General features: G+C 36.3%; 252 protein-coding genes, 12 long non-coding RNA genes, 10 other non-coding genes and 22 pseudogenes across 437 annotated transcripts; 132 read left to right on the top strand and 164 right to left on the bottom strand.

Moving 5' to 3' along the window:
* Positions 1-1,867: 1,867 nt before the first annotated feature.
* LOC147929144 (glutathione S-transferase T3-like) lies at positions 1,868-2,266 on the bottom strand. The gene has a single exon (XM_087482372.1). It carries the CDS (start codon positions 2,264-2,266, stop codon positions 1,868-1,870), a length of 399 nt encoding a protein of 132 aa, XP_087338498.1.
* Positions 2,267-3,800: 1,534 nt separating this feature from the next.
* LOC147929143 (oleosin-B6-like) lies at positions 3,801-4,980 on the top strand. Its single transcript, XM_087482667.1, has 2 exons — positions 3,801-4,176; positions 4,416-4,980. The coding sequence occupies exons 1-2, from the start codon at positions 3,932-3,934 to the stop codon at positions 4,693-4,695; spliced, it is 525 nt and encodes a 174-aa protein (XP_087338793.1). The 5' UTR covers positions 3,801-3,931; the 3' UTR covers positions 4,696-4,980.
* A 627-nt stretch (positions 4,981-5,607) lies between these two features.
* LOC104734773 (zinc finger CCCH domain-containing protein 54 pseudogene) lies at positions 5,608-6,746 on the bottom strand (annotated as a pseudogene). Its single transcript, XR_015577447.1, has one exon. The product of XR_015577447.1 is annotated as a zinc finger CCCH domain-containing protein 54 pseudogene (transcript).
* Positions 6,747-7,770: 1,024 nt separating this feature from the next.
* On the bottom strand, positions 7,771-8,854 carry LOC104734772 (uncharacterized). Its single transcript, XM_010454415.3, has 2 exons — positions 8,502-8,854; positions 7,771-8,142 (listed from the first exon to the last, which is right to left on the bottom strand). The coding sequence occupies exons 1-2, from the start codon at positions 8,734-8,736 to the stop codon at positions 7,925-7,927; spliced, it is 453 nt and encodes a 150-aa protein (XP_010452717.1). The 5' UTR covers positions 8,737-8,854; the 3' UTR covers positions 7,771-7,924.
* A 286-nt stretch (positions 8,855-9,140) lies between these two features.
* Positions 9,141-12,394, bottom strand: LOC104737876 (flavanone 3-dioxygenase 3-like). Of its 2 annotated transcripts, XM_010458131.3 has the most exons (4): positions 12,094-12,394; positions 11,367-11,614; positions 9,793-10,108; positions 9,236-9,632 (listed from the first exon to the last, which is right to left on the bottom strand). In XM_010458131.3, exons 1-4 carry the CDS (start codon positions 12,322-12,324, stop codon positions 9,357-9,359), a joined length of 1,071 nt encoding a protein of 356 aa, XP_010456433.1. In that variant the 5' UTR covers positions 12,325-12,394; the 3' UTR covers positions 9,236-9,356. The 2 variants fall into 2 exon arrangements, with proteins under 2 accessions (XP_087338940.1, XP_010456433.1); XM_087482814.1 differs by lacking the exons at positions 11,367-11,614; positions 12,094-12,394 and adding an exon at positions 10,211-10,327 and having other exon boundaries at positions 9,141-9,632.
* Positions 12,395-14,233: 1,839 nt separating this feature from the next.
* On the top strand, positions 14,234-15,062 carry LOC104734771 (mavicyanin-like). The gene is made up of 2 exons (XM_019234359.2): positions 14,234-14,478; positions 14,597-15,062. Exons 1-2 carry the CDS (start codon positions 14,313-14,315, stop codon positions 14,995-14,997), a joined length of 567 nt encoding a protein of 188 aa, XP_019089904.1. The 5' UTR covers positions 14,234-14,312; the 3' UTR covers positions 14,998-15,062.
* A 42-nt stretch (positions 15,063-15,104) lies between these two features.
* LOC104734770 (peptide methionine sulfoxide reductase A3) lies at positions 15,105-16,710 on the top strand. The gene is made up of 2 exons (XM_010454414.2): positions 15,105-15,621; positions 16,267-16,710. The coding sequence occupies exons 1-2, from the start codon at positions 15,262-15,264 to the stop codon at positions 16,516-16,518; spliced, it is 612 nt and encodes a 203-aa protein (XP_010452716.1). The 5' UTR covers positions 15,105-15,261; the 3' UTR covers positions 16,519-16,710.
* Positions 16,711-16,853: 143 nt separating this feature from the next.
* LOC104734769 (peptide methionine sulfoxide reductase A2-like) lies at positions 16,854-18,182 on the top strand. The gene is made up of 2 exons (XM_010454412.3): positions 16,854-17,349; positions 17,682-18,182. Exons 1-2 carry the CDS (start codon positions 16,966-16,968, stop codon positions 17,931-17,933), a joined length of 636 nt encoding a protein of 211 aa, XP_010452714.1. The 5' UTR covers positions 16,854-16,965; the 3' UTR covers positions 17,934-18,182.
* Positions 18,183-19,226: 1,044 nt separating this feature from the next.
* Positions 19,227-20,617, top strand: LOC104734768 (peptide methionine sulfoxide reductase A2-like). The gene is made up of 2 exons (XM_010454411.3): positions 19,227-19,807; positions 20,174-20,617. Exons 1-2 carry the CDS (start codon positions 19,394-19,396, stop codon positions 20,423-20,425), a joined length of 666 nt encoding a protein of 221 aa, XP_010452713.1. The 5' UTR covers positions 19,227-19,393; the 3' UTR covers positions 20,426-20,617.
* A 3,031-nt stretch (positions 20,618-23,648) lies between these two features.
* LOC104772152 (3-isopropylmalate dehydrogenase, chloroplastic-like) lies at positions 23,649-31,998 on the top strand. Of its 3 annotated transcripts, XM_087480276.1 has the most exons (12): positions 23,666-23,771; positions 24,137-24,389; positions 24,516-24,645; positions 24,747-24,858; positions 24,933-25,097; positions 25,181-25,267; positions 25,374-25,444; positions 30,973-31,018; positions 31,110-31,217; positions 31,315-31,368; positions 31,461-31,613; positions 31,696-31,998. In XM_087480276.1, exons 2-12 carry the CDS (start codon positions 24,173-24,175, stop codon positions 31,795-31,797), a joined length of 1,245 nt encoding a protein of 414 aa, XP_087336402.1. In that variant the 5' UTR covers positions 23,666-23,771; positions 24,137-24,172; the 3' UTR covers positions 31,798-31,998. The 3 variants fall into 3 exon arrangements, with proteins under 3 accessions (XP_087336403.1, XP_087336404.1, XP_087336402.1); XM_087480277.1 differs by lacking the exons at positions 25,374-25,444; positions 30,973-31,018 and having other exon boundaries at positions 23,649-23,771; XM_087480278.1 differs by lacking the exons at positions 25,374-25,444; positions 30,973-31,018; positions 31,110-31,217; positions 31,315-31,368 and having other exon boundaries at positions 23,649-23,771.
* Positions 31,999-33,059: 1,061 nt separating this feature from the next.
* Positions 33,060-34,308, top strand: LOC104768952 (cyclin-U4-2-like). Its single transcript, XM_010493060.3, has 2 exons — positions 33,060-33,541; positions 33,854-34,308. Exons 1-2 carry the CDS (start codon positions 33,171-33,173, stop codon positions 34,134-34,136), a joined length of 654 nt encoding a protein of 217 aa, XP_010491362.2. The 5' UTR covers positions 33,060-33,170; the 3' UTR covers positions 34,137-34,308.
* Positions 34,297-36,656, bottom strand: LOC104734765 (glutamate dehydrogenase 2). Its single transcript, XM_087481611.1, has 7 exons — positions 36,225-36,656; positions 35,997-36,110; positions 35,572-35,868; positions 35,323-35,439; positions 34,979-35,229; positions 34,810-34,885; positions 34,297-34,734 (listed from the first exon to the last, which is right to left on the bottom strand). Exons 1-7 carry the CDS (start codon positions 36,330-36,332, stop codon positions 34,462-34,464), a joined length of 1,236 nt encoding a protein of 411 aa, XP_087337737.1. The 5' UTR covers positions 36,333-36,656; the 3' UTR covers positions 34,297-34,461.
* Positions 36,657-38,502: 1,846 nt separating this feature from the next.
* On the bottom strand, positions 38,503-40,307 carry LOC104734762 (putative pectinesterase 50). Its single transcript, XM_087480275.1, has 5 exons — positions 39,997-40,307; positions 39,547-39,825; positions 39,236-39,439; positions 38,906-39,144; positions 38,503-38,791 (listed from the first exon to the last, which is right to left on the bottom strand). The coding sequence occupies exons 1-5, from the start codon at positions 40,198-40,200 to the stop codon at positions 38,632-38,634; spliced, it is 1,086 nt and encodes a 361-aa protein (XP_087336401.1). The 5' UTR covers positions 40,201-40,307; the 3' UTR covers positions 38,503-38,631.
* A 942-nt stretch (positions 40,308-41,249) lies between these two features.
* Positions 41,250-43,182, bottom strand: LOC104734763 (putative pectinesterase 49). The gene is made up of 5 exons (XM_010454407.2): positions 42,827-43,182; positions 42,433-42,711; positions 42,135-42,338; positions 41,786-42,024; positions 41,250-41,581 (listed from the first exon to the last, which is right to left on the bottom strand). The coding sequence occupies exons 1-5, from the start codon at positions 43,031-43,033 to the stop codon at positions 41,422-41,424; spliced, it is 1,089 nt and encodes a 362-aa protein (XP_010452709.1). The 5' UTR covers positions 43,034-43,182; the 3' UTR covers positions 41,250-41,421.
* Positions 43,183-45,678: 2,496 nt separating this feature from the next.
* On the bottom strand, positions 45,679-47,484 carry LOC147929142 (pectinesterase PPME1). Its single transcript, XM_087481231.1, has 5 exons — positions 47,180-47,484; positions 46,802-47,077; positions 46,415-46,621; positions 46,077-46,315; positions 45,679-45,990 (listed from the first exon to the last, which is right to left on the bottom strand). The coding sequence occupies exons 1-5, from the start codon at positions 47,381-47,383 to the stop codon at positions 45,831-45,833; spliced, it is 1,086 nt and encodes a 361-aa protein (XP_087337357.1). The 5' UTR covers positions 47,384-47,484; the 3' UTR covers positions 45,679-45,830.
* Positions 47,485-50,915: 3,431 nt separating this feature from the next.
* LOC147929141 (uncharacterized) lies at positions 50,916-51,293 on the bottom strand. The gene has a single exon (XM_087482371.1). The coding sequence runs from the start codon at positions 51,291-51,293 to the stop codon at positions 50,916-50,918; it is 378 nt and encodes a 125-aa protein (XP_087338497.1).
* Positions 51,294-58,321: 7,028 nt separating this feature from the next.
* On the bottom strand, positions 58,322-60,193 carry LOC104734761 (pectinesterase PPME1). Its single transcript, XM_010454405.3, has 5 exons — positions 59,818-60,193; positions 59,440-59,715; positions 59,053-59,259; positions 58,715-58,953; positions 58,322-58,628 (listed from the first exon to the last, which is right to left on the bottom strand). Exons 1-5 carry the CDS (start codon positions 60,019-60,021, stop codon positions 58,469-58,471), a joined length of 1,086 nt encoding a protein of 361 aa, XP_010452707.1. The 5' UTR covers positions 60,022-60,193; the 3' UTR covers positions 58,322-58,468.
* Positions 60,194-60,489: 296 nt separating this feature from the next.
* LOC104737875 (uncharacterized) lies at positions 60,490-65,237 on the bottom strand (annotated as a pseudogene). The gene is made up of 12 exons (XR_015578405.1): positions 63,848-65,237; positions 63,597-63,731; positions 63,360-63,504; positions 62,919-63,218; positions 62,492-62,732; positions 62,233-62,399; positions 62,044-62,154; positions 61,881-61,932; positions 61,696-61,805; positions 61,483-61,611; positions 61,316-61,405; positions 60,490-61,192 (listed from the first exon to the last, which is right to left on the bottom strand). The product of XR_015578405.1 is annotated as an uncharacterized LOC104737875 (transcript).
* A 639-nt stretch (positions 65,238-65,876) lies between these two features.
* On the top strand, positions 65,877-69,802 carry LOC104734757 (respiratory burst oxidase homolog protein A). The gene is made up of 12 exons (XM_010454396.2): positions 65,877-66,476; positions 66,569-66,725; positions 66,816-66,864; positions 66,937-67,050; positions 67,173-67,601; positions 67,684-68,067; positions 68,147-68,242; positions 68,328-68,443; positions 68,520-68,622; positions 68,701-68,774; positions 68,895-69,433; positions 69,515-69,802. Exons 1-12 carry the CDS (start codon positions 65,972-65,974, stop codon positions 69,622-69,624), a joined length of 2,676 nt encoding a protein of 891 aa, XP_010452698.1. The 5' UTR covers positions 65,877-65,971; the 3' UTR covers positions 69,625-69,802.
* Positions 69,635-73,403, bottom strand: LOC104734758 (uncharacterized). Of its 2 annotated transcripts, none has more exons than XM_010454397.3 (13): positions 73,264-73,403; positions 72,874-72,984; positions 72,671-72,785; positions 72,442-72,575; positions 72,216-72,360; positions 71,837-72,015; positions 71,437-71,677; positions 71,253-71,351; positions 70,996-71,141; positions 70,727-70,834; positions 70,554-70,642; positions 69,928-70,464; positions 69,635-69,836 (listed from the first exon to the last, which is right to left on the bottom strand). In XM_010454397.3, exons 1-12 carry the CDS (start codon positions 73,330-73,332, stop codon positions 69,957-69,959), a joined length of 1,944 nt encoding a protein of 647 aa, XP_010452699.1. In that variant the 5' UTR covers positions 73,333-73,403; the 3' UTR covers positions 69,635-69,836; positions 69,928-69,956. The 2 variants fall into 2 exon arrangements, with proteins under 2 accessions (XP_010452699.1, XP_010452700.1); XM_010454398.3 differs by having other exon boundaries at positions 72,671-72,782.
* Positions 73,264-75,739, bottom strand: LOC104734760 (inositol polyphosphate multikinase alpha). Of its 4 annotated transcripts, XM_087480047.1 has the most exons (3): positions 75,491-75,715; positions 73,781-74,643; positions 73,264-73,367 (listed from the first exon to the last, which is right to left on the bottom strand). In XM_087480047.1, exons 2-3 carry the CDS (start codon positions 74,619-74,621, stop codon positions 73,339-73,341), a joined length of 870 nt encoding a protein of 289 aa, XP_087336173.1. In that variant the 5' UTR covers positions 74,622-74,643; positions 75,491-75,715; the 3' UTR covers positions 73,264-73,338. The 4 variants fall into 4 exon arrangements, with proteins under 4 accessions (XP_087336173.1, XP_087336174.1, XP_087336175.1 ...); XM_087480048.1 differs by lacking the exon at positions 73,264-73,367 and having other exon boundaries at positions 73,634-74,643; positions 75,491-75,739; XM_087480049.1 differs by lacking the exon at positions 73,264-73,367 and having other exon boundaries at positions 73,634-74,643; positions 75,536-75,727.
* Positions 75,740-77,717: 1,978 nt separating this feature from the next.
* On the top strand, positions 77,718-81,256 carry LOC104734756 (uncharacterized). Of its 4 annotated transcripts, none has more exons than XM_087480038.1 (13): positions 77,718-77,773; positions 77,856-78,129; positions 78,293-78,398; positions 78,704-78,917; positions 79,002-79,084; positions 79,175-79,275; positions 79,364-79,487; positions 79,594-79,748; positions 79,830-79,966; positions 80,054-80,224; positions 80,293-80,517; positions 80,621-80,842; positions 80,937-81,256. In XM_087480038.1, exons 4-13 carry the CDS (start codon positions 78,912-78,914, stop codon positions 81,072-81,074), a joined length of 1,362 nt encoding a protein of 453 aa, XP_087336164.1. In that variant the 5' UTR covers positions 77,718-77,773; positions 77,856-78,129; positions 78,293-78,398; positions 78,704-78,911; the 3' UTR covers positions 81,075-81,256. The 4 variants fall into 4 exon arrangements, 3 of the variants coding, with proteins under 3 accessions (XP_087336164.1, XP_087336162.1, XP_087336163.1); XM_087480036.1 differs by having other exon boundaries at positions 77,856-78,203; XM_087480037.1 differs by lacking the exon at positions 77,718-77,773 and having other exon boundaries at positions 78,065-78,203; positions 78,298-78,398.
* Positions 81,257-82,396: 1,140 nt separating this feature from the next.
* Positions 82,397-87,649, top strand: LOC104734754 (ribonuclease TUDOR 1). The gene is made up of 16 exons (XM_010454394.3): positions 82,397-82,809; positions 83,156-83,314; positions 83,483-83,557; positions 83,643-83,759; positions 83,863-83,970; positions 84,054-84,260; positions 84,343-84,555; positions 84,642-84,749; positions 84,842-85,012; positions 85,095-85,292; positions 85,378-85,728; positions 85,827-86,057; positions 86,137-86,325; positions 86,416-86,694; positions 86,780-87,157; positions 87,235-87,649. Exons 2-16 carry the CDS (start codon positions 83,162-83,164, stop codon positions 87,421-87,423), a joined length of 2,967 nt encoding a protein of 988 aa, XP_010452696.2. The 5' UTR covers positions 82,397-82,809; positions 83,156-83,161; the 3' UTR covers positions 87,424-87,649.
* Positions 87,650-88,055: 406 nt separating this feature from the next.
* On the bottom strand, positions 88,056-90,538 carry LOC104734753 (calnexin homolog 2). Its single transcript, XM_087480046.1, has 6 exons — positions 90,313-90,538; positions 90,138-90,207; positions 88,769-89,895; positions 88,619-88,690; positions 88,427-88,537; positions 88,056-88,336 (listed from the first exon to the last, which is right to left on the bottom strand). The coding sequence occupies exons 1-6, from the start codon at positions 90,397-90,399 to the stop codon at positions 88,214-88,216; spliced, it is 1,590 nt and encodes a 529-aa protein (XP_087336172.1). The 5' UTR covers positions 90,400-90,538; the 3' UTR covers positions 88,056-88,213.
* Positions 90,539-90,868: 330 nt separating this feature from the next.
* Positions 90,869-91,803, bottom strand: LOC104734752 (uncharacterized). The gene is made up of 2 exons (XM_010454392.3): positions 91,630-91,803; positions 90,869-91,538 (listed from the first exon to the last, which is right to left on the bottom strand). Exons 1-2 carry the CDS (start codon positions 91,645-91,647, stop codon positions 91,068-91,070), a joined length of 489 nt encoding a protein of 162 aa, XP_010452694.1. The 5' UTR covers positions 91,648-91,803; the 3' UTR covers positions 90,869-91,067.
* Positions 91,804-96,234: 4,431 nt separating this feature from the next.
* On the top strand, positions 96,235-97,571 carry LOC104734749 (auxin-responsive protein IAA31-like). Its single transcript, XM_087482302.1, has 3 exons — positions 96,235-96,627; positions 97,003-97,081; positions 97,166-97,571. Exons 1-3 carry the CDS (start codon positions 96,486-96,488, stop codon positions 97,242-97,244), a joined length of 300 nt encoding a protein of 99 aa, XP_087338428.1. The 5' UTR covers positions 96,235-96,485; the 3' UTR covers positions 97,245-97,571.
* LOC104734750 (calcium-dependent mitochondrial ATP-magnesium/phosphate carrier protein 3) lies at positions 97,404-99,849 on the bottom strand. 6 transcript variants are annotated; one of them, XM_010454387.3, is made up of 4 exons: positions 98,999-99,849; positions 98,046-98,819; positions 97,868-97,958; positions 97,404-97,784 (listed from the first exon to the last, which is right to left on the bottom strand). In XM_010454387.3, exons 1-4 carry the CDS (start codon positions 99,399-99,401, stop codon positions 97,607-97,609), a joined length of 1,446 nt encoding a protein of 481 aa, XP_010452689.1. In that variant the 5' UTR covers positions 99,402-99,849; the 3' UTR covers positions 97,404-97,606. The 6 variants fall into 6 exon arrangements, with proteins under 6 accessions (XP_010452689.1, XP_010452693.1, XP_087338426.1 ...); XM_010454391.2 differs by having other exon boundaries at positions 98,046-98,833; positions 98,999-99,815; XM_087482300.1 differs by having other exon boundaries at positions 97,404-97,773; positions 98,046-98,833; positions 98,999-99,815.
* A 134-nt stretch (positions 99,850-99,983) lies between these two features.
* TRNAY-GUA (transfer RNA tyrosine (anticodon GUA)) lies at positions 99,984-100,069 on the top strand. The gene is given in 2 exon segments: positions 99,984-100,020; positions 100,034-100,069. It is a non-coding gene; the product is annotated as a tRNA-Tyr (tRNA).
* Positions 100,070-102,843: 2,774 nt separating this feature from the next.
* On the bottom strand, positions 102,844-104,219 carry LOC104734748 (ethylene-responsive transcription factor ERF115). Its single transcript, XM_010454385.3, has 2 exons — positions 103,837-104,219; positions 102,844-103,639 (listed from the first exon to the last, which is right to left on the bottom strand). The coding sequence occupies exons 1-2, from the start codon at positions 104,087-104,089 to the stop codon at positions 103,101-103,103; spliced, it is 792 nt and encodes a 263-aa protein (XP_010452687.1). The 5' UTR covers positions 104,090-104,219; the 3' UTR covers positions 102,844-103,100.
* A 3,836-nt stretch (positions 104,220-108,055) lies between these two features.
* Positions 108,056-111,658, bottom strand: LOC104734747 (protein BONZAI 2). The gene is made up of 16 exons (XM_010454384.3): positions 111,292-111,658; positions 111,159-111,206; positions 110,867-111,015; positions 110,725-110,773; positions 110,594-110,650; positions 110,270-110,458; positions 110,042-110,176; positions 109,898-109,959; positions 109,694-109,796; positions 109,502-109,616; positions 109,342-109,418; positions 109,130-109,267; positions 108,875-109,039; positions 108,663-108,776; positions 108,473-108,569; positions 108,056-108,395 (listed from the first exon to the last, which is right to left on the bottom strand). Exons 1-16 carry the CDS (start codon positions 111,445-111,447, stop codon positions 108,280-108,282), a joined length of 1,770 nt encoding a protein of 589 aa, XP_010452686.1. The 5' UTR covers positions 111,448-111,658; the 3' UTR covers positions 108,056-108,279.
* Positions 111,659-112,207: 549 nt separating this feature from the next.
* LOC147929140 (uncharacterized) lies at positions 112,208-113,226 on the bottom strand. Its single transcript, XR_015577324.1, has 2 exons — positions 112,690-113,226; positions 112,208-112,564 (listed from the first exon to the last, which is right to left on the bottom strand). It is a non-coding gene; the product is annotated as an uncharacterized LOC147929140 (long non-coding RNA).
* A 551-nt stretch (positions 113,227-113,777) lies between these two features.
* LOC104734746 (protein MEI2-like 4) lies at positions 113,778-119,426 on the bottom strand. Of its 3 annotated transcripts, none has more exons than XM_087480117.1 (14): positions 118,703-119,426; positions 118,116-118,202; positions 117,775-117,997; positions 117,282-117,667; positions 117,033-117,191; positions 116,799-116,915; positions 116,563-116,708; positions 116,358-116,440; positions 115,861-116,262; positions 115,096-115,732; positions 114,910-114,994; positions 114,739-114,807; positions 114,456-114,635; positions 113,778-114,368 (listed from the first exon to the last, which is right to left on the bottom strand). In XM_087480117.1, the coding sequence occupies exons 2-14, from the start codon at positions 118,191-118,193 to the stop codon at positions 114,234-114,236; spliced, it is 2,700 nt and encodes an 899-aa protein (XP_087336243.1). In that variant the 5' UTR covers positions 118,194-118,202; positions 118,703-119,426; the 3' UTR covers positions 113,778-114,233. The 3 variants fall into 3 exon arrangements, with proteins under 3 accessions (XP_087336243.1, XP_087336242.1, XP_087336244.1); XM_087480116.1 differs by having other exon boundaries at positions 117,775-118,003; positions 118,703-119,394; XM_087480118.1 differs by having other exon boundaries at positions 116,358-116,469; positions 117,775-118,003; positions 118,703-119,321.
* Positions 119,427-122,068: 2,642 nt separating this feature from the next.
* Positions 122,069-123,790, top strand: LOC147929139 (uncharacterized). Its single transcript, XM_087482370.1, has 3 exons — positions 122,069-122,723; positions 122,825-122,911; positions 122,994-123,790. The coding sequence occupies exons 1-3, from the start codon at positions 122,069-122,071 to the stop codon at positions 123,788-123,790; spliced, it is 1,539 nt and encodes a 512-aa protein (XP_087338496.1).
* Positions 123,791-124,825: 1,035 nt separating this feature from the next.
* LOC104737874 (leucine-rich repeat receptor protein kinase EMS1) lies at positions 124,826-128,880 on the bottom strand. The gene has a single exon (XM_087482858.1). The coding sequence runs from the start codon at positions 128,622-128,624 to the stop codon at positions 124,965-124,967; it is 3,660 nt and encodes a 1,219-aa protein (XP_087338984.1). The 5' UTR covers positions 128,625-128,880; the 3' UTR covers positions 124,826-124,964.
* A 1,456-nt stretch (positions 128,881-130,336) lies between these two features.
* LOC104734745 (E3 ubiquitin-protein ligase XBAT33) lies at positions 130,337-133,383 on the bottom strand. The gene is made up of 10 exons (XM_010454381.3): positions 132,930-133,383; positions 132,782-132,841; positions 132,502-132,573; positions 132,245-132,414; positions 131,986-132,146; positions 131,821-131,879; positions 131,681-131,727; positions 131,443-131,586; positions 131,258-131,346; positions 130,337-131,172 (listed from the first exon to the last, which is right to left on the bottom strand). Exons 1-10 carry the CDS (start codon positions 133,104-133,106, stop codon positions 130,607-130,609), a joined length of 1,545 nt encoding a protein of 514 aa, XP_010452683.2. The 5' UTR covers positions 133,107-133,383; the 3' UTR covers positions 130,337-130,606.
* Positions 133,384-133,668: 285 nt separating this feature from the next.
* Positions 133,669-136,630, bottom strand: LOC104734744 (homeobox-leucine zipper protein HDG1). The gene is made up of 7 exons (XM_010454380.3): positions 136,498-136,630; positions 135,327-135,842; positions 135,171-135,245; positions 134,887-135,096; positions 134,649-134,808; positions 134,183-134,550; positions 133,669-134,096 (listed from the first exon to the last, which is right to left on the bottom strand). The coding sequence occupies exons 2-7, from the start codon at positions 135,825-135,827 to the stop codon at positions 133,779-133,781; spliced, it is 1,632 nt and encodes a 543-aa protein (XP_010452682.2). The 5' UTR covers positions 135,828-135,842; positions 136,498-136,630; the 3' UTR covers positions 133,669-133,778.
* A 1,392-nt stretch (positions 136,631-138,022) lies between these two features.
* Positions 138,023-139,864, top strand: LOC104734741 (RHOMBOID-like protein 3). The gene is made up of 5 exons (XM_010454378.3): positions 138,023-138,515; positions 138,701-138,864; positions 138,971-139,134; positions 139,229-139,479; positions 139,572-139,864. The coding sequence occupies exons 1-5, from the start codon at positions 138,166-138,168 to the stop codon at positions 139,684-139,686; spliced, it is 1,044 nt and encodes a 347-aa protein (XP_010452680.1). The 5' UTR covers positions 138,023-138,165; the 3' UTR covers positions 139,687-139,864.
* Positions 139,865-139,937: 73 nt separating this feature from the next.
* LOC104734742 (protein IQ-DOMAIN 24) lies at positions 139,938-142,159 on the bottom strand. Its single transcript, XM_010454379.3, has 2 exons — positions 141,666-142,159; positions 139,938-140,915 (listed from the first exon to the last, which is right to left on the bottom strand). The coding sequence occupies exons 1-2, from the start codon at positions 142,026-142,028 to the stop codon at positions 140,079-140,081; spliced, it is 1,200 nt and encodes a 399-aa protein (XP_010452681.1). The 5' UTR covers positions 142,029-142,159; the 3' UTR covers positions 139,938-140,078.
* Positions 142,160-142,565: 406 nt separating this feature from the next.
* On the bottom strand, positions 142,566-143,269 carry LOC104734740 (tapetum-specific protein A9). The gene is made up of 2 exons (XM_010454377.2): positions 142,956-143,269; positions 142,566-142,779 (listed from the first exon to the last, which is right to left on the bottom strand). The coding sequence occupies exons 1-2, from the start codon at positions 143,215-143,217 to the stop codon at positions 142,766-142,768; spliced, it is 276 nt and encodes a 91-aa protein (XP_010452679.1). The 5' UTR covers positions 143,218-143,269; the 3' UTR covers positions 142,566-142,765.
* A 507-nt stretch (positions 143,270-143,776) lies between these two features.
* Positions 143,777-145,488, top strand: LOC104734739 (uncharacterized). Its single transcript, XM_087480480.1, has 5 exons — positions 143,777-144,214; positions 144,372-144,409; positions 144,521-144,654; positions 144,937-145,045; positions 145,284-145,488. Exons 1-5 carry the CDS (start codon positions 143,809-143,811, stop codon positions 145,317-145,319), a joined length of 723 nt encoding a protein of 240 aa, XP_087336606.1. The 5' UTR covers positions 143,777-143,808; the 3' UTR covers positions 145,320-145,488.
* Positions 145,489-146,450: 962 nt separating this feature from the next.
* On the top strand, positions 146,451-148,420 carry LOC104734738 (BAG family molecular chaperone regulator 3). Its single transcript, XM_010454375.3, has 4 exons — positions 146,451-147,112; positions 147,207-147,463; positions 147,555-147,701; positions 147,797-148,420. Exons 1-4 carry the CDS (start codon positions 146,902-146,904, stop codon positions 148,109-148,111), a joined length of 930 nt encoding a protein of 309 aa, XP_010452677.1. The 5' UTR covers positions 146,451-146,901; the 3' UTR covers positions 148,112-148,420.
* A 6,556-nt stretch (positions 148,421-154,976) lies between these two features.
* On the bottom strand, positions 154,977-158,051 carry LOC104734737 (putative two-component response regulator ARR21). 2 transcript variants are annotated; one of them, XM_087482157.1, is made up of 8 exons: positions 157,864-158,051; positions 157,459-157,638; positions 156,901-157,359; positions 156,686-156,762; positions 155,751-156,434; positions 155,540-155,653; positions 155,376-155,426; positions 154,977-155,263 (listed from the first exon to the last, which is right to left on the bottom strand). In XM_087482157.1, exons 1-8 carry the CDS (start codon positions 157,985-157,987, stop codon positions 155,210-155,212), a joined length of 1,743 nt encoding a protein of 580 aa, XP_087338283.1. In that variant the 5' UTR covers positions 157,988-158,051; the 3' UTR covers positions 154,977-155,209. The 2 variants fall into 2 exon arrangements, with proteins under 2 accessions (XP_087338283.1, XP_087338284.1); XM_087482158.1 differs by having other exon boundaries at positions 157,459-157,614.
* Positions 158,052-169,352: 11,301 nt separating this feature from the next.
* LOC104737873 (gibberellin 20 oxidase 3) lies at positions 169,353-170,921 on the top strand. The gene is made up of 3 exons (XM_010458129.3): positions 169,353-170,013; positions 170,098-170,419; positions 170,520-170,921. Exons 1-3 carry the CDS (start codon positions 169,466-169,468, stop codon positions 170,790-170,792), a joined length of 1,143 nt encoding a protein of 380 aa, XP_010456431.2. The 5' UTR covers positions 169,353-169,465; the 3' UTR covers positions 170,793-170,921.
* Positions 170,922-176,025: 5,104 nt separating this feature from the next.
* Positions 176,026-177,775, bottom strand: LOC104734736 (embryo-specific protein ATS3). Its single transcript, XM_010454373.3, has 3 exons — positions 177,114-177,775; positions 176,920-177,030; positions 176,026-176,614 (listed from the first exon to the last, which is right to left on the bottom strand). Exons 1-3 carry the CDS (start codon positions 177,195-177,197, stop codon positions 176,180-176,182), a joined length of 630 nt encoding a protein of 209 aa, XP_010452675.1. The 5' UTR covers positions 177,198-177,775; the 3' UTR covers positions 176,026-176,179.
* Positions 177,776-181,409: 3,634 nt separating this feature from the next.
* LOC104734735 (LRR receptor-like serine/threonine-protein kinase ERL2) lies at positions 181,410-187,960 on the top strand. The gene is made up of 27 exons (XM_019234394.2): positions 181,410-182,047; positions 182,691-182,829; positions 182,933-183,004; positions 183,098-183,169; positions 183,260-183,331; positions 183,422-183,493; positions 183,590-183,661; positions 183,742-183,813; positions 183,910-183,981; positions 184,070-184,138; positions 184,223-184,294; positions 184,381-184,452; positions 184,536-184,607; positions 184,685-184,756; positions 184,835-184,906; positions 185,007-185,078; positions 185,163-185,234; positions 185,318-185,389; positions 185,477-185,548; positions 185,630-185,701; positions 185,782-185,853; positions 185,955-186,026; positions 186,108-186,169; positions 186,260-186,388; positions 186,476-186,814; positions 186,901-187,271; positions 187,355-187,960. Exons 1-27 carry the CDS (start codon positions 181,954-181,956, stop codon positions 187,553-187,555), a joined length of 2,772 nt encoding a protein of 923 aa, XP_019089939.2. The 5' UTR covers positions 181,410-181,953; the 3' UTR covers positions 187,556-187,960.
* LOC104734734 (uncharacterized) lies at positions 187,907-190,732 on the bottom strand. Its single transcript, XM_087482156.1, is given in 16 exon segments — positions 187,907-188,120; positions 188,222-188,401; positions 188,481-188,543; positions 188,677-188,733; positions 188,836-188,941; positions 189,046-189,086; positions 189,160-189,207; positions 189,287-189,300; positions 189,303-189,348; positions 189,435-189,495; positions 189,568-189,632; positions 189,710-189,757; positions 189,839-189,950; positions 190,033-190,201; positions 190,272-190,337; positions 190,438-190,732. Coding segments are annotated over 15 exon segments (1,128 nt in total). The 5' UTR covers positions 190,622-190,732; the 3' UTR covers positions 187,907-188,120; positions 188,222-188,353.
* Positions 190,733-191,074: 342 nt separating this feature from the next.
* On the bottom strand, positions 191,075-192,012 carry LOC104734733 (uncharacterized). Its single transcript, XM_019234799.2, has one exon. It carries the CDS (start codon positions 191,908-191,910, stop codon positions 191,395-191,397), a length of 516 nt encoding a protein of 171 aa, XP_019090344.2. The 5' UTR covers positions 191,911-192,012; the 3' UTR covers positions 191,075-191,394.
* Positions 192,013-193,329: 1,317 nt separating this feature from the next.
* LOC104734731 (basic leucine zipper 19) lies at positions 193,330-194,307 on the top strand. The gene is given in 5 exon segments (XM_010454368.3): positions 193,330-193,557; positions 193,658-193,748; positions 193,827-193,893; positions 193,896-193,952; positions 194,054-194,307. Coding segments are annotated over 5 exon segments (450 nt in total). The 5' UTR covers positions 193,330-193,396; the 3' UTR covers positions 194,128-194,307.
* A 1,740-nt stretch (positions 194,308-196,047) lies between these two features.
* On the bottom strand, positions 196,048-198,573 carry LOC104734729 (protein MALE DISCOVERER 2). The gene is made up of 7 exons (XM_010454365.3): positions 198,327-198,573; positions 198,111-198,240; positions 197,951-198,022; positions 197,302-197,864; positions 197,023-197,216; positions 196,812-196,944; positions 196,048-196,736 (listed from the first exon to the last, which is right to left on the bottom strand). The coding sequence occupies exons 1-7, from the start codon at positions 198,430-198,432 to the stop codon at positions 196,234-196,236; spliced, it is 1,701 nt and encodes a 566-aa protein (XP_010452667.1). The 5' UTR covers positions 198,433-198,573; the 3' UTR covers positions 196,048-196,233.
* A 136-nt stretch (positions 198,574-198,709) lies between these two features.
* On the bottom strand, positions 198,710-201,491 carry LOC104734730 (uncharacterized). The gene is made up of 3 exons (XM_087482153.1): positions 201,000-201,491; positions 199,697-200,783; positions 198,710-199,434 (listed from the first exon to the last, which is right to left on the bottom strand). The coding sequence occupies exons 1-3, from the start codon at positions 201,485-201,487 to the stop codon at positions 199,150-199,152; spliced, it is 1,860 nt and encodes a 619-aa protein (XP_087338279.1). The 5' UTR covers positions 201,488-201,491; the 3' UTR covers positions 198,710-199,149.
* Positions 201,492-201,527: 36 nt separating this feature from the next.
* TRNAG-GCC (transfer RNA glycine (anticodon GCC)) lies at positions 201,528-201,598 on the top strand. The gene has a single exon. It is a non-coding gene; the product is annotated as a tRNA-Gly (tRNA).
* A 62-nt stretch (positions 201,599-201,660) lies between these two features.
* Positions 201,661-205,399, bottom strand: LOC104734728 (laccase-13). Of its 2 annotated transcripts, none has more exons than XM_010454364.2 (4): positions 204,221-205,399; positions 203,376-203,527; positions 202,927-203,306; positions 201,661-202,843 (listed from the first exon to the last, which is right to left on the bottom strand). In XM_010454364.2, the coding sequence occupies exons 3-4, from the start codon at positions 203,288-203,290 to the stop codon at positions 201,753-201,755; spliced, it is 1,455 nt and encodes a 484-aa protein (XP_010452666.2). In that variant the 5' UTR covers positions 203,291-203,306; positions 203,376-203,527; positions 204,221-205,399; the 3' UTR covers positions 201,661-201,752. The 2 variants fall into 2 exon arrangements, with proteins under 2 accessions (XP_010452666.2, XP_010452665.2); XM_010454363.3 differs by having other exon boundaries at positions 203,630-204,471.
* On the top strand, positions 204,581-207,190 carry LOC104734727 (sorting nexin 2B). Its single transcript, XM_010454362.3, has 5 exons — positions 204,581-205,876; positions 205,944-206,153; positions 206,249-206,509; positions 206,593-206,679; positions 207,039-207,190. Exons 1-5 carry the CDS (start codon positions 204,818-204,820, stop codon positions 207,117-207,119), a joined length of 1,698 nt encoding a protein of 565 aa, XP_010452664.1. The 5' UTR covers positions 204,581-204,817; the 3' UTR covers positions 207,120-207,190.
* Positions 207,191-207,236: 46 nt separating this feature from the next.
* LOC104734726 (PRA1 family protein B6) lies at positions 207,237-208,094 on the bottom strand. The gene has a single exon (XM_010454361.3). It carries the CDS (start codon positions 208,092-208,094, stop codon positions 207,441-207,443), a length of 654 nt encoding a protein of 217 aa, XP_010452663.1. The 3' UTR covers positions 207,237-207,440.
* Positions 207,237-209,985, bottom strand: LOC104734725 (putative WRKY transcription factor 26). Of its 2 annotated transcripts, none has more exons than XM_010454358.3 (5): positions 209,665-209,985; positions 209,307-209,471; positions 208,884-209,227; positions 208,675-208,803; positions 207,237-208,581 (listed from the first exon to the last, which is right to left on the bottom strand). In XM_010454358.3, exons 1-5 carry the CDS (start codon positions 209,815-209,817, stop codon positions 208,431-208,433), a joined length of 942 nt encoding a protein of 313 aa, XP_010452660.1. In that variant the 5' UTR covers positions 209,818-209,985; the 3' UTR covers positions 207,237-208,430. The 2 variants fall into 2 exon arrangements, with proteins under 2 accessions (XP_010452660.1, XP_010452661.1); XM_010454359.3 differs by having other exon boundaries at positions 207,237-208,555; positions 209,665-209,962.
* A 2,172-nt stretch (positions 209,986-212,157) lies between these two features.
* Positions 212,158-213,867, bottom strand: LOC104734724 (small ribosomal subunit protein eS4x). Its single transcript, XM_010454357.3, has 5 exons — positions 213,774-213,867; positions 213,346-213,423; positions 213,063-213,243; positions 212,883-212,980; positions 212,158-212,790 (listed from the first exon to the last, which is right to left on the bottom strand). Exons 1-5 carry the CDS (start codon positions 213,774-213,776, stop codon positions 212,362-212,364), a joined length of 789 nt encoding a protein of 262 aa, XP_010452659.1. The 5' UTR covers positions 213,777-213,867; the 3' UTR covers positions 212,158-212,361.
* A 195-nt stretch (positions 213,868-214,062) lies between these two features.
* Positions 214,063-215,964, bottom strand: LOC104734721 (spermidine coumaroyl-CoA acyltransferase-like). Of its 2 annotated transcripts, none has more exons than XM_087482155.1 (2): positions 215,058-215,964; positions 214,063-214,902 (listed from the first exon to the last, which is right to left on the bottom strand). In XM_087482155.1, exons 1-2 carry the CDS (start codon positions 215,695-215,697, stop codon positions 214,193-214,195), a joined length of 1,350 nt encoding a protein of 449 aa, XP_087338281.1. In that variant the 5' UTR covers positions 215,698-215,964; the 3' UTR covers positions 214,063-214,192. The 2 variants fall into 2 exon arrangements, with proteins under 2 accessions (XP_087338281.1, XP_087338280.1); XM_087482154.1 differs by having other exon boundaries at positions 214,063-214,905; positions 215,058-215,823.
* Positions 215,965-217,063: 1,099 nt separating this feature from the next.
* LOC104734720 (spermidine sinapoyl-CoA acyltransferase-like) lies at positions 217,064-218,827 on the bottom strand. 2 transcript variants are annotated; one of them, XM_087482698.1, is made up of 2 exons: positions 218,100-218,827; positions 217,064-217,887 (listed from the first exon to the last, which is right to left on the bottom strand). In XM_087482698.1, exons 1-2 carry the CDS (start codon positions 218,722-218,724, stop codon positions 217,181-217,183), a joined length of 1,332 nt encoding a protein of 443 aa, XP_087338824.1. In that variant the 5' UTR covers positions 218,725-218,827; the 3' UTR covers positions 217,064-217,180. The 2 variants fall into 2 exon arrangements, with proteins under 2 accessions (XP_087338824.1, XP_010452655.3); XM_010454353.3 differs by having other exon boundaries at positions 217,064-217,884; positions 218,100-218,825.
* A 2,318-nt stretch (positions 218,828-221,145) lies between these two features.
* LOC104734719 (CBL-interacting serine/threonine-protein kinase 2) lies at positions 221,146-222,841 on the top strand. Its single transcript, XM_010454352.3, has one exon. It carries the CDS (start codon positions 221,146-221,148, stop codon positions 222,514-222,516), a length of 1,371 nt encoding a protein of 456 aa, XP_010452654.1. The 3' UTR covers positions 222,517-222,841.
* A 24-nt stretch (positions 222,842-222,865) lies between these two features.
* Positions 222,866-225,804, top strand: LOC104734718 (uncharacterized). The gene is made up of 6 exons (XM_010454351.3): positions 222,866-223,751; positions 224,212-224,284; positions 224,384-224,477; positions 224,717-224,857; positions 224,953-225,010; positions 225,100-225,804. Exons 1-6 carry the CDS (start codon positions 223,719-223,721, stop codon positions 225,586-225,588), a joined length of 888 nt encoding a protein of 295 aa, XP_010452653.1. The 5' UTR covers positions 222,866-223,718; the 3' UTR covers positions 225,589-225,804.
* Positions 225,700-227,670, top strand: LOC104737872 (zinc finger CCCH domain-containing protein 53-like). Its single transcript, XM_087482369.1, has 6 exons — positions 225,700-225,738; positions 225,834-225,848; positions 225,955-226,097; positions 226,267-226,537; positions 226,768-226,994; positions 227,073-227,670. Exons 1-6 carry the CDS (start codon positions 225,700-225,702, stop codon positions 227,668-227,670), a joined length of 1,293 nt encoding a protein of 430 aa, XP_087338495.1.
* Positions 227,671-228,797: 1,127 nt separating this feature from the next.
* Positions 228,798-230,705, top strand: LOC104737871 (WAT1-related protein At5g07050-like). The gene is made up of 7 exons (XM_087482152.1): positions 228,798-229,006; positions 229,117-229,179; positions 229,297-229,413; positions 229,525-229,777; positions 229,922-230,083; positions 230,172-230,323; positions 230,422-230,705. The coding sequence occupies exons 1-7, from the start codon at positions 228,798-228,800 to the stop codon at positions 230,663-230,665; spliced, it is 1,200 nt and encodes a 399-aa protein (XP_087338278.1). The 3' UTR covers positions 230,666-230,705.
* A 726-nt stretch (positions 230,706-231,431) lies between these two features.
* Positions 231,432-232,136, bottom strand: LOC104734717 (putative RING-H2 finger protein ATL69 pseudogene; annotated as a pseudogene).
* Positions 232,137-234,641: 2,505 nt separating this feature from the next.
* LOC104737870 (protein MAINTENANCE OF PSII UNDER HIGH LIGHT 1-like) lies at positions 234,642-236,539 on the top strand. Its single transcript, XM_087482151.1, has 3 exons — positions 234,642-234,937; positions 235,188-235,325; positions 236,000-236,539. Exons 1-3 carry the CDS (start codon positions 234,725-234,727, stop codon positions 236,387-236,389), a joined length of 741 nt encoding a protein of 246 aa, XP_087338277.1. The 5' UTR covers positions 234,642-234,724; the 3' UTR covers positions 236,390-236,539.
* Positions 236,540-245,267: 8,728 nt separating this feature from the next.
* Positions 245,268-246,637, top strand: LOC104734714 (cytosolic sulfotransferase 15). Its single transcript, XM_010454346.3, has one exon. The coding sequence runs from the start codon at positions 245,387-245,389 to the stop codon at positions 246,464-246,466; it is 1,080 nt and encodes a 359-aa protein (XP_010452648.1). The 5' UTR covers positions 245,268-245,386; the 3' UTR covers positions 246,467-246,637.
* Positions 246,638-247,337: 700 nt separating this feature from the next.
* On the bottom strand, positions 247,338-248,655 carry LOC104734712 (protein MIZU-KUSSEI 1 pseudogene; annotated as a pseudogene). The gene has a single exon (XR_015578471.1). The product of XR_015578471.1 is annotated as a protein MIZU-KUSSEI 1 pseudogene (transcript).
* Positions 248,656-248,752: 97 nt separating this feature from the next.
* Positions 248,753-250,882, bottom strand: LOC104734711 (protein LNK4). Of its 21 annotated transcripts, none has more exons than XR_015578463.1 (6): positions 250,486-250,678; positions 250,035-250,369; positions 249,741-249,909; positions 249,386-249,539; positions 249,188-249,297; positions 248,753-249,095 (listed from the first exon to the last, which is right to left on the bottom strand). XR_015578463.1 is itself a non-coding variant. In XM_087482140.1 (6 exons), the coding sequence occupies exons 2-6, from the start codon at positions 250,346-250,348 to the stop codon at positions 248,969-248,971; spliced, it is 813 nt and encodes a 270-aa protein (XP_087338266.1). In that variant the 5' UTR covers positions 250,349-250,369; positions 250,486-250,882; the 3' UTR covers positions 248,753-248,968. The 21 variants fall into 21 exon arrangements, 12 of the variants coding, with proteins under 12 accessions (XP_087338266.1, XP_087338267.1, XP_019089930.1 ...); XR_015578462.1 differs by having other exon boundaries at positions 250,035-250,391; positions 250,486-250,642; XR_015578465.1 differs by having other exon boundaries at positions 248,753-249,092; positions 250,035-250,391; positions 250,486-250,642.
* Positions 250,883-251,809: 927 nt separating this feature from the next.
* Positions 251,810-259,751, top strand: LOC104734710 (protein unc-13 homolog). The gene is made up of 27 exons (XM_010454344.3): positions 251,810-252,249; positions 252,409-252,463; positions 252,560-252,735; positions 252,820-252,884; positions 253,186-253,519; positions 253,830-253,896; positions 254,011-254,161; positions 254,452-254,619; positions 254,708-254,818; positions 255,108-255,317; positions 255,557-255,658; positions 255,749-255,967; positions 256,109-256,183; positions 256,257-256,334; positions 256,458-256,640; positions 256,730-256,885; positions 257,011-257,103; positions 257,208-257,279; positions 257,484-257,601; positions 257,715-257,893; positions 257,978-258,062; positions 258,178-258,282; positions 258,361-258,467; positions 258,716-258,793; positions 258,892-258,987; positions 259,075-259,170; positions 259,335-259,751. The coding sequence occupies exons 2-27, from the start codon at positions 252,456-252,458 to the stop codon at positions 259,509-259,511; spliced, it is 3,309 nt and encodes a 1,102-aa protein (XP_010452646.2). The 5' UTR covers positions 251,810-252,249; positions 252,409-252,455; the 3' UTR covers positions 259,512-259,751.
* Positions 259,752-259,809: 58 nt separating this feature from the next.
* On the bottom strand, positions 259,810-261,262 carry LOC104734709 (uncharacterized). Its single transcript, XR_759382.3, has 3 exons — positions 261,015-261,262; positions 260,276-260,435; positions 259,810-260,129 (listed from the first exon to the last, which is right to left on the bottom strand). It is a non-coding gene; the product is annotated as an uncharacterized LOC104734709 (long non-coding RNA).
* Positions 261,263-263,234: 1,972 nt separating this feature from the next.
* Positions 263,235-266,916, bottom strand: LOC104734708 (transcription factor TGA2). 4 transcript variants are annotated; one of them, XM_010454341.3, is made up of 10 exons: positions 266,732-266,916; positions 266,502-266,655; positions 265,275-265,468; positions 265,105-265,176; positions 264,956-265,015; positions 264,765-264,842; positions 264,635-264,686; positions 264,116-264,387; positions 263,771-264,016; positions 263,235-263,692 (listed from the first exon to the last, which is right to left on the bottom strand). In XM_010454341.3, the coding sequence occupies exons 3-10, from the start codon at positions 265,338-265,340 to the stop codon at positions 263,546-263,548; spliced, it is 993 nt and encodes a 330-aa protein (XP_010452643.1). In that variant the 5' UTR covers positions 265,341-265,468; positions 266,502-266,655; positions 266,732-266,916; the 3' UTR covers positions 263,235-263,545. The 4 variants fall into 4 exon arrangements, with proteins under 4 accessions (XP_010452643.1, XP_087338264.1, XP_010452644.1 ...); XM_087482138.1 differs by lacking the exon at positions 266,732-266,916 and having other exon boundaries at positions 264,956-265,004; XM_010454342.2 differs by lacking the exon at positions 266,732-266,916 and having other exon boundaries at positions 265,275-265,447.
* Positions 266,917-268,466: 1,550 nt separating this feature from the next.
* LOC104734706 (probably inactive leucine-rich repeat receptor-like protein kinase At5g06940) lies at positions 268,467-271,449 on the top strand. Its single transcript, XM_010454337.3, has 2 exons — positions 268,467-270,839; positions 270,919-271,449. Exons 1-2 carry the CDS (start codon positions 268,562-268,564, stop codon positions 271,281-271,283), a joined length of 2,643 nt encoding a protein of 880 aa, XP_010452639.2. The 5' UTR covers positions 268,467-268,561; the 3' UTR covers positions 271,284-271,449.
* Positions 271,320-275,207, bottom strand: LOC104734707 (uncharacterized). 2 transcript variants are annotated; one of them, XM_010454339.3, is made up of 8 exons: positions 274,975-275,207; positions 273,255-274,439; positions 272,976-273,162; positions 272,678-272,887; positions 272,422-272,595; positions 272,112-272,294; positions 271,881-271,994; positions 271,320-271,788 (listed from the first exon to the last, which is right to left on the bottom strand). In XM_010454339.3, exons 2-8 carry the CDS (start codon positions 274,289-274,291, stop codon positions 271,504-271,506), a joined length of 2,190 nt encoding a protein of 729 aa, XP_010452641.1. In that variant the 5' UTR covers positions 274,292-274,439; positions 274,975-275,207; the 3' UTR covers positions 271,320-271,503. The 2 variants fall into 2 exon arrangements, with proteins under 2 accessions (XP_010452641.1, XP_010452642.1); XM_010454340.3 differs by lacking the exon at positions 274,975-275,207 and adding an exon at positions 274,521-274,606.
* A 266-nt stretch (positions 275,208-275,473) lies between these two features.
* Positions 275,474-276,627, bottom strand: LOC104737869 (fasciclin-like arabinogalactan protein 21 pseudogene; annotated as a pseudogene).
* Positions 276,628-276,698: 71 nt separating this feature from the next.
* On the bottom strand, positions 276,699-279,122 carry LOC104734705 (chaperone protein dnaJ 6). 4 transcript variants are annotated; one of them, XR_015578460.1, is made up of 8 exons: positions 278,834-279,122; positions 278,331-278,429; positions 278,120-278,221; positions 277,915-277,974; positions 277,717-277,823; positions 277,565-277,647; positions 277,115-277,300; positions 276,699-277,020 (listed from the first exon to the last, which is right to left on the bottom strand). XR_015578460.1 is itself a non-coding variant. In XM_010454335.3 (8 exons), the coding sequence occupies exons 1-8, from the start codon at positions 278,927-278,929 to the stop codon at positions 276,819-276,821; spliced, it is 840 nt and encodes a 279-aa protein (XP_010452637.1). In that variant the 5' UTR covers positions 278,930-279,122; the 3' UTR covers positions 276,699-276,818. The 4 variants fall into 4 exon arrangements, 2 of the variants coding, with proteins under 2 accessions (XP_010452637.1, XP_087338262.1); XR_015578461.1 differs by having other exon boundaries at positions 278,125-278,221; positions 278,834-279,094; XM_010454335.3 differs by having other exon boundaries at positions 277,115-277,205.
* A 162-nt stretch (positions 279,123-279,284) lies between these two features.
* Positions 279,285-281,205, top strand: LOC104734703 (3,9-dihydroxypterocarpan 6A-monooxygenase-like). The gene is made up of 2 exons (XM_010454334.3): positions 279,285-280,243; positions 280,320-281,205. Exons 1-2 carry the CDS (start codon positions 279,335-279,337, stop codon positions 280,989-280,991), a joined length of 1,581 nt encoding a protein of 526 aa, XP_010452636.2. The 5' UTR covers positions 279,285-279,334; the 3' UTR covers positions 280,992-281,205.
* Positions 281,206-281,492: 287 nt separating this feature from the next.
* On the top strand, positions 281,493-283,496 carry LOC104734701 (3,9-dihydroxypterocarpan 6A-monooxygenase-like). The gene is made up of 2 exons (XM_010454332.3): positions 281,493-282,470; positions 282,565-283,496. Exons 1-2 carry the CDS (start codon positions 281,568-281,570, stop codon positions 283,186-283,188), a joined length of 1,527 nt encoding a protein of 508 aa, XP_010452634.3. The 5' UTR covers positions 281,493-281,567; the 3' UTR covers positions 283,189-283,496.
* LOC147929138 (putative splicing factor 3A subunit 1) lies at positions 283,263-285,139 on the bottom strand. The gene is made up of 3 exons (XM_087482134.1): positions 285,096-285,139; positions 283,714-284,854; positions 283,263-283,638 (listed from the first exon to the last, which is right to left on the bottom strand). The coding sequence occupies exons 2-3, from the start codon at positions 284,032-284,034 to the stop codon at positions 283,426-283,428; spliced, it is 534 nt and encodes a 177-aa protein (XP_087338260.1). The 5' UTR covers positions 284,035-284,854; positions 285,096-285,139; the 3' UTR covers positions 283,263-283,425.
* A 742-nt stretch (positions 285,140-285,881) lies between these two features.
* On the bottom strand, positions 285,882-287,213 carry LOC104734700 (polygalacturonase inhibitor 2). The gene is made up of 2 exons (XM_010454331.3): positions 286,578-287,213; positions 285,882-286,468 (listed from the first exon to the last, which is right to left on the bottom strand). Exons 1-2 carry the CDS (start codon positions 287,122-287,124, stop codon positions 286,017-286,019), a joined length of 999 nt encoding a protein of 332 aa, XP_010452633.2. The 5' UTR covers positions 287,125-287,213; the 3' UTR covers positions 285,882-286,016.
* A 99-nt stretch (positions 287,214-287,312) lies between these two features.
* LOC104737868 (putative splicing factor 3A subunit 1) lies at positions 287,313-289,523 on the bottom strand. The gene is made up of 2 exons (XM_087480027.1): positions 287,643-289,523; positions 287,313-287,548 (listed from the first exon to the last, which is right to left on the bottom strand). Exons 1-2 carry the CDS (start codon positions 287,976-287,978, stop codon positions 287,336-287,338), a joined length of 549 nt encoding a protein of 182 aa, XP_087336153.1. The 5' UTR covers positions 287,979-289,523; the 3' UTR covers positions 287,313-287,335.
* Positions 289,524-290,002: 479 nt separating this feature from the next.
* LOC104734698 (polygalacturonase inhibitor 1) lies at positions 290,003-293,611 on the bottom strand. Its single transcript, XM_087482133.1, has 5 exons — positions 292,951-293,611; positions 292,424-292,874; positions 291,930-291,981; positions 290,449-291,765; positions 290,003-290,356 (listed from the first exon to the last, which is right to left on the bottom strand). The coding sequence occupies exons 1-4, from the start codon at positions 293,582-293,584 to the stop codon at positions 291,754-291,756; spliced, it is 1,149 nt and encodes a 382-aa protein (XP_087338259.1). The 5' UTR covers positions 293,585-293,611; the 3' UTR covers positions 290,003-290,356; positions 290,449-291,753.
* Positions 290,151-291,084, bottom strand: LOC147929137 (uncharacterized). Its single transcript, XM_087482366.1, has 2 exons — positions 290,442-291,084; positions 290,151-290,356 (listed from the first exon to the last, which is right to left on the bottom strand). The coding sequence occupies exons 1-2, from the start codon at positions 291,082-291,084 to the stop codon at positions 290,151-290,153; spliced, it is 849 nt and encodes a 282-aa protein (XP_087338492.1).
* Positions 293,612-295,593: 1,982 nt separating the features above from the next.
* LOC104734697 (FT-interacting protein 1) lies at positions 295,594-298,848 on the top strand. Of its 2 annotated transcripts, none has more exons than XM_010454328.3 (2): positions 295,594-295,870; positions 296,168-298,848. In XM_010454328.3, the coding sequence occupies exon 2, from the start codon at positions 296,228-296,230 to the stop codon at positions 298,610-298,612; it is 2,385 nt and encodes a 794-aa protein (XP_010452630.1). In that variant the 5' UTR covers positions 295,594-295,870; positions 296,168-296,227; the 3' UTR covers positions 298,613-298,848. The 2 variants fall into 2 exon arrangements, with proteins under 2 accessions (XP_010452630.1, XP_010452629.1); XM_010454327.3 differs by having other exon boundaries at positions 295,627-295,961.
* Positions 298,849-299,353: 505 nt separating this feature from the next.
* On the bottom strand, positions 299,354-305,728 carry LOC104734696 (transcription factor TGA10). Of its 5 annotated transcripts, none has more exons than XM_087482131.1 (11): positions 305,212-305,728; positions 304,957-305,081; positions 304,483-304,574; positions 304,153-304,278; positions 303,961-304,023; positions 303,811-303,870; positions 303,629-303,706; positions 303,453-303,531; positions 303,079-303,353; positions 301,587-301,841; positions 299,354-299,697 (listed from the first exon to the last, which is right to left on the bottom strand). In XM_087482131.1, exons 1-11 carry the CDS (start codon positions 305,289-305,291, stop codon positions 299,545-299,547), a joined length of 1,386 nt encoding a protein of 461 aa, XP_087338257.1. In that variant the 5' UTR covers positions 305,292-305,728; the 3' UTR covers positions 299,354-299,544. The 5 variants fall into 5 exon arrangements, with proteins under 5 accessions (XP_087338257.1, XP_010452626.1, XP_087338258.1 ...); XM_010454324.3 differs by having other exon boundaries at positions 303,079-303,350; positions 303,961-304,026; positions 305,212-305,684; XM_087482132.1 differs by having other exon boundaries at positions 303,079-303,350; positions 305,212-305,649.
* Positions 305,729-306,668: 940 nt separating this feature from the next.
* LOC104734695 (CDK5RAP3 protein homolog) lies at positions 306,669-309,622 on the top strand. The gene is made up of 10 exons (XM_010454321.3): positions 306,669-306,867; positions 306,998-307,132; positions 307,348-307,442; positions 307,543-307,637; positions 307,739-307,874; positions 307,956-308,105; positions 308,200-308,703; positions 308,790-308,998; positions 309,082-309,214; positions 309,337-309,622. The coding sequence occupies exons 1-10, from the start codon at positions 306,807-306,809 to the stop codon at positions 309,466-309,468; spliced, it is 1,650 nt and encodes a 549-aa protein (XP_010452623.2). The 5' UTR covers positions 306,669-306,806; the 3' UTR covers positions 309,469-309,622.
* LOC104737867 (protein STRUBBELIG-RECEPTOR FAMILY 2-like) lies at positions 309,545-313,540 on the bottom strand. The gene is made up of 16 exons (XM_087482129.1): positions 313,246-313,540; positions 312,848-312,980; positions 312,694-312,765; positions 312,527-312,592; positions 312,368-312,439; positions 312,201-312,269; positions 312,046-312,117; positions 311,889-311,954; positions 311,745-311,810; positions 311,331-311,662; positions 310,979-311,247; positions 310,637-310,902; positions 310,395-310,542; positions 310,173-310,312; positions 309,935-310,091; positions 309,545-309,866 (listed from the first exon to the last, which is right to left on the bottom strand). The coding sequence occupies exons 1-16, from the start codon at positions 313,337-313,339 to the stop codon at positions 309,684-309,686; spliced, it is 2,205 nt and encodes a 734-aa protein (XP_087338255.1). The 5' UTR covers positions 313,340-313,540; the 3' UTR covers positions 309,545-309,683.
* Positions 313,541-313,699: 159 nt separating this feature from the next.
* LOC104734694 (transcription termination factor MTEF18, mitochondrial) lies at positions 313,700-315,741 on the bottom strand. Of its 2 annotated transcripts, XM_087482128.1 has the most exons (2): positions 315,647-315,741; positions 313,700-315,564 (listed from the first exon to the last, which is right to left on the bottom strand). In XM_087482128.1, exon 2 carries the CDS (start codon positions 315,464-315,466, stop codon positions 313,913-313,915), a length of 1,554 nt encoding a protein of 517 aa, XP_087338254.1. In that variant the 5' UTR covers positions 315,467-315,564; positions 315,647-315,741; the 3' UTR covers positions 313,700-313,912. The 2 variants fall into 2 exon arrangements, with proteins under 2 accessions (XP_087338254.1, XP_019090351.2); XM_019234806.2 differs by having other exon boundaries at positions 313,700-315,717.
* Positions 315,742-315,769: 28 nt separating this feature from the next.
* LOC109128436 (transcription termination factor MTEF18, mitochondrial-like) lies at positions 315,770-317,792 on the bottom strand. The gene has a single exon (XM_019234723.2). The coding sequence runs from the start codon at positions 317,639-317,641 to the stop codon at positions 315,887-315,889; it is 1,755 nt and encodes a 584-aa protein (XP_019090268.1). The 5' UTR covers positions 317,642-317,792; the 3' UTR covers positions 315,770-315,886.
* A 170-nt stretch (positions 317,793-317,962) lies between these two features.
* Positions 317,963-319,618, bottom strand: LOC147929136 (myb family transcription factor PHL5-like; annotated as a pseudogene).
* A 1,166-nt stretch (positions 319,619-320,784) lies between these two features.
* LOC104734692 (myb family transcription factor PHL5) lies at positions 320,785-323,789 on the bottom strand. The gene is made up of 7 exons (XM_087480170.1): positions 323,029-323,789; positions 322,691-322,913; positions 322,176-322,252; positions 322,047-322,086; positions 321,859-321,913; positions 321,573-321,642; positions 320,785-321,417 (listed from the first exon to the last, which is right to left on the bottom strand). Exons 1-7 carry the CDS (start codon positions 323,449-323,451, stop codon positions 321,178-321,180), a joined length of 1,128 nt encoding a protein of 375 aa, XP_087336296.1. The 5' UTR covers positions 323,452-323,789; the 3' UTR covers positions 320,785-321,177.
* Positions 323,790-328,428: 4,639 nt separating this feature from the next.
* Positions 328,429-329,536, top strand: LOC104734691 (uncharacterized). Its single transcript, XM_010454318.3, has one exon. The coding sequence runs from the start codon at positions 328,512-328,514 to the stop codon at positions 329,145-329,147; it is 636 nt and encodes a 211-aa protein (XP_010452620.1). The 5' UTR covers positions 328,429-328,511; the 3' UTR covers positions 329,148-329,536.
* Positions 329,537-329,952: 416 nt separating this feature from the next.
* LOC104734690 (protein EMSY-LIKE 2) lies at positions 329,953-333,357 on the top strand. Its single transcript, XM_010454317.3, has 10 exons — positions 329,953-330,363; positions 330,579-330,734; positions 330,844-330,953; positions 331,043-331,133; positions 331,231-331,389; positions 331,988-332,056; positions 332,245-332,472; positions 332,551-332,619; positions 332,708-332,771; positions 333,017-333,357. The coding sequence occupies exons 2-10, from the start codon at positions 330,627-330,629 to the stop codon at positions 333,058-333,060; spliced, it is 942 nt and encodes a 313-aa protein (XP_010452619.1). The 5' UTR covers positions 329,953-330,363; positions 330,579-330,626; the 3' UTR covers positions 333,061-333,357.
* A 310-nt stretch (positions 333,358-333,667) lies between these two features.
* Positions 333,668-336,043, top strand: LOC104734688 (zinc finger CCCH domain-containing protein 52). Of its 3 annotated transcripts, none has more exons than XM_010454316.3 (3): positions 333,702-334,136; positions 334,687-334,747; positions 335,312-336,043. In XM_010454316.3, exons 1-3 carry the CDS (start codon positions 334,064-334,066, stop codon positions 335,895-335,897), a joined length of 720 nt encoding a protein of 239 aa, XP_010452618.1. In that variant the 5' UTR covers positions 333,702-334,063; the 3' UTR covers positions 335,898-336,043. The 3 variants fall into 3 exon arrangements, with proteins under 3 accessions (XP_019090213.1, XP_010452618.1, XP_087336246.1); XM_087480120.1 differs by having other exon boundaries at positions 333,919-334,136; positions 334,845-336,043; XM_019234668.2 differs by lacking the exon at positions 334,687-334,747 and having other exon boundaries at positions 333,668-334,136.
* A 5,461-nt stretch (positions 336,044-341,504) lies between these two features.
* LOC104734687 (late embryogenesis abundant protein 46-like) lies at positions 341,505-342,411 on the top strand. The gene is made up of 2 exons (XM_010454314.3): positions 341,505-341,728; positions 341,848-342,411. The coding sequence occupies exons 1-2, from the start codon at positions 341,642-341,644 to the stop codon at positions 342,280-342,282; spliced, it is 522 nt and encodes a 173-aa protein (XP_010452616.1). The 5' UTR covers positions 341,505-341,641; the 3' UTR covers positions 342,283-342,411.
* A 2,996-nt stretch (positions 342,412-345,407) lies between these two features.
* LOC104734686 (putative protein phosphatase 2C 68) lies at positions 345,408-347,769 on the top strand. Its single transcript, XM_010454313.3, has 4 exons — positions 345,408-346,090; positions 346,463-346,827; positions 347,031-347,267; positions 347,360-347,769. The coding sequence occupies exons 1-4, from the start codon at positions 345,766-345,768 to the stop codon at positions 347,603-347,605; spliced, it is 1,173 nt and encodes a 390-aa protein (XP_010452615.2). The 5' UTR covers positions 345,408-345,765; the 3' UTR covers positions 347,606-347,769.
* A 176-nt stretch (positions 347,770-347,945) lies between these two features.
* Positions 347,946-350,125, bottom strand: LOC104734685 (putative L-type lectin-domain containing receptor kinase S.5). Its single transcript, XM_010454312.2, has one exon. The coding sequence runs from the start codon at positions 350,086-350,088 to the stop codon at positions 348,133-348,135; it is 1,956 nt and encodes a 651-aa protein (XP_010452614.2). The 5' UTR covers positions 350,089-350,125; the 3' UTR covers positions 347,946-348,132.
* A 2,384-nt stretch (positions 350,126-352,509) lies between these two features.
* Positions 352,510-354,273, top strand: LOC104734683 (peroxidase 54). Its single transcript, XM_010454311.2, has 4 exons — positions 352,510-352,814; positions 352,920-353,111; positions 353,295-353,460; positions 353,544-354,273. The coding sequence occupies exons 1-4, from the start codon at positions 352,581-352,583 to the stop codon at positions 354,026-354,028; spliced, it is 1,077 nt and encodes a 358-aa protein (XP_010452613.1). The 5' UTR covers positions 352,510-352,580; the 3' UTR covers positions 354,029-354,273.
* An 819-nt stretch (positions 354,274-355,092) lies between these two features.
* On the top strand, positions 355,093-356,267 carry LOC104734684 (peroxidase 53-like). The gene is made up of 3 exons (XM_087482127.1): positions 355,093-355,580; positions 355,681-355,875; positions 355,969-356,267. Exons 1-3 carry the CDS (start codon positions 355,350-355,352, stop codon positions 355,984-355,986), a joined length of 444 nt encoding a protein of 147 aa, XP_087338253.1. The 5' UTR covers positions 355,093-355,349; the 3' UTR covers positions 355,987-356,267.
* On the bottom strand, positions 356,262-357,092 carry LOC147929135 (uncharacterized). Its single transcript, XM_087482365.1, has one exon. The coding sequence runs from the start codon at positions 357,090-357,092 to the stop codon at positions 356,262-356,264; it is 831 nt and encodes a 276-aa protein (XP_087338491.1).
* A 1,797-nt stretch (positions 357,093-358,889) lies between these two features.
* On the bottom strand, positions 358,890-359,915 carry LOC147929134 (uncharacterized). The gene has a single exon (XM_087482361.1). It carries the CDS (start codon positions 359,913-359,915, stop codon positions 358,890-358,892), a length of 1,026 nt encoding a protein of 341 aa, XP_087338487.1.
* Positions 359,916-368,794: 8,879 nt separating this feature from the next.
* LOC104734682 (homeobox-leucine zipper protein HAT14) lies at positions 368,795-371,429 on the top strand. The gene is made up of 4 exons (XM_010454309.3): positions 368,795-369,510; positions 369,944-370,272; positions 370,408-370,487; positions 370,852-371,429. The coding sequence occupies exons 1-4, from the start codon at positions 369,201-369,203 to the stop codon at positions 371,141-371,143; spliced, it is 1,011 nt and encodes a 336-aa protein (XP_010452611.1). The 5' UTR covers positions 368,795-369,200; the 3' UTR covers positions 371,144-371,429.
* A 1,198-nt stretch (positions 371,430-372,627) lies between these two features.
* LOC104734681 (protein trichome birefringence) lies at positions 372,628-375,743 on the bottom strand. The gene is made up of 5 exons (XM_010454308.3): positions 374,150-375,743; positions 373,872-374,064; positions 373,592-373,785; positions 373,344-373,502; positions 372,628-373,241 (listed from the first exon to the last, which is right to left on the bottom strand). Exons 1-5 carry the CDS (start codon positions 375,112-375,114, stop codon positions 372,887-372,889), a joined length of 1,866 nt encoding a protein of 621 aa, XP_010452610.2. The 5' UTR covers positions 375,115-375,743; the 3' UTR covers positions 372,628-372,886.
* Positions 375,744-376,891: 1,148 nt separating this feature from the next.
* On the top strand, positions 376,892-378,411 carry LOC104734679 (thioredoxin-like 3-1, chloroplastic). 2 transcript variants are annotated; one of them, XM_010454305.3, is made up of 5 exons: positions 376,892-377,314; positions 377,679-377,753; positions 377,834-377,900; positions 377,994-378,011; positions 378,124-378,411. In XM_010454305.3, the coding sequence occupies exons 1-5, from the start codon at positions 377,010-377,012 to the stop codon at positions 378,220-378,222; spliced, it is 564 nt and encodes a 187-aa protein (XP_010452607.2). In that variant the 5' UTR covers positions 376,892-377,009; the 3' UTR covers positions 378,223-378,411. The 2 variants fall into 2 exon arrangements, with proteins under 2 accessions (XP_010452607.2, XP_087336409.1); XM_087480283.1 differs by lacking the exon at positions 377,994-378,011 and having other exon boundaries at positions 377,834-377,945; positions 378,055-378,411.
* Positions 378,412-378,609: 198 nt separating this feature from the next.
* TRNAS-GCU (transfer RNA serine (anticodon GCU)) lies at positions 378,610-378,691 on the top strand. The gene has a single exon. It is a non-coding gene; the product is annotated as a tRNA-Ser (tRNA).
* Positions 378,692-378,972: 281 nt separating this feature from the next.
* Positions 378,973-382,394, bottom strand: LOC104734678 (gamma-tubulin complex component 3-like). 2 transcript variants are annotated; one of them, XR_015578793.1, is made up of 3 exons: positions 379,771-382,365; positions 379,262-379,648; positions 378,973-379,170 (listed from the first exon to the last, which is right to left on the bottom strand). XR_015578793.1 is itself a non-coding variant. In XM_010454304.3 (2 exons), the coding sequence occupies exons 1-2, from the start codon at positions 382,014-382,016 to the stop codon at positions 379,387-379,389; spliced, it is 2,508 nt and encodes an 835-aa protein (XP_010452606.2). In that variant the 5' UTR covers positions 382,017-382,394; the 3' UTR covers positions 378,973-379,386. The 2 variants fall into 2 exon arrangements, 1 of the variants encoding a protein (XP_010452606.2); XM_010454304.3 differs by having other exon boundaries at positions 378,973-379,648; positions 379,771-382,394.
* A 708-nt stretch (positions 382,395-383,102) lies between these two features.
* Positions 383,103-392,821, top strand: LOC104734677 (kinesin-like protein KIN-7L, chloroplastic). Of its 5 annotated transcripts, none has more exons than XM_087481673.1 (27): positions 383,103-383,204; positions 383,897-383,997; positions 384,284-384,328; positions 384,966-385,004; positions 385,296-385,600; positions 385,691-385,788; positions 385,894-385,983; positions 386,246-386,298; positions 386,832-386,897; positions 386,971-387,024; positions 387,146-387,205; positions 387,616-387,694; positions 387,950-388,017; positions 388,736-388,798; positions 388,925-389,029; positions 389,261-389,365; positions 389,495-389,602; positions 389,684-389,830; positions 389,958-390,107; positions 390,271-390,426; positions 390,701-390,910; positions 391,029-391,169; positions 391,260-391,385; positions 391,485-391,535; positions 391,727-391,774; positions 391,871-392,026; positions 392,138-392,821. In XM_087481673.1, exons 2-27 carry the CDS (start codon positions 383,944-383,946, stop codon positions 392,696-392,698), a joined length of 3,138 nt encoding a protein of 1,045 aa, XP_087337799.1. In that variant the 5' UTR covers positions 383,103-383,204; positions 383,897-383,943; the 3' UTR covers positions 392,699-392,821. The 5 variants fall into 5 exon arrangements, with proteins under 5 accessions (XP_087337799.1, XP_087337802.1, XP_087337801.1 ...); XM_087481676.1 differs by having other exon boundaries at positions 383,153-383,204; positions 383,897-384,021; XM_087481672.1 differs by lacking the exon at positions 383,103-383,204 and adding an exon at positions 383,607-383,818.
* A 414-nt stretch (positions 392,822-393,235) lies between these two features.
* Positions 393,236-394,103, bottom strand: LOC104734676 (uncharacterized). The gene has a single exon (XM_010454302.3). It carries the CDS (start codon positions 394,035-394,037, stop codon positions 393,447-393,449), a length of 591 nt encoding a protein of 196 aa, XP_010452604.1. The 5' UTR covers positions 394,038-394,103; the 3' UTR covers positions 393,236-393,446.
* A 4,221-nt stretch (positions 394,104-398,324) lies between these two features.
* LOC104734675 (histone-lysine N-methyltransferase ATXR4) lies at positions 398,325-401,077 on the bottom strand. The gene is made up of 7 exons (XM_010454301.2): positions 400,646-401,077; positions 400,348-400,403; positions 399,936-400,062; positions 399,631-399,700; positions 399,352-399,534; positions 398,690-398,761; positions 398,325-398,586 (listed from the first exon to the last, which is right to left on the bottom strand). The coding sequence occupies exons 1-7, from the start codon at positions 400,997-400,999 to the stop codon at positions 398,468-398,470; spliced, it is 981 nt and encodes a 326-aa protein (XP_010452603.1). The 5' UTR covers positions 401,000-401,077; the 3' UTR covers positions 398,325-398,467.
* On the bottom strand, positions 401,024-406,045 carry LOC104734674 (uncharacterized). Its single transcript, XM_010454300.3, has 4 exons — positions 405,438-406,045; positions 403,841-404,182; positions 401,650-401,873; positions 401,024-401,500 (listed from the first exon to the last, which is right to left on the bottom strand). The coding sequence occupies exons 1-4, from the start codon at positions 405,657-405,659 to the stop codon at positions 401,185-401,187; spliced, it is 1,104 nt and encodes a 367-aa protein (XP_010452602.2). The 5' UTR covers positions 405,660-406,045; the 3' UTR covers positions 401,024-401,184.
* A 2,769-nt stretch (positions 406,046-408,814) lies between these two features.
* Positions 408,815-418,224, top strand: LOC104734673 (ubiquitin C-terminal hydrolase 12). 3 transcript variants are annotated; one of them, XM_010454297.3, is made up of 32 exons: positions 408,815-409,152; positions 409,486-409,555; positions 409,742-409,892; positions 409,992-410,149; positions 410,455-410,720; positions 410,816-411,034; positions 411,119-411,227; positions 411,369-411,484; positions 411,785-411,883; positions 412,001-412,110; positions 412,416-412,490; positions 412,700-412,778; positions 412,865-413,011; positions 413,089-413,169; positions 413,261-413,380; positions 413,612-413,734; positions 414,079-414,153; positions 414,274-414,362; positions 414,582-414,690; positions 414,773-414,841; positions 414,917-415,024; positions 415,329-415,384; positions 415,495-415,672; positions 415,758-415,859; positions 415,945-416,016; positions 416,317-416,382; positions 416,534-416,599; positions 416,991-417,074; positions 417,177-417,293; positions 417,376-417,450; positions 417,542-417,628; positions 417,731-418,224. In XM_010454297.3, the coding sequence occupies exons 1-32, from the start codon at positions 409,123-409,125 to the stop codon at positions 417,770-417,772; spliced, it is 3,348 nt and encodes a 1,115-aa protein (XP_010452599.2). In that variant the 5' UTR covers positions 408,815-409,122; the 3' UTR covers positions 417,773-418,224. The 3 variants fall into 3 exon arrangements, with proteins under 3 accessions (XP_010452599.2, XP_010452601.2, XP_087337795.1); XM_010454299.3 differs by having other exon boundaries at positions 408,933-409,152; positions 409,489-409,555; XM_087481669.1 differs by lacking the exons at positions 416,991-417,074; positions 417,177-417,293; positions 417,376-417,450; positions 417,542-417,628; positions 417,731-418,224 and having other exon boundaries at positions 408,938-409,152; positions 416,534-416,611.
* A 126-nt stretch (positions 418,225-418,350) lies between these two features.
* Positions 418,351-420,920, bottom strand: LOC104734672 (uncharacterized). Of its 2 annotated transcripts, none has more exons than XM_010454296.3 (9): positions 420,727-420,920; positions 420,442-420,642; positions 420,227-420,350; positions 419,981-420,051; positions 419,822-419,870; positions 419,679-419,737; positions 419,478-419,590; positions 418,834-418,939; positions 418,351-418,631 (listed from the first exon to the last, which is right to left on the bottom strand). In XM_010454296.3, exons 1-9 carry the CDS (start codon positions 420,836-420,838, stop codon positions 418,537-418,539), a joined length of 930 nt encoding a protein of 309 aa, XP_010452598.1. In that variant the 5' UTR covers positions 420,839-420,920; the 3' UTR covers positions 418,351-418,536. The 2 variants fall into 2 exon arrangements, with proteins under 2 accessions (XP_010452598.1, XP_087337797.1); XM_087481671.1 differs by having other exon boundaries at positions 419,478-419,587; positions 420,727-420,898.
* A 57-nt stretch (positions 420,921-420,977) lies between these two features.
* On the top strand, positions 420,978-425,890 carry LOC104734671 (D-lactate dehydrogenase [cytochrome], mitochondrial). Of its 2 annotated transcripts, XM_010454295.3 has the most exons (18): positions 420,978-421,316; positions 421,418-421,520; positions 421,609-421,709; positions 421,813-421,861; positions 422,062-422,154; positions 422,556-422,670; positions 422,922-422,982; positions 423,092-423,128; positions 423,200-423,261; positions 423,409-423,505; positions 423,986-424,060; positions 424,138-424,246; positions 424,521-424,630; positions 424,796-424,858; positions 425,014-425,093; positions 425,184-425,314; positions 425,488-425,531; positions 425,630-425,890. In XM_010454295.3, the coding sequence occupies exons 1-18, from the start codon at positions 421,072-421,074 to the stop codon at positions 425,747-425,749; spliced, it is 1,695 nt and encodes a 564-aa protein (XP_010452597.1). In that variant the 5' UTR covers positions 420,978-421,071; the 3' UTR covers positions 425,750-425,890. The 2 variants fall into 2 exon arrangements, with proteins under 2 accessions (XP_010452597.1, XP_087337796.1); XM_087481670.1 differs by lacking the exons at positions 420,978-421,316; positions 421,418-421,520; positions 421,609-421,709; positions 421,813-421,861; positions 422,062-422,154 and having other exon boundaries at positions 422,591-422,670; positions 423,085-423,128.
* Positions 425,891-426,129: 239 nt separating this feature from the next.
* Positions 426,130-429,223, top strand: LOC104734670 (strigolactones hydrolase CXE15). The gene is made up of 2 exons (XM_010454294.3): positions 426,130-426,932; positions 428,757-429,223. The coding sequence occupies exons 1-2, from the start codon at positions 426,250-426,252 to the stop codon at positions 429,070-429,072; spliced, it is 999 nt and encodes a 332-aa protein (XP_010452596.1). The 5' UTR covers positions 426,130-426,249; the 3' UTR covers positions 429,073-429,223.
* Positions 429,224-430,713: 1,490 nt separating this feature from the next.
* On the top strand, positions 430,714-433,843 carry LOC104734669 (myosin-binding protein 7). Its single transcript, XM_010454293.2, has 4 exons — positions 430,714-431,378; positions 431,507-433,062; positions 433,186-433,232; positions 433,365-433,843. The coding sequence occupies exons 2-4, from the start codon at positions 431,635-431,637 to the stop codon at positions 433,465-433,467; spliced, it is 1,578 nt and encodes a 525-aa protein (XP_010452595.1). The 5' UTR covers positions 430,714-431,378; positions 431,507-431,634; the 3' UTR covers positions 433,468-433,843.
* A 19-nt stretch (positions 433,844-433,862) lies between these two features.
* On the top strand, positions 433,863-435,905 carry LOC104734668 (arginine-specific demethylase JMJ22). Its single transcript, XM_010454292.3, has 2 exons — positions 433,863-435,352; positions 435,504-435,905. Exons 1-2 carry the CDS (start codon positions 434,070-434,072, stop codon positions 435,736-435,738), a joined length of 1,518 nt encoding a protein of 505 aa, XP_010452594.2. The 5' UTR covers positions 433,863-434,069; the 3' UTR covers positions 435,739-435,905.
* A 13-nt stretch (positions 435,906-435,918) lies between these two features.
* LOC104734667 (pentatricopeptide repeat-containing protein At5g06540-like) lies at positions 435,919-437,898 on the top strand (annotated as a pseudogene).
* A 4,868-nt stretch (positions 437,899-442,766) lies between these two features.
* On the top strand, positions 442,767-448,491 carry LOC104734666 (ABC transporter G family member 22). Its single transcript, XM_010454290.2, has 11 exons — positions 442,767-443,072; positions 443,257-443,679; positions 445,251-445,321; positions 445,756-445,991; positions 446,082-446,237; positions 446,323-446,506; positions 446,597-446,905; positions 446,998-447,285; positions 447,370-447,654; positions 447,738-447,845; positions 447,939-448,491. Exons 2-11 carry the CDS (start codon positions 443,274-443,276, stop codon positions 448,152-448,154), a joined length of 2,259 nt encoding a protein of 752 aa, XP_010452592.2. The 5' UTR covers positions 442,767-443,072; positions 443,257-443,273; the 3' UTR covers positions 448,155-448,491.
* A 383-nt stretch (positions 448,492-448,874) lies between these two features.
* Positions 448,875-449,781, top strand: LOC104734665 (uncharacterized). The gene is made up of 2 exons (XM_010454289.2): positions 448,875-449,566; positions 449,650-449,781. The coding sequence occupies exons 1-2, from the start codon at positions 448,922-448,924 to the stop codon at positions 449,752-449,754; spliced, it is 750 nt and encodes a 249-aa protein (XP_010452591.2). The 5' UTR covers positions 448,875-448,921; the 3' UTR covers positions 449,755-449,781.
* An 852-nt stretch (positions 449,782-450,633) lies between these two features.
* Positions 450,634-452,398, bottom strand: LOC104734663 (nucleolin 2). Its single transcript, XM_010454287.3, has 6 exons — positions 452,090-452,398; positions 451,886-451,941; positions 451,636-451,785; positions 451,400-451,522; positions 451,186-451,305; positions 450,634-451,079 (listed from the first exon to the last, which is right to left on the bottom strand). The coding sequence occupies exons 1-6, from the start codon at positions 452,108-452,110 to the stop codon at positions 451,064-451,066; spliced, it is 486 nt and encodes a 161-aa protein (XP_010452589.1). The 5' UTR covers positions 452,111-452,398; the 3' UTR covers positions 450,634-451,063.
* A 945-nt stretch (positions 452,399-453,343) lies between these two features.
* Positions 453,344-455,088, bottom strand: LOC104734664 (uncharacterized). Its single transcript, XM_019235141.2, has 7 exons — positions 454,822-455,088; positions 454,616-454,671; positions 454,368-454,517; positions 454,138-454,260; positions 453,931-454,050; positions 453,655-453,830; positions 453,344-453,577 (listed from the first exon to the last, which is right to left on the bottom strand). Exons 1-7 carry the CDS (start codon positions 454,840-454,842, stop codon positions 453,528-453,530), a joined length of 696 nt encoding a protein of 231 aa, XP_019090686.2. The 5' UTR covers positions 454,843-455,088; the 3' UTR covers positions 453,344-453,527.
* Positions 455,089-455,153: 65 nt separating this feature from the next.
* LOC147929133 (E3 ubiquitin-protein ligase RSL1-like) lies at positions 455,154-456,887 on the bottom strand (annotated as a pseudogene). Its single transcript, XR_015578565.1, has 4 exons — positions 456,842-456,887; positions 456,022-456,608; positions 455,449-455,908; positions 455,154-455,324 (listed from the first exon to the last, which is right to left on the bottom strand). The product of XR_015578565.1 is annotated as an E3 ubiquitin-protein ligase RSL1-like (transcript).
* A 2,624-nt stretch (positions 456,888-459,511) lies between these two features.
* Positions 459,512-462,680, bottom strand: LOC104734661 (kinesin-like protein KIN-14I; annotated as a pseudogene). The gene is made up of 13 exons (XR_015578197.1): positions 462,542-462,680; positions 462,319-462,458; positions 461,937-462,103; positions 461,706-461,849; positions 461,382-461,613; positions 461,210-461,281; positions 461,037-461,105; positions 460,857-460,931; positions 460,647-460,778; positions 460,462-460,543; positions 460,109-460,378; positions 459,925-460,031; positions 459,512-459,845 (listed from the first exon to the last, which is right to left on the bottom strand). The product of XR_015578197.1 is annotated as a kinesin-like protein KIN-14I (transcript).
* A 1,305-nt stretch (positions 462,681-463,985) lies between these two features.
* Positions 463,986-466,158, bottom strand: LOC104734660 (nuclear transcription factor Y subunit A-10-like). Of its 4 annotated transcripts, none has more exons than XM_010454281.3 (5): positions 465,881-466,158; positions 465,410-465,678; positions 465,132-465,223; positions 464,836-465,042; positions 463,986-464,752 (listed from the first exon to the last, which is right to left on the bottom strand). In XM_010454281.3, the coding sequence occupies exons 2-5, from the start codon at positions 465,600-465,602 to the stop codon at positions 464,444-464,446; spliced, it is 801 nt and encodes a 266-aa protein (XP_010452583.1). In that variant the 5' UTR covers positions 465,603-465,678; positions 465,881-466,158; the 3' UTR covers positions 463,986-464,443. The 4 variants fall into 4 exon arrangements, with proteins under 4 accessions (XP_010452583.1, XP_010452584.1, XP_087337792.1 ...); XM_010454282.3 differs by having other exon boundaries at positions 465,410-465,675; positions 465,881-466,094; XM_087481666.1 differs by having other exon boundaries at positions 464,841-465,042; positions 465,881-466,071.
* Positions 466,159-467,243: 1,085 nt separating this feature from the next.
* LOC104734659 (agamous-like MADS-box protein AGL80) lies at positions 467,244-470,959 on the bottom strand. Of its 2 annotated transcripts, none has more exons than XM_010454280.2 (4): positions 470,849-470,959; positions 469,102-469,162; positions 468,753-468,802; positions 467,244-468,258 (listed from the first exon to the last, which is right to left on the bottom strand). In XM_010454280.2, the coding sequence occupies exon 4, from the start codon at positions 468,199-468,201 to the stop codon at positions 467,440-467,442; it is 762 nt and encodes a 253-aa protein (XP_010452582.1). In that variant the 5' UTR covers positions 468,202-468,258; positions 468,753-468,802; positions 469,102-469,162; positions 470,849-470,959; the 3' UTR covers positions 467,244-467,439. The 2 variants fall into 2 exon arrangements, with proteins under 2 accessions (XP_010452582.1, XP_087337790.1); XM_087481664.1 differs by having other exon boundaries at positions 469,110-469,162; positions 470,849-470,939.
* A 1,170-nt stretch (positions 470,960-472,129) lies between these two features.
* LOC104734658 (putative RING-H2 finger protein ATL71 pseudogene) lies at positions 472,130-472,988 on the top strand (annotated as a pseudogene).
* Positions 472,989-473,314: 326 nt separating this feature from the next.
* On the top strand, positions 473,315-476,460 carry LOC104734657 (phosphatidylglycerol/phosphatidylinositol transfer protein-like). The gene is made up of 4 exons (XM_087481663.1): positions 473,315-473,742; positions 473,966-474,067; positions 474,299-474,459; positions 474,616-476,460. The coding sequence occupies exons 1-4, from the start codon at positions 473,652-473,654 to the stop codon at positions 474,721-474,723; spliced, it is 462 nt and encodes a 153-aa protein (XP_087337789.1). The 5' UTR covers positions 473,315-473,651; the 3' UTR covers positions 474,724-476,460.
* LOC104734656 (uncharacterized protein At5g39865-like) lies at positions 475,673-476,460 on the top strand. Its single transcript, XM_010454278.3, has one exon. The coding sequence runs from the start codon at positions 475,673-475,675 to the stop codon at positions 476,393-476,395; it is 723 nt and encodes a 240-aa protein (XP_010452580.2). The 3' UTR covers positions 476,396-476,460.
* A 61-nt stretch (positions 476,461-476,521) lies between these two features.
* LOC104734655 (ubiquitin-activating enzyme E1 2) lies at positions 476,522-481,093 on the bottom strand. The gene is made up of 7 exons (XM_087481662.1): positions 480,866-481,093; positions 480,411-480,743; positions 479,838-480,055; positions 478,827-479,621; positions 477,875-478,743; positions 477,360-477,792; positions 476,522-477,272 (listed from the first exon to the last, which is right to left on the bottom strand). The coding sequence occupies exons 2-7, from the start codon at positions 480,733-480,735 to the stop codon at positions 476,676-476,678; spliced, it is 3,237 nt and encodes a 1,078-aa protein (XP_087337788.1). The 5' UTR covers positions 480,736-480,743; positions 480,866-481,093; the 3' UTR covers positions 476,522-476,675.
* Positions 481,094-481,670: 577 nt separating this feature from the next.
* On the top strand, positions 481,671-483,188 carry LOC104734654 (protein RISC-INTERACTING CLEARING 3'-5' EXORIBONUCLEASE 2). Of its 2 annotated transcripts, none has more exons than XR_015578195.1 (2): positions 481,671-481,831; positions 482,371-483,188. It is a non-coding gene; the product is annotated as a protein RISC-INTERACTING CLEARING 3'-5' EXORIBONUCLEASE 2 (transcript). The 2 variants fall into 2 exon arrangements; XR_015578196.1 differs by having other exon boundaries at positions 481,686-481,810.
* A 409-nt stretch (positions 483,189-483,597) lies between these two features.
* On the top strand, positions 483,598-486,513 carry LOC104734652 (uncharacterized). 4 transcript variants are annotated; one of them, XM_087481659.1, is made up of 10 exons: positions 483,598-483,981; positions 484,089-484,219; positions 484,333-484,457; positions 484,540-484,667; positions 484,752-484,791; positions 484,896-484,985; positions 485,092-485,195; positions 485,287-485,417; positions 485,503-485,605; positions 485,701-486,513. In XM_087481659.1, exons 7-10 carry the CDS (start codon positions 485,097-485,099, stop codon positions 486,346-486,348), a joined length of 981 nt encoding a protein of 326 aa, XP_087337785.1. In that variant the 5' UTR covers positions 483,598-483,981; positions 484,089-484,219; positions 484,333-484,457; positions 484,540-484,667; positions 484,752-484,791; positions 484,896-484,985; positions 485,092-485,096; the 3' UTR covers positions 486,349-486,513. The 4 variants fall into 4 exon arrangements, with proteins under 4 accessions (XP_087337785.1, XP_010452573.1, XP_010452574.2 ...); XM_010454271.3 differs by having other exon boundaries at positions 483,613-483,981; positions 484,559-484,667; positions 485,096-485,195; XM_010454272.3 differs by having other exon boundaries at positions 483,644-483,981; positions 485,096-485,195.
* Positions 486,514-486,656: 143 nt separating this feature from the next.
* On the top strand, positions 486,657-487,628 carry LOC104734650 (uncharacterized). The gene is made up of 2 exons (XM_010454268.3): positions 486,657-487,231; positions 487,345-487,628. The coding sequence occupies exons 1-2, from the start codon at positions 486,803-486,805 to the stop codon at positions 487,495-487,497; spliced, it is 582 nt and encodes a 193-aa protein (XP_010452570.2). The 5' UTR covers positions 486,657-486,802; the 3' UTR covers positions 487,498-487,628.
* Positions 487,371-489,800, top strand: LOC104734651 (F-box protein At4g27050-like). The gene is made up of 4 exons (XM_010454270.3): positions 487,371-487,508; positions 488,041-489,018; positions 489,177-489,317; positions 489,395-489,800. The coding sequence occupies exons 1-4, from the start codon at positions 487,506-487,508 to the stop codon at positions 489,692-489,694; spliced, it is 1,422 nt and encodes a 473-aa protein (XP_010452572.2). The 5' UTR covers positions 487,371-487,505; the 3' UTR covers positions 489,695-489,800.
* Positions 489,801-490,639: 839 nt separating this feature from the next.
* Positions 490,640-494,231, top strand: LOC104734648 (lysine--tRNA ligase, cytoplasmic). Of its 2 annotated transcripts, none has more exons than XM_010454265.3 (16): positions 490,640-490,893; positions 490,980-491,058; positions 491,153-491,318; positions 491,400-491,490; positions 491,596-491,681; positions 491,771-491,907; positions 492,001-492,063; positions 492,176-492,301; positions 492,396-492,678; positions 492,768-492,864; positions 492,957-493,113; positions 493,209-493,352; positions 493,449-493,517; positions 493,592-493,735; positions 493,832-493,910; positions 493,998-494,231. In XM_010454265.3, exons 1-15 carry the CDS (start codon positions 490,862-490,864, stop codon positions 493,898-493,900), a joined length of 1,743 nt encoding a protein of 580 aa, XP_010452567.2. In that variant the 5' UTR covers positions 490,640-490,861; the 3' UTR covers positions 493,901-493,910; positions 493,998-494,231. The 2 variants fall into 2 exon arrangements, with proteins under 2 accessions (XP_010452567.2, XP_010452566.2); XM_010454264.3 differs by having other exon boundaries at positions 490,690-490,893; positions 493,832-493,896.
* Positions 494,232-494,256: 25 nt separating this feature from the next.
* Positions 494,257-495,953, top strand: LOC147929132 (iron-sulfur cluster co-chaperone protein HscB homolog). The gene is made up of 6 exons (XM_087481661.1): positions 494,257-494,662; positions 494,820-494,916; positions 495,006-495,095; positions 495,188-495,253; positions 495,380-495,448; positions 495,607-495,953. Exons 1-6 carry the CDS (start codon positions 494,337-494,339, stop codon positions 495,742-495,744), a joined length of 786 nt encoding a protein of 261 aa, XP_087337787.1. The 5' UTR covers positions 494,257-494,336; the 3' UTR covers positions 495,745-495,953.
* Positions 495,920-499,297, bottom strand: LOC104734649 (putative pentatricopeptide repeat-containing protein At5g06400, mitochondrial pseudogene; annotated as a pseudogene). The gene has a single exon (XR_015578191.1). The product of XR_015578191.1 is annotated as a putative pentatricopeptide repeat-containing protein At5g06400, mitochondrial pseudogene (transcript).
* Positions 499,298-499,695: 398 nt separating this feature from the next.
* Positions 499,696-502,656, bottom strand: LOC104734647 (fasciclin-like arabinogalactan protein 17). The gene is made up of 3 exons (XM_010454262.3): positions 500,749-502,656; positions 500,087-500,204; positions 499,696-499,987 (listed from the first exon to the last, which is right to left on the bottom strand). The coding sequence occupies exons 1-2, from the start codon at positions 502,043-502,045 to the stop codon at positions 500,131-500,133; spliced, it is 1,371 nt and encodes a 456-aa protein (XP_010452564.1). The 5' UTR covers positions 502,046-502,656; the 3' UTR covers positions 499,696-499,987; positions 500,087-500,130.
* Positions 502,657-509,739: 7,083 nt separating this feature from the next.
* Positions 509,740-510,726, bottom strand: LOC104734646 (uncharacterized). The gene has a single exon (XM_010454261.2). The coding sequence runs from the start codon at positions 510,331-510,333 to the stop codon at positions 509,872-509,874; it is 462 nt and encodes a 153-aa protein (XP_010452563.2). The 5' UTR covers positions 510,334-510,726; the 3' UTR covers positions 509,740-509,871.
* Positions 510,727-511,317: 591 nt separating this feature from the next.
* On the top strand, positions 511,318-513,133 carry LOC104734645 (protein LEAD-SENSITIVE 1). The gene is made up of 3 exons (XM_010454260.3): positions 511,318-511,786; positions 511,889-511,962; positions 512,277-513,133. The coding sequence occupies exons 1-3, from the start codon at positions 511,767-511,769 to the stop codon at positions 512,960-512,962; spliced, it is 780 nt and encodes a 259-aa protein (XP_010452562.1). The 5' UTR covers positions 511,318-511,766; the 3' UTR covers positions 512,963-513,133.
* Positions 513,134-513,406: 273 nt separating this feature from the next.
* Positions 513,407-515,429, bottom strand: LOC104734643 (uncharacterized). The gene is made up of 9 exons (XM_010454259.2): positions 515,324-515,429; positions 515,087-515,206; positions 514,913-514,980; positions 514,639-514,747; positions 514,485-514,553; positions 514,315-514,372; positions 513,907-514,142; positions 513,774-513,825; positions 513,407-513,683 (listed from the first exon to the last, which is right to left on the bottom strand). Exons 1-9 carry the CDS (start codon positions 515,324-515,326, stop codon positions 513,616-513,618), a joined length of 783 nt encoding a protein of 260 aa, XP_010452561.1. The 5' UTR covers positions 515,327-515,429; the 3' UTR covers positions 513,407-513,615.
* Positions 515,430-517,723: 2,294 nt separating this feature from the next.
* LOC104734642 (uncharacterized) lies at positions 517,724-523,641 on the bottom strand. The gene is made up of 19 exons (XM_010454258.3): positions 523,267-523,641; positions 523,088-523,160; positions 522,870-522,992; positions 522,595-522,764; positions 522,331-522,480; positions 522,057-522,200; positions 521,593-521,653; positions 520,864-521,177; positions 520,436-520,567; positions 520,165-520,272; positions 519,952-520,038; positions 519,713-519,835; positions 519,523-519,628; positions 519,290-519,421; positions 519,047-519,181; positions 518,736-518,887; positions 518,497-518,637; positions 518,087-518,404; positions 517,724-518,002 (listed from the first exon to the last, which is right to left on the bottom strand). The coding sequence occupies exons 1-19, from the start codon at positions 523,321-523,323 to the stop codon at positions 517,907-517,909; spliced, it is 2,622 nt and encodes an 873-aa protein (XP_010452560.2). The 5' UTR covers positions 523,324-523,641; the 3' UTR covers positions 517,724-517,906.
* A 1,645-nt stretch (positions 523,642-525,286) lies between these two features.
* Positions 525,287-526,605, top strand: LOC104734641 (ABC transporter E family member 1-like). Its single transcript, XM_010454257.3, has 4 exons — positions 525,287-525,419; positions 525,553-525,883; positions 525,967-526,212; positions 526,287-526,605. The coding sequence occupies exons 2-4, from the start codon at positions 525,563-525,565 to the stop codon at positions 526,407-526,409; spliced, it is 690 nt and encodes a 229-aa protein (XP_010452559.1). The 5' UTR covers positions 525,287-525,419; positions 525,553-525,562; the 3' UTR covers positions 526,410-526,605.
* LOC104734640 (nudix hydrolase 27, chloroplastic) lies at positions 526,462-528,218 on the bottom strand. 2 transcript variants are annotated; one of them, XR_015578189.1, is made up of 6 exons: positions 527,850-528,182; positions 527,704-527,754; positions 527,249-527,367; positions 527,066-527,160; positions 526,846-526,960; positions 526,462-526,747 (listed from the first exon to the last, which is right to left on the bottom strand). XR_015578189.1 is itself a non-coding variant. In XM_010454256.2 (6 exons), exons 1-6 carry the CDS (start codon positions 528,078-528,080, stop codon positions 526,646-526,648), a joined length of 687 nt encoding a protein of 228 aa, XP_010452558.2. In that variant the 5' UTR covers positions 528,081-528,218; the 3' UTR covers positions 526,462-526,645. The 2 variants fall into 2 exon arrangements, 1 of the variants encoding a protein (XP_010452558.2); XM_010454256.2 differs by having other exon boundaries at positions 527,275-527,367; positions 527,850-528,218.
* A 619-nt stretch (positions 528,219-528,837) lies between these two features.
* On the top strand, positions 528,838-529,541 carry LOC104737862 (NDR1/HIN1-like protein 1 pseudogene; annotated as a pseudogene).
* Positions 529,542-532,666: 3,125 nt separating this feature from the next.
* On the top strand, positions 532,667-533,711 carry LOC104734638 (NDR1/HIN1-like protein 3). Its single transcript, XM_010454254.3, has one exon. It carries the CDS (start codon positions 532,800-532,802, stop codon positions 533,493-533,495), a length of 696 nt encoding a protein of 231 aa, XP_010452556.1. The 5' UTR covers positions 532,667-532,799; the 3' UTR covers positions 533,496-533,711.
* Positions 533,712-533,747: 36 nt separating this feature from the next.
* On the bottom strand, positions 533,748-536,193 carry LOC104734639 (protection of telomeres protein 1b). Of its 3 annotated transcripts, none has more exons than XR_015578187.1 (10): positions 536,018-536,193; positions 535,784-535,920; positions 535,508-535,703; positions 535,312-535,376; positions 535,090-535,178; positions 534,692-534,958; positions 534,518-534,594; positions 534,364-534,422; positions 534,116-534,282; positions 533,748-534,038 (listed from the first exon to the last, which is right to left on the bottom strand). XR_015578187.1 is itself a non-coding variant. In XM_087481658.1 (10 exons), exons 1-10 carry the CDS (start codon positions 536,130-536,132, stop codon positions 533,835-533,837), a joined length of 1,344 nt encoding a protein of 447 aa, XP_087337784.1. In that variant the 5' UTR covers positions 536,133-536,193; the 3' UTR covers positions 533,748-533,834. The 3 variants fall into 3 exon arrangements, 2 of the variants coding, with proteins under 2 accessions (XP_087337784.1, XP_010452557.1); XM_087481658.1 differs by having other exon boundaries at positions 534,116-534,268; positions 535,090-535,160; XM_010454255.3 differs by having other exon boundaries at positions 534,116-534,268; positions 536,018-536,191.
* Positions 536,194-538,967: 2,774 nt separating this feature from the next.
* LOC104734637 (cytokinin riboside 5'-monophosphate phosphoribohydrolase LOG7) lies at positions 538,968-542,853 on the top strand. Its single transcript, XM_010454253.3, has 7 exons — positions 538,968-539,281; positions 540,422-540,519; positions 540,960-540,990; positions 541,315-541,414; positions 541,526-541,596; positions 542,098-542,241; positions 542,330-542,853. The coding sequence occupies exons 1-7, from the start codon at positions 539,174-539,176 to the stop codon at positions 542,423-542,425; spliced, it is 648 nt and encodes a 215-aa protein (XP_010452555.1). The 5' UTR covers positions 538,968-539,173; the 3' UTR covers positions 542,426-542,853.
* A 1,383-nt stretch (positions 542,854-544,236) lies between these two features.
* LOC104737861 (E3 ubiquitin-protein ligase NLA pseudogene) lies at positions 544,237-544,951 on the top strand (annotated as a pseudogene). Its single transcript, XR_015578564.1, has 2 exons — positions 544,237-544,507; positions 544,772-544,951. The product of XR_015578564.1 is annotated as an E3 ubiquitin-protein ligase NLA pseudogene (transcript).
* A 97-nt stretch (positions 544,952-545,048) lies between these two features.
* On the bottom strand, positions 545,049-546,110 carry LOC147929131 (uncharacterized). The gene is made up of 2 exons (XR_015578186.1): positions 545,937-546,110; positions 545,049-545,466 (listed from the first exon to the last, which is right to left on the bottom strand). It is a non-coding gene; the product is annotated as an uncharacterized LOC147929131 (long non-coding RNA).
* A 145-nt stretch (positions 546,111-546,255) lies between these two features.
* LOC104734635 (uncharacterized) lies at positions 546,256-547,000 on the top strand. The gene has a single exon (XM_010454250.3). The coding sequence runs from the start codon at positions 546,424-546,426 to the stop codon at positions 546,901-546,903; it is 480 nt and encodes a 159-aa protein (XP_010452552.1). The 5' UTR covers positions 546,256-546,423; the 3' UTR covers positions 546,904-547,000.
* Positions 546,956-548,499, bottom strand: LOC104734636 (HVA22-like protein j). 2 transcript variants are annotated; one of them, XM_010454251.3, is made up of 6 exons: positions 548,046-548,499; positions 547,848-547,946; positions 547,686-547,742; positions 547,544-547,607; positions 547,264-547,449; positions 546,956-547,158 (listed from the first exon to the last, which is right to left on the bottom strand). In XM_010454251.3, exons 1-6 carry the CDS (start codon positions 548,075-548,077, stop codon positions 547,102-547,104), a joined length of 495 nt encoding a protein of 164 aa, XP_010452553.1. In that variant the 5' UTR covers positions 548,078-548,499; the 3' UTR covers positions 546,956-547,101. The 2 variants fall into 2 exon arrangements, with proteins under 2 accessions (XP_010452553.1, XP_087337783.1); XM_087481657.1 differs by lacking the exon at positions 546,956-547,158 and having other exon boundaries at positions 547,264-547,483; positions 548,046-548,244.
* A 3,852-nt stretch (positions 548,500-552,351) lies between these two features.
* On the bottom strand, positions 552,352-553,260 carry LOC104737859 (protein GL2-INTERACTING REPRESSOR 1). Its single transcript, XM_010458113.3, has 2 exons — positions 553,120-553,260; positions 552,352-553,042 (listed from the first exon to the last, which is right to left on the bottom strand). The coding sequence occupies exon 2, from the start codon at positions 553,036-553,038 to the stop codon at positions 552,673-552,675; it is 366 nt and encodes a 121-aa protein (XP_010456415.2). The 5' UTR covers positions 553,039-553,042; positions 553,120-553,260; the 3' UTR covers positions 552,352-552,672.
* Positions 553,261-557,128: 3,868 nt separating this feature from the next.
* On the bottom strand, positions 557,129-559,339 carry LOC104734631 (uncharacterized). 3 transcript variants are annotated; one of them, XM_010454245.3, is made up of 5 exons: positions 559,211-559,313; positions 558,864-558,894; positions 558,673-558,780; positions 557,909-558,071; positions 557,129-557,378 (listed from the first exon to the last, which is right to left on the bottom strand). In XM_010454245.3, exons 1-4 carry the CDS (start codon positions 559,228-559,230, stop codon positions 557,922-557,924), a joined length of 309 nt encoding a protein of 102 aa, XP_010452547.1. In that variant the 5' UTR covers positions 559,231-559,313; the 3' UTR covers positions 557,129-557,378; positions 557,909-557,921. The 3 variants fall into 3 exon arrangements, with proteins under 3 accessions (XP_010452547.1, XP_010452546.1, XP_010452545.1); XM_010454244.3 differs by having other exon boundaries at positions 558,673-558,899; positions 559,211-559,339; XM_010454243.3 differs by having other exon boundaries at positions 558,673-558,894; positions 559,211-559,310.
* Positions 559,312-561,656, top strand: LOC104734634 (uncharacterized). The gene is made up of 8 exons (XM_087481656.1): positions 559,312-559,551; positions 559,636-559,738; positions 559,836-559,940; positions 560,082-560,167; positions 560,297-560,541; positions 560,639-560,828; positions 560,939-561,125; positions 561,218-561,656. Exons 1-8 carry the CDS (start codon positions 559,499-559,501, stop codon positions 561,527-561,529), a joined length of 1,281 nt encoding a protein of 426 aa, XP_087337782.1. The 5' UTR covers positions 559,312-559,498; the 3' UTR covers positions 561,530-561,656.
* A 55-nt stretch (positions 561,657-561,711) lies between these two features.
* Positions 561,712-562,318, bottom strand: LOC104734630 (small ribosomal subunit protein eS17w). Its single transcript, XM_010454242.3, has one exon. The coding sequence runs from the start codon at positions 562,316-562,318 to the stop codon at positions 561,896-561,898; it is 423 nt and encodes a 140-aa protein (XP_010452544.1). The 3' UTR covers positions 561,712-561,895.
* Positions 562,319-569,529: 7,211 nt separating this feature from the next.
* LOC104768815 (B3 domain-containing protein At5g06250-like) lies at positions 569,530-572,072 on the top strand. 2 transcript variants are annotated; one of them, XM_010492873.3, is made up of 3 exons: positions 569,530-570,447; positions 570,968-571,160; positions 571,794-572,072. In XM_010492873.3, the coding sequence occupies exons 1-3, from the start codon at positions 569,835-569,837 to the stop codon at positions 571,798-571,800; spliced, it is 813 nt and encodes a 270-aa protein (XP_010491175.2). In that variant the 5' UTR covers positions 569,530-569,834; the 3' UTR covers positions 571,801-572,072. The 2 variants fall into 2 exon arrangements, with proteins under 2 accessions (XP_010491175.2, XP_010491174.2); XM_010492872.3 differs by having other exon boundaries at positions 569,585-570,447; positions 570,968-571,191.
* A 2,173-nt stretch (positions 572,073-574,245) lies between these two features.
* LOC104734628 (uncharacterized) lies at positions 574,246-575,619 on the bottom strand. The gene is made up of 3 exons (XM_010454238.3): positions 575,360-575,619; positions 574,851-575,004; positions 574,246-574,621 (listed from the first exon to the last, which is right to left on the bottom strand). The coding sequence occupies exons 1-3, from the start codon at positions 575,495-575,497 to the stop codon at positions 574,416-574,418; spliced, it is 498 nt and encodes a 165-aa protein (XP_010452540.1). The 5' UTR covers positions 575,498-575,619; the 3' UTR covers positions 574,246-574,415.
* Positions 575,620-576,527: 908 nt separating this feature from the next.
* LOC104768808 (protein trichome birefringence-like 9) lies at positions 576,528-578,856 on the top strand. 2 transcript variants are annotated; one of them, XR_015578185.1, is made up of 4 exons: positions 576,528-577,035; positions 577,370-577,760; positions 577,836-577,994; positions 578,070-578,856. XR_015578185.1 is itself a non-coding variant. In XM_087481655.1 (4 exons), exons 1-4 carry the CDS (start codon positions 576,671-576,673, stop codon positions 578,395-578,397), a joined length of 1,236 nt encoding a protein of 411 aa, XP_087337781.1. In that variant the 5' UTR covers positions 576,608-576,670; the 3' UTR covers positions 578,398-578,450. The 2 variants fall into 2 exon arrangements, 1 of the variants encoding a protein (XP_087337781.1); XM_087481655.1 differs by having other exon boundaries at positions 576,608-577,035; positions 577,370-577,753; positions 578,070-578,450.
* On the bottom strand, positions 578,124-584,591 carry LOC104734627 (uncharacterized). Of its 2 annotated transcripts, none has more exons than XM_010454236.3 (18): positions 584,143-584,591; positions 583,439-583,910; positions 583,182-583,273; positions 582,766-582,930; positions 582,267-582,663; positions 581,752-581,870; positions 581,596-581,668; positions 581,290-581,516; positions 581,162-581,206; positions 580,906-580,981; positions 580,618-580,809; positions 580,328-580,431; positions 580,147-580,210; positions 579,843-579,992; positions 579,261-579,374; positions 578,943-579,113; positions 578,638-578,697; positions 578,124-578,557 (listed from the first exon to the last, which is right to left on the bottom strand). In XM_010454236.3, exons 1-18 carry the CDS (start codon positions 584,181-584,183, stop codon positions 578,441-578,443), a joined length of 2,679 nt encoding a protein of 892 aa, XP_010452538.1. In that variant the 5' UTR covers positions 584,184-584,591; the 3' UTR covers positions 578,124-578,440. The 2 variants fall into 2 exon arrangements, with proteins under 2 accessions (XP_010452538.1, XP_010452539.1); XM_010454237.3 differs by having other exon boundaries at positions 583,356-583,910; positions 584,143-584,416.
* A 569-nt stretch (positions 584,592-585,160) lies between these two features.
* LOC104734622 (small RNA-binding protein 11, chloroplastic) lies at positions 585,161-586,416 on the bottom strand. Its single transcript, XM_010454232.3, has 4 exons — positions 586,216-586,416; positions 585,739-585,807; positions 585,550-585,656; positions 585,161-585,444 (listed from the first exon to the last, which is right to left on the bottom strand). Exons 1-4 carry the CDS (start codon positions 586,331-586,333, stop codon positions 585,319-585,321), a joined length of 420 nt encoding a protein of 139 aa, XP_010452534.1. The 5' UTR covers positions 586,334-586,416; the 3' UTR covers positions 585,161-585,318.
* A 104-nt stretch (positions 586,417-586,520) lies between these two features.
* LOC104734623 (casparian strip membrane protein 4-like) lies at positions 586,521-587,548 on the bottom strand. The gene is made up of 3 exons (XM_010454233.2): positions 587,270-587,548; positions 587,060-587,183; positions 586,521-586,976 (listed from the first exon to the last, which is right to left on the bottom strand). The coding sequence occupies exons 1-3, from the start codon at positions 587,536-587,538 to the stop codon at positions 586,761-586,763; spliced, it is 609 nt and encodes a 202-aa protein (XP_010452535.1). The 5' UTR covers positions 587,539-587,548; the 3' UTR covers positions 586,521-586,760.
* Positions 587,549-587,574: 26 nt separating this feature from the next.
* On the bottom strand, positions 587,575-590,580 carry LOC104734624 (mitochondrial fission protein ELM1-like). Of its 7 annotated transcripts, none has more exons than XM_087481833.1 (12): positions 590,252-590,531; positions 590,037-590,148; positions 589,832-589,901; positions 589,638-589,734; positions 589,319-589,493; positions 589,100-589,226; positions 588,890-589,002; positions 588,746-588,809; positions 588,581-588,674; positions 588,390-588,498; positions 588,129-588,266; positions 587,575-587,737 (listed from the first exon to the last, which is right to left on the bottom strand). In XM_087481833.1, the coding sequence occupies exons 4-11, from the start codon at positions 589,652-589,654 to the stop codon at positions 588,165-588,167; spliced, it is 801 nt and encodes a 266-aa protein (XP_087337959.1). In that variant the 5' UTR covers positions 589,655-589,734; positions 589,832-589,901; positions 590,037-590,148; positions 590,252-590,531; the 3' UTR covers positions 587,575-587,737; positions 588,129-588,164. The 7 variants fall into 7 exon arrangements, with proteins under 7 accessions (XP_087337959.1, XP_087337957.1, XP_010452536.1 ...); XM_087481831.1 differs by having other exon boundaries at positions 589,319-589,468; positions 590,252-590,526; XM_010454234.3 differs by lacking the exon at positions 587,575-587,737 and having other exon boundaries at positions 587,868-588,266; positions 589,319-589,468; positions 590,252-590,580.
* A 1,748-nt stretch (positions 590,581-592,328) lies between these two features.
* Positions 592,329-594,134, bottom strand: LOC104737858 (sucrose transport protein SUC8-like). The gene is made up of 3 exons (XM_087481830.1): positions 592,874-594,134; positions 592,710-592,773; positions 592,329-592,498 (listed from the first exon to the last, which is right to left on the bottom strand). The coding sequence occupies exons 1-3, from the start codon at positions 594,083-594,085 to the stop codon at positions 592,329-592,331; spliced, it is 1,446 nt and encodes a 481-aa protein (XP_087337956.1). The 5' UTR covers positions 594,086-594,134.
* Positions 594,135-595,123: 989 nt separating this feature from the next.
* LOC147929130 (small nucleolar RNA Z266) lies at positions 595,124-595,228 on the top strand. Its single transcript, XR_015579088.1, has one exon. It is a non-coding gene; the product is annotated as a small nucleolar RNA Z266 (small nucleolar RNA).
* Positions 595,229-595,268: 40 nt separating this feature from the next.
* On the top strand, positions 595,269-595,360 carry LOC147929129 (small nucleolar RNA snoR120). Its single transcript, XR_015579110.1, has one exon. It is a non-coding gene; the product is annotated as a small nucleolar RNA snoR120 (small nucleolar RNA).
* A 3,948-nt stretch (positions 595,361-599,308) lies between these two features.
* On the top strand, positions 599,309-603,174 carry LOC104734621 (splicing factor SF3a60 homolog). Its single transcript, XM_010454231.3, has 11 exons — positions 599,309-599,630; positions 599,949-600,050; positions 600,521-600,625; positions 600,766-600,908; positions 601,011-601,107; positions 601,408-601,572; positions 601,648-601,719; positions 601,987-602,145; positions 602,231-602,437; positions 602,540-602,686; positions 602,784-603,174. Exons 1-11 carry the CDS (start codon positions 599,457-599,459, stop codon positions 602,928-602,930), a joined length of 1,518 nt encoding a protein of 505 aa, XP_010452533.1. The 5' UTR covers positions 599,309-599,456; the 3' UTR covers positions 602,931-603,174.
* Positions 603,175-603,891: 717 nt separating this feature from the next.
* Positions 603,892-606,210, top strand: LOC104734620 (cyclin-B1-2). The gene is made up of 5 exons (XM_010454230.3): positions 603,892-604,068; positions 604,480-605,300; positions 605,401-605,559; positions 605,657-605,835; positions 605,927-606,210. The coding sequence occupies exons 1-5, from the start codon at positions 604,029-604,031 to the stop codon at positions 606,093-606,095; spliced, it is 1,368 nt and encodes a 455-aa protein (XP_010452532.1). The 5' UTR covers positions 603,892-604,028; the 3' UTR covers positions 606,096-606,210.
* A 286-nt stretch (positions 606,211-606,496) lies between these two features.
* LOC109124679 (sorting nexin 1-like) lies at positions 606,497-609,831 on the top strand. Its single transcript, XM_010454229.3, has 10 exons — positions 606,497-606,969; positions 607,156-607,291; positions 607,622-607,755; positions 607,928-607,999; positions 608,412-608,571; positions 608,694-608,827; positions 608,975-609,043; positions 609,121-609,200; positions 609,290-609,350; positions 609,436-609,831. The coding sequence occupies exons 1-10, from the start codon at positions 606,817-606,819 to the stop codon at positions 609,649-609,651; spliced, it is 1,215 nt and encodes a 404-aa protein (XP_010452531.1). The 5' UTR covers positions 606,497-606,816; the 3' UTR covers positions 609,652-609,831.
* Positions 609,832-609,845: 14 nt separating this feature from the next.
* Positions 609,846-612,079, top strand: LOC104734617 (protein ORANGE-LIKE, chloroplastic). The gene is made up of 7 exons (XM_087481654.1): positions 609,846-610,270; positions 610,413-610,650; positions 610,748-610,834; positions 611,190-611,266; positions 611,397-611,524; positions 611,619-611,755; positions 611,857-612,079. Exons 1-7 carry the CDS (start codon positions 610,053-610,055, stop codon positions 611,932-611,934), a joined length of 963 nt encoding a protein of 320 aa, XP_087337780.1. The 5' UTR covers positions 609,846-610,052; the 3' UTR covers positions 611,935-612,079.
* A 367-nt stretch (positions 612,080-612,446) lies between these two features.
* TRNAL-UAG (transfer RNA leucine (anticodon UAG)) lies at positions 612,447-612,526 on the top strand. Its single transcript has one exon. It is a non-coding gene; the product is annotated as a tRNA-Leu (tRNA).
* Positions 612,527-612,757: 231 nt separating this feature from the next.
* On the bottom strand, positions 612,758-622,032 carry LOC104734616 (uncharacterized). Of its 9 annotated transcripts, XR_015578181.1 has the most exons (31): positions 621,789-622,030; positions 621,117-621,183; positions 620,383-620,640; positions 620,130-620,290; positions 619,896-619,961; positions 619,356-619,473; positions 619,040-619,149; positions 618,829-618,924; positions 618,460-618,583; positions 618,118-618,185; positions 617,690-617,776; positions 617,463-617,615; positions 617,284-617,379; positions 617,109-617,168; positions 616,905-617,023; positions 616,717-616,804; positions 616,553-616,612; positions 616,198-616,302; positions 616,012-616,113; positions 615,873-615,925; positions 615,710-615,773; positions 615,480-615,614; positions 615,080-615,192; positions 614,903-614,996; positions 614,515-614,734; positions 614,284-614,414; positions 614,017-614,163; positions 613,795-613,923; positions 613,619-613,717; positions 613,449-613,487; positions 612,758-613,340 (listed from the first exon to the last, which is right to left on the bottom strand). XR_015578181.1 is itself a non-coding variant. In XM_019234695.2 (30 exons), the coding sequence occupies exons 2-30, from the start codon at positions 621,121-621,123 to the stop codon at positions 613,203-613,205; spliced, it is 3,180 nt and encodes a 1,059-aa protein (XP_019090240.2). In that variant the 5' UTR covers positions 621,124-621,183; positions 621,789-622,032; the 3' UTR covers positions 612,758-613,202. The 9 variants fall into 9 exon arrangements, 5 of the variants coding, with proteins under 5 accessions (XP_019090240.2, XP_010452527.2, XP_010452528.2 ...); XR_015578183.1 differs by lacking the exon at positions 621,117-621,183; XM_019234695.2 differs by lacking the exon at positions 616,553-616,612 and having other exon boundaries at positions 621,789-622,032.
* A 98-nt stretch (positions 622,033-622,130) lies between these two features.
* On the top strand, positions 622,131-625,154 carry LOC104734614 (uncharacterized). The gene is made up of 2 exons (XM_087481651.1): positions 622,131-622,375; positions 622,968-625,154. The coding sequence occupies exon 2, from the start codon at positions 623,011-623,013 to the stop codon at positions 624,970-624,972; it is 1,962 nt and encodes a 653-aa protein (XP_087337777.1). The 5' UTR covers positions 622,131-622,375; positions 622,968-623,010; the 3' UTR covers positions 624,973-625,154.
* Positions 625,155-625,269: 115 nt separating this feature from the next.
* On the bottom strand, positions 625,270-628,168 carry LOC104734613 (transcription factor MYB33-like). 2 transcript variants are annotated; one of them, XM_010454221.3, is made up of 5 exons: positions 627,947-628,168; positions 627,545-627,613; positions 627,043-627,448; positions 625,962-626,946; positions 625,270-625,804 (listed from the first exon to the last, which is right to left on the bottom strand). In XM_010454221.3, the coding sequence occupies exons 3-5, from the start codon at positions 627,388-627,390 to the stop codon at positions 625,554-625,556; spliced, it is 1,584 nt and encodes a 527-aa protein (XP_010452523.1). In that variant the 5' UTR covers positions 627,391-627,448; positions 627,545-627,613; positions 627,947-628,168; the 3' UTR covers positions 625,270-625,553. The 2 variants fall into 2 exon arrangements, with proteins under 2 accessions (XP_010452523.1, XP_010452524.1); XM_010454222.3 differs by having other exon boundaries at positions 627,880-628,072.
* Positions 628,169-629,346: 1,178 nt separating this feature from the next.
* Positions 629,347-631,220, bottom strand: LOC104734612 (glycerol-3-phosphate acyltransferase 7). Its single transcript, XM_010454220.2, has 2 exons — positions 630,569-631,220; positions 629,347-630,479 (listed from the first exon to the last, which is right to left on the bottom strand). Exons 1-2 carry the CDS (start codon positions 631,148-631,150, stop codon positions 629,559-629,561), a joined length of 1,503 nt encoding a protein of 500 aa, XP_010452522.1. The 5' UTR covers positions 631,151-631,220; the 3' UTR covers positions 629,347-629,558.
* Positions 631,221-634,892: 3,672 nt separating this feature from the next.
* On the top strand, positions 634,893-635,917 carry LOC104734611 (LOB domain-containing protein 33-like). Its single transcript, XM_010454219.3, has 2 exons — positions 634,893-635,213; positions 635,369-635,917. The coding sequence occupies exons 1-2, from the start codon at positions 634,935-634,937 to the stop codon at positions 635,636-635,638; spliced, it is 549 nt and encodes a 182-aa protein (XP_010452521.2). The 5' UTR covers positions 634,893-634,934; the 3' UTR covers positions 635,639-635,917.
* A 1,285-nt stretch (positions 635,918-637,202) lies between these two features.
* Positions 637,203-638,186, top strand: LOC104734610 (putative transcriptional regulator RABBIT EARS pseudogene; annotated as a pseudogene). Its single transcript, XR_015578180.1, has one exon. The product of XR_015578180.1 is annotated as a putative transcriptional regulator RABBIT EARS pseudogene (transcript).
* A 5,126-nt stretch (positions 638,187-643,312) lies between these two features.
* LOC104734608 (tropinone reductase homolog At5g06060) lies at positions 643,313-645,321 on the top strand. The gene is made up of 5 exons (XM_010454213.3): positions 643,313-643,543; positions 643,664-643,871; positions 644,277-644,493; positions 644,575-644,681; positions 644,937-645,321. The coding sequence occupies exons 1-5, from the start codon at positions 643,473-643,475 to the stop codon at positions 645,120-645,122; spliced, it is 789 nt and encodes a 262-aa protein (XP_010452515.2). The 5' UTR covers positions 643,313-643,472; the 3' UTR covers positions 645,123-645,321.
* A 234-nt stretch (positions 645,322-645,555) lies between these two features.
* On the top strand, positions 645,556-647,507 carry LOC104734609 (tropinone reductase homolog At5g06060-like). Of its 3 annotated transcripts, none has more exons than XM_087481648.1 (5): positions 645,556-645,708; positions 646,022-646,229; positions 646,487-646,700; positions 646,777-646,855; positions 647,138-647,507. In XM_087481648.1, exons 1-5 carry the CDS (start codon positions 645,638-645,640, stop codon positions 647,169-647,171), a joined length of 606 nt encoding a protein of 201 aa, XP_087337774.1. In that variant the 5' UTR covers positions 645,556-645,637; the 3' UTR covers positions 647,172-647,507. The 3 variants fall into 3 exon arrangements, with proteins under 3 accessions (XP_087337774.1, XP_010452516.1, XP_087337775.1); XM_010454214.3 differs by having other exon boundaries at positions 646,777-646,883; XM_087481649.1 differs by having other exon boundaries at positions 645,571-645,708; positions 646,513-646,700; positions 646,777-646,883.
* LOC104734607 (putative methyltransferase PMT12) lies at positions 647,508-651,485 on the bottom strand. Its single transcript, XM_010454212.3, has 9 exons — positions 650,549-651,485; positions 650,302-650,451; positions 649,942-650,212; positions 649,557-649,667; positions 649,106-649,265; positions 648,634-648,891; positions 648,419-648,541; positions 648,165-648,242; positions 647,508-648,067 (listed from the first exon to the last, which is right to left on the bottom strand). Exons 1-9 carry the CDS (start codon positions 651,209-651,211, stop codon positions 647,794-647,796), a joined length of 2,088 nt encoding a protein of 695 aa, XP_010452514.1. The 5' UTR covers positions 651,212-651,485; the 3' UTR covers positions 647,508-647,793.
* A 685-nt stretch (positions 651,486-652,170) lies between these two features.
* Positions 652,171-652,580, bottom strand: LOC104737857 (uncharacterized; annotated as a pseudogene).
* A 205-nt stretch (positions 652,581-652,785) lies between these two features.
* Positions 652,786-654,400, bottom strand: LOC104734605 (eukaryotic translation initiation factor 3 subunit G-like; annotated as a pseudogene). The gene is made up of 2 exons (XR_015578179.1): positions 654,042-654,400; positions 652,786-653,175 (listed from the first exon to the last, which is right to left on the bottom strand). The product of XR_015578179.1 is annotated as a eukaryotic translation initiation factor 3 subunit G-like (transcript).
* A 115-nt stretch (positions 654,401-654,515) lies between these two features.
* LOC104734604 (uncharacterized protein At2g39795, mitochondrial-like) lies at positions 654,516-655,709 on the top strand. Its single transcript, XM_087481646.1, has 3 exons — positions 654,516-654,832; positions 654,969-655,345; positions 655,432-655,709. Exons 1-3 carry the CDS (start codon positions 654,584-654,586, stop codon positions 655,589-655,591), a joined length of 786 nt encoding a protein of 261 aa, XP_087337772.1. The 5' UTR covers positions 654,516-654,583; the 3' UTR covers positions 655,592-655,709.
* On the bottom strand, positions 655,697-658,250 carry LOC109124430 (PRA1 family protein A2). The gene is made up of 7 exons (XM_010454209.2): positions 657,790-658,250; positions 657,651-657,691; positions 657,445-657,523; positions 656,440-656,526; positions 656,267-656,355; positions 656,106-656,177; positions 655,697-656,020 (listed from the first exon to the last, which is right to left on the bottom strand). The coding sequence occupies exons 1-7, from the start codon at positions 657,945-657,947 to the stop codon at positions 655,917-655,919; spliced, it is 630 nt and encodes a 209-aa protein (XP_010452511.1). The 5' UTR covers positions 657,948-658,250; the 3' UTR covers positions 655,697-655,916.
* TRNAV-CAC (transfer RNA valine (anticodon CAC)) lies at positions 658,179-658,252 on the bottom strand. The gene has a single exon. It is a non-coding gene; the product is annotated as a tRNA-Val (tRNA).
* An 82-nt stretch (positions 658,253-658,334) lies between these two features.
* Positions 658,335-663,641, top strand: LOC104734601 (folylpolyglutamate synthase). Its single transcript, XM_010454206.3, has 17 exons — positions 658,335-658,529; positions 658,612-658,651; positions 658,745-658,890; positions 658,994-659,059; positions 659,709-659,818; positions 660,051-660,111; positions 660,618-660,701; positions 660,828-660,884; positions 661,202-661,262; positions 661,463-661,509; positions 661,613-661,690; positions 661,944-662,108; positions 662,211-662,483; positions 662,599-662,677; positions 662,796-662,951; positions 663,056-663,186; positions 663,302-663,641. Exons 1-17 carry the CDS (start codon positions 658,398-658,400, stop codon positions 663,359-663,361), a joined length of 1,746 nt encoding a protein of 581 aa, XP_010452508.1. The 5' UTR covers positions 658,335-658,397; the 3' UTR covers positions 663,362-663,641.
* Positions 663,585-668,057, bottom strand: LOC104734602 (protein NEDD1). 4 transcript variants are annotated; one of them, XM_010454208.3, is made up of 10 exons: positions 667,508-668,057; positions 667,009-667,121; positions 666,649-666,909; positions 666,452-666,556; positions 666,223-666,288; positions 665,809-666,030; positions 665,041-665,529; positions 664,228-664,851; positions 663,970-664,143; positions 663,585-663,897 (listed from the first exon to the last, which is right to left on the bottom strand). In XM_010454208.3, exons 1-10 carry the CDS (start codon positions 667,668-667,670, stop codon positions 663,790-663,792), a joined length of 2,325 nt encoding a protein of 774 aa, XP_010452510.2. In that variant the 5' UTR covers positions 667,671-668,057; the 3' UTR covers positions 663,585-663,789. The 4 variants fall into 4 exon arrangements, with proteins under 4 accessions (XP_010452510.2, XP_010452509.2, XP_087337770.1 ...); XM_010454207.3 differs by having other exon boundaries at positions 663,970-664,146; positions 667,508-668,001; XM_087481644.1 differs by having other exon boundaries at positions 663,970-664,146; positions 666,452-666,563; positions 667,508-667,974.
* Positions 668,058-671,487: 3,430 nt separating this feature from the next.
* On the top strand, positions 671,488-672,815 carry LOC147929128 (uncharacterized). Its single transcript, XM_087482360.1, has 2 exons — positions 671,488-671,900; positions 672,236-672,815. The coding sequence occupies exons 1-2, from the start codon at positions 671,488-671,490 to the stop codon at positions 672,813-672,815; spliced, it is 993 nt and encodes a 330-aa protein (XP_087338486.1).
* Positions 672,816-673,120: 305 nt separating this feature from the next.
* On the top strand, positions 673,121-675,016 carry LOC104734600 (uncharacterized). The gene is made up of 4 exons (XM_010454205.3): positions 673,121-673,437; positions 673,924-673,987; positions 674,461-674,649; positions 674,755-675,016. Exons 1-4 carry the CDS (start codon positions 673,297-673,299, stop codon positions 674,769-674,771), a joined length of 411 nt encoding a protein of 136 aa, XP_010452507.1. The 5' UTR covers positions 673,121-673,296; the 3' UTR covers positions 674,772-675,016.
* On the bottom strand, positions 675,007-676,248 carry LOC104734599 (uncharacterized). The gene is made up of 2 exons (XM_010454203.3): positions 675,253-676,248; positions 675,007-675,164 (listed from the first exon to the last, which is right to left on the bottom strand). Exons 1-2 carry the CDS (start codon positions 675,608-675,610, stop codon positions 675,148-675,150), a joined length of 375 nt encoding a protein of 124 aa, XP_010452505.1. The 5' UTR covers positions 675,611-676,248; the 3' UTR covers positions 675,007-675,147.
* Positions 676,249-676,401: 153 nt separating this feature from the next.
* LOC104734598 (uncharacterized) lies at positions 676,402-677,035 on the bottom strand. The gene has a single exon (XM_010454202.3). It carries the CDS (start codon positions 677,033-677,035, stop codon positions 676,508-676,510), a length of 528 nt encoding a protein of 175 aa, XP_010452504.1. The 3' UTR covers positions 676,402-676,507.
* Positions 677,036-677,132: 97 nt separating this feature from the next.
* Positions 677,133-677,204, bottom strand: TRNAD-GUC (transfer RNA aspartic acid (anticodon GUC)). The gene has a single exon. It is a non-coding gene; the product is annotated as a tRNA-Asp (tRNA).
* A 159-nt stretch (positions 677,205-677,363) lies between these two features.
* LOC104734597 (rop guanine nucleotide exchange factor 5) lies at positions 677,364-680,055 on the bottom strand. Its single transcript, XM_010454201.3, has 7 exons — positions 679,532-680,055; positions 679,338-679,454; positions 679,086-679,240; positions 678,929-679,003; positions 678,549-678,839; positions 678,112-678,480; positions 677,364-678,026 (listed from the first exon to the last, which is right to left on the bottom strand). Exons 1-7 carry the CDS (start codon positions 679,839-679,841, stop codon positions 677,493-677,495), a joined length of 1,851 nt encoding a protein of 616 aa, XP_010452503.2. The 5' UTR covers positions 679,842-680,055; the 3' UTR covers positions 677,364-677,492.
* Positions 680,056-682,488: 2,433 nt separating this feature from the next.
* LOC104734596 (guanylyl cyclase 1) lies at positions 682,489-685,888 on the top strand. Of its 2 annotated transcripts, none has more exons than XM_010454199.3 (10): positions 682,489-682,843; positions 683,283-683,516; positions 683,650-683,774; positions 683,893-684,004; positions 684,132-684,206; positions 684,306-684,394; positions 684,647-684,708; positions 684,960-685,032; positions 685,377-685,452; positions 685,558-685,888. In XM_010454199.3, exons 2-10 carry the CDS (start codon positions 683,340-683,342, stop codon positions 685,594-685,596), a joined length of 828 nt encoding a protein of 275 aa, XP_010452501.2. In that variant the 5' UTR covers positions 682,489-682,843; positions 683,283-683,339; the 3' UTR covers positions 685,597-685,888. The 2 variants fall into 2 exon arrangements, with proteins under 2 accessions (XP_010452501.2, XP_010452502.2); XM_010454200.3 differs by having other exon boundaries at positions 682,841-683,011.
* A 12-nt stretch (positions 685,889-685,900) lies between these two features.
* Positions 685,901-688,261, top strand: LOC104734595 (deoxyhypusine synthase). 2 transcript variants are annotated; one of them, XM_087481794.1, is made up of 7 exons: positions 685,901-686,363; positions 686,477-686,647; positions 686,759-686,977; positions 687,092-687,178; positions 687,280-687,385; positions 687,666-687,901; positions 687,995-688,261. In XM_087481794.1, exons 1-7 carry the CDS (start codon positions 686,169-686,171, stop codon positions 688,082-688,084), a joined length of 1,104 nt encoding a protein of 367 aa, XP_087337920.1. In that variant the 5' UTR covers positions 685,901-686,168; the 3' UTR covers positions 688,085-688,261. The 2 variants fall into 2 exon arrangements, with proteins under 2 accessions (XP_087337920.1, XP_087337921.1); XM_087481795.1 differs by having other exon boundaries at positions 686,051-686,363; positions 686,481-686,647.
* Positions 688,262-688,402: 141 nt separating this feature from the next.
* On the bottom strand, positions 688,403-689,038 carry LOC104737856 (RING-H2 finger protein ATL54-like). Its single transcript, XM_010458112.3, has one exon. It carries the CDS (start codon positions 689,021-689,023, stop codon positions 688,547-688,549), a length of 477 nt encoding a protein of 158 aa, XP_010456414.1. The 5' UTR covers positions 689,024-689,038; the 3' UTR covers positions 688,403-688,546.
* Positions 689,039-690,973: 1,935 nt separating this feature from the next.
* On the bottom strand, positions 690,974-692,744 carry LOC104734594 (UDP-glycosyltransferase 76C5). Of its 2 annotated transcripts, none has more exons than XM_087481793.1 (2): positions 692,214-692,744; positions 690,974-692,004 (listed from the first exon to the last, which is right to left on the bottom strand). In XM_087481793.1, the coding sequence occupies exons 1-2, from the start codon at positions 692,701-692,703 to the stop codon at positions 691,115-691,117; spliced, it is 1,380 nt and encodes a 459-aa protein (XP_087337919.1). In that variant the 5' UTR covers positions 692,704-692,744; the 3' UTR covers positions 690,974-691,114. The 2 variants fall into 2 exon arrangements, with proteins under 2 accessions (XP_087337919.1, XP_010452499.1); XM_010454197.2 differs by having other exon boundaries at positions 690,974-691,992; positions 692,214-692,703.
* A 72-nt stretch (positions 692,745-692,816) lies between these two features.
* LOC104734593 (UDP-glycosyltransferase 76C1) lies at positions 692,817-695,378 on the bottom strand. Its single transcript, XM_010454194.3, has 2 exons — positions 694,060-695,378; positions 692,817-693,948 (listed from the first exon to the last, which is right to left on the bottom strand). The coding sequence occupies exons 1-2, from the start codon at positions 694,544-694,546 to the stop codon at positions 693,062-693,064; spliced, it is 1,374 nt and encodes a 457-aa protein (XP_010452496.2). The 5' UTR covers positions 694,547-695,378; the 3' UTR covers positions 692,817-693,061.
* LOC104734592 (UDP-glycosyltransferase 76C2) lies at positions 694,736-696,722 on the bottom strand. Its single transcript, XM_010454193.2, has 2 exons — positions 696,045-696,722; positions 694,736-695,685 (listed from the first exon to the last, which is right to left on the bottom strand). The coding sequence occupies exons 1-2, from the start codon at positions 696,538-696,540 to the stop codon at positions 694,808-694,810; spliced, it is 1,374 nt and encodes a 457-aa protein (XP_010452495.1). The 5' UTR covers positions 696,541-696,722; the 3' UTR covers positions 694,736-694,807.
* A 966-nt stretch (positions 696,723-697,688) lies between these two features.
* Positions 697,689-699,919, top strand: LOC104734590 (plant intracellular Ras-group-related LRR protein 1). The gene is made up of 3 exons (XM_010454192.3): positions 697,689-698,563; positions 698,820-698,986; positions 699,065-699,919. Exons 1-3 carry the CDS (start codon positions 697,826-697,828, stop codon positions 699,696-699,698), a joined length of 1,539 nt encoding a protein of 512 aa, XP_010452494.1. The 5' UTR covers positions 697,689-697,825; the 3' UTR covers positions 699,699-699,919.
* Positions 699,920-701,335: 1,416 nt separating this feature from the next.
* LOC104734588 (uncharacterized) lies at positions 701,336-704,478 on the top strand. The gene is made up of 3 exons (XM_010454189.3): positions 701,336-701,941; positions 702,069-702,434; positions 703,659-704,478. Exons 1-3 carry the CDS (start codon positions 701,621-701,623, stop codon positions 704,292-704,294), a joined length of 1,323 nt encoding a protein of 440 aa, XP_010452491.1. The 5' UTR covers positions 701,336-701,620; the 3' UTR covers positions 704,295-704,478.
* On the bottom strand, positions 703,564-706,129 carry LOC104734589 (uncharacterized). Of its 2 annotated transcripts, XM_010454191.3 has the most exons (3): positions 705,274-705,927; positions 704,672-704,937; positions 703,564-704,240 (listed from the first exon to the last, which is right to left on the bottom strand). In XM_010454191.3, exons 1-2 carry the CDS (start codon positions 705,645-705,647, stop codon positions 704,694-704,696), a joined length of 618 nt encoding a protein of 205 aa, XP_010452493.1. In that variant the 5' UTR covers positions 705,648-705,927; the 3' UTR covers positions 703,564-704,240; positions 704,672-704,693. The 2 variants fall into 2 exon arrangements, with proteins under 2 accessions (XP_010452493.1, XP_010452492.1); XM_010454190.3 differs by lacking the exon at positions 703,564-704,240 and having other exon boundaries at positions 704,471-704,937; positions 705,274-706,129.
* Positions 706,130-707,223: 1,094 nt separating this feature from the next.
* LOC104734587 (putative sugar phosphate/phosphate translocator At5g05820) lies at positions 707,224-709,984 on the top strand. Its single transcript, XM_010454188.3, has 4 exons — positions 707,224-708,164; positions 708,652-708,755; positions 708,866-709,094; positions 709,378-709,984. The coding sequence occupies exons 1-4, from the start codon at positions 707,718-707,720 to the stop codon at positions 709,522-709,524; spliced, it is 927 nt and encodes a 308-aa protein (XP_010452490.1). The 5' UTR covers positions 707,224-707,717; the 3' UTR covers positions 709,525-709,984.
* A 3,107-nt stretch (positions 709,985-713,091) lies between these two features.
* LOC104734586 (RING-H2 finger protein ATL43 pseudogene) lies at positions 713,092-714,721 on the bottom strand (annotated as a pseudogene). The gene has a single exon (XR_015577812.1). The product of XR_015577812.1 is annotated as an RING-H2 finger protein ATL43 pseudogene (transcript).
* A 1,448-nt stretch (positions 714,722-716,169) lies between these two features.
* LOC104734585 (L10-interacting MYB domain-containing protein) lies at positions 716,170-718,635 on the top strand. 2 transcript variants are annotated; one of them, XM_010454185.3, is made up of 4 exons: positions 716,170-716,411; positions 716,902-717,239; positions 717,323-717,817; positions 717,897-718,635. In XM_010454185.3, exons 2-4 carry the CDS (start codon positions 716,934-716,936, stop codon positions 718,440-718,442), a joined length of 1,347 nt encoding a protein of 448 aa, XP_010452487.1. In that variant the 5' UTR covers positions 716,170-716,411; positions 716,902-716,933; the 3' UTR covers positions 718,443-718,635. The 2 variants fall into 2 exon arrangements, with proteins under 2 accessions (XP_010452487.1, XP_087337094.1); XM_087480968.1 differs by having other exon boundaries at positions 716,243-716,355.
* A 545-nt stretch (positions 718,636-719,180) lies between these two features.
* Positions 719,181-719,253, bottom strand: TRNAR-CCU (transfer RNA arginine (anticodon CCU)). Its single transcript has one exon. It is a non-coding gene; the product is annotated as a tRNA-Arg (tRNA).
* Positions 719,254-719,603: 350 nt separating this feature from the next.
* Positions 719,604-721,209, top strand: LOC104734584 (transcription factor DIVARICATA). Its single transcript, XM_010454183.3, has 2 exons — positions 719,604-720,492; positions 720,625-721,209. Exons 1-2 carry the CDS (start codon positions 720,077-720,079, stop codon positions 721,028-721,030), a joined length of 822 nt encoding a protein of 273 aa, XP_010452485.1. The 5' UTR covers positions 719,604-720,076; the 3' UTR covers positions 721,031-721,209.
* A 2,037-nt stretch (positions 721,210-723,246) lies between these two features.
* Positions 723,247-726,133, bottom strand: LOC104737855 (26S proteasome non-ATPase regulatory subunit 7 homolog A). 2 transcript variants are annotated; one of them, XM_087480969.1, is made up of 10 exons: positions 725,763-726,133; positions 725,205-725,297; positions 725,036-725,117; positions 724,750-724,846; positions 724,580-724,655; positions 724,407-724,465; positions 724,125-724,247; positions 723,902-723,959; positions 723,727-723,812; positions 723,247-723,628 (listed from the first exon to the last, which is right to left on the bottom strand). In XM_087480969.1, the coding sequence occupies exons 1-10, from the start codon at positions 725,947-725,949 to the stop codon at positions 723,563-723,565; spliced, it is 927 nt and encodes a 308-aa protein (XP_087337095.1). In that variant the 5' UTR covers positions 725,950-726,133; the 3' UTR covers positions 723,247-723,562. The 2 variants fall into 2 exon arrangements, 1 of the variants encoding a protein (XP_087337095.1); XR_015577814.1 differs by lacking the exon at positions 723,902-723,959 and having other exon boundaries at positions 723,727-723,836; positions 724,099-724,247.
* Positions 726,134-726,499: 366 nt separating this feature from the next.
* LOC104734583 (WUSCHEL-related homeobox 7-like) lies at positions 726,500-727,603 on the bottom strand. Its single transcript, XM_010454182.3, has 2 exons — positions 727,172-727,603; positions 726,500-727,076 (listed from the first exon to the last, which is right to left on the bottom strand). Exons 1-2 carry the CDS (start codon positions 727,530-727,532, stop codon positions 726,865-726,867), a joined length of 573 nt encoding a protein of 190 aa, XP_010452484.1. The 5' UTR covers positions 727,533-727,603; the 3' UTR covers positions 726,500-726,864.
* A 3,077-nt stretch (positions 727,604-730,680) lies between these two features.
* On the top strand, positions 730,681-732,655 carry LOC104734580 (syntaxin-31). 3 transcript variants are annotated; one of them, XM_010454180.3, is made up of 6 exons: positions 730,681-731,085; positions 731,329-731,579; positions 731,663-731,808; positions 731,908-731,934; positions 732,053-732,250; positions 732,350-732,655. In XM_010454180.3, exons 1-6 carry the CDS (start codon positions 730,866-730,868, stop codon positions 732,507-732,509), a joined length of 1,002 nt encoding a protein of 333 aa, XP_010452482.1. In that variant the 5' UTR covers positions 730,681-730,865; the 3' UTR covers positions 732,510-732,655. The 3 variants fall into 3 exon arrangements, 2 of the variants coding, with proteins under 2 accessions (XP_010452482.1, XP_087337918.1); XR_015578275.1 differs by having other exon boundaries at positions 730,769-731,085; positions 732,028-732,250; XM_087481792.1 differs by having other exon boundaries at positions 730,781-731,085; positions 731,396-731,579.
* Positions 732,656-732,728: 73 nt separating this feature from the next.
* On the bottom strand, positions 732,729-734,062 carry LOC104734579 (chaperone protein dnaJ 49 pseudogene; annotated as a pseudogene). Its single transcript, XR_015578274.1, has one exon. The product of XR_015578274.1 is annotated as a chaperone protein dnaJ 49 pseudogene (transcript).
* Positions 734,063-734,112: 50 nt separating this feature from the next.
* Positions 734,113-737,609, top strand: LOC104734578 (putative zinc metalloprotease EGY2, chloroplastic). 2 transcript variants are annotated; one of them, XR_015578273.1, is made up of 12 exons: positions 734,113-734,742; positions 734,851-734,923; positions 735,015-735,155; positions 735,471-735,521; positions 735,608-735,718; positions 735,841-735,915; positions 736,011-736,116; positions 736,199-736,292; positions 736,391-736,544; positions 736,632-736,846; positions 736,949-737,109; positions 737,206-737,609. XR_015578273.1 is itself a non-coding variant. In XM_010454178.3 (12 exons), exons 1-12 carry the CDS (start codon positions 734,582-734,584, stop codon positions 737,458-737,460), a joined length of 1,590 nt encoding a protein of 529 aa, XP_010452480.1. In that variant the 5' UTR covers positions 734,335-734,581; the 3' UTR covers positions 737,461-737,609. The 2 variants fall into 2 exon arrangements, 1 of the variants encoding a protein (XP_010452480.1); XM_010454178.3 differs by having other exon boundaries at positions 734,335-734,742; positions 736,639-736,846.
* A 1,390-nt stretch (positions 737,610-738,999) lies between these two features.
* On the top strand, positions 739,000-742,371 carry LOC104734577 (anthranilate synthase alpha subunit 1, chloroplastic). Its single transcript, XM_010454177.2, has 9 exons — positions 739,000-739,389; positions 739,617-739,801; positions 739,900-740,095; positions 740,555-740,706; positions 740,796-740,911; positions 741,000-741,246; positions 741,337-741,393; positions 741,474-741,707; positions 741,806-742,371. The coding sequence occupies exons 1-9, from the start codon at positions 739,197-739,199 to the stop codon at positions 742,214-742,216; spliced, it is 1,791 nt and encodes a 596-aa protein (XP_010452479.1). The 5' UTR covers positions 739,000-739,196; the 3' UTR covers positions 742,217-742,371.
* A 31-nt stretch (positions 742,372-742,402) lies between these two features.
* LOC109128481 (multiple RNA-binding domain-containing protein 1-like) lies at positions 742,403-743,886 on the bottom strand. Its single transcript, XM_087481791.1, has 6 exons — positions 743,841-743,886; positions 743,604-743,736; positions 743,366-743,461; positions 743,107-743,253; positions 742,837-742,971; positions 742,403-742,733 (listed from the first exon to the last, which is right to left on the bottom strand). Coding segments are annotated over exons 1-6 (681 nt in total). The 5' UTR covers positions 743,843-743,886; the 3' UTR covers positions 742,403-742,565.
* Positions 743,887-744,172: 286 nt separating this feature from the next.
* On the bottom strand, positions 744,173-748,487 carry LOC104737854 (multiple RNA-binding domain-containing protein 1-like). Of its 4 annotated transcripts, none has more exons than XR_015578271.1 (15): positions 748,281-748,487; positions 748,041-748,148; positions 747,825-747,942; positions 747,153-747,706; positions 746,891-747,022; positions 746,677-746,766; positions 746,449-746,566; positions 746,024-746,347; positions 745,871-745,935; positions 745,582-745,735; positions 745,306-745,410; positions 745,112-745,207; positions 744,870-745,018; positions 744,629-744,770; positions 744,173-744,526 (listed from the first exon to the last, which is right to left on the bottom strand). XR_015578271.1 is itself a non-coding variant. In XM_087481789.1 (15 exons), coding segments are annotated over exons 1-14 (2,112 nt in total). In that variant the 5' UTR covers positions 748,283-748,487; the 3' UTR covers positions 744,173-744,526; positions 744,629-744,666. The 4 variants fall into 4 exon arrangements, 2 of the variants coding, with proteins under 2 accessions (XP_087337915.1, XP_087337916.1); XR_015578272.1 differs by having other exon boundaries at positions 744,629-744,767; XM_087481789.1 differs by having other exon boundaries at positions 744,629-744,763.
* Positions 748,488-750,755: 2,268 nt separating this feature from the next.
* On the top strand, positions 750,756-753,757 carry LOC104734576 (arginyl-tRNA--protein transferase 1). Its single transcript, XM_010454176.3, has 6 exons — positions 750,756-750,970; positions 751,153-751,191; positions 751,320-751,470; positions 751,692-752,795; positions 752,978-753,341; positions 753,458-753,757. Exons 1-6 carry the CDS (start codon positions 750,838-750,840, stop codon positions 753,572-753,574), a joined length of 1,908 nt encoding a protein of 635 aa, XP_010452478.1. The 5' UTR covers positions 750,756-750,837; the 3' UTR covers positions 753,575-753,757.
* Positions 753,758-760,734: 6,977 nt separating this feature from the next.
* Positions 760,735-762,108, bottom strand: LOC147929127 (uncharacterized). The gene is made up of 2 exons (XR_015578916.1): positions 761,150-762,108; positions 760,735-761,066 (listed from the first exon to the last, which is right to left on the bottom strand). It is a non-coding gene; the product is annotated as an uncharacterized LOC147929127 (long non-coding RNA).
* A 263-nt stretch (positions 762,109-762,371) lies between these two features.
* LOC104734575 (3beta,22alpha-dihydroxysteroid 3-dehydrogenase) lies at positions 762,372-766,750 on the top strand. Its single transcript, XM_010454175.3, has 8 exons — positions 762,372-763,029; positions 763,199-763,348; positions 763,481-763,729; positions 765,723-765,809; positions 765,903-765,981; positions 766,063-766,169; positions 766,272-766,402; positions 766,497-766,750. Exons 1-8 carry the CDS (start codon positions 762,514-762,516, stop codon positions 766,594-766,596), a joined length of 1,419 nt encoding a protein of 472 aa, XP_010452477.2. The 5' UTR covers positions 762,372-762,513; the 3' UTR covers positions 766,597-766,750.
* A 108-nt stretch (positions 766,751-766,858) lies between these two features.
* LOC104734574 (nuclear pore complex protein NUP88-like) lies at positions 766,859-771,433 on the bottom strand. Its single transcript, XM_010454174.3, has 9 exons — positions 771,022-771,433; positions 770,391-770,542; positions 770,143-770,265; positions 769,735-769,879; positions 769,555-769,616; positions 768,913-769,129; positions 767,729-768,652; positions 767,391-767,640; positions 766,859-767,295 (listed from the first exon to the last, which is right to left on the bottom strand). Exons 1-9 carry the CDS (start codon positions 771,307-771,309, stop codon positions 767,024-767,026), a joined length of 2,433 nt encoding a protein of 810 aa, XP_010452476.1. The 5' UTR covers positions 771,310-771,433; the 3' UTR covers positions 766,859-767,023.
* LOC104734573 (uncharacterized) lies at positions 771,340-774,160 on the top strand. The gene is made up of 7 exons (XM_010454171.2): positions 771,340-771,692; positions 772,386-772,571; positions 772,934-773,016; positions 773,150-773,236; positions 773,327-773,475; positions 773,576-773,707; positions 773,786-774,160. The coding sequence occupies exons 2-7, from the start codon at positions 772,430-772,432 to the stop codon at positions 773,973-773,975; spliced, it is 783 nt and encodes a 260-aa protein (XP_010452473.1). The 5' UTR covers positions 771,340-771,692; positions 772,386-772,429; the 3' UTR covers positions 773,976-774,160.
* A 118-nt stretch (positions 774,161-774,278) lies between these two features.
* Positions 774,279-778,795, top strand: LOC104708547 (NF-X1-type zinc finger protein NFXL2). Its single transcript, XM_087481788.1, has 13 exons — positions 774,279-775,572; positions 775,667-775,780; positions 775,864-775,919; positions 776,060-776,126; positions 776,494-776,586; positions 776,677-776,762; positions 776,864-777,026; positions 777,174-777,341; positions 777,521-777,711; positions 777,864-777,945; positions 778,041-778,247; positions 778,332-778,421; positions 778,538-778,795. The coding sequence occupies exons 1-13, from the start codon at positions 774,409-774,411 to the stop codon at positions 778,697-778,699; spliced, it is 2,643 nt and encodes an 880-aa protein (XP_087337914.1). The 5' UTR covers positions 774,279-774,408; the 3' UTR covers positions 778,700-778,795.
* Positions 778,796-780,383: 1,588 nt separating this feature from the next.
* LOC104734572 (protein POLLENLESS 3-LIKE 1-like) lies at positions 780,384-781,490 on the top strand (annotated as a pseudogene). The gene is made up of 4 exons (XR_015578270.1): positions 780,384-780,592; positions 780,683-780,834; positions 780,921-780,981; positions 781,067-781,490. The product of XR_015578270.1 is annotated as a protein POLLENLESS 3-LIKE 1-like (transcript).
* A 517-nt stretch (positions 781,491-782,007) lies between these two features.
* LOC104737852 (uncharacterized) lies at positions 782,008-783,014 on the bottom strand (annotated as a pseudogene).
* A 939-nt stretch (positions 783,015-783,953) lies between these two features.
* Positions 783,954-785,430, bottom strand: LOC104734570 (uncharacterized). 4 transcript variants are annotated; one of them, XR_015578547.1, is made up of 4 exons: positions 785,151-785,430; positions 784,831-784,884; positions 784,495-784,675; positions 783,954-784,311 (listed from the first exon to the last, which is right to left on the bottom strand). It is a non-coding gene; the product is annotated as an uncharacterized LOC104734570 (long non-coding RNA). The 4 variants fall into 4 exon arrangements; XR_015578549.1 differs by having other exon boundaries at positions 784,495-784,598; positions 785,151-785,423; XR_015578548.1 differs by having other exon boundaries at positions 784,495-784,579; positions 785,151-785,423.
* Positions 785,431-787,291: 1,861 nt separating this feature from the next.
* Positions 787,292-789,283, bottom strand: LOC104734569 (polyamine transporter RMV1-like). 2 transcript variants are annotated; one of them, XM_087481787.1, is made up of 2 exons: positions 788,051-789,054; positions 787,292-787,959 (listed from the first exon to the last, which is right to left on the bottom strand). In XM_087481787.1, exons 1-2 carry the CDS (start codon positions 788,882-788,884, stop codon positions 787,948-787,950), a joined length of 846 nt encoding a protein of 281 aa, XP_087337913.1. In that variant the 5' UTR covers positions 788,885-789,054; the 3' UTR covers positions 787,292-787,947. The 2 variants fall into 2 exon arrangements, with proteins under 2 accessions (XP_087337913.1, XP_010452471.1); XM_010454169.3 differs by having other exon boundaries at positions 787,292-789,283.
* Positions 789,284-789,454: 171 nt separating this feature from the next.
* Positions 789,455-792,319, bottom strand: LOC104734567 (tubulin gamma-2 chain). The gene is made up of 10 exons (XM_010454168.3): positions 791,947-792,319; positions 791,513-791,825; positions 791,001-791,401; positions 790,810-790,863; positions 790,628-790,732; positions 790,450-790,524; positions 790,313-790,357; positions 790,035-790,163; positions 789,809-789,913; positions 789,455-789,728 (listed from the first exon to the last, which is right to left on the bottom strand). The coding sequence occupies exons 1-10, from the start codon at positions 792,073-792,075 to the stop codon at positions 789,660-789,662; spliced, it is 1,425 nt and encodes a 474-aa protein (XP_010452470.1). The 5' UTR covers positions 792,076-792,319; the 3' UTR covers positions 789,455-789,659.
* A 122-nt stretch (positions 792,320-792,441) lies between these two features.
* Positions 792,442-794,501, top strand: LOC104734566 (PHD finger protein ALFIN-LIKE 1). Of its 2 annotated transcripts, XM_010454167.3 has the most exons (6): positions 792,442-792,696; positions 792,804-792,836; positions 792,968-793,190; positions 793,672-793,795; positions 793,909-794,166; positions 794,277-794,501. In XM_010454167.3, the coding sequence occupies exons 1-5, from the start codon at positions 792,603-792,605 to the stop codon at positions 794,158-794,160; spliced, it is 726 nt and encodes a 241-aa protein (XP_010452469.1). In that variant the 5' UTR covers positions 792,442-792,602; the 3' UTR covers positions 794,161-794,166; positions 794,277-794,501. The 2 variants fall into 2 exon arrangements, with proteins under 2 accessions (XP_010452469.1, XP_010452468.1); XM_010454166.3 differs by having other exon boundaries at positions 793,909-794,501.
* Positions 794,502-796,029: 1,528 nt separating this feature from the next.
* On the bottom strand, positions 796,030-798,872 carry LOC104734565 (jasmonate-induced oxygenase 2). The gene is made up of 3 exons (XM_010454165.2): positions 797,997-798,872; positions 797,300-797,630; positions 796,030-796,452 (listed from the first exon to the last, which is right to left on the bottom strand). Exons 1-3 carry the CDS (start codon positions 798,518-798,520, stop codon positions 796,198-796,200), a joined length of 1,110 nt encoding a protein of 369 aa, XP_010452467.1. The 5' UTR covers positions 798,521-798,872; the 3' UTR covers positions 796,030-796,197.
* A 4,474-nt stretch (positions 798,873-803,346) lies between these two features.
* Positions 803,347-805,570, top strand: LOC104734564 (N-(5'-phosphoribosyl)anthranilate isomerase 1, chloroplastic). 3 transcript variants are annotated; one of them, XM_010454162.3, is made up of 5 exons: positions 803,347-803,713; positions 804,048-804,110; positions 804,217-804,584; positions 804,676-804,839; positions 805,192-805,570. In XM_010454162.3, exons 1-5 carry the CDS (start codon positions 803,704-803,706, stop codon positions 805,415-805,417), a joined length of 831 nt encoding a protein of 276 aa, XP_010452464.1. In that variant the 5' UTR covers positions 803,347-803,703; the 3' UTR covers positions 805,418-805,570. The 3 variants fall into 3 exon arrangements, with proteins under 3 accessions (XP_010452464.1, XP_010452465.1, XP_087337912.1); XM_010454163.3 differs by lacking the exon at positions 804,048-804,110 and having other exon boundaries at positions 803,548-803,713; XM_087481786.1 differs by lacking the exon at positions 803,347-803,713 and having other exon boundaries at positions 804,005-804,110.
* A 3,327-nt stretch (positions 805,571-808,897) lies between these two features.
* LOC104737851 (ribosome biogenesis protein BOP1 homolog) lies at positions 808,898-811,568 on the bottom strand. The gene is made up of 10 exons (XM_087481597.1): positions 811,428-811,568; positions 811,078-811,336; positions 810,879-810,987; positions 810,680-810,782; positions 810,446-810,599; positions 810,207-810,339; positions 810,016-810,122; positions 809,874-809,938; positions 809,226-809,781; positions 808,898-809,119 (listed from the first exon to the last, which is right to left on the bottom strand). The coding sequence occupies exons 3-10, from the start codon at positions 810,914-810,916 to the stop codon at positions 809,034-809,036; spliced, it is 1,242 nt and encodes a 413-aa protein (XP_087337723.1). The 5' UTR covers positions 810,917-810,987; positions 811,078-811,336; positions 811,428-811,568; the 3' UTR covers positions 808,898-809,033.
* On the bottom strand, positions 810,956-812,169 carry LOC147929126 (ribosome biogenesis protein BOP1 homolog). The gene is made up of 6 exons (XM_087482359.1): positions 812,157-812,169; positions 811,909-812,042; positions 811,643-811,797; positions 811,428-811,545; positions 811,078-811,336; positions 810,956-810,987 (listed from the first exon to the last, which is right to left on the bottom strand). Exons 1-6 carry the CDS (start codon positions 812,167-812,169, stop codon positions 810,956-810,958), a joined length of 711 nt encoding a protein of 236 aa, XP_087338485.1.
* Positions 812,170-812,468: 299 nt separating this feature from the next.
* Positions 812,469-813,971, top strand: LOC147929125 (uncharacterized). Its single transcript, XR_015578153.1, has 2 exons — positions 812,469-813,688; positions 813,777-813,971. It is a non-coding gene; the product is annotated as an uncharacterized LOC147929125 (long non-coding RNA).
* On the bottom strand, positions 813,881-816,383 carry LOC109128440 (temperature-sensitive sn-2 acyl-lipid omega-3 desaturase (ferredoxin), chloroplastic-like). The gene is made up of 8 exons (XM_087481596.1): positions 815,605-816,383; positions 815,380-815,469; positions 815,220-815,286; positions 815,020-815,112; positions 814,736-814,921; positions 814,568-814,648; positions 814,336-814,473; positions 813,881-814,235 (listed from the first exon to the last, which is right to left on the bottom strand). Exons 1-8 carry the CDS (start codon positions 816,081-816,083, stop codon positions 814,068-814,070), a joined length of 1,302 nt encoding a protein of 433 aa, XP_087337722.1. The 5' UTR covers positions 816,084-816,383; the 3' UTR covers positions 813,881-814,067.
* Positions 816,384-816,508: 125 nt separating this feature from the next.
* LOC104734561 (exocytosis protein SRO77) lies at positions 816,509-823,885 on the bottom strand. Of its 3 annotated transcripts, none has more exons than XR_015577626.1 (24): positions 823,514-823,814; positions 822,880-822,995; positions 822,547-822,631; positions 822,133-822,186; positions 821,884-821,975; positions 821,685-821,788; positions 821,346-821,421; positions 820,714-821,143; positions 820,157-820,489; positions 819,886-820,086; positions 819,661-819,759; positions 819,499-819,571; positions 819,283-819,410; positions 818,876-819,161; positions 818,571-818,806; positions 818,359-818,478; positions 818,105-818,222; positions 817,908-817,960; positions 817,691-817,784; positions 817,440-817,614; positions 817,300-817,368; positions 817,119-817,222; positions 816,984-817,046; positions 816,509-816,869 (listed from the first exon to the last, which is right to left on the bottom strand). XR_015577626.1 is itself a non-coding variant. In XM_019235153.2 (24 exons), the coding sequence occupies exons 1-24, from the start codon at positions 823,568-823,570 to the stop codon at positions 816,762-816,764; spliced, it is 3,279 nt and encodes a 1,092-aa protein (XP_019090698.2). In that variant the 5' UTR covers positions 823,571-823,885; the 3' UTR covers positions 816,509-816,761. The 3 variants fall into 3 exon arrangements, 2 of the variants coding, with proteins under 2 accessions (XP_019090698.2, XP_087336597.1); XM_019235153.2 differs by having other exon boundaries at positions 818,359-818,483; positions 823,514-823,885; XM_087480471.1 differs by lacking the exons at positions 820,714-821,143; positions 821,346-821,421; positions 821,685-821,788; ... (3 more) ...; positions 822,880-822,995; positions 823,514-823,814 and having other exon boundaries at positions 818,359-818,483; positions 819,886-820,082; positions 820,157-820,297.
* A 705-nt stretch (positions 823,886-824,590) lies between these two features.
* Positions 824,591-825,341, bottom strand: LOC147929124 (uncharacterized). The gene is made up of 2 exons (XR_015577402.1): positions 825,206-825,341; positions 824,591-825,043 (listed from the first exon to the last, which is right to left on the bottom strand). It is a non-coding gene; the product is annotated as an uncharacterized LOC147929124 (long non-coding RNA).
* A 120-nt stretch (positions 825,342-825,461) lies between these two features.
* Positions 825,462-827,521, bottom strand: LOC104734560 (uncharacterized). The gene is made up of 6 exons (XR_759369.3): positions 826,966-827,521; positions 826,727-826,870; positions 826,485-826,632; positions 826,269-826,349; positions 826,038-826,137; positions 825,462-825,944 (listed from the first exon to the last, which is right to left on the bottom strand). It is a non-coding gene; the product is annotated as an uncharacterized LOC104734560 (long non-coding RNA).
* Positions 827,522-829,276: 1,755 nt separating this feature from the next.
* LOC104737849 (anaphase-promoting complex subunit 1-like) lies at positions 829,277-832,043 on the bottom strand. Its single transcript, XM_087482358.1, has 7 exons — positions 831,994-832,043; positions 831,817-831,881; positions 831,325-831,710; positions 830,759-830,842; positions 830,213-830,305; positions 830,063-830,122; positions 829,277-829,849 (listed from the first exon to the last, which is right to left on the bottom strand). The coding sequence occupies exons 1-7, from the start codon at positions 832,041-832,043 to the stop codon at positions 829,700-829,702; spliced, it is 888 nt and encodes a 295-aa protein (XP_087338484.1). The 3' UTR covers positions 829,277-829,699.
* Positions 832,044-832,365: 322 nt separating this feature from the next.
* Positions 832,366-833,451, top strand: LOC104734559 (uncharacterized). Its single transcript, XR_759368.3, has 2 exons — positions 832,366-832,876; positions 832,961-833,451. It is a non-coding gene; the product is annotated as an uncharacterized LOC104734559 (long non-coding RNA).
* A 2,166-nt stretch (positions 833,452-835,617) lies between these two features.
* On the bottom strand, positions 835,618-838,394 carry LOC104734557 (uncharacterized). 13 transcript variants are annotated; one of them, XM_087481841.1, is made up of 11 exons: positions 837,952-838,378; positions 837,687-837,815; positions 837,499-837,584; positions 837,351-837,416; positions 837,201-837,265; positions 837,000-837,095; positions 836,839-836,903; positions 836,639-836,740; positions 836,454-836,551; positions 836,190-836,364; positions 835,618-836,081 (listed from the first exon to the last, which is right to left on the bottom strand). In XM_087481841.1, exons 6-9 carry the CDS (start codon positions 837,028-837,030, stop codon positions 836,465-836,467), a joined length of 285 nt encoding a protein of 94 aa, XP_087337967.1. In that variant the 5' UTR covers positions 837,031-837,095; positions 837,201-837,265; positions 837,351-837,416; positions 837,499-837,584; positions 837,687-837,815; positions 837,952-838,378; the 3' UTR covers positions 835,618-836,081; positions 836,190-836,364; positions 836,454-836,464. The 13 variants fall into 11 exon arrangements, with proteins under 13 accessions (XP_087337972.1, XP_087337962.1, XP_087337966.1 ...); XM_087481839.1 differs by having other exon boundaries at positions 836,839-836,911; positions 837,351-837,398; XM_087481846.1 differs by having other exon boundaries at positions 836,839-836,911; positions 837,952-838,394.
* Positions 838,395-838,885: 491 nt separating this feature from the next.
* LOC104737848 (anaphase-promoting complex subunit 1-like) lies at positions 838,886-852,273 on the bottom strand. 3 transcript variants are annotated; one of them, XM_087480468.1, is made up of 37 exons: positions 851,687-852,273; positions 851,515-851,578; positions 851,353-851,437; positions 850,933-851,204; positions 850,649-850,754; positions 850,406-850,566; positions 849,588-849,772; positions 849,415-849,484; positions 849,159-849,329; positions 848,493-848,962; positions 847,769-848,228; positions 847,277-847,615; positions 846,707-846,790; positions 846,158-846,250; positions 846,008-846,067; positions 845,696-845,794; positions 845,344-845,484; positions 844,797-844,877; positions 844,332-844,403; positions 843,887-843,958; positions 843,190-843,283; positions 843,040-843,113; positions 842,900-842,950; positions 842,705-842,782; positions 842,459-842,580; positions 842,221-842,381; positions 842,060-842,136; positions 841,830-841,943; positions 841,645-841,746; positions 841,153-841,293; positions 840,728-840,901; positions 840,368-840,431; positions 840,132-840,271; positions 839,873-840,030; positions 839,687-839,765; positions 839,466-839,564; positions 838,886-839,350 (listed from the first exon to the last, which is right to left on the bottom strand). In XM_087480468.1, the coding sequence occupies exons 1-37, from the start codon at positions 851,908-851,910 to the stop codon at positions 838,931-838,933; spliced, it is 5,457 nt and encodes a 1,818-aa protein (XP_087336594.1). In that variant the 5' UTR covers positions 851,911-852,273; the 3' UTR covers positions 838,886-838,930. The 3 variants fall into 3 exon arrangements, with proteins under 3 accessions (XP_087336594.1, XP_087336595.1, XP_087336596.1); XM_087480469.1 differs by having other exon boundaries at positions 846,158-846,244; XM_087480470.1 differs by having other exon boundaries at positions 844,974-845,484; positions 851,687-852,165.
* A 212-nt stretch (positions 852,274-852,485) lies between these two features.
* On the top strand, positions 852,486-854,236 carry LOC104737847 (zinc finger CCCH domain-containing protein 25-like). The gene is made up of 3 exons (XM_010458104.3): positions 852,486-852,565; positions 853,351-853,469; positions 853,583-854,236. The coding sequence occupies exons 1-3, from the start codon at positions 852,512-852,514 to the stop codon at positions 854,019-854,021; spliced, it is 612 nt and encodes a 203-aa protein (XP_010456406.1). The 5' UTR covers positions 852,486-852,511; the 3' UTR covers positions 854,022-854,236.
* A 676-nt stretch (positions 854,237-854,912) lies between these two features.
* Positions 854,913-856,650, top strand: LOC104734555 (trihelix transcription factor ENAP2). The gene is made up of 2 exons (XM_010454155.3): positions 854,913-855,940; positions 856,356-856,650. The coding sequence occupies exons 1-2, from the start codon at positions 855,193-855,195 to the stop codon at positions 856,367-856,369; spliced, it is 762 nt and encodes a 253-aa protein (XP_010452457.1). The 5' UTR covers positions 854,913-855,192; the 3' UTR covers positions 856,370-856,650.
* A 25-nt stretch (positions 856,651-856,675) lies between these two features.
* LOC104734556 (small RNA degrading nuclease 2) lies at positions 856,676-859,709 on the bottom strand. Of its 3 annotated transcripts, XM_019234732.2 has the most exons (10): positions 859,619-859,709; positions 859,332-859,517; positions 859,130-859,210; positions 858,974-859,042; positions 858,770-858,886; positions 858,255-858,395; positions 858,093-858,162; positions 857,896-858,011; positions 857,679-857,810; positions 857,482-857,595 (listed from the first exon to the last, which is right to left on the bottom strand). In XM_019234732.2, the coding sequence occupies exons 1-10, from the start codon at positions 859,649-859,651 to the stop codon at positions 857,482-857,484; spliced, it is 1,059 nt and encodes a 352-aa protein (XP_019090277.2). In that variant the 5' UTR covers positions 859,652-859,709. The 3 variants fall into 3 exon arrangements, with proteins under 3 accessions (XP_087337910.1, XP_019090277.2, XP_087337911.1); XM_087481784.1 differs by lacking the exons at positions 858,770-858,886; positions 858,974-859,042; positions 859,130-859,210; positions 859,332-859,517; positions 859,619-859,709 and adding exons at positions 856,676-857,162; positions 857,253-857,357 and having other exon boundaries at positions 857,488-857,595; positions 858,255-858,405; XM_087481785.1 differs by lacking the exons at positions 857,482-857,595; positions 857,679-857,810; positions 857,896-858,011; positions 858,093-858,162 and having other exon boundaries at positions 858,254-858,553; positions 858,749-858,886.
* A 96-nt stretch (positions 859,710-859,805) lies between these two features.
* LOC104734554 (uncharacterized) lies at positions 859,806-860,641 on the bottom strand. Its single transcript, XM_010454154.2, has one exon. The coding sequence runs from the start codon at positions 860,586-860,588 to the stop codon at positions 859,923-859,925; it is 666 nt and encodes a 221-aa protein (XP_010452456.1). The 5' UTR covers positions 860,589-860,641; the 3' UTR covers positions 859,806-859,922.
* A 133-nt stretch (positions 860,642-860,774) lies between these two features.
* LOC104734553 (uncharacterized) lies at positions 860,775-863,223 on the bottom strand. The gene is made up of 4 exons (XM_010454153.3): positions 862,561-863,223; positions 861,961-862,446; positions 861,169-861,672; positions 860,775-861,080 (listed from the first exon to the last, which is right to left on the bottom strand). Exons 1-4 carry the CDS (start codon positions 863,176-863,178, stop codon positions 861,000-861,002), a joined length of 1,689 nt encoding a protein of 562 aa, XP_010452455.2. The 5' UTR covers positions 863,179-863,223; the 3' UTR covers positions 860,775-860,999.
* Positions 863,224-863,292: 69 nt separating this feature from the next.
* On the top strand, positions 863,293-865,744 carry LOC104734551 (uncharacterized). The gene is made up of 5 exons (XM_010454151.3): positions 863,293-863,454; positions 863,569-863,713; positions 863,999-864,156; positions 864,461-864,545; positions 864,630-865,744. Exons 1-5 carry the CDS (start codon positions 863,369-863,371, stop codon positions 865,560-865,562), a joined length of 1,407 nt encoding a protein of 468 aa, XP_010452453.2. The 5' UTR covers positions 863,293-863,368; the 3' UTR covers positions 865,563-865,744.
* Positions 865,710-866,529, bottom strand: LOC104734552 (non-classical arabinogalactan protein 30-like). Its single transcript, XM_010454152.2, has one exon. The coding sequence runs from the start codon at positions 866,469-866,471 to the stop codon at positions 865,923-865,925; it is 549 nt and encodes a 182-aa protein (XP_010452454.2). The 5' UTR covers positions 866,472-866,529; the 3' UTR covers positions 865,710-865,922.
* Positions 866,530-866,822: 293 nt separating this feature from the next.
* Positions 866,823-871,813, bottom strand: LOC104734550 (sister chromatid cohesion 1 protein 1). The gene is made up of 20 exons (XM_087481783.1): positions 871,281-871,813; positions 870,999-871,067; positions 870,841-870,899; positions 870,720-870,764; positions 870,576-870,595; positions 870,392-870,468; positions 870,160-870,277; positions 869,643-869,709; positions 869,475-869,553; positions 869,170-869,288; positions 868,849-868,937; positions 868,627-868,776; positions 868,395-868,548; positions 868,234-868,316; positions 867,965-868,136; positions 867,791-867,872; positions 867,544-867,683; positions 867,374-867,458; positions 867,184-867,296; positions 866,823-867,089 (listed from the first exon to the last, which is right to left on the bottom strand). Exons 1-20 carry the CDS (start codon positions 871,331-871,333, stop codon positions 867,007-867,009), a joined length of 1,857 nt encoding a protein of 618 aa, XP_087337909.1. The 5' UTR covers positions 871,334-871,813; the 3' UTR covers positions 866,823-867,006.
* Positions 871,814-871,922: 109 nt separating this feature from the next.
* LOC104734547 (peptide-N4-(N-acetyl-beta-glucosaminyl)asparagine amidase A-like) lies at positions 871,923-873,833 on the top strand. Its single transcript, XM_010454147.3, has one exon. The coding sequence runs from the start codon at positions 871,923-871,925 to the stop codon at positions 873,723-873,725; it is 1,803 nt and encodes a 600-aa protein (XP_010452449.1). The 3' UTR covers positions 873,726-873,833.
* Positions 873,737-876,069, bottom strand: LOC104734548 (eukaryotic translation initiation factor 2 subunit alpha). Its single transcript, XM_010454148.3, has 7 exons — positions 875,528-876,069; positions 875,067-875,123; positions 874,887-874,973; positions 874,660-874,806; positions 874,458-874,562; positions 874,139-874,237; positions 873,737-874,037 (listed from the first exon to the last, which is right to left on the bottom strand). Exons 1-7 carry the CDS (start codon positions 875,909-875,911, stop codon positions 873,882-873,884), a joined length of 1,035 nt encoding a protein of 344 aa, XP_010452450.1. The 5' UTR covers positions 875,912-876,069; the 3' UTR covers positions 873,737-873,881.
* Positions 876,070-877,446: 1,377 nt separating this feature from the next.
* On the bottom strand, positions 877,447-881,018 carry LOC104734546 (cytosolic endo-beta-N-acetylglucosaminidase 1). Its single transcript, XM_010454146.3, has 11 exons — positions 880,316-881,018; positions 880,048-880,185; positions 879,823-879,932; positions 879,622-879,733; positions 879,423-879,530; positions 879,204-879,316; positions 879,043-879,124; positions 878,860-878,940; positions 878,682-878,737; positions 878,447-878,582; positions 877,447-878,320 (listed from the first exon to the last, which is right to left on the bottom strand). Exons 1-11 carry the CDS (start codon positions 880,706-880,708, stop codon positions 877,592-877,594), a joined length of 2,058 nt encoding a protein of 685 aa, XP_010452448.1. The 5' UTR covers positions 880,709-881,018; the 3' UTR covers positions 877,447-877,591.
* A 208-nt stretch (positions 881,019-881,226) lies between these two features.
* LOC104734545 (DEAD-box ATP-dependent RNA helicase 18) lies at positions 881,227-884,706 on the bottom strand. The gene is made up of 11 exons (XM_010454145.2): positions 884,328-884,706; positions 883,982-884,218; positions 883,565-883,813; positions 883,205-883,284; positions 883,028-883,133; positions 882,826-882,939; positions 882,643-882,741; positions 882,460-882,549; positions 882,267-882,373; positions 882,019-882,162; positions 881,227-881,768 (listed from the first exon to the last, which is right to left on the bottom strand). The coding sequence occupies exons 1-11, from the start codon at positions 884,595-884,597 to the stop codon at positions 881,483-881,485; spliced, it is 1,782 nt and encodes a 593-aa protein (XP_010452447.1). The 5' UTR covers positions 884,598-884,706; the 3' UTR covers positions 881,227-881,482.
* A 1,640-nt stretch (positions 884,707-886,346) lies between these two features.
* On the bottom strand, positions 886,347-887,772 carry LOC104734544 (abscisic acid receptor PYL5). Its single transcript, XM_010454144.3, has one exon. It carries the CDS (start codon positions 887,331-887,333, stop codon positions 886,722-886,724), a length of 612 nt encoding a protein of 203 aa, XP_010452446.1. The 5' UTR covers positions 887,334-887,772; the 3' UTR covers positions 886,347-886,721.
* Positions 887,773-893,777: 6,005 nt separating this feature from the next.
* On the bottom strand, positions 893,778-895,738 carry LOC104734543 (dehydration-responsive element-binding protein 2A). The gene is made up of 2 exons (XM_010454143.2): positions 895,374-895,738; positions 893,778-895,049 (listed from the first exon to the last, which is right to left on the bottom strand). The coding sequence occupies exon 2, from the start codon at positions 895,021-895,023 to the stop codon at positions 894,028-894,030; it is 996 nt and encodes a 331-aa protein (XP_010452445.1). The 5' UTR covers positions 895,024-895,049; positions 895,374-895,738; the 3' UTR covers positions 893,778-894,027.
* A 925-nt stretch (positions 895,739-896,663) lies between these two features.
* On the bottom strand, positions 896,664-899,495 carry LOC104734542 (laccase-12). Its single transcript, XM_087481780.1, has 6 exons — positions 898,973-899,495; positions 898,721-898,872; positions 898,388-898,632; positions 898,156-898,284; positions 897,113-898,057; positions 896,664-897,009 (listed from the first exon to the last, which is right to left on the bottom strand). The coding sequence occupies exons 1-6, from the start codon at positions 899,066-899,068 to the stop codon at positions 896,879-896,881; spliced, it is 1,698 nt and encodes a 565-aa protein (XP_087337906.1). The 5' UTR covers positions 899,069-899,495; the 3' UTR covers positions 896,664-896,878.
* Positions 899,496-900,837: 1,342 nt separating this feature from the next.
* LOC147929123 (PRA1 family protein B3) lies at positions 900,838-901,749 on the bottom strand. The gene has a single exon (XM_087481781.1). The coding sequence runs from the start codon at positions 901,747-901,749 to the stop codon at positions 901,099-901,101; it is 651 nt and encodes a 216-aa protein (XP_087337907.1). The 3' UTR covers positions 900,838-901,098.
* A 116-nt stretch (positions 901,750-901,865) lies between these two features.
* LOC109128286 (cytochrome b-c1 complex subunit 8-2, mitochondrial) lies at positions 901,866-903,357 on the top strand. Its single transcript, XM_087481782.1, has 2 exons — positions 901,866-902,283; positions 903,082-903,357. Exons 1-2 carry the CDS (start codon positions 902,114-902,116, stop codon positions 903,128-903,130), a joined length of 219 nt encoding a protein of 72 aa, XP_087337908.1. The 5' UTR covers positions 901,866-902,113; the 3' UTR covers positions 903,131-903,357.
* LOC104734541 (copper transport protein ATX1) lies at positions 903,336-904,299 on the bottom strand. Its single transcript, XM_010454141.3, has 3 exons — positions 904,042-904,299; positions 903,755-903,830; positions 903,336-903,675 (listed from the first exon to the last, which is right to left on the bottom strand). The coding sequence occupies exons 1-3, from the start codon at positions 904,048-904,050 to the stop codon at positions 903,527-903,529; spliced, it is 234 nt and encodes a 77-aa protein (XP_010452443.1). The 5' UTR covers positions 904,051-904,299; the 3' UTR covers positions 903,336-903,526.
* A 1,153-nt stretch (positions 904,300-905,452) lies between these two features.
* On the bottom strand, positions 905,453-906,602 carry LOC104734539 (uncharacterized). Its single transcript, XM_010454139.2, has 3 exons — positions 906,090-906,602; positions 905,782-905,851; positions 905,453-905,663 (listed from the first exon to the last, which is right to left on the bottom strand). The coding sequence occupies exons 1-3, from the start codon at positions 906,486-906,488 to the stop codon at positions 905,620-905,622; spliced, it is 513 nt and encodes a 170-aa protein (XP_010452441.1). The 5' UTR covers positions 906,489-906,602; the 3' UTR covers positions 905,453-905,619.
* A 1,386-nt stretch (positions 906,603-907,988) lies between these two features.
* Positions 907,989-910,131, bottom strand: LOC104734538 (uncharacterized). Its single transcript, XM_010454138.2, has 2 exons — positions 909,907-910,131; positions 907,989-909,712 (listed from the first exon to the last, which is right to left on the bottom strand). Exon 2 carries the CDS (start codon positions 909,701-909,703, stop codon positions 908,138-908,140), a length of 1,566 nt encoding a protein of 521 aa, XP_010452440.2. The 5' UTR covers positions 909,704-909,712; positions 909,907-910,131; the 3' UTR covers positions 907,989-908,137.
* A 5,195-nt stretch (positions 910,132-915,326) lies between these two features.
* LOC104734537 (peroxidase 52) lies at positions 915,327-917,453 on the top strand. Its single transcript, XM_010454137.3, has 4 exons — positions 915,327-915,787; positions 915,893-916,084; positions 916,185-916,350; positions 916,860-917,453. The coding sequence occupies exons 1-4, from the start codon at positions 915,563-915,565 to the stop codon at positions 917,249-917,251; spliced, it is 975 nt and encodes a 324-aa protein (XP_010452439.1). The 5' UTR covers positions 915,327-915,562; the 3' UTR covers positions 917,252-917,453.
* Positions 917,447-919,357, top strand: LOC104734536 (high mobility group B protein 7-like). Its single transcript, XM_010454136.3, has 7 exons — positions 917,447-917,792; positions 917,887-918,060; positions 918,361-918,445; positions 918,510-918,596; positions 918,878-918,922; positions 919,060-919,130; positions 919,214-919,357. The coding sequence occupies exons 1-7, from the start codon at positions 917,716-917,718 to the stop codon at positions 919,239-919,241; spliced, it is 567 nt and encodes a 188-aa protein (XP_010452438.1). The 5' UTR covers positions 917,447-917,715; the 3' UTR covers positions 919,242-919,357.
* A 554-nt stretch (positions 919,358-919,911) lies between these two features.
* Positions 919,912-921,643, top strand: LOC104734534 (polyubiquitin). Its single transcript, XM_010454133.2, has 2 exons — positions 919,912-920,126; positions 920,531-921,643. The coding sequence occupies exon 2, from the start codon at positions 920,531-920,533 to the stop codon at positions 921,446-921,448; it is 918 nt and encodes a 305-aa protein (XP_010452435.2). The 5' UTR covers positions 919,912-920,126; the 3' UTR covers positions 921,449-921,643.
* Positions 921,644-922,040: 397 nt separating this feature from the next.
* Positions 922,041-923,320, bottom strand: LOC104734535 (large ribosomal subunit protein eL43z-like). Its single transcript, XM_010454134.3, has 5 exons — positions 923,230-923,320; positions 923,030-923,069; positions 922,569-922,657; positions 922,371-922,453; positions 922,041-922,270 (listed from the first exon to the last, which is right to left on the bottom strand). Exons 1-5 carry the CDS (start codon positions 923,230-923,232, stop codon positions 922,207-922,209), a joined length of 279 nt encoding a protein of 92 aa, XP_010452436.1. The 5' UTR covers positions 923,233-923,320; the 3' UTR covers positions 922,041-922,206.
* Positions 923,321-923,507: 187 nt separating this feature from the next.
* Positions 923,508-926,791, bottom strand: LOC104734533 (uncharacterized). Of its 2 annotated transcripts, none has more exons than XR_015578269.1 (14): positions 926,589-926,768; positions 926,314-926,478; positions 926,128-926,217; positions 925,921-926,049; positions 925,781-925,849; positions 925,608-925,704; positions 925,394-925,496; positions 924,979-925,201; positions 924,513-924,636; positions 924,281-924,412; positions 924,122-924,202; positions 923,904-924,020; positions 923,744-923,812; positions 923,508-923,659 (listed from the first exon to the last, which is right to left on the bottom strand). XR_015578269.1 is itself a non-coding variant. In XM_087481779.1 (14 exons), the coding sequence occupies exons 1-14, from the start codon at positions 926,688-926,690 to the stop codon at positions 923,600-923,602; spliced, it is 1,551 nt and encodes a 516-aa protein (XP_087337905.1). In that variant the 5' UTR covers positions 926,691-926,791; the 3' UTR covers positions 923,508-923,599. The 2 variants fall into 2 exon arrangements, 1 of the variants encoding a protein (XP_087337905.1); XM_087481779.1 differs by having other exon boundaries at positions 924,513-924,626; positions 926,589-926,791.
* A 428-nt stretch (positions 926,792-927,219) lies between these two features.
* LOC104734532 (uncharacterized) lies at positions 927,220-927,684 on the top strand. The gene has a single exon (XM_010454130.3). It carries the CDS (start codon positions 927,303-927,305, stop codon positions 927,606-927,608), a length of 306 nt encoding a protein of 101 aa, XP_010452432.1. The 5' UTR covers positions 927,220-927,302; the 3' UTR covers positions 927,609-927,684.
* A 166-nt stretch (positions 927,685-927,850) lies between these two features.
* Positions 927,851-929,211, bottom strand: LOC104734531 (expansin-A2). The gene is made up of 3 exons (XM_010454129.3): positions 928,920-929,211; positions 928,498-928,810; positions 927,851-928,354 (listed from the first exon to the last, which is right to left on the bottom strand). The coding sequence occupies exons 1-3, from the start codon at positions 929,068-929,070 to the stop codon at positions 928,048-928,050; spliced, it is 771 nt and encodes a 256-aa protein (XP_010452431.1). The 5' UTR covers positions 929,071-929,211; the 3' UTR covers positions 927,851-928,047.
* Positions 929,212-931,568: 2,357 nt separating this feature from the next.
* Positions 931,569-932,870, top strand: LOC104734530 (RING-H2 finger protein ATL73 pseudogene; annotated as a pseudogene).
* A 1,866-nt stretch (positions 932,871-934,736) lies between these two features.
* Positions 934,737-936,436, bottom strand: LOC104734529 (putative chalcone--flavanone isomerase 3). The gene is made up of 5 exons (XM_010454127.3): positions 936,188-936,436; positions 936,009-936,095; positions 935,749-935,907; positions 935,290-935,516; positions 934,737-935,056 (listed from the first exon to the last, which is right to left on the bottom strand). Coding segments are annotated over exons 1-5 (633 nt in total). The 5' UTR covers positions 936,189-936,436; the 3' UTR covers positions 934,737-934,897.
* A 2,386-nt stretch (positions 936,437-938,822) lies between these two features.
* LOC104709931 (phenylalanine N-monooxygenase-like) lies at positions 938,823-941,303 on the top strand. The gene is made up of 2 exons (XM_087481778.1): positions 938,823-940,134; positions 940,421-941,303. The coding sequence occupies exons 1-2, from the start codon at positions 939,172-939,174 to the stop codon at positions 941,045-941,047; spliced, it is 1,590 nt and encodes a 529-aa protein (XP_087337904.1). The 5' UTR covers positions 938,823-939,171; the 3' UTR covers positions 941,048-941,303.
* Positions 941,304-941,588: 285 nt separating this feature from the next.
* LOC104734528 (uncharacterized) lies at positions 941,589-943,178 on the top strand. Its single transcript, XM_010454126.3, has one exon. The coding sequence runs from the start codon at positions 942,309-942,311 to the stop codon at positions 943,029-943,031; it is 723 nt and encodes a 240-aa protein (XP_010452428.1). The 5' UTR covers positions 941,589-942,308; the 3' UTR covers positions 943,032-943,178.
* Positions 943,179-943,205: 27 nt separating this feature from the next.
* Positions 943,206-946,334, top strand: LOC104734527 (uncharacterized). Its single transcript, XM_010454125.3, has 7 exons — positions 943,206-943,795; positions 943,949-944,021; positions 944,129-945,103; positions 945,194-945,256; positions 945,342-945,553; positions 945,638-945,753; positions 945,849-946,334. The coding sequence occupies exons 1-7, from the start codon at positions 943,736-943,738 to the stop codon at positions 945,952-945,954; spliced, it is 1,605 nt and encodes a 534-aa protein (XP_010452427.1). The 5' UTR covers positions 943,206-943,735; the 3' UTR covers positions 945,955-946,334.
* On the bottom strand, positions 946,256-948,666 carry LOC104734526 (U-box domain-containing protein 62). Its single transcript, XM_087481777.1, has 8 exons — positions 948,081-948,666; positions 947,781-947,979; positions 947,508-947,589; positions 947,326-947,383; positions 947,149-947,237; positions 946,977-947,066; positions 946,817-946,887; positions 946,256-946,611 (listed from the first exon to the last, which is right to left on the bottom strand). Exons 1-8 carry the CDS (start codon positions 948,499-948,501, stop codon positions 946,488-946,490), a joined length of 1,134 nt encoding a protein of 377 aa, XP_087337903.1. The 5' UTR covers positions 948,502-948,666; the 3' UTR covers positions 946,256-946,487.
* Positions 948,667-949,675: 1,009 nt separating this feature from the next.
* Positions 949,676-950,394, bottom strand: LOC104734525 (uncharacterized). Its single transcript, XM_010454123.3, has one exon. The coding sequence runs from the start codon at positions 950,366-950,368 to the stop codon at positions 949,817-949,819; it is 552 nt and encodes a 183-aa protein (XP_010452425.1). The 5' UTR covers positions 950,369-950,394; the 3' UTR covers positions 949,676-949,816.
* A 449-nt stretch (positions 950,395-950,843) lies between these two features.
* Positions 950,844-953,233, bottom strand: LOC104734523 (uncharacterized). The gene is made up of 3 exons (XM_010454122.3): positions 953,098-953,233; positions 952,386-952,458; positions 950,844-952,224 (listed from the first exon to the last, which is right to left on the bottom strand). The coding sequence occupies exons 2-3, from the start codon at positions 952,407-952,409 to the stop codon at positions 951,127-951,129; spliced, it is 1,122 nt and encodes a 373-aa protein (XP_010452424.1). The 5' UTR covers positions 952,410-952,458; positions 953,098-953,233; the 3' UTR covers positions 950,844-951,126.
* A 124-nt stretch (positions 953,234-953,357) lies between these two features.
* LOC104734521 (putative aarF domain-containing protein kinase At5g05200, chloroplastic) lies at positions 953,358-956,579 on the top strand. The gene is made up of 11 exons (XM_087481776.1): positions 953,358-953,560; positions 953,687-953,810; positions 953,998-954,140; positions 954,267-954,380; positions 954,592-954,780; positions 954,866-955,021; positions 955,091-955,356; positions 955,450-955,547; positions 955,705-955,883; positions 956,035-956,151; positions 956,259-956,579. The coding sequence occupies exons 1-11, from the start codon at positions 953,507-953,509 to the stop codon at positions 956,439-956,441; spliced, it is 1,623 nt and encodes a 540-aa protein (XP_087337902.1). The 5' UTR covers positions 953,358-953,506; the 3' UTR covers positions 956,442-956,579.
* Positions 956,537-959,531, bottom strand: LOC104734522 (protein ENHANCED DISEASE RESISTANCE 4). 2 transcript variants are annotated; one of them, XM_010454120.3, is made up of 3 exons: positions 958,931-959,343; positions 958,677-958,840; positions 956,537-958,436 (listed from the first exon to the last, which is right to left on the bottom strand). In XM_010454120.3, the coding sequence occupies exons 2-3, from the start codon at positions 958,795-958,797 to the stop codon at positions 956,758-956,760; spliced, it is 1,800 nt and encodes a 599-aa protein (XP_010452422.1). In that variant the 5' UTR covers positions 958,798-958,840; positions 958,931-959,343; the 3' UTR covers positions 956,537-956,757. The 2 variants fall into 2 exon arrangements, with proteins under 2 accessions (XP_010452422.1, XP_087337901.1); XM_087481775.1 differs by having other exon boundaries at positions 958,677-959,531.
* A 3,299-nt stretch (positions 959,532-962,830) lies between these two features.
* On the bottom strand, positions 962,831-965,322 carry LOC104734520 (uncharacterized). 3 transcript variants are annotated; one of them, XM_087481773.1, is made up of 3 exons: positions 965,041-965,322; positions 964,370-964,415; positions 962,831-964,267 (listed from the first exon to the last, which is right to left on the bottom strand). In XM_087481773.1, the coding sequence occupies exons 2-3, from the start codon at positions 964,413-964,415 to the stop codon at positions 963,000-963,002; spliced, it is 1,314 nt and encodes a 437-aa protein (XP_087337899.1). In that variant the 5' UTR covers positions 965,041-965,322; the 3' UTR covers positions 962,831-962,999. The 3 variants fall into 3 exon arrangements, with proteins under 3 accessions (XP_087337899.1, XP_010452419.1, XP_087337900.1); XM_010454117.2 differs by having other exon boundaries at positions 962,831-964,261; XM_087481774.1 differs by having other exon boundaries at positions 962,831-964,072; positions 965,041-965,177.
* A 443-nt stretch (positions 965,323-965,765) lies between these two features.
* LOC104734519 (cellulose synthase A catalytic subunit 3 [UDP-forming]) lies at positions 965,766-971,181 on the top strand. The gene is made up of 15 exons (XM_010454116.3): positions 965,766-966,132; positions 966,249-966,320; positions 966,519-966,714; positions 966,844-967,049; positions 967,138-967,240; positions 967,361-967,523; positions 967,663-967,929; positions 968,022-968,367; positions 968,447-968,584; positions 968,683-968,808; positions 968,888-969,100; positions 969,229-969,490; positions 969,586-969,788; positions 969,885-970,235; positions 970,400-971,181. Exons 2-15 carry the CDS (start codon positions 966,297-966,299, stop codon positions 970,982-970,984), a joined length of 3,183 nt encoding a protein of 1,060 aa, XP_010452418.1. The 5' UTR covers positions 965,766-966,132; positions 966,249-966,296; the 3' UTR covers positions 970,985-971,181.
* Positions 971,182-971,217: 36 nt separating this feature from the next.
* LOC104708600 (putative leucine-rich repeat receptor-like protein kinase At5g05160) lies at positions 971,218-973,718 on the bottom strand. The gene is made up of 2 exons (XM_087481772.1): positions 972,098-973,718; positions 971,218-972,006 (listed from the first exon to the last, which is right to left on the bottom strand). The coding sequence occupies exons 1-2, from the start codon at positions 973,389-973,391 to the stop codon at positions 971,384-971,386; spliced, it is 1,917 nt and encodes a 638-aa protein (XP_087337898.1). The 5' UTR covers positions 973,392-973,718; the 3' UTR covers positions 971,218-971,383.
* Positions 973,719-975,109: 1,391 nt separating this feature from the next.
* Positions 975,110-976,672, top strand: LOC104737844 (autophagy-related protein 18e-like). Its single transcript, XM_010458101.2, has 3 exons — positions 975,110-975,951; positions 976,058-976,347; positions 976,465-976,672. The coding sequence occupies exons 1-3, from the start codon at positions 975,214-975,216 to the stop codon at positions 976,574-976,576; spliced, it is 1,140 nt and encodes a 379-aa protein (XP_010456403.2). The 5' UTR covers positions 975,110-975,213; the 3' UTR covers positions 976,577-976,672.
* Positions 976,673-978,240: 1,568 nt separating this feature from the next.
* LOC104734517 (putative mediator of RNA polymerase II transcription subunit 26b) lies at positions 978,241-981,608 on the bottom strand. Of its 2 annotated transcripts, none has more exons than XR_015578267.1 (8): positions 980,300-981,604; positions 980,131-980,199; positions 979,967-980,049; positions 979,817-979,869; positions 979,549-979,737; positions 979,150-979,442; positions 978,976-979,057; positions 978,241-978,876 (listed from the first exon to the last, which is right to left on the bottom strand). XR_015578267.1 is itself a non-coding variant. In XM_010454114.3 (8 exons), exons 1-8 carry the CDS (start codon positions 980,801-980,803, stop codon positions 978,758-978,760), a joined length of 1,353 nt encoding a protein of 450 aa, XP_010452416.1. In that variant the 5' UTR covers positions 980,804-981,608; the 3' UTR covers positions 978,241-978,757. The 2 variants fall into 2 exon arrangements, 1 of the variants encoding a protein (XP_010452416.1); XM_010454114.3 differs by having other exon boundaries at positions 979,549-979,698; positions 980,300-981,608.
* Positions 981,609-985,679: 4,071 nt separating this feature from the next.
* Positions 985,680-987,195, bottom strand: LOC104734516 (uncharacterized). Its single transcript, XR_015578268.1, has 2 exons — positions 986,760-987,195; positions 985,680-986,505 (listed from the first exon to the last, which is right to left on the bottom strand). It is a non-coding gene; the product is annotated as an uncharacterized LOC104734516 (long non-coding RNA).
* A 57-nt stretch (positions 987,196-987,252) lies between these two features.
* On the bottom strand, positions 987,253-988,427 carry LOC147929122 (uncharacterized; annotated as a pseudogene).
* Positions 988,428-988,968: 541 nt separating this feature from the next.
* On the top strand, positions 988,969-990,561 carry LOC104734515 (cysteine proteinase inhibitor 7). Its single transcript, XM_010454113.2, has 4 exons — positions 988,969-989,409; positions 989,638-989,851; positions 990,030-990,175; positions 990,281-990,561. Exons 1-4 carry the CDS (start codon positions 989,173-989,175, stop codon positions 990,389-990,391), a joined length of 708 nt encoding a protein of 235 aa, XP_010452415.1. The 5' UTR covers positions 988,969-989,172; the 3' UTR covers positions 990,392-990,561.
* Positions 990,562-990,621: 60 nt separating this feature from the next.
* On the top strand, positions 990,622-992,769 carry LOC104734514 (uncharacterized). The gene is made up of 4 exons (XM_087481771.1): positions 990,622-991,090; positions 991,506-992,166; positions 992,263-992,481; positions 992,586-992,769. The coding sequence occupies exons 1-4, from the start codon at positions 991,009-991,011 to the stop codon at positions 992,599-992,601; spliced, it is 978 nt and encodes a 325-aa protein (XP_087337897.1). The 5' UTR covers positions 990,622-991,008; the 3' UTR covers positions 992,602-992,769.
* A 986-nt stretch (positions 992,770-993,755) lies between these two features.
* On the bottom strand, positions 993,756-995,064 carry LOC104734513 (transcription factor MYBC1). Its single transcript, XM_087481770.1, has one exon. The coding sequence runs from the start codon at positions 994,766-994,768 to the stop codon at positions 993,953-993,955; it is 816 nt and encodes a 271-aa protein (XP_087337896.1). The 5' UTR covers positions 994,769-995,064; the 3' UTR covers positions 993,756-993,952.
* A 3,824-nt stretch (positions 995,065-998,888) lies between these two features.
* Positions 998,889-1,002,025, top strand: LOC147929121 (uncharacterized). Its single transcript, XR_015577633.1, has 2 exons — positions 998,889-999,330; positions 1,001,624-1,002,025. It is a non-coding gene; the product is annotated as an uncharacterized LOC147929121 (long non-coding RNA).
* Positions 1,002,026-1,003,898: 1,873 nt separating this feature from the next.
* Positions 1,003,899-1,006,322, top strand: LOC104734511 (ubiquitin-conjugating enzyme E2 22). Its single transcript, XM_010454107.2, has 7 exons — positions 1,003,899-1,004,234; positions 1,004,773-1,004,908; positions 1,005,031-1,005,175; positions 1,005,274-1,005,351; positions 1,005,440-1,005,552; positions 1,005,646-1,005,749; positions 1,005,835-1,006,322. The coding sequence occupies exons 2-7, from the start codon at positions 1,004,906-1,004,908 to the stop codon at positions 1,006,148-1,006,150; spliced, it is 759 nt and encodes a 252-aa protein (XP_010452409.1). The 5' UTR covers positions 1,003,899-1,004,234; positions 1,004,773-1,004,905; the 3' UTR covers positions 1,006,151-1,006,322.
* Positions 1,006,244-1,008,343, bottom strand: LOC104734512 (putative protein S-acyltransferase 3). Its single transcript, XM_010454108.2, has 5 exons — positions 1,007,973-1,008,343; positions 1,007,648-1,007,827; positions 1,007,245-1,007,556; positions 1,006,935-1,007,156; positions 1,006,244-1,006,847 (listed from the first exon to the last, which is right to left on the bottom strand). Exons 1-5 carry the CDS (start codon positions 1,008,108-1,008,110, stop codon positions 1,006,464-1,006,466), a joined length of 1,236 nt encoding a protein of 411 aa, XP_010452410.2. The 5' UTR covers positions 1,008,111-1,008,343; the 3' UTR covers positions 1,006,244-1,006,463.
* Positions 1,008,344-1,008,792: 449 nt separating this feature from the next.
* LOC104734510 (uncharacterized) lies at positions 1,008,793-1,010,163 on the top strand. Of its 2 annotated transcripts, none has more exons than XM_010454106.3 (3): positions 1,008,793-1,009,391; positions 1,009,487-1,009,636; positions 1,009,757-1,010,163. In XM_010454106.3, the coding sequence occupies exons 1-3, from the start codon at positions 1,009,290-1,009,292 to the stop codon at positions 1,009,937-1,009,939; spliced, it is 435 nt and encodes a 144-aa protein (XP_010452408.1). In that variant the 5' UTR covers positions 1,008,793-1,009,289; the 3' UTR covers positions 1,009,940-1,010,163. The 2 variants fall into 2 exon arrangements, with proteins under 2 accessions (XP_010452408.1, XP_087337895.1); XM_087481769.1 differs by having other exon boundaries at positions 1,009,067-1,009,391; positions 1,009,487-1,009,596.
* Positions 1,010,164-1,011,077: 914 nt separating this feature from the next.
* Positions 1,011,078-1,012,057, bottom strand: LOC104734509 (uncharacterized). The gene is made up of 4 exons (XR_759345.2): positions 1,011,922-1,012,057; positions 1,011,615-1,011,833; positions 1,011,500-1,011,531; positions 1,011,078-1,011,398 (listed from the first exon to the last, which is right to left on the bottom strand). It is a non-coding gene; the product is annotated as an uncharacterized LOC104734509 (long non-coding RNA).
* Positions 1,012,058-1,013,970: 1,913 nt separating this feature from the next.
* LOC104734508 (uncharacterized) lies at positions 1,013,971-1,014,866 on the top strand. Its single transcript, XM_010454105.2, has 3 exons — positions 1,013,971-1,014,186; positions 1,014,292-1,014,456; positions 1,014,551-1,014,866. The coding sequence occupies exons 1-3, from the start codon at positions 1,014,031-1,014,033 to the stop codon at positions 1,014,740-1,014,742; spliced, it is 513 nt and encodes a 170-aa protein (XP_010452407.1). The 5' UTR covers positions 1,013,971-1,014,030; the 3' UTR covers positions 1,014,743-1,014,866.
* Positions 1,014,867-1,014,989: 123 nt separating this feature from the next.
* On the bottom strand, positions 1,014,990-1,018,733 carry LOC104734507 (coatomer subunit delta). The gene is made up of 12 exons (XM_010454104.3): positions 1,018,433-1,018,733; positions 1,017,971-1,018,028; positions 1,017,803-1,017,842; positions 1,017,481-1,017,704; positions 1,017,038-1,017,280; positions 1,016,791-1,016,959; positions 1,016,355-1,016,653; positions 1,016,032-1,016,224; positions 1,015,790-1,015,943; positions 1,015,611-1,015,673; positions 1,015,425-1,015,521; positions 1,014,990-1,015,311 (listed from the first exon to the last, which is right to left on the bottom strand). Exons 2-12 carry the CDS (start codon positions 1,017,971-1,017,973, stop codon positions 1,015,216-1,015,218), a joined length of 1,581 nt encoding a protein of 526 aa, XP_010452406.2. The 5' UTR covers positions 1,017,974-1,018,028; positions 1,018,433-1,018,733; the 3' UTR covers positions 1,014,990-1,015,215.
* Positions 1,018,672-1,021,080, top strand: LOC104734506 (translocase of chloroplast 34, chloroplastic). Of its 2 annotated transcripts, none has more exons than XM_010454102.3 (8): positions 1,018,672-1,018,876; positions 1,019,386-1,019,510; positions 1,019,613-1,019,720; positions 1,019,814-1,019,938; positions 1,020,042-1,020,309; positions 1,020,394-1,020,462; positions 1,020,556-1,020,717; positions 1,020,816-1,021,080. In XM_010454102.3, exons 2-8 carry the CDS (start codon positions 1,019,409-1,019,411, stop codon positions 1,020,924-1,020,926), a joined length of 945 nt encoding a protein of 314 aa, XP_010452404.1. In that variant the 5' UTR covers positions 1,018,672-1,018,876; positions 1,019,386-1,019,408; the 3' UTR covers positions 1,020,927-1,021,080. The 2 variants fall into 2 exon arrangements, with proteins under 2 accessions (XP_010452404.1, XP_010452405.1); XM_010454103.3 differs by having other exon boundaries at positions 1,018,723-1,018,876; positions 1,019,392-1,019,510.
* A 16-nt stretch (positions 1,021,081-1,021,096) lies between these two features.
* LOC104734505 (SUN domain-containing protein 1) lies at positions 1,021,097-1,023,743 on the top strand. Its single transcript, XM_010454101.2, has 2 exons — positions 1,021,097-1,022,533; positions 1,023,178-1,023,743. Exons 1-2 carry the CDS (start codon positions 1,021,445-1,021,447, stop codon positions 1,023,502-1,023,504), a joined length of 1,416 nt encoding a protein of 471 aa, XP_010452403.1. The 5' UTR covers positions 1,021,097-1,021,444; the 3' UTR covers positions 1,023,505-1,023,743.
* Positions 1,023,744-1,024,200: 457 nt separating this feature from the next.
* Positions 1,024,201-1,027,138, top strand: LOC104734504 (type I inositol polyphosphate 5-phosphatase 10). 3 transcript variants are annotated; one of them, XM_010454097.3, is made up of 8 exons: positions 1,024,201-1,024,660; positions 1,024,784-1,024,877; positions 1,025,011-1,025,115; positions 1,025,199-1,025,778; positions 1,025,871-1,026,064; positions 1,026,208-1,026,316; positions 1,026,412-1,026,563; positions 1,026,659-1,027,138. In XM_010454097.3, exons 1-8 carry the CDS (start codon positions 1,024,633-1,024,635, stop codon positions 1,026,807-1,026,809), a joined length of 1,413 nt encoding a protein of 470 aa, XP_010452399.1. In that variant the 5' UTR covers positions 1,024,201-1,024,632; the 3' UTR covers positions 1,026,810-1,027,138. The 3 variants fall into 3 exon arrangements, with proteins under 3 accessions (XP_010452399.1, XP_010452402.1, XP_087337894.1); XM_010454100.2 differs by having other exon boundaries at positions 1,024,205-1,024,459; XM_087481768.1 differs by having other exon boundaries at positions 1,024,207-1,024,607.
* Positions 1,027,139-1,028,371: 1,233 nt separating this feature from the next.
* On the top strand, positions 1,028,372-1,031,767 carry LOC104734503 (putative pectinesterase/pectinesterase inhibitor 47). The gene is made up of 4 exons (XM_010454096.3): positions 1,028,372-1,029,280; positions 1,030,278-1,030,635; positions 1,030,748-1,030,939; positions 1,031,037-1,031,767. The coding sequence occupies exons 1-4, from the start codon at positions 1,028,459-1,028,461 to the stop codon at positions 1,031,543-1,031,545; spliced, it is 1,881 nt and encodes a 626-aa protein (XP_010452398.2). The 5' UTR covers positions 1,028,372-1,028,458; the 3' UTR covers positions 1,031,546-1,031,767.
* Positions 1,031,768-1,031,876: 109 nt separating this feature from the next.
* LOC104737843 (putative pectinesterase/pectinesterase inhibitor 46) lies at positions 1,031,877-1,033,927 on the bottom strand. The gene is made up of 2 exons (XM_087481767.1): positions 1,032,816-1,033,927; positions 1,031,877-1,032,712 (listed from the first exon to the last, which is right to left on the bottom strand). Exons 1-2 carry the CDS (start codon positions 1,033,837-1,033,839, stop codon positions 1,032,033-1,032,035), a joined length of 1,704 nt encoding a protein of 567 aa, XP_087337893.1. The 5' UTR covers positions 1,033,840-1,033,927; the 3' UTR covers positions 1,031,877-1,032,032.
* Between the last annotated feature and the right edge of the window lie 512 nt (positions 1,033,928-1,034,439).

Raw genomic sequence — 1,034,439 nt, 5'->3', positions numbered from 1 at the left:
AAATGATAAATTTTAATACTGATTTGCTCCAAATTTTGCCCAAATGTTCTCAACCAAATCATCTTGCAAGCGTTTATGTTTTTCTCGATCACGAACATCCATTCGAATCTTGAGCATAGTTTCAACACATGAAGGTCTGGTTGTTGGAAGCGTGTAGTCAACTTCTGAAGCTCTATTTGATTGCAATTGTGCGAATTCATTTTCATCAAACAGAGTGAACCCATCTCGTTCGTCTTCTACTATCATATTGTGCAGTATGATAGACGCTCTCGTTATTTTTCCAATTTTTACCTTATCCCAAATAAGAGCCGAGTTTTTGACTATGGCAAATCGAGCCTGCAAAACTCCAAAAGCACGCTCTACATCTTTACGCACAACTTCTTGTTGTCTCACAAATAAAGAGGCTTTTGGAGTTTGTGGTAGCGGAATAGATTGGATAAAAGTAGCTCATTTTGGATAAGTACCATCTGTCAAGTAGTAAGCCAATTTATACTCATGTCCGTTGACACTGTATTTAACTTTAGGAGCTCGACCATGCAAAATATCATCAAAGACTGGAGATGGATCAAGAATATTGATATCGTTTAATGTACCTGGTGATCCAAAGAAAGCATGCCAAATCCAGAGATCATACGAAGCCACCGCCTCTAAAATGATTGTGGGCTTTCCAGATCCGCGGGTGTATTGACATTTACATGCGGTGGGACAATTCTTCCACTCCCAATGCATACAATCGATGCTTCCTATCATACCGGGAAATCCACGAAACTCGCCAATGTCGAGTAGTCGTTGAAGATCTACTGGTGTGGGTCTTCTCAAGTACTCATCTCCAAATAAAGTTATGACTAAATCTTTAAAATTCTCCAAGCATGATAGCGCCATGGTTTCAGAAAGACGGAGGTATTCATCAACCGCATCAGCTGCAAAACCATATGCCATCATATGAATTGCTGATGTACACTTTTGCAATGTAGGCAGACCCAACCTTCCGGTAGCATCTCTCCTTTGTTGAAAGAAGGGAACTTCATTTGCGAGTTTATCTACAATACGAATGAATAATGGCTTGTTCATTCTAAAACGGCGTCGGAACATGTTGGGTGGGTAAGTTGCATCATCACTGAAATAATCATTCCACAAGTTCTCATGACCGACTTCTCGATTTCTTTCAATGTAAACTCGCTTTTTTCTTGGTTTAGGTGGTCGTTGTTGTTGAACCGATGGAGCCATAAGATTTTGCCAAACTTGGTTGCTGATTTGATCACATGTTTGATTAAAACATTCATCAATTATGTCATCAACATCATTGTGGGAAGAAGAAGCCATTTGAAGAGAATTTGGAAATAATGGAAAGGTGCTTTGGTGTTTTAAATTTTGAGAAGGAGTAGTGTTTTAATCTGTTTGGTGTGAATATTTTGTGTGCTTGCTTTGGACATTATATAGAAAATTCTGATGTCAAAGTAAAACTATAATTTTGTGGTACATAAACATTGGATACAATATGTGGTCTAAAATGATAGAAAAACATGTGGTAAGAGTACAAAAAAACAAAAATACTTGTACAAACACGGTAATGACAAACACGGTGTGCTTGTACAAACACAGTAAGAGTGACTTTTGGTGTGCTTGCCTCTTGTCGACCTGCATAAGAATGACAAACCAACTACCATAACGTAACAAAACCAATTACCATAACATAACAAAACCAATTACCATAACAATGAAAAACCAATTACCATAACATAACAAAACCAATTACCATAACAATGACAAACCAATTACCATAACATAACAAAACCAATTACCATAACATAACAAAACCAATTACCATAACAATGACAAACCAATTACCATAACATAACAAAACCAATTACCATAACTTGCACACCAAGTCGTTTATCCTCCCCCACCTCTGCTTACAGTGACTCGCCTCTCTCTTTGACCGACCAACAGCATTCGGACAGGATGCAAAGTAATCTGCAATCCTCCCCCAAAAGGCTCCACGTCTTTGCTCGTTGGAAGTAATCCGATCCTTGCTAGTGTTGAGCCAAGCGCTGACCAACATGATATCATCTGTTGGTAACCATGCATGCCTTGACTTGCGATTTTCTTTAGGGAATGGAGGTTCGGATGAGGGTTCAGATGGAGTTTCAGAACATGGACTATCAAGAGGAGTGTATTTGAGGTTATGGTTATCAAGTTGGCTGTGTAACAGGTTCATATAGCTAGAGGAGGGAAGATATGGATTCATAAACTCGTCTGAATCCATATCGTGATAAAGAACTTGTGTGTGTTAAAAGGGATTAAAGAGATTCCTAAAGGGTTTATAAGAAAGAACTTGTGTATTTTACTTTTGTGTGTTAAAGAGATTGGTAAATGGTTTATAAGAAAGAAATTGTGTGTTAAAGATGTTGGTAAATGGTTTAAATTTTCAAATTAAGTGTTTACCTAACACAAAGCAGCAAGTAATAAAGCAATGACATCAATGACAAAAGCGTATTAATCACAACCACAACTACCATCCAAAAGCAATGACATCAATCACTCACTCGACTCATACCTAAACTAACATCAAGTAAATTAAGAAAGAGAAGTATAATAAATTACCTTCATTGATGGCCGAACAGACACAAAGACTCTATACACATGATCTAGCATTCTTTTTGCTGTTAAAGAATGAATAAAAAAAAAAAAAAGAGTTAGATTGGAAAACAAACATCACATGCTAAACTAAACAAACAAGAACCATGACTATCAAAACAAACAAGAACCATGACCCCCAAATCCAACTGTACATTAAACATGTAGAGCCTTCCTCACGTCCATAACCCGATTTCATCACAACACACATATAGTTATGATTTACCTGAATATAAGCTGAGACGTCTTCACGAGTGAAGGAGCTTTCAGCTGGAAATGTCAAGTAAATCTGTGAAGAGACTGCGTCCTCTCTTTCACAGCGGCTTGGACTATAAGAGTAACCACCTTCTTCTCCAAATTGTTCTGATCCTTATCTGCAAGAAACAAACAATCACCATTAGCAAAACCAATCCCCAGGAGCTCAATATCTCTTTATACAAAACCAAGACAACAAAGTAACACTTGTTTGGTATAGTCTCAAGTCTTAACACTTGTTTTGTAAAGCCTCAACCTACCAATAATCTTGCTCTTACACTGCTAACCAAACATATACTGAGATTAAGGATTCATCAATACCAATATAAAAAAAATGAATCATACTGGATAACATTGACACCCAAATCCCTAATTTTCCAACACCCATCACATAACCCTAATTTGAGATCCAAAATCTAAGAACCCAAATCATAAAACAATTGTACTAAATCTAAGAAACGTACCATGTTATTCCAATTGCTTCAATCTCATCCAATTTATTCGACTACACAATACGAACCGCTAAGATCTCCAACTGAATCTCGATTTCTTTCTTTCGCGATTGCAGAACCAAATCGCCTTCGCCACTAATAGCCTTCTCTCCATTCCAATCGAATCCAAACCCTTCCTCTAAAGCAATTGGTGCTTCAATTCCAATGCTTCAATCTTCTTATTCCAATTTGTTTTCTCTCGTTTCGGAGATACAGTCGCGAGAGAAAGAGAGAGAGACGAAAAAAATAAAATCAATCACTCCCAATTTTTTGTTTTTTTCATTTTCTTTTTTCTCTTAACCCAACAGCCAGCTTACACGTAGCACCTCTTAACCCACATCCGGGTATACTATATTAGAGGAGATCTTAGCTTTTTCTTTTCTTGTGATTTATTTTTTTGCCCAAATACACTAAGAACCTTGCTATCAATCCATCGATGGAGAAGCTCTAAGATCCCTAACAACCATCCGATAATAAAGTATGAGCCAAAGGAGAAGGACTCCACCAAAACAAATCTCAGTCATCCAAATTTAAGATTTATCACAATAATGTTTTCTTTTCTCATCCCATTGTTGGAGGTTTGTCAGGTGGTTATCGCTGTTGTGGCATCTATAGTCTTCTTGGGTTTAGCAGGTCTAACACTCGCTAGTTCAGCCGCGACATTAACCGTAACCGCACCGCTTTTCATCATATTCAGTCCGATTCTAGTATCAGCCACGATAGCCACTGCTGTCTTAACTTCGGGGTTCACAGCCGGTGGTACCCTAGGAGCTATGGCTGTTGCTCTTATCAGGTGGCTTATTAAGTAAAAAAAATTTTAAAAATAACCTAGGAGTCATCCAGAGATTTATGAATACTAATTCTTCATATACATGTATCATCAACCTCTTGCCAAGGCTATGGATGTCAATATTAGATATAAATATTTCAAATCCACACTAAACGATGGTCGTATGTTAGTGGTATATATTTTTTTAATAATAATCAATCTTTAACATATTTACGCACTTGCGAGTATATATGTAAGCGTAGGATGGGAGTAAAGCTGAGTGCAGAAGGAACTTCTTCAACTCCTTCAGTCCAACTCAAATTGCCAATTTATGGTGGATATGGAGGATCTTGGGGAGGAAAAACATTTTCTGGAACATTCGGAAAACCATTCTCTGGAAACATCCCAGCATGGTTAAAAGGTATACCTTTTGGAGGTATACCTGCCGCCGCAAGTGGAGCTGCTGCATCTGCGGCTGGAGCAGCGGCACCTGCGGCCGGAGCTGCTGCACCTGCGGCTGGAAGTACACCACCTACATGGTAATAGAAATTGGTTAAGTTGTTACAACATGTAGCATGATATATACTGTGCATTACTGTTCACTAGTTCATTTTATGACTCGAAACTTAAAAGGAAACAAATGCTTTCTAAAACGTTTTATATTATGTAATGTTTATTTTTAGGGTATAATGCGGTAACGCTTAATTGCATCTGTCCTGAAAGGATTCAACGATTTGTAGTAGATTTTGCTTTTGCTATTTAATTATACGGACGCTGGTAGTACAGCAGGTAATGAACAAAGAACATAAACTTCTTTGGAAGAAATCATGAACACGTTATTGACACACAAAAGAAATGAGGCTTGTATTGACGTTCTATATGTAGGTTGTAATTCTTTATTTCTTTTGGGTTTAACGAAGCAGCTTGGCTACAAAACTAAATAATGTGTGTATATGTACAAGTGTGTTGCGAGTGATAATTTTGGACTAACATATCAGACCGCCCTTCACCCAAAACAATTCAGGCCCGATAAATTTAAGTTTATATTTCTACCCAAGAAAATTGATTATTGAATTCGTAATAAAAACGAAGATAATTTAGTAAGATGTATCATAGATTCATAACCAAGATTCTTCGCTTGAACCGTTGAATTTCTTTATATATTAGTAACGTCAATAGACCATAAAACATGGTTTTGCTCCTATATATAGATTACATTACAACTCTAAATACATATTTTCTTCTCTTTCAGCTACATTTAAAGAAAGAATCGTATATGTTGTCAACTAAATTGCTTTTTTTTCCGGGTCAACGATTGACAACCCCAAACTTTTTATGATATACTAACTGACAACTATTATATTTGTGTAACGGTTGCATGACTGATACAAACTTAGCTCATAAACTCTGTTTTATTCTCAAACTTCGGTTTAATTTAAAAAAAAAACATTGTAATTATCTCGAAACTGATAAGAGTGATAGACTTCAAATAAGATCAAGTCAGCTTACAATTACATGATCAGTGAAATAACTCTTTTTACGACATTGCAAGAAATCATTACAATTCAATTTACCATATACATGACAAGATCTCTCATCTTGAATCTTGATCTTGTGGATTTTGTTAAAATCCACTTTTATTTATTGGTTTCTTCTTCTCTCCCTCCCCTTTAATTTCACAATCTAATCCACCAGCTCTGAGATCCAATCCAAACCGAAATTCAAATCGAAATCCAAATCAGACAGCTCATAATGATCATCCACAATGCTCATCCGACTCCAACACTTCAACAACACTTTCTCCTCGTTACCATCTAAACCACTTTTCCCGCTTTTCTCCGGAGATCGTGACGTGTCGTAATCCTCGCCGTCCAATCTCATCGCCACCCCATTACTGTTTCCGCCTCTAGCCCTCACTGGCCTGTAAGCATACCTGCACCTATGCTTTCCCTCAGACTGCCGAAGCTGCTCCGGCGCGTGTGCGAAGAAACACACTTTCCTCTGACACAAGTTCCCGGCGTTGCAAGCGCGTGTTCTGTAACGCGCCGGGTGGAGCCAGTACTCGAATACACCGTGTGCGAATTCGCATGAGTCCCCACGGTGGCATGCTCCGTTTCTGAAAGCCGGGCATGCGACTGCGCAGTAAGTGTGACGCCGAGGATCACGGCGTGTGGCTTTCTCGCCGCGGTGAGCGTAGGGACACTCAGTCCAGTCGTGGCTGCGGGTACGAGGACACCGTTTGATCTTGTACGCGTACATGCGAAACTCATCTGAGCCGTAGATCGCATCGTCGATGGTTGGCATCGGAGGGTCTATGTCGTACGCTCCTACATTCCCAGGCTTGCTTAAGATGTACCCTAAAGCAGAGTATTGCTGGTCACCTATATCGTAGAATGCCATTGGACTTACACTTTTCAACATTTTTTTCATGCAATGAATGATCAAAGATTTATTTTGGTTGATACATTTTTTTTTCCAAATTTAGAAAAGGAAAAAAAAAATGATAGTTCATCGTAAAAAATCGAGGAAACCGAAAGAGGAATTTATAGGAGAAAAAACGAAATGAAAAGTCGAATATTCTATATAGTTTTACCCTTTACAAACTTTTAAAATGAATAATGCCAAAACTTTATTTTTTAAACGTTACAGTTATTTATTATTATTATTTTTTTTTTTGCATGAAGATTTATACGGTTTAGATAAAGAAATATCTTAACGGAGACAGAAGATGGTGAAAGATAAATTAATACGATTTCAAGTTCTTTTTTTTTTTTTTTAAATTCAGCATTCATCAGTGTCACGGACGATAGATAGAGTCTACTACCCTAATTTACGAACAATAGATTAGTAAAATATTAGATTATGTCGTAAAAATGGTATTGATTCGTGAGCGATAAATTAAAAGACGTTACGTAAAAAGCGTTTTAAGGTGAAGAGGTGAAAAACATTTGGAAACACATGAGTGGTAAAAATTGCATGAGAAGGCACAGGTGTAAAAATCAGAGGAACTTATAAATAATAAAGCGGAGACGAGCACCATCTGGCACACGTGTCGAGACGTATCCTTTATATCCTCGAGGACCTCGACAGTCGTTTCTCTTTCGCAAAACTTGGTAGGTTTGGTGAGCCCCCGCAAACGCACAAAACTCTCAGAACCATTTGATGGAAAAATATTTTTGCAAAATTATATTTATATTTTTTTTTTGTCGTTTCTAAAAGTTTGTTTCAAGCAGGAAACGATACCAGTGGCAGTGAAGCAGCGAATACACCAAAAAAGTAGCTGAGTTTTTAAAATTGGAGTAATTTCTTAAATCTTTAATAATGGGTGGATCGATTCAAAATTTTAGACTAATCATCGAATCTTCCATTTAGATGTGTATAGTGGTATTGAAGACTCGAACTATATTGGTTGGTTTATTGTATCTAGAATCTCTAGACACTAAAGTAGCGTTTAATTTATGGCAAGTCGGTCCGTAAACTGACGGTTTTTTGTTCAAAATTATGTCAGCTAACATGTCTTGTTTGAAAGGAATCAGATGCAGGCGTTTTTTTTTTCAAATAAAAGAAATCAATTACATTAAACAGCTTTACTTCAAGTAGCAGCAAATTATTCTATAATTTTATTTTCTAATTCGTGAAAACTATAGACGTCAATTTTTTTTTTATATGCAATTATGTTTCGAGCATAAAATGCATAATTAAAATAGATATAAATAATATGAAATCATTTTAAACGTTAATTACTAATAGTTTCTTTATCAAAAAAAAAAAGCTAATAAAAATCTTTCACCACTTTCCTTGAAGCTTGTATCCTTTGATGACGCTTATCGACGTCGCGTTTTAGTCTAGTTTTGTAAGAACCACCAACCTCTGTGGCGCCGCCTAAGAACCCGGTCTGATTTCCGTCGCTGTCATTATCAATGTCTCCTTCGATCGTTAACCCTTCGATCTTAGCCGCAATCGATTCTCCTTTCATCCCAACATCCACATCTATACGTAAAAAAGGTACTATCATTCAAAGCTACAAATCTATTGAAGACTATCAAAATACGTATCTTTTTAAGTTTTTGTAATCTATCTCTTTTTTTCCTTTTTTTTAACCAAAACATGCCATACTGATAAAATCCATAGTAATCACACATTTCTGTCATGTACGTTCCGTAGTGATAGAAAAGATCGTGTGTTTAACAATACTAGATACTTGATTCGTCATACACCGGTACACAAGTAAATTACTGGATCAACGACTAGAAAAAGCAACATTCTAAAATAGAAGGTTTGTTTGCATGCATATAGAATCGTACAAATAGGTAATAATAGAGCCTAAAATCATGAATATAGACACAAACCTGTATTAGAGAAGAACCAAAGGACGAGAGCACAAGCAAGAAGGACAAAAGGGATTATGTGAACAGCGTTTTCAGCAAACTTGGTACGTGACTTCTCTTTCTTGGTCACCTCTTGCCCGATGGGATTGGATGGAGCCGAGTCGTCTTCGTCTAGGCCCTTCCATAATCCCTTTGGTGCGGACCAAGGCACAGAGTAATCCTCGGTCACACGGTTCCAGCTCGCGGATCTGTACATATTGCCTCTATATATTATGATCGTGTTTTGTTAGAAGAGATCGAATCAGTTTCTTTACAATGTAACTAGTTAACGAGTTAAGGCTAAAAGATAATACGTTTGTGTCAAATGAGAAAAAAAAATCCGTAATTCGTTGGTAAAAGTCCCTTAAAATTTATTAATATCTGTTGGCGAATTTAGGGCCTATGCCTTTGGTAAATTCGGATCGAGGTTAGGACTCTGTCAAATCCTTTAATGAAATTCACTTCATTTGTTTATTTGGAAAGCATTATTACTTACGTAATTTTGTTTGAAGTATTTAGACATATATTTATGTTTATGAAAAGTAGCCATATACACAAACCTTTCTTCTATTCCATGCGTTTACAAATAATTATAATTTTTTTTAATTATAATTCAGGTGGTTTTCAATTGCACTGAATTTTCGGAAATAGGGATGATGATATATATATATATATCTCACATTACAATGTAACACGTATATAAGTGTATCTGATATCTGTACATGTCCATTTGAACACACAACTTAAAGGTAAAAGGACATGGACTAAGTCATACCGTGTACCAAACCAAACCGGGATATCTTACTCGTACACACCTTGAACCACAACGTGTTCGACTCAGTCCTTGATTCTGAGAGTGTCAATGAACCTATCCCCTTGAGAAATGTCATTCTTGACTAGAAAATCAAGAAAATCTTTAAAGCTGCTCTCTTTGTACCGTACCGGATTTTCATCGTTAACCAATTCGCACGGTACTCTCATCTTATCGTCCATATCCAAGCTATGCAAGCTCGCGAGGGAGATTCTCGTCTTCTCTTCATTTAAAGTGACTTTATGAACGACGCTCTTGTATAATCCATTGCTTAGCACTTCCACATGATCACCAATATGGACCTAATTAAAAAAAAAATAGCATTTGCGTTCAGTGATGAAAAAAATTAATGGAATTTACGAAATTGATAGTGACATTATTAATTTAATTGAAATATTTTAACCGGAAGAAACCAAATTGTATATTTTGGTTAAGGTCTAAACCGGAACAGTTGGAACATACCTTAAGTACACCTGTGACTTGTGGGACAACAACCCAGCGGCCAGATCCACCATGAGCCATTGGGTCGAAGATCTTAAGACCGGCCAAGTTCTGTAGAAGGATGGTGATGCAGCTATAGTCTGAATGCGGCGGCAGGCCTAGCGCCTTCTCAGGACTCGGACACGGTGGATAGCAGTTAACGGCCATGACTTGCGTGCCGTTTTCGTCCATCCGAGACGACAGGTAGTCTCTCCCTAACCCTAGGCTCTCCGTTATTGCTCCCATTATCTCTATCGATAGCTTCTTCACTTCCTCGCAGAATTTTCCCATTTTTTCCCTGAGATATTTACATAAAACGCACATATATGAGAGTGTCTAGTTAAATACGTACAATATAAATATAAAAGATGTTGATCTATCATTCCACAATTTCCACTACCTAGAAAGAAAAAAAACATAAAAGCTAATTTCTTTTCTTTTAACCCTTAACATATCTCTTGTTCATAGACTCTTTTACAACGATATTATTTGGAGCTTACAAGAGTAAAATAAAGCTGCATGTTATGGAGTTAATTACTATTTTGATATATTAGTATATTTTAAAATCAGTTCTATTTTTGTTTTTAAAATAATATAGAGGCAACAAAACGGAATCATAATAAAACCCATGCTAAGAAAGAAAAACAAAACCGTGTGCGGTATATTAGAGAACAAATTAAAAAATATGTGTTACGTACAAATAAAAACAAAACTGTATATTTTTATAATTATTAAGGATGTAGACAAAGAACGGTAAGAGAAACGCACCAACAACTGATTAAGGAAATGTCGAAAAACTAATAGAAGAAAAAAGAGATAAGGAAGGCTAAATTAGCACGTTAGCTTCAACAAAAATTAGCTATATAAATTGAGATGATCATATTTGATACTGAGATTTTCAATCACACAATGTCTACTGCATGAAGCATCTTCAGTATTTTCAAGTTCAGATAATATATATCTATATATCTTTTTGAAAAAAGTTCAGATATTATATATCAACATTGTTTTAAACATAAAGAAAAGAAACATTGTTTTAACAAAAAAAAAAACATTGTTTTAAACATAAAGAAAAGAAAAATAAGCGAAGGGTTGTCCAAGTAATTAAACAGAGGATTCTTTTTTATTATATATTTTTTTGTTTGTCAAAAGAAAAACGGAGGAATGTTTCTGAAACCTTACCTAAGTTAGGACGGTCCAGGTGATAGAGTCCATTAGACCTATCATTATCCCAGCAACCCTTCTCATTTCTCAAAATAATATATTTTAATTATTTTTTATTATTATTATTAATTTAAATAATAAATCTGAAAAAAATAATATTGACCTATTAAAAACTGCCACATGTTATGGTTGCTCACACTTTACCTTCTTTTACTATTACTTTATTATTACTTTTTAATTTTTAATTAAGAGTACTTGAGAAACTACATGTAATCATGCCTTTAGGTGCACAAGAAAAAGGACAAAATGCGCCGGTATAAGAAACCCTTTTATGCTTATTTTGTATATGCAATGTATATGTTATGTATGACCTAATCAGTGACATCTAATACCTGTATCCGGGTGGATTCTCAGGCCAAAGATGAATCCAACGATGAAGAGGATGTGCATAGTGCTTTAGAAAAATCCTCCAGAACTGGATCTTGTCCAAACCGTCCTTAAGACTTGTACTGTACCGAACCGGTGCGTACACATCGTTTGACATAAACTTCTTTTTCTCCTTCGCTGGTAGCTCGAAGAAGCCCTTTGCAACCTCCAAGGCGTCATCTAGTATGTCCTGGTTTATTCCGTGGTTCACTATCTGATACACAAACCGGACCAATAGAAGAAATAAGTTAACCAGAAAATGTTGGAAAAAAAAGCGAAACAAATTAAATTAACCAGAAATTTCATTTAAACCGGTTTTGACCCGGTATGTGACAGCCACGTCACGTGCGTGTGTCAAGCGCGTAACAGAGCAGATATTTTGATTTCAACGACTAAGAAAGTTATAACGTGAATTCGTGAAATAAATGATGACACACTCTTCTAACGTGAATACTTATAGGATACAAATTAAATAATGACACAATGTAAGCAGATAACAGTTATGAGTTATCTAGTGGAGCATATAACATATGTAGTAAAATAGTTTACAATTGTACTGTTACTGTGTAATATTCCAGATTCAATCCCACATATTCATTGAAAAAGAAAGAGAAAATTCGAAAATATAGAAGACAATGAAAAAAATGATTCAAATTCTTAGAATTTTTAAATATATTATGTGAACTAACTTACTAGGAAAAAACCAAGATGCTGACATGCCAAACTTAGCTCTCGAATAACCTCTCGACGTTCATCATCGGCACCTTTCAGCCGAGAAACATCAATCGTGGGTACGATTTCGGAATCTGAATCGCATGGTTGGCAAGAAGGCGGGACGACATAACAATCGGGTACATACGGTAAGCTCCTCTCTTGTGCAGAATTCCCCATTTCGAATGTACTTGAATCCTCACCTTTCTCCATTGTTGAGATTTTAACTTAGTGTTGAGAAATCGGTTAAGAATGAGGGAGAACTAAATGGGAAAGTGCGAGTGGTTCCTCTATAAGTAAGGTTTTGTAGCCGTCTATTGACAATTCGGAGTTGTAATAAATACATGACGGTCGAATACTAATTTATTATTCTTCTTCTTCTTTTAGAAGCTCTAGAGCATGTGTAACTGTCAAAATGTATATGTATACCAATGACGAGTCATAATGAACATTCATATGTTGTACAAAATATATAAGAGTGACTAAATTCATATATGACGCGGGCCATTAATTTGATGTTGGGATATTTAGTATAAACACTAACATGGATTTATTAATATTTTAGTAGAGACTTCGATCGCATTCATTGCACCATCCAGAAAAAGACAAAGGAAAACTTTCCGCAAAAAAGCATCCTCTTGTCCGGATTTCAAGCCTTCATAAATATGTTGGACACACATGTGGATATATAGATAAATTGGATACATATGTCGTATGAATTGTATAAATTATGTAAAAATGGAATAGTTATATGGTCTTGCGTGAGGTCTAGGTAAAATGTATTGCGCCGGTTCCTTCATGCAACGGACATTTATTTTCCTTTTTATAATTTAGTTTATGAAAGTACAAAGTTTTGAGACAATGAGTCAATGAAAACCGTCTGATGTCACTGACGACATTCAAAGGACCATGGTACTTTATTGGAGTTCCATGAATCATATTTAACAAAAAAAAAAGTTTCATGGCTCATGAAAAGTGTATAATTTTTTTTTTTAAAACATTAGTAACATAACTATCACTTGTTAGATATTATTACATTGTTTTTTCATAGAAATACATCTAGCTAGCTGGTTATCAAAGTAAGTACTACTTAAAAGTGCTTATAGTGATATATAAGTCCTTATAGTAGTTGGTAAAATAGTTCATTTCTATAAATACATAAAAGGTGAATAAAACTTGCAAAAAAAAAAAAAAAATTGGTTATATTTTAAGACAAAACAACTTTGTTTTCTTGTATGTGTTTTAAGAAATAGACTGTATTTTTAACTTTGTATCCCAAAAGACAAAAACCCAATAGTAATTTTTTTTTTATCACCCAATAGTAATATTTAAAATTTTTATATTATGCATGTGCCAACAAATAGAAAAAGAGTTACAAGGGAAATTCTCTGGAAGCATTTTAGGTAGGTTTGGTAAAGAGAAACCCTCAGGATTAGTCGAGAAGTTATATATGGTTCAACTCCCTCAATGCCAATTCCAAGCCTATGCGAGTATATTTGGAAAACGAAAAGTACATAATAACTAATTAATAGACATGAATAAAGTAATAGTTACACATAGTAGCCTCATCCTGTAAATTCTATACATTCTTTAATTAATTAATGTTTACCAATTTGTAAACTCCAAGAAGTATTAATTGAAGTTATTTGAATTTATTTATAACTTAATTTTAATTAATTTGTGTTGGTTTTTTAGAAACAAAGGAAGTAGTATGTTGGGTTTTGTTTGTCTATTAACAAAACAACATTTTGAATGTGCTGAGATTTAAATCTCAAACCATGGAAAAACTTCTTTTTATCTTCAGATCAAAGTACCAAACCAGTAGCTAGATCATATATATAGATACATCATACATGCATTATTTGCAGGTCGCTACAATCTTCCCAATACTTCTTCAATGTCTTTATGAAGATCTAAAAATTTTGAGGGCTGAAGACTATTCCTAACAGCACAGGAATCTTATGAATTGTGAAACACGAAAAAATTGTTAAGAAAAAAAACACAAACAAATTAAAGGCCAGGGAACAAAGCAGATCATATATGTTGTGGTGGTTGTGAAGTTAGGTTATCCACCAATGAGCAACCTTAACCTATGCTCTATATATACACATATATATTTACAATTACAATATCACATATATGCATATAGAAAACGATAGCAATACAAGATATTTAAACGCCATTTTTTTACAGCTTGCACTATGGAGAAGTCACCGACGATGCTATTTCTTATAAATTTTTGCATCATATTTGGGATCGTAGTAATAAGAAGATGCAACGCAACGACATACTTTGTGGGAGACAGTTCCGGCTGGGACATAAGCTCCGATCTTGAGTCTTGGACTTCAGGCAAGCGATTCTCTCCTGGTGATCTATCATATACACAGTTCAATTAACATCCTTGTTCTAAAAATCGCTAGACATCCCTCATTAAACTTTTTTAATATTTTCTAATTATGATTATGCGTATAATGTTTTTTGCAAGTGTTCCAATATTCATCGACGCACAGTGTATATGAAGTGGATAAAAACAACTACCAAAATTGCAACTCAAGAGACGCGATCCGTGCGTTCACAAACGGGAACACGACCGTTTCACTTTCCCAACCGGGAGACCGGTTCTTTGTATGCGGTAATAGGCTCCATTGCTTCGCTGGTATGAGGTTACGAGTCAACGTCGAAGGCAATGGTCCATCTCAAGCCCCCGTTGGATCTCCCCAAGCCTCCGCTGCAGGGATCCTTCAACCTTCTTCTAAGAAAAATAACCTTGCGACTGGAGTCGCTAGCTCGGCTCCCCGTTTTAACGGCAGTGGTTCGAGCGGTAGTATGGGAATTTTTGTATATTTGATGGTTTTAGCTTTTCCATTCATATGGACTTATTTGTGACTAATAAATACTTTCCCATAATTTATAAATGCGTACGAGTGCGAATATACGGTTCGGTTTATAAATATTTGGTTTAAGAGTCAAATTAAAACCGTAATTTCTGGTTCGGTTTGATTGAATTCGGTTATTCGAGTTTGCCGTTTCTTATCGTGAACGCAACTGAAAACGCAAACGCTGCATCTCTCTCTCTCTCTCTCTCTCTCTCTCTCTCTCCATAAGCCCCCCGTCCCGTGTCTTCATCTCTGTCTTAAGAAAATTCTCTCAATGAACAATATACTCAACAGGCTGGGTTTGGGATCAAGTGGGCAAAGCAATATGGATCCTTCTCCGATAGCTCAGGGGAACGACGATGACGCTCCGTCACCGGGGAATAAGTTTGCCCAATTCGGGGCTGGATGTTTCTGGGGTGTCGAGCTGGCGTTTCAGAGAGTTCCAGGGGTGACTCAGACTGAGGTTGGATATACACAAGGGATCATACACAATCCTTCATACGAAGATGTTTGTAAAGGAACCACGAGACATTCCGAGGTTGTTAGGGTTCAGTATGATCCTAATGATTGCAGCTATGAGTCTCTGCTTGATTTGTTCTGGTCTAGGCATGATCCCACCACTTTGAATCGTCAGGTACGGTGTTACCAAATTTAAAAATTTTAAGCTTGGGGATTGACAAAGGTTTCGTCTTTAGGATTATAGAGAAGTTGTTGTATGTGCTTTAGGGGTTTCTTGATTAGTTTTTTCCCCAAATCTGATGGCTTTCAGGTTTCATCACCAGTCTAAGCTCTGAAAAAACTTTCAATTTTGCAACTTTGGTCCATCCTAATAGATTATGAAGAAATATATGATATTGAAGTTTGTTTTCTTTTTTTTTTCTTGTTCTTTTTGTTTTGTTGAATTATGAGGCTTAAGTAGGTAACTTAATCGAGCTTCTGTTGTAGCTCTGTTGCCCCACTTTTCACTGAGGTGGAGATGTGGATTTCTAAGATGTTTTTTTTTCTAGTCCTGTTTATGATCAGCTTTAGCATTCTTGTTCAATGTGAGTTTGACTTACCATTTGTCTTGCCTCTGTGGACAGAGAACGATACTCATTTGCTAATTACTGCTACATTTGCATCTTATTTGACTTTCATTGGCATGTATATACTGAACCAGTCTTCTGACTATTTTATCTCCTGAGATTTATGTTTTTTCTCGTTTAAGCACTCTGATTATTAGGTAGGCTACTTCTACAATACCATGGATACTTACAATGTCTTACTTTACTGTGATCAGGGAAATGACGTGGGAACCCTTTACAGATCTGGGATATACTTCTACACTCCTGAGCAGGAGAAACTAGCCCGCGAGTCACTGGAACGTCACCAGCAACAAATGGAGAGGAAGATCATGACTGAGATCTTACCAGCTAAGAAATTCTACAGAGCTGAAGATCAACAACAGCAGTACCTGTCAAAAGGTGGCCGCTTCGGCCTCGGGCAATCTTCTGCCAAAGGCTGCAACGACCCAATCCGCTGCTACGGGTAAAAAAGTGTTTCCCTCTGCTTCGCTCCCAAAACAGAGGATTTAGCATTTAGGGACCGTTGTGTGTCAAGATTTATGTAACTACTACTTTTGGAATTTTATTTCCAATGTTACAATAATAATGATATTACACTCTATGAACTGAACATAAATCAAACATAAAAAGATTATATAATCAAAAACTCATTATAATTATCTAATCTTTTTTTTTTCCAAAATCCATCCACATGCAAATGAAGCCAACGCATATGGCAAATGAAGCCAACGCATATGGCAAATGAAGCCAACGCATAAAAAGATTAAAAGAGATTGCAAGAGAGCCATTCCTTTTTTAGTGCATGAACAAAACGTGTCCACCAATCTAGTTGCATACTTCATGCACATAGAATCTCCAGCTGAGTATCCCTATAAGGCCACATTAACAGTTACAAGCTCACAACACGAACTAAAATGGATTCTTCTCTGAGCAACAATGAAGTTGCTCCTCTCAAACCTCAGGAGCCTCAGTTAGTTGATGAACCTGCAATTTTTTCTTCTCCGATAGCTGAGGAGCCCGACAACGATGTTCCGGCTCCCGGAAACGAGTTTGCTGAGTTTGCCGCAGGTTGTTTCTGGGGAGTTGAGCTTGCTTTCCAGAGTATCCCTGGCGTGAACGTGACTGAGGTCGGTTACACTCAGGGGATCTCACACAACCCTTCTTACAAGGATGTCTGTACGAACACCACGAACCATGCAGAGGTTGTTAGAGTTCAGTATGATCCCAAGGAATGCACTTATGAGACGCTTCTTGATTTGTTCTGGTCTAGGCATGATCCCACCACCTTGAATCGTCAGGTATCGATTTTGCTTGGTTTTTGTATCTAACTATGTGAAATTTATGGTCAAATTCTTATATACTTGCTCTCCATGATTCAATGGCTTCTCCAGTCAAAAATTGCATGTCTTTAAGTTGTTCAGCTCTCTCTTGTCAAATTACTTAATTATGGATCTTTCATTTGTCATTCTTGATTTTTTTGGTTGGTGTGGAGAACATGTATATTTATGGTAATGCTTAAATAGAATTTGTGTTTTTTGTCCTCAATTTTATCTTTGATAGTGAATGTGATATTAGACAACTCTTCAATTTCTTTACTGATTGATAGACACTGATGTTTTGAATGTTGCAGGGAAATCTTCTGGGAGCACAATACCGATCAGGTATATACTTCTACACACCTGAGCAAGAGAAGCAAGCACGTGAGTCTCTAGAGAAGCAGCAGACTAAACTGGAGGATAAGATTGTGACTGAGATCTTACCGGCTAAGAAATTCTACAAAGCTGAAGAATACCATCAGCAGTACCTCGTCAAAGGCGGGAGATGTGGCAACGCGCAATCCCCTGCGAAGAGCTGCATGGACCCTATCCGCTGCTCCGGCTAATCATGAAGTCTTTGTTCCTCTGCTCCCAAAACAGAGGATTCTCAGAGGATCTTTTTACCTGGGAGTTGTTTTAATTAGCATTTGTCGTAGATATGGATTGCAAAAAGTTTCTTCTTGTCCTGTTCATGATCAGCACTATCTTTCTTGTTGGAGTCTGGCTTAGCATTGTCTTACCTCTATGGACAGAGAACGATACTCATGTGAAAATTACTGCTTGTTTTGTTAAAGGCAATTCACTAGCTTATTATAGTCAAGTTGTCTCATTGGAGTTCTAGACAAAGTAGTGAAACCAAATACTTTAGCCGGCGGGAAACATTTAATCCAAAGTGATATACAAACAACTTGATTGCCTTTACTTTAGTCTTTCATCCGGCGCAAGCGGGTCAATTCAGCGTAGAGACAGGTTCAATGGTTTTAACCTTGTGTAGCAGTATTATTATGATGAGCAAAGCTCCTATTTATGCTCTTTTGTGCATGAGGCTTCTTTTCCAACTACCAAAGGCTCAAACCACCCAATCCGCTGTTACGGCTAAAAGCTGTTTTCCTCTGCTTCCCTCCCAAAACAGAGGAATTAGCATTTAGGAACTTGCGCAAAGCTTGTATAAAACCGACGAAGTTAATTACACGCAATGAAACTACTTCTTTGGAATTTCATTTGCAATGTTGTAATACCGATGTTACACTCAATGGACATAAAACCACACAATCATCGTGATCCCTAAATTAAGGACCTTAGATCTAATCTCGTAAACTCAATTATTTCTCCCAAAAAGTCATCGACATGGTTATTGAAGCCGACGAATAAAAAAGTGTAGCAGGGCCACCTCTCTCATTTTAGTGCTAGTCCATTACCAATGTCTTTCTAGTTTATCATAAAACAAATGTGCCCACCAACCTCATACTATAATAGTATTACTATTACTAGCATAATGCTAATTAAGTCATCCATGTATAACATACGACAAGAAAAGAGAAAGATGAATAAAAAAACACACACACAGAAGAAAGGTCTGGAATACTACTAATAGCGGGCGAAAACTCAATGTCAACGGTCCACAAATCACAGTTTGCTATACAATAACATATTTTCCAAGTTGCGACAAAAATAACATGTTTTCCAAGTTTGGATCAATGCATAACTAAAAAGATTTATAATCATGGTTGTTGGAATTTATTTGTTTAATAGACATTTTTAAGTACAAGTAAACAATGACGCGTGATATATTAACAATTGACCAAATTATTAAATTTTACATTCCAATGTATTTTGCTTGTGTGTCAACAAAACCACTACTAAATTTTAAAAAATATTATTTAGTGTTGACGTAGCTGTTAATCTCTGACTATGACTTGCTTATTTCTATATAAATCGATCGTCAAGAGGCTTCATCATCAAACAACAATACACTTTTTAACAATTAAAGAAACTCACCACCGGAAAAAACACATCTGAGTTAGCTATGGATTCTTCTCTAAAAGCTCAGGAGCCTCAAGTTGTTGATACACCTGAGGAAGTTGCTCTCAAAGAATTTTATATGAAGCATCATTTAGCAGAGACACCTGTGATTGTTCCTTCTCCGATAGCTGAGGAGCCCGACAACGATGTTCCGGCGCCGGGAAACGAGTTTGCTGAGTTCGCCGCAGGTTGTTTCTGGGGATTTGAGCTTGCTTTACAGAGGATCCATGGAGTGACCGTGACTGAGGTTGGTTACACTCAGGGGATCTCAGAAAATCCTTCTTACGAGATTGTATGTACGAACACCACGAACCATGTAGAGGTTGTTAGGGTTCAGTATGATCCTAAGGAGTGCACTTATGAGACGCTTCTTGATTTGTTCTGGTCTAGACATGATCCAACCACCTTGAATCGTCAGGTACCTTTTTTTTTCTGGTTTAATGATTTTAGAATTTAAATCAAATTTTTTGGTCATGTTCATGTTTTTGATTCTTGCTCTGATTGATTTAATGGCTTCTCCAGTAATATATAGTTTCATCGAAACTTTCAAGAATGTTAACTTTTGGTTGACTTTTTTTGTTGAATCTTCATTTCAAATATTTGCATAATTCGGATTGGTTTAGTTTAGAGACATGTATGGTAATGTTTAGAGAGAGTTTGTTCATGTTCTTGTCCTGAAACTCCGATTTGATTGTGGTTATCTTCAGTTTTAGCTTTCATATAGTAGCCATCATTCTTCTTGATAACGTTCAATTCCTAACCGATCTTTGAAAACCGGTTGCAGGGAGAACTTGTGGGAGCACAATACCGATCAGGTATATACTACTACACACCCGAGCAAGAGAAACTAGCACGCGAGTCTCTAGAGAAACAGCAGACAAAACTTGAGAACAAGATTGTGACTGAGATCTTACCAGCAAAGAAGTTGTACAAGGCTGAAGAATACCATCAGCAATACCTCGCGAAAGGTGGGATGCATGGTAACGCGCAATCCCCTGCAAAGAGCTGCAAGGACCCTATCCGATGCTACGGCTAATTAATCCAACCAAAAAAAGCCTTTGTTCCTCTTCTCCCAAAACAGAGGATTCTCAAAAGACCTTTACCTGTTTGTTTGTGTGTGACGTGTGTCTTAATTTGTAATTCTCAGCTCATAATAAAAGATGTATCTTACCTCTGTAAAACTTGTATTCGCTTCTCAAAATCAACAATTAAATTTATTATTGAATAACTCCTCCTTCTAGCATACAATTTTAGTCATCAAATATTGTTTTATATGAAATGTTTCTAAGATAAAATTTTCTTTACCTGTTACCCGATTCATGCGGGACAATCCGTAATGAGTCCATATTTTAGCCTCACGAACCACTAATAATGTAAATTCAATTGTAATAGTCAAGCACACCACCACACAACTTACTGCCTAGGCAGCAAGCGAGAATCAACGAAAACCCTTCCGAGGGAGCACAAGGTTGTGATCAAAAGAAAAAGTTTTTTGATAGAGAAATCAGAGAAATCGGAGCGAGTGAGATCGAGGGACGTAACTTCTCTCACCATGCCTCAGCCAGCAACAATTTTTTCGTCCTAGTATTATTAGTTCAAGCACACAACTTACTTTTCGGTACGCGTTATTGAATAAAATAAGATGTAAATATTTTGTAACATGATGAATTACGAATGGAGTTGAAATCGGAAAATGACATAACAATAAAATAAGCATAAACACTAAATTATATACTACATATCTCTGCCGTATAATTTGAATTAGATGTTAAATGTGGCTGTTTCGGTCTTGCACAGAAGATTAAAGTAATTATTTTTAAAAGGAAATTAACGAAATAATCATACATCAGAACCAAACCAATCATACTACATTAATTTAGAAGTACAAATATAAAACTAACCTTAAAATATGTAAAAAATTACATTCAATTGCCATTAAAAAAATTTAATTAAAATTAAATAATTAATTAAATAAATATTTTTAATTAAAAAACGAAAATATGGAAAACATCAAATAAAATAAATTGTAGAAAAGTAAAAATAATATCTTTTAGAATCAAAACTAGTTTGTGCTAGATATATTTTTTTTTTTACATATTAGTTATATCTTTTTTTTTACTTCACAACTATAGCAAATATTTCACAAAGGTTTAAATAATTTTATTCATTACATGCAAATGTTTTATTGACATGTTTTCAATAAACATTTTTAAAATATAAAAATTATCATATAAGTAATAAATTTTTAATCATAAATCATTATAAATAACATATTAATAAAATAAATTATTATAAATTTTCATTAAAAAAGTTCAGTCCGCGTTTTCTGCGGGTCATTGTCAACGAAATGAAACACGTGGATTAAGAATGAGGTTCATATTATAGTCTCTATTCAGTTATATATGAAAGATGTTGCTTCGCACATGCTGATACTACCAAATAACCAACTGGCTAATCAGCGGCGGACCCAGACAAAAAAATTAGGGAGGTCAAGAATATTTTTAAAGTAATATATCCTATAATTTATATTATACTGATATATCATAAACACTAAAAATAATCATTTTTATAAATAATTAAAAAAATTACAAAAAAGCTGTGATTTTGTAAAGAAAGTTACATATGTATAAGAAAAATGATATGTATTTAAGTTAAAATGAAAAGAAAAAAAAAACAATAATGGTGTAATATGAGGGAATCAAACCTAACTTTGGGGGTGTCAACAGCTAGAGAATTACCAACTTTGCTGTTGAACTTCTCTAATTTTCATACATAAAACCATATTTGAAGATTTTAACCAGGTCAAGTGACCTACCCTTTTCTTTACTGGGTCCGCCATTGTGGCTAATCCAATCATCTAATTCTTTTATTTTTGGCCGTCAATGTTTCAACGTACAGCATCCACGTGATCTTTTATTATATTGGCCATGAATGTTTGTAGTTTTTAACATAGTTTTTAGAATTTGGATTTTTGTTTTCAATTATTGGGATATATTTTAGTTTCTTACAAATTTGAATGATAGTTTGTTTAGTCTTTGCCTTTTTGTTTTATGTAGAGAAAGATTCCATCAAAAAAATATGAAGGGATTTAAGTAATATATAATTGATCAGAGTCGATCTACTCGTTACTAATTAGTTTTGAGTTGGAAACTAATAACAGACCCTAATTTAACATTTTACATTAATAGATTATTTTTTCTTTGAAAAAAGAAGTGATGAATGGTCTTTGAAGAAAAATACCAAAATATATACATATTGGTTTTTCTTTGAAAATAGATAATTGCAAAAACTAAAACCAAAAACTACTCCAAATACCATAGACATTAAAAATACTCAACTCTTTTAAAATTTCATCATATAATTCTTATCACTCATCCAACATCATATTTTGATATCTACATTAAATGATAAATCAAACTTTAGAGAAGCCGAATCAGCTTTTCCAGTATCGAGCGTAAATCAATAATTGGTAGCTGCATGTGGTAGTGCAGTATCATTCGTTGTTGATCTCTAAAAAAAAAAAAAAAAAAAAAAAAAAAAAAAAAAATCTGGTTACGTCATGGAGAATTGATTGCGCTTGTAACCTGTCCCCACTGCCATTTTTGTTGTTGGATTCCGTACACAAAATAAACACGCGCGAGTGCCAACGATAGTGCCAGGTACTCTTTACACAAACCTGAAAATAACCACGTACACTGACACCACATTGTATTATTAGTATGCTTTTGTTTTGTTTTGTTTCTGTTTCATCTGGTTATGTATATGAATTAACAAGGTGAGTTTACACTTTGGCTTGAGAAAAGTCTATCATAAATCAACCCAGAATGAGTAATATCTATGCTATTACAATATAATCGACACTATATATAGAATAATTTGATATATATATATATATATAATATGGTTAACTCCTTAGCTTGTGTTTGAACAGATTTTTTTTTCATTAACGAAGTAGTTATCAAGAAAAAACTATAATAATGTGGTTATATATATAATTAGTGAAAGAATCAAGAAAAAAAACTCATCTTGTATGACGAAAACACGAAGGAAACAACACTCGAAAAATCATTTAAAAAAATATGAACCATAAAAATAAAGACGGGAACTGGTGGCAGTGACAAAACAAAATAGAAAGATTTTGAGGTAAAAAAAACTGTATATATATATTTTTCTTCTTTTCTATTGGTCGTAAATAAAAAAGTTTTGCTAAAATACAAATCAAGTACTGTATTAAATAGAGCTTTCTTTCTCATAAAGTCACAATAATTTTCTTGGCAGCTTGGAAAGTGGTGCAAGAAAATCACATGATAAGTAAACCACATTTCAGAGTACTGACTCACTCACCAATTTGAGAGATTGTGGACTATTTTCCCTAACTTCAGGTGCAGTTATTCATTTCTATTTGTTTATCCTTGTTTTATAAATTTGTTGTTTCTCTAAGCTTGGTCTATATTTCTTCTGTTCCATGAATATAGATTTCTAAAATTATCCTTGTTTTATAAATCTCGAACCAGCTTCTTCTGTTTTTACAATTACATATGGTTGGTTATTTAATAGCAACGGTTTTTATGCAGCAATATCATACTTGAATACTTGATTGTTTGTTTAATCACATTTTGATTGGTGATATAATTTTCACGATTCTTCTTTTCTTTCTTTTGGTTAATCGTGAAGTTTCTCATCTTTGATTTGTTTAGTGTTGATGTTTAACTAACACCTAAATTATTAATAATTATATTTTATATAGAAAAAAAAAAAAAAAAAAAAGCAGATCCGTTTCAATATGGCGGGAGTTTTGAGTTTCCACGTCATCAGTATCAAGAACTCGGTTGCGTTGAAGCCCGTCACCAAACAGACCATTAAGAGAGCGTCAGTGATCAGATGCGCCGCGTACACACCGAAGAAACGGTACACCATCGCTGTGCTTCCTGGGGATGGCATCGGCAACGAAGTCACCCCTGTCGCTGTGGACGCGCTTCGTTTAGCTGGATCACTCGAAGGTCTCCTCATCAATTACTGCGCTCTACTTTGGACTCAAAACCTAAAAGTATATACCTCTTTTTTTTTTTTTTTTTTTTTTTTTTGACAAAGATTAGGTTTTTTTGTTTGGGTTTTGTCTGTAACAGGGTTAGAATTGAGCTTCGAGGAGTTGCCAATAGGAGGTAAAGCTTTAGATCTGGTGGGAGTTCCATTACCAGAGGAAACGTTAACAAGGGCAAAGCAATCAGATGCTATTCTTCTCGGAGCTGCTGGATGGTATAGTAGTACAATGTTTACAAATTTTGTAATTAAAGTTGCAATTTTTATTGTTTGATTTTTTTTTTTTATATGAAAGTTGCGGTTTTTTTTGTCAAAAGGCCGAAATGGGATGATCACCCCAAGCATTTGAAACCTATAACTGGGTTATCGCAGCTTCGTGCGGGTCTTGATGTGTTTTCCAACTTGAGACCTGTTAGAGTGTTCCCTCAGGTACAGAAAAACTACGTTATTGCGTTTTTGTTATTTGCTCATTCGTATTTGTCACCCTTTTTGATATGTTTCAGTTGATCGGTTCCACATGTCTGAGACAAGAAACAGTACAAGGGGTCGATCTAATGATCATCCGGGAGCTTACTGGCGGTATTTACAACGCACATCCTCGTGGTTTTACTACTAATGAGCAAGGTGATGAAGTCGGGTTTTGCACCGAGTCCTACTCTTCAACTGAGGTATTTGTCATGCGTTTATGAGATTTTCTGACTTTCTTGTTGGGGGAAAACAAAGTATTTTGATTGTTTCTGATTCTGCTTAGGTTGATCGTATTGCTCGTGTGGCATTTGAGATTGCTAAACAACGCCGTGGTAAACTTTGCTCTGTTGACAAGGCTTCAGTCTTGGAGGTTAAGTTCTTTATATATCTTTTAAAAAGGAGTTTAATTCTAAGCTTGAATTGAGATTTGTGTGTGTTAGATCCAGGATTCAATGTTTGTTCTTGAAACTATATAGGGTTCGATATTGTGGAGGGAAAGAGTAACGAAAATGTCCTCAGAGTATCCTGAGGTTGAAGTGACCCATCTGTAAGACTTTGTAGAATAAAGAAGAGAATCAAGAGATTGATGAGAGATATCGGTAGACAAAGAGAATGAGGAAGAAGAAAAGATTAGGTTATTGTTCCATAATAATACATATTACAATGTAGGCTAAAGTCTATATATATCAAGGGAAAATTAGGGCTACACCCTCTACCAACCGATCGTATAAGTGATAGGGACAAGGAGAGAGATAGAACTAATCCCAACGGTGATAGTGACCCGTCCTAGTCTCCTTAAACACAACATAACCCGTGACTCCACTTGTTCCTCCTCTCTAACGGCTACAAGCGACATTCTAGATCCTTCTCATGGGCCTAAGGAGAGCAGGCCTCCTCATTGTCTTTACACACTTACATGACTCGGCCTTATTGCTTGGTTGTACGGACGGCCCCATAATTGTACGGACGGCCATGGCTGCCTTAGGCTTATTCTCTTGATCAATACTCCCCCTCAAGCTTAGCCGAGTGAAATGGCTAAGCTTGGAACCCGTGAAGCAGCACCTCATTAAAAACCTTGACTTAGAAAACCTCATGGGACAAAACCAAGTCAAGGGAAAAAGAGTGTGCTGTCCACGGATTAGGGAAGCTTGATCATGGCCGTGTAATGTCTACAAGTCCAAGTTTGCTGTAGATGTGATCACAAACCTTGGAGCTTGCAGACTTGGTGAAGATGTCAGCTAGCTGATCTTGACTCCTTGTGTGGCATGGTAACACCACTCCTTCTTCAATCTTCTCTCTCACCTTGTGGCAATCGCTTTCTATGTGCTTGGTCCTCTCATGAAAGACTGAGTTTGTGGCAATGTGGATAGCCGCTTCATTGTCGCAGTGCATGGTCATGGGCTGCTTTGTCTCGATGCCTAAGTCCTTGAGTAGGCCCTTCAGCCATGTCATCTCGTTAGTGAGCTTCCTCATAGCTCTATACTCGGCCTCGGCGCTAGAGCATGAAACCACCTTTTGTTTCTTAGACCTCCATGTAACCAAGTTGCCTCCAACAAACGTGCAGTACCCAGTGGTGGATCTCCTATCCAGCGTGTCGCCATTGTAATCCGCATCACAATAGCCAACGATTTCGGTGTTGTCATTCTTGCCCATCCAAATACCTTGACCCGGACTGCCCTTGAGATAGCTTAGGATCCTTTCGACTTGACTCCATTGGTACTTGCTTGGTGCCTTCATATGTTGGCTAACCTGATTCACAGCATAGGATATGTCAGGTCGTGTGATAGTAAGGTATATCAGCTTACCTACAAGCCGGCGGTAGCGTGTGACGTCTAAGAATGGCTCGTCCATTGGTTCCTTAGGTCGGCCTTCTTTTGCCCGTAAGCTCTCCCCCTTTCGCTTGAGCTGGTAATCTTCATCAAGGGGCGTAGCAACCGGAGACACACCAAGCTTGCCAGTTTCCTCTAACAAGTCAAGAGTAAACTTGCGTTGTGAGAGGAAGAGTCCTTCCGGTGAGCGACAAATCTCAATACCAAGAAAGTATTTGAGTTCCCCAAGGTCCTTGATGTCAAATACCGACTTGAGAGAGTCCTTGGTGTCCTGAATGGCCGCCTTATCATCACCAGTCACGATGATGTCGTCGACGTATATGAGCACCACCACCCAACCAATAGAGGTGCGACGCGTGAAGAGAGTATGATCAGCCTCCGATCGCGTAAAACCATCAGTCTTGAGAGTGGAGCTTAGTTTGTGGTACCACGCTCGTGGGGACTGCTTAAGGCCATAGATGGCCTTACGTAGCCTCAAGACTTTTCCGGGTGTAACCATGTCTTCAAGGCCGGGAGGAGGCGTCATGTACACTTCTTCATCAAGTTCACCTTGAAGGAAGGCGTTCTTCACATCCATCTGCCATAAGTCCCATGAGAGGTTGACAGCAAGAGACAGCACAACCCGAACCGTATGGAGCTTGGCCACGGGTGCAAAGGTGTCCGTGTAGTCCGCGCCATAGGTTTGGGTGAAGCCACGGGCCACTAACCTGGCTTTATGCCGTTCAATGTCACCATTGCTCAAATACTTTATGGTAAACACCCATTTGGAGCTAACTGCCCGCTTGCCTTGAGGAAGATCCGATTCGTCCCACGTATGATTCCGGATCATGGCGCCAGTTTCATTCTTGACCGCATCTAACCAAACTTGATGTTCCTTAGCTTCATCATATGTCTGCGGGATCCAATTGGCGTCCACTTGGCCGAAGAAAGCTTGGTGATCAGCAGGTAACAGCTCAAGGGAACAAACGGACTGAATGGGATGAGCGACAGCTTGGCTGTTGTAATAGACACGCTTGTTCTTCCAAGTGGAGGGATCTGATCGAGGTCTGGTGCTCCGACGCAGGACTGGTGCCGGAAGTGGATCCACGCTAGGCAACACGGTGGACGTACCGTCCGTAGGAGCCGTCTCCGTGTTTTCCTCGGTAGAGGCCGCCGCCGGAGCATGCGTGTCCGTTGTAGGGCCAGAGACGGGAACACCGGTTATGGGTAGGCCAGACCCGAGAGATTCACCATCTTGGGCTGAACCATTGTCATTTGCATCTCCTTGGTCAGACCCACCATCGGTAGAATTTTGACTTAGTGTTGGCCGCACGGCACCCGTTGGTGGAGATGGGTTGCCAAGGTGATCAAGAAGGAACCGTAGACTCGAAGCTCGGTCATTAGGTGAGTGAGAGAGATCTTTAAGGCTGTTCCAATCCCTCTTGTCATGGTAGCCCACATGTTCTAGAAACCGGACGTCTCGAGAGACATATAGTCGACTTGTGGCCGGATCATAACATTTGTACCCCTTTTGTGTGGTGGAGTAGCCAATGAACATACACTTTGTACTTTTGGCATCCAGCTTACTCCTTTGTTCTCCTGGTACTAACACAAAACAAACACAGCCGAAAACTCGTAAGTGATCAAGAGATGGTTTAAATTTGTTTAGTACTTCAAATGGAGATAAGTCATGAAGAACTCTAGTTGGTGTTCGGTTGATTAGGTAGCATGCAGTCATCACGGCATCACCCCAATATCGTTTAGGAACACTCGAATGGAACATGATTGCCCGCGCCACTTCCATGAGGTGCCGGTTCTTCCTCTCGGCCACACCATTTTGTTGTGGCGTGTAGGGACAACTAGTTTGATGGAGAATGCCATGCTTGGAGAGATGTTCTTTGAACTTGCAACTTGTGTATTCCCCCCCATTATCAGACCTAAGTACCTTAAGTTTAGCATTGAAGTGATTAGTCACATAATTTTGAAAATTGATAAAGGCATCAAATACTCTATCTTTAGATGGCAACAAGGTAATCCAAGTGTATTTTGATTTTTCATCAATAAAAGTCACAAAATACTTGTTATTATCTCTAGATAGGCATGGTGATGTCCAAACATCTGAGTGAACCAAATCAAAACAATTCTCATAAATAGTAGTTGACTTAGGAAAGATAGACTTGCAATGTTTTCCAAGAATACAAGGTTCACAAGTAGAATTATCAAAAGAAATATTAGGAAACATCAACCCTAAAGCACGTGAATGTGGGTGGCCTAGCCTAGCATGCCACACCATATTCGAATCAACAACAAAACAAGACTTAGTAGAGGATAAATTTGGATCGGTTTTCTCTAGGACATAGAGATCTCCACTCCCTTGCCCTTCTCCAAGAACCTTTCCAGTCTCAATATCCTGAAAATAAACATTGTTAGGACCAAAGATTGCATAACAATTCAAATCATTTGTGGCCCTCTTAACCGATAGTAAATTGGAGGTAAAGGTAGGCATAAAGAAAGCTTTTGAGGTTTTATCAAATAGTTTCAAGTCCCCTATTCCCTTTACTGGTATTTGTTCTCCATTTGCAATAACAACATTTCCTAAGGCCGGTTTTATGTTGTCAATTAAACTAGGGTTACTAATCATATGATGTGAGGCTCCCGAGTCAATAACAAGCGATTTGCTAGGCCTAGAAGTAAAGAAAGAGATACCAGACTCCTTGAGTGAAGCAATGGAGCGGATGAGAGCCTCAAGGTCTGACTTCCTCACCACATCTCCGTAGGCTGCGGTCATGGCCACCTCATCTCCCTGCTTTGATGATCCGGCTCCTTTATCGCTAACCGCTTCCTTTGAGAGGTTGGCTTTGAACTTGGCCGGCTTGAGATGAGGATGGAGAACCCAGCACTTGTCTTTCAGATGACCCCGCTTCTTGCAGTGGTCGCACACCAACAACTTCCTCTCCTCTTGCTTGTACATTCCTTTGTTGGCCGAAGCAAGCTCCCCCTTACCGCTAAACAAATCAAGGGATCCTTGCTCTTTCTGAATTTGGGAGCAAATATCCTCAAAGGAGGGGAGCTTCTCTGCCCTTAGGATGTGCTTCAAGAGGTCGTTGAAGGACGGGTTCAAGGTAAGTAGGAGTCCGAAGACTTTGTCTTGCTCCTTTCTTTCGTTTAGCACACTTGCCTCAAGTGTACTTGGCCGCAACATGTCAAGCTCGGACCATAGTGCACGGAACTTACCAAGATGCTTAGTGAACTCCACATCATCTTGGTTAAGATCATTTATGGCCTTCTTGACCTCAAAGACTCTAGTCATGTTAGAGACATTACCATACACGCCTTTAAGTGTTTCCCACAGTTCCTTGGCCGTCTCGCAATATGAGTAGGCCTCAAGGATAGGCGTGTCCAGAGAGTTTTGGAGAACAGATAGGACAACTTGGTCTTCTTGGAACCATTTGGCCTTCCTCTCGCTCTCTTCCTCCGCTTCCGCCTCGGAAGCGTCCTCTCCTTTGGGGTTTTTCTTTGGGACATAGTCGGACTCGACATGACTCCAAAGGCCACGACCTCCAAGGGCGGTTCTTGTGGTTCTTGTCCACAGCAAGTAGTTTGTCCCCTTTAGGACAACCGGTGAAACAATGGGCTTGGCGTTTTCCATGGTCGGATTTCTATGGACCGATGGGTAAAGCTTTTACCCGGAGAATAAAGGAGATGCGAGTAAGAAGAAACGAAGATAAGGAGACTAGAGTGTAGAAATGAGTAGGAGAATGAGATTAGACTGTAGAGAATCGAAGAACTTGCTCTGATACCATGTAAGACTTTGTAGAATAAAGAAGAGAATCAAGAGATTGATGAGAGATATCGGTAGACAAAGAGAATGAGGAAGAAGAAAAGATTAGGTTATTGTTCCATAATAATACATATTACAATGTAGGCTAAAGTCTATATATATCAAGGGAAAATTAGGGCTACACCCTCTACCAACCGATCGTATAAGTGATAGGGACAAGGAGAGAGATAGAACTAATCCCAACGGTGATAGTGACCCGTCCTAGTCTCCTTAAACACAACATAACCCGTGACTCCACTTGTTCCTCCTCTCTAACGGCTACAAGCGACATTCTAGATCCTTCTCATGGGCCTAAGGAGAGCAGGCCTCCTCATTGTCTTTACACACTTACATGACTCGGCCTTATTGCTTGGTTGTACGGACGGCCCCATAATTGTACGGACGGCCATGGCTGCCTTAGGCTTATTCTCTTGATCAATACCATCTACTCATTGACACCGCTGCAATGGATCTTATTCGCCACCCAAAAGAGGTAATCGTCTTCTTATTGCAGCGGTGTCATTCACTTGATGTCTCTTTGACTAGTGAATGGCTCTCACTAAACTTTGTGATATATGTTTCAGTTTGATGTCATCTTGACTGGGATCATGTTTGGTGATATTCTCTCTGATCTTGCGGCTGTGATCCCCGGAAGTGTAGGATTGCTTCCATCTGCTTCCTTTGGTGATTCTGTGAGTACCACGATTCAAACCAATACCTAAGTCCCTTTTGTGTGTGTATGTGTTTGAGAAGAGATTCTTGATTTTCTCATATAATTATGGGATACAGGGTCTTGGAATCTTTGAACCTATACATGGCTCTGCACCTAAACACTATGGGAAGGTTGTTGCATCACCACCATACATACCTTTTTTGTCTCTCATGGCGAAATGGATGAGATTTTAAGAATGTTGATATTGAGGTAATTTTTGCAGGACACGGTGAATCCATTGGCAAGTGTTCTATCAGCTGTAATGCTTTTGAGATACGGATTGAAAGAAGAAAATGCTGCAAAGAGGATAGAAGATGCTGTTTTCGATGTTCTTGATCGTGGATTCAGAACACGTGATATTCACACTCATGGAACTGTAAGTCAGCATTCAGCAATACAAGAAAAAAGTTACATTTTTAGGTTACTGATTTTGATAACCAAGTTGGTTTTCTGGACAGATACTGGTAGGTTGCAAGAGAATGGGGCAGGAGATACTGAGATCCCTGGATGCCAAAGTTGATAATAGAGTCTTAGCCTCAACTGGAAGTTTGGTTTATTAGCTGCAAAAGTTTTAATAAAAGCATAATCTATAGTTTGATATTCAAATAAGCACCATGTTTGTTTATATGTTTGAAGATAAAAAATAAACTGCATGTGTATTTGTGTGTGTATCTAGAATGATTATGATGGTGATCTTCTTATCTAGATGTTGTATGTGGTAAATGTATTCCAGTAATAATAAATTAGACGTTGTTGTGTCACCTCGCCTCTAATTTATGTTTTGTTTTGGTGCTCGTTTTATCAGAAAAATGCAGTTCACTTTTTTTCAATGTTGTTGGTAATGATTTCAGGTACAAATGTGACACATTGAAAGGCCTTAGATGGTTTAACATTCACAAATAAACTTTTGCTGATAAGATTTATGCAATGAGATTGATCTTTTTATTATTCATGAATTATATTGAGGAGCTAATTATAGACATGGGAGGATCAAAGTTGGGAGATTCCAAGCTTCTCATACTGAATTTGCCAATTTGGTATCAATTTTGTTGTCGACGTCGTTGTCATCATTGATACAGGGTATAAAGATCAATTTATTTCACATCAGAATATATAACACTGTGATATAATCTTCTAAAATACTCCAATTAATAATAAATAACGAGAAGGAAGTGAAAAAGACTTCAGAAGCATTCAGTGAACTTAAATATACACAGATCTTTTGAATATTCTCACAACATGTTGCTCATTATCTCTTTAACGTGTTTGGCACCTTTGGTCCTCCTCCTGGCTCGTCACTTCTCCACACGGCGTTGTCTTAGTGGCGCTAAATATAGTAGCATCCTTTTATCGATATTGTTGGGTCTCTCTAATCATATTTCAGCGTAGAACATTGGATAATTCACAAACACACACACACAAAAAAAATGGAGTATTGTTATGTCAATCCCCAACTAAACCAATTAGTTTTCTTCTTTTCTTCAAATCTTAAATATTTCAATCTTATATATATATATATATATATATATATATATATATATATCCTTCCTCTCTATAAAGCCTGAATAAATTGAATGACACTTACCTAGTGACTTTATTAATCTAATTAAATTAAAGCATTATGTTTCCAATATGCCAGCCAAATGGCTCCAAATATAGTGGTTGGGGCTAAGAATATATTGCAATTAAACCATAAATCAAAATAAGTACTTTTGTATATTACATGTTGGTGATAAGAAAATAAAATCATAACTTTTAAAGAATTTGTAGTGAGATCCCAATCAATGATCATTCGTATGACTAGTGTTAATATATACAAGATTTAAGATATTATTTCTTCTATATAAACACAGCCAAACCGACAGGCAAGAGAGGAGACTAACAACAAAACAAGTCCAATCCATGTAATAAACTACATACACATCTCTCTCGAATGGCTGATCAGATTCAGAAGATGTATCACAATCAAGAACCGACGGCTGAGATCATTATGCCAAGTGTCATAACGGCTATGGCATCTCTCCTACAAAGGGTGTCTGAGATGAACGACGATCTGAGCCGTCCGTTCGGGGAACACCAGAGGTTCTCAGCTTTCTCTGCACTGACCAAACCTTCGATATCTATCAGAAGCTATATGGAGAGGATCTTTAAGTACGTAAATTGTAGCGACTCGTGTTACGTAGTCGCGTATATATATTTGGATCGGTTCATACAAAAGCAGCCTTTTTTGCCCATTGATTCCTATAATGTCCATAGGCTCATTATCTCCAGCGTCTTGGTGTCTGCCAAGTTCATGGATGACTTGTAAGTTCTCATCTCTTTTTTTTCTTAACGCTAAGATTAGTGTTTTTATACAAAAAAAAAAAAAAAAAAAAAAAAAAATCAAATTTAATGGATTGATGCATGCAAGCTTTTCTTTCTTGATATTTTTATTCTAAAAACTACTATTAGTAAACTAATATATAAAACTAAAAATATTGGCCTAGTTGTGTTACTTGTTATTCCGTCTATCGTCTACCGACTAACATTTTTTACACCCTTAAGTTGAGTTGGGTGTATATTATCTTCGTATAGTCTTGTAGTTCCCTTTTTTCTAACATTTTATCTCTAATGTAGGTGTTACAATAATGCATATTATGCAAAAATTGGAGGAATCACCACAGAGGAGATGAACTTATTAGAGCTGGACTTCTTATTTGGAGTCGGATTCAAATTGAATGTGACATGTTCTACTTACTACGACTATTGTTCTTCACTACAAAGAGAGACTGTTATGAGGACGGTGTACTCTCCGGATTCTTTCTTGCTTACAAGTTTTGATAAGATTCGTCTAATGCATTTATACGACGAAGATTCACAATCTATCCATCGCAATAGTCAAGTCACCGCTGCTGTTTGATACATTAGAATATTATAGATCATGTTATGATATGTTACATATGAAACCTTTTTAAGGGATATGTAACAAACTTTTTTGAGAACTTCAAATTAATTTATAGTTCTAAGAATATATTTTTATTGTTTCATTTTGCTTTGAGAAGTGAATTGGGGCTTCAGGATCATAAAATCCATTAATAGCTTTTATTCCAATCTGTTAGTTTTTATTCAAATCCATTTTGTTTCCTTTTCCATTTCGGAATCTCAATGATATTTCAGTAACAATGAAACAAAAAAAAACAGAGAAAACAGAGAAAGAAACAGAGTATAAGGGGGATTCAGCTGAATTAAGCTTCCCAACCACGCAATTGGGTGGCTCTAGCGACTCGGTTAACTCCAAGAGTGAAAGCTCCCATACGGAGGTTGCAGGAATGAGTATGGCACATTGTCTTGATGTTGTGGAACGCTCGAGTCATGTACTTCTGCAGCTCCAAGTTCACTTTTTCCTCTTCCCACATGAAACCTTGAATGTTCTGCACCCACTCAAAGTAACTCACGGTCACTCCTCCTGCGTTTGCGTATATATCTGGAAGTATAATCACTCCTTTCTTCGACAGAATCTGCCAAAACCAAACATATTAGGATTATATTTTAGGAAGCTTTAGGGACGGGTCTCTGTGTTAACAATGCATTACCTCATCAGCCTCTGGATCGGTTGGATGGTTTGCTGCCTCTACTATAAACTTTGCTTTCACATCTCCAGCATTTTCCCTGAGCAATATATGGAAAAATTTAAGAATCAGAATGTGAAATCTTATACGGTTAATGTGGATGTTACGAGTGAAAAGTTTTTTTTGTACTGACTTGTTCAGGACACCACCAAGAGCACATGGGATGAGAACATCGCACTCATGAATGAGCAGTTCTTCTGAACTCATAGCGTCTCCACCAGTGAAATCAACGAGACTTCCAGTAGCGTCTTTGTGTTTCAGCAGAGCGTTGATGTCGATACCTTCAGGGTTCCTGACTGCACCAGTAATGTCGCTTACTGCAACCACTTTACCACCTTTCTCGTGGATCAGCTTGGCCGCCCATGTTCCAACATTCCCAAAACCCTGTTGACATATTAATACAAATCTTCTCAACTTCTCTTCCTCATCATATGATACAAATAATTAAGCTTGAGATTAGCTGATAGTTTATTTTACCTGAATAACAAATGTCAAGCCCTGAATCGATTTCCCGTACTCAGCAAGAAGAGCTTCGGTGGCAAAGACTACACCACGTCCTGTGGCAGCTTCCCTACCTAGTGAACCACCAAGATCCTACACCAAAAGTGATCCAACAACAGCAAAAAGCTCAAAACTTTGGTAATCACCACACAAAACATTGGAATTATCAACCAGAGAATAATAAACCATCAGATGCAACCAAGTTAAAGAAAATGAGAAACTAACAATGGGCTTTCCAGTGACAACAGCAGGGGAATGACCATGAAACTTGGAGTACTCATCAAGAATCCAAGCCATGGTTTGAGCGTTAGTGCCCATGTCAGGAGCAGGGACATCGGTGTGAATACCGATGAGATCATGGATCTTCTGGGTAAAGACACGAGTGAGTCTCTCAAGCTCACTCAAACTCAAGTCACGAGGACTACATCCAATCCCACCTTTAGCTCCACCGTATGGGATGTCAGCAACAGCAGTTTTCCAAGTCATGAGCTGAGCAAGCGCGTTCACTTCATCGGGATCAACCTTTCAAAAAATCAAAACAAAACCCTCATAAAATTCCAGATCCCCTAGATTCCAAATAAAGGTCAGATTTTTAGCAAACCCACCAAAAGCTTTTCAATTCAAGAAAAAGGTCAGATTTTTTAGCAAACCTCAGGATGATATCTGATTCCACCTTTCATGGGTCCACGAGCATTGTCATGTTGAACCCTGAATCCGATGTAAGAAACGAGAGTTCCATCGTCTTTAGGTATCGTACACTCCACCTGAGAAATCGATCGATCGATCACAAAAAGTCAAAAATCCCAACAACATTTGAGACGAATTTGTACTAAAAAAAAAAAAAAAAAAAAAAGAAAAAAGAAAAAGAAAAGTCAAACCTTGATCTCTCTAAAAGGGATCATAAGACTCTTCTCGATCTTGGAATCCAAACCCAGGATTCTTGATGCATGACGGAAGTTTCTGTTCGTTGCAGCTAAAGCATTCATCTTTTCACCTTTTTTAATGAGATTTTACAAAACTCAGATAGGGGAAACAAAAATCCAAAGTTATCGGAAAGATCCAAGGTTTGAAAAAGAACTTGTATCTGATGATCGGAGGAATCTACGAAATAGAAATGGGGTGGATTACAAAAACAAAATCTTGGGAAGAGAATTGTTTTGGGGTTTGTTGTGATTCACAACTTGTGAAGGAATTGGGAAGAGAAGGAATTGAGTATTTGTAGGGGAAAGCGTAATTTGAATGAGAGAAAGAAGAGATTTGTTTTTTGGGATATTATTTTTGACGTATCCTACGTCAGACCCACCCAGAACACTAAACATATCCTTTTAAATGACTCTTCTACCCCTACTTTTCTATTTCCGATTTTTTTTTGTTGACAATCTATCTTTTTCTTCCTTTTTTTTTTTTTTTGTTTAGTCAAACATGTATTTCTGTTCTACTTCGTATGTATGTATGTATCTTTCAAAAGAGGGAAAATGTATTTTTATCACCAAAAACAAAAAAAAGGATAAATATTCCAGTTTAAATTTCCTATATATATATATATATATATATAAAATCAGAATATGTATGTCTTTTATTGACCATATCAACAAAATAGAATTTGATTACAACCTCTAAACATCCCTCGCGTTTTGATATATACTCTGCTAAAAATGAATTCATATTATCAGAAGATTAAAATGAAGTTAACATAAATATTTTAATAATTGTTTGTGTTTTTCTTCTGTTCTTATTATAATAATCAAAATTAGAGATTTGTATCAAACTAAAAGAAAAATTTCACTATTGGTTTTCTTAAAAAAAAAGTCCGATTTCCGTCCTAGTTTTTTTTTTTTGTTATAACTGGTTTCGTGGAGTCCCAACAAGGATGGAGCTGGGACAGACTTTTTTTAGGGAAGGTGTTATGTGACTTTCTTTTTTACCATCATGTTGATTAAATAATACTACTATTTGCATAGCTCTTTTTTCAAAAATTGTTTATCTTACTGGTATGACTTATCAGACATTTAATATTTTGAGGAATACATTTAACATAATCTTATCGTATAGAGAGATATAGTACAGCAAATTATGGATAAACATGCAGAGCCTGATTACATAAGCTCCACGTTTGAAACATGCATTTAGTGTATTTTAAAGCGCATTTTAGGAAACTCTCGCCATAATTTGGTGAAATTATAAATCCGAATATACTGTAGATTAATATGACCTACAACAACTAAAAACAATTTAAAACTTTTATAACAATAGGTGTATGTATATGTTGTTTATATATGATCAACAAAACGTGAAAGAACCGTCAATGTTATCCACGAGGAGATGCGAAAATCAAGGAGTGAGTTCATTAAGGAGGGGACGTGACTCGCTGCTGGACGTGACAATTTCGTACTAATGGTTTCTACGCAATCTGAGCCGTTAAAAATCCGATGGTCTTGAATCGTAAGAACCAGATTCGCGGAATCTTAGTCAGACTCGATCCGGACCCAACCAACACACGTTGCAAAAGTTGCTATCTGAACCGTTGAAAAAAGCTGTTTTTTTTTTTGTTTTTTTTTGTTCATTGTTATTGGATGGCGACTCTCTGCTGACCTGGCTGTGACGCGGCTACTCGGAGGCTTCGTCGGTGTTCATATCCAATGTTTCTTTTAGTTATCTTATGTATGACCATATTGGGTCTTTTAATTAATTAAATAGTCTTTTTTTATATATATATGCATGCATCTCTTATTTGATTATACATTAATACTATAAGCTAAGGCCGACAAAAAAGAAAGAAAGACGAAGCTAGCTTAATTCATAAGTTAACATTTGCAACTAGAACTATAAAATTGATGAACTCGAGACAATGTGCGTAATGTATATATATGACTAGTATATTTTTTGTCTTTACGTTTTCTTTTGTTATAAAAACAAAATTTTAATAAAAACATATCATGGACAGATTGGTCTTTCCTTTGTTTGTACTTCAAACATATACATCATGAACTCAATGGTGTGTGAATATAATTTATCTTAAATTTGACATTCTGGAAAATTATAGACTCATAGGATTTGCTAAATATATATATAGGGAAAAAAACACCACAAACTTCTGAGCTATGATGATAACGAAACGAATAAATTTGGGATGCACTATTGCTTTAGATAGAGAGAGACAAAAATATATTTATCGCATTCATATCTCAAACAATATAAAAAATTAATTAATCGATGGGAACATGTCGCTGACAAACGATGATTACAAAAAATTATCACAACCAATAATTTGTTTTAAGAAATATTTCAGTATTTGGGAGCAGGAAGTAGCCATGTGGAGCCCTTGATGTAACCAAGAGATATGAAAGGCCTAACTTCGTTTTGGTCAATATCTTGTGTGTAAGGCACTCTCTTCGCTACGTGTGACCCTGGTCCGAAACACTTGTATTCCCCATAGAACACCGTCCTGTATTCCACACAAGGTACAATATCGAATACACAGTTTATTATCAGATTTATAAAATGTAGTTGATTGAGTTACTATATGTGAATGAGATGATAATGATCAAATGTTTCGTACTTGTCGTATCCGCGGTTGAAATTCTTCCTCCATCCAGATGGGTTGACCACGCTGGTCATCTCTGTGAAAGCATAGATGACTTTTGGGTGGCTCATCCAAGACCGGCCCAAATAAATTCCGGTTCCTGTTCCAGTGATTTTGCAATGCACGAACGTGTATCCGTTTTGTTCGTTCGCACTTGATCTACTCTGTGCCGTGATCACTCTTAACCCATCTCCAACAGCGTGCAATTGCGTGTTCTATCGAATTATATACAAATATATGTATCATTAAAAAAATCATGTGTTATATATATAACATATATCATGTTAAAAAAGATAATGAAGTTACCAAGTACAAGGAAGCTCCTCTTCCGAAGATAAAATCATAGGTTCCTTCGATGTAACAGTCCTTGAAGAAATGGTTGCCTTTGTCGTCGCATAGAGTATCTTGAAAACCGTAGAATTTACAGCTGTAGAAAGCTGCTTTATCTCCGTTGATCCTCATAGCTAGAGCTTGTCCTTGTGAACCTGGTTTCGGCATTGGAGCAGTGTTCTATAGAATAATAAAAAATAAAAAAATCAAATGTACACATAAATTAGATTAGTAGCAATCAATCTTTAATGTAATGTAACAACGTAGAAGGAATATATTTCACGTACTCTAATGATGAGGTTAGCTGCCTGGAAATAATCAGACCAGACGATAAGAGTTGCACTCTCTACGGTTCCATACTTAGCGGCTGTCCCGTGGTAAGTCAAGACCGTTTCCGCACCAGGTTGACCAAGCAACGTAACGAATGGTCGAGCTATGTCGATCGTGACCTTCTCATTGTACACACCGGGAGCCAACTTGATGATCACACGGTTCTTGTTTCCTGTAGGAATGCTCTTGATCGCTTCGTTTATTGTCTTAAAGTTTCCTCCTCCTTTTTGATTCACCTGTAATGAAGTTTCCATTTTTCATTCGAATTAGCACACACACAACTAAAACCATTTTTTTTTTTTTTTTTTTTTTTTTTAAACCGAGCCAGATACTCAAACCTAGTTTTTTTTCTTTTTTTAAAGATCAAATTAAAATTAAACCAAAATGGGATTAGAATTGTATCGTACGGTGATAATAAGTCGTGATGCTTCAGCAGCATCGAGGGCGGGGTCTAGCTTGCCCTTTCTCTGGGAATAGGGTTTAACGTTGTTCTGGAACCATTGCGGGATTTGGGCCCTGTTTTCTGGAATAGGATCTGTATCGGTAGCTAGAACCACTGGCGAAGCAAAAAAGACAAGGAATGCAACCACGGACATTGACATGTAACCCATCTTTTATTATTTTCTTTTATTTATTTTTCAAAATAAAAGAAAATAATGAAAAATGGAAGAAAAAAAAAACTACGTTTTACTAGTCTTATTTACCTTGAGAATGGAAAAAATGAAGAAGCATCAAAGGGGTTTTTATACTTGTCTTGTTTGTCGATGTCTGAACGGACAGATACGGACAGAACTTATTTTTTCTATTCTCGTTTGTGGTCTATATTTCTTGAAGCATTTGATTTTGTTGTAATTATCTATCGCCATCTACGAAAAGGAAAATTTACTGTTGAATATTGACTCCTCCAAAAAGAACTCTATTATTGCATTTCTATTTATGAATTTACCAAAATTAAGGACCTAACCAACAATTTATGTTTGAATGTAAAATTGCTACACAGGAATACTTAGTTCAGTGGTAACTTAATTTTGGTGTTTTCTTTACGTCAAATGAAAGTTTTGTTAGTGATTTTCACACCTTTTTTTATAGGACTATATGTACTTTTTTTTTCCCATGTGTATGGTAATGCCAATTATTAGGATAAAAACTTACATAATTTTATTCCTAAAACATAAATCCGTAACTTTTTTATACTATAATTTTTAATCAAATACCAATTCTATAATGTTTTACTAAAACTATTACTTAGGTCAAATATGATTCCAAATCGTGGTTTTCTCTAAAATTACAAAATCACATATTTGGTATTCATAGTGAAATCACGTTTTGGTGAAAAAATTATTAAATCACGTTGTTGCTTCGACAATTGAAACTAAATAGTTAAAATTACAATATATAAAATATAACCAACCAAAAATATAACAAGTAACATCCATTTTTATTAATTTTGTTTACAAAATTTCCCCCAAATTATTATCATTAGTTTCAAAAAGTTGATAAATTCATATTATTAATCAGTCACATCACACTATAATCATAACACATTCGCATCATCCAAACCCATATATATAGGGTTTAGGGTTTATGATTTAAATGATGTACAACCAACTGAATTTTGATGATTTGATAGATCAATACATAATTAACCAGTACGTCGTAGTTCTTATCAATAATCGACTTTATTATAATAGAACCAAAATTACACAAGTCTCTACTCCTCCATCATTAACAGGAAGAGAGGATTTCTTAGAGAATAAAATGTACAACTGTGTACCATATACATGTTTTTTTTGGGTGAAAATTATAGAATTTTTGTTACGAAGAGGTGTAGTTTAGTAAACGGGAGAAGGGAGAAGCCAGGAAGAGCCTTTGATGTAGCCGAGGGAAAGGAAATGGTTAGCTTCTTTGTTGTCTATGTCTTGTGTGTGTGCCACTCTCTTAGCTTTGTGTGATCCTGGTCCCGTGCACATGTATTCTCCATAAAACACCGTCCTATCATTCATAATGTTATACAATGTCAAAAAAAAATTTTGCCGCAATATATCGAGTTGAGAAATTCAAAATTCAAAAATATGAAAAAACTAAACATTATCTCTTATATACTAGTGTCTAGTGTTGGTTTTTAATTCTTATCATTTTGGATTTGGGAAATCGTGTATACATTTACGTAATTTAGATTCAAATCGATAGACTTACTTGTCATGCTCGCGCACCCTGTTCTCTTGCCATCCGGATGGGTTGACGACACTGGACATCTCAGTGTAGGCATATACGACCTTAGGGTGGCTCATCCAAGCCCTACCCAAGTAGATCCCGGTTCCGACTCCAGTAACCTTGCAATGCACAAACGAATACCCGCTTTGGTCGTTTGAATTCTGTCGATTGTGTGCTGTGATCACTCTTAATCCATCTCCAACAGCATGCAATTGCGTATTCTATGGATCAAAAACAAAATAAAACACGACGTAGTAATCACTAATCAGCCATGCGTAATAATTAAATGTATTTAAACAGATCAGAAGAACTAATTAAAGTATACACGTACCAAGTACAAGGAAGCTCCTCTTCCGAAAATAAAATCATAGGTTCCTTCAATGTAACAGTCCTTAAAGAAATGGTTGCCCCTATCGTCGCAAAGAGTGTCCTGAAAACCATAGAATCTGCAGTTGTAGAAAGCAGCCTTATCGGCGTTGATCCTCATAGCTAGAGCTTGTCCTTGTGTACCTGGTTTCGGCATCGGAGCAGTATTCTATAGGAAATATATTAAAAAAAAAAAAACATTACAAACTAATCCTTTAAGTGTTATACTAGCTACTAATTAAGTTTTTAGAATGTGTACATACTAAAATGTGTAAGTTGGCTGCCATAAAATATTTGGCCCAGACGATAAGCGTCGCACTCTCTACTGTGCCGTATTTAGCGGAGGTTCCATGGAACGTCAAGTTGGTTTCAGCACCAGGTTTGCCAAGCAATGTAACGAATGGTCGGCCTACGTCAACTGTGACTTTCTCTTTGTATACACCAGGAGCCAACTTGATGATCACACGGATCTTGTTTCCTACCGGAATGCTCTTGATCGCTGCGTTTATTGACGTAAAATCGCCGCCTCCTTTTTGGTTCACCTGCATTAAAATTAATAGTGTGCATTGATTGAAATGGAAAAATGCACAAAACGAAAGCTGGATTCATAATAAAAGAATTAATCTTATAAATATAATAAACTTGTGATGTACATACGGTGATGATACGTGGTGATGCTTCAGCAGCTTCGAGAGCGGGGTCGAGTGTGCCTCGTCTCGCGGGAAACGGTTGAACGTTGGCCTTGAACCATGGCTCAACTTGGGCTTTTTCCGCGGGAATCGGAGTTATATCGTCGGCTAGAACCACCGGTGGCGCAAAAACTACAAGTAATGCAATCAGGGACAGAGAGATGTAACCCATCATTTATTTTATTTTATTTAAAAATATAAAAAAGAAAAGAAAAGAAAAGAATATTTATTTATTTATTTACTTTTAAGAATGGAAGAGATGAAGAAGCCGTTGAAGGGACTTTTATATACTTGTCCGGATCGTCCAGACCGGATAGATCTCTTTTTGCTATTCTCGTTTGTGGTTTTTCGCCTTCCTTTTGACATTCTCGTTTGTGGTTTATATTCCTTCAAGAATTTTTGAATTTTTATAAAGAGTAATTTCTCATTTCTCATGCACTTGGTGAGTGATTAATATGAAATCCAATTAAGAAGCTTGTTTCTGTATAATAAGTAATAGTATATATTTTTTTTCCGTTCAATTATATTTCTTTCCATTTGTTATATTCTGATTCAATAATAATCAATCAGAGATCGATCAAAGATTCGAGTCAAAATCATTTGTTAACATTAAAAGGACAGTCAGATGCTAGCGAGTGACTAAAGAACCGCCGAACAACCTTTGGCGGGGGAGTGCTAAGAAGACCATCAGTATGAGCAACAGTTTTTCCTTCTGCTACAGTATCCGATTGAGTAGATCTAGGGTTTTGACCCATACTCTTGTAATAAGAGTTAAATATTGCTTGTGTCTGGGGATTTACTACCACATGAGTAGATTTGTGGTGAGCTGGGAGAGCCAGAATGGTTCTCTCCATATTAAAGTAATCAGATTGAGTAGAAGTTGGGGAACTTGTGGGTGGAGAAATTGGGGAGAGGGAAGGAAAGACAGAGAGGGAAGGAAGGGGAAATGGATCAGGAGGATCAGGGGGGAAGGGGGAGGACGTTTGGATCTACCCTCAACTAATGTTGAGGGAGGAATCGGGCTGGAAGGACGATCCACGAGGAACCAGCAGTTCGCCATTATTTAAACCAAACTATTTTAACAGCAGAACTTTGTGTTTCTCAACATTGGAGAGGCCAATGATACCGTTTTTAATATGCAACTATGATGCAACGTTTATTATTTTTCTCAATAGGTAAAGTGGGGTTGGATTTTTCGAGATCATGTGGCATATTACATAGTTGAGGAGCATTGATACTACATTCTACGGCATTGCCACTCGAAGCAGAAGCACAAACCTTGTTAGCAGCTATGCAACAAGCATGAATTCGAAGATTCATGTCGGTTTTCTTTGAAGGAGATTGAGAGCTTACCAAAATGTGAAATGGCCAAATTTATGACATATCCATAAATACCACATCTATCACGGTATTATTTCTTGATCTATCCGTTCTTTCCAAGTTTCTCATGTTTATGTTAGGAGAAATTGTAATAGAATAGCACATTTTTTAATTTAACCTCGAGCTTTCCCTAGGCTCATGGAAAAGTACCAAAATTGTTTTATCGATTAATTAGATGCTACAAATATTTCACGTAAAGAGTTGTTTAATTTACCGGTTAGCTGCTTCGTATATTTCACATAAAGAGTGGAACGTTACCAAGTAGTCAATTTTATATGCATGTCCATTATTTAAAATATATAAAAAAATTCTTTCATTGATTAAAATGTAGATCAAAGTATTGATATTATTGAAATGATATGGCGGTAAGCGTTTTTCTTTGGTGGTAAGAGATAATGGTAGGTTTAGTGATGATAAAAAATGTGATAATGATATGAAAAGAGATGATGGTTCAATTATATTACGATGGGTAAAAGTGATTGTACGTTACATAATATGTAAGATGAAAATATTTTTAATTTCATCTACATTTTAATAATATGTAAAAAAAACACATGTGTAATAATTTCTAAAAATAGAAAATAATTTTAATTCTTACTCGGATTGATTTTATCCGCAACTTTGGCTAATTGATCAGCTGATATCATGATTTTACAAAATCATCAATATAAACTCGAATTCGTCAAAAAAAAAAAATCGCTTAAATGTAACATGAGCATAATAATATGACGATGAAGCTTATAAAAAAATTTCGAATATCCTAACCAAAAACTAAAAAGTCTAAATATTGGACGGGGCATGGTAATACGCCGGAGATTTGACCATGGAAAAAAAATGTACAAAGAACAAACAGTGAAAATTTGTTATAAACCAACCCCAACACAAAGAACATTAAACAAATTAAAAGTCTCCTTTCATGCTACTTTGAAAGTTTCTATATTCGTAATTCGTAAATATTTTGTTGGCTGGGATACTATATTTTCAACTGTATAAACACTATCTCAAAAAAAAAAAAATTCCATAGTGTTGGTTAGTGTATGCTTTTGGTATTTTGGTATTCTAGTGGTAATTATATTACAGTAAAATCTCTATAAATTAATACTGTTGAGACCGAGAAAATCTATTGATTTTTTAGAGAAATTAAATTATCTATCAATTAATAGTTAACAATTTATAGAGATATTTTCTTAATTTGAATTTTTTTCTAAGAATTATAGATTTGAAATAAGATTTAACTTTTATAATCAATATATTGTTAGAGTCAGTTAAAAAACAACAATTATCATGTTTTGAATTGAACACCAAAATATTATGTTACCATAAAACTAATACAAGAGTTATATATTGATAATTTCACTAATTTATTTTATGTATATGTATATATTGATAATTTTATATAATTAATTGATAGTATTGATGAGACAATACATTTACATAAGATTTTAAAAAAAATATATATTTTTATTATATTATTGTGTCCAAAATTACACTTGTCCAACTTGGGACAGGAAAAAATTATCAATTTATTAATTATTCTCTCAGTATTTTACAACATTTTTCGTAATGATTTTCTCTTAATAATATTAAAGAGTTTACAAAGCGGGTGGTGGGAGAAGCCACTTGGATCCTTGGATGTAGCCGAGGGAAAGGAACCGGTTAGCTTCGGTGGGGTCAATCTCTTGTATGAATGGAACTCTCTTGGCTGAGAGTGATCCTGGTCCTGAACACTTGTACTCTCCGTAGAACACGGTCCTGTAATTTTTAGATGGAACCGGCATAAGTGACCAGACGATTAGGTCATCACAACGTGTCTATGTAATATATGAAACTGGACTTACTTGTCATGAGCGGGGGTCTTGTTTTCTTGCCATCCGGCTGGGTTGACGACGCTGGTCATCTCGGTGTAGGCATAGACAACCTTAGGGTGGCTCATCCATGCTCTTCCCAAATAGATTCCTTCACCGACTCCAGTCACCTTGCAGTGCACGAAAGAGTATCCGCTCTTCTCTTCTGCGCTCTTACCTGCGTGTGCTGTGATCACTCTAATACCATCTCCGACCACGTGCAGTTGTGTTCCCTTTTAAATTCAACATGTACGTATAGAGATTTCAGACTTTTATGTATTCAGAAAATTATAATGTATGAAATGCGATTATCTAGGGTATCGTTTGTGTACCAAGTACATAGAGGTACCACTTCCGAAGATGAAATCGAATGTCCCTTCGACGTAGCAGTCCTTGAAGAAATGGTTTCCGGTATCGTCACAGATTGTGTCTTGGAAACCATAGAATTTGCAGTTGTAGAAAGCAGCAAAGTTTCCTGAGATTCTCATAGATAAGGCTTGTGCTCCCTTTGTTTTACCATCTGGCGCCGGGGCAGTATTCTACATATGCAAAAAAAAACAAGTCATTCGAAATCTAGGGAAACTGGCATATGTATTGGCCTAAAAAGAGAAAGTATCACTGCCTCATGGGCCTTGATGACTAGTCACGTGTATATATATATAGTTGTATAATGTATAGTACGTACGTAGGATACTTCATATATTTATAGATATATATACCTTGACGACAATGTTGACGGCCATGAAATAGTCGGATAAGATAATGAGAGAGGCACTATCGACGGTTCCATACTTGGCGGCAGTACCATCGAAGGTGATAACGGGCATGGCAGTGGGCTGTCCCATCAATGTGATGAAGGGTTGGTTCCTCTCGATAGTGACCTTCTCTTTGTAGTCACCAGGAGCTATCTTTATGATCACCCGCTTTGTGTTCCCTGCAGGAACGCTCTTTATTGCGGCGGTTAGTGTTGTGAATTCACCTCCCTTTGGATTCACCTGCAATCGTTACATATATAAATTTCAAATTTTGTATCAAAATATTTCGAGTGATAGTTTGGGGACAATATAGTATGAAGTAGTAGTAGTGTTTTTTCATACGTTGATGATACGTGGAGCAGCCTCAGCAGCGACGAGTGCAGGATCTAAGCCTTTACGTTGAGCCAATGGACCAACGTTGGCCTTGAACCACTGCTCCACTTGGGGTTTGGCCTCTGGGATTGGTGTCACATCATCTGCGAACACCATCGGTGAAACAAAGACCACCAACAGGCCTAATAAAATGGACACATTTGTGTATCCCATTATTTTTTTTTGTTTTTTTTTGTTTTATTAAAAAAATGAAAAAAAGTTTTTTTTTTTTTTTTTTTTTTCCTTTTTTTTTTTTTTTGTTTTGATGATTTGATGGGAAGATGGCCATCGGTTATATATACTGTGAAAGAGATGGGGAAATTTTTTCTTTCATTTTCGTTTGCTATTATTGTTTGTGGTGATCAATTTTTGTATCCTGCTATAATTTTTCTTGAGAGACTTTTTCAATTTTAAAATGTTTGAGAAATTCAAAAAAATTCTAACCACTCAAATATCTTTATTGTTCAGCTAAATATATATAACCTTAACCATTCCGCTTTAGATTAATAACTCGAAATAATTCATTTATTTTACTATATTAGGAAAGTAATTTTAGAGTATTATTTTCTCCAAATTTTAATTTTGTTACAAACAAACAACACTACAATAAAAAAGAACTATTCTATAGCAATAGTTCAATCACTACAAAAAAAATAGTGCTATTGCAAGAAAATAGTGCTATTGCAACAATATTTTTGCAATGATTGTATTTGTTAAAGTTTTACAACAAATTTTGTTATATTTTTGCAATGATGAATGCACATTACAATTTCATTACAAGTTTATTGCAAAATAACAACAAAAGTTTATGTTGCATTTTTCCGTTACAAATTAGCAATATTATTGCAACATGCGAAAATATCTTGCAAAATTTACAATAAATATTCAACGATTAGAGTTGTGATTATTTTGCTAGAAAATTTTAGTATACACATGTGAAAAAATATGTGACATCTTTGCCACTGTATTTACGACCATTTATATTTTTACAAAAATTATGTTATTTTGCTAATTCTTTTTCTAGTTCTTTTTATAGTGGACTTCTATGTTACATCTTCTTAAATCAAATAACTCTTTTGTTAGTTTCAATAACAACTGTAGACATCTATTATTCGCTTTGCTTATACTTGGAAAATCATGAAGTATAGTATATGTATATGACATCTCAAACAGTATAACCATATATTGTATATGTATAATCATATATTGGTAAACTAATATATAAATATATCAATTATTCGCTTTGCTTATACTTGGAAAATCATGAAGTATAGTATATGTATATGACATCTCAAACAGTATAACCATATATTGTATATGTATAATCATATATTGGTCCACGTTAGTCACCCGAATATGCTATTTTCTTTGACATCTCAAATACATAATAATCATATACGTATAGTATATGTATATATAATTATATTCCCTTTTCTTTAAACTAATTTATATATATATGTATACATATATATTTGTCCTTGTTACTCACCCACGAGCGTTACCTCATTTTACCATATCTATCTTAATCATTTGGATAACTATACAAATCCAAATTTACGTTTAATAAAATATTACTTTACAGATTATTTTCTATATTCGAGTAATTTTTTAGCTTGTGTGTGGGAAGATAAAACTAATGTGGTTCTTCGGCTTCTCTTGTTATTATTATTTATTTATTTATTTTTGAATAATACTAAACAGATCTGACTAAATCTACTATTATTCAGTATCAAAGATATGATTTTATTTTATCCTGCTTATATATAGCTTAAGAAGGTGCTTCTATAGATCTATCAATACAACACGTTAGCAAGCAACATTCCTTCTCCAAAGGTAAACAGAGTTCTCCATTAATCCGCAGTTTTATTAAAGGTTCTGATTAGTAATAAAGTTTTGTCGTAACTGGTATAAGTTTTGTTGTAGTTTAACATACTGACTTTGTTATTTTTAATAAATATATTTAGATGAGTCTTATAGAAAATGAAGGCTAAGCTCAAGGAGGCAGCCGTTTTAGGTGTTTTTAACCCATCAAGAACACCTCATCTGTCATAAGAAGAAATAAAAATATTTTAGAAAATTTATTTCACATCATTTGTGTAATTATTTTTTATTTATGCATTACTGTAATATTTTAATATTTGATTATTTAATAAATGAATTATGTCTTTTACTTTTTAATCATGAAGATATATATTTTAATTTTGAAAAAATTAAATAAATAATATTAAATTGATAGCTAATGTGCCGAAACAAATGATATAGCAAAATACTGTGATTAAAATTAATGTTGTAATATGAATTGCATCTACGAATATGCAATGGAACTAAGCGAGGAAAATTTGCAACAATAATTGCTTCAATATTGTTCGTCGTTTTTAATTATGACGATTTATGATTGCATCACTAATTTGCTGCATAAATAAGGTTACAATATTATAACAAATATAGCAATAAATTAATTTCTTAGAAAAATTTTAATGTTATTTGCTATATGTTTTATGTGGTAATAAGTTGTAACCATTTAAATTTGCAAACGTGTGTCACAATTATGCAACAAATTTACTACGATAGTAAGTTGCATTAATACGACAAATAGAACAAGAAGTTAGTTCATTGTAAACTTTGCAACATCTGTGCGATAAATGCAAATTTGCAACATCCAAATAGCAACATACAAAATGTGTCTTAATTTTGTTGCAGTGTCATAATTTGCAACGATATATTAAATTATTGCAACAATATTATGACTATTTTCTTGTAGTGAATACCACATTCAATACAAGAAAACATAGTTACATAGCAATACAAGAAGACATAATCAACAATCTAACAAAAAATACTATTCAATACCATATTTGCAAGTGGTAGGTGAATAAAAAAATGTTATGTATATCAAATAGTGATTGACTAAATAATGTAAATGTTAGATTAATTAATTAATATTATTTTTAATTATTGATAAACCCCTTTAAACGTGTGTTATTCTGAAAAATAAAATTTGAAACTACAAATATTACCCAAAACCAAATATTTTTGTGTGGAGAATGTCCTAAAAATCCCTTGCTATTACTATTACTGGTTTATATTCTCGTAGAATGAACTTAAATCCGGTGGGCCTTCCTTGTTTCCAGTAAATGAGACAATGGAACATACTTTTTTATATGTTCACATGCTCACTCGATGTGGGACCTTTCCAATGTAGTGAAAGAACCAGTACCTTCCTCCATTTTCAGAATATTCATGTGGCTATTCTAAAGAAGAAAAACTTAAGACCCTTTTGGATACTTTAGAATATATAGAAGTCAATAAATAATTTATTTTTTAATGGTATCCAAAAAACCCTACAACTTATTTTTATGGGACGGCTGAGGTCCAAAATTGGATATTATATATTTAATCCCTGACAAACCAAATTATTATTATTTTTTTTGTTAAAAGGTATTCAATTAAACTGGAAAATGAAAAGAAAAAGTTTACAAGGCCCATTAGGAAGCCCAATACAAACGAAACCCAAGTTTAAAACCCATACAATTGGAAACAAAACTGAACCAGATGTTAACCAACAATTAGAATCGAACCATTAGTTAGATTCGAACCAGTGATATGGTTGAGAATTTAACCGCCTAACCAGTACTCAATAATGGCATACGAATCACACGGAGAGAGAGTGGAACTTTGTAGAGATCGCAACTGAGATTAGGGTTCCTTATGCTCTTGCTATCGTAGTTGTATTTGTAGAGAACCAAAGATGGAGTAGAGATAGGGAGAGATCAGGGTTGCTGGCTCGAAAGCTCGAAACTCTGTTGCGGATGGTGGCATCGATTTGTCGAAGGAGAAAATCAGCTGATTTGAAAGAGTTTCGATGAAGTCGGTGGTTTCGTTCTGTCCAGATCGTGTAGATAACTGCCTGCCAGGCGATTAGTAGAAGCTTCTTAGCCACACGAGTGCCTCTATAACGTGTAAGGGAATCAATCGTCTGAGCCCATGAGGTTAAGGGTACAAAACCACAGCGTCGAGCAACCTCCAACCAGATCGACCAAGTGAACGGACACTGAAAGAAGATGTGGTCTCGCGACTCAGGCATAGAAGCACAGAGTAAACAGTGGGGGTCAACTTGAAGTCCCCAGTTCAAGAGTCGATCTCTTGTCGGACAACGATCCAACACAAACAGCCAAGAGAGAAATTTATGCTTTGGAATCCCACCGGAAAACCAGATGATGCTATGCCAGGGAACGGTAGCGAAGGTACCTCTAAGAGCAGAGTAGATGCTACCCGTGTTGTGGCGGGACTTGCAGCAATCGTCAATCCACCATTGGTAAGAATCATTTTCCTCAGTTAAAGTAAGAGTAGAGAGTTCAATATGGACATTGACTTGAGAGTTTGACCTTGCAGGGGGAAGTTGCCAAGATCCTCGCCTCCAAAGGTCAGCGAGACAAGTGCCTCGACGAATACCAATCTGATAAAGCCCGTCTCCTTGGAGGTAAGTCAACATTTTTCCCAACTTGCACCAATTGTCTGTCCAGAATTTACAGGCTTTGCCATTACCTAGCTTGAATTTAATCTACGGATAAGCTACTTCTCTAATCTTCAGCAACTTATTTGTTAACCAGGAGAAACGACTGCAAGGCTTACGAGTCCAGAAAGAACTCAAATCATTAGACAACACTACTCCTCGAAACCAAGCCACCCAAACTAATCCAGATCTGAAGAAGAGCAGCCAAATGAGTTTGACCATGCAAGCTTTGTTCCAAGTAAACAAGTCCCTAAGTCCCAAACCTCCCTCCTTCTTAAACCGAGTGACTGTATCCCAAGCCACACGAGCTGAGTGATGCCCCTCTGTCGTTCCTTTCTATAAAAATGTACTTGAGAGTGAGTTTAACTGTTTTATACATTTCTTTGGCAGGATAAATCCTGAAGACTAGAAGTTTGAGATACCAGCAATGACAGATTTCAGCATTTGAAGCCTTCCTGCAAACGAGAGAGATTTCGTTGACCAAGCAGTAAGGCGACCCTTTACCTTCTGAATTAAAGGCGCAAAATTAAGTAAGGTAAGTTTCTTTGTGCAGAGCGGAAGTCCTAAATATCTAATTGGTAGTTGGCCGTGACTAATTCCCGTGGTGGCTGCTATGCTGTCAATTGCAGGCTGAGATAAACCTGAAGTAAAGAAACTGGTTTTTGGTAGGCTGATCGCTAAACCCGAGACTGCTTCAAACTCTTTTAGTACTTGAAGAACATTTTGCAACAAAGACGCTGAACCATCAATGAAGATCAGTAAGTCATCAGCAAAACATAAGTGAGTTAGCTTTATTTCTGAGCAACGATGGTGATAGTTTATTTTTCCTTCTTCAGCCGCTTTATCAAAACAGACAGAGAGACAGTTAATAGCTAAGACAAAGAGGTATGGCGAAAGAGGATACCCTTGGCGTAAACCCCTTGACCCCTTGAAGTAACCATGGACGTGTCCATTGAAACCAACCGAGAAAGAAGGTGTGCAGACACATGCGTTGAGCCAACGAAGGTAAAGTTCTGGTACCTCTATGCCTCTTAAACAGTTAAAAATGAATTCCCACCTTACTGTGTCAAACGCCTTTGCAATGTCCACTTTGATAGTTATTCTCTTAGGTCCACTTTGTTTCTGATAACCATTTACTATTTCAGCCGCTAATAGAGTATTCTCCACCAGTAACCTGCCTTTTATGAATGCAGTTTGATTCTTTTGCACCAGATCAGGGAGAATAGGCTTCAACCTAGCAACAAGCAACTTAGAGACTACCTTGTAAAGGGTGTTGAGGCAAGATATGGGACGATAGTCAGAGACAAAAGAAGCGCCTGACGACTTAGGAACTAATGCAAGGATGGTGGCATTGACCGCAGATGGAAGGAACCCCATGTTGAAGAATTTGTGGATACTCGAGATGACATCCTTTCCAAGGAGTTCCCACGAAGCCTTGTAGAAACCCGAGGTAAAACTATCTGGTCCAGGTGCTTTATTTGCATTTAACTTGAACATTACCCGCTTAATCTCTTCCTCATTTGGAATCTTAATCATTGCCTGAATTACTGCAGGGGGACAACGGTATGGAAGTATATTCCTGAACCAAGAGGGAGGAGTGTTAACTGGTCGAAGGACAACTGGGGCAAGCAGAGACTTGAAGTGATTCACTGCCAGAAGACTCATCTCAAGAGGGTCGTCAATAATAGAGCCAGATAAGGACATAAACGATCTGATTGCATTAAACGCATTCCTCATCTGCATCACCCGATGGAAGTAAGAGGTGTTTAAATCTCCTTCTTTCAGCCAGTTGATTCTTGACTGTTGCCTGAAATAAACCTCCTCAATTTTTCTAAGAAATTCCCATTGCGACTGAATTAGTTTTTCTTGCTGGAACAGTGTAGGGGAAGGGCAAGTTAGAGCTTGGACCTGCACATATTGAAGCAAACAGTTAGTCTCTCGCACTCTATTTTGGATATCCGAGAAATTTTCTCTAGAAATTGTTTTCAATTCTCTCTTTAAAGATTTTTGCTTAGCACTCAAAGTTGACAAACGGGGTTCCTGAGGAAATGTGCTTCCAGCCAGATTCCATGCTGATTCAACCATTGAGAGGAATTTTGGATGGGTGGTTAAGAAGTTGAAGAATTTGAAAGGCTTAGTTCCAACTGAGGGGAGAGGAGCGAAGAGGTTTAAGAGGCTAGGCGAGTGATCAGATATGTCAGGCGCAAGAAAGGAGACAATACTATCCGGGTAATGAGAAAGCCACAGGTTGTTTACAAGGACTCGGTCAAGCTTTTTGGCTATCGGGTTGAGAGGGTTTTTGTTTGACCAGGTAAAGAAAGGGCCTTGGAACCGCATGTCAAAAAGCTCAAGTTGCAGCAGACAATCCCTGAGCTCCAGTAGCGAGAGGTAAGATGGTTAACATTGGGATTAGAATGCTCTGTAGGGTGAATGATTTGATTAAAATCTCCACAAAGGACCCAGGGTGTTGCATCAAGCTGGAGGTTTTGATGCAGACTTAGAAGTTCACACCAGAGGTCAGTTCTTTCATCACTAAGGTTTGGGGCATATATGACTGTGAAACAGAACCGATGACCTCCTTGAATTGAAATTTCACAAGTAAGCAGATGCTTGGACTGGTGCAGGACGGATACCGAAGCAGGTGCTTTCCAGATGACAACAATCCTCCCATCTTCTACAGAGTTATGGTTAGAGGTAAAATTCCATCCTGGACAGGCACTATTCATAACATGGTTCAGATTTGTTTCCTTTATATGGGTTTTGATGAGGGCACCAAAAGTAGGCTTATTAATAGCAAACCAGTTAGCAAAAGACCGATGTTTATCTGTGTCATTTAGACCTCGAATATTCCAACAAAAAGATTTGATATACATAGAAAAAGAAAAAGGGGTTAATGAGATAGAGGAAGCCCCTCGCAAGAAGGAGGCTTATCCTCAGGAATGGGAACAATAGGGTTAGCGACTGGCGTGTCAATGACCATATCAGATGGGGAGGGACAAATAGGGGTTAAAGAGGAAAGGTGTGATAGGTTAGGGAAATTTGGATCAAGCGGAGAGAGGTTGAGAGGGTTTTTGGGCTTTGAGGTGGTAGGAGAGGGGGCTAAAAGATCATAAGGGTTGGAGGTGGTGATTGCAGGTTGGTGTAAGGAAGGTGGAGGAACAAATGATTTTTTAGGACTAGGTTTAGAAGGAGGTTTAGAGGTAGTAGACACAACAATAGGTTCAGAAGCCAGTTGCAAGGTGGAAGGAGAGTCTTGCTGATTAGAGAGAGGTGGTGGAACAGATGAGCTACCCACAATATCAGTAGGCTTGGTGGAATCAGTGGTAAGCTTTCCTTTGCCTTTATTTACTGGCGCAGTTTCTTTCGACTTTTCAGTTGTTGTTGTCTGCTTCTTTTGAGTCTAAGAGGGAGTCACCAAAGGACAATATTTAATGATGTGTCCTATTTCGTGACAGTGGGAGCACGTAGGAGGAACCCAGGGTATTCAACATTAATTGTGATGACTTCTCCACTGTCCCGCACAACTTCAACTGAGGAAGGTAAAGGCTCATTAAGGTTTCTTTCAACTTTTACATGCGCAACTGACAAGCTTACTAGGTTTTTTGTGAACTCATCCATTTCCTTTTGGCTCTCCTACTAAACCTGCCACTAAGCTAATACCCTTACGATGCATCAGGTCAAATGGCATTCCTTTGAGGTAGGCCCATATAGGAATAACATCAAGATCAGTCTTCTCCCCACCAAAATAATCCCATTGAGCTACAAGGAACATACACTCGCCAATATACCACATCTTCTTCTCGAGTATCTTTCCCCTCAGGTACTCATTTGGCACACGTACTAGCATGGAATTAGTAGAATGATTGAGATGAATCTCAAGTCGCTTACCACGACCCCATATATGACTAAGAACACTCTGGATATGCTTGTAGGTTGGGAGCCGACCTTTGAATCTGCCTACTATGAAGTCTTTGTGGATATCAGCACCCTCTTGGAAGACAGAGTCAAGAATGCTAACTCGAGGCTTCCTATTGGCAGAAAAATCAACCGGGGCTAGCCTGGTAAGTGATCTATCAGCAACAGCTTTTAGTTTATGTGCTAGAGATTGAGTAGTGAGGTCCTTTGCCTTTGGCTGTGTAGATTCGTGAGGAGCAGAAGCAGGAACAAGGGTAGGAACAGTAACTGGTTCAATAGTAGATGGAATAGATGGAGCCGGGTTGGGGATAGCAGTGGATGAAGGTTGGGGAATGAAAACAATGGGGTTGGTGAGGAGACATCCGAGATGATTACAGCCGCTTTAGCAGCAGAAGGATGGTTTGTGACAGCCGACAAGGGGACATTGACTTGCAGTGCAGCGCTTCTAGTAGGAGGACAGTCAGATGCTAGCGAGTGACTAAAGAACCGCCGAACAACCTTTGGCGGTGGAGTGCTAAGAAGACCATCAATCTGAGCAACAGTTTTTCCTTCTGCTACAGTATCCGATTGAGTAGATCTAGGGTTTTGACCCATACTCTTGTAGTAAGAGTTAAGTATTGCCTGTGTCTGGGGATTTACTACTACATGAGTCGATTTGTGGTGAGCTGGGAGAGCCAGAATGGTTCTCTCCATATCGAAGTAATCAGATTGAGTAGAAGTTGGGAAACTTGTGGGTGGAAAAATTGGGGAGAGGGAAGGAAAGTCAGAGAGGGAAAAAAAGTCAGAGAGGGAAGGAAGGGGAAATGGATCAGGAGGATCAGGGGGGAAGGGGGAGGACGTTTGGATCTACCCTCAACCAATGTTGAGGGAGGAATCAGGCTGGAAGGACGATCCACTAGGAACCAGCAGTTCGCCATTATTTAAACCAAACTATTTTAACAGCAGAACTTTGTGTTTCTCAACATTGGAGAGGCCAATGATACCGTTTTTTAATATGCAACTATGATGCAACGTTTATTATTGTTCTCAATAGGTAAAGTGTGGTTGGATTTTTCGAGATCATGTGGCATATTACATAGTTGAGGAGCATTGATACTACATTCTACGGCATTGCCACTCGAAGCAGAAGCACAAACCTTGTTAGCAGCTATGCAACAAGCATGAATTCGAAGATTCATGTCGGTTTTCTTTGAAGGAGATTGAGAGCTTACCAAAATGTGAAATGGCCAAATTTATGACATATCCATAAATACCACATCTATCACGGTATTATTTCTTGATCTATCCGTTCTTTCCAAGTTTCTCATGTTTATGTTAGGAGAAATTGTAATAGAATAGCACATTTTTTAATTTAACCTCGAGCTTTCCCTAGGCTCATGGAAAAGTACCAAAATTGTTTTATCGATTAATTAGATGCTACAAATATTTCACGTAAAGAGTTGTTTAATTTACCGGTTAGCTGCTTCATATATTTCACATAAAGAGTGGAACGTTACCAAGTAGTCAATTTTATATGCATGTCCATTATTTAAAATATATAAAAAAATTCTTTCATTGATTAAAATGTAGATCAAAGTATTGATATTATTGAAATGATATGGCGGTAAGCGTTTTTCTTTGGTGGTAAGAGATAATGGTAGGTTTAGTGATGATAAAAAATGTGATAATGATATGAAAAGAGATGATGGTTCAATTATATTACGATGGGTAAAAGTGATTGTACGTTACATAATATGTAAGATGAAAATATTTTTAATTTCATCTACATTTTAATAATATGTAAAAAAAACACATGTGTAATAATTTCTAAAAATAGAAAATAATTTTAATTCTTACTCGGATTGATTTTATCCGCAACTTTGGCTAATTGATCAGCTGATATCATGATTTTACAAAATCATCAATATAAACTCGAATTCGTCAAAAAAAAAAAATCGCTTAAATGTAACATGAGCATAATAATATGACGATGAAGCTTATAAAAAAATTTCGAATATCCTAACCAAAAACTAAAAAGTCTAAATATTGGACGGGGCATGGTAATACGCCGGAGATTTGACCATGGAAAAAAAATGTACAAAGAACAAACAGTGAAAATTTGTTATAAACCAACCCCAACACAAAGAACATTAAACAAATTAAAAGTCTCCTTTCATGCTACTTTGAAAGTTTCTATATTCGTAATTCGTAAATATTTTGTTGGCTGGGATACTATATTTTCAACTGTATAAACACTATCTTAAAAAAAAAAAAATTCCATAGTGTTGGTTAGTGTATGCTTTTGGTATTTTGGTATTCTAGTGGTAATTATATTACAGTAAAATCTCTATAAATTAATACTGTTGAGACCGAGAAAATCTATTGATTTTTTAGAGAAATTAAATTATCTATCAATTAATAGTTAACAATTTATAGAGATATTTTCTTAATTTGAATTTTTTTCTAAGAATTATAGATTTGAAATAAGATTTAACTTTTATAATCAATATATTGTTAGAGTCAGTTAAAAAACAACAATTATCATGTTTTGAATTGAACACCAAAATATTATGTTACCATAAAACTAATACAAGAGTTATATATTGATAATTTCACTAATTTATTTTATGTATATGTATATATTGATAATTTTATATAATTAATTGATAGTATTGATGAGACAATACATTTACATAAGATTCTAAAAAAAAAAAAAAAAATTTATTATATAATTGTGTCCAAAATTACATTTGTCCAATTTGGGACAGGAAAAAATTATCAATTTATTAATTATTCTCTCAGTATTTTACAACATTTTTCGTAATGATTTTCTCTTAATAATATTAAAGAGTTTACAAAGCGGGTGGTGGGAGAAGCCACTTGGATCCTTGGATGTAGCCGAGGGAAAGGAACCGGTTAGCTTCGGTGGGGTCAATCTCTTGTATGAATGGAACTCTCTTGGCTGAGAGTGATCCTGGTCCTGAACACTTGTACTCTCCGTAGAACACGGTCCTGTAGTTTTTAGATGGAACCGGCATAAGTGACCAGACGATTAGGTCATCACAACGTGTCTATGTAATATATGAAACTGGACTTACTTGTCATGAGCGGGGGTCTTGTTTTCTTGCCATCCGGCTGGGTTGACGACGCTGGTCATCTCGGTGTAGGCATAGACAACCTTAGGGTGGCTCATCCATGCTCTTCCCAAATAGATTCCTTCACCGACTCCAGTCACCTTGCAGTGCACGAAAGAGTATCCGCTCTTCTCTTCTGCGCTCTTACCTGCGTGTGCTGTGATCACTCTAATACCATCTCCGACCACGTGCAGTTGTGTTCCCTTTTAAATTCAACATGTACGTATAGAGATTTCAGACTTTTATGTATTCAGAAAATTATAATGTATGAAATGCGATTATCTAGGGTATCGTTTGTGTACCAAGTACATAGAGGTACCACTTCCGAAGATGAAATCGAATGTCCCTTCGACGTAGCAGTCCTTGAAGAAATGGTTTCCGGTATCGTCACAGATTGTGTCTTGGAAACCATAGAATTTGCAGTTGTAGAAAGCAGCAAAGTTTCCTGAGATTCTCATAGATAAGGCTTGTGCTCCCTTTGTTTTACCATCTGGCGCCGGGGCAGTATTCTACATATGCAAAAAAAAACAAGTCATTCGAAATCTAGGGAAACTGGCATATGTATTGGCCTAAAAAGAGAAAGTATCACTGCCTCATGGGCCTTGATGACTAGTCACGTGTATATATATATAGTTGTATAATGTATAGTACGTACGTAGGATACTTCATATATTTATAGATATATATACCTTGACGACAATGTTGACGGCCATGAAATAGTCGGATAAGATAATGAGAGAGGCACTATCGACGGTTCCATACTTGGCGGCAGTACCATCGAAGGTGATAACGGGCATGGCAGTGGGCTGTCCCATCAATGTGATGAAGGGTTGGTTCCTCTCGATAGTGACCTTCTCTTTGTAGTCACCAGGAGCTATCTTTATGATCACCCGCTTTGTGTTCCCTGCAGGAACGCTCTTTATTGCGGCGGTTAGTGTTGTGAATTCACCTCCCTTTGGATTCACCTGCAATCGTTACATATATAAATTTCAAATTTTGTATCAAAATATTTCGAGTGATAGTTTGGGGACAATATAGTATGAAGTAGTAGTAGTGTTTTTTCATACGTTGATGATACGTGGAGCAGCCTCAGCAGCGACGAGTGCAGGATCTAAGCCTTTACGTTGAGCCAATGGACCAACGTTGGCCTTGAACCACTGCTCCACTTGGGGTTTGGCCTCTGGGATTGGTGTCACATCATCTGCGAACACCATCGGTGAAACAAAGACCACCAACAGGCCTAATAAAATGGACACATTTGTGTATCCCATTATTTTTTTTTGTTTTTTTTGTTTTATTAAAAAAATGAAAAAAAGTTTTTTTTTTTTTTTTTTTTTTTCCTTTTTTTGTTTTTTTTGTTTTGATGATTTGATGGGAAGATGGCCATCGGTTATATATACTGTGAAAGAGATGGGGAAATTTTTTCTTTCATTTTCGTTTGCTATTATTGTTTGTGGTGATCAATTTTTGTATCCTGCTATAATTTCTCTTGAGATATATTTAGACCGGAGGCTTTTTCAAATTTAAAATGTTCGTGAAATTAAAAAAAATTCCAACCACTCAAATATCTTTATTTTTCAGCTAAATATATATAACCTTAACCATTCTGCTTAAATTTTACTGTTTTAATTCTCAACAGTTTGTTTGTAATATTACTGGGATTTCCACTGTTGTATACTTTGTTACTTTCTGTTATCTATAAAATGAAACTTCAGGAAAAAAAAAAAAAACCATTCCGCTTTAGATTAATAACTCGAAATAATTCATTTATTTTACTATATTAAGAAAGTAATTTTAGAGTATTATTTTCCCCAAATTTTAATTTCCTTGCAAATAACAATAATTACATACAGTAATACACACAAAGGTAAATTCGTCATTTTCTCAAACGAAATAAGTAGTTGTCAGGAGCTGAGGGAGGATGACTCAACCTGGCTCCACAACGCCTCAGCGTAAGCCTTCTCCTCTTCTCCAACGAACTCTTCTCTTTCTCCAACTTCAGTTTCAGCTTCTTCTTCCTCTTCGTCTTTCTTCTTCCACTTCCTCCTCAACTTCAGTTTCTCCACACAAACTTCTAGAGCTTCCCCTAAACTCAGCAAAAGCTTCCTTCATTGCCAAACCTGTAGCCGGTTTATCACTCCATCCATATTTTGGAGCCGGTACAACAAACGGCAGCACAATATCATTGATCTTAGACCCGTCGCATGAGTCAATATCTTCATGAGGTGGAGGGAAAACGAATACAATCCCGAGCTCGTAGTTGCATACACGAAGTTTACTGACCGGTTTGATGGCATTGTGGGACTGGTCCTGGTTGTTTCTGGAGAATTTGGAAATGGTCTGTCCCCATGCAGCTGCACTGAAATTATGTGAGCCGCAGTAAACCCAACCAAAAGAAGAAGACCGTGAACCTCTTGTGGAGGTGAAAAGTCTCCTAGCCACCTGATCATAGCTTATAAAGACATTATTATACTACGTACTAGTGCATAAGAGTTGGGTTTTTGAATTTTTTGTGAACTAGTAAATTCTTTTATTGTCGCACACAGAATTCTCCTTTGTTCTTACCTTGATATGCATCGGGTGTCCAACTCTATCTTGAGGATTAGGAACTGCATCGTGAAGCACATTGTTATGTCTCAACTTTTGCCACGTTTTCTGCACAGGATAGTCAAAAAAACCCGAAGTTTTGAGATTTGTATTTCTAGACAAAAGGCTTTGGGTGAGTAAAATACCTCGGAGAAGCAAAGCAGACATTTTGAAGACAAGACACCACGATGGCCATTCTTGACTCTTTCAATGGTAGGGAAGATGATTTTAATGGAAGGAGCTTCCCGTTCTTCCTTATTACTCCAGCAACCCCACTAATCCAGAACATTGGACAAAACGTTTTCATGTACAAAACTTGTGGTGAAAGCTTTTAATGGTGCTTCTAAACAAAACAATACCTCTGGATCAGACTCTTGGGAGTCAAAATTCTGTAACGCTTTTTTACCTGCAGCTGATGAAAAATCAGCTTGAAATCCTGCAGTTGCTGAGCCTCCAATGGAGGATGCACCTATAAGGAAAAAATATGTAAATTTAATACCTCATTAAGGTGTTTGTTTACAATTATCATAAAAAATGCACTTACTGTAGACGAAATCAGATTCCTGAGATTCAGGCCACTTGTAACGGCCTAACACCTTTCGAGGAATCCAATACAGAAGATAACACAGTCAGAGACTGATACACACTCGTTAAAACTCAAAGGATTCAACGCAGCATTCTTTTGTTTTGTTCCTAATCAAACTTACCTCTTGTAGCCTCCAAATGCCAGTACACCTCTGAATTGAAGCGATCAACGAGCACAATGCAACAACGTGATTAGGTTGAACCAACTTTGACACATCTGAAATGGTCACTCCCTGCAAAAGCCAAGAGAGATCTTTAGATGTATCCATAGTCTTTTTATGCAAAGTATCTAATAAGCATATGAAGAGTACCTGTAATACATGTAGCATTAGTTGCACCTTCTGGTTGCTCCTACAAGAAGCAGCTCCAAGGACTTCATCCCGATAGACATATCCCACAAATTTGATGAACCCAATATCCCACAAAGGAGAAACCCATTTTGCGATATTCCGTGGCAAAAAGCCTAGTTGGACAAAATCTGTCAAAAAGGAAATTTGTACAGAGTCACAGGATGAATATTCATGTCAAGAACATACAACCATCTGTCATACTTGAAATGAAACTACTTACCGTCTCTTGAATCATCATCAGGGTTAGAAACAAGGACGCTCACAGCATTCGCGTCAGCAGGAACATTCGTATTTCTTCTCAAAACAAGTTCCAACATTCCGAAAGAAGTTTCCCGGGTTCTGGAGATATATGACGCCAGTCGTTTCAGTTGTGCTCCTGTGGAATCATTGGCAGAGCGGAAAAGGTAACTGAGACCTACGACAGATGCTTCAACAGATCCCACAAATTCTTCACTGTAAATCTGTGAAACAAGAATCATACGATTAGTCAAGACAGAGATGCATTGACCTTTCTAATATACAGGACGCAATCAAACTTTCAATATTATTTAAGAAAAACAACTAAGTGAACAAAATAAGTTCACGATATTGACACTTGATACTAATAAGACAAACATGCATATAAGATGGAAGATGAAGCTACTCACAGTATTTGAGCAAACAGATTCTGTAAGATAAGATGGCTTATAAGAATGAATTCCAGGCACTGAAGCCACAAGGTGACCTGCTGAGTTTTCAAAGTTGTACTTCGTGAACTCGAGAATCCAATGGGCTTGACTTGGAACATCAATCAAAAGTGATGCAGCAAATCCAGCCAGCTGAGCACTAAAATCTGACCTAAAACCAATATTGGTTTTTCTTCGACAAGGTCCGAAAAGGGATAAAATATCAGGGTCAGCTCTTCGTGGAAAATCTTGCCACCAAATTGTGTTGGTCACGTCATCCCACTGGAATAATAAATCTCCATTAACAAATGAAATATGATTCAACTTCCCAATATAGCTGAAACCTCATAATAGCCAATATGATGCCTGAGACTCATCTTGTGATTCACTTACATTACTATAAACTAAGGCCTACACTCTTACCTGTCTTGCTACCAAGTTTGCAGATGTAATAATTACACGGATGCTATCTTCTCTTTGCAAAATAAATAGCTTGGGGTGATGACAAGCAATGCCACGGTTCTTGCGGTCTTTCCCAAATGCAATTTCCTCAGGAAATGGTGGAAACCTAAGACAAGAGGAAAAACTCTTCAGAAAAGAAAATATATATACAACCATGAGTCATTCCTTTTCTCAGAAATATGATCAGGTAATACGTACACCATAGTTACATTTGGGTAGTTTGGCAAAGGAGCAGCAGTTCTTGCATCAGAGTTTGAACTCCAACATCTCTCAGCATTGTGACATGCAATAGTCACCGGCAAGTGGCTAGGTATCTCACAACAGGAAAGAAACCTGCAATAACAACTTCATCAGACTCTTGAACAAGCATGGGGAACAAATGGAGATATACATTTTTTTTTCTGTTTAGACTACTAGGGAAAATATAAAAGATACTCTTTTCGACATACCATAAGACATCACTTGTAAATGTTGCAATAAAGATTTGTGAAATGCTTTCCACAGGGTGAAGAAGTTCAGGCAAGGACACCACCGGTTGACAACCAGTTGAGCTTTGTTCAATATATTGAAGACGGTTTAGATAAAAGTTCTTCCCAGGTGCTTGGAGAGAACTTTGATAACTTTTCTCCTTCCCCGTGCAACTAATCTCGGGAGCGTTTTCTTTATCTCCATCAAACGGAAGCCTAGTCTTAGTCTTGTCACTGACAAAAATAAAATCAGCACCATAATTTTCTACTTCGCTTATCAAGTTGGACACACCAAGTCTACTACCTAGATGTGATTGCGGGCTTGGCAGTTCAACCCTCACCCTTAAACCGGACAAACCATGATCCATCTCATGATTAGTCTCAGCACTCTTGACTTCTCTATTATCGGCCACAATATCTACCTTTGACCTTAACACTTTGGATGCACAAGAGGATAAGCATTCCTTTACAGAATCTGATATAAGGCAAGATACAGGATCATCACTTCTTAATATATGTCTACAATAGCTTACAAGAGAATTCAACCTATCAGCAACGCTAACAGCAGCTTTAGGTGGACAAAACTGAGAATTAATCTCGTTTTCCATGGGCGCAAAAACTCTTTTGCTTCTCTTCCCACTAGAAAAGGTTCCTCGAGAATGTCCTGAAGAAACCGACACTCCAATCATTGCACATCTATCTTCAACAATCAAAGTATCCCTTCCTTCAAACTCAATCCCCTGAACCACAAACCCAATTCGACAATGCTTCTTGCACAAGCCTTCTTTACCACAAACAAACAATACCTCATCACCAACACAAATCTCCTCAACTTTAGCTTTCCTAATCCTAACACGATTAACAAACACCCCATTCAAAGAAACCCTAAACTTCAAACTCCCTAAATCCTCAACGCCAACTAATCTTCTCCTAAACTCGTCAATAACTTGACTAAAACCACCCGAAGGCAAGAGAATCACGCCGTCAAAAACGTAAAGTTTGCGACTTTGGCTATCGAATAGAATCTGACAGTGGTTTCTACTAATACCGCCATTATCAATGACGAAATCGCAAAACCCATCATCACCACTGCTACTCCGACCAATAGTGTACGGACGATCTGATTCAACCTGAAGTAACTCTACGGGTAAACCAGAAGACCCAGAAACCAATGGTGTACCAATATTGTGAATACGAATCAAAACTTTCTCACAGTGCCGCCGTCGTTTCATATTTCTCACCAAAATCAAAATCGCAATCTTTACATATCACAAAAAAAAAATAAAAGAACAAAAACTGAAGAGAAAGCAAAACCCTTTCCCCCAAACTGATTTTGGCTTTCCCTCTCAAATCGATGTGCTTTGGGAAAGTCTCGCTCTCTGTTTGGACAACAGGATAATATTATCCTTCGCCTGGATAGTGTAACTTTCCCGCTTTAACACTGCTGTTAATTAATTTTTTTTTACAGTACGTGCAAAATATATGGTTAAACTATTGTAAATCTTTTTTTATTTTCAAAGTCAAATTATTATTTTAAATATATTTTCAAGTCAAAATAGAATACCAATTATTTTAAGAAATGTAATTACATGATAATTTTCTTAGTGATATCTTCATTAAAAAAAAAAAAAGAAGTCAAAATCAACAATCTAAAGAAAAACTATTCAATACCATATTTGCAAGTGGTAGGTAAATTAAAAAAAAAAATGTTATGTTTATCAAATAGTGGATTGAATAAATATTCGTTTGGATAATTCATATAGATTTTGATGATTGATTAGATGTACCGTGAGCACATTAAACAAATTAAAAGTCTCCTTTCATGCTACTTTGAAATTTTCAATATTAGTAAAGATTCAAAACATTTCATTGGCTGGGATATCATATTTTCAATTGTTTAAACACTATCTCAAAACAATAATTTAATCTCGTAGTGTTTGGTTAGTGTATGCTTTTGGTATTCCGGTGGTAATTTTATATATTAATCATATATACACAAGTTCGTCTCTCTGTTTTTTCAACATTTTCATATTTCTTCTCGCTCGTTTCATCTTCAGATGCACGAAAACATTTCTGAAGAAAAGATTTGAGGAATCGAAGTGAAAAATGCAAAAGTTAGACTTCGAAAACACGAGACATTACTACTATCCAAGCGGCACAGAGGCGCCGTACGGAGGACAGTCGTCGTCGGAGAAGACGAGGAGCTATTACGAGGAAGATCAACCTTACGTGGAGATCACGCTTGATATCCACGACGACTCCGTCTCCGTATACGGTTTAAAGTCACCGGACCATAGAGGCGCTGGATCGGATCAATCGCTTCTTAGACCAGGTCGTTCATCGAAGAGTAACTCGGTGTTGAAACGCATAGCTTCTTCCGTTTCTAGCGAGCTTAAACGAGTTGCTTCTTCCGTTTCTAGAAAACCACCGAGGCCGCAGGAGGCTAAGCTACGCCGTTCGAAATCTAGAGCGGAGTTAGCACTCAAAGGTCTCAAATTCATCACCAAGACTGATGGCGTCACTGGTTGGTTTGAAGTTGAGAAACAGTTCAATGAGATTACAAAGACTAGCAACGGTTTATTACACCGTTCCAAATTCGGTGAATGTATAGGTTAGCACTTAGCAGAGAAGCAGAGTTTTTTATATTTCTCTGTTTTAAAAGTTTCAATGTTTTAGTATTTTACATAAATTTTGGTGCGGCAGGGATGAAGTCGACCGAGTTTGCGTTGGCATTGTTCGATGCTCTAGCGAGGAGGGAAAACGTAAGTGGAGATTCAATAAACATGGATGAGCTTAAAGAGTTCTGGAAGCAGATCACTGATCAAGATTTTGATTCGAGGCTACGAACTTTCTTCGCCATGTAATGTTTCTTGAAACCATTATGTTTCGTTTTCTTTATGTATCCATGTAAACCTTCCAGTTTCATATTGGAGTGTGGTGTGGACTTCAGGGTCGATAAGGATTCAGATGGACGGTTGAATGAAGCCGAAGTTAGGGAGGTAAAATCTTGAATTTTTTTAGTGATTTTTTATTAGAAATCTTGAATCAGTTAATTTCCTCTTCTTGTACAGATTATAGCTTTAAGTGCTTCTGCAAACGAGCTGGATAACATTCGGAAACAAGCTGATGAATATGCTGCTTTGATTATGGAAGAACTAGATCCATATCATTACGGATACATCATGGTATGTGAAGTTTTTTAAATGAGGTTTGTTTTTTCATTGATGTTTTTGTTAGCTAGAGAAGAGGTTTTGGTTTGTGAGTGTTTTTTGATGTGTTTGGAGGCACTTGCTACAATGCCAAACAGATAGAGAATCTCGAGATACTTCTATTGCAAGCCCCAATCCAGGATGTGAGAGATGGGGAGAGTAAGAAACTGAGCAAGATGCTAAGTCATAATCTCAAGGCTCAGCAGAGTAGGAATCTTGGGGTGCGTTTTTACAGATGGATGAAGTATTTTGTGTTTGATAATTGGAAGAGAGTGTGGGTGATCGCTTTATGGATAGGTGCTATGGCCGGTCTGTTCACCTGGAAGTTCATGCAGTATCGAAAAAGATCAGATGCTTACCAAGTTATGGGGGTGTGTGTTTGTATAGCTAAAGGAGCTGCAGAGACGCTTAAACTAAACATGGCTATGATTTTGTTACCAGTTTGTAGGAACACCATCACATGGCTCCGGACGAAAACCAAGTTAGGTGCTATTGTTCCTTTCGATGACAGCCTCAATTTTCACAAGGTAATGTTTTAGCTTGCTAGAGAGTATAAATTAAGAAAGAGGTTTCAGATAGGAGGAATGCTTATAATTGAATCTTACACAGGTCATAGCAATAGGAATTTCAGTAGGAGTTGGAATCCATGCTACATCTCACTTAGCCTGTGATTTCCCACGGCTGATAGCTGCAGATGAAGACGAGTATAAGCCAATGGAGCAGTATTTTGGGCCACAGACAAAAAGATATATGGACTTTGTGCAATCGGTAGAAGGAGTTACAGGGATTGCAATGGTTATACTAATGACCATAGCCTTCACATTGGCTACAACATGGTTCAGACGTGATAAGCTCAAGCTTCCTGGACCACTGAAGAAAATAACAGGCTTCAACGCCTTCTGGTACTCTCACCACTTGTTTGTTATTGTCTACTCACTTCTTGTAGTTCATGGATACTATGTATACCTCATCAAGCCATGGTACAAGAAAACGGTTAGTAACGCATCCATACAAATTTGTAACAGATGCAATATATACGGACTCTGATTTTGGTTTTCATGTGATTTAATAGACATGGATGTATTTGATGGTACCTGTGGTTCTTTACTTGTTTGAAAGGCTGATTCGAGCATTCAGGTCAAGCGTCGAGGCTGTTTCAGTACTAAAGGTAAAATCTATAAACAACTTAAAAAAAAAAAAAAAAAAAAAGACTTTGTATATTCATCTCTATCATTACCTTACATCTTCAACAGGTGTCTGTGTTACCAGGGAATGTTTTGTCGCTTCACTTGTCAAGGCCAAACAACTTCAGATACAAGAGTGGACAATATATGTATCTCAACTGCTCTGCAGTTTCTACATTAGAATGGTAAAAAGGAAAGCTCTCATAATATCTGAGACATCTATATGGAAATTAGACTGAACATTGGTTTACATATAAACAGGCATCCATTCTCAATTACTTCTGCACCGGGAGATGACTACCTCAGTGTCCACATTAGAGTTCTAGGAGACTGGACTCGGCAGTTAAGATCATTATTCTCTGAGGTATTTCCCCTAAACATGCACACAAGAGATTAATTGGGTCCAAGTATGTAATTTTCTTCGTATTTATCTGAACCTCAGCTGTGTAAGCCACACCTTCTTGGTGAAAGCAGATTGAACATAGCCTCCCCAAGGCACCGGGATAACAGATCTAAGTAAGTTTTATCAATAATCATCAGTTATTTTCTAGAATCATTGAAGCATAAATAGGGGCTTATATAAACATAAGCAGTCTATAACATTGTCAAATTTATCTTTGAAACGTGATCCCTTAGCTATCCAAGAATCCTAATCGACGGTCCATATGGAGCACCAGCCCAAGACTACAAGAAGTTTGAAGTTGTTCTACTAGTGGGTTTAGGAATCGGAGCTACTCCGATGATTAGCATCGTCAAGGACATAATCAATAATTTAAAAGGCAATGGAGAAAGCAGTAACCGAAGACAATCACCGATCCACAACATGGTCTCTCCTCCTCTTTCCCCAGCAAGAAAAAGTGACGCGTTCAGAACCAAGAGAGCTTACTTCTACTGGGTCACAAGAGAGCAAGGATCCTTTGACTGGTTCAAGAACGTGATGGACGAAGTGGCCGAAACAGACCGCAACAACGTTATTGAACTGCATAATTACTGCACCAGTGTCTACGAGGAAGGAGACGCCAGGTCCGCATTGATCACGATGCTCCAGTCGCTGAACCATGCTAAGAATGGAGTAGACGTTGTGTCAGGAACACATGTCATGTCCCATTTCGCTAAACCAAACTGGAGAAGTGTTTTCAAAAGGATCGCTGTGAAGCATCCCAAGACTAGAGTCGGTGGGTTTCTTGTTAGTAAAAAACTACTCACATTTTGATGCATGTGCAAATAATAATGTGAATGTTTGGCATAATTGGCAGGAGTGTTTTATTGTGGAGCAGCTGGGTTAGTGAAAGAGCTACGACACTTGTCACAGGATTTCTCTCATAAGACCTCCACCAAGTTCATATTCCATAAAGAGAATTTCTAAGAAAATCACGTTTGGAAGATATCTATATAAATGCTTTAGTTGAAATTGTACATATATAATGAGATTTGATATAGTTTTTGTTTTTTGTACAAAAAAAAAGAAAGGAAACTAAACAACAAACACCAGATCATGTTTGTCTATTACTACGCAAACTACAGGACATTACCTTTCTTCCAAACTTCAAGTCTCTCCTCGAGATCCTTTCCTATACTCTGTTTCAGCTCAAGAACAAAAATCTCTTACACTTCTTTTAACTTTCTCACTATCATCAATAAGAAAGGCGGAGAAAGAACAGAATCTTACCCTGAGAGGCTCTCAGTGAGAGCTACTGCTCACTTTTGCTTTTTTTTCAGTCTCTGAAAGTTGGGTTTCATGAGCTGGCTTGATGAAACCTGAGTTGTCTGAAAAGGAATCAGAGGCTTCTTCTGAGACATGACACTGACATCTAGTGAGATGGGACTATGTATGACTACACTTGGTGATCCAACTTTTCCTCTCATCTTCCTCGGAGCTTCAAGTCTTTCTAAAATCATTGATGTTTTCATATCAGCCTGTTTGTTGTTACTCTGTATAGGAGACAGAACTTGGCGGTCTATCTTTCGTTTGTTTGTAGTTATAACCGGAGAACAAGACTTAATGAAGACCTCCTCAGTGACTACTAGCTGTTCCCATTCTTTAGTAATGGAAGCTGTTGCTTGTTCATCTTCATCAATTATATGAACTTCCTGAAGAGTTTCTGGACTGACTATGTGTGGAAATGTCTGTTCCGTTGGAATTACAGAATCTGAAAGTTCTGGGCTCACTTCACGTGTTGCGCCTTTTATGTTCGTATGTAATGAACTTCCAGAAACAAGAAAAAAAAGTTAGAGATCTGTAACAGATTTGCAGGGGTGCTAATGAAGTAGAGAAGATAGGAGGAGAATACTCACCCGAATTGAAGACTTTCCTTCACAATAAGGTTCAGTTTTTGGTGGAAGCCTCTGTTGTGTGTCAAAGGATTGTAGTCTGTCGATTCAATCTGCTTCAATTTCAGAAATAAAAGACAAGTTAAAAGTCTAAATACTAGATATATCAATATCAACACATCTGAAATGAAATCAACCTCTAATAAAGCGCCTTTGACAGAGATCTCGATTTCTCTAGGAATAGATGACTCCGCAAACTGACTGGCACTGGAAATAGGCAGGACTTCTTCTGACCCTGCCAATCTCTGCAAACACTTTCGTCTGTTAAACTAAGAAACTGCACAAACTCAAGACATAACACAAATTTATCATATCACAGGGACAATACTATTCAGAAAGGCTAATGTTATTAGATCCAGGATGAGGGTCAACAGTAATGAAGGGGTCAAAATTAATGAACTTTTACCTTTAGAAGCATTGGACCATTTTCTGACGGTTGAAGAATGTAATAACAATGAAATTCCACGACTGTCATGGTGTCCAGATTACATTTAGAAGAACAAACCAAGCCTTGGTCCATCGAATATAGTGCACCACATAGTCCCTGAAAAACTGTATTTCTAGATGATTAGGAAAAATATGAGGCATTGCGTATTTATTTATACTGAAGACACCTGAGCTCCCTACTGCAATGTGGGTTTCTTTAGGGAAGAATGTGCTTACTCTGAGTGTTCAAATCTGGTTGATCCATTTCTTCTGAAGTAGCTTCTGTTTCATGACAGGTTGAAGGGCTCACAATGTAAGGTGCCCCAAGTAGTAGGCCTACGTCAAAGTTAGTATACTTGAACCAAGCTCTCTTATTTGGAGTCAGAGGAAGAGAGTGCAGTCGATGGCTAAAAAGCCTTACCATCGCTGAGAGAAGTTAGATTAGTCCTCCGTATGACATTGAAATCAATTTGGGAAGAAACTGGATGAAGTTTCTGGAGACTATGGATTGACGGTAAAAACAGGACAGTTCTGTTGCCAACTTTCACAGAATTTTCAATCACATCAAACTTTCCTAGTTCAAGGTTGGTTATGGAGCATTGCAGCTTCTCTATTTTGTTTACCACTGAATCTTGTAATGGGATGCCGTGACACCTGCATGTCTGCAAACAGCAACAAAGAGGATGAAAACATGTAGTGGAAAAGCACTAGCTGAAGTAACTTATAAAACGTTCAATATGACTTTATCCAGCATTGGCATTATGATAAGCGTAAGATTATTGGGAGATCAAATATTCAAGTTTAGGGGTATAGCTAAGTACTCGACAAGAGAGAAATCCGTCGACAATCTGATTTGCAGCTGCAGTGAGATTACAGAAGATCGTGTTCACCGAACCAAAAAGGTTACTTTTGAAGATAATCTGGGCCTGCAGTGATTCTCCAGTGTCATCTTTTAGCTCCTGAAGCCATCTCTTTTCAAGGCCATGAAGTGATTTTCCATCTGAATGCATACACCGGATCAGTTTCAGAGCTATTCTTGTGTTACTTCGTACTAGATTCAAAACCTCTTTACAGATAATAGGTTCAAATGATTAAAGTAGCCTAGATATCTTATTTGCAGAACCAGTCATCAACCTCTCAGAAATATAGTTACCGTGTATGAAAAAGAATATGAAAAGCAGCTAGTTATATGGTACATACCAGGGATGCAGGTTTGAAATGAACAATTGTCAAGATCCGATAAGCATCTGAGGAATGTATTAATCTTCTCCTGTGTATAGCTTAGATAGCTTGATTGCTTCTCAAACAAAAGAAACTCAACCGACACACATTTATCTGCTGCAGCCTGAAGCAAAAAGATCCAGCAGTGAGAAACCAAGACAAAGCACTAACACATATAGAATTTGACACATTTAATTTGACTGACCATAATAGTGTCTCTCGCTTCAGAATCCATATCTTCAGGGAAGCAAGAACTCAGTACAATAACTTTCCTCATAATGTCTCTACCTCCCCATGAGTACAAAGCTCGATCACACAGAACAGTTGATAGCTTAAGATCTATAAACAATTCAGTACGATCAATGATCCATCAAATTAACCAGGACACTATCAAGAAACAGATAGATAAATCGAGGAAGAGAGAGAGGAGAGACCTCCGCAAGATTCATCGAACTCAGGTACAAACGCATCCAAAGGCAAGCTGTTAACAGCGTGATGAAAGTCTCGAAGGCAGAAGTTTCCAGTAGGTGTATAGGCAAATTTCAACTGCTAGATCCTTAAATAAAATATGTGAAAAGCCACACAAAACCACCAAAAGCAGAAGAGGAAACAAACGATCAATGACGGAGAATATAACCTGATCGTTTCCAGAAATCCGATCTTTGAGGATATAACACAAACCGATCCGATCAGTGAGAGAATCTACCGGAGACGAAATCGCATGAAAATTCCCGAGCTCCAATAACAACTACACAATGTCGCAGCAACAACAATCAAATCAAATCCGAAGCTTCAGAATCGAGCATCAAAAATCAAATTCCAGATTCAGAAAACGAAGACGAGATTATTCGCAGCAACAATCAAATTCAAGCTTCAGGAAGATGCAAATTCCCAGAAACAATCAAATCCGAGATTCATAGAGACGAAATCCCCAGCAACAAGCAACAATCAGATTCTTCGATCAATAGATAGATTCAGCGATCTACGAATACAAATTTCTACTGAGAATGGAAATAGAGAGAGAGACCTGCTTCAGATCTCCGATCAGAGAAGGAGAGATATTGCGAAGATCCAAGACGAAGCATAGTAGCACCATTCTCAGTCAATCGTCTTCTTCGATGCGCGCGAGACGTGAATTTGAAAAGAGGAAGAAGAAGAGCATAAGAGTGAATTAAAATAGAAGACGATTTCGTTTCAGTCCCTATACTTATAGTACTATTTGGGATCTCAGCAAACAAACTCTTCATTATTTACAAACGTTTACCATTAGTTTGAATTTATTACTCTTTTGGCTCTAAAGTTTTTTTTAGCTGTAGTATTCTTCACAAATCACACAATCAAAGTAAAGTAAAAAAATGGAACCAATTTTATATGCTAGAATTGGAAAAGCCGTGAGATAAGAGTACGAATGTATGCTCTTTAGATAACCCACCAAGTACACAAATGAAGAGTTAATAATTATATCCATAAAACTGGAATCAGGCCAATCGAAAAGAAAATGACAAAAAGAGTAAAACTTAAAATCTAAGATTCTGCAGACTCATCTGGGCTCTGAAGAATATCACGAAGGAAGTTTATGAAAGAACATAGACCACCAAGGAAGTTATGGTCAATGACACCATTACCATCAAGAACATGAGCAAAATCCACCAGCTTCACTTGTGGTCGAGCATCATCATCATTTCCCTTTAAGATTGATTCATTCTCATAGACCATTAGTATCGAACAAGAGTTGAAATGGTAGAGCGTTTGGTTCTCAAACCAGGTCTTGAGCTCCAGCAACTGTGTTAACACTCCGTTGGAACCGCCGTAAACACTAGACACGAAAGCAGAGTCTGGTTTTGAACCCATATCAGAAAGCGAGTTCGATGATACAAACTTCCTCAGAGTCAATCTCGCTCCATCGACTTTGAGCCCACGAAGAAGCTTCCTCTCGGGCTTCCAGAAACTAGATTCTTTGTGATCATACACCTCAAACCCAGAGATCCTGAAACCAGCTGATGCGGTTGTGGTATCAGTGTCTTTCTTCAAACATTTTTGAACGTATTCTTCAGATGCATCAGGGTACCATGTTCTTGAACCCATCTTGACATCCATTACTGATGGTTTTGAGTAATCGGCAAGAAGATTTTCAAGCACAATCATGGCTGCTCCATCAGAACCTTCAACTGCTTGAGTGCCGTGGTACACCGGGAAAAATCTGCGGATGTGATCTGGAACCTCTGTGTTTGTTGCAAAAGATTCGTAGAACTTAACCTCGTTTTCACCACGAGAATCGCCTTGAAGGGGCTTGAAGAAACGACCCTTGTCATCTACAAGGGGGCCGGGTTTCCCGTCTTTAGCAATGTGTCCTGCAACCTGATGCTCAGGGACCTTGAGCTGCATCTTGGTTAAGAGTATGCTGAACCTGAGAAATTGGGAATTAGAGACACAACAATCACTCATGAAACCAAAAACATATGAAGATGTTCAAGAGATCTGTGATAATCTTTTCAATGAGACAATAAATGATCCCGTCACAGGAAATAACCAAACTGAACAATGGCCCCCTAATATATTATAATCTATGAACCTTAATAACGCAAGAAGAAGATCCTGAGACAAGCCACATTACTGAAACTATGAAAGTGATCCAAAACTAATGACTAGAATAACTACCATGCATCAATGAAGCTCTGTTATATAAAAAAAAAACTCAGCAAAGCTCTACTGATCTCTGCAAATCTACACACATTCTTGACAAAATTGGCAATAATCAGAGAGCTAAGAATGGTTATTGTTTGTGCCAATCTGGATTAGAAGAAGACAGATTTATACAAATCATATAAACAAAGAACAGATTTTTTTTCCAAGAATGTTATAATTCTGAATGAACTAATCCCAGATCGAATATTACTGTCGTCCTACAGAGAAATCAGATTAGGGTTCTTCACATTCTTTAAAAATAGAGGTAGAAATCAAAATCAAAACTTGTCTGGTTCAACGCTTGAAGAACAAGAGAACATAAACAAATCAAAAGAAAAAGAAAAAAAAAAAAAAAAAAAAAAAAGGGAAAACAATACTGAACAGGGGAAATTACCAAATCCAGCAACTTCATTGGAAAAAAATAATCACGAAAAGTTAGCTTTTTTCCATAGAACTTTATTGCTAAATACGCAGAAAAGGGTAAAAGAACTTTACAAAAAGTATGATCCCCAATTAAATCAAACGCAACACGAAAAAGCTATTAGATTTTTAAAGTAAGGACGACGAACCTTTTTAAAGGTTATAGAGGGAGGATGAGAAGTAAAAAAATTTACCCAACAAAAATTAGTAAGTAGAAGCAAATATCTTCAGGGGAGAAATAGAAACGATGGGGAAGGAAGAAGAAGAAGAAGAAGAAGGACGATAAGAAGGTGTACGATTCTTCAGCTTCACAAATTGAAAGCTCTCTTTTTTATTTTATTACTTTTCTCGTTCTTTTGAGGCACCGAAGCAATCTAGCTGGACACATTATATACATTAAATACTTAATTATTTATTCTCCCTTTTTATTTATTTTATTTAATAAGTTAGATTCAGAGAACGAAAACGCAACACGGTTCGAGTTTATTTACGACATGTCACATGTGTCATCTTTTTACTCAATTATAATCGTAATCGACTAATCGGACTAATCGGACTAGCTTTTCAATATTTACACTAATCGATTTGTTATCTCGATCAACAAACCGATACTACTTGGTAAAGTATATCATCACTAAATGCATAGGTATGATGATTTAATCAATATCTTATGTATTTATTAGTTACTTATGTATTTATTTTCATTTAAAAGTGATATATGGTTATTTATTTTATAGTTTAACCCAATCGATGAAAAACAATCAAAACATACAAGTACAACAAAACAACATAAAATGAAACTTAGACGCGTTTCTGCGTATGATTAACTCATGTTATTAATTTTTCATCATCCTTCTTCGAACACGTTTATTTGATTCACTTTTACGTATTTTATTCAGTGGTAAACAGATTAAAATTAAATATATAAACGCGTGGCGGAGAAGTCGATAAAAGAAAAAACTACTATTGGATTGAGACAAGAACCGGCCTCACGTTGAAAATTGTGGACGGATCCAGAACCGATTCTTTTTAAATTTAATATTAAATTATATTCAAAAAAAAATAAATATTTTACATCAATGATACAAAACTTTGTTTAGATCCTGTTTTGCTTAAAAACAACTCTGACAATTTAGTGAAATCTTGTTGCAAACCAAGCCTGAATGAATGTGCCATCGACATCAGACATTGTGCTTAGTCTATTGCGGACATTTTTATCAATCAACTTCATCAGCTTCTCCACCAGTGATGGTGGTTCTCCATGGCGCCTGTTATTTCTCTCCCTCCAAATGGAGTGGATAACATTTTGAAAAGTGTAGTTGAGCAAAAACCAGTGAGTCTTGTCCAAATCGTTTCCTGTGAGTAGGTGTATCACTTGCGTCCAGTCCGTGGTGTACTTGTGCTGAAGAAGTCGGATAACCAGCGACTCCCAAACCTGCCGCGAGTATGGACAGTCGAAGAACAAATGCGCTCTTGTCTCCGTTGGATTATTGCAGAAAATGCATCTTGTATTTGCAGTGGTGTTCCATGTTGCCATCCTTTCTCCTGTTGCGAGTCTGTTCTTCACCATCAGCCATGTGAGGAACGCATACTGTGGAGTTGCTTGAGGGAACCAGATCACTCTAGCTTCTGCCATAATTGGGTGCACACTATGGATGTGGAACCATGTGTCCTTTGACACGAACTTCTTGTGATATGTATTACTTTTGCGTTTCCACAAAGAAATATCCTGTCAATCATGAACACGAGCCAGTTGTTTCTTATGGATTTCGTCTTCTATCAAACAGAGGAAGCTGTTACGTGTTCTCCTTCGTCGAGTCATCTCCATTGCTTCAGCTACCGTACTTGAGATTGGTATTCCCATAGTCATGCAGCCACGGTCCCCCACTGCCTCATACAGACGGCCCAAAGAGCTCCAGTTGTCGAACCAGAACAAATTGGACTCGCTGTTATGTACTTCTACGCAGTGAAACTGTTTTGCTAGATCCCGATACTTTAGAAGCTTCTTCCATATCCAAGAACCAGCCACAGTGTTTTGTTTCTCTGACCAGAAAGATCCACTGCGAATGAGGTGGTGGTGAACCCAATTAACCCATAGCGAGGTCTTGGTAGATAGAATTCGCCAGATCAACTTCAGAACGCTTACAATGTTAGCCTCAGTGAGTGACCGTAGTCCCAAACCCCCCTCAGACTTGGGGAGACATACCTCTGACCATGTAACCTTAGTTTTCTTTGCATTCAACGATGGACCAGATCACAAGAAAGCCGAGCAAAGCTGCTCAATTTCTCGAAACATGCTTTTGGGAGTCTGAAAGCAGAGATCCAAAAATTGATAAGACCATATATAACCGAGCAGATTAGTTAAAGTCGTCCAGCAGAGAAGAGGGTTAACATTCCTTTGAGAAGGAGTGGGAGGCCTAGGTATCACACCAGTAAGGAACAGATTCTATTTAAAGTGAAATCATTAAATTGTAATTATATAAAGTTAAGTAAAATCAGTAATTGTAATTTCAGAAGAGATTTGATTAGAGTTCCTTACCAGAGCAGAAAGCATCAATTTCACAGTCAGCGCCACCGTTAACGACTCCGAATCACCAGCCGCGACGATGGTAGCACCAACGATCGCCACGTGTTATCCAAGCGCACGACCTTGCTTACCGACGCGTGGCTCACCTCCTCGTAGCCGTAATAACAGTGCTGGGCTACTTCTCCTACTCCTCCTCATCCTAGGTTTAACGGTCTTTTGTACGGACGCAGATTTTTCCATGTGAGCCTTTCTATTGTAATGGTGAGAAATTTTAAAATACTTTTGGACCGTATAGTGAGTTTTCCTTGCCGTAAGATTACAACTTTGCGGTCTAGGTAACAAAAAAAAAAAAAATCTGATTTTTGTTATTCAGTTTTGTGGGTTTTTTAATGAGCTGATAGTGATTTATATTGTTAATGATCAGGACAGTAAACATTACTCAAACTGAACTACCAAATAAGACTATGGAAGCTAAGTGTCTGCAGGGCATGTTTGAGTTATTTGATTCTTGTTTCTTCAATGAAACTAAAGTAAGTCTTTTTTTTTTTTTTGTTATTCTATTATAACTGTAGTTTATGCTCTGCAATGGAATCTTAACCAGCTAGTTGCCCATCAGATATGTCTTGGGTTTAGACTGTTATTTACTTATGTTTCAAGGAATCAGATTTCCATGTTTTAGCCTGATTAATTGGTTTGAATTGATTCAGCGTTGTTCAGTTAGACTCCGGTCTTATTCTTGAAGAGCTTTTAAATCAATAAGCCAATTTGGTTTTAGTCATAGTTTGAGTAAGAAAGTATATGTTTCTACTTAATAGTTTCATGTTTGTGTATATAGATTCAGGAGATTACAAAGGGGGTCACTGAAATGAACGTTCCTATTTATCAAGCCAACCGGAACTAAGAATGGCGGGTTGGAAAATTCGTCCCCGCTCGTGTTTAATCCGTCTTGGAACAGAGAGGTTCCACGAGTACACGGCAAGAGATTCAAATATCCTTCAGTATCTGGAGTAACACTCCCTAGAGATGAAGAAGATATCGCCTTCATGAATGTAAGTTATATCTCCCTTTTTTGTTGTTGTAATTTCGATAGATATATGTGTAGATTTATCTGATTTGAGAATGCATTATGGCAGGTTCTTGAACTTGGAGAACTTATAAAGACAAGACAAGTTACTTCCAAGGAACTTGTTCGGATTTATCTCAAGCAACTAAAACGGTATGGTAGCTTCTGTTCTCTCACTCACTGTTTGCAAGGGATTCTACTTGATCTAATGTTGTTTATGGGGATTCTTGAAAAAAATAAAAGGTACAATCATGTTCTTGAAGCGGTGGTTACTTATACTGAAGATTTAGCATACAAACAAGCCAAAGAAGCTGATGATTTGCTCTCTCAAGGAACTTATCTTGGTATGTTTTATCTCATGCGATATATAATCTGTTTGATGAATTGGTGTTTCAAGTTTCTGATTGTGATTTTTCTTTGTTGCCGTGATAGGACCTCTTCACGGGATTCCATATGGTTTGAAGGATATAGTTGCTGTTCCCGGATACAAAACAACATGGGGTTCAACTTCTTTCAAAGACCAAGTTCTTGATATTGAAGCATGGGTTTACAAAAGGTACTGAAAAGAAAATTTTCACAATGTTCATAGATTTTACTTTATGTTCAGTTGGCGTTAACTTCACAACATCGATCGGGCGCTTAGTTTTTTTTTGTTTGTTTAGATTAAAAGCTTCAGGTGCAGTGTTAGTAGCAAAGCTGGTTACGGGTTCTCTGGCTTATGATGACATCTGGTTCGGGGGACGGACTAGGAACCCGTGGAATATCGAGGAATTCTCTACCGGGTCATCAGCTGGACCTGCTGCTTCCACATCGGCTGGTTAGTTGTTTTACTAGAAAACTGAATCAAGATTACGTTTCTGCTTTGGCTATATTTGAAAAATTATAAACTTTTGTTCAGGTATGGTTCCGTTTGCCATAGGCTCAGAGACAGCAGGCTCAATGACATACCCTGCAGCTCGGTGTGGCGTAACAGCATTGCGTCCGACATTTGGGAGTGTTGGTAGAACCGGAGTGATGAGCATATCCGAGAGCCTGGTATGGTAAAAATAGCAACCGTTGCTTCAAAACAGAGTGAAAACTTCAGAAGTGTAACTTTTTAAGTGCCAACTCCTCTTGTTACAGGATAAGCTGGGACCTTTCTGTAGAACAGCAGCGGATTGCGCTGTAATCCTTGACGCTATCAAAGGGAAAGATCCGGACGATCTCTCGTCTAGAGAGATCGCGTTTGAAGATCCCTTCTCCGTGGATATTACAAAACTTACTGTTGGGTATACCAAAGATGCTGACATGAAGGTAAACAAATAGTTTTTAATCAGAACAATGACCTCGGTTTGTGTTGATTTGACATTTGACTTCTTTAGATGGTGGAAGTTCTTGGGTCGAAAGGTGTCAATATGATTCCGTTTGAACTAAACTATACAGTGGAGTCGGTTCAAGGGATATTGAATTTCACAATGGATGTAGACATGTTAGCTCATTTTGATGAATGGCAAAGAAGTGGTCAAGACGATCTCTATGAAGCTCAAGATCAATGGCCGGTTGAGTTACGACGTACTCGTGTTGTTACAGCTGTAGATTACATTCAGGTTTTTTTTTTACGCATTCCGGCTTTATGATTTTGGTTTGTAGGTTGGTTTTGTGATGATTATGTCCGGTTTATTTATTTATATCTCTGATTCACCCGTGTAGGCGCAAAGAGCTCGTGGGAAGTTGATCCAAGAAGTCAAGAAGAGCTTTACGGTAGATGCGTTTGTTGGAAACGTGACAGATTGGGAGAAAGTATGTATGGGAAACCTTGTCGGTTTACCGGTTCTAGTGATTCCGACAGGTTTCAAGAACATCACCAACAGTTGCCGGAGAAGAACAACAACCAATGCTGGAATTTATGCTCCGCCGGAACGTGACCACATCGTAAGCAAATCTAAACAATTATATAATTTATATGCTGTGGCTCTGCGAATTGAAATTGATATATAACCTTCAATATATATTGGTTGTGTGTTAGGCGTTGGCATTGGGTATGGCGTACCAATCGGTAACTGATGCCCATAGAAAGCGACCGCCTATCGATGATCTTGGACCGGATGACTCAATACCAAATCCGCCTCGAGCTTTAATCCCTCCCCGGAGATTACACATTTGAATATTTCTTTGTTTTTTTTTTTTTTGTTTTTTTTCCAGTTGTTGTTGTTACATTAGGAAATAGTCAAATCAATGTTGTGTGTTTTTGATATAAGGAAGTTATGTTAAAACTTGTTGTCTCTGTCCCAAACTCCCTCTGACCTATAAAGTCAAATGTTATGTTTGGTTGGAACAGTTTTTGAAGATCATGCGTTCGTAGTGGTGGTCTGGTGGACATAACCGGACGTATATTTAAATGGTATACCATCGTCCATAGAGTTATTTTATTAGGGATTTTGTGTAATGATTAACCCGTGAGAGGGTTTTGTTTCCACATCGAACGTGACTGACGGTGATTGGAATTTTTGGAATAGCTTTGTACTGGTATTGAAAGTGGAAATAAACACGTGTTGTTTAGTTTGGTAATTGTTTCGTGTCGCTTAGTGTAATGTGTATGTGTTTGAATAGTATTTTTTTGCTTTACTAGAAGAGGAAATGGGAAATGCGTGGGTGTAGAATTTGGTACGTATTTAATTATTTTGTGTGTTCGGCGAGTTTTCTTGGTGTGGGGAATCTAATCTAATTTAATATACTGTACCACCCTTTGACTTAAACGACATTGCGTTCTTTAAACTCATGTTAATTGGTTCATCAGTTTTTAATTTTTTAGTTCTGATCTCAACTTTGCGATAAGATTAATTTCAACCACAAAAGTTGACTTGATATTTATTTATAGAGAAGCTGCTACACTTGATATTTATTTTGGGTATAGATAGGTTGCACAAAATATTAATTACAAATTCGCTTTTATTTATGGTCACATGCAATTTAGTGCCTCATTCTTACAAATTAATATTGCCCCCTATTTTATAACCTCCATAGCTGACAGTTGGTGACAAACCCATCCATCTATGGAAAAATTTCGGAATTACGAGTAAATAATTAGACACAAAATAATAATCTGTTAATTATTTATCCAATCGATACCAAACACAAATAACTCAAATAGGTAGCTATTACATCAGTTAATTTTTCTAAAACATTTTTGAGCATACGTTTTATAAAACTTTAGCTATGAGTTTTGTTTTGTTTTTTTTTTTTATCAACTACTAGGATAAACATGAATATTTTATCAATTCTTTTTATATAGGTAATTCCAAAATACTTTTTCCGTTTTTGTCGATAAGCAATTTTGTCTAATCTGAAACGAAGAATCTGACAATGTTTTGTTTTACGGGAAATTATATAAAGCCTAGTTTATAAAAAGAAAATAAATGACAAGGACTAAGAATGCAAAATTTGGTAAGTAGGGCTTTTAGGGCTTATGTGACTTCTAAAGTTGAAACAGACAAGTTGTGAGTCTCAGTTTCATCGGTACGACCTTAAAACCAACTCTTTTCCGTAATAACAAAATCTATCTAACAAAAAAGAAAAAAGAAATGGCACAAACCCGTAATTATTCGAAACATTAAGGTTAAAACAGACAAAACACTTATATCATCTTCCTCCTTTGTTTTTTATAGTACTTGTTTCACCTCTCTGCACAAATCCCCTGAGCTCTCTCTCTCTCTCTCTTCCTATCTCGAGATCCGCCGTTTTTGTAACTCCTAAACTCAGAGAGAGCTTTCTTCTCTTTTTTGTTCAATCACAGATTGAATCAGAGAGGGAAACAAAAAAAAGAGAGAGAGCTATTCTTCTTAATCCAGATCTAGCTTCTATATCTCTCTCATTTTGGTGTTTTTTTTTGTTAATTCAAGGTAATGTTCGTCGGAATTTTTCGAAACAATTCTTGTAGATCTGTCTGTTTTGTTGATTTTATTAATTCCGATCTGATTTTAACGTTATTGTGATTTGATTTGAGCGTTATAGTTTTTGGTTTTGGTATTGGTTTTACTCGATCGAGCTTTATAGTGCAGATCGATACGAATGTACGTATTTGTGATTTATTAAAAGAGATTGATTATTTATTTTTTTTATTGAATCGATGCATGTACCTTTTGTTTTTTTTTGCTCGTTCGTGGTTTTTGGTTATCTGATCGGCTTGAACTTGATCACAAAGTTTTACCAATGCACAGTTCTGAGTTTTTGAATGAATTGAACCAGTGAATCATGGCATCGGCGAATGAGAACCAATGGCTAAAAGGAAGAGTGAAGGCTGTAACATCCGGAGACTGCTTAGTGATCACGGCTTTGAGCCACAGCAGACCCGGACCCCCACCGGAGAAGACCATTACTCTTTCTTCTCTTATTGCACCTAAGTTGGTGAGTTTAAAACTACCCTTGTGCCAGGTGTAAAATGTTTTGACACAATAGCTTTTGTCACCACCAATCATAAATTGTTCTCAAGGACAAATCTTTTTACTTTCTTGATATTAAAGTTTTTTTTTTTTTCTGCCCGCTAATTAACATTTAATTTTGTGTGTGTTTTAGGCTCGCAGGGGAGGTACAGATGAGCCTTTTGCATGGGAAAGCAAGGAATTTTTGAGGAAACTTTGCATAGGAAAGGTAAAAATTCCAAATTCTTAAGACTTTAGGTATTGTGATTGACTGTATTTTTTCTCATTTGAAGTTTATGTTGTTGATTCAATAGGAGGTTGCTTTCAAGGTGGATTACAAAGTGGAAGCTATTGCTGGAAGAGAATTTGGCTCTGTTTTCCTTGGCAACGAGAATCTTGCTAAGCTTGTTGTTAAAAATGGTTGGGCAAAGGTGATCACCGTTTTACTTTAACTTGAGATGATTCTGTCTGCAATGTGGTGGTGATACCTTAGCTTTTCTTACATGAGGGAGAAACACTTGTTACTATGGACAGGTTAGGCAGCCAGGTCAGCAGAATCAGGATAAGGTTAGTCCTTACATTACAGAATTGGTAGAGCTCGAGAAGCAGGCTGAGCAGGAAGGATATGGTCGTTGGAGCAAGGTTGGTCTTCTCTTCCTTGCTTATTTACTCCAGATTCTGTACTAATCTAATTGGTTTTGATTATGGTTGTTACTTGACTCCAGGTTCCTGGTGCTGCTGAGGCATCTATCAGAAATCTTCCTCCTTCTGCTATTGGGGATTCTGCTGGCTTTGATGCCATGGGTCTTTTAGCTGAAAATAAGGGCAAGCCCATGGAAGGTATTGTGGAACAAGTCCGTGATGGAAGTACTATTCGTGTTTATCTTCTTCCAGAGTTCCAGTTTGTTCAAGTATTTGTTGCTGGAGTCCAGGTAACTAAACTTTTTTCCCCTGATCGTGCTGCATGCGAGGTTGGCATATTGACATATAACTGATGTTTCTCTTTCAATGTAGGCTCCATCGATGGGAAGGCGAACCGCAAATGGAAGTGTTACTGAGACAGTTCCAGATGAGCCAAATGGAGATGTTTCTGCTGAGTCACGAGGTCCTCTAACGTCAGCTCAGAGACTTGCTGCCTCTGCTGCAGCATCATCCTTTGAGGTTTCCTCTGATCCATTCGCAACTGAAGCCAAGTACTTTACCGAGCACCGTGTTCTTAGTAGAGATGTAAGGGCTAGTTTTCTCAAAAACGTCTCTCCTGTTTATCTGTATTTGGCATTTGGACTAATCTCCATTTGAGCTGGATATTGCAGGTTCGCATTGTTCTTGAAGGCGTTGACAAATTCAACAATCTGATTGGTTCAGTTCATTATTCTGATGGTGAAACAGTTAAAGACTTGGGTTTGGAGCTCGTTGAAAATGTATGTGCTTAACTTAAGCAGTTATTTTACTTTCAACATGAATTGCATATTAAGCTAATGGACTGATTATGATTTCTATTATATCTTCTTAGGGTCTTGCTAAATTTGTTGAATGGAGTGCTAACATGATGGAGGATGAAGCTAAGAGAAAGTTAAAAGCTGTCGAACTTCAATGCAAGAAAGACAAGGTTAAAATGTGGGCAAACTACGTTCCTCCAGCTACAAACTCCAAGGCAATTCATGACCAGAACTTCACGGGAAAGGTGATATGTCTTGGCCAAATTCTTTTTTTGAATACTGTCTTTCTACTCTGCTTATTAATGCATTGGTTTTATTTCTCTTTAGGTAGTGGAAGTGGTAAGTGGGGATTGTGTTATAGTTGCCAATGATGCTGTTCCAATCGGGAGCCCAGCGGCAGAGAGACGGGTCTGTCTTTCAAGTATCAGATCTCCAAAAATGGGTAACCCACGTAGAGAAGAGAAACCAGCTCCTTATGCTCGGGAAGCAAGAGAGTTTTTGAGACAACGACTTATTGGCAAACAGGTATTGCGTTGAGCCTTTTACACTAATCATTGCCTTTGTTGTGCTCACATATGAACAAGATTTGGTTTCACTTTCCCTGCAACAGGTTATTGTTCAAATGGAATACTCAAGGAAAGTCACCCAAGGAGATGGTCCTACCACATCTGGAGCTGCTGATAGGTTCATGGATTTTGGCTCAGTGTTCCTTCCATCTGCTGCCAAAGGCGATTCTGATGAAGTGGTTGCATCATCTGCTGACGGTCAGCCAGCTGGAGTGAATGTTGCTGAGCTCGTTCTTTCCCGTGGTTTTGGAAATGTGGTTAGACATAGAGATTTTGAAGAGCGATCAAATCATTATGATGCTCTTCTGGCTGCTGAAGCCCGTGCTTTGTCTGGAAAGAAAGGAATCCATTCTGCAAAAGAATCTCCAGCCATGCACATCACAGACCTCACTGTGGTAAGTAAATATATCTCTATACACAAATTTCAAATAAACTCATTTTCCTTGGTAGCTTTTTTAAGTAATCTAATTGGTAAAGCATATATTTGTCTCAGGCGGCAGCTAAGAAAGCTAAAGATTTCCTGCCATCCCTCCAAAGAATCAGGAGAATACCTGCTGTCGTGGAATATGTCCTCAGCGGACATCGGTTTAAGCTTTTTATTCCAAAGTTGACATGTAGCATTGCCTTTTCATTCTCTGGAGTCAGATGTCCTGGCCGTGGCGAACCTTTTTCAGACGAAGCTATCTCTGTAATGAGACGTAGGATCATGCAAAGAGATGTTGAGGTAAACCAAATGCACCCCTAAATTTTACATCTCAGTCTCCTATATGGTTTTTTCATAGTCTATTGTATTAATCACACAGATTGAAGTTGAAACTGTGGATAGAACCGGTACTTTCTTGGGATCTATGTGGGAGTCAAGGACAAATGTGGCGACAGTTCTGCTTGAAGCTGGTTTAGCAAAAATGCAGACCAGCTTCGGTGCAGACAGGATTGTGGAAGCAAATCTTCTTGAACAGGCAGAGAGATCTGCGAAAAACCAGAAACTGAAGGTGACAAGCCATAAATGTTATTGTGAAAAGCATTCTCCCTTTCAAAATGTTTAGACCAAAGCCAGCTAAACCGTTTTTGATATTTTTCAGATTTGGGAAAACTATGTTGAAGGAGAAGAAGTCTCAAACGGAAATACTAATACAGTAGAAACCAGGCAAAAAGAGACCCTAAAGGTTGTGGTTACAGAAGTACTTGAAGGAGGTCGGTTCTATGTTCAAAATGCTGGAGACCAGAAAATAGCTTCCATTCAGAACCAGCTTGCATCCTTGAGTATCAAAGACGCTCCCATCATTGGATCCTTCAATCCTAAGAAAGGTGACATCGTCCTTGCACAGTTTAGCCTTGATAACTCCTGGAACCGTGCAATGGTAAATACTATTCATCACTTTCTTTATTTTCGAGTTCTCTTAGCTTCTTGCTAATTCATTTAAATCAATCAATACTTGTGTTCAGATTGTGAATGCACCCCGAGCAGCGGTCCAATCCGCAGATGAGAAGCTCGAAGTGTTCTACATCGATTATGGAAACCAAGAGACAGTCCCATACAGCGCAGTCAGACCAATCGACCCTTCGGTATCCGCAGCACCAGGGCTTGCTCAGCTCTGCAGACTTGCCTACATAAAGGTTCCAAGCTTGGAAGAAGATTTTGGTCCTGAAGCCGGAGAGTATTTGCATACGGTGACGTTGGGTAGTGGTAAAGAGTTTAAAGCAGTGATTGAAGAAAGAGACACATCTGGAGGCAAAGTCAAAGGACAAGGCACTGGAACTGAATTTGCTGTCACTCTCATTGCTGTCGATGATGAGATCTCTGTAAACGCTGCAATGCTTCAGGTCGGTTTTCTCTCACCTTGTCTAAAAAACATCTCCAAGAACTGGTATTGATGATGATGAATGATGATGATGAACAGGAAGGAATAGCAAGAATGGAGAAACGTAAGAGGTGGGAGCCTAAAGACAAACTAGCTGCTCTTGATGCTTTAGAGAAGTTCCAAGAGGAAGCTCGCAAGTCGAGAATTGGAATCTGGCAGTACGGTGACATTCAATCCGATGACGAGGACACTGGTCCGGCCAGAAAGCCTGCTGGTGGTCGTCGGTAAATTACAAAAAAAAACCCGATAAGTTGTGATATGGTTCAAAGGGACCATGAGGTAGGGAGAGAGAAGCTTCGGTCGGTTTCTCTAAAGAGAGTTTAAAGCCATGTCGAACTTTTTTGTAACGTTTTAGTTTTGTTTCTTTTCTTCTTTTAATTTATACTTTTTTGGTTGTTATGGACTCTTTAAAGAAATTTTCCATGTAGGACTTGAAATAAGGAAGTTTGAACCATGCTTACAGTTTTTTTTTTTTTGTGTGTTTCTGGTCCAACTTACCTTTCTTATCCTAAGCATCATATTATTCAACTATCCTCAATTCTTTGTCACACACATTAGAGAAAAGTAGAGAACAAAAAAAAAAAAAAATGTTCCCAAGACTCTTACAGTTAACATTTGTTTTCTTTCACTTTGACAAATGAAAGTTGTGCTAGGATTAAGAGCAAGTTGTTTCCTCATGAACTTAAAAAGGTTCGCCTGAGGAAAGTGTAGAAACTCGTGTAATTTGATTTGTGCAAAGGTGTGCACATATGAGATTTATAGTTGCATCGGTTAAATTCTACTCTTAAGTTTCACATGAGTCTCGTGCTATTAGCATCAACTTCGAGTTTTTAACACGGCCAGGTGACATTGTCGGTCTGTGATCTTCAACCCACATGTTGATCTTCAGATTCAAGTGAGAAACTAAAAAAGCATACAAAGAAAAATAAAAAAAAATAAGCATGTTACAATCTTGTTTTCCTACTGTCTAATATAAGGTGTTCAACCAAACAAAGAACCCAAAAATCAAAATCTTTCTCTAACTATCACGCCTTGTCGGCCTCCTACGTGGCACAGCCGCCGTTTCTTCCTTCTCCTCTGTCTTTGACTCGCTCGATGAGGCCTCTGTTGCTGTTTCAGGTTTCTTCTTTTCCACATTCACCTACACATAACAATCCAGTACCCAAATTTAGTTACAACCAAGACAAGCCAATAAAATTACACCCAAACTAAAATTGACATGTTTTTTTACCTTTGCACCACCAAATATAAGCTTGAAGAAGAGGGTGAGGAAGACAACCACGATTGCAATGAGCACACCGATGGTTAAGTTTGGCTGTGTTTCAGCTTTCTCAATGAGTTCCTACAAACGAAATTGCAGATTCTAAGTAAACCATCCTTCTACTCATGTAATATGTTCTAAAGTCTAGAAATGACAGCTTACCATGATCTTTGACTTGTATGCACTCAGGAAAGAAATGTCTGCAACCTTGTACAAGAGGTCGAACACCTTCTTCTGCAGCAATGCACAGACAAATATAAGTATAAAGGATATGAGTAACTTTTTCTATTCTTGTGGTGAAAATCAATTTACCTGGTAGCTCTTGAGACCATTTTCACCAGCAGCTTCAGCCTCTGCCTTTTGTTTCTCTTTCTCAACATCAGACTTGGGCTTCCATGTTGTTTGTCTGTACGTTTCAGCAACCTTTTCGTCTTTAGCTATCAGAATGTTGTCAAATATGATACCATCTTGCATTGTCCAAATCTCAATACCAATGGCTGCAATAGGTTCGAAGTTTGGCCTATCAAGCTCAAAGTAGTCAGGGTTTGGTATGTCTCTGGGTTTCCAGATTCCCTTGTAAGCTGGGTTATCTATGAGAGGTGAGCTCCACTTGCCCTTGTAAGCAGGGTTCCTCTTCATCGGTCTCTTCCATTCGCCACATCCAGGTGCTGTCTCACACTTGGGGTTAGAAACCTTGGGAGCTTCCCACTCACCATCTTCCTCATCATCCCAATCTTCAGGCTTGCTTGCCTCAGGGTCGTCGACCTCTTCAGGCTCATCATCCAACCATCCAAGGGGTTTCTCAGCTTCCTCATCTTCAATCTCCATGGGTGCATTCTCATCCCAGTCATCAGGCTTCACAGCAGTAGGATCTGGAATCTTGGCTCTCTCATCCCAGTCTTCTGGCTTCTTGTCATCCGGATCAGGGATGGTCTTGGAAGGGATCAAAGGAGGCTCAAAGTCTTCAGCAGACAGTAAGTTACCCTTCTTCTTCTCCTCACCATCAACCAAAATCGTCACCTCATTATCAGGTTTCAAGATAGCAGTGTAGACATGAGAAAGCTTGTCGAACGGAACAGAAGGAGGGAACTTGAGATGGTGCTCAACAAACTCGCCACTCTTAGGATTCTTATGCTTCAAGATGAAATGCACCTTGTTGGTAGCACCACACTTGTCAGGTCCAAACATGATAGAGTAAGGAGAATCGTTGTCAAACCCTTGAGGAACCCATCCAGCTTCTTGAGGACGAAGATACTTTAGGTAAGCACCACCACACTCAAGCCCTTCTTGGAAACGAGCCTCGTATTGCAGAACAACAGTTCCGTCTTTAAGGTTTAGTGGCTCATCAAGCTCCTTCACAATTCCGTACTTTTTAGCTTTCTCGCTCACTAGAAGTCCGTAATCATCATGCCCTTCACTCTTCTCGTGCTTCCACACACCTGGAAGAGTTCAAACAAAACCCAAAAAAAAAAAAATCTTTTAAACAAGAAAATTGCCAGATTCACACAAAGTCTATATTGCCAAAGACCTTTTTCTAAATCTGGAAATCAATAAATTAAAGTCACAACTAATTCTACCTTATGATTCTAAACTTACCATTCACTTCAACAAACTAAAGAAAACCAAAACTACAAACAAACAAAAATCAACTAAGGAGAGAGCACTCGAAGCTTTTAATTACCTTGGTATTCAGGTTTCTCAGAAACGATCCAACGACCATCAAAAGACTCGTCGAACGATTCATACAGGACCTGAACAAAAAGCACAACACCAAGGTTAACATAAATCACATTGAACAAATCTAAAAACAGAAACTTTTTTGCAACGAAACACAAAAGATTAGTTAAATAAAATACCGTCTGGTCGTCACAGTAGCAAAGACTCGAAAACGAAAACAAAGCTACAAGAAGCAGCGAAACGAATGTAAAAACCCGTTCTCTCATCCTCGCAGAGTCACTCCAACAATCGAATCAAAAAGATAACGAAGCTTCAAGATTTCTCCCCTAGCTTCTCGTGTCTTCGTATATTTATATACTCTTTTCGAGTCTTCTTTCTTCGTATTTAGATTTTTTTTTAGACCTACGAACGTCATTACGAGTCTTCTTCCAATAATATATCACTCGCCACGTGACATAAGCCTATCATATATGGACACGTCATCCAATAACTAGGAGCAATACGTGCCAGTTTATGGCGGTCTTGACTATAGTATTGGGCCTGGGCCCAAATATAAATTGACTCACTCCAATCGGTTTTGTTATAATTTTCAAAGCTCATATAATCAAAATCGAAATTGAGTCTCTCCAATCATAGATCAAAACAACCCACGATTAAACCAAAATATAGTAATCAAACCCGACAAAAACTGGTTAATCTGAATTTGAGTCTCCAATCCTAGAGCAAAACACACGATTAAACCAAATATAGTAATCCCATATATTTTACAAAGTACTGTTCGAAAACAACAACAATAACAAAAAACACTGAAGTTGTCTCACTACAGGATTGGATTGAACCAGCTTAATCCCATCCGACCATCTTACAGGAAGTCGTTTTATTATAGGAAAGAAACAAGGAATTACAAAAAAACACATCATTAAATGAAGCTTAATTAGTGAGCCGCATGCATCTTAGGATCAACTCCGACATCCTTTAGCGTCAAGGCACGAGGTTTGTGAGCGAACTGGTCTTTCCTGATTGGATCGGAAATCACATCCTGCTTGTCAAACTCTTGAACGTGAGCTATTTTCCTAAACCACGACCTGTTGGCGAATCGGTCCGCTTCGTTTAGAACTCGATCGGGATCTTCAATCTCGGGGACAGTCTCTCTTATCTTCTTGTTGACACGCACGCCAGGGTTTTCGTGTAGATGAAGATACGCAGTGTAAACACCGAACGTTACAGACAATGAGATCAATCCTATGGAGACGTAAACAGGTGTGAAGTCAGCTTTTGTAGCCGCCGTCGTCGTGGAGGTTCTCTGACCACCGTACTCGATCGCCGCAGTAGAATACGCTTTGGATCTTGGTATTGTAGGAGCGGTGTAAGTTCTTAACCTTTGCACCATGCTTTTCAAGTAACCCTTCAAACATTAAAAAGATTAATTAAAAGTCAAACCGAGAGGAGCAAATGAATCATAGAGAAACAACGATGTATGTATTAGGTTAGCTTACTGTTGATCGAACGGCCATATCTGGTCTTGAAGAGTGATTTTAGTAAAATTTTGCTGAAAACAAAAGCGAGATCTTGTGATTTTTATTAGTTGTGGAGTGATGATACTTGGGAGTGTTTTAGATTGTGGATATAAAAAGGAAGATGGAGACATCTGGAACTCAGAAGAGAGATGTAGAAGTTATACGTGTAGCACTTGAGAACATGCAGTTTCATTCGTGGAAGTGTCTTGAAGATCCACGTCACATCAGATTCCTTATATATTATTGGGATTTCACTGCAGTAACATATATATGTATTTTATTTTCATTGGTACTTCTGTCAAATTGAAAACATAAAGAAGATATTAATTTTAATGACTCAGACCTAATTCGTATCGTCTTTATACTGGTAAAGTTCTAGATAGTCCACCTCATTACGTGGTCATTCAGATTTGGCTCACATGATACACACCCACACTAAGATGAGTTAACTGCAAATATATATGTTTACGTACGTATTATAAATTTCAGAAACTTTTAACGTAATATTTATTGTAGCCATTACCCATTATTCTATGAATTAAGTGTGTGTATTTTATATGAAAATATTTAAATAATTGATACTATCATGGAGTTTATAAAAAATTTAAATTTCGTAGTGTCTTATATCTAGATATATATAGTGAAGTGTTCATAATTCAAAGAAAAGTAAAAGTAAAGCTATTTGGGATAAGACTTAACTAAAGTGGACAAATCTTTCTCAATAAGGAATTAAAACAAGTTTTGTCTATTGATTTAAATATAATAAATTGATACGAGTTGAACTAGTGCTTGGTGCTTACTAGCTCCCACTTTAACGGAATTAGTGCTTATTCGACGTTAATTATTGTCCATTGCTATTTTTGTTATAAATAAAACGGTGTAAAGAAGCTTTACAATCCTATATAAAGAAAGGCCTACACATTAATTTAATGTATACCATTTATAATCATATTCACATTCATCTCGATCTGCTTTACATTCTTAATCATATACTGTATTTTAGATAGAATTAAGGTCTTAAACATTCAGAAACAAAAACAGAAAAAAAAAAAATTGTAGTTAGTTTGTTGAAATGGAAGGTGGACCGTTCTTGTCTGGTACTCAAGCTGAGATTAATGCCAGATGAGATTAAGGGATAAGTAGCGAGATGAGATTAATGCCACATATATTTCTTTTCATTTTTTGCTGTTTTGCTGAAAATAATTTAAGTTTTTTTTTGTCAAACTATTACAAACTGAATATTAGTGGTTTAAGCCGATGAGGTAAGTCATAAGTGGTCCTCGATCGTATGACCACTAAACCAGATCAGCTCTTAGAATATATATATGTTATTTCTAGTGGAGATGATGACATTAGTATATAATATACAATTCCTGTATTTTTAATTGTCATGAGGACATTTATTAAAAAAATAAGAATATAAGACGAACTGATGCAATAATAGAGGAAATTAAAAAAAACATACTTGTAGATGTTAAGTACGTACGTGTGTATTATCATATCACCCACAGAAGATGGGTTCGATGCCTGAGGCTTCCTCTTTTTTTTTTTAACAAATAAAAAATTTGTATATAAATAAATGTTAGTTAATACAGTACTGATTTTTTTTTTTTTTTTTTTTTTGACATGACGTAAAATTAACATCTACTTAATTCAAGATTTTGCTACTTGATTCATTCTTACGAGTAAAACTTGTAAATTTTGGTTATTTGGAAATTAGTCCTACTACTAGTAAATCAAGAAAAAAAAATATTAATTAAGCTACGAAAACAATAGTTACGCACTTACGAAGTTGAAATAATATAATAAACAAGTGGAAGGAGAAATATAACAAAATCCCCCAAAACAAAAGCTATGCCGACGGAAAGAAGAAAAACAATAGAATAAAACTCCTTTCATCTGCAGAAACCACCTCGATACTTCTTGTCATGTTTTCCTTCTTCATTTTTTTTTTGCTTTCTGAATATATATTATAATTCCGCTAGCCTCAACACTATATAGTTGAAATCGTTGATTTGCAGTATACTAGAGTGATTCGACAACTGTCTATATTATATCAATAATTGAAAGCAAAGCAGGAATATCGTAGTTTAATTTAGCAATTCAGCTATTCTACAAGATACAAAACAGCAATAATATTTTTTGCCAAAAAATGAAGTGTTGTTCGCATTAAGAAATAGAAGTGTTAACATATCTCAAGTTTCATAATTATTTTTTTTTTGTTATCTTTGATTGATAGTTATGTTGAGTATACAATATATATTAATTAACGTACGACATTAAATGTTTATAATAGTTTTTTTTTCTTCCGTAAAATCGATTATGAGATCAGTGATCAGTGATCTACTCTCTAATCTAAAATGGCCGCTCTCCGTTCATAATAAGTATCAAATTAGAAAACAGATATAAAAAAATCGATTTAAATTTCATAATTAATATTATTTCTTCAAACCATTTGAACTAATTGTTTCGGACAGAATGAAGGCTGATAAAAGCAATAACGCAAATGGATTTTCTTTTATAAAGTAGAACATGCACGTTAATTAAATGTATATTAAATATTTTACCGACGTTAGGTATATAACTTTCAAAAAGATTCCAATTAGGGTTGAAATAAAAGTAAAACTGATGAGCAAAGACATAAATAATATTCATGTTTAAACAAAAACAATAATAATATGGTTTTAGATATGGGACCAGATGAAGCCATTATAAATGGAGGTGAAGATGTACGTAGAAAGACTTAAAGAAACACTATAACGGTTCAACTCTCTCCTTTGTTAAAATTATAATCTAAGCAAGCAGGAGAACGAAAAAAAAAAAGAAGATATGGAGGATGAAACGGAACAAGACGACGGCTGCGTTAAGAAGCTCGGTTCCGTTATCTTTCTCTGAAGGAGAGGATACAAACGGCAAGTCATCAGAGGCAAAGGGAAGGCTACGCCTTTCTTCTTCGTATCTTTAAAATTTATTTCTGTTTTCTTCCTTATTTTTCCGGTGGTGATATTCTCTGACGAGAAGTACGTATTCCGATTGTTTTTAAGTAGTTCTACGATTGTTCTTGTTGTGTCCTTTGAAAACCTATCTTTATTAAATATATTAAGTTCCAAGTTGCGATTCACCAAGTATAGTAGTACGTACCGTTGCTAACGTTATTAACGGGATGTGAAAGAGTTTGAGACGGTTGTATGTAAAACTATAAAGAGTCATTTGATTTGACAACTATTAATTCTATAGCTCATTATATATAATATTTCTCTTGTTTTTTTGTTTTTTCTTTTCATTTTATATAAAATAGTGATTTTGTGACCAAACCCACCTGAATCTGCACCTCAGCCGAACCTCCATGAACGAAAGAAGTTGTTGCCAATGACTCCCATTTCATAATCAACACTTTCTTAACAATTAATTGTTTTTCTTTCGTTTTAGTTCCAACTTCCAAGTCATGAGAGCGTTAACAATGAATCCGTAACATCTTAACTATTCCGATCTTTTTATGCTACTCTATGTGTATTGTTTAGTTGTTACTACTCTTTTGTCTCACAAGCAAAATTTGTCAAATTTTCTGATTAGTGAATTATTATTTAATTGCACATTTTACCTTTTTTTAATTTTAATAAAAATCTGTCCACGAAAAAATTATATTGAAAATGGAAAATTAAACCGCTGATTTCTTTTTAAATAAACGTATGCTAAAGCTGAAAATAGCTTTTTAAAATAAATAAGTGTTTAGGTATAACATTGTTGTCATCATCATGAAGCATATTTTCTACTCGAAAAAAAAAATGTAAATGATACAAAGATCAATAATTGAGATATATAAACTGACGGCGAAAATATAACAAATATGTTAAATAAGTATAATGTTTTAAGTCAATGAAAATAATTTAATTCTATTGCTCATATATATGTCATCAAACTGTAAAAGTTAACCATCATTAAAAGTATATTCAAATTTTTAGGTAAATATAATGAATTAATATATCAATATATATATATATATAATATAATGAATTAATATATCAATATATATATGTTCAGAATCAGCTATTTAGAATATATGTAATTCATCGGAGAACACCATAACTAAATCAACAGGCATGAATTTTACAAATGAAGACAGACTGTACAAGTTGATTTTCAAAAGTTAACCTAAGCTTATTTTAAATAGTCTAAATACAATCAACTATTTTAAATCTACCATATTTTAGATTCATGAAAACGTTAAATAGATAAAATCTTAATCAACAATATATATATTTTTTTTTTGTAAACCATAGCAATCCTTTTTTTTTCATAGCAAAACTTTACTCATGATTAGTTAATCATAATATATTTAATGAAAGCTAGAGATAATGTTTTTCCCATCAAAATTGGAGATATTGTTTTTATTTAATTATTTTATGAATCTGAGTTTATTCATTATTTTCTATAGACATTTTAGTTTATTTAACTAAAAAATTTCTTCAAAAGCTACAATCTAAAACTCTCTAAATTCTCAGTTATGGACATTGAGATTATACTCTTCAAAAATATTAAATGACATTGATTAATATAAAAATACATATATAATTAAGAAAATGCAGTCTTGTCTTTCTAATTGAGATTTCTTCTTAGATTTTTGTTTTAATTAATAACTTTGTTTTTAGATTGTTTTCATCTATTTTGATAATATGATGCAGATTTTTGAATAAAAACATAAGTATAAATATTTATTTGGAATTAATACAAAAATACATAGATAATTTACCAATTTGAACGAACAATCACAACAATGATAAAATCTAATATAAAAACTTGAATCACATATGGTTTTGAGGTAAAGGCATCAATCAATGGCGTCTTCATCTTCTGAATCTCGCATTGTCAAAGTATATTACAAGCATAACCGCGTAGGGGCAGTCGATCCCTTCGCGTTTGAGAACTATGAGCGTCTCGTAGATGCTCTGTCTGATATGTTTGGAGTAGCAATTAATTGTAAGTAACTAAACAAAAATGTTTTTAGTCGAAGAAAAATAAAATATACTATCATCTTACGTTTTGTTTCTCGAAAGCTATCATCAAAATTATACTAGAAAAAACAAGTACTTAGTTCATATGCATATTCTAAATAAATAAATAAGAAACTTTGCAAAGATATAGAAATACACAAGTAAAAGAAAATATGTAGTCTAATGATTTGTGTTAGTGTGTTGTTTCGGAGTCTAATGATTTGTGCTAGTGTGTTGTTTTGTAGTCTAATGATTTGTTTTAGTGGTGTATTGCTTTGATCAGTTCTACAAACTTATTAAATGTACAAACCACATACATAATTTAATATTTCTAAGTAAGACTTTTCTTTGATTCCAACAGATGGCGTCGGAAATCACTATACGTTGACGTATACAGACAACGATGAACAATGGAGAATGGCCGGAGACATCCCTTGGGAGTATGATCCATCTCAATTTTATCTTCCTTTTATATGTATATATAATCCCAGTTTCATGTGCCTTGACTCTATGTTTTGTTGCAGCAATTTTCTGAGTACAGTTCAAGTATTGATCCTTTGGAGGCCGAAATCCCAACCAACTACTTTACAACTCTTCAAATGAAGTGAGCCATTATCTAAATATTTTTGTATTACAAAGTCAACTTATATAATTTATGTAAACAAAAACTATACTTCTACAAACTATTTACACAATACTCGTCTCTCTTATTATTGGTCAAATTGTGTAATTAGTTAATAGTATTAATGAGGGAGATGTGAGTTCATTACTTATAAGTTATAACCATTCAAAATCAATTTTGGAGATGTGAGTTAATCTTGAACACATCAACGAGCAGACATGATACAATCTCTCGTCTTGTTTTTGTTGTCTCACATAATAAACCTAGAGAGTGAGTGACCCCTTGGGAACAAAAAAAAAAAGAATAAACTAACCCGGAGAAAAATTTTCACGACCGTATTGAGCTAATCAAGAGCCATATTTTTCTTCATAGCTTCATAAACAATGTACGTAATGCTTGCTGCTGGAACCACTTTGAGAAGATTGGGTAAGATTCCTCTGTAGAAACCTCTCAGACCTTCGCCTCTCATCGTTTTCATAAACTCTTGCTTCATTGTCGTCTCTGAACTATCTGCTTGCATTCTGACATGAAAAAGGATCAAACTAACAAACACAGAAGAGACATAAAGATTGTTACATGATTTCGGGATTTTTTGGCTTTTTACCTTGTTCTTACTACCTGTAACGGGTAAACACATGATGCTCCAAGAGCTCCTGATGTCATTCCACAGCTCAGCTGTATCAGTGGACCTGGCTCTGCAAAATTGTACGATGTTTTCAGTATATCATAGAACAAATCATACACGAAGGAAACTTAAAGATCTACGGCTTCGATGCTCTAACCAGTGTCATGAAGAATATATGTCCTAGACAAGTCTTTTAGCGTTTCATATGCAGCTAGGTCAATTCCTGCATAAGGAATAATCCCAAGAAGAGAAGGAAATAGACCCTTGTAGAATGCCCGAGGTCCCTCTCGGACCCATATATCCTTTGTGAGCTTCCACAACTTTGGTGCTTTTCCACCTTCACTGACACAAGTTTGTAAACGAGTCTTTACGAGATCCATAGGGTAAATAGCGGTTTGAGCAATCGCACCAGCCATTCCACCTGCCAAAAGCCTCCCGCTTGTACCAATATCACCGTCCTCTCCCCCAATCATGGGTTTTAGCATTTCGTAAGCACAGAACTTAATGGCGCTTTCAGGAGCAACCTTCATGACATTTAACCCATTACCTCTGAAGAAACCCCTCAACTTATCTTCTCTCCATATCTTCTTAATGGTTGGGAGGACCCCTGCATGTGCTCTTTGAACTTGCAAAACAACTTTCAGGCGATCAAGAGGTGCAGTTGCAGTTCTAGAAACAGCTCCGGCTAGTCCACCAGCGAGAAGTAATCTGCTTCTTTTGACATGTTTGCTAATACCATCAGGTATAACAGCCTGCTCCCCAATGTCTATCAAACACACCCTTTCCCAGTGATGGTATATGTTCTCAATGGTGGCTTCATGAGGGTATAACAAAAGAAAATCTCTCCACTCTTCGAATGTTATAGTTCCATTGTTGTCCTTATCAACATGCTCCATAAAACGAGCGAGTTCCTCATCATCGATCTCAATACCTACAAGAACATAACTGTGGGGCTTATATAGGTAGGGTTGGTGATACTCAACAATCAAATGGGAATACATAAAAAGAACCGATCAATCATACCATCAAACACAGTGCCATAAACTCCAGAGTTCCCATAAAGGTTGGAAATTTAAGTGAGAAAACAGTAGAAAATGGAACAGTACATACCAGCCTTAACAAGAGCTTCCCAAAGCTCCTCAGGCAAAATGCAGCCATTGTGCTCAACATCAATAGCCTGAAAAATCCTGTAGAGCTCAAGCTCCTTAGCATCAATGTAACGACGAAACTCGTGGTAATCAACACGCCCATCTCTATTAGCGTCGCAGACTCTAAACAAATCCCTAGCGTACTTGTACTCGGGAGGAATCTGAAGCGAAGCGAGACCCTTTTCGATCTGGGCGTAATCTAAGAACCCTAAATTCGAATTGTCGAAGAAATCAAACAAACTACGAACCCTGATCTCTCTCTCATCCATGGTCTCACGTAACGCCAATAGAACATGCTCCATCGTCACGGATACAGGTTTCTTCACCGTGCTACGGTTCTTAAGCTTCGATTTCGCCGTCTCCATTGCTGGCTGCTTCTGATTCACCGATCAAATCAAATCGACACAAAACAACAAAAATTAGAATGCTTTATTCACCTTCACACACAAAGGGGAGGTTTGAATGATTCTACGGATCGTTGATCATCTCGCGGAAGAGGAGTGAGTCCTGGGTTCTGAGAATGAAGAAGAAGACTTTGAAACAGCAGCGAATGAGTCTTCAACACAAATTCTAAAAAGTTTGGAAATTTACTACTTCACTTGGGAGATAGAGACAGAGACAACAAAAAAAAAAAAAAGGAAATAATGTGTTGTGTGAGTCTTCTTCTGGTTGTTCTGGCTAATAACAAACGGTGGCCGGTGAAGCAAAATCCGGCGGTCATCTGTCAACCGCAAGTGACGCTAGCATAATTATAATATCCCAATCTCTCTCTCTCTCTCTCTCTATGTTGTTCCACGTGCTATTCTTATACACGGCACGTGCGAATGGAGCCGGTCAAAATTGATTATACCGTGCGTATCCCGGTTTTTTGACCTAAACCGAATTAGGTCAAATCAAATTGTTTTTAATACGAATAAATTAAAGCTTAAGAGAGAAATAATCAATAACCGACCTTAGCTCAGTTGGTAGAGCGGAAGACTGTAGTCTGTGACAGCAAATCTTTAGGTCGCTGGTTCGATTCCGGCAGGTCGGATTTTTTTTTTAATGTTTATAAAAACGCTTTTCTGCCATTAATTACAATTCTTTTGCAATCTCTATTAATCTTGCAGTTCTATTTTTGGACAGTGATATTTTAAAAGAATCTTTTAGCTTCATCAACCGCAAAAGAAGATTATTCTGATTCCAGAAAAGCTCAAAATATTCTCCTTCTTCCATTTCACAGACAAAGCACACAAAAGTACTGATTCTACATGTTTTATTTCACTAGTCTACTCTACTATCCCCAGCTCAGCCATTTTTGGAACAGAACTGGTCTCCTCCCTCAACAAATATTTCCAACACAACAAGTTTTTATCTATAGTTTTGTCACTGTATAGTTTTCTTACTTAAGTATTTTCACTATTTTCGAATCTTTTGTAATTTTAGCAAATCAACTTAGAAACTAACGGTTTGTGTTATTTGTCAAATGGGCCGGTTATGTATAAATATATAAAATGAGTGAGCCGATAGGTGCAATTTGAACATCTCTGAACGAAACGAAACAAGAACCATATATAGTTACGTTTACAAACATACGTTTTGTATTTTATTTTGTTGTGTATATGTATGCATGCATGTATTCATACTTCTTTGGGCCGATAAGTTTGAAATTGAAAAAAAAAGGCAGGTGGTTGAGATTTGCGAGAGCTTAGAAGGCCGCAAAGGTTGAAAGGGCGGTGAGGCCGGCGTGCGTGCGGGCGGCCATCCCCAATTTCCGTTATTGTCAACGTTTTTATTCATTGTTTTTTTTCTTTATATTCTGTCTGTCGGGATCATGGTTGTATTTGTGTTGTTTTGTAAGCAACGGTCGTTTAATTCATATGTCAAAGACTTTGAGTATTTATTTTAGAATAATGTAACATGTTAAAATTTGAGTATTTTGGTATAATGTAACATGTTAAAAGAAGATGCGCTTTCTACACACACAAAAAATGTTATAGTTTTTAACATAATCCCAATTGTTTAAAACATATAACATAATAATAATTCGACTGTCTTAGTTTATTCAGAAAACAAACTTTCTTAAAAAATTAGTTAGGATAACTCGTTAGTGTAGTGTAACATATCGGAACTTTTTGTCTGGCTAGTTACACTTTGTTTGAAAATTGTATACTGGTCACTTGTTTTCCCGACAAATTATTTAAACCGCCCATAAAAAAGAGGAGATCCAGAGTTCATATTCCTAGCTAATCAATTAGTTGATCCTTTAACATATTAAGGCTGATTATCGTCTATTCGATTGACTGATGATTAATAGGTTTCCAAAAAGGTTTTAAAATATATACCAACCTTTTATGTCTTAGGTAATTAATCCTCACTACAAAAAATGTCAGATATAGACAATCAGGACTAACAAAAGAATGGTTTTTGATTTTTGAACTTTTGAATGATCGTAATAAACTTATGTAGTAGCATCACAGAGGTGTCATACACGCGCCTCAATCGAGCGTGTTAATATTTGATTCCAGTAGAGACAGTACAAAGATTGCTTTGTTTGAAGTTACACGAACGAATGTGTTGAAGTTGAAGTACAAATATTTGTCGGCGACCGAGATTTACATACCGACCGATCAGTTTTAAGCACTAACTAACCATTTACGCTGATAATATAACACATGTAAAAAATGAAGAAACAAACTTAAAAGAAAAGAAAATAAAAAAACTATGAGTATAACAAGACAAGTGAAAGAGGATGTAACGCGTTGGTCGGAAAGTATTTAATAATAACGAAATTCATAATCATAGTAACCATCATTTCAATTGTTATGATGAAGATAAGAAAAACGAGTCTCTCAATTTCAAAACGAAATGATTTTAAAAAAAATTCTGAATCCTAATGTACATTGAATCTAACTCTATGTGTTAATGCCCTCGTTTTTGTTATTTTTTTTTAATTTTTTTTATACGATTTAACTATAAATTTACACCAGAATTATGACACACGGACATAAACCACTAATATGTGATTTTAATTTTATTATAAAATTAGTTATTATATCATGTGTTTACATTTATGAATATGCGTCCACATTTCCTATATCATTGTCTATTAAATTGTACACAACTTATAATAATAATTGATATATATCATGTCTTATAATGTATATATTACACATGATTGGAAAAACTTTAATGAAATAAAATCAAATAAAAACATAGGTCAAAAGAAGTCAATCTCTATGGATTGACAAAAGTCAAGGATTTGAACAAACACTTGGGGAATCTGTTTTGGTCAAGTTTTCATACTTGTTATATAACTTCTAAGGCCAGTATCAATCTTTTTTTACTTTAATAAGAACCAAAAAAGGCTACTAAAAGTCTCGTTAATTATACCGATTAAACATATATACTACTTTTGAAACCCTGATCGGGTATAACGGAAATTACTTTTCATAATTCTTTTTAATATGTATTGTCAACAAGCGTGATTCTAATACGACATTCTAACTATAGTCTTCGTTGTTTTCGAACAACAGTAGTAATTCCTTATAATTAACCTGACCCTAAACGATTATACGTAGCAATTCTGTGAATTCAAATTGACTCAAGAGAGCCCACAAAACAGAGGTCAAAACTCTCCAATTAAAATAGAAAGGAACTCTGTGTTTGTGTAAATTTGATCTATGATTAAACTTCAGTTTTCGTTAATTTGTGTTTTTTCTTCTTCTTCTCAATTTTCAAATCAAAACCAAACTGATGATAAATGAATAGGTTAATATTACTTTAAGTGTTACAACCATTTTTGACGACATTCCAAATTTTAAGTGTAACATTTTTGTATATAATTAATTTCTTCATTAATACAAAACGAGTTACCCAAAAAAAAAAAAAAAAAAAACTTAAACAAATCCAAATGCAAGGGTTGTTAACGAAGAACCCCATAAACTCTTGAAAGAAGATAAAAAAAAATCAAAGTGATCACAAACAAACATACGTACTGAAAGAAAATACAAAACACTCAAGAAACATATGATCCCCTCATAACAAGTGACCCAACATCCCTTATTACCAATTTATTAAGGATCTCAAAAACCCGAATTAGGAGGTGAAGAACCCCCAAAATGCAAATATCTGGCGTAATCTTGTTCTTCTTGTTGCCTCGAAGATCCACCAGATGATGAAGAAGTTGTAGTTGATAGCGTCGGATGATTGTACATTGAGGCTCCAGTTTCCCCACCGGCCAAGCTATAGCTTAGTGCATCGTTACTACTATTTCCCCCTTGATGAAGATATTGGTTATAGTAGTATTGGTTATAATATGGTATGGTTTGCGGATTAGTCTGTGGATTTGAGTAGTAAATTTGATTATTAGAGGAGTAATAGTTTGGTGGACCGGTAAGAGTACTATTGTTACTTGCTAGTTGAGCCCTCTCGGGGAAATTGAGTTTGGCTTTGCTTCCTTTGAACTTAAGAGCTGCTTCATCATAAGCTAAAGCTGCAGCTTCCGCAGTCTCAAATGTCCCGAGCCACACACGTGCTGCCTTTTGCGGGTCCCGAATTTCAGCTGCCCACTTTCCCCATGGTCGTTGTCTTACCCCTCTATAGTGCCTCTTCTTCAAGGGTCCTTCAAATAATCAACAAGTGAAAGCATTCATATGTGCTGTATATATATGTGTGTATGTATATTGATTGATTTCTCATATATATGTACATAAAACAAGACAAAAACAACTACTAGCTATTATCATTTTCTATTTACATATCACCACATAAATATGCTAGCAAATCCAAGTAATATGCTAATATATGTAATAAAAATACCTTGATCTTGAGTGGGAGGAACCTGTTGGTTGGGATCTTGTTGATTATAGAGAACAGGTTGATGTTGAATATTATCATGAGAGCTGCTTTGGTTTCCAATGACTTGAGTCAAGGCTGAAACCATGGCACGCATGTCGTACTGGGATCGGGCCGAGAAGAAAGGGAATATGTTTTCATCATCGTCGCCTTCTTTCTTTTCATCCGATTCATCGGCTCGAAAGGGTCTCTTTCCATAATTTCTTGAATTCGCCATCTTGTAAAAATCCTTTAAACCCCCTTTTCAGGTGATTTAGAATTTGTCTATAGATTTTAGGGCTTCAGATTTTGAACTGAGGATGCGCTGATGAACATGAGAAACAAAGAAGACGAAGAAGGAAAATGAAAGAGGGAATATATATATAATTAGGGTTTTGGGGTGAGCAATTTCTGAAGGTTTTATAGCATTTTTCGTCTGTGTGAACATAAGACAAACAACAAAAATTTAACGTCAAGCTGAAGTTTTGCATATTCTTTTATATATATATTTTTCTAGCTATTATAATTTTTAAGAAACTTAAAAAATCATGCACTTATATATCACTGTACTCGATAAACCTGTAGAGACGCGTGAAAAAGCTTTTCGAATCGCTTATTGAAAGAAATGCGTACGTGTGAATCTGAACATGTTAAGAAATGTATATCAATAAAGATTAACAGAAAAGCTCTAATAGAAAAATGCATGTAAATTAATATGAACGCTATATAAAGATCAAAAATGACAAAAAGGGAGAAGAAAGTTTAAAGAAGGAGCATGCATGTATATATATTCTGTTTAATTGTTTCTTTTCAAGAACACATGCATGGCATGGAATCGAAGACGAGTAAAAATCAAATTATATTATTTTTGAGAGTTTAATTTAATATACATACAAAGAAACAAAACATACATATTCTTCGTGTATAACTATAAACCGACATTCTCTGAAAAGCAGAAGGAATAATTAAGAAAATAGTTAAACTGTTTTCTATATATATGGTGTACATGTTGTGATTTATTTTAACAAAAAGGAAAATACATGTTGTGAGCTATATCTATAAAAAAGGTGTTCACGTACGTGTGAGTGGGGCCTTTTTTCCTAAAAAAAGATTTGGATAGAGATTGAAAAACAAAAGTTATGTTCGAGAAATGTGTACACACTGATCACTATATAACTCAAGTGAAAACGTGTGAATTGTGCTATTCGAAGATGTTTTATAATTTCATCTATATATAGCTGGCAATAGTTCAGTTTATACTTCACATTAATGTGGTAGGTTTTGATCCAGTGATGAACAAAACGTTTTTACATGCCTACACTAAGTCCAAGATTCAAGCTTTAGAAAGAAAGCAGATTATCACAATTCGTGAGTTCATCAAACAAGGAGTAAAGTTTAATTAATAGTCATCCAAAAAATATATGTAAACGGGTTAGATTAATACTGTCAATATTTTTTTTATAATGAACGATTAAAAATAGTGGTTCTCGATGTAGAAAGTTTACAATGTTCACAACAACATCTAAAACGAACCATTTTGGTATTAACAAGCTATTTAATGATACATGTTAACAAAATCATTTTGGTATTAACAAGCTCCTCAACTGCTCAAAACACTTGACAGAAACATTAGAGACAGACTGTTAAGCATCAACACTCAAAGCAAAGGCAAATATGCAAAAGCCATGGCAGAGTGGTTATCATCAAGATATTCTGCAGATTAATCTTCCTCATGTGCTAATGCTTAGATAATTTTTTCAAACTCACATTTTCAACTACCAGCTGATAAAACGATATTTTTTTGAATAAATTTTACATTTTATTAAAAAAAAAAGAAAAAAAAAAAAATATATATATATATATATATATTAACAAAATCACTTTGTATGATGTGGTCCTTGACAAGTCACAATTGACAACCAACGACATTTCATGGTCCCAACTCCCAAATATTATTCTAAGAAAACACATTTTTTTAGGTGGAGACAGAGGTTTGTTTATTTATTACGGGAAGTAGGAGAGGAACTTAAATAAGAGAGTTCCAATCGATAGAACTAACTATTGTCTTTATTAGTCATGTTTCGTTTGCACGTGGCTCACATTTTTTTTATTTGTAATATTTTCTCAACAACAAGCAACACGCTATTTTTTTTTTTGGTATTGTATTTGTTCATAGTAAAAAATTATGCATGTAACGCTTAAATTTAATTAAGAAAATAATAAACGGAAACAAACATATATATAAATATGTCACGTATGACATCGTGAACAAAAAAACGTAAGATTGATATGTTGTGAAGGGACGACATTTGGTCACTAAATTTTCTTCGTCTAGATTATAAAAAAAAATGACATTTTATAGCTACGATTACGACAAAACAAAGTGAATATTTTTAGTAAGAAAGTGAATCTTTTTTTTTTTTTTTCTTTTTTTTTTTCACAATTTTGTTTTTGTTTTATTATTCAGCCATAAGAGACTAGCCAGTATTTTACATAGAAGAAAGTAGATAAGCCCAATAAAATAAAAAGTCAAAGCCCAACAAGAGAACCTAAACAGAAGGAAAGCTTGGATACAACACATAGGGCACGTGGCTATTGTAAAACGGGTTGGAAGACACGTGGGAAGTGGAAGAGGTCGGAAATCTCCGATCACCGGAAGTTGTTGTGTCGCCGGAAATCTCAATTCGATCGATCTCAATCTTTGCCCAAAGAATTATGGCAAAATTCCAATTTTAGCTTGATGAGATTAAGATTCCACTAAATACAATTCTGAAAATCTTCTTCAACTTCATCTTCTAATATCAGCTTTTCAACCTTCAAGAAAGTTCTGAATTCACCGAAAAGTGACGCATGAGTGTGACGTTAAGCGCAAAAAGCTCGCGTCGCTGAATGACCATATATCGGAGAATTCCAAATTGGACCCAAAGCTTCTGCCATTAAACCTAAAATTTAAAAAAAAAAAAAAAAAAAACCAGTCGATCCATATAGCTCCGGAAGATGAAACTGATCAAATAATCAGCTCCAACAAACATCAGCTCCAATTACTTTCAAAATCAATCTAAGGGCACCAAACAATCCACCACCAAACCCGATCTTTAGAAATTAGAAACCAGTAGTAAGCATGAAGACCGGATTTAGCCTCTTAATAAAGAGAGGACTGAGAATTACAGGTTCGGACCTATGGAGAGCAATCAAGCAAGAAAGCTAATGAAACCGAAAGAAAAGGAATCGAAGGAGATAAAAAAAAAAAAAAAAAAAACAGATCCGGACAAAAATCCGGAAACAACAGAAGCCAGCCACCGTTGCTGAAACACGGGAAGCATACTCACTGGATACGATCCAGCAAAACAAGAACGATTGAACTTTCTCTCTCTCTAAATGATACGAGAGAGAAGAGAGAGAAGTCCATACTTTCCCGCCTACGCCTATAGCTAGACAGGTGAAATACACACGTAAGAAAGTGAATCAAATGGAAGAAAAAAAGTAGAGAGTATCGTATAACAACATGTCAACGAATTTGAAATTTGATTGAAAAGAAAACTTCAAAAAGGATATACACATGGGTACTAGTAGGTGTTTGCAGTTTTGTTGACTAAAAAGAAAACGAATACAAATAAGCAACATTTTCTGATGGTTATTTTAATTGCCAAGCATGCAGGGAAATTGAGTTCGATGACGACGTCGTCACATAGCTTAAGTTTGATTATTTTTCTAGGGGTTGCCGCATTATTCCACCATGTACTTATTGTTTTCTCAACTTTCATACACAAAAACTTTTTGCTTCTTAAATAAACACCATAAACAAATTTAATCTTTATAAAACTACACAAACTATTAGTTTCATCCAAATAGCTACATATGCAATTGAACCGATCAATAAACCGGAAACCATTTATTCTGAGTTGATTTTATCCACGACTTGACAATTCTTTTTTTTTTACTTTACGTTTACATTTACTTTCAATTTTATATTAACATATAAGTTGGTACTTTGAAGTTAACATTTTCATATAAAAAAATTTTAAAAAATTGTGTTTACATTTTTTTGTAATGTTATTTGTGTCAGCGAGAAGTACGGTAAAGATTAAAATCAACGGTCAAGCTTAGTAAAAGTCTACCTAAATCCTAACTAAAAGAAGAAAGAAAGTCAACAGCTAAATATGTTGACCGTTGAAACAGTAACATGTGAATACGCCAAACCAACTTGTAAATTTGGCAAATGATATTGATAAAAATAATGTCAAGTTTTTGGCAACAAATCAAGAGTGATGATGATATGAATTTTGACGTGGAACTGGATAATGGAAAAATTCCAGACAAAGAGAAACCAAAAAAAAATGACAAAAAAAAAAAAAAAAAACGAGAGAAAACGACAGCGTTTAGAGCTGTGAATGATGATGTATGTACAGTGTTGAGAGTGAGTTGGGATCAAGAAGAAGAAGAGGTGTTGGTGGAGGTGGGAGTGATGTTACGGTTTCTCATATACGTCAAAAATTGTGTTGGCAATTCAGCTAGGAGCGCTTCTACCACTGACACCTCTCCATCTACACACAACAACCACATTGATCAGAGACCAAAGCGTTTTTTGAAGCAAGGACAAATCAAGAAACACAAAACTCACATTGTATGTCTCTTAATGCAACAAACTGGACGATATCACGCGATGCTATGCGACCGGTCGAGCTCTCTAATTTCTCTCCTTTATCTCCATCTAGTACCTACACAACAACAACAATCAACACATAACTTTGTAAGAATCTATTTCAAGATTCTCTAATAATATTAAGCATAATGTTTTTTTGTTTATGAACCTCCATTTCTTTATAGTCAGCTCCTCCAACTCCAACAATGAGGATTGATAATGGGAGATCCGATGCACTGACAATCGAGTCTCTCGTTTCTTGGAGATCTGTTATTACTCCATCCTACAAAAAAAAAACGTGACATTGTATGTTATAAACCAAAAACACACAAGAATCAGAGAAAGAACCACATGTCTTGTATTCATATATATAAAACTCACTGTGATTATCAACAAGACGTAATATTTCTTTGCACTTTGAGAGAGTGAGTCGCTAGCCATTGTTGCAGCAGCATTGATCACGGGACCAAATAGAGTAGGCCCTGCAAAAGAGACGTTGAAGAGAGCACCGTTGTAGGCATTCATGATACCTTGAATCCCATCTACCTGAGAAACAAACAAACCAAAAAAGATTTCAGTGGAGAAATTTTGATACAAAGTTGTTTAGTTCAATGTGAGTAAGATTTGTTGCAAGACCTCGCAATAAGTACTGCTTCCGTTGAGGTTAAAGCAATGTGAGACCGGGATGTCGATTGGACGAGCTCCAAAACCCCACGCGGGAAAGCGTTTGTCAGAGTCATAGAACTGTAATACTTCTCCAACTTCAACTATTGCCTGAATAAGAAGAAAGAAAGATCAAACACAGTCACCAGCTTCTTCAAAGAAACTTGAAAGGATCAAGTCCTTACCCTCTGGTAGGCATTTAACCGCCCTGTAGGATCGATGTAATGCAAAGAATCTGGGAGACGAGGATTTCCATTTGAAGCTGATGGGAGAAGGAACAGTTGGATTATAAGTTTAAAGGACATGTATTAGAGAAACTATGCACTATTCAGATCTTTTTTTTACCTGTGAAGTCAATAGCAACCATGAAGTTCAATTCAAATCCAGACGCCAAGTATTCTAGGAATGTATGCTGAACGGTTTCAGTAAACTTGTCCACGAAAAGCTGGCTCTTTAATGCCTGAAATTATGGTAAATAGTATCAGAAGTCTCGCAGTTTAGATTGTATAAAAACCTCTTGTTGTTGAAGGTCCATACCCTGTCTTCATGTTTATGTCCAACACCAGTAGGTAAGACTAAATTGATTCCTTGGCCAGCCAAATGAAGCTTTTCCAAGTCTGAAAGAGATTTCTGAACTTTTCTGGCAAAACCAAATATGAAACAAGAATCATCTCACCTTGAAAGCAACTCATTTTTCATATCCCAAGAATAGAATGGAAGGAACTATGATTTTGTGGTTACCCGATCAGATCATGATTGCCATTGCCATTGAAGTCTAAGCACTCTATTACCAGTGGGCTGTCCTGCAAGATTACAGAAGAGAAACTGATACATCTTCCTGGTCAGAAAAACTCTAGATATAAGAAACACCTCTGGTTGATTTACCTTACTCCCCACTTGTTGAACACTTAAAGAGACTGGTTTCCAAAGTGGATTAAGATCATTCTTTAAGACTTCAGTTTTAGAGACTGGGATTGGAGTCCCGTGCTCCACAATCTTAGATATCACCAAAAACGGGTCCTGAGTATGAACAACATCAACAACGTTATATTTATGTCTGAACTCTGAAGTAACATTCTGCTAAAGTGGTCAAAGAGTATATTAGTAGCTTACACTCTTAGAGAAGGTATCCTTTGACTCCAAATTCAACCCCCTGAACACTATCTCTGTATTGGTCTTAGAAGCTAGAGACTCCTCAGCATGGACAATAAGCTTTCCATTGTTTTGTGGTTGAGTCTGCGCACCAACACCTTCTTTACGCATAAGTTCTAAGGCAACCGTCCTATTTGATTTGGTGACAATCTGCATAGTTAATCAGTACACATAACATCTTAATCAATATTAATCTATAGCAATCTGATACACTAGTCTGTTTTCTCTGCACTAAAAAAAAAGGAGGTTGCTTCCTTACATTCAAAGAAGCAGTAGAGAACATACCTCAGACAATGTACATGTTGCCTCACCAAGAAATTGCTGCTCGTCGAGCTTAATCAACTGAAACGAAAAGTTCCCAAATCATATTAAAAAATGTAACATTATTAACATGGGAAGATGAAAACTGCAGATACCTCCTCCTTTGAATTTTGAAACTGAGTGTCAATATCGTAGACACGAAACCTGTGCAGCAAAAAGGTGTGGTTAAGAAACGTTTATTCCTTTTTCCTCAATTTTAGATGTATAACCAGAGATTTTGAAGGAGCCTGAACTTACAGTAAAGTTTGAACAATCTCGAACTGATAACCAATGGTAATATTCCTAATCCATTTAGGGCTCAAAGAATTCAATACAACTTCAGTACGGAACAATTCAGCAAGTGTTCCATCTCTTCCTTTAGTATAAACAACCACCATTGCATCACTCTGCAGTTTCAAAAGTATTACTAATAAAGTTTTACACTTTATACATCAAATCACTAAGGTATGGATTTTTCGAGAAGCTAACAAAATAAAGAAACGAATCCATTCCAGAGAATTGCGTTTTCTAAAAAGAATAAAAAACGAACCTTTGAAATCACATCCCGGTCTCGTAAATTGGAAGCAGAGAAGGATAGCTGCAAAACAAAAACAAAAAGAAAAAACGTTAGTAAAACCAAAAAAATTTCAAATCTTTGAAGAAACAAAAGCAAAGAGACGGACCTCGATCTGAGAAAAGAGGCCATTGTAGCCACGAGACTTGAGGTAATGGTCAACAGCGTCGTTCGGAGTGGCGGCGGAGGAAGTAGTCCCACCAACACCACCACTAACCATTCCACCACCACCGCCGTTTGACCCATCAGACCAACAGCTTCCCATTAGACTAGCGAGAGAGTACGTACCCCAGAACAGAAGAAGAAGGAACAAGGACGAAGGAGATTGGGGGAAGACGAAGAGAGAAGACAAAAGAGAGAAGAGAAAAAAAATAAAAAAAAATAAGGACAGTGAATAGATGGGACCCACTTTTGTTTTCCAAGTCGACGATCTGTCTTTGAGTCTTGACTCCCTTTTTTTTTTTTTTATATATATTCCTTCTTCTTTTTTTCTTAATATTGTAGAGTGAGAGATTATTTAATGACAATGTTACAATTATCACATTGCCTTAAAAAAACTAGAGATGTATTAAATTGACTGTGAGATAACAAAGCGTACGTCACGTGATTATATTTACTACAGTGGGCTATGTTGTTTTTTATTGGCTTACATTGAAAATTGTTATATATATCTAGTTTTATTATATTATCAGATTTTACAAACCGACGTTTTTATGAGATAATTTTGTTAATACTACCAAGTGATATGGGAATATATTTTTTTTTGAATTTTGTATCATTAAATTATTGTGTAATGCGGTGTGACTGGAATTGAAATAGGGAACAAAAGAAAGAAATAGAGTAAGGCATCTTTTTTGGAGGGAGACGTGAATAATAAGACACACATTTACATAATAATGACCAATTTACAAAGATTTCGCTACTAGAAAGGCAAACCAACCTTTTTCAAAAGCATAATTACAGTGTACAACATACTACTATGTATTTAGTAACTTTTTCTTTCTATAAATATCACAAACGAATCATAAAACAAATATATGTAGGATGTAGCTCATGAGATCCTCTGTTATCCAATCATGAATTACATATATGGATGTTGGACCAAACCCAATTTGTTCTCGAGAATACATACATAAGACCTGAAAAAGGAGGTCAGGTTCCTCCACCGCCCATAAATGGGCCATTTGGCTTTTATGGGCCGCTACAATATTATCCATATGAAATACTAATACCGCATCCAACCAAAACTTATCATAAACTATAGTAGTTATCCTAAACCAAAACTTATCATAAACTTATCATAAAATCAAATACTAATACCGCATCCCTCAGTCCATACATTTCTTCTATAAGGGCATACATGTCATCATCCTAAATGTTTCCTGCAAAATTGATGAACAAATTCAGAGTTTTGTTCAAAGTACAAGACTGATATATGAGAGTTCTTCTCAGAACCAAAATCTAAATGATAGAATGAGACTACAGAACCAGAACCATGGATCCATACCTACATAATTTGATCGCAGACAAGAGTTCATAAGAAACATTGAAAGACACTAGCCAATAGACACACATAATACTCAGGAAGTCATGCATCCCTGCTTTCACCAGTAGCAAACTCCAAGTAGAAACTCAAAAGAACCCAAAACAAACAAACCCAGAAACAGAAATCTCCACAGCTACCAAACAACCTCTGAAAAAATATATTCATAAGTTAACGTTATCTGAAACCTTAACATCCTATTCATATGATCTATTGATCCAACACACTTTGCAACACAAAGCCGTAAACTAAAGCTAATCCAAGAATCAAAGCATCCTAGACTAGTATTTCAAATCAATAATCAAACTTAATGCTAAGTCCAGTTCACACTCTTCAAACCCTATTAAACCAAAGTAACCAATATCCAAAACCTAATTCGTCTTCTTCGCGAGAGAGGGAGGGGGATTAAAATAAACCAGGTACTCCGGCGAGAGATCCGGCGAACAGTGAGAAAACCTACATCTATGTTCTTCAGTGTCGGGGAAAAGAGATGGTGACATAGTGTAATTGTTTAAATTAGGCAAGGGCATTTTGGACATTTTCTATTTTTGGCTGAATCATCTCCAGTAGAATGCACACTAATCACACTCAGCCAGATTTTTTATATTTTTTGGATGAGTTTAGAAAAAATCATCCAACTGATACATCCAAATGGTCTGTTAAATTGTTAAAAGCGAACACTATTTTTCATTTCTATTCAGATGGTTCATCCGAATAGAGAAACGAACAGGACCATAATATGTTAGTTAACATTCCTGAAGCAGCCAATCTTTTTTTTTATACACAACGCAACGCAGCTTTCAGCTTTGGTTGTCCTTATTTCCCGGACTATGGGGGGGATTCTTACTTGTGTTCGAATGACCAAAACCCAATTTAAACTCGTTTCATTTTGTAGATTGGACATTCAGATAATAGTAGCAGCCAGGGTTATAGAACTGACTGTCTCAGAGGGTTTCAAAGTCGCCAAACAAAAGATTAAAATAAACGCTAAAAACCCAAAGGCATTGCCAAAGACTTCGCCATCAAAGGGTTTTACATTCGCCATCAAGGGGTTTTACATAAATGATAAATTATATGGTCCCAAAACGCTGGCGAAGAAACTGAATATACCGTACCAGGTTGTTACATTTGTATGCAAGTAAAAAAGACAAGATCCTTGTCGACACAACCCAACAATTTTTGTAGAAAAAAAAAAAAAAATCAGAAATAAAAAGAGAAAAAAAGCCAGCAAGATTTCTCTAGGAGGTTTAATGATACAACAAAACTTGTGAAGCAACAACCCTGAATGAGTTTAAAGGACCAAGTTCAAAAAACCTTTCTCCTCTGCAAAATGAGTTTTCTCAGTAATTCACCACTCCCCCAAGGATTTACATAGCTGTGGGGGTGTCAACGACATATATATTTTTACCTTGTGTTAATCTTTTGGGGTTTTTTTTAACCTCTGATAGAAGACGTCTAAGGTTAGTCTGGCTTTACGACATGAAAACTGTCTGCTGCCTCATCATTTGTTACATCGAGTCGGTCCCATTAAAAGGTTCTTCCCGGTTATCAGAGCTACTGCTAAAGTTGGTGTAATTCTCGATGCTACTTGTTCGAGGCTTGCCTGGTCTTGACCGGATGTTTGAACCCATCGGAAATGGTTCCTGCACATTTACAAACTCTCATAAAAATGGCTGACGATGACTAATACAAACCTATCTCGAGTAAAGACCTTTGATCTTTCTTCTTACCTGATCACCAGCATTTGGACCAGCGGTGTGGAAGAGAATAGGCCGGCAACGTTTGTCTTCGTTCATCAAACTTGAGTTCTGAAAATGGGCAATGAGAGCTGATTTTCCCTGAATCCGACCATATGCAAGAGATGCCACCTTCTCGCTGTTGAACTTTTCCCATTTCTTACCGTTGAATGCCTGTTAAGGTTTTAAACTTGTTACCCAATGCTTTTTTTTTTCTTAACAACAAAGGTTCATCATCAACACAAATTGATCATAAAACGGCACAAGGCTACTATACCTTATAAAACGGAACAATATTTTCAGGTTCGGTAAGGTTGATGAAAGCATATCCCACATTGCATTTATTCTGAAAATAGACAGAAGGTTGTTCATTGACATTGACATTAAAAATACCGTAAGCTACAAGGTTGAATTAGAATCCATTAGATAAAAAGGTAAGAGGCCATACCTTGAAGTCAATTGGCAAATATAGGAAATCATATGTTCCTTTACAGAACTCATCAATGGCAGCTAGAAGCATCTTAGAAGTATACCTAAACCCCAAAAAAAGGATAAAATCAGCAACCAGCTAAATTCACTTATAAGGAATGTTATAAAACAGAGAACAATAGGAGAAAAAGGTGAATTCACTTACTTGTTAGGGATGTTTTTTATCATTAACGTTGTCCTGCTGTCCTTACCACTTAATATGCGATCAACATCAAGCTCATACAGTTTCTTCTCAGCATTACTAGAGCTAGATTCGCTTCTTCTGTGAGAGAGATTCCTGTACCGTTCATTAGGCAAGTCAAAAGTGCCTGATACTGAAAGCATAGGGCTCCTTCCATTAAAGAGGTGAGGCATCTGTCTCGATGATCGTGCATTTTTTGAATTGCCATTAACATGAGATAAAACCTTATGAGAACCAATTTCTACTGGATGTGAGGGTGAAGAGCCAGGAAATCCCATGCTACCATGAGAACCTAAGTGAAATCCAGAAGATTCTGGAGATCCAGCTACATATCCCTGTCTTCTATCCCAAAAAGGTGAGTTCATTACTGGGGCTGATCCAATGTGGTGATGCACAGGCGATGATGCCATGCTCACCATTAGAGGAGATGCTCTAGAGAATCCAGTAACAGGTGGGATGCGCTGAGTAGGAATGCCGTTGACGTGAGATGGTGAGTTAGGCCACATCATGCCACTTGAGGTATTATGTTGCTGAGTGTTAGAGTTGCTCCATAAGTTGAGGTTAGCACGATTGGATCCTTGATTTATGGGAGAACCTATGACTACAATAAGAAAATTACAAATGAGAAAACGTAAGTCCAACACCATTTTTGTAAGAATGACAAGTTTTACACCCATCCTTAAGCAACTGTAACACAGCAGAAAAGAAATAAGAAGAACATGTACTTACCACTTCCGTTAAACCCATCTACGCCCATTCCACGAACACTGTTCATCATAAAGCCTTCATTTGCTTTTTGGCCATTACTGACCATTTCAGAGAATGTAGTAGAGGATTTATATGGACAGCCACTTGCAAAGTTGTCAAGGTAATCAGGAAAATGAGGATGTAGATTTGGCATGCTTTGGATCCCCGATTTCGAATTATCAAAACGGTTTCCAGTGTCCTGAAGACCAACAGGCTTGCTAGCTGAGATGACTCTTGAGGATGGTGGCAAACCAATAGGACCATCCAGACTCTGATGAGTCTCAATGAATGATGAGTTCACAGGTGACCCAACAGAATTGTGCATAGCTCGCATATATCCACCATCAATGGAGGTCGAAGCTAATATTCCTGGGAAATGTCTCCCTGAAATAGATATATTAAAGGATAGGGATGAGCTGTGACCTTGGATGTTTAATTATTGAGAAACAAATTATCATGAACTGTGTGCACTATTTTACCCATGTGTGCTGATGATACGTTATTAAAAGCCATTTTAGGTAGACCCCCCTCACCATCATCTGCAGCAAATTGTGGCGAGAAACTGAAAGGGAAAAAAAAGTATGATGAATCCTACACATCAACACAGTTCAAATCCGGTAGTTACTATTTAAGACAGCCATAGAGAATAACTAAGGAGGGAAGAAAAGTTCATAATCTAATCACCTTGTACCCTCTGGACAGGTTGGTGAAAGCTTAAGCTGCCTCCCAGCGACCTCACGTCCATTTAGTCCTCGAAGTGTGGCCTCTACAGCTCGAACATCAAAGAACTCTATGTAAATTTGTGAGTTCTCATGCATGGTTCTACGAACCTATATAAAACAGAAATAGCAAAATCATAACAATGTCGCATAACCGTTAAATATCACAAAAGCAGGAACAAAGGAGGACATTAAGCAAACCTCTCTGATTTCTCCATATGGTCTGACTATTCTCTGAAGCTCTTCATTGGATATAGAAGAATCAAGATTATTTACCCACAAGGCTCCTTCACTAGAGTTCTCTTTTTTGGGATTTTCCTGATATCACAACAAAGAGTAGTAAGCAAGATGTAAAGACAGCTTAGATGACAGGTAAAAGTAAAGTACGACCAAAATCATACAAACAAGGGGGATCGTCAGAACATTTAACAACACCTTTGGGATAGAATAACGAATGTCAAGCTTCCTTCCCCTGAAGAGTCTGCCATTGAGTGCTCTTGCCGCATTCTGAGCAGACCTAATATCATAGTATGATACCATGATAAAGCCACGATTCTTGCCAGCAGTGTTAAGAGCTCGAACATTTCCATATTGCTGAAAATATAGATACATCATCAATGAGAAAGAGACGACTTCCGTGTCTTAGGAATCTATAACCAGAGAAACATGGGTGAAATAACGTACCTCAAAAAGGGCATCGAGCTCGTAATCTTCAATGATACTATCCATATTCGTAACAAAAAGTATTCTGGATACAGTTTCTCCTCGGGGATGTTCACCAACAACGAAAACATTGCTGCTGCCTCTCATTCCGTCTCTTTGAGACGCAGATGAAAAAACATCTCCATCAAGTTCCATGCCACCAACACTGCTGAAAAGGTCACAATCATCCAAATCATCTCCACCATTGGCACGGGACTTATGAACACCATCACCAACCACTTCTGCAAAAAAATCGTCCTCATCTGGAAGAAGATTTCCAATAGTCTGTGCCTCCATCTCTTCTAAAGACTCAAAAGGTTCTTTCTTAGCAGACGTAAAGGCTAACTTGTCACTTCTTGGTAGCCGTACTGCAAAACCAGCAATTTGGAAACACAGATCAGAATAAATAACATGTCAACAACAACAACAACAACTGCATAAGTGGTATATTGTAAAACGGAATGAGAAGCTTTACATTGTCTAGTAAAAAGTTCAGAGAGAGAGCTGGAAAATAGACTCTTTTCCCAGTGAGTATCACTTGTAGTTGTCTTTCCATTAGGGATAAAAGTGGGAAGCGCCCCAGACAAGCTTGATTGTTGAGAGAGTTGATAACTGTCAGATGTCCAAGAACTAGTCGGTAAATTTGAATATCTATCCCCACCACTTTCAGCCATCAGGTTGTTTTTCATGAAACCAAACTGTTTCTGCACAAAAAAAAAAACATCAAATGTCTTAAGAACTAAACCCCCGTTGTACACATACATAACAGACAGAACAATTGTATCATTAAAAATTTCAAATAACTGAGTTAACAACCTCAGGAGTGATGCGAATGTCTTCATGAAAATGAGAAGGTGTTGGCACACCTCTTGGTTCCAGTATATCAGACGGCATTGTACACAGCTGACAACAAAAAAAAATCCAAAAGAATAAGAAAGATAGATCAAACTACCTCTAAAATCAAAAAAAAAAATCCAAAGAATAAGAAAATATCAAACTATCTCTAAAATCAAACTAGAGGAAAAATCTAAACAGAATGTAAGAATTTAAGAAAAAAAAAAACAGAAGGGACCCCAAGGGCTCTCTCAATGCCAGACAAAAAGATGAAGAATGACATGGATAAAACAGGAGCTTTCTATTCCAAACCTCAAACCCCCAAAAAATACAAGAACAAAAAAAAAAAAAAAAAAAAAAAAAAACTTTGCAAAATTGAAGCAAAATCAAAGAAATAGTTTTGACTTAGAATAAAGTTTTATTCAAAAGGCATTATTAATTAGACAATTCGCCTGAATTTGGATCTCTTTTGTTGTTGCAAAATTGAAGCAAAGAAGCAAAATTTTAAAGTTGGATACAAAAACAAAACAAAAAGAAAACCCTAAAAAAAACAGATTAGAAAAACTTACCAGATGATGAAAAGAAACAAGACAATTCTGCTTCTTCTTCTTGTCTTAAAGCAAAGATTAGCTACAAAAAGAAGTTACTGAAACGGATCTCGTAAAAGTGTAAAACCTTCTTCTTCTTCTTCTTCTTCTTCTTCTTGTTTTCTCTAGGCTTCACGTTCCCAAAGAAAACAGAACAAAAAGGAACAGAGAGAGAGAAAGAGATGAAGACAAAGACAAAGAGAAAGAGAAAGAGTTCTTCTTCTTCTTCTTCTCTTTTATCTTCCCTTTCCTTTTTCTTTTTTATTTTAGTTTTTTTTTTTTTGTTTCTATATTATAATTCCCCCGGAAAAAGAAAAAAAAAAGGGTTTTGCTCAATTTCAAAATTCTCTTCCTCTCCACGAAATATAATAACAAACGAGCAAAAAAAGTTTTGACACGGGTGGGAAGCAAAAAAACCGTAATTGTGAGAACTCCGGTGATAATTCCGGCACTCCCTCCAATAGAGAGAGAAACGGAAAGAGAGAGATAGAGAGATAGAGAGAGTTTGGTTAAATAAAAATAATAATAAAAATGAATGGGGGGGGAAGAAAGAAGACAAAAGAGAGAGAGAGAGAGAGAGAGAGAGAGAGAGAATTGTAGCAGCTACGATGTTTGAGTTTGAGCCATGGGATATAGCGTTACGGTGTGTACCTTTTTTTTTATCTCTACCGTTCGATTCGATTCATCATCTTACGATTTCCTTTTCTTCTTTCTTTCCTTTTTTTATTATTATAAAGTTTTAGAATTTTACCAACAATCGACATCAGTCGTTGGATCATCCGGCTGAATTTTTTTGGATTAATACAAACAACTTATCAGATCCAAGTCATTAAGTTTTTCTGGATTATCTAAAGTTTCTTTTAATTAAAGAATAGATTAAAAACTGGATTCCACGACAACTGTTTTTCGAAGATAAAAACTTTTTGGATGAGTACAGATGTTACAAAAAAAAATTATCCAAAATAAAAAACAGATTTTGCGTGGGTAAAAAGAAAAAAAAAGGAAGACGATTAAAACGCATTTTATCAGCAAATTAATAAATAAGAAGAGGATAAAACTTTGAAGATAATGTCTTTGTTTTTTTTTTTTAAACAAGGAAAATATTTTTAACTACTTTTTTTTTTAAGTCTTTCACATTCTTTCTCATTCTTGTTTTCCTTTTTTCACGTACTTATTGATACAATGGATCACCAGATTTATTAATTACTTTAAGAAAAAGTACATAAGATTTACTAAATCTTTTTTTTTGGATAGTAATTATTGGTTTAAGATAGCTATAATATACAGTGTATTTTGTTAAAGGCTTAAAAAGCTAGCAAAAAAACAAAATATTATTTTGGGATAAAACATGATGATTAATTTCCTTAATTAGTCATTGAGTAAGACAGATTAGCAATATATATTTATTTCGCTTAATTTACAAAAAACATATTCTGATTAGTCAAATTCATTAAGCCAAGCCGAGTCGAGCTATATACGAAAGATAAAATATAGCCAAAGCTGAAAGCTAAAGAAAGCGAAGTTGTCTTGTCCGAAAGCTTTTTAAATGGCTTAGACGCGGCGTGAAGGATTAGACAAAGTATTCTTTTTTTTTATAATATTTTTTTTTACAAGAAAGAAAAGCATTTATTCTTTATTAAGACGCTCTTCTCAAGGTTTTTCACGTGTCATTCTTTCAATGGTTGACGTCGACTAAAAACAAAATCCTCCGTTTGCTTCGATTCTCTACTCTCTCTCTTATGTTGAACTTGAACTCTCCAAGGCACAAACACATATGGTAGGTGTTCAACTAACATCACATCTATACTAATCTAACCTAACCTGACCGGTTCTGAACCAATAACCCGGATATATACCAAACCGGTTCCAGTTGTATCATTCTTAAGCTATCTGATCATCAACCAACATTAACAAACAGGTAATCTTATTATTTTATTTGTGATGATGATACTTAGGCTCTGTCATCTTAAGTTTACTTCACATGTAAACTACGAAGCTACGACATTTTTGTTTGTTGTTCTGTATGTACTTCTTTTCGTTAGATTTATTTTTATAATTGTATACCATGTATATATAACTAATGTTTAGAACATATATTAATGATCTTTCTTTTACATATCTGTGACTCTGGTTTGAATATTGACACTAATCTACTCTACATGGATACAAGTACTAATAGTTGGAACTTTTCAATTTGGATGTCCATATATATTTGACACTTAATATATACTTTTTGAACTGATATCTACAATTCAATTAAGCATATCCCTTTTCAAAATATTCGATCTCGTGTCTATTCTTTATGTACTATAGTATCTTGCAGACATAAGTCGCAATGTGTACTATATCCTTCCGTTGATCACATGCCAAATTTTACCCAAAATTATTTATTGCTTTTGTATTTTTCTACAAAAATAAGCATGGAAACAAACTCTTTTTTTTGCTTGCACGCCTTTAGGTACATGTACATATAGGATAAGTTGAAGCGTATGACACGAGTCATATGACACATCAATAACACGACTATATATATCATACTCATTTGAGAATACGACGAACTTGAAAAATGTTATAGATAATGATAGAATTTTGTTTTCCTTTGGTTAATTTACATAACATATTCTTCGAAGAACAAGGCTGCCAGGCTGGACACATGAACAAAGCAAAGATAAAAATCAATATGCAAACTAACCAACCGATAGAATTTAGCACACACAAAAAAAAAAAAAAAAAAAAAAAAAGAAGAAGAAGAAGAGAAAACTAATTTAAGATGTATCATTGAATGATATAATAATCATCATTAATTAGTGTTACAATTATGCATTAGTTATTGACTTATTCACATGGTCCATGCGGTCTCCCATACAGGTCGTTGTCTCTATAGATTTCCTCTGTCTACTAATGATGACTCTACTTATTCACTAATCACATTACGCCCTGTATATTTAATTCATCAAATACACTTCGTTTGTTTTATTTGTATTAGTAGCCAACATATACTTTGTTGACAATTAGGTACAAAACATCAAAATATCAAAATACAAATAAAACAATCGAAGTATAATTATTATTAAACAAACTATATATATGCTGCAAATTAACTTACAGAAGTCTACAGTTACTTTTGGAAGCAAGACACCCGAATTAAGTAAACTGATGGTCAAACAAACTTTGGGGATTACAGTAGAGAGGGAAGTTGAGTCTTATCTGGGTTTGCCAAAGTGTTTCAGTGGTTTAAAACAGGCTTTTTTGGTTTTTATTGGCGATAAACTCAATAAAAGACTACAGGGTTGGTATGCAAAGACCCTTTCCTTAGGGGAAAAAGAGATTCTACTCAAGTCGATAGCAATGGCACTCCCGATTTATGCAATGTCCTGTTTTCGTCTGAGTAAACATCTTTGCAGGAAACTCACTAGTGCCATGCAAGATTTTTGGTGGAATAGTTGTCAGGGGCAGAGGAAAATTGTTTGGGTGGCTTGGTCTGAAATGTGTAAGTCCAAAGCAGATGGTGGTTTGGGTTTTAAAGACTTGGGAGATTTTAATCAAGCCCTCCTTGCCAAGCAAGCTTGGCGGATCCTCAACAATCCGGAGTCATTGGTTTCTCGATTCTACAAAAGCCGCTATTTTCGAAAGTCAACTATCTTGGAATGTAGTTTTGGTTCAAGGCCTTCTTACGCGTGGAGGAGTATTTTACATGGTCGTAACTTTTTAAAGCAGGGGTTGATGAAGAAGATAGGGAATGGCCTGGATACATACGTCTGGAAAGAGAAATGGATCTTTGATAAGCATCCTAGAGCACCGTACCGGAAGGACATTTTTTTTAATGTCAACTTGAAGGTGGTGGAGCTGCGTAGCCAAGTAGATGGTCAATGGGACATTGCGAAGGTAAATGCTTTGTTTCCACCTGATGATGCTAAACAGATCCTCGCGATGAAAATTGCCGCAACAAAGAGAGACCGTTACATATGGCCTTATATGCCTTCTGGTGCTTATTCTGTCAAAAGTGGGTACTAGTTGCTTTGGACCTTACCTTCACTCTATAAGCCTCGCACGGAAGATAGGATCAAGTTAATAAGTATGAAAGCGAAGGTGTGAAAACTGCAGATGGTACCAAAGATTCGAACGTTCCTATGGAGAATGCTTTCTGGTGCTCTAGCGGTTTCAGAAAGGCTTACCTCATGGGGATTAACGGTAGACACCAGATGATCAATATGTGGTCACCAGGAGGAGACAATATGTCATATGCTGTTCTCGTGTCCTGTTGCACGGCAAGCATGTGCCATTGCTAACATTCCTCTGCCTTATGGGGGCTTCTCTGAGTCGGATTTGGTGGGGAATTGGGATCATTTGCTGATAGTAATGCAGGATAAGTGGGTTCCGGAGGAGATTAGACATATGATTCCCTGGCTATTGTGGGAATTATGGAAATGGAGGAACACATTCCTATTTCAGGGGAAACAGGGAGATATACGGGAGTTGGTGGATAAAGCCTTCACGCATTCTTCACATTGGTTTGCTGCACAAGCTCTAGATGGTACTTTAGATAAAAAAGGGACAGTGAGACGTCAATCTCTTGAAGCTACATGGAGGAGACCAATGCCTGGAATTACGAAATGCAACATTGCGACGTCATGGGGGAAGAACTCCCTAATGGTTGTTGGTGCGTGGATTACTCGAGATAATCAAGGTCAGGTACTCCATCATGCACGAACTGCTTTAGAGAGATCCGACACGGAAATATTGGCAAGTCTCCGGTGTTTTCTGTGGGCTCTGGAGGCGTTGCAGATTCTGCATATTACTCGGGTTGAATTGGTGATGGATAGTGCTGCAGGAGTTGCAGCCATAAATAACCCGAGGGAATGGCCGCGTTTTGATTCGTTGTTGCAAGATATATATCTGATATTATCGACTTTTGACTATTGGGAGTGTCACCATGTGCTCAATTCGGCAAACAAAGTGGTGGTGGCTATTGCCAAGAGTGTAACACGAGAGGGGAGGTTTCAGTCATATTTATCTTTGAGAGGCCCGTCATGGCTGCGCGATCAAATACGCAAGGATTTTGAAGCTTGAAGTTGCTGAGTGGTCTATGTTGTATGTTCTTGTTCTTACCTGTTTTCATTTGGAGGGTCAATTGACCTCAGTATCAAGTGTAGGGTAGTGGTTGATCCTTTGTTTTCCCTTGTACTCTTTTCAGATTTTGTTTCTATCAGTTGACAAAAGAAAAAAAAACAATCTATATATAATTATGATTACCTACATAAGCCATGGGCTGGGTAAAAAAGACCCGTGATGTCTCACATTAAATAGGCCTGGCCTGTTATAACACATAAACCCACTAGTTGTTTTGATTGATATATAGGCATAACATATCGAGTTAATTTAAGTCAGTGCAATAAATGCTTAATCTGTGGATGATGACCTTAAATGGTTTGGACAAAGTCTACGACTCTATCTCATATATTGCACCTAGACTTTTTCATACTTGACCTTTTTTTACTATTATGTTTTTGTAGTTAATTGGAGAAAACAAACCCTTTCACCAATTTTGATAGACAAGAATGTTTATCTAACACTAATAGAACTCTGTTACATGGTGAACTGCAGAAGAGGAACCGTAATCAACTGATCGGCTAGTTAGCACATCAAAAGGGAATAATTTTATATTTTTTTCAACAAAAATAATGTAGTTATCAATTCGTTTATACGAGCTCCGTTATGTAGACTGTTTTTTTTAGGATCCTTTAATTTATATAATTAATGACATGAACCCGTTTGGTGACAGAACAAACAAAACAGTGAAACTGAGCAAGTTGTGGAGATATTTTTTGTATGTAGTCAGAAGTTTTGGACTAGAGAGAATAAAAGAAGTGGGAGTGACTGTAAAAATATAGAGCCAGAAGTTTGGACTACAGATTTTTTTCAATAATTATTTTTTACTGACCATACTGTGTTTCTTGATATTGACTTGACATCAAACAGCTACAATCCAACCACTTCAATTTTTCCCTCTTACAATTTGATTTTTTTTTTTGTAATTCTCGTAAATGTAATTTTGAGCGCAATAGGGCAATTCTGTCAATTTGAGTGTTTGTCACAAATAAGGGATTTAAAAAAAAAAGTCTGGTTTTCTGATATTCAGAGTTACATTAACATTACAAACCCTACACTCACTTTTTTTTTGTTAGAGTGACTTAAACAACACGAAACACATGAAACAACAACAAGGTTTAGGGGTTGTTACAGTTTATATCTCCTTGAGGGCCTTCAACACATCAAGCATGGTTGGGCGATTAGCTGGCGTTTCTGCAAGACAGAGCACAGCGATCTGAAGCAGACGAAGCATTGAGTGTCTCACAGCCACCGACACAACCAGAGGATCTAGAACATCCACCGCTTTCCCTTTGTTTATCTTCTGAATTACCCAACCAACCAAGTTCCCTCCTTCACTCTCTTTAAAGTCTGGACCAGTAGGCTCTTTCCCTGTGACCAGCTCCAACAAAATCACCCCGAAACTGTACACGTCTCCCTTGGTTGTGGCTCGTGCGCTTTGACCGTATTCCGGTGGGATATACCCAAACGTCCCAGCGATCACTGTGCTCACGTGAGTCTCACACGCACTGATCAATCTAGCTAACCCAAAATCTGCAACCTTAGGTTCAAAGTCACCGTCCAACAGGATGTTGCTTGCTTTGATATCCCTGTGTATAATGTGAGGGATAAAGCCACGGTGTAAGAAAGCTAACCCTCTTGCCGCTCCAACCGCGATTTTGAGACGTTTGGGCCAGTCTAGTACCTCTAGTATCCCAGTTTGGTTCCTTAACCAGTGGTCCAAGCTCCCATTTACCATGTACTCATACACAAGAAGCTTCTCTTCACTGAAAGAGCAGTATCCAAGCAAAGACACCAGATTCGGATGCTTCACTTTCCCTAGAGTCTCCATTTCTGCCATGAATTCACGATTTCCCTGAGTCTTGGCTTCGCTTAGCTTCTTGACCGCTACTGTTTTCCCACCGGGTAAACAAGCTTTGTAAACTGTCCCAAAACCACCGTCTCCTATTATGTTCTTCTTACAGAAGTGATCTGTTCCCTCCACAATATCTCCCAGACTCACCTTGAGAAGTGGCTGCTCGAACATGGCCACATTGATGCTTAATGGTTCTCTTGATCTGCTTCCACTTAAGAAATAGAGATTTTGATCAACAAAACCTTTTAACCTGGTTTCCTCCATTCCTTCTGGATCATCTCTATGCTTCACTCTCTTTGTCATAACCCACTTGCACAGAGAGAAAACAAACACACAGATGATGATCATACCCCCAAGAATGATCCCTGCAAGTCCCCAAGCACTCATCAATTTAGTTCCATCGATCTTGCAATCTGAGCCAATCACTCTGCCACACAACTCTTTGTTCCCTGAAAGTAATGCCTTAGAAGGATCCTGGCAAACACCATCTCTCGGCACCTCTCCTCCCAGATTATTCTTGGCTAGATTCAAGAACACTAGGTTAGGCAATCCACAGATCTTTGTTGGTATCTCTCCAGATAAACAGTTCTCAGAAGCATCAAAGTACTCAAGCTGCGTAAGGTTACCAAGATCTGAAGGGATTTCTCCAGTGAACCTGTTCTGTTCAATGTAAAGGCCTACAAGTTTGAGCATCTGAGACAGTGCTGATGGAAGCTCACCACTTAGCTTGTTAATACTCAAGTCCATGTGTGTAACCTCTTTCAAGTTCCCAAGAGAAGCAGGAACCGATCCATCCAGCTGGTTCTTGGTCAAGTTTAGCTTCACCAAGCTACCTAAAAGGCCAAAGCTTTCCGGTATATGGCCATTGAGCTGATTATTCGCCAAGTTTAATCCCTGCAACTTAGGAGAGTGGCCCATCTCCTCTGGAATGGAGCCAGTAAGGGCATTTCCAGATACATCCAGAATTGTAAGGTTGGTCAAACTAGAGAGTGAAGCTGGGATTACTCCGGAGAGATGGTTGTTGCTCAGTAAAATCTCTACCACTACCACACAGTCGCCAAGCTCTTCTGGTATAGGACCAGTCAATCGGTTGAAGGAGAGATCAAATACCCCATGGTGCTGAAGAAAGCTCAGATCAGGCATGTCAGTCTGATGGAAATAAGAAGACGGTTTTGATGGAATCGACCCTGAGAGATTGTTGTAAGAGAGAACCAGGCATTGAAGCTGAGCAAGACCAGTAATTCTGTCTGGAATCTGTCCTTGAAGATTGTTGTTGCCAAGATCCAATGTAGTCAAAGAAGAACAGTCACCAAGCTCGTTTGGTATCTTCCCTTGAAGCTTGTTTGAATTCAGATTCAGGACAGACAAAGATGTAAGCTTTCCAATCTCTCTTGGGATTTCACCTTGTAACTGGTTATCACTGAGAACCAGCCGCGTCAGTGAAGCTGCATTGCCAATCTCTGCAGGCAAAGAACCTTGTAGACGGTTATAAGACGCTGAGAACTCCATCAAGTCCGTTGATGTCCAGAGACTCTTTGGGATTTCTCCTGTGAAGTTGTTGGAATCCAAGTCAAGTGCCATCAATGGAAGCTTTGAAAGATCCTCAGGTATGAAGCCACTGATCTTGTTATTGGTAAGAACCAACTCTATAAGAGATGAACATCCAAGGAAGACCTCCTCAATTGTTCCTGAAAGAAGATTCCCAGAGAGATCAATCTCCTCCAACGAACCTGAACCACAAAGCTCCCTAGGAATCGAACCAGTTAACAAATTGCTAGCTAGACTGAGATGCTTTAACATTGGACAATCTTCAATCTGACGAGGGATTTGTCCTGAAAACCGATTGTTAGCCAAGAGAAGTGAGTCCAGTTCCTTCCATTTGCCGATCCAAGAAGGCAATGAACCCGAAAGCTGATTCCTTTCAGCAGAAAACGTCAACAGAGGAATCTCTGAAAGCTGCAATGGCAAAGAACCAGAGAGAGAATTGAAAGAAAGCATCAGTGTCTTGAGGCTTTTACAATTACCAAGCTCTGGTGGGATCATTCCGTTAAGCTCAGCGGAGACAAGATTCAGTATACTCAGATTCTGCAACTCTCCGAATGATTTAGGGATTGAAGACTTGAGTGGGTTGTAAGAAAGGTCGAGCTTTGCCAAGTGTTTCAGCTTCGATATCTCGTTTGGTAACGGCCCTTTGAAGAAGCAAGAAGGAGCAACAAAGTTCTTCAGCAACGAGATGTTACCAATCTCCGGAGGGATTAGACCGGAAAACGAGTTGAGTCCCATGTAAAGATCGGAGAGGTTACTCAATTTCCCAATCTCTGGTGGGATTTTGCCGGAGAGTGAGTTGTTGGAGACGTCGAGTGAAGACAGAGCAGGGAAGCCGAGGAAGAAGGAGGGAGGAAGCGAACCTGAGAAGTGGTTGTCACTTAGGTCAAGGTAGAGAAGCTGAGGTAACTCGCTGAGTTGACTCGGGAGGAGTCCCGTGAGTGAGTTTCCAGAGAGGTCTAGGGTTTGAAGCTGTTTCAGTTTCCCAATTTCAGGCGGAATCTTCCCGGAGAAGTGATTTTTAGCTAGACAAAGCGCTTTAAGATTCTTCAAACTCGAAATCTCCTTCGGAATGTGGCCGGAGAGTGAGTTTCCCGACAAGTCGAGGACGGAGAGAGACGGGAGGGAGAAGAGAGGAGGAAAGAGATGGCCTTTGAGAGACATTGAAGGCAGAGAGAGCGAGTAGACTCGTCCTAACAAACACGTGACGCCTTCCCAATCACAGTGAGACGACGAAGAGGAAGACGAAACGTTCCATGAAGGAAGGCAAGATGGGTTTTCGAGTGAGAGCTTGAAGGAGATGAGAGAAATCGTTTCTGAGCTTAGATCAACAATGGCGGAACCGTCCGAAACAGAGAAGAAGAGAAACAGGAACAAGGCGGGAAGAAACCCCATGGTTATAGAAGGAATGAAGAGAGAGAGAAAAAAAACAGAGATTTAAAAGAGACTGTTTGGAGAGAAAGACTCGATTTTTACAAGAGTGGGAGAAGATAAATCACGCCATTAAAGAGAAAAGGAAGGGTTTTTTTTGTTAAGGCGCGATAAAGATGAAGATTGAAGATGAAGAAGATGAAGAAGATGAAGAAGATGAAGAGAGAGAGAGAGAAGCACGAAGCTCACGTGACGTAAGACCATTGTTTTTAAAGTTCGTAACGGCAATTTAATTTTAATTTTTATTTTTTACTTTTTCATACTACAGTTGCTATTATTTTTTTTGCATTTTTTTTTTTGTTTGCGTGAATTGTTAGAGAAGGAAAGATTGAAAAAGAAGGCATGGATGGGTCAGACTTGATAGAGAGTACGGCTCGAATCTGCTGACTATCCCAACCACTGTGTGTACCAGATTAAAGCTGACGGGCTTTTTCTGTAAATATTCAAAAGTTGTGTGGTTAAAATGTAATTTTTCAAACTATGTTTTGGCTGGTCAATTAAATTTGTATGTATATATAAAGAGGCTTCAATTAATAAACCCCTTTTATTATCTACTCACTTACACAGCTAATAATTTTAGGTTTCTTTTTTTCGTTTTTATGTTTGGGAAATTGTTGCATTTACTTGATAGTAGTATAGTACTACTAATAAATAAGTATTGAATTATTTTAACATTATTGACTGGTTTCTTTTCTCCTTGTTTACATTGCAAAAGAGAAGAAATTTTGGACAGTCAACATTTCTTACACACAAATTATGCATGTTTCTTTTAAGTTTTTTTTTTTTCTTTTCATGTAAAATTGTTTTGGTGTTATGAAAGAAGTGGTTAGAATTAAGAAAATCTTAAAAAAATGGTGGTCCAAAATAATATAAAAGGGGAGAAGAAGAAAGAGTAGCAGAGAGTTCCCACATGTCTTCTTTCCCTTTTGGGTATGTATTAGCTTTTTCCCTTTGGGATTTGTTTCCATTTTCTAAACACATTATACAAAATAATGCTTACCTGATTAGATTACTCTAATTAAAATTTATTTGTATACTTTCATTGTCAAAATACTACTTTTTAGAAGGACCCTAATACACACTTGTACCAATTGTGTGAAAATGGTTGATTAGTAGGTTAGTGGACCACTGAGTTACACATAACTTGCAGTTGATTTATTACTACGGCTTGAACACAAACAGACCACATGGTCAGAAACAAAAAGTGCAGCTGCTATATATATATATATATATATATATATATATATATATATATATCATGACATAATACACTAAGTTCAATAAATAATTTAAAAAATGTAATTGAAATTAATCTCGTGGAGACGAGCTCTGCTACAGATAATGAAAGATTTCCAAGTAGCAAAGCCGAATTTGGGAATGTTCTTGAAATGGGTGCATCACTGAAACCAGACCACTTTGGGTCCGATTAAATTGAGTGATACTTTCATTTTCATTTGATTTTTTTTTTCTTCTTTCTTTTTCCTCAATTTGATTTGAGAAATAACAAAAGTAATATGAGTATTTTAAGTTATTTATTAGCAGAGGAGAAACGGACGTGGACGGTGGACTTGTGTGGTCAGATTTTTTCTCATACAACAAGAAGTAAGAACAGCTATAGGGAAGCCATTGAGTTTTGTAATTATTATCAGTATTCTCTTTTTATAGTTTTGTTTGACTTTCTTTTTCTTGGGTTGAAAACTATACTTCAACAACAGATGAGTCCAATGATAAAAATACAAAGATTTTGCAAACTGACCCCACTATTATGGTGATAATTACAAATCTTTCCACCATAATTTAATAACTGTAGCATCTCTCCAATAATCAAAACAAACCTAAGAAGAAGACTCTGTGTGGCTCATCCCATTTTTAAAAGTAAGAAATGATGGAGACATAGGTTCTCTCTCTCTTTCTCTGTACATAGAAATAATGTTTATGTGATCAAGTCAAGCATTGATCTCGGAGTTGCATTGGTTCTCTCTGCTGCAGCTTCTTCTTCCCCAGAACATGCTTGAACAAGTTGTTGTCTTCCCAAGCCTTTGCCCTTCTTCTATCTTCTCCTGCTCACTTGCTGTTCTTGTAGGAGAAGATTCGTCGTGTTCTTCGCTATGTCTCTCTGTCCCATGTGTCTCAAAGTTTGGACATGTTCCTTCGTTGCAGGTGCACATTGGAATGTTCACTGAAGGGAATGGGCTACATGTTACAGGACAGAACATATCAGATGAAACCGAGGCTGCCCTGGTCTTAGTGCTACGCTGCTCTGTTGTTGGGCATGTTGGTGATGATTGATCTGTTGTGTCACCCGTGTGAAGCATACACGGTGCACAGAACCCGAGTGAAATTGGTAACTTCATTTCTCTGGTTTGGGAGCTTGGGAGCCGTTTAAACGACACAATCCCGTGTCTACAAAGAGGGCAAGGGATTGACCCGGGCGGGTCAACTGTCACCGAGGGAACATTGCTCGAAGAGCATAGGTATAACGCACATCTCACACATAGCTGATGCTCACAACCTGAAACACAAAAACCACCAACTCTTTAGAGGACATTATTAATAAACATCTCTAAAAGTGTAATGACAAAAAATTTAAACCGAACCTTCAGCAGCAACTGTGCATGTTCTTTCAAGGCAAACCGCACATATATCGACCTCATCTGCGATGGTTGCAGACTGCAACCCGAACTCTCTGCAAGTAAATAGTCAACAAAAAGAGAAATCACCTGAGTCATATTTGTGGCCAGAGTTTTGTCCTAAAAGCTCAGATGTTGGTTTCTTTCATTACCTTGCAATGTTGAGTATACTCAAAAGGGGCAATGATAAGTATTTAGAATGAGGAAACGTTGGAATGACGACATCCGAAATTGGCGAAAGTAACGGTTCTAACCAATGACGACTCCACATACGTGCTATGTCAATAGGTAGCCACCTACAAACATTTTTTTTAAAAGGAAAGTTTTCATCCTAACAACAGTCAAATTACATGAAATAGAACATTAGAATGTTGTGATGGAATAACTTACCCGTTGCAGTTCAATGTCATCTTTCTTGCACCTCTGGCAAGAAGAATCTATTGAGAAACAAAAAAAATGGAGATTCTCATCACTCTTTGTATCCAAAATACCGAAGCATAAAGAATTAAACTTAGTAGTATTGTTCTTACCTGACAACATTTCAGATTCCCACCACAAGCGGCATAGTGCAACGGAGTGCTTCCTGCTCCTGAAACAGCAATTAAGAGTTTAAGACCAAGATTGTCATCTTTGGGAGCATTATAAATATACTCCTTTAGTCAGGAAGATAAAAATGGCGGGTAGAGAGCTGAGACCAATCATATCCATAGATGTTCCATAATGAAAAGTCACAGCGGAAACATTCGCTTCGAGATCAAGCAAAAGCTGCACACAGTCAAATAAACCATTCAAGGCAGCCATGTGAAGAGCTGTAATTCCACCATCAGCCGCCTTATTAACAAATTTAGACAAAGCGCTGCACCATAAAACAAACTATTATCGTTGGAGCTAACTATACAATCAATCCAAAATAAAAACCTTGCAAACATAGAAGATCGATTCGAAACAAAAAACCTTTGCTCGGATTTGTTTTTCGCAGTGACCACTACACCAGTCTCAGGAAGAGAGTTAAATTTATCACTAGGTACAAAGTCAGCCAAGACAAGTCTAATACATCTGGCATGACCATTTACAGCAGCGAAATGAAGCGCTGTTCTTCCAGCTAAATAATCAGCTCTAGTAACCTTGACAAAAGAAAGATTTATAAGACGACATTAAGTGACAAAATCGTATAGTTGTCTTTTCAGCTAGTGACTAAAAAAACAACTCACATTGCATCGGAAAAGCAGAAGAGTTTGCACAACTTCCCAATGTCCATATCTACAAGCTTGCATCAATGCCGTCTGAAACAGAAGTAGTAACCAACTTAGGATGTTCCTAGCTTTTTAGTGGATTCAGTGTAGGACTCGAATTGTTAACCATAGACTTAGCCTAGCAGCTCAAAACTTAGCCAAAGATTTCACATCTTACTAATTGATACAAATCCTTAAATCAAATTCCAATCGAAAGAATCGAACTTGAATCCATGAATCTAGGCTGAATCTCGAATACCTGGCCGCAATAATTTCTGGAATTCACATCAGCTCCATTCTTGAGCAACAGCCCGACGATCTAACATCACAACAGATAAAAAAACGAAAACTTTACATCAAAAACAACTAAAGAAGCAATCAAAAGAACTGATGAAAAAGAAGGGAACCTCGTTATGGCCTTTGGCAGCAGCGAAATGCAAAGGAGAATTGAGACCACCGAAAGTAGAATACTTGGCGAGACAAGGGTTACAATCAAGAAGCATCTTCGCCTCCACGAAATCCCCATCTCTCGCCGCCGACACCAATCTCTCGCCGGACGCCGAACACCCAAATGAATTCCCCATTTGTTTTTTTTTTGTCTCTCTCTCTCTATCTATCTATCTTCTTTTTCAACAGATGTGAATCAAAACTTCAAATTTCAATTGGATGTGACGATTAAATTAGGTCAACCGTCGTGGAAAGATACAGAGAAGAAAGAATCTGGGATTTGATAATTTAGATATATTGAATTACTGAAACAGCACGCGAACTCTCTCTCTCTCTCTCTCTCTCTCTCTATCTCTTTAGTTTTGTCTGTATGGAGACAAAAAAGAAAGACAAAGGAAGATGCAGGCGAAACATAAACCTGTATTTACCATTTTACCCCTAAATCTCCACTTTCACTTGTCCCACTCATCCCACGTGGCGTCTTTGTGATTCATCTTCAAGTTTGGCTTTTCTTCATTTTATTTTTGTTTTTGTTTTGGGATTAAATCATAAGGTTTACTTGTTCTTATTAAACAACCATATAAAGAAGAAATATGAAGCTAGATATTAAAATTGGTGTCATATAAAGACTGTTTTATATGATCTAGGATATCGTTATCATTTGGATCCATTAGCAACATATGAAAATATATCAAACTGTAAGATAAAATCCATGATCACCATTTATTTGTTATCTTTTTAAAGTTCATATAAACAAAGTTCAAATAAAACAACAACAACAACAAGGAACTTTAGAAGCCTATAAAGCTTTAGGGGTTGACGGAACCGATATTTTGGACATTTTCTAGAGTATCATCAATCATATTTCTCATAAACTCCATCAGCTTATCTGAATCTGTGAGAATGGTTTGATTGATCTTTACCTGACATGCAGCCGACAAGAAAATTTCTTGTAATCCATTTGGTATTATCGTGAATCCGAATGGTAAAATTTCGACGCGTGACAAATCTTCACCGTTTATTATAGCTGTAAAACATGGTGCTTCTATGCAAGCGTAGATGATCATTGCTCCTGATGCTTCATAGTATGTTTCTTGAATCAAATACCATTCTTTAGGACCATTGCACTGCAATATAATTAAGTAATTTATGTTTATAAAAAACTGCTTAAAATCCAAACAATAGAATTAAATCATATGAATTAGCTACGTACCTCAATGCAGAAAACAGAAACTTCATTCCCTGGATTAGGACATCTTTTGATACGAATTAATTCTTTCATATCTTTAACAGATGCTAAATTTTCCCATATATCTTGTTTTTTTGCACGGTTAATCAATCTAAAAAGGATTTCTTGGGTAACTTGCATTCTAGCCATACCAGTAGCGCTAACAAAACCCCAAGGGATCCCATTCATGTCTCGACTTTCCCTGGTGAACATTCTTATGTTATGAACCGAAAATCCAATTGTACTAAGGCGCTTCCACTTTTGTCTTGTTGTCCCGCAAACTCCCGTACAAAATATGGAAACCATCCATGTAGATAGGTTAAGCAAATTGGTATGACAAATTGGGCCACATACTACACAAGGTCCAGCAGTAAACACATGGTTAGTATGAAACCAAACTAAAATAGTTGAGCAGAAAAAAAAAGAAAAAAAAAAATCTTGTTTTTATTACTTTGAATTTGGTGACCGATTGAGGAAATCGAAACAGACCAAGTGTTGTAGCAATGCCTTTGAAGAGCGGCAAGCCATCTATGTGCACCAAACCTTGAATTTGAACTGAAATTCTTTATGACTTCTTCTTCTTGATAAACCCAGTGGTCGAGAACGGTTACCTACATATGATAATTGAATCAAATTATAGCTACTACCATCACATATATATAACTAAACTCGATTGAAACTGAATATACCTTGGAGATACCGTTGGCTATTTGCTCGACAAGATATCCAGAAGGAAATCTCATAAAATTGGGGCGTGAATGTCGTGCATATGAGCTAAAATACATAGAGATATCTACGATAACCCATGTATTATTTTCTATACGCATTGAACGCCGAAGAAGTTTCACATTCCGAGTTTGAATTAAAGGAGAGATTTGTTGCATAAAATTCACATTAATCTACAATTATAAAGATTAAAAAGATCATTAATTGTAAATTCCTGAAATTAAAAAAAAAATTATGTGTTTTGTACCATTTGAAAGACTCGGTTATGTGATTCCAAAGACACATCTGCGATGATTGATGGGAAGATTTTTTGCCAACTTACCTAATTATACGAAAAAATATAATAAAGAAAAGGAAAATTGTATATTATTATGATTTTATATATATAGCTTGTCACACTTACATGATTCGTAAGATTTTCCACAAGCAGTGAAGCATCAAAGGGGACCATTGCATAAGCTCTTGAGGCCTCATGCACAAACCCAGGTGCGTTTCTGGCATACCAAGGAAAAAAATTAGAGTAGTACTCGTCAAGATTGAGTCTGTCGTTGCATGTCCACATTGGATTTCCTTGCCTTGCAAGAGAAATGACTTCTTTAAGCGAAAGTGACGTCATAGCCACCACTGCGTAATGCCATTTCGTCAAAGATACACCAACCACAGGATATAGGTTTATGAACGAATTTAATTTCCTTATAAAACAAGTCAGTGTATCAATCTCTGACCGAAGAAGAGCATTCTCCAACCACAGCTCATTTTCTTCGGTTGAAACGATGGGCCCACTACAAGATATGCAACTAGATGTATATGGAGTGGACAATGCATAAACCATAGCTTCATTTTCTGTTCTCAGCAAATCGTTTTGTTGCTGTAGAAAAATCCTCGTTTGACGAAGTTGATACATCTTTAACCTTTGAATCTATTATAGTCATAGGAAGAGAATAAATTAGTCAAACAACAAGTTTTCCTTTTATTTCTTTCTTACAACCAACAAAATTCTAGAAAATGTAGCCAAGATGGAAGCATAACTGAAGAAATTGAATACTTTTTTTTTTTTTTTTGAACTAAAAAGAAATTGAATACCTAATATTGTTTAATATGTCAAGTTAATAATCATTGGATCACACTTGTTGGTTAAAAATTTAATTTCACAATCATAAAACCTAAATTGAAAATACTTAAACCCATAGTCAACGATTTAATAAATTGTATACAGCTTGATGATTTTTCACAAAACTTCTCAGATGAAGAATTTGTAGATCTCTGAACATTCAGCTAGTTTGTGAATGATTGAGAATTCTTTGAAACGATTAAAGAAAAATAATACACATTAATTGTATTTTAACCCAAAACATCCCGAAACATGTGCAAAAAATATTGTTGTGCTATACGAAGGATCTATAGTAGCCAAGATAAAAGCGTAATGCATGAAATTCATTATATGATTTTGCCTAACATGGCAAATATCTAATCAATGGATCATAATAGTTGAGTAAAAATTGTTTGTAACAATGAGAAAACCTAATTGAAAAGATATGAAATTTTAGTCAAAGATTATCAAAAATTGTATATACCTTGATGATTTTACAGAACTCCTCAGAAGATGAGCTTATAGATCTGAATTCTCTCAGTTAGTTTCTGAGGGACAGAGTTTTCACTGAAACCAGTACATATATATATAAGATAAAACTAATACACACTAAGTTTGAACGGTTACGAAGTTAATAAAATATATTTCTTCTTATCTTTATTAAATGATACCTTCACGAGATTCATATTTTTTAGACTAAACAAAGACAAATGTTCATCAATATTTATGGTGAAACTGGATTCCTTATCAAAAAAGTTTTTTTTGTATTTAATGATTATTTTAATCTTAAAATCTATATAAGCGATGTCATAATAATAATTAATTTAATGAGTATATTTCTTATGTTAATATATAATAGTTAATGTACTAAGACATATAGTATGATTGATTATTGGGAATGCATTTGCAACCATCTATATATGTATTAGACAGAAAGGCAAGATGAATCTAGCAATAGAGTTTGGAAGCTCATGGAAGAAGGTCATCCCTTTCGGCTTTGTGTCCATTACACGTCTTTCAAATGATAGCTCTCATCCTACAACATTGCAAAAGATCAACTACTTCTCAGTGGATCCGATCACCACTAATTGCAGAGGCAACAACCATGCTCCAAGCCATGTAAGACGCCCACAACCTAGGTTTCTAAAACATTTATGTCGCTTTAGATTGTAAACAATTAAGCGAAGCCATACAATCAGAGATTCCGTCTAAGGAGCTCCATGGGGTAATCTTTGATATCCTCAATCTATCCGCTTCTTTCAAGCAAATTAGGTTTTTTTCATTACTCGAAGTTATAACCAAGATGTTGATGTGTTAGCTAAGCAATCTCTTAAAACTCATGTACCGGATCCGGTTTAGACCCCCTTCTAATTGAAATCACTTGGTTTGCACACACACACAAAAAAAAACACTTATCCCATCATAAGCTACACATAATTGGTATGGTTATATTCCCTAACTTCGGAGGAATTCTACTCATGTGCAAGAGGTAGAGCTGGCTCTAGACTAAAACCGGTTAAGCGAAGACTTATTAAGGCGCTAAATAGTTATTTGGACATCATTATTGCAGTGTATAAGTTCTTGATTTGTGTTCTTAAGTTTGCTTTCAACAGTTTTTTTTTATGGACTAAAGTTTTTGGATTTTGAATTATTAAAAGGTTATAATGAGCCTAACCTCGTAGATTCCTTGGATCAGAATACTTTGTATGGTCTCTTTTCAAATGTCACGCCAACAAGTAATGTCTATGTATAACTGCAATTTGGTAGCAAATGCAGTTTCAAACTCATACAATTAAAGATGTTAGACATCACAGCATTAGCGTGAAAAAAAAGGCAATTTGGGGAATCCAGCGCACGTTATTTAGATAGATCAGTTACGATACAGTGTGCAATAAACCAAAAACACACGTACCACAAAGAAACGTGTATGACGTATTAACATTAACACGTGTAATTATTTAATTAGTTAATAGAAAACCCACTTCTCTCACCCACTCTCTCTCAAATTAAATGTTTTTAATTTTTTTTTTTAACTCTTCTCTCTTTCTTAACCTTACCGCCCCCTTCTAATCAAAAAAAAAAAAAAAAAACAAAACCCCCAAAAAAAAAAAAAAAATTACAGAGAAAGGAGAGAGAGAGATCACTAATAATAATGGCTGTCGGAGATGATGATCTGGAGAACCGAATGTCGGCGAAGGATAGAGGGATCGGAAGCAGAGGCGGTGATCGGAATCGAATCGGACCACCGCCTATGCCTGTAGCTTTATCTTCGTCGTCTGCTGAATTTGCCGACAACGCCTTGTCGTCGCAGTGGACGTCGTGGCTTGTCCCTGTGTTCATTGCCGCCAACGTCGCGCTCTTCGTTGTTGCTATGTTCGTTAATAACTGTCCGAAGCATTTCGAGTCTCACCGTCTACGTGGCCACTGTGTCGCCGATTTCCTTGGAAGACTCTCCTTCGAGCCTCTCCGGAGTAATCCTCTCTTTGGTCCTTCTTCTCACACGTACGTTTCTTTTCTTTCTTTCTTTCATATTCCCAATTTAGGGTTTGGTCTATTATTACGTTTTTTTTTTATGCTCTGTTTCTGTCGGTTACTATGTCATCCTAGGAGGAATCATTGATTTTATCCCATTTAGGGACTGGTTTCGAACTTTTATTGATTAAGTTTTGATTGATATATACTTGAAGATTGGAGAAGTTAGGAGCACTTGAGTGGAGCAAAGTTGTGGAGAAGAAGGAAGCCTGGCGTCTTCTTACATGTATATGGTTACACGCCGGTGTTATTCATCTTGCAGCTAATATGCTAAGCCTTGTATTCATTGGTATTCGCCTCGAGCAGCAGTTTGGTTTCGGTATGCATTCTCTTGATTGATCTAGTCTAGTCTTCTTTCTAAGTTAATGTTACTTCTGTTGTTGTTAGGAATCCTGAATCTTGGTTCTGTAATTTTTTGCTTGCAGTTAGAATTGGAGTTATATACGTGTTATCAGGAATTGGAGGGAGTATACTGTCCTCGTTGTTTATCAGAAACAGTATCTCTGTTGGAGCTTCTGGTGCTCTTTTTGGCCTCCTTGGCTCTATGCTTTCTGAACTTTTCACCAACTGGACTATCTACTCCAACAAGGTGAAAGATACAAAAATTAATCCATCATGTTGGTTCATGATCTGAACAAACAAGGTTAATAATTGACTTTGGTTTTGGTTTTATTTGGGTGCAGATTGCTGCACTCCTGACGCTTGTGTTTGTCATATTGATAAACTTGGTAATTGGGATTCTGCCTCATGTTGATAATTTTGCACATGTGGGTGGGTTTATAACGGGGTTTCTCCTCGGTTTCATTCTGTTGGCTCGTCCTCAGTTCAAGTGGTTAGCAAGAGAGCATATGCCACAAGGCACACCACTGAGATACAAGTACAAGCCTTACCAGTACCTATTGTGGCTCCTATCTCTCGCTCTATTGATTGCTTGGTAAACTCTGCTGCATTCACTCTCTCATTTTATTTCAATGTAATATCCCAAATTGTTCAATGTTATACCAAATGTTGTGGGGTTTTGTGCAGGTTCGTGGTGACGCTGATGATGCTATTCCGAGGAGAAAACGGTAATGATCACTGCCGTTGGTGCCGTTACCTGCGCTGTGTTCCCACCTCAAGATGGAGTTGTGATGATATCTGATAAGTAAAAGCAACATGTTTTTACTTTGTAAATGCATATATATGTTCAGCGTTTATCATTTAATTCTTATGTGTGTGTGACTTTGTGAAGCTTTTTACCGGAAAACAAAAGAGAGGGAAATAGTTTGTTTAATAGGAAGGGTTATTATCAATCAATCTCATTGCTTTTTAAGTGGTGATTTCCACGTCTTGACTTGACATCACTTCAAATTATTGAAGTTTTTTATATCAGACAAGTGTGGACCCTATAGCTTTGTTGTTAAGAGTTTTGTACCGTTGGATCTAGTCAAATGAAAATACAAAACACAGATTGATCACTGTCTGTCTGTACTGTACTCGTGTGTCCAAATCTAAGTTTTACACATTCCACTCATATTTTTTTCATCCTTTCGACTATTGAAAGTAAAGAGGATTAGAACTGAAAAACGAAGTATACATCTTCGATTTCTCACATTGGTTTCGATCTAACCCATCAGAAACTCCTCTGTAACCCGAGATCCCGTTATCCGAACGCTGATCAAAAGATCGCTCTGCAGCGGCTGTGTAGTAATAATACTGTCCCTGTATAGACCTCTTGTAGCCACTCTCTGAAGTTAACTCTTGTAGCCTCTGTCTTGGTGCGCTTTGTGACCGGACTTTTGCTCTGTAAGACTCAGTGTTAGCCATGTAGTTAGGGTGATACCCAGAGTAGTACTCGTACTCGCTTCTCTTAGGCGTGAAGGGAGTTTTTCTCCTTGAACCACCACTGCTGCTTCCTGTTCTAGACCTTAATTGTGGACTGCTCTCCACACTTGTTGGAGCCATAAGGGATCCTTTTTTCCTTGGTGACTCCCTTGCGTGAGGCTTCCAAGTGTCGACTTCTAGGATCTTGTCATCATCTTCATTGTACTGTGGTGCGTTCCATAAAGTTTCATCTGTCCTCCATTGGTCTAATAACCGGCTCGAACCCATCGGTGAACGGTAGTGGTCCATGGCAATGACTTTGCTGTATTCAGCCTCTGAAAGGCGTCGTGCGTGTAAAGATTGTGGGGAAGTTGATGGGACCATTGATGTTGACGAGTGGAATGAGTCAGAGACGTGTGAAGAACGGGACGCTCGAGCTCGAGCTTGGAGCCGAACCAGTGTTTGCATCCGACGCAGCATATCAGCCGTTTGTTTCCTTACTATGTGTCCTTTCACTAATGCTTGAAGCTTCACTAACGCCTTCAATGCTCTCAACGCCCTCCTCGCCTGAATTAACAAAACATTTGTTATTAGACACCTAATCCAACCCACAAAGTAACATTATACGTAGTTTCCCAACCAATATCAATTTCTTCTGAATGGTTCAAACCTAACAACTACAAACCTATCAACTATCAATTTATAGAAAGAAAAAAATAATAATTAATAATAATGGTTAAAGCTCAACAAAAAGCTTTAAAACCCATCTGTAGTTTCACTTTTGCAGTAAAATACATTTAGGACTTTTCAGAAACTATACTAAAAAAGGGATAAAAAAGGAAAAAGGAAACAACTTGACCTTTTCTTATTATTACACATGTAACAATTGATTCTTAAAATTCTGAATTTTCGCACTAGTATAGAAATAAGCCCTAAAGCTAAATCCAGTTAGGTAACATTTTGGTTTGAGATGATGAATATGCATATTTTCTGGGACCAAACAGAGAATTTGTGTATATAGACCATTAAATAGTGTCGGTAGAGAATCGTATCGGATTCTAACAAGTTTTCTTTGGTTTCATTTATTCATTCATTTGTCTCCTTTCATAGTCTTATTCCGGGGACCAATACAAACAATACTCATTGTTTATATTTTCAATAAATATTTCAGTTTGGGGTTAAGTAGAGAAATCAACATCAGCCAGCTAGCTAGTTCCACACTTGGCTCAATAAATTTGTTTTTGAACCAAAAACAGAATTAAAGATTAAAAGTTGAGTTTAAAAGATTAAATTTAAAGTAGTAAGTAATTAACTAACCAAGTAGCCACGAAAAGCGGATTGAATCTTCAACGCCGCTCGATAATCTTGAGTCCACCGACGATTACTCCGACATGTTTGAGTCGCCGAGGAGTTTCTACCGCCATTGGTGAGTCTCACGACTTCCGCCGCCGCACGAGCAGCAGCGAGAGCTGCCTCAGCCACCGCAGCTGTAGCAGCCGCGACGGCTATCGCATGCTTATCGGCGTCTAAGCTGTCTCCATCCCCACGTCTTTTGCTTGGATGAGAAGACGAATCATTCGCCGGATGTGTGGATTTAATAGTAGCGAAGCTCCATCTTCGTCTGTTGGGTGCTGATTTTTCTTGTTTCTTGCTCCCAAACAGTCTTCCGAAAAAACCCATTCTCACTTCACTTCATTGCCTGAACTGAACTTTCTCTGAAGTTTCAACGGCTGTGGTTTTTTTTGTTTTTGTTTTTTTAAGTATAAAAAGACAATATGGGAATGGAGAAGCCAAAGCGAGTGTTGTGTAATGTACTAATGTTGCATTTATATAGACTAGAGTGATCTTAGGTCATGCGCGTTGGTTACACGCGTTAATTCAAGTCAATGAGTCCGGTCCGGTCCAATCCAAACCAAAGCTTAAGTGAGTGTGTAACACGGACCTTTAAGCTCGCTCACACGCGTTATTACGGTAGGACATATTTTGATCCAAAGTCAATTATAGTCAATGGTTCTATGGCTCCGGTCCACTCCAAACCAATTCTCTCGTTTGGTTTTGGTTGCATCAAACCAACATTTTAAATTTTGTGGATGTGAATATTATTTCTGAATCTATTGGTAGTTTTTTACTTTTGAATTTTGAATTGAGGGTATGCCTGAAGTTGCATATGTAAAACTAACACGCCTGTAATAAAAGCAAGACTTATAATGATGCCAATTATAGAAAATATTTTGTAATAATGGTGAAAACGATATTTAATAGATCTGTCATAAGTATTGAACAAACCGAACAGCAGACCAAATTCAAAACAAAAACATCAAATTTCAAATAGTGTATTTCTCATTATTCTTTATTTTTATTCGTCTTGTCTTTTGCAGACCGAACTCCCCAAATCCTCGGAACTGACCGTTGCTGAACTAAGCACTTATACCTACACAGTTAACAAAACAATAGTCCCAAAATATTACAATGACAAACAACAAACAAATACTATAGACTAACTAATCAATTTACAATTCTATTATTTGATTCAAATATGTTTAGATGGAATTTTAAAAAAAAACTAATAATCTAATGAAAAAAGGTTCAATTGATGAATCATCTTACCACAATCAAAAGAGGGGAGGTTACAAAGAGAGGTAAGTGTGGTGGCTGCTCGAAGAGCGTTGCAGATACAGTCTTTGTTGGTTGCTTGGAGGGCAGCACAGCAATTTGAGTTTGGGGCTGGACTGACTGCACCGGGCAGAAGCAGTGGCGCACACACTTGCACATTGCTCAGCTCGTCTCTGCATTGTTGGGCTCGAACCGTAGGTCCGGTAGCCAGAAACATGACAACGAGAATAGCTGCAAGGAACTTGAGAGATACCATTCTAATAAGCTGTTATATTTTTTCTTATTGTGTTTTTTAATTAACTTTTAGATAGGTGGATTTCATCTATATTTATAGAATAGAAACATATATGTAAAAGTTTTCAGCTTCGAGAACAATTCGGTCATGAAGTGAAGTGATGCTTCATGTGATCTTGGTCTAGTTACTTCACAAGTTGTCCATGATTAAAAAAAATACTAAAAGGTAGGGGAGAATAACAAAGTGTGTGATGGTGTGAGTTTCTTTTACAGATTTTTTTTTTTTTTTTTGTCGTCATTTCTTTTACAGATTAAATAAGATATTACACTAATTTATCATTCATATACCAGGCACAAGCTCTCAAAATAGTGAATATAATGCTTAATTAGTGGTTGATGCTTAATAGATCAACAGGAGTTAGTACGTAATATATTTTATTACGTGTAGTTAATTCGTTTCTCGCATATTTTCATTAAAACATATTTACATGCTCTAATTAAGAGACTCAATCACGACAATAATATAACGAAATCGAATGATACATATAAAAAAGCCATGCCACGAAACAAAAATTAGTGAAGAGAATATCTATTTCCCAAATATTATAACAAGATGGGAGATTCACAAAGTTCTAGTGGATACCAATACTTGTTCGGCGAAGCTGATGAAATCACTAAGAGACTCGAGGAGTACCACAGAGAACGTGGTAGAGTCGATGATTATCCAGTGCCTGTAGACAATTCTCCTATGATTAATTATCACCTTCAAAACCAACCTATAATCTCTACCCATTATTATAATCCCATCTCATCGGAACACTATTACTCTTCACAAGACATTTCTCGTTCTGTTTATCATCGTCAGTTTCAAAACCAACCTAACACTCGACATTGGCTATGCTGGAAATGTTTGATATGGTGGCTAGTCTCGATGCTAAGACGGTTGTTCGTACCAGGACCAAGTTCGAGATCAATACATACACCGATGTCCTTTAACGCTTATCCACATTCACTTCCAGGTCTATCATCTAATTCAATCCTTTTAGTTGTTTTTCAATTATAAAAGTATTAAAGTATGACTATTTTTGATCGATTCGTCCACTAGAGTAGACTGAACCAAAACCCGGTTAAGTCTAATTATCACGGTTAAATTAACCTTTTAATATACGTTTGCAGAACGATTTGGGGATCAACCAAACGAATATCCAATCGATGTAAGAATATTATACTTTTCCGTATCCTTTTCTCGCCTGAAAATTTAATATTCATTCTTACCGTTATATCCAATTATATTTTGTTGAGTTATTTTCTGTAATTTAAACTAGCGGATACAAGAACGTGAAAGAGTAAACATAGGTGGAGGAGGTGAAACAGTAAATGTAGGTGAAGGATTATTAACAGAGAGACAAATTTCTCAATTACCTGCCATCAAGTTTCAACCTTCTATCGAAGATAAACAGTAAATTACTATCTTAATTTCTCTTGTTTATATTTGTTGTTTCCATTAAACATACATGTTATTCTGATTCCAAAATTGCATAGCCTTATTATATTTTCACCCCACATTAAGTTTTTAAATTTTTTTGAAAAAAAAAACCCATGTAAGTGGAGAAAAAAAGAACCACGCCACGCGTGAGGTAAAAAAAAAAAGATAAGCTAGTGTAAAAGTTAATACAGTTTTAATTACATAGATGCTGTTAAAAATTAATAACAACACGAGTGGGGAAAAAAATCAATACAGGTGTATGGTATGCCACTTAGATTTTGCTGTTGGAGAGAAAATAACTATTCTACCCTGTACTCACAAATATCACAAAGATTGCATTCGTAAATGGCTCCAAAGCAGCAAGGCTAGTACCGAACTTTTCCCTTCTTTTTTTTTTTTTCTTTCTTTTCTTTTCTATTACGAACATCAAAATTGCGAACTATAGTTTTATAGTTTTCCTTAATGTTTGGTTATTCAAGTTCTTATATTTGTTATAGAAAAAAAAGAAAAAAAACACCTATTGAATTGCTATATTTTTTTTCAATAATACTAATTACTAACAAAAGTATCCTTTTTTTTTTTTATCTCCCTCACTCTTGCAGCTTTGTTGCGTTTGCAGAAGGGAGGTGGTTGTATGACATTATCTTTGAAGCCTTTGATCAACGAAGTTACTCTTATCTTTATCTTTCTTTTCTAAGTATACATCTTTGACTCAATTTTAAAGACATATTCAAACGTTTTTTAAGATTTAACCAAACATATATGTAAAAATAATAAAGTCAAAATAAAGAAAAGAAAGGTACATACTACATATTGTTAAACAACTTTAGGAGAACTTTTGTAAGAAAAACATGAAGGAGTCATGGCATATCAAAGGTAAAGAAGCCATTGTCATTGAAACGAACAAGTCTCTAGCTTAAACCATTCTTGTCTTTACAACATGTTCAGCCAGAGTGGGTTCGGTAGAGTTGTCCCAGACCCCGGAGGCCCAAACCATAGTCAAATTAAACTATATGAAGAAAAAAAGGTCACATGAAAGGAAAAAACAAATGGTCCTACAAAGTTGGGCCTGACTGGCTTATTTTGAATATTTTTTTCTAGATGTCTTGTCCGTAAGCTGTTGTTTTGGAGTCTTGACACTGAAACTCATGTGGTCACCACAAAGTGACACACTGACACATGTTGTAGATTGCTAGTGGACTGGATTATGGAAATTGCCATTTGTCGCTACAGAGACTGTTTTCACAAAATAAGAGGAAGATACATAGAGATAGAGTTCCATGGTACTGCCTTGGTAGGATCTGTTTTATTAGCAATAAAATTTTGGTAACTGACCCAATTCACACGTCACTAAATTCTCCTAAACACACAAATACTGAGAATTGCACTTTGGTTGTGTGTGAAATTAGTTTATAGGCCAAAAAAAATATTTGTCAGGTCTTTCAAGATTCTGTTAACCTGAGAAATGTATAACAAACAAAGTAACAGAGCCAATGAATTAACAAAACTAAATCTAACAAAACTTCCTAAAGAAAAAAAAATAAGCTGTTGAGTAAACGCCAAATTTTACTATATACTTCACATATACGCAAATTACGACCCATGATACATTGTCTAGTAATTTGTGACAGTGATCGTTGTTTTTGAGCTTATACTAATGTGGTGTAGAAAAAATAAACTATATATTCAGTAACAACAATATGTTTGATTTTTCTCATTGACATTGACACAGATGGGTGTATTTAGAATGGAGACAACCAAACTGATACAGAACATTGGGAGAAAAAAAAAATTAATAATACAAAGAAAAAATGTGGGAATCATAAAAATATTCATAAAATATATATGTGTGATTACTGATGATGAGACATAACAACAATACCATTAGCTGTCACTCTTTTATTTTATTTATGATTTTTTTTTTTTTATAAAAAGAGTTGCAAGAAAAAAAATATAGCATTTACTTCACTTTGTTCAGACGTTTCTTTATTCTTCTTCTTCCTTCTTTCTTCATCTTCTTGATCGTGTTCAGAAATCATATTCATCACCTCTCTCTCTCTCTCTCTCTCCCTCTCTCTCTCTTATCTCTCTCTCTTATCTCTCTCTCTACATTTTGGATTCTTTATAACATGTGAGATCGATCTCTTTATTTTTGATCAAAGACGAGTTAGAAGAAGAAGAAGAAGAAGAAGAAGAAGCAAAGAATCTTGTTAAAAGAATATGATGAAGATGAAGACAGGATCGTCGCCGACGTCCGTAAGCGGAGGCGGTGGCGGTGGAAGTAGTGGTAATGAGTGGGAGTACCGACCTGGAGGAATGGTTGTTCAACGTCGGACGGATCAGAACTCCGAATTGCCACGTGTCATTCGTGTCCGGGTCAAATACGCGTCGGTTTATCACGAGATCAACATCAATTCCCAATCTACCTTTGGTAAACCAAAACCAAAACCCACCACACACAATCCAACTATTTCCTTTTTTTCGAGTTCGGCATTTAATTTGGTTTTGTTGGTTGAATGAAACAGGAGAGTTGAAGAAGATGTTGTCTGACCAGGTGGGACTTCACCACGAAGACATGAAGGTTTTGTACAAAGACAAAGAGAGAGACTCGAAGATGTTTCTTGATCTTTGCGGAGTTAAAGATCGTTCAAAGCTTGTTGTTAAAGAAGATCCAATTTCTCAGGAGAAACGTCTCCTTGAGAAAAGGAAAAACGCCGCCATTGAAAAAGCTTCTAAATCCATCTCTGATATTAGTTTAGAAGTCGACAGGCTCGCCGGACAGGTATCTATGTTTTTTTTTTTTTTTTTTTCATTATTACGACGAGACGAGACGACTCTGTTTCTCAAGATTCCAAAAAATTTCCGATATTTAGGTGTCGGCGTTTGAGACAGTGATTAATAAAGGAGGGAAGGTTGAGGAGAAGAGTCTTGTGAATCTGATAGAGATGTTAATGAATCAGTTGTTGAGACTTGATGCAATAATGGGTGATGGAGATGTGAAATTGAAGAGAAAGATGCAGGTTTATATATGATTAAATTACCCTAAATATAGTTCTCTATTTTTTTTGATTGGTTAGTTTTAATATGTGTGTTTTATGATTTGGATTTTGGATAGGTGCAAAGGGTTCAGAAGTATGTTGAGGCACTTGACGTATTGAAAGTCAAAAACTCTGCCAAAAAAGTTGAGATCAATAAGTCGGTCCGTCACAAACCGCAAAAGCAAACGCAAACGCAATTTAAGCAACGCGATTTGCTATCGTTTGTGGATGAAGAGGAAGAGGAGGAGCCTAGGAATTCCAATTCCTCCTCATCAAGTACTCCGGGGATTGGAACTAACAAATGGGAGATGTTTGATTCCGCATCAGCGGCAAAGGCGGCTGAAACGGTTAAACCGGTCCCTCCAAGATACAAATGGGAATTCTTCGATTAAAGCTAAAATCACACCATACATACACACGATTAATATGTTTTTTTACTTTTTAATTACTTTTAAAATCCGATTTCATATTGTGATTTGTTTTGTTTTTCATCTCAATTGGATTGGGGTGTGTATGATTTGTGATTTGATACTGGCTATTTTTTTTGAGGCTTTGTTTAGAATATCTTTTGTTTGGTCTCCCCCTTTAAGTCAATTCACAAATAACAAGGGAGTTTCAAACAATTACTATCATTGTAATACCTAAAGATTTGGATTTTCTTTACTATTACAATAAAAAATGATGCAACAGTTATTTTATCATTGCATTGTTTTTAAGTAACAGTTTACATCATCTTGGCATACAAACTGAACATACGAAAACAAAAAAACATTAGTTGGAAAAACATGTAATAGTTTTATTAGTGAATGTTTCCGGTAGTTAGATATTGTCGGTCAAGATTTCATACTAGTTGCGGGTAAAATTACTGAATTTACCAAAGTATTCTTTAGTTATTATTTCTCTTCACCATAGACATTGTTGATTATCAAAATTTGTTTATTTGTTTATCAGATACAAAACTCATAAAGTCTTGTGGTTTTACCATAGATTTGTTTTCTTTCACCTTTTGTTTATTTACAAGAAATCACAATGCAAAATAGTTTTGAGATCAATGAATGTTTTACCAATAAGAATCCTTTTCTTGATATTTAAATAATTTAGCTTAATTTGGTTTAAAAATATTTAATCCCCCCCCCCCCCGAGTAATCACATGTAATCAAAAACTGAGCTAATTATGTGTTTTAATTAAATGTAAAAATCGTCAAAATCTAGTTAATGATAAAGGAGACATAGGTTTTGAATTTTGATTGGAGATGTGATTCAGTGGTGAATACATCATATACGTGCGTGTTATCATTTACGAATTACGATTTATCATTTTTTTCCAAAAAAAGAAAAGAAAAGAGTGAAATAACGGTGGTTGTGACTTGTGATCCACCCACAGCAGAGCAGACATATATTTATAGGTTTGTATAAATTAGTTTTATCAATTCAAACAAATTTATTTGAGAAAAATGTTTTTTTTTTGAGAAAGTGTTTTTTATTTTTTTTTTTAAATTTTTTTTTGGCATTTGTTTGGTTGGTTCCTCTTTTGTTATGCATCAAATTAAGTAGTCAACAATATAATCAAGGCAACGCGATGAAAGAAAGAAAACAAAAAAAAAAACAAAGAAAACAAAGCAGGCATGTTGGTAACACATGCCAATCATAACATTGAATATGTTTCTTGTGGAATTGGTAACTTCTGGTGACCAAAAATTATATTCATTGCTTCCTGCTAAGCCTACAAAGTAGAAAGAGGGAGAAAGAACATAAAAAACATGTTTAGGTAACAAAAACCTAATCCTCCAATGGTCCATTGACATGAGAACAGGCAAAGTACAAAAAGTTCATTAAGGAAATGATTTAGATTTAGTTAATCTTGCTATTATTATTTGAAAAGCCAACATAACATATTATACAGAATTTTATGGTCTTGATATATGATTACGCCTTGTTTGACAAAAAAAAAAGACATATGATTACGCCTTTGTAGTAACCAATAAGAATTAATGGACTAATTATGGGATACAACAAATAATTTATCGTGACATGATTGGTATCCAATAAGAAAAAAAAACTTACTTGCGTTCTATCACAAATATTTGATATGGCACTAAATGTTTCCTTGACACCTATTTGGAAAGAGTTGGAGTGAAAAATAAGGATTAATAATTTCCTTCCTTTCAGGTTTTGCAATCTACGTCTACGCAGGAGGCTAAAGTTTTTTTACAGTGTAAACAAGGATGAGATAAAAATGAAAGGAATAAGATTGAACTCATATGGAATTGACTACAAATGTAGAGGAAAGTAAATCAACAGAATGAGCTTGTGATTTTTCATTATTTAGAAAGAGAATTTTATTATTTAGATTGGCTGTACTGGATTTACTTTTGTATAAAAAAATCATTCAGTAATTTTAAAGTCACCAAGATACAATGTCAATTGATTAAACCATTTGATCTTTAAGACTTTAACTCTTTGATGTTTAGTCCGTCTTTGTAATAAGACTCAAAATATTTAGTTTTTTTTTTTTTTTTTTGGCGTCCTTCCAATTGTTTTAAATTATAATTACAAAGAAGAGATTTTTATGGGGTCAAATTGTACGGCTTGCTTTATTAATATGAATATATATATATATATATATATAGCACAGAATAAATAAACTAAAAAAAACAATTTGATGCGAGAACTACTAAAAAAGGATATCAGGGTGCATTCAATCTAATATTCCAAATGATTTAAATAAAATTTTAAATGATTTTGATAATTATAGGAAAATTAATATAATTTATTGTAAATTCTTTCAAATACCATATAAAACCATGAGATTTGGATTTTTGTATTTTTAACTAAACAAATCCTCTAAAATCTTCTAGAATCTTTATAAATCTTTAAAATCCAAATCCACAAATGGTTTTGAATAATAATATATTTTAAAGTATATTTTTCAATCATCAGTTTAGTAATAATAGATTTTAAATTATATTTTTAAATTATCAGTTCAATATAAGTTGATTTTAATACTCTTAGAATCTATTATTAAATAACATAAAATTTGTAAATTTTACATTAATCACTTAAAATGTCAGGTTGAATACACTCCCCTTAGTACAAACCATTTTTAAAATCTTATATTCAAAAGAAAATAATCTAATTAAATTAAACATTGAATATGAAATAGAGGATCTTGAAGATTTCAAAAACCTAATTAAAAAAGAAAGAGATTTCCTCACAAATTTGATTTGGAAAAATTAAGTACATGTCTTACATTTCGTACTTGATTTTTATATTTCAAACTATATAGTAAAACTAATGTGAATAGAAAATGTTATGGAGGTTGTAGGTATCGTTTTAAACTTGTTTTTCACTTACCAGAAAAGAATAATGGAAATCACAAAAACAAATAAAAATAGATAATATATTTTTAAGAGAATAAATATTTGAAACTTAATTAAGATACATTTTTTGTGTTTTATAAACAAAAAAAGCTACAATAATATTTGAAACTTAATTAAGATACATTTTTTGTGTTTCATAAACAAAAAAAAACCTACAATAAGAATCAAATTTAACCACAACCTACTTTAATAATAAAAAATATCATACTATGCAAAGTCTTATATGTACGTGTATATATATATTATATATTATACTAGATTAGACCCGCGTATTAACGCGGATATAAGAAAAATATGTGAAATTTTAAGTTGTATTCAAAATGTTAATTTTCTTTTATTTTTAAACACACACTCCATCTGGTAATACAATTTCTTTGTATATTACATGATAATAAAATTAGATTTTAATTTTATGCACTCAATCCCAATGAGTAATATTTAAAATTTTCAAAGAAAAAAATGTGCACTATATCAAATATATATCTTACTTAATATTTTTTAAACTTAAAATTAATAAAACATAATTCTCAAAGAAATAACTGAAAAATAATTTTATCTCATATTCGAAAAAGTAACAATATCTTAAATATATTTGTCTCATATTTTGTAATCTTATACGTAATAATTTTACTACTTGTCCAACTAATTTTAAATAAAATTATTCTAACATTATCATAAATTAATCAAAAATTCAAAGACGTTATTATGAGAGAAATTATTTGTTTATGAAAAGGTTAGAAGCCTTTTTCTTTTAGCATTAATAATTGACAGTATAATTTATTTAATTATGATATTATAGTAATTAATTGTAAGATTTTCTTAATTCTTTTTCTTATAGAATTAGTAATTTTAAACTAGAATTAGTAGTATATATATATATGAACTATCCTTTATATTTCTTAAATTGTTTAAATTTTTAATTTTTTTATGTAAAATGAAGTTTTTGTATAACACATGACAAAATCTTTAATTGTTAAAATTGACATGTGTCGTGATCACATTAGTTACTAACTTTGAAAACCAAGGTTTATATAATAACTTAATATTGAATATCAAATCATTCACCGATTGAAAAACTTAAGAAAATTACATTAATTTATGATTTTGGTTATCTTATTTTCTTATATATATATATATATTTTTTTTTTGTTCAAAGAAAACTTCATTAACTTAAAACCTCCAAAGAGGGGAGTTCATACAATCAAAGGTTAAAGAGCAATAAGGAAAATAGAGATAGTGGTTCCATGAGTTTTCCAAAGGTGCAAAGTTTGAAAAATCTTTTGGTACCATAACGGATTCGACCATGAAGACGAGCTTCGCGAATTCCTTGAGCAACATGTGACCATACACGCCATGCGCAACATATGCGACCAAGCTTTTAGAAGGGTGCTCCATCGAGGAGACAAGGGTTAGGTTCTTCGCCACCATGAGAAAGTTCAAAAACAAGAACTCAAGATTCTTCATACTTGTAGGCTCATAACTCATGACACTAGGTGAAGCTACAATAGGGAGACACAAATGATAGATGCAAAACCGTAACATAGCTGGTGGGTCCTCCCTCACATGAAGCCATCGGCCATGGAGGTTAAGGAATTACATCCGAGCTTTACCGTTTAGGCGAATGGAGATGGGGGGTTACACACATATCATAAACAATCAAGCTTTGAGGATCGCAAAACATTGACATAAGGATTACTATTGCCAGGGTTTTCAAAAGCTTAGAGAAAAACCATAGCATTGATGGTGAATTACAACTCAGAGGAGTCTTCGGCCAAAGAGTTTGTAATCTTGATCCCACCATGTACTAAGGTTTGGCAAATAATAATTTGGATCAGACCTGGACTTAATAAGAATTGGGTTTGAAACACACCTTATGTTGTTCTTCTTCTGCAAATCGCTTCTTGCATAGATAATACCATGGAAGTTGAAGAAGGTTGCTTGTAAGGATTTTGGGTTTATAAGAACCAGAGCTATAAAGTTGAAGAGGATATGGTAATCACCGCTCCGTGGATGCGGGATCATAATGTCATTCCTCTTCAAGCTTTTACTAGTGAACCGATGAAATGCGACTTGAATATATGTTCTAGGAATTGGTTCGTAAATCATCAAATAGCAGTCATGATAAAGGAACTGGATTTGAACCTGAGATGTGTATGTGATTGGGCATTGATATTCCTTGAACCTACAGGGAAGGAGAAGTGGTATGTAATATAAACCTTTCTTATTAGAATTAGTGATATAATAGATTACTTTTGGTTTTATATACTTTTTAAAAATATTAATTCTAATCCTTTTATTTTTAAGTTTTTTTTAATATTCATAATAATTATTAAATATAATTTCTTTTCACACATGTCAAAATATAATTGATATACTTGACACATGTCGCGACTATATGAATCACTAACTTTCAAAACTAAGGTTTATATAATAAGATATATATTCCGTTTAACATCATTGTAATATTTCATCTTAAGAACATGTAATCCTATGTAGCACAAACACATGACAATTATCTATAACACGAATAGAAATATGTAGTATTTTTCTTACTTTTTTTTGCTAAAGTATGATTATTACATATTGAAAAGTTCTTAATATCCAACCCTAGCTTGCTGAAAAGATATAATATTCCAACACGCCTTAGAAATATATTACATGTATATGTTTAGAAATATATATTACATACATTACATATATTTTATATTTTATATTACATATGTTAGAAATAAATTTTATAACATATATATTTGTTTAGAAATATATATTACATATAGTTCTACGAAGTCATAAATAAGTGACCAGTAAGCCATATTTTTTGAAAGTATTCACCATATGATTTTCAACAGGTTCAAATTCAATTTTGTAATAGCTAACATCTCTTTATATGTGAAATACCTCATTTCCATTCACAAAGGTACAATCACCGTCGTCTTCAAGAGATAAAAACTGATTCAGTTCAGCCGAAAAAAATGATGGGAGCTCAAATTTGTTGGAAGCCTCTTGTCCTTGTCGTTGCTGCATGCACACACCAATTTTCAAACACACAATATCACAACAGGCACTTCATGTTTATGTATATAGATCATTGAAAAAATGGGGTGATGAAGACATATATATACCTTGTTGTGATCGAATTGAAAGTTGCTGATGTTGTAAGGAAGCTCATTAGTTTTGTCGAGATCACTGTGTACGTTGAGATTCTCCAGTTGAGGAAGTTCAAGATTTGGGTGTGTAGTTGCATTGGCATGTGGCTCATGGTTATATGCAGTTTTCTCGTTGTTTAAGAACGATTAAAAAACTTAAAGAAATTACATTAATTTATGAATTTTTGATTATCTTATTCTCTTATATGTTGTTAATAACTAATTTTAACACTTTTTTTTAGCATCACTAATTTTTACACATTAAATCTTCTTATACTTTAATCACTTTTCCGTATAAATTTCTTTTTACTATATGATTATAATAAATAATAATTACAATTAAATTGCAATTATTTTCCTTATTAATTGCACACATTTTCCTTATTAATTGCATATATTTTCTTATTGAAATTAGTAATTTAATATAAAACTTTTCTATTAGAATTAGTGATATAATAGATTACTTTTGGTTTTATATACTTTTTAAAAATATTAATTCTAATCCTTTTATTTTTAGGTTTTTTAGTATACCTAATAATTATTAAATAAATTTTCTTTTCACACATTTCAAAATATAATCGATATACTTGATACATGTTGTGACTATATGAATTGCTAACTTTCAAAACTAAGGTTTACATAATAAGATATATATTCCGTTTAAAATCGTTGTAATATTTCATCTTTAGAACATGTAATCGTATGTAGCACAAACCCATGACAATTATCTATAACGCGAATATAAATCTATAGTATTTTTATTACTTTTTTGCTAAAGTTCTTAATATCCAACCCTAGCTTGCTGAAAAGACATAATATTCCAATACGCCTTAGAAATATGTTACATGTATTACTTCTACTATTTTTTTTATAACATATATATCTGTTTAGAAACCTACTAGATAGTTATCGCCGGTTTTGTTTTTTCACCTCGCTTTGAAAACATCTTCTTGGAGAACACTTTTCAATTCATGTCATTGGTGAACAGAGAGTTCATGAAGTCTTCATCAACCAAATCCTATATAAAAAAAAAAAAATATTAACCAAAAAAAAAAAGTTTCTAAGACTCATAAACTTCAAATAATATACAAATAGTTTCTTTTAATTTTTGTCGAAGTTATTTCGTTTACCTGCAGATCTGAAAACGACCAATCGCTAATATCTGGATTAGCATCTTGTTCCTAATAAGTCGAGTCCAGGTTGTAGAACAGAATTAAACAATCAGTTCGTTTATATTAAGTATGATCATAGTTACATGGAAATAGTTTAATTAGAATGATATAATTAGAGGTACCTGATTCTGATTAGGGTTCGTGTTGGAACTTGGAGGATTCATATCCAGAGCGGCAAAAGTGTGATTCGTCGCAGGAGCAGCAAAAGTGTTGGCTATTTCTCCATTATAATGACCCTAATTCACAACGAAGTCATATATAAGTGACCAGTAAGCTATACTATTTGTATTCACCATATGATTTTCAACAGGTTCAATATCGATTTCGTAATACCTTGTTATGATCGAATTGAATGTTGCTGATGTTGTAAGGAAGCTCATCAGTCTTGCCGAGATCACTATGTACGCTAAGATCTTCCAGTTGAGGAAGTTCAAGATTTGGCTCAGGGTTATTGTTTAAGAACGATTGCATCCCATACGAGAAGTGGCCAAGTCCTGGTTGATTTGGAGTAAAACTTCCAAAGCTACTCATCATGTTATTGTTGAAATTATTAATAGCTGACGGTCCAAGTTGTCCAAACCCATGAACTTGAGATGTTTGGCCGATTTTGTTCGCCATCACAGGTGGTTCAAAAAAGCTTCTTCTTTCCTCGTTTTGAGATGGTTGGTTGGCGAGACTGAGGTTGCTTTGGATGGGTAGCGTCAAGTTTGATCCAGATCCAACATGGTGTGTCTCGTAAGTAGATGACCGGTTCATGTAGTTGTAAGGCATCTGGTTGAAACGGACGGGTGGCTCACGTGTGGTGGACAAAAGTCTCGACTGTCCAAAGCCTTGTGCGGGTTTGGAATAGAATGATCTATTGTTAAGACTTGTGTCGTACCAAGAAGTAGAGGGTGTGTATTGGTTGAAGTACAGCTCCTTCATATGATTCTGTCGAAACATCGAGTCTATGCCTCTAGCTGACATAATGTTCATCAAACCTTGGTCTGCCACTTTCCTCAAGAATATCCGATATTTCTGCGGTACCGTAGCAAACGATTTTTAGTTAACTAAAAGTATAGAATGATACACAATCTTATAGTTTTAAACCTTCGTTAAACAGTGGTAACGAGATCTTACTGTTGACTAAGGATAGGTTCAAATCGGCAAATAAACTCAAAACTTGTAGATTTTGGGCTTAATTAGAGAGGTAAAGATTTTTTTTGATTCGAGTGAATATATTAGACATTTTCCATATTTTAAAACATTTTTGAAAAGAGATATCAAACCTGTAAATGGCTGGCAACGTTCTCTCTAGTCAAGTACGATACGTTCATAAACGCTAAGATCTTTTTTGGCACAGCCTCTTTGGAAGATTAGTAAACAAAAATAAAAGATTAGTTAGCATGTGTATATAGATAACATAAACTAAACTGTAAGAAAATAAATAGTGTATCATCATGATGTATCATCAAAAGTTTATAGAAAAAATCAAAACACTTACTATCAAGACCGATATGTTGGATAGCTTGTAGGAATAGGTCGTTGAGACCATCCGTCCACGAAACCTTAGGCTTCTTGGAGGGCTGCGACGGAGACGCACCATCCTCACTACCACCGTTAGGTTTTCTTTTCCGATTTTTTCTTGAACCATCGGTACTAATTAGACAACTTCCGTTTGTACTGTTCAAGGATCTTGAATCAGCTTTAGATGAGTACTTCTTCCTGGTCTTCAAGACATTAGCTTGTTCAGGAAGCATCTTGATTTGCTGGGGGACACTAACACCTGTGTAATTGGCCTTGTGGTTGGGCTCAGTCCCTAATGTTGACTTACCGTTCCTCTTATAGGTTAAAGCAAGTTGGTAAATCTTTGGTAGGTCAGTTGCATGTATGGGTTTTGGAAGGAACCCCATCGCTCCACAAGATAAACTCTCCTTCTCCTTGTTGGCGTCCGCTGACAGAGCTTTTATTTTCAAAGAAATGTAAGGTTAAATATATCTTACAAAATAGAACGAAAAAATTATTATTCTTTGATTGAAGTTGTAAAGAGAAAAATATATACCAATGACAGGTAAATTTCCAATTTCCTCAGTGATTCTTCTTTTGAGTTGTAGACCGTTCATGCTAAGCATGTTATAATCTGTGATTATGAGATCGATATTGTTTCGTTGATGTTTTAGAATAGCCAATGCTTTCGTCGGGTCTCCTTCAGCTATAACTGTGATCTCCATAACCGATGGATCTTAAATCATTTAACCAAAATATAATTTCAAAATTTTTAGATGTGTGCATGTAATTGTAATTCGAATCTGGATGATTTGTTTAACAAGAAGAAAAAAAATCATTCTAGTTGTTTCTCGAAAAATATGTATATCATGCTAAAATGTAGTAGAAAGAAAAATCTAAATGAAACTACAAACAAAAACTCACTAAACATATCATATATGATATATAATAAGAATATCACCTCTGTATCTAGACTGTACAAGCATTTGTGAAATAGCACGACGGAAAACAGGATCATCGTCCACAACCAGAACGTTGATTCTCAAGTCAGAGCTTATGTTGGGGAGAGATTCAGCAAAAGTCATTCTACTAATCCTTGTATGAAGTTTGTTTTTCTCCTATTTTTTTTTTTTTAATCAAGTCTGTATGAACTATTTAGGTTGCACAAAGCTCAATATATAAAGGCGTGTAAAGTAGACACACAAATGTAACATTTGGCAAAAATGTACTGGTGTATATAAAAGTATTGTTTTTAGAAATAAATAATAATAATATATGATAAATCAAAACTTAATTTTATTTACTATTTTAATAATAATATTGAAATTTAAGAAAAGTTGAGAAAAAAATAGAAAAGATAGATACAACAAAATATTACCGTGTGCTAATTAATGTAAAAAATCTAGGCTAAGTAAGAAAAAATTAATGCTATTAACCAATAAATTTATTATAGATACAACCCAAAAAAAATTGTTTTATAAAAATGTATTCTGAAATTTAAATATTTCTCCAGATCTTTTATTTCTTTTTTAGGATTGATTTTCATATAGATTTCGTACATCTTTGTTGGATTTGTGCTATAAAGGGAGGATTTTAGATTATTTTATGTAGAAATTCCAAAATGAAGTATGAAATTTTATTATGAGTTCAATATGAACTTTGATTTGTATAAAGTTAACCCAATGAAAAATTGATGTAGTTGAAAACTGTGTAACCAAAAACTTATTTTACTACATAATGTAGCAGAGTACACAATTTTATTAGAAGTTTCTGTTTTGTATAAAAAATAGCATTTGACATTCACAACTAAGATTTGGGGTACTTTGTTGCCCAATCTCACACCAAAACCCAAATTAGTCACAGTCAGATATTTTTACTATTTAGCTGTGTATTATGACTTTTTTTTTTGTCACCCCTGACCCAAACTTAGATTAGAATTAGAAAGATATAGGGAGATAAAGCATATTCGGACATTCTCGAATAGCTAACTTGTAAAATAAAACAATTAAAGCATAAATCAAACATAGAGACACAAACTTGATAGGAGACCAGGAGAAGTATTGAAACTAACTATCACAAGAACACCCATGAAAAAAAATAGTCATCAATACATAAACATCAACTGGTACATATTTAGTCAACATATATTGTGACTTTGAAAGAACTGCCTCATACACGGACAGGTTAACGCCGGAGGAGTATCCGATGAGCAAAGCTCGTTGGAATAGAGCAGAAGCTGAGCCAACAGAGATGGTGTTTGTCTTGACAAAAACAGGCAAGGTTACGTCAGAGGAGTATTATGACTAACTATGATTAAAATCACATCAAAATGACTTGTACCTAATCTACTAATCTCGAAATAAATTTTACAATCACTAAACTACTTTTTCATAACTATATGTATTTGCTATTTTTGTATCCTATATTGTGTTTTTAAACAGAGATTGGTTATGTTTGTCAAAAACTATTTAAGATCAATTAAAGATTAAGTCTAGATACAAAATTCTCGATATCGAAGTTAATTCTAAACTGTTTGAAGGTTTTTAACTTCGGATTTTTAATCAAAAATAAGAATCCATAAAATATAAAACATGATCTCAATTACTTATGACATTGAATTAGGGGTGCACACATCAAATACGTTTAATTATTTTACTAAAAGATTACATTTGCATTTTAATATTTACTTATTTGATAAAAAATTATGACCCTTACTTTATATTTTCTATTACTAACTTAGCAAATAATAAAATTATATATATGAAAATATTATGTAATATATATATATATATATATATTGGATATTTAAAATTTATCATATAATATGAAGATTACGCGTGTTAAAAACGTTGACTATACTTAAATATTATTAAATAATTTCAATCATTATGATTAATAAAAACGACAAACATCATATCTGAACTTTTGTCGCATTTGGAACACTTTAATTTACATTATGTTATTTGTAAATAGTTCTTTATTTAGTATAAACAATATTTTGTCGGTAGTATACCAAGTCAAACTTTAAAATATAAAAGATCGGTAATGCATCAGTTACATTTTAGCATTTTTCTACATTCAAATTATTAGTTTAGTTTTAACATAACAATTAAATTTCTAAACCAATATTTTTTGTCCGAAAGTGGGAATTATAGTTATCAATACGCATATCCATAATATAATATTTTCAATTATACTCCTTCCATCTCAAAATATAGGATGTTTTAACTAAAACCAAGCTGATTAATAAGAATTTACTTTTAAAATGTTCAACCAATCAGAAACAATACTGCATAATATAAAATATTAAATTAATCTAAAAGTTGCGTAAAAATTTGAAAACATCCTATATTATGAAATAAAAATCTCCTTTAAAACATCTTATATTATGAAATGGAGGAAGTAATATTTAATAGTTTAACTTTTTCATATTTTAAGATAATGGCAGTATTTGTTGAAAACAGGTTTTGAAATGATATTATTATAAAGATCATATAACTATTTTCTTGTTAGAATTTATTGTATGTACAATGTATAAAATCATTGCTATCTTTTTATTCTCAAACTCTTTTTTTATATATAATATAAAGTATGAAAATTTTGTAACTGATTCTTAGTTATTTTTTAGTGATGTCTGTTACATTTCCTTTGTAATCAAAATTCAAAAGTCAAATCTAATCAGCTGCTTTTTTTTAACGTCTGCTTGTCAAAAAAAAAAGGTCGTCTGTTTAGTGTGAAAGGTGATTTGGAAAAATGTCAGTTAAGGAAACTAGTACAATAAAATAAGTGAAGAGAATCTAATTAATATGAATGTTACAAAAAGGTACGGTTGCATGCAAGACGATAGATTTTCTTTTAAATTGCTATTAATGATTTTGCCAATTGAATTAATGGGAATCTAAAGTGGTCTGTTATTAGAAGAAAATTTTGATTATGAGAAAATTAAAGTATGTATAGATGTGGTTTTGTAATTAGGCCAAAATAAAGTAATTAATTAACATAATTTTCTCAAAATTAGCTTTAAAGGTATTGACAATTGCCAACAAGATGAAGTGAACATTAATTTTCTAAATTTTTCTTTATTGGATTCTTGTTTCTTAAGGAAAAGAAAAATAAATTAATCCCATGAAAAAAAAAAAGATAACTATTAGTAGATTAGAAGATTCTTCTTATTTTTTAAAGATATTTATAAATGGTTTTATAGCATTGTCTTGTTAATAGTTTTAAAATATATAGTATGTTATGCATATATCTTATTCCAAATTATTAATTTTTTACATTAATTTAAAAAAAAATATATGAAACTGAAGTTCAACAATTCATTACAGAGCTTTTCATAGGTAAAAGTGAAATAAAATAAATGTAACTATTTTCATATTTTAGTTTGAATCTCACATGTGTATTTCTTATCCTCACAAAGTTGATGGATGGTAAAGTTTGGAATTTTCACTATGAACGAATATCTTTTTTAACATTTAACCAAACAACATTACATTTAAAATAACCCATTGTGGAAAATATTTAAAATGATGATATATGAACATCTTATGAGTTGATTGTAATGTATATGTCAAAAAAAAAAAATGTTTGATAAAAATATGTGATCGTAATTTTTTTAAATAAAAATATATGTTTAATGACTATGTCAGTAAATCCCATATTATTAATTGAGAAGCACCATATGTATTATATAACCTTAGACCTTAATGTTATAAGGTATTACTTTAATGAATTGATACATGTTTGTAGATTATAGATACATGTATAAGAAAGTCCTATGTTATAATTAAATCATTTTCAACATTATTTCTATCTTATTATATAAAGTTTGGTTCTCAAAATTAATAACTCACCCGATCATGACACATGTTAGTTTTAATGATCAGAGATCAAAGTTGAAAACTCACCAGATCATGACACGTATAAGTTATAACGATTAAATATCCAAGTTAATAATTCATCAGATCGTGACACGTATCAATTTTAACGATCAGAAATCACATATCAAAGTTAGTAACTCATCAGATCATGACACATGTGAATTTTAACGATCAGAAATCACAGTTTTCAAGCTTGGTAAAACGATGCGTAAGATAATTGTAATCTTATTATAATAAAAAAAAACTTTGTTAATCTTAAAAAAAGGATTGTAAATACACCCCTCTATATAAGCAAATAGATTATGACATATTTTTCACCAAACAAAATAATTTCGACTAGCTTTGTCTTTTTTGGTAAAATTTTATTCTTTGTTTTTTATTAATCTTTTGTTTGACACATCATCGTTCTTGAACAAGTCTTGAAGGCAATTTGTTCGTTGTCTAATCAAAGCAACTATATAAAAAGATTCGTAAATATTACCACGTGTTTTCATCGTCGTTTCTTTGAATTTTGTTTGGTTTCTAAATTTCATAATGCATACTATGCAATATTTGACTTTGAAGTGTTAACAAAATTTCTTATGCATAATAACTAAGATTTTTAGGATTAACAAATTTCTCACTGTATTATTATTATTTATATTAATTTCCAGGACAAGTAGCATAAAAAAAAAAGATGAATACACAAAAGCAATATAACAACAGAGATTATATAACACTAGATCAACTAAACAAAAAGCATTCTTATCATCAAACGATAATACGTTTTACAAAAAAGTGAGAAGCAAGAAATTTTTAGGAAAACAATAGGCTCATTGGAATAAATTTTCTCATAAAATAGAAAAGAGATTAAAGAAAATATACATAAAATTATTAATTCTAAAAAATGTTAATACTCACTTCTATAGAAACATAGATCGTCTCATATTATTCGTCTAACAAAATAATTTATCCAAAAATATTGTTTTATTCAAAAATATTGTTTGCAACTTTGTTCTATTGGTCAAACCTTTTTAATGGGAAGAAAAAAATTCCTTGTTTTTTTAAACCAAAATATACTCCTACTTTCTACTTTTTCAGTTTGAAAGTAATATGTTGACCCCAAAAAAAATGGAAGATTAATATATGCATCTTCTTTTTCTAATACTGTATTTTAAAATATATTGTGGTAGTTTTAGATTGTTTTATTAAATTTATATTTTCATTTTTTGAATTATTTGAGATTCATATCCTAATTACAATGCTTATAATTTTCTATTATTTCATTAATTATGTCAAATTAATTTTCTTCTAATTTTTCAACCTTGATTGGTTGGTCATAGACTTTTTTTGTGCAAACATAATTGTTACCATTTCAATCTCAAAAGGAGAGAAAGAGAAGAATATTATCAATCTAATGGTTGGATAAAATAGGCTAATCAAACACAAGCCTACAACAAACATAGATAGATTGGAAAAACATACATCGTTGTTGATAGATCCATAGGAGCTTGGAGACAGAGGCTACATCATGGTGTGTCAAAGAAACTTCCATGAAATATATTGGGAAATTTAACATTAGTTACTTTCAAAAGATTTTGTGACGTTGGAAAATGGTCTTTAGTTTCATTGGTTGCTGGAGCAAGCCACTTTTAAATAGCTAAAAGACGTGAACATGTTCTCTCCACACAGGAGGAGGGCAGAGCCGAGGTTCTCTCTATGGTGGAGGATGTTGGACGCAAGGTTATTTCCGCAAGGGAGGAAGGTGGGGGAGGTTAGACGCAAGGTTATCTCTCCGAGGGAGGAAGGCGGAGCGAAGGTTCTCTTCATAATTGTAACAACCCATCCCGTGGACCCCACTAGCTTCACTACTAGCTGCCCCAATGGACCGTCCGCAGACCCCACTAGCCTCACTGCTAGCCGTCCCAACGGACCCCAAGCTAGCCCTGCATGGCATCGATCCTAACCCATCACTGTGGATATCCCAATCCACCAGTAGGTTATTGGTGGGCCAAGCGTTCCTCGAACCCTGGTCCTCACCCTTTAACAACCTTCCCACAAGACAAGTTGCCACCAATTGGCCCTGCAGGGCATCGATTCTAACCCATCACCATGGCAAATGGAACTACTCATCCAAATCCACAGTAGGTTATTGGTGCGCCAGGCGTTCCTCGAACCCTGGTCCCCACCCTTTAACAACCTTCCCACAGGACAAGTTGTCACCAATTGATCTATCGATGCCCTGCAGGGCCAGCTTGGGTTCCGTTGGGACGGCTAGCAGTGAGGGTAGTGGGGTCCGCGGATGGTCCGTTAGGGCAGCTAGCAGTGAGGCTAGTGGGGTCCACGGGACGGGTTGTTACATAAAAATTGATTTTTATGTACGGCTACCAGTGAGGCTAGTGGGGTCTGCGGACGGTCCGTTGGGGCAGCTAGCAGTGAGGCTAGTGGGGTCTACAGGACGGGTTGTTATAATAGTGGAGGAGGTTGAACGCAAGATTCTCTCCATAAGGGAGGAGGGCAGAACCGAGTAGGGGTGTCAAAATGGGTAAAAACCCATGGGTTTACCCTGTTTGTCTATTATTTTAACGGGTATGGGTTAAGTTTTTATACCTATATAAATAAATGGGTTTTGATGCGTTAGTCCAATGGGTTAGTGGGTTTAACGGAGTAAACCCATTAGGGTTATGGGTTACCCATGGGTTAATCGAAAAAAAACAAAAATAATATATATATATATATATATAATATAATATAATATAATATGTATATATGAAGACTATGAAGTTAAAGAATCTGACTGGATCAATTACAGAAGATTCATTGATTCAAGTGTTTTTTTAATTTTAAATTAAGAATGGTTTTTATTTTAAATTAAGAATGACTTTTTATTTTGGTTTTATAGATTTTTGGCTTTAGGATTTTAGGATGTTCTTTCTATTTTAATATCTATATATTATTTTCTTAAGTTTGAAAACTTTGGTTGGTTTTATATTTATTTTATATAATATGTTATGGATTTAATATTAATTATTTTATTTTATTTATATATGGGTAACTCGTATAACCCATTTAACCATTAGGTTTTATATTATTGGGTTTGGGTATATAAGTTCAACCCATTATAATAAATGGGTCGGGTTGAACCCGCCCACGAAAGTCTCGAACCCATGTGGGTATGGGTCGGGTCGGGTCGGATTACCCATTTTGACACTCCTGAAACTGAAGTTCTCTCCATGGTTAGACATACACTTTTGTGATGTAATTTTTTTTTTATTCAAAATGTTTTTTGAGCCAACAAAATTAGTGATTAAAGAAAATATATAAAAGTGAAAGTAAAGAGATATAATAGTTGGTTTAATTTGTTCATATAGACATTTTCTAGGTGGTAGTAAATAATATATTTGTAAGATACAGTATATCTTGATATAAAAAATACACTTTTGATGATAACATACATAAAAGATTTGTATATCGATATAAATCAGTGTATTATAACAAAAAAAAATTATAAACCATATACAATAAATTTTAATATATTTTTATTAACATCATTTAGTTTAATATATGTTTATCTCCAACATTTGTCCATTATCGAGTTTCTGTAAACAAAAAAAGATTTGAAAGGGTCGTCAGTATGCTCTGTTATGATCTCATTTGACTGATTGTAGACACTTTGGTTGTATGTGATTTTTTAGTGTTAGGAGTTCCTCAAGTGTGTGGCCCCTGAACTACGTTATTTTGGCCGAAATGATTGCCGTTCTGTTTGGTGTGTTGAAAATCTTTCTTTCGGGGGGCTTGAGTTCGATGGTTAACTTAATTTGTTTTGTTGTTGCAGCCGAGCAATGGGAGACTCAAGGTCTGCAGTCAATCATTTCAAAGAGAGTATTGAATTCCTTATGAAACTGCCAATGAACGATTTGGAGGTTACACACTGGTTCTTGTTATAGTTTGATACTGCAAACTTTTACCATTTTGTCACAGTTTTTCTAAACTTGCAGATTACACATACACTCTCTGACTTACTCAATAAAATAGGAGATCTTAAATACTATGACCAAGACCTACAAGCTGCAAGGTCATATTACTATCGTGCTTTTAAATGTTAGACGTGATGCAATGAAGCATCATCCACATGCTCCTACTCATTTAGTTTAATTATAGCATGTGTCGATTTTACAGTCAAATCTTTTTGTCTCGTTGGGCATTAGGCTAGTATATATTGGGCCTAAAGTATGATTTAGGCTAGTAAGATAATCGAATAAATCCAATGTACTTTGTCTAACTATCCCACCCCCTTTATATTCTGAACATCGCCATAATTTACAGAATATAAAGCACTACTCCTATGATTTTGTCGCGCAATCCTGTAGGATAAGTCAACCTACAGGATTTGAGTAAATTACGATACAAATATAATTTTCTATATACTTAGTTTTTTTTTTTGAAATCTTTTTTTTTTTTAGTTTTTTTATATAATCTGTATAATTCTGTAAACAGGAAATACGTGTGTCGTATATGTAATATATCGTTAATGCATCGACAGTTCGACGAATTAGTTGCTAATGGTTCGACTCAAACTCAGTCACTAATTTGAATTACGATGCATCATTTTGTTAGTGGTGTATATGCAAAACAAAATAAAACAAAAAAAGTAGTGCATCGATGAATTATTTTCTTATTACTTTTTTCATTAGACAATGAAAACTCACCAATTCAAAAAGTTAGTGTCGTCCATCATCAATATACGGTTGTCATGTTACACATTTCTTTCCAACCAAAATTTGCGTTGGAATTTTGAGTCAACAGCAATTTCACCGATAAACCAAAAGTCAGCTGTGGCCTGTTGGATTAGGCGTCAATAGGAAAGAGTGAAAGACATATTGTGGACAACTACTAAATTTAGGGTTTAAAAATGCCTCAATAATGTCACTTTCCCTCTTAAAGTGACGCTATCTATTTGTCGAATCCGACATAACACACTATAGTTCATTGGTAAGCACCAACACAGAACATGATATTATGTGTTAAGAGATATGGACACTTTTGTAACGAAGTGCCTGAGTGGATCCCAAAGGGACTTGTAACTAGACTACTAGTAGAGTTAGTAGTGTTAGTGTATAAAATGAAGAAGTCAAGGCACTCCATCATTTTTATATACCATAAGTGCCTTGCACTGTTACAAACATTATCCAAATATCCAAATACATTTCCTCCTAAAGTTGTAAAACAAAATCTATAAGTATTATATTTTTGTTGCGTAAAATGTAGGCAAATTGGCTTGTCCGTTTTAGTAAAAAAGGAATCGAGTCTGGCAGTGAGAAGATTGGATAAGGTTAATCTTTCCGGTATCTCAATATATACAACGCCAACCTTAATACAACCATTAATTAAATAGCGTATTTAATTATTGATAAAACATATAAAAAAGTACATCTTTGTATATCAAATACAGGAATCTTCGACGTTTTTTAAAGTCAAACAATTACGCAATGACTGCAACTAAAACAAAAATGAACAAAATTATCAAAAAAAATACATTGCTCTTTGATTGTTACCAAAATGAATATTTGTTTTATCTTGCTGATCAATTAGCTAAGATCGCTTTGTACATTTGTTCTTTAACATATCGTAAAACAAAAGAGAAGATCAGTTACACTTACGCCAGACGGAGAAGTTGCATGTGTTTAGGGTAGTACTGTTTGACAATTAGCAACACAAAGAGCACCATCTATCACAACAGACCAAATCGATATATTCGAGGATCAAATTCTGCAAACTAAAGAAAACAGTTACGTTAAATTGATAATGTACCGTTTCTAACTTTCTTATCAAAATTGTTTTTTTTTTTTTTTTATGTACGTAAAAGACAATTTTAGGTGAATACATTGTTTCTTTCCAGAAAACAAGAAACACGAGAGAAGACATAACTCATACATGCGCGTTGAAGCTGTGTGTCACTCACAGACATCATTGAAAATGTTGTACTGCCACACTCTCCACAAGAAGACAACCTTAACCGCTCCATATCTGTGTTTTGGGTTAAGCAACTCAACTCTTTTTTAAATTCATTACTAATCCTTTTTCTTTTCGTAATTCTTATTTTATATTTCTTTTACTTTTTTTTTGTTTTACTTTTTTTTTTTCTTGAACAAATATTTTACTTTCTAATAACATATTTGTTTTACTTTACTAACACGCTCAATTTCATCAATTTACTTCAAGTGATACTAAAAATATGAATTATTTTTTTAAAATACTATTTTTCTATCATTTGTTTTCTACAACGTTAGTATTCTTTTTCTGTTTTTTTTAATAAAGGGATTTCAACGTTAGTATGGTGCGTGGGTCCAAATCTAGATAATTTTGGATATTTTTATTTTATAACCTTTATGTACTCTTACGTGTGTTTGTTGTGTTCTTTCACTTTTTCTATGAACATGCATTAAAAGAACAAAAAATTATACGAATAAGCAAATATTTCGTTTGCTCAGCTTTAAAAATGATGAAACGTTCGATTCTTTACCACCGACTCTTGTTTTTATACCATAGCTTTAATAACAAAAACGCTTACTTACTTTTCAGTTTTCACCAAATCAGCTGCTAAAAGCGTAAAACAGTCTTCTGGTTTGTGTTACCACCATTTGGCTCTCGTTATCACGGTTGGGAGCGTTGGGGCATCTCCAGTGGAGAAATCTTTAAGCGTATTCAACAAAAATAAATTAATAAAATATTTAAAAATTGAAGAAATAGAAAAAAATGTTGCTAGCAGAAAGACTTTTAGAAACGTTGCTTTACCATTACTACACATGTCAAACATATAGTAATCGTTGCAATAAAAAATATAAAAAGAAACTTTATAATTAAAATGTTATTATTATTTTTTTTTATAGAAACACATATCGCTAGAATACGATGGGCCTCACCAAGCCCAACATATTTCTGTCAATAAATGATGACAGTTTCATTTTATTCTAAGTCACTATGAAACTGTCGGTTTTCATATTATGAAATTTTGAAACGGACGGACATAGAAAAAATGATGTGTGATATGGATCTGCTATCAATATTGTTTTACGATTGATAGCAAATCGATCGCTAAACCAATCGGTAAATTATCATTCAATACTTATTCGCTACTATCATTAATTTAAATCATCTAAAGCTTTCATTAGCACTTAAAAGTTTATTGAGTTAGATAATTTTAAGTGATTTTTTTTATTTTAAATTAGGGGTTGATAAGTAACTATTAAATAAAACAAAACAATGAAAACATCATGCAAAAAAATAATTACTGAGGAATATTTTGTTTTTCAGCTGGTTTTTGTCTTTTCTACGAATGTCATATGGTGTGTATAATTTGTAATTGCAGGCCATTCAAAAGTCAATATAGTCAATAGAGCCAATTTAGCCACTCAAAAGAAAACTTAAAAAAAAAAAAAAAAAAAAAACAGCCTAAAAATGTATGTTACCATTTACGTACAGCCAAAAAAAAAGTAAACACGAAAACCTCCCAAGTGCCGCTTACGTACTATTCCCCGCACCTAAGTTTCCCTCTCACACCTATAAATATCATTCTTTTCCCCTCCCACTTACCGATCACTAAAACAAAAATAAACCTCTCCACGTTATTTTTCTATATTTTTTAAGAAAACCTTTTAAGTTTTAAAAGGATCTACGATATATATACATATCGACAAAAAAAGAATGGCAATGGAATGCATTGTAACGGTCCCTCAAAGATTCAGTGTTAACAAAGCCAAAGAGGATTCTTCCATCTTCGATGCAAAGCTCCTAAATCAGCACTCAAACCACATACCTCAACAGTTCGTATGGCCCGACCACGAGAAACCTTCTACAGATGTTCAACCTCTCCAAGTCCCACTCATAGACCTCGCCGGTTTCCTTTCCGGTGACTCGCTCTTGGTCTCTGAGGCTACTAGACTCGTCTCGGAGGCTGCAACGCAACATGGGTTCTTCCTAGTCACTAACCACGGCGTCGATGAGAGTCTCTTGTCTCGTGCCTATTTGAATATGGACTCTTTCTTCAAGGCCCAAGCATGTGAGAAACAGAAGGCCCAGAGGATGTGGGGTGAGAGCTCCGGTTATGCTAGTAGCTTCGTCGGGAGATTCTCCTCGAAGCTTCCTTGGAAGGAAACGCTGTCGTTTAAGTTCTCACCCGAGGAGAAGACCCACTCTCAAACCGTTAAAGACTTTGTTTCTGAGAAAATGGGAGATGGATACCAAGATTTCGGGTAATAGTCAAATCAGCAAATGTTGAAACTTTCTTATAAATGTCCAAGAAGACTGATATAAATGGTGTGATTTCATCCATGCAGGAAGGTTTATCAAGAATACGCGGAAGCAATGAACACTCTCTCACTAAAGATCATGGAGCTTCTTGGAATGAGCCTTGGCGTCGAGAGGAGACATTTTAGAGAGTTTTTCGAAGACAACGAGTCGATATTCCGGTTGAATTACTATCCACAGTGCAATCAACCGGAGCTTGCACTAGGGACAGGACCCCACTGCGATCCAACATCTCTAACCATACTTCATCAAGACCAAGTTGGTGGTCTTCAAGTTTTCGTCGACAACAAATGGAAATCTATCCCCCCTAACCCACATGCTTTCGTGGTGAACATAGGCGACACCTTCATGGTATACTTATATAGTCTCCTTATTATGATCAATACATGCAGTAGTAGACCAAATTAATTAATCATGACAAGAACCTTATAATAATTTATTTTGCCTTTAGGCTCTAACGAACGGAAGATACAAAAGTTGTTTGCATCGGGCGCTAGTGAACAGCGAGAGAGAAAGAAAGACATTTGCATTCTTCTTATGTCCTAAAGGAGACAAAGTGGTGAAGCCACCAGAAGAACTAGTAGGATTATTGATGTCTCGTGAAAGAGAGTATCCTGATTTTACATGGTCTATGTTTCTTGAGTTCACACAGAAGCATTATAGAGCCGACATGAACACTCTTGAAGCGTTCTCAATTTGGCTTAAAAGCAGAAAAAACTTCTAAATTGAGGAGACAGTGTGGTGTGGTCCAGAAGGTGACTTGTAGTTATGTAAAGAGCTTTTACGGTTTTTATTAATAATAGACACACGAGATAAGATGTTCAAGGCTAGTTAAGGAGACTTAATTCCTCGATTTTTTTGTTTTCTTATATTATCTTGCTTTATAATTTGTCTGGTGTAAAATAAAAGTAGCAAACAAGTAAAATATATACTCCATTTAACCGGAAATTAAATAACTGACATATGAAAACTCAATTTATATGTAGTAATTTGTAACTTAGGATTGGCATAAAAGGGTTTAGCCAAGTTATCAAAAACCACATAAGTTAACAAATCCGAAGTGTCGATATCAAAGTTGTCAACAAGACCAAGTGGATATCAGGTTCGACAAATGGACCACTAAACAAACGTATAAAAAATGTCCTCAAATAATATAAAAATAATACATCTTTAAAATTATTTCACCTGGCAATACTCTCTTTCTCAAACTTGATTTAATGATTTTGTTGGGTGTCCTCTTTAATTTTGTGAACGTTCAGTTTTTTAAGAAAGTCATTCAGGCCGGGTTTACTTAGCTCTAACATTAGGTCTCACTTTAACTTTAAATGATGCACCTCCTCGTATCATAATCTTAAAATTTGAACAGACCTAGCTAGGGAGAAAATTATTGTACAAATATTTATGAATCATTATATATATAGATGTCAAAATTTTAAGAAAGAAATACGTATTAAATACTATATAAGAAAAATCACAGAAGAACACATGATTTTGGAAATTAATATGGGTAAAAGGATTAGGAATTATAGAGGAAAAAAAAAGAGACAAGATTGTGCGTCATTACTCTGAGAAGCTGCGATCGATGTTTGTATTGAGGGCTAAAGACGAAATACCAATACATCCAAAAACTGCACCACCTTAGAAATTATAAAATATACATATATTGGTCCATATAATAATTTTTTTATATAAATAACAATTGATGGTTCCACTATTCATGTATGACTCCACACGAATATTAGATTCCATTGCTGAGAAACAAACAAATCTCGATTTGACCACAATGTAGAAAATGAAAAATCAATCCCATTAAGCAAATTTGAAGACAAAAAGAAAGAAAGAAAGAATCGATATCACAGATTAGGTTTTGTGTGTTTGTTCTACTATTATACAAGGCATTAATCTGGAGATTTGATGGCTGTACTTGTGCCATGTAAAAGAGGCCAATGTAAGTGCTTTTGGTGTCTTTTTATATATTTTCTTCGAAATAGAATCTACGATGATAAGGAAAACGATGACGAGGTCTTGGATTATCTAATTCTATGAGTTTATATGGCGTGGTGTACAATGAACTAATTGTGAAGTTAAATAGTATAAGAAGAGTGAATTAATTTATTCGTTATGGATTAATTTCAAATTAAAGATTTGTTAAAAGATTAAGATGATATGTTTAGAGTTCAGATTATATTGTTTCAAATTTGAAATTAGATATATCATATCTTAGCGTGAGATTCATTTAAATTGGCTAAAAACAACTATTGTCTCGAATACACACCTAAACGACGTAGGCTAAAAATAAGACTCGTAACTATTTTTTATATATATAATTATCTAAAATCAAAATTTTGACGTAAAACAATAATAAACCCATCTTAAATTCAATAGAAAAAGAATTAAACAAACAGAAATTTTAAATTAATGATCAAATAATACGTAGTGTGTTTCTTTTGTATTTACAATATAAATCTCATAACCAAATTTGTAATAAAGGAAAAGACAAAAACCACATAAACGGGAAATTTGTTTGATTGCAAGTAAATAATAAATAGATAAACCATATACTATATAAATAAAGGCCCAATGGGCCATCCCCTACTTCACGTGATTCACGTGCCTATTTTTTGTCTCGTTTCTGCCGTCTCATTTTAACACACACTTCACGACAGCGATCTTTATCCTGTCCAGCTCCTCTAGGACAGTAGGACACCATTTCTTTTTAGGTCTTTCTTATTTTGGATTGGATTGTATAATTCATTTTTTTGCTTGGAAAAGTATTTGTAATTTAGTATAACACAAAACAACAAATGCATTCGTAAGCTTGCATATAAAAGAAATGGTCCCGCGCGCGAGTGAAGTAACATGCACCAACGGATAACTTGTTGCTCTCTCACTATCAGTGTTCGATTTTCAATATCTCACACTTTGGTATCGTTTCAATCAGCTCCCTCGGTCCTGCTAAGATAGATAGAACTCTATAGGGTAAGATAAATATTCGATCGGGGCTCAACACATTTCTTACATTTTTTTTTTTAAATCAAAAATGGTTACTTTATGATTAAGTTTTTGTACATTTGAGATACTTTTTCAAAGAGTATTTCTATTATTTTTTGTTGTATATATAGCGATAAGAAAAAATGTTTTTGAAATTTTTGTTGGAGTAGTAAATATCGCTTTCTGATATTACATTTTAATGATACATGTCAGAATGCATAGATCATATATATATATATATATATATATATCATTTGAGATATTTTTCTTTAAGATATTGCTTTTGTACTCTTTCAAATAAGATGGTACGAAATCTGGAAACTTAAAAGCTACATTCCAAAACACATTTTCCCAGATTGTGTATATGTACCGAGCATGCATGCTTTGTGAACATATTGACGCAGAGACAATTCGTTAATATAAAACCACATACACAAATACTGGTTAGAGTAATAGAGGATACATATTATATGACAAACTCAACATTTTCTCAAAAGTATATGTACTGATGAATTATATGTAGAGATAAGCGATAGAATAAATTAATTTTTTTGCATTGAAAGCACAATATTTTGAATTATATAACGTTCATGAAATAAGTTATTAAAACTCATACTTTTATTTGGTTGATTATGCCTATGAGGTTTTAGCGTCATGTAAATCAGTTTGGGTTAAGAAAGTTGAACATTTTCATTTTCTAAAAGTTTAAGATATCGAAAATAGTTTAGATTTAGAATGAAGTTTTACTACTGCCATTAAACAGTAACACACAGATGATTGGATCATTTTCGTAGTATTTTTTCGCCCATTACTAAATTTACCATTTAGATTCTCACAATGGCAACGCTTCAATCGAGATAAGTCAGTTCATATGTGCTTTCTTCCTAAGCCAATAGTTTTTCTTACTATACAAAATCTCCATAATCAGTAATCTCGACGTCAATATAATATTGAAAAAATATATATAATATAATAAAAAATATAAGTATTGTGTGGTAGAGCCGTAAAACAGTAATTTGAGTCTTGAACTAAGCATAAGCATCTTATAGGATCAACAACAAATACTATGAATCTGTGATAACGTAGTCTAGTCACTCACTCACTCACAAGAAAAATAGTTTCAATCTGTTGAGTTACGTTCGGAGATCATAGCTATATGTCAGACGGTCAAAAATATTAACTGTAGATATTGATCAGTTAGCCCACAGAATTATAATCACATGGAACTGTGTCTGTTTGAGTACCGTACCATATGGTGTAGCTAGTATCTCGTAAGATAGATATCAAATATGTCGCTAAGTCGCTTAATTCAAAGCTAAGAGCTTAAAAAAAAAAAATTTACCTACGCACAGATGAATGTAGGTAAAAAAAATATTGGTCGTAAATATATATATTTTTTTTTCGCAACTGTGTTTTTATTCATCAAACAAAAGCTAAAGTAACCAGCCAATATTTTACAAACAAGAGATTAGCCCAATGAAACTAAGCTTTTTCTTAAATACTTCAGTTTTAAGTTTTTTCGTTATCTTTACGTATTGTAAAACAAATGTTATTTCTAATATGACTTGTTTTTTTCATAAATGACAAAGTTAAGATTGTATATTTTCTTAATTTAACTTTATTGCTGACGTAAGAGATTACATCTCATATTGTTTATACTTTATACCTCGGGTCGTTTTGTCTTTTCCATTGGCTTTGTCTTCGACGAAAAATTAAATTTGTATTGGCCAGAGATTACGTCGAGGAAAGGGTTCTTATATATATTTATTTTGAATAATTTCTTGAATATCGATCCATTGGATTTTATAGATACTGTGCGTACAATTTGGATTGTTGTGATTTTTTTTATTTTTTTTCTTATATTATTATAGTTTTTTGGAAGTAAATTTATATTGTATTGTAATGTTTTTGGACCGTTTAAACAACTTAGTCGTGTGGTTTTTTATATTCGGTCTTATTTCAGATGAAGTACAGTATTACAAAACAAATTGCATTTCAGGTCGATTTACCTGCTTTATTTATTAATGGGCTTTAAAAATTGGGAGGGGCCTTACTATTTGGGCTTTGGTAGGTTAAGCGATCGAACAAAATTCTCTCTCCTTTTCAATTTTTTTTTTTTTTGGGTCAGGATCTCGACCGCAAAAGTCTTATTACCGATTCAGTTCAATTTTTCGGATTAATAAGAAGACTTTATGTGATCAAAACAATTGAATAAAGTGAAATATCTAACCTGATTAACTTAAATTTCAATTCAATTTTTTTATAAAGCATATATGTATTTCAACATTTTCGTTCGGATTAGTTTAAGTTTAAGAATCAAAGACGTAACGAAATAGTTCTTAAAATGCAATGTCATCATCCACATTACTGAAAAAAAAAAGCCCCAAAAAGAATTAAAGTTCATATTTAATCCCGATTTTAGTTCAAGGGACACGTGAACACAGAAGTCCGAAAAGGAAGAAATTTGTCTAAAGGGGAGAGTCAAGAGTAGACATGAATCGGGTTACGTGGGTGCCACTTCCCACATGAACTCCACCTACTACTACCAGACAAATTCCATGCATAATTCAGTTTTCAAATTTTTTCCTTTTAGACAAATTTCTTATACTATATATAAGTTAAAATATAATCAAAAGTTAGGTCAATTTATGTTTTCAGTGAATATCAATCGAAATATGCCTCGATGTTTGTTTCCCACATTATTAAACTTTATTTTACTCGTTTGTTACAATATAGAATCTACTAGTAGTAATTCACGCATTCTCAAACACTTCAGTCTATTAATAAGTAAATGTTCAACTCAATTGTTTGAAAATGATTACATATTAGATATATATAGTACAGTCTTTTAAAATGATCATACTATTTGGTAAAAATTCAAGTCCGAACACTGGTAGATATGGAATGAATCAAGTGATATAGATTATCTCTTGAAAATGTATTTAAAATTGGTACGAATAGTCAAAAGCTAAAATAGCAACTCATGCACACATACTTTATAAGTAAATATGTTTTTCTACACCAACGAAGAGAGGCTGAAGCAAAACGAAAACAAACAAAAACACTCGACGGAAAGAAGAGCCTCGCGCAACCAAACACATTGCTCAATAACTAGTAACTCTAACGCACCATTGCAGCGATCGCAGTCGCAATGGCAAACGCAAGGAAAACACTCTCACTATCTCCACGCCTAGAAGCAGCTGACGGCCTTGGTGGAGTAGGTGGTGGGATTTCAGGTGTCTCCGGTGGAAATTCCGGCGGGAATTCCGGCGGAGGAAGACCGGGAGCCGATGGCGGGCCTGTGGTGTTGCAGTTGTTGTGGCCGTACCAAGTGTTTTTAGGTACGCTCTTGCTGAAATCGAATTTGACGGACTTTGAACCTTCTGAGTAGATCTCGATGGACTCCGGGACCCAACCGTCGGGTCCTTCCCGGTTGATAAAGAGAGAGCAGATAGGGTTATTCAGACATTGACCTCTTACTTGGAATGTGTTCGTTGAACACTTCCCCAAACCCCCTGATCCTCTTACCGAACCGCCTAGTCTCTGTGCATGCACCTAAAACAACGAGGATATTGAATATTTTTTTTACCAGAATCACTGTAAATTTAAATGTATAGAACACACATGCAAATAAATATGTTTTCGTATAGAACCAGGAAATTGAAGGCTGAAGCCTAAGTTGAATTTTTAGGACTCCAGATCAGATATTCTTTCCATTTAAGGTATCCACAACTTTCAAGTCATCCTTGATCTTTCAACCACTAAATCAATTGAAGCAAAGAAAAACAAAACAAAAAAAACAATCTAAACCGAACCAATAACCGGCGTTTGTATACGGGGAGAAATCTAGTAACATTAACCTTGTTACCATCGGCATCGCCAAAAACGATACTGATCTGATCCCTTGTCGTCTCCGGAGAGAGGCAGCTCGTCATGACAACCACCGTGTACGGACATGTTTCTTGTTGCATCTACAGTAATATTTTCACGGAAAGTATATAGTGAGAAACCCGGTTCTAGTTGTTTTAACCAGAAAATAGAAAACAAGAAGAACCTGGATGATGCTGAGGTCGAATGCATGCGTGACGAAGATGAAGGCAAAGAAGAGAAGCGAAGCGTAGAGAGAAGAGAACGTCATTTTGGGTCAGAAATAAGATTGTGTGTGTAGTAGTAGTGATCAAGAGAAGATATAGAAAGAGAAGGTTTATATAAATGCCTGATGCTGGTCGTGTTCAGCTGTGACTAAATTTTACATGAACACTTGGCACAATGAATCAACAAAAATACATTGAGATGCAAAATTATATTTTCAACAAGGAAACAATAAAAGAAGTTGAGTTCTTTATTTATCTTTAGTTGTGCCCTTTTTTTAATTGCGGTTGAAGAATCTTTTATGATTTTCCTAGTAATAATGTGTTTTAGAGTATAGATTTTATTTGACAAAAAATTACTGATTTGTATGAAACAGTATTTTGCAAATTATAAAACAAAACTCAGACTATAAATGAATAAAAAAAATTTGTGTTGTGATTTAGTTTGGCATTGAAATACAAAAATACTGCAAAATGTTATTATTTGCATTATCTATATATTTTCTAGTTTTAAAATTTGATTTAGAAATGTGTAAAAGCATTACATTAACCGCTTTGAAAATGTGTTGTGCAAGGAAGAAGATGACAAGGAATGATAATATTATTGACTATTGCTTAGCCCGTTGAAAGAAGTCGCTTCATCAGGAAACGCTACTAAACAATGAACTAAGTAAAAGACAAAAAAACCCTTTGACTTTTCAAACTGAGTCGTATAGCCGTTTGAAGATGACGCACGCGAATGCTACACAAAGAATTGAGTTCTTGAAAAGCCAAATATACCCCTGAACTTTACTTTATCAGACCACAGCTAAATTCAGTATTAATAAATCTAAGTCGTTATGTAAATTGTAAACTACAGAACTGCCCTTCATCCAGTGAATTTAGTGAAATTGATAATGTATTTTTAAAGTATCATCAATGTTAAGTGTACCACTTCTATTGTTGGTGACTGTTGGGCTTGGGTCCATATTTGGGTCAGACGTAGGCTTTGTATACGAATTGGTATGTAGTAGCTCCTTTTATTGGTAGCAAATTAGCAACTTAAGTTAAATTAGTGTATCACCCTGAAAACTAAAAGTATATATGGAGATGCCAAAGATAAAAAGTTCGGGATGTTAGTATTAAAGAAAATATGACTAAGACCAACTTCATGACAATTCCTTGTGTTAATGTTGTTGGAAGCATTCTGTTCACTTGATGATGATTCAGAGTTGTCACGTTTGCGATTGCATCTTCAGCAAGTGATTTTTAAACTTTTTTTGAAAAGGATTTAAATGGTGTTTTTGATGTTATACGAGTGAGAGGAGATATCAAGTATTCGAACATATCGAGATCAAGAAAACTAGAAGCTAAGATGGAGATTTGAAAGAATGGTCATGATGATCTCAAATTTGAAAGTCCCAGCTCTAAGTGAAGTGGAGGATTTCATTTCTTTAGCAAAAAAAAAAAAGTTCACGTACAGATTAAGCTAGTCTTGAAAACATTCAAATAAATTAAAATATACGATTAATTCTTTTGGCCAGTTACATGATCACTGAAGAGAACAGATTTGGAAACTATAAATACAGTATAAGATAAAATATAGTAAACGTTTAAAACATAAATTAATCAAATTACCTCCCATGCACTGTAACTAATTTCCTTAGCTAAGTCCACTTATACAATGGTTCACTAGTAGTCTAGAACTCATGATCACCAACAGTACCACATCACTAACCGGACCACTACATCCAACGCCGCACCTCATTTATTGTTAAGACACAATAATAATAGAACAAAAAATAAAGAGTGAACATAAATACATAATAATATAAAAATAGTTGAACTGGTCTAGATTAGACTACTGTACAATGCGTGGAGAGTGGTCTTCTTACATAGCAGAACAATGGGCACCGTTCGAGTCTAAGGCCTAGAGTTGCTTATATAGCTAAACCTCCACAAGAATTTATCTTGTGGATATACGAGCACCATCTCCTTTTACGTTTATGTGGATTTTACATTCTTTTTCGATGGTCACCGAGTCTACTGGTTTTACTGTTGCAGTTTTTAACATGTCGTGGCTATTGAGTATATAGAGATTAAGTCATGGTTCCGTATATATGAGTTTCGCATGTGGATGCTTTTATTTTGTGGTCCGAAATTGAACTCGACTGGAGCAAGTGGTCGAGAAGCAAAAGGTAAAATAATAATGTCTAATGCATTTTCTTATAGCCGTTTTTTAAAAAAGAAAAAAAAAATCTAAATTAGAAATGCAACCTTTGTGGTTTATACGTGAATTTTGTTCCTTTGTGCTATACTTTGTGCTATACTTTTATACATGGTTTTACGAGGAAAAAAAACCCAAGCGGGACTCCTTCTTATCTAGTGAGGAATAAATTTACAAACTAGCTAGGGAAATTTAAAGGTAATGGTATACTTTACGGAAGCTCTCTTATATTTACGTTTTAAGTAATTTCAATTATGTAAGTTACACATTATCAGTCTGAAAGAAAAGTTACTATATTCATGCCGCTAATTTAGAAAGGTTGAGTCGATTAGTTTCATCAGTATAATGTTATAATAGAAGTTTTAAACGGCATATATATTGCGTCATGGCTTAAAGCAACCCTTGATTAGTCCATTTTGACCGGAATTGTCTCTTATGGGGAGACGAACTATGGGCATAAATATAATTAGGGATAAGTGACCAAGTGATTGATTAGTCCTTAATAGAGGGCAGTATCCATGTTATGGTTATAAGTTATAACTATAATCAACTGATATCAACGAGAGTCTTTTGGTTTTCATTAGTAATACACAAATATCAAAAAGTTTGACCATAGTTGTAGACTATGGTCGTACAACAAAGAAGAATCAAGATCGGAACCAGGAAGGTAGAAGATACGGTCGGTCCATATTAAGCTAAGGGGACCAAACGTAACTCGATATCTTTTATTTTCTTTCTTTCAATTGTATACGTTACCATTTAAATGAAATATTTTAAAATTGAAAATTGAATTTGGTTGATTTGTTTGTATTATTTGGTGTCGGAAAATGAGAAGAGGGAAGGAGAGATGTGATTTGGCAACAAGGAAGCTGCCAAAGCATTAGGGCTAGCAACCGAGAACTAAAATCAAACGTCCGTTTAATCGGACGGTTAGGGTTTGACCAAATTATCTCTCGGATATCTTTTGGGTCCTATGGTCTGACAGTCTTGAACCTGATTCGTCAATTCTACAACTTTATTTTTCAATGTGAGCATGATAAAATCACAATGTTTGGCTTCAAAACAAATAATGTTCATTTACTATATAGATCGGGTATAGTATTCATGTTGTAATATGATCCAGCGTAAATGCATATTGATCCGAGACTGTTTATCTTCTATACATCAAATATTTTATAAATTTTACCAACACAATCACCTAAATTTTTTTAAGATATGCGTTTGATAAGACTCAAAGCCCGATATAATAAAGTAAATATTAAATGAAGATAGCCTTCGATAGAGAAAGAGTAACAGCTTTATACGGAGGCTATCCTATGATAGCTTTAGACACCATCTCTGCTCAATTTGTTTTTTTTTTTTTTTTTTTTCTTGAACATTGAATCCACAGTAAAATTACTGCTCAGTTTTTCATTTATTTACTTAGTTAATTTTTTTTTACAATCTAGATTTAGTTCTACCAACTAATTCCACCTAGTGGTACAATAATATTGACCCCGAAATTAATCAAACTAACTACAAAAGGTCGAAACCAAATCTTATCTTTTTTTTGTTTTTTAAATAAAAATATTGTGTGCAAATTGAAACAAATCTTATTCAAATTTAATAAAATCATGGAAAACAGTAAAAATATTGAAAGGGACAGCAGAAACTGAACCAAACCGGTCAAACCGGTGTCTGGCTCCAATCAACCCAATCACTATCAAAGCATTAACTAATGATCACAAGGAAGAGCACAGTTTAATTCTCTACATCGCAGTCCACGATAACATTTTTATTGGTACATGATCTGTTAACCGTTGGATCAAATTTTTAATAAAAGATGATGCACGCGCGAGAGAGTAAACGGGTTTTTTTACCCAAATATATAGGAGAATGTCTTTTCACCGGACTCTTAAAAGACGTTCTTCTTCTTTGCATTGGAAAACGGCGTTTTTCTTATACAACCGTCGCCGTCTAATCATACGGACAAGTAAAGTCTCCGTTATATACCATTAACGCCGTTACTTGTACACACACACTCTTAATAATAATAATGTACTAAAAAACAAACAAATCAAAAAATCATTATCGATCAACTGTCTCGTTAAGATGATGGGGAGATGTTATTAGCGGAGTTAAGTAGTAACAATGAAGTGATAGATAGATACTATAAGTATAATATGTGTGTATGTATGTATATGTTCTGACATTATTTTGTCGTTGTCCTAGTAATAGGAGCGAGGAGTACTAAAGTTTCTCTTTCATGGCGTCGGAGCTCACCCTCTAGTTATGTAGACTGTCCTCTACTCTACTCTTCTCTTCTCTCTCTCTCTCTTCTTTAAACATCTCTGCTCTGTTTTTCCTTCCAGTTCACGCTAATCGCCTGTGTCGGTCCCCCCTCTCTCTCTCTCTCTCTCTCTCTCTCTCTCTCTCTTATTTCTTAGTTCTCTCCCAACAAGGGCAGAACGACTCTGTCCCCTTGTTTGAAAACTTTTGATTCTTGCTAGAAGCTTCAAAAGCATCATCTGGCTTTTTTTACCTTAATAAGAAAAAAGGGATCTGGGTTTTGTGTTGTTACGCTTGAAGACGAAGGAAGAAGACGAAGGAAGAAGACGATGATAAGGATAGAGAAAATGAAAGGCTTGGTTTTTGGTTTGGGGATGGTGGTTTTTATGCTTATTGGTGCTGTTTCTCCTATGAACAACGAAGGTTCTCTAACTCTTTTCGTTTATGTCTCTTTTGTTTGTTTGTTTCTTCTTCTGTGTTTTTTTTTTCTCTTCAAAGTTTCGATTTTTGAGTTGTGTGATAAGGTTTTTCAAAGTTTGCTTTTTGTTTTGTTTTGTCTCTGACGAACAAGCCACGAGAGAGGTTCTCTAAGTTTGACTGGGTTTTTCAGAAATTAGGGTTTAACGGTGCTTTCTGAGAACTTTTAAAACGCGTCTGTTTGATTCTGAATAGATCATTTATATAAATCTGCAACCTTTCTTTTGATTCTGAAGAGATCATATCTGTAAATCTGTATCTACACACACTGACTGTTCCCGAGAAAGCTAAAAAAACGAAAACTTTTGATTTGTGCTTTATAAAACCTTACTTTAGTTTTCCTAGAAATTCTATGATCATGAGATCCAGGCTTGGTTTGGTTCCGAGCTCAATGACTCAATATATATATATATATGTGTGTTCTAGCTCACTTCACAGTGAAGTTTATATTACTAATCCAGTGGGGTTTTAGTTTTTGGCATGTGGCTTCATATTTAACCATTTGACTATCATCAGTGTCAAATGATTAAATAATTCCTTTCTGGTTTTTTGTTTTTGTTAATTCTTAAATGTTTTTGACTTTGCACAGGAAAAGCGTTGATGGCAATAAAAGCCTCATTCAGCAACGTGGCCAATATGCTTCTTGATTGGGATGATGTTCACAACAACGACTTTTGTTCTTGGAGAGGTGTCTCTTGTGATAACCTTACCCTCTCCGTTGTCTCTCTGTAAGGATCTTTTTATCTCATTCTTTATCTTTTTTTTTTGGTGTCTATTTCACTATTTGATACAGATTTTTCTGATTTGACTTTTTTTTTCCTCTGTTGGAAGTAATCTGTCCACTTTGAATCTTGGTGGGGAGATATCACCAGCTCTTGGAGACTTGAGGAATCTGCAGTCAATGTTTGTTTTCTCTTCTCTCTTTACGTATATCTATGTGAAGAACTATGGTGTTGAATCCTAACAAAACTCTTTTCTTTGCTTTGAAAATGTCAGAGACTTGCAAGGAAATAAATTGGGTGGTCAAATTCCAGATGAGATTGGAAACTGTGCTTCTCTTGCTTACCTGTAGGTTTTGTTGAATGTTTGTATTTTCATGTTAATGAGAACTTAATTTATCTCCACTGTTATATAATCAAATAACACTTCCTGCTTCAGGGATTTGTCCACCAATTTATTGTTTGGTGACATACCGTTTTCAATCTCTAAACTCAAGCAGCTGGAGTTTCTGTATGTCTTCTTTTCTTTCGCATTCGTGTGTTATCTTTGCCTGTTCAAGAGTTTATTTTTGCTAACTGTTTCATTCTCTTGCTAATGTAGGAACCTTAAGAATAATCAGCTCACAGGCCCAATACCAGCAACCTTAACTCAGGTTCCAAACCTTAAGACCCTGTGAGTTTCATTCTGATGTCATTCTATTTATGAACCAAACTGTTGAAAACAAAGTAATCATTTCATTGATAATAGCTTCTACCCTTGATTCTGCAGTGATCTTGCAAGAAATCAGCTAACTGGTGAGATACCAAGGTTACTCTATTGGAATGAAGTTTTACAGTATCTGTAAGTAGTTCATCTACTTATCTTAAGTTGTCAAGGCATCTAGAGATTTATTTTCTAATTGTGATGTGTTCGATTTGCAGTGGTTTACGTGGGAATATGTTAACTGGGACATTGTCTCCTGATATGTGTCAGCTTACGGGTCTTTGGTACTTGTAAGTGGATCCAATTCAGCTCATTCTCGTGTTTTACAATGCGTTATTTTTAACCTTGAATTCTAGCAAGTTGCAAGTGAATGTTTGTTTTTATAGTGATGTGAGAGGCAACTATCTTACTGGAACTATCCCGGAGAGCATTGGCAATTGCACAAGCTTTGAAATCCTGTATGTGTCTTCTCCTTACGGAATGAAATATATAGCACAGAACTTGGGGATGTATGTGTGCTTAATTATTTGTCTTTTGCATTTTCAGGGATGTATCCTATAATCAGATTACTGGTGTCATACCCTACAACATTGGTTTCCTCCAAGTAGCTACTCTGTAAGTATCTTTAAGACTCTTAATCATCTTGTCTGGTTTGTTAGAGCTGTTCATATAGTAAAGTGATGATGGGTTCTCTCCCAGGTCACTTCAAGGAAACAGGTTAACCGGTAGAATTCCAGAAGTGATTGGTCTGATGCAGGCTCTAGCTGTTTTGTATGTCTTGTTCTTATCCAAATGCTTGTTTTTTAAGTCCCTTTCTTGCTCTTCTGACTAAGTGAGAAAACTTATCCCATGCCCAGGGACTTGAGTGACAATGAACTTACTGGGCCAATCCCACCAATACTTGGGAATCTCTCATTTACCGGAAAACTGTGAGTCAGATATGTTTTCCTCACTATATGTCATGCTTATGTTCGTCACATATACGGATAAGTTTTTGTTTGCTTGAAAATAGGTATCTCCATGGCAATAAGCTCACCGGACCCATACCACCTGAGCTTGGCAATATGTCACGACTCAGTTATTTGTAAGATAATTTTGATACTCAAATATCTATTCTTCTCAAAACTTATGCATATCTTTTGAAGGTTTACTATTTCGTAGGCAACTAAATGATAATGAACTAGTGGGAACCATTCCACCTGAGCTTGGGAAGCTGGAGCAATTATTTGAACTGTGAGTTCTTATCCTCCATTATGCTTAAACATCCAATACTGGATTGAATAAACATGTTGATGTAACTTTACTGTGTAGGAATCTTGCAAACAACCATCTTGTAGGGCCAATTCCATCTAACATTAGTTATTGTGCTGCCTTGAATCAATTGTAAGATATGCGATAAACCCTTTCCTAAGTTACGCTTCCCTCTTCTTCTTCTTTTGCTGATTATCTCCCTGAAAACTAACTATGTTTTTCTTGTCTTCAGCAATGTGCATGGGAACTCCCTGAGTGGTTCTATACCACTTGAATTCCGGAATCTTGGAAGTTTGACTTATCTGTAAGTTTCAAAGAGTGCATAAACAACATAATTCTCTGGACTATATCAGCCTGTGATCAATAATATTTGCTCTGTAAACTGCAGGAATCTTTCCTCAAACAGTTTCAAGGGAAAAATACCTGCTGAGCTTGGCCATATTATCAATCTTGACACATTGTATGTTATTTTTCCCTGCCTTACATCGTTGTTCACCTATATAACAATATATGTGGACCAACTCATACAAACTTTGGTTTCAGAGATCTGTCAGGCAACAATTTCTCCGGGTCAATACCATTAACACTTGGTGATCTTGAGCATCTTCTCATCTTGTATGTTTTCATCAACCCCTAAAGTTGCATTGCTCTTTGCATTAACTCTTTCAGGTTTATTGACTTGATATTCGCTTTAATTTTCAGAAACTTGAGCAGAAATCATCTCAATGGGACATTGCCTGCAGAGTTTGGGAACCTCCGAAGCATTCAGATCATGTAAATATTGTCTTATGCTCCCATTTTTCTCCTTTATGATAAAAATCTTCCTACTTACAAACTTTTCTCCTTCCTTCTCAGTAATGTATCATTCAATTTTCTTGCCGGTGTTATTCCAACTGAACTTGGCCAGTTGCAGAACATATACTCTCTGTAAGTACAGCATCACTTCTCCTATGCAATTTACCGTATACTTCATAGAAATCAATTTTTTTTGCTTCTATCATGTACAGGATACTGAACAACAACAAGATTCATGGGAAAATCCCGGATCAGCTAACAAATTGCTTCAGTCTTTCTAATCTGTACGTGTTCTTTTGTTACAACAAGATGTGTGCTCTCAGATAGTGTTATGATCGTTTCTGGATCTTAAATCTTTTTCCTGCTCTTTCTATATACATCTTAGGAACATCTCCTTCAACAACTTATCTGGAATAATCCCACCTATGAAGAACTTTTCACGTTTTGCCCCGGCCAGGTATCAACGTTGTAGTATTTTCGCTTCTCTTGATCTGTCTGTCATATAATTAGTATACTAAATCTACTTTTTCGTTAATAGCTTTTTTGGAAATCCATTTCTCTGTGGATCAATCTGCGGTCCATCTTTGCCCAAGTCACAAGGTATCTTAATCCGCATTAATCCCATTGTGTTGTCTTTTACCGACATTTCTCTTCAAAAATTTAATTTGGATGTTTTCTTGCCTTTCACAGTATTCACCAGAGCTGCTGTGATTTGTATGGTTCTCGGTTTCGTTACTCTCATATGCATGATATTCATTGCGATTTATAAGTCAAAGCAGACAAAACCAGTCTTGAAGGGCTCTTCAAAACAACCTGAAGGTATTTGGTCTCATTATATCTCTCTTCTCTTTTGTTATTTAGTATAATCACAGCACCATTATGATAAGTCTTGTATGGTATCTTCAGGGTCAACGAAGCTAGTGGTTCTTCACATGGATATGGCTATTCACACGTTTGATGATATCATGAGAGTTACAGAAAACCTCAATGAGAAATACATCATTGGATACGGCGCTTCTAGCACGGTTTACAAGTGCACCTCCAAAAGTTCCCGACCTATTGCCATTAAGCGAATCTACAATCAGTATCCCAACAACTTCCGCGAGTTTGAGACAGAGCTCGAGACTATTGGAAGCATCAGACACAGAAACATAGTGAGCTTGCACGGATATGCCTTGTCTCCCTTTGGCAACCTCCTCTTCTATGACTACATGGAAAATGGATCTCTCTGGGACCTTCTTCATGGTTTGCACTTCTTCTCTTGGATCAGTTACGTAGTTCTTAAACCTGTTTTCTAGTTTGGACTGTAAAGTAGTGATTGTATGAAGCAGGGCCTGGGAAGAAAGTGAAGCTTGACTGGGAAACAAGGCTGAAGATAGCAGTTGGAGCTGCGCAAGGACTTGCATATCTTCACCATGACTGCACTCCTAGGATAATCCATCGGGACATCAAGTCATCAAACATACTCCTTGATGGGAATTTTGAAGCGCGTTTGTCAGATTTTGGGATTGCCAAGAGCATACCAGCCACCAAAACTTATGCTTCAACCTACGTTCTTGGAACCATTGGCTATATTGACCCAGAGTATGCTCGAACTTCGCGTCTAAACGAGAAGTCTGATATCTACAGCTTCGGTATTGTCCTTCTTGAGCTTCTGACCGGGAAGAAGGCTGTTGATAACGAGGCCAACTTGCATCAAATGGTATGAATTTGGATTTGAATGTCATTTAGTTTCACAAGTCTATTCTTGAAAACAGTGTGATATCATTTAGTTTTTTTTTGCAGATTCTTTCGAAGGCAGATGATAACACAGTGATGGAAGCTGTTGATGCAGAGGTGTCAGTGACTTGCGTGGACTCAGCACACATCAAGAAGACATTTCAGCTAGCTCTTTTGTGCACCAAGCGAAACCCTTTGGAGAGACCCACAATGCAGGAGGTCGCTAGGGTCCTGCTCTCTCTTCTCCCGTCTCCACCTCCTAAATAGTTACCTTCGCCTGGGAGACTGCAGGAAGGGGAAGAAAGGCGTGAGAGCCACTCTTCAGATGCAACAACCCCACAGTGGTTTGTTCAGTTCCGTGAAGATATCTCCAAAAGTAGCTTATAAGATACTAACTTCTAGGGTTCCCACTATTTAGTATTTTTCTCCTTTTTCTGTTTCATTTTCTTGTATGGCAAGCCAAGAAAGATCGGAGGGGGGCGGTTTTTATGTGATTTTGGGCTAGTATGAGGGGTATTTTGGAAGGGGGGAGAGAATTGAAGGCATTAAAGGTAAGAACATGGGATAGGTGAAAAGTGTAGGTGAAGTTAATGGTTTTTCCAAGGAACATCTTCACGAGATCGTTAAAAGTCTTTCAATCTCTTCTTTAATGCACACATCCATTAATGCGCACTACTTCTTCTTTCACACTGTTTTATATTTTGTACAGTTTTTACATGGCGAACTAAGCACAGACGTTTGGTTACATGACAACTCTACCACTAATTAAGATCATATAATGGTTTGAAGACAAATGTGAATCTTGAAGAGCGAAGGTTCATCCTTGTGAATCCTGCAACACAAACTTAAGCTCCTATTAGGATGTAATTGATGGAGATGAGTTTTATATATAATGTGATATCTCTGACGAGACCCACTGCGTTAGGTTTATACCTGTTAACATGGAGAATCTGTTTCCCTTTGAAGCTCTCAGATTTCTCCATAGCAATGTCTTATTTGTACAAGCACGGTATATGTCTTGAAAAATCTCTATGTAGATGACATACAAAGGAGTAAGAGAAGCAACTAATCTAAAAGTACCGCGACTGAGTCAGTATTTGAAGTGAGACATAGCTGTAATGAACGGGTAACATTGTTAATATTGGTAACCAAAATAAAACAAATTATAAGCAATTTTAGAGATAACGCTTACTTTGCTGAGAGATTCAATAAAGGGTTCATATCGAAAAATTGTGTCCTTTGGACCTTCAAATTCCTTCAATGAACAAAAAATGTTGGTATTAATAGGGGAATATAAATGATATTCCATCTAGAGATATCACATGATCCATGACCACATTGTAACAGTTTCAAGAATCAAACTGAAGTTTGCAGTATAAATGACTAACCCTCAGTAAATTGTTTTCATGTTTGATGTCAATTGCTTCACCGCATTTGCTTGATCTCTATAAAGAAGATAGGAGGTTTGTGAGTTTTAGTTCTTTTAATGTCCATTAATGACCCTGTCACTGATTCTAGTTCTAGCGGAAGGAGGAAACCTGCATCACCTTTGAGTCTAGAGGGCAAATCTTAGATTCATAAACTTGACAATTTGTCTTTGACCTACGAGATTCCTTGACTCTCCTACCCTTCCTGGAACCATCGGAATTTGAACTGCACAAGACGTGAAAGAACATTCTGAGAAGTCTTTATTTAAGTCCATGGAAGAGAAGAAGGACATTTATGAATGGGGATTTGTAAAAGGCTTATGGACTAACGTTAAGGAGTATATAGGATCATCGGTTGGTGCATTTTTAGCCTTCAATGAGAAGCATGCATAACTGTAGTTAGAGAGATGAGAACAACAAACAGCTAGCAAAAATGAGACTTACACTGGCAGATCGTCCCCTCGCTCTGAGAGATGTCCTTAAATGAAATGCCTGAAACAAAAGAGAGAATGTAAAATGCTGGTATATTTATGGTTTGATAAAGAGTTTCAAATTGTCCTTTAGAAGATACCTGTAAATCTTGGGCTGAGGCGTATTCTTTTTAGGCAAAGATGGTGAAGAAGTTTCTTGAACCTGCAAGCAAAGATATGTGTCTGTTACTGCTTCTGATGAGTTGGTGAAGGTGAAAGAAACACAAAAATAAATAGGCACACACGCACTGTTTTGTTCATAGTGGAGCTGAAATTTGCGATCTGCTCAGGTGCTGACTTAGCCTTAAACCTGAAAGAGAATCATACCAGAGATATAATAAACATGCCACTAAAGGAACCTAAACATCTTAAGAGTCCTTACCGGTGTCTTGTAGCCCTTTGAGCAGTCTTGAGGTTAGGTTCCTTTGGAACAGTGACTTTGGACCCCTGTAAACACACCAAATTCAGATATAAGATACACAGAGATGATGATACAATGAATTTGTAATCTCAACTTGCATTACCTTCCTTGGAACTTTATGTACAAAAGGAGTTTGGTCCAGCCGAGATACCTACTTCAAAAATCAACAATAAGATTAGTTCCAAAACAAATTGAGTTGAGAATAGTGAGTTTAGATTATGTCTGAGCGCACCTTGCGCGAGAAGCCAGTTTCGAGTTTTTGCCTTTTGTTATCTTGGGTTTGAGGCATAGAGTATAAGAGAGAGGAGAACTTCTCATCTAAATTTCCTAATGATCTCTGACATCTATGTAAAATCAAAATCAGTAGAAGCTAAGAAGACAAAAAAAAAGAGGCTGATGTAGAGGAGTAGAGGACAAGTGTTATACCTTGTGAGAAGCCGGACAGAGTAAATGTCGAGAGGTTGTTTGTTCTGTCTTGCCAACAGAGACGCAGTGGGTCTCGTCAAAGTTGAGTTCTTTCGTAAAAAAGGTTTGGTTTTAGACTTGTGCGTCGCATTGGGAACAGCTTTACCAGCTTGGTTGTAATATATGAACCCTAACAACCATAACAAAACCTTGGGTTGCAAGAAAACAAACATAAGACAAAAATTTGCAACATCTATTACCGTTGTATTGATCTGAGATCGGTTTGGGGATATCTTCGTATCTCGAGCTCAACGTTAGGCTAAACGCTGCGACAAAAGACATAAACATTATCAGGAAACAGTCTCTTTTTTTTTTGTCATCATATGCACATAATAATATGCAAAAAAAAAAAAAAAAAGATCGTACGTGAAGGAGGATAGTTTCCAGCGGATTCAAACCAGAGCTCTGCTTCTGAATCGAGTTCCGGTTTGGAGAAGTCGTAGAATCGAGGTGCGTCGAATTCGAAATCAATGTCGAATTCCTCAACGGAGAAATCTTCTTTGTAAAAGATATCTATTGTTTCCGGATCCATTGTCTCGGGGAAGAACATCTGGGGAGATCGATCTTTGATCTTTCAATCAGAATAAAACATCAATTCGTGATTTTGTTCTCTCTCTCTCTCTCTCCATAGAGGGAGCAAATTTAGATCGTCCTGTTACGAAACGACGGGGGATGTTGTTGGCTAAATATACAAAGTTAGTTTAACTAAAGTAACTACTAGTATCTATATTTGTTTTAATTACTAATGATTAGTTTTCAAGTAAGCATTATTGTTTTTTTTAATACTACTATGAATTTCCAAGTGCATAGCTTTTACCTTTTAGACATTTTTTTTTTTCATGTGAAAGAGGAATAAGCTTTTTGCACAAAGTAAAGAAACAATTATTTGTTTTCAAAGATCCAATCTTTTCTTTTTCAAGATTATTGCACAATTGATGATTCTCCGAAAGATTGTGATGTTACACATTCGCAAAAACTAAGGGTGTGAATGGTTGCAACGGTCAAGACGGACAAATCCATCAGCGGATAAGACCGCTTTTTATTCACCATTCATGAAGTACAGTCCGCAAGGGTGCAATCTAAAAATAATAAAAAGAAAACCGCTGCAGACCAACTGCGGACCATTTTTATGTACAAACAAAGTTGGTCCGCAGTAGTCTGCTGACCGCCCTATTTTTGGGGCGATCTAAACCACTGACGGATTTGGTCTCCCCTACCGCAGTCACCATTCAGATCCTAAGTATGTACATGATCATACAAAAATCATTCAAACGATTAGATAAATAAAAAAAAATCAAACTAAAAACGATTAAAATTGATCCATCAATAAACTAAATTCAAAGCCTTAAGCTTCTCGTGCCTCCATTCATTGTTAATTTTTGCTATAAACTCTTCTACCCTCGTTCTCAGATCATCATCTCCTTCCTCCTCTTCATCCTCGGCCTCTTTGCTCTCATCATCATCATCATTATCACTATCATCCTCATCCTCATCACTAAAATCATCATCATCATCATCAGCATAGCAATGGCTGATTTCTCTATCCTCTTCTTCGTCAGAACTAGAGTCATCGATCAACGGCTCATCTTGTACAGATGGAACAACAGCAGCTATATTCATAGCTCCATCATCATGATCATCAACACGATCATGATCATCAGAAGCAATGTAGCACATATCGTAGCTGACAGGGTTAACAAACGTGGAATCTTGTGAACCCATCGAACCAGGTTTTGATGATCCGGTGAAGATCATGACAATAATTAGGTTGCAGAAACAGAACATGAGAAGCGAATTCGAAGTTGCTTCTCCAATCAATTCGAACGCTATATCCAACATCTTTGCAGCCTAAGGAAAAAGAGAAATCAGAAAATATTGAGAAATAGAGAAGAAGAAGAAGAAGAAGAAGAAGAAGAAGTTGGTAGTTAATTCTGTTTTGTGATAGAACAGAGCTTTTGGCGGTATTTTATAAAGAGGGAAAAGTGTGTGAGAGAAGTTTTAATGACATGAGAAGCTTTGTGGCAATGAGGTGTGGATAGAAAGCTTTGTAGATATACATAAAGTAGAAACGAGTGTTGGGTCGTTGAAATATATATATTCTATAAAGATGAAGCTTCAATGTAATATTACAAACTTGTTTAGCTAGTGAAGTTACTTGGCAACTATTCATCAATCATGTGAGCAACTTTTATTTGTTTATCATGTAAACAAATAAAATTAAACAAAAAGGCTTTCTTGGGCATTGTAGTGTCACATGGATCATGTCCATGTCATCCATTACCATCATCATCGTTTAGGCTTTCCAAGTCAGCCAGAAGGTTCTCTGAAATTGGATAATTTAGCCATCTGAGAAGAAGTGTGCTCTTTTTTTACTTCCGGGTACATAGAATGAAATTTCGGTGAAAACTACTTGATGATTTTTCTATATTAACCACATTACCTAATCGTTATATTAATTTTCCTTAGACTTTAAATCATTTCATAAGCATATGGAATTTTATAGCCCATATCATGACATAATCCATCTCATGTATACCATAGTCAAAAGTCATACACAAATTTTTTTTGGACCAAGCGAAGAAATGAGAGGTTTATCATAAATTAATCGAGGGTAACTTTTCAATTTTTAGGTAGATATAAATACCATTTATGAAAAATTTCTCATAAAATTTTAGTAATGGTTTCGTTCGAATTGTGCTGGTAACGAAGAAAACCAAAGCTCGAATCTATAAACATAATTTCGGCTACTTTTCGTTTAAATAGAAAGCAAAAGTGTAATTTCTCTCCTAAATGACTCCTCTTCTTTATAGGCTTCACGAAGAAAACCTTAATTATAGTAATTAGTGTAACACATTTTTTTTTAAAAAAATCTAATTATATTTTTAAATTGTTTTATGGCTAGATATCCAATACTAATCTACCTAAGCAAAACAAAAAGTAGTTTGATGGTTTAACCAATTTAATAGCCGAATAGTTCAAACTCGCATCGACCAACCACAGAGAGTTTCAGCTCCGCTTATACGGCCGTCTAGGCCGAATTTTAGAATAAATGTACAAATATTTGGTATAACTGAAATAACAAAATATTAGAAAAGAAAATTTTGTTAGCCATAAAGTTTTAACATGTGGCAAAAATGCATTGGTTAAATATGTTAAAGTAGTAAAAATCAAGATACATAAAGAAGATGAAGGGCAAATTTAATATTTAATTAGTATTCTTGTCATTATAAAAGCAACACTCGACAATAGTAGTCTTGTGATAACTACAAGAAGTCTAGAATAAGGCTTAGCAAATTTACTCAAACTTTACTACAAAACTTACTCCATGAGCTTTCATGTGGTTGCAACGTCGTCCGAAGTGCCCCAAAATGATAACCAAGCAGGAGAAAAGAAAAGTGTTTTAGTCCAATATGAAGTTGAGCCAGGCTTCACCGTTCGTATGCGTCATAATATTGATCCTGCCACTGATCCTCAGAAACTCAAACGGTTACAAGATATATCTTCATATCGATATATATATATATATATATCATATAAATGAAATCCTAATTGTATTCAATACGTCTTTGTATGTAATTATAAGTAGGATAATTGCAAACCGTGTTTTGGCTCATAAGTCAAGGTGGAAGAAGCTTCAATATGTTAATACTCTAGTGAAGGGATCCATGGAGCTCCAAGTATGCATAGATATACATCTTCTTAATTATTTTCTTATATACTATTAGAACTACTTCATAATTCTTGTGTATATGCAGATGGCGGTGAATGTGATGCGTGCCAAAGTAAAAATAGCGATTGAAGAAAAGCAACATCTAGAAAATGAAAAAAACAGCTAAAGGAAGCTATCTTTGCTGGACTTCAAGATTATGTCAACAACAATGGTAAATTAATTATACACATGACAATTAATTATAATTTTATATTAAATTATAATTTTATATTAAGAATTTCATATTAACAATATTATGATGCTAATTACTAGGTATTACTAACATGTATAAAGCCGAGATACAAAGGTTGAAGAAGAGCATGGCTCCGCCCACCAGTAGCACTTAGTTGACTTGAAAAACCCCTCTCTCATTTCTTCTATTCTGTTAATTATGAATTGTTGCTTTTCATTTCTTGCGTTGTTGTAATTTCATGTGTTTTGGTTTTTCAGACTATTTTCATCAATAACATATCAAATCAGTATGCATTTGTTTCGTATTTGTATTAATTTCAGTTTGAATTACATAATTCCTTTCAATATTTTTCTTAATTACGAAAACTAATTTAAAAACATAAAATGAGTGCAAATTTTAATGAACAAAAACGTAAAAAAAAATATTAACGTACTAGTGATTTCTTGTTTTTTATTAGTGTAGAAAATGCCAAGTTTGAATTCAAATATATTTAAAACATAATTAATAATAAGGTTAAACAAACGCTTATATAATGATTCACGTGGATACACACCTACTTTTTTTTTTTTTTTTACAACAAAATGATCAATTCATGTGAGCCAATGAAAAAAAAACTTGTTTACAAACAAAACATGATGTGAAGATGTACGCGCTTGGTGACACACCTACTTGTTAGAATTAGTATCTTTTAAAAAAATTAAATATTTAAAACTGATATAAAAAAATTAAGTAAATAGTTATGTAAAATATGCATATACAAACATACTCTCTACGTTTCAAAATATAAGATGTTTTAGAGAAATTTTTTGTTTCATAATATAGGATGTTTTCAAGTTTCTATGCAACTTTTAGATTAGTTTAGTATTTTATATTATACAGTATTGTTTCTGATTGGTTGAACTTGTTAAAAGTAAAAACTTCTTAATCTGCGTATTTTAGTTAAAACATCATATATGTTGAAACGGATGGAGTAATTTCCAAAAAGTACTCCAACTTTTAGCACAATAGTAATTGTATATGTATATCTTATTTGACCTTGTTTTGTATGCCTGTTTTTAAATTTATTGAATTCAAAATTGTTATTTTCCTACCGTTACAATTTCTAATAAATATTCTTTAATTTTTGTTATTTGCTTCACGTTTTTTTTCACGCACAAAAAGAAAACGTTATCATAAATGTCACAAACGTTTATTGATGTTGGAAAATGCCAATTTTAGATTCAATATATTGAAAACCAACTCAACAAAATAAAGCTAAGCAAACAGTAATATAATGATTGACATGGATACACACATTCGTTATAGTTTTTTTTTTTGTGCAGGAAAGTGCCAATTTTAAATTTATTAGATTTAAAGCTGACTTAAAAAATAAATAAAAACGGTTAAACAAAATATGTATATACATTTATAATTTCCATAAAGTACGTTAAATTTTAGCGAAATACAGTAGTAGATTTATATGCATTGCTTATTTGACCTTATTTGAATTTGTATGTACGTTTTAAACTTATTGAATTTAAAATTGGCATTTTCGAACACTTATAATTTCTAATTAAATATTTTTTACGTTTAGAGTCATATTGCTTTATGTTCTCCCAAACACACACAAAATAAGAATTTTTTAAAAAAACATAATTAGTAAATCATAAGAAAATGTATTCGAATTGTCTTAGTTCCTATCTAAAACAAAAATGTTAAATCTTAATTATAATACGGGATGAGAAAATTCAGTATGATTATATGTTTTCAGATGAAAGTGAAAAGAAAATAATAATAAAATGTAGAAATGTTATTGAAGAGATTCTATTAAATCTAAATTACTTTCAAACGCAAAAAGCCACAAAACTACAAAAGCATAAAAGTGGAAAAAAAATTAAATACATACAGTAGGACGAAACATGCATGTTGTGCAATTGTCATTTAAAATAATAATGATAATAATACTTGTCGTTTGTGTAATGGGCCGAGCCTATTATTAACGGGGCCAGCAAAGTGTGAGTCCAGGGATAGATATAGCTCCACTTCATGTCGTTTTAAGGCGTGGCCGTGACAACAAGATTCTGCAGACAAGAAGTCAAGAACTACTCTACATGATTGATTGATTTCTCTTTAAGGTTTCAAAACACAAATTTTTGTCTAAAATTGATCCAAACAAAACCCAGAAAAAGGAAAAAAAAAAAATCTTCAGACTTCAATTTGCAGAGAGAAAGAGAGAAAAGAGATGATACATTACTTTACTGTGAAATTGATATACATATATCTACACTTCGGTGGATATGATCTCCAGTTCCGCCCACCACGCCGGAGATCGACTTGGCAACGCTGCTTCCGCCGTTATTCCGGTGATCTCTCTCAGCTTAACCACCACTTCCTTCATTTCCATCTTCTGATTCAAACACTCTCTAACCACTTCCCACATCTTCTCCATCACCTCCTCCTGAAAGCTTTCCAAAGTCGGGTCTGCAACGGGATTGGTTTCGTCGTGGAGCAGATAATCCGGATCCGGGATCTTTCCGGTGATGATCTCTTGCAGAAGGGTGCCGAAGCTGACAACGTTGGTCATGGGATCAACCGGTATGGAGCTGAGGAATGTAAAGTCTGAGACTTTTGCTGCGTAATCTGTTGCCAAGTAGATTGAAGAGGAGTTGAGGTTGGTGTGTGAGATGGGTTTAGGGTTTAGATTGTGCATATGTTCTACACAGTAAGCTATTCCCATTACGATTCTCAGTCTCATTGGCCAATCCAAGTGCTCTGCGTCTTGGTCTGCAACAGATTATTACAGTTAGTTGAAAATGGAGATAGGGATGAGTCTATTGAAGAAGTGGCATTACTACTCACCATGCAGATGCTCGAAGAGGGATCCATTTGGAGCGTATTCGAAAACTAGCATTCGGTTGAAGGGTTCGTCTTCATGGCAATATCCGATTACATTGAGGAAGTTCTTGTGGCTCACTTGAGATAACCTCTGTATCTGCATTATTGGATTGTATGTGTGTTTAAAGAAGAGGAGAAATAAAACTAGAGTGCAGAAGGAGGTTTCTTATGTTACCTTCTCTTGGAACTGTGTTTCGTGATCCACTGACCAGTCTTGGAGGGAACCAGATGCGACTGCAAGAACGGCGATTTCAGAACCGGTGGAGAGAGTGCCTTTGTAAATGGTTGCGTCTGAGGATGTGGAGCCTATGATGTTACTGAAATCTTCACAGGCAGCTTCTAGTTCTGATAGCTTCAGCTTAGGAATATCTTCATAAGTCAAAGATACACTAAACTCAGTATCACCAGTCTCTGCTGTGTTAATGAATAGAGTAAAGGAAACAGTGATGAATACCTGTAATCACAGCATCTTGAAGCTGGCCACTGCTCCCAGTTGCCCCCCATGGCTTTATCATTTTTACCTTTTGGTTCCAGAGAAGAAAGAAGACCACCAATACGACCATGACGCCAACTACACCTACTAGCACTCCAACTATTATGTAAATCTTATGAGATCTCTTCTTGTTGCCATCAAGAGGCACAGCTGAAGGGTGAGGGGGTGGAGACTGAGCTGGTGGAGGGAATACTGGAGGCGGGTTTGGGGTAGTGGCTTGGCTTTCAGTAGGAGGGTTTGCACGTTTAATCCGCGGAGGGGCTTGGGATGCAGTAGGAGGGGGAAGGAAGGAAGGAAAATCTATGGGGACTTCCTCTTCCTCCGTAGGCGATGGTGAAGGAGAAGGTAACAGGGGAGCTGCATCAAAGCCTCGATTCCGACCAGGGGGAGATATCTGAAGCAGCCTGCGACCGAAGAGAAATGGTTGGCCAAAGTTGTTGTCACACAAATCCAAGGTCTCAAGCTCCTGCAATTCTGTTACCTCCTCAGGTACTTTCCCGGAAAATGAATTGTTTCTAAGGATACTGCAGACAATAACAAGGTAGTTGTAGATGCTATACGTATCTATTGTGTAGTTTTGATGAGTGTTGAAAACGATTTTTCTACTTACAGGGATTTCAAGTGAGTTAAGTTTCCAAGTTCAGGTGCAATTGTGCCTTGTAGGGAGAGATCTCTTAAATTTCTACGTTATTAAGACATCAAATTAATAAGGAAGGTGAAATTTAGAGGAACTTATCTTTTATAAAGGATTGATTTGGAATATGACTTACAAGATGACAACTCTTCCATCATGTGAACAGACAACACCAGACCAAGAACAATGAGAAAGCTCTCCCCAATTCATCAGAGCTCCAAACGGGTCTCTTTCTATTCTCTCTTTGAATTTCATTAGCGCCAATGCTGCAAAAGACTCAAGAGTTGATCCATATCAATCAGTAGTTGAATAGACTCAGAAACAAAGAAAGATGAAACAAAAAGTTAAGTACCATCTGTGCTGAAACAGAGACCAAAGGTGAGATTGTGAGGAAGAAAGAAGAGGAAGATGATGGAGAATGCTGGTCGGAGCAATCTCCACCGTTGATCGGAACTCATCCTTTTGGATTTTTTTTGTTGGAGCAGTTCAAGTCGTCGTCAAGAAAAGAAGACAAATCAATGGCTGCTCCTTTTTATATCCCACCTTCTTCATTTTCTTTTGTTTTTTTGATTTGTTGTTATTTTGAGCAACAAATTAATGACGTTTCTCCCTTTTCTTGTATATATAAAAATTTTAAACCATGGAAACATTTTACAAGTTGGAAAAATGTAAAATACAACTTTAGTTTAGATAAACACCATTTGCAACGCACGATCAAGTCTTCCCCTCTACAAATTGACCCAGTAAACCTTGACTTTGTTTTTTTCTTTTTCTTTTCATGAGCAACAACAAAATGTTTGAAGGAACCAATCCATACACAATCGTTACTGTATGCCATTTTGAACAGTTCTATTCTAATTTGAAATCTTACCTGTAAAAAGTTCACTCATTTTGGTCAAGGTATACATTTTTGGGAAGGAATGGAGCCCATTTACAATGTAATTCTAAAGTGTAAAGCCAAAAGTCTGTTACTCTCTAGTCTCTACCTTCCGGTCTGATCTAACTAAAAATATACACCAACCACTCCTTCCTCGTCTCAGCTTAATCATCATCATTGCTACTTTAATATAATACTGATGTGAAGCTACGCTGTTACCCAACTATTGGTTTGCTAAAGATTTCTTCTCAAAAAAAAAAAGGCACTCTTCTTCCAATTGCTACGTAGAGGAGAGTGATTACCGTGAGATGGCACGGAGCAAAATGCAGTGGATCTGTGAGAAGTTAAGGCGTGTAGAGGGGCAAGTGTTCCAGCATTTGGTCATAAGATATCTGAGAACTTGAGGGCACTCCTTTGGGATCTCTGGTCTTAGCCAGCACGCTGCAATCCCAACCGCTGCCTGTACTGGCGAACAAGATCCATACGCCTCCTCCCCTGTCACCATCTCCCAAAGCACCATCCCAAAGCTATACGCATTGCTCATCCAACTCTCTCTTGTCTTCTCCGGGTCTCCCGCGATTATCTGATTTCAACCATTTCACAAACTCCAGTCAACAACTGCTTTTCCTATAGAATTTACTTTATGCATAATATGGACGAGGACTATTAGTGATACTAAGATGAAGCATATGAGTAGCTAGAAGCCATCTAATCATCAAATCACCAGCCTATATCTACAGTATCATTGGCTTACGGATCAAATATGATGAGGTAAAGATAGCATATTTCCTGAAGCAAATCACTGAAGTAGAATTATGCAACAAAAGCATCAAATAAATACAGACCTCGGGTGCAAGCCATCTATAGCCATCTGTTTCGTACTCCATGGCCTCATTGACACTCTTGCATGCAGTGACTATTCCCATATCACCCAGACAGGCATTGCCCTGCTTATCTAATAGTATTCTCTGTGTGTTAAGGTCTTTATATGCAACACCATGATCACAAATGAACTGCATCCCTTCGGCTATGTCAACAGCAATTTGAAATATCACCTTGGTCTGAAGCTTCTTTTTCTTCACCACCAGTTCACGGAGTGATCCACCTTGCATCAGTTTTGTTACAACGCATAATCCATGATTTTCATCGATGCAGACACCATAAAACTGCAGAATGCTCTTGTGTCCACAGGTCATCAGCTCCAAGAAATCTCTTCGGATCTCAAACTCATATGAATTTCCCTTATCGCAGCCTTTTAGTTTCTCAATGGCCACCTTTATTCCTCTGTAAACTCCTTTGAATGAATTTGGCCCTAACTGACCACTAAACTCGAGATCATCTGAGTTCAGCAGCCATTTCCCGATATCATCACCCCCTGATTTGACGGTCTGCCATTCATCCACTGATACAGAAAACGAAGAGCTTGGAGGTGGCATTTGAAGCTGGATCCTAGTATTCAGATTTTCCAACTCATGTCTATAGCATTGATCAATGGACTCAACATCAACATCCCCAAATTCTCCTACACCCGCGTTCTGTTCTAGACAGCCGCAAAGTCCAAAAGGGAGCTTCACAGTGGTTGACTTGGGCTTCCTTACCGCAGATTTAAGGGCATTCTCTACCTTAATTTTGAACATTTTTTCTTGTCCGGACTCAACCAGAAGAAGAACAACCCCAAGAGTCAACCCTTTCTTCTCAAAGATTTGTACTTTCTTATAACAAATCGAAGCACTATCAAGACACCCTGAAATGGTTGACCATGGAAGCGAAGAACTACAAGCGTATGTGAGCTTGAACACAGAACCATGACCATCAGCTCCCTCATCACACACCTCTTGAATCACAAACACAGGATTATCATCTCCAGAAGTTTGCTCTATCAGCTTTACGTGTACAAATACATCTTTCATATCGAAACCAGTCTGACTGTAACTGTTAAACACAAAAGCAGAATCATCCACATTACTCCACAATACAACAACATACCTAGATCTAAACTGTGAATCTTCCACAAAACAATACTGATTCTGGAAAAAATTAATAATATTATTAAATTTAAGAAACCGAGAAAAATAAAATAAAAACATTGCTTTGGAAATCGAAATAGCGAAGAGTAAAAGTGACGCAACATTGCTTATGTGGTGATACCTGAGAGGCAAAGAATCGTAATGCTTCCTGAGATTAGAGACGAGCTTATCAGGCAACTGGCTTCCAGGGTACATTTTAGCAACGTTTCTCACGACATTAGCCCACACGAGCTTCCGGCCTCCTCCTCCTCCTCCTCCTCCTCCGGCGGATGCATTCTGGTTGTATCGCGCCGAATCTAGGTTGAGAGAGTTCTTGAGCGACGCGATCGCTTCGGAGACGTTGCGGCCGAGTCGCTGAAACCGCTTTTGCATAGCGGAAGAGGTCTGATCGGAAGGCGGAGCAGCTGTGAGTGACTCGGACCTGTCGTCGGAGCACATTAGGACTTGGTCTACGAAATCATCGTCGGGGCAGTTGCCGGCATTACGGGTTGACCAGCACTCGAGCGCGGAGGCCATGGCGGCGAAGCTAACAAAGTTTTGGTCTTTCTCTACTTGAAAAAACTGGCGAGTGTGAGATTTAACTAAACAAACTGTAAGCGCATACATCATCTTTGTTGTTATAAATGTTTCTTTCTTGAGTAGCATATAAGCACCAGTGGTCTAGTGGTAGAATAGTACCCTGCCACGGTACAGACCCGGGTTCGATTCCCGGCTGGTGCATTCTCTTTTTGCATTTTTTAATGCAATTTGGTATAAAACTATCTCCAACGCAGAAGAAGCTATCTGTGATATTCTTTGTAATTGAGAATGAATGGTATTATACTCTCTGAAACAAAATAAGGAGAATCTACAAGATAGATACTAGATAGAGTCTTTAACATTGGGGTAAGTCCAATGGTGGAGACTGTACAGACTGCAAATGCCCTTCTCCGTTCTCTACTAAGAAGACCATGGCCAAACCCCAGAATATATGTGAGTCGATGTGGCAGTGCATCAGCCAAGCTCCTGGATTATTGGCCACGAATCTGATAGCTACCCATCCACCTGGAGGTGTTCCGATTGTGTTTCTTCGTGGTGGGTCAATGAGGTTGAAGGAGGCTGTGTCTGTGTTTGCGTTGAAGTTACCAACACCTGTTCCAACTACGTAGAACTCATAGCCGTGGAGATGCATCGGATGATTCTCAGTGGTCACGATGCTTGTGTCTTGCAATATAATCTGTACATTTGACTTGAACTTTAGTTTGTAGGCCTTTGTTCCGCGGGTAGGCTGCCATAGCCCTCTGCTCACGTTTCCTGTATAGTCAAATGTGACAGGAGGCGTAGGAGGGAAGTCTGTGGTGAAAACACCGGCGGGGGTGCCTTGGTAATAGGCTTGCATTATGGAGTTTCGTTTGGGGAACACGAAAGACACGTTGTTGATGCTTGCGGTGAAGCGTGTTCCGTTAGGACCTTGACACCTCTGTGTGTTGGGGGTTGTGCAGTTGAATAGCCCCAAACCTACTGTGAAAAACAAGTTCTCATCAATCTCCAGGGGAACTTCTACTTTTGAAGGACTCTTCATCTGTGCTGTGAAGGCTGCTGCTGTTGCTGTGTCGTTGAATCCTGGCAGCTGCGCCAGTATTGCCCGTGCTTGTGATTTACCTAGAAGGGTAACACATGAAGCATCTTTGTATTTGAGTATTGCAGTGGTTGTGGTGTTATCAAAGGCAGCATTGGCGCTGTTGTAGGCATGTGCCGCCATGTAGTAGTGTGCTGGCGGTTGGTCTGCGGTTAGAAGCACATCAGTTGTCTGACCTGGTCCTAACATGATGACATTGGTCGAGAAAGGTTTGGTGTAGGAGGCATCGGCAGCAACCACGGTCAGCTTATGATTCGCGACACCAAAGAAGAGTTCTTGGTTCAACGCAGAGTTGATGACCCTGAGGAGGACAATTTCTCCTGACCCTACCAGAAACCTCAAAGTTTCTGCATTGTGAAAACGTATAATATTAACTAACTTAGATGTAACAGCTTTTTTGAGGGCTGGAAAGCATAAAGTAAATGTGTACCTTGGCTGGAGCATCTGTAGAGATCACCAGGCTGACCGTTGATGGTGAAAGCGTCTGAGATGTTTGGTGCTGCTCCCGTGAATTGGGCTAAGTTCAGGACATCCATGGGGTTTCTGTCCCACCACTCACCTAAGAGTAGGGTTATCTCTCTCTTGGGAATAACTGGAAAAGGGTAATGAGGAGAAGAGAGAGGAGGGCGGATGATGAGAGCGCCATACACAGTGGCTCGCAGCCATCTGCTGTGTGCATGCCACCACAAAGTACCTTCTTGATCTTCAATGGTGAACCTGTAGGTGTAACTCCCTCCTGGTTGGATTGGGCATTGGGTTATGTATTCTGGTCCATCCGCCCATGGATTCCTCATCTGTCGGATCCCATGCCTGGACATGGTCTGATTAGCAGAGCATCAAACGTTGAAAATGATTTGTTGCAGGAGAGAGTGAGTTTACCAGTGGAGGCTGATGTTGTACCGAGCTTTGTTTATGGCAGTGATGACAAGGGAATCACCGTTTCGCACCTCCAAGGTTGGCCCTGGAAACTGTCCGTTCACTGTAATCGAGTTATGAATTCTGCACAGCCTCTTCACCGGCGTCTCTTGAATCTAACCAAACACAAAAAAAAAGAACAAAACTATAAGTTGAGCATCAATGTGAGTACTAACAATGGAGGGAACAAAAAAAAAGAAGAGAAGTAGTAAACACACAACGAATTCATGTAAGTGAACTTCTGCATTGACAAGTGAAGCTACAAAAACAACCAACAACACAAAGTAGGACAGTAATTGCTCCATTGCGCTCACTTACTCTTTAGAGAAAGAGGAAGTAGATACCTTTTATAGGCAGGGGACAGAGAGCGTTTAGTCTAACCAGCAAACACGATTTGGTGTAACCACTAAACAACAAAACAAACAGTTTCTGATTTTAAATACTATGATTCTAGTTCCTGAAGATGTAGGTGAACCCCTACCAGCCTACTTTAGTACCTTCTCTTTGGTTTTTTCTCATCCTAGGGCACCAAATCTCTTTTTTTAAGGTGTTGGATCCTCTCCTTAAACCAGAAACCTTTACTATTTCCCAAATAAATAACTTCTGATTAAAGTTAACATATGCCTAATATAGACATTAGGCAGCCTAAAACAGCTGGAAAAAATTACCAATTCTACAAGTTTATGACAAAACCAAAATCTATTGCTGAGACATCATACGAATTTGCTCTTCTCGGACCCTAAATATGTCATCAATGTGTTTAAAAAAAAAAAAAAAAAACAAGAAGAAGAAAGATTGAAAGCAGTGACCTTTTAAGATCAAACATGAGACATCTGCAGTGACATCTCTGCTCCGTCAAAAGCTTTACGCCTCTCGCCATTGAAAACTCCATTAGACTACTACATTCTTATAACCCTAAGAACAAGTAAGAGCATATAAGGTAAATCTTGGTACTTTGACCAGAATCGATCATCGGAAAGCTTATTAGTTGACTTTTTAACAATCAGGAGACTCGTTCGGTAGTCGTGGAAGACGAATCAAGTGGTCAGACCGTTTGGGTGCACAGATATGTGATATTCACGTTATTTTTAAGGGCCATCATATTGGGCCGGGTCGGATTAAAAACCCAGCTAAACACTTGAAAACGTGACCCGGAAAAATACTCTTTTGTCTTTTGTCATTCTCATCTTCCCCAATTAGCCATTGACGAGACTTGACGCTACAAACACAGTCACGCTCGCTCCTGATCCCACAACGCTGTGACTTAGCCACTCCGATCATTTACTGCGTTTCACGACCATTGTATCCTCGTAATCTCCGATATATCTCAAATCGAATCGAAAACAAAAACCTAATTTTCTGTGAATTTCTAACAAAAATTAGATTTTATCGGGAGGGAGTCAGAGATGATGGGCTCAGAGAATGACCAAGAAGAGTCCAAGGAGAAGATGGAGAGTCTCTTCCTCCGCGAAGAATCTGATCCTTTGACGAGAAGCGATAAATCCAACTCTAATTCTACTTATCGCAGCGCCATGTCAACTCTCTCCGACTCGCGTCACCCGTCTATCGTCGTGACTCCGGCTGATTCCGATCCACTTTTCGCGCCGCCGTCTTACTTCAACGAATCTCGTTCTAAACCAAACGGAGGCAACAGAGACAGCTCGTCTTACCTCGAGCCTCCGTCTTACGCTGATGTTATCTTCAGCCCTTTCGATGACAATTCCGAGATCAACGGCTCGGATGATGGAGGTAGCCGTCATATTCAGTCCTCTGATTCGTTATCTAGATCTCCGTCTTCTTTGAGCTCCGATTACTTCAAGATCACTGTTTCCAGTCCTCAGAAAGAGCAAGAGTCAACGAATTCCATGATTCCTGGAGGAACGACTTACGTTACTTACCAGATTACGACTAGAACGAATCTATCTGAATACGGAGGGTCGGAGTTTAGCGTGAGGAGAAGGTTTAGAGATGTTGTTACATTGGCTGATAGATTGGCTGAGTCGTACAGAGGGTTTTGTATCCCACCGAGGCCAGATAAGAGTGTGGTTGAAAGCCAAGTGATGCAAAAGCAAGAGTTTGTGGAGCAGAGAAGAGTTGCATTGGAGAAGTACTTGCGCAGGCTTGCTTCACATCCTGTGATTAGGAACAGTGATGAGTTGAAGGTTTTTCTTCAGGCGCAAGGGAAGTTACCGTTGGCTACGAGCACTGATGTGGCTTCTAGGATGTTAGATGGTGCTGTGAAGCTGCCGAAACAGTTGTTTAGTGAAGCTTCTTCTTCGGTTGAGGTTGTTCAGCCGGCTAGAGGAGGTAGAGATTTTCTGAGATTGTTTAAAGAACTTAGACAGTCAGTATCCAATGACTGGGGTGGGCCAAAACCAGCTGTTGTTGAAGAAGATAAAGAGTTTTTGGAGAAGAAGGAGAAAATGTATGATCTTGAGCAACAGATCATTAATGCTTCACAGCAGGTAGAGATTTCATACTTGTTACTTCACGAGAGATCAGTATTTTTTTCATTTTGTTTGTTTTTTGTAGGCTGAATCCCTCGTGAAGGCACAGCAAGACATGGGGGAGACTATGGGGGAATTGGGATTAGCATTCATTAAGCTGACGAAATTTGAGAACGAAGAAGCTGTCTTCAACTCTCAAAGAGCTCGTGCCAATGATATGAAGAATTTAGCCACTTCAGCTGTAAAAGCAAGCAGATTTTACAGAGAGCTGAATTCCCAAACGGTCAAGCATTTGGTAAACTAGATACTACTAGATATATGAAGAATCTATTCAACTTTCATTCGAGCTGGGCTTTGGTTTCACTAAGAGCTCTTAATTATATATGTCAGGACACACTCCACGACTACCTTGGCCTAATGATGGCAGTCCAGGGCGCCTTTGCAGATAGATCTAGTGCTTTACTGACAGTGCAGACGCTTCTTTCTGAAATTTCTTCCCTGGAAGGAAGAGCTGAGAAGCTAGAAGCTGCATCATTGAAGGTCTTTGGCGGAGACAAATCAAGGATTAAGAAGATAGAAGAGTTAAAAGAAACCATCAAGGTCACTGAGGATTCCAAAAATGTTGCCATCAGAGAGTACGAGCAGATCAAGGTGTTCATTCAGTAATGCCCATACACAAAACAAATCTTATGCTGAGTTGAGGTCTTAATTCATGACTGTGTATATTGTGACAGGAAAATAACTGGTGTGAGGTTGAAAGGCTGGACAGGGAAAGGCGTGCAGACTTCTTGAATATGATGAAAGGGTTTGTTGTTAATCAGGTACGTTCTTATTAGTTGAGTAAGCCTCTGTCTCTTCATAGAATTAGCGAGGGAGTGGTTGCAAGAGAGCAGATCATTTAGCTCGGAAATCAACCTCACTATGTATTAGATCACAAGAATGGAAGATAAAAGTGGGTGGAACGATAGGGGATGGTGTGATTTGAGGAATTTCTTTCATGAGATGGATGCGACAAAAGGAATATGATTTAAGATTTTTGAGTGAATGCTTGAAAATTGGTGAAATCTGCTCTCTTGCAATGCTAGTGAATGCAGAGAAATCTGATTGATATTTTTGAAATATAGAGATAAGATCTGTAAAAAAGGTGTGAAAACAGAGACGTTGGTATTTAAATGTGCAGGTTGGATATGCAGAGAAGATCGCCAATGTGTGGACAAAGGTTGCTGAGGACACAAGTCAATACAATAGAGAAAGCTCTTAACATGAGAGCACCCTGTAATTTATTCTTATTCTTCAATTCATGGTTTTGGGCTTAAACCAAATTTTCGTATCTTTTTACTTTGTTGTCAAAATTCAAATCAAAAAAAATAGAAAGAGATGGTAAAAATCTTCTTTACTGACTCAAGTTTTAATGGTGAATAGTGTTTCAAAATTCCAGAAACAAACAAAGCAAGTAAGAGTGACAAAAGAATGGTTACAAATTACAACAACTCAATTGTATACAATATGAAGCAGATGTGTATGAATAATTATCACACTTTGGAAATGTGGTGTAGGAATGTGGTCTTCTTCCATAATAATATCAAACTCGAACCCGCGACATTGCAGAGGTGGCTATGGCAGCAGCAGCTGCGTTAGAGGCATTGTTGTTGAAGAATGCGAAAAGGCCAGATCCAATGGCTTCTTGTTCTTCAAGAAACAGATCTTCGGGAGCACGAAACGCTCCGTGGATAGCCACGGCCATGATCCCGACGGCTAGAGTCGACATCAAGAGCGATCCAACACTGGTCATGAACATTATCACCACAGTGCAGAGGCAGAGCATCCCTAGCGTCTCAAGATCGGAGAACGTGCGTCCACCGATGACCAATGGCTGATCAGACGGACGGAAAAAGTAGAGGAAAAGCCAAGAAGCGGCAAGGGAAGCGAGCAGGAAGAGAGCAAAAGGGTGCGAGAGAAGAGACGCGGCGAGTAAGATGGCCACTAAGGTTATGTAATTGGCTCGGAAGTAGGAAAAGTTCTTCCTTACTCGCGACGCTGCCTCCGAGAGCGATGGTGGCCTGGAAAACGCTGAACGGTCAACGAGCTCTGCCCAGGGCCTGGCGTCTGCGGAAGCATGACGGACAGAAGCTAGAACGCGAGACAAGAGGACGCGTAGAGAGCTCAGCAACTGTGGATCGCCACCGGGAAGATTATTATCAGGAGTAGTCGAAGTCGGAAGAAGAGGAGAGGCCATTGCAGCAGCAGATCTACTTCGCAGACGAAGTCAGAGAGATCTAAAAGTGAATGATGGCTTTCACGTATTTGCTGGCTGGCTTTACTTAAAACTGTCGGCTACTATCACATGTGCTTTTGCGTCTCTTTCTTTCTTTTTAAAGAAACATAAAAAATACTCTCTATGTATGCCTTTGTGTGTTTATCACATCATACTGACTTTATTCATACATGTTTCTTCATTTCCATAATTTTTATCATAATAGATAGTTAATGATATAATACTATTGTTATTTAAATTAGAGATAAAATTTTAAATGTATTTGACGTTTAGTATTTTAAAATATGTTTTACAGATTTAGTGTGAAGAGGTGTGACTTCTTTTTGGGGTAGGGATTTGGTGGTTGTGTTTTCCCTCGTAAGTTGTGATCACCGACTTGGGATCTTGAAATGCTCTCTCAACGTGTTTCCTTACACAGCAACCTGCAAATGTGCACTTGTAATAGCTCCTGCCCATGAGCCCATCACACATTTAACTTATAGCTCAAGAAGCTCAATAGCCTCCTTTTCATTCAGAATGGACTAGACAAAAAGAAACACACCTTGGATTGGGATTCCCCTTGACGACTTTCTGACCATACTTTCTCCATCTGTAGCCATCTTCAAGAATGTCTATATCACTTGTTGTCTGAACCACCACTCTTGGCTCCTTCACATTCTCTTCTCTTTTCCTGCATTCACACCCAATCCAGTCACATCTCATTGTTTTCCTACTTTTGATTTCAGTGACGTAGTTATGACTCTGCTTTACCATCTCTTGGCGTTTGCTTCATCCTCACCAATGTCATGACTGCTACTCTGATGTGCTGCTGCTACAGCGGTAGAAGCTGATCTCTTAGTAGACTGAGGCTTGGGATGATTGTGGCTTCCTTTGTAGACAATCTCAGTAATCAGACCCTTCACAAGAGACGTCTCCACTTTCTTCTTTGTGAGACAGTTTGGGTACGTGCATTTGAAGTAACTCCTCGGGTTTTCACTTCCTTTGACTTGCTTCTGCCCGTATTTACGCCAGTTGTAGCCATCATCAGAGGTTTTGTTACTCAATAGAGATTCAGATTTGGATACATCCAGTTGCGGTAAAGGTTGAGTTACCATCTGAAGATGAGATAGTTGGAACTAGATATTGTCTTAAAGATCAACAAGAAGCTAACAAACGTTCAAAAATGGGTCTTACAGATGGTAGGAACAAGGGAGGAGTTGTGTGGTTGTTAGTGAAGGAAAAATCTAACTGCTCCTTCCCATCTTCATATTTGATATCATTCTGGTCAATGAGCAAACCGTTGCTCTTCCAGTTCAGAGACTCCGCCGGAAATGTGCCTGTCGTTGGTGATGGCAAAATCTGTTTTTTTTAGGATCAAAAGAAAAGAGTAGGTAATTGTAAGGAATACGACAGAACACAATCTTGAGGAATTAAGAGTTCTAACAAAATTCCAAGAACAGAACAAAACGGTTCTTGAAGTTAAATTGGTGATGATGAAAAACAATCATAGTTTGAACAGATAGATATGATAAGAAGAGAAGAAGATAGATACGTTAGAGGAAGTGAAGAGAATAGGAGAGTCGAGAAGGTCAGCGGGAGAAACACCATTAGGCAGAGTAAAGTAAGGCGAGGGAGAGAGAGGGAGCGGTGATGGAGTTGCTGATTTGAATTTTGGGACAACTCTTTGGCGGTCGAAAGAACCCATCAATGGTTAGGTATAGTATGGGATACTACTCTTCTTTCTTCTACTTCTTCCTTAGGACACTAAAGTATGATTTGTATAGAAGAGGAAGTTTCCAGGAAAAAGCAAGCAATTATAAGAAAGATATACATGTGACTCAGTGTGAAGCGTGTGTATCCAAAACACCCAAATGCTTGACTTTTTTTTGTTGAAGGCGGCTCAAATAACATCACTTTCATGAGGCCTTGTGTTCTTCCATTTACTGAATGCCAAAACAAATATTATGTCTCAACAACTAATACCGTAAAGCAAATATTATCTAACTAGCCCAAGATGGTTAAACTTATATATATATATTGAGAATCATCTAGATAATTTATAAGAAATTAGACACGTGACTCTTTAACATTGGTGAATCTTGGATAAATGATAATGCGCAGACATATTAACCGCCTTTATTAATAAACTGTCTTTCTTATTGGTGATTCATCTGCACCGTCAATTGCGTTACCTAAAACAATTACTAACCGTAGGATCTATCTAAAATCCTAAACCGGATCTATCTGAAATTCTAAACCGGATCGGTTTTGGGTTTTCCTCCCCTCTATATATGAAAAAGTGATCGATGTCATTGCTTTGTATCCTTTTTTTTCTTGCATGCCGATGATTCTTATTGCTTTCTTTGATTATGTTTCTAATCTTTTTATCATCTCTTTAGGATTTATTAATATCTGATCAATCCTCGTTGATCTTATAATGATCAACCCTAGTTGTTGATATTCTATTGCGTCGATTTTGCGATTGATCAATCCATTGAAGTACGTTGTTTGTTATCTACGCATATATATATCTTGTATGAATCTTTTGCGTCTTTTGCTTACATATTTAGTAGAATTCGATTACTGGTTTGTATTTGGTTCGTCTTCTTCTAACTCTGTATTCTGTTTTTTGGTATTCTTGTATAGATTCCTTCTTGTTGATCAACAAGCAGAAGTCCGTGTATATCTTCTAATGAAAGAAGGAATGATCTTGTAGATGTCTGTGTTATTTTCATGTAAGTTTTGTTGCTTTTCTTTTATATGACTATCTTTTAAATCTCCTTATCTAACCGATGATCTTCTTGTTATGGTTTGGCTTGTCGTGTTCTTATCCGGGAGTGACGTTGATCCTTTAGCGCATATTTGGGATGGATTAATGTTGAGTTTTCAGGCCTGTCCATCGAGGTACATTCTTGGCTATGCCATATGTTTCTCAATCTTCTGGTTAGATATCATGTAAAATCTGGATGACAGTCTTCAGACTTATTATGTTGCGTATTTTGTCTTGTAGGTATTACGTATTAATATAGAGGCGCAGCCACGCAGGGACAAAAACACATCTGATGATCAATTCTCGTTGGTCTTATTATCAACTCTCGTTGATCTTATTACCTCTTGATAATGCTCCAATCAACTCTTGTTGATCTCATATATCATCTCTTGATGATGCTCCAATCAACTCTAGTTGATCTGATCATATCATCTCTTGATGATCCTCCAATCAACCCTCGTTGATCTTGTTATCATCTCTTGATAATGCTCCTATCAACCATCGTTGATCTTGTTATCAACTCTCGTTGATCTTGTTATCATCTCTTAATAATGCTCCAGTCAACCATCGTTGATCTTGTTATCATCTATTGATAATGCTCCTATCAACTCTCGTTGATCTTGTTATCATCTATTGATAATGCTTTATCAACTCTCGTTGATCTTGTTATCATCTCTTGATAATGCTCCAGTCAACCATCGTTGATCTTGTTATCATCTATTGATAATGCTCCTATCAACCATCGTTGATCTTATATATCATCTCCCGATGATTCCTCTCATCAAGTCTCGTTGAGAAAAAAAGGAATAAGACTTAACACTTGCAGAGGTTTTTGTTGATCTTTCCAACTGACCACAGATGTAAAAGAGAGAGTAAGGAAGGGAGTTATCTGACTTTTGCCATGACAGGTGGCTTGCTTGGTAGGTCTTTATTTTTGAACAAACCTTCGGGAGAGAAGTGTGATGGGAAGGATTGCAAGAGTTAGTTAGGCCTTTTATGTTGCAAGGGCAGAGCAACAAAGTTCGTGAAAGTGGGAAATATAGATTTTTTTTTTTTTTGTATCTTGTATTCTTGTGGGTGATGAGTAGATTGAAACTACTTGTGCAGGATCATGATGGTTGTCCGTTTAATCTAGAAACGTAACTCTTATTGGCTACAAACATCTAGAACTTGTAGACTAATCACATCACTTTCAAGAGCACTAGAGAACTACCATTTACTGAATGCCAAAACAGATATATCTAATTCTTATCTCTCAACGGCAAAGCAAAGGAGGGGACTAAGCAATTGTCATCTGATTTTAACTGTAAATAACCAAAAAAAAAAATCCACCATACAAACATTACAAAACGCTCTACTCAGCTATTTTTTTGATGGTTTTTTTTTCAAAGTCAACAACATAAGAAAAGAGATATGCTCAAAACTGAGACAAGCAGCGAGTCTAGGACAAAGTAGAACGAAATGAGTCTTGATGAAGTTTTAAGCAGCTTGTTGAGAAGCAAGTCTCTTCCTAGCTTCCTCAATGATGGTCAGCTTAATACCTTTGCCCTTTGGTAGAGACACCCATGGCTTTGTTCCTTTGCCGAGGGTGAACACATTGCCCAACCTAGTGGCAAACTCATGTCCTGTTGAGTCTTGAATGTGTATTGTCTCAAAGCTTCCCTTATGCTTCTCCCTGTTCTTAATCACACCAACACGCCCTCTGTTTCTGCCTCCTGTCACCATCACAACGTTACCCACGTCAAACTTGATGAACTCAACAATCTTGTTAGCCTCAAGGTCCAGCTTGATGGTGTCGTTAGGTTTGATGAGCGGGTCAGGGTAACGGATAGTGCGACCATCGTAAGTGTTCAGGTAAGGAATTCCCTTCTGACCAAACTGGATAGACCTAACCTTGCAGAGCTTGAACTGCGCAGGCAACAAACAACCAGACATTATACTTCTAAATTCCAATCACTATCCATATATAGTAAAGATGTTGAGAAGAACATGCAGCAAACCTTTGCTTCTTCATCCTTGATGGAGTGAAGACGGAAACGTCCCTTGGTGTCATACAGAAGACGGAAGTTCTCATTGGTCTTGGGGATGGATACAACATCTATTCCAAAATCAAAATGCAACTTAGGTCAGTGATCAATACATGCAACAAAAGGGAGGGTATAACCAAAAAAGAAACGTACCCATGAAACCAGCAGGGTAAGTCTTGTCAGTCCTAACTTTGCCATCAACTTGGATATGTCTTTGCATCAAGATCGAGATAACTTCACGGTAAGTCAGAGCATACTTCAACCTGTTCCTGATGATCAAGACAAGAGGAAGACACTCCCTCGACTTGTGAGGTCCAGAAGACGGCTTGGGAGCCTGTAAAGCAACATAAATAAACATTAACAACACATCAACAACAATACAAAGAAATGTAAGGAATGGTCTGGAAACACAAAAGGTTGGAACAATAAAACTTACGAAAGCACCACCAAGTTTGTCAAGCATCCAATGCTTGGGGGCATTAAGCCTCTTCAGATGCTTCTTCAATCCTCTTGCCTGCACAATCACATTAACACATAAAAAGGTCAAAATCAATGAATACAAAGTTATCACATTTGATACAAGCTTCGTATAAAAGACCTTGCCTAAAAGCTCAATTGTCAAAATATTACAGAACATCGCAGTTTGAACATTACAGTAACCTAAATTTCTGCAATCGAACCCCAAAAACAAAACAGAACGTACGGTCTACGGCATGAAACGAGGAAACTATATTCGCCATTGTCCTAGGAAACTAACAACACGCCAATAATCGAACATCCATGTCAAGATACAACAGAGCAGAAGAGAGATACGCACAGATTTAACATAAATTGAGAGTAAAGCAAGAAATTGAGAAGACGAACCATGTTTGCAGGTGCTCTGATTGCTTCGCGGCTGCGCCCTCAAGCTCACTCGACAATATATATCAAATGAAAAAAAAAAAGAAACTAAAACCCTAGAATTGGTCGCGTGAAACACTATTGGGCTTAATTAGTTAGTACAGGCCCATTTAAATTCTTGATTTAACCAAAGGCCCTTGAGTCAAAATCCCCCTAAATCCCTAAATTAATGTATCTTTGTTATTGAGAATTTGTTTACTTTTGTCATCGTAAATTTTATTAAAAAATTTGTTGCTGAGGTGGCACTAAGTCATTGGTAAGTAAAAATATATTCATAACGTTTTGCAAAGGCTTGACAAAGCAGGAAAACAGTAAACACCAAGCAATGCATGAGGTCCCTTTTCATAATTAAATATATATTGTGAGTTACACTTATCCACTTATCATTTCATACTAATCATGTGTTCCTTGAAGTTGTCCATTACAGGTTTGGGCAATGTGACCAATACCCTAACACCACCGTGCTTCCTCGGCAAGAAAATACAAATATCCGGCAAATATTTAGGAACCAACGGTATTATGTTCAACGATCCTCCATACCCAAAATCAACTTCGTCTAGCAATCCAAGTTGTCTCCAATCAGTGAGCAGCATGAACGCTCCGTTCCCTCCTTCACACGCTACATTCATCTTCAATGTTCTCTCTATCTTTCTTAGCTGCTCCAACACGTACTTCTTCTCCAGCGCCGCTCTTTTAGCCTCTTTGATGAGCGTCACCACATGGGACAACGGTGAGTTGTTCAGCTCTCCAGCCTTCATTGCTACATTGGCCTTGACGAATGCGTTACCGTAGTAGCCTTCCGGTAACGGTGGATCCACAATGCGGCGTATACCCACGGCCATTCCGAATAGAGATGTCCCATCGGGACTCAGCTTCAAGGCCCTGCACCTTGATCTCCAAACGTGGGCTGCAAGAATCTCTAGAGTCGTTACTTCCCCCGCAACCTTCTCCTTGAGTTGACTAATATCTTCGGGTGTCACGTTGAGTATCTCACATACCATGTCGTTGGTTGGTGTGTAGGGAGAAGTTGCCACAGAAGAGCAAGCCTCCCCGAAGTCAACCAGCTTGGGAGCTTGTCCATCCTCCACTTGCCCTACTTATATATATGCACAACTGTTAATTAGAAATCTATCACATCATAAATAAACTATAAACAATATATAAATATATTTATGTCAACTGATCCCGAAACTAAAGATGATTATTAATGCCTCTAATTAGTATAGTTGGATATAATTAGTTATATACCGTTTATGCTTAAGTTGTTAGAGGTGAGACAGTGTCTGTCCCAAACGGGGATGATGCTAGGTTGTGTCTTTCCTGCTGCGAGCTCAGTTAAGGCTTTGAAAAACTGAGACGCACCAAAACCATCACACAAGGAATGAGAGAGAGCCGTTGCAAGAGTGATCCCTCCGCATGTAAACAGAGTGATCTGCAAAGCCAGAGGGTTATAACCACCAGTCGGCTCAGCTACGTCAGAAGGTACGAGTTGGTATAAGTCTGCGTCCATGTCCTCCAAATAGTTGAGGGAAGAGAGAGTGCAGTCTGCAGTCGCCCTAACGAAGGGGACTCCTTCCACGGGACTGCACCTTAACTCTAGTCTATGGTCGTCGGATCCACGGTGAAGTTTTCCGGCGAGTGGGTAGTAATCGACAAGGGCATGAGAGAGAGCTTGCTGAAAAAGGGAAGCCGGATCGTGGACATTTTCATTGGGGGATGGTGGAGCGTAGACATAGATGGTTTTGGCGAGGGTTTCGAGGTAAGGATCGTTGTCAAATGTCGAGAGAGAAAGAGAGACTTCAGGTGTTGCCTTTGAGGGTTTCACTATAACCACTTGCGATCTCTTCACGACAAAGGGACTCGACGAACTCATGCCTTGGCTTCCCATCTCGATTTCTTTATCACATGCACTATTTGTGTGTAAAATATATATACACAATTTATAAGAAAATATAGTGGATATATTAGCTAGAGATGTGAGTTTGGTAAGATATGACTTTGAAGATAGGAAATGGAAACTGCAAAGTCAAGTCTTATTTTTATATACATACGAAATGCTTGGTTTATCCTAATCCCTTTCAACACATTTTATATTGAAGAAAAATGTAGGAAGTACTAGGCTAAAGAATTAGTCCTTCAATAACTGGCGCTATACATATAAAAATAGAGTAACGTGGTAAGCCAAATGCATCAATGGATACGTTGATGTGCGGGGGAGAGAGAAGAATGAAGAAAACGCGTTTTTTGGTTTGTGGTGGTGGTAGCCTTGTCCTCACGTATTCATCAGTATTGATCATCATTTACTCTATCTAAATATTTCCCTAGTGTATTTATTTAATTTACATTATCTTATAAAGAATTATGTTTCTATTTGGAGACCATCGACATCAAAAAATTTGAAACCGTAAAATAAAGACAAGTTTAGTAAATAAATGGCTTGTTTAGTCAGTCATAAGGAGCCACGTACGATGACATGGTCAAATATGCATACATATATAGAGATAGACTTTTAAGAGAATGATCATCAGTTAGTGGCCAGGACACGGTAATTCAAATGATGTGTTGTACCATTTAATGTAGAACAGCTCGTCTTCTCCATATGCAATAGTGTTTGTAGTAATCATTTGGGTTATCTTTCTTTCTGAATTTCAACCTGTGCAAAGCATCCCAGTGATCTCCTCAATCACCTTGTTATATCGCTTTCTATGATGATGAACCTATGACGCCAAACCATGCATCTACAACAATAAATATAGCTTTGTCTCACAGACTTGTTTTCTTTGATTATAATTTGGCCATCCACACTTCAATTATGATTGTCGTATTTGTACCATTCTCAACTCTTAAATGTATATTTTTATAAATCTCTTTTACATTTAGAACTTTACAGATCTTTTTATAAAATGAAGATTAAGTTTTAGTGAAAAAAGAAAAAAGTTTTAGTGGAAAAAATTATGAAACAAACTGAAATAGGAGACTGTCGTTTAAAAATCACATATAACCACCGAAAAGGGGAAAATAAAATAAAACCAACCATCGCGTATAGAACTATTGGGCTTAGTTAGTTAGTACAGGCCCATTTGGATTCGTGATTTAACCAAGGGCCCTGAGTTTCAAACCCTAAATTAATGCATCTTTGTTTTTGGGAAATTTTTGTTTGTTTTTGTTACACGTGACGATAAAAAAAAAAACACAAAGTAACACGTGAGCCAAGATCGGGCACTATGATTTGTTGCTGAGGTGGCACTAAATCATTGGTCAGTAAATATATTCATTACTTTTGCAAATGAATAAACACAAACCATGCGGTTCCTTTTCGTAATTAGAAAAAATATATTGTGAATTATCCATCCACTTATCATTTTTATATACTAGAGGCATAGGGTATTAATCATGTGTTCCTTGAAGTTGTCCATTGCAGGTTTGGGCAATGTGATTTGCACCCTAACACCACCGTGCTTCCTCGGCAAGAAAATACAAATATCAGACACCAAAGGTATTATGCTCAACGATCCTCCATACCCAAAATCAACTTTGTTTAGCAGTCCAAGGTGCCTCCAATCAGTGAGCAGAAATAACGCACCGTTCCCTCCTTCACACGCTACCTTCATCTTCAACTTTCTCTCTATCTTTCTTAGCTGCTCCGACACGTAACTCTTCTCCAGCGCCGCTCTTTTAGCCTCTTTGATGAGAGTCACAACATGGGACAACGGTGAGTTATTCAGCTCGCTAACCTTCATGACTATATTGGCCATGACGAATGCATTTCCGTAGTAGCCTTCCGGTAACGGTGGATCCACGATGCGGCGTATACCCACGGCCATTCCAAATTGAGAGGTCCCATCGAGATTCAACTTCAAGGCCCTGCACCTTGATCTCCAGACGTGAGCCGCAAGAATCTCTAGAGTTGTGACCTCCCCCTCAACCTTCTCCTTGAGCTGAGTGATCTCTTCCGATGTCACGTTGAGTATCTCACATACCATGTCGTTGCTTGGTGTGTAGGGAGAAATTGCCACAGGAGAGCAAGCCTCCTCGAAGTTAACCAGCTTGGGAGCTTGTCCCTGCTCCACTTGCCCTACTTATATATATGTACAAGTACAATTGTTAATTAGAAATCTCTCACATGCATTATAAATTTTTAAAAATATATATATATATATATATATATATATATAATTAATATACGGAGCAATCTATTTATTGACAACTGATATTGATCTGAAACTAAAGATGATTTTTAATGCCTCTAATTATTGTATTTCGATATAGTGAGTTAATTAATATATATACCGGTTACACTAAAGTTGTTAGGGGTGAGACAGTGTCTGTCCCAAACGGGGATGATGCTAGGTTGTTTCTTTCCTTCTGCGAGCTCAGTTAAGGCTTTGAAAAACTGAGACGCACCAAAACCATCACACAAGGAGTGAGAGAGAGCCGCTGCAAAAGTGATCCCTCCGCATGCAAACAGAGTGATCTGCAGAGCCAGAGGGTTGTAACCACCAGACCGCACAGCTACGTCGGAAGGTACGAGTTGGTATAAGTCTGCATCCGTGTCCTCCAAATAGTTGAGGGAAGAGAGAGTGCAGTCTGCTGTCGCCCTAACAAAGGGGACTCCCTCCGCAGGACTGCACCTCAACTCTAGTCTATGGTCATGGGATCCCCGGTGAAGTTTTCCGGCGAGAGGGTAATAATAGACAAGAGCATGAGCGAGAGCTTGCTGAAAAAGGGAAGCCGGATCGTGGACATCGGCTTTGGAGGATGGTGGAGCGTAGACATAGATGGTTTTGGCCAGGGATTCCAGGTTAGGATCGTTGTCGAGTGTTGAGAGAGAAAGAGAGACATCAGGTGTCGCATTTGAGGGTTTCACTATAACCACTTGCGATCTCTTCACCGTCAAGGGACTCGATGAACTCATGCCTTGGCTTCCCAATTTCGGGTTCTTTGTCACGTGCACTATTTGTGTACACAATTTGTAAGTTATAGGGGATACATATATTAGCTAGAAATCTGAGTTGGTAAGATATGACTTTGAAGATATGGAAACTGTAAAGTCAAGTCTTATAATATACATAAAAAATACCTGGTTTTATAAATCCCTTTCAGCACTTTTTATATTGAAAAGAAAAAGTATAGCTGTATAGGAAGGAAGTGCTAAAGAGTTAGTCCTTCAATAAGTGGAGCTGTGTATGTAAAAATAGAGTAACGTGGTAACTGGTAAGTCAAATGCATCGATGGATACGTTAAGTCGTTGATGTGCGGGGGAGAGAGAATGAAGTAAACGCGTTTTTGGTTTGTGGTGGTGGTAGCCTTGTCCTCACGTATTCATCACTCACCATCATTTGCTCTATCTAAAAATTTCCTAGTGGCTTTATTTAATGTACATTATTTTATATAAATTATGTTTCTATTTGGAGAACATCGACATCAAATCTTTTGAAACTGTAAAATAAAGACAAGATTAGTAAGTCAGTCATGGGGAGCCACCTACTATGACATGGTCACATATGCATGTATATAGAGAGTGACTTAAGAGAATGTTCATCAGTTAGTGGTCGGTACACGGTAATTCAATAAATATAGCTTCGCTCAAAGACTTGTTCTATTTCATTCTAATTTGGCCCATCCACACTTTATGATTGTATTAGTTAGCACCATTATCAACCCATATTTCTGTCGATTTATATTTTTATAAATTTCATTTTGTGGTTATTTTTATAAAATGAAGTTTGAATTGTAGTGAAAAAGTTATGAAACAGACTAAAATCTATGATGTGGTAGAAAGTGATCCTTAATAATAAAATTTCAAGATTTGTTCTGTATGTTACTTTTAAATAATATATATTTTCATAGATATTAAGATGATATATTTTCAAAAACACCTCTTTTTCTACGTCACTTTTCAAAAATACCATTTCATGTTGTTCATTTTCAAAATAACCATTTTTATTATACAAAATAACTAAATTATAAATCTTAAATTCCAAATACTAAACTCTACCCACTTAAAACTATACCCTAAATGTAAAATAGAAAATTCAAACCTTAAAAACAATCATACAAATTAATTTAATATATTGTAATTGTGTAAAAAAAATAAAAAATGAAAATGTTCAATAAAAGTTTATTTTTAAAAAGAGTGTCTCAAAAAGGGTATTTCTGACAAATTCTCTATTAAGAAAATAATTCTATTTTTTTTTGTCATCTTAAGAAATAGTTCATTACAGCTTATTTTAAAATCTAATTCATAATAGAAAAAGCTTTATAATAATTATAAATTTACAGTGTGTAATTAATTACATGAGATGCTATGACAAAATAGTTAAAAATATTAAACTTTGAATGATGGTTTATAATTATAAATATTAAATATATGATGAATAGTTTTAAAAAAAATTAACATAAGTCAAAAATATTAGAAAATAGTTAAAAATTGCTACAATCATATTTTGAATCTTCCCGAGCAGAGAGGTGTACAAGTCTTCAATTCATAATTATGATTTGAGGCTCAATCCAAGACAAACCTAGAGATTTTACGAATTGGTTTTAACAATCAACTGCGTTATTAAATAGGAGGTTTTATCGTCGGCACAAAAAAAAAACAAAACAAAAAGGCTTTATCGTCGACAAAAAAAAAAGAAAGTAGGAGGCTTTATTAGTGTTTTAAAATCATATAAAATCACCAAAAAGGGATAATAAAATAAAAGCAAACGATCGCAACGGTGCATAATAGCGCATTAGGTGGACAATCCCACGGGCAACATATGCCCTCTGTCTAGTCACCTTCCACGCAATTATTAAATTATAAATAAATCTTATATTAGATTTTTTTTCTTTTTTTTTTTTTAATTAACAAAATAAAATAAGAATCTGAAAAATATAAATAAAAGACGAAAAAAATTGATAGACAGAGAGAGGAGCAGAACTGAGTCCACTGGTCAAAGCAGAGAGAGAGAGATCCAAACTTGTTCCTCTTCTCTTGTTTCGAATTCGTCTCTCAACTCGGCTTCATCTCATATAGAGAAAGGTAATATTCATACTTCTTCCTTTCTCTCTTTTCAATTGGGTTCTCAAATCTTTTTTGTTACAGCCAAGAGAGATATCGATACTGATCTAGTGGGTGGTTAATAAAAGTCTTTGAGTCTTGATACATTTGCTGTGCTTTGTGGTTTTGCAAATCCAGTAGTTAAGGATCAATCAACCGTGAGAACAAAACTAAAAAAAAAAAGTGTTTTTTTTGTTTTGTTTTGACATTCAAAAACGTGATCTTTCTTTGTTGCTACATTTAGACAATTTTTATTCTGAGGTAGCAGAGCAGTTGAAGTTTTTGTAGATTAGGATGGAGAACAAACCAAGTGTATTAACTAGTAGATACGAGGTTGGGAGGTTATTGGGTCAAGGTACTTTTGCAAAAGTGTATTACGGAAGGAGCAATCATACAAATGACGGTGTAGCTATCAAGATGATTGATAAAGACAAGGTTATGAGAGTCGGGCTAAGCGAGCAGATCAAGCGAGAGATCTCTGTCATGAGGATTGCTAAACACCCTAACGTCGTTGAGTTATACGAAGTTATGGCAACCAAGTCTAGGATTTACTTTGTCATCGAGTATTGCAAAGGCGGTGAGCTTTTCAACAAGGTTGCAAAAGGCAAACTTAAAGAAGACGTTGCTTGGAAGTATTTTTACCAGCTTATCAGCGCGGTTGATTTTTGCCATAGTCGTGGAGTTTATCACCGTGACATTAAACCGGAGAATCTCTTGTTGGATGATAATGACAATCTCAAGATTTCTGATTTTGGTTTAAGTGCGCTTGCTGATTGCAAGCGTCAAGATGGTCTTTTGCATACGACTTGTGGTACACCTGCTTATGTTGCTCCCGAGGTTATTAACCGAAAGGGTTATGATGGTACTAAAGCTGATGTATGGTCTTGTGGTGTTGTCTTGTTTGTGCTTTTGGCTGGTTATCTTCCTTTTCATGACTCTAATCTCATGGAGATGTATAGGAAGATAGGTAAAGCAGACTTCAAGTGTCCCACCTGGTTTGCTCCTGAAGTAAAGAGACTTTTGTGTAAGATGTTGGACCCTCACCATGAGACTAGAATCACTATTGCCAAAATCAAGGAGAGTTCTTGGTTCAGAAAAGGTTTGCAGTTGAAGCAAAGAAAGATGGAGAAACAAGTCAGAGAGGCTGCTGCTAATAATCCAGTGGAAGCTGCTGGAGGTGCAGGTCCAAGTGGTAACGGAGAAAGCCACGAGCCGCCTCAGCTTGCAAACTTGAACGCTTTTGATATTATCGCCTTGTCTATGGGTTTTGATTTGGGAGGACTTTTCGGGGACTTGTTTGACAAGAGAGAATCAAGATTCGCATCTCGGAAACCTGCTTCAGAGATCATTTCTAAGCTAGAGGATGTTGCCAAGTGCCTTAAGCTGAAGATAAGAAAGCAAGACGCAGGCTTGTTCAAACTGGAACGGTTAAAAGAAGGAAGGAAAGGAGTTTTGACGATGGATGCAGAGATATTCCAAGTGACGCCTACGTTTCACCTGGTTGAAGTGAAGAAATGTAATGGGGATACAATAGAGTATCAGAAGCTAGTGGAGGAGGATCTTAGGCCTGCTCTGGCAGATATTGTTTGGGTTTGGCAAGGAGAGAAGGAGAAGAAAGAAGAGCAGTTACCGCAGGATGAACAAGAAGAGCAAGAACCATTGTAGTGCGAAACTGCATAGAAAACAGAAGCAAGCACAAGGAACACAAATAAGACGAGAAACTCTCTCGCGGCCTCAGCTGAAACAGAAGCAGCATCAATGAAACCTCAAACGAACGATAGCTGTGACAAACAAAAGCAGAGGAAAGGAAAACAGACAAAAGTTGAGATTGTTTTTTACATATATAGCCTAGCAAAAAAAATTGTAGAGATAGTTGATTGTTGTAACAATTACGAGCTATTTTTATACCTTTGAGCTCTTGGCGTGAAGTTTTGAAGTGTATTGTGTTCTTTGAGTACTACCGTATATGAATGACAGAAGATTTGATCGAGATACAATAGCAGCAGTAAGATTTAGTTGTCCGGAGTGGGTGAGAAAGGGGATAAATCACAATTATGAATTTTACTAACAAAAGCTGTAAATAAAAAATAGAAAATTAATATAAGAAATGAGACATTAAAACTGATTAGGAAGATAAAACGATTGACGTTTGACTGAGAGTAATTGACGTTTCGTTTTCCTAAGTAACGAAGAAAATGGCTTTTGGTATATCTAGCTTGCATATAAATGTCTCATTACCTTCATCCAAAACCCTAGTCACCAATTCCCTTGCACAATTTTGGCTAATGAAACAATAAAACACGTCCGAGTCTTCTCTCGGAGAGATGACTTTGTCTCGGTTTTCAAAGATAATTTTTGTTCTTTATCCTTTACATAGTCTTTTTTTTTTCAACATGTGGGATATGAACCTTTGAAAACATAGACAGAATCATCTCTGTCCAAAAGAAGACTCGGACGTTTATTCGTTCCTTTGTTCACACAAAAGCAGAACCTCTAACGAACGGAGTAGTTTGAACAAAACCCTGAGTTTTTTTTGTTTCTTTTAAGCTTGAATCCGAGAAAAGGGTAATTTCGTCTTTTTCTATAAATCTTATTTTTAATTGATTTTATATTATATGGTTAAATCGTGGGGGATGATGTTGTACGGACGAACAATTCGGGAGTGAGAGGAGGAAGAAATCGTCGTTAGATCTGGTTTTGTGGATGTTGTGGCCATCCACCACCAACTCCTTTCATGCAAACAAACAAAAAAAATTATTCCATGTTAAATAAATAGTAAAGATTTGGTTTTGCCTTCTTTAATTTCGAATCTCAAGTACTTTTGTGTGTTTCGTTCTTCTCTTTCTCTGGGATTCAACAAACATATCATGAGGAAGAAGCTCGACACTCGTTTCCCGGCTGTAAGTTTTTTTTTTCTTTTTGGGTTTTTAATCTCGTGTCTTTTGGCTTTATTGAATCAATTTGGTTGTTCCAAAGTTTCATACTTTTGCTACGATTTTGATGACCCAAAAAAAAAAAAAAAATCGTATTTTTGTGTTGAGTTTGTATGTTTGTCTCTGTTTCGATGTCTTGATATGTGACCCAGTTAGTGTTTTGGGATTTTGTCTATTTTAGTGGCATGCATCATCAAGGTCCTCTATTGAATGCAGAGGAGTTTTGTTTTTATTGTCGCAAACCGCTCGAATCAATTCATCATCACTTTAAAATTATTTCGTTTCAAGTAGCTTTTGATAGACTTTATGCTCTGTAGTGTGTTCTTGTTTGTGCACAAATACCATCTGCCTAGTGTTTCTTTTTAATCATGCTTTGTGCCTCGGAGATACTTACCCTCACTTCCTTGTTATCTCTGCGAATTTTCAGGCTCGTATAAAGAAAATAATGCAAGCTGATGAGGATGTTGGCAAGATTGCTTTGGCGGTTCCTGTCTTAGTTTGTGAGTCAGAATCACACATTACCTCCTATATTGTTACCTACTATGTATTGGACTTGTTTAATGTTTTTCATTAACTTTTCATCTACTTACTTATTACAGCAAAAGCTTTGGAATTATTCTTACAAGACCTTTGTGATCATACTTATGAAATTACTCTTCAACGTGGAGCCAAGACCGTCAGCTCACTTCACCTGTAAGTTGATCTCTTATTGCTTCTCACTGCACGCTGCTCATTGCCAAAAACGATTCTAATTTACTTTATTTTCCAGATGCTATAGCTATCAACTAACCTGTTGTCACTAAGCTACTATAGCATGTAACTAGTTTTTTGTCACAGAACTTTATTTCTTTACATTTTTCTCTAGCCTTCATTGTGTTCATCACTTTTTATAATTCCACATCCCAATTCATTGATTTGTTTATTCTCTACAGAAAAAACTGTGTCGAAAGATACAACGTGTTTGACTTTCTAAGGGAAGTTGTTAGCAAAGTTCCTGACTATGGCCATGGGCATGGTCACAGTCAAGGCCATGCTGATGTAGCCATGGATGACCGCAGTATCTCTAAGAGAAGGTTTGATCTTTGTTAACATTTCGTAGTTCCATGTTCTTGGTTTATTTTTCAAGACTATGTTTCAAGCTGATTCACTTTTCTGGTTGGTTGGTCAGGAAGCCGCCGGGTGATGAAATTAATGATAGTGACGAGGAGTTAAAGAAAACCAAAGTGGTGAGCGATTCTTCTGCTCACTATTGTCTTTCTTTGTTGGTTTATGAATGTGTCTTGATGTGATGCTTCATATTTTGTGAACACTGCAGCATGAGATGGGACATGCGGGAACCAGTGGAAGGGGTAGAGGCAGAGGGCGTGGAAGGGGACGTGGACGAGGTGCAAAAACATCGGAACGAGAGCTTTTTCATCATCGTGAGATGGAGATAGATCCAACCATATTAGTAGCACCACCATTTACTCAAGACGAAATGAAGATGCATGCACCACCGCAACAACATGACAGTGAGAAGAAGGATGTGGATGAGCGGTCTTACCAGACAAAGCAACAGCTGCAAAGTCCCGAAGAAGGTAACAACGACACAAACTCAGGGTTGGGTCGGGGTTTTGATCTGAACACACAATCTCTCGACGTCGAGATAAAGCTGCCAGTAATCACAGCCTCCAGGGAAACGAAGAGAGAGGAATATCCGTGTTGGTCCATCCCGAATATGGGCAATATCGATCCAGTGCAACTTGCTAATATGAGTAAGAGGTTAGACGAAGACGAAGAAGATTATGACGAGGAGGAAAGCTGATACTGAGACCACAGCCTCGTTAGTGTTATTGACGTTGGTATTAGTAGGAAACATGATCTAGGATTGAAATAGAGTAGTATATAATTAACAAGTCTGATTATGTAGAAAAAAATGTATCTTTTGTCTCTTGCTCTTTTCCTGCATTTTTTTGTATGTAGAAATTATTGTAAGCTCTCTTTAAGTAAGTCTAATTAACAGTGTTATTATTTCTTAAAAGTCTAACCCTGATGGGTCCAATTTAATAGCCCATTAGGTTAGAGGTTTGAATTAAGAAAAAGTTAAATTAACATTTTTTTTTTTTTGCTATATCTTAGAACTTTAAGACGCAAAATCCCAATTCGATTTGGACTTTGTCGTCCCTATTAGAAGTACCGTGACAAGATTGATAGCGAGAAATCGAAGATAATTGCTAACCGAATAGTGAGAGATCATGGAGCCGATGAATGGGAACGCTCCGATTTCCTAATCACCTGCGAATCTTGCTTCGGTGACAATCCGTACGTGCGAATGTTGATTTCTCGCTTCCTTCTCTTACTTTCTTTTCTTTTTGTATACTAGAGTAATTTAAGTTTAGCTAGTTATCTAATTCGTCTAGCTAGTCATATAGGTTCAAATTTATTATACCTTGCACTGCACGTTTTTTTCCTTCAACTTCTGATTGAAGTTAGTTTATATGTAGACCCGAGCGAATTATGATAAGGAATGCAAGATATGTACACGCCCTTTCACGGTTTTTAGGTGGCAGCCTGGCCGGAATGCTAGATTCAAAAAGACTGAAATCTGTCAGACTTGCTGCAAACTGAAACATGTATGCCAAGTCTGTCTTCTGGATCTTGATTATAGTCTTCCAGTTCTGGTCAGAGACACCGCACTCAACATCAGTACTCATGACTCTATCCCTAAGAGCGATGTCAACAGAGAGTACTTTGCTGAGGATCATGACCAAAAGGTATGACCATGTTTTCATTCTTCTTTTTTTTTCTTTTTTTTTTTTACACTTCAACGTCGCTCTTGGTTTGAGAGTTTGCTTAGGTTATGTGAATGATTGATGATGACTAAGTCTAGTTTCCTCACGGTGGCTTATCCAAGTTAGTTTGATTCTCTCTCTCTCTCTCTCTCTCTCTCTCTCTCTCTCTCTCTCTCTCTCTCTCTCTCTCTCTCTCTCTCTCTCTTACGTAGACTAGAGCTGGGATGGATTATGAATCTTCTTCATTCGGCAAGATGCCACCTAATGATACTATTTCAAAGCTCCAAAGAACAACACCATTCTATAAAAAGAACCGACCACATGTTTGTAGTTTCTACACCATTGGTGAGTGTAACAGAGGTGCCGGATGTGCATTCCGGCATGAGATGCCCAAAACAGGAGAGCTATCCCATCAAAACATCAAAGATCGTTATTATGGGTAAGCTATTTTCTTCTATATTGCTTGACTTTGTTTAGACGGTTTAGTTGTCTTCTCAAATCTTGTACACATTCGCAGTGTTAATGATCCAGTCGCGATGAAGTTACTTGGAAAAGCTGGTGAGATGAGCACTTTGAAACCACCAGAGGATGAAAGCATCAAAACGCTTTACAACGGTGGACTTAACTCGAGTATCCTCGAGCAGGACATACATAACCAATTCTATGCTTATGGAGAAATTGAATCTATCAGAGTCTTGGCCGAGAAAGGATATGCGTTTGTCACATACACAACCCGAGAAGGAGCAGAGAAGGCCATTCAAGAGCTCTCCAACAGGCTAGTTGTTAACGGTCAGAGGCTAAAACTCACATGGGGAAGACCTAAGATGCCCAAACCTGATCAAAGTGGTTCATACCAACAGCAACAGGGCACTGTAGCCGTTATATCTCAGCAGCAGAATCAACCACCCCCACCAATGCAACAGTACTATATGCACACGCCAACACCTAACCAATACAGACCTTATTACCCATCAATGGACCCGCAGAGAATGGGTGCAGCCACTCCAACCCAAGAGGATCGTGGTTCAAGCAACAGTGAGATCAACAACGGAGATTCTTCTTCTTCTTACCTTACCATTTGTCACTGTCCAAGTGACATGAAACTTAGTATTTAACGTTCTAAAAGTACTTGAATTTTCTTATGTTATATCAATATTATGTGTTATGAACTAGTCCAGTGTTATTACTAAGCGTAAGAACTTCCAGGCTTCCAGCCATCTCAACATGTTGATTTATGTCTATACACTTATATTATATTTGTACTAATCATTTATCAATGTTCAGTAGCGGACCTTTCTTGAATAATTCATCATTTCACACTCCAACTTTGTGAGGACACGAAACCGTTTCTACTCATCCTCCTTACTCACTCAAAATTGATACATCGTGTCTCAATTTCCTGTAAGATGTGATTCTAGCCGTTTGATTAGAAATAGTTATTTACTTTTGTGAAGGGGTAACTTAGCTTTTGGATGATTTTATATTTATCAAATGGTCTAAGTTCGAAGATTTAACTTTCATGTCACCTTAATGCCTTCTATGTCATTTATTTGCTTACCTCAAGAGTCACTACAATGATGCCTTACATGTTCCTCTTAAACCCTCCCATTACCTTCCACGTGTCCCCTGCCCTACCATTTCTTTTCCCCCGTTTTTTCCCCCCAATAAACAACTCTGTTTCTTCTCGAATCATGCAAAAGTGCATTATCACACTCTAGGTATCTTTTTAGCTACTAAAATCAAATGTCCGTTTTTGATTATTTATTGGCTAGAACCTTGAACGTTGAGTTGTGTAGGTCGAAATTTGATGATATTGTTCTAACTTATGTAACAATTATGTGTCCCTCAAAATCATGTACTTGGAAGATTAGAAGAGAAAAATAAATTTAATACCTACATTAGTTAGCGATTTATTAGACCATTCCTCGCCTAACTCATTTTTTGGTAAATTAGCTATTGATCACGAGGACGGATCGATATTGATAGATTCGTTTCATAATTTCATAACTTGCCTAATGGAAGTGTACATAGTATTTCGACTGGTTATCTATGATTTAAAGGGGATTCGACCTGTATATGAGTCCCAATGACTATAGAGGGGAGGTGAGATAGTGATGTCAACCAAGAACCTAGAAATAATTTAACAAATAGAAAACTATATGTAGTTACTGCGTTGCGTTTTACTATAAATACATAAGACCACTACCACAGTTTTTTTACTCAAACACAACATTAAAACATCATGTCGATGGAGGAGCTTAGTAGCTGTGAGAGCTTTCTCACAACCTCTAAACCCTACCTCGCCATGATATCTCTCCAGTTTGGGTATGCCGGAATGAACATAATTACCAAAATATCCCTCAACACCGGTATGAGCCACTATGTCCTTGTCGTCTACCGCCATGCAATCGCCACCGCCGTTATCGCACCCTTTGCTTTCTTCTTCGAAAGGTAATTATATCCACTTTTTTCTTCATTATGACATTCTTTAATTTCTTATTCACCAATAAAAGATAAAAATTGTAATTTGTTTCTAACTCCGGATTTTATATTTTCTACAGGAAAGCTCAGCCGAAAATAACGTTCACCATTTTCATGCAACTATTCATTCTAGGCCTTCTCGGGTTGTTACTTATTCAATGTCTCTATTTAACTACGTTTCCTTTGGAAAAAATAAAAAATAAAAAAAAAACAAAGAAAGAAAGAAAGTTAACATTTTATACGATAAACAAATTTTACAGGCCGGTGATCGACCAAAACTTCTACTATATGGGGTTGAAATATACGTCGCCCACGTTCTCGTGCGCCATGAGTAACATGCTTCCGGCCATGACCTTTATCTTAGCCGTTTTATTTCGGTACGTAAATATGTTCACAAACTTATATTTCTAAGCGCGTAACAATTGTGGTTTTAAACGGTAATAATTTAATTCTAAAAAACACTACGTACTAATTGTGATAATATATAGGATGGAGATGTTGGACGTGAAGAAACTGTGGTGTCAAGCGAAAATAGGCGGAACGGTGGTAACAGTGGGCGGAGCGATGGTGATGACAATTTACAAGGGACCTATCGTTGAGCTGTTCTGGACCAAATATATGCACCTTCAAGAAGACAATGAGACGGCGTCGTCTAAGAGCTCAAGTGATAAGGATTTTCTCAAAGGATCCATCCTCCTCATCTTAGCAACACTCGCATGGGCATCCCTCTTCGTCCTACAGGTATGTACGCACATAAAGAGAAAATTTGAGTAAAAAACTCGAGATTCTCTCTTTAGTATTGCTTTTTTGTGTTTACGTCAAAAGAACAACTTTACAATTATATATTCGCTCTTTTTCTAATTTGGTTTTGGTTTATGTGACTAGGCAAGAATACTAAAGACGTACGCGAAGCATCAACTATCTCTAACAACACTAATTTGCTTCATCGGAACAATACAAGCAGTAGCAGTGACGTTTGTGATGGAACACAACCCTTCTGCTTGGAGAATTAGTTGGGACATGAACCTTCTTGCCGCCGCTTACTCTGTAATATTATTAGCTTCTCTAATATTTTCATATATATTCGATCATATTTTTTATATACTAATTCTAATAGATTGATAAATAAAAATAGGGGATTGTGGCATCGAGTATCTCATACTATGTGCAAGGGATAGTGATGAAGAAAAGAGGACCTGTGTTTGCTACTGCCTTTAGTCCTTTAATGATGGTTATCGTTGCTGTCATGGGTTCTTTTGTCTTGGCAGAAAAGATCTTCCTTGGAGGGTAAAAATTCTACTTCTGCCTATTTTTCTCCTTGATCTCCATGCATAGTTATGATGAATATCTCACTTAAAGGCTTATCAATTGTTTGTGTCATGCAGGGTGATTGGTGCAGTACTGATTGTAATTGGATTGTATGCGGTCTTATGGGGAAAGCAAAAGGAGAATCAAGTGACTATATGTGAACCCACCAAGACTGAATTGAACAGTAAAGTAACTGAGGATGTGGAAGCTAGTGGAACTGAAATGAAAATCTCGGAAGGTGATAACTCTATGCTCTCTACGATTGTGATCAGCGTACCACTATCGGAAACACCTTTGAAGAAGACTATTCAAGCGCCATGAATTATTGCATGCACTATTTAAGGAGAAGAATAAAACTAAAGACTGCTTAAGCCGAATCAGTATTTTGTCTTTTAATATTGATTATATTGACCTATATGTGAGAGGGATGTGAGTTTAGAGCTCCCACTTTTTTTTTCCTTTTTTTTTTTTTTTTTTTTTTATAAACAAAGAGCTCCAACTTAATTTAACGCCTTCTTTTCAAAAATAATACGAAGGCTTTCAACCATATTGAGGATTAAGGATTTTCACCAAATACGTATCAATTATCGCTTTACTGCTCGTAAATGACACTATACTTATTATTTGGGCTGGTTCGTCCTTGAGAGCATCCAATGTAAGGAACAGAGTAATCCACTTTTTAAAACTATTTTTGAAGCATGTGCAAAGTAAATTTAACGACATAAAAAACGAAAAAAATTAATAAATATAAATATTCAATTTCTCTTCAGAATTATTTTTATTGGAATGTGATAGTATATAATAAATAAGTTGTATATATATTGCTAATTTGCTATATTTCACTTGCGTAGAATGAAAAATATATAAAAAAAGAGGAAATTAAACCCTTATTCCCAAAATTAAAGTGGAGATCCCAATATCAAAGCACAGAAATCTGTACAAATATGTGATTAGCCTCGTAAATGTACAGATTTCAAGTTGAGTGAGCTAAATGTAGATCCAAAGGCTGATCATGATGAGTCACAATCGCAGCAAACTCATGCAACAAAATAACAATCCTAAGTTATTTATTTTCACAAAAGCGTTAGATCATTTACGAATTTTATTGAGCTTTCAAATTCAAATTTAAGTATAACAAATTTTAAATTAATTTCATCAAATCTCGAAACATAAAGGAGGGAGCTAAACAAGAAAAAGTGATTAATTAACCAACCCTTCACCTGATTTGAAAGGCAAGTGGGACCAAATCGGACAAAGGCGTGGCTAGCCTAGACGGAGCCGGTGAGTTCCTACAAAGAGGACACGTAGCACTAGTCCGGAGCCACTCATCAACACAATCAGTGTGGAAGCAGTGGTTACATTCCGGTATACACCGAACCGGTTCTCTAGCCTCGTAATCACATAAACATATCGAACATGGGCCGTTGTTGGGCCTCGGTAATCTCTGGCTATCTCCCAACACGATCCTTGGATATGACTCTATCACCGGCCGGTCTAGACCAAGTTTCACCACAGCCGCGGGCGACGGCCATTCAAGAACTCCGTCACTCGTCATAGCTTCATCTCTTCCTGTAGATTTTGACCTTATGCAGATGTACGAGGCCAGCATTATAAAGGAAATGAGAACCAAGATGCTTACGGCAATGGCGATGCCATAGCCTAGCCCAACCCCACTGGCCGGAGGACTTATCGGAGACATATATTTGGAAAGTTAAGAGAGTGCGAGCTAGAGAGAGAGTAGATCAAAATGTGGAATAAGAAGAAGAGATCAGTTTGTAGTAGAAGGGGACAAGTTTGACGTAGTCCGCGGGAAAGCAATTAAATGGTCCTGCACAATATTAATTTTTCTCACACATGTATATTATAAATTGGTTATGTAATTATGTAATACCCTTCCAAAATCTTTCCATCTTCTTGTATTAATTATAATGGACCATTGACTCTTGATTATTTTTTTAGAGATTCTATTTGAAGGTTTTAATATTTTAGCGCGGAAACCGACAAAATAAACTAGTACTAGTAGTAGTCCTTGAAGTTAGTGTTTAACTATTCAATTGTACAACCATTTTTATTAAATAGACATGGCTGTACATATCTTTTGGTGTGTGTACGAATTTCAAGCGACGATCACTACTAATTCAATTGTAAATTTATCTTATCAATTAGATCTTGAAGTTCTTAACACGAAAGAAAAGAGTAGTTTTATTTTTTTACTATACAATAATCCACCTTAATTAGCCAAAGCTCTTTCACTAAAACAAGTTGAAAGTGGCCACGTATAATCTCTTTAATCTACAAAACTACTGCAAGAGTTTCATTGACCGCTTCAGTTGCAAAATATAAAGATTTAGAAGTAAATGTTAACTGAAATGTTTCTTCTTGGCCTTCATTTAGGCATCAAATAAACTATTTTGTCAAGGGCCAAAAGCAAACCCATTACGAAAGATCTAGATAAGCGAAATCATTTACTTGCCTCTATATTTGTCTTCCGGACCCGGTCCTTCACCTTAATTGATTCACCCATTACCCCTTTCAGAAAAGGGAGCAAGGCTTTTTACAAAAAGGTTAATGATTCATGTTTTTGTGAAAAACTGTGGCCTCATTAAGAAATTGTGGAATCAGTTCTTTTTTTTTTTTTTTTTTTGCGGGATTTCACATAATCACTTCTTTTCTTCTTCTTTATTGAGGAAAAATGTGAATCGCATTCCAAGATATTTCATAATCACATTTTTAAGCTAGATTTTTTTGTTTTTTTTTTTGTCAAATTACTTTCAAACGGTTATTTGATTACAAATCTAGTTATTTATTTTATTTTTGTCGGTGAAAGATCTAAATAGGCTAAATCTAGTTATATATCATTCATAATGTTATATCCAGTATAGTACCACTTCTGAATCTAATATCTCATACAATCAAATCGGTATTGCACTTCGAGTCACATTATCATTCAGGTCTTATATTAATTTTACCTTGTCAGCTTGTTCATATACATATGTGCGTACGTGTTCTTCATCAGATTCTATATTGAAGGAGCGTGAGTCATGAAGTGAACGGAGTGGCAATCGAATAACCGAACCGTATCACATACGATTTTGGGCCCTTTTGTGATCAGCCCAATCTTTGTATAAACACATTTTGTTGAATAGATAAATACTTTTTTAAAAAGAATAATCACAAAATACACTAACCATGTTCTATTTTGTCAAAAGTTCATCACAAAATACACTAACCATGTTCTATTTTATATATCATGTGGGAGACAAGTATATTTTTCCTTATTATACGCTGCCCATCAATAGCTTATACCCCACAGAAGTAGTGGAAATCTCAAGAAAAGTAACTTCTGCACTATCGGAAGAGTAAAGAAACAGACGAATAAATTACATTATTGGCCGACACCAGTTTTTACAAACAAAAAGAAAAGAGTAATAATGGCATGCTTACAAAATAAGGTGTAATAACTAAACCAGCACCGAAGTTTTAACCGGTCTGCATTATTGGAGCTTCTGCAAGAAACAAGAGAAACAATTCTCTATTTTAGATGGTTCTGAAGTGGTTATAGTGATTGACAATCACAGTCACTCTTTCTAAAGTGTTTTTTCTGCATAACCCACTTGTTTTATTCAGAAAAAGAAATATGTATATAATTTGAGATAATATCTCGGCTTGAATTGGGAGAATATTCTCTTCGAAAATACGGTATGGTTAAGAGAATTAAATAAATTATGGAAAAGATTCGGATCAATATCTTAGATTTTTTCCCTCTAAAGAGACACTGAGAATACACTCCCCAAAAATCATTCTAAGATCACATAAGTCAAAATGTACAGAGTTTAGAAAGGTAGCAACTAGCAACTAAATAAATAAACAAAACTTTAGAACTCTGCAACTGCTTTTATCTCATGTACAGTGTAACGTTGTTGAAGGTCCAACTCTCGAAGGCAGGACTGAGGAAAGGAAGAGACGGAACAAAATCTTGAAGAGCTAGATGTACGGTTGAAATTGGTTGTTCCAAACCGGTGATTGCTGTATGCTGAAAATACGTCTTTCCCAACGGATCGGGCAATTAGGTTAAGGATAATGTTTTAGGTATATGCTCTAACAATTATTACTGTTCTTACTTCTTATAGACAGTCCAACAAAAAAAAGATGTTCCTGCGAAGACCTAAACCAAGACAAAAACATTTTTTAATAAGTCAAAATTTCTGCAATGTATTAGCTTCAAATGTTTGCAACTAGAAACCAAAAAAAACAACATTAAACACTAATAGAGTATAGCTTTATCACCCTAAAACCCAACCACATAAAATCAAACATGCCACTATATACACTCTATCAAATACCAAAACCATTTCCATTCCAACCTAATCTTTTTCAAGAATGAAAAATTTGTGTATTATGAAGATTCGTAACTCTGATCAAACCATGTCGAACGTTTTGCTATCCCCAAACGGCTACGTCTTTGCATCGCCCAAACCTCTTGTCAGATTCCTCAATTCAAAGTCCGGCGGACGGAAACTTCTCGTCTCCGTCGTCAGAGCTTCTTCTGATGATGCTGATTGTAATGCCGAAGAATGTGCTCCCGAGAAAGAGGTAACTCAATCCCTTCTCTTTTAACAAGAAGCTTTGAATCTGTATCTGCTTCGTTCTTTGCTATTGGGTTCTTACAAAGAGTCAGACTTTTCTTATAAGATTTTAGTATTTAAGTCTCCAAGAATGGTTACTTAGTGAAACCTTCAATAGAATTGGTGTTTATGAATTGAAGTTATTACAAAAGTGGGTTCCTTTTTACAATTGAAGTGATGTTATTGATGGGGGGTTTGGTGGCTGAAACACACAACAGGTTGGAACTGTGAGTATGGAATGGTTAGCTGGAGAGAAGACTAAAGTGGTGGGAACATTCCCACCTCGGAAGCCTCGTGGTTGGACTGGCTATGTTGAGAAAGATACTGCTGGTCAGACTAATGTTTACTCTATTGAGGTTGGTACCTCTTTCATTCTCCCATCTATCTATCTATCCCCACTGTTTTAGGAGGGAGGTTATCTGTATTTCCTAGTAAGTTTCAGACTTTTAGTACATGTTAGGGAAACAGTAAGACTCATCCAAAAACTGATTAGAGTTTGGATGGATATATAGCTATATAGGTTTTCAATTGAGAGAATTTAGCTTCAAACTTTGATGAGGAAACTGTTGTTATGTTTATGTGATATGCATTAGAATGTAGTGGATGCATAACAACAACAAGAGATTTAGGGGTCTTTGACCAGTTAGCTTGTTTTGTGAGCCTTTTGGAAATCTCTTCTACTAATTTGCAAGATACATTTGGCTCTTTCTTTGAGTTTGATCTTAGGTTCTTCACTGCAATTGCTGAATCAAGGATAAGAAAGAAAATTATGCTTCTTGATCTTATCAGTTTGGTGTTATATTTGGTCTCCTTTGATATATATTATTTTTTGGGTTTTCTTTGTATTTGCTTCATTATTCTGTCATCGATCTCCACTTCCACAGAAGATGTGTTAGCTTGCGACAAAATATGTTATGCAAATCCTGCATCTTCTTAAGATGGGATTCTTGATCTAATTCTGTTGACTCTTTTCTTCTTGGCTGAATTGTATTGCTTTTTGCTGAAGAATTAGCTTTTCTTGTCACTTTAGCCTGCAGTATATGTTGCAGAGAGCGCGATAAGCTCAGGTACTGCAGGATCTTCATCTGATGGGGCTGAGAACACAGCAGCAATCGTAGCAGGCATTGCCCTTATCGCAATCGCTTCAGCTTCCTCTATACTCCTCCAAGTCGGCAAAGAGCCCCCGTCTCGACCAAAACCAGTGGATTACAGTGGTCCGTCTCTTAGCTACTACATCAACAAGTTCAAGACTTCAGAAATTCTTGCCCCCTCCGTCACAGATGCTCCGCCAGTGGCCGAGCAAGAAACCTCACTACCAGAAACTCCACCGGTGACTCAGCAAGAACCCTCACTGCCGGAAACTATGGCCAGTGAGGCTCAGCCGGAGGCGTCTTCTGTTCCAACAAGTAGTGCCTCTTAGGGGGCTAGCATAGGATTATATATGTTGTGTAAAGATGAGATGAAGCATAGACCAATATCATGCATTCTGTTAATATTCGGATACATTTGTATACACTCTTCTCTATGAGTTGGTGATTTAATCAAATTTAAAATCCTAATCTTTTTGCTATAGTTCCGGCCTTGCTTTTTTTTTTTACCGTATACGAAAAGATGTTGTTTCTCTTCTAACTTAATTAACTATGTCTGAGTTTACACCATATGGATGTATTACAAAGGCATTAAACGGTATATATACGGCTCTGTCTCTCTGTATGTTGGACGAGCCAAGAGATCTCGACTATAGTTGTGGAGGTTGAGAAACGTTTCTTTGTTATCTTGATCTTATACTGCAATCAAGATCCTAGAAACTGTATAGATGTCTCCTAAGTCCTAACTCTCCCAAAGCCAAAAAGACTCGTAAGACTTATCTTCATTATCAATAGCCTTCAACTCTTCTTGAAGACTTTTGATTCCACTATATCTATCTCCCTTTTGTACTGTAAGAGCTTGAAACCAATTATTGAGGTATCCCAGTACAAAAAGTCCAAGCATTAAGGGGGTGTATTCAAACTATGATTTTGGAGAATTTGATGGGATTTAGGAAATTTAGAATTTTAATAGATTTTAGGAAAGTTGATATGCTTTTCTGTAAAATTCTTTCAAATCCCACCTAAAACCATGAGATTTAGATTTCTGTATTTTTAACTAAACAAATCCTCTCAAATCCTCCAGAATCCTAAAAAAACATTAAAATTCAAATCCACAAAATTGTTTTGAATAACTGTGGATTTTAAAGTAGATTTTTAAATAATCAGTTCAATAACAATAGATTTTAAAGTAGATTTTTAAATCATCAGTTCAATAACAGTGAATTTTAATATACTTTTTAAAATTCATAATTGAATAACATAAGATTTGTAAATTTCACACAAATCACTTAAAATATCAAGTTCAAACGATTTTTATGAAAGATTTGTACAATATGTAATCTCTTTGTTTTAGATACCTTACTTGTTTGAATGAGAGAACAGTGTTCAACTTACGTTTCTCCGTCATCTCATCTCTATCTTTTAACTCGATAAACACGAGGGAAATAATCACGGCACGCATCTTTTGAATAAAAGAGATTTGGTTCCCTTTTTTTTAAGAGGCATAATCCTTTTTTTTTTAAGAGGCATAATCGAAAGATACGTTGCTTTCACCATTAAAGTGGACCGCAGGTCACTCAATTTGTTAAAAAAAGGAAGACAGATAAAAAGTCACTCACATTGGTTTTCTATATATATCAGTCGACACTTTTATTTTATTTTTGGATGCTTTGTCGACTTATTATAAATAAAGGAGAATAATATAAAATAGGATAAAGAAAGCAAATTAACGTAGGCTATACTTTGCCTAAAAATACATCCGATTGCGCCTTTTACGGCATGTCGATATATATCATCTTCTGTTCCATATAGAGTTGACTACCTATTGATCTTTTTTGTTTTTGTTTTGAACAATGAACATACCATTTAACGGCATGTCGATATACATGACAAATAGAGCAATAGTTTATATACTACTATATATTTAAAAGAAAAAAATTATTGCGTAATAAAAAAGTCGAACGAGACCATGACATCATGTTTCTTCTAAATTCTAATTATACAATTGTACTTCACTACTCACTAGTGTAAAAAGAAATTGGAAACGCATGTAGCGGTATAAATTAACAGGGTGTAATATCTTATAACAAATCAGAATTTGTAAAATTTTAGAAGAATATTTTAGTACACTGAGACGTCTTTATATTTTCAGACTTAATAATTTTTTTAATGATATATATATATATATATATGTATATATATCTTAGTTGCTCGATAAATTATTTATTAATTTTAAGTATATGTTGTACTATAATTTAGTATGGTAGGATGACTCAACAAGAATATGATGAGTTAGGAGTCAGGGCAATCTTATCCGGATAATATTGGTACTTGGGGATACTATTAAGTATAAATAGTAGTTTAATACAATTATATCTGTTTAGAAAAGTATTGTTTGGTAAGAGGCAATCAGACAATAGTAAGTTAACTTTAAATTCCAATTTTCGTTTCAAGGATGCAATATCATAAACATTTAAAATTCAAATAGTACATATCAAAAAAGGAAATCTTAGTTTTTATGAGTTTTTGGATGTGGGAACTGGGGAGAGCAGCAGAAGACTAATTTAATAATATGCTACGCCCAAAAGTCTCGTGACATATTGGAATCCAAAGTCTTTTTCCAAAATAATAATTTAATTGTTCAAAACTTAAATGATAAATACTGAATATTTAATATTATTGAACTAACTTAATCTAGGATAATATATAAGCATGAAAAAGTATTATGTTAAATTTACGAATACTATATGTTTTCGATTTAAAACTATAGTTTATGAAAGAAAAATGAGAATATTTTATAGATATTTTTGTTGAGATACTTTTTTTTAAAAATATCATTTTTTAACGTTTTCATTTTTATCTTTTTTTTACATAATTACAATATGTTAAATTATTTTTAAATTTTTTTTTGGTTTGAGCTCTCAGTTTGGTTTTAGTTCTCAATTCTATATATAGAGTATAGCTTTTAGAGAGTAGAGTTTAGTATTTAGGGTTTATGGTTTAAAATTTAATTATTTTATATATTGAAAATAAGTATTTTTTAAAATAAACACCATAAAATAATACTTTTGAAAAATAACATAGAAAAGAGATATTTTTTAATATAAACACCATAAAATAATATTTTTTCAAAAATATTATTTTATGGGGTATTTTTGAAAATCCAAAAAAAAAATCATGTATACAATCAATTTATTTTACGTATTATTTAATATTGATTATATTTATGTATTTATAAATGAATAATGTCCTAAGAGGAAAGAGAGGTGTGGGGTACTCGCCTAAACATGGGACTATGGGAGTGTGCTTTGAAGTGAACGTGGTCATTTCATAAACATGGGACTATGGGAGTGTGCTTTGAAAGCCTAGAAGAGTTTTATTCTTCTTTTGAGAATCTTCAACTCCAAAGAAGAAACTAAGAACAGATCGATCAGTATTGTTATTCTTCTTTTGTGAATCTTCAACTCCAAACTGAGAATCTTTTTTAAAGTGAAATCACAACCATCAAAGACATAATATAGTAATATACTATCATTTTCTGAAGAAATTGTTTAGTTAATTAACAAGATAAGATTAAAGCTGAAGAATACAAAGACAAATTTATAAAATCATAGATGCTAAATTTTTATATACCTTCTTAATTAGTTTCATTTTGATCTGGTTCAAATTTACCACCAAGAAAATCCGATCCATAAAATTATTTCGACCAAATATATATTTATATATATACTTTGGTATCTGCCTCTTGTTTTTCTTTTACTTCACAATCGCTAAATTTAGACCAAAACAATTGGAGATGAAAAACTTCATAAACGAAGAACCTTCTTCTTTTCCTCTTTTTTTCTTTTTTTTTAATTTTTTTTTGGAAAAGAACTTTCGTATGTATGTCGTCGATAGCCCACAAACATACAGGTATCATGTTTTTTTTTTTTTGAATGCACAGATATCATGTTGAAAGGATAAATACAAAATCACATAAAATCTTGTTCAAGTGGTTATATATTGTATTCAACTATTCATTGTTATAGACAAATCTTGAGAAGCATAATTACACTGTGTTAACTAGTGCTTTCCATTATATTATTGACAATTTGAAAATCTATAGTTATTATTTTGTATTGTAGCTATAATTGGTCCCTCAATGTCAGGGTATTTACTTTATCTCTTGTCCAAAAATGGATTATTCTTCAGTCGATAACTTGAGATTGATGGACATAGGTTGATAACTAGAATGATACAAATTGACTTTAACTGCTTTGTGCTCCTCCTGGTAACACGTATTGTGGTTTTGAACGACGATTTATTACAAATGATTTTTTCGCCGAAAGCTCGAAGTCATACTGACATACACGATTACGAGCTGTGTAATTACCAAAAGATAAAAAATCAAAGATGAGATAGTATAATTAAATCATACAAAATACATCTATGAGCTTGTATATGAATTCAAATGTAATAATCATTCATGGTAGTTTTGTCGTCGGTTTCATCATTCAGATTGAAACACAGCACTGAATATACAACTGTTTGTTGTAAAATTGAATTAAGGTACTTTAAACATTATAAAAGTATAGAGGACGTTAAAGAAAAAAATTCATGTTTTACTTTATCATGTGATTAGGTGTGATTGTATAAGAATTCAAAATTCAAGATTATCCAATTTCCGACCAAAATATGTTTTAATATATAATATTTACATATTTTTTGGTATCTAACTCAAATTTAACTCAAATAAGATATATTTTATTATTAAGAAAATCATGGAATTTCCAATTATCGCTTGATAAAGTTTGGAAGTTTCTGTTGTTGATATAAAATGACAATATATATATATATATATAAATAACAATATATATTTATAAAAAACAGATTTTTAATCAGTTTTACAGAAAATGAGTTAAATGTTATTACAAGAAAACAGCCAATTTTCGACAGAGAGAATCGTCGGTAAACCTTCGGAAACGGCATTTTCCAACGATTTACCGAGAATAAAAAGTCCTCGGAAACTACTTGTCGGAAATCAGAAATCGTCTGAAATCCGTCGGAAATTTCCGACAGATTTCCAAGGGTGAATTATTTCCAAGGGATTTCCAAGGACGCTAAATTACCGAGAGATTTTCAAGGGCACTTACTTTCCAACAAATTTCCAAGAGTCCAGATTTCCAACGAAATTCCAAGGGCTTCATGTTTTCAAGGGATTTCCAAGAGATAAGTTTTCCGAGAGATTTCCAAAAGATCTTGTTTCCGAGGACTTTCTGATGACAACGGAGTTTCCGAGTGATCTTCTATATAAATTACAAAATTATAAATAAAAATATAAAAATCTAAAAAATATAAATAAAAATAGAAAATTTTCAATAATAAATAAAATAACAATATATCAAAAGGCTGAAAATAAATTTTTATCCAACTATATACATCCTATATAGTTGAAAATATCCTAATAAAAAATATATACACCCCCATACAAAATAATATCCAACTAAATAAAAAATTTCGTAAATTTAAAATAGTTTAGAAAAAAAAAACAAATTAGCTAGGATTAGGAGGAATGAATTGTCCAGTAAATTAGGAGGAAATGAAACTTTGAAGTTGGGAGAGTGTTGTTTGCATATGGATAAATTGTTCCTTAATCTTGAGGTTTTCTTGCTTCACTTCCTCCATAAGACCTACACAATTTAATAAAATAGTAATCAACAAATAAATAAATTGAATCCAATCAAAATCTTTAAACTAATATCAAAATTATAAGAAAAATCTACATAATTTAAATAAATTAGCATTCAAGTTAAATGTATTTTTAAAAATTTACAAAACTATTCTAAATCCCAAAATATAACAAATTTAAAAGTAAATCCAATCAAAATCTTTAAACTAATATCAAAATTATAAGAATAACCTACATAATTTAAATAAATTAGTAATCAAATAGAATGTATTTTTTTATTTACAAAACTATTCTAAATCCCAAAATATAACAACTTCAAAACTAAATCCAATCAATATCTTTAAACTAATATCAAAATTATAAGAAAAACCTACACAATTTAAATAAATTAGTAATCAAATAAAATTTATTTTTTTATTTACAAAACTATTCTAAATCCCAAAATATAACAACTTCAAAACTAAATCCAATGAAAATCTTTAAACTAATATCAAAATCTTCTAAATTAGTAATCAACAAATAAATAAAATGTTTTTAAAAACCTAATTCTAAAATAATTTATTTCTAAATTATTTCTACACAAATAAATTCTTTCTAAAATTAAAATCTAAATCCATATCAAAACCTTAATTCAATAATAAATCCAATCAAGATCTAATTAAATGTATTCAAAAACCTAATTCTAACAAAATATTAACAAACAAAACTAAGAATCACAAATAAAAATCATAATAAAATATGAAATTTACATAATTTCAGATGTTTGTAGATGGTGACTGGTTGAAGGAGGCCACTGGCAGAGAAAAGCAGATGACCAGCGGTGAAAAGGAAGCAGATGACCGACGGTGGAGGAGAGGAGAAGGCCACCAACGGAGGGAAGGAAAAGATCACCAGCGGAGGGAAAAAATGGCCACCAGCGGAGGGACTAGCGGAGGGAAGGAAAGACCGGCGGCAAGGCAACAATCGGCGGGGAGGAGAAGAACACCGACGGAGGGGCAACAAACGGTTTTAGCAGTGGAGTTGCGGCTGGGAAAAAATTGTGAGGCCATGTATAAATATAAAACTTTCAGAGGGACATAACCGTCGGAAATCCCTAGGAAACAATTAGGGTTTTGCCGCATGAATGAAATAATAGGCGGGTATTATTTTTTGCTTCGCAAACCTGTCAGAAATTCACCATCCCTCTGAAATCCGTCTGAAAATTTTTGGTCCCCTCGAAAATCCGTCGCATAATCATTGCATGTATATTTATTGGCCAGCCAACCATTTATTTAACCGAAAAAACACAAACTTTGGAAATTCCTCAGAACAGTCCACATCCCTTGGAATTCTGTCGGAAATATCAAAACCCCTTGGTAATCCGTCGAAAATTTCTGAGAAATTTCAGACGGATTTTATTATATATAACAATTTTAGAAAAATTGATTGATCTTAAGAGTTGTTTAAAACTAGACTAAGACATATTGTCAACAAAATTACATTTAGGATCATAATAGATAAAAAATCACATAGTTTTTATAAATCAAATAACTTTACACTAAGTTTCAACAACTATATCTCTAATATCATCTTATAAACACTTAAGTTTAGATAATGTAGTAATCTTTCAAGTGTTGCAATTTTTTGTAGTACAATGCTTTATAATCTAATTTATTATAATATTAGACAACACATTAGATGTATCAAAACTACTATATTCTTCAAATAAATAAAAATCCCTAGGAAGTAGTCGTAAATTTCAGACGAATTTCAGAGGACGCGAAGAAATTTTCTGACAGATTTCAGAAGACGCGGTTTAAGCCTTAGTAATTTGTCGGAAATTTCCGAGGGTTTTCTTAGAAAACGAGTTTTTTTTCTTAATCTGACCACATTCATCTTCCCTCGGACAGCCCTCTGAATTTTCTTAAGAATTTCCGAGGAATTTTCCAACGGATTTGCGAGGCAATATTAGTTTCCTTGGTTATCCGTCTGTAATATTGTGACTGATATATATATTAACGTATTTAATATATAAATATACAAATAAATACTAAAATATATATATATATATAATTGCTAATTTAAATTTATGAAATTATTATATGAAAAATTCAAGAGTTAAAATTTATTTCCATGTGTTTTATAAATACATACATATAATTATGAAAATAGAATAAAATACAAAATTAATACAATTTATTTCTTGTCTTCTTCATCCGATGAATATTCATAATTGTTCGAATCAGAAGCATTCTCAAATAAGGTTTTCCACTCTCTTCCTCAGAATTATCGTAAACCTTTTTATCTACAAAATTGGTGAAATTAACGACAAGATAAATTTCTAAAGAGTGGTCAACCGCTCCTATGGTACCCAATGAGTTTTGTTGCATAGGTTCATGTTCACTATCATCGAAAATCCCAACAATACTTCCTCTAGGATTTATTAACCACACTGATCCAATGTTCGTTTGCTTCAGTTGCCCATGAATATCTAATGTAGTATACTTGATCTGTTTGTGAAACAAGGATGAATGAATCATATTGGCAAATTTCTCAGTAATCCGTTGGATATTTCTTAGAATAAACCAATGGTCTTCTGTCCCCCGAAAAGCTGTCGGAAGTTTTGAAAAATTTCTGAGGATATTCCGACGACCGGGTTTTCGTCAGAAATTTCCAAGATATTACAGATGGATTAATAAATTTTCGAGGGTTTTCTGAGAGACGTGTTTTTCTCAGAATTTTCTCAGAAATATGTCGGAAACCTGTTGGAAAACTGTGAGAAATTTCCTACGGATTTTTTCTGTCAAAAAATCCATCTGAAATCAATGTGTTTTCTTGTAGTGATTTGACGTTTTAACAAATAGGAATTTTAATGAAATAGGAATTCGGGTAATTTTTTTTTATCTCAATATAGTTGAAACTTTTAAACCTTTTAAAACTCCTTTTAAAACTATTTTTGATAGATCACAAAACATTCGGGTAATTTCTGGTAACGTACAATTACTATTTTTTTGTCAACGAGTAAAATATACCGCGCTTGTAAACTCTGAAAGGTTACTATTATATGTAGAAGAAAGTAAGAAACAACGACTCACGTATATGAGCATTTTCCTTGAAAAGAAATGTGACTTTTCCTTTTAAGTTTTAACAAAAAAAATATCGGAAAGTTGAGTTCTGCCGACAATTAATGGACCAGGAACAAAAAGCAGCAAACAAACCTTACACTTGCTCCAAAAGAGAATTAGTATAGACAACACTACAAAAAAAAAAAACAGTTATTTTACATTATTTTTAAATGTACAAATAATTTGCATCATTTTTTAGAATAATTTACTATTTGTTGATTCAATAACACGAGTTTACTTCTTAACAAAGACAAAGAAAAAAAAAAATACTAAAAAGATTTCGAGTGAGAGTAGTAAATATGGAGTGGGGCAAATAATATATTCGCACACGCCGTTTATTTTCCCCACGTGCGTGATAATAACAACTGATGAAGGCTGCTGCTCCTCTCTTCTCTTCTCTTCTTCTCTCTCTCTCTCTCTCTCTCTCTCTCTCATGCATTTTGCGTTATTATATAAACAGCCAACTTCCTCACGAAATCTTACACCAAAACACACAAAGCTTCCATTTATTAAGAGATACATATTTTATATATATTCATCACAAGGAGAAAGAAACAATGGCGTCTTCAAGCGTGAAGACCATTCCAATGGCGATCCCAAGCTTCTCCATGTGCCACAAGCTCGAGCTCCTCAAGGAAGGCCAAAGCCGCGACCCGAAACACGGAGGAGATGATGAAGGGCTAACCTACGAGTTCCAAGAGATGTTGGACTCTCTTCCAAAGGAGAGGGGATGGAGAACTCGTTACCTTTACCTGTTCCAAGGGTTTTGGTGCCAAGCCAAGGAGATTCAAGCTATCATGTCCTTCCAAAAACATTTCCGGTCCCTTCCTAACGACGTCGTTCTCGCTACCATACCTAAATCCGGTACTACCTGGTTAAAAGCTTTAACTTTTACCATCCTTAACCGTCACCGGTTTGATCCGGTTTCCTCAACCACCAACCACCCTCTTCTCACATCCAACCCTCATGACCTCGTACCTTTCTTCGAGTACAAGCTTTACGCTAACGGAGCTGTTCCCGATCTTTCGGGTCTGGCTAGACCCAGAACATTCGCAACACACGTCCCTTTCGGTTCCCTCAAGGATTCAATCGAGGAACCTGGTGTGAAGGTCGTGTACTTGTGCCGGAACCCGTTTGACACATTCATCTCCTCGTGGCATTTTATCAACAACATCAAATCCGAGACAGTGAGCCGAGTCTTGTTAGATGAAGGGTTTGATCTGTACTGCCGAGGAGTGATCGGTTTTGGCCCCTTCTGGGAACACATGTTGGGGTACTATAGAGAGAGCTTAAAGAGACCAGAGAAAGTGTTCTTTCTAAAGTACGAGGATCTCAAAGAAGACATCGAGACTAACTTGAAGAAGCTTGCAAGTTTCTTGGGACTTCCTTTCACCAAAGAAGAGGAACAAAAGGGAGTTGTGAAGGCTATCGCTGACCTGTGTAGCTTCGAGAATCTGAAGAAGTTGGAAGTGAACAAGTCAAAGAAATCGATCAAGAACTTTGAGAACCGATTCTTGTTTAGGAAAGGAGAAGTGAGTGATTGGGTTAACTATTTGTCGCCTTCACAAGTGGAAAGATTGTCAGCCTTGGTGGATGACAAGTTAGGTGGATCTGGTCTCACATTCAGGTTGAGCTAAATCGAAGGCCACGTGCCACATCTATAGTCTTGTTGATTCTGAGGGGCCTATAAGTTAAGCCAGTAGTTGTATTGTTTGTTACAGAATGAAGCAATTAACGTCCACAATATAGTTTGTCGTTTTTTTTTTGTTTGCGAGTTTTATTTTAATAAATATCGTTTGTGTTTGCCATTTATGTTTTTATTTGTACTAGATTATTATTTTTCATGGGTGTTAACTGAATGTATTGACAAATATAAATATATAAATATAAATGTGTGTCTGTATTTCATAGATATATATTTTTTTATATTTAGTAAAAGACAAGGGATTATGGATCTAACACGTTTTTACCGATTATACTCTCTTTTTTCTTTTCTTTTTTGAAAACGACATGTAAAAAATAAACCCTATATATAGCATATTATGGAATCACGAAACACGTGTTTTAAACTAGGTAAACAAAAGACAAAAGAAAGTAGGAATAACGAATCAAACTTTTGATTTACCCACATGTCGATGCTTGAAATTTTGTTACAATTTTGTTTTATCTTCGGACTTTTTTTGGAACGTTAAATTTGGTGATCAGTTTCAATTCTAAAACCAGTTAATAGTGAATTAGTAATACAATGACTCATGTATTTTCGTCTATTCTATATTTCAAATATACCATCAGAAATCCATTTAAAAAAAAAAAACAATTCATCACATAAGCAATAAATATCATTCTAGAAATTTAAAACACATAGTATTAGACCATTCTTTTCGAACCATTAAAAAGACATGATAAATTTATTAATATCTAATTTTCTTCAATAATCTATGTTTTAGTTGTCCAAATCTTTATATTTCATAAAACAAATCGAAAGTAGATCTAAATAACTTACAATGCTACCCAAACTTACATTTATCATCTACACAGATCGATTTGCATTTTCCACAATGTTTACAGCCACAGAAGATGTAGTATATATATTCATGTATATACGTACATCACCAACAAATCATTCCGAGTGATTTACCAAATAAGAAAAGAAAAAAAGAATACCAAAATAGACAAAATCAACAAAAAAAGAGAGACATATAGTATTAAAAAGAAAAAAATTAAAGTTGAGTGGTTTACATGTTTCCCCTAGTAAATGACGTCGTTTTAGTTAAACCCGAACGAAAAAAATACTTAACTCAGGTCCACTGTTCCCATCAGGATTCATCATGTAATACGTCTCCGAGTCTCTTGAACCGATCACTCTCTCGAAATGTGCTCTCATGTACGTTAAATCTCCTTCTTGCTGCCCTCCTCCTCCTCCGCCGCTTTGCTCCGTAGCGCCACTGCTCACAGGTAACACACCAGCTCCCATAGACACAGCATGAAGCATCTGCATCACGACAAGATCCTCTTCCGTTGGTTGTCTCTTCACACCATAACCGGATTTTTTACCGTTACAATACAAAGCCCAAATCGGTTCGTCAATGATTTTGGTTTTCTCACTCGGTTTCTTCTCACACTCCAACGCGATTCTCACCAAACCGACTCCAAGATCTTGGAGCAGCTTCCCCGTAGGTATCGCTAACTCCAGCAACAGAATCGGCATTGAACGCGGGTTCTCTTGAACCGCTAAGTTCACACGCGTTTTGCGGTAACCAAACAACGTCCCCGTGACACGTGTCCCTCCGTGGACGTGGTTCTCGTGTAGCCTTCCTCCTCCTACTGGGAATTTACACATCGGTGACATGATCGGGAGTGAACGAAACACAGACCGGACTCGACGGAAGAGTTTCGTCGATTTGGAACCTGTTGTTTTGTTTTTCCCAGAGGGTTGCTCTAGCGTGATCTCAGGACGTACCTGAGCCGTTGATTTCTTCGACTTTGGACTACCGAGAGGTGACATTGTCGTCGGAGTCAGCATTCTTGGCGTTAACGGTGGTGTCGCCATTACAAGTTATCAAAATTGAGAATGTTTTTGTATGTTTAAGAGTAGGCCTATTTAAGAGTATAGACCAAATTTTTATACAATCTTTAGAAACTAATGGAACGCACGTTTGAGTTTGTAATATATAAATTATTATGCAAACGTGAGTCAGAGACTTTTTTTTGTTAGATAATTATATTTTTCAGTTCGCCGGTTCTTAGTTGATGGTCGGGTGATATTAGAATTGACTTGTGTTTTGTTTATGTTTTTGCTGCTGCCTGCTGGTATAAGACTTGTTCCTCTGCTTTGCTGTTTCCAAGGTTGTTTACCACTTACATATGTTTAAAGAATCTTTTTTTTTTTTTTTTTTAATCAAATTTTGACAACAGATTCTACATGGGGTAATGTACTTTCAGGGGCCAGAGGGTTCACTCAGTAAATAATACATAGTGCATCAAGAAATTTGGAATCCAGAAGCAGAGTAGAGTGTGTGTTTGAAACAGATCAAAACTGAAGCTTGGGAAGACAAGCAAAACACACATATATATTATATACACATAAGTTATTTCCCAAGATTATATGATGAGGTTTTTGTTTCGAAACTCCTCTCTCTTTATCCTTGAATAGAAGAAAGTCTCTTTGGTGGAGGCATATTTCTCATGTTGGATTCCATCTTGTTGAATGTGAGGTTGGCAATGGCTCTGTCCATTGAGTTTGTTTCCAGTTCAGCAGTGTTGCTACTGCAAAACAAAGATGGTGATGAGTTTTTTTTATTCATGAAGGTGAGTCCATTTCTTTAAGTATTGATTAATGAAGAAAGCTCTCTATATACCTGGTTCTATCCTCAAGGAACTCCTCCAAGTTGGAGTCTGACTTCTGTTGTGAGTTCTTTGCAAGCCGGTAAAAGGTATCACGGAAGCACTTGCGGGTATCATCAGTCAACTGTATATAATTAAACATTGTAAGTCTGTTACAAGACTGATCTAGTAAAAGTCGTAGGCAAGATCCAGAACATCAACATCACACTAACCTTTTCTGTAGCCCTTTGTAGATCCTGCAACACCACTTCTTCAGCAGATGCCTCCTCCATGTTATCTTCACACAGATTCATTGGAGCTTCCTCCTTGAACCAAAATAATGTACCAATATTAACATCTCTAATATTATCACAAGTTTATAACCCCCTGGAACAGTAATAGTCACAAGTAAAAAAAAAACATCAAAACATGTAAACCCGGGAGATCTCAGACCAAAATCCAAACCATAACTGATCCCTAGAGTCTGCTGAATTCCACAAGATCCATCTCTCAGAGAAGTACTTGAATATTTATACTATTTTAACATTGCTAATATAAAATAAGAAAAAAAAGTCAACTAATTTATACCATAAGTGGCATGTCTTGACAAGTTTCCCAGTTGTAATGGAACATAGGGACTTCTCTGCCATCGGTATTTTCAAGATACGCAGAGGAGGAAGTCGTGGTGTTGCTATTATCAGACTCCTTGAAAGAATGAAAATTCTCATTCCCAGGAACATCCTCCAAAATGGAACTTCTTCAGTCAAAACCGGAAACCAAAACAAAACAGACACAAAAAAATATAAACATTTGAATCATATAAAACATTTTTATCTGATAAGAGAGAGAGAGAGAGAATGAGTTTAAGGGCTAATATCATACAAGAACATGTCATCCATCTGTTGGATTTCATCGAAATCATGAAGGGAACGGTCAAAACAACCACTAGCCTTTAACCTCTTTGTTTCTTCTTCAACTTGGTCACTCGCGCCCATCTCCATCTGACTGTACAATCCTCCACTGAAACCATTGTTAATGACATCGTAATCAAAGCATTTCTCAGCAACAGCTGCAGAGGAGTTCATGTTCCATCCAGTAGTAGTACCCCACATATCAGGAGAAGGGTATGAATCTGATGTCTCTTGATAGTTAGGCACAACAAGATCCTCTAAGTTCCTCCTCGAATAACGATCCATGAAAATGATGTACTTCCCCACCTGCTACAGAAGGTCACCAACACTATAATTCAGAAACCACCAGGAGAAAAAAATTAAAGAAACCATTTGATGAATTATAAGAATATAATAAGAATAATAATTAATAAAGAACTCACCTTTATGATCAGATCCAAATCCAAAATCCAAAAGATTTATATGAGTTTATCTTCTTCTATCTTGTGTTAATAGATTTTGTGAGTGCTGCAATAGGAGAGAAGAGAAGAGAGAAAGAAGAGAGAAAGAAGAGAGAAGACAAGACAAGAAGCAAGTTGCAAGGAAGTGGAGAGCGCGTGAGTTTGAACTTTAACTAGTGGCCCAGAATTCACAAAGGAGATTTGTGGCTTAGATTACTCCTCCATCTAAAGCAACTCTTTCATTGGTCCACGTGTTATTACATAAATCTTTTTTTCCTGTGCGAGGTCGGCACTTGAACTAAAAAAATATTAACATCACTGGCCAACTTGAACGTTTTTTTTGCCTTATTTTTGTAGTTTCTGTTTACGGATAGACGACAAAAAAAAAAAAAAAAAACGAAGAAGAAGAAGGTATATGTTTACGGATATACCCTTTCAGATTCAGCCAGTGGTTAGCATTACAAGGTTAGGTGACACGTCCCATGTAACCATGTTCACTCGATTTGGTCGTTACACGTGGCCTGTAGGTAATAGGGAGGTGAAGACACGTGACAGACTGTTAAGCGGTGGAGTGGGACCATTGGTTTATGGGGGTATGAAGATTGAAGAAGAGCTAGCTATACTACTACTGTACATTCACATTCAGTGGATAATGTTTTTTTTTCCTCACACTCTCTTAAGTCACACCACCTTTGTCTTCTCTCATCAATGTATCGTTAGTAAAATTTTGTTTTTCCAAATATAAACTTTTTAGTATCAAATTGAAGCAGTCAGGGCATTGGAAAATTCAAAATTCAGTTGCCGTAGAGCTCGTTGGGGCAAGTTGCCGACACTCCATTAGTCCATATTGTTGTTGGCTACTCCTGACATTACGGTTCGATCTATGCTCCTTCCCTTTCGGAGAATAAATATAGCCCAGTGGGCTTGACAATACATATGGGCTTGACCAAAATCCACTTCGGTCCAAATTTTGAAAATATTGATGGAGCCTTTTTACTAATAAAATCCTCCTTGTTTTATTTTTCTTTAATAAAACTCCTTTTTATTTTATTTTGGGTGCAACTTTAATAAAACTCCTTGTTCATACAATTTTAACATGTGTTAAAAGTTAAAACCAATAATTAAATCTATAGATAAAATCAATAATCACTAATACGCAGATACAATATCTATAAATCTGTGTATCCTAGAGCTATACGCATGTAGTTTTCTTTTAAATTTCAATAATATTGGCTGGGAAGTTAACTCCCGGTCCTTTACCAAAAAAAAAATATATATATATATCTATAAATTTTCAAATTAGTAGAAAGATTAAATCCAATAAATCTTTTATTTTTAGAAAATAAGAATACTTAAAAGCTAAATACTGTATCTTCATTTACTTAAAATACAGTAGTGAAAAATTATACCTATTTTTTACAATCAATGAGACTTCAAAATTGACTAATTCGGAATCTCACGAAAAAAAAAGAAGAACTCAAAGAAAGAAAATTATTGAAATAATTAAAAGAGTTGAGAGACAAATCAGCAACATACAGTTTATATCTTTTTTATTTTCTCCAATATTACAGATTAGATCTTTCGTCCCCGGCGCGTTCTCGAGTTCAGCTCACAAACCTCTCCTCGAACTTCTCCAATTCAGTTCATTACTCTTAACATTTCGAGATCATACTCAATTCCTTCTCCGTGAATCCGTCATCTCACCAGGCTCAATCTCGTTAGCCGATGTTCGCGAGGAAATGATTGGTAAGTTCAGTTTTAAACGAACTAGATTTTGCATTCAATGTTGAAGTCTCCCTAGTCCTCCTCGTACTTGGTTCATTGAAGTTTTTTTTTTTTTTTTTTTTTTTTTTTTTTTTTTTTTTTTTTTTAATTCCATTTGCTCTGCGGCTTTCAATTTCACAGGTTAATTTTGGAATCTGAGAATCCCGTGTGGACTACTGGATCGAGAGATGGAAGAGTATGTTTTCTATTTGATTTGATTTAGCTACTGCACAATCTTCGTTTTTATTTTGCCTCTGCTTTTTGATTAAATTGTTTCTTCTGTGTGTATTAGAGAAAATGCTGTTGAGATACTTCAGAGATATCGCCGGGATAGGCGGAAACTATTGGATTTTATGTTGGCTGGTAGTTTAATCAAGAAAGTTATTATGCCTCCTGGTGCTGTCACTCTTGACGATGTTGATTTGGATCAAGTTAGTGTTGATTATGTCATTAACTGTGCTAAGAAAGGTAATAATATCATGGTTACATCTTTCTTCTGCTGTTTTCTATGATCGTGAGTTCAATAATAATGTATATTGTTTTTAAATATAGGTGGAATGCTCGAACTTTCTGAAGCTATTCGGGACTTTCATGATCACAGTGGATTGCCTTATATGGTATGATTCTCTCACTTGTCTCTCTCTCTTTACTTTTGTTGGTGGGGTCTTTCTTCATCTTTCAACTACTAGATTTTTGTTAACCATTACTGAGACAACCGTGCAACATTTTGAAATTAAGTTAAGACAAATGCATTTGTGGATAATCCGATTGGACGACTGATCTAATCACATATATTGTGTGTTTTTACTTTCGTTATATATGTCTGTCACTGAGATGCTACTAAAGTCGCCTTCTACTTCTCACTCTGCTTGTATTAGTGATTTTGCTCATTGCTTGGGTCTTTTTGCATATTTTCAGAACAGCGTGGGTACTGCTGATGAGTTCTTTTTGGCTACAAATCCTGAATCTTCTGGCTCACCTCCAAAAAGGGCTCCACCGCCTATTCCTATTGTAACTTCCTCTGCCTCTCCCATGGTTACAAATCCGGAGTGGTGTGAGTCACCGACTGTGCCATCACATATGCGATCAGAATCTTTTGATTCACCACCACAAGCTCAAGAGCTGACTGTTGATGACATTGAAGATTTTGAGGACGATGACGACCCTGAGGAAGTTGGTAATTTCAGGATTTCAAGGCGGACTGTAAATGATGCGGCTGATCTTGTGCCAAAACTGCCCTCCTTTGCTACTGGTAATAGATTCGAAAATGCATATCTCGAAGAAGTAATTTTGATGATTAATACCATTGTTACTGTTAATCCATAGCCTCATAATATTATTCAAATTGTATGCAAATTTCTAGGCTTTAGTATTTCATCATTTATGGATGGGGCACTATAATTTGAGAAACTAAGGAATACTTGTAAAATTATCATTACTTATACTGATCAGTAGCCACACCTGTCACCTATATACGACTAGACCATAACTAGTAGTAGTACACATGCAAAATTGAGAACTCATTAATCCATCAAGAAAATTGTAATGCATTTTTGTTTCAGGTATTACCGATGATGATCTCCGCGAAACTGCATTTGAAATCCTGTTGGCTTGCGCTGGAGCCTCAGGGTATACAGAATATTTACTTGCTTACTTTTTAATTTGTTTGTTCACCTGAGGTGTGATAGTTAGAGTCTTACTGATAATGTTACCTCTCTTTACATGGATTTTGCGATCGGATAGAGGTCTCATAGTACCATCAAAAGATAAAAAGAAGGAGAAAAGCAGGTCTAGGCTGATCAAGAAGCTTGGTCGCAAAAGTGAGAGTATCTCTCAGTCTCAGAGTTCATCAGGATTAGTTGCTATTCTGGAAATAATGCGGGGCCAAATGGAGGTTACTCCCTCTATCTCTCTCTCACACTTTTACTTTCTTATTTGTTTTGGTTTAGCATACAGTAAATTGTTTCTCAGGGCATAAGTTTTATATATTTATTACTCTATACTTTCCTGGAAAGTTTATCTTATGTAATATGCCAAATGTCTCTGCGTCATTGATTTTTTTTTGTATGCCGTTGGACATTATTCGCTTGGTTCCTCAGTTAACTCTTTCCAGTGAGCAATTAGAGTTCACCCACTTTATGTGTTTGTTGTGTACGTGACAATCGGTATTTCGGGATCGTACAGATTTCTGAGGCCATGGACATCAGAACGAGACAGGGATTGCTTAATGCCCTAGCGGGAAAAGCTGGGAAAAGAATGGACAGCCTCTTGGTGCCTTTAGAATTGCTATGTTGCGTGTCTCGTACTGAGTTCTCTGACAAGAAAGCATACTTACGTTGGCAGAAAGGGCAGGTAAAGACATCTTTTCACATCCGGTTGTAATATTGACTACTTCTTTCATTTAGTAGCTTCTGTCATCTATTTACTTTTTGTATCTCAGTTGAACATGTTAGCAGAGGGGCTCATTAACAATCCAGTTGTTGGATTTGGAGAATCAGGTCGTAAGGCAAGTGACCTGAAGAGTCTTCTTCTAAGGATTGAAGAATCAGAGGTATTTTTGAAAAAAAATATATGTTCATGTGATTTTTTACTTGGCGTAGACATCAAATATGGGATTGGGTATTTTGTAGTTATTCTAAGGGTGTGGCATTAAAATATCCAAAGGTTAAGATAAGTTATTATTAGTGGGGAAATTGGCATAGGGTCTTTTATTTCCTGGCAGTTTTCTCTATTATAAGTTCTTTGGCTTTTATCCGTTTAACTGGTAGTTGAATTGGCTTTACATTAGCGGTTTCATAATATTTTTCTTTGACTTCGCTTACTTTCTTTTCTATTTATAGTCTCTTCCATCCTCTGCCGGAGAAGTGCAAAGAGCAGAATGTTTGAAATCGCTTAGAGAAGTTGCTATTTCACTTGCTGAGAGACCGGCTCGTGGTGATTTGACGGGTGAAGTGTGCCATTGGGCTGATGGCTATCATGTGAACGTCAGACTATATGAAAAATTGCTTCTCTGTGTCTTTGACATGTTAAATGAAGGGAAGCTCACAGAGGTTTGTGATTTCTGTCAAAATATTATTGTTCTTGGTCATTTTATAATCATGTTGATCTGAAAGGTTTATGTTCTTCTCAGCTGTCACTCTTTGAGCTGCTTAGATTTCTCTTTTTTTTTCTTTTTCTTTGTTTCCTCATATTGATATTCATTACTAACAAAAAATTGTTGACGAGTTGCCTTTCAGTTTATTGTTACTAAAATCATATTGATCTGAAAACCTTGGTCATTTTATTTTAGGAAGTTGAAGAAATTCTGGAGCTTTTAAAGTCAACATGGCGTGTTCTTGGAATTACAGAGACCATTCATTACACATGCTACGCATGGGTGTTGTTTCGGCAGGTAACGAGGGAGCAGTATTCTTCTTTTTATTTTTGATGCTTTATATTGGAATTTTTATGGTAGCTTAATGAAAATGTTGTATGGCTGCAGTATGTAATCACTAGTGAACGAGGACTTCTGCGACATGCCATTCAGCAGCTAAAAAAAATCCCTTTAAAAGAACAACGTGGGCCTCAAGAGCGGATACACTTGAAAACCTTGCAGTGCAGTGTTGAAAATGCAGAGATATCCTTCCTGGAGTCCTTCTTATCACCTATACGGAGTTGGGTAGATAAGCAGCTGGGCGACTACCACCTGCATTTTGCCGAGGTTTTACCTCAAAAGAAATGCGTTTAGACACAGACTTTACTTTCAATTCAATTACAGTAATTAGTTTATAGGATCAGCCTTCTTTGTTATTAAAGTCTGGTAAACTATATGCTTGCTTATATGTCTGGTAAACTTTTGTAGGGTTCACTTGTCATGGAGGATACAGTTACAGTTGCAATGATCACTTGGAGGCTTTTGTTGGAGGAATCTGATCGAGTATGTAACCTGCTTAGTACTGGAGCAACATGACTGACTTGTAATTGAGACTGATGGTTAATTTTTTCTACAGGCGATGCATTCTAACTCTTCCGATCGAGAGCAAATTGAGTCCTATATTTTATCTTCCATCAAGAATACGTTCACAAGAGTAAGTATTATATCAGTTCTCATTTATGCCCATTCGAAGAATTGAGCAAACATGTTTTCAATGTGCATAGTTTTGATGCATAATATTAGAGAGTGTATGATGAGGCTGATTCTTGCAATACAGATGTCACTTACCATTGAAAGATCAGACAGAAATAATGATCACCCTTTGGCATTGCTTGCCGAGGAGACAAAGAAACTTATGAAAAAGGACGCTACTATCTTTATGCCAATTTTATCTCAGAGGCACCCACAGGCAATTGCGTTTTCTGCCTCCCTTGTTCACAAGCTTTACGGGAATAAGCTGGTAAGCTTTATGCTGGTTTCCCATCTGATAAATATTTGGTTACTACATCTCAGTTATAAATGACATCTTGACTTTGTATTTTATCTCAGAAACCTTTTCTTGATGGTGCTGAACACTTGACTGAGGATGCTGTCTCTGTTTTTCCCGTGGCTGATAGCCTTGAGCAATATTTACTGGAGTTAATGACTTCTGTCTGTGGAGAGGATACAAATGGACCTTACTTCAGAAAATTACTTCCATATGAGGTCAGACGCACATGTGTTTCACTTTAAAACCTAGAACGCATGGCTTAAGCCACCTTATAAACAGAGTCGAATTCAGCTACCAGTCGTGTTGGCTCTAATATTTCTCAGTAATTTATATCTGCTAGGTCGAATCTCTCTCTGGCACGTTGGTTTTGAGATGGATCAATTCACAGCTGGGAAGAATTTTAAGTTGGGTGGAGCGAGCTTATAAACAAGAGGTGAGATTTGGTGTTTCCTTCACTGATGTTGCGAAGAATGACTTTATGTCTTTTAATACCAGTTTTTTTTTCAAACCATAACGCATCTTAGCTTTTCTGTATAGCGTTGGGACCCAATATCACCTCAACAGCGGCATGGGAGCTCAATTGTTGAAGTTTTTAGGATCGTAGAAGAGGTATGAGTCGTATCTTCCAATTATTGTACGTAAGAAAGATAATTAGACATAATTAAGCAGTGTCTGTTCATGAATGTGTCAAAATTGTATTGAACGTAGCTGTGATATTTTTGTTTCTTGTGAAAACATATGTTGATCTCGTTGGCAATATGCCTTCACTTCTAAGAGTGGCCAATTTAATGTTTTGGATAATCTTTGATGCAGACTGTTAATCAATTTTTTGAGCTGAAAGTTCCAATGAGATCCATTGAACTAAGTGCTCTATGTCGTGGCATTGACAATGCATTTCAAGTCTATACTAACCATGTCATGGAGAAGCTAGGTATGTACCATGTGACTGGTTGAAGTTTAGAAGTTTATATTCTTATGAGTCTTTATCTTGCTTAAGCTGGACCATGTTTTTGGTCTACTGAAATATTCTGGTATCTGTTTCAGCTAGCAAGGAAGATTTGATTCCACCTGTACCTGTTCTTACTCGTTACAAGAAGGAAACAGCAATCAAGGTTTTTGTTAAGAAGGAACTATTTGAGTCAAAACTGCCTGAAGAGAGAAGGTCGATTAACATTGATGTTCCTGCAACCGCTGTACTTTGCGTGCAGCTCAATACTTTACATGTAACTTCAAGACTCGCTTCCTCATTTCAAGCATCATTTTCAAGTTTTTTCTGCTATCTAAAATGTTTCATATGCTTTTCACAGTATGCTGTTAGTCAACTGAGCAAGTTAGAAGACAGCATGTGGGACCGCTGGATAGCGAAAAAACCTCGTGAAAAGATTGTCATCAGTATGGACCTTTATGTGCTTATTCAATGTTCATTTTCCCTTTACAAAATCTTATTTTCTAGAAATTTCGTATTAGTCATAAAAATGGTACATATCTACTTTGGCTAACCTTACAGGAAAATCTTTGGTTGAGAAATCCAAGAGTTTTAACCAGAAGGAATCTTTTGAGGGGAGTAGAAAAGATATCAATGCAGCTCTGGATCGTCTCTGCGAGTTTACTGGTGAGATGCTATATCTTTACATCCTTGAAAATTTCATTATCGAAGGGTTAAACTAATCATGATTCTGTGACACTGCAGGAACCAAGATTATCTTCTGCGATTTAAGGGAGCCGTTTATTGAAAATTTATACAAGCCAAGTGTTTCTCAATCAAGATTGGAAGGACTAATCGAACTCCTTGATACGGTAAGAAATCTCCCCTTAGACAAGACATGTTATAACTGAGCCAGACATTTACAGTTTACATGAGGTCTGAACCACCAAACACTAGGTGCTGGTAACATGATTGAGGATATCTAAAAAATAGGTTCCTAGAAGTCAATGAAGTATTAAATTCCTTGACTATATCTAGATTTCTATGGCGGTTTGGCACCAATGAATATTAGCAAAGGCTTTTTTCTCGACAATGCTAAATTTTCAATTACTTTGACCAGGAACTTGGACAGCTATGTAGTGTCATAATGGAGCCATTGAGGGATCGTGTAGTCACCAGCCTGCTTCAAGCATCACTGGTCTGTAGTTTAACCTCAGTCGGGTTATTGACATTTTACTATTTTAGACAAGGTCTCAAGTGTTTGCCTTTTAATTGAAAATATTTTAAATCTACCAGGATGGATTGCTTCGCGTGCTATTAGATGGAGGCTCGGCACGTGTATTCCATCCAAGCGAGTCAAAGCTGTTAGAAGAAGATGTAGAGGTCTTAAAGGTAACTTTTACTTATTGACGGTCATGTTATCTTTGTAGCCCGAAATGCATGTGTCGTTAAAGCTCTTATGTCTGTGGGTGTTCTTAGGAATTCTTTATTTCTGGCGGGGATGGACTTCCAAGAGGAGTGGTTGAAAACCAAGTAGCCCGAGTCCGTCTTGTTGTAAAGTTGCATGGATATGAGGTTAGTAAACCTGCAGTTTATTCGGTTCGGTTTTAATTTGTTTGGTATAAAACTATTGTTGCTGTTAGGTTTATATGAAGTCTGGTTTCGGTTTTTGGTTTCAAGAATTTTGGTTGGGTTTATATTCCGAGGGGTAATTTATACTCACATCTAACTATGAACAGACGCGGGAACTTATCGATGACTTGAGGTCTAGAAGCAGTCTAGAGATGCAGCAAGGAGGAAAAGGCAAACTAGGAGCGGACACCCAAACATTGGTGCGAGTGCTGTGCCACAGAAACGATTCAGAGGCGTCTCAGTTTCTGAAAAAACAGTACAAAATCCCAAAATCCCACACGTAATCGATGCCGCTGATAGTATCATATTTGCCGTCTTTTGATTTCTTTCTTTCGGTTTTACTTTAGTAACAAAATCATATGTACAATTACTTCTCACCAAGTACAGTTTGTAGAGAAAAATATTACCCGAGCTTCTTTAGGTGTCATTCTTTTGATTTACCTTTGCTTTCTTATACAAATGTTTGTAATTTGGATCAAACTACTAAGACAAGATATTGCTCTGGTCTGGGATTTATTTCAAAACTAGTACGTTGTGACAGGACTAGACCTGATTGTTCCTAAGTTCAGTAAAACACTTCAATGAAGAGAAGAGAAGTAGATCTTAAAATTAACATAATAAATCAATTTCACTGATCATAATCTAGTTAGATATAAATCAGGATCGTTTTCTAGGTAAACAAATAAAAATATATCTTTCTAAAGCATTCAAACAAGATATCTTAGAAATCAAAGAAAAGTAATAATAATGATTTATTGACCGTTGAAAGCCGATTTCTGTTTGATTTTTGAACGTCTTTCTTCGTGTAGACGGTCCTCACGACAGCTTTAAACAGGAAACGCGTTCTCCGTGATCCCGCCGGTTACCCTCTCTTCTCACCATGCGCGAGAAGGTGATTTACCCTACTTACTAATTGTCAGATTTGATTGCATAATAACCGAAAAAATAACCAAACTTAAAGTATAGTATAAATACTGTTTTATTTCAAAACTTTTGGCCATTTAATGAGCATAGAGAAGCAAAAATCTAGCAAGTTTTACAAGCTAACCATTAGGTTATTATGATCAGTGTCGTTATCTGTTGAGACTGATGTTCTTGGACTAGTATCTCCCATTTTTTTTTTTTTCTTCTAAATCTCTCTTACTGAATCATCAGACAAAAACTGATCCAAGCGTGGTTCCCTTCCAAGTAAAAACTTTTAGAATCACCTAGATGGAGTGACAGACTGTCAAAGCACGATGGTAAACAGAAACCAAAAAACTAGAGCTATAGACCTGATCACATGTGATTGGTTCAAAATTTGCAGACTTGTAAACATCTTTAAGATCCAAACCATTACATTTGAACTTAGCATGAAGCAACATATGACAACTTTGAGTACTCAAAAGTCAAACCCAGAGAATCAAAGTAAACAATAAAACAAGCCTATAAGATTAGAAGTGAGAACCAACGAAATAACATAGCAATAAAGCTCTTCATGAGTTTAAAGCAGTAACTATTGTGAACATTAGACTGAAGGATGAAGAAAAAGATTCAGAATTTAGCGCATCCATTAACCCAAGAAACAGAACGTAAAGACACAAAATTCGAGCCTGTTAACATCTAATCGCAAGCAATTTCACTTCTACAGTGTTGGAACCAATGAACACGTATATAAAGCAAAAAAATCCCTCCAAAGGTCGAAATCTTCCATGATAAAAGCAATCATGAAAGCAGAGACAGAGAGAATAAAGAAAACTGAAAAAAATCAACCCCTAAGACTAAGACTATTGAAGGAGTATCTAAACCTGTGAATGGATTCTTCAGCTTAACCTCTAACAAGAGTTGTTCAGAAAAAAAAAGGGGGGCTTGAAACAAAAGATCCGAGAAATTTCCAATCTTTAAAGACGTCGTCTTCTTTGTATGAAACCCAACACAGATATCAATCAAAGTTCGCTACTTTTATATCTTCTTTGAGGTATTGATTTTCCCAGTCTATGGAAAAAACAAACAAAACAGGAAGGGAAGACGAACTGAAGTGATGATGGTGGACCTCAAAATAAAAGTCCTCTGTCTGAAAATGCAATACTCTTTTTTTTTTTTCTTTTTTTTTTTTTTTTTTTTTTTTTGACAATGACATGTTATTTTTTAGGTTTATTTAATAAAATATCCTCTCTATTTTGTGTTAACACTAATAGTTAAAATTATCATACACTTTACTTGGATAAATTAGCGAAAGTTTACAACTCATATCATCATATACAATTACAAATGATCACGCTTAATTTGAAGTTTTTTTTTGTTTTTTGTTCTCAATGCATAAACAGTCACACTTTAACTAAATGGAGATGTAACCATATTTTTGGAAATCAGAACTAGATAGATTACTTCATCATATCTGTGTGAAGTTTGTCATATGGATTCCCTTAAGAAAACCACAAAACTCAAGATAAAATAAATGTATCAGAATGCCTTTTATATTATTTTTAGATGATTACGATACAAAGACAAAAAAAAAAGAAATAATTACAAAATTTAGTAACAATTCTGATATATTCAAAGAGATATATAAACAATACATTAAACTTTCCAAATGCCAAGAAAAAAAAACCTGACGGCTACAGCTAAAGAAGAGTATGTGAGTTCCTTCAAAATTGACACAAACATTCGGTATTTTAATATTAAGTTGAGATGCATGATAAGCAAAATGCATTGAGTTTAGCACAAACCAAGAGACGTGACAAAAACATTGAAAACTAGAGATATTAGACGAGCAAGAAACAACGATAATATAAATGATCAACATTATTATTTCGAGATTAATTATTCAAGACACTTTGTCATGTCAACTTCTACTACAACTTCATTACTTAGCATGAAATCTGCCGATTCTGCATCTTGCATCTGGATAGTCGCACTAGCTCCTATACCGTAGTCGTACAGAGTGGCTCCCCTCTTCAGGCTGAGGACCTTCCCTCCGTACGTCAGATACTGCATCGTTGCACAATACCAGTGGCTTGGTAGATCTTCGTCTTCATGTCCGTGATCGTGTCCGTCGATGTCATCTCTACTGTGTATATTCTTCTATTCTCGGTTTTAATGAAAATTTGCATTTCTTGATTTAAACAGAAAAGGAAAAAAAATCATTAAAACAAATAAATTAAAGAATGAAAACTTACGGGAGAGAGTATGAATTACTTATGATTTGTGTTTTTCTTTTCTCTATAGGAGGGGTAGTGAGTGAGTGATGTAGTGATGTAGTGCATGTATGTGTGTTATATATAGACAATTTAAAAAAAAAAAAAAAGAATAAGAATAAAAGTAAAATGGTAAATAAAAAATATCTTAAGGGATACATTAGTAAAATATAAAAATTACATTAGCAATAATATTTTTGACTGTGAAGACAAAAAAAATGAAAGATGAAATAGATGCATTAATAAACAATAACAAAATATAAGCAAAACATAAGCAAAATATAAGCAAAAAAAAAACTATACTATTATTCTTATCAAGAAATCAAAAATTTGTTTTTAAAGCTCATTATCTTCTCAAATGTTTTTACTTACAAATAAAAAATATAATATTAGAATGATAAATACTATTTTATCAATTAAATTAAGATCAAACAAAATTTATGTTTGATGAATTTCATTCTCATACCGCTTAACACAAAAGATACTGTAAATTATTGTACATTGTATCATGATGAGACAATGACGTCATTAGAATAAACATTGGATTTACTAGCATATCTGACTTTATTAGTGTGAAATCTCTGGAACTAATTGTCGTTGAGAGTATAACATTATTGATAATCTGAAGTTATTTTTTATTTTATATGTTCTCAATACATAAACAGTCACACTTTAACTAGTTGGAGATGTAAACATTTTGGAGCACTTCATCATTTGTGTGAAGTTTGACATTAAGAATCCATTGAGAAAACCACAAAACTCAAGATAGAAATAAAAGTATCAAAACGCCTTTATATTGTTAGATGATGTTTAAGACACAAAATAAAAATATAAAAAAAAAGTAAAAGAAACACCTTACCACAAAAAAATAAAATTACAAAATTCAGTAACAATTCTGATATAAACAATACAGTAAACTTTCCAAATGCTAAGAAGAAAAAAAGACCTGACGGCTACAGCTAAAACAACATGAATTACCACAACCATTTTAGAAATCTAGAGACAAAGAGTCTTTACTTTTGTTTCACAGAAAACTGCTTATTCGTCGATGGATTTGGTAAGAAGAATCTGAGAAGTGTTAATTTAATAGTCTCTCCTGGTTTGTGTCCATATGGGTTTTGTACAGCTACCAAAATACAATTTCACTCTCTGGGTCGAGCAAGCCACAAGGAGCTAAGAGCTCGTAGCCGCGAGAAGTAATCATGAATTGCAAGTAGAGCACGCGCTGACTGCCGCGTTGTTAATACTCTTATCATCTGTTGCAATGTTTGTAGTCTCAAATTATCAGCCTGCAACCAACCACAAGAATCATCATTATTACCACATATTCTAGAGATATCATCTCAAAACATCACAAGTGGTTGTACCTGGCGGATAAATCCTTCGAGGGTACCTAACTTTCCCATTGCCATGGCCATCTGACCCATGTAGCTCGCCACATTCCCTGATGAGCTTGAACCAAGAGTCCCGCTCGATAAAGTATCAGCTAGAGACTGTTGTAAGCTCTCCATTCCTTGAGACAAAGCATCTTCAGCCTGCTGCGATGTCTGTTGCAAGTTATTTATGCCCACCAACTGTCTCTCTGTCATTGGCTCCAGCTGATTCGCCAAAAGCTGTTTGCACACATTTTTTTTTTATTATGACCATTCTTCTTATGTTCTATGTAAAAACAGTATGTAACCGGAGAAAGACACAATGAAATAAGACCTGACCTTGAGAAGTTCAGATGAACGAAACCCACCGAGCCACAAAAAACATCTCTCAGCTGGTGTTTTCCACATACCAGACAGAAGGTGAAAGACATCATTCTTAGCTGCATTGCTCTTTATCCTGAAAAGCTCCTCATAGTGAGCCATCACACCATCAACTATTGTTCGAAGCTCAGCATCACCTGCATGGGCATTTAGTGCAGACCTCAGCTCGTTCATTTGCTTGTTCTTTTCTTCCAGCCACCGTGAATGTTCAGCATCAAAAGCCAAAGCACCTGAAATAAAAGATGTTATACTTACAAACAAGAACAAATCCATGAGATTCGATCTTTTAAGTCTAAATCCACAACAGTGCTAATTTGATGGAACAGTTTTTGCTATCAGAACCCCGTCAGTCAGCCACTTACTCTGACAAGCCAACATATTGTTATGGGATCACATGATGTAACTCATTGATCAGTCTACACCTTATCAACAAATTACAAGCCAAAAAAACACACTAATAAAGAATAAGCAACTAACCATTTCCACCAGTAGAATGGGCTTGGTCTCCTGTGCTTGAAATGAAGACGCCCTAAAAGCGAGAAATTTCCTTTTATGTATACAGAACCACAAATTAATAATCAATGGAAGTAAGAAAACAAATTTGAACCTGCTGTCTTGCTCTTTGCAGCTCCTGTTCAAGCTGGGTAAGTTTCAAGCGACTGTTCTCCAGCTGCTGAACATAAGCCTATGGAGGGAACAATTGAAAGGAATTAAGGTTCTTCTTCTTGGGATGGATCAATTTAGAGAAAAAAAAGGTAAAAAAAAAAAATGAAACCAAGAAACAGTGGAAAGTTTTACCTTTTTCCTCAATCTACTTTTCCTTGCTGCCTCGCGGTTTTGAGCAAGCCTACGAAGGGTCTATAGATCAAAATATAAGGAAAGAAAAAACAGATTATACATTGGCTCAATAAAAATAGTTATCTTATCTACAGAGATGGACATATCACCTTTTGATCCATCTTGCCCTTCGAGCGGTCACTAGAATCAGAAGCAGCAGTATTCGCTAATGCTCCCTCGGACTGCATGAAATTAACACCAGAAAAATTTACCGGTCCATCAAAATCACACTCGTTCGGAAAAATTTAAGTGAGAAAATGTAACCAGATTATGAGCTAACCCCGAGATCTGGATGATCAGTGTCATCATCTGTTGAGACATCAGTTCTTGGACTGGTATCAGCCATATTACTTTCTCACCACTGATCTGTACTAACAAGTGATAACAAAGACAATTTTCACTAGTGGCCTCACTTGTAGTAGCAACTTCTTGAGACTTCTCTTGCTTCTAAGACTGCCAAGATTCGGAAAGAAGCTAAGAAAAAGTAAAAGACAGAAAGAACGAAGTCAGCTGATAGAGGGTACAGAGAAAGAAAAAAGAAAGATATACGGAACAACTGTTGGTCATCTGGACCATTGGCTGTGCTGAATGAACACAGAAAAACAGTATTATATACCATCTCGTACGCTAACATAGTTTTCAATCAAGGCCTATACAAAGTCAAGAAAAAGGTTCTCTAATGAAGTGGCCGCTTCTGTTTCCAATAACAAACCAGAAAAATGATTGCTGGAGAGTCCTTTACTTAATCAACACAGAGGTATCCCCAAGGGAAATTTTGCAGACTACCAAAAGTCACAAACTTAAGAATATAAGAACCATTGATTTGTGCTAAACAGCCACCAAATGGGTACCAAATACGCAAAACTTATGTGTAGAAGCAAGCTAATTAAATGCAGATGTCACTTGCAAGAACAGTAAAACCAAGAAGAAACGAAGATCCTCTGTCTACCAAATACTGATATACCATCATAGTCCTAGAAAAAACTAACCTTTAAAGCAATTCAAAACATTGAGTAGAGTGACGAAGCCAAACCTAATCAGAAAATTAATATTACTGAAGTAACTCCAGTAGCTTAATTTGCAACTCTAGCTAAAAACAAAATCAACTCAGGTACTCACATCCGAGTTGACTCGATCTCTCTACTCAGTATTTTTAAACCAAGCAAAGTAAAAAGACTAAGGATTTAAATCCTAGCTCCAGCGAGAACTTCAATTAAAGCTGAAGCTATGAATTCAAACCAAGAAATTACCACCGAAACAGAACTTTAAAAATTAGCATTTAAATCCAAATTACAAAATTTCAGAACAAATTCACGAACTCTTTATTAAAAAAAAGCAGAACTCTTTAAGCTTCTGAAAGTCAACTAGGTTTAACTTCCAAACACAGAGTTAACAAGAAGTAGCTTCAAATGACTGTGAAGCAAACAACACAGAGAAGAAAGAAGAAAAAAAAGAACCCTAGAAAAAGAAAAGAAAAAAAACTTGGGTTGATGAAGAAGAAACTGACCTGGTAAAAAATCAAATCTTTTGAAGTGAAGGAGTAAAGGGTTTGAATTGAAATCGGATTGAAACAAAGAAGCAGAGAGACACGATCCGAAATTCCAATCTCCGAGACGTCGTTTTGTCTACAAATCTACCAGTTCCCAAAGACTCCTCTCCCACTGCAAAACAAAAAAAAAATATTAACGGAAGTTTTCAAACTAAACCCTCTCTACTCTTTTTCTTACGATTACCTACCCCTATTCTCTTAAAATTGCATAAACCACCCTTATTTCCAATTCTGTCCGATTTGGTCTTAGGCACACCTGAAAATCCAATTTGAAAAGATTTGTGAAAATGATGTTTTACAAAAAAACAAAAAAAACTGAACTCAAAATCATAAACCGGATTCTCTGATTTATCTTTAATCAGCCAATCCAACCAAACTTTCATCACGGCTGTTTTAGCTTAATATCATATTCTTCCAAGTGGTGGAAGTAGGTGAAGTCAAGTGCGGTAGAACACACACTGGCTGAGTTAGAGGGTTTTGAATCTCACTTTGTTTAGCTGGAGGGTTCCATTTAGAGGTTATTAAGAGGAATGGTATGTACATTGATTTTGTTTTTCCAAAATGCCATATTTACAAAACCTTTTCTCAAATGCCATAAATGTTTGGTAGATTGACTAAACTAATCTTTTTATTTTCTTTCTTCTATTTATATTTTTCTTTCATTTGTTTTTTTTCTATCTCATTTTCTCTCTCCATAATTTATTAATAAAAATTATGTTTTCTAAACAAAACAAAAAATGTTCTCTCTTCTTTTGTTCGTCTTAGCTGTCAAAGCATCATCTTCTTCGATTGGCAGATTCCGATGGTTTTAGTGGGATATGTGGTGCTCACATTCATATATATTTCTTGGTGAGTCTGTTTTTCTTCTTCGCTCTGGTCTTAGAGGTTGAATTTTTCTGATTATGTTTTGTGACTGGCAAATCTGGATTTGTCGGCTCTGTTCTTGTTCGATTTGTCTTGTTGTTGTGTTATTGATGTTTTGTAGGTGGACCACAAGAGTTTCGTTTTGGTTTACAGAATAGCTAATGATGGTGCTTGTTAGGCGAGAGACGAGTATTTAGCCAGTTTTTGTGGACAACTTTATGTTTATTTTTGTGGACAACCTAATTTTCATTTTGTGGACAACTTAATCTTCATTTTTGTGGACAATTTTGAAGTCATGTGGACAACTTACCAAATTTTAGAGTTGTCCACTACATTTATACATAAATAAGAAAGGTTGTCTATGATCAATATGGTTCATGTGAATGAAATGTGATCAATTTGTGTGGACAAAGGACAAAGTGTTATAATTTGAAACATGTCCATAACGTATTTACATTTTTGTTTATGATAGACAAGATCATTATAATGTATGGACAACTTCTGAATCAAAATTTCACGTGGACATTTTTTTAATTACATGAAAACACATCATGTCCACTATTTTTAAAAGTTAAGAATATTTTAATAACTGGTGGACAATTATCGTTAAAATATGAATAACTGAAATGTTGTCCACGAACACAATTAATGCTCATCTAATTATTGCACGTCACATTATTTCTCCAAAATTAATTTAGATTCTCGCCATTATTTTTTTAGGGCAAAATAGTCAACTCAAATGACCACTTTAATAAGCTTGTGGCAATAAAGTTTTACAATTATGGCATTGTAGAAAACTTTTTTTTACAAATATGGTATTATTAGCAAAATTCTCTTCTATAGGGTTAATGAGCCTGAACCTTAATCATATCAACAAAATCTATCATTGTTGTACATTTACTCGTAATTTAATTTTTGTTATTTACCAAATAAATGATAGTCTGTCCTAATTCCTAAATAAGATTGCGCCTATGTGTAAAAAAAAAAGATCCTGATATTTATTACATTATTACATGATTGCGTTCTCACTTTTTACAACATTTGACCTTATTTACTTGTTATCAATAATTGTCTTAAATTCTCTGTTTCACTATCACTGTCACTCTCACTCTCACTTGCTTCACTCATTCACCAGATCCTCTTCAATCTCTTTAATGGCTACCAGATTCATGCACCAGTTTTCAATTTCACTAGCTTTCACATTCTTCTTCTTCGTCTTCTTCACTACGACCTTCTCTTTCACAGAAGACGAGGAGCTTGGTAATCTTCTCAGATTCAAGGCCGCCATTGATGATCCAAAAGGCTCTCTTTCAGGTTGGTTAAACACTTCTTCTTCTCACCATTGTAATTGGACTGGTATCACATGTACCAGAGCTCCTTCTCTTTACGTTTCTTCCATTAGCCTTCAAAGTTTCAATCTTTCTGGTGAAATCTCTGACTCTATCTGTGACCTCCCTTACCTCACTCACCTAGACCTTTCCCAAAACTTGTTCAATCAGCCAATCCCACTTCATTTGTCTCGCTGTGTTACGTTAGAGACTCTGAATCTCAGCTCTAATCTCATCTGGGGCACAATCCCTGATCAGATTTCTGAGTTTAGTTCTTTGAAAAATCTTGATTTGAGCAGCAACCATGTCGAGGGTAAGATTCCAGAAGACTTAGGGTTACTGTTCAATCTGCAAGTTCTCAACTTGGGAAGTAATCTGCTCACTGGTGTCATCCCTTCTGCGATTGGGAAGCTAAGTGAGCTAGTGGTTCTTGATTTGTCTGAAAACAGCTATCTGGTTAGTGAGATTCCTTCTTTTATTGGGAAACTAGACAAGCTTGAACAGCTTCTGTTGCATAGGTCAGGTTTCCATGGAGAGATTCCCACTTCGTTTGTTGGTTTGACAAGTTTGAAAACTTTGGATCTTTGTTTCAACAACCTGAGTGGTGAAATCCCACGATCCTTAGGGTCTTCTCTCAAGAACTTGGTGTCTCTTGATGTCTCACAGAATAAGTTATCTGGCTCTTTCCCTGGTGGTATTTGCAGTGGCAAAAGGCTTATTAACCTTTCTCTCCATTCAAATTACTTTGAAGGCTCATTACCTAACTCCATTGGTGAATGCCTTACTCTGGAGAGGTTTCAAGTGCAGGACAATGGATTCTCTGGTGAGTTTCCAGCTGCATTATGGAAATTACCCAAGATTAAGATTATTAAAGCGGATAATAATCGGTTCACAGGTCAAGTGCCTAATTCTGTGTCTTTGGCTTCTGCATTAGAGCAAGTTGAGATAGACAACAATTCGTTTTCTGGTGAAATCCCACATGGTCTTGGAAAGATTAAGAGCTTGTATAAGTTCTCTGCTTCTGAAAACGGGTTTGGTGGAGAGTTACCGCCGAATTTTTGTGACTCACCTGTACTTAGTATTGTAAACATCTCTCACAATAGGTTCTTAGGGAAGATACCAGAACTGAAGAATTGCAAGAAGCTTGTCTCTTTGTCTCTGGCAGGCAATGCATTTACCGGAGAAATCCCTCCATCACTTGCTGATCTACATGTTTTGACTTATATTGATTTATCTGAGAATAGTCTTACTGGTTTGATTCCTCAAGACTTACAGAACCTGAAGCTAGCTCTCTTCAACGTGTCATTCAATAGATTATCAGGTGAAGTACCTCAATCTCTGGTCTCCGGGTTACCAGCTTCCTTTCTGCAAGGAAATCCTGAGCTTTGTGGACCTGGTTTACCCAATTCTTGCTCCTCTGATCGGTCTAGCTTCCATAAAAAGGGTAGTAAAGCGTTGGTGTTAGCTTTGATATGTTTAGCACTTGCTATTGCCATTTTGCTTGCAGTGTTATACCGGTATTCCCGAAAGAAAGTGCAACTTAAGAGTACTTGGCACTCGGAGTTTTATTATCCCCTCAAGTTAACCGAGCATGAGTTGATGAAAGTGGTGAATGAAAGTTGTCCTTCCAGGAGTGAAGTGTATGTTCTCAGTTTATCGAGTGGTGAGTTAATAGCTGTGAAGAAGCTCGTGAATTCTAAGAATATAACGTCAAAAGCTCTGAAAGCTCAAGTGAGAACCATAGCAAAGATACGGCATAAGAACATTACTCGAATTCTTGGATTTTGTTTCACAGACGAATTGCTCTTCTTGATCTATGAGTTCACACAAAATGGTAGCTTACATGATATGCTAGCGAGACCTGGCGACCAACTGCAGTGGAGCATTAGGTTGAAGATAGCACTAGGTGTTGCTCAAGCATTGGCATACATAAGCAAAGATTATGTGCCACACTTACTCCACAGGAACCTAAAGTCAGCAAACATTCTCTTGGACAAAGATTTCGAACCCAAGCTCTCTGATTTTGCTCTTGACCATGTTGTTGGAGAAACTGCTTTTCAGTCTCTGGTACATGCAAACTCCAACTCCTGCTATACTGCACCAGGTAAATGTCTAGAACTACTGAATGTTTCTGTTATGATGCTCTGAAACCTTTGATGATTTTTTTTCTTAATTGGATACAGAAATCAATTGCAGCAAGAAAGCAACAGAAGATATGGATGTTTACAGTTTTGGTGTTGTGCTACTAGAACTTGTAACGGGGCAAAGAGCAGAGAAAGCAGTAGAAGGCGCATCTAGAGAGTCCCTTGACATAGTGAAGCAGGTCAGGAGGAAGATAAACCTGACAGATGGAGCTGCGGAAGTTCTTGACCAAAAGATCTTGTCTGATTCTTGTCAATCATACATGCTGAAGACCTTAGACCTTGCTCTAGATTGTACCGCCATTGCTTCAGAGAAACGACCTTCATTGGTTCAAGTTATTAAAGTGCTCGAGGGTATTAGTTCTTCTGCCTCAGCTTCTGCTGAGAAGTTTCCAGTTTCCGCATAAAAAAAGAAAGCAAGAGAGACCATTTCTTGTCTGTGGTTTGAACTTTAAAATCAAGCTTGTATTGAAATGGTTCAAGTGCAAGATGGTATGATTTGTTTCTGTAAAATTAGAGTCTGTATTAATGTACATTGGTTTCCAGGATAATAAGAATTGGGTTTTGAGTGTACTTCTCGATGAGCTTGGAATTTCTGCAGGCGCTTTTTGGTCAAACAAGCCAGGTTTAGGCTTTTCCAAGGAGTCTGTATCTTTCGTTAGTCTGAGAAAAACTGAGGTTATCATTTTCTTCAGCCCCTTTGCTGTAGTATGGAAGAGGTCTTGATGTCTCTACCTCTTTGTTGCTGCTGTATTCTTTATTTAGAGTCATAGAAAGCTTAAGTTTTTCATCAAATTCTGCAACAATGTCTGTCAAGTGGCTACAAGAAGGAAGACAATATGAAACCGGATGGACTTGCCGAGGAAAACCTCTAGTTGCATCTCCAGATGAGCTTCTACTCTCAAGTATGCACTGGAAACACAGAAACAATGTAGTTTTAGTCTTTTAGCAAGATAAGTTTTCTTTGTATCTAGTCACTGAAGGACTGAAATAAGTAGATCAACCTGAGTGTTGAGTTCCTCAAGAACAGTGCCTGGAACAGGGTATGGGCAGAATTCATCGGGGGTGAAATTGCATAAAATCCTTTTTATTAAACTCAGGCCAATAGATGGGCAGACCTGTGAAACACAAAACAAAAATATAAACAAGAAGGTAGATGATGAAACCAAGCGACTATGAAGATCACAATTTCAATGTTAATAAACAGTACTAATTAAATCATAAAGCATACATACCTCATCTCTGGTGGAACTTTCTACAAGCATTTCTTTTGGTAGCATAAGGAGATCGCTCAGTTCATTGAGCAAGTGGAAAGGTTTAAATGTCTCATCCCCTTTTTGCACTTGTTGCTCCTTTTCCAGAGAATGATCAACATCGATCTCAAATATGTCTGTAAGCAATCTCGACCAGTAGCCAACCTGCATAAACATTCATATTAGCATACATGACTCGTGACTCATTTCACTTGTGATTTCAAGCTAGAGTAGTAAATTGCTTGGGACGATGGGATATGTACGACTTCAAATGATTTACGTGAATACCTACCGTGTTTTTCAGTTTTACACCAGATTCAAAGCTCAAAACCCCTGCTGGAATTGGCAGAACTCTTGGGTCAGCAATGGGATCAGAGACGGGATCAGACGATTGCTGATGAGCCCACTCACGGAGAATAGCATTAAACATAGCCACATCAAGTCTTACAATGCATTGCTCCATAACCTAGTAAGACAGAACATGTCAGTTCAATCCAGAAGAAAAAGAACCATTCCACTGGAAGAAGGGAAGTAAAAAAGGACTATACCATTCTGGTCAATACATGCAAGCAGCCACATTTACGCTTTGCTGCTTGAACAGGACAGAGCCGTTGAAGCGCCTCCTCAAAAGCTTTCTTCCAAAGGTTGACAGAGAAGCTCTCTTGTAACCTGTCACATGTTGCTGGTTCTGAAAAATTCCCCATCATGTCACCCATCGTCGAGTCTACCCCTTGAGGTCTCATGTGAACCATTATTACCTAACAGAAGGAGTAGAAATCTAAATCCATTTAACATATGCAGCTTACTGTTAAGAAAGAATGATCTATGGCTTTTTTTGGTTTTTACCTGTGACCATATAGACTCAACTACTTGGGTGAATAAACATGATTCAACTCTTCTTAATGCCGCTATCAGAGTTCTTACATCGGTCCAATCTTCTTCAAGAGAATTTGATCCATTTCGATTAGTGCCACCAAATTTCTGGGAAATGATCTCTCGCAACATGACAGTGTTGGACAACCAGTAAGTTAACCTAAGCCAAAGAAAAGACAAGCAACATAATAAGGTTTACCGGATCATATAGAAACATATATACAAGAAGAATGAACATCTCTTTTTAATTACCTTGGTACATCGCTTCCACATGATTTCAGCACCAATGACAGACCAGACACAATGTTTTTGGTCACGGAGGTTAACTTGTTCTCACTCTTACTTTTTCTAGCAAGTGCGTAGAGTCTAAAAAGGTCCCCTGCAGGTATGTGCAGCTTGTGTGATGAGCTCTCATGTTCTGGAAAAACAGAGTATATTGACATCTCAAGAGCAGCCACTTCTCTCAGCTCTTCTTCAAGTGCCACGATTCGAGTTTCCAGGTTCCCAATCTTTTGAGTAAAGACTTTCTCCACTTCAGTCCTTTTGTTTTCCTTGGAGACAAGTGTTTCATTGTCACTTTCAGTGTTAACAACGACATTCAAAGCATCTTCAAACTCGTCATCTTCTTTTGCATCCTCGAAAGGCGTGGATTCAACTGCTGAAGCAGATGAAGCAGAGGAAAAGACCTTGTTTTCAGAGGTTTTATAAGAAGATAAATCAGAAAAAGCTTTTGCCTGGCTTTTACTGGATCTTACGGTCTTTCTAGCAGTGCCGTGGAAGGTATGGGATCGAGATCTAACCGAATCAACATTGTTCCGTCCCTTTGATGATGTTAAGGGTCTATCCTGGGAGCTTTTCCTCTGGGAAACCATGGATGATCTATCTGATTTCTTCTCTTCAAGGGAAAACAGATCACCTTGAGACGAAGACACAGACTCACTGTTTGTTTCAGTGTCTGATTCATCACGTTTTCCTTCTTGTTCACAGTCCTCCACCAGATTCCCATCATTCCTTGATTTCCCTTGAGCATCATCCATGTAATGCACCTTCACATTGTCATAGACTTCAGAAGACTCTGATCCAGTAGTTGAATCGTTTAAAACGATGGAAGAAGGCTCAGAAGCTGTCGTCGCATCCAAAACTCTGGAAACTAGCTGAGCCGCATTCAACGGTTTCACGCCATTCCCTTTACTACTACTACTACTACGCGGCTTCTGATCTTTCTTTGCTGAATTGGCAGCGGTTCTTGGCTGCGAAGTCGAATTCCTTGGCCTCTCGAATCTTTTCATCGCCTTCTAATCCAAAAAAAAAATCACAACTAAACCACCTGGAAAAGTTCTATGTAGAGACTAACAACAATGACGTTGAACTTCTCAACAATGACGTGGAACTTCTCAAAGATTCTCAAAAGAACAACCCCAATTCAAATCACATGATCTGCAGAAGAAAGCAAGAAACTTTATTGTCTTAAAGTTCAATAACAAAAAAAAAAAAAAAGAATGATAGATTAGAGATAACTTGAAGGCTGAGATATGTATGCAGGAAGTAAAAAGCTTAAAAAGCAAGCAAAGACAAGAGAACATGGATCACCGACTAAAATTGTCAAACACCTTATGGACATGATTAGACTTAAGAATAAGTCTTAACCTGTGACAGCAACCGATGTTTCCTCATAGAAAAAACAAACATTTCATTCATTCATTCATTCATGAGATTTCTGAGATCACACTAATTAGTATTTTTAAAATAATTAAATCAAGTTGCAGACAAGATTATTTTTTTTGCCGCTAACCACGACACATGGGTGCATCAACAACATATGAGCACGTCTTCGTCTCTCACTATTACTTAATTAAACACACACACAAAAAAAAAAACGATTCTAACAACAATGAGCACGTCTTGATCTGGATTCTGATGCAGTGAGATACGGTGATGAAATCGGAAAATTTTATGAATGTGTACAACAAACCTGAGACGAAGAAGCTTGGGCGAGATCCAATGTTTTTAGTGATTTTTTTTAACCTGAATCAAGAAAAGATAAGAGCAGAGTAAAAAAGAGATGATTTTTAAGGGAATGTAACAGTTATGGTTTGCGAGTGTGTTTGTGACTCGATCGGGTTTAAAAGAGGATTAGGATGGAATCGGTTACACCTACAGGTCGTCGTCACTCGTCATCATCTTCTTCCCAAGACGTTTTACCACATTTTTTTTTGTTATTATAACGTTTAATTTATGTGTTTCCAAAATTAATAATTATGGAATCCCAAACGTTTATGTTATCCACGAGACGATCAATAAACATGAACTAATGCTAATTAATTTTAATGGTAATGGTACAGTTCAGTGATTTACCTTGTAGTATAAAATTTTAATAGTAAGTGAGAAATTAAAAAAAAATGAATTAATATTTCCTTATTAACGCATAAAAATATAAAATCAAAAGAATTAATGTTGTAGGCTACAAAGGATTATGCATGTGGGATCTCTAGAGTGTGAGATATCCCATGAATTACAAAATTCGAAGAAGAGAACATATCTGGATCTATAATCTCAACTCCTGATATCATGAAACCTCCTCCAGACGAATTAACAACATTTCTTGATCTGGTGATGATGAGATCTTGGTACGGATTCATTGTCTTCACCGAGGTTTTATCAGGCATTGAAGCTAAATCTTTGTTTGTAAGCCGTTGAACAAGAATGTGATGCCTCACGACTTCATACAGATACGGAGAAGCAGATGACAACGAGACCAGATTCGGTGTGGCTAGAATCGTTACTCCTGTCAGGTTCTTGTGATGATGATGATCGTTAACGATCCTGTTGAGAACAGAGTGCAGTCCAATTGCGAATGGCACAAACCCGTTTGAACTTAGCAGCTGAACGATCCGAGTCCAATCTATCTTAACCGGAACGTAGTTGTCGTCGTCGACACTGGTTTTGTTTGTATTATTAGGTTGACATAAAGATGACTGGAGAATATGATCACTGTGAGGTTGCAGAGGAGAGAACGGTCCAAGAACGCCGTGAATGACCAATGAATCTCCAAGATACATGTCGGGATGTGAAATCGGGACATGATTCACTTCGACTCTTCTTGATTCTTGATCCACGGTGGAGATTTGGACGCTCTTGTGGCGGAGAAGCGTGGGGAGACAGGTTCCTTGAGGCTTCTTGAGAAGGTCACTCATCGGCAGCATAAGAGGGAGTGTGTGATACTGAAGAAGCTGCTTGAAAAACAAAGGATGAAGCGATGACGTGTTGAAGAAGGAAGCATCTTCGATGGCAAAGAGGGTTGTGTTGGGAGAAGAAGAGAGGAAGATCTCGGGGGATATGTGGAGGAGAGTGGCGATTGCTTTGAAATTGGATTGGCGTAGAGTGTTTGAGGCGTTTAAAGCGAGAGAAGACGAAGAGAAATTGGAAGAAGCAATGGGAACTGAGGTGTCGGAATCTGGAGGTGAACGTAGAGTGCTTGAGACGGCCATGAAAGCTAATGCTACGGAGAGGATGAAGTAGACAAAGCAATTTGATGAACAACAACCCATCGTTTCAAAAGATGAACCCTAGTTGCTTTCTTGGAGAAGAAGATAGTTCGTCAAAGAAAGGAGTTTTTCTGTTTTTAACGTTTGGGTTCAGTTTCTTCCATCTTACTAATCAATCTCCTGCTTTTGTTTTCACGATATAATTTCTCTATTTCTAAAGTAGTGATCAATATATTGGCGAATTTTGGAAATTGATGCAATTTTAAAACAAAATAAACGTTTTCTTGTTCCTATCACAAACAACTAGAAGACAAATCTGCTCTATAACCTTTTACTTTCTTGACTTCTTGGATTGTCTTTTGCTTTCAATCCTTCTCTGGGCAGCTTCAAATTCTTCTTCAGTGGGCTCTGCTTCAGCATTACCACCATACCTAGAGATGAGTGACGAAAACATTGAATCCACCTTCACTTTCCTCTCATCTCTTCGCTGCGCAATCAACATGCAAAGGTCTGGCTCTGAATCCTTTGCTGACCTACAAGTAAGTATATGCAAATTGAAGCGAGGTGGTCACAACAAGGTTAAGTTTGATTGGTGGAACTAATTTGAAATAAAGGTAGATAGTTTACTTCCGCCTCTTCCTCGATGGATTGGTGGGCGGTTCTGTTTCTGAAATTTTCTTTGCCCATTTCTCATATGCCTTGCTTGATTTCACATCTCCTGAAAAGGAAATCAGATGTATTACACAACAAACTTATACTCCGCAACTCTCCCAATGTTCAAATAGACTTCACTATTTCAGATCAGGATCTTAACTACACCAAGACAAAACAAGAATCAGAAAATTAGGATGCAAATATAGATGGTTACTGAAATATAAAAACACTCAGCTCAAGGTATAGGGTACATTTTACACTCATCCTCTAATCAGAGAAGGCACAACATCAATTCCATTGCTTATCAACACTCATCAGCAGCATTCAAATAAAAGGAATGCTTATATTGTAACATCAAGGAGATCTTATATGAAAAGATAATCTTGTAAGACATAATATGCTAGTTACAGCAAGATAAACTACCTGCTGCAATGGCCTCATCAAGAATGTCTTTGAAACGGTGTGAATCAAGCTTGGGGTCTGAGCAAATCATTGAGCAGAAAAGCCTGGGAAGGAAATATACATTATCGACTCACAACCTCAACCATATCAAAAAACAAAGGAGGATGAATTACCTGTTCATTTTACCCTTAAACTTCGTGAAGAGCTCAAGTAAGTCTTTCTTCTCAGTCTCAGATCCCCTGTAGTCTGCCTCAAACTCTTCAATATCTGCTTCGGTGACCTATATAAGTAGCGATATCAAAAAAAGAAGTTAGTGTAAGCAGCAGAAGTAAAAACGTGTAAAAGGTATCAGTTGAGAAAGTTGCTACTACCTTCTTGAACATGGCCTTGAAGAAATCCCGTAAATTCTCAAATACGTCGCCAGAAAGATCCTAACAAGCACAGAAAATACCCAGGTTTAAGGAAACCTCATAGTACTATTACAGAAGTTAAATGCTTTCTTAGTAAAAGAGACTGATATGTACATTGGGGGATTCCATTAAAACCGAGAAAAAAAAGAAAGATAGAGAGACTGACAGCACCATCAACAGAGCCAGTTTGATCATAGACAGCCCTTTTCTCTTCATCCCCAAGAATTGATATAACTTTTTGAAGCTGCTGGAATTTCTCTTTAGCTTCCTGTATTTGTATATAACAAGAGCAGAACTTTCATGTAAATGAACCCAAACAAAAAAGTCACCAGGATAAAATCTCAAGGGTAGACCAAGAAAAGAGTTTTTTTTAAAACCATATCATCCTGATTTTTATCTGGGTGAAGCCTCAACGCCAATTTATGATACGCTTTTCTTATTTCCTGTGAAGTAGCTGTTCTTTCAACTCCAAGAACCTTGAGTAAAAGAGAAAGAGAGAAATGGAGTTTAGTTTCACACTGTCTTTAAATGGACTTGCTTAAAGCACTCTATAAACTCAAAATCATTCATTCTGATATCACAAATCCAAATCAAATCAGATCACTAAATTCACAGACAAGAACAACAACAAAAAAACCTATGATAAACAAAGTAGTATTCGAAATCAACTTAACTTCAGACATCAAAAACACCATTAAACCACAGGATTAAGAAGACATGAAGTTCAAGTAAGAAACTTTCCCAAGTAGTTTCATCTATAGAATGATACACCTAGAGAATGAAAACATAACGCAAGCATTGTGAAACTAGTAGGATCTGTGGTTAAAGTAACAAAAGTTTAATTCCAGGACTTTAACCAAAAATTGAAAACCCTAATTACCTGGTAGAGACTAGTCTCAGGAGATCGCCCATCGTTACCACTCTCAATCTCATCTTCCTCGTTTGTCGAAGCCCTAGATTTCTTTTTCCTACCCATCTCTCTCTCTCTGAACCCTAGTACTAATTAGATCGATACACCCTTCGATTTTCGTGAAGATAAAGAAGAATAAACTCGCACTATTTATTTCGAGTCGGCGAACTTATTATTGCTCATCTCTGGGCGCCAATTTTTTCGTCATCCCCGCCATTGTAGGTGTCAATTGGTTTAGTTTCTTTTCTTTTCGCAATTTATTCCGATTTTTACATTTATTAATTATATAAAAAAATTATAATATTAAAAAATAAACATCATAATAAAAGAATCATGGATTCATAGATTCTTCATGGCAAGAAGACAAGTTTTACAGAAACAAAACATAACCATTATATTAACTATCTTAATACACATGTTTAATCCTACTAATTAACACTAACAACACACATATACAGAGATACGGTTACTATGATGAATTTTTTTATGAATTACACATCTTGTTCATATCTCCTCTCCTTCATCACATTCATTACCATCTTCCTTCTTCGTAGACTCTTCACCTTCTCTAGCCGTCGCAATAATGGTCTTCTTCCTCCAGGTCCCCGAGGACTTCCCATTCTCGGTCATATGCATCTTCTCCGTTCAAGCCTACCTCGTTCACTACAAGCCTTGGCTCTCACTTACGGTCCTTTGATGACTATACGCATAGGATCACTACGAGTCCTCGTTGTCTCAGATTCTGACACGGCTAAGCAAATCCTCAAGACTCACGACGCTGATTTCGCTTCCAAGTTTGTCTTTGGTCCGAGGCAGTTCAATGTTTATAAAGGATCAGAGTTCTTTAATGCACCTTATGGACCTTACTGGAGGTTCATGAAGAAGTTATGCATGACCAAGCTATTTGCGGGTTATCAGCTCGATCGATTTGTCGATATAAGAGAGGAGGAAACGTTAGCTTTACTCAGATCGCTTGTTGAGAGATCGAAGAATAAAGAGGCGTGCAATCTCGGTTTGGAGTTCACTGCTTTGACCACAAAGATTCTATCAAAGATGGTTATGGGGAAACGTTGCAGCCAAAACTCGAATCTTCCCATTGAGATCAGGAAGATAGTGAGTGATATAATGGCTTGTGCCACAAGGTTTGGATTCATGGAGCTGTTTGGACCATTCCGGGACCTAGATGTGTTTGGGAATGGTAAGAAGCTTAGATCCTCCATTTGGCGGTACGATGCGTTGGTTGAGAAGATACTGAAGGAATATAAAAGCAACGATGAAGAGGAGAAAGATAAAGATATCGTCGATATCTTGTTAGACACGTATAATGATCCAAAAGCTGAGCTCAAATTGACTATGAATCAGATCAAGTTCTTCATCCTTGTAAGCTAATTTCATTACTTTTCTTTAGCTTCGTTAGAATTAGCCTTAATAAGAATATTTGGAACATCTTTTCCAGGAGTTGTTTATGGCGAGCTTAGACACTACTTCTGCAGCTTTACAATGGACAATGACTGAGCTAATAAACCATCCCGATATCTTCACAAAGATCAGAGACGAGATCAAATCGGTTTTAGGAACAACGTATCGGTTAATCAAAGAAACAGATCTGCAGAAGCTTCCTTACTTGCAAGCAGCAATCAAGGAGACATTGAGACTTCATCCAGTTGGACCATTACTACGCAGAGAAAGCAACACTGACATAAAGATCAACGGGTACGATGTAAAATCCGGGACAAAGATATTCATCAATGCTTACGGTATAATGCGCGATCCGACCACATACAAAAACCCTGACAAGTTTATGCCTGAGAGGTTTCTTGTGGTGGAACAAAACATAGAAAGAAAGATTGGTTATTATTACCAGCAATATATGTTGGAGTTAAAAGGTCAAGATGTGAATTATCTTGCGTTTGGTAGCGGAAGGCGAGGATGTCTTGGAGCTTCTCACGCTTCTCTGGTACTGAGTCTCACAATCGGATCACTAGTGCAGTGTTTTAACTGGACGGTGAAGGGAGACAAAGACAAAATTAAGATCATATTACCTACAGGCTTTTCAGCTTCAGGGACTTCTGGAGGAAGTTCACTTATGTGTTCTCCTGAATTATGTTTTGATCCATTTGGACACTAAATTAAATCAAACATCAGTAGGAATTTGGAAACATATATACCGTGCTCAGTTATTGTCATGCTCTGTTTTATGCTCTGTTATTCTCATGCTCTGTTATTCTCATGTTCTGTTTCTGTTCTGTTTCCATAAGCTTGAGACTTTTGATGAAAAATAAAATATATGTTTCTATCTTGTACAATCACACGAATATATAATTAGATATTCTTTCCTATAACTTTCATGAGCTCTAAATCTTGCAATCAGTAACTGATCAATAACCTAACATCACCTTGAAAGTTGATAATGGCGTGTAAGCCTAAATAATGAAAACATTTTTAAATTGTCAACTAATAATGAAATCTTAACAACGGTGTACACATCTTATTTGTTTAGAAACCAACAGAAGATAAATATACAATAAAACAGGATCAAAAACAGAGATTATACCCTTAGAAAAGAGACAAAAACCAGAACAAAGACAACAAGAGAAAATAAAGAATCTTGAAGTTGGGATTAATATTTGATACCATAAGGAGTCATAACTTGGTTCCTATCTTATAAAATCACCTTAATATCACTCTCATACACAAACCAAATATGAGAATGGTGGATTTACAATACTTCTTTGTAATCATCCTTCTATGCCTTGGAATTAAAGTCTTGATCCAAACCATTAAAAACAGATTACGCAACAAACTACCGCTCCCACCAAGCCCAACCGCTTTACCTATCATCGGTCACATTCACCTTCTTGGTCCCATAGCTCACCAAGCACTCCACAAACTCTCTAACCGCTATGGACCCTTGATGTATCTCTTCATTGGCTCCATTCCTAATCTTATTGTCTCATCGGCCGAGATGGCGAATGAGATTCTCAAATCCAATGAGCTCAACTTCCTGAACCGTCCCACAATGCAAAACATTGAATACCTTACTTATGGCTCATCAGATTTCTTCTCAGCGCCTTACGGGCTTCACTGGAAGTTCATGAAGAGAATTTGTACGATGGAGCTCTTCAGCAGCAGAGCATTAGATAGTTTTGTTTCAGTAAGAAGGGAGGAGTTAAGCAATCTTCTAATACGCATTCTGAAGAAAGCAGAAGCAGAGGAGAGTGTTAACCTCGGTGAACAGCTAAAGGAATTGACAAGCAACATCATAACGAGAATGATGTTCAGAAAAATGCAATCGGATAGTGACGGTGGTGGCAAAACAGAGGAAGTTATCAAAATGGTGGTGGAGTTGAATGAGTTAGCCGGGTTTTTCAACGTTTCTGAAACGTTTTGGTTCTTGAAAAGGCTTGATTTGCAAGGACTCAAGAAAAGGCTCAAAAATGCTCGAGACAAGTATGATTTAATCATAGAAAGAGTAATGAAAGAGCATGAGTCTATGAAGAATAAGGATGCAGGAGCAAAGAAGATGCTAGACATTTTGCTCGACATATATGAAGACAAAAACGCAGAGATTAAGCTGACAAGAGAAAACATTAAGGCCTTCATCATGGTAATTGTCTTCTAATGTCTCCCCGGCAAGATTCATGTTTTGATATAATTTTTTTCACAAAAGCCTCAAAATAGTCTATTTGGTTGTTATGCAGAACATATATGGGGGAGGAACAGATACATCTGCAATAACAGTAGAATGGGCTCTAGCGGAGCTGATAAACCATCCAGAGATCATGAAGAAAGCACAACAAGAAATAGAGCAAGTGGTGGGAAACAAGAGAGTAGTTGAAGAATCAGATTTGTGCAATCTCAGTTACATACAAGCAGTGGTGAAGGAGACAATGAGGTTACACCCTGGAGGACCAATATTCGTGAGAGAATCGGATGAAGAATGTGCGGTGGCTGGATTTAGAATCCCTGCGAAAACAAGAGTGATAGTTAACCTTTGGGCGATTGGAAGAGATCCAAATCAATGGGAAGATCCATTGATGTTTAGGCCTGAGAGATTTGAAGGGATTGAGTGGAAGGTTATGAGTGATAAGATGATGTCTTTTGGAGTTGGGAGAAGAAGCTGTCCAGGAGAAAAAATGGTGTTTAGATTCGTTCCGATGGTTGTAGCTGCAATAATACAGTGTTTTGAGCTGAAAGTGAAGGGAAGTGTAGAGATGAATGAAGGGACTGGATCATCTCTGCCTAGAGCCACACCTTTGGTGTGTGTTCCTGTTGCTAAAGAGGCTATATACAATCACTTGAACCAAACGTCAACCTCTAGCTAATGGTTTTAGAAGAAGAAAATGAATAAGAGCAAGAAAACTTACCACTCGTTAAAAAAAAAAAACACTTGCTCGCATTTTATAAAACTTGGTCGCTACTAAAATTAGTTGTAACATACAAAAGAATCAGATTTGTAACAAGCAAACTACAAAGCATGTGAAGCAACAAAAAGGACCATATTATGTTGTAAAATTAGTTTTAAAACATGTCTCAAAAGAATTTACCTGCATCAGTTCTTTTCACAAAGACAGTGTAATGATGTCTCCAGCTCCAACGTTGTAATGTGCAAGTGACTTGTTGTCTTCTAAAACCCCGGCTTTTCCACTTAGCTCCATTTTGTTTGCTATTTTCTCCTTCAAACTCGCCACGTTTTCCGACAAAGGCTGCACTGTGATCTCAATGACATTCCCATCATTGAAGTTTGGAACAGAAACCCTAATCGTAGAGGAACCCTGAAAAATGTATGATTCCTAGTTAGATACAACTAGCCAAGTTAAGTCTGAATGAAAAGAAAAGAAAACAATTACCGGATTTTGAGCAAGAAACTGGTCTTCTGGAACAAGTGCTAACTTTGGTCTCTTTGCCTCTGGTTCGTCAGGTGGAGGCTGCATATTTGGTGGTGCGTTCTTCAGAATTGAAAGGAATCCAGGTGGTGGTGATTCCCAACGGATAGTCTCCACATAAACAAAATACTCAAAAGCATGTAAATCAACAATAGCCTTCTCCGCTCCATCCTTCTGTTCCTCCTTTTTAAGCACTTTATGAAGAAGCTTGAAGTAACCCTCAAGGAGGGATTCCATACTAATACTCTTATCCTTCAGCTTTTTGGAAGGCCGTAACGCTCTCATTTACCCAAGAGTAAGCTCAGAGTAAAAAACGTACTTGCTATCGGTTGCCTTCATAAACTGAAACTGAGGCTCAACCTCAGGTTTCGTAGACAGGCTCTCCATCAAAACCTGATCAAAACACATCCCATAAACAGCCACAAACTGAGCTGTGAGATTAATAGTAGCAAGCTCCTTGTGCGTGATCCCTTGAGGAAGTAATGGGAGCCTGATAGGTTCTGCAGTTGGAGCATCAGGTTGGGTATCACGAGACCCCGGTGGAGATAGCAGAACGACTTTAACGTTATACTCCATGTTAACAAAAAACTGAAAAGCATGGAAATCAATCACAGCCATCTCCACTCCCTTCTCATCTTCCTCTTCCTTTTCAAGAACTTAACGAAGAAGATTGAAAAAACCATCAACAATTGTTGCCGTACTAGTAACAGTACCCCTCAGCTTTTGGGAAATCTGTAAGACTCTGCAATACCCGTCAACAAGCCTGGCGTAAAAACCGACCTTTTTATCTGAATTTTTTTCACGCAAAGTGGGGCTCAAGTTTCATCAACAAACTCTTCTCCAAATCTATCCGAAAAGAAATCCCATAAACAGCCACAAACTGAGATGTGAGCTTGATAATATCAACCTCCTTGCGCGTGACCGTGGTCGATAAAGGAAGGAATGCGAACTTGGGATGTAATGGAGAAATTATAAAGGTTGCTGCATCATAACGTTTGATATCCTTAGCTTCATCTCCATTCTTTTGCTGATAATTAGGATCTGAGCTTCTCTCAACATTAATACTTTTGCTTTCTGTATTGTTTTCCCTCGATTGCGAATCATTCTGCGTCGAAGTGTTCATTAATTTTTTCCTTACGAAAAATAAAACAGAAAAGAAACATTCTATAATTCTTATTGTCAGCAAACTATCATCAAATCTAATGAAATTAGGTTTGATTTGACGCAGAGATAAAATATAATCCCATTGGATAAGAAATCGATAGGAAATATATGATAAGAGGAATCGGAAAAGGGAATGAGTACTTAAGGTTTCGGTGAGAGAGATAAGAACGTAACCACCGTACCTCTGCCGGAAAAGAACAGCCCTGACTGCGTCGAGTACGAAGCCGAGTAGGAACGAACGGCTTTCAGATCTAAAGCTTGGAATTCAAGGAATCGGTTTTCCAATGGGCTTTTATTAGTTGGGCTTATAATTTATTAGACCCACTTAATCTGACAGAAACAGAGTTTTTTTTTCTTTTCTTTTCTTTTGGATTCACTTTAATCTTGTCACTTGGAATGTGTCCACTCACAGTTTGTTTGTAGCTAAAATTGAGAAGAATACGACTTTTGGGAGCTTGTCCTGGAGAGAAAGTGGTGTTTAGATTCGTTCCAATCGTTGTATCTGCTATAATACAATATTGCTTTGAGCTGAAAGCGACGGGATGGTGTAGAGATGATCAGATGAATGATGGGACTGGATCATCTCTGCTTAGAACCACACCTTTGGTGTGCGTTCCTGTTCCTAAAGAGGCTATACACTCATTTCCTCCACTAAAAACCAAAGGTCAATGGTCAATTCTTCTATTGAGATAGATTTTACCGCACTTTTTAAAATTTGGTCGCTAGTTAATTGGTTGTAACATAATACAAAGCATGTGAAGAATCAAAGTGGACCATAGTACTTGATAGAACAAACAATGATTACAAAAAAAAAAGAGAAAAGGGAGAGGCAAGTTGAGAATCCAATGGTAGAGCATAGAGTCAATCAATGATGAGAATGCAGCTCACTATCATCATCAAAAAACAAAACTACCCTCCTTTGGAGTTTACCAATCCAAAAATACGTTTTGAAAATGTGCTATGATCAATTCATCAAATGCAAAGTTTGGTTCATGCATTTATTAATTATTCGAAATAAAAACACATTTCTGTCTAGAGACTTGATTGATTTGTTTGGTACATTAGAGATAATGAAAGCTTGGTTTACTAACTTGCTTCAACCTTCACTTGCAACTGGGAAGAGGTGCACCACACAAACATTTGTTGTGGTAAAAGGAAGTAGAATCAAATCTCTGGATATTCTCTCCTTTGGGGATGCGTCCACACAGTCTGTTATAGCTGACATCAAGTAACTGAAACTCAGATTTGCTCCACTCAGCCGGAATACTCCCTGTGATCCTATTGTGATTCAAGTCCAACCTAGTAAGTGACTTGGCGAGCTTAACCTTGGACAGATCAAACTCGAACATGTTTCTTGATATGTCAACGATCAATGTCGTTTTCTTAGCTCCAAACAAGATCGAAGCATCGCCTTGAAGCTTGTTCCGGGATAAGTCGATCCGGTAAAAGTCTGAATTGCCTAGTGACTTTGGTATGGTACCAGAGAGCTGGTTGTGTGATAGGAGAAGGCTTGAGACTTTTCCAGAAAATGACCCAAATGACTCTGGTATCAGACCTAATTACAAGTTTAAGGCTGAGGTTAGACAAATATACATTTTGTTAATGAGACTAATCGATATGACTACTAATGGAAACCAAACAAAATAAATATAGAGTTATTTCACCTGTAAACTTGTTCCTACTAAGCTCAAGATACCCGAGTTTAGGTAATGAAGAGAGAGAACTAGGTATGGAACCAGAGAGGTCATTGAAGGAAAGGTCAATGTAGTCAAGATTCTTGAGCTGACTCAGAAACTCAGGAACCGGACCGGTGAGATTCGTCCAGCTTAGTCTGAGGAAAGTGAGTTTCTTGAGCTTGGCGATAGTAGGTTGGATGTGACCAGTGAGGTTAGTGAGTTTGCGGAAGATAAGGGAATCAAGATACGGTAAGTCACCGACTTCAGGGGGGATCTGACCGGAGATCTCGCCGTCTTGAATGAAGAGAGAGGTGACGCGGTGGTTAACGGTGGCGTCGCCGCACTCGAGGCAGTACCAAGAGCAGCAATCGGTTTTGGGGTCCCATGAGGCGAGGTGGTAAGGGTTGTTAAGCGATTTCTTGATTTTGAGGAGGGTGATTTTGTCATCTTTGTGACAGAGATCTTTAGCTAGAGATGTCGTGAGGAGGAGAGTGGACGACAAGAAGAACAGGAGTAATGTCATTGTTTTAGCCATCAGAGTCTTTGTGTTTTTGTTTGAGTTTTTACGGAAAACTATGTATGGTTATAAATAGCTATGATGCAATACAGACTTATTATTGATTATTGGTGACTAGACCACGTTTAAAACAAGTTTCGGTGCAGATTTCAAAATATCCATTTTTCAAAAAAAAAAAAGGAGCATTATCCCAACATTATAAATGTGCCAGTGCATCCAGAAGACGTTCTCACAAGGACAGTGTTAGGATGTCTCCTTCTCCAACATTGTAATGTGCAAGTGACTTGTTGCTTTTTAAAACCCCGGATTTTCCAATTAACTCCAGTTTGTTTGCTATTTTCGCCTTCAAACTTGTCATGTTTTCAGACAAGGACTGCACTGTGATCTCAATGAATTGCCCATCATCGACGTTTGGAACAGAAACCTTGATCGTAGAGGGACCCTGAAAATGTATGATTGCTAGTTAGATACAACAAGCCTTACAGAAGGAAAAAAAAAAACAAAGACGGTAAGAGTCAGTAGGAAGAACACATTACCGGATGTTGAGCAAGAAACTGGTCTTCTGGAACAAGAGTTGACTCGTCAAACGTTTGTATCTTTGGCTCTGTATCCTTAACTACCAGTGGAGGCTGCATGTGTGGTGGTGGGCTCTTCAGAATTGAAAGGTATCCAGGTAATCTTGGTTGCGAGTCGGTGTACTCAACTTCAACAAAATACTCAAAAGCATGCAAGTCTACTATAGACATCTCCGGTCCCTCCTCTTTCTCCCTTTCAAGCACTTTACCAAGAAGACTGAAGAAACCCTCAAGAACGGTCTCCATACTAGCACCCTTCTCTGTTTTTGGGAGCACATTAACACTCTCGTATAACATAAGAGTAAAAATCGTGCCTGGTATCAGATGATAGCATAAACCGAAACAGAGGCTCAAGCTCAGGTTTCATAAACACACTCTTCATCAAATCCTGCCCAAAACACATCCCAAAAACAGACACAAACTGGGCTGTGAGTTTAATAATATCAAGCTCCTTGCGTGTGATACCTTGATCAGGAAGTAATGGGAAACTGATAGGTTCTGCATCATGAGTTTGAGGTCTTAACGTCAAAACCGTGATTCTTGTTGGATCATAAAAATCAGGTATGGAAGCTCACCCCAGTCGTTGTACTCCATATTAACAAAATACTCAAAAGCCTGGAAATCAATCATAGCCATCTCCACTCCGTGTTCATCCTCCTTTTTTCCAAGCACTTGAGGAAGAAGATTTAAAAATCCATCAACAAGCATGGCTGCTTTACTATAACCCTTCTTCGTGGTCACCTTTTGGGAACGCAATAAGACTTTGGAATACCCAAGAACAAGCTGGCCGTAAAAATTGTGCCTGCTATCAGTCATTTGACTTCTTCAGGAACAAAAAGTGAGGATCAAGCTCAGGTTTCATAAAAACACTCTTCTCCAATTTCACCCGAAAGTAAAGACCATAAACAGCCACAAACTGGACTGTGAGCTTAATAATATCAACCTCTTTGCGCGTGATCCCAATTGGAAGTAATGAGAACTTGGTAGGTCTTGGAGGAGGAAAAACATAGGGTACAGATACATTCTTTGTGCTTTCTGAACTGTTTTGCCCCAATTGCAACTCATTATGCGCCGAAGTTGACATTAGTGAATGGCTTCGAGATCTAAAGCTTGGAAATCTGTTTTGATCTTAAACCTCTCTTTTTCTTAGTAATCCTCTCTTTGTTATCTTCTTTTTTCTATGATTAAAACTTTTAGAATAAGCAACCCTATTTATAGATTTGAGATTCTCTAACACACAAATAGAAAATTGCTAATTACTACTTTACATTTTTTCTTATATTCCTTTTCTTCGTGATTTCCTTTTGCTTGCTTAATATATTTTTGTACCTTAAAATCTTTCGTAGAGATTCCTTTTTCTTGCATCCACAAACCACGTTAATTATCATCTACAAAACAGTGTTTGCCTGTTAGGGGTTCTGGCCAAGTGAAGTCAATGAGCTGAGAGCAATGGAGCCAATAATTTGCGTAGATCTGAAGAGCCACGGTCCTTGGAAGTCGCGGACGCTTGATGACTTGGGTTGCTTGTTTGAATCCCAAGCAAAAGAAAGGATCTTTCGAAGTAGGCCCGCTCTTAGTGATCTTTGATTCCATCAAGAGTGCACTTCGGCTTGAAATCTACAGAAACGGTGCGATGATGAGACGGTGTGTCGGTGACTACAAAATCGATTACGAGAATGCAATCCACTGATGATTAGAGAACGGCGAGATTGAGATATTTGGGAATTTGGAAGAATATGTAAATTAGGGTTTCTGTCCCAAAAAAAAAAGGAAATTAGGGGTTTTCTATTTTATTTTACTAGGACTCAGACCTCCGCTATGTCGGGGAAGTATTTTCGAAAAAAAAAATTATATTTATACATTATGAAATTATTTGAATGTAATAGAATAGTTTGAATACAAAAACATTAAACATAAACTGTTATTAAAAACACAATCATCAAAATAAAAACTTATAACAAAAAATATTATGTAGAATAGACGCAACTTTGCAAAACATATTGTTTAAAATATTATAAATATAAGATACTTTTATGAAGAATTATGGTAAAAAACTACAATTAAAAAAATTATGATGACAAAGTGATCCTAACCGAGAATATTGAACTAATAGTTGTAATAAGTAAATGTAAATTTCTATTAAATAATTATAATTTAAAATATATTTAATAATAAGTGAAACTGTATCAGCGAAAAATTAAAATTAAATAAAATACACAACTCTTAAAACAAAATAAAACTAATTTTAAATATTAAAATATTTTTTAACGAAAAATTACGATAAATAGACGCAACTGTAAATTTCTATATTACTATAATAATTTCTAAAATTTTAGTTAGATTATAGAATAACATTGAAAATTAGATATTAAAATTCAAATTATTTAGATTTATTCTAACAGATGTGTCTAAATTTCTTTCAGAAAAAAAAAAAAAAGCATTTCTCCCTGCTGCATCCAGAAGACGTTCTCACAAAGACAGCGTTAGGATGTCTCCTTCTCCAACGTTGTAATGTGCAAGTGACTTGTTGCCTTTTAAAACCCCGGCTTTCCCACTCAACTCCAGTTTGTTTGCTATTTTCACCTTCAAACTCGCCACGTTTTCCGACAAGGACTGAACTGTGATCTCAATGAATTGCCCATCATTGGTACAGAAACCTTGATGGTAGAGGAACCCTGAAAATGTATGATTGCTAGTTAGATTCAACAAGTCTTACAAAAGAAAAAGAAAACAAAGACGGTAAGAGTCAGTAGGAAGAACACATTACCGGATGTTGAGCAAGAAACTGGTCTTCTGGAACAAGAGTTGACTCGTCAAACGTTTGTTTCTTTGGCTCTGTATCCTCAGATCTCAGTGGAGGCTGCATGTATGGCGGTGGGTTCTTCAGAATTGATATGTATCCAGGTCTTCGTTGTCGCCAGTCGGTGTACCCAACTTTAACAAAGTATTCAAAAGCATGCAAATCAACTATAGCCATCTCAGGTCCTTCCTCCTTCTCCCTTTCAAGCACTTTACCAAGAAGATTGAAGAAACCCTCAAGAACGGTCTCCGTACTAGCTCCCTTCTCCTTCAGTTTTTCGATACACAATAACACTCTCTTGTAACCAAGAACAAGCTGAGAGTAAAAACCGTGTCTGGTATCAGTTGATAGCATAAACCTAAACAGAGGCTCAAGCTCAGGTTTCATAAACACACTCTTCATTAACTCCTGCCCAAAACACATCCCAAAAACAGACACAAACTGGGCAGTAAGCTTAATAATATCAAGCTCCTGGCGCGTGATACCTTGATCAGGAAGTAATGGGAAACTGATAGGTTCTGCATCCTCAGTTTGAGGTCTTAACATCAAAGGCGCGATTCCTGCTGGATCAGAAATATCAGGTTGGATATCATGCGTTACCATTGGAGGCTGATCCAAGTCATTTTACTCCATGTTAACAAAATACTCAAAAGCTTGCAAATCGATCATAGCCATCTCAACTCCGTGTTCATCCTCCTCCTTTCCAAGCACTTGACGAAGAAGATTGAAAAAGCCATCAACAAGAATGGTTGCCGTTCTAGTACCCTTCTTCTTCACCTTTTGGGAACGCAACAGGACTTTGGAATATCCAAGAGCAAGCTGGCCGTAGAAAAAGTGTTTGCTATCAGTCATTGACTTCTTCAGGAAGACAAAGTGAGGCTCAAGCTCAGGTTTCTTCAAAACACTCTTCTCCAATTCCAGCAGAAAATAAAAACCATAGACAGCCTTAAACTGAGCAGTGAGCTTAATAATATCAACCTCCTTGCGCGTGATCCCCACAGGAAGGAATGCGAACCTGGTAGGTATTGGAGGACCAAGAACAGAGCGTATTACTGCATCTTCATTCTGACTAAGCTTTTGCTGGTGACAAGGATCTGAGCTCCTCTCGACCATATTTCTGCTTTCTGAACTGTTTTGCCCCAATTGCAACTCATTATGCCCCGAAATTGACATGATTAGTGAACGGCTTCGAGATCTGAAGCTTGGAAATCTGTTTTGATTTTGATAGATTTCTCTTAAACCTCTTTTTCGTAGTTATCGATCCTCTCTTCGTTATCTTCTTTTCTATGATACAAACTTCTTGAATAAGCAACCCTATTTATAGACTTAAGATTCTAACACACAAATGGTAAATTGCTAATTACTACTTTCCATTTTTCTTTCTTATTTTCCTTCTCTTCATGTTTTCTTTTGCTAGATCTTTTAGTTGCTTAATATCAATCTTGTACCTTAATTTGTCTTCTTTGGTAGAGTTTTCTTTTTCTTGCAATGTTCAAGAGCCTGCATCCACAAGCCACGTTATCATCACAAAATCGATTACGAGAATGCAATTCAGTAAATTAGAGAACGACGAGATTGAGAAATTTGAGAATTTGGAAGAATAAGACAATTAGGGTTTTGTCCCAAAAAAAAAAAAAGGATTTAAACCTATATGTTTAACTTTTCAAATTGGGTATAAAACCAAACCGAATCGAAAAACCATACCAAATCGTAACGCAAAGATTCGGTTTATATCCTTTATTCCTCTGTTTTTCCGATTCATCAATCAAATCAAACACTTTGAAAATGTGCTATGAGTTCATCAAATTCGAGTTTTGGTTCGTTGTTTTATTAATCAATCAAGTTTGGCTGATGTTTTATTAATCAATCCGAATCAAAAAGATACAGATGTCTATAGACATTTGGATTCTTTGGAAAAGTAGAATAGCAGTGTTTGACTTACAAGTTACAACTATCAAGAGGTGCGCCACACAAACACTTATTGTGGACATAGGAATAAGAATCAAACGTCTGAAGTTTCCCTCCATTGGGTATGTGTCCACACAGTTTGTTGTAGCTAACATTGAAGAACTGCAGAGGAGTCTCAGTCCACTGAACCGGAATATTCCCTGTGATACCATTGTGGTTCAAGTCCAATACACCAAGTGTCTTAGGTAACTCAACCTTTGAGATATCGAACTGGAACATGTTTCTTGATAAATCAATGGACCATGTCGTTTTGTTGGCTCCAAAGAACATCGAAGCATCACCTTCGAGCTTGTTCCGGGATAAATCGATCCGGTTAAAGTCTAGGTTGCCTAGTGATTTGGGTATTGGACCGGAGAGCTGATTGTGTGATAGGCGAAGGTCAGGGACAGTTCCTGGAAACGACCCAAATGACTCTGGTATCGAACCTACAACAAAGAGATCGATCATTAAACGAGAAACTCGATGATATGAATAAGGAGAAGACTGAAGAGAGTTCTTTACCTGTAAGCTTGTTCCTGCTAAGTTCAAGGGCCATGATTTTAGGTAACGTGGAGAGAGAGCTAGGTATGGAACCAGAGAGATCATTGAAGGAAAGTTCCAAGAACTCAAGATTCTTGAGCTGGCTTATAAAATCAGGGATTGGACCTGTCAGATTCGTCCAGCTGAGCCTGAGGTACCTGAGTTTCTTGAGTTTAGCGATGGTGGGTTGGATTTGACCGGTGAGGTTGGAGAGTTTGCGGAAGACAAGGGTCTCAAGATAGGGTAAATCACCGACTTCAGGCGGGATCTGACCGGAGATCTGGCCGGAAAATATGGTGAGAGCGGTGACGCGGTGGTTAACGGTAGCGTCGCCGCACTCAAGGCAGTACCATGAGCAACAGTCGGTTTCGGGATGCCACGAAGCCAGGTGGTAAGGGTTGTTTAGGGATTTCTTGATCTTGAGGAGGGTATTTTTGTCATCTTTGTTACAGAGATCTTTAGAGAAAGAGATCGTGAGGAATGTGAACAAGATGAAGAGAGAGGAAACTACTGTCGCTTTCTTATCCATAGGTGTTTGGTATCGGTTTGGAGTTTTGATGGAAAGTGTAATGATATATATATATACATACATACATACAGATGTAGTGAGCGACATAAGACTTAGAGAGACGGATTCGATTTGATCACTGATTACACATGGACCGTAATAATAGCCAATACATATATGGTCAATATGTCGGCGTTGAATATGTCTGGATAATGCAATAACACGTTATAATTATATTTAGGCTATAACTGGTGGAAGTGTGAAGCTTATGACAATGCCTTGGACCATCTAATACAAATTCATCCAACTTCAATATGAGTTGATCTGTCGAACAAATACAGATAGAAATTTTAGACTTTCAAATATTAATAAGAAAATTTGGGTTAGAGTTTATGGTCATATTCAAACGGCGATATCGAATCTGACCGTTGGAAGAGATTTATCATAAACGGCTCTCTTTTCCGGGAAATGTGTCATCGAAGAAGCGCTTAAGAGTGGGCTTAACGTATAAGAGGTCCAATTACTTTAGACTGGGCATTATGGGAAGCCCTAAACATATTCCGTACACCAATGAATCACACATAGTGTATACAAAATTGACAATGAACATATCTATAATAAGATAACATGATTCCATTTTCATAAATATTCTTTCTACTTTGATAAATCGTATAATTGGGAACCAAATAAAATCGAGAAAATTGGATTTTATATGACAAGTCTACAAGTAGCGATAAGTCTATCAAGTTGATGAATTTGATGGTAGGGGAAAATTTTCGACATAAACTAACACAATAATAATATAGTCATCATTACTAAAGCATTTTTTAGACGGCCAAAGTAGTACCACTAAAGTTGGATCCTTTACAACTTGATAACTTGTTGTTCGTAGAGATTAAATTAACTGGCCTTCCTAAAAAAAAAAAAAGCCATTTCATTTTATTTATAACCTTTGTCGATAAAGAACAAATGCAACTTTATGTCCAAAAAGGTTTCTAGTTAGTATAGAACTTATCTTTTGTTACATGGTTTTCAAGAAAATTGAACAAAATCCTCATGAGGGACCGAAATGTCAAATTTTTATGGCTAATTTCTGAGCGGATATAAATCATAAATATGCTAATCTAATGGAGCGGGTTACGGAGAAAGAAAAAAAGACAGAAGTATGCTATGTACAAATTTCTTTGTGACAAATTGTTGTATTTTCTTTGTGACAAATCTATAATACTACTATTTTTAGGAAATAGTTTTATGTGCTATAGTGCGGGCATTAGAATTTAAAAAAAGACGGGATAATAAGGTAATGATGTTACTCAATCAAATAATAATCACTGCTTAGCCTTCCCTTTTGCTTTTTATTAAAAAAGAGTTGCAGACTCGAAAAAGCTAATTTTTAGATGCTTATTCCAATCAGACAGAAAGTCACACTAAAGATATATATGCTCACAGGGAAAAGTTTGTGTTGTAAATGTTTTCTAATCTTATTATTAATCATCACTTAGGCACTAAAGATATACTCTCTCTATCTCGTAAAATTGATGTTTTGGAATATTTTTTTGTCCCACAAACATTGATGTTTTGTAAACTTTAAGAAATAATCATTAAAAATATTTAAAATTTTGAATTGTTATTGGTTTAAAATTAAATAATATCTCTTTAATAAAAATATATATATATTTAAACTCAGTAATCATTGTTTTCTTAAAATGTGTAAAAACTTCTAAACATCATTCTTTCTGAGACAGAGAGAGTATTACCTACCATTAGAAAAATCTGCAAATTCTTAAAATTTTACGTTTACTTAGTTTCATAATTTTATCTTTATTTGCACAATCAAATCAATATACATACAAGTAAACATAAGGGTACACCAGATTTTTCCAAACATACTTCAAAAATGTTAAAACGAAAATTTATATGCTTTCTTCATTATTTTCATGAGTGGAGACAAACATTTATATATGTTTTATGTTTTTATGGATGGACTTTTTAATATGAATGTTTTGATTAGAGCATAGAGTGTGAAAGAATCTACTCTTTTTACCTTCTGTCACTGCGGCAAAACTTTCTTGATAATACATAAAGATTAAAAGACCAACAAAAGAATCTGCTTCGCTATAAAAGAGAAGAATCAGCTTCCCTCTAAAAGAAGAAGAAGAAAAAAAAAACAGAGAGAATAAGAGTAATTTATTTTTTTCGTTTTTGCTTTTTTCATTTGATTCCTCTCTTTTTTTTTTGTGTATGTGTATAGAATTGTTTCTCATTCGTTCTCTCTCTCCCAAAACTTGATTATGCAATACTACTCTTGACTTCTTCTTAATTTTTTCTCCATTTCTTTGGTGCAGCAAAACAGAGAACTTCATTCAAAGAAACTTCTTCAATATCTATCTCAAGGTGCTACTAACTACAAAGCATCTTTGTTTTGTACGTTAGTATATATGTACATATTGTTCTTGAAATATTTAAGTAGCTCTGTTTAAATCAGGTGAGAATCTTATCATCATCTTGCTTGAGACTGAAATAAAATTACTTAATACTAATACTAAGTTACTAACTATTGAGGTCTTAAATCAGTTCTAAGGAGATACATTAGTTTCTTTACATCCAAGAAACTGGTTTTGTCTTTCTTCTGCAACTCTGCAATTCTCAGGCTCTTCCCTGCAATTTTATGTTTCTGTTTTTGTGTGTCAGGTGCAGAACTGTAACGTTTAGAGAAACAAGTAAAAGGAGAACCTTTTGGTTCAAGTAACCATGGCAGCGAAAGATGGAGCTAAGAGCCAAGAAGACTATAAGCTTAAAGACATGAAACCAGAGCTTGGGGAGAGATGGCCACATGGAGGACAGCGTGGAGGAACTGGATGGATTGGTAGTGAACGAGCTGCAAGCACATACGACCTTGTTGAGCAAATGTTTTATCTCTATGTTCGTGTCGTCAAAGCCAAGGATCTTCCTCCTAACCCTGTCACGAGCAACTGTGATCCTTATGTCGAAGTGAAAATCGGAAACTACAAAGGAAAGACTAAACATTTCGAGAAAAGAACAAACCCTGAGTGGAATCAAGTTTTCGCCTTTTCAAAAGACAAGGTCCAATCCTCAACAGTCGAAGTATTTGTGCGTGATAAGGAGATGGTTACAAGAGATGAATACATTGGGAAGGTTGTGTTTGATATGCGTGAGGTTCCTACAAGAGTTCCTCCTGATAGTCCACTTGCACCACAGTGGTACAGATTAGAAGATAGGCGAGGTGAGAGTAAGAAGAGAGGAGAGGTTATGGTAGCGGTTTGGCTTGGGACGCAAGCTGATGAAGCGTTTCCTGATGCTTGGCACTCGGATGCTTCTTCGGTTCAAGGAGAAGGTGTCCAAAGCGTGAGGTCTAAGGTCTATGTATCCCCAAAACTGTGGTATTTGCGGGTTAATGTCATTGAAGCGCAAGATGTTGAGCCTAGCGACAGGAGCCAACCGCCTCAAGCTTTCGTTAAAGTTCAGGTTGGGAATCAGATTCTGAAAACAAAGTTATGTCCTAACAAGACTACGAGTCCGATGTGGAACGAAGATCTTGTATTTGTAGCTGCAGAGCCGTTTGAAGAACAGTTCTTCTTGACGGTAGAAAACAAAGTGACATCAGCCAAAGATGAAGTCATGGGGAGACTGATCTCACCTTTGAACGTGTTTGAGAAAAGACTAGACCACAGAGCTGTTCATTCCAAATGGTACAACCTCGAAAAGTTCGGTTTTGGGGCATTGGAAGGAGACAAGAGACACGAGCTCAAGTTCTCAAGCCGAATCCACCTACGAGTTTGCCTTGAAGGCGGTTACCATGTAATGGACGAATCAACTCTGTACATCAGTGACGTAAAGCCTACGGCAAGGCAACTGTGGAAGCAACCTATTGGCATCCTTGAAGTAGGAATCTTGAGTGCTCAAGGGCTTTCTCCCATGAAAACAAAAGACGGTAAAGCCACAACAGATCCGTATTGTGTTGCCAAGTACGGACAAAAATGGGTGAGAACAAGAACCATCATTGAGAGCTATAACCCTAAATGGAATGAGCAATACACATGGGAAGTACATGATCCTTGTACAGTCATCACACTTGGAGTTTTCGATAACTGTCACCTTGGAGGGAGCGAGAAGTCAAACAATGGAGCCAAAGTGGATGCCAGAATCGGAAAGGTAAGGATCCGATTATCAACTCTAGAAGCAGATAGAATCTACACTCACTCCTACCCTCTTCTTGTTCTGCAAACAAAAGGGTTAAAGAAAATGGGAGAAGTCCAACTAGCTGTGAGATTCACTTGTCTATCTTTGGCTCACATGATCTATCTTTATGGACATCCTCTGCTTCCAAAGATGCATTATCTCCATCCATTCACTGTGAACCAACTAGACAGTCTTAGATACCAAGCGATGAGCATTGTTGCAGCGCGGTTATCTCGAGCAGAACCTCCTTTAAGGAAAGAGATCGTAGAGTACATGCTCGATGTTGATTCACACATGTGGAGTATGAGGAGGAGCAAAGCTAACTTCTTCAGGATAGTCTCTGTGTTTTCAGGCTTGATTGCTATGAGCAAATGGCTAGGAGAGGTCTGCTACTGGAAGAATCCGTTGACAACGATACTGTTCCACGTTCTCTTCTTTATACTGATTTGTTATCCGGAGCTGATACTCCCAACTACGTTCCTCTACATGTTCTTGATAGGACTTTGGAGTTTTCGGTTCAGGCCACGTCATCCTCCTCATATGGACACAAAGCTCTCTTGGGCAGAAGCGGCTAGCCCCGATGAGCTGGACGAGGAATTCGATACTTTTCCCACTTCAAAGGGACAAGATGTTGTAAAGATGAGGTATGATAGGTTAAGAAGCGTTGCTGGTCGGATCCAGATGGTTATTGGAGACATTGCAACGCAAGGGGAGAGGTTTCAAGCACTGTTGAGTTGGAGAGATCCGCGTGCGACTTGCTTGTTTGTGATATTTTGTCTTTTCGCCGCAATGATCTTGTACGTGACGCCATTCAAGATCGTAGCTCTCGTGGCGGGGATGTTCTGGATGAGGCATCCCAAGTTCAGAAGCAAGATGCCTTCTGCTCCAAGTAATTTCTTCAGGAAATTACCTTCGAAAGCAGATTGTATGCTTTGAATCGGTACAAACTTCTTTGTGGCTTCAGGTCTTCTCTGTTCGTGTAAGTTGTGTGTGTGAGTTTTTTTTTGTTTTTGTTTTTCGTGTTTGTGCGGCTTCTCTGTTTTATTATTTTGCTCCTCATTCGTATCGTACTGTGTTGTTGGGTTTTCGACTAAAACCCTAAAAGTAATGGGCTTAGTTATTATGGGCTATTTGTAATCTTTTTGCAATTTCAATAAATTAACAGTTAGAAACTACTTTTTCCAAAATAACTTGTTTTTTTCTCTTTTAAAAAACAGAAACTGGCAGCTATATCAATCTCGTTTTTTGTGATGTAAAATAAATTCTGGTTTTCGTTTGACCATAGTGTAATAATAATAATAATAAAAACAAATTATTAAGTGAGAAAAAGACTGGAAAACACTGGTGTGGTGACAGCAAAGAAATGAAAAAGTGAAGAAGAAAGGAGAGGGGTGGCGTTGAGCCCAAAGCAAAACGTTACTGATCCCAAGTCCCTGATGGTATCCTAAAACACTCACCATTTGTCACCTTCCTCACTGGTCAATGCTTTAATTTGACCTAACAAGTTACAACTTACAAGTCCCTCTCTCTTGCATGCAGTTGCAATTTTTGCCAGCATTCTCTTTTCTTTCAATTCTCTTTCATATTCTTGGTATCTATATGTCCTTGTGTTCGAAACTGAAGATCAAAGTTTTTTGGTTTTTTTTTTTTCCACTTGCGCAAGGAAGACTTAAAAGGTATGGAAATAGTTGTCTATCATCTTTATCAAAATCATATAACAAAAAGAAGCCAAGCAATTTTAATTTTCCCTAGTTGTACTGTATTTGAGTAGAGAGACAATATATATATAGAGAGGTCAAGCTGGCTAACTAATCAACCTATTCTCTTGTGTTTCTTTTGGTTTCCTTCATCATCAGTTTGTTTTAGTATCATCCGTCTTGTCGAGGACGGGCTAGCCAGAGAGAACTTAGAGCTTGGAGACGGTGAAAGTACTCAGCAACTGCTAGAAGACACCGTGCTTCTTGACGTGTCGTCAACAATTGGTTCAGCCTATGGATCGTTTGGTGCCTCAAATTGTCCGCCTGTAAGTTTTTTTAATGTATTAGTCCAAAAACTAAATAAGTAAAGTGAAAATGAAGAAATAGAAGCAGATCAAAATATGGACAGAGTAGTGTTCATGTTATTGACTAAGACAATTAATGAAACTGGACAGTAACTAAATAATAGTCTCATAATTCAGAGTGTAAAAGATTATTATCTATAGGAAAAAAAAAAGATAAAAGACCAAGCATGCATTATAATGGAATTAATTATCCATAAATTAACATTATGTATTATGTATAAATTATATTGTTGATTGACGACTAATGCATGCCGATTATTCAACATGTTGATCGAGCAAACAAAAAAATCAAAGCTTTGTTACTACACACTAATAAGAACACGACACCAAAATTGTCAAAAAGGTGTAACCATGAATTCCATACTCTCGGTCCCACGCCATGCTTTCATGATACTTTTGATCACTAATTAATTATAATCTTAACCTATATCATTAATGAAATTAAGTACAGACAACAACAAAAAAAAAAAAAAATTGTGGAACCAAATGTAAGTAAAGGGAATAATTATTCTCAAATCTCAAGAAAGTGTTTTGAGAGGATGGGAACGGGATACTCGGGCAGTTACGTCCATGATATCATGCAACGATATGGGCTCCAAGCAATCCTTGTTTCCATTTTGATGTGATATATATATATATATATATATATATAATAGTATTTGCATTTGGACTGCATATATGTGAATATATACAATCATGGTGGCAATTGTCACGTGCGTTTAGAGAAGTTTGAAACCCCATCATCCCTTTTTTAGTAAACTAACCCCATATTTACTGCCTCTTTTAAAGTTGGACCTTTCTCTTTTTGTTTTGATTTTTAGAAATTCAAATAATATATAGATGAAAGGTCGTATATCGTGTATCTAAACACGAAGACCAATTTTATTTTAATTGAAAAAAACACGAGAAAAATACAGAAAGATGCCGATTTTTATTGTATTAGCCTATAGGTTGATACATTAATACACAAGCATATATATAATTTCTTGCATAAACCTGCCCGTTCTAAATTGGTAAATAATTGGGAAAATAAATATAGTATTACTAAGACCATGATTAATGGCGTTGCTTTCTCCCCAATTCTTTTAATAAAAACAAATAAAAAAATATAAATAGGGGAGAGAAAGTAAAGAATCGTTGCTGCAGTTACTGGCGGAAGAAACGATTCTCAGTGTTTTTTAACACATGTCAATCACTTATTAGTCATATATTAAAATATTAAGTTTTTTTTTCTTTGAATAACGGTGACACCTTCTCACCACTAAAGATGCTCTAATAAACTTAGTCTTCTAACAAAAGCAACCCGACCAAGTTTATATAAGACAAGATAAGTGTTTGTTAGAGACCTACTTGCATAATGTCGGAATCAAGAGTTTAAAATACTTTTCATTTCATATACATATGGTAATGCGTAAATAATAAGTTTTCAAATTAGTGATTTTAACAGCCTCTTATAATCCATACAAAAATCAACCACTATTTTTTTATTACTATACTTATACACTATTACGAATGTCGTCTAACTAATAATAGCCGACGTTACCTACATATATATATATATATATATATAAGTTGTATGCAAACATACACATACATACAAAACATCTATATAAATTTAGATAGCGTGTTATACCAACCATATATATATATATATGTATATTATAAATATATGATAGTTTAGTTGTGTTTAATAAGGAGTAGTTCAAAGAATCAAAATATGTATTCCTAGTTCGATTAGGACCACATCCGATCCCCTATAGGGGTCCACTTTTATATAATTTCCGTATATCCGAGATATAAAAAAAAAAATCCCTAGGTATTATAATAGCTTTAAGAAATAGATGGTACCTGGAGAACGAAGCTCTCAAGAGCAGAGAGCTTGTTGAGAGCTAAGGACATGTGTGACATGAAATTGGATAGATGAGGAGGAAGTGGTGCGGATGCAGGCGGGAGAGAGTCGGAGACAATACTATCGGAAAGCGATTGATTCAATGCCTCGAGGCCTTGCGAGAGAGCCTCCTCGGCCTCTTGTGTGGACTGTTGCAGCCCACAAATCCCAACTATTTGTTGCTCCGTCAATGGTTCTATTTGGTTCACAATCACCTGCATGGCGGAATGCGGCTCAAAATTAACACATATACAAGTTGAATACTTTAGAGAACTAGCTAGCAATGGTCTTAATCGATGCATAAAGAACGTTGAATGCATTAAATGTGTAGTGTACTATGCACAAGTTACTAGCTACACCCAAAATCTCTTCTTTCCTTTTTGTTTTCACTAAAATGGATATAAGATTGAGACATTGCCAAAGGTCTTGTCAGGTTTGCACACCATCCATACATCAATTTATATATATCGTAGTTTATACACATATTAATTATGATAAATCATAGGTCAAAAAGGCTTTACGGAATTATTTTACAAAAATTATAATAGGATAATTATCCAACGTACGTATGAGCTTGCTAAAAAGGTTAAACGACAAGATTTATTTATTTTCTTTTAATATACTTATTATACTATGGCATTCTCTGTTAAAGTTCATGGAGGTCTATGTTTCTCTCTCTCCCTCTCCCCCTATGGACCATGCATGAATCGAAAAAAACAGACAGGTACTTTCTTTTACATTATGCCAAAACCTAACCATTTCTAGAAATACTTCGCTATCATATCACACACAATTGCATGCATTCTTTATTTGTTTTTAACATTAATTTTACGTGTACCTTTATTATTATCTTAAGACATACACGTATATAGGTCGGTTTTATACATCTATAGTTCACCCCATGCGATGTTATGTATACATTACTATATATACCTCGTCCAACAATATCACTATATAGAGTCTGTCTTATCTATTATTACTAGCTACACCGTACCCTCTTTATGAAAATCAAAGACGAATTTTTTATAAGAACGAGAAAATTATTTTTAGTAACTGAATAAAGTTTTTAGTACTATATTCTATGCACATGTACGATCATAATAATAAAACGAACGTCACAGTTTTCAGTCATTATTATTTTATCTTTTGCAAGTTATCCACAGAAATTGATGTTAATCAATTCTATTCTGGATTATTTTAGCTTGTATGGTAGAATTTAATATGGTTAATTATAGTAAAATTCCAAAAAAATTAGGATTATTTATTCATCCATATTGATTAGTCTACAATATCATCATGACTAATTTAAGTACCACATCTTATCTTAATTTTGTGTGGGATGTGGCTCGAATAGAATAAGTAAAAAAATCCATCCGAAAACAGACTCACCAACATATACAATATTCATTTATATTATATGGTTCTAAGAAAAGACGTGATCATGTAACGTACCTTAATGATCTCCGATGGACGAAAACCACCCATCCACAAGAAGCAACGCTCAGCTGGAGTTTTCCAGGCTCCAGAGATGAGGTGGAAGACATCAGTCTTAGCGACCATGGCTTTGAGGTTGATCAAATGGTCATAATGAGCTAAACAAGCGTCCACAAACATCCTAAGCTCGTTCTCGGCCAAGTGCTCTTGTGTCGCCACCCTCAGTTCGGTTAACAGCCTCTGTTGCTCCTCCAGCCACCTTGCATATTCCATATCGAACACCGCTGCTTCTGCTTCACATTGCATTTACTCAATATCTATTTTTTTTTGGGGGTTCGAAATTTACAGTTTTTGAGTCATCATCACATGTATATAGGAAACTATTAACGTACCGGAGCTGACATTGCCAGGGCCAATTGGTAGTCCACCTTGATGTTGATCTCCTATAAGAGACCCTCCAAAGAATACGCCCTAACCATCGGAAATCAAATTGGTACATTTTAGACTTTAGGTGTGCATGAAGTATATATATACTATAATACATGAAAAGACAGGTCAAAATATTTACTTGGGATCTGGCCCGTTGAATCTCTTGTTCTAGTTGGGTCAGTTTGATCCTACATGACTCGAGTTGCTGAACGTAAGCCTGGCATAATTTACCAAAGTAAATAACGTTATAAAAAATTTGGATATAAAACTATATATATATATATATTTGCAACTTACATATTGAAATATATAAATGCTGACCTTTTTACGTAATCTACTTTTTCTTGCTGCTTCTCTGTTTTGTGCTAGTCTTCTCAATGTCTGTTGAGAAATTAAATTAATAAAAAAAATATGAAACACCAAAAAGTAAAAACAAAAAAATCTTATCTTTGCAGTTGTATGAACACTCACTTTAGGGTCTGACGATTTCGGTATGTCATGGTCCGATGAGGCAGGACCCTTGCGGTTCCCTTCCTTCTGCCATAACATTTCGAAATGATACATTAACATATTAAAAACTACAACAAGTCTAAAACTATATTCGTTTTCTAGTTTGACAAAGCAATTAATTAAAATATTTTTAAAATATTAATAGATAGAGACCTTGATGGATTTAGAAGCTTGAGGAGGTTGAAACTGAGAATGATTGGTCAAGTCCATGGACGGCTCAAAAGATGGTCGAAGCGAACCACTAGGTTGAGCAGCCGGAACTAATCTTGCATTATCGGTCTTACCAAACACAACATATAAAAAAAAAAAGACGAAAACAATCAAATCATCACTACTAATTAGAAAAATGAGAAACGTATAATAATTGGTCTGACTTGATATTATATGAAACAGCTAGTAGTTGCGCTGACATTATATTAAATTAGAAACAGAAACCAACTAAAATAGGCATATATATAGAAATATTATAAAGTAAATTATTACATTGGGTGTAGAAGAAGGAGGTGGCTCTATGTGCATCGGCTGAGATGGGAAGATGTTGAGCGTCGATGTTGGAGGTCTCATCGCCAAATTCTCTGCCATAATTAAAGATTCATATATAGATGAGTCGTCATGGGATGTTTTGGAAGTGGTCTGGTTATAACAAGTTATAAACATGTGAGTGGACTAGTTCTAATTAGAAAACAAGAAAGAGAAAAGGGTTTTTAAAGAAGAAGAGAGTTTAGAAGTGTAAGGAAGATTTGATGTCTGAAAAGAGAAAAAGATAGAGAGGATCTGGTCAAAGCTGAAAGTAGAGTACTGATGGCAGAAGAAAGATTGAAATCTGTTGGGCATGCTTTTGCTGTGACTCTCTCTTTCTCTCTTTCTCTCTCTCTAGAAGGGAATCTTCCTTATCTGCTGAAACCAAAAAACCAAACCCCTATTCCCAAAAAAAGAAAGAAGAGAGAGAGTGCATACGAGCTGTGTGATGATGATGAGATAAAGGAGAAGAAGCAGTTGTTGAAGGATCATGATGTCCTTGTCCATCAAGATAGAGGAAGAGTGATGGGTCTATCTCTCCAATATCATACCCATCTTTGTTCCTGCTCATCATACATATGTACACACATAAAAAAAAAAAAAACTTAGTGGGATCATGAAATTATCAATTCAAAAAGTTTTTATACGACTTATAAAGTCTCATCAAGATACACATAATAAAAATATATTTACATGAAGTTTCCATGGGAAGCTGAGGACGTGGCAGATGCTGATGATAAGTGTTGATGATGATTCTGGTGATGACCTTGCATTTGATGATGATTATATTGATGTTTGAGCGTGTGATAGTAACAGCAGAAGATGATGATGATGATGAAGAGAGATGATAGATTTGATCTTCGTATGTTCTCTTATGTTGGTCTTCTTCTCTCCTGGATGGCAAGCTTGATGATGACGGTTGTTTTGATCACTAGATGATGATGATGATATCTATTAACTTAGTAGTTCTTGAATATTATTATCTTTTCTTTCTCTATATTCTTGGAAAGAGATAGAGATTATGTAACGGAGCATTTAAAGCTACTTTAGGGGAGAGATAGAAGAAGAGAAGGAGAGGGTCGGTTATATCGATTGAAGTGGAGAGGGTTCAAAACTTAATAGAATGATTTTGGAGAAGAGAAGCAAAAGACAAACTCCTTTATTTTCCTGATTTTTTTTTTTTTGGTTCTTATTATTTACTTAATTTTGTAAAAGTTTCGTCTACCTTAAAATATTAGAAGACGACTTTGTTTTTTTTTTTCTTTTTGTTGTTGTATAAAACCAAGAAAAATATTCTGATAAAGCGGTCAAGAACATGTCCTTTTCCATCCCTCTCTCCTCTCTCTCTCTATGTAGAAATTGATGATAACAAACTTGTATAAATATTTTTTGTTTGTTCTCTAAATTATTGTTATTTTATTCTCCTATTATTCAACTATATTCTTCAAATATATATATATATATTTTTTTTAAGATATAGTTTTCAATTCCATCAGATACATTATTCTAAGATTTTTTTTTTTCAATTTTTAATGATCCATTAACTGGTCTTACATTAGATTGAATTAACACTAAAAATGATTTATATATATATGGAACAAGTTTTAGTCACCCAAAAATTGATATGATTTTTTTATAAATATTTTTTGTTTGTTCTCTAAATTATTGTTATTTTATTCTCCTATTATTCAACTATATTCTTCAAATATATATATATATATATATATATTTTAAGATATAGTTTTCAATTCCATCAGATACATTATTCTAAGATTTTTTTTTTTTCAATTTTTAATGATCCATTAACTGGTCTTACATTAGATTGAATTAACACTAAAAATGATTTATATATATATGGAACAAGTTTTAGTCACCCAAAAATTGATATGATTTTTTTAAAAAAAATTTGTATTCCATTATTATTCACTAACTGTTCCATTTGATTTTGTTTGGATGGGACATTGGACACTATTATTGGTGTAGGTTTAGTTTTGGTATTGGTTATCCTTAACGCGGTTTGGTTATTGTTTGTATAATAATAACCAAAGTCCAAACCTTCAGAAACCGGCGTCTTCAAAATTAATTTAAGATAACCGGAACCGGAGTAAATTGATTCGGTTATAACATAAACCGGAATCGGTAAATCTGATGGACACTGGTTAGCTATGCGTTTCCTTTTCTCTTCGGTGTTGAAGAAGCAAAGCAGACTCCAACAAAACCTTAAAAGCTGATACTTTCCCCAGATATTATTATCACAGGTTTACCGGAAAAAAAAAACAAAACAAAAAATGCCGAGTCAAGACGATGTTCAAAATCTTCCAATTGACATCACCTTCTCTCGTCTCGGAGGTAATGCAGAAATTATCAATTGCGTACTACACATAATGTAATCTCTCGGTCGTGTTCTACGTTTGAATTCGAGTCTGATTTATTGGAGGTTATGGTCTTGATTTGGTTTTCAATTTTGTTGAATTTGAAGAATGGTTGGTGGATCGGAAGAGAATTCCGGCGGATTGGAGGAAGAAGGTGGGTGTCATCAGAGTCAAAATCTTAAAAGAGTTCTCTTCTTTGCCTAAAGAGATCGATCCTTACTTTCAAACCCTAGATCCTGAAGGTTCGATTTTTTTTCAATTTAGCAATTTTGGTTTGTTGGTTTGCAGCCTCTCACTTAAGAACTCTAAAGTGTTAGTCTTTTCTTTGAAAAATGCCAAAGAGATTTGATTTGGGTCTCTGTGAAACACATTAAGCTTGTTTGGAGTTTTTTGTAAAGGCTTAAATGTGTTTACTTGTTGTTTTTTCTCATCCAAGTGATCGTTGTTTTGCTTTTAGTGATTGGTTACTTGGAGGTCAAAAAGATATATGAGATTCTCCTGAAGACAACTCCAGAGAGCCGCAACATCTTTGGTCGTCTTTCGGGTGCTTCTGTAAGAAATACTCTGTCTCTGTCTCTGTCTCTGTCTCGCATTTTACTTGTATTCATTGTCGTTGTACATTTTGTGATCTGTTTACTTTGCTCCTTTTTAGGGTGTTTGGGAAGCAATTGTTCGTGCGTTTGAAAAAGATCACATTTATCTTGGGGAGGCAGCTCACATTATAATTCAGAATGTCAATTACGAAATGTGAGTTGCTTTCTTGCATTGCTTTACTTGATTTTTTACCTATAGTCTCTCTACTTTGGGCATTTCCTAATGTTTTTTTTTTCTTCTTGCAAAACATGAAGCCCATATCTGAAAAAGCAAGTGCAAAAGGTTCAGCAACAAATGACGGAACTTGATCGTAAAGAAGCTGATATCAAAAGGAGCGTTGCACTCTCAGCAACTAAATATGAGGATGCTTGCCGAGAGCTTGGATTGCAGGTTTTAGTTGAAAACTTGGCCTGGTTTCATCCATAGGTTTTTTAAAGGATCGCATTAGCTTATAACATCTTAAAATTTCAGGGAAACAACGTGAGGCGTGAACTTTTGGAGACTGCGAGTTCACTTCCTAGTACCTTTAGCAAGATTCTGGAAGTTATCAACAGTGACTCAGTAACAGGGGCAATGGAGTACTACTCCGCTTATGTTAAAGATGTTCATACTGAGAAAGATGTAAGATCACTCTTAACTTTACTCTCTTTCTCTCTAAAATTTTGGTCCCTTTGTTCTGGGAGGTTGAATTGACCCGCTTCTGATCTGTCTGTAGAAGCCACTGAGGATCGTGTTACAAAGCTTGAAAGACATTCGTGATAACCCTCCATCTTTAAGCGTTTTGGGGGTCTCTGAAGCTCTTGACGCTGATAATATTCAGTCATCTGAGAATGCAAATGGTACAGACACAGCTGCAGACAGTATTGATTGGGATATTACACTTGATACTGCTGAGATAGATTGGGATGTCAGTATGGTAGAAGAAGTTGATAGTGGAAATGATCTAGGTTCATATGAAATTGTCAATGCCAGCGATATTCCTGAGAATTCTCCATGTAAAGTGGAAGAAAGCCAAGGCCCTGAGGTTGATGTTTCTGAGATTTCTTGGGATGTAAGTGTTGAAACACCTCAGGTAGAAGAAATAACTGATTCGGCTTTGCTAGAATCAAATCAGACACAGTCGGCAGATTCTACAACTCAAGTCTTAGGGAGTGGAGGAGAGAGGAGCCAGCTGTTGGACACAGAATATAGGAATAAGATCCTTGATGATTTGTATGAGGTACTCTAATCCCTGACTATTTAGTGCTTAGTTTAATTCTGGAAACGCTTCTTGAGAGACACTTTATGTGGTTTCTCTTGTGTCAGGTCAAGGCATTTTTGAACCAACGTTTGATAGAACTGAGAAATGAAGACACTCTGTCTTTGCAACACCACGTGCAAGCAGTTGCCCCGATGGTTCTTCAGCAGTATTCTCCTGAAACCATTGACCCAATGGTAGTTGATATCTCCATGGCCATTTCATTGCTAACAAACAAGAAATCTCGGGATCTGATCATGATCCTCAACTCCAAAAGGTGCGTTAGGATATAGTGTCTCTGCCTGGGAATTTGCAGTGCGTACCACAGCTTCTGATATATGTATTTTTGATGTTTTACAGATTCCTAGATAGGCTTGTTTCAGAGCTGGAGGAGAAGAAGCACCGTGAAGTGAAGCTAAGAGAGAGCTTGAAAGATGTGGGTAGAAGACGCATGGAGCTGCAGAATTCACTCTCGTCTATATGGCCAAAACAGGTAAGCTCATGTTTTCAAAAAGCTTTACTTTTGTTTTGGCGAAAATGTGAATTACCGGTGTCAGATTTATCAGAATTTGGAATTGGTAGGGGATATCTAACAAATTTTGTTGGTGAATACAGGGAGGTGCACTTTCGAAAACAAGAGAACTGAAGGAGCTTTGTGAGAAAAGTCTCTCTTCCATGTTTGATGGAAGACCTGTGAATATAAGAGGAGAGATCAATACATTGTTGAACGCTGGAGTTTCTGCTTAGTTTGATCTTTGGGATTGGCTAGAAAACTTAGTTTCAGAACACCAAGTGACCCTCTTTCTTACTATAGGATCTTGCCTTGTTTCAAACTCTTTTTTATTTATTTCTATCATGTACCAAGTAACATCCTTTTACAAAGACTAATACGTGTTCATCATATGCTAACTATTATATTGACAGTAAGGTATCTGTGCATGAAAAAGAGATACAGAAAATGGTCAAGAAGAGAGGTAGCTGAAGGTAGGTGAGGAGATGAACCGTGTGCGTGTTGAGCAGAAAGATTTACTAAAAGGGTCGGTCTTGTCTGCGACACTACTGCTTGCTTCCTTGTTCTGTTTCTGTATCAGTGCAGTGAGTGCTTCCACTATTTCTGAAACCGCTGGTCTGAACTCTTTCTCTACCTGCTTATGAATGCACGATTAGTTGTAATGTAATGATCCTGAGTGAAGAAGCTCTATTGAGAGAATACCTGAGTGCATAGGGAGATAATGTCTGCGTATTGTGAGGCGACTCTTGAAGAGAATGTGCCGGCTATCCCTCCATCAATCATCTGCTCTAAGCTTCGCCTGTCATGAAGTCTGGTTGATGCCCATTTCACCAGTAGCTGTTCTCCTCGGGGTCGTGAGCTGGAACATCCATCAAAATACGTTGACAGCTTAGCTTGGTTATCAACGATTAATATATTAGTATGTGAATTGCTTGCGTACCTGTCAAATGCTTTCCTTCCTGTTAACAGTTCCAAGAGTAGCACTCCCAGTGCATAAGTGTCACTCTTTGTGCCACTGCTTCCTGGTTGACCATGTTCTGGTGCTATGTAGCCCGTGTTCTGTATCGCTATCTCTGAAGCCTGCTCTTTTATCTCCACTCATTAGGTCTATCTCAGTAAAATAATCAAGTGACGCAACATCATATACTGTCTTCTTACTTACCCGAAGTTTAACACTGTTGCTTGTAAGTGGCCTTAAACTAGCAAGCCCACAATCAGCAATACGAGGTGTAAGTTCTTCGTCTAGTAAGATGTTTGTTGCTTTGAGATCGCTATGGGCTATAGGAGGGCAAAACGACGAGTGCAAATAGCTGAAAGAATTTGATTCACCAGATAGAGAAGAGTCAAAATAAATGGCTGCAATGATAGGGAATAACTACTAGTTTGAGAAGATAGGATACTTACTCCAGAGCTCGGGCAACTCCAATAGCAATGCGGAGACGCAATCCCCAGGAAAGTGGCTTGTAGACCTCATCATGCATAGCATTGTACAAGGACAAATGCCCAACATACTCATAGACAAGAAGATGCTCCCCATTCTCAATGCAGAAACCGAGAAGTGTCACAATGTTTGGGTGTCTTAGTTTGGAGGCTATCTGGAGCACTTCAGTAAATTGTTCCTCTTCATGTAAAGACAGCGAAGACATTGGGATGTTCCTCACGACTGCAAACTGTTTTAAGAAAATATAAACGAATAATGCAAATTCTATATTTCAAATGTTTGAAGAGAAATAAGAGAAGATATACTTGGCCATCAGGCAATATTGCTCTGTAAACAGAACCAAGAGGACCCTCTCCGAGTAGATTTTCTTCACTGAAACTGTTAGTTGCCAGTTGAAGCTCTGCAGCTGAGAAAAGCTTAGCGAACGATGGATATTGACATGTAGCAGAAAAGCTTTTTCTTCTGACAGCTTTATCGATTCTGACAGGTGGAGAAGGTAAATGTCTGAGCTGGGGAATTGTCGGTGGCTGGACCCTTCTCATCTGTGGGTTATCTTCAGTTGCGACAGGATACTCTGTTACATGTGAAGGTAAGAAAATCAGCACCGAGGAACTAGAATTGCCATTGTAACAATGAGGGAGAGGCAACATAGATCACCTCGGCCTGTACTGACTGGAAGAGAGTATGCTGTGCTATTGTTGCTTATGTGACTAGCAGCAAGGTTTTGTGCACGTCGATGACTCATGCGGACTGCAAAAAGTGCAAAGAAAGTTCCCAGCAAAGCTAATCCGCCAACCAGTAAAAAGGTACTTCCTGCTCCTATGCCTTTCTTCTTCTTTCTGACCACCGTCTGAGGTCTGGGAAAGTTCATAATGGCACTCGATTCTGTCGTTGGATAGCCAGTAGCATTTTGTATCAACGGTCTAACGTCCAAAGGGAACTTCCATGGTTTATAGTTGGGCTCTACATGGAACTTGTTTCCCAAAATCCTGTTCAGCAAAAACACCATGTATGATTATCACGAGTCTTAGACGTCTGAGCCAATATTTGAGAAGCGGGGAGTAAACTTACCACAGATGGGGAATGGACTGAAAATGACTTGGGATAATACCACTGAATTGGTTATCTTCGATATTCCTGAAGACATGTTGAGCTCACTTATATAAAAGAAGTTCAATGAAATGCAAAATAAAAGCACAAAAGAGAGTGAACTACAGGTCAGCTAAAGGAAGATCCGCGAGATATATGACTGATCCTGTTAATCTGTTGTTCTGGAGGTACCTGCAGTTTTCGTTATCACAGTAGCAAAGCCGTTATTAGGTTACATCTAAGTGCACGAAGCAGATTGCAGATAAAATTTCTAAATACTTACAGTGAAGTCAGATTCATCAGAGTTCCAAAAGAGCTTGGTAGATCTCCCGTCAGGTTATTGAATGACAGATCCCTAGCAAAGTCAAATAGAAATTTGAATATGAACAGGTATCTTGCTGGTGATGAAAGACTAAAAGAACTGAACAGAAGACTCACATTTCTTTAATTTGTAAGCCAGAAAACACATTTCCAAGAGGTCCAGATAATGAATTATGGCTCAAATTCCTAGAAGACAAAGGAATCAATTATATAACGAATCAGTGGAAACGTAAGGCCATGTAATGAAATATACAATAGTACTCCATTTGGAATAAGCCACTTACAGAGACTGAAGAGATGTCAAAAGAGGTAAGGAGAAAGGGATACTCTGGGTCAGATTGTTACAAGCCATGTTTCTGTAATCAAACAAACAACGAAAACACTCGTAAATTCCACTCAAATGTAAAGCTTAAATGATGAACGCACTTGCTTAAAACACTTACATATGAGTAGCATTTGGAGGCAAGCCAAATGGAATTTCACCTTGAAGATTATTGAAGCTCACATCCCTAAGACAAATGAAAGATAGAGACCAACAATTCTTTGAATTAATATCATCAATACAATGAATCTGTCACGTAACAATGAAGAAAAGAGAGAGTTTGCTTACATGGTCTTCAAGTTGTGGAGATGTTGAAGTTGGTTTCCAAGGCTTCCCAAAAGCTTTAACTCTCGTAGTTGTCTGTGATAAGAATGAATCAGAATTTTGATCGAATCGGATAAGAAAAAAAAACTGAGAGAAAGGGTTAACATGTGGAAATTACAGGTCTACAATAGAAGAACCAGAACAAGAAACTCCCATCCAAGTTTCTCCGCATGGATCTCCACCCTCCAATCTCCATCCTCTCAGCTGCTCTGGATTGCTCAGGGATTTGTAGAGATCTTGAAGTGCCAAAACTAAAACACAAAATAAACAACAAATCACATACAGTCATTTCGTCGAACACGTGTAGATGTTGATTTCAACATGATCAAGTAACATCAAAAGATCTGAACGCGTGATTAAACCCAAAGAAATACTAATCAATCATCAGTTCGATTCGTAAGTAAACAAAGATTCAGTACGATCAAGCTCAGTTCTTAAATAGAGAAGAAGAACGACGAACAAGAATCTTAACTGAGAAAAAAAAAACGGAGACGAGAGAATCTGGAAACTACGTACCTTCGAGCGGATCAGTATTAGCCTTCGCTAGCACAAAGAGAAGCACCGTGAGCAGAATCGTAGCGAGGTATCGCGATTGCTGTTTGGTTTTCATCGCTACGATCTCTCTCGACTCCTAAGAGAAAGAAGAAAAAAATGGTGCTTAATGCATAGAACTGATACGCTTAAAGCTCCGTCGTCTAACGCAAAGAGAAACGTAGAGAGAGAAAAAGAAGAAAAGAGTTTTGGAATTTTTTCGCACTTTCTCTCTCGTTTTCCGGGAAACCAAAACAGAGAGAAGATCAAAGAAGAGAGTAGAGAAGAAGAAAGAGAGAACTAAGTAAAATGTGAAGGCGCGATTATCCCACGTCAGCAAAAACAGTTACGGACGTTGGAGTCAACTAGTCAAACCTCTCTGCCACGTGGATTTTCTACAAGTTCTATTATTATTATTATTTTTTCTCAAACTTTAAGATGAAAGAACTTGTAAAGCATGTACATAGCAATCTGCTCATGGGGGAATAACACAAAACTGAAGTTAAATGTTCCACAAAAATTTGTGTTTAATTAGACTGATTGTGATCTAACTAGAATACAAAAATCGAATTGCTTGATGTATGTTTGAGGCTAATTTGAATCGCTGTGGTCAATACTAAATAATATCTTGATGCATTCTTGTTCTCTACTCTCACAGAAGCAGTTTCTTCAGGTCTTCCAAATGCTTAGGCCCACCAGGGTGACGGTTTACAAATCTAGTGTCAAAGAACTTGTCCGAGCAGACAAGTATAGTACTCAGTGCAAGCTTTGGGTCTGCTTTCCCTCGAGCTTGAAGCCAAGAGAACATTGCATATCGAAGCTTCATCCGCTGAAGAGTGTACTTGAGACATGTTGGGAAAGTGACCAAAGTCGAAAGCGGATAACCTAATTCGTTTACAAGGTAGTTAACCTTTGATTCTATGATATCACTTGCCTGAGTGAGGATGCTAGGACATGCTTTCACCATATCTTTGACAACTTCCTCAGTAAAACCCAAACTCACAAGGACATTAAATCTCTCACGGAGTTCAGATCCTTTGCCACGGAAACTCTTGTGTGCTCTCTCCATGTCCTCTGAGTTTTCTTTGTATCCGAGTTCTAACAAGAACTGGGTCTTCATCTTTTTCGACTTTGAGTCTACCTTGCAGCTAGTAGCTGGTAACGGCTGGACTCTTAACCCCATAATCCATTTTTTCATCTCTTCAGGATTTTCTTGAATGACTTGACAAAGCCGCCTCTTCCCACCTTTCAAATTAAGAAGTAAGGTACTGGTTTGCTTCAAACGAGTTACACCAAGCCACGAAGAGTGCAAACGGAAGATCCTGCTAATCTCATCAGCCTCCATCTCAATATCTTGCAGGAACAAGAAGCAATGCCTTAGATTCATTAAACATTTTCCTAAACTCTGGCTCTGAGGGAGTTTCTGAAACAAGGAACAGAGTTCACTTCGTGATGACCCTAGTTTTGTTTCAAACCCAGCTAGAATCACAGTCCACTCCCCTGAATCCTCAAAAATCAGGCTTGGCCGCTTCCTGATTAACTCACGCAGCTCATTCTCATCGACACAGATATCTCTAAGAAAACTTAGACACCTATGCATACAACTCCAATCATAAGACACCTCCTCCGACAAGTTCTCTGTTACCCAATAAACACCAAAACCAATAGCTTTCAGCATCTCCATAACCTTAGCCAGTTCAACATTCATATTCCCAATCAAGATACTAGGACTACAAACAATAAGTTTCGACAGAAACAACCTACTAAACCCCAAATCCTCCTCATAAGCCTTAATCTTGGAAGCTAAAACCCCAGTTTCATACCCAAAAACTTCCCTAGCTTCCTTAAAGATCTTCCCCATCTTCTCCCTACCAATTCCATAGTTCCAAAAGACATGATAATTCTCCAGAAGAAAAGCATCTTCATTCAAGAACATCTTATCACAAGGAACCAAATGACTAAACTCTGACGGCTTCAAACCTAAACTCTCTAAAAACGGCTCAAACTCGTTTACAGGATGAAACAATAGAAACCTTGTAATGGATCGAACTATCTCATCATCATCATCATCATCAACATCACAACCATCTAGCTTCCTCAATAGATTATCATTAAACACAGGAGCATTCTTACTCATACTCTCAGCTACCAGAAACTGCAAACCCCTCGTTTGGTAAAAGTAATCAAACATCGCAACCTGTGCCATTCTACGAATCTCGTTTCGATTTCTAACTCCCCACTTCTCTCCGCAAAGCTCAGCATCGACTAGTGTTGTTCTCTGGGTGCCGAAAGATCTAGGGTTTCCTGAAACTCGGGGTTTAATAATAGCTTGTGATACCCAATTGAGAAGGCTAGTGAATCTAGGGTTTCGTATAAGAGACATTACCTGTTACTCAGACACATGAATATATGTAACACCGGAGTTAGATATGTCTAAGCCGAAGTTATAGCTATGTTCAGTAAGAAGAAGAAGACGAGACTATTTGACAATTAAAAAAAAATTATATTATTTAAATAATTTAAAATTTTTATCATTAGAAGAAGAGTAACAACTACAACAAAAAAAATTGGATACAAGATTTGATTAAGGTGTAATGCTACAAAACATAGTAAGGAATTAGTTTGTTCAACTCAAAGGATGCAGCTTCTTCAAGTCTTCCAAATGTTTAGACCCATCGGGGTGACGGTTTACGAAGAAACTGACGAAAATTTTGTCAGAGCAAGCGAGCATAGTACTAACTTTGATCTTAGGACCAACTTTGCCTCGAGCTTGAAGCCAAGAGAACATGGCAAATCTGAGCTTCATCCGTTGAAGAGTGAACTTTAAACATGAAGGGAAATCAACCAAAGTCGAAAGCGGATAACCTAATTCTTTAACAAGGTAGTGCACCTTTGATTCCAGGACATCAGATGCTTGTGAGAGGATTTTAGGAGATGCTTTCACCATTTCTTTGGCGTCTTTCACTTTGAAACCCAAACTCACAAGTACATTGAATCTCTCTCGGAGTTCAGATCCTCTGCCGCAGAACCTCTCGAGTGCTTTCTCCATTTCCTGTGAGTTTTCCTTGTACCCGAGGTAACACAAAAACTGAGTCTTCATTGATTTCGACTCTGTTCTTTCTTCGGTAGCTGGTAGCGGTTTGATTTTTGACCCCATTGTCCATTTTTTCATCTCCTCTGGGTTTTCTTGAATGACCTGACACAAACGGGCTTTCCCAGTCTTCAAATTTACAAGCAAGGTACTAGTTTTCTTTAACCTACATGAGCCAAGCCACCAGGAGTGAGAACGGAACACCTTATGAATCTCATCATCTTCCATCTCAATCTCTTGCAGGAACAAGAAGCAGTTCCTTAGATTCGAAACACAGTTCTCTACTTGAATCTGCTGGAACTTCTGAAACAACGAAGATAGTTCACTTCTAGATGACCCAAGCTTTGTTTCAAACCCAACTAGAACCACAGTCCATTTGCCTGAATTCTCAAAAATCAGTCTTGGACACTTCCTGATCAACCCACATAGCTCATCCTCATCAAAACAGATACCTCTAAGCAAGCTTAGAACACGATACACAGAGCTCCAATCACAAGGTGCTTCCTCTGACAGGTTCTCCATCACCCAATCAGAGTCAAACCCCATAGCTTTCAGCGTCTCTAAGACCTTAACCAGTTCAAGATTCATATTCCCAACCAGAATCCTCGGGCTACAAACGACAAGCTTCGACAGGAAAAACCTACTAAACCCCAAATCCTCATAAGCCTTAATCTTGGAAGCTAAAACCCCAGTCTCATACCCAAAAACCTCCCTAGCTTCTTTGAAAATCATCCCAATCTTGTTAGGGTCAACTCCACTATAACACAAAACATGATGATTCTCTAGCAAAAAACCTTCTTCATCCAAGAAGACCTTACCAGAAGGAACAAGATGATTATACTCCGAGGGCATCAGACCTGAACTCTCAAGGAAAGGCTCAAACTCATTGACAGGGTGAAACCGTAGATACTTAGTGATAGATTGGTTAATATCAGAAGGGGTAACACAGTCCACCTTCTTCAAAAGGTTATCAATAAAAAGAGGACTGTTCTTGCTCATACTCTCAGCGACCATGTACTGTAAACCCCTAGTGGAATAAAAGTAATCCAACATTGCTTCCTCAGCCAATTTACGAATAGTGGGAGTGATTCGAAGCCCGTTTTGGGTTTTCCTCACACTCGATTTCTCGCTGGAGACTTTGTTAACGGTGGCGAAGGATCTAGGGTTTTGGGTATGACGGAGGAAGAACCCAGTTCCGGGAAACAGGGGTTTAAAGTGGGTTTCTTGAGAGATTTGTGATACCCACTTGATAAGAGACGCGAATCCACTAGGGTTTCGGGTGAGTTTCATTGGCTAGATTTGTGAGCAAATCGAAGAAAGGTTTTATCTATGAATCTTTGACGGGGTTTGGTCTGATTCGTCTCTTGGAGCCTCTCAAATCGCCGGAGGAGACAGATGAAACGAAAGCATGAGACTTTTGTTTGGGTTTGTTTTTTCTTTCGCGTTTGCGTTTGCGTTTGCGTTTGCGTTTGTTTTCTACTTTCTTTCCAATACAGAAAAATCCCAAAAATATTTGAAGAAAAACATTTTTTTTGTGTGTGTTAATATTTTACAGACATGCCATTATCCTGTAGACAGTTTATTATCTACATCTACGTATAGATTCAAATCTTAATTAAGAGATTTTACAAGTTGTTTTTCCGTTTTTGATGATTGATCATCTCGTGGAGCTGTTTATTTTGTTCTTCAACCAACAAGTACAATTCTCTCTGCATCTGCCAGACAAAAATACACACACACACATAAACAAGTATAATTTTCATATCCGGTAATAACAAAATAAAAATGAAAATAGGAGACTATTTTTTTTTGTTTTGGTTAGTCTATGATCTATCTATCAAATCATACCATGTACATTCCTCTATCATTTTCGTTTCATGCATACAAAACAGTAAATCACTGTTAATTAACTTTTGGTATACTTCTTCCACCTCATGATATGATTCGAGATAGACAAATGGATATAGCCATATAGCCACATATATTGGAAGAGATCTTAGCTACTATCTTAGTGTTAGACTGTTAGTGCCAATAAATGCCAATTAGGATGAAAGACAAGAACCTTTAATTGTTCTTGGAGATGTTGTCCTACTTCATCATGCAATCTCATCAACTCTTTGATACTTGAATCCTTCGGATGAATCTCTTTTTCTTTGAGTTTTGTTTCTGCAGATTATATCATTTAATAAAGTCAGCAAAAATAAAACTGGTAAAAGAAAACGTATTGCTTTGCTTTGGGTCAATGAGCGAGTTAGACATATATAAAACCCTTTAAAACCTATAGGTTCATACCAAAAAATCAAGAAAAAAACCTATAGGACTTTTACCTTGTCTGGAATCTTGAACATGTTTCATTGATCGATAATTCTGATTTGCATGAATACAAACTAAATGAGTTTAGGTAAGAATCAATATATGTAGATCATAATCTAAAATGGAAAATGATGTGGTAACCTGAAGATGACTCTTGACATGGTAGATTGTTAATTTATGTGTTTTCATAAGCTTTAAGATCTCTTTTGGCGTCGCTTCTACGAGATTAAGAATCAATTGGGAGATAAAAAGGTAAATTGTCATGTTTTCGTTGCTTTATTCATTAACGAAATTAATCCACACACATACAAATAGATGAAGAGGTCATACTCATGGGGCCACCTAGGTGATTCACACACTGTACAAACTTGTCGTGAAGATCTATTGTCCAGTTGATCCTTGTTTTAGTGGAAGATGAGCTTGCTAACTCAGAGGCAGCGGATTCACAACCTGACGAGCTTGTTGATGGCTGTTCCTGATGAGACCATGAACTTAGATTATATATAACCTCATTCTCTATCTATACGTACAAATTCATTTGTACTTTGCTTCTCTACCATCAACTCATTATGTAACAACGAAACAATTAATAATAACCTATTCTAGCCCCGACGTGAAAGGAAATATGGGTTTAATACCCATAACTACATTAACAAGTGTTATTCGAGGAAAAATTCATCCAAGATATATAATAACTAGAATAGATTCATCCAAGATATTTGTCTTGTGGTAATTTAAAAAAAAAAAAAAAAAAAAAAGAGAAAAAGAGAAATTGCATACCGCTGAAAATTGTGTTTCCACACAGTCCAAAGATTGCTTTGAAAACGAAGTGGCTTTGGTATCGGTTGAAAAAAGTTGGGAGATATCGTAGCATTTGCAGCAATGAATATTATGTTCACTGCAGCTCTTATACGAGGAATCACTATCCGATGCTTGTCTTCTTCCAAATTTCATTCGCTCTCAACTTCTTCTTTTTTAAAAAAAAATGGTGAACCCCTTTCAGTATAATACAAAAATCATATAACAAATGTTGGATCCAAGATGTGTTTTGTCTTTATCGGTATTAAGAATTGACTTTTTTCTAAAAACGATTAAAGACCCTGCATGTTATGAAGGAAAAATAATAATCTTCAGATGAAGTAAAATAGAATATATAAAGAAGCTTAGCCGCGAAATTATTTACGAGTTAAAATAATTGACAGGACATATAAGATAATATGATTTTATTGAATGACGACATTGTGACACATAAATGGTGAAACTTCCATATAACAACATTCTTTCACTCTTTTGTCCATGCATGTGTTCAGTCACTTCTCATAAAATAATACAACAACAAAAAAAAAGACTAAAGACATTCGAAACTATCATAAAAACAACTTCAATTTTCAATTAAATAACCTAGCATAAGTAGCCCATTAACTTAAATTTATAATTTTAGTGGACATGGTTTGAACAAAAGTTAAAGAGTTTGGGCTTTAACCAGACCAGCCCAACCAAGTTGTAACTTGACTATAACCGAATCAATTTAATAAACCGACGAGATAACCGACCGGGTATTGATGAATTATCTGACAAACCACTAAATTTATTGATCGGGTAAACGAACGAAGAGAAATCTCTCGATCCTAACTTCGAAGTAAAACCCTAATTTTAGCCGAATTCAAGTTTAATTTAAATTCAAATACACAAAATAAGAACAAATATTGTTGCAGAAAGAGAAATATCACAAATATTATAGCCCATCATCAAGCCCACTATATTTAGAGTTTCTTAACCAACACAATATGGGAATCGAATGCGATTGGGACATTAAACCGCTTATTACTAACTCAATGAAAGAGTGGTCAAAACAGTTTGATGTGACGTTGGAGCCGAGGGCTAAATGAAAATCATGAAATCACTTCACAATCGGTGACCAAATCGAATATCACTTTTTTGGTATCCAAGTATCCAACCTAATTCATTTCGTATACTCGCGTCTCTATACGTATATGATCATTTGACTGACTCATTCATCACTTCCATGCAAAAGTTTTTTATACCGTACCTTAATCTTGATTCTTGAAAAGCATATTAGAGAGTTACAGGCCGATTACTTTTCGTAAACATCACCAAACTTTCAGAGAAGAAGACAAATATATATAAAGAAACTGAATATTCAAAGTAGAAATGACTAAGAAAGTAAAAGGAGAAAAAGGTGGGGTTCCTCGTGCACAATTTTTAAAAAGTAGCGTTACTAATTTAAGAAGCCATCTCTCTTCGTGTGAGTTTATAACGCAAAATATAGTTAATTAAGAATAATCTCACACATCTATTACTCTATTGACTAATGAGACCCCATCACACACCACTTGCACACATTTAGTACCTGATTCTTTTCCCAAGTGTTAGTGTGTGTAGCACTTTGGACATTCTCTTGTCGCGACTCTTATGACTTTATACCATTTTGAATAGAGTAGAAACATGCTTTAGGCCCTTTTCTATGTAGCCAATATCTCTCATTTTTTTTTTCAACTAATCTTTGACTGGAGTTGATTGTCTCCATAACTTGTTAGCATCAGGGATTCTGTGTTGTCTTGTACCAAGAAAGGTGGCGGAGGATCAGGAGTGTGATCGGAAGCGGGAAGAGACAATGATGCTTCAGCTTCGGGTGTCTTCATTAGACTCTCTTTTGTTTTTTGTTGTTGTTCCATCATTATTTTCAACTGTTTCCCTTGTTCTTCGATTCTTAGTTGTAGGTTTCGTTGAATCTAAAGAATGAAACGTACATGAATCAAGATGAGTGTGGTATTAAAGAACAGGTATATCTATGTAGATAGATAATTATCAGAAAATAGTTCCCTAAAACTATAAAAAGAGTCTTATCTATATCTCATATAGTAAGATGTATAGTTACATGACTTACCTCTAGTTGTTCATGAAGATGCCTCTGAACATCTAGTTGAAGCTGGAGTGCCTCTTTAATCTGTACTCCACTGCCTCCACAACATTATTAAAAAAAATCATTAACAAGTCATTATTTATTATCTTCGAATAAGGTTAATCGAATCGTGTTGCTATTGCTACGCTAAGCCATTTGGTCATTAACTTTGGATTTTTGTGGAGGAAAAATATATAGAGGGCTAATTAGGAGTAAATAAAATATTAGTTTTGGGCCTTTTGGCACAAGAAAAAAAAAAAGAGAAACGTACGTTTTTGTGTCAAGCTGAGACAGCTCTTTACCACAAGCTCTCTTCTCAAACTTGCCTGCAACATAAAACTCTTTACTTCACACAAAAAAATAACGTAAAACTCTTTCGATTTTGTATTATTTCAACTTATCAATTTATTTTTATCCCCAATGTAATAGAAAAAATAGTGCAGAAATTAATTAGTATACCTTCTAGAGACTCAGGCATGTATTTAGCAATCCTATACTTCTGAAATTTAAAAGCCAAAAACTATTTAACAAAAAACAAAAATTGGAAAAAGGGAGATAGAAACTATAGAAGAAGTAACCGTAATTAACCTGTAAGTGGCTTTTAACATGAAATATTGTGAGTCCATCAGAATCCATCAGCTTCAATATCGCCTTGGGCGTTGCCTCTGCATAGTTTTCCACCACTTACACATTTTAGTGACCCACCAAAGAAACAAGGACACTTTTATCCTTGAAACGATTATGTAATACTTTTATTGAAAGATGTATACATTTTATCCAAATAATGCAAGAAAAGGAGACACTTTTTAATCCACATGCACATAGTGTTATATACTTGTATGTGAGCGTTATAACTTCATTAGATCACTTTTGATATCTATCCATCCTATGGCTATACATGACCGTTCACGATTCGTATGCATGTTAAATAGAACTTCTATTGGGTAATTACCAAGAAAGCTCTAGGTTTTAGTAACTTCTTCAGACCGAAGAGTATAGCAAGTTAAATTGGTCCCCCTCTTGTAGCATATGCACTAGCTAATATGACTTTATGCTAAACAAAAGCGACTAGCTCAATAAAATTAAATGGTTGTGAGACTTACCATCAGCACCACCAAGGCGATTAACGCACTCTACAAACTTCTCATGAAGATCTTGAGTCCATCTTATTCGTGTCTTGTTCACACAGTTAGGAGCCACCGACCCTCCATGGCTTGAGAATGAAGTATGAGAAGGAAATTTTGGATGAGTTTGTTTAGGTTGATGCGATGATGAGAAATTAAGATGTGTTACATTAGAATTACTATAGGTCCTCCTGCATAGTTCCTGTGGAGAACATTTTAAAACCATCAAGTAAGATCGGATCATCATTGTTAAATATATATATATATATATATAAGAAAAAGAAAAAAATAAAATAAAGGGCTTTTTTTGAGCATACTTGTGGATCTTGACTTGCTTCAAAAGAAAGCGAGTATGAGGCTGATGAAGCATTTGCTGCAGCGAAATCGTTCGCGCATGATCTTTGATATAATGGCTTCATATATTGATCCGGAAGAGGCAGCATAGGAACCATCGATACGGTATGTTCTAATGATGTATGATCCGAAGATTGATGATGGTACGGATGAAACGAGGAAGGGTAGGGCTTCGAAGATGAACATTGTAAGGGGAAAGATTGATTGGCCGAGCAATCGTATGGAGGAAAACCCGAGAAGGTTTCGGTAGTCCATGGAGATGATGGTTGATTGTATTGAATCATATTATTCAAGTTTTGTAAATTAAACGGCTGAGGCGGTTGCGGCTGCGACTGTAGCTGGCTTCCTTGTGAAGCGTTTGAGAATTCAAAGTTGATATTTTCCATCAAAGAAGAAACAAGAGAGACACAATTAGCCAGTTTTGCATCAGAAACATATGATCTTGTTGTACGTTCAATGATATATTGAGCGGACGAAAAATAAAAAAGTTATAAGTTGAATGAAAAAAATAAAAGGATTTGATTGAACAAAAAAAAGAAAAAAAATCGCTAGAATAATAATCGAGATGAAATCTAAAGGGTTTTGGTTTTTGGGTTTTCAGGAATCTCTCTACATTCTCCAAAGTCTTCAGGTGCAAGAGGGATGATTATTGATATAAGGCCAACGCCTTTTCTTTTGATTATTCTCAAAATGGATAGGAGTGCGCAATTTTTAATTATCCAATGGCCATAATTGCAAAAGTCCAAAATTCTTATTTCAATAACAAATACTATTTTAAGTAGTTAGATTAATTAAACTTCCACTTGCATAGACCTTGTCGTTATTCTTCTTCATTTGTAGAAACATCAGAAAAGAGTTTCATCACAAAAATAGTAAGATCGCACGGAAATCGATTATAGTACCATTAATTCATTTTAAAACCCTAATAACAGATCCTGTTCAACCATGCATACATGTATTATCATTTAATCTGAATATGTATGTAATTTTCTATATATGTTGTATATATATCTAACGTAAATGGTATGATCAACATAATTAATTCAAACTAAGGATCCAATTGATAAGATAGAGCCGTACGTATATGTTTTAAAAAGATGTAAACTTGTAATTACTAAACGATATCAGAATAGTTCAAATCGTATAAAAATAACTGTAGAGAAACCTGCAGGTACAACAAATTGAAAATAACACTTTTAATTATTATTTTTAATATCGTTTTTATGATCGGTATACATGATAATCAATCCAAAGCTAGATGGTTGACCAACTCATATAAACAATTTTGTTCATAAAGTTTTGGAATTCTTTTTCTTTTTTTTTTTTTTGCTTCTTTTCATAAGAACTATAAGAAGTAGATTATAACACAAGCACAATACAGATTATGATAAAAGAATATTACTGATCCTGTAACAATTATACGAAATCATCTATAACTCTCCAATCAAAACGAACTTGCGTTTGTCAAAATTAAAAGGTTGATTAGGTTTCGGATACACTTAGCTTGAACCACTGAATATAAAAAACAATAATATTTTAGATATATATATATATATATATATATATCTCAGTGCCCAATCAAAATTTGTAGAAGCTATATTCTGTTCTACCCAAGATATGGGAGAATATATTTTACATGAGCATCTTTCCATAATAATGTAAATTATAATGAGGATTCTCGCATAAATTTCATACGTTTTTAAACGCCCATGAGTTTGGTAGTCTAAAAAGACATATCGAATTATTCTGGATAGGATGCATAAAAATAGCTTTCCATCTTACAAAAAAAAAGGTTTGTTTGGCTCAATGCAACTTCGTTATCATCTTCTCAGTTTTGGCTGAATTGTTCATTATTGTTGACATTATATTATTTATTATTTGAGCCAATTAGATTTTTATATTCATAAGAAAATAAAATTAAAAAATTCATTGAAGAGATTCAAATTCCACTTCCAAAAGTTGCTTAGAGGCAAACCACATTCCGCACCCAAAAAATTAATTTAAAAACTATATATAGGTAAGACCACACAAATATAGAGGCAGTATCAAATTCCATTCCATACTCTACATTAACTAAGTCTGTTTTACTTAAAAGTAGTTAAGAAAACATCTAATATATATCGTTCCTATTGTTTGTACATCTTGCAACATACAAGCATTAGTTTTCTTATATGATACTAAGTATATATTTTTGTGATTGGTGTTTTCCCATGAACGGTTTTATCAGATGAAGACGTTGTCGTTAACAAAGATATCTATACCAGCAATTTGATTTGACTTGATAGAGAGTGCCGGCTTAAACATATTACATGCCTCTGGGCAAAAAAAAAATGTCTTTTAATCTATTAAAAAATTTATTAATTTTTTTTGAATTTTTTTGGTTTATTTATATATATTTGTTTTGTGCCCTTTCTAATTTACAGATATTTTTTTGTGTTCCTTTAATTTACAAATTTTCTTTTTTAATGCTCTTTTAACTTACAAATTTTTTTGGTGCCCATTTTCTTATATATATATATGTCTTTTTAATCTATGTATTGGGGCGGTCGCACTGCCCGCCTTCCTAGTTAAGCAGGCACTGGTGATACATAACGTCTCAATTTTCTTTGTTTAACAACAAAGCAAATATCATATTCATATTTAAGCTAGAAACTGACGTTTTTTTAGAAGAAAAACTAATTCGAAGTTGAAAAGCTTGTGTGAGAAAAAATAATACTTAAGAAGAAGCACTAAGTTTGAAGACGTTGTATCACAAGGTTGAAAGATTTACAAAGTTGAGAGATTTATATGAATTTTTATGGGGAATTACATTCGATAACCCAAAAAAATATAACTGAATAACTATACTAACAATGAAAAGATGATATAGTACATATTTTATATAATAATGACAACATTAAGCTTCTATTATTATCCTCCACCACCACCTCGTGCCACCATCTCTCGCTACTACCACCGGCCACCACTTCCGACCACACCTCCGGCCACACCTCTCGCCACCTTCCGGCCAGCCTCCACCACCACTTCCACCAAAGTATCAACACTTCAATTAGTAGTTTTCATTACCCCTTGTGTCATTCACTTAATATTTTGAATTAGTATGTTATATCCTTAAATATATTTTCAATTTTGGCTACCTACCTAATTCACCCAATTTTTATTATAATTTGAATAATAATCTGTAACATAGTACTCTTGTGTAGGTTCAAAATAGGGATCTTTATTTCTTGTCACGTTCGTAGATTTTACGAGGAGTTGATGTATTCTCTCTCTTGTTGTAAAATTGCTTTAGATGGTTTATTTCTTTCTTTTAAATAAGTTCGAAGTCGTTGCCCCAAACAAAAAAAAAAAAAAGGGAAAAAAAAGTTTGGTAATTGAAAATAACACAACACAAGGTGGACCTCTAATTAAATGATTCAAATTAAAAAAATGGAAAGCCACAGTGGAACAACTGTAAGATTCCTCCCTACGTGTTAAAATATTGCCCAATACTCTTCTTACAAGTTGCACTTCCCACTTTTGTTTTTAAAATTACATTTCTTCAGACAGGTCTTTCATTTTTTCACTTTGTATATTTCTTTAATTTCGTTTTTTAATATTAGACTTTATATTCGTCTTGGCCAGTCACAGATGGCCCCCTGACGCGTGTCGGCATGTGAAATATATTATCGTTTAAAATTCGGTATTTTTTTGTTTGTTTTAAATTTAAATGTTCGACATCGAGGTGAAATTTATTTATTTGCGTAAATTATTCCCTTGTTGATAATTTTTATAATTTTGTTCTGATTGGAGAGACAAATTTGGGTAGATTTTGTTTAAGGGCAATATTTGAAGAAACTTGACCTTAATTTAAAGTTTCTTCTATATCTCTATGTTTACATTTGAAGTTCCCCAAAAAAAAAAATCTGTTAAACAAAAGAATTAAGATCTGCAGCCGGAATTTATGATACCCTATTAACCTTATAAAAATATTTTAACATTACGCTCCGAATCTCCACATATGAACAAACCATATCATAAATCTCAAAAAAAAAAAAAAATCTAATATGTATTTTTAATAATTTATGTTTATTAACAACATACAGATGTATGAAAATTAAAAATTCAGGTATGACATAGGTATGATATTATTAACGTAAACCTTTTCTATTACATGTCCATGATGTCCTTCACACCATATAATTTTATGAGCATATCTTGCTGTGTACTTAAATTAGTTCCAGACTCAAGGCCCTAGAGAAGAGCCGAATTGGTCCTTTACTTATGATGGGCTCAAAAGATACAAATTAAGCCCATATTACTAGAGGTTTTGTCTTCACCGTTTGGTTTGCGACAAAAAGTCTCCATGATGGCGACTCTGCGAGGACTCGCTGGATCAGGATGGATGGATGGGATATACAGTATACTAGTTCCTTTTTCTTCTCTGACTATCAAAAGTCGTGTCACCGCAAAACGTACATATCGTAATTGCCTTTTTTAAACCATGAAACGCAGTTGAAGTGCTTTCTATCTTAGTCTAGTCAGATGCTTCTCCGCTTCCGCTTTGTTGGGGGACATGGTGCATACAAATTTCGTTATGTAGAATTATAACTTTGGCAACATACGCAATGTAATATATAACTCTAAGTTTATATCGACACGTATATTAGGTCTTCAATTCAAATGATTATAGGTACAGCTAATTGGAATTTATGTTGTTTTTTTTTAATATCTAGTCAAAATAAATATAATTCCAACCCGGGTTCAGAGGGTCTCTGCAAAAGTAATCGGAATTAACATCTAAAACCACACAAAAAAAAAGTTCACTAAACTTAATTTAGAAATAAGGAATTTACATAGTTTGAAATATAGGAAGCGGGGTTATGTGGATCATATGGGGATCCTAGGGATTTGTTTTTAGACATAAAAGTGTTCAACAAAATTTCATGTGGTCTAAGATTCGTCATCCACCTTTATTTTACTCATTTTGATTCTATAGTAAAGTAGTGAGGGTTGTTACTCGATATTACAGACTAATAAGTGTTATACTTTTGGTCATCCACTTAACCTCGATTATACATTTTAGCTCAGGATTGGCAGAATAGAAATTTGCAAAGATGTGACAATTGTTGTTGAAATAAAGACAGTACAGAAACAAGGATCAGTGTCAGTGTCAGACAAGTAATATTAGTTACTTGAATCTAAAGTCACTTCTACTCACTTTCAAATCTGTGATGTTCCAAATATTCGGCAAACATGTCAGATTAAGTGGGCTCACACTATCCCGACCAGACCACAATTAAAATCTCCAAAGTAGAGTAGAGTGGCATCCCTTTAAATTGTCCCAAAGTAGCAGGGTCTTTAAGTAATTCCACATGCTTTCATAACCTTTAGTACAATTCAACTAAAGAGTATTAAAGCCCTTTGGTAACCAAAGATTATCTAACGAGAAAGAGTGAGAGAGAGAATGGCACTGCCACTCAAATCAACATCTTCTATGTCTTCTTCTTCTCAATGTTCATATTCATCTTCACCAACCTCAGCCTCCATGAAACTCAAATCCTTAATCCAAACTCTCATCCTTTCTCATGTTTGTCGACTAATCCGTGATATCTCTAGAGCTTCATCCATTCTTGCTAGAGTCTTGAAGAAGAAGCAATACAATCTCTTGTCAGTGTCTTCTTTGCTCTGTCCAAAAAGAGCCTCCAAGAAACAAAAGAACAATATTTTGTTCGGCTCCTTCAGACTTCACTACAACTTTTGCTCCTCTCACGTAGTGCCCGTCTCTGCGCCAGTACGTCTCCCTCAAGAGCTCTACTTGGCTCATCTCCAATATGACTCTACTTGGGAGTCAATTTATTCCAATGAATCAATGGATGTTCGTGATGATGATGATGTTCAAGAACCATCTCAGCTTACTAGCTATCTAAGACAGCTAGAAGCTAAGGTTAAAGACGACAAAGAAGAAGGAAAAGAGATGATGATGATGAATGAGATTGATAAATTGGCTGATATGTTTATAGCAAATTCTCATGAGAAGTTCATGTTGGAGAAGGTTGATTCGTATAGGAGATCCCACGAAATGCTGAACAGAAGCAGTTGATAATGATGATGATGATGATGATGATGATGATGATGATGATGATGATGGGGGCCATTCGTTTCTTTAATTTCTTTTAATGAATGTAATTTTCACCTTTTCCTTCTTTCTTTTGAATTTCTTAACATGATTTGAGTTTTCTAAAAAAATGTGTATTGGAAGCATAGAGGATGGATTGTGTGGTGTTTGTTGTGTTACAGTCTGATGATGATGGTGGGTGGTTTATGACTAGAATTAATAGACAGTCCAAAAAGGAAAAGAGAGGATGAGAATGGAATGGATTTTTGTATAATTTTGGCTTTGGGTGGTTTGAGTTCTTTTGTTAGTATCTTCTAAAATTGTTGTTTTCTTTTGTTGTTATCAGGGACCAATTCAAATGTTTTTCTACTTAATTATCTGAGTTTTCTATGGAGACAGTTTAACATACAATAAGTAATTTATACGTTTGTAAAATAATTTTCTTAACAATATTTCAATTTTAGATGTGAGTCTAATAATTTTTATAAAGATGGATTTGGACCAAATTCTTTACCAGTTGAGGTTCATATGATATCTCATGTGTAGACGGTAGACCTACCATATACTTTACATAACTACCCCTTTTCTTCGAACCAGTTGAGGTTCAATTGACATATATGTATCTTTTTTAGCTACACAATTAAGGTTCATATGATCTCATAAATGATACGACTGTGACATATATATATTTAAGAGATCCTTCAATTATAAAATATTTGGGCCAAACAGCCCAATATTATCATACAAATAGGCCCAACCAAATAAGAAACGAAACAAAACGCGTCGTCTTGTCATTCAAATTGAATTAGAAGGAAGAGTTTCTAAAGAGTTCCGACCAAACTAATAAGGTTTCTCTCTCCTCCAACTTGGGAACTTCCCCGGTCGTCGATCTTCTCTCTCTCTCTCTCTCTCTTTATCGCACGCTCTGGTGCTCCGCCAACTAAAAGCACTAACTACATACACTTGCGCTTTCTAAAGATCAATCTTTGTCGCTTCCTATAGCCAATTAAAAACAAAAAAATTGTTTCTTTTTGTCAATTTCTCGAATTCCCAACGAATTTTATCCGTTCATCACTCGCACAGTCGGATCTCATCGACCCTTTATTGCGTCTCTCCGTTGGGATTCAATATTTTCCTCTTCGATTAACTAGGGTTTCTGTGTTAAAGATTTCGCTTTTACGGAAGGATTCTGAATACAGCGGTATGTTTTTTATTTCCTCTGTTTTCGTAATTTGGTTTGAGCGATTTAAGACATTATGCTTTTGTTCATTGACAGATCCAACAGTTCTAGGGTTTGATTCAAAATTTTCTTTTTGTTAGGGTTTTAAGAATTTTAGTGTTTTGCACTGACTCCAGTGAGTCTATACATTTTCTGATTGAATTTATCTGAATTTTAGTATCTTATACATTTTTCAGAAGAAGGTTTGAAGAAAAGGGGGTAGTTTCATCTGAATGTAAAAGTGTATGGTAGGTCTACACATTGATATGGAAGCGCAGATTCATGTTCTTGAGCAGGAAGCTTATTATGCTGTCTTAAGGGCTTTGAAAGCTCAGGCTGATACTCTCTCTTGGGTAAAAGTCCTCTTTCTTCCTTTTGTCTTGAATAAAGGTTATTATTATTAAACTCTACTGTCATATTGAACAAAAGATTTTGGCTTGTTATGATCTCCAATTTCTTTAGGAGAAAGCAAGCATGATGACAAGTCTACGTAAAGAATTGAGGGTATCTGATGATGAACACCGAGAGATGTTGAACAATGTCCAAAATGACGATATCATCGAAAGAATTAAGTAAGTAGTCTGACCTTTTGTTGTGACAATAAAGCTAATGTTAACATGAGGTTCTGCTGTATCTTGTACTTAATATGATGTTATGACAGTGATTCGAGAAAGGGAAATAAACAGTCCCTCGCTGTTGTTCCTAGTCCGACTTTTTCAGCTTCTCGGAAGAAACAGAAGACGTTCCAATCCGTAAGACTTCTCGTTTTAATCTATCGTCAGAGGATATCTGTATTTGTATATAGTTTTGTGTTATTTATTGACCATATCATTTGTGATAAACATGCAGTATCCGTCGATTGGTTCTACTAGGAACAGGATAATCAGTAACCGTGTAGTAACAGCAAACGAACCTGCTGAAGCTCTTATTGGAAGAAAAGTGTGGACAAAATGGCCTGAAGACAACAGCTTCTATGAAGCAGTAGTTACACAATACAATGCAGATGAGGTAACTCTTATGGCTGAGACCTTTTTATTTAGATTGTATCAGAAATTCGAAAAACATCTAGGCATATGTTTGACAGTATAACTGTATATGTTTCGAGGTGTCTCCTGCACTTCAAACGTGAAAATCCTCGATTTCCAAACTTATAGTTAACTAATTGTGCCCCTTGTTAATAGCTTTTATATCTGACACCAAGGCCCTGATCAATATTTTACCAGTTTGGTTCAGAGTTAGTCTAGTGCAAGAGCATTGCAATTATTCTAGGTGGTTTTTAGTTGATGGTTTGACAGCTCAGCAACTATAGTTGAGTAGCGTAGATGGAGAGCTAATAAATTAAAGGGAGTTTAGGTAAGATTTGCTGGAGTGCTCTGTATTGGTCTAGGGTCATGGTTTAGGCATTGGTCAAAAGACTTCTCTTGTGAATCAAGTCTATCGATAGTGTAGTTCTTGGTGAAATGAAGTGTTTACTAATTTGAATACTATCTACGTGAGAGGTTGAAAACTATACTAGACTTTGAAATATCTAGAAGTTTGGAACGGTATTTAACATTGAACATAGCTTAAGTATATTGTAACTGATGCACGCATTGTTTTCTCACAGGGTCGACATGCGTTGGTATATGATATAAACACAGCGAATGAGACATGGGAATGGGTTGATCTTAAGGAGGTAATCTTTACGAGTTTTTGTTATTAAGTGTTTCTTGAAAATGCTGCCACGAATGTCTTTTGGGTAAAGATACACTCGTTTTTGGAGGTAGTGTTCATTAGACGTGGGAAACATTTTCGAAAGTGTATCCATCTAGTATGATACCATTTTCAGCAGAACCTGAAGTAAGTTAGTTTATATAATTGCAGATTCCACCGGAAGATATAAAATGGGACGGAGAGGAGAATGGTGTAACTCTAAATGTACGGCATGGCGGTGGAACAACCCGTGGGAGTCGAGCAACCTTAAGTCATGGTGGTAGAGGGAGAGGTCCAAGAATTCAGCCAAGAAGAGAACATTTAGCAACAGAAAACGGTGGTGGGAGGAAGTTTATGGATGAGATTGAATTGTTCAACACAGACTCACTTGTGAAAGAGGTACGTATCTCTATCTCTGCATTTGTGTTTCTCTTTAGGCTAAAGGGTTTTTGATGTTGAAATCTTTCCTCCGGTTAGGTCGAGAGAGTTTTTGATTCCAACCTTCCTAATCCGCATGAGCTTGATAAGGCCAAGAAACTACTCAAGGTGAGAGATATGATAAGAACTTTGTGATGAGATATCGATTTGAAAGAAACAGTTAAGTGAAACTTAGTGTTGTTATTGGGTGATGCAGGAACATGAACAGGCTCTTATTGCTGCCATTGCAAGGCTTGCGGATGCTTCTGATTACGAAAGCGGTAATATATATCAACAGAGGCCTTTGTTTATTCTATGTTTTATGATGCATCTTCATATCATTTTCCCATCCTGAAAATGTTTTTTTACTCATCCAAATCACATTGTTGTCAGACAAGTCATGTACTAAAGATCACTAACAACAACATAATTTGACAAGCCTGTGGATTGACTCATTATCTGGATCATTGAAAGACCAATAATGTTATTAATTATCATGGTTTTTGTGTGGTTGCTGATGAATCAGATGGAGAAGAACCGTATTCGCATGAGCTTACAATGCTTGGATGACAGTGGGATAAAGAAAGAGATTCACCATCATCAATCTTAGGAAAAAAATGACCTGCAATATTTCTTTTTTCTTCTTCTTCTTCTTCTTCTTCTTCTTCTTCTTCTGCTTTGCTTTGCGGGATCCCTGCAAAAAGATTTTGTTCATCTGATCCACTTGATGAACATCATTAGTATTCTTCTAGGTTGTGTGTTTCAGAATGTATGAAAAATAATACCTAGGAATTTTGTATGTAAAGAGACTATTAACGATATTTTTTCCACCCCTTTTTGAAAACATAAGATTTTGTCAGCTGGTAATCAAGTCGCACACTTACTAGTACTAAGTATAATTTTTACAGTTCGTGGATCCAGACAGTGAACAATGTTGTTAATTTGATTGACATGTTCGATCCACCTTACAAGTAATTAAAAATAAGTTGTTGATCACGTATAAGTACATTCTAGGTTTAACGACCAATATTTAGTTTTTCTTAGTTAAAAACTTAAAAAATGTGAGTGTGACTATCATTAAAATTTAAAACGCGTCAAACTTAACGATATTTTTTTTTTCTTAAAGTAAATTATACGTGAATTAGCGATAAATATTGGGATAATTTTGTTTTGGTTTGTTCTTATTACACTTGCAAAAGCAATTAAACTTCAGTCTCATCTCATCAAATAACTAACTCTATGGTTATTAAATTTAAAGGTATTCTAAATTTAATATTAAAGCATAGAGTTAAATATATGGAATTTAGTTCCTGGTCTTTTGGTGTTTCCTGGAATTTTAATTTCTTTTACAATCTATCTTAAACAAATTTTAAGCAAACCTCTCTATCTTTATATGATAAGAGCTGTGGCGATGATGATGATGATGATGATGATAAACCCAAAAGAATTTTAAAGGATAAGAAGAAACGAAAAGCTCAAATTACGAAAATTTTGAGATCCCATCTCATTTTCTTTCATCAGTCTCCCGATTTCGGATTTCACCTTCTCCCGATTCCATCAATCTCTCAAGCACATGGATGCTCGAAAGAGAGGACGCCCTGAAGCACACAACTCCAATGACGGAGGATTCAAGAGGTCTAAGCAAGGTTAGCCCTTCCGTCTCCTATTGGGTTTCGAATTCGAGATCTTTTATAACAAGAGACAATTCGGTTTCGTTAAAAACAAGATTTTTTTTTTTTTTTTTTTCTCTGGTAAAGGTTGTTCCTTTCTCGTTTGGGCTTATTCTTGTGTCGTGTTTGATGCTTCTTTTGTTCGTTAGAGAGATTTTTTACTCGCAAACCTTTATCTGGTTTAGTCTTTTGAAGTTACCTTATCCTGAGACTTGGTTCTACTGTTAGTTAGAGCCAATGAGTTGCGATGGAAGTTTGTTTCTTGTTCCTCCTTTGTGTTCTGCTGTTTGCTTAAACCTTCATTAGATTCGTCAGTCCACTCGAATATAGATTAAGCCATTAGCCTTTGTCTGTGGCCACTCAACATACTTGATTTGATATATTGATCTATATGTCAACTCAAGGCGTTGAGTCTGAAATGCATATAAAGGCAGATGGCACAGTGGAGCTAATTTCAAAATATGATATTTAGATTGGAAATTTTAGAAAAGTTTAACCAAGTAAAAGCACTTAATGTTTGCAACAGAGATGGAATCAAATTCTACTGGTTTAGGAAGCAAATCCAAGCCATGCACTAAATTTTTCAGGTTATAAATCTATTTTTTTTTTATCCTGATTGGATCATGAAACTAAAAAGTAATATTGTATAAAATTGTGCTAATGAAGTGGATAGTTGTTATACAGGCACGTAGCACTGATCATCCTTAAACGAGTTAAACACTCAATATAACAAACTGTGATCCCTCCTAGAAATGGATAATAAGCCTATATGGAGGATAAATTTGGAACTGAATTCTACTGGTGAATCTAATATATGAAAATCAAACAAAATTTGTCTCTGTGTTTGTTCTTTTGTTTGATGGTAAGGAATTTGTAATTTTGTATATGCAGCATTTAACATTTGTTCTCGGGTAAGGTTCTTCTTGCATTATCCTTGTGCTAGATTTGAGTCTTAGGCTCCAGAGAAACATGTTATTTCACTGGTGATAGAGAGTTGTAATAGAATCTATAGTTTTATTATTCTTTCATCATTTTTGCACTAAAGCTTATTGTTTTGTCGAGAAGGTAGCCATATTGCAATAACCTATAGGTATATGTCATTGTTTTCTTTGTCGGGTTATATTGCTGATGCATTATGATTTCTGTTGCAGCACTTCTGGATGTCCGTTTGGTGACAATTGCCACTTCTTGCACTATGTACCTGGTGGATACAATGCTGCAGCGCAGATGACAACTCTCCGGCCATCAGTTGCTCAAGTTTCCAGAAATATGCAAGGATCTGGTGGTGCGGGTGGTAGATTCTCACTGAGAGGGGATCCAGGATTAGGCCCTGTATCAGTCTTTGGTGCTTCTGCTACTGCCAAGATCAGTGTAGATGCTTCTTTAGCTGGTGCCATCATTGGAAAAAGTGGAATCCATTCCAAACAGATATGCCGTCAAACAGGAGCAAAACTATCGATTAAAGATCACGAAAGAGACCAAAACTTGAAGATTATAGAGCTAGATGGAACATTTGAACAGATCAATGTAGCGAGTGGGATGGTGAGAGAGCTTATAGGGAGGCTTGGATCAGTCAAGAAACCTCAAGGGATTGGTGGTTCTGAAGGGAAACCACATCCTGGGAGCAGCTACAAGACCAAGATCTGTGACAGATTCTCTAAAGGGAATTGTACATATGGAGATAGATGCCATTTTGCGCATGGTGAAGCCGAGCTGCGCAGGTCAGGAATGGCGTAGTTATTATGTATTTAGACTCTTGAGAACAGATTATGCGTTTGTGTTTCTGTATTGGGTAAGGCATTGTTAGCTCCATTCTCAATTTATCATTGTGACCTTTTGCTCTGTTTTTTGAAAACTTAAGACTAATTGGTAAACTTTAGATCTATGCTTTTACTTATTATCACCTATGATGCACGGGTACGTCTATTTGGTAGTCGTCCCCGTACCGGGGACATGTTGGGGATGGAAACTCTACTGGGACTCTATGGGGACGCCTTAGATGTTTTAGGGGAAGATAACATCGAATTTTTTGATATTTGCATCCATTTCATTTTATTCAAAGCACTCTTATCATAAGCATATTTTCATTTCTTCATGTTTTTCTACTTTCTAGACTCTTTTCCCCTCTCTCCTTTTCCCATCAGCTTTACTAATCTCCTCTTATTCAAGGTATGGGTATATTTTCTTATATGTTTATTGAAGTACCCATACCGTACCCGTATCTATAAATTTTTACTTTACCGTTTTCCGTCCCCGTTTCCGTATCCGATTCCTGTTCCCGTACCCGTTTCAGTGCAACCTAGATTTTCACAGTTAAAAGCTAAGTGCACATTTAGGTTTCTTTTGCATATTGTATTAAACAATTACGTACTTGTTTTGTCTTAAGAAATCATGCTCTAATGATACAACAACCATCGATCACAGAACCGGGGACGATGTCGTAACCGGTTCATAACCGACATCAGTCGATGCTGTGTGACTGTGTGTGTTAGAGAAAAGTTCGTTCACAAGCGGCAAAGGCCAAACTATAACTCGCGTCGACATTATATATCATTCTCTAACGAGTCTACCGCTTCGAACAGATCAAAACATCAAATAACCCAAACCAAAAAAACTTGGGTTTGATGAATTCACAGCACATTATTTTCGAAGTTTTTATTAGACGTAGTGGAAAATAAAATTAAGGTCGGTAATGGATCGAAATTATAAGCCCAACTAATAAAGGTCCATTATGGTACGGGACTTTGGGGTTTTTCCAAAACTTTATTACGGGGTTGTTTGTTGGTATTTCAAAACTCTGAATTATAATTATCAACATCTAAATCAAATAAAATGGAGACAGAGAAAAAGTTCAATATTATCATAGGCAAAAACATTAAAACCAACTCTACAAGTAGTAAAACAAATTCTTAAGATTAAAGCTAACAAAGGTTTTTCAATTAATTTTTCTAATGAACAGAATCAACACAATATAATACAAAAATGAGTGTAAATGAGAAAAGAACAAACACACAATTGACACCAACATTCTATATTATTGTGAAGATGTTTTAAAAATATTTAAGGAGAACAAACGTTCTTCCAATTTTTTATGGCCGTATGCAATGTAAGAAATTGTTCATCATCATTAGAAATTTGCTATTTGTTTAAATATATAAATTTGCTATTTGTTTCTGAAATTTGCAATTCATTGTAGTCGCGAGAAATTATGGTGTGTTTTCAGCCTAACATTGTTTATATTTTGATTCTTCTATTGGATTTAAGTATTACATCTGATTATTTATTTGCTATCCGTGAAGAGAAGAATTGGTGGCTCGCTCGAGCACTAGTGACGGATCCTGGGCGACGCGCACTCATCGACCACTAAGAGCAAGATGTGTTGGATTTGGATATCTTTCGACAGGATATCCAAACAAAACAAACTCGCATTGATTGACGGAGGTCACTACATCGCAAGTGAATTTCTCTCTGCTCGGCTTCCCATCATCATTGAGGATCGTTCATTTGCTAGAGTGAGGAAATTCTCTATCTATTTTCCTCCTAATTCCTAATGTGGAAAATCATAGACACATGAAAATTATTGGAATGTTATGTTAGGATGCTTTCTCTGCTTTTGTTGAGCCCCACTTTGTTTTCGTGGTAAGTCATTTGATGATACCAGTCACTTTTGTTACATTTTAGGTCCATTATCATGGTGACTTCTAGCTCCATTATCATTGTTACTTCTTGCTCCATTTTATCTTTTATTTTACTGTTCTGTTTTGGAAACTTTGGACCAATTGGGAAGCCTCTAAAGATTCGACGTGTGCTTTCTAAGTTATAACCACAGTTTAGCGAAGTGCAACTCTAGTTTTCTTATGCATACTAAGTCTTATTAAACACCACTAAGTCTTGAGATTACCTCATGAAATGAAATGAAACCTAGCTATTTGAGAATCTTATTAAACATTTTCACTTCTTCCCCCCTTTGTCTAATCTTAAAACTATGAATATCTGAAGTCTTGTACATAAATTTCATGTAAGATGAGATCATGTACAAAGACTATGAACCTGATGAAAAGTAGATACAGAGAATGAGAGACAAATGTGTGCTATTCTTTTGATCTCCTCTCAGTGCCTGTGCAAACAGAGAAGATCAGTACCAAAAGAGATCAATCCCTTACGCAAAAAACCACTAACGTTAATCCAAATTTCTAACACCTCTCTTTGTAACAACCCCATTTGTTTTTATTTTTGCTTTTTTCTTCCTCTCCTTTGATATAAGTATTTGCCTTGAGAAAGATGGGTAATGTTGGTTCTGCGTGAAACTTAGGCTTCTTCTTTCCCGCTTCAATATCTTCCGCTGAAACAAGTTAAGTTATACCGCTGATTCATTGTTGCTCAATAAATTATATTAGCCACTGGCCAAGTGAATGAATCTTTTAAGTAGGTGAATGAATTGTTAAAACCAAAGCACTATATGGTAAGTGAGCTTTTGGTATACGATGTGTAAACTATATGTTGGCCAATCTTTGTCAGCCTAAACGTCTTTTACGTAAGATATGGACTTTTGAGGTACATCATTTGCAGATTACAACAGACCAAACGCTAATAACTCCAAAATCAGGACCCACAATTTTGACTAATTAGTAGAGATACATTGACTTGTTCTCACCAATTTTTTACTTACTTAGTCATAAAAAGCTGTTAAGTTGGTAAATCAATCACTACGTGACGTTTACATATCACTAGTTTTTATTTTGTTACTTCTTTCGCTACGTACGTCTTAATTATTTAGTTATGTAAGTTTCTACCTATATAAGTATATAAATGCATGCACTTAACACAAAAAAAATTTGTATCATTAAGTGACAGTTAATGCAAATAAATCAAATAGTACAACTTTTAGTTTTATGACAATCACTAGTGGTGACTTAATGACTTTTTAAAAACAAATGCTCAGATTGACAAAATATCAACATATACTATATGAAAACAAACAAAGTACAACATTAACTTTAAACATCCGTTATAAGTAGCCGTAGGCATGCATCTTCAGGTTAACATAAATAGTTAGTACTATTCCTTTAAAAACAATATCGGGGATTCGGAAGCACTTTAACTATCTATCTTTTGGAATATGGGGCCAACATCATAAGATTCAAAGAGTAGTTTGCAGGGGCGGATCTATGTAGTGATGGGGTGGGGCACGTGCCCTATGGTACTTATTAAAAATTATCTAATACACTCGGTTAGTTTGGTTACATAGCTTAATTGTTACCAAGGTGCCCCATATATCCCTTTTAGAGAGGAGTTCGATTCCTAACTTTCATCTTATTTTTGTTGCCTTTTTTTTTCCTGCACCCAATTTTCTTTTTGTAATGTCTACTTACATTTACTCCACGTGTTCTCTTTCTCGTGCAAAAAGAAACTCCCACCACTTCTTTTCTTTTCACGTTTTTTTTCTTTTCTTTTTAACAAGTATATATTTATATAGACAAACCTTTTAATATGTAATGAGAAAAGCATTAATTGCTTATATTAAATTTTTATTTTGTCAATCCCAGTCCCAGTGGTTTGAAATGATATACCACACAATACATGACATAAACTTGAGTGTGCAAATCTATATACTACCACACAATACATGACAATGATCGAAGAATTTCTTGCATTGCATACGGTCATGAAAGTTTGGAGGAATGTTCTTTCCTATTATATATTTTTAAAACATCTTCACAATAATATATAATGTCTTGGTGTCACTTGCGTTTGTTTGTTTTTTCATTTTGACTCATTCTTGTATTGTAGTTGTACTATGTTTTTTCCGTTTATTAGAAATATTATTTGAGAAACTTTTGTTAGCGCTTTAATCTTGAGACTTTGCTCTACCGTTCGATATGTAGAGTTGGTTTTAATGTTCTAGCTTATGATAATATATTTGTTTTTTACTCTCTCCTTTTTTACATGATTTAGATATTGATCTTTGTCAACTCAAAGTTTTGATATTCTTTGGATCTTGATGACATCGTTTGCATTAGTTACTGGTCTTACACGTTCGGAGCTTAAACCAGTAACTATCGGGAAACTGAAGGAGCGCCGTTCTTGAGGCTTTCTTCAATCTTCTTAGTATAGTGCTTGAAAGGGAGAAGGAGGAAGGACCGGAGATAGCCATTGTTGATTTGCATGCTTTTGAGTATTTCGTTGAAGTTGAGTACACCGACTGGCTACAAAAAATACCTGGATACCTTTCAGTTCTGAAGAACCCACCACCACACATGCAGCCTTCACTAGGATCTGAGGATACAGAGCCCAAGATACAAACGTTTGACGAGTCAACTCTTGTTGCAGAAGACCAGTTTCTTGCTCAACATCCGGTAATGTGTTCTTCCGACTAACTTTTACCGTCTTTGTTTTATGTGTTTTTGTAAGACTTGTTGTATCTAACTAACAATCATACATTTTCAGGGTCCCTCTACGATCAGGGTTTCTGTTCCAACCGTCGATGATGGGCTTTTTATTGAGATCACAGTTCAGTCCTTGTCGGAAAACGTGACAAGTTTGAAGGAGAAAATAGCAAACAAGCTGGAGTTGAGTGGGAAAGCCGGTGTTTTAAAAGAAGACAAGTCACTTGCACATTACAATGTCGGAGCAGGAGACATCCTAAAGCTGTCTTTGTGTTGATAGACGTGGCTTGTGGATGCAGGGGAACTTTACATATGGAGATAGATGCCATTTTGCGCATGATGAAGTCGAGCTGCGCAGGTTAGGATTCACTTAGTTATATGCCTTTAGACTTTTCAAAACAGATTAAGCATTTGTGTTTCTGTTTTGGTTGTTAACGCATTGTTTACCTTCCACTATCATTTTGACTTTTTGCTCTGTTTTTTTATTATTTGATCGATTGTTTATTGCGACTTGGTTTGAAAACTTTAGACCAATCGTTAGGCCTCTGGAGATTTGACGTGTGCTTCTTAATTGTCATCACAGTTAGAACGTAAAAGTACTTAAAATAAAATAATATGTTAAGCCCTAAGATTTAAGCAAAGGGCACCTTTAGGTTTCTTTTGCATACTTTATTTTGTCTTGATTACACTAAACAATACAACCACCATTGATCATATAACCGGGGACGATACCGTGACCGGTTAATTACCGACATACTAGATGCTAACGTTTCGTTGACAAGCGGCAAACTCCGAAGCCTAGCACGCGTCGTTCTCTATCTACTCTACGACTCTCAAGACTTCAACACGTGTAAGACCAACAACTGCAACACAAACCTACCACCTCTTGTTTAATGACACGTCTCGCTGACGTGTCGTCAAGAACGTAATTAAATAATAGTCCCAATTTTTTGAATATAACAATTCGTGGAGAACGCGAAGCCTATAATAAAGGGACATGCTCGGTGAGCAAAAGCTTAAAACAAAAATAATCAAAATATATCTTTGTAACATCTTTGAAATTTCACTAAAGGAAAATCAAGAGAATCGGTAAAAATGCAGTCGATGAAAGAAACAGCTTCGAATATTGCAGCTTCTGCAAAGTCTGGCATGGACAAGACCAAAGCTACCTTGGAGGAAAAGGTAATAATAATATAATTGTGATCATTATCAATTTATCAATCTAACGACACTTTTTTGGTGTGATTCGTTTTAATAAGATTAATGGGGTGTTGTTGGTTTGTTTTTTTTTTTTTTTTAAGGCGGAGAAGATGAAGACGCGAGACCCTCTTCAGAAACATATGGCTACACAAGTTAAAGAAGATAAGATTAATCTAGCTGAGATGCAGAAGAGAGAAACGTATGAGCACAACGCTGCCATGAAAGAAGCGGCTGGACCCGGAATCGGAACCGGAACTGGAACCGGTTTGGGTTTGGGGTCGGCCACTCACTCGACAACTGGACAAGTCGGACACGGCACTGGGACACACCAGATGTCGGCTTTGCCTGGCCACGGAACAGGACAAATGACCGACCGCGTTGTGGAGGGTACAGCTGCGACCAACCCGATCGGAAGGGACACTGGAACTGGTCGGACAACCGCTCATAACACACACGTTGGTGGTGGTGGTACAACCGGGTACGGTCCCGGTCCCGGTCCCGGTCCGTACGGAACCGGCGGGGGATATAGTGGATAGAAGTTTGCTTTGTTTTTACGGTTCTCTTATTTGCTTTGTTTTTGTTAACTCGAAGTTTCGTGATTTTGTTGTGTTTTTCGGGTCTATCGTTTTTTTAATCCTTCTGAATAATAGTAAACCAGTTTTTAAGGGACTGCCGAGTCAGCAGTGTTGACGTCATATATTGTTAAAAAAAAACAATCAACGGTTCAGATGATAAAAGTAAAACATCGAATGGTTGAGATTAGTTACTTACCTCGGTCATATGTAGAGAGATTCATATCCGTTTATGTATATATTATATCATAGTTTCATTTTTTTTATTAACTCAGAGTAAATTTTCCTATAATTATGAAAGGGTCCGAGATTAATCTCTAGAAGGAAGATATTTTATGGATAGGGTTTTTTCAGATTTGCTAATGGATCGTAAGTAATGAATGACCAAAGAAATAAAGCTAGCAATTCTACGTTTAGAAAATCGATCTCTGGTTTGGATCAATATGACGATTTTTCTTTTCAAGTTAGAACCATTAGCCTACCACTTCATCATTTTGTATCATAATTTCATATATAGTTATATGTAGTTTATAATTTTAAGTTAGAGTGGACAGTTGTAAATTTTTTTTTTGGAAATTATATATGATCTGCTTCCTAGTTGTAGCAATGACTAAGATTATCACGAGCAATAATATGCTCATGCAACTTTGACAATAACAATATGGATTAACGAATTATGAAAATCGCATTCAAGTAGACTTATGAATTATGATATGTCCACAATTGACTAACTTTTTGAGTAGTAACATTCGCATTATATTTGAATTGCTACGCTAATAAATTTACTTTTATGCGGAACGAGTGTTTTGTACAACGATCGTATCTTGCATGAATCATAAACTCTTGAATTTGTTTTTTTCTTTCTAGAAAAGGAACTCAAGAAAGAAGAAAGTAAGGCATAAAAATAAAATTAAGCAATTAAAAGATCTAGCAAAAGCCAAAAGAAAATCCTAAAAAAAAAAGTCAAGGAAAAAAAAATAAAAATCACAAAGAAAAGACAAAAAATAAAAAATTGGAAAGTAAGTAATTAGCAATTTACTATTTGTGTATTAGAATCTTAGGTCTGTAAATAGGGTGTTTACATCAAAGTTCTAATCACAAAAAAAACAATTAGAAAAGGGATAGCAAAGTGTGGGTGGTACTTTATTGTGGAACTGAAGAAGAGTGTGTCTATGAAACCTGAGCTTGAGCCTTACTTTGTGTTTATGAAGAAGTCATTGACTGATAGCAGACACCGGTTTTACGGCCAGCTTACTCTCGGGTATTCTAAAGTCTTATTGCGTTCCCAGAAGGTGAAGAAGATGGGTACTATTACTGCCACAAAAAAGAGAAACACGTTATTATTAGACTTTTATTTCTAAAACAAATCAACAAAAACAAAAAAATATGATGTCAGATCCTTGGTAAATAAAAACAAAATTACGTCATTAATTTAATCTTATATAATAAAATAAAGTTATAACCTGACAAGTGACGTTATCTTTTTTACAAATGTGTTATTGCTCTCAAATTTAAATACACTATTTTCACAATCAGTCAATTTAATTATATTTTTATACTGAAATAATTTCTCATCATTTTCCAATGTCATTTTAGAAGTTATATAATCAAATAATAAAATTTTAATATTAAAAAAATCAAGTAATTTCACTCCAAATAATATCAAAATATAAAAATATTAAAAGATTATAGTATTTAGAGAATGTGCAATAGATACGACAGAAATAAAAAAAAATTAAGTAACTACCACATGTGTCAGAGGATGCTCTCTCCTCAAATACAATTACATATATATCTATTTCATATATCACATGTTATTTTTTTAAATATCATGTCATTTTTTTTTTTTCACAAAAATAACAAATTCTCTCCCTCCCCTTATGCACTTTCTCTATGTTACTCTTTTTCTCTCCTCTTTTTTCTCATGTTCACTCATGGTGAAACATCTGTCATTTTTTCCCTCTCTTTCTTTCTCTCTCTCACTCTCCTCTCTTCTCTCATATCTATTCACTTTAGAATTGCTGTTATTATTTTTTTAGACATGTTTTTTTTCTGAATTACATGCAATATTAGTTAATTTTTCTTTTTAACATGTTATTGTTTTTATATAACATGCTGTTTTTATACATTGAACGTTATTTAATTCAATACTCCCTCTATATCATAATAGATGATTTTTTAGGATTTTCACCAAGATTAAGAAAAATAATAAATGTTGTATTATTATTAATTACTTTTGTTTTATATTCTTTTTAATATTTATTTACTGATACTTTTCTTACACTCGTTATTCAACTGCATGTCTATATTTAATTATTTATTATAAAAGTAAAAACATTAATTAGTTATTTGATTTTAAGAATAAAAATGCATTAAATACACTAAAGAAATCATGTTTTGTGATATAAGAAAAAATCCTAGAACATCAATCTTTATGATATAGATGGAGTATAACATATAAAATATAAATCTTACATGTTATTTTTAAAAATCTCATGAATCATTCACCTTTTCTAATCTAACATTAAAACAAAAGAGGGTAATTATGTATTTTCACTACTAAATAAAAGTGGGTCCACTGGTATTTTCTTATAAATTTTTTTTTTGTGGTATTTTGTTCGTTTCTCTCCACAATTGTGGTATTTACTAATATTACCCTAGTATTTATTTGTTATTAAAATATTAGATATTTATTTGTTGTTAAAAATTAGAATACTTTTTTCATAACTTTTAATGGTAAAAGATCAATTCATTTTATTTAAAATAATTTAATGGTATAAGAATATGATATTTCTTAATCTATGTACCAAAAAGATCAACTCATTTAGTCTAAATAGAATTCAATATATAAAAGAAGTTAATTCCAAGATATTTCACAATATATACGTCAAAAGATCAAATCATTTTTATTTTAAATAATTTAAAATCAACTCATTTAGTCTAAACTGAATTTCATTTATAAAATAAATTAGCTCCAAAATATTAAAAATATGGTATGTCACAATTTTGAGCCAAAAAATTAATTGTGTATTCTACGCTCCATTTTTTCTAGTTGTATATAATTTTAAAGACTCGAGTCACTCAACTTTAATTTACACAAATCATATTTTTCACACTTTGCTTCAACTACTCTCTCTCTCTATAGGACCAACCAAACCAAAGTCTTTTCCTTTTTCTTCACAATCTCAAATTTTTTAATCTAAAAATTATTCATTCAATTCAATTCATCAAATAAAGAAACAAAGTTTGCTTTTTTATCAAAATCTCCGATTCGTTAACTCGTTTTTCTCTCATCACCTGTTTCAAGCTTTCGATCCAATAATAATAAAAAAAAAATTCTGATTTTCTCCACCAACATATCACGAGATTCCTCTTTCCGGTGTGGTCTCCGGCGACCTAAAAAAATAAGAGCTTGGTTCTCGTGGAGGTGGGGAGAGCAAATGAGGGATGTTCTCCTGGTTTGCGAGAATGGCTCTTTTTTGTTTGCGACCTATGCGCCGCTACGGCCGTATGAACAGAGACCACGACGATGATGATGATCACCACGAAGGCGGTGACTCTTCCTCCGGTGACTCGCTTCTTTGGTCTAGAGAACTCGAGAGACATTCTTTCGGAGACTTCTCCATGGCTGTTGTGCAAGCTAACGAGGTTCTTGAAGATCATTGTCAAGTTGAGACTGGAAACGGTGCCGTTTTCGTCGGAGTCTACGATGGTCATGGTGGTCCTGAAGCTTCTCGATACATCTCTGATCATCTCTTTTCTCATTTGATGAGTTAGTTTCTTTTTTTTTAATCTCTCTCCTTCATTTATGAATCCTGTTTCTTCTTGAAGTCAAACAAAGTCCACTTTTGAAGTCTTTCAAGATTTAGTTATGTTGATCGGACAATTTTTTGTTAGAAAGTTTAAATCTTTATGCATCTGATGAACAGTGAAGTGAATCTTGACTTTTTCAAATCCAGTTTTTGATATTTTGGTGAGAGCTACCTACTTTTTTTTTTATATCAAGATTACAAAACTTTTCTTGTTTTGGCAGATTGTTCTTTGTCTTGGTCTCTCTCTATTTGTTCGTTTCTGAAATTTTGTAGCTTTCTGGATTAGATTGGTTTCATTAGCTGCTTCTTGATTAAAAGTTTTGACCTTTTAGGAATTTCGAGAGAAAAGAGTTCCATTTCAGAAGAGACTCTGAGGGCTGCGTTTTCTGCTACTGAGGAAGGGTTTCTCACGCTTGTGCGTAGGACTTGCGGGTTGAAACCGTTGATTGCAGCTGTTGGTTCTTGTTGTTTGGTTGGAGTTATTTGGAAAGGGACCTTGCTTATAGCTAATGTTGGTGATTCCCGTGCTGTGCTGGGGAGTAGTAATAGGTCTAACAAAATTGTAGCTGAGCAATTGACTAGTGATCACAATGCGGCTTTGGAAGAAGTTAGACAAGAGCTTAGGTCATTGCATCCGGATGATTCTCATATCGTTGTTCTTAAACATGGTGTGTGGCGCATCAAAGGCATCATTCAGGTTTGCAAAGCTTTCTTTTCTTTCTTTCCTCAAAATCACAAAGGCCTGTGACACTGATAAGAACAAAGCTATGAAACTGCTATTATTGTTCCAATTGACTAAACCAAAGTGACTTGCTTAATGAAGTAGCTCTTTTTACATCTTCAAGTAGACCCTCTGTGTCATCTTTGGCTTATAAGTCAAGATTGTGTTTCATTGTGAAGGTATCTAAATCAATAGGGGATGCATATTTAAAGCGCCCAGAGTTCTCTCTTGACCCTTCATTCCCACGGTTCCATCTCGCCGAACGGCTACAAAGACCGGTCTTATCAGCAGAGCCTTCTGTGTACACAAGAGTCTTACAAACAAGCGACAAATTTGTGATATTTGCATCAGATGGACTCTGGGAACATATGACCAACCAGCAAGCTGTAGACATAGTGAATAAAAACCCTCGTCCTGTACGTGCCACTGCTCAAGATATTCATATTAATTAATTCCTAGACTGTTTGATTGCTTTCACTGATGTAATGCATGAATGAAACAAACACAGGGAATAGCTCGGAAGCTGGTGAGAAGAGCGATGAACATAGCTGCGAAGAAGAGAGAGATGAGTTACGATGATTTGAAGAAAGTGGAGAGAGGAGTGAGGAGATTCTTTCATGATGATATAACGGTGGTTGTGATATTCATAGACAATGAGCTTCTTATGGTGGAGAAAGCTACTGTTCCTGAATTGTCCATTAAAGGTTTTTCTCATACTGTTGGACCTTCCAAGTTCAGTATCTTCTTCTCTTAGAATTTTTTTACATATCTTTACTTTACTCCCACAGATATGCTAAAAACAAAACAAAAAACGAACACGGATCGATTTTGTACCAACACCTTGATTTTAGATACAAAATTGTAGGTATAAATCCTTCATTTGTAATGCCAATAATCGATTATATCCTTATGTTTCCACTTGCATTCTACATTGACAAAGTGAAATGGACAAAACTTAATGTGATTGCATTGAAATAGTTCGTTAGACTATGGTCAAATTTTTAGTCAGTTCCTACTAATTTGGATATATCTGTTTGATGATTGGTTGGTTATTTCATTATTGTTGTCTCAGACAAAAAAAACAAAAAAAGAAGAAGCCAAAAGCAGAGTTTTACACATCTCTGGATTATATAAACAGAGGAAGATACAAAAACATAATAGGAACAAAGAAAGTTTCAAAAAATAAAAGAAAACACTTCTATGATCAGTAGGACAATCAGATTCTACGTCCACAAAAGAAACAAACCCAGTTCTTGAAGAACACACAAATAAAGATTATTGTCACCGGCCAGTAAGCTCGGTAAGCGAATGGATCTGACTCCCTGGAAGAGAGTATTCAGTGTCACTGAAAGATGGAGGCATGGCTGGCCACATGAAAGCCGGTCTCTCTGTAGGCACATCAGGTGGGCTAGTCTCACCTGTCAAGACCTTCAACACCGTTTTCATGGACGGTCTTTGGTTCGGATTCGGGTGGCAACAAGCAAGTCCTAAGAGCAAAACGCTTTTCATCTCTTCTTCATCGAACAAACTTTCCATCCCTGGATCCGCAGCATCACGGATGGTTCCATTTCTGTATAGCTCCCATAGCCAATTCACAATGCTATTGTTGTAATTGGTCTGGTTCTCCTTGACCAAGACATAGCTAGGTTTCTTCCCCGAGACTACTTCGAGCATTAGAACTCCGAACGCATATACATCTGTTTCAACTGTGGCTCTCCCGTTGAGAAAAGTCTCAGGAGCCATGTATCCCGGTGTTCCAGCGATCTCCTTTGTTGAATGATGAGTCATTTCGCTTTGCTGAATCATCCTCGCTAGCCCGAAATCTCCAAGCTTAGCGTTGAAGTCCGAGTCCAGCATTACGTTGCTAGCCTTTATGTCTCGGTGAAGTATCCTCTTCTCGCATCCATTGTGAAGATACTCCAACGCTTGAGATAGCCCTGTGATAATGTTCTTCCTTGTCTCCCATGTTAGGTTTGATCTTGACGTGTCTCCCAAGAAAAGGTATCTGTCCAAGCTCCCGTTAGGCATAAACTCATAAACAAGAAGATACTCCTTTCTCTCGTAGCACCATCCCAATAATTTCACCAGGTTCCTATGATTCAGATTACCTATAGTTGTGATCTCGGATATGAACTCTTGCTTCCCTTGATGTGATTTCTCTGAAACTCGTTTCACAGCTATGTCTCTACCTTGCCATTTCCCTTTAAAGACCATCCCAAACCCTCCTTGCCCAAGTTTGTTCTCCACGCCAAAGTTTCCTGTTGCTCTCTTTAGCTCTCTCAGCTTGAACTTCTGAGGGTTTGCAGCGCAATTATCTAGCTCGGCTTCTATATCCGGATTTGTTTCCCCTGCCTTTGACCTAGATCTCAAGTACAGCCCCCCTAAGAAAGCTCCTATTACAAGTACACACACACTAGGGATAGTGATCCAAAGCCATAACAGTTTTCGATCTCCATCGATCTCCAAACCTTCAAACCTCCATGATTTCACACAATTCAGCTCCGTGAAATTGCTTGTTGAAGCGGTAAAGCCAACATAAACTCTCTTAGGAAGATAGGCTGAGAGGTCTATAGCCCTAGAAAACACTAAGTTCCTCTGTTCATAAACATCCAAGTTTCTTGAGACATGAACTGATAGATTCTTACCATCATACCGAACATGTGCGATTAAGTCATCTTTGGAACTGATCATGATCCCTCGACTGCTCAAAGATTCTTGAACAACCGAATCGATGCTGTTCAAGTTTAGACCTATATGGTTTCCATCAAGATCGCCCGGATGACTCTTCCTTGTGTCGAACTCAACAGCAACGATCCTCGACGTGCGAGTCATGTTTGTCTTTTCGTTGACCAAACCAAGCCACATACCTGAGCTGTCATGAGGAGCGGTCTTCTCGGATGTGAGAACGAAGGCTAAGCCTTCGCCTCCGGGATCGGTTTGGTTCGAGATGTTAATAACGAAAGTGGTGTTGAAAGTAGCAATCTTGCCTTTCCTCCATAGCGTAAATGGCTTTTTGTAGAGCGCTCGGCCCGCTTGGTTCGCTATAGAGAAACCGCGAACATCAGGAGTCACTTGGATTGCTCCAAGGGAAATGAGCGAGTTTTCTAGGATCATTTTCGGATAATCGCTCACATTAAACCCAGGGAAATCGAACTCTAAGCACTTAACTTGTGTCTCGATCTTACAAGCTATGGTTAGAAGCGAGAACAGGAGCTTCCACGCAATAGAAAATCTCATACTTTTCCTTTTTTTTCTTTCTTTAGTGTGTTTTGGTTCTGTCAGAGATGCAATAAATTAAAGCTTATATATATGGTTTTTCGTTAATGGGTTTGCAGTACAATTAAAATGGCTAATCAAAGGTTTACTCAAAATTTTGAGTCATAATACGACTGCTTCTAAACTGGAAAATTTGATTTTACTTTTCAACAAAAAGAATAATTTTTTTCTTGACTTTTCAACGACAACGAGTTGATCTGTAATTATTTTTAAAGGGGTTATATTGGATAAGTCTTACTTAGCTAATTTGTCAAAATATAATATTGTTTTAAACGTTGATATTATGTGTAATTTAATATTCAAATACAAGTTGAAATCTAGTTTTGCTGAAAATATAAACTGATAATTTTGATAAATTCTTAAAGGCCATTTTTAATCGAGACATATTCAAAAGCAAATCTTACATGTAAGAAGAAGTAAGAACCTCTAGTGTTTCAAAACTCATATTATAATATGTATAAAACTAACTTAGTGATGAGCTCTTACTTTTCGTTGCACAAGCTAACATGTGAAAAGTCATATATAAAGCTATAGAATTGATAGACTTGTATCTTATACTCGCTTGAGAGGCTGTCTCGGCAACAAAAGTTGATTGTAGTGGAGATTAATATAATAATCACGATTTTTTCTTTTTGCACAAAATGTTAGAAATTAATCATTTTTGTTTCAGTTCTCAAATTCGACGTACTGTACCACTAAATATAAGATAAGGTAAGATATTTAGACTCTGTTTTATTTGAAAAGATTTTTGGTAACTTTTACAAGTTCTTAATAGCCTGCTTGACAGTGACACAATGAGACAGGAAAGACGAAGCTATAATATAAACGAGAAAAAATATACATAAATGAATCATTTTTGCAAGTTTTCTAAAAACGATATGCTTGAATAATAGTTATTGTCTATTAAGTTGATGGAAGTATGGGTAATATCTTAACGAAGAAGTAATGATGATATTAAGAATCGTTTCGATGGTCTAAAAGCATAATGAATAATTGGATTTAAACGCATATGGGAGTTGGTGATGACACTCTGAAGTGCAAACCAAATCAAATGAGCTGAAAAGATTTCGAATATTTGGATCCGATCGGCTAAAGCAGTGTGGACGTACGCTTGACCAAAGATATAAAATAACTAATAATGGAGGAGTTTAACAGGAAACAGAGACGTGTGGTCGACGAGCATGAGACCTGGACGAAGACAAAAGTGGCGAAAGAGCTTCAAACAGAAAAAAAAATTGGGGTTAATTTATAATTTTTTGAAGATGTTTAGGATCCGACGGCTTGATAAGTGAAAATAAAATTGACAAAGCCTAGAAAAGTGAAAGAGTGAAAACGAGTCACTTATGTTAGAAATATGAAGATAAACATAGAGGAAAAAAAATTAACTTAATTTTATTCATTAAGGTGTCAAAAAATCCATTCAAACATTTTTTAACTCTAAAAATGGTATTAACAAAAAAAATAGTATGTGGAGATTTTTCAGATTTTGTTAGATTTTCTTCGTATCCTAAATTTACTTAATTTTAGCCACTGAATGTTTAAGTTTAGAATATTTGGGATTCTCATATCTTATATCTCTTATCTTTGGTTTTTCTTATATAAGACTACGAGTGCATGACTCTTTTTTCACACAAAAAAATATGAAGCAAATTCAAGTGAGAAATAGTCAGTAATAACACCATAGCGTAAGGAAGGCTGAAACTTGCTTTGATTGGGAAATCAAAATCTCTCGAAAAGCCGGTTTCATGGAGAGGAGAACGGGGTAATGGAGAATACTTGTGAACTAACTGTACTGTGTTATATGTATGTCGTATGTTTGATAACTTTTTGACATGAATAAAATAAGTTAGTGGTGTGGTCTTACGAGGTGGATAAGTCACTCATCTAACTTGTTTTTTCACGATCGAAAAATATCAAGCATGCTTGCAAACACACACAGGACAGTTCGTTGACATGTATTCGTAATTTTGATGCCCGATTCAGCAAGATTCACTCTAATACAGCCTAATCTAACCAGAGCTGTAAGTTCTTTGCAAAAGAAATTGATTGTGAGTAAGTAGTGACTAATTTATTAAGGTTAAAACTGAAAATCTATAATTCACGTTACAACTTACAACTAACAACTCTTTCACTTTTCGTGGAACATGACCTAAGAAACGAATATTGTAGACTCAACATTTTCTTACGTTAATGACTAAACTAACCAAATACGCGCTACATAAATTCTAGAAGCGCCATCTTTTCTCATCTTTTGACTTGGTAAACAAACACACACTTTGACTTATTTTTTACTTAGGTTAAAATATTGCACATTCATGATCAGTCCAGATTTAATCAGCTTTGATTGCCTATATAATGATTAATTGACTACTTAGATTAATCATAAGTTTAAAATCAATCAGTTTAGCAAATAAACTAATCGAAATCCGGCCATTATTTGCGAAAACTGATTAATGGCTGTAACAAGATCTTCTTCTACTTGTGATGGTTTCTTCATCATCAGCCTTCTTATTATCGTTTCTTTATTGTTTGGGACATCATCAGCGCAGTTAAATGCTACGTTTTACTCCGGGACGTGCCCTAACGCCTCTGCTATCGTTCGCAGCACTATTCAGCAAGCTCTTCAGTCTGACCCTAGAATCGGAGCAAGCCTCATCCGCCTTCATTTTCACGACTGCTTTGTTAATGTATAAGAAAAATATTTAAATAAGCTTCTTGATTTCTAAGTGTTTTTAATATCAAGCCTTCTACATTTTTTGTTTACACTAAACCGCTGATTTACTTTTGAAAAGGGTTGCGACGGGTCGCTCTTGCTTGACGATACTGGAAGCATCCAGAGCGAGAAAAACGCTCCTCCCAACGCAAACTCAACTAGAGGATTCAATGTCGTCGATAATATCAAGACTGCCCTCGAGAATGCTTGTCCCGGCATTGTCTCTTGCTCTGACGTTTTAGCTCTTGCCTCAGAGGCTTCCGTGTCTTTGGTAATATATAATACTTTCTTTCGTAAACATATTAAACAATACATACATACATATTTTATATAAATTGTGTCTTTGGCGGCTGGACCAGATGAAAAAGCCCGTTTTATTTACCTAATATTACATTTAATTAATTATGTTCACATTCATCTATATAAAAATATATACATGTTTGATCATCTTCAGGCAGGTGGGCCTTCATGGAGTGTGTTATTAGGAAGAAGAGATGGTCTCAACGCAAACCTGACTGGGGCCAATTCGTCACTTCCCTCTCCCTTCGAAGGCCTTAACAACATAACATCTAAATTTGTAGCTGTCGGGCTAAATACAACTGATGTAGTAGCCTTGTCTGGTAAATCATCTGACATGCACGTTTAATTATACTTGTGGCTCAATACAAAAAAAACCCTAATTAGTGCCAATGTGCGTATATAGGAGCGCATACGTTTGGGCGTGGTAAATGCGTAACGTTCAACAATAGACTATTCAACTTCAGCGGTACAGGAAACCCCGATCCGACTTTGAACTCAACACTTCTCAGCAGTCTTCAACAGATATGTCCTCAAAACAGCAGCGGATCAGGGATCACCAATCTCGATCTGACCACACCTGATGCGTTTGATAACAGTTACTTCACGAACCTTCAGAGTAACAATGGGCTTCTTCAGTCAGACCAGGAACTGTTCTCCAACAGCGGTTCAGCCACAGTTGCGGTTGTTAATTCCTTTGCAAGTAACCAGACCCTGTTTTTCGAGGCGTTTGTTCAGTCTATGATCAATATGGGGAACATTAGTCCCTTGACTGGGAGTAGTGGAGAGATTAGACAAGATTGTAAGGTGGTTAATGGACAGTCATCAGCTACTGAAGCAGCGGACATTCAGCTACAATCTGACGGACTGGTGAGTGTAGCAGATATGTGAACAATGATGGGTTCAGTTTCACCGTTTGTATCATATATACATTTTGAAATATTATATATCACTCTTAAGCTTAACCATTTTGTAAAAATAAATAAGTTTTGAACTGAGTGGTAGGGTTTTGTTTTACAGTACTTGTGATGATTTCAATATTTGAAAAACTTTATTACGCCCAAATACGTGCATGATTGTGTCACGTCTAGTATATTCCCAAATAATACATTAATACATGGATTTATCATGTTGAATTTTGATTTTCCTTCTTGTGGCGAAGTAGTTGAAATTTGACTTCAAATTTGGAAGTAACCATTATAAAGTGACTTGAAACAATATATAAAGAGAAAAGGTTTAGTGTTATTATTATCAAGTGATTAATACCTGGATTTTGTGTCAATAATCAGAAAATGGGAATCATAATTTATTCTAAGCCCTTTCTAAGATTATAAACCATGTCTTAAAGATACCCCGGAGCTAGTCGCACATCTTTGAATGATTATTCTACAAGGGTTAATGTAAAAAAAAAAACATCTCCAAAAGTCTCGCAAGTAAGACTTTTGCAGATTCTTCCTCAAAATCAGTGATTATGATTTTTTATTTTTCTTTCTGAAAATACAGCTGTAAAGCTCACACAACTACTACGTATATACATTTGAAGGCAGCGGTTCTTTCAAATAGTGGTATTTTTGATCGTTCACAGAATGTGACTTATAAACAAATTTTGTCGCCTAGCTTTGTAAAAAGTTTATCTAAAATTTTGCATTCTCTTGGTTTTGTCCACGTTTATATATATACGAATTCCCATTTTTGAACATGGGAATCTAAGTGCATTAAAGATGTCTGCTGTAAAAAATTTATTTTGAGATTGAAGTATCGTTTTATCATACTTATTTTAGAGTATCATTTAATTATTTTTTCTATTAAAAAAAGAATAAAACCACCGATTTCGTCTCAAGAACACAAAAATCTTTGTAACTTCATTTTACCAACCGCGTGGGAGGATTACAATAATGCATGTGATGGAGATAGTGTAACCTAATAAAGACAAATTACTTTCAACTAAACAAAATGTAGAAGCACCAGCTTTTTTCTCATCTTTTGGACTATGTAGACAAACACACACACGTTATTCTCTAATTATTTGCCTTCATCCAAAATCTTTCACTTTCATGATCAGTCAAGAAATACGCGTTTTAATCAACTTTTTTCTCTATCTATAAAATTATTTCAAAATGATCAAGAATAGGTCATAAGTTCCGCACCAATCAGTGGAAATAACTAATCAAATTTTTTTAATTATCATCTTTTGTCGAAACCTAATTAATCAATGGCTGTAACAAATCTTCCTACTCGTGATGGTTTGTTAATCATCAGTCTTATTGCTATCGTTTCCTCAATCTTTGGGACATCATCTGCGCAACTAAACGCAACGTTTTACTCTGGAACTTGCCCTAACGTCTCTGCCATCGTATGCAGCACAATTCAGCAAGCTCTTCAATCCGATACAAGAATCGGAGCAAGCCTCATCCGCCTTCATTTTCACGATTGCTTTGTTAATGTAATTAAACTAATCTTTCTCAATGCAATTCTTTAACTTAAATTCCTATTTTGATATGTTTTGCTCTAAACCGCTACTTTGCTTCTTTATTTTTTAAAAGGGTTGTGATGCGTCGATCTTGCTTGACGACGTCAGTGGAAGCATCCAGAGCGAAAAGAACGCTGGTCCGAATGCAAACTCAGCAAGAGGATTCAATGTTGTCGATAATATCAATACTGCCCTCGAAAACGCTTGTCCTGGTGTTGTCTCTTGCTCTGACGTTTTAGCTCTTGCCTCTGAGGCTTCCGTGTCACTGGTAATTACACGTTCTTTGTGAACATTACAAATCATAACTAAATATTATCTTGGTAAAGATTAATATATGTACGTTTGAATTGATCATCTTCAGGCAGGAGGGCCATCATGAACTGTATTACTAGGAAGAAGAGATAGTCTCACCGCAAACCTAGCAGGGGCAAATTCGGCCATTCCTTCTCCCGTCGAGAGCCTTAGCAACATAACATCTAAATTTTCGGCTGTTGGGCTAAATACGAACGATCTAGTAGCTTTATCTGGTAATTTCATATACATGTTTAGTTTTTTTTTTTTTGAATTTAATGTTAAATTATATTCAAAATAAAAATAAACGTTTTACAAAAATTATGTGGTAAAACACTTTAGAACAGTTTGAAAATAAAACATTCAGTAGAATCTTGCTTCAAACCAAACTTGAATGGATGTGCTTTGACCTCCTTGAAGTGTGCTTAGACGGTTGCGGACATACTTGTCGATCTGCTTAATCAGGTTCTCTGCTGTCATTGGGTGTTCATCGTGTCGTCGTCCATTCCTTTCTCTCCAAAGTAAGTAAATGGTAGTTTGAAAAGCATAACTCAGGATGAATCGTAAAGTTTTGTCAAGAGCATTACCCGCGAGAAGAGAAAGGACTTCTTGCCAGTGACTTGTGTACTTGTCTGCAAGGAACTTCTTCACTAGCCCTTCCCACACCAACTGTGAATAAGAATATTGAAAGAATAGGTGGTCCCTTGTCTCTAACGGGTGGTTGCAGAGAATACAGCTTGCGTTAGCCTGTGGAGACCATTGCTGCAGCTTGTCCCCTGTTGGGACTCTGTTTTTAAAGACCAACCAAGTGAGAAAGGCATACTTAGGAGTGGCTTGTGAGAACCATATCACTCTGTATTCGGCCAGGTGTGGGTGAGAAACATGGATATGTGACCAAGTTTCCTTGGTAGAGAAGTTGTTCCGGTAATAGTCATTTTTCCCTTTCCATAGTGGTATATCTTGTGCCTCATGAGAGGGATGAACCTGCAGTTTTTGTATCTCATCCTCGACAATATTGAGTAAGGGGAGCCTATGTCGCCGCCGCCGCTGCCTATTCAGAACATCAGCGATGGTGCTTGTCTTTGGGATTCCGAGATCAATAACACCCCTTTCCCCCAAAACATCATGTAAACATCCTAGTGAACACCAGTTATCAAACCAAAAAGAGGTTGATTCACCATTATGCACTTCCATCTTAATAAACTGTTTTGCTAGGCTTCTGTATTTCAAAAGCTTTCGCTAAATCCATGATCCACAAGTTGTGTTATCCTTTTCTGCCCAAAAAGAACCACTGCAAATAAGAGATCTCTTCACCCAATCAACCCATAAAGAGCCTCTAGCCGAAGAAATTCTCCAGATAAGTTTTAGCATGCTAACTTTATTTGCTTCCGCGATTGATCTTAGCCCCAAACCTCCTTCACTCTTTGGCATACAAACATCAGACCAAGCCACTTTGGTTTTCTTTGCTTTCAAAGAAGGGCCGGACCACAAAAAAGTAGAACATAGGCGATCAATCTCTTGAATGCAGGATTTAGGGAGCTTAAACGCTGATATCCAGAAATTTGTTAGACTGAATAGAACTGATCCAATAAGCTGAAGTCTACCAGCAAATGAGAGCAGCCTATCTGTCCACGAGGCAATCCGTGATCGAATTTTTTCTATGAGAGGGAGATAGTCCCCTGATGTCATCCTTCTTGGTAAAAGTGGTAGACCAAGATACCGAACAGGGAGAGAACCGCATGCGAATGGGAACTGGTGAAGGATCTCTTCTTTGATGGTCGAGGGGATTCCAGCCGTATAAATGGTGGATTTTTCAATACTAATGTGCAAACCTGAGTGAACCGAAAATTCATCGAAGACCCGCTGAGCACCTAAAACCGACTGTTTGGACCCATCCACAAACACCATAAGGTCATCAGCAAAACAGAGGTGAGTGAGTTTCAGAGGCTTACACTTGGGATGATAACCAAAAACTCTATTTACCGCAACCACATCTAACTTGCGGGATAAGACATTCATGCAGATAACAAAGAGATATGGACTAAGTGAGCAACCTTGGCGTAAACCGCGAGAGCTACCAAAGTAACCAGCCAGTTCTCCGTTAATTTGGAGAGAAAAAGATGCAGTCGAGATACAAGTTTGGATCCAGAGAATGTACTGCTCAGGAAAAGCCATTGCTCTCAAAGTGATGAGTAAGAAACTCCATTGAACAGATTCGAAAGCTTTAGATATATCAATCTTTAAAGCACAACGAGGGGAAACTGTATCCTTGTGATAGTCTTTAATGAGTTCTGTGGCTAGAAGCACATTTTCCATGAGCAATCGATCCTTGACGAAGGCCGATTGATTAGGTGAGATGAACTTTGGTAGTATGATCTTGAGCCTATTAGCCAGGATCTTCGAGATGACCTTATAGAGAACATTACAGCAGGAAATCGGACGATAGTCTTTCATGAGCCTTGCTTTCTTTTTCTTGGGAATGAGAGCCAATATAGTCGAGTTAACCCCTTTAGGCAAGAAACCAGTACGGAAAAATGATTGAATAGCAACCACGAAATCATCACCAATAGTTCCCCATGAAGCCTTAAAAAACTCCACAGTGAACCCATCTGGTCCCGGAGATTTCGAACTAGGCATTGCAAATAACACCCTCCTAATCTCCTCCTTTGATACCTCATGTGTAAGCAAACACTTATCACTCTCTACACATTTGAAATCCAACACAGCTTCTAACTCCTCTTGGGACCAAGAGGTGTAATTTTCAGGTCGCAAGTTAAGAAAGCCTTGGAAGTAGTTTGCAGCTTCAATTTTGAGCCGATCCTATGTGGTGACTACCCTACCATCATCACATTGAATCTCCTTGATGCTATTACACGACTCACGTATAGTAGCTGCAGTATGGAAAGCTTTATTATTTTGATCACCTATTTTCAACCAATGAAGCTTAGCTTTTTGTTTCAAGTAATATTCCTTGATATCAGATAGTGTCTTCTACTTATCATAAGCAGCCGCCTCATCACAAACACCTTGAGAGGAGGGGTTCGTCATCGTTGTAGCCTGCAAGTCACACAGAGTCTTATAAGCTGCTTTTGTACGAACTGAGATTGAGCCAACCATGCGCTTCCCTAGAGATCGCAGAGAGGGTTTCAGTCCTTTAAGTTTCTTGGATAACTTATACATTGCAGATGTAGAATGGAACAGAGGTGGTGATGTTTTCCAGTGCTCATCCACTTCCTTGGTGAAATTTCGATGAGACGTGGTGACATTAATAAACTTGAAGGGTTTCTTGATTTTTGGAGCTACTGCAGAGAGGTAAAACCGACAGCGAAGGTGGTCTGAAGATCCTCCCGGCTCAAAGACAGAATATGAATGTGCAAAATGTTGGAGCCAATGCTTATTCATGAGAACTCTGTCAAGTTTTTTGCAGATAACTCCGTCCTGCCTCTTATTGCACCATGTGAACCTCTGACCATGATAATGCATGTCAGAAAGATCACAATATCTTGCAAAGTCCTCAAAATCCCTCATCCCGAGTGTGCAGAAAGGGACAGAAGCATTAAGAGAGTGATCATCACCATATAAAATCTCATTGAAATCACCACAAAGAAGCCAAGCTTTGTCCCGAAACAAAGGAGAATCCTGATGGTGTCTGAGATCAGTCCACAATTCCTGTCGTTCAGCAGACAAATTGGAAGCATAAATAAAAGAAACAAAAAACTCCTCCATCCCTTCAATGTAGATAGAACATGTGATCAACTGAGCAGATCGATAAACCGGAGTAACCCTGACATTGTTCCTCCAAACCACCCAAAGTTTCCCTAACCGATGCTCGTCGTAGTTTGATAGAAAAGACCAGCCTGCAAACACAGACCTCACCACTCTATCCGCACGTCTTTCCTTTACCTTAGTTTCAATCAGACAGCTGAAATCAAAATTTCCCTGTCCCATCCATTCTTTCACAACACGTTGCTTTTCCTTCTTGTTAAAGCCTCGCATGTTCCAAAAGAACCCTGACATCAGAGTTGGTTTGAGGTTTGACGTGGTTTCAGAGAACTAGGAGCTTGAGCCCTAAAACTCTGAGAACTGGTAGTAGAGACAAATTTATGAACCCCTTTAGAGGCTCGAGGAAGTGAAGGTCGAAGTGATAGACCCGTCTCCTGACGCTCAGGAGCATTGCCTCCCTCCTCGTTCTGCTTCTCCAGTAACATTTCAGCCCCTGAAGTCGTAGTATCAGTAGGAAGATTCACCACATCAGAGTTAGCGGCAGTCGGACCACTAATCTCCTCGACTGTTGTATCCAAAGCCTCACCCTGTTCCCTTTTGTCACTCAAACAAGAAAAAGATTTCGACATATTTGAAATTTCCTTTGTACTAGAAACCTGCTTCACTGGGCTACGCAACCCTTTAGTAGGAGTTGTCCAACCAAGGTCCTTTTCACCCTCCGTATTTGCAGTATTCTCAGCAACTTGTTCAACAACAACCTCTGTTACCCCTTGTTTTAGCTCAGAAGACTCAACAATGCCTAAACTCGTGACCCCACCTGAACCTGAAACAACCTCTTCCCCACTGTTCTTTTCCGACTGTTCAAGTGCAGGCTGACTAGGACAGGAAACCCCCTGATCCTTCTTCGTTGTACATGTATCTTCCAAATGGCCCCATTTAGAGCATAGGGTACACCTAGCTGGCAACCAGGGATAAACAAACTCCACAATAGTATCACCTCCTTTCTCTGATTTAAAAGACATTTTGCTTGGTAAACGTTTTGTTAAATCCACCTCCACCAAAACCTTAGCTTCAGTGAACGACTTACATGACTCTGTATCCGAATGTAGTTGTTTTGGAGTGCCGAGGGGGCTCGTTATTGCACTTAGCACCTCCCAAGAGAAATATTTAGGAGGAACATTCTTAACTATAACCCATATAGAAACAATCTTAATCTCTTCAGGCTCCAACTCTGCAATGGGACTCCACTTTGATAGAACAACTGGAACACCACATAGATTCTACATACCTCTCTTCAAAACACGAGATCGCGTACGCTCATCCTTGATTTGAAACCTCACTGTGGTATTATCCACTACAAAAACATCAATCTTAATCGTCTTATCACCAAGAGTCCAGATTTTATTAACCAAAGCATGGATCCCTCCCACAAAAGGAGCTTTAGCTAAAAATCTGCCGACGAGGAAATCTTCCCATAGAGGATGAGCCTCGTCAAACACCTTATTTGGTAGTCAGACCGTAGGCATACCATCAATCTCTTCAATAGCCAAATCAACCTTTGACAAGTCTCCCGGATTTTTAACCATAGAAACCCAAGAGCACTTCAGAGGACTGCCAGAAACAACTTCATTCCCCTTCGTCACTACAGAGGGAGAACCCTGTTCGATCCCCACAACCGGTGGGAGTTCAGCTTCCTCAAGATCCATAGACTTCAGGGAGCCACCCCCTGTAAATCTCCAGCTGCTTCCGGCGGAGAAGCCCCCGGCGGCATCAATCCTTGTGCAAGACGCAAAAAACCCTAAATCGCCTTTGTGATCACCCCCAGAGCAAAACGCAGCGTTTCTTTCTTTCAAGGTAGAAGTAGTATGTGTGATAGTAAATCTTACATGTTTAGTTACTTACGGCACAAGTTGAAACAGAACCCTAGCTAATGCCATCTTTTATGGATCAAGGTAGGAGCGCATACGTTCGGGCGTGCTCGATGTGGAGTGTTTCACAACAGACTATTCAATTTCAGCGGGAAAGGAAACCCCGACCCGACTCTAAACTCAACGCTTCTCAGCAGTCTGCAACAGCTATGTCCTCAAAACAGCAGCGCATCAACGATCACCAATCTCGACCTGAGCACACCTGATGCATTCGATAACAATTACTTTACGAACCTGCAGAGTATTAATGGGCTTCTTCAGTCAGATCAAGAGCTGTTCTCTACCACCGGTTCATCCACCATCGCGATCATTACGTCTTTTGCAAGTAACCAGACTCTGTTTTTTCAGACCTTTGCACAGTCCATGATCAACATGGGGAACATTAGTCCCTTGACTGGTAGTAATGGAGAGATTAGGTTAGACTGTAAGAAGGTTAACGGAAGTTGATTTCCTTAATTAAAGCTCCTTCTCCTGTTTTTTAAAAAACGAGTTTGAATAATTTTGTTATCATAATTGATATATCATGGTTTTTGTGGTTTTTAACCATGATATAAGGAGTCTTTTAGAGTCTTTTGATTTGTTTTCTAGGTTGTTGTTTTTGAATCTTTACAGGTTATCTAGGAATTTAGCACAGAAGGAGCAAAGTAGAGCAATTTGGATCATTTTGGAGCATTTAAACCGAAGGAAATCAACTTGGAGTCAGAACAGAGAGTGAGTGTCGATCGACACTGTTTAGCATCAATCGACACCATGTTCAGCCGATGAAGAATCACAAATTTGGAAGTTTTACAAAGTTGCCCAAAGTTTTCCATATTTACAACACAAGTCCCTGACGTGTTTTAGGACATATATATATAGTTTTTAGGTTTTTAAAACCCTTAAGTTATTTTCTAGCCAAGTTTTATTTTTCTGCAACCCTGTGAGATTTTGAGAGCTTTTGGGAGACAGATCTGAACTGCTTTGAGAGAAGAATTCTTGAACTCCCTCTTTACTCTTTTAATTTCAATTGCTTATTATTCAGAATTATGTTTTGTTCTTCATTGAATATGTCTGAGTAGTTTGCTTGTTAGGTTTAGGGTTTTTCACAGGGATTTTATGAATTATTAGATATGTTTATTTAGGATTCATTATCTTTCTAGATCTTCATTATAGATTGTTCTTAATATTAATTCTTGATTGATCACCTAGAATTAACAACTTAGGAAAATAAATTTATATGGGAATATAATTGATTTTCCTGATAAAACCTTTTGATGAGCAAAATTATTTCTTGCAAAGAGATTTGATTTAATAATTTTGTGAACAATCTAAACATGTTTTTAAAGCTGATTTATTACCTTGAATTTTGCAAAGAGATTTGGATTTTCTGGTTTTAAATTTAGATAATATTTGCAGTGAGAACTGATTTATTTTTTAAAAGTGTTTAGAGTTCTAGATCTGTTCTTAATTGCTTGAAATAATTATTTCTTGATTTAATAATTTGTAATTTCCTGAAAAATTCCATAGGCCTAGCTTTTTGATCCATTGAATTTTCACAGCTTTTATTTAATATTTTGCATTACCTTTTTAATTTAAATCATCTTGTTTAGCTTAATTATAAAACTCTACAATTTATTGTGTAATCTAGAGTTCTTGTGGAATTCGACCCCTAAGTACTGTAGTGACCTCTTAATTTGAGAGAGTAGCTCTAGGGTTTAATTTGAGCATATCAATAATCACATCAAATATGCTATTGCATTTAAATCTTTCTAAATTAATGATAATTAAAACCTACGTAAAATCACTGAAAATCAGCAAACATTTTACTAGTTTTTTTTTTGTCATCTGAAATATATATTAAAGGGAAATAAAGGAGAATTACAAGAAAGGCCGGCAGGACTTTAACCTCCGGAAACTAAGTGGACGATACTTTACCCCCGGGAAAACAAATCAACAAGGTCTAAAGCACTCGGAAACTAAGCCCCACACACGGGGAACCAAACAAAGAAAATAAAGAGATCTAAAACAGGACGGTAGATTTTACACAGAGAAACCAAACTTCTTTTTGCTCGAACAAACCAAAAACGCAAGAACTAGAAGGCAAAGGATACCAGAGTTAACCAAAACCTTTGAAAGACTACGAATATCTTGCCTCACGTTGTTGATTTAGAGTCTTCAGAAGAGAAACCTTGGGGAATCTTGAGCGGCGAGACATAAGAACTCAATTCAGAGACCATCGGAAACGCCATGGTCGGAAGTGTCAACTAAGTGACTTGAACCAGTAAGAAGAACCCAAACCTGGGCGGATCATGCCCTAGATCCGATATGTTGAAGCTGTGTGAGGAAACCTAAAACAATAGGTCGCCAAAACCGAATCACCACCACACCGACTGTGAGTGGCTTAGAGCCAACGCGGTTTAGGCCATAGAAAGCTCAGGTAAAGAAGTAAAATGAATCCTGCAACAAAATCAAACAACCCAAATCCTAGATCTAAAAAGAGAAAAGCTGGAAAAATCAGAGATCTCTCCACAAAAAAAAGAAGAACTCGAAAACTAAGCATAAAACTAAAGCCGAACCGACGCCATGGTTGCAGTGGCGCACATGCGCTGGTCGGAGACGAAGACCTAGAGCGGTGACAAGTTCTTTAGAAAAGAGAAAGAAGAGAAAATATTAAAAGAGATAAAAAAGAGATCATCTTAGGTTTGTCTTGTTATTTGTTTTTACTATTTTATTGATGTGTAAATAATGGAATATTCTTTTTTATTTAGGGAGAGGATTGCAGAAAATTTAAAGTCTTCACTTTAGTTAAAAAGACCAACTTTATCTTGTGGGCTCCGACAGAGAATTTATCATTGACAAATTATTTTACGAATCACCAAATCAATAACGATGGAAAAAAACCTTCCAACATGTATATCGAATTATCAACCATCATTACAGTCCTTGTGGAATGATTTCACCGACAAAATCAAACAATATTTCAATTCGAAATTTTGGGGAGACAACATATAATTCAATGGGCTGATTTTGCGGTCAAGATAAATCGGTCACCTTCCACGCCAACCTGCTCAAATACGAATGTGATTCTCTTTATGTTCCTCTATAGATAATAAGTACAATGTTGTTATTTTTTTATTTTATTTTTTTAGGTTTAAAATTTTTGACAGCAGCTATAAATTTTTGGCTGTAGAAGTAAAATAATAATGAAAACTTATTAAAATACCATATATTATTTACTATAATTTATATAAATTAAAATGAAAAATTAGAATAAAATCACTAAAATATGGTATAACTAAATAAATATCTCAAAGAATGAATGAATGAATAAAATCACTGATAAAAAATTGAATTACCATAAAGAAATTCTACCACAGTTTAAACTTCTCAAGTATCTAATTTAAAAAACAATATAGAAAAAGTTTTGCACTAGTGATCTGTTTTGTGTGAGAGGGAAGTTTTCATTCTGACGTTCATTGATTCCTGAATGGGTTGATTTTGAGCTTCGATAAAAGTCAATTTAGTGTATTATGAAAGTTTTTAAATTTAGTCGAATAGCTTCTGTAGACGGGTTGGAACTAACAGATGTGTTATGTAATACTCTTACGTTCTCTATCAATGGAAGTATTCCGATGGTATCATCCATTGTTCGTATGGGTGATAGTTTTATACAAACAATTAGGAGTGTAACCACATGTGTCATCGGAATTTTTAAAACAAAAATTGATATAACTGAAGCAGACGATGATAATGAATTGTGACAAACTTAGTGGAAGAAAAGTTGTGAATCAAAACCATCAAAATTGATCGCAAAACAAAAGAGAACCGTAAGAGCATGGTAGGTTTGAGAAAAAGTCAAAGGAATACTGAAAATAAAAAGTGAAAGCTAGATGTCAATCTCAATCATAGTATTTGTTAGTCGAATGTAGTAACTAATTACTAGAGATGCACTATATGTGTTGATTATTGTAAAATTGACATAAAGCTAGTTTAAAAAAAAAAAAAATCTTAATTAGTCTCTGATTCTCTCTCTCTCTCTCTCGTGACATATAGTTAATACAGTTTCAACATGAAGGTAAATAACTTTTAACACTTGAGAGGACGACAATAAAAGATGAACAATGAAGAAATGCACAAATATATTTAACGCTAACTTAAGTTTTAAGAAAAGGAAAAAAAAGGTCCCATGAGCAAATGATTGCCTGTGTGTAGATTTGCCTCTTCTCAAGCAAGACAAAGTGGACCCTCAACTCGTTTCATCAATTCAATTATCTCATAATTACTTCATCAGGCACGTTGTCACGTGACTCTCTCCTCTTCAACTTCCTTTTGGTAAAATATGGATGTTTTATGAACCTCTGTCGAAATAAATGTCAGCAACTACCAAAAAAAGTTGTTACGAAGATATTTTTTTTAAAACATGGGTTTTCCATTGTCATGGCAATTCAGATGAATACACAAAAATTTTATTCAAAAAAATGTTAAATAACTTCTTATACTATTAGAGTTCTACCGCCGCCTAGGCAAGCTGGCCTCTATTTATAGCCGTGGAGCAAAGACAGCAACAACCAGTTTTGCCATCAATGGGTTGCTATATAGACTAGTTCGAATTTTGTTTAAAATCAATCTTGGATTCGGTTACGCAAGCCATCATTTTTTTCATTTTTTTTAGTTGGTGATTAACTACGTACCGGCTTGTAAGTTGTGTGGTCAAATTAGGTTTATACTAAATCACGATTGGATTTGATTTGGGTTGGTCAAGTTAGGTTGCTTATTACAACAATCTACTATTTTGGGTTATTGGGTTATGATAAGGTTTATATTAATTAATTAATACTAGTACTAAGGTTCATGTATGCTTTGCATGGGAATTATATAATCCCTAATTGAAAATATTACCATATTATAGGATGTTTTAAATGTGGTTTTGAAGTTAACGGAATTTTGTTTGTCCTCGAACTATATTTATCCGTTACATAAATATACAAGGGATTCATGTCTACTACTCGAGACTGTTTAATGATATGTACATAGGATTCTCTAAGAAGCCATAAACCTGTTGAACAACATCGGCGAGTGTTTAATCGTGTATGCACACTACACACAACAACCTACTGAAATTCAAAATATGGTGGATAGATAAAAGGGATCCAAACAAAAAAATAGAATGCAATAATGAATGTAGTAGGACAGAGAGAAATAATTGAGAGAAAGATTGAGATGCCAAAAAATTTCTCTTGACATACTAATAATCACAAATTCACAATAATAAGAGTATGCATGACTTCAATAATTGCAAGGAGCCTAAAAGCATGACACCCCAATCTTAGTTGAGGATATCTATCATCCGCGTCCCACGCGTGTGGGTCCTTTCCTTTCACTCTCTTTTCATGTTTTAGCCATAACTCCCATTCCCAAATCATATTCCCGAATTCTATAAATTTTTTAAAAACATGCTCTTATAAGTTATAAACTTATAATCATACCTGTCGAAGGCAAAAATGGATATATAAGTTAGTTAATGTGGCTGAAAAAACATTAAAATGAAGACAGACAAAAAAAAACATAGCACATAGCTATGAGTATGTTTATCGACATGTAGAACTCTATACATAATAAAGTAATAATAAACGGAAAAAATCACTAAATGAACAAATTTATGTGGCTGAAAACACTTTAGAATGTATAAATTTTGGTCCGTACGTAGGTTGTAATATAGCAAAACTTCGAATGTCATTATGATTGGTAAAAAAATCAGTAGAGTTACATTATAGTTTTCGACTATTCCATGAATTATTCAATCAAGACCCTACAGTTTTTTTTTTTCGTAATTAATGACAACGTACTAATTTGAAACCAACTCTCATATCATATCTATGACATGTTACCATTCATACAGATAATAATGAAGCTATTTAATGTCTAGAACTTTTCTTGAAAGCAACTTGCAATAAGTTAAAAAAAAAAGTTATAATTAATGGAAAGTGTATTGATGATGTTGGGTAAGAACAAATTAATCAAGTTTTTTTTTTCTAGGACCATCACTGTAATGAATAAAGTTTTGAGTAAATAACGATTTTGGTCAAACTTTTAAAAAATAAAATCTAATTGGGTGTTTTCGTGACCGTTTGATGGGTCATCGTTATCACATTTTGCTTCTTCTTCGTATCATTAAGTATCATCGTTAATCATTATGTCTTGTTCGCCCTTTTGTATTCGGTACATCATAATTTTTCCATTCTCTTTAATCAAGTATAATCCAACTTAATCATGACCTTGTAGTTACGTGAATTAGTCACGCTAATTTAGTTTGTCCCGTTTCTAAAAATAAACAAGACATAGGTCATTTGTTTATCCGCCGCTATAAACAATCACAGCTACTGTTAGCAAAGCCAAAGCATATTACAGAAACATTTTCATTTATCAGAGAAAAATACAAGTTATTTAATCCAATATCAACAATTAGTCATTAAGTCAATAATTATGTAAATTAAAAAAAAGTGTACTTTAGTGATTAACTTCTTAACTTACTTCACCGACCATTGATATTTTAACTACAGCAATAAACGGTAACTACAATGTCAACCGTCACTAATTTTTTTTTATCCAACAACTTCCACTTTGGTTTAAAATCTCTTAAAACTTAAGAAAATCAAAGTCCTCATCATTAACGTGTGACCAAGAATTACGCTGGCCGGTCAAACTAATTATGGTCTTCAATAATTTTCAACAAACACAGTCTCTCACATCTTCAGGAAAATCACTATTCCTTATCTCTTCAATGGCTACAATATTATGAACGACGAACTATTTATTTTAATATAAGAGGCTCCGAAAATACCGAAATATAGTTACTAACATATAGCTTTTTGCATGCTCAGGTGTACATTTGTATATATATAAATATATTTTTTTCAACTTCTACTCTTATACTGTCTATATATCTAGTTGATTGCCATAAAAACCTTCTGATGATATGGAGTAGTATAAGTTTGATTGTTTTCTTTTATATATATATTTGAAAAGTATCTTGAAATGGAAGAATTGCATACGAAATTTTCGAATTTTGGATCTTATAAATACAAACATAAATGCATATTTGTATATATAGAGATGGAGTAATATAACAACAAAGACACAAGGTGCCAGTCTCGAGTAAGAATGTGGGATATATTTATATGCATTCACGTGCGTATGTGAATGGCAGTTGTCGGTCAATCGATCTCCTTAAATCCATATCAACCCCAAAATAGTACATTTCCCGGTAGTGACAAGAAACTAAAAGTCTAAAACAGAAGGGAAAAGTATATGTTCTAGAGAGATAAACTTTCAATAATTTCATAGAAACTCTTGACACATTTCACGTTATTAAAAATATATATATTTTTACATAAATATAACCTATTCATTATTCCACTAACTAAGAAAATGATGACTTAAAGTCACATGTCTTAAGGAATTTATAAGATGAAGAAGATCCAATATTTTGTTCATAATACATAAACATATATTATTATTAAAATACAATGAACTTGGAAATAAATAAGTGGGGTTTCACTTTCCTCTCATCACTCCATAAAGGACCATAACAGATCTTCTTGTTCCGATCGAGTCTCTCCCCGAGTCCCCTCTCTCTCTCCCTCTCCAAAACTCGTATTTTTCTTCTTAAGCGATGGAACTAGCGTTGTCTCTCGGCGACAATACTAAGAAACAATTCTCTTTTCTGGAGAAGCACTCGAAGATTAATAATCCATCTGCCTCGTCGACCTCAACTTCCGACAAGGATCTTGGGTTCTGCATGGGTTTAGATGTTGCTTTTGCTGGTCACAGATCGTTATCATCCTCTTCGTCTCCCTCGGTAGAGGATGTGAAGAAGAAACCGGCACCGAGAACAAATAATCTTGATGGATTTAGGGTTTCGTCTTCTGTAGATCCACCACTACAGCTTCAGCTTCACTTCCCTAATTGGCTCCCTGAGAACGGTAAGGGTCTTTAAACTCCTTTTAAGTAAATAAAAAGCTCAAGAATATAAATAATTCCTCGAACTTAAAGGGTGTGATTACATGTTTTATCACTGTAACATATGAAATTTTATTAGAATCCCTAATTTGGCTTACATGTTTTTTCCTTATATTCCATAATACTTACGGTTATAAGAATATTATTTTCTGAATGTATCAAATGTGTCGATGGGATGTTTCTGATTCCAAAAATGGTTTGTCTGATTTGTGACAAGAAAGAAGGACCAGGTTTCAAAATATTCTTTGATCGAAAGAAAAAAATATATATATCAATTGTGGATGTCTTTGATTAACAAAAATACCTAACTTTACCCGAATTAGTTTGATTTATCTAATTATTAAAAAAAAAATCATATTCGTTGATTTATCTAAAGGACATGAACTAAATTTACAGGTCGGCAAGAAGGACGAATACTCTCAGGAGTAGCTACGATGGTGACAGAAGAGGAAGATGAGGTGGAGGAAGCGGTGCCTAGTATGTCAGTATCGCCTCCGAACAGTGTAACGTCGTCGTTTCAATTGGACTTTGGGATTAAGAGTTATGGTTACGAGAGAAGAAACAACAAGAGAGATATTGATGATGAAGTGGAGAGGTCAGCTTCAAGAGCCAGCAACGAAGACAACGATGACGAAAACGGATCCACCAGGAAAAAACTAAGACTCTCTAAAGACCAGTCAGCGTTTCTTGAAGACAGCTTCAAAGAACACAGTACCCTTAATCCTGTTCGTTTCCCATTCTTGACTTTTTTTTAATACAAAAAAGATATCTTTCTTGAATTTGTTTTATTCACTTATTTCAAAGAAAAAAACAAAATCTTAGCCTTAAATATTTGTTTTATTATTTTTTAAACATTGCAGAAACAGAAGATTGCGTTGGCTAAACAGTTGAATCTTCGTCCTCGTCAGGTTGAAGTTTGGTTTCAAAACAGACGAGCCAGGTTAGCTTAAATTAATTTATTCATTTTTTTCTACGTACTAAACGTTTTGTTTCCTTCATTGGAAGTACTATATATTTGTGTGATGATTAATTTCTGAAAAAGGGATGAGGACGAAATGCATCACGAGTAATAATACCATATTGTCGCATGTCTATCCTTTGTCATTTTTCGTGCAAAAGTAGTATATCACTTCCGCTCATCATATCCATACATAATTGCTTATAGTGACTTATTTATAAAAGGCAAACAAATCATAGCTCTTCTTTACATAATTTGACCCCCAAAAAAAAAGAAGCTCTTCTTTACATAACCACAATGTCATACATATTATGTTTATTGTAACTCATATATGATAATATAATAGGACAAAGCTGAAGCAAACGGAAGTGGACTGTGAATACCTAAAGAGATGCTGTGAGTCATTAACCGAAGAAAACCGGAGGCTTCAAAAAGAGGTTAAAGAATTGAGAACCTTGAAGACTTCCACACCGTTCTACATGCAACTTCCGGCCACTACTCTCACTATGTGCCCTTCTTGCGAACGTGTTGCCACCTCAGCAACACAGCCGGTCACGTCAGCTTCCCAAAACCTAGGTTTGGCTACGTCATCGTTGCACTGTCCGGTTAAGCCTCGTTCGGCCAAACAAGTTTCATGAGAAGCACGTGCGAAATAAATGGTTACAGTTTTAGCGCAAACGGTCGAGAGTGTGTGCATGGTTTAAAGTTGGCTCTTCTTGTGTATATTTAGATTTACTTTTTCATATTATTTGGGACGACCGTCTCCAATTTTAAAAGACGAATAGATCGATTATCCGGTCAGTGTTTTGTTTTTCTTGGATGGAACCGGATTAAAAAAAAACAAGAGATGGAGGAAAAGGGTTGACATCATGACATGTTTATTGAACGATAGAAGACAAAAGAAAAAGGGAAAATATTTGGTTTGATCTTGTGTATACTTTTATTTTTGATTAAAGCAAAAGGGTTTGTCGTTCACAAAATCCTCACCAAAATTTAGGTTCAATTATCGAGTTTATTTTTTTTTTATTTTTTTTTTGTATGGATTTTTTTGTACCGAAAGTCCAAAACCAGTCACAATTTTTTTTCATCACATAATTCTATTGCAAAACTAATGTAATTTATTTGCAGCAACTTTGGAATGAATTTTGATTCTGCAATAAGAAAAGTGGGACCAAATTGATTCACTACAAATACATACAAGTTTCTTATTTGGGATGGGCTTAAAATATTTCGTCTGAATAATCGCTAATTTCCCATAGTTTTCCAGTCCAAATAATTGATAATTAATACACGAATAGTTAAGAGCTTTGATGAGCTCATTTTATCATCAGACGTACACCGAAGTTGTTGCGATTAACCAAGAACGTTGGGAGATGTTCGTATGGGCCTTCTAGTATAGTTTTGAACTTTTGATGCGCGCATGTTCCTTCATGAATGATTTAACACAATCAGTACCATTGTATGTTGTCACAAATTGTTGTTGGATGCTTAAAAAGTAATTTTGGTGCTTATACCCCCATGGCCACTTTTTATAATACCCCTAAATAATAAATATGTACGGGTGAGTCTCGTGCTGCGTACTTCAGATATATCCAGTTTTCATCAATTTTAAGCATTCGTAATCTTACTTTCTACACAAACATAAACACTTCTTCTGCTTTTCCCAATCTCCAACCAAACAGTCACATGTATGACTCTTCTAAATTAATAACTAGGGATTATAACAGAATTAAATAGGTAACCTCAAGTACGCCACGTGACGAACAACTGCACCAGGTTGGATCAAATCGCACTTAAACTCATAAAAGCATTTTGACCTAACGACCTTTTCTTAAGACCTTCGTGGTCAAAAAGTCCAAACATCCCATGTGAAAACATCGTGTGACCAAACCCGTTGTCTTCAATTCCTATTATTTCCCCAATTTGGACAAATTGTTTATTATTTTCAATTCATGTCGGTGATCGACAAATTCCACATCAAACTCTCACATCCATGGTTCCACGCAAATTCTTGCGTTCACATGATAAAACTGTTATAACTTCCATCGACATTAAAACACTCAAAAACACGCAAAACCATGCTCTATATTTTTTTCTTTGGCTCTATTTAGATCATCAAACATTAGTGTAACGATAATAACATTTCTGTAATAAATAATTGGAATCGTAAGAAACGTTTACATGTAACCTCATTCTTGGAGCTAAATATAGTATTCGTCGTGACAAAAGCATTTACAACCAATAGTAGCAAAGATACCTGGTGATCAATATTTTTTTTTAATCTTTCTTTTTACTCTACACAATTCTATAATCAACAAATTACCATCAAAATAGAAAGCAAAGTGTTGAGATCAAACAAGTATTTGGGGGGTAGAAAAACCTTAAGGTTTCCGCTGTGTTTGCCCGAGCTGACTGAGTTTAACGAGCAGCTCAGCGTATAGGATCTCGTTCCAAGAGTCAGGAACTCCAGGGAGGCACCAGTGGCTGCAGTCTTGGTACAACAATGGTGTCTTTTTCTCCTTTTCCGTTAAGGTGTGTTTCCGGTATACAGACGGGTGACCATCCTTCCTGTAGTCTGTTAATCTCGTGATGTTTAAATACGTGACTGGAGTCTTCATACCTCTTAGCACTTTCTCAAGAACCTTCATTTTAGACGGGTATGGGGTTAAGTATGTGTCATTCTTGATCGGTTTTGTTTCACTATCGCATGCTCCTCCTGAGTTCCATTGCCCACCACTGCAAAAAAAAAATTCCAAAAAGTGTCCAGACTTAGATTAACATCAATATATGCATTCATTAAAAGACCTAAGATCACTTCAAAGATGATCTCCATTTTACCTGAAATGAGAAGCGGAATAGCCCCTAAAGAACACAAGGGACTTTGTTGGATTCACATTCTTCTCAACCCAACGACCCCATGTAGTCAAAGCTTTACGGAAAGCTTCAAGAACAGCGAGTTCGTGATACACATTGCTTCCTTCTTGATAATAATCCTCCCTAAGAAATCAACACCAGAATCAGTTCTGTAGGATACAAAGACAGAGCAAAATTATTCAAGTAGATTGAGAAAGAGAGCTTTAAAGTACCCTTTGGATGTTTTCTCGTGAGTCCACCAATGTCCGGTATTAAATACAATAATATCGGCTCCTTTGTATTGCTCAGATGACTTCCCAACCAAATCCAGCCGTAAAGTCTCTTTCTTAGTTCCCTTCTTGTCTACAATTTCCCATTCTTGAACCAAGAAGGGTGAAACAAAGAACTCCACCGTGCAGTTGTAATCCTATCAATCAAAATTTGAGAAACCCTTAATATATATAAACAAACAAATTGTTGTAAGTAAACAAATCAAGAAGGAAGAAGCCTTACTTGGAAGACGAAAGAGTACTCAGCTTCCCCACGGAAATGGTGTCTTCCTCTAGCCTCATAAACTTTGGTCTCATCTTTCACTGATCCTTTAAGAATACAAACCAAAGATTCCCACATGTTTCTATTTAGAGAATCCCCAACAAATACAAGTCTTCTTCCTCTAAGCATCTCCAGCAAAATAGCTCCATTCAACCTTCACATACATGTATCTGTTATAAGATACAGAGCCATAAATCTAAATATTAAAATTATAGGCTTATCCCACCGACCAAACTTACCTTGGTAAACTACATTTCTTAGGTTTCCACTTAAGTTTCTGGAAATCTTTGTCGGGTCTTCCGTTTGTAATACAATTGAACTGTTCATCAATAAGCTTACACGAACCGGGTTTGTAAAGCGGATACGAATCATCCATGATCCATTCACCGTCGAAGAACTCACAGTTCTTCAGAGAATCACTCCACTTCTCGATCTCTTGCTTCACCGACGAAACAGAGTCATCGTTTTTACTCTGTTTTTCCGGTGTGGAAGAAGCAGATGATGAACTGGTAGTGGAATTGGACTTCAGATCCACCGACACGGGTGCTTTCGACGGCGTCGGAGCTGTCGTTTGGTTACTCTTCACGGCTTTTGGAATTCGATCAGTATCGGTGGTGGTTGTGGTGGTCTGTGACTGATTACTTGATCCATTCGCCGACGATTTGTCTGAAAACAGAGGATGTGGTAAAGTGCTGTTTTTTACAACCGGGTTGGTCACGTTTACGATCGGAGACTCAAAGGTCGCGTTTTTAGCAATCGGAGTTCGATTTTCCGGCACCGGTGCTTGTAAAGTATTGTTTTTGGAATTCGAATTGACAGGAGGAGAAGTGGCGTTAACAGAAATAGGATCTGTGGCGTCGCTGGATCTATTGGTGGGTTTGGTTGAAGTGACATTGGGAATAATATATGAGAAAATAGAAGAGAACTGAGATCCGGAAGTGTTGTCTGATGTTGTGGTGGGTGTGGAGGAAGAGAAGATGTTAGAGAACCAAGGAGAAGATGAGTTTGGAGAAGGACTAAAAGCAAAGAAGAGAGTGAATGAAACGAAGGTTATGACGAAAGCGTAAGCAAAAGTTGAGGTTTTTTTGGGTTTTAAGGCTGAGAAGAAGCTCTTGATGTCGGCGACGGCGGCTGTTGTTGTTGTTGTTGTTGTTACTCCGCCGCCTCCTTGGATTGGCATATACTTAACGGCGTCTGACGCCATAGACGGAGAAGGTGTAAAAGGGTAACTAGAAGTTGGGAATGTGGTGGCGCGTGACGAGTGTTTTTTTTTTAGGGTTAAGAGAGAGAAAGAGAGGAGAGAGATGGGTTATGAAGAAGAAGAACAAAAGGAAGGAAGATGACTTTTTTTAAAACAGGAGAAAGTGGGTTTAAGATAAAAAAAGGACCATTTGTTTAGTTTAAACCACATAGTTAGGGAACGACTTTAAAGTCAAGTGTTCAGTGTTTGTAATTAAGATACCCCTTGATTTTGGAGTTATTTACTGAAAACGCCACTTCGAAGAAGCGTGTCGGTGGCGGTGGTGGGTGTTTGAGATTCGAACTTAACATTATTGTTGTCTTTTTGCCACTACCCATCTCCTCTTCGGGTTCGGGTTCTCTCGACTCGTAGAGAAATTAATGTTGTGATTAATGTTTCTGTTGCGATAATCCGGGTTTGGTCTTTAGTGGTTGCGTTACGACGGTGTGGTATAGTGTGTAGAATAGTCGTGGCTTCGTGATTTGTATGATCCAACGGTACAATGCGGAAATAATGCTTTAGATCTAACCGTTTTAACAAAGCAAATATTGTGTTAGATCTAGGCTCATTTTGTATTAAATTTCAAATACTACAAAAAAAATTCAAAGCCTTGCATTGATATATATAAAAGTAGCCTCTACAATGCGAAAAAGATGGGGCTGTAGTATACAGGAAAAAGTTGATGGTTGATAGGAGTAGGACTATTAGCCCATGGACAATCGTTGCTGGCTAGAGAGAGAATTAAGAAAAATTGGTCACTGTTCGTCTCATTTAAATCCAGCCATTAAACTCGAGTCTTATTATATTCATCGCAAATTTATCCACATTTGTGATTGAATCATCCTCATGTATATCGATAGGAGAACATCCAACCATATCACCATCAACCAAAGCAACCTTCCTTGCTCTTATGACCCTTACTAAAGTTCTTCTATAAGGTCATCAACAACGGACTATAAGGTCATCAACAACGAACTGATTCACAATCTTTGTATATTAACATCATTTTTTTGTTCCTACTCGACTCTCCTCATAATCATATTACTCATATTTTATCTTCTATATTGTCATATGTGTCTACTTATTTTCTTATGAATAAATCTCTTAATTGCGTAACTAAAGTTAGGTGGCAGGTTTGGGTAATTAAGAGGAAAGTGTATGGATGGAGAGGGGATGGTAATATGCGGCATATGCCCTTTGCAATAAAAAATTTACAAAAATTCCCAATTTGCGTCCATCAAAGTCTTAGCGTGTAGACCCTCTTTTTTTTTGTTCTTCAAAAACGCATTTCACCAGCTCTTATAGAGAATCTTCTAGCATTATGACTTTCAAATAGTTAGAGAAAATGATTTCATTTGTGACCAGTAATATTCAAGAGAGATTATTATGAGTGCAAAAAAGAAGAAGGTTATGTGACCAAAACCTTTATAACTTATTTGATTATTATAAATAAGACATTTTAATATCAACCGATAAGTATATATAAAATTTTTTAAGAGTATTTTGTTTGAGAAAGTATACTCGTAGAGAGACATTTAAAAGAATTCATGAAGAAATGTGTTTGGCTTGATTAAAACATTTTAGTTTTAACACAATCCATTTTGTAACTTGTAAGTATAATTTTAAAAAATTTGAAACTATAAAGAAGACAATAGTGGAAAAAAATATATATATATAGAGAAAGGTAGCCCCCACCAGCAGCTCATCTTCCGGATAAGCTCTCTATCCATCTCCTCACATCTCTTCCCAAAACCAAAAATATCTTTAATTATGGCATATGAAAATTTCAAAATATCTCATCATATAGCTTCTCTATCGACAAAAATTCAAACAGAAACCACAAAAAAAAAAAAAAATTAATGGCAGCTTTGGCATCAAACCCTCAAATGCTAACTAGACAAGCTCATAGTAACAAGAACGAGCAATTTCGGAGGAGGGAGAGTTTGAATTTGGAGAAAAAGTGTGGGTTTTGTGTGAGGAGGGTTCACAGTAATGAAAAGCTTGGGAAGTCACATATGGAGAAAGAGTGGAGACGAAAAGCCTTCTGGTCATCAAACACATATCAGCCCACGACTGTGGAGATGGAACCCATTAACAACGTTGAAGAGCTTGATGCTGTTCTCTCTCACGCTCGCCAACTCTCTCAGCCTATCATCATCGAATGGTATAAACATACACACCAATAATATATCATTTTGTTCTCCCTTAATCTAGATTAGAGATATAGGTATCTATAGGCATGCCCGGTCCAGAGCATATGCAAAAAAGATACCATGATTCCGGATTTCACGTTTCTATGGTCCAAATTTGTGAACATTATAGGTAAAATGATTATGGTTCTAACTCGTAAGCTGCATAAGGAGTTCAACCATTACGTAGTATTCCTGTTAGATTACATTTTTCACGATTGATCATTTGCCGGATTTTTTTATTTATTTTTTTACAACTCACTCAACTACGTACAAATGGAAGGCTATATATATAGATGTTTGCTTATAAAGAATTAATGGTGAGAATATTTTGGACAGGATGGCTTCTTGGTGTCGAAAATGTATTTACTTGAAGCCTAAGTTGGAGAAATTGGCGGCAGAATATAATAACCGGTATGCTTATAACAATTGTTACAAGAATGCTATCAACTTTTTTGATTATGTCATGAACTGATAATAAAATTGTTGAACAGAGCAAAGTTTTACTACGTGGATGTAAACAAGGTCCCTCAAACACTGGTGAAACGTGGAGACATTTCGGTAAAATGCTTAAACAATCACACATAACTCTCTTCTTCTGCTTTGGTATGTGCCAATTATCTGAATCAATTTCCATGTTCATGTATTATGCAGAAAATGCCCACCATTCAGGTAATAATGCTGTCTTGTTATACAAATTGTTTTTGAATTTCAGAGATGCATTTGACAATAAGAGATTAGTGTACTATAAAGGTAAATGAAATGATTATAATGGTGAATGCAGTTATGGAAGGAAGATGAGATGAAAGAGGAGGTGATAGGAGGTCACAAAGGATGGCTGGTCATTGAAGAAGTTAGAGAATTGATCAACAAATATGTCTAATCTTCACTTTCCCCTTCCTTTTTTTTCAATATGTACAGTCAGTTTTCTTCTTTCCTTTATACAGTTTCAAACTGTTTTTTTTTTTTTTTTTTTTTATAATCAAGAAGTTTCACCTTTTTAATGTGTATAGTTTTATTGGACTGAAGATTACTTTTTTACATTTTTCGTATTGAGACATTTGACGACGGACGGATATCCCCTAGTAAAATATTTTTGACATATTGAAATTTTCATTATTATTTTTTATTGAGACAATCTACAAAGAGACTCATAAGGTATTTTTTAAGTTTTGCAAAATAAAGTAAATATAAATTAATTAATCAATGTCATATAGAATAATATATTTCAAAATACTAAATACGTTACATCTGTTATTCGCACAACAAAGTCGCTTTGGCCGAGTGGTTAAGGCGTGTGCCTGCTAAGTACATGGGGTTTCCCCGCGAGAGTTCGAATCTCTCAGGCGACGTGTATTTTTTCTTTTTTTTTCTTTTTCCTTCTGATGATTTAGATTTCGATACTGTATAACTCATTCCAAAAGCTCTTGTTTGATTTAACTCATCTGCTTCACATACACAGATATTTATGGGGATGAGCATCACATCTACGACCCTCAAAAGTTTATTTTCGAATGCAAGAGAAAGGTTTGCAGAGTCAAAATCAATGTGAGCTAATAATGCTCGTGCTCAATCTAGAGAGTGAAAATTCAGAGTTTGGAGCCTTTCACAGTAAAGGAAATAAATACACTTATGAAGAAGCAACTGATTCCTTCTTATATCAACCAAGTCACAAAACAAATCATACAAATCAGTGAACCACATGGATGAAAAAAAAAAGACTAAAAAGCTGGAGATGATCAGACTGATAGCACAAACCTTCCCTAATTTACCAACAACAAAGAATCTGTTTCCCAATCCTAAACTTTGAACCAAGCCATTGAAAAACAATCTGTGCAAAAGACAGAAAAAATCTATGAGGCAGTCTCATAAATAATAAGAAACAGATTCTTCCACGCATCTAGATTTTTTAAGTAAAGAACCTCTGCATCCCTGGTTCAGGAGTTCATGCTGCAGTCAGCGGTTAGTGAAAGACGTAGATCATGTCTTCTTCTATTGCTATTGTGCAATATGCTTTTCAACTAAACCTGCTACTCTTTCAACTTTCTTATCCTTTGGAATGCAACCGGCTGTAGAACTCAGTGAAGTCAAGCCGGAAGAAGAGAAACTTGAGATCTACAGATTGTTGCAGAGGCAAAAGAGATAGGAACCCGTCGAGTGAAGATGTGTATTCCTTTGCAATACTGTCCATATCTTTACTCATGCTTTGAAGAAATTCACCAGCACGCTGTGTTAAGCCCTTCCTACCCTCACTGATCCATGAACCGGGCTCTTCCGATTTGTTTTTCTCCCGTCCTGATTCTTTAGATCTGCAGGAAATCAATGATATGAGAAATCAAATTATGACCCTAAAATCGGAGGAAGATGTTTGAGCAAAAGTTCAAAGTCTACTTTTGTTTGAATTTAAAATAAATTTTTAGACAAAACTCACCTTATTTGCAACTCGTAAATGCCTTCATACAAACGATCTGCATGACTCCTGAACCGTAATATAAGCTCAAACAGGACAAAAAGTGATTCGCGGATGGTCTGTGACTGTTCACCCAGAAGAGACTTTCCAACAATGGCGTTGAGGTACTTCTCATGAGCTGCCAAGAGATCATCCAGGTCTTTAGCAGCTTCCATCCCTTTTGAGAAATTAGACCATGACACCTCCAATACCTCAAACATGATGTAATACTGAAAGTTAGTAACAAAATGGTTCATTTCATTCCAAAGGACCTGGCACCGTCTCAGGGCTGAGAGCAATTGCAACTTCACCGAAGTTTGGAGCTTAACGAATGAGTTAGAAGTGATGCAATTTGGTTTCATGGTCTTCCAAATTCCGATAAGAGCATGCTCTACCCGTTTCAACTTCCAGAGAAAATTGAACACTCTCAGGTATTTGGACAAAACAGACTCAGTAAACACAGTATCTAATGGAACCCTTGCCTCATATTCCAATGAGAATACATCCCAGCCTCTGTCTCCACTGCCATGAGGCATCATCTTCACCCTCAATCTGTCTAGCATGTCACGGTCATCATACTGCGCATTTGATGCTCGTATTGCAGCCTCAAGAAATCCAGCTAGCTCAAATGAACTAATATTATTTGCTGGCTCAGAAAGCTTAGGCCCTACAATATCCATCAAGTATTGGACAAAATCACCTTGACCAAGTAGTAAATAACGCTTAATCGCAAGACAATGCTCCTTAAACTTATATCTCTTATATAGAACATCCAAGAGATGCTTGTCAATTCTCTTTGCTGCCTCAGTAACAAGATGTTCAAGTGCATCCGTTTCACCATACCCGAGACCTCCTCGCCTAGTCGTTGTCCCAGAGGCAGCTGCTGCTTCTGAAGCTGCATCAGCCCACCCATGATCATCACAGCAAACACGAAGAAAGTTTATAGATTTCCCAGTTCTCAGAATCCTCTGAGCTAGACTCGGTGAAATAAAAGACGGAAGCATCGCTGGGTGGAGCTTATAACCTTCTCTCCAAAGCAAATCGACTTTAACCGGCTGACCAACGACAAAGAATTCACCAAAAGTATCTTCCAACTCCCCTTCTAGAACCCAACTTCTCACCATTTCAAACAGCGGAGAACACACACATCGAAGCAAATTCATCATAAAATCATGAACAAGCGAATCACCATGCTGTGCGTGCAAATGTATAGCCCCAGCCATCGCACCACCTCTCAAAACCTTACACTTGTCAACCAAAATAGCCATCAGTCTCATTTTCACCATAGGCTCCGCGAACCAAACCGACAACCTCCTCAAAGTAAGGTAATTGTTTGAGCTAGCAGATTCAGAAACCAAAGGAATAGGATTCATGGCCTGCGCGTCGAGCACAGCCAATAGCTTATAATAATCAGAGAGCTCATCTTGCAATGCAGCACAAAACGCTTGCCCAACAGTTCCAACTTCCTCAGCTGGAAACCGATCCATACTCTCGGTTATAAAAGTGTTAACCTTTCTAAACAACCAGCCAAGCTCAGAGAGCATACGAACCATTACCCTAGTAGCTCGAGGCACCTTAACCGAATCCTGCACAGCGTAACCATCTATCGCACTGTTAAATTTCACATATTTCCCATCAATACCTTGGCAAGCGTACAAAACATCCTTAACTAGAACCTCCTCGTTCACTTCATTCTCTTTCTTAACCAAAACCGCATACATTCTAAACGCCTCATCATGCAAATTCTCAGGATCTTGACTAACCAACAAAACCCCATTGTTCAAATCCTTCTTCTTAGCCTCACCACCGCGGAAAAACCCATCACCAAGCCCCAAATTAGGTAAAAAAACCGACGAATCGAGGCCATTAATAGCAGATTTGCGATCATCAGAAACGATTTTAAGCAAATAAACGAGAGCCCATTTATTGTTGACACTACCGGGACCAGTCTTGGAAGCGAACTTAGTGTAGAGATCGGCGAAAGCGAGCGCGTCGGAGGACTTACCTTGAGTAGCGAGACGGCGTTTGAGAGACTCGGCTATAGCGGTGGCGTCGGGGAAAACGGAAGGTTTGAGGCGGCTAGTGAGGATACGAGAGGCGTAATGGAGGGGTTCGTGGAAGGCGGGAGAATTGGGATCGAGATTAGGGGTTTGAGGGTTTTGGGTGATAAGGCGATGAACAAGCTCTTGTACTAGATCTGCTATCTTTTGCTGATCGTCGTCTTCCATCAAATCAAGCTTTTTGCCTTCTTCTTCGATTTCACCTTTTTTTTATTTTGATTTTGATTTTTGGGGTTTCTTTCTTCTTCTTCGAATTTGACTTTTTGAAATCGAAAGAGTTTTGGAGTGTGGGCGAGTGATAGAGTAGTGAAATAGAGATGGGCTCTTTTGGACTTTAGAGCTGTGTTAGTCAATATTTTTTTTTTTTTTCCTCGGCGGGCAAATTAATATGTTGGAATCCAAAAACATTGGAAAAAGAATAAAAAATTGCAATTTTTTTGTTTGTGTGTGGGTGATTAAGTTTTATGATCTAATAATATTATTTGAAAAAGGAGAGAAAAAATTAGGAAAAAAAAACAAATGTGTGTCTTTGAAATTAATTTTGACAAATTTAAGTTGATCATATGTTAAATTTATATATTTTTTTTGGATAGTGGCAATTTTGAGAATTTTCTCTATAGAATTAATAAACAAACACATAGATATGAAAAAGAATCTCATATTATTTAATTCTTAACCATAAAGCTCCACATTTCTAACAAAAAGGAACCAATCAAAATATGTACTTTAGAAAAAAAATTAATTAGCATTTAAAAAAAAAAACTCTTTTGTTTGATCTACCACATTTATGTATTCATTGAGAAATTTGAAGTTATTTATATAAAAGATTTTTACAAACAAAAATCCTAATAGGTATAGAGGAAGAAACTATATTTATGTAAATTTACATGTGACATCTGTCATTGGTGATCCAAATAGAGTTTAATGAATTAGTAAGATGTTTTTACTTTTTACTCTCATTATTCTCATCATTCAAATTACAAGATCAGAATAAAATAATAATTTTTTTCCAAAACCTATTCTATATATGTAAGAAAATATATCCATATAAGAATCACTTGCTACTTGTCAACAATTAATTTCTCCATATTCTTTTTGTTAATCTCTGATTGCACACCATACCATAATCTTTTTTCTTTTGTGTGATTAATTTACTTCCATATCTCTCTCTAATCATAGTGAGCCAATAATAATGACATACCAAAAAAGTTTAGAAGTTGTATCTATATATAATTACTTTTTTTTTTGTTAATCGTAGCTTATTTTATTTATTTATTAATCTTTAACAAAGAAAAGAATACGATGTCTCCTCCTCCTTACAACATGCGTGAAAGCAAAATACGTACATTCTACAATGTACGTATACACTCTTCTTCTCTATCCTCTCTGTTTCTTTGACCTTTAATGATGTTTTATTGTTTTTAGTTTACGAGTTTACGAGAAAAAAACGAATCATATGAAAATCCAAAACTTATAAGATTAAGGTGTTAGTTTAATCGCTTCAAAGGCAAGCGAGGATTATTAATTAACAAAAAGTAAAGACTCTTTTTACACAAATCGCAATCATCTAACTAATCCTTTATTTTATAATGTACAAGTCATTGTGCCAATAAAAACTTGACACGTCAGTAAAACAACAAAACTAATTAAAAAGAATATGTAAAACAAAAAGTGATCCTGGGAAAAAAAAAAAAAACAATTACCATTTTTCATTTTACAAATAACTGCAACAAGAAAAAAAAAATCTCTTTTACAACTGTCTTCCCCCATGATCTCATCAAATCCATTTCTTCGATTCAATTTTTCACCAACATGATTTCATACCAAAACTTTTTTAAACAAATCTCTTCATTTTCCTTAGTCCCAACAAATTTTTCACTATTTCTCTCTGTTTTGCAACTAAATCCATTTTATTTTTCTTCACCATGAATTGAGTTCGTTTTGATTAACATGTTCTCTTTTTTTCTAATGTAAGAAATGTGATTATGTTTATTATCTTTCGCTCTTGATCTAATATAAATTTTTTTTTGTCTCTCTCTTTATCTCAGATCTGTCGACATAGAAGATAGAAAAAAATAATTTAACGTGAGGAAACATGTATTTTGCTTTTATACAATCCAACGGAACGAACGAGATTGAAAAACCAAAGGTAACATAAACTATTGGCAAAAAGGTATGATTCTTCACTATCAAATCCATAAGTTTTGTCTACTAACTGTTTGTCAAAATGGGTGACACAAAATTTTGTTTAATACAGCAGCACATAAACGTATTACGGCTCTTACATAACTCTTTTTCACTAAAATTTATTAGAACTCTACTGTCTTTTGCTGTACACCAACAAAGATTGATTCCTTTCAACTTTTTCTTTCAAGTCTTTTAATAAATTATTCTTTGCAAAGTTCTCATTAAACAATCATTTTTCGTGTGTGCAGATTGTATCAAATTCAAGAGTAAAAAAGCATGCCTCATTTTCTAAGGTTTGTTTTATGAATAAATTTGAACAGTTTTCATTTCACTTGCATGATATTGATATATAGGTAGCTATATTCATAATCCATGTCTGTTAAGTATCAATCTTTGCTTAGATTAATTCACGGCTGACTAATGATTCTTATACTAGCTTATGATCGATATATATATATATATATGTTAATTAACTCATTTAGCAAATCGAGATATAATTAGTTCTCTAATGTCTCATAACCACTTCACCTCTGATTTTTTTTTTTTTTTTAAAACAAGTTTTGAGAAAATAACCCACTCTAATCTCAAGTTTATTTTAAAAATTAGAAGTTTTTTTTTTATGTTATCAGAAAACTGGAACTTTTAGATCATAGTTTTGTTTAAATCGAGTGGAATTTTACATAGCTCATCATTAACAGAAAACATTTTATTCATTCATATTAAGTCAATCTTATTTCTTTTTCCGTACCTAGTACGGGTGGTATACTAGTTAATCATATTTACTTAATTAGAGATGCTTCCTCTTCTTCTTCTTTCTTATACGACGTAATCACTCTCTCTCTCTCTCTCTCTCTCTCTCTCTCTCTCTCTCTATCTCGCATAGTAATTATCCTTTTTTCTTCTCTTTTGCATGCGATTGGGCTTTTTTAGCGGCGGCGATGCAGATGCTACATTGACCCTGCCATTGAGGTACTCCCACTTGGCCTCTGTAATGTAATCCCCCGTTTGTGTGAACTCGAAACCTAACCCACATTTTGTTATCCAAGTGTTTTCGTATTCCTGCAAATTTGTGTGATTCTCTTTACTCGCTTACCAATTAAGAGCTTTTAATACTCCCAAATTCCAATGCTTTCGTGTAATTTTGTTATTTGCTCTATGAGTTTCTCTCAGAAGATTTTGAATTACAGTTTTGGAGTTTAGCTCATAACACAGTGAATGAAGCATATATATTTGTTAACTGATTAAAAAGAGTATATACAGTTGCTTTCAGTTTCGGAAAGGTTTGAATTTGGTATCTGTCTGATGGGAGGATCTAAAAAAGTATCCAAGTCTAGAAATGCTGGATTTAGCAAGTTGAAGGCTGCTGAGTCATCGTCTTCAACAACCACCTATTCATCAAAACATTATCCTGAGACATCTCTGGATGATAATAGCTATAGCTCCCTTACTTCTTCATCTCCTCTAGGAAGCAGCAAGCTTCTGTTACAGTATTCAGGGAAGGTACCGCCTAAGCCTTTGCAGTCCAAAGAAAATGTCACTGTCACTGTTCGTTTTCGTCCCCTCAGGTGTGAATTTTGGAACTGGCAACAACTCATGTTAGATGTTTTTTTTGTTCTGTGGATTTTTTTTGACATTGGTTTTGTGCTTTGACTTAGTCCAAAGGAAATCTGTAAAGGGGAAGAGGTTGCGTGGTATGCTGATGGGGAAACTATTGTGCGGAATGAGCAGAATCAATCAACGGCTTACGCCTATGGTTAGTCTTCTTACCTGTTTTTGGCTAGCCTTCATGAGTTTCCTGTATCATGATGTCAAATCCAATCTGCTATATTGTTTCTTAAAGATCCGTCTTTCCTTGCAGATCGTGTTTTTGGGCCTACGACGACAACACGCCATGTCTATGATGTTGCTGCTCAGCATGTCGTTAATGGTGCTATGGCGGGGATCAATGGTATGGACTAAACACTTTGTATTAGCTGACCGGTCTAGTTAAGACTTTATTCTTTAGAGTTTAAAAAGATAGGTATAGTATCGAAGCTTACCCCGAGCTACAGTACCATGAACAGTTGCATGACCATTCATTTAAAAAATAAGATCTTTGAGTTGCCAAACTGTATCTAGTTCTTGTTCTAGTTTCTAGAATACTTTTGAGTTAGATTTTTTTTGCCAAATTGATTCTAATGTAGTGACTTTGAGTGTTAATCCAACCACAGGGACCATTTTCGCATACGGAGTGACAAGCAGTGGAAAAACTCACACTATGCATGTAAGATTTACTAATCTATTTCTTGCTTTTCATCTTATCATAATACAACTTATTAGGTTACTACCTTGTACAATGTACTTCAATGTGTCATCACAGACATGCTTCTCTGTCAGAGAATCATTTGTCTCTTCCTTCGTTACTGGCTAAATCACTGAGTAGTTGAGGATAAAAGTTCCTCTCCTATAGTAGCCATAACGATTAGCAATGGACCTCGATGTTTGGATCCTAAAATGTTGTGTGTTTGTATTGGATATTATTCTCCTTCTAGCTAGTGTTGCTCTGTTGACCCTATTAACCCTTTTATTTTACTGTAGTTAGCATATGGCTGCGCTCTTTAGGTTAGTTCTCTACTTTAGACGCTCTGCAACCTAGTAGTCTCTTATGACACCCATGATCGATACATGGTCCTGCCCTAGTGTCGGTTAATTTATTTACTTCATTCTAGAGACCATGTTACGTGTGACTTTAAAGATGTACATGACCTAAGAAGAATTTTATCTCATAAAGACAGTATTGTTTGATTCAAATGTCAGGGGGACCAAAGATCTCCTGGTATTATACTACTAGCCGTGAAGGATGCCTTCAGCATTATACAAGAGGTACTTATTAGGATGTTGATTAGTCGAATTCCCTGGCCAAAGTCTAGCTACATCACACATTTATTTCTTGCAGACTCCAAAACGAGAATTTCTCCTACGTGTTTCCTACTTTGAAATTTATAATGAGGTACTACTCACTACATGCTTTTCTTCTCTCCATTCCCTTTAGTCAACTTCACCAGTGGTGCTGAATGATAGTCAGATTCTGCCTTTGATTTTTCTTAGTACTAAGGTTCATTTTACTTCAGGTTGTCAATGATTTATTGAACCCAGCAGGACAGAATTTGAGGATCAGAGAAGATGAGCAGGTACCTATTTCAGTACTTGATCCTCTTATATACTTTCTGTTGGTGACATGCATAGTACTGATTTCACTGTCTCATATATATATTTGTTGTGAGTATAGTGCTCATCATAGAATCCTAAAACCTGCCACATCATATTTTTTTTTATTAGAGTAGACATCTATTCTCGGCTAGATGCACTTGTTCCATTTTTTTAAAGTTAATTTTTTTGAGGATCATGCAAATCCAATGTAAAAGGTGGCCTGATTATCAATATTTGAATGTTCTTGGTCACATTTCGTATTCAAGTATACTAGAATTGAACCTGTTGACTATTGTATGGGCTAAGAAATTACTATACTGTACTACTTCTATTGTGTTGTGTCTTTCCCTCTAAAATTATACACTGAACCTCTCTTTATTGTCGATTGTAGGGCACCTTTATTGAAGGGATTAAAGAAGAAGTTGTTCTATCCCCTGCTCATGCGCTTTCTCTTATAGCAGCTGGAGAAGGTAGGCACTTCCATGTTTCTCTATAATAAAAAGGCTTATTCTAGAACCTAACGATTCCAGCAAAGACTCTCCTGGTCATTGTAAAATTATCTTAAGATTTCTTTGTCAGCAAGTGTTTCCATTTACCATTTGCGGTTCCTTTTGTGTGATATGATATAGCAATTTTAATGACTAGTTTTCTCTTTCTTGATTCCAGTAGTTTCTTTATGTTTTATTATGCAAGTCACCTTGATAAAAAAATTCATTTAATGACAGAGCACCGACATATTGGATCCACAAGTTTTAATCTACTTAGCAGCCGGAGCCATACAATGTTTACCCTGGTATGTTTAATTTCTCTTTCAAAGATTTATTTCTTTCCCCTCGTCCATCTCAATTCTCAATTTTGTTTATCAATAGAAAGTTTGCAAGGAATTATATAGCTCTTTTATATTATCATACATTTGGCTACACTTCACTCTCCAACTCTAAGCATTTTCATCCAAGCATTCTTGGCACTGCCCCTTTTCGACTAATGAAGTTTTCTATAGGCAATTTCACAGAAGCTCAAATAATTTCGAACCTTTCACCATACTATGATTAATGCGTGGTTAAATTCATTCTTGACCTCAAATATTGACCATGGCCTTAATAGATACTTGATTCTTAATCATATAAAATATTTTAAATGCTTTTGGCTTTAGTTTCAAAATGTTTTATCTCAGATTCCTGGGTTATCGCCAAATTATCATTAGGTTTAATAAAATCAAGATTATAGTTTGTTGTCACCATATTTTTGTGTTGTTTAACTGGGAGGTAGGACCAGTTTTGTGTTCCTTAAGTTCTGAACACTGAAGAATCCTAGCTGTTTCTCTAGTCTTCAGCACAAATTGAACAATGTTTTCTTCTTTTAAACAGCATTTCAAGCAACTCTGTCATACTTATTAAAACCAAGTGGTTTAGTAATGTTAAGTATAATAGCTAAAGAGTTTGGCTTTCTTTTCATATCTATCAGTAAAGTTGTACCGTTTCTGAAAGATGTTATAACTGGTTTGGTTGCAGACCATAGAGAGTAGTCCCTTGGGTGACAATAACGAAGGTGGAGCTGTACACCTCTCGCAGCTGGTATAACATCTTTTGTTTTTATCCCGTGATATTATGTTCAGTTATAGTTTTGTTTATTATTGCACTTTGTGAACACTGAAAGGTGAACAACTGATTAACTGCCCATAATGTCACTTATACCTGCAGAACCTCATTGACCTGGCAGGTTCTGAGAGCTCAAAGGCTGAAACCAGTGGTTTAAGGCGCAAGGAAGGGTCTTATATAAATAAAAGTTTGCTGACTCTAGGGACTGTGAGTTCTTGGTTATCATTGTTTTTTCAAAGCAACAATAGTTTTTTGAAGTTTAGTCGAATTTAAGAACTTCTTTGCCTTTTTTCTTTGGAAATAGATCTGCCCATAGCTGCGTCTTCTTTTTTTCTCTCCTTTACAGCTGAAAACCTTGTTTTTGTTTTTGCCTTCCAGTCATTATGTTAAGTCACCTCCCAACAGCTGAAGTTGGATCGTCCTTTTGCAATTTTGCAGGTGATATCAAAGCTTACAGATAGGAAGGCTAGTCATGTACCATATAGGGACTCTAAATTAACCAGGCTGCTTCAGTCCTCACTGAGTGGTCATGGACGTGTATCTGTAAGTGTCGTTAGATATCATTTTTAGCGTCTTGTTGCAATAAATGCCACACACAACATGAACATAGGCAGTATAAAACAATTCCTATGATCGATTTTACTGATTGGTTGTTCCATCTGGATATGATAGCTTATTTGTACGCTGACTCCTGCATCAAGCAACTCCGAAGAAACACACAACACATTGAAATTTGCCCATCGTGCTAAGCATATCGAAATTCAGGCCGCGCGGAACAAGGTGTTACTCACATCTATATTTCAGCTCAGTGTAATTCTGTACTGAAGATTCATTCTGGATTTCTAACAATATAAAGTACAGATAATTGATGAGAAATCATTGATCAAGAAGTACCAATACGAGATTCGCCAACTGAAGGAGGAGTTGGAACAGCTTAAACAAGGAATCAAACCAGTTTCTCAGTTAAAGGATATCAGTGAAGATAATATTGTTCTCCTAAAGCAGAAAGTATGTTTTTCTGTCACTATTCCCTTAAATGTCTGCAACAGACCGATGATACTTTACTTTATCGCGATTCAGTTTTAGAAACTTGAAAATTGATTTGCATTCTTTTCTTTTGATGTAATTATAAAAGCTAGAAGAAGAGGAAGAGGCTAAAGCAACTCTCATGAGTCGAATCCAACGGCTTACAAAATTAATTCTCGTGTCTACTAAAACTCCACAAACATCGCGGTTGTCTTATCGTGCTGATCCTCGGAGAAGACACTCATTTGGAGAAGAAGAGGTAAAATCACTTTTAAGCCTTGTACATCCTTCACCTGTCCTTTGATCAGGATGATTTAGATATTTTAATAAATGATATAAAACATAAATCCTCATTTCCCAACAGCATGTCTGCCAATTATTATTTTTGTTTTGGCTGATCTTACTTGCCAATCCATGGCCAGCTTGCTTACCTACCTTACAAGAGGCGGGACTTGATGGATGATGAGAACCTTGAATTATATGTTTCTCGTGAAGGGACTCCTGAGACTATAGATGATGCGTTTAGAGAAGAAAAGAAGACCAGGAAGCATGGCCTGCTGAATTGGTTAAAACTTAAGGTACACATTTGATTCTAGAATTTATCTGGCTTTGATAAACTTCTACTGTTGGCTGGTTTTGTTTAATTTCGAGCATTTCCCTCAACATCGTAGCCTCATACTATAGTAAACAGTGTCCTGCACATCATTTATCTGGCACTCTGTGCTTCGAAAGACTTATGCTTCTGGTGTGCTTGAGATATCATACAGCTTCATTTCCTCTTACTTCGATTTTCTTCTTTCTTTTTGTCTGGATATGGCGATGTCTAACCTTTCATAACTGTTTTACTATCAGAAAAAAGACGACAGTTTCGGGGGATCAGTCAGTGACAAGTCGAGTGTGGTCAAGTCCAACAGTACACCGTCAACTCCTCAAGGAGAAGGCAGTAATTTTCATACAGAAACTAGACTTACTGAAGACTCTGCATTAGCGGATCAACTCTTAGAGACTAGGGAAAATAAAGAAGCTCATGAAGACAGTTTTCATGAGATTGAGACACCTGAGGTACATTTACAGTTTTTTCTCAGCTGATACCCCATTCCATTTTGCATCAATTAGTTTACTGAGCTTTTTCTAAAACAAGTGATGCACAATTTTTAAGACGTTGTGTACTTGTTCCCAGACTAGAATGAAAATGATTGACCAGATGGAATTACTGAGGGAACAGCAAAAGATTTTATCTGAGGAGATGGCGCAACTATCAAGATCTTTTAAATTGTTGTCAGAAGAGGCTGCCAAAGCCCCTCAAAATGAAGACATTAAAGTAATCTTTGCGTTCTGTTCATCATCTTATTAAATTTTCGATCAAATCTTGCAGAAATTTATCCTCCTGGTTGTGTTTGGAAATATGCAGGCGGAGATTAAAAACCTCAATGGTGACATTAAGGCAAAGAATGACCAGATGGCTACGTTGGGGAAACAAATTTTGGATTTTGTAATAGCATCACATGATGAATTAGATAAATCTGATATCGTGCAGGTGGGTTATCTTTTTCAAACATCACACAGTGGCCATGTGCTTCTTGTTCTGGCACTTATAATGTTGAATTTTCTCAAGTCATTTTTCTCTAATCTTCAGGCTGTTTCTGAAATGAGGGCTCAACTAAATGAGAAATGTTTTGAACTCGAGGTGCTGAAACTCTCTCTGTTTATACAGTACTTCCATCTCTTGATTAATACTGCACGTATATCCCTCCTGCTACTATAATCTTATTCACCTTGATATGATCCGTTAGTACTAAGCCAAAAACGATATTAACAAATTGTTTCAAAATGGATTAGTAAGGAATCTTTTAACTCAGTATTAATTTAATTTTACAGGTTAAAGCTGCAGATAATCGTATCATTCAGGAACAACTCAACCAAAAGGTCAGATAATACCTTGTCTTTCTCCCAAATCCCAGTGTATTTGCTAGTGTGCTAGTGTGCAGAGAAATCTGTAACTGATAAACATTTTTTCTGCAGACATGTTTATGTGAAAAGTTGCAAGAAGAGGTTGCAAACCTAAAGCAGCAGCTCTCTGACGCCTTGGAACTGGGAGATATCAGCTCTGTCACAAGTCACTTGCAACAATTATCTGGATCCCCAAATAAAGACGAAGAAAAAGCCATTGAAGCACAGGTGGAATTCTCATATGATTCACAACATTTTACTGTGAACAATTCTTTTCCCTGATCTTTCTATTTTGATATATGAAAATCTTAACATTATATTCTGACTGAGACATAACAGGCATTTGAGATTGAGGAGCTTAGACTGAAAACTGAAGAGCTAAGTGAGTTGAAGGAACAACTAGAACTCCGAAACAATAAACTTGCTGAAGAGAGTTCATATGCGAAAGAGCTTGCTTCAGCGGCTGCTATTGAGCTTAAGGCATTGTCTGAGGAAGTAGCAAGACTTATGAATGACAACGAGAGACTAGCAGCTGATCTGGCAGCAGTGCATAAGGGCTCTGTTACACCACGGGGCAAGATAGGAAACCTGAGGAACGGAAGGAGGGAAAATCATACAAAGAGAAAAGAGCAAGACAGCTCGTTGATAGAACTGAAGAGAGAACTGATCATGAGCAAGGAACGTGAAGTTTCATTTGAATCTGCTCTAGTTGAAAAATACCAGAAGGAAGCCGAGCTACAAAGAACAGTAGAAGAGTCTAAAGAAAGAGAAGCACATCTAGAGAATGAACTTGCTAATATGTGGGTTCTTGTTGCCAAGTTGAGAAGATCCCAAGGAGCTGATTCAGGTATATCTGACTCAGTATCAGAGACGCAACAAATCAACCATACTGGGACTTAAGTGATAATTTGTGATTAGTTTCTTGAGTTTGTACATTTGTATGCAATTCTCATTTCCTTCGTGGGCTTGATTTTTTTGGTTTGTTGATAATAATACTTGAAAGGAAAGTATCCCGAAGGCAAATCTTTTGTGCAAAGTAGTTCTCTGAATTTTCTAACTTTCCATTTGCTAAAGACATCTTTATGTTCTATAATCAATATACATACACAAAAGGCTAACCAAGTCCGACATGGCATGCTCATCACTTAGCTGCAGGACAGGAACCCTGCAAAACCTTTGATTATGGTGTCTTTCCAGCATCTAGGACCTACCAGCTGGTCAGTCTATCTTTTACAGAAGTACTATGAAGCAAATATTCAATCCCTAACAAGTCTAGTCTTACATTGCTAATGACCCGAGCCTCTCTGTACATTAAACAAAACCCTATCCATGTCTACTATTGTTACCTACATCTTCCATGAACCTCTCAATTCAATCTCTCCATAACAATTCCGTATGCACAAAAATCAAAACTTTGGTGTTACACATGATCAGAAAGATGGCAACGCATGAAACTTAGCATATGAAAAGGAGTTAAATACACAAAGATCCAGTAGTCACAAGACCTGTATCGTTACTACATCAGAAGAGACCAGATCATGTAAAAACCAATTTTTTAAACGAAAACAACAAACTACAGAAACTCAAAAATCAAAACTTTAAAAAGTGCTTAACTAAAACAACCACACTAGATCAGATTCTGAACTGATCAATTCGTCTTAGGATCAGGCATAGGGAACAAACCACCAGCACCAGCACTTCCTCTAGGAGGAGAGAAGCCTAAGAACTTCTGAAGATTAGTCCTTATGCTAATAGAACAAAGCAGATACAAAAACGCCATGGAACAATCCGTGGAATCATCTCCTTTCAATCCTCTATGACTCATCTTCCTCACAATCGTAATCGGATGAAACGGAAGCTTCGCTACAACTTTGCCTTCGAAAAGCGAGTTCAACAACCCAAACACAACGAAGAGAACCAAAGCCACAACGGCACCAGATTTGAACTTGAAGAGAGATAGATCTCGGCTCGATTCCTTTAAGCTGGATTCAACGCGATCTATCTTCTTCGTCTTCGATTTCTTTACTGTTAGCTTTGAGGAAGTGTTATCAGTCTTCATCGTCTCGAGCTTCTTGGAGGCTTTGTCAATGGAAGATTTCAAGGATTTGTAAGAGTTCGTGCGATAGATTAAGATCCATGAGATTGCTTCGCAGACTAACGCCGTGCAGAAGGAGATTCCGACGACGGTGAGACTATCGGCGTACTTGAATGAGGCGAAGAGTGGTATCGCCGTCGCCATTGCTCTCTTCCTTCTTCTTCTTAAGCTCTCACAATTGTGATATGATTGAATTTTTAGTTAAGAGTCAAAGTTATGATATATTTTAAATAAATAAAAATTTATGATAAAAAAAAAAAAAGAAGCCCACAAACAGAAAGAAAAAGGCCAAATGCTTAAAAGCCCACAAACAGAAAGAAAAGGGCCAAAATGCTTAAAAGCCCACTAGTATTGGGTAATAGTAATACTGTAAATTTTGACTTTATTAATAAACGGCATACCATGTGGGTTTGATGACGTTTTTTCTCAAAAAACGACACGGTTTTTACATACGTAAGTGTAAAACTTTTTTCTTCTTTTTTTTTTTTTTTTTTACTTAAGAAGTTAAGAAGTTAAGATGGGGGTTAATAGATTTCATTTGTGTACATTTGTTTTTTTGTTTTTGGTTTAATGTTAAATTTGTGTACATTTAAATCAGAAATACGTATTGTAGTGGTTTGTGTTAGTGTTGTTAATATAAGAGATTTTTTTTATCTTAGATCAAACAAATCATCTACGGAAAAATACGACATGATCATAATTTTCTTGTTAGATCCATAGTACGTTCATAGAATGTAATAAGCACTTGATTACGTTGCACACTTGCACCCAAAGTAGTTGTGGATATAAAAACGTGAGCCAAATAAAAATGTGAAGTGAGACATCCTTTTCTTGGGCTATATTTAGGTAACATAATAATTTTTGGTATCAGTATCACTTATTCAATCCCATTTAATTTTTGTAAGAGGGGTTTTGAATGTATGTGGGGGCATGAAACTTCGTTTATTTATTATGAAACGTTTCCTTTGTACTTCGTATACAGCATAAGTTGGATTAATAATTAAAATTGCTATAGAACTTAAACATGTACCCACCACGGCCTCTTCTCACCCATCACACTTCACACATCAATAATTGTTTCGCATATCATCAAATAGGATCTGATATTGTTGATTCATGAATCATTCTAGTTAAATTTCTCAGTTCATCCGTAACCACTAACCAGAATTGGAAACATGTCTTTCTTTTTTTTAAATCATAGGGACCGTCAAAATTAAATATTGTGATTTAAGACCCGATTGATGTTTTGAGAACCGTCCGCAAACATTAATTTGTGAACAGTATACGTCTTTAACGTCATCACATAACATAAGGGCATAAGACTAGAGTAGAGTAAGTAAACTTAATTACTTTATGCTAATTACAATGTTATGAAATGTTCTATAGTAGTATATCCTAAAGGTCATTTTACTGAACATTTGTGGTGGCAGGTGAGTACAGTAGTATAATCAGTTCTGCTTAATTCAGATGTGTCTTTAATATAAATTTTCATAATGAGATTTTTTATTCACTTATTTGCTAGAAAACAAATTATAATTTAATTATAATATATTTTTTTGTCAGCCTTTTACTTACAAGAAGAAATGTGATATTTCCACAATTTCTATATATTATATATATTTTTATTACATATATCATATAGTGTATCTGTACTCTGTAGTGTTGATTAAAATAACAAAATCATCTAAATATTTGCTGTTTCACCTAGAATCGCATAGACGGTCCACGTAGTTCACCTAGAATTGCATAGACGGTCCATATAGCACTCTTTGAACATTTCTCTTGTTCGTATTCTCAATGTTGTTCTCTACAGATACGTTACTTTTCATTCGTTCATCAAAGGTCATCTAGTACTTATTTGTTCGTTTAGGCTGACTTACAAACATTGTTCTCACGGAAACTGTTGTCGCTATTTGTGAGTCCTCCGTAAGTTTAGGCATTTAGGCTATTGGCACTGTTTAGGCGGACGTCTATTTCTTGTCAGAAACTGAGTTATTAAATGCTGCAGACAAGCGTTATATACATTACAATTCGAACAAAAATATAAAACATTTATTTGGTTTGTCTTATTGTTGGGTGGAGGACTAAATAAGAAAGAAAATTGTAAACATGTTTCACTTAAACTTAGTGGTGATGTATCCTTTGGGGACCCTTTAGCGATTCGTTTAGATTTGAAAGTTAATGATATTGGCGTGGACATTTCAGAACCAACCAAACTATCTATATTTCCAGATAAAATATATATGTTGCCAAAATCAATCAAAATAGTAATACTCCATAGGTGGTGATTTAATAAAAGAGAGCTCAACTAGCAAAAATGTTAGTTAAGCAGAGCTTCCGATTTTGTAACTACTTTAAGCGATACACTTTAAAGTTTCTAAAAGAGAGACCTTTTTCTATGGTTGCTATATACCAAAAAGGTCGTTTACACATTCTCAATAAATTGCATATTTTAATCCTCATTAGATGTGATTGGCGAATGTTTCGCTTCTAATCACCACACTAATCAATTAATAAATTTACTTCTTCTTTTTTTTTTCAACCAAAATTTTACTTCTTTTAGATAAAGTTTGATGTTTTCCAAGTGAATCTGAAAAGAAAAGAAAATTAAAGATACATATTTGAGTAGTGAAACGTGTCCGGTTATATTAACTGAATAATTACTATGGTTTATAAGTGTGTAACTGAATATGTTTACATATGACAAAAACAATTTATTAATGAAAAAATAACTTTCTGAACCAATCATCTTTATTAAGCTTAACTGCTTCAGTAAAAGAGTTCCTAAGCTTGTTCATCTGCATGAACTAGTTTAACTGTTATTACATTGATGATGTCTATGGGATTACTTCTACCATACGTAATTAAAAAAGCTATTAGAAAAAAGGAAAAAAAAACTAGAGATATTAAAGAAAAGAATTAGAGCCGTAGATCCAAACTCACGTGGTCTGGTACATTCGTCTTGGACTCGTAAAACAGACTACGCCTGCCGCTACCACCAACATATGTCGTCGGCCTAGTCTGGCTATCGCCGATGAACAAAGGCATATATCTATTGTAAGATGGACCGTCGCGATTAAATCTTGCTGATGAGTTATACCTACGCCAAAACCTTAATCTGCTCGCGTCGTTGATTTGAGAAGCTTCAACGCGAAAGTACATAAACAAAATGTGTAAGTAGCATTGAAATTAAATGTGTACATGTAACATTGAATTAAATGCAACGACGTATTTCAAAATGTGTAACTTCAAAATGTGTTCATGTAACATTGAATAATTATTAACTATAACAGACGTATTCACACACATTTTGTTTTTGGTAAGTAGCACGTATTTATTCGTTTTTAGCTACATTCTTTCTAATTTTGCTAAAGATATAGTTGTATATGTAGATAGAGATTAGCCAGACAAAACTTGAAGTAAACTACATTGGATGACGAACACATGCATGTAGACATTAGATAACGATTCGACCATCCCTCATTATACTAGGATGCCCACTTGCCAAGATCCGTAGCTAGCAATTACTATCATTGAAATTATATACTTGCACCTATTTATTTTTCCTTGATGATTTCTACCCGTCGAGCTACCATCATTGATATGTCATGTCAATGTTTTATGAAAAGGTTTATATAGTACATTAATTGTTTGATGTCAAGAAGATAGTCGTATGTAGATGTATCTTTAAGGTTCCTGTTTATGTTCTAAACAGTGACAGCTTGTATACGACTTTGATGCCATGTGTCCTGTGAGGCTATAGCTTAAATCTCCCTCGTGATACAAATACATTTTTTCTTCTTATGATTATTTTAGAACAACCATGAGTTATTTATGTTGCATCATCTAATCAAATCCTCTCTACTTTTTTTTTTTTTTTGAGTAGCTAGTACTATATCCACATAACCAAAAGGTAAAATAAAAGAACCATGAATTAACATATAGTACAACTTTTCAGGTGGATCCCTCAAATTAATGTATAGTTAGATGGTAAAATGTGTTATGTCACATCTTTGTTTCCTCACCTGCACGATTCTTCTTTTTAGGTTGGATTTTGCTTTTCGTCTACTACAAGTACGATCTGGTTAAAATAAAGTTTCATTAATGTTGCTTTCCATGACAAAATGCAACATTGACGATAGATTTGTTAGTTTCTCATATTTGTTGTCTCGTGCAAAGAATGAAAGAAGTTTCTTGCTAATGTACTGTTATGGGATGATATTTATTTTGCTCGGTCGAAATGTGGCGTTGATTAAAAGTGACTAGAAAGAATAATGTTATCGGTCTCTTCGTTTTCCTATTTTATTTTCAATTGGGTGAACTTGCATGGTCGATCATGAGGAAAGCACATTAATTAGTTGCTCACACGAGAGTCGCCTCCCGTTGCCTCAACCAAAGAATAAACAGCTTAAGCTACTCTAATATACACCATAAAACAAAATTTCAGTAAACCATTAAGAATTTGTTTTAATATTTAAAATTACTTATCGTCACTTTTTTTTTTTTTTCGCATACTCATTTATAGTACATAAAATACATAAAAAGTGAAGATGGGCTGATATAAGAAAAGTTAATCAGTCACCGGTCTGGCAGCGTAAGCAGTTGCAAAGGAAACCAAACCCTTGAGAGAGTATTGTTTGTCGCGCCTCATATCCCATGCTTGCATCTATATAACATATCCGAAGCTCTTCACCTAAAAATATGCATGCATTGTTACCATTGAAGTGAAATATGCACACAAAAACAGAGATTTATGCTATTTAGAAAACTCTGTTTTTAAGTATGGAATACCAAACCTTCTTCAACATCGCGTAGAGTGCTCAACCTTGCATCTGCATTCTGCAACCATATTATGTGCGCGTTGGGATCTGTCCACATTCAAACTACTCATCACTTTCTTTTCCACAAACTAGGTGAACATTTTTTTGGGGTCTAATACATGCTGTAGCCGCATAATAGATACGAGTATGAAAACAGTTTCCAGAAAAATTCAGGCAAAGACTCACAAGGATTTGAACTATCTCAGACGATATTATCCACAGAAACAAAACAAAGAAAAACATTGGACCAAGTAGTAAAGAGTAGATTTAAATTCCTGATTAACTCGTGTCAGCAGTGGTATTATTAACTTACAACAATTAGATAGAAGCAGTTGTCGAATGTATACTTTTGGGTTTTCTTCAAAATTCTGTTACAGTTACTTTGCTTGTTTCTGAGTAAAACTTTATTTCATAATGTTCTTTACGCTAACAGTATAACTCTTCTTCTATACAAACCTCTGTTCTAATCTTCTACTTCTACTCTTTTCTCTTACCTTACAATTTCTTCAAAAAAAATTGTAAATTTTCTAACAGGAAAAGATTGCAAGACTCTTTTGCTTATGATGTTGGTACGTTAAAGCATCTCTTAAAAAAGAAAACTTGGCATAAAAAAGAACAGAACAAGTGAAGATGATTACCACAGTCATGATTGTAGAAGGATGGTAGCATATAAACGGCATGGCCAACTGCACCTTCACATTCAACAGAAGCTGCAGCCAATGAAAGAAGGTCTTCGCCACATGAGCCTCCAACCAGATCAATACGAAATGCATTGATACGAATCCGGGCAAGTATAGCCGTATACCACTGTTTTGTTAGAACTTCCAGATGTTAAGGACTGTAAATAGCAAAGAGATAAAAAACATGAACGCAGAAGATAGAATGGATTTGATGTAAAGATATAGCTCCAAGGATACAAGCAACATCGTCATCCTTGAAATTTGCCTTCCTGAAGGCATTCCATAGCAATCCATAACCGTCTTCTATCTGAAACAATAACAATTGAGTGACTACACAGCAACAAACCACACTGTGGAAAGCCATTGAATTCGCCATGAAATTCTTATTACTGATTCATGGCTGACTGTGATGAATACTACAGCGACAAGGTGAGCTACACATTGTGAAATGCATGAACAATAGAAGGAACTCAGGGGGTGTAATATAAAGTCTACATAATTTTCTACTATTAGTGTACTATTTGTCATCCTCAATAACTCACCTTTGAAATCATCGCAGAAGATAAAGCAGCTGGTTGAAGTATGTCAAGACAGTCAGCAGGCAGAGCACCTGATATTATCATACAACACAACCGCTTGACCATAAGCGGGTACTTGAAGTTGTGCGTCCTTCACAAAGATAATAGCTTTTAGTCATTATCAGTCCCAACAAAGATATTAATCAGTACTGTGAATTTCTTATACTACTAAATTACTAATTACCAGAGGAAACATTCAAGGAACCATATCATAGCCATCCACATCAGCAAGAAAAACTAACAGATACCTGAAGCTATGACTTCCTTAGTTTTCCATATTCCATTAAAACTACTATAGTAACAAGAGAGTACTAAGACTGTATAAGACTCGCTCAACAAAGAAACCAGTAAACACGGTTGAGTATATCATACATACCTACAATAATCAACAAAGCTTGACCAATCTGCTCTTGTTTCAACATCATAAAAACCCTGTAAAAAATCATCAAAAATAAACAACCCATGAACTCAAAACTACACGTATGAGGATTATGCATCATCTCTAAAATAAAAGTGATGTGTTAATCCAATTGAAGCATTTCGTCATACACCTTGTAGGCGTTAACTTCAAACACCACAAACCGAATTGGGGAAGCAATCCATTGACATGAAAGCGAATCATACAGCATAGAAATATATTAAAGACAGTAAAAAAAGAAAAAAAAAAACATAACCTTTGAATTCTCTTTGCACTCTTGACTACAATACGAGACTCCACGATCTTGAACTTTCTCAGAACCCATGAGTTTCTTAAGGCAAAGATAGCAAACAGAGTCGAGCGAAACAAAAGAAGGACAAGCTACGACGGGCTTCGCCGTGTGTATGAGATCACCAGCACTGATTCTACGCGTTGCGAAAACAGCACGACCCGCTGACTCAGTGAGTCCGACTCTGATCGGTGGCGGCACGGTCTGAGATCCGTCATCTCGATTCGTCGCAGCAGAGGAATAGAACAACGGAGGCGTCACTGGCTTAAGAAGGCGCGAGAGATAACAACGGCTATAACGAGTTAAAGCTAATCGCGACATTTTTTGCTTTCAATCACAACGAAGAAGGAAACATACAAAGTATATATATATAGTATAGTAGTTTGAAAATAGCCCCACAACTTTAAAATTGAAACAAAAACACCCTTTTACACTTTTCTAATTTAACTTTAGGGAAGTTTGGATATTACAACACTTTTTTTATGTCGTTGTCTCAACATCATTATCTAAAAAGTTGGTAAATGTTTAGAACCGTCTTGTTGTTGTTGGTGGTGAAAATCCATCTTCATCTCTTTAGGAGGAATAAAACAATCAACAGAGAGACCAGGCACGTCGAATGCAACATCTTCTATAGTCCATCTCTCTTCCATTCTAGTCACCGAGATTCCTCCTTTGAGTGTCTCTCCAAATCTCGAGATTAACACATCTGTTCTACCTGAATGCGCGATTACCACTTCACTACATTCGATTGCTCGGTAATCTTCCATCCACGACGACATCGAGGTCTCCCAATATGTTGGCATAGTTCCTGGTATCTGAATCCTGCATACCAAACCAAATTTGGTAAACATCATAGGTCAAATGTTATATAATGTGAATCTAAAAGTTAAACCGATATAATTTTGATTTTGACTCCGGTTTAATATATAAACCCTTACCAAACCAACATTAATTATTTAATTGTTACGTACCTGGTTAAAGAAGAGTCTTCGAGGCAAATTAAGAGGCCACTTTTCTGGCTGAAGTAACCAAATGCGACGTGTTTGATCATCTCAGCAGTAGAGTCACTACGTCTTGATAAATCAATTTGGTCTGTTGATAGCTTGAGGATGAAACAATCCTTCCCATTGATTTCTTTCTCTCCAACGAATTGTGCCGATGAGAAAACTGATGATATTGTTAGAGGATCCAAACCCTGATTGTGTGTTATATATACGTCAATCTTCCCATTAATAGAATTAAGTACATGTATCCTAAGCAATCTCTATATATATACGTTACAAGTTCGAAAACTATGATCAATAATAATAACTAGCAATTCCATACATAGACGTGCATTGATCCTAATTATTACATTTGAACGGGACATTAGATAATGACAAGAAAACCTAAAAAGTATCTATATTAACATTTTTTAAGTACATGGTTTTTGTCTTTTAAGTTTAACTTATTTAATTTGTTTTTATAACAATAATCCCTAAAACAAATAATATTGCAGAGAAACTCAAATACTAAACTTTCTTAAATTGACCAACATTTGTTACATTTATTGCCATAAAATCTTAACAACATCTATACATTCCGATTTTTCCAAAAACAACTCTACCCATTAAATCTCCAAAACTATTTTTATGGATGCTAGAATCTCTCAAATTTAAATGATATACAACAGATTTTCCATAACAAAAGTTTACAATATCTATAATTATATTAACATTAATAAATTTCCTAAACCGAAAATCCAATTATAAAATGTCACATTAAATATGTTGAAAACCCCCATATAATTTGGTTTGTTTTTTATTTTTTGAGGAATTACCAAAAAAATTAAAATTCTATTAATTATCATAAACTATATATCTTGACATGAAAAAATTATAAACTATAAAAATATGCTAATTTGGTAAAACAATTAACATACTTAAACTTGATAAAAAAAACTTATTTTGATTATTTTTTTTTACGCAAAAACTTATTTTGATTTTGGTGAGACGGGTTGGCATTACTCCCATGCATATAGGGAGTTAATAGAATTTTTTTTTAAACACTTTTAGATGTGTTCCAGGAGATAAATGTATTACTAGACTATACATATACCACACGGGTTAAAACCTTGAAAACACTACAAAAATCCTAGACTTTAAATACTTATATTAATTTTATATATTTAAAATTAATAAAACAAAAATAAAATAACAAATAAATATAATATAAATTTTAAAATTTTAAAATTAAAAATATTGTCCCGTGGTGTACCGCGGGTTAAATTCTAGTTGGTTTCATTCCGCTACCTGGTCTGTTTTTAGTATGTAAAAAAATCATATAAAGCAATCACGAGTGATTTAGATTTTGGTTTGTAATCATATCCCATTTACTAATTTGTAATTTAGGTAATGAATATTTTTCTAGAAAATATTCATATTAGTTTGATTATTACTTTTAAACTCGGATATAGTTTTTATATTTGTAATCATGTTACCCTTTCAGACAAAGTTCCGGACCACCACCAAATAACAGCATAGAAAAATACCCCACATGGATGACAATACATGAATAAGAGCAAACATAAAACTTGTTTAGACATATATTTTTAATTAAAGACCGATAAGAGAGGTGTAGTTTTTAACAACGATATAAACAATTATTGCTAACTAGTGATGATGAATGTACCACACATTAAGTAGTAACATATATATACTAATGGTTTTATCCCAAGAATCTAATAATTGTATAAAGTTGGGATTAACTAAGTATCAACTTTTGAATCTCCATCCAACCTTTAAAATCCATTTTTTTTTAAGCGCAAGATAAAGTCAATTAGTAGCACGTGACTAAGGCAAGGCAAAAAGAAAAATCTCATGAGAAAGCTCAAAAAAGCATCTCCCAAAGTGGAATGTCAGATTCAACACCTTCTCTTTTTGCCTATATAGTAAATTAATCAATATACAACTACATGTTTTTTCAGCTTTAACTAGATGCATTTGCTATACTTTAAATCTTGGAACTCTACCCTTACAATATTTACAAGTCCTTTGTCAATCGTTTTATAGATTATGAATATATTTATTCATTTCGAGGATTATTTGATTAAAATGGTCTATTTATCCACAGAAAAAACTTAATCTCTTTTTAAACAAATCAATATTGATGATATGTACTTACTTGTAGAGCACGACGCAAAGGACGTATGGCGCCTTTAGCAGCATGATCGCCGAGCCATGGTGTATAACGCCAAGTTATTTCTCCATCACTACCGGCTGCTACCTTATGCCCGCCACCAACCAACTCGATGAGCCATTTTTCAGGTAGCATTTGCCACATGACGAAGCATCCTTTATGAGACACAGACGAAGCACTACCAACCGAGGGTGAGCTATTAATGTCATTCACCATACTCATTGTTATTTTTCCGGTCACAAAAGTGTTTTTAATTTCTCCTGCAAGTTTCTTGCATCCGGTTGCTGCTGCAAACTGTTGTATTATGTATTGGGCCGATGATGATACCTAATTTAACGAACATAAAAAATGGAATTAGTATGATTTATATGCACATATAAGTATGAATGTGAACCTTTTATTTTCTTTATTAATATGTTAAAGATCATATTGTAAATTATATTAAAACTACGGAAACATGCATGCAATTTTGTTTCTTTAAACAGTAAGCTTTTGGAATATAAACAGATAAGCTTTTTTTTTTTTTTTATCAAACAAACAGATAAGCTATGATTCGGGTTTCTGAAGCAGTGAAGCTTGTACATCACAATATCAATTTAATTTGAGTTTTTTTTTCTCTCTTTATAGTACAAACCATGTATTTCTACTGAACACGAAATAGAATAAGAAACAAACTTATATAATTTAGATCTAAAGACCAGAGGCTCATTATAAAGGGGGAAGGTCTCCTTGAATTATTTATGGATCTCGTGATTGACTCTTGCATTGACTATATATGCTTATTCTTTCTCCTTTTTTTTTTGGTTTACTGTTTTATTATTTTGCAATGTATGTGGTAATTGGGTCGCTTATATTGATATACCAAAGTAGTTGAATCTTGTTGTGTGACACTGACCTATTATTCTCCACAGATTTCGGCAAAACACACATCTACCATGATATCTCTTTTGAATATAAATTAGTAGAGTACTCTATAAATAGATAGATAACATAGCTAGCTTTTCCACCTAGCAATATATATTCTTCTAGTACTTGACTAAACTACAGTTTTGAAAAAGAGGGAACTATACTAAAAAATTAAATTAAAGCCAATAAATCTTGTAAATAAGTGTATTTATCTTCTGAAATTAAAAGACATGTGAAGATATTTTAACAAATACCCGCAAATTTCCATTTTTAATAATATAAAAGGTTTGCATATGTTATGTTTTCATAAAGGTTTCCACTGAGAAAATAGTATACCAACAAACCCATTTATAAGGAGGTGTCAACTGTCGTCAGGTGATGGATAAAACTTAAATGTCAGATTAATACTAGTACTCACCATTAAAAGCATGTCCGAAAACGTTTGATCTAAATTAATACCAAAGATGACGACAAAAATAATATACGAAAATATTTCGAATGCGAAATGATAAAAATGATAGCCCTATACAAAAAAAGATCAGTAAACTAATCCAATTTAATGCACCCACCAAAGTTATAGTATAGTATTCTTTTGTTATAGAAAAAAGTCGTCGAAATAGATGAATTTCATATACGTATGGAGTTGTTTATGTAAGGGAAGGCGTATAAGAAATACCTGGTGGAGAGAGATTTTGGAGAGAGGAGGGACAGGGAAGAGAGGACAACCCATAACACTGAGAAGAAGCTTCATATCAGGTTTTTTGGGGAAGACGATGATCTGCAAATGTGTTTTTATCCATTTCTTCCATGATTTGGATCTAGTTGATCTTCTTCCTCTTTCTTCTTCTTGTTCTTGCTCATCCGTTGGTTCTTCCATCAATGGTGCTAATCTCTGCATTCTCTCTCTATTTTTTTTTCTTTCTTTTGGGGGTTCTTTCTTTCTTTCTCTCACTTTGTACTTACGCAGCTTATAGGTTATAGCCCTTTAGTGCGTTTTTGTTCACCTTTCGTTTTCTTTGTTTGCTAATTATTTGTTATTATTTGTTATTTTTCTTTCTCTCTCTTGGTGGAAAAGTTGTATTGACATAGGTCGTCACCATTTTTCCTTTTCTATATCACCTTTTATTTTGAGTTATCTTTTCATGTTTCGATAACCGGAAAAAGTCATACCAAAACCTATACTAATCATCAAGTGAGTTAGCTATCAAGTCATAACTTCACATTGAGTGTCTCTATGATTTTATATGATCTACATTAACCTTATAAGAAATTGGCTCGTCGCCCATGAAATCGTTTGGAATCTCCAAGTAGTAGATATAATAAAGTTTCTACCTACCCAAACTGCACTAATTTATTTACTTTTTTTTTTTTTTTACTAATTCATTTACTTTGTTATTTCTGTACGTCAATTTTGTGTTTAACATTTCTAAACAATACAAAGTTGTAAAATGAACTTCAAAGTTCAAACTAATAATTATTATTTTTTTGCTAGAAACTTAATTCACTATTTCAAAAAGAACAATTTTACAACAAGTTTTTTTCTTTATTTATAGTAGTTCTCACTAACACCAAGTGTAACCTTAGCTCAACAAGTGTATGATCCAATACAAACTTCACTGAATTTGACAAAAGTGAAACGCTTGAAATTCCCAATTTTTTATGCAAGATGGTATTAAAATTCAAAAGTTTGGTCAGGTGAAGATGAAAGTAAAAGGGACGCAATGAGAGGTGACTTGTCCACGTCATTTATCCGGTTAGACTTAACATTTTTAGTCCATTGGGATTGATGATTTAATTCCCTGCTTAGAATTTTTGTAATATATAGTTCGGCGGTCATCTCACAAATGAGACAAAAAAGCAGATAACTTGGATAAATCAAGTCGATTGATGATGACGCAAGTTTAACCTAGTCTTAATTACTTCCATCTTTGATGATGATGGAGAGTTAAGTTTGATTATAAGGATAGAATTAAAAAAAAAGTAATCATAGATTCATAATAAGCAACTTCATTCAAGTTCTAAAATTTTAGCTCACCAGAATTGATATATTGAATTTTTTATTTACATATTGAGAATATAGCTAAAGCTCTATCCAAGAAAGTATTTTTTCTTTTTTCGGTTAACTAATTAATTAAGTGATTAATCTTCACCATTAAAAAAATATAACTAAACATTCTATATAACACCACCCACCGGTCTTATTTATGAATTTGAGAACGAGGTACATACACCCAATGTATTTGGTACAAGAGTAAATTTGGAATGAATTGACAAATCTGAAATTAGATAACCATTTTGATAAAGATTGTGGTTTCCCCTAAACCAAACTCAATTACTCGCTCTTTGGAATTTGTGGATTCTTAGCATTTTTTTCTTTAAAAAGTAAGATAATAAATTCCTAAAAATATTTCAAAATAATCATCTGGACACCATTGTAACCATCATTGGTAAATTGAGTGGAAGTGCCCCAAAATCCATGCTCTTGAAATTTCTCCAAAAGCAGTCCACACAACAAAAACAACTTGAATTTGAGTATCCTCACAAAAAAACATTGATGGCAGTAGGTAATTTTGACAGTTTTTGGAGCAAAAGCCGTTCATCTTAACAAATTTTGAATGATCATCTTCTTGATTCATTATTTCGTAATCGAATTACTGATACATAAATTCTTAATCACGTGATTGGAGAGACAAAGGAAAAGAATCTAATGGCGTAATTAAAGAGGCGTAATTAAAGATGCAAAATGAAAAGAATTTAGAGGAAAAACAATAAAATGGCCTTTAGATTTGGTTAGACTTAAAAAACTAATTTTTGTGATTTGTTTTCTTTCAGCTAAAGTTAACATTCGATTTAAGATGCATATACTATAAAAAGGTTTTCTGGTTAAATAAAATTTTTATATTCGTTAGATAATATCATATATTTAGTTAAATTACTTAGGTAAAATGCCATTTTCTTAGTGCCCAACTAAAGAATTAAAGAAACACATGAACAACAAATATGCGGCTTACTTAAAAAGCCCAGTTCTGTCAAGGCCCAAGTTAAAAAAGAGATGTCTTGTTTTCCTTTTTTTCATTATTTAATTTAGGCCTGGGCATAAAAACCGTACTCGAATATCCAACCCGGAATCCGACCCGAAAACTGGGTTCGGGTTGGGTACGAGTTTGCCTATAAAACCCTATTGGGTTCTATTTTCTAATACTCGTGAGTTCGGATTAGGGTCGGGTAATACCCGGTACCCGTTTGGATACCCATTAAACCCGAACATATAAACATATTTATAATATTTATCATTAATATAATGCAATTACCCCAAAATTATGATTATAATTTTGAATATTTCATTTAGTTTTATACCTAAATATCAAAAATAATCAAAATATCTAAAATATTTTGTTATGTAAGTCAAAATTTAACTAAATTTATTTAAATTTAATTATATGTTTTCGGGTACCCGGTAGTTCGGGTACTAATCGGGTTCTAAAATTTGTAACCCAAACCGACCTGAACCCGATAGTACCCAAACTGAACCGAACCCATATATCTAAAAATACCCAATGGGTTCTATTTTTCTAAACCCGTTTACCCGAACCCGAATGGGTAATACCCGAACCCGAACGGGTTATCTGAATGCCCAACCCTAATTTAATTGTCCTTTTTTTTACTTCCTCCGTTTCAAAATATAGGATGTTTTAAACAGAGCACGCAGATTCAGAAGTCTTTACTTTTAACAAATTCAACCAATCAGAAACAATACTAAATAATATAATATACTAAACTAATCTAAAAGTTGCATTGAAATTTGTATTTTTTTGTGACAAAGATTCTTTTTTGTTCATAGCAAATTTAGCAACACGTATTTATCTTTATAAAAGTAAAAACATCATATATCTCAGTTAATTTATTTGGTTTTATGGGGAAAAAAGAAGTAAATTGGCAGAAAAATCAAAACAATAATATTAGTACGAAACTTAAGAAAAACAAAAGAGCAAAGAAGTCCCACGACGTCAGGTGGGATAATACATAATCTTTCCAAGCAGCCACGTCTAACGTGTTTTTGTGTGACAGTAGCACCGTAAGGCTTTTACGTGTCGCTTTCTCATTGGTCTGTCTCGTTTGATAGACCCAACCTCGGAGAAATTATAAATCTGAGACCGTATAGTGTAAAATTACATTAATGACCCTTTAAATTATCGAAAATATCAGAATAAATCATATATCGAAGCGGAGAAGGAGTAAGAATGAGCGATTGTATTTTCTCGTTATAGTCACTTTGTGCCTTGTCTTTGATTTTTCTCTGTATCGTCGGTCTCTCTCTTTTTTGCGTTTCTCGATCCCACCGTCTAACCCTTCTCCGGCCAATGACTATGATGACTCCGCCTCCCGTTGATGTAATCTCCGATTCTTCATTCTCTATGTCCCTTGTTAATTCGTTGTTCCCCCCCCCTTCGTCGCTCGTTGTGTATCCGCGCTTGAATCTGCTTCTGATTGATTCTGTAGCTGATCGCTTCGGTGTTTTTTTTGTTTGGCTTTGATTTGAATTTGAAGCGGTTGAATCGTCTTGCAGATGCTGCGATTTTTGTTTTGTTTTTTTGGTGTGTTAGTCTTAGTGATTGTGGTTTGTATTTTTGTTCGTTTTGATCACCGTAGGGCGAGATTAGGGTTTTTTTTTTTGGGTATATGTTCTTAGTTTCTGATTATGTTTGTTTTTAATGTTTTCGCAGCAGCCAGAAGATGAGGAGATGCTTGTGCCGAATTCAGATTTGGTCGACGGTCCTGCTCAGCCCATGGAAGGTAAGATTTTCGTTGTTTGATTCAATTTGTTACGCTGCTTCAATTTCTCGTATCCTTGTGCTTCGGATTGGGTGGAATCGATGAGATAGAGCTTTTGGATATTAGGCTGCAGTGTTACAGTACTTAGGGTTTTGTCAAATTTTCCTGCTGTTTATATTTTTTAATCAACAGTTGATGCATTTGTAGTTACCCAACCTGAGACTGCCGTGAGTACTGTGGAGAACCAGCCAGCTGAGGATCCTCCTAGTCTGAAATTCACGTGGACTGTCTCAAATTTCTCTAGGCAAAACACAAGGAAGCATTACTCTGAAGTATTTGTCGTTGGAGGTTACAAATGGTAATACGGTGTACCTACCTTTAGTGTACTTCCTTGTTGCAATTGTTTTATTAAATTGCATTTTGATTTGTTGACACCATTTTGGATTTGCTTGTGCAGGCGCATATTAATTTTCCCAAAAGGGAACAATGTCGACCATTTGTCCATGTACTTGGATGTTTCTGATGCTGCGAGTTTGCCCTACGGTTGGAGCAGATATGCTCAGTTCAGTTTGGCTGTAGTGAATCAAATCCACACCAGATATACCATTAGAAAAGGTACTTGTAATTTATTAATGATGTTCATATAAACGCTGGATTTTGCGTGCATGCATGCGCATATACTATGCACAGGAAAATAATGTTTTGCGTACGTTGAAATAAATTTTGTTATTACTGTCTTTAGCTTTACCTGAATGCGGAGTGTGAAAATCAAACATATTCCTGTTATGCACCCTTTTATTATTTTATCAGACTGAAATATCTTCCTTGTTTCTGGCGAACTTGGTATATCATATTGTAGCTGTAAGTGACCTTGGTGATACAAGTTTTTCACTGACATTATGGTTCCTATTGTTATGCAGAGACGCAACATCAGTTCAATGCAAGAGAAAGTGATTGGGGATTTACATCATTCATGCCTCTTAGTGAACTCTATGATCCTAGTAGAGGATATTTAGTGAATGATACTGTTTTGGTTGAAGCTGAAGTCGCTGTACGTAAGGTTCTTGATTACTGGTCATATGACTCTAAAAAAGAGACTGGTTTTGTTGGGCTCAAGAACCAAGGTGCAACTTGTTACATGAATTCTCTCTTACAGACACTATACCACATACCTTACTTCAGAAAGGTTAGATTCGCTTTTGTTTTTCCTCCAGTTTATGAAATTCTACGGTTCTCACTGAAGTCTAAACCAGACGACTGAATTTTGCATGTTGCTTGTAGGCTGTATACCACATGCCGACAACTGAGAATGATGCACCCACAGCAAGTATACCTTTGGCTCTCCAAAGTTTGTTTTACAAGCTCCAATATAATGACACTAGTGTTGCAACAAAAGAGCTGACAAAGTCGTTTGGTTGGGATACATATGATTCTTTCATGCAACATGATGTGCAAGAACTCAATCGAGTTCTCTGCGAAAAGCTTGAGGACAAAATGAAGGTAATTTTTCTTTTGTTGTTAGGCCGTGATTTACTTCTCAGTTGGTGTTTCTTGTTTTGAGCGTTTTTTAATCCTTTTTTATAGGGAACTGTTGTGGAGGGAACAATACAACAGCTATTTGAGGGCCACCATATGAATTATATTGAGTGCATAAATGTAGATTTCAAATCTACTCGGAAAGAATCATTTTACGGTATAGTAATATACAATATCACTATTCGTCTTATTCTATTTATACAGTTACAGTCTTTTGTCTTATTCTATTTATACAATTGCATTCTGTTGTCTTTTTCTATCACGTCAACCTTATTATAATGTTCTTATCTTATGGCAGATCTTCAGCTAGATGTTAAAGGCTGCAAGGATGTTTATGCTTCTTTTGACAAGTATGTTGAGGTTGAACGTCTTGAAGGAGACAACAAATATCATGCAGAAGGACATGGTTTACAGGTCGGTTGTTTTCACTCTTTCTTTTTCATTTTGGGTATGGGTAAGTGATTAACAACAGGCTTATTTGGGTATCTAGCAACTCTTTTCTCACCTTTACTATTCTGCATACTAAAAAGTGTGGATATTTCATAATGAGAGAGTTTTACGGAGCAACCTAAACTAGGAGATATTGTGAAACCTTTGTTAAGTAGTATTGTCCTCTAAGCCAACTTAAATAACTACAGGCGAAGCTGTTACTATGACAAATGCAGTCCCCTTATCTAGTCTTATTCTGGGGGAATTTGATGTCTTTGGTTTCAGGATGCAAAAAAAGGTGTTCTTTTCATTGACTTTCCACCGGTTCTTCAACTCCAGCTCAAGAGGTTTGAATATGACTTTATGAGGGACACCATGGTGAAGGTTAGTATTTGAATTCACATGCGCCTACGAAGTGAACTTGTGGTTGTGACTATGAATTATACTTTCGCGTTTGGTGATTCTTGGATTTGGGAGTGCTGATGTAGCTTTTATTGATAGATAAATGATCGGTATGAGTTCCCTCTTGAACTGGATCTTGATAGAGAAAATGGAAAGTATCTATCCCCTGATGCTGACAGGAGTGTCCGCAACCTTTATACTCTTCACAGGTATATATTTTTTCTTTTGATCTTTCGATTCAGATGTAGTGAATTCCTCAGGAGGTTGCATTCACAGATTATTTTCTCTATAAAATGCCACCGTTAATTATGTGTTATGACGTCTTGCGAATTAGTATTTGTGTGATTATCTGCTAGGTCTTCTCAAGGAATCTGCTGTACGTAGCTAAAATTTACATCTGTACATGCACAGTTGATTATTATTTTAGGAGTGAAAGATATATAAAAATGTTATCATTTTATTTGGTTGCTGTTGTATTTTCCTGTTTGACCTGCTAGCTGTTATTTGTCTGCAGTGTCTTAGTTCATAGTGGAGGAGTACATGGTGGGCACTATTACGCTTTTATAAGGCCTACGCTCTCAGATCAGTGGTATGCATCATACTATCGTCGAAATGACATCCGTGGTTTTTTTTACTCAAACAAGTTTTATATTTTGGGAGCTACGAAGTAGTTGAATTTGAAGAGTAATTTAGCAATCTTATGCTGATGTTATTCTCAAAGTCACACTTTTGTGCAGTTCTCCCAAATCATGTTTGTGAAATATTTCTCATAAACTAGTTAAAACTTCTACTTTTCAGGTATAAATTTGATGATGAACGAGTAACCAAGGAAGATTTGAAAAGGGCATTGGAGGAGCAATATGGTGGTGAAGAAGAGGTTGCATTTTCTTACTCCATTTTCTATGATTTGCACCCCAATCTCAATTGCTCTTTGCTGACATATTTGCTTTGGTGTCTTTGCAGCTCCCACAGACTAATCCTGGTTTCAATAACCCTCCTTTCAAATTCACAAAGTACTCAAATGCATACATGCTTGTATACATCCGGGACAGTGACAAAGATAAAATAATCTGCAACGTTGATGAGAAAGACATAGCAGAACATTTAAGGGTAATTTTTTGTGTGGCATCTTCATAGTAATTTATTTGCGTCTTGGTTTTACCTGATCTGTCATTACATTTTGACAGGTGAGGCTGAAGAAAGAACAAGAAGAAAAGGAAGATAAAAGAAGATACAAGGCACAAGCTCACCTATTTACGATAATCAAGGTTTGTTTTTCTTATTTACTTACGCCTGATAGTATGCTTTGGAATGTTTCAGAGTCTAGTTTCTCGTTACTAATATAATCTAACATTATAGGTTGCAAGAGATGAAGATCTTAAGGAACAGATTGGGAAGGATATATATTTTGATCTTGTGAATCATGACAAAGTTCGCAGTTTCCGGATCCAGAAACAGACACCATTTCAACAATTTAAGGTACTTGCCTGGGTATCTTATATTTCCCGTTTCCAAAACGGGAAGAAATTACAACTATTGATGAAATGGGGTATGTGAAAACGGTAATTCTGGTAACTCGATTTTGCCTTGAAAGACGAAGAACAATTGATCTGGATTTCAGGGAAATTTTTTAAATTGCTGCTAACTAGAAAGTTCTTTATGTACTATAAACTTGAACAATCGTTGATCTTCAATTTTATGATAATACAGGAGGAGGTAGCCAAAGAATTTGGAATACCTGTTCAGTTACAAAGGTTCTGGATTTGGGCAAAGCGACAAAATCATACATATCGTCCCAATCGCCCCCTTACGCCTCAGGAAGAATTACAACCGGTACTTTAATCCTTTTCAATGCTATTCATGCACATAGTTTGCCTCTTTCTTCTGGACTACGAGTATATATTGAATTAATACTATAGCTATTATAGAATCTGATCATCTACTACCTTTTGATTTTCTATATTTACATCTGATTTCCCAGTTCCAAGTATTTTGGAACCTGTTATATCTTTAGATCAGAATTCTCAGTACAGTTTGTCTGTCTGTTTTGAAATGAATTTCCCTTGTTTATTATACCGGTAACTTTATTTTCGAAATGTTGGAATTATGTTAGAGTCCTGTACTAATAACTTTATATATGTCACGTACTAATGCGTTTTGAAAAATTGTTTTTGTAGGTTGGACAAATAAGAGAAGCATCTAACAAGGCAAACACCGCAGAACTGAAGCTTTTTCTGGAAGTAGAGCACCTGGTAAGAACTCCTGGTTGCAAAGTTTAATTGTTGAGACCTGTATCAATTAAAGAAAAACAGAAGCTAATTGATCTACAGAGAAGATGAGCTTTTTTTGTAACTAATTCTTTAATAATGCAGGATTTACGTCCTATCCCTCCTCCTGAAAAATCAAAAGAAGATATTCTTCTTTTCTTTAAGCTTTATGACCCCGAGAAGGCAGTATTAAGGTAATATTATTTCCCTCTTATTTATTCTCTCTGGCTTCTATATAAAGTGGTATACCACTACTTAAGGAACAATTATTCTACGAGAACGAGATCCTTCTTCCCTTTTTTATGTGATCAGAAGAGTTCTAACCGTTTTCTCTTCTTTTGTCCCTTTCTTTAATCCACTAGACCTTGTTTTCTTTTTTACCATTTTTAAAAATATTTTTCTTGTACTACCAGCTATGCTGGCAGGCTTATGGTGAAAAGTTCCAGTAAGCCTATGGATATAACTGGAAAGCTGAATGAAATGGTTGGCTTTGCTCCTGATGAAGAAATAGAACTTTTTGAGGTTTGCAGCTGCTGGTGCCTCTTAACATTTTTGTTTATGGTTATTTTTTATGTTATTTAACAGTTTTTGGGGCTTATTACAGGAAATCAAGTTTGAACCTTGTGTTATGTGCGAACACTTGGATAAGAAAACTTCATTCAGATTGTGTCAAGTAATGTTTCACTTGTATCTACCGAATCTTTCAGTCTCTTTTCTCTTTGGTGACATTTGTGTTTCTTGCTAGCAGATCGAAGATGGAGATATCATTTGCTTCCAGAAACCTCTAGTTAACAAGGAAATTGAATGCCGATACCCAGCTGTGCCTTCGTTTCTTGAATATGTTCAGAATAGACAGGTATAATTTACTTAGTACTGTTCCTTAATGAAACCTTGGTAGAGGTAGACTAAGAATAATTCTCTAATGATAAGCTTTATGAAGTAGCAATAAGTTTTTTTTAATTATTAAGGCTGCACTGGTAGAGTGGTCTCAATTTTACTTGTCAAAATATTTTATCATCAGAGCAAAATGTCTGTTGATGTTGTGCAATCCTTAATCTGAGCATCGTGTTTTCATAGCAAATTTGAGGATGTTCTGTGAAATTGTTTCTAGCTGGCATGTTTGGTTGGCGACTAACTATTTTCGATTTGTAATTTTGTAGCTGGTCCGGTTTCGTGCGCTGGAAAAACCTAAAGAAGATGAGTTTGTTCTGGAGTTGTAAGTACCTCTATAAACGAATTTGTTTCAAGTTGATTTCAGTGAAATTTCATAATTATTTTTCTTTAGGTCGAAGCTGTTTACTTATTTCATAATTATTTTTTCCTTAGGTCGAAGCTGCACACTTATGACGATGTCGTGGAAAGAGTGGCTGAGAAACTTGCTCTTGACGATGCATCCAAACTTAGGCTCACATCTCACAATTGCTATTCTCAGCAACCCAAGCCTCAGCCTATCAAATACCGTGGAGTAGACCATTTGTCAGATATGTTAGTTCACTACAATCAGGTAATTGACGCGAAGTTCATTATCCTTTATTTTTTTTTCTTACTGTATAATAAATCTTTGCTTATTCGATTTTTTTTTTGGTCAGACGTCGGACATTTTGTATTATGAAGTTCTGGACATTCCTCTTCCAGAATTGCAAGGTCTTAAAACCTTAAAAGTTGCTTTCCATCATGCCACGAAGGAAGAAGTATGTGTAGACTATCATTTGTGATTCATAGTCTTCATTTGAATATTTTATTCAACTTTCAAGCCTTTTAACCATCACTCTACAGGTAGTAATCCACAATATCAGACTACCTAAACAAAGCACGGTCGGAGATGTTATTAATGAACTTAAAACAAAGGTGGGTCAATTTAGCTGCAACTTCTCTGTCAAATGGCTTGTTTAGTTTTGTAAATAGTATTCAATCGTCCTTATTGATCTGTGGATTGTCTATATATCACTGAGAGGACCACGTTAAATTAACAATCCACTGATATTGAAGGCTCAAAATTCACATCCAGATTATTGGGCATCTTTTACTGACCTCCATATTTGTTGCGGAGAAAATTTCGATTTCCGGGCTATAGATTTTAATAAGTTTTTCAATAATGTTACTCATTTGACCTTATGCAAGTAAATCTAAGGTCTATGCCTAAATCAGGTGGAGCTTTCGCATCCGGATGCAGAACTGAGATTGCTTGAGGTGTTTTACCACAAAATCTACAAGGTAACGAACGACTTTCGTATCTTTACATTATCGTCAATGTTGTTATGAACCTAAAGATGATGGCTTCTTGTCTATCGTATCTCCTGAAGAAAGTTTTGCAACCCTCCAAAGTATTATGAACATTAATCCGATGTGTTTATATGCCTTGCAGATTTTCCCATCAACTGAAAGAATTGAGAATATAAATGACCAGTACTGGACTTTACGAGCTGAGGAGGTATGTTACTAGGCTGCGCCTTCTTTTTCTCTTCCTTCCATCATCACAGTTTTTTGGTATTTTTTTAAGTCTTAATGGTATCACTGTTCATTAGTTATGTCTTCTAAGTATACTAGTAGATTTGTTTCCCTGTGATCTCAGAATGCAATTCGTTTTCAAAGTCAAATTAAAAGAAAGGGATGTGATAGTCTTATTCCATGGATGTGTTATATTCTTAGCACACTAGATCAGAATGCTTGAGGCGGATAGTATGTGTGTCTGGGGATTATGAAACAGTTTGATATGTCGTCAAGAACATTTCGTAGCCGATTGTTTTAATATCTTATGCAAGTTGTCCCTGGTTTTTAATCCATCCTTCAGAGATGTTGACTTATGCTCTCCTTACTCTCAGATTCCAGAAGAAGAGAAGAACATCGGTCCTAATGATCGCTTAATTCTTGTGTACCACTTTGCTAAGGAAACTGGACAAAATCAGGTGAAAATCAGTTGTCAAGTTTTTGTTATGTAACTTTTATAAGAGTTTTAGTCCCTTATGGGGAGTGTGGCAAAGGGTCTTATCAATTTTTTTTTCCCTCAGCAAGTGCAAAACTTTGGTGAACCCTTCTTCCTGGTAATCCATGAAGGTGAAACTCTTGAAGAAATCAAGAACCGCATCCAAAAGAAGCTTCATGTATCCGATGAGGACTTTGCCAAGGTATGTACGATTGAGTATCGATCAAAGCTAAATCTCTGTTTGGGGGAAACGGTACAATTATTAATATTTCATTCATATGTAGTGGAAGTTTGCGTTTATGTCAATGGGGCGTCCAGAGTACTTGCAGGACACAGATGTTGTTTATAATCGATTCCAGGTTCTTACTTTCTCCTCCAATTTTCTAGAAAAGCTCATGCTAATATCTAAGATCTAACATTTCCGTCTTCGGATTGAAAATGGTAAAACAGAGAAGAGATGTCTATGGTGCTTTTGAGCAGTACCTCGGGTTGGAACACACTGACACTACTCCTAAGAGGGCTTATGCTGCAAACCAGGTAAAACTTTCTTATAGTTATTACTTATTAGATACATTTGCCTAAACCAAAGTCCTACTTTTGTTAAAATTTTCTTTTTTCTTTTTTGTTTTGTCCATGTAGAACCGACACGCATATGAGAAGCCGGTGAAAATATACAATTAGCCCCCAACAAAAGAATGAAAGACACAATTGTCAGCGAGACATTGTGGGAGCAACGTTGGACCAAGGCATTGATTGGACCAATGCATCAAAATAAGGAGAGGGAAAGAGCTGAGTGTGAGGGTGTGATGGATGACCGTAGGATGTTGTAGAGAATTTGGTCTGATAGGGTTTTGGGTTGCGCATTTGATAATGTGTTTTCTATTTTTTTCGTGCTTCAATACTTTGTGTTAATATATGGAATGTGTGAAGACCATTGGCACATGCAACTTTTCTTTGAAACAAAAAAAACGGAAGCCCGTCGCTTGGATTCGGGAGCGCAGTTTGGCTTTCAGAGTTTATAGAATACCGAAACATTTGTAATTCTAGAGATTGGGGGCTTAAGAAGATTTTTTGACTGGGGATTGTATTCTTTTTGCAGTTTTCCAATTATTATTGTTTTTGCTTTGCCTAAATCATTTGGAGCTAGGTTTACAGCTCTGCAACATATCCATCCCAGTGTTTCATACAGCTGACCCGTGGTGGTGGGGGGTCCCACTTTTTTGCAAATCTAATGTTAAAATAGGAGAAACAGCCACAAAGACAAAAGCAGGGTAATAAGTTATAGGAGGATAAGCTGGTTGGGATTGGTTAGTAATATTCTGTTGTGGATTCGTTCAAACACACCAAAATCACACAAATCAATAAAAAAAGCTGTTAGGATGTGAAGATTTGCAAAACACAAGGATCTTATAAAACATCACTGTATAATTGGATTGCTCTCAGCTCTATGCAACTCTATAAGATACAACACCGTCCATTGTCTCAACTACAAGTCTCTTCATCCGCGTCAGCAGCAACGTGTACGCCTTCTCCTTATTGCCTGCGATTTAATAATACAACCATCATCATTGTCTATGCTACGAATTTATTGTTTCTGAACCCCAAGATACTAATTGAAGATCCTAGTTTTTGCATCTATAGTATGGTTCAATAAAATAGTCTGGTTCAAGAAAAGACTGACTTAAGATGATCAACTTAGTGGTGCTACAAGCAAGATGTAATGTGAGGAGATATGAACCTACCAAGTCCTAGAGTCGGAATCTCATCTGCACGGAAGTAGTAAGACCCATTTGTTTGTTTCTTGCTATCGAGGACCACGTTGAATTTCTCCACGGCACTGACCAGATCCTGAAAACATAAAAGCAGGCTTTAAACATATGGAGGGAAATATTAAGGGAACCTGATAAGTGTTCAATAGCTTTAAACAAACAAAACGTTCAATCTTTTGGGCACAGAGATTATTAAAACTTGAGTCTGAATTCTAATTCTTGAAAGAAAGACAAAAAATCTGTGACGCGAGGATATGAAATATGGATTGACTTCAGCAGGCAAATGATACTTTGCATGGCAACAAACGAGAAAATGGATATAGTAGTAATAAGCCTTTATTGTGTTAGTTGCATTGCATCAAACTAATCCTCAAAATTTCCAAATACTTCTGGTTATCTCATTGCACCAGAATCGTGTTTCATAAATGAACAACATTAGGATGTGCTATGAACTATGAAGAACCAAAGTCAGGTCCGGGAGAATGTTTTTAGCAGAATGAACAAGGCAGCGACAGATGTAAATCAAATTACGGACATAGATTTGATCAAAAAGAATTCTTGCAAACTAACTTAAACCTTCAGGAAATTATACAAAAAGATGGAACAATGAGCAATACCTCCCACGATGCTAGAGACTTCATGAAAGAGGGAAGACTTTCATATTCTTCTTTTAGCAGAGTTAATGTAGGCCCTGACGTTCCATCGATCTCTAGTGCCGCATACTCATCTTCTGCATGTAAGAAAGTCTAACATCATATACCAGAGACTAATGAAATTCCCCGACAACCATATCACACTAGTAAAGGCTTAGAAATAACCATTGGAAAGCTCTGATGCCTTCGGAGGAGGTAGAGAACTTGTGTCAATTGTTTTGCCCCTGTATATCATAAGAAAACTTGCTGATGTTCCACTAAAAACGAAACACATAAGGATATATTTATTTCTAAGGCATCAAACTTACTTCACTGATTCTTTCAAAGAAGATTCAGGATCCTTCACATTATCATTACCTGGCAACATTTAAGAAAGTAAGAAACTTTAAGAACATGGTCAAAGTAGTAAAACCATCCTAAACAATTACATCAAATCCACACTAGAGAAAAAAAAGTTGGTGCCTCACCTTCCGAAGCTAAAGTAGCAAGACAAGCATCTGAAAGCCCAAGGTTCTTCAAATTTAGTGAATCATATAGACTAGCAAAACATTAAGGAAAAAAAAAAGAATCCAACACAAAACATTGTGATGATAAAACGTTAGGATATGATCAGGAGGACAAAACAAACAACAAACTGTAACAAAATCCAAAATCTTCAACCTGCTTATTGTCTGGTTAACATCATTAATCTACACAAAAAAAAAAGAGGATACAAATCGTCCTCATCTAATCCTTTTTTGATCGAATGTTGCATTGAATAAGTTCCCAACTCATCATCATGCTTTGAATCCTCATGAACAAATGCTCCAAAGTCAGACTCTTCATCAATTTCAATTTCTATGGTCCAAAAACATAAAAAATTCTGAAACGATTAGAAAGTAACATAGGAACAAATCAAAAATCAAAAAAAGGAAAGAAGAAAGAGTACCAGGAAGATAGCCAAAATCAGTGAGACGGTCCTGGAGATGCAAAAGATCATCTTGATTATTTTTGTAGATCTGATTACAGTGACCCAGAAGCTCCTCAAAAGAGACAGTACCAAAAGACATTGATTCCAGGAAATTGAGCTCCGAAGCTGCTGTGGAGAGTCGCCGATTGAGGCTATTGATGAACGTAGATGACGCCGAATCTGCCAAAAATCGAAGTTTTAGGGTTTCATATGACAAAAATCAGAGGAAACAAAAAAAAAAAAGGGGAAAAAAAAGAGAGAGACCAAGAGGAATAGGACGACGCTGGAGAGAATGATTGAAAGCATCACAGCTACTTTGAAGATGATTGCAGAATCCTCCTAAGCTTCTGCTCAAGTTCTTTAGCTCTTCCTCCATCTCCGTCTTCCTGCTTCTCTCTTTCTGAGATCTCTCTCTTCTTTTTTGCTATCTGTTTTTGGCGGGAAAATTAGATTTTCCTGGCTTAACATTGGACCATCGGTTTAGCATTTAACCAGCGGTTTAATGGTTTGATTAGTTTTTTTTTTTTTTTTTTTTTTTTAAATTTGTTTTTTTTTCTTCGTCTTCTTCATTCCTAATCTCTCTCTTCCGGCTGTGGAATCCCACAATCCATGGCTTTCTCTTCAAGGTTAGCTCGCTCTAAAACAGCCTTCTCTTTTCTCCGGAAATCTCGTCAGCTCCACTCTTCGACGCCCAAATTAACCGTGATTTCTCCGGAGAAAGGACGCCGGAGACTCCCATCTTGGTGGTCGAGCTCTCTTCTTCCATTGGCAATAGCCGCTTCCGCCTCTTCTTACGTGTACCTGAATCATTCTCTTCCTTCTATCAGCGAATCATCATCAGCTTTGGATTCTAGGTTTGTTCTTTTTCTATTAAAAATTAATACTTTTTGAAGTCAACAACAAGTACTCACTCACAGAATCGTGAGAGTTGTTGCTCGTTTTCAATTCACTGCAGAGATGTAACTATCGGTGGGAAAGGTAGCACTGAACCTTTAGTTAAAGGGGAATACAAGGAAGTGCCTAAGGAGCTTATTACTCAATTGAAAACAATCCTCGAGGTAGGTGCCTCCAAATTTGTTCTTTGTTACTCTTCCTTGGTTCTGATGTATTTGAAAGTTCTTAACTTTTCTTCGTTGCCAATTTAAGGATAACCTGACAACGGACTACGACGAGAGGTACTTCCATGGGAAGCCTCAGAACAGTTTTCACAAGGCACTGAACATTCCTGATGTTGTTGTTTTCCCGAGGTGAGCGTGAGACTAGTCATTGCTGCAATCGTTTTGCCGTATATATCAATATCAGTAGCTAAGAACAAATGCATGGATCATCATTCTTTTCTATATTGTTTAGGTCCGAAGAAGAAGTCTCCAAGATTCTTAAATCCTGCAATGAATATAAGGTTTGTAAGTTTTTGACCTGTAGAAGATTCACTGCGCGCTCAGTCTTTTCACTTCTAGTCTAGGCCAATATGCTATACTACTTGGGATATATAGCTTCCTGGTGGATTTGATATTTTGGACTTTTATTACCCTGATTTATATCCTTTTTGTGGCTTGGGGTACATATCATTAATTCAGACGACAATTACTATTTGATTAGGTTCCTATTGTACCATATGGTGGGGCGACATCGATTGAGGGTCATACCCTGGCTCCAAAAGGAGGTGTATGCATTGACATGTCTCTAATGAAGGTATGTGCTAATCTTTTGTGTTCGGCATCAATGTCCTTGATTTGCATTCTATCCTTTCGATGTCATGCTAGAAATCATTCCATTAACCCTCTATATTTGTATAGAAAGACGATTTCAATGATGTAACTCGTTCCTTTGGAATGCATATCTAACCTCAGCCTAACCAGATCAACCTATGAATCACTCTCTCTAGCTTGGATGAGTCTCACTAACGAGACCTCATCCTTATATGTAATAGAAGATAAATGAGAACACTCTGTGGAAAGGAAAATAAGATATTGAAAATCCTAAATAGTTTCCTTAGTCAGGATATAGAAATAATGTGCATCACTTATAGTCCACATACAAATGTTATTGAAATTAAGCGACTTCTTCTCACGCTTTTTTCTTTCAAACCTTAGAGGGTGAAAGCATTACATGTGGAGGATATGGACGTTGTTGTTGAGCCTGGCATTGGTTGGCTGGAGCTTAATGAATATTTGGAAGAATACGGTCTATTCTTTCCTCTTGATCCAGGTTCGACAACATTGAGATTGTACCTTATCTCTCAGATCATAGCTTTCATATATATGCTTTTAATATTTGAAATATACTTTTAGATTGACTGATCTTATTTTTATGTGAACGTCAATTACCCTTAAGAGAGGTTTTGTGTGCTGTTGCTGCATTATTCAACATCTTTAGCATTGTGTGCAATTGACTCTTTAACTTCATTTTCATGTTTCTGGGTTCCGTTCAGCAATTTGATTAAAAAATATCTGATGCAGGACCTGGTGCCTCCATAGGAGGCATGTGTGCTACGCGTTGCTCTGGCTCTTTAGCTGTAAGGTAGTTCTTCTGCAACTTTGCTATTCATTTGTTTGCTTGCCCATCTTTCTAATAATTGTGGGGTTGCTTTAATCCGGTTGGCTATTATAATTCTGCTACTAGCTTGTAGGTATGGAACTATGCGTGACAATGTTATAAGCCTTAAGGTTTGTTTATACTTCCACTGATTTATGCCCTATTGTACAATTCTATTTTATTTATACTCTGCTCGTCTCAGGTGGTTCTTCCTAATGGAGATGTTGTGATGACAGCTTCACGTGCCAGAAAGAGTGCTGCAGGGTTTGTCTTCAGTCTTTAACTATTTTTTTCTTGGTTCTTTTTGTAGATTTCTTTTTCTCAGAAATAATAAAATGTAAGTAAAAGTTGAAGTGTATGCTTCCGGTTGTTTGATTACGTATCATTTGATTTGTTGGCCTGGTCTCTCAGATATGATTTGACTCGCTTGATGATTGGGAGTGAGGGGACTTTGGGAGTCATAACTGAGGTTACTCTCCGGCTTCAGAAAATCCCACAGCATTCAGTGGTATATTGACTTCTTCCTTTATAGTTGATTTCGTTCATTTATAGTTTTAAATTCAGGTTTCTGCCAAAAATATATTTATGCTCCTTTGCTGTGATTTAGTTTCGTCCTTGAAGATTAAAATTGAGTTCAACGAAATCATATTTGCCTGATAAGAGTTCCAAATATTTCTATTTCGGCTTAATATTTCTCTTTGCGTATTTTCTATAACTCAGCTCTTTAACAACCACCATAATAATCAGAGTAAAATGAATCTCAAAACAAGATCTGAATCATTTCAAGGAATCGTAAACGCTATGTGCCTCGTGGACCCTTGTTTCCTTTGCTTTTGTTTTGAAAGTCTTCCTGCTTTAGTATGGATTGCACATCATTTTAACATTCAAGAGTGTAAAATAGTATCTCAATTTATCATCCTGAGTTGTCTGATAGAACATTTTTTTGTCATCATTTGCAATGGTTATTAATATTATGATATAATTTTAGGTGGCAGTGTGCAATTTCCCAACAGTAAAGGATGCTGCAGACGTGGCCATTGCCACTATGATGTCTGGAATACAGGTTAGACCTCTGCTTCTTAATTATATGATTTATAATTTTTATGAGAATCTTCTCAGCCGTACCTTTATTCCCATCAGGTGTCAAGAGTGGAGCTCCTTGACGAGGTTCAAATCAGGGCTATTAATATGGCTAACGGGAAAAACTTGAATGAAGCTCCAACTCTGATGTTCGAATTTATAGGAACAGGTAATGATTTATCATATTTTGTACTTTCCAAGTGGTATTTTAAGCTATCTTAGAATTTTTTTTTTTTGGCATCTTCAAGCTATCTAAGGTTCTGTTATAGCAGTGTACTCTTTGTAAACAATATCTGTAGATATTAAAGAAATCATATTCACTCCCCTGTATCTTCTATTTTATCCGATCACAGGATTCTAATGCTCAGTCTTGTCGGTAGACACATAAAGAGAGAATAATTGTCTTCTAATACATCTTTTTTTTCTTTCTCTCTCTCCTTTAGAGGCATATACACGTGAGCAGACGGAAATTGTTCAGCAGATTACTTCGAACCACAATGGATCAGATTTTATGTTTGCAGAAGAACCTGAAGCAAAAAAAGAACTCTGGAAGGTAATTCTCGGGCATAAATTGAGAACCATTTTCTAGTGATTTTCATTGTAGAGAATGAGGATATGGGCAAGATAAAACTCTACACTTATTATACACTGTCCTTTGCTTCTAATAACATTGAGTTACCAAAGGATCTACTTATTCTGGCCCTATTTTCTTATGCAGATAAGAAAGGAGGCGCTGTGGGCTTGCTATGCAATGGCGCCAGGGCATGAAGCAATGATTACGGTTTGTTGTTTTTCTTTGATACACTTTTGGCTGTAGATGAACTTTCCCAGCTACAATCAGGAACCACGAAATCATGTTGTGCCATAATTTTTTTGTTAATTAATTTATATTTACAAGGTCGAACAAGGAATCATCTCTAACTCTTTCTTCTACAGGATGTCTGTGTCCCTTTGTCTCACCTTGCAGAACTAATATCAAGATCCAAGAAAGAGCTTGATGCATCATCGTTGTTGTGGTATCCTATTTCCCTATGCTTAACATCATCAACATACTAGGCCTTAACTTCCTAAAAAGTGTTTGCTGACTATTGTTGTTCTACTTTCAGTACCGTTATTGCTCATGCCGGAGATGGAAACTTCCACACGTGTATTATGTTTGATCCGAGCAATGAAGAGCAGCGAAAAGAAGCAGAAAGACTGAATCACTTTATGGTTCACAGTGCATTGTCCATGGATGGTAAATGCTTTTTTCATTCTTTGGTGTTTGCAAAAGTGCAAGACTGTAAATAGATGTGAAGCTTTTTAACATATTCTCTGAGCAAAACCGAAAAGCAAATTGAAGATCGGTAGGAGTCAAACGCTTGTTTCCTGATTTTAACGATGCCACTTGGCTCTGAACTTTTTAATCAGGAACATGTACTGGAGAGCACGGCGTTGGAACAGGGAAAATGAAGGTATAGCTTCTTCTATTCATATCATGTCTCGTGTTACAATTATATGAATGTACATTTGTGATTTGAACTGTTTTTTTTTTTTTGTTATGTCATGGAAGTATCTGGAAAAGGAACTGGGAATAGAAGCACTACAAACGATGAAGAGAATCAAGAAAACGTTGGACCCGAACGATATCATGAACCCGGGAAAGTTAATTCCTCCCCATGTATGTTTCTAGAATGCCTTGTGTGTTTCTTCATGTATGTGTAACACTGTTGTATTGTTGGTCTCATACTGTTTCTCTTTTGTTTTGTTAAAAACCCAAAGTTACATTTAAGTACAAAACAGCTGATGCAAGCAAATCATATCCGTTTTACTAGTTTGCAAGTGGTAAAAATCTAAGGAAAGATGAGAGGGACGTGTTATGTATCTTCAAGCACCGACTCATAATCTAAGTGCATCTTTTAGTATTGTTGACTCATAATCTAAGTGCATCTTTTAGTATTGTTGACAAACCCATCAAACAGGTCGATAGGAATGAATGACCAAGTCAGATCAGATGAGACGAATCAGCCGCAAAAACAATTAAAAAAACGTGGGCTCCTTCAAAGATTTTGACATAATTCATCTATATCCAGACTTTTGTATGACCAAAGTACCCTTTGTTTACTTCCCTCGTCTCTATATATCACCTGATGACACTGGAGAGACACATCCAAAAACCAAAAGGGTAGAAGAATGGGGTCACTAGGAGAAGAACCACAAGTAGTAGAAGACTGCATCGGTTTGCTTCAACTCCTAAGCAACGGTACCGTTTTAAGATCCAAGAGCATTGACCTTATGTCCCAACAAATCCCAGTCACAAGTCACCAAACCGTTCTCTTCAAAGACTTCATCTATCACAAACCAAACAATCTTCACCTCCGTCTCTACAAACCCGTTTCCGCCGCCAACCGTGCTGCCCTCCCCGTCGTGGTCTTCTTCCACGGTGGGGGTTTCTGCTTCGGCTCACGTTCTTGGCCTCACTTTCACAACTTCTGTCTAACCCTCGCATCTTCCCTTCAAGCCCTTGTGGTCGCACCCGACTACAGGTTAGCTCCTGAACACCGCCTCCCGGCTGCCTTTGAGGATGCCGAGGCGGCTCTCATGTGGCTCCGGGACCAGGCTCTTTCCGGTGGTGATGACCACTGGTTTGAAGGTGGAACGGGCGTTGACTTCGACCGTGTTTTTGTTGTGGGTGACTCCTCTGGTGGGAACATAGCTCATCAACTCGCTTTCCGGTTGGGATCCGGTTTGATCGAGTTGACACCGGTTCGGGTTCGTGGTTACGTTCTGTTGGCGCCGTTTTTTGGCGGGGAGGAGAGGACTAAGTCCGAGGCTGGTCCTTCTGAAGCGTTGCTCAATTTGGATTTGCTTGACAAGTAAGCTAACACAACACTTTCTAATATTTTAATTTTATTTTAGACGTACTACCGAATAATTTTTAATTTTTGCATAATCATTAAATATATTACAGTACTAGTGAGTGATGCATGACTCCATAGTTTATATAACCTAACTATTAACTATTTTAAAACATATTAAATGTATAAAGTCTATATAGATGTCGTTTGCGGTTACTTTAAATTTTCATATTTATCTTTTTATGCGAGTAATGCCAATTTAAACGTTGGAGTGAATTTACCCGCCGAGTCGCATGAGAGAGACAGCTAAGAGTCACAGTGCCTCTTCATGAATACACAGATGTGCATTTACATGTCCTTTTTTCCAAAACTTCACAAATTTTTATAGAAGATAAGTTTCTCCAAAATCCAAACGTCGAATGAAAAAACAGTCTCCTTGAACTAAAAGAGATTTTTCATGTTTTTGATTTTATTATCGAATTCGCAATTAGTTCAAATTTCAAACATTTCTACGACACACAAAAACACGAACTTTCTAAAGAAAACGACTTTTCCTACCAAAAGATACATTTATTTTGATTAGAACCATTCACCAACTAACCAACACACAAATGATATATATAGTGGTATGTTTTCATATATGTATCTCTATCTCTTTCGATAAATTCAAAAGAAAAAAATAATGTTTCATTTTGGTTGATATAAAATCGTCTTCTAAGACTTGTGATTTTACTCCATCACATGATTGTTATAATATTACATCACAAAAACTAGTCAATGTGCTTAGTCTACTAATACTCCACTATTTGATTAGTCTCAAGTCATTCAACATTATAAATGGCTGGCTTTAATTTCAAATATTATGGTCTCCCATCAAAGTGGATACACGAATGCGTAACATCCAGTAGATGGAAGACAACTTAGAAAGTATCTTATATGGAAAGTGATCGAATAAGAAAAATAAAAAGATACTTGATAAAAAAATCATGACAACCAATTAGAAACCCTACCATTTGACGTTAAATGATTGTACTAATTCAGGATTTTCATCTTTTTTTTCTTCTTCTTTTGAAAACAATTATAAAGGCTCTATAAGCCTAGAAGAACTCAGAACAAATAATCCATTACAGCTACACCAATTCCAAAAAAAATATATGTATACAACCTACACGAAATTATAACTAAATCTAAAATAGAATTTAAAGAGTCGATGTTTACGAAGCAATTACCCATTATAACACTATATAGCGAGTTCGTGTAGTTATAGATCCTAACATATATATATACAAACGTGTAAATTTAGCATATATGTTGCAAATTCATATTGTTTTAGCTCATTTTTCATTTATGAATTATGAATAAGTGGATTAGTGGTTATTGGAATAAACAGATAATGAGATATCAAGAACAGTGGTTAATATATTTGGAAAGCTAAGGAGATAGTGCGTCATGCATTATCCTCGTTTTCCTTTATCGATCGATCATCTCAGCGTAATTAATGTATGTATGTTTCTCCTGAGTCGTGACTATCCGAATGCAACTAATGTCTCACTCTCACATTTTATAATAATATTTAGCATATTCGAATGTGCATATATTCATGTTTATCAACGCACGTGGAATCATTGAGATCACAAATCGTTCAAGTCTTCTTTCCAATTAATCGTTTCTCTTTTTATGTTTGAACAATGAGATGATTGACCCGTCTTGTTCATGGCCATTGTCATAAAGCTATATGTATAGTAAATACTAATAGTGGTATAGTCAATTTCAATAATTTATAATATGAGGTGATGAGATGAAAGAGAAAAAAAAACGAGCTAAACTTTTAACTTCTTGAAGGTTTTGGAGATTGTCACTACCAAAAGGTGCAACAAGAGATCATCCCATGGCTAACCCTTTTGGACCGAAGAGTCCTAGAATCAAATCAATTAGCATAGAGCCAATGTTGGTGATTGTCGGCGGCTCAGAACTTTTGAGAGATAGGGCCAAAGAGTATGCATATAAATTAAAGAAGATGGGAGGGAAAAAAGTAGATTGCATTGAATTTGAAAACGAGGAGCATGGTTTCTACTCCAACAATCCATCTTCTGAGGCTGCAGAAGAAGTTCTTCGTATTATTGGAGACTTTATGAACAATTTGTCTTACTTATTTTAGCATTTGGCTTGTTGAAGGTAACTTTTTGTTTTTTTTTTGTCAAAGAAAAAGCTTGTCGAAGGTAACAAAAAGAGTTTAATTTAATTAGCATCTCAAACAAGTTTGCTTGGTGATTGGTGAATCATATTCATAAATACTTTGTTACACAAAACTCATACAATGTTCTTGGTTTTGTTATATACTTTATTCGTAGTATCAGACCTTAAATGATATATTCTTTAGTAGCTTATCTAATTACTACGTATACGCTCTCCTTAAATGGTATTTTCTTTGGTAGTTTTATCTTATCAAAAAAGTATGTCCAAGTTCATTTTACTACGTATACGTATACGCTCTCCTTTATGCAAGGTTTTTTTTTGTCTTAAATGTTAAAGGCTAGATATATACAAACTCTATTATAGGTTTTTAATTCGTCTTAATACACCATCTCGACATAATAAACTCAAATACACTTGAATCTACTATACACATATCTATCAAGTAGTCTTCGGTATTCCCCAATATTCTAACTACATGAATCTGTTATCCATTTGAACTGAATCTCCTCCTCCAATATACTAATCTAGTTTGTAAAGCCACTAACTTTTATAGCAACATTGTCGTATCCATATAAGTATTGTTTTAGTTTAATTGAACAAAGAAGAGACTTGCTGCTACTTGTGTTTATATCCAAAATAAAAAATAGTTTCATGATGTTAGGCTACGTTGACCTGGTAAGCTTCAATGTCGACGTCCCGGTACTTTTACGCGGGGAAGCGCAATAAACCATTGTCCATTGAATTAGTCTTCCCAAACAAAATCTTCCAATAAAAATAATGTATATATAGTTTACAATGTGATTTATTATTTATGTTAACCGATCACCTTAATTAATTTTAAACCATCGATAAGGATATATATTTATAGGTCAGAATAGTACTGCTACGTTCAAATTAAAATATTTCAAATACTGAGACTTATTAAGTTGATATAAAAAAGATTTCAATAAAATAGCTAGACTCAAATATTTCTCTAAATTTGGTAGAAAAATTCGGGACTAAATTGATGATATACAAAGCAAGAAATAACTCATCTCGGTATAAAAAAAAAACAACTCTCTAATAGATCTCTATTTTCTTCCATTTTGAGTACAAAATAGGTTCATAAATTTTCAAGAGACTACTATCTAATGTCCAAAACATAAAATAGGTTAGATACTCATAACAAAGCTTTCAATATGTTTTATGATAATAATAACAAAGATCAACAATATGAAGGTACATGTTTTTTGTTTGGGATTATATATTATTAAGGAAAAGAACAAAACACACTGACACATGTAAAACAACTCTATCTGATTATAAAAGATAGATCATCACACTGGCGGATATAGGGAGAAAAGTAACATGAGATACAAATATTTTTTTAACCAAATTTTTTTTCCAGCACTAAATAACATAACAAAATGTGTAAAAAAGTAAAAATATTGAAAAGAATTGCAAAATGTAAGATTTGAACCATTCATTTTCTACATAGTGTGAGATACTCTTTCCAAATAGGCTAAGAAACACTATTATTAACCCATCACTTAAACAGGTTTTAAAAAGGTGTATGGGGTACGTGCCCCACCTACTAATAACGTAAATAATCATCACAGTAATCGAAACGATAATTACAAATTCGTTATATGAAATTACAAAAATAGTAATTGGTTCATAGATGAGGCATCCAGATTAGCTGACCTGTACTCTCCGCAGGTAAAGAAAAGACACCTCATCCAACTAAGATCTCATCCGTCGATCTCATCCTAAACAAACACATCTTCACCGTTAATATTGTACCTTCTCTAGTAAAGTCGGTTTTACCAAAAATAACCCTTAAGCCGTCGTCGTCGTTGTTGTGGGCACGAGACGAGACGAGACAAGAGACTCCATTGAAAGAAAAAAACAAAGGCTTTTCTCGATTTCAAATTGAAAAGATTACAAAAAAAACATAAAGCTTTTTAGGGTTTCGAGATAAACCAGAGGGAAACAAACGAAGAAGACGACCAATTCTCACTCTATCTCTTTCGTTTCGTTTCCACGATTTGTTTCTGTGTTTCCCTCTGATTCCCAAAAAAAAAAACGATTTTTTCTCTTTCTCTTTTTTGCTTTTGCTTTTCGTTTTACCAGAAAAAGCAATAATAATTGTTGTTAATTTCCCAGAGATTTCAATCATAGAAGTAGAAGGTTACAATATCTTTAGCTACCCCAATTGCTCTGTTTCCTGGGAAAGCTCCGACCTTTTAGCTTTAATCTTCGTTGTTCTTGGTGGGTTAAACGAATAAGGTAAAGCTCTTGATTTTGCAATGTTTCTCTTCTCTTCTGTTTGCTTTTTTTTTTCCTACTCTGTCCATGAAAGAAGCTTCCTTTTTGTATAGTATTGATCGTTTTTAGATGAAATTGACTTTTTACAGGAGCTATATATTGGCGCTCGTTTTCTTGTTCACGGATCTGGACTACGGAGAAAGGTTTTGGTGATCGTTGTTACGAATGTATATGTGCCCTAGCCTTGGATTGTGATTTGGATACTGTCGCAGAAGTTATGGATTTGGCGATTGTATCTTCTTCCCCTAGGGATGTTGTTAGATGTTGTGATTGTGGATGCAGTTGCTCTCTAAACGATGCTTCTCCTGGTTCTTTGCTTCGTTCTGTGAAGAGAAAATTCGAGGAGTTCCAGAATGATAAACCGTTTTACATAACGGAGCTGGAACTGGACTTGTCTTCTTCCAATGCTAAAGTCCAGATTGAGAATGAGTTGGAACTGTTGAGGGAGACTGTTAGCAGCCAGCAGCAATCGATTCAAGATTTGTATGAGGAGCTCGACGAAGAGAGGAATGCTGCATCCACTGCTGCGAGTGAGGCAATGTCTATGATATTGAGGTTGCAGAGGGATAAGGCTGAGCTTCAAATGGAATTGAGGCAGTTTAAGCGTTTTGCTGAGGAGAAAATGGAGCATGATCAGCAAGAGCTTTTGGATCTTGAAGATTTGGTATATAAGAGGGAGCAGACTATTCAGGCTATGACTTGTGAAGCTCAGGCTTATAAGCATAGAATGATGAGTTTCGGGCTCACTGACACTGAGGCTGAGCTTGATGCCGAGAAGGGCATGCTTAGCCGTAACCCGAGCATGATTGAAAGTGATTACCAATATGATCTTCCTACATATGACTACCCTCCTATAAAGTGCAATGTGAATGAGAATCCAGGTCCCTTGGAAGCTGATATTGATGTTGACGATGTTGAAAAGTATCCACTGAATGATTCACCTCATGGCATAGAAAATTTGAAGACTTTGGAAAAAAGAATCAGTCAGATGGAGAAAAACCCTAGTTTCACTCAGTCTAATGGTGATGTATCTGGAGGGAGAAATTATTCGGAGAAGTTGATGATTGGTCAGAGTCCTAGGCGTCAGAGACATTTCAGGAGGGTTTCCACTGGTAGCTCAAGTTCACTTTTGGGAACAAATAGGGAAACTAGACCTGATTTCCCCACGGAGTCACCAAGGTCTAACAGTGGGAGCTTCAGGAAAGTGGAAGATGCATCGTTTGCAGAGGGTAATTCCTATGCAAAGGGTAAGATTGACTCATCAGAAATAGGAGATAATGACATGAATGATAGAGTTTATACCATTGACTCTGTGCATCACGGCGTATCTCATAGTGGTGTTGCTGAGCAAAAGTTTAAGAATGAGACAGTTGATGGTTATGCTGCAATGTCTCCGAGAGAAAAATTGAGTCAGCCGGATCTTGGTGATCCTGATATAGTGAAACTCTACATGAGGCTTCAAGCACTAGAGGCTGACAGGGAATCAATGAAACAAGCGATTATGTCGATGAGGACTGAGAAAGCTCAAATGGTTCTTTTGAAAGAAATTGCTCAACATCTCTCAAAGGATGTTGTCCCAGAACGGAGATTGCCTCTGCGGAAAACATCTATTGTTGGAGCATTCAGTTTCATATCTCTCTTCAAGGTGATTTTTGTTTCTTATACCAATCAGTGATTTGTGTTCTTTATACTGATAGGATGCTCTGCTGTATTTCTTAATGAATTGTATACTCCAAACTAACTGTGTCTTTTGATTAATCCTGTGCAGTGGATCACATCTTTTGTTCTCTGGAGAAGGAAGGCTCGCCGAAGCAAGTAAGCAAACACAGTCTCAAATCTTGATAAACTTGTGCTTCATACACCCTTCTATGGATCCTGAGTTTTGAGTTTGTAGTATCATAAACGATTAACTTAACCTGGTTGTGTTCCAAATGGTGTTAAATGCAGATACATGAACGGAATGCAAGGGAACAACATGGGGTTGCAAATGCTTCTAGAAAAGACTCCTCGGATACGGCAATGGAGATGTCTCTCAAGCACACAAGTGTGAAACAGATTGCATTCTCAAAATTTGGTTTGAAGCGCATAATGCGAATCACATTGTGAAAAAGTAGGTATTGAGATGCACTGCGCTTACTTTGTTGTCCACCTTCATCTTCATGGTTGCTGAGAAAGATGGGTTTCTCATGTGCAGTATATTTTTTTTTCTTTCCTTTTTTTTTTTTGTGTTTGCCATATTTCATTTGTTATTTGGGTTTGAATTGTCTTTAAAAAAGGGTTTGATGATTTGTCTCAAAAAGATCAGTGAGGCTACACGCAAAGCACAACATCCTCTTATTGTAAGCTTGTGTATAATTTTTCCAGATTCTATTTGTTTGAATTTCTCTGGAAAATTAATGAAATAAAGAAAAAAATAAACAGAGCAATGATCGGTTAACGGAACTTGGTATTGTTTTGATCGTCAAATTATCAAATCCTTACTAAACCAATCACTTCAGTAATTAGATTTTACGGTTGAACCGATTTAACCCAAGGTATTTTCAATTCCATCTTCTGGTTAAGCTATGTAACAGATATGAACCCTCGCGGTTGTTAAAACTTAAAAACCCAAAACCCTCGCCGTCGCCGCTGAAGCTGATCCCTCCGTTAAACATGCCAAAGTACAAGAATCTGCTGCTAGCATCGAAGCGTCGTAAATCCAAATCCAAAAAGCGAAAGCTTACTCAGCGTGAACCTGAGTCTCTGTTTCAAGAGAGAGCGTTTAATCAGGAAATAGAAGAAGATGAAGATGAAACAGGGTTCAAGCTCAAAATCGCAGCTCCTTCACAAGAGCATGGTGTTCAACCTCTCGGAAACCTCTATTTCAATCCTGGTTCGGTGAACGTACGAAACACTGGGTTAGGTAATCTCCAGATACTCACTGATGAGCTCGTTTTGGATATTCTAGGTCTTCTTGACGCCACTCATTTAGGTCTTTTAGCTACTGTAACCAAATCTTTATATATTTTTGCCAATCACGAGCCTCTCTGGAGGAATCTCGTCTTAGAAGAGTTGAAAGGAGAGTTTTTGTTTAATGGGTCTTGGAAAGCTACCTATGTAGCTGCTCACCATCCTAAATTCAAGTTGTCTGGAGATGGTGAATCGAATTTAAAGATTATAGATTTCTATTCTGATTATATGTTTCAGAGCTGGTTGTGTGCGAATCTCGAAATGAAACCGAAATGGCTTAGAAGAGACAACATTACTCGAGTGAGAGGCATATCTGTTGAAGATTTCATTACTAAGTTTGAGGAACCGAATAAGCCTGTTTTGTTGGAAGGGTGTTTGGATCATTGGCCTGCTATTGAGAAATGGTCAAGAGATTATCTGACTCAAGTGGTTGGTGATGTTGAATTCGCTGTTGGTCCAGTTGAAATGAAGCTGGAGAAGTATTTTAGGTATTCCGATGGAGCTAGAGAAGAGAGGCCGTTGTACTTGTTTGATCCCAAGTTTGCTGAGAAAGTTCCGGTTTTGGATTCAGAGTATGATGTTCCTGTTTATTTCAGAGAGGACTTGTTTGGTGTTTTGGGAAACGAGCGACCTGATTATAGATGGATCATAATTGGACCAGCCGGATCAGGATCGTCTTTCCACATTGATCCTAACTCAACATCCGCTTGGAATGCGGTGGTTACAGGTTCGAAAAAATGGGTTTTGTTCCCACCGGATGTGGTTCCACCAGGTGTGCATCCAAGTCCTGATGGAGCTGAAGTGGCTTGTCCTGTTTCTATTATAGAGTGGTTCATGAACTTTTATGATGATACTAAGGATTGGGAGAAGAAACCTATTGAGTGTATATGCAAAGCTGGGGAGGTCATGTTTGTACCTAATGGATGGTGGCATCTCGTTATTAACCTTGAGGAATCAATTGCAATTACTCAGAATTATGTTAGCAGGTAAATGATTTATTTCCTACTCTCTCTTGAGAGATTATTATCATAGGTTGCAGCAACTGTTGATATATATGGTGACATGTCTGCTTAAGAAATGGAATTTAGTACATGTGTATTGAGTTTTGATCTAATCGGAGAAACATTACTTGTGCAGGAGGAATTTGTTGAATGTGTTGGAGTTTCTAAAGAAACCGAATGCTAAAGAGCTTGTCTCCGGAACAACTGACAGAGAGAATTTGCATGACAAATTCAAGAAGGCCATTGAAGGAGCTTACCCCGGGACTATTCAAGAGTTAGAGAAGAAAGCAGAAGAAGCTAAAAGAGTCGAAGAACAAAGAGTTTCTTTCTGGGACTCTGCCAAAGCTGATACTTTCAAATTCTCTTTCTAAATACAAATTACATCATCTTCATATTTCAATTTTGTACGATCTTATTACACTTTATTAGACTTAAAATTAGTTGTTTTTGCTTCTTTGTTACACAGTCAAAAACAGAGGAAATAGACCGTTATGTGTTAGTTTTTTATAAAGTTGCAACCTTTTGGGTTTTTTTTTTCTTTTCTTCAGAGAATGAGTAACATAGTGCTCAACACACTTCGTTTCAAACACCCGAAGCTTGCCTTACTCCAATCTTGTTCTTCCTTCTCCGACCTCAAGATCATCCATGGCTTTCTCATACGAACCCATCTCATCTCCGACGTCTTTGTCGCCAGTCGTCTCCTCGCTCTCTGCGTCGACGACTCCATCATCTTCAACAAACCCACAAACGTCTTGAGATATACATACGGAATCTTCTCTCAGATTCAATACCCTAATCTATTCGTCTTCAACCTTCTCATCCGCTGCTTCTCCACTAGCAGAGCTTTTGGATTTTATACCCAGATGTTGAATTCTCGGATTTGCCCAGATAACATCACGTTTCCGTTTCTGATTAAGGCTTCTACTGAGATGGAGTGCGTGACGATAGGAGAACAAACGCATTCACAGATTGTTAGATTCGGATTTCAGAATGATGTTTATGTAGAGAACTCTCTTGTTCACATGTACACTAATTCTGGTTTGATCTCTGCTGCTGGTAGAATCTTTGGGCAGATGCCGTTTCGAGATGTGGTTTCGTGGACTTCTATGGTAGCTGGGTACTGTAAATGCGGGATGGTTGAAGATGGACGAGAGATGTTCGATGAAATGCCTCACACTATTTCTAAAAAAAAATTTCAATTGAAACTTAGGGAATTTGTTTACTTGGAGTATTATGATCAATGGGTATGCGAAGAACAACTGTTTTGAGAAAGCCATTGACTTGTTCGAAATGATGAAAAGGGAAGGAGTTGTTGCGAATGAGACGGTTATGGTGAGTGTGGTTTCTTCTTGTGCTCATTTAGGTGCGTTTGAGTATGGAGTAAGAGCACATGAGTATGTTGTTAAACATCACATGACTGTAAATGTTATTCTTGGTACAGCTCTTGTGGATATGTATTGGAGGTGTGGGGATATCGAGAAAGCGATTTGTGTGTTTGATGATTTGCCTGATAAGGATAGCTTGAGCTGGAGTTCGATGATCAAAGGTCTTGCTGTGCATGGACATGCTCACAAGGCAATTCATTACTTCTCACTAATGATTAGATTAGGATTCATCCCAAGGGATGTTACTTTCACAGCGGTTCTTTCAGCTTGCAGTCATGGTGGGTTAGTTGAAAAGGGTTTAGAAATATATGAGGACATGAAAAGTGATTATGGGATTGAGCCTAGACTTGAGCATTATGGTTGCATTGTTGATATGTTTGGCCGTGCTGGAAAGTTAGCCGAAGCTGAGAACTTTATCCTTGAAATGCCAGTGAAGGCTAATGCTCCTATACTGGGAGCATTGCTTGGTGCATGTAAGATATATAAGAACACTGAGGTTGCAGAGAGAGTTGGAAATATGTTGATAGAGTTGAAGCCAGAACATAGCGGTTACCGTGTTTTGCTTTCAAATATATACGCGTGTGCAGGACAATGGGAGAGAATCGAGTGCTTGAGAGACATGATGAAGGAGAAGCTTGTTAAGAAACCACCAGGGTGGAGTTTGATAGAGATTGATGGGAGAATAAATAAGTTTTCCATGGGAGATGATCAGAAGCATCCTGAAATGGGTAAGATCAAACGGAAGTGGGAAGAGATCTTGGGGAAGATAAGATTGATAGGGTATAAAGGCAACACAGTTGATTCGTTTTTCGATGTAGACGAGGAGGAGAAGGAGAGTGCCATTCATATGCACAGTGAGAAACTTGCAATTGCGTATGGTATGATGAAGACTAAGGCTGGTAGAACGATTAGGATAGTGAAGAACTTGAGGGTATGTGAGGATTGTCATACAGTAACAAAGCTTATCGCCGGGGTTAATGGTAGAGAGTTCATTGTTAGAGACGGCAACAGATTTCATCATTTTAGAGATGGATTTATGTTCCTGCAAAGACTATTGGTGACAGTCTTTGTTTTACTATTTTTTTGTAGAGGATTTGTGTTTTTACCTTATGAAAAATTATTTTATGACAAGTTTTGATTTTATTTTATGCAAAGGTGTTAAAAGTTATGGAGCCAGAATTTGGATCTGATTTCAAAATCTGAGACCCAAATCACATACTCCCTCCGATTTTTTTTCCTTGTCGTTCTAGAGCTTTGCATACAAATTAAGAAACTAGATCAATGTTCTATTATACCCTTTCTTTAATACATTTTCTATTTTTTTATTGATCAAATCATTAAAATAGTTAGGATAAAATTGGTATTTTGTCATGCATTGGAAACCTAAAACGACAAGTATTGGAAAACAAAATTTTTAAGTCTAGAATGAAAAGTAAAAAAAACTAGAGGAACTAATTATTTTCAATGATTTACCAATTGGGTACCTGTGATTTATGCTCTATAACCCTGCCTTTAGTGTAGTAGACTTTAGTCCTTACTCTTTAGAGATCATGTCCTAAACACAAGGACTTGTGTTAACAACTGATATGTAAAAAAAAAAAGTTTATAAATCAGACTCTAAAATTTGAAGTTATTTATGGTCCCAAAATCGTCGTCAGTCCCATCCGAATAAGACCAATACACCCTAAAATAGGATTTTTCCCTTTTTTTATACGAACTGTCGTAATATTTTACATCATATGATATTAATATTTTACCAATAAAAACCTACTAGTAAGTTGAAGGAGTAAGGACGTTAAACGTAAATCGTATCATCTACATTTAAATATATAATATGGCATACTACTTTATTAAAAATAAAAAATAAAGCATACTACTCCTAAATAGTATATTAGATGTAACAAATTTAGGCTTCTAGCAAATAAACTCTAATAAGAACGAGAAGAGGGGCGGTGCCGTCCTTGAGGAGAAGAAGCCACGTGCCTCCGAGACTCTTTTCTGTTGGTCCCATCACCAAACGCCAAGCTAAGACATTAGACATACGACTTCTTCTTTTTTTCAATACAAGATTACGAACCCGATTGAAATTTTTCCAAACGTAATTATTGTATGAAAGCAAATTGTTATTTGATATCGCTGAATGCGGAAAATATCTAAACCAAACTTTCCCACTAACAACACTTGCATTGAATTGTTTAACAAGTTCGATTTCTAAGTAAGTTCAAAACAGCTGAATTTTTAGTTTATAATGGCAACGGACAAATGTAAAGTAATTGCAGCAAAAGAAAATGCTTCGAACAATTAAAATGTATGCTTACCAAAAGTTTATGTCTATGTGTTTTAATTATTATAAACAACAAACAATTAGGGGAAAATTTTTTAAGGAGGTGGCGCGCCAAGTCGACAACTAACGTTTCAACTATACCGACCAGACAGTGTGGGGAGTGGGGAAGGAGAGGGCTCTTTGGAGTTTGGACAGTCCCTTGACTCATCTTCGCACTTGTCTTGCCACGTGGTGGGTGCATCTTTGTGGATTGTGGTTGTTTGTCCCTACCTAGACATGTATCCTCAAAACTATTAATTAAATATTCGTGTGTAATAATAATGTTTAACTATAATATTGAACGTGGATTTTATTTTTGGGTTAAAACTGCACGTGGATTTCCAGTAGATACAATCAAATAAATAAAAAAGTGATTACACCAAAATATTTTGATTGAATGTATTTTGATTAGATCATTTACGTATATGGTGTCGTTCTATAGCAGATATCAAGGAAGATCAGCTTGAAACTTCACAATCCTTAATTCTTTATATTCGACTTGGCTAACATCTATATAAAAAAAAAACACCAACGATGGTGGAATTAACGTTCTTTGTTCAGTTGTTCTTGTCTTTCGCGAATGTAAACGCAAATAGAAATTTCTTATGTTTGTGTTTAATATTTACGTTTTAAAAAAGAACCAACACTCTATAATAGCATGTAAACGCAAACAAACAATGGACGACGTTTAGGCCATATAGGATCCAATGACAAAGGAACAAAACGTAGGTATCAGTAGAAGCCGTTCATCACTTCAGAACGAAGAAGAAAACAAAATCTTGGGCCTGCTTCATTTATTGGCTTTGTGATTTAAGACATCGATCCTTGACAAAATCACAACCTGTCCGTAGCTTTCTTGCACCACTGTACGTGACTACACATTGAGGCAGTACAAACACTTACACATTACGTACCAATTTATACATTCAATTGTAGTGTTGACCTCACAGAGAATTTATTTTTTATAGTACATTTGGTAGGCGTAAGTCAATTTAAAGTCCATTTTAATGAAAATACTTCTTCAGAAACAATCATGGGTTCGAACCATCCCATATTATAAAAACCAATTAATACACACCAATATTTAAACTAATCACTAAAAGGTTTGACAAAAACAAATCACTACAAATACATACTTTTTGGGGTCCTCTTTTCATTTTACTACATAAAAAAGAAAGGCTTATAGCAATCAAATAGTGAGGTTTAGTTTTTTTTCCCCTTTCTTTGTCATGGATTCAGAAATTGTAAGATATCTAACGCTGATTCTTGTCGATCGGGATACATACAAATTCCAAAATTAGTTTTCACATTATTATTACGAAAGGAGCAAAACTAGATAGAAGGACAATACATTGGATCTAGTACCTACATCTAAGTACGAACCTTGTAAATCCTTTCGTGTGGCGTCAAATTTAATTGACGGAAGCTATCTGTAGAGGCCACTCTATGTGCTTCACTATCGTATTAATTAATTATTATGCATCGATTATGTAATGTTATAACACGGTTGAGATTGCATGAAAAGAATGTGAGGTCAGATTAACCCATATTGTCAAATATATACGTAATAATTACGAAGATGTGATGATAATAAAGTACAAGAAAATCCGTAACGAAAGCTAAATAAATCTCAAAACTAACCAAAAAAAGAAAAATAAAATAAAAGCTTTGGAGTACAAAACATATTTGGCAGGAAGAAAGCATCCAAAACCAGCTTTTTAGGAAGTGCCCTGTCTCGTAGGTAACATGAGATTCAACTAAAGCCTCACAATAGTTTCCTACAGTTTCCAAACACACAATATTAACATATATAAAACATAACTGTCCTTTTTATTTTATCTTCTTTTGCTGTCTTTCATGAGGGCTAATCTGATAAGCTAATAAGGTTAAGAAAATTTAATGCTAAAAGTTTTGTAGTCGGGAAAAAAATAAAAAATCACTATTGTTGATACTTTTCTGCAATGTCAACACAGTTATAATATGGATAAATACGTAAGTATATATATCTATATATAATAGATTGTATATTTGTAATTGGCCGGACACGTCTACGGTTGATTTATTCAATGATTTTATATAGAGGAAATTGGACATGCATGTCTCATTCACTTTGAAATTAAAAATTGAATAGCATATAGCATTTTGTTTTCAACATAATTGTAGGAAGAGAAAAAATGATACATGAACTACCATTTTTATTATACCGGAAAATTTTCAAACAAATTCAACCTTTCCTTTTTAAGTTAAATATTTCTGTAGATATTGATTAAATATTCTTTATAATATAGCAAATCCCCTACTAGTGGCAGAGTTGGGTTTGAAATGCTCTCATTATTACATCTAAAGAGGAATTGGTTCCGTTCGCCAACAATATTTTCATTATTTTCTTTTAAATTATTGTGTTATGTTTCAATTTCATGCAATGAAAAGTCAGATGATTTCCGTATCTTTATTACAGGTGAAATTATGAAAGAATCCAATGCATAAATGTCACATAATCGAGATAATCTGAAAATGATTCCATGTTAATTGGTACACTTCTAATCACGAATTATGTCGTTCCAAAAGAGGAACCGAGACAATAATTGATTACTACAACTGCTTAAATATTCAACTTACGAGAAAACATGTATATATATTATGATATTCGTATGTCCCTACCACGTGTACGGACAGGAATATGAAGCAGGAAACATCGTGTCCGCAAACTATCGCTATAACTCGCCCAAGTGATTATACTTAGCGGCTCAGCGCTACAAACGAATATGATGAATTCTTCTTAATATTTTGAAATGTAAAACACACAAAGCGTATATTACGCATGATGATCAGAGTGTAATCTTTATAATGGTTAGAAACTGTGCATGGTTTTAGTCATTAGGATATTGAAGCCAGATTTAATCATGTCGTTTTGTTTTTAATCATGATGTTTTGTTAGACAAATTCAAGCTATTTTTAAAATGATTTCCAAATTCAAGACCGAATTCCGTACATTTTTGGAGATCCGAGTCTAAACGGTTGATGATACTAAAACAGAGAAGAAAAAAAACCGATTATCTCAAAAATATTGAACTCGAGGTATAATGTACACCAACGTAACTTCAAGTGCTAACCACTAATCCATCGCTCATTCGGTACAAAACTTTGAGAATTGTGATCGGTTTTATTCTCAATGCAAACCTAGCTAAGCTCAAATCAATATTTAACGAAAATATAATTAATGTCAATATTTAATTAGAGTTAACTGCAAATCGTTTTAATGCTTATAGTAATAAGTTTGGTATCATTATATCTCAATTTAAATATTCTTTCAGTTTTACAAAAAAAAAAATACTATCATTTTAAGATTTTATTTTTGTTCCACATAATTTTATTTTCAGTTCAATTTTAAAAACTAATTCTCTAATTTATTTCTATTATCTTACTTTATTTATTAGGAAAAAAGTTTTTAGTGTATTTATAAAGGATATAGTATAATTTTAAAAAAATGGTATGCAATATATTATAATAATGTTTCTTACGAAACAGAAGGATGTTACTGTTGACGTCATTAAGATGTTCTTATTAATATTTTAGAAAAAAACTGCTAATTAACATCAATAAGATGTTTTATTAATACTTTGGAAAAAAAAACTGCTAATTAACATCAATAAGATGTTTTATTAATACTTTGGAAAAAAAAACTGCTAACGTCAATTAAATGGTATCGTAGTCCGTTATCCGAGTCCTAATATCAAGAGATGTACAGGGACTAGATATACACGGACTAGAAAAAACCACTCGACGATTCAAGAAAAAAAAAATTACAATATGAAAAGTTCACTAGGGTATTATCGTAATTGGAGTTGAGCCACTCATAAATGCGACTATATAAAGAAGGTTGAAGAAGCAGCTTAGAAAGGGTGTCACAAGTTTCAAGCTTTAACATCGTCTCTACCATAAAAACAAACCTCTTTCAAACAGTGGAACACACTTTTTATCATTTAGTTCCCCAAAGGTATCGATTCTCTCCATCTTCTTATAGTCATTCCTGTTTTCTTGTATCTATTTATATCTTATCTATTCCTGTTATTGGTATCAAAATGTTCATTTTGTTTTATATATGTTCCATTCAAATATATGATATTGAACGTAAATAAATTTGTTAATATGGATTATGATTTATGGTTTGTCGTCGGCAGTTCTAGGAAACGCCATAATGTCAATGGAAAAGCCACCGTTGGCCACCGGTTTAGCACGAACACGATCGGAGCAGCTATATGAGTCGGTGGCCGCAGCCATCAAATCACCTCACGGCTCCATGGACGCTAACGGTATCCCTGCGACGGCTCCAGCAGCCGTTGGAGGAGGAGGCACGTTGTCAAGGAAATCAAGCAGGAGGCTGATGATGGGGGCGTCTCCAGGGAGGAGTGGCGGAGCCGGAACACATATAAGGAAGTCTAGGAGTGCTCAGCTAAAGCTCGAGCTAGAGGAAGTGAGCAGCGGTGCGGCTCTGAGTCGTGCTTCTAGCGCATCCCTGGGACTTTCGTTTTCGTTCACCGGGTTCGCTATGCCGCCGGAGGAAATCTCCGACTCGAAACCGTTCAGCGACGACGAGATGATACGTAAGTCGTGTGAACTCATCCTAAGGGTACTTTCGTCATATTAAGTTACGATGTTCCCATGCTTAGAGGGTAGTATGGTCATTAAGACGTGCAAAAATTTAATGATATGATAACAACGGATACATGATTGGTGTGCGTCGCTTTGCCTTTTTTGCATGAGAGAGTTGGATAAATTATTTAACAGAGAGATACAAAAACTATTGAGCCTCCTAATTTACTCCACGTGTTCTCTTTCTCGTGCAAAAAGAAACTCCCACCACTTATTTTCTTTTCAATTGCAAATTGGGTGGTGCTGCAATTAATATATATTTATATTCTCTCTGTTTCATATTAAATATCATTTTAGTATTTTTCATATAGGTTAAAAAAATTATTAAATTTTCTATTTTACCTCTTATTAATATATTATTTATTTTTTTCTATTAATCAATACATTAAATTGGTAATTGGAAAATTTACCAAACATCTACGTTGAAAATACAAAATAATACTTATTTTGTAACAAAATTTTCAGTCTAAAATGACATTTAATATGAAACAGAGAGAGTATTTATATAGGCAAACTTTTAATATGTAACGAGAAAAGCATTAATATCTTTGTTGTGGTATTAATATTTTATTTGGTCATTCCCAGTGGTTTAAAGTGATACTATTAGTTTAATTTACTTTTAATTCTATATTACATGACATAAACTCGAGAGTGCAAAACTATTCTTTGAATCTTATGATGTTGGCCCCATATTCAAAAAAGATAGATTATTAAGTGCTTCCAAATGCCCGATATTGTTTTTAAAGAAATAGTACTAATTGTTTTTTTGTTGTTGTTAAAGATATATCATGCCTACGGCCACTTACAATAGATGTTTAGTGTTAATATTGTACTTTTGTTTGTTTTCTTATATATGTTGATATTTTGTCAATCTGAGCATTTGTTTTAATAAAAGTCAATAAGTCACCACTAGTGATTGTCATAAAATTCGAAGTTGTACTATTTGTTTTGATAACCATCAGTCAATCATAGTTGTACACTTATTCTGCATTATTCTCACTTAATGATGCAATTTTTTTTTGTATTAACTAATACTTATATAGGTAGAAACTTACGTAACTAAACAAATTAAGACGTACGTAGCGGAAAAAGGAACAAAATAGAAACTAGTGATATGTAAACGTCACGTAGTGATTGATTCACCAACTTAACAGCTTTTTATGACTAAGTAGGTTAAAAATTGGTGAGAACAAGTCAATGAATCTCTTACTAATTAGTCAAAATTTGTGGGTCCTGATTTTGGAGTTATTAGCGTTTGGTCTGTTGTAATCTGCAAATGATGTACCTCCAAAGTCCAAATCTTACGTATACGTAAAAGACGTTTAGTAGGCTGACAAAGATTGGCCAACATATAGTTTTACACATCGTATATTATAAGCTCACTTACCATATAGTGTGCTTTGGTGTTAACTGTTAAAATTCACCTACTTAAAGATTCATTCACTGACAGAGCCCCTGGCTTTTATTTTTAATATAATTTATTGAGCAACGATGAATCAACGGTATAACGTAACTGTTTCAGCGGAAGATATAGAAGCGGGAAAGAAGAGGCCTAAGTTTCAAGCAGAACCAACATTACCCATCTTTCTCAAGGTAAAATACTTATATATCCAAAGCAGAGGAAGAAGAGAGCAATTAAAAAAACAGATGGGGTTGTTACAAAGAGAAATGTTAGAAATTTGGATTGACGTAGTTAGTGGTTTTTGCGTAAGGGACGGATCGATCTCTTTTGGTACTGATCTTCTCTGTTTGCACAGGCACTGAGAGGAGATCAGCAAAAGAATAGCACACAATTGTCTCTCATTCTCTATATATACTTTTCATCAGGTTCATAGTCTTGTACATGGTCTACATGAAATTTGTGTACAAGACTTCACATATCCATAGTTTTAAGATTAGACAAAGGGGGGAAGAAGTGAAAATTTTTAATAAGATTTCTCAAAATAGCTAGGTTTTATTTCATGAGTGAGGTAATCGATGAAGACTTAGAGGTGTTTTTTTTTTGTGTGTGTGTGAAATTGATGTAGTTCAAGGAAGTTACATACAAAGTGGTAATAAAGAAAATGACTTCATCTGTGGAGAAAGAGATATTAACTGGGATAACTGGGAGTGTGAATCCTGGTGAAGTTCTTGCTCTCATGGGACCTTCAGGGAGTGGCAAAACAACTCTTCTTAGCTTACTCGCTGGCAGAATCTCTCAATCCACTACCGGAGGCTCTGTTACTTACAACGACAAGCCTTACTCTAAATTCTTGAAAAGCAGGTAATTAATATTTTTTGCCCTAAAACTCTCACACTCCATTGTAAGAATACACACGGAGACTTAACAATTGCTTCTTGGTTTTGGTGGTAGGATTGGATTTGTGACTCAAGATGATGTTCTGTTTCCTCATCTTACCGTGAAAGAAACGCTAACCTACGCGGCTCGTCTGCGGTTATCCAAGACTCTAACGAGAGAGCAGAAGGAGCAACGAGCTTTAGATGTTATCCAAGAATTGGGTTTGGAAAGGTATGTTGAATCTTTTATAGGTTCCAAAACATAACAAGAAATTAATTATGGTTGGTCTTTATTTTAATAACTTGCATGGTTGTAGGTGCCAAGACACTATGATTGGAGGAGCATTCGTGCGTGGTGTATCAGGTGGAGAGAGGAAAAGAGTTTCTATTGGAAACGAAATTATCATTAATCCTTCTCTGTTACTTCTCGATGAACCAACCTCTGGTTTAGATTCCACTACTGCTCTTAGAACCATTCAGATGCTCCACGACATCTCCGATGTTTGTTTGCTTTCTTTGTTTCTTCAGACGATTTGTATTTTTTGCTCTGATTTTTGTCTGAATATCTTGACGAAAATGTGTTGAAAACAGGCGGGGAAAACAGTGATCACAACGATACATCAGCCCTCGAGTAGGCTCTTCCATAGATTTGACAAGCTGATTCTATTGGGAAGAGGAAGTCTTCTCTACTTTGGAAAATCATCAGAAGCTTTGGATTACTTCTCTTCCATTGGATGCTCTCCTCTTATCGCCATGAACCCTGCAGAGTTTTTGCTCGATCTAGCCAACGGTAACATCAATGATATCTCTGTGCCTTCTGAGTTAGATGATAGAGTTCAAGTTGGTAATTCAGGCAGAGAAACACAAACTGGCAAGCCTTCTCCTGCTGCTGTTCATGAGGTTATTATAGAAACAACAACATTGTTAGCAAATTAAGATTACCTGAAACCGTATTGAGTTCTGATATATATCTATCGAAAAATTGTAAGCAGTATCTTGTGGAGGCATACGAGACTAGGGTTGCAGAACAGGAGAAGAAGAAACTAATGGATCCTGTGCCACTAGACGAAGAAGCTAAGGCCAAAAGTTTGCGTCTAAAGCGCGAATGGGGAGCTGGCTGGTGGGAGCAATATTGCATACTGTTCTGCAGAGGGCTCAAAGAACGGCGACACGAGTACTTCAGCTGGTTGCGTGTTACACAAGTTCTTTCCACAGCTGTCATTTTAGGGCTTCTCTGGTGGCAGTCAGACATTCGGACTCCAAGAGGACTACAAGATCAGGTATGTTGTTGGTTTGAGAAACTAAGGTTTCGGGTTGGTTTTTAGGAAGATGAAACTCTTATGCTTCTCTTGTTCTTCTTGCAGGCCGGTTTGCTCTTCTTCATAGCTGTTTTTTGGGGATTCTTCCCTGTTTTCACAGCAATCTTTGCGTTTCCGCAAGAGGGAGCGATGTTGAATAAGGAGAGAGCAGCGGATATGTATAAACTAAGCGCATATTTCCTAGCTCGGACCACAAGTGATCTCCCTCTCGACTTTATTCTACCTTCCCTTTTCCTTCTCGTCGTCTATTTCATGACAGGTCTTCGTGTCAGCCCATATCCCTTCTTCTTGAGCATGCTCACTGTTTTCCTTTGCATCATTGCAGCTCAGGTATATTCAGATCAGAATCATTAAAAACACTAATTAACAAGTAAAAGTTTAATCATAATGCTGATTATGATTCTCGTTGTTAGGGACTCGGACTTGCTATTGGTGCCGTTTTAATGGATTTAAAGAAGGCTACGACTTTAGCTTCAGTAACAGTCATGACATTCATGCTTGCAGGAGGATTCTTTGTCAAGGCAAGTCCTCTGTTTCTTGATGCCCTCTGTTTTTTAACTTTCTCTGTTTCTTGATTTCCTCTGTTTTATTGATATCCTTGTCTCTTTTTACAGAAAGTGCCGGTTTTCATCTCGTGGATACGTTATCTATCTTTCAATTACCACACCTACAAGCTTCTTCTAAAAGTTCAATATCAGGACTTAGCTGAATCCATCAACGGGATGAGAATAGACAGTGGACTAACTGAAGTAGTTGCACTCATTGTCATGGTTTTCGGTTATCGACTCCTCGCGTATCTGTCTTTAAGGCAGATGAAGATCGCAACATAACTCATTTTCCACACAAAAAAATAACATAGAAGAAGCACTAAGACCATAAAGAGTGCCGAGTGCGTCAGATCCTGATGATCTTGACACGACCAATCCTTGACAACGATTAAGAGATTGGTCCTAAGATTATTCCTTCTTAATTACAAAATTTACAAGAAGTGTTAATGAGTTTGATAATATGGTTGGGTGGTGAGAGATGTCTTGATTGGAGAAGCTATCGACCTATTTTAGTTTGTATTAGTAGATCAAATCTAACAATGGTTCATGTCTATTAACCAGAAGAACCTTATGGTTTGATCAGATCTTCCTTAAGTATCAATCCAGTTACTCTTAATCACTGATGGTTACTACGGCTTTACTTTTGAGAATCTTCTTCACTAGGGTTGTTGTATATATTGACTAATCCAGTCCCATCTGTGATCTGTTAGCTAAAATTTGATCAAATCATAGAAAAATAATGTTAAACGTAATATCCGGAAATTAAAGAATAAATCATTGCTAAGACATAATATTCTGAAATTATAAGCTTAATTGATTAAGGCCCATTAGAAAACGGCCAAACGAGTTTCGTTATAAATAGTAGCTTTAGGGCTCATAGTTGATATTTTTTCTAGGTTTTCTTCTTCGTTTCCTTGGTTCCCAAGCTTTAGGTCACCAAGTTGCGGCGGAGCTATTCCCTCCCCGCTGAGGTACGGTGTTTCTAGTTTCTGTCTCAAATCATGTTATCCAATTCAAATCAAGGTCAGGCGGATCTCCGGCGGCGGGTCATGGCAAATAATGTGAGTGATGCAAGATTCAGGAGCTCAGGTCCTAACGCTTCAGCTAATCTTCAAGTTCCTCAACCTAATTATGGGATGATACAACCTGCACCACATGGACCACGTAATGATTTCATATCGCGTAGAATGTTTCCAAATAGATTTCCGCCGAGTGTGGCAATCAGTGAGCCACCTCTAGAAATCAGAAGACTTGTCGAGGAAACTGCACTTTTAATTTCCAAGAACGGGTTGGAGATTGAGAGAAAGGTCATGGCCCTTAATATAAATGATGCCAGATTCAACTTTATGTGGAGCTCAGACCCTTATCACGCCTTTTACCATCTCAAGCTTACAAACTACCGTGCTCAGAATCAAGGTGGAGCTCAGGTTAACCAATATGATGCTCCAGCTAGTCACGAGCGTGTTGTAGGTGAAGCACAACTCCATCTTAAGCGTCCTCAACACCTTTCAACACAAATGCAGCCTGGTACGCTTGTGCACCCTCCTCCAGTGATACCTCAGTTTCCTCAGTTTCAAGTTTTTCCACCACCAGCTATGCCAGCTAGAATGTTTCCTCCTCCACCACTGCCTCTACATGACTTGTCAGAACTTGCTCCAGAAGTCAAAGAAAACAAGTTTTTTGCTCAACAACCGGTAAATTTTCTTCTCTTAAGAGTCTTTTTGTTTGTTTCGTCTAACTTGACTTTGTATCTACTTAAGCACTCATACATTTTCAGTGTTCCTCCACCATCGGTGATGACTGGGAAGTCATTGACATCCCAGTGCAGTCTTTCTTGGAAAGATTGGCAAATTGGGAGATGCAAATTCCAGCAAACAAATAGAAGTTAAGTGGAAGAGTCGGTGTTTGTAAAAGATGCAGCTGCGAAATGCTTTTCAATCTCTAACTGTTCTTTAATCTTAAACATATCTTTATTATTGTGATGTGATTGATACTCATGGTAGGCTAAGATCTCTGTTTCTTGAATTCCTCTGTTATATTATGCCCTGTTTCTGAGTTCCTTTGTTTGTGCTGGTGTTTGTTTCTCTCATAATTGCGAAAGAAGTTTGGGTTTTGAGTATCTCTTTAGATAAAAAAGAGTAAGATAACCGGGTATATACAAAAAAATCAATCAAACCAAAACGACCCGAGAAATTTACAAATGATCCCTACTAGGATTTTGTGTTATAGACTTATAGTGGTCAAAAAACAAATTATGAGCTGGGGATCTACTTAGAGGGGTCAAAAAACAAATTAAGATATGATAATTGAGGGATTACTTTGTAGATAAAAAAAATCTACTCTAAAAATAGAGAAATGAATAGTGTTAGTAACACTATTCATTTATAGTGGTCAAAAAACAAATGAATAGTGTTAGTAACACTATTCATTTCTCTATTTTTAGAATAGAATATAGAGTACCATTGGAGATGGTTTTACTCCAAATATAGAGTTTGGAGTAAGATATAGAGTACCATTGGAGATGCCCTTAGGCTTAGAAGTTATTTTGTGAGCTCGGAATCTATGTAGGCTGAATAGTTGTTTTGTAAAATTATAGGGACCTCAATAGCTCGAAGACCTTGGATCTTGAACTCTGGATATTTTAAAGTCGATTCATTGGATTCGGTTATTTTGCCTATCAACGGTATGGGATTACTCATTGGTGGGTAACAAATAACAATGAAGGCGGATAATAATGAGCTTTAGTTTGAACATCCACACATAAAAAATATCATACTTACTAATAATGACAGCAGAAAGTATCGAGTTTATTTTAACATCCACAAGCATATAACAACTAAAAGAGAGAGGTTGCATCGTATCTATCACATCTAGACAGAAAACACACACCAAGGAGAGCTGTCTATTACTTTCTCCTTCTAAGAGAGGCTCTTTCTTACTCAAGAGAGGGCTTAAACTTCATCCTCTAAGATAAACCCGAAAGTATACACTTAGTTACCAAAGAATCAAGAATCAAGAATCAATTTTTTTGTACCTTTGGGAAGTATCTGCGGCCACAAATGGGGCCGCCACGTAAGCGGCGTGGGTGGCGGGTGGATTTGTCTAGTCCAGAAAGAAGACGAACAACTAATTTGCGTCCCCCGATGACGATGCCATTAAGTTCAGGCACCTTCTCTGCAGCGTCTTTTCCCTCAATATGCAATAGAACTGAGTGTAAAAATCAACAACAAAAAGAGAGGCGTATCTTTAGAGTTATGCACTTACAAACTTGAAAGTTGAGAAGAAAAAGAAATACTAGGAAGAAGCCACAAACCGATCTGAAAATATGATTGGACTAATCTCTCCGTAAGAAGAGAAAAGTTTAGTCATAGCGCTCAGGATTTCATCACGACTAAGGGAAGGGTCATATCCTTCAACTTTTACATCACCGGAACTGCAATAATTGTATTTACACGAGATAAGATAAAAAAAAAAAAAAACATTATATAACAAAATCGCCAGCAGGAGATGAAACATGATCAGGTTACCTGTTTGCATTTTCGGGAAAAGGATAAGCAGTAACAGAGACATTCCATCCATCCACGTCACTTCCGTTAAGCTTCAAAGCCTTATCCACTGCTCCCTCTCCCACAAAATATATAAAAGCACATCTGTACGTATGTGAAACAAAGCAAGTTTTCTCGTTATAACTTTTTATTTGTAATAAAGAGCTGAGCAAAGAAGAAAAAAAAAACTGGAGGTATTAGAGAAGGCACTACTAAACTTCCAGATTCTGTTATCCTCATGATAGTTCACTGGAATATAAACATCAGTGATCTCTCCACATGAAGCGAAATGTTTTCTCAGAGCGCTCTCGACAACATCACGAGTAAGAGCAGTGTCATATCCCGAAGCGAATATTCTCCCTATCCCACTGCAATTATTTGATTTTAATAATATTTATCAACAACGACGTGACAAAGAGAACAACATCTTTACACATTATTACATACCAAAGAAATTGATCAATTTACCGGCTATTTGGAATGGCTGCATCACTACTACCATTCAGTGACAGCGATTTCATCCCCTGATAAAAGGTACAAACGATCTAATCAGACATTCTACTAATTAAAAACAAAAATTTCTTACATACTTTGTGAAGAAATCACTACTTGAGAAACAGAGATTAAAGAGAGATCCTTGTGAAGAAAGCCACAAAGATAAAAGAAGAGTACCTTGTCGACGGATTCGTCCATTGGAGAAGTTGACAAGAGCGGCTTGCTAGGTTTTCTAGAGGCGACAACCAAAAAAAAAAATGTAATACACTTTCGGGGATTCAGCCATTTTAGGTCTGAATAAGTATTTATATCAAACGATTCTTGTTTAGGGCATCGTCCGTATATCAAACGATCGGGCCTTATATTTAATTCGGGCCTGACTAAGAGGTTGAATGGAAGTCCGGTACGGCTCCGGTGTGACGACCCTAATTACAGGGTCACCAACGAATGATCTTTCGGCTCAACTGTGACATGATTCAAGTGTGTGAAAACCGTGATGAGTTTAGTAAAAATGTAAAAGGCGTCGAATCACACTCTCGAGCTGGGATTGTGGTGCAGCAAGGTCTCATTTAATATATGATTTACAATTTTACCCTTATTCAAGGGAAGAATTACAAATACTCTAATATATATTTGACGAAACATTTTTTTCTAAATCATTGTTGTACCGATTTATCTCAGATTCTTCGTGACGGTCCAAGGTACACATACTTCCTATCAGTACTTAGCAGCTAAATGACACGTACTTAGCAGCTAACCATACAATTAAATGACACGTGACCTCTCTTGAGATTACCGTTGAAAGTATTACTTTCCACTTGCATATTTCAAACATGCATGAGTCTATATCATCCATGCCGCACTGATACTGTCAACACCCAAAAATGGCCAATCCATTTTTAATTATATTCTCCATTTGAACACTGAATGTAGAATGCTAATCTTCGTTGTTGTTAATCATATACTTGTGTATCTATAGAAATCGAACAGTTATTGTTGTGTGTATTGAAAAAGGAATACGAGAAGAAGAGAAGAAGAGTTTCTCTATTTTTAGTGAAAAAAAAAAAAAAAGAATGGTGTCAAAGAGAGAGAGATTAAATATTATGGTTTAGGGGAACGATTTCAAAGAAGAAGGAAAAGAAAAATACCAAAGCAATACCAATTTTATTTTATAGAATCGGAACGGGGTGTCATCAGATTTATTTGGGCTTAGAAGTTGTTTTGTGAGCTCGAAACGCCGTCGTCTGATATATGTAGGCCGAATAGTTGTTTTGTAAGACTATAGTCTATAGCTATAGGGACCTCAATAGCTCGAAACGCGGTCGTATGATCTGGGACCTCAATATCTTGTTAGGTTCGGTTATTTTGGGATTACGGATAGTGCGTTTTGACGGTACCCAATCATTCGAATCTTATACGGGCTCATACTCATAGTGGGAAAACAAATAAACAACGAAGGCGGATAATGATGAGTCCACACATAAAATATCATACTTGATAAACAGCACAAAATATCGATATTATTTTAACATCCACAAGGGAAGCATAACAAGTAAAAGAGAGAGAGGTTGCATCGTATCCACACGATAGAGAGCTTTGTCTTTTACTCTTTCTCCTAAGAGAGAGAGTCTTTCAACTCATCAGATGTCTTAAACTTCTTCTTACCTAAAATAAACCCGAAAGTTTTTAAACTTTGTTACCAAGAATCAAGAATAAAGAATAAAGAATCAAATTTTATGTACCTTGAAAGTATCTGCGGCCACAAATGAGGCCGCCACGTAAGCGGCGCTGGTGGCGGGTGGATTTGTTCAGTCCAGAAAGAAGACGAACATCTAATTTGCGTCCCTCGATGACGATGCCATTAAGTTCAGGCACCTTCTCTGCAGCGTCTTTTCCCTGAATACGCAATATAACTGAGCTGTAAAAATCAACAAGAAAGAGAGGCATATCTTTAGAGTTATGCACTTACAAACTTGAAATTTGAGAAGAAAAATAAATACTAGGAAGAAGCCACAAACCGATCTGAAAATATGACTGGACTAATCTTTCCGTAAGAAGAGAAAAGTTTAGTCATAGCGCTCAGGATTTCATCATGACTAAGGGAAGGGTCATATCCTTCAACTCTTACATTACCGAAACTGCAATAATTTATATTTACACGAGATAAGATTAACAACATTATATATAACAAATCGCCAGGAGGAGATGAAACATGATCAGGTTACCTGTTTGCATTTTTGGGAAAGGGATAAGCAGTAACAGAGACAGTCCATCCATCCACGTCACTTCCTTTAAGTTGCAAAGCCTTATCCACTGCTCCCTCTCCCACAAAATATATAAGAGCATTTCTGTGAAACAAAGCAAGTTTTTCTCTTTAGAACTTCACAATTGTAATAAAGAGCTGAGCAGAGAGGGAAGAAAACTGGAATATAAACATCAGAAGGCACTACTAAACTGCCAGATTCTCGCATCCTTTTTAAAATTCGATGGAATATAAACATCAGTGATCTCTCCACATGAAGCAAAATGTTTTCTCAGAGCGCTCTCGACAACATCACGAGTAAGAGCCGTGTCATATCCCGAAACGAATATTCTCCCTATCTCACTGCAATTATTAGATAATAATATTTATCAACAACGACGTGACAAAAGAGGACAACATCTTTACACATTATTACATACCAAAGAAATTGATCAATTTACCGGCTTTTTGGAATGGCTGCATCACTACTATCCTTCAGTGACAGCGATTTCATCCCCTGATAAAAGGTACAAACGATCTAATCAGACATTCTACTAATTAAAAACAAAAATTTCTTACATACTTGTGAATGAAGAAATCATTACTTGAGAAACAGAGATTAAAGAGAGATCCTTGTGAAGAAAGCCATAATAATAAAGAAGATTACCTTGTTGACGGATTCGTCCATGGAGAAGTTGACAAGAGCGGCTTGCTAGGTTTTAAGGCTCCGACTGATTGGTAACAGTTTGATGTGGTGAATTTGCTGTAAAAATATGAATTAATAATTTGGGGATTTAGCATCAAACGATTCTTTGTTAGGGCATCGTTCGTATATCAAACGATCGGCCCTTGTATTTAATTCCGCCCTGACTAAGCCCAATATAATCTTCTGGATTTTTTTCGTATATCAAAGTATCAAACGATTTGGCTTGTTGTTTTTTTTTTTACCCTCGCAAATGGATAAATTAAAAAAGGTTATGCGTTTGCTAAAACCCAATAAACAAACCAAAATACAAGGATATTAATTAAACCGAACTCTTTTTCCTGTCACATTTCTTCTATAAGATCACAAATTAAACCCCCTCAACACAAACACATGTTCCCTAGGAACAACATCCGGTTTCCTTGTTCCACTCAGCTTCACTGACGTAGCAGAACTGGTATCCGCATCTGCGAGGATTTCACAAAACAAAAGAACCAAAATCAATATACAATTAATTAATAAACAAATGTGCAACCAAAACAACACATTATATAATTAATAACAAGAGCCATGAGTCAAGAGAGAGCGTACGAGCAGGTAATCCGGTTGCAATGTAGATCAATTACAAGCATCGACTTGCAATTCCTGCATATCCTCCATCCTAATCTCTTAGCCTTAGCTTCTAAACGTGCCGCAGGAGATGTCTGATAAGTCTCTGTTTCACGGAATACATCACATGTCATGTTATAGTGCCATTCTGTTCTGCAGTTGTCGCAGTAACAAAACCCACACTCCATGCACTTTCTGGCTCCTCCTGACAGCTCAGCATCAACGAAGAACTTTTTTGAGTACTCAGTGATTTTGGCCTTGGGCATTAAAACGAAGAATTCGGATGACGCACAGTGTACTCTGTTCTCCCTTTTTCGGGTCATATCAGCACGCAGCGCACTCTCCGAAGTGCTTCGCAAGACGAGAATCTGCTCTGAAGAAGAGCCACTTCCTTCACAAGTGTTGCTACACTGGACTCGTTTGGTTCAGCTTTACCTGTTACCTGTCACAAACAATAGTAAGGGAGAAAAAAAAACATGAGTCATTTAAAATCTAGCAAATACACACATTACTATATTATATGCCGTCTACTAATGGGGTTCAGTAATTAATTACGTATTCTAAGATAGTGGAATCATCACAGAAGAATGTGACCCTTGCCAAATCGAGCTCCAACGCCCACTTCAACCCATGAACTACGGCCGCCAATTCCGCAACTTCCTGCTGTGTGGACTCTTCATCTCCCAGAGCTTTCTTCATCTCATATAGTCGGTTATCCTCGGGGTCACATATGGCCACACCAAAACCACCTATCTGCCTAGTCTCGTCCTTAACCACCTCTTCACTCACCAAACCCTTGCAGTATAACCGATAAGACGTCTCACTCACACATCGTGTAAGGCTTTTTCTTGATTGCTTCTTGCTTTTGTGAACTTTAAAAACGTTTGTGCTAAAAGAAGAAAAACGAAAGAGACGCCACAAGAGATTACCCCAATGCGGAATCAGCCTTCTCTTTTTATAGATGAAAACCTTCACACAAAAAGGAAAACAATGGTTTTGCCTTTTTTTGTAGAAAATAGCAAAACCATTGTTTTCTAAGATATTGGAATCATCACAGAAGAATGTGACCCTTGTTTTGTCAAGAAGTGGAAGAGTCGGTGTTTGTAAAAGATGCAGCTGCGAAATACTTTTCAATCTCTTAACTGTTCTTTAATCTTAAACATATCTTTATTATGTGATGTGATACTCATGGTTAAGCTCTTTTAGTAAAAGCCTGGCTATTTGTTCTAGGCTAAGCTCTCTCTTTCTTGAATTCCTCTGTTTTATGATGTCCTCTGTTTCTGAGTTCCTTTGTTTGTGCTGGTGTTTGTTTGTGGGTTTTGAGTCATCGGTTTAGATGACAAAGAGTAACATAACCGGGTATATACAGAAAAACCAATCAAACCAAAACGACCCAAGAAATGTACAAATGATCCCCACATATTTCCATTATTTTTCTAGTTTCATACCCGTGATCTCGATGATTGCATGCATTGACAACAAACAAAAAAAAAAGAAAAGAAAGAAAAAGCACCAACTTGTGCTTGTGCCCACTACATTCAAAAACGTTACCTTTTTACTACAAAACATCGAATTATGTGCGTTCATGTATCATGATTTTCGTGGTTTTTAACCATGATATAAGAAGTCTTTTAGAATCTTTTGATTTGTTTTCTAAGATGTTTTGAGTCTTTACAGATTTTCTAAGAGGCCAAAATGCCACAAAAAACAAAACAAAAAATCTGGCATGCCAGTGTTTAATCTAAATGCCATCGAAAATGTGATATTCCTAAATTACCCTTAATGAAATTTGAGACGAAATACAACTAGAACAACTGAGATAAAATTGGACAACTGGTACAATAGGACAACTAATATAATTGGTACAACTGAGATATAATATTATAATGAGTACAACTCATAGAGAATAGGATAATTGGTACAACTAATATATAAAAGTACAACTAGTACAAATGATATATACAATGGGTACAACTGTTACCAAACCAACTAATTGTTCTAAACCCTAGCGCTGCCGTCGCCTTCCTCCGCCATCAACCCCCGATTTTAACCTCTCCATGGCTTGATCCGCCGTCCATTTACTCCCCCAGATCTTCCCTCTTCATCACCAACTCGTTTTACACCATCTTTGTTGTTCCTCTCCACTTTCTCCTTCGCCGCAAATCATCATCTCCGCTGCAACTAAACGAGAACCGAAATAAGGTTTGGCTATGGCGACACACACACAACGATTAGAAGTGAAATCTAAGAACATTAAAAAAAATCAATCTTTTTGTTTTTTTTTTCAGATCTGTCGACAAAAATGAGCTAGAGAGAAACTGAAGAGAAAATAAATGAGTATTAGGTTAAAGGATTTTTGGTCTTTTCCAAACATTTTGATTTAAATAAATTAAAAAAATAAATAAATAAACTTGATATGGCATTCTAGCTTTTTTTGTCTCATATATGGCATTTTGGACATTGATCCGATTTTGGCATGAAAGGAGCAAAATGGAGCAATTAGAGGGATTTTGGAGCAATTCAGCTAAGGAAGAGAATTTGGAGCCGATCAGAAGTGATGGTGTCGATCTACACCTCACTTGGTGTCGGTCGACACCCCTGTTTGCCATTCAAGACCCAAGTTTTGGAAGTTTTACAAATCTGCCCCAAAGTTTTCCATAATTGCAACACAAGTCCTTGACGTGTTTTAGGACATATAAATAGTGTTTTTAGGTTTTTAAAACCCTTAAGTTATTTTCTAGCAAGTTTTATATTCTGCAACCCTGTGAGATTTTGAGAGCTTTTGGGAGAGAGAGATCTGAATTCCTTTGTAGAGAGAAGAATTTTTAAACTCCCTTCTTACTTTTTAATCTCTATTGCTTATTATTCAAAAAAGATGATTTGTTTTTCATTGAATATGTCTGAGTAGTTTGTTTGTTAGGTTCAGGGTTTTTTCATAGGGATTTTATGATTTATTAGATCTGATTATTTAGGATTCATTATCTTTCTAGATCTTCATCATAAATTGTTCTTCATATTAATCCTTGATTGGCCATCTAGAATTAATAATCTAGAAAAATAAATTGATATGAAAATATAATTGATTTTCCTGATAAAATTTTTTGATGAGCAAAATTAAAACTTGCAAAGAGATTTGATCTAGTAATTTTGTGGACAATCTAAACCAGTTTTCAAAGCTGATTTTTAACCTTGAATTTTGCAAAGAGATTTGGATTTTCTGGTTTTAAATTTAGATAATATTTGCAGTGAAAACTGATTTATTTTACAAAAGTGTTTAGAGTTCTAGATCTTGTTTGAATCCTATTTATTTCAAGATTTAATAATTTGTAATTTTCTGAGAAATTCCCTAGGCCTAGCTTTTTGATCCATTGAATTTACAACTGTTTTATTTAATATTTTGCATTGTTATTTCAATTTAATTTAATCTGTTTCATAATTATAAAACTCTATAATTTATTGTGTAGACTTGAGTACTTGTGGAATTCGACCCCTAAGTACTGCAGTGATCTCTTAATTTGAAAGAGTAGCTCTAGGGTTTAATTTGAGCATATCATGTGTACATTTTCTTTTTGTTATTTCAATGTCAAAACGTTACTGCAACAATTTTAGAGATTTGGACGAATCTCCACCGTCGGTGAGCTAAAGAAAAGAGCTAGGTAAGGACATGGGCCTTCACTGTTTTTAAAACCATTCAAAAATATTTCAAACTAACTAAAATATGCACATTTTATTATTATTGTCAACTTACCGTCGCTCTTTCATTACCTACTTGTCCGTCTCCCGCTTCTGCATCTAAATAGTCGCTCTAGCCCCTATCCCGTAGTCGTAGAGCGTTTTATCCATGTTGACGAGAGTACCTTCCCGCCAAAGCTCAAGTACTGTATGGCTTGAGGAATTTCCGAAGCTTGGTAAATTTCCTCAAGCCATGCAGTACTTGACCTTTGGCGGGAAGGTACTCTCGTCAACATGGATAAAACGCTTTACGACTACGGGATAGGGGCTAGAGCGACTATTTAGATGCAGAAGCGGGAGATGGGCGGGTAGGTAATGAAAGAGCAACGACAAGTTGACAATAATAATAAAACGTGCATATTTTAGTTAGTTTGAAAGTTTTTTGAATGGTTTTAAAAACAGTGAAGACCCATGTCTTTACCTAGCTCTTTTCTTTAGCTCGCAGACGGTGGAGATTTACAAGGATATCTTTTGTTGCTTCCATCACTAACGAGAAGGTCTCTGACTTGCTCATTGTAAATCTCAATCATCTGAACAGCAATATGGTAGCGGAATGTCTCTTTTCTTTGTTCAGCAAAAAGAAACAGATCACCAAGTGCTCTGTAATTAACTCCTTGACTCTTCTCTGTTAAATCTCTTGGTCCACTCTAGAAAATTTGGAAACAATAATAAATTTCTCTAGCTTCAAAGTGCTTCAAAATTTTATAGTTTCAACTCTAATCTTACCATTGTGAATGTTTTTCCTGATCCAGTTTGACCATATGCAAATATGCATACATTGTATCCATCAAGAACAGAACGGACCAATGGCTGCATATCAGAGAATACCTCTTCTACAAAAAGCAAGATGGATCGTTCAGGTTCAATTCAATCATTGGAGAATAAGAGCGAGGCGTTTCAATTTCATTACCTTGAGTCGCAGATTGGCCAAATACTTTGTTGAAAGTAAAGGATTTGAGTGATTTTCCATGTCTAGATGCAGTATTAATCGCTATGGTATCATCCTCCATGTTCCCAATTGTAGTAGAAATGCTGGATTGTCCAGGCAAAAATGGTGGTACCCGACAGTAAACACGGATGCTACCCTTGAGATCCTGCACTTGATTATAAAGTTTGCTGTTTTCTTCAAGAACTCGGTGATAACCAGAAGCAGCATGAGCAAGGCCATGAATGTTCATACCTGTGGACAGATATATCCGTTAGTTTCATATTCTTGGATAATCAGAGTTGTTTTAGAAAGTAAGAGAAGAAAGATTTGAATACCAAGAGAAGAGGACTCTTCTTGAAATTTCTTCTGCATATATTGCATACCAGCCCTTGTAGTGTAGAGTGTCTGCTTTAGTCCCTATAACAATAAAACATAAAGAACAGTAGATACACTCAGAATTAGTGCTATCCCAAACTCGAAGAAATAGTGTGAAGTTTAGATGGAGTAGTGTGGTGCCTACTTCTATATCTTCTTGTTGTTGGTTGAAGATTCTCAGTTGTTTAAATTGTCGATTTTTCACCTCGTCGTCAACAATCTGGATTTTCTGATTGGTTTCATCGTTCTTTATTGCCTTGAAACTCTTCTCTTCCCTCTACAAAAAGGCACTTTAGTAATCAGCAAAATCATCTAACCTATATTTTTTACAGAGAAAGATTGAAGCTGCTCTAACCTCTCTTTCGCCATGAGGTTTAAGAAATGGTTTGTTGTTCTGTGAAGAAGTTGATTCTCTTGGAGCTGCTCTAACCTTCACATGACAGAAATTCTCAGATTAGAAGAATTATGACACAACCGAAGATCATGTTCTGTGAACTAACCAATGAACCGAGAGAGAGAAGAAGCAGAAACATACCAACTCAAACTGATTTGTAACTCGATTTTCAAACTCTTCTACAACTTTGCTCAGCAGAGATTCAATCAGCTGTTACCATAGCGTTAGAAACTTACATCAAGAACATAACACAGCCAAATGACAACGATATGTATACAAAAGAGTAGGCTTAAGCGAACTAGTCTGAAACTCACTTTGGGAACATCCTCAGGCTTTTTATCTGATAGAACAGCACGAACAAGGGTGCTCAAGGAACCTGAACTGGACTGAAAACATAGGGTACAACAAAGACACATGAACGTCAAACATTGCACTTCAGAAAGAAAGAAAAAAAAAAACCAACCAGAGAAAGTTGAAGAGGCCAACCAGCTTGTTAGAATCGGTGTCAGAGGGACACTTGTCATTGTTGATCGATGAGGTTCTGAATAAAGAGTTCATGAACGGCTCCGAGTTTTTTTCTCACAAATGATGATTTACCAAGTGTAGGAGGCTTTATGTTGCCACCAAATTTCCAAACTCCAATTCCACCACTTTGTTTCCATTCATCATACGATTTGATTGCCAAAACACAATTCACAACTCGGGAAGCATTCCCTCCCTAGAACAAAAAAAAAAGAAAAAAGAAAGAGAAAGCATATTCATGAGCAGTTCTTTGATTGAAGTCAATGAGAAATCTCCAAGGGTACATACTTGCTCAAGATCAGATGCTTCAAAAGTAGGAAAGCCCATATCCTGGATAGCAACAAGGAAGTTCCTAACATCCTCAAAATACTGAAATGCAGATAAGGGAGCTCCATCAGCAACAAGAATGGCATCACAAGGACTTTCCACAACCTGAAGAGAGATCAAATTTTCTCAGGAACCGCTTTTGCAAAACCAAAAACATAATAATCTCAACAAAAAAAAAGAAGAAGAAGAAACCTTGGAAACAGCTCCAGGATGAACCTTATTGAGGACTTTGCAAAGGATAATACCACTTCGTAAGCCAAGCCTAAGGCCTTGTTCTGTTGGCTCTGCAGGCAAATCTTTAGCTGACACAACTCCAACCATCTTTCTCAGCCAATTAGCTGCCTCATATCTCCTCGACGCTACGCAAACAAACGCACAAGACGATTTTTTAAAATCTATCTAAAGCAGAAGAAGAAGCACATTCTCTACAATTTAACCCAAAAAACAAAAAAAACTAAAGCTAGAGTAGTCACACACACACACACAGAGACACGCACTAGGGAAAGAAGAAAGCAAATTCCGATTTACCAAAAATAAAAGAAGAAATTGAAACATTTAAGGAAGAAGTAGATACCAGCTTCTTCAGCTCGACGAGACAGTAAATCATGATCTCCAAGGCCATTGCCGTGTTGCTGCAACACATCCTGCATTACTGAAGCCACCGTGAAGCTCAATCCTCCATCCTCCGTCGCCATCGACTCCAACAATAATAATCTCACAGCATCAACAAAACGAAAACCCCAAAATTAAACTAGGGAACTTCTTCACAGACAGCAAATTTGAAAACAATCACTCACTCTATAGTCCGATCCAAATAAGATCGATCGGAGAGAAATTGGGATTTTTTTTATTTTCCTGGTTAAGAAATTAAGGGTTGAGCTCTTTTTAAAAAGGTAACTTGGGAAGAATACTCATAACCTCCTCCACGAATCAATGAATTCTCTCTATCTCTCTCTCTCTCTCTCTCTCTCTCTTTCTCTCTGGGAAAAAAGAATAAGATACACAACAAAGGTTGTAACAACTGCCTTTATACTCTGTCCTCTTCACTCTTCCTTCTCTTTCTCTCTCTCTCCCTCCACTCCCCGAACCGAACCTGTAGCTCCCCGTGATCGATGATTATTGAATGTAGTGCACAAGTTGGTACTTTGGTACTTTTTCCTTTCTTTCTTTTGAATGGTTTTGTCTACCTAGCTCTTTTCTTCAGCGGTGGAGATTTGTTGCAGTAAGGTTTTGACATTGAAATAGCAAAAAGAAAATGTATCCACATAATGAGATGTTTTGTTGTAATAAGGTAACGTTAATTGATTGTAGTGGGGCACAAGCACAAGTTGGTGTTTTTTTTTTTTTTTTTTTTTTTTTGTATTGTCAATGCATGCAATCATCGAGATCACGGGTATGAAACTAGAAAAATAATGAACATATGTGGGGATCATTTGTACATTTCTTGGGTCATTTTGGTTTGATTGGTTTTTCTGTATATACCCGGTTATGTTACTCTTTGTCATCTAAACCGGATGACTCAAAACCCCCAAAGTATTGTTTCTTGGCCAATGATAGATAAACAAACACCAGCACAAACAAAAGAACTCAGAAAGAACTCAGAAACAGAGGACATCATAAAACAGAGGAATTCAAGAAAGAGAGAGCTTAGCCTAGTACAAATAGCCAGGCTTTTACTAACAGAGCTTAACCATGAGTATCACATCACATAATAAAGATATGTTTAAGCTTAAAGAACAGTTAAGAGATTGAAAAACATTTCGCAGCTGCATCTTTTACAAACACCGACTCTTCTACTTCTTGACAAAACAAGGGTCACATTCTTCTGTGATGATTCCAATATCTTGGTTGGTCAATCTCCTATATAAAAAGAAATCTACTATATTTTCTTAGGAATAGTTATATTAAGGAACCCTTATGTTTTGTAGATTTAACCCCATAAAAAAAGTATAATGTAAAACTATATGAGATCAAAATTATTCACATACATTAAAAAGAAAAATATTATTCTTAAATAATATATTAGAAAACCTTTCATTTTGGTTGATTTTCTGGTGAATATTCCAATTTTTCTTATGTTTAGATTATTTCTAAACAAAATTAACTATTTTATAGAAGATATTATTTTAAGAGTCTCTGGTTAAAAAGATTTCCATTCATAAATAAAACAAAATACAAATAATTTTATTATTTTATTGAAAAATCATGATAAAAGTTTATTGATTTTCTCACACATGTATCTTTTGAGGGGTTCGCATTCAATTTTTATAATTCATAAACAAAGAGCATATACATATATATAATAGTTTCTCTGTTACATAAACCACATAAACTTGAAATTCCTACAGATGTTTCATAAACACACACATTAGTTAGAACAAGAGGGGTAGTAGCAAACCCATCATTGTTATTCACTAATTTTATTTTATTTTAATTAGAAACCATAACCCAAGTTTTCTTCACCAGTTCAAATCTTATGAAGATGCGTTGAAGAAAACAGACGAATAAAACACCTTGATGAAGGATGAGCCAAAGATGATTTGCCTGTTTACAGCCAAACGGATGGTACAAGGACCAACCAAGGAAACTCATTGTCCTTTTTTTCAGGACACAAGTTCTCTCTTCGTTTGGCTGAAAGATAAGGGACAAGACAAAAGACCTGTGAACCAAAACCCTCAAGTCTTGTCCCTATCTGCTGATCATGTATTAAGATTGTAGCAGCCAGTATCCACTGTTGCTGCATTCCACTTGATAGGCATGACCATGCCACTAGGAGTATAGACTGACGAACTTAGAAAGTAATCCATACTTGTAACTTCGGATCCCGAGAGATTTGGCATGTTTGCTTCCCTCGATGAGTTCATGGTCCTGTTTTCCGGATGAAAGACTTCAGAACTCTGAGAATTGCTCGGCTTAGTTGCATCAACTTTCTTGGTGTTCAAGAAACGCCCACCAGATCCTCTAGGACGGCGCATAGCATGGAGATGGCGCGAGTGATGAATATATGGCTGCAACATCATTACACAAAACAACATTTTCGAATATGAATATTGAACAAATTATAAAAAATTACTTTCAATAAGTTAGTTACCTTACGGCATCTACTCAGTTTTTCGGCCTTTGCTCTGGACAGTCGTCGCCTAATAATTCCATGGTACTGCTTCGCGTTCACATAGATGGTACCATCCTCTTCTGTCTCCATCTTTAGAGGCAGCATAACTCGACCGGAAGACCTCTGAGGTCCATAGGCTGAAAGAACTCCATAGTATTGTTCTACATGAGGATGCTTTGTGTAGATCTACAATGAAAACAAAACACAACAAATACTCAACATGAACAAAATCATAGGGATAGAAAATGTTACATTCCACTGCAAGAAAACTGTACCACTGGCCGAGCAAATCCAAACTCGAAGCAAGCTGCTTGCATCGTGAAAGCAACATGAGGCTTTGGCACATCTTGTGAACTCTTTTTACCACCTAAATTAAAGATTAGACAGAACATATAAGATTTAACTTAAAGCATTTGTATGCATTCTGCAAGAAACAGAGACGTATTGTCTTCTTGCAAGGCTACTAATTAATATGATGTTACGGTTATTCAACAATCTTGGAACCTTCACTAAAACACACTTAGAGAATTCAGAACGAAAGCTGAGAGTTTACCAGGTGAGAAAGTCAAGAGAGTAGTAGAACTTTGTTTATCCACCACACCTTGTTCTGTCTCCGGAGTATCTGCCTTAACTTCGGCTAATGAATCAGAAGCGTCTCCGGAGAGGCTCTCTGTAGTCAACGGCTGAGATCCAAAAGCATTCCACCATGGAGTCTGTGGTGGCGACAAAAGTTCCTCAGTTTGCATAGATCTCCAATAAAAAGTCCAAAGAAAAAGGGAAAAAGAGCCACAAGTCGATGTTGCTGCTGAGTTGAAAGATCTGCTAAACAAGATTAAAAACAAAACAAAAAAAAATCAGTAACGAAACATTCATGTGCAAAACCTAGACAAGATCCTCAGTAGATACTAAAGGACGACGACCCCCAAAAAAAGAAGAAGATGGAAGAATCAAGCAAATAACAAAACAAAATCTTACAAATAACAGTCCAAATTGGGGTACGAAAGCATAAGCAGAGTAGACTTACATAAGAGAGTGAAAAGCTTTAAGATTCCTATTAGTTGGGAGCCATGTCGGTTCCAAATAGGAAACAAAGATCCACAGAGAGAAGGAGAGAGAAAGAGAGAGATGTGTCTATGAGTGAACAAGTGTAATGGAAACAAGAGCTTCAGGAACCAATCACCTTCAACTTTCATGCGATCGAGAATTATTAATTATAAAATTTTACTTTAGTAGGTAGTGACATTAAAAAAAAAACAGAAAAAAATAGACAGAATTATTGCTCTAGTAAACTGTAGTAGCGTTGGCTTGACGTGCTCTCTCCACAAGCTACAATGATCCCACAACACTTCATAATCATTTTCATTACCAATCTCCATCAAGTAAACAGTAGTACTACTGCGTTCTTGTCAAGTTTCATTTTTGTTCCCTTCTGATAAAAATAGGTTTTTTATAGGCCGAAGAAATAAAAAGACAAGGTAGAAATAAAGTAGTGAAGGAAACTATGGACCGACATTATAAGCCCAATTTAAAAAGGCCCATTGGAAAGTATTAAAGGTTCGATCTTCTCGGGAGGATCTTGGTTCGTTTCCTTGATTCTCAAGCTTTTTTTTTATCTCGAAGTCGTTGAAACAAACACACTCAACTCCTCAATTGGGTATGTTTAGTTAATGAGATGGAAACATACCCAAATCCATTGGATAATTTAGTTAAGGTCGGATTAAATCGGCCCATCAAATTTTGACCTATCTGAGAGTATATAACTCAGATAAGTCTCCTATAAAATTTGACATCAATCTTTAACCCTTATCCCAATTTTATTATATGCTCTTTTAAGATAATAATATGACAGTCAAAAAACTGATATCTTTCCTTTTACTTCTTAAATTACCCTAAGATATCTTTCCTTTATATATATAGGTATGTATATATTGTTTTATACAGAAACAAGATATGCATGCATCTAATCTGTTTTTATTCCTACACACAGCTCATACACATTCCGTTTATGGTATGGTATCATAACATTTAACTACATATATTTATGTAGTCATACTTATTAATTACTTTAATTGAAATTAAGAGAGAAGTCAAATAAAGAAAATAACAAGTAATGGTATTAATTAACTTTAAAGTTGAAACATTTGTTCTTATTTTGAAAATGATTAGCCGTTTAAATAATAATTATTTTTATCGTAAACGACATGCAATATATATTGGAGTTTGAAACATGTTGAAAGGAGATGTATATAAAATTTTAGTATATGTACGATGCATATATAATCTCTCTAGGCGTAATAAGTGATTACTTACATGCATGACAATGATTATCTTATAAAATACGATGATTTTGATAAAATATACGGAGGATTTCTTCAAATTGCAAAGAATAGTAAAAGACACAAACATTCAATATTAAAAATTAAGTTGACATGACAAGCAAATACATGAGTTTAACACAAAACAAGAGACACACGATAAAAACAATAGAAACTAGAGATATGAAACGAGCAAGAAACAACGATAATAGAAAAAGACAACTTTATTTATTCAAAACTCTTTGTCATGTCAACTTCGACCGCAGCTTCATTCGGCATCGTCTTCAGCACCAGCAGCAGCCTTGCTGCTCTCTCCTTTAGAGGTTCCCACCAAGTTTTTATCACCAACAGCTGGTTCCATGTTTAGGTCCATTCCAGTGACCATTGTGGGTAAATGAGTCTCATCAGAAGGTTCTTGGACTTCTGGATCAGCGGACCCCCATTGATCAAAGTAATACATACTTCCAGTCTCCATCACGTTCCCGCCCCACCCGGCAGACGGAACATTCGAAGCCCTCAGGGTCGCATCTCCAAGAGATTCCTCGTCGACACTCATGTCAAGTTGTTCCGCAGAACCCATCTCTTTCCTCAAACACATAATCTTCTTACCCGTATACGATAGTAATTTATCAATCTCGGTTGGGGAAAGATCAGCAAGTGGACGACCAAGGGAGAGCTCCAACATGAGATTGTCCATCTCAATCTCAGTAATAGCCTTCCGAGTATCGGCTATTTTCTTCTCAAGCTTTTGGATATTGGTCTGGATGAATGACTCCGGATCAACGGCCTTCATGTTCCTTTCATGGTCGGTTAGAGAGTAAAACTTGTCGAAGAGGGACTTCGCGGTTTGAGGAGCTGGCCACACCTCCAACTGATCTACTTCACGGTCGTAAACAACGAGACATGCTCGCATGTCACACAGTATCGAGAGCTCCTTCGTCTTCTTAACCAAACCAGCCAGCCTCTTCTCGAGGCTGAGTCTCCTGGCTTTCTCGTTGGCCCATGTGGTCGGAGTTTTTCTTTTACCCATTTTCAATGTTTTTTTCTTTCTTTTCTTTTGTGTGTGTGAAAAGAGAATCCTAGTGATCTTATTTATAAGAAAAACCAATAATAGATAAGGAAGTAAGAATCTGAAACTCTCTCCACAAATTTCCTTTTTGGTAAATTAATTACTAATAGTATAAATTTCAGTCAACTAATGTTTGAATGGGTTTTTTGGAAACTTATTTATAAAAAAAAAAAGAAAAAAAGTTATTCTTTGTTTTCCCCTCTATGCATGTTATTATCATCATCTTTCCATGTAGTTTTTCTATTCGTTTTTACAATAGCGCAACTGTGTTTTAAGTAGAAACATCATTCCTCAGATTTTCTCCAAAATTCTAAAGTTAGTATATATATTTTTTTTGTCAAACCTCTAAAGTTAGTATACATATATATATATATATATATATATATAATTTCAAAATAATTTAACAAAGTTTTGAAGACTTAAGAATATGTAGGTTTTGAGAAATATAGAACATGCATGCTTGTCTATTTTATCTAAGTTATGTTTAAAATACGAGCTACAATTTTGCTTACCCACAAACAAATAGTAGCTCTTTTGATCAAATTAAGGATATCCTGCGCAGCTGCACAAGTGACAACATATATCATGTTGTATTATATGATATAGAGAACAAATAATTTTTCATTAGCTAGATTGTATAAATTAGTTTATATTGAAATGACTACATATATGTTAAAAAAAAAAAGGAACTTTGAAAACAAATAATTAATGGGTACACATTATGTATAAGAATATAAGATCATATACGAGCAAACAATATAGGATGGGTACATACATAATGAGAAACTGGGTGCACTAACGGAGGATATCAGTAATTAAGAAGGAAATAAGAGATTTTAATAGATATTGATCTTGCCTCACTTGCTTACATATTGATGCTATGTTAACCTTCGAAATCCAATAACAGAATGCACGTACGTATCTGAGCCAAACAAAAAAAAAGGTTAATAAAGTAGTGGTGACTGAACTAATATAAGAGGTATTTGTTCAAAAGAACTAACGAGAGAAATCAATTGCAAAATGCATGCCTCATGCAGTCCGCAGACCAAAAATGGTCCAACGCAGCCTAAAGATCACTAACCAGCCCTTTATTGAAAAAGAAATTAAAAGGTACGTGGACAATATCTGTTCTACTCCGCAACAATACCTATTTGTAACATATTTGAATTCATGACAAAACTTATTTTAGATCATCCTTAATATATGAGTCACACAATTGCTTTACATTTTAGAAAGAAAAAAAACATACACAAAGTCACAAACACATTGGCTTTTCACCAACAGAGTTTTGTTTTAATTAATCTTTTTATAAAATATTTTGAAAAACGAAGATATTGATTCTGCTAAATATTAAATATATTAGATAACTGCCAACTCAAAATCATGTACCGACAACTGAAACACTAACTTAAACGAAAAAAAAAACTAACAAGCACACACAAACGTCAACACAATCCTTAAAACTACGATATCTAGGATAAACTTAAATGAAATTACAATCTCATAAAATGAAGGACTAGCTAACAAGCACAAACAAACTTAGGACATTTTTGTCCCAAGTACATAGTATATATCTTAAAGAAAACCTTGAATTTCACTAATTAAACATGTGATTTATCATGAATCTGTTACCAACAAACATATAAATTTACATGATTGATAGACACATGCGAGACCAACTGCTAGCCATTGGCCTTTCGGGAGATCGGCGATACAATGATGGGTTACAAGTATGGTTTGGCACAAGAGTTTAAGCTCTTAAGTATTTTTCTTCTTCTATGATTCTGTTTAAAAAACTTTTCAACCCTATGATGCACTTGATGTAACAAAGCTATTTTTCTTTTGAATATAATTTAACATTAAATTCAAAAAAAAAACATATAAATTTAAGATATTCCAAAATCATAAAGACAACCAATCTAGATAACAATGTAGCCTGTCATTTAAGACAGAGTTACTCACCATAAAATAATTGAAGAAATTCTAATGGTTAAACTTCCGTCGAAGATCCAGTTTTGAGTTTATTAGTGCACCGAAGAACACAAAGTAAAAAGCGGCGTATGAGAATAGCTAAAAATAGGTTTAGAATAAAAAAACAATAGACACACTTCTATGTACACAAGACATTTTTAAGAATGACCCAAACCCATATATATAAAGTTTAAAATTTATATGCATTTTAATGGGTTGAGAATCTATTTTTCCACGAAAACTATAATACTAAACTAGATAAAGCCCAAACTTTGATTTTAAACTATATATCTATGACAACTAAAACACTAACTTAAACCCAAAAAAAAAAAAAAAACCTAACAAGTACACACAAACGTCAACACAATCCTTAAAACTAAGATATCTAGGATAAACTTAAATGAAATTACAATCTCATAAAATACAGGACTAGCTAACAAGCACAAACAAACTTAGGACATTTTTGTCCCAAGTACATAGTATATATCTTAAAGAAAACCTTGAATTTCACTAATTAAACATGTGATTTATCATGAATCTGTTACCAACAAACATATAAATTTAAGATATTCCAAAATCACAAAGACAACTAATCTAGATAACAATGTAGCCTGTCATTTAAGAGAGAGTTACTCACCAAAAAATAATTGAAGAAATTTTAATGGTTAAATTTCTGTTGAAGATCCAGTTTTGAGTTTATTAGTGCACCGAAAAACACAAAGTAAAAAGCGGCGACTGAGAATAGCTAAAAGTAGGTTTAGACTAAAAAGACGATATACACACTTCTATATACGCAACACATTTTTAAGAATGGCCCAAGCCCGTATATATAAAGTTCAAAACTTATACGTATTTTAATGGGTTGAGAATCTATTTTTCCACGAAACTATAACACTAAACTAGATAAAGCCCAAACTTTGATTTTAAACTATATATCTCCAGACAAAAAGTTGTATATCTATTTTTGCCCAAATAAAATTTCTATATCTAAATCTCTCCAAGTTTGGGTTACATGGATTTGTACTTTAAACCCGATCGAGACCATAACCATCTATCTAAGTTACATTTTCTCCTTAAACAAAAACATTTTTAAGGTGATGTGCATATGTAAGGGAATTATACAGTATCATATAACAGGGAGTCGGAGAAAAATAGGTCGTGCAACCCGGTATTTATTTCATGTCTAGTTTGGAATATAGCATACTATAACATTTACTATGAAAAGTGCCAAACATTATGTGTGTTATCAAACCATTTGAAATAAATAATGATTTGTTTAAAGATTATTATGTTAAAGAAAGTGTTAATTAACGGGTTGACCAAATTCTATTGTAAGTGAACTTTTTGATTTTTTTTGAATAGTGGAAAAAGTAAGAAGTAAAATAAAAACTAGTAAATAAAGCAATTATCGTTGGTAAGGCCGGTGAGAAGATGTAGCCAAGAAGACGATATCAAATAGGTCATTTTCGTTCAAGCACTCATCATGCCATGATTTATATTACGTACAGTATATAATTAATAAAACCCCTATAATATTTTTCTTTAGACCAAATAAAAGTTCTATGGGACAAATCGACTGTTGGATCGAAATGGTCATCCTATCATCGTAACATAAATTGAATTAGAGTTGCAAAAACCACAAGTTTCAGGTCGGAAAAAAATTAAGGCAATTAGACTTGAATTGAAAACACCTATGACAACTTGTATATAAACCTGTTGTGTTGACAATTAAAACCTATATGTAAATTAGGGAAAAAAATCATCCATTAATCCATGTTTTTGGCAGTAAATGCTATATATTATTAAAATGTACGATTGACTACTAGACGATTAAAGTCTTAACGATAATTCGAATATGTAAAAGCTATGGTTCATTATTTGTCAATATTATGTAAAATCACCTTACAGAACAAAACAATTAAACAAAGCTATATCTTATCGTTGACTCCGGAACTTCCTCATCGTGATGACCAAAAACTTATTACATTCGCTACTTTCCTAGTATACCCATCATTTTCTTCAGACTAGAAACCAAAATCTGACCGCCGCAATGAATGCAACGGTGATGTCACCTGACTCAGGCCACTGGCTAACAAACACCGATAGGATGGGTGGATTAGCTTACGGGATCGGAGTCTCCATTGGTATACTAATGCTAATTACCACAATCACCCTCGCCTCTTATTATTGCACTCGAAGCCATATCTACGCTTCTCCCACGACCACTCCGAGGACAAGACGCCGGCAAAGAGAGACCAATGGAGCGTTGCAAGCTGGCCAAGAAGGGTTCAACTTCGAAGGTGACGACAACCAAAACGACACCGTTGTAATCGAAGTCTTGGGGCTAAACGATGAGGTGATCAAGAGTTTTCCTAAGCTTGCGTACGAAGAGGCTTGCGTGAGCTACAGCTTGCAAAGGGAATCGAGTACGACGACGTGTTGTTCTATATGTCTTGCGGATTACAAGAAGACGGACATGATCAGGGTTTTGCCCGATTGTAACCACTTGTTCCACGACAAGTGCGTTGACCCTTGGCTCAGGCGTCATCCGACGTGTCCCGTTTGCCGTACGTCTCCGTTACCGTCGCCGGCGGTAACACCTGTCGCTGACGTTGTTTCCTTTTCCCGCCGGCCAATGATGGATATATGACTTCGTACGTCACGTTTTAAAGATATTATTGTTGACATTTCTTTTTAGAGTATATATATAAGTCTCTTCTCAGCTGTAAAGTTTCACGTTTTTTATTTGGTTATGCACAAACATGAATCAGACCTTCTTACTATTATATAAAGAAGAAGTGGAGCAAGACGTTTATATTCATAAACTATTTTTAGAAGAGGCGAAAGTTTATATTCATAAAAATTAAAGAATAAGAAAAAGATGTAATTTAGCTCTAATCTACTCTAGGCTGATGTAAATAGCAGCAAGTGGAGTCAAAGTTGGCAAAGTTCTAACTATTTTTTTTCGGTGCCAAACCAATTGAAATGTCAAAAGAAAAAATAATTCTACCTAAATCGTTTATTTCATTAGATTGTTCACTCGTCAAAACGAAGGTCGATATCGAAAAAAAAATTATCAAAAAAAAAGAGAAAAATTAAAGTCAACTTTTTTAATCAATAACAATTATATAAAACTATAATTAGATGGTTTGCATTCAAAAAAATCTAAAAAGTCAATTTTTTGTTTAATTATAAAAGATAAGTGTAGTTAAAATAGGATAATGACTAAAATAAACAATGCATGTTATTAAGTTTATCCTAAATCTAGTAATATTCACACCAAATTTATTATTTAAAGGAAATCGAGCCGTCAGTTTCCAGAAACATTGACCTAGCTGAAAAGAACGGTCCAGCAACTCCTGCTGCTGCTGCTGCTGCTGCTTCTGCTTTGATCATCATCATCATCATCATCATCATTTCCAGAGAGATTCTATCAAATCATGTCGAGGATCTTCGCCATTCTTCCTCTCGCTCTTTCTCTCTTCCTCCTTGTTTCACCGGTTGTTCGAGCCATCGATGTCCATTACTGTGGTACGTGTTTTTAAAACCTCATCTCCTCGTGATGGCTCGCTTTTTTTGAGAGACATAATATACAATGGTTTGATTGAATTCGATTTCAGTTCTAAAGTTTGATGCTTTTCGCTTTTTTCACTCGGTGTAAAAATTCGATTTTTTCTGGGAAATTTTGGATTTTGGATTTTATTTTTGAAGTCTCACTTGCTTTTCGATCCTGCCTTCTGATTTGATTTTGTAGAGGAGAACGCAGATTATGAAATCAAAGTGAAAGAGGTTGATATATCGCCTAATCCTATTGCCCCTGGCGAGCCAGCTACCTTCACCATCTCTGCCAACACAGGTTTTGATTCATTCCTCTTTTATTGATGATGATACCAATGATACAGAGATGAGATCTTGTGTATGTAAGCTGATGATCAGTGTTTGTTATAATAGATAGACAATGTGATTTGATGCTGCGGATGTAATGTGTATTCATGTGGTCTTTGCTTCTTAAGTAGATAGAGAGTCTGTTAATCTGTTTATGTTGTGATTCTGTTTTGTTTCATTGTTTTTGGGGTGATTTAATAAGGCCGTGAGATTTCGTTTGGGAAGCTGGTGATTGAAGTTTCATACTTTGGATGGCATGTTCACTCTGAGACTCATGACCTTTGCACTGAGACAACTTGTCCTATACAGACCGGAGATTTCTTGGTTTCACACTCTCAAGTTCTTCCTGGTTATACTCCTCCTGTAAGTTCCATTAGCTGTTTTTTGCAATCGTAATGGATTTGCTCATTCAGAATAGACATAGATAGGGAGGCTTACTTACCTTGGTATCAAGCAACACATGGGAGCCATATATTGACTTGGCTTCAATGTGGTTAATGTTGCTTATCTCTCTTGCAGGGTTCATACTCGCTGAAAATGAAGATGCTTGATGCGCAGAAGAAGGAGTTAACATGCATTCGATTCTCGTTCGACATTGGACTCAGATCATTCGTGGCTGACATTTAGAGCAACTTCTTCACCTGTATTGGTGATTTGTATAGGTAGTTTAGACTAATTCTTATTCTTGCTAATATCAGTTATGTCAGAACCTGAATGTGAAACTGGTCCTTTTTTTTTTGTTTTTTTTTTGTTTGAACACCAATGTGAATACTTCTTCACTATAAGATATAGCAATAGGAATATAAAATCTATCAACCAGGTCTTATTGGCATCATCAGTCAAATGCGCTTGAAACGGTATATAATTGACAATTTCTCAACCATCATTAATTAAACTGAACCATTATGTAATTGAGAAAAGTAATCAGGCTATAAGTAAATGATTAAATATATATTTTGACTAATTCGAAATTTGCAAGCTAGCTAAAGCTAATAAGCTACTTTAACCAAATAGTACATACATCATTGCACGTTTTCTAGAATTGTAAAAGACAAGACAGGGCATTATCATTCTTACCAGACTAAAAACTTCTAAATCAATCGATGACTCTTACCAGAAAGATTCATAATTCCTAAAGGTCCATTATAGCATCTTCCTTATTTGTTTTTTATCCCTCTGGCAAAATTGGGTTGATTGGGTAAAATCATTACTCATGAGTGTTTTGTCTTCTGTTATTGAGGTGTGAGTTTTATCATCTACATTATTGTAGCAATGACCCATCAAACCAACAAAAAAAAATCTTTTCTTTTCATTCTGATGAAAAAAACCCATCAAGAAAGACTTTTGAAAGCTAACCCAGAAAGTGGCTTTTGAAACTTTATTCATCTAAATTGGGGTACCCACACGTTAACCAAACAAGAAACTTGAAAACGAATAACCCACTACTTGTTGTTTTCTTTTCTTGTACTCGATCTTATCTTGATCTAGATTCATCTCTTTAACCCTCTTCTTGATCAGATTCTTGAATTGGTTTTTTAATTTTATATTTCCAACAAAGATCCAATTTTTGCTAGCAATGAAGGGAATGAAGGAAAGATTGGTGAAGAAAATCAAACTCATCACCACTGTCAAGACGTTAAAGCAAGGCTTAGCTCTTCATAAGAGTAACATTGATCGCACAATCCATCATCTAAGAGACGAAATAGTCGCTGAATCTGGTCAAAGCAAAGGTTGTGTTACACCAACACTACTGGAGCTTGAAGATGCAGAGGTGGAACAGAGTCTTGAAGAAGAAAGAAGGATTCTTTTGGAGTTTGAAGATAACTGCCCACCCGGAGGAGAAGACTCGGTTGTCTTCTACACGACGGGGCTGCGAGGAGTTAGGAAAACATTCGAAGCTTGCAGAAGAGTGAGATTCTTGTTGGAGAATCACAAGGTAATGTTTAGAGAGAGAGATGTTTCCATGGATTCAGAGTTTAGAGAGGAGATGTGGAGGTTACTTGGTGGGAAAGTTACCTCTCCGAGACTGTTCATTAGAGGTAGGTACATTGGAGGAGCAGAAGAAGTTGTGGCATTGAACGAGAACGGGAAGCTTAAGAAGCTTCTATCAGGAATCTCGCAGGTTGATTCACCTTGCGAATCTTGCGAGAACGAACGGTTCTTGATATGTTCTAGTTGCAATGGAAGCTCGAAAGTGCTTGCGGATCATCACGATGAAGAGACTAGTAACGATAAGATGTGGATGAGATGCATAGAATGTAACGAGAATGGGCTTGTAAGATGTCCTCTTTGTACGTAGTTTAATGTTATAATAACTTATCTGATTTTAACTTTAGTGTGTGAGAAAAATTTTAAGCTTCAAAACGTTTTGTATTAGGATTGCCTAATCGTCTATGTTTGTGTTAAATAAGTTAAAAACACCAAATTTGAAAACTCAGTTCTAAATTTTAAGGTGTTAACTATTCTCTCATACATCAAAACTCTCTATTTCTGAAACCCAACTTTCACATCCCAAGAATACAGTAATTATTAAAGCTCTCTCTCTCTCTCTTTGGGGATGTTTGTTTTAAATTTTCTAATCAGCCGTAGTATACTGATACGAGAGGGATATCAACGTCATCGTCATTCTCATCCTCACAAGCGACCACAACATCCACGTGACGTCTATAAGCAGGCAAGTCAACCATAGCCACTTCTCTTGCAAGATCCACCACTCTCCTGTCCATCCTCTCTTTATGCCTTGGGAACATACTGTTGAACAGTAAACAGCTTCCGCATGATATGCTGTAAGCGTGTAGTCCTTTCTCTTTTAGCCATTTTAGCAACTCCCTTAAGCTCGGGTTTCCCTTGATCACCCACCTGTCCCAAACAGTCCAGCTTTGGTCTTGGTGCTTCACCACTTTAGGTGGAACCGGCTCAGCGATGGAGAAGAGTGGAAGTGCTAAGTTAGCAAATGTGTTTCTGTAGTCTTCCACTTTGTGTGACCCGTCTAAGACCTTGTACAGCTCGAGGCAGACAAAACCTGTTGCCATTGCAGTTGATGTTGCAATTGCAGGTATGATTCTTCCGGCTATGAACTTGGCTTTAAGCTTGTCCACCTCGGGAACGCTGTAGTTCCTTGCTCTCATGTTGGCTAGCCCAGCGATCATATCCATGTGGTAGTTGGTATCGTCGTCCTACGAAGAGCATAATAATGTTAGTTTGTCGCTCTTGTTATCCATATACAGAATGTGAAAAAAAACTTGGATACAATTATGATTCACCTTTTCAAACTGGATTGTCTTCATCCTGAACTCTGGCTGCAAGCTCAGCCTGCACCGCTCTAGTTTTGCGATTAGTTCATCAATGATTGCTGCATCATCGACTGAAGCTGTAGACAAAGTTGTAGCCTTCTCGTCTGTCACAATAGTTGCATCTTTCCTCGGCTCAAAGTCTGGAACAATCACTCTTTCCACAGCATCGGCTAGTCCCGTTGGGGTTTTAGCCCACTCAGGAGTAGGGATTCCAAATGTTTCAGCACGCAAGATAGAAGCAGCCATGACAAAATTGATATGACTCAGGTCGTTTGAGGAGAATTGGAGCGGACGAGGAAATCTCTTTGGAGCAGACCAGAATGGAGCTCCTGTACTAGTAGCAGCGTCCTCGGGAAATGTGTAACACAACTGCTTGACGCGGTTGGCAAAGTAGTCCTCAAACCTGTAAGAAAGCTCTTATGTCAAGTGAAGAGAATCAAAATAATATAGAGTCTCAATGAAAGGTTTGAGCCAAAGGAGAGTACCTCAGACGGGCCCAAGTTATGCAATCCTGGAATGAATTGCACTTTTCTTTCTCGAGGCACTCAAGAACACGTCCCAAAGTATCCCTAGCCTGAGCATCACCAGCAGTTCTCATCGCATTCATGTATTCAGCAGGATTTGAAAGATATGCATTAACTTCAGCTGGTGTTTTCTCAAGCAGGCCCTCAAATTCAGAGCGAGCCCATGTCAAGCAATGGTCAATGTTGTGAGGAAATGAGTGCACAGTGCACATCGGAGCTTGTTTCTCTGGTGGGTCTCTCGAGGCACCATAGTTCTCGGTGAGATGAGGGATAACCATCTGTGTGTTGCACTTTGCACCTAGGGTTCCTGATTCGAGGAGAGGCTTCTGGAAATACACACACCTTGAATCGACATAAAGCCTTGCAGTGACATTGTCCAGCGCGTTGACAACAACTGTCAAATTTTCCCAGAAGTTGTCATCAAAGACATTCTCGGTCTCAGGTCCAACACGATTTTGCAGAGCATCAATGTTGAGACGCGAGTTTATTCCAGTTGTTGCTGTTGCGGCAACTGTGGATTTAGCCTGTCCTATGTTCCAATCTCGAAAAAGAAACTGGCGACTCAGGTTGCTCTTCTCAATTACATCATCATCGGTAACAGTTAGCTTTCCTTGAGTGCCACATGACACACCCATCAAAGCCAAGTTCTTTAAGAACTCGCATCCAAGAGCACCGGCCCCTACAACAAAAACTTTGGCATCCTCGAGTTTCTTCTGAAGAGTAGACCCAAATACAGAGATCTGTGCATCATAACGGCTATTTTGTGGTCTAAACTCTGATGCATCAAGAGCTTCCTTGGGGAGTGACTCCATTGAATCAAAGTAAAAGAACTGCAGAAATAATGTTAAGTCATTATCAGACTGAACAAGTTTAACATACAAAGACTGAAAAATTAAAACAGAGAAGTCTTTACCTGAAAGAGAGGATGGAACTTCCCAGAGCATGCCTTGACAACCTCCTGTCCAACAATGCCACCAAAAATTGCAGCCATAGGATTCAGAACAGCCCTGGATCCAAAAGCCAAATGCCGCAATAGTTTAGAGTTGACATCTTCCAACCTTGCATCACCCAAACTCTCATTAATGTCAGTTGCAATTTCTACTAGTTTCTGAGCATCTTCTTCTGAACCAGCAAACGGAAATCGGCCTGCTTGAGATGAAAACTTATCAAGTGCTTGGAATGCTAAGTGGAGAAGAGGTGGCCGGTCAAACTTTGAAAAGTCACTCAGAAGAAAGTCGCCTGGATCTTTAATTGCTTCTCTAAGAGGTTTAAACTTCAGCACCTTTGGTTGTTTAACCTGAGTCACAATGCCACCCTTTATATATCCCCCATAGTTAGTGGTGTCTTCTTCAAGGGTAAATGAATACGGCTTCACGTTTTTAATCTTCCTTGGTTTTCCATCATTTAGCTCGGTCATCCCCTCAACTTCAGAGAAAACAACAAAATTTCCATCCTCAAACTCGAGCCTCTCATCATCTACACACGATACAAATCCAGGATTTTCATTGCTAACCGACGCAATAATACCAGAGTGTGGTTCCTCCCCATCAACATCAAGAACAGTAAAATGAGGTCCAAAATCACAAAACAAAGACCCAAATAGGCCCCTAACGTCAGCCTTGATGAATGCGATAGGGGGCTGGTGACTATGACAGTAATCATCAAACTCTGTCGCTTTCTCAATAGAGATATTTAGAAATACCACAGCCTGCATCACAGATCGAAAAAGAGGTCAGCCACTATTTATTGCGAAAATCATGAACAAGCTAAAACATAGTGTACTTGTTGTAGAAACATCTTCATCAACGTTAACTCACCTCTTATCTTTTGTATATATAATTATTTCCATGAATCATGAAAGTATTACTGACAACTAGAACTAGAAAACGAAGATAAACCAAATAAAGAGAAAGGTTTTGGATACCTGGAAATCAGAAAGCTGCTCTTTGGTTAACTTCCCAGTCAAAGTTGAGAGAGCTACGGCATTGTTGAGTTCTTGCAACTTGTGAACAGAAGCAAGTGCCCTATTCTTACCAATGTCCTCCTCCGTGAAAACAAAGTTGCTAGATAAGTCCCATAGCTCAACCACATTTTCATCATGAAGCGTCACTGACTTCACACCAGCAAGAATTATATTCTTGGCTATATAGGAAAAAATAAACATCATCCATCAGAAAGAAGGATATAAATAACGAAGAGAACAAAGAGATATATCAGTAACTAGTTCATCACAAAGCTAGTGAATAAGCATTTCATCATATAATGTCTCACTAACTCATCAGGATAAACAAGTTCATATACCAATTTTAAGGTCTCGACTCCTAGAGCACAAATGTACAGACAAAATCAAACAGCTCAATCAAGAAATACGTTTAATCAAGCTCGAAGCTCTTAGATAACAAACCAGGACAAGTAGATAAAGCAACATGCAAGTGAAAATCAACAAACGAAAGAAAAAGAGAAAAAAATCAGAAAACGGAGTCAAAAAAAGCGTTACCAATCTCAGCACCAAGGCCTTGCATCCCAGAGATGAGAACGTTGGAAGCGAAAAGCCTCCTCATAGTCTCGCGACCGTAGACAGCGAGCTGTCTGCTATGAAGATCTTCATCGATCTCATGATTGTTGGAGTTGTTGTCCACCATGTCCATCGGCGTGTCGTCACCACCGGTACTGTTGCTCAAACCGAGGCCGCTAGAGTTAGAAGCGAGCATCGGAGAACCATCAGACTTATTAGTAGACTCAGTGTGATCGATCCGTCGCTTCTTCTTCGGAGAAGAAGAAGCAGATGCGATGACGTTCTCCTTAGCAACGAACGGTTCCATAAGAGTAACTGAAGAGAATACGTATACAACAAATAAATATTCCGATGTGAAGGTTCCTAAAAGGCTAAATCGATGAACGAATCTGGAGAAGAAACGAGAGAATCGGAGGAAGAAGAGAACGAAACCGTACCTTTTGTGAGAGAAGAAGATCGGAGGCGATAAGCGGCGAATTTGTTTTGTTAAAGAGTAAAAAAGGAGAGAGTAAGCAGCTGTGTTGGCTTTTGTGTAGGTTGTGTTGAGAGAAGCAAGCGGCGGTAGTATAACACACAATACTCGATACTGGGCGATGAAATGATGATGGGCTTTCGAAACAAACTGTGCTGAATTCATAATCAGCCTTTGTTGTTATGTATGTGGTAAGGTTTCAAGATGGACCAGTTTTATAAATTGATAAATTTTTCTGAATTTGGTCTTGTTGTTACACTAAACCGGATTTTACTAACTAGACCGAATTTTAAATTCAAGTTAGGTGTGTGATTAAAATTGTAAATTGTTGTGTACTTTCTTAACACTTCAAAGATTTGATAAGACGACACTCAAAGAAGTAATCAAATAGTGAAATGTGTTGAAATGTACCTTCATGAACTCAACTATTATAGCGTTGTGAGCTAACATGTTACATGTGTTTTGGCAATTGATACGGGGGGAAGTGGTCTCTCTTTCTCTTCGTCACTTCTTCCCAACAAACACAATTTAAATATCTATGTTAATTTTCTAAGTTCTAACCCAAGAAAAAAAAATTATCATATTATTGATGATTAGTGTGATTTGATTAATTAGTAGTGTTCAACTCATCCCTGGTACATATAACCTAAGAAAATAAGGTGTTACAACTTACAACAAGAGAAACATGCACGAATGAATGGAACATAGAGCCAAATATCAAACCAAGAAAGCACAATAAAAAGACCTTTTGAATCATCTGAAATAAAAACCAATTCCGGTTCGATTTCGGTTAAACCGGATTAATCATCCTTATATTACATGAATGAGTCCGATCTCATGGATTTAGATTTTATTCTCTCCTCTGTTCATCTCTCCGTTTACTACACATAGCCTGAAGCGAAATTACAAGGTTCGTCCTCTTCTTCTCTGTGTAAGTACTTTCACTCTCTTCTCGCGTCAATATTTTTACTTCTCATCGTTCGCTGATGTGATCCCGATTCCGATCCCAGATGAAAATTAGGGAAATTTTATCTCTCAGATCGATCGTTTTTGGTTCTGTTTTAGTTAACGAGTTCGCTCTTGTCTTGTTATCTGTTGATGATGCACGCACACACAACGATGTTGAGAATTCTAGAAACTAGGGAAAATATAAAACAATTGTATCCAAAAAAAAAGTTGTGTACTTTTTTACTTTGATGATCAATTCATTGTTTAAGATTATTGCTACATTCAATGTGTGGTCCTTCCTTTACCCAACTGATGAATACTTATAGACTTTGTTACACAAACAAAAGAGTAAACACTTTGGTGGTAAAGTAATAGTATTACTATTAGTTATGATTGGATTCACTATCTTACTTTGTGGGTTTGTATCTTTTATTCTAGTGAGATTAGTTTGTGCTAGAGCTGTGTCTTATCATAATTTAATCTAAATGTTTTAGTATCTCAATTGATTTGTGTATTTCATAGATTTCAAAGATGGCCTCCTTTGATGGACCAAAGTTCAAGATGACTGATGGCTCTTATGTTCAGACTAAGACCATTGATGTTGTATCATCAACAGATATCTCTCCATACCTTTCACTTTTAAGAGAAGATTCGATCTCGAATGGTAACCGAGCTGTGATTTTCGATGTGTGTTGGGACGTTGGATGTCCTGAAACTGAAACCAAAACCAAAACGTCAGAGTGGAGTCTGTCATCTGTGAAGCTGAGCACGAGAAACCTATGTCTCTTCCTTCGACTACCTAAACCTTTTCATGACAATCTCAAGGATCTGTACCGTTTCTTTGCTTCCAAGTTTGTCACTTTTGTTGGTGTGCAGATCGAGGATGACCTGGACTTGCTCAGAGAAAACCACAGTCTTGTGATAAGAAACGCTATTAACGTTGGGAAATTGGCTGCCAAAGCCCGTGGTACTCTGGTGCTTGAGTTTCTTGGGACGAGAGAATTGGCGCACAGGGTTTTGTGGTCTGATTTGAGTAGGCTGGATTCGATTGAGGCCAAATGGGATGAGGCAGGGGCTGAAGAACATCTTGAGGCTGCTGCCATTGAAGGATGGCTCATTGTCAATGTTTGGGATCAATTGTCCGAGTAATTTACTACCTATCTTTGTGCATTTGACTTGTGATTTTGCGACTCAATGTAAGTGATCCTTTTTATGTTGTTTTGATGTGATCATCAACTATGAGTAAACAAAAAGTGGACAGTTTCCTAATGAATTCACTAATGTGTATGAAACAAACTATGTTGGTTCTGCTTTTTCTGCTAAACTGAGAATTTTGTTTTTGTGTTGGGTTTGACTTAGGTATGGTTGTGACTTAATATAGCTCAAGACTAGAACTTACTACTATAAGGATGTTGTAATTAGAAGGACAAAAATTAGGTGGAATGAAATCTTTCACCAAACTTTTGCTAATATATAAAGTTGGAAATGAAATAAAATGAATATACCAATCATTCCACTAAAGAATGATACAAAATTCAAAGGGAGGATTAATGTACTTTTACAAACTGACAATATAAATCTTCATTGGTTGGCTTTACTTTTTTAAGCTCATCAAAGTGAGGGAACAGACAGTATAATTTAATAATCAGGAGATATGTACAATATACCAAAAATTTAAAGACATAGGACCCCCAAAAAAATATTTCAGTTTCTCAACTGTATTATATCATCACCTTCCTATTTATGACTACTTAAAAAAAAATTATAATAGAAAAAAAAAACCCCAAAGAAGAATGAAGTTGAGATTAAAGAGAAGAGGCAGAGAGATAGTCAGATAGATCTTCCCACCTATCTTCACTCATTCTGACACCGACACATATCGGTCCCCTTCCCATCTCCCTCTTAAACCCTATCTCTTTCTCAACTATGCCTTAATCTCAACATTAATCTCTGTCTTCATCTCCTTCCTTTATTGGGAAACTCCGACTTCTCCTGTAAATTGTACTACCCCCTGATTTGCATTTTCTCGAGAAACAAATAATAATAATAATAATTCAATATAACTTTCTCCGTCTTGTCGGTCACGTTTTGTTCCTCGTAGCTAAAAAATCAGCTTTCTTGAACTCCGTAAAGGTTGGGCCTTTCTCTCTCTAATCCTCCTCTTCTTTTCTCTGTGATCAAATCAGGGATTTTTAATTCTTAATATCACTTACTGATTTTGTGGATTGGTCTTTGGGAAGGTGAAAGCTTGAGATTATGCAGAAGAAACGAGAGATCTGTGAGTACAGAGATAAGTTGGACAAGACCTTGTCTTCTCCTGAACTCACCAATCTCGACTCTCTCAAATCTCTTCTCAGAAACCAGCTTAAAGGTTTTGGCTTTTTTCGCTATACGATTCTTTCTTTTGGAGTTGAGAATACTATTGTTTTCTATAAAGGGATACACTTCTGAGATTTTTATTTTGGTTTTGATGAATTTTTGTAGAGTGTAATGAGAATATATTGGATAAAAGAACAGATGAAGTATCCAAGGTACTTAGCAAGCTTAGGAGTGTATCCATGACGGATCATCTTGATGTTACTAAATCAACCAACGATGGTGATTGGAAAGTATGTGACTTCAGACATAACATTTCCATTTTTTTTGTCCACCACTGATCGATCTTGAGATTGTAACGATGTAGCAAAAAAGTTTTTTTTTTTTTTTACAGTTAAAACATGATCTTGAAGATTGCCGTGTTATGTACCGTGAAGGGCTTGATGGAAGTCCTTTTCACACTATGCTTGTTGAAGGTTACATGGATGGGCCTATCCACGAATGTAAGTTTATTTCTTATTAGAACTGAGACCGTGGATTCAAAGAGGTTTCTGCAGGTGATGTTAATTGTGAGTTATATGATGCAGGTTTATGTGTATCTTGGGAAACAACTCTCTACAAGAAATGGTGAGAGTCTTAAATATTTTGGGATTGTGAACAACAAGATGATCTCATTGTCTCGCTGGACAACTTGTTTACTCTACTCATTTTTTGGTTTGTGCTGTATATAGGTGGCCACAGTTTTCATTTCCACCATTCAGGATCTTAAAAAGCACATGCTTGCAAAAGGTCGGAGTTGGTGAACAGATTTGTTTAGCGAGGTATGTTTCCCTTGAGAATGACGAGGAACTTTGCTTTTTGGTTTCTATGTAACCAACCTGTTGAATCTTATAAAGCTAATCTTGAAATGTTTTGTATTGTGGGAAGAAAGGATGAAGGTACCATGGCCATTGACGGACAGAGAGATTATTGTGCATTATTTCTTTTTTGAATACTTTAAAGATGGCTTAGTCGTCATCCTTTTGAACTCGGTAAAGCAAAATCCTTATCGCATATATTGAATCTTACCTTTGGTATTAAACTTTGACATTATCTGAAATCGATTTTGTTTGGAACTTTTAGATCTCTGATTTAGATGGCATTGGAGTGTCCTCTAAGGACTTCGTTATACCTGAATCACCGGATGCAGTGAGGATCGATCTCGTAGGCGGATTTGTTTTACAAAAGGTTACTCCACAGAGGAGTTACTTCAGGTTAGTGATGATTGTACAAGTAGTATTGCTACATGCTAATTGTCTTTGGTTGAGGCTAAAATCTAGCTCTTGTCAAATTTTGTAGAACGATAGGGGAGATGGATATAAAGCTGGACTTGATGCCTCCATCTCTTATTAATTTTATAACTAGGCAGCTCATTGGCAACGGTTTCAGACTCTATAAAAAGGTCAGAAAACACGATTTTTGTTTTACTGTTTCGATGTTTTGGGGGTAGTGTCAATCTAACTTGTGTGATATTGTTTTCGTATTTGAATGTAACAGTCAGTTGCTTCCGTAGCTAAATTTGATGAAGATTATAGCAGAGCTTTAGATGATCCTTTGTACACTAAGATACGCCAAGCTCTGTATTCAACTGATAAAACAATCGAGGAAGGACCAAAGTTGGAAGCAACTGAAGTGAATGGCAATTCTCTGCCAAAGAAGGAACACAAGAATCATGGAGATGCTAGTGAAAACAAACCTGTCCATTACAGAAAAACTGTTACAGAGATTGAGGAAGAAGAAGATTATGAGGAAAGCGTTTCTTCGGAGGATGGAACCAAGACTGATGTTGATATGAGAAGACGGTTTTGCGTCAGTCCAGAGGTGGAACAAGCGTTAGGGACACTAGATAGAGTTATATACATGGTTAGAAATATAACGCCTGTCCAAGAAGCCGAAGAATTGTCGCCTGATAGATCAGAGGACCAGGCAAAGCGAGTAAGTTTATTAGAAACCATTACAAGTGTTCCTCAAAAATCACAGAGGCAAGATCACTCAACGGTCACACAAGAAGAGACAAGTAATGGTCAAGAAGAGAATAGAGAGAAGGATACAGGACAAGAGCTGGGGATCGTAAATAAAGGTAAGAGCTCGAGCTTGCAGAGAAAACGTAAAGCTCGCTGCTTTGCTTTCAGATCCTGGCTCTGAAGTGAACCCCAAAGTTTTCATTTTCTTGCAAGAGTTTTCACGAGAGAAAAAACTGGATCGCTGTTTACATTTTTACTTGTAATTGTAAAACTCTCTTCTCATTTGTATGATTCATGAAGTGTGTGCATTCTTTTTAATAAACTGGTTTCTTTCGGAAAAACAAAAGATCATTATACGAATTTGGCGTAACTAGTTTCTTGCTTATGAATGTACAAAACGAAGCTTTGATTACGGTTTGGTATGGTTTCTCAATTCGGTTTGGTTTAATACCCAAATTTTATTTTAATTCAGTTAAACCAGATTGGTTTAAATCACAAAAAGAGAAAAACCCTAATTTCCTTTTTTCCAAATCCCCAAATTCACTCGTCGTTCTCTAATCATCACTGAATTGCATTCTCGTCACAGTCTCATCATCGCACCGTTGCTGTGGATTTGAAGTCGAAGGGTACTCTTGATGGATTCAAAGATCACTAAGAGCGAGTCAACTTCTCAAATTCCATTCTTTTGCTTGAAGTGGCCATGGGATTCAAACAACCAACCCAAACCATCATCAAGCGTCTGCGAGTTTCAAGGACCGTGGCTCTTCAGATCTATGCAAAGTATTGGCTCCATTGCTCTCAGCTCCTTGACTTCACTTGGCCAAAATCCAAACTTTAGACCAAAGAAGAAGGCTTTAAGTAGTAGTGAGCAAGGAGAAGCAGAGCAGAGGGCTTTCGCAGCTGCTTTAGCCAGCCAGAAAGAAGCTACAGTACTTGAATTTTACTCACCCAAATGCAGACTCTGCAATTCTTTGCTCAACTTTGTTTTAGAGGTAGAGAAGAGGAATTCAAACTGGCTCAGCATTACAATGGCTGACGCAGAGAATGAGAAATGGTTTCCTGAGGTATTTTAATAAGCTTAAACTTTTTTCAACTCTTCTCGCTGCATACACAAATTGACAGAGCTTTTTACTAAAGATTTCATCTTTCTCTTCCTTTTTTTCTTCTAAATTTGCAGCTTCTCCACTATGATATAAAGTATGTTCCTTGCTTTGTTTTGTTGGACAAAAATGGACAAGCTTTGGCCAAGACAGGAGTTCCTAGTAGTCGTGCTCATGTCATTGCTGGCATCTCTCATCTTCTCAAGATGAAGCGCCCACCATCAGAGTAGTGAAAACTATGGTAGATTCCACATCTGATACATATATGTAATTGCTTTCAACGTTGAGGATGGTTTTGTTTTTTGCTGCATTAAAAAACACTTTAATTGGAATCAGAATCCTTGTTCTAGTTTGTGCATTACTGATTTGAATTTCGTATTATAATTCTCAATCGTACAATAAAAGTATGATGATCTATGAAGGTCACTCAATATAGAGGTCGCCGCTGGTCGTGCCCAATTTCGGGGCTTAAACAATGGTCGCTTAGCATATATAAATACATAGTATAAGACGTACATTCGATTAAATATAACAAAAAAAAAAAGTTAAAAAAGAAAACTCCCAACTTCGATATCTTTACTGCCAAGGTAGGTTATCGACGTTTCTTGTCATCTACAAGTTTCGGTGATTTGATGTTTGTTGTTTCTCGTGATAATCAAATCACACATCACATAAACTGTGTTAATTAGCTTGTTTGTGGTAGATGGTTTACTTTTGTTAAATCCCTTTGATAAATTTGTTGATTCGGATAACTGATTGACTCTGTTTTTTAGGTTATGGCTATGGCTGCCAAAAAAAAGGTGGAAACTTGTTCAATTAATAGCTTACCAGATGAGGTTTTGGGTCAGATCCTGTCGTTGTTCCCTACTAAACTTGCTGCTGCCACATCAGTTCTCTCAAAACGGTGGAGAAATCTGTTGCCTCTGGTTCAAAACCTTGATTTCGATGAGTCCATGGTCTTTTATCCGAACAGAGCATCAGAAACTATTGGCGATGGTGGTGGCTTCCTTGATTTCGTGAACAGAACCCTTGGACTGCTCGGTGATTCTCCCATCAAGAAATTCTCTATGAAGTGGGTTTCTCCAATCGACAACTCTCAGTACAACCATCTGATCCGCAATGTGCTAGAACACGGAGCCTTGGAACTAGACTTGTCATCAACATCCATACAATGTATAATGCCTGAGTTCTTCTTCAGCAAGACGTTAGTTAAACTCACCCTTTCCCGGGGAAGTTACGACCAAGACAGTCATCCTCCCGACGGTGTGCTTTTCCCTGCACTCAAAACTCTCTCTCTCGTTCAAGTGTCTTATGGTACGTTTGGATGGGGTGATCTTTATGACTGCCTCCTCGACTCTTGCCCTGTGCTTGAGGAAGTTAACATATTTGCTGGTGATCCTTTTGATGCGGGTGGTTGGAGAAAACATATTTGGGGTTCAACCATCCAGAGGATAACCATATTTTACCGTTTTTATGATCTAGACGCCCACTCATTGGTTGGCCTTGACACGCCACGTCTTGTGTACCTTGACTACTCTAGTTATGTCGCAGAAGATTATCAATGTCAGTTGGATTCGCTTGTCGAGGCTAGACTGGATCTTATATTATGGAAGTATAATGATTATATCCCACCAGTAGATGAATATTATGGGTATGATTCTACAAAGGGTGATGCTTGGGGTGATGCAACCAAACTCGTTGCAGCTATAAGGAATGTTGTGACCCTTCACTTGTCTGCTGATTCTCTTGAGGTCACTTTCCTACTCTCTTCTCTTTTCTTCTTGTTCTTGTAATCTAGTATATTGTTAATTAGTCGTCTCTCTCTCTATATATATATATATATATACTGTATATATATTTACTTGTTTCAAGTTGTAGCCATGACTTTGTTTGTGTGACCGATCATCAGGTGTTTCATTGCTGCTGTGAATCTATGCCTGAGTTCAACAACCTCGTGACGTTGTCTTTTGAGAGTCACGAGGAACGTGATTGGCAAGTATTGCCACTTCTGCTCAGGAAATCTCCAAACCTAGATACTCTAGTCCTTAAGGTCTGAAAACGAACCAATAATTTAGAACCTAGCAAACATATATATTCTCTAAGTGTGCTGGTGTGTTATCCTTTCAGGGTCTTGTGCACAAGTATACAAAAGGATGTGGGGATGTATGCGCTTGCAAACGTGTGAGGAAGAAGAGGAAGAAGAAAATTAGTTGTTTACTGTCGTGTGGAGTGAAGGTGCTAAAGGTTTATGGGTATGGAGGAAGTTGTAGAGAATTGAAACAGATGAGACATTTTATGGAGAATTTGAGGTGTCTTGAAGTTGTGAAGGTTCAGGTTCAAGTTGATAAGCAAGATAAAAAGTACACCGATGACCTAATGAAGCTCCTCCAGACAGCTTCTTCAGAGTGCAAGATCCAATTCATTTGAGTTGACTATTTCATTCATTCATATGTCTTCTTCTTTTCTACTTTGATGAAATATTTTAGTGTTATAAGACAAATTTTTTTGATAAAATAATCGATCTCTATGTGAATCCTTGAACGGAGGTTATTGTTCATCATCATACACAAAAACATCTCGAAGCTTGATCGAAGTTTTGTTATGATTCTTTTTTTTAAAAGGTAAACAGCTCTCTCGTAAGGCAAAATTAATTTACTAGAAGTATCTGTTGCTTCTGCTCCATAAACTGGTCGTTCTTCGTTTTTTGGAGCAGGCATTATCATCTCCATTGTTACATTTTCTTGAGGATTGATCATCTATAGCCTTTTGTGCACATTATACTAACTTTTTCTCACACTCTTTTGATTAGTTTCCATTTTTTTTAAAGGAAAGAGCATAAACCTCAGCAAACAAAAACGAAACAATATAACTCGTCTAAAAAAAGATCCTTAAATAACATCTAAATTTGAATGAATGAATCATTAAAGACTTTTTTGATGGGAGAAAAAAAGGAAGTCAACAATATAAAGTTTGGGTCTTTTAATAATGAAAATCAATAAGATCATAAATATCGATTAAAATTCTAAATAATGTATTAGTTGGGGTCACTATGAATTTAAAATCTTATCGTCTACCACCAAATGGTGTCCAACTAGTGGATTCCAAGAATGAATCCTAAAATTCAACGTCAATTATTTATATAATTAAATTAAAAAGACGTTTTAAGGTTTTAAAATAACCTCCTTTTGAATAGAGATCTTTTCCCCTTTTGACAAATGTATCACTAAGATCTTTTCTTAATTTGAAAAAGGAAATTAAGTTGGATCTTTTTAATAATGAAATTCAATTTAAGAAAAAAAATAATGAAGTTCAATGCGAATGTAACTTGAATTCCAAGTTTTATTATAGTTTACTTTACTAAAAGTGCCAAACAAAAGTGAAAGGACAACAAGAAAAAGGAAACCCTAAGGACTAGACAACCCACCTTGGAAGATATATAAATAAAGCCTAGATCTCTTTGCCACCTCTTATCGTCAGAGCCAAATATTAATTCCTGAAACCTCTCTATAGTCATTAGGTTTCACTGAAGAGAAGCGTTTTATATCCTTCGACAGCGGACCAATTTCATCTGATTTCGTGATCATCGATCTGGCCATGGATCCTGAAGCTGAACCCGTCGTAGAAAAGTAGGTTTTCTTTTTCTTGGGATGCTTCTCAGTTCTATCTATTATTTTTTCTAGGTTTTCGGATTTGATGATGTGAAATTTTGCAGTCCTGCTGCTAATAGGGATTTGGAGAACGAACAGAGGGAGGAACAGAGGAGGCGTGAGGAAGAAGAAAAGGCCAAACAAGTAAGCTCTCATTAGAAAGTTACAATTTTTTTTTTTCTTATTTTCCCTATCTTATGGTTTGTGAGTTGTGACAAACGAGGTTTTTGATTTGCAGCAATACTTTGAGAACAGATTGAGGTATGTTGAAGCAGAGAAGGAAAAGGGAAACAATCCATACCCACACAAGTTCTTTGTGTCCATGTCAAACTCTGAATTCATTGAAAAGTATACTAGTTTAAGCCTCAAAGAACATGTTGAAGACGACCAAGTTTCTCTAGCCGGTATTATACATTACATACCCATCAATATATGAAGTTTGTTAAGGAAAATATTATTGTTTACCGTTTTGCTTTTTCTGGTAGGACGGATAATGAGCAAGAGATCTTATGGCAAGATTTTCTTCTATGATCTACATAATCGTGGTTCTAAGGTCCAAGTTGTGGCTAATAGGAGGTGACTAATTGTTTTTTTTTTTTACTTATTCCCCTTACAAGTTGTTCTTTTTTGTTTATCTAGGTTAACTAGAATTTTGTTTTGTTTCTTTGTGATATGACTCAGTTACTCAGAATTAGATGAAGCTGAGTTTGTCAGGCTCCATGCTACTGTTAGGCGTGGAGATATTATTGGTGTCACTGGATTTCCAGGTTTACTACCTCTTTATTTCTATTTACGGCATATTAATTATTTTGTGACCTTTATCTGAACACATACATATTTGTCCTCCTATCTCCAGGAAAAACTAACGTGGGAGAGCTAAGTATCTTCTCAAGATCGTTTACTGTGTTGTCTCATTGCCTTCACACGTTGCCGATGAAGGAAAAGCCTCGTCATGGAACCGAGGAAAATCCTCGTGAAAAGGCTCCTCCTAAGGTTCGGTGTGGCTAATATAGTTGAGTAAACCTTTTTTTTGAATCGTCTCATTTTTTTACACTAACCTTTTTTTTTTAATCATTTCCTCTGCAGAATACTGAAAACTGGGTTCCAGGAAAGCCTAGAAATCCACAAACATATATTATTAAAGATCAGGTAACCATTACAACTTTTCTTTAGAGTTTAGAATGCTTAATTCAATACCAATCTGTTTCTATTTGGGCGGTAAGTAACATATGATTTGATACTTTTATTTCATTTGTGTCAGGAAACTCGTTATCGCCAGCGTTACCTTGACTTGATACTGCACAATGAGGTCCGCCAAGTCCTCAATACCAGCGGTAATATAAACAAGTACATTAGAAGATACCTTTATGATCTTGATTTCTTTGAGGTACGCCATTGACTTTTCCCATACCTTGTTTTTTTTTGTTTTAGTTTCAGTTTGTTTGCAAATTTGATACTAATGTGTGTGAACTTTGTTTTAGTTTGAGACATCTATGATGAGTATTACTGCTGGTGGAGCAACTGCACGTCCATTCGAGACACATCACAATGATCTGAATATGAAGATGTACATGCGCATCGCACCAGAACTCTTTCTCAAGCAGCTTGTTGTTGGAGGTTTTGACCGTGTTTTCGAGATTGGAAAGCAATTTAGAAACGAGGGTATTGACATGACACACAATCCAGAGTTCACCACCTGCGAGTTCTATATGGCTTTTGCAGACTACAATGACTTGATGGAGATGACTGAGGAATTGCTCAGTGGTAATGTCTAATACCTCTGCTTCCACTGGCACTGAGTGCTATGTTTACGTTTTGAAACCAAACTTTACATTTTTTCTTCTTGTTTGCAGGTATGGTGAAGGAATTAACAGGTGGCTACAAAATCAAGTATCATGCTAATGGGTACGATGAGGAGCCGATTGAAATAGACTTCACTCCTCCATTCAGGTTAGTCAAATGTTTTGATAAATCAGGACAGAGCTCTTTTTGGTGAACATATGTTTTTGGGAATGAACTCATAATCTTCTTTGTTTCTATAGGAGGATAGACATGATGGTGGATTTAGAGAAGATGGCCAACCTTAACATACCAAAAGATTTGGCTAGCGAGGAAGCTAACAAGTATCTGATTGATGCATGTGAGAGGTTTAATGTCAGATGCCCACCTCCTCAGACGACGGCTCGTTTGTTGGATAAGGTAATGTTCTTGTTATCCTCTAATAGTATGAATTGGAAGTTCTGTGATCAGTTCATATGCTTATTTAAGATATCTGCAATGTTTTCACTGTGCAGCTTGTTGGACACTTTCTGGAGGTGACATGTGTTAACCCCACTTTCATAATGAACCAACCCAAGATTATGAGTCCATTGGCAAAATCTCACAGATCCAACGAGTTTTTGACTGAACGATTTGAGTTGTTCGTCAACCAACACGAAGTAAGCTTTATATATATATGATGAATCTTTGATATATACCTATTTTTTTGGTTAAGTAGAGTTCCTCTAAACTAAACTGTTTTATTTTGGCTGCAGCTTTGCAATGCCTACACCGAGTTGAATGATCCTGTGGAACAGCGGCAACGTTTTGCTGATCAGCTCAAGGTATATATTTGAATCCATCACCACAGCTCAACGTTGTGTATGTATTATCAGTTTGAAACCCTTGATGATTTCAGGATCGACAATCTGGAGATGATGAAGCTATGACTATTGATGAGTCGTTTTGCACGGCTCTAGAATATGGATTGCCTCCTACAGGTGGTTGGGGAATGGGAATAGATCGGCTTACTATGTTACTAACCGACTCACAGAACATTAAGGTCCCTCTCTTCTTCTTTTTCCTGAATAGGCTAGGAAAAATCCAGTGTAATAGTATATATTGTCTTAACTCCCCCATGTTCTGAATCTTGTTGCAGGAGGTTATCCCCTTCCCAACAACGAAGCCTAAGGACGAGCCATCTTCTGCTGCAACAGCCAACAGGTAAAAAACCAAAGGTACTAAACATACTTAACTTAAGTTGTTTATCAAAAGGTTGAAAACCAAAGGATATTAAACTTCTTGTTTCTTTTATGATTTCACAGCTCCTGCCGAGTAGAGAGTCTAGAGACTAAAGAAGGAGTTTGCAAAACTTATGAAGAAACATTCCTCATCTCTTTCTTTAAATTTTTAGGGGTTTTCGTAGTTTGTGTTTTGGTTTCTCTCTGTTTAGAACTTCTACATTTGCAAAACAGTCATGTATAAAAAGATTACACATGATGAAGTGTTTTTTCCATACACATTAAAATCATATTATAAGCTTTTAATATGGGTAAAAATAAGATTAAAGACATAATTACACTAAACCAATCAAGTCGGTCTGATTCTATTAGAGACACAAACACAACGATCTCTGTAGAGCCAAAGCCTGCTACGATCTCGTAATGAAGAAAACAAAGACGCTGGTGGCGTCCTTCTCCACCCTTTTCAGACGAACACATCTTTCAACTTCACGGTGTAATCCGCTCGCTACGATTCAATCACGAACCCAATTGCGTCGCGAGTCTCTGCAACATCATTCTTCTTCAGCTGAGGCTCTCGCGGGTCGACTCCGATTTCCCGGGAAATTTTTCAGCTCGGAGTCTGGAGCCGGGAAGAGAAGCTCCGGCTGCTGGAACTGTGGCGAGAAAGCTGCGTTTTTGTTCTGTAACTCATGCCGTAGCATTCAACCTGTTGATGACTCAGTCGATTACTTTCAGATTTTTGGCTTGTAAGTATAATTAGAACTAGGGTTTGATCCAAAGTTTAGATTTTTAGTTGGATTCAATTATTTAGCTGATTAGATCATGTAAAAGATGAGACCTTTGAATTTGGGTTTAGAAATTTCTCATTCAATAACGTCTTTGGCTTGTTCTCTCTGTAATTAGGGAGAAGAAGTATGAGATAGAACCTGGAAGCCTTGAAGGCAAGTACAAAGATTGGCAAAAGAAGCTACATCCTGATTTAGTTCACAACAAATCACAGGTCTCTCTTTGTCTGTGTACATTCTCTTTTGATGTTATTATTACTCATCTTCTCTTAAACTTAGCTTTTGCTTCTTGGATTGTTAACAGAAAGAAAGAGATTACGCAGCTGATCAGTCTGCAAAGGTGACTGAAGCATGTCGGACATTAACCAAGCGGCTGTCAAGAGCAATATATATAGTAAGAGCTTCTTCTTCACTATTGTCATTGCGTGTTAAGGATTCTCAAAAGCTGCAGTCTTTTTTCTGAAACTATTTGATTTGGTTATGTAGATGAAGCTGAGTGGCGTAAATGTCAATGAAGAAGAAACAATAACAGATCCAACATTGTTAATGGAGGTAAGGGGATTCACTTGCAAAATATTAGTCTTGACCTTTCTCTGCTACCGTAAAGGTTCATATACATGTCAGTCATATAAATAAACACATTCACTTAGTTTTTATTCATTGAAAAATGGTGTTTAGATTATGGAACTCAGAGAGGCTATATCAGAAGCAGATGGTTCAGTAGCGTTAAACCAGATCCAATCCCAGGTACCTTGAAAAATTCCTGATTAATCTTGCTTCCTTCAGATGCCTTGGTCTTTCGTTAACTTTGTTAGCTTTCCAAACACCTTAAAACCTGCAGCGTTGGTCACTGGTTGAATACACTAAACTGATCTAATCGATGTGATCTTGTTGTTTTCCTCTAGGTTCAAGAGAAACTGAAGCAGTGGTCTGACTCTTTTGTCGAAGCGTTTGAAAGCCAGAGGTTTGATGAAGCTGTAAAATGCATACAGAGAATGACTTATTACGAACGAGCCTGTGAAGAAATTGTGAAGAAGCTATGAGGCAAAGTAGTCCTCCTTTAAAATGAAAACTTTTTTTTTTATATGTTTGCCTCATAGCCTTAGCGGTTACATTTGAAGGGAACAACACATCATGGCTCATAACTACAGTATCTTCGCTTCATGTTTTAGTTTAGTTATATAGAACAGAGGACTTTGTAATAAGAGCATTTGCAGATTTCGTTGCTAAGAAAAATATTTGATTTGATCCATTTGTATGAGGTTCTATCCATTGATACAGAACTACAGTAATTTGTCAGAGAGAGAGAGAGAGAGGTCATGTGGATACCTTTCGCTGTGCTACTAAAGCCGACTTCTTCTGTTGAACAATCCGGGCAAGATCCTGCTTGCCTTCTCTGTTTAACCCATAGAAAACTGTCCGGAAATTGATAGTGCTTGGAGCAATACCCTTATCCAGCATCTCGGACAGAAGCTTCAGCGCATCTTCAGATTTGCCTGCTTGGCACAAACAGTTTATGAACTTACTGTATGTTGTAAAATCTGGTGAAGTACCTTTCTCTTCCATATTGCGGAATGCTTTCCAAGCCTCTTCCACTTTTCCCAGGTTCATGTACCCACAGATCATTGCCGTATATGTAACAACTGAAGGTTCACAGCCTTCTTCTTCCATTTCCTGACATGTCTCGAGAACCTTCTCGAGCTTTTTCTCCTTGAAGAAGTGAACAATCAAAGATGTGTAGACATGAACACTGGGTTTTATTCCCGTTTCCTTCATGGAATTCACTTTAGCCAATGCTTCTTGTAACTTTCCTCTCAGCAATAAACCATGAACAATGCTTCCATAAGTATACTGATCTAGTAAAGATTTATCTCCTTTAAACTTGTCTAACTCTGATAGAGCTTCCTCTAGTTTTCCAATTCGACAAAGAGCTCTTATTTTAATGGAGTAGGCCACAGGGACTGAGAAGCCTATCTTGCAGAGAGAATCCAAACAACTTTTTGCTTCCTTCGTGTTACCAACTTCACATAAGCATCCCAAGTAGTCTTGGACTAGTTCTCTATCTGGGACAAAACCTGAACGAATCATCTCGCAGAATGTTCTGGTGGCTTCTTCAACGTTCCTGCCTTTCTTCTCGCAAAGAACTGTAATTAAACACTTGAAGGTCGACGAGCTCGGGATCAGACCCATATCTTTCATTTCCTTGAACGTTCTGATAGCAATGTTGGTAAGACCGGTTCTACCATACTGCATTATCATGATTGCCCATGTATCTTGTGTTATCAAGCAGCCTTGTCTTCTCATCTCGTAAAACAGACTTCTCATCTGGTTAAAATCTTTCCCACATCCTGCAACTTTGATGCTCATGTTGTATGCCTCTGAACTGTGCTTATAGCCATTTCTCTTTCCCACCCATGAAAAGAAACGTAAAACAGCGTTGCCTTGTATCTTAGCATTACGTAGAACCTCAACTACCAGTTCTGGCGTGAACTCAACTGTCGATTCTTCTAGAGATTCTTTGGTTGTCTCCCAATCACGAGAGGATGATAACATACGACAAATTTCTTGTACCTTTATTTTATCAACAGAAGAAGAAGCTGGTGGACGATCAGACTCTTGAACAAGCTCATCCTCTTGCCTACATTCTTCTTTGTCATATCCGTTTGCTTGTTCTTGACAGTAGAAATTGCATTTTTTCTGGATCTCTTTTACAAGTTCAATTTTCTCCTTTTCACCATTTTTCTCCATACTAGAGATAACCCAAGAGAACATATCATCTCTGATAGCTATCTTGGAGGCGTGCATCTGATTAAGTAGCTTTAGGACCTCATCATATTTTGCTAATCTGCAGAGCTCCTTCGCAAAGATCAGATAAGATTTCCATGTTGGTTTGATGCCCTTTTCCTTCATGCTACTAAACACTTTCCATGCCTCTGCTACTCGGTTTTGGCCCAAATAACCAGCAACCACGGCTGTGATAGCGACACTGTCAGGCTCAATGCCACTCTCTATCATCTCACTGAATAAGTTGCTACCCTTTTCAAACTGTCTCAACTTGAAAAGGTGTTGCATAATCTCAGTGTACGTAGAAACTCTAATTGTATGCCCTGAATTTTTTATAACCTCAAACTGTTCAAGTGCTTTAGAAACATCGTTTTGCCTGAGATACCCACTGATAATATTCCCATAGACATTTGAGTCATCCAATTTCCTTCTCTTCATTATATCAACAATCTCTAAAGCATCTACCATTCTATTGGCTCTGCAAAGTCCTTTAACCAAGATCTCAAAATATTTAGCGTCAAGGCACACTTCCTTGTTTTTTAGCTCACGGATCAGTTCCAACGCTTCTTTTATCTTACCGGAAACACAAAAACTCTTAAGCAAATAACCAAAACCCTCATGTTCTGATACCTCACATATCCTAACCATGTCATCTGCAATGGACTGAGCTACATCAACATCCTCTGATTTCGCTATACAATCCAGTAGCATCTTATACGTTCTCAATCCAAAAGTAATATCCTTTTCCATCATTTCCTTATAGAACTCAAGCGCAAGATCACCTCTACGAGCTATACATAGAGACCTAACCATGATATTGTAAGCTGCAGCATCGAGTTCAAAGCCACTTAGCCTCATCTTCTCAAAAACCATCAGCCCTTTCCCTATCTTTTTGGCTTTCCCGTACACAGAGATAAGAATAGTCCATGTTCTAATATCTTTATCGCAAGCGTTCTTCTCCATTTCTTTAACCAGTTCATCAACCATATCAAGATCCCTTGCTTCCCCAGCTATGCTTAACATGGTGTTGTATATTCCAACTCTATGTGAAAAACCATCCTTGTCTTTCACCCAATCAAAAAACCTTCGAGCTAAATGAGGAACCTTGAAGCACCTCTTCAGTACATTCTCTACTATCTCCGGTTCAAACGGAAAACTCAATTTCTCTAACCTCTCCTCCATGGAAACCATATCGTCATCTTCCCTGACGACACACGTAATCTGATGAACCACATGGCTGACGTCGACTTCTTCACGAACAAGTTGCTGAGCCTCTTCTTCATTCTCGCCTGTAAATTCCGTTGCGGCATTTTCACGAACACTTTGCGTGCAAGAAACAGATGATCGTGGTGGTCCTGACTCATGTGATCTGAGCTGCGTAGTATCATCTGGTTTGACAACATCCGATCCTAAAATCTCAGTAATCTCATTGAAGAGTGACGTGAGAGCAGCAGCTTCTGCTTGGATCTTCGTCGGGGTAACACGGGTTTTATTAGATTTCGATGACTTTGAGAAACCTGAGAAAGAAACGAGTGGGTTCCTTCGTGTTGGATCAAAAGAGCAAGACTTTAATCGAAACAAGGCTTTCATTGCTCTTACTCAATTCCCAACATCAACTTGTGATGTTAACACAACTCAAAAGTCAAAGCAGTTTTTTGTTTTGTCGTCATCAAAAGTCAAAAGACTCAAAAACAGTTGTGAAAGGTAAAACACAACTTAAAAACTGTGAAATGTTACAATAACGGGTCATAATATTATTAGTAGGGTGATGGATGGTATTATTAGATTTTGCTGTTTATAGACGATGCAATATGGCACAATTGGTCATGGCTTTGATTGAAGAACAAAAAAAAAAGGCATCATAGGAAACACAACAAATAATTGAGGGAGCATTGATGAGAGACCACATGGAGAAAACAAATATTTCAGACAACTTCAGTATCAAAGACTTGATATTTCTCACAAGAAACTTGACCACAAAGACAGACAGCTAGATTTGTGCTTTGTCCTCCAATAATCAACAAAACAACAAAACACAGCCACAGCCAACTCATTATCCACGTGATTAACCAAAGATAATAAAGTAAGAGACATTGTAATCATAGTGATGACTATAATTTAATTATGATTCTCTTACCATACCGACTGGAATTATACTTTCCCTGTAGTAAAAGCCAAACAAAGGACTCCAAAAGAACAAAGCCTTAAGGTGAAAGAAAAAAAGTTTTGTTCCCCCTTTTTTATTTATGGTACTATCTCATTCTCTCTCATACACCACCAAATTAATTAAAAAATGATTGATATATCTAATTACAGTATTCATAATCCAAAGACCAAACCAAAACACCCCCCAAAAATATATATTTAAGAAATGAAGAAAAATAGAACTCAACAAACCCACCATCCTTCTCATCATTCCATAGAAGATTGGTTTCTTTGAAACGTTGTTGTTGGTCCTCTCTTCGTTTTCTTTTTCATCCAAGGCCAAAACCCTTCAATCAGCTGTGTGTAAAGAGAAGGAGATGAATTCATGTTACCATCTGCGATCGTTTGAACGGATCAATGAACAATCAAATCGTAAGAAACAAAAATCCTACTAACCTTGTTGAATGTGTTTAAATCAATTCTTTGGCGGGTTTGCGAATTCACCGGCATTTGCTAAGATAAGTGTCCTTGCCAAAAGCACCAAGCATGCTACATGCTACTTCCAACAATCTCCCTGTTTGTTTCAATCACAACAGTACAACACCTTTATTAGGTCAAAGTCAATCACAATCACACACACACACACTAATCTCTCCATAATTGTAACCTTACTTATAATAATATTCTAGATTTGTACTTTACAAAAAGCTATTAATAAAATACCCAGTTTTTTTAACCTAACAAACATATTGGAAGGTAAGAAACATGACAAGATGCTAATAGCCAGCTAGTTAATGGCTATGACCAACACACACACAAAATAACTTAACTCTCTTTGATTCTTGCTTGTGGTTTGATATCATCCAATATTCTCATATGTCTTTACTTTCCTAACACGCATAATCTATTCAGTTCGCTATGCTAGACTAATCTAACATTCTTTGAACCCTAACCTTGTTCAAATTACTAGACTCGTCTTACGTTCTTGGACCCTAACCTTGTTCTTACACAAACTAACATTCTCAAGATCTCATTGCTCATTCAAACTATACTAAAGACTACTGAAGTCGGATCAATCAAACACTAGATACAAGACCAATGACCAAAAGAGAACATACCTCTCCTTGGCTGAACAACTTTCTTAACCGGTATCTTAACCGATTCAACGATCTCCTCCTCTTGAGGAAACAAAACACCATCAATCCCCTGAACCGAAATCCGACCGTCGGTATAAATATCAGGATCGAACAAATAAGCCGACCTCTCACCGTCACCAAACTTAACCGAACCATCAGCTTCCTTAGCCGCAACCTTATGAGGAAAACGCAGCGTATCGAACTTCACCTTGCCAAATCTCCTAACAGAATTGTACATACTCTCCTCCGTCTGATACTCAGGGATAATATGGTAATACACAATCTGCTCCGGTGCTCCTGGCTCACTCAGCTGATCCGTCGTCAATTTCGCCATAGCTTCGTCGTTGGGAGCAAGAACCGTTAAAACATAGCCTTCTGACACCAACCGACCCATCTCCGTCGCGAGTGACGTCAGATTCACGAGAATGTCTGCCATCTCGTTGTATCCGCCGTAATGTAACAGTGTGTGGATGAAATCTTTGACTTGAGCTTCACCGTCAAAGTGGTGGTGCTTGCCTCCAGGTCCCGGAGCTGGCGCCGGTGCTAGCGACGGACCAGGAGCCATAGCGGATTGGATCGGAAGAGCCGGTGGAGATCCGGCGGGGACTGGAGCGGTTGGTTTCTTGAGACGGTTGGTTCTCGGGTCAACTTCCGGAGCTCCTTCGGGTAAGACGGCGGAGATTGACTGGAGGCTACGACGGCGATTGAAATCTTCTTGAACGGAGCGAGGAATGAGAAGCCGTTCGATCCCGTGGATCAATCCGTCGGGTCGGGTCAAATCATCGGGTCGGATAATCTCAGCTAAATCCACCATCTTCTTACCGTCTCCGTTGCTCAGATGGACCTGATCGTTCCCAAGCGTGTGGTGCTTGACCCGACCCGATTCTTCTGAAGGCCATTGGTCTGACCCGACCCGATTGGGTATAATGTGGAACATGAGGAGTGTCTGAAGAGATTTGAGATTACCTGGCTGGAGCAAGAACCGCTTGAACTCAGGGTCAAGGTCACGCTCAAGAGCTTCATTACGAGGGGCAAATATGGTAATATTGTGAAGACCAACGGCGTCTTCAAGTGTCTGAAGAAGAAGAGCTTTCTCGACGAGCTCAGCTAGCTCAGTGTAACGAGAGTCGAGAAGAGCTACGAGGACGGAGTTGGAGTTGATCTGACCCGACCCGGAAGAAAGATTCGTGTTCTTGGGTAATGCAGATGATGCGGTGAAGGAGATTAGGAGGAAGAAGAGATGAATGACGGCGGAGCCACCATAGATGCGGCGATCCATGGAGCTCTCTCTCTGTGTAAGATCCGATTATCAGAAAGATGGAACAATAAATTTTTCTTTCTTTCTTTTTTTTTATGGTGAAAGAGTTTTACTTTTTTGTTTTCCTATTCTTCTTTTTCTATTTCTTGAAGTGTCGGCGATGGCAAGTGGAAAGTGTTAAGAGAGAGAGATGTGAGTTTGGTTGTGTGTCTATGTTGTGTAGTAGTAGTATTGGGGTTTTTTCGACTTTTCGATCCAGCCTGGTGATGGGACCACCCCAAAAAAAAAGAAAATTATATAATTGTTGCTGACTTTGGATGTTTTCTCACCCTCTCGACTCGGCTCGGCCTTGGCTTGTAGTTGTACTTCTTCCTCTAAACCCTTTTATTTTTTTGTTGCTGGAAAAAGTTGTGTGTGATTTTGGTACAGGGAATGAATGAAGTGTGTGAATGATATACTTAACTTGAAAGTGAAATTAGGAGAGAAGGGGGAAAAGGTGAAAAAGGAGGCATGTGAGTGTTTTGAGTTGGAAGCAAAAGAAGAAAGAAAGAAAGAAGGAAGCCGAAGAACGCGTGGCTTCAAAAGGAAGCTGTCGGTTTGCTACGTAAACATCTTATGTATGTAGGTTTGTGAATGTGAATTGTGTACTGACGACCATCATCGAATAATTTACAACCACGCCCCCATCTTTGCGCGTATGAGTCACGCCACTAAACTAGCGTTTCCTTTTTTCTCTCTCTTTTCTTTTTGTTGTCTAGCATTTTTACTGGAAAGCGAGTATCTTGCTATCTTTTATGGGCTCAATTTGGGCCTTTTGGCCCATTTTTCTTCTTTCGTTATAGCTCCGATGATTATTATTTTTTTGTTAACCCTGAAACTTTGCAAGTGCTCTTTTGACTTGGGATCAAATATGTAAGGGATCAATCATAGTGTTTTAAGTTTGGGATAGCCATATAGTTATAGAGTTACAAATGCGTATCATCCTTTCTAAAGGCTAAAGCAGATGATATTGTAGTCCTTAGAGTTAATGTGTTTTGCAAAATAAACATTTTCTAGTGACTCGTGACAGTAAATTACAGTTGAATGAACAAACAATAGTGGAGTGACACTTCAAAAAGACTATGGATCACGTAAAGCCTATAAATATCTTCTCGATCTCCACAACAAAAATTATTACAAGTCTCCTTTCTTATATACTATAAAAACAACTAGTGAGCTCATAAAATCTCTACATCTTTTTATATGTTTCCACCTCTACAGCTCACAAGATTGCAGTTTTAGGTCATGGATTATCCTCGACCCAACATATATATATAGAATCAACCGTTTTTCATATTTTCCTCCCATTTTTCAAACTTTACGACATGTTATCATGCTTTATACTGACACAACATTGTCATTTTAAATTTTGATAGTATCCAGACCTTGCCTTTATATAGTTATAGCTAGCACAGGGTTGGTTGCCTTTGTACGGCGAGAAAATTGTGTTTAAGGAAATGAAGATCTGAACATTGACAGATAGAATCATAGAACCATTACATTGATAGATATATGGGATAACATAACACTACTCATTGTCTATTGACATTTTTATTTTTATTTTTAAAGGTACTCTTTACCCACCGGCCACATCTACAAAAAAAATTAATAAATAAATCACAGTTGTGGAATAGTACAAAAATAAGAAATGAGTAAAAGTCCAAAATTGCTAATAGATACAGCTATCACTAGGGATGTTGTGGTGGGTGAAAAAACCCGGCCCGGTCCGAACCCGAAAAAAACCTGCTCAGAAAAAACCCAAATTCAAAAAACCCGAACGGGTTTTAGGTCTGGTGGGTAAACCCGAACGGGTTTTAACTCTTGTGGGTAAACCCGTGGGTACCCGAATTTTTTTGTCTCATGTGATGTATTTTGCATTTTGCATTGTGTATTTTTGTGTCTATAGCTTTTCTATACTAAAAACAAATATGATTTATATTATGTATTTTGTGTATTTTATTATATCTGTGACAATTTTCAAAAGTTTATAAACTCTAATTAGATTAAGCAAAAACTAAAAACAAATGTTAAATACATAAAAGGTTCTCCAATGTTAAAATACATAAAATGTTTAGAAATTCACAAGGCAACAACAATCAAACATAAACACATAAAAGGTTCATACTCCTGAGCTACTTGCCACTGATGTAGTACACTCAGCTCCATCATCAAAGTTGTCTTCAATGTCACCTGTAATTTGAAAATATAAATCAACAAAACAATGAAATTTTTTTAAAAAAAAAATTTGGACTATGTTTTTACCTTCTAACTCAGCAAAACCACGTAACCAGTTTCGAGTACATAGCAAAGCTTGTACATTTTTTGGAAGGAGGCGGTTTCTGTAATGACACAATACACGACCTCCAATGCTAAAAGACGACTCTGCTGCCACTGTGGTAATTGGAATACTAAGAACATCACAAGCTAGAGAAGCCAAATCACCATAGCGTTGCCCATTGCCTTTCCAATAGCTAGAATGATACTGTACTGATCCCAATATTTATCAAACTTCAACCGCATCTTCCTAGCCATCTCTTCTACTCTAAAATCACCACAAACTGCATAGTTCTTCAAAAGACGCTCAATTTTCCAAACTTGCAGAAAATACACATTCGATGTAGGATATTTGACACCTGAGAAATAAGTAGTGATGGTACTAAATGGCTTCAAGATGTCACAAATTTTCTCTCCACGGTCCCACTCATCCTCGGAAGGCAATGACTTGTAATTTCTGTCACATTCTTTTAGACTAACAAATGCCTTGCGGAACTTTAAAGCTCTGGCAAGCATATCATATGTTGAGTTCCAACGTGTAGGGACATCTAGAGATAATCCAGCACCACTTATAATCCCTACACTCTCAACACATGCGGCAAATGCTTCTCTCCTAGAAGTAGATAGTTTGACAAACCTAACACTCTCTCTAATATTTTCCAATAAATCAGTAGCTACTGATAAACCTTCTAACACAATAAGATTCAACACATGAGCACAACATCTGACATGAAAAAACTTCCCATCACACAACAATCCATTACCATTAATCATCTGAAGACGATGCTTAAGGATCTTCTGCATACTGTCATTATTCTTAGCATTATCCAAAGTTAAAGAGAAAATCTTCTTTTCTAAACCCCACTCCTTCAAACAACTAAGAATTTTATTAGCTATTTCTTCACCTGTATGTGGAGGTTTCATTTCACAGAATGCTAGAATCTTGTTGTTCAACCTCCACTCATCATCAACATAATGGGCGGTCAAACAAATATAGCCAGTGAGAGTGCCACGAGCTGTCCACAAATCAGCTGTACAACATACTCTTCTTTTGAATCCTGCAAAGATCTTTTTCACCTTTTCTTTTTCCAATTCATACCTCTTAAACACATCATTCCCAGCAGTTTGTCTACATATCGGCTGACAGTTTGGATTCAAATACTTATCTCTAGCTCTCACTTTCTCATATTCAACATAACGGAAAGGCATATCATGGTATACAATAATTTCAGTAACCATTTCACGATCTACTTTCTGATCATACTCACTTTTTTTACTCAGCTCTGGAGGTCTCTTTGGACAAATAGCTAAATGACGCTTAACAGATGATGTTCCTTGACTAATTTCTACAATCATCTTCTTATTACAGTGAATGCAACGACCTCTATGTTTACCATCTGTTCCTAGTCCTTCTACTGGTATAAACTCTTTCTAAACATCAGACTTTAAGCGTTTATTAGAGTTAAATACCGTTTGGTCTGTAGTAGTCTCTTGAGTAGGCTGCGTTTCACTTTGTGCTCCTCCTTGAGTTTCAGCCTCTTGGCCATCTTCATTCATTGCATGATATTCATGCTCAGCATTTAAAGCTGCCATTGTCTCCAATGATTGTGAATCCATTCTATAAAGAAAAGAAAAGAAAAAAATGCTCAGCATTTCAAGTTTTTCTCATTCTATAACACATCAACCAAACCAACTAATTTCCGAACAAGATAAACTTAGATCATGATGCGTAAGAAGGATGTTGTGACTTATACTGCTCTAAAGTGACTCTTAAGATCACTAACCTTAACTCTAAGACTGACTCGATAAGACACAAAAACACAAAAATGAATAAGACTTGTGAAAGTTTAGCCATTGCCGTTGGAAAGAATCGAGTCAAGAAGATTATATACCTAATAAAAACCCTAAATCGATACAAGAGAAAAGTAATCGAAAAGGGGTCACATGGAAGAACCCTAAATCGATACAAACCCATAAATTATATAGACAGATCAAAGCTTAAAGCTAATTCAAAATTGAAACTTGATTCCACCCACAATCAAAGGCTGTAAATTAAAACCAACCCAGAAAATGAAAATCAAAGAGGATTCGTACCTGCTTCGGAGTTACGATCATAGACCACGAGCACTGCTTCTAACTTCAGAAAATTTCAGAACATGAACAAAATCAAACCAAACCGGAATTGTTAAGTTTTCAAATCGATCTGAGACCCAACGAAATCCCACAAAATATAAAATCATTCACGCATAAACAAACAAAACCAATTGGACTATGGTTCAGGGTTCGTGTTTTGATTTTCCAAAGAGGAAAAATATAAAATTTTGTCTTTTTGGTATCTGATAGGTGAGAGAAAAAAACCCGTGGGTACCCATATTCTTATTGGGTAAACCCGTGTAAGACTCTATAATTTTGGATACCCGCCCGTTTTAAACCTATTTTTTTTTTACTGAAAAAACAGGTCCGCATACCCGATATTAAACATGGGTTTTGGGTACCCATTGGGTTTTAACCCACTTTTAACATCCCTAGCTATCACAAAGTTTCCATTGGTTTAAGTTTGCTTAGAGTATGATTTTTTATTTTTTAAACCTTAATGTTAAGACAAGGTGCATGGGATTCAACGCATAGCAAAATCCATGGAGAATTGTCTTATCACAGCTGCATTTTCATGTGTAAGACAATTGAAACTAAACAAATTTGTATTTATAAATAGAGATAAAAGAGGAAATAAAAGAAGAGTCAATAAATATGGAGATGAAAAGTAGTGGTGTGGTAGGAACTCTGTGAAATCAATGAAGGTCCCCCCACACACACACAACAGAAGAAAAGGGTAAAGAAAGAAAAGGACAGTTTACACGAAGAGTCACACTGTACTCTGGCCTCACATGAAACCCTAATTACTTAACTTTATTCACTTCTTTTTCACTCAACGTCCTTTATTATTTCACCACCTGACTCAGTGACCCTCTCTCTCTCTCTCTTCCTCAAGCCCTATCCTGTCACACCTATATGTAGTAGCTATACCAGCTATATTCCATATCCCACGCTTCTTCCGAATCTAGTACTGGATCCTTCTCTTTATATGATCCCAACTAAACCACGTCTTAATCAAATACACTTTCAACAATGTTCGTCTTGTACTACAAAACTAGCTAATGTCTCAAATATTTATGTTTTGTGTGTTTTAGTTAATAGTATTAGCTCTTTTTTTAATGTCGAAATCACTGTTCTCTTCAGAGTGTTTAATCCTACTTAGACTGTTCTGTGGCATGTTTGCCACGTTCCAAACTCAATATGCCTTTTCTCCACTTTCTCACTAAAGCTAACTAAAAACTCTTTCTTTTGTTTTCCTTGCATTATCATATAGTATGTGAAAAATTCATAGATTATTGTATAACCTAGAAGTGCACACACTGACTACGTACGTTTGCAAAACTTTTGATCAAACACATTTAACTTAGTCCATGAATCTATAATAAGATTCACGCATCATGAATATGCTACATAATCTTATTTTTTCTGTTTTTTTTTAATGTTAATCATACAAAATTAAGCTTTGCTTTTTGAGTGTGATTTGACTTGTAATTATTAGTTTTCGTATCTCCAAAAAAAGTGGTCTACATAGTGTTGTTGGAATAGAGATCTTCACCTAGTAGACGGTCTACTTTGTAGGGATAACACTACAAGAAAACATAGTTAATTCCGACCAAATTTTCGACCGTTTTATTGGTCATTAAATTTTCCAACCAATTTCCAATCGTTAATTGACGAATACAAAATTCGGTTGGAAATTGGTCGGTTATTTATAACCTTTTTAAACGATTGGAAATTGGTCGGTTAATTCTAACCAACTTTCCAACTAAAATATCCGTCAGTATTTACTGACCATTTTCTAACCAATTTTCCAACAGGTTAAGTTGTCGGTCGAGAATCGGTCAGTAATTTCTGACCTTTTGAAACGATTGGAAATCGGTCGGTAATTTTTGACAAAACTTTCCGACCAAAATTTCCGTCGGTATTTACCGACCGCTTCCCGACCAAAATTATTCTTATGTGCCATCGTGAGGCATAATTTGTGTTGTCCAACTTAACTATTTTAGTCTTTTTTTTTGCAACAACTCCAAAGAAAACCCTAGCTCTCTCTATCTTTTTGTTCTTCATCTTCTCCAACCAAAATCATTCACATATGTTCACCGCAGATCTCAGCCAAATGGTAAATCTTGTTGTTGCTTCACTATGTTTGAGACTAATGATTTTGCTTATACATATCACAATCTTTAATTTTTATTTCTTTAATTTTTTTTTTGCAGATCTGATAAACTTTAGATTATTAGAAGAGCTTGGAAGAGGTGAGAGAGGAATTGAAGATAGGACTCTAAGATTTCGTCTGCGTCGTCTGCTTCCATAGTTCCCATCCAGATCTATTTCTCCAGCTTCATCTACATCTGGGATTTCTGGAGTTTTTTTTTCTGAATTTGTTCTTATTTAAGAAATTTTACTTAGATCTTTACCAGAGGGATTGTTGTGGCATATCTAGTTCTTGTCATGCCCTGATTTATTTAGCTATTTATAGTTTTTATTTTTTTGTGATATTTTTTAATTTTATTTTAATTTTATACAAAAATTTTAAATAAATAATTTTTCAAATATTTTATTTTTTTTTGTCGAAAAACATAACGGTTGGAAAACCTTCGGTAATCGGTCGAGTTTTTCTAACAGATTTGCGACCGTTTATTACCAACTGATTTTTAACCACTACTATCGGTCACAAATTTTCGACCGATTTCCAACCAAAACAATTTCCGACTAGCAATTTCCAACCGATTTACTGTCATCGGTTTATGGTTAGAAATGCTTTTTTCCGACCGTTTCCTGACTAATTTGGCAGTCGGAAACTGCTATGTTTTCTTGTAGTGTAAACATAATTACCTCGTCCAAGGAAAGCTCTCCATATCCAAAAACAAAGTTTTATTTCTTCAATCATCATCTCAATATATAGATTCTATTTCCAAATTCTTATTCGTCTTTAAAGATAAAAGAAGTTTCAGGAATTATGTAACACCTTAGTTTAAGGTTTATGAATTTTTAGCAAACACGAAGCACAAGATCTTAAAAAACTATTTTCTTTTTGAATCTAATTTAACATTTTATTAAAAGAAAAAGAAAAAAAGAAGAAAAAAGGTAAAGAAAGTTTCAAAGTTGATTCCTCTATCAAGTTTTGTAGCCTTAGAAATGAACCTTCTAACCAAAAAAATAATACTACTAATAGTCAACGTTTGGCTTCGGTTTAAACAATACATATAATTCTGTCTCATTTGAAACGTGAACTATATAATGATAACATAATCTATCATCAATTTCATAATTCTGCAACATTTGTAAAGTCACAAATCCAAACAAGATTGATTGAAAAAGCTTTATAGACAAATTGAAACGACACATCATTGCTATCAACATTGATCACATTGGGTTTTACACAGTTAACAATTAAGAAAACAAATCTACAAGAATAGTAAAAAACCTCCCCGGGTCCCCTAATGAGGCGACGTCGTTTCAGGTCGTGAAAGGCTTCGCCAGAAACCTCCACTGTGAAATCTGTTCCACATCTCCTTCTCCAATGCAATCACAGCTTCATCATCATCTAAACCGTCCTCTTCGTCGTCGTCTTTGCTCTCTAATGGATGAACAGCGAAATGCGAACTCCCTACTTTACCCAGCTTCCTCTGATCGCAATCTCCTCCACTCTCCGAAAGCTCCTTTTTCGCTGACTTTCTCCGTCGCATGATACGGCGGCAGATCCCTCGAGGAACCTTGTAAAAAGCGAGAACGAAGAGGTTCACGACGCTGCAAGGAGCGCAAAGACATAAAGCCGCGAAACTCGCTGTCGTACCACCGCAACACTCAGCCGTCGTAGATCCTCCGCAACATAACGACGGCGTCGAGAGACTTCGACGGAGAATCGGTTGTTTCCGGCTGTTCGAAGTCGACGGATCCATATTTTGAATCACAAATCAAAATCAAGAACACGAGTCTATCGAATTCGATCCTCTCTTCTTCGTCTTCTGGTATATCACCAATTCATCATTCCCAAAAAAAAAAAAAAAAAATCGAAATTTTCCAAGAGAATCGCCAAAGAAAATGTAAATCTCTGGAGAATCTGAAAAGGTTTGTATTGAAATGGAGACTCGAGAGTGTGAGAGAGAGAGAGAGCGTACGGATGATATTATTATTGAGGTTCTTACTCTTATTTTGTTTTTTTTTTAACGTTTCACACGCTTAAAGATTAAAAAAGCGAAAGTTATAAAGTCAGAGAAATGTGTTTCTGTTTCGGTTACGTTCTCTCTGGTCTTACTACTAGTAGGAGATGATGAGACGAGCCGATGAATCAATATATTTATACACTCCAATTTCCTCTGTGGGTTTTTATAATATGATCATTAACCATTATTATTTATTTGGTTTCTCTGGGTTTTATTTTAAATAATATTGTTCTAATTTAATCAGTATTATTAATTTATTACTAACAATAACTGAATCTTATTCTACCAAAAAAAAAAAAAATAACTGAATCTTATATGTTAAAGAATAATACTCAACTTATTTACTAGATTAGGATTTTAAAGAATCTACTTTTATATCTTATCTCTTTTTTCTTTGACTAATCATTAAATTTAGGATAAGAAAATATCTTTCTTCTTACTACCACTTACATGATATATCACTGGATAATATATTGAAATATCATTATTAATGGATAATGAAAATACATATTAGAATATCCTGTAGATCCTATGGTAAATTATTGAACATTTTGTCATAAAAATTACACCCATTTATTACCAGATCTCCATAGACTACAATTTTCTTTTATTTTTTATAATCAATATATCTTTTTTTTTTTTGGGCAAACATATCAATATATCTTTCTTTTTAATCAATATATCTATTATTTAAGACTTTGACAAACATATCAAAACTTTGAATATTGACTTTTTTTCTTTTCACAAATAAACTTGGTTATTTGACTCTATTAAATTGTGCAGTAAATTTAATTTTAGCCCACATCAAAACATAACAAAAGTAAAAGAGAATGTTGGTTTGGATATGATACGATATGAGTCCCATGGAAATCAAAGGCCCATCGAATATTTATCCAAACAGGCCAGTTTATTAAAAAACAAGAAAGGATGCCACGCGATGTCCACGCGGTTCACACCTGTCCCCCCTGTCTCTCTCTGTGTTCCTCTTGATTTTATTTTTTTCCTTAACGACGAAGAAAAGGCATGGGAGAGAGAGAGAGAGTAAACGGAAGCCATAATTAAGCATAATAATAACTACGATTTCGTCATTCTCTCGCGTTTTGTCTTTATAGTATCTTTGAAGAGGATAAGAGTGTCACAGCTTCGTCTCTTCTTCGATCATTCATTAGATGGGGCTTCTCTCCAACAGGTTTCGTTTCCTCTCTCTTTGATTTTCCCAGAGAATTTGTTAATTTATCATCATCTTACGTTTTCTCACGAAATCTTCTGTTTTTTTGTTGTGTAAGAACAGGATCGACAGATCGACTTTGAAACCTGGGGATCATATATACTCTTGGAGGACTGCTTACATCTATGCCCATCACGGTTTGCTTCTTTTCTTCTTCTTCCAAACCCCAATTTTTTTCTTTAAAAGTTTCGATTTTTCTTAATGTTAAATGTCGAATTGATCAATGTTCAATTTGAGAAAGAAAAAAAAAACTTAGGGTTTGTGAGAATTTGTTCAATGAATTAGGATTTGATGTTTTAAACTTAGATCACTTGAAGTGATATTATTAGAGTCGATATTGATCTTTCTTGAACTGCTTGATTCACTTGTGCTAGCTAAGCTTTGAGGGTGATCCACCAATGTTGGGATTGAGTTACTAATATTTCCATGGTTCACAAATTTGTTTGTGTAGGCGTTTATGTTGGAGATGATAGAGTCATCCATTTCACTAGACGAGGCCAAGAAGTTGCAACCGGAACTGTTCTTGATCTCATACTAGTCAGCTCAGGTCCATCCCGAAACCACACTCACTGTCCAACCTGCGTTCCACCTAACGAAGGTCACGGCGTTGTTTCCTCATGCCTAAACTGTTTCCTAGCCGGTGGTGTTTTGTATCGGTTTGAGTACTCTGTTAACGCTGCACACTTCCTCGCCAAAGCTCGAGGAGGAACCTGTACACTCGCTGTCTCTGACCCTAATGACATAGTTGTCCACCGTGCTAAACACCTCCTTCAAAACGGGTTCGGATGCTACGACGTTTTCAAGAACAACTGTGAGGATTTCGCTATTTATTGCAAAACCGGATTGCTGGTTCTTGAAGGAAGGACAATGGGACAGAGCGGTCAGGCTGTCTCGATTATAGGTGGACCAATTGCTGCGGTTTTGTCAACGCCGATGCGGCTTGTTACAACAAACGTTTATGGAATGGCGGCTACAGCGATTGGTGTGTATTGTGCTAGTAGATACGCTACTGATATCGGAATGAGAGCTGACGTTACCAAAGTTGAAGCAGAGGACCTCACAAGAAGGCTGTCTTCAGGACTTTTTCAAGTACTTGATCCTCCATTGGCAGCCATAGCTTTACCAAGCACGAGCTGATAGATAAGCTTTTAAGAAGCTTCACCAGCTTTATTGTATCACTGTTGTATTTCTTGTTGTGCCTTGGCTTATAAAATTGTTCTAATAAAAACACTACTTGTAAGGAACTTATGTTTCCAATTATATGCACAATTGATCACCGTGTGATAAACTGATAACTTTTGATGCAAATCTATATAGGCTACAACTACAGACTATATAGGCTGCAAATCCAAAAAACTCTATAAGCAAAGCAAATTAAAACACCAACTCTCGTATCTCTCGGTCTCCCCCGACGCAGCAGCAGTGAGAAGCAGTCAGTAACAGGTATGGTGTACAATCCTAGCGACGAAGTAAAGATATGTAAGTTATTTTTCACTTATTTAGCTTTCGATTTTATTCTCACTGTTGAGTCTTACCAAGTATAAGGCAAATTAGCTCACAATAGTAACGGTAATACGAACATTAGAAGCAACAAATTTCATTATATAGGATTCTTTAAAAAGCTACAAGAGCTGGTTAATGTGATGCGAAGACGAACCATTAACGATTCCATTACAAAAAAAAACTTAAAGACAGCACAAAAATGTTTCAGGAGAGAACAAAAAAAGACAGTAGCTAACATGATCCTCGCTGTATCTATCCATACTTCTCTGACATTGCCGGACATTTGCTTACACAAGTAAGACGGCATTTATACATCCGTCATTCTCGGGGTTGTTCGTCACTTGAGCGTATTTCCCTGAAGTCAAAACAAAGAGAGTTAAGGCACAGCCAACACATTTTTTTACAGTTTGCACAAAAGTCAGACAGTATATATGTCCACACTTACCCCAAACAACCTTCCCAGCTGGTGTAACAAGACCAAGCTCACTCACATTAACCTGAAAATCCATTCACATATTGAGATATTAGCATAGCTGAGATAAGTGAGACCTTAATATGTATAGAGCTTGGGGACTGACCTCGACGATTGTTCCCCTGGTCATGACACCAAGTGATGTATACATGGGACCGTTGGGATTCTTCTTAACTCCAATGATCTCAAGACAGAAAGTGCATTTTAGTTCAGGGTGAGTGACGTGGGCCTTGGTGAAACGCAGACCAGATGGACGGATGAAACGCTCGTACTTTGGAGGCTTCCTTGTGAAAGCAGGTCCAACAAATGTAGCTTTTGTAACCATCCGCTTCCATTGTTTTGCTGTAGTTGATGCAAAAAGCATTGACATAGTTGTAAGCAGACTATTTAGAACGAATCAAATCAATCCACAAAGTAAACTCAATCAATGTTTTAGGGCCAATTCCTGAATCAATAGCCTCTATATGATAAGGCGTGTTTAAACAAAGTAATAACAAAACAAGCAGATACATACTTTTCCGTTTCCCAGATCGGATCACTCTGAACATTTCATCTTCAGCGACAGGACGGACCTGTAAGAGGAAAGGGCTATTAGCTGCCAAGAGAGATGAATTTGAGCTTTACCCATTTGTTAGAGTTGCAAACACTGAAAAATACAAATACAAAAGCAGAGAGATATATCACCTTAGGAAGAGGGACCTCCCATTTGCCAGCTTTCTCTTTCCTCTTTTGTTTAATGGTGTTGCTAAGAACCTACCACCCACAAAACCACACTTGTTAATGTAATGCCTCATCAAGCTTCAGAATTATAGAAAATCCAAAAAGAAAAAAAACAAACCTTGGCCCGAGTGGTCTCTTCACGATCAAGAAGATAAGCAGGAACAGCACCTTCCCGAACATTCTCATCAGCCTTACGCCTTGATGAAGACTCCTCATGCATTTTCAATCTGTTGTGTCCAAATTTAAAAACAAAAATGTAAGCAAATTTATGCTAATTTCATCATACATAAACCACAATGACTCTTCTAACTATTACCAATCCATCATACTAGTAATCAAACATCTTTTGACCTAAATGATACATTCTCAGAGAAGTAAAAGAAAACACTTACGTTTTCTTCATGAGAGCTTTCTCAGAATAATTCTTCTTAGCAATCATCTTACCCTTGATACCTAGAGACTGCAATTTCAACCCAAAAACCACAAGATGAATCAGCTAAAAAAAGGGGAGCTAAAATTATTTGAAAAAAAACAAATGGAAGAAGAAGAAGAAGAAATAAGAGAACCTTCTGAGCCTTGGTGGAGTGTTTGTGAGGTTCACGCGCCTCCTTCTTGCGCAAGCGCTCATAGTAGTCGAAGGGACGTCCATACCTCTTCCTGTGTTGCTCTATGTAATCTCCCTGAGGCTGTTACTCAAACAAAAACCACAGAAATATATAGTCAGAGATCGAAATCTCACCATATATAAGAAACGAAAACTGTGAATTAAGAAAAAACGGATACTCAGGCGGTGGAGAACGAACCATGGTTACTCTTAAGCGATCAGACGACGACGGTGAGAAAGACCGAGATGTGAAGATGGAGAGAGAGAAGGATGTGAAGTAACTCCGAGCTAGGTTAGGGTTTTGTTTTTTTTTAAACTAATGGGTCGGTTTATTGTCAAAAGTTAATGGGCTTTAATTACTTAAGCCCATTACGTGAGATCGTCGTTTTGATTATTGGGCACAGAGATGTAGTTATCAACTTATCTTATATCATAGGTAAACAAAAAAAGTTATGGTTCTAATCTTCCCATTTACGATTTCAGTCAAATTTATATACAAGTTACAGTTAAACTCTTTAAGCAGTTAAAATTAGTCCTACTGTTAAGCATGTTGGAAACTTGCTTTATGTGTTAAAAACCTTTTACATGTGAATACTTATCATAGTTTTAACTTTAATCTATAAAAAAAAAAAAAACTTTAATTGGGATAACAATATAAAGTCTTTCACTTCTATATAATTATTGCCATCAAAAATTGGTGCTTTACCAAAACGAGCAAAGCAAATGTCATGTATTTTTTTTAAGCATTCGGTTGTAAAAGGCAGCGCAATTATTTTTTTACCAGATAATGACTCATGCTGGGTTTGAAATTAATACAACAAAATATAATTATATACAGTAAAACCTCTATAAGTTAATAATGTTGGGACTAAGACATTTTATTAATTTATAGTGATATTAATTTATCTATAAATTAATAATTATTATTTTATAGTGTAAATTAATAATTATTAATTTATAGATATATTTTTAATTGTTTATTTTTTAAAAAATTATGAATTGGAACAACTATAGCAAAATAAGATTAAACTTTTGGATGTTATAAATTTTATGGTTTAGGGAATTGAACTTGTAATATTTAGAAAGCACTATTTACAATAAATTACAAATATTATAGACAAATTGACTTATACACATGAGACACATAAATTCAAATCTATGAATAATAATATCAATTCTCCTATTTTAATAATCTGTCAAATTATCAAATTGTAAATGATGCATATCTAAAAATTAAAACTTTAAATTTAATTATTTGTATGACATGTTATAAAATATTTTAGAGATATCATTATAGGTTGAAAATACAACATTACAATTGTTCTATAGAATTGAGTTTTAGGAGAAACATACATTATTATATCAGTATATATATATAAAAAAATTTACATAATTATTAATTTATGATATTATTGGGACCATATTTTATAAGGAGATTTCGAAAAAATTATTATCTTATTATCTTATCGTATTGTTAATTTTTACACTGGCCCGACTTGGGACCAGCAAAATTTATTAATTTATAGTGTTTATTAATTTATAGAGTATTAATTTATAGAGTTTTTACTGTATATACTTTTAAAGAAGTTTAGTAATTTATTGAATAAAGTAATTATTTAATAGTTTATATTACATAAATATTCTTTTAAATAAGTATCTTTCCAAACTTGAACAAAAATTATAAAAAATTTCCCTCAATTATGGTTTTATAGCTTTCTTAATTTCTTCAATAGTTTTTTCACTGTCCAACATGCAAGAAAACTTACCTATTATTTATTATATTATTTAGATTCATTACAAAAATAAATATTATTCAAGATGATTAATCGAAAACTAAAGACGCTTTTCCGAGATGATTGATAAAGTCATATATAAAAATCATATGGAAATGATACAATTATACCAGTATAAGTGGACCAAAACCTAACTTTTATATATTTACAATTCACAGTAATTTGATTTTAATAAATTAATATAAACATATTACATATATGTTAATTAACTATATACTGACAAATGATATATGATTAGAATAATCTTAATAAGTGAATAGAAATTGAAAAATATTTGCATAATAATTTCAAGTGAACTATTTATCCTAAAATGAATAAAAAATAAAAGCAAAATATAAAATATGAGATATATCTTAAGGAAGTGCATTAACATCTGTTAAAAGGATCCTTCCTTTAGCTGGCTTGCTGGATTTAATCTTCACTTTATGAAATCTCAGTCTCTGACTAGTCTCCTTAAATTGGTTGATTCCAAAGACCCTTATTCTTCCGACCTTTTCCTTCTCATCTACAAGTCTCTGGACATGTTATGCTCCACAATTGGGGATGCTTTACATTGATACATCAATGTCAGTTGACTCGAGTGATCTAGACATACCTGTGTGGTTGCTTTAATGAAACTGCTTAATCCGCCTCAGAATCTTGAAATCAACATTATATCATAGGTCAAAAAAGAATTATGGTCCTAACCTTCCCATTTACGATTTCAACCATATGTAGTTAAAATTAGTCCTAGTGTAAGCATGTTGGATTCTTGCTTTATGTGTTTAAACCCTTTTACATGTGAAGAGGACTTATCATAGTTTTAATTGGGGATAATAATATACTCTTTTCACTTTAATTAAGCTCTACATAATTATTGCATAATTATTGCCATCAAAAATTGTCGCTTTACCAAAGCGAGCAAAGCAAAGTTGTATTTTTTTTAAGCATCGGTTTGTGAAAAGAGAACGCAAATCATTTTTTATGTTACAGTTGTGTGGAACTTATTATTATGCGAGTAAGCTTTTGGATGCAATCCTAAGTCGCTCTCCCGCAATTTTCAGCATATGCTTTCCTTCGACTGTCAAGCTTGTGCTCTCTGAGGACTGCGCAGTTAAAGAGCTAAAACTGATCAGCCAACGATTTTTGCGGTTTTTGGAGTAACAATAAGAGAGAGTAAGAAATGATACCTGCAAAGTGACAACGTTTTCCAGAATCAAACCGATCTCTGACTTGGATGACAATATGATCTTCCTAACTTTGACATCGTTGTGCATCAGCAGGATCACAGAGACTATGCATTGTATCAAATTCAATGAGATTCGACCGCTCTCCCTGTCTTGCACCGATTCCAGCGCTTTAGTGTTTTCACTAACAATCGATTGCATTCTCTTCAGAACCTGTTCTGTGAGTTTGGAGCTTCGATCGAACAAGAAATAACAAGGCACTAAGTAGTAGAGACATGTTTTTATGTAAAGGTAAGAGTTCTCCTTATCTTCTGGTATACACTGCAAGAAGAGTGCAGAGAGATGTGTCAATCCCAAGATTAAAAATGAAACAATGAGGACCCAGTAAAAGTGTATAACAGGAATGTGCTTACATTGACTATGTCGATCAAGTATTCCGGTAAGAATTCACTTAGAATGGTTACACTGCTTTCAGAGAGTCTGGTTGGTTTGGAGTCCAACGCGCAGATCATCCTGAGTATGGCACACCCATTGTCCAACGCAGGCTTCACAATCTGTACCAAGAAGAACATCTCATTAAGTATTTGCAATGCTATTATATGATAATGTTACCATGCATTGAGATGTAAGTATTATCAAAAGATAAACTCACTATTTGTTCTAGTAAAACTTTCTCTAGAATTTGGAGAACAAGAGAACTATCACCCATTTCTGACAAACATGCGCACACAAGCTTTGTAAGCGCTTCATACGTGCCACAATATGTCTCCCGCTCATTGCACTCCATCACTAACTGCAATTTCTCTGCATGAGCATAAAAGTAGCATAAAAGTAATAAGGTAAGCTCTCACCAAACATAAAAAGGCATGATTCTCACTCAAACAAGCTCAAACCGAATTCTTTTCAAAAAGTTAAAATAAGTTCAAAAGTATTCTATTTATTTTTACAGATTCCAGACAGTACCTGGGACAACTTTGAAACGTGCAATTAATGTGATTAGGAAGCTAAAATGATCTGTTATCTGAATATGTCCAGCTCTATAGGCAGTGTGAAGAATTTCTACTATCCGATACAACACAGCTGGTTCAAGTTGTGGATCTGCAATACACATTGAGTTGGGTCAATTACCCTTTTTGTTATTCTATCATCAACAGAAGCCATTTTTAAAGTTGAATAAAAGCATGGGGAATGAAATGTTATACTCACTTAGACAGCATGAAACTATTGCTTTCAGCATATGGGAGCTGAATTTGTCTATGGTGAAGTAGTAAAGGAAACAAAGAGCCAGTTCTTGGACGTCCCTAGGGAGACTTGCAAAAGATCCACCATGTACATCACCTGTATAATTCAAAAAGATGACGAAACCGACCAGTCCAGTTTTAGTTTAGTGACACTCAGAATCTCATAACACATTTTTTGTTTTGTAGAAAGAATTGCACCTTCTCCCTGACAAGGTATGAAGAAGTATATGATATCTTCTTCACATGTGGGGCAAAGATTCAGACACCCAACTCCCCCAAGGTCGAGCAAAAGTTGCAAAACAACCTGAAGTAATTACAAATTGGTATAAACGAGAAAAGGAGATGCCGTCCTAGTTGATCAAAAACGGGTCCATGTACTAAGGGTTACCTGGGTAGATTCTGGATGCTTATCACCCAACTGATTAAGCAGTGATGGAAGTTTGTTGACCCAAGCATTCTTGTAGTTAATTACCGTTGGATCACTTGCATTGGGATAATGGATATCTCCATTCTGCAGACATTACAAGAAACAGATTTTAGATTTCAATGTGCGTGGAAAGTAAAGTCAGGTTGAAACAGTCAGCCAATATCCAAGACTGAACAACATATCATGGAAAAATTACTTACAGGGATAACCACGTCTCTGATAATTGAAATGCAGGCTAATTTAAGTGTTGACTCTGGTTTGCAAACGCTGAAGGTAGTAGTAAATGCCTGAAGATAGAAACGTAATACCAACAATCATATATAAAATGATGTAACTGCTAGCTATCGAAGGAACTAATTAATTAAGTATATCCTCCTGCCTAACTAAAATTGCTCAAAGGATCTTAGACGAACCTGCAGAAGATTATCTCTCCAATCACGGTCCACCCTCAATATAAGTTTTGAAAAAAAGGGCAAGAGTGCAAGTAAAGTCTTCTCGTGAAACTTAATGCTCCTGGTGATCTGTAAAATAAATGTTCGCAAATCGCAGTGAGGAACTTTTTTCCGTGTAGATTTTGCCGTTTATCAGATACAATGCAGACAGAGGGACGGACATAAAAAAAAAGTTAACTAATAACTAATCAGCTTTAGTTATATATTAATGTAAAGTAGTGAGAGAGCTAACCTTGCCTAGTAGTGTATTCTCAACAAATTCCAGAAATCTGTTGGAAAGATCAGTAGGAAAGAGGCTCCATTCACTTACTGTCAAAAAGATTTTTGCCAGTCCACTGTTGAGAATAAAGTACCTTTCATCAATCTGTCAACAGACAATCAACTAGTGTTAGGAAGATCTAATACAATAATAAGCAACACATAAGATATAATCATATGGAGAATACAGATGATGGTAATCATATGGAGAATACAGATGATGACAGGAAGGGAATGCTTTGCAATCAGGAAGGGGAATTTTAGACAGAAGAGTAAAGCAAGCATGTGATACAAGCTTTTTTTTTGCTAATGTCACTATTTGGCAAGTAAATAAGAGTACTTTACTAGGCAGGGAGAACCTAAAGATAACCATAAAAGAATTTCAATTAACTATTTTCACACCTTTTCTGAAAGATTGTTTTCTGGATTGAGGGGAAAAGAACCAAGTAACTTTCTTGATAACAATGATGTAATGTCTTGGTCCAATATCATCAGAGTGACTTCTTCAGATGCAGGTAGCCTTGTAGTATGTCTTTGAGTGTGCCTACGAATGGAAAATTTGATTGCATAATCTATGCTGCAAAGTATATGGTTGATACAGTTAAATGATGGTGCATCGAATCCTCGCGGAACATGAATCAATGGAATGAAATCTTCGAAACAATTGATTAAGATTCCAACAATATCCTTCAATCTTTCGGAGACATGGGCAAAATCTGACAGAACACAAAGAAACATGTTTAGCGTAAATTCAGCACATGCAAAATCATAGAAAAAGGAACCATTTATTCAGTGCCGATATCATTGTAAACGAGAGATTAGTTGATTGGTACTACCAATTTATCCAGAAAATCAAATCTAAGTGGCGAAATTTCTACATCCAAACCATGGAACATGAATTGTGAGGAGAGACAGCAAAGAAGAAAACAGGCGATGGAACATTAAATATGCAACAGCTACTAATTTCTTCAGAGCTTTGCAGAGACAATCTATAGATTTTACTAGAGACGAATGATGGCAAAGGAAAATGGACTAGTTGTTCGGTTGCAAAGTGCATAATCTTCAAGAAAACATGATACAAGCCATATACCGATAACTTATTGATGAGAAAAGAAGATAGATGGCACATACAAGCACATTCTTTTGCAGCATCCTGCTCATAGGCGAGTAGCGGTTCATTCCGTAAAGGTCCCTACAAAAGATTAAAAAAGGGCACAAAATGTAAAACGAACAGGTTAGAATAGGCAAAACAGAGCACATTCCCAGAGTGATTAGGCAAGTATTTAAAACTAAAGACATCTTAATAAATACAAAGGATCTCTGGACTAATTTCATAAGACAGTGCCACCAATATTAGAGGAAACTTGATGACAAATGTCATCTTTCTTTGAAAATATTATAGTCTCTCCAAGAGGTAGATTTTGCTCTCTATATGGTTCCCTCTGATTTAAAGATATAGATGCATTCTATATATCAACTCTTCTAATAAGATAGACCACCAAAAAAAGAAATGGCATAACCATATACGTTGCTATGCTACTTCCTGTCATGAACAAGAACTTTGGAGTCATCCGGAGTGGAAATTGAATAGATACCTTTTTTTGTGATTCGATGTCACTCTCATCACATGGCAAAAGCGACAGGCAATGTGCCAACCCTGACAGAGCTACCTTTAGCTTGCTTTTATCTTGCACATAAAAATGGTTCTTCTGAATGATATCTTTGTAGTTTTCGAGAATCTGCAACAAGTAACAGCTAGAAATCTCAGGGAAACTCTTGCAAGAGTAAAGGTATAAAAAAGAAACAGTACAGGCAAAAACTGGAAATGTAACAGTCTGTGTCATAATCCAAGAAATCAAATGTAGTCACCTTTTCAGCATACAGGGAAAAGGTAGACGGGTAATACTCCACAACAAGGTGGAAAAATTTGAAAGCCATCAAACGAACATCAATCGCTGAATTAACCATAGCGATAAATATGCTTGGCATTAAAAGTGACACCATAGGGCCCTGGTTATCCTGAATCGATTCACACATATAAAATTATGCATAAGAAACAGACTATAAACCAAAATAAAAATTCAAATTGACATCTCGGAACAAGTGGAGAAAAAAAAGGAGAAGAACTAATACCTCTTTACAAGAAGGAAAGATCTCAGTCTCAAATAATTGATAAAAAGTATCTCTCACTAGATTATCAGTATCACTAACGCGTCCCGCGAGTGTCTGTACTATAAGATATTTAAGTGACTGCAGCTCAGCTGGATGATTCTTAAAAATGTCTTTGAGACCATGTAAAGCTTCTACACAAAGAAAAACCAAAAAAACTGATCAACCGAACAACATAGCAGGGAATCATAATTTACTCATAAGTAAGAGAGAGAGAGAGAGGAAAAAAAAAGAAGGACCTTTGCGAACTTTGGCATTGTGATGTGGAGTTTGATTCAAAAGTTCCATCAAGGTCAAGCCTTTCTTACTTGTAGCAAAGCCACTCTTCTCAGCTGCCACACTTTGCTCAGGAAGTATAATTGCTGCAATATAAACAACGAGAGTTTCAACCTTACATACGCAGAGAAGCTAATAAGGGAAGAAAAAAAGTTTGAAATTTGCAGGAGAAAGCAGATACCTTTGGATTTAACCTCAGTGTTAGTTGCATTCTTTGGTGGAGGCAATTTCCTCCCAAGCTTTCTCTTAATTTTCTGCCAAAATAAAACAAAACATCATCAGAACAATTCATCAAACACTTGAAGAAGAAGAAGAAGATTCATGGAAGACAACAGCGATGTTAAAAAAAAAAAACGCAACCTTGAAATCAATTCCTTTCTTCTGCTGCTTCTTTGCAGGAGCCTTGGAGCGAACCATTGTGTTATACAGCTACGTAAAACACCAGAAGCTATTCAAATTCTGAAGCTTAGAGATAAACAATCTCGGAGGATAAAAACTCTTCAGTCAAGAAGAGTCTCACAAAAACCTAATAACGGAGACAGAGGTGGTGGCGGAAGAGCGACGAGAAAGAGAGAGGACTGTATTATCGGTTAAGGTTAGCCTTTTTAATTAGACCGGTTTAGATGTTTTAATTAAATCAAACCGGCTAAAACGATTCCGATTTCGCGGTGGTGCTGAGGAAACCGCCGGCAACGATTTTAAGAGAAGAAAAAAGACAAAGGCCACGTAGGGTTTAAGGTTATTTTAAAATTATTTTAGTTCTCATAAGTATTATTATTTTCAATTTTTCGTATTATTTTTATTTAAAATTACTTTTTCAATTTTAGTATTATTTTTTTTTTGAAAAAGGTATTCTGTTGAAAATGCATAATAAATTGAAGGTACATAAATTTTTCAATTTTCATTAACAAAAAAAAAAGTAAGCCTTGTAAGGGATAAAAAATATGTTAAGGGAAAAAAGTGGCCTCACTCTCGTGTCCGGAGACGCAGAGAGTTGCCTTAACTATCTGTTAGGGCTAGGCAAAATAACCGATAATCAAATAACCGACCGAAACCGAACCGAAAAAAATCAAATCGAACCGAACCGAAATTCTTCAAATACCCGAATGGTTAGTAAAAATCTATATCCAAACTAACCGAAACCGAACCGAACCGAACCGACAATTAAATGGTTAACCGAAATATCCGAAAACCTAGAAGATATCAAATATTATATACTTAATATTATGCAAAACTATAAAATAAACTTAAAATATAAATTATTTCTAGATTCAAAATAATTAAATATTTTAAATAATCAATATATGTAAATGTTATTATTTTGAATTTACAAAGTTAAATACTATTTTGTAAAATTGAATCCATATTTTTCCCTTTTTTGTATTTTTGTTATTGTATATTTGGTTAATTTTGGTTATATTCGGTTAGTTTTGGTTATATTTGGTTTATTTGGTTAATGTTAATATAATTTATGTTAGTTATGGTTATTTATTTAAATAACCAAACCGAAACCGGACCGAAAAAAACCGAACCGAAATTTCAAAAATATCCAAATGGTTACTATATTACTATATCCAAAATAACTGAAACCGAATACAACCGAACCGAAACCGAATGGTTAACCGAATGCCCAGGACTACTATGTGCCTTGCGAATGTGAGTATTTACAATTTTTACAATCATAAGACCATCACCACTGCAACCGTTACTTTTAAAAAAAAAAAATAATATTTTAATCATACATATATATATTTTATTTTTTATTAATGGCAACCATTAGAAATATGACAACTGGCTGTTTGTTAAGAGTAACGTTTCTTCAGCCAGTAACTCAAGCACCGATTCTCTTATTTTTTTCTTCTTTCTTAATATTATATATTATTTTTTAAGTAACTCTCTTCCTGAGTAACCCCCACTAACCGCCGGCGACGATTTTAAGAGAAGAAAAAAGACAAAGGCCACGTAGGGTTTAAGGTTTAATTAAAATTATTTTAGTTCTCTCACAATTATTAATATTTTCAATTTTTTCATATTATTTTTATTTAAGATTATTTAAATTTACTTTTTCTTTGAGTCAATCTTATGTTGTTAAAAAAAAAAAAAATTACTTTTTCAATTTTTATTATTATTTTTTTTGAAAAAGGTATTCTATTGAAAATGCATAATAAATTTAAGGTACATAACTTTTTCAATTTTCATTAAGGGTTTAGTTTACTTTATTATAGAGTCTTAAATATTTAATACGAGCTTGTAGTACTAATTAAAGTTGTATCCTAATTCATTTAATCGGTGAGGATTTATAAACAAACTAGAGATATTTAAATAAAATATAAAGTTAAGGATTTGATTTCTATTAATGGAATGGATCTTTTTCTAGGTGTATATATAAACCCTTTCTTACAAGTTACAACCATGAACCAACCAACAAAAGAAAAAGAAAAGAAAAAAAACAGAACAAGCCAAATCTCTCTCGATTCATTCTTGTCGAAGAACATTTTATAGTTTGAAACAAGGTAAACACAGAACTTATGACGTAATGCAACTCTTCTTTTTTTGTGTACCTCATGTTTCATTGTATGTTCTACCTTGTCATCGATTGCCAGAGTAGAATTGTTATGACACAGTTGTGATGTTGTTTCTTTCTAGGCATGGGCGCATGGCACATCTTACCAAGGACTTGGATAAAGACACAACAATGAAACATGAGGGTGAGTGTACTGTCAGACAATTGCCAGACAATGTAGAAAATTTCCAACCGATGGATTATGTTTCATACAAACCGCAAAGAATTGCTTGGAAGGGTGAGTGTACTGTCAGACAATTGCCAGAACTGAGTCTTCATTTGGCAGACATGCATCCTGATTTCATATCAGATGTGATGAAACCGGTTCAGATGGAGCAGTTGCTTGATCGAAAAGTAGACTCACTCTCGTGTGGGGAGACGCAGAGAGTTGCCTTAACTATCTGCCTTGGGAGGGTATTTACAATTTTTTCAATCATAAAAGCTCAAAAGTTTGATAACATTTTGTTACTTATCTGAGAAAAATTGTTCCTATGCAGTTTGCGAGTGTCTACCTGATCGATGAGCCAGGTGCGTATCTAGACTCAGAGCTGCGAATCAACGCTGCAATGGCCATAAGGCGGTACGTTTTACGCATGGAGAAAGCCGCAATTGTTGTGGAGCATGACTTAACAATGGCGACCTATATGGCTGACCAAGTGATTGTGGTTGATAAGATATCACCAACCATGTGTATTACTAACCCTCCACTCCCACTTGTCAACGGGATGAACATATTCTTATCGGTTAGTCACTTATTTATACTTTCTGAATCCTCAACGAAGCAAACAAACATGTATTTTTTTTCCTTTCCTTGCAGCATCTAGATATTACATTCAGACGAGATCGGATGAGCTTTAACGTTACACCAAGGGTCAACAAGTTAGGGTCGATCGAGGACACAATGCAAAAGGCTGCAGGCAACTACTATATGACGTGTTAAAGAGAGGGAGTACCAATTGTATCTCAAAGGTCTTTCTCTGGATCATCAGCAATTAACTAATTCGTGAGGATTTATATATATAGTATCAAACTACAAGATCAATGTCTGAACATAAAGTAGATTCATTCAATTTTCATATATAATAATAACGGTGCTCAAGAGAAACTTGTATAATGAATTGATTGTTTTCCTCCTACTCTGTGTATTCACTTGGTGAATCTTGTTGTCGGGCACATTCAATCTTTAGACGAGTCCATGGAAACCTTCTCTTCATCCATAAAATAAGGGTTGAATTGCTTTATGACATGCTCATAGACAGGTCTCTTGAAATATACAGCCTGTCAGAGAAAGAAAGAATGATGATAAGGCACCACAATTCAGGCACACACACACACAAGTATAATAAGTGTACGCTAAAGCCAAAAACTACACTCACATGTTCAATCACTTGTTCTGGTAGCATCCACGACCACACCTTAAACTCTGGTTTTGCAGTACCATCTCCAAGGAGATTTATCTCTTCCTCTTTGCCAGTAAACTTGAAGAGAAACCTGTATCAGACAACCATCAATGAACAAACAATTGTTTATATCTTGTATTTGCAGCTACAGGGATTGTTTCTACAGATATGTTAGACTATAAGCTTTAGTTGTTACCACTTCTGAGCTTGGCCTTTGTAGCTTGTTCGCCATTTCCGGTTAAGCTTATCCTTCACTTCTCGGGGAAAATCATAGGTCAACCAGTTTGGAATCTAGATGTTTACAATAGTCAAAAGCTCAGTTTGGTGATACACAAAGCAATTAAAAATGAATCTTGTTGAAATAGATATAACAATTTACTATGAGAGAGATGTCAAAAAGCGTGCCTCCGCAATGAATTCCGCAGAGGTAACCCCTGTTTCTTCTCTCAGCTCTCTAAAGGCAGCGTTTCTCAAATCTTCTCCCTCATCAGCACCACCCTGTACAAGCTGAGTTAATAAACCTATGGCCAATATTGATAAACTGGTGAATCTCCAGCCTAACCTACTTCTCAGTTTCACTTTCTAATATCCTCACTGCCCGTTTTGAGATCCTTATTGTCATTGCATTTGGTCCTTACCAAAGTTACAACTTTGTATATTCAAATGAACAATCCCCTAAAATGTGAAACCCAATACCTCCATAGCAATAAAGATAAGAACTTTATCACTCAATACACTACAAAGGAGCTCTTGCTAGGTGACAAGTGAGAGCTAAGCTCTCCAAATCAATCAAACTACTCAGAAAACAAAAGGACGAGCTTGTAGAAGATTCACCTGAGGCATCTGCCAAGTATCCGGAATATGAATCTTTGACGCCGTAAAAATCTGCAAATTCAAAACCAATTCAAAATCAAAATTTGTTCCAAATCAGATAGAGAGAGCGATGAGAGAGAGAGATATAAAGGGAGAAAAGAAGCTACCTTTCGACATGGGCTAACGAGACAAATCCCAACATTTTTCCGGTAACCAACCGGAGGAGACTCAACTGTTCTTGCCGGAGACGACGATAAGGCCACTGATAAAACCACCAGTGGCTTTGGAGGAGAAGTGACGCGAAGTTTCAAGCATGAGAGTTTCACAGGAAACGAGTAGAAGTCTAGATGAACTGAGATTGCTGATCTCCCTATCAATCCAGAAGCCTTCACGGCCATGGCGAGACGACGGCAACTAATTAATTTAGAGGCTTCCTCCTTCGTCCCGGCGCTCGGAGTCAGAGCTATCGGTGATTGGTTTTTATGTTGTTCTCTTCTCTCTCACACAAGTGATAAAAATAGTATATTATTACGATACTACCCTAACTCGCCCAGACAATTAAACGACGCCGTTTCAATTGGTGAGCCCAAAAAGGCCATTGGGCTATTTATTAACCCAAAGCAAAGCCCAATACGTTTTCTTTTTGTAAACATAATATGAGGCTATGTTAATATAATTTTTATTTTTTTTGGACAAATGTTAATAAAAATTATAACAAGTGTATACAAAAAAAAAAGAGGGTAAAAATTTCATCTCTTTTGTTCTTTAAATGGAATTAATGTACAATTTCCTTTCTTAATTAAATGTATAATGTACAAATCTATATTTCTATAAAGTTTATATATTTGGTGGGTCAATTTACTTTTCCATGAAGTTACCATCCTTTAAAGTTTAAACAGAAAAAAAGTCTAGAGATCGTTTTTTCCTGTTACTTCTTTCTTCTATTTTTACCATTAATTTCCTTTTCCTATCGTATAATACCAAATAATATAATCCCTTCATAATATTTGATTTCCAAATTTCACAATATTTGCATTACCATACTTTCTATTTATCATTATTAAACTAAACTTTCTATAACGAGAATATACGTTTCTTTTATATAAAAAGGCCACCCAGAGCTCTTTCTCTGTACGACACCACCAAAACCTTCGATCCTATACGACCACCGGAGCTTCGTCCGACATGGCTATAAAAGAATGTGGCTCTCACCACAGCCACTCATCCGGCTGCCGTAAATTCTTGCCAGTCATAATACTCTTTGTAATCCTTTTTGTAATCATTCTCGCAGTTTTCCTAGTTTGGGTAGTCCTTCAACCGTCGAAGCCACGCTTCTCCCTTGAAGAGGCCATCGTCTCCAACTTCAACATCTCCGGCAATCCACTGAACATCCTCAACTCAAACTTCCAAGTCTCTATCTCCTCTGAAAACCCTAACGACAAGATCGGTATCTACTACGACCGTCTCAACGTCTACGCTTCTTACCATAACCAACAGATCACTTGGCAGACTGCGATCTCTCCGACTTATCAGGGACACAAAGAAACCAAGATGTGGTCTCCTATCATCGGTGGAAACTCCGTCCCCGTTTCTTCGGTCATCGGTTTGCCTATCGTTCAAGACCAACCTGGTACGATCGAGTTGACGCTCTATCTCTTCGGCCAAATCCGTTGGAAAGTCGGAAGTTTCATCACCGGTGAATATCACCTCCACGTGAATTGTCCGGCGTCTATTAACGTTGGGAATAGTGCTGCCGGAGTTATGGTCGGAAAGAACGCCATGAAATATAGGATCGCCAAGCCTTGCAGTGTTGATGTATGAAGAATAGTAGAAGACCACTTAACGATACGGTGATATCAGGTCACGGATTTTTCATAATTTTCATAATTTTCGTAGCAGTTAAGTTTTTATAACTATTTTTTTTTTTATTTACGTCACGGAGTAATAATAGCAAGAATTACATTAATCAACCGGTTGCGTTATTATTATGAAAAATATGACTTTTAATTGGTAGTATTCTTTTTTCACATAACTATAATATATGCATCTTCTCTTGTTTCATTGACTATGATTTTGTGCTGATCCAGTTAATGTGACGACACATGAATTTTTATATAAGTGAAAATATCTAATAGGTATGATAACCAATTTAACCATTCCGTTAATGCTCGTGTACGTTGTGTTACGGTGTCATTGTCTAATGCAGGTTTTATCTTCTATTTTTTTTCTTTCTTGAGTTTTGTTTTTCTTTTGGGGTTAAAGCAGAATAAAAGACCCATTGTCATAGTTTTTTTAATTCTTCATTAAAGTTTAGATAATCGTTGGCTTTTTGCGTTCTTAAGTACATTCAAAGGAAAACCTTGATCAAATCTTTATTCCTAATATATTGGTTAGTTTGTCTCCTAAATAGTTTTGGATCTTGAAACGAGAAAAAAAAAAGCAGAATCATATTGCTTATTTTACAAGAATTAGGGTATTTTTCCCTACATTCTATAATTCATCTTTATTTTTGGTTAATAATATAGTCAATTTGTCATTGGCTCATTGCTATTTTATAGTCATCTTATAATAATATAACTCGTTCGACTATTTTTACCGCAAAAAATAAAATAAAAAAATGGAAAAAAAGAAGGTTACCTCGATCTTTTGCAAGAGATTATTTTTAGGCGTAATTCTCCACAGCTGAAATCCACTTTCTCCCGGAGTTCTTTTTTTTTTTTTTTTTTTTTTTTTTTTTTTTTTTTTTTTTTTTTTTTTCTCTCCCGGAGTTCAAGAAACTTGCGAGAGATGATTCACCCACAAGTGCTATTTTTTTTTGGTTTTGTGGAAAAGGTTCAATAAGAACATTCAAATATATCGTAAGAAGAGCGATGTACAATTCGAGCATGGCGCAATGATCGTCACCAACTAATCATATTTGATGTGTTTGGCAGTTTGGGGACGACTTATTTTTGTTATTATGCATTTTTCAACCAAAAACAAAAATAAACAAATCTTAGTCCCATTGTAATCTACTAACTCTCCCACGTGTTTGGTTTCATAGTACACGCTGCCGAATTTATAAAACTTGTATGAACATATATATTTTAATTGAAAATCTAGGTAATTGATCCTTTACGCCCATGAGTCCATGAATTTACAAAGTTTGGAACCGAAGTTATACCGTAAGAAAAGCAGATGACAAAAATACACAGCTATCTACAAAAACTTCCCTTTTTGTCGTTTTAAGTCATGTTAATACATTTTACTAAGCGTGTAACTGTTTATACATAAGATTCGTAGTAGTTGATGAATTTGTTCATCAACAGAAAATATTATGTCACTTAGATTTTTTGTATGTTAAGATTAAAACTCCTCTGTAGGTTTTTTTTCTTTTTTTTTGGCAAAAACTCCTCTGTAGCTTTTGCTAGTTTTTCAAAATCCTTTTCATGTGTGTGATTTTTAAATTTAGGTGGATTTGATTTTTAATCCCTTACTATTACTAATTCTACATTAGGTATGACGATATAATGGGAACCGAAAAATGAACAAATATACATTTACGTTCACTAAACATTCATCCTCATAACCAAAAGATAACTTAACTAAAATGAATCATGAATCATGATACAACTTTCTGTTTTGTCTATTTATTTTAATGTTTGATTACGACACACTAAACACCGGATTAAACTCTAGTTCACCAGGTTTTTCTTTAAAGATAAGACAATAAAATATAGTTATAAAGAGATACAAATTTCCTAAACTTTAACGACTACCTGAATTAAAAAAAACATCACATCTCATATTATAAGAATACTTTAGATATTACAGTATTTATAATTATATATGAATTGTTCAGTTGCGATCTAGCTAGTTTAATAGTAATTCTTTTATTAAATCTGATTGACCTTTCTCATTTAAGAAAGATGTAACATTTGAAAGCATGTCTTCACCTAATCTTTGTATACAACTACAGGTCACATCATGCCAACACTAAACCTCCCTTAGCTTTCCTTGCTTTTAGCATTAAAACCAAGTCTTCGCAATGTTAATAACCAAAACAAAACAAAAAGTCTTTGCAATGTTCAGTTTTCTTTGAAGTTGAGAAATCTTTCAAATTAAACATTAATTTTCACTAATTGATCAAAATAACTTTTAGCAGTAGATCTGTTCTTGTATTTATAAAAATAAACATATGGAAACCCCGGGAAACAAGCTATTTTCCCCCGAGAACTATCATATCTAGCCAGATAGAACTCGACCTTTGACTACGATATAGATATCCCCGAAAACAAAGTTCGATTCTTATTTCTCCCCCAAAATCAAAGTTTTATACATATAATTGTGATATGATCTGCACTTTAATTAGTTTCAACTTGCAAACAAATAGATCAAAGTTATGTTAATAATACATATAATTGTAATATATCCTGGACCGGGACTGGCTTGTAAATAATGTTACAACTTTCGTATATATAGTATAGACTTATAAAAAAAATTCCCCATTTTAGAAGTTTTTCCTCAAAAAGTCTTTCGTCAAGATTCGAAAACAATGGCGTGGCTTATCTTATCGCAGTCGCTATTGAGGAAGTTTCTCCGAAGCTTACAGGAAGTATTACATTGTAAATGTAACTCTCTTTACCCAATTCACAAACCAACCACCGCACTAAAGATCATCACATTCCCACAAGTACATATATTATATAGACAAAATATATATAGATATCTTTGTATCCGATCCTCCAATTAATCTCATCAATCACCAATTAATCTATAGACTGCAAGGGAGAAAAAAACTGTTAATTATAAACATATTAAATGTAAAAAATATGAGAAACCATCTTAAATGTTAATTAAACTGTTAAAAATCATAAATATCTAATAACGGTGTCGCATCTCGCAAGTAACCTCTTGATTAAAACGGTCCGCGCGTCACCATTGACTTTTAAAAAACACAAAACCGCGTCAAGCTAAATCGTTTTATCTAATACACGTTATCTCTACAGTGTATATATATATATATATGTCCTCTGCTTCTTCTTCTTCTTCACTAAATCATATTATTACTTTTTCAATATCATACCAACCTAAAAACTTTTCTTTCCAAATCTTTATTCTCAGAGGCATTTTTAATCATGTCAGACTTAAACGGTGCGTATTACGGACCATCGATTCCTCCGCCGAAGAAAGTCTCTCACAGCCACGGCAGACGCGGCGGCGGATGCGGTTGTTTAGGTGACTGTCTTGGCTGCTGCGGCTGCTGTATCTTGAGCGTCATCTTCAACATCCTCATAGCCATAGCCGTCTTGTTAGGCATAGCTGCTTTGATCATCTGGCTCATATTCAGACCCAACGGTATTAAGTTCCACGTCACCGATGCTAAGCTCACCGAGTTCACACTCGACCCAGCCACAAACAACATCCGATACAATCTCGAACTCAACTTCACTATCCGTAACCCTAACCGACGGATCGGTGTTTACTATGACCAGATCGAGGTCAGAGGACTCTACGGTGATCAGCGGTTTGGGTCCAGTAACATCTCGCCGTTTTACCAGGGTCATAAGAACACGACAGTGGTTGGAACTAAACTCGGAGGACAGCAGTTGGTGTTGCTTGACGGCGAAGACAGGAAGGATCTGGACGAGGATGTGAATTCTAAGATCTATAGGATCGATACGAAGCTTAGACTGAGGGTTAGGTTTAAGTTTGGGTTGATCAAGTCTTGGAGGTTCAAGCCGAACATCAAGTGCGAACTCAAGGTTCCTCTCAGTAACTCTACGACCAGCGGGTTTCAGTTTCAGCGGACCAAGTGTGATGTTGACTTTTGATGGTAGTCAAAAGTCAATGGTTTTATAGTCTTCGATTTCATCATATACACTTTTATATTTATTTGATTCTTATTTTTGAGGTTTAGATTGTGTTTTGCTTCATTATTTATTTGTGATACATGGGACTTTTCTGTTATATCGTTCGAGAGGTATATATTTGTTTTATGTTCTATTGTATTGTTCCATGTAAATAAATAAATTACTTTTTTATATTACATTTTAATTTCTTTTAAAATTACCTTGGAATGGGTGTTAAACATAAGTATCCTACATTTTGTTAATGTTAATAACTCTATCACCACAATTAAACATTATGATCTGTCATTGATTTATTGTGCCTCATGAAGCATTGATCCATGTATCAAAAATCCGGAATCTTCTGCTTCCCCATTGATCCATTTTGTGTTTGTAGAACGAGACCAAGCAACATTGCACCCATGGAGGATTTCTTGGCACTTGCTCCATCTCCTCACCTCCCAACAATCTATTCATCTTCTTGACTATAGCCTCTTCATCCGATTGGTCACACCCGAAAAACTTCTCCTGTCAATAGAATTTGCAGATATAAAATATTGGACAATCAAATCCTCCATGAACTCAACAATCATTAGTTGTTTTACCCCTTCATCAGCATATAGAGAAGCGTGGATCCTGGCAGTTGCATCTTCCAATATCGCTAGCAATTTGATCTTTCCGTTGGAATCGCGGAGTTTTCTGATATCTTGGGGATACACTTGTATGAATCGAACAATACATCTGAATTTAGCGGTCACCTGCATAAGCATAACTATACATCAATTCAAGAGGGTTTTCATTACACACATTGTTCTACAACTTGGGACAAATCTAAGCTTTTGGCACACATTACATTGTGATAGGTGAGGATGTCCATCAGAGAAACAAAAGGAGCGTCCTCATGGGCAACCCCTGAAAAGGATTAAACCATTAGTACTTATATTACCAAAACTGTCAGCGTTTTGTAAAATTTCTACAATTCAAAACTATGAGTTGGTTATTATTACCTGTGATTCCTGAATGTGAACGACTAATACAACGTGTGATGGGGTTCCATCTAGATGAAAACTTCTCTCCTCTCATGCTGAATTTGTAAAAAAAAACGTGTGTTTTAAGCTGAAGAACAAACGGACGAAGCATAACACCAACTCACAGGATAAGAAAAAGCGTCAGAAGAAAACCTTTGAGGACTAAAGGCTTGCATCTCTCTGCTCACTGTGTATTGCATCTTTGTAGAGGGAGTAAAAGTGGCGTTCCATAATCCCATATTTACTTGAAAGAAAATGTTCAGAAACTTCACGTGCTGACCAGGTTGGAGACAGTGAATGGCCTGTTTCTCACTAACTCTATCTACTATGATCCTCAAAACGGAACCAAAAGTAGGAAACTTACGTAATATGTATGTAGGCAACATATCGGGTTCAACACATAAAGGAAGCCTTTCTGACCTGTTATGACGTCAAATTGTAAGCCAAAGTCAAGAGTGAGACGAGAACAGAAGCTAGAAAATGAATATAAGACGCATAAGAGAAACTTTTTGATACTCGTTTGTATTCAGATGAGGAAACAATATACTTACTTTACCAAGATGTTGCACGGTGGCAGCTCAGTTCCATCCCAAACATAAATGTACCACTTATCTTTATAGACCTTGGAAATGTGAACAATCTTCAATAAGAAACAAAGAATGAGAAACAAAGTCAAAGAGATAACAGGTCACAATACACTTTAAAACACTTCCCGTTCCATAAATAGAAAGATAAAAACCAAAATAAACTCTTTTTAAGAAAGATCAACCTACCAGGCAAGATAGGTTTGAACATTCCCCTTCTTTGATATCTTTCAAGGGTGTGAAACAGCATGACCCTATCATAAAACAAAACAAACCTTAGAACAACCGAACCTTACCAAATACACAGAACCCATTTGAGATCAAATACAAAGAAACTATTTGCATATGAAGATTTAACCAGCAATGTGATTATATCATTAATTACCATCTTCGAACTTGTAAGTAATCAACCATTCTCTCAGATTAGATAAGAAGCTCTTATCCTGTTCCCTAATCAGAAATTTTGGTAACGACTGGTATGGTACAAAACCAACGCCATGTTTCCCATTAAACAGCGCAAACGTAGAAGAAGAAGATGTTTCATTACAGAGAGCTGTGATTTTCCGGTTAATCAGCACAATCTGCGTTTAAGAAATCAAAATCAAAAACCCAGAAGAAAAGTGTCAATCAATATCTGAAATAGAATGGTGTATGGACCAACCTTTACACGTGAAAGCAAGATTATATCCCCAATTGATTCAACACGAGGAAGCGTTTGAGTGGTACGAGCGACGAATTTAACGGGAAGGCCAGATCCTGAATGCCATGGGTCGACGATTTTGAGCGTACATGAACAATCTGTGTAACAAATTTTTCGATTAATCAATGAAAATGGAAGTTTTCGGAAAGTTTTGTATATTAGATTGAAACTGCAAAAACATGAGCTCAAGATTACCAGAGCCGGTGGAGAAACCTAGCTCGACGATGACTCCAATGAGGTTAACATGGAGATGCAATGCCTTGAAAGCGTCTTGAATTCTCAGGAATTTGTAGTCATCCCTAATCTCCATTACTGTGATCGTTGGGGTTTTTCGCCAAAGGTTGAAGAAGACTCGGTGCCACTCTACTGAAACTCGCTGAATCGTTTAGAGGGTATCGTAACTTAATTGGGTCTTCAAGGCCCAATATGAATGATTAATGGGCCTTTAGGGGACGTTACAATACCACAAGGTCCACAACACAGCTCATCATTATTTTGCTTACATTACCATCAAATATGGTCTGAAAGAAAAAAATAGAAAGAAGAGGGAAGATAATAGAAAAACAACGAAGTATCTATTTTTGTCTTTAACAAAGATTTAATACTAAGTGATCAAAGATGCTATGAGTTTTTCTTTCTAATTTTTATATGTAACACGAACAGCTCATACAATCTTCTTGATCATCGTGATTATCTTAGCGAAAGCGACTTCTATATACTTATTTTTAAGGTCTTCCAATCTTTTTTTATTAATAGTAACATATAAATATTGGCATTTCATTATTTGTGATCTAATTAAAATCCAACATAAGTTCCACAAATTATGCAAACACCTAAATTTAGATACCTGATGTTGACAAAAAAAAAAGCTTAGATACTCGGTTTTTTTCATACCTTGTCTTTAATAATGAATCTTTAGGAAGATACTTTACATTCTAATTATGATTTTGAGTTAGGATGACAAGGTGAAAATTTACTAGGATTTGCATAGAAAACAAACTTCTATGATTTTACCAATATTCGAGTCTATATTGTTGTTGGTCAATTCCACTTTTCAGTTACAAATATATTCAGAAACATTTGTCGGCCAAAAAGAAAAGTTAGGAAAGGTAACAAGCACTTTTAATTTCTCTAAGTTAAAACTGTATTGTTAATCTATTCTATTCTAATGGTTTTGTGTTGCTTTGGTCTTCAAGTCTAAGAAGCATCATCCAAATTTGATGCGATGTAAAAAGGTTTAGTCAAAAGATGCGATGTAAGGATCATCCAAGTTTTGTTGGATGATTACATCAGCTGACAACTGTTATATATTCAACATCTCTTTTAAATATATGTATGCCAAACTAATAAGTAATTATTATATATATATATATATATATATTTTGCCTCTACTTATGAAACTATACTTGCTTGGTTCATCAAAAGAAAAAGGAGGATGTTCATTAATCAATAGATTAAGATCAACTACAAGCCGTTTACTATATTCTTCAACGCTAAAAATATATCCCCTTGCTTTACAGAGATTGCTCTAAATATCAAACTAAATGGAGTTTTGTAAATATTTGATGATTTTATTCTGTTGTTCATATTACTAACACACACACATTTAAAATGTAATATACGTGTGACAAAGAAATTAAAAAAGTATATAATATTAATCTAAAAAATGTGGGTGTGAAATGTGAATACGCGGAGGTACTGTTGCTTTAGAGGGTTGAAAATTGATAATGACGTGAAGAACTAAATAAGTGATATACGAGACACCTCGCCAGACTTTGAACAATAAATCCATTAATCAAACAAAATTTATAATTTGTTTCAGCAAAGAATGAATTTTGTTTTTCTTAAACGGCTGGTGACCAATAAATTGAAGTAAGAAACTATATACTATAGATGACCAAAAAACTATAAATGTCTTGCGACGTTTGTCTATCATTCCAAAGTTTCCTAACATTTTCTTTTGCAATGCAAATTTCAAAACCGCGAACGAAAGGAATACAAAACAAAACGGTTAATTTTTACTTATTTGACTATCTATCCTTTCCTCTACACCAATATAGTTAAACAAGAAGCAAATCGAAACCAAATCAGATCAATGAGACAACTTACAATATCTTATACATATAATATTCCAAACATCGATTAGAAAACTGACCTCTTTCTTCTTCATGTGGTTGTCAAATCTTCAACGTGTATGTAGATTATATTAAATGAGCAAATTGCAATATCTTAGCTGTTTTCTAAGAATTCGTTGATCACTCAAAAAGTGAATACTTTCTATGTTAGCATTGTTGTAATTATATAAAAGATGTTCTTCTAACTTATAGTTTTTTAATAACTTATAAGGGTTCACACATGATCACATTCTATACAACATAGGGATGAAGTGATAGTTTAATTTGACAGCAATGGATGAAATCAAAATATAGAATGGAAGTGTGCAACCATCATAATTATGTATGATACAAAGAGTTTTTATCTGTGTGTACATATTAAAAAGAAAATGTTGAATTTAAAGTCCAAATTACTTCTTCCTAATTTTTGTTAGAAGTTCAAAATTCCTTTTAGCAAAGAAAAAAATTAAGACATATAGCTGTTCCTACAAATGAAATAGAAGACCAGTACACGAGTGGTTCTGTACACTTAGATTTAGATATCAAAAATGGATCAGACCGATTTCATTCAGTATCCAACAAAATACATAGTTTTTGGTGAGATGGACATTACTTAGTTTGAGAAAAATGAAATGTTCAAATTAAAACATGATCCACGAATCTGGTTGCATTGAACTAATCAGATATAAAATCTGAACAGATCTTCCAACCTGTGATAGATCTTATATAATCCTTCCACACAAAAATGAATAAAATAAATCTAGAGATCATATTATAAATCACGGCCGTATACAGACACAAAATGACTTTTCAAAACATATCTATTATAAAACAATACTATACTAAAATGTAAGGAAGTTGTAATAACCATACTATAATAAAAAATGGTATATACACAGTAGCTGGATATATAAGATATAAGTATTTTTAAGCCGTGTTTTAGAGTTTCTACTGGAATATTCAAACTACAAATTAAAATAATAGTACTCCAAAAGATAGGTTTAATTCTTCGCAAGAAGTGAACACAAAATAAAATAGAAAATTAGAAACATTAGGAGAATAATATTTAATAACAGGGGAAGGGCATGGGAATCGCATTTATAGTCTCCTTCTTCTCCTCTATATATATAAATACTACTAAACACAATTCCGAAGTGTGGTCTCATTCATCATAATAATCATAGAATTTAACTTTTAAGCTAGAGAGAGAGACAAAGAAAGAGAAAGAAAGAGAGGGATGGAAGAGACAAAATCGAGATTCAAGAGGATCTGTGTCTTCTGTGGAAGCAGTTCCGGCAAAAAACCTTCATACCAAGAAGCTGCCATCCAATTGGGTAACGAGTTGGTACGTTCTATCTTCAACTTTTTCTCTACTCACTCACACACATATATGTATATTTTATAGTTTATATGTACATTCATATCCACAACTCAACACAAAGATACACTCTTAATCATCTTCTTGTATTGTTGGTAAGTACTTAGCTTTTAAGATATCTCTCTCTTTTTCTTTTTCTTTTTCTTCTTACTAGTTGTTTGCTAAAAAGACTGATTGATTTAAAACTATATGATGGTATTTAATATGAACTCAAAAGATGAAGATTTGATTTGAAATATGAACTGAGAATCTTTCTTTGAAACATTGGCTATATGGGGTTTTGATTGTGTGTTGCAACGAACAATGATGAATCTACCAAACGTGTGGATGCTGATTTTCAATTTTTTTTTGAGAAATCGAATTTGTGCTATGGTTTATTGTTGTGTTATTGGCATGAGAGAGAGGTGACACAATAGTAGCTTCTACTATGCTTAGCTGTAACCCGCCTGTCACTCGAGCAGCACTCTTGCATGATCTCTTCTTTAAAGATTTTTTTTTATTTTTTATTTTTAGTAAGTTTTACATTATTACACACATATATCTTGTTTTTCCATTACTCTGGATCTCTGAGGTTTCCTATGATTTTTCTTAAACCTATAACTTAAGTTTCCAAGTATAACCAATGATTTTGTTTACGGGGAAGATAAATAATAATGACAGTTTTTTCTATTGCCTCGAGGGAGACAATAAAAACCAAAAAATGTTCGTTGGAAGAATAATGACTCTATGTACAAAGCGTGTGTTGTGGGGTGTACTTCTTCAACAACACAAAATATTTTAAAAATTAATACTAATAATTAGAACCCCTACTTTGTAGAACTAAATAGTAGTAGTAGTATTTGTGAGATTGATCTGTAGGTAATAATAATAGTATTAATAGGATGGTGACCATTGAGATTAGGATTGATGATGATGAGCTATTTTTTCCTTTTTTCTTAATTGAGATTTGATATTTGATGTGGTTGCTTCTTTTTGGGGACGATTGTGGGTTTGGGTTTGTGACACGTGTTCGTCTTTCATCATGAAAACTCTGTTATCATCATAAATAATGCATATATATTATAATAATAATAATTAAAGAAACTGATGGTGTGAATGTGGTTGAAGGTGGAGAGAAGGATTGATTTGGTATACGGAGGTGGTAGCGTGGGGCTTATGGGTCTCGTCTCTCAGGCTGTTCATCATGGTGGTCGCCATGTTCTAGGGTTTGTTCTCTCTCTCTAGTATATGATGCATTTGCTAGTTCCAAGTAAACCATTACTCATCATTGTGTTTTAAACATTTGACCGTTGATTATGACTATCTACATGCATGAAATTTGTCGCATGGAATTTGATAATTGATTAATCTTTGGTTATGTGAAGAGATAGTTGATTCTAATTAGAGAAGCAACATAACAACGACAAAAAAGGATCTGTGCATGTTTCCTTTGTCCAAAAAGTGGCTCTTTGCCTTTTAAATTATTTACTAAAATTAAGCTACAACTAGTTCTCTCGTATGTGTGTGTTTTGTTTGTGCTATGAGAGAATCCCGTTTCAATTATCTATACCAAAATGGTCAACTATATTAATTAATTGTAGATGGACATCTAAACCGGTTTCGGTATGCATTGTTATTAACCGGTATATTCTTTTATTTATTGTAGGGTTATTCCAAAAACCTTGATGCCAAGAGAGGTATGTACCAAATAAAGCTCTATTGAATGAATCTCTTCTTTTTGTTGGACTTGGTATTATATATAGTATTATTGAGATAGAAATTGCTTTGTAATGATCTACATAAAATAGTGGTAGGACCAAAAAAGGAATGATTGAGACTTGGAGCGTTTTTTGGTTTCCTTCACGATACATCTCCTTGACCAAACTAATATATTTATATGTAAAATCTACAATATAAAAAAGACCATGCAATATATAATAAATAAAATATTTTGCGGTGTTCACATTTTAGAGGCGGCAATAGAGAGAAATATCTAAAAAAGTGGTGGTATCAATTTGTAGATAACCGGTGAGACCATCGGAGAAGTGAAAGCCGTCGCTGATATGCATCAAAGGAAAGCTGAAATGGCTCGTCAAGCTGACGCCTTCATTGCCCTACCTGGTATGTAGTCCCAAGTTTTGTTCAGTACTAATAAAAAAATCAATTCGATTATAGAATTTGTGTTAAGTCTAAAATATGTTGAAATCAATTTTCTTTTTCGTAAACTGTTAGGTGGGTATGGTACGTTGGAAGAGTTGCTGGAAGTCATTACATGGGCTCAACTCGGAATCCACCGTAAGCCGGTACGTAATCAGGGAAATTAAAATTAACTTTTACGAATTATATATAATTATGATGATATGAGCTTTTGCATTATTGTTATGAGTTACGACCGGAATATGCGTGTTGAATTATTCTCTTATTAAAAACCTTCGACTGTTTTTATATATATAATGTTCGGTTTAATTTGACTGTATAAAGATACAACAAATGGTTGCATATGGTACGTCGTAATAATCACATGGAATCAGATGCCTTCTGAGATTCTTTATACCTCTTTAACTTTTTTTAGTTTGTACTATTCCCATTTAAAGGTTTTAAATTTAATCGTACACATTCTATAAGCATGTAATATGATATTTGGATGAATATAAAAATGGATGTGTTGTCACGACGTACGACTACATAACCCCTGATTGTGAGACCGGAAGCTTCCGATGTCGTAATCTTTCTTTTATACTAGTAGTACCATTAAAAAATATTTGGTGTCTAACATTATTTTTTGGTCAATTATTAATTGACAGGTGGGTCTTCTTAACGTGGATGGTTACTACAACTCGCTGTTAACGTTTATAGATAAGGCTGTGGACGAAGGATTTATATCCCCAATGGCTCGTAGAATCATCGTCTCTGCACCAAACGCTAAAGAGTTGGTTCGACAACTCGAGGTATGAATGATTTTACTACATTCTGATAGAAGTGACATCGAATTCGTGATTTGTTAGACTCATTTTAGTACACTAAAATGTTATGTAGGAATACGAACCGGAGTTCGATGAGATAACATCAAAACTGGTTTGGGATGAAGTGGACCGGCTCAGTTATGTACCGGGTTCGGAGGTTGCTACGTAAAGGATAACATTATGGGGGAGTTTATTTTTTGGTAAAAGTAAAGCAGTGTACAGCGGAAATTGAAGTTTTTACCTTTTTAACATCCGAAGGAAAAGGTCGGAAAGAAGACAAAAAAAAAAAAAAAGTATTGGGGTCGTTTTGATAACATTATTTTGTAGGGGAGGTTAATGTGTGAAGTGGATAAACCACGTGGGTAACTGCTAACCGCGTCTGTACCAAACCCCATCATCCCCACTTGTCTTTGTACATTTTGGTTTAATGGAAAAAGAAGGATAGGGCTCTGTATCTCAAGAAAATGACAAAACGATCCTTTTCTTTTGAATATTTTTTAATTCTATAATTATGTTTTTAGTTCATCTTCTGCCTAATGTGTACATTTATTTGAATAATTCAATTTCTTTTTCTATTTCACCAGATAAATCGCATACGTGATACGATAATATATTTTGGCCATTAGTAAGAGTATAGAGAATATTCCGAGCTAAACGTATACGTAATATACAACATAAACTAGTTGTCGGCTAAAGATGGAAATTCATTAGCTTTATGAGCACTTAAGTTTATTAAACAAACTATTCATAAAGTTATTATTCAAATCCAGAGACCTCACATGCTATTTTTTTCTAATATTTTCTGCCAAGGTAAAATAAATACTCTGCCTTTGCATTATATTCTAAACTATTTTGCCCAAGTGAAAGAAACAATCACACAAACTAGGTAAAAGTAAAACATAGAAAATATATTCTGCTACAGTCAAAAAATACTCTGCCTCTCAGTGCAATGCCCATCTACTTATATACTGTATATGATTTAATCTATAGGGCTTGAAAGTTCTTGTCATTAAGAGCATGTGCATCCGCGTGTATTTGATGCGTCTTTCAGTAAAAAAATTAAAATTTAAATAGAAATGAGACAATTATCAAAGATACGTTCCTTCAAATGGGACGTATTTTTCTCCGTCTTTCATTACACGTGCCAACCTCTGCGTTGTTTGTGTGTTTGGGTAGGGGGACCCCAAAAAATCGAAACTTTCTCGTTCATTTGTTTTCTCTCCGAAGGGAGAAGAATTGGTTTTGTGCTCTGTTTTGATAAACGAATTTGATTTTGACAGAGTGAGGCAGAGAGAGACAGAGAGAAAGAGAGAGAGAGATGGATTTGATTGCGGGAGAGAGCTCGAAGAAGATCTTGAGGAAACATGGATTCAGGTCGCTGAAACTGATGAGTGTGGACATGGAACAAGAACTCGGTAACGAGCCTGAGCCTTTTGGTGCTGATTATGGAAGACTCGATAATGGTCTCGTCTACTATGTTCGTCAAAACTCAAAACCAAGGATGAGAGCTGCTCTTGCTCTCGCCATTAAAGTCGGGTTAGCTCTTCTTCTTCGATTTTGACGACATTTGAATTTGATTTGTTTCTTCATTGATGAATTGAATTTACTATTTATTGAGTTTTTCTCGCTGAGTTTTAGGGTTCTCTCTTTTGTTCTGAGTCGAATTGTTGATTTATTTGATCACTATCTATGAATTGTTTGTCCCCGTTGATAAGCCTGAATTGTTATCTCCATTTTAGCAGAGTTCAGTTCCGAGGAATATGAAGATGTATACGAAGAAGGAGAAGAAGTCGATCCTGAAGATCTCAAATACGTTAACGAGATCAAACGGGTTTGTGATTCCCTTTGCAGATTTAGTTGAGTGAAATTGTAGATAGTTGAAATCAGAATTAATTGTGTGTGTGTGTGATTAGGTATTGGAGCTTCTCAGGAAGGTTCTCAAGAAATATGTACTGTTTGCATATTTTTTTGTCCTGCAGATTCATGAGTCTAGGCAAGGACAATTGTTTAAGACACAAGTCCAGAAAATGCGAATCGAGATCCTTCAATCACCATGGCTCTGTGAGCTTATGGCGTTTCACATCAATCTGAAAGAATCTAAGAAGGAATCTGGAGCTGCTTCTCCTTCTACTCCTGTTCATGCACTGTTTGATGGTTGCTCTTTGACGTTCGATGATGGGAAGCCTTTACTCTCCTGCGAGCTTTCTGATTCCGTAAAAGTTGACATTGATTGACTTGTTCAATATGCCTGGTAAGCAAAACTTTAAACGACTCGATAGAATCTCTATGTCAATAAACATGTTGGTTGACTTATTAGTATTCTTAATTATACAAGGTAGTTTCAGCCTCTAGGGATAAAGTCTTAATTTTGTCGTGTCGAGGTGCTGTTCCACTCTCCTCTGGAAGATTTCGTTTCAAAGACCAAGTCTTTTTCTAGCATGTGACTGAGAGATACTTACGTAATGCTAGGAATAGGTCTTGAACTGACGTATTTTACAATTGATGGCGAAAACAGGACACGGTGTTTGATCCGATAGCTCTAACATGTGGTCACATATATTGCTACATGCGTGCTTGCTTTGCTGCATCAGTAAACGTAATTGATGGCTTGAAAACCGCAGAGCTAACTGAAAAATGCCCGCTTTGCAGTGAGGTTAGAATGGATGAGCTCAATATCTTACTTAAGCGAAGGTAAATGCATATATGCAACCAATCTTCTTATAGTCTTTGAAACCTGCCTCTTAAGATTTGAGAATATCTGTGGAGAAAACTAAAAAACATGCAATTGCAGCTGCAGAGAAACATGCCACACTCTTTGGATCAAGTTCCTTAGGCAACAAGTGCAAAAAACAGAGTTTGAATTTGGGGGACCAAAAACCGTGGGACAGCAATACTGATACTATAAATAAGAAACTTTCAAAATAATAATATTAAATTTGGGGGACCAAAAACTATTGGACACCAATGCCCATGGTCTAACATCAACAAGGTCTGTTTGCAGCAAACAGAGTCGGGTTTTCCAACATAAAATAAATGGGCTCCTGCAATACTCTCAGGCCTCACCGCCTCAGCCCACTATCAATTCAAGCAAATAAGTCCATGAAGTCTTCCACTCCTACAGTCCAGTCCCACCAAAAAAATCAGAGGAATCAGCTCTCACGACATCACGCAAGCAGAAGTTAGCGATGTCATCTGCATCACCAAATCTCACTGCAAAAGGATCAGAGTTTCAGTTTTAAATTTAGCTCCTGACAAAGTGACAGTGTAGGGCAAACAAAAGTGAAGTCCAGTGGGTAGAAACATAGAATCACATACGTTTTCCCCACTCATAGAGTTTCACCTGAAACCATAATAATAAGTCGATTACCAATTTTAGCTTCAGGATTGACCTTCGGTGCCTCTTTGAGTGCGTAAATTAGGGGAAAAAAAAATGGTTTAACACTTGTTAAAGAAGGTTCAAGGTTGTATGGAGTTGGAGTAATAAAGTATTGACTTATTCTGCTATGGTCAAATACTCTGGTTTAAACTTAGGTTATGATACTTACTAATAAAGAGCTTCCCAATTCCTCTACAGGGATTGACCTTAGCTTACGACACTAAGTCACTAACTAACTAGAACTCTAGAAGCAGCATAAATGGTTTAACTGACACATGTTAAAGAAGGTTGACACAATAAGTACCTTGAACTTGATGAACTCTTGATAAAAAAGAACTGCCTCGAGCGATTATGCACCCTTGGCAAAGATTGATTTAGGTGATAGTGAGTCGGAACGGTTCCTGATATGTATGACTCAAATTAAAAAGACTAACTTAATTATTAAAAGTATAGGAAAAAATACATGATTCTTTAGGTTGGTTGGATTCCGAATATATTTCCCATCTAATCTTCACATTCAAATCTTTAAATCTTACTATAAAAATCTGTCCTTATAGTTTTGTAATTTTGTCTCTCTTCCAACCAAAACAATAATTCAGGAAAAAATACAAATAAAAAGAAAGTAAACGTCTCTCTTTAATAATAAAAATAAATAAAATACACACAAAGATAGTGACAAGTGTTCAAATCATAGAGTTCAATAATTGAACCTCCTTCAAACATAACTCAGAAGAAGAACAAAACTCAATCAGCCACACATATTCACATAAACCCAAAAAGAGAAGACTTTAATGGAGATTCCGCCGTCACAATCTCCGGCAACACCACTCCGCCGTACAAAATCCATCCCCACCATGACGACTTTGAACACTCAAGAAATCCCTTTCGACATCGCTTCAACGCCGCCGTCTTCCTTCGACTACGACCTGATCACCACAAAACCATCTTCTTTCGTGGCCTACACGTCTCTCAGAGATATCATCTCCTCTTCTTCTCCGAGTAACTCGTCGCTCGCTTTACCGATGATTTTTCACGGTAGCTGCTCTCCGGTTATTTCATCATCCGTCGGAGATATCTCGATTCGTAACCGTCTCGTTAAGCAAGCTGCTCTGTCTTATCTTCAACCAACGGCTTTGACTTCTTCCGACGATTCTCCTGGTTCTCAATTCTTCCGCCGCGTATGGCTTCAAATATCCGCCGGGTTACAGTTATTGAAATGTGTGTTTGATTGGATTTTTCAGTCGATTCGTGTTCCTTTGATTGTCAAATAGTTTTTGATTTGTGAATACATTCTTGCATATCAACTTTGGAAATTTTCAAGAATTGAACACAAAACTGTTTGATATTACAATAAAAAGTGTTACAAAATTGGTTTGGAGATTGCAATTTCGGTGAACCGTCGGTTTACAATTTGGTTATTGAGATTGTGGGATTAGAAGTAGTAGCTGCACCTTCTTCTGCTAACAGCTTTAACGGAGGAACATAAATGTTTGTTGTCTATCTTTTGACTTTGATCGGTTATTTTTCTGCAGACAAAACACAAGTGAATGCAGTTTGGTAAGAGTGGTTTATCTTATACAGCAAATTTTGGAGTGTGAGATTGTTGTTGTTTCTCTTCTTTTTTTTTATACCTTATCGATGACGAATTGTTGTTGGAGATGCCTAAGGATTTGGAGAGTCCAATGGTAGCCACATTGCCATAGTTGAACAATAACTAAATGTCCTCTGGTCCTTAAAACAGTGATCCCCTGATCGATGTCTGATTGGTGCTTTGACATGTACGGACATACTAGTGTTTCGTAGACGTAGCTAATTCCCTGTTAGAAACCGGAGAAAAAGGAGAAAGAAAGACTGGTTTTTGTGTGAATTAGAAAAACGAATGTTCATGAGATTTGTTTGCTTGCATCGTACCTGTGATTTTGGGTACCATAGATAGATGAGAAGAGCGATTTTGATCTCGCCGTAGAATGGTAACCTGCGAGATGAATCAGAAGGTTTTGTTAACAAAGAAACAAAGTGATGGGGGTTTATAAATTTTGCTACTAGTACTAACCATGATACAGTGATGTCTCCTATCCTTTCAAACACTGTAAGAAGACCAACCAAGATCCTGCAAACCGAATATATGATTTTTGATTAGGATTTAGGAGAATAAGATTCCTTATCCATTACAAAAAAGGAATCTTCTTTATCTCACAAATAGTAAAAGCTTTACCAATATTTGCACCAGTATCTAAGTTCGTGAATCTCAAGCTTTTTCTTTTCCACGCTTTTGTAGCATCCATATGCTGGGTACGCGTAACCCACAAGCAATCTACAAAAAAATTCCGAAAATCTAAGAGAGGGAAGACGAAAATTGCCAAAAAAAAATATTACAAAATGAAGGAAGGAGAAGAGATAGAGAGGGTCTCACATTATGATTCTTGTAATGAAGTCTCCAAGCATCTTAGATCAACTAACAGAATTTAGTGTTAAAGTCTTGAATCAAATCCAAAACCCGGATAAACCGGTTCGTTGAGAGCATAAGAAAAAAAAAAAGAAGATACCAAATAAGTTTTGGAATGAGATTCAGGAGGAACTGCAAATGAGAGAGAGCGTGAGAGATGATAGTTAGATTGAAATGATTAAGGAGATGTGGGATAAGAAGAGAAGCAAAAGGAAGTTTGGGATTGCTTCAAAAAGAAGCTTCTTTTTTTTGTTTTAAAAAGAGTCTCTCTCTGTTTAGGAACGTAACGTTGCATTTCTTGGGATGCCGATTTTTTTTGTTCTTCTGCCAAAAATGTTGTAACCGTTTTGCGTCAAGAGTGTAGAAGGTTGACGAGAGAAGAACACTTTTATTGTTTAGTAAATAGTATATTGACTCTCATGAAATATACAATAGGGATTACACATGTTTATATAGAGAATAGAATGATAACCTAATTAACCTACTTTCTATAATTAAAAACCATCGTAATTATTAACAAATATACTCAAGCTACTTCCCAAAAGTATAAACCATCGTAATTATTAACAAATATACTCAAGAATATTATATCCTTCTATAAAAACCAACCCGAATTATAATTTTTTAAAAATATTTTATACAGGTGAAAATAAATTACTCCGTAATCATTAATACAAAAAAAAAAAAAAAATCTACAAATATATGTAGGAAAAAAAACTCATATAAAGTTCACCGTACTGGATCGAGTAAATACTCTTTTTATATGAAGCTATAGGCCCAATGAAAAGCCCAAAACGATATATACTTAGGTTAGAATTGGATTTGGCAATTGGAGGAACGTCTAGGCAGAGGAAGGTCTTCTGGAGTGACTTTGTTGTTGGTAAACAGCTTTCATTATTATTTATTAGCTTTGCTACATCAGAGAGCAAAAAGATCACACAAGAGAGAATAACATATTAGCCTAATAAATGGCGTTTGCTTTGAAACCTCAGGTCCTGGTTATTAGAATCTCTCACTCTCTTTGACTAGGAAGTATCCAAACAGTGCTCTTCATATATATAAATTTATTATTAGTACTGATTACTGTTGCGAATGTTAATGTTTAACATCTAGTGCTTTTACCCTTCTCTAATCTATGTATTTCTATACAAGAAATTAATAACAACAATTCAAAACTTTAATTGTCTGACAGTATTGCTCCCCATATAAATTGATATGAAAGCTGCCAGTGAGACTTTAGAAGAAAATAGGAGATATACAATAGAAAACTATCGAAGCTTAAATGTGTACTGCCCTCACAATAAAGAACAGCATCATAAGATTTCAACTACTCAAGTTTAAATGCATTTGAAGACGCAATAATTAATTGATTAAGTAGAAAAAACACATATAGAGATTGGTCAAATTTTTGAAGGTTTTTTTTTTTTTTTTTTTTAAATCATCTTTTAATATAATAGTATATATTTGAAAATCAAGCTTAGGGCTCGGGCAATAATAACATCCGGCTAATTCAATATAAATGTGATCATAAACTCTATATATTAATAATATATTTAGATCACTACTTGTAATATGTCATCTCTATTCACATATTGTATGTTTATGTTGTCGACAAAAAAAAAAAAGAAGAAGAATGATTATGTTTTAAAATTGCTGATATATAAGTGGATCCAGATACCTAATTTTTCGTAGATATACATACGACTGTGACTAGTCAGCCCTCCTCCTAATATAACAAGATCATGGGGCACCGAGTTGTGTGGGCGAAGACTTTAGTACGTGGAACTGAGTGGAGTACTCACCGTCGAGATACGTATCTAAGTAATACAATTATAAATTATCCTAGATTATATTTGTATTTAGACATATCCAACGAGTCTGAAAACCCGAAACTAATTGATTATGGACATATCATTTTATCCTTCAACAAAACATACAAAGTACGGATGGATTTTTGCATGCTTTTTTCGTAGTATATGTGAACGTGCAATTGCATGCGAATTGCGATAATAGTTTTGCGTTGTGTATTTTGTTGATCTAATTCCTCTTGGTCCTCAAATATCTTAGGTGGGCCTCTTCCTTACAAATGGGCCCACACCAAATCTACTACTACTCTTGTCTCTCTCCCTCCAAAGGCCAATTTATATACTCGTCTTTACATCACTCATGGCTACTCGTCGTCATCATTGAAATTCATACATATACTCCTCTGATATCCACCATGAGTATGATTAGATGACTTATTTAGTAGATGGAACTAGTAGTTTTAACATGCAAGAACTGCAATATCCTAATTCTTCATTTAATCATAAGTCGTAAGAGCAAGCACATCGGTTGAGACTTTTTTTTGGTCCCTCACATTTAATAATAATATTTAGAAGAGAATCGATACAACCAAAGTCTCGACAAATTTTTGTTCTAACCCTAGAGAAAATAGAACATCCAATGAGAACGTAACACGCGTCGAAGTGGACGACCAAAAAACGTCCCGAATGAAGATACGGTTCTTCAAATTTGGGCTTTTTTTATTTATTTTAAATCCAAAAAAAACGGGGGACGGCCCAAATCATCACCGATGCACATGGTCTAAGTCGTAACCACTCTTCGTTAATTAATGGATGACTCTTCAGCAACCTTAGATTCGTATAGTTTTAGTCGGACCAGAGACCCAAAGGGTATAATGCGTTAACGAATAGTCTATGAACCAGCGTTAGAGTTCTCTACAAATTAAATAACCTATCTTTACAAACGTTGCACATCAAGAAACTAAAAAAAAAATGTATACACTTTGGTTGATGTCTGTTTCCAAAAACCAAAACGATGTTAATACTATCTAGCTGGTTTGGTTCTATGTGGGGTTATAAAATTATGACTCTATGAAGGTAGAAACGTTAATCAAAGCAAAGAACCGGCGATAATTGAGAGAAAAGGAGAGGTAGGAAGTAAGAATTGAATAAGGGAACATGGAGCTTTGAAAGATGAGATTACTAAAATTGGAAAGCGGCAACAGAAAGGTGGCATTTAGTGAATGATAAGAAGAGAAATGGAGTTCCTTCTTTTAAAGACATGGCAACGAGTGTAATGACCCCCCCAAAACAAAAATAAAATTTAAAAAATAAAAATAAGAAGAAGAAGAGAAAGAAAAGAAAAAAAAAATCGTAGCATCATCATGATGATCATGAATTCATGATAATAATAATTATATTTCTTCGTTTCTTTGAAGAGGTGAGCGAGAAAGAGAGCAATGAAGGTGGAATTAAATTCGTATTTATAATCTGACGTAACGCTCATTACAATTCTCAACTGTCTCAGTTACTATTGCATTTATATTTTGGTTTTAATGATCTCTAAATCTTAACATTTTGAACAGCTGTTACCAAAAATATGTGTATATTTATATACAAAAATTGAAGCACCTTCCTCTGTTTTTTATTTATTTTTAATTTTAATGCTCTGAACTACTTTCCTCTTTGATTTTTTTAACCAGCTTTCATCTCTTTTTTTCACTCTGTTTGTACTTTCTTCGTCGGCATTTTTTTAAGTTTTATATAATGTTTTGTTTCATGTTTAGAAGCACCTAATCTAACTATGTTAGTTTTACAATTTTTATCACCTTTTTTGCAAGCTAGTTTTTCTAGATTTGTCTGTTTTTGTCTTAAATCAAACCATGCAATTGCTCAGGACACAATCTAATTATGGATTCTTTTGCAGGAAAAGGTAAAAAGTCAGTTTTTTTGTTAGGCCTGTGATCAGCTTGCAAACTCTGAAGACTTTTTGAATGAACAGAGATCTATCTCGAGTTAACATAAAACAAAAATAAACATACATTACTTTTTCAAAAAAAAAAAAAAAACAAGAGAATTTAGGGGGGTTTGTGGGCTTCAAATGTTACCAAGTGGGACCAGATAAGGAGTTCTTGTCTAATCTCTAACCAATTTTTGATTTTACCATTCTTTCTATCTTCTGAACTGCTTTTTCAACAAGTACAAGGAATCTATTTAGTTTTCTCTTTACTTTTTTTTTTTTCATTTTGTTATGGGGATCAGGATCAAGCTACATCTTTCACAAGTCAATTTTTTTTTTTTTTACATCTCCCTTTTCGTGATGTGTAAGCAATCTCTCTGCTACGCTGAGAATGTCTACTTTTGTTATAGTCAACAACAACAACACACACACACACAAAACGTCTAATTCTTTTATACATCCAAGAATCAGAGTATCAGCATGAAACAGAGAGAGAGATGCTTAGCTTACTTTTAGACATATCCTAGAATACGAAGACAACGACACATGTTTTCACATATATATAAAAATTCTTCTTCCATTAGAGAACTCAAATGGTAGAAAAATGTTGAGAAAAAAGAACAAGAAAAGTTAGTGCTATTCGCGCTCCACTCTTTCTTTTGAATAGGTTAACCCTAATTTCATCTCCTACCTTCTCTTCTCTGGATTTTAGAGTGGAGCGTGATTAGCACTACTCTCATAAAAACAACAGCTACATTCGCATAAAAAGAGAGGGAAAAATAAATAAAAGAAAACTTAACATTAAAAAAAAAAAGAGACAGGATTTTTTTGATTTTACTGATGATCTCTTTCAGTTCCTTCGAGTCTTGCGACCAGATGAAGCAGCAGCGTTTGCGTTTGCGTTTGAGGCGTTTTCGTGGAGGAAATCAAGAAGAACGGTGCTTTTGCATTTAGGGCATTTAGGATCGTCTTCTGAGAGCATAACGTACATGAGACAACGAGGACATCCGACAAGAACCATCGAGGTTGTCTCTGGACTTGTCGAGTATCTCACAGACGGCTCATCCTGGTTCATCTCCGACGAGACGCATGAGCTTGGCGGTGACGTCGGTGAAGTCGTCGCAGAGCGGGTTGGAGATCGAACCATCCTCCTCTGGCTTGACGTAGGCGGCGAAAGATTCAGCTTCAGTTCCAGCTTCGGACTTCTTCGACTCATCCTTCTGTGTTGAATTGAATTGGTTCAGACAAGAAGAGAATTTATAAGTGGAATAAAGTGAGTTTTGGTCGGAGAAAATACCTTGAAACCTGCGGACTGAGGAGAAGGGTTTCTGTGATCTCAAAAGACTCTGTTACTTGACTCACAAAGAAGAGTCTTCTGTCTTATTTACTGGTGGTTGGATTGCTTCAGCTTAGGCCTTTATATACAAGAAAGAACACATAGAGAAAATATTAAAGAGGTGATAGATAGATTTTTCATTAAGGCTTTAATTTAATTATGAGTGAGAAAGGACTGAGAGAGAAAGAGAGAGAGAGAAGAATCATAAAGATTTGAATTGAAGTATACTACTACTAGTTGATACTATCAGATGGGTTAATTGATGATTTTAATGCCTCAAGACTCAAGAGTATCGAATTTTAATTACTTTTCTTTTCAACTTCAAACCAGTAATTTAATTTTCTTAAATGTATTTAATAAATACACAAGAAAATCTGTAGATTTCTTGCAGGAATCCAATTCATTGCATATTAAATATGGAGGAGGAAAAGAACAAGAAAGGTGTTTATGGCTAATACACAGAAATCAAATTAAATACTCAACTGAACAACCATTATTTATTTTTATTTTCTTCATAAGAGTTAATATATGGAACCAAGAAATTAAATGGCAACCAACTTGAATTAGATGTTTATACTAGTAGTAAAAGTTGAAAGAAAAATCATAGAAGTAAAAAAAAAATGTACAGTCAAAGAAATTAAATTGAAATTAAAGAAACACAAACAAAATTAAATGGCAAGATACCAGAATTGGTACAGAGAACCCCAAATACAAGCCAAATATATATATATAAAGGTGAACCACCTCCTGGCCTTTAGTTTTATTAAAAGTTTTATGAGAGGGGGGACAAAAGTATAAATTATGCAACTTCCGAAACTACCCATCACTATTTTCTTAAATCTCATAATTGCTTTTTTTTTTTTTTTTTTTTTTTTTTTCAATTAGAGTATATATTTTTGGCTTGTTGAAAGTTTGGGGACAAGGAAGAAAACTGAAGGATGAGATGATGATGAGAGACTTGAGAGAGCAAAGTGATCATATAAACCCCATCATCAAGTGTATTAGAGTGGGTCCGAGGTTTGGTAGTCAAGTTTCTTAGTTGAAATATGAATAAACAGATATGTGGGTGGATCTTAATTAAGCTCTGATCAATTGTGTTTATCTGTTATATATCAAATCAGTTGATTAATTATAGGATTTTTCACTTTTCACTATACAACTACAAACCTAAACCAATAGTTTGTGAGTATTTCTAGAGATTTTGAATGAATATGTAAAGTGCTACTGTTCTTATACAAAACTTTTATATGGTTGCTTGTTCTATTATTCTTGATTGTTCACACAATTTTTAAAAATTCGAGTTGATAAAAATGTTTAAAAACATTACATGCTAATAAAACAAAAGTTTGTATTAATAATAATACAAACTTTACAAAATATGAAAATAAATACAGCGATGCCGGTTAGTAATGGCTATACTACAAAATTACTTAGCTTCACACCCAAAGCAAAACTAGTATTCGTAGCGTGACTTAGTTTCCCATGTGAAGTTATTTAATGAAATTTGGAAGAACGTTTATTATTATTTTACTTGTTTAATAAATAGGCTAACAAATTAGGATCTTCTTTTTTTCACAACTTTAAATAAAGTAGTATTTATAATCGTAAGAATACAGATACAAAATATATATCCAACTGCTAGTATTATGAAAGTTGACAACATTACAATTAATTCCATTTAAATAAATTTAATACCATGTTTGGCTGGATTTACCATTAATGTTAGGCCCGTATTTATCAGTATCAATATCTTAAATTAACTAGTTTATCATGCTTAATTAGTCGTATACTACATCAACCATATAATCCACAACTAAAAAAAACAAATCGATGTAAGAATCTTAAATGAACTAAAACATACAGTATAAAATATACTATAGTTTAGTTCGTGTTGATAATATTGTTGTTGTGTTATTTTCTAGATTCAAATCCTATAATGATAATGTTATCGAATGTGTGGGAGATGCGAGAAATAGAATATGTGTTTAGGATTTGGGTGGGACCAATTTTTTTTTTTAGTCTTATAGGCACTTAGCTTAGCTTCTTCCTCGTAAATCTACTTCTTTGTTCTTTGGTCCCATTTTGTTATCTTTCTGTTTTGGCCCAAAATAATTCGACTTTATGTAAAGGAAAAGAAGCTTCGAATTCGTTTCGTCCTTATAACAATAATATGATAATCCGAGTGGCTAAGTCAAACAACGGGTATCGTTTACAATATATAGCAGTTTTAAACTCTATAACGATGTCATAACTTTTGTTAAAAATAGATTACATATATAATCATCAAATCATGGATGTGTGCACTGCCTAGTGAATGGCGTGGACTTATTTTCGTTACAGATATTTTTGTTTTAAACAATTATAAGATTTGTTAAAAGAACTATAATTCATTATCTGCAGTTTATACATATAGTCTCATTCTAACTCATGTTTTTTTTTACAATTTCAAGAAAACAAGCAAAGGGAGCATTAACATTTCGGCTCTTTTCATTAAATTGGGTACCCTAATTGCACCAATCAATGTGCAACTTGATATCACATGCATCAAATATCATACTATCATTGTGAAGATCGTATCTTTCAACACAAGGACAACAAATAAAACAATCTTCTTAACAAATTACTTGAGTATATATTTATGTATTCTCTCTTCTTAGTTTCTTTTTGTTTTTTACAATCTATGAGATTATCTTTAGTAACAATGTTTCAACTTTCAACCAGTTGAGCAACTGAATTGCCTTGCCTCTCAGCCCCATCTATAACATTGGCAATAAAAAAACTATTTAGTTGACTTGTCGAATTAATAGCATTCGTGTAAATGACGTGGGAACATTTAAAAACACTAATGCTGACTTGTTTTTTTGTTTTTGTTTCTCTCTTTTGGTAAATTAAGAGTTACTATTGCTGACTTTAGAGATTAGTTATTTAGTTTTTCCTCGCTCATCGCGTCAAACAAGAAGAATAAAAAACCAACGTGATCTCACCAAATGTAAAGGTTTTTAAATCGAACCGTATTTACATACTTTTAACCCCGGTCAATATTTTTGTTAAGCGTTCATATGTTTGCCATAAGTGATATGACCAGCACAACATACAAACGACATTTAATTAGTTGTAAGGCTGTTCTTTCGCTAAACGTTGCGGCATCGACAGGTAAAGAAGAAAAACAGCATTATCGGAGAGCAAAACATACAGAGATGAGAGAGAAGTGTCGCAGATGATGAACGGTGTTGGAGATTGATATGTCGTTAATATTTTTCAGCGATCAATCCGATACCGTCGTGACTCAACGGATGCCATCTGCGACTCATTTAGATCTGTAATTTTCAAGCCCACGGTATCGTTTAACATTACTACTATTCCGGTTGACACGCCGTTTCAATCTACCGCTGCCGCAGCAGCAGCGTTTACCAAAAGAACAGCCTCTGTATCGTTACTTATATCGATAGGCAGCCCTAACTTGAAGCATCCAAAGAATTAGCTTTTAGGTCATATTATCCCGAATTCTCGATTTATAGTATAACGTAATTGTCCCCTATATTGTTGACAATTCATGCATATGGGAAGTACGTAAATAACGAGCGTAGAAAATGGGTCAGCGAGAGGAGGATCATAAAGATTGAAATGATAACAACGGATCTATTTCATGTGGTGTAAAACTCCAAAACTCTTTAATAATTAAAAGTCAAAAGATGTTATCAAGAAATTTAACATTTTGAGTTTTTGGGTGATTCACTACTATTTGAATAGTTAAAGTAAATAACTACAATGTTTGATTATTTCAAACTTTTTTTTTCAAGATTATTTTGATCATCAACCTCCAATGGATCTATACATATACTGAAATACAATTTTTAGATTTGGGCACAAAATACCCGGTAAGTAAAATTTTCTTTAGTTTTCGCATCTTTCTATTTTTTTTTATTTTTTTTGTTTGCAGAATCTGGTCTTTTCATAGAAGTCCAAGTTATTGAGTCGACCAAGTAGTCCCGCACTTTCAGTATTATGATAATAATGCAAGAAAATGAAAAATAAACCAAATGGCATGCCTTTGCTTTACATACATACTTGATGTACTTAAAAAAAAGACCATTCTTTTGTTTTCTCCTTCAAAGTACATAATTTTCAAGAGTAGTGCTTAGAAAGAGGGGCTATGGTATTAGATTTGATCAAGAATCTGGATTTACGCTTAAGGAAGGTTAGAGAGACAAAGCTTCAATCTGCACACACACCAAAAAAGTGATTCAGAATACAGTACTGATCAGGATCAAGTAGAGTGAAACCTTTCATCTTCAAGCAAATTTGTACTTTCCCTTCATTATATCTCTTGCCAGCTTATAATAGTTCTCAACTACCACTCTTAACACTCTCCTGATCTATTGACACTTCTGAGGTAAAATGTCGAGACAGCAAGCAAATCAAATGTGAAACATGATGAATGTAGCTGATCATCTAACAATTAAAATTTATATGGAAAACTAATTTTAATAAGCCTGGCCCAGATAATAATATAGAAAGCATGCGCCATACTGTGCCTTAAAAATATCCAATATAATCAATAGGTATCTCCTAATGCATCACACTAGTTGGCACTTAAATTCTAGCCATCCATATCTAATTGATAGGTAATGTCAAAATTCATCAATAGAAACTGTTTAGTCAATTAATGCTTTCAATCAAGCATCACCATTTCACAGTGGTTTCAATAGGAAAGAAACTGTGAAACATGTAACAAGGGAAAACGATATACCTGTAAAAATGGATTAAACACCTCTTAACAGCAGCTGATCAAGCTCAGTTTCTAGCTCCCTCAACTCAACCTGATTTTCATTTCGGCATTGCAGCAACTGCCTCCTTAGATCTCGAATCAGCTCATTAAGCTTTTGAATTTTCTTTTCTTGAGAGAGTATTTTCTGTCACAAATATAATTCATATTATCATTAGATCATACCATGAAGTATATCCTTTGACAATCATATCGTTTGGAGGACTCAAGATTGGGATCTGCAAAGAGGGATGAGATGAAGCTGGAAACTAGCCCTTAATGTGTTCCCAAGATAAAACTGAACTCGCATATCAGAAAAAAGCATATCACAAAGTTGTCACAGAACCACAAAATGTGGAAATTTGACTAGTTATCAACTAACTACTACATTTATGATAAACTTTAGAGACCTTAAGGAGATTATACGACTGAGTAGCTAAAGTGATATGTAAGAGAATGCAATGGTCCGTTTTTGCTACTTTTTAAGTTTTGCAAGAAAAAAAAAAACTGCAGAGTAAGACAGACAGTCCACAGTGACAAGAAACATGAAGAAGCAATTAGGACAGTGTTTCAATTCAACATCTAGCGAAACTAATCAAGTCACTGAAACGAAATGTGTCACTGATAAGGCATTGGACAAACAAAGTATCAGTTTTTAAAAACTCATCTCCATCCTTAGGTCAACATACACAACAATTCTACATTGTTTTAATTCTACCAAAGAGTAAGAGACATGAATAAAGACAAACCTTTTCATGCAGAGATTCTTTGCCTTGTGGTATATGTTGCTCTTGATCTGAAAGAATCAGAGGAGGACTAGTCTCAGTTTCACTATCAGCTTGTTCATTCCACTCAAACTGAGAAGTCAACACAATGAACATAAGAACAAACAAAAGCACCCACGATCTCGTCATCTTGCAGGATAAATATGGTTCTTTACTTGATATTTTTCTTTGTCTTGACTTAAAAGCCTGCTCTAACATAACAAAAACACCAAACACCACAACTCATATAAGAACTATAGAAAAGGCTCCATATCAATCTTTGAACATTCAGTTTACAAGAAATGCAGGAAAAGGATGAATCTTTCACATCTAATTGATGAAAGAAGAACAATTTTACTGCTCAAATTAAAAAAGAGCTTAGCTTTGCTATTTTTGTCAAAGTCAAAACAGACCGAACACAACAAAAAAAGTATTCATACAATACAAGAACTGTAGATTCGATAAAAACAAAGAAGAATTGCAATCATCAAGGGTTTGTGCAAAACATCAAGATAAGGCTCACCAGTCGAAATCTGAAAGCATGAATCAATTTGTGCTCCTCGTCTTCTCCTCCTTCAGTCTCTCTCTCTTCTTTTTGAGTTTTTTCAACGAATACACAAATAGTCAAAAAGTTTGTATTTTTTCATCGAGATTAACGAATTAAAAGTAATGGGGTAAATTAAGAATATTTCAGATAATTAAGGGAGTGAAATTGTAAATATCAAGAAGCAAAGAAAGATCAAACAAAAAATAATAATAGAAGAACAGAGTGCGAAACCTGCCGGAGAAGAAGAAGAAGAAGAGAGGAATAATGGGAAATTCGAATTCGTCATCGGCGAATCCTCGCTTCACTTCTGCTTCAAGGTCTTCTTAAAAAATCTCACCTTTTTAATTTCTCAAATTGAATTCGATCTTATTCAATTGTGTGTTTGTTTTGTTTTGTTGCAGAGCTTTTACTCAGAAGAAGCTCGAAGATCTCAAATCTCTATTCGCCTCCCTCGCTTCCAAGTCTCAGAGCAATGACCAATACGTATCTTACCCTGCTTTCCAGGTTTTGACGAATTTTATATGTCCTTGGTTTATGTGGTTTGATTAATTTTGAAATTTAGCCTCTCACGATGTTGTGTTTGGGATTCGATTTTGCACAGGAGTATTTTGGTCTGAGTGGTTCTTTAGGAGAAAGGATCTTCGATATGGTCACTCAACATAGGAAAGATGATAAATTGACTTTTGAAGATCTTGTTATTGCTAAGGTTACTACTACTTGTCTTTTTTTCTTGTGAGCCTCCTCTCATTGTAGGATTCAACACTGTCACGAAGCTACAAATTGCAACTCCTGTAATCCAGAGTCTAATTTTGCTGTGTTGAACTTCAAATCTTGTTGCTTTTTTCAGGCAACATATGAGAAAGGAACTGATGATGAAATTGCTGAGTTTATATACCAGACTTTGGATGTCACTGGCAATGGGGTCTTGACAAGGTAGCTTTCTATGATCTTGTGAATCGAGGCTCTAATTTGGTCTCTTGATTCGGATAGAAATTGAACTGAAACTCTCAGGAGTAGATTGTTATGCTGTGAATGTGTGATACATTTTAGTATTTCCTTCAGGTCTGATTTAGAGTCGGTACTGGTGGTGATTTTGAAGAGTGTGTTGTCTGCTGAGAGTTCTGATGCGGAATCAAGTGATTACAAGGAGATGGTGGATGCGTTACTCAATGCTGCTACTTTCTCTAAATCTGATGATGATGGTGGTTCTGGAAAAGGAATGACTTTTGCGGATTTCAGAAGCTGGAGCTCACACGTTCCAACTACCAGAAAGTTCCTTGGAAGCTTGCTTATGCCCCCCGGTCCAGGTTTATTCTTTGTCTTCTCTCGTTCTTGACTTATTTGACAAAACTGGTAAACGTTCTCCTAATTTGCATGTTGTTATTCCCGCTGAACCTTGTATAGTGAGACCTGGATATCAAGTCCCGAATCTGCTTTATGGAGATGGTGTCGAATCAGACAGGCTATTGTTGAAGAAGGAATACGCTTGGCATATCGGAGGAGCTCTTCCTCACCATGAGCTTGTAGAGTGGAAGCTGCTGTATCACAGTTCCTTACACGGTCAAAGCTTCAACACATTCCTTGGGCACACATCGTGAGTGTCTTTCAACTGTAGCATCATTGTACCTAACATTATCCTTGCTTGCAACTTTGTCAAAATCAAGACAGAACTTATTTTGGTTGCTAATGTAAATTATCTTGCAGAAACACTGGTATGTCCGCATCTGTGTTAATCATCAAAGACAGAGAAGGCTGTGTGTATGGAGGATACGCCTCTCAACCTTGGGAGAGGTACAGCGATTTCTATGGAGATATGAAGTCTTTTCTTTTCCAACTAAATCCTAAAGTAGCCATTTACAGACCAACTGGAGCAAACACCAACATTCAATGGGTATATATATATGACTCTACAGACACTCTGTTCCTACTATATATATGTGAATGTGATTAAAAGCATATTCTAACATATGTTAACCTGCGCAGTGTGCTACTAATTTCACATCAGAGAACATTCCAAACGGCATAGGATTTGGAGGAAAAATCAATCACTACGGTCTGTTTGTATCAGCAAGCTTCGATCAAGGCCAAACATTTGAATGCACAACGTTCGGTAGCCCGAGCCTTTCCAAGACTAGCAGAATACAGCCAGAAGTCATAGAATGTTGGGGAATCGTTCAAGCCTCAAACGAACAAGACAGCAAACATAACGCCATGAAAGGTACAGTTCTAGAGAGGTTTAAAGAAGACCGCAACATGCTCAAACTAGTTGGCATGGCAGGCAATTCGAATGATTGAGATTAAAATACATCTGAGTGTTCTTACTTTGTGTGTACAACTACATTTTGTATCAATAAGAGTGATGTATTTAACAATTCAAACCAATGTGAGGAAGCATGAGCCAATAGATAACCTACATTTCATCTAGGTTCTCTAACAAAGCATAAGAGATCAACAAGAATATATGAAAAATCAGGCAATAGCAAAACAAAGTTGAGAAATTTATCCAAGAAAATAAGTAACATTAAGGCTTATAGAGCATAGAAGTTCAACTTAAACCGATTCAACACAAAAAAAAAGCACAAACAAAAATTTGCAGACAAAAGAAGCTAAGAAGCCAACACAGACATCTGAAAGAAGCTGAGTGGATTGATCGATACTCGTCTAGTACCTCCTTCCACGGCCTAATCCACCAAAAGGAGCAATAGGAGCAGCAGAGATTGGATCAACCTTAACAACGCCAGGCAATTCAGACATTCCCAAGGAAGCAAGCATGTCGAGAGTCTCCTTGTCGACCTCGATGTGATCGGTTTTAATGGCGGATTCATCGGGAACAAAGTCCATACGGCGCTCACGCTCTTCTTCCTGAAGCTTGAGGGAGATACCACGGACAGGTCCTTTCTGGATCCTCTTCATGAGATGAGTTGAGAAACCGGCGATCTTGTTACGGAGTCTCTTCGATGGGATGATTGCGACTTCCTCGAGGATCTTCTTGTTGGTGTGGAAATCAAGAGTCATGCGAGAGTAGTACTTCTCGATCACCTGACGAGATGACTTCTTCACCGTCTTCGTGCGAACGCGACCCATCTTTTTTGGTTTGTGATTTTTAGGGTTACGAAATGCTTCTTCTGAGTCTCTCTCACTACTTCTGTGCTTTTCTAGGTTCCGGCTGTGATTAGGGTTAGGGTTTTGTTTTTGTGGATCAGAGAGTTTAAATATGAGGATGTCGAAGAGTAAAATCGTATTATCGTTGTTGTCACTTTAAACAGGAAAGTTTAACGAAGCCCAATCATAGGGAGAAGAGCCCGTTAAAGATTCTTATGGGAAGGGTCCATTACTTGCTTAAACATTCTAGGATGGGCCTATTAAGTCCTAATTTGGTTTTTGGTTCTATTTTTTTTGGTTTTGGTTTGAATACTATATAAAAATCCGCATAATGAATTTTAATATCAGTAAGTTATTATTATTTTTTAATAAAAAACATGCATATAGCTTTAAGTCAGTGGATATACGGACCAAAAAATTCCTTAAAATAAATATAATTATATTAGTTTATCTGTTCATAAAAATATGCTGTCACTATTAATTTAGGTGCGTACAAATTATATGACCTGTCTGAAGATATTGGAATTTGTTTCCATATTCTGAAGTTCACTAATTTTAAAATATGAATCTGGAAATTGATGTCGATGGTGCTAAGTGCTAACTGTCTAAGTCTAAGATATCGGCTGCATAAAACTTTAGTGTGTCGAACACTGCAGATCAAAATTTAACTTTATAATAATTTTTAAGACAAAAAAAAAAAAAAAGAAGTGTGGTCCTCTCCCTATTCGGCTATTCCTCCGGGTTTGAGTTTTGTTTGGAAATAATTAGAAAATACTACTACCAAATGCTTTGGTCCCCCTGCTTAAGAGATATCAATACCTTAGTCAATAAGTTTTTCTTCACACATACCTATGATGTATGTATATGCAAATGCAAAAATTATATTGCCATCTGATACCATTAGATAGAGCTGAGTTAATGCTTAAGTTATAGGTTTAAGTTTTAACTACACTTTGTTTTTAAGTTCACTATTGACTTATTAATTCTTTTTTATAACTCGAGACCATGAGTTGAAACATAACAATTTCTAGTGATCCATTTGGGAAACCATACCTGAAAGGGTAGTGAATTGATATGAATCACAATCCCTCACTTACTAAACTACACCATGAAAATGTTATTTCTCAATTCAAAAACGTCTTACCCAATATACGTATATGATACATCCAAAACGTATTATTGTCACTCAAAATAGATACTTTAATACTTCATTTGGTTAGTATGCACGAGGGATTGCTCCACTTGGGATGACTAGTTCGAGACTGAATACATACACTATCTTTTATGAAACAGCGAGATATAACTTTCAAACCGTTCCGACAATTCCATCTTAGTTTCAACAAATCTTAATGTTTCAGCAGTTTTTATTAGAGAGACATATTTGTTCTTATTTTTTTTCTTCTTAAAACATACTAAAATGTTATTATCTACATTTATACGAAAACGAACATTTAGATAGGAAGTACAAGTACTCCATCTAAGCGTAAGAAAATATCATCTTAAAAGATTGATTATACTACAGATATTGTAAATGATCTCGATTTCAGTCGAATGTGACGTACCTATAACCTATTTGTATAACGCAAGATATACGCCATTGGTTTCAACTTGAATGGTAAGTCAATCAACAAGTGAATCCTCTATTAATATTATTGTATTTGGAAAGTACTCACTCATAACGAAAACACGAACAACTAAAAGGGAACCATTTGTGGACAAACAACAAGGGGGAACACGATTTGAAGAAGAAATAAAGAGATGATGCTATTTTTACTAGGGAATCGAGAAAATATCATGAATATGTAAGACTAATAAGAATAGAAAAATAGCAACTTACCCGAAGCTCAGTGAAGCTTCACGCACCACTTTCCAAAAATAACAAAGGAAGGTTGTCGTTTAGAGACATTTAAATAAAGGAACTTGCACATTATAGAAACCCTCCACGATTTACATCGCAGATTCCGCTCCTGCCCCCTTTTATTTCCTTCGAGGGAGCATTATATATATATATATATATTACTACGTTATACGTGCAGGTGTATGTAAACAATTTGGTAGTATTCTAGTATACGTGTGTGTGTGTGTCTCAATTTGCTCAAATAATGCTTATTTATATATGCGACTACAATTTACGTATGACCAAGAAAATTTCTTGCTTGGAAAACTCTGAGAGGTGTCCACTACGTCCTCCCACTATCTATAGACTATAGTTGTACATGTTTCGTATGCGTATTTGTATAGGCTTATCACTTTATTGCAATTTGCAAGAGCGCTAAGGTTATCCAAAATGTGGACTCAGTACAGGTCATGTTGAGACTTTTGAGCACTCGATTTTGTACCGTACGTCAGTACCTGGTTTGGCGAGTATTACTTTGCTACCTGAATGACATAAACGAATATCAAGTATTTTGAAAATTTGCAAAAACAAGATCACATTTTGACACACATACTTCGTAAAAATTCCACTTAATCTTGCAGCTTATGAAATTGATACACTTCATATATAGAATAGAGAGGATTTAAATGTAATACGTATGTAGTTAACAGTCGATTCACATATTCCAACTTTAAAAACTTTTCAACGTAGGTTTACTTACATATAAAAACGTGAAAACTTGATCTTCAATACAAACTAAACGTTAGACTAATCAATATAGTTCGGTGATTTAGAGATAATCTAACCTGATTATAAACCTTTCTTCCCTTTGTTGCCAAAATTTACATATACATATGTGCTCTCCAATAATTTCCCTTCGTTATTATTAACAAAAAAAATATATATACATATCATTTGTGACGAATGGAAGAAGAAAATAATATATAAGTATTATTTATCAAATTGCATAGGATTAGAAGACCAGAAAATAATAAATCATGCTCTATGAGACTCTTAACATACAGCGAAAATAAAAATAAAAGGACAAAATACATACAAGAGCCCAACAACCTCAACTGTCATTGGAGAGGAAATGACCCTAACATGTGCAATATCACTATAGTGAAAATATAAACTTCTAACATAGATGTTAAAAATTACTTACAGAAAAGGACATAAATAAAATAACAAAGTGTACGCGTTTAATTGGTGCAGACGTACATGCGAAAAAGGTGTCTCGAAATCGACCTGGAAATGATGTCGCCTTTGTCCCATAACTTAAATCTTTTTGCAACACTAATTCAATCATTATGTGCTGAAGAAGACATGTCTTAGCTATGGAACAAATTCATTCTGAAACTATGTCACACGTATAATTACAACCCCCGGTGAAGATAAATACCACAATTATCAGCACCCGTGACCGTGCTTGGTTTTTGTGATTGGATTAGAGCGCGGGACATGAAACAAATAGTTTTGTAAGATAAATAACTTCACTTGCTTATCAACTATAAAATTCTATGTTATGTTATATTAACAACAAATCCCTTCTGTTTTAGACGATATTCGGATGTTTCAAAAGCTCATTTGAAATGTCAAAAATTTAGAGAACTATAAGTTCGTTACACCAACCTTAGCATGGCTCGCACTGATAGTATATGCATATTTGTTTCGCAAAAGTTATGTTTCATACCAGATAAGCATAATATCACATGTTGTGCTTTCGCAAAGTGGTGTGAGACGTGTTGCTTTTTTTTTTTGAGTGATTCTTGGCGCTCTTCTGATAAGTTGAAGTGGGAGGTCATCGTCCGCGGAACTTTTATAGATCAACGATATATAACTGGCGAATACTAATAACTGGTTTTTTTTTTTTCAATTATCCTCAAATACCAAAAGAATTGATATATGTGCATTATATAAATGAAAAGAAGTAGAAATCTAGGTATTATCATTAAAAGCCAAAAAAAAAACTATGTATCTCTGATGAAATTTTGAAATAGTTAGAAATATATAACACGACAAAGATCTGTGAGGAGAGGATTGAAACACGAAAAGAGGAGGAAAAAGATCCAATGATACAAATCTTATCGCATAATTGTTGTTTTCTTCTTATAATTACATTTGAAGAAAAAAAACCCAACTTTCTATTTATATATTATCATTTGCTATATTATGAGTTTATATTATAATCAGTTTAGATGGTCCTCTATACTTGAAGGGCAGTTGGCCCACTGTCAGCAATCAATTTTCATTTTATTCTTTTACGAAACCTTGATAAGAAAAATAAAATTTAACATGAATAATCATATATAGAGACTAGAGTATAGATTATGTAAATAAAAAAAAACTGGATGTCGAATATTTGTTATTAGAGTTCTGTTTGTTAAAATTTCAAATGATGGAAGTGTAAAAGCTTTTGGAATTCGGTTCACTATCATATATATCTTAGTAATATTTAGTCAAAAATTAAGAAAGAGAAAAAAAAAACGTCTAAAAACCAATAATGGTGTCCAGCAAGCACGCGAAAAATGTTTCAGAATTTGTTTTGTAAATGAAAAATGGTAAGAGCTTTTTTTATCAAAAAAAAATATGAAAAATGAAAAGAGTTTACTTTATAATTAAGAAAAACATTTGGTAAAAAAAGTCGTCAAATAAAACAGAACCGGACCACGTTGGTCTCCATTTGCATGTCTTTTGGATTTTACGATTATCTTTAGAAAAATGATGTGTGGTATTAAAGTTAAGATCGAATAGATAATTATAATTTTATGCACTTTACTGTAAAAAAATACTTACATGGTAAAATCTTGTAGATTTATTGAGTGATTTTGTTATAAGAATATAGTTTATCATTTTTCATGATTTTAAATGTTGACATATCTATCTAGCTATGAGATATTTTGCACCTAGTAGTTTCACAGCCTTTTCTTCTGTGTTTATATGTATCAATTTTTTAACCCAATGAGAGTTGATTGGTTAATAGTTTATTCTTCTGTGGCACTAAATGCAGCTATAGTTCGAGTCCTCTCATACTTTTTTTTTTTTTGGGGAATCATAAAACAAAGAAAGAGAAGAGAGTAAGAATTGAAGATGCATGGAATGGTGTGTGGGAAAGGCAAAGCACATGACTCCACAAGTTGCGTGAGGGTAAAGTGTCTCCTTCGGGTGAAAAAACCATTATTATGCCCTCTCAACCGTTAGATCTCTCTTCCTTCATCATGCTTCCGTCATCCTCTTTTTCCCCTACGCTATCAGCTTGTATAGTTGTATTATATCTTTCATTTACTATTTGTTACTAAATTTTCTTATGAAATTGCCTTCAATTTATATATAGCTTCATATTTATAATCAGTACGTTGGGGTTCCTAAAAGAACTTGAACTTTCAATCGTTTCTCAGAAGAAATAATCATAAGATGAGTCCTTAAAAACTGAAGAGCTTAAGCGTACATTAGAGTGTACATACACTATATTTATGTCAATTATTACCGAAAAATCCTATATATAAGTGACACTATTTTTCCAAAAAAAAGAGGTTAATATTGTCTCAATCTTTTTATAAGAATGAATGAATAGAGAGATTGGTATTGGTAGTGATTGGTGAACAAAAACAAAGTATTACAAGTGGTACAATTTTGAATTTTTACCAATCACAAAAACTTTACCAAAAACTTTATTAAAAGCTTTACTCTTTGCTTTTTTGTACAATTTTCACGTACAACTCTTTCTTACAGCTTTGGCTATGTTAACAATCGGAGCCATTCTTTCCTTCCAAAACCAATGTGAGGGAGTAAGTATTATTTGATCATAATAAGTGTTGGAGTTTATTTTTATTTTAATATGTTGTCCGTGGGAAGGGGGTTAGGTTAGATAGATGGTACAAATTTATGTAGCAGAAACACAGAATAAAAATAAAAAAGATAATTAAATCACTATTTAAAATAGGAAATCGTTTTTTTCCTTTTTTTCTTTCTCGGAGGAGCTCAAAATCAAACATGCTCGTCCTAATTCAGTAGTTCTTATAATATTTCCAGCAGCTACACTGCTAGTGTTTACCTCCTACCTATTAGACCTCCCAATTGTTTGTCATCTATTATTTCCTTAAAATAGACCCAATACACAAATGCAGTAGTACACTACACATATATGTCGTCGACGTTAAGAAGAAAAATAACTATTTTGTAATATATTACCATCACCAAAGATTTTGTAGAACTTGTGTTGCAAAAAAAAATCTTGTGTAACTTGAATCCAACAGTATTTTACCTTAGACAGTAAAGGTCTTCAACAAAAATGTCGAGAGTAATTTTAACACAAAAATAAAAATGTCGCGAGTATGTGTGAAAGTAAAGAAAACGTCGACTACTATACCTTCTTTTACTGTGTCATTAAGATTAATCTATTCTTGTTTAAAAAGACAAAGTAAAAAATGTATATATTCTTTATCAGTTGGCAAGTATTGGATTATTATATATCCTTTATATTTGTTTCGAATGTAAATTTTATAACAATATTCGTTAATACTAAAAATGATGCTGCAATAAAATGTAGGCTAATGCCAAACTTTGATTGTGATCGTCAACCCCAAAATAGATATAACTTTACTTACCAATGAAAAGGCTTTTTAAGAACCTGAAACTAACACTGATGACGAATGCTAACGTTAGTGCATCGAACTTCGAACACCGAACACGGCCTAACAATACGTATCATTTATCGCAGTTGACTGTGAATTACGTACGTCTAACTTTTACGAATAAAATGTGTATGAATATATATGCTGTCTATTAATTGCGTCGAGATAACAAGGACCATATCTTTGTTTTTCTTCTTTTGGTAACATTTCGAGAGGCACGCAACGAACATAATTTTTTTCAGGATGCTACTAAGAAATGACATAAAAAAAAAATTGAACTCCCAATAATTGCATTTTCTTTTCAAAATGGTCAGATCCTTCTAGCTCTAAATAGGTTGATTCTTTGGGTTTTCGTGTAGCCTAACTTTTACTTTTTAATAAATCTTTTGGTTCTTCTTTCTTGTCTAGAATTTCTTCCTAATCACCAATCTCACCTGAGAATATAACCTTTTCATAACTCCTAACAAAATTACATATAAGAGATTTTTAATTAACATATCTCTAGCTACGTACCTATTATAAACCTTTATATAAAACTGAAGTATCATACTTCAAGTCGTGGAATCCAATGTATTCAAGAACATTCACCGAACATACATTACATAAATATTATGTAGACAAATAGAATAAAAAAAAAGGAAATAGTAAATCCATATAAGAATACGGACTGCGAGAAGTAGCAAGAAAGTAATAATGATGGAAAAAGATAAAACATCACGCAAAACCTTAAAAGAAAGAAAAGTCTTCTGGTTGTCGTGTGTTGCTCTCTCCTCAAAATAGTTTTTTGCCAATGTTTTCACGTCAATTTTTTTTTTAACCTTCAAAAAAAAACACCCAATTGTTTTTTTCATCTCTCTCCTTCGTATCATACTATATTAGTACTACGAGTACCCACCTCTCTCTTTCACCTAACCATCTATCTCTCTCTCTCTATACCACTCTCCATTCTCTTTCTCTCTATCTCTTTCGCTTTCTATCTCCTAGAAAAATGTCAGTCAACCATTACTCCACAGACCACCACCACACTCTCTTGTGGCAACAGCAGCAGCACCGCCACACCACCGACACATCGGAGGCAACTACCACCGCCACGTGGCTGAACGATGACCTAAAAGAGTCACTCTTTGAGAAGTCTCTCACACCAAGCGACGTCGGCAAACTCAACCGCCTCGTCATACCAAAACAGCACGCGGAGAAATACTTCCCTCTCAATGCCGTCGTCGTCTCCTCTGGTGCTTCTGACACTTCATCGTCGTCGGAGAAAGGGATGCTTCTAAGCTTCGAAGACGAGACAGGTAAGGCCTGGAGGTTCAGATACTCTTACTGGAACAGCAGTCAGAGCTACGTCTTGACTAAAGGATGGAGCAGATTCGTCAAAGACAAACAGCTCGATCCAGGCGACGTTGTTTTCTTCCAACGACACCGTTCTGATATACGGAGACTCTTCATTGGTTGGCGTAGACGTGGCCAAGGCTCCTCCTCCTCCTCCGCTCCAGCTACTAACTCCGCCACTTCTATGGCAGCTCCTTCTTATCGTCAAATCCACCACGCCTCTACTAATTACTCTAATCCTCCTTCTCACTCAGAGTTTTCCCACTACGGTATATATGTATTTTATCTCTTTTTTGTTTTTTTTACCATTTTACCTTTCTCCTTTTTTGTAGAGTAAATTAGTTTCTAATTTTATTTTGTTTATGTTAATCATGTTCAAGAGTATCGACTATAATGCTGTCGGGGGGATTAAAACATTACACCAAAATATAGATTTTTCTTTCTTTCTTGATAGCTAATAATGTAGGTTAATGATATTTTAGTATTAACAACTACCTGAGATAAGTGTAACATTCTAGTAAGTACTTAGTATTATACAGCTATTAATTAAATTTTGTTTTTCTCTTCCCTTAATACTACTCCATATAAAAATGAAAGACCTCGATCGATTACTTGATTTCTCCAAGCTGTAACTGATAGTATAATATAGCTAGCTATACACGCGCATGTAAGAGCGCGTGAAGAAGACCGTCCAATCCCCTGGGACAAACGTGCTTTTTGTTCAGTTGTGTACTTTTTTTGTTTTGATCTGATTAATTTAAAAGAAGCGCACGTGTCGGTGATTTACAGGAGCCGCCGTAGCAACAGCGGCGGAGGAGACTCACTCCACACCTTCGTCTTCCGCCGTCGCCGGAGGGAGCTCAAGGACGTTGAGGCTTTTTGGGGTGAATTTGGAGTGTCAAATGGATGAGAACGACGGAGATGATTCCGTTGCAGCCGCCGCCGCAGTTGAATCGCCCGACGGTTACTACGGCCAAAACATGTATTACTATTACTCTCAACCTCATAACATGGTAATTTTAACTTTTTTTTTTTACCCTATAACACGATTCATTCTTAGGTACATTACATCATCACATCATATATACTATAGTATTATTATTATTATGATAATATAAAAACAGATGGATGACGCTGTTTCTCGAGACGAGACAGTTGAAAATATAATTAAATATACGAGACTGATTAGGAGAGATTAATATTAATACTATAATGAAAGAGGAATCAGGAATCTGTTAAGAGAGACTAGAGCCTTTTTTTTTTTTTAAGCAGTGGCACATGGCCACTTTTGTTCAAGTGACTTTTGATTTGTCTGAGAGAGCCCACTTTCATGTAGTACTGTATTACAATATAGTTTAGTTTTCATCTAATTATTAAGTATATATATATATATACATATGTTAGTCTCCATAATCACTGTTGCTTTTTTTGTTTTTAATTACTGGCGCCGCAATGTTTTTCTAACCATGAACATGAATAAGGAAATGTGTACGAAATTGATGTTTTGTATAATGCCTACCAGGTTTGAGTATGATTGTGGATGTAACATTACAGACTAGTAGTGTGACATGTGTGTTTTATTATGAAATAATAATAATGATAGTAAATAAAACAGAATATAGCTTTCACGGGGGAACGATGAAGAAGGAGCTGAGAGAGATAGACAAAGACGAGGATGAGAGAGATCCAAAGAAGTGACAACAACATTTTCGGAATCGACTAAAAAGGTTTTTTTTTTTTTTTTTACCTATGGGACCAGACTTTGTAGCCACACAGGCCAAATTTTCTGGAAAAAAAACTTGTATGCAAATTTTAATAAATATCTCAATTAGCTTCCGTACTGTATGTAACTAATTTGGAAAAGGAAAAAAAAACCGCTGAATTTGAGGACAAAGTCTTCTTTTTTTTCCTATATGTCCAAAAAAGTCAGAGAAGAAGAGCAAATATCTTCTCCCATTGATGATGATGATGTGTTCACATATACAATGCATTATGTGTAGTTGTACAATGTACTTGTGAAGTCATGATGATCTTTAAAAAAAAAAAAATTGTTTTGGTGAAAGATGAGATTGGAAATTGTTGAGATTATTTATAGAAACAAAAGTAGGGCCAATCAAATGATGCCTATTGTTGTGGAGTTTACTATATGGTCATGCTTTTTACCCTTTCTTACTACACAAGTTTTTGATAGTTTCATTTATTTTTTTGGTGGAACAATAATGGCTATTGTAAAACCAGTGCAGTTTTGGGAGAGAAACAAAAAATGTAAGGCATAGTTCAATTCAAATCAGATCAATCAAGTCACCTGCTGCACGTATATAATATATTGTAATTTTATCTCTTGAAAGACTGGGAGTCTACAAATTTTGACAAACAAATAAAAAGAGATAAAAAAATAAGACTTTAGAAGAAGAGTCCTACATGAACCTGTTTTTCTTATTTTCATGTACTAAGGTCAGATGAACAGTGAATCATCTGTTGAAAGCGATTGTCTGTTCATGTACTGCTTCTTTTAGTGCTCTATCAACATTTTTATCTCTCATTTAAAAGAAAAAAGAATCAATCATTGGATCAGTTATCCATCCATCCACCTCCATGTGCTTCCAAAAAGAGATTTGTGTTTATGATCCAATGATCTCCTTTATCAGATACATTGTTTCTTCATCATTTATATATCTCTCTTAGAAAATCCTTTAAACATGGGTTTTACAGCCATAATCTCATGGTTTTGTACCAGCTTTTCTGATATACTACTGCAATAAATCCGCTTACAGACTTAAAACCAACCTAAAACAAAGGAACTGTTCGAGAGAATCCTCAACTCTTGAGTGCCATCTATACTCAAAGGCTTACTCCATGCTCAACAAGTCTGCTAATTTATCTACTTATTCTAATTGTCGACTCTAGCTAACTTTCTAATTAACACATAGGCTTAACTCTTTTATGTTACACATTCCTCTCCACTATAGAAAGAGATTCTAGTCACTCAGGCAAGGGACTCTAAGTCTAGTCCCAAGGCTGCTTTAAGTTAGGAGAATCCATTGTTCAGAAACTGTTGGTAGTGAGACGGCTATAGCTTGGTTATGACAATAGCAAATTTTCATTTTACAATCATTTCAGTGGATGCTTTGTCAAAAAGAAGCTGTCGAAACTATCTGTGTAAGGCACCAAAGTAGTAAAGCTATATCTTGATTGGACAGAAAGTTTTCACAACAAAGATGGAAACAATACAACCTTATCATGACCAGTCACTACCTACAAATGTTCGGGTTGTATGTGCACATGTTCCAGTTTTGAGTGCAGTAGCAAGTGCTAATCTTTTTCAGGCAGGCGCATTTTTTTGACTTGACAGGATAGGTTGATAATCAACAGGTAATGCAAAATGCGTTTTAAGCTACTTTTGTTTCGATCTTACTTAGCCACAGGTGAAATTTCTAAGGGCCCATGAAGATTCAGAAAAGATACTTACTTGTTGACTTGAAGCTAATTGATCTCCGCTCAATGGTTTAGTGGCTCTGTAAGTGGGAGAGGGACCCTCAGCCATGTGCCATTATCACTAGTCTTTGAAGCTTTTAACTATAGTTAAGATGCTCAGTGGCCTCCTCCTGTATTAAGGGTTTGTCCTGCAATAAAGTCTTGATCATAACAAGACTTAAAGTACAGTTCTTAATCGACTGCTCAGCTTTTCCCCTGAAATATATCTGATATCTATGCTTTTTTAACAACTTCTAGGGGCCAGCCAACTTTTTCTGCAACAGCATTATGGAAGACTGTTACACATAGCATATATTAAAAATCCACTAACAATGCTTTTACCATGGGTAGAAACAAGGGTGTGGAGAAAATGCCAAACAAAATTGAAAGTCTTTCCTCGGAAAAAAAACAGGAGACATCTATAACACAGAGTTGCTTACTATTGTTTCAGCAGGTTCAAACACTCATCACCCTGCAGTGAGCTAGCTTGTGCTCAGTAAAAGTCCCGGAGAAATGAGTTCTGAATAAGCGCTGTAAAGGGGATCAAACCCATCACAATCAGGTTTATCACAAAAGTTTTTGGAACTTAAATCTATGAAGAACATCTGTCGATGTTTTTGTTTTCTAGAAGCTGCTTCAAAATAGGCTACATTGTGCATTAAAGACGAAATCATTGGATTGTTGTGGTACACCATCAAAGAACCCACGATGTAGCTACATACATACTCGCATTCACATAAATAAATCCTGCTTTTGGAGCTAACTAAAGGTCAGGTGGTCTCTTTTTAGACTTGTCAGCTTCATCTGCAGGGGCTTCAGACTCTGCTTTATTCTGCATAACTTGCTGCAAGCCCTCATGGTAGCCTTTTATAAAGCTTGCAAGAGCATCTTTATAATGAGAAGCTCGTGTCATGTACAGGCGATGTAAAGCAGGCCTCAGAGTCTCCATCCCACCTCTTGCAGCCACCGCTGTATATAAGTCAATAAGCGAATAGTAAACTTTAGTTGGGAAAAAGACTTCTCAATATCAATAACAAAACTCTTGTGACAAGGATAAGTGTTCCACTTATCAATAATTGTAATTTGCAAGCCAGATTACAATTTTGGAATGGCCGCCATTACCAACTTCGATCATTTTATTTTGAATATAAGTCAGAGACAATGAAGGTAGGCAAAATAGCATCACAGCAGTTCTTACCAAGATCTTCCAAAACAGAGGGCTCATTCTCAGTCTCCTTAGCTTGTTTTTTAGGTTCAGCGTCCCCTTGCTTCTTGTAATCATTTGGACGAAGTTCAGGACCTATATCTCGCACCCAGCTTGCAGCATAAAGCCTTGAAGCTTCCTTTAACACCTAATAACAAACATAAATAAGTTCACCCAGAATTGTTTAGCATTAGATCAAGTTCATATACTAGGGAAAAGACTAATTAATCAAAAAAAGTGGTGAGAATTATTCATACTGGAATCAAAAGATCCTATATAAGAAAGGACGAACCTTTTTTCTCAAACCAAGAAAAATCTCACATTTGTTTATCTCTATTTTCCAAAATAGACACAATGAAATCAAATCTCTGCTGATTTAAGGATCTAATAGAAGGATTCATTCACTCTAAATTAGAGATATAAACCACAATGAGCTCGAAGAAGATAGAAACTACCGGAAATTTCAAAGGAAAAAATAGGAAGGGAGAGTGAAGGAAGCTCACGAGATATCGCTCGTGCCAAGTCAATTTGCGGCGTTTAACGACGTGAGGAGGATCGGGGAGTGATGAAGGTAAGACGATTTCTTTGAGATCGTAACGGATGTAATCGGAGACCTTACGGTACACAACCTTCAACTTCATCTTTCACTCTTTTTTTTGTTTCTCCGGAGAAGAGACAGTCGCCGATCGCAGCGCAACGACTCACTCACTTAACTGACTCAGCTTCTAGGAGTTAACCTTCGCCGGTTTATCTATTCGAGACGGGCTTATTCGGTTTACTCTGGTTATGATTAATTTTATTCTCGGTTTAGCAATCGTAATTTTTAAGCAAAAACCAACCGATGGGCCGGTTCAAGAATTTTACAAACTAAAGGGTTTACTTGGAGGAACACACAAACCTAAGAAGTTCCAAAATTTTGTTAAACATTATTATCTACTAATGGGATAAGATTCACTTTCAAAGAGCATTAGTTTTGAATATGATATATAATTTGGTCAAATCATTGCCTCTACCAAATGAATGAGTACCAAACTATATGATTAGTATATTTGTAGACCATTATTATGATTCTATAATGAAATGTAATACACACTTGTAGCAAAAACAAAGGTGTAGCTAGCAGCTTGATCACACGTTTTCAACACGTTCGACAAACAAACAAACAAATTCACAAAACTGGCATGGACACCGATAGCCACAAAACACGCTCATTTTCTAACTTGTATTAGTATTGTTTTCTCTCATCCGTAATTTCTATTACAATTTCCATTTTGATATGTAAAAATGCCAAAATTTATTAATTTAAAGATAAATCTAGCGTAAGAAAACGTAATTTATGAATTTAAATATAAATTTAGCGTAAGAAAACGTAATTTGTTTTTTTTTTTTTGTTCTTTTTCTGCTTCTCTCTTTGTTGTTGGTGTATTGTGGAAAGTCTTTATTTCTTGTCAACGTAGAAAACCTATTTTTTAAGAAAACATTACCATGTATGATTTATCTGATGGTAATAATAATATTTTGTGAACATTAGTTAGACGTGGCGTCGTCGTTAATCATAATCTGGAAGATGTGAAGTCGAACGTGGGGTCAAGGAAGCTTCCACCATGATATCGATGTACATAAATTACATACTAATTAATTTAGTAATTCTTTTGGCTTTAGTCGTTTCCCAATTTGATTTGTTTTATATAATTTAAGAAGCACTAAAAAAACGAATATATGTATAGTCATAGGCCTTAGTTTGACGTCTCTCTCGTTTACAGAAAAAAAGAAAAAGACTTGTTCAAAGAGAGAAAGAAGAGATCACACACAACATGGATCATCATCAAGTCTTCTCTCTCTGCTCATTCCCGTACCTCTTCAAGATCAAGAAACATCTCTACGTCAGCCTCTTCTTTCTACTGACTCTCCTCATATTCTCGAGCTTCATCGTCGACGTCTTGCCCTTTCTTCGTTTCGGTTGGTTGTCGTCGTTTTCGTCGTCGACACCGACAAAGGAGTGCGATTACTCTAATGGAAGATGGGTTCGTCGAACAACATCGTCATCATCTGTTAATGGACTACTGTATGGAGAAGAGTGTCGCTTTCTTGATTCTGGTTTTCGTTGGCGCAAGAATGGAAGAAAAGATTCTGGTTACCTCCAGTGGCGATGGCAACCACACGGCTGCGATCTTCCACGGTAATACATTGCGTCACGTCGTCATTATATAGTCTACTTTTTTCTTATAAACTCGAATATGTATTTCTTGCTTAGACCTTAAGTTATATTGATTCCATTGCAAATTAAAACGCGTTCGAGTTGCAACTTAACTAAAGACTAGAGATTAGGGTTTGATTCACTTTCTTTTAACAAAAGAAAGCTTTCGTCTCGTATATATACCTCACCAAGTTCGCAATTTTTTTTTTTTTTTTGGTTTCTTGTAGTAGGGTCAAAAATTTCATCACAAAAGACTTGAAACCTTGTTTTAGTATCTGTGACTAACTAAATGATAACTGTTTTTTTGAATGATCAGATTTAACGCAAGTGACTTTCTGGAGAGGAGTAGGAATGGGAGGATAGTGTTCGTCGGAGATTCCATCGGACGAAACCAGTGGGAGTCTCTAATGTGCATGCTCTCACAAGCAATACCTAATAAATCTGAAATCTACGAAGAAAATGGGAACCCCATAACCAAACACAAGGGCTTCCTCTCGATGCGATTCCCTCAGCAAAACCTCACTGTTGAGTATCACAGAACACCGTTTCTTGTCGTGATAGGTCGGCCACCGGATAAATCACCGAAAGAGATCAAAACCACAGTGAGAGTAGACGAATTCAACTGGCAATCAAAAAGATGGGTCGGGTCAGATGTTCTGGTCTTCAACACAGGGCACTGGTGGAACGAAGAGAAAACTGTGTTTGACGTATGAGAAATCCCGCTGCTTATACGATCAGAGTTCGACATTTCTCCTCCTTAACTGCGTTTGTTTTTTGTGCAGAGGATGCTATTTTGAGGAGGGAAGGAAAGTGAATAAGACAATGGGAGTAATGGAGGCATTTGGGAAGTCTTTGAAGACATGGAAGTCATGGGTCTTAAAGAGACTTGATCCACACAAGAGTCATGTCTTCTTCAGAAGCTACTCTCCCGTGCACTATAGGTCAGGATATAACATAAGACGACACAAGTTGTTATATAATGGTGTTTAAACGTAAAAATTCCTTGGTGGTTGCAGAAATGGGACATGGAATTTGGGTGGTCTATGTGATGCAGAGATGGAGCCTGAGACTGATAAAAGAAGGATGGAACCTGATGCGAGTCACAATGAATATATCTATAAAGTAATTGAAGAAATGAGATATCGACATAGTAAGGTTAAATTTCTGAACATCACATATCTGACAGAGTTCAGGAAAGATGGTCATCCTTCTCGGTATCGAGAGAAAGGCACTCCTGTTGATGCTCCTCAAGACTGTAGCCACTGGTGCCTACCCGGTGTGCCTGACACATGGAATGAGATTCTCTATGCACAACTCTTGTCAATGAACTATAGAACAAAGTGAACTTTTGAGGTATAAAGTGGTTTTTTTCTGTTTCTTTATCTAATCATGATTCTGTTTCATCGATGCCTTCTTCAGGCTCTGTTTCATTTGTTTGCATTTGCTTGACCTTCTCAAGCTGTCTCAACAGGTTCAACCTTTCAGCTCCGTAGGTCGAAGGTATCTGAACAAAAACATATCTTTTATCAACTTTATCGAAGACATGGAAGAAATGTACAGAAGCAGATACACAAAAAGCATTACCAAGCCTGGCACATATCTCTGTATTGCTGCAAGCATAGCCGCGTGACCAACTGCTGTGACCTGTGAGACATAAGCATAAACATTAGATTAGTTCATAGACTCAGACATATTGTAAAATGTTAGTGGTAAATGTAATTGACTGGTATTACGGAATTTTGCACCAGAAGCAACCATCAATATAGATCAATATAAAGTTGTAGTGAGAGCCATCGTTAACCATTGGTTATTAAGGCGTATTTTCAAAATAACCAATGGGAATGGAAATATGATATTGGGAAAATTCGATAAGGTTAGTTTTTACTCACAGGAAGAAGCATAAGAACACCAATGGGAACAACTGATGCTAAGTCAGTCATGGTTCTGCGTAGGGCTTTCTTTTCTTTCTCTGTTAATTCATCTCCTACCACAGACCTCCTAAGGAGTTCCATAGCAGCAGCTGAATCAAACGCAAGAAGCTGAGTACCTTGCCATACGTCCTGTCAGAATATCCGAGTAAAGTGCGCTGTTAGTAACTAAGTCATGAAGTAGGAAAATAGTGAAGCAACAAGGCTGATCAGAAAATGCTACTTTGCTCAAGGAAAACGAAGATAGATATAGCATGAGGCTTCGAATGACATTCATACCGTACTGGTTTCTTTAAGTTGGTCAAGAGTTTTCTCAAGGACGTTTTCTTTCTTTGAGCTCTGTACCAATTGCACACCTTTCATACTACTACGAGGATCTTCAGAGGTTCTTCCCTGCAGAACATAGAGATGAGAGCTTGTACTCGTGAACCATAGCAGAGATAACAATATTTCAACTGAGACATAAACGCAAATAACAATGTGTTAAGAGTTGATCGTCTGCTACCATGTTGAAAAATGAAAACTAAACCCATGAAAGAAAGAACAGAGCACAAAAATCATTGCACTAATTTGTCCATGAACTTGATAGCAATATGACTAGGGGAAAAGGAGTGAAAAAACCACCGTTTTAAAGAGAAGATCAGTTTAGAATTTAGATCTCACAAAACCATGGACAACCTCCGTTTATAAGTTATTACATGTTAAAAAATCGAGTAAATACTGAAACTGACATTTTAAAACATTTACTATATGTGTGACCGTCAAAAAAAAAAAAAAACATTTACTATATGTGTAAAAACGAATCAAACATCTTGCAGCAGCGTCTGACTACTACTCCACTATGTTCGAATAATTACTAACCTCTTCGTTTACCGACTCATCTGTACTTCCTTGGACACGCTTCTCCAGCTCTATCAGTTCACTCCGTAGAAGTTCGAACCGATAGATCTCATTGGGTTTAGAATCCACACTATTTACATTTTCTTTGGATTTCTCAAAATATTCATCTGCCTGCATATTGTAAAAAATATTGAAACCTCTCACCATACTACAAATTGAAAATGGTTGACTTAAACATAGCATCTCTTCACTTAGTGAAACCAATTATGAATATCCCTAATACTCTAAGACATGCTTATAAAACATATGATAAAATGAAGCATACCGATGACTCGGGGCTAGGCTTATTTCTTGGATTGCGCACAAAGAACCCCCAGAATCCACGATCCCTATTAATGCACAAAACAATAAATAAAATTCCACAGCCAGAGGAAAACAAAGAGGAACCTACGTTTATACCTCAAAAACACCGAAGGAATTATTAACTAACAGAACAAGCAATATACCTTGTGACTTGATTTACAGAATTTTTTGAATTTTTTGAGTCTTTTCCTTTTGGGTATTGCCTTTGTTCCTCCGAGTACTCCTCAGATTCACTATCACCACCATCCTGTATGAACCATATGAGATTTTAGTCTTCCATAGACGTTTAAGAAAACCAAATGCATTCTGCAATTCATTGATTCTCATATTATAAACACCCATTGAGGATGGTGTGCTGTGGACAGTACCAAACTAAAGCGTCAGCACTAAAATACCAGTATCAAAAAAAAAAATTGTAATAACAACTGAAAACCTCTTGCAGGGAAGCTGCTTTGGCTCTGAAAGACGCCTCTAAAAATTCAGCCTCTTTCTTAAGCTTCCTTATTTTTTCTAGGTCAGAGCATGCGGCTTTTATTTGTTCTTTTCCAGAAGATGAACTTGATGCATGCAACTTCTGTAGCAATCTCTCCAGTCTCACCAGAGCTTCATCTACACTCTCTAGAGCCTGATAGTCAACGGAATTCTTAGCCCAAAAACTGGATTTAAACAGTGTCCAGAAAGTGAAGTGGTGGTTTTCACGACTAATTCATAGAATACAAACCTTATCAAATGAGTTTGACTCTCTATCAGTTGGCGATGCACTCATGTCAATAAAACCCGCTTCTGTTACCGCCAAACTGGATCACATTAACCAATCGCACACAGCTAAATTACTTGATGTTAATTAAAAAGGTATGCTATGCTCTACAACAAAGGATGCAAAAATGTAAAGTGCACAGAGATGGATATGTAGGCTATTCTGCGGATGGATACATGAAGCTTCTTCCTACACAATTTACCACTCTGCATTATCCTACCTTGATATTCCCAGTTCTTCCTTGCACTGGATTAACTTGTTGTGCCTAAAAAATTGAGAATGAAAATCAATCTAATCACTAACTACTCTGTTTTATCCAATTAACAATATAAACATGTTATTAGATACCCCTTGGATAAGAATTTTGCTGCCTTGACATTAGAAGGATTCTCAGGCCATTTGCTGTACTTTATAAAGCTCTGTAGCCAATAAGAGCAAACATTCAATATCTGGGGAAGAGCATCATAGTTAGGTGGCCCTTGTGGTCTGCTTTTATGCCCATGTGATTGTTCGGCTAGCTGGGAGTCCTTTCTGGTTGGATAGAAGGGAATCCAATCTAGTTCTTCACAGACAACCTACGCTATAAAGTTCCACGATAAGATTTCAAAATGGTTAAAAGAAACTGTCACAAGTAATGGTATGACTTATGCCTACCTCTACATACAACTGATAAGAACTGATGGCTGAAAGCTGAGGATATTGTAGGAGACTTCCTCCAATGAAGTGCCTGAATAAAGAAGATAGCGAGTTTAAGTGATAGGGTGTATCAAAAGAGTATGGCAAGCAAACAGAAGAAAATCAATGAGTCACCTGACAAGGTCTTCCACAGGATTCTCCAGCGAATTAAAACCATTTGCAGCTAAAAAAGACTGGGTGCTCCTGCCTAAGGCAATGAAGAATCCAAAAATAGCTAAATCTCTTTCCAAGACCTGCAAGGGCATTACCAACAGGACCGGATAAACTCGTAAGATATTTAAAAGCAGCTGTACAACCATATTCAACAATCAACATTCTATGAGTACAAAATTAGAGAAAAAAGAAATCAGATTTCTGTTTCGATAAGTGCCACTTCTATGAATATCCTAGATAATAGATAGTGCACTTAAGTTTGCAAACTGTTTCAGCTATGTTCTTATATTCTAGGCTGTACTTATAAGAAAAGGTACAGCGAATGATATTCCAATAAATCCAACATGGAATTGCTGTCCCAAATGAATCCTTGCACATAATTCTTAAATCTTCTCAAAAACTAAAACAAGCTCACATCCATACTGCAGAGATTCTAAAAGCTGCTCAGATATAATTTTCTGCATTCTATTCATTACCTCGATACTTTCAGACGTTGTTAACCTTGACCATATTTTCTCCCGATCGATAGCCCTCAGCAGTTGATTTTGTATAAGATCGACCCAGAAAACAACCTCATCTGTACAGCAGTCACTTTTTACTCTGCATGCCGCTGCCCGAGGTCCAAAATGAACAAGAAACTCTCTGCGTAGACCGAGGCTTTTCATTGAATGATAGGCCCGAGGGAGTGGAACAAAGTCAACAAATTTGTCCATCAATCTCCCTGTAGTATCTGGAATCATAGAAAAGAAGGGCGGGCACGAAAGTTTTGTCGGGCCAAGTTTTGTGACTGCTGCGATGCAATTCAGCACAAGCATGAGAAGTGACACCTCAATCTCACTGCTTGCAGCTGAGGAGGACTTGCCTTTGACATAGCTGAAACAAACCATAGAGGATCGTCACTTTCTAAAAACCTCACAGGAAACGAGTGTTTTACAGAACGTACAAAAAAGAAGAGAGTCAAAAGAAATGACATACACAGAAGTAGCAGAAACAAATCGTTGGTCCCCCTCAAAGCAATTCACAAAAGATGTCACCACCGAAGGAACTTGCTCAGACCAAAACCACTCATTGGCTTCAGGATGACTAGATGATAGTTTATCCCGCATCATACTATCAAGAGGAGCAGCTTGGCGTGATAAACTGCATAATGAGATTATTTAAATTAAGAACTATGAAGCAGCGAAATAGGATTATAATTAGACAGCAGGTGAGTTTTAGAAAACTCTCAACGTTAGTGTAAGGAAGACTGTGGGCAGTAATTCTCACTTTGTTGCATTCTCTTTCCAAGACAAGAACCAAAAAATTCTACTAGATTAAGAACACAACAAAATGTTGAAAATCCAGTAACGCTGCATGCCATAGTTCCTAGACTTAAGTAAGTTGTGCAGTACCTCCTTTGCACAAAGACATTAAGATCATCGTCTCTATTGTTTCCTCTAGATGAAACCTCGTTTGCAGCTTGTAGTAAGCAATACACGGACGCCTGAGAATGACAAACAGAAGATGAACTTAGCTAATATCGCTAAAATTAAGACACAAAATACTTAAGAGTAAGTCAAACGCACAATGGAAAGAGAACATTTTTGTTCTGGCCCTGATTGCAAACAAAGTTTGCTAATCATGATGGGAAACTAAAAATGGTAGAGACCTGATAAGAGAACGTCTTAACCCAAGCATTTTTATCGACTCCGAGCCAGGCAGCTGAAAACCAAGGTAACCTGGAAGAGGAAATCTTATCTTTAAGTGCCAGCTCAAAAGTTCTGGCAGCATCATGTAAAGACTGAATGAGTTCACCACAGGTGTATTCATCTTTCAACGATCCACTCAGCTTGGCCCTCATCTCCTCAACATCATCGCTGGGTCTTGACTGTGAGTTCCCATTAACAGCCACACCGTCTTCAGCAGATGCAAGGAGAAACGGCCTCCGTGATTTATACCAACTCATCTTCTTGTTCCCAAACAATCTCCTGTGAAGAATGAACTTCTTACTTTCAAGAACATCATAGGTCACAAACAATCCGGTCCTTGGATTTCCACGGTACAAACAATCAAATTGTATCACTCTTCTGCAGGATATAAAGGTTCCAATGGACATCCGAGATAGACAAGGGTTTGAAGAGCTACATAAAGCACAAAAAAAAAAAATTACAAATAAATCAAAAGAGTGTATTGGAAAGCTCAGCTCAAACATAAAAAAATTTATATTCCTCGACTTTGAAGTTTTGAACCAAGAAGCGACCTAATCAATCTCTACCACTAAGACTCGTCCACAACTACTAAACTTGAAAAATCAGCTAGGGCGGAAAATAAAATCGAAGATTCCAGAGACAAAATGTGAGCTGATTGGTTTACCTTGAGGATACAAGACCCGGCCGATGTAGCTTAACTGCCATCTACCATGAAAGCTTACACACAAAATCAGCTTGGGTATTATCTATTCTACTAATTTTGGTTTGAGAACAGAAAGAAGAAGAGAGAAGACGAACAAAGAAAAAAAAAAACGGAAAAAATCGCAGATGATGCTCTCTCAAGGCTGAGGGGGAGAGGGGAGGGAGAAGGAGATGATGACGTGGCAGGAGGAGGATCTTTATCCGGTAGACGTGGAGCTGCCACAATTCACTCAAACGAACGGTCTTCTCTATTTCCAATTTATATAATCCATTTATTATTTCATGCCACGTGTCTGTACCTTCTCACCGTAAAGATTATCATTGGACCTTCTTTACTAAAACGTCTATTTTCCGGTAATCATAATTTTTAATCCCACGCAGTTATCTCTATTGACTGAAATGGATTCAGATATGATCATAACAAAGAAGCAAGAGCAAGTATAAAAGTCTTGTTGACCAAATCTTGAACATGATCATCATCCGGCTAGAGCAAACCATTCATTTTCATCAACCTCCAAAAATTAACAATTATAGTAAAATTAATTTTTATTTTACTTTTGAACTTGTTTTTTCATATGAAGACTTGATAGTTTACATAGACAACTGGAAGTTGATGCGACGGAATTTGCTTAATTTAGCCCCTATTATCTTGCATGAAAGGAATATGCTTTGTTTGGCTTTTGCGCTTATTAGACAGTTTGAAGCCTTGCTGAAACTAAATGGTTTGCTCGAGCCAGATGTGCATTTGTCATTTCAAGATTTGGTCAACAAAACTCTCCTAGAATTTTTTGTTAATCATTTTTAGATTTCTCAATTGGGTCATACTATAAAGTAAAAAAAATAATTTTGATGTAAACTATATAGTAACATTGTGAAGTAACTGAAAATACACATATAAAAAAGTCTACAAATTTTTTTTTTCTAAAACAATAACAAAAATATATGAAAAAATAATAAGAAAAGTGGTGGGTTGCCTAAACAAAACAGGAAAAAGAAATATACCATTGATTCAAGATAGATTTAAACTCAGATTGTCGGGGTCAGTTACGTAATTGTCAACCAACTCTACCAAAATCAACAAACGAATACATGGTAACATTTTTGATTTTTTATATTTTATGAGGGTCATCTGACCCGCTCATGTGAACGTAGGTCCGCCAGTGGGCTCGTCAGGCGGTCCTCTAGCTATTGGAAAGCCACCACCACCACCAAGACTTTGTTTAGGCTTTGCGTAGTCCACAAATATCACACGGCCGTGTAATTGCTGTGAAAGTAAAAAAAAAAACTCTTTTTTTTTGTTACCAAGATGAAATAGTTTTTAACTTTTAACAAGTGAAAAACATTAAGAGATACACCATTGTTATATTACCTGTCCGTTCAACTCCATCAGAGCTTTCTGAGCTTCATCGTTCGAAGCAAATGTCACAAAACCGAAACCTTTTGATCTATCAGAGACTCTATCCATAACTATTTGAGCTGAGACAGAAGCAAAAACTCTCAGATAGAAAAAGCGGATAAAAGTATATGAAAGCATATTGTGTTTAAGTATATATATTACCTTCAACAACTTGGCCATATTTTGAAAATTCCTCAGATAATCCTTGTTCAGTAGTGTAAAACGATAAACCTGGAAACAGGGTTGTATATATAGTTCAGAGTTAAAAAACGTTATTGGAGATTGTCATTTCACAATCACTCACCAAGAAAGAGCCATTTCAAAATCTTCAGAAAAATAGAATACATCATGTCTAATACTCGATTTGCTACAAACTAGCGAGGCTCAAAACCAAATTGTGAGCACAAAAAGCATATCACAGTTCACATGAAGAACTAGTAGACATAGCGTTAATTAAACATGGCTTTGAAGAACCATAATTCACTATTCATGAGGAGATATTGGTTACTGAACAACATAGAGAGAGACTTTTAAGACTTAGAACATCATTAGACACTTTTTAGAAGGAATGGTTACTTAACCTACAAAAATCAATTTGATTTTGGATTAATCGAACCGGAACAGAAATATAAGAGTTACCTCCAACAAAGAGCTTCGAAGCGACTCCACGGCGTTGAGTGAAGAAACACGAGGCGGAGGAGTTAATTAAGCCAGCGGATTTCAGGTACCGGCCACCGATCCTTGCGAGAGCCGCCATTGAACTGATGTCGCGAGAGGACTGTTGGAGTTTTCACGAATAAAGCACGTTGTGGATCGGGAAATCTGGGCCTGGCCCGGTCCATATTGGACAAATAAAAGGGTTTGTTTCATTTATTTTTGTTTCGTTGATTTAATTAGTTTGTGTGTGAATAACTTGAAGAAGGTTGTTGTTGTTGATAACTCTATTGCGTGCACAACTCTGCACATTCACTATTTTATTGTATGTAGAAAATAAAAAAGTGACAATTAACTTCCAGCAATTTTCAATCCTTCCAAAGATGAATACAAAACACATTATAGAGTCACCAAGATCTCACACAAATACTAAATATAAAAAGTTCTTCCATATAAACATTTCACACAAATGCTAGTTAAATCCTTCGCACGATGTTTCTTCTTTCGCTCGAAGAATCTCTATTGTCGAGCTAGGGTCGTTTGAGAGAGACGCCGGAGATAACGACAAGGATGGCTAAAAAAGTGACAGAGGCAAAGGCAGAGACGACAGCTCCACTCGTTTTCTGACAGAAATCTCCAAACTGTTGGCAGATTGGAAGCCAGTTTGTGTTTGTATTCCCATTGTGTGCCAAATACACTATGGCCGCTGCTGCGGAAGCAGCTGCTGTGTCCAGAGCCAGAGCAGCCTGTACACATCAGCAAGAAAACAGAGAGTTATTGATATATAAATATTGCGTCAACAATTTGAAGAATTGGGGAAGATGAGTACAGTGTCAAGAACAAGCAAAAGGAGCCTTGGAGCGACGGCTATAGGGCGAACAATCGTGACGACTGACAAGGGGAGAGATAGGACAAGGTAAGCTGCGACTATTGCAATGGCAATCACAAAGAATCTGAACAGAGAGAGAACTGGAAGTTAGATTACTCAGTAAACAAGGGTTCACAAGATGAAATAAGAAGAAAACAGTATGTATCTTACTGAAAAGTTGGAAGATCATCGTAGCTAGCTTCAAACTGTAAAAACTGAGTGAAGAAAGGTAGAGTCTCATCACTAGTCCCCATTGTGGCAGCAGCAGCTAAGGCAGCTACAATGGCAGCTAACCGGAGAAGGAAATCGAAAATGGAGAGACCTCTCTTGTAACTTCCTGAGGCAGTGTGGTCTCTGGCTAAACCGAGGAGAGGTGCTTTGCCTTTGATGGCTGAGCTCGACTCTGCAGGGACATCAACGGCTATCGAGTCACTCTTCATTTTTTCTCTTTTTGACTTTTGAAAAGTCTTCTTCAAGGATTTGTTTTGGGAGGGAATGATACTGGATGCTCTTGCTTTTGTGTAAGTGATGGAATTCGGGGTTGGGTTTTTATAGGGTTTAGGTTTCGGTGGTGGACTTTGTTAATAGTATCAAACTATCAGTGGAGTAGAGAGAGAGTAGTTGTTGTTTTGCTTATCCCTAAGATGTGGAGTTGGCAACAAAATTATACAAGTCAACAAGTAATTAAAATAATAAAAATAATTGGATCAGCAGATCATATATGCCTAAGTCAAGACTCTTATCAGTTGGTGTTGCACTCATCTCCTCGGGTATCAAAGACTTTTCATTATTATCATACCCAATAAAAAAGTTCGAAAACTTTATTCCAACTAATCAATAGATCAAATATATCCAAATGGGAAAAACCAAAGAACTAACAAAATTCAATCGCTAGTAGTTCAAACTCTAAGTGTATGACTTTGAGTTCGACTAGAGCACTAAGCTTCCACGGATGATGAAATTATTAAAAACTAGCTCTAATTCCCAGTCCGAAAATAATAACTGTAGTCTACAGGAAAAAGACAGTTACTCTGGAAAACTTGTGGAGGGAAAGAAGGGTCATGTCTCAATTCTCAATTTTCCAGCCACGCTCAGCCAGATCTTTAATCACGCGCCTCGCAGCTTCTGCATTATCGTTAAGAGGAGAGTAGCTCCACCTCTCACGCATCTTGTCATATAAAATCCATAGAAGCTAATGTCAGGATTCACTAAATAAAAAAGAGAAGGGTATCACGGAGTATAGCTATCATGTAGAAAAATCGAAAGACTGGAATAGAGTTATTAGAATTACATCTTCTTTTCCGGTTAAAGGTCGAACAGCTCCTCTTTCACGGAGAGTATTCTGGAAGTCAGAAAATTTCCATGTACACTGTTCAGCACCCACAACATAAACGGGTTTCCTGTGTCGAGAATGAGATTTCAATATCATTCAAAGACTGAACAATAAAAAGGAAAAGGTCGTTGTTGTTGTCTTGAACATACCCGGTACTACATGCCTCGCTCAACATACTTATAGAGTCAGCAGTTATGATAAAAGTATCGGCTAATGCAAGATGTCCCAAATGCGGATTAGGGTCTGAGAAATGGAAGACGAGAAAGTATCAAAATTTGCCACGGACAAGTTGGGATTAACAAAATCCGTTTCACCTTTTCCATCCCAAATGTAGACCTTAGAGTTAGAGCTCAGTTCTCCTGTTATAATATCTGCAACCTGTAGAAATATGAGTAAATATGATGGCCATCGGGTCCACACCTGTAGAACCTGTAGAGCTCAGTTTTCCTGTTACTTACTTTCTTTGGTGTTCTTCTTGAGAAGGATATTCTTAGGCTTCCACAGCTCCATAGGATACTCTGAAGCATGCCACACAATTTCTTAGAAAGCTCAACAGCATACAAACAGTTCCCTACAGAAAATTAACAAAAAAGCGTAGAAAGTTTAATCACAGTTATAAATACAGCTCAATAGACTATATAAAATATGAAGATGCACAACATGTTTACTTGTAGGTCCTCCAATATTAACTACAACCAAAGGTTTTGACAGTGAAGCAAACTCGTCCTTCCATTCCAAAGTAGCCTTTCTCAGTGTAGAAGCGTCGACGTTATGAAGAGCTCCGGTAGTGAGAAACTGAATTTCAGAATTCAAGCTTGTTACCAGCAACTAAATGACAATTCCTTGCCATCAAATTCCTTTTGATGAACATTAGAAAAGACACATACCACATTTCTACCTGGAGGCTCATGTGGAGTTACCCATGGCCGGAGAAAGAAAGGAATCTGCCTCTTTCCTTCAGGTGTTAAAGAATAATAATCATGACGAGGTGTGATCACAAGATCAAATCTCTCGAGACGTGACCTTGGATGTTGCACCTGGTAAAACAACGAACAACCAACTCTGGTAACCCAACCACACACAAAAAAAACGAGAAAACAATGAATATTATGAAGCCAAGATTTGGCATTTGCAGATGTCAGTCAGATGGAAAGATCTGCTAAAACCATCATACACAACAAAACAAAAATGCCATAGAAACTTAACCTGGACAACAAAGACATTTTCCGTAGCTAGTCGTCTTATGGAGCTTGCAACAGATATAGTATCACTACCACATGCCACCACTAACAACGGTCCATTCCTATCATAAGGCCAAATTTGTGATCATAAATATTCAATCACAGTGCTGATTCAAGATCACATCTATAAACATGTTTTCATTTAGAACAAATCAATACTTGTCAAACGTATTACGAGCCATGGAAGCAATCTGCTTTGCATCAGCTACATCAAACATATCCGTGATTCCTACAGCAAATTTCAGGAAACAAGTTACTGCCAACAATCTCTTATTAGGTCTTAGTTTCACTCAAGTTGAATGATAAGAACAACTTGAAAACTATATATGTTCATAGTAGCATTCAATAAAAATTTAAGTCTTACCAGTAGGGTTAATGGAGAATCCGGCACAGATACTGCTGATGAAACGATGAATTCTATTGCAGATCGAGATCGGAAGCCATTGAAGGATTCCACCTCTTGGTCTAGCGACACTCTGAACGACAGAGAGAAAAACAAATTAGGAAAGCATTAGAAATTTGGATAGAGACACTTCGATTCACCTATAGAAAAAAATTAGTGTTTTGAACGGAGCTTACATAATAGAGGTGACGATCGAAGAGGCCTAAGGATCGAATAAGGCCGATGCACTGATTCTCCGCGCCGGCGCAGCCGTTTCCGATCACAACTGCTCGTTTCACTGCGCCGCAAACACTTCCTTGTAGATCCTCCGACAAACCGGTGACGGCCAGTTCCGGTGGCGGTGTTCGTCGCATTACAGTTTGAGTGACGAGGATTCGGAGATTCGAACTTCAGTGAAGAAGACCGAGACAAAATCCAACTGACTAGACCAGACCGAAATTGAAATCGGAATAAACCAAAAACCAACTTGAACCGGAAAAGAAAAGGGGACTGATAAATTAGCCTTGGTTAATATATGAGTTATAAAGATTTTATAAATAATCTAAAAACCTTCTTCAGCTAAATTTCATATTTTCATGCATTAGTAATTTTTTGAGGGATATTTCCGTATTGGTAGATTGATTTATAATAAGTTGTGAATTTGTAGATTTGCAATAAAGAATTTTGTGTTACTAGTGTGATCATTTTGTACAGTAATATACTAATATTCATATATAATATATTTTGTTGGGTGTGTTGGTTTTGTAATTAATTATATTTATTTTTTTTGGTTATTTAAAAAGTTGAAATGCTATGGGAAATTTGAACAATTTTGTCAGACTATTTTAGTGTTATTGGAAGTTCGAACAGAGTTTTTTTTATTTATTTATCATTTTAAATGGTTTAGTCACTAAACTATATAATTCAAATATTTCAAATGGTTTAGTCACTAAACTACATAATTCAAACTATTGTTTTATTTTGTCACTAACTCATCACATATACTATTTTTACAAAAACTTTCCACATATATAGTAAAACCTCTATAAATTAATAATGTTGGCCATGACATTTATTAATTTATATTGATATTAATTTATCTATAAATTAATAATTATTATTTTATAGTGTAATTAATTTAATATATATTTTAATTGTTTAAATTTAAAAAATTATGAATTGAGACAATTTTAACAAAATAAGATTAGACTTTTGGATGTTATCAATTTATAGTTAAATTTGTAATATTTAGAAAACATTATTGATAATAAATTGCAAATATTCTATAAAAATATCAAAATCAAAATAGTGAATGTATAGAAATTGAAAACTTAAAAAATTTAGCTATTTTTATAACATTTTACATTATATTTTCTATCATTATAGTTTGAAAATACAACATAACAATTGTTTTATAGATATGAGCTCTATGATAAAATTCAAAATTCTAAAACATACATATATCATGTAGCAATATAAATATTAACACTGACTCAGAAGAAAGAAAAAAACGCTAGTTTATTATATAACTCACATCTCATTTCTCTCTCTTCGTTTTTACATCCTTGAAAATAGAGGAGGCGGGTGGCGTCGTGGTCGTTCCGCCGTCCTTCTTCACCGAGCCTCTCCCGGTAAGCCTCCAGCCTTGTCCTTCTTTGATTTGTTTTTTTTTTTAAATCAATTTGTTCAAATTTGAAATGATCATTTGGGTTGGGTTGATAATTTCGAAATAGTTTGAATACATTTCAAACTTATTCATAGTTGAGGGTTTTTATGATAATTATAAAGATTTCAGAATATTTTCTAAACTAATTTAGGGTTTTCCTGATTCTTTTCTAAATTTGTGGTAATTTTGATCAATTTAAAACATTTGCGATACCCATCGAAACTTATAATAATCCTATTTAACTTAGAGGACCATGTTGGGCTTTACTCGTGGGGATTTTAATAGGCTTATTTGAAATCTCGATAACTAGATTTAATATCTCTACAATCAATTTCTATTTTCCTTTTAAATTAAAAGATTTAAATATTTTAAATTTCAAAAATAGTTGTCAATAGAAAAAAAAAAAAAATTGAAACAACATTAATATCTTTCGTTCAATAATCAATATCAAACATATTTAGAAGTTAAACAAAACAAAAAAAAAAGAATACAAATCTTTTTAAAATCAGAACTTTATAAATATCATAATCCACTGAATTATAATGTCACATGTCACATTTATATTAGACATGTGCATATATATATAAAAAATAAAAGAAGAAAAAAACTTAAGGTAAAACGGTAAATGCTACAACACTACTAATAGCCGCTGCAATTGCTCCGACTACAAATCCTGGTAAGTTTCCACCTCCAAATAATGCATCAACAGGACCAGCACCAAATGATACAATCATTTGTGGTATCACGATTGACATATTTAAAACTCCAAGAGAGAGTCCTGTGAAGATGACATTAAAATTAAAATATCCTTATTAATATCCATGTTACAAAATGAATATTTTTTCTTATACTAATGGTTATAGTAAGATGATAATCAAGTTAGTAAGATAACCATACGATAGACATCGATCATCCCTAGTTTATATGTTTTATTTTATTCTGAATGTTTATTTTTTGTTTAAAGATATAAAAAAAGAGTGTATAAATACCTTGTCCGGCACCGCTGCTACTTGAGATGATGGAAGCCAGTGCGAACGGAATACTAAAAGTAATCTATAATAATACAAAAAAGGTGATTAATAATGTTAGCAAAAGTAATGGACAACAATGGCAGTGTAACATAAATTGGATAAAAGAAAAGTTGTGGACTTACGGCTAGAGGAATTCCAAGAACTGCAAAGAGAGTCAATGCTCCAGCTTTGATGCCCTCAGTGGGAAGGGCCATTGCACCGAAGTTTCCCCTGTGCTCCTCGGCCTTTTTAGTAAAAAAAACCGTCATTGCCAAACACACGGCGAGGATGATATTCACACCTCCCCAAAGCCTTTTAGCTCCAATTTTCTTACTAATACTTTCAATACCAAGGGACACGACTCCAAGAACGACTGAGTTAAGCATCAATCCCAATGCACCAACGTGGACTCCTTTGTTGTAAAGTTTCTTCATCTTGTCATCTCCTTCTGATCTTCCACCGTAAACTTCACGACCCATCCAGTCGGTATCGAATAAAAGGAAAGGGAACCACGCGATCCAGTTCAAAGACGTGACGATTAGTAGCATCCACATTGGACGTTTCATCACCTTGAAGGCTCCAAAGATCTCGCCGAAGAAGGGAGTTTTCCTGTCTTCTTCGGAGTCTGGCTTTGGCGACCATTGTTTGTCTTCGACGTACCAAAGAGATATGATGGTGACGACGACGAGGAGGGTAATGGAAAGGAAGAAACAACTCTTTAGATTTGCGCAATAGATGTCACATGCTTTAGTCACTGTGAAAGGAAAGATCTTGTGGAGGTGAGTGTAAGATCCGGCCGCGTATCCCAAAACGTTTCCAACGGCCATGAAGAAAGAGAAAAACGCGTTTGCTATTTGCGTTTTCCTAGCGTCTCCAGCTGCTAAATCGCCGAGGAAAGCTCGACAAGGTCCTTGGAGAGTGTTGTTAGCCACGTCAAGGATCCAGAAACCGAGTGCGAATATAACGACGGCTTTTGACTTTACATGGTCGTCGAGTTTGTCTCCCATTCTGTGGCCGATATCAGCCGCGTATCCGATTAGGAAAACAGCAACGGCGACAAGCAAAGCGCCGGTGGCGATGAAAGGACGACGACGACCGAATCTTGACTGACAACGGTCACTGTAATAACCGACTGTTGGCTGAACAAGAAGGCCGGACACAGGACCACATAGCCAAATAAGAGATGACCATTTATGTGGAACCCCAAGAAGTTGCACGTACGGAGTGAGGAGAGACAACTGAAGAGCCCAACCGAACTGTATACCGGCGGCGATAGAAGTGACCGCGATCATCTTTCTCAGCGGCGTCGGCCCATCAAGATCCGTTCTATTATTTCTTTCTTGGAGGTCACTCATCTTTTACCTTGTATTCAAAGGGTTTTTGTGTTGGTGGGTGATGAATGAAACGGGGTGGATATATTATTATAAAGACGAAGGCGACGAAGAGGGTGGAAGATCTTTGTTTTCTATAGTTTAGGAAACTAAATCTTTTATAGAATGGATATAACGCATGTCTTTATTGGAAATTATTTGGATTACGGTAACAATGGCACAAGACAAGCGAGATACTATAGCTGAGATCAGTTTATTATCTTATCTATTTTCCATATAATTAAGATTCGTGACAGATTTTTTCGATCTTTTGTTTCTGTAATATTTTCGTTTTCCATATCTCGTCAAATTCGTTTTGTTCAATTTCCATTTTTAAAATGTTCTTTTTGGATTTAACCGCGTCACAGGAGGTACATACATATTCCTTCTTCCACAAGAAAAACAGGTAAACAAGCTTAGGAAACAAAGAAAATTTGGGCCTTTAAATATTTATTACGTCGTAAGCTATAAGGCCTAAAAACATAATGGGCCTAAAGTCAATAGAGGTGAATTAGACTCGTTCGATTAGGGTTATAGAATAAAACAAGTCTCCCACTATATAAGGATTGCATCTTCTTCATCTTTACTTATTCCAATTCTTAAATTAGGGTTTGTTTCTTTCAATTGTGTGCTTCATATTTTATCATATGTTTTTGTTTTTCAACCTATAGCGCGGCCCTTAAGATCGCCTTCCACAAAATTCACAATGGAAGCGTGTCGAGTCATAGCTGCGCTAAATCGAATTTTAAATTTAGGGTTGGTTTTATTAGGGTTCTCCTAATAGCTAATCCGCCATTGTCCTTGTTGATTTTATATATAGCACGAGGCTCTCTCTCGCTGACTCTTCAGATATAATAAAGAGTTATCTCTGTTTTTTATCTGTTAGAGATCGTTACAGCGTTTGGGGATTCTCGGATTTTTTTAATTCGTGTCTCTTTAGTATCTCGTGCTTTATACACATCGGCTAGGATACATTGTTTTTTAGTGAATTGATTTGTTTTGTTTGTGTTGATTTGTAATTAAGAGAGGCGAGAATGATGAATCAATTAGATGTGTGAATGAGGGGTAATTTCCTTATTATGAACTCAAACTTGTTTGAGGCATTATCATATTTCTGACTCGCCACTTTTGTTTAAGATTTTTGTCGTTTTTTTGGGTTGGAATGGTGGAATATGAGGAACTTATAACTCAACCGTGAATCATAACTTTTATGTTTTGATAACTATGAACCAATTTTTGCTTATTGATATTCTGATTCCACCTTTTGATTTAACCGTGTTAAGTTTTGTTTTATGTTTTTGGTTTTGCTGGGTTTTTTTATAAATCGGTTTCTGCTTCAAATTATATCAACTAGTGGTATTATTGTTTGTGAGTATTAGAGTTGAACCAGATTTCCTAAAGCTACAATTAGCCGGTTTAAAGATTTAGCCCCTTCGATTAGAGTTTATTGGCTACTACTACCAATAATTTGATGGATACACCTAGCCCTGCGAATTCGGGTAGGTCGGATCGGTTCGGGTTGGTTTTTATTGGGTTTTTACTGAATTTTCTAATTGTTCCGAAAATAACCGAATTAATATTCGGTTTGGTTCGGTTATTTCTGTCATTGATTGTTGCTTCCAAATTGAACTGTATTACAAATGATGAACAACATAAATTAGCAAAAATCATGCAAAATTTCCATACATGAGCTGGTCTTAACCACAAATAAGTTCATACTCAATAGTTTAGTAGTTCATACCACATTATAAAAAGTTTATGTTCAAACAAGTAAAAACTTCAAGTTCAAAAAGAGGCAATATGTTCAAATCATAAAGTTTTCTAGCCAGTGAGAATTGTGTGATCGCTGCAACAAAATTATACAAAGAGACAAGAATTATTGAATTACCACTGAAGCAAAGAATTTGATTATAAATTAAAAGATTTATAGAAGCACAAGTGTACATACAGTTCTATATTGAGTCTCTAACCCCACCTGCAATTCACACAGCAGCTGGAGGTTGGTCCAAAGAAGGAGAAACTACACAAAGAAACAAATATTCATAAGTTTGAATCTGTTAAGTCTTAAAGCCACTTGAATTGAATGAGATAATGTAAAAACAGATTCAAAACCGTAAATGATTACCTAGTGAGTCATGGAACTCCAATTCTTCAACCATTTGAGCTAAGTTAGCAACCTTTTCAGCATACATAGTTTTTCTTAACCACTGTTGTAAACAGAGCAAAGCTTCGATCATATTGGGTGTTAGGCAACTTTTGTAAGGGTCTAAAATTCTCCCACTTGTACTGAATGCTGACTCAGAAGCAACTGAAGACACTTGAATGGCAAGCACATCCCTAACAAGCTCAGCCAATATAGGAAACTTCACACTATTACGCCTCCACCATGACAGCACATCATAATCCATTCCCAAAGCATTTCTCAAACGTGGCACACGTTTCTCCATCAAGTATATGTCCAACTCGCTAGTAGCTTCCTCATTTGCAGTTTCATTGTCCATCTCTGAATATAGAACATCTCTATCATACCCATCATCATCTGACAAATCAAAAAGCACATCATTTGCTTGTTCAGAACCCCCATATCACTCTTGGATCCACCTTGAGAAGAGGTGCTTTGCTTAGAGACATACTCTTCATACAAATTCTTCATGACAATCTTAATTGAGGAACTTAGATGCTTACTCTCCTCACTGTCTTTACCGTAGAGCTTGTCGAAGCAAACAAATGTGAATTGCATCTTATTCCTTGGATCAAAGACACTTGCAATGATCACTAATAGATTCATGTTGATAAGTCCATCCCAATACTTTTCAAACTTAGCCCTCATGGCCATTGCTTGTTTCTGTTGGAGCGGATCATTATGGTAGCTTAATGAAATGAGATGTTGCTCGATGATGACTATCTCATTGTAGCAAAGTGAAGAGGTCACTGTCTTAGATGCTGAAAATGACAAAGTGCAATTGAAAAACAATTTCAGAAACTTCACCAACCTGTGAATTTCATCCTAGCTAACAGAAGTTGGAGGCCCAATCCTTTTCTCTCCCTTCTCTCCCTTCTCTCCCTCATCTTCTATCTCCATGAAGTAATCATTGTACAGTTTGTCTTCTGCCAACAACTTTTCAAATGCATCTCTGAACTTCAAGGCAGATGTCAGCATAAGGGAAGTCGAATTCCACCTTGTAATACAATCCAATGTAACACTCCCTCTTGTTACCTTCCCAAACATAACCCGTGATTGAAATGATTCCAGCCTTTGGGTCGATGATCTCACATACTTAACTGCGTTCCTAATAGCAACTACACTCTCATTCACTGAAGCTAGACCATCTCTCACAATCAAGTTAAGAATGTGAGCACAACATCGCATGTGTAGATATGCACCATCTCTAACTAATGTCTGAGGTCCCTTCAGCCTCAAACCATCTATCATCAACCTTAATGCTTTATCATTACCCTTGGCATTGTCAATGGTCACTGTAAAAACGCTTCCAATTCCCCAATCCTCTATACACTGAATAAGCTGTGCAGCAATGGTTTCTCCCTTATGGTCTGTGACAGGTTTGAAGCTTATGATCCGCTTCTGCAACACCCAGTTTGTATCAATCCAGTGGGCTGTCACCACCATGTAACTCCATGAAGTAGTAGGAGCTGTCCATATATCTGTAGTGAGAGATACTCTCTTCTTATCACAAGCAAACATCTTCTTCATACAATCTTTTTCTTGCAGGTACATTGCAAAAATGTTGGTGGTTGCTGTCTTCCTACAATGTAGACTTGAACAAATGTGAGACTGTTGTAACAAAATCAAACAGAAATCGGTACATAGTTCTAGTTTTATCAAAAATCAAACGTAATTGTCCTAAACCAAATCGAAATCTCAAATAAATTGGAATCCTAAATTAATTTCAACAGCATGGAAATTCCTAATTTAACCATCATCTCATATCAATTTCAACAGAGAAAGGGAGAAACATAAGTAAAAGTCCTAATAAACCCGATAGAAAAGATTTGGAGTAAGAACTTACACTTTTGAATTCTGAGTTCTGACTTTAAACAAGGAACGAACTAAGAAACTTCGACCCACGATTTGGAGTTTACTGAGAGAGAATCAAAGGGGAAAAGAAGAAGATGAAATGAAATTTGGAGAAAAAATGTAGAGAGTGAAGAAGAAGAAGAAATGTTGTCTATATGTTGTCGTCATATATCTATATGTTGTGTCGGCTGTCGAAAAATTATGAGACTAGGGTTAAAAAAACGTTTATACCATAACCCACAATTTTCGGTTATCGGTTATCCGTTCGGTTTACCCGACCGAACCGACCCGAAGACATACCCGAACTCTCTACAGAAATCATGCCGATAGAACCGAACAGAAAAACACTAACGAACCGATTTGTCCAAATCTCGGTTCGGTTCGGTTCAGACAAATCGGTTCAGTTAATTTTCCCAGGGCTAGATCAGGTTTGGATCGGACGACACCATTCATCTACAGTATAACTCATTGAACTTACGACAAGAAGTGACGAGGGCGAGAAGTGAAGAAAATTTGAACATTAATAAGTAATAAACATCGGCTAATAATCAAGTTATACACCAACAAAAGATCTTCATTATGTAGTTTTATGAATCAATTCCTATAAAATCAATCCTATTGTGGTTCCATTTATGAAAACGAGCTTTTAAAACCCATTGTGGTTCCATTATGTGTCATCTTTTACCTAGTGTGTTGCTCTTTTGCTAAATCTGATTAAAGAAGGTAAAATAAACCTTCGAAATTGCTTAGTAGCTAGCTGGAGCTCTTATTTCTTATATACAAGGGGAGATCATGAATTTCAATTGGAAGAGTGTGAAAAATGGATATGTTTTTTTGTGATTAAGCTCGATTTGAGACAATTAACCAAAACCAAAACACCTCTCTATGTTGGAGTCTCTTTTTTTTTTTTTTTTTTACAACTCTATGTTGGAGTCTCCTTTATTTACAAACAACATACTGTACAAGGTTTTTTCAACTACTCAATAAAAAGGTTAAAAACACTGCAATCAAAGACAGAAAAAAATAAATTACAAAAATGGTTACAATTTCATGTTTCAATAATTCTTACTTTATAAAAAAAAAAAAAAAAAAAAAAATACAATAAGCTAAGTGAACCGGAACCGGAACCGGAACCGGAACACAAACCGTCTTTTAGAAAAAAAGGAAATCCCAAAACACATAAAACCACCCGATTTTATTAGAATTGGTTCACCGGCGAGTCGAGGAGAGACTCAGATTGAGAAAATAAGAAGAGAGATTAGATTTAGGGTTTAGAGTCCGGCGAAGAAGAGAGGTCTCGAATCCGAGGAAACAGAGAAGATGTCTTCGACTCTCCTCGAGCAAACTCGCTCCAGTCATGAAGAGGTTGAAAGGTTGGAGCGATTAGTTGTGCAAGATCTACAGACTGAGCCACCGTCCAGCAAGGACAGATTGGTCCAGGGACATCGTGTTCGTCACATGATTGAATCTATCATGCTCACCACTAATAAACTTGTACGTTTTCTTTCTTCTTCCTCTCCTCAATTTCATTCTTCTTCTCCTTGCGTATTTGTTATTTTTATGTCTATTCTCTTCTGAATTCAAAATGCAGAGAAAACTTGGGTTGCTGATTTTTGTTTAAACAACAGGTTGTTGAGTGTTCCTCTTTTCTTGATTGCTTAAGCTTTTTAGGTTTATTTATTTGGGATTCTAAGTTTTGAGCTAAGCGCTCTTCAGTATTATTTGCACAAGTTTGAGTTAATTGTGTTTGATAATTCTCATCAGTAGATGCGTTGGATTTATGCTAACTTTGATTCTTGTTGGTTGTATAAGGTTGAAACCTATGAAGATAAGGATGGGGCAAGGGAAGATGAGATAGCAGCGCTTGGTGGTGGCCAGGCTGCGTTTAGTGCATTTTACGATCGTTTGAAAGAGGTTTGTTTTCTACTCTTTTGCATGTCTTTTTTTCCTCAAAACTACTTGCCTATGGTTCTCTGGGTAGTTGTTTCTTATAAGATTGAGCAGCTAACTTTACCAGACAAATGTTTTTTTAAAGATTGAGGATAAGCGATTTAGCTGTTTATAATTTGTTTATCTGTTCATTGATTGTCTTGAACCACTGGTGATGAAGAATTAAGGATCATGTACAAAATCTCAGTGAAAATGTATTAGTTCTGTTCCATCAGCAATTTGGATAGCTTTATAAGGGGTTGCTTTTTGCAGATTAGTATTAAGCGGTAAAATATTCGTGAAGATACTGTTTTTTGTATCTAAGTAGAGTGCAGGCCCTGTATAAGATTCACTAATTTGGTGTTTTTCATTGTCTGAATTCTTTGATTTGTTCGTACCACTGATGAAATTATCAGAATTGCAACTAAATTTAACTTATTTTATGAAACTTGCAGATACGTGAATATCATAAAAGGCATCTTTCTGGACGTCTTGTTGATGCTAATGAAGATTATGAAGCACTCCTGAAGGAGGAACCAGTTATTGCGTTCAGTGGAGAGGTAAGTTTCTGCTTGGCTTTTATTGTTGCGTATGGAGTTTCATATTGTTTGACAATTGTATTCGCCCCTTTTTCTACATTGCTGGCTTCATGGTATATCGATTTTCTTCAATTGTTAAATCTTTTTTGTCTGTTGCACAGGAAGGTGTTGGTCGGTACTTGGACTTACATGATATGTATAACCAGTACATCAACTCTAAATTTGGGGAAAGGGTTGAATATTCTGCTTACCTTGATGTTTTTTCTAAACCAGAGAAAATACCGCATAAGCTAAAGCTATCGAGGTAAACATTTCATTGAGTTTTCTTTTACTTAGAATGCTACTTTCTTTGTTTCTACCTGCAGCTGAATGGCTTTCCTTTTCGTCTTGCTATCTGTCATTTTAGGCAATACAGGAAGTATATGGAAGCACTGCTAGAGTACTTGGTCGACTTTTTCCAGCGAACCGAGCCATTGCAAGATCTTGACCGGATACTTTCTAGGGTTTGAGCTCCTTCCTTTACTTATTGTTTTATTGTATTCAACTTGGAACCTTTTGGATTTTCAATTTTTCATAGCTCTGTCAACCTGAATAATTATACATGTTTTGGAAAGTAAATTTCCATTACAAGATAATGGTTGTATTGAAAATTCAGAAGTGCATTGTTTACGCCAACTGTAGAGACTTTTATATCCTCGGACAGTGTTGAACCTAATTATAGTGTGGCATTCTGGTAGTTCTAGTTTCGTCAATGCTATGTATATAGTTTGACCTGGTACAACTAATGTGTTGGTTTGTTGCAGGTTGAAACTGATTTCGAAGAGCAATATTCCAATGGGAAAGTAGAAGGCTGGGAGAACCATAGCCAGGAGAATGAGCTTATGCCATCTCAGCATACTGTCATAGATCTGGATTACTACACTACAGTCGAGGAACTGGTAGATGTGGGTCCTGAAAAGCTAAAGGAGGTAATGACATGCTTCATGTTTCTATGCATCTTGAAGCATTATCTCTCTACTTATATTTTCTGTTATGTTATACAGGCATTGGGGGCATTAGGACTGAAGGTTGGTGGTACACCGCAGCAGCGTGCCGAGAGACTTTTCCTGACAAAGGTACTTACACTTGCTTATAATCATGTGTTTTCAGTTTGTCTTATGAGAGTGGGATTTTCTACTAATTTGTAGTGTCCGTGTTGTTTATGCTGGGTTTGGAAGGAACATTAGCTGTTATGAAAGCTAGTTTGGTAGTTCAGTTCAGGTCTTCCTCTAGTATGAAACTAAGGTTTTTGTTGGCATATCTCATGTCTGTGGGGACTGTTTCAAACTTATCTTATTGCCTTGACCCTTGAGGTTGTCTTAACTATTTCAACTTCTGTACAGCATACGCCTTTGGAAAAGCTGGATAAGAAGCATTTTGCCAAATCTCTACACAATGGGAAACAAAACGGAGATGTCAAATCAACGCAGCAGTCAGAAAATGCTAAAAAGATTGCACTAACAGAGGTCAAAGTGAAGAAACTCTGCCAATTACTCGATGAGGTTTGTTTATTGAAGTTAATATATAGATCTGTTTCCCTCCCCAGATATGTAGCTGTGCTTTTAATTTTTCTTTGAACTTTTATAGACAATCGAAAGGACAAAACAAAACATTGTAAAGAAACAGTCCTTGACATATGAAGAAATGGAGGGAGAACGAGAAGGGGAGGAAGCTAATGCGGAGTCAGAAAGTGATGACGAGGACGGTGATATTTACAATCCGCTGAAGCTGCCAATGGGTTGGGATGGGAAGCCTATACCATACTGGCTCTACAAACTTCATGGCCTGGGCCAGGTATGTAGTTAGTTATTACTATATTAGACCCATTATTATTCTTAAAGGATAGGATGGAAAACCATTTAAGGATTCATATTAAATTTTCTTGTTCACTTGCAGGAGTTTAAATGCGACATATGTGGGGACTATAGTTACTGGGGAAGAAGGGCTTTTGAGAGACATTTTAAAGAATGGAGACACCAGCACGGAATGCGTTGCCTAGGAATCCCTAACACAAAGAACTTCAATGAGATCACTTCAATTGAGGTAATATTATACTGTTAAAGACTTTGTAGTAGCTGCTTAACCTAATAGTTTGGTCATTTTATAATGATCTGTGATTTGTTGATTTGGTATGTTTCAGGAAGCGAAAGAATTGTGGAAGAGGATACAGGAGAGGCAAGGAGTGAACAAATGGAGGCCAGAACTCGAGGAGGAGTATGAAGATCGTGAAGGTAACATTTACAACAAGAAGACTTACTCTGATCTCCAGCGCCAAGGTCTCATCTGATGGAATCACGATCCACAGGGTTTTAAATGAAATCTTCTCTCTCTCTCTCTATACTATACTATATCACTTTAAATCATACCTACCTTTCTTCTTTGTAAAATCAAACCATTCGTCATCATCTTCTTGTGAAGTATCATCACCTTAAAACAGGTTTTAGTTGTAGGTGTACTGGATTCGACTTTGGTGTATGTTTTCTGAATTAACTATCACAATTCAGGATATTAAAAATCGTTTTGATGGACAATGCCCAATAACGAATAGTCAGGCATATGAAATACATGCATATACATATACGATAAAGATGTACTATAAATATAAAAGAGAAGATATGTAAAAACTCAGTCACTAAGGTTTTTCTCATTAATATTCTTTTAGTTTTGTTGTTATTGAGAATATCAGATGATGACTCACAAATTTTGGAATGTCTTAATTTTTTTAATTGTTATCCGTTTCCTAACAATCGTTGGTTATTTTTTTGTTTTTTGTAAAATTTAAAATTGTATCACATGTTTTTTAAAATCATTAAATGTAAACAGATACAATCTCATACTAACACATACTATTTGTTTTTGGTCAGATTTGATATCCATATTTATGTACACGAAGACCATACATTGTTTTTCAAAAAAAAATCTGAACACACAATCTCTTATTCTGGAAAGTATAATGAAAATATACCTTTCTTGGCCAATTTGGCTAAGACTAAGACTAAAAAGCTTAGTGTATGTTCCGAAATTTTAATTAAGAAATAAAAGTTGGGATGGGCTTACCTTTTTTTTTGTTCACAGTCCAACGCCCACATTGGAGAGACGATCGAACCTAGTATACTAAATCCTACGGTGCCAGCGCATTCCAACTTCGTAAGACTTAACATATCCACCGTTAGATCTAAAACCCAATCATCCAACGGCTAAAAATGAAAGCCCCAAAAAATATGACCGTTAGAAGTGATTGAACCGTTGGCTCCTCCTTTCTCTTCATAAGAAGCGCTCTCTTGCCCTTGTCTTCGTCATAATCTCAAAGACTCTTTACGAAAGAGAAAAAAAAAGCAAAAGGCTTAAGAACAAGAAGAGTAAGATTCACTAGGAGAGAGCGATCATGGCGACGAGAGCAGCAAACGTACCTGAACAAGTCAGAGGTTTGTTTTCCCCTCCGTCGTCTTTTATTGCTGTTCTCAATTCAATGAATCGATTTGAATTATTTCTGGGTTATCTTAGATCTGAATTCTTTGGATCGGTTTGTTTCGATTTGAAACGATCTGCGTTTGAAAAAATCTTTGCTTTTTTTTTTTTTGTATTTCGTCGATTTGAAATCTGGGTTTGAATTTGATTCGTTTTGTTTCCTGTATTCAACTCGTTTGCCCTAACTCGGTCCCGATTTGTTTGATTCGTCTAAGATATAGATCCGATTTTGATATGAAGTTTCTCGTAATAGTCTATATCATCTGGGATTAATCTTTAGAATTGGATTTGTGAAGCGTGATGATGGGTTTGTGTGTGTAATGAGATAAAGATGAGATCTTGATTGGGTTTTTTAATTTGTGAAACAGGTGCTCCTCCTCTCGTTGATGGTTTGAAGATTCAGAACAAAAACGGTGCTGCGAAGAATCGGCGTGCTCTAGGCGACATCGGGAATCTTGTATCTGTCCCCGGAGTTCAAGGTGGAAAGGCTCAACCTCAGATCAACCGACCCATTACTCGAAGTTTCCGTGCTCAGCTATTAGCCAATGCCCAACTCGAAAGAAAGCCAATCAATGTAAACAACAAAGTTCCAACTCTTCGCGCAAAGAGACAACCTCTCGCTGCAAGAAACCCAGAAAGAAACCCAGAAACACCAAACGCGGTTCAGAAGAAGAACTTGGTTGTTAAGCAGCAACAACAGGGAAAAGCTGCTGAAGTCGTCGAGTCAAAGAAGGAGGTGACTAAAAAGAAGGAAGCAGCTGCAGTGTCACCTAAGAATAAGAAAGTGACGTACTCGTCTGTTCTTAGTGCTCGGAGCAAAGCTGCGTGTGGTATAGCCAACAAACCAAAGATTCTTGATATTGATGAGTCTGACAAGGATAACCATTTGGCTGCGGTGGAGTATGTTGATGATATGTACTCGTACTATAAAGAAGTCGAGAAGGAGAGCCAGCCTAAGATGTACATGCACATTCAGACTGAGTTGAACGAGAAGATGAGAGCCATCTTGATTGATTGGTTACTAGAAGTTCACATCAAGTTTGAGCTTAACCTTGAAACTCTCTACCTTACTGTCAACATCATTGACCGATTCCTCTCTGTGAAAGCTGTCCCCAAAAGAGAGTTACAGCTTCTGGGAATCAGTGCCTTGCTTATCGCTTCCAAATATGAAGAAATCTGGCCACCACAGGTACATCTTTTATAACAACTTTACTCGACTCTGTGTTTTGCATTTGTTACTTTAAGGCCTTGAGCTGATGTTGATGATGATGTGTGGCTTTGTTGTGTAGGTTAACGATCTGGTGTATGTCACGGACAATGCTTACAGTAGCAAACAGATCCTAGTGATGGAGAAGACTATTCTTGGAAACCTCGAATGGTATTTGACAGTTCCGACTCAGTACGTCTTCCTTGTCCGCTTCATCAAAGCTTCGATGACTGATCCAGAAGTGAGTCCAATTTTGCTTAAAAGTTTCAGATTTCTGTTAAAACAATGTGATTTGGTGGAAAGAGACTAACTTTGGTTTTGCTTGTTGTATTATGTAGATGGAGAATATGGTACACTTTCTCGCTGAATTGGGAATGATGCATTACGACACCTTGATGTTCTGTCCCTCCATGCTTGCTGCTTCAGCTGTTTACACAGCAAGGTGCTCACTGAACAAGTCCCCTGCTTGGACTGATACATTGCAGTTCCACACCGGCTACACAGAATCTGAGATTATGTAAGTCGAGAAACGACTTCGAAATATCATCATTTTGTTTGGTTTTGTCTCTCTTAACTGTAGAAACTTATGTTTGTTCTTTGTTCTATAGGGACTGCTCAAAGCTTCTTGCTTTTCTACACTCGAGATGCGGTGAGAGCAGGCTGCGTGCGGTGTACAAGAAGTACTCAAAGGCCGAGAATGGAGGTGTAGCTTTGGTTTCAGCAGCCAAGTCTCTCTTGAGCGCTGCTTCTGATTTGAAGAAGCCTTCATCTTCTTAGTGCTTTTATTTTTTTCATCAGATCTCTCTCTGATTCATAATTCTGGATTCGACTTGTTGAAATATACTCTTTGTTGTGAGTTCAAAACGTATTAATGAATTCTTTTTTTTTACTATTCTATATGTCTTCACTCTTCAGCTATTAGCTCTTCAGTAGATAATGTTTTGACTTGTGTGTCTCAAACAAATTGTAGTTGAGAATAAAAAAGAAGAAAATAGTGCAAAAATATGTTATCAAAATATTGTCTTACATTTTATTCAAAAATAGAGATCTGTATATTATTACAAAACATACAATTTGTGCAAAAATACATTTGATAATTTATTTCATAACGCGTTGTCACAAAAAGAAAAATAATAATTCTAGTAATGAAAAAAAATTAAAAATTTCATTAAGAAAACATCTGTCATCTTTTTGATCTCATCTAAATTTTTTCTGATCTCTGTTCTCTTAATGACGATCATATCTAAAGAGAACTTATTATCTTCTAATTTTTGATCAAATGTTAATTTGTTTATGACGAAAACATTATTTTGTGGAGTTTAAAACCAAAATTTTTTTTGATCTCACCTCTATTTTGAAAGCGTTCTTTTTTACTTTGTTTGTAATCACAAGTCACAACACAAACTCGTGGATAATTTATTTACTAATCTGCCACTAGAGGTGAGTTTTTGACTAAATTGGCTTTTTTCAATCTCCACGGGGTTGTCGTTGTTGTCTCATGGAGAGCACAGAACAGACGAGGAGCATCTCGGGATCGATGCAGAGCCCTAGATCGCCGTCTTCGCTGCCGTATTTGTCTGTCTCCGTCACGGATCCTGTCAAATTAGGCAATGGCGTACAAGCTTACATCTCTTACCGAGTTATCACCAAGGTGTAGATCTTCTTCTTCTTCAAAACTCTGATTCAGTTCTAGGGTTTCTATGTGAAAACAATTGGGAAATACCTATAGATGGTTCGCTAATTGTCTTTTGAGCAGCAAGAATTTGGGGGTGTTTTGTGAATTTGAATTTCTAGGGATTGATTTCTGACAATTAGATTGTTTTTTTTTTCCCGGCAGACCAACTTGCCGGAGTATCAAGGACCCGAGAAGATTGTTATCAGACGATACAGCGATTTCGTCTGGTTAAGGGATCGGCTTTTTGAGAAATACAAGGGCATTTTCATTCCTCCGCTTCCAGAGAAGAGTGCTGTAGGTAAACTAGAGCTAGCTTTGCCCGTTCTAGCTTATTTATTTGAATCTTTTGTTGTAGTCAATTTAGCTACCCTTATTTGATTTAGTTAGATTACTTTTTAGCTAGTTTGAGGTTTCTGATTATCTGATTTTGTATTCAGTATCTTTTCTATTGCTCCATCTTTTGTTGACCACATTATCTGATTGAGTCAGACATATATGTATTTGAGCATCTCTTATTGCGAAGTTGATTTTAGTCGATCCAGCTATCCTTGTTCGATGTAGTTATAACTGTGATTTGATGGAGATGAGAATGATGGGAATTATGTTTATTGAATACTCTTTTTGGCAGAAAAATTTCGTTTTAGCGCCGAATTTATTGAAATGAGGCGAGCAGCGTTGGATATATTTGTTAATCGAATAGCATTACACCCTGAGGTTCAGCAGAGTGAGGATCTTAGGACCTTTTTGCAAGCAGATGAAGAGGTAGTATATCTAGACTTTACATTTCTAATGATCTTTTCTTAATTATTTTGCTTTCCTCCTCATCATCTTCACTTAAATATGCTCATAAATTGCATTATTTGTCTCATCAAGGACTGCACTTTCCATTTCAGAAGGTTATTTTCTTTGTTTGACAGTTTATTTTTCTCGTCAGACAATGGACAGATTCAGGTTTCAGGAAACTGGTATATTCAAGAAGCCTGCAGATCTAATGCAAATGTTTAGGGTAAGCATGAATTTTCCTGACCGTGTGTAAAATATTTTTAACATCATACAAGATCAAGTATTGGATACGTGTTGGCATGCTACTAGGAAGTTTAATATGAATTTTAGCTTATGGAGACAATGCTGGACATAATATACCGTTATTCTCTTGACTGTGTTTAGTAGTTAAAATATCAACAAGGTGAAACTTGTCATTTCTGGCCTATATAATTCTTAACATTGCTGTAAATATAAGAGTTGAAAGCTCCTATTATATTGGTTACTTGGCTCTACCATGGTTAGAAATCCGTAAAGCAAGATCAAGACTTCTTAAATGTGAAATTTATTATTGATTTCCTTCACTCTTCGCTCCATACTCTTAATTAACTTCGCGGTGCAACATCATCTTACTGTCATATCTGCACTATTGACAGGATGTCCAGTCAAAAGTTAGTGATGCTGTCCTTGGAAAGGAAAAACCTGTGGAAGAAACTACTGCTGCATACGAGAAGCTTAAACATTATATTTATGAGCTCGAGAACCACTTGGCTGAGGCGCAGAAGCATGCATACCGCCTTGTCAAGAGGCATAGAGGTAATACCAATATGTCACAAGTCAGAATTTGGTCTATATAATTTTTGCAATGTTTTCCATTGTTTCTTTCCCAATTGCATGGATGGAATTTTAATTTTGATGCTATATCAACCTAATGGCAGAGTTGGGTCAATCACTGTTGGATTTTGGCAAGGCTGTAAAACTTCTTGGGGCTTGTGAGGGTGAACCTACAGGAAAAGCATTTTCCGATCTTGGAACTAAATCTGAACTGCTATCGATTAAGCTCCAGAAAGAGGTACTAAGTTTGTAAGACTAGACTCTATGCTAGGCATAAATCGTCTTCTTTCTTCTTTAAACATTATAGTCAGATAATGTTTATATCTTGGCCACATTTATTCTATTTCCAAGGTGCTTATATCAACCTACCCTGCACTATTTGTAGGCTCAACAAGTCCTGATGAACTTCGAGGAACCCTTGAAGGACTATGTTCGTTATGTGCAATCGATTAAGGCAAGTTCTCTAGCCTTTACAGTTGGGATTGATTTCTCTTGCCTGGTATTAAACTCTACCTTCTTGTGTTTATCCAGGCAACAATAGCAGAACGAGGGACTGCTTTCAAGCAACATTGTGAATTGGCAGAAACAACAAAGTTAAAAGAAATAAATCTGTATGATGGCTTCTCTCTTCTCCCTTATTTTCCTCTTTGTCAATAATCGTCTTAGAACATAATCTAAATTCTCCTCTGTGATATTGCAGTGACAAACTCATGCTCACACGTTCAGACAAAGTAGGAGAAGCTGAGATCGAGTACAGAGAGGTAAATAACAACAACTCAAAAACATTCCTTGAAAACTTTGTAGTAATAGTTTTTTGGTGCTTGAACATACGGTGCTTGAATGCAGATAAAAGCAGAAAGTGAGGTAGCTACAAGAAGATTCGAGAGGATAGTGACAAGAATGGAGGAGGAGATAGTAAGGTTTCAAGAGCAAAAGACGGAAGAGATGGGAGTCGCATTCCATCAGTTCGCGAAAGGACAGGCTCGCTTAGCAAACAGTATTGCTGATGCTTGGAGATCCCTTCTTCCCAAACTTGAAGCTTCTTCTGCTGTTCAAATCTAAAACTACCTGCGTGTTGTTCCTTCATGAGAGTGTTGTGTTCTATTGTCTAGAGGCAGTTTGTTTTTTTTTTGTTTCTGATGAAAATTCTGGTCTTTTGTTTTTTTTTTTTGTCAACTGAAAAGTTTAGTTAACTTTGCTTTGTTTCCACTTGTAAAGAATGGCATTACTTCCCCAAACAAACGTTGATATAACTTGAAATTTCAGATTACAACTTTCTTATTGAGGAGGTGCTTGTAGACTTTAATAGCCCAAACATGGTAGGTAACCTTCTCAATCACTGGGAAGGTTCCTCATCGCCCCCCAAGCAAATAACTTTTTTTTTTTAACATTATCTGAATGAATACGAACGAGATTGAAAGCAAAAAAAATAAGCGTTTGGGCGAGAAGAAGAAGAAGAAGATATGACGTGCTTCTCTTCAGCTACTACTCCCTATCGCCATCATCATCATCTTCTTCTTCCTCCTCCCTCAACTTCCAAATCCCTACTCCGATTTCCCTCTTCTTATCTCAAACCTACCCGTAATCTTCTCTTCCATGGCTCAACTCGCTCTCTCCTCTCCTGTTCTGACGGCAGCAACAACGGACCTCCTCCTCCTCTCTCCGGTGACGCCGTTCCAAAGCAAGTTTTTTTTTTTTTTTTTTTTTTTTGTTTTCTCACCTGGATTTGTTCAATTCGGTATGTATAGTCTTCGGTAGTCATTTTATGATTCTAATGGTAGATAATGATTTGTGTGTTTTGGTGGATGATGATGATGTTACAGTAACTTCTGTATAATTGAAGGATCAGAGACAGTGCAAGATTTCGTGCAGATGCAGCTTCAGGAAATCCAAGATAACATAAGGAGTAGACGCAATAAGATCTTTCTTCTCATGGAAGAAGTGAGGAGGTTACGAGTCCAGCAACGTATCAAGAATGTTAAAGCCATTAACGAGAATAGCGAGCTTGAGGTTACCGAGATGCCCGAGATCCCATCCTCCATTCCCTTTCTCCCTAATGTGGTCAGTGTTAGTTACTATTATGATTAATGTTTTCTCTTTGTTTCTGCTTTTATGTCTGTAACACTTTTTTTTCTCTGCTCTTATCTTTTTGAAACAGACGCCAAAGACTTTGAAACAACTCTACTTGACCAGTGTCGCTTTCATATCCGGAATTATCGTCTTTGGTGGTCTCATTGCACCTAATGTAAGCACAAGCTCTAGTTTTTTTTTGTTTACTGCTCCTTCTTTTGTTTGTCAAATCTCAATGCTTTTTACACGGTTTACAACTGCTCTTGGAACCCTCTACTAATCTTACGATAATCTTGGAACCCTATTGAGAGCTCTCTAAAATAGATGCGACATCAATGAAAAATATACTTACTAACTTTTTAAGTTGATGACAATCGAAATTTGTGGAGATTAGTAATTTTCTATCTGTGTGATGTATAGTTTTTAATGGTTTTGTATAGTGTTTTGTCACTGTAACTTACTGGAAGAACAGTAGCTATTCGTGGTTTTTTCTTATTCTTGAATGACAAATTTATGATTTTACATGGCAGCTGGAACTAAAGGTAGGACTTGGAGGAACCTCTTATGAAGATTTTATAAGGGGCATGCATCTACCCTTACAGTTAAGGTACAGTACTACTAGTTCAGTTGCTTGAGGACCAGTATGATTGAATATATAATCAAAACTAGTCAACTTTACTTTTCCTGAATCTGAAACAGCTACATAGAAATAATTATTTTTGGTTTATGTAATGTAGCCAGGTAGATCCGATTGTGGCATCTTTTTCTGGCGGGGCCGTCGGAGTCATTTCAACCTTGATGCTAATCGAAGTTAACAATGTTAAACAACAAGAGAAGAAGAGGTGCAAGTACTGCCTTGGGACTGGTAATTTTATTCTATACATAATGAAAGTTCTTGAGAATGCTCACTATTCAATTACAACAGCTCTTGAAATCGGTATGCGTTTACTTGATAATAGGATACTTGCCATGTGCTCGATGTTCAGCTAGTGGTGTGTGCTTAAGCATTGATCCCATAACTAAACCTAGAGCTTCAAACCGGCGTCTGCAAGTCGCGACAACAAAAAGGTGTCTTAATTGTTCCGGCGCAGGAAAGGTAAGATGTCTGAACAACTTTTTTCATATCATCTGACTTGAGTATCTACGCTACATATCTTGTCCTTGTAATGCTGAGATATGTCTTTTAATTTGAATCAGGTGATGTGTCCGACGTGTCTTTGCACTGGGATGGTCACGGCTAGTGAGCATGACCCCCGCTTTGACCCTTTCGATTAGAAAACGATGACCTCTCCTTTGAAATTTAGGGTGTTTATCTATGTATATTTGTTCTTGAAAAGGCTAAGCCAAGACTCTGAACTAAAGGGAGTCAAACCTCGTCATATACATGTTTTACTTAGTAGAGAAAGTTAGAATTTATAAACTCTTCCTCGCCAACTAAAAAAAAAAAACACTGACGATCATTGGTGGCGATAGCCATCATGATGATGGCATCATCAACTCCGGCATAGGTTGCTTGTAATCATGCCTCAAACACACCGGTATAAAAAGACTCGTCGGATATTGCCAAATGGGACAACATTGGAGAGATGATTTCACTTCCAAGCAGTTGTTTCAGCATCAGATCTTCTCCATGCTGTATTCCATGCCGTTGCAGAGATAAGAGCTTACCCTAGTGAAGAATTGATATGAAATGAATATAGGCATTATTAGTACGGTAGAAAAATTATTTTACGAATAATGCGAAGAATCATCATTATTAGTTTATATCCTTTAGTAAGGTACAACAAGACAGTTTGGCCGAGTGGTCTAAGGCGCCAGATTTAGGCTCTGGTCCGAAAGGGCGTGGGTTCAAATCCCACAGCTGTCAAATATTTTACTTTTTGTAAGTTAGGGGTCTAAACGTGAATTATATACACAATAGTGTTCTCATCGAAAGCCCTAATTTAATCCATAGAATCCTTTTTTTTTTTGGCAAACATTTAATCCATAGAATCCAAGTTAGGGAATATTCTTCTTTTCCACCTAATGGGAAGTTTACCTATGCCAATGGTACGTTTGTTTTTGAGAATGATACGAAAATCCAAGATCGCAAACATGGTTAAAAACAAAACAAATGTTGCATTTTCCTCCAGCTTTGCTTACCATCACAATCAAATACAAAGAATATGTGATCAGTTACGCCCCAACAATTGCCAAAAGTACAACCCTAGATTTTCAATGCTTTACATCAACTTTGTTATGGAGCTGACAAAGATTTTTGTTTGTTATGAGACAAAATAACTCATAACGTTGAAAATGAATAAGCCACTAGCGAGAAACCACCAAATAGTATAAGCTACGTAATTTTGTTTTCCTTCATTACCATTTCTTCTGAGAGAATCAAACTGTACAGTACCACAATCTATCGACTACTTTTTCCCCCATTTGCAAAACCTGAATTTTTTTTTTTTTTCAAGTAAGAGGGAACTTCTAGTTCACTGTGTCATGTGGGTCTTTCTGATGAGACCCTAATGTAGTAGAGACTGTGGCTCGTGGAAGCAATTCTATTTAACGCGGAACTCGTGTCTGAAAAGGGTCAAGTTCTGAGTGAACTTGTCTCTGTTCTTCGAATCTACCCCCCTTGATATGTCTGTCATAAGACTGTCAAAGCAGGTAGAGAGTCGCTGGTGTTGATCCACGGGCTGCACAATTTGAAAATAAGTCTCAATGCCTTAAAGGTATACTCAAAATGCAACACTCAGGGAAAAAATGGTAAACAACAAAAAAATATAAGAATTTTGGATCATCACCTGTGATGAGAGGATCTTAGCTTTCAGATCAGAGAAAATCTGGTGAAAGCAATTGGAATGAGTTAGATGAATAAACAACAAATCTCATTCTGAACAGAAAACTGCACAAGAGCGATAAAATATATATTACACATACCTGCTCAGAGCGATAAAATATACATTACACATACCTGCTCACTTATAAGAATCAAGCTTAACATTGGCCTGCTGAGACTCCACTGATTGCCACAATCCTCGAATAGAACTATTTCAAACAGTGTCTTCAATATCTGCAAGTAAGAGCAAATTTATTAAAAGGTATTGTGTTGCATCTACTAAAGAGAGATCGAGGAGTGTAATGAGTTACCTCGGGAAACAAACTCGGGCAGTCTGCAATGTGCTGTGCCAAACGAATAGAAGCGGGAGAAGTAGGTGCCTCACCCATTGTGATGTTATTGAAATAATATGAAGCAAGATTGTCGACAGCTATTGCACACTGAAACGATAATAGATATTGCTCCAAGGAATATATTTAGAAATTTAAAAATTTCTTGATAAATGGGTCTATCATTTTCTACACAATTCTCACCTGTGATGAAATACTTGTGTCCAAACCCTTGAGTCCAGATTCAAGGGAACCTACGAGATGCATAAAGGTGGCAGTATCTAGTTTCAATATGAAGGTAATGTGACTGGTACACAAAACCTCGACGAAACCAAAGTATGCCTTTGTAAGCTGAAGGATGAAAGCAAGAGAATAAAGATTTGAGATTTCATATCGACAAAGAAAGAATTCATAGTACACATCAGTTAATGAAAACTATTTAACAATTCAGAGATGCAGTGCCACACATACCTTGCGATATGCTAATATATCAGCCAAGGGTATTGCTAAGGTCATCTTCAACGCGATATCAAGTGCATCCGCAAGAGCCCGATCGCCATAGAGTTCAAACACACCAAAGTTGCAATAATTTCCAGAGAGCGCTGCCCATTAAATGATGATTAAGTACCATAACATAATAAGAAACTAAACAACGAATGATTAACTCTCATTGGTTCTATAATGTCAAAATTATGTTCTAACCTCTTGACAGAATTGTCAGTGAAACCCAGATCCCCTTGTATTTGTAGGCATATATATCCGCCACATTTGGAAGAGCTAAAATCCTTGAACCATAAGCCACAATCAATTTACTGACTTCCCGGAAAAGCAGGATGCCATTTGGAGAAGAAGAATCAAAGGTAAGGCGCTGGGTTTTGTTATGCACTAACTCAGCCATGAACTTCAACAATGGGGTCGTAACCTACATCAACAAGCCAAGAAGAGAAGATGAGATAAAGAAGGCACTAATGGGAGATCCCTCTCAAAAGAAGTGGCATATGTGTAGGGTCAGTGATCGATTAGAATCAGGTTATTACTAGGTCACTGATCTTTCATACAACCACATGGAGCAGAGTGCATAACTAAATACCTCTGGTGTGTCGAACCAATGTGAGATCCCTCTCAAAAGAAGTGGCATATGTGCAGGATAGAGCCAGTCAAACAAAAGACCATAACTCCTCCGGCTGAAGTCAAATGAGAAAACTTCAATAAATCATAAGATTGGAACACGTCTATAGATGTCAAAGTAACAAGATGAAGCCAAGACCTGCTAGTAGCCATAGCAATTCCTCTCAAATCCCTCATCAATCCGATCACAGCAAACTTCACAGCATCAGTGCGAAACATAGAATCTGGTGTTGATTCCAGGGTGCGGAAAACCTAGAATGATTAAATGAAAACGTGGTTTACTGGCTAAACCAACATTCTGTCGGAACTACAACATTAACTTTAGAATATGGAACTACACAAACAACACGACCACCATGTGAAATGCATATAAGATATTGTTGACAGGATATCAAACTATGCCTAGAACATTTAATAGGGTAACGTTTCTGCAATTTCATCTCTTCTATCGTGCAAAACATCCAAGCACATCATCAAAGAGAGAACAGTGAACATTACGCATTGCAAAGTTAAGATGCTGAAAGAAAATGAAGTATAACCTGCAGAAGAGGTTCCATAGAAGTCTTGAACTTTATTGAGCTATCCTCCATGAAAATCAACCAGCCAATAGTGTAGTAAAATGTTGTTCTGCTGCGAGAGCATCTATACTCTTCTAAGAATGGAAACTGCTCCCTCTGGAATTAGTAAATTCACATACTGAGATTATAGATTGTGATCAATTACAGTGTACAACGATGTCCACAATAGAGAATACTTGAAGAAGACTTACAGTGTGATTAGAAATAATAAAGGTCACGGTGTCCAGCTTCAAAAGAAGCTTCCCGGTCATGTATCTGCACGAGAACACAAAACAAAAACAAACAAAAATAAATACAAAAAAATGCATATGAACTAATATAAACATCGACTTGTTCAGGTTATAACAGTGTTACCCAGATGCCAACTCCAGAAACAAACTTAGCGTGTGACCAATGACTTCTTCACTCTAAAGATACAAAAGACAGATTGTTTGGAAAATAGGTGACTTTTATGTTTAGAGCAAGTTACAAAAAGAAAAGAACAGAAGCTTACCACTGTATAACATTTTAAGTTTGTAGCAATCTTGCCAACAATCACGTTCAACAGAACTAGATGATCATGCAGTCCAAGAAGTTCTTTCAATCTGGCATACAACTGCTGAGACAGAATGGGAGTATCAGAAACATACATAGATCAGATAAAAGTATACAAGAAAAAAGAAAACAACTTTGCATTTACTTTTGATGAATGCATGGCCTGATCACCAACGTAAGACTTTCGGAAATTCTGGAAGAAGGTTAGAATGGCACGATCAAGCCTTTGTTTACTTTTTTCACCATATCTCTGCAGAAACAATGTTATTTGATTAATTTACAGATGAGATTAAAGTAGTGAACTCATCTGGGAGAAAATACAACCTAACATGTGGGCCACAGGATTGTTGAAACTTCAAACGTTATCACAATATACTATGCAGTTCACACATAACATTGAACTCAAAACTATTACTGAAACCACTCTACGTTAATAAGTGGCTGTACAAGCTTATGCCCACATAGCTAAATATTTCAGCTGTATCATACAGATGTAATACCTACACAAATCGTACCATACATCAATTGGAAGAACAACCTTCTAACTTCAATCTTCATGGCTACATCCAATTATCACCCAATAGTGGAACTCATCGAAAGAGATTATCCACAAATACTTTCTGTTTGAATTTATTTAATTGCTTGCATCATACAGATGTAATACCTGTCTATGGAGTCCACTGTCCATAACATTTACTAGCCGCAAAACACGAGCGGAGAGTTCTGCATCAAGCACCTCTTGCGTCTCCACACTGCAAAATATGTTTAACTTCCATTTCAATGTTCATATATTGTTTTGTTCTTCAAAAAGACCTAAATGCAAAGAAACCCTAAAATATGATAGCAACTTACCTGCAACCGCTGCACTGCTTTATTTTAACAACAGCGGCAACAATATGAACAACCCATGACAGTTTTGCTTCAATAAATGCTAGTTCCGAATTGTCAGAAAACTGTAGTTGCCCTCTTTCCTGTTACAAAGTCACTCAGCTCAAGATTAACAAGACACATTAGAGAATCAACGGAAAAACAAACACATAGAACAGTTGGCTTTACCGTATATGATTGCAGAAGAGGTTCCATTGTGTTTATTATATATGTACCAGCTCTTTCATACTGCATGATAAGAATCTCAGATACAGTTCAATTGTATAAAGATACAAATAATCAAACGAAATATGTGAGCAAAACTAGGGTATACTGTATGACACACATGAAGGAAAAGACTAACCTGAAATCTGCAAAGGTAAGGAAAGCAATCAAGCTCATCCTGCAGGACTTCAACTTTATCCAAAGGATGATCGGTCTGATCATCGAGGACGCTAGCCTGGAATGGGGATTTCAAATAGAAATTAAAGATAAATTACAAATTACTACTGCAATTCCTCGAGAATATGTGGTGTTATATACCTGGACGGAGTTGAATCTGGAGATGATAAAACCCTCAGTAATTTTAGGTACAAATTCATCAAGTAGACTTGGTGAATCACCCTTTAAGTATGGGACAGATGCTACTAATCTAGACCACATTCCAAGGAGGTAGTACACGCTGCTGCTGGCCCACTGTGTGAAAAAAGAAAGTCAAGCATTTCGAAAACTAGATACCATCTCAGCTAACATTAACTTGCGAAAATAACCTGCCATGACTGGAGAGATTTAAGTGTAAACTCCGCCACCGACTGTATCCACTCACCATAACCGTCCATCTTCACAAGCTCTGAAAGCTGCAGATTAATTCATTTATGCTATTACATAATGTCTGAACTTATCAGCCATACAGACCATTAAACCTTGTCCAAATGATATCCACCCTAAAAAAATACCATGACGTACTGAAGTCTAAAGTACATATAGAATCACCTTTTTCTTTTTTTTTGACCTCAACATATAGCATCACTATTTACAAATAGTTAAGACTGTGTAACTGTCACATAAAGAAAATAGAAACAAGTGTGTATTTACTCAAGTATATGGCCTCATAACATAATTTTTGAAGCTACCGAACAATCAAAATTCTACAAAAAGTAAGGTGTAAACTAGAAAGGCATCTAATCGAGACATTTACCTGATAATTCAACCTGAAACGCCCAAGTAGACGGCAGAATACGTGGTAATTATCATGATCAGCAAGACCTGATCCACAAAAGCAATTGGTGTAGACAAACCCGGATCAGCGAGATATTTTAGTTTAAAGAAAGATCAATGAGGTGTTAAGTTTGCAATAAAACACATATTGTACGTAACATGTTAACAGACAGTCTGTTACAGACTGCATAAGTGAAAGGCTGGAATTTCAGCCATGAAGAGCTAAAACTGTAAATGAAAAAGTTGCATACAATGCAACACCGTAAAAGTAAATATTTATAGTTTCTATAGGAAAGTCCCGCAGTATAATACATCAACATACCATTTCCACTTTGAAGAATTTCTCTGGTTCCCGTCATCAAATGAGCTAAAAACTTAGAGCGTGTAGCATCACTTGTGAACAGAGACCGCCTCACAGAAGCCAATCGCACCAAGCACTCAAGTGCCTAGAAGTTAAAACAGAGGAACATTAATAAATAACAAAAAGTTAGTTACCTATAACTACCTATTGAGTCCAAAGTGTATATGAAATAAATCACATCCTCAAAGACATTACTGCAATTAAAACATCTCTTCTCACAATAAGGGTGAACAAAACTTAACATTAAAAATTTACATTCTTTGATGAAAAAGACGCCATTTTGTTTGTTCTCTTCGAGAACTTGGAAAAAATAAAAGTATATGGACATACCTCTTTCGAAAGTGGTGACTCCGTACTACCATAATAATCGAAAAATATCTGCAACGTGGAAGAATCCTCCAATACTGACCTCCAGGAAGTTGGAATCTAAAAATTATAAGTAATATTAGAAGTTATAACACCCTGTTAAAACGAGTACAGAAATACATAGGTGCTAAGCATTAAAAAAGAAGTTAAAGATAGAAAAATATCAATGTTCTACCTGGACTGTACCAAACTCCTCTGTGCTTTCATCAATTGAAGTTCCGACAAAGTCAAATGATACACACCTCAGTGCAAGAGAAAGCGCCAATTCTTGTAAACGACCAGCAGCTGGTTAAAAGAAAATCTCTGACTCGTTAATAAAGAAAATTTACACGTCTATGCCTAGACCAACAGATAGAAATCGACAAAGATAGCAAATACTTAACGATTACAAAACATTCCAAAAGCATGAATTTTTAAGCTGGAATGTACAATTTTTCATACTTGACATGAAGGAATGTAAGGGAAAGGCTGAGAAAGATGACTCATATTACCATCATTTTTCAGATAGCTTAATGACGTCAACGCTATCCGAAATATTTGAAATAAGGATTGATCCCTAAAGTTGCATGCAACCCTCCGGTGATGTGTAGAAGGCAATCCTGGGTTAGGCTAAGAATTAAGAAAAGAATAGATGCAGAAATGTCAATAAGCGTTTCAAATAAACAAAAAAAAAAAAGACGAAACCCGATAAATTGAAGCACAGTAGAAAAGTATAAAGCTAGAAATCAATACCCTCCACAAACAAAACAGCCATCTTATATCTTAAGTTCTTCTAATGAAAAAATAAGGGAATCGTGGAAACGGACAAGTATTTATATACAGCACAAACCTCTTGTTTGTATCGAGTAAAGACTCATACTCTAAATCAAAAAGAAACAAAGAGATGAGGCACCTCAAGGCTAATATAAGAAACCATGACTCTATAGCAATGAGCAATTCATGCAAAGAAACTCAAACTTAAAAGTGAGTCAATCCAGCCATTGTTAAGACATTTATATGACATGGAAAATCAACCACAATACATCACTAACCTGATTCATCTCCTGCACAAGTTGATCCAAAATTCTTAAACCAATAGCATAGTGATCCGAAGAACCCTATTCAAATAAACTTAAGTAAGCAACATAATAAACAAACCCTTGTAAAGAATATCTGAAATTTCCACAAAAGTATCATCTACATGGGTATCTGAGATAAAAAAATGTCCACAAAGCACGAGAAACCATGGAAAAAGAGTAACTATATTCCCCAAGAAGATGCCCCACCTGTTCCAAGAAGTTTGTACATTCCTTGACCACATCACGGAATCTATCATCATCTAACCATCCAAACTTTGTGAGCCGGCAAAGCAATTGAATGAGCGAAGCAATCACAAATGATTGCATCTTCGGTCCTCTTGTAGCCAAATAGTTCACAATATACGCCCCTAAAAAAATGGAAAACCAAGAACAAGTAAGATATTAACGGCCAGAAAGAGATATTTCTATTAGTTTTGTTAGGATGGTATAAGAAGTTTACTGATGTCAAGGCGAAGATTCAGCGGAAGGGTATGATCAGTCACTTGCTTCAACAAACTCGAGCTAGCGAGCATTAGGGAATAGGGTTTTGATGAATTGTCGAGAATGTATTGACATTGCGATATATAATCCGTATTCACAGAAAAGCATCTCAGACTATTTTCAGCGTGAGCCCTCTCAGCTGAATCCTGTGAGTTGTATAATCTCTCGCACATCGCCTCAAGTTGCGCCAAGCTCTCCATTGGTAACAAAGCAGAATCTGACCAAAAAGGTAGAAAACCATAGATACCACTACCGTCTTAAGAAGAATATTTCGACAAAATTTCAGTTTTATTACAAAGCATTCTGATCTTAGAACTGTTAAAGTGGCAACAAAAGAAGGGAACGAATCATTACAATAATATTTTCCCAGAAAGCCTTCACTATTTTTCAATCAAAATATCTAGAACTGGATTGAAACTTTAACATCACAATAAGTCAAACAAGTAGCAAGAGAAAAAAGCAAATGATAAATTTTTATAAACGGAACAATGAATGAAACACCAAGATCCAGACAGAGATGGAACAATGTTAACAATGACAAAAAAGTGATGCATCAGTTAACAACGGGCACCATAAGTAGCTACCTGTATATATCATTTAGATCTCATACAACAAAGAGCGCAAGATTTATAGAGTACACAAGTAGTAATAGAAAAATACGAAATAGCCTAATGGCAGAGATAAGTTCCTAACTCTGCATGATGGAAAAGGTATTGAAGCTGTGTATCACCTAACTCCAGCTCAGTACTCGGGTTGATTTCTGTTTAAAAGGTGGAAAATCAAACTTCAGTTGCCAAACCACCCATGTAAATACTCACACTAGCCATAAAAAAACTCCGGACTTACTTAAGGATGAAAAGCTACTACTCTACATGAGACACAAGCCACACATTATCAAATGCTACTAAAAGCTTGGTAAGCTAACTCCAGTAGAAAGGAACACGAAACCAAAAATACTTGGAAATTATTTAAGCGTAGACTTTGCAGTACCAATCCTCTCTACAGCTAAATCCTATCTGATTTTATGAAAGCGCTCGGAAAAAATGTGCTGATGAAACAATAAACTAAGTATGTGAACAATATCTTTGGTACACTGAACCATCGATTCACTACCGTGCTCACAAGAATCCACAGATTAAAAAAAAAAAAGAAACGGCAACAGTACGGAGAAATGTGAGCAAATAGAAAACCTAGATTTCGTATTTCAACAATCTCCTAATCATTTCGCGGAAACAAACAAGAAGAAGATTTATCATCGATCTTCACAACTTCACGAATCACAAGACTGAGAACAAATAAACCATCGAAGGAAAAAAAAAAAAAAAAAAAAAAAGCAACGATGTGAGAAACTAAGGTTTGGCTTACCAGAGATTGAGCTGGTAGCAACTCAGATTTGTTATCCGATGATTTTTTTTTTCCGGCAAGCTAAAAAATATCTCGATCAAGCCCCCAAGCGTCGATGGTTACAACGAAGAAGACGAAGAGACGTGCAGTCTGATCAGGCGATGACAGCGTTTTGACGCCGAAGAAAGAGCATTTGCCGATTATACAAAAAAAAAAAAAAAAAACTTCTTTTTTGGTTTAGATGCTCTCGCTCCCCTCAACCCCCTCTCTGGCTCTCGAGATGTTTCCATATGGGCCAAATCCGAAACTGGGCCTAGGCCCAATAAAAATCAGGCTTAAAAGGAAATAAGGGTTGGCTTTGTATGGAGAAGTATAAAATCAAAAAGCGTGTGTCAAAACAGGTTTAGTAAACTTCCCCCAGTTTTAAAGCTAAAACTTCTTGCGAGTCTTTCTTTCCCCTTCTCTTCCTCTTCTTCATTGAGCTGCCGCCGCCGTTTCCTCCTGAACTTATTGAACTCTCGTTTTCGTCGTTTCTTTACGACTTACGAGAACTTCGGAGGAGAAACTCACGGCAGACTAAATCTAAGCGACGGCTAGCTCAGTATCTGGTAAGAAACCTGCTTGTTGTTTTTTCTCTCTTTTGAGTAGGGTTCGATTCGAGTTTTTGAGATCGCTTTAAGAATATCTCGCTTTGTTTTTATTTGTGTTTTAAGAGGTAAACCCTAAAAAGACGAAATCTGAGGGCTTTTTTGATGTTTATTGTTTGTGTTAAGTAGGAATACTAAAACTAGGGTTTAGGAGCTATCTCATGAGTTATTATTGATTGTTTGTTGACTCGCTTCTGTTTCAACCTCCGTTGAGCAAGTTTCAGAGGATGTTGTAAATACGTATTTACTGCTTGTGGTTTTTATTTTATAAACTTTGTGAATAACCTGAGATCTTGCGGATTAATTGGATTTACAAAACTGTTCTCTTGGTGTTATTGCTTGACTCTGTTTTGCTTGGTGTTATACCTGGGATTGTAAAAGTGTTTTAAATTGGACCTTGAAACTACTTCTAAGTGGATCTTAAATAGTAAAAGTTTCTATCTTCATATATAAGTTTGTATCTTTTGTATATATGTCTGCTTCTGAATAAACTGTACTTGTGTATACTACTGACTAAGGAGTTTTGTGGCATTAATTTGATTCTTTGTGACAGGAACAAACATTGGTGGATTTGAAGCTTTGACGCATATTTCATCATGCAGAGTTGGGGAATTAACTCTGCTATTAAGCTACTTACATACTCCAGTGAGCTTGCGGATGGAAAAGCTCTCTATGTTTCTTCCAATTGTCATCCTGTGAAGGCTGTAAACCGTGAACCTGCTGGTCATGCCTTCCATTCTGCTGCTCTCAAATTGCGTGGTTGTGCTAAGGAAGCCACTGGCAAGAATGAAGATACGGATAAGAAAGTCCCAAAGGAGAAGGATAGTGAATATATTCCTTCCTATGACTCGCACAACAACAAAGGAAAGAAGAAATCGGGGAAGCAACAACATGATCACTATGCTTTGTTGGGTTTGGGAAATCTAAGATATCTTGCAACGGAGGATCAGATTAGAAAAAGCTATCGCGAAGCTGCGCTGAAGCATCACCCTGATAAACTTGCTACTCTACTTCTTGCTGAGGATACGGAAGAAGCAAAACAAGCCAAAAAGGATGAGATTGAATCTCACTTCAAGTTGATACAGGAAGCATATGAGATTTTGATGGACTCAACAAAAAGAAGAATATTTGACTCTACGGATGAGTTTGATGACGAAGTCCCATCTGATTGTGCTCCGAAAGACTTTTTCAAGGTTTTTGGTCCAGCTTTTAAGAGAAATGCAAGGTGGTCGACTAATCCGCGTGTACCAGATTTGGGAGATGAAAATACACCACTTAAAGAGGTTGATAGCTTCTACAGTTGGTGGTACTCTTTTAAGAGCTGGAGAGAGTTTCCTGAAGAAGAGGAGCATGATATTGAGCAAGCAGAATCCCGTGAGGAGAAGAGGTGGATGGAGAGAGAGAATACCAAAAAATCTCAGAAGGCTAGAAAGGAGGAACATGCTCGGATTAGGGTTCTTGTTGACAATGCATATAAAAAAGACATAAGAATATTGAAGAGAAAGGAGGAAGAGAAGGCAATGAAGCTTGAGAAGAAGGAAGCAAAAATTATGGCCAAGAGGAAGCTGGAAGAAGAGGCTGCTGCTTCTATTGAAGAAGAGAGAAGGCGAAAAGAAGAAGAAGCAAAACGTGCAGCAGAGGCTGCTCAGCTGCACAAGAGAACCAAGGAAAAAGAGAAGAAGCTTCTGCGCAAAGAACGAAGTCGGCTCAGAACTCTCTCAGCACCTGTTCTGTCCGAGCATCTGCTTGGTATCTCCGTTGAACATGTAGAAGATCTATGCATGTCACTTAACACCGAGCAGTTGCGAAAGCTGTGTGACAAGATGGAAAACAAGGAAGGACTGGCTCTGGCAAAGGTGATCAAGAATGGGGACTGCAGTGATGATGATGAAGCCGAGAGTAAAGAAGAAGAAGTTGTAGTAGCTGTTAAGCAGAATGGTCATATAGAAGCCAAAGTAGAAACCAATGGTCATGTAGAAGCCAAAGTAGATACGGCTACTCATCAGAAGAAAGAGAAACCATGGAGCAAGGAAGAGATTGACATGCTGAGGAAAGGAACAACTAAGTTCCCTAAAGGAACATCTCAGAGATGGGAAGTCATATCAGAGTACATTGGTACAGGAAGATCTGTGGAGGAAATTCTCAAGGCAACTAAAACTGTACTTCTCCAGAAACCTGATTCGGCTAAAGCATTCGATTCTTTTTTGGAGAATAGGAAACCCGCTGCTTCAATTGCCTCTCCTCTCTCTACACGAGAGGAACTTGGAGAACCTATTATAGCGACCAAACCTCATGAAGAAGACAACTCAACCAAAACAGAGACCACAGAACAGAACAGTAAGGGTGAAGAGAAGAACAATTCTAAACCAGCAGACCCAGAAGGTTGGTCTGATGTGCAAGAAAGAGCTCTGGTTCAGGCTTTGAAGACGTTCCCAAAGGAGACAAACCAAAGATGGGAGAGAGTAGCAACAGCTGTTCCAGGGAAAACGATGAACCAATGCAAGAAGAAGTTTGCGGAGCTTAAGGACATCATCAGAACCAAGAAACCCACAGCCTAACTTATCTGAGCCCCTCGAGCCGTACGCTCTGAGATTTTGTTTTGACGGAGAGGAGCGTAGACTCAATTTTTGTTACAATTCATATTTCATATACATCATCATCATCATGCTACTACTATTCTACATAAGAGTTTTTGACAACTGAATCTATCATTATTTATCTATTTCGTTCTAATTTTATTTACGCCCGTGTCTTGATCTAATTCTGTCACATTGTACGGTATCAATCTTGTTTTCCTTTTTCTGTTCCTCCCAAAGGAATTGACTTGAGAGAGTTGTTCACAAACCAAACCAAAGTAATCCAAAGAGAGACATTAAACGAAAGTATTCGGTTTTAACATTTTAATCAAATCAAACTGTATGTATATGATAGTCCTCTGCCAGTTCTACAAAATCAACCACTTCATCCTCCTGATGAATCGTGATATGGTTATTGGTACAGAAGCCAACAAAGTGTCGGCTTTGATCAAAGTGCTCCAAGAAAAAGATATTATTCTTGCACTGGCAGTTGCTAGTCCACCAGAATTGACAGATTTTGAGCGGCTCTCTAATCCAATCCACAACCGGATTTCCCCGGCTCGTTAGGGTAGCTCCGTCATTTGACAGACAGGAGGCATGTTGCTCCAAGAACAAGACCCAACTCCTGAGGATGCCCCAACACTCGTATGCATATACTCATTTCCTATGTCGTCGCCGAGGAGAACCGTGAGTGCGTCGCTCATGCTACCTGACTCTTTTGCAATCCCTAAACCATGGTCAAGCCAGCTCGATGCAAGCAAAACGTCAGGCCGTGTTATATCCAAGAGAGATTTCCGCTTTTTTTCTCTCTGCCCTGCATAATTTTACAAGTTTGGGTGAGTTCTCTATCCAGGCTCAATATCTCAGCTATAAGAAATTTTAAGTCCAGATACCAAATAGAACTCTCAGCGAGAAGATGAAATCTAATCAACAAACTACTTCAAGTGAGGGGAAGGAGAATAGTGACTGACTTGGTGGAATTCCATCTGCATTCTGTTGTGTTGAAATTTCGGAATGGACAAAACTCTTAAGGGAATTGTCAAACTCCTCGGATTTAGTTTGGGAGACAGTAACCTCGCCAAGATCAGCTGATGGAATAGTTGAAGCACAGCTCTTGTACAAATTGTTCTTTGTAGTACTATTTCTGATCTTGGCTTCCAGAAGCAACATATCGAGCAGACCAGTGTCACAATTTGAAAAACAATCTGACTCTTGTCTCCCCGTTGGTGGTGGTGGAGAGTGAATGTAAGAATCAAAGGGATCAAGGAGATCAGAGTGTGGTGGAGATGACGATTTCTTCCACTGGTCAAATGTTGTTTCTGAATATTGGAATGAAGGGAGCTCCAGCTTCACTGCCCCATATGAGGAGGGCTTGGAAGAAGGAACAATGCCACCCGTAGGGGTATGGCTATCTGGAATCACAACAGGTGAATGTTGTTGGTTTCCATAGAGAAGAGGATGATAAACATCACAAGGAACTGAGAAACTGCAAGTTTTGGAAATCTTTTGAGGAGATGATGTGTTCACGAATTGTTCAGGCGATGGGAATTCTTGCTTTATGGTACTGCTACACCCAGGATACAACAATTCAGATTCCCAAAACCGCCTCGAGCAGGGCATCATTGGTGCCATGAAGTTATCATATCGAGGTGAACTTGCAGCATTAGCCATATTTTTGTAAGCAGTCATATCTGATAGGTCAGAAGCACCAGGTACCATGTCTGTAGTAACAAAACCAAGATTGTCAAAGAAGACATCAGACTCACAACTCCCAAGCTGCAAGAAATCTGAATGTCTTCTATCTTCTCCCATAAATCTATTCTTGGCATACTCTTGACTCCAATCAAGTACCTCAAGGTGCATTTCAGGAGGATAAAGTGGTAAACCAGCTCGCTGTCGCCTCTTGATGCGAGTGTTCCAATAATTCTTTATCTCATTATCCGTTCGGCCAGGCAACTGTGAGGAAACAAAAAAAAAACGCTATGAACTTAGTCTCTCCGCACACATTAAAAACGAACCATATCCATAAGAAAAGAAGAAAAACAAACTAACATGAGCAGCCATACGCGCCCATCTATTTCCCATCTTAGCATGCAATTCAACAATGAGCTGTTCTTCATCTTGGCTAAAGGCTCCTTTCTTCAAGTTAGGCCTGAGATGATTAGCCCACCTCAAGCGGCAGCTTTTACCACAACGGAACAAACCAGTGTGTTTCTGGACAGCATTCCAGTTACCTTCACCATGCTTATTGACATAGTCAATAAGAATATCATCTTCAGCTGAACTCCATGGGCCTTTCTTCAAACCACTTCTTTCCCATCTACTTCTGCAGTCACTTCCATTATTATCATCAGTAGCTGGTGACTCATTATGGTCACTGTCAGTGCTTGTGTTACTCATCTTCGTTACTAAATTAAAAACCACTTCACAGCAATAATTTAGTCATTCAAACTCCCACCTAAAAACATTGTTTAACCAAAACAATTAAAATCAGCTTAAAATCGAAAAACTCATAATCATAAAAGAACTAAAAGAGTCGAAAAAGGAAACAAACCTCAAATAAAGAAAATAGAAAAACCAAATCCAAAACTGTCAGACGCTATAGAGCTAAAGCTGGATTTACCTGAAGACAAAACAGAATACAAAAGGATTATTAGTCTATAGCGAAGAAGACCAAAGGCGATGATGCTTAATCGAAATCGCAGCTAGAGAGATCAGGTGAAAGAGAATACTCGCAGATTACGGAATCCGAAAACACACACAAACACCTGATTTATAAATTAAAAACTAGCTAAAGATCTTAAAAGGACTAATCATAGATCCATGAAGAGCAAATTAGAGATAGAAACGGAAGAAGGATAATCTAATAGAAAAAAAAAAATAGATTACGCGGAGTGAAGAAGCTGAAGGCGATTCTATACGCGAAGAAGAGAGAAGAGAAGAGAATAAATTTTACCAGCAAAGGTTTTTTTTTTGATAGAGAGATCCACAAAGCTTAGCTTGAGCTGGTGAAGAACATATCGAGTTGGAAAGGAAGAAAATGGAAGGATGAAGAAGCAACGAAGCTCTCTCTCTCTCTCTCTCGTTTCATTCCCCCTTTACTCTCTTTTCTACTTTTTTTTTTTTTTTTTTTTACCTTAAATCTGAAAACGTTTTTTTTTTTTAATTTCATAACGATAAAAATGAAAACTATATCATATGTGAATATTTATTGTTATAATTTTTGTTATTAGGCCTTATTAGCATTGTAATTAGCATGGTAAGTGTCAGTACATTAAACTTATCTAAATCAAACCAGACTACAAACAATGTTTTTGGTTTAACTGAAGTACCTTTAAATAGTAAAAGAAAAAAAAAATGACATTGAATAATATATTGATTTGAAAGGGTTTGTATAAACTTGTAAGAAAGGAATAGAGAAAGACGTGGTACTCAACTTTGGTCACCTTTTCATGTTCACCTCTTATCTTATTTTCATGTTCTGTCGTATGTTTTTACTTTATACGTATGTATGAAATGTATGTATTCCCGTAATAAAAGGACGACACTGGGCAGCTTACGATAGCTTCACATTTAGATGATGCATGCCACTGCTGTAAGACATTCATAAACAGACTCAGCAAACTGGTCTTTTGCTAGATTTAGATTATTAACTTTTGTCTTCTGCCTGTTAATAACTTATCATTAAGACGGAATCTATCTACTGGTCGGTCAAGCTTTGCATTTTAACTTAATCAAAACAAAAGCAGCCACAATAGTTATAGTATGAACCTAATAGAAGCCCAAGAAGAAAGCCCATTATGATACTCTAACGGGAAGGCGGCAGCTAAAAGTCTTGCGGTCAAAGAGTTTGTCGTCGTAATCCAAACCATATAAAGCAATTAAACATTTATTAATTATTTTGATCATAAAATTATAATATCGTATTTGCAGCTCAAGTTTCCTTAATCAATTTCTAATCTACCCCCACCAAACTATACAAATCGTCTGCGCATGGGGCAACCATTGTTTTCTCACCAGTTTAACTATAATGATTAAAAAACAGTTCTATACATTTTTTAGAGATGTGATGTCTACACAACCAATTTAAATTACAAGTAGTTAGAAAACTTAATGTTTTTAAAACGCATATATCCACATTATTGACAACCTGAAATTTAGACCTGTGTGATCGACAGTCATTACCGTTTACATACATAAAGTTGATATATTGTCCAAATCCACATTGGTCAAGGGGTCCGACTATATATTCGATATTGGTTCAATTATTTGATTGGGTTATATCTCTTGGGCGACATGTAAAAACGTTTGTCATTTATTTTAATTTTAACTTTTCATAAAAAGATTATATATATATATATATATATATGTAGCTGCGATTATATTCGACAATAGATCAACGACGAAAATTACACAAACCCGTAGTCATATCCACTTTCAACAAAATAAATCTAAAGAATGAAAACTCAAAAAACATGTTTGTAATCAGTGATCACATAATTTAGAAAATCTACTAAATTAAAAAAAAAAAAAAAAAAAAAAAAAAAAAAAAAAAAAAAATCTGAAAATTAATGGAAAAAAGGCTTGATGGTGGTGACGACCTTCTTGACTTGGTCGAGAAATGACAAATACGACACGGTTCCGTCGTTTCCTGCGAGAACCCTGTACTTATCCTTCCTTGTGAAGTTAGTGCACTCAAACCCTAACGTAGCGGCCAAGATCCTCTGTACATAATTGGCAACGTCATAAGGGCTCTTCCCTGACGAACACGTTGCCTCAACTTCGAGCTGATTCAAGAACGTCACCTCATATACCGGTCTCGGGTTCATGAAAAAGAAGATCGGATCCAAACCCTTCCAGCCTCTAGCAGTAGTCGCATGAAAGAATCCAACTCTGTAGTTCATTGCCACGGGCACGATATCGTCCGTTAACTCTGCGAAAAGTGCACTAAATCTCAGCAAAAACGGCTCACGACAAGTGGTTCCCTCAGGATAAACCACTAAGTCCCCATTAGACAACTCTTTCTTGATCATCTCCGCGTCTACATCTCGAATTCGAGTTAAACGAAAGGTTGGGATCGGAGATAGGATCTCGGATAGCCGAGAAATTGAATAGGTTACGGCAGGAATGCTACGTCCAAGCACATAAGATAATACGACCGGGTCCATTAGGGTTCTATGAGTGCATACAAATAGTACGCCTGGGTTTCCGGTGGTTGCTGGTGCCGGAGGCTTTCCTTTAACGATAAATCGAATGTTGAATATACGTGAGACGTACGGTATGGCCCATAAAGGGAGCAAGAACCCAACGAAGATTCGAATCACAGCTAGTATTATTCCAAAGGGGATCCAAAGAAGGATAACAAGTGCGGTGGCTGGTGTCGGTAGCTTCACCAGACGTCCATCGTGGAAGATAACCGGTAGTGGTTGCACATGTAGCCGCTGGTTATGACCATTGTAGTTTGATGGAACCGGTGCATGAACTATCTCCTATCATATTCAAATTATAAGAATGATCGTCAACTTTTTCTTAAATTCTTTAAAACAAAAATATTAACGTGTTTCTTGTATATACTCACCTCACATAGCGATAGGAAAGTTGGAGAAGTTGAGATAACCGGTCGTCCGAGACCTAGTTGAGGTCTTCCAACAGCAAACAAGTTAGCAACACTGTTGGAAACAGATCGATCCACATCGGTCTCCTGAATCAAACCGGTGGCATAGCCGAAACGGTTCACGATAATCTCTGTACCAATGACCTCATCGGCTCTAAGATGGTCCTTAGCGAATCTCTCTACCATAACTCTTGGCATTCTTGTCACAACGATTCTCCTCTCGCAGGAACCAAAAGCTCTCCAAGCGTCCATGCTGACATCATCCATATAAAATTTGGGAAGAACGGCTCGAGCAACTGATTCAATCTCTGATTTGTGCAAACCGGCCGTTGCGACAAAAATTATTAACTTGAGGCTACCGTTTTTGTAACCCAAAACGTCGAGGAGTGCTATGATGGGCCAGAGAAGCAGTAGGATCGCGAAACGGATTAAACCTGAAGCTTCGAAAGCCACGAGCATGAAGTAAGCGAAGGGTTTTGGGTTTTTCAGTAGTGTTCCTTCTAGCTCCGACACAACCGAATGCGATGTTGTCGTCGATGACTCCATCACAACTTAATTTGTTTCTTTGCTTTTTTTGGGGGGTGTGGTTTCTTGAGTTTTTGATTTGTTTGAATATGAAAGATAGTGGATTATAAAGTTCGTTTATATAAGGTGTTGGTTGGAGTTATTTGTCTCTAATGCAATATAACATGGCAGTTTATCAGTTTCGCAACAACTTTTTCCCTTCTTCTTTTTTTTGTTATATATGAACGCATTAATTTGTTTGTCAATTTCATAATTAGCTTTAGTCAAATATATTTCACTATTTCTAGACGTAGGATATGAACACATAAGATAGATACTGAAACTTCATGTACGTGTTAACTGTTTCCCTTTTAATTGACTTCTTCTTTTTAGAAATACCTTTATAAAAAAATGGAAGGCTACACGTAACGTAAGATTTACAATCAACGAATCGAAACATTTTGATGGCTAAACTTTCACCAACTTGTTTTTCAGAATCACCAAAATTAGGTCACGTGTACACCTAAATACATCATATACAATAAGTAGCTGACCTTATTATGTATCTATGCGCGCGCAGTTACATTTAGAATGTATGTTCATATGTGTCTACACGTGTGACGTGTACGTGTGACGTGTACGTGTGTGGAGATTGTGTAAACAGATTTTTTTTTTTTTTTTTTGTTGCCATATCATTGATACGGAAGTTTAAATATATGATCGACAGGTTTAACATCTCCGTCACATCAATCATACAGTGATTTATTTGAATGATCGATCGGTCCTATTTTAACAGTTTTGACCGATTTCACGTCCCAGCAAATTATTATGTTTTACTTGCGTTGTTCAATTTGGTTTATCAAATATTTAAAAATAAAATGAATAATGTTTTCCCAATATGAACCTTATTTCCTTAGTTATAAAAGTTCCCATATTTCATTAGTCCTTTGACATTGACTTGGTACGAGTTTTATTTATCTTTCAATATTGATCTCTATCTTTTTTTTTTTTTTGTAGAATATAATTGTTATCTATCTTAATATCTTATTCATGTGTAACTATGTTAGCTGAAATTAGGTTGGAAATTAACAACTTGCATGAGAACTGAGAAACATATAAGAACAAATATGCGCGCTTATACAATTAATTATAGTCAAACGATACATATGCTTCATAAAGACATTCAGACACATACACAATTTATTCTTCTAATAATCGACGACTTGACCAGTTAGATCGGTCAACTAACCCATAGCCCATATATAATCCCATATATTTGAAATGTCAAAAAGCATTGAAATAATCGCCTTGTAAAAAATGGGTCGACTACACCAAATAATATTTCAACCATCCGTAACCCGTCACAAAAAGAATATTTGTAGTTTTTGTTTGTGACTTATGGAGCTGTTTTTTTTTTTTTAGGTAGTGAATTATAGCTACTAACGAAGTTCTAGAAGATACAAATATAAAATGTTTTCATGATTGAGTCCATAAGACAACACGTGGAGGACACTGGTTGGGCAATACGCTTAAGACCCACCATAACCTAAAGATTAACAAAAGGAGAATTTACGAGCGAGGCTAATGACACCGACAGGAAGACAGGGCTCGTAGGGTTCACATATACCATCATATATAATTGCAGAGTAAAAGGTTAAAGTTATAATTCGTATTAAAATTATGTCATTGGTTATATGATTGCAGGCGTGATCAAAGACAAACGTTGTAGCTACTTCGAAACACGTTGACGCCTCATTCATCCCAAATTGGGATTCCCAATCCACAATGCATCAACTCTTAGCTTTTCTGTCTCTTTTAACTACAAGGATGTGTCCAAAATCCAAATATATGTCGCAATGTACTGTTTCCCACAACTGATTTTTTAGAAACATATATTCCGTTTTTGAAAATCAATAATAGAATGTGGTTTTTAACAACGCTTTAAAGTTACGAAGAAAAAAAAAACTAATTAAGGTTTGGGAGCACTTAATTAGAACAGTAGCTAGCTAGGTTTAATATTATTGGCACTTGGGTCATAGTCGCCATCTTTTTGGTGTTTCATTTTCTTATATTGCGCATCCAATACAATAAGTGGCAAACAAAGAAAAGGCCATTTATAATTATAATAACCACAACAATTACATATCGATTATGAAACAAAAAAATATCAAATGAATCCTGCGGGTAGGTTAATATATAATATAATTGATCTATCAAGACAAGTGGACAACCTATATGTAGGGGGATGATTCATGGCCTCTATATCTAGTCCGAACAGTGATTTTCGAAATAAGTAATTCAAATATATATTTTTAACTTAACTGCTTCATTACTGACATGGCATCTAGATGCGAGCTTGTTAAACTTTGATTTCAAATAGAGTTTGATTCCAAGACAAATTAAAAATATATAGCCATATAGGCAATAAGCTCATTGATTGAACATTATAATGAAAAGGAGAAAGGAGCAACAACTTCTTGAAATCTTACTTCGAGCGGATCACATCAGAAACTCTATACATGTTCCGAGTATTGCGAATTATTATAGATTTTATAACATAGGAGTTTCAACTAGTCTTTTTTTTTTTTTTTTTTTTTTTTGATTTGATGGTAGTACCTCTCGCCCGGTTTAATTAGCGTAAGACAAACCTAAATTGGCTTCAACAAGTTCAATGTACAACAAATTAATGGGAGATTGACCTTTTCTAAGATACTGTACCTTTTGTTTGTATCATCATCATGCAAAATGGCTGCTTTTGCATCCCAACCAATACTTTATAATTTCCGTAAAGGCTAAAGACTAGTTAACAGTTGAGGAATATGGAGAAAAAATGACGAATTTAGCCAAGACATAATTATTATAATGACTTTTGAGGAAAATTTAAAAGGCGCTTTAGGCCATTAAATAACACTAGTGCTTGCCCAAAACAAGCATGAAAATGTAGGCCACGACGCAGACTCCAAGAAAATAAGTTAACCAAAGCGTAGCCACTCTGAAAGTTAGACGTACATATGTATGCAATCCGTATCCGGTTCAAGTATTCCAGGTACGGTACCTACATTATATATGTAAGAACATCCAAATTATACTGCGGCCGTGTCACTGGCCTGAATCATTAATAGAAACTATGCATTGAGTATAAACGAGGATCCATATATTTAGAAACACATGAAAAGTAAACTTACAGAATTTACTCACTTTAAGGAATTTCCAAACAGTATCATGAAAATGTCTAGGTTCTTTTTTTTTTTGTGGTGGAAATGAAAAATGTATAGTTAAATACTACATATGATATTAATCTACAACAAAAAAGAATAATTATTTCGGAGTATGACAATCAAGAAGCTTTTATTTAAGAAAATGACAAGCATTAAATTGTTAGTTGAAAATGACAGAAAAATACTGATCAAAGTAATTACCTATAGTAGTTTTGACGATATCATTTAAATGTAAAGTTATATTCAAATTTTAAATTATGAATACCCATATACCACGGGAATCTGTCTGTAACTTCCATATACAATATATGTACGTACTAAAAACCATATGTATTAGCGATTCACAACTATTATGTGAAAGAATTGTGATTTAATTATAATTTTATGAAACTGTACCTTTCATCTAGCCATGAGAATGATTGATTTATTCTAAGTACAGAAAAAATATTAAAGATAACAAAAGTGATTGATGTTTATCTCAAAAACTCTTTTGCCGTTCTTTCAATAACTTTTAGTGGTGGGGCTTATAAAAACCAACGTGATTTGTCTCAATCTTACAAAAGGTAAAAACCACAAAACAAAACAGAGTAAAAGCAAAAGAAAAAAAAATGGCAGGTCACGGATCATCTTGTGGAGCATGCAAGTTCCTAAGGAGGAAGTGCAACCGCGACTGCGTCTTCTCGCCTTACTTCAGCTACGAAGAAGCATCGTCCCATTTTGCAGCGGTCCACAAAGTCTTCGGCGCAAGCAATGTCTCGAAGCATCTGCTTCAATTGCCTCTACATCAAAGAAGCGTCGCTGCGATCACCATCTCCTACGAGGCTCTCTCACGCATGCGTGATCCTGTTTATGGCTGCGTTGCTCACATCTTCGCTCTTCATCAACAGGTCTCTTTGTTTTCTTTACGATAATATGTAATACTTGTTGAGACTTAAGACTTACGAGTAGATTCTGTTTGATATGTATATATAAGTCAAGGTTTGATTTTTCTTTGAACAGTCTGTCTGATCACGTTCGTTGCTTCGTGGGTTTGGTTTATTAGGTGGTGACTTTGCAAGAGGAAATTGATTTTCTTGGATCACAGATGACGAATTTCTCATACTCTAATCAAAACGGATCACAACTTAACAACGTACCGGAGTTTGTGAACCAGATGACAGTGGATACGACCAGTTTCGTCGACGAGAGTCTTTTGAACTACAATGAAGAAGGAAGAAACTGCCTTGATGGGTTCTTCACGAACTCAGACGAAACGCTCGTGAATCATACATGGCTTCCGAACATGGATTATTATTACGCACCACATAATTAGACACGAACTGGAAATGATCGACCCATAAAAGATGGAAAGCATGCATGGTTTTGTTGTTATGATAAATCTGGTTTTTGTATTGTTTCTTTGTCGGTCTTTTTATCATTCGCCTTGTTTATCATATGTAATTGCTAAGGGTTAAGACTAAGTAGATCTTAATTCCCCAATTAAAATTGAATTATAAAAAATATGTATTTAGTTTTTATTTTTATTTTTATGTTGGGTCTCTCTATATGTAAAAATGTTTGTTTATCATTGGGTTATGTTCTAATTGATGTAATGTAATATTTTTTTTATATGAGATATACTGGCTTTTTAACATAATTATCTCTTGATATTTATCTCTCTTTTTTTTCCTTGGCGGATTTTTTTTTTTCTTTTTTTACATTTTACTTAACAAATTAACGCACACTACACATATTTTAATAATTCTCCCGAATAATTCATTTGTATAAAAGTCCTTAAAGACCGTGTAGAATTATCATCTTAGTTAGTGTACGTAAAATATATTTAGCTCCAATATCAAAGTCTAATATTTTCTTAGGAGCCCATTAATTGGCTCATCTAAGTATAAGCCACCTTAAGCCCAAAATACGCTTCAGTCCCTATATGTATGTATGTAAAGATTCCTCATCAAAACATTTTTGAAACAATACACTCAACAAAATCATTAAACTGCACAAAACAATACGCAATCGAAAACGAAATTCATGTTTTGGCGTTTTATCACATTTTTTCTTAAATAATAATCGTATGTTTTCGTATATTTTGGCGTTTTAATTAAGTCACCTCAGTTTGGTATTTTGTACTCCAATCTCGTTTTGTTTGTTTCTCTCTTACTGTCTGAAAACCCGTAATATGGAGACCAATTCTAGGTAGAATCTCTTGACATATGAGTCTTTCAATTAACATCTTTATAAAAAAAAAATCTAAATTTCAGGCCAAGATCTCTACTTATCATCTGTATAATAATTGTAGATAATCACAAGATAGCATAATTAAAAAAAAAAAAAAAAAAAAAAAAAAAAAAAAAAAAAGATAGCATAATTTATGTCAGTATCCCACGGCTCCATTGTCTTACATAAATAATAAATTAATTAGTTGGTCTACTGTAGTCATCACCGCATAGCCATATACCGAAGATGGTGTATGTTTTAGACTCCATAAAACTGACTAATAACATGCTGTTCTCCAATATATATATTTCAAACTAAACCATAGTTTTTGTCATATTATTAGGGGGTTAGCATAAAATATCGACTCTAACTTATTAATTTTGTAGACTCGTGGAAAACTTGAGTTGCGATTGGCATTAATTAATTAAGCTACTATCGAATCAAAGCTCGCCAACTAATCTATTATTTAATATATTAGATATATAGAGCGAAGACATACGAGTAACTAAAGTAAAAGAGACCTTTCCCCATCAAAGTCTCTCCCTATTTACTCATGGTTCTCGACGTAGCTTTCTCACATTCAATGCTTTCACCATATACTCACATACACATATATCTATATGCGTCTCTCTTTATATATGTCTACGTGCGTGTAAATCTACATACTTCTCTCCAACAAAACAAAACTCTCTTAATTATCTTCCACTAATATATATACAAATCTTACATATATATATGCGTCCGTGTGTGTGTGTGATGGAGAGAGGCAAATGCTTGATGTCAATGAAGCTTAGACCGGTGGTGACGAAGCCATCTTCGGACGCTCCTTTCTTCTGGCCGTTTGGGGAAGAGAGAGCGTTTTCGGCGGTTGAGGAGTATGGAGGCGGAGGCGGTTGCATGTGGCCACCGAGGTCTTACTCATGCAGCTTTTGCGGGAGAGAATTCAAGTCGGCGCAAGCACTAGGCGGTCACATGAACGTTCATCGAAGAGACCGAGCTCGACTCAATCAACAATCTTTATCACCTTCATCAACTGACCAAGCCACGCCTCCTGGGTATGATCGTCATCAACAACAACCACAACAAGTTCTTGACGTGGGATCGAAGGTTCTTGTCCAAGAAGAATCAAGAAAGCCTACTGGAACTAAGAGAGAGATAAGTGATGTCTGTAATAACAATGTTTTAGAAAATCCTACGAAAAGAGTTGAGCATGACAATGATGGAGTCAAGACTGAATTATCGGTCGGTCTACTGAGTTCTGAGTTTGATCCTCGCAAGAAGCAACTAATCAACGGATCATCGTCGTCATGGAAAAGGGCAAAGACGGATATTTCAAGATTTCCAATGATGTTAGGGTTAATCATTGGAGTTTCCAAGACCAACGGTCATCACGATGAGTTAGATCTTGAGCTAAGGCTAGGAGCTGATCCGCCAAAGGTTAACTAGCCTAAATAATAAAAAGAGTAATAATATATAGTTAATGAGATCGTCGAAAAGAAGAAGTTAAACTGTCTCTAATATCAAGAGTGAAAAGGGAGTAGGTTCTGTAGTGTTGGCTTTGATATAGTAATATTTTTATCTTATGGAAAAAGTCAAAATGTAGTAGTCTCTGCTCTAATTCAATATATAAGATTATTTTGATATTTTAAGTTTTTTTCCTTTTTCTTAATTCTTACAAATGATGTAACGTCTTCAAAAGATTGTAGTTGATTTGAGTTTTTGTTGGTGATAAAAAACTTGAATAATAAATTAATCATTGGTTGGCAAAAAAAAAAAAACTGTTGATGAAAATTACCCTGGTCCCTGGTAAACCCATGTGAACTGCGCCAATACACATATAGTCTTACAATGAAAAAATAAAAATAAATAAGAAACAATCTAGTATAAACTGTCTGACGTACGTACCTAACTGTATTCTTAAGATCTGACATAGTGTATTTAGCCTATAATTGGGATCTTACTTGTAAAATAGCGGAAACGTAATCAATGTCTATTGTCTACTATAAGCTTCTACAGATGTCCAAATCTATATTAAACATTTTTACATCTATGGCTATATCAGTGGTTGGCACATTAAAACAGTATGATCATTGTGTTTTTATATGTTTGGAAATAGTAGGAACCTCGAAAATTTACTTTTCTAACTAGTTTTTGTAATTATACACATCAATAAAACTGTATACTGAACAGTAATAAATATTTTTCCCCCATTATTTCTCTTGATAAACAGGAAAATGGACTATCAAAGTCTTAATGGTCGAATTAAATAGGAATGTAATGAGCATATGCGGGAACAGATGATTATTATTTGTTCACACCAACTCAACAGAGATGAACATATATTATTATAACACAGCCACATATATTCTGTTCTGACTGTACGTGGCACTAGTACCGACTACGAGGAGAAGGGTAAAAACTAATAGAAGGAAGTGAGAGTGGTCTTTTCACAATTTACAGTTCCTTATATAATCATACGCTAACGTTTGTATGTTGAACTTATTTTACATTACCTTTTTTCTCTTTTTTTGGAAAGAAAAAAAAAAGAAAAGAGAAAGAAAGAATGAAACCGATGGTTTATAAAGAAAAATATGGTTTTAAAAGGGAGAGGCAACGAATTTCAACGTTGTCTAAAAGAGGAAACCTCATGAAATATTACGAAGCATCGAAACCAAACTGAACTTAAAAGTCTACCCACAAAAAAAAAAAAAAAAAAACAGAGAATTAATTTAAAAAACCCACAGACTCTGCTCTGCAACTGCAAAGAAGAAGGGGAAGTTAACTGAACAAAAAAATGTAACAAGCGAATGTAAAAAAGGAATTTATGTCATAACTTGTACCCACCAGCTATAACATCATTTCCTCTTTAGGAAACTCTGCTTCTAAATATTCAATGTGCTCTTCTTCTCATTCTCAATTTCATCCTTTTACTTTATTTTTATTTGTTTCATATTTAGTTTCCTCTCAGTTATTTTTTTTACATACTTTGAAGATAAATTGGTGATTTCGTTTTTTTATTCTAGCCAAACAATACAATTTTAGGTTTTGATGCACTAAGAAATCCAGTTATACATATATATGTGTTTCATAGTACCCCAAGGTCATTTAGGCGTGTGTTTGATGATATACAAAACCTATATACACAAACATATAAAGTGAAAAGTCTATATTCTCTGTTGTCTTGCTTTCCCATTCAAGAAACTCAACTTGAAGTTGCGCCATCATTACATATCTATTGTCAAGAGGTCTTATTTATATCGAAAATGCATACAATAGGAAAATGAAAGATTCGGAGATAGAGTTGCAAATAGGTGACTTCTTTAGTGTAAAAACAAGATAATATATAGAGAGAGAGAGAGAGGTTTTAATGGAGAGCTCAGAATGCACATGCACATGCTCATGCTTCCCTTTCTCAGTATTCATCAACATTCATTTATTCTGGTTAGTTCTTTTTTAAATGATTTGTCCATTAGAATTTACTAATTTAGTAACCTTTTGTTTCCTCTTGTTTCAATGTACTGTAATTTCCTTTTTTGGTTCTGTTTTTGTGCTTCTTCGCATTACACTTTCAGAAACCGTGTGCATCAATATGCATCCAAAGTCAAATGGGAGAACCACAATTTTTTAAACAAAAGTTTTTTTTGGTTCTACTTCAGTTTTATTGAGCCGCCTGTATATCGTTGCAATTATTTGATGGCTTGGTCCGTATAAAAAGACCGTGGTATAAAAAATTATAAACACCACCTAGCTCTATCTTGATGATTTTATTATTTAATAACAGTACCCAAATTACAGAAATGGAACAACAACAAAAAAAATTATCAAAAAAAAAAAAAAACCAAACAAGGAAAAAAATAATATGAATATTTGAAGCTTCAGTGCTGCAAATCTTGCATCTCTTGTAATTCAAATACTATACAAATATGTATGTGCTAGAGACATCAGACATCTCACCCAGACATAAACAGCCGAGGTGAATAAACGCTCCACCGTCAAGGCTAATCTTATAATGTGATGAATTATGAATGTCCACCATACCATCCGTAACCCCATTTAAATTCCGTAAATATAATTTGGAGATGCAGTAAAAAAGTAATAAATAATATTTGAAATAGTTTTTTGTAAATAGTTTTTAATAATATTTTGAAATATAATTAATTAAAAAATTTTGATTAATATTTCACCTAGTTTATTGTTTTGTTTTATGTAGTTTTACTTCATTGTCCATGCTAGTTTTCTTATAAATATATATAAATGTTTTCTTCGTTAGTCGACGATCCCATGGGAAATCAATTGGACAAGATTAACGAGATTTCACGTGTGATTTCACATTATGTCATATTATGCACTTATAGTCCATCAAAGTAGCGAATATAGCTCATATTAGTACAGAAATATAGAAATGATAAATGAAATCAAAAGAAAAGTATGAAAGGTGAAAAATTAAAAGATGATACCGGAAATTCAATTTATTTATGATTTGCCTATAATTAATACCTTGTAAGTGTTTTAAAAATCATGAGAGAAAAAATATCAACAAAAGAACAGGAAAATATAAGAAAACTATAGGCAAAATATAAGAAAAAAAAACAAAACAAAAGAGCAAAAATCGTATGTTCAAATTTGAAAGTTCAAAAGAAAATATTATAGATGATATCAAGCCATGTTATATAACAAACAAAATGGAAATTGTTGATCCGAATTTGGAAGTATTTTCAAGGTAGATGATATAATGATCCATTGAGCATATGAATGGATTCATGGTGAGTTGAGGCCGAGTAGTAGTAATATCTCAACCGGATCTGAGTTAAGCCCATTAGTTGAGTATATTTGTAATTTGAATTTGATATATATATATATATATATATATATATAACGTAGTAGAAGTAAAAAGGAAAGATGTAACTCCATTAATCATAATTTCCATTGAGGAAGGTCAGTTGAAGAAGCGAAGACAAATGAGGTTGAAAGGTTAGCCGAGGAAGTGAAGACCAATAAAGTTGAAAGGTTTGAGGAAATGACAAATGAGGTTGAAAGGTCAGTTGAACAAGTGAAGACAAATGAGATTGAAATGTTTGAAGAAGTGAAGATAAATGAGGTTAAAAGGTTAGCTGAGAAAGTGAAGACAAGGAAGTGAAGACAAATGAGATGAATTATGAATGTCCACCACACCGTCTGTAATGGAGCTACGATAAAATAGTAGTAAATAATACTTGAAATAGTTATTTGTGAATAGTTTTTAATAATATTTTGAAATATAATTAATTTAAAGATTTAATTAATATTTCACCTAGTTCATGGTTTTGTTTCATGTAGTTTTACTTTATTGTTCATGCTAGTTTTCATATAAATATATATAAATGTTTTCTTCGTTATTCGACGATCCCATGGGAAATCAATTGGACAAGATTAACGAGATTTCACATTATGTACTTATAGTCCATCAAAGTGACGAATATAGCTCATATTAGTAAAGAAATATAGAAATGATAAATAAAATCAAAAGAAAAGTATGAAAGGTGAAAAATTAAAAAGGTGATGCAAAAAATTCAATTCATTTATGATTTGCCTATAGTTAATACATTGTAATTGTTTTTAAAATCATGAGAGAAAACAAATCAACAAAAAAAACAGGAAAATATAAGAAAACTATAAGCAAAATATAAGAAAAATCGTATGTTCAAATTTGAAAGTTCAAAAGAAAATACTGTAGATGATATGAAGCCATGTTATATAACAAACAAAATGGAAATTGTTGGTCTAAATTTGGAGGTATTTTCAATGAGCTAATCGGTTGTGAGCATATGAATGGATTCATGGTGAATTGAGGCCCAGTAGTAGTAATATCTCAACTGGATCTGTGTAAAACCCATTAGTTGAGTATATTGGTAATTTGAATTTGATATATATATATATATATATATATATATATATAACGCAGTAGAAGTAAAAAGGAAAGCTGTAAAATAACACTGGTGATTTCCATTAATCATAATTTTCTTTGAGGAAGGAAGCGAAGACAAATGAGGTTGAAAGGTTAGCTGAGGAATTGAAGATAAATGAGGTTAAAAAGTCAGTTGAGAAGTGAAGACCAATGATGTTAAAAGGTCAGCTGAGGAAGTGAAGATAAATGAGGTTGAAAGGTTAGCTGAGGAAGTGAAGACAAATGTGGTTTAAAAGTTTGAGGAAGTGACAAATGAGGTTGAAAGGTTATCTTTGGCTCCATTTAAATTCTGTAAATATAATTTGGAGACGCAATAAAATAGCAATAAATAATATTTGAAAGAGTTAAATGTGAATAGTTTAAAAAAAAATATACTTTGAAATCTAATTAATTTTAAATTTTAATTAATGTTTCACCTTATTCATTGTTTTGTTTCATGTAGTTTTTTTTATTTCACTTTCCATGATAGTTTTCATATAAATATATAAATGCTTTCTTTGCTACTCGACCATCTCATGGAAAATCAATTGGACGAGATTAACGAGATTTCACATTATGTATTTATTTTCCATCCAGAGATAACGAATATAACTTATATTAGTAAAGAAATATAGAAATGATAAATAAAATCAAAAGAAAAGTACGCAAGGCGAAAAAATTAAAAAGTGATGTAGAAAAGTTCAACATACAAACGATCTGTTCTTTTCAATTCTTTATGATTTGCCTATAATTAATACATTGTAATTGTTTTAAAAATTATGAGAGAAGAACAGGAAAATATATGAAAAAATAAAAAAATAATGTTTTAACAGAAGAAGTCATAGCCGCAAAACTAGGAATTTTTTTAAGGTAGACTCGAGAACATAATGGGCTGTGAGAAGACCCATCATGAGTCGAGGCCCAGTAGAAATATTTTAACCGTCGGTTTAGTTCACTGACGCTCACACCACACAAGTGAGAGAGAGATTTCAAGGAGGAGAGTGAGTGCGTGACAATGGAGGCTAACCAGAGGTGGACACTCGCCGGAAAAACCGCTCTGGTAACCGGCGGTACTCGTGGAATCGGGTTTGTCTCTCCTCTCTTTCTCCGATTTCTAATAGCAACTAATGAAGAATTCATAGTTTGATTGCATGAGTCTATTGAATTCGTAATCTCTGGTGTTTTGTTTCCGGGGTAACTCTTTAGGCGAGCAGTAGTGGAGGAACTAGCGAGATTCGGTGCGAAAGTTCATACATGTTCAAGGAACCAGGATGAGCTAAACGCATGCTTGAATAATTGGAAATCGAATGGTTTTGTGGTGTCTGGTTCCGTTTGTGACGCTTCTCTTAAGGATCAGAGGGATAAGTTGATTCAGGATGTTTCCTCTGCCTTCAGTGGGAAGCTCAACATCCTTGTAAGTTCCCTTCTCCTGCATAATGTTTTATATATCCTTTTTGATGAGGTTTCTACTCATCACCAATCTTAGAACTTATATAAGGTATTAGCTTGGCATCCTTGTGAACATTATTCGAACCAATCTGCCTCACTTTTATCAAGTTTCTATATTTGTTTGGTTTTACCATTTGAAATGATCAGCTATCTGTCAATTCAATACATGTAATGTAAGGCTTACGTTGTTGTTGTTGTTGTTGTTGTTGTGCCATAGAGTGATGCTTGTTGATCTCATCTTGTAAGCTCCATCTATTATGCAACATCTGTTATGTATATCATGGTTTAAATTAGCGGCTTAAGTTTAGGGGGGTTTTTTGAATCCATTAGTTGCCCTTCTGAAAATTTCTCAACTTCGTTTTGTATTCAGATAAACAATGTTGGAACTAATATCAGGAAACCAACAGTTGAATACTCAAGCGAGGATTATGCAAAAATCATGTCGACCAACTTAGAATCCGCTTTCCATTTATCTCAAATTGCTCATCCTCTTCTTAAAGCATCTGGGGTCGGAAACATTGTCTTCATCTCCTCTGTTGCTGGCCTGGTGCATCTTTCCAGTGGATCTATCTATGGTGCAACTAAAGGTGAGTTTATGTTCTTTAATTCACAGAAAACCAAAAATATAATAGGGTAAAAGTAGGTAACATAAGGGTGTTTTTTCTTAGGAGCACTTAATCAGCTTACAAGAAATCTAGCTTGCGAGTGGGCAAGCGACAACATCAGAACCAATTGCGTGGCACCGTGGTACATCAAGACCTCACTTGTGGAATCGGTAACGTTTTCCATACACTCTAGTATACCCTAAAATAATGCATATAGAGCATTGTTTCACAGTGAAGAGTATGGATTAGTTACATTAGTATATAAAATCAAACTGATCCACAAATGTTGAAACTAATAGCAAATCAAAATGCATTTATAACCCGGTTAAATTTTGCCCAAAAGAAGCATTGGATGATGTGATGTAAATATCAGAAGATAATGGAAGATTAATTAGAGTATATTTTTTTTGTATGTTGTTATGCAGCTGCTTGAGAAGAAAGAATTCGTGGATGCGGTAGTATCGCGGACCCCACTCGGTCGGGTTGGAGAACCAGAGGAAGTCGCGTCGCTGGTTGCTTTCCTTTGCCTTCCCGCAGCCTCCTACATTACCGGACAGGTCATATCCGTTGATGGAGGATTCACAGTCAACGGTTTCAGCTATGTACAGTAGCCAAAGCCTCTCATCAGTCATCACCACTTTACTAATAAAGCAAGAATCCGTTCACCGAGGATTTTGCTCGTTGTTGTCGTTTTGTCTTTGTTTCCTTGGTTTGGTTTTAGGTCTTGTGCCTTGTTTAAAGTTGTATAGATATTCTCACATTTGTATTATAAAAATAATCAGTAAATAAATCAAGGCACAGTTACAGGCAGCTTATGTAGTAGATTAGCAACTTTGTATCATAAGAGATCATAGATAGATGGGCTGATAAGTTTCAAGGTAAGAACTCTTCTCTCTTATCACTCTCAATCCAAGATACAAACTCAAAACCCTAACAAGGATCATTCAGAGTCTTTCATCTTCTGTGACAACCCATTCTCTTAATTCAGAGTCTTTCATCTTCTGTGCCACGTCACCAGCATTCACATACTTATCATGGGCCTATGTGAGTTGAGGCCCAATAGTAATATCTCCACCGGTGTTGACTCAGTGGGGAGATCCCAGGAGGATAATGCGTGAGCGTGACAATGGAGACTGACAAAAGATGGTCCCTCGCCGGAAAAACCGCTCTGTTAACCGGCGGGACTCGTGGAATCGGGTTCGTTCCTCTTCCCTTCCATATTCGCGCTTCCATCATCACAAAACTCTTCTATTTTGTTCTTTTTTTTTGGGTTAAAGACCTCTGAGTTCTGCAACTTATTTTCGTTTTCTGTTTTGCTTTTGGTTCCATGGTTTGGTTTATCCTGTGATTGTTTAGAAACTGGGTTTGTTTGATAAATCTGTTGTACCTCCAGATTGACTTTTATTTTCTGACAAAATTATGAATATAATTTAGAACATAAAAGTGATTGAATGAGTATTGAATTCATAATTCTCTGGGTTTTTTTTTTTTTTTTTCTTTTTCTCTTCAGGCGAGCAGTAGTGGAGGAACTAGCAAAATTCGGTGCAAAAGTTCATACTTGTTCAAGGAACCAGGATGAGCTAAACGCATGCTTGGATGATTGGAAATCCCATGGTTTTGTGGTGTCTGGTTCGGTTTGTGACGCTTCGGTTAAGGATCAGAGGGATAAGTTGATTCAGGATGTTTCTTCTGCCTTCAGTGGAAAGCTCAACATCCTTGTAAGTTCCCTTCTCCTGCATAAGGTTTTGCCTTTAATGCTTTGTATGCTTAGATTATCTCGTTTCACTACCTGTAATGCAAGGCTTGCTACAGTTCTGGTTGAAAGATACACGTAGTGATGCTCGTTAGGCTGGATAGAATTTTCTTGATGGATCTCATGTGTAATCTTGCCATCTATTACACAACATCTATTAGGGGTTTGAATCATATTTCACACATCTGAAAATTTCTCAACTTTTGTTGTTGTTGTATTCAGATTAACAATGTTGGGTTTAATATCAGGAAACCAACAGTTGAATACTCAAGCGAAGAATATGCAAGCATCATGTCGACTAACTTAGAATCCGCCTTCCATTTTTCCCAAATTGCTCATCCTCTTTTAAAAGCTTCTGGGGTTGGTAACATTGTCTTCATCTCCTCCGTTTCTGGCCTGGTGAGTTGCGGTGGATCTGTCTATGCTGCAACTAAAGGTATGTTCTTCATTATTCAGAAAATAAATAAATAAATAAAGGAAGGTAAAGATTAAATGTCGGTTGTTTTTTCCAGGAGCACTGAATCAGCTTACAAGAAATCTAGCTTGTGAGTGGGCAAGCGACAACATCAGAACCAATTGCGTAGCGCCGTGGTACATCAAGACCTCACTTGTGGAATCAGTATCATTTCCTATGCTCTGCTTTTCCCTAAACTAATGCATATGGTGTGCAGTGTTTCACTTAGATTCTTAGACTGACAAGTTGTAGGAGAAAAAGAGTAGGGTTGGCAAATAAATTAGAGGGAACCACAATGTTTAAACTGACACCGAATCAAAATTTATTTGTAACCTGATTGGTTTTACTAAAAAGGACCATTTTGATGATGTTAGAACATAACTAAAGATGACTCTATTTGTTATGATGTTCTTATGCAGCTACTTGAAAAGCAAGATTATTTGGAGGCGGTAGTTTCACGAACCCCACTTGGCCGCGTTGGAGAACCAGAGGAAGTCGCATCGCTGGTTGCTTTCCTTTGTCTTCCCGCCGCATCTTACATTACAGGACAGGTCATTTCCGTTGATGGAGGCTTCACCGTCAACGGTTTCAGCTATGTTAAGTAGCCAAAATTCTAATCGCTACTTTAGTTACTAAGTAAAGCAAGAATCCGTTCTATGAGGTTTTTGTTTGTTTGTTTTTGTTTCCTTATTTTTTTTGTGACGTCTTTAAAACTGCAGTAATATCCTCACATTTGTATTTTTAAAACACAGTAATACACTTATGCAACAGTTTCATAGATTTACGACATTTTTGTTTGGTTTAGATAAGTATTTTCATGTACACATTCCATAATTATCATGGATCAATAGTATTGTCTTGTCGACTCTATCTAGATTACAGCAGGTGAAATATTTTGGGATAAGTAAGATTAAACCGGTTTCAATCAACGTGAAAGAGAAAACTTAAAACGCCGCAACCTTACAGTTCTAGAGTTCCTAACTTTTCTAAAATTCCATAAGCCTCACTACTAAACTAGTCATTGATCAAAGACCCCCAGAAAATTGTAGCCCAACACTTGTATTCTATGGACATGTCAAGCTCTTTTTCCTTTAGTCTTCCTCTTCTTCTTGGTATGATGCGTCTCTGACGATTCATGCGTCTCTGACGATTCAAACCGCTTTTCGCATAAGAGAACTCTGTAACTTGCGTGAGGTCCTTCAGCAGTTTCACGTAAGGTCGTGTGCCACCTCATAGCGTTTCCAATCTCATGAAGCTCACTCATCACATTGATGGTATCCCGTATGTATACACGTCCTCCAGGTCTCAAAATCCGGTCCATTTCTAGCATTATCGTTGTCATGTTGCACCTGAAGGTCACCAACCAAAACAAAGTGTGTAATACTTCAATGGGAAAAGGCTTGAAGAATATAACTCATTTTGGGAAAACAAAGTTGCTGTTGTTACCTTTTTCTTTCAATGGAAAATAGACCCGCAGCATGCAGCAAATCATAGGTTCTTGGGTAAGTATCAAACGGTTCACACCTGAAAAGAAAAATATCAATGTCTTAAGCAGTGCCACTTTATAAAATGTTATTGTGTGATCTATGGGCTCAAAAAAATTCAGAATGAAGAGAATGTGACAGCAATCAAAGACCATTGCGTGAGATAACGATATTATAAATTTGCGGTTGTATTTTTGGAGTAAGAAGTCTTTGTACCAATCATGCATTACTCCTAGTAGTCCACGATCATATATAACAGGCAATGTGTTGGGACCGCTGACTGGGATAACGTTGAGAACCCAGCAATCAACCTTTAGCTCAGCTAATGCAGCCGCAAATCTGCCAAAAGCAGAAGAAATAATTCAGTAAGATATGAAGCAGCCATTTCGGTTGTGTCTATATGATTTGATCATTTCAAGATAAAAACATACCCGCCAAATCCAGCTCTCATGTCTAAGACATTTCTTAGTCCTATCTGCTTCCAGTGTAGGGCATTTACATAGTTTGATATTATTTCTTTCCAGTACCTTGATTCAGCCACAAAAAGCTCTTTTCGGGCAATGTAAGAATCAATTTGTATCGTCTGCAGCCTATCCGGAGGGATCTGTAAACGGGCTGGCCAAGGAACAAGATTTGCTCCATATCCATTTTCTTCAATCCTAGTGATGCATGCCCTCAGATCTACGTACCTAACTTAATCAAAAAATCAGTTTAGAGGTGACAAAGTCCTAGGATACAAGAAGTTGCAGAATCAAACAAATTTTGGCGTAAGGAACAGAAGCAAGGCCCACCAAGTAAAGTCGAATGGTCAGTGTCAAAATTGGGAACCAAAGCAGTTTCTGGATGTTAATTTTCAATTTGGCAGCTAAAAGAAGTGGAAAATATAAGGTTTCGCAAACATACCAAACATTATCTGGGTCATCTTCAGAATCGCACAAAGGAGGAGTGACTCCAGCAGCACGACTTAGATAACAAGTGTTATTTATAGGCTTCTGCCAGATAGCTATATATCCTTCCTTCTTTACAAGAACCCAGCACAGCCTAGTGGTAAGGTTTAACATCTCTGGAAAAATGAAAAAGAAATATATCTTACTAAATCACAAACAAGCCTGGTCTTAAATAAGAGACTCTATATATATCCATGCGGACCTAAGAAAACTTGCTCTAAATGCCTTTTGATCGGAAACTGAACCAAGAATATGGATTTAAAATAAAAATAAAAATTCAGCAGTTAGTGTAGGTAGTAGATTTCAGAGCTTTCTCCTTAGAAAATTCGAGAGTTTGGAATGTTTGTATCACCAAAACTGACACTTCTCAAACGCAAAAATGAAATATTAAGCTGCATGGATGATACCTTCCCACTGTTCTTCCAAGGCTTTTTCATGCTTATATACAGGTTGTGCTGCCCAAACAAAATACCCTCCGGCACGAAGCATCCTATTGACTTCAAGGAGCAGGATCCCATCTTCATATGAAAGACAATTACAATACAGGAGAATCTGTCAGTAGAAGCTTAGAAATACTTGGTGTTCAGTCTGACCTTTTACTTAAAAGTTTGATACCAAATGACACAGCAGCAAGCAGAGCACAGTTTTAGGCTTTTAGCTCTAGGGGAGGCAGAGCGATAGCTTTATAGAACAAACGAGCAAAAGAGTAAAAGTTTGTGCAGCTGAATTGGAACATGATTTACGTCTATAACTCTGTAATAAGTAAAACGGTGGGATAGCAGATTTGCATACCATCACGAGTCCAGTTGATTCTACATCTTGAACAATGAACCAAATCAAAAGCTTGGCTAGGGTACAACAATCGACGTGTTGTGAATGCTGCCACCATTGCAGGAACACCACGCTCAAGAGCAAACTGTATCTGGTTCTCATGAACATCTTTTGGAGCTATGGACATAGTCAAGACATTTCGCGACATTAAGTAGGCACCAAAACTTGCCACACCACATCCAATGTCAAGAACAATTCGTGTATGATTACCAAAGCTGATATCAGGAATCATCTACACATACCAGCAAAAAAAACATGAGATTCAAGTGAACACAAAAGCAAATATTATTTTTTCATTTAGAGTCATAAAAATCAAATAACCTGAGAGATCTGATCCAAGTATTGATCAGCCCCATGTATAAACTGAGTACCACCGCCAGGAAACTTGAATTTGTCATTCTCTTTGTAAATCCAGTTTTGACCACCTTTGTCTTCGGCAAGTCTAGTATGTGGAACATTGTTGAACCACACCTGTTAAACCAAAATCAGAAACATTCCAATGGGAATACAACAAAATCAAACCAAATATAATATCAGAATTCAGAACAGAGAGAGCTTTCAAAGATACCTCATCACGGCTTCTTGGCCACGGAATCGGAGAACGGTATCCATTGGGAATAGGAACGGTGCAATTCAATCCCATCCCTTCTTTAGGACAATTCCGCTCGAATCGCTCACCACGAGCCGTCGAATTAAGCCTTTTGATGGCTTCAACATTATCCAAACAAGGAATGTACTCCGTCATATCCTCAGAACAAATCTCGAATTGTCTCACAGTAGCCCTAGCCGCGGTAGATTTGTTACCACCGCCGTCACTACTACTCTCAACTTCCGTCTGATTCCCCAACGTCTCCGCCGACTCAGCGTCGTAATCCCCAACCTGGAACTCATCAGACATTGTTCCATTCTCGTTAACGATCCCAAACACCTTCAGTTCAACAGAATCTGGAGGCGGCGGAGGCGGCGGCGGTGGGAGTGGTGACGAAGACGGTGGCAAAATCGGGTGACTCTTGTAGATCAAATCAGAGATATTATACGTTATTCCGAAATCAGGTGAGAGTGCGACGATAGGGGATCGAGAAGGCTCGGTGGAGAAGAATATGAGACGGCGGAAGCCATCCTCAGACCAATGTTTACCGAGGAAGAAACAAGCGACGGAGATCAAAACAAATACGGAGATCTTCAAGAAACTAAAGTTTCTAAACAGATTGCTACTAACGAAGAGTGTCATTAGCTTCGGATTCTCAGAAACATTACGCTAAAGCACTGCTAAGTTTCTTTTATTTTGCCGGGAATAATCCTCTCAGACTATGGGTAACGAACGTGGTGGTGGTAGTGATGAAGTAATCTCCCAACCTAATTAACTAATTACGTTCAATTTCGATTAAATGATTTTTTTTTTTTTTAAATTAAAAATATATTTTACGGAATATCTATATATATATATATTGATTGTTATGTTATTTTCTTTATGTTTTCAACTTATTTTCATTTCTATCCACTGCATATATGGTAAATAAATAAATTGGTTGAATACATGTCAAAATCTATAATTGACCAATGAGTCAATGACACACGTCAATCTTGGTTAGTTACTTTTTTTCTTAAGGAAAAGAAAAATTTTAAAAGATTTTAAGATATTTTATTTATATAAGACAGGTTAGGTTAGAGATTTATTTGGCATGTTAAAGAAAACAATCACAAGGTTAGAGATCTTATAAGGAATGTGATTCATTAGGATTCGATTTTATTTGGCACCCATTGCTTCTGATTACCTAACTAACATTGTGCTCTGCCTCCTTTGTAATTTTGGATCAATTTGATTTATATTTTTTCGTGTTGATGGAAAGAATTATGAATGTGTTAGGAGATATCCGGTGATATAAAATAAAGCATGATGTGTTGATGTTTTCTCTAAAATTGTAATATAATAAAAAAAATTATGATAGTATTTTTTTTAAAAAAAAAAATCTAAATATATAACAACTAAAAACAAATCATATGGATTAATATCAAATCTTAGTATTTAATAACTTTGATTAGTTAACAATTTTAAAAAATTAAATACTAATTTTCGTTATAATTATGCAGAAAGAGAAAATGAATTAATTATTTCGGAAACTAATAAATTATTAAATTTAATTTACATTTTTATCCTTAATGAGAGATAAAATATTTGTCTTGGAAACCAATGGCATGAGCAGTTAGGATTAGGGGTGACTGTTGACGACAATCCAATCGTCGGTAGAGTTTTGGTTAGGCTTTACGTCATCTGACATTTTGTTGTTATTATGTTCCAACAGAAGTTCTTGTAAGCCAACTCTCTTTGGTAAGCTAAATCGCCGGGCACTGACATGATTCCGTAAGTCGCTAGAAGCATATATATCTATTTTCTCTTCGCTCATTTTCTCATAGTCTTCTCTTTTGTAACATGGATGGAGAAGAGGCATCTCAGATGAAGCTGGTGGTAATGGCTGCTGCGGTTGCGGTTTCGTGATCAATAGCGGTGACTGCGGCTGCTGCTGAGGCCGAGGTGCAACGGCAATCTCCTCTTTCGGGTTGGTTGTGGAAGAAGAGTCTTTCGAATTCTTGTTTCCCATCTCTTTGAATGTGATATATTTCACTTGATTCTCGGTAAAACACGATCATCATGGAAAATGAAAATGACTTGTCCCTTATAAACCGAGTTTTAAGCTTAACATGCTTACCGTATTAAAGAGAGCTTTAATACTTTTTGCACGTATTCCCCAGAAATGTAAATTAGTAAGAACTTGCGAGTCTGACTTAGCAATTAGACGCATGGTATATGCAAATGCAAGTGTAAGTCCAACTCTTATTTATCTCAAAGAACTTGTAATCAACAAGCTTTATACATTTAGTAACTTTACAAAGAATGTTATGATTAGAAAATGAAAAACATATCATTTCTACTCCTCATGTCTGAACCAGCTGCTTGTCTCATGCTTGGCGGGACATAAGCAGCCCTGCCCCCAGTTCCAGTTACAGCTACTGTGAATGTAGAAGTTTCTGCTGTTAAAGGCTCGTCCGTAAAGGATAAGCGATCCTTCCGTGGGCATCTTGATGTCCAGTGGTCACCTTTCATGTGGCATAACCTGCAGACCATGAGGACTGCACCCGGTTTGCCCAAATGAGACATACTATCTCCTGATGAAGTTGCTTCTTCCGCCTTGCTACCTGAATTAATTATACAAAAGAATAAAGATGTCAGACTTCAAAATAGAGGTATACTTGAAACGGTAAAAGGAAGACATTTCTACTGAAAATGTAGTTGGTAGCTCGGAAGTGAAAGCAGGAATCTACTTTCGTGGAAGAAGCCACCAACAAAACATCTGGGTGGGCATTACGGCCACCCGCATATAGAAAGAATGCGGCTGACTAACGTGTCCACCTATATAGAGAGATTTACACAGTTAACATCTATAGCAGAAAGCAAACAGGAAACATTAACAAAGATCAGAAGCAATCAGCATCAAGACTAAGAAATGTCAAAAAACTGTTATGCTGTTGGACAGAGAAACTACTAATTCGTATGAACTATCCAAAGATCTTAAGAGAAAGTGGTTCATGATGAGAGTAAAAATCAGAACTTTATGTGTACAGTTAGCAGCCAAGAAAAGAGAACACTGAATTTGCTCACATTCAGAAAAGGCTACAAACAAGATACTTATATTGGTGACATACTGACCAATCACAGAAAGAAGCAGCCATAAGGCTAATATGTGATCGGCTAATTGGGCACCTTTGTTACACAAGATTAGTAAGAAAACATACAGTTAATGATCAGGATATAGTTGATGATCCATAACTAAAACTGGGTTTGATCCTGTTTTAGTATTGAAACGAATCGCCAACGACATTCTTATAGGTGAGCTTACTGACCATTCACACAAACACCAGCCAAAAGGCTAACATGTGACTGGCTAATTAGCCACCCGAAAAACAAAAAACATACAATACACGATTGATTACTCACAAATCAAAACAGAGCAAAAGAACAAATGAATCCTAACAAACCAAAAAAGCAAAGTTTTGAGATTTACCAGGAGCTCTAATTCGTTCCAAGATAATATCCTCTGTTGAACGCATTGTGAGGTAGCTACCAGCATCCTCATGGGCGGCGTCAAGGAACTTAATCCAGCTCCGTCGTGGTAGTGATTTTGACCTTTCTGCCCTCGTCGTTGAACTTATACTCAACCACCTTCTTTAGGCGGAAGCAGGAAACCACAGTCTTCTTCCTCGTCTATATCTCCCCATTGGAGCTTGTTTGTTCTCTGCATCGAATCAATCGCCATCTTCTTCTCGGATGCTTAATCTGTTGTTCGTTTGTAACTTAAAAAGGCAACGACTGAAAGAAGAAAGCAAACTAGGGTTTCAGAATGATGGAAACGGTCTCCTAATTTTTTTTTTAATTTTCATATATATATTAATGGGCCAGTTAAGCCTATCAAGGCCCGTATTTTAGCAATTTTCATTGATTTATAATCTAAGTCCCGCTAGATCTGTAATTTGCTATATTAAACCCTTAAAAAGGAAATTAAAAACCCTCCGGCTATTCCAATTTGAGCTCCGACACAACAAAAAAATGGCAACTCTTGTACGTCGCGCAGCCACTCGGTTTATCGCTAATTATTGCAAAAACCGTTCTTCCGTCTACTCATTTCTGGACCGGTCCGGTTATGTCAGCCGGAAACATCTGACGCCGTCTTTTTCTCAGAATATTTCATTCACCACATCGACCAGAAACAGAAAGAGAGCTTCTCCGACAGATCCGCTTCTTCGGATCATCGAAACGGAGATTGGATACGCTGAGAATGCTGATGATTACCAGCGAGTAAACCCTAACTTCCCCGTTTTCAATATCATATTCATGTTTTTAGTTCTTAGATTTTTCGTTTCCCCATGAAGCTCTGTTTCAATGGCAGTGGTATATGTAATCTCTCTTGTTTCTCCTTTTTATGTGGATGAAGGTTGAAGAAACTCCAAGTGGTTTCCCTTTCAAAATGGAAGATAAACCTGGAGGAAAGATCGTGACATTGACTAGAGAGTATGAAGGAGAGAGCGTTAAAGTTGAAGTACACATGACCAATCTTGTGACTGGTGACAAAGAAGATGATGAAGATGATGAGGAAGAGGCAGAGAATGAAGAAGATGAAGATGAGGATAAGCCAGAGAAGCCGAAGCAATCGAATGTGCCTCTCTTAGTAACTCTTTCCAAGAAGACAGGACCAAGTTTGGAATTCAGATGTACTGCTTTTCCAGACAGGATTGCGATCAAGGACATGTGGGTTACATTTCCTGATGATCCTTCCAAAGATGAGCTTGCTTATGAAGGACCTTCCTTCAGGTAATAAATAAATTGGAGAAAAAAGTTTTAAAGCTTTGGATGTTACAAGAACCAAAGTCATGATCTTTGATGGTTTATTTCTGCAGGGTTTTGAATGAGAAGCTGAGGAAGGCTTTCCATAGGTACATTGAGATTAGAGGGATAAAGCCGAGCATGATCAACTTCTTGCACGAGTACATGATCAACAAAGATAGTCGAGAGCACTTACTGTGGTTGAAAACTCTCAAGAACTTTGTCAAACCTTGAGAAGAACAAACACTTATATTTTCAAATGCTCTTTGTCTTCCAAAGTTTTGTACTTGTAGCACTATTGAGTTCTGTTTGGATCTATTCATATTAAAAAAATCCGTATTGTGAAGTCAAATCACTAAAATAGTTTGAAAAGTATAAACATCACTACACCAATTAGAAGTAACTTGGTCAAGTATGTCAGTATTTCAAGTGCGGCTGAACAGCCTATTACCCATCTTAACCATGAAACTGAGAGCCGTATATGCCATCATCTGACATAACAAAGGAATGTTCACTTCAGATTAACAGCCTCCGTTTGCTCCTAGATTGTAGCAGTCCTTCAAATTTCACTGTAGTTACGCCAGACAGCTCGAAATTCTTCGCGGAATGTGTTCAAGCGTGCTTTGAGGTTTGGAGTTCTCACACTCGCGTGAAGAACGATCACTGTAGCATGGAGAGAAAACCTCATGTCAAAAAAATCTCCAACAAAGGAAATTTACAATCAAAGAAAAGAAGCGGAGTGACTTACCAACGAGGGAAGTGAGAAGTGCATAGAGGACCCACAACAAACCGCAGGAAGAAAACCACATGACAAGACTGGCTATATGTACGCAAGGAAATCAACATATTAATGCAATTTCGAAACCAATGTTGCTAACTACATGACAAGGGATAGTGAGTATCAAGTACCTGTAAGGAGAACAACAACGAATACCCATCGTGGTTTGCCACAAACGTATACTGTCTTTCTTGCTGCTGATCTTCCACGGATGACAGGCCTGCAAGTGCACACATAACATATAGATATAACTAAGAAATCCTCTTAATACCTTCCATGGATAATAAACTAAAAAGAAACTCACATGTGGGGAGGCCTCATTTTTGCAGCCAAGTGTGGGGAGAAATGCCTAATAGTCCTGATAAACTTTTCATTAAAACTAGCTGCAAAACTGCAAAAGAAAACAGTTAAACCCCTTAAGCTTGAACATCTAATAGATTCTGCACGCATACACAACCACATACTACAATACTAGTGGATCCAAGCCTAAGAAAAAAAGCAACTAACGTTGATGGATTGTCACACATTATGACACTATAAACACAAACAAAGCTGTTTACTGCTTCGAATTAATGTTTACTCGGTTTTAGCCTGTTTTCTCGCTTTATGCCTGTTTTGGAACAAAATAGGTATAAGTGTTGTCTAAACACTCCAAATTCAACCCGAACTCTTATAATTAGTCAAATGCATTGGATTGTTACATATTTTGACCCTAGAAAGAGTAACATAGCTGTTTATTGCTTTAAATCAATGTTTTTTCGGGTTTAGCCTGTTTCGGGACAAAATGGGTATAATTGTTGTCTAAACACTCCAAATTCATCCCGAACTCTTACAATTAGTCAAATGAATTGGTTTATTACATATTTTGACACACATTATGACACTATAAACACAAACGCATACACAACCACATACTACAATACTAGTGGATTCTAACATGAACGTCAACCGCAGGAATGGTAAAAACCACCTTGAAAACTCAGATTTCAAGATCCAAAATCATACAATCTATGAAATCCAATAGTAATAATATCCAGCTCTAGAGCAACCATTATAAACAAAGGAGCCTAATAACTTCCAATTCATGCGCATACGAATGGAAGAAGCCATCATAAAAACACTCAGGTTTTAAAAAACTATCGAATCCACTACTGTTAATCCGGTTCAAGAACAAATACTGTAGTCAAAGTAGCCTAATATCTTCCAATATATGCAAAACTACACCAGCTTCACATTAGCATGAAGCCTCAACGCATAGCAGAGCAGAGATATGAAAGTTGAAAGTAAAAGAAGTCAAAAGAGATAATACCTGTCATTAAGAAAAGCTATGCTTAAGGCTGTGAGAGCAGCACCAACAATAGCCAGAGGTCTTGTGATAAGTGCAAGACCTGAATTCAACAACAACAAAAAAAGAAACATCAGTTAACAAACTGCACAAGATCCTCCTCCTCAAAGCCCACAAATTCCCAAAAATACAGCTAAAAGCAAGAGATTTATGCAAACGTTTCCACTTACCCAGAAGGAAAATCACAAGGATAAAGTAATTGGTTCTATAGCTGCAAGCAAAAATCAAACATAAGAAGATCAAAAATCCCAAATCCTATAGATGCAGACAAAAAAAAATCAAGATACAGAGAGATAGGGAGCTAAGTACTAGTAGAGATTGCATTTAAGACGGCTCTTCCACTTAGAGAAAGAGCGAGGGAAGGCGAATCTAGAGAAGAACTCGCCAAACGAACGAGGAGGAGTCGACCATTCAACTTCTCTAAGCGCCTCAATCACATCCTCAGCAGCTACGTTGTCCCAATCCATATCTCCCTCGCCTCGACTCGTCTGTTCCTTATATCTCAAAGCCACAAGATATATATCGACGAATTCAAGAAGCTCCGATGATGATTCCAAGTTCGGCTGTGATTGATTGATTGATTCGTGAATGAATGTGTTTGTTTGGTTCTCCCCGCAGTAATGGAGATTTGTACACACGCGTGCGAGTGAATTCCCACACGTGCGGGGAAAAAAGAAGGTAAAAAAGAAGGAAAAAAGTGTCTGAGCCCGGGTTCGAACCGGGGACCTCTAGTGTGTGAGACTAGCGTGATAACCGACTACACCACCCAGACGGTTTTGTTAATTGCATACTGTTTATGATTAATAACTAAAGAATAGTTAACGAAATAGTGATGCTCTCAATCCAATTGCCGAAAACGACTAAACAACACAAAAAGCAAAACGAGTGAAGAGTGCAATGTTATAGAGACATAGAGAATGTTTGCAGTTTCGATAGTACCTCGTACCACATCGTGCCGTTTGAGGTATGCGTTCCTCTGTCCCCACCACCTCTCGGTTCGGCTCCACCATCTCCACCAACAGCCGCACCAACCATCTCTCTCTTTTCAGGTTTCTCTCCCTCTTTTCCGAGAAACTCGGAGAGAAGTTCTCGTTTCGGCATCTTTTGATAAGTTTTCGCTATTTTTTTCAGATTCGTTCGTTAAGAAAGCAGATCGACATGGCAGCTCAAGGTTTGTTTTTTATTGATTCCCGTTTCTTATTGCTACAGTTTTATCGGATTGAACTCACTTGTTTTGTTTTGTTTTTTTTTTATCTGGTAACAGGTGATGATGGAGTGGTGAAGTCAAAAACAGGAAGAGATTCGTATGAGGAAGCGTTGGCTGCTTTGTCTTCTTTGATTACAAAGCGAAGTCGTGCTGATAAAAGCAACAGTGGGGATCGTTTTGAGTTAGTCTTTGATCATCTTAAGGTTTGTTTTTTTTTCTTGCGATTCATTCTCTTAGAAAGTTTTGATTTTTTTTGTTTTTTTTGTTTTTGTTTGTTTCATTGTATTTTTGTAATCAATTTGGCAGCTACTTGACCTGGAAGAAGACATTTTGAAGATGAAAGTTATTCATGTTGCTGGTACTAAAGGCAAGGTAACAACTACTTTACCTTTTTCTAGCTAAAGCTCAATAAATGATACTGAAACATCTTTCTTTTTTTTTTGCCATTATTAGTTTAGTTTGTTTGTTAGTTAGTTAGATATCTTCTGAATTCGTGTAACCAAAAAGCCTCTCTTAGTTCTACTCTAGTTTTGACCGTTACATCCTTATGACTGCTTTGCCAGAAGACCTTAGAGGTTTGCTCTGTGGAGATTTGAGAGATACAGTTACTTGACTCATTCATCTTGAGCTTTTTCCCAATTTGAGTGAGACCCCTGAACCCAGGAATGGAGTTCTGCTTGTAAATACTAACGTTCAAGTGCGATAAGGCGATTGGTTTGATCCTTACATGCCATGAGATGCATTTTGATGGATTTGTCAGTTTAGAAAAATTGTCACTTTCAAAAATCTTGGTTTATATCATTGTACGAGATAATCGATGTGGGTTGATGTCTCTTATCAGTTCTTTCATCTAGATCATAATAGCACAAAGGAATATGTAATGAAACTAGCATGATTTATTACTACTTGATTTAAACCTTCAGTGAATTTGTTTGATGAAAGTGGTTCATTGTTTGCATGGCTGATTACTATCTGATCCAGCAGCTAACATTGTCCTTTCTGTTTCTTATGTGGCTTGAAGGGATCTACATGTGCATTTACAGAGTCTATTTTACGAAACTATGGCTTCCGAACTGGACTCTTCACTTCACCTCACCTCATTGATGTCCGGGAAAGGTTTCGCTTGGATGGGTAAGTTTTTCTTAATTTATAAAAATTCTAAGAAATATATGACTGCGCTCATAAAAGCAGAAACCAACAATACTTGGCTATCATAGTCCTCTTGTTACTTGCTCCCTGTTTAATTCTCGATCTAATAAGTAGAGACCTAAAAGTAACACACAAGGCAGTTTATCTCTACTTTGTACTCATCTTTACTAAGAATTGCTTCGCTTTACCTGATGTGTTTTAATTATTGCTACAGTGCGGACATAAGTGAGGACAAATTTTTGGGTTATTTCTGGTGGTGCTATAACAGGCTCAAGGTATTTTCGTCACAAAAAGAAGATCCAATTAGTTAAATTATTTGTTTTGAACTTAATTCCTGTATTTTGGGTTTGTAGATTGACTAGTAGTTATCAGTAACGTTCTGTAAAACTTGGAATCTTAGTGATGAAAACCATATAGAATGTGATAATCAAGTTTCATGAACACTTTTTTTTGTCCTTCCATGTTAGCTTAAAAACCGAGGTGTTCTGTGCTGAAGTTAAGGTTAGAGTAATTGTATTATTGATCTACTGTTGAACACTAAGTTTCCCCACCTGATTTAATTCATCAATACAAATCTTTGTTGGAACTATTTCCTCGAGGAGGTAGTGATACTGAAGAGAACATATATAGAGTCCTCCCTGTAACTTGTTGAAATTACCTTGTGTCGCCGTCCAAGAATTTGATGGTAATAGCTTATAATGGTGTGCATAGGTCCAACTTAAGATGGAAGCTTTAAATTTTTTTTCTCAAAATACAAGGTTGCTGACTATTTGATTTGCAGGAGAGAACTAACGAGGAGATACCGATGCCTACATATTTCCGCTTCCTTGCGTTGCTAGCTTTTAAAATCTTTGCTGCTGAAAAGGTTTGATACCAGTCTTTACCTTGATTGACCATTTTTCCGTTTTCGTACTCAGTGACATGATAGATATAGAAACACCGTTTTCTCGTTATTGATTAAAGAGGTGCTGCTCTTTGCTTCTATATGCAGGTAGATGCTGCTATATTGGAGGTAGGATTAGGTGGCAAGTTTGATGCCACTAATGCGGTACGTTTGACCTGTTTTTTTCAGCTGAAATCCTTTTGTCTGAACATATCCATTTAGCTAACATCCAAGGTTAAATTTTATTACGAAAGAGGAAACCTGAAATTTGACCATCTCCATTTTCTTTTTTCTTGGGTCAGGGGAAAGTTATAAGATCGGAACCCAAATCCTTTATTAACCAAACACAATTATAGTATAATCCTTAAAAGACTCCAATTACTAAAATACGAATTACTTTCAGGAAGGTTGTAACTTGTAAGTAGCTTTTCTTGTGCCTAATTAAATTCTCATGGGGATCTACTGCTGACTTGTTGTTACAGGTTCAGAAGCCTGTGGTATGTGGTATTTCTTCACTCGGATATGACCACATGGAAATTCTAGGTTTGTAACTGGAATCTTCTGCTTGCCATACCAATACTGCTATGAAAACGTTATCGATGTGCAACCTCTATTTTTCATATAAAAACTTTAAATCATGAGATCTCTGCTCGCATTAAATGAGCAGACATATTTTGAGTTACATTTCTTTCCTCTGATAGTATATCATATGATTTATTTCTTCTCTGTGTAATGCATCACAGGTGATACCCTTGGAAAAATTGCTGGTGAGAAGGCTGGAATTTTCAAGGTTGGCTATAACTCTTATATGTCTAAAACTAAAACTGACCATTCCTTTCTGTAACTTACCAATACTCTTCATATTTGCCTCATCTTCTTTGTTCATACTTCAGGTTGGAGTTCCAGCCTTCACAGTGCCTCAACCTGATGAAGCCATGCGTGTCCTTGAAGCGAAAGCTTCCGAATTAGATGTACGCTCAATTTTAATTATTGAACACTATGGTCACTAAATTTTGCAGACAATGTAGGCGCATATATATAATTTCTGTTTATGTGCTACTTGCTTGATTGTAGCATTTGATATATACCATTCTTTTATGGTGGAAAGTGACAAATTCAATACATCCACAAAACTAGTCCCATTGTTGCATTTTTTATCTGTGAAACTATGTGCGGCTGCTCTTGCGGAGATGTTTTTGAGAAGCTTTGACATCATATTGACAGGTGAATCTCGAAGTGGAGCAACCACTAACTGCAAGGCTGTTAAGTGGTCAGAAACTTGGGCTTGATGGGGAGCACCAATATCTTAATGCTGGTCTAGCAGTTTCGCTTGCCTCTACCTGGCTTCAGCAAATTGGTAAACTTGAAGTTCCAAGTCGGACTCAGATGGTAAACTGCTATTTTCCGTCTTAATTCAACTCACAGTTTGTATCTTGGCCCTTCTCTCAATTTGTGAATATCTACTTTTTTCCACATTCTTCTTCGAACTAGGGTATCTTGCCTGAGCAATTCATCAAAGGGTTAGCTACAGCGAGTTTGCAAGGGAGAGCACAGGTCGTCCCTGACCAATTTACTGAATCTCGGACTTCAGGAGATCTAGTATTTTATCTGGATGGAGCTCACAGTCCAGAAAGCATGGAAGCATGCGCCAAATGGTTTTCGTTTGCCGTTAAGGGAGACAACCAGTCAGAGAGTTCGGAACATCTGGTTAATGGCTCCGCAGGATCCTCTCATGATAAATGGTCTGGTGAAACCTGCCAACAGGTTAGGGTCTGGGTTTCTTGTTCTGTCTTAGATCTTCCTAAATGCCTATACTTGTTTTCTCTGTGGTTCCTTAGCTTTGGAGATGTCTGAACGAACGCATCTGGTTGCTTTGCAGATATTGTTGTTCAATTGTATGTCAGTTCGGGACCCAAACCTGCTGCTTCCACATCTAAGGAATACATGTGCAAACTACGGTAAGTTCTTGAGCCTTGTGTCTTAGTGGGTCACACAATGTCAATGTTGAAACAAAAAAAGTTGGCCGAGTAAAAACAGATAAGATAACTAGAGAAGGCTGAATAATGGTTGATGCAGGTGTCCATTTCAAGAAGGCATTGTTTGTACCAAACATGTCAGTGTATCACAAAGTTGGTACAGCGGCTGATTTGCCAGAGAATGATCCACAGGTTGACTTGTCATGGCAGTTTACACTCCAGAAAGTTTGGGAAAGCCTTGTCCAGAGTGAAAGAGGTAATAACAAAAATCCAGTAGTCCTAAATCTTTCTGATCATGGAACAAGATAAACACACGTAGTCACGATCCATATCTCAACTTAAGTCTTTTTTTGGTTATAGGGAACGCAGGAGAAGATAAAGGAAAAGATGGTGACAGTAGTGGGAACAGTGAGGTGTTTACTTCACTGCCCATGGCAATAAAATGGTTAAGGGATAATGTACATGAGAGTAGCTCAGCCACACGTTTCCAGGTATAAACACAAACCCCTTTTTTTTTTTTTGACGAGTGGTCAATCCGGGATTTAGGTACGGGTTGGGATAATGCAATGTAAAATGGCTCAGCGACTCTAGCGTGTGTGTCTGCAGGTTCTTGTTACTGGTTCGTTACATCTTGTTGGCGATGTACTAAGATTAATCAGAAAATGAAGAGAAACACACGTCAATTTTCAAAAAATAGTACACAAAAGCCGTCATCCACCAACCAGCTAACCCATTGTGGAAGAGGATGGCCTTTACTGTTATAGTCTTATTTTGTATGATTTCGAGTTTACATTCCAGCTTCAGTTACGGGTACTTGTTATATTCTTTTTCAAATTCAAGATCAATAGTTGACAAAAATAACAAAGGAAACATGTTCACAAATGTGACATGCTTAATGATTTGCATCTTTCTTCAGATTAATGGAAAAGCCATGTTCCAATGTAAACAAGATCTCTACCAAAACCCAAACGAATCGATAATATATTTAAACAAATGGACTTGATGGCAAAACGGAGAGGAACACATGACGAGTATAAAAGAGAATGAAGAAATCCACACAATATTTGAACACACAAAACTCACACCGGTCTCCTCTAAAGCCTTTGTCTGAGCTCTTGATTCTCTTTTCTCAACAATTTTAACTCCTTCATCTGCTCCGCTTGGTTCTCCAGAATCGAGCTTAACACATTCGACATCTCCATCTGTTCAAAAAGAAAGAGTATCAAGTCACTTGAAGAAGACAAGGATGAGATTCAAGCAAGAGCAAACACTACCTCGTGCATGTGGAACTGTCTGAGGATCTCAATGTGAAGGTTCCTCACGTCATCATGAATTGAATTTTGGAAAGAGTCCAGAGTTCCTTCGAGCGTTCTTTGAAATAGCTGAAGCGTGAAATTGCTACTACCCATCATTTGCTGTTGATCCGTTTGAGATTGCTTCAACCCTCCCTGCTACAGATTTGCACAAGTTAGTGAAGTTACAGATATCCTATCGAGATAAATTATCAGGTTTTTGTGAAACTTTTATAGTACATTCATAAGCGGAATAGCTCCTGCTTCTGTTGCAGCCACCGTCTCTGGTCTTGGCAACAGATTATTTAAAACTTCCTCTCTCGTTTCTGCACCTGTTTTCTTTATCTTGGGTGAACCCAGAGTGAGAGAGGCCCCGTCACTAAATGAAGAAGTGGTGCTGATTCTCTCAGCATATGTTGAGAACCTACGAGTAAAATTTGGTGATAGCCTCAATGAATCAATGTTACCCGGAGCTGCGATGCCTTTTGTAAACATAGGACTTGAAGGCAAGTTGTTGTCTGTCAGTGTTGAAGATGTGTCAAAGGTTGAAGAGAAGTCTCTGCTCCGTGGGAATTCTGAGCTTACGTTTGTGAGGTTTGTCTGACCAAAGGACAAGTGGAAATCTCGAGAGCTAGAGAACATTGATCCAGATGTACTAGCACTTGTGCTTGAAACCGCGAGACGTGAAGGTGCATGCAGGTGGCTAAACTTATCAGAAAATTTCTCATTGGCCAATTGGTTAAACTTCTCAGAAAATTTATCGCCACCCCATGCTTCTGGAGGTGTCAAAGCAGAGTCCTCACTTTTGGAAGATGCTGTTGGTGTGGTAGATCCAAAAGGCGAAAAAGCAACCCTCGTGTCATCCTGCATAATGATGGAAAAACGTTTGAAACCGATGTAACATATATAAGATAGGATAATATACTAGAGAGCAAGCTCAATTAAGCCCTGATAATGTATTCTGTACAACCACTAATAACAGAGTCTTTGGAGAATGAAGTTATAAAAACGACTTCTAAAAAAATGGCACTTGCTTGATAAAGAACCACAAACCTGTTTCAAAGTAGAACTTGATTTCCAGTCGAGTATCGGATGTTCTTTGTTTCCATCGTCACCGAACGGAAATCCCTTGCTAGATGAAGGATATAGCAAAGAGGAAGGCTTTTTGTCTAAATGATCTTTAATATTAAATATTTCACTATCAGTCCACTTCTCATCAGATGCAATAATAGGTGAAAAAACTTTCATATCATCGTTGAAACTGTCACTGGCACGGAGTGCTTCTAGTCTTCCCAGTGGCCCACCAGGCCATAGATGAGTTCTGTTTGGTGTTTGTTCTACTGATGAGACAGTACTTGCGGAAACTCCACGAGAACCTGGTGCCAACGCAGACTGTGAAGCTGAGGGTGTCGTTGAGGGAAGTGGATCCGGAATGACAACTGAATCTTCCACAGTACTGCCAAAAAGAGCCATCTCAGAAGTGTAGTTTTTCTCATTCACAATAACTGGTTTTGATGTTTGCCATGACAAACTTGTTACATCCTGACAAACAACAACAAATGCTGTTAACTTTGCAATCCAAAGTAAACATATAGGCATAGCATGAGTCAGTTGACCCTAACAATATGCATCATGTCACCAAAAGAAGGTTTTGTTGCTGCTACTGTTGGATTTTTAGATTGGTGAAGCAGCTGGAAAACCAGGATAGTGACAACAACTAAGCAACCAACAGTGATAAGTGAAAAAGGTAACAATACACGGAATCAGAGTCATTAGATAGGACATGCTAAATAGATTGCACTATATGAGAAATGTATTAACCTCTGAATTACTGAAAGCATGCAGGACAGTAACAGGCTGCGGTTTTCCACGGACGTCGTAGAACACTACTCTACCGTTACTGGTTCCAGCCGCCAGAATGTAACCATTATCCCCAAACGCTAGAGAGGAGAAAGGTGCCTCATAAGCAATGCAGGACGAAGATCTTCTGGACCCAGAATCATAAGTGTAAAGCTTTTTGTCCATTCCCACACTAGCAATTATCTGTTACAGTAGATAATTTAGATTGTAGATTACTTGAATACTATGTCTATGAACTCTATGTCAAAGAGAATTAGACAGGTTTATCAAAACTGAGAGTGCCAAGCACATGTTTAGAGATAAAAGAAACTGCAAACACATTTATCTGACTTTTTGCGTATGTATAGCAAGAATGATTGGTAAGGAGTCAGCTACCTTTTCGTTTGATGGCGAAAAGCAAACACCAGCAGTTGGTGCCGAATGCTGCTTCAACCAAGACATCTGTGGAAATGAAAAGAAAATTCCTCACTTATACGAGAAATTAAACGGAAAGCATTAACACGGCTTGAGCAAAATTATAACCACTTGTCTGACTTATGTTTCTCTAAATAAATTTCAAAATTACAGTCTTTCCACATGAATTGCAATAAGTAAAGGAGCAAACCTTCGGGCTACGACCAGTTGTGTCCCATAGATGCACAGTACCATCATCACCTGCAGTAAGTAGAAGGTGTCGACTGGACCTTGAATAATCAAGCAACCTTAATACCTGGTGTCTTGAATCGATTAAAAAGCCAATTAGTTTGACGACCGGAGCTCTGTGCTATGGAAATAAAAGCATAAATGTACAAACTGAACAACCTGCCCATTTGGATCTTTGAGCTCGGTAGCCCTTGATCCAGATGCAAGGTTGTGGACTATTAAATCCCCACCAACACTGACAGAAGCCAAATGCTCATCTTTGCAATTGTACATCACACCAGTAATTGTACTTGTATGACCCTTCAACTTCTTAATACAAAGCTTTCTTTGCAGATCCCAAATCTTCACAATTTGACCAGTTCCTCCAGAACAAATGTACCTGGAACCTTTTCTGCTGAAGCTAATAGCCGATAAACATTCCTGAAACTCATTATGAAAACAAAGCATATAAATAAAATAGTATCGATCCAAGAGATGCAAGACATGGAAATCAGAATCACTCTAGAAAAGGTAGTAAACCTCGGCACTATCACCACCGTCCTTCCCAGTAACTGGAACAGTCCCTAAACTCTGCCCAGTTTTCCGCCACAGAGATATCTTCTTATCTTCTCCCGTACTCGCCACAACCAAATCTGCATCCCAAATGAACAAATCACTTCAACAAATGTAAAAGCAATAGAACAAACACATTCTCCTTTCACTAAAACCAAACCATATCCAAAACGAAACGGTCTACCATGAAACCTGTCTGCTGACTAATTAGATTCCCAATTACGATCCCTAAACAGCACACCAATTTCATCAACACAGAGACTCAATTTTGAACAGCTCGGATCACAGAAAAATCCAGATTTGCTCTAGCAACTAAAACTCCTCGGCTAATTCATTACAAATTCCCTAAGATCAATAAATAGTGGAAAATGGTGAATTCACAACTTCAGACACTTTCCTAATCTCACTCACCAACCCAAAGAAGCAAACATTAGGGAATGCGACTAATCGGAGATTATTTACTTACTAGTATGGTTCCACTTGACGGAGTTGACAGCAAAACCAGGTGAAGGAGTATAGCTCAAAACGCAGGGATCACCGGAATCAGCGGAAACGTCGAAAAGCTTAACCGTATCTCCGCCGCTCGCTGCCAGAAGGCGCCACGAAGGCTCCACCAAGTTCGACATCATCGCTGCCTTTCGCTTTAGATTCACTCACAGTCAACAAAAATTTCCAGAGAAAACTCAAATTGATCGATGAATCTTTCAGAATCTGGACAAATGCGGGAACTCTATTTTTTTTTTTTTTTTTTTTTTTTCTGGGGAGAGAGCAGCACAAACCAAAATTTTGAACCCTGTGAGATGTGAGAGAGTGAGAGAGATTCAAAATTAGACAAAGAAAAAAAAAATCTCGAAGCCTAATTTTTCGCAAAACATAATCAATTACTATAATAATACAGTATATCTTAAAAATAGAGAAATTATTTAGAATCCTAAAATATCTCTACTACTCTCTACTAATAAATATAGATGAAATCGAGATAGTATATTTAATGGAAACTAAATAACCATACATACAAGATTATTTGAATATTCCTTACCTAAATCATATTTTTAGAGATTTTTTTTCTTGCTCACCAATTTATTCTCAATTCCATATCACACCTAATTCTATCAATTCAATACACTGTAAATAACCCCTTGCTAGCTAAATGAGTGCACCGAACACTTTATGTAAATCGATGGAAACTGTTTTCTGTTTTTTTATCTTTTCTCTAGCTTTTGATGTTTATTTTTAGTTGTAAATTAGTCACTCTGTATTAAAATATGAGTTCTATAATACATGTCGATACTAATCAAGTTATATGAGATTCTTATGCATTTTTTTTTCTTTCAAAAGACAACAAAATAAATAAGGTCACCAAGCGAAAAACTAACACTTATCTTTTTGACAGTAAGATTATCTTTTCTAATATAATATTTTCTAAATGATTATTGATATAATTAAAATTAATAAAAAGTTATAAATGTTAAAAATGTATCTAAAAACTTATAAATGTTAAAAATATCATAAAACGGGTTATATTGCAGAACAAATTATAAAGTTAGGCGGTTTACATTAGTAGAAATTTTAAAAATAGCATTAGTCCCACACTTGAACACGGGTTAAATCTTCGTCTTATTGTTTTGTTAACACCATCAATTTTAGAATATTAGACATATCTAATTAAGTTGATTTATTACCATTATGTCAAAACAAATTGTACCATGGGTGAATTAATAATCAAAATAAAATTTTACAATCTTAAACACTAAACAAAATAAACAATATTAACAGAAAAACATAGCTAACTCTACCAAAAAAAACAAATGTAATTTAAAATTTAAAAAATTTAGTTATAAAAAAAATATTTCGCGGTGTACCGCGGATTAAAATCTAGTATAGTTTGGTTATTGGATCGAGTATTTCAGTTTGGTTTGGTTTGGTCCGGATAGAATTGGTTTATCCGGATTAAAATCCTCTAATTATTGTTTTTGAAAAATATATGCTCGTAGAAAGTATGGACTAAAACACCGGAATTTTATTAATGTACTAAAATCAACATATTTCTAGAAAACGTATTATAGACTAATTATATTATATTTTCATTTTTATAGAAAAATAACAAATTCCTAAAAACTTTTAGAGATTAGATGAATTAAAAAAAGAGGGAAAAAGTAGCATTTTGGATTTAAAAAGTGATTAGAAGTCCATGAAAGGGTTAGGAAACGGATAATTAATGAGACTGGAAAACATGAATCAAGGGCCGATCCTTCGAAGATCACTATGGTTTGGTAAATCAGTGAGACTTTGGGATTAGAAGAGTCCATATTTGTTTGTGTACTGTATTCTATTCTGATTCTTTAGCGCCCTTTGAAGTCACTTGACCCCAATATCTAGGAGAGCCAAGTATATCCCGTCAAAAATATAAATATTGTATACTATTTACGGTGTGGACAAAAAAAAGTATGATCGGATTCGCAACGCAACCATAGACTATAATATATATTATTATGATCTCTCCGTCGACAGATGATTAAGCATATATAAATAGGTTTGACTATACATAATTTTTTTTTCATAAAGATGAAAGTTAAGCAATATACATACATAAATGCGTATAAGATGTTACTATTTTAGGGACGACAAACAAATTGGATAAGAATTAGCCATTTCTGTTCACTTTTTTTTTGTTTTGTTTGGTAACATGTGAAAGCCATTTATGTTCATTTGATGTCGGTATGTGTGTGTCTGTATTGCCTTTGGTTGGAATATATCAAATTTATCCGCCGAAATAAGCGTGGCAAGTGATTTTGATTCTTATATCAATACTACAACATCAACAACAACAAAGTAGTATAAATTATGCGGCGAATCTTACTAGATTTGGAGAAGATAAAATGCAATCAGATTTAAAGAGGAGATTGACGTGGAATATGCTTTTACTGTTTTTCATTACAGCTTGCTTTGCGTGCGACCTCTCTTTTTTTTTTCTTTTTTTTTTTGGGGAATAAATCATCAGATCTATTCTGATCTGATTATGTCTTTACTTCACCGTCAAAAAACTATGCAGATATGTACTTGACTGAGATCCGGAATAATTTCCGGTAAAAATATCAAATGCACCATATTTTACAGGTTAAAACATGCACCAAATGTCAATAGAAAGAGACAAAAATATCAATTATATATGTCGCTGGTAAATATCAATATCATCATAAATGTCTACGAAGAATATATAAATGGGAAAGAAATTCCATATGTAATATGAGAAAATGTGATTTTATAAATATATCTCATAAGATTTTAGATTTGACCATCTTTGATGTTTCTTATAAGTCGTGTATGTGTATAATAATATAGCATTCTCCTTTCTTGTAAACCGCATCAAGGGCATAACATTTGTCTCCCTGTCCAACATTATCCATAAAAAGATCGAACATTAACTCCATATCTCTCCTACATAATCTGCAATAATTGTTTTTTTATTAAATGAATAAATAGGTTAATATTCTACATTTTGAGGTGTCTATATGAATAAAACCTTTACTCCATACTCCATAATAATGTAATTGAAACTTATAAGTCTTTAGAATAAAAGTAAAAAGAGATATGCTACACGTTCAAGAATAATACTAAGTCGATATTGAGTCACATGATCGAATTTCTTATGTAGTATTTTTTTTTTTTTAAAGTGAAGAAGATAGAGATTGTCGTAGTCAGTGTACCATGCCAAAAAAGATCAATAGCAAAAAAAAACACGAGAATTCTTATTTTGTTGAATAAAGGAAGCAGGTGAAGAACAGTTATTGATATAATCCGCTCAAGGCAGTTATTGATATAATCCGCTCTTATGACGCAGTGTCAGGACAGGAAATTAACTTTTCTAAATCCTCGATAATGTTTGGTACCGATGTCCCATCCCTTATACGACAAGAGATCAAATCCATAATAAGGATATCATAAGAAGGTGACATGGGAACTTATCTGGACTTCCCGGAGAAAATTCATGGGTCAAAAGCACAAGTCTTTGCATTTGTGAGGGATAGACTCCATAAAAAGGTAAACTTATGGACCTCAAAATTCCTTTCTAAGGGAGGAAAGGAAGTCCTGATAAAATCAGTGGCGCAGGCAATTCCGACATACGTAATGTTGTGTTATCTCTTACCAAAAGCAGTATGTTCAAAATTAAGCAGTGCTATTGCCAACTTCTGGTGGAGTAATAAAGCTGAAAGTAAAGGGTTACATTGGATCTCATGGGATCAGATATGTAATGACCTAACGGAAGGAGGACTAGGCTTCCGAACATTAGAAGAGTTTAATCTTGCCCTGTTGGCAAAGCAGCTATAGAGACTTCTGCGATACCCAGATTCTCTTCTCAGTCGAGTACTCAAAGGACGATACTACCGCTATTGCAACCCACTAGAAGTACAAGTATCAAATAGACCATCTTACGGATGGAGGAGCATGTTGGCAGCCAAATCTGTCTTATCGTATGGAATCCGGAAGACCATCAGCTTAGGGTTCAACACATTTATTTGGACAGAACCATGGATTCCAGATTCACCAGCTCGAACACCACAAGGGCTGACAAATGAGAGAGACCCTATGATTTGTGTTAACACTCTCATTGATTTTAACACTAAACAATGGAAACTGGAGCGTCTACGGGAACTCTTCCCTCCAAAAGAAATTACCCTTATATTGGGGATCAAACCGAGTCTAAAAGTCTCGAAAGACGGTTACTCCTGGACTTTGACAAAGTCAGGAAACTATACTGTTAAGTCTGGATACGGAGCCGCGAGAGCTATCTCTCGCCCTGATAGTGACCTCCTTGTTCAGGGTCCTAGTGTTACGACACTTAAGGCGCAAGCATGGAAGTTAAAAACATCACGAAAGCTGAAGCATTTCGTGTGGCAATGTGTAACTGGATGTTTGGTTGTATGCCAACGTCTACATTTTCGCCATATTGGCAGAGAGAAGGGCTGCCCTAGATGTGGAGAAGAGGAGGAAACTATCAACCATATGTTATTTGAATGCCCCCAGCATACCAGGTGTGGGACCTATCGACTATACCTTCTCATCCTATGGTGTTCCCTTCACATTCCCTATATAGTAACATTGACTACCTATATGGGAGAGATAGAGACTTGAGTTACCTCTAAGAACAATTGAGACCATTCCCTTGGATAATGTGGTACATTTGGAAGGCTAGAAACAAAAAAGTGTTTGAGAACATCTCTGAACACCCGCAATACACTTTGGAGAAAGCCATCAAAGACGAGGAGGTATGGAGAAGAACCAACACTAGAGTTATAGCGCATGGGACAGTTGAAGCAAGTAGTCATCCGATCCCACTTCCAGAGGACACCATTATTTGTTTCATTGATGGATCTTGGCACTCGAACATGGATAGGAGCGGACATGGCTGGATCGCGTCCATTGGGAATAGGACTTTACATTTGGGGTTAAAAGATTCAAGGAGAAGCCTTTCTCCTTTGCATGCAGAGCTAGATACCCTCATTTGGGCAATAGAATGCCTACTGAATTTGGGTTTAGATAGAGCACTTTTTGCAACGGATTGTGCGGACCTACTAAAGATGACGTCCAATATAGAAGATTGGCCAAATTTCTCATCGGAATTGCAGAATTTTCAGCACTTTAGAGATCGTTTTGTCAATTTTAGCTTAAGGCATATTCCCAGAGAAGGAAATTTCCGTACGGACAAACTTGCGAAATGTGCAAGAATACGAGGTTTCTGGTTTTCCCATGTAAGTACATCGGTTCTTACTTGACTCTCTCACGAAGAGAGTCTCTTCCAATAATTTAATATATATGGTTATTTTGGCAAAAAAAAAAAGGAAGCAGGTGAAGAACTTATCCAAATGACAAAAGAGAGTGAGAGAGAGTGAATTTAAATTGGAAAGAGTACAAAAGTAGTAAACGCAAAGTTTATCCACAGCATCTATAAGAGAAGACACGTGGAAGTGAGAAGAGAGCTGAAGACGGCGGCAGAGCCACGTGGGGATCACGTGAACCCATCTCCTTCTCCATCAGAAGAAGTTGGTTGGTTATATATAAACAGACCGTTGGGGCGTTAGGGCAAAATACCAAAAACTACGAAATCATCATATCCATCAAACACACACTTATCATTATCTAATTCAACAACTCAAACATCTCCATCTCTCTCTCTCTCTCTCTCTCTCTCTCTCTCTCTCTCTCTTAAAAGCTCCCATTATTATATTAAAAACACTAATTAGTTAACACATATCAATGGACATCGTCAAGAAAACCAAAGCTGGTTCGTCATCATCATCGTCTTCGACTTCATTTGATCATCTGTTTGGTCCGAAAGGATCAGCCAGCTCTGCTTCTTCTTGCTCAACTATACTCGACTCCATATTCCCTCCTCCGGTAAAACATAATTTACACAAACATATTTAGATATGTACATATCGTTATATATGTATATGCATGTATGTATATGTTGAATGTTAATTAGTATATACATGTTCGATGATCTTTCGCTTAAAAAAAAAAAAAAATCTTTCACTTAATGAACATATATATAGCCATTGTGTAACGAATTTCGTCAAAATCAGTTGTAATTTTGTTGAATTTTACATAATTCATAAACTCCAAGAAATCTAAATGGTGAACTATCATGTATACGGATTTTGTGTTACTTTTTTGGGAACAGATAAGGCTTACAACAAAGTCATAAAGAATTTTCCTAACTAGCTACACGACAAGTACGCATAGAAACTATCAGAACCATGCATGTATCTTCTTAATTATGGGTGCATATACATATATAACTAAATATGTATGTGGTATGTATATACAGTTTTATTATTATTATAAAGTTTGTAGTTAATGTGAAGTCATTTCACAATGTAGGTAGCAAGGAAGAAGGGAAGCCACACTGCTCCTGAATCCCAAGGCAGCATCTCTCAACCCACTGGTATTTATATTAACACCTTTTCTTTTTTTTTTGTAAGATATTTTAAAATTTTTGAAAATATAATTAAAAATCTTAATGTGTATTGATAATTTAGTAACCTTAGAAGAAGGAGAAACATATTTCCAGTTTGTCTATTTTATTTTAAGTAGCATACATATTGTTCTAATTTCCCTGAATAAGATCAATCTCAAGCATTTCGTCTAGATGTTTTTGTTACTTTTTTATTGGTCATTGTCTAGATCAAACAATTTGATCAATATTTTAAATGTAAAAACATTTTCTTATAGAGAAATTTGATGTAATAAAAAGAAGTTATTTTTTAAAAACATGTTTTACAAAAGTATTGGTTGCGATAATTATTTCTGAAAATTATCTACCCCTTTTTTGTTTCTTTTTCTTCAAAAGTCAAAGAGTAAGAAGATGTTGATGATATGGTTTTTTTTTCTTCTTTATTTTGGTGTGTGTTTCAAAAGATGAGAGAAGCAGCCATGAAAAGAGAGAAGCTTCCTATTTCAGCTCCTCCATTTACTACGGAGGCCAGCAACACTACTCACCTCCACGAACCGATGGCTCGTCATCCACTTCTCCATCTCATGAGTCCAAAGAAACTGATAATCGCACTGACCCAACCCCCTCAACTTCCAGAGGAAATTGGTGGAAAGGTACTCACCAATTTCTTAATCATAGCTTAACTAGCTTAGTAATCTTAATTAATAATTATTCTCGTATAACTCTCACTCATTGATGGATTTTTCTCATTAATGCAGGTTCTTTGTATTACTGAGATCAACCTAACTAGTCGTACACTTGAGTTCCTCAACGGCCATATGTATCAATTGCATTAATATCTGTAACTTAATTTGCAGTGTGATCTTCGGGTTTTGTTTATAAGTTCTTCATCTTTTATCTTTTGTAATCTCATATGTTGGGGGGTTGATAGTTATAAGAGGGATGTTAATGGACCGCATCTATGACTAATGTATCGCATACAACAAGTAATTAAAATACTCAAAACCGTCTCAGTAGCAAGTCATATCATTTCATGATCAATCACCGTTTTGATCCAAATTTTTATTGAAACTACAAGTCATACACATGTGAACGTGTGACAGCAATTTAGATTGGTTTTGAAGATCACGTATACTGCTCGGTCTGCTGCTTCAAGGCAGAGTATAAGCTGCATGAGAACAAGTAACGAACACTTGATAAGCAAAATTGCATCTGCAATGAAATAGGAAAGTTACAACAAGCTTTTATATCATTACCTCCACACTTGTATCCAATGGGACGACTAGCGATGTTGCAACGTTTAGGAATTGTCATTGAGATCTCTGGCTTTGCTCCAGAGCTCCTAGCTGTGGAAGAAAGCATGACAGCGCAAAGGCATTTCGGGTTCTTTCCCATCTCTCTCACTCGAGCACAGCAAGTTGGAGACACTTTTGCAGATGTGTCTTGTGAAGCCATTGCACAAGGAGCCAGCTTGATGGCTTCTCTATCTGGGGGATTTCGCCCGCATTCTCCAGCTGCATCAACCATGGTTCTAAGGCTGTAGATGCAGAGAACTAGGAATAAAATGCGAGATAAAACATGGGTTCCCATTTTAAAGAAGACTAGATTATGCATATACTACTTGTGTAACCTGACACATTTATAGCAACTGAAATGGCATTTCCGGAGGATTTGGCAGGATAAAATAATCCACATAGAAATAGTGGAAGAAGCACTAAAAGAGCATAGTAATTACTTCACCTAATCAGCCGCATTAAGGGCTTCAAAGTGCAAAGTTATTATAAACTAAAGTAAGGTCAATAACCCTTAGTCTCTATTCTAACCATTTGAACCTTTGAGAAAGCAAAGAGGTGGTTTTACATGACAAACCAATAGCACAAACCAAAGGATAACTTCAAAATGGCCTTATGAGCTTATCTATTTCTAACAACCACTTGTGTAACACCAGTAGTATTATGAGCCTTTAGTGAGAACAAGATCAATGACCACCACATGAGATTCTTTTTCTTCAGTCCCCAAAGATATTTACGCATACGATTCAGCTGAAGTAGTACCGGAGCCAAGTGGGATAGTATGACAGAGAGGAAACCAATCAATCAGCTTAATGAGAGGACACAAAACTAGAAACAAGAAAAGTTTTTCTCTTTTTCATGTCTCGACTCGAAGGAGGGTGAAAACTTTTCCTTTGTACAGTAAGTCAGTAACTCTGCTTTATCAATAATCCAAGAGAATCGATCAAACCAAACAAGCATCAGAATCCAGCATATAATATCACACACCCATTTCCTTGGATCGAATCAGTTTGAATCCACCAGTTAATATTCCAGATAAAAACACACATGTGCCTAACTCAGACATCAAAACTTAAATCAGAAGCCAAAACCAAAAGATTTACAAGAACCATATCAAGCATAAGAATCATTCTCATTTCCCCCATCACATCATCATACAAACATACATAAATCCTAACTGTATCAAATTCATGGAATTAAAAAAAAAAAATCCATGTTTCTAACGAGTAAAAGCATATAACATAAGAGACACATAGATAAAAAGTGCAGAAGGGACCAGAATCAGAAGCGGGACAACAGCAGCATAAGTATGACCACTAGCACCACAACCCAAAGTCCCAAGCTTGATCTGAACAACATTAATCAAAGCCAACATGAGAAACCCACATCCACAAACCGATCCCAAACCGGAGATAACCATCCCAAATCTAAGAGCCGTCTTGTTGACATAGTACACCACAGGATCGATCCGAGCAGAGAAGTGAAAAGAAGAAGCTATGTTGAGCCTCATGGCCTGTTTGAGACCTAGAGCTATGAGACTCGAGAAAAGGAACGAAGCGAAGGAGTAGACATGGAAGGCGACGAGATTCTCAGCCATACGAGTTGTAGGGACGCAATTAGGGTCGGTTACGAGGCTGTTGTTTGGATCGGTTGGGTTCCAAGCTAATCCGATGAATACGGCGAGGGTGAAGAGAGAGTTCACGTTGACGATTCCGTCTAGAGCTGTTATGTGAATACTCGTCGTCATGTTTCTCTCCGACAGATCCGGCGAATCAGAGAGATTCTCGCAGAGAGAGAGAATGAAATTAAAAGGAGGCAAAAAAAACAAAGATGAAAAAAACAATCGCCGTTGCCGGGGATCGAACCCGGGTCACCCGCGTGACAGGCGGGAATACTTACCACTATACTACAACGACTTTGTTGTTATACGCTACCTAAAGGCAAATCATATATTAAAACCGTTAATCTTTTGTTTTTGTTAAAGTTGTTAACCAACCCATAAATTGGTAAACCAACCAGAATAGATTTGGTGAGTGTGTTTGTTACGGCTACTTCCATTTTTAAATCTGATGTGGTTTGCAAAAGTAGACACTTTACCATTTGAAATAAGACAAACTACAAGTAAATAATATCAAACAAATCAAATCCATGTCTGCATAAATTATACACTCCTCTCTATTGAGTTACTAAAAGAGGAAAAGGTCTTAAGAGACTGTGTACTTTGGAGGACCTTTTTGATGTACTGATGTTGAGTTTCTTTTCTTCTCTTCTTCACCTTCTTTGCTGATCTGGTTCATCACAGCTGTATCTGAACTATCTGAAGGACTCACGCATATTTTCAGTTTCGATTCCATGCCAAGATAATTGTTCAAGACTCTTCTTACTCCAAATCCTCGAGAAGGAAGGAGACCTTTCTCACTGACTTTGTTAGTGTCCTTGCTGGAGTAAGGTGTCCTCCTCTCTCCTTTCTTGGGGCTAATCAATGAAGGTGAGAAGCCTGGTGTTGTTGAGAAGCTTGTTCTGTATGGAGTTCCTGATGCAGATATTAGATAAGGGATTGGTACCACTTTCTTGTGAGCTATAATGCTGCTGACCGTTGGATTTGACAACAGATTGTTATCCTCGGATTGTTTTGTTAAGTCATCCACGTAGAGTAAATCATCGATTCGTGCTACGATGTTTGATGCTAAGCTCTCAACTGACCTCGAGTAGCTTTCAAGAATTGATTTCCCAATATCCTGAAAAATTCAAAAGGACAGTATATAAGTAAGAACAAGCAAAGCCACTTTATAATGTAGACAGAGATAATGACTGGTTTTGTACCTTGTTCCATTGAATCTTGCTAATGTCTAGAGAAGTCTGGGTTAGAGATGGAAACCGTTGCTTCAAGCAACGTAAGAGAGTTTCAGATCTCTCCACAAGTAATCCCCTTTTGTCACCAGCAGCCATACGTTCTTTGACCATATCCCATGATAACCTTGGAGTAGAGCCTGAAGTAGTATTGTTGTTGTTGACTCCTAGTTTTGTTTCTACTCTTCTGCGCCAAACATATATCGAAGCTTCCACACGGTTTGCGATATCAAGAGCAATATGCTCAGAGGACAGATCAAGGCAGTCAAGTAGACACTCAGCAGAAAACTTCTCAGATGTTATGTACTTGTAAATAACATCCCCAAGGCAGGATCTACCGTTCTGCACCATAAGTTTAATGTCAGAATGAAGATTGTTAAATAAGGATGCTCTGAATGAAAGATACAGACCTTTGGAAGGGTTTCAAGGTATGATTCGGGAACATCCATTTCGGTTAAAACAAGGCTGTTAATTGCCATTGCAGCTTTAAGTATCTGCGTTGCACATTCCCTCTTGTGATTCAATTCTGTTCTTGCTTCTTCAGTAAGACCATTAGGTGCTAAACGAGGGACAGGCAACCACCATTTCTCCTCTTGACGCTGAATCTTTCTGCGGAAAGAAGCTGAGCCATCGTTTTCCGAAGCTACAATCCCTTGATCAACATACCAGAACTCGGTTTTCTTGAAACTCGCCAATATATTCTATTGCAAAAGAAAATTGGATCAGAGATAAAAAAAAAAGGTTTCACTTGAGAGGACCATTTGGATAAGAAAGGTTGAGTGAAACTCACGAGAAGCATATTGTCTAGTTTACGAAGAGCAGGGAGGTTGATAAAAAGATCAAATCTTGGTCGACAAGTCATGACCTGAAGAAGAAGATCCACAAATTGAATCATTTAAAACTCCAGTTAATGCAATTGCAATAGTTTACAAAATAAAACACTTTACCTCAGACTTTTTGCCGTCTTGGTAAGTTTGTGTTGAAGGTGTTAACTCAACGATGTGATCACTAACACTAAGTATCCACTCCATTTCTCTTCCCCACATATCCTTCTTTTCCCTCGGAAGCGGCTCTAATCTCCATAGTTGCCCAAATATCGTAGCTAAAACAAGAAACATTTATTTCAACACTCTGAAGTATTTTGAGTTCAAGCATTTTTAACAAACAAACACAAGCTAGTCTTTTTTTTTCTAACTTACCACAGAGATTGGTGATAGCGTTGGAGATGGCTAAAGCCGTACAGACGCCTTTACCAGAACCTGACATATCTTCACCAAGCAACAACTTTGCAAATCTCTCCTTCATCATATCCACATCTAATTCAAAATCAGATCAACAAATTCAAAATTCTGAAAAGCAAAAAAAGTTTCAATTTTTATTTTGTCTAGCTAACCTGTAATAGTCATCTCTTTCCCTTTAAAACCAGAATCGTCGTGAAGGGTCGAATTCGTATGATCTAATTTAACATTCTCCTTAGAATTCTTTCGAAATGAAGCTTTTCTAATAGGCCAACCAAGAATCTGCGACGGTGGTGGCGGAGAAGACGAAGCGACGGTGGTGCCGCCAGAGGAGGAGGAGGAGCTCTCCCAGCTGGTAGTGCTTCTCTCCTTTGACTCTGTTGTTACTACATCTTCCACCACCGAGTGAGTCAAACTGCTTCTTTTCTTATCGATCCCTGCGCAGCTCTTCACTAAACTCTCCATTTTTTTTTCAAATACCAAAAATTCGAAACTTTGGAACCTGGTTTCTTTAGATAACGCTATAAAGGTATAACAAGATGATGGCTTTTGTAAGGGGAAAAGGTCAGAAAATTTGAAAAAAATCGACTGATTTAAAAGTTCTCTGTTTCCTTCTCGTTGAGTCACGAGCAGAGATAGATAGATAGAGAGAGAGAGAGTGAGGTGTAATAATATATTTTGACTTTTTAATTCGAAACATTAAATTATCATTTTGGCGGACAAATTTTCTCGGATGGTTTAGAAGAAGATTACGGTTATGCCCATTGTGTTTAAATCAAGGATTTAAGTAATTTTACCACAAATAGGATTTGGTGTGTTTATTAATCATGAGGCACTAAATTAGTTAATTAAAATGAGACAGGTGAACTGACATATTAATTGATATCTTAAAAATAAATTTAATTTGTTTTTCGTTAAAGAAGATGACCAATATTCAGAATTACAGTAATGGTTCTAAGGGTTTAATATAAATTTGAATTTTCAGTTCTAGATTTATTGAACCATGTGTGAAAGCAAATAACTAAACCAAGATTATTAAATGCAGAGTAGAAAAAAATAATTAAAAACAGGAGACATTCTTCTTGAAGATTACCAAAAATCGAATGTGACATAGGCCGCCAATATGAAGATTTAGGAGTTGAAAAATGATAATTAAGTGAGATTTAAATGCAGTCAAATTTTTTCTTAGTTGTTAGTAGAAAATAATGCAAAGGGGTAAAGTGAATGGCATTTCCGTTAATATGGATGTTTGTAGTATGCAATATAGTAATTATATGATGATTTCATTCAAACGTATGGTCCCATTTGCTAATCGTTTGTAAAGTTCGTAGCCGTTTTAAGGCCTCTCCCTCAAAGTAGGCATAGCTTAATGACTTATGAGATCCATATGACTAATTTAATCATATTAAGTTATGAACATTCTTTAATTTGAAAATATAGTATTTTTTAGCTGAATGAAATGATTGTTTTAATAAATCACATCAAACAATTCTCAAAATTTTGAACTTCAATAAAGCAAGGTACTATTCATCACTAGTAAAAAATAAAGTAAAACGTATTCATAACAAGTAGTATGGAAGAATATAAATTCGAATTGTTATTTTAACAGCATAAACGGCCGGGATGTGGTTATCTAAAAATTCAAATAAATTTGTATGTGTATATTACTTTCACTTTTACCAAAGTAACAATTTGACTTTTTTGGACACACAAGTCTCGTAAATCTTTTCAATTTCCAAAATGCTGTAATTTTTAATTTGAAGGTTTTGATAACGATCTATTTATATTTTTATTATAGATACTTGCGTGTTTGTTCCACGTCCCGCCTTGTACATTCAATGTGGGTTTTCAAACTCTAAGTTCTTTTTGTTTTTAGTCCTACTTTATTAGTTGCTGCTGCTTATACACCTTTATAGAATTCATGATTGAAATATTCTTCTCTATATAATTTGAAAATCTCTTGAGAGGTTTGAAATAAAAGTAAATTGACCGACCATATATATATTTTTTTATTTTTATCTTGATAGAGAGTTTGGGGACCAACATATTTTGGTATTGTCTAGTTTAGCTCCGTGCTTTCTTATTCCCCAATCATGAATCCATGTACCGTCTCTCCTCGTTCTCTCGTCTTATCCCATTTTGGTCCTTGAATGATTATGTGTTGTGTGTTACCGCTAAGTGTTAAGATAATAAGATCTAAAGAAACATGCAAACCTCATGTGGGTCTGTGATATGCTTTCATATATATGTGGGCAAGGGCGGATCTAGGTTAGCTTACACCGGGGCAGTTGCCACCCCTAAAGTTTTGAAATCCTTAAAGACTTTGTAAGGAATTTATTTAGGTGTCCCCAATAAAAATCTCTATTGCCCCTTTTAACTTTGTATCTTCCAGGTAATTCACAGATTCACCTCAACAAAAAAAAATGAAATTTTAAATCCAAATATAGATAATTTAATACAACAAAAACTAAAATAAAATATTTTCTTCTTAGTTTATTAAATTTTTGTTTATATAAAATATAAAATATTTCTATAATTTTATTTATAAAAATCCAAATATTAGATTTTTATTTATATTTTATACAATATATTTATTTTATTAATAGAAATTGTCCCCTATAAAAAAACTCCTAGATAATGTAGGATAATATTTCTAAATATAGATTGATAAATTACTATGTTGATTATCTAAACCAATATGATTTACACCACCATATGTCTAACTCCGACCCATAAAATATGTTCAGTACTACAGTTTACCCATGATAAAGACAATCATCAGTTCATAAGAAGAGAGGAATAGCTATGGACTTAAGATTGGTTGAACTGCCATATTATCATCTTAATATTGGTAACCGAATACAAGTACATTCAACAGAAATAACATCTGAATGTTTATAAAAATATTTTATATAAACGAAAAATCTATATATATATATATATGTTTTTTGTTTTTGAACAAACTACGAAAAATCTATATTAAGTTTGCAAAAAAAACGTTTGATCGGACAAAGTTCTTTCATCAAATCATGTATTGGACATGATGATATGTCTCAAGAAATCAAAATTAAAATTTGGAAACGTGATTAAATTGGGCAAGCAACTATTGAACGGGGTTGAAGTTGAAGAAGGATGAATAAAGAACAAAGACAAGTCCAACCAACAAACCCAAAAAAAAAAAGATTGAAATTAGAACACGATCTCAGGATTCGTCACTATCCAAAGAAAAAGAAAAAAAAAAAACACACGAGAAACTCTCGTGAAGATATGTATACATACAGCTCTGTCTTCTTCTTTATCCAAATCATTATTTTTCCAGAAAAACTGAGCTCAATTATCTTCCTTGTTTCCTTTTTTATTCTTCCTCGAAAAGCCTAAGCTACACGCGTCAATCACACGCCGTAGATCCCCAGAGTCTCTCTCTCTCTCTCTCGCTCTCGTTGTCTCTCTTGCAGCTTAAGCAAAAGGTATATTCTTTTTCTTCCCCCCCCCCCTCTCGGCTCCAATCATATTGGTTGGTTACAATCCTGACGAACAAGCCGATCGCAGATTTCTCGATTTTAGGTGTTGGGGTTTGATTGGGTTTAGTCGTCGTTTAGATTCGTTATCTATTTCAGCGTCATTGGCTCGCAAGTGTGAGACTTTCTTGTGCCACCGGAGAGATTTAAGCTTTATTGATAAACAACAAAACTGGGGTTTTTTGGATTTTTCGTTGTCGAAGAAAAAGTCATTGTTTTTAGGGATTTGAAGTAGCTTCAGTTTCGGATTTTTCGCTTTGATTGCTAAACGAATATATGAGCTTCTTCTTTCTTTTTTTTTTTTTTGCTGGATTTAAAGCTCTTTGTGTTGTTTTATTCTTCCTCGTTTTTTTGATGAATGATTTCTTCCATTCTGTTGTATGTTCAGGTCTATTATCCAAGCCATTCTCAGAATCCACAGGAAGAAAGTTGCTGCTGGTCATTCATGTGGCCTCTTTGTTTTCTCCTTAACAAGCTTTTGAGAGTTGAAGAGAGGAATCAGGGGAGATCACAAGGTCATGGAGGTTCGACTTCTGCTAACTACTGCCAATTCGATGGTCATCCCTTGCTGAGTAATGGAAAGTACACAGATGCAGGGTTGCCATCCTCTTCCCACTTTGAGGTAACCACCGATCGTTACTCTTTTTTTTTTTTCTTTTTTGTCTTAGTCTCTCTACGTTTTTAGTGGACATTCAATTTAGGAACTCTATTTTTGCTGCTACTTATCTTCTGCTGGCCCTTTATATTGCTATTAGGTCCCTCATGTACATCAGTTAGCTTCTTGGGATTGTGGTCTCGCTTGTGTTCTCATGGTTCTCAGAGCAAGTGGCATTGCAAGTTGCACTCTTGAGGATTTGGCTGAGATTTGCTCCACAAATAGGTCTGTTTATACATCAATAGATGTTCATCAGCAGTGTTATCCCATTATGTGCCATGTTTTCTTCTTAAAGATGATAACATTTGGTACGATACTTATCAACTTTTGACATTTCCTGCAGCATTTGGACTGTAGATCTCGCATATCTACTCCATAAGTTCTGTGTGGAATTTTCCTATTACACAATTACATTTGGAGCAAACCCGAATTATTCCATAGAGGAATTTTACAAGGTATCTCTATACTATAGATGGCAAAGACCTCGAAATTGTTGATGCTTTTCCAAACTTCTGAGCATGCCTGATTTTTCTTCTAAGTGGAAAACGTTCATGATGTTTATTTTTGGCAATCATGTTACAGGAGCAGCTCCCTGAAGATCTGGTGCGTGTGGATTTGCTCTTCAGGAAAGCACATGAATCTGGCATTATTATACAGGTAACACTGTTTGACCAAACGTTTCTACTTGCTCTTCAAAATAAGTGCTGGCTGCTATTTTTTGGAAATCAAATTCAATCAACCTCTTCGTTTTTGCAGTGCAGATCAGTTAGTACCCATGAGATTTCTTGTTTGCTATTGTCGGGGAACTATATTGCCATTGCGTTAGTCGACCAGGACAAGCTAAGGTTGGTATCTCTTTCTCCTCATAGATTCCCTATAGTTAGATGATCCCTTCATCGACAAAGTTTGGTTGGATGTGTGCAGCAGCTTCTTTCATGTTCTTCACAAAACTTGCTCACTGACATATCTGGGCATTTTTGCTAGAATATCATTCTCTCTTGTTTAAGTGTTTATGTGCCTTTCTTGTTTCAAGTGTTTGTGCAAGAACTATGATAAGTAAATTGCATAGTGTTCATGCTAGTTTTTGACTGTTGCAGCAAGTCTTGGCTGGAGGAAATGATTGTCGCTGGTCTTCATACTAGCAATTCCTGCTACACTGGTGAGAATTGTCCCCTAGCCTTTAGACTCTGTGTTCTTCTCTTCCAAAATGGGAACCCCAGTTTTCACATCCTTGACTTTATTATGTTGATAATCTCTGTTATAATCGTTTGAACTCTGGAAACTTACGAAACCAAGATCCGACAAAAGGATAATTCTTTAACTAACAAAAGTCAAAAGCTTAAAACTTCCCGCTCAAACGGTACAGATTAAATGTTCTAAATTTCTTACACCTGTTTGTTTCCAATATAGGTCACTATATCGTGATATGTGGCTATGACGCTATTAGGGATGAGTTCGAGATCAGAGATCCCGCCAGTTCCAAGTAACTTCTTGTTATATCTAATTGCTTGAATACTTGCATATAGGTCCCCTCCTACATTTCCCTGAGATACTAAAATTGTTTGCATGTTCATATTTTAGTGTAAACACTGAAAATGTTTGAGGAATATTTAAAAGATAAGCACTATGGAAAAATGTGTTCTTTGTTAGTGTGTTGGTTTATACTAAAGATTTCATCACATATATAGTCTATTTAGATGCGAGTTTTGATTACTATTGAGGAAGAGACCTTTGAAAAGCAAGGAAGAACACTTAAACCATCATCTTGGGACGTGCGAATTGCCATTACTCAGTACTAGTAAGAATTTACAGAGAAATTTCTTGCAGGATACATGAGAGGATCTCGTCAAAATGCCTGGAGAATGCCCGGAAATCGTTTGGCACAGATGAAGATCTTCTCCTGGTAATCTGCAATCTATAAGGGAACATGAGTTGTTGATTTTGGCTTGTGTAATGGCCCCTGTTGTTCATGTATTGCTTTTTTTTTTTTTTTTTTGGATTTTTGCAGATAAACTTGGAGAATATCAGGAACCAGAACAAATTTTAGAACAGTTCTCATCATCATCAAATCAATTCTGTATCAGAATGAAACCTGAGTGTTTTTCCCCTAGAAAGAACATTAGGTGAAAAGTATACGTCTATACATAAACGTCTTTTGCAAAAGAAGAAGAAGATATATATACATATATATACATATATGTACATGGATCATGAATCAACTCAGTATAGGCTTAACATTTTATCAGATTGTTTATGTTTTGTGAGCAGTTATATATTTACTTGCTTGTACAAATTGGTTTCTCGAAAATTTATAAGATTATAAAGGTTTGATTGGTTCAGTTCAAGTGTTCGAGTGATTTTGATTTCACTTCAATGGAAAATAATCAGAGTAAAATCGAACCGAAACCTATACCAGACTTGATCGCGTCGTACCTTGAAATTTTGATTCGAATTTTATTAAACCGAGTTTAGTTAGATTCGGACCGAACCCAACATATGTTGTCAGCAAAAAGATTCGTTTGAAGATGGTCATCTTTTATTCCGTTTAATCTAGAACCCTAGAACACCCCCAAAAACCCTTCCAGATCCAGCGAAATCGATTTTGGTCTTGGAGCAAAGATGGAGGATCGTGTTTTCTCTTCGGTTCACTCAACGGTTTTCAAAGAATCCGAATCGCTAGAAGGGAAGTGTGACAAAATCGAAGGATACGATTTCAATGAGGGAGTAAATTACCCAAAGCTTATGCGATCCATGCTCACCACTGGCTTTCAAGCCTCAAATCTCGGCGAAGCTATTGACGTCGTCAATCAAATGGTTTTTTATTTGCTCCCTTCAATTCTCGATTTAACCTAAAATAAAGTTTTCTCCTTTTTTAATTCGTTTTGCGTGAATTAGTTATTAACAGAGGGTTTGAATTGTTATTGAAGCTAGACTGGAGACTGGCTGATGAAACCACAGTAGCTGAAGACTGTAGTGAAGAGGAGAAAGACCCATCTTATAGAGAGTCTGTGAAATGTAAAATCTTTCTTGGTTTCACTTCGAATCTTGTTTCATCTGGTGTTAGAGACACTATTCGATATCTTGTTCAGCATCATATGGTTAGTGGTAACACTGTTTATAGATGTTAAATTATCCGGCTTTAGTTTGATTAGCTTAGATTTCTGTCTTTTAGTTGTTTGGTTCTAATGCTTTTTTTTTTGTTTTTGCAGGTTGATGTTATAGTCACTACAACTGGTGGCGTAGAGGAAGATCTCATCAAATGCCTTGCACCTACATTTAAAGGTGATTTCTCTCTACCTGGCGCTTATCTACGGTCTAAGGGATTGAACCGAATTGGGAACTTGCTGGTTCCTAATGATAACTACTGCAAGTTTGAGGATTGGATCATTCCCATCTTTGACGAGATGTTGAAGGAACAGAAAGAAGAGGTATTACTCAAATCTTTTTTCATTCTATATCAAAGAGGAAGATTAGATTTTGCTTTCTCTCTTGTATCATAACTTTGTTTATGAATTTTTCTTTCTCTGGATTTTTCCTTTTAGAATGTGTTGTGGACACCTTCTAAACTGTTAGCACGACTTGGAAAAGAAATAAACAATGAGAGTTCATACCTTTATTGGGCATACAAGGTAACCAAATTTTGTTACCCTTCCTAGTATTTTAGGCATCCTGTTAGGTAAGGAACTCAGGGATTAATTTTTTCTGCCTCTTGTGGTTGGTGTATATGTAGATGAATATTCCAGTATTCTGCCCGGGGTTAACAGATGGCTCTCTTGGCGATATGCTGTATTTTCACTCCTTTCGTACCTCTGGCCTTGTCATTGATGTAGTGCAAGGTACTTCTTTCACTCAATGAGGCAGGCAATGTCATAGAGTTTTCATGTTAGTCTAGTGCAAGACTATTGTAAGTAGCAGTAAATTGTAGCTTTTTCAGTTCAGTAACAGACGTTACAGTTACTTGATAGCTAAAGCTTTAATCGGAAGCTAGGAGAATTAGGGCAATATGGTTTTGTGTTTGGAGATGGGTCAAGACTCTTGTCTCTAGAGTTAGAGAATCTTATCATAATGTTTCATGGTGGATTGTAAGAAATTGGTTAATGTTTTATATACACACAGATATCAGGGCTATGAATAGTGAAGCTGTCCATGCAAGTCCAAGAAAGACAGGGATGATAATCCTTGGAGGGGGCATACCGAAGCACCACATATGTAATGCCAATATGATGCGTAACGGTGCAGATTACGCCGTGTTCATAAACACCGGGCAGGAATTTGATGGGAGCGACTCGGGTGCACGCCCTGATGAAGCCGTATCTTGGGGTAAAATAAGGGGATCTGCTAAAACCGTGAAGGTCGGATTCAAGCCTGCCTTCTTATTTCTTCACAACCTAACTAAGTTCTCTCGCTCAATGGTTCTGAGTATGATATTGGATCGTTTCTTGCAGGTGTACTGTGATGCTACCATAGCTTTCCCTTTGTTGGTGGCCGAAACATTTGCCACAAAGAGAGAACAAACCTGTGAGTCTAAAACGTAAAGAACTGACTGTCGTTTAGGCCAGTAAAACACTCCACATTGATGAAATAGTACCCATAAAACACTGTGGCTGTGACCCAAATTGTCGCCTTGCAGAATGTACTTTATTGTTTGCTCTGATTTTAAAATGATTAAGATTGTCTTTGATTGATTAAACACACAAGAGTTTTGTGGTCAATGATCCTTTGCCTTTAAACAATATCAACATCAACAATGTATTGTGGTTCTGTGACATGTTCATGCCCAATTTATGGGAAACGCAGAAAGATGATTTCTTGGAATCTTTTAAAGCATCTACGATTAAAAACAAATATGGTAATTGTAGTAGAACACACTAAAAACTTTAATATTGAAAAAAAGAAGTGATTTTTATGACCCCAAAAAAAAGTACTAGCCAAAGATTATATAAGAAGAGAGAAAAAGGACACAAATTATATGAAAACAGTGTTAACAACGCAATACCTCATACTCCTACACCATTATTGATCAATGTCACTTCACCTCTATAAACCGAGCTACGACAAATTGGACAATCCTGACTCTGTCTTAGCCAAGAAAAAATGCAATTCATGTGAAAACTATGATTGCACTTGGATAAACAAACCACCACTTTATCATCATCAGCATCAACCTTCTTCAAATCCTCAAGACATATAGGACAACACAATTCCACGTCCACAACTATCTCTTTAATCATCGCATCAATCTGCCGCAGACACATTGGCGGTTGCGGTTGCGACAGCGGTAGAGGCGGTTGCCGTCTTTGGAATCTAAGATTAGTTCCACGAGAATGATCATCATTAACGGTTGCATACATGGCAACGATGCCATACAAAACGAAGACAATGATCATAAGAGTGAAGTCTTCATGTAGGTGACGATGATCATGAGTATTGTTTTCAATAGAGGCGGGCGATGGTGACGGCGGAAAAGATCGCATGATTATGTGAGTGGAGTAGTTAGCTTTAAAGAAATGGGGCAAATAATTTTTGTTATCTTAAAGGTCTTGTGTTAGTTAGCTTTGTGTGTTGCAAGATCTCATTAGCAAGAAAATAGGAAACTAAATTGCACCAATATAGGAAGACTTTGATAAGTATTCAAATTCACATATCCATTTAAGCGTGTAATTAGTAGTAGTAGATTCACATATCCATTTAAGCGTGTAATTTTTCAAGTGAGGTTAAACATAGTCATAGGAAGACTATTTACTACCTAGATTAAACTTAAGCCAAGCCCTCTAATCAAAAACCCTAGAAGATAATAAAATCCCATATTTTTCTTTGAAACAAGTTGAGACATATGAACCAAAAGAAAACGTTTTATTGCAACAATACCAAACACAACTGAAAAAAAAACTGATCAACTGAAAAAAAAAAAAAATCACAAAAAAAAAACCGTTTTATAGCTTGAAAGATGATATATAGTCGATCAAATGTTGTAACGATCGATATGCAGAACCTTTTGGTTTAAGAGATCTTCCTACATTCTCCTTAAGAAGTTCCATCCTCTCTCGGATTACTTCTCCTTCAGTTCCCAACAATTATCTTATCGCTCCTTCGATCACATTCTTCTCAATCCGACCCTCTAGATGCATCCCAACCATCCATACGTCACTAACAAAGCTTGCATTTGACAATTGGTCCCATTGAAAAGGCAAACAGATCATAGGGAATAAATTTCTAATCTTAAATATAGAAAAATTAATTTTGTTATAAAAAAATTTTAATTCTAATACTTAAAAAAGCAGATAATACTAATTCTAATTTTAATGAATTAAAACTTTGAATGGTAAATGTACATAGTGATGCAAAAACAAGTTAGATTTATAGAATTTCTAACAATTATGGCTCCAATTGGTGACCAGTATTTAGGAAAAGAATGATGATGAATATTACATTCCTTTTTATTCCACAATTTTTTTACCATTTGAAAGTAATTTTTTTTCCTCTACATTCTTCTACATTCTTCAAAAAATAAGGAACAATAGAACAAAAACGTTACTCTCCAAAATTGATGAGGAACAAATGGAACAAAAAAAAGAACAAATATAAAATTTCGTTTTTTATTTTAAAATAAATAAAAAAAAATTTTATTAACAATATTTAAATTCGTAATAAAAGAATTTTTATATTTCACAATGTATTGACAGAAAAAAATATTTCTGATATGAATTTCATGTTAAGCTAATTTTAAGGCTCTATTTGAAAACTGTATGAATAGTAAAATAAATTTATGGACTCATATTTATATCGTAAATAAAAACTAAAAATATTTTAAGTTACTTTTAAAATTTAATTGTAGGTAAAATTAATTATTAATATTTAATATGACATATCTTAAATTTAATTTAAAAAAATTATTTTGAAATCAAATGTAAAATTCATTATATATACATTACAATAATATTAATATTATCATTCAAATTTATTTATTTAATATTTAATATTTTTAAAAATATTTTTATTGTTTGGTTACCATTTACTATTTTGTTCTTTTTCTGCAGATTTTTTTTTCATTTCTCAAAAACTGTTTATTCCATTATGCATTGTTCTTTTTGTTCATTTTCTTTTTGTTCTTCTAATGATTATCAGTAAGAAACCAGTTGGATTTGGTGCAAAAACCTATATAAATATAAATAATGGTGCAAAAACCAGTTGGATTTGTGGAATGTCTAACTTTTAAGACTCGATCTAAAATCCGGTCCGAATCTCGATATTTTATAGACAGACGACACTAGTGATGATAGATGTGTGTGTTTTGTTGTTTAGGATTAGGACTCGTAGCTAACGGCTACTTTTTAAATTAATGACTCAACAAATTTCCTTTTTTTAATTAACTCTGTTTTTACTTTTCTCTTAATTGTTGTTTACTTTTCTTTTCTTCACTTAGGTTACGAGAAAGTTCCTTTTTTCCACACAAAAAAATATAAACAAAATTGCAAAACACAAAGGAACAAATTTCTGATACAAACAAAAAAAAATTATCAGATGCAAATTTAAAATAAAAACAAATTAACGCAACACGTAAACGACTAGATAAATGATATATGATCAATCAAATTTTGTAAAGATTGATTTGCTGAACCGTTTTGTTCAAACGATCTTCCTACTTTTTCCTTAAGAAGTTGTATCCTCTCTCGGATGGCTTCTCCTTCGGTTTCCAACATTAATCTCCTTATCGCTCTCTCAATCTCATTCCTCTCGACCCGACCCTCTAGATGTATCCCGACCATCCACACATCGCTAACAAATCTTGCGTTTAGCCACTGGTCCCAACGAAAAGGCAAACAAATCATAGGGACGGCTTCACAAACACTCTCAACGGTCGAGCTCCAACCATTATGTGTCAAGAATCCCCCAATGGCTCGATGCTTTAGAACGTCTTGTTGCGGAGCCCATTTCACTATCTTTCCCTTCTCGTTAAGCCTTTCCATGATCTCTTCAGGGATTGTCTCGATCCATTCCGTGCCACGGACTGAACCAACCCGTACGACCAACAAGAAGGGCTGGTCGCTGTTTCTTAGACCCCAAACAATCTCCATTAACTCTGATTCGCTGATGGTCACGATGCTCCCGAGACTCACGTAAATCACGGATTTGTCTTCTTGTTTGTCTAACCATGGGATACAAGTCTCGTCCGGTGTGGACAAGCTACTAGACGAGGCTGGAAAGTGGCTGTGAGAAGGCCCTATCGCAAAGATCGGAATTTCAAAATCTTCACGTGCCTGACTCAGTGAGTCTTGGTCCAACTCTTCACATGACATGAATATAAGACCTGAAGACGCCTTTGTCATTTTCAAAACCTTGTCCAAGAACGGATCTAGTAGCTCCGTTTCCACATCAAGAATCCGTGAAACATCCTTCTTTAGAAGCGGCCAAAACTCCTGAACTCTATCTTCCTGTTCTGAATCTGCAAGCAAAACTATATGTTCTCTTTTACAAGATATCAAAATACCATCTTATTTTCTAATTATACGTTCTTTTTTACATGATATCACGTTATTTTATTTACTACTTAGATATATTCACTAACCATGGTCTATTGTTTTCATGATGGCACGTAGATATATTCACTAGATAAAATAAAAAATTGTTAGATATATATTAGACTGTAAAGTAAGAAGACAATACCTTGTAATGGAAGATACATTTCACGCCGAAGCTTAGGAAGAACAAAATGGTTCCGAAAGAAGGAGACTTGATATGTATTAAGGACCAATCTCGGGAGTTTCAAACTCTGAGCAAGGGGTTGTGCGAACATCCATCCAGAATCATCGATCAAACAGCTAATCCTCTGTTTCTCATCCCCTGTTTCTGAATCTAGAGGTTGCAACAGTTTAGTCAAACAGTCACGAAACGGAGACTCACAGTTTCGGTTGAGAAGCGTTATGAGAAGCTTGGTATTGTTAGTTCTTTTCTCTGTTTCTGACAAGCCATCTGGGATCTCTAAGAAGGTGAAGAGAGGGTGGTTCGAAGCTTTCGGAGCGTTGAAGCGCGTGTGGATCACAGTGATGGAGAAACCTCTTGAGTGGAGGATCTTGGCGAGCTGAATCATGGGATTGATGCAGCCTTGCAAGGGAAATGGAAACAGAATCACTCGCAGGCCATTACTCTTCTCCATTGAAGCTTTCGTCTTCTTTTCTTATATTTAGATCCAAACGCAAAAAAAAGAAGATATGATATGGCAGTGAAGTTAGATAACATAAGAAATTAAGTACAGTTGTACACTAAATATTAGGTTAAGGGTCTTAATACCACGCTTATCGATGAATAATAAAGAAAGATCAGATCTGTTTTCTCTCTCGGGAGGAGACAAAATACTTAGCTTTACAACTAAACAAAGCGCATAACTATTAGCTATGCCCCTTACCTAGAGAACAAACACGTGATAAAAGACAACTTACAAAAGCGGCAAATACAAACTAAAGATCGAGATGACGAGTGTATTGTTATTAGAAAATTCACAATAAATTATAAAGCTAGAATGATAATATACGATCAACCAACTCATCTGAAGATCGAGATGACGAGCCTCCTTGTTTAACCGATCTTCTTACTTCATCTCGCAACACTTTGATTCTACCTCGAATCTCATCTCCTTCCGACTCAACCATTAGTCTTGTCACAGCTCTCTCGATTTCTCTTCTCTCTATCCGGCCTTCCAAGTGAATCCCAATCCTCCAAACTTCGCTTATGAATCTCGCGTTTAGCAATTGGTCCCATACAAAAGGCAAGCAGATCATAGGAACTCCTTCGCATATACTCTCTAGCGTCGAGTTCCATCCATTGTGAGTCAAAAACCCACCCGTGGCTCTATGAGCAAGAACATCTAGCTGTGGCGCCCACCTCACTATCTTTCCTTTACCCTCGAGACTTTCCATGAACCCTGAAGGTAACGACTCGATCCAATCTCTGCCACGGACTGAACCAGGCCGGACAACCCACAAGAAGGATTGGTTAGTGTTTCTAAGTCCGCAAGCAATCTCCAAGAAGTCAGACTCGCTGAGACTCGCAATGCTCCCTAAGCTCACGTACATTACTGATCTCGTTTCTTGCTTATCTAACCATGGAACACAGCTCTGGTCTGGTTCGAACAAACTACTAGAAGAAGCTGGGACGTCATGGATATGAAAAGGGCCAATGGGGAATATCGGAAAGCTGAAGACTTTGTGGGACTCATAAAGTGAATCTTGATCAAGCTCTTCGCAGGACAAGACTATGATCCCTGAAGCTGGCTTAGTCGCTTCGAGTATCTTATGCAAGTAAGCATCGAGAGGCTCACTCTGAGCTCTGGTTCCCATAATTCGCGAAAGATCCTTCTTTCGAAGCGGTGGAAACACCGGAACTAGATCCTCTGCTTCGGAATCTGAAACAAGCATTACCAAAATTTCAAGAAACACACACAGAATCGTTTCCTTTTGAATCTTTGACTGATAAAAGAAGAATGATTCTATTATGAGTCTCTCGGAAGCCGTACCTGGTACTGGAAGAAACCCTTCACGGCGAAGCTGAGGAACAAGCAAGTGTCCGAGAAAGAATGAGAATTTATAAGCACAGAGGACAAATCTCGGAAGATTGAAACTCTCAGCCACGGAATGTGTGAAAACCCACCCAGAATCATCGATCAAACAGCTTATTCTCCTTTCCTCTGTTCCTGAATCTGAACTAGGTTTTATGAGTTCAGCCAAACACTCTCGAAACGGGTTCTCGCAATTGTCGTTGAGAAGCGTGAGTTGAAGCAAAACATCACGAGATTGGGTCTCTGCTTCGGACAAGCCGTCGGGGATCTGTAAGAAAGTGAAGAGAGGGTGGTCTGAAGATTTCGGCGCGTTGAAGCGCGTGTGGATGATGGTGATTGAGAAGCCTCTTGTGAAAAGGATCTTTGCTAGCTGAAGCATAGGGTTTATGCAACCCTGTAACGGTAGAGGAAACAGAATCACACGTCTCTCGTTTCTCTTCTCCATTCAAGATTCTTTGTTCGTTCGTTCGTTCTTCCTCTCTCTACAATTTGATTTGGAGAATAGAGAGACAGAGACTATACAATAAGTCAATAAGACAGACACTAGCCTACACACTACCAAATACATAATATATTGGAATATAGACAACCTAGTTAAATCTAAAAATAGTTAATTTTGAATTTTAGATTTTGCTTTAGACAACAAGTTGTTTTCTTTTTGCATATAATAGAATCGTTGAGATATCTTTTAGCAAATATTTCCAACTTACAACAATAGTATATGATTAACCAAAGTCTCAATAGATAGAAAAGATGAGCCTCCTTGTTTAACCGATCTTTCAACCTCGTCTTTCAAAACCTTCATCCTCTCACGAATCTTTTCTCCTTCACTCTCCACCATTAACATCCTCACAGCTTTCTCAATCTCTTTTTTGTCAATCCGACCTTCCAAGTGAATTCCGACATTCCAAACATCGCTCACAAATCTTGAGTTCAGCATTTGATCCCAACCTCCAGGCAAGCAGATCATAGGAACCCCTTCGCATATACTCTCTAGCGTCGAGTTCCAACCATTGTGTGTCAAAAACCCTCCAATGGCTCGATGCGCCAGAACCTCCTGTTGTGGTGCCCATTTCACAATTTTTCCTTTCTCTTCAAGGCTTCTCAGGAGCCCTTCGGAGAGCAGTTCTATCCACTTGGCGCCGAGTACCAAACCAGGTCGTACAACCCACAAGAAAGGCTGTTTGCTATTGCTTAAACCACAAGCAATCTCCAAGAACTCTGTTTCCGTAATGTTCACAACGCTTCCTAGACTCACGTAGATCACGGATTTGTCCTCTTGACTATCTAACCAAGGAATACAAGTCTCGTCTTGTGTGAATAAGCTGCTTGACGAAGCAGAGAAGTAGCTGTGAAACGGACCAATCGCAAAGACCGGAACTTTAAAAATCTCGTTAGATAGAGTCAACGAATCTTTCTCAAGCTCCTCGCAGGACATGTATATGATCCCTGAAGATCTCATAGTCGTTTCGACCACAACATGTAAGAACGGATCTAGTTTCTCTCCGAATTCCCCGAAAACCTTTGAAAGATCTCTCTTTTGAAGCGGCGGGAACTCAATAACAGAGTCCTCTGCTTCCGAATCTAAAACACAAAAAGGCTTAAAACCGTCTTATAATTTTCATAACCACATTAGCGATATTATGTAGTATGTTATTTTCTTGACATGCAATGCTATTTTATTATAAATGACGTCATTTTTATTCGATAACGCGTATTAAAAAAAAAACAAAATACCATTATTATGGTCATACATAAATGCACGTTTTTTTTTTACTTTTTCCTCATTTTTCATTGGATGACATAAATAAACTAGCATAACATTGGGCGACTGCGAAGAGCATTTTAGTCAAAGTAAGCAATTTTATATTTTTAAAAGTTTTCTATCCAAATTATTTACCTTTTTTACTATATAAAAAATAAAGATTTCAAGAAAAATTTACCTGAAACTGGAAGATATCCTTTGGTTCGGATAAGAGGAAGTGTTGGATAAGCATTGAAGAAAGTGGCTTTGAAAGTACAAAGAACCATCCTCGGAAGATTCAAACTCTCTGAAACAGTTTGCGTGAAGAGCCATCCACAGTCATCGATCAAACAACTGACCTTCTCCGATGATGATTCTTTAGATTCTAGTAACACCTTGTTCAAGCAATCACGAAACGGAGACTCGGCGTTAAGGTTGATTTGCGCGAGCAGAGACATAACATTCGAAGTAGGACCATCTTTAATCTGAGCTTCGGACAAGCCATCTTGAATCTGCAAGAAAGTGAAGAGTGGATGGCTCGACGCTTTAGGCGCGTTGAAGCGCGTGTGGATCACAGTGATTGAGAAGCCTCTCGAGTGAAGGATGTTGGCGAGCTGAAGCATAGGGTTTATGCAACCTTGTAACGGAAGAGGGAAGAGAATCACTCTTAGACCATTTCTCTTCTCCTCCTCCATTGAAATTGAAAAGCTCTGCTTTTTTTTTTTTTTTTTGGGGTGTTGTGAAGAATAAAGATGGAAGTTTTATGTACTTTATCGGTTTATCCAATAGTTTGTTTATTCTCAGATATGGAGAATCTATAATGGAGACAAAGCTTTTATTGCTATGTGTGTTTGGTTTTAGAGACCCATTCAACTTTCCACCGGTTTTGTTGACGTTTTTGATTTTAATACTCCTCGTCGGGTCACTATCAGAGATATTGAGTTTTTAATTTTATACTTATTACTTTTTAACAAAAAGTGTTTACTTTAGAGTTGGATTTTTAAGTAAAAATACGTTTTTAAGTTGAAGATAACATCGAAATTAAACAAGTGTTTAGGTAGGTCTAACATCGTCGTCTTCATCATCATGAATCATTTTTGTAGTTGAGATTACAAAAGTATTGTATACTAGTATATTGTTTTTAGCTAACCGGTTGATTTTTACCTTTTTAATCTTAGAAAATAAGAGAGATGTGGCGTGGGATATTAGAAGTGAGAAACGAGAGGAAGAAGAAAGATGGTAAGCCGAGGGTATTACTACTATTCGTCGTTGGCCGTAGATGGAGATTTTTATGTATGGTACCTAAACAATAACAGCAATCCTCACATGTCTCGGACTCTCGGCTGATGCTTAGAACCAACTTCCTAGTAAGAGTTTTTTTCGATCATATGGGAAACATTTAATCTCCATAAAATGCGTAGTCTCGCAAAAAAAATGGGATATAGCAAAATTTTGGTTAGGCGACCCATTTAGCAATAACAATAGTTTTTTTTTTTTTTTTTTTTTTTTTTCTTCCAAGAACTTAACATGAGTAGTTTTTTTCCAATGATAAAAGCCCATAAAACCATTTTGTCACCAAATATTGGGTCTCACCGATTGATATGCTATTGTTGGATAATTTGTCTTCACATTACGTCTTTACCGGATTTTTCTGCATCTCAAGCAATGTAATTTCCTTTTTTTCCTATGGAATATTTATTTGCGTTTTGCATCAATCAAATTAGGTTTTGAAAAGGAAAAGAAAATATATTTACTTTTTATTTATTTTGTCGTTAAAAAAAAAATAACATTAAAATTTGTTCTTGTGAATAAATAAAAATCCACGTGTAAATTATGGATCTTTGACTTAGCAATAGAGAGAGATGCAAATAGTTCGGAAAGAAGAAACGAGAGACGTAAATAGTTATCACTTATTCTTCTTCTTCTTCTTCTTCCACAATTTTCCCAATATTGTCACAGCCCTCAAAGCTCTCATCAACAATGGCGACGGAACTCAACCATAAGAATTTCCCTGTTCTCTCTTACGTACTGGATCGTATCCCTTCCCTCACCGCAAAATCTTCTCCCGATGTCGACCGATCATCGTCTTCAGCTTCCTCCTCCAAATCCGATCCCTCTTCTTCCTCATCTGCAAGCCACTCCATCGAGATCGTGACTCAGATGCCTCACTTGGCTCATCCCGATGTTCTTGCCTCCATGACTAACGCTATTGCCGACGTCTCTCAGACCCGATCCGTTCTTCGAACCCTAGGACCTAGACCCGATCACGAAACCGTCGACAAAGCTCGTGCAAGGCTCGTTGAGATCGACGCTTCTTTGTCTGAATCTTTCGAGGAGATCGCTCTCTCCCCGAAAGATAGTGACGTGGCGGAGAAGGAACAGAAGAGGAGAGAAGCTGTGGAAGTAGAGAAGACTTGGTATAACTCGATCTTGAAGCTTAACGAGCTTCATGAATCTTACGAGAAGCTTTTGAAAGAAGCTGAGGAGAGGCTCGTGAGGATCTACGAGTCCGCGGAGAAGAATGCTGCGGCGGTGGCTGAGGAAGAAGCTGCGGAGGTTGAAGTCAATGAAGAGGTTGTGAGTATATTGCAACAAGCTGCTTCTGAGAATCCAATTGACCGAGTTGATTTGTCTGGTCGGAAACTGAAACTGCTCCCTGAAGCATTTGGAAAGATTCAAGGTCTCCTTGTTCTCAATCTCTATAACAATCAGCTTGTGGTCAGTTTCTACATCCCATAAAAAGTCAAGTTCTTAATCTTTGATCATATATAATCTGTTAAAATTCTTTATATTGTTATGTATGTGTCAAAGTTGTAAACTCTGCTCTGGATTTTTGAGTCTTTAGTGTAAAGTCTTAGGCTATGTCTAGATTAAGTAGTGGAACTGGATCTGCTCTTGTGGGTGATGTTAAGATTGAGATAGATTTAAAAGTGTATGTTGCTTGTCTGTATTAAAATGTTTATGTTTGTGACAGGCCATTCCTGATTCGATAGCCGGGTTGCAAAACCTTCTTGAACTCGATGTTTCCACGAATTTTCTGGAGACATTACCTGACTCGATCGGTTTGTTGTCTAAATTGAAGATTTTGAATGTCTCTTGTAACAAACTCACAACTTTACCAGATTCCATCTGCCATTGTGGGTGAGTGTTTTGGTTATTTTTCCTCTGTTTTCATTAAGCTCTCTGTTTCTTTCTTACTTCTGTTGTCCAATTTTTCAGATCGTTGGTTGTCTTGGACGCGAGCTACAACAATCTTACCTACTTACCAACAAACATTGGATTCGAGCTAGTGAAACTAGAGAAGCTCTTGATCCATCTCAACAAAATCAGATCCATACCAACTTCTATTGGCGAAATGAGATCCTTGCGTTACCTTGATGCGCACTTTAATGAACTCAACGGTCTTCCAAGTTCTTTCGGGATGCTCACAAACCTTGAGTACCTTAACCTGAGCAGTAACTTCAGCGATCTCCAAGATCTCCCTGCTTCATTCGGGGATCTAATAAGCCTCCAAGAACTTGACTTGAGTAACAACCAAATCCATTCTCTTCCAGACGCTTTTGGCACGCTTGTGAACCTGACCAAACTGAACTTGGACCAAAACCCGCTCGTGGTTCCGCCTCAGGAAGTGGTGAAACAAGGCGTGGATGCAGTTAAAATGTATATGGGTAAGAGATGGGTCAGTATGTTGGAAGAGGAGGAGAAGATGGCTAATCTGAAGGATGAGATGGATCAGACAAACGCGGATTGGCTCACCCGTACCACCTCTAAGCTGAAAACGTATGTTACCGAGGTTTCGGACTATCTTGGCTCGACTTCGCCTAAAGATCCTTACCTTGACCAGCAGCTGTGAATTGTGGCTTTTCTTGTTGATGTCTGAAGAAACAGTTTCCAAGAAGCTCCACTTCAGGTTTTGAGTTGTCCTTCCCCTGCTGCACTGTTTCGGTATATAGATTTTGCTCTTTAGTTTGTTTCTGATTTTTTATGTTATTATTTTTATATTTCTCATAACATTTCATTTATTTGTTTACTATATTTTCTTCTTATAAAATGGTAAACAGTTTCTCTTTTTTATGTATGCTCTTCAACAACTTTGAGCGATGAAAACATAATTTTTTGTAATTATGTTCATTACAACTGATATATTAAATTTGTAAGAATTAAGAAATGATTTAAAATATTTCGTGGTATCTTTAGTAAAATATATTTTAATACGGTATGTAAAATAATAATCCAAAAGATGTATTATTTTACGATTACCATGTATTATTTTTCTAGCTATATGACTGCGAGAGAATCAAAATTACAAAGAAAGTTTTTGTTTAGGGTTTGAAGGGTTCGAAAACGACGGATTCAATCAAATTTTAATATTACACTCCTCAACAGTACAATCAAATATAAAATTAAAATAGATATAATATACGATGCAATAAAATGCATATTGTATAGTCGTAGACAACAACATAAATGGTATTTGATTTTATATTCCGAAAAAAAAAAAAAGGAAAAACAACATAAACGCATAATCATATTAATACTGCTTCAGATGAACGTGCAATACACATAGTTTAAAAAAAATATATATATATACAAAAAGACGCTATTTTATATAAAAGTTAAAAGATGTATAAAAAATAATTTTTGCAAGTCCATATAAAGATTTTCTAAACCATATACAAATATACAAGTTGTATAATACAACCAATCGCTGATTTTAGGCTTGTACACTTGTAGTAAACGATAGTCTTACAATTAATATGATAGCTGATTTTAACCATCGATTTTGGTAGTGATATTTTAGTTATAGTGCCTTTAATATCTCATATCTGGGTCCCGTAATAATGAAGATGAAAATATTTATTTCATGGAAATGGGAGATGTACATTTATACCAGAATGTTCTTGTTTAGTATTTTTAGTCATAAATAAATTTGGTTCACATATAACGACTCCCCGCTCTACATGCCACTAATTGATAATCAAGAGTCAAGATAGACAAGTATAAACTAGATGTGCACTCGTGTATTACTTTTATCAATACTATTTTCAAAAGGTAAAAACTTATTAATACTACTATTTATAGATTTTATAATATGGGAAATATATTTATTTGATTACGAGTTTAGGAAACGGATGTCACGAAACTGCCAAAAGCCGATATATATTAATTTGTTCAGTTCATAAAATCATTTGGTAAACCTATTACTGAATCTAAAATCTAATGTTCCGATCTTTAAAGACCATGTACAAAGAATGTTAGAAACTATCGTAGTTAATGGCTGCTATTTTTTCTACAACGATAGTATTAGACAGGTCAATACTATACTTCTAATAAATTCGTTGCACGATTATTAGGTCCAAAATATAAAATAAAATAAAAAAATATGATATTTTAAGTGATATTCGATTCGGTTAGAGGTTGATATAGTCATAAATTTGTTAGCAACTAAAAAAGATTGCTATATTATGAACTAAAAACGAAAAAATAGATATTGCAGTACTTAGCAAATATATATCTTGATCCCATGTCTTGTGTAAATACATAAACAAGACGTAAGCAGAGTGAGATAGCGTGCAGACACGACAAAACAAAAGGCCTCCCCACGTTCCGGTCGGTTGGTGACAACGACGAATTTTTCTTTCTTGATTTCAATCTCTTTTAAGTTTTCTTCAAATCCAAATTTTGCACAGATTAGTCTCTCTCTCTCTCTTTCTCTCTGTCTCTTCACTCAACTTAATTCCTCCAATCCGTTTTTTTTTTGTTGTTGGTGCTAATATGAGGAAACTATGTCCAAATTACAACCTCGAAGACGGGTTAGAAACCGTCCTCGAGGTTCCAATGCCTGAGGAGTTGTTTGCTGCGTCCAAGACAAAACCAGGATGGAACCAAATGAAGTCTTACTGGTCAAAACCTACCGCGACCGCAACCGGAACCGCAACAGCCACAAACATGACAAGACTCTTTGGTGGTCGTAACGCAGAGATCCAGCTCCTTCTTGGAGTCGTTGGAGCTCCTTTGATCCCTCTTCCCGTTCAGCCTGACCACCATAACGATTACGAGAACCCCATCCACAAAGACATCAAAGATCAACCTCTCGTAAGTTACTTCTATCCTAGATTAAGTTGCATTTGCTTTTGCTATTAGGTGTTTTTAAACGAAAACACTATCGAGATCGTATTTTTTTTATAATCGCATTAATTTTTTTGGTATTGGAAATATGCAGGAGATGTCGATGGCACAATACATAGTGAAGCAATACATAGCGGCGGTAGGAGGCGATCGTGCGTTAAACGCGGTAGAGAGCATGTACGCGATGGGAAAAGTGAGGATGACGGCATCAGAGTTCTGTACAGGAGAAGGAAGCTTGAACAGCAAAATGGTGAAGGCGAGGAGTATAAAGAGCGGAGGAGGAGAAGTGGGAGGCTTTGTGTTGTGGCAGAAGGGAATAGAGTTATGGTGTCTTGAGCTAGTCGTCTCAGGCTGCAAAATCAGTGCCGGTAGTGATGCCAAAGTCGCTTGGAGACAAACTCCTTGGCATCCTTCTCATGCCTCTCGTGGTCCTCCTAGACCATTGCGACGTTTCCTCCAGGTAATCAATCCCCATTTTTGTTTTTTTTCTATAGTACGTTTATTAATCATTTCGTTGTTACTTTTTTAAAAAAGCATAGCTTTTAAGTGAAATCAATGACATTTTTCTAAAGAATATGCAACACATAGCCAAACGTCTTATTTGCAAAAAGAAAAACTATGGATGGTAAAATAACCGAAATATTGAAACACTGTAGCAAGAAATTTTGCTATGATGGAATTGGAATAAACAATTGAACTATGGTTTTTTCTTTATTAAGTAGACTATAGCCCTTTTTATGTTCTATATATTTTGGTTTTTTATGTTTCTGCGAAAATCTAGGGGTTTTTATTATATCGGAAATAATATTATTTGGAAAATAATTGATGTGGATATTTTTCTTGTGGTTATGCTACATTTCTAGTCTATACTTGATTCATGAAAAGACAAAGATCCTTTATGTCTCATAAAGCATATGCATCCACTGATCATTATGATGATACTGAAAGAGTTTTTCCACTTGGAGTTCGATGATACAATCTTCTTATATTCCATCCTGATTTTTATGATTCTTGGTAGTTGTTAAAGTTTACTTTTCCTTGATTGTTGGCAAAAAGATCTTTCAATCATCAAACGTCCTCTTCTTTTGTTTTTTCTTTTCATTTATTTCTAAAGAAAATTTGTCTAGCTAACCTACCTTCAACTTTGTCAAATGACAGAATTGATCATCTTTTGTGTGTGGTCATCGTATAATGTTTGATATATACAAGAGAACCATACACACATATTTTTACAATGTAAATTACTTATGACTTTTTGATATTTGATATAACCATAAAGTGTGACGTGTCTCATGGAACGGAGCTCTTTATATTCTCATTTCAACGTGGAGAAAATGCTTACAAGTAAAATTACCAAGGTTGTTGGAACCATCTATCTATGGTCCACCACTAACAACAACCATCAAGATATTATAGTAAATAGAGAGTATCTCCAAATATAGACATTCTTTGTTAACAAAGTAGACTTTTGTTCCCATTACCAAGTATAGGGTTTAGTTAGTTACTTATTTACAACATAAGATCTTCTGATGTCACCAAAACAATAGCGTTTGTTTGCTTTGGACAAAAGTTACTTATCGTTTGACTTGTTTCAACTTTCAAGTGTTTTTTTTTTTACTTATTAAGTTATTATGGAATCAAAGAAAAATATACTGACATAAATCTCTGAAAAAAAAAAAAACAGGGTCTTGATCCAAAATCAACGGCTAATCTATTCGCAAGATCGGTATGCATGGGAGAGAAGAAGATAAATGACGAAGACTGTTTCATACTCAAACTAGACGCAGAGCCATCAGCACTCAAGGCGAGAAGCAGCAGCAATATAGAGATCATACGTCACACTGTGTGGGGATGTTTCAGCCAGAGAACAGGTCTTCTGATTCAACTTGAAGACTCTCACCTTCTAAGAATCAAAGCTCAAGACGATAACAGCATCTTCTGGGAGACAACAATGGAGTCTCTCATCCAAGATTACAGGACCATCGATGGTATCCAGGTAGCACACGCTGGCAAAAGCTCTGTTTCTCTGTTTCGGTTTGGTGAGAACTCGGATAACCACTCGAGGACTCGGATGGAAGAGACTTGGGAGATTGAGGAAATGGATTTTAACATCAAAGGTTTGTCTATGGATTGTTTCTTACCGCCTTCTGATCTCAAGAAGGATGATGACGAAGAAGAAGAAGTCGAATGTGGTTTAGCTGCTAACAATGAAAAGCTGCCTATGAAGATCCGGAGCGCTTCTTTGAGGATTAGTTCCTCTAAGATCCTAGCAATTGTGGAAGAAGAGGAAGATGAATCAGAGGTCACTGAAGAGACATAAAAAACATGTTCCCCCGAGTTTCGGTTCTTGTACATAACTTAATCTATTGCAACATCGAAACAGAGGATATTATTTCTATTTTTGGTTTTTTGGGTTCCTCTGTAAATCACTGAACTCTTGGGATGCAAAATGCAATGCAAGTGATCAGATTTTCACAATGAGATAAGAGAAGAGACTTTCACAAGACTGCAATTGCATTAAGCTTTAGAGTGTGACTAGAGCTATATACATTATCATCCTGAACCACAAAACACATTTACATTTTCAAGACAGAAACAACAACCCGCAAATCAATCGCATTATGCGCTCTTCTAGGTCTTGGTCTTCCTTAATAAACTTAAAAGTGGGAAAAAGGCATTGGTACAAGATTGAAATACCTTTCCCAGAGATCTCTACTAGCTATGTAGAGGGGACATTGAAGTGGAAGAGCCATGAGATCACAAAGGCAAAGACCATACAAGCTAAAAGGAAATTCAAGAACCGGTGTCCTTGCCAGAAGCTTCTAGCTTCAGCCAATCGTGGACCAGATGTTCTCAGCGCTTGATTCACTACTACACCATTTGCTTCATTAAGACTTTCCTCAGACTCCACCTCAACAGTTCCAACAACATTACCAGCAATCGACCCGCATACTTCACAGATTCTGCAAAACAACCCAACCATGAATCTCATCACAACGGTTTAAGAAAATGAAAAAAAAAGCAAAGCTTTGTCTCTAAACTGAAAACAATTGGTCTCAAAACTGGAACATATCAAGCAGACAGTGAAAGCCAAAAGTGACAATAACCAAAACACTTAAAAAAGTAAACTTTCCTAAGTTATGTACTATCTTAAAGGTTAGATTTTTATGTACTCATAAAGGATAGTATTAGCCTTTGGAAAAAACTATCTTAAAGGTTAGATTTTTATGTACTCATAGTGGGAAGTAACTACCAAACCATCATTATCTGAATTTGGGGATAATAATATAAAAACTTACTTGTTTCCTTTGATCTTGAACCAAGTCTCAGCACAGTGTTTATGAGCAGCAGCGAGATCAGCTTTACAAGAACAACCAAGCTCAATGGGAACACCAGATTCAAGATTCGCTGCATCTAAGGTCATGTGACAAATCCTACAATCTCTGTCAGACTGCACGGCATTCCCAGGCAGGCCTCCAAGCTCCAGATCTACTTCCACCGAACATACCGACGCATTCGATCTCCTCTCTTCATCCTTGACTACTATCTCTCCTTCCTTCACCTCCACCGCAACGGAGCTCCTACGAGGAGGCTCTCTGTCTTCGTTGGAGCCACCATGGATTACTTGAGCAGAGACAAGGGTCTCGAGATGGGGTGGCTGCACAGATTCCATTTTTCGTAGAGACCCAGATGAGGAATCCTCATGTAAATTACGAAATGAGACTTGAGAAGGTGATCATCAAGCCTCTGAAGCTCCTTGAAAGAGAGAGAGTCTTGTTGAAACGTTAAGAGTAAAATGACCACTGAGATTTGGAGTTAAGTGATCGTCGTCAGATTCTCTCCCAGACACTCTTCTCTCTCTCTCTTGTGGTTCACCTGGGAATCTGATATATAAACATTATTTAAACAAACAAAGCTAAAGAGACAGACCCACCTCTCATTTATTTCTCGTCATTACCGTCACTTGGGGATTTTAATTATATCTTCTTTTAAGTATATACACCTAACCTAAATTAATGAATAATTCAATATCGTTGGATGATAATGATACTACGTAGTATCTTTTACTGTCAATATAGTAATGGAGAAAAACTAAGCAACTTAGATAAAAGATTTTTTTTTTTTTCTTTTTTTTGTGATCATAGAAGTTTTATTGAAATAAAATTGAGTCCAATAAAAGACAAACAGAGCATATATAAAACGCCATAATAAACAACAACTTCAAACCAGATAAGGCAGAATAAAAATCTAAAAGATTATTTTAGCTGTTTCTATATAAAAAAAAATTTGGGTTATTTATGTAACTTTCAATACTGTATAACTAGACAAAAATATAGTATATTGTAATTTTCTTCATGACTAAATTAAGATGATTCGACATAAATTTATATACCAAATATAAATTGGTTCTGTATAGAAGAAGTAGCAATTTATGGATGGATATATCTAGGCTTTATTGCAAATTTAACCGGTGGGGAATCTTGGGGATGACCATAGAGTCCACAGACAACAACAGAGAATTTGATCCAGTATAGCCCAATCTCACAAAAAGGGATTTATAGTCTAAACCCAATAGAAAGAAATACCAAGGGGCAAGGAATGATCGTAACAATCAAGTTAAATTGCTAGACAGTATACACTATCATTTTTTATAAATTGTTTTGACTTAAGGCTCATGCATCGATTCTAAACTGTAACTATACTAATACCCCTTTGCTACACCGCTAATAAAGCTTTTTTTTTTGTTATTGGTCTTTTTACCACTCCACACCCCCACTTGCTCAAAAAGGTTTGCTAAATTTATTTTAAAAGTTTTTTTCAACATAATTTTCTGCCAAACTTCTGCTAATTAACAATTAGATGACTTTTTTTTTTCCTGAAAATACTTTTTGTATTCGTAGAAAAAAAATAATTTATAATCGTCGACTGCCTAACTAATTAAATAGATGTTTGACCGATTTAATAGAAGAAACTGGAGGATGATCCAACCGATTAACCAAACGCTTCCTTGATTCATTAATTAAAAAGATTCGTGTTCGATTCAGCAATTTAGTCAATTAAAATATGCTTAAAACTGAAGTAGATATTTTATTGAGTTCTCTAGCCAAGGATTATAGCACTAGTCCTAGTTTGATTGATTCACAAAACGTAAATCATTTACAAAAGTAGTATAATTAATTTACTAAACAAGTCAACCAAACCAACAGGCTACTTTTCTTCATTGTTACAACAACACATATCTCTCCTCCACACTTTGAAATCTCAAGTAACCAAAATAAAAAGTCAATAAAATTAGAAAAACTGGAAATTTTACATTTATAAAACAATACATAACGCACCAAAAAAACCATGAAAACTGAAAAAAAAAAAAAAAAAAGTTCACTTAAAAACTGGAACGAAGAGAGATAGAGAGAGAGGTTGCAGCTTTAAGCCAAGCAAGATCTCTCCTTTTTTATTTTATTTTTTGCAGCTTCTTCTTCTTTCTCATCATCTTCCTCCAAAAAAAAATCCCAACTTTTTTCTTACCCGGGTTCTTCGTTTCCAGCCATATTCGCGTGTTCTAACCTAAAACCCAGAGTTCTCAGCTGATCGATGGAATAAAACATTGTCATCATCATCATCATCATCACTCGTTAAAAAAATATCTGTATACTTTTTTTTTTGTCCAGATTCGATTCACACCAAAATCCCGAAAGTTTTTGGAATAGGGTTTTTTGAGATTTGAATCTCATTCAGATCGAAGATGAAGATGGCGACGAATGGCCGGTTTTTCACAATCGGGCTAGTCACGTCTTGGTACTCATCCAACATTGGAGTATTGTTGCTGAACAAGTACTTGCTCAGCAACTACGGTTTCAAATACCCAATCTTTCTCACCATGTGTCACATGACTGCTTGTTCCCTGCTCAGCTACGTCGCCATTGCTTGGTTGAAGATGGTTCCGATGCAGACCATTCGATCCCGTGTCCAGTTCTTCAAGATCTCTGCTCTAAGTCTCGTTTTTTGTGTTTCGGTGGTCTTTGGGAACATCTCTCTTCGGTTTCTCCCTGTTTCGTTTAACCAAGCCATTGGTGCTACGACCCCGTTTTTCACGGCTGTGTTTGCTTACTTGATGACCCTTAAGAGGGAGGCTTGGTTGACTTACTTCACTCTCCTCCCTGTTGTCACTGGTGTTGTTATTGCTAGTGGGGTAACTCTCTAACACTCTCCAAGTTGAATCCTTTTTTTTTAAATATTGCATTTTGATGGAATTGATTGATTCTTTCTCGTTGTGAAGTAAAAGCGTGAACTAGAGCTTCTATTGCTCTGGTTGATTCAATTCATAGGCTGCCATCATAGGTATAATTTTGGAGCAAGAAGCTTAGATGTCATTACGAGCTTAATATGGTGTTGGTTCAGTTTCATTTTATGGCCAATGATACGAGCTCTTAAGCTCTGACAAATTTTTGAATTACGTTTCACATTAGAAATTTTTTGGATTGTTTTATGTTTGGACTCGCTGAATTCTGTGTTTCACTCATCCTCTCTTCACCTTATGAACATTTGTTGCTCATAATGTTTGATTAGCGGAAATTTTTGTTCTTTCTCGGTGTGATGTGTTTGCTTCCTCTGATATCTTCTTTATTTCTCTGAGTGCTTTTCTCTGTTTGACATTTCTTAATTTCTGGTTGTCTCAGGGTGAGCCAAGCTTTCACCTGTTTGGATTCCTTATGTGCATTGCAGCCACAGCTGCGAGAGCACTTAAATCAGTACTTCAAGGAATTTTGCTTTCTTCTGAAGGGTAAGATACGGCTGACATTGTCTCAGTGTGATTGTTTAAAGGTCTATGTAGCAATAGTTTGAATATCCTAAAGAGTGTTGCTAAAAAGATTATAAATTGTTGTGTTGAAGGGAAAAGCTCAACTCCATGAATCTCCTCCTTTACATGGCTCCAATAGCTGTCGTGTTCCTTCTGCCTGCTACTCTTATCATGGAGAAAAATGTTGTCGGCATTACAATTGCACTTGCAAGGGATGATTTCAGGATCGTTTGGTATCTTCTATTCAATTCAGCGCTCGCCTATTTCGTCAACTTGACAAATTTCTTAGTCACGAAACACACTAGCGCCCTCACTCTGCAGGTAATTTACAATCCAGTTTCTTTTTACATCCTTGTTTATGTTAGATTTAGATGAATTGGTATTTAGTTGGCGCAAAGTCGGTCCAAGTAAGTGTAGAACTAGTGAGAAACAGTTATCAGCTTGATCCTGTTACTGTCATGTTTCTTAAATGTTCAGTTGGATTTGGTTTGTTATGTACTTATGTGTATGATATTATGCGTGGTGTGCCCTTACGTTTCAAAATGAATCTTAAGATGTGATTCACGTAAACTCATACGACCTTGTTCTGATTGGTCTGTGACAGGTGCTAGGAAACGCCAAAGGAGCTGTAGCAGTGGTGGTCTCCATTCTAATCTTTAAGAATCCGGTTTCAGTAACAGGAATGCTGGGTTACTCCCTCACCGTCTGTGGAGTGATCCTCTACAGCGAAGCCAAGAAACGAAGCAAATGAGAACACCAAACACACACACACCAAGCTTCTTCTTCTTCTTCCTCCTCCTCGTTCCTCCTTATATATATATGTTTTATTTTTTCTCTCCCATATGGAAAACACAGGCCAGTAGTCTCTTTTGCTGTTACCAAAATCTTACACAGCATAACTGACTCTTGTCTTAATGAAAAGTTGGGCCAAAAGCATGGATATTGTTGGCAGAAACACGAGAAGCAAAGCAACAGAAGGATGATTGATTTACACAAAGACAAAGAATTTAGAGAACTTCCTATGAATAAGTAACCTTTTTTGTTTTTTTTTTTTTGTTTTTTCTTTCTCGGATTCTCTTGCCTTTTCTCGTAGGTTGTTTGTTGAAGTAGCTTTTTTTTTGTTTTCTTCGATTCTTTTACATTTTTAGTTTGGTAATGTCAAACATTTACAACAACACCGATTAATTAATAGAAAGAGAAAAAGTTCCTAATCTTTTTGTTCTGGTCATTCTTTGAATTCAAGATTATGCTATCTCAAGGTTCCTGAGTTGTTGAGATCACAAAGCTGTGTAGTAACTGTTGTGGGCAGAGCAGAGCAGAGAGAATCAGAATTGGAAGTGATAACAGTTTGCAGGGGAGAAAGAGCTAAAAGAGAGAAGGGGACAAAGGAGTTATTTTTTACGGAAGAGGACACAGTCTTGTCTTTGTCTATATAGCCTGTCTTGTCAAATCACTCGCTTCATTTTCTTTAACTAGTAACGGCAGCCATTATCATATCAAGCTGTAGATCCGAATTCACCGCAGCATATCTCACTTTCATGATCTACATAATCCACACAATTTACTAAGTAGGCCAATCCAAATAGATTTTGTATAGAGAGTGTGTGGTGATGGAGAAGACTCGCTCCACTTATTATTAGTCTAAGTACCAAAACTTGCAATGTGATAATAACCCTCTCGACAGGGACAGAGCAAGAGTAAAAATTCAGGAGATATAGAGAGTGGAAAACGCCAAAAAAATGGGGTCGGAGAGGAACGAAAAAGGCAAGAGATGTTGGAGTAAATTGGTAATGTATACACTTACAAGTCAGACAAGAAAGCTGAAAAGAAACCAAAAAAAGTTGGAAGATTAAGAGAGATGGGAGACTGTGACAGTTGAGTCGAGTCTATGAAACTCTTTCAAGTACTCGAGTGGGCTTTTCATGAATCGAGAAAAGTAATTGAGAGATATTGTAAAGGGTGGCCTCTTTTTGCAGGAAGATGATAATGAGGACCATGTACACACACGTATCCACGCTTTTACCCAAAGGACACTGGACACTGCCCTTCTATTTCTTGATCAATGGATTCTCACTAGAGAGACTTTCCAAGATTTACATTTTAATTACTTTTTGTCTTTCCTAATATATTTATTTCCTAATTTTTTCTCAAAACATCAAAAATAATAATTAGTACTTATTTTGTCAGAAAACGGTATAGAGGATGTAATTATGATTCTATATCTTGACATATCTAGTGAACTCTGCAGCTCTATAAACTCTGCTAGTAATTTCAAAGATTCTATTGTGGGCCACTTTTTTCATTGAGCTCTGAGATTTGTCAGCAGTTTTGGATTTCGTAGTCTGTGTGGAAATGATTTATTTCTTTCTTTCCCAAGATTTTTTGTTTGTTGATATGCCCATATTCTTCTCATGGAATTCCATTCTTCACTTCTCATAGCCAAATGGTAAAAGAATAAAAAGAAATTATATCGTATAGTTACCACCGAACGCACAATAATTTAGAGAGGAGAATAGTAACGTTAGGCGGATGAAATCATGGCAAGGGATAATAGACAAAATAAATTCGTTTTTATTCTAATGAAAATGTCATTTTCTATGGTTAGTAATTAAGATTGATGGACTATACATGAGATAACACAGGCAAAGGCCACATGTAATGTTCTCCTTTATGTATCCCTTGCTGTTGAGATTCAAATAATTTCATCTCTCTGTTAACATTTTTTTCTCTCGACATGTTGTTGTAATTAACAGACCGTACGTCAATTTATTCAACCATTTCATTTTCGATCTCTCTCATAGTAAGTCCAAACAAAACATTATAAAATGTAAATGACAACAAAAAGTACTGTTTAGGATAACATTAAAGAAGGATCTCAATTGTGACATATGCTTTTGCCTCTATCTGATGATTTTTTTCCTTTCATGGAACTCATGCAAGTTATATGAATCTGAACTGTGATGTTGATCACATGTATATAGACAACTCATGCACGTAACTATTGAATTTTATATGATTATTCTATTTTATAAATATTTTAACCGTATCAATAGTCATATAAATTTGACTGGATGATATAAAAAGTAGATAACTGTTCTATCAATAAAACAAAACTAATAAATACTCGCAAACATTGCTTACTTTTTATGAACTTGTATCATCATCATTAATCATACAAACTATACACCGATTACTCTAAATATATAAACCAAACTTGTGATGCTTTGCTTTTGCCTGTACTACGTGTGCTACTACTACAATCGTTTATTTTTCTTCAATATCTAGTTAATAAAGAGGAGTGGGCAACACAAGTGGTTGTTACGAAACCAACAAGAAGAAACAAGATCAGCTGTCGAAAAGAAACCACAAAATGAATTACTAATAAAATAAGAAAAAGAAAAATATAGAATGTTGGAACTTGGAAATGATGAGTTGTAAAGTGATGGCACGAAAGAAAATCATATCATTAATTCAAACATTTAAAGTAGTCAATAGAAAATACGATATCATCTTATTAATTGTGTAACCAAAATTGGTTGTATCTATCAATCAACAATGACTCTGGAAGTAAATGATCTGCCACATACTTAAATTTGCAAACAACCGAGTTTTCTCTATACTATAGCAGTCTAGCACGTTTATGGCTTCTTTGCTTTCATCATAACAATTATCATGTAGAAAAGGTTAAAAGAATGAACTGTAAAAGTAATTTAAATCGCTCCTTCCCAAAGTCTCACGTAAAGAAATGGGTGTAAAAGTACTGTCTACAAAAAAATCACAAGTTAAATTTTGAATTGAACATTTCTTGGTTTTTACATAAAGATACCACCTAGTAGTGTTTACTTGGAAAGTTTTCGAAAGTATGGAACATGTATTATATCGAGATAATCAATTTGTACATAAGGTTTCATCATGTGATTAAAATTACACAATACTAAACAATTAGATGTATATATACAACAAATAATCATAGATGGATCATGAGTTGTGTCAGAACATTGTCTTATGTCAAAATTTTTGAATTGGAACCTTCTTTTGAGGTCCCAAAACTAAAAAGCTACTACTATACTACGAAGTCTAAAAAGAACAGAGTCCATTCTTACCATTATTATTATATTTCAAAAACCACACAAAGCTAAATATTAAGAAACAGTAATATAACTCATTAATAAATTGTCTTGCAAGCACATAATGTTTCAGTGTTATGAGTTCAATGTATGAAAAGACAAATTAGGAGCTACTGTAATTTGTTTTTATTTTAATAAACTCAGTTATCAGATCCCTAATACTCGCCCTTTATTACACCAAGACACTAATATAAAAAACTCAACCTTTCACTTTCCTTATATGATTTCCTCAAAAATTAAAATACAAAAAAGAAATGATTTGTGCTTCCTCGCACTCGTGCATCTCCTACCTGTGCCATTGTTACATTGTCTCGAATAAATTAATTTTGGGCTAAATTGTTATCAAACAAAACTACACCGGCCAAAAATGTTATATGACAAAATTAAAAGGGGCCAAAAAAATATAAATAAAATTTTTAAACAATGCTGGAAGCGGAGGCACGATGGGACCAAGCGAGCCATCTCGAAATCACCGCCGTGGCTTGTCGTTGTCTCGGCTCTCCTCCCCATCTCCTCCGTCTCTCGATACTCGTTAACTCCGATACACTTCTCCCGTTGATTACATCTCTGCCACCCTCCGCCGCTGCTAACTTCTTACATTCGCTTAGTATCATCTCCGACCGTAGATACAAAAGATCCGACGGCCTCACCTCGCTCCACCTCTGATCGTCTCGATTCCCGCCGGAGATTATTATCCGGTGCTCGAATCTCTCCTGATTCGGAACCAACAGTAACCCGTCTTTTCTCTGTAACCGATCCAAACAGTTCAGGGAGACGGTTTCCGATTTCTCCTCGCCGGAGTTATTAACTTTCAAAGAGCTATCGAGCGATCTCCTAAACGGCGCCGGCTTCGCTTTGGACGACGTCGATGACGCTCTAATCTCGTTGAGTCGACGACTCGCTCGTTCGCCAGCTGACGAATGACGACCGGAGATTCGACTAATAACCGGAATAAACCGGGTTAAACCGGTACTGTTAGATTCTTCTTGTTGACGGTTAGTAGAGAAACGGAGCTCGAACCAGGAGTTACAGTCACCGATCAAGAGTATATCTTCCGGGTCGACCCGGTAACGGCAAAGCGGGCAAGTGGAGTGAGCGTCGAGCCACGTGTCAACACACTCCACGTGGAAGGCGTGTTTACACTTCGGCAGTAACCTCAGTACTTCCGTCGGTTCGAACCGAGCGAGACACACGGCGCACTCTAAACCATCCTTTTGACCGCTCAACGCACCAAACCGAAAAACCGGTAAAGACTCGATAACGGACCGGTCTATACCGGAATTTTTCCTCCCTAGTACGACTCCACCGGCGTAATACCCACTGCCTCCGTATCTAGAGACTGCGAAACGCTGCTGGTGGTTACTGTAAACGCCGTCGTTTCGTCGTTTACAGTGTTTGACGTAGAGGAGGAGCAAGAAAGTGAGAGAGAAAAACGCGGTGAGGACAGCGATGACAACGGCGATTCCGGGCATGAAAGAGGAAGTTAAGTTATGACTTGGAGGTGGAGAAGGAGGTGGAAGTGGCGACGTAGTGTTTGAGTTTGTTATGACGACAGCCGTGTGATTGTCTGCTAGTGAGACATTGAGGAAGAGTGATAGAAGAGAGAGCAGAAGTAGTAACAAGGAAGAAGACATGGCTTACAGGGGCTTCTAGTTGAAAGAGAAGGTCTTTTAGACTTTAAAATGGTTTTTTTCTTCTTCTAAAATTCTTATATTTTAATTGAGAGAAGTGCCTGAAAATAAGGGTGACACTTTTCTGAGTGTGAGAGAGATTTTAAAGGGAAAGAAAACAAAGTGAATAAAGACAAAAGAGTATTTGCATTAAAAACATGACTTCTCTTTTTTTCATCATCTTTCATGCCTTAAATTTTGATTTTATAAACTAACCAAAACATTTTTTTTTTTTTTTGTAATACAGTATTTAAAAGAAAATTGAAATTTTTAATGGAAATTAATAGGGAGAGACAAATCAATGATGATGCTATTCAATTGAACACAGGGCTAGTAGTTAGTTTAGTTACTAGGGAGGTTGGTTGGTTTCATTCATTCATGCAGTGCATTTGCATTTGCATTGCATGTGTTTCAATTAGCGACTTCTAGTTCTAATTGAGATCACAATGTCAGAGTTGTATATTAAAAAAGTTGTACCTGCAGTTTTAAATGTATTATCTCATTGAATACTGCATTTTTTTTTTTTTGAATTGTCACACTAATTATAATAACGCTTTCTTTTGATTCAAAGCATATCTAATCGGCTAGTAGCACAGAGTCGATGAGCCTCTACTATAATCAAATCATCAATGCAACCAAACAACAACAACAACAACAAGAACAAAATCATCAATGCATGTCTCTTATTTATTAGTCTTTTCTAATTAAATACTATTGACAATGATTTAAGTTTCAATAATTTATGAAAGCTTACGCACTCGTGAAGTCTTAGCCAACATGTGTTAATTTCAATTGAACCAATTCCGATATTATGTCTCTTATCTTTATCAAGTGAAATGTTAACATCCTAGCTAACTAACTAGTCATGTGTAATTTGTTTTCTCACGACACGATGCCCTGAAGGTTTAAAGAATACAGTCACATTTTTACCGTTCATACAAACCAACATTTTTTGTTTCTGCGTGTAGAATCTCAACTTTTAAGTCACACTTTCAAGCAATATGTTTTAAAAAACTCATGTTTAATTATGCCTCAAAATATTAGTTTCAAATATTTTCCTGAAAAGTCACTAGCTAAACACACTGAATAAGAAACACTTTGTTCTCATTTTGCTGTTTTGCCATTTGCTTTAGCTCTTCTTACATCCAGTACTAAAAAACAAAAAAGGATAAGATCTTTCCAAGCATAAGGAGGAAAAAAAACGGATTCTCTTTGTGACAACATATTTTGGTTAGCCAGCTTTAAGCCTTTATCAATGTTTCTCAAACGATTACTATTTATATACGTTACGGCCCATTTAAAGCAAACGTTTTTGTAATTAATTAGGGTAATCGTGGTCACCCTCCCCCACAAATTATCATCATGCCGATAGTAGTCACCTAAATATATTTGATTGGAACAATAATTACCTTCACGATTCAGTTCCCATTTATATAATCAGCTATAAAAATATGTTGACAAAAAAAAAAAAAAAGAAGCAAAAAGAAAAATCTAAACCGAATTGCAAAATCAGGACCGGACTCAACACAAACCTCTGTGAATCCTCTTAACGAAGTTAGAGTATCTCTTCATCAAGGTCCATGACGCGCATGACCAACTAAACTCGGCCCAGCCCATAACTTTAGTAAAGCCTTCCAAATCCGTACAGTGCGGTGCAAACGCAAAAAAAAAAAAATAACAGAGAGAAAGGGAGGAAAAATCGCGATCGGCTTCTCCAGCCACACACACACACACCCGTCACAGTGTTAGCCACTCAATCGCTGTCGCGTTTCCATCAGATTCCGGGTAACGTTCTTCTCCGTTTCCTAAAATCTGATTCTGCGGCTTCCCCCTTCCCGCCGGTGAGAGTTCTTTAACCATTATAGTAATTTCTTCAATTCTTCAGATTACTCGAATTAGGGTTTCTTGCAAAATTCCCTCTTTTGATTTTGAATTGGGGAGGAAGTCTCAGGTCGCATAATCAGATTTTTTTTTTTCATCTCACTGAAACACGTTTCATGTAAACGCGTCTGCGTTCTCTGTTTCAATATCATCCATAGATTCTTTTTACATCATCAGATTCTTGATCTAACAGGTCTATAAGTTAATATGATTTGTGTTCTGTTTCTTGAATTGTTCATGTTAATCTTTATGCATTGTGTGTCTCTTTGTTTGCTTTTGTAATAAGGATCTAATTGTCTTCATGTCCCACAATTATGTTTTTGTGTTCTGTTTCTTGAAATTGTTCAATTGTACGACTGTTTATATGATATGTCTCTTTGTTTCTTTCTTGTTGTTATAAGGATTAAGACATGTAACACTTATGTAATGTTCAATCGTTTTTATTGTTAGGAGTTTGGAGATAAAGAAGTGAGAAAAAAAAAATGAGGCCAAAAGCAGTGTGGGAGCCTGAATATCACAGAGTGTTTGTTGAGCTATGCGTGGAGCAAACATTGCTAGGGAATAAACCCGGGACACATTTTACGAAAGAAGGTTGGAGGAATATATTGTCATCGTTTCAGGAGAAGACAGGGGCAATGTACGATAGAATGCAGCTTAAAAACCATTGGGATACAATGGGAAGGCAGTGGAAAATATGGCGTAGACTCGTTGAAAGCAGTTATATGAGTTGGGATCCTGAGACCAACACGTTTGGTGCTAGTGATGATGACTGGGCTATCTATTTACAGGTTACATATCAAACTCAGTTGTGGCATTTTTATGCTGTTTCTTTGTGAGAGGCTAAAAAGGTGAGTGATTGTTTTTGCTGCAGGAGAATCCTGATGCTGGACAGTATAGGTTGAGTGTTCCGCCAGATCTCAAGAAGCTAGAGATTATCTTTGCGGGTAGGAATGTAGAGGTCAAGGATGAGGGAGTTTTGCTTTCGAGTGTAAAGAAGAGGCGAATAAGTTGTTACGAGGAAGAAGATGAAGATAACCAAAGCATGTGTAGTTCATCTAACCCTCAAACAAAAGGATATTGGTCTCCATCTACACATGAGCTGTTTCTTGATCTGTTGGTTCAAGAGACTTTGAAAGGGAACAGACCCGAGGCACATTTTAACAAGGAAGGTTGGAAGACGATTCTTGAGACAATTAATGATAATACCGGCCTTAGTTATACAAGAGCGCAGCTGAAAAACCACTGGGATTGTACTAGGAAGGCTTGGAAGGTTTGGTGTCAACTCGTTGGAGCTAGTAGCATGAAATGGGATCCAGAAACTCGTAGTTTCGGTGCAACAGAAGAGGACTGGCGAATCTATATTCGGGTATGATAATGCTACTTGTCTAACTTTCTTCCACTGGACTTCATTTAAAAAAAAAGCTTCTCTCTTTGGTTTATCACAGGAAAACCCAAAAGCAGGACTATTCCGCCACAAGGAAGTTCCTCATGCTGATCAACTAGCTATCATTTTCAACGGAGTTATAGAACCTGGAGAGACATACACTCCTCCTTCGCGTTTGCGCAAGAAGCTCCTCTACAATCGTTCTGATTCACCACAATGGAATGACCCAACTCCATTGTCAAAGCTGCACATAGATGAAGCAGAAACTTCCAGGCTAAATGGTGGTTACGCAGAAGATCGGATAGAAAGCGAAACCGCTCAACCGTTGGATGCCATGAAGTCAATGAGTGACGGTATGTTACAGGAAAGTCCCGTATGCGTTGAGATTGAATCGGGAAAGCTTATGTACAGCATTGGAGAATGCATTCAAAGTCTTGACGCGATGAATGAGGTGGAAGAAGGTAGTGAGCTCTACTTGTTTGCGTTGGATCTGTTTCTGAAGAGAGAGTATAGAGAGATCTTCTTAGAGCTGAAGAAGCCAAGTTTGAGAATCGCATGGTTGCAGAGACTTCACTCTGCTTCGCTTTCTGTTACTACTACAACATAGGTTAAGTTAGCTGAAAGCCATCCTTTTTGTTAATTTTGAACTCTGTTTCTGTAAGATTTTATACCCAAAAGAATCTTTCTTTATTACTTATATATATAAAACAGAAGGTAGAGATCAGGTTGATGAACCTTTGAATTTGCCAAATTCTAAGTGGTTGTATGTCATATTTTTACAATATAAACCTCCTTCAAAACTTTGTGTTCTTGTGACAAGTGTATTATTCAACATTTTGTAAGTTACTTGTAAACAAGTTTTAACCATTTTGTATAATTGTATTAGTCTGCAATGTACGCAAACTCCACTTCCCCCACAAAAGATCTAAAACCATAAACCTATAATAAAATTACCTTTCACTGACTCATTCGGAGAAGATATTCAGAATCTTGTGTACAAGTTACAGTTATGAGCTGTTTTGTTTTCTGTCAGATAAACAAACAAACCAGCAACAGGGTGATTAGTTTTATTTTCACATTAATTCAATGAAAACTTTATACTTCAATACATTTCCTGAAAATTTCCATGCACCTTACATGAGAGCAGAACAAGTTTGGAGCCACCGACAATGAAGTGTGTGAAAGGGGCTTTTGAGAGAGTTGATCACTTGATTGGAATCTTTTTAATATAAAGTAGATAAAGCGAGTGACGACAAAAAAAACTAGTAACAAAGTGGGCAAAGGAAAAACCAAAAAGTTTAGTCGCATCCAATTAGTTGATTACACCTTTCAGGTTGAAGTGCGACGCGCCAGGTAGGGGTCGAACCTACGACCTTCTGCTTAGGAAACAGACGCTCTATCCACTGAGCTACAGGCGCTTACGTAACCAATATTATCACATACATCTGAAATTAACATCATGTTCGTATTTTCTTTTAAGTGTTTTCTTTTAAGTGTTTTCTTAGATTAGTTGAGCCTTAGGCAACGCCGACGTATATCACACGTTAACTGTACGACAACTTTATGTGTTGTGGATTGATTTTGAATAATATTAGAGAAAAATTACCTAACTAAAAAAGAAAAAGAATGAATTCTAGTGGTTATCAAAATTTTGGAAGGATATGAGATGTTGGCCTGGTAAGAATTTTTTTAATTGAAGTTTATTTTTATTTTTTAATTATTTGATTCATTAATTCTGTGAAGAATCCTCTTTGAATAAAATGAAACCAAGTAGGAGAGTGGAGTGGTTTCATTGGTTACAACTTTACACACATGCACTCTCTATAATACATACCACAAATACCTACCTCCTTGTTCTTGCCCTTTGCTTCACCTCTCTCTCTCTCTCTCTTTCTGCACTTGTTCTCTTTCTACTATTTGGGTTTTGCTTGTTTTGTTTTCCTCTGACTCTGACGACCCACTTTTGCAGATTCTCAAGGATTCTTCAAAGTTTTAATCTTTTGAGTTATATTTCCAGATTCTTCAATTTATGCTAAAAACATTTCTCACTAAATCAGGTTCTTTGATTCCAACATTAAACTATTCGTTAGTTTTCCCCGTTTGATTCCTATATATCTTTAGTCTTTAGAGCATATAAAAATCTTTCAGCCTTTCACTACACCCACAAATCAAAGCTTCAAGCTACCAAAAAAATTAGAGAGAACAAAACTCATAACTACTTTATAGGTGAAACTTAAAACGATGGAGACTCTACATCCACTAATCTCGCACGTGCCAACCTCTGACCACCGGTTCGTAGTTCAAGAGATGATGTGCTTGCAAAGCTCGAGCTGGACTAAAGAAGAGAACAAGAAGTTTGAGCGAGCCCTCGCTGTATATGCTGATGATACGCCGGACCGCTGGTTTAAAGTTGCTGATATGATCCCTGGAAAGACCATATCTGATGTCATGAGGCAATACTCTAAGCTTGAAGAAGACCTCTTCGATATTGAAGCAGGACTTGTCCCAATCCCGGGTTACCGTTCTGCTCCATGTGGATTCTATGATCAGCTTGCGAGTCAGCGTGACTTTGATGCGTATCGTAAACTGCCTAATGGAGCTAGAGGATTTGATCAAGATCGTAGGAAAGGAGTCCCATGGACGGAGGAAGAACACAGGTACTTGAGCTCTGTGATCCTTGTCACACAAGTCACTCTCCTTAGTTTCTTAAGTTGCACGTCACTTCTCTGTTCTTGGTTGGTTGGTTTGCTGATGCTTTGTTTATCATTTTTTTCAATTTTTCTCTGCAGGAGATTCTTGTTAGGGCTCCTCAAGTACGGGAAAGGAGATTGGAGAAACATATCGAGGAACTTTGTGGGATCAAAAACACCGACTCAGGTTGCAAGCCATGCACAAAAGTACTACCAGAGACAGGTCTCTGGCGCCAAAGACAAACGTCGGCCTAGCATTCACGACATAACCACCGTCAATCTTCTGAACGCCAATCTCAGCCGTCCATCGTCTGATCAAGGCTGCTTCGTTTCACAACAGGCCGAGCCGAAACAAGGGTTCACCCACAGAGATAGTGCAGAGGAGAGAGTGATGTTTCTTGGCCAGAATCTTTCCTCGGTCATGTCTCCCTGCGATCCTACTACCATTAAGTTCGCCGGAGCAGATGTCTACTGTGATGGAGGTTACACAATCACAAGATCCTGAAACTCGTAGTGAGAATAATGTCGAATTTTGAAAACTGTAATTAATGCATTAATGGAAAAACTCCAGAATTATGTTTTATGGTTAAACTTACAATTATGGTTATGTTACATGATTAGATGAAAATTAATTAGTATGTGAATATGTATGTTATGTTTGTGGAATAAACATAGATTAGCTAATATATATCTAGTATGCATGCCCATGTCTTTTTGCCCAAAAGAACTAATTGGTGGGTTTATGGCTTTACTTGCAACTGTAACGGTCAGTCATTTTCTTAGATTTTTTTTTTAATATAGCACAAATTTTTTGTTAAATTTTATAAACTCGAGATGATGAAACATGTACGTTAATAAGCTGGTTCATCTTTTGATAATTTAGTTCCGAACATCTACATGATAAAACATGTATATTAAGCTTCATTCCAACTTTAATTCGGTTGAGGTTGAATATCGATTTGTATTTGGACTCTTTTGATCACGATGCGCCGTACGCATTCCAAGGTTACTTGTCTCAAAACATATAATATGAGATTCACAAGAAGATTTGTCAAGAAAATTTGATATGCGTTTTCCAATATAACAATGTATAAAATTTTCTTTTACTTTAACAAAACAATGTCTAAAAATTGATGTGAGAAAACGAATAAAAGTGAGTGTTGGATATATTGTGTGTGTGTGTATGGGTGGCAAAGCTTGACCACTAACTCGTAAACGGTATATAATTAGAAGCTGAGTCTGCAATCCACTTTCGGCACAAAGAATCACATTCTTTTCACCTATTACACCAACCCTTTGCTCCCTCAATATTGTTGTTATGTTTGTAAAAATTTAAGGGTGTCCTTAAATATATTATTATTCTTCACAAACAAATATAACAGTTTGGTACAAGTGGAACATTTGTATAAGCTCCCGGAACAAATGATTTTTTTTCTTGTCATGATTATTTTAATAAAAGAACTAGCAGAAGTGGAAGATTTTTATTTTTTTTGTATATCAGTAGACAAATTTGATAATATATATCAATGTATATATGTAATGCTTTACAACATGATTCAAGTCTTGTTCTTTCACAATATGTTTTAAAAATTTTAGAATTGTGACACCATATATCATTATCATCTCTTTTTGATATGATGTATTTAATATACAAAATGTACATGATTTTCTGTACTATATTAAAGATACATATTTTCTGAATATAAAAAAGAGAAGATATATTGAATCACTTTTTAATTTTTATTAGCTAGAGAACTTTCAGTTTTCCAATCAAAACATTTGAGAATAAAATAAAAGATATTCTGAAGTATTTTAACTTTCCGACCATGGCCAAAAAGCCTCTCACTTTTAAATCACAAACAGTACGTTACTACGTAATAATATTAAGCCATCTCCATTTATTTTATTTTTATTGAGTAAATAGTGAATAGTATATACTACTACTATATATAGTCACTTTAAGAGAATCAGAATCCTATTAATTTTTCATGCGGGAATAAAAACCCTAAGATACTAGTTTATAATAATGTAGCTAGGTCGGTTGGAGTAGATAAAATTCTACCACCACCAATGTCATTCGAATTACTGAATATATATTTATGTCGATTTGTTTTCTCGTGGCTCCATATGCAGACTGTCCATATGAGGCGTTTGGCCACCTCAATCAGAATCCCAGTTAGTCATCAACAAAGGAAGGAGTAGCAATAGAATACACATAAAAGAAGAAGACAATGTTCAAAAGAGGCAGACTTAGAAAAAGAAGCATATATAATGCGTATCATCAAAGCACCTTCTTGTTTTCGTTTCTGTCCCTTATCATCAAATATCTTTTTCACGAAGCTTACGCCATTTGTTAGCTTTACTTTTCCTTCGTCATCTTTTTCTCACTTTAATTTTTTTTGTCGTTGTTGTTGAATGTTGCTCAAGGGGCTCATCCAAAAGGTCTAGCTAGTCTCCCTTGTTGTCGTCAATGAGCTGGGTCAATCAATGGCTCTCTCTATTCAGACATTTCATATTTTTTGGTTTAATTGTATGATATATGGAGGATCGATTGAATTTGAACAACGAACAAACGAGTTCTACATTCGAATGTTGAATCTAGATGCTAAATTTGGATATACCGAAGAAACTCGGTAATTGGATAACATACGATCGTATAATTCAAGCTATTGCCGATCAGAAACTAGTAAACACTATAAATAAACCATATGCTAAATGTGATGAAGAAAAAAAAAACTCAAGAATTTCATTAGGATAAAAAGACCCTTTGTGGAGATTTCGACACATTGACGTGAAACTTTGTATCTTAAACCCCTCAAAAGAGGCCTAAAAACCTAACCAACTTGAAAGATATAATGAAAAGACTCTTTGATACATTCTGAATCAGAACAATTGAGAAATCAACACTCCGAAAGAGAGCCGATATCAAACTAAACTGGCTCGTCCCCCAGACTTGTCCCTTCTTTTGGGTGACGAGAACACACAACAGCTGCCGTCATCGCAGGCCAATGATGACCAAGTCACGAGAAAACATGATCTAGTTGGTGGCAGGTATGGCCACAGGCTTTGAGTCCTCTGCTTTTTCATGTTCCTTGTTCAGCAACTGAAACATAGCTCCCAAGATTACAATCACAATCAAAAGTTCAGGTACTTTCACATTATTGTGTGCCGTGAGAGAGAGAGAGAGAGTTAAGATCTTACCTTGTTGTTGATCAAGTTGTGTAACGCAATTACACTCCGAATGAGGGATGATAAATAGATAACGAGCATCATGTCATTTGTTTTCACTGCACATTATAAATGCAGTGAGACTAATGACGCAAAATGCTTCAAGAAAGCAGTCAAAATAATTTCAAAGTTGATAGCAGAAACTCACCTGAGAAGGCCTTGACCAACTCGTTCACATTCAGGTTAGGAAGCAAGTTGAAAACGTCCTATCGATTTTAAGAGGAATATTTCATTAGATGAGATAACCAATAGCAGAGACAGTGGCTAGAAAATTAGAAAGAGGAAAGATCACCGATTTGGACAATATCAAATAGTTTATAACCATAATTTCTAGAGCCAGAACACTTAAATGAAAATATGTAAGTTCTAACCTGCAGATGGTATAAAATCTCATGGTTTAAAGGGAGCTTTCCTTCAATTACAAGGTCAAGGTAACTCCGGATCTCCCGAAGACGTGCATCCAGTCCTTTCAAAGCAGTAAGTTTTGCTGTGACCTGGGGATCAGAATACAATATACGCTATGTAAGTCCTCGAGCAGAATCTCTTATGTTCATAATCTTGCAGGAACATCAATACAGATCCTCCAAGGGATGATTTCAGCAGACATTTCTACAGATGATAATGAAACATTCAAGTACTGTAAAGACAAGTACCTCAGTCGCCAGGGTACTGATTGTTGTGTCTTTCACATCCCTGAGCAAATGTTCCACGCCTGTACAAGAAGGAGAATGAATCAGGTAAGTGTCAAAAGACGTCTCTCCGAAGCTGTAAAAAAATATACTTTTTTAGACATCAAACCAAGGTGATCAAACCATTTTGGACATACCTATTTCCTCGACTTCATGAGCAGCAATTTCTGTAGACACATGAACAAAGACTTTCTGGCTTTTCTGAGTAGCATTCTGAAGAGACAACCAAGTGTTTAATTAGCACCTGATTAAATATAAGAATACAACTGTATAACATGGACAAGATTCGGAAGGGTTTGTATCTTACCTCCTTGACTTCCTCCACTGCATAGTATGCTTTTGTGGGGATTCCAAGTTCTTTAGGCTGGACATCAATAATGACCAACACTGGATTTGGAACATAGCTGCAGAATCAGAAGCAAAACGAAACGTAATGAAACAGAAGCCACAAAAAAAGTGAGAAAGAAGAACGGATTTCTGCCTAAAATAAGGCTTTTAAGAACCAGCATATCCTCAATCCATCTCACATGTTAACAGAACATAACATAAAGGCCAGTAAAATTGCTACTTGAATGATTAAGCTGGATACTTACCCGTTGAACAACGCGTGAACGTCCAAATCATTCTCTCGAAGTTTAGGGCCTGTGCTGTACCAACCTACAACATGCTCCTTGGCTGAAAAACAAATAACTTTTGTTAAAAAGCAAGCCTGGTTTCTACATTATAAAATATGGTCTAAGCATCAATTTCCTGAGAAAATACCATTAATTCTCTTGAACATGTGGAACATCGACTCATGGTAGTTGTGATCAAGAAACCAGATACTTGGGTCTTTGTCATCCTCCTCGAAGGGCACTACAAATCAAAAATTTCAAATGTTAAACGAGTCATAGACTCATATATATATATATGCAACAGAGTCCAAAGGACTAAACCCACTTTTGCAAACTATAATGCAAGTAAAACCTCCAACAAATCAACCTAAAAATTGTCTCTTCTCTTCAATTGAAGTAAATATTGGAAATTCCAAAACATACGAGTAGTCACTGAGAGATCTATTGAATCCAAAACCCTAGCGAGAACAGACTTTACTGAAGTAAATCAAATTTAAAAAGTGCTCAATTCCGGAACAGAACTTTACAAAACAGCTACAAAAACCCTAAATTGCTGTTATTATATACATCTCGCTAGAACCCAGATATGAAAAACCCTTATAACATGAACAAAGGCACCGAATTCAAGTATACCAAGGACTCCATCAGAATCTGAGATCTGAGATCGAAGAGAACCAGAGGAAAAGTTTAAAAAATTAAGGCTAACCTGCGTAGCTGTTGGTGACATCAACGACACCACGGGAGCTGCTCCCGAGGAGAACACCGACTACACGCTTGCGCGAGTCCTTAGCGACGCGATTGTAATGGTCGACGATACTAAGCAAGACGAGTGGATGAACAACCACTTTCTCGATCGTCCTTGCTGATATCTGTTGCGTCTTAATCACATCCATTGTTGGGATTAGAAATCAAACCTTCTCTCTCGCCTTTAAGTAATCTGAATTTCTACGGAGAAGGTTTTGAAAAGAGTGAACTTTTCCGATCTGGTTTCTTTTTTTTTTTTTTCCTCCGACGGAGCTGCTTTGAGAGTTTGCTTCTTCTCCAGGAAAAATAAAACCTCTCTAACACAAATTTGCCTTTTAATTTCTCCACTTATTTTAGATATATAATGGGCCTATGTTTTGTTAAGCCCAATATGAAGGGCCTGTGGTGAACCCATTTATCGACCCATCAGCTGATTAGTATTAGGACTTTCTTTTAATTATTTTTATTCCAACGAGTGTGAATATATGAATTCTAGAGGAGAAAATAAACTAAAGTTGTGGATACTTTCAAGAAAAGGGTAAATGTGCTACAAAACAGTATCATCACTGCCATTGTTGGTGTCTTTTTCTTCTCTTTTGCACTTATCCAAATGTTACTATATAACGTAAATTGTAAATATATTCTCATTTTATGGGAGGGCCAAAGTAACAATGAAGAGAGTAAGGTAAAGAAAACGAATGTAACAAAAATATAATTAACCACTAGAAGGGGCAAATAATTTGTTACAAGTAGAAGTTGCCCTATTATGATCCCATGATAGGAGTATAGGACAGTCATAATTTGACTACAACTCTATCTTTAAGTTCTATACCAGCCTAATGAAACTGATCGATCATGTCAATTTCAGTTCTAAACATATAGTTCCAAAATCTTTCTCAAAAAAAAAAAAAAAAACATATAGTTCCAAAATAGGGTCTAATTAATTATCTCATGCATATAAAGACCAAAATCTATAGGTAGCTAGTTCTAAACTAATTGTGATCTCATGCCTTTATTTTATTTTCCCCATCCACTAGAGTCGTTAATATCAAAAGCAATCGATTTCATAGAAAGCTTAATCGGAGATCCAACGGCGGGTGTTCCATCTCAGCTCCACATGTTGAGTATGTGGAAAACGCCGTCGTATAGGCTTGCTCTCGTGTGTATACGCTGTGGCTCCCAGCAGTAACGTTTGCTCTCTCAACCTTCGTTAATGGGAAAAGTTGCAACGTCTGTGTCACTTTCTCTTCTTCTTCGTCACAAACTTCAAAAATATCTACAAGAAAAAAAAACGAAAACATATTATTAGTCTTTTTAATGTAAAATGAGATAATTTACATATATAGAAAGATACAATATCTTTATTATAACCTTTACGTTGTGGTTGATGAAGACGTGGTCTGTATCGATGAGGACTAGCAGAGAGATCTTTGTATTGACGATGATCAAAATCAACGGAGGAGATTTTGCGGTGCTTTTGTCTCTCCCTAGCTTTATGGTTTTGGAACCAATAGAACACGTTCTTGCTCTCGATCTTACCGTAGAAACTCAGCTCCGTAGAGATCTTCTGAATCTGATCGGTGCTCGGTGTTCGCAGCCCCGCCTTGAACAGATCCGTCAGAAGCTTCACTTGCTCCACCGTAGGATTCCACCGTCCACACTTCGTCCCTGTTCCTCCTCCGTTAGTGCTATGACCTAGTCCTCTAGCTTTGATGGGAAATCCAGGAGACATTATTAAATTAAAGAACAGAGTTCTTAAAATGTTTGCGTTTTAGGGTTTTGAATATGTTTATATGTTATGAGGTGTGATGTGAATGGACCAGCTGGTGTTCGAATATATAGATATGATTAGATGGTGTGTCTTTTTAAAATTTTTTGTTGATATTATTATAATCCAAAAAGGAAATATTGAGGGGAATAGATTAAGTAAGTCTGTCTGTGTTTTGAGTTTTGTGTCGTTTAATTAGTGTTGTGTAGGATACAGGTAGAAGAAATCAAACAGAATCAGTGCGTTGTTTATTACGAAATGCATGCTTTTGTTTTTGGGATTTGTGAGAGACTGATTTTTTTACTGCAGTTTGATCGTTTATTTATCCTACGTAGTTAGGGTTATGTACTACGTATAATATATACGTAATTTTCTGATTTTATTAGTGTATAGTGTATACTGACTAATTTGGTTATTGATTAGGGACTAAATGTGGGATGTTGAAACCTGTGGGGTTGCAAATTTAAGCTAGAGAACATACTAGCGCGTGTGATCAGTTATCGTACAATAATTCTAAAATTAGCCGCAAAAATTAATATAATGATTGTGTATTGTGTGAACATATTGAAAGGTTCATGAATTAACGGGAAATTTTCCACAAAAGCTGTGACTTGATAAAGTAGTTTGGTCGGCAATGGTGATTAGAAAATTGAGTAGAATCCTTACAAAAATTAACATTTACAATAGTTTAAAACAAGTTAAAACCAAATAAGCATGCATGTTCCATCTTAACAGTGTTTTCAATTAACATGACGGTTGTAGCGACTGTGAAATTTTTTATTTAAGAATTAAGATGTGTCTTGGCATAGCGAATTAGCGATGTATGTTGTTGTGAATATTGTGAACGTGAGGTAAATTAGTGGTGATGATTTTGAGGAGGAAGACATGTTACACGAGACGCTAAGCGAAGACTAAAGATCCAAAGAATAAAATGACAATTAGAATAAACCAAACATTGTTTTTATAAACAAGAGTCGCTCTGCTACACAACATACTGATACGTACAAAACGTTATATATTCACACTTCACAAATTTAATTGAAAGTTTAAAGAAACATAAAAGGAGAAGATCGATTCGGCCTCAAAGTCAAAGTTCACGTTGGTGTTTGCTACTTGGACTCATCCATAGATTAAGTATAGTCACTGTTTTAATTTTATAATCACTTACACAATATATTAATTTTTATAAAAATTACGTGTTTTCTCTAATTTGAAAAAGAGATTCGTTTAGACCATATTTAATCAACAACATGTTGGTTTTAGAAAGAAAAAACATTTTTTGGCTATATGATTCAAACTTTTACATTAAAAGACTGATTTTACAAACTTTAAATATGATTTTATACTTAATAAAATGTCAAAAAGTATATATTTTAGGACGTTTGAAAACGTTGGACGATGCATGATTCATATATTGGTTATATATAGGTAGGTATATCCGTATATGTTGCATCAAAATATTTTTTTTTCTTATAACTTTGGAGCATATATATTAAAATTATCTGATTAAGTGATTATATATTAAAAAAAAAAGAACATATGTGTGTGTTCTCATCCTAGTCAAAAAAGTGGAAGGTGGTCTCACATTGTAATGCCCACTTACCTGCAATTCCCAATGATGTTACATGCACCATTAATTTAATACACAGATTAATCAATTACTAAAGTAATATTTGTAGTTTTTCTATTGAGATTATATACTACTGAATAAAATTTATGAGGAATAAAGCTTCATGCGACATAAGTTTTGGCTACTAGTTCTTGGCAACGGGTTTTTCAGCTCTAACTCCTAGGTCAATGTCGTTTATCCGATCATCAAAAGAAAAAAAAACCAAATCTTAACTAAAAGAAAATAAATACTACAACATGGCATGCAAATAGTCTTATTAATTTTTGTTTCATATTACTATTACTATTTTTCTTTTCTTCCGAAAGACAAATTACTATCACTAAGTTAACATCATGCGTTGTCAAAAGTCAAACTACTTTCAGATTTTTTTTAAAAACAATTAAAATGTCTATCCTGAATGACATTGTTCAGATTGCGTAAGTTCGTTTTACGATTCCAATTGAATAATACACGTTATATACTTATATTGAATTGGGGGGGGGGGGGGGGAATTGTTGTTAAGTGAGAGAATCTCTACATGCACTCAAGATAAAACGATTGGTAAAGTGAGAGAATCAATACGAATTGTTGTTATTCAATAAAATGATAGATTAATCAATGATACAAATTCACGTATTACTATTTGCTCTATGTTAAAAATTTAAAATAAAAATAAAAATGAAAACTCGGGAAACAAGGGCATGAAATTGTGGCACGCTTAAAATGTTACTAGACTCCTACGGCTCACGAAGCTTGGGAAAGCTTTCTTTTTGGATCTCACTGCTTCCACGTTTGTCGCTGATCCATCCAACATCAACCCCAAAACTTTAAAATTTCCCATTCACTTACAACTTTTCATTCTCATACATAACATTTTTATAAAAACCTCTTGGTACGCCGGTCACTAAAAATACTTTTGTAAGAAACTAGAAATGGAAATTATACATAATCTGCATTACCATCAACATCACCTAAACAGTAAAACCCTTCAAAATCTACCTCAAAATTTAGTTTATCAGAATTTGAACTATATTGGATCCATTTATTACTTATGACTTATTAACTCTTTACTTTCATTATTCAAAGCTACAAACGAGTGTAGAACTATTTGAGAGACGATCAGTGAAACTAGGTTTTAGTTTTATAAACTTAAGAAGAAACGTTATTTCTCACACATCGGTAGTCAACTTGGTTACACAGCCCTCTACAGTTTCCATCTTAGAAAAGTAAGTGTAGAGGTCCTCTGGGGGGAAAAAATGTAACAAAACTGTTTCATTGGTAACATAGTCCTACAAATTAAGTTAAAATTTACACCACTAAACTCTAATCAAAATACTCAACATTTGACAAGGATATGTAATAAAATTCTATAAAAAAAAAAACCCAAGCAACTAAAAAGAAGAAACCTTTCCCAAACTAAAAAGACTGGTATAATAATGATAGATTAATCGTCTGATGTATTTATACAACACACATTTCGGTTGCCATATATTAAAACGGGACACGGTTCAGTAAGAAAAAACAACAAGATGTTCGATGTCAAAACATAATAGTGTCACGTAGTTTTTTTATTCAATTTCTTCTTCGGTTGATAAAATCTTTCGTTAATCTGAAAACGGAGCTCACCACCATCTGCCGAAATTAATCATTTTTTTTTCCGGTGATTTTGATCCAATTCTGATCCTCCGATGGGTTCGACGTTTAGGGATCGTACGGCGGAGTTTTATTCACTGTACCAAACGTTGAAGAAGATCGGAGCGATCCCGTCCGTTCATCAAAATGAAGATGATCCGGCATCATCCAAACAATCACCTCCGGGATCTTCAAGATCCGAATTCAATAAAAAGGCTTCCCGTATCGGCTTAGGTATCCATGAATTGTCGCAGAAGATCTCGAGGCTCGCTAAATGTACGGTTCGGACTCAGATTTATTCTCGTCATCTTCAATTGTAAATCCCGCTGGAATCATGATTTTGTTATGTATTTGATAGAGAATAGTTCCATGATGCTTGCTCTAGAATTCATTTCTATGTGTTTTCATGATCTTTAGACAATGCTAAAGACAATGCAGTGATTGCAATTTGAATACAGCCTTTATGAGTTTGTTTGTTTTTTTTTTTTTTTTTCCTGCAACTGTTTTGATGAATTGCAGTGACAAACCAATCGTCTATTTTCAATGACCGGACTGTGGAAATACAAGAGTTAACTGTGTTGATCAGGAACGATATCACGGGGATTAACATGGCTCTCTCTGATCTGGAAACCCTTAAGAACATGGAGATTGCTGATGGGAACTATTCACAGGACAAAGTTGGCCACTACACTGCTGTTTGTGATGACTTGAAAACCAGGCTTATGGGAGCTACTAAGCAATTTCAAGATGTTCTAACTACCAGATCAGAGGTTGGTATTTGTTGATTTGCATCTGCCTTTTATCCTACAATGGACAGTGTCTTAAATGAGAAAATGTCTTTGTCTTCCTGCAGAACATGAAGGCTCATGAAAACCGAAAACAACTCTTTTCCACAAAAAATGCCGTAGATAGTCCTCCTCAGACTAATGCAAAGTCTGTACCTGAGCCTCCTCCTTGGTCAACTTCATCAAATCCTTCTGGGAATTTACAGCAACCACTGTGAGTTTTGTTCAAAAACTACTTCATAAGTAACAAAATTTACTCTCTTCTAAGTATGTTTTCTCTCCTGTAACCGACCTGATTGCCGCCATTAACTAGTGGAGCTCCTTCAGGTAGCCAGCTCAGGTATGTCTTAATTCCCCATAACTTGCAACTTTTGATTGTGTTTGTGTTTCACTACGGTTTAAGGTCAAAATCATGTATAAAAACATATGGTAGTTTTGTTCGTGGCATACTAAAACAGACGTAGATCCGCGATCGAAAATGCTCCTTCGCAGCAAATGGAGATGTCCATGTTACAGCAAACAGTCCCAAGGCAGGAGAATTATAGCCAAAGCCGAGCGGTTGCACTTCACAGTGTTGAATCAACAATAACAGAGCTCAGTGGAATATTCACACATCTAGCTACAATGGTCACACAACAAGGAGAGCTAGCAATCAGGTTCTTTAACGTTTTTCTTAGTTCTTACCCAGGCCACAACTCAACATGTTCCAAGTTGCAGGGAACAGCATCTAACACATGTTATTTTTTATGGAACAGAATCGATGACAATATGGATGAATCGTTAGTTAATGTAGAGGGAGCACGCAGCGCTCTTCTGCAGCACCTCACTCGAATTTCGTCAAATAGATGGCTCATGATGAAGATCTTTGCTGTTATCATCTTGTTCCTCATTGTTTTTCTCTTTTTTGTGGCTTGAAACAATACCATTTATCTCTTTGTTCCTGGTGTATCAAAATCCAGAGCTGAAAAATTCGACTATACACATATGTTAAGCTTGTAGGGCTCCGTTTTTTTGTGTGTGTGGATAGTGGAGTGTCAAAAAGTTTCAATTTTTTTTGGAAAGATTCAGTTGTATATTAACAGGAAACTTCTCATGTCATAGCATTTAACTTTTGCTACACTACTCATGGAAAAATTCAAAGCAAAAGAGAAGTATTATTCAGAATAAGAATTAATCACACACAATATGTCTCATACTAAACATCATAAGGAGCACAGTAATCAATGTATATGAGGCTGGGACTTAGAAATCAAACTCTCTGAAGCAAATGCTCAGAAGTTAGTAAGTACCATATCTATGTCTCGGAACAATCCAAGCAAGTCTCTTGGAGTTTTGAGTATACTAACTTGGTGCTTTAGTCTCTCTCTCTCTCTGACCTGAAAGGCTTACGCAGCAGCTGAATCAAACCTCCTCATCATGTCGCAGTGTGGCGTTTCGCGTACAAACCCCCATTGTTGTCTCTGAAGCTCATGTCGACAATTCTGACCAAGTATAGACAAGTAATCTCTATCAACCTGCTCCTCAACCCTCTGTCTCTCGGGACTATTTATCGGATACTCCTGCTCGAACTTGGCTGATCCGACAAAGTAATTGACGCCCCTATGAGTGGTGAACTTGTGCTCGTAGTTATACGACGGAGAGAGTGAGTAAATTGGTTGAGAAGAAGGCAAAAAGTTGAGTAGTAGTATGAACACAACAGGAAGCAACTGAAGAAGTACACGAGGATTGAATCCTGTATCAGAACCTTGGTTAGCTGTTCTAGTTGTCCCTGCACCAAAATTAAATGATCTGAATTGAGTAGTAGTGGCGTGATTCATTCCACCACCAAAGAAGCTTCTGAAAATCTCATCAGCATCAAACTCATCATCGTAGAAACCGTTGTTTCTTCTAGCAGCTCGGCGTGGTTGATAAGAAGGCTCGTCTGAACCACTGACGTCGTACTTACGCCTAGTGTCTTCGTTGCTTAGGCATTGAAACGCCTTAGAGACTGATTTAAAAGCTTCTTCAGAACCAGGAGCCTTGTTCTTATCGGGATGAACTTTCAACGAGAGTTTCCGATACGATTTCCTCAAATCCTCCACTGAACATGTGTTCCCCAATCCAAGAATCTCATAGTAATCCTTCTTCGATTTTATCTCCCTCACGATCGCTCGTTGTTCTTCCGTGAAAGACGATGATGACGATCCCGCGGTCGATGACGAAGAAGATCCACGTTGACGAAGAGAAGGTCGATCCGACGGCGGCTTTGATGACTCGTTGGCGGCAGATCCAGGCGAATCATCCTCCTCCGCCGCCGCTGGTTCTTCCGATTGCTTGTTCAGATCCGAAACAAGAACATCGATCGGGAGAGACGGATCAAGACGACGAGCTTTCTCAAGAAACTTCAAAGCGCGAGATCGATCTCCTGATTCCATCGCATCCTTGCCGATTTTGAGGCATTTCAACGCGTCGTCTTTGTTACCATCCATTGATTCAACGGGGAAAGCAATATTTCCCGACGAGGACTATCGGAAACTCCAGAGGAATTAGGGCTTCTCGCAGCGATCGGAGTTCATCTGAGATGTCGCTGTTGAGTCCTCTTCCACAGAGAGAGCTTTCAAGCCCTTCTAAAAGACTTGATTGCACGAGAACATGCGTGACGTTTTTGTATATCATAAGTAAAGAACATCGTGTCGTTCAAACAAAATAACATGCATGCTGTTTGGGTTATTAATATAAGAACTTTATGTCGTTTTGAAATAGGTGAAAAACGTCAAGGCGTTATTCTTGGAAAGAGCTCCGCCAACGGATAAATGAAAGATCCTGTGTCCTCCAGCGATTAAGAACCACGAGGACACACACACAATCTAAAATCGTCGTACAAAGTATCTGAAAGAGCAAAAAAATATTAAAAATCTTTACTTTGTAATAATGACATCAGGGTTTTGATCGGAGAACCTAAAAGTTTAGGCTTTTTTTCGAAATTTTGTTGGTCGCCTTCTAAGGACATGAATCTCGCGGTGGCTAGTTATAGCGGCAATTTGGGCGTCTTGTCGCAATGCAGCTCATGTTGTAGTAGTCTTCAGTTTCAGCCTTTTGTAGCTACTTCGAGTCTCAATTTCGGGCAGACAGGAACATCTCGAAGGAAGAAGGATCTAAAGCTTGAAAGGTTCTCGTATTGTTTTTATTCTTCTTCTTCTTCTTTTGTTTAATCCGTGACCGTGAGCACTACTGCTGCTTCTTTGTCTACTTATTCTGGCGGATTTTTGAACTTCAGGGTTTTCAGAAAGAGAGAGACTTTTGTTAGAGCGACAGAGACGCAAACAGAACCAGAAGGCAATAATGATGAGGTATTTGCTTAAGTATCAATGTGAATTCTGTATATGATTTAGTTAGGTAACTGGCTTATCTGTGTCTAAGTTCATAAGTTCTTCTTAGCAGGATAATAATGGTGAAGAAGGCAAAGAGACTTCAGCTGATGATCCTCCTACACAAATTCCTACTGAGTTGAATTCACAACCAACAGTTGTGAATGAAGCGCCGGGGAATGAGGAGGAGAACAAAACTCAATTCAGTTCTCAGGTATTGTCTTCCTCTTACTTGGAAACTAATGCATCCAATGTAAAATTGAAGCTCAACTTGTAAGTTTTGTTTCCAGACTAGTAATCTGGTTAGTGAAACGTCAAAGTAATTGAATTAAAGGTGAATGTTATTTGAAGCAGTGCTTAACTACTCTAGATGGCTTTTTGTTTGAACCTTAAGAAATTGTTACATTTGATGCTGAATCTTATGTGTCTAAGTTGTAATATTTGATTTAAATAGCTTCCATTGTCCATATATGTAGTTTCTTGGTTTTGTTTCTGAATGTGTTGTACTCTTCTACTGCATTTGGAATAGGACGGTGACAAAGTAGAAGTTAGCAGCGGTTCTCCTCTTCCGGGTGTGAATGTAAGTATCAGCAACAATGTTATTTCAGCAGCGGCAGCTTAATGCTTTCTGTTTTTTATCTTTCATAAAAAAGTTGTTGTGAACAGCCATTACAATTGGATGATTCCATGAGACTTCCCAAGGAAACCATTGATATTCTCAGGGGCCAAGTATTCGGGTTTGACACCTTCTTCGTAACAAGTCAAGAACCATATGAGGTGAGTCACTGAGAACCTCATCAGTTTTTTTTCCTAAGGTTATTATCAACTTTGCTTTTAAACATAATATGAAACATGAATAAGAGGTTCTGAGTTTGACGTTTTTGGGACAATGTTGGTAGGGTGGGGTATTGTTCAAAGGAAATCTTAGAGGCCAGCCTGCTAAAAGTTATGAGAAGATAAAGACGAGGATGGAGGTAGCAGTTCTGCTTTTTTGGGTTTTCTCAACTTTGATCGTTGACAAGCACATGCTGTGACAAAGAGTAATAATATATTGCTCATCTATCTGCAGAATAATTTTGGTGACCAGTACAAGCTTTTTCTCCTCACCAATCCTGAAGATGATAAACCTGTGGCCGTTGTTGTTCCAAGAAGGTCCTTAGAACCCGAGACAACAGGTATATATTGCTATATACTTCCATGTTATAAGAATCTTTCTCAGATTATTAAGTTTTAGCTGGATACTACATATAATTGCAGCTGTCCCTGAATGGTTTGCTGCTGGTTCTTTTGGATTGGTGGCATTGTTTACATTGTTTCTCCGTAATGTGCCCGCCTTGCAATCCGACTTACTGTAAGAACATCTTGAACATGTTTTCTCCGGAATATGTTATACTTCCAAATCCTCATACTGAATAAATTTTTTCCTCCCTACCATGAATTTAATTGCAGATCAGCATTTGACAACCTTGAACTGTTGAAGGATGGCTTACCAGGAGCTCTTGTCACCGCTCTTGTCCTTGGAGTTCATGAACTGGGACACATTTTAGTTGCAAATAACTTAGGGATAAAGCTTGGTGTTCCATTCTTTGTTCCAAGTTGGCAGGTGAAGATGCAATGTTCTATTTGAAAGAAAGTAACCTCCTTAAGCTGATTTTTTTTTTTTTTTAGCCATTTGATGAACATGTTTTAGATGGCAGATAGGCTCGTTCGGTGCTATAACAAGAATCAAAAATATCGTAGCCAAGCGAGAAGATCTTTTGAAGCTTGCAGCTGCAGGACCTTTGGCTGGCTTTTCTCTAGGGTTGGTTCTGTTTCTTATAGGGTTATTCGTGCCTCCTAGTGACGGCATTGGCGTTGTAGTTGACGCATCAGTGTTTCATGAATCCTTCCTCGTTGGTGGTATCGGTAAGCTATTTATTAACTCTTAATCAAATATGATAAGTGTTGAAGGCTGAATCTGTAGTGTTAAATCAATGTTTAAGCATTTTCCCTCTTTTGATTTTATAGCAAAGCTCCTACTCGGTGATGTGCTCAAAGATGGAACTTCAATATCTCTTAACCCACTTGTGATCTGGGCATGGGCTGGACTTCTCATCAATGGCATTAACAGCATCCCTGCGGGTGAGCTAGATGGGGGCAAAATAGCTTTCGCCATATGGGGTAGAAAGGTAACACATCAATTAGAATCTCTTGAAAAAACTTATAATATCTTTGTGCTGGATGTCTTAACTTTACTTAGATATGTCTTTCAAATGATTTTTCAGACAGCAACAAGGCTCACAGGTGCCTCCATAGCGCTTTTGGGCTTATCAGCGTTGTTCAGTGACGTGGCATTCTACTGGGTGGTTCTGATATTCTTCCTGCAGCGTGGACCGATTGCGCCGCTGGCTGAAGAAATAACGACGCCTGATGATAAGTATGTGTCTCTAGGAATCGTGGTTCTGTTTCTCTCCTTGCTAGTGTGTTTGCCTTACCCATTTGCTTTCACTGGCGGCGAAGCCATGATGATAGGCTTGTGAAGTGACTCATATCATCATATATACAGAGCTCAATAAAGTAATCAGAGATATATATACTTGTAACTTTTTGTTTTGGTCTCTAAGCTATGTGCTATATTTTGACTCTGTCATGGAAGCAGCTTAGGAAACTAACCAAATTTCTCTCAAAATTATATAAACTAATTACTAAATCACAGATATTAATTACGTGTGGTATTGTCAATCTAGATACGTAATATTAATGTAACGTTGGAAGGTAAATGATAGAACAAAAGCACATGCATTTCATGTGGATGGATTTGAATTTGGTTGGTAGCAACCAAAGCAACCTTCCAATTTTACATAGTCATACTATGATTGTTGTTTGTTTATTCGAGGAAAAGGTCAAAGAATCAACATTCGTAATCGTACTACTAATATATAATTGACTGAAGAAATCAAAGACATCACTATCAGCTTAAATGGTAAAGAAGTAGTATTGTTAATTAATATTCCGCTATTAGGCATGTTACCAACTAGAGCTTTTTTATTTTGTTGAAGAAAAAAAAAAAATGGAAAATCCATACTTACTCGATTGTCTTCTAATTGGGGCGTTCATAAATCATAAAGAAAGACTTTTCAATACTTTTGAGAAAGACGACGGTTCTTCGTATCTATAGTTGGCTGCTATTGGCTTATGGAACTGACTGATGCAATCTTTGTGAAAGACATGAGTTCGCTTTTGATGAAGGTTGTTGATTTTATTACACTGGAACAACAAATGATAAGCTACACAGTTGTTCTCCACCCAAAACGTGCAAGTAGGGTGGTTTTGATGATCGGTCTTTTCTATAAACTTTTTTGGTTCCGAATCGAAAAGTGAACTTTAGTCAACAACAATAATACATATATACAACCATTTATAAATAACTTTTTTTCACATACAACCAATAATACATATATACAACCACGTAAAATTTAAAAATGACCTTTATAATACATACAAATTTAGTCAAGAAAACAATCACTAAACCAACTGTATTTCCACCAATTCACACCCTATTCAAAACTAGAAAACATTTAGAAAGAAAGAATAAGAAACGACTCACAAGGAAACTATATTTTCTTTTGTTATTGTTCTTAAAATCATAAGAGTCATACAAGCTATTATTTTTTTCTCACCATTAGTAGAGTTTTTTTTTTCCCTTAAACAATTAGACATTAGGGATATGACCATATCTACTTACAATATATAGTGCTTTATGGTTTTTTTTCCATTGAGTTTTTTTTTTCCCGTTTTTCTCATGCCATATATATATAGCAACTTGATATATGGCTCAATTTTTGAAGATATTGTATCTTTTTCTAAAAAGTTTAAACTTATATATTTTAGGTAAAGTGTATGTCTTTATCGTTATTTTCTGGAAAACCAAATTATTTCTAAACAAACAGGGTTTGCTTCCCAGCCATCCACTTCTTTTTACAGTAAAAGATAGAGACATGCACTGGTGCACGTGACCTTGATGAAATAAAAAAATGGAAAAATACAGGTAAGGGGTACAAAAGTAATTTTACAATAAGCATCACATGGTCATCATCTTTATAAATAAGCCATCTCCTGAATATTTTCATTCGTCACTCCAATAGAAAAAATACTTAAAACCAAAATAAAAATAAAATTCACTTTTTTTTAGCCGTCACCTCTGAATCTTCTTCTTCTCCGATCTTTTTCAAACATTCCGGCCGCCGCATCTCAACCGTAACGGTTAAACCAACCGATGTCTACCTCTATGAATGTAGCCACGATGCAACCTCTGAGTTTCACTCGCCGGCTTGTCCCTTCTCGCGGACTCTCTTCTTCTTCTTCTTCTTCTTCTGTGACCGTTACTGGATATTCCGGTCGAAGCTCCGCTTACCCGCCTTCTTTCCGTTCGATCAAATGTGTCTCTGTTTCTCCCGAAGCTTCAATAGGTGTGAAAAGCAATGCTTTTTTTTTTTTTTGGGTTTTGGATTTTGTTTGATTTTAGTGATATATATATAAAATGCGGGAAAAATTGTTGAACTTTAGCTATAAATTTCAATTCTTTTGACTAATTTGATTTGGGAATGTGAATCTTGCATAACCTTAAGTTAAGGTTTAGACATTACAGCTGTGAAATCAGTTCTGTGAAACATGTTTTAATTGGTTTCTTTTGCAGTAAGTGATACACAGGAGTTGGCAGATGCTTCTAAGAGTACAAACCTTATACCAATCTACCGTTGTATATTCTCTGATCAGCTTACTCCTGTTCTTGCTTACCGTTGTTTGGTCAAAGAAGATGACCGTGAAGCTCCTAGCTTTCTTTTTGAGTCTGTTGAGCCTGGTTCTCAGATGTCCAGCGTTGTAAGTTGTTCAATCTTTCTTTGGTATATCTTTTTTAATCTGTTACTATGTGTTTCAGTTACTAATTGTTTTTCTGTATGTGGGTTGTTTAACGATAGGGTCGTTATAGCGTTATTGGGGCTCAGCCTGCGATGGAGATCGTGGCCAAGGAGAATAAAGTTACTGTAATGGATCACAAAAACGAAACCATGACTGAGAAATACGTCGAGGATCCAATGGAGATCCCTAGACAAATCTCCGAGAACTGGAACCCTGACCCTCAACTAGTTCAGGACCTTCCAGATGCTTTTTGTGGTAAGATATTTTTGTCTTGATTTGTTTGTTAATAGTTAACCTAAAAGGAATAAAGGCACTCGTTTTATGGACTGGGGAAATGTGACTATAGTATGAGTGTTCTTGACGCAAGCTCCTGCTTTTTGAATGATCTTTGTTAATGTCAAGTTTCCTATATCAAAACCAATTAGCAATTAATGCAGGTACCCTGTGTTCTTTATATGCCATACCATATTAGGTCCTCAACTGGTTAAGTATTGAGCTTTCCCCTTTATTGTGCTGGTCTTTATCTGAACATTCTGTCCCTGATGTGATCTACTTTGCCTTGTACCTTTTTGCCCCTTAAAACAATAGTCTCTGATTCACCTTTATGTTCTTGAATGTCCTTTCTTGCACTATTAGATAGAAGATCGATTGACCTTAGTGTCCTTTCTTTTTCCTGGAGTGTTGTCTCTTAACATGGTTTCTTTATCGTGATAGGTGGGTGGGTTGGTTTTTTCTCGTATGACACAGTTCGCTATGTCGAGAAGAGGAAATTACCATTTTCAAAGGCCCCTGAAGATGATAGGAACTTACCAGACATGCATCTTGGTCTTTATGACGATGTAATTGTATTTGATCACGTTGAGAAGGTATTATTACTTTTGTTACCATCCATGTTTTTGGTTAACCTGTGAAATCTCCAAAATTGGTAATTTAATGTTCCGTACAATTTCTACAGAAAGCGTATGTTATTCATTGGATTAGACTAGATGGGAGCCTTCCTTACGAGAAGGCTTACAGTAATGGAATGCAACATTTGGAGAACTTGGTGGCCAAGTTACACGATATTGAGCCGTAAGTATCTCATTCACTCAGCTTAGTTTGTGAACTTCACTTGGTCACCATCCTTAAAAGTTGGTTTTGTTTTCTGTTGTCTTTACAGGCCAAAGCTGGCTGCAGGCAACGTGAATCTTCAGACACGACAATTTGGGCCGACGCTGACAAACTCGAACGTGACATGCGAAGAGTACAAGGAGGCTGTGGTGAAGGCCAAGGAACATATACTTGCAGGAGACATATTCCAGATCGTGCTGAGTCAACGTTTTGAGAGGCGGACATTTGCAGACCCCTTTGAAGTTTATAGAGCACTAAGAGTTGTGAATCCAAGTCCGTATATGGGTTATTTGCAGGTTGGTGTTAGAGAAAACTTTTCTTTTAAAACTTTGGTTTTGTACCTGTTGTGAATAAACCATTAATGTTTTTTTTGTCCTCTTAATCAGGCTAGAGGATGTATTATGGTAGCATCAAGTCCAGAAATTCTCACCAAAGTAAAGCAGGTAAAAGCTCTCTTATCTCAAAGTTGCATCAAATCTTAATATCATATTTGGCGCTAACCTTTGTATCATATTTCAAACAGAACAAGATAGTGAATCGGCCATTAGCAGGAACCAGCAAGAGAGGGAAGAATAAAGTTGAGGATAAGAGATTAGAGAAGGAACTGCTAGAGAATGAAAAGCAATGTGCTGAGCACATCATGTTGGTTGATCTTGGTCGCAACGATGTTGGAAAGGTTGCGAAATACGGATCGGTGAAAGTAGAGAAGCTTATGAACATCGAACGTTATTCCCATGTTATGCATATAAGCTCAACGGTAAGTTTTAATTAGATAACCAGTAGATCAAATATCTTAAGTCTCACACATAACGAATGTGTTCCTTAATATCTTAACTTCTACTTCTATGTGTGTAGGTGACAGGAGAATTACAAGATGATTTGACTTGCTGGGACACACTACGTGCGGCATTACCAGTGGGAACAGTTAGTGGCGCACCAAAGGTCAAAGCCATGGAGCTAATCGATGAGCTAGAGCCAACAAGGCGTGGACCATATAGTGGCGGTTTTGGTGGAGTCTCCTTCACTGGTGACATGGACATTGCTTTATCCCTCAGGACAATCGTTTTCCCGACAGCATGTCAATACAATACAATGTACTCTTACAAGAATGCCAACAAACGCCGTGAGTGGGTGGCTTATCTACAAGCTGGAGCCGGTGTAGTAGCTGATAGTGACCCACAAGACGAACACTGTGAGTGCCAGAACAAAGCCGCTGGTCTTGCTCGAGCCATTGACTTGGCCGAATCTGCATTTGTTAAAAAATGAAGGTGCTCAAGAAGAGATGCTTTCTTCGAGACTTCGAAATCATGTGTATAAAACAGTTACAAGCAGAACAAAGCTTTTCTTCCCTTTTTTTTTTTTTAATACTGTGAGAATTGCAATTAGACTCAATTAATATATGAAGGCTCCGAATTAGACAAGAGAAGTAAAACCAAAGGGAAAGGAAGAGACTTGAGTCGATACCGAACCTTTTTTTATGGATCCGGTAAAGAACCAGTCCAGCTGAGTAGTAGGAAACCATGGAGAAAAAAGTCTTAAAACAACATATTAGTAGTGGTAGTGGGAATAGAGACTAGATACAAAGTAGAAGAAACACGATAGAGGTGCGGGGCTATTAAGCTATTCTCTCACAAACTTCAACCTGCTGTTCATTATCATCAACTGAGGAGGCTCTTCTTTTCTTTGTATGACGAGGATAGTAAGCTGCTATTGTTACTGGTCCTGGTACACGGGGTGGTTCTGGGTCGTCCATGCTATCGATATCCAAAGCCCACTTGACCACCTGTAAAGACGAGAAATAGAGAGAGAGTCAGAATGCATCCATGGATAGGATGTCAAGTGAACATGAGAGAAAGAGAGAGAGAGAGAGAGAGATAAAGACTTACCAAAGACCTTCCACGTAAGAGAGTGTTAGTCAATGCCTTTTTAGCGTTTTTAGCATCTTGATGTTCGCAAAAGTCAACATAAGCGATAGAACCACGCTGTCCATTATCATACAATGGAAGGTCAACACTCTTGAGCTGCCTAGACATAAATAAACAAGAGGGTGGTTTCATGATTCTGAACAAATCCATACGAGAGATGGATGGTATTTGGAAAATAGAAGCTGTGCACATTGCATTGCATCATAATAAGAGAGAAGTAAGTGTGTGTACCGCTCCAAACGGCTCGAAAAGCTGTTTGAGATCTTTCTTGGTTGCGTCAGGAGAGACACGTCTCACATGTAACTTTGTCCTAGTCTCTGAATTTCGGTTCTTCTCACGGAATGAAAATTGCAAACGATATTCATCCACAACAGTATCCTAACCAAAAAAAAAAAAAGAAAAAAGTGTCACTACTCATACTCTACTTATGAAATCACAATCAAAAAATTTAACTCTAAAAGAGACTTTTTAAAACAAAAATAATGTAAACCTGTAGATATCTGTAGACTCTGGTCGCTGTCTTTATAGAATCGAATTCTACATAAGCCTCACCAATTGGAATATTATTCCGCCAATCTTTTTTTATCTGCATTATAATTAATTTATAGTGAAATTTATTTTTAAAGTTATTATTATGAATGATTTGTTAAGTCTGCATACTGTATTAGTATTGTAATAATACTAATAATATCTAATCAATCAACAAAAAAATGTAACAAGAAACTAACCCTGACACTCAGAATCTGCTGTTCCTGCTTCAACAGTTGAGTTAAATGCTCCTTCAAACTCTCATCAGTTGTCTTGGAGCTCAGATTCCAAACATGAAGAACATTTGATTTCTTAACACATATCCTCCTCGACCTGTAAGCCCGAAACAATAACCAAACAATATTATAAAATCGATTTCTTGCGGAAAACTCTAGAGTTTGAAGAAATAACTGTTCCCGGGAAACCAGTACTCTTACATATTCTTTGACTTCGCAAGAGCTCGTCGTTCTGGGGACAATATGATTTGGCAATTTTTGATCTGGCGGCGACTAATAGATATATAGAGCAACGAGGAGAAGACTAAGACGAGAGAGAGGGTTTCTTAGGGTTTTTTTTGTTTTGACAAAGGCTTTATTTTTCTTTCTTTTTTTCTTTTCTTGATATTGTGAGAATTGCAGTTAGACTTAATTAGTTCATTCCTTATTATTGGTCTCTTCCTTTCAAGTATTATTGGCGTTTTCCTTTTTTACAGTTGAAAGGAATAGACTTGAGTCGATACCGAACTCCACTACAACATATATACTGTATGTATGGTTCATAAAGTTGACGGATGGATTTATTCAGATGTGCGTTAATAATTCTTCCAATACCGATCGATGGTATAGACAACAAATCTTCAACCAAACAGAAAAAATGCTGAGAAACTCAGCTGAAAGTTGCGTTTTCTATGAATATATATGTCTTGCCGATTTAGGAAACAGGCATTGGGTATCTAATTTGGTCAATTTCAGCTACTTCTCTTAAACTTCATTCTTCTTTCACCAACAACTGCCGACCTTTTCCTTTTCTTTGGATTATCGTTTTCTTGGTCCACATACTTGGCAGCACTAGATTTTCGGATCGCTTCCATGCTCTTGTCATCCTCCTTCTTCCACTCGAGCACCTGCAAAGAACTCATATAGAGAGAGAGAGTTAAGTATGCAATGCATCCAAAGGATGTCAAAATGAACAGGCTAGAGAGATGGCTACACAACATAAGACTTACCAAAGGGCGTCCATAGAAATGGGTTCTGGATAATGCATTTATAGCGTCTGAAGCATCTTGATTTGTCCCAAATTCAATATTACAAAAACCAGCAAATGCTCCATCTTTCTTCTTTGGAAACCAGCAAAGTTACATCTTTCTTCTTCAGCAATTGCACCGAGTTTTAATTTTTTTTTACGAGAAAAGGCAAATTGTAATAAGCATATACCATCGTTTCATCCTAAGAGAAGTGTATATATACCTGTCCAAATGGATTGAAAAGGTTGCTTCAAAAGCTACATTTTTGACATGTAACTTTGTTTCCTTGTCTGAACCTTTCGCAACCGTTTCACTCGGCTTGTTTTTACGGTAACTCAAGATCAACTTATGCCGATCCAGAACAGTTATTCCCTACAAAACAAACAAAAAAGTGTCACCGTACTTACTTCATCAAGTTCAATCGACTTCAAGTTTCAAAGAGAGAGACTTAACTAGATAATTTACCTTGAGATCTTCGTAGACACTGGTCGCTGTCTCTACAGAGTCGAATTCTACAAAACCATAACCGCTTGAACGACGATTCTCGCCATTTCTTTTAATCTGCTTGTAGTGAAAAAATAAAAGGAAATTCTAAAACAGACTTATGATGCATGCATGGTTAACTGCATATCATCTGTCATCAATGAACAAGAAGTTACCTTAGCACTCAGAATATGTCCCTGCTTCACCAGTTGGGTGAAATGCTTCTTCAAACTCTCATCAGTTGTCTCGAAGTTCAGATTCGTAACATGAAGGACATTTGACTGAAATATAATTTGCATTATTTATGAGAAATGTTATAAGATTGATCAGAAAACAGATCTAGTTTCCCAAGCTAGTCAAGATTTTTTCAACTATATTGTTCAGTTCCACACAAAGGAAGAACATGCATATGAATTTAAAACGTCCACAGCAAGCATAAAAGTGGTACATACCTCAGGTATATCCGAATTGATTCCAATCTCCTGATCCAAGTTGACTCTTCTCACATCATTTTCTTCAACAGCACTCTTCTTTTCTTTGTTATCGGGAAGTGCTTTTGGCTCAAGAATATCTCCAGGAGCCCACTCCAGAAACAGGAGATAACCTCTGTAATAACAAGGAAATGTGACGAGGCAGTTTGGTTATAATCTAGGACAATCATTTATCTCCAAGAAGGAGGATTTTAGACTTTATACAGAAACAGTGGTTTAATAAACATCAAAGTTAATGTTAAAGCTTTACTTGTAACTCGTATATGCCATTTTTTTCATAGCTGCACGTGCCTCAGCCGATTCAAGGAAAATAACCTGAAGGTCATGTAAGAACAGGTTATAGAACAGGACCGGTTAGAGAACAATCACCTAATATTCGTTGAAGATATTGAAAGAATAATACCAAAGCCATTGCCTTTGTCGGAGGGAGAACAATTTTTTCTATACTTCCAAATTTTCCAAACTTTTGAGCCAGATCGTTTTCCGTGGAAGCAAATGGCAAATTCTTTACTAAGAGAATATGGTTGCTTCGGTTTTTCTCATCACCTTTCCCTGCAGCAAATGCTTCCAAAGAGGTGACACGTACTCCAGCTTTAGCAAGGGCTTCTTTGGTCTCCATAATCACTTTTGTTTCTGCCAAAGCAAGGTTTACTGCAGGATTCTCGCATTCACGGTCAAGTAACTCACTCTTTTTTACACCAAACATCCTGACTATATTTTCCAGGATCTACAACACAAGAAACAAAAGGAAAAAAAAACATGAAGCAAAGCAAAAGGCCAGATTAATTTAAAATGGATGCATTAATCTTGAGAAACAAGAGAAATTACAGTATCGGGTCGCATGAATAAACTATTCCAAGCCTTTGAATTTCCAAGGGCTTCAGACGCCTTTCTTTGTTCCTCCCTCTTTTGCTTGAATGTTTTTGGCAGATTACAAGAGTCATTTCTGTTGGGAAAAAAGCCATGATCGAACAAATACAACTGATGAAAATTCTAGTCAACAAAAAAAAGTATTACAAGTTTGAAGACCGAAACATAAGAGTAGAGGTCACTGACACTTGTTTATCAGACTTTTCACGGGGCTTAGCTGGTAAAATATGCAACCGTCGCCCCTGGAAAGCTGTGTTATCTAATTCCTCCATTGCCCTACAACACCATCCAAATCAACGATTTAAAACCTTAACTAACAGCAAAAGATCCACTTCTTGAAATTAAAAGCATGCAATTAGAACTTTTTAATTGGTATGAATTATATAATATTATATAATACCTTACTGCAGATTCCGGGATCAGGTAAAGGATGTAGGCCATTCCTTTGGACCTTTTTGTCTCCCTGTCAAGAACAAGATGGACCTCTGATATTTCACCGAATTTGCTGAAATGTTCAGTAAGCTCTTCTTCTCTGTTTCATGCATGAGGTTTTATTTTTTTATTTTAACAACAAATAGATATCTATATATATATAAGATGAATAACACAAAGGAGATTAATCATGAAACAAGAAAAAAGAGCGGAAGATGAAGATCCATTACGTTGTAGTGTAAGGCAGGTTACGGACGAAAAGGCGACCAGTGTTAAGAACATCATCTCTGTCGTCAGTTTTCAATTCTTGAGCCATCTTGCCATCGGCTTCTACCTCCATTTCATGGCCATCATCAACTATGTCAGTCTCAATATCTTCTCCATCAATAGGGGAAACATGAACTGCATTTTCTCGACAATTAGTTTCATAATCACAGTCGGAATCCGACAGATTTGACTTTATCCTACTCTTGAAGTATTCCATATCAGAAACATCATCACCAACTTTGTTCTTTGTAGCCTTTTTAGTATCGAACAATGGTCTTTTGGCTTTGTTAGGCTCATCATCAGCACCATTGGAAAAACTTACTCCGGTGGAAAGAGGAATACACATGTCATTGGACCAGAATTTCACTGAGTGATATCCAAGAAATTCTTGAAGCAGAGGATCATCATGACCAGCCTCTGGTTTCTTCTTAATCTTTTTGTCTCCTTTAGCAAAAGAAAAATGTTCACCATTATCATTAACCTTCCCTTCTTCTTTCCTCGGAGGAGGCTTCGCAACCTATATATGCGTCGGCCCAAAGGAGAATATCTAAATTAGGATTCCAAAACTAGCTAGTACTACTCATGAAACTTAACTGATAGTATCTAGCTTAGCTAAGTGAAAAATTAATGATCACCTCAACAGATACTTTAAGAGAATCAATGAAAGACTTGTTAAAATATGTGATAGCAGCTTGAGCTTCTTCTTCATTATGAAATCCAATAAAAGCAAATTGTCTACTTCTGCCATCATCGCTGCAAAAGCAACAACGAGTCTAATTATAAAGAGTGATTCCAACATATATAAAACACACACAACATATATTAGCTGCTGTGAATCTACAAGTATATACCTTAAACGCTTCAATTCCACGTCTGTGATTTCTCCTTTTTGTGAAAAGACATCTCGAAGTCGATCCTCTTTCACATATCTGGGAAGATTCTTAACAATTATCCTCGACCTGTTGTAATTTACAAGGCCAGAAAAGAACAAAAAAAAACAGAAACAGAAGATAAGTTTCGTACATCATGTATTGTGTTTCTGCGAAAGTCTCAGTTAAAAACCCTTAGAAGAGGAAGAAACCGATACTTACATTCTTTGGCTTTGCAAGAAGAGCTCGTTCTTCTAGGAACTGTAGACTTTATAGGGATTTCCAAGTTACGGTTTCTAAAAGGTGATTTTTTTTTTTTTGCCTCCCCTGTTGAGTGTTGGAACAAGAAGATGACGAGAGGGGTTTTAGGGTTTTTTTTTGTTCTTGTTAATTTCAGATCCGGCCATGTCATGGAAGCGGGCTAAGCCCATGCTCTGCTTCCGGCTAAGCGTGTTTATTTAGGGTATCGGGCGGGTAAAAGTCGGGTGACTCGATATGATGCGGTACGGTATTACTTTTGTTACCATCCATTTTTTTTTTATATATAGAGAAATTAAATTGTGAAATATCAAATATCCATGTTTGGTAAATTAGAGCTGTTCCTTTTAAATACACAGTAATGGAATACAACATTTGGAGAACTTGGTGGCCAAGTTACACGATACTGAGAGAGAGAAACAGCGAGTTTGAGATAATGATGTTTCGAGGGAGAGAGAGAGAGAGTCTGGGATCTACGTCGTGTAATTAACAGACAGAGATGATTCGAGGAGAGACTCTGGGGGGATCTACGGCGAGTTTCTAGTGTTTTTTTTTCCCTTTCTCTAACCACGAATCCCTCATTATTTCTTCTATTCTGCCTTATATAACCTGGTTTCAATCAATTTTCTCCGGTTTAAACCGGCTATTATACCGAACCAGATCATTCGAGCGGGTGTGAAAGCCTTGGTATTCGGTTTAGTGCGGATTGGGTTTTGTATTTAACTCGAACCAGAGAATTCAATTCATATAAGTTGCTGCCCTAACTATTTGAATTTTCGGTTTACTTCGGTTATGAAAAAGAGAACCTAATGTATGGGTTTACTAGCATTTTATCAAAGTGTACAATTTTAAAACTCTGTTTATGTCGTAATGATTTATTTTATTCACGCATGCATCTTTCAAGTCTAACCATCATCACTTAGAGAAACTGTTGCATATATTCTCTACACCACCAAAAAAAAAAAACCTTTGGCTCCGATTACTAGCACTGCATAATCGCATAATAACATAACTTGATGTTAATTGGATACATTTTGGAGAATTGCAAAATATAATATTTTATTACCAACATCAACTTGTTTTTAATATATAAAAGAATTTTTCTTTAAAATTTTAAGTAATATTTGATGATAAAAGTATAGATTTATGAAAAATATATTTAAAAAGTCATTAAAAAAATATGAAATTTAAATATTATCCGAAAAATATAGCTTTCATTTAAACAATTATTTTCTTAATTTTACAACTACTAATATTTTTGTGAATAAAATAATTAAAATTCATTATGCAAATAAATAACATATGCCCACTTATTTGCATAATGAAATATTACTTGTATTTTTAGGCGAAAATTCAAATCCTGCAAAAAATATAACTAGCTTTTTGATCAAATTCTACCATGAACATTGGTGTTCGATCCGTCCAAGTTAATTACATTATACTGTGAATACTTTTCCTTTAAACATTTCAGCAGCTTTTTCCCAATCATCAAAATGATACCGACGCTTAAGCATCCTAATATAATAACTCTCAAAAACGTTGTGATTTCTTCAGATAATAAAAGAAGAAAAATTTGGTTTTCATTTGAAGAGAAGTGAAGTAAAAAGCTTGACCGTTTAGCCTAATGTTGGTGGGTTTGCTAAATTGAGAGAATTTAAGTGTTTTTGTGATTGTTATTATTATTAATATTATTTGTTAAAAGCTTTTATATGTATTAATTGTATTGTGTAATGTAAACTATATAGCAAAGCAAAATTGAAAGGCGATCTAAATAATTTAATTTAGTACTTTAATGAATGATATCAATATAGCTATATCATATAATTCCAAATATCAAATTAAGTCATTATCAATGCATTTTTGATTTGACTTTTATTACAATTTTATTTATACATTGTAAATTTTGAAAAACTGACAAGAGAAAGAACAAAAATGACAAAAGGAATATAAAAAAATAATGATAAATGATGAAAATTGTAAATTCAAACTTGAAAATTCAAAAGGAAAAAAGACATGCTATGTTAATTAGTAATTAGAAACAAAAATGAAAAAAAATATATTTGAAGTTGGAGGTATTTTCAAAAGTTGTTAGGTGTTTTTCAAAAATACCTTTGTTTACGTAAATGTTTTTTAAAAATATCACTTACCATAGTTATAGAATTTTAATAATTTTATAGGCAGCTAAAACGTCTATTTAGGCAAAATACAGTATATGGACAACATTACGAATACAATGATATATATTGTTGAGGCTATTTTCTGAAAGTTATCTCAAAGTGTTTTTAATTTTGCATGTATTTTCCCCTATTCTACTTATTTAAATTACATAACACGCCCTTTCTTTGACTTCAATTTGCTAATTTCGACTTCTTTTTTTTGTTTCTCGTAGTTTAGGTCTTTTAATTTTTTTAAATTGCTGAAACAGTCAGCTTCTCTCTTGAACAAATAAATTGAAATAAAAAAAAAGTCAAAATGTCTTCTTCTCCAATCGGAGAGAGCTTTTAGCAATTTTCTCCTGATTATGTCTTCGGGAAACGACGCGAGTAGTAGCCACGATGGCGGAAGCAACGGAGAAAGCGTAGTCGATGATCGTGGCCGCTACAGAAGCACTTGCGGCTACTGTAAATCCCCAGCTCGGTCAAGCATCGCTCACGGTTCGTTTTTTTAAAAAAAAATTCGCTTTTGTTGTTCATGGACTTACTAGGTTGTTGAATCGAACGAATAAGAGTAGAATCTCGTTTTATATGACTTTTTTTTTTTACGAATTGATTGATTATATAAGATTGTTCCTCATCAGTGTTGGTAAAATTTGATTTTGTTTATGATCTCAATGCAGGTTTATCTGCAGAGACTCTTACCGTTTATGACTACCAAGGTTTGTTCTTGTTGTTGTTCTTGGACTCTTTGTGTGTGTGTGTGGATGAACAAATTTTTTAAGTTATCTCTTTGCGTTAACATTATATTGCTTGATCTTTTATGTATCTTTGATTTTCTATACTGTAGATCTTATTGACCGAGGATGGAGACGATCTGGTACATATCTTTACAAACATGAGATGGATAAAACTTGTTGCCCTCCTTATACGATCCGTTTGAAAGCTAGTGATTTTGTTCCTACTAAAGAGCAGCAGCGAGCGTCTAGAAGGCTAGAAAGGTGCTTATTAGATTCAGTTTTCTTCTCTTTCTTTGGATCAATAGATGATAGATTTAGTCATGTTAGTTGTTCATGTTATTGGCTGAGTCGGAAAGGTATTTATTTTTCCGTCTTCCAAACATATTACTTGCATATGAGTATAGAATTATGATTCTGATATGTACTCCGTTTATTCTTCTTCCTGACTTTTCTTAACTGTTCCTCACAATGTTTTGTTAAAGGTTCTTGGATGGCAAACTAGATGTGCAGCCCAGGGAACAAACAGAGCAAACAGTTGCTTCTGGTAAAGTATTAGATTCCGGGGGGAAAACACTTGGGACTGCAAAATGTGCAGAAAAGAACAAAATTGAACTAATTATGGATGATTTGTCCAACAAAATTGGCCGAGCTGTGCAAATGTGCATACAGAGTGGGGAATTCCCTTCTAATATGCAGATACCGAAAGCTTCAGTGAAAAAGGTCTTCTGTGCTAGAAGAAAGAAACTAGCTGAAGGACTAGAACAAATTTTATACACCAGCAACATTGCTTTTCCAATAGCAGCTGCAGTAAAACGCACCCAAACATCTGAGAAAAGGGAGATGAATATTGCTGAAGAAAACAGGTTATCACCTGAAACTATTTCTGAGATGTTGTTGAGTGCGATGAGTAAGGTGTGGGAAATTTATGATATGTCTATTAAAGTCTGTAAGGGCCATATCAATTTCCTTTCAGCTTCCAAAGATTCTTTCTCTGATAGAGATGTTGTTCCTAATGGTAATATCTCGAGAGGAGTCAACTCAACAGGTGAAGGTGAAACCCTTCAAACTAAGATGGATTCAGAACACCATGAGACAAGAAAGCGAAAGCTGGAGATACATTTGAAAAGGTCTAGTTTTGATCCTGAAGAACATGAGTTATACAAACGGTATCAGCTGAAAGTGCACAATGATAAGCCGGGGCATGTCACAGAAAGTTCATACAGAAGGTTTTTGGTCGACTCTCCTTTGATATATGTTCAGCATTCTGGTGATGAAAAGGTTCCGCCTTGTGGCTTTGGCTCTTTCCACCAACAGTACAGAGTTGACGGCCGTCTAATTGCTGTTGGGGTTGTAGACATTCTTCCTAAATGTCTGTCAAGTGTGTACCTATTCTGGGATCCAGACTATGCATTCTTATCGCTCGGGAAATATTCTGCCATGCAAGAAATTAATTGGGTCAAAGAAAACCAAGCTCACTGCCCATCTCTTCAGTATTACTATCTTGGCTATTACATACATTCGTGCGGCAAGATGAGATATAAAGCAGCCTATCGTCCATCTGAGCTTCTATGTCCTCTCCGTTTCCAGTAAGTTACCACCATTTTGTTACTCAGTGTCTTAGCTCGTCAACGATCTCATATGAAGAAAGGTGCTGTTTGAGTTGTACTACTTGTAAAAAGATATTTATGGCCTCTTCCTGGACATGTCATTGAAGTGAGTGGAGACTGGTAAATTTAAGTTTTTAACAGTGGGGAGCTGTGTGTTTCAGGTGGGTTCCATTCCAAGTAGCGAGCCCGATGCTTGATCAAAAGCCATATGTCATCTTGTCAGATATCGCTATTTCACAAAATCAATGTTCTTTACTTGCTCGTGCTTCTGAAACTCTCGCGGAACCAGCAGTAAGTGAACATGAAGACATGGAACAAGGGGAGACGAATGATAATTTTATGGGCTGCAGTGATGATGATGATGATAATAATGATAATGAGGATGATGATGATGATGATGATGATGAGGATGAGGATGATGAAATAAAATCAGAAGACTCTCATATTGACTCAGACCCTGGATCCAAAGATAGCGACATTAGCAACATCCTTATCGGTCTTTATGGAACCCAATATAGATACAAGGTACATATATCAAACTTGGTTTTGTTTTCCTTTTGAAATTTTGTTAAAAGGCTAAACTGGGTATTTACCATTATCAAACATATCATCTTGACAACCAAAAAAATTGGAATTTGAAGGATTTGCGGCAGATATTAAGTCCAGAAGGGCGGAAGCAAGTGGAACCGATGTTACAAAACTACCGCAAGGTCGTGGGAGCTGAGCTTTCAGAAAGAATGCTGTATGAAATCAACTAAAGCTTGCATAAATTCAAAATTGTGTTTGTATCATTGTTTTTTTTGAAGTTGTTGTTCAAACGTGCGGCTTGTGCATGATGTCTTTCTTTTAAGTCTGTTATGTTATGTTCTCATTTTCTTATTTACCTTGGCGAATTATTTTATTTGAAGATTTCTTATATGTGAAAAGAAGTTGAAATTAAATTTATGCTGATTAGTGATTTTCGTGTATTTTATAATGAATTTATTTTATGGGAAATCCATCTTTTTAATTGGGTGATATCTATAATTTATTTTAAAATAAATCTTTTAAATATGTATAAGGAAAAAAAAAAAAAAAAAAAAAGGAATAATGTGAATAGAGAGAGAGGTGGATGGGGGAGAGGAAGCGCACGTGGGGGGGGGGGGGGGAGGAGGCCTGCTGACAGTGAAAAGATCAAAAGAGAAAGCGAAAGGCCCACACGAGCGCAAAGACGCAGCAAATTTCAGACTTTGGGAAGTGTTCTAACTTATAAAAAGATTTGGTTTTTTTTTTTGTTTTTACAGTTTTTTCACATTCTCAGAATTGTTGCAGAACCTTTTTACCACATCTCTCACACGTGTGTTCCTCCCTCGTCTTCCGTAAACCCTTTGACCGCTAGCTAGGAACTATACTACTTCCCCTACTTACTTTTATCGGATTTTATACCAGTTAAGATCCAACGAAACAGGATAAATTAAAACACTAATTTTTTACTTATTGATATACTACCAAATCAATTTGTATCAGTTTCCAAGTTAAAGACCAACTTTTCTTTTGCAAAATAATAATTTCCTTTTTAACAAAAAAAAATTCTTTTTTTGAAAGAATGATATTTTATTTTGGACGGGTGTATATGAAAAATTCAATTTTGAGGATATATATATGGATACGTAAGTTTTTAACGTTAACTACGAGAGAAAAAAAGATTGAGAGATGTAATACTGGAATTATGTGTACGGGGGTCACAATCAAGTACAGATTATGAGGAGTAGTGAGTGATGATAAAACTAAAATACAAAACATTAGGAGATGCTCGCAGCCGTGGCTCATTTGTGTGTCATCAATTCTCAAACGAGCCATCATGCATTGCCCTATGGCCTCATATTACAATTAATAGATCTTAGGGACCATGTTCTCTGGTTCGATATTCAAAATTTTCCTTATTTTTTTATATCTGCTCTGGTCCAATGTATTTATATTTTATCAAACTCTTATTAATGTGAATGAGCTAAGAAAGATATACGATCAAATACAGAATGTACAATATTAGCCTAGAATTATTATTATTATTTATTTTTTATTTTTTATTTTTTTGGTAAAAGGTTAAGTTAGCCTAGAAATTTTTTATAGGCCTTTCAGAAGTTTTCAGAAATTATAACAGGCTTGTAGTTTTGGTTAGAGTGTACGTATTTGTATTTGTAGCGAGTAAAGGATGTGTCAGCTTTTAGTTATATACTTAACGAACTTTTGAATTGGATATCTACTATTTTTGTTGTATGGGTTTCTTCGAATATATGAACTTTGAAAGTTTGAATTCTACCTTCCCTAAAACGTCATTTTCATTACTTATCTTATAGCAAACTTTAATCCCAAGGACAGAGGATATTAATATAATTTGAGATACCAGTGACTAGCGTACTAAAACACCAAAATGGATCTTTAGGTACGCATAGATGCCGTGCTTCATAATGAGATAACGTACATGTGTATATATGTATGTGACGTTTCGGAAGATACTTCTTAATTAAGTATGTTATAAGACTTATATGTTACTATATGACTCATATATATCCCTAACTATGTCTATTAAGCAATGTTTTCAAAACCGGACTGGACCGGCGGTCGAACCACGTTAACCCGTGAACCGGCAGCATACCTGGGTTGGGTTAATATCAAAACTCAAAAAAAATGAATCGGTAAAAAAACCATATCAACCTGCCAAAAACCCAAAAACCGGTGAACCATTGAACAGGATAAAACTGGGTTCTAACTTTTTTTTGTAAAAACGAGTGCAATTAATTTCCTTTCTAGTTTTATTCTTAGCAGTAGTAAGGTTATTTAAAATAAAAATTCCCGTAATTGAACTTTTTACTTTTATCCTAATTTTTTTTCCTTCTAGTTTGAATTCTTTGCAACTCACACCACAAATCTTTAAAATCAAGGTAATTTTCTTGATAGTGCATGTTTTTGTAATCAATTTGGTATTCATTTTTTTTCTTAGTGTACGTAATGGAAGAGAATTGATTACTAAAATATTTTATTGGTAATGATTAGTTTGTTACACTTTGAGTTTATTACTTTTTTTAAAAAAATTATGATTATTGATGTATTTTATTTGGTGTAACCAATTATATCGTAGTTGTAATCATTGAAAAAAATAGAAAACATATCCTTACCTATTATTTAAAAACTATCATCAAAATCAATTAAACTCGGTTGACCCCGGTTCAACCATATTGACTCATGATCCAGAAGTTTTCCCGATTCAGTTATCGGTCCGGTTTTAAAAACATTGGTATTAAGGGAAAAAAAACTCTATTAATGGTGAGGAAAATAATAGCATATATGATGACTCTATGATTTTAAGCAATAATAACAAAAAAAAAAGTTCCTTGTGCGTCGTTTCTTATTCTTCTTTCCATATGATTTAAAAAAAAAAAAAAAATTGAATAGGGTGAATTGGTGGAAGTACAGTTGGTTTTGTGATTGTTTTCTTGACTAAATTTGTATGTATTATAGTGGTCATTAATAAATTGTACGTGGTTGAATATATGTATTATTGGTTGTATACTTGTATGTGAAAAAAGTTATTTATATATTACAAGAAAGTAAATGATTGTATATGTATTATTGTTGTTGACTTTAAAGTTCGCTTTTCGATTCGGAACTAAAAATTTGTAGAATAGAATAAAAGACCGATCATCAAAAGACAAAAACCAACCCTGCTTGCACGTTTTGGGTGGAGATCAACCTGTAGAGTGTAGTTTATCATTTGTTGTTCCAGTGTATATCAAATCAACAACTTTCATCAAAGCGATCGAAATCATGTCTTTGACTTTCACGAAGATTGCATCTGTCAGTTGAACTGACTCAGTTCCATAAGCCAAGTAGCAGCAGCCAGCAGCCAACGATAAATACGAACAACCGTCTTTGGCAAAAGTCATAAGTAGTATTGAAAAGTCTTTCTTTTATGAACGCCCCAATTAGAAGACAATCGCGTAAGTAAGGATTTATTTCTCCATTTTATTTTATTCTTTTCAACAAAATAGAAAAAGCTCTAGTTGGTAACATGCCTAATAACGGAATATTAACAATACTACTTCTTTACCATAACTAAAACCAATTGGAATAACAAAATATAAGGGATGTAATGACCAATTATAGTCTTTCCTTCTCGAAACAATTTTTTTATTTTATTTCTCCATCAATTACGGACACATATTGTATATTACTTAAAACAGACTAATAATATCTAAATTAATAGAATTCTCCTTAATAAAATACCTTATGGTATCTCCTATATAAAATATTCCCGTTTTCTCTCTCATTTTATTATTTTCCGTTCTCTTACTATATTATTTACATTAAATTGTCATTAGTATAACTAAGAAATATTTCATTCAATAATTGAAAGAAATCTATACTATTAATTGGGGAATACACTTAAGGGTAAAAAAAAAAATCAAATCAAATATTCATGTTGTCAAGCTGACCCAATTTACATATTAAGAAGAAGAAAAAAAAGATTAAACAACAGATTTATTATATTTTAGGAAATCGTTCAAATTAGTTAGATAGTAATCAGGTTATGAGAATTTTGTGTGGGTATATTCATGTATAACAAAATACAAAACAAGAATTTTGGGAACAAAAATTCAAGCAGAACATATGCGGACATACTATTTACTGATATGAATTACGAAGAATAAAGTTTTTTGGGTCAAAAAATTAAATATTGTAATCAAACATATTAGACGAGTTTGATCGCTTGACAATTAGTAGTACGATTACGAATGTTGATTCTTTGACCTTTCCTCGAATAAACAAACAACAATCATATTGTATGACTATGTAAAATTGAAAGGTTGCTTTGGTTTGCTACCAACTAAATTCAAACACTCCCAACCTTTTCAGACTTCAACTAATAAGTTTAATAGTTGTTTCTAATGTATAAATAAACTGAGTTCACATAAGGTTAAAGGTGTTATGGATCAAGGGGTTAAACGTGATGATAATGGATCCGTAGAGAATGTGAGTACACAAGTCGTTTTAGTTTCTCCCTGGATTAAACTCATTAACGGTAGTGAGATTCGTGCATGATGTGTGTGTGGTAAGTGAAAGCGTACGCGGACTTAATTTATAACATTCAAAGTTCTAGGTTTGTGTACTTTTGACATTTATTAGACGATACTAGTTGATGTCAGTTTTGTAAATAGGTTTTACTTAGATCTTAGCGTCGTAATTTTAATACTAAATGCATGTGTTATAAATGATTGAAGTTGTGATCTTAGGTGGGGGCTCGCTGAGATTCCATAGCATATAATATAAGATAGAAGGCAAGAGCTAAGAGAGGCAAGTGTTGCTAATCACTACTCCTAGAGCTCCCGCTTTACCTTTTTACTCTTCTCTATGCTCTTTTTCCATTGACCCATTTCCTCTTCCTCTTGGATGTATAAACTAATTAGACCAATATGATTTTTCACATAAATTAAACCAATCACTACAAGAAAATAATTTTATTAAGATGAAATATTTAGTCACAATATAAATATTGTTACTAATTTGTGATGTTTTTTGAATGGTTACAATACAATGGTCACAAATTTTTATCTGTAACAAAAACGTCACAAGAGTTGCAACGAATATATTAGTAACCATTTTGTCATCAATAACTACGACACAAAAAGTAACAAAACTGTCTCAATTACAGACTAACAAAATGTCTTTAAATCGTCACAATTCGTGTTTAAAATAATGTTTTAATTATGTATCTTAGTATTACGAAACTATAGTCTCAAATGGTAATTGAAATTTTGTCGCAAAATTTAATAAATACTCAAAAATCATGAAATTTGTGACTATCATAATGTCCAATCTTTTAATTAGAAGTTAGTTTCAAATGGTCACAAGTTATTACTAAAAAATTCATTGCATATGATGAAAATTATGACTAAAAAATTAATCTCAAAACAAAACTATATTTTTAAAATTTATAATCACACAAATTTTTTATAATCATAAACATTAGATATACATTATAACTTATCTTTATTCTTACAAAGAAAATAAATCACAAATTCGACCAGATGCACATATTCGACCATAACTTTCATATTATAACTCCTATAGAAACGATCTCAGGCTTTCTGGAAAGGTAAGACTCAGATCTTTCCAACGGCGGGTAGATCGACTTCTGGTTAAATTCTTTTCAGCTGAGTGGATGAGAAAGGTAAATATGTAATAGTGTTAAGTAAATGAAAATTAGAAAAGCAATATCTGGTTGATACTATCTAAAAGTGTAATTAGTTCAAGAAAAACCCCAAATCCAACCATATTTGATTATGACGAAGTCCAAAAACATCTATAATCCTTCAACTCAAATGTATATATCGACCCACCTTTCTATATCATGTCCTTAAAAAGGTATAACGCGTTAAAGTCACATGTAAGTACATCAAAACTCATCACGAAGTACTGAACATAATTGGAAATTGGTATTATCACTAATAAGTTCAGAATAAGCCTAACTTTATAACAAGGAAAATAATAATAATATCTTGTAAAGAAAAGTGATGACGGGAAACTCATGAAATGGGGACTTTGGGTTAGGGAAAGAGAGAGACATGTGAAGTGTTCATAGGCAATTTGTGGACCAACAAGTCACATGCTACTCTTCTTTCATCAACTTTTTTCTTAGCCTTGTGCGAATAATAATGTTTTATATATGATAATCTATATTTCCCATAACCATGTTTGATTTTGGTGAAAACTAATGAGGCTAACATATACAATATATGTTTTAGATTATAACGCTGACTACAGTCATCGAACAGTAGTTTGCAAATTGCACATTCTATCTAACCAAAACAACTTTTGTAAGAAAATTTCCTATATATATTCATTGAAAAATATTTTCGTCCACTTTTATGAAGGAATCACAAGCCAAAACCAAAATGCAGCCACTAGCAAAGTGGTCTTCCGACATTCATACAGACCAAAGTATTGGTTTCGAGTCTTATTCTGGTATAGGGAGACTTGTTGATAATATTTTTTTTTCTTAGATTTAATATATCGCTAGACACCAATGATAAAATCATGAGCTTCTTTTAAAATAATTTTATAATTGTTATTCTAAATCACCCTGATTACTGATATAAACACTAAAAAAATTTTTTTTAAAGCTGCTCTGCATGCTTCTCTCTTTTTTTTTTTTAATGTGATGCTGTGGAGGATGAAATAGTAGCAAACTCCCAAAAAATATTTCGTGCAGATGCAATATTATTAGCCAAACAATGCGAAACGCAAATCAGTAGAGAAGAACAACTCCAACTCGGCAACTCCTATCATCCACTCTAACTCATGTAGAGCTTTCTTTGATTCCTTGTCCATCAAAACTCATGACTTTTCTAATCTAGATACAATCAAATCAACAAGACCGAAATCGGACCAACTACAAGTTTTAGATGGAGGTGCTCGGTTGTGTAAGATCTACAACCAAACAAAAATATGGGCCAAGATATAGATTGAAAAATCAACAAGAGTCCAAACAAAATGTAATTATAGAATCAAATTTCTGACACAAATTCTTTTATTTCTTTTAAATAATACTCCTCCAGTCCCTTTTTAGTTGTCTTTATATTACTTGTTGTTTTATATTAGCATGCAAATTTATGAATCAAATTTTCAGTTTTTTCAAATTAAATAGCATATTAATGAAAGATAAATCAGAAAATTTAATTGTTTGGAATATTCAGTAAATTATTATTTTTATATAAAAAACCATTTAGTATATTTACCGGCAAACAAGATTAAATATAACCAAAGTAAAATTGGCTAATGCGAATGTCAATACTCATGAGATATATTTTGTAATAACAAGAAAGCATTTATTTATTTATTTATTGATGATAACAAAAGCTTGGTCAACACATTGAGAGGCTAATCAATCAAATCTTTATACATTTACTTGAACCAATTTGTACAAGAAGGAATTATAAACTGCAAACACAAGAATTCTGATCCAGAAAATGATTTGATAGAAGATGAGAACTATTCAATGTTTAATGCTAATAGATGAAAAAGGCAATCAGATATAACATCCCACAAAAAAATCCTGGAGGGCACTGATCTGCAAGTATTGAAGCAATGAGATACTCGCGGGATCTCTAATCTCGAATTCACCCTAACAGCATCATGGCCACATATCACATATCACGATATAGTAGCCTATTGGAAATAAGCATGAGCTAGAGCACCTCTTGCAGATACTCTCTACACCAAGAAAAAAAAACAAAAAGACTTTAAATGCCAAGAATATAGTTTTATTGATCAAATTTAGCTTATGTAATTATTACCTTGAACGGATCGAGCAGTCCAAGAGATCCAGAGCTTTGAGATAAAAAAAAGCTATGGAAGAAAGAGAACTAAAAAGTCAGAATAAAGCAATAAAAACACTTAATCGAGATAAAACTCTGACACTCTGAGCCATGTTCCTTCATCATGACTTCCACAAAGGGCGAAGATCTGCTTGAGCTGATCAGCCTCATCCATGGCATCCAAAATGTGAGAGTCGTTCAGCAACTTTACAAAAACTACACCGGCTGACCAGATATCGACTCTGGAGCAATATTTGGTTATACCCATCAATATCTCCGGAGGCCTGTATCGCAAGATTACTGCTTTTTGTGTAAAGTTCTCCAATAAGTGTTGCAACCTTTGATGTGAGTCTGAAAACTCTGTATCACTAGAAACTCACATCCTTGATTTTTTAATATATTTTTATTATTTAAAAGCTATTTAGTATATTTACCGGCAAACAAAAAAAATATACCGAAGAAAAAATTGGAAAATATGAATGTTAATATTCATGATATATTTTGTAATAATTTCTAAACTTTTACAGATGATTTTTTCTGGACGGTTTTTCAAATTTTATAATTGGTTCAAAGTGATCCAAATATATGCTGAATTGACTTAGTTACGAGTGAAAATGTATGTCAAACTAAACTAAAGAACCAAGCAGATGATCACTGTGTTAAAAATTGGTTCGATTTCTCTTCATAAGTGTCATCCGGAATCATAACTTCTCAGTCAAAATGCAATCAAATTATATTATGACCGAAATCACAAGTTAAAAAACAAAGAAAGCAGCATTTGCATGTGTACGTTCTACAACCAAATACGGAAAACAAACCATATCCATAAAAATTCTGATTCCAAAAACTCAATCTAAAAAAATATTTAAGTAACGGAATCAAATACATGAATTGCTTTTAGAGCTACCATCCCAAATTGATTATTAATAATTCTACATATTAGAAAATCAATATTTCATTTGTATAAATGTTATTTAGATAATTAAAAACAAATCTAGATTTACCATTAGTTAGTTACTATAGAAAATATATTTGCCAATTAAATTTTAAATGATAGATATATAATCATAATTAAATAGTATTAATTATTAAATCTTAAAAATTTAGAAAAACTGTTATTATTTTTTTTTTCTTTTTTAGTGTTTGCAAGAAAAACTACTATTTATTTATAAAAATAATAAATAAAAAGGAATAAAAATATAGAAGAAGAATGCAAAAGAGTATAATGATGAAAGGTCCTACTTTATTCAGAAACCCCCCCGTGTGCCTACTCTCTCTCCCATTAATACTCTCTCTCTCTCTCTCCCTCATCCTCTCCTTCTTCTCTCATCCATCTTCTCCAAATGGCCTTCACCGCCTTCCTCCTCCTCCTCTCCTCCATCGCCGCCGCTTTCCTCCTCCTCGTCCGCCGTACACGTTACCGTCGGATGGGTCTTCCTCCTGGAAGCCTCGGGCTTCCTTTTATAGGAGAGACTCTGCAGCTGATCGGAGCTTACAAAACAGAGAATCCCGAGCCTTTCATCGACGAGAGGGTGGCTCGGTACGGTTCGGTTTTCATGACGCATCTTTTCGGTGAACCGACGGTTTTCTCAGCTGACCCGGAGACGAACCGGTTCGTGCTTCAGAACGAAGGGAAGCTTTTCGAGTGTTCCTACCCTGCTTCCATATGTAATCTTTTGGGGAAACACTCTTTGCTTCTTATGAAAGGTTCTTTGCATAAACGTATGCACTCTCTTACCATGAGCTTCGCTAATTCTTCCATCATCAAAGACCATCTCATGCTTGATATCGACCGGTTAGTCCGGTTTAATCTTGATTCTTGGTCTTCTCGTGTTCTCCTCATGGAAGAAGCCAAAAAGGTATTACCCAACAACAAAATAAATAAAATCTTGACTACCAAAAAAAAACATTATATTATTCACTATATAATGTTATAACCGGACCGAGTTCGAGACTCAGTGAGTCAGAGGACGAGTCACCACATGCATAGAGAGACGTGTATTTATTTATATATGTGTTATGATGCAGATAACGTTCGAGCTAACGGTGAAGCAGTTGATGAGCTTTGATCCAGGGGAGTGGAGTGAGAGTTTAAGGAAAGAGTATCTTCTTGTCATCGAAGGCTTCTTCTCTCTTCCTCTCCCTCTCTTGTCTACCACTTACCGCAAAGCCATCCAAGTATAATATATATTGATATATTTATATATATATATATATATATATATATATATATATGTATATTTCTTCTTAATTTAAATCATCTTTTATGTTATACTACGTTCTAAGATACATGTGTGTGTGTGTTTATAGGCGCGGAGGAAAGTGGCGGAGGCGTTGACGGTGGTGGTGATGAAGAGGAGGGAAGATGAGGAAGAAGGGACGGAGAGAAAAAAAGATATGCTCGCGGCGTTGCTTGCGGCGGATGATGGCTTTTCCGATGAAGAGATTGTCGATTTCTTGCTGGCTCTACTCGTTGCCGGTTATGAAACAACGTCCACAATCATGACTCTCGCCGTTAAGTTTCTTACCGAGACTCCTCTAGCTCTTGCTCAACTCAAGGTATATATAATTTGCCTATTTTTAGTAAATAATCTCTCTACTTAATTAAACACACGATTCGTATTCATTTTAAAAGAAAAAAAAAAACCTTTAGAGCGAATCAAAACCACGACACGTATGAATGGAAATTTAGGTGTTATGTGGTTGGTTTGATTGCGAATCATCGAGATTTAGTGTTTTGGAAAATATATAAAAAAAAGTTTAAGATTCGATCTATTCAGTAATTCACTACACTGCATGCAAACCAAATCTTTTAGGACCACCGGCGCATGTTTACTCTGCCGCTTTATTTTTGGGTTTTAGGCTATCAAAAAGGGTTTGGTCTCTAAACTTAAGAAACTAAATATCTTTTCTTTTATCTTTTTTTGGTAGAATTTTTTTAACCAAAAGTGTGAAAAATGGATTAGAACACGTTGATGTGTTGATATCAACTAATTTTTCTTTTTCTTGTGGGACTATAGATAGTTCCGAGTTAAGTTTGTATCATTTTCTTACGTAATTTAAGAGATGGGAAGAAGTAGTTGGGGAAAAAGTGAAATAGAAGGTGAAAGAAAAAGAAGGAAAAAAAAAAAAAAGGGACAGATACTACAAAATGGGAGCATAATGATATGTGCATGTTGGCCTCTAAAACATTTCTCCATCATTTACATTTCACACGGGTGTCTAGATTTTTTTTGCATTTATAAAATATTAAAAAAAACATATTACTATTATTATCATCATTTTCGATTTCTTTTATGAGAAAAATGACACAACACACATACACATGACATCAATGAACGGCTTAGGTTTTTCTACGGTTTGTTGTCTTCTCTCCACATTGAACTACTAGTTTACATATCAAGTTAGCAACAGTACAATCTAGTCGGCTGGTTCTAATATAGACAAAAAAATGACGAAACGATGGCTTTGTTTGTTTTTGTTTTTGGTTTAGAATAATGTTTTGAATATAGTCTTCAATCTTGGTTAATTAATGGTTAGGTATCAAGAAAATTTAAATAGGCGACATTAGCCGGGCAAGACGATCTAGTAGTGAGCTATTAAACTATTTCGAATTATGTATTGCATATATTAAACTTGTTTCAAAAGTTCGGTTGATGTTTTTTTTTTGTCCGTCAACAAATAGTAGATAAGAAAAATCTAGGTAGTGTACTATGTTACATGTCCTTCAAATTTACAGTTAGATGTAATATAATTTAGAACCCGTGAGAGGAAAAACTCTAATAAGAACTAATCATTATATTGATTAGTCTAGATTGAATTTTAGGATTTTCAGTTATTTGAGTACCATAGGGTAGTCATGACAAATCATTTTAATTTTGAAAGAAAGATGTGTAAGTTCTCATCTAGTTTCGATATCTAGATTAAGCAATTATTATTAAAGTGCTTTGAAGGTGAAAATTGAAAAAAGTGTAAAAAGAAAGTAGTCATTCTCGAACCTAGACAACATCATCACCTCTGTTTTTATACTTTTTAATTCTAATAAGGAAAATGTAAAATTGTTGTTGAAATCAGGAGTTACAGTCTCACAGATTTGACTAGTTTGTCTCCTAAACCGCATGCATAATCACACTTTTACCAAACCTCATCTTCTTCTTCTCTTGTTTTTCTTTTTCTTTTGGTTTGCCAACAACTTCTTCATCTTTTATCTTACTTGTCTGAATATCCCCACAATAAATCTTTCTTTACTCATTAAAGATAAAAAGTATTATCATAAATATGTTTGTGCTACGTGCAACCGACAAACTCCCATCCAATTTAATTGGTTCTTTATTAGTTTAATATAATCATTTGTTGATGTCACTAGTTTTGTTCCAAGGATGGTACTATATTCACTAGTTTAGTCATTAATTAGTGCGTCGTTTGCCTACTCTGAATATATAATCAATCGGTTCAAAGAGGGGTTGGACCGGTGACCTGATTAATTCTTCTTTAATCTTTGTTTTTAGATTGTTTGTTCATTTTGTATTTTGCTTGGTTGAAAAAAAAACAGGAAGAGCATGAAAAGATCAGGGCAATGAAGAATGATTCAGATAGTCTTGAATGGAGTGATTACAAGGCAATGCCATTCACACAATGTGTAAGTGTACTTTACTTAGAGCTCTTAGTGTTCTTGTCTTATCCTTTCCAACCATTTACTTATTAGGCTCTAATAATCTTTATTTTGATTCAGGTGGTTAACGAGACGTTGCGAGTGGCTAACATCATCAGTGGTGTTTTCAGACGGGCAATGACGGATGTAGAGATCAAAGGTAGAAGAATCGTAACTTTTAGAAATGAAAAATCGAAAAATGCAAGGAAAGTTCTTACATTCTGATAACTGAAAAAATCAGGTTATAAGATTCCGAAAGGGTGGAAGGTTTTCTCATCGTTTAGAGCGGTTCATTTAGACCCGAACCACTTCAAAGATGCTCGCACTTTCAACCCTTGGAGATGGCAGGTTTTTATTTTAAGCCCTTTCGTGTTCTTGAACTTGGTTTTTCTGTCTCTTTGCATTCTTGGTTTTCATGAGTTATTGAATGATTGCAATTCTGTGGAACAGAGCAACTCGGTAACTACAAGCCCTTCTAATATGTTTACACCGTTTGGGGGAGGGCCAAGGCTGTGTCCCGGTTACGAGCTGGCTAGGGTTGCACTCTCTGTTTTCCTTCACCGCCTAGTGACCGGCTTCAGGTACACCTTCACATACAAGATTTTAGCTCTTTTTTTCCATTTCAAAATGCTAAAATACTGATTTGATTTCGTTTTGTATAATTTTTGTGAACAGTTGGGTTCCTGCGGAGCAAGACAAGCTGGTTTTCTTTCCAACTACAAGAACGCAGAAACGGTACCCGATCATCGTTAAGCGCCGAGATGCTGCTACTTGAGAGCAGAAGAGACCAGCAGATTTTATCTATAGACAAACAGCATTTTTCAGATTTAATTTCTTCTTTTTGCTCCTTTTGGGTGTAGTGTTGGACAATAAAAGTTATCATTACTCTATCTATAGCTTGTGTATATATGAAAAAAAACTTTTGTTTACCTTATGCTTTCATAAATTTTTTTCTGGTTCAATGGTTCCGACATAAGTAGCTTCACCTACTCTTTGTTGTGTTATGAGTTCCTAGGAATAGTTTGCAGAAATGCCCGTTTACAGAGACAAATCGGTTACGTTAATAAAGTACTACCGTAGCTTGATTAACAGACAAAACTTACAAGGAGAGAGTTAGAAAATTAATGCAGCAACTATATCCAAACTTGAACCGAGTCTAGACAGTCCAGGAAATAACAATTTGCATCCCAGTGTTACAGTGACTACATGATGCTGCTTTCTTGCGACTTTAGCGCCGATTCAACAATCTTGACTTTCTTAGAGTTATCGCTGTTCATCAGGGATAGTTTGGCGAGTGTGGACTGAAGCTGTGACATTTGTGTATCTTGAATTAAGTTTTTCTTTGAATATTGCCTACTCTGAATACCTGCAACTGCTGTGGCCTTGGGAGATTTTTGAGCTGACTTTTTCACTCTCGCTCTCAGTGTTTCAATGGATGATTGAAGCGCATCCACCTCAACTCCCGCAAATTGATCTGCAATTTCGCATTTAAAACAAAAAGAAAAGATGATGAAATGGGTTGCAGTATATATTTCAGAGGACAAACTGTATGGGGAATATTTGATTTACCGAGCTCCGACTTAAAATCCAGTTCTGCTCTCGTCAGAGGTTTCTTGTGTGTACCAGGCAAGCTACGAAGACGTTGCAAACGCTGCTCAAGAGAATCATGTCTATGAATTGCTTTGTCAATCCTTTTCTCCAACAAAGTTTGGTTTTTCTCAACTTTTGATATTTTCTGATTTGCCTCACCAAGCCGCTGGTGTTGGTCATCGATTATTCTCTTCAGGTTGGGAGCATGATGCTGCAGCTCAAAGTAGACCTGCCAAAAACACAACGGGATCTCATTAGTAATCATGTAGAAAACACAGTGACGCTTTTGTGTTGGGTTTACATGACCTCTTTCTCACCTTGTGTGCATATTCGATGTAGTTTTCATGGAAAAGCTTGACATAGTCAAGCAGGATTGATCGGCCTTCAACGGAATTGGCTGGAGTTGAACGCTGGTTAGGTAAAGCATGGGGAGCAATTCTAACTTTGGGACCTGCAAGGAGCTCCTTGCTAATGATGCACGAGGTATCTTGCTCTTTTTTCTCCATTTCGCTTGAAGACACTGTCTTATCTGTACCGACATGAACTGGAAGCAAGAGATCCCAAGTTTTAGTCTCTGCCACAATGCATTCTCCTGAGGATAAGACGGCAATAATCCATGCATACCCAAACGAATCCGACAGAGGCACAAAACCCAACAGAGGAGATACGGCAGATTCGTCTTGGCATGTACTTAGCACAGTGTCAACAGATGGCGTTTTGAGCGCTTCATCTTTTCCAGTGGCCTGACTTGTGAAGGGAAGAGAGTGTAAGACTGTTGAATCAATGCCACCGTCATGGAGGGAGTATATTCGTTCTGGCAAAAGGGAGTCAGCAAACAAGGTAACAAGAGAGCCACCTTCACGCTTTGTGGGAAGAGCCAAATCAACCATTGCAAGTCTTAACAGTGGCGGCGGATGCCCTAACCAAACAGTGTGATCGAGCGGCAGATTTGAAGTTGCAACTGGTAGCTCACCTATGTTTGACTCACAAATCATAGCAACTCCTTGTATTTTGTTGTGGGAGTTCATGCGAAGACGAGATGAGTTACCAGATATCCAAACTGGCTGGATTTCATCAACCAGAGCATCAACCTGTAATTGTCCAGCACTCCAGGCAGTTACCAGAACCGAATCTTTGCTGACAAGATTATATAATAGACTCACTGCCCTGCCTTTACATTCTGTCTCCCGAACAGCGAAATCTTCATCTCCTTCACTACTAGATGCTTTATATAAAGGGCCCTGTACACAAGGAAAACAAGAGATCAGCATTCCAAGGGAAGCAGTAGACAAACAAAAAATACTTAAGGAACATGTGCATAGGTGCCATATTTTTTTTGTCCCATGTGTATTCCGAATCAAGCTAAGGAAGGTACTATAAATCTTTGATGAGGACCACTGGCTTATATACCACAAATCTAGAACATTGGTGAACAACTAAAATCTACGAGGAGCACTTCAATAACTCACGTAACAAACCCAAAAGAGAAGAGGAATTCTACCTGTAAAGCCAATGATGCGTCAAGCAAAGCATAAGGATGAGCTTTCACCACCAATATATTTTCACCTCTAGTTCCTTGTTCAGTCAAATCTGGAAATGTAGCTTCCAACCATTCAATTGCCAGACTGGAGTTGCTAACTGCTATTGAATTGGATGACTTAACCCCATACATGTTAGCATCATTGTAAATCTCCATTATTGATTCCCATTTGTAAACACTGTTGCAATATACATCCAAGGCAATCACAGTCAACCTCGAAGGCCGTTTAACACAAGACAAAGCAAAGTACTAAAACATTTTCCATGACTTAAAAGTTTGACATGAAGGAGGATAGTCCACGGCAGAATGCATTTGTATACAAGGCGTCAGCATGAATCTGTTCGATATATCAAAGAAATTATGGGACCCAGCTTAATTTATCCTCGAAAAACTTCAAATGAGTTAGCAAGCATAGATTTGTGATCTAAAACAGCTTAGTGAGAATCAATCATATCTTGTTCAGAAACTAGGAAACCAATAAGAAAACTGGATGTTGAACTATCTTAGAAACTGAGCATACCAGGTACAACTTAAAGAAATAAGAAACTTATCCAGTTACTGCTAGATAGGAATGAAAAGGAGAAAAAAACATCATCTGCCTACCTTCCAAATGGCACAACAGGGCATAGGATGTAAATTGAACCATCAGTGAATAATATAAAGACCTGCACATTGAAAGATTCGGTCAAGACATAAACATGTAACTCGGCTCTATCTGACAAGACAACTAACAAAATAGTAAATCTCTCAAACAAGTGAAACAAAAATTTGTATTGAACTTACAGTAAATCGGTCCCACAGATGATCTCCTCCAAAACTGAAATCAGCAGGATAAATTGATGAAGCTGTTCTAGATCTTCCTGGCTCACCAGGCTGCAGATAATATTCTTGCTCTGGTAGCTCAGCATCTGAAGACAGATCGAAAAGCCTAGCAAAAAAGTGTAGCATGCAAAATACTTTTAGTAAGACAAGAAGATCTTAAATTAGGATTAAGTGGAATGATTTAGACTCCTTAGAATGAGACACTGAAGTAGATGGCAACATAGTATGTCACTGCATGCCAGACGTTAAAATTCTACTTCTTTGTTACTGAATATATTACATAATTTCTCTCACATCTTTCCAAAATGATATTCATCAATATATTGACATGTACATCCGCCTTTATTATCAACCGAAAAAGATTGTTACCTGAATACTGCGTCCGAGGATAGAATTCCCAAATGGGTGTCACTATCAGGGTGCCACGATGCTTGTAGCAAGTTTATGGCACAGTGACCACTAGTATAGATTTCTGAACCAATAGTTACTACCCTGCATACCATAGATTAGAAAGCGTTAACGTAAAAACAGAAGACCATTAACTTAATCCAGGTAACATCATAATCAAGATAACCAAGAATATCGATGCATCTTCTTTGGGTAACGTGAACCACTACCTGCAAATGACATTGTCTTCTATCACAGAAGCGCGTCCAAATAGGTACATCACACATATCCCATCTGAGCCGGCAAGAAGTACAGCCGATCCAGACTTATTGATGGAGATTTTGTTAACAGAAAACGTCAGCTGGAGATCTGGTTGCATCACCTATAAAATCATGATTATCAAAACTTTGTCAAATACAAAATTGGCACAACCTTGGACATTCCTTACAGGCTATGTAAAAGTAAAGCACATCAACCAATAACGTTATTTCTTGAACATTGTTCTGTAGCAGCTCCGGCCAATAGAGTTTAGAAGACAAAACTAAAACAACTCTTTCAAATCCTTATAACTAGAAGGATAGTCACCAACAACACCATCTTATTGCAAATACCATTAAAAAAAAAAGACGCTTTCACACATTGATACTGATAAATCTCTATAATTCATGTATGCCCGCAGGGAAAAGTATAGGTTTTGGTACGAAATCGTTTAAGGCTCTTTTTAGTGCATACTTAAACCTAATTAACCAAAGTCAGTACAATGTCAGGAACAATCACACTAAAGAACCGTTTACACTTCGATGAATCATCTTCCAAATACTTCTCTCAATTAACGGAAAAACAGAAAAAGAAGAAAAAGACCTTGGAGTGGATTGCGGCGAGGACGGAGGATGGTTCGGGTTCACCCAAGCGCAGAGATAATCGATGTAGAAGATATCTTCTAGAATCCCAGTAATATAGTCGTGAGTCTCCATCCCAAGCCATGAAATTTCTCGGAAACCGCTGCGAAACGGCGGGTTCATCTTGGGAGGAAGGAAGAGACGCGAAAACCGGGTGGCTCTGGAGAGGAACCCACCGAACCGGCTCTTTAGGCGTCGGAGATCGTCGTGAATCTGGCGTCTCCTCTGGCTCCTGGAAGTTAAATCTCATACTCTCTCTTTCACTCAAGTGTTGTCTGTGTTCGTCGGCCGGAGATGCAGAAGAGCGGGAATAGAAGAGAACGGAGTTGGAGCAGACCAGAAGATTCAATGAAGCAGATACAGCTGATACGACGTCGGATGATATATCATGGGCTTTTATCGACCCATTTATTTTTTTTGAGATAAATTGTGCTGTTTTAAGATGATTTAACATGGGCTTTTTCTCGGCCCATTTAATTTATTTGAGATAATTGTGCTGTTTTGAAGAAAGAAACACTAACTTGCTTTAAAATAATAATATATAAAAATTGAATCTGAACCCTAAATCATCGTCGCCGTGTTCTTCTCCGCTTCCACCGTCGTTGCATCTGTCTTCGGCCTCCTCTCCCATCGGTGTGTTTCTTTTCTCCTCTGTCTAATTGTTGTAGTTTCTCTTAGTTAATTATAGATCTATGGCTTTCTTAGCTCTCAGTTTCTCTATACTCATTGTCTGGGATTTTTTTTTGGGAATCGGTTTGTAATTTTGACATCTGGTTGAAGCTGCGGGGCAATGTAGGGGTTTTGCATTTTTCTTTCTTTATGATCTTGTATGGTTCTACGGTTTGGATTGATCCTGGTGAAACTGGTTTCAAATCGGGATAAACCAATTGTTCACAAGATGTGAGAATGATGATTATGGTCATTGTGCTGCGCATATAGTAAAGTTCAAGACTGAATAAGATAATGTGCGAACCCAGTACTGGTATAATTGTTTGCAAATATAAGAAAGTTCCGATTCCAGGAAGCAGTATTAAAACTCGCAGACATGTTGTATTTGTTGAGAGAATAGTTCACTTTTGTTGATTTCTGATAGGTCATAAAGGTTTGTCTTGTCGAGTAGGTGTGGCTGTTTTGCTTTCTGAGGCTTGTTCGTGAATTAAATTGATGTTTTAATCTATTGATATAGACATCTTATGCTCTTATGACCACCTGTGTGAGATGTGCTTGATTTGATATAAAATATATTCTTTGCTTCCCATGTATTTGCGCAATAGTTGTGGTTAATTTTATGTCTTAAGAGGAATGAATTACAAACTCTGGATACAGGTTTTAAACAGCTTGGCAGAAGAAGTGAAACTTAAAAGAACGATATGGAGAACTTGGAAGATCTGAAAATTCTGGCGGAACAGTGGTCGCATCAAGGAATTGAATATCTGCAAAAGATACCCCCAAGTCAGCTGTATGCCGCTATTGGTGTTCTGTTGTTTACAACCATCTTGCTCTTCTTATCCAGTATGTATTAGTATTACACACCACTTCATCGTTTCTTATTCTTTCCTAATAGAATTGCTATCTCCCCCTGGTGGTATCTCGTTTGCCATTGATAAGGACATATAGCCTGTTCTTCTAAATGTCGTTAATAGTTTTTCTTCACCCTGTTACTGTTTACATTTGAAGAGGTTAATGTTCTCATGGTACCATTGTAGACTTGTGATTAAGCCAGAGTATCAGCCGTTCGGTGTTAGATGGTTTGTGTAGTGGAATAAAAACTATTATTGCAATTTCGGAGGTCTATTCGATATATCTCTTTGATTATACATAAATCAACTTTTGAATTTTGTTGCTAAACTTATTGTTCTTGATGGGGTATGCAGTTCGCTTGGTCACACGTACCAAATCTAACACTGTACTCCTTTCTGGGCTGACTGGAAGTGGAAAGACTGTGCTCTTTTACCAAGTGAGTGTTTTGGCTATTGTTTATGACTTTCCTCCAGATGTAGTTTGTTTTTGTCATGAGTCACTATTGTCCGAGCAGTGAGTGACTAGGTAATTGTTGGGGAGTTAAAACATGATAATTGTTTGATTGGCAGCTACGGGATGGATCGTCCCATCAGGGCACTGTAACATCAATGGAACCGAATGAAGGCACTTTTGTTCTTCACACTGAAAACACTAAGGTAAAGATTCTTACTTTGCCCTATCTTAAACAACATGTGCTGTTGATTTTGATGGACGGACTAACACATTACCATTGCTCTATGTGACAGAAAGGAAAAATCAAGCCTGTTCATCTTGTTGATGTTCCTGGGCACTCTCGGCTTCGACCCAAGCTAGAAGAATTCTTGCCTCAAGCAGCTGCCATTGTGTTTGTTGTGGATGCCTTGGAGTTCCTCCCAAACTGTCGTGCAGCTTCAGAGTAATTTCAAAACCCTCTCTCTCTCTCCCACACATAAGAGTCGTATTTTGCATCTCAATCTTGAAACCTGAGGCATTGCAATGGTTTGTTACGGTGATAGGTACCTATATGACATTTTGACAAATGCGAATGTTGTCAAGAACAAAATTCCAGTCCTGCTTTGCTGTAACAAGACCGATAAACTCACTGCACACACGAAGGAGTTCATCCGGAAGCAAATGGAGAAAGAAATGTGAGATTTTTAGTTATACATAAGCCAATCTTCCTGCATAGAAGCTAATCATCATTACTGGTTAATGAGTTTTTGCAGTGAGAAACTGAGGGCATCAAGGAGCGCAGTCTCTACAGCTGATATAGCCAATGACTTCACGATTGGAATCGAAGGACAAGTGTTCTCCTTTTCGCATTGCTGCAACAAAGTCACAGTCGCTGAGGCATCTGGACTCACTGGAGAAACCGCCGAGATCCAAGACTTCATTCGAGAATACATCAAACCCTGAGCCCAAATATGCCACAATGTTCTTATGCTTTGGTCTGTGACTCTGATTTGAGTTTCTGTATATGACTTCTTGTCAGAAATTTTTGGGTATTAGGGTGTTTAAAAACTGAGTAGCTTGTATTTTCGAGTTAGATAATTCGTTTTTCAACCAGATTGATCTTAAGGAAACGTTAAATGACTTGTTAATTTTGTTTGCCAAAAGCGAGTTAGTTATAATATTCCGCAGATATGTAAGTTTGCTTATCTGTTTCTTTCTACGACTTATCTGCTTATCATATAAAAGCTTAACATTGTCCTTACTGAGCCGGTTAAATCCCAATTGAACCGGAGATTTGGGTCATTACATGCTCACGAGAATATCACGTGACTTCTTCTGCCCCCAAATTTCTCAACGTTGTCCTTAAGGAGGGAGATGAAGAAGACGGGTGCTTGATATGGCCGGAACCGCCACTACCGAGTTCCGGTGGAAACCACCTCCACAGCCTACGCCACAACAGCAAACCATATCCGATTCAGATTCAGACTCCGGATCGGATTCAGAGAACCACCAGCACCGTCACAATGATCTATCAAACTCCATATTCAAAGCTTACCTCGATTGCCATTCATCTTCGTCTCCCTCTTCAATCGATCTCGCTAAGATCCAATCTTTTCTCGCATCGTCTTCCTCTGGAGCTGTTTCGTGTCTCATCTGTCTTGAACGCATCAAACGAACCGATCCTACATGGTCCTGCACTTCCTCATGCTTCGCTGTATTTCACCTTTTCTGCATCCAGTCATGGGCTCGTCAGTGCTTAGATCTACAAGCTGCACGTGCAGTCACGCGACCTTCTTCAAGTCCGACAGAAACGGAGGCGGTCTGGAACTGTCCGAAATGCAGATCGTCGTATCAGAAATCGAAGATTCCAAGGCGGTACCTTTGTTACTGCGGCAAGGAGGAGGATCCTCCGGCGGATAATCCATGGATCTTGCCTCATTCTTGCGGTGAGGTCTGTGAGCGGCCGTTGAGTAGTAATTGTGGTCACTGCTGCTTGCTATTGTGTCACCCTGGACCTTGTGCTTCTTGCCCCAAGCTCGTGAAGGCTAAATGCTTTTGTGGAGGTGTTGAAGATGTTCGTAGATGTGGGCACAAGAATTTCTCTTGCGGCGACGTTTGTGAGAGAGTTTTAGATTGTAATGTCCATCAGTGTAGAGAGATTTGTCATGATGGGGAGTGTCCACCGTGCAGGGAGCGCGCGGTTTACAGGTGTTGCTGTGGTAAGGTGAAGGAAGAGAAAGATTGCTGCGAGAGAGTGTTTAGGTGTGAGGCTTCTTGTGAGAATATGCTTAACTGTGGCAAACATGTATGCGAGAGAGGCTGTCACTCGGGGGAATGTGGATTGTGTCCATATCAGGGAAAGAGGAGTTGTCCCTGTGGCAAGAGATTTTACCAAGGCTTGTCTTGTGATGTTGTGGCGCCTTTATGTGGCGGCACCTGTGATAAAGTTCTTGGTTGTGGTTACCATAGGTGTCCAGAGAGGTGCCACCGCGGTTCGTGCCTTGAGACTTGCAGGATTGTGGTTACTAAGTCTTGCAGATGCGGAGGAACGAAAAAACAGGTGAAAGAGAGCTTTTTTTTCAATATACTTCATGATGATTTGCAGTCTGTTCAAAATGTTGATGGGAAGATTTTGGGAACTGAATTTAGAGTAGGTTCCTTGCCATCAAGAGTTGGCGTGTGAGAGGAAATGCCAGAGAGTGAGAGATTGTGCACGTCATGCATGTAGACGCCGATGTTGTGATGGTGAATGTCCACCATGCTCAGAGGTATGCTGTGTCATTCATTCTTGTGTCAAGTCTAGTGTCATTGTTCGTACTTGGCTTCTAATTTTTTGGTTCGAAATTTTCAGATTTGTGGAAAAAGACTCCGTTGCAGGAATCACAAATGCCAGTCTCCTTGTCACCAGTATGTTCTGTAGTAGCTTTCCGTGGACTTTCTTTGTCCGTCTGGTGTCAAATTTGGAACTTATGACTGATTAAACATTGTGTAGTGTAAGATATCAACTCATGCACATGGAATGACATTATTTGTTGTGTTCATTGCAGAGGTCCATGTGCTCCTTGTCCAATAATGGTAACAATATCTTGTGCTTGTGGTGAGACGCATTTTGAGGTGAGAATATGGCTTTCTTACTATCAAGTCGTGATATAGTCTTGTTACTTTTAATTTGTTATGGTGGATCTATAGAAAAGTATTAATATTGGGTATATTCTACTGGTGGAAGCGAGAATATAAGCTTAAACTTACTGAAATTTCTTCAGTAAAATGATCTTGAAGCCTTGTTTAGTCGACAACCATATCTGATGACTTCGTGCCTATTTGTCTTAGACATTTTCTTTGCTCCTTCGTTTCTTGTCCTTAGGCTTTTAGACTTTTTATTGTTTGATACTTCTAATAGATTCTGTATCCTTTGATAGCAAATCTGTTACTGTATGTTAAACCTGTATTAACAACGCTGTTAATGGTTAATGTTGTTCAGGTACCCTGTGGCACTGAAACAAATCAGAAACCTCCTAGATGCCGTAAATTATGTCACATAACCCAATTGTGCAGGCATGGGCAAAACCAAAAGGTAGAACAAGAATTAGAATAAGGCTTATTTTACTTTTGTGAGTGATTCCATCTGTGAGTTTTACGAAATTTATGTCATGTTTTTATGCAGCCTCATAAATGCCACTATGGTGCTTGTCCTCCATGTCGACTCCTTTGTGATGAAGAATACCCATGTGGGCACAAGTGCAAACTAAGGTTTCTCATACTGTTGTCTTTTTCATCCATTTTTTCTCTCCTATTCTCTGATCATTTCCCTTCTTATAAACATTGGTTTGTGTGTGCTTCTTATGACATAGGTGTCATGGACCTAGACCTCCACCTAACCGTGAATTTATGATTAAACCAACTAAAAAGATGTTGAATATTCAGGCTGAATCTACACCGGGTTCTCCCTGCCCTCGTTGTCCAGAGCTTGTCTGGAGGCCCTGTGTAGGCCACCATCTGGCAGCAGAGAAAATGGTGAGTCTAGATTCTCTTTGATATTAGTTATTTTCAGATGCATATCCAATATCTAACATGTTCATTGCCATTTTGTAGACTTTGGGATCTTCTTTTATTGTTTTTTTTCCGAAATTTGATATGTATTTTTTCTTTTTATTGGCTTAGATGGTTTGCTCTGACAAAACTCAATTTGCATGCGATAATTTATGTGGAAACCCTCTTCCATGTGGGAATCATTACTGTTCGTTTACCTGTCATCCCCTGGAAATAAAAAGTTCATCATTGGATAAAAGAAGTGAGACTTGTGAAAAGTGTGATCTCCGCTGTCAAAAGGTACTTGAGTTATGTTTTATATCTCACCACTCACTTTTATCATCTTTCCTTATGCATATGTTTCTGATAGCTTCTGAAAAGAAAAGCATGTTTATTCTGATGAAGCTATTAAATGCTCTCTGTGAGTCTGCAGAGTCAGTTAGTTATAGGAAAGACTTATCTTTCATACTAATGTACAGGAGAGAACACCACGATGCCAACATCCTTGTCCTCGACGATGCCATCCTGGAGACTGTCCACCTTGCAAAACTCTGGTGAAGAGGTCATGTCACTGTGGTACGATGGTGCATGCATTCGAGTGTATTTACTATAATACACTGTCTGAGAAGGACCAAACGAAAGCCCGCTCATGCCGTGGTCCTTGTCACAGGTACAAAACGCTGGAGCTACATTAGTTCGTTTCACTTAATTTGAACAGCTGATGGTTTCCTTGTGGTTGTTCGATTGTTCCCAAATCCGAACTTTTACTGCATAAAAATATTAGTAAACCATAGTTTTGAAAAGAGGATATTGCTGTTGCAGAAAATTGCCAAACTGTACGCATCTGTGTCCGGAGATATGTCATCCTGGGCAGTGTCCATTGCCAGAAAAATGCGGGAAAAAGGTAATATTTCCTAGACGCCATGCTGCAACTGCGTTATAAAGATGTTTCTCTGTTACAAGTGGGATCTTACTTTTCTCGATTTTTTATGGATCAAGGTGGTTGCTCGTTGCAAGTGCCTAACATTGAAGAAGGAATGGTTATGCCAAGATGTTCAAGCAGCCCATAGGGCCACAGGTTCTGATCCTAAAGAAGTACCGAAGAACCAGTTCGGTGTAGGCCTCCTCCCTTGCGATTCCAACTGTAAGAGCAAACTACAGATGGCTGAATCGGTGTTACAACAGCGCAATGTCAAAGTGATTGAGGTAAACAGAAACAATAAAAAGCTGTCCGAATTAATCTCTCTTAAAGCAACTATGACAAAACTTTCTTCTAATTAAACATCTTAGGAGAAGGAGGAGCCGAGCGGGAAAAATGCATCAAAGCGAAGGAAAAGGCGTGAACGGGGTCAGGACGTTAAGGAGACCACAAGGCTGCAGGTAAATTATGTCTTTGAAAAAATAAATCCAAGAAGACGCATGTCTCAATGAGACAGTCTCATATCCCTTATTTGCTTCTCCTTTAAGACACCATCTGGTTGGTTTCTTCTCTGCAGAAACTTGCTGTCGCCACAAAGAGGATACTGATGGTCGTGATGTTAATGGCTATGCTAGCCGCTGTTACATATTATGGTTATAAGGGAATCTTGTGGCTTTCTGATTGGATGAATGAACTCGAAGAACAAAGACAAAAGTCTAGAAGATACCCCCGAATCTAGTTCGTTCGAGAATTCTTCCTTCTCAAGCTTTTGACCTGATACTCCGCAGTTACAACACATTTAACTTTTACAAATTTGATATTACTTTTCGGTTTAGTCGATGATAGTCGCCGAGAATTTTTCAAAGGAGAATCTAGCTAGAAAGATCATCAGTTTGTTTGTTTTATTGATTTGGTGAATCTCTTTTTAGTTGTTTGATATTTCGAATACTGCAAAACAGCTTCGAAAAACTGTTGTACTTGTTCTTCTTTTTCAAGATTTAGTATTACTACAAAAGTAAAAAAAAAAAAAAAATGTCATCAACATAAGCATAATGCAAGAAGTCGCAGATAACAGAACGAAGTCTCGTAACTTATATTGCTCTTACTCACAGAACTTCACTGTATCATAAAAATCACGCATGGTACTTTTCTTATCACCAAACCTTAAACAGTCTCGAGCAGAAGACATGAAACAAACCATTCTCACCAAAGCTGCGACATCTCTCACTGTTGCTAACGACTCCTTGTATGGCGGGATCATCTTCAGGCCACTCAACCTCTTCCCACTCCTCATCACCAAGTCCATATCAGAAACCTGTTTCACCAGATCCTCCGAAATCACGTTAGAAACTGGAGCCGCGGTGGAGGAAGAAGAAGCGGAGAACTGTTCCTTGGCGGGAGGGTTAAACTCGTGGTAACATCCCCCGGATGATATGCCCATACGCGAAGAGGGTCTGGCATGGTCTCTAACATTCTTATACGTTAGAGCTCCATCTTCTTCTTCCTCCTCGTCGTCGCTGGCGAATCTGATGATAAATTTTCTCTTCGGAGCAGAGGCCGGGAGATTTGTACGTTTCAACGAGTCAAGAGAAGAAGACGGTTTCGCTTCTTTACCGTCGATTTCATTGCCACCGTCGTTACAGCGTCGCCGGTAGTTCCTAGGTTGCTTAGTTGTTCCCATTCCTCTAGAGAATTAGTGCTTTTACGTAAAAAACTAGGTATCCAAACGTTGAAGAATAACAGAGTTTTTTTTTCTGATCGACGTACGTACGTACGTGTACTTATACTGTATATGTCGCGGCAAAAAAGTAATAGCATTGGCCTAATCCTTATTCTATAAGGTTATCCCCAATGGGGGGTTATAGGAGAGGTTTTAGTGGAGAAGAATAAAAAAAAAAAAATCAGATAAAGCAAAAAATTATAAGAGAGCCTCTTATTTAGTATACTACTTTATAGAATAAGAGCCCATACGTGTCACGTATTTGTTGGCCAAAAAAAAATGAGAAGAAGGAAATTTTTTTTCTTCTTTCCTCTCTGTCTTTCTCTCTCGATCGAAGTCCAGAATTGACAACGGAAGGAATCAAACGCTATGGAATCAGAGGAGATTGAATCTGGAGAGGCCAATCGGAGGATATTAAATCGGTTGGAATGGAAGGAGATTGAACTGGAATTGGTTCTTGTTCCCGGATTGAATCCTGGTCAGTATGAGGAACACATGAACCGTGGAGCTGGGTCTTGTTCCCGGATTGAATCCTGGTAATACTCAAGCTTGTCGTCGTCATCTTTGTGTTGTTGTTATCTTGTTTTTTCTGCATACTCTCCATGTTTTTCATGTTGTTTAATGTTTTGGTATTGACATTGGATGATATTGTTAAAGATTTGGTATTGGTATTGACATTGGATTGTTTTCAAGAACAGTTGGTTTCTAAAGACCTGAATCGAGCAATCTCGTTGTATTGGGCTGCGATTAAAGCTGGAGATCGAGTTGATAGTGCACTGAAAGACATGGCTCTAGTTATGAACCAGTTGGATTGAACTAATGAAAGGAATCGAAGCTATCAAGTCTTATCGATATCTCTGCCCTTTTGAATCCCAAGATTCCATTGATAACTTGTTACTTGATCTCTACAAGGTATAACAACTTTCTCAGTCTGATGACTAATTGTGAAGCTACTTCTGTGCTCATGTATGTTAACTATGATTGGTTTGGTGGATTTTGCAGAAGTCAGGGAGGATTCAAGAGGAAGCAGAGTTGCTTGAACACAAACTGAAAACACTAGAGCAACAAGACACGCACTATGGTGGTAGGATCATAGCTGTGAAAAGAAGCTACGGGAAGCAGAACAACAAGACTATTGAGCAAGAGAAAGCGCGGTAAGAACTGAAGTTTGTGCATACCCACCACTAGATATCTCCTATTTCCGCTTTAAGAGTAGTTTCTCTGACTTTGTTGAATATAGGATTCTAGGGAACTTAGCTTGGGTTGCTTCATAACTATGGAATTGCAGAGCAGTATTACAGGTTTGTGTGACAGACCATTGAGCTTATTAAAACATGGTATTGTTTTCATTGCCTTAACATGTAAAATGGGTTTTTACTGTGATAGGAATGCTTTGTCTTTGGAGCCTGACAATAACAAGCTGTGCAATCTTGCGGTCTGTTTGATACGTATGGATAGAATCTTGGAAGCTAAATCTCTGCTTGAGGATGTAAGACGGTCTCTAGGAAATCAATGGAGCAACGAATCATTTTGGAAGTCCTTTGAACGGGATACTGATATGTTAGCAGAAAGAGAACGGGCCAGAGTAGCGGATTATCCAGAAGAATTGTTGAGAAGTAGCTCTGCAGATAACATCTCTTCAGGGAAAGTAAACGAACCAAAAGAGATGGATCGGTGGATTAACCATTGAAATTCTCATACTCAAGCTTGCCTTTGTCGTCTTTTTGTTGTTGTTCTCTTTCTTTTTTCTGCATACTCTCCATGTTTTTCATGAATTTCTCATTTTTATAAAATGTGAAATGTTTAAACATTTATACTAATCAACCTCAAATGAAATAAAAAGTTATACTAATCAAAATTTATAAACATATATTTGAAATGCTATAATTTCATATTCTACTTAAAATTATTTATTTTCAAAAAAAAAAATTCAAATATAATAGACTCAAAATTATATCCTACCATCGGGGAAAAAAATTTAATTAGGATTCTCAAAGTTCTTATTTTACTAAAAGTACATAATATACTAATTAAAAAATTTAAGAGGCCCAAAAATATAACCCCCATTGGGGTTGCCCTAAGGACATGGATCTGATCAACCATCTCCCAACTCTTGTTGGATCAATGACATAATCTTAAACTCTCTTTGGACTTTTGGAGTAATGTGATAAAGTCTAAGGGAGCCAATTTATTAAATAAAAACAAGATCAAACGAAACAAAAGAAAGAAGCTAAGTACCCTAAGGGAGCCAATTTATTAAATCAAAAACAAGATCAAACGAAACAAAAGAAAGAAGCTAAGCACCCTAAGGGAGCCAATTCATTAAATCAAACACCATCTAAGGAGTCAACGGCAGTAACCTGAGACTGAGACCTCATTGAGCTTGAAGCATCAAATATCTTCTTGGCTTTTTTCAATAGCTCCTGCCACTTAGCATCATCTCCTACAATCTTGACATGTCCTTCAACGATTGTGAAGCTGTCTCTTGTAACACTTGCTTCTTGCCCTCCAATCAAAGTTGAAACCCTTGCAGCAACTGCCAACATCTTATCAAGACTATCACAAGACAACAACCCAAAAGCCAGAAGGTAAACGATCCTATCTTCATCAGGAATCGATCCAGATCCACGAGCAGCCTCGTTATACGTTTTCTGATTCTCGTACAATGCATGAAAACTTCTATGTTCTTGAGGAGTGATCAAAAGAGAGAACTCAGCCATAAAAGCCATGTGACACATGCAAATGAGGTCTATGAATGCCATATCCTCACTTTCTCTTGGAATCAGACCAGCAAATCCAGTGTGAAGCATAGCAATAGGTAGCTTATGAGACTGAGCAGGAAATCTATTGGCATTATTGAAAGGAGCAAACCTGTTGACAAAAGTTGTCTCAGAGAGGATTAGCTGGCGGCTAGCCAAATGAGGGAAGAGAGCGATCATTCTTGAGAAAGTCAAAGTTTTGCTTGTTAGGGCAAGCTTTCTCTGACCCTTGTCTCTGATTCGAATACCTAGAGTTGCAGCAACTGATTTGATAATTGCTTTACCAGACTCACTAGTTCTCTCCAGTTGATCAAGGCAATGCCAACAGCTCTGTAAACTGTTTTGGTGACTTCAGCTTTGGATAAGGTTTTAGTTCTCTCAAACAATTCAGCCATCAAATCATGTGATGAAAACCCACTAGATCGGTGTTGCACTGGTGTCGATGTTGGTGCGACGCTCTCAGAAATCAAATCTGCTAATACTTTGAAATAATCAATGCTGCTAAGAGTTTCTTCCATTTTCTTCTTTTGGAATTGCACTAAACCTTTCAAGAGGAAGAAAGAAGCAAAGGGAGAAAAAAGGAAGAGCAACGAGTGGAAGGTGTAAGGTTTCTGAGAGCGCTTTATATACAACATGAAACAGGAGTTCACGTACTCCGATTAGGGTTACAAAGGATAAAAGTGAGACTTGCATTGAAAGTGTTTATTCTTGTTGAATTATTTTCCAAGGAAACATGCATACTTCCATTTCCAAGAGTCAATTCAAGTCTGATTTTTGAGACTTGAATTGACTCTTGGAAATGGAAGTATGTTTCTTTGGAAAATAATTCAACAAGAATCAAGAATAAACACTTTTAATGCAAGTCTCACTTTTATTGACTCTTGGAAATAAGTTGCAAAGTCTCAAAAATCTGATGCCGTACGCGAAGGTTTCTACCATCTCCACGGAGAACTTGTACTAGGTTGCTCAAAATTAAACTAAACATATAATTAATGTTAAATTAATCTAAGCAACCTATTAACAATTTTAAACAAAATTACCCTTCCACTAGTGAACCTCTCTAGCAAGATTGCTTAAACTACAAAATCAAAAGAAAGAAAAAAGAATAAAAAAGTTAAATGTTGTGTAATGATCAAAGAAGCTATTGTTTTTGGCAGAATCTGAATCAAAAACAAGCAAAACAGACATTTAATAGACTAGATATTGAAGGATCAAGAGATGCAGAAAAATAGGAATAAAAATGAATGAGAAAGAATAGGAAAATAGGAATAAGAATGAATGAGAAAATAGGAATAAGAATGAATGAGAAAGAAGAGTTTGGGAACTAGCACCAGCTGCAAAGCTTTCCTCAAGTCTGAATCAAAACAGAAACTGCAGTTTTCAAAACCAAAACCTGGAGGAACAAAAAACAGAACCTGCAGTTTTAAAAATGAAATCCTGCACCTGCAGTTTAAAGACCAAAATCTCCAATTTAAAAGAACAAAACATGAAAGAATACTCATGGTAACTAGCCATTACAAGCAAAAGATTTTCATAAGAAGGTAACTTTTATCGGATGTTTTAGTTAGAAAGTCTAAAGTGTAGCAAGAATGACAAGAGATTACACTTACAAAGCATTAAAGTTTTCAGACAAAAGCAAATCACTAGCTTAAAAAATCTACTTGGTTCTAAGACCAGGAACGTTTTTGAGACCCATCTTGCCAAGAACATTTTTTACGATAGCTGGTGGGTTGTCAAGTCCCATGCTGCGGCTGAATCCACCAGTCTGGTAGTGTCTCTTGCAATCATCTTCTGAGATTTGTAGTAACCCAACCACGCCTGATACGCCGCCTCCTAGTTCTTCATTTCCACTTGGCTAAGCCTTTTCTGCACCTGAAATTCAACAAATTTCTTCTACTCTCGACTCATGTCACACACTCTACAAAAATCTTAGCTTTTTGACTTCAAAGAGTTTTGTGTTAAGAAAGGTTTGCTAAGTTCAGTAGAATGGAGGTTGTGTTAGTTCAGAAATACAGACATTAGTGATTCAGAATGGAAATAGAGAAACAGTGTTACCTTATAGTCCACATTATCTTTGGCATCCCAATAAACTATAATCGCTTTCTCAAGCTCCTTCAATGTCTTTCAGCTATCACTAGCCCTATACAATTCAAATGATTCTTCCAATGGTAGTACATTATGGTCACTCTGAGACTTCAAAGTATGTTATGTCTCCATAAACAATCCAAAAATGGCTCTATCAACGTATTATAACAGTTTGGAACATGTTATAAAGTAAAAAAAAAAAAGACAAAACTTTCATAGTTTTCAAACCTTTCGCCTATGCACACCAAGTGTTTGTGACAAAATCATCAATGAAATAACAAAGCTTTAGATACGAGTGTCTAATACCTCTCCTTCATTGGTTAATGCTGTCGAATGCCATCCACCCACAGCGATATCAACCTAACACATGCATTTACCAGGGGGTAGATTAATTTCTATAGTAGACACTCGGCAGCTTTAAACAGCACAAGGCATCGGATCAAACAGCACAAGGCATCGGATCAAGGCATCGGATCAAAACATCTCAAATAGCACAAGGCATCGGATCAAAACATCTCCAATAGTTTTGACCGATCTAAATTCAACCAAAATCGAATCCGAAGTAACTTCGAATAGTAATCGAGATCCATCACAAGATCAAGTAGTAGATCAGAGGGTTTCTTTACCTTAAATCGGAGGAGAAGATCGACAGATCGAGGAAGAAACAAGAACCAAGACGATGAGGATCTGTCTCTCCGAACTCTCTCTCTCTTTCTTGTCACTGGAAAGTACAACGGCCGATGAAGAGCTGAAGACGACGAAACAATTCAAAGAGGGGACAGTATAAAATTGGTGTCAAAAATCAATCGATTCAAGTGTAGAGAGAACCGCCTGTTCCGTCGAGAGAGAGAGTCGCAAAAAAAGAAGAAGAAAATGGGCAAATTTTTTTTTGTCTTTTCAATTTTCTCGTTACCCAACCAGAGCTTGACACGTATAGTAGTTTGTGAGTTGCTTTCGGGTTGCTTCCGATTCTTCTTACAGCAACGGTTCTATGTTAAATGGGCCATATTTAAATTAAATTCATAAGATTGAAGTAAATCTAGGTAAAATATATTTACAGATATTCTTAGACTAATAAGATACTAACATATAAAGATGTTAAAAGAACAAGAAAGGAAACAAAACAAAGCATTCTAAAATTTCTACCAAAAAAAATATTATAAAATTAGCCTAACAATATTTTAAAATTAGCCTAATATATTATCTCTCAAAAGGATGTTTGTTTTAGAAATTGATTTTAAATTTTTGGTTAATAATTATGGGAAAGAGAGAAGAATTACCTTTTAGAACTATTTTTGTTTAGTATTTTATTTACTTTTATCATATGAAAATATTTAACTTGGAAATGGATGCTTACAATAATAACATGAAAATGTTATTTATCAGAAATCTAAGTGCAAATATCATAAATATCTTATTTATCAGAAAATATTATGTTCAAAATAAAAATATTTTAAATAAATTTTAATTAGATTAAATGTTTAATTTTTTTTTATATTTTATAAAATTAGAAAATTATTGTATTTCATAAATTTAAAACATACATAACATAAAAGCATATTAAAAATAGAAGTACTAACTCTTTTTTATCTTTCTTCCATAGCTTTTTTGATCCCAAAGCTCTAGATCTCTTTGACAAGATTTTGGTGCTCGATCCGTCCAAGGTAATAATTATATAAGCTAAATTTGATTTAAAAAAAAACTATATTCTTAGCATTTAAAGTCTTTTTCTTTTTTTCTTTTTGGTGTAAAGAGTAATTACAAACAAAAATGAAAATTTTGATTCGAATTTGTAAGTATGTTTGCATGCATCCAAGATTCCAAAGATGTCAAACAATATAACTTATTGAATACCCCTCTGATTCATATTAGTTGTTATTTGGGATGCTAGCTTTAAAAGATCAAATGTATTTTATTCTATTTATTACATTTTTATTGAGTTTTTGGAAGCATAATGTTTATGGATATAGTTTTTGTTTTCATATTTTGTTGTAGAAACCATAAATGCCTCTTGTTATCAAAAAATATATCTCATGAGTATTGACATTCGCATTAGTCAATTTTGCTTTGGTTATATTTAATCTTGTTTGGCGGTAAATATACTAAATGGTTTTTAATATAAAAAAATAACTTACTGAATACTCTGTTCAATTCATATTACTGGTCTAGGTAGTTTCACACAGATTAAAAAATAATTATTTTTTTTTATTTATCTTTCATTAATATACTATTTTATTTGACAAAACTAGAAATTTGATTCATATATTTGGATCATAAATATAAAACGACAAGTAATATGAAACAAAAAAAATTACTCTAAAACTACAATTAAAAAGAGATGAAAGGAGTATTATTGTAAAGAAATAAAAAAAATTTGTGAATCATAGGTCTGAAATTTGGTTCTATAATTACATTCGGTTTAGATTCTTGTTGATTTTTCAATCTATATCTTGGCCCATATATTTGTTTGGTTGTAGATCTTACACAACCAAGCACCTCTATCTAAGTCATGAGTTTTGATGGAAAATCCGAAAATGAATCAAAAGAAAGCTATACATGAGTTAGAGCGGATGATAGGAGTTGCCGAGTTGGACTTGTTCGTCTCGACTGATTTGCGTTTCGCATTGTCTTTCTAATATCGCATATGCCCAAATATTTTTTTGGGAGTTTACTACTATTTTATTTTCCACAACATCACATTTAAGATAGAAAAAAATATGATAGATGCATTCCAAAATTAGTTTTAGTGTTTATATCATTTGGGTGATTTAGAATAATAATTATAAAAATATTATTTAAAAAACTCATGATTTTTTCATTAGTGTTCAGCGAAGGTTATATATCTAAGAAAATAGAACATTAGCATCCTCAGCTTCGGTCCTTACTCCATCAGGTTTGGTAGGTGAGAGCTGGTTGAGAACTTGAGCCATCCCTTCTTCTCCACTTGCTTAAGACAAGGTTGTAACACAAGCCCAATCACAATAGCCGCAAGGCTCACGGCTGCAACTTTCAGGTTAGTAAACGCCATGATGACACCGATCAATATTGTTGGAGGAATGCACATGAGGATCGATCCCAAAACCCCTACAGGTATCTTGAACGGCCGTGATGCAGCCGGATATTTCATCCTTAGCCTCACAAATGCAATAAACTCCAAAATCATTCCAAAACAGTATAACAAGTTCTCCGCAGCCACAATTTCTTGAAAGCTTAACCATGACAAGAGAATCACACCAGAGGCTGAGAACAGTATCCCGACCCATGGAGTTCCGTAGCGAGATCTCTTGGCAAAGACCTGTGGAAGCATCCCGCGCTCAGCCATTCCAAGAAGTTGAAAAGAATCACTGCTCATTTCAGCAAGAAACATTCCCATGTTTGATGTCGCAGCTGCAGCTTGAATCCACCATCCCAACCAAGCTCCTCCTATAACTTTACCTATATTAGCGAAATACCCGTCAGTCCATAGGTTCTGATCAAGAGGTATAGCTCCTGTCCCGGTCAAAACCGGGAAGATGTAAGAGAGTACCACAAGAAGCAGAGCATAGAACAGAGCCCTCGGTAACGTTTTACTCGGGTTTTCAACTTCTCCCGAAAGCGTACTAATCGAATCCCAATAGTTGAGGTTCCAGAAGAGAGTGTTGAGATACAAGCTCCATTTAACACCTTTCGTCTTCTTGCTAACCACAAGCCATCTCGAAGGTTTGAGCTTTGGAATAGACATGAAAGACATGACCACAAAGGGAAGGATCGAGAAAACACCGAGAAGAACAGCTGCTACACCGACAATGCTTAAACCCCTGTAGTTCACGTAAGTCAAGGCTACAGTCAATACCAAAATCGCAGCGACTCGAGGGATTCCACTACCAAGAACCGGGACTCCAGATTGAAGATAATCAAGGAAGAGAATGGGATACAGAGCGTTGTCTATAACGCCACTTAGCCATTTAACCCAACCTTGTTGAAACCCCCAGTAAGGTCCCAATGCTGAAGATACCCACACAACGTAACCACCGTTCTCAGGAAACATTGTTCCCATCTCAGCGGTGATGAGTGCTTCAGGGATACTCCATATAAAAGGGAAGACAATAAACCCAACAATAGCCAACAGAGGTCCTGCTGCGTTAACACTGTCTTCAATCCCAAACGGACCACCTGAGACCTCGTAGAATATCAGGAAAACTAGTGGCAATACCGTTATTTTCTTGATCTTGTTGACGGGTCTCTCCGGAGACGGAGGAGCTTCAACGGCGGTGGTGACACCTATGCTTATGTGAGGAGGAGGAGAAGGTGGGTTTCCGGTGGAGGAGGTTCTTAGCTTTTGCGTGGCGGAATCAATAGTCAATGAGCTAAGCTCAGTCATCGAGAATTAAAGACTTAAAAAGAACTGCTAGGGAAGTTGCTTGGACGTAGACGGAACAACAGAGCTAGAAGAAACAAGAAACATGGAAGAAAAAAAAGTTGGAAACTTTGAGCTGCTCGAACGAAATCGAAGGTTAAAGGTTTCCACTTTATGAAAACAATATCCAGAAACGCAAGTTGAATCCTCCAAGTTTATTTATATATTCAAATACAGAAAGAAAATAAAATTAGGCTTCTTCTTATTTGACAACGACATTGCTCCTTACTTATATGTAGGATAACGATAAAACCTTTTTTTTCTTATTCAAAAAAATAAAAACACTATTAGATAAATTCGTCAATAAATACATTCTTATAAATAAATAAACACTGTAGAAAATTTTGTTTTATTCATGCGTCGAGAATAATTATGCACTTGTCAAAGCTAAGTGTTAGTTGCAAGTTTGTTATAATGACTTAAGAAGGGGGATCTTCGAAATTTAACATTGGTTGTAATTTCAATTTGCATAGGATTCCAAGGTTCCTGCTCCTGAGGAGATGCAACTTTTATGTGCTCTTTAATCTTAAGAACTACCCAAGAAACATAATCATCTCATAGATTGCAACTCATCCACATCATAATACTATTCAAGGTTTTACATTGCCAATACTTTTGTATCATTCATTACTACTGCTCCTACCAAAACCTATTGCAACGTAAACCTATGATGACCTGAAAAAACCTCAGTTATAAGTGAAACATCATTTTGACTTACTCTGGGTTTTTATTTTTTTGGTCAGAACGCTAACTTAGGATCCACAACTCCTGAACCATTGCCTTCACCAGTCATAAGCTGTCCGGGGTCCTGAGAGAGACATAGAGTTTTCATTACAAGTTGCTTCATTATAAGTGTGACTATAGATTGGGAAAGCTTAACTTATATACCTCCATTCCCCATTTGATGTAATCTGGAGACTCGCAGGCCTTATATTCATCTACCAAACTCGCAATTATGTCCCTTGATTCATCAAACTCTGAAAGATCATTGTCCTGTCCATATCAACATGTAGATTCTCATGATTTCAACATTTAACTGTCAAACCTCATGGAGGATGGGTTGCATTAAACATCAGCTGGACAAAGGCAAAATGTATTTGAGCAGTCAACTTACAGCAAACATGGGAAACTTTCGGTAATTGTCAAGAAAAGCTTGCTTCTTCCTCAACTTGTCATATTGACTCAAACATCTGCTGAAAAGGTGCCTGATACTAGTGTGGCTCGCTAACATAAGACCACTGACCTGAAATATCAAAAAACCAACCACCAAAGTTAAGAGACTTCGTTGTATCTTCCAAAGCAGGATCCAACAGCACGAGACATCAATTGTAAGGAGTACCAACTCTCAGCATCACAGACATATATAATAAATATAGAGTGATATAAGCTTACCCTATGGGCAGTTTGAACATATGGGGACTTCTTGGAAAGAGCAACCTGTAGAGAGCAAGATATGGAAAAAAGTGTGATGCAAATCCATGATAACGCCAAAAGCAATAACTAATTTTCAGGCGCAATTCGGTTAGAACCTGTATGCTTGCAGGTCCCCAGTCAATGAAATTAACAAGCTTTCTTTCTCGTATCCTCTGCAAACTCTCATGCACCTAATATCAAGTAGTGAGACAACAGAGCAGATCACATCAACCAGAAAGAATTGACTAGTTCATCCTCAATTTGCCGAACAAAAATCTGCTACATAAACTTTACCTGAGTGGGATCGACTTCTCCTTGAATTATATTCAATATTGATATGTACTTTGCCTGGCTAGCTTCTTTGTTTCTAGCATAAGACGAAACCATAGTATTCTTTGTCTGCAAATACAATCATGATAGATGAACATCTGAAACAATTTTCGGAAAAAAAAGATTGGAGAAAGCAAATGGCTCACCTGTAGAAGTCTTCTCATAACATCCAGCACAGTGGTTTTACGAATGACATTGGCCTACCAAGAATAATTCACATCAGAGGGTATGAAATCAATTAAAAAAAAAAACCAAACACAACATTTGGAAGACATGTTCAAGATACCACAACAGCGTCCCATAAAAATATTTTGTGATTTGATGGTAGATATCTAACCTGGCGCTCAACAGTCAATGGTGTATATCCTGTCATAAGGAAGTGACACCTTGGTGTCGGGATCAAAGATGCAAGCAATCCAACCAAGTCATTATTCATGTATCCTGGATAACGCAGCGTTGTTGTGCTAGCAGACATCACAGTTGACACCAAAGAATTCGTTTGAGCAAACGTAGGATTCGTCAGATGTAGACGCTCCACAGCAATTCTATTCAGCGCAGTATTGTCGAGGACAACAACACAATCAGCATTTAAGGTAAGCCGCTTCAGGGTCAAGAGTGAGTTGTACGGCTGGACAACAACGTCACTCGTTTCCATCTGATTTGGAAATACACTGTATGTCTGAACCAACTTCTTGCTATAACGATCATTCAAAGTCTCCAATAAGTAAGATCCCATACCTTCATATGAAAAAAGATAAGACTCATTCAAGAGAGTAAACGTATTGCACAAAATAGAAATCATGTAAGAAGGTGTATTAAGCTAACTTAAGATAGGGAATGATTAAAAACCTGAGCCAGTGCCTCCAGCAATAGAGTGGCAAAGAACAAAACCCTCAAGACTGTCACTACCATCAGCTTCACGATCAATCATGTCCATGATCTCTTCTTCAACACCTTTCCCTTGGTGATAACCACTGGCCCAGTTGTTACCAGCACCACCACCATGGTCGGAAAGGAAGATATTCTCATGATTATAAAGGTTGCGGTAATCCCCATTCTGAATGCCATTGATAACTCTAGGCTCCAAATCAATGAGCAGCGCTCGTGGGATATAGTGCTGGTCATCCGCTTGGTAAAAAAACACATCTTTTCTATCACCTCCCTACACACCAATTTCAAATTAACACAATTCATTATGTGATACAACAAACGAAAGTCAAAATCAAATCGATTATTAGATAAAATTTGACTGAGAAACGATTTCGAAGCAATCAGAGGAAGACCTGAGTAGCGAAGTCCTCGAGGATACCATCTTTACTGATGCCGTGCTCAAGGCAAAGCTGTTTCCAAAACTCCATACCGATCTGGTTCCCACATTGTCCCACCTGAAGCGTAATAATCTCCCTCGGCATCTTTCACTCTGTTCTCTTATGGTTCAGAAACTTGTTGGGTTAAAAAAATAAAACCCTACTAGGGTTTCGAGTCTGGTGAAGAAGATGATGGTGAAAATCAAAACGATTGAATTAGCACACTCTCTATCTCTCACTCACGGGCATAGATTAGGCCACACTCTCAGCTTTACTCATCAATGACAAACCCAGAAATCAATCAGAAGTTTGGGAATTTTTTTAGTTGAATTCAAAAACACAACACACTGAAGAAAAAGGAAAAAAGAAAAAAAAAAAAACTAAATTAAACTGGGCCAATTCGAATGAAATTGGGCCAGGCCCATTAAAACAGAGACCAAATACAAAAGTATACTACTACTACTAGTCTTTAGGCTTTAACTACTCTTTTATTCTTTTCTCTCTCTCTCTCTCTCTGTGTCCGTGCGCATCGGATTTTGGAAACCATTGATGCAGACCTCAATCCATCTCTAACACCACTGATCTATCTTACAGTCTTTCCCACATTTTGATTCTTGCTTTACGGTCTATCTATGGCCGCCGAGTCTTCTAACCCTCGAACCGTCGAAGAGATCTTTAAGGATTTTAGCGGTCGTCGTTCCGGTATTCTTCGAGCTCTTTCCGGAGGTAGAGTCGACGCAAAAACCTCTTTTTCTCTATGTTTCTTACTAAAGTTGTTGGCTTTTTTCTAAATTACGTTTTGTTGTTGTTGGCTGTGTTTTTTTGTTTACTAGATGTTGACAAGTTCTACTCTTTATGCGATCCGGGTAAGTGAGCTCTTTTCACCGTTATTTTCGGATCTGTGTTTGTTTTTACCATTGATAAGCTTCAGAAGAAGAAAAAAGATGCCCTTTTTGAGAAATTTGTTCCTTTTTTTGGTTTTTTGGGGGTCTTATAGAGATGGAGAATCTGTGTTTGTATGGACACCCGAATGGGACATGGGAAGTGAATCTTCCAGCTGAGGAAGTGCCTCCGGAGCTACCTGAGCCAGCTCTTGGAATCAATTTCGCAAGAGATGGTATGCAGCGTAAAGATTGGCTCTCTTTAGTTGCTGTCCACAGTGATTGTTGGTTACTCTCTGTTTCTTCTTACTTCGGCGCTCGCCTTAATCGCAATGAGAGGTACGTTTTGCATTCTTTGTTTCTCCCTTCTTCATAGAATGTGGCAGATAGTTCTACTGTGCTACTTAGAATGTGGTGTTAATGTGTTAATGATGATAACAATTGGACAGTCTCATGAGCTTGTGTCATCACTATATGTTGTTTCCTGATTCTTTCTTTCACTCTAGCTCTACTTGTCAATAAGCTTCTTTCCTTCTTAGGTTAAGTTTACATACCATTTTTCAAAAATCCTTGTCTCGTGAACTTGTGCTTCATTTGGATACATTCTATGGTTAAGTTTGGTCCCTTTTTATCGATACATGTATGTTTTCTCTGAGCTGACATCTTTGTTTTCACTATCTTATTACTTATCCTAAAAGCATTATTTGCTTTATGGTTCTGTAGGAGCCTGTGGTGTAGCATCCCATTCAATGTAAATCAACAGTTGTAAACAATAATGGGTCTATGAGCTTATGTTGTATGTTCTGTTTTCAATTTGCAGGAAACGTCTATTTAGTTTGATCAACGATCTCCCAACTCTCTTTGAAGTAGTGACTGGTAGGAAGCCCACCAAAGATAATAAACCAAGCATGGATCTCGGAAGCAAATCCAGAAACGGCGTTAAGGTATCAATTTGAACTCTCTATTAATCTTTACCACTCAAAGACAGATAAGGGTTTGTCAATCTTCTTCCATTTGAACAAAATTATTAAGTTTCGATGTTATTGAATTGTTGCAGAGATCAATTGAAGGTCAGACAAAGAGCACACCGAAATTGATGGAAGAGAGCTATGAAGATGAAGACGACGAGCATGGAGATACACTCTGTGGAAGTTGTGGAGGAAACTACACAAACGACGAGTTCTGGATATGCTGTGATGTGTGTGAACGTTGGTACCATGGGAAGTGTGTGAAGATAACACCAGCCAAAGCAGATAACATCAAGCAATACAAATGCCCATCTTGCTGCACTAAGAAAGGAAGACAGTGAGAGAGTGTGAGTCATCTTTTCATTCATATATCATCCTTTCTTTTATTTCTAGTTTTAAATTACTGCAAAACATCCTTCTGTTAATTTATGAATACGAAACTATTATTTTGTGTTAGATTCTCAAAGGGCGTTATAAAATTAGTAGTGAAAGAGGGAGGTAGTCAAAGAGACATTAGCTGGTTAGAAAGCTTCCTCATCTTTTGATCAAATATGCCATGTGTTTTGTATATGTAGTGTGACTCTGTTTTCATCGTTTATGTGTGTAATCTCTTTTAGGCTATATAAAAAACAATCTTATATGTATGATTGATCATCATAATCTCATGGGTAATTTTAACTAAGTGGTTGTACTGAAAAAATAATTAGTGGTGTTATGTACATTGGAAATATTTTGATGTCACAGAACCAAAATAATGATAAATTACCCACATGTTTTTGGAATATATTGAATATATTTCCTCAAATTTACACACTCTTTGACAGAGAATATTATTATGTAAAAATTCTAGAAATTATAATTAAGTTTAGTAACCTTTACAAAACTCGATCCAGGAGAGTGATTGAGCCATTTGTTGAATATTCCATCACTAAATCTCTGTCCACGTAGTCTCTCTAGTCCCTACTGCCATTTTTAGTTATTTTAATTTTATGACATACAAAATTAATCTGAATTTTAGTTAAAAGAATAAAAAAAAAATCAAATTATATAATAGAAGGGATATACTAAAATAAAATCAAACTGAACGTAGGGTAATGTTTTTCTGTATAATTTGAATTATTCAATACATTGAAATATTGAATTGAAGCCACCGTCGATAGTGTGAATGAAAATGCAACAAGTTGCATTTTCTTAAATATATATTTCGTATCCAACCTATATTATTTATATGTAATCACAATTGACCCAACTGATAGACACTCTGGGCCAAACCACCACTCGAAAGCGCACATGCTAGTTATTGTAATTTAATACTGTTTATAATCTTATACTTATATATAAATGTATGTAATATATATATAGACTATATAGTATGTGTAGTGCAAACGTTTGACATATTTGTATGTAATGATTGATCCAAAGAAAACCAATACGGGAATGAGAGGCTCACAATATAATAGATAGAGGTGTGGATATGGTGTTACAAATATCATCCACATGGGGTAATTAGGAGGCTAGCCAATTTTTGTGTACTAGCATACTCATATCATATTAGTCGATGTTTGTCTGTTTTAGAGTTTAGCTCTTTTAAAAATTTATTACATCCGTTGTGGAGCAATTCTTTTTTTGTATTACCAACAGATTCATATAATATTTGTGTGTGTTTGTTGTCAGATTTATTTGCTTCTAATCATTTTTTTTCCGATTCGAGTTCGGGATTCGGTAAACATATATCAATTCCAACAATCTGTTAGGTCAAAATAATCACAAGACTTTACTAAAATTAAAGTACCTTTCAGTGATATTCCATATTGCATAGTATATAATATCATGTGACGTTTGAAGTTCAACAATTATACATTTTGTGACAATCTTTGTAGTTGAATTAGTTAATTAAGCACCGTTCAATGATATTATCTGTGACGTTTAGAGTTCAACAATTATACATTTCTATTATAGTTATATAAACTAGCTGTACCATGATCACTATCAACTTTACCACGTTTTTTTCAAACATGACGACGTACGCATTAATTAAGAAATGAAATGTGTGCAAATGATATTGATAGACGTTAAATTCTGAGATTTAATACAATATATACTATGTGACAAAAAAATTGAGTACTATACAAACCAATAGTAATAGATACTACTATCATTTGAAACATAAACAATATATATAAGAAAATACTATTGTATAAAAGAATCTCTGAACGTAATCCAGTAAATTAGTTATTTGCTTGAAGATAAAATCATCGATCCTTTGAAAATTCAAAATATAAATGATGATTGTACACATATACAAGTCAGATGTAATATCCTGAAATTACAAAACATTAATTGTTTTCTTTATGGGGAAGAAAGAAAAATTTAAACAATCAACGAGGCCGAGGAGAAATATGAGATTCAACATGGGATTTGCCTTGTGGACCTTGAGTTCTGATAAAGAGTCTATATTGATCAAAGGTCATAGGAGGATATAAAGGAGGATTATGAGCGGATACAAGTTCTTGTAACGGTTGGATCGGAATATCGCTTTTAGGGTTGTAGAAGAAAGCAAGTGAAACTCTCTCTTTGTTCGAGTTCACGATCACTCTATGCTCCACACTCTTGTATGTTGCGTTGCTTAGTATCTGCGTTTTTATCATATCAACAACATGTAAATTGTTTGATTCTAAGGAAAAATTTAGACAACACAATATCAAGTTTCTAAGAAGTTAGAAAATTAACATTAATTATATATATATACGATTTTGTATAAAGAAGACTTTCTAAAATTATGTTGTTTTCACAAAATTTCTGTGCAAATATACACATGTGGTGTTTGTTTTAAAAATCGTGTTATGTACGTATAAATAAATATTTCTTATCTTGCAACATGGGCAAACAGCCAAACACAAACATGTGCGTAATGAAGGATTTGCTGTACTATTTGTTTCGTAATAAAATATAGAGACAGCCACTTACGATTGTCTCAAAAAAAAGAAAAAAAAATCCTAATTACTTTCTTATAAAGTTATAATATTGCCGATATATATATATATATAAATTGTCCATAAAAACCGGTTGACAGAAAAGATCTAAAAGGACGTAATTTCAGTTGTCGGAATAATGAGTTAATAATTACATTTTTTAAAAATTGTTGAAAAATCAAAAAGGTGATAGAAATTGGCACCACCAAGTGGTAGCTGTTTATCATACTTGCGTTTAAAAACATGTGTAAAACGTGCGACTTTTAGCTTACATCTTATTCATTCGTTTTCAAATAACAACTTTCGCATTTGTCCTTTTCTTTATAGACAATTTTTTTCTGACACAAGATAACGATTAAGTATTTATAAATTTTTATGAGAGGATGTATCTAGTAAATTATTTGTGACATATACTTAATTACTTTAATTTGTTTTTTTTTTTAATTTTATAGATTATGAGCAACATGGAAAAGAATAACCAAAAACGGCAATTAATTAAATAATTTACCTGAATTTGATCACCAATATTGACGATGAAAGCATGGGGATGAGGCTTGACGGTGATCCACGTGTCATTTTTACGAACCTGAAGACCGAAGACTTGATCGTCCGGTAAGAGAATGGTCATACCGCCAGGATCGGAGTGAGGGGAGAGACCAAGAGCCAGCTCCGGTCGAGGGCACTTTGGGTAATAATTAACCCTCAAGCATGCCCCAATGTTTTCACCTCCAAATGCATCTTGGAACTTGTCATCTTTTAATCCCAAGTTTGTCGATAACACCCTCATGATTCTCCCGCTTAGATTCACAAGTTCTTTCCCGTACTCACCGATCACTTCTCTATTTTTTTTTGCGTAAAATAAAAGAAATAAAAATTAAGTTATCTCCCCAAGATTGTATTTTACTATATCCTAACGTTAAAAAATCAAAAAGAGCAACACTTGCTTTCTGGAAAAAAACAGTATTCTCACTCACACTCACCACGAACTTAAAATATCAAAACTATTAAAAAGGATAAGTTTTCCTATATTGTACCACTTGTCCGTATAGTTTAAAGATTAAAAAAATATATACAGTACTTGTTTCTAGTAATATAAATCGATCTTTCTACTCACACTCCCCCAAAAAAATAAAGTACTCATCACTAAAACTCATTTAAAAAAAATAATAGAGAAAGAAAAAATGATTAAAGAAGAGAGGAGGAACCTTATGGTGGGAGGAAAAGAAGGCCACTTGTTGAAGTCTTTCAAATGATGAGGAAGAAGATGAAGAAAGTAATAATCACTCCAATCAAGACTTGCTCCTTTCGTAACACCTAATCTACTTCCATACCCTTCATAGGTTCTTGGTGAGTTCGAGTAAGTCTCTTTTGCATTGACCGGCATATGGAAAAACTCTCTCCAGTTCTCTCTAGCCGCGTCCATCAGCTCCGGTTTGACCCCGTGGTTCACCACTTGGAAAAACCCCCACTCACGGCAAGCCTCCGATATATGAGCCATGATGACGTCATCGGACGACCCTTCTTCCGAGAAAAGCCCTTCAAGGTCTATGATTGGGATGTTGGTCGCGGCGGGAGCGTCTTCGGTCGTGTTGGGGCGTAGAGACGCCGGTTTGATGTAGCGGTCGGGGAGAAAGGAGAGGTTGCTCTCGGCTAGGGACTGGACTCGGACGATTGGCTCAGGCCACTCATCCATCGATCCTTTCTTGTTCTTGGTCATGTCCATGTTCATCTTCTTTGTTTCGATTTATCCTTCTTGTTCATGCGAGACGTTTTAGATAGAAAAGAAGAGGCTTGTGAGAAATAATAATTTTTTTGATTGAAGTAAGGAATTTAAAAGAATGGTAAAATGGTGGTGGAGGAGAATCTAGAAATCGGCTAGAGAGACGATGAAAGCAACGTCTTTGTTTATTAATGAAACGTGTGTGAAAAAAGTATTGTTATACTTTTTTTTTTCTTAAATATATTTCTCTCTTGGGATATAGAAGAAGGACAAAATAATATATTGGATCGACATGTGAAACTAAGCATTACTTTGAGTTTGAGGCAATCTTTGGTGTGATAGGCTTTTAACTATTTTAATGACAAAATGTCGACAAAGTTTAAGACTAAAAATATACTAGCTAGTCTTCTAAGATAGTACTAAATAATCTTGCTAAATAAATGACACGTTTCGACTTATGGACAATAGAACTTATATGTGGCGGATGTAGGAAAATTGTTTGATGAGTTCAAAATGGATTCAAACTCACAATTGGTTAGGTTTAAACTGATATCTATTTTAAAATTTGGTGTAAATTAGAACAATTTTAAATTTGATTGGTTTCAATTGCACCATATACAGTAAAACCTCTATAAATTAATAATATTGGGACTATGAAATTCTATTAATTTATAAAGATTTTAATTTCTTGATAAATTAATAATTATTAATTTATAAAGAGACTTTCCTAATTTAATAAAAAAAATTCAAAAATAAGATTTAATCATTATAATTATTAGTTTTATAAAATCATTTAAAATGAAAATAACAATTATCATGTTTTGAAGATAGTACTCAAAGATTTTTATATAGTAAAAATATAAAAAATGAACTCTAATAAAAGTTAATGTGTATATATACACATATATTTAGATAACTTTATGTAATTATTAATTTATATTATTGATGGGACCATATATTTACAAAGGATTTTCAAAAAAAAATTTATTTTATTATATTATTGAATTATGTCCAAAATTACACTAATCCCAACTTGGGACCAAATAAATTTATTAATTTATAGAGATTATTAATTTATCGAGTATTAATTTATAGAGGTTCTACTGTATAGCAGTCTATGTGCCACCGTTTAGTGTAAGAGATGAATGTTATTTTATATGAATAAAAATTATATATGTTATATATAAAGAGATGGATGAGAAACTGACAATCTATTTGGTGACGCTATAGAAAATAGCCTGACAGGCAAGACTTGTAAGAATATTATTCAAGATTATGTGAGTTTTATGAAACTTTTCAAATACTTCATTGTATTTTTTTTTTTTTTTTGATATATAATCTATTCAACCCATCTAAAAAAATTAAAGCTCGAATTCAATTCTTGACTTTAAAAACTTGTACATAAAGTTACAACCTTTTAATCAATTTCCAATCAACCCAGCTGTTAAGATAGTAATGAGACCGTTGTCTAAATTTAATATACTTTTTAAAATTTAATTAATTCGTAATAAGGACATGTTTAAATTGAATGTAGAATTGCATCAAGTGTAGCTTTGATGAAAGTTTAAATCGAATGTAGAAATGCAGCTTTGATGAAGGTTTCTAGAAATCGGATAAAATACAAACACACATGAATCCTGTGTAAGAAAAGTAATCAAAATCCAATTAACAAGAGGATACGATCAGTTCAACCAGTAACGGCTTCGGTCGACATGCCCATATATAGCTTATTAAGCTTGTTTTTAATATACCATCACAAAATTAGTCAACGCCTTTGGATAATTGAATCGAGACGCATAGCTAGAAAAAGTAAACAATGTTTTTGTTTGTTTTGCTTTAATCTTTATACTATAAAGAAACGAATAGCCAAACCAAGAAAAAAAAAAAAGGACTTTAAAATAAATACTGATAGAGTAGCACGTGGGCTAATTAATCAAAACGTAACATGGCGTCGTCAATGACGTAATGCTTTCTAAATAGAAAACGTTGAATATAAACTTTTCTAGAATTATTTTACCCATAAGACAGATTTAGGAGAATCTTATCGACATTACCAAATTGACAATAATGGACAATGGAGTTTAATCCTGCCTAGAAACCTATTTTTTTTTAATTCTTGCGAATAAAAAATAATAATTTAAAATGTTTCATATTATTATTGCTTTTCCAAGTTTTTTTTTTAATCAAAGTCTTCCCGATTGTGGTATTTCTAACATGTTTTGTCTGGCTGCAATGCTTTCGTTATATAGTTGACTATAAACAACTATATACTCGACTGTGGATGTTAAATCTACATCAAACTCAGTATCAATGTTATTCATTTAGATAACTACTATATATATATATATATTTAAGTTGTAACAAGAATAATTGTTCGTATTTATATCAAACTATATTTGTCTAGAAGAGTTTGTAATTATTATGTTCATACATTTTTATCATCAAGTTTAAGTTTTTTTTTTTGGCTAAAAGATCTTCAATTTAAAACTTGATAACGCATAGCATCATCAAAATTAAGTTATGTTCTGTTGATCATGATACTGTATTACTGTGGATGATGATGATATGCGTTATAGTCTTATAGATCACATAATTTTGATAGTGAAGGTGAGAACACATCTCTCTCTCTCTCTGCATTCTACTGCAATTCCAATGTAACAGTCTAACCGCCAAACTCGTTTAGCCTCCGCATTCGACATGTGGGGCCTTTCTTTTGAGGGGACAACTGATCAACTAGTTCAGCAACCAAAAAAAAAGATTTTTTTTTTTACTATTTATGGACCTCTTGTTTTGTGTGTCTGTGTGTGTGTGTGTTTTTTTTTTCCTTCTACTGATTGGTACGGCTAGTGTAAATTGATCGCTTCTATTTATGTTAGTCAGCCATTTTAATTACAGTTAACACGATTAATTTATGAAAGTTTTCTCATGAGAAGTCTGGAACTCCTTATCTACTTTATTGATCATATATTTAAACTTTCTCCATATATATATACATCATTGATCATCCTATACAATACATCTAAACGTTACACTTAAATAGGCAATTGAGCCATTTTTTGTAAATGCAATATGTTTAGCACACGGCAGTGTTTGTTTGACAATCAAGATTATCGGCTGGAGTGATTATAGTTTTATAAAAAGATATCGTTTTGAGTTCGTTTTATTTAGATATTAAAAACCAATTATGAAGTCTGAGTACACTCGCACACACCTTGGTGCGACCGAATGTTCCAATTGCATCAAAGTACGTTTTCTAAGTGATGAAAATAGTTGAAGCGCATGAAACGGCATCCACTAAACAAGTAGTTATTGGAATTACGCCTCTCCATGTTTGGCAAGTGATCATACTTGATATGATTACACATGTGTCTGTCTACATCTACCAATACGCTGCGCCCATAATATCATTAACAGTTACGAATTGTGGTGGATAAAATCCAGTCCGTACATTCTGCACACAGATATGTTGTCCCATCGAACAAGTTTTTCTATACATTAGAGACAAAATTATTGTTTTTATTTTATTTTTCAGTGGTAGAGTAACTAGAAAATTCTCTAGAAATGTACAAATGGTAGTCTCCCATTACCCCCCTAACATAGTTGCTACTTGCTACTTTAAAAATAATAGTAAATTATCTTCTACTTAATCTGTATGCATGATTGATTTATCATAACATGATATATTGTTATGATCCAATCATGTGTAATTAAGGACAAAACCGCTGAAGCTAAGCTAAAAAGCATTATATACATATATATTAAAATAACTGATGAATCAAAATAAAATAAAAACTGACGAAGGAGATCGAAGACAGAAAGAGTTGTTATTTGTTTTTGGTCAAAAGATAGATAAAAGAGCTTTTTTCGCCTGAAAAAGGAGAAAGTTAAAAGAGATGAGTATGAGCCTAAAAAAGGATAGTTAAAGAGATGAGTTTGCGCCTAACAAAGACGAACGAATGAAAAAATTAATTAGGGACTTTCTGATTTTTAGCTGTTTTGAATAAATCCATTAGGCGACAAAAAAAAAAGAATAAATCCATTAAATTTGCATTTTTTAAAAAAAGTTTTTAAGGAAAAACGAATAGTTTGGTAAGTTATAGACAAAATCACATTTTGCACGTGTTTTTTTTAGAGAGAGGGGGCTCACTTTGATGGATGAACGGAACCGCCGTGTTACAAAAGATGTCGGCAAATGTTGTCTTGGCATAGAGTCTCAATCTCATCACGTGGCCTTTGGTTGGAATAACAACGCGTTCACACTTCGCTTGCTTGAGATATTATTTTTGTACTTTTCCCAACTTGCAAAATTCGCTGGTTAAATAAAACAGTAGTTAATTAGCATTCACCATTTTTCTTCGCATAACTTAATCCAAGAATTGGATTATCTAACAAATAACTTTTATAATCTGGATATCTACTCTTAACTGATCATTTCTTGGCCTCATTTGAAATAAAATTTATCATCTATGTTCGAGATGATAAAAATTTATAAATTTTGGTATCTACGGTTTTTCCAATATATATATATATATATTAGTCGTTGTTGTTAGAAGTTTATGAGACTCGGATATAAATTCAGACACCAAGATAGTGTCTTTCTAACCAACTGTCAATTAATACATAGAAGATTCGTGAGAATTTGAATATGATAAAACCAAACATCATAGTATTGTTTCTTCTTTTTAGCCAACTTGTGTCAATTAATGTATAGTAAACTTGAATAAATGATTAAGAAAAAAAAAACATCATGAATTTTCAACGTTTGATTGATACATACATACACTTTTGTGATCTAAGTAAGACTTACAAATATTAAAAATTATTATATCAAACTTAAATATGATTTATTTCACCAATTATTCTAAGTTGAAATTATTGATTAAACGCAAATAAAATAAAAATTAAGTGATCCAAGGTACGATTGGTTCGACCCGTTAATCGAGTGAACCCGAGAAGCAAACTGGTTTATTCGGTTTCACAAAAAAACCAGACCGGAAATCCAATAGTTCGGTTTAGTTACACCTAACAAAAAAAAAGTTTGGTAGATTCCGTTTTTTTTTTTTTTTTTCCGCCATTCTCTCTGGTCTTCTTCAGCTACGACCGCCGTCTCCGTTGAACCTCCTCTTCTCATTTCATTCATCGACGGGAGAAAAATCCCATACCTTCTAAGATTTCGCTACAGTGGAACTAAGATGTCAATAGGTATTCTTTTTTTCTGGTGATGAGCTCGTTGGAGGAAAAATGCAGATAACTTGTTCGATGTATTTACTCAAAGAGCTTAATTCTGTTTTCTACTAGTGATATTAATCTAACTGCTATCAACCTGATTTAGTGATGATCCATTTTCTATTATATTTTTATTACTTGCCATCTTCGTTTACTTAGAGGGTTCTTGATTCTATAATTCTGTTGTAAAATCAGAGCTTTATGTTATTCTGTTACATAGTTAAGCTTTGTTCGTTTGAAAAAAAAAAAAAAAAAAGTTAAGCTTTGTTCTTAGAGCTGTTGATGAGACAAGCTTTATTATTTTCCTCAGGAACATTAACAGATCCTCGCGTCCATCCTAGAGTTCTCAATTTCTCCAGAACCTACAAATCCGGTTACTTTTTCAATTTTCACTAGACCTTGTGTGTGTCTTTTCTTGTTTTTCCGGTAAATTACTGAAGCTTACCATCGATGTCTTGTTTCCTACTATATGTGCTCAGGGTTAAGCAATCAAATTGTGTCTTTTTCGAGAGTCGGGTATGCTCAGAATAGGAAGTTCAGCTGCAGTGTTTCTTCCAAGACAGAGGATGTAGCTCCTAGAGATGATGGTAGAGGAAAGGATGGACCTTTGGTTAAGATGTGCGGTATCACATCAGCCAGAGATGCTGCTATGGCAGTTGAGGCTGGTGCTGATTTCATCGGGATGATTATTTGGCCGAATTCAAAACGATCCATTACTCTTTCTGTTGCAAAGGATATCTCAAAAGTGGCCAGGGATGGTGGGGCCAAACCTGTTGGCGTTTTTGTTGATGATGATGAGAACACGATACTTAGAGCAGCTGATGCCTCAGACCTTGAGCTTGTTCAGGTTGTCTACATTCTTTTCATTTTCGGTTTTTGCCCTCAACAAGATGGTTTTCTCAACTTTCTTAACTCTTGATAGTTATGGTTTCTTCCAGCTTCATGGTAATGGTTCGCGTGCTGCATTCTCGGGATTAGTACGTAAAAGGAGAGTCATATATGTCCTTAATGCAAATGAGGATGGAAAGCTATTGAACGAAGTTCCTGAAGAGGATTGTCATCTCGCTGACTGGATTCTTGTGGATAGTGCAACGGGTGGGAGGTACGTGCCTAAAACAACTTTTTCAGTTTCTCTGCATTGTCTCATTGTAATTTACTCCTTAGATGAACAATCGAGTACATGAAACCGTTTGTCTTTCACAAAATGATTGAATTATCAAGAGTGTGATAGGTTCAGGCATTTTCTGTAAGATACTGATACTCAGGTCCAACATCGATATACCAAAATTTGTTAACCTGATGACCATAGTGTCGTGTTAGGTTGGTTAGGTGGTTCCAAAGGTTATGCTTAGAGGGTACCTGCCTCCTTCACTAGATCAGCTAAAGCACGAGTGACTTAATAACAACATCTTTCTTTTGTATACGGCCATATTTATTACGACAATTTGCTGCAGTGGTAAAGGATTTAACTGGGCTCAGTTCAAGTTACCCTCCATCAGAAGCAGAAATGGGTGGCTCTTAGCTGGGGGAATCAATCCAACAAACGTTTCAGCAGCTCTTTCTATCCTTCAACCTGATGGAATTGATGTTAGCAGCGGTATCTGCGGTACAGACGGTATCCAGAAGGATAAGTCTAAGATAAGTTCCTTCATAACTGCAGTTCGCTCTGTACAGTACTAATGGCTAGCAATAAAGGCCAAGGTGATTTATCTTGTAACTATAGTTTCGAGCACCAACTTGTTATTTCCATGCCACTAAGTTTTGAAATTTGAACTGTAACTGCCTAAGAAAAACAGTTCCCTTTCTTTCATCAGTAATAAGGTTTAATTTAAAGGTGTTGGTTTGGCTACCATAACAAAAGAGGGAAGTCGGCTCAGCCACAAACAACATAATGCTTTCTAATCTCGACCAAAACAAAAGGAACATAAAGAATGTGCCAAGATGATTTTTTTTAACTTGTCTGCCTAGTTCATTGCAGCATGTTGCGTTGTTATTAGTCCTTAACATGTGAGATAACAAAAATATTCTCTTATGATGTTATACATGCCAACTCTCGCATACATAGTCTCATAGAGATCCAAAACTCTAGTTTTGGCGAAAATCAATGTTCGGTACATTCTATGGATTTGTCGTCGAAAACAAAATAGACTGCCCACAGAGCGAGAAGAGCGATTCAACGATACTAGTGTTGAAGATAAGCTTGAAATAGCTTGAGTTAGAAGTTATCCTTATCTCACATTGTTATTTTAAATAAGGAATATTAAAGGGTCTCTATATATATATAAGGAGTTGTTGGGTTGTAACAACACTTGTGAGATTAGAGAGATTGAGAGTGCTTTTAGTTTTGAGAAGTTTCTAAGGCAATAAACGAGAGTTATTCGTTAATCTTTTGTGTTTGATTCAATAACTAGAAGTCTAGAACCGATCTAATCACACGAATTAGTAGAAATCGAAGAAATATACCGTATTGACAAGTACATGGATATTAGAGACAGGTACATAAAATTGACAATTCTTAACTTCGAAATATATTTTGATCAATTTCTAATATTGTTTATGTTTGTCATATGATTTATATATTTTATAAACCATGATTTATATTTCTTCATTCATTGCTTTTAGCAGAGTTTTTTTTTTAAATAAGCATAAAATACATAAAATTAGGTTTAGAACATATTTTTAGAGGAAATGATCGAATCGAATCAACCGGACACAAACCGCGAGTTTCAATGTTTAACAATTTTTACTTACGCACACTTCTATGTTTAAATCGGGTAATATGATACAGTAGCAACACTTACAATGTCGAACATACATACAATACATATTATTAGATTATGGTTCTAATTAATGGTGGCATTGTGTGAGGGGAATAGTTTGAGATAAAAATAAAATTATTCCCAAATTTTACCAGTTAACGATTGAAATTGTTAAACAAATGTATATGCATCCCATTCATTTTTGTTATAGATTAACAAAAAAGAGATAATTAAAAAAATAGTTGCATCCACTAAAATAGAGAGGAATAAAAATAACACATTATACATCGTCCTATTTTTTTGTTCTCTTACTCAATTTAAATGGCAATCATTTGATATATATATATACATGTATTGTTTAATAAACATATATTGTTCAATTTATATGGCAATCATTATATATATATTGTTTAATAAACATCACTAATACAAGATAAACCACCTAGGAATGATCTATTTACTTTTATTTAACTTCATTAGTTTTTAGGCCTAGATCTTAATTACTTATAAGTAAAATTTGAAATATACATGTTTTTTATCCTTTATCTTAATTAGATAAATCAATTAATTTGGAAAATCAAAATACAGTATTTAGTGACGAGTTTGTTTGTTTGTTAATCTAGTTGAAAAACTAACTTTCATGAACAAGTTTTGTTCCAAAAAAACATGAACAAAAAAAAAATTAAACAAGATGCCGATTATCACGTACAAACAATCTTAACAAGTGAGAGTCAAATTTTAAAGTGACATTTTAATATATTATGTTGCTAGTCTCTCCCTGACATCATCTCACAAATGAATTTGAAGGCTGATGCATCCTCAACAAAAACAAACGAGATCCAAGGTAATTTCTTCATTATCACACCTTTGACATCTAAACTTGACCTAGTCAAGTCTGAAATGGCCTCGAAGTCCGCTTTGTTTCATCATCAAAAAAGTCTTGATCGCTTTTATGCGTCCTCCACTAATAGATTTGATGCTTTGACTGGGACGTTGGATGATGTTAGGCTCCAATCCGGAGATGTAAAGACATTGGTGAAAGATGATATTGAGTATACAAAGATAATCAAATCGATTCAAAAGGACATGACTACAGGTTCCAGGTTTGATCACCTTTCAAAATTTTTGAATGACTACATGGTGGTGTTTGTAGTTTTGATATGCAGGGGGACACTGTCACTTAAAATTCTAGACTAAGAAGATAGAGTTGTCAGGTACAACCACCTAAGCATTTTACAATTTTACTGAATACATCACCTTCTTTGTATGAATTTATCTATGTTTTTGCTTTTCAGTTTTTTTGTAGACCAAAACCATCCTTCACCGGTTTTACATCATCACTTTGTGTATTTTATCTTTGTATGAACTTATCTATGCTTTACTTTGTCTACAAATTGAAACCGGTGGAAATCCCGAAATTCTTTTCAAGACACGTCCCAACATCAACCGAGATATGTTTAATAAGGAGAATATTCTAGGCCTGAAGATTATGAGATTCAGATATGATAGTCTCTTTCTAACCATATGAGAAAACCAAACATCATAGTATTTTTTTTTTCTTTCTCTTTAGCCAACTTGTCAATTACTGATGTATAGTAGGCGATTATGGAACTCGAAATATGATAAGAACAAAAAACAACATCATGATTTTATAACGTACGATTGATACACATACAGTTCTATGATCCATCCCAAGACTTAAAAATATTAAAATTTATTTGAACAAGCTTAAAATTTATTAGACCTATAATCCGGTTAGCCAACCAATGTAATTAAACAGTTTAGTCTAAATTTTTGGTTTGTTTCCTTTTTCAACCTAAATAAATCTAGTTTTTGTTTGTTGTTGTTAAAATTATCAATTTAAACTAGATTTTGGAGAATTGAAATTTTGTTTGGTTGATTTTTAGGTTGTAATTGAAATTTTGTTTGGTTTATTAATTTGTTTTTTTGGTTCGCCCGTCCCAACTCCAAGAACCGAATTGATTAAACCGAGATTTTCGGTTTTCGGCAGCATATGTTTAGAGTTCTTGCTTCTCAAGAACTTTTCGAAAATCTTCCCTTGTTTTTTTGGCTCAACAACAATTCTTCATTAACCAAAAGGTTTTAAACAATTTCTTGATTCACAAAGCTATTAATCCAACTGGCATAACAGAATAGAGCTTCTCACAACTACGGAAATTTGTGGGACTACCTAAAAAAAGGGCTAGTGACGTTTTATCATTCACTTTTAATGCAGACAATGTTGCCACTGTCATATGCGGATCCATCGTTGGTACAGTGATTCTTAAGAAAGGGGTGAATGATAATACTCATTATAACCTATCCATTTTCTTTTTATCTTTAGTGGTTTCATCAAGATCTTAAATATTGTTGTACTAATATGTTGCGTCATTTGGTCAGATTTTGGAAAAAAACACAAATAAATTCTCGCTAAAATTCATATTAAGTCAGATTTGGCAGTTTACCACTTGCACCTAAAAAAAGTAAAACAATTTGAAACAACAAACAAGCAAATGTCAAAAAGAGGGTTTGCAAATTTAGTGGCAATAGAGTTTGATAATTGAGTCAGCCCCTCCAGTGAATACCCATGGTTGTCTCGGATGAAACTTGCAGTCCAAGACTCCTGCAATCAAAATGATATATATATTAATCTCCTGAAGAATCAAAACATAATAGTGTGTGATCAAACCTTAAGGAAAGAAAACACAAAACGCCATATAAAAACTAACCTCCCCCATTTGAAGAAGTAGAATGGCCTCTTAGAATCTCCAACGGCACAATCAGAGGATTCTCGTTCAGATCATTATACACCTTTCCATGGAACACATAAGCTGTTGAGTCCTCCGAGGACGAAGCAAACAACGGATACGAACGGTGAAACGCCACATTAGTGATGTCCTTAGGATGATTCTTGAGAGTCTTGTACGGCTTCGAAGAAAGATCCATGTCAAACCAACACATCTTGCCTTCTTTACTTCCTACTATCAGATTATCACCACCGGGATGAATCGCCATTGATGAGATTTCCCTCATTCCAGTCTCGAGCTTTTTGCCGGGCTCATCTACCTTTAACAGATTGTAAACACGCACGTTCTTTCTTGTCGCGATGAAGAAGTATGAACGGCTTGGATGAAAAAGTGCAGTCACTGGAAGTCCGCGGATCTTGAAGGGCTTTTGTGTAAGCTTTTTCGAGATTTGATGAATTACAACACCTCGTCTTTCGCCGGATGCCATGACTGTCGACAGATAGTCTCCCTTACGATGCCAGTCAATACTCGTTATGTTCTGAAATATATAAACCAAACCAGTTACAGGATTTTGTTTTTTTCTGTTTCCCCAGTGATAGCCGTTACAAAGGATATGGAAGCAAAGTGTACCTTAAAATGTCTAATCATGATCCCTCCATATCTCTCATCTGGAAGCCACCTTGCAATTGCTGCAACTATGGTGCAAAAAGACTATAAATCATTCGGACAGCCATCTCAAATTTCTGACAAACTGTTGGTGGCGGCTACTTACCAGATGGTTTTGGTACTAAAACGTTTCCTAAGTGTAGCAACTCTTTAATATTTTTCTGTTCCTCATCAGCGTCAAGTTCAGTGTTCAGGATAACCAAATCTCGTCCCCTGCAGAATTGAGATGTGATGGTATCAGAACAGGAAGTTATAATAATAAATCAGAAAACAAACTCCCAAGATAGACACACTCACATGGCAACGGCTAAAATTGATAAGCGGGAAAGAGGATTCCAAGCAACACACTTAATAGCTTCATCAAACTGCCAGATCTTAAGACATCTACCGGTTTCCACTTCCCATATACGGACAGATCCATCAGATGAACCTTGGAAGAGGAATAAAAGAAAAGAAAGAATAAAAACGAGAATACATACAAGGTTGAAATCTTGGAAAGACAAGAGAGAGCTCAACAAAATTGAACAATGAAATACCAGAGGAGATCCATTGGCCAGAAGATTCAGCGGATATGGTAGTGACTTTTCCTGTATGGCCTTTATACTCAAGAAAGCAGGAGTGTGGATAAGGTCTAAGATCTTTCCTACAAGGTAGTTTAGGCTTCAAAGATTCAGGATCGACGATGTTAATCTGGAGAAAGGAAACACACTGAGGTTATGATAGAGAGAATGAGATAAACCAGAAAATGAGATGATGAAATTAGTCCTCACTATCTTCTTTAGAGCTCTGGGACATAGGTATATATCCAAACAACGGTGAAAAGGATCTTTTAGTGCATTCTCATATGCTGGAATGCTTCTCAGAGATGTGAACCTGCGCACACATTAAATTTACCATAAGGCTTTAAGCTAACAGATTCAAAAGAAAAGAACAACAGAGTACATAAAAAGAGGTACTTTTAAATAATACCTTCTAGGGATGAATTTTGGACGATCTTCCGGATACATCAGTTCATATGAGGCTTTCTCTTCCTCCGTTGGAATGTATTACAAAGGAGGATTGTATGATTCCTCGTGTCCTGGAAAGCCAAATTGCAGAAGAGATTAAAGACCTTTCAAAAAATACAATTCCCAGACAGAAGCAGACAAAAAAAAAAAAAAAAAAGTACCTGGCAATTTTAGTTTCGGTGGAGGAAAATAAGTTAATTGCTTGCTCTTTTGGTGTGAAGTTGAATCAGCAGGCCATAAGGAGTAGACACTGGGCTCTTGTGCAGGCTTATCAAACTTGATCAACCCCTCCCGGATTTCTCTGACATACTTAACAACCATTTGAGCCTCCGACTTTGAAAGGATGAACCTTCGCTTGGGCTCTGGTGCACTTGAGATTGGATGTCTTGCATCATCCCATTTGAACCAATCAACAGAAGGCTGGCACCAAGGGAAGCAATCAATCAGATGGGTCACAATTTTCGAGTGATTTGCGTAATATATTAGTAGAAAACGGCTACACATTACGTACCGGATATGGATCAAAGTCAGCATGTGGCGCTTGCCCTTTGAGCAGGCTACGAATAGACCCTCTCTCCTTTTTAGTCAGCTCCACTTCCTCGTCATTATATTCATCAAAAATCTTCCAGCTAAAGCCCCAACAAATTGCATCAGCACAATGCTACAAAAATAACAAACTATATATGTATACAAATAATAAAAAGATAATTAAGTCTTAAAACTGACCGATTCTTGGAGTGATCAATTTTTTCAAGCAAAGAGTCAAGCATGTCTCGCTTTTCTGCCTTGGTGAGCTTCTTCCCAGTGATGTCATAACCAATATGTTTCTCATCCTTATACCACTTCAAGGAAACATCTCCAACTGTATTTCTTGGAGCAACCTACACATCAAAGATAGATAAATATATATGTAGTTTCGTTCGGAAATGGAGAAGTATATATAGTTTCAAATCCTATAACGAATAGATTAAAAAAAAAAAAAAAGCATCAACCTCATCTTCGGAAGAATCGCTCTCTTGGGCGACTTCATCTTGCTCAGAACCTTGGTCACTCCCATCTTCCTCACCATCTACTTGTTCACTTTCATCACCATCTTCATCATTATGATCATCTGATCCCTCAAGACCTATAATACATGCACAGTTACTCGATGAGCTGAACCAGAGAGGAAAGGCACAAGCAAACAATTGCCATCGACTTCGTAATAGTATTCATTAATTCCATCAATTAAAAAAATAACTAATAGTATTCATTAATTCCATCAATTAAAAAAATAAGTCTAAAAGATGTACAATCGATGTTTAAGAAATTTTTAAGGTTTTTTACATACGAAAATGTTTAATTTGTGAGTTTTATCCCTAGTTAATGTATTGTTTTATTTGACATCATAAAATTAATAAGCTAAAAAAAAAAGATTGAATAACTTGTGAGAAAAGTCAAAAACTGTGTTGGAAACAAAAACAAAAAACAAGCAAGAAAAGTCAATAATTCGGTTTGTTTCGGTTCAATTACACCTAAGAAAAAAAGGAAGTTGATAGCCAGGTTGAGGTGCATCCTCTGAGATTTCTCGGCTGTATACAACCGCTGTATCCGCTGACCCTCATCTTCTCTCTATTTCTCGAAGGGAGAAAATCCGATATCATTTGAGAGATTTTCGAAAGTGGAATCAAGATGTACAAAAGACAAAATCAAAATCAAAAACTTGTTACGGTTATGGCACCCTTTGGGAATCTTTCCATCAAAAGTTTTGAAAGTTGATCAAGTCCGGAACTTGTAGTCATATCCTTTCAAATAGATTTGAGTATCTTTGTATACGCAAAATCATTTTTCACCATTTTCTTTCCATCTTAGACTATAATCCTCTCTTATTCATCTTCAAGTGTATTTTGCAGCTTGGCCAGCTTCTTCTGTGACAAGAGGTGTTGGAAGAAAAATTATATAGTAAATTTATAAATGAAATTTTTTAAAAAAATATATAAAATTTGATATTTTGAAAATCCTTAAATATGTTTGAAATCCTTAAATGAGATTTCTCAAGCCATTACGAGTGCAATGAATGGTGCAAATGACAGAACTTGATAGAGTGAAACTTTGAGAGATTTACCACAAAACTTAATTGTTGATATTGAAAACTTAATTCGTGCTATTGTTAATTGTTGGTACCTTTATAATTTCCAATTGATGATTAATTGTTAACAGTAATAGAGTCCCTTAAAGCAGAAGGTGAAGACATCACTGAAGATGTTAAGCCTAGTGGCCACTCCAGAGCAGCTACACCACCTCCAACGTAACTGATCCTTTCACACTAACTGTCGAAGAGAAGCTCAATGTTGCATTGAGACGAGATGGTGGGCTCAGTAGCTTTGATATGTAGGAACCGTGTCACTTCAAATTCTTAACCAAGAATATGGATTTGTCCAAGTCCAGGTACTCCAACGTTGTTTCTTAACTATTATATGTCCAAGGATTTGGAGATTATCCTGTCTGTTTTTAGACAGGTTTACATGTATATGTTTTTCCCATTCATGCAAATCTTTGATGCGGAACGGTTAGAGGAGGAAGAAAGGGACAATGATTGCTCACTCTCTGAATCAAAGAGAGACTTAGCCATGAAGGAGGACCTTGAGGCAACATATGACTGGAAACGATTGTCCTGTGGGTAATAAGATGTGCACCTCTGTTTGAGCAAAAACATTCAACCTGAATTCTTTCCAAATAGCAACATACGAAAAAGAGTCACAAATTTTCTTCTAAACATGTTGCATTTTCATGGTACAAGAGAAAACCCAAACATGAATCTTACCTTGTATATGCAAATGTATAGTCTAATATGATGCCTTTTGCTGATCACCATTTGCAGATGTTAGGTCTTTGATTGGTCTTCTTCTGGTATGGCGTGTGGGACGTCTGAAATGTGTTGGCGTGCTGAACTGACCCTTAGCAGGGGTCTCAAGAACAAGATCCTTTTATGAAATATATCCATCTGATTATATATTATTCATTCGATCGAAAGAGTTTTACCACAAAGTTTCTACAAATAATGCTTTTTAGTTTTTAATCTCGACCAAAAGAAAAGGAACATAAAGAATGTGCCAAGATGAATTTTTAACTCGTCTGCCTGGTTCATTGCAGCCTGTTGTCAAGTTCTTTGTCAGTTGAGTTTTGGATCTGTCTCATAGTACACGACGTCTCCTGTATCGCTTACGAAATGGTCTTGTTTCATACTTTTTATGAGGCTTCCCAGTAAGTGAAGTGGGAGCGGTCCAGAGTTTTTCGGTTCTCTGTAGTACTTTCCTAGTACTGGTTTAGCTGCTTCAGTCTAGAAAAAGAGAAATGAAAAAGTTAAGCACTTAAACACCATATCGAAGCAAGTCCACACCAGAATAGTCTTTACTTAAAATCATCAAGAAAACTCTTACAGCTTCTACTAGATGATAATGTGGGATCTGCGGGAAAAGATGATGTATCACATGAGTTCCAATGTCATGGTGGATGTTATTAATCCATCCGTAGTCACGATCCAATGTTGTGAGCCCTCCTCTCAGGTAACTCCATTCCTGTGTTTGGGTAAAGTACATGAAGCGTTTGAGGTTCTCACAACAGCAGCTCTCAGGTAACTCGAATACAAATGGTGAAGTAGATTTTGCATACCTTTCCACGGTACCAAGGGAGCTTGTCTTCATGTCCATGGTGGTGCAAGTAAGTGACGAAGTCCAACCACATTACAAATATCTGCATTAATAAACAAAAATCTGAGGTAACAAAGGAATCCAAAAACCGGTTTGTCTGAATTGGAGAGGTACAGAAGTAGAAGGATACCCAATAAGGGATGCCATATAGTTTGAGCATTTGGATTGGACCCATGACAAAGTTGAGACAAACAAGCAAAGCAGCCATTGCAGTCCAACAGGCAGTTGATGTCAGAACATCTTTCTTCTCTTTTGGAAGAAACAAGTCACTGTCCGGATGATAATGAGAACCATTTTTCCCTGGACTTCTGTTCCACTGCATCACGAACACAGTGAGTCAGATGTTAAACAAGAGCGTCTTCCACTTGATATAACCAAGTGGAGTGATTATATAGTAAGATGCAGAAGCATTACCAAGTAGAAAGGGTATGCAAGCATTGGAAACGGCAGTGTAAACCTAAAAATTTGAGTCGCTTTTTCCAATTTCTTGTACATGCTTTCAGGCAACTGCATTTACAAAAACACAAGCTCTATCTTTAAGTAAACGGCAAAAAATAAAAACTGGAACCAGGTCTCAACAACATGTGCGTTTGGTTATGGAGTTCACTACTTACAGGGTGCCAAGATTCGTCATTCTCAACATGCCCATGGTTTTGGTGGTGAGTTCTGTGGCTAATTCTCCTACAAAAAGAAGTCAAATGTGAACATGAAGAAGGTGAGATTCTGCAAGTGATTCTGTTTGAGAGAGAGAAAAGGATTGGAAGCTAAACTCACCAGCCATGGTAAGGGACCAGAATTGAGGAATGAAGAAGATGACCTGCTACACTGTTCAGCCTCCGATCATTGGAGAAGCTACCGTGTCCGCTGCAAGGTAATCAAAATGAATACTTGGTTAGCAATATAGAAGGACACCAAAACAGAACACAAGCAAGTTTGTCAGTATCAGAAACCAATTTATTCCCCACAGAGCAGAGGAAGCATGAGGATTAGTTTGGTTACCAGTCATGGCCAAGTACAAAGAGAGCCCAGAACATGGTTCCTTGAGCAAACCAGTAGAGAGGCCAGAGAAGCCAATTGTTGAAGTAAGAAGCTAAAGCAGCCAATCCAAAGACGATAGCGACATCTCTGACAACATAACTCATTGACATCCATGGATTCTTGACCCAACAGTGCTTTGGTATGGCTTCTCTTATGTCCGCCAAATTGAACGGAGGAGGCGCACCTGGGTCGAATCTCTCTGTGTCTTCCTCCGATGGAGACTGAACAGTTGTTAGAGGCGTGGCCACATTCAATGTCCAGTTCCTGGTTTTAGAGAAGAACCCTTCTCTGGAATCGAGAGTAGAAGAAATAGGTTTAATTGTTGGATTGAATTTGAATTTGAATGTGGGTGTTGGATTAGAGACGAAAGAGTTTGTGGGTTTAGGATAGAATCTGGGGAGAGGTCTAATACCACATTCTGATAATACCCAGCTCGCCATTGGAGCTCTTCCCCACAAGAATAGAGGATAAAAAGTCTCTCTCTTTATTTGCACTCTCTCTCCGAGTGAAGGAAGAGATAACGTAGACAGAGAGATAGAGATGAACTTGTGTTGGTTAATCCTTGTCGTCGTGTATCTCTCCGTACCAGTTCTCTGTGCTTTTCTAGCTCACACACACGAAGGAAGGATATTTCTTTATTATGAGGTCATCTTTCAATTATCACTAGTAGAGATATATGTTGTGTAACCAGAAAGCAAGGAGACGAAAAAAAGCGGGATCTAGGGTTTAGGACATTAGTCAAATGTGTCATATAACTCATTACTGGTCAAGTAAGGCTGTGGGGACTAAGTAAAAGGGCGTGGTCCCATTCTGAGCATATATACATCTTAGATTAACCAAATAAAAGTAGAGAAAACAACACCAATTTATAACCATAAATTTAACTTTTAAAATTTTGAAAGACAGTCACAGCATCCTCCTCATAAATAAGGGAACGAAAGCTCAAATCAGCTCACAAGCAACTTCCCAAGTTAGAAGGGTTGTTTATTCCCTTTGGTCAATCTATTTTACAGAGTTGATTGATAAAAAAATTGTGAAACGAGAGTTTTTTCACCTGTGGGAAACAAAAGATAATTAATTTATTATATACGAAAGAACCCACAATGACTACAATTTTCTCATATGTTCCACCATTTTCGCTTCTCCATTTGTTTAGCAAGTTCATGTGCCATAGATGCAAAGTTCTCAGCCCCGTCTTGAAGCTCAGCTGTGCGTTGGCTTATTCTCTGGCAGACGAAACAAGGAAAAGAGTTGTTTTGTAGTTAGAATCAGTGTGTTACGTAAACTTGGAAACATGTCAGTTTAATTGAAGATGAAATCTCTGCTGCGTAAAATATGACCTCGAGCTTTTCTCCACGCTCAAGAAGTTTGTCCTTTGCTTGTGACGCTATTGCCGAGGTTTCCTGGAAAAGTTACCCATATGTTAGAGATAGAAGCAAAAAGCGCTTTTGGATATCAAATTGGTCTTGACTCACCCCTGCTTTTCTGTATTTGGACTTAATTTCATCCACAGTTCTCGTTTTGGGTTGTGCATCGCTGGATGCACCGTCGAACAGTTTCTCCTTATCCGTTCTCTTATCTGCAAAGAAACCTTATGATTCGTCTGATGCATTCACAATGATACTAGAAGTCTAGAACTTGGGGCTAACGGATCACCTTTCTTTTCTTTTTTGTCTTTCTCTGTCAAAGGCAAGATGATCACAGGTTCGTCGATCTCGATGTCATCTACAGAAAACAATTTTTAGTCAAGAGGAAGTAAACCGGGGAAGAGTTAACTTAGTATAGATATTACAAACCAATGTTAAGCTCGACAATCTTTTCGTCGTCACCACCGGTATCAGAAGGCTTCAAGTATGGTGGATTAGAAAAGATGTTCCCCAGGTGGGAGAAATCTTGTACTTGGTCCACCTTCTGTTCACTGCTTGATCTGAAGCCTTTGATAATGTTACTTAGGAATTTGGGAGCGCCATCCTGTGGCCACAGACACTTTTATAGCAAAACCATGGAGCTTAAGAAAAAAGGGTTCACATGTGAAAACAGAACATACATGATTTTTTTTATGAGCAGAGATATGGCTAAAGGTAGCGTCAGCAGCTGCTGCAAGGACTTTGTCATGAAGCAAAGGTAAAGACTCTGGGAGCCTGAGATGAATGCAGAGTTATGTATTAGTAAATTAACTTCTACTTTGCTAAGTTCAGCATGCAAAATTTCCAGTTGTAGTCACTAAGAAACCAAGTATGGAGCATCAAACGATAGGCTAGTACCTGAAGCCGACGTTGGCCAAAAACGAAAGGATGGCGACTTCACAACCATTTACCTGTAGATTTAGTTTTTATTAGTCCTTAACATCGAAGTAACAAAAAATATCCTCTCTGGTGTTACACATGCCAACTCATATCAAGATCTAACTTGGCATAATTAGTACATCACATGTTGAAAGCTCTCTTCTAAGAAGTCTCACCAGGACGACATGGCCGAAATCATCCGAACATACTGTCTTCTCCATGTTAGGCTTGAAGTTCCACCTAAGAAGTGAGAGCAAAGAGCTCTCTCCCACAACTTCAAGCTTCGGGAAAGATCTGTTCAATTAAGAAACTGAGCAATCAATGGTCCATTTATAGAGGCCTTCAGACTAAATAGTTACACGATTGGATTTGGTAACTAATTATTTTTTGGCATATATATGATACTTGTGGTATCCAATTAGAAAGTCACCTTATTTCAATATGCCCTGTTCTGTAAAGCAGGAGTACTGCACATTCCCTTCCATCTTTTTTTAGGATTCCCATCCAGCAACACGGCCTTGGAAGATTTACCTCCATATTGCTCTCAAGACTTCCCTAGGTATTGAAAGCAAGTCTTTGTTATCAGAAAAAGCCAGCAAGATACTTGAGGTATCATAAGTAAAAGTCGATTCTGTAATATACCTGAGATGACGACTTTAAAGAATACAAGCGGAGAGCGTCCTCATAACATATGAGAAATAACGAGTTCGCAAATCTCTGATCAACAAGTTTTGTTTCTGTGACAGCATTCTGTTCACCATCTGGTGAATGACTCTCACTAGCATTGATTATATGAGATTTGTTTCCATTTTTCTCCTTCCCAGAGAATTTTCCAGCTGGTTTTGGACTGGGCGTTTCAGAGTTCTCATAGCAATCCTCTGCAAAATAGAATTATTTTTACTGGATGCATAAGAAAACACACTTTTAAGTTAGTATCAGAAAGCTACCTATAATATGCATACAAATCGCAGTTGGGTTCTTCTGAGGTCTCAAGCATGAGGCGACTATTTTCCCAGTATTGCCATCCAAAAGAACGGTCTGTCCATCCTTGGTCATTGCGCACAAGATTAAATCTTCTTCAGACTTTATGGAATTCTGATTAGTTGGATCAATTTTTGAGTCAGTTGGAGCTGAAGAGGATTTCACATAGAGTGACTTGATCGGGGAACCTGACTCAGATAAGCTATTTGTAACGAACATTACTGTCAGCACACCAATATCGAGCATTGCAACCTGAAATATGAAACGCAAATTAAAACTGGTTTGAAAGTCATTGTTGAAAGTTTTAACTTGTTTACTTTTAATTAGAGATAGCAGCTGTGTGCCAACACTTCAACATAGGTAAAATCCCTACCTTGCCACATTTAAATCCCACGGCAAGCCTTGTTGTAGACTGTAGAAATTCCAGGGAGCACACTGGGGAATTCAGGAAGGAAAATGCAGCCAACCATTGAGGACCATCTTCTTGGTGCAAATGGTGAGCTACAAGTCACGAACCTACAACATGAGATAGAGAAGAAAAAATCCATAGTATCAACGTTGTAAAGATGAATTGTAACAATAGGCAAACCTTTCTTGTCAGTGTTGGAAACAACTTCCAAAGTTCCTCCACTTTTATGGCCGACCAGCTTGAAAAGGCGAACCTACAGAGACGGAATGCGAGGGAGAATTAGATGCACATTAAAATCTAAGCTGGAATCAAGAAGGTCTCAACAGAAACAGGTCTTCTTACCATACCACATTCGTTACCAACAGCCAAACAAGAAGTCTTAGAGCAGAAGCAAAAAGCCGTTACGGATGCATTTACTCCAGTTATGTCAATAACATTTGCCTGATCATTGGTGAATGATAAAAATAATAATTACAGGTAGAACTTCTCATCAAAATATCAACCAGCTGACATTAATACGAGTTTTCAAGATGAAGCTCAAAAGAAGAAAAGTTATAACATTAATACCTTTGGCTCCAGTACATACATAAGAGACAGGCATGGGTAGGTTGCATCCCATATTCGCACAGACCCATCTTGATAACCTGCCATGTACAGTCTTTCAAGCTTGTAATCATCAAGGTGGCTTGGAACACCACCTGTCAGAGGCCATTGTGCATTTTCTCCGGATGGAGTACGTGGTGTTCGAGCTTTTTCAGCTAAGACTATCTATCAGGAATAAGATATCAATTAATAGCCATACAATGGGAAGCACAACTACAGAAATTTGTGGGACTACCTCAGAAAGGGCTAGTGACGTTTTATCATTCACATTTAATGCAGAAAATGTTGCCACTGTCATATGTGGATCCATCGTTGGTACAGTCATAGGATATGGCAGCGGAGGAACGGAAATCTTCATCTCTTGCTGAGACATCAGATAAGCCAGAGAGGTATCATCATATGCTTGCAGTTGTCCTGGATTTGTCAATAGAAATAAAAACATCCCACTTTGCCTTGAACAGGCAATTGGAGATAAGACCATATCAGCAAATGAACCGCTTAGGGTCAGGTCAGCACGGCCAACACATTTCAGACCTCCCATACCAGAAGACCAGTCAAGACCTAACATCTGCACATGGTGATTAGGAAAAGGACATCATATTAGGCTATACATTTGCAAATACAAGGTACGATTCATGTTTGGGATTCTCTTGTACCGTGAAAATGCAACATGTTCAGAAGAAAAATTGTGACTCTTTTCGTATGTTTCTCTTTGGAAAGAAACTCGGTTTATAATTGACCCAAGATCACCAATCTGTGCTATGAACGTTTTGATTTAAGCTGAGTTCTTACCGTAAGTACTTCGTCAGATCCAATGATATCACCACCATAGATGAAGAGTTTTCCACCACTACTCTTGCGAGATACATCCAAACACCAATGCATAACAATGACAGGAAGTCTTTTCTCAGCCGAAGACAACTGTAACTTAACAACGTGATTAGATGGGTTCCCCTTTTGCCCATCAGAAAAGTCCCAAAATAATATATCCCCATCCACATAGCCAACAGCGAGAACTGAACCATCAGTTGATGCCCAACAAATAGAACTTATCTCTTTTCCATCAATTTCAAGATCAGAAAACTCATCATGTGAGGCTTCAAGAGAATCACCGACTGTTTTACCCTCCACAGGTAGATCTTTGTTTCCTCGTACTAACACAACACGATCTTCTGATGCATCCCAAAGAAAAAGCAATCCATTTGAAAATGCGATCAACAATCTGCAGGGTAATTAATGAAAACTAACTATAAGAAAGATCGCATTATTTCTTATAATACACTTTCATAGCATAGCAAAATGAAGATTTATAAAAAGAGGCACTTGAGTTCAATGATTAAATTTGAATTAATGAACTTATCTAGCAATGCTTTCCATTCATAGATAAAAGAACAAGCATGATATGAGAGCAAATCTTATCTCACCTAGTTCCCCTTGAACAAGGCTGAGAAAGAATTCCAACAACCGGATAATCAATAGGAGATGACAGCCCCGCTGCTTCTGCACAAAGAGGGGAAATGGGAAAAAATAAGTTTGAAAGAATAACTTAAATGCAACTTTGGAGGTCTTTATGTTTGCATTAAATCTGAACTACCAAGTGGTTAAGGCTCCCTGCTAAGGATTTACTCTGCGAAATTTTTGGTGAAGGGAGATAGACCACTAATAAAACAAAGTCATGACTAAGAGCTGAAAACCAAAAATTTCTAGACTCAGTAGTGCTTCTAAACACATTTGATCATCACATTAGAAGAGGAACCCCATACCAGCTAAAGCATCAGTTGGAACATAATAAGGAAGCTGCAGTAATTTCCCTTCGTCAGCATTGTAGTTTAGAACAGACACCATACCGTACTCATCACCAACATACCTGTGAACGAGATAAGAAACACAGTTTATTACACTACAGTATCAATCAATGTAATAAAATTGCTCCAAATTGTAATCCTAAAATCAGCTCAATACATGTAGCCAGTGCCATGAAGGATTGCAAACGCAGTAATGTTTGACTCCCACTGTAAGCTTGATGCTGGTTGCCTAAGATCCAAGTCCCACACCTAACAAATAGGAAAACTTTGTTGATGAAACCAATCATACAGGTTGTTGGAAAAAATAAGGAGTAGATGACTCTAAGGCGAGAGTCAAGAAAGCCATACAGAAGTGACGACATCAGCTTATAATAAAGAAATTTCGAACATCCCACTGAACTATTACCTGAATCTCGTTTTCGTTTGAGATGCTGACAAGAAAGCCTTGGTTCTGCATGAACTGTAAACAATACAGATAAAATGTCAAGTGGATTACAAATAATTGGGATCACAAAGCGGTTGGACTGTCCAAGTTCACAACCTAAGTTGATCTATCCAGAAGACTAAAGAGAAACCATTTCAGCCCACTACAACACTCAAATAACATTGACTCAAAGGATATTTGAATATGAAAGTTAGTTTATTATGTGATTGAAATTCTTGTAAATCATTATTAAGAAGAAAGAGATTTAAGCTAGCAAAGCACGTCAGGAAATAGAAAAGGAACTACAGAAGCTATAATCAGACACCAATATTTCGAAACTGAACGTGATCATCATAGGCTCTCAAAATATCAAGAGATGAACAGAATACCACAAACCTCTAAGTTTTTGAAAGGTAACTGCTTATGAGATGCAAGAATCGCCTCGATGTTGTCGCCACCAATCACTTTTATCCTTCCATCTCTGCAAAGGGTTAACAAAAAAGAACACTTTTTTTTTTTTCAAAGTCCAAATAAAACAGAAACATGGGAGATAGTTGTTTCTCTCATCATAGAAATTATGGTAGCTACAAAGACTCAAGAATGATTCAATTAGCCAAACTTCTAGTACAACTCCTCCCCTTCATCTCAACCATAATCTCCTTGGCATACACTGGTGGTTATTTAAGTAAGAGTGTTGAAGAAAATACACAGTCCTAGACAAGAACTTACAGTGTTCCCACAGCCAAGAGGCATTGAATAGGGTCAAAGGCAAGAAGAGATGCCGTCGAAGGTATCCCACAGTGGGTGACAATATGGGGATCCAGGTCTTCTGCTATCAAACATCCCTGCAAAGATTCATACTACATGTGAACGTCTAAAGCAAAGAACAAAAAAAAGCATTCCTGGAATAGAGGAGGGTTTGGAGCGGTCTAAGGTGAATCATGGAATTTAAAGACAACCAATGTATTTGTTGTGATGCATAATAAGGTAAGTAGCATCTGCTCAATCCTAAAGGAGACATCTATTTCTCTCTCGGAAACCATATCAATGATCGAATATATATAAGTTATCGTCTCCAACACATATTCTCAATCCTATATTCGTGGCCATATATGGGTGACATCGACTACATAAGAGCAAACTATTCATTGGAAAGAAAATTTATGCAAATTTAATAACTTTTAGACCTAAAGGCATCAAATTTCACAAAACCAAGAAAAAAAAGTACAGCTGAGCCCAGAACGCAAAAAAAGCCTAAGCTAGTAGTATACCGAGTGTGAAACTCCAAGCATCACAATTGGAATATTATAATTATTGTCAAGGATAGTAGAATTAAAAGAAAAAAGAGCTGAGGATGGGATACCCGAGGAGGAGGATTCTGACCGCCGGAGGATTTCTGCAGAAATTTTCTGACGAACATCGTCGAGCCAAATCAAGAAGAAGAGATGAGAGCCGATTGCTTAAGTTCTCCGCTGATCAAATCGTCGCTTATGAACGAGGATAATAATTTTCAATCGAGACCGGAGAAAACGGCGGAGGCAAGAGAGTTTTGTTCGTCGGAATTTGATCGCAGAATTTAAAAAAAAAAAAACAAAAAACAAACTTCAGATTCAATTTGAGAGAGTCAAGTCAGAGACCGATTTGATTTGAATTTCACTCAAGTCGTCCCCTACAGTTTTGTGTGTGTTTCTTAAACCACCGGTTCCGGGATTGACCATGAATTTTGGTTCGGTTCGTGTCCCACTAATGGCTCGGTCCATTTTTGGCTAAATTGGAACCGGTTCGCTTGTTAATGAAGAATGTCTTTCTCTACTACATGTTGAGCACTTGGATTTGTTGATGCAACGGCTCTATCGGCCTAGCTAAAGGTCCATGGACTTATTAACTCTCAATTTTATACACAAGTGAGTGAACTGCCTGTATTAAACTAGTATTAATTAGTGTCTCCATTATCATAGATTATATATTATTTTGTTCAATAAATGGTGTTGTTCAAAAACGAATTACATAGGTTGAAAGAGAACACAATGTTGATATCAAACATGAGTTCAATCCTAAAACCAGTGTGTATTTGCAATGCATCTAATAAAATATATATCAACATTGTGTTCTCTTTCAACCTATGTAATTCGTTTTGTTGTGTTGTACAGCTAGCAGCAATCGTGAGTATATATATATCCATGCACCTATCTGAATTCTACAAATGGACTATGGTTTTGCTCAATATTGAACCTAGCTACTAATTAAAGAAACCCAAATCTCCGTCTTACAATGCAGTCGAAAAAAACACAAACCCTATGGACAAAAACGAAAACCAGAATTGAGCCACAATGGTGATCTATGGCCCTAGCTAGCTAGTTTTCTGATACAAATGTGCTTCTCCCAATCAGAAACAATCATAATGATCATGTATGAAGCAGTGTGTAAGTGAGCATCCAAATCAAGAAAACTTCCTACAAATTAATAGCACGCTAATGCGTTTTTACATATCCAGACAAGTACTTAAATATAGAATCTTAGACATAATCATCCCAAAGTGTCAACAAAGCAGCAAGCAACATCTAATTATTATTACAAACCCGAAACACACACACAAAAAAAAAAAAAAAAAAAAAAAAAACCCTACTGAGAGATCACTTGAATAGATCCGGACCTGCCTTTGCCACTGAATTCGATTTTTTTCACTACAGTTACAGGTGATGTGGATCTGAGCCCCGGCATCCTCCTCCCAAGTCACCTTCACCTCCGGATATTGAGAACCATGGTTCACGTGCTTGTCAGCTGTCCACTCCGGTAAATCTCCAGATTCGTTGTGGAGACACAACGAGGACACTTGTAACAGATGCTGAACTTGTTGTTATCACAGCTGCACCTCTGAATATCCAAACTCATCCTACCAAGTTTCAAAATAAGAAGGGATCAAATCAAATCTTCTTCAACGAAAAAAATCAAATCGTTTTCAACGAAACTGAGATAGGTAGATGAGAAAAGGCCATACGATTTACTCTAGCTGTTGGAGGAGAAGGGATCAAGTTATAAGTGAAGTGAAAATTACCTGAGAGACGTTCGATTCCACAGAGAGGCGATTCCACAGATTGACGACGACGAGCAGGAGCAGCAAAGGAAAGATCCGTACCGTTACCAATTTTGCCCTAAAACTTGCTATATATGAACGAGAATTCTAATGGGCCAAATTACATCAGATTAGGTTTGGGCCGATTTTAATCTTCATGGGCTTATACCAATGTGTTTGTAATTTGTGAGATCTCGAACCAAAAACTACATAATTCAATTCATCAGTCCGAACCGACTTATCCAAACCAAAAACTCGGTCCCTTTCTTCGTGTCATTGAACCCGGTCCAATTTACAATCTGCAACTTCATCCACACAATGTACTACTATAAGTACTTGTGAATTATATATGCTTTTGTCATACTCAATACAACATTGATTATCATCATCTATTTGAAGTTGACCATGACTTTCACAATAATACGGTTGTTTCATTTGAGTTAAAGAAATAGACCCTATCAATTTCACTAATCGCTTTCACTGATGTGCGTACTTGGTAACAACAATCGCAACAAAGGTATTGCCAAGTTAAGTTTTTGGATTTTGACAGTATGATTCTATCTTTCTGCAACTTTGAGTTATACTCATCATATACTTCTGTCGTTAGATAATTCAATATCTATCTCTTCACATCTCTTTCTCAGTGATGCTATGAAGATCGATTGTACAAAGCCACATATTCCACTTGATACCGTACCGCCTCCTTGTAGGCAAGAGCAACCTGAGATCATCAGATATTAGATCCAAAGATAAAATATTAGAACAAAATGTAAATCAATACTACTTTTCAGTTCCATTGTTGCAGAAAGAGTACCTTGAGAACATGAGATGGAAAGTGAATCACACACGTTACTATCGCTTTTGACAAGCAGATCAGCCATTGAACCAATGGTTGTACACAAAGATAAATAAACCTATAAGAAATCATGCGACATATACTCAAGATTAGAACATTACACATGCCAATTAAACTACAACAAGAACGTTCCACACAGTAAGAACCATTGAATCATTATAGGGTTAGGTGGCTTTAAGTTACAATTACCTGCAAAAGAGCTGGTCTATATATCCTTTACTTATCCAGTCAAAAACTTGCAGACAGAACTCCTTGAATTCAGAATCAGATCTACATAATTGAATTTGTTAGAATTCAAGGCTTCTACAAATTGATACGAAAACTACTTATGAATTATGGACATTAAGGCCAAACATAAGTAAAGGCACAAATAAATGTGTATCAACCCGACAAAACAGTACGTACTTGTGTTATTCTAAGATTTGTCACAGCACAGCTGTGCAAAGGCTATTAGGCTTGGATCCGATGAGAAAGTGCTGACCAAGTGATCGACACTATCAGAATCCAGTTCTCTATGACTATTAGATTCCCCAAGACTTCTTAAACCAAAAACCTGCATCACCAAAAGCATACAAACCTGAATCAGAACAGTTTTATGACTGTAAAGTAATCTATCTGAGCTGAGAGTATATGATGAAGTATACAACCTTATATATTGCACGTGAAAGCAGTGACTGACACCCAACTGTATCATCAACGTACGAACAAGCTCCTAGCTACCTTCCTCTTGACATAAATAACACCAGAATTGAAGGGGTCACTCTTGTCCCCAAAGCTCCACCAATTTTTCTCTGCGTTACATTGGTCAAAATTAAGATGTCTTCAAACCACCTAGACAAAATGACCAAGGAAAAAATGGAATACAAGCAAATGCATCATCAACCACCTTCTGGGACTAGCTCAATGCGTTGGGGCCAGTATCGGGGACTACATACACAAATTCTCTTTAGCTGCAGCCTGCAGGATAATAAGCAGATATAATCGTGAGGAGGTATTTCATGAAAAAAAAACTTAAACTAGAACTGAGCCACGCTGGTATATGGCCCTAGTTTTCTGATGTTCAACTTGCAGTTGCCACAAATGTGCTTCTCTTGGAAAAACTTAAATGATATTCATAATAACACGCATGAAACAAAAAGAACATACTTATGTGAGTCTCATATAACACAACCAAATTAGCAAAAGTCTTACCTGCCACCAACGAAAGGAACACCTGTGTTATATATAGATTAATATATTAACACAGGATCCTTTCGTTGGTGGTTAAAATTAATTCCTGCAGGAATCTTGTGAAATGGGGTGGATCATTGCTTGAACTTTCTCAGTTCTAGAGCATTCCTGATGCGAAAGTGATGTTAAATGGTAGTATATGAGTATATAATCTTTGCTAATTATGTATTCTTGACTTCTCTTTGCTCTAAATATAACAACATATTGATCCTACAGGTGCTATTTCCAAGCTGGAAGAGGCGTTGATATTAAAACTCTGTTGGTAATATTGGTAATTACTACAACTATATTTTTTAGTGCTCTTCGATTCCATTGTGTCTAGGTACAGTAAACAGCTTCTCATCATTGATACTCTTTTCCAAACGATGCTAAGGATATCAAGTTAGTGTAATTTGTTCAAGGAAATTGTATTGAGAGTCTTCTGATCTTGGTCTTGTTTTAATCCAAGAATCTTATTAAATGCTCTTGTCATTTATCAGCATCTTATCTACTAGGCTTGATATCAGACGAGCTATGAAGGCTTCTCATCAATGCTGCAAAGTAATTAAACGTCCTTACTGACTCTTGTCTCATTGATTGGGGAATCGGTTCGTGTCATGGTTTAACCATCAAGACTCTTCCAAGATACAAAACTCATGTAAATGATCAAAACAAGAAGAATATTCAAGCTTTGTGAGTCTTTTGGGTTCAAGTCTTTGGGTTCATTACTATGAAAAGATTCAATAATACTTGTTTTTCATGTTTTAGTTTGTAAAACAAAATCATATATATATATATATATATATTTTTTCTTAAGAACCCCTAGTTGTGAACTACCTCTAGAGGCATACTTTTTATTTACTCTTTTTTTAACTTAAGAATTTTCAATATTTGTAATCAAATTAATGCTAAAACTCATGATTACACCGTTGGAGTGAATTCAATTCATCATGTAAAGTGGTGAAAGGGACCTTTCAAACTCCTTACATTTTAATTGTAACTCATGCTGCCAATTCAGTACAAGTACATTGGTGACGCTGTAATTGGGACCATGGTTTTGGGCAGAAGTAAGATTGGTTGTTTCAAATGTGAGGCTCTGGATTAGTCTAAGTTTATGGACGCAGAAGATGCCAGCTCACAATTACTGTTACTATACACATGGTTTGTAACTGAGAGGAAAAAACAGAGTGGACAAGAAAAGCTTAAGGTTTCTAAAACTTTACAATTTTTGTTTTACTTTGGAGACTTTGACGACCATAACATATTTTATTTCATTTTTTTTCTTCCCTTCCCCGGTTCAACTATTATTTCAAATCCAAACACAACAAAGTAAAGGGGATCTTCCGTACTGGTACCATTGAGTCTAGATGTATCGAAGTATTTGGGTTTGTAGGAAAATCAAATCTAGACGAAATCGTGTTTTTGATTTTAATCATAATTGGTGATTTTACTTGTGATTTTCAAGAACTGTTAATCTTACTTATTAATTTTCAATGTGAGGAACAATTTTAACTTAGCCAAAGAAGTGTACAAAAATCACCCTTTATTTTCTATTTCAATCAATCGTTTTGTTAACTATTTGTAATGTTTATAAGAATTGATGTTAATATTTCCATCACTGGTAAAATAACTGATCGAAAAACTAGTTTCGATTTTCATAAGTAATTTTTAATAATCATTTTATTATTTGATAGAATCAAATTCTAGTATTATTCTAGAATTAAACTATAGGGGTATAGCTGTAGTTTTTGTGGGACCACTAAACTTAAGTGTCAGCAAAGTAGGTTTGAGAACATGTATAAAGTGGGATCTGAAAGATAAGAGACCATCCACTGGGATTGCAGCGAACTAAATTAACTTCATTGATGTTTTCATTGATGTTTATTACATGTAGGAATAAATCCACAACTAAACTAAGGGAGTTCGTAAACCTTTTAACTTGCTAGAAGTTCATACACCAACTGTAATTGTATCATAGGTGCACCACAGAAAAAACTTTAAACTTAACTATAACTAAAAAATTAATGATGGTGAGGAAAGCAAATCTGTATAAATAGTTGTATCGTTTATCCACCTATTTCCTATAAATAAAAATAACAAAGAATGTGGTGATGATTAGAAATAAGAGAAAAATATTTCTAAAAAAGGAAACAAGGTTCTATGGACAACGTAGAGCAAGTTCTGAAACGTATATTTCCTCCCTTGACACCAATTGCTTTGACCAACAAAAACTAGAGATATACACTTGTTAATTAGTCCTGAAACATCCAAAAGATACTTTACAAACAATAATTCACTAACAAATGTGCTTAAAACACGAGCCTCACATTGAATAATACTATAACGATTAGAATGATATGATGACAGGAAGAATGCTATATCAAGTGAAATATATAAACATGCAAGAAAGATTACCAAAAGTAATTGCATTGTCTGCAGGTGTGATTGTATACAACACCAACCTGAAGCGGAGCCAGTCGCAACCCAGCAGCAACAGCGTTATGAAACTCCGGCCAGGTTTTAAGTTCTTGGATATTCTTTATGTTTGGATCTAGATTAATCTGTTAAGAATAACATGCAACCTTAATTACAGGAGTGGCTAAAATGGGAATGGATTTTGTTATTATGAAGATGAAAGTTACAATTTGCACGATATGGCAATTTCAAGAAATATATAATAACACAATCCATTGCAACACGTTTTTCCATTTAAATTAGAGTAAATAACATGTTTCGTAATGTGTAATAGAGTAAATAACCACAGTTTTACGTACAATGGCATTTTGTTGAGCAGGCAGTCGACCTGCTAAAACAAGCTTTGGTACAGTAAACGCCTGCAAAAATTCAGAGAGGATATAAATCTTCATATAGTAATTACAAGTGATAAGAACCATGTCTAGCTCCTACAACAGATAGAAAATTACCTCAGTTAAGAGAGTGTGTATCGTTGATAATGTGAATGCTCCACGCCCGAGGGGAAGCACAGCAGTCCTCGGTGCTATGCGCCAAAGCTGGTCCTACCCCAGCGGAAAAACAACGCAACATTATAAACACTAAAGAGAGAGATTTGGAGTTCATGAAGATCTAAAACAGCGAGTTCAGCAAAAACTAAACTGCTGGCTTCTACTGTCAAGAAATACACGTGCAACTGCATCTAAATTCAGTTTCTAATAAGTAATTTAGAATTAATTCGTAACTACAATGAAAGTATATATTTTTATCATATTGTAGCATGCTCTTCTCCCAACATTTTTCTAGTAGTACCAAAATATTTTTAAATGGAATTCTAAAAAGAATTTAGCATAGTAACGATAAAAAAATGACACGATTTTGTGTTAATTTTTTTTTTAAATGACATGATTTTACTGAATTATAGCTTCTTTAATTCTCTCCTAACTTTTCTTTTAGTATAGTAGTTAGTTTTAGAAAGTAAAAATATTATCTAGAAATGAACATATCTAGATTAGTACCTGTTGCTGCTCCTGATCTGATATAGTAGGGTTAGCAGACGTTTGAACTACCACCGGTGTTGCAGAGCACAAAAGACGCCGAACCTAACATGAGAAGGAATATGAAAAAGAAAAGGGGAACATCACGAGAAAGAATATGGGTTTATACTCAAGTGCCCAAAAACTATAGAAGTATATGGGTGGGGAGATGGTAGCATTCGAATAGCCAATCAGCAACGCATAACAGAATGAGGGATGATGACATAGTATGAAACTTTGTATGAAACTAATACAGAAAATGAAGTAGTGGCAATATTCCAATGCAACAGACACCAAACCTAACAGCAGACACATATGTATGTCAACATCATCTCATATATAGCCAGTAAGACGAGTTACAGAGTGCACTACTAGCAAACAAATTGCCTTGTGTAAAAATTTAGAACAATGCAACACACTACTTAAGGGGCAGTATAGCTACAAAAGATGCAACATTTTATATGGCACACTACAGATACCTTTTCGAGCATTTAACATTGTGATCATTACACTAACGAATTAAAAGCCAAATGGGGGGGCATATATACCTCATTCAACCGTAGATCTCGGCCATACCGTAACTGTGTGTAGGAGTTGAAGATATGCTCCATTCCATCTATTATAGAACCATCCACTGAATTTGTATCCTCAATTTTAGTGTTTTCCAAGCCAAACGACTCAGATAAAGAGGATGGAACGATTACTGGATGCAAATGCAGCATGTAAGGTATGGACATCGATATCAAATTCGTATTTGACTGCATCTCAAATTCCTTGGATGAACTCAAATTTCTGAAGACGGATTGGGCCATATCTTCTCGGCCAAGAAGCACATAAGCAATTGCTGGCCAGTCAGCTGGAGGAGATTCCCGACAGCTATCCAGTGCCGACAAAATACAGACCAAAATATTAGGCAAAAGATGGAACAAGTAGGCTGACCCAGGAATACCACATGAAAATCATCACACTGTAGAAGCTATCAATAGTTTATCATTTCCACCTACATACTCCTAAGATCCACAAGTATCTTTCCAACTTACATGTCTCAGCGGGAGAGATACACCCGAAGGTAGCAAATCCAGCTGATGAAGCCCAAATCTCTCTCCTGCCATAGCTAAGATAGTGAGTTCTTCGTTACTAGAGTATGATCCTGGCGCAATATTACAGGGGACACCTGATGAAAGTGTCCGTCCTTCTGGCTTATCACCAAATAACACACTGTAGAAAGAAACAACTTTCCTTGCCCAGCTGACAATGGAGCACCCATCTCTACGGATCAAATCTGGGAGGTCATCAAGGTTTGTGGATAAACATCCGCGTCTTAAACAGCTCTCAAGCCATCTAAATAAATTTGGAGGTTTCCTGATAGAAGAAAGGGTTGTGCACGCCCCAATAGTTTTGGAAAGACGAGGAAAATCACGTATGTAGTGATCTAAGTAACACTTCTCATCCAGAAACTTGGCAATATTGCACAACAATAGCACAATAGACTAGAATAGCACAATTTTAGGTTTTTCTTACAAATGTAGCACGTAACCTCAGATTTTCCAAAAGTAGCATTTATATATATATTATTTAATTAAAATAACAAAATACATCTTTTCCAAAATTAAATTAACCATCTTTAGATTTCTTAGCTCCCGTGAAGCTTATGGTGAAGAGCCGAACTGAAATCTTCATTTCCGATCTCATTTTTTCCAATTAACTGCCAAATCGATCGACTGATTCCTTTACGATCAAAATCTCCATCACGAGCATCTTCATTCACCGAATTCTGATAAAAAAAAAAAAAACAGAGTTTATAGCTTCCGCCGTCGTCTAAGATAGTGTGTGTGGCGGCGGAGAGTCCTCCGGCGAAAATAACAGCGGACGACTGGGGGGAAAGTATCGGTGGTTTTAATTGGATAAGGATGGTGGGCTTTGTAACAGTGAGGGGTTTTCTAGACGCGTCGTGTGTTTAGATTAATTGATTTCGTTGATTTTTTGGGTTTGGCGATTCACATATGAAGCTAAGTTTTTGGGAGGTGTTGCTTCAGGCAAAAGGAGTAGAAGGATTTGATAAAAAGAGGCCAAGAATTAAATAGATGCGGTTGGGGATTTGTGAGTCATCTTTTGAATTTCTTCTCTCTTTACCAACATGATAAAACATAATTCTGATCACATTTTTGCATTCTCTGTTCAAAGGCATGTTCCTTGTGGTTGGGATTGTTTGTCTCGTTGCTCTCTTTATCCACCACTTCTGCAAATACTCACCTGAAGTAGTGAAGAAGTTATACCTTCACCAAAAAGTTCATGTTTAACAAAACTGCAGACGTTTGTAGCATTGGTTTATTTGGGTTCAGCTAATGGATTATGGGAATCATATGCTACAAGATGATGGAGGAGGATCTCTGGTTATGACCATCTCTATTTTTGAGATTTCTGAACATTTAGGAAATCCTTCTTAAAATTCAAAGATCCTTCCTAAACACCATCCAATCCTTCCTTAATCGTTTTTTTTTTCATCTAGCGTGTGGTCTTTTTACATGTTTATTGTTATACTTTCCTCGAATGAAAAGCTTGAGTTATTTGTTACACTTTATTAGACAATTCTTAAAGGGTTTGTGGTTTGATTTGTGGCAGAGGCCAAAAATGCTATTTTCATGAAAAATAAATTTTAAAAGATCTTTCCTAAACATCATACAATCCTTCATGAATTTTAAGGAATCGATCCCAAAACATTTTTTATGAATGTCATCGTAAGCTCTCAAGATATCTTTCTTGAATTTCATGATCTAGATCATAACACTTTTAACTCATCCCCAAAGATCTAGAAAAGAGTAGCTTTGTTCAAAGGGAGAAGTTGACAAACATCAAAAATTATACAAAGTAATGAATTTTATAAAGAACCCATCACCAATTAGACAACTTCAACACTCAAAACACATGAATTTGAACGACTAATGTCAAAATGTGGAATCTTTCTGGGAATAAAAAACTGATCTTTCTTCCTTAGAACCCTTCTAAGTAAATCACCAAGCAATCTTTCTTCTACAAAACTCATCACTACCTCTGCTCCACCAATGTACTTCCCTTTCACAACAATCCTCGTCGGCAACACCGCCGTCGCCGCCGAATCATCACCACCGTTGTCTGTTTCTTCGGCCATGAGATTCGAAAGCTCCTCTCTGAAGTCTGAATCCTCTATCGCAACTCTTCGCCGATTCATCACCACCGTTGACACATCTCTCTCACATACCACCACACCGCACGGTGTTACATGCCTCCAACGTCCGCCGCACACCGCACAACAACGCCGTGTAAATCACAAAGCGATTCTCTCTGCCGTCAAAAAATCTCACGGAATCCTTCACGGATCTAATGGTTTCAAAACCTCGTAATCACTCTTCGAATCTCTAAGGTTGGCTTTGGAATCATTGGAAAGTCACGATTTTGTTTTAGTTTTATTATGTTTTATTTATTTTTATAATATATAAATGTGTGCGAACATTTGAGAGTTTGTGGTGTGGACTAAAAATTTAAATTTGTGCTATTTTTTAGAATTATCCATAAATATTTTATTGTTAATGTTATAGTATTTGATCGACAAAACTTTTGAAATCGACTAGGCTGAAAAGAGAACAATAATGAACAAAACCAATATAATTTGTTCACGACAATAATAATATAATATATTCACTTAAAGGCGAATACAATAATTATATACAAACAAAAGCGTTGATTCATTCACTCCTAAGAAGTTGACGATAATAATATTTATGACAGATAATTCACTTTCTGGTGAACTCCTCCTTAGTAACATTGTTATTAAAGATTCATGCTACATTTGTTTTTTTCTAAACTATTCATTCATAAGAAGGATACAATATATATAGACTTAGTCCATAGGTGGTTAAACTCTGCAGGTAACACTCTTTCTTCCTTTGGCGGCGGGAGTTCAGAGATTTCATTATAAAAATTTCTTCTGTTCTCCAAAACATCCCATGGTAAGCTTTTATAACAGTCATAGATATAATGATTGTCTTTAACATGTGACATCAAAATATCAGGACGTCCATTTGAACGATAAATCAACCTTACGAAACATTTCCCTCTCACTCTATATGTTGGGTAGTCTGTACTCAAGTCATCAAGAACACATAACTAATGACCGTAATGCTCTTGATGTATCGGTACCATTGAGTCTGGATGTATCAAAGTATTTGGGTTTGTAAGAAAATCAAAATCAAGACGAAATTGTGTTTTCGTTTTTAATCATAATTGGTGATTTTACTTGTGATTTTCAAGAACGGTTAATCTTACTTATTAACTTTCAATGTGAGGAACAATTTTAAGAGAGAAAAAAAAAAAGAAAACTTAGCCAAAGAAGTGACAAAAATCACCCTTCATTTACTATTTCAATCAATCGTTTTGTTAACTATTTGTAATGTTTATAAGAATTGATGTTAATATTTCCATCGCTGGTAAAATAACTGATCGAAAAACTAGTTTCAATTTTCATAAGTAATTTTTAATAATCATTTTATTATTTGATAGAATCAAGTTCTAGTATTGCTCTAGAATTAAACTATAGGGGGTATAGCTGTAGTTTTTGTGGGACCACTAAACTTAAGTGTCGGCAAAGCAGGTTTAAGAATTTATAAAGGTTATATTCTCATCACTTCTTGAGAAATTGTCGATGTGGGATTTTCATCAATCCGAACCGAATTATCCAAACCAAAAACTCGGTCCTTTTATTTGCGTCATTGAACCCGGTCCAATTTACAATCTGCACTTTCATTTTCATCAACAGATAAATTTGAGTATATTTTATTTGACCATGAAAAAGAGCTTTCGATAGCTTTGCTTCAAAAATTTAATCTTACTCATTATAACAGCTCAAACGAAGAAAATCATGTTTTCACGATACAGTTGTTTCATTTGAGTTAAAAGAATAGAGCCTATCAATTTCACTGATATGCGAACTCGGTAACGACAACCGCAACAAAGGTATTGCCGAAGTTGAGTTTTTGGACTTGGATTTGATTTTTTCCACTGCTGCTTTGATGATCGATGGAGATGGTACACTGAACCATTTTAAATACCCTGAGAGAATGAGTATATCTTTCTGCAACTTTGAATTATACTCATCATCAGGCCATGCTTCTGTCGTCAAATAGTTCCTCAAATTATTCTTCAACTCCGTTGAGCAATTCAATATCTCTTCACATCGCTTTCTCGGTGATGCTAAGAAGATCGATTGTACAAAGCCACCTGTAGAGGTCAATCTTCCACTTGATACCGCCTCGTTGTAGGCTAGAGCAACCTGATATCATTAAATATTTAGATCCAAAGATAGGACCGCAAAGCATGTTGTTACGAAAATGTATATCAATACTAGTATTTTTCAGTTCCATTGTTGCAGAAAGAGTACCTTGAGACTTGAGATGGACAGTGAATCACACACGTTACTATCGCTTTTGACAAGCAGATCAGCAGCCATTGAACCAATGGTTGTATACAAGGATAAATAAACCTTTGTATACTAGGAGGCTCTCCTAGTAAGACATGTATGAAATCTGTTATAGAGAATCTTTCAAAGGATCCACCTGAAGCATATAAGACTAGTTGGTTCAGTGCACCTGTGACCAGAAATTGGTTATGTACTTATGTATAAAATAAGTAAAAAGTAGCTTACTCAGGGGATTTCTACGACCACCGGCTAAAGTATCCTTGATAAAGGGAGGAAGCTGCTGCAACATTGTGGCAGCTTGACCCAATGCGCCTTTTAGCTATCTGCAAAAAAATTTTGCCACTGAGAAAGCTCTTATGTGGTTCCATGTGAGTACATAAACAAACTTTGAAAAGTGTTTAGTCTGTTACCAAATAGAGAAGTCTGAAATTATATTTGTTGTCGCCTTTGCGTTGGTATCCTGAATCAATATCTCCATTCTCTATAGATTCGCCAATGTTGAAGGAAACCTCCTGCAACAATACAATCATATAGTAAAACACTTAAAAGCTTTGAATATATTGGTGAGCTTAAAGATGAGAAAATGATAAGTAGGCAAGTTTTTACTCACAAATAACCCAGCAGCGAGTAAACCACCACCACCACAAATTCCATCTACCTTCGACACACAGAGACCTGAAAAGCTAGGAAACAGTTAAAGACAATATAGTGATTTAATATAACAGGTAAAAAAAACAGGCAGAGAAAAGGATGGATTTTAAGATCACTTACAGAGATCCAAGAAAAAGGATACTAAATTCATACAAACGTTGTTGTTGAAGCGTCATATAGTGCATCATCCCGGATTCTATGGAGAAAGTGAACCATCTAGAGAAGCAACGAAGAAAAAAACAAATATATCAGTCTCCTTCCGATCTAAATAGTAACAATGATCAAGAAAAGAAACCAAACTTTAAGCAGATTTTAACTCACTATGTGTGTGGAGATTGGAGACAGAAAGTTTCATCTCCAACTGGTTTTGGGATAATCCACGGTGCCTGAAAGAAACATGGTAAAACTAAAATGTAACAAGACAGTAAAAATCAAACTGAGTAGTGTAAGAAGATATCGGGAATAACTTACAGGACATAAGTGGGGTTGTCCACGGTTTAATGATAAACTTTTCAGAAGCTGCACCATATTCAACATCTGAATTAAGGATTAAAACTTCAAACATGTTAAAAGAGAAAAAAAGACAGTAAAGAAAAGGAATTGAAGATCACTTACTTACAGGAGATTAAGACAAAGGTTATTGAGTTTCCATTCCATGGTTGTTGTTGCTGCGTCATCCCCAATTCTGTGAAGGAAGTGAACCATCTAGAGAAGCATTGAAAACAAAACGAAAAATCAGTCCCTTTCCGATCTAACAATGAAAAAAAGAAAAAGAAAAAGAAAAAAAAAAGCAAAATTTTAACTCACTCTGTTGTCTGTGGACCGGAACTTGAAGCGAACGAAGAAGACAAGGAAGGTCGTCGTGCTGAGTCGGGGGGACTGTGAAAAACTATCATCGTTCAATAGAATCATCAGATTGCCATTGAATGAATCGTCCTTGGAATAGTAAAAACATGTTCCACAAAAAAAGAAACCAATCAATCAAAAATACAAACTTTTTAAAAATAAAATCAAAGCGATTCATAGATTCAGAAGAAGAAGAAGAAGAAGAAGAAGAAGAAGAAGAAGATACCTCTGATTTGTATGTTGACCCTAAACCCTAGTCATTGTGACAGAAGCTCGTTTCCGGAATTTAGTGGAATCGAGGAGAAGAGAAGAGGCGAGTTCGAGAGTAGGAGTCGACGAGAGACGATTCTGAACGGATCCATCACCAGAAGCGGAGGCGAGAGATTTTATCCAGGAGGACTCGATCGGAGAGGCATCTGGGAGCGATGAGATAATCGAATCGGCGTGGCTCTCTGAACCGAACGGGCCAAGTTAGGGCTTGTTTGCTCTCCGTAGACATCAGAACAAACCCTCTCTCTCTCTCTCTCTAACTTTTTTTTCGTAAATCTCTCTCTCTTTCAGGTTGTGAAGAAGATGAGAAGAGTCTTTCTCTCTCTCTCTCTAATCTTTGTGTCAGCCAAGTGAAGAAGATGAGAAGACAACAAGACCTCTCTGTATTCAGTCGGGTATAGGAAAAATTTATATCTTATCACAGCCATTAGATGGATTATATTTTACATCCGACGGTGGATACATCATTAAACAAAAAAGGAAATATCTGAAACAAAGTGGAAAAAATCATATCTTATCATAGCCATTAGATGAAATTATATTTTAGATCCGACGGTGGATAGATCATTAAAACAAAAGAAGAATTATCTAAAGCAAAAAAGGAAAACTAAAAACGCTTCCTAAATCCACGTGGCATTATCCAACGGTTAAAAGTTAAAACAATAAAACAATTCATATAATATAGTATTCAATTACAGCCATTAGATGCAATTATATTTTAGAAGTTATCTTATTGGAAATATCTAGAGAAAAATAGGAAAACCAAAAAATGTTTTTTTTTTTCCTCTTTTTTTTTTTAATCCACGCGCTCTCTCATTTGCAAACCTTTTGGCATTTTAATTCTCTTTGTGATGTTTTTGTTTGTTGGTTGCCATGTTGATCAGTGAAACTTGAGAAAACATAGTTAATACTATACTTGAAAGAAAAAAAATGATTCACAATACTACAGTTGTTTCGTTTGAGTTATAAAAATAGACCCTATTGATTTCACTAATCGCACTGATACGCGTGCTTGGTAACAACAACCGCAACAACGGTATCGCCGAAGTTGAGTTTTTGGACTTGGATTTGATTTTCTCCACTGCTGCTTTTATGATCGATGGAGATGGTACGCTGAACCATTTCAAATACCATGACAGAATGATTCTATCTTTCTGCAACTTTGAGTTATACTCATCATCATCAGGCCATGCTTCTGTCGTCAGATAGTTCCTCAAACTAATCTTCAGCTCCGTTGACCAATTCAATATCTCTTCACATCTCTTTCTCAGCGATGCTAAGAAGATCGATTGTACAAAGCCACCTGAAGAGCTCAATCTTCCACTTGATACCGCCTCGTTGTAGGCTAGAGCAACCTGATATCATTAAATATTTAGATCCAAAGATAGGACCGCACAGCAGGTTGTTACGAAAATGTATATCAATACTAGTAATTTTCAGTTCCAATTCCATTGTTGCAGAAAAGAGTACCTTGAGACTTGAGATGGAAAGTGAATCACACACGTTACTATCGCTTTTGACAAGCAGATCAGCCATTGAACCAATGGTTGTATACAAGGATAAATAAACCTATGCGACATTATACTCAAGATTAGTAGTATACACATGCCAAATAGACTACAACAAAAATGTTCCACAAAGTCATAACCATTGAATCATTATAGGGTTAGGTGGCCTTAAGTTACAATTACCTGCAACAGAGCTGGTCTATCCTTACTTATACAGTCAAACAACACTTGCAGGCAGAACTCCTTGAAATCAGAATCAGATCTGCAAAAATGAATTTGTTAGAATGAACTCTTTTATGACTTATGGACATTCAGGCCAAACAGAAGTGCACAAATAAATGTGTATCAACCCGATAAAACGGTACTTACTTGTTATTCCAAGATTTGTCACAGCACAGCTGTGCAAAGGCTATTAGGCTTGGATCCGATGAGAAAGTGCTGACCAAGTGATCGACGCTATCAGAATCCAGTTCTCTATGACTATTAGCAAGCATATTAGATTCCCCCAGAGTTCTTAAACCAAAAACCTACATCACCAAAAGCATACAAACCTGAATCAGAAACAATTTTTTATGACTGAAAATTAATCTGAGGCTCTGAGCTAAGAGTATTTGATGGGCTATACAACCTTATGCATTGCTCGTGATAGCAGCGACTGACACCCAACTGGATCATCAACATACGAACAAGCTCCTACCTTCCTTTTGACATAAATAACACCAGAATTGAAGGGGTCACTCTTGTCCCCAAAGTTCCACCAATTTTTCTCTGTGTTACATTAGTCAAAATTAAAATATCTTAAAACCAGCTAGACAAAGTAACCAAGGAAAAAATAGAATATATACAAGCAAATGCATCAATCACCTTCTGGGACTAGCTCAATTTGTTGGGGCCAGTATCGGGGACCACAGACACAAATTCTCTTTAGCTGCAGGGTACAAATACATTTTAAGGTGACGGTGGGCAAAACAAGCAGATAGATTCGGTGAGGAGGTATTTTATGAAATAAACTTAAACTAGAACTGAGCCACGCTGGTATATGGGCCTAGTTTTCTTCTGTTCAACTTGCAGTTGCCACAAATGTCCTTCCCCCAGAAAAACTTTAATGATTTACATTATCTTTGTATAAAGCAGTGTGAGCATGCAAATCAAGAAATTTTTTGTAATTTTCTGTTAAGAAAGATATGCAGGGGAACTGAGGGTAAGCTGTTGAACTTTTCTTACAATAGCACGCTCTGGCAGAATGCACGGGGTAATCTCACAAAATCTTGTTTCTGAATAAAGTTTTGTTTCCTTTACTGTGACTTCTAGAGGCGCATAAACAGGTAGACCGGAATCAACATCAATAGTCTGCAGCCAACGAGCCTCTGTTGCAAGGACATATAAATGCCTGAATGCCTAGGAAAAGCAAAAATCACCTTGTCAGATGTATTCTGGTAAAAGCATAGATATCACAACAAAAGTTAGAAACAAACTTCCAAGTTTGGCATGTCTTTGATATCAAAATTAACAAAGTGATTGGTTTTGGGTAACATTATATATAGAAAAGAAACTCTTGCTTCTATCTTATTGTCATCAGACAGAGACAGCAACCAAACCAAAGACAAAAAAAGAGTGATGCAAAGAATAAATAAGAGACGTCAACTTGCCTGGAGGTGACAACGGTTGTCATTTGGTCCAGAAGGCAACCGTGGATAGAGAGTGATAAGCAACATAGCAAGAGAGCCATTGTTCGTTGAAAAAGTCCGCATACCACCTCCAAGAAACAAGAAACCTGTAGCTAAGCTCACCTAAAGGAAAGAAAAAGGATAGAACGAATTTGATCAACAAAAATATCCAATCCTAAGCGTGGTCTCAAAAGTCTCACATTTTGTGATTGCATTATTAAAACAATATCAGCAGCTTTTAAATTACTTTACACGGTGCATTAAAGAAGAATTGTTTTGGCCATAGTATCAGACTGAGGCAAGAAAGAGCTAGAACTTCCTTATTTTTTATGAGTGCTCAGTGGCCTAAGATTTTTTTAATGTTTACAACTTATTGCTGCAGAAAATATATTTTAATATTCTTGAGAAAATAAAATGCTAGGCAATTGAATTACATGAAACCAAGGAACCTTAATTTTGCACAAAAATGCTTACCGCCATTTGCGTGCCATAGTTTGCATGTCCATCAGCAGAGTTTCGGCTGCGGAGAAATCTCAACAACCGAAAAACTTGCAAGTCTCCTGATCCCGCCATGACCTATACAAGTGAGTTCTTTGACATAAAGCTACTGACTTGAAAAATGAATGTTGTTGGACAGGAGACTTGAAAAGAAGTATTACCACTGAGAGAGAAATAATGATGAGATAAAGACACATTTCAAGCGTTCCCCGATCAACATATTTGGATATTCCCTTTGGAAAATCATTTCCAGGTGTAGCAGAAAGAGGCTTGATCTACATACATCGAAACATATAAGCTCACAGAGAGATAATCAGAAGGAAATCCAGAGCATTATTAGCATTTGAGAAAAAAAGAAGTATCAACTACAACATCTCCATGGATGATATACCTCATTCAAAAGATAGAGAGCATAGTTCTTAAGTAAGTCCCGAGCATTTCCATCTCTCGTACCAGCGAACCTCAGCCCTATCAGAAACAGAAACAACAATACATGTCATAATTATCATGAGATATTAGAGACTGATGTCTCATAAAAATTGTATTATATACCAAGTGAAATGCAGGCCCCGGCCACTATATTAACGTATGCCTGCACAAGGGCTTCAACATCCACCTCATACATATCATCCCTGTCATCTTGGAGGTGGCTGATACCATTTTTGACAACTTCAGGAACTTGAGACTGAATCCACTCACAAGTAGGACAGATCCTATAATAAAAAAATCTATTAGACTCATATCTTAGAAGTATCAATCACAGCACCTAATTACGCAAGATAAATATTACCTGCTCCACATTATCAAGTTCCGAGCAATGACACGGAGCATTATGAAATCAGGCCTTACACACTCCAAATCGTAATGTGTTTGTGGAATAGAGAGCTTTGAGAAGATGACCTCTGATTCTGTCTGCAACAAACATTATAAAGCTTTCTGAAAAAGTCCAGTCCACACGAAAAAAACACAAAAAGAAAAAGCTCGAAAGGCTGAAGTTCGAATCAGTTAATCTAGTTAAACCATCGTCAAAACCCACCTTTAGATACATTAAGGTGAGAGCGATTATTGCTCCAGGAGCAGTTATATCAACATTGGAAGTGTTTCCGTCTGTTATCTGAGATAGAAAATTATGATACCCATATAGTTAGAATTCGGTTAGTGTTTGAAGCACATGTTTATGCACAATACAAGCTTCACATAGGAATATGGAAGAACAGATTTGCAGGCAAACCTGTGCAGCACTTCGGTGATCTTCATGTGATGGTGCAAGGACAGACCTTTCCTGCAAGGAATTCAAAGACACTGTTTACAAATCCAATGTGATATGATTCAGAGTGGAATACAGTTAAGGTGAAATCCAGAGCAATTAACCTCTTTTGCTCCTAAATACTGGAGTAAGCGATTGACAATGGCGTCCATGGAACCGAGCGCATCACTTCCACGGCCTTGAGCCAATAAGAATGCAGAGTCAGCGTAAACAGAAGAAAAAGATTTCAGTAGCAAAAATTCAAAAAGACATACCCAGAGCAACAAGACCTAGTGAGAATCCTGCGGATACAGCATAACCCTCCCTTTCAAGGACATTGTCCCCTGCACTTCTGCGGCCAATTTCACCCTGCGAACATGTACAAAGTGGGATCTGAAAGATAAGGGACGATCCACTGGAATTGCAGCGAACTAAATTGCCAAGTAAAAGATATGCATTAACTTCATTGATGTTTTTAACTCATTCCAAGATTGTACATGTAGGAATAAATCCACAACTAAACTAAGGGAGTTCGTAAACCTCTAAACTTGCTAGAAGCTCATACACCAACTGTAATTGTATCAAAGGTGCACTTAACTATAACTAAAAAATTAATGATGCTGAGGAAAGCAAATCTGTATAAATAGTTGGATCATGTATCTGGTGATGATTAGAAATAAGAGAAAAATATTTCTAAAAAAGGAAACAAGGTTTTATGGACAACGTAGAGCAAGTTCTGAAACGTATATTTCCTCCCTTTACATCAATTGCTTTGACCAACAAAAACTAGAGATATACGCTTTTTAATTAGTCCTGAAGCATCCAAAAGATACTTTACAAACAATAATTCACTAACAAATGTGCTTAAAACACGAGCCTCACATAGAATAATACTATAACGATTAGAATAATATTTGATGACAGGAAAAATGCTATATCAAGTGAAATATATAAACATGCAAGAAATATTACCAAAAGTAATTCCATTGTCCGCAGGTGCGCTGATCCTTCAAACAGCATACCAACGGAGACTAAAGCTGCAGCCTGTAAAATAGTTGAATATAGCATATTACGAAAAAATAACACTAGTTAAACATAGTCCTACTTTCTCTATCAACTATATTCACTGATCATCACTTCTGTAGAGATAATTAAAATCAACAGATTTTTAAGGAAACTTAAGATATGGCCAGAACTAACAATGTTGGAATATAAAATCAGACACAGATTGCTAATTTCAATTGTAAACTCAAATAACAAAAAAAAAATGAAGTTATGTGACATGAAAAAATATCTTTACTTTTAGAATATGCAGGTAAAATCCATTGCAACTGCTTGTCATCCAACTCCTAATTTCAGTAAATGCTTGTAGATACTTAATCACTTTCAGTTAGTCAAAAATTACAGCAATCTGTACCTGTAGAAGGGTTGGTATCTCAAACTCAGCATATGAAGCTTGCAATCGAGCCGGAACATGAAAAAAGAGAGCCTGTGTGCAAACAAAAATAAATTCTTAGGTAAAAGGATTAAACACAGTCACACAGGGCACGCCAAATACATTTAAATCTTCCAGTTCTAAGACTGAAAATTATATAAGTATTATGGTAGTAAGAAATATTAACATCTTTCAGTGCTTAAACGAAAAGTTCACATTTTCAGAAGAAGTTGATCATCCACCATTTCATGTAGCCTAGATCTAAAAAAACAAAAAAGCATAGGTAGATCTCAAAGTAGTGTGTAACTGGAAGAATTTGGATATCCGAAACAAACAAAAAAGTGTTTTGGTTGACACACTATCAACAGAAAATTACATAAGAGGCAATCTAAGATATGAACCTCAGACCACCAAATAGTCAAGAAAATGAAGCAGCTGAATCTCTACCTTTGCAATATCAGGTTGCATTGTTCTCCTGTATGAAGCAGCCAGACCAAGCATCAAACCTACTGTAGTGCTTTCATGGTCCTAAACGACAACGGAAAAGGACGGAAGCAATTAAGGTAAATTAGAAAGTAGATAAGAATAATTTTGTGTTTGAACTTATCAAACGGAGAAATTCACCCAGGTACAATACTTCCATATGTGATATAATTAAGGACCACAACTATTAATTGAGGCAGACATAGATATATATTCCAGTCTCCACAAGTAATAGTGACATCCAATGTTGCATACTTGCATTCATATCTCCTCACTAAGCCAACATATATCCACAAAATATACGTGCTAGTCCACAAAATGGGGCAAACGGGTAAAACTAGTAATAACTTCGATCAAGAGCCCCAGTAACTTGATGCTCAATTCAGCAGGAATCCACATATATATCCCCATCAAAGAATAGGATATGTGTTAGGCCTAATTAGTTACTATTAACCAATAGCAGGTACAAAAAATAATAACTAAATGGAAAAAAGAGCCAATAGAAACAAACCTGAGTTAAATATTGGTATATGTCACTAAGGTTCAACACATGCAAATATCCCTGTAATCCCAGTCCAAACAGAAGTCCAGCATGAACAGCATTTGGCTCTGCAGGTTTATTGTATCTAATCCACGTTCGGGAGACCTTTCCCTGCACCAAAATGTAAAAAGAAACATAACTGAATTAATTGTGTTGTGTCTGTCAGCTGCGATCGGGATGAAGAAATGGTACTTGTTGCATGATAAATATACATTGTGCGATCACGTACCACACACGTTATTCACATACTCTTTTAGAGTCATCTAATAGATGCAAAAATAACAAAGATACATAACACGTCATGACAATATACAACACCAACCTGAAGCGGAGCCAGTCGCAACCCAGCAGCAACAGCGTTATGAAACTCCGGCCAGGTCTTAAGTTCTTGGATATTCTTTATGTTTGGATCTAGATTAATCTGTTAAGAATAACATGCAACCTTAATTACAGGAGTGGCTAAAATGGGAATGGATTTTGTTATTATGAAGATGAAAGTTACAATTTGCACGATATGGCAATTTCAAGAAATATATAATAACACAATCCATTGCAACACGTTTTTCCATTTAAATTAGAGTAAATAACATGTTTCGTAATGTGTAATAGAGTAAATAACCACAGTTTTACGTACAATGGCATTTTGTTGAGCAGGCAGTCGACCTGCTAAAACAAGCTTTGGTACAGTAAACGCCTGAAAAATTTCAGTGAGGATATAAATCTTCATATAGTAATTACAAGTGATAAGAACCATGTCTAGCTCCTACAACAGATAGAAAATTACCTCAGTTAAAAGAGTGTGTATTGTTGATAATGTGAATGCTCCACGCCCGAGGGGAAGCACAGCAGTCCTCTGTGCTATGCGCCAAAGCTGGTCCTACCCCAGCGGAAAAACAACGCAACATTATAAACACTAAAGAGAGAGATTTGGAGTCCACGAAGATCTAAAACAGCGAGTTCAGCAAAAACTAAACTGCTGGCTTCTACTGTCAAGAAATACACGTGCAACTGCATCTAAATTCAGTTTCTAATAAGTAATTAAGAATTAATTCGTAACTACAATGAAAGTATATATTTTTATCATATTGTAGCATGCTCTTCTCCCAACATTTTTCTAGTAGTACCAAAATATTTTTAAATGGAATTCTAAAAAGAATTTAGCATAGTAACGATAAAAAAATGACACGATTTTGTGTTAATTTTTTTTTTTTTAAATGACATGATTTTACTGAATTATAGCTTCTTTAATTCTCCCCTAACTTTTCTTTTAGTATAGTAGTTAGTTTTAGAAAGTAAAAATATTATCTAGAAATGAACATATCTAGATTAGTACCTGTTGCTGCTCCTGATCTGATATAGTAGGGTTAGCAGACGTTTGAACTACCACCGGTGTTGCAGAGCACAAAAGACGCCGAAACTAACATGCGAAGGAATATGAAAAAGAAAAGGGGAACATCACGAGAAAGAATATGGGTTTATACCCGAGTGCCCAAAAACTATAGAAGTATATGGGTGGGGAGATGGTAGCATTTGAATAGCCAATCAGCAACGCATAACAGAATGAGGGATGATGACACAGTATGAAACTTTGTAATCAGCCACTAATACAGAAAATAAAGTAGTGGCAAAATTCCAATGCAACAGACACCAAACCTAATAACAGACACATATGTATGTCAACATCATCTCATATATAGCCAGTAAGACGAGGTACAGAGTGCACTACTAGCAAACAAATTTCATTGTGTAAAAATTTAGAACAATGCAACACACTACTTAAGGGGCAGTATAGCTACAAAAGATGCAAAATTCTATATGGCACACTACAGATACCTTTTCGAGCATTTAACATTGTGATCATTACACTAACGAATTAAAAGCCAAATGGGGGGGGCATATATACCTCATTCAACCGTAGATCTCGGCCATACCGTAACTGTGTGTAGGAGTTGAAGATATGCTCCATTCCATCTATTACAGAACCGTCCACTGAATTTGTATCCTCAATTTTAGTGTTTTCCACGCCAATCGACTCAGATAAAGAGGATGGAACGATTACTGGATGCAAATGCAGCATGTAAGGTATGGACATCGATATCAAATTCTTATTTGACTGCATCTCAAATTCCTTGGATGAACTCAAATTTCTGAAGACGGATTGGGCCATATCTTCTCGGCCAAGAAGCACATAAGCAATTGCTGGCCAGTCAGCTGGAGGAGATTCCCGACAGCTATCCAGTACCTACAAAATACAGACCAAAATATTAGGCAAAAGATGAAACAAGTAGGCTGACCCAGGAATACAACATGAAAATCATCACACTGTAGAAGCTATCAATAGTTTATCATTTCCACCTACATACTCCTAAGATCCACAAGTATCTTTCCAACTTACATGTCTCAGCGGGAGAGATACACCAGAAGGTAGCAAATCCAGCTGATGAAGCCCAAATCTCTCTCCTGCCATAGCTAAGATAGTGAGTTCTTCGTTACTAGAGTATGATCCTGGCGCAATATTACAGGGGACACCTGATGAAAGTGTCCGTCCTTCTGGCTTATCACCAAATAACACACTGTAGAAAGAAACAACTTTCCTTGCCCAGCTGACAATGGAGCACCCATCTCTACGGATCAAATCTGGGAGGTCATCAAGGTTTGTGGATAAACATCCGCGTCTTAAACAGTTCTCAAGCCATCTAAATAAATTTGGAGGTTTCCTGATAGAAGAAAGGGTTGTGCACGCCCCAATAGTTTTGGAAAGACGAGGAAAATCACGTATGTAGTGATCTAAGTAACACTTCTCATCCAGAAACTTGGCAATATTGCACAACAAAATTGCCAAGTTATGCAAATCCCTACACATAGATGTCAAAAGTTAAAAGAGTAACTCACATACATATACAATCTTAACTCTTCTTCTGATCTATCAAACGTCAGTTTTCTGTGAGAAACTATACAGAGGAATGTTAAGCAGAAATGCTGGCATAAATCTACTGTTGTCAATGCAAAATTAGCTTTTTACAACTCTTTTTGTAGTTACCAATCTGAGAAAATTAATCATTTGTAAGCAAAACAGGTAAATAGCACGAAATAAAGCTTTGTGAAACCAATTTACTTACTGTTTCCGTAGATTATCCATCTTCAAACTCTCATAAACTGCATGAAGACAATCTAAACTCTGGACCATTAATTCACGTGAGCTGGCCGGTATGTCTTCACTATCAATCTTAGAATCAAGTGGGACAATTCCTTCCAGATCCAAAGGATTTATCGAAGTAATACCACTGTAAAACCTAGAGTAGGTCTTATGAAATTTGCTGCTGAGAAGAAACTCCCAGGAGGACTCTGATGATGGTTTGGGTTGCTTCGGATGCATAGCAGTAGGCTTTTGACAGATCCCCAGAAATATGTTGCATAAAGCTTCCCATTCATAATGAATACTGGACCCTTGCTGGTCAGAATGACCATCTCCCCAAAGAAGAGAGAGAAACAAATTGTACAGATCGGATCGTAATCCCTCAGCTATGGCTGCTATGCAATCATTTGCAAGTGACGATGAAGGTTCACGAGTTAAGGAACACCGAAAGATCTACAAGAGTAAGGTATAAAACGATAATTTAAAACATGACAACTTAGACTAACCAAATAAACAAATACTGAAGTTTGGATCTGTACATCCAGCTAAAACAATCACGTGATTTGAGTTCATAAGGATAGAATGCCCATGGTAGTTTACAAGATTAATCATTTTCAGTTTAAGAAGGATTGATGTCTGTCAGGCATACCTGTGAATAGTTAACTGATAGATTGATACATCCCAACACAGCATCAGACAATCCTGTGATCTTCAGGTCCCTGAAATCTGTATCTGTCTTTGCAGACTCTCCATCCCCAGAACCAATACTTTCTCCCAACCAAGAAGGCAATACATATTTACAGAGACATTGTTTTCCTGACTACAAATAAATATGACAAATTAAACACACTGCATTAGGATGATTTTAACAAAAGAAATTGGTATGGTACGTAACAAAAACCTACATAGAGAAAGAGGTCATTTTCTGGAGATAAAACAATGATATCCAAATGTGGAAGCAGTCCTATTTTCACTCTGCAAAAAAATGGTAGAAGCATTGTCAAACTCATCATATGATGACAGAAAATAGTCTCATTAACAGTGGCGCGAGGCCAAAAACTTGAAAATAGGAACTTACTGAGAACGTGTCACAACAACAGGTGCAGCAGCAATCGCAGGGGCACTCCAGCTCATATCAGGCTTAACGTCAAACAGAACTTCGTTATTAGTTTCAACAGTTTGGAGTCCCACCGATAATAGCTTCTTTTGTTCTAGAATCAGAAAGCAAATTACTGGGACGGCATTATCAGTCGCCAAAAAGACCTGATATATATTTTACGGCACTTGTAAAAATCAAAAAGATACAAAGTCCAACTCAGTCCCATTCACAATCAACAAACAACAATGAAAGTCGAAAAGTACAAAATTCATCCATTTGAGACACATTCTACAACACGAACACATATATACAAAGTCCAACTCAGCATTGGTAATGCATGCCCTCAAGGCTACGGGTCCTCTAGGGGGAGGCTTGCGGATCTCGAGTTCGAGCACCACAATGGGGAAGGGATTTAGCTGTAGCCCCAAAGCTCAAATCTTCTTGAATAACAAAATTTTTTTCAAATAACAAGAGTGTCAAGGAAGGCCATATGTCTACAGTAAGATTGGAAGCTCTAGAAAAGGAACTTTATGAAAGTGGTGGCTTAGAATGCTCAGAGAACATGAAAAATGCGAAAGCTATCCTAATCAAGATAACTGAGAGGTCAATTTTTATTTGCGCATCCATTTAACATCACTTAGGAGAGACCCCCAAAACATTTAAGAGAAAATCTTTTAAGCCTTGATTTTGTTAGCAGGAGAACATAGTCACGGATTACTCACCGCATTTTAGACAAAGAGATCCTAAAACTTTCTCAAATAAAGATACCACGACCAAACATCAGATAGATTTGTCACCTTAGATGCTGCTTTCTTCGCACCTTTGGCTTGCCATATTCTGCGAAAAGAAACCCGCTTCGGGAGAACAGTATCAGGAACGACGCCGCTTGAACATGAAGCAGAAGCTTCAAAGTTTGACTCTATAAATTCGGCTGCCCACACAGAATGTTGCATCTTGCCTGAAAACCCAAGACAAAGTTAGTCAGTAAAAACTAAGAGCATGAGCCAAGCACAGCCTGATCAGAGGCAGAACTAACAAACCTTTATTATATGACGTCATAAGAGGTAGATGGTCGCTTGTCCAAATTGTTCTCTCATCGTAGTCCTTCATTATGTTCAACTTCCCTCTCTCTTCTACATAGGTTGGCTGAAAAGTAAGTAGATGAGTTACCAGATGCAAAATATATATAACCAAATATTTCATCACCGAAAATTATATATGTGCTGTTGATAACAACAAAGAAATAATTCAGGTCCCGATAGACTAGCATGAAGTATGAATAATGTAACAAGGTGATTATCTACAAAATGATGAGTTCATTTACCCCAGGTTCCTCTAATGGATCTCTTAGAATCAGATGGGAAGAAATGTATGGCATATCTCTATGCGCGACTGGGGAATGGAATTTTTGTGGGGAACTATTCCCAACTTCTTTTCTTTGGCGCAGCATCTCGCGAGAACCAAGGATGGGGCTAACAGAAGAAAATGGAACATGTGAGGATGGAGTCACTTCAGCAGCTTGTTGAAGAAGTAGACCGAATGGTAGAGGCCATATTGAATTGACAATACGCATGAGTGGAACAGATACAACTTCACCTGTTGCCAACAAATGCCAAAGGTACCTCAGCTCATGTTACATCAGAAAAGAGACAAATAGTACTTTTTCATATGTAATTACAAAAACTCTGAGCAACAGTATGAGATCGTTCTTTCGTCGGATAAGTAGGTATCTAGCCAGAATTACCTGATGTGTTGTATATTGTTACGCAACCAATTTGAAAGACACAAAGAAAAGCTTCCCTCCCTCGACCGAGGTGGCTCCAGCATGCCTATAGCATAAAAAAAACTACGAGTTAAAACAGAGTAATTACATTGGGGATATACTCAAACTCGTTATGGAGATTACCTTAATGACGGGAGAAGACAAGGTAAAGCGCTTGAGCACGCGTGAACCGCTGCTCCAGATTATGCTATCATCAAAATCAAAATTTGCATTATCAATGACAAATTAATGGAGTGGGTGCATAGTTATAGATAGAATAATCAGCCAATTGAATACACACACACACCCTTCTTACCAGTTGTCTCGGATGAAGAGCTCGTGCTCTCTCTGCCGGGTGAAGTTGGATTCATTGCCATCATCAGCATCGTCTCGCTCGCCAGTGAGCTCAGGACCGAAGAGTTCATACTGATAGGAATCGGCAAAAGTATATTCCCGTGATTTACCGTCGGTGGCTTCGGCGATTAGACCGAAAGGTTTGAACTTTCCGAGGACGGTAAGTTGGCGTACCCCTGGAGCCATTGAATACAGAATCAATGGAGACTGAGTAGTCTCCCACCGCTCTTTCGGCCTTTAAACCCTAGTCTTTTCTATTTTTCAAAAAAATTTAAAATCTGTGTGGGCGGGGCTTTTACAGATAAAAAGGATCGTAATCGAGTTAAGATAGGTGAGCGAAAGACAGAGGAAGAACTGAGTAGAGCGAATTGAAACCGATAAAGTTTGTGAAAGAGATATCAAAGCATGACTTCAAAAAGCATCGAATTATTTCGCTCTCTCAGTGAAAGAGAGATGTTATCAGGGGAATTTAATCAAACACTTTCAGAGCAACCTAAGTTTTTAAGTTAAAAAGGTAAAGATGTAAAACTTGAAGGCCCAAAATGATATAAAACTAAAATATTTCCAACTAATTCTCGCTTTTGACCAAATCGAATACTATTGTTGCAATTGGGCCCCCAATAAGAGCTGGTTTATTAACGAGCTGGTTTGGTATATTTATTGGAAGTTTCGGGTTTATTTTGCAATTAATATATTAAGGAAGGATACAAAACCATAATCGACTTTTGCCCTAGCTAGTATATATGTATATATAAAGAAGCGTCACATGATTTGATACCCGAGAAAGATGGGGACAAGTTCGAGAGACGAGGAGACGAGAATGGACTGGAGTGTCCATAGGGTGAGATTGATCCCTCTCGCTTCCTTCATCTCGTTTTGATTGTGTTTTCTCTGTGCGTAAATCTGTTCTTTCTAGTTAGGTTTAGGATTTATTAACTAGGCTAAGCTAGGTTTATCAAATATCGTCACATCTTTGGCGTTAATTTGAATCCGATTTCGTCTAGCTATTATTTTTAGTCATGGATGCTCCTGAATCTTGGTTTCGGATCTCATCTCGTATAGGATTTATCAAATCTTTTGCGTTTGGATCCGATTTCGTCAAATTGATTATAGTGGTTCTTGTTGATGTATGAAATCGACAATATAAATAATACGAATATTAATGGGAATAAATCGGAGTTGGTCCTTTTATTAACGAAGAATTGAAGGTGATAGTTTACGGAAAATATAATCAAAGATGTAAGCTCAAATAATTCGATTACCCTGACATATGATTACCCTGATTGTCAAGATTTCGGATCCGGAGTTCTAACAATGACATCTTGTATTTATAGTGTGTCATTGATCTAGGGTCCTTTGTCTCTTCTGCAAATAAAGATTTTGCCCCTGCAGCCAGATGGACCATATCCATGACTTCAGGCCCTAAAATCTTGAGAGTATTCTATTTGGGTCTCATAGAATGTTGGGGGCAAAGCCCTTATCCAGCAGTTCTCTCATCCCATTTTTCCGTACATACATACGTATACCGGATCTTTTTAAGCTAAACTGATTGCATTGTATATATATCATCATCATATGTATCTACGTGATATTGACATTGTTTTTTTTTTCCTATCATAAATGTAGTTTTGTTTTAGTTTCTATAAGACTATACCACTCTGTCATTTCCACTACGTTGGTCGCCCGTGTAAATCAGGACCCCACTGCCCATACCGGCATGATCCGTCCAAAGTCGTGAATTCTGGGTAAGTTATTCTATATACATTACTATATTCTTCTTCTTGAGTGAGTCTTTGTTAAAAACGCTTTTTGTGTGATTATTATGAATTTCTTCTCATCTGCTTTTTTTTTTCCACAGTTCGGAGGAGGAGTTGATTGCAAGACCTCGTATTAAGAACCCTCTAACCCGAATAGTGCATCCAAGTATTAAAAGGCTTTACATCCGTGGACTTAACTCGAGTGTCCTCGAGCAGGACATCCGAGACCAGTTCTCCCCCTATGGAGAGATCGACTCTGTCAGAATCTTCCCCCACTTTGGAGACACCTGCGCGTTTTTCACTTACACTACCCAGCTAGCAGCAGAGACGGCCATGAAAGAGCTCGCCCCCTGGACTTACATCAACGGTCAGAAGCTTCGCCTCTTGTGGGGACCTCCTCAAGATACTTTCAACGAAGAGCTGCGGAGAATTTGTCCTGTCATTTCAACCCCAGATATTGAACGCGAGTCAAGATACTTGGCTGCCCTGGCCCTCTCCCGCCCCACTGTTCCACCAAACGAATGGCCTCCGGTGGACTAAGTAGCACTGAAACGGGTACGGGTCAGGAAACGGGGACGGAAAACGGCAAACTTAAAATTTATGGATACGAGGACGACATGGGTATGTCAATAAAAATACCTATAGGATACAAATATATAAGAAACCACACATATATAAGACTCTACATAAAAAAGTACAAGTATGTATTACTATCCTATATACTTGTGTATATGCCCAAGACTGATTTTGGCTTACGTTTCATGGTTATCCATCACATACTTAACACTAAACATATTTGAAGTAAAAGAGATGAAGACTAAACAGAGGATATAAGAAAAGTGAACATGTATAGTAATGTCAAATCTTAAGAAATCAAACTTAAATGATATTTCCTATTCTTTTATGTTTTATTTGGTGGAAAAATAAGTGAATAAGTCGTGGAAACATTTTTGAAACATTTCTGAAACCCTATTACCGCCGTCCCCGCCCTGTTAGAAACGTCTGGGAGACGTTTTTTGCCGTTTCTGTGACGTTCTCGTATCGGGATGACTGCTGTCCCCGTGCATCATAGCCGGTGGAGTCTCTCTCCACCACCACACCGAGACGAGTCTGATCAAGATAACAAATTCCAGTGACTCAATTATCAAATATTTCTCTAAGTTGTCCATCTTGTTCCATCATTTTCTCACTTTATTTAGGAGTACTGTGTAATCTTAATTATTGTGCTGGAGGTGAAGCCCTAGTTAGTCCTAGTATCTTTCTTTCTTTGCAAGTAAAGACTTGAAGGCCCAACATGATATAATAAAACTAAAATATTTCCAACTAGTTTGCTTTTGACCAATCGAATACTATTTGCTCAATTGGGCCCAATAAGAGCCTGTTGATGTGTTAATTTATTTAAATCTTTTAGTTTAAGGTTTATTATGAAATAAATGAAAAGTTATGAGGTTCTTTTTTTTCAACAGTGTAATCATAAGAACTAACGAGTTAAGACAACAAGAAGGGTTTAGTTCGGTTTTAACGGAGAACAAACAAATCCAATATGACGTCACCTGCCGGTCATCAATGTCAGGCCACACTTAATCCTCGTCTCTCCTATTCCGATTTCCTCCCACCAGAAAAAAAAAAAAAAAAATTTCCTTTGTTTCGATCGTATCCTACGCCGTAACTTCCTCCCGGTGCGCACGTTAGCAGTAAGTACCCCCGAAGAATGGAGACGACAACGACGACGCCGCAGTCAAAATCGAGTGGCTCCCACCGTCCGCCGTTGGGAAGAGAAGACTGGTGGAGCGAGGAAGCGACGGCGACGCTGGTCGAAGCTTGGGGTAATCGTTACGTCAAGCTCCACCACGGAAACCTCCGGCAGAATGACTGGAAAGATGTCGCCGACGCCGTTAACTCTAGGCACGGCGATAACGCCCGCGCAAAGACCGACGTACAGTGTAAGAACCGGATCGATACCTTGAAGAAGAAGTACAAAACAGAGAAGGCTAAACTCTCGCCGTCGACTTGGCGTTTCTTTGACCGCCTCGATTTCTTGATCGGTCCTGTTGTAAAGAAATCGACACGTGGTGGAGTGGTTGTCAAATCAGTGGTGCCTGTTGTGAACCCTAGTCATCTGACTCCAGCCGGATCCGAAAGCTCTCTTGACGATGATGACGATGATGATGATGACGACGAGTCTAATGATTGGGAGTTTGTTGCTAGGAAGCATCCTCGTGTGGAAGAAGTAGATCTGAGTGAAGAAGGATCGACGTGTAGGGAACTAGCTACGGCGATTCTTAGGTTCGGGGAAGTGTACGAGAGGATTGAAGGTAAGAAGCAGCAGATGATGATTGAGTTGGAGAAGCAGAGAATGGAAGTTACAAAGGAGGTAGAGTTAAAACGACTCAACATGTTGATGGAGATGCAACTAGAGATTGAGAAATCTAAGCAACGGAAACGTAGAGTTGGTTCAGGTAAAGAACACTCATTAGGTTTTTTTGTCTTTTGTATGATCGACCTCTTGTAGAGTCTTAGCATATTCAAGTTACTGTTGGTGGCTTAGATTAGCTTAAAGCTTCAAACTTTTACATGGTTATTACTGTTACTGTCTCTTAAAATGGCATAATGTGTCTGTGGAATATCTCAAACTATAATGTTATAGGCGTGGATGAGGCTGGTTAGTAACTGACTTATTGTGGATTGTTAAAGTTTAGTGCCTTTCTGCCTTAGAAGAATACCAATTTTGTTAATATAAACTTCATTTGAGCTTCTTCTGTGCTTTCGATGGTCCTGCTCCTGCAAGAGAAAGTCGAGCTAGCATTCTCTTGCTTCTCTTAAGTTCTCTAGCTTGATGAGTTCACTGAAGTTTGATCTGCCTTTATTGTACAGGTATGGAATTGTAGACTTGAGATTGGTGGAGGATGGTGAAGCAAAAAATGCAAAGCAAAGAGGAATTAGTTGGATCTGAAGCTCATTGAAATGGGAGGACCCTGTTACTTTTTTCTAATTTGTAGGATAGAAGTTAAAGGACTCTCTAGGATTGCTGTTTTTAACTTTCTAGTGTTTTAGGGGTACATTGCTGTAATGGAGCAACTCTTCCCCTACTCTTAATATCTGACAAGTATGATGTAGCTTTGTGAAGTGTCCATGTATTATGGCTTGTTAATCCAATTTCTAACCAGCAGCTACTAGAAGGGTTAGTCTCTCTCTTGGTTAATCAGGTTTCACAAGATATGAGGGATTGTCTTTAGCAAAATCTGATACAAATCCAATAATAAATTGGCAACAAACTAAAAATTAAACAAGGTTTGAGCCTTTGAGGGGATCAATGATTATCAAACGCAAAATTGAGGCATGGTTAAATGATTTTTCAAGACCATTTGAGGTTTATTATCATCTTATCATTTCCTTTATATTATATCTTCGTTTCACTTAGCTTCTCTGTTTTCTTCTACGCAATGGTTTACATCTGCGTCTCTCTCTGGTCTTCTCTTTTTTTGTTTTTTTGGTCAAATCTCTGATCTTCTCTTTAGAATCATATTCTCTCTTCCGTTTCTTAGGACTTGCATTCTTGTCCTCTGCAGAGACTTCCCCAATCAAATCATCTCCGACCATTTTACGAACAAGAACATATGATGTAGGTCCTGATGAACTCGGCTCTAGAAAGACCTGTTTTTGGGACAAACCCATCGAATCCTGTAAGAGAAAGAATGTGAACTTATGATTATTATACATCACTCACCTCACCTGTGTGAAATAACCAGAGATATGGATATGCTAAAATACCTTTCCCAAGTCTCCAGCAATGTTTTCAAATGCTTGATTTGCCTCTTCTGGACTATTAAAAACAACAATCGCGGTATAGTAGTGACGATCTTGTTTCTTGAACGGCTGCCACAAGAATTTCAAGAAACAAGAAGAGCTCATGAATTTTTTACAGATATATATATATATATATATATATATATACGAGAATAAAGAATTTTGGATTAGAAAATGTATATGTTGGATGGATTCATACCTTAATGTCATGTGGGATATCCCTGGATACAATTCCATTTAACTCTTCATAAGGAACATTGCAAGGGATTCTATGAAGGTAGAGCCTTGACTTGTCAGCTTCCACCATCTATATAGAATTTTGCAGACAAAGATATAAGCTTTTATAGTTTTAGTTTTTGAACTAATAAAGTTTGTGACAATCCAACTTACCTCTTTAGATAGTGGAACAGAGGTCTCTACTCCATTCTCTAGTATAGCAAGTACAAGTTTCATTGCAGCTTCTGCATCATGAACACAATTGTGGGGAACACCTTCTTTCTGCACTTCATATCCCAATATACACTGGAAATGGAAGTAAAACAAACAATGGGATTATTCAGGTCAGGAACCATATCATGAGCAGAGAATTGAGCTTTCACATGCTTACCTTGCACAGATAATTCAAAGAAGTTTTTTTAAGTCGTAAAGGCTTTCTTGTACCGTCATAGTTATACTTAAACACAAGTGAAGTATCTATTACTCTGGCATGATCCATCTTCAGTACTGAGATGATCAATCATAAGTAAGTCGGGCACTTAAAACTTTTATAAGAACCTAGGAGGAACTGGAACATTTCTACTTTACCTTTTAGATCATTATTCAAGCTTTGACCTACCAAAACAGTATCCTCAGAGAGAAACATCTGCAATTTTTCCTGCAAAAGTTTAGTCACTAGATGTCATCAGAACAATTTGTTGAAAACGTAAAAAAAAAGAGTCTATATATATATATATATAAACAACCTACCTGTATATCTGCCACAGAGAGAGTAGCCTTTTCAAGATCTTTAGCAGCAAGTCCAGTAATGAAACTCCTATAGTCAACAACAGGTTGATGCGGTTTCACAAATTCGTCAAGAATCACCTTTAAATCACGGTCAACTGCAGCCTATGTTGCACTGAAACGGGTACGGAATCGGGGAAGTAAAAATTTATAGATATGGTACGGTATGGGTACTTCAATAAACACATAAGAAAAGATACCCATACCTTTAGTAAGAGCTGATTAGTAAAGCTAATGGGATAAGGAGAGAGGGGGAAACGAGTCTAGAAAGTAGAAAAACACAAAAAAATGAAACTATGCTTATAATAAGAGTGCTTTGAATGAAATGAAATGGATGCAAATATCAAAAATTTGATGTTATTTTCCCCTAAAGCATCTAAGACGTCCCCATAGAGTCCCCATAGAGTTCCCGTTCCCAACATGTCCCCGGTACGGGAACGGCTACCAAATAGACGTACCCGTGCATCATAGACTGCAGCAACTCTTACAACAGCTTCACTCCCATCTTCACAAAGAACCATCTCACAATCAATGGCAATCATTTCGATCTTGGTCGGTTCCATCGTCTTCTTTCCAAGCCCTCTTACAACCCAATCCTGTTTTTGGAACTTAATATCTCAGCTTTTATTTAATCAATTTCTCCATTAATATCCACATGCAAAAAAATAAAGCTAAACACAAACCTCAGCGTTAGATGGGAACAAGTAGTCTACTGGGTACTCCTTATGCGTAAGAGTCATTCGAACTAGCCTCTGCACTGCCAACAACATTAGTTGTGAATACTACTTACTAAACTGATCGCATTACACAGCTAGACTAATAATGTTTTTAATCCACACCTGCTCAGCAGTCTCATCCAGAGATCTCTTTCTGAATTTCTCAAAAAGATCATTCTCGAGTTTCAGAGCACTAGCCAACACCTGAGAGAGTAGAGTACACATAATAAAAATATCAAACAAGTATGTAACTTCAAAGATTAACCAAGTATCATTTACCAAACACTATATAACATTGTGGAGTGTGTTTTGTCTTTTTAAAAACCTGCAAATCTTCTTTCTTCTTGAGTGTAGTAAGAAAAGCGACCAAATCATCTCGGTTCCGCTTGGAAGGATCACTCAAGCTCGAGGATCCGGGCTGTTTGTCGTAAAAATCTAGAAACTCCTTCCATGTTCCATGTTCGCCTTTTAAACCTCGCTTCTGCGCTATCTTCACCAGCTTTGCTAAAACCTAATTAATAATACCCATTAGAAAACAGGTTAGAACGAAAACGACGGTTCAGAATCAGATTAAATCACTAGTTAACGTATACTAGAAAAGGAGACGCGTACGTTTCCCTCTGCCGTAGCTAGCACGCCCTCCATAACCGAGTCAGAGACAGCAGAAACGAAGCTTCTGTCTGACGACGGCGACGACTGCGGGAAAAATAAACTATACACAGGTAAATATTATAATCTGTAATGGTTACGTCACGTGACTTCACCAATCATTAACCATGGGCCTTTAAGGCTTAACCTATTTTATCTTTTTAATCGAGGCTTATACATCTTTTAAAAATTTAATTATTCAATGACTAATCCCATAATATTTACACAAGAAATACATAATTTACATCTGGTAAGTAGGATACGCATCTTAATTTGGGTTGGGTCTTGAATAAATAGGATCACGACAAAGAGGACAAGTGCTTTTGGTCCAAATCCAACGCCAAAGACAGAGTTTATGAAAAACATGACAACAATCATGTGCCACTACAGTTTTTTCGTCGTCGCATAAGTCTTCAAGGCATATAGTACATTCCTCGACCGGAGTAGTAGTCGATTTAGGGATACAAGTAGAAGTTGTCCAGCCTTTGCTTTCTTCCATCAAGTGATATTCAACATCTTCCGCATCAGCTTTGAGCTCGAAAGCTCTTCCTCGGCTCTCTCCGATGAGTTGAATGCCATACAGAACAATAATCTCCCGAATTCTTGGCTCAACATTCGCCAAAACGAACGACACGTGTCGTCGGCATGCTTCCACGTTAGAGGAGGCTAGAAACTCTGTAGGGATCTCGAATTTGATTTGAACTGAAGGACGACCTAGTGATGTCTGTCCGAATAGTCGTTCTTTCCCCGTGATCGGACGGTAAATATCTCTCCGGAAAGTCTTTAGAGTTATAGCGAAACGGCTTTCCGAAATTGACTGGGAGCGCGGTGAGAAACTGATAGGGTAGAAGAAAAATACTCGCGGACTCTTTTGCTTTTGCATGACGACTTGGTTGATTTGATGATCAAAAACCCAACGCTTGATTTGATTCATCTTCCTTCCCTAAGATGTCAGGCTTATATTTATAGGGATTAGGGATCTTACCCAACTAGTCTATCCAAATCTTCCATACTCATGAAAAAAAAAGGAAACAAGTTTTCTTCTACCGCCTCATCTTTATCCTCCTCATAAGAAAAAATTGAAATAATCTTAGCAAAACAAAAGAAAAAAACATTATTCTTAAACCAAATCAACTTTTAGTTAATTTTTATTTTTAAAAATCTAGTATCTCCTTCACAGGCCAAGAAACGAATCCCCTAAAAAAATCCGCACATCACGTAAGCAAATCTCTCACTAAAATTTTCACAGTTTTCAGATCCAAACAAGAAACTAAACAATGAAGCTCCTGGAAAACATAACAAAACAAAGCCACAGTTAAAGATATCATCAAAGGTATAGGCATTATCATGATGTTGAGAATGTCATGAACAATCCAGATTTTGCTCGATCGTGTTCTTGTTTCTTCAGTATGTGGCAGTAGTTAAGCTGGCATAAGAGATCACATAACAAAACAACAATCAATATCTGTTTTATGATTCTTGATGAGAAGAGATAAACAAGAGAACTAACTAACCTCCATGCGGAATAGACTAGTTGGTACCACGATTCCTGCACCAACTGAGCTTCTGAATGTCTCCAAGAACTTTGGACCACTGAACTTCCTATACTTGTTCTCTGACAATTCCGCCATATTCCCAGCACATGCAAACACATGTCCGTGGATTCCTCTGTCTCTGAACCATTTCACTGGAAAATCAAAAGAAAGGTCTGCAAATGCAGTTACCGCAACATCCCCTCCCACAAAATCTCGCTCATATGTGCCACCATTCTCCTCGTCTTGTACTTCCCTCCTTGGCTCGTTAGGACCCAATCCCCTAGTCTTGAATCCCCATAACGTAGATGGTCCTCCCAACGAACACACAGGTGATATGTTTCCACCTAAGAAGAACCTCTCAGGTACATAAGAAGCTCTGCTTTTGTATCCGCTTCCCCATGGAAATGTGATTCCGCCAGATACCCCAAAGTTCAGAGCAGCACGGTAAAACCCCAGTGGAACAGCATATCGGAGATCGACTTCCTGAAAAAGGACAAGAAAACGCTCAACATGATGTATGGCAAACATCCAAAGTACCACGGATGTTATCATAGGGCTAAGTTAGCCCGGCTAACCAATCTTTTCATTTACTGTCACAATACGTAAAGAGTATCAGAGGTGCTTGGGAAGTTATGGATAAATAGGGCAAAAGCCTAGTCAAGGAACTACGTGCCATGGAAGTAGTCTGAGTAAATTATCTATGCCACATCTTTCAACATTGTAGAATAAGTTAATGTAAATGCTGGCAATAAGAATGAAGAAATCCCAAACCTGACGCAAAAACCGGAGTGTTCGACTATCAGGTGCAAGACCACCTATTTGAGACGTAGAGATGAAAGAGTACCCTCGTGTTGGCCTCAAGGGTGAGTTTCTCTTGTCAAATTTGAAAGTGTACTTCAGAGCAGAAACCAAATTATGACCCAGCTGTCTCCTAATTGATGTTGATGCCATTTGCGATGGGTCAACCAGGTTACGCCATGCAGTAGTGTAGACCAGCTCATGATACTTGCTAGCAATAAGCCCGAGGGAAAGACCAAGAGCACGTTCTTTATAAGACGAAAACTTAAGCCACTCTTGGGTAGAAAGGTAAACCCGCGACGTAAATGGAGTCGGACGCCCTCTGAACCTTGGTAAATACATACCCAAGCCGACCTCTGCAGAGTGATCACAGCCATAAGCAAGAGACCCGTCCCAGATATCTCCATATCCAAAAATGTTCTTGTACTTCAAAGAGCCTTCAAGGCTTGATGATCTAGCCTAAATATGGAATCCAGATAAAACAGTTCCAGAATCAGATACATCCACATGAAAGCAACAAATCCAACTCTAATACTAATCCACTGAAACAAGAAAGACGAAAGTGATATATACCTCTGCTTTAGTGAAGGTTCCGATTTGGCCAGTGAAAGGGCTTTTGCTCTCAACAACATGGATAACCACATTGGTGGTACCAGGAAGCTCGGGAGGACCAGAATCAATCGTAATTTTGACAGAATCAAAGATATCAAGCGCTTGAAGATTGAAATTGGCAACCTTAGAGGCCTTGAGAAGCTCCTGCAACGTAGTCGCTTCCCTCACAACATCCACCTCAGCCTCGATGACGTGGTCCTTTGTCTTCTCGTTCCCCTTGACGATCACGTCGTGAACACGCACCGGTACCGGAGCTGATCGCATACGACGGAACAGAGACTCAGCTTGGATCCTACTCGCGATTGCATCCTCTCGCGTTTGAGGTTTCCCATCGTCTTCTTCCTCATACTCTTCCTCTTCTTCTTCTTCTTCGTCGCCGTTGATTTCCTCTATCTCTTCTCTATCATCTTCAGATTCGAGTTTGGGCGTTGATGGATTCGGGTCGGGGGTCTCCGCCGGATTCGCCATGAGAAAATGCAACTGAGGAGGAAGAGATGAGCAAATCGGCGAAATCAATTTGACGGCTCCTCCAAAAGCGTTTTCATTATTCTTGTGAATAAAACGAATCCCTTGCTGCATAAACCCGGTTATATGGTTAACCGTTGACCGGATTAGCCGGTTAGCTGGTTATTCTGGCTCAGTGGAGCCTCTTTCTCTTTTAGAAGGTTTTAAAAACCAAAAAGGTGGAATCTTTTCGAATTCATATACAGTATCCCTCTCTCTTTGGTCTTTTTCGTTTTGCTTTCTTCAATTTGGAGAAGTAAAAAAAATGGCGAAGAACGAGAAACTGTTGGCTTCACTGATCGTAGATATCAAATCATACTCTGGAAAAGATCATCTTCTTCCCTGGATCCGGTAATTGTTTTTTTTTTTTGTCTCTCCGTGTCATTATTTTTTTGTCGACGGTTCTGAAGCATTAAAACCTAATTAAAAAGATGTGTATTTGATTATTGGGTAAATCTGAAACAGAGGTGTAAAGAAGATGAAAGAGAGCTTGCCCACTCATATATTGAACGAGAAGCTGCCGAGGTTTTTGCAGAAGTGTGCAGAGTCTTTTGAATCTGATAAGAGATATAAGAACGATTCGCGTTATATTCGTGTTTGGTTGCAGCTGGTAATGAACGAACACTCTCACCCTCTTGATTTGGCATTTGATTTGGTTGAAACTGAATTAAGAGCAGTGGATCAAATTGTTACTGGCTTTCTCATTAGAATTTCTGGTTGTAAAGATTAAAGGGGTTAGACCTGAGCTTTGTCCAGCTTTGTACTATGGAAGTAAGCGATAGATGACTATTTCGGATTTGTATCCCTGATGATTGTTTCAATTTTTTGTGCATAAACCATTTGGTGATAGCTGAACTTGTTGGTCTTAATTGGTGATGATGAATTGTTTGGCTAGATGGACTTTGTAGACGATCCAAGAGCTCTCTTAAGAACCATGGAAGCACAAAGTATAGGTACCAAGAGGTCACTGTTCTACCAGGCATATGCTCTTCATTATGAGAAGATGAAGAGATTTGAGGAGGCTGAGAAAATGTACCGTCTTGGAGTGCAAAAGTAAGTATTCTTAGAAAATTTGTGTTTGATAGATGGTTAAGAGTACAGCTCTATTTAGCGATTATGCATATGCAACATATGATTATCAAATCTATACTTGTATTCAGCTTATATATTCTCTAAGTGAGTTCTTGTCATGATCATTCCTGGTATCCATCCCCCTGCATGATATGCTACAAAATCTACTACACTCAATTCATTATGTGGAAATGAGGAATGTAATACTAACAGTTTGGGCTAGCATACAGTATGTGATATGTTGAGACATTAATTAAATTGAGTGGCTATTTCCTCTTGTCCACAGCCTTGCAGAACCCATGGATGAGTTACAGAAGTCATACTTGCAATTCCTTAGTCGCATGGAGAGGCACAAAAAGAAAAAGACACAGGTACTGTTTCCATAATTTGATTGCTCCGCTTGTATAATTTTTTACACGTTCTGCAGATGTCTGAATTTTTGTTTCCTCTTGCAGCGTCAGGAACAAAAACTGTCTGGAAAACACCAGAAGGTTGAGAGGCAACAACATGAGCCAGTGTCGAATTTTGTTGATAAAGCCATTGTAGGAAAGCCTGAAGCAGAAAATGCTTGCCATCACGGTTTGGTGGATCCCACAATAAACATGAAGGAAGCCATGAATGCAATCAACAACATGTTCAAAGAGCCTATAGAAACTGCTCCACTTCAGAGAAGATCAAGACAGAGAAGTCAGAACAAAGAAAATCAAGGAGGCAACAATGGTTTTGAAGTTTTTGTGGACGAGAATTTTGAAAGTGAAACAGGGTCAAGTGGAAAAGCAAAGACTGGTACTTCCCAGGGATCCCAGTCTAATCAAGAGTCCTTTGAGATATTCATTGACGATGAAAACGCTGATGAAACTACGGATGAAGATGATGATGCTGGAAAAGGTTTTGTCTTCCTCCTACCAAGAGACCATTCACCTGAAAGTTCTGAAGAAGCAGACAGAAACAGTCCTCCTCGGCCTAGATTTAGAGAAGATACAGTTGTTCATAGATTTGTTGGTTCAACCATCTCCGATGAGCCAGAAGCAGTTGAAAATGCCTGCCACCATGGCCTTGTTGATCCTACAGTCAACCTAAAGGAAGCTATGGAAGACATAAACAACATGTTTGGCGAACCAATAGATTTTGTTAGACCCAACCGCTCTAAAAACAGAGGAAAAGCAGTAGTAGAGACGAAACCAAATCCTGCTGCTGGTTTCACAATACTTGCGGATGATGATGATGAGAATGATGAAGAAGTTGAACAAGAACATCAAAGGAAGAACCAGCCAACTCAGATACCGCCTTCAAAATCAGATGAACGTGAACTATTTGAGCCAACGGTGTGCACAAAAGTAGCCTTGGATGAGATCAATAAATTGTTCGCCATGCCAATGGATTTCTAAGGAACAAGGTATTTGGTTCCACTCTTGTCTTTCTCTCATAACTTATGCTTAGAAGCAGGCAAAGTTTGTGGTCGATGTTCCTGCTTTGTATCTCTGTTGTGTTGATTTATGAGAAATCTTTGTTCTTGTTGTAACTTGCAGACAAGGTTTGAGATTTAAAATGTTCATGTTGCTATGACCAATGATTTTACCGGTCTTTAACTGAACAAACTCGATACAAAAGAGTACACGAGTCCCATTACAATATTACTCAGCATTTTACAAACAATTGACCAATCATAACACCAAAAGAAATAAAATAGAAACAAATCAATAACAGTGTGTTATATAATTAGTATACGATCATCTTCAAAACCCGAATCAGTAAGTGGGTGGTGCAGTCGTGGGGCAGTGGTCAGGACGAAAAGCCAATGGACCAGCGGCGTAAACTACAGCCTCATAGTTCGTCCACTTGAGCCTCTTCTCTTCATACCGTAGCGATGCTCCATCGAGAGCATTGTTAATGTTGGAGAAGAGATTGCAGTCTTCACGAGGAGAAGAGACGAGCTTGGCTCGGCAAGAGTGAAGAGGATGGTCCAAGAAATGTGGAGTCATCTTGAAACCTTTGAGCTCACCGTAGAAATGACCGTAGGAATCAGTTTTAAAGACTTTGTAGAAACTCACTTGTTCTCTATGGTTCTTGCATATAATGCTGACTTTAGCTCCGGCTATGGCTTCTGCTCCGGCCAACGACCATGATCCGAATTTGTCGCAGGATTGGCAGTACACCATTCCTTCCACTGCAGCTTCCACGGTTTTCACGGCAGGGTATGCGGTGGTTGGAGGAGGAGGAGTAGTGTAACCGTTGGCCAACACCGCTGTAGCGATGAGGATGACAAGAACGGAGAAGGGTAAGGCTCTTGAGTTCATGTTTATTGTTATGCACTCTATTTCTTGATGTGTGATTCAGAGGAGAGAAATATGCGTATATATATAGAAACGTATAAGGACTGGTATTATATAATGTTTAGTGTTTCTGAGAAAATTGACAAATTGTATAAGACGTGAGTGCGACTAATTGTTGAGAGTAAATTGGTGGTAGTTGCGGCTTATTACGTGACTGCCATTTTCTTTGTCAACGGAGTATATATTAAACTATTGTTTGCTTATTCTCTAATCCATATCTTCTAAGAAGACAATGAATTATATGCGAGTAAAATACTAAATAGTAGAATATGTAAAAAAAAACCTTATAATAATTAATTTCAGATGTTTCGGACAAAGCTAAGATGATAATGTATGAAATAGTAATAACCAATAACAGAAGGACCAAACAGAGGTAAAGAACGGTTGTTCTAAATTAAAGGACCAATAATTTAGAAGTCTACGAACTCTCTCTATGAATAGCAAAACAACTAGGGAACACATGGTCCACACTAAGCTTTTTAAATTTAGAAATCAAACTTTACATGTTGGGTCCTCTTGCAATGAGAATGTCCGCATAAGGCTGTGTTTGGTTCACCTTGATGACTCCCCGAGTAGCTAACACTGGAAATATAAAGCATATTCATAGTCAGTTATTTTTATGAATAGTTGTATTGCTCATATACGTGAAAGTAATTTGAAGTGAAGAAGTTAGTACCACAGGATTGGAAGAAGAGTTTAGCTGCAGCGTTTCTGTCCATCCCAACAGCGAGCTTGTTAAGAGATTCCACTTGAGGAGCTCCAGGTGTTTCAAAGTGTGTCTTGAGATGACTGTGTTTCATTTTATACATTTCATCATTGTCACTCAGTATGTAGTTTTGGCAATTAATTAATATTGAATCACTTACCTTTTGATGCTATCTGTTATCTTCTCGTCTGATTGATTGCACGCTGGATTTTGAGTCTCTGCAGATCCAGTTTCAAATAGTATTTCTGTGTAGAAAAGAAGAAGCCAAGTTAAGGTGTGTAAGATGGTTTTTTGAAAGTTTTAGGATCAAAAGACAATTAAAACTTCTACCGCTATCGGCTCTGAAGCGCTTTTCAGGTATCATCGAAAACTCAAAGTCATATTCATGGTGCTCCCACGGTCTCTCTTCCGCTACTGGTTCGAGCCCTCTTCTTGGTGAGGAATTTGGCCTTTTTAAATTGGACCTGCGACTGATTTGGTAAGCGGAAGAAGAAATTAATGATCCTCTTCCTATGCAAAAATTATATGTAAGTTGCCATTGGATTTAGTATCACAGAAATCTAGAAGAGTTCTTAACCTTTTAGAGCTGATCTCTATGTTGTTAATTGAAGCTGCTCCACGTGCGGATGGTGTGCTAGGCATGGATCTCACATCGTCTCCTGTAATTCCCATGAAAATCAAATATCTAACGACAAATAGTCCACATCCACGATACCAAGCTATGGCTGAATAAAATAGAGAAGCTTTTAACCAGAATAGAATGGCGTAACAGTAATATCAGCAGCCTGGCGGTTAATAGTTTCAGGGCTTGCTCGAGATCCAGCCATCATGCTTTCTACTGAAGCACCTTTCCCAGTAAATATTGTCCGGAGTCTTTCTGCGGGACTACCAAGATTTTGGGAGCTTGTGTCACTGCCTTGATGCTGCATACATCCACACTCAATTAGAGAGTATATGAAATTGTGTTTTTCTCTTATAGATACTAAAATTTTCAGGAAAGAATATGCTTCCGCGCCTTACATGGTTGGTTTGATGCTGGTTCTGCATTCTCTCCTCAACAAACCCTGGAGACTGTTCCCCGCAGAAATCAGGGAGTCGAGTTTCTGCATTGGCATTTCCAAATGTCAGATCCCTTTCAACAAGGTTAAAATAAAAAGAAACAGTGATGGATAGAGAGAGACCAGATGATGAGGTTTTAAGTACTTGAGTACTCTTTGTCCAAAGCTCGTAAAGCTGAGGAGGGTAAGAACTATCCACATGATTTTCGAGGAGTTGTGTAGGTGGCATATTCGCACGTTTCAAAATTTTCATTTCTGGCCGGATAGTTCCTCGAACCTACAAAATGATGCCAGATGTAAGGCCAACATGAGCACCCTGAGTACATTAAAGGCCAAGGCGTTCACTAATCTGAACCTTTCTCTTTTCCCCTCTACAGAGAATGTGAGAAGTATCCTGGAGCCATGACTGGTAAACATGACCAGCGATAATAGTCTGCTCATAATCCATTTCTAAGGTAGCTGTCTTTCTTGTTCTTTTTTTTGCTGGCTGTGGTCTATCTTGTTCCTGCATGCAGAACAAACCCCAATTCAATGTCTTTTCTCACTAGATGAAAGTATTCCTAGTAATAGCAAATACCTCTCTGTCCGGTATGTTTTGTTCCTCCCTCCGCTCAGCAAATTCGTCCCTACCATGCTCCTGGCGCTGGGGGCTTGTGGGGTTGACTCCTGCAGATGGCTACAGATCAGTAATTTTTTTCTGGTCTGTTCATGATGCTCAGTGTTATTCCCTGGTTAGATACTGTACATGATTATGATACTGGAGACTCGCCCAAGCCATTGTTATTGGCTTCATATTTGAAGATAGAAAACACTTTCATCTTTGACTCAAAAATTCATATCCCCCATACAATAACCAAATGTCAAGATTATAGAATAAAAGACTGACATAACTCTCTACCTTCGGGAATGTCCTGCTCCTGCTGACGAGGTGGTGATGGGATGAGAGTTGTAGGTATTTCAGCACCTTCTCTTGGATTGAAGTTCATCTGTGTTTCATCATCTCCTTCGATGTCAAATCTGAGATGCCATCAAAACGCAGAATAGAAAAGAACAAATCATCACCAGAATTTTGATGAAAGGTGGATGAAAGAAAATACAGAAATAGCGAAGCGCTACAAACTTCCACCTTCAACAGTTACTGGAGAAGGTTTAAAATCTGGGAATTAAAGACTAAAGATAACAGTTACTGGATTGAAATCTCACCTTTCAAAACGATCATATGTTTCATTGTTGGTCTGGAATGAACCATGATACTCAAAGAGTGTGATATTCTCAGCATCAGCTGAGAGCGATACAGGAATTGGTGAGCGCATTAGCATAAAGTTATTAACATGTCGTTTATTCACGAAGGTTATGGCTCACGATAGAAACCTTGATGGAACTGATGTCCAAGATCTTCTGGCTCAGGGTTATTGTTAACATTGGATTCATCCAAACGCTGCAAAGAGATAAAAGCCACGCAATGAATTAGTTCAACTAAAGATGCACATTGGTTTACTAGGAGATGAACACTACAAATGATCAAATCACATTAACAGTTGCATCTTTTGTGCATTGTCCTTTTCCACAACACATAGGGCTACACGTTAAATCTTAAGCGATGTTCAAATGATTTTGGTTTGAGTTCATATGCTTCAGGTTCGAACAAGCATTTCCTTTTAAACATTCACATGCAGACTAAAATGAGGCTAATCACATGCTTGAGTTGGACCAAGTCTTATGCGCCAACTTATTTCCTCCACTTCTATATCTTATAAACTGTTTAAGGCTGGAAATTATAAACAGCCTTAAACAGTTTGAGAGGGAAACTGCTAAATACTATTGAGACATCAAAGGAAGTAAATAAGCCTATCCAATCTGGGAGAGACTGGGAATCGAATAGGGTTACCATTGAAATATAAGTCTGCTGAAAATCCATGTATCTGCCAAATTTAGGAGCACTACGACTCTGTTCAAAATCTCCAAAATCAGCTTCTTCGTTCTCAGGCAATGTGATAGCCTCTTTCCTGCAAGCAAACAAACAAACAAAAACCATCATTTCTACTATTCTTCACGACATTGTTCTTTTGATTTTGGATTTTCCTTCACAATCCTTCAATTGAACATAGTAGCAATAATACCTTGCATGGGTTCTTCCTTTAGGTAGTAAAGTGGGATCCGGAACAGCTTTTGTGCGCCAAGCTCCATTAATTTCAACCTGAGAAACATAAACACATGTGAGACAGAGAACCCAGAAACCCAAGTACGGGAATATGATTTTGACATGAAGAAAAATGAAAGAGGATCGGAGAAGATTTTGATTACCACAAGGCGATTAACATCATCTGAAAATATTTAACGGAGAAAAAAAAAAACCCAGAAAAACAAAAATGACTCATCAGTTTCCAAAAAAGGAGAGTGGACACATTATATAGTCAAAAAAAAAATTAAGATGAATCAGAAATTTACCAAATAGGAGCTTCACTTTCCTCTCATAAACGATCACAACTCCACCTAACGAAAGAGACAAACATTAAGATCAAATCAAACCCAGAATGGGAAGAACAAATTTTCTATAAACCAAGCATACCCATAAGAATACTGGAGAGTCTAAGAGCCATCGGAACTGACGGATTCAAAATCTCTTCGCTGTGAGAGAAATAGAAAAATCAACTTACTCAGCTTTCATGGCAGGAACACCCAAAAAAATCAAAACGAAACAAAATAAGAAAAAAAAAATCCGCTCACCAGATTTGAATGATGTCGAGCTTATCCAGTTTCTTCCGATTGATCTTCGCGTGCAACGTAGCGGCCATCCTTAAGAAGAAGAAAAACAAAAAAACAGAGGTTGGGGAGATTAAGCATTCATAGATAACGAGCAGAGAGATCAAACAACGGAAACCACAATAGCGATGTTAAGCAGTAACAAGTGCGTGATCGGGACGACGATTTCAAAAAACCGATACAGAAACAGAGGTTGTAAAATCATGAAAAAATCGGAAAACGTTTACGTAATAGGATTCGACTCACCATATCTGACCCAACGGAGCTTTTCGAGCTAAAAGCTGATGTGAATAAAACATGATTCAACTTCAGAAACAAAAAAAACTCCAAACCCAGGAAGAGAAAAAAAAAAAAAAAAGAGAGAGAGAGAGAGAAGCAAATATTTGCGTGGAGGAGAAGCTGAATCTGAGTTAATATTACGCTTTTTTTTTTAAGTGTAAAGTTTTCTGTATATATAGATTTATGAAGCCGCCATGAGAGCTTAAGAAGGGAAAACTCGCAGTGCTCTCGGAGAGGAAGAGTGAGCATGTCAAGAAAAATGGCTAAAGATAAATGACAGTGACAAAAGTGTCACCAGTAACCCTCTCATAGTGTGACACGTACACGAATTATAAGTAACCACAGGTGACGCTAGAAAAAACTTTTGAATTCCGTTACAGCAGCAAGGAGGACCCCACACTGTCACTTTCAAGCTCTCTCCCCAGCAGTCTCACAGTTCCTTTCTAATGCCTGCCGTTTTGGGATGCAACAAACGACATGTAGTTGATTCTTAAAAAACTAAAACGCTCTAATGTTTTTACGCACGGCCCTTCTCTTTTCCACAGTCCACTCCATTGAAGTTTTGCATCGGCGAGCTCGAACAATTAAAAAGAACGCCGAAGATATATCATGCCGCAGATAAACCAAAACGACGCCGTTAAGTTCTTCTTCACACTTGCTTTTCTCACTGCTACTGCCGTTTCTCTTCCTTCTTCGCCGGATCGATTTCTCAGATCTGCTTCGACTTATCTCCGGTCACCGGACGAGTCTCAGGAGTATAAAGAGCTCAGGCTTCCCCTACCGTCCGATCAGCTAACGCCGGCTTGCTCTCACGTCCTCCTCCGCCACTCATTCGCCAACACCATCAACGGACCTCCTTTTACTGCTCCGTACACTCCACCTTCCGGCTGTACATCGCCGCCGTGGTCTTATGTTGTACTTGACCTATGCGCCGCCTCGACTGGCGATCAGTACGACCGTATCTCCGGCTTGTGGCTCGGGGGAGTGGAGATACTCCGAACCAGTACGGCGGAGCCGAGTCCATCTGGAATCTTCTGGAATGTTCGGAAGGACGTCTCTAGGTACTCCTCGCTCTTTATGAGAGCCGATTTAAATGTCACGATGATGCTCGAGAACATCGTCAACGATGTTTACACAGGCATCTATCATATCAATGTCACTCTCATCTTCTACGAATTCAATCCTATTGCGTCAAATTTGAAAGTTGATAGCAGATTAGGGTTTGTGGAATCACAGGGAAGTGACCAAACCTCTGCGGATTTGATAATCCCGGTATGTGACGAAGGGAACAGAGGGTTCTGGTTCATGATCGACAACCCTGCAGAAACTTATTCAAAACGAATTCAAATTCCGTCCAACACTCGTCGGATTGTGCTGGAACTATATGTATCGTTCCACGGAGACGATGAGTTCTGGTATTCAAACCCACCAAACTCTTACATCAGAACAAACAATTTAGCAACGGGGCGTGGCAATGGTGCATACCGGGAAGTTTTTGTTAAGATAGATGGGAGATATGTGGGATCCGAGGTGCCAGTCCCAGTGATCTTTACAGGTGGAATCAATCCTTTGTTCTGGCAACCAGTTGTTGCAATCGGTGCATTCAATCTACCTTCCTATGACATGGACTTGACGCCATTTCTCAGTTTGCTTTTAGATGGAAAGTCTCATGAGTTTGCACTTGGGGTCCACGATGGGATATCGTACTGGCTTGTGGACGCCAATTTGCACCTCTGGTTAGATCACGGGTCTTCGAATGTTCAAGCTGGGTCTAGATTCTACGATAGCCCAAGTCGTCACATGGTGAGACAAGAAGAGTTTGAACAGCTTGATGGGTCGTTTAGGGTTGAAGCAGAGGTACATAGTGAATATGATGGCTGGGTTAGTTCAAGTAAAGATAATCTGACCACCATGGTCAAGAGCATGTTCAAGGTTGGTAGCTTGGTGAGGTTCGAGGGAAACGGAACATACAAGAGGGTTGAGCAGAGGGTGAAGACCAAACGTATAGTGGAGGTGACCTCTGAATCGGGTAAACCAGTGAACCGAGTTGTGCACCAGCGAACATATCCTCTGACGGTGATCACTTCTACTCTTAGAGGGTTAACAAACGACAAGGATACATATACGCTCGTGACAAATGTTTCACACGCCTTGAATGAGACACATTCAGATGGAGAGGCTTTGACCCAAGTTTTCAACAGACAAGACTCGGAGGGTTGGATGGAGGTTGAAGATCACAATGTCTTGGCCGGTGAAGCAAGCACAAGACAGAGTCTTAGCTACATCGATGAATTCAGCTGTTATTCCCACACAATCGTTGCAGCCAATGGAGAGATTGCCCAAGACAGCTCATCTGATATTTGCACTTCGTCTTCATCCTCAGAAGACAACACATTGAGCAGCTTATCATAACCATTGTGAAATCAAGATGAAACACTTGTCTTGTATAATAGATGCTTGTACTACTAAGCATGTTCAGGGTCAAAGGAAACAACTGTTTTTGTGCAAAAGGAAACAAAATTGTAGGATCTAAAGCAGAAACCGTAGTTACAATGCTTTTGCTTTTGTTCATTCAATTATCCCGCTACCTCCATTGATATCGACTTCTCCCATTCCAGTGTCTTCTTCTTCATCTTCGCTTCCCTCATCTCCACTGAGTTCTTCATTATCCATTCTAAGCTTAGCCATGTGCTCAGCAAGCAATTTATCATCGCGTTCACTCACCTACAAATGTTGTAGCACATTAAGGTCATTGACCAAAGAAAATGAGTGATTGAAGTAGTAAAGTCAGTCGGCTTGTCACAGAAAAAGGATGTAAGACTTACCGCACGAGCACCTTCTTTAACAACAAGTTTCCCCTTTTGTTTCTCTATTGCAGTAATGCATGCTTCAATTGCTTTATTCAGAGTCACTATTCCTTTTTCCTACTCAATCAGATAAAGAAAGTGTCAGAGTGACCAAGAGTTTTACTGAAACATTAGGTTGTAAAACTCATATTGAACTGCAGTTATACATGATGGTTGCGCGGAAGAGTTGAGCGAATATGTGTAAGGATTTATGGTAATGTTACAGTGTAAACCTCAATGTATTTTAAATACTTTTCCACCTTTAAACAAGGGCCAAAACCCAACAACATTAACATACCTTGTCAAGGGTTTGCGTTGTAAGTACATAGAGTGGTGGTGCAACAAGCTTGATTTTGACAGGACAATCATCACTTCCTTCAGCCTCTGCCTTCTTCATGGCTTCCTGAAAAATCATACTTTTATTATCGCCAGGCAACTTATGCTAGCAAGTCAAAAACTCATCTTAAAAAAAAAGCAGATAAGATATAGAAGAGACTGACCTTGATGTGTAGAACTCCATCAAACTGAAAACACTTCAATTCGATATCAGCACGGATCTTCATTGGCTGTGGTGTCATTCTCCTCTTAATGTTCTTCACAAACGCATCTTTTAGCTCTTCAGTCACAGCTGGAACAACTTTGGTCACCTTTAAAAAATATATGATAAGTCTTCATGGATCAAACTAAAACAATGATAAGGAATGTGGTTTAAGGTATATAGTGTTACCTCCACACCATCAGGTCCTGTTTCTTTAACTTCTCGGGTAAGAGCACTGAAAACTGAATCAGGATCGGTGACAACAATTTTGAAAGCCTAACAAAAAGAGAGTCCAAAGTACACACTATCACAACAGTTCATATAAGCAACAATGAGCCGATTAGTTTACAAATTCTTCGGAACTATTACCTCAAAAGCATGTCCATGCTTCTTGTACAATGGCCAGCCGATGTTAACGTATAGCTCCTACAAAAACGTGGATTTTTCCTCACAAATTGGAAACCAAAAGAGAAAAGTGGACAATGATACGCATAACTGGACCTTATTTCAATTCAAGAAGAAAACAACATGATTCAGATCAAGCTAGAACATTGAAAGCGACCACTAGATTGAAACTTTACAGAAATTGATCTCATGGCCATAGTGTAAGCTTTAACATTATCAGTTTATCACATCAACAATGGCGAAAAATTGATTTGTAGTCATCTCCAGAAAATATTGGCTAGAAGAAATAATTGGAAACACCAATTCCTATAATCTTAATCTTCATCAAAGTCATCCTAACTAACAAGTTCAGCTTATCATTCCAAGTCAAGTAAACAAAATCGAAGCTCCTGATCGAGAAGAGTCACAAAAATCAAAATCAATACCTCCAAATCGACACCAACAGTCTCGGCAACATGACGCATGATAGAGTGAACAAGCTTGCTCTTATTATACCTCTCCTCACAAGTCTGTATGTCCTCTTCACTAACCCTACGCTTACTAAGATCGATATAACCTCTCTCGTTATCGACACGAAGGACCATAACAGGCTCGATGCGACCGACCTTGATTAAGCTACTGATACTACGAATCCGACGACGAGAGAGCTCAGAGAAGAGGATCATTCCTTCGATGTCGTTGTACTCAAGGAGAGAGACGTAAGCTCCCATGTCGGCGATGTTCTTCACCTGAATCATCACCGCCATGTCTACCTCCGGGTATTTGGATTCGTACATACGACACTCCAGATTCGGTGCAGAATTCGCCATGGTTTTGAGATTCTCGAAAAGAAGCTTTTAGGAAAGAAGTTCTAAAATTACAGAGAGGAAGAGTTTCTTAACAAGAGTCGCGAATTTGAGTTTTAGGGTTTTCAAAATTTGCTAAACATTTCCAAATAAAATTATCTATTACTAATCTAAAAACAAAGCAAAATTTATTAGTGATGGAAGAATCGAAACCGCCACCTGAATCATATTCTAACGCGTTCCCAAACCATCTTGCCACCTAAACTTCTTTTAATAAATGTTAATTTGTTGCGACTTAATATACTATTGGGAGCGCTTGCATACCTCAAACCATCATGTGTGTGCACAAAATTATCTTTTCATTCATATTTTTTAATCATTACTAATCTAACAAAACAATTCTACTATATTATTAAAGTAATGGTAAATTTTATTATATTTACATCATATTATGTCAAAAACTAATTTATACAAACACAATCTATCAAACTCGGTTCGGGTTTAGAATCTAGGGTGATAGAATATACAAGGGACCTATCTTAATGATGATTTGTTCTGCCTAGAACATAATCATTTGTATTTATATAATAGAAACTTATATATTTATTTATCTCTATGCATTCTAATTATTCTTTCATCTTATAGGATGATGTTGTCAACTGTCCAAAAAACCTTAGACTATTACACAGAAATCTCCAAGAATGGTCTCCCTCTTTCATAGTGGACCAAAAAATCCCACCTCACTTGTGAAACAGTATTCATATTTTTTTTAATCATTACTAATCTAACTAAATATTTCTACTATATTATTAAAGGAATTGTATTTTTATTATATCCATATCATACGTCATTACAAAATGTTATTTTTGACTAAAACTGATTTATACAAACATAATCTTTCATCTACGCATATCTAATAAATTTATGGTAATTTATTAATTATTATCTTCCTAAATCTCACTCTAAATTGTATTGTAAACAATTAAGTTATCTTTTAAAGATTATTACTATTACTATAGTACAAAAATTAAATTCTTTAGTAAATAAAATTTATTTGCCTAAAACTAATCTATACAAACACAATCTATTTATGGTAATTTATTAATTATTATCTTCCTAAATCTCACTTTACATATCTTACAAATAATTTATATTATAAAGAATTAAGTAATTTTGAAAGACTAGTATTGTAATACTGTACAAAAAAAAAAATCTTTACTAAATAAAATTTCTTTTCATTTTCACTTATTTAATAATATATATTATTTTACGAGAAAATAATAAATTATCATATATTCCTATTTTTTCCCCTATGTATAAACAAATAGATTAATCGTATTTTTTTTATTGCTAGTTGGCTTAGATGTTGTACTAGTAATTAAGGTAAGTCATGTCTTAAATAAGCTAAGTTATATACTTCGCTTACGAACATAAATTTTTGAAACCAGAAGAATTTGTGACATGAAAACTTTGCTAAACACAGTATATAGCTTCATTTTATAGTTCAACTACAGTATCCCGCATATAGAGCAAGACTTCATCTAGTAGTGACGCAGAACTTCAGCGAAACCAACTTTATTATCAGAATTTATTTTAACGTTATTATTATCAACCTCATAATCATTATCGTAAGGTTCACACTGACTAAACCATCAATGCTATTATTAGATAGCTGGAATCGCGAGTTTGGAAACGAACCATAACTCAAATCAACCCACAACAACAAAGCTTCGAACTCGGACGTTCTATCTCAACCAGAAGGTTTGGGGAAGCATCCAGCTCCTGCCATGTACCATCTTCACCACAAGGTTGAACTACAAACCGGACTCCCTTCACATCTGATCCTGCGAACAGCTCAGAGACATAATAAGCATTAACATGAGCTGTTCCGAGAAACACTTTCTCGCTTCTCGGTTCTTCCATAACCTTGCTTGGCCTGTAATCACTCGATTTCAGATCCTCTGCATACACATTGTACCTTGTAAAGGCAAAATCTTCTTTAGGGTACTTCAATCTCCATTGGAGCTTACAACTCAAGGTCTTGGAACCAGAACCACCCGGTACAATCTTTACATCATGAGCCTCGATAACCCATGATGACGCCAAAGGAAAAATCTTGGTTTTTTGCTGGCTCTTGATGGAGATATGTCCAAGCAATGCAAAATACTCTAGTGTGTTTGCCTTTTCTGTGAGATCATCTGGCGTGGAGCAGAAGGCAGAGATCTCAGTAAGTGTGTACCCATCCAGAACAAGGTTTGTTTCATGCACCGTCCAATCAGATTTGGTCTGTGTTGATGTGAGGTGACATGGTAAAAACATGTTGCCAACTCTGCTGATGGAATCATTTGGCGCCATAAATAAGGACTTTGTCTCATTTGAAGGAGATGAAAATTGTAGCAGAAGGCTTAGCTCGGATCTTGTATCTGACTTCACCTGCACCAGCCCAAATTACATCAGCCAACAGACTTAAAAAGATTGAAATATTGTAAATATGAGGAGGCAGAGCTTGTCGTCTAAATGGAAAATGTGACGCATCTGTGGCTCTGGTATGAAACTTACAGAAAATGAGATTGAGATGGGAGAAGCAGAAAGGTGAAGCTGAGGTTTGAAGAGTCTTGCTGTGAAATGATCATTTCTCTTTAGTTTTCCTCTGAAACAGACGTTCCCTCCTCCATTGTAAGATGCTTCTCTACCACTACCATATTTGTGTTCTTTATTGTTAGATGTCAAATTTCATTTCTTTTTAGGCTTCTCGATAATCAAATATATGACTAGTGTTAGGGTCAGAACTTACTCAACAGTGACTTGCATGATATCTGAAATGCTTCCTTCATGAAATTCTAGGAGTGGCTATCACAAAGACACAATATCAAATTGGCATACGCAATTAAGTCCAAATGAAGAATGTGACAGAAAAGGGAAAATAGTTATAATACAATTAAAAAATCTAGAACAATGAGTGACCACTACACCTGCAGATTCTGGCATGAAATATTGTACCAGGGAGCGTCTGATAATGTTTGACCTCCAAGAGAAATATGGGAACCAAGGCCCTATATGATTAGCCAAGAGAAGAGAGTTTCAAAACTTGTGAAAACAGAGAAGAACTATAGTCATTTGCATCTATTCACTGGAAAACAGAGTTTTCACTTCACCAGATCAAAATCTGCGTAGAAAGGTAGGACTTGCGGATATGTTTGAACTCTTCCCCATGACTTCTCAACAAGTGACCACCATCTAAAAACACATAACATATGATGATAAGATTGCACAGATTCTTTTGTAACCATCGTATTTGTAAGTATTACAGTATTACTTGTTCTGTGCAGTGTAAAAATCGGGTGGTTGCTCGGATTCGTATACCCATCCAGGAGCAAATATGGCAGCTGATACATTGTCTCTCTTCAGCACATCAAGGGCAACATTTGTCTACAGTGAAAATGTTTTAAACAAGGTAAATAAAAACATTAAATGCAGCTTGAACATTGCAGATTACTGGTTGAATGATGTTGTAAGGATTAATTAAGATACATACAGTCCATTGCCCACCACCATAAGTGCCCCGGCCAAAAACATCTATTCCCATATAGACATCATATTTCCTATCACCGGCAACTTCAGCTGATGCTTTGGGATAGTTCTCCTGAAAGAGATGCATACTCATATCACAATCAAAACATATAGAAGGAATGAAGATCAATAAAGAGAGTGAATAATGAAGTGAAATTGCATACCTGCCATGAATAGTTCGCGAATAGTCCATCACAAATATCAAAGAAATGTTTATTATTGGCATTCAACTGATTTTGCCAAGCAAGACGACCATGAATCGTGACACTATCATACCTGCAAAAAGAAAAAAGAAAAAAAAAAATCAAAAGTATCAGTGAGACAAAAGAGTGAATTTGACGAAGAAAAGGCTTCTCAACACTCACCATATGACTAAACCTCCAGGTACAGATGAGTGCACGACTTTTGTTAGATGGCTTACAAAAACCACTAAATTTGGAATTCGAACTCTATCTATATCATTCTCAATATTTATCTGCAAGTAACAATTCATAAAGTCAACTTCTGCAGATATTTTGTTCACATTGTTTAAAAGATTCACCACAATAGAACAAACAAATCTATATATAGCAAAAGAAAAAAAAACTCACCAGCCACCCATCAAATCCAAGAGCAGCAGCAAGTTCTGCCAAACGCTCTGCATACATCTGCGCAGACTCCTTTGTCGCCAACATCTCTCTGCATATAGCTTTGCCTTCATCCCATTCTGTGATGAAAGTCCCCAATACCTTATGATTTCCATAAACACACACACAAGAAAAGTGAATTAAATCTACAAGACATTCAAAAAGATGGAATTTATAAGCTGCTTCAACAGTTCAAATATAAATCAGTTGAAATGTCAACACGTTGACTGACCTTGACGCCATGTCTGTGAGCAGTATTGGTCCAGCAAGGAGGAGGCAGCGTCACAAGCGAGTGTGCGAAGTAAACGAAAACGTCCATCAAATACCAATGCCAGATCGCGTAACCAGCGTTCTTTCCACATCCTTGAACCCACTTGTCGTCGACGTAGCCTCCTTTCATGTCGTGGCAAACCAAGATCCTAGATCGATCAGGCAAGGCGCCGGTGTTACGGCGGAGAGGGACGGAGGAACGGTTAAAGGAGAAATGATAAGAGTCGAAGTAAGAGCGAGACTTCAAGTCTTGAAGAGTCTTGATTGGGAAAGAGATAGGTGTTGATGGCTTAGTTGGATCGAAAGGTGGAGGTGGAGGTGAAGGTGAAACTGCCACTAACGTGGATTTCGACATCACGGCTTCACGGGAGAGAGAAATAGAGTTCGACAAGAGACGAAGACGATGGTGTGTTATATGGTGTATTAGATGGCCCTACGACTATAACAGAACTAAGTAAAAGTCAAAAACTGTTCACGTCTTTATCACTACTACTTCTCACGGTACGATTTTTCTCCTTTTTCACGTTTTCCTATTTCTTTTAAAACGAGTCAGTCAACGGCAAAAGACGAAGAGTATGGTGTTACAGAGAGACTGTGCAGTATGTATGGAAACTTCGTGGTTTTTATTTTATTTTTGTTTGTCTGAAAATATATTTACTGATGATGCCGTGTCGTGGATGGTGATGGTAATGTTAAATATGGATGGCACACAGTCTATTATGAAGTTGTGTGCAGTTGGTAAATTATTTGATTCGATTCGATTTTATTCGAATAAAAAAGTCTATATATTTTACAGTTTTCTACTCGTTTTATTAATGTTAGGTTTGATTAAATTATGAGACTGTATTCTAATCATAAAATTGATCCTATCTCTTTTAATCCAAACAGACAAAGCATCACTGGATTAAAAGGTCTCTTCTGATGGTCAAGACTCAAGATCTTTAGAATACATTTCAAAAATTAGAACAAACAAAACACTATGATCCAATGTAATTCTCAAAAAACAAAATCAAAAGCTATTCCCACAAAACATGACTCTTCCTTTTTAACTTACACATGAGAGTAGAGAAACTAACCTTAGTCCATCTCTGCTACTAATTCAAGCATTAGGCAGGTTTCTTTCTTCTCTTCAGAATAAATCATCCTCTCCTGTAAGTCTTGCATATTCATCTTCTTTAATTAACCCTTTCTTTAGTTTTATCAGTGACCGGTAATCTCGATCCATCTCTTCTTCATCTTCAGCAGTTTGAATAGTTTGTCTTTGCTTCCCCGTTAGCTTCCTCGACGCTTTCTTAGGATCATTAGTACCAGTACCATCAACCCTTTTTCTCTTGCCTTTCTCTCTTTTCTCTTCTTGCCGTTTCTCTTTCCTTGCTTTTACGTTTTGCTGCCTTTGTTTCTCCCGAGATTTGTCCCTGCGTTGATTCAAAATATTCAGGTTTAGAGAAATGACTCCTAATCAACTCAGAAAACATATGATTCCTGGAAACACTAGGCCTATGGATGGACAAAGACTCCAGACTACAAACGCTCATTTGCTCTAAATCTAAAACCTGGTCATTATACTGTATCAAGTTTTTGTCTTTCGGGGTCTGAGAAACTAGGGTAACAGGAGAAAGCGGATTCATATTATAAACGTTTAGGGATTTTGGTAGAAAAAATTACGTGAATCTTATGTCTTCAAACTTGACGCCTTCAACGGGTGTGAAACCCTCGCTAGAAAGTCTGTGTTGTTTAATTTCAGACATGGAAGGAAGATACAAGAGGCCATATCCCATGGCTAACTTTCCGATTTCAAGTTCTTTCCATCTGTAAGTTAGGACCCAAAAAGAAAGAAAATTTCCAATTAGAAAAGTTACAGAGCAGGAATGGATTTGTAGAAACAGAAAGACGCCTGAGCCTCATGAATGAACCTGAAAATGAAAGAGCAGTGATGTTCCTTATAAGCACGGACAAAGGAAACAAATGCCTTTAATCCCTTCTCCAACACTGCCCGGTCCTTCATGGCAGCCGAACGTATCTGAACACGTTTGTAGCAATTAGTAAACACAATGACTGACACAGAGAGGGAGAGAGAGAGAGAGAGAGGCACAGAGGTTTACTTACAATCGGGATGACATCGGATGCGTCCTCAGAGCATTTCCTCTCTTCCAGAGGGACTCTTCTTATGCGCATAAACTCTACATATGCTTCCTCCTACACACATATGTAAGTGAATTTTTCAGCTTTATATGCTATGCGATGTAACTATGGAGGGTAAAAGAGAAGGTAAAGTGATCAAAGCTAAACCCTGGGCAGTAAAAACACAATAGCCCTCCCTTGTCTTCCCAATCTTGCAGTTCTGCCGGCCCTATGGTTGAACATATTTGGGTCTTGTGGGGGATCATACTGCATGAATATGTTCGAACCTTTGAATCATATATATTGCAACAAATATGGCATAACAATGGAAACAAACATTATGGAATTTACCTGAACTACGTAATCAATGCCTGGAATATCAAGTCCGCGTGCAGCAACATCTGTGCACAGAAGAGCACCGCTTGATGCTTTAGTAAATGAAGCTAATGCCTTGTCTCTTGCATTCTGATGTGTAAAGTATATTTCATCAAAATCTTTAATAAAACAGGGAATGAGGTGATATGGAAAATTAAAACCTAGTACGGTAACTTACTTGCTTCATATCTCCATGGATTGGAATCAAAGATATGGACTTCAGGGTAGGAATTTTTGAAAGTACGAATCCCCAGTAATCAACAGAAGCACAAGTCATGAAGAATCTGCAGAGTTACTTAGACTTTTTATAAGGATGTTCCAGTTTATAAGTCTGTGTAAAATATTATAAACTTACACCATAAGCTTTTTATTACTGTTCTTGATGAGCAGATCCACTAGTTGTGATGATTTCTTATCTGCTTCGCATTCCATATACTGTAGAGACAAGGAGAAATAAACGTATAAGAACCGCATAAGTAGGACAAACTTGTAAAGACAGAATATTCGCAGCAAAGTTGCTATCAAACAAGAGAAGGCAGTACAATGAGCTACCAAGAGAATCGTTAAACTACAGGATCCTTACAAATAGAAGACTATTTTTCCATAAACCAGGTCACAAACTCACAATAATGCTAAATGATAATGCAGGATACGACAAGAAAACTTACCACTTTGAAAAATATACGTACATATTTATACATTGAACTTATAATACCTCAAGATGAAGACCAGAGGGGGTTCTCGAGTTTGTCAATTGCTGGGATGATTCTGACTTAGACTCAGCTCGAACTTCAACTCTCACAGGGTTCCTAAGCCCAGCCTTGGCGAGTTCTTCAACACCCTCTGTTTGTGTAGCTGAAAAGAGGCCAGTCCTCCGCTGCTTTGGCAAGCGTGAGATAATGTAATTCACCTGCTTCTGGAATCCCATCTCCAAAAGTCTATCTGCCTCATCTAAAATAAGAATCTACATATGCAAAAAGATTCACCTGTTATCCAACTACAAAATTTCAATCAGTCTTAAGTAACAATCTAAACTTTCAAGTTGTTAAGACATCATAACCAAATCCAGCTATAGTATCAACAACAACATCCATCTTAAAAGAAAGATAAATCCCTGATTGACGAAAACTACCTCAAGATTTCGAAAATCAAGAATCTCCAGTCGTTCCATTATATCTGAAAGCCTTCCAGGTGTACCAATCAAGAGATTGCATCCTTCTTCTTCAATAATCTTAACGTCAGCTCTCACCTCTCGGCCTCCAACAAGTAATACAGAGTTCACATTTGCCAAAGTGGAAACAAATGGCTGTGCCACGTTATATATCTGCGTTGATAGCTCTCTTGTTGGCGATATAATCACCCCCATGACCTGTAATCCAGTTCCAATAAGCATCAAACCTAAAACATAAATATAAACTCCACAACCTCACAATCTAAAGATTGAACATAAAAATCCTAAATTTCCAGATTATATTTACCTGGTGAGGCTTCGGAGGGTAGGAGGTGGATTTACGGAGGATTTCAACGAGTGGGAGGACGAAAGCTAGGGTTTTTCCAGAACCAGTGGCAGCGTCGACGGCGACATCCTTGTAACGGCAGAGTAAAGGAATCGTGGCGGCTTGAACCGGAGTGCAGAACTCGAAATTAGATTGACTAAGTGCCTCAATGATATCTCCGGAGAGTGGAGGTTCGAGGTCGGAGAAACGCGTCTCCGTTAAAGCTTTGTTTGTGTTCGCCGACGAATCCATGACGGCCGCCGCTGTTTCTTGTCGCTCACTTCCCGCTTAGGGGTCGGTGACCTTTTTTGTTATATAAGCTAAACATCAAACGCAGCGTATTAATCATTTCGGTTCGGTTATGTTGGAATTTTACGACCCAAAATTAAATTATGTACCGGTGACCAATTGGTTTATATGCGACAAAATAACAAATGTATCTCTCGGCCCATTTATTTCAGGTAATTCTTGGGCCTTAGCACTTACATTAATATCTGAAAATTATTATTAAGCACTTAACTAACACATAATTAGACATTTGAAGTATCTCACCACTGATTTGGGGACAAAAGAAAAATGTCATGAATAATTTGTATGATGTCGTATGATATAGTTTACATATCTAAATTTAAAAATATTATGAAAATGAGAATTTTATTTTTTAAGCACTTTTGAAATTTAAAAGATTAAAAAACATTATTGTCAAAAAAAGAATAAAGATTTTAAAAATTAACCATTTGTGTTTTGTAAGTAAATTTTCAACAACATTCAATATGCGGATTTGAATCCCGATAATGATACGATAGTGGACTAGCAAAAGATTGTTATTTCAATATTATTTGTTCAAAATAAAAAGATGTTTTACCAAACAAAAAAAAAAAACAGAAAAAAGAAGTGAGACAATATACTAGTTTTGTAACATTCAAAACTATTATATTAATTATTTATCTTTAGATGTTGGTTATACAGTTGTTGTGTTTTTTCTCTATCAAATATTAGGATGTAAGGTATTCCTAGCAAACATTAATCGTCAAAATGTATGGCGTAGTCAGTTTTCTAAAATCCGATAGTATATGTAAGTTGAACATGGTATAGGGTGTTCGTTGTTGTGTCATTTATCAATCCGATAGTATTTGACAAGATTTTGATTTATCAATCCTTGTATGATTATTAAAAGGGAATTTGGATGAAAAGAAATATAAACTCATAAAGACCGGCATAGGGGTTCGTTGTATCATTTCCCACTAGGGGAAGAAAAACAAAAATAACTAGCAAGTTGCAACGCGTTTCCAGCTAAATTTTAATTGCATGTCCTTTTAAGACTTTCTTACTTAAATAAAATTTTGAAATCAAACGAATTAAGAAATAGCAACCCACCCTAAAGAAAAATATATAGTAGACCAGAAACTTATATTTGAATTTAAATATAAACCCCTCCACTAGGTTGGTTGTAATTAATTTAAACAAACAAACGGGGATAAAATATGAATAATCTCCACTTGACCAGACTAGTAGCCAATGAAATAACAAGTTGGTTATAGTTTAAGCACGTCTACTTTTCTTTTTTTCGCTTTAGGTCTAAGCCCTATACTGTATATGTTTATGTTAATTGCACATGCTAATAATCAGGTTTTAAATCCATTATCTGGTTTTATATAGTTTTCCTTTAAGAATTTGTTTATTTGCCGTGAATCTTTCATACATTTCATCTACATATACCTTTAATAAATTGTTACAACAATATTTTGTGTGATCGATGTAATGTATATAGACAGATAATTCGAATATACTTTCACTTAATATGACCATGATGACGATAAAACTTTCAAGTTAGATGAATATGAATTTTTCTTATTTGGAGGGTGGCACAGTTATCGCCTTGATTAATTCTTGGTTCGGAATATTATATGTTACACAATACGTACTGATGCAAATTACTTAAGCAAATTCATTTACAAACCACAAAAATGGATAAGAGTAAGATTAAAAAGAAACAAGAAATTAAACAACAAGTCACAAAATTATGATTCCATGTACAAAACAACGAAGTGATTAATATCATTTAACAGGTTCATGACCTCAAATTGCTATTATGTAACCACCCACCACTCCACTGCACCCTCCAAAATCCATATTTTTGTGAATCTCTCCCCCAACAATATTTCGATAGTCCCAACATAAATCTAGCTCCCAAGGAAATCCCATTAAATTCTACATTCTGTCTAAGCCAAAATATCTATTTATCAAAAAAAAAAAAGAAACTCGAAATTTTCTTCCTTTGTGATGATGATCGAACATCTCTTAAGGAATTAATAGAAAAAAAATAGATACATACATAATTGCATTAGTAAAAATAAAAATAAAAAGGATGTGGGATTATTGCCGGTTGGTACTTCTAGCCAGAGACTGGAGGTTGCACCGGACGATAGTATCAACGAAACTTACAGTTTCCTCCTCCGTGTTCCCCGGCGGCACATCCACGATGTAAGACTCAACAACGACGGTCCCTTCGTCGTCCGATGCGTGTAGCGTAGTCACCGATCGGTAGTTCTTGAGCCTGTGGTCCCCACCAACAACACTAAAACTTATCACGTGCCTCTCCTCGTCCAAGATCTCGAGCCTCTCGGTGCTCGAAACCGCCGGAAGCCCGGAGACCACCATGACTTCCCTGAGATCTCCGACGTGTAGCCCGTCGCCTTGGACGATACGGCACTGCCTGATGAAGTTCTTGTAAACCTTCGGGTTATCGAAACGCCTCACGAGAGCCCACACGGACTCAGGAGGCGCGTGGATCATCTGCACCACCGAGGAGCAGCACTGGTCCGGACCAACGTCGTGCGTGTGGTGCATCGCCACGTGCTCCGGCACATGCATACCGCGCGTGAGACACACTCTCCTGATCGGACCATCGCTCTGATCGTGAGGCTGGAGATTGTGGAAGCCGTTTGTGGCGTCTGAGCTGTGATGGAGTTGCACTGGCGACCTCATGATGGTTGATGATCTCTCCTGAATTTTTCTTTTTCTTTTTTTTTTTGTGTGTTTGAGAGAAAATATAAGAATTACCTAGTATATATTGCGATCGAGAGCTAGAGAATTTAAGTTTGATGAGAAATTTAAAAGAAGAGAGCTTTTTGATCTTGTTCGCTGTCGGTTGTCAAGTTGGTTTTGTTTGAGAAATTTTTTTAAAAAGTATGATCGATCATCTAATTTTATTTTATAATATAGAATAACAATAAGATATGAACATATTGTGTGTTTCTTTTATTATAAGTTGTAGATAGATGGATAGAGATAGCTGGGGATGTGAAGGCTTTTGTGTTTGTGTGTATGTAGAAACAGTTGTGTATATATGCATATATATATATATGCATGTGTGTATATGACCATGTATGATACATTGTACTTATTTTATGTTCCATGATTTTTTTCCCTAGACGCCTCCTTCATTAACTTTAATATATCACCAAATAAATTAGAGAATATTACATTCACACCCACTTTTTCAAATTCTAATAACATTCACATTCACTTTGTACTACTACTATATTTTACCCCTATGAAATTACATCTTGCCCTTTCAAACTCACTTCAATCACTTTTTATTTCCTCACCAAACCAAACATATTTCAACTCTTTCTCTCTCTTCTTTTTCTCTCTCTTTATATATATATATATATATTTTTTTTTCCTCTACTTTATTCTTTGGTTTCTATCTCTCATTTTTATTATTTTATTTATTGTAACACTTTAGTTAGTTATTATCAAAAAATTATCTGTTCATTTTTATACAATATCTTGTAAATATATTTTTTCTACATTTTAAGATGTATATTACTATATATTTTTTAATATATTATACACTTTCCATTTTTAGTTGAACATTTGTTCACTAATAAGTGGATGACCAGTTAAAGTAAGTTATGTTTAATGTAACTGGTCATCCACTTATTATTGAACAAATGTTCAACTTTTAAGTTGAATTGTCACATTTTTAGTTGAATTTTTTTTTAATGAAATAAGTTTTATCCATTACAATATAGAGAAATAATTTAACAAAACCACTTAGTGAATTTTACTCTTGTTTGCACACAAATTACTATAATTGGCCATCCACTTATTAGTGAACAAATGTTCAACTAAAAATTTCACATGATGTGTCTAGATCTACTTTTATGGTTTGGATACAACGACACATCGAATCCATATAACCATGATCATGTAGATATTATTATAATTTGTGGATACAAGTTACACATGTGTATAATACCTTCAAATCCATATGGAGTTAGTGCATTAATGTTCACTTTTAATATACATGGTTAGGATTTCACATTTTGTGTACAGTATTTATTATGTTAGCCTTAAAGATTTAGGTGTAGTATTCTGTTGATATCCACATGACCATAGATATATAGATTTGATATTGTCGTTATATCTTAAGCCCTAAATCTAAGCTCTAAACCCTAACCCCTAATCCCTTAAACCCAAAACATTAACACATAATCTACATAAGTCTTAAAACATAAGTCTTAAATTATAAAATCCTAAACACTAAAACCTAAATCATAATTTTTTCCAAAAATCTAAAATCTAAAACCCTAATTCCTACCACATGAACCCTAAACCCTAAACCCTAAATCATCATATAGTGATGTGTTACTAGTATTCATGAATTGTATGATAAATCTTAAACCCTACACTTTAAACCTTAAATCAACATGGTGATGTTTTACTAATATCCACAAAATTTTTAATTAATTAGGTTTTTATATGTTTTAAAAATATTAAAGCATAAGTAAGTATGTAGAGTTTACCATCCATTTATCGTCAATCAAATGTTCAGCTAAAAATGGATAGCATATAATTTATTCATCTAAAATATAGTAAAGTGCATCTTAAAATGTAGAAAAAATGTAATCATAAACTTTTGTGTAAAAAAATATACCAAATTTATTAATAATAACTAAATAAATGATAATAAAGATAAAAGAAAGAAAGAAAAAAGAGAGAGAAAAAGAAAGGGGAACCAGTAAATTGTTGTCAAGGATAAGGACAAACTTGTCTTGATTTTATGCAAATTCAGCTAAAACACTCCCAAGAGTATACCACACTCAAGAAGTGGGTGTGGATGCAAGGGAGTTTGGGAAAGTGGGTCTATGTGCAATTCTCCCAATAAATTATAGTCTATAGATTCCACATTTTCCATGTCAATGTTTTTTGTTTCTTTTTTCTAGAATTTACAGTACAATCTCTATAAATTAATAATGTTGGGACCAAGACATTTTATTAATTTATACTGATATTAATTTATCTATAAATTAATAATTATTAATTGATAGTGTAAATTAATAATTATTAATTTATAGATATATTTTTAATAGTTTAACTTTTAAAAATTATGAATTGAGACAATTTTAACAATAATTTTGGATATTCAAAATTTTATGGTATTGGAATTGAATTTGTAATATTTAGAAAACATTATTAACAATAAATTACAAATACAATAGACAAATTCACTTATACACATGACATACATAAAATTAATTTATGAATAATAATATAGATTGTTGTATTTTAATAATCAATCAAACTATCAAAATGTAAATGATGGATATCTAAAAATTGAAAACTTAAAAAAATGTAGCTATGACATATTACAAAATATTTTATATCATTATAGTTTGAAAATACAACATAACAGTTAGTTTGTAGATATAAGCTTTAGGAGAAACATACATTATATTTTTTTTCTTTACATACATTATACATCTATATGTAAATTTACATGATTATTAATTTATGATATTATTGAGACTATATTTTGCATGGGGATTTCAGAAAAAAATTTATCTTATTATCTTATTGAATTTTGTTATTTTTTATATTGGCCTGACTTGGGACTGACAAAATTTATTAATTTATAGTGTTTATTAATTTATAGAGTATTAATTTATAGAAGTTTTACTATACAAGGTTTAACTAGATATAAATCCAGTAAACAAATAAATTAAGTGCTTTTAGAAGAAAAAAGTTTATCTCAGTTACATTTACAATATTAAAAAATCATTGGTTAATATAGTAAACTATCTTACTGTTATTATTATTATCAAGATTACTAAAATAGAAGTTATGAGAAATAACAATTTTTGTTACCAATTTATGAAAAATAAATTGTATTGCATGCGCGATATATATTTCCTTTAATTTTTTGAATAACCTCGTTCAAATTAGTATCGCTAGAATTTGATTATATCTATGTCTAATATATATATATATATATATATATATTAAAAAATATATATCTCTGTATTATAATGAAATCATTAATTATATGAAACAAAAAATAATTTAAAATTAACCAACACTTTTCTTTAATATATTAGACTATGCCATCAATTATCAACATATAAGGAAATAAATATTTATATATGTATATTTAACAGTAAAATAATGTAAGAAGAAGGCAGTAACACAATACACTTATACACATGTATATCAAAATAATTTATTTAAAAGAGTCAAATTATAGATATTAAAGTGGATAATGGGTAAGCTAAAGTGGATAAAAGAACCATATATATGAAGTTTGTTATATATATAATCAAAAAGAAGAAGACAAAGTTCTAATTATGATAATTTGATAAATATATTTAAAACTAAAACTTGTGATTATTAGAAATTTTACGAATATCACCTGTATTATAATAAAGGCGAATGTGGAAATGTGGTGTCGTAAATTGATTCATAAATTAAAGATAGACATGGCCATGGCTAAGGATAAAACTACATACATGCATGAGCACACGTGCATGCACAGATGTTGATGGGTTTGTTGTCATAATATGTGTATGTAGATGTGGGTTATATTATGTATGGAGAGAGAGAGAGAGAGAGAGAGAGAGAGAGAGTCGTAGGAAGGTGAGACCTTATCAAAGAGCTTACGCCGGATGGATTGCAAGTGGATGTTGCAACTTGCATAATTCTTTGGACTTAGTTTAGGTAGAAAGATTATCCTTTCCTTTCTTTTCATTTTCATTTTTTCATTTTCCTCAAATTCTTTTGTTCTTGTTGCCATTTTAATATTATATTCTCATACATCATATAGTACAAAGGTTGTTGCATCGCGACTTTGTAATTTATTTATTTTGTCACTAAAATAGCCCACATGGGTATGGTACTCTATATCAAGTTTCATGAGGCTTCTTCACATTAAAACCAAAAAAAAAAAAAAAAAGTTTCATGAGGCTATTTTGTAAGACTTACGCAGTTACTATTTTCCCTGACGGGCTAATTTAATATAATAAACATGTTCCAGATACAGTACAAGTTCATCAAGCATGTGTTTGGAGTCGTTGAGTTTATTAAAAATTTATGGGCCAAAATGTATTCACACATATTTTTGTTTATGTGGTTTAGTTAAACTGTGACGATTAATGGAAATCTCAAGTTCAAAATTTATGCATGGCCAAATTTTATTTCTGTTTCTAAACCTTTTTAAATCTAAATAACCAAATTGATCGAAAAAGCAAATACAATTTAAAGTTCAAAATATAATTTAATTATGTCCTTTTTTAAAAAAGAAAAAAAGAGTTGATTATAAATATATCGCCTCTGCACGCCGCTTTTGTCATTTCTCCATGGATGAATCCGTCGATAGATAAACCTGGTGAGAAGAAAAGAAGGTCAAGTGAGGAACAGCCTACAGTGGAGAGAGTAAAGACATTTCAAGTAGTGTTGAGAAGCAAAGGCCAGACCTAGATGGGCTCATTGTTGAAGAGTTATGCATGGGCAACCCCAACGGCAAGAAAGCTGATCCTGGAAAAAGGGTATGCACTTGCATACATGCTATCACCACATGATTACTGCAATGTCATATAGATTATGGTGGCAGTGTGATAAGATTGTGGGTGGGGTATTTAAAGACTTGACGTTGGATAGGAAGCGACCAAATTAAACTAATATATATATAATGGCTTACTTATTAGACCTAAGAGCACCAAAGAATCATCATATTGGATAGGAACTGAACAAAAAAATGTCTAATAAGAGGTAACTACGAGCACCAAGACTATTAAGTTAGAGCTCATTTCATTGTCTCTGACTCTGAGTGCAGGTTAGTGTCCATTATACTTTAAAGCTTCAGAAGAATGAAGAGATTTTTGATTCCAACGTTGGAAAGTCACCTTTTAATTTTCGTCTAGGTTGGTATTATAACTAGATACTTTATTAGTATGTGACTGGTACTTGGATACTTAGAGCAACTCCATTGGTTGTATTTTAGCAAAGTTGTTAAAAACATTAATTTTGAATAAAAGTGAATAAAAATGAAGTTAACAAACTTCTTAAAAACTTTCTTTTTTTTTATGGTCCATTTGCAGTATCTAAAAATGTGGTCTTTAATTTAAATTTATTAATTTGGAAATTATTATAGTATAATAACTTTTGTTTTATATTTTTAATATTGTATATATTTAAAAACTTGAAAATGAATATATTACATAAAATTTTAAACAAACAATACATAAAAGCATATTTAAAACACAACACAAAACGATTAATTGAAATCTTAATTAGTTCCAAATTTTTGCCATATATTCTCAACCAAATCATTTTTCAATTTATAATTCATTTTTCGATCACGAAAGTCATTTCGTCTAATCATTATGTTTCTCATTAGGTTAATGACATTTGAAAGCGTATCTATAGAATATGAGAGATCTACTTCTGGAATTCTGCTTGAATCTGCTTGTGTGAATGTTATCTTATCAAACTGAGTGGCCATATTTCGTTCGTCTTCTACTATCATATTGTGCAGTATGATACATGCTCTCATAAGGTGCTTACTGTTAAATGCAGGTATTGGACTTGTAATTAAGGGATTGGATGTTAGCGTTATTAAGGTATTTGATTATCTTTCCAGGCAAACAAATGTTTTAATTAACCAAACTACATATTATGTGCTTTGTTTTACTACTTAATTACGATTACTACGATTATAATTACATTTTGGTATTACTCTGTTTTCTTTGAAATTTTTTACGATGGAACTCATCCTAAGAATTGAACAATTAAACATGTTTGATGTATGAGATACAATACTCATTACAAACATGAAAAAGACCACAAACAGAACGTACATGGAGCCATGGACGGTGACAGCCACGCCGTTAGATATTATTATATGGAGAATTGCTAACCTTTTTGGTCGAGCCGCTAATGGTTTTGCTTATTGTTGTAATTTAATTACTGTCAAGGAAATCTAGACCAGCATATACGCGTGTGGGTTTCAATTATTAATCAATCTTCTTTCACTGACCAATTTGGCTGTACTCTGTTACCCTTTTGCTATTACAATATGAGGCATATGCGTTTTCCAATACTAATTTCAAAATATCAACAAATTTATTTCAGTAACCGAGTCCATAAAGCTTCACAAGTGTGTATTATTATTTATTCCAACTATTAGTATAACATAAGATAAGCCAAACCAAAGAGAAGCAGACTAACAAACTATAATTGTCTTCTCTGTTGTCATATTGGAGGATATGTACAGTTCACTTATACGAAAAACGTGGTACTCAAGTCTTCTGAAGTTCTCTATATCACTAAAACTAAGATAGAGAATCAACAGTCATTGTAGGATTACGGCAAATAACAAATTACATCCCGGTGTTTGAGTTTAGTTCTGCAGATCCAAGAAACTCAAGTCGTCGAAGAAGCCATTACCATCCTTTGCTTCAAGCTGAAACGAAGGTAATCCGTAACCATAGTCAAGGCTTTGCAGCGAGTGAAATCCGCCTTGTCTCCTCTCGGGTTTGAATGATCCGTTGTCAACATTGTTCCCCGCGTACTGGTCCTGGTTCAAGCTTGTAAACATGCCGCCATTTATGTCACCTAGTAGCTCATCAACATCTAACATCTCTGAAGCATCCCAGTGGCTCTGATCCAAATCATTGGGCCAACCGTAGTCTGCAACAGAGAGCGAATCCGGCTGTTGCTTACAGGTTTCTACAATCTTTTGCTCCTTCTTTTTCTCTTTCTCTTTCAGAACATCATTCCAATAGTTATGTTCAAACTCAGACAGCCAATCGACGTCTTTCTTCATCTCAGCTGCACCATTCTCCAACTGAAACACGGGTTTAGCTTCACCCAAGAATGGTTTAGATTCACAATCTGCCTCCTCTGTTTTCACATGAACACAACCAGGAGTCTCAACCGTGCACACCTCAGACTGACTCGAGCTACTCGTAACCTCAGAGCCATCAGACAGAGGGAAATTGAGACGAGCCAAAGGACCATACATAGCTTTAGCCGCCTCGTCATAAGCAGAGGCAGCTTCTTCAGCGGTAGGGAAAGTACCAAGCCAAAGCCTACTCCCACGGTTGGGTTCTCTGATCTCAGCAACCCATTTACCCCAAATCCTTTGCCTAACTCCTCTGAAACTACATCGACCATTCTCTGGCCCTCCTTTACCTTTCATACAACCCTTCTTCGACCCTTTCGCAGGCACTTTTCTTTTCTTGGTAGAAGCTTCTTCTACAGTATCGTTATACTCTTTCCATTTCTTTAACCTCTCGGCCACAGTGATACCGTCACGTCTACTTCTCGATTTCCTTTTCCTCGATGTATCGAGCTGTGTTCTGTTTACATCTCCACTCTGATCATACACTGCCATCTTCTTCCCAGTAACAACAACACAATCTACAAAACAGAACACTTTTTTATATCAGAACACTAGTTCAGACAAAAGAACCTAAAATCAAACTCATTTACATCCAAATTCTCAAAATTAGGAATTTAAATTCATACGAACTCCTAAAATTTGATTTAAAGCTTCCCGAAAGGCAAAAACCTAAACTTTCCAATTTTACAGCGAACCCCAAAAGGCAAAATCAAAATTAAAAGGAAAGAAAGCCTAAAAATCCAAACATAAACCCTAAAATTATATCAATTAACCACACAACAAAAGAGCACTCTAAGAATAATTTAGGAGAAACTGAGTAAAGAACCCAGACATAAAAGTACCTATTGGGGACGAAATTTCAAAGCTAGATGCTTGATCGAAATCAAATTCTCTTCCTTTGTCGAGATAAATCGCTTCCGCGCGCGTATCTTTCTTCTTCTTCTTCTTCTTCTTCTTTGTAAAGCTTGTTTTTTTCCCTCTCTTTGTTATATATCAGACAGCTTCTTCTTACTTTAGCAGAAATCAAAAATATCTTAAGGGAAAGACAAGTATCGACGAATATATATATAGCCTTCTCCAGATTATTCTTATTATTATTTTATTTAAAATCTGTCGTGAGCTAATGGTGACGTGGCTGTATTTGATTCGAACATCAGTGCTTAGACCTCTTCTGCGAGCGACGAGTGTCTCGAATCTTCTCGAAACACGCTGTTGATACGGGTAAGTAATTCATTTTTTTTTAATTGAGCAAATGGATAAGATCATCAGACCTACGTCTTTATTTTTATTACTATTTAACCATTTAAAAAAATATCTTCTTCTTCTTCTTTTTTCCTGTTTTTATAATCAGAAAGAACAAACTTTCAAAACCAACAGATCATCGACACACTCACATCTGCTCTTTCTCGATTTTTCTTGGTCCATTGCCACATTTTAAAACATTTTTCAAAACCACATTATAATACTATGTGCTAACTAATCTGCATTAAATTAATTTCTAAAGAATAATTGCTGACATTATGACGCTTCAATTGCTCAGTTGTATTTCCGGTTTTTTTTTTTTAAATATGCATTGTACAATTTTTTACCTTTTTATTTTTTTCCTAACTTTTATATATATATGGTAAAAGATGATGGCCACTATTGTAAAATCAACAGTTTCAGTGTCAAAGAAAAGAATTCAAATTCCTCATAACGAGTATATCGACAAAATGTGACCCAGAAATGTCTAATGGAAAAGGTCAGTTAAACATTAAATTATTAGCTTACTAGAGACGTGTCCAATGATGAAGCTCAAACTTGGGTGGCTTAACTTCGAGCAGAGCGACAAGGGTTTCATTACCATATACTTTATTAATAAACAATATGGTTTGTTGCAAGTTGTAAGCAAAGTAGTAGAGCAGTCACATAGCCTTTGCATGTGCCTCATCTGTCCTCGTGTTTCAAAGGCCACTTCATCCACTACGTGTCCCTAACGCCATCGCAAACGCAAACCCACGCAGTTACCTACGTAATTCTAGCTTTTGGGCCTTATTCATTCACGGCTCTATTATATTTAGGCCCATTGTTTCGTTATTAGGCTGAAAAGCCCATTAGTACTGTTGTGAACTTGTGATCATAAGCTGAAATCATAAGCATAAATTTTGAATTTTCTTATAACTGCAAACAATTGGCAAAGACAGAAACAATATAAACTATGATATATGATCGACGTTGAAACAAAATACAACAATTTTATCTACGCAAACTGACAAACATATTATCTTCCATGAATAGATTTTAATTCAATAAGTAACAATACCAAAATCTGAATATATTCTTCTAGAAATGTCTTCTTTTATTGAAACTAGCAAACAGGTAGATCATGAGGAGGAGCTTCAAGAGTCTCCAATTCTCCGACACCATTATCGACCAAAAACGCCATAGCAAGACCCCACTTTATATGAACATCCAAGTGACAATGCATCAACCAAACCCCTGTTTCATCACCACACAAAACCAAACAAAAAAAACATAAGAAATCAACTATAACTATTGCTTAAAATGTTTTAAAATAGATAGTTTGTTTTTTGTTCATTACCTGGATTATCAGCTACGAATCTGATAACAGCCCATCCATTAACAGGAACAGCCACGGTGTTTCTAAGTGGAGGATCAACAAGGTTAAACTTAGAAGTATCTTTCTTGGGGTTAAAGTTACCAAACCCTTCACCAACAATGTAGAAATCGTAACCGTGAAGATGAATCGGATGATTCTCCGACGTAACAATGTTCGTATCCTGTAAAACAACCTGAACTCTTGATCCATACTTGAGGTTATACAGTTTAGTACCCTTAACCGGCTGAAACAGAGCCCTGCTTATGTTATTTCCGGTATAATCGAATTTAACCGGCGGTTTAGCGGGGAAATCCGTCGTGAAAACGCCGGGGATGCCGTTGGAATGTGCTTGCAAGAGCGAGAAATTCGAAGGTAGAACAAACGAAACGTTGTTCATCGACGCGGTAAACCGGGTTCCGTTTAAGCCTTGGCACCGGCTTTTAGGGAAATTCTTGGGACAGTTGTCGAGACCTAAACCGACGGTAAAGAACAGATCATCATCGATCGTTTTCGGTACGACGACGTTACGGAGAGATTTGAACTTTCTGGAGAATGACGTCACGGTGTTGGTGTCGTTGAAGGCAGGCAAAACCGGCAAGATTGGTGGAGAAGAAGTCGTCGTTTTCTTGTATTGGAGTATGGCTGTGGTTGTGGTGTTATCAAACGGTGCGTTTTGGGCGCTTTGGTAAGCTCTTGCTGCTATGTAATACCGTTTTGGCTGTTGGTCAGCGGTTAGAAGTACATCGGTTGTTTGGCCTGGACCTAGCATAAGGACCTTTGTGGTGAACGGTTTGAGGTAAGATGCGTCGGCTCCAACCACGGTGAGCTTGTGGTTAGCCACTGAGAAAAATAGCGGTTGGTTTAGAGCTGCGTTGATCACTCGTAGGAGACTTGTTTCCCCTGAATTTATCGGTACTACAACAGTCTCTGCATTTTTTACAAATGTTCCAAAAATTTTAATATATCAAAAACTTAATTAAGTTATAGACTTAATAAGGATTTTATATAGGTTTAATTTTTTTTACCTTTGGTTGAGCAATTATAGAGGTCACCGGGTTGACCATTGATGGTATAAGCGTCGGATATATTCGGAGCAGCTCCGGTTCGAATCGCCTGGTTTATTACATCAACCGGATTTGCATTCCACCATTCCCCTGATCACAAAAAAAATAGTCAATTAAAAATCTTGATTTTGAAAAATAAAAATTGTTAAATTTGTAGATCAAGTAGGGGAAAATGTTCTGGTATGGTGTATACCGAGCACCAGGGCTGTTTGACGATCCGGTTTAGGAAAAGGAAAAGAGGAACCAGGGGTTGGGTGGATAATGAGTGCGCCGTAGACGGTGGCTCGTAGCCAGGAGCTGTGAGCGTGCCACCACAATGTTCCTTCTTGGCCTTGGATAGTGAAACGGTACGTGTAGCTCTTTCCGGGTCGGATCGGACATTGGGTCACGAATTCAGGTCCATCTGCCCATCCGGTTCTTATTTGCCTCACTCCATGCCTGTTTTTCAATTTTCGATCATATACATCAATAAAAATGCTTAATATATACTGTAATTTGATATAGAGAGTAATATAATGTAATGTACCAATGGATGGTGATATTGTAACGGGCACGGTTGTGCACTTTGACTTCAAGAGTGTCACCGTTGTTGACTTCGAGTGTAGGTCCTGGAAACATTCCGTTGACGGTGATAGCGTTACGGGTCTTGCACAGCCTCTTCACCGGCGTCTCTTGTATCTAAATAGTTACACACGCACACACACAAATAAATAGTTGTTTAACGAATGTAATTATGTGTTTATAAATATGAACATGGAGTTTTAATTGAGGGACGTACGACGAAGTCATGGTGTTGAACTTTGGCTATAGTCGATGAAGCTGAGAGAAGGGAACAAAAGAACAACAAGAACGAGAATGAGTGGAAGGTCGTCATCAAGTGTGTTTAAGCTTTGAGCTTTTGAAGTTTTTTTCTTTTCTGATTAAGGTTTATAAGGTGATTAGGAAAGATATGAGAGGAGGGTTTGAGAGATTTATGAAGAGGGAAAGATCCCTTTTATAGTAAGATTAAATGGGATTTTTTAACTAAGTTTTTAGGGTTTTGGAAGAATTAGGTGTTGATTATTCTAAAGAAAATTAAAATTACCGGTCACCAACATATTTAAGTGTCTTTATCAGTTCGTTGGCTATGTTTTCTTTTGCTTCCTTTCACACTTCTCATCGAAGACCATGGTTTAGTTAGTTTTCTTCTATTTTAAGAGTTGATCAACCTCAAAAGTGTTGGCAGAAAATATATGTTAATTCACATAGGATCATAATCACATTTGCCAAAAACATGATGTAAGTTTAGAAATTAGACTAAACACCTAACCTCTAAATGATTCGGTGACATATAAATGAACTCTGGATGTTAGTTAAAAAATGATACTCCCTGGTATATTTTACCATCTAGTATCACTTGAAAGTTTGTATTGTGTTTTTTGGAAACGTCAACCATGGGAACATAATTAGTTTTGTGAATAGTTTATCTACATTTGTAATCATGTTCTGCACAACAATAAACTAATTTTTTTTTTGCCCCTCCGAAATTGAATAGAGAACTTGAGACATTGAAATGGAGCAACTTAGTTGAGGTAAGTAGTTGCACCGAACACTTTGCACAATTTCAACAAAGTTTAGTTGAATTGAACTCGAGTCATTTCATGTCACGTCTAGTTCAAGCTTCTTCTTTAAATCCCAAGTTTTCTACATATTAATTACCAAATAAAAAAAATCATTAATCCTAGGCATAACCAGATTAATCATTTTGTTATTTTTGAATGTAATCCAAACTCCAAAGTGGGATAATTATTTTTTATTCGTTTTAGACTAAATGTCTCAATGACTTGACAGTTATAGGGAAAAAAAATAATTATGCATGCAAAAAATATATATTAAATACAATCGTTTTTCTTTTGAATACTGAAAATCTCAGTCCTCTAAAGTTGATTTTGGGATACGAACAAGAACAATAACTAGGCGCAATAATCAGAATATCAAAATTGAACTTTGAACTCGAGCGCCTACGATATTCAGATACACCACATGCGAATGAAATGGGTCATACACTCATACTAGTCTAATAATCTCATGATTACTTATGTTTTTATCTTAACAAACATAGCATATATATGCATTGTACTAGAGTGTAACGTTCAAACAATAAACTAACAGACAATAATAAAGTCACCTTCTCTCTTGTAGTAATATTCAAATCTTTCATTATGCGTTTTAACAAACATTCACGATCAACTTCTGTACTACGTTACTCATTTGTCTCGATATTTTCCCACTTGTCATTTTCCTTAACCAAAAACAAAGTATTTTTTACACGAGATTCGTTAAAATAGCTAGCTAGTCGGTGTGACACTGACATTACTGGTCGGACACTCTAGAATCAAAATCTCAGTACGCACAGAAACATTCTGATGACAAGATGGATCCGTAGTTTTACCAACACTTTTAGAATAAACAACCAGATCTTGATTCAACAAATGTGTTTGTATGGTGAAAACTGTAAAATCTTAGTTTCCAACATCTAACCACACTAGTAATGATTGGATCCTATCCCTAACACAAGAATAGTCTCAAAGCATTATTAGTAGTCAATAATCTTGTCCCACACCTAACGGCTAACGCCATAGAAAAGCCAAAACGATAGATGAATGTCACATGCAAAAGAGCCAAGGGATCGATTAATGTGATTGTACACGGAGAGTAAAGAGTAATGTGAGAACTGTTGAATCAATTACATGTTTGAATCAATGGATGTCAAATATATCAAAATCTTGAATTCCTCAACTTAGAACCAAGAAGATCAATTCTACATTCCCAAATCACATAATGGAGTAAGCAATTTTCTAAAAGAAACAAATAAAGAATCATAGAAATTGAGCTTTTGGTATACAGAGGACGAGTCCTCTTAACTCAGACACGACCTGACACAGGAGTTGATGCGGCGGCAACTGCGGCTGAGGTGGCAGCTCCGCTAAGGAATGACAATAATCCGGTGTTAGAAGGTTTTTGATCATCCAAGAAAAGATCCTCCGGAACTCTAAACGCGCCGTGCAAACACACAATCCCCAAACCGATCATCAAAGCAGAGGTCAATAGAGATCCAACGCTGGTCAAGAAGACGACGACGATCGTCAAAATCACCAAAACTCCAAGCGTTTCGCGATCCGAGAACATACGGCCGAGAATCACCAGCGGTTGATCCGACGGACGGAAAAGGTAGAGGAAGATCCAGGCGCCGAAGAGGCATAGGAGAACGAGGAGAGACAGAGGATGTGAGAGGAGCGAGAGCGCGAGCACCAAGGACACGATCGTCACGTAATTCACCTTGAAGTAAGGCAGGTTCCTCCGGATCCGAGAATACGCATCGGTTAGAGAATGTGGCCGCGAAATCGCGCTCCGATCAACGAGTTCTAACCACGGCCGTCGCTGCGATAGGCTTTGGCGGATCGACGACGAGAGGCGAGAGAGGAACGTGCGAAACGCCGGTGCGGAGATGGTTTGCTGTGGTTGGGAACCACCACCGGAATGGTCTGAGATCGGTAACGTTGGAGGATTAGCCATCACACACACGGAGGCGCGTGGATAAAAGACGCGTACGTTTTACACGAACGTCAAATTCATTCGTGTAAAACGTACGCGTCAAAATCACACCGTGTTACCGGCATATGATCTGATGTGATTAGCCTCACCATAGACCGCACTCGACAATGGAGCACCTTTACCGTACACGTGGATAATAGAATTAAGTTATAAGTATAAGGCCCATTAACTATCCAGTGGGCTTAAAATGGGTTTTAAAGGTCTTTTAACGCTCTGAACGACATCGTTTCGTAATGATACGCTGCTTATTATAATTTATAATCCGGCTTGAAAGGTCTTCTTGTTGCATTTGTTGGAAACGGAGATTGACCGAGAAAAGAGAAGAATGGGGAAGCAGCCGGTGAAATTGAAGGCGGTGGTTTACGCGTTATCGCCGTTTCAGCAGAAGATTATGACGGGTCTTTGGAAAGATCTGCCGGAGAAGATCCATCACAAGGTCTCTGAGAACTGGATCAGCACTATTCTCCTTCTCGCTCCCGTCATCGGCACCTACTCGTACGCTTCTCTCTTTCTCTCTCTCTCTCTCTCTCTCTCTCTCTCTCTCTCTCTCTCTCTCTCTCTCTTTCCCTCTGGATTTAGTCCATTAGCAAGCAGATTTGATGGATCGATTATGTGGAAATGTGCGATCTGAGGATTGTGATGTTCTTAAATCTGAATGTTAGGCGATACCTGTAGATTATTCAATTAAAATGTTGGTTTATTGGACATGACAGCACAAATGGTTGTTTAAGGAACTCAAATGGTTTTAAGGGTTAATGTTTTGTGACAAATCTGTATGGATTGGTGTCGATTTTGATGCTTAGTACTGTTTCTATGAAATCCAAGGTTGAGCAAAGTACTGTAAAGAACCGAAATGTTAAATGATAGAAGTAGCTAGGTTTACAACAGTATAAGTTTTTATTTGATTATCTAGACCAAGTAGTCCCCCAAATAGGAATAGTGAATTCATGATGATGATGATAAAAAGAGAAGTCATAACCATTCGAAACGTTTCTGTTAATTCTGTCTGTGGTATGGTTGTTGAACTAGTAGTGTGTTAGCTTGTTGATCCTCTTTAACTTGAAGCAAATGACTTTATGTGATGAACCAAAAAGGGATTGAATTATGTTTAGCTGCCTTATCTATGGTACTTCCGTAACATTGCTTGTGTCAGGAAGAAAACTCGCTTGTCTCATGTGCATATCGTAATGTTGACACTCATGAGTCATTACTAAATGCAGTCCCAATCATTGTTTTGTTGTTTTCACATGCTCATGTCCTTAACATGTCTTTCCCTCTTGCAAATGAACGCAGGTATGCTCAATACTACAGAGAACAAGATAAGTTGGAACACAGGTTCTAAGCATGAAGACAATCATATGATTCTACAAGAGTCCAATTCTTTCTTCAATTTTTCTTTCTCCAAAATGTGTCCAAGTGACAATTTGTTATCATCATACATTCAAATTAGAAGCGGAAAAATGGCTTCCTTGCATTTTTGTTGAATAAATTTGTGGATTTCATGAATAACAACCCGAATGTTTGATCCTCTATATCCAGAATACAAATGGTGGAAGACGATTTTGTATAGATCACATTTATTTTATCATACATACGAAACCGATGTAAGTTCTATGTAGGCATATCCTCAACCGCAACTAATGCGTAGGAATCGTGGCCAAAACTGAGCGTACATAGATATGTATAGAGCTAACTATGGCCAAGGGGCCGTACAGTTCTAAGGAAAGCAAAGAAGACTCTAGTTTGTGAAGAGGGTCTGGTTGCCTTCGTCCCATTTAACAGCAGCTTTCCTCACCTTTTGAAGAACCCTAATGACTTGTTCCTCAGTTACATTCCCAGTGACTATCACTTTGTTGAGCTGTGTGTCCACATCGTATGTCTCTATATCTGTAATTTTCATCTTGTGTTAATATTATGATATTTCAAGGTATACAGGATTATAGTAGAAACTTTTAGGAGTTGTCACCTTCTATTTTCTTAATGGCTTTAAGTATTTTCCTGATGCATTCGTCACAATGCAAATTCACTTTCAGTTCCACAATCTGTTGATCAAGAGAATCTTCTGTCAGTTTTTAGGTTTTTTTTTTTAAGAATTAAAACGGTCAAAAACAAATATCCAATAAACATTAGACATTGCATCAAGCATTCAAGCATAATTTGCAGGAACAGAACACTCTAGTTGCTAACGGTGCGATTAGAAAGGATAGACGAAAATAATTAAATAAAGCAAACCATGTACAAGATCTTACTTACGTTAGCCATCACAGAAACTTTTGTGGAATAACACGACTTCGTAACACTCTATTCCTTCGTAACTCGCTTCTTAGTGTAGAGAAGCAGAGAACAACAGAGTATATGTGTGTAAAACAGGTTTTATTATGGAGAAACCACAAGGAGGTACAAACCTATAAATACATGATTTAATGTTATAAAAAGACAAGAAGAAGATGACGAATGGGATTCTTTGCGTAAAGGATGCTAATCGAAAGTCTCACTGGCCTCCACTCGCACAGAAAGTTGTTTTAGTTCGCCGCGTTAGATAATAATAGGACCAAAGTAAATGGCTTTTTCCTTCATTTTCTACAACCGTTCGTTTAATATTATTCACTTTTTCAACCTTTTCACACTACATTTTAAGAGAACAATCGTATCAGTCAGCAAATAGCATCATCTTATCGTTCGGGTCGGACATTCGCTATTTGGTTAGGTTCGCTTTAACTTTTTGTGTGTTTTTTTTTTTAAGTCGGGAGTAGAAAAGCAACTCCGATGTTAATGTTAGAAAAACCGACATCATGGTAGACTCACGGACTTAATAATTCTTGGATCCAGTCTATAGTTTCTGATCGAATCTTATGTGAATCTTGGAAATTACAATTCAGTGTTATCAATGAACAGGATCAATCCTTGGAGAGATGCAAACACTTGTCCCAGTTTAACCTTAATCTTTTTTTTCTTTCCATCAAACCCATAATTCCATAATTCTTGCCTTCTTGGATCCAATCTACAGTTTCTGATCGAATCTTATGTGAATCTTGGAAATTACAATTCAGTGTTATCAATGAACAGGATCAATCCTTGGAGAGATGCAAACACTTGTCCCAGTTTAACCTTAATCTTTTTTTTTCTTTCCATCAAACCCATAATTCTTGCCTTCTTGGATCCAATCTACAGTTTCTGATCGAATCTTATGTGAATCTTGGAAATTACAATTCAGTGTTATCAATGAACAGGATCAATCCTTGGAGAGATGCAAACACTTGTCCCAGTTTAACCTTAATCTTTTTTTTTCTTTCCATCAAACCCATAATTCTTGCCTTCTTGGATCCAATCTACAGTTTCTGATCGAATCTTATGTGAATCTTGGAAATTACAATTCAGTGTTATCAATGAACAGGATCAATCCTTGATGCAAACACTTGTCCCAGTTTAACCTTTATCTTTTTTTTTTCTTTCCATCCAAACCCATAATTTATTGCACATGATCCTTAAAACAAGAATCTAGCAGTAGATCCCTTGAAGAAGAAGAAATATCAAATGACATTCCAGATTCCAGATTAGATTCTTTGCAAACTGTTCGATTCTACTTCTGGGGACAAAAGAACTAGAGAAGGCATTGCAAACTCTATATTGGTAAATGCAATTTTTTCAGCTAATAGACTCACAGTTGAAAAACTTCACTTGTGTGGTATTTAACTTGAGAACCCTTTTTGACCATCGGAATGATACAAAAGCTTCAAATTTTGAATACAGCAAGTATTAAACAAAGGACAGGGAGAGAGAAACTAACAAATCAAAGTCACTTGGCAATACAAACATTGAAAAAGGTCATCATCAATCTTTCTTATCATTGGAATCTGAATCGCTTGCATTATAACCTGGCATTATTAGTAACAAGAAGAGAACCCCAAATTAAAAACACACAAACAAACTCACAAGAATTTCACTAAATTCAATAAAAGAATCAAACAAAGTCAATGTTTTCTTATTATTTACCTGGAGGCTTACTACTCACTTGCCAAGCTGATGATCGAGTCCTTGAAGCTTTGCTAATCCAAGCACGACCCTAAGACAGATACAATTCTAATTCAGAAACACACTTACACCTTCAAACAAGAGCTAATCACATACATTTTAAGAGCCCTAATTCAAACTCTGGTAGACCAATCGATCATTCTAATCACAACAACCCGAAGGCATACACAATGTACATACAGAGACGAAAAATCAAATCTTTGTATCGACTCTAGAAGAATTGTAGGAAAACAAGCTAAACCCAGAAAAAGGAATGAAAAAGGTGAAACCTTTTGTTCATCTTTGGGGATTCCATAGCCGCTGCAGTACATCTGACCGACCAAGACCTGCATACCAACGTCACCAGATTTGGCATCCTTGAGCGTATCCTGGAACCAACGTCTGACGCAATCCTCGACGACCTGAGCAAGGGGAACCCGATTAATAGGATCCGAACCCGAAGCAGGAGCGGGATTGGAACCCGAGTGCGATCCCGCCTTCTCCAGCTTAACAAGATTGGGGTAATCGAGGAGGTGTTGAGTGGTGGTGTCTCTCGTCTTCTTGACGAAGACTTTGTTCCGCGGAAGATGAGGAGTGGGTCTGTGGGGTCTGATTGGATTCTCGGAAGAGAGTCTAATGGCGAATTCTGAGAATCTGACCGTCGTACTAGCTACCATCGCTTTCCCCATTCAACCATTATAGGGTTACCAATTTCTGGTTTTTTCTTTTTCTAGTCGGCTTCCAATCCAATTTCTGGTTTAACAGACTAACAATTTAATTTCTTTTTATTTCTTTTATCCTTTTTTAAGAAATAGCAGCACAAAAAAATATATATCTCTGGATATTTAATAATTAAGACCTTACCCGTATATTCTATGTATTTTATTTGTATCAACAAAAATAAATAATGATAATTTGTTAGGAAAAATATGTATATCTATAAAATGTATCAAACAAAGCTATAAAAATAGGTATGTCAAGGATTGATAATTATGAAGACCAAAAAATGAATAAGTATTTATACAATTAATAGTTTAGAGTATATAATCCACATTATTTATTATTTGTTTTTTAAAGCAATTATTTGAATTGTAATTTTTTTTTTCTTTAGAGTTACCCGACACCGGCTCTTTGAAATTAATGACACTGAAAATCCATAAGAGATAACTGGAAGTAGATTAAAAGACAGAGGTTTGGACAACTACTGAGTACATTGCATTTTGAAGATTTATTTTAAAAAAAAATATAAAACTAACTTCATTTTGTAATTTTATGTAAACTTACGTATTTATATTTAATATATGTAAAGATATTATATCTCAAAGGAAATATTTTATAATTTTACTTTACAATATTAATTTGGATTATTCATTTGAATTAAGGAGTGTAATTAGTTTACATTATTTATGTTTGCAATATTTTAGGGAGTTATTTGTGTATTCTATTTATAATTTCAAAAATATTATTGCAAAGAAATATTGTTTTTGTAACCACAACAAATTTATTTTTCATAATTATTTTATAAGTCATGCTTGGGATGAGCGGTTCAACAGCATTCCACTGATTATGAAAAATGAACACAATGTTTGTGTATGTTCAAGTATCATAACTCATTAGTAGTTAAAAATTTGGTATTAAAAAGTGGATAAAGCATTACAACTAAATTCTCATTTTTCAATCCTATTCTCAATCTTAAGTGAGCGATAATATACGCAAACCCTTTTCCATTGAAGAAAATCTTTATTTTTAAGTGAAATATAAGATGGGGATATTGACTTGAACAAGCCATGTTATATTCATTTTCTGTGCATTGTAAAAGTTTTGAATGAAGAAAAAAAATTATGTTACAAGCAAGTCACACATGTCTTGCCTACATATTTTGTTCCCTCCATTTTAGTTGTCATTTCTACGCACATTGCATAAGACTTTACCAAAGTTGCTTACACAATTTTGTGACACCAAAATTTGTCTGTTTCTCATATATTATGATACATATGCCCAAAGTTGCTTCCACAGTTTTGTGAGAACGTGAGCAAAATTATTTGTATGTTTGTAGCATATCAAAAAGTTTTTAACTTCTTGTCATTCCCATTAATCACATAATGGCGGTTGGCTTTTTACTTGTTTTTGCAACAGCTTTGGATGGTTTATATGACTCCTAAATTACATAAACTCCAAAACAAAACGAATTTGAACTTTAGTTCCGTTTAAATATAAATATACCTGAACCGTATAAACGGAGCCAATAGTGAATCTGGTTTTACATCGATTACCATTTGAGTATTTTCCTCATCCAGAACAATTCCAAACAAACTTTGATTAAAAACTCTTGGTAGTTCTAACTAGCTTCTCTGTGTATGAATGGAGGAGAAGGTGGACTTAGAGCTTCATCACTTTTACCTCCCAAGCAAGTTATCGTCGTGGTCATGTCCTCCTTAGGTGAGCAACTCGGATCAAACACACCATCTTCACGAGGCAATGAAGATACCAGAACCTCATCAATCTTACTATTTTCTTCTCTTCTTTTGCAGAATCTATCCTCCACTATTTCATAAGAATTTGCGGTCCGGACTTCTTGAGCCAAAGAGCACCAACAACAAAATAACCAGAGTGTACAATCCGCAATCGCAGGTCTCCCGCAACAGAAGTTATAACTTGGCAACTTGAATCTTTTCCTCATCTGTATTCTCCAAAAACCACCATATAGCAAACCAAACAAGCAAAGCACAATGCCGGTATATCCAAGTGCTTCCCTTACCATCTCGTTATCGATGTTTATAGCAGCCAAGTTGAATATAAAGAAAGGAGCCAAACAGAAGAGAATAAAAGTAGCAATGTGCACATACATGTTCCCAAACCCAATCCTCTCCATGTTCCAACCAAACACACAGAAAGTGCAGAACAGTGAGAGATAAGCCAATGAAATATCTTCCCATATATCAAGAATCCCACCTCTCCATTCAGGATTACTCACGTCTGCAGACGAAGCAAATGAATATCTCCTTTCAAGAGAGAACTTGCGATTAGTAGTAACCGGTCCTTCTTCCACAGGCTGCACTTGATTCTCCTCGTCTCCTTGAGAATGATAATCTTTCCCAAGTGGACTAAGAATAGTGTACAAACCTGCAGCCGCAGGAGCTGCTATTGCAACAGATATGCAAATAGCTACACCAATGGGGGGTCTCTCGGATCTTCTAAACCCTAAGTTAAGACCGCATAGCCCATACTGAGCAAAACAGTTCAAGTGAAGCAAAAGAACAACAACCATCATATGTACCCATTCGTTTGGCTTGTAAGTCCCGTTCTGACAGTAAATCTTCCTAAGCGTTGTAACATCATCTTGCTTCCATCTACAAAGAAGCACGAGGTGATAAAACCGTTTCGGGTGCTGATACAAACACATCAGAGTAAACAATGCGTTGAGGATTTGGTTGTTAACTTCAAACCAGACATCTCTCTGTGATTTCTTGGGCAAAACACTGTTCAACATACCAGTCATAACCATGAAGAGAATCGCACCAGAGACAGCAACCACAAGGATCCACAAGAAAAGAGCCATGTTAAGAGGGTCTCTAAGCCATTGCTTACCTAATTTCATCAAGCAAGCCCACTCTATTTTCCGGGAAAACATCACACTGATTCTTTCCCGGAGATTTATGTTGCTAACTGAGCGTGAAACCTCATCTCTTTCCTCTGTCATTCTCTTCAATCTAGCAGAAGCAGAACCAAAACTCAGAAGCTTAACCCTATTAGAAACATCAGGCAACGAGCTCTCCGACCATCTCCTAGGTTTCTCTTCTTCACTAAACAGAGTCTTATCAGATGTTGAGAGACCAGGAGGACATGAAACCCTAGCTTTTTTACAACTATCATCAGATCCTTCAATCTTATCATTTAAACCCATTGTGTCTTCCTGAGAAGAAAAAAGAAAAAGGTAAAGACAAATCCTTTACAGGGAAAAGCTAGTCAAAAGACATCGCTGGCAAAAGTCTGATAACCCAATAAAAGCAGAGGTATGAAAGCGATTCAAAGAAGATGATTCTACTTATGGACACATTCAAAACGAATAAAGTCTTCAACTTTGACAAAAGAAGATGGAAAAAAAACCTCAATTGGGACGAGATTGAATAGGAAACTTTTTGGAACGAGTTACATGCCCAGAATTGGAATTGGCTACAGTTACAGAGAAACCCAGAACGAAAGAGACGAACGAAGGTTTAATTCAGAGGTTTGAAATTTTGAATCCTGAAGGATCGATTTAAAGCAAAAAGATGGTGACTTTAAAATTGATAAGCGAGAGACATCGAAACAGTTAGTTAGAACAAGAGCCATAGAGGGTCATAGGGCCACGTCATCACCTTAATGTTAATATATCTATCATAAAAATTGATTTTAAAATATTAACTATTTACTGTAAATGAATGTTTTTTTTTTTTTTTTTTTGGGTTTGCGCTTATAATTAACAGTAAGTGTCGAAAACGTTAGAAGATATATTTGACGCAAAAAAAAACATTTATAGTATAGTATAGTTTAATAAGTTATGTGTGTCCTAATAACTTCTTGACAACACATCATGAACGTACATACGTTAATCAATTTGATAATCAACTTGGAGAACATACGTTAGTCGTTATTCATTGATCATCGGTTCCACGTTGTATAACCTATGTTTGTCTCAAATAACTTTTAGTTATGTCGTAAATGTTAAAACTCCAAAAAAACATACCACAATGTGTGGTTCAGTGATATTAATTTAGTGGCGTTATTATATTTTGGATTCAGTGTGTGGCTTGTACATGTGGTTGTGAATTGTAATAACTGAAATTGGTTTTTCATTTGTTCCATGTTTTGAAAGAGTTTAGTCCACAAAGAACATCAAACAAAAGGAGACCCATGTTCATTAGGATTTAGGCCCAAATGTTTTTACAAAAGATTAGCAGATCTACCGAACTGGACGTTCCAACAAGCAGACGCGTATTTGATTTTTTTTTTTCCAGGAATTTCGAACCTTCCACCATAATGTTTTGCGAAACAAAAAAGTCGAATAGAAAAATGTCAACTTATCTTTGGTACTGTCGAGAACGAGTTTTTACAGACCAATCAAACAAGTCTGAATAGCACTTTAGTATTGTCACTGCCTATTTAGGATGTCATCTTTCACAACAACATGCCTTGTACGTACTTGTACATAATGATAATGTATGACTCGAGCAAAGGAACACCAAATCTTCCAACTGTTGTGTCGAAATTTTTCTTTCAGATATCAATATATCATGATCATATCCCAAAAAGATCCTTAAAAATAGCTTGTAGCAGGATACATAAGATATTACATAATTCATAGTATCGACCCGGTTATTTTTGGTAGAGTATGGATTTAGTTTTTAAATCAATGATTAAACCGGTGAATAAAAGTTGAAAACGTCAACTCATTCGTGACATTCATACTTTTGACTCATATCATATGTATGTGGTTGCTATGCTATTATATATATGTCAATAACATCATCTTTTGGGATTTTTTCGTATTTTGACTGCACACCCACCCCCTTTAACGTCTCATCGAAGCGTTGATGGTAAAATTATATAGATATATCATATATGTATAATGTACAAAGAATCTGCAGCATCTTCGTTACACAGTCAATTATTCATATCCAAAGCTGTAATATAAAAAGTTAGGCACATTCAGTCAAATGATCTCAATGATGTCATATAGTTTAGTTTAGTAAGTTTTTTTCCCCCTCTTTTGACTAAAATAATGGAAGACGACATATATGGTTGACTTGGTTCGGATTAAGGATCTTAAGACTTTGAGATACCTTACACATGGAAGCTATTGGAGCAGAACCACTTTCAGAAATATGCTGATCGTCGTAGTTGTTATTTTCTAATATAAAGAATGCACGAGCGTGCTGTGTTGGTATTGCTTTTTATTTGTAAATTGTTATGTAATTATAATTATATTATGGCTGTAAATCTGTAATTGTATACGTGAATTAATATATAGATATTTTATATGTAAATGCAAATAAACGCTGCAGTGAACGATTAAAATCTAGATAATTTGTATTTTTATATATTCATTTATCTCATTCATTGTTTCCTACAAAATTAGAGCAAACATTTACTATCATGAAATACATTCTTCAAACGCAAAAAAATCATACTCAAATCTTAAGCGGTTTATCTAAATCATCTGCTATGTAAACATTTCATTTTGGTATCTAGGCTTCTCAAACAGACTGAAAACTAAAACTCTGAAGGGACTAAGACTTACTATCATTTTCAACTCAATTGTATTTTTGTTTGCCTTTGAATGGAGACTAAGATAATTACGTTTATGATTAATATATACATTTGTGTTGGTAATATTTTTTATATAAACTGTCCCATCTTCTTTAGTTAATTTTGGCATTTTCTACGTAATTGACAATTCAAATAATAGTCTTCAATATATGCTGCAAAGAGTGTTTAAAAAAATCTTTGTAGCAATCTCACTCTAACAACTTTTTCCACTTATTGACCTTAACATGGAGGTTTATATCTTTTCTAATATTCGAAGCTGTTAACCAATGTAGGTGATCCTTAATTAAAAAATATAATTACAGATAGTTGATTCCGAATTATGAGTTATTTTTTTCTTGTATATATTCACATATATAGTGGTATTGATTATAATAAGGGCTACCAAATGTATTTAATTTAAATGTGGCAAGCAGCGTTAACTTACAAACAAAATAAGGGAGGTTTCATGACCAAAAAAAACGTTAGTCTTATATAGTTCTAGAAATTTTAACGAACGTAGTTGTGAATTTGTGAAGAACACAAGTTTTGTTCAAATGGCCCAATGATATATTAAAAAATGTAACGTTCCAAGTCAGCGTCAACAAGCAAATGCTAGCTAGTGGCTAGTACTCAAAATTCAATGAACATTCCTGTACTTTGAAGTAACATATATTTGAGTTTATATCTAGAAGCCTTTCTTTGTTTCTTCTCTTTGATTACTAAAAAAGGTTTGATTATATTTCTTATATAAGTACCTTTTAGGTTGGTGTGAATATGAGACCGGTGAAGGTATCTAACTTTAAATTTTTGTTTGTTTTCAAATGCCACTTAATTAGCTTGATTCTGATATAACGCATATAGTAACCTGGAAAGTGAGAGGCGTGCCTCCATAGTAAAGTAGTAACATCCTGTAAAAAGCCGCGTAGTGTAAAAGTGTTCGACTTCTTCTACCCTTGATCCTTGTTTTATAGCTAGTCTTTTAATCTAAATTATTTAAACATATAATTCGTTTTACGAGAAAGATCTCTTCACACTAGATTAGTAATTTAGTATAAACATTAGCATTATCTATTTTGATATTTATATTTCAAAAGGTATCGTATATTATTAGTGTGATAGAAAAGAAATTAATCTGCTGAGTGTAACCTTGATGTAATTATGTAATGTAATGTTTCTGCAAATAGAAATCAAAGGAACGTAATGACTTGCTGGGAAGTGGAAAGAAATATGGTAAGATTTAACAAATCTAGTAATGTAAGCTCTCTTTTCACAAAATCAAATGTTTGGTCGTCTAAAGTATTAATTAGATAAATAGGCCACTATTCTTGACAACTCTCTCTAACAAACTCTTGTATAATTTTAATTTCATGGTGTATGCTGAAAAGGATATATGTCTAATCCATAATATATAACTGTATATGGTGACTTTGATACATTGATTATTTATTATTACGACCGTTAACCTAAAAAGATACTAAACATTAGTTAAGGCATCAAAATCAACGTGGAAAAAACATACGAAAAGCACCAAGTGATTGACCAGTATGGGGTGGCGTAAGGGTAAAGATTGAGAATTTAGGGTTCAAGAGCCTAATTTTTTTCTTTTTTTCTTTTGAGTTTGATTTTATATACTTGTGAACAAACATTGGTGCGTGTGTTGACTATTTATTGGTGTTCAGGGCTTCGGACAAGGTGTTTATGATCACCTTCGAACCACGTTTAACCGTTAAACTAGTTAGCTACCAAAAAAATGGAGAGTCTTCAAAATTTCGAGTTCCGATTTCTACAATAAGAAAATGACTAATTCAACCTGCAGCTATGATTCAATCATGAAGAGATTACGGGGATCTCTAGATCCAAAACTTTTTGTTAGTAAAAATATCATGGCTTAACTATATGTGTACTAATTAAACGTATCTAAAATGAATTAGAAATTTTCTGTCACAAACAAATACGGTACTTTCCAGTAAAAATGTAAAATAATAGATATATGCTCATCATGTGCTTTGATCCTGGCCGTAGTTATCCCTCGGGTGAGTAATGTGTTACGTGTGGTGGGTCGACAAGCGTAAATCACATCTTACTCATTGTATTGATACATCTAAAATTTAAATTCGATTTCATAACCGTAAACACTTTTCAAACCGGTTGAACCAACACTACTTATTTATAGGAATTTTTAATAATTTTTTGATATGGATAGCCAGATCAATTATTTTTAGCTATGTCTGCATCACCAATTTTAGAACTCGTGATATTAGTAAATGCCATATGTTTGTCTTCGTCCTCCCACGTTTCTTCGATCGTCAATTTTAATTCATCTTTGTTCAAATCTAAGTTTGCTACTCAAAGTGTTGAAAAATAAATTCAAAAATTGTCAATATATACCATCACGATTTTTTTTTGTTCGTATATTGTTTGCACTTACGAACAGTAAAAAAATAATTGCTAACAAAAGTCACGCATCTTCAATTACGTACGACGACTATGTGAGTTAAACACGATTGATGATTTTTTTTTGTTGTTATGATAGTTGACGTTATTTTAAAATCCGAACTGTTACAATTTTCTTGGCATATTTTACCAAAGATCATCAATAATGTAAATCGTTTGTTGATATCTCTCTGCCTTTTTGATGTTTGAAAACATTGGAGATAAAGAGATTTTGGACACATACAAAAAAAAAAAAAAACAAACAAAAAAAAAGAGACTGATTTCGACATATGTATATACCCTTTTGTGGCCGAGCTCTATCATAAACAAGACGCGTTTTCACATAGTTTCCCAAAACCCTTTCCTTTTTCTATGCTGGTAACGGGGGAAAAAAATATTAGTATGCATATCGAATCATCAACCAGTAAGATGGCTAAACAAGTATTTGATATTAGCAAGAAAGAAGAGTTCACAATAATGAATAACAAATTTCAAACAGTCACAACGCGTTGTTTAAAGGAAACTTAGTTCACAATAAATAACTTATTTCAAACTAAATTTACAACCAGTTAACAAACCTTCACAGAATCTCTCTTATTCATCCATGTAATATATATCCAATAAATACTATATCTGTAGATATATATTTCCATCCAACGTAAAATTATTTTCGATTTCGACTAGTGAAATTAAAAAGTATAACAAAAATCCGATGGATATACTATTTAGTTCACATTAGGGAATTATTTTTTTATCACTTACAAATTTTGGTTTAGTTTATAACCTCTCTGTCCTACTACGGAGATAATTACAAAGTCGATTCCATACAAAATGATAATTCAACCCTCATGAGTCATGAAAATTAAGATAAATAAAAGTAACAGAAGTACACATTTTTCACCGCGTTGGGTCACCAAATCTTTTACTTCAGAACATCCTTCACGTCTCTATATAAACCTCGATTCTGTTATGCTTTGTTCTTCAAATACAATAATCAACACTAAGTCTTGTGATCAAGTCTTTTGCTTCACCTAACAACACCATGGCTTCAAATCAGATTATTTCCATTATAGTTCTCGTGGTTACACTTTTACTCCAAGGTAATAACAATAACGTCGTCGACGCCCAACTCACGACTAATTTCTACTCAACTTCTTGCCCTAACCTCCTCTCCACCGTCCAAACTGCCGTTAAATCTGCCGTTAGAAGCGAGGCTCGCATGGGTGGATCTATCCTCCGTCTCTTCTTCCACGATTGTTTCGTCAACGTAAGTCTTTATACTTTATTTTTTCTGTATTCCTTAGCTTGCATCCCAAGAAACTTAGCATAATGGTTATATATTTCTAATCATAGTTATAACTTACGTATATAGGGATGCGACGGTTCTATCCTACTAGATGACACATCGAGCTTCACTGGTGAACAAAACGCGAACCCGAACCGCAATTCCGCTCGCGGGTTTAATGTGATCGACAACATCAAATCAGCGGTTGAGAAAGCATGTCCCGGTGTTGTGTCTTGTGCTGATATCTTAGCCATTGCAGCTAGAGACTCCGTCGTAGCTGTAAGCTCCATATATTACCTCTCTGATCAATCCGGATTTGCAAATTTTTAAAAGATTAAACCGGTCTAATTAACATTATTCGTTTGTCTTTGTTGATCAGCTTGGAGGACCGAATTGGAATGTGAAAGTAGGAAGAAGAGATGCAAGAACGGCAAGCCAAGCGGCCGCGAATAGTAACATTCCTGGACCGACTTCGAGTCTAAGCCAACTCATTAGTAGTTTCAGTGCCGTTGGCCTATCCACCAGAGATATGGTTGCCCTCTCCGGTCCGTTTCGTTTCTCTTCTTAACCCAATTCCTTTTTCTTTTATATACATGCTACCTATACTAACGTTGTTTGCATATTTTAGAATATCGTGACAAGAAAAATAATTTCCTAATATGTGTTCGTGTTTTATAAAATAAAATTGCTTAAAGTTTTGTCTGTTACCTATTTGTCCTACAAAAATAAAAAGAATGATGAAAGATAGAAAGAAACAAATATTTCAAAAGGACCACACTAGTCAACATATTCGACACAAAGTAAAATATAATTTGATTGCGTTGTTTGATTTTTGTCGACTCTTCTTTTGTTTCTTTGTGTTTGTTTTTTCAACACATTTTTCTAACGCACCACCGACTTATTCTGTTTTTTTGCCAAAACTACGTAATCATGTTAGATTAGTAGATTACTGTTACGCAACACCGACTAATTAACTAATTCAAATGATACTTAATTAACAGATAATTAAGTCAACTATTAAACTAATCATTCATTTTTTTTATTTTGTTTACAGGCGCACACACGATCGGACAATCCCGTTGCACGAGCTTCAGAGCGAGAATCTACAACGAAACAAACATCAACGCAGCCTTCGCCACCACACGTCAACGAACTTGCCCTAGAGCAACCGGTTCCGGCGACGGAAACCTAGCTCCACTCGACGTCACCACGGCTGCTTCTTTCGACAACAACTACTTCAAGAACCTCGTGGCTCAAAAAGGTCTCCTACATTCCGACCAGGTGCTCTTCAACGGCGGCTCCACTGACTCCATCGTCCGTGGCTACAGCAACAACCCGTCAAGCTTTAGCTCCGACTTCACGGCGGCTATGATCAAGATGGGTGATATTAGCCCCTTGACTGGTAGTAGCGGTGAGATCCGCAAAATGTGCGGGAGGACCAACTGATTCAAACCCACACCACGTGTCTTTTTCCTATTGGATTTTACCTTTTGATATTTGAGTTGGTGACAATAATAAGATTGGTCTTCCCCCAAAAAAAATTATGGAAGATCCCTTTTCATTTTTTTCTTTTCCCTTTACATGTTTTGTGTTCAAGTAAGTGTGTATTCTCGCATTAAAAATCTAATGAAATTTTATTTTAAATTAATAATTACGTGTCTAAATTCTATTGGTTATCAAAACTGATTAAGCTTTTTAAGCGGGAAGATTTCCTCTGTTTTTAAGGACGCGCCAAGTGTGTCCCGCGCGTTATCTGTTAAGCGCACTTTAGCAGTAAAATCCATTAACGCTAAAATACGCTAATTGACACGTAAGCGATCCGATGTTTAAGCGCTCGTGCACCTGAGACAGTAAAGGTTAGAACTTTTGTTTGCTCTGTCAGAAATAGAAAAATTCGTAGATGAGCATTAATGGCGATTCGGCCGAGAACTCGTAAAAGGGTTCAAGCAGTTCGTCGTGCTGCTGATGGAAGCGCTTTTGAGAAATGGTATTGCTCTTTTTAGGATTCGTCGATTCAGTTTCTTTTAGGTTTTCTAAATCTAGATTGGTGATACTCTGTTTTGGGATTTTATATATTACAGTGAAGAATGTGGTGTTATGATAGCGATTGCTCTGTTTGATATGCACGAGTGCTGCGGTCAGAAAAGAAAGGAAGTGAAGAGATTCAAGTACATTGCGAGTGGCAAAGTCGATAATATCTCGAAACCAGTCGAGAGCTTTGACGATGAACCTAGATCACCGTTCGTCTTCTTCTTGTACAGTAACCAAAGACTTTTACTCTGTTACCTTAATACGGCTGTGGTTAAATTCTAGTCACTCTCTTGGGGTTTTAGATGTAGGTAGAAAAGTGAAATTTTGAATGCTTAAGTCTAGAAAGGGGAGTGATGAAGTTAATTCATTATGGTCAATGTCTTTCCTTTTAAGTGAAATATTGAACCTTTTGTTGGTTCTTTTGGTGGTGTGATGCAATAAGCGTGGGGAAATTGATAGTGAAAAGTGAAATCTGAGTAGTGAGTGAGTAAACTCTTCAGTAACACCATTGTTTCTTTCTCTAGAGAGGATTTTAGGGAAAAGTACAATGGAAACTTGGTGGATGCTAGCAGAATATGTTTCAATGTGTGGAAGAACATGTCACCAGAGGTATTCATATTATTAAAAAGACCTCTTTTTTTTTTTTGCATCCTTAATGCTTCTTGTCTTTCAGGAACAAAAACCCTTCAATGCTCGTGCTATGGAGGTTGATTTGGCCCACAGCAGGAAATTAAACCAAGAAGCTAAAACTATTTACAAGGTACATTGTTAGATTCCTGAGTTTACAGGGTATTAGAAGTTGCTTAGTTGGTTGATGTTTCTTTTATGAGACCTGGGTATATCTAATGACTAGGCATACTTGAGGTAGCTGTAGACTTGAATTAGGTTTAATGGTAGTTCAAAAAGAGATCTTCTTGTGACATACTTCGGTTTTACAAGTATTTGGAAAGGATTGCAATGTTTGCATACAATTTTGTTTGAAAACAGACGTTGCTAACTTTGAACCAGAGGTTGATGAAAATTGTGATGACCAATTTGCAGGCAGATGATGAGGCAGATTCGAAATATGTTGGGAGATATGACAAGGTCAGACTCATGTTTTTTTTTCTTTTTGTTTCTTTCTTTTTCTTTATATAATAACCAAAGAAGCCTTGCCTGTGTTTCCGTCTTTTTGCATAAATTGTTGTCACTATGCTTCAATTTGTTTTCCAACTACTGTACAGTTTTATGAGAGCTACGTTCATCAAGAAGAGGAGGAGTATGATTCATCTGATCATTTCGGGCATGAGTTTTGGTATGAGTTAATACACAAGCTGTGAACAATACAACAGTACCATATCCCTTGTTGTCTCACCTTTACTACTTTCATTGAAACAGGGAAGACGATACTCTGCTGGACTACTGAGGATCCCGATTTAGTGGAGAGAGTTTTGGCTTTTTGGTTGTGTATACAGGTTTAGTTTTTTTTTTTTTTTGGGAATTTATGTAAATAGAGGCTGCTGATATGTGCCTTTTAGAGGTGTTCTTGTGTTTTTTTTTTTTTTTTTTTTTTTTTTTTTTCTGGTTAGCCCTCTTTTGTCCTCGTCTTTTTAGAAAACATCATTATCAAAACGTAAATATTTCAACGAAAACACTGTAAAGATACAAAACCAAACGTAAATATTTCTTGAAGCATACCCTATCACGCTAGTAATGTATTAAAAAATCACTATCCCGATAACACTATCTCCACAAACGTGGGGGTAATTTGGTAGTAAAGGCCAGAACAAGCAAGTCTCGACGGTGACAATGAGCAAGTGCATCGTTACCACGTAGATTAAAGAATTGGTCCACCCTAATGCGAGCGTTAGGAATTCAGGTAGGATTTGATCGTCGTCATCGACGTCTTTACCACTCATGATTTACTTTTACTAGTGTTGTTGTATGGCTTGTTTAGTTTTCTCTCATTCTTTCTTGGGATTTTTGGTTTAAATGAAAAGATAAATATAAGTGGAATTTAGTATTTATAATTTGTTAATGGTTCTCTTTGGGCCTTCATATTCATTGGCCCGTGGACTATAATTTGGCCCTTATTCAAGAAGTTGCGTGTAAACAACGCCCAATACACGTCATAATACATACGTGTCTAGTTATGATTGGCTAATGCTTCACCGCCTCAACTTCCTCATGACCGAGTCGCCCTCATCCTCTTCGATGTAACACCCGACGACCTCTTTATCTCTTTCACAATTCAGCTTTCCAATTCCTAAAACCTAATAATCATCAATCAAATCTCTCAATCGTGATCAAGGTAAAAATTCTGAATCTCTAATACGATTACTTGTTACTTCCGATCGCAATTGAGAATCTGTTTTTTTTTTTTTTTTTTTTTTTTTTTTTTTTTTTTTTGTATTTGGTTTGATTTGAGTTTCACGGATAGATCCCTCTTGTGTTAATCCTCGATTAGGGTTCGTGTTTTTTTTTTCGCATATCGAGTTACTTATCTTTGAATTTGATTTGATTTTTCTCAAAGAAATTGAGTTTTGTATCGATTGATAACTTGTTAATTCTACCCTAGGTTTGATAATTAGTTTCTTTGATTTTTCTCAGTTTTGTATCGATTGATAACGTGTAAATTTTATCTAGGTTTGATAATTTGATTCTTGTTTTGGATTTGATCTGGGTTATGTATCAATCTCTGTTTGTGAATTACAGATGCAGATCTTTGTTAAGACTCTCACCGGAAAGACAATCACCCTCGAGGTGGAAAGCTCTGACACAATCGACAACGTCAAAGCCAAGATCCAGGACAAGGAAGGTATTCCTCCGGATCAGCAAAGGCTTATCTTCGCCGGTAAGCAGCTAGAAGATGGACGTACCTTGGCTGACTACAACATCCAGAAGGAATCTACTCTTCACTTGGTCCTCAGGCTCCGTGGTGGTATGCAAATCTTCGTCAAGACGTTGACTGGAAAGACCATTACTTTGGAGGTGGAGAGCTCTGACACCATCGACAACGTTAAGGCCAAGATCCAGGATAAAGAGGGTATCCCACCGGACCAGCAGAGGTTGATCTTCGCCGGTAAGCAGCTTGAAGATGGCAGGACTTTGGCTGACTACAACATCCAGAAGGAGTCGACCCTTCATCTTGTTCTCAGGCTTCGTGGTGGTATGCAAATCTTCGTCAAGACTTTGACGGGAAAGACCATCACTTTGGAGGTGGAGAGCTCTGACACCATCGACAACGTTAAAGCCAAGATCCAGGATAAAGAGGGTATTCCACCAGACCAGCAGAGGTTGATCTTTGCCGGAAAGCAACTTGAAGACGGCAGGACTTTGGCTGACTACAACATTCAGAAGGAGTCTACTCTTCACTTGGTCTTGCGTCTCCGTGGAGGTATGCAGATTTTTGTCAAGACTCTCACAGGCAAGACCATCACACTCGAGGTTGAGAGCTCCGACACCATTGACAATGTCAAGGCTAAAATCCAGGACAAGGAAGGTATCCCTCCGGACCAGCAGCGTCTCATCTTCGCTGGAAAGCAGCTTGAGGATGGTCGCACATTGGCCGACTACAACATCCAGAAGGAGTCGACCCTTCACTTGGTCCTTCGTCTCCGTGGTGGTTTCTAAACTCTGTTATGGTTACGCTAAAGTTTCTTTTAAAAAACTTGTGTATTTTGGGGGCTTTACAAGCACCCAAATAAATATTTGATGAACTATGTTTGCTGCTTTTTTTTTTTTATTCTCTTCTTTCTTTCTCAAGTCAAATCGAATTAATGGAATTATATCATTGTGAACCTAGTAAAATTCCGATGGTTTCCTCAATGTCCTCGGTAAAAGTATTTAGCTTTAAGTTCCGAAGGATGGTTTGAACAGGGGACAGTACATGATGATGAGATGTCTGAGCAAAGCTGCTTCTAGGTTTGAACGAAGGAGATGAAGGAATGACTCTGAGACTGAGTTTAATTGATAAAGGGATGTTCTTCCCAAAACATAAAGCATTAATCAAAACTCAAGCTGTGAACAATAAAGGCTGGTGATCCTTCATATGTGCCTTTTAGAGGTGTTCTTGTGTTTTTTTTCTTCTGGTTAGCCCTCTTTAGTTTTGTCCTCGTCTTTTTAGAAAGCATCATTATCAAAACGTAAATATTTTAACGTAAACACTGTAAAGATACAAAACCAAACGTAAATATTTCTTGTTTGGCTATGCTTGTTTGTCTTCTTTTTGAAGATCTTTCTATTCAAATTGGCAAATGCAATTAAGAAACTCAAAAATACTACAACGAACTCCACTTAGGGAAAACAAAACCCACTAAAGGAACTTGTTTGTGCTCTGTATTATATAAATAAATAGATGAAGAAAATTCTCTGTAAAATGGTTCCAGTCTCTAGCTTTCGGTTTGCTCTCTTAGCCGTCTAATGGTACTTCTCACTGTCACCGCACTAGCAGTGCTGCCAAAAGCATATATAAACAGACAACAGATAAAAAAAATCCAATCATCACAATTAAACAATGGAAGAATTGAGAATAACATGAATCTTTCTTGCTTACTTCATAGTGTATGCACCACCGGCCTTAACTTTCCCGGAGTCCTTGCAACCCCAAATACCAACAGCCTTTCTCTTGATGGCGTACTGAAATTTACAGATCAAAGCCTTATTAAAATCAAAGAAACAAAGAGAACACCATCAACTAATTTGAGATCATGAGAGAGAGAGAGAGAGAGAGAGAGAGAGAGAGAAAGAGTACCTTCCGGCAGAACTCGCAGAAGTATTTGCTGTGCTGGCTCACTTCCATCTTCTTGATCTGCTTCCTAAGACTGGCACCATATCGTGAGCCTATAGAAAATACAAAACAATCAGCTTCAGAAACAGAGGAGTTACAACAAATATGTGGATCTTCATGATAGATTTGAAACTGAATCCACTTGTCAATGACAAAACAAACAAGTATGAATAATAAAACTGATTCACTATTCTTTAAAACCTATTCCCAAGTCCCAACTCAATTCCCCAATAATCCACCAGTCTATTCCAAAATCAAAGACTAACTAAATGTGCTAACCAACTCGTTAAATAGGCTGACGTGACAATATGCATTGGCTTGAACCTCAAGGTACAATCAAAAGAAATGTAAAGATGTATATATACTTTAGTTGCAGGGGTGCAAGTTATCATAGAACAGAGGTATAGTTTCATAAAGGCACTCACCATATTTTCCCACGATTCCCGCCTTATTCGTTCTCTTGGTCTAAAAACCCACATGAAAAAGAAATGAAAACTTTAATGTCACACAATATAACAAGTGCAGAAATTCACGAATTAATGTATTTCACGTATTTGTTTATTAAAATCGTGATTTGGAGAAATTGACTCAGGTTTTCATGGACGATTAAGAAAAAAAACCTCACCATTGTCGCCGGAAACGTGGACAAGAGGCAGCTAGGCGGAGAATAAAGGGCAAAGTTGGCGGAGGATGTAAATTATATAGACACGCACGTAAGGAACTCTAGGGTTTCATGCTTCAACCTTAAGCCCATATTAGTTCGAATCAAGCCATAACATTCACTAAAGCCCAATATTGCAATGCAATTAAATCGCCAATGTATGGGTTTTGCTTGTCTCTTTGACTATTTCGTTATTGCAAGTTATCACTTCCTATGCTTGGAGATGTGGGATACAAATACACTTGATATAAATTTTCTAACTGAAATAAAACTTTCCTTTGTACAATATTTATCAGTATAATCCAAAAATCTGAGTTCTTTAAGCTTTTAACCATTACTCCGCCTTCTGAACCTTCATCATCTCGGTTGGGGTTAAGTTGCTTTCCCATAACTCCTACATGTGAAGTTGAAGCCTCTCATCTTCTGCATCAATGCGACTTTTTTTCCAAGATTTTTGTTCCTATAAAGATGAACCCACCTGGAGTTTTGCCAATTGTTCTTGTCGCCGGCCTAAGAAGAACGCTGTGACTATCCATATTAAACACACCTGTGAAAAAAACAATGGAGACTTGTTGAGGAGTTTCATGGAGAACTCATACACAAAGAACTGTCTGAAAGTAGGAAGCTTTTTATCATACTGGCAAGGCATAGAGTGAAGCAGTTGATGTTTGACCGCCAAGAGCAATGGTAAGGACTTCAAATAGTCCCGCAGCTGCAGCATCTCCAAGTCGTTGAACAATCACGTCTATGCATACCTGAAACCATGGAGCAAAGAATGAGAAATAAAACCAAGTGTAAAGTCCTTTTAGCAGAACTGATTTTTAATCTAAAGTTGAGAAAACGATAGATTCAGTACCTTAGCTTTGTATTTCTCGTCTTGTGAGACAACGGTGAACAAGAGTTCCCTTCCAGGTCTAGTTACAACATAAGTTGTCACCTACCAAGTTGTAAAATGTGCAAGTGCAATTAATGGAACAGTAATGTAACACGAGAGAGATTGATGTAAACCACAGACCTTTCTCAAGGTTTCAGACACAGCAACTGCAACCCAAGTTGGCCATATGGCAATAGCAACCAAATTCCCAAGTGCAACAAATGGAGATGCAGATATTGCAATGGTGACACCGGCTATAGTCAAGATCCGGCCCTGTAAGATTTAGTATACAAACAGATATATGTGGACCATGATAAGAAAACTTCCAGGTATGGTGAATCAATGAGTGAATTTTGTCTCGTATATAACATACCGTTAGAGTCAGTTGTCCAATGAGTATGAAAACTGCAACGAAGCTGTTTATCTGGGCGAACAGTCTTCTTCGACCAATGGAAGATGTGATTGTCGCGGCAATTATATTCACTTTCTGCAGTGAACTTTGTTTCATCAGTGAAACAGTAAGAGTTCAGCTTTCTTTAATACACTCCAAGAAAACAAAAGGAATTTTAAAGCAACAGCTTGTATCAGAAGCGATAGTTTGCAAGCACTAGAAACAAAGGGATTTTTTAATCTTTATGTTGTGAATATTGTTCAAACGGCTGTTGAAGAACAAGGAGCCATGGTTACTAGGCAGGCAAATGAATAGTATATAACAGGGAAGAAGCTGATTCACGTGACAAGCCTACTATTGCATCGTCAGCTATTTTTGATAATACCTTCACATGATTTAGCTAATCTTATATCTGAAAATCATTTAAAATAAAAAGATTTTGTCTTACTTGGAAATAGAAGAATGAGGAGATGACCGCACCAAGCCAAAGGAACAGAGACACGAGCAAAAGATAAGGCGATACTAGAATAAGTCTCATTCCGTCTAAGATGGCCCAAAGCTGGGGTCTGGATGTGGAGATAGGCGATTTAGGAGAAGCAGCTTTTGGAGAACCAATTTTTGGAGAAGAAGCTTCCTGTATTCTCTCACTTTGATGATCATTATCAGTTCTCCTAACAGAAATGAAACCAAAGATCAAATTCTTGACCAACAATGAGAATAATTGAGTCAAACTCACACTAGAAATCTAAGACTTATAGCTAAATATTCCAAACTTAAGATGGGAAAACGTAGCAGAAAAAAGAGGTGGGTTTGAAAATCATATTCATCATTCATATATGGAGACAAATTGTAGCTTAGCTAACCTTAGAGGAGACAACTCCTCAGAGGACTGGGTAATATCATTGGTGATCCCTTTTGAAGACTGTGCAGCAAATTCCATCAGAAGAGCAGCAAATAGAAGTAGATCTGTAATGAACATCAAATTGAGTTTCAAATCAACATGTCATAAGAAGATATCTCTATCATCTAGGTACTTATGCTATAAATGGAACAATCATCAGAAAATGTGATGCCTACATGGACCCATCCAAGCAGTCGTAGCAGCAAACACTGATCCAAAAAGCTGTCCAAGGGTAGCACCAGCACCAACAAAACCGAACAACCTTGCACCTGACTGGATTGAAGAATGCGTTATCCTTGGAAACAATACCCAATTCTTCACAATATAGTTAAAAGCCAGCAGAAACTACCTCACTATCCATAACGTCTATTATCCTAGCCCATGTTGAAGATATAGCAACGAGATTGAGCAACGCAACCTAGGAAACAAAAAAAATGTAAAGTATACAGCTACATTCAACGGACTTGATGTTGAGTTAGTTAGTCATACCCAAAGGAAAAATCCAACTCGAACAGAAATGTAAAACCAGCCATGGTTGTCCCATCCAGTAGCAGGATTAGCTCCAGCGATACCAAGTTTTGGATATTTTGTTAGACTGGATGCCGAATTAACTGCATCCTTTGAAGCAGTAGTATGTGTTAAACCAATGAGAGACATGAGCTTATGAATAATAATAATAAAAGTCTTCTATCTTACCTTTGAATTAGACTCTGTAGGAGAAGCCCGCCAAAGAAGGAAACATAGAACAAGCGATAGACTAAAGAATCTATGTATTATAACCAAAGCCTGCAATTTTCGAGAAGCATGTATGTGTAAGAGATTATATAAGCAAACCCCACCCGGTAGAAAGTAGAAACTTATCTCAATTGGGTAAAAGAGTACCTTGGATTTGGACAAATTGGGCAAAGAGAAGATCAAGGTGGAGAGAGGCGCAGCTATCAGAGTGAGAAACAGAGATCCTACGAACAGGCCAGGGAGCTTTGACAATCCCAGCGATATTGCTCCTTCATCGCGGAGTGGCAGAACAACAAAATACGCGCTCAAAATCTGAAATTCTCATCGTGGAGTAATAAGAAGAACCAATGACATATTTAAGTAACACTCGAAATCAATGGTTGAAACGCGAACAAAATTGGAGACAGAGGGAAGATCGGTACGAAGAAGAAGCAGGAAGAGGAATGGAGCAACGCCGGAATCTCGTGCGGGTGCACCGTGACTATAGCCGAAACAACCGCATCTAATCGGAATCTGCCAGCCATTTGGATCCCTCTCGCTGATACGAGCTCGAAGGTCAACGTCTCCGAAGACCGATGAGAGGCAAATCGGAGAAGTAAGAGACGACGAAGAGAAAGCCTCTGACTGATTCAGAAGTGTCGTGATGGGCTCAAAAGAGCGTGATAACTTCTGAAGGTTTATTTTTTTTCCAAAATAGCCCAATAAAGGCCCATTGGATTAATGAATTTAAATTAATAATTAACACTACTACTGCTACTATAATCAAACTCAGAAAATGTGTTATCATATCTCCAAATCATTTTATTGACACCTAATTTTTAATTCAGAAAATATATAAGTGATATATATTACAAATTTTACGAGACTTTAACACTTAAGTGATGATATTTCAATTGGACCGGAAACTAATGACTTAGTCATTCAACTCTTTCAAGTCCAAAGACTTGCCTTGCCGCGTTATCTCTTGCAAGATTGCAACTGCCATTGACCGACCAGTGACCTCTCTATCTCTTTACACATTATGTATATATATACTAAACATGTACATTTATGGATCTTCACCAAATAACACAGTGACAGAAGAAGATTATATATAATAAAAAAAACAGAGTGTTCGCTCGTAAACAAACAAGAAAATGGCTAGAATCAGAGCTTTGATTATAATTTTCTTCATCTCCGTCTCTCTTGCTTCATACACAACAGCTAGGAAGTTTCCAGTAGGTATTCCGTCGGTGATCGATGGCGTTATCTTCTCCGGAGAGATCCCTGTTGTCTCCAAGACGGCGACGGTGGTAGGGTGCGACGGCGAGGATCATCACTTCAAGGCGGAATTTTCGTCGTTTGTCACGGGAAAATACGGGTCGTTGGTGTTGAACGCTCTTCCGAAAGGGTCAGTTCCGCCGTCTGGACCCAGCAAGAGAATCAACGACGTCAAGACTTAGCCAAACTATTATCTTTGACCGTTTGACGTCACACGGTTTGACTTCATAATCACGTATGAGTATGACAATTTATTTTTTAGTTACAATTATTCTTTATTTTTAGAAATTTATCTTGTTAAATATCAAATACAATACTCGTGTTACTATTGAAAGTAATATGTTTGAATTTGAACTTTTTGTTCTTTGGAATCGAAATAATGTACTTTGGCCCCTGATGACTCTTAATTTGAAGGCTTTGTACGTCAAGGATTATCAACACATCGATTATTTAATATGTTTGCTAAACGAATACAAAGTGCCCTTGTTCCATTTGTCTTTGTCTTTCTTATGAGAATAAATAGAAGAGTGGATATGATCCATGAGAAGCAGAGTCTTGTCTTAAACATAACTCTTCTCCTTTAGCCTCTCTTAGTTTCGCTTGATAGTTGATACATAAAATTTAGAATTGTCCACCTTCAAAAGTTTGACCGAACTGCCAATCACGAGGCACAACATCGTAGCTCACAACAGCCCGACCATCACTAGCAATGACTTGAAAAGAGAGGCTCTGACCTCTAAGGTAAGTGTTGCTTTGCCAATTCTGTCCCCAGTTTCTTGACAGGGATTGCCACTGATTAGTCTTTGATCCTTTCAAAGAGACGGCCCTTATATCTCCAGCACCACCCACGTTTGTTATCAGCACGAGGTCGAAATACGCATTCCCGTTTATTGTGAACCTTATACCTCCGCCTTTCTCACATGGAACCCTGTCATTATAAGAGGACATAAATGGTACATCTAAGAGTTACGTTTTAAACTTTAGTGAAGTTTTTTTTCCAAAACCTTAACTAAAAAAACCGTGTAGTGAATTGTTCTCCATCATATTTGGCTAGCTACAGTTTATATATACCTTCTGAATGCGACAGGAACGATTCCAGCTCGGTACTGAGCGATTTGGAGGAAGGCAGGCTCGGCTAAGTCAAAGTGCTTGAGGGGAGGATTGCACCAACCACCATTATCATTGGCTAAGGCAAAGTTTGGTGGACAGAAGTTTGTAGCTGACACGATGATGGAACCAGGGATGCACCACTCAGGATCATCCTCACACTGTAGCTCAAAACAAGCCCCACATCTCTGTCCATTATTGAACAAAGCTGTGCTCAGAGCCGCGGTTTGTAGCCCATACCCTTGGCTGTACAAGTTACCGTACCCACACGCACCACCTACAAAACGTCAACACTTTAGCAGTTAAATATGTCATATATATATATATATATATATATATCAATTTGTGATGATTTATGAGCTCATAGAAAAGTTTGTTTAAAGTACCCATTGTGCCGGATGCATCAGCTCCACCGTAGAAGGTGGCATGGCCTCTCTCCCAGCCTCCTCCGTTGTCGTCAGAGTTTATAACGTAGAAGCAGAGGCTGAGGGTACATAGTGAAACAAATAAAATCTGGGAATATTCTGTAAGATTCATGATTTTGATGGGGGCTAATTCGGAGATGAGTGAGGTTGGTAATTCGTTGAAGACTTCACTTGTATATATAGGGATGTTCACGACTGCATATCTCGATCACATCTCTTATGATGCGCTTAATTTTAAAAAAATTACAAATATATTTGACAAAACGTATAGTCGAAGAAGGTGACATAATCGCATCGGTCTTAATTTCCAGGAATTGCGTTTGTAGGTTATGCCATTATGCAAAGATCTCACATGCAATTCCGTTAGGCGCTTAACCATTCCAACGGATATACCGCTTTGGTGCCACGTGGATCACATATCCTTTTTAAATTATCTAGCCCACATCACTGACTCACATGTCTAAATAGTCGGTTAACCATATATATACTGATATTAATATATGAAGGATTCTTTTCTATTTTATCTATTTCATCATAATCATATATCGTAGTCTAAAAATCTTGTCATACTAGTGAAGTTCGTTTCGTAAAATTGCGAACACTTGCACAAATCATATATACTCAATTACTCATATAAGTCAATTGGTCAGATATGAATAGTAAAGAAAGAAAAAAAAAAAAAGAGAACATGCAACATGAGATAATCAAAAACGTGACGACGTAGTCTCGATCGGCGTATGAAACTGAACAAAGAGATATAGGAGCATGAGATCGTCCGTTGTTTCCGGTAACAGACTTCCTCAGTTTATCAATTGATTCATTCTATTACATTCTTCTTGTCATATTATTCATGCTTAACACATCTTAAGTAAAATTGATTGACACATCCAAAAGACCAAAACCACTATATAGTAAAAAAAAAAAGTCATATATAATCGAAATTAAAAACCACCGGCTATGCGGTTTCTCGTCAATATCGGGCCATGTAAGTATACTATAGACATATTAGCATACACCTACGTCACAAGAATTAAGAAGTAATAACGAGGCACAGAAAACAAGAACCAACCGCTGCCCAAAAAAGAAGACAGGGGCCGAGCACACAACCGCCTCTTAATTGGGTTATATGGAGACAGCTCATCAAGGCCTGAACAGTTAATGAATTAACCAACTTTATGAAAACAATCGAACATTAGACTTACTATATGTTCTTTTATGTCACGTGGTTTCAAGATTTACCGAACCAAATTGATTTATAGCCTAATAAAAACCAGAAATAGTCATAGTTTGCTTCCTAATTGTACCCACAATAGTTACCGCTCTGATTTGATTATAGTTTGGGTTTGATTTTATACATTTACACCTAACTATTTCAATCTGACACAAACCGCATCTGTGGACCAATTTTTAGCCACTAAACTTAGAGCTAGATATTGTTATATGCCAAAGATTTCCTTAGTCACCGACACCAACTTCAAAATAGATAGGAACTTAATCGGCCTTAATACCACCAAAGGCTACTGGCGCCTAATTTACATCACTTATTAATTATCAAGTAATTCTAATTTGGAATTTCAACACTATAAAACCGATGCAATATATGTCTTATTTATTGTGGTAATTCCATCTCATTACAAACAAACGTGGATATTTTTACAAAAAATAGTGTATAAGTAATCATGTTTAAAACATTCATATATCTTTTCGTCTTAAAGATAAATAGTGTAATAATGGAGATAGTGGATCAAAGAGAGACAAGTGTTTGTGTCTCTTGCGTGAGAACTCGTGTGTCTGTTTGATTTGCACATCCGTATGCGTAGAATTGGATGTTGCAAATATGTGGACCAAAGATCCCACCCAGATACTTCCTTTTCCTTTATGTAGACCATTCAATTCAAATCCATCTAACTACTTTAAACATTTTGGGTAACATAAAACTATTTTTCAATGTACCCTGAAGATAGTAAACTACTGGATTAATGGATTAACTAGCTCGCTTTATTTTCTTTCTACTGTGCCTCTTTTCATTATTTATTTGCTTTTCATTGAAAGTTAAAAACCGGCAAAAAGAAAAGTTTACATCGATGTAAACAATTTTCTTATGATTGAAGCAATTTCATAGTGAAGAGAAAATAGTAGAAAACTATTTAAGTTTTTTAGATGTTGTTATAGAAATATATTACATCTATGTAACAAAACCATTTAGGTTGTAGTAGCTGTTTCGCCTTGTTACACATAGTATTAGTAAATGTACGTACCTCAATTAACAAAAGAAAAAGAAAACTCTTAATAACACATGATACAACTACTATATGTCTATGTATGTTGATTGAAGATTAGTTTTTCAAGTATAATTCGTATATACTAAACGATGGAACAAATTCTAATCATTGATGTTTTAATAATCATGATTAGTTGAGAATCTGATCTTTCTATATGATAGTAGTGGATTTCATCTGGCTTGATTCCAAAGTTCTGAAGACCACTAATTGTGAATTCGTTATACATCAATTTTAATATCTACTCAACAATATATTCTGCATTATTAATTGTCTTTTTGGCCCTGTCTTTTATGTTTGTCCCAGTTACTAATTTATACAAAACCAACAAGATTGTATGCCACAATATCTTCTCCCTTAAATTATCAAACTTTATATATCAACAAATCTAACCAAGGATTTCTTGGACCGACCATCTCATCATCATCTCTCTCTCTTTCTCTCTCTAGCCTACCCATTTCCTACTCTTATAGTATAACTTATATTTCCTTTTGTGTAAAACCCAAAGTAGAACTTGTATATGGAAACAGGTCATATCAAGGATATGAGCTTTGATATCTCCATGGATTTCTCAAGAAAGGTTCTTCTTGGTCTTTGAGTTTCAGATTGGATCGAAAGCCTCAGGGAAAAATAGAGAACACAAGCTTCTCTCTTGATTATCACATAGCATGAAGAAACTTGAATCTCTACTCTCAATCTCTTTCGTAGTCCGATTCGAATACAAACTGGAACAATAAGAAGAAGACGAAGAACCTTGAAGGTGAGTTCATAAAGATTTCTGCCTCTGTTTCTAAACTTTTTACAGATGGGTAGGTTTTTACTTGAGGCGCAAGCAACCCCGACCATTTCAGCTACGGATGCAAATCCTAGAACTTTAGGCGACTCTATCAGCAACAAGAATATAGCTAGCAATAGCATGGATACAAACATGGTGATAATACTAGCAGCTCTTCTATGCGCCTTGATCTGTTCTCTTGGCCTCAATTCGGTCTTGCGCTATGTCTTACGCTGCACAAGAAGGTTCACGCCCAACGAAGAACTAGTTGACACCAACGCAAACGCAAACGCAGCAAAAGGGATCAAGAAACGCGCTTTGAAGCTGATTCCCGTTGATTCATACAGCCCTGAGTTAAAGATGAAAGCAACGGAGTGTTTGATCTGTTTAGGAGAGTTCCTTGAAGGAGAGACAGTTAGGGTTTTGCCCAAATGTAACCACGGCTTCCACGTCAAGTGCATCGACACTTGGTTGCTATCGCATTCCTCTTGCCCCACTTGCAGACAATCACTCCTCGAACTTCAGACTCCGGCAAATGGTTCCCCGGCGGGATGATGACATGGCAAATGTAACACAGCTTCACGAGGATGATAAGGAAATAATTTCTCCAGATATCACGTCACTTTCATGTTGAGTTTTGGCTTTACTTTAAAGTGGGTTTGCTTCTTTTTGTAAATTCACAGTACTGTTTACAATTAGGGAAGCTTCATGCAGAATTTACATACACATAATCTTCTAAGTTTTGGCTTTTTGTTCGATTTGTGACTTTGGTTTTGAGAAATTTATCCCGATTGGCCTCGGTCGGTTTTTTGTTTCAGATGGGGTTAAATCTTAATACGATTAAATTTGTTTCAAACATATATAGAATTTATGATACAAATTAAAATTTTGTATACTAATTAAATCTACAAAATAATTTGAAAACAGTTTAAACTTATCAAGTGTCTACCAAACAAATGAGTAGGTCAAAATGAGTGAATCCAAAATCCAGTTAGTTTTCACAATGCTTGTAAACTTAATATCTTTATTTTTAAAAAATGAAAACAACATTTTTCAAAAGAAAAGAAAAAACAAAAAATGCTACATCTATAAAAAAAATGTAAAAACAATTTGAATTTATGTAAAAAAAAATGACTAGGTCAAATGATCGGATGCAAAATACAGTTAGTTTTCACATGGCTTACAAACTTAACATTTTAAATTTTAAAAAAGCTTTAAAATTGCATGCTAAATCTAGAAAACAATGTGAGAATAATTTAAACTTATGGAATCTCTAACAAACAAATGACTAAGTCAAATAACCAGATCCAAAGTCAAGTTAGTTCTCTCACATTGTCACATAAATTTAGTTTACAAATTTCCATTATTAAAAATTAGAAAAAGGTGAAAGAAGAATTGAATGAAAAGTTTTTTAATGTAAAATTTTTGAAATCTATTAATTTTGAATTGAAAAACAGAGAAGGGATCAGAATTAACATGGTCCATAGGATGCATTTTTCATGGGCCTTTTATTTCTTGATGGGCTGGACATCAACCTCTGTTTCTGTTGGCGTTTTTTGTAAAAGACTCCAAGGGGTTTGATGACTTTGCGTGGCTTCATGACATGGCGGTGGTAAACACAAAGCAGCGGTGATGGAACAGAGTTAGGTGGCAGGGACTGAACCTCGACATTGACTGATGGAGCAGAGTAAAAAAAAAAAAGTCAGAATGGCGACGAATTTACAATGGCTGAAGCTTCGTTGAGGAAGATCGGAGGGGAACTAGGTTTCGGGTTCTCCTGCGAGAGGAAAATTTGGTTTTTTTTTGCGTGAACATCACGCGCTTACTTTTTTTCTTTGATTACTCGTACACAAACCCAGCCGCCTCGACGAATCGCCGGAGAAGAATCACACATAGATCTTTTGATCTGATCCATGCGAACGGAGAATCAACAAATCATCTTCCATCATTATCACGCTTCGTCTCTAGTGACCTGGTTTTGACGAAGAGCAACGACATCACAACAAATCAAGCGTCGAACAACTTGGAACCAAGAGATTAGGGCAAATCCAACAACTGATCAGAAGAAATCAAAGATGAAAATCGAAGAAGAAATCAGAGAAATCGAAGCATGAAATTGCATCTTCGTCACTCTATATATAACTCGTGCTCTCTTTAAACTCTTTCTCTGCTTCTCTCTGGGATTATGAAACTAAACCGATTGGACTATTTTATAAACTAATTAATATTTGCGACTCAAGTTTCCTTTTTCTACGCTTAGGAAAATCCGGAGCAAAATCAAACCCTAGGTTCGGTGATAAACCAACGGTCGGAAGCTGGTTCGGGTATAAACTTTCCATTTTTTATAAACGTCTTGGGTTTTGCCACGTGTAGTTTTCAGTTACCTAGTCAAAAAATGTTAAACCAGAAGTGTTGCAGCATTGCTAATATGCAAGTATGCATGCGCTCTCTGTATCCTGCTTATTGTAACAAAAGTCACACTACATCATCACAAAGCAAATACTACAATAGAAATCAACTAAATTGGTTGAATTATTAGCCACGATTCATACAATAAAATCCACAAAACTTAATCTGTATCCTTCAAAAATCCAAATGTCGAATTGTAACGAGTAAGCTGGTTTAAATTGAGATGTAAACATGATTTTTCATATTACTGTGATCAGATACACGTTGACTGTAACTATAGGCTACAAAAAAAAGAATTCTTGATGCTAGAAGTTATGACAAGAACAAGATGATGATTATAAGTTGCAACAAAATCAACATTTTTTTTGGTCGACTATGCATTAATCATCTTATAAAGATAACGAAACACAATGTCTTATCTAAACAACGACATAAAACAACACACACAACAATTTTTTTTTTTTTTATAAGGGATTCTAGGTTAAAAGTGTGGACAGCTCATCGGCGAGGGAAACAATGGTCGAAGGAGAGACTCCTCTACTCCCAGACAGATACCATCGCTGCATCATTCCCACCACATTCGCATTCTCCACCTTCAGTTTCTCCTCTTCTTTCCCTTCGGTCTCAAACCCGATCTTCCCACAAAACAAAAATACATAACAATTATTTTAGGCCTAATTACAATTCTCGTGAGGTATACGTACGTGATGCAATTGTGCTTCTTCAGATACGTTAGCAATTGGCTTTACAAGATATGTTTTAGAAAAATGTACTAGTATAACGCTAAACGCAAAACAGAGTCCTCTGTTTTTTATTTCCTCTGTTCCACATGCTGATAGACGTTAATAATAGGCTCTAGATTTTATACCTCGCAAATGCCATCTTTGGCTGAGAAATGGTAAGTGATGATGGAATTAGCTTTGAAGTACTTAGACTGGAAGAAACCAACAACTTTCTCGAGCTCGGTTTCTTCTTCTTCCTCGTACTTATCCTCTGCAGCCAAACGATCTCTCACAGTATTCTCTAGTTGTACTCCGTACTGAGCTCCTTTTATTTCTTTAATCACCACCACTCTTATAACCTTCTCCATCTCCGCTGCAATATATAACAACCGGTTCAATCTCGTTTGACCAAATAAATTAACCCAACTGGAGTTTAACTAGTTGAACCGAAGTAAAACCAGAAGAACTAGCCAAACGAAATTGTGATCTTTACCAAAACCCATTACTTAACCAAAATAGTCTATCGAAAAACGCAAATCATCAAAACAAAGATACCCTAATTAAAAGTTGATTTTTGAAGCTTAAGATGGATTGAATAAGATTACCGGAGGCAAGGGCGTCGAAGAAGTCGTCATCGTCGGCGAGATCTTTTCCGGTCTTGCCTTTCCAGTTAACAAGATGGGTTTTAACATCCGAAGGATCTAAGTAAACTCCGATAGCCGTAAACTTCACTTGAAGAAAGTGGATCTCGATGTCTGTGATCCCTATAACGAGAATAAAAACAACAGACATTACATTACCAATAAATTACCTGAGATTACATTATTAAGGTATCAAACGTTATGTATGGAAGCAAAAAAGAAACCTTGGCCCAGAAGGGAGAGTGGCTTGGAAGCTGTGATGATCTGTGGAGGAAAAGGAACTTCGTGAACCATTACCATCTCTGTTCCCACTGTTTAACAAACAATAAACATAAAGTTTATATACGAAAAGAGAAAATATGTTGTAATCAAGAAAACAATGCAAAGAGTGTTGTAGGCTTACTTTCAATTATCTATATTAGGTTTATAAACAGTTTAGTGTATCCACTTTTTGATTATATTAGAGAAATAATATCTGTAATGTTTGTGTGAATATCGCTATATATGAAGGCAGGCCACTGGTGGTAGGTAACATAATTTTGCTAACGTTCAAAGCTTGTGATCTACCAGACGACGCATTCCTTTTGTGAATTGAATTATTTTTTTTGTTACCCAACCCCTTTTTCATTGAATAAAATGTCTATGAAAAAATGTTTTGCGACCCACCAGGAAGCCACGTGTTTAGATCAAGCAGCAGTCAGTCCACAACCACTCGTTCTACCTAACAAATGAATATATAGAAATAAAATAATAGAGAGATTCAAGAAATAATTACTAAGATACAAGAGATGGATATCATCAACGTGAAAGAACCATGCATAAATTATACTATATAAAATTTCAAGCAGCCACATTACACAAACTCCGTCGTCATACTCATATCGGTCCCCAAAACATAGGCAGTTACAATATCATAATAGTAAAATATAATATAGAAGTCTAGTTATCGATCATAAATTGCAAAATGTTATGGATGTAATAAGGTGGTCATCTGAACTTTTAAATTTCAGCTATATTATCCATCGTTATATGTAAGGCTGGTAGGGCTGGTTTACTGAAGACGTTAAGTCATTGTTTATAATATTTTACAATATTTTTTTTAAAAAAAATCTCAATTAATGATGCAACATATCAATTTGAAAATATTTTTTTTTTCGTTTTCTTCGAACGTGTAAGAAAATGTTACATGTAATAGTTAATAAGAAAAAATAAAAGAAGAAGAAAATCTTGCATATTTAAATTACGAAAATATATACTTAGGAAAAAGAAGCAACACTTGCAATTTTTTTTGTGTGTGGCTGAAGTATGTAATTTTACTAATTTTTAATAAATTTACGATGATTAATAAATGAGCAGCACTTGTTGGGTTCTTTATGAAAGCACATATGACATAGCGCATGGAACCCAAACTGAGAGGAGCCATTTAAGTCTCGATTAAAAGATGGTCGACCTTATAACAAATAAGCGGGCAAGCTATCTACAATTATCATAATCCTAAGTACGCAAGACTATAATCTTTTAAATGTGTCACACCCTAAAACTGGAAATTGATTTAGCTAGTGATGCATAACATCCACACAGACTATTTTTTAAGTCTCGGTTAAAGATGGCCAACCTTATAACAAATAACGTGAGCAAGCTACATTTACAATTTCATGTCCTAATTATGCAAGCCAATAATCTTTTAAATGTGTCACAACCTAAAATTGGAAACTGATACAGTGATGCATAATCCACAAGATGATTTTTAAGTCTTGATTAAAGATGTTCGACCTTATAACAAATAACATTTTCGTGGTACTAATTATGCTGTGCCCAAAAAACAAAAGTCCTAATCATGCTAACCTCTGGTATTTTGAAAGTGTTGTAACCTAAAGTTAGAAAATGATATAATGATGCATAACATATACAGGACGATTTTTAAGTTTCGAGGTCGACCTTAATTATAACAAATAACGTGGGCATAATTTCATAATCCTAATTATGCAAGCTTATGGTCATTTAAATGTGTCGCAACCTAAAATTAGATAATGATATAGTGATTCATAACATCCACAAAGTTTAAGAGTACTTGATGTTGATGATGGAACACATCCCAAACAGCACTCAAAAGATTATATACATGATCTAAAGAGTGGTCGAGCTAGGAAATTAGTTTACCAGTGTCAAAATAAATTTTAATGTGTCAATTATGTTGTTAATTTTTTTTATAATGGTCAATTGTACTATTTTACCAAAGTCAATTTAATTTTTTCTTTAAAAATTTAACCAGTTTTAAAAATTCAGCAAAGTCATTTTGACCCACCTAATCCTATATTGGCTCACCCATGGACCTATACTAATAAACAGCCGAAGGACTGACAATACGAGAAAGTAGACACCACAGTACACTTGCGAGTTGCGACATTGACTGTGTCTTTTTTTTTTCTTTTAAAATTAGTACTTTACTATACTATTTTATCACATATATTTTCATATATATGTTTAAATAATGTCTAAATCTAACTGGTTGAAGTTTTTTACCGTGTTGAAATATTAACAAAATATTCATTATTTTTTTAATCCAAAAATATATTTATATCTCGAATTTTCCATATTTATGTTAACATAATGTCTAACTCTAATTGGTTGAAATTTTTTACATATTTCAAAATATGAATTGAGAGATATTCATTAACCTTTTTAAAAAAAGTTCAAGTATATCTTTTTCAATTTAGAACCTTCTATATTGTGATAACATAATGTCTAAATCTAATTGGTTTTATTTTTTACACATGTCAAAATCTTTCATCATCTTTTAAGGGGTAGAATCTTCCTTATTCATGTTAATCTAATATCTAAATCTATTTGGTAAGTCTTTTATATATGTTAAAAAATTTCATTGATTGACTTAAACATTGTCTCATTTTTAAAGACTTGACATGTGTTGCAATAGTGTGGGTTTCTAACTTTAAAATCAAACTTTATATAATAAGAAGATAAGATTCTCAGATCATTGTTATTATTAATTGTTAATTTGCTAATAACTAAATTGGTAGTAAATTTTCTCATTAGCTAATTGAAGAATTTGGGAATTTTTTTTTGGATAAGTAGATGTACATGATCTGCCGGGCAGAGAAGAAAAACATGTCATGTATGAGCTGTTGAAAATTAATTCACGGAGTCCTGATCCAACATCGAAAGCAATTTTATCTTCCACAGGTTACATTGAAAAACACTTACACAAGCATTGGTGAATTTCATTGCCGTTTCATGGCTATAAATAGGCTTTATTCTTCATCATTTATATTTACAAAACAGACCCAAAACAAACAAAAAAAAAACAAAAACTTCCTCCAACTCGAATAGTTTCTTCAAGTTGAGATAAAAAAAAAAAAAAAAAAAAAAATGCTCGACTCCATCTCAATACTTGCGCTTATTCTATGGTTTCTCCTTCTTGCATTAACTATGAAGCGTAAGGAGACCAAGAAAACAATGTTAGTGACTTCGTACACAAGAAAGCTCCCTCTCCCTCCTGGACCGAAAACCTGGCCATTAATCGGAAACCTACCGGAAATATTAGGGAGGAACAAACCGGTGTTCCGATGGATACATTCTCTCATGAAGGAACTCAACACAGATATTGCATGTATCCGTCTTGCGAATACTTACGTGATACCTGTGACATCCCCGAGAATTGCAAGGGAGATTCTGAAGAAGCAAGACTCCATTTTTGCCACTAGACCGCTAACAATGGGCACGGAGTACTGCAGCCGCGGGTACTTGACCGTTGCGGTGGAGCCACAAGGAGAGCAGTGGAAGAAGATGAGGAGAGTGGTGGCATCCCATGTGACGAGCAAGAAGAGCTTCACGTTGACGCTCCAAAAGAGAACCGAAGAGGCCGATAACTTTGTCCGGTACATCAATAACCTCAGTGCCAAAAACCGTAATGGTTTTGGGGTTATTGATCTAAGGCTTGTGGTTCGGCAGTACAGCGGAAATGTAGCTCGGAAGATGATGTTTGGTGTAAGGCATTTCGGTAAAGGAAGTGAAGACGGATCGGGACCAGGCTTCGAAGAGATTGAACATGTTGAATCTTTGTTTACGGTTTTAACCCATCTTTACGCCTTTGCGTTGTCGGATTATGTCCCGTGGCTAAGGTTCTTGGACTTGGAAGGCCATGAGAAGGTCGTGAGTGACGCAATGAAGAATGTAAGTAAGTATAACGATCCTTTTGTCGATGAAAGACTCACGCAATGGCGTAATGGGAAACTGAAAGAACCTAAAGATTTTCTGGACATGTTCATAATGGCGAAAGACAGTGACGGGAATCCTACTCTGTCGGAGGAAGAGATCAAAGCACAAGTGACGGTATGCATATTAATTTATCGACTTATATCTACCACAATATATATAGTGGACCGGACTTTTTATAAGAATAAGAAAGTTTCCACTTTACGTGGCCAATGGTCTCTGACTTTGATAATGCTTGTTGTGGGTTTACAAGAGTAGTCATTTGTCTCTGAATTGTAGTACTAGGATCACGAGAGGCCTAGAAATTGGCAATAGAGATGCATTAATTTTCATAAGCAAAAACGTTTTATTTTAGTTTAACTTTTTCGCTGGTCTAATTATGCACATTGGACTATATATGAAGGAACTGATGTTGGCGACGGTTGATAATCCGTCTAATGCGGCGGAGTGGGCCATGGCGGAGATGATCAACGAGCCAAGCATCATGCAAAAGGCAGTGGAGGAGATCGATACGGTAGTTGGAAAAGACCGTCTTGTCCTTGAGTCAGACCTCCCAAATCTCAACTACGTGAAGGCTTGTGTGAAAGAGGCATTCCGGTTACACCCCGTGGCGCCGTTCAACCTCCCTCACATGTCCACTGCCAACGCTGTGGTGGACGGGTACTTCATCCCCAAAGGAAGCCACGTGTTGATTAGTCGTATGGGGATCGGAAGAAACCCTAGCGTATGGGACAAGCCGCTTAAGTTCGACCCTGAGAGACATTTGGGCAATAACATATGCGTGGAGCTATACGATCCAGATCTCAATATAATATCGTTCAGTGCAGGACGAAGAGGGTGTATGGGTGTGGACATTGGGTCGGCCATGACGTACATGTTGCTGGCTCGGTTGATTCAAGGGTTCACGTGGTCACCAGTGTCTGGTGAGAATAAGGTTGATCTTTCGGAAAGCAAGAGTGACCTTTTTATGGCAAAACCCTTACACGCGGTTGCAACACCCCGTCTAGCTGCACATGTTTATCCAGCTTAATTATAAGAGGATAAAGATTGATAGAACAAAACTTAGTGTTACTGTCTTTTTTTTTGGTGAAAGATAGGGGATAAATAATTGAATGTAACACTATATTAATAATCTTTTGAGAAAAAAACTATTACGAAAATTGAATTATGATTATGTATCATAATTCATAAACCATCTTTTTATGATTTGTTTGTTGTAGGAAATATCTATTGTGTGCCTTTTGTAACTGGTTTTATTTTTATCTATTATTAAACATTTTCTGTAATTACTTGTTTGTTTTCTTCTTTCACACTTCAGATTTTCTTTTACTCAAAACAACGAAAAAAAAAAAATTCTTTCTTTCTATACGTTTACCAAATCAAAAAGCAATAATTTATTATAAGAATTAATGTAAATTTAAATTAAAGTGAAAAGTTAAAAATTAAAAAAGGCTTTATGCCTCTAAAATAGATAGAAGGGCTGATCCTGATTAATTAAAGATGATATCGTAGGATAGATTCAACAAAATCAACAGAATGTAGATTTTATTGTCTTTATGGGACTCTTTGTTTGATCTCTTAATGAACTTCTGTAACCAGTACGTTGTATTTATTTTTGGTGGATTTTCGTATAACTTTGATGTTAACAATACCAAGTTATACAGTAGACTCCAACGTGGACATAAAGATGACGTGGCAAACACGTGGTAAGCACGGAATCCACTTAATTAAGAAGACGAGTGATGCGTGTTATTCCGAGATACCCACACACCAAAACCACATTCCCACGTGCCTATCCTTCTCATGAGAACCGTCCGATCAGGTCTCTCTCATGCATTGTATTATAATCCGACGGCTTAGATCAAACAATTGCTTGACTGGAGTTCGTTAAAGGTCCTTTCATCATTGACCTCGTTCCTTTGTCCCCTACCTGAGATTATAATCCACTACGGGAGTTCTATTGTGCAACCATGCATGCAATGATCATTATACCACTTAAACATAGGGAAACATATACTTAACTAAAGGTGCACGCGGACTTAACATGGATTTGAGTTGCACCCGATAATAACTCGTCAAACAGTTTCAGCTTTAAATGACGTCAGCATGTTTTTTTAAAACCTAGCGATTATATATAACATCACCTTCTTGGCTTCTTACGTTAAAGTTATCATCCGACCGCCAGATATATTTCCCCGCCTCCATCCTCGCCGTTGTTTCATATAATATTTCGAATCTAGCGGTTTTTATTGGACGTGAGTAATCTCATCTCATCTCATCACCGGAAAAAGATGGCGTATGCAAAAATCGGTTACGGCGGGAGTTATCTGGTGCAACGCGGCGTATTAGAGCATCCGTGTGGTTCCGATCAGAATGCGAGATCGCTGCTTTCATCGTCGTTTCCGATCAGTCTAGTTGGTAATCGGCGATCTAGCGTGGGAACGATCTCGGCGTCGATAGCGGAGGCCGTGACTGAGATAGAGAAACAGAGAGGAGGAGGAAGAAGAAGCAGAGGAGGAGGAGGAGATCGTAGAGCGGTAGAGTTGGAGCGTGAGAAGCTAGACAGGTGGATGAAGGAATCGGTGACTGAGATCGTTAAGAATCTAAGCGAAGCGCCGCTGTTAGTTCATTTGTACTCCAACGAGGGAACGGTGGTGGTGATGAAAGCGGAGGAATGGGCGGCGGTGAAGGGGAGATGGGAGAGAGGAGAGGCGGAGATGCCGGAGGGGATAGTATTCGTGGAGCAGTTAGGAGCGGCGGAAGAGGAGAGCTGCGGGTGTGGTTTTGACGGTGGAGACGGCACACGTGCGTGGGGGTTGGTGGTCCAAGGGAAAGGAGTTGAGTGTGGGCCGGTTTGTTATCTGCTAAAAACGACACGGGTCGGGTCAGTAACAGGGTCAGGATCTGGGTCGGGTCTAGGGATGAGGTGTACGCATTTCTGTTTAGCTAAGGTGTCGAGTTTTAGAGAGACTTGTGAATCTCAGCTTAAGAATTGTTGGCTAGTTGGTAATTGAGATAAATTGAAAAGCTGAAAACTTACCTAAAATCATGTAAATATAAATTTATTTAACCAATTTGGGGATAATATCAAAAATATGTTAATTATGTAAATGTAGTAGATACATAATTGAATAACACAAGATTTGGTAGTTTGTTTAAAATTGGTTTTGATAAAATGCGGAAAAAAAGTTAAAAAGGCCTTTGACGAACGAAATTGGTAACGAGCTCAGAAAAATACAAAAAAAGATTCAAAAGCCCAAAATCACTATTCCCTCCAAATCGCGTTTAAGACTTGTTTGAATTTGAAAAAAAATCATGAAAGATCCCCTCAGGCAAAATAAAAATAATAATAAACATTTTTTTTGGTGTTATGTTTTGTCAGAAAATTATTAAACAAACGCACACATCGCGCGCTCTTCTCACCTCTTTCTTCGTCTTCGTCATTCGTGAGAGAGAAGAGCCCTCTTCTCTCATATTTCTAGGGGTCTCAAAATATTCAACATTTGGATCTCTTTACTAATTGACCAATTAGATCTTAAAAACCCTAGACTTAAATCACTCTAACCCTCGATTTCCTTTTTTGGGTATTGTTCCTTCGAGAGATTTTGTAGATTCTGTAATCCACCATTTTCTCGGTTTTTTTTTCTCCAATTTCTCGAAATTTATTTTGAGAAATCTTCGAGGGGTATTATCTTCTGGAGGTGTTAATTGAGTCGCCATGGAAGAACACCATGTTGTTTCAAAAGGGTTTACTTCGATTCCCAGATCCGACTTAAAGGTAACTTCTTTTACTTCCATCTCTTGTTAGGGTTTCGTTGTTCGTTTGCTCTGATAGACTTTGTTTTTAAAATTTTTACGATCTAATTTATACATTGCTTTACCTTTTTTTTTTTTTTTTTTTTTTTTTTTTTCAATTTTCTGGGAGTTTTAGATCGGAGGCGATGAATTGGATGAAAGAGAGGAGTTGAGCAAAATTCAACCTGTTACACCAATTCTAAATGCAGGTAATTTATTAATAAGGTTTCAATTTGAGTTTGAAGTTTTAGTAAAAGGCATAGTGGCATCCAATAGAATGGCGTCATCGCTGTAATTTGAATATCCCTGGCTACAGGCAACACTGCTCATGCTTCTAAAGATATTGAAAAAGCCAATGAAGTTTCGGAGAGTATTGTTAAAGAAGGGAAGAGTAATGTGACTGAACTGTTGAGTCAAGAGGTGGTCAAGCCTTCTTCCAATGAGCTTGGTCTCAACACAACAGATGTTGTTTGTGATAAGCGAGCTTTGCTTAAGAGATGTGATAATGCGGATGCTGTTTCCAGCTGCTTGAATGAAGATTTATCATCGGTTACTTCTTCCAGGAGACAGGATGATAATCAATCTAGTTCGATGGATGTTTATTCAGAGTGTGGGAGTTCCAATGTTCCTGTTGCGGAAAGAGATCCAATGAAGGTTTGGAAACAAATGAAACAGAACGGGTTTCTCTCTTATCCGCACGGTGGGATTTCAGCGACGTCAAGCAGCTGTCTCGTATCATCTTCTCATGGAGGGATACCTGCTCCAAGGAAACGTGGACGCAAGAGCAAGATTAATAATGATGCTGCAATGTTGAAGAAGAGGAAGATAGAGATTGCAAGGAAGGAAGAGGTTGACAGGTTTGCTAGGCTAGCTGCTCCTAGTGGACTGCTTAATGAATTGAACCCTGGAATTATCAATCATGTGAGAAACAAGAAGCAAGTACTTTCCATTATTGAAAACATTGTTAGGTCTGAAAGAGATGCTGGAAACTTCTATCATTCTACAATGAGGCATAGTAATAGTGCTGTTGGAAGTTCTAGGAAGAACTTGGAAGATGTGAACACTGATGTCTCCAGATTTGATTTTTACCAAGGATTCAAGTATGCCATGCCAAAAGATAACTACTCTATGCGCTACTATGATGAGAAATGCGCAAATGATGACTTCAGTAAAGAAAACAATACAGTTGGGTCGAGGTTTCAGGTCGCAGGTAAGTTCTCAGACAATGCCAGTTCCTTGTTGAGCGAGGACGCATCAGATCTTAACAGTGCTAGTGTTCTCACTGTTAAAGGTATGTCATTGAATTCAATACCCAGTGTGCAAGATCTTTTTATACTATCATACGTGGTGGCTTAGATGAATCTTCATCTTTGATTTGCAGCGGCTACAGTAGCTTCTCAATGGTTGGAATTGCTTCAGCAGGACATCAAAGGCCGTGTTTCCGGTAACCAACACTCATATATTATCGTTAATGCTATGAAAACTTCAGTACGTGGTTGTTCTTTACATCCCCTTGTTGTTCTTTTCAGCTCTTCGACGTAGCAAGAAGAGGGTTCGTGCAGTTGTCACGACAGAACTACCTTTCTTAATAATGAAAGAGTTCCCATCTGATCAAGAGAATGACCCAAATTTACTCCTCGATGGAGCTTCGAGGGCTTCAACAATCGATATCCACAAGACCAGATGGGTGACTCTGTTTAACCAACTTGAACACAAGCTATCAGAAGAAGAGTCGCAATTGGTAATATAGTTAAGATATCTTTACTACACATCTTATCTTTTTATTGGCATCTGATATGGAGTTTGTTAACTCTGAAATTTTCAGGAAAGCTGGTTAAACCAAGTGAGAGCTCTGCAATCACATTGTGATCAAGGTCTGCAACACTTGAGTTTGAGTTCTGGTCAGAATTTCTTACAGTTAGGAATGCCATTGGACTCTAGGTATGGCCATTTCACTACCTTTTCATCTCATTACCAGTTGAATATGTTTCCTGAATCCAATTTTTTAGTTTCCTTCTGTCTAAATTGTGTTGCAGAGCTGCAAACTCGCTGATCTCAGATAAGGATTTAGTCATTAAAGCAGCTGCAGCCTCTATATTTTCGACCTGCAGTTTTCTAGAGGAGAACATAGCATGTACCTGAACTCCTTTCAACATCTGACCAGTATCTGATTTTAAACATTTTAGTTGAAAACTTCTTCTCAGTTACTTTAGTGTAAACTTTCATAGCAGAGTTTACTTTAGTGTAAACTTCCATAGCAGAGTTTTCTTTGTAATGTGCATCTGTAACATTAGGAGCAATGCTCATCAGCCTTTTTCTTTTCCTTTTCCCTTTTATAGATTCAGTTTTCCGCCATTTTTTTTATAGTAAGAACCTTAGTATGCTTATTTTAGTTAAGATCTGAAAGTTACAAACATCTCTTGTGTTGAACAGGGATGTGGTCTTGAGAACAAAATAACTATGTATTGTATTATTATGTTCCGAATATGTTCTGGCTATTCAAAGTTTGGATCTTTCCCTAAGCCTAATTTTCTCAAACCACTCACATTGAGTAACTACTACAATTTACAATATGTAACAGTGATCTGGATCTGTAAATAACGTTTTTTGGTTCTCACATAGAGAACCAAGGAGCAGAAACTGGTGTCATCATGCTGTAAACAAGGTTGGTTTGTTTAGAGCCAGTTGGAGACCATCTTGTTTGGTGTTGCTTTGGCTGACAGATCTTCTGGAGCTTTAGCCAATGAACGATACTGAAGCTTCACACTCTCTGCGTTGTCCAGCGTTTTCACCACATACCTGCAATAGAGTTTTATGTAGCAAATGAACTCCAAGTCACGGAAATAATTACACAAAGGTTGACATATAACATTTTGCTGAAGGGTTGCAAAGGTGATGGATGTCCTTATTCGAAATGTAAGAAACTTTGCAGCAAGAAAGAATCTAATCTTTGTGATATGTATACAAATCAAGTCATAATCGAAAGAAATAAATTAGACTTTACCAGCCGTTTAAGCATTGAGTAGTCACAACAGCTTCACGGCCAACAAAACGAGGTGGTGTCCTCTTATTTCCCTGATCATGTTTAACTCCCAACGGTTAACAAGTCAAGCACTCTTTCATTATAAGAAAAAATGAAGGGAATCAAAAAAGAAAGGACCGACCTTTATTATAACTCGATCTGCCACAGCAAATGGGAAATGATTACTTTTGTTCCTTGAACGACCTGAATGATTGGTAGATGTGCGTCTCTCCTGTGTATATGGAAAAGGAACCTCTTGTTTAAAACAGAAATAAAACGTGAGTAAATCATTATGATTAGTAGTATTGAATTACTTGATCAAATCCTTCTCGTTTTCTCTTAGATGAATGATTTGACTGTGAATTCTTTTCCCGGCAGAATGCTTGTACCGCAACTCGTAAAGCTGCGAAAAAATTCCAGCTAAATATAATTACAAAGAATCCGCTGAGACAACCAAATACCAAATCATGGACATCAGTGATTTTACTCACAGAGATTTGGGGTTATCGAGTCTTCAGAGACGGGCTGCGAACATGTACAGCAAGCTTTCTAAGAGCACAAAACAAAAAATAGATTTCAAATACGCAAAAGGAAAGAGACAAAAGCAAAAAGCAAAAAGCAAAAAGCAGAGAGCAAAAGAAGAGCTTGTGATGGAAGAAAGGAAACTCTGTACCATCTGTTTAACTTGTTCTATTCCTCCAGCTCCAAAAGTGTGTCCGCAAGGCAAAATCATAGCATCAGCCATCAAAACTCCTCTACAATTGTGCAAATAGAATTATATTATAACCCATGATAGGCCATAAATCAAACACAAGCATGATCAATACCAATCCAATGGTTTTCAACTTTTAGAAGTTTCTAAGTCCACCCTAACTTCTTGGCGAGGTAACACTAATGAACCATATATATGATCACTAAACCAAAAAAAAAAAAAAAAAACACATACGTTGTAGGATCAGACAAAATGGTCCTCAAAGATTCGATTGAATTGCTCGAAGAAGAAGAAGGGTCTCTTCTGCCACTGAAATCACACCCATTGTCCGCAGGGACTGATGATGATTCCTCAATCCTAGAAGCAAAACTAGTTTCCATAGTCTTAAAATGCTGCGAGTAGTAAGCTGAGTTATCTTGTCCAACCACTATCACTGCATTACCATTTTATTCCACTGCCTCAATCATCTCAAAAGTATAAACTTTTCAAACTAGAAAGACCAAAAAAAAAACACAACTTATCAGAGTCTCATACCAGCTCCTGCTGCAGATACAGAATCATCACCAGCGTCTTTGTTCAAGGCGACGTCACCTTCGTTACCGTCTACGTCATCATCCTCGTCTTCTTCTTCTTCTTCTTCTTCTTCTTCTTCTTCTTCAACGTCAACTTCATCCTCGCCGTCTGATCCACCACCACCACTGTCGTTAGGGTTTCCGCTAATGGGTTTCTCCGAGTAGAAATTCTGACGGAACTCGAGGTGAGGGTGAGGATTAGCCGAGGCTGCTGCTGCTGCCGCAGCCGCCGCCGCGAAATACCGGTGGTGGTCGCCGATATAAGCAGCGAATTCACGGGTTTTAGGGTCTTGTTCTCCGACCCGGAAACGTAAAGGGTCAGCATCTTGGACAATCATCGGCGGAGCATTGAACGACGCCGGAGAAAGCCCTTTTCCGGACATGAAATCGGCAAAGAAATATACAAACCCTAAAATCAAGCAAAAATTGAAGATTGAAACAGAGTTTAGATGAGTTTCGTGAAACAAAGAAGGAATCTTTAATAAGAGAGGATGAGTGATGAGGGAAAGTTTTCTCAGCGATCAAATGAAAATGACTAAAGAAGAAACAAGAAGAAGTGGGAAGCTAAAACGACATCGTTTACATAGAGAAAATACAAAACGGTGACGTTTCACCGCAACAGACGTCAGGGTCAGATTCTATTACAAAAAAAAATAGGGCCCATGGATCCAAAAAGGAAGTGTGCGGAACTAAAAGATTTTAGATAAAAAGAGAAGTCAAACTAGATTCTTTACTGTCTTTTTGTGTCTGAATAAATAAATTACTGTTTACCCTTACTAGAAACTCTACGTACAACTGCTATAGTGTAGTCTAATAATAGCTATCATCATCATTTTGATCTTTGGCTTATGGCCTATGGATTAGATTGGAACTTCTCAAATAGCCCCAAAGACTTGTGAGTTCTGACTTCTGACACCGCATGAACGCCATTGGATGTTGTTCTGCTCTCGACAAACAGTGTCTAGATGTTTTGGATGAATTCTCTAGTACCTCTATCCCAAAAATTCTTTTATACGCATCCACTTTAATTCTACATACCCTTCTTCTTGAAGGGAGACGAAACTATTTCTCTAACAATTTTTAAACAAAAATCAAACATCCTAGGTATACCAGTTGTATCCCGCATAATAGAATTTGAATCCTGGGCACGCACGCTGCACATGGAGCTTGCAACCACTGAACTACTGTGTTTTTCGTTGAACACTTACTAGTTTAATTATATTTAACTTTTAATAACTTTCATTAAAAATAATATTGTCCTTTTACTTTCAAAATTTTTGAAAAATTGTTTTGATGCATAGGAGAATATGAGATTTTGGCGTCATTTTCTTTGTTGTTGGATCCCAATATAAAATAACCCATCGGGACAAGGGTTCCTGATTTTTTTCTGGTGTGTCACAATTCATATTTTTGATCATAGAGACATATTTTTCGAACATTTAGGATTCTTGGAACATAGATTGTGGTTAAGTGGGTTGAAAAATCTAGATCTTTCTAATTTGGATTCTCAAGTTTAATGGACAAAGCATCCAAATAGTATTTTTTTTGTTGATTAAATATTTCAAAAGAAATGTCCATTATTAAGAAGATCGTGTTACAATGAGAGGATCCTTGTTAAAAAATGTACAGGTACAACAGTACAAGGAATCAAACACTAATGAGAGATCATTACAAACAAACTACACTTTTTGTATTTATTTATTCTAGAGACTGATCTCTCTGTTCTTTGATGTTCTTGAAGATCTTAGAACTCTTGTCAAAAATCTTTGCCCTTCTCTTATAATCTGTAGGGTCTCTACCATCATCTGCCCCCATGATAGCTTCCTTCTCAAGGTACTCCACAGGAGACTGATCTCTCTCTTCTTTAAAGCTCTTGAAGACCTTAGAACTTTTGTCGAAAATCTTTGCTCTTCTATTGTAATCCGTAGGGTCTCTTCCATCATCTTCCCCCATGATAGCTTCTTTCTCGAGGCACTCCAAGAGCTCCCATACTCCTCTGTTTACTTCTCCGCCACATAACCCTCTTTTTTGAGTCAGCTCCTCCTCTTCCTCCGGCGTAATTGGCTCCATTGCCGCCGCATAGCCCGACCCTGAAGCCACGCATCTAGCTGCAGCAGCAAACCACCTCCCCTTCTTGGCTCTAAGGCTCAGCTTGGTTTGTGAGATTTCCGAAGTCGAAACTAGCGTTTTATGAGTTCTCGGAGATGGGTTGATGATGATCTTTGTGCAGGTTTGAGAGATAGCTTCCATCGTTTTAAGTCTGGTGTTGTAAAGAGTTGAAGAGGTTGGGTCTCTTGTTGATTGTTTATATATAAGGTTCGGCCGTTCGGGTAATGAGACACAAAAACACACGCCAGGCCCATCATCACACGTGTCGGAGTGACGATGAGTGAGAGAGATTTCGAGATTCTTGTGGCACGTGGTTCGAGATTCTAATGCCGACCTACTTTGACTCTCTTTGTTTAGTAAGCTTTACTGTTCAAAACTCTTGACACGTTTGTTTTTCTAGAACTTGGTTCGACCTTAAAGATCATTTTAAATTATATGAATCAGACCACAAAACCTTATCCAAAATTATTGAATTCGACTCGGTTTAGAATGATTTCAGATCATAACCAAATCCAAATGACCATTACATTACTATTGACATCTTATTAGCTTAAATGCATCTGGCTTTTGTATCTCGGATTAAAATCTGCTCTAGTTTCTCTGTTTCTGTAACAAGTTTGTATGGAACCTGCAAATTCTATCAGATAAATTTTAAAACTTGATAAGAGCATTCACTGCAAGGAACAACATACTGAGTAGCAAATGGAACAAGTCTACAAACTGCAAAACAAAACAAACTAAAAGATAATAGATAATGAAAGGGACTTTGACTAGATAAAAATTCCCAAAATAGAAAAAGATGTTGTTCTATCTCAGATGTGCAAACCCTTTTCACAGCCTTTGTGAGGATCACATCTTTGAACTGTTGGTACACAAAAGGCGTATGGAAGATTTGAATTCTACTTTCCACCTTCATTGATAAACCCTTCTTTGCGGCCTTCAAAGCCAGGACGCAGGAGCTTTTTCTCTCTCTTGGCGATTTTACGCAGCTTGTTCTGTTCAATTCTATCCGCAATATTCCCTGATCTCTTTTGCTGCTTCTCCACCTTGAACTTTTGTTGCCCTTCAATTCTTTCTTTCCACTTCTCTGCGTTCTTCTCTTGCCTCTTCTTCTCTTTGTGGATGCTTTGCTTCAATAGCTTTGGATCGTCATGGACCTTAATACCAGCTGCTCTGCTCGTAGCTGCCTTCCATGAGTGCTTCTTTGCAATTACATCACCTTTTTCTGGATCCTTCTTGTCAGCCTCTAACTTCATAGCCCTTTCAAGTTCTCTTGCCTTTGAAAGCCTCCGTTTCTTTTTCTCTTTTCCGTGTTCTTCATCGTCATCAATCTTGACATAACCAAATGTAAGGTCCTTAGCAGCCTCTTCCACATCCAACTTACCCTTACCTTTATCTGCTGCCTTATTATCCGCCACAGTCTTTTCCTCAGAAACTGTATCCCTCTTTCTCTTATTTGGCAGAGTCTTCTTCCTTTTTTCATGGCTTCTTGGTCTATCAGAACCTCCACGACCACCTTTGAGCTCATCAATTTTGCGATGCAGACGTTGCCTCAGCTCCTCGTACGTAACAGATTTATCATCATCCTTTTCTTCGTCGACCTCTATTTCCTCCTCACTGTCATCTTCAGGAAGCTCAATACCTGCTTTTTCCAACTCTAGCTTCTGCCTTCGTAAATCATCTTTTTTCTTCTTTAGCTTCTGCTTTAATGAAATCCTTTTTTCCTTCTCTAGCTTTCGCTTCAGCAGATCGACAGTGGTCAAAGCAGACTTGTATGGGTCCAACCTATCTCTCCTCGCCTTCTTTAGGTTGGAGTTTGTTATTTTCTTCGCTCTAGCTTTTTGAGACTTGCTAAGACCTGGAAACCATTTCCTTTCTGTCTCATCTGCTAAGTAGAATCTTGCAGGGATGAACTCTATCAGCTTATCAAAAAATCCAGTATGTTCATGAGTCTTGAAATCCGATTCACAATTAAGATTCTCCTTTTTCTTTGCCATCTATAACAATTGCCAAGATCAATCACAATCAGAAAAATAAAAAGAAGAAACTACAATTCCTGCATCAAAACAGTGGTATCAAGACTGACAATGGCAGATTAACTGATAAGTAGCATATTACTCGAATATACAACAGTTACAAGGAGGGGATCAAAACTTACATCAGTCCCACGAGTATTAGTCATTGCTCTCCACAGAGGAGATTAGCCAAAAAGTCGTAAACCTCAAGACAAGCTGCAGCAATAACACAGTATTTATTAATCATTGCGAGAGAACACAAACATCATAATAAGTCTATTCCTGATATACATTATAGTCTGCATTACGAATACATTCAGAATTCCCTGCATCTCGTCAGAATTGAGCAAGTCACTGAATCACATCAAGTGACCAAGTTTACTCGTTCGCTAGATACATATGAAAAGAAGCTCACAAAGTGTATAACAATTGGATTTATCAAATCATCCAGGAATCTACCATTTGTTCTAACAACAATATCAAGATGGGATTTTATAAAAAGACAAAAAGAAAACTTTCAACAAGATGATGTTTGCAGACACCATATACAAGATATTAACTTAAGGGCAGGATGAATAAAGAGAAGAAGAATCACATAAAAGCACAACTACAGAGTATAAGAAACAACTCTTATCCTAAAAAGACTACAGAAGAAAGTGTAGAATTCGAAAGACAGAGATGAATCGTAGAAACATATACAAGTTTTAAGTTTTAATAAGCATATCAATTTAAGGATTCATCATCATCTTAGTCTTGAACAATTCTGACTCCAGAGAATAGATAACTTAAGAAACTTAATAAAGAATAAGAACAAACCCATATGTAAAGGATAAGAATTTACGGAAGAAAACTCACCGGTAGCGACGATGGCGAATCAACGGCGTTGAGAGAAGACAAATTGAGAGAGAGGTTTGGTGAAAAGAGCAGTGGTTAGGGTTTGAATGGTTTTGTTATTTTCCCAATTTCGATAAGGGTACTTATGTAAATGCCAAATCCTAGCGCCCTAATAACGGTTCGGTTTAACGCGATTCGATTGAAATAAGTAAACCGGATATTCGAATCAAACCAAGAAGTTTTACACGAATATGTTGTGAGAAGGAAACCACCTCTAATACGCGTCCACGTGGATTATTCCTCTTCACTCCCTTCTTTCTTCTATCAGCTTTCGGTTTTAAAAACGTACTTGAAAAAACGGTGTCGTACCTTTGAGTGTTAAAAGCTTCATCGGAGTTTCTTGTCTGCTACTTTTAATCTCCGGCGAGCAATGGCGGTCTCTGCTTTTCGCGGGACGCGTTTACCGTTACTTCATTATTCTCAGGTCTACCTGTTTTTTTTCTGTGTTTCCTCAGTGAATCTGTTTACTTTATCTGTTCTTTAAAGCTTACCTACCAAAATTGCCAAACTTCACTACTCTCTGCTGAATCTTGTTAGCTTAATTTTACAGTTTCCCGTCGTGAGAACTGGATCAGGAAGCTCTAAGAAGATGATCGGAGGCAGGAATTTGAAGGGATTTGTTCTTTCGGCCCAGTATTCACAAAGCCAGGACCTTTTCACTTCTCGCCTTCAAAGTACGGGAATTTCAGGCTTTTTGTTAAACTTAATCTAAACTGTATACTCTTTTGTTATCCCATTAGGGTTTTTTTGTTATTAATTGGTTTTTGCTCACCGATGTTGAAGTTTTCTTTCAAATTTAAATCACTTTTTGACTTTTGTGAAGACAGTTTCTTTATACATGTGACATGGCTTTTGATGCAGGCCAGATAGAGAAGTTACCCAAAATGGTGGAAGATATAGTTCAGACATCGATAAACACAGGTCCACGCGGCGTGACACGCCTTGTCCAAGGCGTTCAAGCCTTTGTAGGGGTTGGGGGAGAGTGGCTAAATGATTTATCTAAGGTGACTGTTGCTCGTATATATAGGGTTCCATATATGTTCCTAGTGACAAGTTCAGAAATTTTGTTCATATGAGTAAGACACTTGACACTATTATCTGATTGTAAATCACTTTATCATTTGCTGCAGTCTACAAGCGTGCCTGGTGGATTACCAAGTGAATTGCAGCTTGGTCTACTGTCTCCTCTATATTTGAGGAAACTCTTTGAACGCATGGGAGCTACTTACATTAAGCTGGGCCAGGTAATTCATGTTGCTAAATGTAGACCATATTGTATCCTCTGATGATGTCATGCATATAGGCTTTTTTTTTGTCGGTGTCATGCATATAGTTAGAAACATGTGAAGTGTATGTCTCTAAAATAAGCCAAGTTATCATATTGTTCTTTCTCAATTTATTTTCCATTCTATCCCATTTAACAATACTTTTGTAACATATCTTTTGTATTTGTAGTTTATAGCATCTGCGCCAACTTTTTTCCCACCTGAATATGTCGAAGAATTTCAGAACTGCTTTGACAAAGCTCCTCCGGTACCGTTTGAAGAAATTCGTAAAATCTTGCAAGAGGAGCTTGGTAAACCCATAGACAGTGTATACGAATATGTTGACCCTACGCCAATTGCATCAGCCTCAATAGCACAAGTGCGTTTCTTCTGCTTTTACTGTGATCGAAATTCATTTTTTTTCCATGTACTCTTCTTCTTCTTAAGGGTATCATCATGACCAGGTACATGGTGCAAGGCTTAGAGGCTCCCAAGAGGATGTAGTGATTAAAGTCTTGAAGCCTGGGATAGAAGATTTCTTAGTGGCAGATTTGAACTTTATCTACGTTGTTGCCCGTATATTTGAGTTCCTTAGTCCTGAGTTTAGCCGTACTTCGCTGGTAAAATCCTCTGTACTTAATTTGCAGTTGCTGCTAACCTACTCTCTAAATAATATACCCTATTGACAGGTTGGTATTGTCAAAGACATTCGTGAGTCAATGCTTGAGGAAGTAGATTTCAATAAGGAGGCTCAGAACATTGACTCATTTAAGAGATATCTTGAAACCATGGGGTTGACAGGGCAAGCTACTGCTCCAAGAGTGTATAAGTACTGCAGCAGCCGGCGGGTACTTACAATGGAGAGGCTATATGGAGTTTCCCTGACTGATCTAGATTCTATTAGATCACTTGTTTCCAGTCCTGAAAACAGCCTTATTACCGCGCTTAATGTGTGGTACGATCTTTGAAGTTCAATATTAATATTTTGATTTTTCTCCTATAAATGTAGCTGTTAGTAAAACTGATCTTCATGTAATATAACCTGCAGGTTTGGAAGTTTGCTTGGGTGTGTAAGCTTCCATGCTGATGTACATGCAGGAAACTTATGGCTGTTGCGTGATGGCCGGATTGGGTTTCTTGATTTTGGTAAATACACTCTCTCTAGCCTAATTAGTGCAACGTTTCTTGCATGTGATCATTCAAATACTCAGAACCTTACTACCTCTGATTTATCTATTAATACTCTTCCCCATCTATTGGTAATTTTTTGGTATTCAAGTAAGTATCCTCTTTTTGGTTTCAGGCATTGTTGGTCGTATATCCCCCAAAACATGGGCTGCAATGGAAGTATTTCTAGCGTCTATTGCAACTGAGGAATATGAATCCATGGCCTCTGCTTTGATTCAAATGGGCGCTACAAACACAGATGTTGATGCCAATGCTTTTGCAAGAGACTTGGAAAAGATGTTCTCATCTATCCAGGCAAGTATTTTTCGTCTTTATGGACTTAACTCTCTGTAACCAGCTGCATCTGTTCAGAGGAACCAGTGTGATTTGCTTTCAAAATGGTAGTGCAGAACAAATACAAGATCTTCCGTTAATCTTATGGAGATAAGTGAATCTCTTCTTGCAGGAACTAGATACAGAGATAGTAGTGGCTACAGCTCGTGGAACAAATTCGGACACAACTGCTGTTGCTGCTAACGTAATTATGGATGAGAGACAGATGAATACTCTTTTCCTCGACCTGGTAAGCAAAGTTATTAGGATACAGCAGATGAAGTTGCATAAGTTAAACCCCAATTTTAGCATTAAGGAGTGCACACAGATGGAAAATAAGTTTTCTTTCTCATGTAGGTCCGTGTTAGCGAATCATATGGGCTTAAGTTCCCAAGAGAGTTTGCACTTCTATTGAAGCAGCTTCTGTACTTCGATCGATACACGAGACTACTAGCCCCGAACCTGAACATGCTGCAGGATCAACGGATCTCTATCGGAAACAACAAGCGGATGAATCGATACAATGACAACTTCAACTGAGTTCATCCAGATATACTTCAATAATCCTATTCAAACTTACTAGTGGTAAAGTTATTGTAGAATTGATTAAAGCAGGAATGATGATGAATTCAATCTTGTTACAAACATATCATTATTATATATACAACAGATGAGCAATATCTTCTTCTTCTTTTTTGTATAATTTTGCACAAGTGTCATGGTTTCTACTTTAAACAAAAGTGCAGAAACAAATTTTTTACCTATACACAGATGTGCAAAAAAGAATGATAAACCAATGACAAAACTTTCCATATCAGAAGCATATAGTTCTCGTTGCTTCATCAGAAGCAGATATCTATACAGAAGGAGGACGTTGTGAAGCTTTAAAGACTTGGCTTACAGTAGAATATCCCATTAGTCGGTGAAGCGGAGAGCCTCTAGCCGCAGGTAGCTCCTCATCCTGAACAGAGGAGCTCAGCTTTTCGGGTTGGGAGGGAGCTCTGTCGCTGGGAGACTCTGATGTTGAATTGCTACTCCTATGAACATCAATGTCATGTGTTATGGCAGGAACTAAATGATTTCTCGATTGAAGTGAGAATCTGAGAACAGTGGTGCAAGTGCCGCATCTGAGAAGATGATGCTTCCTCTTGAATATGAGAAAGTCTACAGGAAGCTGCAGGTTTTCTGAGCACCTGTAACAGCTGACGAAAGGTGCCCCACCGGCTGTTGGACGGACATGACGCTTGGCCACACGTTGTCTCTCTTTAAGACGACGGGTCTGTAGCTCATGGAGGTGATTAGCATGTCTATTACGCTGATGATCCTCCACATCTGAGACTATCTCGTGGCTCCATCTCGGTTGATACTCAGATTGTTCCATTGGTCTCTGTGGACTTGCGGAATATGAACTATAAGAATTATGAAGCTGACCTGAAGACCAACCGGGATGGTTCCTTCTGTCACTTGCCATCTCTCCTGAGATCCTACTCCCTTGGCCTCGACCTCTTGCCCTTGGGTTGTTGGAATACATATAGTCAACAAATTCATGGTTAATGCCTCCACCGTATGGCGGCATTTGAAGCGAGTGTGCACGGGAATAGCGATCAAACTCATCATGTGAAGGATATGAAGGGCTTAGACGTGTGTATGGTTCTCTCGGATAGAAAGGCACGTCAGGCCGAAGTTGTTCTGTCACATGTCTCCTCCCTTGTGTACCAAGACGCCCTCCTGGTCCCTCTAGTTGCAGAGACCTGTTCTGCTGAGGCCGTTCGTTGTATGCGGTAATCCCATTGCGCCTATTCTCAAAGAAAGTGGAGGAGGAACTAGCACCTTCCTCCTTGTAGTTCCCAGGGTATCTATGCATCTCAAATTTGTCTGATCTCAGTTTCTGAAGAGTTTTCCACTGCTGGTCTTCATCCAAAAGTTGGTCTTCCATTTCGTCAGTTGAAGACTCACTCCCATCATAAGCAGAAGAAGTCTTGTTAGCAGGATAATCAAGTTGGCTTTGCTTGTCTTCAACAGGGGAAGCATCAGGTGAGATCTCAGCATTACCAGATGAATTACTCGCTCCTTCAGCCACCACATCATAAGCAGAAGGAGTCTTGTTTACAGGATAATCAAGTTGGCTTTGCTCGTCTTCAACAGGGGAGGCATCAGGTGAGATGTCAACATTACCAGATGAATTACTCGCTCTTCCAGCCACCGCATGATCAACACTCAAGCATCCAGAGCTAGCTTCTGGCATGGTGTTCATCGTATCAGACTTCAATCTGGAGTTGTCTTGTCCTTCATTCTTCTCAGAATCACCAAGTGAACATTCCTGTTTATGAATTTCATTTGTCTCATCCCAATTAGATAACTCCAAGTCACCAAGCTCCTTCTCCGTAGACTCAATGGGTGATGGAAGAACCGTGTCCTGCCCCGAGCTGCTGGACACATTGTTGGTTTCAGGCTCGCTTGGCGGCTCATTGGCTTGAGCCCTCTCTGACTCTACTGCACTTGGTGCACTGTTTGGAGCAACGTTCCGCCTTTTTGCTGAATTTAAAGAAGCAACAAACAAATTCAATAACTGACAAATAATGTCATGCCAGAAACACACACAACTCGTTTCAGCTCAGACAAAGCTAAGGAAATCCAAAACAAATGAACCCACCAGGAATTAAAAACAAAATCCAGATTCAGAATCAGAGTTAACATTTTAATAATTGGAAGGGAAAAAACAGAAAAAATGGGAAAGTTGCAGAATTTGGAAAAAAGAAGAAGAATGATGATGACCTTGAAGAATGGCGGAACAACCACCACATTGATAAACTGGAACATCTTCGTCTTCTTGAAGAATCTTTAAGCACTTGGGACACTTCACTAACCGGATTTTCTGACCCGTCTGGCTCGCCATTTGCTTGGTACCAAAATTCGATGGCTTTTAATTCTCTAACTTCCTAATCAGAGAGAGAGTCCTCATCAACCGAACCCAGAACCCTTAATAATAAACAGAGACAGAGAAAGAGAGAGAGAGAGAGAGAGAGAACCAAAGATAAAATATTGAAACTTTGTGATGTTGTTCAAGTTTTAAGAGAAAATTGGAGGGGAGGGGGGAGACCAGACGAAGAAGGTCAACGCGGTGTGTGACTTTAAAAAACTCTGTTGAAGAAGAAGACTTGGTCGGGTATCTGAGAGCTGGTTACGGATCCGGGTCGGAATGGAAATAAATGGAGAGAAGAAGGAAAGATTAAGAAGCCATAATCATAAGATCTCCCAGAGCAGTAAAGTAAAACTCTTTTTGCAGAGACATTGTTGTAACTTCGAGAGAGAGAGAGAGAGAGAGAGAGATTGTGAAAGAAGGGAAACCCCCAGAAGTTTAAAGATTATATAGAGAGAGAGAGAGAATGAGATAGAAATGGGGAAAGAGAGAGAGAGAATGAGAATTTCTTGTCGTGGGGGCGAAGTAGAAGAAGAAGAAGAAGAGGAATGAATTGGAGAGAACAGAGACAAAAAAAATCCAAAATTAAAAAAAAAAAAAAATCCAAAATCATGTTTTGTTGGACGGACAGTTTTTTTTTTTTTTTTGGGGTTTAACTTTGTCATGTTTTTATGGTTGTTTTTCTCGCTTTTCTACTTTTTTTTTCCTCTGAGAAAAGTCTCTCTTTTTCCGTGTCAATAAAGTATTTCAAAATTTTAATACAATTTTTAGGAATTTTTTTGATATCTTTTTCTTTTTTTATTATTTCTTGTAACTTTGTAAGTCAATTAGACACACACACAAACGAAAAAAAAAAAAAACACCAACGACTCGTTCTCTGATTACAATTTTTTTTCTTACACAAACCCCATTCGTTGATGTTTTCAAAATATTGGCTTAAGTTTTTGAAAAGCATCATCATCCATTAATCTGCAAATGCGACAGAGCTTTGTTAGAGAAGTAGTAGAAGTCTAGAAGATACTACGAGATAAAAGAGTAAATTGGTTTCACCTAATATAACCAAAAAAGAAAAAGAGAAACTGGATAAGAGTTATAAATGGAATGGCATTGTTTAATGTCGGCGCCTGTTTCATTTATTTTGGATAGAGAAATTTTAGCCCATCATTAATTGATCCCATTTTGTTTTCTTTATTTTGCTTTTTTTACCGTTGCCTTCTTAAATAGTTTCTGACATGTTGTTAAAGTATTTTTTTTATATTAGCTCTATTGTGTTTTGATTTCTGTTTCTTTTTGGGATGAAGGATTCAAACTAAAAGGTTCCTAGGACCTGACAAAAAGCATTCTGATCATAATGTTTTCCGTATATGCTTTCACTGGTCCAATTTTAACAGACTTTTCATTAACTTTTAAAGTTTTGTAATGAGAACTCACTAGCAGAAAGGACCAGCCGTGAGAAGTTTCAATCACTTTTCATTTTAACCAAACAATTTGACTCTTTTGGTTTCATAACCTTTTTAGCCGCTATACAAAAGAACTCCAACTCAATTGTAGACTTGTAGTTTAACACAAGAACATTCTAAAAAATGGCACACTCGTCTAACTGATGTTAAGTAAATTATAGACTTACAAATTAAATAGATAAATGTATAAGTTAGTATAAAATATCTGTATATTACATTATTCTCTTTTTTTTTATCACAAGATTTTTTTTATATATAACTAGGTGGAATACATTGTGACATACAACTTAACCCGGCGGAAGACAAGATTTCCCCGGAGTTTGCCCAAACAAAGGAAACAAAACCGGCGGACGAGTACAAATCTCCGGAAGCATAAGAGAAACCAACACAGAAAACAAACAACAAAACAAAGGAAAATTTAATTTTGGAAAAAGGATGAACCCAAGAGCTAAAGACAAAGGCAAACTAGGATGAACCTTTAAGAAATAAACTAGTCCCAAACTGCAATGTTTCTTTTTCTAAAGCTCTTGAAGCTGAGTTTTACCAAGGATGCCCGAGGCCAATTCAAAAATAACAACCACCACCTCCTATCAATCTCTCGAAGCAAGAACTAAGAACTTCATAACCCAGTATATTACATTATTCTCTATAATAGCGAAATGAAAGAAGAAAAAAGCTGAAGGTAATGGTCGACAGACTCGTTCTTTTATCGTTTTGTGCTGTCTAGTTTTCTTCTACTTTCTAAATTGGCCTTTGTGATTCTGAAAAAGTCAACCTTTGTTGTGGTGTCCTATTTTCTTGTAGACTACTTCAATACTTATTTGTTTTCTCTGCACAATCCAATGACTACGGGATCCGACGACTCTCAGACCAGACCAAACCAAATCAAATCAAATCAAATTCAATACCATTCGAGAGTCTACGCTACGGATTACACAAAATTTAATCCTGCATTGACTCTTCAATAGAGCTGGGAGATTCTACGGTTTGGACCACTGCATTTGTTTATAAATGTTATTCTATATTGTAAATTTGCTGTAACCTAAACTTCAGGACATGGAAAAAATTATCTTACTAAAAAAAGTCAAAACTATTAATTCCAATGTATAAAAAAATATATTGTAGCGTCAACCCTCTTTGAAATTAAAACATTCATATATATACATATAACATATTGCTTGTAGTTTTCCTATTTCCGTAAATACATGAAACTATAGTATTGAGTAAAATGATATTTTTTTAGTTTTTGGTCTATAATTATCACTACGCGAGTAGTTCTTGAAATAGTAAAGTATAATGAAATAATTTAAAACAATTCAGATCTCAATATGTTTCTTGTAGGATATCAGATTCTTCTACATATATTTCGGAGATGAATGACAGAATAGTCTAAAGTTACTTGAAAATCTCCCATTACTAAAAAAGAAAAGAAAAGATTCAAAGCTAAAAATCATAAATTAAATAATTATACATTTGAAAAAGAACAGTCTAAATTAGTTTTTCTTTTATACCTGAAAATAAAGAAAGAATCTTTATAATGAATACATGTCTTTAATGAAGAATAAATTGCATATGAAACCTTAAGAATCGAAAGAAAGTAAGATAAAAAAAGGGCCCATATACTACTAACCTTTTTCTTTGAATTTAGGTATCTTTAACGATTTATAATTGATGATTTGTTGTATCTAACTAATAAAGTTCGTAGCCAGCGGTCTTTGCAAAGTCGTTTGACACACACATGCAATCACATTTACAACTTAGAATAAACTAATTGTACAATCGCATTAAGATTAGGTTATAATATTTGCATGCGCGTACAATAAGTACGCGGTCGAGCATACATGTACCGTTAACATTTACGTATGAAGGAGAAAAGAAAAACGTAAAATGGACCCTATCCCTATATATCAAAGTAGAACTTGAAAATTTTCATTTTTTTATTCCGTTATTCTAAATTATGAAACAAAGTCATGCTGAACATGACCAATCCTGTGATGTAGCTAGTCAGATCTTATTATAGTATTTAGATAAAAAAACAATACAAATATTGTTTGACCTATACACAAATTTTCAACACGAAATATAATTGAGATTCGGAGAAAATACATAGACACAGTCCAGTATTTATATATATTTCCAGACTCGTTCAACTTCGATTTTAGTACCAATTGTAATTTCATAGATTTCACAGTTTGTGTCCCAGTTTTTTTGGGGGACTTAAAGTTTTATTTTTGTCTTCAATAACTTTTCTTGGACAAATCATATAAAGCAGGAATAAATTCTCCATAATAATTGAAACCTTTTTTCTAAGACTATTTTCACATTAACTCCAAATCCTTGCATTGAGAGAGAGTCAACCAAATTGAGATATTGGAGGATTAGGTTTGTGTTTTGGCTTTTGACTTTTTCTTCTCTCGCTTTTAATTACTTAGGCTTTACGTCATTATTACATAGGCATTAAAGAAAACTCCAGAGAGAAACACCTGTAGATGATGATACCCTACGTCACAAAACACATATACAAAAAAAAAAGCATTTTCGAGCTAGAATTTCATATAAATTGCATTTCTTAATTAAAAGAATTTGAAGATTTATTAATGTCTGAGAAGGACGACCATAGCACAGAATGACTCAAAACATGATGAGACAAAAGAAAGAAATAAGACTGCAACGAGTAAACTATTTAGTATAGAGAAGAGAATTCACTCCAACTCCAACTCACACGACCATGACTGTTGTTTGTTGTTCCTTGTTATTATTGCCCGAAAGAAACCTCAGAATCTGTCTATATCCGCTTTTGTAGTGATCCAGAGTGAAACAAAGCTGCCTTATCGCTTCTCGTTTCTCTTCCTTTGCTTCTGATATCGCATTCCTCTGCAACTCTGCTTGCTTCTCCAGTTCTCTAACCGTAGCTCTCAGTTTCTCCTCCACAGTGTTCTTGACATTCCTCTGCAACTCTGCTTGCTTCTCTAGTTGTTTAACCGTAGCTCTCACTCTCAGTTCCTCCTCCACAGTGTTCTTGCCAATTCTTGATTCAGATACAAGCTTAAAGCGCAGCTGGCTAAGTTGCTCTTCCGTTTGCTGAATTTGGATGTCTCTGGTTCTCATCACGGCTTTTAAATTGTCTACTTCAGCACAGACTCCATCTTTCTCTGCCATCAATATGTCATAGCTCAGCTTGTGCTCATCGAAATCCTTGTTCAATGCTTCGATATGCTCACCTCGAGAGGCCAACTCTGTCTTCAATGCATTGATTTCACCTTGCAACTCAACCTCTTTCCTCTGCATCTCCATTTTCTCTGCGTCAGAATGCCAAATCTGATCTTCCAATACCTCACTGCGTGATTCGATTTCTTTAACACGACCTTCTAAGAAAGCCTGATTCGCTAACAAACCAGCAATATCACTCTGCAGTTTTGTTTTCTCAGTAGAGAAACGTTGCTGACAGTCACACAACATTGCCCTTAGCTTTGAGATCTCAGCCTCTGAAACATCTAAACATTCTCTACTCACCTCAAGCTCCTTCACCAGATTATCAAACTTGAAACTTGAGTCTGAGAGCTTAGTTTCCAAATCAACAACCTGTCTTTGCATCTCGAGAACTCGGCTTTTCTCAGTCTCAATAGCTTTGTCCCTACTCACAGCGAGTAAATTCTCCAAAATCAAACCAGCAGTATGTCTCAAACTTGTAGCCTTAAGCTCCTCCTCGGACTGGACATATTTCTTCATCAGCTCCTCATATCTCATATGTTTCTTCCCAGCAGCCAAGTCATGGCTATCATCCATTGCACCTGGTGAGACCAGGTGGTGGTTAAGAGATGAGTAAAAGGCCTCTGTTTCCGAGTCTAACTCAGAATAAGAAGAGTTGTCGTCAGAATCATGATTGGGAGAAATATCAGAACTTTCATGATCAAAGTTGAAAGCAGCAGCAACAGGTATTGTATCAGACTTTGGAGTTACAGGAGAAGAGCCATTGGGTTCTGAAACTTAAACAGTTGATAGATGTATATATAATAAGACTTGCATGTTTCAACAGAATTTAAACAAAAAACACGACCCAAAATAAGACATGAATGAATCATACATACCTGAGGAGATTTCCACAAAGGAGTTAGAATCATCTAGGTCCTCCATCTGAAGGTAAACAAAAGAAGGTGAATCACACATCAATAAGGATCAGACACAAATATCAAACCACAGGTTTGAAGAAGGGTTGAGACTTGAGGGAGATCGGCGAAAAAAATATTTAAAAAACGTTAGAGATAGAAATTTAAAGATATGAAAATATATTTTCCTGAGATTTAGGTACAAGAAAACAGATTTATATTTATCACAATAATAATTCTAATGTAAATTATCTATATATAAAAAAGTAAATTTGTCATATAATTCTAAGCTAATAATTTATCTAATCGAAATCACAGGAAATAAATTAAAAAAAACTAGGGTTTCTAAAAAATTTATAATTCTTTCTGCTTCTTTTTTTTTTTTTTTTTTTTTTGTACAACCTAATTCTTTCTGCTTCTATGTCTCAAAATTCAGACTCTTTTTTTTTTTTAGTACTGTGTACAGAAACAATAACTCATTGCAACGGGAAAAAGTAAAAGTTTTTGAACAAGTTCTGATCACCAGATGAAGAAAATAAAATAGAAGAACCTCTCCCCCCCCCCCCCCCCCCCCCCCACTAATCTCAGAGAAACAGAGAGAGTAATAAGAGAAACAAGCAAAGATCTTACGAATATGACCCAAATAAACTGACCTGAGAAAATTGATATGATCGAGGGAAACTAAAACGCTGATTTAAAGGAAAAGTGAAAACAGAGGAAGGGTTTAAGTAGAGAAGAGGCTTCTCTCTCTAGGGTTACAAGTTACAAAGGTGGAAAAGGGTTAAAGGGGACAAAAGAGGAGGGAAGATTTGTCGGATAGCGAATAGAAAGTGGCGCTCTTTGGGATTCAAATGTTTGCCATTTTCTCCATTCTTTGTCAATGCGACAGTCTGTTCACTGCTGCCCCTAGTGGCCACACTTCCCCACATGCACCCGTTTCTTCTTTTATGTTTGACCTATTTAATAAATTATTGGGTTCTGTTCAGTTCGGTTCGATTCAATTTCTCTCGTAAATAACGTAAACCGAACAAACCAGTTGTATTTCCAAACCCATTTAGATTGTTCGACTCCGTTGGGCCTTTTGCTTTTTTCAGCCCGCTATTTTTAGCCCATATTTATTTGATTTCTAGTATAAGTATCACTATCAGTATTACTGTATTTACTATTTAGTCAACAATCAATATATTTTTGATTTATTTATTCATTAGACTAATCCGTTAATTTAATAGTTTTTTTTTTTGTCGGCAAATATTTTTAAGTTTTATAGGTAAGAAGAATTCCTTTTTACCACATTACTTGTGCTTTTGGTTTAATCTTCACACTCCTCCTATTTTAGAAGTATCACTATCAATAGGTCTTGACTCTTGATTTATTCCTTGGACATAGACTTATCACTAATTCGTTTTCTTATTAATTTTTTCAAGGTTTATCGGCTCTTGTTCCTTTTTTTTTTTACTTTCACTGTAATGCTGTAAAAAAAAAGAAATCGACTGTGGAAGTTGTCGGTGGTGGTGGTGGTTGTTGCTTGGTTGGATATGATTAGTGACAAAATATATTAATGTTTTTTTTAAAAGAAAAAATCTGAAAGAGTGACGAGCAGAGAAGAGACAAACCAGCTTTGCCCTTTGCATCTTCCTTCTAAAGCCATCTTCACAGATTCCTCCTTACTTACTTACATATATCTCTCTCCCTCTCGGATCCAGAAAGAGAGAGTCACATCACTACTCCCATCTTCAGATCTCATGGTAAACCTTTCAACTCCTCACTCCGTGTGATCCATTCTTCAGATTTGACTTCTCTTTTTTTCACTTGGATCTCTTCAGATCTAATCGTATCTTATGCTTTTGATCGTTCCCAACAGATTTGAACTATCCCCGACGTTTCAGTGGTCGAAGCAAGTTAAGTGACGATGGAATCCGAAGGCGAAACCGCGGTATGTGTTTTTGATTCTTGCTTCTTCATTCTTCTTCACACTTTCTTCTATATAATCCCCCAAGTAATCAGGAATCGTAGATAATGGAATTGATTTTGAATTGTGTGTTGAGAGAGAGAGAGAGAGAGATCTGATTTCAATTTCTCTGTTTTTAGGTTTCTAATTTTGGCCTTCTTGTTTCCACTTAATTATTTGTAGGGGAAGCCGATGAAGAACGTTGTTCCACAGATTTGTCAGATCTGTAGTGACAATGTCGGCAAGACTGTTGATGAAGATCCTTTTGTGGCGTGTGATTTTTGTTCATTCCCTGTGTGTAGGCCTTGCTATGAGTATGAGAGGAAAGATGGTAATCAATCTTGTCCTCAATGCAAAACCAGATACAAGAGACTCAAAGGTATGATCTGACTTTTCCTGACTTCGATCCATCTTTTATCTAACTGTCTTCGTTGCGCATCCATAGTTTAGTATTTGAATTTGTTAATCAGATTAGTATTTATAACAATTTGCTTATTTTTGAGTCTAGGTAGTCCTGCTATTCCTGGTGATAAAGACGAGGATGGTTTAGCTGATGAAGGCACTGTTGATTTCAACTACCCACAGAAGGAAAAGATTTCAGAGCGGATGCTTGGATGGCATCTTACACGCGGGAAAGGAGAGGAGATGGGGGAGCCCCAGTATGATAAAGAGATCTCTCACAATCATCTTCCTCGTCTCACGAGCAGACAAGATGTAAGGCATTGTTGTTCATTCTTCCCTCTTAAGCTTTCGCAATTGAGTTTTTTTTGGAATCTGATTTTGTTATTTACTTATTTTACAGACTTCAGGAGAATTTTCTGCTGCTTCACCTGAACGACTCTCCGTATCTTCTACTATAGCTGGTGGAAAGCGCCTTCCGTATTCATCAGATGTCAACCAATCACGTAAATATCCTTTTCCTTACTAGATGGCCAACGCATATCATACTTGTACCTGGGTAGGCTTCACGTTTATGTCAAATTTCTAAATTCTAAACAATAAACTCTTTATGATTCACGCTGCAGCAAATAGAAGGGTTGTGGATCCTGTAGCTTGGAAGGAGAGAGTTGACGGCTGGAAAATGAAGCAGGAGAAGAACACTGGTCCTGTGAGCACTCAGGCTGCTTCTGAAAGAGGTGGAGGAGATATTGACGCCAGCACAGATATCCTTGCAGATGAAGCTTTGCTGTGAGTTCTTGTTTTTTAATCTTGTTTGGTCCGTCGTGGTGTCCTGTTCTTCTTCAGGGTTATGAGATTCCACAATCTGAGCATCTTTCCTTTTAAGCAATGTCCTGATGCTCATTTTCCATTTTTATTTGTTTTACAGGAATGACGAAGCAAGGCAGCCTCTGTCAAGAAAAGTTTCAATTCCTTCATCCCGGATCAATCCTTACAGAATGGTTATCATGTTGCGGCTTGTTATTCTGTGTCTCTTCTTGCATTACCGGATAACAAATCCAGTGCCAAATGCTTTCGCTCTGTGGCTGGTCTCCGTGATATGTGAGATCTGGTTTGCCATGTCCTGGATTTTGGATCAGTTTCCCAAGTGGTTTCCTGTGAACCGTGAAACCTACCTCGACAGGCTTTCTTTAAGGTAAGTTCTAGTTCCACATTCTACTGGAGAAATTATTCAAAGGATTGACTGCCTATAACATTTAACTCTGATCATTCTAAATTCTGAAACAGGTATGATCGTGAAGGTGAGCCGTCACAGTTAGCGGCTGTTGACATTTTTGTGAGTACTGTTGACCCTTTGAAGGAGCCACCACTTGTGACAGCCAACACAGTGCTTTCTATTCTGGCTGTTGACTACCCGGTTGACAAGGTGTCCTGTTATGTTTCTGATGATGGTGCTGCTATGCTATCATTTGAATCACTTGCAGAAACATCAGAATTTGCTCGTAAATGGGTACCATTCTGCAAGAAATATAGCATTGAGCCTCGCGCACCAGAATGGTATTTTGCTGCGAAGATAGATTACTTGAAGGACAAAGTTCAGACATCATTTGTCAAAGATCGTAGAGCTATGAAGGTAAGTTTATAGTTTAGTCTTGTAGTCATCCTCTCTTTCATTTTAATGTATGCTATATCGACCTTTTATTGTCCTGCAGAGGGAATATGAGGAGTTTAAGATCCGAATCAATGCACTTGTTTCCAAGGCGCTAAAATGTCCTGAAGAAGGGTGGGTTATGCAAGATGGTACACCATGGCCTGGAAATAATACAAGGGACCATCCAGGAATGATCCAGGTAAGAGAAATTGGTTTGAGTATGGAGAATGAGTATGCTCTCTCGCTCTCTCTAGAAGTTCATTGTTGAAGTAGTGAAGTAGCATTTGTTGAATGCAGGTTTTCTTAGGGCAAAATGGTGGACTTGATGCAGAGGGCAATGAGCTTCCACGTTTGGTGTATGTTTCTCGAGAAAAGCGACCAGGATTCCAGCACCACAAAAAGGCTGGTGCCATGAATGCACTTGTAGGTTTCTGGTCTCGGAATTTTGACTACTATTTTCTCTGTTTTGTTAGTCTAACCTGTGTACTTTTCAAATGAACAGGTCAGAGTTGCAGCAGTCCTTACCAATGGACCTTTCATCTTGAATCTTGATTGTGATCACTACATAAATAACAGCAAAGCCTTAAGAGAAGCGATGTGCTTCCTGATGGACCCGAACCTAGGGAAGCAAGTTTGTTATGTTCAGTTCCCACAAAGATTCGATGGTATTGATAAGAACGATAGATATGCTAATCGTAATACCGTTTTCTTTGATGTAAGTCATACTAACCTATACTTGCGTCCAATTGTTCTTGTTCTTTTAAAATCTTTTTCGACATGAATATACATTTAAACATTCAGTTTCTAGAGTTTTGTTGTAATTTTCTGTGATACGTTTTTCAGATTAACTTGAGAGGTTTAGATGGGATTCAAGGACCTGTATATGTGGGAACTGGGTGTGTTTTCAACAGAACAGCGTTATATGGTTATGAACCTCCAATAAAAGTAAAACACAAGAAGCCAAGTCTTTTGTCTAAGCTCTGTGGTGGAGCAAGAAAGAAGAATTCCAAATCTAAGAAAGAGTCCGACAAAAAGAAATCAGGCAGGCATACTGACTCAACTGTTCCTGTATTCAACCTTGATGACATTGAAGAGGGAGTTGAAGGTACAAGTCTTTTTTTTTTATTTCTTCTTTGTTTAAATAATTTCCAGATTAGGTATCTCATTATATCCTAATTATCGAACATTTATAAAACTCAGGTGCTGGTTTTGACGATGAAAAGGCGCTCTTGATGTCGCAAATGAGCCTGGAGAAGCGATTTGGACAGTCTGCTGTTTTTGTTGCTTCTACCCTTATGGAAAATGGGGGTGTTCCTCCTTCAGCAACTCCAGAAAACCTTCTCAAAGAGGCTATTCATGTAATTAGTTGTGGTTATGAGGATAAGTCAGATTGGGGAATGGAGGTATGTCTCATTTTTAACTCCTACATGCAACTGCAATGTTCTGACATGTCCACTTTGACACTCACTTTGTTTGTATCATCCGCTGTCTTTCTTCAGATTGGATGGATCTATGGTTCTGTGACAGAAGATATTTTGACTGGGTTCAAAATGCACGCCCGTGGATGGCGATCCATTTACTGTATGCCAAAGCTTCCGGCTTTCAAGGGGTCTGCTCCTATCAATCTTTCAGACCGTCTGAACCAAGTGCTGAGGTGGGCTTTAGGTTCAGTTGAGATTCTCTTCAGTCGGCATTGTCCTATATGGTATGGTTACAATGGGAGGCTGAAATTTCTTGAGAGGTTTGCATATGTGAACACAACCATATACCCAATCACCTCCATTCCTCTTCTCTTGTATTGCACATTGCCTGCAGTTTGTCTCTTCACCAACCAGTTTATTATTCCTCAGGTTTGACACCTCTCTCTCTCTCTATCTTTAGAACAAACCCTTATTACGTTCTGTTTTATGTGAAACCATGTTGTGTTTGTCAACGATTCGTGAGACGGTAAATTGAAGAGAGTTATGGTTTCAAAACCTGATCCGCTGGTTGTATTGTTGTTCCTCTTTTGCAGATTAGCAACATTGCAAGTATATGGTTTCTGTCGCTCTTTCTCTCCATTTTTGCCACGGGTATCCTAGAAATGAGGTGGAGTGGTGTAGGCATAGACGAATGGTGGAGAAACGAGCAGTTTTGGGTCATTGGTGGAGTATCTGCTCACTTATTCGCCGTGGTTCAAGGTCTCCTCAAAGTCCTTGCCGGTATTGACACAAACTTCACAGTCACCTCAAAAGCTTCAGATGAAGACGGAGACTTTGCCGAGCTCTACTTGTTCAAATGGACAACGCTTCTGATTCCACCAACGACGCTGCTCATTGTAAACCTTGTGGGAGTTGTTGCAGGAGTCTCTTATGCTATCAACAGTGGATACCAATCATGGGGACCACTCTTTGGTAAGTTGTTCTTTGCCTTCTGGGTGATTGTTCACTTGTACCCTTTCCTCAAGGGTTTGATGGGTCGTCAGAACCGGACTCCTACCATTGTTGTGGTCTGGTCTGTTCTCTTGGCTTCCATCTTCTCGCTGTTGTGGGTTAGGATTGACCCCTTCACTAGCCGAGTCACTGGCCCGGACATTCTGGAATGTGGAATCAACTGCTGAGGAGTAAGCGCAAATATTTACCTGTTTTGAGTAAAAAAAAACACAGAATTTAAATTAATTTTCATTGTTTTATTTGTTCACCTTTTATTTTTGTTATTTGTATTGTCTGTCCGTTCTTCTCTCGTGGTGTCATAATTTTATGTGTAGAATATTTTTACTATAGTTAATTTGAAAAGATTATATAATTAAAGTGAAAACGAATGTTGTTTTTTCTTGTTTCTTGTTCACTAATCTAAGATAAAAAGCGAAATTATTTTCAACAAAAAGTCAAAGAGATTCAAATTCACAGGACGATAATTTGATCACGACGCACTAAACTACGATACAAAAGTAAAGTAAACATTATTCAATAAGACAGAAGTGGAATTGATCAAAGAAACTTTTGGTAGAAATGAGAAATCATTCAGAGACATTCGAAGTAGCCTCTGAGGATGTTCTGTTTTGCTGTAACTGAAGCAGCAGATCAGATCTGCTCACATCTTCAATCATCCTCGCGACCTCTTCCATCTTTGGCCTCGACTCTGGATTCCTTGCGACACAAGCCAGCGCAAGCTGAAGCATCTGAACCATCTCCTCTTCAATGTTCTGAAACTTCAAGAGCTCGACATCGAAAACCTCTGCTGTCCACTCTTCCCTCACAACAGACCGAACCCATCTCGGAAGATCAATGACCACACGCTCATCCTCAAGACCAGGCTGAGTTAAAGGTGTCTTCCCGGTTAGCATTTCGAGAATCAATACACCAAAGCTATAAACGTCTGACCTTTGACTGACTCTCTTCGTCTCAATCACCTCAGGAGCATTGTAGCCGATGGTTCTCGGTGTGTGAATTGGGAGGTTAAAGAGTGTGACTAAAGAAGTGTCGGAGAGACATGGTTCAAGGTCTTCAGTGAGAAGTATGTTGGACAATTTGATGTTTCCGTGAACGAATTTCAAAGAGTGAAGGTGAGAGATTGCTTTTGAAGTCCCTGTCGCGATCTTCATCCGCGTTTCCCAGTCTACTCCTCTGACTCCTCTGTTTCCTATCCGATTAAAAAAGAAACAATATTTTTCGTGACCTACAAGGTTTAAACTACAAAAGAAAAGTTAGGGTTTGGTTTCATAATGACTCACCGTGCAAGATCCCGGACAAGCTTCCTTGCGTCATATACTTGTAGAATAATAGCTTCTCATCTTTCGAATAGTAATAAGCAAGGAGCGGTACAAAATTCGGATGCTGGTTAATCTTCCCAACAACCACCATTTGCTGTTCGAACTCTTTCTTGCTTGCCACGACTTCTCTTAAACGTTTCACCACAACCGCGGTTGTATCCTCAAGCACGGCCTTGTAAGCCGTTCCGAAACTCCCTTTACCAAGAACTTCAGCAGAAGCTTTCAAAAGATCCTCAAGGTCGAAATTGTGATTGCATCTTTCAAAGAAGAAGAGCTTGTTCTTCTCTGGATCTTGAACTCCGCTCCCAAAATCCTGCGGTTTTTTGCTATTCACTCCACTCATCTGCGTTCTCCCTCCTTCGCCGCCTTCTTCTGTCTTCGTCTTCTTCAACAGACAAACCAAGAAAACAGTTGCAAGGAGAAGAACGGCTACAGAGCATCCGACTATAATGGCGATTATATAAGCTTTGCTCTGTCTTTTCCGGACAGGATGAAGATTCTCTAACAATGGTCTTGGAATGTTTGAAGATGGAGTCATGGCTTCTCCTGAGCATGGGTTCAGAGGTGGACCACATAGTAATGAGTTTCCGATGAAAGAATTTTCGGGCGAGTCCTTGAGATGCTCTGGGATGGGTCCACTCAAGTTGTTATAGCTCAAATTTACAATTTTTACACTCGGGAGATGATCAAGAGCATCAATGGGACCATCAAAAGAGTTGTTTTCAAGGTACAAAACAGTGATCTGAGACAAGTTCCGGAGACCGGAAGGAATGTTACCGGAGAAAGAGTTATAAGACAAGTCCAATACAACAAGCTGAGTGGAGATCGACGGCAAAGAATTAGCGAGTTCGCCGGAGAAGTTGTTGTGTTGGAGGTAAAGGTATTGAAGAGAAGGGAGTGAGAGTATATCAGAAGGTAAAGTTCCAAAGAGCGAGTTGGATCTGAGGCTAAGGACTTTAAGAGCGTCTAGTTTGCCTAATGTAGCAGGAGGGACTGAACCGTAGAGTCCAACTCCGGGAAGACGAACAGCTACAACGCGGCTGGTGCGGTTGGTGTCATCACAGGTGATGCCGATCCATGAGGTACAGAGAGAAAGGTTCTTGTTCCAGTTGAGTTTTGGTGGGTGTGGGACTGATGCTGCAAAGTTGAGAAGGGCTTGTTCGTCTGATGCTAAATCTGCTGAAACCAAAACAGCTGTTGCAGCGAGTAAGAGAAAGCAGGAGGCAGCGGCGAAGGCGGTGTGAGAAGAGGTCATGGTTGAGCTATTTTGGTAACTTACTCCATGAGATGATCTGAGAAAGAAAAACTTGAATTTCTTATGAAAGGTTTGTACTTAGTGTTTTGTTTGCATGTGGTAAAGAGAGTTAAAAAGAAAAAGTGAGCTCAAATAAGATGAAAAAAATCAATGATTAGTTGGTTTGAATCCATTGTTAAGTAAACATAATGGGTTGTTTTTAATAAATTAGAAAAGGTGAGATTCAAAATTCAAAATAATATGTAAAGAAAAATAAAAAGCAAGACACCGCAAAGAAAGGAGGGAAAGAAAAGCAAAAGCATCCCATTTTTTGCTTCTTTCATTTGTTCTTTAAGAGACAAAAGACACTATAAAATTAAAGAATATTTTGCTTTTTTCCTTTGCTTTGCATTATACAGAATGCAGATCAAGAAAAAAAAAAGGTAGTGATCGATCTCATCATCAGATTATTTAAGAATGTTTATAAAAATTAACCACAAAAATGAGTTTAATTAGTATTCTAATTTGTTACTGGTCGTCCGATTCTACTTTGTTGCATATTGATATTATAAAAAGTTATCCACAAACATTCACCAAAAAAGTAGGTTAAATTGTGTTGGGTTTTGAAGAGACCCGTCTGCAAGACTTTTCACCACTGAAAAAGTAAAGTGTGAAAATTTTGTATAGAGAGATTATTTACCAAACCAACCACTGCAAGTGGGGTTTCTGTTTAAATTTGATAAATTGCATTTAACAGAATTAGGTGCATAAAGTGTAAGAACACAAGAGAGGATCAAAGATGATATTGACTTATGAGAGAATATATCACTCTATGTGTATGACTGTACTATGAGATTTGCTTTTTCAAATCCTTCACAATTCATTAGGTTGGTTTGGTCTAACTGATTGAATAATGGGTAATGATGGTTTATTAATCCATGAAGATTGACTATGAAGTGACATTAGTATTATGATTTTTCACCTCTGCCTTAAAAACTCATGATTGAGTTCTTTTTTTACTGTAATAATTGAATGATTTTGCAGCAACCATCAACTGTCTTCTCAAATCTCTGAATTTATGGACAAAAACACATCTTCTGTCCCCAAAACTTGAGGACTTGCTTTAACGATTAGATGGCGTTTTACAAAACAACATAGAACAAAAAAAATGTAATGCCGAATGAAGCAAGGATGGACATGGTGAAGATAATGACCTTTCACCGATGCGCCTACTGCATACAATTCTCCAATGGCTTAAGCACCCGAGAGTCAACCATACTAAAGAATACATCATCACCATTGCTTGGCAAGCGACTATAACATTCATGTTTATGCAAGACTCTCTCGACATCACAAATCTATAACAATTCACAACAAAGTTGTTTGCTTTAAGTCCCATTCCCCTTTCGTTTTTAATTAAGTCGGCCGTGTGTGTACGTAGGTTGGATTCAGTTTATTTCATGAAGTTTTCCAAGGAAGGTATATTTTTGACTCAAAAACACAATTTAAGTAAGGAGGTGGATCTTAATATTTATCAAAATATGTCTTTGATGTAGAACTGTTTTTTTTTTTTGTTTTTTTATTAATGAGATCTTCTACTTTGATATTAATTTGTGAGTTTTTAATTTTCATAAAGTATTATTTTAAGATTTGATATTGTTTGGAGTCTCTTCCTATTCGTACTCTATTTAGGAATCTAGCTTTTTACTTTATAAACTACTGTACCAAACTATCTCTACAAAGATTTCCCGACTTTTCATGAGAAGCGTTTGATATTCTAAACTAAGCATCGTCTCGTCTCTTCGCTCTTTCTTCTGTGGTTTCGTTTTGGAAAAACAAAAGAATGAATTCGATAATCTCCACAGTCCGTGGAGTCCGTGGAATATTAACGCTTTCAAGATCTGATGATACTTTCGATTCGCCACGTGATGAAGCCAAGGGTGACTTGAAGGTGTTATCAGTAGCTTGGAACCAGGATTGTAGCGGTTTCATAGTGGGAACAGATGGCGGTTTCGATGTGTATAGCTGCAACCCAATGATCAAGAAAAGCATCAGCCGTGCTCCACACGAATCAGGCTTCAAGACCGCTGAGATGCTCTTCCTTTATAACCTATTTGCTCTTGTTGGCAACGGTTATAATAATTCCAAGTACCCTCCTAACAAACTCTTCGTTTGGGATGATCACATGAACTCTTGTTTCTGCCAACTCGCTTTTAAATCAGAAGTTGTTGCCGTGAAACTGATGAGAGAACACATTGTGGTTGTCCTGAAACAGAACATCTATGTCTACAATTTCAACAACCTTAAGGTTTACTGTCTGATTGAAACCATCATGAACCCGAAAGGACTGTGTTGCGTCTCTCACGTGGAGACAAAAGCAGTCTTGGCTTGTCCAGGGTTTCATCCGGGACAAGTTCAGGTCCATGACTTGAAACGGAATGTAATCAAATTCATTAAGGCACATGATTCTGCCATTGCTTGCATGAATTTGACAATCGATGGAAGTCTGCTTGCCACCGTTAGCACGAAAGGAACTCTGATCAGGGTTTTTAACACCCTTGATGGTACTCTCTTACAAGAGGTAATTACTTAACCCTAGAAAATTTATATTAAACCCTAAAATTTTATATTATATATGTTTTGTAGATTGCTTAAGTAGTTTGATATGTTTGGTTTTCTTGGTGAAGTTTCGGAGAGGAATGGAAAGAGCAGAGATCTATAACGTAGCAATCTCTTCGAATCTAAAATGGGTAGCTGCGTCAAGTGAAAAAGGGACTCTCCATGTATTTCGTTTGAGACCTGACATTCTTAGTTTTAATCCGGAGGAGTCTTCGTCGTCATTCATAAGAGGGATCTTACCGAAGTATTTGTACGAGAATGAACGGTCGTTTGCTCAGTTCTCGTTGCCATCTTCAACCAAGTTCATTGTAGGTTTTGGATCAGAGAACAATGTTCTTCTCGTAGGCATGGATGGAAGGTAAGCTTTAATTTCTCTTCAGTTTAATTTCCATGACCTAAGACTCCACTTTGGCTCCTTTTTGGAGAGTCTAATGATTAAATGTTTTATTCTCATTCCGACCGGAAAAATGTGAAGTTTCCGGAGGTGCAGATTTGATCAAACAGATGGTGGACAGATGGTGGAGTTGGAACACAAATGCTTCTTATCCTTACAACAAGAGACGGGCGACACAATGGTTGTGATTTGATCAACAATTAACTCAAACAATTTACTCTTTACCGTTTATAAAACTCAAACAAACAATTTTGTACTATCTTTTCTTGTGAATAAATTATGTTGATTTTTTTTTTTGTACGCATAAATCTGTTAATGTTTGCGAACACTGTCGATCGGACAGTATATCAGATAATACTAAGTCAAACTCAAACAAGTTGACTAATATTATAAAAGTGAAATCAATCTTTTCAAAATATTGAAAATTTGGTGAACGTTCTCAATGATGAAAAATCAGCGGACTAACGTTAATATCAAACGTGAAGATATGGTAATTATACCAAATTATATTAATTGTATCTGCAATTAGATTCCACAGCAATTAGAATCCTTTATTAATTAAGGGTGAATGCATGTTGGAGCAGGCTCTTTTAATTTGGGCCTAAACGATTCCATCAATAATCACTACCTAGATATCTAATATCTTGACCCGCAATATAGATCTTACTATTCCCCAAATTATTTCATATGTCAACTCTTATTTCTTCACCTCACCATTGATTACGACGTAAGGAATTTTGTAACGATTAGCTGTTTATTTATCTTAGATTTCACATTATATATATAAATGCTAACCTAAAATATTATGTGTCGGCAGAACCGATGCGATACTTTTTTTTTTTATGTCGACTTCTGCATGTAAAGAAAAAACGCCGCTGTAGGTAATCGCTATGGTCAATTCACGAATTAGTCAAAATTTCTCAACTCCGTATATTTCTTTATTTTCTTCACATGCTTCATTTATTAATTTTTAAGTCTTCCTAATCCAATGACTAGAAACCAAATATCATTAACTAAGCCGCACATTATATTGAGTCATTCATTAATCCTATTAGAATGTTTCACATCAAAAAATTAAGTGTAAGACTAGATCAGTATATAATATGTATATATATCTATATAGGTCAATTATTCGTTATATATTGATTCTTCAATTAGTAATAAAATCCATGTTGATTCGATAGATAATTTATCACTTAATAATAATAATGACCCATTATTTAGTCATACGCCCAAAAATAAATGTAATTTTGAAACTTGCTAATTAAACGTTAATGTCTTTTCAGTTTGGTATACAGACTACAGTTTTTGTATTTCATCACATGCTAAACTTCTACAAAAACAACCAATACATCCTGTCCATACGATTTACCAACAATGCCAAAATCAGTACGTTCGTTATTGTCCAAATAGTAGGTGTTTGGGTTTACTTTCTCAATCAAACTATAAAGTACGTTTCCTTTTTTCACAAAATAAAATCGTGACCATAAATAAGATTTTTTCTCTATCCAAAGTATCCAACTGTTTGTTTCTTTCCCTTCAATAAAATAGAAAGAATGAAAGATTGGAAGGTGTAGAACTCCACGTGGTACATGTGGTGAAATGCGTGAACGCGTAACACCAAGATATAGTAATAACTATTAGTATATTATATGATAACACAAACACGCACAAAGACCACAATGCAACATTCCTATCCATCCACGTTAACTCCCACCACCACCACCTTTCTCTTCTCTTCTTTTCTTATCCACCCACCTTCTTTAAGCCTTTCAATGCAATGCATCTTCTTTTCTTTTTTCTCAATTTCATATACATAAATAATATAACAACATTTGGGTCACAATCACATTCATATCATTAAATGTATTTATTAATTTTGGAAAAAAAAAATGTCGTCATCATCTCTCTATTGTGTCCCAAACCATTTCACATTATACTACTATACAAAAGTTAGGTGAAGAGCCGGTCTATTCGAATGAGCTTTTCTACCTTCTTTTACAGTTTTTTATATTATATGAAGGGACCCCTCTCTCCGTCCCAAAACCAAAACTAAACCGGGACTGTACCGAAAAGTCTCAAGAATGTAGTAGAAGAAGAACACATAAAGTAACAATAATTGGGGGGATCCTATCTGCTGCAGTTGGTTAATCCAAGACAGAACAAAACAGAGGAGTAAAAAGTTATGTTCAAAGTAAAGTTATGTTGGAATCTGTTCCTCCTCCTCTGCTTGTTTCTATCTCCAGTTTGTGGAGCTAGAATCTGTTTAACCTTTTATTGCACCAGTGACTGCGGATATGTGTGGTACGTACGTATATGTAGTGATGATGTCTTTCGCCATTGAGTGTTATTCACCATTTTGAAAGAGAATAAGCTATTTCCGCCCGTTTGTCCAATTCCTGTTGCCCATTCCAGGTCTCTTGAGCTGAGGTTTCTGAGAGCTACCTTGCTTTGGGATCATTTCAAGTACTTGTATTGTTCGCTGCTTCTTGGCTGTGGTAAGATCACAAACATTTGTATGTTTATCAGTTCTTTCGTTCTCAGAACGTATTGAAAAAAACTTGTAATAAGAATGAAGTATAAGAAACAAACCATTCTCGTGGTGCTGGTAGCTCTCTTGAAGTTTCCTCTTTGCAAACTCAAACCTTGCGTCTGCGTCAAGACCTTTAAGTTTCTGCAAGGGACAAGAACAAAAAAACCAGTATCAGTTTTGTGTCCAAGAATATGATCAAAAAATATATTAAGAGCTTTTGTTTCCACACTCACTTCTTGTTGAGGTCCTGGAGCTTTCCGCTTCTGCTCTGTAACAAGCGGTTTCCTTTGGATCATGGGTTTTTCAGACTTGTGAACAGATACAGTTTCGTTCTTCATCCTTTGCTCTGTACTTTGCTTTGGAGGTCTCCTAGTCCCATCAGAACCAGTAGCTGATGATGGCTTAATAGATCTAAACGGAGCATCTTGTATCCTCATTTGTGTTCCCTCAGGTCTTCTCTTGGCGATATTTTGTGGTCTTCTTTCGTGTTCTCGGCTATTGTTGTATTCCCCAGAGTTACGAGGATCTGATACAACAAACATTCCCCCCGGAAAGATTAATCAACCGAACGAACATAAGAGCTAAAAAGCATGGTATCAAACAAACAAGAGAGAGTAGTTTGTTTAACTCACTTCCATCAACGTCTAAGGAATCAAAGAAGTGTGAGATTTCAAATCCGTTTGGTTCAGGTGTAAAGATATCAACATCATATGGAAGCGATGGGAACTCCTCTTCTTCATCAACTACAGATGGGTTTGCAGACTCTGGTGTACCTTCAGCACCTGTTTTTAAACACAAAATTAGAACCAAACACTATGGATCTAATTCAAGAAACCATATTATAAGTCATGTACGTAGCCTATAAGACATCAAAGGATCGAAAAGAGAGAGCGCAATTACCAGCAATTTCCTTTGTGGTATTCACCCATTGATCCACTAACTCCTTCCACTCTCTGCATAAACCCCAACGATAAAAACTCAATCTCACATTCCAAAAGAGTAAGAAGAATTGCCAAACTTATGACTTGATGAAAGATGAAAATCTCATACGCGATAAGAGTCTTAGCGAGTTGGCGAATCTTATCAGAACCATGTTTCCTCAGGCCATTAACAGCCTTTCCAATTTCAGTACTCTGCGAGAATTAATGGCAAACCTTTTAAACATCATCACTCAACTTCCAGATCAACAAAAACTATTCCTCCAAGAAACCAACCTTAAGAATATCCACATTCAAAGACATCAACTTAAGATGTCTCAAAGATTCGAGTAACACCGAGTTTGGCTGCAAGAAGAATAAGAACAAAGAAAAAAACAATCAGAACACATTTTGATTGAAATTAACAAAAAAAGATTGATTGTGACTTTTATAGAGATCATCAAACCTCTAATTCTTTATTGAGTAAGATCTCTTTGATCCTACCAACCTCCTTAGAAATCACAGAAAACTCTTCAATCTCATCACTCAAAGCCTCAGCTTCATCAAATGTATAATTGCTAACAATCTGATTACTATTCAAATTCATCTCATCGATGTGATTATTATCTCCTCTGCTACTGTTAGCTTTGCTCTCTTTACTACCACCACCACCACCACCAACCTCATAATCTTCCGCCGCAGCTCCACCACCGTCACCATTCCCTCCGGCGGCTCCAAGATTAGCCTCGTCGTCGTCTCCGGGAACAGAAAGCTCGAGGTGGTCGCATCCGACGCAACGACTGACTCTGCAGGAGAACAAAAGCTCGGATATTTTGTCTCTCCTAGATTTGAATTTGTTAGGACAATCAGTAGCAGCGACCATGATCGCATGATCGATGATCCCGAATATATCGGAATCTCCTCGCCGGAAATATTCTCTCCAGCTCTCTAACGAAGCTGATGCTTTCATTGCTTCCGTAGCCGTAACCGTCAATAAAAAAATGGAAACTTTGATCGATTTCGAATCCGATCGAACAAAATCGGATTCAACCACAAGAAATCAAAGCAAAAGTCAGATTTTTTTTTTCTAATTCTCAGAAGAAGAAGAACAAGATTGGGATTATTTCCAATCCCAAAAGAGAGAAGAGCTTCCGAATCTACCCGCAAGATTTGATTTTTTTTGTTAATATTCAATGACGAATGACTTACTTACCAAAAAAAAAAAAAAAAGAGAGATCAAATTGAAAGAAGAATGTAATTGAAGGTTGAGACTTTGGGAGATAAATTCTTGCCAAAACGATCAAAAACGAAAAGATTTGTAATTTGATCACGAAGAATCAATAAGGGGGTAACACACAAAATCTGTTTGGATGCTTCTGTGGATTTTTTTGTTTATTTCCTCCCTTTTTTTTTCCTTTCTTTTTACGAATCTGACAAAACTTTCCCGGAAAGCCCACAAAGGATTTTCTCCCGAGAAAAAAAAAAAAAAAAAAAGCACCGCAACGATGAGAAAGAAAGAAGAAGAAGAAAAAAAAAACAAAACAGACAAACACGAAACAGTTTTAGTTACGTTGTCTAATCTAAAAAAAAAAACCCCCAAGTGCTCTCTCTCGCTCTACTACGTTAAACCAATGTACAATTCAATTCAACAAGAAAGCTCTTGTTTTTTTATTTACTATTTAATTTAGAATTAAAAATTTATATCGATCCTTGTTGAAGAAAGAGAAAAATATTAAATTTTTGTTTATTTTTTTTCTATAAAAGTCTCTGTATCTGTTTTGTAAAAGAGATTATTATTTATTTATTTTAGTTGGATTTTCTTTACGGCTTTTCTTTTGACCTGATCGGTCTTATTTGGCTTTTCATTATTTTAAAAGATTAGTATTAAATGAAAAACAATACTACTATTCTTTTTTTTTTCCCCACAACATGCGTTGTACTTGAACGACGACACAAGTTAAGTGAACAACAAGGTCAAACTCTTTTTTGTTTTTCTACATTTTTTTCACAATAAGTTACACTCCAGTTATTAATGGATTATATCACGTTGGAAAATGTCAAAAGTAAGTTTTACCAAGAGACTTATGGACTTCGTTAAATGAGAAAATTTTGAAGATTATTATTTCGTGATTAAAATATCCTTTGTCAACAATACTCTCTAGTCAAAAAAGTGATATGGAATTTATATTGGTTAATTCGATCCAAAACAAATAATTCCATGGTACACTTTTATTTTCATGTTTTTTTTTCTAATATCTATATGATTATAAGAAATCGGATTAGGTGCTTTTGGTCAGATGTGTAAGACGGAAAAGTATTTCTTTGTTAACAATGTTTTTAATATATGTTGTACTATGGATTAGATACAAAATAATTTATGATTTTATAAAAGTTTTTACACATTTTAATAAAACAATAATTACTGAATTTAGATATATTTTTTTTAACTAAAGAGATATTATTTAATTTTAAACCAATAATCATTCAAAATTTTAAATATTTTCAATGATTATTTTTTAAGTTTACAAAACATCAATATTTATGTGACAAAAAAATATCTCAAAACATCAATTTTTATGAGAGAGTGAGTAGTTAGTAGTATCATATTTTGGAAACCAGTAAATTGTTCCCAATTCCCACTAAATTCTCGTTACCCTCACAATTTTTCACTGACTATTTTTCATAACCATACTTGTTACGGCCATAATATAGAGAACTAGAGATTATTAATGGAAGTTACAACTCTAGTCTCTGAACCTACAGTCACAGCCATGAGTTAACTACTTAACTTAGTAATTTCTTTTTAAACGCATCTAAGTCAAAACACATAACATCTACTGATCATCTACACTATCTTATGACATCCATTGTCCCTTTCTTTCTTTCTTTTTTTGTTGTTGATCAAATCCGTTGTCTTTTCCATGTGTTTGCATTTTCTCGTTTATGATTACATTTTTTTTTATGATTACATATTTACATGTTATAACAACGTATGTTGTCTTTATAATGATACCACAAGCATAACTGTTATAATTCAAAATATAACAAAAGGTAAGAAGTTTGATTTGTGTTAACAAAGTTATTATATAAGTTAAGACTTAACAGACTACAAAAACAGCTTGGTTTGTTGTTGTTGAAGCACCAAGAAAGAAAACAAACGAAGTTTCCCTGATAGTGGAATTTGAAGCATATAATAATGTTTGTTGGTCAACAAAATCAACTAGTATATGATTTTTTTTATAGATGGGGGTATACGTGACAAAACGAAGAAGTACGGGATTTAGGGCGGTGATAAGTAGTAACACACTAGCAGCCAATCAGAATCTATTCATCTTCAAACGCGTTAAAAACCCCTGCGACTCGTTTGCTAACCTCACCGCCCTGTCACAAGAATGTGACAGACGTTACATTTAGCCGACACGTAAGCAGACATAGTGGCTGCTTTAGAGTGGACCCGATGAAACTGGGTGCGTGTTTTGTGTCTGTGTGGAAGAGATAACAACAAATCAAATCCATCTTATTACCACGGACGGGACGGTCTCACTATAATTTTTTTTTCTTTTTTCTTGGCTTCATAAATAGGCACTTTACTTTTTACACTTTAGCTTCGTCATCCCTATTTATCTCTCTGTTCAGTTCAGTGTGTACTTTATTTGAATCATTTGTGTGACTCATGCTTGTTCTAGAACGGACATTTGTTAGAAGATCTTCCGAGTTACTTGTATAATATTCATAATTTTTATCCCAATATTTACATTTACATAAATAATACAACGTACGACCAAAATATAGGTACATGGACCGACCTCAATTTTTCGTGTTCGTTTTATATCGAAGTTGTATATATATACTAAGACTTTAGAAAAGTTTCTTTCATGTTTTATAATTACTCCACTTTTAGGCCCTTTTATTGATATCGTCACAGCTAGCGCAAAGCTGAGGTGGGCTTATATAATTATATCCAAAAGCAAAGGACCTATCGCCAAATACACCTAGGTAGTTGGTAGTGGTACCTTGAGGCTAATACTAGTGTAACTAAATTAAGCGGAGTTGAAATTTATTTTATTTATATTGTAAGTTTTATATATAATTAATTTATATGATTGTTTTTAATAGTTTTTTAGATAAAATCCTATGTAATAAAATCAACTGTTAAATATAATGACTTCTAAAAAGATACATATTTTGTAAGTTTTATATTGTTAATGATTCTAGATAATTATCCGTGTTATTATACTGGTTAAATTTATTTTATACAAAATTTTGAAAGTTCTGATTAAGATTTTATTTTTAATTTCAGAATACGATCTCGGAGATATCGATTAATCTTGTTAAATTAGAAAGATCTTATTCGTTTTTTATGATTCACAATATATTTTTATCCCTTTAATAACTTGGTTAACAATGTGGTCTATCAATAAAATCTGTGAAATATAAATTTGTAATATTGTGTTTAAACTTTAAAGATCTTTGGAAACAATGTGATATATGACTAAATCTTACGGAAATACAGTTTGGAATATCTATGATTTTATTTATTATCATTAATATATCAACTATTAATTATCAATTTTGAAGATTCCCAATTAAGGTTGTACCCAATATTTAGATGTAACCAATTAATATATGGATTTAGAATATCCCCAATTATAGTTGCACCCGATATTTCGATGTAACCAGTTAATATATGAGATAATATATAACCTATGTATAACTTATTTGTAATCATTTATTAAAAATATAAAATCTATGAATTTGAAGTCGTGTATTTCTGTTTTAATAAAAAGAGGATCGTGGAATCATTATATATAGATGAAAATTAATACTATCACAATACAATCCCTCTCTAATACTAAACATCAATTTAAAGTGGTTAATAGACGGCCATATATTGTAAGTGACTTGTTAAAAACTTCAAAATCTAAGGGAATGAATAATTTTATTTTTCTTTTTCTATAAATTTTTCTTAATTTATAAGTTTAACATAATGTTCACCTTTCTTAACCTTATACCAATCAATTGAGACACCTCTAGAATTGTACTGTCGCATATTTTTAGCGGCTCTAACTATATCACCATCACTAACAGTTACTATCTTTTTTGTTTTTGTTTTGTTATAAAGAGTTAAGGTTATCTTGCATTATGAACAAATTATTGTTTATGGTCCAAATATCAAATCTGAAATTTTTGTCTTATATAATATCCAACTAACTATTTTTTTTTTCTGTAGGTCACACATAATTGTAAATTTTTTACTTTTGACAAAACAAATTGACATTTTTTTTCCTTGGAATAGTATCAAAAGATATAAAATATGAAAACTCATAAATGGGAATAACATATTGTTGACTTCTTTATCAAAAGGAAACAAATATTGTTATATACCATTCCTTAAAAACCGAATACTGTATATGTCTTGGTCCAAATATCAAATAGTGAAAATTTAAATTGATATTACTCTTCAACAAAAAAAAAAAAAAAAAATACCAACACAAACAGAGAGATCGCATAATTTAGTTTGGACTGATAATACAGATTTTTGTGCTTTGTATGGTTGACTATTAGTTACATAGTTTATTATAATTGTGTTCTCTCGATCGTGTTGTGACTTTTACGATATGGATAGAGTAAATATGCCCCTTTCGTATATTTGACGCCGTTTGATTAATTTGACTTTGTGAAGATTAGAAAACGAGAATTGTGTTGACGTCAATTAAAACTTGTTAGGTGAAGGCTCATCATAAGTAATCTAACCCCCAACTAAATTTCATCTAATTACGTACGACTAATTGCAAATAACAAACTTAAATGCCACTTTAACAAGTCAAATGATTCAAATCATACAATAACGAACCAAACTTCTACTCCATTGAATCGTATCAAAGAGACAGAGTCTTTTAACTTAAGTCAAAATTTCTTTAACCAAATTAAACCGATCAAAAGTAAACCGAATTGAAAACCAGAAAACGCATTTACAAGCTAAACTTCAATTAAAAAACTAACCGAGACGTGATAAGGAAGGAGTCAACCGGTGAAACTAAGGAAGAGACATAAGAGCAACCACGTCTTCAACGTTAACCTCTCTTTGGTCTTTTCTATGCTTTCTTTCAAAAGCTTCGTTCGCTAAATTCTTCTTCTTCTGCTGAAGCTCGAGGACCTTCTCCTCAATACTGTTTCTTGCAATCATCCTTAACATTTTTACCTCTTGTTTCTGTCCAATCCTATGAATCATGTCCATGGCCAGTTCTTCAACTGCAGGGTTCCACCACGGCTCGAACAAGTAAACCCTTGATGCTGCCGTTAGGTTTATGCCAGCACCAGAAGCCTTGAGAGGCTCGTAAGCAACACCACAGGTCCGGTTACATCCAGACTCCCAAACTCTCCAATGACTTGGGTACGTTTCTTCACAGTCATTGCCCCATCCAAGCGTAAGATAGTGAAACCCGCAGCTTTCAGTGGTATCTCGAGTAGAAGCAGCATCTTCCTAAACTGAGAGAACACAACAGACTTTGTGTTTGGGTTTTCTTGTCGCGAAGCCATGAGCAAGGAGGATAGTAAAGCTGAGACCTTTGAGGAGGCAGAGCATTGTAGAGATCAGACTGGGTAAGAGAGCCACAACAAAGAAGAAGGCACAATGGTTTACTTCTTTCGAGAGTCTGAAGAATACAATACCTGCAAAAGATGTGAGCACATCGAGTGATGATGATGTTTGTTCAAATTAGACATTCAAAATCTGCTAATCTCCATATGTTCCTTAACCACAACAGCCTCAGATAACCCAAACGATGTATCTAATTCCGAAATCAATACTAACCCAGCGCTAATTTGACAACAGAGGAAGCTTCTAACTTTACAAAAACGTGAACTTGACATGGAATTTTTATACCTTATTGGAATTAGATCCAAGTATTGGGTTAGTACAATACCTTCGACGACAATCATGTGAGAGTCAATCAACGGTGAGAGAGCGGCTGCTACCGTACGCTCGATGTGACCCAGTTGAACAGATCGAGTGTTGAGTACACTGATTGCGTTTCTCGTCGTAACGGTTCAAAGGTTCACCAACCAGATCCCACCGTCTCTCGAACATTGATTCGGCTAGAGTAGTAGGACTGCAACCACTACTATGTTCGCGATTATGAAACCTAACTCCGAATCATAGTCCTGAGATTGATGCGATGGCTCCAAGGGAGTTTCAAATTCTTCTTCTTCTTCTTCGTTCCGCCATGGGACAAGTGAGACAGAGAGGCGGCGGAATTGAGAAAAAGTTCGGTTTTCGTTTTTAAAAATCGCTTCTTTTCGAAAGAAAGAACAGAACCTTCTTTTGCTTAATGTTTTTATTCTTATATCGAACACAATTCATAATAGTTTTATAGATTTCAGCTCAAATTCTTAGAAATACAATTTTACACCCCCAAGAATCAGAATAAAATAAAAGTTTTATTTTTTTATTATGATATTTTAAATGCAAGCAAACAACCAAATTTATTACAATGTTTAAGGGCACATGTAGGGATTTGACACAACAAACCAATACCATGCTAGTAAACACAGATGTGGTGAATCAAAATTACTTCAAACAGAAACATTACAATTTCATAACTTGAGTGAAAGAGAAAGAGGAGAACCAACATTCCCTCTCTCAGCAATTATTTCATCTATTGCACCGTTTGGTTCTTCATGTTGGGTTTGGGAATTACCAACACCAAGGCAAAGATCTAAACATAGTGGCGACGATGCAAACAATAACGGTTGATGCGGCTGAGGTTGGGGTTGGGGTGGGATATCGGTAAAGAAATTACCTTGGCCCGTTTCTTGACTTAGAGCTCGAGGATCCCGCATATTGGTTGCACATCATGGTTAGATTGTCTGACCTACCATCTTTGTTGTAACGAGGTTCTTCAAATCCTGGTGGAAGTGCGTACTGATTTGGAAATGAATGCGGACGCCAATTCGAGTACACGTATATATTGAGATCCGGCTCTTCCAATTGCGTCTGAAATGCCTGATTTTGTTTTCTGGCGAGCTCTCTCTCCTTCCGGTGAGCATTTTGATGGCCACCCAATGCTTGTGTTTTAACAAACCTTTTAGGACAATACTTGCATTGGTGGTACTTTGGACTCTCTAACGGTTCGGTGGCAGAGCTATCGTCGCTACTATCACTAACGTCACTCGAGTCCGAAGACAACATTTCGTAATCGATCGGATCCATCAGACTTTTAGAGAGATTAAGTTCTGATGGCTTAGATATGTGATTGCGTCTCGGTAGGTATTTAAAGATTGTATACTTTGTATGCACTTTCAATATTAAGGAAAGTTATAGGTTTGATTTTCTTATGTTTGAATAACATAAATACATACTGAAGGAAATGGCAAAGACTTACTTAACAATCAAGTTCAATATTTCGACAACTCTCTCATAAGGTTAGCAAATTTTAATTGTTGGATATATTTGATATATTACTTCGCCTATTGGCGTAGTGTATTTGGTAAATTTGTTTCTGAATTAAATTACTTGTTTACTTAAAAATAGCTGCAAACATTACTTACTTCCAAAGTAAGTTGGGGGTGAATTTAATTAATAGCTTTTTGCCCTATTAAATTTGAGATATGGCTGAAAACAAAATTATATATGAGTTTAAAGATTTAATTAGTGGCTCTTTATGTAGTCAACTTAAGAAAACATGGATTCAAAGATTTAATTACTGTCATTATGTAGTCAACTTTACAATGCATTATCTCAACTCTTAAATAAGAAATTTACCTTTTAGTTTCTAGGAGTTTTCATTACTTGCATTTTAATACATTTTCATATACATTACTTTGGAGGTAATAAAATTATGTTATTATCTTTCATATTTTATTAACATAATTTTATTATCTTTCATATTTTATTAACATAATGAACATATTTATTAAAAGTAAGTAATTTAAAACTAAATCTGACTACCTTTGAAGAGGATAGAAACTGAATTAAGTATTTTATAATCAAATCTGTATAGCTTATTCTCACATCAAAAGTTACCTAAATATTTTAATTATGACATATTATATAAAACACTTTTCTTATCATAAATGGCTTTTCAATAATCAAAATTAGTTCAAAACTTTTACAGGTAAATTAAAAAGGGCCTTGAGATGGACTGTCCATACTCATTTTAGATGGGCTTAAGAGTTTAATTGTTGGCCCATGAGATTTGTTTTGCTTCGCTTAAACGGAAACAGTCTTTAACCGGCGAAAGAAACCATCCCCGTCAATAGGTTACGTATCTGAAGAAAAATCTCATCGGAGTTTTTAGATCGGGAAAAATTGGGAATCGGAAAAGCTCACTGGGAAATATGGAGATGAAACGTGCTTCGGTGTGGATGATGTTGATTTGCGTATCGTTTGTTCTTCTTTCTGGATTTGGCCAGTTTGTGATCTGCAGTGAAGAAATAGGAACATCCAACAACAACAACAACAACATCGTAAGGATGAAGCTTGGTGGATTTAGCGATTCCAAGAATGATCGAAACGGTGGGGAAGAGATCGATGATATTGCTCTCTTCGCTGTTCAAGAACACAACAAACGAGAGGTTCGCTTTCCTCCAACCCTAATTTGTATATCCTCTGCAATTTGTGTTTTAGGATTGTTATCTGTAATTGTCTCCTGTTAGATGATGTTTTCAAGTGATTTGGATTCTAAATTTATAATCTTTATAGCGTATACTCAAGTGATTTAAGAGTCAAGTTCTTATGATTTTTCTCTGTTTACATCCTTTAGATGGCTAATCAGGTTGTGTTTTTGATATTTTTTGTATTAGAATGCTGTTGTTGAGCTTGCTAGAGTGTTAAAGGCAACGGAGCAGGTGGTTGCTGGTAAGCTCTACCGTCTTACTCTTGAAGTTATGGAAGCTGGGGAGAAGAAGATTTATGAAGCTAAAGTTTGGGTGAAGCCATGGATGAACTTTAAGCAGCTTCAGGAGTTCAAGAATGTTATCCCCTCCTTTACTATTTCCGACCTTGGCTTGAAACCAGGTAAACAACTGTGAAGTGAACATCATCACTCACCGTGTCTGGTTTTGTCATATGAAAACTATGATCTGCTTCTCATTCGTTTGATCAGATAGTTATAATCTTTGGGATGCATTTTCGTTTCGATCTTGATCATGATGAGTTTTTGCGTTTCTTGATCTCTTTACTATGCTTGATGCAGATGGCAAAAAGTTTGACTGGAGATCGGTATCAACAAGTAACCCGGAAGTCCAGGAGGCAGCAAAGCATGCCATGAAATCGATTCAACAGAATTCAAACTCGCTGTACCCCTATAAACTCATAGATATAATCCTAGCCAGGGCAAAGGTTGAGTTGTTTCTTATCTTCACTAATCAGTTTTTAATCAACAAAATACCCCTCATCACCATAGCATCTAACTAAGGTAAATGGGATTATTTTCTTGACTCGCAGGTGGTTGAAGACCGTGTGAAATTCGAATTGTTTCTGAAGCTAGAGAGGGGCAACAAACTGGAGAATTTGATGGTTGAAGTGATGAAGTATGAAAACGGCAAGTACCAGTAGAAGTTGTGGATAGCTTTTGGGTTGTGTGTGACATGTGTGATTTAGTTGTGTATAGAATATACTAAAAACTGATGTGTATAATGAAAATAAACATGGTGCTTTGTCTATATAAACAAGGTTTCTTGTAAACGATTACGTATGTAAAAAAAAAAAAAGTTAAAACTTTGAAATCAAGAGTCATAACCGACCACATAAGAATAAGAATATGATGACCCCAAAAGAATTATTTTGTATTCAAAAGCGAAAGTTGTCTTCTGTAGTATTTTGGCCGGACCCAAAGACAACAACTTTGGGAAAATTTTCAAACTGAAAACGTTTTTGGGTTTTATAAAAAAAAAATCGAAAGGCTGCAACTTTATTTTATTCTCCCCACTAGTTTTGTGTTCGCAAGAGAGAGAGAGAGAGGGTCGATAAGGTCTTTTCCGTTCCTTGATCCTCTTCTTGGATTTGGAATTCGATTTCGTCTTATCTATCTCATCGATTTGCTTTTCAATCTCTCTTCAATTGAATTCTCTTGGTCGATCCTTTTTTTCTGGGGCGTTTCCCTTATTTCTCTACGGGGTTAATCGGGAAAACTAAAGACGAATTTTTGAGAGAGAGAAGAAACGATCCGTTCCATGGCTGCTATGAGCGAGAAGGAAGCTATGGTGGATCCTTTTTTGGTCGAAGCTCTTCAGAACCCTCGTCATCGTCTCACCAGTAAGTCAATTCCCTGAAAGCCCTTTTAATTTCAAGTTAATTTATTTGTTGGATTTTGATCTGATTTAAGGTTCTGTCTCTAGCGGTTGTCGTCTGGGTTTCTCCAATTTGATTGAGGTCCCTGGTTTAGGGTTTTTGGTTGGATTTTGTTAAGGAATTAGGGTTTGGCTTTTGTACTTGATGATTAGATTAGATCCATGGCTAATTGCTTTAGGGATATTCAGAATCACTACTCCATTAAGCTTAATTAAACTGAATTAAGAATGCAATTGCTCTGTTTTTGAAGACTCTTCTTATGTTCATCTTTGTTTGATATGTTCTCTTCCTGTATGTATGAGCATTATGGTATTTGGATGGATGATAATGTTCCCTATCTCTCTCTCTCTCTCTTTTTGTTTTCTTGTCGGTGTGCCAGTTTTGCGTATGGAGCTCGATATACAGAAGTTCTTTCAAAGTCCAGAGCAGCAACAATATGAGTTCCAGCCTTTGCCAACATCTTATCTTCGTCTTATTGCACACCGTGTTGCTCAACATTACGGCCTGTTTACCACGGCTTTAGACGGTGGTGGTGGTCTTGATGGCTCAGGGAACAGAATCCTGGCGACCAAAACGGCAGATAGTAGATACCCATACGTCTGTTTGTCTGAGATTCCTGTGAAGCAACCTGAGATTCATGGCAGGCCTGTAGGCAAAATTGCGATCAAGCCTAGACCCAACAGAGGATCTGGTGGGATAGGTAGTGGATCAGGAGTTGAAAAGAATCTCTTGAGAAGCGTTGAAGAGAGAAAAGAAGAGTATGATAAAGCTCGGGCTCGCATCTTCAACAGCCCTAGCAGTTCAGACTCTGAAGACTCTTCAATACGAGCTCCTCCTCCTCCTCCTGCTCACCTTGACACAAAACATAATTATCAATGTCCTCCGAGTAGACATGAGACCGGAGTGGTAATTAATAATAATAGTAATCCTGTTGATGTAGAGAGGAATGGTGCTATCAGAGACTCAGGAAGGACTTCTCGGGTTGCCATTATTAGAGATAGAGAGAAGGATCGTTATGATCCTGATTATGACCGTAACAGGTTAAACTAACCCTTCCATCGCCTCTCATGATAATAACAATCTTTACGCCATGTTTCTCTTCATCGAAATTAACAGGTTTTTGGTGGTGTTTGCAGGTACGTGAGGGTTACACCACCGGTACAAAACTTCAGTCCGATACCAATTCAGCTTCCGTTCCATGACGCAATTTTCCCGCAGATGCCAAGAACTCAAGCCGGCCTAAACTATGGGCATCCCTTAAACCCGGCTATGATCACACCTTCATATACAGAGTGGCCTAGTGCCACTATGACTTATGCACAAACATTGAACGCGTCAGACGCACATCTTTTCAGGTTAACTTTACTCTTAGATACTTTCTTCATGTTTCTCCGTTTAGAAACACTGAAGTCTCTTGCATTGACCATTGTTGCTCTGTCTTTCTTACTATTTGTTGCAGGCACCCGAATCCTTGACGGTTCCTCGTGTTCAGCCCAATATCTTGTATCCAAACAGGTTTTATTAATGTAGCTTTAGATTCTCTACTCTTGTTGCAAACATTGGCCTCTGTTTATGTCAAGACATCGCTATGATTTGTTACAAATATTATTATTATTATCAAGCTTTTGCAACGACAACCAAAATCTGCAAGCGTTCCCTTTCTTTTGTACAAGGTTGCTCTCTAAATTGGCCGGCCTGTAAAGCTTGTGGCCCATTTTTTGGTCAACGTATTTCCAATATTCCAAAAAATAATTTATCGTTGGTTCTTTTCATTGAGTGCAGCATTCAGGTTTAGGTTCATTGTCTTACCAACAATGATATAAATTGTATTCAACCATTTCTAGATTGATTATTTGAAATGTGCCTTGTTATTATGGCATTCATAGTTTTATTACCAAAAAAAGAAGTAATAATTAGAGTGGACTGTGTTATAGGGGTATGACTTTTATAGAAACAGATCAGAAGAAACATGCCAGCCAATGAACCCACCATCATTGCTTTTAATTGCTCCCTCTCTCTACCCAATACATATAACCTATAGTTCTCTCCTTAATCAAGATTATGATTAATTATTTAAAAATTAATCTTGATTGGGTTTGGTCCCATATAAGTGATTCTTCTTGGTACATGAATACTAAATAATTAATTAAATAAATAAGGCATGATTAAGGATATGTATGAGAGAGAGCATCAGATCCTGGGATTCAGATTCTGACTGGCACTGTCTAGTCCTTGCTTTTTTGGCTATTTCATGTTCTTTGTACACTGTACTATTGATTCAATGGTTGGTCAATATATATTGATAATTTATGTACTATATATTTTTAACTTCCAATTGTACAACATACACACACAAATACATACACTTTTGTATATACATAATGGATTTGGCCATTTGGGGGGGGGGGGGGTATCCTCAATTTCTAGAATTTTATAAGAAAAAAAAAAGATTTGGTACCTACAATTGCTTTTTTTTTTATTCAGTGCAAAGTTACAAGTAACTTTTTTTTTTTTTTTTTTTTTGGTCAAACAGTTACAAGTAACTTTTTAAGAACAAATCTGAGAACCCAAAAGAAAAAAAAAAAAAAAAAAAACAATAAAGTAGTTTGTGTAATCAGATCTAAACAAGTGAAAAAAATAACTTCTTTTTAGGCATTTCAGAGGATTTTTACAGAGTAAACCCAATCATACGTTCCAAGACGATTGTAGAAACACTTTGAAACATATAACAGAATCATCAAAGATCTGGTCACAGAGCAGAGACCCCCAAAAAAAATAAAAACAAAAGCAGAACTCATATTGTGAATGTTCCAATATATATTTTATTTAATCGTCTCGAGTTGGAAACAGAGTTAAGACCGTCTTGGCTCCTGATTCCAAATCTTGTGTGTAATTAGCGACTTGATGACTATGCACATGCAGTGAAGCTGGTCTGAAAACTGGTTGATGTTGACTCTGCCTAGCGAAGAACATTGCTTGCTCCGTCGCTTTGGTCGGAGAGTTGAAATTGGCGGCGGAGATTTGTCGGTGGAGGAACTGAGACGGTGGTTGAAGATGAGCTGCTGGATGCTGAGTCGAAATCGGGACAAAAGTCGGTATGAAATGGTCGGAGCTTTGTCTGCTTGTCGGATGAAGGAAATGTGGAGGAACAGGTGAGCTAGCAAAGAGATGATCGGAGTCACCGACGCTTCCTCCGCCGCCACCTCCCCCTCCGCCGGATTGCATTCTTTTGAGGTAAAGTCTGTATTTTTGCAAATGGCTAGCTACGTTTTCTCTGGTTAAACCATCGACGCTCATGAGCTGCATGATGGTTTTAGGAACAGCGTTCTTGATCCCGAGATGAGCCACCGCGTCCACGAAACGCTTGTGCAGCTGCGGCGTCCACACTAGACGTGGACGTTTCAGGGTTCTTGCTGGTTCGTCTCCGGTGGAGTCTCCGGCGAATTCGGCTGAGGAATTGGGTTGTGGCGGCGTGGTTTGAGGTAGAGGTTGAGCGGTGTTTTCGTTGTTGTTGCGACGGTGGAGATCAAAGGCGATGGCGAGGTCAGGAGTGATCAAGGATTGAGATAATGGTATGAGCTCCTCCGGCGACGGGAGCTCTTCTTCCCATTTAGAGAACCAATTCGAATCTTCCTCTCTCATCCTCCTCAAAAACAGGGGAGAAGAAATATCAAATCTTGATTCTTGTATATTACAGTCTTGATATCTCTCACAAACCAATATGGTGAAGATGAAGAAGAGGAAACACAATGATGATGAACGAGGAAGATGGAGAAAGAGAGATATTATTGATTTTGAGGCAAAGACTTGTGAAGAGACTTCAGAAGATTCTTATAAATTTTTATTGTTGTTATCTGTTTTTTTCTTTTTTGGTTTTGAGATTGAAAGTGATCATTAGATTCGACCGACGCCTACTTTGGCGCGTGGCCTTCACTTGTTGACCATTATGATTATTTTGTTTTAGGGTCTTTTCTATTCACTTTCTGCTATAAAAAATCTTTGATTCTTTTTTCTTACATATACGATAACCAAAAAATTTACATTTCGAGATTTGGGATGTTTTTATTTTACATGGTTTGGACTTTTTCTCTTATGATTAGAAGAAGTTCAGAACCACTTGATAAAGTTCCTCTAATTGTTTATTACGAGTAGTAGAGTTTGTATATCTTTATGGTACGGTGATTTTGTGACTTGTGAAGCAGTGTAAAGAACACTTTGGGGTTTGGACAATTGGAGATTAGTGGACAATTAGAGATAACTTAAAATTCTTTAGTCTGTACCTAACATTTTTCAATATTTAAATGGCTCGTATTTATTGGTTGTTATGGAGTTTTTTATTTTCAGTATGAGGAAACTTGTATTTAGGTATGTCAACATAACTAGTTAACTATAAATTAAAATAGTTTGGAGCTTTTTAATGATAAACTAGATAGACCCTACCTTTAGTTTAGAAACATAAACATAACATCTCATATCTTTTAACACTTAAAACGTGTACAATTGGTATATTCAACTGCTTTTTCTTTTGATTATATACACCCAATCTATATTTAATAGTGATTATATTTTAACGTAACATGAAAAACATACACTTTTATACATATCATCAGACAGCGATAAGAAAGTTTTGTAATGATGATATATTGTCCAAACGTAAAAATGCTATGAACAAACAAGTAACAATAAACATATTGTATATCGGATAGAAAACTAGCACCAATATAATTGGATAACTTTACTATATATTAATTCATGTTTAACCAATTTTACAAACATTATACCAAAAAAAAAAAAAAGAGTATACTCTAAATTGAAACGTATTGCTGTTTATGCAGAACACCACCAAATTTGTATTTTGAATAGGATGAACTAACGATACTCGATCACTCCAAACACGAGTTTGACGTGACCCGAGAGTTACCGCAATTGGGGCAATTGAACCTATCGCCTTTTCAAGTCTTTTATAGATTCTCTCAAGATATTCCACATATCAATTCATTCAATAGTATTAAAGCTTCACGGGAAAGATTTGTAGCAAAAGTTTGGCTATATCTTTTTGACTTGTTTAAACGGCCAGTTTTGTTCTACTTTGTTTATTTTTCTTTCTCGATTTCCCATTTTATTCTAGTTTTTGTTAATATGTATGTTATCTTGTCATGGATCATGCAATTGATACCCCTCGCTTTCTATAAATATATATATATTATTTCAATCACTCAACCAAGCACACTACAAATTTCAGAACATCCCCTAATTAGGACAAAATTAAAAAGCTTTATTATTATTGTACATGAGTTGATCATTCGTTTCCTTTTTGATCGATGAAAGTAATAGTAGTTGTAACAGTGTCATATCAAACTATTTGGAGGCATAGTACAATTTGTTTTGTTGAAGTGTATGCCGGTGTGAAACATTTGGACCATTTGGCCATTACAAGCAATGAAAATCAAAGTTGTAAATCTGAACGAGTGGTCTTTAGTATGATTCTCTTTTAGGAAAGTGTTTTCCACGCGCCGTTAAGATCACATAACATAATTTTATTTTATTTCTTAAAGTGGAAATTTTTCCTTTTTAAAGATCATATAAAGGAAAAAGAAACGAAGAAAACTAAGATCATATGCTTTTGGACCCTTGTATTCTTTCTAACATCATAGAAATTAAGTAAAAGCTTGTGTTTACCCTTCTCTACTTCTTCCTTGTTTGTTATAATCATTATAGAAGAACTTTTGTTTGGTTTAAAGTTTTCTTGGATTCGACATGATTCCATTACAGACAATTGAAATCTAAACCACCAATAAATATAGCTAAAAGCTAGTTATACTATATTTTTACGATCGACAATAACCATTTAAATTTTTTAAAAACCAAACATCAGTTTCACAAGTTCACAACTTTCACACAAGGTTGTGTAAGAGAAAAAAAAGAAGTAAATATCCTTTTCCCCAATGTTAATAGTTAATACTCACCATTAATTTGACTAACGAGGTTTGTGTGAATCCAAAGTTATAACTTAACTTCTAACTTAAAATGTATTGATTTGTTAGATCTCGAAGATAAATATGAACGTCCGTGGAGAATATCCCAGTTCTAAAAGAATAGTTTGACAAAGTTGGTCCACACTCCACATTATACAACTTAGTTTGTCTTTTCATATATCCTTTCATGTTATAAAAAATTATGAAGTCGGAATTGACGTTTGGGTCCATGACCATGAGGTTCAGATTACTTTGTCTTTATTTGATTGAAATCTATAGATAACTCTTGTAAAAAGATTCCAAAAGATAAACACAACGCCTTCCAATCTCCTTTGTCGACGAACAAGTGCTGCAACGTACACATCCCCATCAAAAACATGTGCATGATGATGATATATAGAGACTTAACTTTCTTTTTAATTTCCGGTCCATGTAAAGGACCCCATTTTGTATAAGGATAGTGTGAAAATTACACTAACCAATCGTATAGATTTATATATATAAATTGACATGCGTAAAGTTGCTCATACAATTATGAATTTAATTATAGTTTTGGTCAGTGTTCTCATGATCCGAAGTCGAACCAAGCTCCAGATTTCGTCCAATTAAAGATTAATTTATGTGTAACAAAAGAGTGTCGTTACTGGTAATTTGGTAAACCAATAGCCCAATGCTGTTTGCTAAACATAGTGCGAATAACCTGAATAGTCGCCGAAGAGAACAAACAAGTCCCGGACGTTGTAGATACGAAGAGGATCACTGTAATTGTATTTGGGCCTTTATATGTGGGCTAAAATGCCAAAACAACACAATAAATTAGGATTATTGTTTTTTTGTCCCTTTCATAAAATAAGGAATTCTTTTTATAATTATTTGAGATCTTGATCTTAGATTTAACCTAAATTTTTGTTTATTAGACTTAATATTCTTTGTGAATGAGATGCAAAATATATTCTTACAACCACTTTAAAAATAAGAAAACACTAAACAATGTTGTACTAATAAATCATTAAACTACATTATATATCGACTTTTCCATTGTTTTTTCTTTACATAAAAAAACATGATATGGAATAGTCTAGTGGTGAATTTTCTTTGATCATCAATATCCTACTTAGCGTTTGTCTCACACAAGTCACAAGATGACACTACTCTAGGGACTAGTTTACACAACCAACATCTACATTATACACACTTTAGAAATTTACAATAAATCTTTGTTGAACAATGGACAAATAACTAGTTAATGGACATGTTGCATTTGTGATTCTAACGAAATTTATCAACGATTATGTTTAACTTAGGAGAAATCGTGAACCAATGTGTTCTTAACTTGTTTGTATAGTTGCTGGAGAGAATCTACAAATATTTAAAGACCCATATTTAAACCCAAAAGTTTATATTTGAGATCTACCTTTTTTTTTTTCCTTAAAATTAACCAAAGATATTGAACGATAGACCATATTAAATATATAAGGTTCGTAACTGTCATCTGCAATCTTCAAAGACACAAAATGTGACACGTGAGAACTGATTCATTACCTCAACCAACACAAATCAATAAAACTCCCCCTAGGCATTCATTTTTTCTCATTAAATAAATAAGAAAAATGATACACTTTTCTTTAAGTGTAATTAAATTAAGTCCTTGATTAGGGTTGTCTATTTCTTATATATCTAACATCAATAATATTGTTTGTATTACAAATCTGGGTTAAATAAATTCATAATTAAGAAGCAACCTCTTGATGAGATGATCTCATTAGAAACAAATCAAGTAAGACCATCCACAATGGCGTGGATTTGGCCCGTCCCCAATATTTATTGGATTTAAATTTAAATGAAAAAAGCCCAATATCTGAAAAACGGTTCTTATTTGGGGACGTTTTTTTACCGTCCTCTTCGCCACGTGTAGCCGTGTGATTTGTTCTCGAATAAGCTAGGTCTAAAAAAAATGTATTCGGGAGACAAAATCATCCCGAGTTCTTTCTTCTCCCTCTTGACGGCGACCACGAAGGCGATTCGATCCTCCACGACGTTCTGTTCTTTTCACCGGAAAATCTTGCCAGATTAACGAAGCCGATCTTCTGTCGCATCCGAAGCCGGTCCGATCTTCAATACCTAAGACGTCCAGCGGTTCGATCTTCTCTCCCGAAGCGATCTGTCCCTGTCACCCGAAGCTTGTCCGGCGGTTCGAGCTTCTCTCCCGATGATATCCGTCTAAATAAGGTTAGTCTTCTTCCCACTACATGAGATTTAACCTTGATTGGCGCCGATTATCGAATTAGGGTTAGGGATTTGGGATTATCGAATTAGGGTTAGATAATTAGGGTTTGCGAATTAGGGTAATTGAATTAGGGTTATTCAATTAGGGTTAATTAATTGGGGTTATTGAATTAGGGTTATTGATTTAGGGATATTGAATTAGGGTAAATGATTTAGGTTATGTTTCTTTGGTGTTTTTTTTTGTTTTTTTCATTTGTTCGATGGATCGTTATGTCTCTGTGTGAAGATCGAGTTGTGTCTGTGTCGTTTGTCCTTTGCTGTAGTTGTTGATCTTATAAACATGTTTGTGTCTTGGTCAAAATTTTTTTAAAACATTGAGTATCGTTAAACTTTGGTTTTTTTTTCTTAAATGTTAAAGGATCATCATCTTTGTGTCTCGGTCTATTTTTTTAACATTGAGATAGGTTAAAATTTTTTTTATCAAGGTTTTCAATTTGGTGATTGTTGTGTCATTGGTATGGTTGGTAAAATGTTTTTGACATTGATTTTGATACAACTTTTGGTTGATTAAGATAGTCATTGTCATTCGTATGATTTTTGGATAAATTTTTTTAACAATGTCATTCGTATGATGTCTCGCATTGATTCGTATGGTTGTGTTTTTTTTTAGGTTTCTCATTTGGTAGTTGTAATGTTTACTTGTAATAAATTGGTAGCATTGTTGTGTAGTTGGTTGTATTTAATTTTAGTGTTGTTTGTTCATAGTTTCTTGTTTAATTTGGTAGTTGTAATGTGTACTTGTCATAAATTGTGATTAGACATTTGTTGTTTGGTCTTTAAGTTTTGATAGTTATTGCAAGTAAGGTTTTAAAACCATAAATCTCTTTCATTTATCTTCCCTTTCTCACTTGTAAATGATATTCACTTCTCTTCTATACTCGCATCTCTTATCTTCGCATTCCTTCTCTTCTATACCCGCTTCTAATCTCTCTGCTTTTCTCTTCTCTTCTCTTCGCATTGATCATCTTCTATACCCGCTTCTCTTCTCTGCTCTTATCTTCTCTTCTCCTCGCATTCCTTCTCTTCCTTATCCGTTTCTTCCTATGGATTCTAATAATCCCTTCTTTCAGTCTTCTTCTTACTTCAACTTGCTTAACAGTCAAGAAGAAGGTGGTTTAAATGATAACTTTCATTGGGAAAGTTATCCACCTTCTGGACAGAGCTCACAACCTTCTCCTCACAGCTCCCAACCTTCTCCTCACAGCTCCCAACCTTCTCCTCACAGCTCGCAAGAAACACCAAAAGAGCGCAAGGAGAGAAAGACATGGACACCTGCTGATGATGAAGTCTTGATCTCCGCATGGCTCAACACTTCAAAAGATCCCATCGTTGCAAATCAACAAAAGGGAGGAAGCTTCTGGAGCAGGATTCAAAAATACTATTGTGACACTCCTCACGCTAGAAACGGTGGGGAACAGATGCTGGTGACACATTGCAAGCAGCGTTGGCACAAGATAAATGACCATACTAACAAGTTCTGTGCCGCATTCGCAGCTGCGGAGAGACAGAACAGCTCTGGTCATTCTGAAAATGATATCATGAAGAATGCACATGATATCTACTTCGCTGCCCATAACAAGAGATTCAACCTTGAACATTGTTGGTTTCGTTTAAGGTTTGAGCAGAAATTTCTATCCCTTAACACTATTAACACGACCCCCAGCTCAGCCTGCAACAAAGAGGAAACAAGCTGGTGAAGGTTCGCAGTCATCAAGCTGCAGTGTTGAGGAGTCTGAGAAGAGGCCAGAAGGGATCAAGGCTGCCAAGGCGAAGAGGAACAATGCTCAGTCCACAAACGTGAAGACTCTTGCTGAGTATAAGAGCATGTGGGATGTCAAGAAAGAGGAATTAGCTGAAAAGGAGAAACTACAGAAGCTGGCCATCCTAGACACTCTCCTAGCCAAAAAAGAACCCTTGAGTGCGAGTGAAGAAATCATCATGAACAAGATAGTGTCCCAGTTATTTCTGATATTATAGAATGTGTTTGTTGTTTGTTTTTCTTGCTTAGTACTCGGCTTATGTATTTGATTTGTATTCCCTGGTTGTTTGATTTGTATTTCCTGTTTAAGTATTTCTTGCTCAGTTGTGTATTTCTTGTTTCAATCTAAATTAATATAAGTCTATTTTAGTACTCGGCTATTGTAATTTCTAGTAACTCGGCTATTGTATAAACTAACTTAATCAGATTGTGTATTGTTGTACTAAGTCTAATCTGCTTCTTCTTGTTTATCTTCAGGTTACGTAAGACATGGGCCACGACTATAGCTATTCCCAGCCTTCTTCATCTGATCTGGCTGATAAGTACTCAGAGGACACTGCGGATAGAGAGCTAGATGCATTGATTCGTATGGATGAAGCAGAGTCTGGTAAGGTTGGAGAATGTAGTTAATGAGATATGTAAGGAAAATAAGTTAAGAAAATTTACTGATTTGCTGGTTGTAGGTGTAATCATCATTTTCACATGTATTTTGTTCATGTTGGTGTAATGATTTACACGGGTACTTGTTGTTTTCTTATCATGTATGTTGTTTTGTTTTGGTCTCTCACGGGTATTACATGTATTTTGACTACGGACGTGTTGGTCTCTGTCACGGGTACTTGTTGTTGGTGTAATCATGTATGTTCTTTTGTTTTGGTCTCTCACGGGTTACAAACTGGAACTCCACTATATATATGATAACTCACACCAAACACGACCAAACCAACAACACAAGTCATTTCTTTATCTTCCTTTCTTCATAACCAAAGTAGCAACTCATTTCATCAAATAAGATCAAAGCAACAAAATACTCTCGCTCTCTTCCTTTAACTTCCATTCTCTTCTTCTCTCTTTAATACAAAGTCATTTCTTCATTTCTTTTCCTTTCTCTTGAAATGGGATCATCTTCAAACCATTATCATTACCATGGAGATGATGATCACTATCACTACCAAGCAGATGATAGTGATCATTTTGATGCTTATTTAGAAAATATTTATGATGTCTCCCAAAATATCCCCGAACCAAACCAGCCACAAGAAAGGATTTTTATCGAGCGAAACCGGGAAGAAGGCCACAATAATCTTTGGAATGATTATTTTAGTGACACTCCCACATATCCAGAATATTTATTCCGGCAACGGTTTCGCATGCACAAGCCACTGTTCATGCGAATTGTGCAACGTCTCTCTACCGAAATCCAATATTTCCGCCCAAAGCCAGGATGCAACCGGACGTGCTGGTCTTTCACCTATACAAAAAATGTACTGCAGCAATTCGTCAATTGGCATATGGTACTTCGTCTGACAGTGTTGACGAGTATGTCCGAATTGGTGCTTCGACAGCTCGAGAATGTTTGCACGAATTTACCGCCGGCATCATCCAAGTGTTTGGAGATGAATACTTAAGACGTCCTACACAGGAGGATCTACAAAGACTACTCTTTCAGAATGAACAGCGTGGATTTCCCGGGATGATTGGTAGCATTGACTGTATGCATTGGGGGGTGGAAGAATTGTCCCACGGCTTGGAAAGGCATGTATTCAACGGTCAACCGGAAAACCTACAATTGTGTTGGAAGCAGTAGCTTCGTATGACCTCTGGATATGGCATGCCTTTTTTGGAGCTCCAGGTACTATGAACGATCTTAATATTCTTGATCGATCTAATGTTTTTGATGACATAATAACCGGTCAAGCTCCGGAAGTCAACTTTGTTGTCAACGGAAGGGAGTACAACTTGGCGTACTATCTCACTGATGGTATTTATCCAAATTGGGCAACTTTTATTCAATCAATCCGACTTCCACAAGGTAGGAAAATCTCTCTTTTCTAAAAAACAAGAAGCTGTTAGGAAAGATGTTGAGCGTTGCCTTTGGAGTCTTGCAAGCTAGATTCGCCGTTATTAAAAATCCGTCTCGTTTATGGGATAAAAACAAAATGGCAAATGTAATAAGATCATGCATAATACTCCATAATATGATTGTCGAAGACGAACGACATACATACAGTTACCGAAACATTATTTCTGAATTTCAACACGGAGAACATGTGGATCAAACATTTACCGTTGGTGCCGCCGGTGTGGGTTCAAATATCAGCAGTACGATTACTCGTCAAACAAGACTTCGGGATAAACAAGCTCATGATCAACTAAAACATGATTTGATTGAGCATATTTGGACAAACTTTGGACATCTTCCGGATAATGAAGTTTGATTTTAAAATTTCTATGAGTTGAATAAAATGTTTGTTTTGGTTTTGATGTTTTTATGTTATATTTTTAATGTTATTAATTTCTAAATTGTATGTTTTTGTATTTTCTTTCTTTAAATAATTAATCTTTAAACTTTCAAAATAATATTATTTTATTTGGGGGACCAAACCCCAAATACACACCAATGCTCCTACTAAAAATAAGAAACCCTCAAAATATTAGTATTAAATGTGGGGGACCAAAAAAAGTCCCACACCATTGTGGATGGTCCTAAAAGTAATTAAAGAACAACAACACCTGACACAAAGTAACGGCTACTACTTCAACTAGTTAAGCGGGGTGCGAAGAAGAGACATCCCAACGGTCTATTCCAGGCTGGCACTTAAATTACCATACTACCCTCTCTTTGTTTTTCCTTTTTTCCTTTTCTATGATACGCTCCTTTTTATTTAAATTAAACTAAAAAAAAAACATTTTGTCTCTATTTCTCTTATAAAAAATTCACAATAATTGAAGTTGAACCTCTCTCTCTTCCTCTTCTCTCTTCTCTCTCGTCTTCGATTTTCAACTTGAATCATTTACTTTGAGAGGTAGAGAGAAAGGGATCGCCTTCTCTCACTCTCTTGCTTATTTTCAAATTCTGGGCAAGAAGGTACGTCGTTGAGATATCTCTCTTGATGTTCAATTTTGTTTTGTTTCATCTGTTTCTTTCTTGAAACGATCTGCTTGGGATGTGTGATTCTTTGCTTTGTCTCTGTTCTTCTCTCTTGTGGGATCTCTTTGTATGTAACTTGGCCTTAATTAGGTCTTATGAGTTATCTTGGAGACCCTAGAGAGTCAATTTGCGCGAGATCCCAAATTTGATCGGTTTTAGGGTTTTCTATTGATTTGATCAATTCGTTGGCTTTTCGTTCTTAAAGAGGGTCTGATCACTGTTATTTTGCTTGACTCTGTGTTAATTCGTATCTTCACTCTTCTCCATAAGCTTCAAGTTTAGATTTTTGTTCATCGATTTGCTCAATTGCCTTACTTTTCTTAATAGTTCATTACGGTGTGGTATTGAATTAATGATTTTGACAAATTGATATGTTGATGAAACGTTTATGCTGTGAATAAATGTTGTTGCTTAGACCAATCTGTTAACTAATCGACGCTAATAACCTTTTTGGTGGCTTTTCGTTCTTTAACAGTTTCATCGCATTTGAGTCTTGAAGACCAGAAAAAGGATCTTACCGCATTGCTGCTTCTCCCTGTTTATCTGAGTCTGTGGACAATAACTTTTCCGGAGGGTTTTTTTTTTTTTTTGTGCGTATTATATTCTCCATGGTAACTCTCTCGCTCTCTGTTTCTTGCTTTAAATTGTGCTTGTTTGGTAACCTATGAAAAGGTTTTTAAAGCTGTGCCTGTACTGATTTGTTTTCTTTGTTGGTGTTTTTTTAAATGCGCAGGCAAGTAATGAGAATCTACCACCCAATGTTATCAAGCAGCTTGCCAAGGAGCTGAAGAGTCTAGACGAATCCCCTCCTGATGGTATCAAGGTTGTCGTTAATGACGAGGATTTCTCACAAATATGTGCTGATATTGAAGGACCAGGTGTGCACACTTTATTTCCCTATCAATTTCATTCTCGTACAAGATTGCAAATGTTGAATGATCTAAACTAAGATGTTCTTTACCTTGATTGCATACAGTTGGTACTCCTTATGAGAACGGACTTTTCCGTATGAAGTTGGCACTGTCGCATGATTTTCCACATTCGCCGCCTAAAGGTATGCATCTCACTTAATTTCTATGTTAAGCCAAAGACACATTGAATCTTTTGTCATGGTTTCTAATTTCTTGAGTTTGACATTGCAGGCTACTTCATGACAAAGATTTTTCATCCTAATGTTGCTTCTAATGGAGAGATCTGTGTTAATACGCTTAAAAAGGATTGGAACCCTAGTCTCGGGTTAAGACATGTTCTCTCTGTAAGTTGCTTGACCCTTTATCTATCCATCTCTTTTACTGGTTTCTTAAAAACTTGAGATTGAGGGTCTGTGTTTTTGTACATGTTATAACAGGTTGTGAGGTGCTTACTGATTGAACCATTTCCAGAATCTGCCTTGAATGAACAGGCTGGAAAGATGTTACTTGAAAACTATGGCGAATATGCAAGGCATGCTAGGTGAGCCATCTTCTTTGGTCTCAAATGGTGTTGAACCTTCTGCCTTTTTTGCCAAAAAAATGAAATGCTCATAAACTGTATGCAGGCTTTACACAGGTATCCATGCTAAACCAAAACCGAAGTTCAAGACAGGAGCTATCTCAGAGTCAACGACAGCTCTAAATGTTGGCCAGACCAACAACGAGACGCCTGGTGCTGCTACTGCAATGCCCTCTTCAATAACAGACATTAAGAGAGTAACAACAACTAGTGCCCAAGACCAACCACACGTGGTTGTAGCAGCCACAGCAGGATCTGGAAGTGTGGCCACTACCACGCAAAAAAGGGAAGCAGGTTTGGCTAAGGTTCAGGCAGATAAGAAGAAGGTAGATGCCAGAAAGAAAAGCTTGAAGAGACTATGATGTTGCTATCAACTCTCAATGTCTTACGCTTCTCGAACCTAAACTGTTGTTTCTTTTTTACTTGTAAGAGATCTGTTGTCTGAGGATTTCTCATTCTGGGAAATAATAATATTTGCCAATGACGCCGAATGTTACACATTTTGGTGTTCTAATCTACATATGGTTTTGCTGAGCTGAGTAATGTTGGATAGGACCAAAGGCACATGGACCTCTGGAACCAGTTGTCTGTAATTCTTGCTATACAGATTTCATCAGAATGTTCGAGAGAATATAGACAAAGATGATACAACAATGAGAGATTCTTCATTACAATTTACTTGGGCCAGTCTAGTTGAGTTGAGAAGAAGGAAGGATCATGCTCAGAAGCATCCTCTCTAGTCATCTTAGATCTATCGTAGTCATCGCTAATGTCCTTGATATCTAAGTTTTGTGTTGGCAGAGGAAGCTTTTTCGGGCTCTCCCTTTTAGTGAGCTTGCCTCCCATTTCTGTATATCTCACGGAGGAGCTATACTCTGACTCATACTCGGATCCGTTAGATGCTATTGTCATGTCATCTTCTTCCGGGACCATAGCTCTGAGATCTAGCTGCGAAGGCGGGATCTTGGCAAATAATACTTCTTTAACATTCTTCAGAAACCCTCTCTTGTATGGATTTTCTTTCCTATCATAACGGTACCGGAAATTCTCATATGTTGTCTGCAAAACAGACACAACACGAGAAAGGTCTCAAGTTTAATAAAAGCAAGCTAACAAGACTTAGATGTGGTCCTATGAGGAAAATACCTGGTTTGTAGACATGAGATAGAAGTGGAAAATGGTAAGGCCACCTACGAACCAGACAGCAACGAATGAATAGACGATAAGAATGACAGACACTATATCATAAGACATTGTCCTCCATAGTTTCCCAGGCTGTCGAATCAGATTGATCCAGGAGAAGACAAAGACATATATGCATAATAATGTTGAAGTTGAGATGAAGCAGATAAAGAACGGGTAGTTTCTCTGCAAAAGTTGCACACCAAGAAACAATTACTCTCTGAACCAAGATTGCAGAGTGTGCAAACTTACCTAGTATCCGTTAAAGACTTACCCGGGCAATGCACTGTCCAACCCAAGGACAATGGTGATCAAAGCGTTGGACGCAGTTGTTGCAGATGGAGCAATGTGATGCTCGAGGTGGACGATAGAGCAAGCAAGTATCGCAGAACTTGACTTTGATGGTGTAGCCGTTGACGAAAACGTCCTTGGTTCTTGGAATCTTGAGATTAGGAGTTCTGTTGTTGACCCATTCCATAGATTGTGTCAAGGAACTATCTGAATCATCTTCAAGATTCATTGATGTTTTATTCCTTGGGATGATTCCTGGATCCCTAGCTGATGTCAACACTAGAAACATAAAAGCCTGCAGACCCGGATTCCAAGATATATATCAGCTTCAAGGGAAGCCAACTTCAAAGCTAAGAGAGAGAGAGAGGGATTCAAAGGAAACAAACCAAGAGGGTGAGGATAAATCCTGAAGTCAGAACGATGCAGTTGAAGAAAGGATCTCCTTTTCTGATCCACACGAGCATCCTTATGCAGAACGTAAGCGCAGGAGCTCCAATCAAGAACGAGGTTAGGAACAGAGATGATACATCAGGACCAAAGATTAGTCTACCACCACAGAAAAATCTCTGATGAAACAAAAGATGAACCAAACAATCATATTCACATTCTTGTTGAACAACAAACAAAACATATGATATTGGCATTAAGAGACATTTATTTGGTAAGAGAAAAACATTGAATTGTTTTTAAAAGAGAAGAAGATATTATTACGTTGTTACCCTTCCAGGCTTTGTACAATCTGATTTGAGAAATGTGTTTAGAAGTTGAAGCCGTCATGAGAATAAGATCATCAGAGGGAATACAATGAACCTGACTGCTCTTCTTCTTGCTCATTCTCTCCCTCTGCATTTTGTGGTTTCCCCTTGCCTCAAAAACCCATACATGAATGAAGCTTTGTAGATCTTAATTGATTTTCTTCTAAATTTTTTAACTGAGTTTCAGAAATTCCCAATTTTTTTTGGGATCAGCCAAATTAAAGAAAATAAATATGGGTTTTCGGGATTTCTGTAATAATTTTTCCTTTGTTTCCCTTAATAATCCAATGCAAACCAATCCTCTCATGCAGTCTTGTTTTTGTCTCCTCTCTAACAAATTTTTGTAGTCCTCAAATAGTTTCCAAGATTTTCGGTAATTTTTATTTTTTACTGAAAATAAATTTAGGATGACTCAATAATAGATAAAGAAGAAGAAGAAGTGCCGGAAGGATAAAATGTTAATTTGATGTCTTTCTTACGTAAACTGGAAACACCATATCTCTAAGGACGTTCTTTATGACCGATTCACAATGTGAAAAGTATGAGTACTATTATTGGGTCTTTTGACTAAATAAGTTTGTCCCACACAACGTATATATGCAAGAGCAACTAACTCGTAGAGGCATGTCCTACTAATTACTGAAAGATGTTGTTGGTAGAAAGTAAAGTAAACAGAAAGAAGAAGAAGACGATAGGCTGATTCAAATACATATCCTAATCACTTTTGGCTTCACAATTAGGACAACATATTAAATGAAAAAATATCCAAGAAAAGTAATGAATTTTTGTGGAATGAGCCATAATTTTTTTGTAAACCAACTATATTCTTAATATATATTTCTTTTTTTTGTAAACTAACTATATTCTCAATATATATATATATATATATATATTTTATGAATCAACTATATTCTTAATATTTTTTTCTTTTTTTTTGTAAACCAACTATATTCTTAATATATATATATATATATTTTTATATAAACCAACTATGTATATTCTTAATATTTTTCTCTTTTTCTGTAAACCAACTAATAGTATTATTTTTTTTTTTTTCTCTTTTTTATAAACCACCTATATTCTCAATATTATTTGCCATTTTGGCTACGACGCAAATTCCCCTTTTAAAAAGATCCCATCTTGAAAAAATTTAGTATAGTTCTTAGCCTTTTCGCTGAGGAAAGATCCCATCTTGAAAAAAATTAGGGGTTGAGCGATGCCTTAACCGATCTCTAAGGAAAGATCCGATCTTCCTTGCCCGAAGCGTCAGAAGATGGAGGAGGAGACAACGTGTGACGACAGCGATTCGGATAATTCCCAAGACCCCACACCGGAAGAAATCCAACTGTACTATGATGAGTGGGATAAAAGCCAGGTTTTGTGATTTCTTTCTTCTCTATATTACATTTCTTTTTATGTGTGTTTTATTATTACTTGATTCAGTATTGATTATCCCGAGATTTGCTGCAGGGTTTTGAAATCGACTTCTCGAAACTTAGCTACTGTGGCTCATGGCAACCTATGGATCTGGACGATACATGGGCTGACGAGCCTCAAACCAACAGAGATTTTATCGCCAGGTTGTCCAATATGGCTCTCACCAAGCACAACGCAGAAAATGTGAGGACATATATATATATATATATATATATGTTCTTTTTGTTACATGAATATCTTAATATGACTCTGTTCCGAAATTTTGATTGCTGTTTTTTTTGTTGGTTTTGGTTTTGGTGCTAGGGAACGGCAAAGGTTCTGAGGGCAAACTTTCATCCATCTGCTGGAATCACTCTCTACATCTTTTTCGAAGTCAATGATCCGTCTGATGATGCTAATCAGACCAAGCCCTATAGAGCAGTGGTTCGCTACTTACCCGAATATGATATTGAAGTACATTCTTGCAAGCCTAAACCTTCTTCTTGAATTTTGTGGTTTCTCCACATCTGTCTATCTATCTATCTATCTATCAAGCTCAAGGGCAGAAAAGTGTTTGCTTCGTCCTCCAACCTCTTTGTATTGTTATGGCTCGTACGTGTCAAACGAGTTCTTTGTTTGTAGTCTTGGTGTTGGTGTTTCGCTATATCATTTAGCCAAGTTATGTATTTGGATATATATATATATATGAATAATTTATTAGTTCTGTATTATTTGGATTGATGATATTTTCAGCCGTTAAAACGAATGCCATTATCGCAGTTACAAGGTATAAAATTTAGTTTTGATTTACAACTCTTGCAAGTTCCACTAAGTGTTACTACTTTTCAGAGATTAGTCTTTTGTCACTTTCTGGCAAATCCCATACCGTCAATAGCTTTTTGAAACCGAATACTAAGTGGACAAGGCCATCATCATCATCATCATCACACATAACTCCCACAAGTCTTTTAGCTTCATTTTACTCATATTTTACCAAAGCTAAGATGAAATGGAAACAGAGAACTGGTGATGACGACACAAGACAAGGGACCATGGGAGTACACATAATCAGCACTGTTTTGTTATATCATTTGAGCTGAACGACTAATCACAGAAAACTTGGGATCAAACACAATAATTATCCATGTGAAACAATAAACAAAATATTCTGAGAGGATATGCAATAGTAAGTAGATCATACAAAAACAACAACAGTAGTTCAAGATTCCCGACATTATCTCAACTGTACTAAGAAAAGTCCTCAAGAAGAACTAGGAAAATTGTGTTCAATTTCAGAGGTCAATCCAGGAAATTAAAGAATCTGAGAGAAACGACAACAAACAGTTCCGAGTAACGGTTACAGAAACAGATAACAACAGAATTTCAAGATCGAGACAAGAACACAAAAAATTCCTTTATGCATGCAAAGAAACAATGATTATACCTTGAATCAGCTGCTAAAAAGCACAGTTGATTGAAAAAGACGCAGAATGTATAAGGAAGATAGAAAGGCAAGTGATTATAAAAGTAAAGGCGAGGATGGATGGGTGTTCTTGATTTAGCTTTATCGGCAAAAACTTGCTAAATCATTTAGATACTGAACACAATCTTTTTTAATAAAAACGGTAGATACTCAAAGCTAAAATTAATCAATATATATAATCACAACTGTCAAAAGAGTCTGAAATAAAAAAAAAAGCCAAGCACTTTAAATCATGAAGAGATATTAACTAAATTATTTATACGTACTATCAAGGTACCATCGGAAACGTTTACTACATATAAGTATTGATATTTTGTTTCTCTTTTATTTATACGTACTACTATCAACTAAAATTTGCTTTGTCTATCCGTAAAACTCGCCACTAATACCATCTTGCAGTTTGCAACAGCAACAATATCCGAGTCCCAAACACCCTTCTCCACTTTTTGTTATGGCCGCAATATTATTGACTTGAGCCTTAGCCTGCAAGAAAAAGAAGAAGTCATTTTCACTTAGAAATATGAGCTCGTATGTATCAACATATCCATCAGTAAGTTCAGGTTTATCAAACTATGAGAGAATACCTGTAATCTCCATATCAAGCTTTTCTTCAAACCTATGAAGGAAAAAACTAATAATTTTAGCCGGTTGCAAACAGAAAAATAAGAGTTTACTAACAACATTATTTGAAATGCATACCACCAACTTAATTATTTCGAGAAACATTGACGGTTTGTTCCCAACTCGGCTACACTTTCTTATAATATGTCCAAACCCGTTTTGTCCCCATAAAGTTCCCCAAGAGTTCTGGATTATCCAGTAGTGGACACCGTCTGCAGTTGAGTCGAAACCAGTCACTAAAACCACATGGCGACCAATAAATTTATCTTTGCGATCCGTTTGACCTTCATAGATTCCCTGCCATCATCAAGAATAGACTATTATTAAGTATCGGTTGTGTTTTGCTTAATAAAATATGAATTATATGGGATGTGTTCCCTCTTACATCTTTATAAGCCTCGAAGCTTTTGTAAGCATCTACCACAGCGAGTACAGGAGTACCTTCGTTGATAAGTTTGATCACATCTTCCTCATTCGTTTTCATACACACCAAATCCTTGATTTTGAATGTGGGTTCATCCTATAAAATTAGTTGATAAGATATTATTTGGAAGTAAATAACAAGCATAAGAACATAATCATTGAAAAATGTGACACACTTACAGATTTTTCACAACTTTGGGGACAGATTTGGGACCACAATTAACAAAAGAAAGAATTAACCACAACTAACAAGAGAAAGAATTAAGAGTCTAAGACTTTTTAGTAATCTATCTTGTTTAATGGAGTATTTTAGTTATATCAATTTGGTCTTAATTTTTTTTTTTAAAAGTTATCAATTTGTTTCTTTAATTTCAGTATCATTTTTGTTGTTTATAATTAAACTTCATATATAAAGCATATTTTATGTTTGAAATTCAAATTAATAAGAGAAGGCCATTTACCGCTCCTTGTTCGTAACACAAATTTAATTCAATCTTTATTATTAAGTCAAAATAAAGTCTTAATAGAGAGGTTTGTCTTTTTAGTTTAGAACTAAAAGTCTAAAAGTAAATCCTCAAGAACCTTTGTTTTGTATGACACCCTCGAAAATCATATTACATGATAAAAAGACTCAAATAAATATATATTATAGTTACGTTTATTTTATATGCATTAAACATGTTACATGAATATATATTATTATGTAACCCGAACGCAGCATGTGGTACGCAGTGTTTATGACTAAACTTTCTTATATATAGTAAAATTTTCCATTCGTGGTGTTTATGAAACTTTAAAAAAGTAAAAGTAATTTCTTGATATATATATATGACGCGTATTAGCTGTCAAGAAATTAATAAGCTAACGGTTACTGATATTTGTTTTCTGTAAGATCAAAATGCCGTAAACGTTAATTAGCTTATTAATTTCTTGACAGCTAATACGCGTCATATTGAGAGCATAATGACTTACTGAGAGCTAATTATTACTATATATATCTTTGTGCATAAGTTTTGGTACGAAGTTTTTATGACTATATACTTTGTTATTGTCGATAAAAATATTTCATTCGTGGTGTGTAATGTGTATGCATGATTACATAAATATTAAGAAAAAAATAAACAGGTCAGTTTTCTCTTTTACTCAAAAAGTTGTTATAAAACGTAACCAAGATCGAGTCATAAAACGTGTTTAATTTGGTAAGATTCTGTAAGATCAAAGTATTGCAAACGTTATTAGTTTATTAAAACAGTCATGAAGAATTAGCTAAAAGGTGAGTTAGTATCAAACCAACGTCTCGAGTAAAAAAATTGTCCTCTAATAGTTACCAAGACTTTCGGTAATTTTTTTACGTACTGAAAACAATTTGAGGATCAATCAATAATTAATAGATAAAGGAGTGCCGGATCGGAAGGATATAATTTTATTTTGATGTCTCACGTACGTGAACACCATTTAAGATTCTTAGCTTTACTTAAATCATCGTTTCCCGATTTATATTCAGTTAAAATGTAAATCAAAGATATAGTAATGAGTTTTTGTGGCATGAGCCAATCAACAACGTTATGAGAGAGTGTCACGTGGCTAATGTTATCATCTCGTCTTCGTTATGAGTACTTAGAGATCTTTACTCTTCTCTAGTGGTTAAAATCAAAGTGACACGAGAATCGGTAAGGTTAAAGTTAGAGTTCCTTCCACATTGTCTCATATCTGTTATTGGAGTGATGCCATCGCCGCCGATCGCTAAGGAAAGATGTATTTGGGTATATATGAATAATCTAGTAGGTATTTTTGAACCGTTATGTATTTTTGGATAGGTATTTTGAACCGTTAAATTAATGCCATTATCTCAGTGTTGCAAGGAATATAAAATTTTAGATTTTGAATACACAATATTTTATTTTGTTGTAGGAAATTTAATCGTAACTTGATAAACATGGACCTAAAAGACAAAATATGGAAAAAAAACAAATTTGATATATATATTTCTTTTGATTTCCTCATCATAAACTCATCGGTTATTAGGGTTGTAGTTTTCAACCCCATATCAAATCGCCCAATATTTTCAGCGATGAGATCACAGATTGAGCATGAGAGGTCCGATCTTCCTTGCCGTAAGCGTCCCAAGTTAGAGGAGACATCGAAACATGACTCGTATGATTCGGATGATTGGGAAACTTTGTCAGATGATTTCCGACTCTTAGATGAAGAGTGGGACAAGAGCGGGGTTTGTAATCCAACGTTCGATATTTATTGATTATCTTTGTTTGTTACATTATATTACTTTTGATTTTATGGTTGGTTTTATACATATACATATTCATCTTTTTAGGGTTTTGATGTGGACTTGTCGAAACTACGTCACACATTCGGTTACGGATCTGTGGATCTGGACGAGTCTGACCTAGTTAGCAACAGCGAACCTCATGATACCAATAACAGAGATTTTCTCAACAGAATTTCGAAGATGGCTATCTCCTACTACAACGAAAGGACGGTTAGTAATCGAATGAATCAATATAACAACTTCTTCTCTTGTTTGCTGTATCATATTAATTAATTGTATTGGTTATGATGAATGCATCGTATAGGATACAAGTTTGGAACTTGTCAAGGTTCTGAGAGCAAATTTTCACCCATCTGCTGCAATCACGCTCTACATCACCTTCGAAGCATATGATATTTGGGATGTTAATAACCAGACAAAACGGTACCAGGCAGTGGTTCGCTACTTGCCGTGGGATATTAAAGTATGCTCTTGCTGCCCTGCGCCATCTTCTTGAATCTAGATGATGAATCTTTCTTTATAAATTGGATAGCTTGCGCTATGGATTTTCTCAAGTTTTGCAACGTGAGTTTATACGTACACGTATATATGAATAAATCAATAAAAGTTTTATTATAAAACGTTTTAGCTACCTGTAAAATTTTACATGAATAAATGTTTTATGATTCAAAAATGCAATGGCTATGAATTCTTATTCTTTGGTTACCAGTAAAATAAGTAAAAAAAAAAAAGGCGAGATTGTATTGGTAGCGTATCATCCTTACAATTGAGAAAGAAGTAGGCAAAAACAAAAGTTATGAATATGTATAATGTCTTAGTAGTAGTAAGTTGATAAAGAAACTAGCAAAATCCCGGAACATTAAGATTCAATTTTTGGCATACAAATACGAGAGACAAACCCAAAGACCAGATAGTATAGAAGCAATTAAAAATAACAGAGGCTCCAAAAGGACAAACTCAAAGAGCTTCTCATACGACTTGGTAATTCTGTGCAATCAGCTGCGTCCTCTGCACAAACCTTGGAGTCGCACCACCACCACCTCTCAGAGGAATCATTCCAGTCACCTGCACACCATTATGAACATGCCATCTCATTTGTAATCCAACACAACAAGCCTCAATTCTCGGATAAACCAAAATATGGAACTTGGGTTTTTTCAGAAGACCAAGATTCATACCTTTAAGCCACTGTAAGTACTAGTGGCTGCAAACTGAACAGAGATGGGGAAGAACGCCGATGAATCCGCTGGTGGCACGACAAACTCCATTGACCCACTGCAACAAAATTTTCATGTATTCATTCACATGACAAATAAAACTCCAAAGCAGTTTTTAAGCAGATGATGACATCATCATTAGTTTACCCGCGGTTGGAGTCGTCGATGAGAAGTATAGACCATTCCAGAACAGAATTTCTTGGGTCGTATCTGATAGTATTTACAAAGATACGGTTAGTTCTTAAGAGTGGATAGGAAGACAATTATAAGTTTCAGAACAAATAAAGAGATAAACCAGAGTGTAAAGGTCAATTTATGTTTCAAACCTCCAGTCCCCATCGCATTGTCTAACGCTTGGTGCATCTCTTAGAGCAGGAAGTGGTACGATGATGATGACATTAGTCAGATCAAACATGGCTGAGGCTTCATACTCCAGGCTGACATATGTCTCGTTTCCAGAGACTGAAGGCCAGCAGTTGACTGCACCAGACAAAAGATTTGCATGAATGGGACAAACATAAACATGTAAACCTGTCAAAAACAGACACGATAGACTCCAAAGCCTTACTTGTAAGTGGCACCATTGACTCTTCTGCTCTTTGCATTCTCCACCTGAGAAGACCAACTCCATCTCCACCTTGACCAGTGGGAAATGGCTGATCAGGTCTCTTCAGCCCTAGAATATTCTCATTATTAAACATATCTCGGTTGATGTTGGGATGAGTCTTGAAAAGAATTTCGGGATTTCCACCGGTTTCAATCTGCAGACAAAGTAAAACATTGATAGGTTCTTACAAAGATAAAATATGATAATGTGTGATGATGTATTCAAGAAAACTGTAAAAGGCCTGGTAAACTTTTGCAAATAGTTAAGAAAGAACATTGGAGTACCTGGACTTGGACAAATCCATCTTCTTGGTTAAGAATTTGAAGTGACAAGGTTCCCTGCATATCAAAGCTACTGACTCCACCATCTCGTCTCAATGTAACATTGAGCTTCTCTTCGACAGTCAAAGTGAAAGGATCAGTTGGAGGTGGGGCAGACGCTCGGGATTGGCTAGTAGGCTTAACATCTTCAATGATGTCTTCACCTTCTGCTTTGAGGGACTCCATTAACTGGTTCTTGCCAGACTTGCCAAGTTTCATGCCAGAACTCTTAGGAGGAGCAGTAACAGAAGACCGTGATCGATCTGTTAAGTTAAGCACGATGGATAAGAATTTTGAAGCAAAGAGTTTTTGTTATCGAAATTAAGTAAATCGATAGAGGCGCCTAAGTAACCATAGATGGGACATCTGTGAAAGATCAACCTAGTTAAAACACACTAACCTTTCGGTTTAGTATTGATAGGCTCAACATCTGAAATCATGCCAAACCCAGAACCACTTCCAAAACCACCGCCACCACCACTGGATATGCTCAAGTCATTGAAACTACTTTCAAGTCTTCCAGATCCCATTGAACTCATGGACGAAAATCCTGGCTTATTCTTTTCAATCTGGGAATTACGTAAGAGATATTAATAAGTGTTACAGAAAAATAGCATAAAAGAGCAGGGTGCAGTCCTGTCATGTACCTTGCTTTTGTCAATCTCATTGGCCTTACGCTTCATCACGTCTTTAGTGTCATTGATCTTGTTCTGCATTACCAGCTTATGTAACTTCTCCTCATGACTTTCCATTTCACAATACTGCTTCACCTGGGCAACTGTCACACTTTCCTTGTGCCCAAGAGATATGACTTCATCAAACGCAAATATCAGCTCAAAAGCAGCCCTGAGAATCCCTTCTTCATCTAAAGACATGGAATACTCAGGTACCTAGAAACAGTCAAATGATCAAACAGCATGTCAAGGCTTTGTCTGTAGGAAAACCTTTTTGGAAAAAAAATTCAGCTCTCCCTCATAAGAACTGCCAGGCTTCCACGAGGATAAGGTGCTAACAGCAGGAGACAGTCTAAAGGAAACAAACTCCTCAGATAAAGTAGCAGAAGTCAAAGTAAAAGAAGAAAGAAGCATACAAGTTTGGAGAGCAATGTGAGAGTGGCCAGATCTTCAAGAATGTTACTCTGCTTAGTTGTAACAAGAAGCAGGAACAGAGATTCAATAGGCTGATATACATATCGCACATTCTCTGTCTCGATATAGGTATGCTGCTTTCCCATTCCAACCAGCTTAGGAAAAGCTGCAAGTAGACCTTCAATCCTGATACGGGACATATCCACATATTGTCTGGAAACAAGCACTATATAAAAGAACAAAGTTAGAGAAAACGCCACAAAAAAAAATATTGAACAAAACGAGAATTCGAACACAAAGTAAAAGATAGAACAAAGAATTCACCTTTCCCAGACTTAACCACAATGGCAGCAGCAAGCACGACCTATATAAACCACATGTTACAACTTAAGCAACGGTGACAATAATCAGACCAGAATAAATCATCACACACCAAAGTTTAAAACCAAATTAAAAACAGAAATAAACAAATCATAGAATAGAACTTAATACCATTTTGATTTGCGTTTCGGGTTACAATCTCAGCGGCTACAAGAAAGGCAATGTGAATCTGAAATACAAAGACAAACCAAACGGTAGAGTGAGTCCAAATTAGAGCGAGATCAGAAGAAACAAACGAGATTTGATCCTACAAGATCAAAAATAACGTAACAAGGGAAAGAGATCTCGCATCTGGTAGCGAACAAAATACACAAAATCCAAACGAAACTCGACTGGCTAGCGAATCAAAAATATAAACAACAATTCAGATGAAATCCCACAGATCCAACGGATCTAAGAGCATCAGAGGCACAGAATCGAGAAATCAGAAGTGAAGAATCGAAATCAACACAAACAGATCAAAAATTCAGGAAACAGGATCGCGAAATCTAGAAGAACAATGGAGATCCACAGAAATGCAGCTACAAGGAACACTGATACTAATCAAAACAACGAGAGAGAACAAGACGGTACCAGGGAGTGATCGAAGGCGATGAAATCACCAGATTCTTCTTCTTCACAAAGCTCGCCTGAGTAAAAAAAAAAGTAAAGACGAAACGAGTCTGAGACTAAATAAATCTTGTGTGTGTGTGTGTGTGTGTTAGAGAAGACGATCCACAAAACGAGGACAAGTTTAGTTCGTTATTGGGCTTTTCAAGCCCATCGTATCCATAAATTGATATTCGGTTTACTCCGGCTGAAACGGAATAAGTGGGAAGTTGGCCCGAGAACAATTATATTCGGTTTAAGTCCGGTTGAAACGTGAAAGGGACGTACTTTACTCTGTAGTCTGTACTGAGAGATTTGTAGCAATCAATCATCTTCAAAAAAAAGTCAATTTCAATTTCTAGGGTTTTAATTTGATACGAGGTAAGCGAATCCGGCGACGAATATCCGCCACTGATAGCTCAAGCTCAGGTAGGTTACTCTCTCTTTCTCTCTCTCTGTTTCTTTCACTTTGTTCACTCACGTAGAAGTATCCTCATTTAATTTTTTGGGGGTTTTGACTCAGTTGAGAATTTAGGATTCTGATTATCTCTAGATACTTGATTAGTTTACTGCTCAAGTTATTAGTTCTTTGTATGCTCAGTTACACCGTGTTCGTTTCTAAAGCAATGAGATTATTTTCATATAAAGATCTGGAAAAAGCAACTGATGGAGACAACAACGAATCAAGATTTTAAGTTTTAAGGGGTTTTTGTTGTTGTTAAAAAAGTTCTCTTCTTTTTGAGTACTTCGGAAACTTTACTTGATATGATATAAAGTCATAGGATTTATTCAGATAGTGGAATTAGACAACTTTGCTTCTATTGGCGATTACGCATTTTTCTTCTTTGGTTATCAAAAATTTGTTCTTTGGTCTTTTTGATTTTTAGCAGATGAATTTAGTCTTCTCTTTGATAATCCTTTTTTGGCTTTCCTTGAAGTGTTAGGACTAGGATTTGTGTCCATGGCAGCTTTGCAAATGTCTCGTGAATGGGTCGGTATCCAGCAGTTCCCACCTGCTACTCAATCTAGATTGCTCGAGATTCTTGGGAAGTATAAAGAAGAGGTTCCTTTCTTGTTTCTAGCTTCATCTGCTTTCTTTTTGCTTATTGTTTCATGTCTCGCTGGTTCTTAGTTTCTAATGTGTTTGACACAAAAACTGGCGTAGGATGTGAGCTCGCTAACAGTCCTTGTGATGGGGAAAGGCGGTGTTGGAAAGTCATCAACTGTGAATTCAGTTATAGGCGAGAAAGCTGCTGCAGTTAGTACTTTCCAGGTGCCAATTTTAATGCTCTTCTCATGGCTTTTCTACTGCCTAACTTTGTTGTATATTTGCTCATATATAGTGTGTGGCTTCCCTTTTTTATAGTCTGAAGGACTGAGGCCGACCTTGGTATCTCGCTCAAGGTCAGGGTTTACATTAAATATCATTGATAGTCCTGGTCTTATTGAGGGAGGATATGTGAATGATCAAGCCATCAACATTATCAAACGGTATGTTGAACTGTTTCCAGGTTTAAGAAGTTTATCTCTTAATTTGGGGCACATTTGTGTCATGTATATTAATTTGGATTCGTTGGGTGTTGAATTTGAACAGATTTCTCCTCAACATGACTATAGATGTGCTATTATACGTAGACCGTTTGGATGTATACCGGGTGGATGACTTGGATAGGCAAGTTGTTAGTGCTATAACCGATGCATTTGGTAAAGAGATATGGAAGAAGTCTGCTCTTGTTCTCACACATGCTCAGTTCTCTCCACCGGACGGGTTAAATTATGACCTCTTTGTCTCCAGAAGATCCGATGCTCTTCTTAAAGTTATCCGTACAGGCGCTCAACTGAAGAAACAGGATATGCTGCAGGTATTGCGAGATCCTTCTTTTTGTACATTACATCCTCAAACAGGTTAGTAGTATATTCATTAACATCTGAATGTTTTATTGTAGGGTTCATCTATTCCTGTCATTCTTGTTGAGAACAGTGGAAGATGCCATAAGAATGAAAGCGATGAAAAGGTGAGTTGATGGATTTTTTTTTTCCATGTTATCTGTTGCTTTCATGTTGTAGTTGGACCAATGTTGAACTCGAATTTTCCAAACGTGTGACAGATTCTTCCAGACGGTACTTCTTGGATTCCCAATCTGGTCAGCACAATGACAGAGATCTCTTTTAATGGCAACAAGGCGATTCACGTTGACAAGAAACTGGTCGAAGGGCCAAACCCAAACGAAAGAGGAAAACGACTGATCCCTTTAATCTTTGCATTCCAAGTAAGCGCCTCTCAACCATTCAGCAAACAACACAGAATAACGTCTTAAGGGACTTGACTATAACATCTTTTTATTATGAATCATGTTTTGAATTGCAGTACTTGTTGGTGATGAAACCATTGGTTAGAGCAATCAAGTTCGATGTTACTAGAGAGAGGAAACCGGCATGGGAGCTGCGAGACTCCGGTTTAGCAAGTCGAAGGTCTTGAATTGACACGAGTTTTGTTTGGTTTGTTTGTTTATCTTGATGACTCTTGAGAGAGATTTGTTCTGTAGTTTAAAAAATTGTGAGATAACTTGAGAATATGTGGATCACAGATCTTAACTGTCGGGAAGTTTTCTTATCTTAATTATCTTCTCCAACCTCGTAAATCGTAACTAAAGAGCTTCTTAGTGATAATTCCATAATTAATGAGTTGAGTAACCGCTGCAGTTATTTTTGAAAATATTGAAAAAGTAAAAAAAAACTAAATATTTTATTAGAGAGTAACGACGTTAAAAAAAAGAAGAATTGGGCAAACGGAGAAGACGGTTCAGAGTTTTTGAAATTGAGATATTTGCAGAGAGCAATTGTCAAAAAAGATTTCGAATTTTTTCCAAAGTCTTCCTCAATTTCTAGCAAAGTTTTCGAATTTTGCCAACTCTGTAGTGAAACGAAACTAGGGTTTTTGATTTCGATATTTGTCGAAAAGATTTGGGGTGCGATTGTGTAGTCAAACCAGATCAAATGTCGGCATCGACGGTGTCGATCACCGCTAACACGGCGACGGCGACTAGACGGACGGCGATTCTTTCCGGAGAGAAGAAATCGAACTTTGATTACCCGCAAAGCGAATCGCTTGCGAACGGTGGTGTTGGCGAAGCCGGTGGTACGAGCAGAGATCTGAGCCGCGGTGAGGCTACCCTTGATCGATCCCACGGCCAAGATTTGGGTCCTGTGACGAGGAGGTCTGGTTCCGCCGCGACGGGGACTAATACCACAACCACGCAGCGCCGGACGCGGAAGGTTGCGACTCCTAAGCCTGAGAAATTGGGATGGAAGAGAGTGGTGAGGATATTTGCGAAGCAGCTTGGTGCGCTTTTGATTATCGTTGGGTTGATTCAGTTGGCGAGGAAGATGATTCTCAAGGCTTCGTCTCCGTCCTATCCGATTTCTTCTTTTGAAACGGAGATGGCGTTTTCGGGATTGGATAGCCGAATTGCTGAAGTAGATGCTCTTGTAAAGGCCACAACGAGTACGATGCAGGTTCAAGTTGAATTACTTGATAAGAAGATGGAGAGGGAAGCCAAAGCCCTGAAGCAAGAAATCGAGAGGAAAGCTTCTGCGTTTCAGAGTGAGTTGAAGAAGATAGAATCTAGAACCGAGTCACTAGAGAAGTCAGTAGATGAAGTAAATGCTAAACCTTGGGTGTCTAAAGATGAGTTACTGAGGATTTATGAGGAACTGAAGAAGGGTAATGTCGATGATTCTTCTTTTAGTGATGTTAGCATTGATGAATTGAGGGCTTATGCTCGTGATATCATGGAGAAAGAGATTGAAAAACATGCTGCAGATGGCCTTGGCCGAGTAGACTATGCGGTTGCCTCTGGTGGTGCTTTTGTGATGCAGCATTCAGATCCGTATCTTGTTGGAAAAGCGAGTAGTTGGTTTGCCACAAGCATGAGACGTGCTCATACCAATTCTGTTAAGATGTTGTCTCCGAGTTTTGGGGAGCCTGGTCAGTGTTTTGCTCTAAAAGGTAGCAATGGCTTTGTGCAAATCAGGCTGAGAGGACCAATCGTACCAGAGGCTTTCACATTGGAGCATGTAGCTAAGGTAATGATACTTGCACTGCAAAATATTTTTGTCTTAGTATCAGTTTTCTTCTTGTGTGCTCTTACGACCTTCATTAGCTCACATACATGAGTGTGTGTAGAATGGTTTCATATTGAGATGCCTGGTAAAAAAACTGACTGTATTTTTTTTTGTCTGGTTTACACTTGAGGTTTAGTTTAGACCGGTAGCTGCAATAGATCCACTGAGTTGGACTATGGTTACTAAATAAGTTTCTTCTTGTCATACTTCGCCAATATTTTGTGTGCCACTTGCCTTTGAGAGTTTCTTTAAGACCTTTTGCCTGTTTTTCTTGCATTCTTTTCTCGATATTCATTATATAGTGCCATTCTATCAAAGGATCTCAAACCTTTGTTATAAAGAGTTCAATAGTATGCATACATGGATCTTTTGAAGGTTTTTGTAATCTTCTGTTTTTGTTTACAATTACTGGGACTTGGCTGTTTGTAGTTTGTGATTATTTCTCTGACAATAACAGAGTGAAATGGTATAAGGAAGATAATCATAGAAGTTCAATACTGAATGTTTTTACTGCTTAGATTTCAATATGTGATCATGGTTGTGTCTAATTTTTGGGATTATATATACACTGACCTGATGGATTCATGCATTGTGAAAATGAACAGAGTGTAGCTTACGACAGATCAAGCGCTCCAAAAGATTGCCGAGTATCAGGATGGCTGCAAGGACAGGAATCTTCAGTTGAGGAAGAGAAGATACAACTTTTAACAGAGTTCACTTACGACCTAGACAGGTCGAATGCACAGACATTCAACATCTTAGACTCATCATACTCTGGTCTTGTAGATACTGTCAGGCTAGACTTCACCTCCAACCACGGAAGCGACTCGCACACTTGCATCTACCGGTTCAGGGTTCATGGGAGTGCACCAGACCCAGTCTCTGTTGTAGAAACCAGTCTTGATCAGGACTCTTCACATGCAAGTGAATAAAAAGAACCTCTTCTGTTTTGTAACATTTCTTCATCCACATATCTTTTGTTGCTTATGTTTTAGAAAGAAAAAAAAGAAAGAAAGCATCAGATTCTGTGATTAGACTACTAGTAGAGAGTTGTTTGATTTGATTCCTCTTTGTGTTCACCTTTTGGTTTATTTTGGTTGCAGACTACATAAAATTTTATGAATTGGACAATAGTGACAAGAAATCCAATTATTATTTTTAATCTTTAAAACGCATCTTACCTATCTTCTAGACTCGATATGACAATAACATTTTCTTCATAAGTGAATAACTCCAACTTTGTTTTGTTCATGTAGAATATACACCATCAATATCATCTTCAATTAACTCACATTTTTATCTCTCAACCATCCTAAAAAATGGAAAATGATAACAAAAGTCCTAAATAAAAATGACCGAATAATATTATTTTTTTAACAGAAATCGTCAAATTAGAAATTCATTTTATTGTAAAACCAAAATTATGCTAAACTAAAGTGGATTTTATTGTAAAACCAAAATTATGCTAAACTAAAGTGGATTTTATTGGAGAGTTCTTCTAGGCCCTACATACATATACCACACGCATATCTACGTGTGCACCAAAAACGTTACTTTCTAATTGAAGTAATCAAAGTTCGGTCAAAGGGACGCATCATAGATTTATATAGGATAATGTAATCCAAGGTCTATACACCACATAATAGAAAGAACAAAAAAGATGAAAAGAGAGAAGAAGAAGATTTGTATAAGGAAAAAGCAAAGGAACAACAGGGGCATCTAAGTATCAAATGAAGGGAACAGTGTTCTTGATTTCAGAATATATTCTTTAACTTATTTTAATTCTTTCTTATCTTTGCTTCCTAAGCTGATAAAGATCTCTTCTTTTCAAGAATATAAAATATAAGAAAAAACCAAGTGAAGACCGAAGCATTGCATAAGATCAAAGTAAAAAAACAATTAAAAAAAGCTCCCTTTGCATTTGAATGCTTCCTTGTGCTATAGTTTGATAATTCTTTAGTGTTCGAAGACCAAAACCTGAGGAAGAAAGCTCTTGAATTCTCTCTCTCATTCCACGAGAACCATCTAAAAGAAAGTGGCTTTAACTCTTAGAACAAAACATGTCGGATCCACTCTATATATTTAATAGTATGCCCCTCTGTGTATATATATTTACATGTTTGTGTCTATCTCTATCTATCTGTTCAGACTTTTGTCATCTCTGTCTCATATTTTGCAGCTATTTTTTGGCTCTGTTTTTGACTTTTTCAGAGTCTCAATCCGAGATAGTAGTTGAATCTCTGTTAGCTTCAAGCAATTTCAGATCTTCAATGCCCAATCAGGCTCAGAAACACCAGTCCTTAAGGTATATACATAAATCTGTGGTAATTTTATTCCTTTGGATAGATTCTTAACTTGTTCTGTGATAATTTGTTATCCTTCGAAACAGAGATACTCTGTTTTTACTTATAATGTTTGGGTTTTGTAAATTTATGAAGAGTCTTTGTGGCGACATGGAACGTGGGAGGAAAATCACCACACTCTGGTCTTAATCTCGATGCTTTGCTTCACGTCCACAGCGAATTTGATATATACGTTTTAGGGTACAAACACATTTCTAATTCTCTTGAGTACTTCATCGATCTATGTTTTGGTGGTTAACAATTTAATCTTTTTTCTCTCATAGTTTTCAGGAGATTGTTCCACTGAATGCTGGAAATGTTCTTGTTCTTGGAGACAACGAGCCTGCTGCTAAGTGGTTAGCTATGATCAATCAATCGTTGAACAAATCATCATCATCTTCTGGAGGAAGACTTGGCCCAAAAACTCCATCTTTTGGGGCTGGATCGATGTTCTTTGCGAAACCTTCTTTGAAGAAGATCAGTGAGAGTTTCAGAACAGATTGCAGGAGAAAGCTTAAGATCTGTAACTGCAGCACTTTCTCTGAAGAGATTGTAAGAAAATACGGGAGAGAATCTTGTTTCAGATGTCCTGAAGGTCTAGTTAACCAAACTGGTGTACTATCTGATGACGAAGATGATGATGACGACGATGATGATGAAGAGGAGGATGAAGAAGGAGGAGTAGGAACAGTTGTTTCTCTTGTAAGCAACCAGATGATGATGATGAAGTATGGCTTAGTGGCATCAAAGCAAATGGTGGGAATATTCCTCACTGTGTGGATGAGAAAGGAACTTATTCAACACGTTTCTCATCTCAGAATCTCCTGCGTCACCCGGGGAATCATGGGTTGCTTAGGAAACAAGGTACAGTACTTTACCACTCTTTCACTTCAAAAACAAAACAAGAAGAAAAGGCTCTGCTTCTAATTAATATTCTCTTTATGTATTCATCATAGGGATGCATAGCTGTGAGTTTGCAGCTATACAAGACGAGCTTTTGCTTTATCTGCAGTCATCTAGCTTCTGGTGAGAGAGAAGGAGACGAACGTCGCAGAAACTCAGATGTGATCGAGATTCTAAAAAACACAACTTTCCCTAGAATTTGCAGAACATCTTTTACCCGTGTCCCTGATCGAATCACTAAGCACGAGTAAGATTCAAGAACTTGGAACTCATATTTGTTAATCATTGGCTTAGTTACCATAGGTCTCATCTCACGTCTGATGTTCTTAAACTGACCGTATCCTCTGTCTTTGCTAATCTTTGGTTTTCTTATCGCATTTGACTCTTCAGTCGGGTCATCTGGCTTGGAGATTTGAACTACAGAATAGCATTGAGTTACTCAGAAACAAAGACCCTCTTGGATAGAAACGCTTGGGACGCTCTTCTCAACAAAGATCAGGTTTCACAATCGGTTCCTTTCCCCTCAAGAAATAAAAAATAATCAATCTAAAAAAAAAGGCTAAACCGGTTTATTGGTTGTGAAACTAATTACAGCTCAAGATCGAAAGAGACGCAGGACGAGTGTTCAAAGGATGGCACGAAGGCAAAATCTTCTTCGCACCAACTTATAAGTATTCTTATAACTCAGATGCTTACGCAGGAGACACTACTAAAGAGAAGAAGAACAAGCGAAGAACTCCGGCCTGGTATATAGTTAACCAGATAAAATTTATGATTTTGATTTCGATTGGTTTTGGGTCGGTTAAGATGAACCGGATTATCTCGTTTTTTTTTACGTCAGGTGCGATAGGATTCTTTGGCACGGTGATGGAATCAGACAGCTATCGTACGTGCGCGGCGAGTCACGTTTCTCCGATCACCGGCCGGTCTGCTCCGTGTTCGTCGTCGACGTAGAGGTTTGCGAGGGTAAAACCGGAACTAGAAGACAATGATTTATTGAAAAGGCGTAAAGCCCTCTTGGTAGATATTATTACGATACGGCCACTAGCGGACCTTTGGAATCCCCGAGAGTATTTATATTTACGTTATGTTGTGAAAAAGGTGAACACGTACGAGACCTATTTTTTTTTCGTTATGGTTGGTGGTGGTGGTAATATTGGCCGACCAAACCAAAAAACTCGGCAAGTCTTCCGGTTTGTGTGACAATGCTAAGTTGCCATTGCCAACATTACAAAAATCATACAGCTCTTAAATTTGTTTTGACAAATTTGCCAACTAAGAAATGTTGTATTTTGGTAATATACGAATTATTCCTTACAAATGCATATGCTCTATATTATGATTCGAATATGTAACGTTTGATTTTTTTTTTCAAAGCAACTAATTAAGGTTATGTGCATATTGATTGTATATCCCATGATTGGGTGTGTATTACCCTTTGACTTATATTTTAAGATTGAGTATTAGTCGTAGATTACATTACAAATCCACAAGATATCAAACAATCGTATCTTTAATTTCGGTTGTTTAAAATTTTAGATATATATATTCTATCTACCTATTGAGGCAATTTGAATTTTCACGTTGCTTTTTTTACCTAAAATATAAAATCAGTCTTGGCATTCAACCAACGTTAGGAAAGAGTCTCTACTTAATTGGAGCCTAACTTGTAAGTGTAACAAACAAAGTGATGATTTAACGATTTCAAAAAAAAAACTTACAAACGGGTATTGCCTTCGCCCCCAAAGTTCCGCAACACCTCACATGTATTCATTTTTTAACTTCATTCTAATTAATCATTACGTATTTGGTTTGTGAATTACAGACATTATCATTGGTTTCGATTTTTGTTAGTTTAATCAAAAATCACGGATTCACCTAATTTATAGCCAAATTATATATGTATCTGATATTCTGATCCAAAATAGGATTAGAAAAAGTGATTGTGAACTTTAACTGTTTAGGAAGAGGATATGTTACAATCTTAAAAATAGTTGAATAATTTTGTCTTTGTTTAGCCTTAGTTTGCTAATGTTTATATTGTTATATACGACGATTTATGGGTAAACATTGATATATGTTGTACAATCTTTCTGTAAACTAGCTAAAAATTAAACTCATATTTTTTTGAAAAAACTCGCTCTAAACTATAAAGTTGCAATGAACGTAGGTTCGACTCTAGAGTCATTAAAATAATCACCATCCTATATCGAAATTTGAACTATGTCATATATTAATATCCATATTTTTTGGTCAATGTACGACTCGACCACCTGGTGCACTCCATTGGATCTTATTACGGTAACTTATTAAGAAATGCATCTAACATTTTCTATTATTTGATCAAAATGAAATGATATATATATATATATATATATATATATATATATATATATATACGTGGCCCTTATATAGTTTTATGTATAAAATTTGTGTATAATATTTTCTCTGACTAATAATTCCTAAACAAGGCAACATGCATTACATTATTCATAAGTTTCTCTCTCAAGCCATGATGCATTATAAATGTTTATGCATATACCTATATATCTCCCTTACCATGCATACATGAAATAGGACAAGCTCTTAGTAGATAACAAAGAAGGACACAAAACACTTAAAGAAAAAAAAAAAAAAAAAGATGCAAACTCAACACTTCTCTTCATCTCTCTTGTTCTTGGCTCTTCTCTGTCTGTCATGGACTTTGCTAGTCTCACCGACACAGCCTCCGTCACAGCCTCCAACACAACCTCCGTCACAGCCACCAATACAGCCTCCGTCAGAACCACCAATACAGCCTCCGTCAGAACCTCCAACACAGCCTCCGTCACAAACTCCAACACAGTCTCCTTCACAAACTCCAACACAGCCTCCAAGACCGGCTCCGTCACAGTCGCCAAACATCGCTTGCAAATCCACCCCGTACCCGAAGCTCTGCCGCACGATCCTCTCAGCCTTTAAATCCTCACCGTCTGATCCTTACAACTACGGAAAATTCACAATGAAGCAATGCCTCAAACAAGCTCGTCGCCTCTCCAAAGTCATCAACCGCTTTTCCGAACGCGTAAAGGATGATCCCGGCGCGTCTACGGCTGAAGAAGTAAGTGCGGTGGCTGATTGCGGGGAGCTAGCACAGCTTAGCGTTGATTACCTTGAGACGGTTTCGGAAGAGCTGAAAGCGGCGGAGGTGATGACAGCAGCGCTCGTTGATCGTGTCACGAGTCTTCTCGGTGGTGTCGTGACTAACCAGGAAACGTGCCTCGACGGTCTTGTGAACGCTAAGAGTGGGTTTGCGACGGCAATTGGAACGCCGTTGGGGAATCTCACACGCCTCTATAGTGTGTCGTTGGGGCTTGTGAGTCACGCGCTTAACCGTAATTTGAAGAGGTATAAAGGGTCCAAGGGGAAAATCTTTGGTGGTGGTAACAAAGCAGTTCGTGAACCGCTCGAGACTTTGATTAAGGTAATTTCGTTAAACTTTACTTCTTGTTTTGTCTTCGTATGGTTTATAAATAAACTTATAAGTATTAACTTAAAAATTAGACATGAAAAAGGCAAAAAAAAGAAGCCTAGACAGTAGATCATGTCGGAATGTTTAGAAATATTAAAAAAACTCCTAAGTACATCAGTACTATATAAAGCCTATAGTATTGTTTTGAAAACGTTAGCGGGGGTTTTCATATTCTTCGACATTATTATGAATTGGGTTTAAAGACCTAATGAAATCGGATGTGGAAATACTTTTAAATTCACTATGGTTAAGAGTATTTCAAAATATAAACATTTTGCATTATACGTTTTTATGATATCAAACATAAAAGAGATAGAAATAATATGCTGACATGATATTTACTCATTTTATAATATAAATTTTAAAAATGTTGAAGAAAACACTTCATAATATTTTCTTGTTTAGAGAATAAATGTGCTGCATTGGTATATATATACATCTAACTTACTATACATAAAATGTATTATGTATTTTCTTTTTATTTTATAGTTTCATTAATTTACTCTAAAATTACTAATTGGGGACGGATATAAATTTATCGGACGACGGTATGTTATATTCAAATCATGCATAGATATTTGTTTCATTAAGCCTAAATCAGCACATGCAGTTTACAAAGTTCGGAGTTTACGTACTTTAGACACTCGAAAATGGCACATGGCCAGATAGCCTAGTCACATATATACCAGAGTCAACGAAGCTCTGAATAAGAAAAGCGTTTTGAGTTTTGACTTTCAACAAAAACGAAAGATAGATATCGAATAAAATCACATGGGTCCACATGATTTCTTCCGGACCAATCAATGAAATCACATGGATTCCTTAATGTACATTTATCACTTTTAAAGTTATGAACATGATGTAATGTAACCAGTGTACGCAAATGTCCATAGTTTACTATTATAATATGTATGTAAAACTAATGATTAAGTAACTAATTAATTTGTAGGTTTTACGCAAAACATGCGACAAGAGCAAGGATTGTCGGAAAGCAAACAGAAATTTAGGTGAGCTAGGTGAGACGAGCGGTGGCTCGATCCTCGTTAGGGAAGCAGTAACTGTCGGTCCATATGAAACCGATAACTATCCCACCATAACTGAGGCCGTCGCTGCCGCACCTAACCACACATTCCCGGAGCAAGGCTACTTCGTAATCTATGCAAGGGCAGGTCTTTACGAAGAATATGTTGTCATATCAAATAAGAAAAGGAACATAATACTTATTGGAGATGGAATCAATAAAACTATAATTTCTGGAAACCACAGTTTTATTGACGGTTGGACTACTTATAATTCTTCGACCTTTAGTAAGTGTTTTCGTTTTTTTTTTTAATACATATTTTCTTTGTATTTTGGAACAATCCCTAAATATTTCTTAAGACCTAGTCAATAATAATAACTTTTTTTGGTGTTTTGCAGCCGTGGTTGGAGACCGTTTTGTTGCAGTTGATGTGACATTCCGAAACACAGCTGGACCACAGAAACACCAGGCCGTGGCCGTAAGAAACAATGCGGATGGATCAACATTTTATCGATGTAGTTTCGAAGGCTACCAAGATACGCTTTACGTTCATTCTTTGAGACAGTTCTATCGTGAATGCGATATATATGGTAGGAGATATCATCATCCTCAACTATAAACTAAAACGACAACTTAAAGCAAGTACATATATTTTGAGGTTATAATATAAATTTTTTTTTGTGACAGGGACCATAGATTTTATATTCGGAAATGCAGCTGCCATTTTTCAAAACTGCAACATATATGCCCGAAAACCGATGGCAAATCAGAAGAATGCGGTGACAGCTCATGGAAGAACCGACCCAAACCAGAAAACTGGAATCTCCATCATTAATTGTACTATTGGAGCTGCACCAGACCTCGCGGCTGACCCCAGCTCGACCATGACATTCCTTGGGAGGCCATGGAAGCCTTACTCAAGGACAGTCTACATACAATCATACATCAGCGATGTTGTCCAACCCGTTGGGTGGCTAGAATGGAATGGTACAACCGGGCTAGATACAATCTCATACGGTGAATATGACAACTTTGGACCGGGGGCTAATACAAGTAAAAGGGTCCAGTGGTCAGGATATAGCCTGTTGAACTTGGCAGAAGCCATGAACTTTACCGTATATAATTTCACGTTGGGAGACACTTGGTTGCCTCAGACCGACATTCCCTTCTACGGCGGTTTGCTTCACACCGAATGAAAATTTCATACTATATTATTATATAGATAATTTGGTCTTGCCTCATTTAGATGCAATAAAAAAATTTGTTCATTTTTGTTATTCGAAATCTGTTTTTAATTGGAAGTAGTTACTTGCAAGTAATAAAGGATTGAATGGTTCGTGTATTAGGGGGTATATCGATCGATGTTTATTAAAACTACTATTTATTTGATATCAGTGAAAAAGAAAACTATTATCTAATATCAGCTTTCAAGTTTTTTTTTTGGGAGAAAATAAACAGGAACTTTAATGTATATATAAGTTGACGCATAGATATATATTATATGGTTTTCGTATAGGAAAAGAACCCTCGAGAAAATTATATGAATAGAAACAAATTCAGAACATTTGAAAAACAGACAATACAAGAAAAATAAATTAGAAGGGAATATTGTATTGTTCGTTGTACAAATCAGAGAACGACTAGCCATTAATTTTCAGACCAGTCTTTTTCCAGCAAAAAGTATCAAAAATCAGGTTTGAATGGAATTTTAGTAGCCGGCAACCAGGTATTGCCGTCTATGAAAGGTTTCACCGTAAACTTATTTGCTTCCTTCTTTGTTAAAGAAGTCTTCAAGCCTCTCCACTTAACCCGGTTCTTGGTCGAGGCTCCTGGTCCGAAATTTAAGTGCTCGGCGTAGAAGATCGTGTCTGGTGCGGTATCTCCTACCCACGGTAACCACCCTTTAGGATTGATAAACCTGTCCATGAATGACTTCATGATCACCGTAGTAGAGAAGTCCTTCCAAGGCCGGCCTAGGAACGTTTGGATATCTTTTAGGTTATCCAAAGGCTTGATGGTACAGTTGTGGATAGAAATCCCTGTGTTTTGGTTCGGATCCTTCCGACCCTGAGCTGTTATTGTAATCTGCTGGCCTTCCATAGGGCGACGAGGCAATATCTGGCAATTTTGATACACAACCGCAGCGTTTCCAAATATAAAATCAACGGTCCCGAAGATGACACAATCACGGTAAAACTGACGTTGTGCATGAGCGTACATCGTGTCTTGGAAAGCATCCATGGTGCACTTGTAGAACACAGATAAGTCCGCGCTTACCATTAGAGCCACGGCTTGATGCTTGGCTGGACCAGCTGTGTTGACGAAGGCCATGTCCCTAGCCATGAACCCCTTTCCAAACACAGCTATAAATACAGTACAAAGAAAGAAATAAATAAATGATCATATGAAATTAGCCACTAAACACACACATTATGTCAATACATGCTTTTAATTATATGTACTTACCAAATGTGGCGGTTTCGAACGTGGGGGTTCCATCGATGAAGTTGAGTCCAGCAGAGACAATAGTCTTACTCTGTCCATCTCCAACCATCACAACGTTCCATTTCTTCTTCTCAACCCTAACATTCTCCAAATAAACTCCTTTCTTCACATATATAATCGTAGGCTTCTCATTCTTCTCCTCCACTTCCGCTAAAGCCTCACCAATCGTTCTATACTTACCCGACCCGTCTTTTGCCACCACGATCTTAGCTTTCTTCCTCAAATCACCACTCTCCAAAAGTCCACGACCCATCATCATCGGCAAGTCATTAGCAACGACTTTGGCCTCGCCACTCGCCAACAAACGACGTCGTCCCAGGTTAACGGTGTCAGCGATCTTCCCTAGCCACGTTATGATCGCTAACGCATTGCTAGTCATCTCGGTAGAGTTTTTCAAATGAGTTTCTCCGAAAGTTATCGAACTCGGGTTGTTCGCTTCCACTAATGCTTCCATACACGTTTCTTGGTACGTTCCCACGGAGCTAAGCCACGTCCTGAGATCGTCAAAATTCTTCGTTTTGTCCTTGATTGACGTCATCGTATCGTTGAGTTGGTCAACGGCTAGCCCGAGAACCTCCACGCAAGTTCCCATTGCTGCTGACGTGGCGTTATCCATGTGTTCGCTGTTGGAGAATCCGGTGAGGACGTTTGAGAGCTCCGTGACGGTAATCTTGACGGCGTATTTGAAGAGCTCCTCCGGGTTTGATCGGCTCCCGTTTGGAGCCGATCCAACGGTCTCAAGACATTTTTCTTTGTGCAATGTCACGTCGCACAAGGCTTTGATCGAGGCGGAGATTGGCTCTCCGTTACCCTCCGTCGACGGTTTCTTGCTGTTACCGTTAGCTGCGGTTCCAACGACGGCTCCGACGACAATGCAGACGAGAACAATGGAAGATATAGCGATGATGGCTATTCTCTTTCTTGACCTCCGACTTGCCTCAAGTATGGCTTGCTCATGCTCGTCGAGTTTGCCGTAGGAGGACATTTTGGTAATTTCCTCCTATTAGGCCTCTGATATTTGATTATTGTTTGAATTATCAAAATGTTTTGAGTAATTACTTTTGTTTTCTCTTTGCATAGAAGATATATAGAGTCGTTGATTTATATATTTAATTGGAATAAAATTGGTTTTACGCGGCACAAATATATACTTTTGCGTGGGAGGCACTAATTAAGATGAATTGTTTGATTGTTATGCTGTGAACATTGCGAGTGCTTCTCATGTCTTTTCTATTATATATGTTAGAAATTTAGAATCTTTGCTGGTTTTTCTTTATAGAAACTTTGTTTATTTTTTGTGTCGTTTTTTTTAGATACCTACAATTTGGTTTGTAAGATTCCCCTTTTATTTTTTATTTTATACATACATACATACATACTCTTCATTCATAATGATACATTTAGTTGAGATCTTCACAACAATGAATTTGTATTATATATATTATATATTCATTCGTAGGTGGGATCCAAATCATACATGTATGTCCACTTATTGTATTTTCTCTAAAAGAAAATTTATAAAGAAAGTAGTGAAGAGCACAATCTATATTTTTGTGAGATTTTTTCTTCCAGCAGACAGACCCAA

This window comes from Camelina sativa, chromosome 13 (genome assembly GCF_030686135.1).
Source record: "Camelina sativa cultivar CO46 ecotype springtype chromosome 13, ASM3068613v1".
NCBI lineage: Eukaryota > Viridiplantae > Streptophyta > Magnoliopsida > Brassicales > Brassicaceae > Camelina > Camelina sativa.
The sequence above is the reverse complement of the archived record's forward strand: the minus strand, read 5'-3'. Positions and strand labels throughout refer to the sequence as shown.

Excerpts from the sequence above, each read along its gene's own strand:
- LOC147929144 (XM_087482372.1), bottom strand. The coding sequence starts at position 2,266 with ATGGATTCAGACGAGTTTATGAATCCATATCTTCCCTCCTCTAGCTAT.
- LOC147929143 (XM_087482667.1), top strand. The coding sequence starts at position 3,932 with ATGTTTTCTTTTCTCATCCCATTGTTGGAGGTTTGTCAGGTGGTTATC. Across the intron at positions 4,177-4,415 it reads ATGGCTGTTGCTCTTATCAG|GATGGGAGTAAAGCTGAGTG; the intron begins GTGGCTTATTAA and ends ATGTAAGCGTAG.
- LOC104734772 (XM_010454415.3), bottom strand. The coding sequence starts at position 8,736 with ATGTACAGATCCGCGAGCTGGAACCGTGTGACCGAGGATTACTCTGTG. Across the intron at positions 8,143-8,501 it reads TTGGTTCTTCTCTAATACAG|ATGTGGATGTTGGGATGAAA; the intron begins GTTTGTGTCTAT and ends TTTTACGTATAG.
- LOC104737876 (XM_010458131.3), bottom strand. The coding sequence starts at position 12,324 with ATGGAGAAAGGTGAGGATTCAAGTACATTCGAAATGGGGAATTCTGCA. Across the intron at positions 11,615-12,093 it reads AGCATCTTGGTTTTTTCCTA|ATAGTGAACCACGGAATAAA; the intron begins GTAAGTTAGTTC and ends TTTGTGTATCAG. Across the intron at positions 9,633-9,792 it reads AAGTCACAGGTGTACTTAAG|GTCCATATTGGTGATCATGT; the intron begins GTATGTTCCAAC and ends TTTTTTAATTAG.
- LOC104734771 (XM_019234359.2), top strand. The coding sequence starts at position 14,313 with ATGGAGAAGTCACCGACGATGCTATTTCTTATAAATTTTTGCATCATA. Across the intron at positions 14,479-14,596 it reads AGGCAAGCGATTCTCTCCTG|TGTTCCAATATTCATCGACG; the intron begins GTGATCTATCAT and ends GTTTTTTGCAAG.
- LOC104734770 (XM_010454414.2), top strand. The coding sequence starts at position 15,262 with ATGAACAATATACTCAACAGGCTGGGTTTGGGATCAAGTGGGCAAAGC. Across the intron at positions 15,622-16,266 it reads CCACCACTTTGAATCGTCAG|GGAAATGACGTGGGAACCCT; the intron begins GTACGGTGTTAC and ends TACTGTGATCAG.
- LOC104734769 (XM_010454412.3), top strand. The coding sequence starts at position 16,966 with ATGGATTCTTCTCTGAGCAACAATGAAGTTGCTCCTCTCAAACCTCAG. Across the intron at positions 17,350-17,681 it reads CCACCACCTTGAATCGTCAG|GGAAATCTTCTGGGAGCACA; the intron begins GTATCGATTTTG and ends TGAATGTTGCAG.
- LOC104734768 (XM_010454411.3), top strand. The coding sequence starts at position 19,394 with ATGGATTCTTCTCTAAAAGCTCAGGAGCCTCAAGTTGTTGATACACCT. Across the intron at positions 19,808-20,173 it reads CAACCACCTTGAATCGTCAG|GGAGAACTTGTGGGAGCACA; the intron begins GTACCTTTTTTT and ends AACCGGTTGCAG.
- LOC104772152 (XM_087480276.1), top strand. The coding sequence starts at position 24,173 with ATGGCGGGAGTTTTGAGTTTCCACGTCATCAGTATCAAGAACTCGGTT. Across the intron at positions 25,445-30,972 it reads GAGGTTGAAGTGACCCATCT|ACTCATTGACACCGCTGCAA; the intron begins GTAAGACTTTGT and ends TCAATACCATCT. Across the intron at positions 31,614-31,695 it reads ATATTCACACTCATGGAACT|ATACTGGTAGGTTGCAAGAG; the intron begins GTAAGTCAGCAT and ends TTTTCTGGACAG.
- LOC104768952 (XM_010493060.3), top strand. The coding sequence starts at position 33,171 with ATGGCTGATCAGATTCAGAAGATGTATCACAATCAAGAACCGACGGCT. Across the intron at positions 33,542-33,853 it reads GCCAAGTTCATGGATGACTT|GTGTTACAATAATGCATATT; the intron begins GTAAGTTCTCAT and ends TCTCTAATGTAG.
- LOC104734765 (XM_087481611.1), bottom strand. The coding sequence starts at position 36,332 with ATGAATGCTTTAGCTGCAACGAACAGAAACTTCCGTCATGCATCAAGA. Across the intron at positions 36,111-36,224 it reads TCCCTTTTAGAGAGATCAAG|GTGGAGTGTACGATACCTAA; the intron begins GTTTGACTTTTC and ends TCGATTTCTCAG. Across the intron at positions 34,735-34,809 it reads CCGATCCAGAGGCTGATGAG|ATTCTGTCGAAGAAAGGAGT; the intron begins GTAATGCATTGT and ends TGGTTTTGGCAG.
- LOC104734762 (XM_087480275.1), bottom strand. The coding sequence starts at position 40,200 with ATGGGTTACATGTCAATGTCCGTGGTTGCATTCCTTGTCTTTTTTGCT. Across the intron at positions 39,440-39,546 it reads CAGCTAACCTCATCATTAGA|AACACTGCTCCAATGCCGAA; the intron begins GTACGTGAAATA and ends ATTATTCTATAG. Across the intron at positions 38,792-38,905 it reads TTCAACCGCGGATACGACAA|GACGGTGTTCTATGGGGAAT; the intron begins GTACGAAACATT and ends TGTGGAATACAG.
- LOC104734763 (XM_010454407.2), bottom strand. The coding sequence starts at position 43,033 with ATGATGGGTTACATCTCTCTGTCCCTGATTGCATTACTTGTAGTTTTT. Across the intron at positions 42,025-42,134 it reads GAGGAGCTTCCTTGTACTTG|AATACGCAATTGCATGCTGT; the intron begins GTACGTGTATAC and ends TTTGATCCATAG. Across the intron at positions 41,582-41,785 it reads AGGGTGCGCGAGCATGACAA|GACGGTGTTTTATGGAGAAT; the intron begins GTAAGTCTATCG and ends TATGAATGATAG.
- LOC147929142 (XM_087481231.1), bottom strand. The coding sequence starts at position 47,383 with ATGGGATACACAAATGTGTCCATTTTATTAGGCCTGTTGGTGGTCTTT. Across the intron at positions 46,316-46,414 it reads GTGGTACCTCTATGTACTTG|GGAACACAACTGCACGTGGT; the intron begins GTACACAAACGA and ends TGAATTTAAAAG. Across the intron at positions 45,991-46,076 it reads AAGACCCCCGCTCATGACAA|GACCGTGTTCTACGGAGAGT; the intron begins GTAAGTCCAGTT and ends TAAAAATTACAG.
- LOC147929141 (XM_087482371.1), bottom strand. The coding sequence starts at position 51,293 with ATGCCTGAGTCGCGAGACCACATCTTCTTTCAGTGTCCGTTCACTTGG.
- LOC104734761 (XM_010454405.3), bottom strand. The coding sequence starts at position 60,021 with ATGGGATACACAAATGTGTCCATTTTATTAGGCCTGTTGGTGGTCTTT. Across the intron at positions 58,954-59,052 it reads GTGGTACCTCTATGTACTTG|GGAACACAACTGCACGTGGT; the intron begins GTACACAAACGA and ends TGAATTTAAAAG. Across the intron at positions 58,629-58,714 it reads AAGACCCCCGCTCATGACAA|GACCGTGTTCTACGGAGAGT; the intron begins GTAAGTCCAGTT and ends TAAAAACTACAG.
- LOC104734757 (XM_010454396.2), top strand. The coding sequence starts at position 65,972 with ATGCAAAAGTTAGACTTCGAAAACACGAGACATTACTACTATCCAAGC. Across the intron at positions 68,444-68,519 it reads GCAGTTTCTACATTAGAATG|GCATCCATTCTCAATTACTT; the intron begins GTAAAAAGGAAA and ends ACATATAAACAG. Across the intron at positions 68,775-68,894 it reads CACCGGGATAACAGATCTAA|CTATCCAAGAATCCTAATCG; the intron begins GTAAGTTTTATC and ends GTGATCCCTTAG.
- LOC104734758 (XM_010454397.3), bottom strand. The coding sequence starts at position 73,332 with ATGGTGCTACTATGCTTCGTCTTGGATCTTCGCAATATCTCTCCTTCT. Across the intron at positions 72,576-72,670 it reads GTTCGATGAATCTTGCGGAG|ATCTTAAGCTATCAACTGTT; the intron begins GTCTCTCCTCTC and ends AATTGTTTATAG. Across the intron at positions 70,643-70,726 it reads TCAAAGGCGCTTTATTAGAG|ATTGAATCGACAGACTACAA; the intron begins GTTGATTTCATT and ends AAATTGAAGCAG.
- LOC104734760 (XM_087480047.1), bottom strand. The coding sequence starts at position 74,621 with ATGCAGCTCAAGGTCCCTGAGCATCAGGTTGCAGGACACATTGCTAAA. Across the intron at positions 73,368-73,780 it reads TGATATTCTTCAGAGCCCAG|GTCTCGCGCGCATCGAAGAA; the intron begins ATGAGTCTGCAG and ends TTTCAAATTCAC.
- LOC104734756 (XM_087480038.1), top strand. Across the intron at positions 79,085-79,174 it reads TATCTCAAGCAACTAAAACG|GTACAATCATGTTCTTGAAG; the intron begins GTATGGTAGCTT and ends AAAAAATAAAAG. Across the intron at positions 80,518-80,620 it reads CAGCTGTAGATTACATTCAG|GCGCAAAGAGCTCGTGGGAA; the intron begins GTTTTTTTTTTA and ends TCACCCGTGTAG.
- LOC104734754 (XM_010454394.3), top strand. The coding sequence starts at position 83,162 with ATGGCATCGGCGAATGAGAACCAATGGCTAAAAGGAAGAGTGAAGGCT. Across the intron at positions 84,261-84,342 it reads TATTTGTTGCTGGAGTCCAG|GCTCCATCGATGGGAAGGCG; the intron begins GTAACTAAACTT and ends CTTTCAATGTAG. Across the intron at positions 86,326-86,415 it reads CGAAAAACCAGAAACTGAAG|ATTTGGGAAAACTATGTTGA; the intron begins GTGACAAGCCAT and ends GATATTTTTCAG.
- LOC104734753 (XM_087480046.1), bottom strand. The coding sequence starts at position 90,399 with ATGAGAGAACGGGTTTTTACATTCGTTTCGCTGCTTCTTGTAGCTTTG. Across the intron at positions 89,896-90,137 it reads TGAGAAACCTGAATACCAAG|GTGTGTGGAAGCACGAGAAG; the intron begins GTAATTAAAAGC and ends GAACTCTTCCAG. Across the intron at positions 88,538-88,618 it reads CATACAAGTCAAAGATCATG|GAACTCATTGAGAAAGCTGA; the intron begins GTAAGCTGTCAT and ends TTTCGTTTGTAG.
- LOC104734749 (XM_087482302.1), top strand. The coding sequence starts at position 96,486 with ATGGCGTCTTCATCTTCTGAATCTCGCATTGTCAAAGTATATTACAAG. Across the intron at positions 96,628-97,002 it reads GTTTGGAGTAGCAATTAATT|ATGGCGTCGGAAATCACTAT; the intron begins GTAAGTAACTAA and ends TGATTCCAACAG. Across the intron at positions 97,082-97,165 it reads GCCGGAGACATCCCTTGGGA|CAATTTTCTGAGTACAGTTC; the intron begins GTATGATCCATC and ends GTTTTGTTGCAG.
- LOC104734750 (XM_010454387.3), bottom strand. The coding sequence starts at position 99,401 with ATGGAGACGGCGAAATCGAAGCTTAAGAACCGTAGCACGGTGAAGAAA. Across the intron at positions 98,820-98,998 it reads GGAAGCTCTTGTTAAGGCTG|GTATTGAGATCGATGATGAG; the intron begins GTATGTACTGTT and ends ATGTTCTTGTAG. Across the intron at positions 97,959-98,045 it reads ATATATTCTTCATGACACTG|AGCCAGGTCCACTGATACAG; the intron begins GTTAGAGCATCG and ends ACAATTTTGCAG.
- LOC104734748 (XM_010454385.3), bottom strand. The coding sequence starts at position 104,089 with ATGGCGAATTCAAGAAATTATGGAAAGAGACCCTTTCGAGCCGATGAA. Across the intron at positions 103,640-103,836 it reads TCCTCCCACTCAAGATCAAG|GACCCTTGAAGAAGAGGCAC; the intron begins GTATTTTTATTA and ends GATTATTTGAAG.
- LOC104734747 (XM_010454384.3), bottom strand. The coding sequence starts at position 111,447 with ATGGGAAGCTGTTGGTCTGATGGGTCAAACGGCGGTGGTGGTGGAATG. Across the intron at positions 111,207-111,291 it reads GCCTCTTTTCTCAGATCGAG|CTATCCTTCTCTGCTTCCAA; the intron begins GTCCGTCTCTTT and ends TTTGTTTTGCAG. Across the intron at positions 110,774-110,866 it reads GAGATTGTTCAAACTTTACT|GTTTCGTGTCTACGATATTG; the intron begins GTAAGTTCAGGC and ends TTTGCTGCACAG.
- LOC104734746 (XM_087480116.1), bottom strand. The coding sequence starts at position 118,193 with ATGCCGTCTGATATACTGGAACCAAGAGGTGTGCCAACACCTTCTCAT. Across the intron at positions 115,733-115,860 it reads AGATGGGTTTAACGGAAGTG|TCATAGGTTCTCCCATAAAT; the intron begins GTAAGTACATGT and ends TTCTTATTGTAG. Across the intron at positions 114,995-115,095 it reads ATAAAAAACATCCCTAACAA|GTATACTTCTAAGATGCTTC; the intron begins GTAAGTGAATTC and ends TTTGGGGTTTAG.
- LOC147929139 (XM_087482370.1), top strand. The coding sequence starts at position 122,069 with ATGGCACTCCCGATTTATGCAATGTCCTGTTTTCGTCTGAGTAAACAT. Across the intron at positions 122,724-122,824 it reads TGGTGCTTATTCTGTCAAAA|ATGGTACCAAAGATTCGAAC; the intron begins GTGGGTACTAGT and ends TGAAAACTGCAG. Across the intron at positions 122,912-122,993 it reads TTACCTCATGGGGATTAACG|CATGTGCCATTGCTAACATT; the intron begins GTAGACACCAGA and ends TTGCACGGCAAG.
- LOC104737874 (XM_087482858.1), bottom strand. The coding sequence starts at position 128,624 with ATGGGGTTTCTTCCCGCCTTGTTCCTGTTTCTCTTCTTCTCTGTTTCG.
- LOC104734745 (XM_010454381.3), bottom strand. The coding sequence starts at position 133,106 with ATGGGGAATTCATTTGGGTGTTCGGCGTCCGGCGAGAGATTGGTGTCG. Across the intron at positions 132,842-132,929 it reads CTGCCAAAGGCCATAACGAG|ATCGTCGGGCTGTTGCTCAA; the intron begins GTTCCCTTCTTT and ends TTGTGATGTTAG. Across the intron at positions 131,347-131,442 it reads AGTATACTCAACATTGCAAG|AGAGTTCGGGTTGCAGTCTG; the intron begins GTAATGAAAGAA and ends ATTTACTTGCAG.
- LOC104734744 (XM_010454380.3), bottom strand. The coding sequence starts at position 135,827 with ATGTATCAACTTCGTCAAACGAGGATTTTTCTACAGCAACAAAACGAT. Across the intron at positions 135,246-135,326 it reads TGGAAAATCTTACGAATCAT|GTAAGTTGGCAAAAAATCTT; the intron begins GTAAGTGTGACA and ends TCGTATAATTAG. Across the intron at positions 134,551-134,648 it reads AATCGGTCACCAAATTCAAA|TATGTGGCCCAATTTGTCAT; the intron begins GTAATAAAAACA and ends GACCTTGTGTAG.
- LOC104734741 (XM_010454378.3), top strand. The coding sequence starts at position 138,166 with ATGGCTGTCGGAGATGATGATCTGGAGAACCGAATGTCGGCGAAGGAT. Across the intron at positions 138,865-138,970 it reads CGAGCAGCAGTTTGGTTTCG|TTAGAATTGGAGTTATATAC; the intron begins GTATGCATTCTC and ends TTTTGCTTGCAG. Across the intron at positions 139,135-139,228 it reads GGACTATCTACTCCAACAAG|ATTGCTGCACTCCTGACGCT; the intron begins GTGAAAGATACA and ends ATTTGGGTGCAG.
- LOC104734742 (XM_010454379.3), bottom strand. The coding sequence starts at position 142,028 with ATGGGTTTTTTCGGAAGACTGTTTGGGAGCAAGAAACAAGAAAAATCA. Across the intron at positions 140,916-141,665 it reads CCGCTTTTCGTGGCTACTTG|GCGAGGAGGGCGTTGAGAGC; the intron begins GTTAGTTAATTA and ends TTGTTAATTCAG.
- LOC104734740 (XM_010454377.2), bottom strand. The coding sequence starts at position 143,217 with ATGGTATCTCTCAAGTTCCTTGCAGCTATTCTCGTTGTCATGTTTCTG.
- LOC104734739 (XM_087480480.1), top strand. The coding sequence starts at position 143,809 with ATGGGAGATTCACAAAGTTCTAGTGGATACCAATACTTGTTCGGCGAA. Across the intron at positions 144,410-144,520 it reads CAAACGAATATCCAATCGAT|CGGATACAAGAACGTGAAAG; the intron begins GTAAGAATATTA and ends AATTTAAACTAG. Across the intron at positions 144,655-144,936 it reads CCTTCTATCGAAGATAAACA|GTGTATGGTATGCCACTTAG; the intron begins GTAAATTACTAT and ends AAATCAATACAG.
- LOC104734738 (XM_010454375.3), top strand. The coding sequence starts at position 146,902 with ATGATGAAGATGAAGACAGGATCGTCGCCGACGTCCGTAAGCGGAGGC. Across the intron at positions 147,113-147,206 it reads CAATTCCCAATCTACCTTTG|GAGAGTTGAAGAAGATGTTG; the intron begins GTAAACCAAAAC and ends TGAATGAAACAG. Across the intron at positions 147,702-147,796 it reads AATTGAAGAGAAAGATGCAG|GTGCAAAGGGTTCAGAAGTA; the intron begins GTTTATATATGA and ends GATTTTGGATAG.
- LOC104734737 (XM_087482157.1), bottom strand. The coding sequence starts at position 157,987 with ATGACTTTTGCTGAATCTCTCCCCAACATAAGCTCTGACTTGAGAATC. Across the intron at positions 156,435-156,685 it reads ACGTTGCCAGCCATTTACAG|AAATATCGGATATTCTTGAG; the intron begins GTTTGATATCTC and ends ACGGTACCGCAG. Across the intron at positions 155,264-155,375 it reads GGTCGTTTTCAGATCTGCAG|GATTTGGTTGATGAAGACTT; the intron begins GTAAACGAAATA and ends TTTTTTATATAG.
- LOC104737873 (XM_010458129.3), top strand. The coding sequence starts at position 169,466 with ATGGCAATGGAATGCATTGTAACGGTCCCTCAAAGATTCAGTGTTAAC. Across the intron at positions 170,014-170,097 it reads GATGGATACCAAGATTTCGG|GAAGGTTTATCAAGAATACG; the intron begins GTAATAGTCAAA and ends TCATCCATGCAG. Across the intron at positions 170,420-170,519 it reads ACATAGGCGACACCTTCATG|GCTCTAACGAACGGAAGATA; the intron begins GTATACTTATAT and ends TTTTGCCTTTAG.
- LOC104734736 (XM_010454373.3), bottom strand. The coding sequence starts at position 177,197 with ATGACGTTCTCTTCTCTCTACGCTTCGCTTCTCTTCTTTGCCTTCATC. Across the intron at positions 177,031-177,113 it reads TCGACCTCAGCATCATCCAG|ATGCAACAAGAAACATGTCC; the intron begins GTTCTTCTTGTT and ends ATATTACTGTAG. Across the intron at positions 176,615-176,919 it reads GCGATGCCGATGGTAACAAG|GTGCATGCACAGAGACTAGG; the intron begins GTTAATGTTACT and ends TCGTTGTTTTAG.
- LOC104734735 (XM_019234394.2), top strand. The coding sequence starts at position 181,954 with ATGATAAGGATAGAGAAAATGAAAGGCTTGGTTTTTGGTTTGGGGATG. Across the intron at positions 182,830-182,932 it reads ACCCTCTCCGTTGTCTCTCT|TAATCTGTCCACTTTGAATC; the intron begins GTAAGGATCTTT and ends CTCTGTTGGAAG. Across the intron at positions 185,854-185,954 it reads TGCTTCAGTCTTTCTAATCT|GAACATCTCCTTCAACAACT; the intron begins GTACGTGTTCTT and ends TATACATCTTAG.
- LOC104734733 (XM_019234799.2), bottom strand. The coding sequence starts at position 191,910 with ATGTTGGATATAGCGTTCGAATTGATTGGAGAAGCAACTTCGAATTCG.
- LOC104734729 (XM_010454365.3), bottom strand. The coding sequence starts at position 198,432 with ATGAGTTCCGATCAACGGTGGAGATTGCTCCGACCAGCATTCTCCATC. Across the intron at positions 197,865-197,950 it reads TTAACTCACTTGAAATCCCT|TATCCTTAGAAACAATTCAT; the intron begins GTAAGTAGAAAA and ends TATTGTCTGCAG. Across the intron at positions 196,737-196,811 it reads CCTCTTCGAGCATCTGCATG|ACCAAGACGCAGAGCACTTG; the intron begins GTGAGTAGTAAT and ends AATCTGTTGCAG.
- LOC104734730 (XM_087482153.1), bottom strand. The coding sequence starts at position 201,487 with ATGATGTATGCGCTTACAGTTTGTTTAGTTAAATCTCACACTCGCCAG. Across the intron at positions 200,784-200,999 it reads TACGATTCTTTGCCTCTCAG|TTACAGTCAGACTGGTTTCG; the intron begins GTATCACCACAT and ends TGTGTTTAACAG. Across the intron at positions 199,435-199,696 it reads ATAGATGGCTTGCACCCGAG|ATAATCGCGGGAGACCCGGA; the intron begins GTCTGTATTTAT and ends GGTTGAAATCAG.
- LOC104734728 (XM_010454363.3), bottom strand. The coding sequence starts at position 203,716 with ATGGAGCAATTACTGTCCTACTTTGTGTTGTTGGTTGTTTTTGTAGCT. Across the intron at positions 203,307-203,375 it reads TACAACATCAGCCTCCACTG|GCATGGGATCCGACAGATGA; the intron begins GTAAACTCACTC and ends GACCATGTCCAG. Across the intron at positions 202,844-202,926 it reads CTACAGATGCTCCAGCCAAG|AAACTTTGAGGTTTCTGGTA; the intron begins GTACACATTTAC and ends TTCACAATGCAG.
- LOC104734727 (XM_010454362.3), top strand. The coding sequence starts at position 204,818 with ATGATGGGCTCAGAGAATGACCAAGAAGAGTCCAAGGAGAAGATGGAG. Across the intron at positions 206,510-206,592 it reads GAGAGTACGAGCAGATCAAG|GAAAATAACTGGTGTGAGGT; the intron begins GTGTTCATTCAG and ends ATATTGTGACAG. Across the intron at positions 206,680-207,038 it reads AAGGGTTTGTTGTTAATCAG|GTTGGATATGCAGAGAAGAT; the intron begins GTACGTTCTTAT and ends TTAAATGTGCAG.
- LOC104734726 (XM_010454361.3), bottom strand. The coding sequence starts at position 208,094 with ATGGCCTCTCCTCTTCTTCCGACTTCGACTACTCCTGATAATAATCTT.
- LOC104734725 (XM_010454358.3), bottom strand. The coding sequence starts at position 209,817 with ATGGGTTCTTTCGACCGCCAAAGAGTTGTCCCAAAATTCAAATCAGCA. Across the intron at positions 209,472-209,664 it reads TTCTCTTCACTTCCTCTAAC|ATTTTGCCATCACCAACGAC; the intron begins GTATCTATCTTC and ends TAAAAAAAACAG. Across the intron at positions 208,582-208,674 it reads AAGGGGAATCCCAATCCAAG|GAGCTATTACAAGTGCACAT; the intron begins GTGTGTTTCTTT and ends GCTCATGGGCAG.
- LOC104734724 (XM_010454357.3), bottom strand. Across the intron at positions 213,244-213,345 it reads ACAAACTTGGTGGTGCTTTC|GCTCCCAAGCCGTCTTCTGG; the intron begins GTAAGTTTTATT and ends GTTGCTTTACAG. Across the intron at positions 212,791-212,882 it reads TCAAGGATGAAGAAGCAAAG|TTCAAGCTCTGCAAGGTTAG; the intron begins GTTTGCTGCATG and ends TTGCCTGCGCAG.
- LOC104734721 (XM_087482154.1), bottom strand. The coding sequence starts at position 215,697 with ATGGGAAGCCAAGGCATGAGTTCGTCGAGTCCCTTTGTCGTGAAGAGA. Across the intron at positions 214,906-215,057 it reads TAACAACTTAAGCATAAACG|TAGGGCAAGTGGAGGATGGA; the intron begins GTATATAACTAA and ends CATATATATAAG.
- LOC104734720 (XM_087482698.1), bottom strand. The coding sequence starts at position 218,724 with ATGAGTTCATCGAGTCCCTTGACGGTGAAGAGATCGCAAGTGGTTATA. Across the intron at positions 217,888-218,099 it reads TAACAACTTTAGTGTAACCG|TAGGGCAAGTGGAGCAGGGA; the intron begins GTATATATATTA and ends CATATATATAAG.
- LOC104734719 (XM_010454352.3), top strand. The coding sequence starts at position 221,146 with ATGGAGAACAAACCAAGTGTATTAACTAGTAGATACGAGGTTGGGAGG.
- LOC104734718 (XM_010454351.3), top strand. The coding sequence starts at position 223,719 with ATGAGGAAGAAGCTCGACACTCGTTTCCCGGCT. Across the intron at positions 223,752-224,211 it reads TCGACACTCGTTTCCCGGCT|GCTCGTATAAAGAAAATAAT; the intron begins GTAAGTTTTTTT and ends GCGAATTTTCAG. Across the intron at positions 225,011-225,099 it reads AGTTAAAGAAAACCAAAGTG|CATGAGATGGGACATGCGGG; the intron begins GTGAGCGATTCT and ends TGAACACTGCAG.
- LOC104737872 (XM_087482369.1), top strand. The coding sequence starts at position 225,700 with ATGTATCTTTTGTCTCTTGCTCTTTTCCTGCATTTTTTT. Across the intron at positions 226,098-226,266 it reads GACAATCCGTACGTGCGAAT|GACCCGAGCGAATTATGATA; the intron begins GTTGATTTCTCG and ends AGTTTATATGTA. Across the intron at positions 226,995-227,072 it reads ATCAAAGATCGTTATTATGG|TGTTAATGATCCAGTCGCGA; the intron begins GTAAGCTATTTT and ends ACACATTCGCAG.
- LOC104737871 (XM_087482152.1), top strand. The coding sequence starts at position 228,798 with ATGTCGATGGAGGAGCTTAGTAGCTGTGAGAGCTTTCTCACAACCTCT. Across the intron at positions 229,414-229,524 it reads ATCTTAGCCGTTTTATTTCG|GATGGAGATGTTGGACGTGA; the intron begins GTACGTAAATAT and ends GATAATATATAG. Across the intron at positions 230,084-230,171 it reads TTCTTGCCGCCGCTTACTCT|GGGATTGTGGCATCGAGTAT; the intron begins GTAATATTATTA and ends AAATAAAAATAG.
- LOC104737870 (XM_087482151.1), top strand. The coding sequence starts at position 234,725 with ATGAAAAATTTGTGTATTATGAAGATTCGTAACTCTGATCAAACCATG. Across the intron at positions 234,938-235,187 it reads AATGTGCTCCCGAGAAAGAG|GTTGGAACTGTGAGTATGGA; the intron begins GTAACTCAATCC and ends AACACACAACAG. Across the intron at positions 235,326-235,999 it reads CTAATGTTTACTCTATTGAG|CCTGCAGTATATGTTGCAGA; the intron begins GTTGGTACCTCT and ends TTGTCACTTTAG.
- LOC104734714 (XM_010454346.3), top strand. The coding sequence starts at position 245,387 with ATGGCGTCTTCAAGCGTGAAGACCATTCCAATGGCGATCCCAAGCTTC.
- LOC104734711 (XM_087482140.1), bottom strand. The coding sequence starts at position 250,348 with ATGGATCGTTATTCGAGGAGGAACTTAGAGGATCTTGTTGTGCCTAAC. Across the intron at positions 249,479-249,740 it reads GTCAAGACATGCCACTTATG|GAGGAAGCTCCAATGAATCT; the intron begins GTATAAATTAGT and ends TTTTGGTTCAAG. Across the intron at positions 249,096-249,187 it reads TTCCTTGAGGATAGAACCAG|TAGCAACACTGCTGAACTGG; the intron begins GTATATAGAGAG and ends TTTGTTTTGCAG.
- LOC104734710 (XM_010454344.3), top strand. Across the intron at positions 255,659-255,748 it reads CATGGGTGTTGTTTCGGCAG|TATGTAATCACTAGTGAACG; the intron begins GTAACGAGGGAG and ends GTATGGCTGCAG. Across the intron at positions 258,283-258,360 it reads TCGTCTCTGCGAGTTTACTG|GAACCAAGATTATCTTCTGC; the intron begins GTGAGATGCTAT and ends GTGACACTGCAG.
- LOC104734708 (XM_010454341.3), bottom strand. The coding sequence starts at position 265,340 with ATGGCTGATACCAGTCCAAGAACTGATGTCTCAACAGATGATGACACT. Across the intron at positions 265,016-265,104 it reads AGGGCAAGATGGATCAAAAG|ACCCTTCGTAGGCTTGCTCA; the intron begins GTGATATGTCCA and ends TTTGATCTATAG. Across the intron at positions 263,693-263,770 it reads TCGAAGGATTTATCCGCCAG|GCTGATAATTTGAGACTACA; the intron begins GTACAACCACTT and ends GGTTGGTTGCAG.
- LOC104734706 (XM_010454337.3), top strand. The coding sequence starts at position 268,562 with ATGGCTACCAGATTCATGCACCAGTTTTCAATTTCACTAGCTTTCACA. Across the intron at positions 270,840-270,918 it reads CTCCTGCTATACTGCACCAG|AAATCAATTGCAGCAAGAAA; the intron begins GTAAATGTCTAG and ends AATTGGATACAG.
- LOC104734707 (XM_010454339.3), bottom strand. The coding sequence starts at position 274,291 with ATGAAAAGATTCGAGAGGCCAAGGAATTCGACTTCGCAGCCAAGAACC. Across the intron at positions 272,295-272,421 it reads GTGTAAAACTGAAAAACACG|GTTGGCTACTGGTCGAGATT; the intron begins GTAGGTATTCAC and ends ATGTTTATGCAG. Across the intron at positions 271,995-272,111 it reads AAAGTTCCACCAGAGATGAG|GTCTGCCCATCTATTGGCCT; the intron begins GTATGTATGCTT and ends TGTGTTTCACAG.
- LOC104734705 (XM_010454335.3), bottom strand. The coding sequence starts at position 278,929 with ATGGGTAGGAAAAAGAAATCTAGGGCTTCGACAAACGAGGAAGATGAG. Across the intron at positions 278,430-278,833 it reads CTGAGACTAGTCTCTACCAG|GTTCTTGGAGTTGAAAGAAC; the intron begins GTAATTAGGGTT and ends CTTTTACTCAAG. Across the intron at positions 278,222-278,330 it reads ATAAAAATCAGGATGATATG|GAAGCTAAAGAGAAATTCCA; the intron begins GTTTTAAAAAAA and ends ATACAAATACAG.
- LOC104734703 (XM_010454334.3), top strand. The coding sequence starts at position 279,335 with ATGATGAATTTTTTTATGAATTACACATCTTGTTCATATCTCCTCTCC. Across the intron at positions 280,244-280,319 it reads AGATCAAGTTCTTCATCCTT|GAGTTGTTTATGGCGAGCTT; the intron begins GTAAGCTAATTT and ends CATCTTTTCCAG.
- LOC104734701 (XM_010454332.3), top strand. The coding sequence starts at position 281,568 with ATGAGAATGGTGGATTTACAATACTTCTTTGTAATCATCCTTCTATGC. Across the intron at positions 282,471-282,564 it reads ACATTAAGGCCTTCATCATG|AACATATATGGGGGAGGAAC; the intron begins GTAATTGTCTTC and ends GTTGTTATGCAG.
- LOC147929138 (XM_087482134.1), bottom strand. The coding sequence starts at position 284,034 with ATGAGAGCGTTACGGCCTTCCAAAAAGCTGAAGGATAAGAGTATTAGT. Across the intron at positions 283,639-283,713 it reads AGTTTCTTGCTCAAAATCCG|GGTTCCTCTACGATTAGGGT; the intron begins GTAATTGTTTTC and ends TACATTTTTCAG.
- LOC104734700 (XM_010454331.3), bottom strand. The coding sequence starts at position 287,124 with ATGGCTAAAACAATGACATTACTCCTGTTCTTCTTGTCGTCCACTCTC. Across the intron at positions 286,469-286,577 it reads TAGTAGGAACAAGTTTACAG|GTCTGATACCAGAGTCATTT; the intron begins GTGAAATAACTC and ends ACTTGTAATTAG.
- LOC104737868 (XM_087480027.1), bottom strand. The coding sequence starts at position 287,978 with ATGTTATACGAGAGTGTTAATGTGCTCCCAAAAACAGAGAAGGGTGCT. Across the intron at positions 287,549-287,642 it reads AGTTTCTTGCTCAACATCCG|GGTCCCTCTACGATCAAGGT; the intron begins GTAATGTGTTCT and ends ATACATTTTCAG.
- LOC147929137 (XM_087482366.1), bottom strand. The coding sequence starts at position 291,084 with ATGGTAACGCATGATATCCAACCTGATATTTCTGATCCAGCAGGAATC. Across the intron at positions 290,357-290,441 it reads TGCTCAACATCCGGTAATGT|GGTTCCTCTACCATCAAGGT; the intron begins GTTCTTCCTACT and ends ATACATTTTCAG.
- LOC104734698 (XM_087482133.1), bottom strand. The coding sequence starts at position 293,584 with ATGTCGCTCACTACATCTGTATGTATGTATGTATATATATATATCATT. Across the intron at positions 292,875-292,950 it reads TAGCAGGAACAAGCTTACAG|GTTCGATACCAGAGTCATTT; the intron begins GTAAAGAACTCT and ends TCTTTGTTGTAG. Across the intron at positions 291,982-292,423 it reads CCTCTTGATAGTTGTAACTT|GCTCTTGAACATTGCAAGAA; the intron begins GTAAGTCAAACA and ends TTGTGGATGCAG.
- LOC104734697 (XM_010454328.3), top strand. The coding sequence starts at position 296,228 with ATGGCAGCGAAAGATGGAGCTAAGAGCCAAGAAGACTATAAGCTTAAA.
- LOC104734696 (XM_087482130.1), bottom strand. The coding sequence starts at position 305,291 with ATGCAAGGTCATCACCAGAATCATCATCAACACTTATCATCAGCATCT. Across the intron at positions 304,575-304,956 it reads TCATCATCATCACACAGCTC|AGAATTTGGCGATGAGACCT; the intron begins GTATGCACTCTC and ends TAATTATGGCAG. Across the intron at positions 303,354-303,452 it reads CCCTGGCAATGTCAGCTCCG|CAGAAGCAGCGGTGTTCGAT; the intron begins GTACGTTAATAG and ends TGCAATGTGAAG.
- LOC104734695 (XM_010454321.3), top strand. The coding sequence starts at position 306,807 with ATGCCGAGTCAAGACGATGTTCAAAATCTTCCAATTGACATCACCTTC. Across the intron at positions 308,106-308,199 it reads ATGTTCATACTGAGAAAGAT|AAGCCACTGAGGATCGTGTT; the intron begins GTAAGATCACTC and ends ATCTGTCTGTAG. Across the intron at positions 308,704-308,789 it reads TCCTTGATGATTTGTATGAG|GTCAAGGCATTTTTGAACCA; the intron begins GTACTCTAATCC and ends CTCTTGTGTCAG.
- LOC104737867 (XM_087482129.1), bottom strand. The coding sequence starts at position 313,339 with ATGAAAACCAAACAGCAATCGCGATACCTCGCTACGATTCTGCTCACG. Across the intron at positions 310,903-310,978 it reads CAATATTGCCTGATGGCCAA|TTTGCAGTCGTGAGGAACAT; the intron begins GTATATCTTCTC and ends TTCTTAAAACAG. Across the intron at positions 310,092-310,172 it reads GGAAGGAAAGCATTTGACAG|CTCACGACCCCGAGGAGAAC; the intron begins GTACGCAAGCAA and ends TGGATGTTCCAG.
- LOC104734694 (XM_019234806.2), bottom strand. The coding sequence starts at position 315,643 with ATGTCTCTTATACGAAACCCTAGATTCACTAGCCTTCTCAATTGGGTA.
- LOC109128436 (XM_019234723.2), bottom strand. The coding sequence starts at position 317,641 with ATGAAACTCACCCGAAACCCTAGTGGATTCGCGTCTCTTATCAAGTGG.
- LOC104734692 (XM_087480170.1), bottom strand. The coding sequence starts at position 323,451 with ATGGAAAATATCAACTTTGAATTCTCAAACGCTTCACAAGGAAGCCAG. Across the intron at positions 322,253-322,690 it reads TCGCCTTGGTGGTGCTGATG|AGGCAACGCCCAAGGCGATA; the intron begins GTAAGTCTCACA and ends AAAACTATGCAG. Across the intron at positions 321,914-322,046 it reads CATGCCTGAGTCTCTAGAAG|GCAAGTTTGAGAAGAGAGCT; the intron begins GTATACTAATTA and ends TTTATGTTGCAG.
- LOC104734691 (XM_010454318.3), top strand. The coding sequence starts at position 328,512 with ATGGCACTGCCACTCAAATCAACATCTTCTATGTCTTCTTCTTCTCAA.
- LOC104734690 (XM_010454317.3), top strand. The coding sequence starts at position 330,627 with ATGGTAGGTCTACACATTGATATGGAAGCGCAGATTCATGTTCTTGAG. Across the intron at positions 330,954-331,042 it reads GATATCATCGAAAGAATTAA|TGATTCGAGAAAGGGAAATA; the intron begins GTAAGTAGTCTG and ends ATGTTATGACAG. Across the intron at positions 332,473-332,550 it reads CAGACTCACTTGTGAAAGAG|GTCGAGAGAGTTTTTGATTC; the intron begins GTACGTATCTCT and ends TCCTCCGGTTAG.
- LOC104734688 (XM_010454316.3), top strand. The coding sequence starts at position 334,064 with ATGGATGCTCGAAAGAGAGGACGCCCTGAAGCACACAACTCCAATGAC. Across the intron at positions 334,137-334,686 it reads ATTCAAGAGGTCTAAGCAAG|AGATGGAATCAAATTCTACT; the intron begins GTTAGCCCTTCC and ends TGTTTGCAACAG. Across the intron at positions 334,748-335,311 it reads CCATGCACTAAATTTTTCAG|CACTTCTGGATGTCCGTTTG; the intron begins GTTATAAATCTA and ends TTTCTGTTGCAG.
- LOC104734687 (XM_010454314.3), top strand. The coding sequence starts at position 341,642 with ATGCAGTCGATGAAAGAAACAGCTTCGAATATTGCAGCTTCTGCAAAG. Across the intron at positions 341,729-341,847 it reads AAGCTACCTTGGAGGAAAAG|GCGGAGAAGATGAAGACGCG; the intron begins GTAATAATAATA and ends TTTTTTTTTAAG.
- LOC104734686 (XM_010454313.3), top strand. The coding sequence starts at position 345,766 with ATGTTCTCCTGGTTTGCGAGAATGGCTCTTTTTTGTTTGCGACCTATG. Across the intron at positions 346,828-347,030 it reads GCATCAAAGGCATCATTCAG|GTATCTAAATCAATAGGGGA; the intron begins GTTTGCAAAGCT and ends TTCATTGTGAAG. Across the intron at positions 347,268-347,359 it reads TGAATAAAAACCCTCGTCCT|GGAATAGCTCGGAAGCTGGT; the intron begins GTACGTGCCACT and ends AAACAAACACAG.
- LOC104734685 (XM_010454312.2), bottom strand. The coding sequence starts at position 350,088 with ATGAGATTTTCTATTGCGTGGAAGCTCCTGTTCTCGCTTCTAACCATA.
- LOC104734683 (XM_010454311.2), top strand. The coding sequence starts at position 352,581 with ATGGCTGTAACAAGATCTTCTTCTACTTGTGATGGTTTCTTCATCATC. Across the intron at positions 352,815-352,919 it reads TTCACGACTGCTTTGTTAAT|GGTTGCGACGGGTCGCTCTT; the intron begins GTATAAGAAAAA and ends ACTTTTGAAAAG. Across the intron at positions 353,112-353,294 it reads CAGAGGCTTCCGTGTCTTTG|GCAGGTGGGCCTTCATGGAG; the intron begins GTAATATATAAT and ends GATCATCTTCAG.
- LOC104734684 (XM_087482127.1), top strand. The coding sequence starts at position 355,350 with ATGGCTGTAACAAATCTTCCTACTCGTGATGGTTTGTTAATCATCAGT. Across the intron at positions 355,581-355,680 it reads TTCACGATTGCTTTGTTAAT|GGTTGTGATGCGTCGATCTT; the intron begins GTAATTAAACTA and ends ATTTTTTAAAAG.
- LOC147929135 (XM_087482365.1), bottom strand. The coding sequence starts at position 357,092 with ATGGAAGTGCATAATGGTGAATCAACCTCTTTTTGGTTTGATAACTGG.
- LOC147929134 (XM_087482361.1), bottom strand. The coding sequence starts at position 359,915 with ATGTCAGGGTTCTTTTGGAACATGCGAGGCTTTAACAAGAAGGAAAAG.
- LOC104734682 (XM_010454309.3), top strand. The coding sequence starts at position 369,201 with ATGGAACTAGCGTTGTCTCTCGGCGACAATACTAAGAAACAATTCTCT. Across the intron at positions 369,511-369,943 it reads TAATTGGCTCCCTGAGAACG|GTCGGCAAGAAGGACGAATA; the intron begins GTAAGGGTCTTT and ends CTAAATTTACAG. Across the intron at positions 370,488-370,851 it reads TTTCAAAACAGACGAGCCAG|GACAAAGCTGAAGCAAACGG; the intron begins GTTAGCTTAAAT and ends ATAATATAATAG.
- LOC104734681 (XM_010454308.3), bottom strand. The coding sequence starts at position 375,114 with ATGGCGTCAGACGCCGTTAAGTATATGCCAATCCAAGGAGGCGGCGGA. Across the intron at positions 373,786-373,871 it reads AGTACTCTTTCGTCTTCCAA|GATTACAACTGCACGGTGGA; the intron begins GTAAGGCTTCTT and ends TTTGATTGATAG. Across the intron at positions 373,242-373,343 it reads TATTCCGCTTCTCATTTCAG|TGGTGGGCAATGGAACTCAG; the intron begins GTAAAATGGAGA and ends TTTTTTTTGCAG.
- LOC104734679 (XM_010454305.3), top strand. The coding sequence starts at position 377,010 with ATGGCAGCTTTGGCATCAAACCCTCAAATGCTAACTAGACAAGCTCAT. Across the intron at positions 377,315-377,678 it reads CAGCCTATCATCATCGAATG|GATGGCTTCTTGGTGTCGAA; the intron begins GTATAAACATAC and ends TATTTTGGACAG. Across the intron at positions 377,754-377,833 it reads GCGGCAGAATATAATAACCG|AGCAAAGTTTTACTACGTGG; the intron begins GTATGCTTATAA and ends ATTGTTGAACAG.
- LOC104734678 (XM_010454304.3), bottom strand. The coding sequence starts at position 382,016 with ATGGAAGACGACGATCAGCAAAAGATAGCAGATCTAGTACAAGAGCTT. Across the intron at positions 379,649-379,770 it reads ATTTACGAGTTGCAAATAAG|ATCTAAAGAATCAGGACGGG; the intron begins GTGAGTTTTGTC and ends GATTTCCTGCAG.
- LOC104734677 (XM_087481673.1), top strand. The coding sequence starts at position 383,944 with ATGTATTTTGCTTTTATACAATCCAACGGAACGAACGAGATTGAAAAA. Across the intron at positions 383,998-384,283 it reads ACGAGATTGAAAAACCAAAG|ATTGTATCAAATTCAAGAGT; the intron begins GTAACATAAACT and ends TCGTGTGTGCAG. Across the intron at positions 391,170-391,259 it reads CTCAAAATGAAGACATTAAA|GCGGAGATTAAAAACCTCAA; the intron begins GTAATCTTTGCG and ends GGAAATATGCAG.
- LOC104734676 (XM_010454302.3), bottom strand. The coding sequence starts at position 394,037 with ATGGCGACGGCGATACCACTCTTCGCCTCATTCAAGTACGCCGATAGT.
- LOC104734675 (XM_010454301.2), bottom strand. The coding sequence starts at position 400,999 with ATGTCGCGATTAGCTTTAACTCGTTATAGCCGTTGTTATCTCTCGCGC. Across the intron at positions 400,063-400,347 it reads AGCTTTGTTGATTATTGTAG|GACGCACAACTTCAAGTACC; the intron begins GTATGTATGATA and ends ATCTTTGTGAAG. Across the intron at positions 398,762-399,351 it reads CTTCTACAATCATGACTGTG|ATCCCAACGCGCACATAATA; the intron begins GTAATCATCTTC and ends GAATGTGGACAG.
- LOC104734674 (XM_010454300.3), bottom strand. The coding sequence starts at position 405,659 with ATGCAGAGATTAGCACCATTGATGGAAGAACCAACGGATGAGCAAGAA. Across the intron at positions 404,183-405,437 it reads CCAAAATCTCTCTCCACCAG|GTATCATCATCGGCCCAATA; the intron begins GTATTTCTTATA and ends TCGTTAAATTAG. Across the intron at positions 401,874-403,840 it reads CTTTGCGTCGTGCTCTACAA|GGTTTGGATCCTCTAACAAT; the intron begins GTAAGTACATAT and ends ACACACAATCAG.
- LOC104734673 (XM_010454297.3), top strand. The coding sequence starts at position 409,123 with ATGACTATGATGACTCCGCCTCCCGTTGAT. Across the intron at positions 411,228-411,368 it reads TCGGAAAGAATCATTTTACG|ATCTTCAGCTAGATGTTAAA; the intron begins GTATAGTAATAT and ends ATCTTATGGCAG. Across the intron at positions 415,673-415,757 it reads TGTTAGTTCACTACAATCAG|ACGTCGGACATTTTGTATTA; the intron begins GTAATTGACGCG and ends TTTTTTGGTCAG.
- LOC104734672 (XM_010454296.3), bottom strand. The coding sequence starts at position 420,838 with ATGGAGGAAGAGCTAAAGAACTTGAGCAGAAGCTTAGGAGGATTCTGC. Across the intron at positions 419,871-419,980 it reads TGCTACTTTAGCTTCGGAAG|GTAATGATAATGTGAAGGAT; the intron begins GTGAGGCACCAA and ends AAATGTTGCCAG. Across the intron at positions 418,632-418,833 it reads GATTCCGACTCTAGGACTTG|GCAATAAGGAGAAGGCGTAC; the intron begins GTAGGTTCATAT and ends ATTAAATCGCAG.
- LOC104734671 (XM_010454295.3), top strand. The coding sequence starts at position 421,072 with ATGGCTTTCTCTTCAAGGTTAGCTCGCTCTAAAACAGCCTTCTCTTTT. Across the intron at positions 423,506-423,985 it reads AAATCCCACAGCATTCAGTG|GTGGCAGTGTGCAATTTCCC; the intron begins GTATATTGACTT and ends ATATAATTTTAG. Across the intron at positions 424,247-424,520 it reads GTTCGAATTTATAGGAACAG|AGGCATATACACGTGAGCAG; the intron begins GTAATGATTTAT and ends TCTCTCCTTTAG.
- LOC104734670 (XM_010454294.3), top strand. The coding sequence starts at position 426,250 with ATGGGGTCACTAGGAGAAGAACCACAAGTAGTAGAAGACTGCATCGGT. Across the intron at positions 426,933-428,756 it reads AATTTGGATTTGCTTGACAA|GTTTTGGAGATTGTCACTAC; the intron begins GTAAGCTAACAC and ends AACTTCTTGAAG.
- LOC104734669 (XM_010454293.2), top strand. The coding sequence starts at position 431,635 with ATGGATTTGGCGATTGTATCTTCTTCCCCTAGGGATGTTGTTAGATGT. Across the intron at positions 433,063-433,185 it reads GTTTCATATCTCTCTTCAAG|TGGATCACATCTTTTGTTCT; the intron begins GTGATTTTTGTT and ends AATCCTGTGCAG. Across the intron at positions 433,233-433,364 it reads AGGAAGGCTCGCCGAAGCAA|ATACATGAACGGAATGCAAG; the intron begins GTAAGCAAACAC and ends TGTTAAATGCAG.
- LOC104734668 (XM_010454292.3), top strand. The coding sequence starts at position 434,070 with ATGCCAAAGTACAAGAATCTGCTGCTAGCATCGAAGCGTCGTAAATCC. Across the intron at positions 435,353-435,503 it reads ACTCAGAATTATGTTAGCAG|GAGGAATTTGTTGAATGTGT; the intron begins GTAAATGATTTA and ends TTACTTGTGCAG.
- LOC104734666 (XM_010454290.2), top strand. The coding sequence starts at position 443,274 with ATGTCAATGGAAAAGCCACCGTTGGCCACCGGTTTAGCACGAACACGA. Across the intron at positions 446,906-446,997 it reads CTCCTGCTGCTGTTCATGAG|TATCTTGTGGAGGCATACGA; the intron begins GTTATTATAGAA and ends AATTGTAAGCAG. Across the intron at positions 447,286-447,369 it reads CAAGAGGACTACAAGATCAG|GCCGGTTTGCTCTTCTTCAT; the intron begins GTATGTTGTTGG and ends TTCTTCTTGCAG.
- LOC104734665 (XM_010454289.2), top strand. The coding sequence starts at position 448,922 with ATGGCAAATAATGTGAGTGATGCAAGATTCAGGAGCTCAGGTCCTAAC. Across the intron at positions 449,567-449,649 it reads AGTTTTTTGCTCAACAACCG|TGTTCCTCCACCATCGGTGA; the intron begins GTAAATTTTCTT and ends ATACATTTTCAG.
- LOC104734663 (XM_010454287.3), bottom strand. The coding sequence starts at position 452,110 with ATGGACGAATCCGTCGACAAG. Across the intron at positions 451,942-452,089 it reads TGGACGAATCCGTCGACAAG|GGGATGAAATCGCTGTCACT; the intron begins GTACTCTTCTTT and ends ACCTTTTATCAG. Across the intron at positions 451,786-451,885 it reads GCAGCCATTCCAAATAGCCG|TGGGATAGGGAGAATATTCG; the intron begins GTAAATTGATCA and ends AAATAATTGCAG.
- LOC104734664 (XM_019235141.2), bottom strand. The coding sequence starts at position 454,842 with ATGGACGAATCCGTCAACAAG. Across the intron at positions 454,518-454,615 it reads GCAGCCATTCCAAAAAGCCG|TGAGATAGGGAGAATATTCG; the intron begins GTAAATTGATCA and ends TAATAATTGCAG. Across the intron at positions 453,578-453,654 it reads TGGCCGCAGATACTTTCAAG|GTAAGAAGAAGTTTAAGACA; the intron begins GTACATAAAATT and ends GGTTTATTTTAG.
- LOC104734660 (XM_010454281.3), bottom strand. The coding sequence starts at position 465,602 with ATGCAAACTGAGGAACTTTTGTCGCCACCACAGACTCCATGGTGGAAT. Across the intron at positions 465,224-465,409 it reads TCTCTTGACTTTCTCACCTG|GTGGTAAAAAGAGTTCACAA; the intron begins GTAAACTCTCAG and ends TCTTTAATTTAG. Across the intron at positions 464,753-464,835 it reads AACTGAGTAGATGCCGTAAG|CCATATATTCATCACTCGCG; the intron begins GTAACTAACTTA and ends ATGATGTTGCAG.
- LOC104734659 (XM_010454280.2), bottom strand. The coding sequence starts at position 468,201 with ATGGGTAAAAGAAAAACTCCGACCACATGGGCCAACGAGAAAGCCAGG.
- LOC104734657 (XM_087481663.1), top strand. The coding sequence starts at position 473,652 with ATGTCGAGGATCTTCGCCATTCTTCCTCTCGCTCTTTCTCTCTTCCTC. Across the intron at positions 473,743-473,965 it reads CATCGATGTCCATTACTGTG|AGGAGAACGCAGATTATGAA; the intron begins GTACGTGTTTTT and ends TTGATTTTGTAG. Across the intron at positions 474,460-474,615 it reads TTCCTGGTTATACTCCTCCT|GGTTCATACTCGCTGAAAAT; the intron begins GTAAGTTCCATT and ends TCTCTCTTGCAG.
- LOC104734656 (XM_010454278.3), top strand. The coding sequence starts at position 475,673 with ATGAAGGGAATGAAGGAAAGATTGGTGAAGAAAATCAAACTCATCACC.
- LOC104734655 (XM_087481662.1), bottom strand. The coding sequence starts at position 480,735 with ATGGAACCGTTCGTTGCTAAGGAGAACGTCATCGCATCTGCTTCTTCT. Across the intron at positions 477,793-477,874 it reads ATAACTTGGGCCCGTCTGAG|GTTTGAGGACTACTTTGCCA; the intron begins GTACTCTCCTTT and ends GCTTTCTTACAG. Across the intron at positions 477,273-477,359 it reads AGACAATCCAGTTTGAAAAG|GACGACGATACCAACTACCA; the intron begins GTGAATCATAAT and ends TGCTCTTCGTAG.
- LOC104734652 (XM_010454271.3), top strand. The coding sequence starts at position 484,105 with ATGCAGAAGAAACGAGAGATCTGTGAGTACAGAGATAAGTTGGACAAG. Across the intron at positions 484,220-484,332 it reads TCTCAGAAACCAGCTTAAAG|AGTGTAATGAGAATATATTG; the intron begins GTTTTGGCTTTT and ends GAATTTTTGTAG. Across the intron at positions 484,458-484,558 it reads CCAACGATGGTGATTGGAAA|TTAAAACATGATCTTGAAGA; the intron begins GTATGTGACTTC and ends TTTTTTTTACAG.
- LOC104734650 (XM_010454268.3), top strand. The coding sequence starts at position 486,803 with ATGGATTCAAAGATCACTAAGAGCGAGTCAACTTCTCAAATTCCATTC. Across the intron at positions 487,232-487,344 it reads ATGAGAAATGGTTTCCTGAG|CTTCTCCACTATGATATAAA; the intron begins GTATTTTAATAA and ends CTAAATTTGCAG.
- LOC104734651 (XM_010454270.3), top strand. Across the intron at positions 489,019-489,176 it reads TGTCTGCTGATTCTCTTGAG|GTGTTTCATTGCTGCTGTGA; the intron begins GTCACTTTCCTA and ends ACCGATCATCAG. Across the intron at positions 489,318-489,394 it reads TAGATACTCTAGTCCTTAAG|GGTCTTGTGCACAAGTATAC; the intron begins GTCTGAAAACGA and ends TTATCCTTTCAG.
- LOC104734648 (XM_010454264.3), top strand. The coding sequence starts at position 490,862 with ATGGATCCTGAAGCTGAACCCGTCGTAGAAAA. Across the intron at positions 493,736-493,831 it reads CCGACTCACAGAACATTAAG|GAGGTTATCCCCTTCCCAAC; the intron begins GTCCCTCTCTTC and ends ATCTTGTTGCAG. Across the intron at positions 493,897-493,997 it reads TCTGCTGCAACAGCCAACAG|CTCCTGCCGAGTAGAGAGTC; the intron begins GTAAAAAACCAA and ends ATGATTTCACAG.
- LOC147929132 (XM_087481661.1), top strand. The coding sequence starts at position 494,337 with ATGAAGAAAACAAAGACGCTGGTGGCGTCCTTCTCCACCCTTTTCAGA. Across the intron at positions 495,254-495,379 it reads ATCCAACATTGTTAATGGAG|ATTATGGAACTCAGAGAGGC; the intron begins GTAAGGGGATTC and ends AATGGTGTTTAG. Across the intron at positions 495,449-495,606 it reads TAAACCAGATCCAATCCCAG|GTTCAAGAGAAACTGAAGCA; the intron begins GTACCTTGAAAA and ends GTTTTCCTCTAG.
- LOC104734647 (XM_010454262.3), bottom strand. The coding sequence starts at position 502,045 with ATGGATCGCCGCATCTATGGTGGCTCCGCCGTCATTCATCTCTTCTTC. Across the intron at positions 500,205-500,748 it reads AGTTGTTCAGCCAAGGAGAG|GGAGATTGTTGGAAGTAGCA; the intron begins GTATGTTCTCTT and ends TGAAACAAACAG.
- LOC104734646 (XM_010454261.2), bottom strand. The coding sequence starts at position 510,333 with ATGGATCCGTCGACTTCGAACAGCCGGAAACAACCGATTCTCCGTCGA.
- LOC104734645 (XM_010454260.3), top strand. The coding sequence starts at position 511,767 with ATGGGGCTTCTCTCCAACAG. Across the intron at positions 511,787-511,888 it reads ATGGGGCTTCTCTCCAACAG|GATCGACAGATCGACTTTGA; the intron begins GTTTCGTTTCCT and ends GTGTAAGAACAG. Across the intron at positions 511,963-512,276 it reads TTACATCTATGCCCATCACG|GCGTTTATGTTGGAGATGAT; the intron begins GTTTGCTTCTTT and ends TTGTTTGTGTAG.
- LOC104734643 (XM_010454259.2), bottom strand. Across the intron at positions 513,826-513,906 it reads CCAGGGGAACAATCGTCGAG|GTTAATGTGAGTGAGCTTGG; the intron begins GTCAGTCCCCAA and ends ATGGATTTTCAG. Across the intron at positions 513,684-513,773 it reads AGCTGGGAAGGTTGTTTGGG|GGAAATACGCTCAAGTGACG; the intron begins GTAAGTGTGGAC and ends TTTTGACTTCAG.
- LOC104734642 (XM_010454258.3), bottom strand. The coding sequence starts at position 523,323 with ATGGTTCGCTCCAAGGCTCCTGCAAAGAAGCAGCAGAAGAAAGGAATT. Across the intron at positions 521,654-522,056 it reads ACATCGAATCACAAAAAAAG|GGACCTTTACGGAATGAACC; the intron begins GTATCTATTCAA and ends AATCTTTTGTAG. Across the intron at positions 518,638-518,735 it reads AAGTTTTACTAGAACAAATA|ATTGTGAAGCCTGCGTTGGA; the intron begins GTGAGTTTATCT and ends TTCTTGGTACAG.
- LOC104734641 (XM_010454257.3), top strand. The coding sequence starts at position 525,563 with ATGGCACATCTTACCAAGGACTTGGATAAAGACACAACAATGAAACAT. Across the intron at positions 525,884-525,966 it reads TAACTATCTGCCTTGGGAGG|TTTGCGAGTGTCTACCTGAT; the intron begins GTATTTACAATT and ends GTTCCTATGCAG. Across the intron at positions 526,213-526,286 it reads GGATGAACATATTCTTATCG|CATCTAGATATTACATTCAG; the intron begins GTTAGTCACTTA and ends CTTTCCTTGCAG.
- LOC104734640 (XM_010454256.2), bottom strand. The coding sequence starts at position 528,080 with ATGGCCGTGAAGGCTTCTGGATTGATAGGGAGATCAGCAATCTCAGTT. Across the intron at positions 527,368-527,703 it reads ATACTTGGCAGATGCCTCAG|GGTGGTGCTGATGAGGGAGA; the intron begins GTGAATCTTCTA and ends CAGCTTGTACAG. Across the intron at positions 526,961-527,065 it reads AAAGGCCAAGCTCAGAAGTG|GTTTCTCTTCAAGTTTACTG; the intron begins GTAACAACTAAA and ends TGTCTGATACAG.
- LOC104734638 (XM_010454254.3), top strand. The coding sequence starts at position 532,800 with ATGTCAGACTTAAACGGTGCGTATTACGGACCATCGATTCCTCCGCCG.
- LOC104734639 (XM_010454255.3), bottom strand. The coding sequence starts at position 536,132 with ATGGAGATTAGGGATGACTACAAATTCCTGAGAATTCAAGACGCTTTC. Across the intron at positions 534,423-534,517 it reads TTCACATTCAGGAATCACAG|GGGTTGCCCATGAGGACGCT; the intron begins GTAATAATAACC and ends AATCCTTTTCAG. Across the intron at positions 534,039-534,115 it reads CTCTATATGCTGATGAAGGG|GAGAAGTTTTTCGGGTGTGA; the intron begins GTAAAACAACTA and ends TTCTATTGACAG.
- LOC104734637 (XM_010454253.3), top strand. The coding sequence starts at position 539,174 with ATGGAAGAGACAAAATCGAGATTCAAGAGGATCTGTGTCTTCTGTGGA. Across the intron at positions 540,991-541,314 it reads AAACCTTGATGCCAAGAGAG|ATAACCGGTGAGACCATCGG; the intron begins GTATGTACCAAA and ends ATCAATTTGTAG. Across the intron at positions 542,242-542,329 it reads AGTTGGTTCGACAACTCGAG|GAATACGAACCGGAGTTCGA; the intron begins GTATGAATGATT and ends AATGTTATGTAG.
- LOC104734635 (XM_010454250.3), top strand. The coding sequence starts at position 546,424 with ATGGAGATTCCGCCGTCACAATCTCCGGCAACACCACTCCGCCGTACA.
- LOC104734636 (XM_010454251.3), bottom strand. The coding sequence starts at position 548,077 with ATGCTTGGAGACTTCATTACAAGAATCATAAT. Across the intron at positions 547,608-547,685 it reads GGAGACATCACTGTATCATG|GTTACCATTCTACGGCGAGA; the intron begins GTTAGTACTAGT and ends TTCATCTCGCAG. Across the intron at positions 547,450-547,543 it reads TATGGTACCCAAAATCACAG|GGAATTAGCTACGTCTACGA; the intron begins GTACGATGCAAG and ends GGTTTCTAACAG.
- LOC104737859 (XM_010458113.3), bottom strand. The coding sequence starts at position 553,038 with ATGAGTCGAAGAAGTCCGAAGCTGGAACTGAAGCTGAATCTTTCGCCG.
- LOC104734631 (XM_010454244.3), bottom strand. The coding sequence starts at position 558,837 with ATGACGAGATCGTGGGTGCTTTTGTTTGTTCTTATGTTCATTGTGTTG. Across the intron at positions 558,072-558,672 it reads AAGAATCTCTGCATGAAAAG|AAAATACTCTCTCAAGAAAA; the intron begins GTTTGTCTTTAT and ends TATTTGTGACAG.
- LOC104734634 (XM_087481656.1), top strand. The coding sequence starts at position 559,499 with ATGGGAAATTCGAATTCGTCATCGGCGAATCCTCGCTTCACTTCTGCT. Across the intron at positions 559,941-560,081 it reads AAGATCTTGTTATTGCTAAG|GCAACATATGAGAAAGGAAC; the intron begins GTTACTACTACT and ends TGCTTTTTTCAG. Across the intron at positions 560,829-560,938 it reads ACATTCCTTGGGCACACATC|AAACACTGGTATGTCCGCAT; the intron begins GTGAGTGTCTTT and ends ATTATCTTGCAG.
- LOC104734630 (XM_010454242.3), bottom strand. The coding sequence starts at position 562,318 with ATGGGTCGCGTTCGCACGAAGACGGTGAAGAAGTCATCTCGTCAGGTG.
- LOC104768815 (XM_010492872.3), top strand. The coding sequence starts at position 569,835 with ATGTCAGTCAACCATTACTCCACAGACCACCACCACACTCTCTTGTGG. Across the intron at positions 570,448-570,967 it reads CTCAGAGTTTTCCCACTACG|GAGCCGCCGTAGCAACAGCG; the intron begins GTATATATGTAT and ends GGTGATTTACAG. Across the intron at positions 571,192-571,793 it reads ACTCTCAACCTCATAACATG|AATATAGCTTTCACGGGGGA; the intron begins GTAATTTTAACT and ends TAAATAAAACAG.
- LOC104734628 (XM_010454238.3), bottom strand. The coding sequence starts at position 575,497 with ATGAAGTTGAAGGTTGTGTACCGTAAGGTCTCCGATTACATCCGTTAC. Across the intron at positions 575,005-575,359 it reads CTTGGCACGAGCGATATCTC|GTGTTAAAGGAAGCTTCAAG; the intron begins GTGAGCTTCCTT and ends GTTTGTTATTAG. Across the intron at positions 574,622-574,850 it reads CTCTGTTTTGGAAGATCTTG|CGGTGGCTGCAAGAGGTGGG; the intron begins GTAAGAACTGCT and ends ACTTATATACAG.
- LOC104768808 (XM_087481655.1), top strand. The coding sequence starts at position 576,671 with ATGGATCATCATCAAGTCTTCTCTCTCTGCTCATTCCCGTACCTCTTC. Across the intron at positions 577,036-577,369 it reads CACGGCTGCGATCTTCCACG|ATTTAACGCAAGTGACTTTC; the intron begins GTAATACATTGC and ends TTGAATGATCAG. Across the intron at positions 577,754-577,835 it reads TGGAACGAAGAGAAAACTGT|AGGATGCTATTTTGAGGAGG; the intron begins GTTTGACGTATG and ends TTTTTTGTGCAG.
- LOC104734627 (XM_010454236.3), bottom strand. The coding sequence starts at position 584,183 with ATGGCAGTTAAGCTACATCGGCCGGGTCTTGTATCCTCAAG. Across the intron at positions 581,517-581,595 it reads CTTATCAGTTGTATGTAGAG|GTTGTCTGTGAAGAACTAGA; the intron begins GTAGGCATAAGT and ends TTTATAGCGTAG. Across the intron at positions 579,993-580,146 it reads AGCCTAGCCCCGAGTCATCG|GCAGATGAATATTTTGAGAA; the intron begins GTATGCTTCATT and ends TACAATATGCAG.
- LOC104734622 (XM_010454232.3), bottom strand. The coding sequence starts at position 586,333 with ATGGCGGCTCTCGCAAGGATCGGTGGCCGGTACCTGAAATCCGCTGGC. Across the intron at positions 585,808-586,215 it reads TTCGAAGCTCTTTGTTGGAG|GTTTATCGTTTTACACTACT; the intron begins GTAACTCTTATA and ends CCCTGTTTCCAG. Across the intron at positions 585,445-585,549 it reads TGATGGAGTTGAACGGACAG|CAATTACACGGCCGTGTGAT; the intron begins GTAATATAACAA and ends TTACTTTCACAG.
- LOC104734623 (XM_010454233.2), bottom strand. The coding sequence starts at position 587,538 with ATGAAGAGTGACTCGATAGCCGTTGATGTCCCTGCAGAGTCGAGCTCA. Across the intron at positions 587,184-587,269 it reads GATGATCTTCCAACTTTTCA|ATTCTTTGTGATTGCCATTG; the intron begins GTAAGATACATA and ends CTCTCTGTTCAG. Across the intron at positions 586,977-587,059 it reads TTTTGCTTGTTCTTGACACT|GCTGCTCTGGCTCTGGACAC; the intron begins GTACTCATCTTC and ends TGATGTGTACAG.
- LOC104734624 (XM_010454234.3), bottom strand. The coding sequence starts at position 590,428 with ATGCGACGAACACCGCCACCGGAACTGGCCGTCACCGGTTTGTCGGAG. Across the intron at positions 589,227-589,318 it reads AGCCTCCAGGTAGAAATGTG|TTTCTCACTACCGGAGCTCT; the intron begins GTATGTGTCTTT and ends TCTGAAATTCAG. Across the intron at positions 588,810-588,889 it reads CAAGAAGAACACCAAAGAAA|GTTGCAGATATTATAACAGG; the intron begins GTAAGTAACAGG and ends ATATTTCTACAG.
- LOC104737858 (XM_087481830.1), bottom strand. The coding sequence starts at position 594,085 with ATGAGTGACCTCCAAGAAAGAAATAATAGAACGGATCTTGATGGGCCG. Across the intron at positions 592,774-592,873 it reads TTCTTGGAATTCCTCTAGCC|ATTACTTTTAGTATTCCGTT; the intron begins GTAAGTCCACAA and ends GTATTATTATAG. Across the intron at positions 592,499-592,709 it reads TAGCAGCGGTGCCGGACAAG|GACTCTCTCTTGGAGTTTTA; the intron begins GTATTTATACAC and ends TCATCTTCACAG.
- LOC104734621 (XM_010454231.3), top strand. The coding sequence starts at position 599,457 with ATGTCTTCGACTCTCCTCGAGCAAACTCGCTCCAGTCATGAAGAGGTT. Across the intron at positions 601,720-601,986 it reads AGAGACTTTTCCTGACAAAG|CATACGCCTTTGGAAAAGCT; the intron begins GTACTTACACTT and ends ACTTCTGTACAG. Across the intron at positions 602,687-602,783 it reads ATGAGATCACTTCAATTGAG|GAAGCGAAAGAATTGTGGAA; the intron begins GTAATATTATAC and ends GGTATGTTTCAG.
- LOC104734620 (XM_010454230.3), top strand. The coding sequence starts at position 604,029 with ATGGCGACGAGAGCAGCAAACGTACCTGAACAAGTCAGAG. Across the intron at positions 604,069-604,479 it reads CGTACCTGAACAAGTCAGAG|GTGCTCCTCCTCTCGTTGAT; the intron begins GTTTGTTTTCCC and ends TTTGTGAAACAG. Across the intron at positions 605,836-605,926 it reads TACACAGAATCTGAGATTAT|GGACTGCTCAAAGCTTCTTG; the intron begins GTAAGTCGAGAA and ends TTTGTTCTATAG.
- LOC109124679 (XM_010454229.3), top strand. The coding sequence starts at position 606,817 with ATGGAGAGCACAGAACAGACGAGGAGCATCTCGGGATCGATGCAGAGC. Across the intron at positions 607,292-607,621 it reads TCCAGAGAAGAGTGCTGTAG|AAAAATTTCGTTTTAGCGCC; the intron begins GTAAACTAGAGC and ends TCTTTTTGGCAG. Across the intron at positions 607,756-607,927 it reads TTTTGCAAGCAGATGAAGAG|ACAATGGACAGATTCAGGTT; the intron begins GTAGTATATCTA and ends TTTTCTCGTCAG.
- LOC104734617 (XM_087481654.1), top strand. The coding sequence starts at position 610,053 with ATGACGTGCTTCTCTTCAGCTACTACTCCCTATCGCCATCATCATCAT. Across the intron at positions 610,271-610,412 it reads TCCGGTGACGCCGTTCCAAA|TAACTTCTGTATAATTGAAG; the intron begins GCAAGTTTTTTT and ends ATGATGTTACAG. Across the intron at positions 611,525-611,618 it reads CAAGTACTGCCTTGGGACTG|GATACTTGCCATGTGCTCGA; the intron begins GTAATTTTATTC and ends ACTTGATAATAG.
- LOC104734616 (XM_010454225.3), bottom strand. Across the intron at positions 618,186-618,459 it reads AATTCTTCAAAGTGGAAATG|GTCTTGCTGATCATGATAAT; the intron begins GTATGTTGATGT and ends TTTGTGGATCAG. Across the intron at positions 617,616-617,689 it reads AATCTCTCCAGTCATGGCAG|TGGGCCAGCAGCAGCGTGTA; the intron begins GTTATTTTCGCA and ends TTTTTCACACAG.
- LOC104734614 (XM_087481651.1), top strand. The coding sequence starts at position 623,011 with ATGCAGAGTTGGGGAATTAACTCTGCTATTAAGCTACTTACATACTCC.
- LOC104734613 (XM_010454221.3), bottom strand. The coding sequence starts at position 627,390 with ATGAGTAACACAAGCACTGACAGTGACCATAATGAGTCACCAGCTACT. Across the intron at positions 626,947-627,042 it reads GGGCGCGTATGGCTGCTCAT|TTGCCTGGCCGAACGGATAA; the intron begins GTTAGTTTGTTT and ends GTTTCCTCACAG. Across the intron at positions 625,805-625,961 it reads TGCAGATGGAATTCCACCAA|GGCAGAGAGAAAAAAAGCGG; the intron begins GTCAGTCACTAT and ends AAAATTATGCAG.
- LOC104734612 (XM_010454220.2), bottom strand. The coding sequence starts at position 631,150 with ATGGAGTCATCGACGACAACATCGCATTCGGTTGTGTCGGAGCTAGAA. Across the intron at positions 630,480-630,568 it reads CTTTCCTATCGCTATGTGAG|GAGATAGTTCATGCACCGGT; the intron begins GTGAGTATATAC and ends TGAATATGATAG.
- LOC104734611 (XM_010454219.3), top strand. The coding sequence starts at position 634,935 with ATGGCAGGTCACGGATCATCTTGTGGAGCATGCAAGTTCCTAAGGAGG. Across the intron at positions 635,214-635,368 it reads TCTTCGCTCTTCATCAACAG|GTGGTGACTTTGCAAGAGGA; the intron begins GTCTCTTTGTTT and ends TTGGTTTATTAG.
- LOC104734608 (XM_010454213.3), top strand. The coding sequence starts at position 643,473 with ATGGAGGCTAACCAGAGGTGGACACTCGCCGGAAAAACCGCTCTGGTA. Across the intron at positions 643,544-643,663 it reads GGCGGTACTCGTGGAATCGG|GCGAGCAGTAGTGGAGGAAC; the intron begins GTTTGTCTCTCC and ends GTAACTCTTTAG. Across the intron at positions 644,494-644,574 it reads TATCTATGGTGCAACTAAAG|GAGCACTTAATCAGCTTACA; the intron begins GTGAGTTTATGT and ends GTTTTTTCTTAG.
- LOC104734609 (XM_010454214.3), top strand. The coding sequence starts at position 645,638 with ATGGAGACTGACAAAAGATGGTCCCTCGCCGGAAAAACCGCTCTGTTA. Across the intron at positions 645,709-646,021 it reads GGCGGGACTCGTGGAATCGG|GCGAGCAGTAGTGGAGGAAC; the intron begins GTTCGTTCCTCT and ends TTTTCTCTTCAG. Across the intron at positions 646,701-646,776 it reads TGTCTATGCTGCAACTAAAG|GAGCACTGAATCAGCTTACA; the intron begins GTATGTTCTTCA and ends TGTTTTTTCCAG.
- LOC104734607 (XM_010454212.3), bottom strand. The coding sequence starts at position 651,211 with ATGACACTCTTCGTTAGTAGCAATCTGTTTAGAAACTTTAGTTTCTTG. Across the intron at positions 650,213-650,301 it reads ACTTGGATCAGATCTCTCAG|ATGATTCCTGATATCAGCTT; the intron begins GTTATTTGATTT and ends TGGTATGTGTAG. Across the intron at positions 649,266-649,556 it reads CTTGGAAGAACAGTGGGAAG|AGATGTTAAACCTTACCACT; the intron begins GTATCATCCATG and ends TCATTTTTCCAG.
- LOC104734604 (XM_087481646.1), top strand. The coding sequence starts at position 654,584 with ATGGCAACTCTTGTACGTCGCGCAGCCACTCGGTTTATCGCTAATTAT. Across the intron at positions 654,833-654,968 it reads ATGCTGATGATTACCAGCGA|GTTGAAGAAACTCCAAGTGG; the intron begins GTAAACCCTAAC and ends ATGTGGATGAAG. Across the intron at positions 655,346-655,431 it reads TATGAAGGACCTTCCTTCAG|GGTTTTGAATGAGAAGCTGA; the intron begins GTAATAAATAAA and ends TTATTTCTGCAG.
- LOC109124430 (XM_010454209.2), bottom strand. The coding sequence starts at position 657,947 with ATGGATTGGGACAACGTAGCTGCTGAGGATGTGATTGAGGCGCTTAGA. Across the intron at positions 656,527-657,444 it reads ATAGCTTTTCTTAATGACAG|TTTTGCAGCTAGTTTTAATG; the intron begins GTATTATCTCTT and ends TTTCTTTTGCAG. Across the intron at positions 656,021-656,105 it reads ACTTCTCACTTCCCTCGTTG|TGATCGTTCTTCACGCGAGT; the intron begins GTAAGTCACTCC and ends TCCATGCTACAG.
- LOC104734601 (XM_010454206.3), top strand. The coding sequence starts at position 658,398 with ATGTTTGCAGTTTCGATAGTACCTCGTACCACATCGTGCCGTTTGAGG. Across the intron at positions 661,263-661,462 it reads TGACCACATGGAAATTCTAG|GTGATACCCTTGGAAAAATT; the intron begins GTTTGTAACTGG and ends AATGCATCACAG. Across the intron at positions 662,678-662,795 it reads GAATACATGTGCAAACTACG|GTGTCCATTTCAAGAAGGCA; the intron begins GTAAGTTCTTGA and ends TGGTTGATGCAG.
- LOC104734602 (XM_010454207.3), bottom strand. The coding sequence starts at position 667,670 with ATGATGTCGAACTTGGTGGAGCCTTCGTGGCGCCTTCTGGCAGCGAGC. Across the intron at positions 666,910-667,008 it reads ACGGTGGTGATAGTGCCGAG|GAATGTTTATCGGCTATTAG; the intron begins GTTTACTACCTT and ends AATGAGTTTCAG. Across the intron at positions 666,289-666,451 it reads CAACTGGTCGTAGCCCGAAG|ATGTCTTGGTTGAAGCAGCA; the intron begins GTTTGCTCCTTT and ends TCATTTCCACAG.
- LOC147929128 (XM_087482360.1), top strand. The coding sequence starts at position 671,488 with ATGTTGGCAGCCAAATCTGTCTTATCGTATGGAATCCGGAAGACCATC. Across the intron at positions 671,901-672,235 it reads CTTAAGGCGCAAGCATGGAA|AAACAAAAAAGTGTTTGAGA; the intron begins GTTAAAAACATC and ends TTGGAAGGCTAG.
- LOC104734600 (XM_010454205.3), top strand. The coding sequence starts at position 673,297 with ATGGACATCGTCAAGAAAACCAAAGCTGGTTCGTCATCATCATCGTCT. Across the intron at positions 673,438-673,923 it reads ACTCCATATTCCCTCCTCCG|GTAGCAAGGAAGAAGGGAAG; the intron begins GTAAAACATAAT and ends TTCACAATGTAG. Across the intron at positions 673,988-674,460 it reads CAGCATCTCTCAACCCACTG|ATGAGAGAAGCAGCCATGAA; the intron begins GTATTTATATTA and ends GTGTTTCAAAAG.
- LOC104734599 (XM_010454203.3), bottom strand. The coding sequence starts at position 675,610 with ATGCATAATCTAGTCTTCTTTAAAATGGGAACCCATGTTTTATCTCGC.
- LOC104734598 (XM_010454202.3), bottom strand. The coding sequence starts at position 677,035 with ATGACGACGAGTATTCACATAACAGCTCTAGACGGAATCGTCAACGTG.
- LOC104734597 (XM_010454201.3), bottom strand. The coding sequence starts at position 679,841 with ATGGAGAGTTTAGTGAAGAGCTGCGCAGGGATCGATAAGAAAAGAAGC. Across the intron at positions 679,241-679,337 it reads CGCTATCACCAATCTCTGTG|CTACGATATTTGGGCAACTA; the intron begins GTAAGTTAGAAA and ends TTCTTGTTTTAG. Across the intron at positions 679,004-679,085 it reads AAGACGGCAAAAAGTCTGAG|GTCATGACTTGTCGACCAAG; the intron begins GTAAAGTGTTTT and ends CTTCTTCTTCAG.
- LOC104734596 (XM_010454199.3), top strand. The coding sequence starts at position 683,340 with ATGTGGCCTCTTTGTTTTCTCCTTAACAAGCTTTTGAGAGTTGAAGAG. Across the intron at positions 683,517-683,649 it reads CATCCTCTTCCCACTTTGAG|GTCCCTCATGTACATCAGTT; the intron begins GTAACCACCGAT and ends TATTGCTATTAG. Across the intron at positions 685,453-685,557 it reads CAGATGAAGATCTTCTCCTG|ATAAACTTGGAGAATATCAG; the intron begins GTAATCTGCAAT and ends GGATTTTTGCAG.
- LOC104734595 (XM_087481794.1), top strand. The coding sequence starts at position 686,169 with ATGGAGGATCGTGTTTTCTCTTCGGTTCACTCAACGGTTTTCAAAGAA. Across the intron at positions 686,364-686,476 it reads TTGACGTCGTCAATCAAATG|CTAGACTGGAGACTGGCTGA; the intron begins GTTTTTTATTTG and ends TTGTTATTGAAG. Across the intron at positions 687,902-687,994 it reads GATCTGCTAAAACCGTGAAG|GTGTACTGTGATGCTACCAT; the intron begins GTCGGATTCAAG and ends CGTTTCTTGCAG.
- LOC104737856 (XM_010458112.3), bottom strand. The coding sequence starts at position 689,023 with ATGCGATCTTTTCCGCCGTCACCATCGCCCGCCTCTATTGAAAACAAT.
- LOC104734594 (XM_087481793.1), bottom strand. The coding sequence starts at position 692,703 with ATGGAGAAGAGTAATGGCCTGCGAGTGATTCTGTTTCCATTTCCCTTG. Across the intron at positions 692,005-692,213 it reads AATGTATCTTCCATTACAAG|TTTTGCTTGCAGATTCAGAA; the intron begins GTATTGTCTTCT and ends GAGAACATATAG.
- LOC104734593 (XM_010454194.3), bottom strand. The coding sequence starts at position 694,546 with ATGGAGAAGAGAAACGAGAGACGTGTGATTCTGTTTCCTCTACCGTTA. Across the intron at positions 693,949-694,059 it reads AGGGTTTCTTCCAGTACCAG|ATTCCGAAGCAGAGGATCTA; the intron begins GTACGGCTTCCG and ends TGCTTGTTTCAG.
- LOC104734592 (XM_010454193.2), bottom strand. The coding sequence starts at position 696,540 with ATGGAGGAGGAGAAGAGAAATGGTCTAAGAGTGATTCTCTTCCCTCTT. Across the intron at positions 695,686-696,044 it reads AGGATATCTTCCAGTTTCAG|ATTCGGAAGCAGAGGACTCT; the intron begins GTAAATTTTTCT and ends TTTGTGTTTTAG.
- LOC104734590 (XM_010454192.3), top strand. The coding sequence starts at position 697,826 with ATGGCGACGGAACTCAACCATAAGAATTTCCCTGTTCTCTCTTACGTA. Across the intron at positions 698,564-698,819 it reads TCTATAACAATCAGCTTGTG|GCCATTCCTGATTCGATAGC; the intron begins GTCAGTTTCTAC and ends TGTTTGTGACAG. Across the intron at positions 698,987-699,064 it reads GATTCCATCTGCCATTGTGG|ATCGTTGGTTGTCTTGGACG; the intron begins GTGAGTGTTTTG and ends CCAATTTTTCAG.
- LOC104734588 (XM_010454189.3), top strand. The coding sequence starts at position 701,621 with ATGAGGAAACTATGTCCAAATTACAACCTCGAAGACGGGTTAGAAACC. Across the intron at positions 701,942-702,068 it reads ACATCAAAGATCAACCTCTC|GAGATGTCGATGGCACAATA; the intron begins GTAAGTTACTTC and ends GGAAATATGCAG. Across the intron at positions 702,435-703,658 it reads CATTGCGACGTTTCCTCCAG|GGTCTTGATCCAAAATCAAC; the intron begins GTAATCAATCCC and ends AAAAAAAAACAG.
- LOC104734589 (XM_010454190.3), bottom strand. The coding sequence starts at position 705,647 with ATGGAATCTGTGCAGCCACCCCATCTCGAGACCCTTGTCTCTGCTCAA. Across the intron at positions 704,938-705,273 it reads TTCAAGATCAAAGGAAACAA|AATCTGTGAAGTATGCGGGT; the intron begins GTAAGTTTTTAT and ends GTTGTTTTGCAG.
- LOC104734587 (XM_010454188.3), top strand. The coding sequence starts at position 707,718 with ATGAAGATGGCGACGAATGGCCGGTTTTTCACAATCGGGCTAGTCACG. Across the intron at positions 708,165-708,651 it reads GTGTTGTTATTGCTAGTGGG|GGTGAGCCAAGCTTTCACCT; the intron begins GTAACTCTCTAA and ends TGGTTGTCTCAG. Across the intron at positions 709,095-709,377 it reads CTAGCGCCCTCACTCTGCAG|GTGCTAGGAAACGCCAAAGG; the intron begins GTAATTTACAAT and ends GGTCTGTGACAG.
- LOC104734585 (XM_010454185.3), top strand. The coding sequence starts at position 716,934 with ATGAGGCCAAAAGCAGTGTGGGAGCCTGAATATCACAGAGTGTTTGTT. Across the intron at positions 717,240-717,322 it reads ACTGGGCTATCTATTTACAG|GAGAATCCTGATGCTGGACA; the intron begins GTTACATATCAA and ends TTTTTGCTGCAG. Across the intron at positions 717,818-717,896 it reads ACTGGCGAATCTATATTCGG|GAAAACCCAAAAGCAGGACT; the intron begins GTATGATAATGC and ends GGTTTATCACAG.
- LOC104734584 (XM_010454183.3), top strand. The coding sequence starts at position 720,077 with ATGGAGACTCTACATCCACTAATCTCGCACGTGCCAACCTCTGACCAC. Across the intron at positions 720,493-720,624 it reads TGGACGGAGGAAGAACACAG|GAGATTCTTGTTAGGGCTCC; the intron begins GTACTTGAGCTC and ends TTTTCTCTGCAG.
- LOC104737855 (XM_087480969.1), bottom strand. The coding sequence starts at position 725,949 with ATGGATGTGATTAAGACGCAACAGATATCAGCAAGGACGATCGAGAAA. Across the intron at positions 725,298-725,762 it reads TGTCACCAACAGCTACGCAG|TGCCCTTCGAGGAGGATGAC; the intron begins GTTAGCCTTAAT and ends TTTGATTTGTAG. Across the intron at positions 723,960-724,124 it reads AGATTTTATACCATCTGCAG|GACGTTTTCAACTTGCTTCC; the intron begins GTTAGAACTTAC and ends TAAAATCGATAG.
- LOC104734583 (XM_010454182.3), bottom strand. The coding sequence starts at position 727,532 with ATGTCTCCTGGATTTCCCATCAAAGCTAGAGGACTAGGTCATAGCACT. Across the intron at positions 727,077-727,171 it reads TCATCAACCACAACGTAAAG|ATATTTTTGAAGTTTGTGAC; the intron begins GTTATAATAAAG and ends TTTTTCTTGTAG.
- LOC104734580 (XM_010454180.3), top strand. The coding sequence starts at position 730,866 with ATGGGTTCGACGTTTAGGGATCGTACGGCGGAGTTTTATTCACTGTAC. Across the intron at positions 731,809-731,907 it reads GGGAATTTACAGCAACCACT|TGGAGCTCCTTCAGGTAGCC; the intron begins GTGAGTTTTGTT and ends GCCATTAACTAG. Across the intron at positions 731,935-732,052 it reads CCTTCAGGTAGCCAGCTCAG|ACGTAGATCCGCGATCGAAA; the intron begins GTATGTCTTAAT and ends ATACTAAAACAG.
- LOC104734578 (XM_010454178.3), top strand. The coding sequence starts at position 734,582 with ATGAATCTCGCGGTGGCTAGTTATAGCGGCAATTTGGGCGTCTTGTCG. Across the intron at positions 736,117-736,198 it reads CTTAGAACCCGAGACAACAG|CTGTCCCTGAATGGTTTGCT; the intron begins GTATATATTGCT and ends ATATAATTGCAG. Across the intron at positions 736,545-736,638 it reads TCTTTGTTCCAAGTTGGCAG|ATAGGCTCGTTCGGTGCTAT; the intron begins GTGAAGATGCAA and ends TTTAGATGGCAG.
- LOC104734577 (XM_010454177.2), top strand. The coding sequence starts at position 739,197 with ATGTCTACCTCTATGAATGTAGCCACGATGCAACCTCTGAGTTTCACT. Across the intron at positions 739,390-739,616 it reads TTCTCCCGAAGCTTCAATAG|TAAGTGATACACAGGAGTTG; the intron begins GTGTGAAAAGCA and ends TTTCTTTTGCAG. Across the intron at positions 740,096-740,554 it reads CCTTCCAGATGCTTTTTGTG|GTGGGTGGGTTGGTTTTTTC; the intron begins GTAAGATATTTT and ends TTATCGTGATAG.
- LOC109128481 (XM_087481791.1), bottom strand. Across the intron at positions 743,462-743,603 it reads AGCAGATTCTGAGTGTCAGG|ATAAAAAAAGATTGGCGGAA; the intron begins GTTAGTTTCTTG and ends ATTATAATGCAG. Across the intron at positions 742,972-743,106 it reads TTTTCGAGCCGTTTGGAGCG|CTCAAGAGTGTTGACCTTCC; the intron begins GTACACACACTT and ends ATGTCTAGGCAG.
- LOC104737854 (XM_087481789.1), bottom strand. Across the intron at positions 746,567-746,676 it reads GAAAAGTCTGATAAACAAGT|AAATGACTCTTGTAATCTGC; the intron begins GTCAGTGACCTC and ends TTTTCCCAACAG. Across the intron at positions 745,411-745,581 it reads TCAATTCGGATATACCTGAG|TCAAATGTCCTTCATGTTAC; the intron begins GTATGTACCACT and ends ATTATATTTCAG.
- LOC104734576 (XM_010454176.3), top strand. The coding sequence starts at position 750,838 with ATGTCTTCGGGAAACGACGCGAGTAGTAGCCACGATGGCGGAAGCAAC. Across the intron at positions 751,192-751,319 it reads TACCGTTTATGACTACCAAG|ATCTTATTGACCGAGGATGG; the intron begins GTTTGTTCTTGT and ends TCTATACTGTAG. Across the intron at positions 753,342-753,457 it reads GAACCCAATATAGATACAAG|GATTTGCGGCAGATATTAAG; the intron begins GTACATATATCA and ends TGGAATTTGAAG.
- LOC104734575 (XM_010454175.3), top strand. The coding sequence starts at position 762,514 with ATGGCCTTCACCGCCTTCCTCCTCCTCCTCTCCTCCATCGCCGCCGCT. Across the intron at positions 763,349-763,480 it reads CTTACCGCAAAGCCATCCAA|GCGCGGAGGAAAGTGGCGGA; the intron begins GTATAATATATA and ends GTGTGTTTATAG. Across the intron at positions 765,982-766,062 it reads GACGGATGTAGAGATCAAAG|GTTATAAGATTCCGAAAGGG; the intron begins GTAGAAGAATCG and ends TGAAAAAATCAG.
- LOC104734574 (XM_010454174.3), bottom strand. The coding sequence starts at position 771,309 with ATGAGATTTAACTTCCAGGAGCCAGAGGAGACGCCAGATTCACGACGA. Across the intron at positions 770,266-770,390 it reads GAAGACAATGTCATTTGCAG|GGTAGTAACTATTGGTTCAG; the intron begins GTAGTGGTTCAC and ends TATGGTATGCAG. Across the intron at positions 769,617-769,734 it reads ATCTGTGGGACCGATTTACT|GTCTTTATATTATTCACTGA; the intron begins GTAAGTTCAATA and ends TTCAATGTGCAG.
- LOC104734573 (XM_010454171.2), top strand. The coding sequence starts at position 772,430 with ATGGAGAACTTGGAAGATCTGAAAATTCTGGCGGAACAGTGGTCGCAT. Across the intron at positions 772,572-772,933 it reads CATCTTGCTCTTCTTATCCA|TTCGCTTGGTCACACGTACC; the intron begins GTATGTATTAGT and ends TGGGGTATGCAG. Across the intron at positions 773,237-773,326 it reads TTCACACTGAAAACACTAAG|AAAGGAAAAATCAAGCCTGT; the intron begins GTAAAGATTCTT and ends TCTATGTGACAG.
- LOC104708547 (XM_087481788.1), top strand. The coding sequence starts at position 774,409 with ATGGCCGGAACCGCCACTACCGAGTTCCGGTGGAAACCACCTCCACAG. Across the intron at positions 776,587-776,676 it reads GGCATGGGCAAAACCAAAAG|CCTCATAAATGCCACTATGG; the intron begins GTAGAACAAGAA and ends GTTTTTATGCAG. Across the intron at positions 777,946-778,040 it reads CAGAAAAATGCGGGAAAAAG|GTGGTTGCTCGTTGCAAGTG; the intron begins GTAATATTTCCT and ends TTATGGATCAAG.
- LOC104734569 (XM_010454169.3), bottom strand. The coding sequence starts at position 788,884 with ATGACTGAGCTTAGCTCATTGACTATTGATTCCGCCACGCAAAAGCTA.
- LOC104734567 (XM_010454168.3), bottom strand. The coding sequence starts at position 792,075 with ATGCCGAGGGAGATTATTACGCTTCAGGTGGGACAATGTGGGAACCAG. Across the intron at positions 791,402-791,512 it reads TGCTGGAGGCACTGGCTCAG|GTATGGGATCTTACTTATTG; the intron begins GTTTTTAATCAT and ends TTTCATATGAAG. Across the intron at positions 790,733-790,809 it reads TTATGAGAAGACTTCTACAG|ACAAAGAATACTATGGTTTC; the intron begins GTGAGCCATTTG and ends TTGTATTTGCAG.
- LOC104734566 (XM_010454167.3), top strand. The coding sequence starts at position 792,603 with ATGGCCGCCGAGTCTTCTAACCCTCGAACCGTCGAAGAGATCTTTAAG. Across the intron at positions 792,697-792,803 it reads TCTTCGAGCTCTTTCCGGAG|ATGTTGACAAGTTCTACTCT; the intron begins GTAGAGTCGACG and ends TTTGTTTACTAG. Across the intron at positions 792,837-792,967 it reads CTACTCTTTATGCGATCCGG|AGATGGAGAATCTGTGTTTG; the intron begins GTAAGTGAGCTC and ends GGGGTCTTATAG.
- LOC104734565 (XM_010454165.2), bottom strand. The coding sequence starts at position 798,520 with ATGAACATGGACATGACCAAGAACAAGAAAGGATCGATGGATGAGTGG. Across the intron at positions 797,631-797,996 it reads TCTTTTCCTCCCACCATAAG|AGAAGTGATCGGTGAGTACG; the intron begins GTTCCTCCTCTC and ends AAAAAAAAATAG. Across the intron at positions 796,453-797,299 it reads ATATTGGTGATCAAATTCAG|ATACTAAGCAACGCAACATA; the intron begins GTAAATTATTTA and ends ATAAAAACGCAG.
- LOC104734564 (XM_087481786.1), top strand. The coding sequence starts at position 804,020 with ATGAGACAAGCTTTATTATTTTCCTCAGGAACATTAACAGATCCTCGC. Across the intron at positions 804,111-804,216 it reads CTCCAGAACCTACAAATCCG|GGTTAAGCAATCAAATTGTG; the intron begins GTTACTTTTTCA and ends ATATGTGCTCAG. Across the intron at positions 804,840-805,191 it reads GATAGTGCAACGGGTGGGAG|TGGTAAAGGATTTAACTGGG; the intron begins GTACGTGCCTAA and ends AATTTGCTGCAG.
- LOC104737851 (XM_087481597.1), bottom strand. The coding sequence starts at position 810,916 with ATGTATCCGGAAGATCGTCCAAAATTCATCCCTAGAAG. Across the intron at positions 810,123-810,206 it reads TCAATTTTAGCCGTTGCCAT|GGGACGAGATTTGGTTATCC; the intron begins GTGAGTGTGTCT and ends TCAATTCTGCAG. Across the intron at positions 809,782-809,873 it reads TCATGATTAGACATTTTAAG|AACATAACGAGTATTGACTG; the intron begins GTACACTTTGCT and ends TATATATTTCAG.
- LOC147929126 (XM_087482359.1), bottom strand. Across the intron at positions 811,798-811,908 it reads GCGATTCTTCCGAAGATGAG|GTTGCTCCAAGAAATACAGT; the intron begins GTTGATGCTTTT and ends TTTGATGTGTAG. Across the intron at positions 811,546-811,642 it reads ATTGATCACTCCAAGAATCG|CTGGAAGATTTTTGATGAAT; the intron begins GTCAGTTTTAAG and ends TTGGGGCTTTAG.
- LOC109128440 (XM_087481596.1), bottom strand. The coding sequence starts at position 816,083 with ATGGCGAGCTGGGTATTATCAGAATGTGGTATTAGACCTCTCCCCAGA. Across the intron at positions 815,470-815,604 it reads TTTGTACTTGGCCATGACTG|CGGACACGGTAGCTTCTCCA; the intron begins GTAACCAAACTA and ends ATTACCTTGCAG. Across the intron at positions 815,113-815,219 it reads ATGACGAATCTTGGCACCCT|TTGCCTGAAAGCATGTACAA; the intron begins GTAAGTAGTGAA and ends TTGTAAATGCAG.
- LOC104734561 (XM_019235153.2), bottom strand. The coding sequence starts at position 823,570 with ATGTTCGTCAGAAAATTTCTGCAGAAATCCTCCGGCGGTCAGAATCCT. Across the intron at positions 821,976-822,132 it reads CAAACGAAAACGAGATTCAG|GTGTGGGACTTGGATCTTAG; the intron begins GTAATAGTTCAG and ends CCTATTTGTTAG. Across the intron at positions 818,484-818,570 it reads CTTTAAAGTCGTCATCTCAG|GGAAGTCTTGAGAGCAATAT; the intron begins GTATATTACAGA and ends TTCAATACCTAG.
- LOC104737849 (XM_087482358.1), bottom strand. The coding sequence starts at position 832,043 with ATGGGTGCTCCATTGTCAGCTGGGCAAGGAAAGTTGTTTCTTTCTACA. Across the intron at positions 831,711-831,816 it reads TATCTCTCCCGCTGAGACAT|CCTACTTGTTCCATCTTTTG; the intron begins GTAAGTTGGAAA and ends TTCCTGGGTCAG. Across the intron at positions 830,843-831,324 it reads GAGATCTACGGTTGAATGAG|GTTCGGCGTCTTTTGTGCTC; the intron begins GTATATATGCCC and ends TTCTCATGTTAG.
- LOC104734557 (XM_087481836.1), bottom strand. The coding sequence starts at position 837,067 with ATGATGCACTATATGACGCTTCAACAACAACGTTTGTATGAATTTAGT. Across the intron at positions 836,912-836,999 it reads ATCCTTTTTCTTGGATCTCT|CTTTTCAGGTCTCTGTGTGT; the intron begins GTAAGTGATCTT and ends ACTGTTTCCTAG. Across the intron at positions 836,552-836,638 it reads ATTTCAGACTTCTCTATTTG|ATAGCTAAAAGGCGCATTGG; the intron begins GTAACAGACTAA and ends ATTTTTTTGCAG.
- LOC104737848 (XM_087480468.1), bottom strand. The coding sequence starts at position 851,910 with ATGGCTCCAGGGGTACGCCAACTTACCGTCCTCGGAAAGTTCAAACCT. Across the intron at positions 851,579-851,686 it reads CTCTTCATCCGAGACAACTG|CATAATCTGGAGCAGCGGTT; the intron begins GTAAGAAGGGTG and ends TTTTGATGATAG. Across the intron at positions 839,351-839,465 it reads TTTCCATCTCAAGTCTCAAG|GTTGCTCTAGCCTACAACGA; the intron begins GTACTCTTTTCT and ends TAATGATATCAG.
- LOC104737847 (XM_010458104.3), top strand. The coding sequence starts at position 852,512 with ATGGGGACAAGTTCGAGAGACGAGGAGACGAGAATGGACTGGAGTGTC. Across the intron at positions 852,566-853,350 it reads TGGACTGGAGTGTCCATAGG|TTTTGTTTTAGTTTCTATAA; the intron begins GTGAGATTGATC and ends TCATAAATGTAG. Across the intron at positions 853,470-853,582 it reads TCCAAAGTCGTGAATTCTGG|TTCGGAGGAGGAGTTGATTG; the intron begins GTAAGTTATTCT and ends TTTTTTCCACAG.
- LOC104734555 (XM_010454155.3), top strand. The coding sequence starts at position 855,193 with ATGGAGACGACAACGACGACGCCGCAGTCAAAATCGAGTGGCTCCCAC.
- LOC104734556 (XM_019234732.2), bottom strand. The coding sequence starts at position 859,651 with ATGGAGGGCGTGCTAGCTACGGCAGAGGGAAAC. Across the intron at positions 859,043-859,129 it reads TGGATGAGACTGCTGAGCAG|AGGCTAGTTCGAATGACTCT; the intron begins GTGTGGATTAAA and ends TTGGCAGTGCAG. Across the intron at positions 858,012-858,092 it reads CTTGAATAATGATCTAAAAG|TACTGAAGATGGATCATGCC; the intron begins GTAAAGTAGAAA and ends TGATCATCTCAG.
- LOC104734554 (XM_010454154.2), bottom strand. The coding sequence starts at position 860,588 with ATGAATCAAATCAAGCGTTGGGTTTTTGATCATCAAATCAACCAAGTC.
- LOC104734553 (XM_010454153.3), bottom strand. The coding sequence starts at position 863,178 with ATGCAGCAAGGGATTCGTTTTATTCACAAGAATAATGAAAACGCTTTT. Across the intron at positions 862,447-862,560 it reads GAACCTTCACTAAAGCAGAG|GCTAGATCATCAAGCCTTGA; the intron begins GTATATATCACT and ends TTCCATATTTAG. Across the intron at positions 861,081-861,168 it reads CTAGTCTATTCCGCATGGAG|CTTAACTACTGCCACATACT; the intron begins GTTAGTTAGTTC and ends CTCTTATGCCAG.
- LOC104734551 (XM_010454151.3), top strand. The coding sequence starts at position 863,369 with ATGGCGAAGAACGAGAAACTGTTGGCTTCACTGATCGTAGATATCAAA. Across the intron at positions 863,455-863,568 it reads CATCTTCTTCCCTGGATCCG|AGGTGTAAAGAAGATGAAAG; the intron begins GTAATTGTTTTT and ends AATCTGAAACAG. Across the intron at positions 863,714-863,998 it reads TTCGTGTTTGGTTGCAGCTG|ATGGACTTTGTAGACGATCC; the intron begins GTAATGAACGAA and ends TTGTTTGGCTAG.
- LOC104734552 (XM_010454152.2), bottom strand. The coding sequence starts at position 866,471 with ATGAACTCAAGAGCCTTACCCTTCTCCGTTCTTGTCATCCTCATCGCT.
- LOC104734550 (XM_087481783.1), bottom strand. The coding sequence starts at position 871,333 with ATGTTTTATTCACATCAGCTTTTAGCTCGAAAAGCTCCGTTGGGTCAG. Across the intron at positions 869,554-869,642 it reads TGGACATCAGTTCCATCAAG|CTGATGCTGAGAATATCACA; the intron begins GTTTCTATCGTG and ends TATCGCTCTCAG. Across the intron at positions 867,090-867,183 it reads ACTCTTCTTCCAATCCTGTG|TGTTAGCTACTCGGGGAGTC; the intron begins GTACTAACTTCT and ends TTATATTTCCAG.
- LOC104734547 (XM_010454147.3), top strand. The coding sequence starts at position 871,923 with ATGCCGCAGATAAACCAAAACGACGCCGTTAAGTTCTTCTTCACACTT.
- LOC104734548 (XM_010454148.3), bottom strand. The coding sequence starts at position 875,911 with ATGGCGAATTCTGCACCGAATCTGGAGTGTCGTATGTACGAATCCAAA. Across the intron at positions 874,807-874,886 it reads CAGGACCTGATGGTGTGGAG|GTGACCAAAGTTGTTCCAGC; the intron begins GTAACACTATAT and ends TATTTTTTAAAG. Across the intron at positions 874,038-874,138 it reads TTAAAGAAGGTGCTCGTGCG|GTGAGTGAACGCGATGATAA; the intron begins GTAAGTCTTACA and ends CAACATTTGTAG.
- LOC104734546 (XM_010454146.3), bottom strand. The coding sequence starts at position 880,708 with ATGTCGAAATCCACGTTAGTGGCAGTTTCACCTTCACCTCCACCTCCA. Across the intron at positions 879,125-879,203 it reads TTTTACACTGCACAGAACAA|ATGGTGGTCACTTGTTGAGA; the intron begins GTAATACTGTAA and ends ATGTGTTTTTAG. Across the intron at positions 878,941-879,042 it reads TCTACGCAGATTTTGATCTG|GGCCTTGGTTCCCATATTTC; the intron begins GTGAAGTGAAAA and ends CTAATCATATAG.
- LOC104734545 (XM_010454145.2), bottom strand. The coding sequence starts at position 884,597 with ATGGATTCGTCGGCGAACACAAACAAAGCTTTAACGGAGACGCGTTTC. Across the intron at positions 883,814-883,981 it reads TTGATTTTCGAAATCTTGAG|ATTCTTATTTTAGATGAGGC; the intron begins GTAGTTTTCGTC and ends TTGCATATGTAG. Across the intron at positions 882,550-882,642 it reads TTGTGTTTTTACTGCCCAGG|GAGGAAGCATATGTAGAGTT; the intron begins GTTTAGCTTTGA and ends ATATGTGTGTAG.
- LOC104734544 (XM_010454144.3), bottom strand. The coding sequence starts at position 887,333 with ATGAGGTCGCCAGTGCAACTCCATCACAGCTCAGACGCCACAAACGGC.
- LOC104734543 (XM_010454143.2), bottom strand. The coding sequence starts at position 895,023 with ATGGCAGTGTATGATCAGAGTGGAGATGTAAACAGAACACAGCTCGAT.
- LOC104734542 (XM_087481780.1), bottom strand. The coding sequence starts at position 899,068 with ATGACGACCTTCCACTCATTCTCGTTCTTGTTGTTCTTTTGTTCCCTT. Across the intron at positions 898,873-898,972 it reads TTCAACACCATGACTTCGTC|ATACAAGAGACGCCGGTGAA; the intron begins GTACGTCCCTCA and ends GTAACTATTTAG. Across the intron at positions 898,058-898,155 it reads CTATAATTGCTCAACCAAAG|AGACTGTTGTAGTACCGATA; the intron begins GTAAAAAAAATT and ends TAAAAAATGCAG.
- LOC147929123 (XM_087481781.1), bottom strand. The coding sequence starts at position 901,749 with ATGGCTAATCCTCCAACGTTACCGATCTCAGACCATTCCGGTGGTGGT.
- LOC109128286 (XM_087481782.1), top strand. The coding sequence starts at position 902,114 with ATGGGGAAGCAGCCGGTGAAATTGAAGGCGGTGGTTTACGCGTTATCG. Across the intron at positions 902,284-903,081 it reads CCCGTCATCGGCACCTACTC|GTATGCTCAATACTACAGAG; the intron begins GTACGCTTCTCT and ends AAATGAACGCAG.
- LOC104734541 (XM_010454141.3), bottom strand. Across the intron at positions 903,676-903,754 it reads AGCCATTAAGAAAATAGAAG|ATATAGAGACATACGATGTG; the intron begins GTGACAACTCCT and ends TGAAAATTACAG.
- LOC104734539 (XM_010454139.2), bottom strand. The coding sequence starts at position 906,488 with ATGGGGAAAGCGATGGTAGCTAGTACGACGGTCAGATTCTCAGAATTC. Across the intron at positions 905,852-906,089 it reads TCCCCAAAGATGAACAAAAG|GGTCGTGCTTGGATTAGCAA; the intron begins GTTTCACCTTTT and ends TATCTGTCTTAG. Across the intron at positions 905,664-905,781 it reads AGTGAGTAGTAAGCCTCCAG|GTTATAATGCAAGCGATTCA; the intron begins GTAAATAATAAG and ends TAATAATGCCAG.
- LOC104734538 (XM_010454138.2), bottom strand. The coding sequence starts at position 909,703 with ATGGGTTTAAATGATAAGATTGAAGGATCTGATGATAGTTGTAAAAAA.
- LOC104734537 (XM_010454137.3), top strand. The coding sequence starts at position 915,563 with ATGGCTTCAAATCAGATTATTTCCATTATAGTTCTCGTGGTTACACTT. Across the intron at positions 915,788-915,892 it reads TCCACGATTGTTTCGTCAAC|GGATGCGACGGTTCTATCCT; the intron begins GTAAGTCTTTAT and ends TTACGTATATAG. Across the intron at positions 916,351-916,859 it reads AGATATGGTTGCCCTCTCCG|GCGCACACACGATCGGACAA; the intron begins GTCCGTTTCGTT and ends TTTTGTTTACAG.
- LOC104734536 (XM_010454136.3), top strand. The coding sequence starts at position 917,716 with ATGGCGATTCGGCCGAGAACTCGTAAAAGGGTTCAAGCAGTTCGTCGT. Across the intron at positions 918,446-918,509 it reads GGAAGAACATGTCACCAGAG|GAACAAAAACCCTTCAATGC; the intron begins GTATTCATATTA and ends CTTGTCTTTCAG. Across the intron at positions 919,131-919,213 it reads CATTTCGGGCATGAGTTTTG|GGAAGACGATACTCTGCTGG; the intron begins GTATGAGTTAAT and ends TCATTGAAACAG.
- LOC104734534 (XM_010454133.2), top strand. The coding sequence starts at position 920,531 with ATGCAGATCTTTGTTAAGACTCTCACCGGAAAGACAATCACCCTCGAG.
- LOC104734535 (XM_010454134.3), bottom strand. Across the intron at positions 922,454-922,568 it reads TCTGCGAGTTCTGCCGGAAG|TACGCCATCAAGAGAAAGGC; the intron begins GTACTCTTTCTC and ends TGTAAATTTCAG. Across the intron at positions 922,271-922,370 it reads GGTGGTGCATACACTATGAA|CACTGCTAGTGCGGTGACAG; the intron begins GTAAGCAAGAAA and ends TGCTTTTGGCAG.
- LOC104734533 (XM_087481779.1), bottom strand. The coding sequence starts at position 926,690 with ATGGCTGGCAGATTCCGATTAGATGCGGTTGTTTCGGCTATAGTCACG. Across the intron at positions 924,413-924,512 it reads TTGGACAACTGACTCTAACG|GGCCGGATCTTGACTATAGC; the intron begins GTATGTTATATA and ends TAAATCTTACAG. Across the intron at positions 924,021-924,121 it reads ACGAGAAATACAAAGCTAAG|GTATGCATAGACGTGATTGT; the intron begins GTACTGAATCTA and ends CCATGGTTTCAG.
- LOC104734532 (XM_010454130.3), top strand. The coding sequence starts at position 927,303 with ATGGCTAGAATCAGAGCTTTGATTATAATTTTCTTCATCTCCGTCTCT.
- LOC104734531 (XM_010454129.3), bottom strand. The coding sequence starts at position 929,070 with ATGAATCTTACAGAATATTCCCAGATTTTATTTGTTTCACTATGTACC. Across the intron at positions 928,811-928,919 it reads TGATGCATCCGGCACAATGG|GTGGTGCGTGTGGGTACGGT; the intron begins GTACTTTAAACA and ends GACGTTTTGTAG. Across the intron at positions 928,355-928,497 it reads GTTCCTGTCGCATTCAGAAG|GGTTCCATGTGAGAAAGGCG; the intron begins GTATATATAAAC and ends TTATAATGACAG.
- LOC104734529 (XM_010454127.3), bottom strand. Across the intron at positions 935,517-935,748 it reads CTTCGACGCCCTTGCCTCCG|CGGAGATGGAGAAGGTTATA; the intron begins GTAATCTTATTC and ends TATATATTGCAG. Across the intron at positions 935,057-935,289 it reads CCAAAGATGGCATTTGCGAG|ATCGGGTTTGAGACCGAAGG; the intron begins GTATAAAATCTA and ends TTTTGTGGGAAG.
- LOC104709931 (XM_087481778.1), top strand. The coding sequence starts at position 939,172 with ATGCTCGACTCCATCTCAATACTTGCGCTTATTCTATGGTTTCTCCTT. Across the intron at positions 940,135-940,420 it reads AGATCAAAGCACAAGTGACG|GAACTGATGTTGGCGACGGT; the intron begins GTATGCATATTA and ends CTATATATGAAG.
- LOC104734528 (XM_010454126.3), top strand. The coding sequence starts at position 942,309 with ATGGCGTATGCAAAAATCGGTTACGGCGGGAGTTATCTGGTGCAACGC.
- LOC104734527 (XM_010454125.3), top strand. The coding sequence starts at position 943,736 with ATGGAAGAACACCATGTTGTTTCAAAAGGGTTTACTTCGATTCCCAGA. Across the intron at positions 943,796-943,948 it reads TTCCCAGATCCGACTTAAAG|ATCGGAGGCGATGAATTGGA; the intron begins GTAACTTCTTTT and ends TGGGAGTTTTAG. Across the intron at positions 945,104-945,193 it reads TAGTGTTCTCACTGTTAAAG|CGGCTACAGTAGCTTCTCAA; the intron begins GTATGTCATTGA and ends TTTGATTTGCAG.
- LOC104734526 (XM_087481777.1), bottom strand. The coding sequence starts at position 948,501 with ATGTCCGGAAAAGGGCTTTCTCCGGCGTCGTTCAATGCTCCGCCGATG. Across the intron at positions 947,238-947,325 it reads CTCGATAACCCCAAATCTCT|CTTTACGAGTTGCGGTACAA; the intron begins GTGAGTAAAATC and ends ATTTTTTCGCAG. Across the intron at positions 946,612-946,816 it reads ACTCAATGCTTAAACGGCTG|GTATGTGGTGAAAACGCTGG; the intron begins GTAAAGTCTAAT and ends ACTCTATTGCAG.
- LOC104734525 (XM_010454123.3), bottom strand. The coding sequence starts at position 950,368 with ATGGAAGCTATCTCTCAAACCTGCACAAAGATCATCATCAACCCATCT.
- LOC104734523 (XM_010454122.3), bottom strand. The coding sequence starts at position 952,409 with ATGACTAATACTCGTGGGACTGAT. Across the intron at positions 952,225-952,385 it reads CTAATACTCGTGGGACTGAT|ATGGCAAAGAAAAAGGAGAA; the intron begins GTAAGTTTTGAT and ends CAATTGTTATAG.
- LOC104734521 (XM_087481776.1), top strand. The coding sequence starts at position 953,507 with ATGGCGGTCTCTGCTTTTCGCGGGACGCGTTTACCGTTACTTCATTAT. Across the intron at positions 953,561-953,686 it reads CGTTACTTCATTATTCTCAG|TTTCCCGTCGTGAGAACTGG; the intron begins GTCTACCTGTTT and ends TTAATTTTACAG. Across the intron at positions 953,811-953,997 it reads TTTCACTTCTCGCCTTCAAA|GCCAGATAGAGAAGTTACCC; the intron begins GTACGGGAATTT and ends CTTTTGATGCAG.
- LOC104734522 (XM_087481775.1), bottom strand. The coding sequence starts at position 958,797 with ATGGCGAGCCAGACGGGTCAGAAAATCCGGTTAGTGAAGTGTCCCAAG. Across the intron at positions 958,437-958,676 it reads TTGTTCCGCCATTCTTCAAG|CAAAAAGGCGGAACGTTGCT; the intron begins GTCATCATCATT and ends CTTTAAATTCAG.
- LOC104734520 (XM_087481773.1), bottom strand. The coding sequence starts at position 964,415 with ATGGAGGACCTAGATGATTCTAACTCCTTTGTGGAAATCTCCTCAG. Across the intron at positions 964,268-964,369 it reads CTTTGTGGAAATCTCCTCAG|TTTCAGAACCCAATGGCTCT; the intron begins GTATGTATGATT and ends CAACTGTTTAAG.
- LOC104734519 (XM_010454116.3), top strand. The coding sequence starts at position 966,297 with ATGGAATCCGAAGGCGAAACCGCG. Across the intron at positions 968,368-968,446 it reads AAGATCGTAGAGCTATGAAG|AGGGAATATGAGGAGTTTAA; the intron begins GTAAGTTTATAG and ends ATTGTCCTGCAG. Across the intron at positions 969,101-969,228 it reads GTAATACCGTTTTCTTTGAT|ATTAACTTGAGAGGTTTAGA; the intron begins GTAAGTCATACT and ends TACGTTTTTCAG.
- LOC104708600 (XM_087481772.1), bottom strand. The coding sequence starts at position 973,391 with ATGACCTCTTCTCACACCGCCTTCGCCGCTGCCTCCTGCTTTCTCTTA. Across the intron at positions 972,007-972,097 it reads CTTGTCCGGGATCTTGCACG|GAAACAGAGGAGTCAGAGGA; the intron begins GTGAGTCATTAT and ends TTAATCGGATAG.
- LOC104737844 (XM_010458101.2), top strand. The coding sequence starts at position 975,214 with ATGAATTCGATAATCTCCACAGTCCGTGGAGTCCGTGGAATATTAACG. Across the intron at positions 975,952-976,057 it reads ATGGTACTCTCTTACAAGAG|TTTCGGAGAGGAATGGAAAG; the intron begins GTAATTACTTAA and ends TTCTTGGTGAAG. Across the intron at positions 976,348-976,464 it reads CTCGTAGGCATGGATGGAAG|TTTCCGGAGGTGCAGATTTG; the intron begins GTAAGCTTTAAT and ends AAAAATGTGAAG.
- LOC104734517 (XM_010454114.3), bottom strand. The coding sequence starts at position 980,803 with ATGAAAGCATCAGCTTCGTTAGAGAGCTGGAGAGAATATTTCCGGCGA. Across the intron at positions 979,058-979,149 it reads CTCCAGGACCTCAACAAGAA|AAACTTAAAGGTCTTGACGC; the intron begins GTGAGTGTGGAA and ends TGTCCCTTGCAG. Across the intron at positions 978,877-978,975 it reads CTACCAGCACCACGAGAATG|CCAAGAAGCAGCGAACAATA; the intron begins GTTTGTTTCTTA and ends ATCTTACCACAG.
- LOC104734515 (XM_010454113.2), top strand. The coding sequence starts at position 989,173 with ATGGAGATGAAACGTGCTTCGGTGTGGATGATGTTGATTTGCGTATCG. Across the intron at positions 989,410-989,637 it reads AAGAACACAACAAACGAGAG|AATGCTGTTGTTGAGCTTGC; the intron begins GTTCGCTTTCCT and ends TTTTTGTATTAG. Across the intron at positions 990,176-990,280 it reads TAATCCTAGCCAGGGCAAAG|GTGGTTGAAGACCGTGTGAA; the intron begins GTTGAGTTGTTT and ends CTTGACTCGCAG.
- LOC104734514 (XM_087481771.1), top strand. The coding sequence starts at position 991,009 with ATGGCTGCTATGAGCGAGAAGGAAGCTATGGTGGATCCTTTTTTGGTC. Across the intron at positions 991,091-991,505 it reads CCCTCGTCATCGTCTCACCA|TTTTGCGTATGGAGCTCGAT; the intron begins GTAAGTCAATTC and ends TCGGTGTGCCAG. Across the intron at positions 992,167-992,262 it reads CCTGATTATGACCGTAACAG|GTACGTGAGGGTTACACCAC; the intron begins GTTAAACTAACC and ends TGGTGTTTGCAG.
- LOC104734513 (XM_087481770.1), bottom strand. The coding sequence starts at position 994,768 with ATGAGAGAGGAAGATTCGAATTGGTTCTCTAAATGGGAAGAAGAGCTC.
- LOC104734511 (XM_010454107.2), top strand. Across the intron at positions 1,005,553-1,005,645 it reads GGTTAAGACATGTTCTCTCT|GTTGTGAGGTGCTTACTGAT; the intron begins GTAAGTTGCTTG and ends ATGTTATAACAG. Across the intron at positions 1,005,750-1,005,834 it reads GAATATGCAAGGCATGCTAG|GCTTTACACAGGTATCCATG; the intron begins GTGAGCCATCTT and ends AACTGTATGCAG.
- LOC104734512 (XM_010454108.2), bottom strand. The coding sequence starts at position 1,008,110 with ATGCAGAGGGAGAGAATGAGCAAGAAGAAGAGCAGTCAGGTTCATTGT. Across the intron at positions 1,007,557-1,007,647 it reads GATTTATCCTCACCCTCTTG|GCTTTTATGTTTCTAGTGTT; the intron begins GTTTGTTTCCTT and ends CCGGGTCTGCAG. Across the intron at positions 1,006,848-1,006,934 it reads ATCTCATGTCTACAAACCAG|ACAACATATGAGAATTTCCG; the intron begins GTATTTTCCTCA and ends TCTGTTTTGCAG.
- LOC104734510 (XM_010454106.3), top strand. The coding sequence starts at position 1,009,290 with ATGGAGGAGGAGACAACGTGTGACGACAGCGATTCGGATAATTCCCAA. Across the intron at positions 1,009,392-1,009,486 it reads ATGAGTGGGATAAAAGCCAG|GGTTTTGAAATCGACTTCTC; the intron begins GTTTTGTGATTT and ends GATTTGCTGCAG. Across the intron at positions 1,009,637-1,009,756 it reads CCAAGCACAACGCAGAAAAT|GGAACGGCAAAGGTTCTGAG; the intron begins GTGAGGACATAT and ends TTTTGGTGCTAG.
- LOC104734508 (XM_010454105.2), top strand. The coding sequence starts at position 1,014,031 with ATGAGATCACAGATTGAGCATGAGAGGTCCGATCTTCCTTGCCGTAAG. Across the intron at positions 1,014,187-1,014,291 it reads AAGAGTGGGACAAGAGCGGG|GGTTTTGATGTGGACTTGTC; the intron begins GTTTGTAATCCA and ends TCATCTTTTTAG. Across the intron at positions 1,014,457-1,014,550 it reads CCTACTACAACGAAAGGACG|GATACAAGTTTGGAACTTGT; the intron begins GTTAGTAATCGA and ends TGCATCGTATAG.
- LOC104734507 (XM_010454104.3), bottom strand. Across the intron at positions 1,016,654-1,016,790 it reads TATCAATACTAAACCGAAAG|ATCGATCACGGTCTTCTGTT; the intron begins GTTAGTGTGTTT and ends TTAACTTAACAG. Across the intron at positions 1,015,674-1,015,789 it reads CAATGCGATGGGGACTGGAG|ATACGACCCAAGAAATTCTG; the intron begins GTTTGAAACATA and ends AAATACTATCAG.
- LOC104734506 (XM_010454102.3), top strand. The coding sequence starts at position 1,019,409 with ATGGCAGCTTTGCAAATGTCTCGTGAATGGGTCGGTATCCAGCAGTTC. Across the intron at positions 1,019,721-1,019,813 it reads CTGCAGTTAGTACTTTCCAG|TCTGAAGGACTGAGGCCGAC; the intron begins GTGCCAATTTTA and ends CCTTTTTTATAG. Across the intron at positions 1,020,463-1,020,555 it reads AGAATGAAAGCGATGAAAAG|ATTCTTCCAGACGGTACTTC; the intron begins GTGAGTTGATGG and ends AACGTGTGACAG.
- LOC104734505 (XM_010454101.2), top strand. The coding sequence starts at position 1,021,445 with ATGTCGGCATCGACGGTGTCGATCACCGCTAACACGGCGACGGCGACT. Across the intron at positions 1,022,534-1,023,177 it reads CATTGGAGCATGTAGCTAAG|AGTGTAGCTTACGACAGATC; the intron begins GTAATGATACTT and ends GAAAATGAACAG.
- LOC104734504 (XM_010454097.3), top strand. The coding sequence starts at position 1,024,633 with ATGTCGGATCCACTCTATATATTTAATA. Across the intron at positions 1,024,661-1,024,783 it reads TCCACTCTATATATTTAATA|AGTCTCAATCCGAGATAGTA; the intron begins GTATGCCCCTCT and ends TGACTTTTTCAG. Across the intron at positions 1,026,065-1,026,207 it reads GATCGAATCACTAAGCACGA|TCGGGTCATCTGGCTTGGAG; the intron begins GTAAGATTCAAG and ends TTGACTCTTCAG.
- LOC104734503 (XM_010454096.3), top strand. The coding sequence starts at position 1,028,459 with ATGCAAACTCAACACTTCTCTTCATCTCTCTTGTTCTTGGCTCTTCTC. Across the intron at positions 1,029,281-1,030,277 it reads CGCTCGAGACTTTGATTAAG|GTTTTACGCAAAACATGCGA; the intron begins GTAATTTCGTTA and ends ATTAATTTGTAG. Across the intron at positions 1,030,940-1,031,036 it reads TCGTGAATGCGATATATATG|GGACCATAGATTTTATATTC; the intron begins GTAGGAGATATC and ends TTTTTGTGACAG.
- LOC104737843 (XM_087481767.1), bottom strand. The coding sequence starts at position 1,033,839 with ATGTCCTCCTACGGCAAACTCGACGAGCATGAGCAAGCCATACTTGAG. Across the intron at positions 1,032,713-1,032,815 it reads GTTCGAAACCGCCACATTTG|CTGTGTTTGGAAAGGGGTTC; the intron begins GTAAGTACATAT and ends CTGTATTTATAG.